The 997,798-nt window shown below is 39.5% G+C and overlaps 3 protein-coding genes and 1 non-coding gene across 4 annotated transcripts; 3 read left to right on the top strand and 1 right to left on the bottom strand.

Moving 5' to 3' along the window:
* Nucleotides 1-104,274: 104,274 nt before the first annotated feature.
* Nucleotides 104,275-177,852, bottom strand: ORC5 (origin recognition complex subunit 5). Its single transcript, XM_065883671.1, has 14 exons — nt 177,618-177,852; nt 173,393-173,485; nt 170,225-170,425; nt 164,361-164,435; nt 160,958-161,069; nt 155,455-155,585; nt 152,682-152,730; nt 152,505-152,595; nt 148,989-149,041; nt 146,600-146,712; nt 144,822-144,869; nt 138,415-138,525; nt 113,565-113,677; nt 104,275-105,085 (listed from the first exon to the last, which is right to left on the bottom strand). The coding sequence occupies exons 1-14, from the start codon at nt 177,687-177,689 to the stop codon at nt 105,040-105,042; spliced, it is 1,308 nt and encodes a 435-aa protein (XP_065739743.1). The 5' UTR covers nt 177,690-177,852; the 3' UTR covers nt 104,275-105,039.
* Nucleotides 165,697-165,803, top strand: LOC136128661 (U6 spliceosomal RNA). Its single transcript, XR_010656247.1, has one exon. It is a non-coding gene; the product is annotated as a U6 spliceosomal RNA (small nuclear RNA).
* A 98,832-nt stretch (nt 177,853-276,684) lies between the features above and the next one.
* LHFPL3 (LHFPL tetraspan subfamily member 3) lies at nt 276,685-806,534 on the top strand. The gene is made up of 3 exons (XM_065884149.1): nt 276,685-277,129; nt 641,015-641,251; nt 806,221-806,534. Exons 1-3 carry the CDS (start codon nt 276,685-276,687, stop codon nt 806,247-806,249), a joined length of 711 nt encoding a protein of 236 aa, XP_065740221.1. The 3' UTR covers nt 806,250-806,534.
* A 117,551-nt stretch (nt 806,535-924,085) lies between these two features.
* KMT2E (lysine methyltransferase 2E (inactive)) lies at nt 924,086-994,543 on the top strand. Its single transcript, XM_065883745.1, has 25 exons — nt 924,086-924,156; nt 943,504-943,618; nt 944,495-944,724; nt 947,837-947,917; nt 956,120-956,178; nt 957,078-957,250; nt 961,477-961,515; nt 965,908-966,138; nt 966,257-966,387; nt 967,721-967,838; nt 968,836-968,945; nt 971,997-972,261; nt 973,206-973,304; nt 982,651-982,815; nt 983,148-983,456; nt 986,837-987,091; nt 987,259-987,403; nt 987,949-988,199; nt 988,590-988,646; nt 988,787-989,350; nt 990,369-990,658; nt 991,538-991,626; nt 991,734-991,859; nt 992,053-992,150; nt 993,044-994,543. Exons 1-25 carry the CDS (start codon nt 924,086-924,088, stop codon nt 994,541-994,543), a joined length of 5,571 nt encoding a protein of 1,856 aa, XP_065739817.1.
* Nucleotides 994,544-997,798: the final 3,255 nt, after the last annotated feature.

Raw genomic sequence — 997,798 nt, 5'->3', positions numbered from 1 at the left:
CCTCTTCCTGTCCCGTTATGTGACTAAATCCTAAGTCAAAATGAATCACTTCTAGAAAGAATCCAAAACTATTGAACATTTTTAGCTAACACTTTAAAAATGTTTACTATATGCCAAGTACTGTCCTAAGTGCTTTACATATATTAACTCCTTTAATCCTCATAACCCTATGGGGAAATTACTGTTAATAGTACATTTTACATATGAAGAAACTGAAGCACAGAGAGGTCAAGTAACATGTCCAAGGTCACACAGCTGTAATTGTGAGAGAGCTGTGACCTTGTCTTATTTTAGAGTCCCTGCACTTAACCATGGCAAAGCGCTGTAAGGAATGAATGCCTCTTGTTGCTGTTAGAGGGATGGGATGAGAATGATTCTTTAACCAATGTTGGATTACCTCATTTAATTCTTACATTGGCCTGTGAAGTAGGTATAATTATCCTCATTTTTTAGAAGATAAAGTTGAGATGGATACAAGTTAAATAATTTGTCAAGGGCACTCCATAAGAAGAGGAGCCTGGGATCAAATCTGGCCATGCTTGATCCCAAGGTCGCTGCTTTAAATAAACCGTAAAGTAAAGTAGTAAAGCACTGATACTTGGTCCAGGTCACAATTGCACTTAATTCCCAGAAGGTCCCGAGTTCCCAGGAAGTCCCCCTCTTTTCACTCTGCAAGAAATATTCTCTTGTGAATCTCTCACCATGGCTTTCTTGACATTCAATTTATGTGACCAAGTTTATTTTCCAATCTTCCCCTTTTTTGTGCTTTCTTAACTTTTACAGCATGACTTCGCTCTGTGCATTTGGGTGACTTTTATACTCTGAACTACGCAGGCTCGAATCTGTGACTACAGCCCTGTGGTTGTTCATTAACAGGCATAGAGACTGTTTAAATAATGCCCTGAGTGGTGTTGAGCTGCTTAAGAAGAGGGTAAATGCTTGTACACTCCACTTAGCAGTCCTTTGGACTAGCATGTGTACCTGTGCCCTTACAGTAATAGAAGCCCAAGTTCACACATCTCTGATACCTTCTTTAGGGAATCCAGTTCAACTAATTATGATTAATACTTTTTAATAATCTTTTATATTTTAAAAAATTAATTAATTTATTTATTATTTATTTTTGGTTGCATTGGGTCTTTGTTGCTGTGCGTGGGCTTTCTCTAGTTGCAGCGAGCTGGGGCTGCTTTTCGTTGTGGTGCGCAGGCATCTCATTGCAGTAGCTTCTCTTGTTGCAGAGCGCGGGCTCTAGGCACACGGGCTCATTAGTTGTGGTTCGTGGGCTCTAGAGCGCAGGCTCAGTAGTTGTGGCGCATGGGCTTAGTTGCTCTGCGGCATGTGGGATTTTCCTCGACCAGGGCTCAAACCTGTGTCCCCTGCGTTGGCAGGCGGGTTCTAAACCACTGTGCCACCGGGGAAGCCCAATAATCTTTTTTAAAATGAAGGAGGGCTTCCCCGGTGGCGCAGTGGTTGAGAGTCCACCTGCCAATGCAGGGGACACAGGTTCGTGCCCCGGTCCGGGAAGATCCCACATGCCGCGGAGCGGCTGGTCTCATGAACCATGGCCGCTGAGCCTGCGCATCCGGAGCCTGTTGCTCCGCAACGGGAGAGGCCACAACAGTGAGAGGCCCAAGTATCGCAAAAAAAAATAATAATAAATTAAAATAAATAAATAAAATGAACGAAAATTACACAACATGGATATAGAATCACCTTGAACATGGGGAACAGCATCTTCCTAGTGAAAAGTTCACTTTAAGTCCCACAATAACATGGCAAACTGGGTTACAATTCAAAACTTCCAGTTCCTAGCTCGTGTGCTAACCCTTAGATCTTACTTCTGTTTAGTGAGCCATAATAAACACCTTGAGGAATGTTTGTCTGGTCCACAAAATCTACAAACCTTTGAACTAATGGAAAAATAGAGACATACTCTTTAAGAAAATTTGGTTTACATCCCAAAAAATCTGCAAAAAAATAGAAGGTGATGTCAGGGTGAAAATGAGTGAATCTGTGGGAAAGGGAGTTTAAAATGGGGTAAGATCCCTTTTTAATTAGAAGAGCTTTGGAGAAGCAATTAGTCTACAAAAAAATTACATTTAAGCATCCAGACTATAAATTCATTTCTTGCTGATAAGTAGAAATTACTGACCAGCATTTGAATAATCTTAACACAATGGAAATTAAATTATATACTATGAGATCCACAACTTTCAAATCATTGGAAGATGATGACTCTAAATGAAACACAAAAAAGCTGTTAAATTACATTTTAAAGTTGTAAGCATTCATTCACTGTCTGCCTTCACTGATTTTTTGAGTCAAAGTATCAAATGTTTTGGTGTGTATGAGAAAGTGAATCTCTACTCTTATTTACTATGTAAAAGTCAAATAAAAAGTACATAAAATCAAAAAAGTATATACATATGGAGATGGTGAGATCAGTCAACTCTATAGGCTCCAAAATGGTAATAAACGTTCAGATGAAAGAAAACACTTCTTTAGATAGCAGTTAGTAAGCTTATAAAACCTACTACCCATAAGATGTACAATCTGAAGACACTGAGGCTCTTAAGTTAAAAAACAAAAACAAAATCAAAACAAAAAACAGTTAACTAAGTTTTTAGGGAATGAAACCACTTGGAAAGGTGGGTTATTTGAGGATTGGCTCTGATATGCATGTCTTGCCAGAACAAGTTACTTAATGTACCCCAAATTAAAATACTAAATAATTAAATCATGGGTCAATAAAAAATCATTATACCATAAAATTTCTAAAAGAGAAAACAATTCAACACTAAAAATCCCTTTTTTAAAACTTCTCCACTTCCAGGGATTTGCACATGCTGTTTCCTCACTCAGGAATGTCCCTCGCATTCCTTGTGCCCTGACCACACTCTTACAGCTTTCCCCTCACCCACCTCACTCCTCACTTGGATGCTATCAATTCATCCTCCAAGTCTCAATTTACATGTTTTTGCCCTTGCCCTTTCCTGACCTGCCTCTCCCCCCAACCTAAATTAGTTCCTCTATAACTAGATCGTTATATAGGCCCTAACAACAAGTAGCTATTGAAATTGAAATTAAACTAAATTAAAAATTAAGATGGCAAGAAAAAAGAGAACAGTGGAGGCTTAACTGAAAAAGAGGTCAAAGCTAAGATCTCCGAGTAGATACTTTGGTAAAAAGTAGTGGGGAGAAGGAGGGAAAAACATTTCGGGCCAGAGCACCTACATGGAAGAAGACGCCTATGTGAAAAGGAAGGTGGCAGATTCAAGTCCTGAAAGAACGTCAGTGCAGATGGAGTAAAGATTATCCAGGGAGACTGGTCTTGCCCTAGCATGGACAGTGGCCAGACTGGGCAGGGCCTTGTCAACCATACTGAGGATTTTGGTCTTTTTCCTGAAAACAATGGTGAGGCATGGAAGGGATTTTGAGCAGGGACATTCCCTGGTCATGGTTTGTTTGTTTGTTTTTAAGGTCATCTTGGTTCCAGAGGGGTGAATGGACTGGAGAGCAGTAAAAGTAGATGCAGCGAGAGGATTAGAAACGTGGTGCAAGGAGCTCAGGTGAGAGATGGTGTTCTGGAGAGGTGATGGAGAGAAGAGGATGGAACTGGGAAGTATTTACAAGACAACTACAGGACTCGGTGATAGACTGGGTTACTGACTGGATAGGGCTGGGAGGAGAGAGAAGGGCTGAAGATGAATGATGCCCAGCTTTCAGTCTTTTGAAGCTTGGTGACTGTTGCTGAGCAATAAACTATTTTTAAAATATTTTTATTTATTAATTTATATACATTATATATTAGTATATTTATATATTTTTAAATATTTTTATTAAGTAAATTTTTAATGAAGTATAACATATGCAGGAAAAAGTGAACAAATCTTAAATGTAGAGCTCAACGCATTTTCACAAGTGGAACATGGCAAGTGAGCTGCATTCAGAGAACAAGAGCAGGAGGGCCTATGAGTCTGAGCCATCAGTCTTCCCCAAGGCATGGAAGGGATTTTAGGCAGGGACGTAATATGCCTTCAGGATGGTTAGTATTGCATGTTTTAAAACTTTACCTAAATGGGATTATACAATACATACGATTTTATATCTGGCTTCTTTGGCTCAGCATCCTGTTTGTAAGAGTCATCCACATTGTTGCATGTATCAATAGTTTGTTCGTTCTTATTACTACATAGCATATGGGGGGAGGGCTATCACAATGTATTTATCGTTAATGGAACGGTTGGCTATTTTCAGATTTTGGCAACTATGAAAAATGTGGTTGAAAATACTCTTGTGCCTGTCTACTGGTAAACATATGCATACATTTCAGTTAGGAAAGGGAGTGTTGGATCATGGGGGAACCTCTTTTGACACATTGCCAAACTAGTGAGATATATAGAGAAATCTTTAGAGGTGAAAATGAAGTGAAAGCAAGAATCCAGAGATAAGCTAATGAGTATCCAAGCCACCCAGGACTCTGTGACATCTCCCATTTCAACAAACATTGAACTTCCATTTTGATGGCCAAATGAGGTGTGGAAACAGGAGATAAAGCTTAGGGCCTGCCCAAGGTGGGAAGAATGATAAGACAGTGCTACTCAAAGTGGGGTTTGCAGATCGGTCTACAAATTATCTGTTGCCAGTCCATGTTGAGATGCGTGTACAGAAATTGAGAGTGTTTGGAAACTTTTCTAGGGATTTTATAGTGCAGTAACATCCAAGCAATATTCCATTTTTCTTGTAACTAATTTTGATTATATTTTATTAAAAAAAAAAAAAAGTACCTGCCTGTGATGGCTCACAGATAGTTTGTGAAGCACTGTGACGGGAAGTTCATGCATAAAGCTATGACCCATCCTCAAATAACTAGACCCTCAACGGTAAGGTGAACTAGAAAAAAATTTCCTCATTTGTCTCAGTCTTAGTGGAGAGTAGTGATGTCAGGGGAATTATCTCACCAAAATGTGAAAACACAATCTGGTTCTCAAGAGTTTGTGGCCCAAATTCATACATGGTTTTATTTCAAAAACCTCAAGCCAAAAATTAATTTTAAGGTGGTCCTGGGTTGAAACTGCTTCCAGGCCCTAGAAGAAATAAATTTGAATTTGCCTCTAGGAAGAAAAAACCCCATTCCTTTAAGTCAGGCTTCAAAGAATTACAACAGATAAAGATGCATAGGGGACTTCCCTGGTGGCACAGTGGTTAAAAATCTGCCTGACAGTGCAGGAGACACGGTTTTGATCCCTGGTCTGGGAAGATCCCACATGCTGCGGAGCAACTAAACCCACGTGCCGCAACTACTGAAGCGTATGCACTCTAGGGCCCATGTGCCTCAACTACTGAGCCCTCGTGCTGCAACTACTGAAGCCCACATGCCTAGAGCCAGTGCTCCACAAAGAGAGAAGCCACCGCAATGAGAAGCCCCTGCACCGCAACAAGGAATAGCCCCCACTCACCGCAACTAGAGAAAGCCCGTGCAAGGCAACTAAAGAAAGACCCAACGCAGCCAAAAATAAAAATAAATAAATAAGAATGCTCATAGCAATATTGATACTAATAGCAAAACCAAAAAATGGAAAACACCTAAATATCCATTAATAGAATAATAAATAAATGATCTGATCATACAATGGAGCAAAGGTCTTTGCTTTTCTTTAACAGCTTCACTGAGGTTTAATTTAAATACCATAAATGCTATCCATTTTAAATGTACAGTTCAATGATTTTTAGTAAATCTACAGAGTTGTACAACATCATCATGATCCAATTTTAAAACATTTCCATTATGTCAAGAAAGATCCCTCATGCCCATTTGCAGTTAATCCCATCTTCTTCACCCCCAGCTCCAAGAAACCACTAATTTACTTTGTATATATAGATTTGCCTTTTCTGTAAATTTTGTATAAATGAAATCATAAAATTTGTAGTCTTTTAGATCTGGCTTCCTTTACTTAGCACATTGATTTTGAAGGTCATCCATGTTGTAGCCTGTATCAGCACTTAGTTCTTTTTATTCTAAAGTATTACTCTAATGTATGGATAGATCCATTCACTCTTTGGCTATTATGAACAATGCTGCTCTGAACATTAATGTACAAGTCTTTGTATGGACATACATTTTCCTATCTCCTGGGTAGATGCCTAGGAGTAGAATTGCTTGGGAGCAAATGTTCTTAACCTTGTTTGTGCAAAGGACGTCTTTGGCAGTTTGATGAAACCTACGGACCTCTTCTTAGAAAAATCTTTTCAAAAATTTAATGCCTTTAAACATAATATGTAGGTTTATAAAGAAACAAATTATATTGAAATATGGTTATTATCAGCATACTAAAAAAGTTATACTAATATATGTATTTTTATTAGCCCATTAAATAATTACATATAGCAGCAAGATAAGCAACTACCAGTGTCAAAAATTAATGGCCTGGGCTTCCCTGGTGGGGCAGTGGTTGAGAGTCCTCCTGCTGATGCAGGGGAAACGGGTTCGTGCCCTGGTCTGGGAAGATCCCACATGCCGCGAAGCGGCTAGGCCTGTGAGCCATGGCCGCTGAGCCTGCGCATCTGGAGCCTGTGCTCTGCAATGGGAGAGGCCACAATAGTGAGAGGCCCGCGTACCGCAAAATAAATAAATAAATAAATAATGGCCTGAGGGTAGAGTCAAGATGGCGCACTAGGAGAATGCAGAATTCATGTCTCTGCAAACTAGGGCACCTACCAAGCACCGGTGGGGGACCACAGACACATAAGGGGATGGGAGGAACCCCCAGCAACCAGGTCTTAAGAAGAGGCCCCACCCCACAGTTGAACATCGCCCCCCACCCGCCTAGGTCCCGCCCCACCCTAGACCCCACCCCTACCTAAGTTCCACCCCCGCCTAAACTCTGCCCCCCCATAGCCAAAGCTTTTTTTTTTTCTTTTTTCCTCTTTTTTTTTTTGCGGTACGCAGGCCTCTCACTGCTGTGGCCTCTCCCGTTGCAGAGCACAGGCTCCGGGCGCACAGGCTCAGCGGCCATGGCTCACGGACCCAGCGGCTCCACGGCATGTGGGATCTTCCTGGACTGGGGCATGAACCCATGTCCCCTGCATCGGCAGGCGGACTCCCAACCACTGCGCAACGAGGGAAGCCCTCTTTTTTCCTCTTTTAGATTGGGGTTCTCTTTTACCTTGTTGATTCTTTGTTGTTGATTCATTGATATTTTTATCTTTCCTGATAAACCTTTTATTTTTCTAATTTTATTTTATTCTTTATACTTTGTTACTGTTCTGCTCCTTTTGGCTTGTTCCGCCCACATGTCTCCTTTTTTTTTTTTTTTTTTTTTCTGTTGTAGTTTTACTTTACCTTGTTGCAATTGTTTCCATTATATTCTTATTTTTCCTAATATATTTTTATATCTTTATAATTTAATTTATTTTTTATTCTTTGATAATGTACTGCTCCTTTTTTCTTTCTTTCTTTCTTTTTTACCATGCCACACAGCTTGCAGGATCTTGGTTCCCAGGCCGGAGGTAGGGCCCGAGCTCCTGTGGTGGGAGTTCTGAGTCCAAAGTGCTGGACTAACAGAGAACCTCAGACCCCATGGAATATTAATTGAAGTGAGGCCTCCAGGAAGTCCTAATCTCAGCACCAAGACCTGGCTGTATCTAACTGCCTGCAAACTCCAATGCTGGATGCCTCAGGCCAAACAACAAATAAGACAGAAATACAGCCCCAGACATCAAAAAAAAAGAAACGACAAAAAAAAAATGTTATAGACATAGGAGCAAGGTAAAAACCTACAAGACCAAATAAATGAAGATGAAATAGGCAACCTACCTGAAAAAGAATTCAGAGTAATGAGAGTAAAGATGATCCAAATCTCAGAAACAGAATGGAGAAAATACAAGAACCATTTAACAAGGATCTAGAAGAACTAAAGAGCAAACAAACAGTGATGAACAACACAATAACTGAAATTAAAAATGCTCTAGAAGGAATCAATAGCAGAATAACTGAGGCAGAAGAACAGATAGGTGAGCTGGAAGATAAAATAGTGGGAATAAATGCCAGGGAGCAGAATAAAGAAAAAACAATGAAAAGAATTGGGGACAGTCTCAGAGACCTCTGGGAAAACATTAAACACACCAACATTTGAATTATAGGGATCCCAGAAGAAGAAGAGAAAAAGAAAGGGTCTGAGAAATATTTGAAGAGATTACACTGGAAAACTTCCCAAACATGGGAAAGGAAATAGTCAGTCAAGTCCAGGAAGCACAGAGAGTCCCATACAGGATAAAACCAAGGAGAAACACGCCGAGACACATAGTAATCAAACTGGCAAAAATTAAAGACAAAGAAAAATTATTGAAAGCAGCAAGGGAAAAATGACAAAAACATAGAAGGGAACTCCCATAAGGTTAACAGCTGATTTCTCAGCAGAAACTCTACAGGCCAGAAGGGAGTGGCATAATATACTTAAAGTGATAAAGGGAAGAACCTACAACCAAGATTACTCTACCCGGCAAGAATCTCATTCAGATTCAACAGAGAAATCAAAAGCTTTACAGACAAGCAAAAGCTAAGAGAATTCAACACCACCAAACCAGCTTTACAACAAATGATGAAGGAACTTCTCTAGGCAGGAAACACAAAAGAGGGAAAAGACCTACAAAAACAAACCCAAAACAATTTAGAAAGTGGTAATAGGAAGATACATATCGATAATTACCTTGAATGTAAATGGATTAAATGCTCCAGCCAAAAGACACAGACTGGCTGAATGGATATAAAAACAAGACCCATATATATGCTGTCTACAAGAGACTCATTTCAGACCTAGGGACACATACAGACTGAAAGTGAGGGGATGGAAAAAGATATTACACACAAATGAAAATCAAAAGAAAGCTGGAGTAGCAATGCTCCTATCAGACAAAATAGACTTTAAAATAGACTATTACAAGAGACAAAGAAGGATACTACATAGTGATCAAGACATCAATCCAAGAAGAAGATATAGCAATTGTAAATATTTATGCACCCAATATACAAGCACCTCAATACATAAGGCAAATGCTAACAGCCATAAAAGGGGAAATCGACAGTAACACAATAATAGTAGGGGACCTTAATGCCCCACTTACACCAATGGTCAGATCATCCAAAAAGAAAATAAATAAGGAAGCAGAAGCTTTAAATGACACATTATATAATATGGACTTAATTGATATTTATAGGACATTCCATCCAAAAACAACAGAATACACTTTCTTCTCAAGTGCTCATGGAACATTCTCCAGGATAGATCATATCTTGGGTCACAAATCAAGCCTTAGTAAATTTAAGAAAATTGAAATCGTATCAAGTATCTTTTCTGACCACAACGCTAGGAGACTAGATGTCAATTACAGGGAAAAAAATTGTAAAAAATACAAACACATGGAGGCTAAACAATATGCTACTAAATAATCAAGAGATCACTGAAGAAATCTAAGAGGAAACCAAAAAATACCTAGAAACAAATGACAATGAAAACATGATGATCCAAAACCTATGGGATGCAGCAAAAGCAGTTCTAAGAGGGAAGTTTATAGCTATACAATCCTACCTCAAGAAAGAAGAAACATCTCAAGTAAACAACCTAACCTTACACCTAAAGCAATTAGAGAAAGAAGAACAAAAAACCCCAAAGTTAGCAGAAGAAAAGAAATCATAAAGATCAGATCAGAATTTAATGATAAAGAAATGAAGGAAACAATAGCAAAGATCAATAAAAGTAAAAGCTGGTTCTTTGAGAAGATAAACAAAATTAATAAACCATTAGCAAGACTCATTAAGAGAGAAAGGGAGAAGACTCAAAACAACAATTAGAAATGAAAAAGGAGAAGTAACAATTGACACTGCAGAAATACAGTGGATCATGAGAGATTACTACAATCCACTATATGCCAATAAAATGGACAACCTGGAAGAAATGGACAAATTCTTAGAAAAGCAAAACCTTCTGAGACTAAACCAGGAAGAAATAGAAAATATAAACAAACCAATCACAAGTACTAAAATGAAACTGTGATTAAAAATCTTTCAACAGGGCTTCCCTGGTGGCACAGTGGTTGGGAGTCCGCCTGCCGATGCAGGGGACATGGGTTTGTGCTCTGGTCCAGGAAGATCCCACATGCCATGGAGCAGCTAGGCCCGTGAGCCATGGCCACTGAGCCTGTGCATCTGGAGCCAGAGCTCCGCAACAGGAGAGGCCACAACAGTGAGAGGCCCGTGTACCACAAAACAAAACAAATCTTTCAACAAACAAAAGCCCAGGAGCAGATGGCTTTCACAGGTGAATTATTTCAAACATTTAGAGAAGAGCTAACACTTACCATTCTCCAACTCTTCCAAAACATAGTAGCAGGAGGAAAACTCCCAAACTCATTCTATGAGGTCACCATCATGCTGATGCCAAAACCAGACAAAGATGTCACAAAAAAGGAAAAAGAAAACTACAGGCCAATATCACTGATGAACATAGATGCAAAAATCCTCAACAAAATACTAGCAAACAGAATCCAGCAGCACATTAAAAGGATCATACACCATGAGCAAGTGGGGTTTATCCCAGGAATGCAAGGATTCTTCAATATACGCAAGTCAATCAACGTGATACACCATATTAACAAATTGAAGAATAAAAACCATATGATCATCTCAATAGATGCAGAAAAAGCTTTTGACAAAATTCAACACCCATTTATGATAAAAACTCTCCAGAAAGTAGGCATAGAGGGAACCTACCTCAATATAATAAAGGCCATATATGACAAACCCACAGCCAACATCATTCTCAATGGTGAAAACTGAAACCATTTCCTCTAAGAACAGGAACAAGACAAGGTTGCCCACACTCACCACTATTATTCAACACAGTTTTGGAAGGTTTAGCCACAGCAATCAGAGAAGAAAAAGAAATAAAAGGAATCCAAATCAGAAAAGAGGAAGTACAACTGTCACTGTTAGCAAATGACCTGATACTATACATAGAGAATCCTAAAGATGCTACCAGAAAACTACTAGAGCTAATCAATGAATTTGGTAAAGTAGCAGAATACAAAATTAATGCACAGAAATCTCTTGCATTCCTATACACTAATGATGAAAAATCTGAAAGAGAAACTATGGAAACACCCCCATTTACCACTGCAACAAAAAGAATAAAATACCTAGGAATAAACCTGCCTAAGGTGACAAAAAACCTATACGTGTAAAACTATAAGACACTGTTGAAAGAAATTAAAGATGATACAAACAGATGGAGAGATATACCATGTTCTTGGATTGGAAGAATCAACATTGTGAAAATGACTATACTACCCAAAGCAATCTACAGATTCAGTGCCATCCCTATCAAGCTACCAATGGCATTTTTCACAGAACTAGAACAAAAAATTTCACAATTTTTATGGAAACACAAAAGACCCCAAATAGACAAAGCAATCTTGAGAAAGAAAAACAGAGCTGGAGGAATCAGGCTCCCTGACTTCAGACTATACTACAAAGCTACAGTAATTAAGACACTACGGTACTGGCACAAAAACAGAAATATAGATCAATGGAACAGGATAGAAAGCCCATAGATAAGACCATGCACATATGGTCACTTTATCTTTGATAAAGGAGGCAAAAATGTACAATGGAGAAAAGACAGCCTCTTCAATAAGTGGTGCTGGGAAAACTGGGCAGCTACATGTAAAATGAAATTAGAATACTTCCTAACACCATACACAAAAATAAACTCAAAATGGATTAAAGACCTAAATGTAAGGCCAGACAGTAAAAGTCCTAGAGGAAAACATAGAACACTCTATGACATAAATCACAGCAAGATCCTTTTCGACCCACCTCCTAGAGAAATGGAAATAAAAACAAAAATAAACAAACTGGACCTAATGAAACTTAAAAGCTTTTGCACAGCAAAGGAAACCATAAACAAGATGAAAAGACAACCCTCAGAATGGGAGAAAATATTTGCAAATGAAGCAACTGACAAAGGATTAATCTCCAAAATTTACAAGCAGCTCATGCAGCTCAGTATCAAAAAAACAAACAACCCAATCCAAAAATGGACAAAAGACCTAAATAGACATTTCTCTAAAGAAGATATACAGATTGCCAACACATGAAAGGATGCTCAACATCAGTAATCATTAGAGAAATGCAAATCAAAACTACCATGAGGTATCACCTCACACCAGTCAGAATGGCCATCATTAAAAAATCTGCAAACAGTAAATGCTGGAGAGGGTGTGGAGAAAAGGGAATCCTCTTGCACTGTTGGTGGGAATATAAATTGATCCAGCCACTATGGAGAACAGTATGGAGGTTCCTTAAAAAACTAAAAATAGAACTACCATACAACCCAGCAATCCCACTACTGCGCATATACCCTGAGAAAACCATAATTCAAAAAGAGTCATGTACCACAATGTTCATTGCAGCACTATTTACAATAGCCAGGACATGGAACCAACCTAAGTGTCCATCAACAGATGAATGGATAAAGAAGATGTGGCACATATATACAATGGAAAAGTATTCAGCCATATAAAGAAACAAAATTGAGGTCTTTGTAGTGAGGTGGATGGACCTATAGTCTGTCATACAGTGAAGTAAGTCAGAAAGAGAAAAACAAATACCATATGCTAACACATATATATGGAATCTAAAAAAAAAAAAAAAAGGTTATGCTGAACATAGGGGCAGGACAGGAATAAAGATATGGTCGTAGGGAATGGACTTGAGGACAAAGGGAGGGGGAAGGGTAAGCTGGGACGAAGTGAGAGAGTAGCATTGGCATATACACACTACCAAATATAAAATAGCTAGTGGGAAGGAGATGCATAGCACAGGGTGAACTGCTCGGTGCTTTGTGACCACCTAAAAGGGTGGGATAGGGAGGGTGGGAGGGAGATGCAAGAGGGAGGGGATATGGGGATATATGTATGCATACAGTGATTCATTTTGCTGTGCAGTGGAATCTAGCACAACACTGTGAGGCAATTATACTCCAATGAAGATGTTGAAAAAATAAATTTTCTTTAATTTAAAAAATAAAAAATTGACACTATATATTAGACGCTAAAAACAATAAAAGCAAAAAACTCAGGTGACTACGAACTGGAAAAAAAAAAAAGATAGAATGGAAAGTAAGACCAGGTATGCCTAGCCTAAACACAATACATAGATTGTCTCACTGTGTGTATACATACGGTGTATGTCTTTGTGAATGAAATACACACTTTGGGTGTCTCGATAAATCACACAAGCACTTTAGCTCCAATACCTTCCTCTGTAAAGTGGGGAAAATACCTCCCCAGGAGATTACTGGATATGTATTAGTTATTAAAACACTTTGTAAAGAAAATATCAATGCAAATTTAAAGTGTTAAGCATTTAAAAAAAATAATTAATGGCCTTACTCTATATTTCAAGGTCTCTATATTAAGCATACATGTGATATTGAAATATCTGTGATTTCTAATGGTGATCTAGTCACATATTACTATGGTTGGTTGCCTGCTTTATAATTGAAGGAATGCTAAACTTCAGTTATAGGTTGGTGAAAATTCTATTTCATAGATTTCTTCCACCCCCTACTGGGTCCTTAACCTATTAAAAATTTGAAATACAATATTATACTGTAGTGAAAATGAATAAAGGAGAGATACTTATTTCAACATGAATGAATCTCATAAATATAGTGTCTAATTTAAAAAGTAGCTGTAGAAAATATATATTGTACCACTTAAGTAAAGCTTAGTTACCTGCTAAATAACACTATTTGTTGTTTGGGCATTCATACATATATGGTAAAGCATGAAGGAATGCATGGGAATGACAACAAATTCAGAATAGTAATTACCTCTAGGACGGAAAGAGAGGGATTTCTCCAGGGAGGGAAAAAGGGGGCTTCAACTTGCAATGATATATTTCTTAGGGTGACAGGTACATAGGTGCTGGTTATATTATTTTATATGTTTACATTTTATGTTTCCAGTGTATTTCCATATGTATGAGATATTTTGTAATCAATTTTTAAAAGAATGAATTAACTTTTAAAAACATGTAATTGAAGAAAAATTAAAGCCTTTACTTAAATATAAATTATAATATTCAAAATATTAATGCCCCACATATGACTAAAATACTTTGCTATATTCAAAATTGTGAAATTCAAAAATGGAAAGTGAAAATATAATAACTTTTTTCTCACCTATCATTCCCAGTTAAGAATTTGTTTAATTTTTGAAACTGGCTTCAAAATGCTTTTAGTTATGTTTAATATTCTTTCTCTTTATATTTTCTATTATTTGAGCTCCTAGGACTTTCCCAAGACATCTTTTCCAGATAACATTTAAATTTCATTACACTATTATTTGTTGATTAGAGCTGATAGAACCTTTTGATTGTAAGCAATGCAGACCCCAACTCAAATTAGTTTAATCCAAAAAAAGCTATTACTGGTTGAGAAAACGAAAACATCCAAAGGAAGTTCTGGCTCTGCGCACATTTTAAGTAACGCTACCAGGACTCCGTTCACTCTTTGTCTCTCGGCTCTGTTCTTTCCTGCAGAGGTATCACTCTCAGGCAGACCCTGTCAACATGGTAGCCCGTGGCAAGTTCAGACATACTTTATCATTACAGGATTACGTCTCATGGATTGGCTTAGGGTTGTGTGCCAGTCCCTGAACAGTCACTGTGATGGAAATGCCGATGGTCCCTGTCAGCAGAGTGGGTAGAGTCAGGCCCGCCAAACCACACACACTGTGAGAGAGGAAGGGGTGTGTCCCCAAAAGAAAATGTACCAAAAGAAGGGAAAGTGAAAGCTAAGCAGAACAAACAACATATGTCCGCTGCATCAACCGAAATGCCTTCCATTGCTGGGCAGCGGAGGTTCATTCTGGTGTCACATATTTCTCTAGTAACTACAGCATGTCTGACAATATATCTGAATGGATTCTTCTGCTTAATGACAAGAGCTGATCAGTCCCGGTTTTCAGGAGCAGCATTCGTGGTAAGGTAAATTTCAGCTTGATCAAGAAAAATCTGGACCATTGTAAAATAGAGACCAGGAGTCTCATGTTCCATAAAATTTAATAATAATAACAGTGTTTTCTATATATCAATATAGAAAACCTTGACACACCTAGGCTTGTAATCTATAAGGCATATTTTCTGAGCACATGACCTTGCTGGAAACTTTCACCACAAAAAAACATTATCTTAGAATTCAACAGCTATTAGCAGTGCTCATAAAGTAAGTTTTCTCTAACAGAGAGGATACAATTATAGATAATATCTACCCAATTTCTTTTCACAGTATTCAAGGAAATTTTCTAAGGAGATTCTCTACGTATAAATATTCCTCCCAAGGAGACAGGTAGCCAGAATTTTGCTTTTCAGGGGTTAAACTGAGGAAGATTAATAAATACAGATTCATTAAGTATTGTTCACGTACTGTATGCCAAGTAACATGCTAAGTCCTGGGGATATAAGAGTGAAGAGAGACAGTCTAAGCTCTCAAGGAGTTTGTTGTTTAATGGAGGAAACATACAGGCAAGTAATTATAATATAGTGTGATAAATAGTTTGATAAAATGAATAATTTTCATTGTGGTTTTTAGAATTGAGGTTCAGCAAGAAAAATAATGGAAAAGGATCACAGATGTTGGGAATGCTTCAGTGGGGAATAAATGTCTTAGGGGAGACTTGGGCTAAGTCTTAAGGACAAGTAGAAATTACCCAAGTCCAAGCAGTGGGAGTGGAAAGGGCAACACAAGCAGAGTAAACAGAAATGAGCAAATAAGTAAAGATGTAGGCACTTCCTGGTAGGCCTTGAGAAGTGTACCTACTAAAATGTATCTGTCAAGTACCCACCGAGATTTTATTCATGTAATTGCCATTAATTATGTCTTTAAAACATTTTTAATAGGTTAATATTCCTGGGAGTGGTTATGGAAAAGATATTAGTCATCTGCATCTTAGTGTCAATTAGTTTAATCAGTTTGCTGCCCTAACACTTGGTCTCTATCAGGGGTCAGCAAACTTTAGTGTAAAGGGCCAGATGGTAAATATTTTTGGCTTTTCAAGCTATACGGTTTCTTTTGCAACTACTCAGCAATATAGTCGTATTGTGAGAGCAGCCATAGGCAATACGCGACCAATGGACACGGCTTTGCTCCAACAGAACTTGATTAACCAAGACCAGCGACTTGTGGTAACAGAGCTGTGAGTTAAACCAAGGGCTTAGGATTCCAAAAACAGTGCCCTTCCTAGCCATGCTGACCCCAACAACAAACTTTGAACTCTGAATATCTGCCTGAACAGACAGCCCTTCCCCCTCTCTTAGTTTTCTCTCAAAGAGCCACCACTCAGAAGCTGTCTAAGAAATTCTATCTCGGTTTGGAAGATGGTGCTGAAGAGAGACGGGAAACGCCGTCCATCCCTCCTTGACTCATTCCCCCCCTTGGAGAGGAGGAGGTAGGAATCCTATACAACTAAGTGGCTTCTCTTGTTCCCGGGGTACACCTCCCTTTCAAGTCTATACTGTAAAGTATCAGAGGTCCTCCCCGCCGGCCTGGCCTATGCATGGCACACAGATGTGCACAGAAGTAAGTTTGGCTTTGTGCAGATTACAGTGAACATTCCATTCCAAGTCTGAATTTATCTCCCTCTCCTAGCACCCTACCCCAAATATACTAAATCATAGTTCGGGTTTAAGCCTAAAAGCCTATTTGACATATTACATCGCTGAAATATAGTACTATTCCACTGCTAAAGTTCTGTTAAGTCTCATGGTCTTGGACCGTGAAACTCACTCTGAAAAGAATAAAAATATTGAAGGACTAGGAATCCCAAGCCTTTTGGTAGGGGAAAAAAAAAGAATAAAACTAGCTACCTTTAATAATTTATTTCTCTAATGCTTTATCCTCATTTGAATTTGAGAAAATCTTAAAGGATTCAAGGGGACTTGTTCATGCCAAACAATTTATCTCTATGAATTCATTTTTTGTGCACTTCACATGTCAGAGAAACACACACAATAATGCCACCATTACTTGCCAAGTGCATGAACTTTGATCTCAAATGGGTCATGGGTCAGTTTCAAACAAAGCACTAAATGTGAAATGATAAGCAACTTCCATGCCTATGATATTACGAGATTTTATTTTTCACATAGTGGACACAATGGCATATTTTTGTCTTTATTTTTCAGTTAATGACTATAATGTGGATAGTGCTCAAAGCCAGAGAAGGTCTAACAATTTTGTTGGAGACAAACTTCTCAGCATTATACAATTCAGTCTAATATATTTTATTTCCTAATAATTCAATGGACGTTTCATTGTTCATTGATATTAGAGGATTTAATGAGAGAAAGGCCATTGACAAACTTGCCTTATAATTGAAAATCTTAACATTTTAAGAGTTATAAAACCGGTCACTATTAAAACACGGTTTGACAAAGTTGCTGTTGAAGCTGCAGACACTAACATGAAAAGTAATAATAATTTTTAAAGCCTTACCTTGGCCAAATTCTCTATCATTTATATACTTCATACAGGAAGTGTTAAATATCACACATTTTACATTAAATTTGAGGCAAGGTATTTTTAACAAGACCAATGCTGTAGCTTCAGTATTAAGATAAGTAAATGAACCTGGACCCGAAACTAAAGGTGCTCAAGTTCAGCTAATTTTGTAACTAACTGAATTGTCCAAATAGTGTGACCATAGCATTAGATTTGGGGATCATAACCAATTATCTCTAACAAAACCCCCAGTCCTTTTGCAAGAACTTCTAGCCTCTTGGTTCTGATTATTCTAGAGGACTTGTGAGGTTTTTTGTTTCTTTGTTTGTTTGTTTTTATGAGAACCCACAAACAGAAATCCAATAATATACTTCTTACCCAATTTAATAAGCCTACTAACTCTAAGTTCTACGCTCATTTAAAAGAAATGGTAGTTATGGTTACTTTTTAAATATTATTTTAGCACTTCATGAATTATATATATGACAGTTTGGCCAAACTGAAGGCTCTAAAATCATTAGCATTATTATTATTTTGCACTGGCATGGGACGCATGAGCAGCAAATGTGTGCAACCATGCCTTAATGGTGATGGGTTCTGTAACGCTTAAAGTTAGATTTCTCAGTTTTAAGACAGATTTTGTTAATGGCTTTGCTCATATTATATTCTTTAATAAGAATTTTAATGACATTGTTAATAAGAGACTCTCAATAAGATATTGTTCCTCCTTTCTGGAAGAACTCCTCGTTGGTTCACCAAACTACTGCCTGCAAGGTGGGCTTACAAGTTTTAAAATTCAGTTGTAAATATTTATTCTAGATAGTCTTTATCTGAACTGTTTTTGAAATACCGATGATGACAAAAATCTCCTTTCACTTTATAAGAGTTTAGAACTTAAGGTACACACAATAATCACAATAATGTAAACCACTAGCTGCTCGTTCTTTTCAGTAAGGGTAGCATTCAAGTCAAAGGTATTCAACAACTTATAACCTTTTTCTGTGCAGTATGATTAATTTTACATCTTTGGGGTGTCACAGGCTGAGAAAGCTGGCAAAAGACTACATTTTATGCTCTTATAATGCATAGTTCTCAGGTATTATGCTGAAATACTCCCAGAGTTATCCATGTTTTAGATCGACCATAATGTATTATATACAATATAAGGGTTGATTTCCTAACTCTCCTTTACTTTCGTGAAAATATAGTCTAGCCGCCCTGCCTTATTCTGCAGAAGCTCCTCCACTGGGTGAGAATTGGTTCTTCCAAGAGTCATTTAGAATGCCTGAGAGAGGATTTTCTCCAAGAATGAGCAGTTCAGAGGTTCCACATGAGGTGAGGTCAGAAAAGCTTCCTGGTCAGAAGGTCCAGAGAGCAGACGCCCCACAGGGAGGACACCACATGCCCCTCTGTTTAAGAGATCCATGTTCTCTGACCTGGATGGACAAGGTGATCCATGTACAGGGTGACACAGGCTGGTGAGTTATTGGGATCAAGCAGCTTTGCGTGCTGACACTAAAGCCCTAAACTTTGCGTGTCAACAAGCAGCACTTTCTGGGAACTCAGTGATGGGCTTCCCCACAGCTCTTCTTCCTGCCTCTGTTAATCATTGAACTCTCTTTTTCCGAATTTCAGAATGAGCCATGGTTTTAACTATAGGGTGGCCTGATAAAGGTCATCAATGGCCTGCCCTGGGATTTCCAGGTCAAAGGAAAAGAAAAAAAGAGGGGAAAATGACAACAACTGCCAACTTAATAGAGGTCTGTGACAAGTGTTATTGTTTGAAAAATAATGTTGACCTCAAAATGACCTTCAGTACAACTGTGTTCCCTGCTCCTAGATAAACGGAGCCTAGACTAAGCTATAACATCTAAAGGTAGGATGGAGCTTCTTTTATCCACCACATTTGAGTTTTGGTAATATTTGATGTATATGACTGGTCTCGATCGGGACAACTATTGTCCTGATCTCTATATAAAGCAACTGGTTCACTGAGATTTAAAGTGAGCATGTGAGACAGATTCTCTAAGAGAGGAAATCACATGTAAATCCTCAAAGACTTTGAAGGCTCTGGCTTAGTGACTGTACCTCCCAGTATTTACTACTGATAAAACTGGGCATGATTTTATTTTCTTGGAGGCTTTTATTTTGTTACAGTCATTTTAGGCATCTGAAGGTCAGTATTCTTTGGAGAGCTTGAAGCCAAAATGATGTATTTTTTGGGTATTTTTTTCCATAGCCAAATTAGATACAAAACAAGGAAATCTGAAGTTAGGGAAGGAGAAAATCACATTTCAAAGATTCAATAATCAGAATAATTTTCCTAATTATCCTGGCAGATGAAATTTTAAGACCTCATGTGAGAGCAGAATATGTTAAAGCAACATGTGTTTTTTATGGTCAAATATACTGTTTGACCTAATTACTCAATTTAAATATATATTTATATATAAGCTGAAGTTCAGAGATGGAGAAGGCCCTGAGGTCACAGCTTACCACGTACCAGGCAAACGCTATATGATCACCCAAATTCCAGCGAGCTGTCCATTGCTGCTGAATTGTATTTTCTAAGTTGCTTATTCTTTAATGTTAAAGTATTATTTCTAAGTTGCTTATTACTGAATGTTAAATTATTAAACAAAGGTCAGGGAAATAAAAACACAATAAGTGTTTAGTAGATGACTTAGCGATCCAACAGCATAGTTTTACTAACATTGGTACTATAGTATCAGGCCATAAATTTAATATTTTCATAACATTCTATGATTGAGAAAACATTTGCAGACAAAAGCACTCATTTTATTTAGCCCTCAAACTGAACCTATGAGGTTGGTATTACCATTCCATTCTCTAGATGCAGATGATGAGGCTCGGTGAGTTTAAGAGTACTCAACAGAGATTCACTCATTCCAACAATTATTGGTTGACTGCCTACAACGTGCCAAGCATAGCTAGTAAATTAACTTGGACTTAAATCTAATAACTAAATCTACTGATGGAAACATGGTTTCAGTATCTTCCTCAACATAGAAAAGCAGGCAGCAGCTTCTAAACTATTCGAGTTGCCATCTCAGCACCGTGCCAATCTACTACTGACAATCTGATAGCTAGAAAGCAGTGGCTTTATCTAATGCCTAAAGTACTAATTATAGACAAAAATTGTGAGACTGAGATGAGAACCACCTACCCCCTTCCCACCACAGGCCTTTCTCTGGACTTACTCTCCTCTCTGCCTGTGTGCCTGTGTCCTACTTTTTCCACTTCAATTAACTCTTCTTTGAAAAGCAATCTGAAAAAAACGTAGGTTCTTTAAGAAAAAAAAATAAATAAACCCAATTTTTAAAAAATACTGAAAAATAGAGATTTAAGCACTGATATGGAAGGATTATGGAAACTGTGGGGGAAATCTGTGTAACCCTATGGAAATAAAATTGAAAATAGAGGGGGGGATGTGGTAATTTTCCAGCAAGATATAAATAACCAAAGTTAGCCTAAAAAAAGAATGAAAAACTAAACAGAGCAGCAATCATAAAAAATAACTAAAAATATATCTTTAAGAAAAGCTACAGACCCAGGTAGTTATACAGATATATTTAGTCTTAAAAAACTAATGATTCATGTCACTTAATGTACTTTAGCTCATAGAAAAATGCATGAATCTCCATTTTATGCAGATAGCAATGTCTTATTCACAAAACCCAGTGGAGAGTACAAACCAGAAACTTATAAATCAGTTTTGCTTAGAAACATAGATGAAAAAAATCTAAGTAAAATATTATTAATCTAATCTAGCATTAAATGAAATGAGCAACAATTTGAGTTTATTCTGGGCATGCAAGGATAGCTCAATATTCTTTCAAGATTATTCAGTATAAAAATGAATATTGTTATGAATGTAACAATAGTATACTAAAATGAGAATTATCAAAATTTACCATCCATTCCTAATTTTAAAAACCTCCAAATAAAAAATAAGTAGAAGGAAATATGATAGAGACTGACACAAACCAAAAGCCAACATCAAACTAAACAGTAAAATGCTAAAGCCATTTCTAATGCTAAAGCCATTTCTATTAAAATCAGGGACAGTGCATAATATCCACATCAACATAATTAAACATAATTTTAGAGCTAATGTATTAGATAAGAAAAAAAATTCATATAAATATTGGAAAATTTAAATATTATTTTTTGAAGGATGTGGTTATAGACATAGAAACTCCAAGAAACCAATTTAGTAAGTTAATAGTATAAAAAAATGAATGGATTTGAGGTAATATACAAAAGCACTTAGTTTCTCTTTAAACTGGCAATAACCAATAGAATAACATAACATAAAATAACAGACACAGACCTCATTTATGAGATCATTAATTATGACAAAATATACATGAAGAAAAATATAAAACTGTACTAAAGAACATAAATCAAGACCTGAACAAACTGAATGATATACCCTGATCCTGAATGATGAGTTTTAACATCATAAAATCTTATATTTCCAAAATTAATATGTAAATTTAATTCAATTCAAATATAGATATTTTAGAGCTGAGTAACATTTTAAAGGTCAACTGAAAGCATCCAAGAAGAGCTAAGAAGACTCTGAAAAAGAGAACTGTGATATGGGCCTTGCCTTGTCAGATATTAAATGTAATATAATGCTTCTGTAATAAAATAATGAGTAAAAGAAAAACCACAAAGTATAGATAAATGATAAACGACAAAAGTAGCATTCCATTCATAAGAGAAAGTAGAGCTTATTTAATATATATAGTGCAAATACAGTAGGCTAGTCAGCTAGGAAAAAAATTCAAACTTATTTCCCTATCTCATTCTATATACAGAAATAAAATATTATTTATTTATTTATCACTAATTATTAAAGAAATGCAAATCAAAACTACAATGAGGTATCACTTCACACTGGTCAGAATGGCCAAGATCAAAAAGTCTACAAATAATAAATGCTGGGGAGGGTGTGGAGAAAAGGAACCCTCCTACATTGCTGATGTGAATGTATATGGTGCAGCCACTATGGAAAAGAGTATGGAGGTTCCTTAAAAAACTAAAAATACAGCTACTATACAATCCAGCAATCCCACTTTGGGGCAGATATCTGAAGAAAACCATAATTCGAAAAGATACATGCACCCCTATGTTCACTGCAGCCCTATTTCAATAGCCAAGACATGGAGGCAACCTAAATGTCCATCAACAGATAAATGGATAAAGAAAATGTGGTATATTTATATAATGGAGTATTACTCAGCCATAAAAATGTATGAAATAATGCCATTTGCAGCAACATGGATGGACCTAGAGATGATCATACTAAGTGAAGTAAGCCAGACAGAGAGAGACAAATATCATGTGATATCACTTATATGTGGAATCTAAAAAAAAAGAGATACAAATGAACTTATATACAAAACAGAAATAGAACCACAGACGTAGAAAACAAACTTATGGTTAGCAAAGGGTGGGGGGGGCGGTGAGGGATAAATTAGGAGTTTGGGATTAACATATATACACTACTATATATAAAATAGTTAACCGACAAGGACCTACTGTAGAGCACAGGAAACTATACTCAATATTTTGTAATAACCTATAAGGGAAAAGGATCTGAAAAAAAAAAAAGATATACATGTATGTATAACTGAACCACTTTGCTGTACACCTGAAACTAACACAACATTGTAAATCAACTATAAGCAATAAAAATTTTTTAAAAATAAGAATGTAAGACTACTCTATAAAAATACTTATTATAACATTATAGTTGCAATTAGTTATGGTATATCCATTCTAAGTAATTTTGTGTAGCTGTTTAAAGAAAAAAGTAAGATTTATATTTGTTATTTTTTAGGAATGTCCAAGTAATGTTATGTGAGAAGACAACTGCCAAATAATGTAAAGAGTATCTTCTTATTTTTAAAAATCAGACAAAAAAAAAAGAAAAAAAAAATCAGACATTATAAGGTATTTGCTTTTATCTGGGCATTGAGAAAGGCTGTTATTATGTTTCCCCTGGGAGTAAAATAAAAGAGGTGGGTATAAAGGAAAACAGTATTATCTTTTAAATATATGGATTGTCCCACTTGAAAAAATTTAATTAGAAACTAAATACATACGCAAAGAAAATTTCTGGAAGATACCCAAAAGTGAAATTTGAGTATGAATAAGGGAAAGAAACTTTTCTGTTTGTTCCCTTTTGTACTGTTTGAATTTGTTTTTTGAACAAGGAGCATGTATTCATTTTTAAAAATATGATAAACTAATTCCAGTGATTGAAAGTAGCTTAATGTAACCCTTAAAGGAATATTTAAATTTTAATGGATGACTCAGAACTTTTTATCTAGGAAGGATAAGTCTATTTCAAATAGATCACCAGCGCCAATAGGAGAAGAACTCATCAAAACATATCATACAGACCCATTAACTTGGTCTACCTACTCACAACTCCTTTCAAGTATTCTTGAACGTAAAAGCTTTGCTGTCAGGATTCCAAGGAGGCTGGGAGGGGAACATTTAGTATTAGAATAATAATCCATGAAATGTGGAGAAAAGAGGTTGGTAAACATATTACATACAACCATTAACACTATTCATATCACCCCACCACGTCATTTTTGTACCAGCTCGGTTAACAGATTGGAAAGAACCAGAAATCCTTATGTATCAAAATTATTTTTTGTTTACATGTCTCAAGGAAACCTAAAGTTGGTGATTGCATTTTACAAGAACACTGTGAAAAGCCATCTGTAGCTAACTTTATGTGACCAGCAGGAGGTAGATGTTGATCATACAAAGAATAGATGGCAATACTAAGAGAATAAATATTCTGCTGTTATTCCTGGGTAAGTCCAACAGGCAGAAATTACAATAACTAATAAAAGAAAAAATCAATTACTTTTATAAGTCATGCTATAATATCTGAACTGGTTGGATGTGGGGAAGCACAAAGAAACACTTAAAAGTTATTTATTACTTGTAAGTCCTCAAGTTCAATTTTCCTCTTTACATTGTCTTAATAAATTACACATCAAATAAATACCACTGAAGAAAAAAAAAATAAGTAAAATGAGAGTTGAATGTCGGGTTGAGTAGAGAATTTTAATTGGAGAATAATGGTCCTTGTGATATGGATGACATTTTTAAGTAAAGTTATCATTTCCTTTCTCTCTCTCATCTCAGTCCCCAACACAAAGTGATAATTGCTTTAAAAGCAAAATACTTCTTGATACACTGATAGGTATTTTTTTCCCAAGGACTATAAGTAGCAAATTTCAACACCTGATGAATTGCTATTTCACATCTCACTTAACAAATTTGAATAGGCAGCTAAAAATCTCTTACAGGATATTCATTTATCTCACTTTAAAATGTTTGAGGTTGAAATCTGGCCCAGAAAATGGAGCAGAAAGATCAGGAAAGGGAAATTATATAACTGTCATCACAAATAATACTCTGTTCTTCTGGAACTGAATCATAGCATTTTCACCATGAATACCTATATTTCCTTCTCAGGAGAAATAATCATCAAAAATTTAGAAATCTAAATAAAATATAGACAAACATTGCACTCCTACATGTAATCATTGTGAAAGAGTTAAAAATATGAAAAAAATACACTACATAAGTTTTTTTTTACAGAAATGGAATAAACACCTGCAACATTCACACAACAGACAGAAGATAATTGTGGTCAATTATATTATACTCCTACTCCTGAGAAAATATCTCACACTCCAGGAAATGAGTTCTGAGATCCTTCCTGTATGTGGTAATATGTCCCAGTGAGCCTTATTGTCTATTAAATGCCCTACTTTCACACAGTCTAAAAGTGAATATGCATTTTTATTGATTTTTATGTACCACACCTTCAGTTCCAAACAGACTTAAGATAGCTTTAAAAGACACATAAAGTGCAACAAGACCTCATAAATTAAAAGTCTGAGCAAAGGAGAAAGGAAAATATGGATGGGAGCATTAATGGAACCAGAAATAAGGCCAAAGAAAACATGTTATAATAACATCACTCTTGCTATTCATGGGCCACAGATTTGGTGCTAAACTCTCTAGCAGTGACTGAGAAAAGGAAGACATCAAACTCTAGCATATTCTTATGAAAGGGAAAAGTCCTATTGAACCTTCAGCATTGGCTTAAATTATTTTATTTGTAATAGTAGTAAAAATACAGTAACAGAGTAGATCTAACTCAGAGTGCTGACTATAATTTCAGGTACAATTCTGAATTCATTATATATATTAAATCATTTAATTCTCATAAAATCTAGTAAAGTAAATAATACTATTACCCCTTTTTTATAGATCAGGAAACCGAGGAACAAAGAAGTTTTTTAATCTTGCCCAAGATTAAAAATACCTAGGTATAGGTATTCTATCCCATACCTAGTAAGGGATAAAGTGAGATGTTACTAAATGTGTACTTAAACAAGTTAAAAATGCTATGGGCTTATAGTTTTTATATATTCATCCATATGAAACAAATTTGATTAAATATAAACAGAGCTACAAAAATAAGCCAGCTGACAACTTTAATTTTATATGATAAATGTTCTTTGAAACTGAATCCTGCTTGTAACAGTAATATGGAACTGAGTGCTAAGGTGAAAGTTCATTTACGTTTGGCATGCTACAAGTTGATGACTCAATTCTCCCTCCATTTTTCTCTAATTAGACTACTGAGAAACCTAGTTCATATGGTCTGTTGCGATACTGTTTGGCCTTCCTTTGGTGAGAAAACATCCTCAATGTGTCAAGCACACCAGCGTTCTTTTAACATTCCTGGCAACTATTCAAGAACTACCACTTGGGGCTTCCCCGGTGGTGCAGGGGTTAAGAATCCGCCTGCCAACGCAGGAGACACGGGTTCGAGCCCTGGTCTGGGAGGATCCCACATGCCGCAGAGCAACTAAGCCCGTGCGCCACAGCTACGGAGCCAGCTCTCTAGAGCCCACGTGCCACAACTACTGAAGCCCGCGCGCCTAGAGCCCGTGCTCTGCAACAAGAGAAGCCACCGTAACGAGAAGCCCGCGCACCACAACGAAGAGTAGCCCCCGTTCACCACAACTAGAGAAAGCCTGCGTGCAGCAACAAAGACCCAACGCAGCAAAAAATAAAAATTAATTAATTAAAAAAAAAAAAAAGAACTACCACTTGGCATCAACTCTATTGGGGGCAGTTTTCACTTATAAGATACAAATGATCCAAAATATGCTTATATTAATTTTTTTCCTAGAATGTCATTTAAATAAAAACACGATATTTAAGTATTCTTGTAAATAACTCTCAAGTTCCCTCTTTTGGGAAACACCGTTTTTGTAGAAACATATTTGACCATGTTCCTAATTTTAAAAATAAACAAATTGCTCATGTATTACTAATTTTCCTACTAGACAGTTATTTCTCGCGGGAGGGACAATATAAAGAGGGCAGTATGGAATTAAAATAATAATGCTTTTGGCACTTCTACAAAAAGAAGATAAGGATCTTGAAGTTAGAGTGATGACATCACACTAATGGGAAACTCAATAAAAATAACCATGATGTTCTGGTTTGATTTGAGGATATATTTTTAAATAGAGGGAAGCCAGGTTTGGGGAAAAAAGTTTATGGCAATGAACTCAGAGATGTCAAATACCTGAATGCGTAAATCATATGTTGCTGGTTGAATACAGACCCATAGGCTGTATTTAAGAAGCTCTTGTATAGAAAGCTAAAAAGGCCAATAGAAACTGAACCTGAAAAGGCACAATCTATCTCTATTCACAGATGGGCTGAGAGAATATTCTCTGGAAGTGTGCCATCCAAGAATGTATATTTATACAATGTCATTAAGCTTGGAGATCAACAAAACCTTAAAGATTGATTATTATTTCATTTGTTTCCATTTTCAGTACTGTTAACAGGATACTTTCAAACAGACTTAAACAATTATAAAATGTATTATCTCACATAATAAGAAGTCCAGTGTAGTAGGGCTTGAGGGTTAGCTGATTTAGAAGCTGAAAGAAGTCTGGGCCCCATATTCTTTCCATCTTACTGCTTTGCCTTCCACAGTGTGGACTTCTTACAACAGGTTTCCCCAGGGATCAGAGCATGGGCGCCAGTAGTAATAAGGGTACATGATTCCTCATTCATATCCAGCAGAGAGCAAATGAGAGTTTCTCCCTCAATTATGCAATAAGAGTACTTCCTTTCAGTCCGACTTGGCCCAACATAGGTCTCATTACCAAAAGAATGCCACGAGCTGATTGCTTAAGCCAGGTTACTTAACCAATTCAGGTAAGAGACATTAGATCACCACAATTGCTTTACACTAGTTAAAGCCCATCTAGGGGCCGGGCTGGGTCACATTCCCTTAAGTCACATGGGTTGCATTTTGTGGATGCCTGCATAAAATCAGAGTTCCACTTTGAAGGGGGAAGCGGGGATACGAAGCTAGGTAGACAACTGATCTGCTAGCAATAAAACCTTTTCCTAAGAATGTCAAGGCAAAACATTTAGCATGGTGCCCTGATATACCTTGGATAGACTATAGGGGACAGTAGTGGCTCACTTCTCAATGGATTTCTACCATGCTGTAGTGAGGGACACTTCTCCTGGAGAGGTGTTTTTAAGAGTCAAATATCACTTGCTATCAGTAAATCATAACTGGTATTTTCATCAGTGAAAATCACAGCTGCTTGGAGTTGAATGCATAGGAATAATGCCTTGTTCCTTTTATCAGTATCGCATTATACGGCCTCTCTGCACCTCTGACTTCACTCGCAGAAAACTGTTAGTAAGAACAGTTTATGCATTTGATTAACATATTTTTGCTACCAACCGTTTGCCTGCTATATGCTATAGAATGAGTGAACAGGCAAAAGATACTTCTATGTAGGTATTCTATACAAAGAAGCATGATTAACATTAAACTCAAATGTTAAAAATGTTACAAAGATAAGCTAACAAACATGTAAACTTCTGATTTAATCAGGAAGACCTCTTGGATGAGTTGAACTCTGAGCTGGAGATGAATGAAGGGCAAGATAGAGGGGGAAGGTTTTCCCGATAAGCAAGCTACAGCGGACAAAGAAAGAATGCTGAGCAGGGTAGTGACTATTTGGGAAGATAGTAGTGGATGGGAGGAAAAAAGTAAGGACCATGGGACTAGTTCAATGATAACTCACATCAGATTCTGAATTACTGGGTAATGAGAAACCTAATGGAGGACACAGAAATAAAACTAGTATTTGTTCATTGCCTAAAATGTGCCAGACACTCTGTTGGGTGCTTAATGTATTTATTTATTTAATCCTCACAAGAACCCAGCAAAGTTTTATCATTATCATCTTCTTTCTATGGGTGAGAAAACTGAGGATCAAAGATGTTAAGTAAATTAAGATCACACAGCTAGTAACTGGCAGAAGAATTTTAGTCAAATCTGTTTACTCCAAATCCCGCGCTTCCCCACTGCCTAATGCTGTCTCTGAATCTTAGCATTCAGAATTGACCACAGGCTCTTAGAGGAAGATCTGGGAGACGGTACCCCAATAATCTAAAAGAGGAGCGTGGCAGCTAGCGGACAGGGCGTGAATGAAATTCTTGATTATGTAGATTTAGATGAAATAATGTACAGGTTACTCACACAAATCTGTGAGGCACAGTAACTAAAGTAACTCCAGGTTCCATGCTTGTTTAGTTGGTCAAATGATTCTGCTTCCAACCAAAATATAGAAGACAAAATGTCAGGAGTTGATTGTCACTGCTATCAAGGATAGTGATTGGGCCAAGTAACATTTGAAGGATATTGTTATGCAGCCCCATGGGTTATATCGCACAGATCTCTCTCCCTTAGGGACACAGCTAAATTCAAAGTTTCTTAACATGTACTTAGTACCCAACCCACTTAAAATTTGTTCTAATCTGGAAAAGAATTGAGTCGAATCTCCCTTTTTCTTGTATACATTAATGGTATAAGAAAGATATTTAAAAATCTAAATTATCTTAGTCTAACGTTTAGAGTTTAAACAAACCGAGTATTGTTTAAGGTCAACTGACAAAGAAAACAAACTAGAGGGTGAATATTCACATTACAGTATAGCACTCCATGAATTAGCAAGTCTCCTTGTCAACTTTAAGTGCACATTCAACTCACAGTTTAATCTCATATCCTCTTTTGATGGCATATGTTACAGCTAAGGTTGGTTTACAGGTTTGTTTTTCTCAATAGGGAATTTCATAGCAGAGGTTCTGTTATTTGCCTTTTAAGAAAACCTCTTTAGTCATTTAAGATGTGCATGGTAAGTGCTTGTGGAATGACAGCATGTTTGTTAAATGCAAATGTAACATTTTAAATTAGTACTATTGGAAAGGAAAGAGCTCCTGGCTCCTCTGCTTTTTTGCTACATGACTCCAAACAAGTACTTTAACACTCTGAGCGTTATCAGTGATGCCTGCTGAACAGCACTGCTGTGAAGACAAACATAGTGATGAATGAAAAAACACCTTATAAATATTATTTATTTTATTAAATAAAGTTACAACTGTGCAAATAGTTTAGACACCGTGCTGTTCTACACCTTAGCCATGTCAATGAGTTAAACCTAGATAATTTACTCTGAAGATCTGAGAGCAAGTAAAAGACATGTTCTGTAGTCCAATTGTGCTATAAATTCAGACTGGCAACCCTCAGAAGATTCCTTCTTTCCACTGTACTGAAGTGTAATAATAATAAAAAGTGAAAAAAGATCCGAGAAACTAATACATGCTTTCTAGAATATCAGAGTTGTTTTTTTCCCCTTTCCCTTACCTGTTGACATTCCCTTGAGCAAAGAAGCTGACTATTTTTTTAGATTTTTGCAGTACATCCACTCTGTACAACTCAAGTCAATGATCGTGTAACTCCCAAATGAGTAAGTTTTGGACTAAAAACCAATGTCAGTGTTAAAAGTATAAGATATAAAGAAAGATCCCATTGGGGGAAGAACGGGCGGACACAAAGAAAAAGAATAATGGGGGTAGCTAAAAACTATTGCTTCAGTCTCAGCTTGGAGGTTGGGAAGGTAGGAGGAAATAGAAAAAATCAGAACGGCCATAATTCTAGAGCATCCAGCAACAGTTTCTACGATGGATTCTAAAAATGTGATCCCCTCAGATGCACATCCTGTTTCAATCCTCCATTCTTCTCAGATCCAGTGCAAGAAAGTATGTTGTCCACATTGTCTGCAAGAGCTACTTACTATGGTGCTGGGGAACCAAAAATAAATGTAAAATTAGTCAAAGGTCCACGTTGTTTGCATGCAGGTCCAGGCCATACTACAAAATCCCTATCTTGCCCTGAATCCTGACCAATGGACAACAGAAAAATATAAAGGGGGGATTGCATATCAGAAACCTTTGGCTGCCATGGTCCTGAGATTGGCAGCTTTTCTACCATTCACAAATGAACTGGGCAACAAATTCAACTAGACATTAAAACAATCAAGTTTAATTTGGGGGAAATTTTTAATAGAATCTGGGGATTTTATTAAATATTAAAATGGTTCTCAAGATTTGTTATTGGGCTTTAAAGGCTTGACTGAGGGACTCCTCCCACTCTCCACCCCCGCCCTGAGGGTGGTTATTCTGCTCTTAGTTCTTTGGGTAAGGAAACACAATAGACCAGCTGTTCAGAGCTCAAGTCTGGAGTCATACAATCATAGGAGTGAATCTGATGTACCTACTTACTAGCTGGTGGTGTTCAGGAAGTTACTTCACCTCTCCATGCCTCAGTTTCCTCATGTATCAGTAGAGATAATAATAGTTCCTGCCTCACAGAATTGTTGGGAGTGTTGCTGAGCTCTGTGAACCATTAATATTAAACACATTCCACGTCAACAGAGTAGGAAATCAAGGGGCTACAAATTTCAGAAAATATACCTTGCCCTGAAATCATACACCAGCGTGTGGAGCACAAAGGAAAGATGTTTGGTGAGTCTCTATCAGGAGTTACTGGATGGCTTCGATCTGTTACGGGAAGGAAACAGAAGTGACTGCCCCTCCATTTCCTGAGAAGGGCAGAGAGGACATAGGCTGCCCAGATCTGCACCTCCTTGAAAGGATATTTGTCTGAGCAACAGATTGTTTAAAGTTTTTGCTTTTAACTTTTAAAGCTTTTGAAGGACTGCTTCCAAGTGTGCTTTACAAACTCTGAGCCAGCCCTTGCCTTCAGGGGGTTTGAGGGAATGGAGCTTTGGACTTTGGGGCTTAGCAGAACATTAAAGGGACTGTACATCTCTTTTCTTATGCAGCCCCCAGGGAGGGAGGATCATCTCTCATTTTAAAAAAGCTTTCATTTTTCAGGGCCCCTTGGCACCTCAGATTCATTTTACATCTGAGTTTTATAGCTGTTATTTATTTTTTTTGGTAGTCTACATTTATCTTTTTTATGTTTTTGTTTTCCTCTCTCATTTCAGGTATTGGTTTTTGGGAATGCACTCTGGGTTAAGGAGCCAGCTAACACACACTAATGACAAGAATGTCCACTGTAAGCTTTTTAAATTGATGGATAATAGATCAGCAGACTACATTTAAAAGTCTTTTAAAAGACTACATTAAAAATTATTTTTCAAAGTCAAGGATACTCTACTTTAGTCATTTATTTTAACACATGTAATTTAAGAAATGTCAACATGTGGGTTGTTTTTAAATCCTTTTATCTGAGGCTCTCTAAATAAGCTTTTATTATGGTGAGCCCATGTGTCCAACTTACTATGTCAAAAACAGAGGTTCCAAGAAGCTAACAGAATTACCCAAGGTCATTTAATAAGTTGTAGCCAATCCAGACATGGAGTCCAAAACCTTTGACCAGTGCAGGGTCCTGTGTGTGCAACAGAATGACTGAAAATTTTTTCAGACGTGGAAATTTTCCCATTCCCATGCTGCAAGAGTCCATTTCAGGAATCTGGGAAAGAGCTCAAGGAATATCCATTGTCATACATATTATTTTTAATAATCCTAAGGCTGGTCGTTCACAGACCACACTTCAAAACCTGTATCTTTAAATCCAGTTCAAATCTCTAAGACAGTGAGTCTCAAACTCTGATGTCAGGAACGACTTAAACTTTTTAAAAATACTGAGACTCCCCCAAAGCTTTTGTTTTTGTAAGTCAAATCTATCAACATGTATTGTACTAGAAATCTGAATGGAGATGTTTAAAAAATATTTACATATAAATTCATTTAAAAATAATAATTCCATTACATGTTAACAAGCACATTGGTTATGAAAAATAACTATATTTTCCAAAATAAAATAAAAATTAGTGGGAAGAGTGGCAGAGTTTTACATTTTTGCAAATCTTTAAGACTGGCTTAGATAGAAAGCAGCTGGATTCTCCTATCAGCTTGTCCATTCATTCTCCTGCCATATGTTGCTTTGGGTTGAAGTATATGAAGAAAATCTGGCCTCATACAGATACTTAGATAGAAAAGGATAGACTAGTTTAGTAACCTTTATATATAATTGTGCATATTCTTCTTTGATACTATAGCAAAACTCAACAGGTGGAAGTTCCTTAAGGGTTGGTTGCAATGTGGAATCTGAAACCCCATCGGTGAACTTTTCATACTCTCTCACATTAAAATCCACTGCTCTCACTTGTATTTTGAAAATCCTTTTACGTATTCTGGATTTTATAACATTATATATTATTTGGAAAATAACATTTGGAAAAAATTGTTTCACAGAGTTATGCAGATCTTCCACATTTTGACATATTTTATTACACATATTTTAAAAAATTCATATTCACTAATATCACCACCAATATTGTCAGAAAAGTCATTAAGTATTGAGAAGCTGTCAAGCTTACAGTGGCAGATATGAATGTTCCAGAATCCTAATTATCACTTGGAAACTAGAATTTTATCATTGGCAATAAATATCTAAAGTTAGAACCTTGAACCAAGGTTTACTCGGTTCATTTTTGCAAAGTCTAAAAAGCCATATTTTACATGCCAGTTGTTCTTTCACATTAAATTTGTGTTCCATGAAAAAAAGTGGCTAGTTCAGCTCACAAATCAAACGATTGCACTATTGCTTTACCTTGAGACAATCGTTGGACTTTAGTGCTTTATGAGCTCTTTCTGTTTTGTCACACAAGTTAAAAAGACATGTTCTCAAAGATTGAAAGAGCATACAATTAATGATTTTTATTGCTTCATCAGGGATGTTCTTAACTGAGACTGTTTGTTCATTTGTTTAACTGCAAGTGCTTAATGGTGAAGGATAAGTACTTGTGCAATTTGGTACTATTGCCTTGGTTTAGGCTCAGGTACTAGCAGCTTGCTTTTGCATTATCAAAGCAAATATCAACATTGCAAAAAAAGGCAAAGAACATCTTAGTATTTTTTTAAAACTAGTTTTGACCTTGCAGATCTCTGAAAAGGTCTTGAGGACTCCAAGGTCTGTGGATCACACTTTGAGAACCACTGCTCTACAAAAACAGTTTGGGGGCTTCCCTGGTGGTGCACTGGTTAAGAATACGCCTGCCAATGCAGGGGACTCGGGTTCAAGCCTTGGTCCGAAACGATCCCACATGCCACGGAGCAACTAAGCCCGTGCACCACAACTACTGAGCCAGCGTGCTGCAACTACTGAAGCCCACATGCCTAGAGCCTGTGCTCTGCAACAAGAGAAGTCACCACAATGAGAAGCCCGCGCACCACAAGGAAGAGTAGCCCCCGCTCGATGCAACTAAAGAAAGCCTGCGCACAGCAATGAAGACCTAATGCAGCCAAAAATTAATTAATTAATTAATTAAAAACAAAAACAGTTTGTGGGACTTCCCTGGTGGCGCAGTGGTTAAGACTCTGAGCTCCCAGTGCAGGGGGCCCAGGTTTGATCCCTGGTTGGGGAACTAGATCCCACATGCATGCTGCAACTGAGTTCTTATGCCACAACTAAGGAGCCCACCTGCCGCAACTAAGGAGCCCGCCTGCCTCAGTTAAGGCCTGGCACAACCAAATAAATAAATATATTTTTAAAAAACAGTTTTCTATTATTTTATATATAATCCAGCCTGGAAAATAAAAACACAAATTTAGCAGGCTGCTCTTATTTTTATTGGCTCATCTTCCCCTGAAGAGGAGATACAATGATTACCATTCCCATGAAGCCATCTTTAAAAATCATGTGTCCTTCTAGAGCTGGCAAGCTAGGAAGTATGCAATGAGATGAAAACTCAACACCATTTACAGAGTGGATGATAACCCAAGTGTCAAATGATGGTTACAGTGTATGGAGGGTCCACATGCTATTGTTTTACTCTTGGTCCAATACAAAATGAGGGATTAAAAAGAGTTTGGGGTGAGTTTAGGTCACAGTGGCTCTTGAGGCTATGTCATCACAAAGGCAAACATATTCCTTAGCTATGCATGCACTGCATACCATAAGCAGTAAGGAGAAAACCTTCACCTATTGACATAAGTATTCTGAATATTGAGGGTTAAGGGAATTGTTATAGAAAAGATAATAATAATGTGATGCGGGAGAGAAAAATAAATTTCCATTTGTCCCTTAGGTGTTCATCTGCCAATGACTGGATGTTACCCTTGGATGCCTTTCTCATTTCAGTCCACAAGATGGAAAGGAGCTTCCAACTCAGAGTAAATTTTGAACAGGCTACGCAACTGCCTTCTAGCTAGAACTTTCTACATAGCCCGAACTGCTAAGAGCCTTCCAGTTCCTTCCATCTGACACAGTTTACCATACCCGGGAAACTTTCATATGTATTTTAGAAATTTCAGGATGCTTAATGATTTTTCAACTAGTTTTCAGCTATTATTGCCTTCAGTCTGTGGGTCACTGGTTTGGAGAGAAGGTACTAGATAACAGTGCTTTCTCATCTCCTCATTAACTAGTTGTCTGATCCCAAGCAGGTCTCAAGTCTCCCATCTCATATGTATAATGAGGGAGCCTAAACTCTAGCATGCACAAAATCCTGGAGCTGGAAGGTCTTCGGAGAATAGTGTCTACTTCAATCTCTTTGTTAGAGCAAAAACAGCCACTGCTAATTGACCACTCACTATAGCCAAGTGTTATCCTAAGTGTTTTGTACATATTCACTCACTTAATAATTAGCTTTACGAAAGAGACAGTTATTGATATTATAGTCAGTCCTGCTATAACATGATGCATGTGTTCCTAAAAATCACCAATCTATGCATTGAGATATAATACACAAAAACTTTTCAGTGGCATATTTTTAAAAAGAGAGAAAGCTAATAAAAATGGTAGCACAGTTTTATAGCTGTGCACTAGTTAAGAAATACACGATTTTACTACAATAAATATAGCACTTTACCTTGAAAAAGACCTGAAGCTTGCTTGTGGCGGTGAGCACCTGTACTCTCACCTTGCCACCCTATGTGCAGATAACTAAAGAAATACAGGAAAAGAGTGAGAGAAAAGATAAAGAGAGAAAAAGAACAGAGAGGAAAATACAAAATAGGCTGAGAAGAAAGAGGGAAAAATAACCAGAGGGGAGGGTGTCGGACTGTGGACAAGAGAGTGGAGCCAAGTTCTTGTGCCCCGTTCCAGACATAAAGTTTGCCAGCAACCTGTTTTAACAAGCCCTCAAGGAGATTTTGCACCACCCCAAAGTTTGAGGAGCAACACTGTTAGGCAAGGGATGATCATAATAGGCAGAGAAACTCTCAGTACTGGCTACAAAGAGTGAAAGACTGTGTGATCTAAGGAATGTTGGCTGTCAGATGATGAGAAAAAAATCAGTTTAAGCATAAGATCAAACACAGGTCATGTCGATAAAATGTTCTCAGAACAGAGACAGATTACTTGATAAAAATACGTTGGTTAGGGGCTTCCCTGGTGGCTCAGTGGTTGAGAGTCCGCCTGCCGATGCAGGGGACACGGGTTCGTGCCCCGGTCCGGGAAGATCCCACATGCCGCGGAGCAGCTGGGCCCGTGAGCCATGGCCGCTGAGCCTGCGCGTCCGGAGCCTGTGCTCTGCAATGGGAGAGGCCACGACAGTGAGAGGCCCGTGTAACGCAAAAAAAAAAAAAAAAAAAAATGTCGGTTATTTGACAATCTACCATTAAAAGCCAATGTTTAAATGAAAATAAGAAATCAGTGATAATAAAATAGACCGAGGGGATGATTGAAAATCATTACTTTATCATTAGTGTGTAGAGTTCTGTGACTATAAAACCCCAGTTTTATCATAAGATGGCAAGAGTAGTTACAAGCCACACCTCATGGAGCACAGTATTTTCCTACCTCATCCTCCAGCACATCCAGCTGAAATATAAAGCACAAGAAATTCTGAAAACCAATTTGCCCCACATAAACTTAGAATATGGTAGCTTTGAATGGGTTATAAGGACTGGATTATCTCTTTTGTGAATACTTCAATTAAATAATTCACTTGTAGAACCTCTTTGAAAGTTTGTTATAGAGAAATACAAAACCTCATCCGTCTTTCTCATATGTAGCTGCTGATTAGTATTATTATCAACATTTTATACCAGAAAGTGCTTTTGGCTGCAAGGGAGAGAAAACCCCCATGCAGAACAGTTTAAGCAGTAAGAAAACCTAATTAGGAGCTCAGAGGTAGGGCATCTCCAAGCTCAGCACCTTAGGGTTCCAGCTCCCTGTGCCCTCCTTTGCGCACTACCTTCATCTTCCGGCTGGCAGCAAGATGGCTCCAGCTGTCCCCATTATCACATCCAGGCTTGACAATATCCAAAGGAAGAAGAGGCACCAGCTCTTTCTTGCAGCTCTTTTTTGGTAGTCTCCCAGAAACTCCCCAGCAGACTTCCCCTCTTGTCTTACGTCTAGAATTGGGTGACATGCCAATTGTGGGTCTTATTGACACAATACACACTAGATGTCTTCAGCAGATCTCTGGAGATTTATTCTGTTAAGAAGAGTAGACTTTGCCAGATTCATGGAACCTTAGCATCCTAAGTATCCCTGGGGCATTTGTCAAGTAGAGTTGGCATTTAGGCATTTTTATAAAATTATTGAATAGTGTCCCTTTTTCTGTTAATAAAGATACAGTCAGTTACAGTAAGGGTAAGTGTATAACTATGACTAGCTCAGACTAACCCTATGGGGTGGTACAGATGTTAGAAAGTCAACCACTATTATCACTACAAATAAGAATCTCCACTAACATTTACCATGTGTACTTTCTATTGTGCTAGGGACTATGCTAAACCCTTTGCATGTATTATATCAGTTAAAAATGAATCCAGAAGGTATGTACTTTTATTAATTTCATGTTACACCTGAGGAAATTTGGGCTGAGGTTGGTGAATCACTTCAAATTACACATGCAGTAGATGCTGAGCTAGGACACAAGCCTAAAGACTACCCCAAAGCTCAACTCCAAGGACCACTCTGCAGTATGGAGAGAACACATTTAAAATTACTCTGTAAATTTAAATGTACAATTCAAACATCAACCCTCATACACTGTTGGTGGGAATATGAATTGGTGCAGCCACTGTGAAAAACAGTGTGGAGTTTTCTCAAAAAACTAAAAATATAACTACCATATGACCCAGCAATTCCATTCCTGGTATGCATCCAAAAAAACCAAAAAACTAATTCGAAAAGATACATGCACCCTAATGTTCATAGCAGCATTATTTACAATTGCCATGGTACGGAAGCAACCTACGTGTCCATCAACAGATGAATGGATAAAGAAGATGTGGTGTATATGTACAATGGAATATTAGCCATAAAAAAGAATAAAATTTTGCCATTTGCAACAACATGGATGGACTTGACAGGTATTATGCTAAGTGAAATAAGTCAGAGAGAGAAAGACAAATACTGTATGACAGAAGCCCGCAACCTTTTTGGCACCAGGGACTGGTTTCATGGAAGACAATTTTTCCACTGACTGGGGAGGTGGGCGATGGTTCAGGTGGTAATGCAAGCGATGGGGAGCGGCACATGAAGCTTTGCTCACTCGTCCGCCACTCACCTCCTGCTGTGTGGCCCGGTTCCTAACAGGCCACAGACAGGGGTTGGGTACCGCTGCTGCATGGTATCACTTATATGTGGAATCTGAAAAATGCTACAAGCTAGTGAATAAAACAAAAAAGAAGCAGACTCACAGACATAGAGAACAAACTACTGGTTACCAATGGCGAGAGGGAAGGGGAGAGCGGCAAGATGGGGGGGAGGAGATTAAGAGGTACAAACTATTGTGTATAAAATAAGCTACAAGGATGCATTGTACAACACAGGGAATATAGCCAATGTTTGCTAATAACTATAAATAGAGTATAACCCTTAAAAATTGTGGATCACTAAATTGTACACCTGTAAATTATATAATATTGTACATAACCATACTTCAATTTAAAAGAGATTACAATATAATTACCAGGCAAAAGTGAAAAAAAAAAAAGACTATTATCAAGGTAAATATGGCATAACCCTCAGCAAAAGGGAATGGAAAGATGGAAGAGGAGAAGAGACACCAAGTGAGCTTGCCCTGTTGTGTTAAATGCATCCATTCTTTCAAGCTCTAAAAGTTTAAAAGAATCTGTGTGACTTCTGTGATGTCACGGATAAGGGCAAAAGTGCCTGAAAACTGGAGAAAAGCAAATGCCTGAATTTTCAAGGAGTGAAAAAGAGTAGATTGTGAGCCAAATAATAACAGCTGACATTTATTATGAAGAAATATGCCTGGAATTGTTCCAACAATTTTACAAAGTAGAATTATTATTCTCTGCATGTTATAGATGAAATACTGAACTCATGGGGTTTCTAAAAGGATTAAATAAGTGGTTAAATAAGTAAAGTATTTAGAATAATTCCTGGCACATAGTAAAACCCTCCATAAATGTAGGCTATTATCGTTATGCAGAAATCAAAGTTCTCCTCTTTATGCCTGCAGTGTGTCATCTTTATTTAATCTATATTTATTTAATTTATAAGTGTCATCTGCTTTTCTAATCTTTTTATTAGCAATATTTTACAGCAATACCGTGTATCAAAGGAGAGTGCAGTGTTGGTAGATTCATTTTGCAGGTCAAGAAACAGAGGCAAGCAAATTAAGCAATCGATGTGACATTCTTTGATTTGGTTAGTAGTTGAAGCAAGGTTAACTCCACTAACAATAGGACACAAGGGTGCTTAAGGCTCCTCTCTATGACTCACCAGTGTCAACTACACCTGAATCCAGCCTCTTCAGCAGTCTGGGGCCTGGGAGCTGAATTCCTCAGCCGAGCTTAAACTGCTGATTTGTTATTTACTGAACTATGCTCTTTTTCTTCCCTTTGTGTTTCTGGCCATTGTCTGCAAGTAGTCATAAAAGTTTCATATAATGACAGGTAAGGGACTAGGAGAAGATGCAGGCATATGAAATCTGACACTCAAAAGATGTATTTGTCTTGCAACATGCTTCAAACAAAGCATTTTCCTGGGCATTGAAACAATAATAGTGGAAGAAACCCAGCCCCTGCCCATAATGCTAAATTATTTGGCACAAGAGTCATGTTGCCCACCTCATAAAAATAGGTGTGAGTTTGGTGATTAGACACACTTTAATAATTCGAGAATGAAAAACTTTGCAAATTCTGAGGTGTGAGGGCAGCGGTTTTATTTATTGATTTGGACCAGAATTTAGATCTCTTTCATTGCGGGTCTCATTAGCACACAATTCCCACTAGATGGCTGCAACAAATCTCTGGAGATTTATTCTATTAGGAGGAGTGGACCATGCCAGATTCAAGGACTCCTAGCTTTTGCAGGTTTCTCTGGGATGCTTATCAAGTAGAGTTGGCATTTAGTCATTTTTATAAAATTACTGAATATTTTTCTTTTTCCGATTGGTTAAGGTATTAATTATGAATTCAATTCCTTTCTCTTCCCCTAATTTTAAATCACTTCATTGTCACCTCAGATGTATTTGTTTACTAATGCAATCGAGAATCATCTGACAAGGCAACCCATACAACTGACCCCCCGATATGTGGGTACTATATGTGTGTAACCATGATCTGTACAACGCAAAATCAAAAGAGGAAAATTTAAATTTCCCCCTGATGTGAATTTATATAATTGAAACCAAGAAAGTAGGTCCTTTATCAGGGAAGAGACTGTTGGGTGGTCCTACTCGTGGCTCTCTTCACCTCCTGCCCCTCAGACTGGAGGAGTCAAAGAGCTGGCAGGTAACCTGGGAGTGATGGTAAAAGTGACCTACATACTCCTTCAACCACAGTTAAGTAATATAGTATTCCAACCCACCTAAGGCCCTTGGGTGGCAAAGGTTTATGACTGACTTTCTTCACCTATTCGTGTTGTCTCTGATTTCTACTTTTAGACACAGGGCCTTACTAGACTCTCAGGTTCTCCTGATGACCTCAGTTATCAGAAAGTGTTCCCCTGGGGCCCTCTCCCTGGGCCTTCTCTTGTCTCCCTCAAAAGTATCACCCCCAAACGACAGACCTCATCTTATGTTCTGCTTCTGCTGATGGTTGTAGTCACTCTATCTACCGTCAAGAGTCTCTAACGCCCTAGGGGAGAAAGTGAGCTTCAAATCCTTTGAGTGAATAGAAAGAAGGAAGAGATATCAAATTGAACTGGTCTAAGAGTGAAAACACCTAGCAAACATTCAAAAAAAACCCGAAAAAACTCACATCCCAAAGGATAATTCCCTTTAGGATATCTCCTGCATGCAGCATGATGCATTAGTGTCTGTCTCCTTCCCTTCAGTTACATTACAAATCGCTCCTTTCTATTCCCCCTCCAAGCACTAGAAAGAACCAGGTGCCATGATGGCATAAATAGGGGGATGGATAAAGAGAAAAGATAATTCTTCCTACAATATTATATCACTTTAGGAATCCCTACCTTAATGTGCATCATTGACTACAAAACAATTTGCTTTATTGCAACATTAAATGTATGTTATGTCCTTTTTCTACATATACAAACACATATGGGACAGAATAGAAGTTTCTGTGTGAGAGTATGTGCAGATTTCCTTCTTCCCCTAGTCTACCAAAAATATCCTGTAACTTCCAGGTTATTCCTCATCCCCTTCAGTCTTGTGAAGAGGATGAGTTATTTCTCACTGTCAGAGATGCTAACTTTATTTACACAATGAAGGGCTTAGAGAGAAGTGAGGTGGTAAGAGAAAGTAAGAACACTTTTTTTTTTTTTTTTGCAAAGTTCAAAGGAAAAGGTGACAGAGCAGATGTAAAGAGCAAGGGCAATGGATAGAGAACTATATATTTGTATTCCTTTCAGCTTTCCTTGTAAGAGGCAGGTAAGGAATGGAATTCCTTATAAAGTATTTTTGGCTATTAACTGTGCTTTTTCATTCATAGGTTTAAAAACAGCTTTATTGAAATGTAATTCAAATATCATGCATTTCACCATTTTAAAATGCACGATTCAGGGCTGTTTAGTATATTCACAGAGTTCTGCAACATCACCATTATTTAATTTCAGAATATTTTCATCACCCAAAAAGAAACCCTGTACCCACTAACAGTAACTCCCTATTATCCCCACCCCCAGCCCTTGCAACTATAATATACTTTCTGTTTCTATGGATATTCTGGACATTTTATATAATGGAATCATACAACATGTGCCTTTTGTTACTGGCTTCTTTCCTTAGCATAATAGTTTCAAGGTTCATCCATGTGGTAGCATGGATCAGTACTTCATTCTTTTTTATGACTGAATAATATTTCATTGTGTGGATATAACACATTTTGTTTATCCATCCATCCATTGATGGGCATTTGTTTCCACTTTTTGGCTGTTATGAATACTGCTGCTATGAACATTTGTGTACAAGACATATCTTTTCAATTCTCTTGGGTATATAGCCAGGAGCAGAAATGCTAGGTCATATGTTAACTTTATACTTTGAGAAACTGCCAAACTGTTGCACTATTTTACATTCTTAACAGCAATATGTGAGGATTCCAATTTTACCTTTTTACTGTCCATCGTTTAGACTACAGACATCCTAATTGGTTCATAGTACTATCTTATTGTGATTTTGATGTGCATTTCCCTTACGTCTAATGATGTTGAGCATCATTTTAAGTGTTTGTTGGCCATTTGCCTATTTTCTTAGGTGAAATGTCTATTTATATCCTTTGCCCATTTTTTAATTGGATTATTTGTCTTTATATAATCTGGATACAAGTCTCTTATCAGATATATGATTTGCAAGTATTTTCTCCCATTCTGCGGACTGTGGAAAGCTTTCAGCCTTTCACCATTAAGTATGATGTTAGCTGTGGGTTTTTCGTAGATGATTTTCATCAGGTTGAGGAAGTTCCCTTCTATTGTGTGTGGGTGTGTGTGTGTTTATCGTGAAAAGGTGGTGGAATTTGTCAAAAATTTTTTCTGCATCTGTTGAAATGATCATGTGGTTTTTGTCCTTTATTTTATAATATGGTATATTATATTAATTGATTTTTGTACGTTGAACCAGCTTGCATTCCTGGGATAGATATCACTTGGTCATGTTGTATTATCTTTTTATATGGATTTAGTTTGCTAGTGTTTTACATATATATATGCAAAATCCTCATATATATATGTATATATATACTCATAAGAGATATTGGTCTGTAGTTTTCTTGTGATATTCATGTAATTTATCTATCAGGACAATACTGACCTCACAGAATAAGTTAGGAAGTGTGCCCCCTCTTCTATTTGTAGGAAGTGTGTGAAGGATCGGTATTAATTCTTCTTCAAACATTTGGTAGAACTGACCAATGAAGCCATCTGGGCCTGGGAGTTTCCTGGTGGGAAGTTTTAAAATTACTAATTCAGTCTCTTCACTTGCCATAGATTCCCTCAGATTTTCTATTTATTCTTGAGTCAATCTCAATAATTTATCTTTCTAGGAGATTGTCCATTTCATTTAGGTTATCTAAATTGTTAGCATGTTTTTTATATGCCATGCACAGTTTCAGGCTCTAGGAATAGGGGTAAGCAAACAAGACTCTACCTTGCCCTTATGCAGCAACTATTCTCTCATAAGAGAGGGAGACAAGAAGTAAAACATAAGTTCTATAATATAAAATATGAGGTCAGGAAGACATTTGATTATAGAGTACAGTTTAATAGATGACAGCTTACCAACCCATTGGACATTATATTCCAATCATAAGTTAATAAGTTAATAAATGAATATAACATGTTGGTTGGATACCTACAAGGTTAAACAGATTCTCATAATGAATTTCCTTTCATATACCAAACCCATATAATGAATAAATTTGCATATGTATTTTATTTTTGAAATTAAAGTGGTCCACAGAGATATTAATTGGTCAATAAGATAATTCATTGAAGGGAGGGACAAATCAAGTCAAAACAGCTGTTTTCTTAAATGGCTAGTTGATTTGGTGGCACTGAATCCCATCATACAGTTTATGTGAAGTAGTTTATCAGTGGTCCCCCTTCAATTTACTCAAAATGGTGCCCTACATAGATATAGCCTTGCTGAATGGGAGGCCATCTACTTGATAGACTGTATGTACTCTACACTTGTATCATAACAACCATGATTCAGAGCTCACCTCAGGACCTTGGACAGCACGTGGGTAAGCTCTCTCATGTTAGCACGTGCAAAAACATTAATTTTAATTACTAAATTATGCTAAATTCTTTACGAACACAATATCACTATCCATAATGACACTGTAAGGTAGATAATATTATTTTCATCTTTTTACAGATGAAGAAACTGAGGCTCTGAGATGCAAAATCTTATAGCTAGTAGGTGGCTGAGATGGAATTTGAACACAGGAAATTTGATTCCAAGCCAACATGTTTTTACCACTGTATTATCCTCCCTTACAAGTAACAAATTATACATGTAAAACGTCTTGCTTTGTCAGTTATTTGTGGCTAACCTCACCTCCTTCAAGTTACACTCATTAACAAAGAATAATGGAGAGAACAAGTCAAAATGGCTATCTTCTATCTAAACCACTTCTTAAATATCTACACATCCTTATCCTTGTTTGCATCCTCAGAGGCAGCATTTGCATAGACTTCATGAGAAGACACATTATGCTAGAACTTGTGATGAACTAGGATAACCCTGAAGGTAATGGGCAAAGTCAAACATTAGCAATTCCTAGACCTGCAGAAAATCTATGTGAATTTAATGGTACCCTAACCCTCTTCAACTATCCCAGCATGAAATCATCAGCTTTTTTCCATTAAAACATTTAACAAAAAGATTCAAAATACTGTACTTAATTATCTACAACATATATAAAATGCAATAAAAGTCACTCAAGCTATGTGTTTATATATATATATATATATATATATATATATATATATATATATATAGTAGAGTGGCTCACTGCTAGTATTTTGGTCCCTTGGAGTTTCTTAGAAAACAAAGATGGGGTGACTAGAGTATTTCTAGAACAATTATGAACAGTCTTGCTGAATGAAGGCCTGCTCATTTATTGTTGCTCTTTACTTTTAACAAACTCAAAGTCTTTTATAGCAACAGAGAGGAGATTCTTTCCTAAAAATATTGAAAAACAACCCTCAGTATACATCCACCTACAGATACTACTGGTAAGCAAATGAATCCAACTTCAAACATAAGGACTAAAACAAATTGAACAATCTGATGTCAAGCCACTTCTTGGGACTCTTCTGTTGACAGTCTCACTTCTACTTTAAAGCAAATCAAACCCTGTGACTCGGTCAAGTGTATTGTGCTTCCATTGCCTGTGTAATTCACAATTACCATTATAGGGGCACTCGTTTCTCTGGCTGCATTATGACAAACACATGTGATGAATTTGTGGGGGAATGTTCACAAGCACCATCAGTCATTGTCTGGAGATTTATGGTCCACATATAAGATCAACGGCCTGGTGATCTTTTACTGCTGAGCGGCACCATCTATCTCCACCCAGGAATCTTAAAGATTTCTTGGATAATCTTGCAGGATCATCTTTTAAGAGGCATTATCCATGGCCTCCAACCCCCCTTTTCTTAAATTTTTAAAAATATTTATTTATTTATTTATTTTGGGGTGCGCTGGGTCCTCATTGCTACAGGCAGGCTTTCTTTAGTTGCATTGAGTGGGGGCTACTCCTCGCTGCGGTGCGCAGGCTTGTTGCGGAGCACGGACTCTAGGCACGCGGGCTTCAGTAGCTGTGGCACATGGTTCCAGAGCGCAGGCTCAGTAGTTGTGGTGCACGGGCTTAGCCACTCCGCAGCATGTAGGATCTTTCTGGACCAGGGCTTGAACCCGTGTCCCCTACATTATCAGGCAGATTCTTAACCACTGTGCCACCAGGGAAGCCCTCAACCCCTTTTGACTAAAGCAAAACTGATATAAGACAGCTATCCAGTGAGTCTCAGAAATTAAAGGACTTATTACAAATAAATATCCTATCCATGAAAATAAGCTTTTACTAACAGGTTTAGCAAAGGGAAATATATATATATATATATATATATATATATATATATATATATATATATATATATATGCTCCACAATATCTGAGGATTAAGTTAGACATGCCAATACCTACTCTGCTTATAGATTTAAGGATATAAAATGTAAATTCTGAATGCGGTAGGACTGCCTTGCTAAAATCAATCACCACTGATTTGAAAGATGGCCTGAGAGCTGCACTTAACTACAGCGACAGAGACCATGCTTACCAAATACCCATGTGCTCTCTCTATGGTAGTGCCTTTAAAAATTATGCTGGGTATAGAGTTCTTGGGATACTCTTTTCTAAAGATCAGCCTAGGGACTTCCCTGGTGGTCCAGTGGGTAAGACTCCACACTCCGAATGCAGGGGCCCTGGGTATGATCCCTGGTCAGAGAACTAGATGCCACATGCATGTCGCAACTAAGAAGTCTGCGTGCTGCAACTAAAAGATCCTGCATGTCACAACTAAGACCTGGCGCAGCCAAAACAAACAAACAAACAAATTAATTAATTAAAACTGGCACAAAAAGAGAAACATAGATCAATGGAACAAGATAGAAAGCCCAGAGATAAACCCATGCACCTATGGTCAACTAATCTATGACAAAGGAGGCAAAGATATACAATGGAGAAAAGACAGTCTCTTCAATAAGTGGTGCTGGGAAAACTGGACAGCTACATGTAAAAGAATGAAATTAGAACACTCCCTAACACCATACACAAAAATAAACTCAAAATGGATTAGAGACCTAAACGTAGGACGAGACACTATAAAACTCTTAGAGGAAAACATAGGAAGAACACCCTTTGACATAAATCACAGCAAGATCTTTTTTAATCCACCTTCTAGAGTAATGGAAATAAAAACAAAAATAAACAAATGGGACCTAATGAAACTTCAAAGCTTTTGCACAGCAAAGGAAACCATAAACAAGACGAAAAGACAACCCGCAGAATGGGAGAAAATATTTGCAAACGAATCAATGGACAAAGGATTAATCTCCAAAATATATAAACAGCTCATGCATTTCAATATTAAAAAACAAACAACCCGGGCTTCCCTGGTGGCGCAGTGGTTGAGAGTCCGCCTGCCGATGCAGGGGACACGGGTTCGTGCCCCGGTCTGGGAGGATCCCACATGCCGCGGAGCGGCTGGGCCCGTGAGCCATGGCCGCTGAGCCTGCGCGTCCGGAGCCTGTCCTCCGCAGCGGGAGAGGCCACAACAGTGAGAGGCCCGCGTAACACATAAAAAAAAAAAAAAAAAAAACAAACAACCCAATCCAAAAATGGGCAGAAGACCTAAATAGACATTTCTCCAAAGAAGACATACAGATGGCCAAGAAGCACATGAAAAGCTGCTCAACATCACTAATTATTAGAGAAATGCAAATCAAAACTACAATGAGGTATCACCTCACACCAGTTAGAATGGGCATAATCAGAAAATCTACAATAAATGCTGGAGAGGGTGTGGAGAAAAGGGAACCTTCTTGCACTGTTGGTGGGAATGTAAATTGATACAGCCACTATGGAGAGCAGTATGGAGTTTCCTTAAAAAACTAAAAATAGAATTACCATATGATCCAGCAATCCCACTACTGGGCATATACCCAGAGAAAACCATAATTCAAAAAGACACATGCACCTCAATGTTCATTGCAGCACTATTTACAATAGGCAGGTCATGGAAGCAACCTAAATGCCCATCGACAGACGAATGGATAAAGAAGATGTAGTACATATATACAATGGAATATTACTCAGCCATAAAAAGGAACGAAATTGGGTCATTTGTTGAGACGTGGATGGAACTAGAGATTGTCATACAGAGTGAAGTAAGTCAGAAGGAGGAAACAAATATCATATATTAATGCATACATGTGGAACCTAGGAAAATGGTACAGATGAACCGGTTTGCAAGGCAGAAATTGAGACACAGATGTAGAGAACAAACGTATGGACACCAATGGGGGAAAGCGGCGGGGGAGTGAGGGTGGTGGTGTGATGAATTGGGTGATTGGGATTGAGATGTATACACTGATGTGTACAAAACTGATGACTAATAAGGACCTGCTGTATAAAATTCAAAAATTAAAAAAAAGAAAACACCTAAAAAAATAAAGATCAGCCTACACTTTCATTAGGTATTTCCCAACCCCCTTTGCAATTAGGTTAGGGCCATATGATTAAATTGACCAGTGGGCTCTGTATGTGTCCCTTCCAGGCAGAGGCATGTAGGAGCTGGTATGCCTTCTCCATCACTCTCTTCCCCAGTGGGGGCAACCTTGAAGAACATGCACAGGTGTCACAGAAGATGGAGATCTCCCTGGCCAACACTAGGCTGTGATGAGAGTGACAAACTTTTATTGTGTTAAACCCCTGAGATTTCAAAGCTGTCTGTTGCAGTTAATTACTCTGAATAATACAGCCACAAATAGATGGCATTGAGAATTCTCACCACTGAGAACAAATCTTATTTTCACTGCCAAATTGGGCATAAATCAAGAAAGAAGTTTTTCTCTTATCAAAGGAGTTAAAGAGTTCTTGCAACTATTCTAGTTCTATGGTATTGCCTTTAAAAATTATGCTGATCACAAGGTTCTTTGGGTACTTTTTCCTAAAGATCAACCTACACCTTAATTACATTGTGAGATATGTAAAATAAAGATTCTGCCCAGTTATTCCAGTCATATTAGTAGGCTTGAAGAACAACATCTAATTCCAATACCCTGGGCTACATGTCGCAGGGGCTTCCAAACTACGGTACGCCATCTCCCCTGCAAGAGCTTTAATGTCAAATACTTCCTTGATCCATCTTTTTGGGCTGGGACCATCATATTAACCGTCTGCTTTCAAAAGCAGTATGGAGGGGGTGGCCAAACAAGAAGGGCAGAGGCACCCAAACTTTTAACAAGCTGCCATCCTGAGCTATCTGCCCATAAAGAATGACTTTTATGGAGAAATCTCATTGTTATTCCAGAAGGCATCTGTCACATTACCTTAGCCACAATGAGTGAAGCACAATGAAGCAACTTTTTGGAAGAAGACCTTGGCCATAAGCTACATTTGGCGACCCAAATGTAGCTTATGTAAGGGTTGTAAAAGACTGTCGTGTAAGTAAGAATACTGCCAGTAACTCATCAAAGGAAATCATACTCCATGAAATACGACTAAGATGTCTTGGTCAAAAATATATGTCAACTTCCTAAACCTACTCCAGATGGAGAAATCTCTATTTTAAAAAATGTCTCAAAATGTTTTCCCATTATTTGCTGAATTTTTGTGTGTCTTCTTTTCTTCCTTGATGACAGCCTTACTGCTGCGTTAGAGTAGACAAAAGGGGATTCCTGACTCTGTGTGCGTGGAGGACACAACTAGGCTGGAGGGGGAGGGAACACATGTGACTAAGTATTTCCCGCTCCATTGGTTTCCGTCTTTGTGGAGAGACATCCGTTGCAAAGCACACCTGGAATCTCTGACCCCTTCTTCATCCCCAGGAAAGGAGGGATTTTTTATCTGCTTATCTGACTTTAGGAGCCGGGACTGTGGCTCTGCAGCTTAGTCCCTCCTTCCCCTCTTTTCTCTTGGAGTTTGTCTGGTTGCAGAGAAAATGTGCCACAAGGTAAGTTAGTGGCAAAGGCTCTGCCCCTGCAAGGGGAGGTCACCGTTTTCTTGTGCTACCTGCGATGGATGGATAAGTTGGTCAAATTCTGGGGTTCAGCATTAGGAAATTCTCTCTGGTTACACACCTAAGTTACATCCTCCAACTCAACATTAATCAGCAATAAACCCAATACCTTTATCTTCATTTGCTTGACTCCTTTATCTCACAGTTCAGGACTTGGCATGGGGGGGAGTTGTATGTCAACCCAAGACAAAAATTCACCATCCGAACTAAGGGGATTTGTCTAGAAGACAGTTTCAAAGTCCCAAATTGGCCATAAAGTATTCAGATTCTCTGTATTAGTCAACTGACACCAACTCAAGCTAGAAAGAGGGGTGGGGAGGGAATGGAGTTTTTACGTGAAGATACAACAATATTTCATTGAACTCAGGACAGAAAAGCTATTGGACCTTAAAAGGGAACAGGAAACAGGAAATGTGAGTCCAGCTGGCTTCACTCCACCTCTTATCTTGACAACCCTCAACTTGCTTGCCTTTCTCTTTCTCTGCTTCTCCAGACCGCATGGGGTTTTATATGTGTGTGCATGTCAGGGAGGTGTCCACACTGATCTAATCAATTGCAGTCATGAGGAAAAGAATCATATAGACCAATATGTCTACTGTATCAATAAATCAATAATGTAGTTATCAGCTAAGAGTTAGAAACGGGAAACAGCTGTATGAGGTTTGGGGGCTAAGAATATAGTGTAAAATAGTCAGATGGGAGAGAGGGACTGGAAATTAACTATAACAGCACTGGTAGTTGGTGCTGAGGGTACCTGTGAGATTTGGGGTCCAGTACTTAGAGACCAGTCATCCCAGCTGCAGTTGTGTCCCCAGTCATGAACAGCTGCTGATGTGCAGACACAGCCTAGGCAGAGAGTGGAGTTTAACCTGCACCGTTTTGTCAGGTGAGTCAATCAGAGGAAAAGAAGATGTTGATGGTATTTTCTCTGCTATAGGTAATGCTACCACTGTTCCCTTTTGGCTACCACTTAAATACAATCTAGTAGGAGCCCCCTGACTTGCTCTTCTAATTTGGGTCAATTGCTTTCCTGGCCTGCTACAGAATTCTTCTCCTGGGATTTCTTTTTATTGTGCACCCGAATTAGTGCCACCATTTCTTGCATCCTACAACTCCTTTTGAATTACTTTTTATCTTATTTTGTCAGAAGAAAATTCTTTAGAAGGAATATTTTATATGTAAAATTTCTGAGGCTTTGTAGATCTAAAATTGTCTTTATGTTACTATCACTGTTAATTGATAATTTGACTGGGTTGTAGAATTCTAGCTTGAAAATTATTTTTCTCAGAATTTTGAAGGCATTGCTTCATGCCAGTTTGATTTTTATTCCTTTATATAATGACTTCTTTTTCTTCCATGGAAGTATTTAAGATCTTTTATCTATCCTTGAAGTTCTGAAGTTTCACAATGGTATGTTTATTTATGGGTCTTTTTTTCATTCATCCTTCTCAGAATTTCGTGAGTAAATTCACTCTTAATTTAAAATAATTTAGTTCAGATTAATACTAACTTAATTTCAATATTATATAAAACCTTTTCCCCAATATATACATATACCCCTTTTTTCCTCCCTCGGTCTATTATTATCATACAAATTACATCTTTACATGTGTGAGCCCATAAACATAGTTTTATAATTATAGTTTTATAATTATAGCTTTATAATTATAGTTCTATAGATGTCTTTTAAAACAGAAGAGAAGAATTAGGAAAAAGATAATTTCAATCCAAAGATTCATGTCCTTTTAGCTCTGAGAAATTTTCTTCTATTATTTCTTTGATAATATCTCTTTTTCTTCCTTTCATGAACCTCATACTTGTGGGATTTGCCATCTCTCTGTATATTTACTCTTTTATCCCAACTCTTCTATTATTTCATCAATAACGTCTTTACTTTCCAAGAGGGCCTTCATGTACTCTGATTGCTCCTTTTCTATAGTACTTTGTTCTAATTTATGGATCTATTATATTTTATTAATTTACATAGTAACACTTGCTCCTGCGACAAAACTCAATATGTTAAAAAACGCATGGTGGGGCTTCCCTAGTGGCGCAGTGGTTGAAGAGTCCGCCTGCCGATGCAGGGGACGCGGGTTCGCGCCCCGGTCCGGGAAAATCCCACATGCCGCGGAGCGGCTGGGCCCGTGAGCCGTGGCCGCTGAGCCTGGGGACGCGGGTTCGCGCCCCGGTCCGGGAAAATCCCACATGCCGCGGAGCGGCTGGGCCCGTGAGCCGTGGCCGCTGAGCCTGCGCGTCCGGAGCCTGTGCTCCGCAACGGGAGAGGCCGCAGCGGTGAGAGGCCCGCGTACCGCAAAAAAAAAAAAAAAAAAAAAACGCATGGTGACAAGATCTCTCTCATCCAGTTCCCAGCCCTAGAGACAACCTTGTTATTAATTTTTTATGAACCCTTGAGAGGTATTTCGTGACTTTAAAAAATACACGTACTCTTTAAAATACATTTTGAATCTCTTTGAAAATATAACTTCAGTTTTACTTTTCTTTTTCCATTCTCTTTCCTAAATTATCTCGCATTTATTGGGGATCAGATATCCTCTTTATCTTGAACTTTTGATTTCATGATTCTGGATTTCTTCATGTGATTCATTGTCCACCCACATGTAAACATGGACTAGATTCTTCTTTTTTAGGTAGCAGATACGGATTTTCTCCTGTTGCAAATGTTAGCATATTTTCTTGCTCATTTTCACCCCTGAGTAGAAAAGCTGCCTAGGAGCTCTCTTTATGTGTGTTAATGGTGGTAGAGAGGGAGTAGAAGTCATCAATACAACTAGGATAAGTGGTTGAGAGTTGGTCTGTATACTGATCAGGTGAATGAAGAGAGGCCAGGCAAGTCTGCTCTATGTATTTACATAGAATCCCAGTTAATGCCATATTTTCCAGCTCCCTTCTCACTCCCACATCTGCCCCTGCCAACTCCAAGTTTAGAGTCCCTCTGGGTTTTGCTTGGGAGCTCAGTTCTTCCCACACTATTGTCCTTCTTTGCGTTTCCACAGAACTGTTTAGGACCATAGTTCCCACCAATTTGTAGTTGTCATTAATATCTTCCACCAGATGAAATCTCTCATCTGCTAGTGGTTCCCTCTAGTACATTATCCTTGGAAAAGTTCTGGGCATTGGTAAGTAATGTAGTTCAATACACCAATCAAGCCTGTAATGGCATTTGTTTAGTAACATAAAAGTAGAGCCCATGGTGGGGATGGGTACTTCTCTACAGAAGGATATTTTTTAATGTAAGGAGATTGTCAGTCTGTTCTTGTGGGTTTAGAGACATGTTTTGGGGGAGCCCTAGAACAGAGGAGGGAGAAGAAATGCTATTTTTATTCATTTGTTCCTACATCTTCCTCCATTTGCCATCTGGAAGACTGGTGTTTTCCCGAGAGACATCCGGTAACCCTGTCTGTTCTGGGGTTTCTCCTTAAACAATAAGGAAAATGCACTGTAGTTATTATTTCTTCCTTATGAATACAGCATCTTGCAATGGCTGCAGCACTTTGGATATTATCATGGTTTCATCTCCTTGGGAATATTTCTCATTTCCTATTTTGAGGTGCATTGTTTTCTTCTTCTGATAGAAGGACCTCACTCATCTAGGCTTCTAGCAACACTATAAAATTAGAAGGAAAAAAAACTTCAGAAGTGGCAAAACAGATGATTAACAGCAATGCCGTGGCATTATTAAGTTAAGGATATCATGCTGTTTACCTATTCACACATGCTTATTGATTTAATGTTTTGCAAATTTAGACCTGTTCAGTCTCAGCTGACATGCAGGTGCATATTCCAACCAGACTGATATTTATGCCATAAGTGAGAAATAACTTGATAATTTATGAGTGGTGAAACCCAAAGTCGAACAGGTTTTCCCTCAGGAAAGGAAAAAACACATGTGGCCCATTTTAGACAACTCTTTTCTTCAGCTTTTTCACTTTAAGAAAGTCCACACTGTCTGGTGGGGTTGTCGGAGGGAGAATTATGCAATTCAGTCAGCCCACGTTTTATTTCACAAAGAGTCTCTGAGAGAAATGTGCCTGAGGGACGGATTTTTTTTTTTTTTTTTGCTTGCTTGCTTTTTCTCTGCGTCTGTGCAGAGGCTGGACCTACGCTAATGAGGACAGCCTGGGAGTTCAACGGCCACGTTTGGGATGTTCAGGGGTTGTCACTAAGTGACTGGCCCATGGAGATGATATACTGAGGGAATAATTAGTAAAATAGGTCCTGGGCAACATCTGATATGAGCATCTCCCTTTCTTATATGCCCCCTGTTTGACAAAATAGCTAGAGATATCTGTTTCTTTTTTTTTTCTTTTAAAATAGGGGTATGAATTTGGTTACAAAGGGGCAAAGGACGTTTTTCTATTAGAGAGAAGGGCACGTATCAATTTGGGGAGGAGAGGTTAGAGGAGAGTTGCTTGAAGGTCATCTTGGAAAGACACCCAAACACACTTGAACACAGGCATACATACACACTTGCACACGTACTCTTGCTCTCACATATGTGCTTAATGATGAGAAGGATGGGGAATTCTGAAGGTAAAAAAATGAGGCGCCAGCTCGTCAGTCCCCTTCTCCACAACCTGGCTCTTTGGAGAGGTCTGTGGCCGCTCAAGTGCACCTGAGCCATAAAATGGATCTAAGCTTGTGTCAAAAGTTGCTTACCCTCACAGCTGCATGGATCCTTCAGAGACCATGGGCTTCAAGGCAAGATATAAGCTGCTCTGGCTTTGTTCTGCCACCATCATGGAGACAGGACCAGAAGGCAGGAAGTTGATTCAAAGACTAAAGCTGGAAAAGTGGGGAAATAGAGGCATGCAATAGTCACTGGTCCACAGTAATTCTGGAAAGCGGGCAGGCACGTGTTAATTTCTTATGGAAGCCCAGTTCCGCTCCTTGGGAATGATTTTCTGTTGTTTTTGGTTCTTAGTTTAAGCTTATGGTGCTTCCATCAGAACAGTTCTCTTAAATATTCTGTGAGCTCTCCATGAATTCAGTCCTTTTAAGAAAGCCACAACCTCAAATCTCTTTAAGATAAGCTCTCTTCTACCTTAGAGTCCTTATGAAGCTGCTGTGTGACAATCCCTTAAGATTCTAAAAAGCCCCATTGCATAACAAGAGTCTGTAAGGCGTGCTTTAAGATCTTTAGAAAAATTTTTTTGCCTATTTGAAAGAGTCTCTGAGGTGCCATCTTACATCTTCTGAGGTTTTATAAAAGGATCCTAATGGCCCATCCTAGATTTGGTCTTTGCCTGGAAGCCGTTTCCTAATTGGAGAGTGGTATGCCATCTTAACAGATCGAGAAAAGACATCTTTTATGTTCAAATATAAAAAGGCCTGGCTTCTTTATATTTATTCCAATTTTCCTTGAAATTGAACAATTGCTGTATTAGTTTTTTTATTTCTGTGCAACAAATTATCACAAACTTAGTAGCTTAAAACAACACAGATTTATTATCTCAGAGCATATTTTAGCTGGGTCCTCCGCTCAGGGTCTCACATGGCTAAAATCAGGCAGCTGTTATCTAGAGAAAGATCTGCGGGCAAGCTCCTTGAGGTGATGGCAGAATCATTTCCTTGAACGGTGTAACTGAGGTCTCTATTTCTTCCTGCTTTCAGCTCCTAGAGGACACTGTCATGTCCTTACTCTGTGGCCCTTCCAGAGCCTTCTCACACTTCAAATCTCTTCACAGAAAGGGACCACTCCCTTTTAGGGGCTCACCTGGTTAGGTTAATCCCACTAGGATAATCTTCCGTTGATTAACTCAGAGTTAGCTGATTAGGAACTCTAATCACATCTCTGAAATTCCTTCTGCCATATAATATAACCTAATCACGGCTGCCACACCAGGAGGTGGAGATCATGGGGGTCTGTCTTAGAATTCTCCCTGCCACAGTCATTTTTGGTTCACCTCTCCTCTCCCATTTCACCATAGGAAGCTAAAAACCCAAGCAGAACCATCCATGCTCTTTGTGAAGCATGAAGAAGCTCTTCTCCAGCTTCTAGTTATGTTTACTCTTTCCTTTAGCTCTTACTGAAAGTTTCCTTGGAGGGTTTTAGACTTCCGCTAACACTTTTTTCAAGCTCCTTTAGGTTTTTACTAACATGCTCCTTGTATCCCCTCCAGCTACCATGAACCATGAGATGCCAAAGCTGATGATATGTTTTGGGGTTTTCCTATGGCAGCAGTACCAAAATCAACTACGAGTACCAAAATATGCATTATTTATCCACAGTTGTATAGCAAGCCACTCTAAAACTTAGCTTAAAGCAACAATCAATCTTTTTTTTTTTAAGCTCACAAATCTGCCGGGAGAATTCTAGACATAGGTCTGTGTTTATAAACCAATTAACACATAAGATGAGATGAGATTGCTCTGTTAGCTTAAAATTCTCTGGGCTAGGGGTTCTACTTTTTAGCCATTAAAAATTAGTTGTTTGGACCAAACTTCCCACTGAGAACTAGGAAAGCTGGAACACATACACACACATACACACCAAGGCAGTAAAAATGTGTGGGGAAACATCTTAGGGAGAGGGAGGAAGCCGAAAGAGGTGAGTCTGGCATTTGGTGCCACTATCCTTTCAAGAGACATGGCATTCTTACAAGCAGTAAATGAGAAGCTGAGCAGAACTTTAAGCAGACATAGGTCTAGGCGGCAAAAACTGAAGCTCAAGGCTTTCTATAGAGCAGGAATCTATTTATAGAGGTGAGTTGGGACCCCAAAGGGATATACACTGGAAGTACAGCCCTGCCAGATACTGACATCCAACTTCTAAACATTTCAATTTCTGGTTATAAGGTGATCTGGAGGCCCTAGCTCAAGACCAGATTCCAAAAGTAAAAGAAAATTCTCACTGAAGGAAGATAACATTATCTAGAACTTCATCTTCCTCTCCATTTTTTTTTTTTATACAGTGTCTCGCACCCAATCAAAAATATTTCGGCATTTGAGAAGATAGTACTTAACCAAAAGCCAAGATAATAAAACACATGGTAGATATTTATTATTTTGCCTGATGGAGTTATCAGACATGAACTTCAAAATAATATGTTCAAAGAACTAAAAGAACAAAACAGAGAATTTCAGCAGAGAAATAAAAAGAATGAAAGAGACACTTTAGCTGGTAAATCCTCATATTAATAGTAACTGGTATTAAGAACTTGATGATTAATACACTTGGCACAACTGTCATACATAGAAGAGTATGCCCAACAACTGCAGCACCACTTATCTAAATTGGACATATGCTAGTTCATCAGCTACTCTAACAAATTTCTGAAGATTAAAATTAGAGAGTATATTCTCTGACTACACTAGAAATAAGTTAGATATCCATAAATAACACTACCAATGAAGAAAACTAGAAAATTCCCATATGTTTGGAACTTCAACAATATACTTCTAAATAGTTCATGTTACCCAGAAGTAATCAAAATGGAAATTAGAAAATACTTGACCTGAATGATAATGAAAATTGAACATAGTAAGGTTTGTGTGATGAAATGAAAGCAGTGCTTCCAGTAAAATATATAAATGTCAACATACATATTAGACAAGCAAAGGGTCTTAAAATCAGTGATTTAAGTACTCATCTCAAGAAGTTGCAAAAATAAAATTAAATGAAACCTAAAGTAAGTAGAAGCAGGGAAATTATAAAAGCAGAAATTATTTTAAAAGAAAATAAATATAAAAGAAATTAACAAAGCCAAAACATTATTCTTTGGAAAGACTATGGACATTGACAATACCTTGGCATGACTAATCCATGAAAAAAGAGAGAAGGCAAAAATAACCAATAATAGAAATGAAAAAGGGATATTATTACTGGTCCTTCTGACAATAAAAGGATAATATGAGGATATTAGGATTATGATGAGAGATTTGCAATTTTAGGTAAAATGAAAAAATTCCAAGAACCCATTAAAACTGACACCAAAAGGTAGAAACTGTCCAACTGGTTCTAAAATCTATATGGAAATGGAGAGGGAGGAGGGGGAATTGGATGAAAGCAATCAAAATGTACAAACTCCCAGTTATAAGACAAATAAGTACTAGGGATGTGATGTACAACATAATAAATATAATTAACACTCCTGTATGTTATGTATGAAAGTTGTTCAGAGAGTAAATCCTACAAGTTCTCATCACAAGGAAAAAAAATTGTTTTCTTTTTCTTTTATATTGTATCTCTATGAGATGATGGATGTTCATTAAGTTTATTGTGGTAATCATTTCATGATGTATACTAGTCAAATCATTATGCTGTACACCTTAAACTCAAACAGTGCTGTATGTCAATTAAATCTCAAAACTGGAAGAAAGAAAAGGTAGAAATTGACCAACTGGTTCTAAAATCTATATGAAAACAGGGAGAGCTAATAATAGCTGAGATACTTTTGAAGAACTTTTTCTTCAGAGTTGGGAGGAGGCACACTATTGAATATCAAGACTTGTTCTAAAGCTGTTACAATTGAGATGGTGATACTGGCACAAGGATAGACTAGTAGAGAACTGGAAGAGAAAAAAAATCCAGCAAAAGACCCACCCACATATGACACTTGACTTATGTAAAAGGGGGCACAGCAGAGAAGAAGGGAGAAGATGGTCTTGCAGCAAATGGTGCTGGGGCAATCGGACACCCACATCAAAGAGAAAACTGAAAATAAAATGCAGAAAATAAAATTTGACTATTCCCATGATCACGACAGGAAAAACCTCTAAACAAAAACACAGGAGTATTTCTTCATGAAGTGAGATTGGTAAAGATTTCCTAAATGGAACACAAAAAGCACTAGCCATAGAAGAAAAGATAAATAAATCAGAATAAATTAAATTTAGGAACTCCTGTTCCTAAAGTAAAAGGAACCAATAGGAGAGTGAAAGGCAAACCTCTTCTACTTTGTGGGAGAGGATGTTTGAAAATCATATAACAGACAAGGGACTTGAATCCAGAATACGTAAAAATAATTTCTATAAATCTACAAGAAAAACATAGATAATCCTACAGAAAGAAAATCAGATGGCCAATAAGCATATGAAAAGGTGCTCAATTTTATTACTAAACAGAGAAATATGCAAATCAAAACCCCAATGAAATAACACTACGTACCCACCAGAATGGCTAAAATTACAAAGACAGACAATATCCAGTGTTGGTGAGACTATGGAGCAACTAGAACTCTCATGCCCTCTGGGGAGTGAAATTGGTGCAATCATTCTGGGAAAATGTACATTACATGTATACATATCTTATGACCCAACTAGTCCTCTCCTAGGCTTACACTGAAGAAAAATGCTTGCTTATATGAGCCAAAAGACACATATGAGAATATTCACAGCACCATTATCTGTAAGAGCTAAGAATGAAAGAACCATAAAAACCAAAGTCCTATGAGCCATCATATGATACATACCATGTATTTTAATCATATAATAACAAAGAACATGGAGCAATGACAATTAAGGTGCAACTGCCACACATCATGGATGAACTTCACAAACATAATGTCGGAGCAAAATGTCACCCTCCCCCCAAATATATATACATATATTCTGTGTGTGTATATACATATCTATTACACATGTATAAGTTGGTACCTAGCCAGAGATGTCAGGGAACCCTCTGCTAATCTCTGGAGATTTCTCTTTACAACTTCCTCCTCTATGATACTCTGCTCCACAAATCCCATGCCATTTTAGCCTGCCAGAACCCACAATGAAACCTTCAGGCTCTGTTAGTTAGGGTTCCCCCTGGAAACAGCTTCCAGGGAAGCTGGGGCAATTGAAGGGTTCACCTCATTTGTTTGTCTCCTTCCATGGATAAGAGTCTTGCAACGGCCTGTTATCTAATGTCTAAAAACCACAGTTTCATATATTTCCCCCAGTTTTCTAGTTATTTACAGCAGGACCACAGTAATAGAAGTGCAAATATTTGGATTCCACTCCTGGAAATTCTGATTCAAGGTGAGACCCTGGTATCTGCATTTTGAAAAAAGTATATAAAAGTGATTCTACAATGTAGTTCCCCAGCTGTCTATGATGAGAAGAAGGCCATTGTCACTAACTGACAGGCCTATGGTTCCTTATTTGAAATACTGACGGTCACATTTACACACACTAGTTGCATTTAAAAATTAGCATATATTATCATTTCAATTAGTAGGTATTTATATATGTATGTTATTTTAACTCTACTGGGCATTCTGACTCTATGAATTTGAATTCTGAAGTGAAAATATATTCACCATTTTAAAGTATAGAATCAAGCTTGGTTGGCGTGTATGTTTAATTTTTTTAAATCAGGTTGGATATCCCTTTACAAATGACATCTCTGTTCAAGGATTTTTAAAATGTATTGATCTTTTATCATACACCATGATCAAGCGGGGTTTATCTCATGAATGCAAGGATTCTTCAACATATGCAAATCAATCAATGTGATACACCATATTAATAAACTGAAGGATAAAAATCATATGATAATCTCAATACATGCAGAAAAAGCTTTCTATAAAATTCAACACTTATTTCTGATAAAAATTCTCCAGAAAGTAGGCATAGAGGGAACCTACCTCAACATAATAAAGGCCATATATGACAAACCCACAGCCAACTTCGTTCTCAATGGTGAAAAACTGAAAGCATTTCCTCTAAGATCAGGAACAAGAAAAGGTTGCCCACTCTCACCACTGTTATTCAACATAGTTTTGGAAGTTTTAGCCACAGCAATCAGAGAAGAAAAAGAAATAAAAGGAATCCAAATCAGAAAAGAAGAACTAAAGCTGTCACTGTTTGCAGATGACATGATACTATACATAGAGAATCCTAAAAATGCTACCAGAAAACTACTAGAGCTAATCAATGAATTTGGTAAAGTAGCAGGATAAAAAATTAATGCACAGAAATCTCTAGCATTCTTATACACTAATGATGAAAAATCTGAGAGAAATTAAGGAAACACTCCCATTTACCATTGCAACAGAAAGAATAAAATACCTAGCAATAAACCTACCTTAGGAGACAAAAGACCTGTATGAAAAGACAGTGATGAAAGAAATTAAAGATGATACAACCAGATGGAGAGATATACCATGTCCTTGGATTGGAAGAATCAACATTGTGAAAATGACTCTACTACCCAAAGCAATCTACAGATTCAGTGTCATCCCTATCAAGCTACCAATGGCATTTTTTTTCACAGAACTAGAACAAAAAATTTCACAATTTATATGGAAACACAAAAGACCCCAAATAGCCAGCGCAATCGTGAGAAAGAAAAGCGGAGCTGGAAGAATCAGGCTCCCTGACTTCAGACTATATTACAAAGCTCAAGTAATCAAGACGGTATGGTACTGGCACAAAAACAGAAATATAGATCAAAGGAACAGGATAGAAAGCCCAGAGATAAACCCACACACATATGGTCAGCTTATTTTTGATAAAGGAGGCAAGAATATACAGTGGAGAAAAGATAGCCTCTTCAATAAGTGGTCCTGGGAAAACTGGACAGCTACATGTAAAAGAATGAAATTAGAACACTCCTTAACACCATACACAAAAATAAACTAAAAATGGTTTAAAGACCTAAATGTATGGCCAGACACTATAAAACTCTTAGAGGAAAACATAGGCAGAACACTCTATGACATAAATCATAGCAAGATCCTTTTTGACCCACCTCCTAGAGAAATGGAAATAAAAACAAAAATGAACAAATGGAATCTAATGAAACTTAAAAGCTTTTGCACAGCAAAGGAAACCATAAGCAAGACGAAAAGACAACCCGCAGAACGGGAGAAAATATTTGCAAACGAAGCAACTGACAAAGGACTAATTTCAAAAGATATACAACCAGCTGATACAGCTCAATAGCAAAAAAAACAAGCAACACAATCTAAAAATGGGCAGAAGACCTAAACAGACATTCCTCCAAAGAAGATATACAGATCACCAACAAACACATGAAAGGATGCTCAACACCTGTAATCATTAGAGAAATGCAAATCAAAACTACAATAAGGTATCATCTCACATCGGTCAGAATGGCCATCGTCAAAAAATCTACAAACAGGGCTTCCCTGGTGGCGCAGTGGTTGAGAGTCCGCCTGCCGATGCAGGGGACGCAGGTTCGTGCCCCGGTCCGGGAAGATCCCGCATGCTGCGGAGCGGCTGGGCCCATGAGCCATGGCCGCTGAGCCTGCGCATCTGGAGCCTGTGCTCCACAACAGGAGAGGCCACAACAGTGAGAGGCCCACGTACCGCAAAAAAAAAAAAAATCTACAAACAATAAATGCTGGAAAGGGTGTGGAGAAAAGGGAATCCTCTTGCACTGTTGGTGGGAATGTAAATTGATACAGCCACCATGGAGTACAGTATGGAGGTTCCTTAAAAAACTAAAAACAGAACTATCATATATGACCCAGCAATCCCACAACTGGAAATATACCCTGAGAAAACCATAATTCAGAAAGAGTCATGTACCACAATGTTCATTGCAGCACTATTTACAATAGCCAGGACATGGAACCAACCTTAGTATCTATTGACAGATGAATGGATAAAGAAGATGTGGCACATATATACATTGGAATATTACTCAGCCATAAAAAGAAACAAAATTAAAAAAAAAAAAAAAAGAAACAAAATTGAGTTATTTGTAGTGCGGTGGATGGATCTAGACTCTGTCATACAGAGTGAAGTAAGTCAGAAAGAGAAAAACAAATACCATATGCTAACATATATATGGAATCTAAAAAAAAAAAATGGTTCTGATGAACCTAGGGGCAGGACAGGAATAAAGACCCAGACGTAGAGAATGGACTTGAGGACACAGGGAGGGGCAAGGGTAAGCTGGAGCAAAGTCAGAGAGTAGCATTGACATATATACACTACCAAATGTAAAATAGATAGCCAGTGGGAAGCAGATGCATAGCACAGGGAGATCAACTCGGTTCTTTGTGACCACCTAGAGGGGTGGGATAGAGAGGGTGGGAGGGAGACGCAAGAGGGTGGGGATATATGTATACATATAGCTGATTCACTTTGTTATACAGCAGAAACTAACACAACATTGTAAAGCAACTATACTTCAATAAAGATGTTAATAAATAAATAAATAAAATGTATTGATCTTTTTTTTTTTTTTGCGGTACGTGGGCTTCTCACTGTTGTGGCCTCTCCCGTTGCGGAGCACAGGTTCCGGACGCACAAGCTCAGCGGCCATGGCTCACAGGCCTAGGCGCTCCGCGGCATGTGGGATCCTCCCGGACCTGGGCACGAACCTGTGTACCCTACGTCGGCAGGCTGACTCTCAACCACTGCGCCACCAGGGAAGCCCTGTATTGGTCTTTTAAGAAAATCGCTGAGCTCACTTACATATGGATTCTGTAATGTGTAGCCGTTTTTAGATTATGCAAACACACACACCATAACTTGCATACACTTATGTTTTTAAATATTACAATAGCTAATATTTATTGAGCACTTATGTGCCAGGTACTGAACTAAATCCCTTATATTGATTATATCCTTTGAATTTCAAAACCACCATAAAACGTAGGTCTTGTCATGATCTCCTTTTATGAGGTTGCTATCTTGCCCAATGTTAGGCAATGAAAAGGTGCACAACCACAAGTCAGCTCAAGTGTTTGAGATTTCAAACTGTGCTTGTAAATACTGTGCTACAAAATCCATGTAGAATCAGAAAAATTCCCCCAATATTTTGAATTAAAGTGAAACGGTGAAGGAATTTTGAGCAAACTTTCTTTTCTCAGATTAATAAGATTTTTAAGTTTACCTCTTTTATGGAAAGGAGTAAAAAATTGGCAAATGGGAATTTTTCTAATGATAACCCTTTTCCTTCAAGTAAGCAATGACCTCTCAAGTCAATATTTACTATTATTGATTGAAATCTAAACATACAGTTAAGTTCAACTGAAAAAGGAAGTTTTGCCATATCAAAGAACTTTGATACAGATAAAGAAGAAAATGATTAATCCTGGGGGAATCAGAACTTTGATCCCATGTTTACCTGCAGGTGAACGGCAGCAGACACTTTATCAAAGAAGAGTCATTAAAAGGAATCAGCAATTTCAGGAATCTCTTGAATCAATGCATAGCTCTCCCCTTGTTTATAAAAGCCCATTTGTCCCGTGCAGACTGGCTGCGTTCTGTGCAGACATCCCACAGTACCACACATTCTCTGTTCGATAAAGCCATAAAGGCTGAACTCAAAATAGTTCAGCCATCAGGTAAGGTATTGTCCCATCTCCAAAACAAAGCCTCTTTTAACTTTCACTAAAAACAATAAGGCAGTCTGTGCATATGTGCATCAGAGACTGCCATAAAAGGAAAGGGCAGGGGATAATTTTCTATTATTTCTGTGTCTGTTCTTTGTGGGTTTTTTTAAGATACACCACCTTCCTCTCCTTTGCCCTTCCACACCCTAAAACATTTGCCTGTTTCATAAAACTCAGTTTAAAGAAACTTAGGTTAATTGACTCCACATGAATAGAAATGGTATGCAGGTTTCTATAATGAACGTTTAGGATTGTTCATCTTCTTCACCTCTTACAGCAACTGCAAAGTGAGAGACACACCGGCCTGGAAGTCTAAGGAGCACCTGTTTCATTTACTCGTGATATGACTTGAGCTGCTGCAAAAATTGCTTTTGCAAAAAAGATGAAAAATGATAAACAAGCTCCTCTTCCCAGAGCCATAGTAGCTTATCCATAACTATCACTTCATAAACAGTTTCAATCCAAGTCTCATCTTTTGGTGTCTCAGAGGAAAGCCTTGGAAACATAGTAGGAAAATGCATGCTTTGGCTCAAACTACTTGGACTGGAATCCCAACACAACCACCTACTAGCTGTGTAATCTTGAGCAAGTCACTTACCCATCCTGCGCCTTACTTTCTTATTGGGGAGTTGGGAACAATAACAGTACCTGTCTCATGAGTAGGCATTTTTTTGGGAAAAATTCAGCCATTGTTTGACTGTTCTCATGGTTATTGTGGTGATGAATTCTCTCAATACGTATCAATTTATTTGAAATAGGATAGACACTATCTGATAGTTAAGAAATCTCTAGATCAACCATATTTGCAATATACCCTAGCTAATTTCATCCAGCCTCAAGACTCTTTACAAATCCCTCCTATATACAGACTCTTCCATAAGCAGGTCCTTGTCCAAAAGGACCTCATGCATATTCCTCCAAATTCCAAAATTACTGTAGTTGTTGCCTGGCTCGCTGTTGTGGTTTATCACCTACTGTTTTGTATTCTCAATTATACTTTTTTATTTATGAGTTGTCTTCCTAACAAGACTGTGAGCTACTGTTTTGTATTCTCAATTATACTTCTTTTTATTTATGAGTTGTCTTCCTAACAAGACTGTGAGCTACTCAAAGGTAGAAACTTTAGTAGTTCTCTGATTCCTCTCTTATGCTTAGCAGCAGCACCTTCTCATCGTAATATCTCCTCTTATCTCTTCAGCTAAGGCAATCCCCCCGAAGGGCTGACAGCACACTCAGCAGCTGGGGTAACAAACCTTCATTTCTGATGGGGGCCTGGGTGGTACATCAGAACATTCACTATAATATTCAGGACAGTGTTAGTATAATAAACATAGAAGGTAGGGCCAGACCTTCCTGCACTTGGGCAGAGATTTTCTATCTGTCCTCTGTGAGCGTGTTGGGTGCAGATTTTCCTAGGGAGATGGATTGGGTGACCTCTGAAGGTTGACCTTATTTATTATCAGCCTACGTATGAATCAATAGCAGTTGAGAGGCTTCCTTGGGCAAATAATTATTGCCCTAATGAATCAAAATGTCAATGCTAACAAAACATAAGTATCTGTTTGAGCACCCCTGTTCAATTACAGGTCCAAGGAATCCACCAATGATTCCCTTCCCCAAATCACACTCAAGAGAAGCTGAAGAAGAGCTCAGAGCTGGCTCTAAACCTCTAAAAAACAAAACAAAACAAAATAAAAACTATAAGAAACTTTTGAGAAATAGAAGGTGGTTAGGTCTAGGGTGGGGTAGATGATGAGGCATGCTCTAAAGTCCCAAATGGGGATAGGCTGGCAGGGAATTTTCTAGTTGTGTCTTTTCTCTTCCCAACATTCCCTGAGCAGAGATCATTGCCTTCTCTGCCATAACCCCAGAGCCCTTAAGATAATATCTTAGAAGCTTTGGAAGCTGCAGAGATAAAGAATATCAGGTCTCAGGGCAGATGAGCTGGCAAGCACCTGAGCAACCTGCTCTTCCTCAAAGCACCCTCAACAGCTTTAGCAATGGCAACACTGGGTAAAAGAAGTTCCTGGGAAGAGGGACTGAACTCCCAGGGTAGAAAGGATGATGCAAGGGTGACTTAATCCTGGATTTCAGCACGAGGGTCTCTTCACCACGGGTCATTTCCCCAAAATCATTTGGGATAGAACTCACCATCTTCTAACTTGAGGAAATGCTAGCCAGGGTCTAATAAGCTTTTGCCCTTCTCTCCAGGTAGACACCACTAGCTGAATATATAAGCCAGGGTTCCAGCGGAAAATGGTGGCATATTCAACCTGATAATTTGAGAGAACTTTAATATTAAACTATTTATAGTTATGTAGGCAGCGTATAGTGCTAGCACCAGACCTGAAAGGAGTTAAGAGGTATTAGAATCACAAGGAGAAAGTTGGGATTCTGATCTTCAGTCAAGGACACAGAAACACCATAGGGAGCAAAGTGAGAGAATAAATACACTTGACCTCACATTCTCCCCTCCCACCATTCTCCTGATGGTTCTTCCCAGTGGCTGAACCCAATAGGAAGCCAGAGGGCAAGGGAACCTGTTGATGTTGTCTGTGTAGGTCAGCCTTAAGGGATACTGAGCAGGGTGGGAAAAGATGGTGAGTGGATCTGGAGGGATGAATGGAAGACCTCCAGAACACAAAATTAGCTGATGATCCCAAGGAACAAATAATGAGATATCTTACAAGGACAAACACTATACAATGAAAACAAATACTGAAAAACTTGCACCAAAAAAGCAGAATTAATGTAACAAAGATTTTAAATGAATAAAATTCAGAGATATGGGTTTCCCTGGTGGTGCAGTGGTTGAGAGTCCGCCTGCCGATGCAGGGGGACGTGGGTTTGTGCCCCGGTCTGGGAAGATCCCACATGCCGCGGAGCGGCTGTGCCTGTGAGCCATGGCCGCTGAGCCTGCGCGTCCGGAGAGCAACGGGAGAGGCCACAACAGTGAGAGGCCCACATACCGCAAAAAAAAAAAAAAAAAATTCAGAGATATAAGGAGAAATATTAGAAACATGAAGCAGAGGAAAGCAGTTATGAAAAATAGGTAATTGAACATATTGTGATGGAGAATAATACAATAAATGGGTTTAACAGCAGAATGATTATAGTCAAAGAACAAATTAGTGAGATGGAAGACCTTCCCACAATTTTGGGTGTCCAACCCTTCCTTGGGTCCCTTGAGTCAAAGTAAGTTGCCTCTCTTCCTAAGCTAATTCTGTCACTGGCTACCACACTAACATACTTTAACACTGCAAAGCTTATTGTGACTAACAAATGAACGTAGATTATGAAAAAGAAAATAGTACTAAGAGCTAACATTTATGGAGGGCTTACTCTGTAAGTACAGCACCGTTTTAAGTGCTGTAAGTGTCTTAACACAGCCCTCAACAATCTTAGGAGGTAGGCTTATTCCCTTATTCCCATTTTACATATGAAAAAACTGAGACACAGAAAGGCTAAGAAACTTATCCAAGGTCACACAGCTAGTAATTGGCAACGTCAATATTCTTAACCATTGTGACATGTTGCCTTATATAGAGTAAAACACTATAGGTATGTAGAGCATTATTATCATTTGGAAGAAATTAACATAAGAATTAGTGTCCATGTTACTGTTATTAAATAACTATTCTGAGATATGGGTTTTTTTTTTTTAAATCAGTATCTCATATAGAACCTTTCAAAAACTATTCATGACATGTGGTACTTCTAACCTATGATTTCAGTTCTCTGACTTTAAATACTTCTATTACCTGAATCCAAATTAACTTTTACAGTGGCCCCAGTTTTTAGGGATGATTGCTATCAGTATTTTGGCTTATACAGCTACAGAGCCACATACAGTGTCTGTCTCTCTGTTATGCTCCCGAAGTAAGAAATGTTCATATTCTGATGTTTTATTATCAGGAAAGTCAGTAAATGATCTACACAGAGTTCACATGATATTGATAGAATATGATCGCATCATCTGAAATACATTGAGTCTCACTATTGAAGCTGTAAATCAAAGGGACAACACTTGTGCTGCCTGGTTCTCCTTGCAAGAGTATCTCTAAATTCATGTTAAACATATAAATGACTTTCTCAAGATTAGCAAATCAGATTCTGGTGAATCCCAATGCTTATCGAATTTATTCCCAGCAGAGGTTGGAAAGTTGCAAATTAAGTTTTCCACCCCTTCCTCTTAGCCCTCCCTGCAGAAGAATGAAGGGCGAGTCAACTTTTTGTTAAAGGAAGTACTCAAGGGAGAGAGGCTTTTTCCTTCAGGCTATTCACTCCCTGGTGTCTGGTTTCCTACAGAGTGCTAAATATTGGTGGAAATCTGTTAGATGGAGTTTGTGCATTGGGCATCCTTGTACAAGGAACAGGAAATGAAATTACCACGTCATTTCACATAAACATCAAGTTGTCACCAAGAAGGCAACAACCTGTGCCAACATTAGATGTGAACTAGTGACCCCTAAGGAGCATGATGGCTTTCGATTTAAGAAAGGTTATGAGATGGGTGAGGAAACCAAGATGGCCAGAAAATACTTGTTTCTCTTGCAGTATAATATCTGAAATTTCATGGTTGGAGTTTCACTCCTTAGTTTCACATTTTGAAAGGTTATTGAATTGCAATTAATCTAAGGAGAGGAGACATTTAAAATATTTTCAATTCTTTATTATCTTATTGGGAATGAGTGGCAGATTCTATGCTGTATGTTTTAGAAATGGAAATAAAGAATAAGAATGTACCTCTGGAAGGAGCGATGAGGGACAGGAGCTTAGAACACACCCAGTGTTGTCCAACTCCTGTCTTGCACTGCCATGTCTGACTGGTCAGTGTCTCACTGGGTCACTCAGTCACTGAACCAAAGGGGAATCGGAGGGGCCTGGCCACCCCACAGGAGTAATTGGGAAGAATTCTTCCATAAAGAGGAAATCACGGTAGGCCTCAAGTCAAGTGAAGAGGGAAAGGGAGCCCCTGATGACATTGTGTTTTACTTGGTAACAACCAGTTAGATCATAAGCCAACACGTTTGAGCAGCCATAATGAAGTAACTGCTCTGGGCAAAGTTCTACTTGAAGGTGGTGAAGGAAGAAGAATGGAATTAAATAGAAATAGAAGGACTGGTTGCCCTCGTTCTTTGAAAATCCAGTAAGAAAAATCATATAGACACACAAAACAAGGAACAGCAATTCAAAGCAACATGTCTGTTACTTCAAATTGATAGAACAAAGGCAAAGAGTATGTAAGTGAAAGTTGGATCTGAGCAAGACTGATCAGAGAGCACTTCCTGCAGAAAAGCTCCGAGCCTCACCAAAAGGCAACATCAGACATGAGGCATCAGGGAAGAGGTCATTCCCAGGTGTTTTTATTTCTTAATAACTGCCCAATATGTACAAATGAGAGTAGACATTGGTTACACGGGCCTCTGGGTTTCAATTACACTGTTCGAATAGAGGCAGTTCTTCAATGAAACAAGCCCCCCACTGTCACTAAAACTACTAATGTAACTATGGATTGCAGCTATACAAGGTTTTCCTAAGTCTACCTACCTCTGTAACCTCATAATACCTCATATGTATCCCTTCCATTGTACTTGCAATATTATAATAATCTGTTTATGGCTGTTTCTCTTAAGAGTTTGAAAGTTCCTCAAGTGCTAGGATCATGTCTTCTTCATCCTAGTAACCCCAGTACCTGACATATAGAGTATGGTACATAGTTGGCACTCGATAATACTTATTTATTCAATCAGTATTAACCCAGCACTTGCCTTATGTCAGGTGGCATAGAGAGGTGAACAAGATCAATGGCATTCTAGCTCTGATGGCACATATATGCAAAGCCTGACAGTGAGAGGGTAAATGGATGAAGGAGTAAAGGTTTCCATATTCAGGTGCTGTAGATGTTGCTCTGTAAGGCCTTTCTTACTTCTTGAAAGAGATAGAACTCTTTGGTTGAAAACTTGTCTCTGTCTTACCAATAAGTGTGTCCACAGAGGTCCAGGCAACCGTCTAGAGCAGAAAGCTTTGTTGTTGGAAGGTCAGAAGAAGGCTGTCATGGGTAGATGGCCTGGCAGGGTGAGAGGGTGCAGGATAACAAGGCCCCCAGGTCCTGAGCACCAAGAGGGCTGCTTTATCAGTCTTTTTTTTTTAATAACTTTTTAAAAATTAATTAATTTATTTTTGGCTGCGTTGGGTCTTTGTTGCTGTGTGTGGGCTTTCTCTAATTGCGGACAGCGGGGGCTACTCTTCGTTGCAGTGCATGGGCTTCTCATTGCAGTGGCTTCTCTTGTTGCGGAGCACGGGCTCTAGGCACTTGGGCTTCAATAGTTGTGGTGCTTGGGGCCAGTAGTTGTGGCTTGCGTGCTCTAGAGCACAGGCTCAGTAGTTGTGGCGCACGGGCTTAGTTGCTCTGCGGCATGTGGGATCTTCCCGGACCAGGGCTCAAACCCGTGTTCCCTGGCATTGGCAGGCGGATTCTTAACCACTGCACCACCAGGGAAGTCCCTGCTTTATCAGTCTTAAGTGGGATTTGTCTATACAATATTTTGCCTACGCTGTCTCTACTTTTCCTAGTTCCAGGTTCAGTCAGCTCATCAATCCTAGTTACAAAATGTCTACTACTCATTTATGTGCTGTTTCTCTCAAGAATCTCATGCTGTGAATTTCTAGCTAAGTCTAACGTTTCTGTTTTTACTCTCTGAAGACTGTCCTAATAAAATTTTTTCCCTGCAGCTTGGAAAATAAAGTTTGCCATCAAAATAATTGTTGCTTGCTATTATCATCTAATCCTGAGCAGCCCTGAAACTTTTCTAAAAAGAATTTTAATAGGAAAGTAAAGCATGTCTTAAATTTATAAAATAAAATAATGACGGTTAACAATTGACTTATCATAAAATAATGGATTTTGCATTTGTCATAACTGAGTGGTGACAGACATTCCAATCTCTAAAGATGCAGAGTTTTAAAACAGAAATCACTAAATTCTGTATAGCATTTTATAAATTATCTCTTGCTTCTAAAAACCAACCCACAAAGTATTTACTACGTGACAAATGATACAACTTTAAGGAACTCTTTTTTCTCCTTTTCCCAACTTTATTTCACGAAAAATTTCAAGTAAAGTTGAAAAAGAGTAGAGTATATATTCAGATGCCCCCCACTTAGACTGAACCATTGTTTTGCTAACTTTGCTTTATTTATACATATATAAAAATATTTCTCTCTTGTTGAACCATATGAAAATAAGTTGCAAACATCATAAATTTTATCCTTAAATATTTCAGAATTTGTCAATTTAAAATAATGATATTCTTCTTTTATAGCCATATCATTTTCACCCTAAGAAAATTAGAAATTCTTCCCTAATATTGTCTAATATTTAGACCATGTCTAAATTTCCTCAGTTGTCCCATAAAAAGTATTTTTTGTTTTTTTATTAAGATATAATTCACATACCATAAAATTAACCATTTCAAAGTGTACTTTTTAGTGGTATTATTATATACCATTACCACTATCCAATTCTAGAATATTTTCATCCCCTCAGGGAAATCCCTTACCCATTAGCAGTCACTCTTCTTTCTCTCCTCCCTCCAGCCATGCCAGCTATTCATCTTTCTGTTTCTATGGATTTGCCTATTCTGGACATTTCATACGAGTAGAACCATACAATATGTGGCCTATATGTCTGGCTTCTTTCACTTAGCACAATGATTTTAAGGTTCATCCATGTTGTAGAATGTATCAGCACTCCATTTCTTTTCATAGCTTAATAATTCATAGCTGAAAAATAAAACTCCATTGTGAGGATGTACATCTTGTTTATTCATTCGTCAGTTGACTGGACATTTGGTTCTACTTTTCGGCTTTTATGAATAATGTTGCTATGAACATTAATGTACAAATTTTTTCTGTGGACATATGCTTTCAGTTCCTTTGAGTCTATATCTAGGAATGTAATTGTTGGGACATATGGTAACTCTAAATTTAATATTTTCAGAAACTTCCAAACAGTTTCCAAAGCAGCTGAACCATTTCACATACCCACTTGTAATACATGAGGGTTCCAGTTTCTCCACATCTTCATCAACACTTATGACTGTCCATCTTTTTTATCATAGCCATCCTAACATGTGTGAAATGGTATCTCATTGTGGTTTTGATGTACATTTACCTAATAACAATGATGCTGAGAACCTTTTCACGTAATTATTGACCACTTAAATAGATTCTAGGAACACTATCTATTCAAATTCTTTGCTCATTTTAAAATTAGGTTGTCTTTTGTTGTTGAGTTATAAATGTTTATTCTGGATATCAAACTTTTATCAGATATATGATCGGCAAATATTTTCTCCCATTCTGTGGTTGAACTTTCACTTTCTTGATGCTATCCTTTCAAGCACAAAAGTTCTCATCCTTGATGATGTTCAATCTATTTTGTCTTTTGTTACTTGTTTTTTGGTGCCATTTCTAAGAAACAATTGCCTAATCCAAGGTCACAAAGATTTACCTCTAAGTTTTCTTCTAAGAGTTTCATAGTTTTTGCTCTTACATTTAGGTCTATGATTAATTTTGAATTAAAATTTGTATATGGTGTGAAGTAGGGATATGACTTCATTTTTTTGTACATGGATATCCAGATGTCCTAGCATTATTTGTTGAAAAGACTATTCTTCCCCATTGAATTCTCTTTCACCCTTGTCAAAAATTAGGTGACCATAAATGTATGGGTTGTTTTTGGACTCTCAATTCTGTTCCATTGCTCTATATGTCTAAACATATGCTAATTTTATGCTAGTCTTGACTATTGTAGCTTTGTAGTAAGTTTTGAAATTGTTGCGTGTGTCCTCCAACTTTGCTCTTCTTTCTCAAGATTGTTTTGGCTATTCTGGGTTCCCTGCATTTCCATATGAATTTTAATATCAGCTTGTCAATTTCTGCAAAAAAGACAGCTATGGTTTTGATACAGATTGTGTTTAGTATTTTTAAAACTTACAAAGAAAGTGATAGCCAATACGCTTTTCTAAGCAAAGAGGCTTTTTAAGGACAATCACTTTTGACTATTTTAATTGTTTCAAAGAACTAAATGCAGGGTATTTATTCTCATTTTTAAATAACTTCATTCATTTTGAAAAAAAATTACATTAAATACATGCAAAACTGAATTTCAAAGGGTGTTCATGAATAAAGATGTGTGCTGCCGAGTAATCTACAGCACTCTTACCAAGAACTAGTGCTCTTTAATCAGCAACTCTTTTTAAAAAAAAGATAATTTTGCAAGGGATTTTTTTTCTTTTGAAGAAATCTGATTGCTAATTATTAAAGAGAGTACTACATAACTCCAAACAACTAAGTGAGGAACAGATTGAAAGATGAATTTTCAGAGAATGAAAATTCAAAAAGCAACCACCACATTTCAATCTGTTGGTATAAGCTCTTAAAATGCTACTTCATAGAAGACTGATTGCCTAGGAGTTCAGTTAGCAATACTGTCAAAGAAGAAGATTTAAAAATGCTTCCCCTTACGAGTTTGGTGCCAAACTCGTGCAATTGATTTTTTCACTGCTCTTTATCTTCCTCAATGCCTCCTCATCACTTACCCCACCTTCTCTTCACTGAGTGCTTCCTTTTGGGGGGAATTTCAGGTATTGATTTTTTTTTTTTTTTTATTTTTGCAGTACGCGGGCCTCTCACTGCTGTGGCCTCTCCCGTTGTGGAGCACAGGCTCCGGATGCGCAGGCTCAGCGGCCATGGCTCACGGGCCCAGCCGCTCCGCGGCATGTGGGATCTCCCCAGACCGAGGCACAAACCCGTGTCCCCTGCATCGGCAGGCGGACTGTCAACCACTGCGCCACCAGGGAAGCCCAGGTATTGATTTTTAAAAGTATGTTAAAATAAAATTAAAATACATTATTGCTTAAATAATTTATTTTCTTACATCCAGGTCACTGATGACCCATTCTACACCAAGCTCTTGAGTTACATCCTGGAAAAGTAGCAAGGACCTGGCTGGGGAGTGTATGGATCAATTCAGGTGGGTTTGCACATGAATATCAAGGTAGGATGCTATTCACCCTCCACTGACTATACAACAAGACAGACTTAGGTGTAAAATTTCCTAATAATAAAAATGTTTTGGTACTTCTAAGACAAATTCATCTTCAATAGGACTTAAGCTTGATTAGACAAATTAATTTTTTTTCTATGTCAAATACTATGTAATAGAAGAAATAATACTCAAATATATATGTCATAACTGTGAATTTTGCCAGCTGCAAAATTTCATATCAGATAGCTTCTTCATGGATTATATGAGGCAAATTTTAATGTCAAAGTGGCAATTTTCAATCACTCAGTTTGCTTCTGAGTTACCTACCTTCTGTCAGAAAGTCTGTTCAGAGAAGGAAATTCATCTTAATACAACTAAACAGGAAATGTACATAGTGAGGTAAATCTAATAAGAAAACTCAAGTAGCATATTCCAAAGCAAATACAAGTGATATTTTTCTTACCTAGTATTTCTTTTTTCCTGCGGTACGCGGGCCTCTCACTGTTGCGGCCTATCCCGTTGCGGAGCACGGGCTCCGAACGCGCAGGCTCAGCGGCCATGGCTCACGGGCCCAGCCGCTCTGCGGCATGTGGGATCTTCCCGGACCAGAGCACGAACCCGTGTCCCCTGCATCGGCAGGCGGACTCTCAACCACTATGCCACCAGGGAAGCCCCTTACCTAGTATTTTTAATTCTCTGATCCACTAGCCTCCATGTATTATCCTAAATTACCAAAAGTTGAACATATGTAGATTTAATGTGTTTGGGCTTCAAAAGGTGATGTGTTAAGTCAAATACGCACTCACACAAAGATACATTCACCCTCACTAGTTTTACTGAAAGGTTTAACCTGCCAGTTGGTTGCAGTTTCTGAGAATGTCTTTGCTTAGTGTGGTTTGAAACAACTCAAGCCTGGGCTCTCCTTGCTTCAAAATCCTTGTAGAAAATTACTGCAATAAAGTATAATTTTCCAAAGAATTGGGATTATAATGCTTCCATATTTTTAACTTGTAATTTGGTACTATTAAAGAATGTACTCTATGAAAGTAGCTTTGAAATTATTTTTTTACTCTGACACATATAAAAAAATACATTTTACATTGCAAATCAGTACACACAGGAGTATGTGTATGTGTGTACATGTGTGTGCGTGCAACAGAAGTTTTATGAAACAATACTTGCCCTTACTACATGCAATGCATTCTGATATTTTCTGTTCTATTTCTTTAATTTTGTAAAATTGCTGAGTAATCCACCCAACTGATTTCACAATTCAGTAAGGGACCCCAACCTTCAGTTTGATAAACACTGTTTAGAGAAAGACAGTCTTATCACATCAAAGTAATCCAAGAATCGAACCTCAGTTTGTTACCTGATAATCCCAGCTTTGACTCAGCTGCTACCCCACTCTGAGTAACAGAGATGGCTTCTATTCTTCCCTGTTTTCTTTCTTCTGTAATAGTCTCAGATGCCACATACTGCAGGCAAATACAAACATGCCAAGAGATAAGACTAAGCAATCATGTAGCATCAGTCGCAGACTTTAAAAAGAATCTCTCATCTTGAACATAAAAATCTATAAAATTGGTGATTATGTAATCAGCAATCAAGAGAAGGGCAAATATTGAAGGAGAAATAGTCCCACGAAAGCGAAACACATATAACATTCTACAATCTGCCTCCCTCTAGACTAATTTTTTATCCTCTGTCCTTCCTACTGTCAAATTTTTTGCTCAGTAGGTAGAATACGGTCACCTCCTTTGCCCTAATGTCTGCTTTCTTTTCCATAAAGTTGCTTTTTTCTCCGACTCATGGCAGCCTTCCATGCAGTCTCTCTCCATCCTTCTCTAGCATTCTCTGAATAATGGAAGCTCTTTTATTCAATCCAGGGCACTAGCTCTCACTTGACTCCTCACCCACTAATCAATCACTCATTGCCCAAGGATTCCCAGTAAACTCTGGCTCCCCTTCCTCCCTGCCGGAACATCTTTTCAGCTTTCATCAAACAAAGGCACATGACTACATAGCCAACCTAGATAAGAACAACACAAAACAAGAGTGGTTTAAAACTTTTTTACTTCATTACAGACAATGTTGTTGTCTATTGGGTAGATATTAGCCACTGTATCTACGCAGCATCAGATAAAGATTTGATTTGATTTACCCAGGGACTAGGTGGAATTAATTTAGCCATAGGGAATTCCCTGCCCCAGCCCTGGCTAACGAAAAATTCCCTTTAGTGATCTTGGCCTTTCTGTTTAACTGCACATATCTCCTTGCTAGTGGGGCTGTGTCACTGTTAATCTTCCATCTCATCACTTGTGGTTATTGTTAATTATTTGTACTTTTCCTTCAGTGACTCTCTTATTACTCATATGACCAAACTAAATACAAATTAAACTTGTAACCTAGAGTGCAGTAGAACTAGACCAACTTTCTGTCCAAAAATGTTGTTTCAGCATCTGCCATCTCATCTTTTTGGAAGTCATATTTTATATCATCCCATCTAAAAAAAATGGACTAGATAACATTTAATATCAGGTGACAAAGCTCAACAGAGAAATAACCTGCTTGACTCTTTTCACATTATTGTTTTTCCCTGATTTTAACTAACAGATACCTACATATATATTTTTCCCCCAATATTATATAAAGGTATAAAGATAAAAGTGAGAATCAACCATCATTCCACCACCTAGAATAACCACCGACAACACTTTGGTACATATCCATGGAGATGTTATTCTCATAAATATGTCACATACACATTAATGCAATATTTAATATTTTAGAAAATCTCAAAAGCAGTTCCTTTTGGGTGGTTGGACGAGGCATATTTTTTTTCTACTTCTTTACCTCTTTCTATGCTTTGCACATTTTAAAATAATGTCCATGCATTGGTTGCAAATCACAATAAAAGAAAGTAAAAAACTGAAAAGATCAAGCGAGGGGCTACAGTGAGGAGAGATGTCATGTGGCCAGATGGAGGTTGGGGCAGGCAGGGCACAGGCATGGGAAAGGCGTGCAGGTGGGACTGGGGACGGGTGTGCAGAGGAAGGAAGCCCCAGCTGATCACACCTAATTCTCAGTTCCTGCTGTTGTTCTCTCAGAACTTTCACACTTGGGCACCTTCACAGTCACTTGCACATGTGTTTTATTTCCCAGGACTTCACTAAGAGCTGATAAAAAGAAAATTACCTAGATCTTTTGCCAATGTCAAGAACTGAGGAATAATTTATATGTTTTCCCTTAACTTCTGCTGTTTGGATCATTATGAAAAACTTTGCTCATAGATAGGATGTAGCTGACAGGAAAGATGTGATGATTATCTGTGCTCTCTCCATCAGGCTTGGAGTGGAGGAAGTGCACACATCTCTGCAGGCCCGGACTGACTCCCTGTAGGCCACTATTGCAATGCAACTCTATTAAATTACACTCCTTCGCCAATCCCAGGAAAACTCCCCTCTTTCCCTAATGAAGCATCTATCACCCTTTCCACACTGAATCTACAGACCGTTCCCTCTCCTGCACCTTCATATCTCAGCCCCATCCATCTCTTCCCTTTGTTATACTCTAGGAGGGAGGCATGTTATATATTGCTTGTGTAATGCTTTAATCATGGATTATGGGTTGCTTTACAGCTCCCCGAATGCCTTGGCAAAGTCTCTATATAAATAAAAGTATTATTATTAAAGTCAATTAATCAGAGGCACAATTCACTTTTCAGTGTCTGAAACCTTACTGATGCAGAAAAGGCTTCTTGTTCACCTCCAGTGAAACAACATTTTTGGGAATCAGTAATATAGAACATGGGACTACAGAGGTCCTTAATTAGATTGTGCTTTGCACATACATATGGATGCATTTCTTTTTGTTGACCTGTTAAGGATCAGTGATTGATCAGCAGTGAAATAAGACACGCTACTGAGTAATTATGTTTAGGAAGTGCTAGTGAGGCTTGTCACATAATTTGCAAGCTATTTTAATTCATACTCAGCAGAAGAAAGGAGAAGCAGCTCCATATATAATTAGAAATCTCTCACCCACCTCAATTTCTTTTGATAGATTCTCTGTCTGGAGTAGCTAATTCTTTTTTCTTTTTTAATTTTAGTAAACTTTTTATCGAAGCATACATATACATACAGAAAAGTGCACAAATCATAAATGAACAGCTTATTAAGTTTCACAATGGAAACACAAAAAAAGTACTACTCAGCTTGCCATGGGAAGTGGCCTCAGTTCCGCCGGGGGCAGCAGTTCCACCATCAAATACACCCCCGACTCCTCCTCCAGCAGGAAGAGCTATAAGCACTGAAGCCCTGCCTTTGCCTTGGTTCCACAATGTCTCAGGCCCCCTCTCAGCTGCATTGCCCTCTCCTCCAGTTCCTTCTTCTCTCCTGCTTCCTACTTCTTTTACTCCTTGAGTTAGAACTGAAGTTGCTGAGAGCCCTCATCTCCTCTCTGCCAACACCTATTCCACCTGAGCTTCCATTGCTCACTATCAGAAGGTCACTGCCTGGGTCCTACGCCACAACGGGGCAACTCCCCCTTGCTTTCCACTGGCCTAGGAATTCCCCATCATACAGGCGCTGAGTCCTCCCTTGCAGTGATCATGAAAGTACAAATGGCTAGTTCTGTGATGTACAGGGTCTGCATCCCTGTGACGTTTCCTCTGCTCTTTGCCGCTATGATTGCTAAATAAAGCAGATTTATAATATTAAAAAAAAGTACTACCCAGCTCAAGTGATAGAATATCATCACTCCTAAAAGGCCCCCTCACACCACCTCCCACTACTACCCTTACTCAAAAATAATCCTGACTCCTGTCCCCAGATTAGTTTTGCCTGTTTTGGATGTTTCTATACATGCAGTCACACAGGATATAGTCTGTGTCTGCCCAATGATCTGGTTTTATGGTACTTAGGTTTTTTATTTATTAAGTCCCTGCCATGAGGCAGGAATCATATTAAGGGCAAGGACTATAAAGACCTATTTGTGGTGGTGGGATGAATTGGGAGATTGGGATTGACATATATATGCACTAGTAAGTATAAAATAGATAATAAGAAGCTGCTGTATAAAAAAATTAAATTAAATTTAAAAAAATTAAAAAGACCTATTAGAGACAGTCCTTGCCCTTGACAGCCTTTCCGTTTTGGGGAATGGGGGAAGACAGACCTGCACACAGATGGAGGCGGGTAACTGCCAGTGGGTCTCTGAAGGAAGACAGCGGGGCTCCAGGCAGGTGGGCTTCAGTCCCACCAGGGCTCAGTAGGTAGATTAGAAAGACTTCTCAGACATCTATCTTGATACCGATTTTAAATTTTAAAATTATCTAGGGACTGGAAGACAGAGTAGGACGGCACAGTAGTGGTATTTGGGCAGGTTATTCTGAGGGCCTCCCTGGTGGTTCCTGGGTAGGGTCCTGCCTTTTTAGTTCATTCCATCCCTCCTCCCTTTCCTAGTTTTTCCACTCCCTGGCCTCCTTAACTTTTACCTCCTCTCAACTCTCCTCCTTCCCTCTTTCTTGGTCTCCCTCCCATCAGAATCTGGAGGATCTTCACCCACATCTGCCCTGGATCTTTCTCTCCTGACTTTACCCTTGCTTCCAGGCTGAGTGGAGACAAAAGACTGGAGCCTCAGCACTCTTGAGGCCCACAGGTTCTGCCCCCTCACCTTCCCACATAGGCTTCCTCAGGGTTAGTGTGTTCACAGCACTGCTGGCAGCTGAGGACTGAGCAGGTGGAAGGCACAGATAGAGGGAAGGATGGATGTAGGTGGAGGGTGAACAGAGGGATGAGCAGAACCATTTCAATCAATTCTTTTTGGTTTCCCGCTTTGACTCCCGTGGTCAATCAAATTCAGTTTGGCTGATTTAATATTTATTGTGCTCCTTGTACCATCACCAAGCACTATTCAATTTCAGGTGCTGAGATTGCACAGTTAGTCTTGTTTCATTTTGGCTCCAGCAAATCCATCCTTCTCTCCGAAAACCCAAAAGGTGGTTTGTGGGGATCGCGCGTCCACTGAGGGGTTGCTGCTCTTGTGTCTCCTGCCAGAGGGATGTTGCCTGTTCTGTGTCAGTAGGAGACCATTTAAAACACCAGCAAGGGACCTGGACCTCCTGCTTCATCATTATGCCAAGAATCCCCAGCCTGTATTTCTTTTTCAACTGATTCTGACAGGTTGGTTTTTGTATTTTGCCCACTGGCAGCCTAAATTGGAAACTTGGCTAAAAATGAACTGGCTGAAGTTCAATCCAGACAAGATGAATGCCCAGGGCTGGTAAACTATAGAAATTGGAAGAGATACCCTGGTCTCTCTTTACACAGGGTTTTCCACAAGGGGATGTTGGAGGAAGGAATGTCAGAGGAAGGAATGAGACTATCATTTGGCAAGTATTATATTGTGTTGAGGCAGAGTAGTGGGATGGTGGACATTAAAAGGGCTTTGGATCAAACCATCTGAGTTAAATCCTGGCTGCATCAACTAGCTGGGTGACGTTAGGCAAGTTGCTTAAACTCAAAGCCTGTTCTCCAGTCTGTGGTTTGGGATGGTAACGCAGGCCTCAAAGGTGAAAGGCTGCAGTCAGCTGGATTATGCATGTGGAGGGCCTGGTGTGAGGTCTGGCACAGCTCCTCCAGAGAGTTGTGTCTTTACCTCTTCTGGATGGGATTCTGTTTTTAAAACCAGAGGATGCTGATGTCAGGGCCCTAGGCTAAAAGCCAGAGTTTTTGAAGGGGCTAGATTTCAGGTCCGATTGAAGTTAGATTTCAAAAGGGGCATGGCTGAAACTCCAAAAATGTAGCTCTTCGGTTTGCATTTCCGTTGAACAAATCTTACAAAATGCCAAATGTCTACCATTCCATTACCTCTACAGCAGAGAGTATGTGTGTGAGGATCTTCTGGCCTTGGTGAGCTGTCACCAGAGTCCAGATCCTGAATCACAAGAGGTACTCCTGAAGAATTATCTTCTTGTGCTTCTTTGAGCTGGGAATTCCAGTAAAACTTGGAAATAATCATTTAACCCATAGAGCAGCTTAAACCGCTTAAACTGCCATTGGGAGGTAAAATCCACCAAATAAGAATCAATGGCATATAGACACGGATATACATATTTAATAGATGATATGGTATGATAGCTTGCTGGGATTATTTGTTATTGTCTCAAGGAAAGTATGGGAGAATTACACACATGTATCTTCTGTGTAAATAAAAGTATAATATTTTTATACCATAAAACACTTATTAAGAGCCTGTATTATACCTGGAATCATGTCTCATGATAGACTCAGAGATGGGAAAAGATACAGGTCCATCCCGAAGGAGGCCACAATCCAGTGTTTGAATTCATGGCTCTTCAGTGTAGTTTTTACACACAATAAAGAGAAAAGTTTCTCTGAGGAAGCACATTTCTGAAGTTATAATGGTAGAAAAAAAGATATGAGACCAAGACAACTGATTCCTTTTTTCTCTTATATGCTACATCCCCATAGCTCAGGAAATCTTGTTAGCTCCACCATAAAAGTATATAACTAGACTCTACCGACTTCTCACCACCTCTCTTGCTACCACCCTAGACCAAGTCATTATCATCTCTCACCGGGAACAGCCTCCTAACTGATCTCCCATCACACTCCATTCTAAACACAGTGGACTGAATGGCCCTTTTAAAGCCTGCCACCCCTACACTCCTGGCCCTATGCTCTGTAGTTTCCTATTTCACTCAGAGTAAAAGCCAAAGTTGCCCCAGAGATCCAGGTTGCCATTCCCTCTCCAGCTTCCTCTCCAATCACCTCCCCTGGAGCACCCTGCTCTAGTACACTGGCCTCCTTGCTGCTCCCTCACCCATCCTCCCAGCTACCCTAGCCCAGGGTCTTTGCACTAGCACTTCCCTCAGCGTGGACCATTCTTCCCCCATAAAGCGACATGACTAACCCTTCATCATCTTCAAACTTTTACTCAAACGTCACCTTCTCAATGAGGCTTACCCTTACCACAGTATTCTAAATGGTCACACATACACACACACCCCCAACCCTGGCACTCCTAACTTGCATTTCTATCACTGATTTACTGTTTTACATTTGTGTAATTTGCTTGCTTATTATATTTATAGTTTATCCTTCTCCTTCCACCAGAATGTAAACTCTATTTTTGTTATTTTATTCACTATTCTAAGCACCTGGAACATTTAACAATACATGTTTGTTAAATGAACAATTAATCACATAACCAGGGTAGGCACATACCTTAGAAATAATCTGACCTCTCCCATCTGACACCTCAAACTTTTCAGGAATTATGCATCGAATACAAAAACTGAGAACAATCTGTATTTCTATGCTCTAAATGAAGTTCTGCTAAGAGTGCACTTCTTGGCAATGGATTAATTTACACAGTTCAATTTGATTTCAACCGCTGGATCTAAAATTATCTGCAGTGAGGGACCCTTTTAATTTTTTTAATTAAAAAAAATTTTATTGAAATATAGTTGATTTATCATGTTGTGCTAGTTTCAGGTATACAGCAAGGTGATTCAGTTTTATATATGTTCTTTTTTAGATTCTTTTCCATTACAGATTATTACAGGATATTGAGTAGAGTTCCCTGTGCTATACAGTAGGTCCTTGTTGGTTATCTATTTTATATATAGTAGTGTGCATATTTTAATCCCAAACTCCTAATTTATCCCTCCTCTGCCTTTCCCCTTTGGTAACCATAAGTTTGTTTTCTGTGTCTGTGAGTCTACTTCTGGGGACCATTTTTTTTAAGAGAAAAAAATACAATCTGCAGTAGACCAATACTTTTAAACATTACAGTAAAAAGTATTACAAGAAAAGTAAAAATAGAAATTTAAGAATTAAGTTAATAATAAAATATAATGTACTACTATTATGTTCAATGGAAATATAATTATCAAAATCCTGAGCATCTATTCTTTTTTTAAAAAATTTTTTTATTTTTGGCTGTGTTGGGTCTTCTTTGGGTCTTCATTGCTGCATGCGGGCTTTCTCTAGTTGTGGTGAGAGGGGGCTACTCTTCGCTGCGGTGGGCAGGCTTCTCCTTGCAATGGCTTCTCTTGTTGCAGAGCATGGGTTCTAGGTGCACGGGCTTCAGTAGTTGTGGCACGTGGGCTTCAACAGTTGTGGCATGTGGGCTTCAGTAGTTGTGGCACATGGGCTCTAGAGTGCAGGCTCAGTAGTTGTGGCTCATGGGCTTAGTTGCTCCGCGGCATGTGGGATCTTCCTGGATCAGGGCTCGAACCCGTGTCCCCTGCATTGGCAGGTGGATTCTTAACCACTGCACCACCAGGGAAGTCCCCTGACCACCTATTCTTAATTTCTATTCTTACACCATGGTTGGCAAGTAAGGACAGTTGGAGAAACATGCTTTGAGAAGCACCGGACTAGATAGACTCTGCTTCAGAGTTCACTCTGCTCTCCTGCCCTCCTGAGGCTCTCAGCATGCCTTTCCCCTTGCACCCTCAGGTTAACAAGGTTGGCTTATGTGTTTTGCTAACTTTGTCCACAATCTCCCTCCAAGGAAGGCCTCCAGAAGCCTCCTATAGAATCCTTGCACATTCTAGTTTAACAGAAGCCTAGTGAGCTGATCTTTGGAACGTACTGATAAAGCCTTATCTTTCCGAAGTCTTTTATTCTTCTGTTGGGGAACAGCAAGGCCACCATTTTCAGTTGATTTTATAGTTGACTATGCTCACTTTTACTAAAAACATATTCCTTAAAATGCAATATGTTTAATACAGTTTGTATATATGGTACTTGAGAACATCTAAAAATAAATCAAAAATTTTATCCATATTTATGAATGTAGTGGGGCAAGATAATCCTTATTTTACAGCAGTTAATAGTCTATTGCCTGGATACAGTAACACTAAGAATTGTATCTATTAAAGAGATGTGACCATTTTAAAACTGCTGAAAAAGTGTTTTGGGGGATGAAGTTGAAATATAATTCGGAAAATAAAAAAGGTAGTAAACTCATATTTTTCTAGACATTTAAAAAATCTGATACATGCAACAATGTGCAGCAATTTCTTCCCTTAACAATACCCTGACTGAGCTTCTGTAAACTTACCAGGCATTTGTTTTCAGTTTATGTACCAGATTTCTCCATGGAGATACATCCATAACATGAAGGCATTCAACACAGAACATGACATGCAATGCCTTTATTCTGCTAGTTTAATTAATGCCGTGGCAACTGCCTGGCAGAGACGGCAGTGCAGAGGAGGCCTCTGTAGGGAACTGCAGGTTATAAGCAGTAAGAAAACCGTCAAACTGTTCCTGAGATCCAGCATATCAAAACCCGAAGCTTTTTTTGCAGCATCACTGGAGATAAATTCCAAGGAGAACAAGCAACTTGAAAAATTGGGTTGTTTAGTCTAACAAAGAAGAAAGTTAGTAATGATACAAGTCGTCATTTTTTACACATTTCAGATTTCTAGAAAATGGTTTCCCCACCTTAAAACAAAATTCTGAAACTAATATAATATTGCAAATCAACTACACTTCAATTACAAAAAATCCTAATATCCATTCAAGCTATATAAGTTCTCAATGCCCTGAATACTTTGCTTGAGGAATTCGAGTTTCTTTCCTCCCTTCAAGGGGGATATTGAGCATCAACACGGTGCTGGGTATAGTGGTGAACACGACAAAGTCCCTGCTGCCATGAGTGAGCCGGGGGCAGACAGTGAATGAACCATCAGATACAGGATGGGTGGATGATGAATGAAGTGGAGGTGCCATTGCACACAACAGGGTCAGGGAAGGCCTCTCTGATGTTGGAGCTGAGACTTAAGTAAGGGAGGGACTGAGACCACTAAGGAAAAAGTTCCAGGCCATCGGGGCAGCAAGTGCAAAGGACTGAGGCAGGAGCCTGTTTGCTGGGCTTGAGAAAGAGCAAGAGGCCGGTGTGGTGGGAGCAGAGGGTGCCAAGTCCAAAGTGGCTGAAGGTTAGGTGAGAGTGTTAGCCAGAGGCCCATCACGTGCAGAGCCCCATGAGGGTTTGTAAGTCTACGAAACAAAGGCCTCTTTCATATAACAAATGTCTTCAAATGGCCCTTTTACTCTCTTGTAATAAAAACCTGTAGATAATATAGCCTTCACTAATAATTTTTTAAAATTAATATAATGCCCCAACTCCAGGAAGAAGTAGAAGGCCTACAATAAAATAATTCTTTCCCAGCCATACCAGAAACTATAATGAGTTAATAGGATCCTTGCACCTGGATATCAAATCACGGTGCATCTGACAATGGACTGATACCAGTGTGCGGGCGACTCAAGAGCATCGTGTTGCCGTATAGAGATTTTCTGAAATGGCAAGTACTCTTGAAGAGTTCTGAACAAAGCAAAGTACAAACATTCCCTGAGGTTGCATTCTTGGATAATTAGAAGTGTAGCAAAAGCCTGTAAAAATTAGTTTGTGTTTATGTGTAAAAGGGACTTAGGATCTAGGCTTGAGTCATAATTAATAGATTTCAGGATTTTCAAAGGTCTTCCTGGATGCAGGACACTTTTGCATTGTGGGAAACTATTCTGAGCATCGTACAATGTCTGGCATTCCTGCCCCACTCACTAAATGCCAGTAGCACCTCCACATACTTCCCATAAGCCCCCCAGTAGACAGTATCATCTCCTTGGAAACCACTGTGATAGTCCATGACAGAGGCTTTGGGTTTTGCGAGAAGGTGTTGGGGGTTTTGAGCATGGATACAGACCAGTGCTGTCCCACAGAACTTTATATAATGATGAAAATGCCCTATATGTGCCCTGTCCAATAACATGGTTGCTACCCACAGGTGGCTACTGAGAGTTTTAAATGTGGCTGTGCAACTGAATTTTTACTTTTATCAATTACTTAAATTTAAATAGGCACATGTGGTTAGTGGTTGCCACGTTGGACAGAACAGTTACAGATGATATAGATTCCTGAAAACCAGTTATTTCTTTTGTAGTCATCCCTCCCCACCTTACTTTCATGATCATTTCTTTTTTATTCTGTGGATATAACCACATTTGAAAACCTAACTCCTTGAAAGAGTTGGACTTGGACCACTGCACTGTCACTTACGTAAGGGCTAATTAAGTAAAAAATAATGGGGCCTGATACCCAACACCTCTTACCAAACATGGGCTAGCAGTGAGCTGAGCCCATCCCCCAAATGAATGTCTGACCTGTAAGCGAAATCACCTGAGGGACTAAAGTGTTCTACGAACCTGAGGTTTAGAAGACAAAGCTATAGCACAGTGAGGACTGAGAATGGGAGAATAACAGGGGAAATGAAGACAGAGTTAAAGGGGCCAAGACAGGAAGCAGAATGATGCAAGAGAACAGCTTAACCTCAGGAAGGGGGTGGGCAGCCTTTAATGTAATGATACAGTATGCTCAAATCAGGGGGCAGTTATCTCCCTACAGTTGCTGTGAACTGGGTGGTGCAACTCCAGTTAGGTGAGCTTCCTTGCCGACTGGACCCTCCTTCACTCTTCCTGAAGAAGAAAGCATTCCTTGTTTCCAGACTTTGCTCAGCTGTTTCCTCGCCTTAAAATCTTACCAGGTCTGCAGTGTCCGGGCTACATGCCACCACCTCCCCCTGTATGCTGTCACCACACAATGGACTGTCTTTAGTTCATCCAGTTGGATGAATCACCTTCCAACTCCTTCACTCTGTGTGCCTCTATCACAGCATTTACCCCAACCAGGTAGAAAAAGGCCTCCCCTCACTCCCCAAGTGGATGTGACCCTCCCCTCTCCTGAACCTTTTGACCCTTTCCTTGGTCATAACGTGGTGTGTGCATCCTGGTCCCGTCCCCCTCTGTAGGGTGCCTAGCCAAAGTGGGTGTTTGATGAACAGCTGTGAATGGGAATTTAGCTACTTTTCCCCTTAGCAAAGAGTCCTCAGGTGCTAGGTGTATTAACAGCCCCCTCAAAGGTGTCCACACCCTATTCACCAACACCTGTTAATATGCTGCCTTACATGGCAAAAGGGACTTTGCAGATATAACTGATTTAAGGATCTGGAGATGGGGAGATTATCCTGGATTATCTGGGTGGGCCCACTGTATTCAGAAGGGTTCACAGGGAAAGGAAAGGGGGAGGCAGGAGAGGCAGAGAAGGAAATGTGATGACAGAAGAGGAGGTCAGATTCAGAGAGGGATTTGAAGAAGCTATGCTGTTGGCTTTGAAGATGAAGGATGGTACCAAAGCAAGGAATGCAGAGAGCTTCTAAAGCCTGGAAAAGTCAAAGAAGCAGATTCTCCCCTAGAGCCTCCAGACGAACTCAGGTCTGCCAACAGGTGAATTTCAGCCCAGTGAAACCCACGGACTTCTTACCTCCAAAACTGTAAGACAACAGAACTGTGCTGTTTAAAGCAACTAAAGTTGTAGTTGTTAACAGCAGTGATAGGAAACTAATACATCCCATCTGCTCTTCAGCTATCAGAGGGCTCTCCCTCCAGGGCATGTGAGCTCCAGGGCAACTTCAAGGACTACTACTTTGAACTACACCATTGTCCTCTCAGCAACGAGGCATGCCCACTGCTCGCCCAACCTCCTAGGTCCTTCTGAGTGTCTCCAAAGGGGCAGAGACACCTCCCACCCTACCACCACCGAGACCAAGGCTTGCTCACAGAGGAAGGCCCTATTTAAGGAAAGCCTACACTTGAGAATGAATAGTTTTCACTTAATACATTGATAAACCCAGAAATGTTTCCAAACTGTGTGCCCTGAGTCTGGGCAGAGGTGGGACCTTCCTAGCATAGCCTTTGGGGTATCAGGGAGCAGGCAGCTTCCTGCAGAGGAGCTGGTATCCTGACAGTGCTGTGTGCAGGTTAAGGAGGCTCTCATTGACTTGACGTGCTCCCAGAATTCCCTGACCCCCATCACAATCCACTGGCATTGCCTGTCCAGTCGTCCTCCTTCCTGCTGGAGCAAACGCCTGTGCGTGCAGGGTCCGAGTCTGTCTTATTTGCTGCTGCATCTCCAGGCTAAGCATGTTACCTGGCTTGTAGTGGACACTGTACACCTATGTTGAGTGGATGAATCCACTACCAGGTGTATTGCCTAGTATCAAAGAACTATCTGGGGGCTTCCCTGGTGGTGCAGTGGTTGAGAGTCCGCCTGCCGATGCAGGGGACACGGGTTCGTGCACCGGTCTGGGAGGATCCCACGTGCCGCGGAGTGGCTGGGCCTGTGAGCCATGGCCGCTGAGCCTGCGCGTCCGGAGCCTGTGCTCCACAACGGGAGAGGCCACAGCAGTGAGAGGCCCGCATACCGCAAAAAAAAAACAAAAAAAAGAACTATCTAGAACCAGCACTCATGGGCAACTCAGAAAGGCACACTAGTGGGGTCTCTTCTCTGGGATGCACCCTTCAAGGCACTGTAATCTGCCTTTTACCCCTTTCTAGTCTTTGTGATTTGACAGCTTATATTCTTTCCAGTGGACATTCTCTTCATTGGCATCCATGACCCAAATTTCTCTGGTGTTTACTTGGGCCTTCCTTTTCTTTTCACTATTCCTCTCCGCAGGGTTTGATCCATGGTCAGGACTTCAGCTGCCACCCAGAAACTGATGACTCCCAAATCTACCTCTAGCTTGGAATTTCTCCAGAGATACTCAGCAACTTACAAGTGCCTGACAGCGGTAGAAAAGTCTTGAACAATACAAAGTAATAGATGACAAGGCCCTAAATCATTTAATAAAGTCAAATGGTTTTCTGGCCTTGTCACCTAACAAGGCTGGATATATTATCCTGATTTTTCAAACAAGTTCCTCACTCGAAACTGGTTACCTTAATTCTATATCTCATTTAGGCTTCTGTGGACATAAACAACTGTTAAGTAAGCATCCTCATTTAAAAAATCCTTCATCAAACAATAAGCCAGAAAGATAGTCACCGATTCTCCTAATGTGGGAACAGGTAGAGGAAAATTCTGAAGGAACAGGATCAGCAGGAATAATTACATGTCCTCCATACAGAGCCCCACACTCCGGCCCCAAGCATAACCTACTTGGACAGCTACTGTTCCCCTATGTGATGATAAAGTCAATTACCTGCTCTCCATTACCCAGCATATATTTTGGCATTACAGTTTCCCGGGTCTTCTTGCATTCAACACATACATATTCAGTAGACCTGGTTATAAAGATACTGTCTATAAGTGACATCTCTGAATTCATCAAGGATGTGGCTGGATGATCCTTTAAGTGACTCTGCCAGTTGGAGAAACACTCTGTGATGGATGTTCCCATCTTTGTTTTGTTTTTTTTTATTAATGTGAATTTGGTTGTTATTTGTTTGTATCAGTTATTGTCCACCTGTAATATTTCTCTTCTGTCCATTTATAATTTAATTTTACTGCTGACACTGATTTGTAACCAGAATAATTATCAAATGTCATGAATGCACCATTAACCCCAAGAGAACATTTACAAACCTAGTTCACACACGAGTCCTAACCTAAGCCCCAGCCTCCACTGAGCACTCCTCAACCTTCAGTACGCTGCTACTGAATTGCCCTTCTATGGGATTAATATTTTAATCAATATACTTTTGATGCATTAATTTATAATAACTAGTTTGGGAAAGGCTTTATTTCAGATGTTTTTTTTTTTTAAATAGACAACAATTTTTCTTATTAAGTTTGTGAATCTACAGCTACAAGGCTAGGATGTTTAAGAAATAATTTTCAAACCCTTGCTGTGTTCTTAATAAATCCATTACATCGTCTCAACATTACAAGTCATAGATTTTTTTTTTTTTTTGGCTGTGTTGGGTCTTCATTGCTGTGCAGGGCCTTTCTCTAGTTGTGGCGAGCAGAGGCTACTCTTCATTGTGGTGGCTTCTCTTGTTGTGAAACATGGGCTCTAGGCGCGCGGGCTTCAGTAGTTATGGCACGCGGGCTCTAGAGCGCAGGCTCAGTAGGTGTGGCGCACAGGCTTAGTTGCTCCACAGCATGTGGGATCTTCCCGGACCAGGGCTCGAACCCATGTCCCCTGCATTGGCCCACAGATTCTTAACCACTGCGCCACCAGGGAAGTCCTAAGTCATAGATTTTTAAAGTAGTAAATTATGCTCAACACATTTTCTTCCTTTCACTCTCAGCATTTCAAACAGTCAGATTCCCATGACAACTGAACCCCACAGGGTCCCCACTGGCTGCTCATGACTTATTGAAAACCTAGCTGAGATTGACTGTGGGGTCACAAGCTTCAGCAGAGGCCCCTCACCATGACCTAAGTATTTCCAACGGGAAAGAAGACATGCCTGACTTAAACCTGTCAGCACGCTCACCCCCTCCCCGTACATGAACTTTCTGGATTGTACTCCCCCTCTGGGAGAGTAATCAAGAGCAAAGCTTCAAATGAGAAACAGACTAGCTCCTCACCACAAACATTTTGAGGCCCCTTAGAATACAATGTAATGCAAATGTGCTGACTCTTCATTTGGCAAAGACAAACTAAGAGACCCTGAAATTGATGGCTGTGGTGTCTGCAGTCCCATTAACTAGGATTTCAAGATTTATCTCAAGGATACAACCTGTGACATATGCAGTTGCTAGAGAACACAGTATTGAAGATACACTGACCAACCTAGCCTCACTAAAATTGTAGCCATGGTATAATGGTACACTATGGCTTGGGTTTGAAATGTGGCTCTGCATCTTGATTAGCCGTGCCTTGGAAATACCTCTTAATCCCTCCAAAGCTTTGGTTTCCTCACATACCTCCCTGCAGATTTACTGAAAATATAGCAGGGTTTTTAGAAGTGGCAAATTTAAACCTAGCGTTTTCTTTTCCCTCTTTTTAATTTTTGCTTTTATATTAAATTTTTTCACTTCTACTTTATTTTATTCTGTTCTATTATTTTTACCACTGAGCCAGTGATACTCTTTGACTCAGAGATTATTTATGGTCTAGAACAAAGAATCATTGGTAGATTTGAGGGGTTTTTTTTCTTTTTGAGGTAAAAATAAAAACATAATAGTGAAGTGCATAAACTGCATAACTCTGTAGTGTACAGCTCAATTGAATTTTTCTATACACCAGTGTAACCACCACCACCTGGATCAAGATACAGAATATTGGGACTTCCCTGGTGGCACAGTGGTTGAGAGTCCGCCTGCCGATGCAGGGGACACGGGTTCGTGCCCTGGTCTGGGAGGATCCCACATGCCGCGGAGCTTCTGGGCCTGTGAGCCATGGCCGCTGAGCCTGCGCGTCCGGAGCCTGTGCTCCGCAACGGGAGAGGCCACGACAGTGAGAGGCCCGCGTACCGCAAAAAAAAAAAAAAAAAAGAAAGAAAAGATACAGAATATTTCCATCACTCCAGAAAGTTCTATCATATCCTCTTTCAGTTAACAACACAATAATCACCACATTTGGAGGTAACCACTATTCAGATGACCATGAATTAGTTTTTTCTGTTTCTGGTTTATTTCACTCAACATAATGTCTATGAGATTTATCCATGCTGTTCTGGGTTCTAAGAACATACAATTTTTAAATTCTTTCCATTGATAAATATTTGGTCATTTTCAGTTTTGACTATTATGAATAAAGCCACTATGAACATTCTTATACACATCTTTTGGTGGGCAAATACACTCAGAAGTTTTGAGCATATCGCCTAGGACTGGAATTGTAGTGTCTTAGTCTGGTTTTGGTATCAGGGTAATGGTGACCTCATAGTATGAATTTAGGAGTGTCCAATCCTTTTCAATTTTTTACCATAGTTTGAGGAGGAAAGGTATTAGTTCTCCGTTATGTTTGGTGGAATTCTCCTGTGAAGGTGGCTGATCTTGGACTTTTGTTTGCTGTGAGTTTTTGTTTTTAAATTACAAATTTGGTCTGTTCAAATTGTCTGTTTTTAATTGATTCAGTCCTGGTAGGTTGTTATGTTTCTAGAAATTTGTCCATTCCTTCTAGGTTGTCCAACTTGTTGGCATACAACTACTTGTAGTATGCTCTTATGATTCTTTTTCATCTCTGTAGTATTGGTTGTTATTGCTCCACTTTAATTTCTTATTTGGGTCCTCTCTCTTTTCTTATTGGTGAGCCTGGCTGAACGTTTATCAATTTTACCTTTTAGAAAAGCCAGACTTTGGTTTCACTGATCTTTTCCATTTTCTTTTTTTTTTCCGTCTCTATTGTATTTCTTTCCTTTCTGATCTTTATTACTTCCTTCCTTTTGCTGACTTTGGGCTTTATCTGTCCTTTTTCTAATTCCTTTAGGTTGTGGGTTAGGTTGTTCATTTCAGACTTTTCTTATTTCTTGAGGAAGGCTTGTATCACTATAAATTTCCCTCTTAGAACTGCTTTTGCTACATGCAATGGGTTTTGGAGAGTTTTAGTTCCATTTTCATTTGTCTCAAGGTATATTCTGACTTCTTTGATATCTGCATTGACCCATTTATTTCGAAGTAGCATGTTTAGTCTCCAGGTTTTTGTTCTTTTCCCTTTTTTCTTTCTGTAATTGATTTCTAGTTTCATACCACTGTAGTCATAAAAATGCTTGATATAATTTTTATCCTCTTAAATTTGTTGAGACTTGTTTTGTGGCTTAGCATGTGATCTATCCTGGAGAACATACATGTGCATTTAAAAAGATGTCTATTCTGATGTTTTTAGATGGAATGCCCTGTAGATATCTATTAAGTCTAACTGGGCTATTGTGTCATTTAAGAGCACTGTTGCCTTATTAATTTTCTGCCTATGTATGTGATCCGTCCACTGATATCAGTGGGGTGTTAAAGTCCCCCACTGTTACTGTATTATTATCAGTATCTCACTTTATGTCTGTTAGTATTTGCTTTATATATTTAGGTGCTCCTGTATTAGGAACATATATGTCAATGAGTATAATATCCTTCTCTTGTATTAATCCCTTTATCATTATATAATGCCCTTCTTTTTCTTTCATTATAACGTTTGTTTTAAAGTATACTTTAATCTGATATGACTTTGCTACCCCTGCTTTCTTGTCATTTCTGTTTACATGAAGTATCTTTTTCCATCCCCTTTCACTCTGTGTCTTTAGCTCTGACACCAGGCTCTTGTAGGTGACATATATTATAGATGGGTCTTATTTATTTTTTTAATCCAATCAGCCATCCTATGTCTTTTGGTTGGAGCATTTAGTTCATTGACATTTAAAGTAATTATCGATAGGTGTGTACTTACTGCCATTTTATTACTTGTTTTCTGGTTGCTTTTGTAGTTCTTCTCTTTTCATTTCTTCTTTTTGTTCCTTTCCTTGTGGTTTGATGATTTTCTTTAGTAGTATGCCTGTGTTCCCTTCTTTTTAGTTTTCCATTGTGGTTACCATGGGATTCATATGTTATTCTGTATTTACTTGTTTTAAACTGGTAATCAAATATTTAAGTTCAAACACATTCTAAAAGATCTACATTTTTTACTCCCTCCCTTACACCTTGTGGTTTTGATGTCATATTATACATCTTTATTTTTAGTCCTTAACTGTTTAATTGTAGTTGCTTTTGTAATTTTTTGTCTTTTAATCTCCATACTGCCTTATTGAGGTGGTTGATCCACAGTCCTTATCATATATTTGCCTAAGTGGGATTTTCCCTTTCCTGTAGATTCTTACTTCTTTTCCACTTAGAGAAGACCCTTTAACATTTCTCTTAGCGTAGGTTTTGTATTGATGAACTATTTTAGTTCTTGCTTATCTATGAAGTTCCTTATCTCTCTTTTAATTCTAAATGATGATCTTGCTGGGTAGAGCATCTTAGGTTTTTCCCTTTCAGGACTTTGAATATATCATGTCACTCCCTTCTGACCTTCAAGGTTTCTGCAGAGAAATCAGCTGATAGCTTTATGGAGACTCTTTACTTTTCTCTTGCTGCCTTTAGAATTCTCCCTTTATTTTTAACTTTCGCCATTTTAATTATATGTCTTGGTTTGAGTCTGGGTTCATTTTGTTTGGGACCCTCTGTGTTTCCTGTACCTAGATATGTTCCCTTCTTTAGGTTTGGGAAGCTTTCAGCCATAAATTCATCAAATATATATTCAACCCCTTCCTCTCTCTTTCCCTTCTGGGACCCCAATGATGCAAATGTTAGTATGCTTGATGTTGCCCAGAGATCCCTTCAACTGTTCTCATTTTTCCTGTTTTTCATTTTTTCTGTTCTGAATTCCATTATTCTATTTTCCAGATGACTCACACACTTCTGTACCATCTAATGTGCCATTAATTCCTTCTAATGTGTTTTTCATGTTAGTTATTGTATTCTTCAGCTGTTTCTTTTTTATATTTTCTAGTTCCTTGTTAAAATTCTCACTGTGTTCATCTATTCTCCCTAATTTCTTTAGCATTATTACTAATGAACTCTTTATCTGGTAAATTGTTCATTTGTTTCACTAGTTGTTTTTTCAGGGGTTTTCTCTTGCTCTGTCAATTGAAACAAATTCCTCTGCCTTCTCATTTTGTTTAACTTTCTCTGTCTCCATGAAATTAGGTGAAACAGTTACCTATTGCAGTCTTGAAGGAGTGTCCTTGTGTGGGAGTGACCCTATGCAGTCTGCGTGTGCCCAGTTACTCTGCGGGAGAAGCTGGATCTGATGTGAACACAAGTCGCATCTTTCCCCAGGATGTGCAGGCAGCTATCACCTTGGTAGGAGGCAGTACTGGAGATAGAGGGGCTAAGGCCAGAGGCAGGTGTGAGCCACAACTTCTCCTCTGCTCAGTGGCCATCACTGCCCTATCAATGAGAGTTCTCTTTAATTCCTCATTTGCATAGAGGTCTTTTTTTAAATCATAAGTGGATCTTGTCAAATGATTTTCTGCATTAAATTAATCGTGTGGTTTTCTTCTTTAGTCTATTGACATGGTGAATTATATTGGTTGATTTCAGAGTGCTAAATCACAATCCTGAGAAAACTCCACTTGGTCATAATGTATTATTATTGATACTTTTATACAGTTGCTGGCTTTGATTCAGTAATAATTTGCTGAGGATTTTTGTGTCTGTCTTAATGAAGGATACTGGTCTGCAAGTTTTCTTGTCCTATCTTTGTCTGGTTTTGGTATCAGGGTAACTCTGGCCTTGTAAAATAAGTCAAAAAGTATTCCTCTTCTATTTTCTGAGTTTGTGTAGAATAAGTATTATTTATCCTTTAAATAACTATTAGAATTCTTTAATGAAGAATATGGCTATTCAGGTTATCTATTTCTTCTTGAATAAGTTTTGGTTGGCTATGTTTTACAAGGAATTTGTCCAGTTCATTTAAATAATCAAATTCACGGGCATTCAGAATATTATCTTTCAGTGATTACATTCTATCACACGGTAATGTGTGTGTTCTCTTTTTCTTGATTAGCTTGAACAGAGGTATCAATTTTGCTGATCTTTCCCGAGCAGCAGACAGATTTCCTTCTGTTCCTTTAGCCACTTCTTCCAAGGACTATCAGGGTCTCATCTGCCACTTCACAGCTTTCTCATCGTCTACTCCTCAAATTTCTCCCCTAAGAGGCATTCTAGTGTCAGCCGTTGAGTGAATACATTTTTTCATACACACTATATAAGTATTAGAGATAACGTATATGAGTTGTCTATTACAGTGTCAAGCACATAAATGTTCACATGGTAATTATCACCATTACAATCACATAGTTTTAACAGTGAAAAGTGAAAGAGGAAAAGAAAAACAAATGTCCACCTCAAATGGCAATATGTGTCCAGTAATCCCTTGAGCTTTTATCCTCATCTTCCTTACTCAGGTAGCTCTTATTTATTGTAATGTAACGATGGACCCATATTTATAGTTTTAATCATTAGGTAGGCCTGTCAGTTTTACTCTGTTCTGCCTCCTACAACTTTCTTACTAATGAATTGTTTATGATGGGGATTAAAAGAGAGTCAGTGCAAACCAATCCAGCATCTGGAGCCACAACTCCAAACATGTCCTCTACTGAGCATGATTCAGTGGTGGACTTATCATGATTAGGGTAAAAAAACTACAACACAAGATAGATGGATATTTCCAAGAAAATAAAAGAAAAGCTACCAAATATCACACACTTAGATATACTTAGAAGGAACCTTTATTTTAATGATGAAATTCAGCATATTATTATTATTTTTTTTCTTTCTGCGGTACGCGGGCCTCTCACTGTTGTGGCCTCTCCCGTTGTGGAGCACAGGCTCCGGACGCGCAGGCTCAGCGGCCATGGCTCACGGGCCCAGCCACTGCGCAGCATGTGGGATCTTCCCAGACCAGGGCACGAACCCGCGTCCCCTGCATTGGCAGGCGGACTCTTAACCACTGTGCCACCAGGGAAGCCCAGCATATTATCTTTTAATTAATTTTTACTTCTGAAATGGAAAGAATGCAAATTCCTAGTAGTAAGAACAGCTCTAAAAGAATGGATTTTGGAAATTAATTAACATAATCTGTGAACTCAGTATTTACAGGTCATTTTGTCATGGCTGGGCATCACATAAATTGCTATATCTAAATCTATGACCCACTCACTCCATTCCTGTCATTTTTCTTTTTAATGTTGCAAAGATTTTTTGAAATTTTAGTATTAAAGTTAGTAATTTAGTATTTGCAATTTCAGTATATAAAAAAAGAAAATTTCACTTTTATCATGAATCCCTTCTTCCTATGGAAACAAGTAACTGAAGATTCCTTACAGTTTAGAAACAACTCCCCAAGGAGGGGGGTTTACCTTCTAGAGGGGCTCTGAACGCTCCTAGGCAGGAGCTCAGTGGGAAGGTAGTTTTCTGACTCAGAAGAGCTGGCCATAATTCCTTCATGTACACATTTCCTTTACACATTCCCATTTAGATACTGACAACCCCTGAATTTTTATCTCCAACCTGTGTTTCCACCCTGAACTCCAGATTTACCTAACTGCCTCCTTGACATTTCCAATTTGATACCTAACAGAAATCTCCAACTTACCATGTCCACACATGAACTCCTGATCTTATCTCCCCTACACATTTCCACATGTTCACGTTAAAAACCCTGGAATCATTCTTGACTCTTTCTTTCAAAACTGACACCCAATTAATCAGCAAATCATGCAGACATTTCTTTTAAATTATATCCTAAATCTGGCAACATGTCACCACCTCCACTGTTAACACCCTGATCTGAGCCACCATTATCTCTCACTTAGATTTTTTAATAGCCTTCTACTTTTCTTGCTTCCACTCTATTCTCAATATAGGTTCCAGTAATCCTTTTCAAAAAAATCTAAACCAGATCATGTGACTCCTCTGCTCAAAACTCTCCCCATCTCACAAAGAATAAGAACCATGGTCCTATATCCACTCTATTTTAGATTCTTTTTCCCATATAGGTCATTATAGAGTACTGATAAGAGCTGTGTATTACAGTAGATAATACTGTGCTATACAGTAGGTCCTTATTTGTTATCTATTTTATATATAGTAGTCTGTATCTGTCAATCCCAGCCTCTCAGTTTATCCCTCCTCCCACCCCCACTTTCCCCCCTGGTAACCATAAGTCTGTTTTCTACATCTGTGACTCTATTTCTATTTTGTAAATAAGTTCATTTGTACCATTTTTTTAGATTTCACATATAAGTACTCAAATATATGCCCAGGAGGATTGCAGGATCATATGGTAGGCCTATTTTTAGTTTTTTAAGGAACCTCCATACTATTCTCCATAGTGGCTGTATCAATTTACATTTCCACCAACAGTATAGGAGGGTTCCCTTTTCTCCACACCCTCTCCAGCATGTATTGTTTGGAGACTTTTTGATGATGGACACTCTGACTGGTGTGAGGTGATACCTCATTGTAATTTTGATTTGGATTTCTCTAATAATTAGTAATGTTGAGCAACTTTTCATGTGCTTTTTGGCCATCTGTATGTCTTTGGAGAAATGTTTATTTAGATCCTCTGCCCATTTTTTTTTTTTTTTTTTTGTGGTAGGCGGGCCTCTCACTGTTGTGGCCTCTCCCATTGCAGAGTACAGGCTCCATACGCGCAGGCTGAGCGGCCATGGCTCATTGGCCTAGCCGCTCCGCAGCATGTGGGATTCTCCCGGACCAGGACACGAACCCATGTCCCCTGCATCAGCAGGCGGACTCTCAACCACTGCGCCACCAGGGAAGCCCCTCTGCCCATTTTTTGACTGGGTTGTTTTTTTTCATATTGAGCTGAATGAGTTGTTTGTATATTTTGAAGATTAATCCTTTGTCAGTCGCTTGTATGTATAACTGATACACATTGTTGTACAGCAGAAACTAACACAACATTGTAGATCAACTATACTCCAATAAAATTTTTTTAGAAAGAAACAGTTAAAATATGCAAATGCAATAAAATATTTACAACCTATTAAGAAAGAACCAAAGTCCTTCAATGCCCTGCAAGGCTACACATGACCTGGCACCCATCACCTCTCTGATCCCATATCCTACCAAGGTTGTCTTTGCGTCCTGTATTCCAACCATATTGGCCCCCTTGCAGCCAGAACTCCTGTGCTTTGGAGGAATGGAGAAGAGATGTTTGATGAGGGTATGTGTACAAGAAACAGTCTGTCACACTAACTCAAATTTTTAAAGGGCATAAAATATATTCCATCTGCATTCCATATTTTTATTTTCAGCCTATTATGCTCTGTGTGGTGATTTAAAGCATGCTTGCAAATTCTGTGACACTCCTTTTATCAAGAGGTGGGTATAATAATTCCCTTTCCTTTAAATAAAAGGAGGACTTAATCACTGCCTTAATCACAATACTGCAAAAGTGATGCTATGAAACTTCTGAGGCTTGATTAGAAAAGGCCATGCAGCATCTGCTAGTTTCTCTTGGCATGATGACTTTCGGAACCTCGTCACCATTCCGTGAAGTGGAGAGAACACATGAAAGACCATGTGTAGGTATTCCAGGTAGGAGCCATTAGCCAGTGTCAGCCTCCAGACAAGGGTGAGGAAACCAGCTTTCATGTGACTCAACTCCAGTCTCAAGTTGCCCCAAGGGACACCACTTTGAGCCAAGCTCTGCTCAAACTGCAGATTCATGATCAAAATAAATGATTGCTGTTTTTGCTTTGTCATCCAGATATAGATAACGGAACGTCCTGTTTCCACACCATTTCTGATTTGTATTTCCACAAATTAGCATCTACTTCACTGCCCTCCTCCTTCCATACTTCAACTTTTGTCTCTCTCCCCTCACTTTGGTGCTTCTTTTGTTCTTTCTCCCATTTTATTATGATGACAAGCATTTTAAATAAGCAATTCTACTGAAAGAGACATATTGGCCACACATATTTGAGAATCGGTTTTTGATGTTATGGCTTTGAAATATACTGCTTTTCATTATGTTGATGTGGTTTCACATCTTTATATACTTGGATGTAAGTAATTTACAAAAAAAAACAAAACCGTTGTCACTCTAAACATTTTTGATGAAATACCAAACTTAAGTCCTACCAGTCATGTTGCACAAGGCTGCTATGAGAATCATTAATCTTCACCTGATCTGTCCTTTCTTTCTCAATATAAAAGACACAATTACCCCTTTTCTTTAAACTACCAGAACAATATAGTAACTAAAGTAAATATACCAAAACTTTTACTTACAGAGGCTATCTCTGAATGCTGTTAACTGGTGATTTTTACTTCTTCATGATTGCCCCAAATTTCCACAGTAAACATGTGTTCCTTTTATAATAATTAAAAACAGACTTTTAAATTATGTATAACAGCATTATAAAAAAAAATTCTAAATTGTTTTCTCTTTAAACAGGGGTGGGGGTCTTCTCACATTCTGGGTTTTTTTTTTACAGTTTAACCCAGAACTTTTATCATAAAGAAATCAGGCGACCTGCCCAGGCTGCAGGGAGCTGTGGGCAGTGTCCTCTTCTGTTCAACATTTCCAAAGTTTTATTCTTACCTAAGCTGGGGAGTTAGCTCTCCTAGTCTAGTAATGTAAGAAAATTTCTTTTTATTGGTAAATGTTTTATTTCTCCCACATAACCTTCAGTTACAATATCACAATTTAAAAAAATCGATTTTTTAGATCTACTTATTTTTCTCTGTAGATCACTTCAGCTTAATTATTATGGTTTTACACTCACAGGCATTTGTAGCAGCTGCCTGTTTTATCCTTCCTCAAGCCATGTGGCTCTTTCCCATGTCTTCCCATCCTCTCGATGACTAGGCTTTAGTTATCAATATTTTTCAATTAAAAAAAGAAAGATTGATGTAGAAAACAGCAGGGGTTTCTATTTCAGCATCCTTTCTCATGGATGCTTACAGGGTTAGTTCATCTCTGTTCCTCTAAGGATCTCTTCATTTCCAGCTGGATGAATCCCATGAACTAGGATGGCTGAATGTTCCTTCCCAGAGAAAGTGAACCTAAAGTGGTTTCAGAAATTCTAGGGTACACATAAGCCAGTGCAATGCCTCTATTATTATGAAAGTTGGTCCAAAGTGATAAAATCATGTGTTTGGATCTAACATTCTCCACAGAACTAAGACGCTAAGTGGGTCTGGTTTTTCCTTTTGAGACCAAATACTAAATGGGACTTGGCCCAGGTCTCTTATTGCCACTTCCTATACTGAAAGGGATGGGGTTTATATGAATAGTGGAGAACTCTTATTTGAAAAAATAAAATTAACCTGCAGGTCTGTGGTGAGTTGATTAGCAATAGTTATGACCACCTTCTCAATTCATTTCAAGATGGTTTCTCCCTCACTATGTCAAGAACAGTTTTCACCTCTATTCTGGTGACCCCTACATTAATGCTTGGCAGTAATTCTGATCTCTAACTAGATCCAGCTACACACTTGACACTCCACTTGGATAAGCACCTCAATGGCACACGTTCAAAACTGAACTCACGATCCTCTTCATCCCACAGACCTAGTCGTTCCCTCAGGATTTCCTATTTCGAGGAACGGCTCTCCCAATGCTGATAGCACCTGTCGTCCAGGACAGAAATCTGTCTCCTTTGTCCACTGCTGTATCTCCTACTCCTACACCCAACACAATGCCTGACACATAGATGGTACTTAGTATTTTTTTTTTGATGAATACCGAATAATTTTATGGGAACTCCCATTAAATGGGACTCTCAACTTCCTCAAAGACCAATGAAACTGATTATGGTTTATCCAAAACCCCAAGCGAATCTCTACTGCCTCTAAAGTCCACTCTTTTCTCATGCCAGAGCTACCACTATTTACTCAAACAGCTGAATGCCTCCTAAAATCCCATCATTATTGTGCATCAACATGCAGTTAAATGAATGAATTGATTATAATTTTCTCTGCTCTACCAAATTTCTACTTCTCAAACTGTGCTTCATGAATGTGTCACTGCTGGAAAATGAACACTAACTGTGCATTGAGGGCATTTAACAGCAAATTTGAGTGAAAAGTTGATATCTTGATAGGAAAGATTTCTTTGAGCTCTACCAAGCATTTCTGAAAGCAAATTGTGTCAGCAGACTGAAATTACATACAAAATTATCTAAACTATTTTACATATGATACAGTCACACTTTGTAGGAGATGAAGCTTTCAAAATGTAGGGGATGAAGCTGAATAATATCAACCTCTGGTTAATTACCTCCAATCTAAGTCTCTGCTCATGGAAAAAGGCATAAGATGCAACTATGGTACTCAATAGTGTGAGACTTCAGGCAAAAGCAGAGGATGCTACTACAGCCCTGGTCACATACATGGGCAGCTGTGGCATTTCATCTACTATTTTAGAGACTCTCTGAGTACTTAATGCGATAAGGGATGCATTATTCCTGGACTTGGTCCATTACTTTTCTTTTCTTTGCATAGTACAAGCAGAGTAGGGCATACCTTGGAGTAACAAAGGAGGCTTCTTCTTATGCTGAGCTTTCCTTGCTCCAGACCACCTTAATTACATTAAACAGTTGTTGGTTAACTAAATCCGTCGGAGGTATACCACTAATTGTACAGCCATCACACCTTGAGGGCAAACACTGTAACTCCTCAGTCACCTGCTCTCTGATTGATCATTCTCAGTTCATGCTTTTGACTATTCAACAAGATCCTGAAAAATAAGCAATGAAACCTACATGTGAATTAGAACCCAGGAGAAAATCCTTCAGTTCTAAAAGTAAGAATCCAAGGTATTGCATCCATTTGAATAATTCAAAAAATTTTAACAAGAAGTTTCCTAGATAGGAATAGATAAGAGTACCTCTTCTCTATTTAGTTGGAATGTTGTCACATTCTGTCACTTAACTCCTTTCGAGGTCACAAATATTTCATGATAATAATAATAGCTAACATTTATTGAGCACTTACGAAGTGTCAAGTACCTTACTTAGATCGGAGTTTCTGAAACGTGGCACTACTGATACTTTGAACCAGATAATTCTGTTGTGGGACATGCATTTAGGATGGTTAGGAGCATCCTAGGTCTCTACCCTCCCGTACCTCACAACCAGTTGTGATAACCAAAAATGTCTCCAGAAATTGCTAAACATTCTCTGGTGGGCAAAACTCCCTACAGTTGAGATCTACCACCTTAAATATATCAACTTATTTATTAATTCTCTAAACAGCTGCATGAGGGAAGTTCTACTTTCCATTGTATAGGTGAGAAAACAAGAGGCACAGAGAGTTTCAATAATTTATCTAACATCACACAGCTCCTAGAGATACAGCTGGTATTTGACAAAGGTAGTCTGACTCAAGAGCCCCAGCTCTTAACTGCTGCCCTAGAGACTTGACCCCTTTTTGACTTTTTAGGGCTTAATGAAAAGAGACTTGTTGGATCAGAATCCCTTCCAGAGTTACTGAAAAGGAACTGTTTCAGCAATGAAGACTGATTCAGGGATTGAAACTGACTTGAAAATAAGAGGGGGAATAAGGTCTCCTCCTTACTATGTATATCTGAGTCATGGTAATGGAAAGAAGACATTTTTAAAATGGAGGATCAACCATGTATAAAAAAATCTAAAATCCCACAGCCTGGTAACTTTGTTCTTCTACCACCTAAATCATTTTTAGATCTAGGTAGAATAGATGCTTAATATAATTTAGACACCTCCTCTTTTAACAGAAATATCTGGCCCACCAGCCAGCATCATTCTCATCATTAGATTCCCTCCTCTAATTGGTGACTTATATCTTCCAATTAGAAATTTCATTTGCAGATAACCCTTGTTAAAATGCTAATATCCACATTAAGCTCTGTTAGTCTTCGTTTAAATAAATTAATCAAGTTAGTTAGTGAGTCATTTAGCAAGCCATTAGTAAGTAAATTACAAAACATAAAGTTCTCATGGCCCAGTCAGAGGCAGGGAAAATCTGGTTACAAGGTGTTTTGCAGGGAAGCCATACGTAGGGCTGGTGGCACAGTGTGGGGCAGTACAAGATAAGCAAGGTGCTGGGCCGGGGACAGGTGGCCAGCAGTGAGAAGGCAGCGAGAGTCACATACAGGAAACGTTGCCTCCTTTCTGTCTTCCCCAGTTCCCTATTTGACAATCTCTGTCCCCCTTCATATTCCAGAGTTCTTCCCTCAAAAGGCAGACTGGTCCCAGGCTATCCAAGAAAGCTGCACAGCAGACCTGCCACTTTATAGCAAACTATGAGGGGCTGAAAATCCCCGAAGTGCATTGCTCTTCCTTGAATCAGCTACTCAAACTGCCTTCTACTTGAATGATACACAGATTTCTACGTGCAGTAAGCCTAAGCCTGAATTTGCAATGCACATGGCTTTCCCTGGTCCTGGCTTCTACAAACATCTGTGGTACACAAAATTTCACCATCTTCCATGGGACAAGAGACACAGGGTGAGGGTGCTCCATGCTATCTTGTGTAGGCAGACAAAAAGGAATTTCATTCCTTCTCCCCCTACTCAGTACCTCTAAATAAATGCAAGTAGACAACCACTCGTTTTCTTTGATCCAGAAAGTGTCAGTCACTACATTAAAAGGCTTCCTATTTGGGGGTGCCTATTGTGAGAATTTTTCTTCAAAAAGAGAATGAAAGAATAAAATGCAACTGAAATTTAAACTAGGCTCCATAATTAAGCACTTTAAAGCTGCTCAAAATAATTTTCAAGCATTTACATGCTAACAGAAAATGTCTTAAAAAATATGAATAGACAAGAAAATCAGACCCAAGGTTCATAACTGATATAACAGGAAAAAATTTTATTGTGGAACTATTAAAGGCCAATGATTAAAAGAAGGAAAGAAAACCATCATGCAGATTAAAAGGCTATGTTGGGTAGTTAATTGCAAAAGTGACCAGATAAACCTCACCTAAGCATACTGCAGTTCTCAAGTAGGCTTAGAGGTGGAAAGCTGCCCTATATCTGATCAAACTACCTTGCCTTTTGAGAGAATCAGGGTGAAAGATAAGCATATGCAAACTTGGATCTTAAAAAAAAACAAAAAACTTCTACTTATTCTATTTTGCAACTATGATTTTTTAAAGTGGTGGCCTTAGGAAAATCTGCTTTGGCAAGCAACTGCAGAGGCTCCTGTGGAGAGGAAGTGAAAAGACTGGGCTTATATACAAGGGCTGCTGGCACATTCAAAGTGCAGGGGATAGTTCACAGAGTAAAATGTAGTCCTAAGTAAATGGGTTTCGGGCAATTTCAGTGTTAAGATAACATCATTAAGAGTAGAACAGATTGTGCTCAAACCCTGCTGTTTATAATTAACACGTTCCTTCCAAATACTCCAGGGTCCCTGGTAAATAGTCTTCTGCTCACATTCACCCAGACCAATCAGAGTATTTTCATCAGATTCCATGCTGGGCCAGCACCTGTCTGGACAAATCCAATAGAGCCAAAGAACTCCTCTCCCTGGCCAACTGAGTAGTTGGATGAACACAGCTTGGCTTAGTCATTGTCACAGTGTCCATATGGCTTTGAAGCTTGTTTTCACAAGAAATCATACAAGTATTTTATTATGTCAAAGTTCACCGTCCTATAAACAAAAACAGACAGTATGTTAGCATCCTCACCGCCCAGACTGCTCAGCTTTGTATGTATGATTCAGAGAATCACACGCAAAACAGCTCACAACTATTGCTAACCAATCCTAAGATACTGTCAAAAGCATCATGATAGAATTGACATTATTTTTTTAAATGTCACTAGGAACAGAGTTTCTTTAAAAAGTTTTTTTTTCCCCAACGCATAAAGTTTGCTTTTCTAAAAAAAGGAAACGAAGTTAGAATTATCCAACATTCTGTATTTCAGTTATACTACAGAAAGTTTGGATTTCATCTGAAAGCTATTTGCTTTTTGTCTAATAACCAGAATAAAGTAATTAGAGATGCAGAAGTATTTACATCTTCTTTGCTTTTGAACATTGTTTATCTTCCAAAACACCTGTTTTATCATTACATAATGCATAGCTCATCTGTCCTCATTTGTAGTTTTCATTCTTTTCAGTCTTTTAACACTGGCTGACCTGTGTGTGTATTGTAACTAAATCTGTATGATACAAGAATACGATACAACAAACAGACGATGTGAATGTATATTTTTGTACTCTGATGGCAGGCAGAATAAAATAGCAGGAGACAGAGACATATAATTATTTTCCTTTCTCTAAACTCATTCTTCACTATAAATATTCAGACTTGGAGGTTTATTATTTGAATAAATGGTCAAAATAATTAGATATAATGATCTAGCAATAAGTATAAAATTAAAGCATTAAAGTATTCAGTTCTACAAAAATAATCATCCATGTGAGAACAGCCTTTAAAGATGCACTAATTGCATGCTCTTATTTATTAAACCATCATCAATTAGTGTTTTTGTCTATCATTTTGTAATACACTTTCTAAAAAAGTTTCTAAGCAAATGACTGACATATCAAATATTTTTAAAAATCTGGAATGGGGAACTATAGATACTGCTTATGAAAACACATTTTAAAATAGCTCAAATGAGATGCTATGGCTATTGTGGTACCTAATGATGGAATGAAGAGTACTTTAATTGTTTCATTACAATAGTGTCTCTTTAAAGAACACTAAAACTTTCCAAATTGTATAAAAACACTGTCAAAACAATTCTGTTATCATTAGCAGTAATAAAACAACTAAATATAGTTACTAAAATAAAAACTTATCTCAGGCATAAAGACACAAAAGGTATGGTTATTATATCATAAAGCTGTTTATTTTTATGTCCTTTTCTTTCATTCAACTCTAGAGCCCCACCAAATTTACTAGTAACAAGGTACCACTAACAAATCATTTTTTTAAAAATCATGAAAAGATTTTTCATGATTGGTTGAAAAGATCTTTTTTAGAGGATTTTAGAAGGAAACAGACATAGTAGGCTATTTTTAATCAGAGGTAAAAAGGAAGGTTGAATTTGTATCTCTCTCCAGGCACATTTCCCCACAATGATTTTGGGTCTTAAGGTTATAAACCTAAAGTGACAAGGTAAAGTGAACTTAGTGTTAAGTAAGTTTTATTGTCTTTTGGATTTTCTTTTTTTCTTTTTTTTTGCATTGAGTGGAAAAGAAAAAGTTTAGAAGAAGCTAAGATGAAAACAATTAAAATTCCAACACTATGGGACCAGAAGGCATTATGTGATAGACTATTACAAAGCCATATAAAATGATCAATATGAAGCCATAACTACAATATTAAGAGAGGTAAGGAGAAAAGAGAATTGCAACTATGTTGTGATAGCTACAGAGAAATGTTTGTATAATGGACTAGTACTAGAACATAAACAAATGAAAACACTGTGATTTGTTAGTGGTAGGACTCCTCCATCTTATCTAATAATCTATTTAACACTGCAGCATAATTTATGCAATAATTTTTTCTTTTTAGAATGAATGGACTGACTTAAAAATACTAAGCAATTTACACTAAAAACACTTAAAAACACTAAGCATTTAAAGGTTCACTACATTCCAGTTCTCTGCTTTGCCACTGGGAAGTACTCAAGTAAACTGAATCATAGTTAAGATTTTTGGACTTTTAAAAAAACTAAATTAATTGTGAAAAGAATATGTAAGATCATTCCTCTAAGAAACATTTACTGCCCAAGATGTATGACTACCTTTCTCTATCATCCTTCCATCCCCCAGTATAAACAGGTGACTTACCCAACTGATCCCCACATATATTATTTTAAGACACAGCAGAATTTGATAGAATAACCACAGGGCAACATCAAAACTTAAATCACACATTCCAAAGATAGTTTTTAAATACTACAGGAGATTCTCTCTCTCATAGAACACAAATAATTATTTTCTAAAGTAAGCATCTAAAAAGAAATAGGATAAACAAAAATAATGTTGGTGGCACTCTGCCTAGGAGTAATTCTTAAACCAGAATTTAGAATACTTTAATACAAGTTAATTACATGGCATATATCTAAGGATTTAATTTTGCCTTTATCCTTTTATTTCACTTTGTTGATGCTTTTACTACATTGAAGTACTTTTTTCTCATGGGATACTATTTTATTTCCTTTTACTTTTGTAGGCAGTTTGAGTTTTTCATTTTTAGCTTGGTCCTTCAGACAATTTGCAATCATACAACTTTAAGCTGCAATCTTAAGTTATTTTGTAGTGTCTACCCACTGACTGTGGAGGGAAAAAATTAGAAACTTTAACTACCGTCAACATTAAGAACCACCCAGGGACAATATTTAATACACTTCTTGTCATCTGTCCTCTCCCATACTCTACCTCCATATTCTGTGCTCCTTTCTGGAACCAGCCTCCTAATGCTTCTCTGTCCAAATCTTTCCACTGTTCCTTGGTCAAGAACATTCTCTATGTCCTCTACCTCTTCCATGAATGAATGGTTTTCTTCCTCTTCCAGGCTTAACTGAAAGTTGGCTCCCCCCGAAGGACCAAGCCTCTTCTTCAGATCTTTCCAGTGAGGTTAGACTCTACTGCAGCCCAGGCAGTCCTGGCAGGTGGGCTCGGTGTCCCTGTGCAAAAAGCTCTGCTCCTCTGAGTCTCAGACCATTCCACTAACCACCCTTTATCCCCGTCACCACCTCTTAGTCAGCTAATAATGCAGCACCCCGTTCAGTCTTCCTCTCTATTCCAAGATCTACCTCAGCTTTAGTGACTTCACTGCACACTATCCCTCTCTCTTACCTCCAGTGGAGACAACTAGTTTACAAACCTCTCTTCGCTTTCTCCTGATCTACAAATAATTAGAGTATTATGTGCCAGGCACTGAACTATTAGCCCTCTACTAGCTTTACTTCCTTCCTTCCCTTCCTAGCTTAGACTCCATGGTTTGTCACTTCAAGCATTCATCTGCTAGCATCCACTGAATTCACCTGGCAAAACCCCAATCCTATGTGATTTCAATTACAGTCCTTTGCTGTCCCAGTACCTGGCATATGGAATGCTGTTGGAGAAGATCACAAGTTTCACAGATTGCTGCCACTGTAAATTCAAGGTCAGGAACCTCAACCGGGCCCTCAACACTAGCATCAAGTTGCTTTCCTTGTCAGCACTTTCTCCCATTCCCCACAGCAGCTATTTCAAATATCCATATTCCTCTCAAACTGCTAGTACTTCTGTCCTTAGTCTCAATATTGCCTCCTCCTTTACAGGCAAAATAGAAAACATCAGATCAGACCTTCTTCAACTTCTTGCCACCAAATCTCCCAATTCAGCTCCATGTGAATCCACCTTTTCCTCTTGTTATAATGCAAAGGGATTCCCCTCTCTCATCTAAGCCTATTTCTTTAACCAATATTTCTAAATCCCATGTTCTACACCTTTTCAAGGACTTTGTGCTTTAAATTAATAGCTCTCTTTTGTATCAGTAACTCTCCTTCTCTACGAGTTCTTTCCTATCAGCATTTAAATATGCTCAAATCTTTAAAAAATAATTACCTGCTCACAACCCCACAATCTGGTTAGTAGGTAACAATCCTCTCTTCCTCTTTATAGCAAAAATATTCTATAATGTAGGCACATGAAGATAGGATACAAATCTGTTATACTTCTTGCTATATCCCCAAAGCCTAGCATAGGGATTATAATGGACAACACAATAAATCTTAAGTGAATAAAAAGCATCCTATTTACTGCATCAACTTTCTTATAAATACTACTTCAATGCCCTATAACCTGACTTCTACCTCACTTTATCCCTGAAAGTGTTCTTGATAAAGTTACATATGACTGCTTTACCATTAAATCAGATACACTCGGCCTGATTTCTTGGCAGCAACTGACAATTTTGACCATTACTCCCTTGCCTTAGGTTTTTCTACCTTTCTTGTATAATATACAACTTTTTATATAACTGTTTTATCCACTTAAGCTTGTATCCTGAGTGTTTTCCTGTGTTTTTATCCTTCAAAATTATGATTTTAAATAACCGCACAATGTTTTTTTTGTAAGAATATATAATAAATTACTGATCCATTCCCTTACTTTGGATATTTAGGTTGTATCCTGTGATCTAATTGTTCATTCTCTGCCACGGGTGTCTGGAACTAGGGCTACCTACTTCATCTTTGCTAACTATCCTTGGGATCTCTGATCTCCACCAAACCTCAATTTGGAATGAAACTCTGTCTCCTTAGTAGCTCCCTTCTTCTTGCCGCCCCCAGAGTCAAGTCCACAATTGTTTCCTTTCATCTGAAGTTTTACTACTAATCATGATTTTTAAAAAACATGCAATACTTTGGACATTTGGTATATATTGAGTTTAAAGTCTTGTGCTGGGTTTGAGTAAGGCAATGACTGACAGTCTCTGCTCTGAGTTTCATGGACTTATACTGTAGGGAGGAAGTTCTAATTACTGCATTAATTACTTACGTAAAATAATGATAAGTCTCAGAAGATATGGGGACCTGTATAACTGTTTATAGTGTGTGTGTGCAGGCGTGAGGGATGGGAGGTCATTGTATGTTTGAGATGGCTTCTTCAAGGAAGAGACATTTAAACTGAAATCTAAAGGTTACGCAGCAGTTAGCTAGATAAAGGAGAGGAGGAGTTGGGAAGTGCTGCATATGCAATGAATAGTGTTATATGAAGAACTGAAAACAGCCAGAGCGGTTAAAGTGCAAATACCTAGGGGAGAAGATGTGCATGGCAGGTATGGCTGGGCATAAAGGCCAGGGCCAGGTCACTGGGGCCTCGCCGGCTCTTTTAAACATTCTGTCTTTTATCCTAAGAGTTATGGGAAACTATTGATATTAAAGACTTTTAAGTAGGAAGGTGATATTAAATTTTTATAAGATCATTCTGGCAATAGTGTGGACAACAAATTATAAGGGAATAAGAGTAGACAGAAGACCAATTAGGAAGCTACCAGAGAAGAGATGATGGTGGCCTGGTCTAGAGGGCTAATAGAACAAATGACAAAAGTGAATGAATTTGAGATACAATAGGAGGGACCCAACAGGCTCAAAAGGACTAATGCTTGGATATTGCGAGTGTGGGAGTGAGAAATGTCAAAAATAACTCCCAGGTTTCAGGCCTGTGCAACATGGCAGACTGAAGTGCTAGTCACTGAACCAGGGAACACTGGAGGAAAGCTGCATCACTCCTTTTTTGTTGGCAGGCAGAAGCAGAGGTAGGAATTGCTGAGTTCAGTTTTGTAAATACATTGATATAGGTGGGAAACATCCAATAAAGGTCAAGAATATTAGAAAAAAGGTCTGGCCTTTAAAAACTGGGGAGTAAGATTAGTGCATAGATAGTTGTTGAAGCAGGGGTAAAGCTAAAATTACCTAGGAAAAAATATAATATGAAAAGAAAAAAGAGCCAAGCCTCAAGGACCAGCTACATTTAAAGGTCAGGTGGATAGGAATACACTGGCAAATGAGCTTTAGAAGAAACAGCCAAAGAATAAATATGAAAACCAGAAGACTGGAATCATGGGCTCTAGGGGAAGAGAGTTCTGAGAGACAGAGAGAGAGAGAGGTCAACCGTGTTGGGTGCCTGAAAGAACAGAACAGATAGTCTGAGGACTGCAAAAGGTTCTGGTGAAAGGGAGGAGATGGAATTCAGAGCAGAAGTGGAAGAATCCACCTTAGACAGTAAGAGGATCCTAACCTACTGATAAAGGAAAGACAGAAGATGGGCACCAATGTAGGTAGCTGAAGAAGTTCTCAACTGATAGTCTCGATTTAGCTCTGTGAGACAGTGAATACTGAACAGAGTGAATACAGACATTAGGACTTGTGGTTTGAATAGAGTCAAGAATCTAGGTTGAAAAGAAACCTATGAACTACATGCTCTACTGTTCAGTACATGAGGTGGAACGGCTGGGAGGCTGGTAGAAGATAATCAGTCATAAGGAGAAGAGGAAAATAGAGCCAGATTGCAAGAGTCTCAAAGAAACCCACATTTTCACAGGAAATTGGGGGAAAGTAACAATCTAGAAATGGCAACAAGAAAAAAGGATAGCACTTAAAGAGCATCCAACCCTGAGGGACTGGGGTTTGAGAAAGTAAGAAGCTACCAGTAGAGATAACTCTAGGGAAAGTATCTCCAGGTAAGAATCAGGTTTTCATTAAGGCAGTGACAAAGAATATTAGGGAAAGATAGAAGGATGGGGGAGGGAGGGAAAAAATGGCAGGTTAAATCATCAGAAAAGAAGTACAAAAACATCACTGGGATGAGAAGGTGGATGAGGGCAGATGTGGAAAGAGGGAGGTGACTGTTCTTTGGACACTGCCCATGGAAAGTAAGAAAGAGTAAACACATGTAACAAAGCAAGTTAGAGTTCCCAAGTTCTACGGCAAAATTCCAGGTCTACAATTCCTGCTCCCTTCTGAGGTTGTAAATGGAAGTGCACTTCTCTGGAAGTGTTTAATATCAATGATGCTGTGGATTAAGCAACACACAGTTCAGTTCGGTTCACTGCATATTCATCATATGGGGCACTCACAAACCTGTCCTGTACGTGATTATGATGGGGCAGAACTCAACACATACACAGTCATGACAAAATCCCTGAAGTAAACATTCAGCATTCAAAAGTTATGCCTTTGACAGAGGCTCTTAAGATACAGAGTTTTAAATACCATTATTTAGAAACAGAAAGTTCCTGCTTTATGGTCATGTGGAATGCATTCCAAAAAAGTTTCTGCTCAATTTCCTCAGTGTAAAAGTTTGCCCAGTTTTATCATAACAACACATTTCAAAACCCTCATTTCAAGTTTCAGAGTCTACATGTCATCAAAATGTCTCAATACCTGCTTCACAGTATCACAGAACTTTTAATTCAGAAGAGACTTCGGGGCAGAGGCTGCCAAGCTGTGGACTTCAGAAACTTTAAGAAACTGTAAAATTCATTAGAGGAGATCTGCAAATCCATACCTATGTCAAGCACTGGTTTTAGGCTGAATAATGTTCCATGCCTATATATTATTAATTTTGAAATATACAAAAATACTTCCATGATTAATTTTAAAAGGATTTTAAAATGGAATCATCATATTCAAAAAGGTTGGGAAGACACTGCATTATGGCCTGTCTTATTCCACCTACCAGGCTACCCACACACTACCTCTTCTACTACAAGTCTTGACAAACTGTTATCCAGTTGCAACCATAATGGCTGGAACATTTTGCCTAACAGCAAGTACACCTCTTCATGAGGAAACTCGTTACATTTTTAGATAGCTTTCATTTTGACAGACATACTTTCCTCCCTTGAATTTCTAATGCTCTAGAATTATCGAGAATTAGTTTCATCCATTTTGCACATGACAGCCTCTGAGGTGGTTACCATATCCTTCCTAAGCCTTTTCTCTCACACCTTGCCCCTCACTCACAGATGTGACATGGTTCCTCATTCTACTACTCTCCTCCTGCCCCCTCAGCATGTACCCATTCATTAATGCCCCCTTTTAAAACTCCAAGCACAGCACAGCATACCACATTTGATCTGCCTATGGCAACACATAGTAGACCTATTATATCCCTTGAACAAGACACCAAGACTGTTAAAACCCTGCAGTCATCTAAAATACTTAGAACTTAAGCCAGGTCTCTTCCATCTTGTTTTAGTACCTATGAGGTTTTTTTGTTTTTTTTGTTTTTTTAATTGAGGTAACAATGGTTTTTAACATTATATAAGTTTCACGTGTAATTGTATTTTGACTTCTGTATACACTACAGTACATACTAGGTTTTTGTAGTCAACTGCCCATTAAATCCTACCTACTATGTGACCATTATTCCAGTCTGTTAAGGTCTCTCAGAATCTTGATTTTTTGCCATATAACATGTTAGCTAATTCTCCCAATTTTATGTCATTTGTAAATTTAATGAGAGGGATCATTCTACAGTGAAACTTATGCATTCTTGGCACTAAAATGACCTTTTCTTGCTTAAATGACTAATGACATTACATTAGAAAGATTAATTTTTATATTTAGTATATCATTTACATAATTCAAGACATTTAAGTTAACAATTATTCTACACTTACCTAGCAATAGCTCTGATGAAGTCCAGAGATACTGTGCATTTGTATTTTGGTCCATCAAGCTGATCATCATGGCCAACCAGGGTTAATAGCTGAAGAGTCACTAAAGAGGTAATCTAAAAAAAAGAAAGCATTTTTATGAGAAAATGGTTTAATCAGATTACATGATGCCCTTGTTTCTGAAACATTTTATACTTTGATAAAGATATATAACTGAATTCACAAGGACATCTGCAAAGAATATGACTACTTTGAAATCTGTATATACAAATTTGTACATATGCTTAAAGTCTTAGTTAAACCAATGATCAACCTTTAAGGACTCCACTAGAGACAAATTTATTTCATTTAATGACACACACATGACTGCTAACCTTTAAAAACTATAAACAAAGGACATTCCTTCTCTCCATAAAAAATTTATGAAGTTTCTATCTAAATAGCTCAGAATAGCAAATCTGTACTCCCTTGAGAACTGAGCAGTTAAAATGTGAAAGTGGGCCTTTTTCAGAGTTGGGTATCTGGTTAGGTAAGAAATACATCCTTCAGACCTGGACTTAGTCTTCTTTTAAAACTGATCACCAACTAGGTAGTCAGGAAAACACCGGGTGGATTAATATTGGCAAAAGCAAAAGTGTATCTTGATAGGTCAAAATCAAAATAACTTCACATGCATAAGGCCAACAAAAGTGTTAAATGCTCTGAAATCCAAGAAAGAAAGCTGACCCAAGAGCTGAAATTCTTTAAGTAGCCCATTCTCTTCTCCCAATTTTTTATTCTCATCTCCTGCAGGCCAACCAAAAAAAGAAGCCAGCAATGGCAAGAAGATCTGGAGACTTGGTGACCTGTAACTGCCTGTGGCAATATAAGGGATAAGAGTTACAGTATCCGTAATACCTAATCATGTGTCTTAGGAATAAAAAAATGCTCACTTAACTTGAGATCAATACCTTGAGATGCAGTAAACATTCTGAGTAATAAAAACAGTAATAGTAGTAGTGATTTGCTTCGTACCAAGTACCTATACACAGCATCTCATTTATTCCTCTTGACCCTACAAGGTGGACACTATCATACTCATTTTATAAACGAGCCTTAGAGACGTTAAGTAACTTTCCTCAGATCCCAGAACTGGAGGTGGCTTAACAAGAATTCAAACCTAGAGTCCTTGCTCACCATATTATGCTGCAAAGACTCCACTATGTTTCCCATTACAATTTTTAAATTTTATTATTTTTATTATTTTGGCTGCGCCACACAGCTTGCAAGATCTGTTCCCTGACCAGGGATCGAACCCAGGCACGTTAGTGAAAGCACCAAATCCTAACCACTAGACCACCAGGGAACTCCCTCCCATTACAATTTCACAGGGAAAACTGTTATGCAGTGTTCAGTCAGCTGTCATTACTTTATAAACAATTTTTTAAATGAACACAAGGATAGATTACCACAGTATTTTATGTATATAAAATACATTTAGCAAATATAAAATATTTTTTCAATTAGAAAAACATTTTGTATCAATAGATCGAAATATGAAGCTCTGCATTCAAAAGGCTAAGACTTTAATTTCTAATATTACAAATTATAAATTACATTTTTGTCTTTTAAGACAAAAATGTCTTGAAACTTTTTTTTAAGTAAATTTATTTATTTTTTGCTGCACTGGGTCTTTGTTGCTGTGCACAGGCTTTCTCTAGTTGCTGCGAGCGGGGGCTACTCTTCATTGCGATGAGCAGGCTTCTCATTGCAGTGGCTTCTCTTGTTGCGGAGCACGGGCTCTAGGCATGCGGGCTTCCGTAGTCATGGTTCGTGTGCTCTAGAGCCAAGGCTCAGTAGTTGTGTGCGGTTGCTCCGCGGCATGTGGGATCTTCTCGGACCAGGGCTTGAACCAACGTCCCCTGCACTGGCAGGCGGATTCTTAACAACTGCGCCACCAGGGAAGTCCCGAAACACTTTTTATAGATGTTCTATGTGTTGAAAAGAACATGTATTTTGAAGCTTAACGTTACACTCTCCATTCTACATATATATATTAGATCAAGCTTGTTTGTGTTGTTGAAATCTTATAAACATTTTTTATCTACTTGAGAGAGGTACTAAAATTCTCCCCTTATAAGAAGTTTGTCTTTTTCTCTTTATAATTGTTAGTTTTTGCTTTATATTTTTGAATCTGTTATTTGATGCATAAATTTAAAATTATGTTTTGCTGACAAATTAAATCTTTTCATTATCTAATGGTCTTTTTCAAAAGTAATGGATTTGCCTTAAAGTGTGTTTTTTTCTAGTGTTAATATACCTATATCAGCATTCTTTTAGGTGCTTATCTTTTTTCCTATGTACTTTTCATCATTTTACTTTCAGGTTTTGTATTTTCTTAACTTTAGATAGTGCTCACATAAACATGTAGTGTGATTTTCTTTTTATAGTCAGTCTAACAACAGTCCTTTTGGCTGGACTATATACTCCATTTGCTTTCACTGTAAAGATATTCTAAAATTTTATTTCTACCATTATGTCAAGCTTTCTGTTTCTCCTTCTATGTGTCTTATTCCTTTCTTGACTTTTTTTTTTTTTGCGGTATGCGTGCCTCTCACTGCTGTGGCCTCTCCCGTTGCGGAGCACAGGCTCCAGACGCGCAGGCTCAGCGGCCATGGCTCACGGACCCAGCCGCTCCGCGGCATGTGGGATCTTCCCAGACCGGGGCACAAACCCGTGTCCCCTGCATCGGCAGGCGGACTCAACCACTGCGCCAACAGGGAAGCCCTCCTTTGCCTTTTATTGAACTGAATTATAATAATTTGAGGACTTCCCTGGTGGTCCAGTGGTTAAGACTCTGTACTTCCAACGCAGGGGGTGTGGGTTTGATCCCGGGTGGGGGAACTAATGTCACACATGCCGTGCGGTGCAGCCAAAAAAAAAAATTAATCCCCACTGAGATGTAGACATTCGAGAAAACACTTGAAAAAGATAGAAAAAAGGTATGAATTATAATATTTTTTCATTCTATTGTTTTACTCTATTACCTTGGAAATAGTTTTATATTCTAATTTCCATTTTAATTTTTTCTTCAGCCCCCAAGCTATTTTAGAATTCTTCTTTAATTTTCAACTCATAAAGTTCCTCTAGTATTTTTTTGATTTTTTTTTAAGGGGGGGATATCACAGAATATGGTCTGTATACTACCAATCCTTTGAAATTTGATGAGAAAGCTGGATTCTTCAGGGGGAAAGAGGGCACAGGGACACGAATGCCACTGTGGCAAAGAGTGAAACTGACCACAGTGGTCACTCTGCCTGTCCTGCCTGCCAAGCCCCTTCCCTCTTTGTCCCAAGAATGTCTTCAGCTGATGGCAAATGAGTGAAAAACATGCCCACAAAATGGGATGACCCATCATAGGCAAACAAGGTGGAGTGAGACAAGAGTTTTCTCTTACTTATACACACACTTATATCCTATCCTCCATTTTGTCTCTTGGACTGCAAAGCCTAAAATATTGACTATGTGGGCCTTTTACTGAAAAAGTTTGCCAACCTCAGCATTAAAAAAATTGCTAGATTCAGATAATTAATTTAACCAATGTAGAAACTGAGATGTTCAGTGACTTGTCCAAAGTGATAATGACTAGATAATGATAGAAACTTACTTGACTAGGATTTAGGTCTCCTAACTACAATTCCAAAACTTATGAAAAGCATGACTAAAATGCGATCATAGCTGAGAGCTAACTTCTAATAAGTTGTATTATAATCTTGCCTGAATAAAGAATGTGTTAAAAGAATGAGGATGATCTGTAAAAAAAGGAGTGTTCAAGAGAACAGACCTGTCAGTGTGCCTCCAGCCAACAGGACCAAGGGATCCTTACCCATTAACTTGGAAATCTGGTATGTGCTGTAAGTACTGTGGAGGTGTAGTTGTCCAGCTGTCATTCTGTTAATGATTTTCTTAGTAATGTTTTATATGCACATATGAGTAAAGTTGATGAAAAGGTAAAAACATGTCAAGTTACTCAGCATTTTTATAAATGTGCTCCCATTTACCTAGTTTAGGAGTTCAGTTAAATGAAACAGAAAATTAAGTTGGCTGTTAAAAATTTGTGAAATAAGGCTTCCCTGGTGGTGCAGTGGTTGAGAGTCCGCCTGCCGATGCGGGAACGCGGGCTTGTGTCTCGGTCAGGGAGGATCCCATGTGCCGCGGAGCGGCTGGGCCCGTGGGCCGTGGGCACTGGGCCTGCGCGTCCGGAGCCTGTGCTCTGCGGCAGGAGGGGCCGCAGTGGTGGCAGGCCCGCGTACCGCAAAAAAAAAAAAAAGAAAAATGTCTGAAATAGTATTGTGCTCATTAAATGAGGTCATCTGTAAAGCAACTTAACACAGTGCCTGTAACACAGTTAGTATTCAATAATATGAGCTACTATTTATATTATTACCATGTATTAGCACTATTTTTTAATTTCAAATTTAATGAATAGGTTTCTTTTCTAACAGCCCATTAATTTACTGAAAACTCACTATATTTTATCTGAGAACAGTTTCACACATATATATATCCTATAGCTTTCTGAATAATGAGCCATGCTTGTTTAGAAAATAAAAAATAAAACTATCTGCAGATTTAAAATATCTTTATGAGATTTATAAATATTGACAACAAACTATTGGTTACCTGTGGGGGGAGAGAGAAGAGGGGAGGGACAAGAGTAGGGAATTAAAAGGTAAAAACTACTATGTATAAAATAAATAAAAAATAAACTACAGGATATATTGTACAGCACAAGGAATATAGCCAATATTTTATAATAACTTTAAATGGAGTATAACACCCCAAAATATTAAATCACCATGTTCTACACCTGAAACTAACATAATATTATAAACCAACTATATTTTAATTAAAAAAATACTTCTGAACAGGTCAAGAAAAGTAATGTGCACATATATAAATTACTTTGGAGAAACACTCAATGTGTCAATTTCACCAGGAAATGATGTAGATTAAAAAAATGAGTTGACCAATAAAACCTGTATGAAAAATATAACAAATTATAAGTTATAATGGCAGATTAGACCCAGATGTAGAGAAAATTAAGGAATATGAGGATAGTTCTGAAGAAATGATACAGAATGCAAACTAAAGAGGTTAAAAGAGAAAATATGAAAGAGGTTAAAAAATAGAAAAGACAAAGTGAGATCTAACATATTCCTAATCAAAGATCAAGAAGGAAAACAGAGATGGAAAGAAAAGGGCAGAAGTAATATCTGAAAAGACAATGGATGAAAATTCATTCAAAAAGATAAAAAACACCAAATCACAGAATTAAAGGACCAAATAAATATAAACAAGGAGAAATCAAAAGAAATCCATACCTAGAAACATCATAGTGAAAGTACAGAACACCAAAGATAAAAAGTTCTTAAAAGTAGCTAGAAAAGGAAAAACAGATTATCTTCACAGGAATGGCAACTGGACTGACAGCTGTTTTAAGAACAACGATGACAGATAATTGAGAAGCTAATTTAAAAAAAAAAAATGGTGCCAGGTACCACAACAGTAACAGAATTTGCTGTTTTCTCAGGTTTTTTTTTTTTTTTTAATGAAGTGTGCTGGATGTCTCTCTAATTTTGTTCAGATGCCTGCAGAACCTGGAAAAGCTGTTGCTGCTATTGATGCATAACATACTGCTATTGGTCTTTTTATATAAATAAATAAATCTGTCTACATATATATATAATTTGAATTTCTGGAAACTTTAGCTGTGCTGTCAACTTTGGAGAAGTATCCCAGTTGTACCGTGTTGGGTTGGCATGGTACAGAAATCAACAGCCATACTGGTCTAGAAATGTTAAACATGATTTTTTTCCATTTGTACAGGGGTAATGCACTGTATTAAATATGTAAGGTCTTACCTACATCGGTTTGATTACAGAAACTAATAAAGTATTCTCTAAAAAAAACAAACAAAAAAAGGACGACGACGACAGACATAAAATAGCGGTGTATTTTCAACATACTGAAGAAAGTAACTGTTAACTCAGAACCGTATGGCCAGAAAAAACAATCGTTTAAGACTGAGAATGAAATAAAAGGCACATTTCCAAACTAAGAACAACCAAAGGTTTGCTATCAAAAGATCCCTATTCACTCAAATTCCTAAAATTACCTCCAGGTGAAAAGTAAAGGAATCCAAGTTGGAAGGTCTGAAGTGCAAGAAGGAATGAAGAACAAAGAAACTGGTAAATGTGATGGTAAATCTAGATTAATTTGCCTGTTTAGGTGATAACAATACTATATTATGGGTTTAAAAATAGGATTAAAGTGCACAATACCAGTAATACATAAATTGGGAGTGGACAAAATGAAGTTAAAATGTCCAAGGTCCTATGGTATCTGAGAGAATAAAAGTACTCACTAAATTTTGACTTTGATAAGTATGAATGTTATAATAGTATAGTAACAACTAAGAGAATAGAAACAAGTGTATGTACTTCTAAATTAGAAGGGGAAACCTGAACTAGAAAAATCCAAAAGAAAGTAAGAAGAAACAAAAATAGGTAAGACAAATATAAAGTATATAACAAGATAATAGATATAAACAAAATTACATTAGTAATTATATTAAAAGTTAACTAACTTTTGCAAATAAAAGGCAAAGATTAAGCGACTGAAAAAATAAATCCAACTATATACTGTTTAGGATAGATACATCTAAAACAGAAGAATATGGGAAGGTTAAAAGTCAAAGGACAAAATGAGATACATGAAGCAAACTAAAGAGAAAGAAAAATGATGAAGGTGTCTTCATGCAGACAAAAGAGAATTAAAAAGAGATTTAAAGAAGGGCTCACTGAGTAATGACAGAATGGAGGCCCTGAGCTCCTATCTCTCACGAGCTGAGTGGCTTGAGACCTTTACTATGAAGGGATGAGACACAGAACAGGATGAACAGCCAAGGAATAATGGAATCTTTGGGGGAAACTGAGTACTGCTGTAAGTCAGGACAAACTCATTTTCCTTCCCAGTTTAGAAACAGGTAGGGATCATGATGAGAAAGTAGGTCTGAAAGTTTAATGAATGGGAGGCTACATAGAAAAGAGGTGACATCGTCTCCTATGACAAAATATACTCATTAACTTCATTCCTTTCTATCTTTCTACCAGGAATTCATTTGCTAAAGTAGGTTAGTAATAGACATTTGAAACTCACAGACTAATCTCCCTTTATTATTAAAAATAGATTTCTTTAGTAGTTCTTTTTCTTTTAATATAGAAGACATTACTTACATTTTACTTTCCCACTGGCATTTCCTTATACTATTTCTTATAACTTCTACTTTCCTGTGATTCAAATACTCTCACATATTTAATTCAATTCTTTAATCCAAACTGTATGCTATATTTGCTCTTCTTCCATTTTCTTCATAAACACAAAACCATTAATCTAGTTAAGTTAGAATTTAAAGAATATTTTCAGATATCTGTCTTATTACTTTTACCATATTAGTTACAGCAAATTACCAAAGGCAATTAAGTTGAAACAGACAGTCCCTTGAATCACTTTCAGTTCTACCAAGATTCCATGATAAATGAATCACATAAATTACACAAAGGATATAGTACCACTTTAAGATGTAGCAGTCAAAAAGCATTACCAAAATATTAGTAAGATGACTGCTCAATTTGTTGGGGGGTGGGAGGGTAGGGTCTGATTTAGGAGAAGCTTATACACAAAAAATCTAAACCAAAGTGAAAACAAATTGTAATGTTATTTTTCACATTAAAAAACACTAATTTCAGAGATTTTTTTTTTTTTTTTGCGGTATGTGGGCCTCTCACTGTTGTGGCCTCTCCCGTTGCGCAGCACAGGCTCTGGACGCGCAGGCCCAACGGCCATGGCTCACGGGCCCAGCTGCTCCGCGGCACGCGGGATCCTCCCGGACCGGGGCACGAACCCGAGTCCCCCAAATCGGCAGGCGGACTCCCAACCACTGCGCCACCAAGGAAGCCCTCAGAGATCTTTTACTCCTTGAACTTACCATATGAACAAAACTAACATACAAATACATAATTTAGGAGAATGTTACATAAAGCAGTGTACAAATACAAACAACTTAAAAGTACTTTGCCAGTTTATGAAAATAATGTGGAGTAAAACTGAAAAAATCAAATACAAAGATTAACTTATGGGTTCAACATTTTGAATCTCAAACATATTAATTTATGCCTAGATGAAAAATTCTGGAAAAAATATATGAAACTTTTGGAAAATTATTTCTATACATGTGTAAGTACCAGAATACCCACCTTCCTCTCCATTATTGAATCCTTAAAATTATCTAATTTTTATTTCCCACTGCAGAGCCATGAAACTCTTGAGGACTTGGTCTAGGTACTGTGCATTCAAAGATGAATAGCATCATGGAAAATACTGATTTACTTCCTTGCCCAACATTAAATGTTCACGACAAAATGACGAGGTCACATCTGCAGGCTGGCATTAATGTCTAAATATTTTGATATGGTCAGTAGGATTATGGCAAAGTCTGTAGACAGTAAGGGTACTCAGGACCAGACTCAGTTTTGTATGTGAGTGTGTGCAAACATAAGATAGAGGTGGAATCAGAGTCTTTCTCATCTGCTGCAGCAGCCGAGGATTTAGTAACAAAAACGACACACAAGAGTCACTACTGTTGTTAAGACCCCAAATGAAGGAAGCGATTTAGTTCCAGCAAATAAGAATTAACTGGAATATTTTGCAGGCTATAAAATTGATGTCTTAGAAAGATTTAATCTTTGTTGGGGCAAAGCTCTCTAAATAATGGCAAAATATATTTGAAATCTTTTTTAGCACTGACCAATTTACAGAAAGCTTTTCATCCAACTGAGCTAAAATAACCCTAAAACATATTTCATAAACAAATACTAACAACAAGCCTAGCCAGAAGAAAATATATCAAAAAAAAAATACAGGAGGACTTCTGGTCCAGATAACATGGCACAGATTCATATTTACGGTTCTTCCCTGCTACGTGCAACTATAAACCCTGGAAATAACCTAAATAGCAACCAAAGGACTCTGAAAGGTGGAAAGAGGAAGGCAGACTGCTTAAGGACCCAGGAATGGAGGAATAATGTAGAGGCAGGAAGTCTGAAGAATCCCCACCCAACAGCACAAGGTGACCCAGGCTCAGCATCTCCTGACACCCAATCCAGAATAGAAAGCTACCCAGGTAGGCTTATTTCTCTCCTGGACTGAACAGGAGTCCTGCCCAAAGGCTGGCAGTTGTACGTTGTGTATCTGGCAAAACTATCCCTCGTGAATGAAGTGGAAATAAAGACATTCTCAAATAAGGGAAAACTAAAGAATCTGTCACTAGGAGACCTACCTTTGAAGCATGGCTAAATGGAGTTCTTTAAAAAAAAGGGGAATAATAAAAGAAGGCACCTTAAACATCAAGACAGAATAAAGAACGGAAAGAGCAGAAGTATGGATAAAGTAGACTATCGCCTCATGAGTTTTCTAAATCATCTTTGATTAAAAACTGACACCATCTGATAATCAAGACAATGATATTTAAAAAGTGGGAAAGTTAAAATAACCTAAACGTAAGTAAGGTTATCGTATTTCATTGGAAGTAGTAAAACACTGATAACCACTTACAGAACTAAACATTGCAATTACCGTATTACCCAGAAATTGCACCCTTTGGGCATGTTCACACAAAAACCTGTATATGGACATTCATAGTAGTTTTATTTGTGATAGCCAAAAACTGCAAAGAACCCAGATACCCTTCAATGGGTGAATGGTTAAACAAACTGTATATTCCATATCATGGAATACAACTCAGCAGTAAAAAAAGAATGAACTATTGGTACATGCAACAATTTGGATGACTCTCAAAGGAATTAATTACGGTGAGTGAAAAAAAAGCCAATCTCAAATGTTACATACTGTATGATTCCATTTATACAAACTCTTGAAATGACAAAATTTTTAGAGGTGATTAGTGGTTGCCAGGGATTAGGGGAACAGGCAAGAGAGAGGTGGGTGTCATTATAAAAGGAGGGGTCCTTGTGATGGTAGAACTGATATATCGACTGTGGAGAGAGATACACAGACCTACACACAGAATAAAATTTCAAATAACCAAACATGCAGACATACACAAAAATGAATACGTGTAGAAGTGGAAAATTTGATTAAGATCAGTAGATCGCATCAATGGCCATTTCCTGGCTGTGAAACTGGGTGAAGGGCATGCAGCAAGAAAGAGCTCTTATTATTTCTTTCAACTGCACATGCATCTACAGCAACTCAAAAAACTTTCTTAATTAAAAAATAACACTGTTAAAATACACAAAATATAGAGGGCTTTGAGAAAGACCTTATCAACTGCCAGAAGGCATTTTATCTCAAAATATTTAAGGATCTATGAAGTAGATACTTAAACCTACTCATAGAAATAAAAACATTTTTTGACCTTTATTTACAGGGATTTTAAAGAAACTATTTGATAAAATATTGCTCAAAGTGGGCAAGTTTGAGAATATTATTTCAATATTGATAGGTCACTGGGGTGAGGCTATATGGGTTTTTTAAAGTTCATAGATTACAGATTTTCCCACTGAAAGCCAGATAATTAGTTGTGACTTGTGGTTCAGCCACAAGGAGGATTTGTAGCTGCTGGTTTCATGCTGTGAGTCCATAAAAATACCACAATGTTGCTCCAAACCTGTGGCTAGTACAACTTATCACCTCCTCTAAAGCATAGAAGGATTACAGCAAAACTGCTATTATATAAATCCCAACCTCAGTGTTCTACATTTCCCCAAATTCTACCTTTTATTTCTATTTTTTTCAATGGTGAAAGTTTTGTTTTTGTTTGTTTGGAGGCTACAGCAACCAAATGCACTTCAAAACTTATTAAATACTAAAGTGTTCCACTATAAAAATTATTATGAAATAAAATTATGAGCTAGCCCATCAGGACTGGAATCCTTGGAGATCAATGCCTCATTTCACAGATGAGAAAACAGACATCATAAAAGGATGACTGGCATTATCAGCCCCTAGTCAGTCACCCCTAACAAATTAATATGTTGGACATGTTAGCAGATGTTTCAAATTATTAATCCAAAAGTCCCAATGAAAAAGAATATAACATATATACCATGCAAGAGGTTTACTAGAAAACATTTTAGAGTCGTGACACACTTTAAATTAAGTACTTAATCCTAAGAATATTTAACATATTAAAAATGCTTAGCCAAAATAATGCTTCATTTTGGGTGCTCATGAATATTAGAAGGTGGTCTGCCAAGACTATGACTACTGTAGTAAAGATCCCAGTCAGTGCTTTTATCTTTTCTTCTACTGCTCTTCAAAGTTCCTGAGAATGACGCATATGTAACTGGCATTCACTCCTGAATGGTCAGTTCTACTGAATATCAGTGACCATGGGTAATTAGTAGTATAGGGAGTGGAACCTGTTATTGAGTCCAGGTTCTACAGATTAGATATAGACATCGACAGATCTGTATCTACAGGCTATAGATACAGGTGTTGTACTAGGCACTTTATTTTATTTTATTTTTTTAACATCTTTATTGGAGTATAATTGCTTTACAATGTGTACTAGGCACTTTGATTCCTTCAGTCCTCACAACAGCACAGCCATGAGTTAGGCTCTTTTTCGAGAAAAGGAAACATCTTCAGAGAGGTTAGTAAATATTCAAGATCACTGAGCTAATAGTGGTAAGAGTTACACTGGATTTGAATACCATCTGAATTCAAAGCTTATACTCCTTACACTACCCCAAAGGGAGATGCAGAATATAGGGAAGAGATAATCTTATTGAGACAGACTAAGGAAAGCATTACAGAAGAAGGCACCAATAAGGAAAAGTGAGTAAAAAGAAACTCTGAAAGCATTTCACAATGAAAGGGGATACTGTGAGTCTGCTGGAGGTTAGAAACCCAGCAGCAAAGGCACTGCAGATAAAACAGAGGAAAAAACTTAAATGAAATTGTAGCAAAAAGGATAAAGAAGTATCTCAACAAAGGCAAATGTCCTGCCCCAGGGATACAGGTAATAGCCTTAAGAATTAACAATCAACAATCCTGTGAACAAAATTATCAGATATGAGAGGTTTGATATTACCAAAGTAATATTAATGTGGAATTTATTAACCTTATGACATTTAAACTTTTCATAAATCAACCTGCATATTATATTAGACATAAAATTACTGTTTTTAAGGTTTAATTTTTAAAAGATAAATTAAGGTGGAGGAAAAAGCACAATTTCTTAAAATCTGAAATTATTAGACAACACTGAAAATGGTATCCCAAAGCAAAACTTCCTATACATTTGTGGATTAAAGATAATTTACCAAAAAAATTCATGACTATAAATCATACAAAATATATAATAGTTGAATAAATTAAAAGTTAGCATACACATTAAAAATGTTAAAGCAAAGATATGAAAAGGTCTTTCCTGAAACACTGGAATAATTGTCAAGAAATACCATTTTAATTACCTAAGTAAATTTAAATTTCTGTGGGGAAATTATTACTCCTCTTCTTGGTTTCTATTACCTGTGAAGACATATTCCTTCACCAATAATTTTCAGACTTTAGGGAAGTATACACTGTTTTCCACAGCTGTTTTTGTTGTCTATTGTATCAAGCTCAAATTCAAATGAATGAAATTCAACTGACAAAAAATTAGCCTAGAAAATGGGTTTTTTTTTTTCAAAGTGAGGGTTTAGATTTTGTGCTAGGAAATACAGAATAAAGTTTAAAACGAAAGTTGTACAAAAAGTCAGTCTCTTTACCTCTAAGTTTTAGCCATGTTTCCATTGATGTTTCTCCTCAAAATATAAATTCTGGTTTTTACTCCTTGGTTTAAAATCAACAAACAAAACTAAAAATCTGAAGCATCTTACTATCAAAGAGAATAGTATTTCCGTAGTCTTTATACACACACACACACACACACACACACACACATACATACATAAACATATAAATGTAACATATTGACACTAATTAAAGGATTTTATTTTACTTTAGCTTAAAATAATCAGTCTACCTAATTCAAAAGCCAAAATATTTATTTTTTTCTAGCACCTATGTCATGACTGAGGCATTCACAAAGAAAAATAAAAGCTAAAAACCTCCTTAAACGTAAAATGTTTTAAAATTTACATCTTTAATGGGGTTCTACAATATTTGCTTAGTTAATCTTTGCTCTGTGTACTATTATGTTCTTTGTTCTCATCCATCTAGGGGATGAGCTGATTATTTATGTCTTAACAATAGGAGTTCATGTACCACAGGGAGGATTTTTTTTCTTAATCCGAGAGGCAGTCACTAACAAGCTTCAGCTGGAAGTGCTTGATGTTAAAACAGTGTGAACCTGTTCCTGGGCTAATAAACTATGTTCTTTCTGCCAACAAAAGGAAATCAATTTACAACTGTAATTAAATTTTAACATGCTCATTATTTTTATACTTTCATAGGTTAGTATATATGTCAACTGATTTGTGAAATATCCTATCCTGCTTGTTTTGGAAGAGCTTTACAATCTGAAACATTAAATTATTTAAATAAAAAAACATGTCAGTGTATGAGGTCCACCCAACCCAACAAGCAACACATTTGATCTGATTTCAGGCAATGTGATAATTCATGAACATATAGCATATATCAAGAAGAGTTCAACCGACATTTTTATGCATACAAAGGAGAGGTGGTGAGTGCAGCAACAGAAGGGAGGGAAATACTCTCTTTTATTTTAACTTATTTTAAAGTAATTCAACTTAAAAATCATCACAGTGGGGCTTCCCCAGTGGTGCATTGGTTAAGAAACCACCTGCCAATGCAGGGGACACAGTTCAAGCCCTGGTCTGAGAAGATCCCACATGCCGTGGAGCAACTAAGCCCGTAAGCCACAACTACTGAGCCCGCATGCCACAACTACTGAAGCCCATGCACCTAGAGCCATGCTCTGCAACGAAAAGCCACCACAATGTGAAACACGCGCACCGCAACGAAGAGCAGACCCCGCTCGCCACAACTAGAGAAAGCCTGCGTGCAGCAACGAAGACCTAATGCAGCCAAAAATAAATAAGTAAATAAATTTATTTTAAAAAAGCATCACCGTGAATTTGTATTAAAAAAAAAGGGCAGGGAACGAACGGACTGTTACTCTTCAAAACACTCAGATAAACAAAAAGTGATATGAATTTTTATACCTAGAGGAACTAAAGATAGTACCTCTAACCTCTGGAACTTTTTAGCATACAGATGACTGCAGATCTTTAGTATCCAGGAAGACCTTAACTTCATGCTTAGAAGAATGGGAAGTCATTCATTCAATGAGTGAATCCCATGTTCAAGGCACAGTGCAAGAGACACAAAAATGAAGACAAAGTCTGTGCCCTCAAAGAATTCAGGGTATCAGGTGAGACAAACATATAATACAATGGCAATAACACAATATAAGTGCTATACTAGTGATATGGATAAATCCAATTACCTGACTTTAGAAAAGGTAATGACTAATAGGAAGGGAGGCAAAATGTGAATTCACTGAGAAATGGCATTTCGGGGGTGGACCACGAAACGTAAAAGACAGTTCAACAGTGGGGAGGACGGCACATGTAACAACACAACAAGGAAAACGGGTGTGCTTTCAGCGAGGAAAGCACCTTACTGTGAATGGTGTACAAGATGAATAAAGACAGTGGCAGAAAACAGTGCTAGTCTCTGAAGGGCCTCACAAGAAATGCTATGAAATGTAGACTTGGTTCTGTAGATAACGCAACTCACTAAAAAAGCGTAAGCAGAAAAATAAAATCATATTTATTTTTTAAGATTTTTGCTGATGACTGTATGCAAAATGAATTTGAAGATGTCAGTGTCAGGGAGACCAGTTAGGACAGTGTTGCAATGGTCTAACTAAGAAGTAATGAAGCTGTGGATTTAAGGCAATGGCAGTGGAGGTGGGAAGATAGGAATAAGTTTGAGACATTTGTGTTTAGGAAGAAAAACAGACTGGGCTTGTTGAACAACTAAGTGAAGGGAAAACAAAAGAGAGTTCAGAGACAATTTTCCCATTTAACTAAACTGAAAACTAGAAACTTTATTATCTTTTTTTTCTAGTACCTAACATTGTGCACGCCACGAAGTATGTGCTTAGTAAAGGATGAACAAGTAAATGACAAATTTTGAAACTTAGGTAAGGATGCAAAAAATCACAGGAAAAGGTTTAGGGAATACTTTGGTTTTGGATATATCAGGTGTTGATAAACATGGCACATTCAGGTCTGATTGTTCTGTTGGCAGTCTGGGTCCAGAGATAGAGAAAAAGGACTAGAAATACAGAATTCAAAAGTTATCAGCAAAGGATTTCCCTGGTGGTGCAGTGGTTAAGAATTGGTCTTGCAATGCAGGGAAAGCCGGTTCGATCCCTGGTCGAGGAACTAAGATCCCACATGCCCGCGCACCGCAACTACTGAGCCCGCACGCTCTGGAGCCAGTGTGCCACAACTAGAGAGAAGCCCACACACCGCAACAAAGAGCCCGGGTACCGCAACGAAAGATTCTGTGTGCCACAACTAAGACCCAACACGACCAAAAAAATAAATCAGTAAATAAATATTAAAAAGTTATCAGCATACACATAGCATTTGAAGCCAAGGGAATACACAAGACACTCCCAGATAAACCTAGTTCCCCTTCTTATTCCTAATTATTGGAAATTCAGCTCTCCACCACTATTCAGTGGCCAAGGTGAGAGAACACCTTAGGTTCCAGAGGTGACTTGGGAACAAGGACCATAATTTCTCATCTAGGGGAAAGGACAAGGACTTGGTGTAGCACCAGCTCATGAAAAATGTCTACTATGGGCAGATGAGGCCAATATCCTCCAAAGGACTCAGATTAGTTGTGAGCTGACAAGGAATCAGGACAATTTCTCATTGGAAACCCCCTTAAGCATCAACATGTCTTTTAATCAACTTTTTACAGAGTATTTTAAAATGTAGCACACATTTCCATAATGTAGATTTTTTCCAAATCATTTAACTCCTAAATTGTTCTTATCAAAACTCCTATCCTCATTAAAACAATCCAGTCATAAAGCTCTAAGGTATGCATTTGCCTATATAGTCTCTGTACTAACAGATTTACTTGGATAGTCATGTATAAGCACATACCCATATAAACTTTTTTGTGTGTGCTTTCAGCAAAATATTTGCAAAGTCAAATAAAATTTATTGGTGTTCAGTATTTTTCCCCCAAAATTGTGAAAAGGGTATACATTTGGTATATTTATTAGAAAGGTAGTCATAAAATATTGCCTACAAAAGGTTCCAAGATATTATTTTATTCAACAGTTGAAAGCATAATTTATGCAGTATATCTACCCCTTAGGCAGTATTTTACATGTCACCCTTAAGCAATGGTTCCATTTCTCTAGAGTTCAGTAAACATGTCTACTGCTGGGCTAATACATTCACAAAGGCGAAGTGGTTACACTGAAGAAATTTAACACCAGATTTAGGGAAGACAGGAGAAAGGTAGGGGTAAACACTGTCCTTTTACAAATGAAAATGAGAAAGATTTTATCCCTGGGCAACAGAGTAAAATATAGTTGTGCTTTTTATTACCCTTGGTTATACTTAGTATTCCTTACAACAATAGTGCAGCTGGTGAAAATCTTAGTTCAACTTTACTCTTTCCAAATATGAAGCACGACAAAACGGTTTTTAAAAAGTCTCCTGAAATAGACACCTACTACAGAGTGGTCTGAGAGGCAGAATGGTAATACATCCACACCAAGGGTAGTAGGAGATTTCAGAATCTAATTTACTGCACCAGTGGAGACAGAGCATCACGATGGTAAGGTTCTTCCCTGCTAGAGAAGAGCCCGCCTCTATCAAACAGCACCCCTGCTAACCTATTCATCAGCAAAGTAGGCATTAAGTAAGGCTCTTGCACTATCTATGGAATGGAATGCCTCACAATTTCAGTTGTCATTAAGAAAAAAACATAGTAAGATTATTAGAAAATGTTAGCATTTCGGATATTTCCTGTGATTTACATAATTTACCTTAAAGGCATCAAGCATTTCAGTTGTATATTATAGAGACATTGGAATGCTGCTACAAGTCAAATGAAACACAGAAAAATTGCAAACGAAGAACTTTTCACATTTTCTAATACTCTGGTAACCAGGGAATTTGTTTTCAGGAAAACTGCCCCTTTTGTTCACCAACTTCATTATCTATAAACTAATTCTCATACTTAAATCACTTCGTATGAATATCTTATATAGCTAGATTTTAGGATATTACGTTTCATGTTTACAAGGTTCAAATTCTTATCTAAGTGATATATGCAAAGGATAGTATTTCATCAACTATGATTTCTGAAGTTCCGTGATTATCATTTGATAAATATAATTACCTTTTAAAAAATATAAATCAAACAACTATAGTTTATATAATACACAAATTTTTTAAGATAAAGATGTTTTATAAGTCTATAAAATGAGTTTATTTGGTTAAAGTGCTTTTGGTTAAAAATCTATAAAAGTAGTTTGAAATACTGCATATAAAAGAGTGACATAATAACTTTTAATCATAAGGTATCTGAAATGTAGCCATGTAACTTTAAGAAAAGCCACTTAGTTTATATAATATCCTATGCATAATATACTACTTATTGTCCATAACTTAAGTTTCAAGTTTTAACTGATTGTTTGATACCAATGTCATAATTTAATTATTAACCAAATTTAGTTATGACATAGGCATCAAACAATTGTGCTCCATAACACTAAGTTCAAGGAATGTCAGAATGAAAATTTCAACAAGTAGGTTTGTTATTTTACTTGGAAGAAGACATTTAAATATCTATATTATCAAATATCATGGACTACTGAAGTGAAAAATCCTATTTTTATATATTCACTTTACAAATTTAAGTATTAGTTTTCACTTCAAGTATTTAGGTATTAGTTCCTTTAGCACGAATTTTTTTTTTTTTTTTTAACTCTTGTATAATCTGGAAGTTGCACACAATACTAATGAAGGGCAGAGGAAGCCACAGACTGACCATAAGGTCCTTGAGGGCAAGAACTGCATTTTCTTGACTTTTGTATTCTCTTTACATAACACAGAGCATGGAACATAATAGGCCCTTAATAAACATCTGTTAAATGAAATTTTAAGCAAAGAAAACTTTAATTCCAGCTATGGGAAAAAAGATCAATACTGACTGTGAATTTGAAGCTTGAATTAAATTACATTTAAACACTTTTAATTATATAAATACAGACAAAATCCCTTCACCTTAAAAAAAAACTGAAAATTATATAAATGTTCTTTCTATACATCTACCTATAGCTGAAGAAAAATGCCAAATCTGTTTTTGGTTGAATATATAAATGTAACCTGCCCTAAAATTTATAGCAAAAACATCTTCCTACAGCTATAGTAAACTAGAGATTAAGCGTCTACTTCAAAAACTTCCACACGTAAAATAACTAAATCATTTTGCTTTCTGATTAATGATAAATTCATTTCAAAAATACCAAAGTAGGGCTTCCCTGGTGGCGCAGTGGTTAAGAATCTACCTGCCAATGAAGGGGACACAGGTTCAAGCCCTGGTCTGGGAAGATCCCACATGCTGCGGAGAAGCTAAGCCCATGTGCCACAACTACTGAGCCTGTACTCTAGAGCCTGCGAGCCACAACTACTAAAGCCCGCACACTCTAGGGCCCATGCTCCGCAACGAGAAGCCACCGCAATGAGAAGCCCGCACACCACAATGAAGAGTAGCCTCTGCTCGCTGCAACTAGAGAAAGCCTGCGTGCAGTAACAAAGACCCAACACAACCAGCCAAACAAACAAAATTATTTTAAAAACCCAAAATAATTAAATATATCCTTACCATAAACCAACACTTAAAAGAGCAAAAAGCATAAGGTTAATTAAATGCTATTACAATTAATGCAACACTTGTGGGAAAAGATCAAGTTTATTTATGACTAAAAAATTAAACTGATATAACAAACGTAAGTCCAAATATATTCTAATATATAGTATCATGCTGTGAGTTCAAAAGAAAATGGAAATGTGTATTTTTGAAAATATATATATATTACTACACTTAGCTCCATAATGCTTATTTATACTCTTGAAAATAAATTTAAAAGGATATTTTAACTTAAATTTTTTTCTTATTAAATTATGCACAACTAAATAGGAAACGATTCAGAAATTAAAAATTACTGAAAAATACAACTTGTCGATTTGGTACACAGAACTAAAGAACTATGCTCCTTTTCTCATTTTTCACTTGTTTCTTGAAATTAATTCAGAGTGCACTGTTTCTTACAATTAATAAAAAAGAACTTCTTATTTTAAACCTCCCAAACTGTAGAATTACAGTGAATTACCTTCAAAAGTAATTTCTCAAAATGCTAACTGATCAAATAAAATCAATAATATGTGATATAAGTATATGTGTAATTGAATGTCCTTAACTTTTTAAAGATAATTTTCCTTTTAAAAGTCACTTTAGAAACCTGTACCAATAATTTCAGAAATAAACTCTTCAGCAATTTTATCCTCTGGGAAAATATACAGCAATATGGCTTAATATTTCATTTTATTTTATTTTTATTTATTTATGGCTGCGTTGGGTCTTCGTTACTATGCGCGGGCTTTCTCTAGTTGCAGCGAGTGGGGGCTACTCTTCGTTGCGGTATGTGGGCTTCTCATTGCGGTGGTTTCTCATTGCGGAGCACGGTCTCTAGGTGCATGGGCTTAGTTGCTCCGCGGCATGTGGGATCCTCCCGGACCGGGGCTTGAACCCATGTCCCCTGCATTGGCAGGCGGATTCTTAACCACTGCGCTACCAGAGAAGTCCCACTATTTTAAAATAAATGATATATCTGACAATCTTAAAGAACTGTTCTCCTACTGCCTTCACCTAACTACAAGAGTATGGAGGGGGTAGGCCAGGTTGAGTAAGAGAAGATACAGAAATATCAAAACAATGAAATAAACAATTCAAAAGTTTCCAAACAATTTATCATTTTTCTTCAAGACAAAGAAAGATAAATGAAAAGCATAACCTGGTTTTAATATACTTTTGAAAAAAGGCAATTCAATATCTTTTAAAGATAATAAATGGTCCTCAGAAATGTATCTCATAACTAACTTTTGAAGGTAATACCTACACAAATTACCATTTCTTGCTTATAAATAAATGGTATTCTATTTATATTCTACCACTTATAAATAAATGGTATTCTATTTACATTCTATTCATGCTGACAGGAGAAAGAATGAAAACACCAGAATTAATGATTCATCATTCATGAAGTTTAGGTATATATAGAAAGGCTACATTTTTTTATTTGAATAAATTTTTTTAAATGACCCATGATCATGAATGTAAAATTGTATAAGGATTTGGATAAGATGAAATTATCTTAAAGGTCTAAGAAGAATTTAAAAACTATATTTCAGTTCAATAAATTTGAGCATTAACCTATTGTAAAATGTTAAATGTGCTATTATTCCTTTACTTTTTTATGAGACTAAAAAGTTAATGAGTAGAATTTTATCTAAAATTTAGTAAAGAATAAAGAAATTGAGAAGAATGCCAACTACAATACACTACTATTACTCAACTATTATGAATTTGACTATTATTCTCAATTGGACTTTTAATAATATTAGAGATTCCTTAAGCTACTATTTTTATAACTTCATGACAGAATAGATTTAAACAGATTTAAATGAATGTGATGGAAATAAACTTTTGCTTCAAAAGGATTTTTTTTTTTATAATTTTTTTTTGGAACTTCAAAAGGATTTTGAATGTATATACCACATTTAATCAATTTACTATATGTGAAAAATTATACATAATTATGTAACTGGTAAATGAAGCTATAAAATAACACATTACTGTAAAGCAAATCCTTAAAACAGTTGCAGTTAGACAAAATGAATAGAAAAATAATACTCTACCATCTTATATAGACATATTATAACCAATAAAAAGCAATTTGGTTCCAGGTGGAAGATATTCATGCAAAACAATTCCTTACCAATTTTATTTACATTTTCATGAAAGTGTAAAAGTGTGAGCGTGCGCACATAACATTAAATATCTTCAGGCAAATTTGTTTTGCAAATAAACTAATGTGTTAAATTAACAAACAGCTCTCTCTAAATATCAAAGACAATATTAACAAGTAAAGCTAGGTTTTCCTGCTCGTTTTAAAGCTAGAATGCAACAATATTGCCATCTAGTGTTCATATCAAGTACTTCCAATACAAATGTGGTCATATTCTTGTTTTGCACTTAAAAAATTAAGTGTGTACAGGTTAAATACAAATTGTCATTCCTATGGGCAAGAGTACAGTTTTGATGGATAAATAAAAGGAGAAAAATAGAAAACGTCTCTAAGAGATAATGGGAAGAAAAAATATAAGGCACGTGGGATAAATACCTTTCTTTTGGATGCAATTTCTGCCACATTTTGTTTTTAAACATGGTATATGTTATCTGATTTTCTTTGGTACTCTACTGACCAAACAAAAGTAAAGGTAAACTTCCTAGGGCTAGTTATACAGTCACCCCTCAGTAACTGCTGGAGATTGGTTCCAGGATACCACCCACCACGCCTCCATACCAAAACCTGAGGATGCTCAAGTCCCTTATATAAAACAGCATAGTATTTGCACATAACCTATGCACATCCTCCCATACACTTAAACCTTCTCTACATTACCTATACTACCTACTACAATGTAAATAGTTGTAAATTCTATGTAAATAGTTGCCAGTGAGGCAAATTCAAGTTTTGCTTTTTTGAACTTTCTGGATTTTTTTTTTTCCTGAATATTTTCAATCTGTGGTTGGTTGAATCTGTGGATGCAGAACCTACGAATATGGAGGGATGACTGTAACTATCCCTTTGTACCGCCCCCCGGCCCCACCTCTGTGTCCCAAATGAAATCACTGAGATCAAGTCCTACATGATTTCTCATCAAATAAAAGTTCATTTAAAGCAGTGTTTTAAATACACAAAATTTATTTTGATTACTGCTAGTTAGAACAGATAAAGAATAAAAAGACTGAGGTTGTTAACGCTGAAAAGAATTTAGCTTCATTAAAAATTAAGATACATTTGGGGCTAAATTGTTTAATTACATTATAGGCATTATTGAAAACAAAGACTGGTGACATTGTTCATCTATAATCAAAGCCTCAGAGTAGCTAGTAGATCTCTAAATCAGCAGCCTATCATTATTTTTGATTGTCCATCCCTATAAACCTAGACCTGCTGCTAGGAAATGCTCTACCAATGTTAGGTACCATATGTAAGGTGTGACGTGTGGTGGTGGCAGTATTAGTACTAGATCAGAACTACAATGACTGCTACTACTGCTACAGTATAACCCCGGTTACTTTCAACTAATCTGGTGTGACACTTCACAACTGTGTCTTGCTTTTTTTCCTAGTCCCACACCTTTGGTCATATTATCCTCCCTCTTAGAGCTCTATAAATTCTATCCATTGGAAACAAGATGTCAGCTAATTTTACTATTATTTTTCCTTTTTTATTTACTCATTTTTGTACAACAAACATGTCGTATATAAATTAGAAACATTTAAAGAAAAAAATCCTCCTGATTCTCTATAGCCTGGCCCCATTTTTCACCTTTCCGGTGATACCTTCAAGTTCTCTCCTCTTGTCCAATCCAAAAGTGATCTTTCTACTCTAAACTTCTCAGCAGCACTATCTAGCATTCACTTACAGCCTTACAATATTACTTCTATGTACATGTTTTTTTATCCCCCTCCCAGAATAAATTATAAGCTCTCTGGAAGAAAGAAATGCACATTTATTATCCTTCTTTGTGTCTCCCACAAACTTAATTTTTGGGCACCCAAGAAATATTAATCACATGTGATACAAACACCTTTCTGCTCTGTTTAGAAGCACTGTCTCCTTCACTTCCCTAGGCTTTAATTCTCAAAGATTTACTCATTTTGTCATAGTGGGAAAATCAATCTCTCTGAGGCTCAATTCCTTACAATAAAGATCATAATACCTGATGTCTATTTCAGTTATTGCAACAGCAAAAACAAAACAAAAACCTCACATGTTATATGTAGAAAGCTACTAGCAAAATGTAGTTTGACTAAAAATTAATTTCAGACAAAAGCATCTGAATATGTATATACACATGTATACACACACACGGCAAAAAAAATCCCTGTAATAGATTAAAACTGAATTAGATTTTTAAAACTATCAGCATTAGGGCTACCATCCACCTACTCATCTAGCTAGTTATTTACATAACCTAATAACTCACTAGACTACCCTTCTTCAAAAATGTAATAAACGTAGACACAATTTTCTATAAAGTTGACTTATATAAAAATTATCTAACTTTAATGTCGAGCACACTGAGAACATAGCTATTTTTGGTCCCCAAAGACTTCTTTAAATGAAGAATCAGAAGTTACTATCACGCATTAGATTACAAAGTCTAATATCCATTCAGGAACCAAATTTATTTGAAGTGAATTAAAATGTAAATGCTATTATTTACATGTTTTTCAACCTAAAAACATATACATAAAATAAAATGCTCACTGAAACATCTGAGGTGACTGCTTTTCAATAAATACTAGTTACATCATTTGGTTTTTCTTCTATCCATTCATACCATGTGCTAAGTGCTGTTTTTCTGGACCATTTAAGAAATCTACTGTAACTGCATTTTTTTTTTTTTTTTTTTGTGGTACGCGGGCCTCTCACTGCTGTGGCCTCTCCTGTTGCGGAGCACAGGCTCCAGACGCGCAGGCTCAGCGGCCATGGCTCACGGGCCCAGCCGCTCTGCAGCATGTGGGATCTTCCCAGACCAGGGCACGAACCCGTGTCCCCTTGCATCAGCAGGCGGACTCTCAACCACTGCGCCACCAGGGAAGCCCTGTAACTGCATTTTTAACAAATAGGTTTTTCTTAAATGTCACCTAAAAAAAGAACCTTAGCTACTTTATAAATGTCTTATTTCCTATTTTTATGCTACTGCTGCCATCTAGTGAAAATTTTAAGAACTTAATCAATTTGGAAAATACATCATGTTTTAAAAAATGCATACTGTCGGGCTTCCCTGGTGGCACAGTGGTTGAGAGTCTGCCTGCCGATGCAGGGGACACGGGTTCGTGCCCCGGTCTGGGAAGATGCCGCAGAGCGGCTGGGCCTGTGGGCCATGGCCGCTGAGCCTGCGCGTCCGGAGCCTGTGCCCCGCAACGGCAGAGGCCACAACAGTGAGAGGCCCATGTACCGCAAAAAAAAAAAAAAAAAAAATGCATACTGTCAACCTGCAAAGTATATATATGAGGAATAAGAATATTATGGATTATTTTCTTATAAATACATTTCTAAATTTTTTCATATTTCTATATTATAATTCATCAATTTAATCATGAAGCCACTTTTTTATTTAATCAGCAAGATAATTATAATCATTTAAAAATTCCTGTATTGAGAAAAGAAAAAGACCAGAAACAACAAGTTGTTTCTGTCATCAAATTATACCTTTAAATATATGCAATTCAGTAACACCCTTGAAAATTGTATATTTGCAATTTCAATTACTTACCAAGGACGTTGTTCATTATATAGTTAAATTAGTAACATATGCTGACCAAAAATCTAAATGCCTGGAACTCTACTGATCAGATTACCTGAAGAATTCCATAAAGGTAAAGATGATACATAATAACAGATCATTAACATTACCTGGGAGAAGATATTTGCTGTTGGAGCAACTCTGCTATCCACAATACTATATAATATTGCTAATAATCTGTCTAGTGGAAACGGTTTTGGTCCGAGGAGATGATTGCTTGTCTATAAGAAAAAAAGATCATGGATTTTCTTCTTACAGCAGAACACTCACTTTCTGTACTATAAATTCCAATAACAACATATTTACATTGTATATAGTTCCCCAAATAGGCTAATAAATCTAACTTGCAATCTCTAGAAGTTTACCTGATATGATCATGATTTATCTTTCAACATTTTCTTCAAGATGTTCTGATTTACATCAACAAATATTAAAGGACTCACAAGTTACCCAGTCTAGGCCCGAACATCACCCCTATTTTGCTGTTGTAACCGGATGTTAAGTGACTTAGCCAAGTCATTTGTCAAGACAGTGTACAACCAAAACAAGGGTCTAGGCCCTAACCCCTAGACTAGAACTTACTACTAACTCCTCACCATTCCTCTTTGTGCCACTGCCTGAAAAATGTATTTGTTCAACATTAATAGTTCTAAAAAGATCAGTTACAGTAAATACTAGCTTAGAAAATGAATGCAGTGTTTCATAGTATGTGAATAAGCTGTCAGTCAGAAACAATGTAAAATTTATTAAAAATTTTTAAGATTGTAAAATGTTCATACTTGTCTACAAAGTCAATGGTACAATTACTTGTCATTAGAAAACTGCAGTGCTCAAGGGTCTATAGATAATTAGATAATTCTATTAGATAATTTTAGTAGCAATGTAATAATTTAAGTACTCTATATGAGCAAGGGCAAATAAAATGAGAAGCTTTATTTACAAGCATGGGAATAACTATTTCTTTAAAAGAATGACTGTAAGTAAAAAAAAAACCTACTCAGAATTACAAAATGAAGTATTTACCTCAGCTATTTATATCTAAAACACAGTTTAGAAATCATTTTCCAAGTCTCAAAGTTTATATGCTTTTCTTATTAAATACTTCAAACATTTAGAAAAGAGATTCATAAATACCAATGCAACCACCCAATTTTATCACATCCAAACATTATGCAATTTGTACAAAAAAAGCATTAGATCACATTACAAACTGAAGCCCCCTTGCATCCTTCCCACATACCACTCTCCCCTTCCCTCCCTAGAAGGAACCACCATCCAGAATCTGGTGTTTTTATCATTTTCATGACAATTTTTGAACTACTACTGCTATATATGTGTCCATAAACAATATACAGCGTTGTCTGCATAATCTAATATCTCAAATAAATGATATCATTTTGGACATAGCACTCTACCAAACTGCTTTTTTCCTTCAACATTGTTTTTGAGATTTATTCATTTTGATACATGTAGCTCTAGTCCATTTTTAAATTACCCTACAGAATTCCATTTCATGACAAATCAGTCTACCCTAAAAAATTAATCCCCATAATTCATCACAAAGAATACTGTGATGGCCAATTGTGTACATTTCTCCTTGCACACGTGTGAACTTCTCTGTGGGAATGCGAACTTCTCTGTGGGAATGCTCGATTAAAGGAGGGGGCAGAGAATGCTATGTGTTCATCAACACTGCTTCTTCTTGGGCACATAGGAAGACTACATGTCTCAGTCTCTCCTGCAGTTAGATGGACGCCATCCGATTGAGTTCTGGCCAACGGAATATGGGTGGCAGCGATGTGAGCTACTACCAAACCTGGCCTTTCAAACCACTGGATCCTTTAGTCTTCTTTACCTTTGGTGACAACTTAAGAGGCCACCATGTTTCACTTGACATCACTATACCACCATAAAAAAGGCCCACATAACTCATATCCAACTGTGTCGTGAGCAATATATATATATACATATGAGCAATACAACTTTTATGTTAAGCCACTGAGGGTTAGGGAGTTGGTTTTTCACTACACCACTGTCCAGCCTATCCTGATCAATGTAAAGTACGTTCACATATTAACTTTATTAGGTATGACCAACCTGCAGAACACGCAGCCTCTTATTCTTCCACATTATCACCAACACTTGGAATCATCAGACATTTTTTTAGTTTTGCCAACCTTAGAGTGTAAAATAATACCTCAGTGCTGTTTAAAGTTGCATTTCTCTCATTAGTGAATGAGGGTGATAATCATGTTACATTTGTTAGACATTTCCAGATCCTTTTTGTATCGTTTATCCATTTATCTACTGAATTTTTGCCTTCTTCTTATTAGTTTGTATGAGCTTTAAAAATCCTAGATAGGGGCTTCCCTGGTGGCGCAGTGGTTGAGAGTCTGCCTGCCGGTGCGGGGGACACGGGTTCGTGCCCCGGTCCGGGAGGATCCCGTGTGCCGCGGAGCGGCTGGGTCCGTGAGCCATGGCTGTTGAGCCTGCGCGTCCGGAGTCTGTGCTCCGCAATGGGAGAGGCCACAGCAGTGAGAGGCCCGCGTACCGCAAAAAAAAAAAAAATCCTAGATACTAATCATTATCAGGTGTATGAGTTTAAGAACAGTGGTTAAACATCATGGTAGGCTTTGGATTCAGAAGTCCTGGAATTGGATGCTGGTTCTACCACATTAACTATGTATTCTTGGGCAAGTTACTAAATTTCTCTTTAATATTCAGTTTCCTCATCTAGGAAATAAGGACAATGACAGCAACTACATTTATTAGGTCATTGTGAGAATTAAGTAAGATCATATGTGGAGCTTAACAATGTTTGGCTTATACTGCTCAACAGCTTTTATTATCATCATCATGATATACTTGTTTATATGTATTTTCTTTTCTACACAAATGCCTTGAAAACAGGAGACGTTTTATTTACCTTTTTCATCCCTAGCACTTGGGATTGTTAGTTAAATAAATGAATGTATGAAAGGATAATGAAGGAAATTGTATTAGAGGGAAGAAAGAAAAAAATAAAGGTAAATGTTGAGCTATCTAAATGGAACTGGTGTCCCTGTCCTCATTAACACTTAGAAGTGAATTGAGGTTAGTAAAAATTACCAAATTCCTGAAGTGTTGGGAATAAATTGGGGGGCAATTCAGGCTGAGAATCACACTGTGAAATGCTGCTGACACTTTTCTGATTTTCACTTTTTATTTTGTGATTAGAAAACACATCTCCAATTTAAAATTAAAGTGTTCTAGTGCCATGGAGGGCATATGACATTTATCTTCTTCACAGAACTGATTCTGTATGCTATAAATGCAAACTGGCTTCCCACCTAGAGAGAAAGCCAAAGTGTGAGAAATACCTCACTAGATTCGCTATAGCTTATTAGACAGAATGAAAGTCTGTACGAATGGAAGAAATAAGCGAAAAAAGAAACCAAATAAATGAGATAAAATGGAATGAAAACTGGTATCAAGCCAAACCAAGAAAAACAGAGATGGGAAAATAAACTTAGAGTTATAGGTATTTATACCAGAAAAACTAAAACTAGGAACAATTAAAAGAAGTTTAATTGTGGGGAATGGGACTATGAGTGAGGAGAGGAAAAATGCTGCTTTTTCACATAAACTAAGTGGCAGATAATCTGGTATCACATACATGCATTAGGTGAACTGAAAAGCAAAATCTTAAAAAATGAGTGTCAACTGAGGATATACAGAGAAAAAGAATTATCAACTGAAGATACATAACAGATTTAAAACAACTGTTATGATTATTATTCTTGTGGTTTGCTTTTAATGGTTGATGCCCTAATTGAGAGCTTCATGAGAGCAGAGACAATGGTTATTTTGTTCTCCACTACGTCCATAGCATCTAGCAGAGTGCATGGCATAGAGTAAGCATTCAATAAGATTTCAAAAAGAGAGGGAACAAAAATACAAAGAAACTACCTAAGCGTACACAGATTTTAGTAACTAAGCTCAGATTTTAAAATGACATGAACCAAAAACAAAAGAGGCTAACATAAAAGTCAAATCTATAAGAATAACATCAGAAGAACTAGAGCTCACCTAGGACTAAAGACAACTTCACAGTGTCTTTGTTCATATGGTTCCCTCTGTCAAGACTGTCTTCCTAGACTTGTACAAATCCACTCATTCCACAAGGATGGTCTAACGTGCCAGCTCTTTCACAGTCCTCACTGATCAGCACTAATATATCTCCCTCTACAACATTCTTAGTTTTCTCTGTCTAAAGAATAAGGCCTAAAATTTTTAGCTTTATGTTCATTCTTTGGTTTCCTTCTTTCATTCATTCAATTTATTTATCTGTGCAATAAACACCCACCAATTACCACCAAGTGCCAAGATAACAGAGGTGAAGAGATGGGCTTTCTTACCTTAACTGGTGAGTAAGGAAATTCCCTGACAGTTTGGCCTCAATTGATTTTTCTCTGAAACTCACCATACACTCCAGCCAATTTCATTATTTCTTGTATATACCCTATACTATCTTACCTCTGTTTCTTGGCTCAAATCATTTCCTCAACTAAAATGTCTTCTCCTCCCATCTTTGCATATCTAATCCTCACCATTCCTGAGTGCCCACTCAAAATGCAAGCCCTACTATACATCCTTCCCTCCCTACCTCAGCCAGAAGTACTCTCTCCTCCTACCCATCCTTTATGACCCAAAGCAGCTACATACATACGAAAGAGGGTACAAAATCAATGATCTGCCTATAGTGGAGAGCCTAATCAGAGATGTCTCAGTGAAAGGGCATACTAGAAAAGTCTTTCCATGCCAAGCAAATGGATTTGGTGAGGAAATCTGCCTGCCAAACTCTAGCTCTGTGTGAATGGGAGAAAAAAAGGCTTCCCTGAGACTTTTAACTAGAAGCCAGAGCTAATACTGATGTGGGGGCAGAATTCACAATAGCTTTGTGGTCTGCAAGTCCCCAGGCTGAGAACTGAATTTCAAATGATCCCAGGTTACCAGTGTTCACAAGTGCTTGCAGAGAAGTACGCGTAAAACCTTTCAAAGGAACACATCTCAGGCCTCAAAAATTCAAAGATTAAGTTCAGCCAACAATTAAAAATAATAAAATGTTCAGGAAACAGGACATTATGTGCCCAAATCAGCAAAAATAGAAAACATGGAATTAGACTAACAAGGACTTCTAACACTGAAATATAAGACACAGAATATTAAATAGGTTTTTTTATGTTAAAGAAAAATATGACTAGGGAAAAATATTAAAGTGATCAGATAGACTTGAAATGAACCAGTAAAATTTCTGAAGATTACACATAACATTACTGAAATTACAAAATTGATGTAAATAGCAGATCAGACAAAGGTGAAGAGAAAATAAGAACAGAGAACTGAAGAAATTACCCAGAATACATCACACAGAGATGAAAGGGAATGGAGAATATAAAGACTTAAAAAACACAGATGGTAGAGTGAAAAGGTCTATCATAAGCCTAACCAGCGTCTCAGGAAAACATGTCAGAGAGAATGGAGGAGAGGCAATATTTGAAAAGTTAATGACTGAGAATTTACCAGAATTAAATAAAGGCATCATTATTCAAATTTAGGAAGCAAAACTAATGCCAAGTAAAAAGAAATTCAATCCCAGATACACTACAGAGAAACTGTAAGAAGACTAAAGTAAAAGGAGAAGAGAACTTGAAAGCAGCCAGAGAAAACAGAGGAATAACACAGGAATAAGACTCACAGCAGTTTTTTTTTTAGCAGTAATAAAGCCAGAAGACAGTAAAACAATGTCCTCAATTCAGAAGCATATACTGAGCAAAACTGCTTTTAACAATGAGAGTGAGAAACAAAACTCACAGCTTCTATAGTGCAAAGTTTACAGTTCTAACTTCTCTATCTTCTGCCAGGAGAAACCGCAGTGGTTAAGACGTACAAGAGAGCTGAACAGTCTAAATGCTCCTTTTGGAAATTTCAACTTGCCCCACAGCCCTACCTTCAAAGTTGCTTAGTGTTTCTAATTCCTAAGCTTTTCCAGATTCCTTGGGTCAAATCAGCTTCTTTTGGGGGTTACGTTTTCGCCTTCTCTGATGTGCTTAGTCACCGACATATCTATCTACTAGTCAATTCCAATTTTATAGATCTCTCATCTGCTTAGTCCTTATTAGTTTAACCTTTTTAATTTCTTCAATGCCATCTTTGTGGTGTTTCAAAGGGGAAAGGAGGAAATTAAGCTATATTTAATTAAAAATTCCAGGGTGACCTTTTTCATCTATTAATTCACTAGAAAAATTTTGTGAACTCCCTTTTATCTCTAGAACCAGCTCACCTGAATTGTGCCTCCCCAATCACTGTATCCAACATAACAAAACACTACTACAGCATTATGATGGTACCATATCAATACAAGTAACTTCTTACATCCAAATGACTATGTAAATGCATACAATTATGCATTTATCAACTTCCTATAATATTCTAAATTTGTAAGTTTTTCCCATTAAAGAAATTACAACATAAATACCTTTTCGTGTTTCTTTAGAAAGTTGGTTTTCTTGATTTTCCCATGATGCTGCAATCAAGCAAAATAATTTTTAAGATGAAAGATAGTATTCCACAAAACCAGAAAGCATAATTTGTTTAAAACATGACACACGTAAGAGTAACTTATGTATCTTAGGCTTTTTTATTTTATTCTATTTATCACCTAAAACATCACCTTAAAATACCAACATATTTTAGGCTTTTAAAATCAATTTTGATCGTATACAGGATTACTTGTGCATGTAAAGAAAGAGGTCTCAAAATAAAAGTGATATTTCCTAAAAGAACTTATATTGATTTATTACAGCACATTTATTTCTATAAAAACAAAACTTCCAAAGATAAACGGGTTTTCAATTCATTCTGTAAGGCAGGCTGTCAATTCACATAAAATTGAGAGCATTTAGTTAAGCACTTGGGATTCAATAGTAGGGAAAAAAATATAGATGCAGTCCTTGCCCTCTTGAAACCAAAGACTAGTGGTAGAGATAGGCAAAAAATAAACAGACAAAAATGTATTATATTTAATAATAAATCAAACAGCATATTATTTGCTTTCAAGAAGAAAATTCTAAAATGAGATTTCTCCAACTAATATACATGCAGAGAGCCTCCTGAATGTTCTGGATAATGATGTATGGAGTACATGATACTATAGTAGGAGCTTCAGAACAATAAAGGAGTTACTACCCTTAAAATCATTCCCATCTCTCATATTTTTAACAAAACCTTAGTTAAATTTTTTTAAATGTAGAATTATTACCTAAGTAAGGTATATCTGAACTCTTCTTCTGTGAAACTACCTACTTCACCCATTCAGGCTGTGATCTTAAAGTGAGAAGTCAAAAATAAATGATTAAAGGGGGAAAAAAAAAGAACAGGTGGAATTTAAGCATGTAGAGATTGGAGAGGAAGGAATTCTAGATGGAGAAACCAATGTAAACAAAAGCTTGGGGAGTTAGGAAAAACAGCTAAGTTCTGGAAACAGAAAAGTTAAGTTTGAATTTTTTTTATTAATCAGCTTGTAACTGGACTTGCTCAGGATGTGTAGCAAAATATATCTGGTTGCAAGGATAATTTTCACCCACTTGACATAATGCCTTGGTAAGAGAGTGAGTGTTATAGGGAGAACACCACACAGAGCACCCGAGTTCACTCTGGAGGAGAGTTGGTCTTTGCTTAGGTGGAAGGTGATTGAGGTAATGGCTCACGCATCCTAAAGAAACCTTTTTGGGAAGTTTAAGTGTGAGGAATGCTCCATTGATGGATGAAGTTCTGAGGGCCTCTAAATTTTCTTATCAACATTCATTTCAGGAATATTGTTTTTTGCTGTCATTTTCAGACTAATTTGTCTTTCAAAATTCAGCAAGCAATGCTACCCCCTCCATGAAGCCTTCTTTCCTCAACACTTCCCTGCAAGTTGTTTATCATATCATGCTTACTAGACACTAATACCACCCCTCTTTTTTAGCCTGTCTGCTCCAAGACTGTCCCCACCCCAAAAGTGGCACTCACTCACCCCCAATATCCTAAAGAAAGTTCTCAAATAACACTGTTGACTGGCAAAGGTAAAGTGAGAAATAAAGAATAAATGATTAAAGGAAAATAAACAAACAAAATCTTTAAAGAATGAGTCCTAAATACATATTCAGCAATCTCTTATTCTAATCTCTATCCCTTACAAATTTACAGGTGTTGAGGAATTTCAAAATATTCCCTAGATCTGCAAAAATAAAGTGAAAAAGAAATAATGATTACCTTAAGAAAAAACCTTTTGTCAGTTCTTGCTGGATTATAAGAAGCAAGGTATGCAGCAATGAGAATAAACTTAGAGTAATATGGAAGTTCCACGTGAGTATATGCCGAGAGACCTAGACAACAAAATACTTTTATGAAGGTATTTAACGGGCTACCATTAGATTTTAAGTATCTCTTACCTTTTTTCACTTATCTTTTGACTTCCATATGGTACCCTCTAGTCAAAAGATTTTAAAGTGCCCTGAGCTTAAAGTGCCATGATAATGACGGTGGTGGGGAAAACATTATCATTAATGATATGCTCTGCTCATTCTGTTATTTTTGTTTGGTTCCGCCTCTTCTAAAGTCCTGCCCTTCAAAGCCACACTCTCCATTAAACCTTCCCTGATGCTCCCCTACCACACCAAAAGAGAAAATTTGTCTCTACTGTGAATTCCTACTTCGTGTATCTTACTTACGATCCATATAAATTTATACCTTATATAAAGAATTAATTAAACATAAGTGATATTTCTTACTAAGCTACAGTGTTCACTGAAGGAGCCAAGTCTAATGTTTTTTTGTATCCCTACAGTACCTTGTACAAATAACTGAATGAATGGATAAATAAAACAACAGAGTCAGTCAAGCAGCAATGATTTTTATGGGAAGGGAAAAAGGAATCTGATATTTACTGAAATATCTAGTATGTGTAAGGTGCTTACATAATGATTACACAATGTGCTAGGTGCTTTCCTTAAGCATCTCTGAATCTCTGCAGTAACTTAAAAGTAGATATTCTTTCCATTTTAGATAAAGACACTGAGTTGGGCTCAAGGCCACACAGGCAGCAGAGCAAATTACTGCAGATTTTTTTTAAACTCTAGTATCTATTTCTTTCCATTACAACACACAACTGAAAATCACTTGTATGGTACTTCAAGCATTTAAAAACCAAAACAGGGACTTCCCTAGTGGTCCAGTGGTGAAGAATCCACCTTACAATGCAGGGGAAACAGGTTCGATCCCTGGTCAGGGAACTAAGATCCCACATACCGCAGGGCAACTAGCCTGCGCACCACAACTACTGAGCTTGCGCGCCTCAACTAGAGAGTGTGCCACAAACTACAGAGCCCATGCACTCTGGAACCCAAGCGCCACAACTAGAGAGAGAAAACCCAAGTGCCACAACTAGAGAGGAGCCCGCACGCTGAAAGATCCCACATGCCTCAATGAAGATCCCGCATTCCACAACTAATTCCTGGCACTGCCAAAAATAAATAAAATAAACAATCAATAAATCTTTAAAAATAAATAAATAAAAATAAAAACTGAAATGGAATCTCAATACCACTTCATTTCATACCACTTCCCCCACTGACCCAACTAACTGGCTAGTGACCCAACTTTTATATAAGAGTATTTTAGATAGTTGCTTTACTTTTTTTTAAAGTAAAAGTAAAGTTGACCCATACGGGGTGGGGGAATGTTAGGGGCACAGATACCCCTCTCCTCCACAGTAGAAAATCTGCATATAACTTTTGACTCCCAAAAAACGTAACTAGTAATAGCCTACTGTTGACTGGAAGCCTACTGATAACAGTCAATTAACACATATTTTGTATGTTATACGTATACCTACATATATATTATGCATTCATGGCATACCTAACTTTTTCTTAATTTTTCTGATATTTCTAGGCTATGCAGTTCGTCTGCCAGTTTTTTCAAATTGTTGTGTATCTCCAAAACATTTTCCAATACATTTATTGAAAAAAAATCCGTGTATAAGTGGACCCATGCAATTCAAATCTGTGTTGTTCAAGGGTCAACTGTAGTTCTGTTGGGATAAACCCAAATTAAGTTTCTTTAAAGAAAACAAAAGCACAAAACTTCCAAAATATAACCAAATGAAATGCATCCCCCAAACTACATTAACATAAAATTGAATTTTATTACATAACTCATGAAATACATATATACTGAGATAACATTAGGTATACAATTGATTGTTTTAACACAAGCATTTAAAGAAATATAAACTGCTTGGTTTTCACATGATATAACCCAACATGTAGAAACTGGTATTCAAACTTCATTTCTTCCTATTACATTGGTGTGTTGCTTAAAAGAAAATCATTAATTAAAATATCATGGTAGGGAATTCCCTGGTGGTCCAGTGGTTAGAACTTGATGCTTTCACTACTGGGGCCCAGGTTCAATCCCTGGTCGGGGAACTAAGATCCTGCAAGCTGCGTGGTGCAGGAAAAAAAAAAATCATGGTAGTTTGCAAATTATCTTTTATAACACTACTGACTGATGTTATCTTTAGTGTTAACTTAATATCCTGATTATTAGTAACCAATTAAAGAAGTGTCTCTGGTAATTGTCTCAACACTTCCTTTGATACCTTTCAGTTGTCCTGGATCTGTGTCATCTTTCTGTAGCTTTTCCCACTGGGAACTGAAAAAAAAATGAAAGAGGAATGATGGATTGAAAACATATAAAATCAATGTACTGTACTTAAAACAAAGCCGTAGAAAAACTAAAACTTTTTTATTTAACAAAATACATTTAATTTCTTCATAAATAAGACAAATAACATATACATGTTGGTACCTCTACAAAATCATTTAGTGTATATTAGAACAATATAAACTTATATATCAATGCCCAAATGTTGAATTTTTTTAAATCTCTTTTCCTCTGATAATTATAAAGCTATCAAAAAGCACCAAAAAATAAATAACATCACCTACCATACAATAAAACTCCCAATATTCCAGTTATCATATTAAATACAATTGTTATACACCATTTCTAAACTCCGTAACAATTTCTTAAAGTATCATTGCATCAGAAAACTGAGGCCCACAGGTTAAGTTGCCCAAGGACACCCAGCCAGTCAATAACACAAACTCTGCAGACATTCTACAAGGATTCAGCTCTTAGTTCCACTACCAGGGAACAAGGTTGGAGACTTTTTCATAATCTGTCCAAATTGCTTATAAAAGCTATAAAACCAACATATATTCCCAAAAACAGTTTACTGAGTGAGCATCTAACCTTCTATAGCTTTATTCTCCTTTTCTTCATTCTGCTTATCCCAATTTTATTTATTTATTTATTTTTTTGGTACGCAGGCCTCTCACTGTTGTGGCCCCTCCCGTTGCGGAGCACAAGCTCCAGAAGCACAGGCTCAGCGGCCATGGCTTACGGGCCCAGCCGCTCCGTGGCATGTGGGATCTTCCCGGACCGCGGCAGGAACCCGCATCCCCTGCATTGGCAGGCGGACTCTCAACCACTGCACCACCAGGGAAGCCCTGCTTACCCCAATTATTTAATCTCAATTAGAAAATATGAAATATGTGATGATTATTGTTCTTTAATTTAGTAAAAATTTTATTATACACAGGTGAATGGAGGTTAGGGGTAGCAGGGAAAACAGCTGAGTCATTTACTGTGAAGAAACTTCAAATGGACCAGGAGGTATCACCAGGCTTAGAATGCCATTTCTCTGCTACACTATTGGAGAGTCTCACTGGTCCTTTATGTCACAGTGTGACAAAAAGGTAACTAAGGGCATTATATATGCTATTATTATAAAGGAACAAAAATGCAAACTGCCCTAAATACCAAAATTTTTTTTCAAAAAGACAAAGAAAATAACCACATAGGAAATTCTGCAAATTAATACAACAGTTAATAAAACATATATATTTCCTATCAATAAATATAAATGGGTGTACCCCATTAAAGAAAAAGTTTTCAGAATGCCTCGGTAAGGCAGGAGGTCAAATTAGCAATGCTTATTTCTGTGTTCTATACCTTTTTGTGAAAGAAACATACTAAAGATTATATATTAATTGCATATATAAATATGTTATATTATATATGCATCCTTGTAAAAGAAAATGAGTACAAATCAGAAATTATATATGTGCTTAAGAAAGGAATGAAAGGAATAATGGGGTGTGAGACTTCTTTGAGTACTTTTTTTTAATAGTTTTAGGTTCTGAATTATTCTGACACCCTCTTTTACCTGTACAGCAAACAATGAGTTTATTCTACTTTGCCCTTTCTTTCTCTTCTTTTCCCATTTTTTAACTTTGTAACTGTGTTATTCCCAATCCTGTCAAAGTATGTAACATATACATAGTGTTCTTCTACCCTCATTCCCATCTTTTCGTTTTGAGCTAAAATTAATCAAATTTGGTGCTCATCATTCCTTTTGCTCAAGTCTCCCCAGTCATCTCCATTGCACCAGCACTGTCACTAGCAGACTCTTCAGGAAGTGTTTATGAGTATAGTGTTCCCTGAGTTCTCACATGTTTAAAACTGTTTTTCTATAGCCACGATACCTGCATGATAGGTTGGCTAGATATAAAATTCCTTGGCTTACACATCCTCTCTCAAGTTTCTTGAAAATGTTGCTCACTTGTTGTCTTGCTTTATTAGATTCACTTTCCTTTGTAAGTGACATATTTTTGCCTTAATTTCCACCCCTTGCTTCATTCTTCACCACCAAGCCTCCAGATGCCATGTCCTTCCAAATCACCTCTCCATCTCCCCTCAAAAACAGTACTTTCCCAAATCTGCCTTGTTAATTCTTGCCTACATACTCTTGAAACACTTCCTTTTGATTCTTCAGTAGCCAGTGCTCTAATCCTTCGGGTCTCACTTGTTCTCAGTATTATCCCACTCAGGGTTGGACTCTTTCTGGAGGTGATTCATTTGTATTTCATCACTACAAGTCGACCCCATCCCCTGTCGCCACTGTCCTCTCCTCTTTTCCTTATAGTCTTTGCTTAACTCTTCACTTCAGCATAAGCCCCAGGGTTGGCTTTGCTGGCTTCAGTTATTTATTTCACTATTTACATATAAACTGAAGTTTACAGTCAGCTCTGTAGACTCCTAGTCATATTGCAGGCAAGGGTTATGAGTGATTTTATTTGCTTTCCTTACTGACCTTGTGGAGGGTCAGTAAGGAAAGCAAATACTGACCTTGTGGAGAGAACTTGATTTAGGTGGCCAACACTATCCTATGGGAAACTGGAAGTCCTTCTATTACTATGTAAGAGTCACTTTAACAAGCATCCAAATTTTTCTACCTTTAAAAGATCAGATCACAAGCTTTTCTATTCTGTGACTTCCAAACATTGTCATTAATTATTAAAAAGAGGAATAATAATATCTTTGTAATGTTTCTACTTATTTAGAAACTATTATATTCTTATAATCAGCTAATTAAATCAAGCACAAAGTATAGAATAAGGTATTCATGAAAGAAAAATAACAAAATTGGTTAGAAAGTGAAAAAAGACAAAAGCGTTGATGTTTTTAAACTTCCTATGTTGCTTTGTAATGTAGGCTAAACCTAACACCTATAAGGCACTTTATTATTCACAAATCATCTTCACATATATTACTGAAATCTTTTAAGGACTGTTCGAAGAGGGATCCGAGGTCTAGAGGTTTTAGGTGAATTGCTAAGACCTCATAAGGCAGAAAACGGCTAAGCTGGAAATCAGAACTATGTTCTCACTACTCTATGTCTGTGCAACCATGTCTCCTAAGCAGCTTCATTACTATGAAAGTCTAATAACAGACAAATGTAGATTTATGGCTTGACTTATACGTTTCTTTAATAATCAATTTTTTATTATACCATTCAAATATCTAACATAAATATAAAAAACAAAGCTGAAACTGATTTTCCTGTAGCTTTCCAGATTTTAAAAAATTAGCAATTATTAGAAATATGCCTTGTGTAACATACTGGCTAAAAATTGTCCTTCCCAAAATAATAAGAAATGATTCAAATCACAAGAGTTTTTGCCCAATGTGAAGAAGGTAAAGGAAAACATGTACATTTTAGTGAATATCCCAAATATAGAAAAAACACATATACTAAATAGAAAATTACCTTGATATTTCCCTGAGATAAACAGTTTGCATGGCTTTTTTCAAATGAGGTTCAATATTTCTCCAGAGTTTGCGAGTATCACGTTCACTTGCTACTCCAAAGAGAGAAAATTTCAATAATTTAAAATTACAGAAACTTTTTTCAAAAGAAATATTATTATAGTAAAATTATAGTTACCTTCTCCTTTAACAACAGGTTCACAGTATTTAGGAAAATTAAGTACTGCCTATAAACAAGGAAAAAAAAGAAAAAAGCACTTATCTACCACAATTAATTATTTTTCAAGTAAAAATTTTATTAGAATTCAGGCAATTTTATTTCAATATAATTGGCTCAAGTAAAATGTTATTATAGTTTATTACTACAACAATAAAACCACAATTATCAATAACAACAGTAAAACAATATGTAAAATATTCCTTAACTGGCTAAATCCTGCCTAATGTATCAGCTTCTAAATATAAAGAAATATAACAATTCCCAAAGCAAATTTAAAAGCACATACATAGGGGCTTCCCTGGTGGCACAGTGATTAAGAATCTGCCTGCCAATGCAGGGGACACAACTTCGAGCCCTGGTCTGGGAAGATCCCACGTGCCACGGAGCAACTAAGCCTGTGTGCCACAACTACTGAGCCTGCACTCTAGACCCTGCGAGCCACTACTGAGCCCACGCGCCTAGAGCCTGCGCTCTGCAACAAGAGAAGCCACCGCAACGAGAAGCCCGTGCACCGCAATAAAGAGTAGCCCCTGCTCGCCACAACTAGAGAAAGCCTGCGTGCAGCAACGAAGACCCAACGCAGCCAAAAATAAATAAATAAATTTATTATATTAAAAAAAGCACATACATAGAAAAGATGCCTAAAAAGAATATTCTGCAGATGATTTATTAAACTCTTAAGAAATATGCCACTTACAAACTTTAAAACAAATAATAATATCCATCTGAAGGAAAAAGGACAACATATATTTATTATCCTGTGTTCTACATACTCAGAAAAATAGAACACTATAGTATTTTTTCTCCAATGCTTAAAGATCACTTCTTATATTTATTAGTATTACTAGTAGTAGTAAAGACTTAAACCATACTTCAAGCTTCAAGTTTATGAATATGATGTAACAACATAAAAAGCTGTAACCTCGTCCCTAAATAAAATCATTCCTCAGTGAAACCCAAAGGACTTTATAAAAACCATGTTTAAATTTCACATTTTCTTTTCCTACTAATAGTTTCTCTAAATAATTCCTCCTTCTTGTACTTTATAATCTACTTTGAAATGGCTGCCAGCACAGATTCCCACCAGGTTTCAAGGACATCAGTGCTAAGGAGTAGAAGCTACAAGTTATTTCCCAGGAAGGACAAAGGATGAGTATTTGCTCCTGACTCCATCTCACACTGAGACCATGCACTGATCCTCGCTCCTCTCTGTAAGCCCCCCTGTTGTCATTTCCCTTGGGCACCAGGAGTCTCAGACATACAACTTCTAGAGAGATGTTAGTGATGAGCTTGAACTAGAACAGCTTGTCTTCTGTTTTTTTCCCTACTCAGAAGATGCTTGAAACGTACAACTAAATCAGAAGAGGCCTAAAGTTTAAAAGTTCCACAACATACTAAATGTGAACACAGTTTTTTTTTTGCAGTATGCAGGCCTCTCACTGCCGTGGCCTCTCCCGCTGCGGAGCACAGGCTCCGGACGCGCAGGCTCAGTGGCCATGGCTCATGGGCCCAGCCACTCCACGGCATGTGGGATCATCCCGTACCGGGGCACAAACCCGTGTCCCCTGCATCGGCAGGCGGACTCTCAACCACTGCGTCACCAGGAAAGCCCCAGAACACAATTTTAAATGGTCATTTTCTCCTACATTCTATCTCAAATACACACTGAATCCCTCTAAGTAATACTTTTCAGAGCAAAGAAAAGAGCAAAGCAAAGAAAATGTACCAAGAGATATAGAATCTGTTCCTTTGAAAGCAACTGTTTTCTAGCCTTAGATATATTACCATTTTCTCTTACATGGAGATAAGACCTTAAGTATTAATAAAAGGTTCTAAAAGTGAAACCAGATATTCTTGCCTCCTCCTTTTCAGATCACCACAACTAAAGCAGAAAGGTAAAAATTAAATTAAATATGAAAATTAAAGTAAATACAATTATTTTCCAAACTGCCTATGAGTATAAACAGCTATTCTAATGTTTTTAACTTTTTTTTTTTTTTTTTTTGCGGTATGCGGGCCTCTCACTGCTGTAGCCTCTCCCGTTGCGGAGCACAGGCTCCGGAAGTGCAGGCTCAGCGGCCATGGCTCGTGGGCCCAGCCGCTCCGCGGCATGTGGGATCTTCCCAGACCGGGGCACGAACCCGTGTACCCTGCATCGGCAGGCGGACTCTCAGCCACTGCGCCACCAGGGAAGCCCTTAAAAACTTTTTAAAGTAATCTTTTATATAAATATTCAAAGTAATCCTTTATATAGATTCCTAACTCAAGGTCAGTGGCTAATGAAACACCTATATAAAGCTTCTGACCATATTCAAATTCATCTAGATTCCAGACCACTATCAATACATACATTAACCTGAAACAATCTGTTAACAAAAAATTAACAAAAAGATATAAAATTGCTTAAGTTTTCACACCACCTTTCTGTTAATCTTCATTTTAATTTTAATAAAGTTCAACATTTTCTGCAATTAGAGAAAAGAGAGAGGAGGAAATTTAAAAAACACTCCTAACGATGTATGAAAAGAAACAACTAAAAAGACAAAGGTCTCTGATCAGGTCAAAGTTTGTACTAACCCACTGACTTCTATATTCTTAGGGTGTATTTGCTCCCAAAGGCCATATCCAAATTTCCAGAATAAATTTTCAGCTTCTAGCCTATCTCACACCCTTTCTTCATGGAAAAATATTAAAAGATGTACATTTTTTTTTAAGCAAAATGAGCACGGACCAGATGCCGGAGCTCCTTCAAATCTCGACAGACGGTGTAGAAAACTCCAAGAAGAATGTTAATGTAGGCAGCGTAGAAATCAGCCGAATACTCTGGAGGATGATCATGGGACAGAATCTTTTGAAGGTTACCTGTTCACAGGACACAAATGAACAGAAATGACTGACCCATCACCCTAGTTATATCTTCTAGCATTTTATAACAAAGGTTTAAACACTAAATACACAGGCTCAGCAATTATCAGGAACAATGAAACAGTTACAAGATTAGAATGCAAAAGTAACACAAGTTTTGAAACTGAGGTAAAAGAATTATGAACCTAACATTCTAAGAAAAATTACTAAATTTTACTTAAGACAAATACGAAGCAATGACATCTAAAGAAAATCACAAGAACCTTATAACAGGCAACATCAATATCAAGGGCAAAAAAATAGTATGGATTCCACTTATTTTTCTAACAATTAAGTAAATCAACTAGAAAAAAATAAGCGGTACTACATAAACTACCACCAAAGTGGAAAATGCTCATTTTTTGTAAAATGGAAAGAACTCATGATTTTTTAATGAAAATCTTCATCTTTACTATGTCATTCCCTTTTTTATAAAATGTGTTTTCTTCCTACAACTTTGGTATCTTTATTTCTCTTCTACCTTAAACTCCTTATACAGTATCACATGTTTAGAGTCCTAAACTTATATTTTATCCTGCTAGAAATATATTGTAGAAGCACAGTTAAAACTAAAAAGAAACCACCTATTATTCAAAATTTCCCGGTTACAGCACATAAATCAGTCATTCACTCATTCCTTATTGCAATTCCCTTTGACTTCTTGATGCAATGGTCTCTTTTAGACTTCTCAGTTAAGAGCTCTTTGAACATGACTAGTACTTTAAGCCCAGTTCCATAGGATTCAAGACTTTCACAATACTTACAAGTGAAAATTCTCATGGGATATTCTGATCATGTCAATTTCCTTTTGTCTAAGAATCCCTTTAAGTGAGTATTTTTACCATGGACACTCTCCCATTTACCATCAGCCTTTCATTTTAACTACTGTCTTATTCCTCACAGTCAGTTAGATATAGGTACATAACAATATATATGGCCTATCAACAGATACTAATATACAGAAATTTAGAAATAGCTATATTAATGGGATCTTTTAAACAGGGCAGTTGGCCAAAACCAAAAAAACAAATAAACAAAGGCCCAAAAAACATTTCAAAGCCTATTCTCATGCCTAGAATGCTATCCTGAAGGAATTTCAGATAGAGACTGTTACTAGATCTGTATTTTAATATCACAACCACTGAAAAAAAATACACAAAGTCCAAAACTTGACTTTGGAGTCTATGTATTTTTACATGTAATAGGAGTTTTAAATTTAATGTTACTAAGCTTTTTAAAACAAATATTTGATACACTAAAAATTTCTAAAGGTGCCTTAAAACTTAGAGATAAAGATATTTATATATTGTATTGGCCAAAAAGTTTGTTTACGTTTTTCCAAAACATGTTACAGAAAAACCCAGAAAACCCCAAAAGAACTTTTTGGCCAATCCAATAAAAGCTGACAAATAACTGGATAGATGAAAGAAAGAAGGGAGGGAGGCAAGGAAGAAAGGGATCAATTGTCAGACAGACAAACATACATAGGCAAAAAGGTGGTCTCTAAATGCACGGATGAGGAAACCTGGAAACCAGTTAAGTCTCCAGCTTAGACTGCACTCCTAAGCTCCTCCTGACTCTCTTCTGGATATCCCTTCCAGGTGACACTCAGTACCTCCTAAGAGAGTTGATTATATATGACCACTGGCCCACTTCAGTTCTGACTACAGTCTTCTAAGAATTAGAACTCTCACTGGGTTGCAACAAAAGTAGAACAGCTGCTTAGTTATACAGGCTACAGACAAATTCTCAGAGTACAACTCAACATTAAGGAAGCAATACCAGCTCTAACAGTCAAATTTACTAAAAATCCCATCTCTAACAGAAAGCTGAAAGCAGTGTACTAGCAGGTCATAAATAAAGGGAAGGAGAAAGCACTTGATGGGTCCCCTGCTGTATTAAAATTTCACTATCAAAATACGGTCTAACACACCAAGAACCATTTCTAACATGGAGAGGGACTTCTGTTGCCAGACATGAGGGAGTAAGAGGGTCCAGAAATACTCTCCTATAAATAACTAAAAACTGGACAAAATATAGAAAACAATTATTTTCAGACATCAAACAACAGGCAACAAAGGACTGTGATACATGAGAAAAGTGAAATGAGGTGAGTCTTACCATCAGCCAGGCTTTCTAACTAGAGGTAATTTTAGAACTGTGGTACAGGAGAATTCCAAAAGGAGCCCATTAATCTCAGTGAGTTGATAAGACAGAGATCAGAGAAGAGAGAGCTAAGGTAGCTAGAATGTGCAGGGTAGAATACATGAGAAAAGGAAGCTATGCAGAGAAAGAGCCCCAGAAATCTGCCTAGATGTTGCCCTTGGTTCTTAGCTGAATACCAGTACTCATATGCACAGAGTAAAACCTCAAAAGGACAAGCAAGAACAACTTCCGGGGAAAAAACAATTACTGGAGAGCTGTTAAGTCAAACAATTTCCAGAGTGCAGACAGGGCTATAAACTGTTCATTTTGCCACCAGTAAGAATGGAGAAACTATACTAAATACATGGGGCATTCAGCAGAGAACCCAAAAGGACTATATCTTAGAAGTAGGGCTAAAATTAGCCCTGGAATAAAGGCTACTCTAGACCCTCTCTCCAAAAGAGCTTAAAAATAATCTCAAAAGGGTCACATGTATCTTCAAGTGATTTAAATGCTTAACTAGAAAAGAAGTCCAACATGCAATAAAAAATTTAATACCTCTCATTCAATCAAAAATTACTAAACACATGTGAAAGTATAATGGATACCCATAATAGAGAAAAATCAGTCAATAGAAACATCCCCACAATGAAAGAGGTAGTAGAATTAGTAGACAAGAACATTAGAACAACTAATATAAACATGCTCACATGCTCAAGAATATAACGGAAAACAAAAGCATCATGAGATTGGTAATGAAAATTCCACTGGGTTGGATTAACTGCAAATTAGACACTTGTAGATAAAAAGGTCACTGAACTTGAAGACACAGAAACAAAAGCTATCCCAAGTAAAACACTGAGGACAAAAAATGATGTAAAATTTAAATAAATAAATAAGAGATTCAGCAGGACAATATCACGAGGTCTAACATTCATGTAACGTGGTCCCAGAAAAAGGTGTGGGGAGCAGAGTCGGGGGGAACAACAGGACACAGATAAAATATTTTTAGAAATAATGGCTGAAACTTTTCCAAAGTTAAAACTATACACTCACATATCCAAAAAGCTCAACAAATCTCCAGCGGGATAAACAATAAAAGATATTTTCCACCTTGCCTTTTTATTTCTGTAAAGCCCAAATAGTAATATATTATAAGGTTTATAATAAATGTATATGTTAAATGTAGGACAAAAATAGCACAAAGGTTGTGAGGTGGGAAATTATAAGTCATTGAGATTTTCAGATTGTTAACTAGAGAATAACTTAACTTATTCTGATTGATTCAATAACTAAACCAAAAACCTGATCAACTGCACTATAATCCACCTGAAGAAAAAAAAACAAAAAAAAACAAAGCATTACCAAAAGATGAGCAGTCTACGTGTGGGAGAGAGAAAACAAGAAATCCAAATTAGGGCCCTAGTGATACTGCTAAGAGGAAAGAGTGTCCTGAACATCAGATACCATATTTCTACAGATGACATATGTACCAAGTTATGATTGGATGACTTAGACACTAAGATTATCCTTTTGCCCTGGTTCCATGCTTACTTATTCTGACTATAATTTGGCTTATCAATTAATGCTTCCTTTTTGAACGTTTTTTTGTATGATTATGATGCTTCTGAATTATTTTTTAAAAAACCTAATATGTTAAAGGCTCTAAAATTTAATAATCAGATGAACTTGGCTCCACATTATACACTTTTCAAAAATCTATTAGCTTAGGGCTTCCCTGGTGGCTCAGTGGTTAAGAATCTGCCTGCCAATGCAGGGGACATGGGTTCAAGCCCTGGTCGGAGAACATCCCACATGCTACGGAGCAACAAAGCCAGTGCACCACGTCTTCTGAGCCTGCGCTCTAAAGCCATGAGGCACAACTACTAAGCCTGCATGCCACAACTACTGAAGCCTGCGCACTACAACAAAGAGTAGCCCCCACTCGCCGCAACTAGAGAAAGCCCGCGCCCAGCAACAAAGAAAACACAGCCAAAAATAAATAAATAAATTTATTTTTAAAAAAATCTATTAGCTTACACTTTCTAAAATTAGCAAGGTCACTTTATTTAATTATGTCCTCAAATTCTCTCCATCTCTGCAGCTTTGTATCCTTATTTTTTATAAAATTTAATCAAATTCTACAATTCATTATAGCATACTTTAATTTCAACTTCACCTGAATACCAGCATTTTTTAATAATTTTTCACTAAAATGGGTCATGAAAAACTTTAACATCTAATGGTCACAACAGAAGTACAAAGAAATTCTTTTTATGAAATCCTTTGATTTATTCATTTTCTTCCTACCCTTTTCTCTTCTCCTTGTGATTTTTCGTATAAGAGGAGTTATTAAAAATTTAAGGGTTCCCTTCATCTATTTTGGTTTCCTTTTTGTTATCTCAATTATCAAAGGCAGGAGGTGTTACCTGATCGCTGTTCTTGTGAAAACAGGCAAAAATGTGTTGATCTTAATAATGAATGTTTGTAGCTGATCAGTTCACAGGGATAGTGTTTCAAGGCCAAGGTCAAGGAATGTTATTTTTTCATAGCCTCTAACCATCTTATGCTTCAGTTATGATCTTTGAATCTGAACTATCATATTTGCACAGTAACAGCACAGTATTAATCTACAAAGCTACTCAGCAACAAAAAAACTATTGTATTCGTCCAAAGATAAAAATTATTAGGATCTATGAAATTTAAGATTAAACACAAACCAAAAATAAGAAACACAAGGGCTAGCACAGTTGCTACTGTAAGAGTTACAGTAATGAAAAATGAGATTTATAAAATCAAAAGATACATTCCACATAGTACTTAACTCAAGTACATGGTATATAAAGATTTCAGTACAATTTTAATGTGCTTTGCCAATCTAAACATCTCACTTGTATGGATGTAATAATCCCACTTATATATACATCTTACTGTAGTGACTAAAAAAATGTGAAAATACACCTTTATTTACAAATATGTGAGAACTGCTCTTTCAAAAAAACATTAATTATACAAGAACCTCTATAAGTGCAGAAATATAAATAATATTTTATTTAAGATTGGCAGCAAACCATAATAGATTAAAACATCCAAGTATTCCCATTTGAACATGCTAGCTTAATCTTTCAAACAAAAAAAACTATTTTACTGAATATCATTTATCAAAACAATGTTTTCAAATTTACCTATGCTATAATCAGGAAAATACAAGACAAATGGCTCAAAGCATCCAGTATTTGGACGAAACTTTTCCCAAACAATCTCGCTGAGAAAGATAACAGTCACATTTCTGTCAGTCTGTAAAAGAGAGATAAATAAAAGTAACTTTGCATTAAAAAATCTTAATCAGAACAGTAATTCCATTTGAATTTTTCTTTCAAAAGAAATCCAGCAAAGTTCCAACATATAACAAATTATTTGCATACTAATAAGCCATATTTAGAAAACCCAATCAAGGAGCTCATCCTTGTATGCAAATTTTCAAACATAATTACTTAGAATTTCCATAAAACTTTTAGGTTAATCAACAATTCAGTTACCCATGAATACTAGGACAGTCACACAACGACTAATTTTATAGAAATTAAGAAACACATCTGCTTGAACGATTAAGACAAGAACTTTTTATGGGAATTTTCAAAGAAATCACATGCTTTACATCAATAAACCAAAAAAGACAAAACTTAACATCTCTCATTATTAAAATGGCTATAGTACCCAGAGAAAAGAAAATATCAGTTGCATATTTTAATGTATATTCAAGATGTTGAGTATACATTAAAAACACAAACAAGTGTGAGTATCCAAAATACCAATGTTAAGTAAACAGAAAACTTTTGAAATATATGTAGAAATTATAATTAGTATTCCAAAAATAACATTAAGAGAACAAGCTCAATGTGTATGTTATCCTTCTACAGAGTGGCCACAAATGCTAATTCTAATGCTAGAATTTATCTATAGACACCTGGCATTTTCAACACAAATTTTAATATTCCCATGTTCTTTTGGACCTCTCCAAAGTTGACAAAACAAGACATATTTGTTTTGTTCTATAACTATTCTTAGGACCCAGTCTCATATATAAATTACACTATACTTTGATGGTGATTTACTATTTATTGATTTCTAATTTATGTGTAACCTTATATTCCAACTTTCATTATTTAGAGAAATATACTTCTGGCTAACAAAGATAGCTGAGTTCAATAAATTAATAACTCCACAGAAAATGTAGCATCTTTACGAAAGAAAGGAAAAGATTTTTACTTTCAAATGCTTTTTGTCTTATTAATTTTTAAGAATCCTTCAATTCATTTCCATAGGGATAAAAAAATATGCTCTAAACACAATCTTGATTACAAAGCATTGAGTTGATTTTGCTTTAAAATATGATTACCCAAAAGAATTTTATAAAGTCTGTTAAAAAAAAAATACTGAGAGGTTAAAAAAAATAGAGGCATTTATCAGTCTAAAAGGATTTTAAGGACTTCCCTGGTGGCTGAGTGGTTAAGAATCCACCTGCAGAGGACACGGGTTCGATCCCTGGTCCATGAAGATCCCACATGCCACTGAGCAACTAAGCCTGTGTGCCACAAATACTGAGCCTGCACTCTAGAGCCTGTGAGCCATAACTACTGAGCCCACACACCACAACTAATGAGCCCGTGTGCTGCAACTACTGAAGCCCACGCAGCTAGAGCCCATGCTCCGCAACAAGAGAAGCCACCACAGTGAGAAGCACGCACACCGCAACGAAGAGTAGCCCCCGCTCGCCACAATTAGAGAAAGCCCACACGCAGCCACAAAGACCCAACACAGACAAAAAAACAAAAAAAAAGTATATTAATAATAAATTAAAATATATATATTACAAGATAAATAAATAAAACTATTTTAAGTTGGGTAATGTTCTCATCTGGAAGTACTTTCAGTGTACAGTGATACCTATCATAATTTAAACTTCATTTTAGTCTAAGTATTTAATATAAAAAAATGTGAAATGCTTTTGCTATATTTCTCTTAAATGAAATACACATTTAAAAATCAAGTATGCTTTCAGAAACATCAAAACAACAATTTTCTTTTCTGATGGAGTTGAGCTTACTATGAATCTTTTCATTTTCTTCAAATAACTTCCATAATTAAAACTAAAAAAAAGTGAAAGGCCTACGTACTGTGACAGGATGCATGATCAAAGGTCTAAGTACTGTGACAAGATAAAAACAGTGGGGTAAGTTTTACTGGAAGGGCGAGAGGACAGCAAGAATGCACTCTGGCTACCAGAGAGGGAGTCCTTGAGCAAAACAATGGGAAATAGTGGACGGATTTATGCAAACAAACACAACAAAAAATAAATTAAAAGAGAGAAAGAGACCTTTACTCAATAAGGATGGGTCCCTGATGTCAGTAGTAAAATGCCAAGAGTTAATCCATCTGGGAAAGGCTAGACTGCATGAGGAAACTTCCACGATAAGTCACCAACAGCTACACTTACTCTTCTCTTGTCCTCTCCACATCTGCCCCTCAAGACTATTACTAAAAGAGGATTTTAGGAGTCAGCCTTAGGCACACAATGATTTCAGTGGCAATCAGTTGAGAACTTCTAGCAGTTTCTCCAATTTGAGTAATATACTTAACTTTTCAAAGGTGGAAATGCTCTAGGCGCTGTCTCCCCAAATATTCACTTAATTTTTATTATAATGTTCCTTAATACTTAAATAATACAGACATAAAACTAAGTAAGTATAAACTATTTATGCTCAAGGTACTTATAAAGTCATAAAACCAAATATTTTTATTTGTAAGTTAAATATAAAACTATAAAACCAGTAAAATTTAAATTGACATTATTTGAATATGATGAACATTACTGTTTTGCCTAAACTAAATCTTTGCTCACTTCATGAATATGGTACTAACAGGAAACAGCCACAGTCCTTTTGAGTTTAGCATTCCTATAGCCACTAGTATTGGTAAAAATTGAATTCTCTCACCAATTTCCTTTATTCAAACCACTACAAACTACTGCCTGTTGTTGCCATCATATTACTATTTGGCTTTCACCTGACATATACATAGTAAGTCTCTCCCTGTTCTTTTCTCATTAGGCCATGACAATCACAGTAGAATTAGTGTTATTCAGTGCCAACACAATTTTAAGTTGAAACACAAAGCTCGTTCCAAAAACTGAGCAGCTATGAGACAGAACATCAGATGATCCAGAACAGACCTATCATTCTTTTTTTAGATTACTGAAATGAAAATTTTAAAATTCATGCAGACAGTTCAAAGTCTAGCCCATCCCCACAATTTACTCTAGCAAACACCTAAAATCTTTTAATAGAAAGCAGTGTTAGCCACTTCACAATCAAAAATAAAAGCTAAAATAGTTGAAGAATAAGTCTTATTAAATCACAAATTGTTTTAACTTTGAAAAAATCCTCAACTTCACATGTAATAGAGAAATGCATATCAACTTTATATTAAGAGATTATTTCTCACCTATCAAATTGGCAAAATGAAAAAATGTGACAACACAGTTCTACTGATTAGGCCATAGGGGAAAAGAATTCATTCATCACTTACCAATTCTTGTAACCTAAGAAATCCAGGTAAAAGATATGCTTCCATATCTCTTAGATACTCTGCTTTATCAAGAACCTTATGGAAAAAAAAAAAGCAGTGTCAAAATTGATTTTAAAAGCCCTTTAGCAAAACATTTACATAATATAATACAAAATTATCTGAACTCCCCATGTTAAAAAAAATGGAACTTATGAATTAATTTTTTAAACAGTATTTACATTTGTGGAAGACATTTCAAATAGGTCAAATAAGTTAAAAAATGAACTACTAACAACATGTTTCAACCCAGATTTTAGAGAATGGGTCACAGTTATACTAAAATAGGTTTGTTTTAAAGATATACCATCAAAAAGATAATGAATGAAGATGCTCTAAGGACCTTTTCTTATAGGTATACAAGAAATAAAACTATGTGCATTTTTAATTATATTTAGTAAAAGATAAATGTCTACCACGTACCAATAATTACAAAGCTTTCTGACCTGAGAGATAGAAGAAAATTCTGAATTTCATCATATAAAACTTTTCTTGCTTGAACTTTGTAACTCGATACTAAACCCTGTTTAACTAGAAAACCGATCATGTTAAGATTAAATTTTTTTTTTTTTTGCGGTACGCGGGCCTCTCACTGTTGTGGCCTCTCCCGTTGCAAAGTACAGGCTCCGGACGCGCAGGCTCAGCGGCCATGGCTCATGGGCCCAGCCGCTCCGTGGCACGTGGGGTCTTCCCGGACTGGGGCAGGAACCCGCATCTCCTGCATCAGCAGGTGGACTCTCAACCACTGCGCCACCAGGGAAGCCCCAAGAAAGATTAAATTTTTGTTCAGTGTTATGATAATGCTACTGGGATTATGTTGCAAATTATAATCATTTAAATTAGGAATAAAATTAAAATGCAGGGAACATATTATTTCCCTGAATAGTCCAAATTGTTTTTTATGTTTTATTGATTAATAGATAGCTTGAAACAATGTATGAGAGTAATCAACTTAAGATATTTCATTCCTAATTCATTTAGACAAAATAAAGCTAAAATTATTTACCACTAAAAAGATACAAATTAGTTTCTCCACTATGTATTCTCAATTGCAATTTTCCCATCAATTTCCATTTTAAAACTCTCTAATACATGACACAGATTAATTCAAATAAACTGGCCCATTTGTATGCAGATTAATTCAAATAAACTGGCCCATTTGTATGCCCATTTTAATGCAAAACACAAAGTTGAAGCAATAAGTTAATAGTTCATTCTTCTGACTGGATACAATTAACCAACTGTAATTAATGGTTTTATGGTATTTTAATAAATGATCCTTCTTCAAAAGCAATTATCAGTGCCCGCTTCAGCAGCACATATGCTAAAACTGGAACGATACAGAGAAGATAAGCATGGCCCCTGTGCAAGGGTGACACGCAAATTCGTGAAGCGTTCCATATTTTTGCTAATTCACTTTGTTATACAGCAGAAACTAACACACCATTGTAAAGCAATTATACCCCAATAAACATGTTAAAAAAAGAGCAATTATCAAATAACTAATATTCAAAGAAGTTAAAATTTTAATTCAGTTCAAACATTTTAAAAATAATTTACCTGAAGATATTCTAATAGACTTGATTTGTAAGCTTGTTTACTGACTAGAAAACATTCTCAGATATCTTTCTGCATTATTTCCTAAGTGCTGAAACTTACCAATTCATATATTAGCTAGCTGAACGTTCTACAATTTACTCTAAATAATGTTCTATGCTAAACACCTGCAAACTTTTCCACCCTAATGTTTAGTCATCTAACAAATAACTTACTGAATGCCTACTTTGATCCATTGGGCCTGAAAAGTGAGTTGGGTCCTACTTACTCCTCATGGCTCTTTGCAGAATATTGATTCTCCCTCTTCCCTAAAGACACAACTTTGAAACTCTACTTGTTGGAATCATCCAACACTCTGGGGTCATTCCTCCTTGGTCTTTAAATATTATAGCTTCTGACTATCACATCTCTAATATAACTCCTGTAGTTTTGGATATTTCAAAATCCACATAAATGACCTCCTTCTGATATGGTAGACTCATTTCCTTAAATCCCTCTCCACCAGTGATCTTGTTGCCTATGCTACCCAGTGAAAGATCAACTTATTTCCTACATCACTGGTTTCTGAAGTGTAGTCTGTGGCCCCCTGTGAGGTGAGGGCAGGGGGGTGTGCTGTTTCTGATACTCTTTAGGAAGTTGGTGAGGTCAAAACTATTTTCATAATAATACTAAAAATTTATATGCCTTTCTCATCATGGTGACATTTGCACTAATGGTGCAAAAGCAATGGTGGGTTAAACTAGAGTCATCTTAGCATAAATCAAGGTAACAGTGCCAAACTATACTAGTAGTTATTAATTCTTCATTATGTACTTGCTCTTAAGAAAAAAAAATTAGACTTTTGCTTCTAAGATGGAGTAGATGCACTTTTTCCTCTTCCTCCTAAGTAAAACTAAGAATCTTGAGTATTACATATAAAACAAATGGGGCTCTGAAAGGTGGAAAGAAGGAGGCAGACCAGCTAGGGACCTCAGGACCAGAAGAATGACAACTCACTTCAGAGGGGGAATTGTCTAAGTTGTCTTTTTGCCTCACATATCCCATTTGTCGAGCTGAAGAAGCCGGCAACACAGGAAGGCCAAGCAGCACAGACCACAAGAGCCCCAACCAAAACCTTACTTTCTCTAGCCAAAGGACCAGGAAAGGGGCAGCTTAGAGGAACTTCCAGGACTATGCACTCTCCAAGTTTTCTTTATAGAGGACATCAGTACATCACTGATTTCTTGTCTCCTCATTTCTTTTTTTGTTTTTGTTTTTGTTTCGCGGTACGCGGACCTCTCACTGCTGTGGCCTCTCCCGCCGCGGAGCACAGGCTCCGGACGCGCAGGCTCAGCGGCCATGGCTCACGGGCCCAGCCTCTCCGCGGCATGTTGGGATCCTCCCAGACCGGGGTACGAACCCGTGTCCCCTGTATCGGCAGGCGGACTCTCAACCACTGCGCCACCAGGGAAGCCCTTGTCTCCTCATTTCTTCATCCCCTAAACACTGGAGCACCAGAATACTCGGTCACTGGCCTCACCTCTTTTCTAACTCACTTACTCTCTCGGTGACTTAATCCTGTCTCACAGCTTTAAGTACTACTACTGTATGCTCAGAAGTCCAAAATGGTATCTCCACGTTGGACCTCACTTGATCTCAGACTCAAGCATCCAAGTGCCAACTCAACATCTCTACTTGGACTTAACATGCCCCAAACCAAATTCCTCATCACTCCTTCTCCCCCAGCAAGACCCCACCTGCTGCAGTTTTCTCCACTCAGATAATGACAACCTTATCCCCTCAAGCGCACAAAAACTTTGAGTCATGCTTGACTTCTTTCTTTCTCTCCTCCTCCACACTCACTCTATCAGAAAATTCTGTCAACCCTACCTTCAAAATATATCCAGTCCATATCTTACCATATCCATTGCTACTACCCCGGTCTAAGCCAACATGTTGTTTGCCTAGATTAATACAAATGCTTCATAACTAGTTGTATTAGTTTCCTAGGGCTACCATAACAAAGTACCACAAACAGGGTGGCTTAACCAACAGAAATTTATTATCTCACAGTTCTGGAAGCTAAAAGTCCAAGATCAAGTTATTGGCAGGGCCATGCTTCCCATGAAGGTTCCAGAGAAGGACCTGTATCAGGTCCCTCTCCTAGCTCCTGGTAATCCCCTGCCTTGTGGCAGCATAACTCCAATCTTCATGTGGCATTTTCTCTATGTGCGTGTCTGTCTCTAAATTTCTTCTTTTTATTAGGACATCAGTCATATTGGATGAGGGGCCCAATCTACTCTAGTATGACCTCAACTTAACTAATTAGAACTGCAACAACCCCATTTACAAATAAGGTCATATTCTGAGGTAGTAGGGGTTAGAATTTCAACATACGAATTTTTGGAGGAAACAAATCAACCCATAACACTAGCCTGCACTAGTGTACTCTTGTACTCTTCGTCTGATTCTCAAATGAAGAATCAAATGTACCTGTACCCTTCATTTGATTCTCAACATTACCCCTCTCCCCCTTACTTAAACTATATTCCAGCCAAAATGGCCTCCTTCATATTCTTTGAATACACAGGCATGCTCCAGTCTCCTCTGTATGCTCATGTAAATCTCTTTGCTTGGAATACTCTTTTTTCAGATATTTTCATGACTTGCCCCTCGCTTCCTTCAGGTTTCAGCTCAGTTATCATCATCTCAGTGAGATCTTCTCTGCCTTCCCCACTTAGAAATAACTAGCCTCCCCCGCCCAGGGGATTCTCCCTTACTCTAATGTACCACATCTGACATACTACATATTAACTTGCTTACTACCTATCTTCCTCAATTAGAGGAATTAGCCACAAGTGGACAGACACTATTTTGTCTCTGTTCCATCTCCAGTATCTAAAATAGTGCCTGGCACATAAGAAGTACTCAGTAAATATTTGCATAAATAAATGAACAAAATTAAAATGTGGAAGGAACTGTTTTATACATTTAAGGAGATGCAAGAATGCATAAGATGTGGTCCCTTCAGTGAGTATAAACTTAGCCATTATGAGAAGGTATTATATTAAATTTTAATTTCAATTCCAGAGATAATCATTTTTTAAAATAAGGTTAAGGTGTTATAAAATCTCACTAATGTAAAACACGTTATATATTTTCAGTTGTCTGCTAGTTATTTTCACATTGATGTAACAACTAAAACTTAAACTTAGCCAACCTAAAATCAAACAATTCATCTTTCCCAGACCTGCCCCATATATAATTGACAAGTTTGACCTTTGCTGTCTCTTCCATTTGTTCTTTTCTGCATCTTCTGCCCCAACTCTAGTCCAGGCCCAAATTTCCTCTAATGGAAACAGTTACAAGAGCCATCTAGCCTATGTCTTTCAATCCCCTCAAATTCACCTATTCAACATGCCTTCATAGCAGTCTTCCTAAAGCATGTTTGTTGCTCTAGTCTTCACTACGTCCTTGCCTCTCGCTGCCTAAGAAATGAAATAAAGCTCGTTAGTATGGTTTTCAAGACACTCCCTGATCTACCCCCACCCACCTTTCTACTCTTCTTTCTCTTCCTTCATACTTTAAACCCACTAAGACCAGACTATTTGGCATTCCCTGGCCTCCATTCCCATCTGTATGCCTTTGCCTAATTCCCTCCACAGGAAATTCCTCTTTTTCAGTTTCTTCCTAATGATACCCGAATCATTCTTTTGGATCTATCTCAAATGTTACCACCTTATGAAGCCGTACCAGATATGCCTGAATAAGTGCTTTGCATATCATGGTTATTACTAATCACATTCTATATGTAGTCATATGTGAGTACGTCATAGCTTTTCTACTAAACTGAAGCTCCCTTTAGATAAGAACTACATCTACAGACTCATAGATAAGAGAACTAGTGGTCAGCAGTGGGGAGAGGGAAGGAAGGAGGGGCAACATAAGGGTAGGGGACTAAGAGGTACAAACTACTACCTATAAAATAAATGAGCTACAAGGATACATTGTACAGCACAGAGAATATAGCCAATATTTTATAAAAGCTATAAACGGAGTATAACCTTTAAAAATTGTGAATCACTATGCTGTACACCTGAAATTTATCTAATGTTGTACATCAACTATACATACCTCAATTAAAAAACTATACCTCAATTAAAAAAAGAAATATATCTAAAACATTTTTATGTTGCATAAGCACCTTGTACAAGGCACTGTACATAAGTCTCAAAAGAAAAATATGGAAATTGATCTAATAAATCAGTTTTCAAATAAGAGATGATACTTACAATATACACAGTCTGATCCTTGAGACTTTCAGCTTTGGTTATTTGTTTAAATAAGCGAACGAAGTCATTAAATGTTTCACAGGTTATTTGAGTAGAACATTCACCCCCTGAAGAACTAAGATGATTCAGTTTGTTTAAAATTTGTTCCAAAAGCAGCCTCAAGGTAAAGCATTCAACACAATTCACAAAGACATGTGGAAGCTGAAAACAAAAACCAAAAAAGTGTAAATAGAAAACACATATCCACAACAAGGGCTCTGCTGGATATCCGCCATTTGCCCTTCTAAATCTATACCCCACCATTCTCCAAACTGCTCTGTGCCCCAGGAGGCTGACCACTACAGACTGCATCGCCCAGACTCATTTTCTAGCTCTTGCTGGATTCAGCCAAAGGGAAGAACCAGGAGACAGAAGCAAAGTGGTAAGAGAAAGAAGGTGAATATTCATTCCCTTGACTCCCACCCCCATCCCACAGCTTGACAGTGGCTGCATCTTCTACCAAAGGCAACAGCTCGAGTTGGGCAGCCTCTCATCAAAGGCTACACCTCTTGCTGGGGCCTGATTACAGCTCCTTCCTGTGCCATTCAGGTCTGAGAGAGGTAAAGACTCTCAGCACATCACCATCCCTTATTGGTTCCCTTAACATTTCTTCAACCTTTGTAAAATATTATAGTCCCTCCATTAAACACACTTTAATTATTTGAGTTTTCATGTTTCCTACAGGGATTGAAAGCAAACCTGTATTTCCCACTAAAGAATTCTTACAAAGAAACCCAAGAACATGTGAATGTTAAAATTCTTAGTGGGAATTTCTTACTTATAATTTTAAAATAATATTTTTAATCATGGACACACCTAAACCAAAAAAACATTTTTAAGAGTTAAAAACAGAGTAATCCCCCTATAAGGACTTAGAACTAGCTCTTCATTTAGAGAACAAAATGGAGGTAATTCCAGAAGTAACAAGGAAAAAAAAGATTTATAAATATAGTCTGTTCTCAAAATGAAATCACAAAAGCAGTACTCATCACTCAGAGGAAGAGAGCGTGTGGCATCTGGCACAAATAATGGAACCTATAACTATTTTTAGCGACATTCTATAAATCTCACCCAATAAAGAGGCTTTTCTTTCTCAGAGTAGCAGTGTAACTAAGGCTACATTATAGTTACTTAGGCACAATTTCACCAGCATTTTCTGACCTCCTTTCCCCCCACTCCTTTATGAACTACAGTCCACAATAGCTCTGTTAAGACTGTCTTGTTTACTGCTACCTGTGTGCTATCCATGACCTTTAATGGCAGCATACTCTAAATGTCTCTTTGTGTACCTATACCAAAAGTGGTGATAATCATCATTACAATGTTTAAGCAGCAACAAAAATCAAGATACATTAAAAAATGAAATACAGCCCTTAAATATGGAACTTCCATATTCAGTTTTCATGCTTTTATTCAATATAGATATTTTTGGACACTTCATGCAGGGAGTTCCAAACGCAAATGCCTGAGCGAGGACCTTGTACACTCAGGTTCTGAAGCCTGGTATGAACCTCAGGCATCTGTATTTTAAAATGCACAGGCAAACTTCAGGATCAAAGGCTAAAATCCCTAAGTTGATATATGCCAAGAACTGTGCTGGGAATAATCTCAAGAAACAGTTTCAAGCCAGGGAAACACAAACATTTATCACAGCTGAAAGGGATAAATATTATGACAGGATTAAGCACAGCGTGCTGAGGCTGTACAACAGAGGGACATCTAACACCGCCTAGAGAGTCAAAAAAGGCTACCCAAAGTGTAAACACAAGAAAACATAGCAAAATAAATAAGCATTTGCCAAATAATAGGGTAGAAGAGTTGGAGTGAATGAGTACAAGAAAGCCATTCCAAGCAGTATGTGCCAAGGGTTGAAGGTAAGAGACAGCAAGAACTGTAAAATAGTTCAGTATGACACACATACTCTTGAGCTAGAGTTAGGACCGGGGGTAGCAAACTACAGCCTTTGGGTTAGCAATCTGTTTTGATATATACAGCCATGCCCATTTAGACAGATACTGTCCATGGCTGCTTCCACACTAAGGAGGAGTTGAGTGGTTGTAATATAAAGTACCTGGCCCGCAAGCCTAAAATATTTACTATCTGGCCCATAAGAAAAAGTTTGCCCATCCCTGGCTTAGGATATGAAAGAGGGTGTGGCAATAATCACGAACAATAGCAGCTAAACTTTATTGAGTGCTTACTATATACTAAGTATTGTGGTAAGCACTTTTCATGTATTAACTCATTGGATTCTCACAATGTCAAATGTTGTCACTATTAGCCCTACTTTTCAGATGCAAAAGCACTACGGGGTGAACCCAGAAGAAGAACATGAGTCTGCCAGACTCTATCTCAAACTCTTAGGCATTACGTTAAGAAAGATAAACTGAACTCAGCTCATGAAGGGTCTTATATATCAGGCAAAACACCCGAACCTTTTCCTAAAGATCTGATTTAAGATTTTCATGGACTACCTGCAGGGTGGAGAACAGGCTGCACTTAGGAAACTGTTGTGGAAATAAATGAAAGAAATAATGGTAAATGAAACTCAAGTAGCAGCAATGGCTATGATTCAAGCTACATGGAGTCAAGACATTAATGATACAGAATCAACAGGATGTGTTTACTGTTCAATTTACTAAGAGTGAGGATAAAGAAAGAGTAAAGAACAAGTTTAGACAAGTGTGTGAATGGTGAAATTCACTGTTAGAGGCAATATGGGAAAAAGGGCAGGGTAAAGGTGACATATTTAGTTTTGTACTTGTGGAGATTCAGACTTACCACTATCAATATTTCAAATATGTACAATAATGGAGAAGAAACAGATTTTAGTATTTTTAAAGAATGTATTATTATGTGTGTTTTCCCCCAAATATTATCATCCAATGAAAGTCAGAGAGAGTAATTTGGCTCAACTTAAAAAGTACATTCTAACATCAAGGCTCAAGTTATTTAACAATGCCTTCTGAAGCTTAGTCTTTGAAGGTCTTCAACAAAAAGTTGGTCAGAAATGTTTTATGTAGAAGATATTCCTTCAGAGAAAGGTAAACTAAATATCTCCCAGATCCCTTCTATTTCTAGGAGTCTATGAATAAAAATCAATTAACGCTGAGTTTGGGATATTCTTACCTCTAAAGTTTTCAACAAAGTTTGTGTTACATAGGTCTTTCCACTGGCAGTATGTCCATAAATAAAAATGGATGGAAAGCTGAAATGATGTCTCTACCAGAGAAAAGACAAATATCAGTCTGCACATACAAAACAGAAAATAAACATTCATCAATTTGTGACAAACTTTTCCATGATAAAGTAAATTATTCAATCCAAATGATTTCAACAGTGAGCATTTAGTGGATTCATCATTATACCTCAAACCTACTTGAATTCAACTCTACTCTTTCTCAAAATTTCTGGAAAATCACATTTGGCCTATCTATTATATATATTACTATACATATATATATTCAACCCTTTTTATTATTATACAGGTTTATATATACAAATGTTTGTATTTTCAAATTTGAGAGATTTAACAGATTTTTCAAGAATGATTTTGACCATACTTCATTTTTTTCTTAACCCTTTTTTATAGAATCTAAGCCCACAGGCTGCAACTTCAGTCTACATTCTAAAGCTTTTAAACTAAGCATATGTAAACACAGGACTAGAAAGAATTTCAAGAGTCCTCTGTTCTAAGGAAAACTTACAGGATACTTCTGAATTATGCTTACTACATTTACCTTGGCCTAAATGTGTACATTTCATCATTGTTTTCAATGATCAAATCTACACAGCATATATTTCAAAATACATATTCCCAAGATTCTCCTGAAGTACATTATGAGTCAGCAGCCTAGAGAAAAGTAAAAATTGTCAAACACCCCTATATTGGTCTGGTCAATACTACAAATATGTTTCATTCATTCAATGAACATTAATTAGACAGCTGCTAAATGCTGAAAACCATAATGCACTAAAGAGTACAAAAATCAGTTAGAGATAAAACCTGCTTTGGAGGAATTCACATACACTTAAAAAATAATTATAAGAAAATTGGATGATGCAATTTCCGTGAAAAAGTAGAGTCTCTATGATCATCATCTACCACTACAATAGTACAGTTGACGCTTGAACAGCACAGGTTTTGAAATGCTTGAGTTCATCTATACATGGATTTTTTTCAATAAACATATTCGAAACAATTCTGGAGATCTGCAACAATTTGAAAAAACTCACAGATGAACCACTTTGCCTAAACACATAGGAAAAATTAAGTATGCCATGAAGCGTAAAATATATGTAGATAATAGTATACCCTTACAAAGGCATAAGGTGAATGATATTTAATATAAAATTAATAATGTGTTAGTTTTCTGTTTTATAACTTTGCTCCCAAAGGATTACATTACCATACATACCATATGGTATGTCTGGGCCTCCCAGCCTCTCCCCTCTTTCTCTCCCTCTCCCTTCCTCCCTTCTTCCTACCCCTTCTTCCTTCCTATAATTGGAGAAACTGTGTATTAGCCTATCATCACAGGTAAGTGATTTTTCAAAGAATGTAACCATGTGTTTACAATACTGTATTATGAATATGACTGGAATACTGCACACCATGAAACTTTATAAGGGTTCATTCATTAGTATATAGGTAGGCTACCATGAAGGAATTCTATCCATAACAGAAGGCTACCATAAAGCAATCATATCACTGCTTCTTTGTTATCAATGTATGAATCATTATACTTGTAAATAGATATGAATTTTTTTCACATTCTTTTCATTTTTAATGTCTAGTTAGTAATACGTATAACAAGCCCAGTGTTTTGTATTATTAAGACAATACTGATGTAGATATTGACAGACGATTCATCTTATAAACAATGTAAACTAACAGTATTGATAAATACAGTATAGTACTATAAATTAGTTCTCTTCCTTATGATTTTCTTAATAACATTTCGTTTCCTCTAGCTTACTTTATTATAAGAATACAGAATATAATACATATACAAAATATGTGTTAATTGACTGTTTATCGGTAAGGCTATTAGCAGTTAAGTTTGGGGTGAGTCAAAAGTTACACACTGATTTTCAACTCCACAGGGCGTCAGCACCCCCAATTCCCACATTGTTCAAAGGCCAACTGTAGTCATAAACATTTATTACATTCTAGCCACCAAGTTACAAATTTCCTTTTAGCAAGACAAATCAGGAACTCAAATTTATACAGGAAAATACTTTCTAATGGCAAATGCCTATAGCAAGAGCAGCCCAACAGATTAAAAATGGATGTTTCATACAGGGATTCTTTTCTTAAGTTTATACATAACACTCTTGTAAATTAACTAGCTCAAAAATTCTGTAACAAGAATTAAACGCATGCTTGCTGAGCATCTCTGCTAATACAATACTATATTTCACCTTGAAAGAGAAGCACAAGATACCCTTCAGGACACTTTTCCAAGCTACACTAAAACTCTCCTTTCCTGGAATCCCACCACACTTATCTGCATCCATTATTTGGTGCTTAATAATATTCCACCTTACATCATCTTTTCTACTGTTAACTAGAACTGTATTGAACTCTTGCACTGTTATTTAACCTTTCACCTTCATAAACCTAACATAAACTGTAATAAGCCAGGATCGGGCACAGTGCCTGGAACAGAGAAGGTGCTTACTAAATATTTATTTGCTGAATACATAAACGAATCTGCTAAGAAATATGAACCAGTTTTTTATAGATCTTTGTATCTCCTACATGCACAGCACCTTACAGAAAAGTGCTATTAAAATTGTTAAATATGACTTCTTCCTGTGATTTACACCAAATTGATATCACTCATCTCTATTTGCCAACATTCATTTTCAGGAGGACCACTTGTTTGTAGTGATCTGGGTTTGTCTACTCCAGGGAAGGAATGCATAAGGTACAACTAAGAAAATGTTTCAGTGATAATATTGATAACTACAATTAAAAGCATTATAACTGGGCTTCCCTGGTGGTGCAGTGGTTTAGAATCCGCCTGCCAATGCAGGGGACACGGGTTCAAGCCCTGGTCCAGGAAGATCCCACATGCTGCGGAGCAACTAAGTGGCCCGTGTGCCACAACTACTGAGCCTGCGCTCTAGAGCCCTCGTGCCACAGCTACTGAAGCCCACGCACCTAGAGCCCCTGCTCTGCAACAAGAGAAGCCACCGCAATGAGAAGCCCCTCACGGTAACGAAGAGTAGCCCCCGCTCGCCGCAACTAGAGAAAGCCCGCGCACAGCAACGAAGACCCAACGCAGCCAAAAATAAATAAAGTTAAAAAAAAAAAAGACCCAATGCCTTTAAAAAAAAAAAAATCTGATATTAAAAAAAAAGCGTTATAACTAGAATACTGACTGAGGGTGCAGTCCCTGACCTTAGTTCCCTAACTAATGTGCCCTTTTAGAAGGAGGGTGATACTTTTCCACTAATACTTCACAGGCCACCCCAGACTGCCACCCAGGTAGTTAGATGAAAGCAGTACTTATGAAAGCAAACCAGAGGTGTGAGGGAAGAACGTGAGTGTGACCCTAAACTCTCATTTACTCTCCTTACAGATGAAATCCAAGTGTGATCAATTCCAAGTCTAATTAATGAGTCTGAAGCAAAAGGCTCACTAAAGGCCACCAGAATACAATCAAAAACAGATTAAGGCAATTATACCCCAATAAAGATGTTTAAAAAAAAAAAAAAAAAAAACAGATTAAGTATGGAATTGATGAATGCTACCTCCTATGGAAAGGACTCCGCAGCAGTGTTCATCCAGAGGAAACATTTAACCTCTTAGGCATCACCTGATAGTCAAGAAGCCTAGACTAGACCTCTTCTGTGCTTTAACAACGCTGGAAAAGCCGCTGAAGTTTTAAACCTGAAGCACCGCGTTGGCCCTCACAGGTCTTGACAACTACCCACCCACACAAGACTTACACTAACTACCTCAGTGAAACGTGGGGACTCACTTTGGAGTAAGTAACACTGGGCAAACACATCTGTTGTATAAAATCCTGTTCAGCTGGGGTAAGAAGCAACTTCGAGTTGCTCTGGACTAACACCCTCTCAAAACCGTGGCGTGCGTAAAATATCACGTCCTGGGCCAACGAGCCCTAGTGCAGGCCGGTCCTTCCCGTGCAGTTTAAGAGACCGCTCACAAATTACTTTGGGTGAGGAGTGGGAGAGACCTATAACATCCCCTACTTCAACGCAAAAGACGGTCTACGGCCCCTCAATCAGAACGAAAACTTAAAAATTGGAACACGTCGCAAGACCACGGAATTGTTTGCCTCCGGGATTTGGAAGAGAAAAGAGATCTGGACTACAATACCTCTCCAAACAGGGACTGCAAGGTGGACACTTGGGACTCGCGACAAAGCACCGTGTTTTCCAGGTGAGGCATGCTGGCGGGTACCAAAGCACAGAGCAGCCAGCGGCCCGCTCCGCGTTCACAGACACAGCCTCACCCACGCTCGGGTCTCCGCGCTCCCGCCGGAAACCGGACTCTCGGGCTTGTGGGAGGAGCCAGCGTGGCCGTGCGTCCGCGTGACGTCAGTGCGCAAGAGGAGCGTCGGACCCGCCCTAGTCTTCCACAGCCTGAAGCGGTAGGGCTCTGAGCGGCGTAGAGGGCTTTCTGGAGCCCGCTTTGTGGGGGTTGGGCGTCTCGGGCTGCGGCCTTTGCCACCCAAAGGTCGAGAGGGGGATGCAGGGATGGGCGAACAGAGAAAGCGCTTGAAGGGGCTAAGGGGGCCCTGTGGGCTCCACTAAGTCGAGAACCTGTGGGTTCGGCTTTCCCGCCTAAAGGCCCCAAATTTAGAAACCGTGAGTGCTGGGGAGCTTTGTCGTGTAGCCCCACCCAGGAGGGGGAGGCGGTCGTGGAGCCGAGGCCCGCCTCTTTACAGGGACCTGAGGAAAGCGGGCTCAGATAACCAATATTCTCAAAAGCTGCGGGTTTTTTTCCTGAGGAGGATGTGGAAAATTGGCGTCCGGTGCAAAGAAAAGACTGATGGAGTCGAGCAAACAACTTGGAATTACTAGTCTTACTCCAAGCCTGAAAACAGATCTGGAAATGCCTCTCCCTCCTCATGGGAGGAAGTTCTAGTGTCAGTTTCTGAGGGCAACAAGAGTGAAAAATAATGCTACCTTTAGCATAAGGCTTTCCGTTCATTTTTTCGCGGAACGCGTGCTAGAAACCAGACGCTAGAAGATTCTGGAAATAAACAGATATAGGACTAGACAGAAATGTATGGTGAAAAGAGGGTTTGGGATCCTGAAGCTGCTGGGTTGGGGCCATTGACTCAACAGAGAGACCTTGGAAGAATCATTGAAACATTCATTTTGAACTTTAACTTCTTTATCTATAAAAGAGAGATAGTAATAGCTGGGTTATTGCTAGGGATAAAAGATTATATACTTAGTGCCTGATGTACATAGATTTAAGTCATGGATATCAGAATCTTGTATTTGTGATAGCCAAAAGGATCTTTTGGTAATCGTGGTCTCCTATAACTTATCCGCTAGTCAAAATTATATATTGAAAGCAATTCAACTGCAATTGCCTAAGTAAGAAAGAATTATAAAGGGTACAATGGCACCATCCATCAAATCTTTTAGTGTTTCTTCCTAAGGGAAGCTAGCCCTTGACCACCCTCTCAAGACGGGGTTATACATTCCCATAACACTGTATTTTTATAGCATTCAACAAAATTATAAGTAAATTATCTAAATGTTAGTCTCTGTCTCTAGCTGCTTTGTGAGGGCGGGAAACCTTGTCTTCTTCACAGCTCCATTTTCAGTGTATACTATACTGGCTGGTACATACCTAATAAGCAGTCAGTAAGTAATTATTGACCTGAGAGGAAGTGCCTTACTGCCTGGACAGGTGTAGGGAAGTTTCTCAGAGGAGGGAACTGGGATGCTGAGACTTAAGAATAAGGGTTCAGGGCTTCCCTGCTGGCGCAGTGGTTGAGAGTCCCCCTGCCTGTGCTCCGCAACGGGGGAGAACAAAAAGACAAGCTAAAGACATAAAAGGGACAAGTAGGCAATCATATGCCAGGGACTGGCAAGTAATTTTTAAGAATAAACCTAGAGTGGCAGGAGGTCAGGCTGAGGCAAGTGTATGTTATGTTAAGAGGATTGGACCTTGTATAGGCCACAGGGAGCCAATGAAGAATTTTAGGCAAGCAAATGACAAGACTTGACTTTTAGGAAGTTCCTTTTGGCTACAGCATGGAAAATAGAATCAATTTGACTCGTTAAAAAAACTATTGCAAAGTTCTAAACAATAAATGATAATGTCCTAAACTAAATCAATGGGAAACAAGGTGACAGGGAATGGCAATTAAGGTTTATTAAACATAATGTGGCAGGCACTGTGATAGATACATTATCCCATTTAAACTTTGCAGTATAATAGATTTGCAAATAGAAAAAGTAGCTGAAATTTATCTTACAAGTAGTGTATACTTGAACCTAGGTTTGCTTCACTCCAAAGTCCTAAATCTTTCTACTACATCATACTGGGAAGAAGCTGAATCTGAGAGAGATTTAGAAGTACATTTAATAGAAATCAGTGGCTGCTTAAATGAGATGGAGGGGGAAGTCTCTGAGAGTAACGTTTAGGTTTCTGATTTAGCTGATTTTCGGCTTTGCCAGTAATAAAATCAAAAATAGGAGCAGGCTTATAGATTTGGTGATATCTATACAGGATTTAGTTTTATCTTTAGGACCAAGGTGAGTTTCTCACATTAAATTTGAAGTGTCTACAGGATAACCACATAGGTCCAGTGGAAATAGAATCTTAAGCTCCCAAAGAGAGTGGCCTAGAGAAGGAGATACAGAAGTTATCACCACATAGGTAGTTGAGCCAGTCCTCTGGATAAGATTACACACAGAGAATACATGTTTGTTACACATTAAACCTGCAAATAATCCTTTAAAAAATGTAATAGTAGTAGATGAAAGTTGGTGCTCAAGTACTGTAAATTATTTTTTCCACAGAAAGAATGTGTCTTCAAAAAATATTCCAATAGTAAAAAGCTCACTGAAATCCTTTACAGCATATTTAATAGCTGTAGTTTGGGACCAGTTGTATTAGAACTCAAGTTTTAGTTGATGGAAAAAATCAGGAGAACCTACAATCACAAGTAGATTGTTTCACTAGGTTTTCCACTTATCGGAATTAGTTTTATAAAACAAAAATTTGGGTAATACATATAGCGCTAGTTTAAGGACTATGAGAAAATAATGTGGGAACGGTTTCCTACAGAAAAGAAAAAGTGAACACATCACAAGCCATGCATCACCAATAGTTATGCACGAGGGATGTTTTAAAGAGTCCTGAAAATTGCCAAGTCTATCAATATGAAACATAAGGAGCAAAAAGTATAGTTTTTGTATGTTAAAAGGGTCTTTAACCATAATTTTAATCTTTTAAAGTTAAAACATTAAGCAAATAACATGAAACAACAGGAAAATTTATTTTTTATAACAAAGCTCAAATAACTTGTTTATAAGTGTTTATGAGCCAAAAAAAGTAACCTAATGAAGCTAACTTTACTATCTTTATTTTTAATTTTTTTAACAATACCTCTGTGCTCTTTTAATCTTTGGTTACTTATTCTGTAGTTTTTAACTTAATGATTTGTTTACTAAACAAACATAGAAGCTTTAATCCTAAAATACTCGGTGATAAAATGGGCTTTCAAGTTAATTGTTTTTCAATGCCATTTTGAAAGTCTGGTTTACATTGTGATGTACTGGCATTCCAGGACTAATAAAATATAAATTGTTTAAAAAGTAATCAAACAGAAAGAAAATCTTTAATAATGGTTGTGGAACTTAGTCATGGCATCAGATAAACTAGCGGTAAACCCAAATATAGATGGAAATTTTCAAGAAAATTTTATTATAGCCAATTAATCTAATTCTATGAAAGTAATTCCGGTTCATCCCCCTGCTCAAATCCTTCTCATTTCCCCTGCCAGCCAGATCCTCACAATGTACAAGACCCCATAAAACCTGCTCCCCACCTCACCCTTTACTTTGCTCACCTCATGTTTTGCTTCTCCTCCTTAAGCTTGCTCTCTTTCAGCCACACTGGCCTCCTTGCATTCTCTGGACTGTGCTGGGCATGCTCCAGCTTCTTGTGACTCTGCTCTTGCTATTCCTCCTGAAATCCTTTTCTCAATCTTAATTCGCATGGCTCACTCCTGATCTCCTTTAATCTCTGCTCAAATGTCACCTTACTAAAGGAGCCTTCTTTGACCACTTAAGTCTGTGCTGTCCCCCATTCCCCTTTTTTTCTTTATTTTGATTCACAATACTTATTCACAGTACTTATCATCTACATATTTTACTTGTTATTGTCAGTCTCTCACACTAAAATGTAAGGCCTGTCAGGAGCTCTATCAAAAAAAGTTCCTGGTGCGTAGTAGGCGCTCAATAAATATTTATTGAATTAATTAATGACTTCATTTATCCCAAATGACTAGCACGAGCTCTGATACAGAGTACATGTTTAACCACATTTGGTTAATGAAATGAATTACTAAGGAAAAACTACTGAAAAATTAAAACACCAAAAAAACCCCCAAAAGTTCTAGTTTTAGTTGCAATGATGATTGTTTTCTGTGTCTTTAAATATGGCATCCCACCCTTATTCAGCGGTCTGATTATTGTAGTTTTAGCCACATTGAAGACTACCCTAAACCCAAAAGAAAGAATGAAATGGTTGTTGTGCAAAAAATAAATAGGCATATAAATAAATTGGGTTAAAATCCAGGCAGTTTACTCTGAAATGAAGTTAACTTTAGGTCTTTTGGACATTTACTCTTAAGGAAGTTTGAATGTGAAGGACCAGCGTGGTCTTTAGAAATTGGATAGTATATCCTCAGTACCATGTTAGACATTTGTGAAAGTCCCCCCAGGTGGATGAGGACATTGTTTAGGGTACTATCTGAAAATAAACCAAATATTGACTTTTTTCTAAAGTAAACATATTTTAATAACATATAACTACTGATTAAATAATAATTACCTATGTTCACATATTCATATTAGGAGAAAACATGAAGTAGATCTGAAAGCAATGTCATACTTGGGCAGATTGCTGTGTTATTGTATGTACCTTCTCTAACCTTAACTCTAATTCAATCTAAGCATGATGTCCACCTTTCCTGCTCCCTCCATTTACCACCTGTGATAGGCAGAATAATGGCTTCCCGAAGATAGCCATGCCCTAATTCCAGGACGTGTGAATATGTTAGATTACATGGCAAAGGGGAATTAGATTGCAGATGGGAGGAGGTTATCAGCTGACTGTGAGATGGGGAGATTAGACAGTACTTATCTAGGTGGGCCCAGTGCAATTACAGGCATCATTTCTAGTGAAAGAGAGAGGCAGAAGAAGAACCAGAGAGATGGCAGTGTGAGACTTGGTCTGACCTTGCTGGCTTAGAAGTGAGAGGAATGGGGACAGGAACCAAGGAATGCAGGCAGCCTCTAGAAGCTGGAAAAGGGAAAGAAATGGATTCTTCCCCAGAGCTTGCAGAAAGGAATGCAGCCCTGCTGAAACCTCGAAATGAGTGAGACTCATTTCAGACTTCTGACCTTCAGAACTCTAAGAAAATAAGTTTGTGTTGTTTTAAGCGACTAAGTGTGTGGTGATTTGTTACAGCAGCAAAAGAAAACTAACCCTACCTATTACATGAGCGTTCATTCTGATCTTTTTGCTAGGATAAAAATTTATATGTACTCCAGTGATTAGTAGATTTGGCCCTCTGGATCTGCAGGTTCCACATCCGTGTATTCAACCAAGCTCAGGTTGAAAATATTCAACAAAAAAAAAAATTTCAGAAATCTCCAAAAAGCAAAACTTGACTTTTCCAGTCTCTGGCAGCTATTTACACAGCGTTTACATTGTATTAGATATTATAAGTAATCTAGAGGTAATTCAAAATATATGGGACGTGCATCGGTTATATGCAAATACCATGCCATTTTATATAAGAGACTTGAGCATCTGTGGAACTAATCCCATGAATTCTGACAGACTACTGTACTCGTATTGATTAGTTTCCATAGTAATCATGTTTGGAAACAACCCAGGGATATTACGTGACTAAAATGGATACTTCTCTCTTTCATCAAGAGTGAGGGCCATAATACAATATACTCTGAAGTATAATAACTTTTTTATTGCATCAAAATTATGGAACAACGCTATTAAAATTACACCAAAATATAAAATGCAAAAAATGGTGGAAATTCAAGGAAGAGTTGACAAATCCACTACTACAGCAGGAGATTTCAACAGAGTCTCTGTAAATTACTGTCAGGTTAAGAAGACAAAAATTATAAGGATATAGGAGATTTGAAAAAAAACATAATTAACAGGCTTGATTTACCACACAGACACCTTTCTAAGCACATGCAGAACATTTACTTAAGTTGACCACCATGTACACGGGTATAAAACAAGTCTAAACAAATTTTAAAGGATTGGTATCATAAAAATCATATTTCTCATTATAATGCAATCAAAATAGATGTCAGTACTTAAAAGATAAAAAATTCATAGGTTTGAGAATTCAAAAACATGCTTTTAAATAAAGTTAAAGAAATATCATATTTTTAAAAATATTTAATACTGAGTGATAACAAAAATAGCACATGTCAAAACTTGTAGAATGCAGTGAAAGCTGTACTAAGAGGGAAATGGAGGCTTAAAAGCTGGAAATTAATGCTGAATTCAACTTAACTAGTAAGACTTAAGAATAAACAAAAAGTGTAGGAAGAAGGAGAAATAAGGATAAAAACAAAACTTATAAAATAGGCAACAAATATCAAATAGGGAGAATCAATAAAGCCAAAAGTTTGGTTTTGAAAAAAGTTAACATACCAGAGGTACAAATTAATAATAAGTGGGAAAGTTTTCATAAATAAATATACAGCTAAAATTACAAAGAGAATACTATCGACAAACTTTATGCTAATAAATTTAGTTCTATGGTCTGAATGTTTGTGTCCCCCTGCCCACACCCCATCACCAAATTCATGTGTTGAAATCCGAATGCTCAATGTGATGGTGTTAGGAGGTGGGGCCTTTGGGAGATGCTTAGGGCATGAGGGTGGAGCCCTCCTTTTGGGCTTAGTGCTCTAATAAAAGAGGCTCCACAGAGATCTGCAGCTCCTTCCTGTGCACCTGCAATTCCGAGATGGTCTCTCTACACATTCTTGCCTCTCCCCCAGAGACAGAATGCTGCTTTTTGTGACTTGGTACTTGCTTGTCTGCCTGGAGGATGGTGGAGTATCCTCTGTTGTCCGTTTCTGCTTCAGGCTTAGGTGGGCCATGAACCTCAGGAGTGGTTTTTTTCTCAATAAAACTGTCCTCCTCCCCATAGCAGCTAAACTCTGTGGTGTGTCTTTGGGGAATCTTGTGTGGGAGAGTATTTCCTGCTCCATTTCTAGGAGTAGAGGGGTTTTCCTTTCATTCTTCTCCAGCTGTAGTTTTAGCTTTTCACATGCACCGTGAAGGTGACAGCGTTTGCTGCCTTTCTTCCAAAGGCTTAAAACTTTTGTTTTATACAGAACAAGGGTCCAGGCAGTGCTTTTTTTCAGTTCCTAATGCCCAACATTTCTCAAAGTTCATTTCCCAAAGGAGAGGTGGCCACTTCCTTTCCTCTAGACTTGCACCTCCAAGGGAGGCTTTCTCTGCTCTGCCCCCCATCTTCCTGGTGGGCATCCAGTAGGGGTCTGTGGAGATGAGCCTGTGAGTGAGTGTGAACTCCCCTTGTGTCTGTGGCTCTACGTTAGTCACAGTCAGCCTTTAACAAATTATTTAAAATTTTAGCTGAATGTTTTTGCCTGCTTGTATGACACGTATCTTACCCTCACCTCCTATTTTGCCACAGGTGAGTCAGGGCTCCCATCCCATCTCTCCTTGGAGGAGCCTGTCTTTCCTGTTGCCAGGCTACTTGGTTTCCCTATGATCTTAGCTCTCCGATGGGTTACAGAAAAATTATTTTTTTGGTTTATCCTGCTTTTTTTGTTGTTAGGGTCTTTCCATATATTATGCTCTTTCCATAATTTTACAGTCTAGATAGTATAGTGGAACTCAACTAGTTATTTTTAAAATCCAAGCTCATGTATGTTCTCTCATCTCATTTTCCTTTTAACTCACTCTTTCTGCCCTTGGTTTGAACCTTCCATCTGAAAGCACTTTCATCATTGACATAGGCTGCGTTTTCTAGGAAACCAAATCTAACACATCTGCCTATCTTAAGTGCAAGCCCCAATGCTATGAAACTCCCCCAATTTTCTCAACAAAATTTTCTAATCTCTCAAGTCTCACAGGATTTATCATTTACACTTGTTATAGCCCCTAAAACTCTCAATCTTGTATTATGAATATTTGTGCCTATGGTTTTTCAGGCACCAATTGGATGAAAATACCCAGATTCATTTATTAATTCCTTCATTCATTAGTCTAGCATTTATTGAGGACCTATCATGCCAGAGTTCTGGGGGAATGAAGTGTGACCAAAAGAGACATTGTACCCATCCTTGTGAAAATTGGAATATAGCAGGGAAGACAGGCAGTGAAGATGTATTGATTTGGCCAAAAAGTTCCTTTGGGTTTTAAGTAAAAAGACACATTTTTCATTTTCACCAAGAACTTTATTGAACAACGTATTCATGGTTTTGTTCCACTACCTTCTGCCAGTTTTCAGGCAACTTCATAATTCCATCTTCCCAAAACTTTTTTCTTTAAATTAATTAATTAATTAATTTTTAGCTGCATTGGGTCTTCATTGCTGCGCATGGGCTTTCTAGTTGCAGCGAGCAGGGGCTACTCTTCATTGCGGTTCACAGGCTTCTCATTGCAGTGGCTTCTCTTTGTTGCGGAGCACGGGCTCTAGGTACACGGGCTTCAGTAGTCGTGGCATGCAGGCTCAGTAGTTGTGGCACACGGGCTTAGCTGCTCCGCAGCATGTGGGATCTTCCTGGACAAGGGCTCGAACCTGTGTCCACTGCACTGGCAGGTGGATTCCTAACCACTGTGCCACCAGGGAAGTCCCTTCCCAAAACTTTTTATCTTTTTGAGCAAAGAACTGTTCCAGGTGCCTTTTACAGTCTTCCAGGGAATTGAAAGTTTTTCAATTAAGAGAATTTTGTAAAGACCAAAATAAATGGAAATCCGAATCCATTGTCTGGTGAATATGGAGGATGAATCAGAACTTCCCAGCAAAGCTATAAGAGTTTTTGCCTGGTCATCAAAGAAACATGTGGTCTTGCGTTATACTGATGGAAGATTATGCTTTTTCTGTTGACTAACTCCGGACGCTTTTTTTCAAGTGCTGCTTTCAGTTCGTCACACTGCGAGCAGTACTTTGCTCAATTGTTTGGTTTTCCGGAAGGACCTCTTAACAGAGAACTCCCTTCCAATCTCGCCATATATACAACACCACCTTCTTCGGAAGACTGGCCTTTGGTGTGGTTGGTGGTGGTTCATTTAACTTGCCCCACATTCTCTCCCGTTCCACATTACTGTACAGTATCTACTTTTCATGGCCCATCACAATTTAAAAAAAAAAAAAAAAGAACGTTTTCATCACTTTTAAGTAGAGAATCGCATGCAGAAATACCGTCAAGAAGGTTTTTTTCTCTTAACTTATGTGGAACCCAAACATCAAAGCAATTAACATAATAACCAAGCTGGTGCAAATGATTTTCAGTACTTCATTTGGATACTTTGAGTACGTCAGTTATCTCCCACGTGGTACAACGTTGATTGTTCTCAATTAATGTCTCAGTTTGATGGCTATCAACTTCAAGTGGTCTACCAGACCATGGAGCATCGTCCAGCAAGAAATCTCCAGCAAGAAACTTCGCAAACCACTTCTGACACATTCGATCAGTCATAGCACCTTCTCCGTACACTGTACAACTCTTTTCCTTCTCCGTACACTGCACAACTCTTTTTTTTGCGTTTCAGTTGCGTTTTTACCTTTCTTAAAATAATCATAATATGCCAAAAATGTTGCTTTTTTCTTCCATCTTCAATATTAAAATGGCTACACACAAAAAAATAAATAAAAATGGCTACACGAAAATTCACCAATTTTGATAAGTTTTTTTAAAATGCACACTGTCACATGACAGCTGTCACAATACAATCTAAGAAAATTGTTTTGAATGAAGTTAAAGACAACTAAGCTCAAGTAGAGCCATCTTATGGAAAAACCGGACGATCTTTTTGGCCAACACAATAATTAGGTTACTGCGTGCTACAAATGCCATCTTATTAAATAACAATATTAATATAAATACTTACAAAATGAATAAATGAGTAGTTGAATAAATGTGTTAGTAATAACCCCTTCTCCACAATTTTTTCCCTCTTCTTTATATTACATTTAGCCTAAAATATAATGTTTCTTATGGTTCCTGTCACATTATTGAGAATTTCACTGTATATAGCCCCAGGGAATATATTTCGCAAAACTTTTTCTTTGATAAATGGTCAAAAAGTACCTCTTTTTAAGTGTTGGGTTTTCATTACAGGACCACAGTTTTCAGTGCTTCATACTCTCTGAGAGCTACTAACATATATTAGAAGTCTTTTTTAATGTTCCACTGAACAGGACCAATATTTTGAAATTCACATTTACTCAAATTCATTTCAATGACATAATTTGAAAAATTATGCCACAAAGGAGAAAGAAAGTAATAAGGATATGTAATGAAACTATATTCAAAAGTAATTGATGTCATGAAATATAAGAAAATCCAATATCAGTGTGAAATTAAATCAATATTAAATTGAAAAAGCAATTCAGTTACTTTTCCACTGCAATAGCCAGATCCGTTATTTTTACATTACTTTTTTTAAAACTTTCAATATTGCATTTCTGAGGAAAATTTATTGGATAGGTTAATTTAACACTTCTGAAAAGACATTATATTCACTTTTACTAGTGAATATTCATGATTACATTCTTATTCACAAGGCAAATAATGAAGCATAGGCTCTAGAGTTAAACAGACTTGAGTTAGCATCTTGGCTCCAACACTTGTTAACTGTGACCTTAGGCTTATTATTTTTCTAAGCCTTTTTTTCTCTCATCTGTAAAGTGGGGGGAAATAAAACCTACCTTACAAGGTTGACATCTCTGTATCTCCAGGATGAGTTGATTCCCCACTCATACTGAATTTCCCCAACAGCCTGACTGTCCTTCATTACAATGCAAGCACCACAATGTAAGGCAGAGATATTGCTGTCTTTGTTCAATACGGTGATATCTCCAGCTCCTAGAATAATGACTAGCATGTATAAGGTGCTCAGCTAGTATTTATCAATTAAATGCATGTGATGTGTTTAACACAGTGCCAAGCACATGGAAAATACCCAATAAATATCATTATGACTGTAATTATCTTGTTGATTAATTAGCCTGACCAAAACCACATTTATCTTTCCCTGCTGCTCCCACAGTTGTTCCATCTCAGTAAATCGGCATTACATTTTTTTGGTTGCTTAGGCCAACAATTTTGAAGTCATATTTATTTTTCTTTTTTCTTAATACCTCACAAATCCATCATAAATCTTGGCTATATCTTCAAAATATTGTTGGGAGTCACTCCTCCATGTGTCTCTCAAATTTCTGCATGTCTTATGAGCAAGACACTGACTGCCCTTTTTTCAGGACTATCTCCTCCAGGATGTTTAGCCAGTAAACAGATTTGGAAGATATAGTGTCTCTCTCTGGCGCAAAGGGGCAGCCAAGCTTTCTGTCCAGTATGATAAAGATAATATCTCTCTCAGGAGTAAAGTGCAGGCATGTTTACTACTCATTATAAAAGATCCAGGTTCCCCAAGCTCAGGGTTCCCTTTCATGTAACAAAACCCACTGCATGGGTCTGTGGATATTGGGGCTTGGGCCACTCACACAAAAATGCTGTGATTAGGACATAGCATCAAAAATGCACATCATGGAAGTCTTCCTAGAGAAAATGACATGATATAAATGCTGAAATATAAGTAGGAGTTAGCCAGGTGGATTAGAAGAACGTGTAAAGGTCCAGTGCTAGAAAGAGCATGAAAACATTAGAAAAGCCGCAGATGTTTCAGCAGAGCCAGAGTGTTGTGTACAAGGTAGAGAGAAGGAAATGGAGGAGGAAGGCTAGGGGAGCACATAAAAATAATTTGAAGAGGTAAGAGTGTCCTGGGTATAAAAGGTCATGTATGCCATAACATGGAGTTTAGACATAATCTTGACGATCATAGGGAACCATTGAAGGATTTTGAGCATGGATCTTTGCATCTTGGAAAGATCACAGTGGCAGCAGTATTGAGAACCTTAAACAGGCAAGATTGGAAACACAGAGACCTTTTAAATCTCTGATTTAATAAACTGGCTTAGAGTTTTTGTGAAATTTAAATAGGGAATGGCAGAAGCAGGGTCAGATAAAGATTCAAATCTTGCAAAAGTTGTGATGTTTTCAAGTTTCCCCCTGTGTACTTCAAAGAAAAGCTATATTAAACCATAAAAATATTTGCAAGGAAATTCAGTTATGTTCTGATATTGTCTTATGTTGAATATAATCTTTTTTTGATATATCAAACATTTTTTCTAATTTTTTTCCTTTTAAAAAATATTCCAGGGCTTCCCTGGTGGCACAGTGGTTGAGAGTCCGCCTGCCGATGCAGGGGACACGGGTTTGTGCCCCGGTCCGGGAAGATCCCACGTGCCGCGGAGCGGCTGGGCCCGTGAGCCATGGCCGCTGAGCCTGCGTGTCCAGAGCCTGTGCTCCGCAACGGGAGAGGCCACAACAGTGAGAGGCCCGCATACCACAAAAAAAAAAAAAAAAAAAATTCAGGTGTTTTAGAGAAATTATTGGTCAAATATCAAGGGAGACTTCCTCCTACTTGTCAGGATGTAAATTAATTACCTAGTTTGAAAGACTCAGGACATTGTGACAGAAATCAAAGAGTTCTTTATTTAAAAAAGGCTTTTTTCATTTCTCTTTAACATTTTCTTTAAATAATAACCATGTATTATCTACACACTGGTTTCTCAGTTCTCTACTCGTGAGATTTCTCTCTTGGAACTGTCTCATAGTTTTATTAATGAATGCCTCTCCTGTCACAGAAATAGCTGATAAAATGATGCCCGTTTACAGTTAAACTCTGGACCTGATCTGGTCACTGATTCCCTGGGTTGAGGCAGGTGTATTCAAATGAAGTGCCTCTCTCTTTTATGTCTGAGATGATTGACAGTGAGAATGTCTGAGTACAACTTTTCCTTTCTTAATTTGGAGCACTGAAAGGTGGGCTTCCTCTATTGTTTACTAAAAATTTACTAAAAATATTACAAAGTAACAAGTATGTAAAAATTCCCATGGCTGAGAAAGATAAGATTTTGAAGAGCATCTAATATTTTAATATCTTACCCTTGCAGTAACATATCAATTGTTTCTTGGGAACAGGACAGGGCAGATCTTTGTCTTTTGGTGTCCATTCATCAAGTTCATCTTTTTCTCAGATGAGGGTAGAATTCTTAAATGACAAATACCCAAGAGTCTTGGCTGGCAAGGTGGGAGTTTCTGAGGGCTCCCTGGGACCCCATACTCTGCTAGTGTCGTGATCCTGTGATGAAGTTAGATAATCCAACATCAGGAAAAGGATATGAAGAGAAATACAGATTAGAGAGCTATTCAGATGGTAGAATTGACAGGTTTGTTTGGTTAAAGAGAGGGAAAAGACAACAATGCCTGTCAGGATGCAGGTCGTGGCCATCACTGAGGTGAGAAATACTGGGGGAAAGGGTTTGGGGAGGAGAGAGAAGATGAGTTCTGTTCTGGGCAGGCAGAGTTTGAGGAGCCTGAAAGACAACCAAATGGTCACGCGCAGTTAGCTAAATGGTTCTGGAGTTTAGAAAACCACTTGAGCTAAACACTCAGATTTGAGAGTCATTAACATCTAAATGGCAGTTAAATTCACGTATTAAGTGAAGTCATTCAAGGAGCATGGATAAAATAAGACTAAAGAAGGGGAACATGTATGTCTAAAAAATATCTACATTCAGAAGTGAGCAAACAGAACAGATTAACAGATTGAGAAGGCAGCCAGAGAGAGCACAGGAAAATTAGGAGTGAGGAAAGAGATGTCATGAAACTAAGAAGGGTTCACAAAAGAGAATAATCAGCAGTGGCAAATGCTCCGGAGGTCAAATGAAAAACACACAGCATGTATCATATCATATATGCTGCTCTGTAGACTACGTTTTTCCTTACAAAATACTGCAAAGATTTTTTTTTTCATTTCAATAACTGAAGATCTGCACTGTAAATTTAAATAGCTACATGTAGCTGCTACACAGAATTCAATTGTATGGGTGCACCATAATTTAGCCAATCACCAAATGAACCTTAAAATTTTCCCAATTTTTGCTTTTATAAAAATTTTTATGAATACCTTTGTATATACATCTTGACATGCATTCACATATTTCCCTATGTTAAAATCCTAGAGTTGGAATTATTAGGTTGTCACCCATACCAGCCCCTGAGAGCTGATCCTTGCCTTGATTTTTCTGTGTTTGTTACAAAAGCACCTGGTATTTGACAGAGATGTTTTGCAGCTGTGCTTTAAGAGCTAGGCATGGTCAACCACCCTGAACTGGCTCTGACTTGACCACAGGAAAGTGCTTGCACGAAGGAGACCTAGGTGTGGCTAAAGGTTACCTATGCTTCATTACTATGCTAACATATCTGCTCAACGGGGGGATCTGTACTCTGCTAGGCCTTAAGAAGTGTGTGCAAAGAAGCATGTAGGACTGCAAATGCCCCAGCTGCTCCTGGAAATGTCTACCCCTTTCCTAGAGTCCTTATGACATCTTCCTCCCTTAAAATTCCCTTACTCCCTTCCGTCCCAGGAGAAGGTGTTTTTAGAGCACAAGTTCTCCCTTCACCATTACTTAATCAATGAATAAAGTTACTGCTGTGCTATACCGAACCTGGTTTCATTTGATTGGCATTTGTGACTCCAGGCAAAGAATCCATTGAGGGGTCACCGACCCCTTGGGGATCAGTAACACAGTCAAAATATCTACAGATTATTCACCAAATTGCCTTCCAGTAATTTGCTCCAATTAGCTAAACTTAGGATTTCTGAATTAAACCAGGGAGACTGGAAAGGGGTGGGTGGTCACAAGCTAGTAATGCCACCTGATTCTGGGCAAAAGGAAATGAACATCCTCTCTAGAGAAAAGCACCTACGGACAGAGTCTCCAAGGGTGAAGATCTACCAATCCTAGGGCCTGCTGCTGCAGGATAAATTGCTGCACTGACCGAATAGGAGGCAGCAGGCATGCCCTCCCCATTCTTGAACAGTATGCGGGAAGCCAAGGCACATTCTCCGAGCCTGAGGCTGCACCATCTGGAGTCAGCATGCCAATTTAGGAAAATCCCTCATTTGAGCGGCTGGATTGTCAAGGAAGGGTGTGTTTCTGGCTCTGGGCAGGTATTTGCAGGCAGCTGCAGCTGTAGGGTAGGGAAGAAAGCTAGAAGACTGATAGAAAAACAAGTTGCCCTGGGGCTGGGTAAATGGGGAAGAGAAAAAAATAGAGCAGTTTTTAGGGAAAGAAGCCCTCCTAGAAGGTCAGCAAAGAAGGAAGAAAGCCTTGAAGAAGACAATGAGGTAGAAGGCCCTGGGGATGGGAAATTTGATTCCCTCTAGGGATCAGGACCTTTGAACTTGCCATCCAAATGCACAGCCTCCCAGTCGAAGAAGGTGAGGGTGACCAACCCACGCCTCTACCCAACCACCCACCCGGCTCTAGGGCCGCCCTGCAAATCCAGGCCAGTCCAGAGCCAGAGGATCACCTTGCTGGTTCGGACTGTTAGGACTAGAGGAGGATGAGGGTGGGGCTTGGTCATCTATGCCCTCCCACCCCGACCCCTGGGGTTGCTGATGCTGAGGGTAAGGGGGCAGGTAGCACTCCACTTACCGCACTTAGTTTGTGGATTTTTTGCTAAACCATGAGAGTTCAACACATTGCCGTGCTGACGGCTTTTACAGTGGAGGGCCAAGTCTAACCAGAATGCAGTCCGAAATGGGCAAGAGTGGGTCGGACATTAAGCGAGCAGTCTCTGCCCTTGGCCACTCTGCCCTGGCAGAAACCCTGGTTACCAGGGAAAGAGGGCCACAGAGGATGGCTGGAAGGACGATTCAGATACCAATGGCTTCAGCTAGCTCTGCAGCTACTCGCCTCTGCCTCTAGATGTCGCCCTTGGAGTCAGCATAATAACTCCTGGATTCCCTGAGAATGTCGGACTCCAACAATAGGACATGGAATCTATTGTACCTTGCTCCTCAGGAGGGATGAGAAACCCTGACTGATTGAACTTAGAGACACATCCCACCCCGAAACTGAAGGGCTGTAAGGTGGGAGTGAGTGGCAAATAACTGCTCTCTCTTTCTTCCTGTGTCAGATATGTAGGAGACCAGAGGTTAGCAACTGGAATTATGCTACAGCAACTGAATCATCAGAGACTGAGACTTCTGAGACTCCAGAAGTCTCTTTGTTGCCTGGACAATAAACTAGTTTGGGTCAGGAGCTACCTCCAATCCCCAAAGAAGGTGCTGCACCTTCTTATTGACCCCAAGACCTCCAAGGTGCTGGATAGCTGAGTTTCCCAGAAAACTCTCTCTAAATAGCTGATACCTGCATCATCACTTCCTGGAAACTAAGTCATCTGTGTTTGTCCCACTGAGATTATTCTCATGCTTGCTCAATAAAAAAAGGAGAGGGGATGAAGGGGGTGTCTCTTCACCCCCACAGAGCCCACAGAGATGTAGATCTCTATGGGGTGGAAGAAGAATTGAGACACTCAGGTCCTTGCTTGGTATCCTTGGCTTGTGAGTGTCCCCCCAGTAAAGGCTATTTCTTACCACGTGATACTGCAAAATTCACCATTATCTACTTTACCACGCTGTGGAAAAGCAAAAACAAACAAAAGATCATAAAAACAGCCAGAGAGAAAAGTCTAACAAGAAATCACAAATAGACTGACAGCAGACTTCCTACTCAACAATGAATACTAGGAGAGGAAGAATATTTCTGAGAGCTGAGAGAAAATATCTATCTCAAATTGTGTGCCAAGAAAACCTTCTTTCATGAATGAGAAAATAATAAATTTCTCTTGATAAGTAGACACTTAGAGAGTTTGTCACCAATGGATCTATATTTAAATTACACATAAAAGCTGTACTTCAAAAAGAAGGAAAATTATATCAGAAGAAAGGTCTGAAAATGCAAGGAGCAATGGTGAGGAAAGAAAATGGTAAACATAGCTGAATCTAAAACGTTGTCTGCAAAAAAATAATGATGATAATAGTAATAGTAATAATGTCTAATTTAAGGGTATTAGAAAAAGACAACTAAAACATGGGACAAGAATGGCATGCAAGGTGGCATGGAGTTGACAGGAATCTAAGTGTTCCAAAGACCTTTTTCAGAGGGGAGTAAAGTTAACTTATTAACTTTAGACTTCAACATATGTTGTTCTTTAAATATATTGCTTTCTATAAATCACATCTTAACTTCTTTCCAAAAGGAAAAATAACATGTACATCTGAGGGCTTCCCTGGTGGCGCAGTGGTTGGGAGTCTGCCTGCCGATGCAGGGGACACGGGTTCGTGCCCCGGTCAGGGAAGGTCCCACATGCCGCGGAGCGGCTGGGCCAGTGAGCCGTGGCCGCTGAGCCTGCGCGTCTGGAGCCTGTGCTCCGCAACGGGAGAGGCCACAACAGTGAGAGGCCCGCGTACCAACAACAAACAAACAAACAAAATTAACTCAGCTTCTATAGCCACACCTTGATAGTTTTCAGAATGCAGGCAGAGAGAAGAACAAAAAGAAGAGTTCAAAACAGCAGAAAATCCACAAATGTGTATTATATAATAAAAAAAAAAATGTACATCTGAAAGCTTAGGAAGTGTATAAAGTGAAAATGTCTCCTTAATTCTGTCATTTATGCTCTCCACGTGGAATTTTTTGATTACACATGCACACACACATGCACACAAGCATAATCAATTTTTTATTTTATTTTTTATTGAGGTATAGTTAACTTACAATATTATATTAGTTTCAGGTGAACAGCATAGTGATTCAAAATTTTTATAGATTATACTCCATTAATAGTTATTATAAAATATTGGCTATATTCCCTGTGCTATAAAATATAACCTTGTAGCTTATATATTGTATACATAATAGTTTATACCTCTTAATCCCCTATCCCATCTTGTCTCTTCCTGCTTCCCTCTACCCACAGTAATCACTAGTTTGTTCTCTATATCTGTAAGTCTCTTTCTTTTTTGTTATATTCACTAGTTTCATTTTTTTAAGTTCCCACATATAAGTGATAACATACAGTATTTGTCTTTATCTGACTTGTTTCCCTAAGCATAATATCCTACAGGTCTATCCATATTTTTGCAAATGGCAAAATTTCATTCATTTTTATGGCTGAGTAATATTCCATTGTGTGTGTGTGTGTGTGTGTGTGTGTGTGTGTGTGTGTATACACATGTTCTTATCCATTCATCTGTTGATGGACACGGTTTGCTTCCATTTCTTGGCTGTTGTAAATAATAATGCTATGAACAATGGGGTGCATGTATCTTTTCAAATCAGTGTTTTCATTTTCTCTCCAGGAGAGGGTATATATCAAATCAGTGTATAAAGAACAGATGAGCATCATGATCAGTGACCAGTCACATCACTACTTTCAAAGTCTGTCTGTAATTTGTCACTGTGCATTTGTTACTAAGTTCATATACAGACAGCAAAGTATGTAGTTGTGCTGCCTTCTTGTCTCTCAGTGATAACCCAACCCACATGACATGACATTTTACAAAAATGAATACTCAGAAGAGGGAATTGGTCACCAAAGATGAAAGTGCAGCAAGGAAATGAAAAGTGATAGCATTGGAAGGGAAATTTGAATCACTATGAATGGAGTTATATAAGAAATAGCTGTGGGTATGTTGACAATGCCACCATTCAAGAAACTCTTGACATACAACAGAGGAACTTTGTGAAGGTGAAGGCATTGACATAAATAAGGAAAGTGGTTGTAATGAAAAAAAAAAAAAAAAGATGTCCCAGAGAAAGTGACATTGGCAAAGATCTTCACCTTAAAGAAATGCTCAGGAATATTTCACAACATCGATAGCACAAAGGATGAAAGTCAATAACATTTTTACACACTAGTAATAAACAGTATAAAATGTAATTTAAAAAATTATTTGCCAAAACAACAATAAGTTCCTAGCAATAAATCTTAAAAAATAAGCAAGGCTTTTAAGGAACTGTGAGCTTATCACTCTAAAAACATATAGTACATGTATGAAAACTTTTAACTATTTGGTCCCACCTGCAGTCGCTTGGGAGCAACACCAGGGAAATCCTCAGGGCCGCTTGCAGGACGACCTAGGGGTTGGGGAAGCAGGATGCGAAAAGGCCTGATATGAAGCTGGATGTATGTCCAATCAGGGAAGCCCTCAACCAGGTGTTGCTCCTCTTTCACAACACCTTCCAGCCAGACAACGATGGAATGATATCTGAAGCATCTACTGGTGGCTTCTTTATATGGGACATACTACGACATCTTGGGAAGCCCTTCCTAAATCCTAAACACTCTCATATGATTACTGAGGTTCATCTTTCACCTGTTTTTTTCTCAAAGACATAACACTATTGAATGGTCCCAGTCATGGAGTATAATCGCAGTTATGGAAGACTTTGTTCAAGGCACTTTGTACGTATTTATACTGCTATTTGCTGTCAGCCCAGCAGCAGAGAACATAGATCTACTAAGTGTTCAAAGCATTCCCACTCCCGCATCTAGTTCCTGCTCCAACATTCCAGCCCAAGCCAAGGGGACACAGACGGGTCAAGGGTCTCAGGTAGAAACAAATGTAATTGAATGGTTTGTTTTGAGTTATATGGAGCCACACTCAGGCTCTCACCTTTACCCCATGTCTTACCTCTCTTTTTGTCCTACTGGGTCATCCTAGAATTTTCTGAGAGGAGATTCTTCCTCATCAAGAAAAGAGGAGAATAAAATGGTTGGGAAAGGAAGAAATATGGAGAAGTGAAAAATGTAAAATATAAGGCATAAAAAATATAAATCAAACCGTAGGTATCAGGAGTGAGATAGCAATATATCTAAAACAGCAGCCAAGAAATAAAGAGAGAGAGAGAGAGAGAGAGTTATTGGAAAATTAATGATGGCAAATATGAATCTACACCCTCATATATACAAAATATTTACCTTACTTTATTTTAAAAAATCTAATTTAGTATGAGTTTGGTCCATGACCAGGTTGACAGAAAGCTCAATCTCAATCATACTGGAACCCCCCTAACCCCACCCTAATCTTATGAAGTACTCCAGGGAACTTACAAAATATTATGAGTGGCACTTCCCATCTTCAGTCCACCTTGGTTACTATTAATATTCATATTATCCTTGCTAGACCTTTGAAAAGCTCTTCTACTTCTTGGGCATGTGAATATTTTTGACCTCTGATCAAAATCAGAATGCTAGGTGGTGACCGTCTTATCTTGGGCTGCTATAACAAAATACCATAGACCGGGTAGGTAAAGAACAAAAATTTATTTCTCAGAGTTCTGGAGGATGAAAATTCCAAGATCAAGCTTGGAAGATTTGGACCCTCCTCTTGGCTTACAGATAGCTGCCTTCTTGCTGTGTCCTCACATGAAAGAGAGAGAGAGAGAGAGAGAGAGAGGGCAGGCTCTGGTCTTTCTTCTTCTAAGGACACCAGTCTCATCTTGGGGCCTCACTCTCATGACCTCATCTAAACCTGATCAGCTCCCAAAGGCTCTACCTCCAAATACCATCACACTGGGGGTTAGGGCTTGAACATGTGGGTTTGGGGGGCGGGTACAAACTTTCAGTCCACAACAGTGACCATGCAGTCAACCTCCCACCCAAGTTCTGCCACCTTTCCCATTCAGCCTTAGGTCCCCACTCCCTGTGGAGCCTGCTGACCTCCAAATACTTCCAAGTCTTTAGAAAATCCACTTTCTTTCTTTCTGTCTCTCACTCCTCAAAATCATCCACTTCTCTCCATTTCTTCCTAATGTCATCTCCTCAAGGATTTCAGCCTTTTGGGAAACAAATGTCAGTAAAGGAGGTTGCCTATCCAGAGGCAAAGAAACATAGAGGATCTGGGGGATTGGGGAAAATGCTGAGAGAAAAATACAAATTAATATCTCAACAAATTATCCTTTCACATTAAAAGTCAAAGAAACCTTGTGTAATCTCAGCCAGGCTCAGCACCTTGATTAGGCAACAGACCACATAAGAATGGGTGCCTGCACTTCCCAGACTTAAGAGAAAAGCAGTAATGAGTGGAGACCTCTGATCAAAATCCCCAATTCACAGTGTTCCCAATGCAACAACCTCAGCAGGTGACTGGCCAATCTTAGATAAATAGCCAGGTTCTGCAGTTGGTACCCAATGCATTACATATTAGCTATTGTCTACAATACATGTCTAAAATCTAGAAAGCTTGGAAAACTGAAAGTTTTTTTGGTAATCATTTGGGAACAATATCTGGTCTGATATTACTTAAAAGTCTTCATAGTCTTCATTTGCCTTATTTCATGTGAGTAGTCACATGTTTTGCTGGTAAGATAATAATGTGCTGGATAATAGGGTGTTGTCTCAGACTTGCAGGGGATATTAAGTAGTATATGACCCATGCACCATATTTTCTTTATCAAATCAGAAACATTCTGAATTCCAAAAGACTAAGCCACAAGGGTTTTAGAAAAATGATTGTGGAAATTGTATACTTTGATCTTACTGGCTCATGCACAGAACTGTTCCACAACAGACTCCTAAAGTCACTTATTTCCAACCACAGGGACAATACAACATTGAGCAGATGTGCAGGGTAATCACACTTGAGGTTGATTAACCTGAAGGCCTGGTCTGTCCTGAGGGCAGACAGGGAGCAATGAATCATGAGGAGAGGTAGCATGTGGCCAGGGCTACCTGGCTCTCTGTGTGGTGTGTTAAGTCTGCTGGGCAAGGAAGCAATAAATCCAGGATAGTAATAACTCCCTCTCTGTGGCTGGGCTTTATTTGCACACTGGGAACTAAATTGGAAGCTGAAGCTTTGTTCTATGTCCTTGAGATGGAAGTGAAGCGTAGGAAGAGACGGGAGTGGGCAATTGCTGTTAACCCAGCCTGAAGCTTGTTAGCAGAAAGGGAGCTTTGAGGGAACACAAATCTACATCTTGCGACTTATCAAGGGGTTTTACCAAGTAGAGACCACAAGCTTATTAGACCTCAGTTTTATATGACAAAGAAGATGTAGTTGGGGAAAAGAAAGCAGTAAGGAAAATGAAATAGGAAGGCACTTCAATAGGAAATGGTTTATTCCTTTACACGAGGAGACCAGGGGTAATACACAAAGAGGAAATTCTCTAAGAGGTAAAGATGCAGGCAAGAATCCAAGAAAACCAAGAAGAAAAGTACTTTCAACATTCATGGGCCTCCTTGCAGCTACTTCACAGTATGAAAAGACATCCAGGAGTTATTTTCACAGTTTGAGGAAGCATCCATAATGTGAAGTCTTTTTTGTATAATAAAGCATAAATGTGAGCTGGTTCAAATGCTTTGGTAAACAGAAGAGGTATAAATAAGTAAATAAACAAGTATAATTTAAGGTTATCTGTCACAACCTGTAAGAATCTGGATTCACATTATTTTTGTTGACTGGCCTGAGATGAATGGTGCCATGTAAATGGTAATAATGACTAATAAAGATGTGCTATCACTATTCCTAGTTAGCTTTATAGAGAAGTAACACTCACCAATGCATCAATCAAATTTTCTGGGTGCAGACACCCACAGTATGGTCTGCCATCATAACAGACTCTTCTTCCTGAAAAGTCAAGGCTCAAGGGGAGGAGTGTGGAAGTTTAAAAAAATAAATAAGTGCAAGAAAGTCAGATGATTAAATTTGATTTGTGACATTACAAACAGTTCTGGTATCCTGAAGCGTCACATTTTGGTTCTTTCCTGTGTCAGAGCACAAATGTAGATTAGAGATGTTAGACAAGTGATAATACAATGGCCTCAGTGATCTTTCTTAAGTAATTGTTTCTTGCCTAAATATTTCATTCTGTATAGAAAAGGCATATTTCTCTCATTAATAAAAAAACTACAGAGATAAGTCTCATTACCCCTGCAGATTTTTGTCTACCTTCCTCTTTTATATGCTTCAGGATAATTCATTAGTTTGTTCATTGTTTTTCACAGGAACACTAACGAGACTAGCAGACTCGAGATCATTTGTCTAGGAGACTGATGTCTTGGTAAGTTTTCATTATGCTCCGATCACTCTCACCCTTTGGTGGGAAATGCAGTGTTATGGGAGAGCTGCAAAGGTGTTGTATACAAGGTCTTCAAATGCATATATTCAATTCATTGTTCTGGGGGCTCCAGGACAGTGGCTACAGAAGGGAGAAATATGCGTAGCATCTGTTCTCAAATGATTGATGAAGACCTTCGGGGAGGGATGCATGGGTACAACCAAGTAGACAGAATAGGGGAGGCAAAATAGTAGACAGTTTTACACCCAAGAAAATAACTATTTTTGAAATGTTAGAGTAGCCTGTCAGCCTTGACATTTTTTTTTTTTTAGATTTGGAGGAAACTGGGGTGAGTAATTGCAGGCAGTGACTGTCCTTGTCAAGATATTTCTGTATTAGAGAAATACACAATATGTCTTATTTAGAGGCACCTCAAATAGAGCCATGGGGACAGCCATCAGTTGAAAAAGGTTCATAAATTCGGAACAGTCAGGCAACAGTGCTGAAGCTAAAAGCTGGCAATGTCCGTGACAAGAGAGGACATTCTGTCATCCTAAAGCATGGACCCTGCTTGAAAGCAAATCTGGACAGAACGATCTGGAAAGAGATATAGTTCTTGGAATTTGCAGTCAAATTGAAGGGAGGGCACAGAGGAAAAGCCTACTAAACTTCTGGGCATTAAATAGTCATTTTTAAATCCTATTTGCTTTAAGTTAATGGAATAAAAAGTAGTTTGGAGGGGAGGAGAAAGATTCTTTCTTTAGGCTCATAACACAGTTGGAATCCATTTTTGCTCAAGTGTAAATCTAATGAAATGGTTGAAGCGAGGCAGCTCACTGTCTAAGCAGCCAGTGCTTTTATAGGCATGAAGCTGAAATCTTAACTGCCACACAATTTGGAAAAATGAGAAAACTTCACCCATGAAAGATTGTAGGAAACAGATATGTATGAATTAAGGTGCTAGTTGGAGGGACATAATCTTCATTGTTTAATTTCATAAATAGAGAAGCAGTTGGATGCAGCTGCCCTCTGGCATCTTGTCCAGATTTATGGGTGCCCAAACAGGCATCCTGAATTCTAATGAAGACATGTGGTCAGAATAACTGATTGCACAATCTTGTTACGTGTGGTTTTTGTTTTGCTTTTTAAATTTAGAAGTATCCCTCTTATTCTTACCACACCAATGAAAGGAACTTAAGAAAAAAACATATATTTATATTTTTATGTAATCACATGCTTAAACAGATTTTCAGAATATATGAGAAATCTAAGGCAGTTTGTTTCCTCTAAAACCAGGTAACATAGTCTTCCTTCCTCCTTCTCTGCTTCCTGCTTCCTTTATTCCACTCTTCTTTCCTTTGCATTTTATATTTAGGATATGAAATCTCTGTAAGTGAAATGTGAGAACTATGTGAAAATTAGGCTAAAATGGAAAGCTTTATTTATTTTGTTTAAGATAGCTTTATTCATCAGCTTTCTTAAACAAATAGATGTGATTTTTAAATACTAGCACCATATCTTAGTCCAGATGTAAGAATACATTTTTAAATTAATTAATTTATTTATATTTTTTTGTTGCTGCACGTGGGCTTTATCTAGTTGCTGTGAGCGGGGGCTACTCTTCATTGCAGTGCACGGGCTTCTTATTGTGGTGGCTTCCCCTATTGCAGAGTACGGGCTCTAGGCACGCCGGCTTCAGTAGTTGCAGGATGCGGGCTCAGTAGTTGTGGTTCGCAGGCTCTAGAGCGCAGGCTCAGTAGTTGTGGCACATGGGCTTAGTTTCTCCGTGGCATGTGGGATCTTCCTGGACCAGGGCTCGAACCCATGTCCCCTGCATTGGCAGGCGGATTCCTAACCACTGCGCCACCAGGGAAGTCCCTGGATGTAAGAATAATTTTAAAAGTCGTGTCTATAAAGGAAAACCAAAGTATTAAGATGTCAGCTGACTACATTGGAGTGAAAGTATCTGCCCACATGTGTAAATTTTCCCCTTCTTATTTAATGTTCAGTGTAATGGAGTCCAGTTTTCATTCCAGCTTGAGCCAATCATATCATAACCAGCACTCAGTGCTTGAGCGTGGAGAATGTTACTTGATCACTTCTCGTGTACTGGGTTTGAAGAGGGACAGACTAGAGGCCAAGAGATCCATTAGCATCTCACTCAGCTCAGTTCTTGAAAGTGTTGCTCTCACTCCCATAGGCAATGAAAATGCAATTGAGAGCAACATTTCAGGACACAGGTGGCACATGTGTATTTCTGGTTTGCTGTCTAGCTCCTCTCACCTATCATGCCAAAGGACTATCTTATATCAACCAGGGAGCTCATGGACAAGTACTAATCACTGAACCCCACTTTGCATGCCAGGCAATGCTTTAAGGATGGGTGGCCTTAAAAGGCTATGTTTACTGGCCTATATTTAAGCACAGTAATTAAGGAGGTCAGGGCTCAGAATTCTGGCTCTAGACAAGAGAGGTCATATTCAGCATTATACACTGTTACACACATGCTTTTCTAAAAGGCCAGACTCCACAGGGAGCCTTCCTCAGAGACCAGTTGCTATACTGATAAACATCTTAGATGAGCTTACCAGAATAATAAATACAACTTCACCCAGGCAGATAGGAGTAGACTGTAATCTCAGTTTCCTTATCTGTAAAATAAGCATAATAACCGCTCTCCAGGCTGCCTGACAGTTTCTTGTGCTAGCTAAATGAAAACATATGAGTTCGCTTCATAAAAACTAAAGCAGTAAACCAGTGATCTCAGCCAAGTAGCCCAGAGACATGTTTGGTTTGATAGAAGAATGTGTTTCATGTTCTCTAATTTGGGTGCCTTCAGATGAATGATAGTCCCCAGCAGGTTTAACACCTGGTATAACATTAATTTATATAAACTGCCTGACCCTAAAGGCTTTTGACTTTATAATTTTGCTTATGCAAATCTAAGATATTATTATTAACAGTGAGAAACTTCTACTATTACAATGGTGCATGCATCAATGTCTAATAAATTATAAATAAATCTCTATATGAACTGTAAATGCACCCCATCTGACTATGAACTCACTGAGGAGAAATGTAATATCTTATTCATTATTATATCTCCAAAACCTAAGATAGTGTCTGGGCATTGTAAACGCTCATTAAGTATTTATTGGGCCTAATTGAGACAGATGGTGGGGAACCTGGGTCATTGTAATAGGGTAGATGTTAAAGAGCAGCAGGATATAGAAACGCAAAAAAAGAAAAAAGTTCTAGAAGTATAAAAAGTGTCAGGCTTCTCTGGTGGCGCAGTGGTTGAGAGTCCGCCTGCCGATGCTGGGGACGCGGGTTTGTGTCCCGGTCCGGGAAGATCCCACATGCTTCGGAGCGGCTGGGCCCGTGAGCCATGGCCGCTGAGCCTGCGCGTCTGGAGCCTGTGCTCCACAACGGGAGAGGCCACAACAGTGAGAGGCCCGCATACCAAAAAAAGAAAAAAAAAAAAAAAAAAGTGTGGAAATTAGTGGTCAAGTAGAAATTGGGCTTCACTCCTTTAAAGAGAAAGAAACAATACTAAAACAACAAATATTGAGCATCAAGGGGACACTGGGACACATGCAGGATAGTTTAGACTCCAGAATATGAGGTTCCGAGAAGGGGAAATGGAGTAGGTATTTTAAAGACAAAAAACAGAACAGGGTCTGTCACATAGTAGGAAAGCCCATCTGAGTGTTGCTGCTTGGTGGGCAACACCTGAGCTTGTTGGCTAGGCAGGTACTAGCCTGGCTGGAGGTGGTCTGTTGCATATGTTAGGATTAGGATTTAGGATTATGACGTCAGGTGCCTCTGCCGCCCACATAAGATACGTGTCTTTGATCTGTATGCAAGTGCCCAAGTTGGGGTTCTGTCACACAGTTCTGTCTGCGCAGGTGGCCAGGTCATGGTTTATCAGCCTCCAGTCTTTCTCCTTCCTTTAGCTTCACGTCAGCAATTCACTAAGGTCTTTGCTCTCCCTCAGTAGTGTAATAAGCCACAGCCGGGACTAGAGTAGACCTTACGTGTGCCATACCCTGGACCATTGGTCTAGATGCATTTTGGCTTCCAGACTGCAACTTCTTCCTGCCTCAACTCTTATTCCATTGGGTCTGTCTCTCCCTTAGATCCCCTGCTTGTTTTTCAAATTGAATTAAACTTTCAACTCCAAAGACTCATGCTCATCGTCCCATGGAAACCTCCTGCTTCATTCATTCATGCCTACGCATGCCCTTTCTTCCATCAGGCTGTTCCTCATACCCTTATATTCTTAGTGAGTCGAGGCCTATTCTGTTTTTCATTTGCAATGGTTTCCCCACTTTTCTTTACCGATCATTTGTAGTTTTAATTTAAATTAAATATTTTACTTTTGCAATGTGGGCTTCTGTGTGGTTTCATGGAAGTTCTGGCATAGGAATGCATTAACTCAAAAAGTCATTGCCCCAAGCATGGCCTACTTATCTGGAAAAATGGCTTTGTCATTTTGGAAAGGACACACGTCCTATGGTGAGAAAGGGAAGGGATTCCTATTTTGGCCATCCGTAAGAGGGTAGATATAGCAAAATTGCCTCACCTGAAGCAGAGGTCCGTGAACCAGGGCCTGTTGGTCACGTTCAGCCCACTACCTCTTCTTGTAAATGAGGCTTTACTGGAACACAGCAACATCCATTCTTTCACATATTGTCCGTGGCTGCTTTCATGCTACAATGGCTGAACTGAGTAGTTGTAACAGAGACCATATGGGCTGCAAAACCTAAAATTAAAATTCAGTGTCCAGTCATTTACAGATTGTTTGCTGACACCTGACCTTGAGTTTTCTTGATAATCTTAGCTTGTCTGGTTCCCTCCATTACATTGCAGCCTGCTTAAGCCCATACCTGTTTCCCTTGCTGCAACTTGTAATACATTCCACACAAGGAAAGAGTTTAATTTCTGATTGAATGACAAGCATTCATGCAAGAAACATTTTTTTTAACGTCTTTATTGGAGTATAATTGCTTTACAGTGGTGTGTTAGTTTCTGCTATATAACAAAGTGAATCAGCTATACGTACACATATATCCCCATATCTCCTCCCTCTTGGGTCTCCCTCCCACCCTCCCTATCCCACCCCTCTAGGTGGTCACAAAGCACAGAGCTGATCTCCCTGTGCTATGCAGCTGCTTCCCACTAGCTATCTATTTTATATTTGGTAGTGTATATAAGTCCATGCTACTCTCTCACTTCTTCCCACCTTACCCTTCCCCCTCCCTGTGTCCTCAAGTCCATTCTCTACGTCTGTGTCTTTATTCCTGTCCTGCGCCTAAGTTCTTCAGAACCTTTTTTTTTTTTAGATTCCATATATATGTGTTAGCATACGGTATTTGTTTTTCTCTTTCTGACTTACTTCACCCTGTATGACAGTCTCTAGGTCCATCCACCTCACTACAAATAACTCAGTTTCGTTTCTTTTTATGGCTGACGTCTAAGAAACATTTTTAAGTGCACCAAATGAGCAGGAAAATCCAGAGATGATTTCTATTTTATGTGGTGGAAAGGCTATTTCCATGCCTTTTCTTCTCAATACATTGATTCTTTTAAGTTTTACTCCACAGGGGCACCATGATAAAAGCATCCCAAACTGTTGAAAAATTTTCAGGAGACATAGCCTCTTTGAGGAAGGGGACTCTGGTTCACTGGACCAGCCGTTGTCCTACTGCAGTGTTTGGCACAGAGGAGATGCTTGACAGATATTAGTCGAATGAGTGATGAATAAATGAGCTTCCTCTTCTGCAAATAACTTTATTTAAAATATGTTGTTTGAAAACATATGTAAACTTGAATTTCACAATGTTCGTAGCTAGACAGTTAATTAACTAACACACAGGCATATGTTTGTTTGGAGAATGCCAACATATTTTACAGGGAGATCATCTAAAAAGCAAGCACTGGTAAAAGAAGCCCATCAGGCCAATTCTCTGTGTTATGAAGACCCCTCCAAATAACAGTATGATAATCAAAATGAACTTTGGCAGCCTCCATTTAAAAAACAGATTGTGTTTCAGAATTACATTTGTAAGTCAAGACTTTGACTTACATTTCCTCATAGAAACAATGTTATAAGGAATGGCTAGAATAGTCCAAAGAAACCATTGTGGCAAGCAGGCTTTGTTTGGAGGAAAACAAACCTGGGTTCAATCAATCCTGGCCATGTCACTAAACAGCTGACTTGGGCAAGTTATTCTCCGTTGCTGAGCTTCTGGGGTTTGTTTTTGCTTTTGCTTTTGTTTTTAAATCTGTAAAGTGGGAAAAAGTAACACAAGGATTTTGGGGAGAATTAAGTATCATAATAATATACATGAGTTGACTTTCACAATTCCTGGCACATATTAAATATTTTAAAAATTTAGTTTCTCTTTTGCTAGGTAGTAGTGAAATTTATATTTGAAACCCTTCCTTCCTTTCAGCACTCCTCTTTCACCTCTAGTACCCTCACCCCCCTAGAGATCAGTGATTTAAATCCTTTTCCAGGTCTATCTCAGTTCCCAAAGTACTCCAAGCCCCAGAATAATTAAGTCTCGTTTCTCTAATGCATCTGATCTTGCGCAGGTGTTAGAAAGAAAGCAATCTGAGTGAATTTCCTTACACTCCAGGGTTAATGGCTCACCATTCTTTTACTCTCCCAAGATTGTTAACGTTTTCGAAAGGGACTACTAGATCACCCAAATGAATCTCTAGCAGTCGAATTAAAATGCAGGCAGAGGAGAAGTGCCATTCCATTTCACCTATTAAAATGATCTCCCCACTTGTCACCCTAGTGGTGAGGTGGGAGGCTGCTGCCGGGGTCAGTTCTTCTAAGTCTGGGTTTCTGTGGATAAAGAGGTCTGAAAACACCCTGAAATTGTACATGAGTAAACAGAGGTACATTGCTCTGGGGAGAAGGTCTTCAGCTTTCATCCGATCCCAAAAGTGATACCTCGTGACTCCAGAATGGTTAAGGATCTCTGCTCTAAACTCCCTGATTTCACAGTTTCTCCCCTGCCTGTACTTCTGAACCCTTAGATACGCTAAACACTCAAGTTCCGATTGTCTTCACCACAGGAATCTGAGAACTCTTAGTGACTGAGCAAGGGGATGGCAGGCAGGGTATGAATAGCACTGGCTATTTTCTCCATAGGAATTTTTTTTTTTTGCGTTACGCGGGCCTCTCACTGTTGTGGCCTCTCCCGTTGCGGAGCACAGGCTCCGGACGCGCTGGCTCAGCAGCCATGGTTCATGGGCCCAGCCGCTCCGCGGCATGTGGGATCTTCCCGGACCGGGGCACAAACCCATGTCCCCTGCATCGGCAGGCGGACTCTCAACCACTGCGCCACCAGGGAAGCCCAATAGGAATTTTTTAAGACAATATTTTTCCTTATAAAAGTGAATTCTCACTAAAGACAATTTAGAAATTAAGGAAAAATGGAAAGAAAAAACAGGAGAAAAGCACTTGTTCTAAGCATATGTGCAAATTGCATTTATTTATTGAATGCAGAAGAACATCGCATTAGTAAAACATGATGTGGTAGAGATTTCATATACTATTCAGAATTAGTGTATTTTTTCCAGCTTTATTGACGTATTATTGACAAGTAAAAATTGTGTATATTTAAGGTGTACAACATAATGATTTGATATACATATACATTGTGAAATGATTACCACAAACCAGCTAATTAACACATCCCTCACCTCACATAATACCAACATCATATGGTTGTCATTTATGGATAAAATACAGTTCTGGCACATGGTTGGCACCAATAAATATTAGTTATTTTGTTATTCTCATGCCTGGGTTTCATTATAAGATCGAGATCGAGACTTCCTTCCCTGGTGGTCCAGTGGTTAAGACTCCGTGCTTCCACTGCAAGAGTCACAGGTTCGATCCCTGGTCAGGGAACTAAGATCCCACATGCTGTGTGGCACGGCCAAAATAAATAAATAAATAAAAATTTAAAAATTAAAAAAAAATCTAGTTTGTGATAACTACATTTCAGCTATTGTGGAGATTAAAGATACACCTGTATAACACTTGACACATAGCTATTATTATTTTGGTTATTAGTATCGTTATTATAACACTTTATAACTATAACTTTAATACCAGTGCAATATCCCATTGATATGAAGGCACCGTCTTTCACTTAACCATTCCTCCATAGCCGGCATGTAGGTCGGGAAACATCCTTGGTCCTTTTGCAGGGAGAGGGGGCAGCAGCTATATATAATTTTGTATTTAGGCTTATTTCTTAGTATATAGTCCTAGAAGTGAAAAGTAGTGTTCAAAGTACTTTATTTTTAAAGGTGATCTTACTTAAAGTTATTTTAAAATATATTCATATTTTAATGATTTACTATATGTTGCCAAATTAGTTTTCAAAATTGTATGATATCACTTATAAGTGAAATCTAAAAAAGAATACAAATGAATGTATATGCAAAGTAGACACAGACTCACAGATATAGAAAACAAACTAGTGGTTACCAAAGGGAAGAGGGAAGGGGGAGGGGGAAATTAGGGGTATAGATTAAGAGGGTCAAAAACCCCAAAACTGTTGCAACAATTTGCCACTGGCAGCGATGTACAAAAGATCTACTTCACATCATCTCACCAGCAACAAATACTGCTTTTAAGAATAATTTCTCTTAATCTGATAGGAAAAATGATATCTTGTAGTTATTTTAATTTGTAATTGCCACTTATTGATAACAGAATTTTTTTCCTACCCATTTGTTGACCACCTTCAGTTATTCTTTTGTAAATTGTTTAAATGCTTTGTTCACACATTTAATATGGTCTTAATGTTTTTATTATCAACCTCTACATCAATTTTCTTTTTTTTTAGAGATTTGTCAGTTTAATAGATTAACCCAAAGAAAACAATAATGTAATCACACTTCTGTAGGTGCAGAAAAAGCATTTGCTAATAACTAGTACCCAGTCGTAGTTTTTGTTTTTATTTTTAATTTTTTACCGTATTTATATAGTAAGAATTAGGCGTTTGTTTTGTTTGGCTAATATTTTACCCCTACTTCTTATTTATCTTTTAAGTCTAATGGAGTGGATTTTTAAAAGTAAATTTATTTCTTTTATTTTATTATTTTTGGCTGTGTTAGGTCTTCATTGCTGCGTGCAGGTTTTTCCCTAGTTGTGGCGAGTGGGGGCTACTCTTCAGTGCGGTGTCCATGCTTCTCGTTGCGGTGGCCTCTCTTGTTGCAGAGCATGGGCTCTAGGCACGTGGGCTTCAGTAGTTGTGTCTCACGGGCTCTAGAGCGCACGCTCAGTAGTTGTGGTGCATGGGCTTAGTTGCTCTGCAACATGTGGAATCTTCCTGGACCAGGGCTCGAACCTGTGTCCCCTGCATTGGCAGGCGGATTCTTAACCACTGTACCACCAGGGAAGCCCTAGAGTGGATTTTTTAATGGCCAAAGTAATTTTTTAAATGTAGTTAAATAATCCCATTTTTTCTATCCATGTTTTAAATTTAGTATTCCTCCTCCTTCCAGAAATATCCCATTCCCAGTTCTAGTTTTTTTTTTTTTAATGGTTTGAAATTTGTATACGTGGCTCTAAATGTACCTTAAACTTATTTTGATGTATATCTGAGAAGTAAGAGTCTAAATTGTGGTTTAAATTACTAACTCACCATCTCAGACCATTTATTAAATAGTCCTCCCTTTTCCCAATTAGATGTATCATTTATAAAATGGGTGCCTAAGAAGCAAGGACCAGTGGTAGAGTTTAAAATATGGAGGGTTCTGAAAATAAATTTTTATTTCTAGAGGTCCCAAATGCAACTACCTGCAGGGATAGGCAGGTAACATGAAACATAAAGTGACTGTGACTATGGAGTCTGGAGCAAAGCACAGACTTCCTGCCCTTCCTAAAGACATTCAAATTCAAAATGCTGGATTTGTCACTTTCCTTTTCAAGTGAAAAATGAGAAGAGAACCTTCCTATGTTACTTGCAATGTTTAGGCGTATTTTATACTGAAAAGTAAAGAAACCTATATGTTTAGAGATAATGAGTTGAAATTAAGGGTTTTCTTAGGCTCTCAGTCTTAGAGATGTTCAGGATTTTACCTTTTACAAGGTCACAAAAATGTTCTACCTGAGACCCTGAGCTGACTGAAGAGTCTTCAGGCCTCTGGGACTTGCCACCCCTCTGATACCCCCTAATCCACCAAATTTTCTGGAGTCTGTGATCAGGAAGCCAAGAAGACTGGGTACGAAGTTATCCATTTTCCATGTGGCCAACCCTGAGCCACATTTCTCCTGGGCCTGTGTCACCTGGCAAGCTGTGCTCAGTCACAAAGGGCAAATCTCCATCCTGATCAAATTGGCCTGTGTATCAGACCTGAGATAAAAGAGAGGGGCTTGCCATGGCTTTACAAAAGACAAGTCATTCTACGTTGCATAAAATGTGGAGAGTGCCAGGGAAACCTCCTGAGGAAAAACAACTTCAAACGGAAAGACCAAAAACTAGAAGGAAAACCGAATGAAAAAATAACTCTGTTGTCTTGCTAATATTGGAGGATTAGGGGAAGGAACATATTTACCTGATTGGAATGCTTAAGCAAGTTCCTTTATTCATTCATTCAACAATTATTTCTTGAGCTGCAACAACTGTCCTCGCCTGTGGTATGGGAGATAACAGGAGAGAGTATCTAATTTTTTTTCTTTAGGTGGTAAAAATGTAACTGGAAGATTGACAATTCACAATATAGTGATTGTTTTATAGGGAGTATCTCAAGGTTTGATGCGAGTCAGAAGAGAAACGTCTAAGTCTGGCTGGGAAATAATGGAGGCTTTTTCAGAGGATGATGCTTCTGCGCTAATACTTGAATAGAAAAGAGATTGTCATCACTGACTTTCCAGGGCTTTATCTATTTGAAACTAGGTGCCAGTTATTAGCATGGAAGAAGTATTTCCTCTCCCAAATCCCCAGTAATCAATACTTTAGTGAATTTCTTTTTGCTTATATATTATTTTCTTTGTATTGTTTTATTTTAAATCAGAATATGTACCACATAAGAGTCACTTCAGCTGCATATAACAGCCAAACCAAATTAGCAACATATCAAATTTTAAAAATCGTATGGGGGAGGGATGGATTGGGAGTTTGGGATTAGCAGATACAAACTATTGTATATATATTCTTTTTCATATTCTTTTCCATTATGGTTTATTATAGGATAACGAATATAGTTCCCTGTGCTGTACAGTAGGATCTTGTTATTTATCCATTCTATATAGTATATATAGAATGGATAAACATATATATATATATATATATATATATATATATATATATATATATACACACACACATCACTTGGGTGTACAGCAGAAATGAATATAACATTGTAAATTTTTAAAAATCATAAAAGTGGCTTCAACAAAATAGGAGTATATATCTTTGAACTTCTTTCTCTTGTAAGGAAGTCTGGAGGTAGGAAGGTTAGGGTTGATATGGCAGCTACATGGTTGTCAGGGGTCTTGGTTTCTTCTGTTTTGCTGCTATATAATCCTTGGTGTGCTGTTTCATGGTGCAAGATAGTGGTCAGAGTTCCAGCTCTCACACTTCAGCCAGCAGAAAGAAGGAAGGGAGATGGAAAGAGAGCTCTCTCTCCCTTTTAAGGATATTTGGTTAAATTCCATAGATAATGCAGTTTATGTCTCATTGGCCAGAACTTCATCACAAGCTTAGAACACGTGGCAAGGGAGGCTGGGAAATGTTGTCTTTTATCTAGCTAACAATGTGTCAAACTACAAATTGAACTTGTTACTAAGGAAGAAGGGGTGAGTTGATATTGGGGGGCAACCAGCAGTATCTGCCACAGATTGTCAATTCTTCTGGACTTGAACACATACTACCTGAAGACCACATCACATCCCATAGCCCCAGAGGGGCAGCCTGGTGGAGCAAGGCCAGTAGAGTAAAAGTTTTGTGAAAAGTGCATTCTGTAGAAAATAAGTTTGGGAAAAACTGTGTTACAAAGTTAAACAGGTTTCTTTATTGCAGGACTTCTCAGAATCATTTATTTGCTAATGTCCATTAGGCATCTCTAAAGGGTCCCAGGGGAGTTCTATAACAAATTTCCCAAATATATTTAACAAGTAAATAATTTATTTTAAAATATCATTTCTTCCCAGGAGTTTTTAATGGGCTTAATGTTCCACAGGACATATTTTGAGTAATGATGATCTAGTGGAAAGATTAGGGCTTTGCAGCCAGACTAAGATATAGTAAATCCCTGCTCTTTTGCTTACTAGTAGTATATCTCTTGCAGGTTGCCTTTGAATATAGAATAAAGTAACATTAGAATTAATCCAAGTTTAGTGCTGGCAAATAGCATGCATATTTTTTTAATATAAATAGACTTTAATTTTTAGAATGGTTTTATTTTTTAAATTTATTAATTTTTAAAATAAATTTATTTTATTTATTTATTTTGGCCGCGTTGGGTCTTCGTTGCTGCACACAGGCTTTCTCTAGTTGCGGTGAGTGGGGGCTACTCTTCGTTGCAGTGTACGGACTTCTCACTGCAGTGGCTTCTCTTGTTGCCAACCACGGGCTCTAGGTGAACGGGCTTCAGTAGTTGTGGCACGCAATCTCAGTAGTTGTGTCTCGCGGGCTCTAGAGCACAGACTCGGTAGTTGTGGCGCACAGGCTTAGTTGCTCCACGACACGTGAGATCTTCCCGGACCAGGGCTCAAACTAGTGTCCCCTGCATTGGCAGGTGGATTCCTAACCACTGCACCACAAGGGAAGCCCAATAGAATGGTTTTAGATTTACAGAAAAATTGAACAGCTAGTGCAGGGAGTTCCCATATATCTTCTTTATCAAGTTTCTCCCATTAGTAACTACATTAGTATGGTACATTTGTTATACTTAATGAACTAATATTGATGCATTAGTATTAACGAAAATCTATCATTTACTCAGGTTTCCTTAGTTTTTACCTAATATCCCTTTTCTGTTCCAGGATCCCATCTAGAATACCACATTACATTTAGCTGTCACACCTCCTTAGGTACCTCTGAGCTGTGGCAGTTTCTAAGATGTTCTTTGTAAAAACAGAGTTTTAAGGAGTTCTGGTCAAGTGCATTGCAGGATGCCCCACTATTGGAACTTGTCTGATGTTTTTCTCATGATTACATTGGGGTTATGAGTTTGCGGGAGGAAGATGACAAAGGTAAAGTCCATTTTCATCATACTATGTGAAGGGTACATGCAATCAATATGATTTTTTTTTTCAATATGATTTTTGACTGGTGATGTTGACTGTGATCACCTGGCTGAAGTAGTGTTGGCCAGGTTTCTCCATTGTAAAGTTACCCTCTTTCCCCCCACTTTTCATATTGTACTCTTTAGAAGGAAAATCTCTAAGTGAGCCCACACATAAGAGTGGAGTTACGCTCCCCCTCCTTTGGGGTGAAGAAGCTCCAAACTTATTTGGACTCCTCCTGCATGGGGGATTTGTCCCTTCTCACCAGTTTGTTAGTTTATTTATTCAATCACTGATTTATATCAGCATGGACTCACAAATACTCATTTATACTTTGGGTTATAATCCAACAGTATTTTGTTGCTCAAATTGGTCCCGCTTTGGCCATTAGGAGCTCATTTACTTGGATCCCCTGCCGCTTTGACATAACCCCATTGATATGGGTTGTTTTGTTTTACGAATTTCCTTACTTTCTGGCACTGCAAGATGCTTTAGGCTTATCTCCTAATATTTCCTGCCCCAGTTCTAGAAGTCTAGTCCTTGAAGCTATCTCTTCAAGGGTCTCTGTTCCTTTCATCGGAGAATGGTATTAGAAATCCACACTGAGTGCTAGATGTGCCCGTTGCTGTAGGAGTGTCATTTCCTCAAGTCTCTGTCAGCTGACAGACCAAAGAAATATATATGCGCATACTAACCCACGTATATACACATATCTGTAAATATTTCTATATGTAGCCATCTTAAGTATATGAAGTTAAACATGAGTTCTTAATGATGTTTCCAACTCTACTCCATCACCACAGGATCATTCTAGCTTTCTCCCCTTGCTAATCTGTAAATTTCTGCATCAGCAGTAAGAAATCTGGCTCCCACCACCTGCCATTCATTTACTTAATTGTCTAATTCCAGTGAACATGTATAGTAATCTTTGAATTGTTAACCCGTACTCCTGAGGGAAACAACTTCATAGACTAGAGTACATTATTTATGCATGGTTCCTTTTGCCTTTCATCTTACATTCATTTCCAAAGTTACTGAGGTCAGTACCTTTCCCTGGACTCCATTCAGTGAGGTTGTTTCATGCATTTGTAATACAATTAGATTTTCTTGTCACAGTCTTCATTTTTCCTGGGATCTTCCAACCTCCTAAATGATTTTTTTTAATTTATCTACATCAAAAGTCACTCCTTGTATTATAGAATTCTGTGGGCTGTGACAAATGCATAATGTTGTGTATCCACTATTACAGTACCACACAGAATAGCTTCGCCACCTTAAAATTCTCCTGTGCTTCATCTATTCATTCCTTCTGTTCTCCCCTGAACCTCTAGCAACCACTGATCTTTTTTTTGTCTCTATATTTTTACCTTTTCCAGAACATCATATAATTGGATTATAATTACAGAAAATCATATAATTAGAATCATAAGATCTGTTCATACTCACATCTTTCACTTAGAAATATGCTTTTAAGATTCCTCCACATCTTTCTGTGGCTTGATAGCTCATTTCTTTTTATTGCTGAGTAATATTCCATTGCTTGGATGTACCACAGTTTGTTTACTCATCACCTATTGAAGGACCTCTTAGTTGCTTCTGCGTTTTGGCAATTATGAATAAAGCTGCTATAAATATCCCTGTGTGGGTTTTTGTGTGGACATATGTTTTCAACATGACTGGGTAGGTACCTAGGAACACAGTTACTGGATCCTATGCCAAGACTATGTTTAGCTTTGTAAGAAACTGCCAAACTGTCTTCCAAAGTTTTTATGCCATTTTGCATTCCTACCAATGATGAGTGAGTGTTCCTGTTGCTTCACATCTTTGCCAGTTTAGGGTTGTTTAGTACTGTCATTTTCTTTTAAAATTTCACCCATGCTAATAGATGTGTAGTGGTATTTCATGGTTGTTTTAATCTGCAATTCTCTAATGACAAATGATGTTGAGCATCTTTTCATATGCTTATGTGCCATATGTATACATTCTCAGGTGAAGTGTCTGTTTACATCTTTTGCCCAATTTTTTATTGGGTGGTTAGTTTTCTTACTGTCGAGCTTTAAGAGTTCTCAGTATACTTTTTTTTTTAATTTTTATTTTATGTTGGAGTAGAGTTGATTAACAATGTTGTGTTAGTTTCAGGTGTACAGCAAAGTGATTCAGTTATACGTAGTCATGTATCTATTCTTTAAGAGTTCTTAGTATACTTTTGACAAAAGTTTTTTGCCAAAAGAGTATAGTCATAGTTGGGAGGTATTCTTTTTATATACAGTTAATACTGTAAAGAATTCTCACTAAGTATTGTTGACTAGTATTGTTCAAGCAGATCATACATAGCTATTGACTTTTAACATAATTATTTTATTCTGAACTTTATCTAATTATCCAGGCTTTTCTGATTAATTTCTTCTAAGTATTAACTCTTCCATTCACTAAAGTTTTTTTTTCTTCCTGTAGAACAGCTAGAAAATAATATAATCTATGTGTAAGGATAAAAACTGGCTGAAATTGTATGAGTAATAGAAGGGTAAAATCAGACCTCCACCTCCAAAATAATCTACTTCTACTGTATTCGGTCATTAAAAATAGGAAGATAGAATTAGAGTAATCCAAAAGGTTCAAAAAGGCATTTAAAAAATTGCTTTGCACAGATAGTAATAATTTCACTATACAGCCTTCATTGTAAAGTCAAAGGAATAGAGAATAAATGGTAAAAGTCCAGGAACAGTTGATAGTGGCAATTAATATTCATAACAACCGTTATATAGCTATAAAATATTACTGGTTGTTATAGCTAGTATATAAAATCCAATTGACTTCCTCAGAATTAGTGTAGCAATGTTATTATAGTCTGAAATCATGTTGTAAAACTGTAATCATGCTAGCCTAAATAAAATGAGAATTTGCACCAGAAAAATTCGTCCATTTACTTACATTTTGCATTTGACTTAACTCAAATGCCTCCTAACTAAATTGTACATCACATAGTCCTATCGGTACAAGCTTAGTAAGAAATGGAAGCATCAGCCAAGGTTCCATCTACAGGATATCATAGAAAATGCAAAGATTATCTATTGTGGGACTATCTGGTTAACAAGAAACAATCCTGTAGGCTACTTTCTGGGATGGGGGACATGTAGGATCAAGGTCTCATAAGGCAAAGCAAAATACAGAATCAAAAGAGTTAGTTAGTTATGTCTTTTGAGTTGACTGGATGGGGTAAACTGTATGGTTCAAGTAATGCATTAGCATTCTCATTTGTACATGACTTTATGGTTTTCTATGCACCAAATCAAATGGAAAAAAATGTTGAAATAAAGGCTCTCAAAACAAGGAATTAAGAGATTTGGCTCCAAATCCAAATGCCACTTACTAGTTGTGTAAACTTGGATTATAAAGTTTAAAATAGTGGGCTCTGGAGGCCAGCTCTTGGACTTGAATTTTCTACATTTCTTTCTCCCCCAGTTCTTCTCCCTTCCCTCAAGTCTACCTGCCTTTTCGTTTCTTTCCTATCAACATGTCCTTTAACTTCTTTCCTCTCCCTCCTGTTTCTCTCTCTTTCATCTCTGCCTTCCTTCTCCTTTTTTTTTTTCCCTCTTACTCACTGTTCTCCTCTGTCTTTCACCTTTCATTTCTGAAATATATTCACAGGTTGCCCTTTTCAGCCATTCTCCAAATGTTAATAAAATAGTTAAGTATACACAGTTTCAGGTCTTTCGTTAATGTTTTTGTTTTTCTTCCTTACCACTAAAAACTCATGTCACAGAAGTCAATTATGGAAGTGGCTACAGGCAACAGAATCTCAGAAAAATGGAGAAAATCTGGAATGGGCTATCTGAACTCATTGGACCTGGTGGCTCCTAAAATCCAGCTAATAACAATAGGTAGATTCTGGCATCACACAGCACACACATAGTGGCAAAAGAGCTAATTAAGTTAGGTAATAACAATTAACACCTACAGCCACATGGAATAAAATGCCCATTGAAGGCAATACTTTGAGTGACCATGTAGCTGCTACCATAGACAAAAATAGGAAGGTTGTGAGGGCCTTAAGGGCTGTAGGATAAGCTGTTTGTTTCTAATTGCACTGGGTAGCTTAAAGAAAGAGAATAAAAGCCTCAACTTATTAAATTCCCAGCTCACAGAAAACCATGGAATGTCCATAGTTAAGACATAAAAGTCTCTAATCAAAAGTAATTACAGGGCTTCCCTGGTGGCGCAGCAGTTGTGAGTCCGCCTGCCGATGCAGGATAAACGGGTTCGTGCCCCGGTCCAGGAAGATCCCACATGCCGCGGCTGGGCCCATGAGCCATGGCCGCTGAGCCTGTGTGTCTGGAGCCTGTGCTCCGCAACAGGAGAGGCCGCAAGAGTGAGAGGCCCGTGTACCACAAAAAAATAAATAAATAAATAATTACAGATTATTCAACATAATACTGGAAGTCCTAGCTACGGCAATCAGAGAAGAAAAAGAAATAAAAGGAATGCAAGTTTGCAAAGAAGTAGTAAAACTCACTGGTTGCTGATGACATGATATTATACATAGAAAACTGTAAAGATGTCACCAGAAAACTGCGAGAACTAATCAGTGAATTTGGTAAGGTTGCAGGATGCAAAATTAATGTGCAGAAATCTGTTGTATTCCTATATACAAACAATGAAAGATCAGAAAGAGAAATTAAGGAAACAATCCCATTTACCCCATTGCAACAAAAATCATAAAATAGCTAGGAATAAACCTACCTAAGGAGGCAAAAGGCCTGTACTCAGAAATCTGTAAAACACTGATGAAAGAAATCAAAGATTACATAAACAGATGGAGAGGTATACCATGCTCCTGTATTGGAAGGATCAATATTGTGAAAATGACTATACTACCCAAAGCAATCTACAGGTTCAATGCAATCCCTATCAAATTACCAATGGCATTTTTCACAGAATTAGAACAAAAAATTTCACAAATTGTATGGAAACACAAAAGACTATGAATAGCCAAAGCAATTTGAGAAAGAAAAATGGAGCTGGAGGAATCAGGCTCGCCAACTTCAGATTATACTACAAAGCTACAGTAATCAGGACAGTATGGTACTGGCACAGAAACAGAAATATAGATCAATGGTATAAGATAGAAAGCCCACAGACAAACCCACACACCTATGGTCACCTAATCTATTACAAAGGAGGCAAGAATATACAATGAAGACAAGACACCCTCTTCAGTAAATGGTGCTGGGAAAACTAGACAGCTACATGTAAAAGAATGAAATTAGAACACTACCTAACACCATACACAAAAATAAACTCAAAATAGATCAAAGGCCTAAATTTAAGATGGGACACTATAAAACCCTTAGAGGAATACATAGGAAAAACGCTCTTTGGCGTAAATCACAGCAAGATCTTTTATGACCCACCTCCTAGAGTAATGAATATAAAAACAAATTTAAGCGAATGGGACCTAATTAACTTAAAAGTTTTTGCACAGCAAAGGAAACCATAAACAAAATGAAAAGACAACCCTCAGAATGGGAGAAAATATTTGCAAATGAAACAACAGACAAAGGATTAATCTCCAAAATATACAAACAGCTCATGCAGCTCAATACCAAAAAGACAAACAACCCAATCAACAAATGGGCAGATGGTCTAAATAGACATTTCTCCAAAGAAGACATACAGATGGTCAAGAGGCACATGAAAAGATGCTCAACATCACTAATTATCAGAGAAATGCAAATCAAAGCTACAATGATATATCACGTCACACCGGTCAGAATGACCATCATCAGAAAATCTACAAACAATAAATGCTGGAGAGGGTGTGGAGAAAAGGGAAGCCTCTTGCACTGTTGATGGGAATGTAAATTGATACAGCCACTGTGGAGAGCAGTATGGAGGTTTCTTAAAAAACTAAAAACAGAACTACCATATGACCCAGCAGTCCCACTACTGAGCATATACCCAGAGAAAACACATGTATCCCAACGTTCATTGCAGCACTATTTACAATAGCCAGGACATGGAAACAACCTAAATGTCCATAGATAGATGAATGGAAAAAGAAGATGTGGTACATATATATATAATGGAATATTACTCAGCCGTAAAAAGAAATGAAATTGGGTCATTCGTAGAGATGTGAATGGACCTAGAGTCTGTCATACAGAGTGAAGTAAGTCAGAAAGAGAAAAACAAATATCGTATATTAACGCATATATGTGGAATCTAGAAAAATGGTATAGATGAACCTATTTGCAAGGCGGTAATAGAAAGGCAGATGTAGAGAATGGACGTGTGGACACAGTGGGGGAAGGGGAGGGTGGGATGAACTGGAAGATTAAGTTTGACATAAATATACTACCATGTGTGAAATAAATAGCTAGTGGGAACCTGCTATATAGCACAGGAAGCTCAGCTCGGTGCTATATGATGGCCTAGTTGGGTGGGATGGAGCAGGGAGAAAGGTCCAAGAGGGAGGAGATGTGTGTATATGTATAGCTGATTAACTTCGCTGTGTGGCAGAAACTAACACAACGTTGTAAAGCAATTATACTCCAATTAAAAAAAAAAAAAGACTATCCAAAGTAGAAAATCAATCAATAAATAAACCTTGTGACTTTCAAAAAAAAAAGTAATTACAGGATCACATACCAGAAAAATCAAACTCAAAATTTGATTCTCTGGATTGTTTTTTTTATAACAGTTGAATTCATGACCAAGCCTATTCTCTTATAAGAACGTTAAGGGAAAGAATGAGACCCCAAGAATGGGAATTTATGGGAAGATATGAGTGACTCAGAGTCCTCCAGAATCCCAGACTGCCCCGAGGCTCCTCAGGGAGAAGCACCACTGGCTCCTCTGCCTGAGGCTCCTCCTGCCTCATGGGAAGATCCTGTGATTATCTCACCTCAATTTCCTTGCAAGGGGAAGGTGATTCTCCTCCTGCTACTTGTACCATCTCCCATTGTCTCCAGGCCTTTTACCTGTTCCCAGTGAGCCCAAATATAAAGTCAAACCCAAGAGTCAGAGACTCACACATCATAAGAATTGCCAGGGTTTGCTAATTTGTGTTGATGAATGAAAAGAAGAAAGGAAGGAAGGACGGACAGAGGGGGGAAGAGAATATGTATAGTAATAGATTCTAAGAGATAGAAAAAAGGAGGGGGGATAAATAATTCTAGATTGGGCTAAATTGATCAATATGAGTGCACCTAACAGAGCTTCTGGATTAATGTTTGAGAGAATTACATGGGTATTATTTGCTTGGTTGGTTGACTAACACCTAGGCTCAGCAGCGGCTACTGCGAATACTCACCAAATCCCCCTGTGATGGCCCCTGGACCAGCAGGTAGACAAGATGACCAACCTGAGGCTGTCAGACAACTTACTTCCTCTATCAATCCAAGGCTTACTCAGTGGGCTCATGGAAAACATAACTAACTCAGCCAGGGTCAGATTCTGTTGCTTGCAAAGGAAAAATCTAATATGACATTCATCTTTAATTTAAAAAAATTAAACACCAGGTGTATTAGTGAGGGTTGTCTATAAATCAGAACCATTAGGATATCATACTATTATGGAGGATGGCAAGTCCAAAATCCGTAGGGTGGGCTGAGAAGCCGGAGACTCGGGAAAAGCCTATGATAGCTTTCAAGTTCAAAAGCTATCTGCCACAGAATTCCTTCTTGCTCAGGGAGGTCAGTCTTCTTTTATACAGGATTTCAATTGATTGGATGAATCCCATCCAATGGAGGCCACTCTGCTTTACTCGAAGTCCACTGTCATAAATAAAACGTTTTAAAAAATGTTAATCTCATCCAAAACATTCTCACAGAAATATCCAGAATAACGTTTAACCACAAACTGTGGTCCAGCCAAACTGACACAAAATTAACCATCACACCAGAAAAATAAAACTCTTTATCAGAATACTGAGAACCTGTATTTTAAATTAAGAATTATTTCTTAATTCTTAGATGTAACTCAAGAAGTAAATGACTAAGGGCAATGTAATTTGAATCCAGTTTAAAATGTTGAATTTAAATGTACCAGAATTCCCTACTATATACTTTTCTAAATTGCTTGTTCTAAATATTAGTGGTTAGAATTGGAGGGCACCAGTCTATCATGCTTACTCCCAATTCTTTTCTCTCGGTCAGTATGCTTTATTCAGAGATTGCAAGCAGGTAAACTTGGTATTCATGGCACACACCTAAATAGAAGCCTGTGAAAGATAATGGGTAAACATTAAGATTCCAAAGTTCTGATCCATAGGGTCATCAGGCTATTGATCTTGCTTGTTTATACTTGTCTTGCCAATTGAAATCCTATGATATGTCACCTCAATGTGTATTACTAGACAATAACTGCAAAATCACAGAATAGATCATCTACTTCAGTGAAAGGCAAACAGATAAAAATGATTGAGATTTAGAGAACGATTTTTTCCCCTGACAAATGGAGACTTAACAGTGAAAGCATATTCTTTTTATTTAATTCAGTCAAGATTACTTTTTCATGATATTAGGGTGATAGAGGCTCCGCAGATAATACTCTCATAAAATTTCTCTACCAAATATATACACTCAAATGAGATATAAAAAGAATCAGTGAATTATTCTGTCGAAAGAAACTTTTTTATAATAAAAATCTGCAGAAAGAGATAAATTAACTCTATGCATTATTATGTAATTATTTCACCTCCCTTGAACTGAGAATTTCAAGGACTCTGAGAGCTGGACAAAAAACTACTTAGTTTCACTGAAGGTTTTATAAGTCTCCCCTTTAAATCAAGCATGGATTTCATGTTCAAGATGGTTATTACTTAGTGACTCACAACAGGAGGTTCTGAGCCACTAAAAGAAGTGGTATACTAAACACTACTTACATACCAGGCTTCCCATGTCAGAACCTACAAATGCTCCCCAATCCTGCCTTTCCACAAGCTTGACTATTCTAGAAAGTGTCATAGAAGTGCATATATAAATTTATCTTTCCTGGTACAACACCTAAGAAAACCAATAACTTGTTTATTATTTCAAATCATCTCAACAGTTAAATGATAGAGCTGGGTAAGGCACAGCCAAACATCTGTATCTACTTTCGGTTTGTAAAATGCCTATGCAATTTGTGGCTCATGCAGTAGATGGCAGTGTTTTAAAACTTCCTGCATTTGCAAATCAGGACGATTGGATGATTACCTTTAATCAGGCTATTTATATTATATGTAGATGAGGCTCTGCAAAACAGTCATGCTTTGATTCTCACGTTTATTATTTCCTGGGCAAATGCTACAAGGCAGTGAAACTTGAATTAACAAACATTTTCTGTGTACTTTAGAGGTGCCAGGAGTTACTTGAGGAGTGCCTCAGGAACAGGAAAAGTCAGGGTTAAATTATGTTAATAACGGTCTTCAGCAGAGACTCATCCAGCCCAGATAACATTAAATGTGTTTTTCAAAGAACCTAATACTGAAAAAAGAGTTTATATCTTAAATATTGGGCATTCAATAACCCCAGGAGAGGAGAAATTATTCTCTCCATTGAAAAATATTTCTGACGCTCAGATTTGCTTTGGAAATCTTTAGAAAATGCTTTCGGCTGAGTATTGTGCCACATCAGTAATATGTCTGTTATTTATTTTCATTGACTATTATAGACTTGTATGGCCCTGGCTTAAACCTTCACCTAGAAGCAGTTACTTAAGCTTTGCTTTTTTTAAATCACTCTGTTTACCATATAGCTACAATGGAAATAAAATTTTCTCCATTTTCCCCCAAAATAGGTGGAGGTTCCTATACTTGGAGGAAAATAGATTCTCAAAGGCTAGTAATAAACCAAATTATCTCCTGATAAACGAAGCATTTTGTGGAATCCACTCTTCTCCAACTTCATATTTTATTGTCCTCCAACACTTCCTGAATGCAGAATATTCAACAGCCAGTTATGGGGAGTGATTCTGGAAACTCTGCTTCATATACACCCAGTATGTGTTTTTCCCATTTTAGATCAATCCCTGTGTCATGCTCTTGGCTCCACTTCCTCCTGCTTTCTGAGGACTTTTGTTCCATTAATTATCTATTTTATCTTCTGTATCCTCAACCTTTCCTTTTTCACTGGCTTCCTCCCCTAAGCCTAGAAACATGCTCAACCTTGTCCATCCTAACAAAAATTAAAATTAAATGTCTGTTCCTTGATTCAAAACCTCATTTTGGTTATTGCCTGTATCAGTCAGCTCAGGATGCCATAACAAAATACCATAGACTGGGTGGCTTAAGCAACAGGAATATATTTTCTCACAATTCTGGAGGCTGGAAGTCTAAGATCAGGGTGCCAGCAGGGTTAGGTTCTGGTGAGAGCCCTCTTTCTGGTGGCTTGCAATGGCTGCCTTCTCTCTGTGTCCTCACGTGGCAGAGAGAGATACCTCTTCTTATAACGCCACTAATCCCATGATGAGGGCTCTGCTCTCATGGTCTCGTCTAACCCTAATTACCTCCCAAAGACCTCATCTCCAAATACCATCGCTTTGGGGTTTGGTCTTTAACATATGAATTGGGCATGGGGGGACACAAACATTTAGTCCATACCATTGTCCCATTGTCCTTCCTTTGCGACTTTTCAGATGGCATTTTGGAAAGAACAACGTTGGCTATCTGCTGCTCTTCCTCATCTCTCATTTTCCCACAACTCTCCACAATTTGGCTTCTGTCCTCATAATGTGACTGAAATCACTTAGATCACCAGTGTCCTGCCTATTAAATCCAAAGATTCCTCTTCAGTTCTTATCTTACTTGATCTCTCTTGAGTTGTTCAATGCTGGTGATCATTTTATTTCTTCTTGGCTTCTTCCTCTGGTTTCTATAAAATGATGCTGTTTTCTGTCTCCTAACACTCGAGTTTCTTCTACTCAGTCTCCTGTGGATTGTCTTCCTCAGGGACCCCCAATGTCAGGGTTCCATCCTTGGTGTGCTCCCCTTCATAATCTATATCTCTCCTTCTACTTACTCCCGTGTCTTAAATATTGCCTCTGTGGACCTCTCTGCCATGATGCAAAGGGAGCTCCTTGCCTTGCCAGGCGACATGTATCATTGACCTAGTTAATTAAATAAGTATTTTCTCAGGAATTGAAATCTGCCTCCTTACTGATTCTGGGGGGTTTTGTTGTTGTTGTTGTTGTTGTTGCAGCAGCAATATAAAACAAATATGTCCTCTCACTTGTCCAGGAAAACTCTTAAAATATATTTCAAGAGCTTTATGATGGACTTTCTTAGTTTTCTCTTATCAACACTAAGTAGTATATTACCTTCCATTGTTCCTCAATAGGTATGGTTTCCAGGATGCTCCAGTCACCTCTGGATACTTCACTGTTTGTCAACGTCTTTCTTAAAATGTGCCACTAAAAAAAATCAAATATAATACTCCATAAGTTAAGGAACTGATTGTCTCATGATCTGGACACTATTCTTTTTAAGATAGGATAATGTTCTATGAGATGTTTTCATGAAAAACAACCTGTCTCCAAACCACACTTCCAAAGCAAACTTTTTTTAATGAAAAATACATGAATTATCACTCATTTCTATTAAATTTCACTCTACAGATTTTTAATCCAATATTCTAGCTACTAGAAATAATAAATTGTAATATGGAATCTATTGTGTAGTTTCTTTCTGTTCAATAAATCATCATTCCTAATTTCACATTCTGAAATTTGGATAATTTTGCTTTCTGGGAATTTATCCAAGTCACTGAGATTGTTGAACAGGATGAAGTCAAGGAAGAGCTTCTAACACGTTATTGAAGATGCTGCCTCACTTGTAGAGCTGAGTGCTTTACTCAGGATTTGCTCTGGAAGAGGGCTGACCCACACGCTGTCATTCATAAGCACCAGCTGTGTTTGTGCAAGCCGCCATAACTCACCAACCATGCTGTCATGTCAACAACCCATACATGAAGCTGTTGTGGAAATCTTCATCAAATGTGCATTGAAACTTGAGATATGTTAAATGTCTATGATGTTTCTGTGTTCCACCAAATCGTAAGTCTTATGCAAAAAGGAAAAGATTAGTTTAATATTACTGTCTCACTGAAATCATTTTTATAGCCAATGATCACTACACTTTCTATTAAATACTCTGTTTTCATATATCCAAAAGTTTTCCCTTGTTCTTGATTTTTATTTCAATTTTCAAACAAATTTTAATTTCCCTTTCCCTTTCCTTTCCCATTTGTATACTTGCCTTGTGTAGTCAGGACAGGTCACTGGCCAGAGAGAATTCCTCTGTTAGAAATTGCTTCATTGTTCTGGGTATTTTGCTGACACATTCCGCATCATGGTTCATTACAGTGATGGGAAACTCTCTATAGCCTAAAAAATATAGATTTCTCCTCTGAAGTAGGTCTTACCATTGTGTCACTGGAGAGTCTCTGAGGATATAAAAAACTATGCTTTTCTATCGTGCCTTGCATATGAGAGCCTCCCAAGTATGTTAGTGAGATTCAAAGTGTGATTTTCATTCAGTATTTTAATCCCAGACACATGAATATAACATATTTCAGGAAACTCTGATTAGCTATATCATGGGTTTATTTCGCACTCTGTTACAAACATTCCAAACACTTTGATAGGAGTGTAAATCCTTAGCCTCAAGATTTTTCCACATTCCAAAATATTGCCTCAAAATTGATGGTTGAGGAGTCATTCCTCTCAATTGTCACAGCTTTCCAGAAACATCTTAGCCAAGCATATGCACGTGTATAAATGCCATCACCTTTCCGTTTTGCCTCTTCTTGACTTCCCCTGATCTACTTGTCATTAGGGCCTTACCCAGCAGGGCATACTACTCTAGCCTCTCTCTCTCAGCCTTCTGAACACCTACTACCAGGCTGCATTTCCCCTGGGGTTTCTCTTTTACTGTCTCTTGCTCATCACTAACAACCTCCCATCCTCACTGTTGCTGGTCCATCTTTTATCTTCCCAAGCCTACATAATCAAACGCCATAAGCAGCATTTGCAGTTAGATTGAACGTTATCTACTCCGAAGTTTAAATCTTCCAGGTGTTTGCCCTTGATTTCTAGCTGTGAAATGAGACACTTTGATTCCTGTGAAAAGAATTTCAGGTCAGCAAGTAGAAGTAGGTTTTGCTTTGGGTGAGGGAGTTATTTTCTTCTGCTTCTGAATCAGATTATGTCTAATGTTGGCCCCGAAGTCATTTATTTAGGGTGCCTGAGATAAAGGAGAGCTTTGTCAGAATGGGCAGTAAGTCTAGGCCAATCCCTTAAAACAATGATTTCAAGAAAACTACAAAGCAAAAGTTTAGGGAAGAAAAATAAACACATTATCCCCCCTCCCCAAATCTGGTCATATGTAGCAATTAATTTGACCAGTTATGTGATTCTTAGATTGACAGTTACCTTAATCTACAGAGAGGTCCAACACAAGGAATCACAAAAGATCTCTAGGGTAGAGTGAAAACTGAAGTTACCATTCAACATCTAGAATATTCCAAAGGGAACCAAACAACACATACTTCTTTTATAATTTGGGGGACTGTGATTAAGTCCCTTAAGAACACAATAACTGCATTGAATTATACATTTGTTTCACAAATCTCAGGAATTATGAGTTATTCAATAGCATAGTGAGCAACACTTGACCACAGTTGATTCTATATGTCTGATGGAAGCACAAGTCTCACAGGAGGTCAGTGGTAATTTCTGAGAAAATGATTAAGTTATACCTCTCAGCAAGATTGGCTGAGACAGAAAAATGTTGGTCCCTCTGACAGGTAGCCATGTTGAAGATCAAAAGATGACTCTTCCAACCAAAAATTAGGGTTCTACTGTAGCAGTCTACATAATGAGAAACAATTTGGTGATTCCCCATACAAGACCAATCTTATTCAGGAAAGAGAAAGGCCAGGAACTATGAAAACAATCTTTCTTTTATAAAAAATTAGTCTACCTCTCAAATTGATTCATCATGAAAAATGCAGTATCTCATCTGGAAAAATCAAATCTGAACTTTCAGCATTTTAAAGAGGTGGTACATCAGTCAGGCTGACATTAGTAGAAGCAGAATTAGTTGGTTGCTCAGATGTAAAACTAAAGGAAAGAAGGCCATATAAAGTATTAATATAGATTTTCATAGGCACAGTGAGGATCCATGATTATTACATATAAGGTACAGGGAAGGCTAGTAACTTGAAGTACACTATACTATTATGATATAGGGATAACTAGGAACTTCATATTTGTTTTGGTTTATTCATTTTTGGAAAAGGAAATAAAACCTAGATTGCTGGAATTTCTGTAGATCTCACAAAATTTTTCTGCTTAGACATTTTGAGCAAATATCTCTAGAAATAGCCTTCCCTAGAATGGTAGTGAGGAGCTGCACCCGTAGATATATTTATCTTCATTCATTTACAATGGCATATCTTCAAGGAAATTGCAACTGGAAAAAAGTATGAAATGCATTATATAAATACACAAGTCCAGTTTCAGCGAAACTGGTATTCTGTCAGAAGGTAGGAAATTGTCTAGTGATCAAATAGAAATGAACGGATCACTTGTGGACATATCTAATTCCACTTACTTAAAGCAGATGGCCTTCTCAGCTCCCCCACGATCACTCAGTATCTTCCTCCTCCCCAACTAGGGTTAACATCCATAGATTTTAAAGGGTGATGGCCTACTTAAACTGTTTCTGTTGCTATGGTGTTAACGTTTGCACTACCTTTTTCAGAAGTGGTCCAGGAGTTGGAATGTAGAGGTTCTTTAGACCTAAACCTCATGGGAACTTCAGAATAAGTAACTTGGCATCTCCAACCTAGCATTAAGATCAGATAGTGCTGATCTTACTTAAGAATTTACATTGTCTTCAAACCAAAGCTGTGGCTTATTGGGAAGCAGCAGCAGGGACCACAAATTGAATGGCAATCAGAAGGCTGTTGAAAGTTTTTAGTAAAGGAAGACCATGAGGCAAGGAGCACATATTTTATAAGATTCAAACTGTGCAAATGGCAGTATTCCCTAGGGTGTTCCTCTGTCCTGTGGGGAAAGAACAGCTGATCACAAACGGACGTTTTGTGTCCATTTGTGATCACACAAATCAGATGGGCTCATGCACTCAGGAAGTAGCAATAGCAGAAGCAGTAGCAGCAGTAGTAACGTGAATGTACAGATTTGAATGCTGGTGTCTGTGTGGTACTTTACATAAACTTACTAAAGAAGTACATCTCAAGTTGTGCGTGAAGTTTATTCATTTAAGAAAGTGGCATCACAGGAGTATTTTATCTTTCAATAATCTGTGCTCTCCTCTGATTTAAAAACAACCTAATGTTCTCAGTAAAAATCCTGTATTTGCATAGGAAAAAGCCCTATTTGCATTGGGTAAGTGTTCAAATATGGAATATCATGGCAGATGACGAGAAGAATAGACAAGGTTGATCCATAATTCCCATAGGCATGGAATCAACATTTTCACCTCTTGAAAGGATAAAAGGAAAAGGAAAAAATATATTTAGCAATGTCCTGGCATTTGCCATTAATTGTAACTTAACCCAGTTGCATATTTAAGAGCCGTTACAGTCCTTCAAGATTTATGTAACACAGCAGTATGATTTATTTACAAAGAGTTCCTTTGATGTGCTCTTTGAAACAGTCCAGTAAAGTCATATCTCTTCCATCCAAATAACGTTTGATTTGAATTCCAAATTCAGTCCTGGAAAGGAATACAGGGAGTCAAGTGCATTTGCTTTGGACGTGAGCCATGTGCAGATCCCAGGCCTCTCAGGACTGATGGCAGCTCCTCTGTTCCCTCTGGGCCCAGCAGGTCTCCTGAGGCTGCCTTCTTTATCAGCATGGTACCCTGCATGGTGTGGACACTGTGACTTTCCACAGTCCAGCATCCAATCCCTATCCTGTCATCTGTGTTCCAGTTTTGCTCCGTAGAATTATATTCTCACCTTCACTGGATATAGACTTGATGGGTATAACAATCAAGACATACTGCCATCCCCTGGTCAAGGGGTAAGACTGTGACCCAAATTAGGTCATCAGAAGTTTTCTTCTGGGATTTTTACTCTTTTTTTTTTTTAACATCTTTATTGGAGTATAATTGCTTTACAATGGTGTGCTAGTTTCTGCTTTATAACAAAGTGAATCAGCTATACATATACATGTATCCCCATATCTCCTCCCTCTGCGTCTGTCTCCCACTCTCCCTCTCCCACCCCTCTAGGTGGTCACAAAGCACCGAGCTGATCTCCCTGTGCTATGTGGCTGCTTCCCACTAGCTATTTTACATTTGGTAGCATATATAAGTCCATGCCACTCTCTCACTTCCTCCCAGCTTACCCTTCCCCCTCCCCGTGTCCTCAAGTCCATTCTCTAGTAGGTCTGTGTCTTTATTCCTGTCCTGGCCCTAGGTTCTTCGTAACCACTTTTTTTTTTTTATTCCATATATATGTGTTAGCGTACGGTATTTGTTTTTCTCCTTCTGACTTACTTCACTCTGTATGACAGACTCTAGGTCCATCCACCTCACTACAAATAACTCAATTTCATTTCTTTTTATGGCTGAGTAATATTCCACTGTATATATGTGCCACATCTTCTATATCCATTCATCTGTCGATGGACACTTAGGTTACTTCCATGTCCTAGAGATTGTAAATAGTGCTGCAGTGAATATTGTGGTACATGTGTCTTTTTGAATTATGGTTTTCTCAGAGTATATGCCCAGTAGTGGGATTGCTGGATCATATGGTAATTCTATTTTTATTTTTTTAAGGAACCTCCATACTGTTCTCCATTGTGGCTGTATCAATTTACATTCCCACCTATAGTGCAAGAGGGTTCCCTCTTCTCCACACCCTCTCCAGCATTTATTGTTTGTAGATTTTTTTGATGATGGCCATTCTGACTGGTGTGAGGTGATATCTCACTGTAGTTTTGATCTGCATTTCTCTGATGATTACTGATGTTAAGTATCTTTTCATGTGCCCCTTGGCCATTTGTATGTCTTCTTTGGAGAAATGTCTATTTAGACCTTGTGCCTATTTTTTGATTGGGTTGTTTTTTTTTTGATATTGAGCTGTATGAGCTGCTTGTAAATTTTGGAGATTAATCCTTTGTCAGTTGCTTCATTTGCAAATTTTTTTTTTTCTTTCCAGTACGCGAGCCTCTCACTGTTGTGGCCTCTCCCGTTGCAGAGCACAGGCTCCGGACACGCAGGCTCAGCGGCCGTGGCTCACGGGCCTAGCCGCTCCGCGGCATGTGGGATCTTCCCAGACTGGGGCACGAACCCGTGTCCCCTGCATCGGTAGGCGGACTCTCAACACTGTGCCACCAGGGAAGCCCCGTTTGCAAATATTTTTTCCCATTCTGAGGGTTGTCTTTTCGTCTTGTTTATGTTTCCTTTGCTGTGCAAAAGCTTTTAGGTTTCATTAGGTCCCATTTGTTTATTTTTGTTTTTATTGCCATTTCTCTAGGAGGTGCGTCAAGAAGGATCTTGCTGTGATTTATGTCATAGAGTGTTCTGCCTATGTTTTCCTCTAAGAATTTTATATTGTCTGGCATTACATTTAGGTCTTTAATCCATTTTGAGTTTATTTTTGTGTATGGTGTTAGGGAATGTTCTGATTTCATTCTTTTACATGTAGCTGTCCAGTTTTCCCAGTACCACTTATTGAACAGGCTGTCTTTTCTCCATTGTATATTCTTGCCTCCTTTATCAAAAATAAGGTGACCATATGTGTGTGGGTTTATCTCTGGGCTTTCTATCCTGTTCCATTGATCTATATTTCTGTTTTTGTGCCAGTACCAGACTGTCTTGATTACTTTAGCTCTGTAGTATAGTCTGAAGTCCGGGAGCCTGATTCCTGCAGCTCCATTTATCTTTCTCAAGATTGCTTTGGCTATTTGGGGTCTTTTGTGTTTCCATACAAATTGTGCAATTTTTTGTTCTAGTTCTGTGAAAAATGCCAGTGGTAGTTTGATAGGGATTGCATTGAATCTGTAGATTGCTTTAAGTAGTATAGTCATTTCCACAATGTTGATTCTTCCAATCCAAGAACATGGTATATCTCTCCATTTGTTTGTATTATCTTTAATTTCTTTCATCAGTGTCTTATAGTTTTCTGCATACAGGTCTTTTGTCTCCTTAGGTAGGTTTATTGCTAGGTATTTTATTCTTTTTGTTGCAATGGTAAATGGGAGTGTTTCCTTAATTTCTCTTTCAGATTTTTCATCATTAGTGTATAGGAATGCAAGAGATTTCTGTGCATTAATTTTGTATCCTGCTACTTTACCACATTCATTGATTAGCTCTAGTAGTTTTCTGTTGGCATTTTTAGGATTCTCTATGTATAGTATAATGTCATCTGCAAACAGTGACAACTTTACTTCTTCTTTTCCGATTTGGATTCTTTTTATTTCTTTTTCTTCTCTGATTGCTGTGGCTAAAACTTCCAAAACTATGTTGAATAATAGTGGTGAGAGTGTGCAACCTTGTCTTGTTCCTGATCTTAGTGGAAATGGTTTCTGGTTTTCACCATCGAGAACGATGTTGGCTGTGGGTTTGTCATATATGGCCTTTATTATGTTGAGATAAGTTCCCTCTGTGCCTACTTTCTGGCGGGTTTTTATCACAAACGGGTGTTAAGTTTTGTCAAAAGCTTTTTCTGCATCTATTGAGATGATCATATGGTTTTTATTCTTCAATTTGTTAATATGGTGTATCACATTGATTCATTTGCGTATATTGAAGAATCCTTGCATTCCAGGGATAAACCCCACTTGATCATGGTGTATGCTCCTTTTAATGTGCTGTTGGATTCTGTTTGCTAGTATTTTGTTGAGGATTTTTGCATCTATGTTCATCAGTGATATTAGCCTGTAGTGTTCTTTCTTTGTGACATCTTTGTCTGGTTTTGGTATCAGGGTGATGGTGGCCTTTGCGATTTTGACTCTTGAACTGAGACTGATACAAGGAACTGGCCCATTCCAGTGATCAGTGGTAACACTTTGAAAATATTATTCATTGGTTCTTGTTACTGAGGTCCCCAGCCTGCTCTGGCCCCTGTCCTCACTGAGTATTTGCTGACTTGAGTTTGCAAGTCACCTCAACAACACTCTTTTCTTTTTTCTTTCTTTCTTTCTTGCTTGCTTAAATTAGCTTTTCTTTTTTTCTTTTTTCTTTTTTTTTTTTTTTTTGCCTCTAGCCTGCAAACAAAGACCCCTACTCACTGAGCTATGCCTCTCAGCCTGGAAAATCTTTCTCTTTGGAATATCTGTCCCCAAGGCCAATCTTCTCCATTTACTCTGCTCTCCTCACAATCTCTAATTGACACCTGGTGAGTGTCCCAAGGACTGCAAAGTGGAGATTCTTCAAGAGAATATAGTAGGGAGAGGAAATGAGATGAATAAGAATTTTAGTTACAAATATTTAGTATTTTAGATGTCAGATTCCTTTTTTTCTAAGATTGGAGGTACTTCCTTACACATCTGAACCACTGATATACCAAAATTGGATCGTACTTCATCAGCAATTCAAATAAAGATATTCATTATCAACCATCAGCAATTCAAATAAGCACCTGGCACCCCTCCAGAGAACTCTGCACATCCTACTGTTCTCAGGAATGGTTCCTGAGACGATTTCTCTCTAGCAAATTGTGTAAAAGGAGGCTTAGGTGGGAGACTTCCTTCAGGGATTTCCTGGAAACCACCTTGGTGAGAGCCAACTGTACCCCCTCAAAGCCTTCTTTTTTCCCACCCTTTGTCCTATACTTTCTTGTCCTTCAAAGTCTTCCAACTCCAATTCCATATTATTAACTTTTCTTAACATCAAGACTTCTGATTTAGGGTACAGAGGGCTCTTGGAGTCTCTTTTTCCAGAGACGTTGTTTTCCATTAATTTCTAAGTTCACTTCTTTTTCTTTGTCTTCTTCATCAACCTCTTTGACATTCCAATATGTTTTCCAATGATGTTGGAACATAGTAAAACTTCTCTATCATATTGAAAATAAAGAATATATAAGTCCTCATTACAAATCTTAAAGAAATGTTCTTTAAACTATTGATCAAAATTCATTTGTAGGTTATAAAATCAATTTAGTAAATTGTATCCAAGATTTTTTAAAAATAAAATTATATAGAATAAAGTAGAACTGAACAGAAAATATCACAGTACTTCACTCATAATAATACTTTTTTAAATGAAAGTTTTATTTCCACAATGCATAATTCATAGTCTGGTCTTTTTGTACTAGGTCAGGACCCAACTGGGATGTCTGACACTATCTCCTCTCCTCTTCCACTCTTTGAGAAGACTAGCATCTCTGCCACAACCTCCACCTTACCTTGAAGCCTATTGAAAGACGCAGTATATCACTTACAAGATGGTATAACATTATGAGCTTTGTCCTCCAAGCTCGGTAAAAAATTTGCCAATATAGGGGATGAGGGGATTTGGGAAATCCTCTTTCAAGACAAAAATCTGGTTAGCAAAGGTATAGTCTTGCTGCCTAATCCTATTTTGCATGTCAGAAGCTGAATCTCACAGTGTTATCATGTTCTTACTCTGCATTCTTTCTTTGAAGTTCCTAATTTCTCAAACATACTCTTTCACCCACATTTGGATACCCAGGCTCAATGGAGTGAAGGTTAAGTACCCAGGAAGGCAAAAGAGAAAAACACAGTCATTTAACAACTATTATTAGGTTATACATATAAATGCTTTATGCAGTACCAAGCTCATAATAAGTGTTACCATGCATCTCTGAATGACAGTTTTGACTTGATGGCCTCTAAGTTCCTATATAACACAAGATTCTCTCATTCTAAGAACATCTGTACCATTTCCTCTTTGAACACCCCCACCTATCACTCTCTCCACCTTCCCAAGGGCCAAGTGCCCTTCTGGTGTTTCTATTGAGCTTTCTTTCTTTGGTCAATGTCCCATCTACTGCTCTTTGAGAAAATTGTTCTAAATAACTTTCCCTCTGTGCATTGATCTCTGCTTCCAAAGGCCCCAGCAGATAATGGGATAAACTCATCTATGCTAACCTCACCTCAGTTTTCCTGCTTTAGTGATTCCCCTTAGCTATTCTTCACTCTCTTTCCCTAACCCTTACCCAATCCTCAGTCTCCCTAAGTTCATTAGGAAACCTTTCCTCCTACTTCATTGAGGTTCCTCCCTTCTAACTCAAATCATTGAAATAGCCAAGGTCCTTCTTGCTAATTCTGCCCCTCTTTCTCCTAAAGGCTGAGCCCTCTACCTAGACTCAAAGTCTCCTGCCACCACTCTCCTCTGTATGCTCATTTTCTTCCTCTCTAGTCATTTCTTTCTCTGTAGACATACTAATAATGACTTTCTAGAAAACTATCCTCTACAACTACCCTTTCTTTCCTCCACTTCCAAATTTCTTGGCATTCTGCATTTTCTGTTTTCTTCTCTATCAATTCCTTCTCAATTTGTCTATTTTTTAAAAATTTAAATAAAAATTATATATTTTAAGGTATACAACATGACGATTTGTTACACATAGACATAGCAAAATTATTACTACAGTCAAGCTAATTAACGTTTCCTCACATAGTTACTGTTCGTTTTTTTTAAAATGAGAACACTTGAAATCTACTCTAGTAAAAAAATTCCAGTATTCAGTACAGAATTATTAACTATAGTTATCATGCAATGCATTAGAGCTCTAGACTTATTAATCCTACATAACCTCAACTTTGTATCCTTTGGCCAACATCTCCCCACTTCCCCCACTGCCCATACCTGGTAACCACTGTTGTACTCTTTTCTTCTGTGTATTCCACTGTTGTAGATTCCACATATAAGTGAGATCATTCAGCTTTTTTCTGTCTGTGTTTGGCTTATTTCACTTAGCATCATATCCTTCAGGTTTATGCATGTTGTAAATGGCAGAATCTCCTTTTTAAAGGCTGAATAATATTCCATCGTGTGTAAGTATGTATATATATATATATATATATATATATATGTATGTATAACACAATTTCTTTATCCATTCTTCTGTCACTAGACACTTAGGTTGTTTTCATTTCTTAGCTATTGTGAATAATGCTGCAATGAAAATGGGAGTGTAGGTATTTCTTTGAGGTATTGATTTCATTCCTTTTGGGCATATACCCAGAAGTCGGGTTGTTAGATAATATAGTAGTTCATTTTTTGTTTTTTGAGGGAATTCCATACTATTTTCCATTTAGATTATAACCCACTGAGATATGAACACTGTATACTAAAAGGTCTCGTATGACTTTTTTTTTTTTGTGGTATGCGGGCCTCTCACAGTTGTGGCCTCTCCCGTTGCGGAGCACAGGCTCCGGACACGCAGGCTCAGTGGCCATGGCTCACGGGCCTAGCCGCTCCGTGGCATGTGGGATCTTCCCGGACCGGGGCACGAACCCGTGTCCCCTGCATTGGCAGGTGGACTCTCAACCACTGCGCCACCAGGGAAGCCCTCGTATGACTTTTCAATTGCTGATCTTTTCAGTTCTCATTCTACCTGATCTCTTTATAGCATTTGATGCTGTTGACCGCTCTTTCTTGAAACTCCTTTCTTCCCTAACATGTTAATTAACACTTATTCATTCGGTGAATTTATTGAGTACCTACTACATGCCAGGCACTGTTCCAAAGCTGGGATAGATATCAGTGAAACACAACAACAGCAAAAACCTCTGCCCTCATGGAACTTACTTCTTAGTAGTGGTGGAAATTTTGGCTTCCTGGCTTGTATAAATCTCCTCCAAGTTCTTTCACAGTTCTTCAGACTTTTTTTCAGCTTCACATTCTCTGTTCCTTCTTTACATGGTTATGCTCTCCCATGGTTCCTCCCATGGACCTCTTCTCTTAGTGCTTTGTCTGCTCTCCCAGTGTGATTTTGCCTCATTTCATAACTTCAGTTTCCACCTACATAACATGAACAATCATGTTAATATCTCTGTCTTTATCATCAGGTCAAACTTCTAACTACATTGGAAATGTCTACTGGTATGTCCTACATGATCCTCAAATTCTAGTATATAAAATACGATTAATAATCCTTCCTCCCAAAACATTTTCACTCCCCTGAACTGGTTAGTAGCAACACCATCTACATGGACCCATTAATTAAAAGTTTCAAGTCAGCTTTAATTTCTTTTCAATCAAAAATTTCCATCAATTTCAAAAAAAAAAAAATTTCCATCAATTTCATTTACTGAGGGTCATTCTCTATCTTTACTTTCACTATTTGGATTTTGGGTCTCAAATCTTGCCAGTTGTCCTATTGTAACAGCTTTCTAACTGGCCTCCTTGTCACTCTAATGTCCGATTTTCACACTGAAATCAGAGTTCTGTTGAGACAGAAATCTGATCATGACATCCTTTGGCTTAAAAATGGCTAATGGCTCCTCACTTCCTATAGGATAAAATCCAAACTCCTCACAGAATACTTAAGTCTTTCAGAATCTCTATAAACCTTGTTTCCCACCAAGATGCCCCACCCTTCTACTGGAGCCACACCAAATTTCTGGCTCTCACATCAGCCAGTTTTGGTGCATGTCACTCTCTCTGACTGAGAAAGGAGAAGATAAATGATCATCACCAAATGTCCACTATGTGCCAGGCATTGTGCTATCTACTTCCTCCTCCTGTACTCCTAGAAATTTGTTATTTTTCCAATTTTGAAAATGAGAAAAAGCATGCTTAGAAAAATTTAAAAACCTTGCTCAAGTTCATGGAATATTTAAGAGCTAGAACCAGGATTCAAACTCTAGTCCTTGATTCTAAAGCCCAACTACTTTTCACAAAATCAGGCTGTGCTCTGGAACTCACCCTCTCTCTGTCCTTCAAAATCCGGTCTAAAATGCTATCTGCTGGGATTTCCCCGGTGGTCTGGTGGTTAGGATTTGGTGCTTTCATTGCTGGCTTCTCTCCCTGGCCAGGGAACTGAGATCCCGCAAGCCGCGTGGCGAGACCAAAAAAACAAAAGCTACCTCCTCCATGAAAATTTTTCTGATTCCCAGGCAGAGTTAGTCATTCCCTCCTCTGAGTTCGGGTGCCAGAGTGTACACCTCTCTGTGGCAGTTCTCGTGACACTGTATTGTAGTTATGTAAGCATCTGCCTTCCCCTCAGCCTGTGGGGAAAAGGCCACATCCAGTTCAGCAGGGAGGCCAGCTGGGGAGGCGGAAACAGCAACTTGCCAAAGGAGTTGAATCCCATTTCTGTTATTTATTAACCATGCAACTTTGGCCAATTTAATACACCTCTCAGAATTTCTTCACCTGCCCAATGGTGATCATAATACTGTAGGCAAGGTTTCTGGAACATAGTGGGCTCTCAGTAAATGTTGGAAAAAAAAAAACTTGTAAGAATATTTGTAGTCCTTTCAAGACATAAATTCGCATTTCATGGGATCTTCCACAGAACTTTAAAACTGGGGTTTTGGGTATTTGTGGGAGACTGGAGGGAAAGGTGGTTTTGGGGGGGCAAAGCATACCGTTTTCCCCCTCACATCCCCACCACGTATTTTGGTATCCCCAGTGCTTGCTTTAGTGGGATAGGCCTGACCTCTTGTGGAAACTACTTATTCTTGGATCTGTTTAGCACCTCTTCATGAGAGCCAGAACCCCCCTGTGCTAAGCAGGTGTTGAGAACATACCCACTGATTGACTAATTTGTTAATCGAAAACTCTTAGCTTTATAAAGAAAAAATAATGTGTCTTTTATTGTACATTCATGGAAAATACTCAGTAATAGACTTTGTTTAACAAAATGTCTTTAAAAAAAATGTATCCCCCAAATCTCTTTCCTAAAGCTAATTATTGTGTTTTAATATTTATGGGAATCTTTCTAAGTAGATTGGAAAGGATTTTGCATACAGATTTATAACCTATATAGTGTGTTCAAGTCAATTAAAGTAAAATTCAATGAAGATGCAACCACCTCCGAAGTAGGGTGCAGCAGATGTTTAACAGCTCACAGTGACGCCTCACAGCAGTGTCAGTTAAGCAGCAGTTGATGAATGAAAATGAAGAATTCCATTTTCTATTTAAGCTACAGGAGCAACAGAGAGAAGCAGAATGTAATTATCCAAATTAGAAATTTTCTGTGACACTGAGGTCACCAGCTCTGCTATTCACAGAAGGGCCAAGGGATATTTATCGATCGATCACATGCAGCGAAGAACACTGCTTTACGTCTCTGCTGATGGACAGCCCCCTCAGGCACATGGTCTCCAAACACTCCAGCGATGAAAATTCATGACAAAGATGGGGAGGTGCTTCAAGACTTCAAAAAGGCAGTCCCTCACTCCTGATTCTCTTACCCTTGAGCTCAAAATAGGGCTTGACCACCAGCTTGTCTACTGAGTGACACAAGCAGAATACAATATTAGTGATGAAGCCATCGTGTATCTTTTTATCCAGTGCAGTAGGGATGTTACTGCTGTTCAACTCGATCCTGAGTCTGGGTGCAGTGGAAACATTCTGACCTCTTCATGCTGTGATTTTCACGTCCCCTGCTGCTGAAGACTAAGGGATACTGAGGTGGGTCAGGATTTCATCTAGATGTAGAGATGTGATTTGAAGAGAGTGACTACACAATATCAAAGCAACCTTACAAAGAGTAAAAAATATCAACCATGATACTGAAACATGCCTGGCCAGAGAACTGAATATGTTTTCCTTTCTTCTAGTTGTGGGTTTGTTCTGCATCCGCAAGCTGGCTTAATCGTCCTGCACGTACCAACCATATGCCAATATAACAATATTGCATTTAATTTAAACACTGGATGAAATAAGTTTCCAGATAGAAATGAAAAAGAACAGCCTCTTGACTTCAGTTTATGTGGAACTGAATGATAATTTGACTCAGTTTTGCCTTAATCTGATAGAATTCTAAAATTAGAAACAAGCAGAAACATGTTAATGGATTTGTTGCTGGGTCAAATTTCTACATCAACTAGCCATTGTAATGTTATTATTTAATTCATTCATTTTGGTAATGGCTGCTTGCAAACAACTTACTGATACATATAGAATTCACAATTACTCTGTCCCTACGTGCTGCAGAAAGGACATCTCCATGGTCTGAAGGAGAGGGAGCCAGCAGTTTCTGTTTTACCTCTAAATCACAGTCTATTTAGATGTTGTTATAACAATTTTATCTAATAAGAAATATAAAAAAGGCTGCTTAGGTATTATCCTATGACCTCACCTCTAGCCTATGGATTGCGGGGATTAAATACTGAGATATTTTCCACCTGTGTAAGAAAGATGGCGGTCCTCCAAGAGGTTTATATGCACCTGATTTTCTGAGGATTAAGCAGATACAAATCAACGTGTTTATTACATACTCACTGTGTGCACAAAACCGTGCTGAGTACTAGGCAGATATAAGAGGAACACAGTGATCTCTTGAATCTTTACAATATCTCAGGGATCTAAGGAGATAAGAAGGAAAACTAAGAAACAAGGGTCACACAGAATATGTATGGTAGAACCAGAAATCATGTTAGAATTTCTTTTAGTCTGGGGCTGCCCCTCAGAAGCAGAGTTTTGAATTAGTTCTTAAAGATCTCAAAGGGTTTTCAAGAACCGACATAAAGAATAATAGGCTAGTGGGAAGCAGCCGCATAGCACAGGGAGATCAGCTCGGTGCTTTGTCACCACCTAGAGGGGTGGGATAGGGAGGGTGGGAGGGAGGGAGACGCAAGAGGGAAGAGATACAGGGACATATGTATAGCTGATTCACTTTGTTATAAAGCAGAAACTAACACACCATTGTAAAGCAATTATACTCCAATAAAGATGTTAAAAAAAAAAAAAGAAAAGAATAATGGAACCATGAAGGTCACCTTCAAGACAACAGAGGAAGAATCATTACTGGTCACACGAAGGGGAGACTAAATTTGGAGACCAAGGGGGCGGCTGTCATTTGTCTCCAGACTGAGATTTCTTGTGTCAGCTGACAAACTTGATTCCATCAACAGCCTCCCGCTCCTGTAACTGCCAATCCTCTCCCTAACCACTGGGTCTTACTCAGCACAGAATCTGATCCACTCCCGAAGTCTAAACTGATCCTATAAACAAGGAAAATCTTACCTGAAGCCTGAGCAGCCTCTACCTATTTCTGTATCTCTCAATCTTTCTCCTACCCTTCACGGCCAGCCTCAGAGAAGGAATTGTCTGCATTGATTGCCCCTGCTGGTTTATCTCAGTCTTGCCTCAGGCACTAGCAACCTGGCATCAAGCTACTGAGATTGTCTTTTCAAGACCACTAATAACCACTTTCCTGTCGTTCAGCTCAGTGCTGCAATAATCCTGGGGACAGTGTCCTCATCTTGAATGTCTCTCTTACCACTGCCCCCATGACACTGCCCCTTCTAATCTTCTCCCCCATCTCAGACCACCTATTTGTGGTTCGCTTCACAGGCTCCTCTTCTTCACCCCAGACTCTCTTCTTGGTCCTGTCACTTTGTCAGTCTTCCAGAGCACCATGGAAAACGGAAATTATCTGGAACTCTGAGATAGTCACATGGGTTGGAACACTGATTCTTTCACTTATTAGCTACGTGGTCTTGACCTCTCTGACCCTCGGTTTCCTTGTCCTCCGTAAAATGGAGCTAATCATGCATAACTCAGCAAGTACTTGTAAGAAATAAATGTGAAACCATAAGTAATGAGAGAATCTCAGATCTGCCACATGGTATGTGCTCATTAAATGTTCATCCTCCATCTACCACCTCTGAACCAATGATGTCTTAATTTACATCTCCAGCTCAGACCCTCTCTCAGTGAGGGTATGTACCCCATTGGGGCCTACAAGTCACCTTAGATCCTATCTTCTACCTCACTCCTAGGTGGGGTCGCATTATCCTGAAAGGTCTTGAATCAATTATCCTCTCATTTCCCCACTACGACTCCAGCCTCACTCTGGAGCATCTTCATCCTCTATCTGGACTGCTGCAGTAGTCTTCCAGCTGGCCTCCCTCCCCTCATCCCCACCACTTCCCCGCAACTCCATCTCCCTCCATAGCTACCATCGGGAGCATCTTCCCTACTGGAAAGCCTTCGCTGGCTCCCCATGGCCTAGGGAACAAAGCTCACATCTTTGCATGACGTACTGCAAAGCCTCGGAGTATTCATCTTACTAAAACTTTCACCTTTATCTCCAGCTCCTTTCCACAGATATCCTGCCCTCCCTTCTTAAGGATCTACCAGTAAGTTTCCTAACTCAACTCTCCTTACATTCTCTCTGCCGTTTACACGCCAATCCCCCTGTTGGATGTACTCCATTCCCTCTTTTTCATCTTCAAACCTCAGCTTAGTTATCACCTTCTCTATGGAAGAATTATTCCCTAATATTTCCAATACTTCCACCCTTTTTTCATTGTTCAACTCAACAATGTTTATTGCTTTATTCAATGAATACTTTTTGGACACTGAAATAGTTACCTATCACTCTATAGCAAATTACTCCCAAATTTAGTGGTCTAAACAACAACATTTATTAAACAATATTTCCTGTGGGTCAGGAGTTTGCACACAGCTTAACTGGGTTCTCTGACTCAGTCAGAGTCTCTCACAAGGCTTCAGTTAAAGTGTCATCTAGTGCTGCAGTCATTTTTTTTTTTAACATATTTATTGGAGTATAACTGCTTTACATTGTTGTGTTAGTTTCTGCTGTATGACAAAGTGAATCAGCTATATGTATACATATACCCCCATATCCCCTCCCTCTTGCATCTCCTTCCCACCCTCCCTATTCCACCCATATTAGGGAAGTTTTCAACTATAATCTCCTCAAATATTTTCTCAGTCCCTTTCTTTTTCTCTTCTTCTTCTGGGACCCCTATAATTCAAATGTTGGTGCATTTAATGTTGTCCCAGAGGTCTCTGAGACTGTCCTCAATTCTTTTCTTTCTTTTTTCTTTATTCTGCTCTGTGGTAGTTATTTCCACTATTTTATCTTCCAGGTCACTTATCCGTTCTTCTGCCTCAGTTATTCTGCTATTGATTCCTTCTAGAGTATTTTTAATTTCATTTGTTGTGTTGTTCATCATTGTTTGTTTGCTCTTTAGTTTTTCTAGGTCCTTGTTAAACGTTTCTTGTATTTTCTCCATTGTATTTCCAAGATTTTGGCTCACTTTACTATCATTATTCTGAATTCTTTTTCAGGTAGACTGCCTATTTCCTCTTCATTTGTTTGGTCTGGTTTGTTTTTACCTTGCTCCTTCATCTGCTGTGTGTTTCTCTGTCTTTTCATTTTGCTTAACTTACTGTGTTTGGGGTCTCCTTTTCACAGGCTGCAGGTTTGTAGTTCCCGTTGTTTTTGGTGTCTGCCCCCAGTGGGTAAGGTTGGTTCAGTGGCTTGTGTAGGCTTCCTTGTGGAGGGAACTGGTACCTGTCTTCTGGTGGATGAGGCTGGATCTTGTCTTTCTGGTGGGCAGGACCGCGTCCGGTGGTGTGTTTGGGGTGTCTGTGAACTCTCTGCTAATGGGTGGGATTGTGTTCCTGTTTTGCTAGTTGTTTGGCATGGGGTGTCCAGCACTGGAGCTTGCTGGTCATTGAGTGGAGCTGGGTCTTAGTGTTGTGATGGAGATCTCTGGGAGAGCTCTCGCTGATTGATATTACATGGGACCGGGAGGTGTCTGGTGGTCCAATGTCCTGAACTTGGCTTTCCCACCTCAGAGGCTCAGGCCTGACACCTGGCCGGAGCACCAAGACCCTGTCAGCCACATGGCTTCCAACATGGGTCCTTCTGGCTGGTGTGGCTTGTGCCAAAAGGAGACCAAGTTTGGTTCGGAAGCAAAGGAAAGCTTTATTCTCAGATTAAAGAATGGAGACGTGTGAGCTCAAGGTCTAGAGCACACTCTCTCCCGACAGGTGGTCTGCAGTCATTTTAAGATTCAACTGGTGAAGAATTAGCTTTCAAGCTCACTCATGATAGCAGGCTTGGGTTCCTGGAGAGCTATTGGACCAAGAGCCTCAGTTTCTTGCTGGACTGTTGGTCTAAGTTTACCCTTAGTTCCTTGCCTCTCCATATGCCACACCACAGTATGGCAGCCTCCTCCATCAGAGAAAAAGCAAGTGAGAGAAAGAGAGAGAGGGAAGTTACAGTCTTCTATAGCCTGATCTCGGAAGTGACATCCTCATCACATTTACCATAAATTGTTCATTAGAAGCAGGCCACTAGCTCTAGCCCACATTCAAGGAAAGGGAATTGCACAAGGGCATGAATCCAGGAGGGGAAATCATTGGGAGCCATCTATGAAAGGCACTAATCACTGGGCTAGGTTTCTCCTGCCATTAAGGAACACCCAGTCTGATAAGGGAGGGAGATGTGGGTCCAAATAGTTGCAGCAGTTTGGAAAGTGCTGTGATAGAGTAGTACATAAGTGCATCAATTAGAAAGGTGCTTGGCTGCAATTTATAGCAAGTCCAATTACAGTGGCTTAAACATACAGGATTTTAGTTTTCTCACCTTATATGAAATCCAGAGGCAGGTTCTTACTGCCATTGGTTCAGTGACCCTCAACAGAGAGGTTGAGATCATTGTAATTTTCTCCATCGTTAATTCATGCTTTTCTTGCTTCTGCATGACTCCATAGTGGCTACTGCACCTCCAGGTATCATGTCTAGTGTTAAGGCAAGAAGAAAGGGATGGGGAATTAGGCTTTCTCCTCCTAGAGCTTTGTGTTTGTATTTGGGAAGGATGCTCTCCTCAGAAGATTGTCCCTTGGAGGCAATGACGTGTCAATTAAGAACATGGATTTTGGAGTCAGACTTACCAGGTTCAAACCCCACCTCAGCCGTTTATAAGTTGTTTGACTTTGTTCATGTTACCTAACTGATCTGTATCTGACTTTTCTCATCTGTAAAATGGCTTTACCAATTTACGTCATAGGATTATTGTGTGGATTAAAGCTTTAAACTTGTATAAAGATCTTAGCACCTGTGTACACTTCATGTATCTTGTCGTATTATTAATTTTGTACCTTTATCCACTAGCCAGAACTAGGTCACATGCCTACCCTTAGAAGGGTCACTGACTAACAGGAATGAGATTATATGACTGTTTTGGACCAGTGATTCATACGCTAGGGCTGGACAGGGACCTACCTACCTACGATCAAGGAATCCCACCTGCCAGCTGAACAAATTGGGCTCTATTACCAGGGAGCAAGGTGGCAGAAGGTAAAAAGGCTGTTGAGAAGGCACAGGTGTCTTGGAAACTGTGGTAGACAGAATAATATTTCCCCAAAAGTATCGATGTGCAAATCCCTGAAACCTGTGCACATATCACCTTATATGGTAAAAGAGACTTTGCAGATGTGATTGAATTAAGGATTTTGAAATGGGAAGATTTTCCTCGATTATTGGGGTGGGCCTCATGGAAAAACAAAGGTTCTTATAAATGAAAGAGAAGCAGGAGAGGCAGAGGCAAAGGATGAGGTGTGAAGCCGGAAGTAGATGCCACAGTGATGTGATTGCTGTCTTTGAAGATGAGAGGCCAAGGAATGTGGGCAGCCTCTAGAAGCTGGGGGAAAAAAAGGAAACAGACCCTCCCCTGGAGCCTCCAGAAGAAATACAACTCTGCCAACAATCTGATTTTAGCTTAGTGATACTCACTTTGGATTTCTGAACTTCAGAACTATAAGAAAATTAATTTGTGTTGTGTTAGTCACTGAGTTTGTAGTAATTTATTATAGCAGCAATAGAAAACTAGTAGAGAACAGGAAGGTGGAACCTCAACTCTCTCTCTTTTCTACTTGCATCCTAGGCTTATCTTCACCATAGCACTGTCCCATCGCTCTGACGAGACCAGGAAGTCTTTAAGGGCAAGAATGGTCTTGTTTCTTCCTGTATCCTCAAGGCCAAATACATTTTATGACACATAGTAGCTGACACTTAATTGAATGTTTTTAAACAAATAAATGGATGAATTATTAAAGAAGTCTCTCACCCACTAACAATTTGTTAAGAATTATAATAAAGGAGGTAAATTAAAATCAACTTCTAAACTCAATCAGCAAAGGTAACTGGATCCATAGCAATATAGAATACATAGGACAGGATTTTAGGACATCAGAAAAGAAACATGAAGCGTCCTAACACTATATGGTGTGGTGTGTGTGTGTTTGTGTGTTTAAACTGCTAACACCTTCCTTCCTATGGTGGGATAAAATTACTGGAAAATAGAGAGTGAGAGGGAGACAATACCAAAAGCCAAGAAGGAAAGGGAAAATAGACTCTTCAGATCTCAAATAACATTTTACCACAGTAATTAATAAAATAAGAAGCATTCCAATTAGGTAAGTTTTCCCAGACTGAACCCATATGTAAGTAAGAATTTAAACTATTGAATATGTTTCCAATATTGCTGCTAGGTTACAATATAGGTGGTTTTATGAATTGATAGCTTAGTATATTAATCACTCCCAATTGGAAGCGACCATTTCTTCCATGAAAATCACAAAATGGAAAGTTTGTTCACTTCAACCGCCAGGCTGCTTAAAAACTACTGATTTTCTACCAACTGATGCTCCAGCAGATCTCCAACCTCTTCAACACAGAGGGCAGCCGTGCTGCCTGGAACAACACCCTCCTCCATAAACTTCCCTCTAGCCTTGATCTGAGGCTGCACCGACTGGAGCAGATGAAATAAGACAATCTGGATTACTGCCATTTGGGACTTGCTGCCTGCGAGTATTTCTGCGGAATCCATCTCTACCTGAAGGAAAAGGAATACAGCCCCTGTGCCTGGGAGGTTGTCAGAGTGGAAATTGAAAGGTGCCTTTCCCTCATGTAAGAATCCTCGAAGAAATGTCCAGAAATAAAGAATATATTTTTTAAACATCTTTATTGGAGTATAATTGCTTTACAATGGTGTCTTAGTTTCTGCTGTATAACAAAGTGAATTAGCTATATATATACATATATCCCCATATCTCCTCCCCCTTTTGTCTCCCTCCCACCCGCCCTATCCCACCCCTCTAGGTGGTGACAAAGCACCGAGCTGATCTCCCTGTGTTATGCGGCTGCTTCCCACTAGCTATTTATTTTACATTTGCTAGTGTATATGTGTCCATGCCACTCTCTCACTTCGTCCCAGCTTACCCTTCCCCCTCCCCGTGTCCTCAAGTCCATTCTCTACGTCTGTGTCTTTATTCCTGTCCTGCCCCTAGGTTTTTAAGAACCATTTTTTTTTTTTGCGGTACGCAGGCCTCTCACTGTTGTGGCCTCTCCCGTCGCGGAGCACAGGCTCCGGACACGCAGGCCCAGCGGCCATGGCTCACGGGCCCAGCCGCTCCGCGGCATGTGGGATCCTCCCGGACGGGAGCACAAACCCGTGTCCCCTGCATTGGCAGGCGGACTCTCAACCACTGCGCCACCAGGGAAGCGCAAGAACCATTTTTTTTTTTTTAGATTCCACATATATGCGATAGCATATGGTATTTGTTTTTCTCTTTCTGACTTACTTCACTCTGTATGACAGACTCTAGGTCTGTCTACCTCACTACAAATAACTCAATTTCATTTCTTTTTATGGCTGAGTAATATTCCATTGTATATATGTGCCACATCTTCTTTATCCATTCATCTGTCGATAGACACTTAAGTTGGTTCCATGTCCTGGCTATTGTAGATAGAGCTGCAATGAACATTGTGGTACATGACTCTTTTTGAATTATGGTTTACTCAGGGTATATGCCCAGTAGTGGGATTGCTGGTTCATATGGTGGTTCTATTTTTAGTTTTTTAAGGAACCTCCATGCTGTTCTCCATAGTGGCTGTATTAAAAGAATATTTTTTATACTCATGGGAGGAAAAAAATACTAGTTTTCTTAAACTGTTACTAATAGGAATTTTAGACAAGAACTGTAACACTTTCAGCTACCAAACCTGGAATATCAAAGTTACTTCCCATCTGTTGTGCATTTAATTCATTTATTTAACTCAAGCCACTTTAAATTCAGTTGAAAATCAGGAATAGTTACACTTAGCTGAAGAAAAAACAGCACCTGTAATTATTTATAAAGGTCATGTTCATAGTCTTATATTACTTCTTACACTTTTCCTTCTCTAATTTTATTACTCAAAAAGAGGTATTTGGTTAACCAGTTTAAGTTTGGTGGTAGTGGAATTGGGGAAAAGATTTTATGAAAGCTAGAAACCTCTTTATTTATGAAAGAAAAAGTTGATTTCTGAGCCCAGACATTGAGGAAATCAGCTTGGTTTTATTCCTGCTTTCCCATCGGAGTGCATCCCAAATTTGGGTACAGATTATAGATTTGTCACTCCTAGTCACAAAGGAAGATCCCTTCTCATTTCACTTGGGAAATGCTTCCTGTAGGACTAGAGATTTCTGAATAATGGGAAGTGGAGTAGTCAGTATATTTGCATCCCAAGGTAAAGCCTGGGCCCTGAAATCTGATACAAATCTAGATTTGCCACTTACTGATGACCCTCACTGCGTCTCAGTTTCCTTCTCTGTAAAGTGGGACAATGATAATAATAATAAAACATGTATCATAGCGTTGTTGTGTGTTTCTAATTTATTGATTCATATAAAATGCTTAAATAGATCCTGATTTACAGAAGGGCTATAGTAAGTGTTAGCCCTTATTATAATCTGTGGCAATTCTGAATGACCTAATGGTTACTCACAGAAGTTCTCTATAATTTACTTAAACAAATCATAGAATGTTTGAGGTGGAAAAAATGTCTTAAAACTCCCCTGGTCCAATCCCTTCAAGCCCTCTCGACAATCCATCTTTTTCACACAGTACTCAGAGTGATCTTTCTAAAATGCCGACGTGCTCGAAGACTCACCCTCCCCGATGTAAAGACCAAATTGTTTTACCTGGTTTAATGCTCTAGCTGCTCCCCTCCCCACATCACTCATCGACAATTCCAGTCTGTTTTGCCAAGATCTCCTCTACCTTGGGCCTTCTCAGGAGCTGTTGACTTGCCTCAAACACCCTTCTAGTCCTCTCACTATTCTAACTCCTGCTGAAATCAAGGTGGGGCCCCTCCTAAGTGCTCACAGAGGACTCCTGTACTTTCGTCACCAGCAGTTACTACCCCATCCTGCTGTTGCCTCTGTCTGTATCCGGCTACGAATCCGGCTACGAACCCCATGATCCTTCTATGGGAAGGATCGTCTCCATCTTCTCCTTAACTTTATCTTCAAGACTAAGTTCGGTGCCTGGCATGTAGTAGGTGCAAAATATTTGTTTTGTGAATGAATCAATAAATCAATGACTTTTTCACCAAGTTACTCAGAGCAAAAATGGGCTGACAATTAGAGTCTTTCTTCCATAGGCATTTAATCAATCTTTTGGACAAATTGGAAAGGCTTTGTTCAGCAGTTATTGAAGTTATCAGAAGAAATATTTCTCCAAATACCAAACTTAAACATTCTTATCAAAGAAAAAAGCCCCAGGATTATATTTTAGATTCACTCAATTTTTTTCTGCCTATTCTTCACCTCAGCTTCTCATAAACATGAACATGTTTTCATTTCTGGATGATTTTATTCTTCCCACTTGACAGATAACCATCTTTTTTTCTTTCTGTGTGTATGTTTAATGGAGCTTAGATTAACACAGATATTTTTGCTTGACATCTTCAATTTCTGAAGCTTCTTATTATAACCAAACATCTTTAATTTAATGCTATATCAGCCATTAGGAAAGAAAAATTTTTATGATGGGTGAGTGTATGTCTCATAGTTACTATTGTGAGAAAGAGAATAAAAATAATTCACCTGATCTCACAAATGTGCTGAAAGTTTTACTTTAGGCAAAGACTGCCTCTCCCCTGTGCAAGGATTGAAGGGAGAGCCTCAGAGGGTCTGATGCTATGTATAAGCCATTCCATTCAGCCTTCACATCAACTCTGGTGGAGGGAAATGGGACCCTGACACTCTGCATTGCCAACAACGCCCTTACCTGTCGTCTTCATCCACAGGCACAGACTGTCCTGCCCGCTCTGCATTAATAATCCCAAGACTAATTTCATTATGTTCATCTCTGTTTACTTTAATTATTGGCAGAAGCCCAGGATGCCTCTCCTCCCACCCACTCTAATTCCCAATCTAAATCTTCCTTTTAGATTCTACTTCATGCCTTTCCTTTCCACCAGCAATCTGAAACTCATGTTCCACTATAAGAAATTCTCCTCAGTCTTCTCTGAACATTTCCTTCACCTTCTTGCCCTCATTAAAAGGTGGTAATCCCCTCAGGCCTCTGCTTCTGCTTTGGTCCTCTCAAATGGAGGCTGTTTTCTCTCCCACACTCCTGTGCAAGTGGGATTGCAGGTTGCCCTAGCTTCTCATTGTCTTTTGTAGATGGTAGACCATTCTTCCTCTTTCCTCCCTCCCACAAAATACCAGCTTAGAACTTTGAGTCATCAGAATCTACTACCCACTACCTCACTGGTTGACATCACCCACCAACTCCCCCTCATTATTTAAAGACTTTACCTCAGGCTTTATTTAAGGTTCAGGTTGCCCATGAAACAGACTCTCAGTGAGATATTTGTATGCAGGAGACCTATTGGGAACTGCACTATGAAACAACTCTTGTAAAGCAGTGAAGAAAGCAGGATTTGACTGAGGAGAAATTGATCCATGATGTAGTTGCAAGAGAAGCTTCAGCTCATTTCAGGAGAAGCAGTGGAGTTGGGATGTTCCTTCAGATTGTCCCCAGTTGATGGAAGGGGGCCAGGACTTCGTACTTCATCATCACTTTCACGCTGGAGTTTGTGTTTTCAACCAAGGCTTCCAACATACTTAGCATTTCTTGTTCAACCAGTCTGATGAACATGATCTCATTGATACATGGATACAGTGGACCTATGTGATATTCTACAGAATGTCCAGATGCTCTAGGTCCTTCACACTATGACAGAGAAAAAGAGAGTTAATATAGCCCTGGATGAAGGCATAAATTGTACTGTGGTCTATGCCACATTTATATAAACTACTCCTGATTCTTCTTCCTGATAGGGATGAAAAAGAATGCATTTACCAGATCAGTGGCTGCATACCACATACCTAAGCTGCATTAATCTGCCCCAGCAAAGATGCAACATCTAATACTGCAATTCGTACTTGGTTGAGTTTGCAGTAATCTACCTTCATCCTCCACAATATATATTTGATTTTGTAGGGACCAAACTGCTGAATGACATGAGAATAAGATGGGAACTACCACCCCTGTATCCTTTATATTTGTAAGAGTACGAGTAATCTTGGCCATTCCCTCTGGGAGGGACAGTATTTTCTATTTATTCTCTTGGCTGGGGGAGAAGGACTCCTGAAGGCTCAGTCCTGCTGTTACTGTTGAATGCTCTCACCTCCAGAAAACTCACCTCTGGTCTCTATGTGGAGGATTGACTGAAAATTTTGTCTCCAGAGGGGCAGGCAGCCCAGTGCAGGGGCAGGAATTGCAGCCCCAGCTGCATGTCAGACTATTTGTGATATCAATTCTAGAACTGGCCATGGTATGTATCCATTACTGTTAGGTCATAGCCTGGCTGGATTAGAAGATTTATGGATTTAGAGAGGGTAGGTAGATGAAAGAGCCAACTTGGGAGGACTTGAAAGCAACATAAAGGGAGTTGCAATTGATCCAACTAACAGTGAGGAAACCCTGGAAATTTGTTATGCAGAACAATGAGTTGATGAAAGCAGGGCTCAATGACATCAATATCCTGGCTGCAAAAGGAATGGAACATGGCAATCAACTGGGCCAAGTATGATGGAAAATATTACAGTAACAGAGGCATGAAGTGATAGGGTCATGAACAAAGGTGTTAGCTGTAGGAACTGGAAGAATGAAATAGGAATAAGATACATTCGAAAAAAGATTTAAAAGATCTTGATAATGTAATAGGATCAGTGGATGGAGGAAAGATAGTTATTCAAAAGCGATTCCACCTTTTCACCCTGAGTGATGGAGGAATGCTATTTTCTTGAAGGTAATTCAGAAATGAAGGAGGGGGTGGAGAAGAAAAGGGGGACATTCAAAATAGAGGAGGATGAGCTTGCTTTGGAAATGTTGAGTGTGAGTTGATGGTAGAATATCCTGTTGGAATTGTCCCTTAACAATTGTAAATCTGAAGTTATGGATTCAGATAAACATTCAACAAAACTAGAAACGTTTAAACCTATAAGAGAACTTTTACTGAGATCAATTAGAATATATTCAGGTGCTATAGTGAGGAATGACAGTGGTAGCTTTTAAGAAGTTATAGAATGTTTGTGAAGTTTACAGCTGGATAATATTTGGAAACATTATGTCATATCTCCCCAAACATTGGTACCTGCCCCAAACACACACACGCAGCATTTTCCTGTTCATTTCCTCCAGTAGACTATGTGCTTCATTGCCTAAGGGAGAGTAAGGGGCAAGTAGAAAGTACAAAAGTGGTTTATAGGACCTAGTAATCTAAAAGCATAAATCCATTAGAAGTGGTATAAGCAAGAAAAGTGGACTGAAAGAAACAGAAGGGAGAGGGTCTCCCTCAGATTAAAAGAAGACGCTCTTGGGATGATGGAGAGCTGAGAGGCCTATAGGTTTCTTTATGCTTTATTTCCTGATAGCACACAGGGACTGCTAGACCCCAGAGAGAAATAACTGGATGGATTATCCAAGGCAGTGGTGCTCAACCATGGCTGCACATCAGGTAAAATCTGGAGAGAATTTTTTGTGTTTTAGTTTTTATACCAATACCAAAGTCCACCTCCAAAGATTCTGATTTAAATGGCCTAATTTGGGCCCAGGAATAGGTATTTTTCAAAATCTCTCCAGCTAATTTTTATGGGCAAAGTTGCTGGTCTAGAGCAGAGTTTCTTAGCTTCTGCACTATTAACATTTTGGATGGATAATTCTTAGGTGGTGGGAGGGGCGGGGGACTGTCCTTGTGTTGTAGGATGTTCAGCAGCATCCCTGGCGTCTACTCACTACATTTAAGTAGCACCCACCCATTCTAGATTGTGACAGTCAAAAATGTTTCCAGATATTGCCAAATGTTCCTTGGGGACAAAATTGCCCCAGTTGAGAACCATTGGTTTAGGAAAACCATAAACTCTGAGGTTCCTGGCCTCATCCATGAGTGACATGAAACTGCAGAGAGCTGGTGGACCTGTAGGACATGGTGGCCAACTCAGGGGAGATGACTGAAGACATGAGCATTGCGAACCAATGACTGATGATCAGAGTATCCTCCTGCTTCTTCTCAAGCCTAGTGCTACTCATTGTGAAAGCTTCTGAGGTCTTGGCACAACTTAGAGGTGGGGATGGAGGATGGGGGACTGGAAGAACTCCAAAGGAATTAGCGTGGAATTTCCTCCCAACTTGGTAGTATGGAGGATAGAATTAAAGATGAAATATTAAAAGAAAGAGAGGGAAGAATAATATTCATCGTGTTCCTGAGTTTGTGAGCTGACTTTTATGTCTTATACAAGTTCATGTCATTCTGTCCTGTGAGTTATCAGAAATATATCACACAAAGCTCTACTATACATACACCTCCATGAAAATCCTGCAGTAGACTGGAAAACCAAAGCAAACTGGCTAAAATGGAAGCAGAGCTGTTGCAGTGACTGGCTAATAAGTCCATAGGAGACATCTAACCTTATCCAAAAGATATATTAATGATGTTACAAAATAATTGCTGGAAAACAAAGACCTTTGGGGGCATTTTCAGCAGCTAGAGCAATCTAGCATGTCTTGCCGGGGTCCTCCAAACTCTCTTGCTGCCTGGAAGCTCAATGATCTCAGTTGAACAGCTCAGAACTCAGGTAGACAACTGAATGAGGCATCCTCTTCCCTAAGGAAGAGAGATTATTATTCCCCCAATAATCCAAGAAATTCATCGGACCCAGACAGCCTGTGCCCTCTTTCAAAGAACAAAGTAGTTTCTGTGGTGGTTTACTGTACCCAGGGCACCATGTGATGACTCTGCAAGCTGTGTCTCCTGAGTCCCTTCAAGGACCTTCTTCTTTTGAAGTGAAATTTCTGAGGTTTGAAGGTTTGGTGCCTCTTGGTTTCCAGAGACAAATGAACTGAGATTGAAAGTTTGGAAAAGATGGGAACAGAGCTAGTTGGTGGAGCTGTGACCAGAGCAGAAGTGGAGCCAGAGTGGAGTCAACAGGTCGCCTCAGGCACTAAAGTTATGTTGGAGTCAAAGCAAGTGGGTCACGGGACAGTAGTAATACCTCCTCCTTCTTCCAATAGAAGTTGGAGCTGGTGTGGCGAGGGAGGTAAGCCACTTCCATGATCCGTCCTCCTTACTAGGACCACAGCCTTTGTCCCCTCAGTCTTACCTAGCTCAGTTCTGGAATATACTAGAAAAACAATGAACTTAAATGAATCAATCGGGTATTCAAAGAGTTTACCTCCCAAGTACGTTCGCATTTTATAGAGGACTCTTTATGGAATTAAGTATTTATTCAGACCTACCTTCCTTGGACTTTAAAACAAATGAAAATGCAGACTTGAAAAGAAGTAAAAACAAATTAAAAATTTTTAATTTATGTTTAAACATTGACAAGTTGACAAAATTGTAGGGAACTGTCAGACACATTCTGAGAGAAAGCCTGGTCCCAAAGAGGTAAGGAAAGTCACTGAGCCCCAACGCTGCTTGAGGGCATTTGCCATGTTAGAAAAGATACCAGGAAGCTTGAGCTTTGATTCAGCAGCCTCAGGGGTAGGGAGACAGAAATCAAGTTCTTTACCAGAAAATTCTGCTAAATGTTCAATAATGAAATATTTCAATGATGAAATAAAGCAGATACAAACTCTTCCAAAGAATAGAAAGAGAAAACATTTTCTGACTCCTTTTGTGAAGTTAGTATATCCTTGATTCCAAAACTCAAGAAGGATTGTAAGCAAAAGGAAAAATAGAGGCGAATCTCAACACATGAAAATAGTTGCCCAGGAACTAAAAACCCAGGAATGTGAGATTGGGTTAACATTAAAATCAATCAATGTAATTCATCACAACAAAAGATTAAAGTAGAAAAATCATGTGATCAACCCAAAAGAGGAAGAAAATACAGCCCAAATGTCCATCAACAGTAGAGTACAATGGAATACTATACACTAATGGTAGTGAGTTAACTATAGTTAATTATTACAACATAAATGAATCTTGCATATAATGTTAGCAAAAGAAGGAAAACGCCTATAATTCCATTTATATAAAGTCTTTTAAAATAGACAACATGTAATTATATTGTTTAGGAATGCATACACAGCTGATAAAACTATAAAGAAAAGAAGTCGTTACTGTAAATATCAAGAATGCTGTTACCTCTGGGAAAGAGAGAAGGGGCTGTTAATTGGATAAGATAAATAGAGGATTTGGGGGAGTGCTGTCAGAGTTTTATTTCTTGATTTCAGTGATGGTTTCTCAGGTGTTTACTTAGTAATTACTGTAATTGTTAAACTTTATTTATGACTTATGTACTTCTAAATATGTATCTTGTATTTCACCCCTCCCAAATTTTTTTTTCTAAGAAAAACTTTCATGACCCACAGAAATAAAGCTCTAATAGTGGCATTTCAAGCACCATGTCTGACAAGTATCAGAAGAGATATTTTTGGGTAAAGTAGGCAGACTCATCATCCCTTCAACCACATTAGACACACAATTTATCTATTCTGCTGCTCGGATGGGCAACCTTGCCCTCCACAATCTAGCACACTAGCCTGGAAAACCTAGTCCTGGTCATTTATGCAGGAGTTTATTGATTTAACCATAATCTTTCAGCACTAGCCAAATCTGTTGTTTTATGATTTTATATTTTATGGTTAGTTCAACCATAACACATCATAAATTTAAATTGAAAGCACAGTAATTATTTTCATGTCTTTTAAAAAATTTGAATTACACAAACCAGTGAACATGATCCCAAAGCAACTAAGATGATTATTCACGCCTTGTAGTTTTTCTGGTTATGGGTCATAAGAAATAAGAAATAAAATACATCCAAAAAGTCAATAATAGAAAATAAAAACACAAAACTTATTATTTTTTTTGAATGATAGCAACAGCTCATCAGTGAAGAGCCTGGGTGTTGTCATGGCAACAGTAATACAGGAACGTGAACCTCTAGCCTCCAAGTCTTCTTTTTCCTTTTTCTAGTACTGGCACTAAATAATAAAGAATGGTCCCAGACGATGTGTAAAACCCATAATGTTTATAAATTAGTCTCAGTAAACAGATACAACAACCTTGAGTTTCTAAACAAATAACATGCTGATGAATGTTAAGAGAGTAGAGACATCTCTGATGAATGTACAATGCATCCACGTCCCATAAAATAAAATAATAAGCATATGGTTGGGTTTACTGGTGGCCTCTCCATATCGGGCCTGATTAGCATGATGTATACTTTCCATTGCTGAATTTTGCTCTATCCTTATTACACTTTACTGTAATATCTCTCATTTCAGCCCTCCTGTATAGACTTTCATCCACGATCTCCAATCAACATACACTATCTGTTGTACGATAAATATGTAGTAGAGGATACTGGTTAAGATAGAGCTTGGGACCAAATAGACCTCAGCTCAAATTCTAACACTCTCACTCATTTATTGAGCAGTCTGGGGTGAGTTACTTAACACTTCTAAATTTCAAATTCCTCATCTGTAAAATGGAGATAACTATAATTATAATCCCTCTTATAGGGTAGTTGTGAGACTTAAATGAGATAATGTGTGTAAAAGGACTTAGCGCAGAACCTGGCTTACATTAAACACTTTAAATACTAATTTTTTATTATTATACATGAAATACTGTCTATGGCTTATAATCATAGATATTTCAAGAAGCTTTTTAAAGTCACAGAAAAAGTTTTCAGCCACATTTTTTCTACTTCTGTTTCTGTTCCTGATTTAGTATGATTTATTTCTCAGTTAATGCTTGGGAGCACTATTCAGAGACCACGCAGCCAGGTTTCCTCTGTAGCTCTCACTGCGCTCTGATGCTTCTGCTTGAGCCCAGTCTCAATCATAACTAAGAGTGACAAGTTCTGAGAGACAAGGCTTAGTTTAACTCCTGTTTTGGCTGTAGTTTGGTAAGTGAGATAAATAGAGGGTATAAGCATGTCACGTCTATGAGTATAAAAAAATAGGAGATCGGGCAACAGCTGGCAAAAAGCTCAAACCAATAACGATAATGTGAGGTGACAATCCCACAGCAAGAATTAGTCCAAAATGTGCAGAAAAAGCTTGGTAAGGTCTAATGAGTAGAAGCAGAATTACAGTAAGGCTTAGAGTGTCCACTCATTCTCCTGTAGAAGGCTAAGAAAGGTCATAACCAGCCAACTAAGGTCACAGTCATTTGGTTGCAGAGCTTTTAAAAGTATAACAGAGTGGGGTTTGGAGAACAAAGGGTGTGTCTTGATCTCAAAATAAAATCTTTACCATCAGCTAACAGCTATGGATTCGGGGTATAGACTTGAGCCAAGTTGCTTGCCGTAAAAAAAAATTAAATTAAATTAAAAAATTGAAGTATAATGTACATACAGAAGCAAAGTATTCTGTGCACAATTTAATGAATTTTCACAAAGTGAGCACACTCATACACCCAGATTTAGAAATAGAACATTATCTACCTTAGGCCACTTCCCAGTCATTACTGCTTTCAGCAGTAACCATTTTCCTATCCCTGTCAATTAGATCTGCCTATCTTTTAACACTGTAAACAGAATCACACAATATATACTTCCGTCTCTGGTTTCATTTCATCAACAATATTCTTGTGAGACTGTGATATTGTGATTTACAATAAGAAATATATATTTGGTCTTCAACCCATTCCTGACACACAGCTCCTAAAACTCTTGGAAATGCCTGGTAAGAGCCCAAAATGTGTCTTTTGTTATGTTAATGAGGTGACTTCTGGAAAGTTCTTTGGTAATCTAAGGATGGGGGCTGGTTGCCAGGGGAACCAACCATGTGATTAGAGGGTTGGAACTTTCAGTCCCACATCCCCAATCTCAAGGGAGAGGAAAGAGGCTGGAGGTTGACTCAGTCGCCAATGGCCAATGATTTAATCAATCAGGACTGCAGAATGAAGCCTCCATAAACCCCCAAAAAGACAGGGCTCATAGAGTCTCTGGGTTGGTGAACACACGGAGCGTCTGGGAGAGAGCAATGCTCCTGGAGAAGGCAGGGCAACTCTGCACCCTTTCCCCATACCTTGCCCTGTGTATCTCTTCCATCTGGTTATTCCTGAGTTATATAGCCTTTTATAATAAGCCAGTGATCTTGCAAGTAAAGTGTTTCTCTGAATTCTGTGAGCTGCTTTAGCAAACTAATCAAACTCAGAGAGGGGTTCGTTGGCCCTTCCAGTCTATAGCAGGTAGGTCAGAAGCACACATGACAGTCTGGACTGGCAACTGGTATCTGAAGTTGGATACCAGGCAGTCTTGTAGGAGTGACCCCTTGACCTGTGGGATCTGATGCTATCTCATCAGACGCTATCTGCAGATAGTGTCAGAATTGAGGTAAATTGTAGTGTTTGAGAATTTCTTCTTGTTGTGTGGAACTGCCCCTCCCCCGACACACATTGGAATTGGTGACCAGAACCTTTAGAGACTCACCCATGTTGTGTGCAGTTGTGGTTTGCTTATTCTCATTGTTATAGACTATTCCATTGTATGAATATTAAATAAAATTTTAAAAATCCATTAACTGTTGGTGGGCATTTGGGTTATTTCCATTTGGGGAGTTTTACAGAGTGGTGCAATAAACATTCTTGTATGTGTATTTTGGTATACATTTATACAGAATCCCCTGCATTTCTGTTAGGGGACATACCTACGGGTGGAAATGCTGGATCACAGATTATGCAAGTGTTTAGCTTTAGCAGATACTGGCAAACCAGTATCTTCACTTCGACAAAGTGGTTTTGCCAAATTGCACTCTTGCCAGCATAATATGAGACTTTCAGATGCTGTTCATCCTCACTAACACTTGGTATGTCTGTCTTTTTAATTTTAGCCTTACTGGGGGGTATGCGGTGGTATCTCACTATGGTTTTAATTTTTATTTTCATTTTTAAAAATTTATTTATTTAATTTATTTATTTTTGGCTGCACTGTGTCTTCGTGGCTACGTGTGGGCTTTTCCTAGTTGCGGCGAGTGGGGGCTACCCTTCGCTGCAGTGCACGGGCCTCTCATTGCGGCGGCCTCTCCCACCAGGCACGTGGGCTCAGTATTTGTGGCTCGCGGGCTCCAGAGCGCAGGCTCAGTAGCTGTGGCGCACGGGCCTAGCTGCTCTGCAGCATGTGGGATCTTCCCAGACCAGGGCTCGAACCCGCGTCCCCTGCATTGGCAGGCGGACTTTCAATGACTGCGCCACCGGGGAAGCCCTATTTTCATTTTTTTTTAACATTACCTGTTTTTATTTATTTTTATTGAAGTATAGTTGACTTACAAAATTGTGTTAGTTTCAGGTGTACAACAAAGTCATTCAGTTATATATATATACATTTTTTTCAGATTGTTTTCCATTATAGGTTATTACGAGATATTGAATATCGCTCCCTGTGGTATACAGTAAATCCTTGTTGCTTATCTATGTTACATATAATGATTTGTATCTGTTAATTCCATACTCCTAATTCATCCTTCCCCTCCTCCCTTTCCCCTTTGGTAACCATAAGTTTGTTTCCTGTGTCTGTGAGTCTGTTTCTGCTTTGTATATATTCAATAGATTCATCACACTGATCAGGGTTGTTCTTCACCTGGTGAACTTGTAATAAAACTGCAACAAACCTGAAGACAACAGAAGTGGGAAGGGGAATGTTTTTTTTTTTGTCCTACCTGGTTACATGGAGATCTTTCTTGCAGCTTTGGTTGTATAAGAGATCTTCTACTACGTTTCCACTGGTTTTCTGTGAGACTTGTTCCACATGTATGTTTGTGGGAGAGGTGAGCTCCATGTCCTTCTACTCCACCATCTTAACCCCTGACTCTGGAAGGGGAATGATTTGATATGGTGAGAAGTAGTCTTAAAAATTGTAAACTGACTCATTTCTTTCAAGATTGTTTCACACACACCATCTTTCCCTAAGGGTCATGCAGATTGGCCATCTACAATGAAACTGGAAGCAATGAGTCATGATACATACAATGCAAGCATTGGACTTACTGAGCACTTTTTATGGCCAAGCACCTGTTCAATGCTTCATGTGAATTATCTCTTTTAACCTCCCCAACAATCCTCCAGAATGGGTACCATTTTGTACCCATTGTACAGCTAAAGAAACTGAGCCTTGGAAAGAATAAGTGATTTGCCCACAGTGACATAATTAATAAATGGTAAGCTAGGATTCAAACCCAGGTAGCCAGATTCAGGATCTGGCACTCTTTATTCACAATATACTATGCTCTCTTTGCATCCTGTCAGTAGACGTTTAACGTTTGAGGGGGGACTGGAGCAGGGCTTTTCAAGGTGTACTCCAGAGAGAAATTAGTTATATGCCCCCTATCACAAACATGATAACCTTATCAGCTTAATTAGCAGCCATGTTGCAGAGAATCCACGAAGTTCCTCAACTTGCATATATCTAGTAAGACACATGCCACAAACATGCAAAAGTAAAATCAAGACCCTAAACAATTCCAGACACTTGTTCAGAAGAGATGTCGCTGCAAATTCCTTTGATCAGTTATTTCTATTATCCTTGTCATAATCTTTTAGCTGTTTCTCTACTGATCACAAAATTATCATTGGCTTAAACCCTGTATCGCAAAAATTAGAACAAGACAATTTAGTAGATTTAAATAGCATAAGATAGGAAAGACTAAAGAAGAAAAAAGGAGTGGACAGAAATAAAGTATAGAGTTGGGATCTAGACTGGGTGAAAAGGCATAAATCCTTTATATTACTATGATTTCTCTGTGACTTTTTAAAATTTATTTTTTATTGAAGTATAGTTGAATTACAACGTTGTGTTCTTTGTGATTCTTTTGTGTGCTGTTTTGATGGTTGCTTTGCTCTATTCCATTATTTAAATGGTTGATTGAAAAACACTTTATCAGTGACCAAATATTCATTCTGATTTAGCGATCTTTACAACCTAATCTGGATATCTTGTCACTTAAGTATGAATCTCTTTTGCTATATGTTCCAATTATCTCTTGATATGTAACAAACTACCCCAAAATTTCCTGTCTTAAATCAATAGCAATCGTTTATTCGGGGGCAGGGCTTTGCTGAGGTGGCTCATCACTGCTCCACATAGTACAAGCTGTGGTGGCTCAACTGGGGGCTGCAGGGTCCATTTTCAAGGTGGCTCCTACACTTGATGCAATATGGTGCTGGCTGTCAGCTGGGAGTTCAGACAGGGCTGTGGAATGGGGGGGTCTCAGTTCTTCATCTTGGACTTTCTCGTGGCTTGCTGGCTGAGTTCCAAGTCTAAAAGTCAAAAGAACCAGGCAGCAGCTGTTGCCTTTTATGGCCTCAGAAGTCACATAGCTTCATTTCTGCTGTAATCACATGCCTTCCTGGACTCAAGAGGAGGGAACACAATTACCACCTCTCAACAGGAGGAACATTAAAGCCACACATTATGAAAAGCATGTGGGATGGGGAGATATTATTGTGGCCAGTTTTGGAAAGTGCAACCCGACACACTGTATGCGTTCATTCATTCATTCAATAAATACTTATTGATCACTGGATGAGGAGTTAAGTTGTCAGTGGTGAGGAAAAATATACATTTACTATCTGGTGAGAGAAGTAGGCATTATTCAAGCATCACATAAATAGATATATAATTATAAGTCTGATAAATAGTGCAAATAAGAGATCATGAGGGAGTATAACGAGGTCTAAGAGGTCGGTAAAGGCTTCTTTCTGGAAGAACAAATAAGAGTGAAACAAATAAGGTTGAGAAAGTTAAATTTCTCCAAGAGCATTCCATGCACAGAGAACAGCATGTGGAAAGGCCCTGTGGTAAAGGGACAGGAAATAGTAAGAACAAAGACATGAAGGCCTGTGTGGCTGAAGAAGTGAGTGAGAAGGACAGAGTCAAATAAATTGAGATTGAAGAGGCTGGTAGAAGCGTCCAGACCAGGACATTTTGCCTTTAGTCTCAGAGAAGTGAGAAGCCACTGAAGTGTTCTAAACAGAGGCAATGGCCTAATCAGATTTGCATTTCAAAAAGTACGCTGTCCTCAGTGTGAAGGATAAATGGGAGAGGGTGAAAGCAAGGAGAACAATGATGTGGCTGTTGCAGTAGTTCAGGCAAGAGGCTATTCATAACTTAGCCTGGTGGTAAAGGAGAGAATTGAACAGATTCAAGAAATAGATAGGAGATCCTGCATTTATTTAGGTCTCTCCTGAACCACTGGACTCCGGTTCCTCTAGACTAATGGGGGTCAAATCTTTATAACCTTTGAATCCATACCACTTAGCCCAGCATCTGGAATTTAAGAGATAATTTAACACTGAGTATTTGTTGGATGAATGGATGATGGATGGACAGAGGGATGAATAAGAAAATGGGCACATCTCTCTTCAGTTCCAAGTTCCCTAGTTCTTTCCTGCCTTAGTGCCTTTACTGGTTTTGCTGCCTCTTCTTGTAACATCTTCCCTACTTGTTCTCACTTCTCTCTATCCCCTCATCAATCCATCCCTCATCAAGGGAGCTTTCTTGGATTTAAGGCTAGTTAGAGGCTTCCCTTCTGTGCCTTCAGAATGCACCTCTATCCGATGTTGGAACTTACCACAATGCATTGCAATACTCAATTTGTCTCTCTTTTACCTGATAGTGTGTGCCTCTTCAGTCAGGGACTGTAACTCGCTTACATCCATAACTCCAACAATTAGCACACTGTACAAACTACAGGAGGCACTAATTAGTATTTGTTTATGTCAATGAAGAAAGGGAATGAATCCGATGTGTATAAGACCCCCAAATGCAAAGGTATCAGAGCTGACATTCTGTGGGGGAAGATTAGGAGTACAACTAGTCTTCTTCCCCAAGGGGTTGCCATTGCCTCTGCCAATGGAAGAGACCAGAAGTTTGCTGGTGAGCTGTCTTATTTATTTATTTTTTTAAGAACTCATTCTTTTTTTTTTTGATCTTCACTTTTTATTTTTAACTTTTTTTGGCCATGCTGCACAGCTAGCGGGATCTTAGTTCCCTGACCAGGGATGGAACCCGCGCTCTCAGCAGTGAAAGCCTGGAGTCCTAATTACTTTACCACCAGGGAATTCCCCAGTGAGCTGTCTTTGTTCCCTGCTCTCCCTCCCCAGTGTCCAGCTACCCCTCCACCCCTGGCCAAGAATCTGCTTCAGCATTTGAAGAAATACTCAACTGAGATTTTAGAATTCTCCATAATAAAACACAGTAGGAATGAATCAAGCCTGAAAATTTGTTAAAAGCAGGGGTTTTCAATGAAAAAATGTATTAAGTAGAATACCCCTCCCAACAGAATAATTAGTTGGAGCACTATTTCATGCTTTTAGTGAGGAGACTAATGAAATATAAATGCTCATGAAACTGCAGAATACTGTCAGGTGAAATGTGTAATGATTTAGGCCAGTGTTTCTTTTTAAAATATTTTATTTATTTATTTGGCTGCGCCAGACCTTAGTTGCGGCATGCAGGATCTTTAGTTGTGGCATGTGGGACCTAGTTCCTTGACTAGGGATTGAACCTGGGCCCCCTGCATTGGGAGCATGGAGTCTTAGCCACTGGACCACGAGGGAAGTCCCTAGGCCAGTGCTTCTTAAACTGAGATCCACACAACACATTCTTCAGCATTTTTGAGTTCTGTAGGAGAATTTTTAATTTTAAATTAGATGATAATTTAAAAGTTAATACAAGCATATTTCAAATTATCTGATACACTTATTGTCTGCTGAGGAGATAGGCTGAAAGACTGCACTGATGAACAGTTTTAGATCATAGGAGGGCTCCGTATTTATGATTGCATTTATGCTGAAGGATCCACCAAAGGGTTTAGTTTTAAATGTGTTGGGAAGAATGTCCAGCCCTACTACACATCCTGATGTCAAGAAGATAACATTTATCCCACAACTACTATTACACAACTCTTATTAGTTTCAAATACAGGAAAAAAATTTCACTCTTCTTTTTTACAGTGATAATTTGCAATTGAAAATCATTTTCATAGAATAAAATGTTGATTTCTTATTTAGTGACTATGATACTGTCATTTGAAAATGGTACATAAAAGACCTGTACTCAGAAAACTATGACACTAATGAAAGAAATCACAGATGACACAAACAGATGGAGAGATATACCACGTTCTTGGATTGGAAAAATCAATATTGTGAAAATGATTATACTACCCAAAGCAATCTACAGATTCAATGCAATCCCTATCAAACTACCAATGACATTTTTCACAGAACTAGAACAAAAAATCTTAAAATTTATGTGGAGACACAAAAGACCCCAAATAGCCAAAGCAGTCTTGAGGGAAAAAAATGGAGCTGGAGGAATCAGACTCCCCAACTTCAGACTATACTACAAAGCTACAGTAATCAAGACAATATGGTACTGGCACAAAACCAGAAATATAGATCAATGGAACAGTATAGAAAGCCCAGAGATAAACCTACACACTTATTGTCAACGAATCTGTGACAAAAGAGGCAAGGATATACAATGGAGAAAAGCCAGTCTCTTCAATAAGTGGTGCTGGGAAAACTGGACAGCTACGTGTAAAAGAATGAAATTAGAACACTCCCTATCACCGTACACAAAAATAAACTCAAAATGGATTAAAGACCTAAATGTAAGACTGGACACTATAAAACCCTTAGAGGAAAACATAGGAAGAACGCTCTTTGGCATAAATCACAGCAAGATCTTTTTTGATCCACCTCCTAGAGTAATGGAAATAAAAACAAAAATAATAAAATGGGACCTAATGAAACTTAAAAGCTTTTGCACGGCAAAGGAGACTATAAACAAAGTGAAAAGGCAACCCTCAGAATGAGAGAAAATATTTGCAAATGAATCAATGGACAAAGCACTAATCTCCAAAATATATAAACAGCTTGTGCAGCTCAATATTAAAAAACAAACAACCCAATCCAGAAATGGGCAGAAGACCTAAATAGACAACTCTCCAAAGAAGACATATAGATGGCCAAGAGGCACATGAAAAGCTGCTCAACATCACTAATTATTAGAGAAAGGAAAATCAAAACTACAATGAGGTATCACCTAACACCAGTCAGAATGGCCGTCATCAAAAAATCTACAAACAACAAATGCTGGAGAGGGTGTGGAGAAAAGGGAACCTTCTTGCACTGTTGGTGGGAATGTAAATCGATACAGCCACTATGGAGAACAGTATGGAGGTTCCTTAAGACACTAAAACTAGAACTACCATATGACCCAGCAATCCCACTACTGGTCATATACTCAGAGAAAACCATAATTCAGAAAGATACATGCACCCCAATGTTCATTGCAGCACTATTTACAGTAGCCAGGACGTGGAAGCAACCTAAGTGCCCATCGAAAGACAAATGGATAAAGAAGATGTAGTACATATATACAATTGAATATTACTCAGCCACAAAAAGGAACAAAATTGGGTCATTTGTAGAAACGTGGATGGACCTAGAGACTGTCATACAGAGTGAAGTAAGTCAGAAAGAGAAAAACAAATATCGTATATTAACGCATATATGTGAAATCTAGAAAAATGGTACAGATGAACAAGTTTGCAAGGCAGAAATAGAGACACAGATGTAGAGAACAAACATATGGATACCAAGGGGGGAAAGTGGGAGGGGGTGGTGGTGGGATGAACTGGGAGATTGTGATTGACATATATACACTAATATGTATACAATAGACAACTAATAAGAACCTGCTGTATAAAAAATAAATAAATAAAATAAAATTTAAAAATTAAAAAAAGAAGTAAATGATACAGTACACCAGAGTAATATTTTGAAGTAATAATACATAATAGAGTGGTCTTTATGTGTAAAGTCACTCATTTATTCTTTTGATATCTGCAATATGCCATGTACTACCGTTCTATGCTTTGGGGACACAGCAGTGAATCAGAAAAAGTTCCCGGTCCTGTGGAGCTTACATTCTAGTGAATGATGTCTAAGCACCAAGTAAAGCCAAAGCACATTATGGTCCAACTGTGCAAGGGAGAGTTTTGCAGTAGTTTGGAGGGAGAAAATTGGTGAGATAATTGAGTTGCCACAGGGCACATTGTAGTCCAGGCATTGCAGCCTCTAAAAAACCCGTGCCAGATCAACCATGGCCAAATTTATAGTGAGAGAGGACTTCTTGAGTTGATCTTGTCTTTATGCCTATCAACTTGTATTAGTATAAGTGAATAAATAATATTTAAGAAGAAGATTTTCATTAGGTGGTATCTTTAAGTTTCTCAGTTGTGTCCTAGAAATGTTAATTTGAATTTTATCAGTTTGGTGATTTGACTATATTTAATTTGTAGATGACTTTTGGATTGATAAGTATGAGTAGGTTTCAAAAGAAGTATAAGAATAGGGACTTAATTAAACTTAATTTGGTAAACAGTTCTATTGAAGTATAATTTATATGCCATAAAATTCAAGCATTGTAAATGTGCAGTTCCAGGATTTTTTTTAGTAAATTTCTACAGTAAATTTTTTTCTAAATTTCTACAATACAAGGATCCCCTCCCAATTACCTTTTTATAGCCACACCCACTTCCCTCAGATACCCACTCCTTCCTTAACACCTAACAGCTGTTAATCTGTTGTGCAACCATCATCATAATCCAGTTTTAGAACATTTAAATTTCCCCCCAAAGTTTTCTTGTGCCCATTTGAATCAATCCCTGCTCCCACCTCCAGCTGCAGGCTATCACTAATCTACTCGCTCTAGGTATTTTCCTTTTCTGGAAATTTCCTATAAATGGAATCTTTTGCACCTGGCTTCTTTATCTTAGCGTAATGCTTTTAAGCTTCATCCATCTTGAAGCATGTATCAGTAGTTTTTTCATGTCTGTGGTTGAATAAATTATGTTGTACAGATAAAAACACATTTTGTTTATCCATTACCAGTTCACAGATGTTTAGATTGTTTTCTAGCCAGTCTGACAATCTATGTATTTTTATTGGAGAGTTTGGTCCATTCACTTTGTTTTTTAAGTTTAAAATATGTATATCTTTACATAGAATTTTTAGAATTAAACTTTTTATTTTGAGATAATTGTAGATTCACATGCAACTATAAGAAATAATACAGAGATATTCTTGTGTACCCTTCATGCAGTTTTCCTCCAGTTGGTAACATTTTGCAGAACTATAGCACTACAGCACAACTAGAATATTGACATTGATACAGTCAAGATACAAAACATTACCATCAATACAAGGATCCCCTCCCAATTACCTTTTTATAGCCACACCCACTTCCCTCAGATACCCACTCCTTCCTTAACACCTAACAGCTGTTAATCTGTTCTCCACTTCTATAATTTTTTTTATTTTAACAATGTTATATAAATAGAAGCACAAAGTATGAAATCTTCTGGGAATTCCCTGGCCATCCAGTGGTTATGACTCCACCCTCCCACTGCCAAGGGCCTGGGTTTGATTCCCTGGTCTGGGAACTAAGATCCCACAAACAGTGCTGTGTGGCCCCCCAAAAAGTATATACAGTAATCTTCTGGGATTGGCTTTTCTTCACTCAGCATAATTCATTCAAGCTACTCCATGTATCAATAGTTTGCTTCTTTTTTGAAATTGCTGAGTGATATTCAGTTTGTTGTTGTTTTTTTTCTCTTTTTGGCTGCATTGGGTCTTCCTTGCTGTATGTGGGCTTTCTTTAGTTGCGGCAAGTGGGGGCTACTCCTCATTGCAGTGCATGGGCTTCTCATTGCAGTGGATTCTCTTGTTGCAGAGCAAGGGCTCTAGGTGTGCGGGCTTCAGTAGTTGTGGCTCATGGGCTCTAGAGCGCAAGCTCAGTAGTTGTGGCGCATGGGCTTAGTTGCTCCGCAGCATTGTGGGATCTTCCTGGACCAGGGATCAAACCCGTGTCCCCTGTGTTGGCAGGCAGATTCTTAATAACCAGGGAAGTCCCAATATTCAGTTTTGAAGGACAGCTTCCCTGGATATAGACTTCTTGATTCACAGTTATTTTTTTTTTCAGCATATTGAATATGTCATCCCAATGCCACTGGCCTCCATTGTTTCTGATGAGAAATTAGCCATAGATTGTATTGTTCCAGTGTTCCTATGAAGTGTTTTTCTCTTGCTGTTTTCAGTTTTTCCTCCTTTTCAGCTTCAGCAGTTTAACTATGACATACCTAGATATGGATCTCTTTGTGTTTGTCCAAATTGGGATTTATTGACCTTCTTGGATATGTAATGTTTTTCTTCAAATGTGGACAGTTTTCTGCCATTATTTCTTCAGATAAACTTTTTGCCCCTATACGGGACTCTCATTACACATCTTTGGTACACTTGATATTGTCTCACAGATCTCCGAAGCTCTGCTTATTTTTCTTTAATCTTTTTGTTTTGCTTTCCTCTATCTTCTTCAGATTGGATACTTCCTCTTGGTTTATCTTCAAATTCGCTGTTGCTTTCTGGTATCATATCAAATCTGCTGCTGAACCTATCTAATGAATTTGTCATTTCGGTTATTGAATTTTTCAACTCTAGAATCACCATTTGGTTCTTTTTTGTAGTTTCTATTTCTCTATTGAAATTTTCTATTTGTTATGTAATAGTTATTATACTTTTAGGTAAGTCTTAAACATGGTTTCCTTTCATTTTTTAAAACATATTTTTTAAATATATTTTTTTATTGATCTGTAGTTGATTTACAATATTGTATTAGTTTCAGGTGTACAGCAAAGTGATTCATATATATATATATATATTTCAGATTATTTTCTATTATAGGTTAGTATACGATTTTGAATATGGTTCCCTGTGCTACACAATATATCTTTGTTGCTTATTTACTTTATGTATAGCAGTTCATTCTTTTGTATGGCTGAGTAATATTCCATTGCATATATATACATCTTCTTAAGCCAATCATCTGTTGATGTATGTTCAGGTTGCTTCCATGTATTGGCTATTGTAAATAGTGCTAGTTATGAACATGGGGGTGCATGTATCTTTTTCAATTACAGTTTTCATCTTTTCCGGATATATACCCAAGAGAGAGATTGCAGGGTCATATAGTAACTCTATTTTTAGTTTTTTAAGGAACCTCCATACTGTTCTCCACAGTGGCTGCACCAATTTATATTCCCATCAACAGAGCAGGATGGGTATCTTTTCTACACACCCTCTCCAGTAGACTTTTTGATGAAAGCCATTCTGACCAGTGTGATACCTCATTGTGGTTTTGACTTACATCTCTCTAACAATTAGTGATGTTAAGCATCTTTTCATGGGTTCAATCTATATGTCTTCTTCGGAGAAATATCTATTTAGGTCTTCTGCCCATTTTTTGATTAGGTTTTTTTTTTTTTGATATTGAGTTGTATGAGCTGTCTGTATATTTTGTATATTAACCTCTTGTTGGTGTATGGTTAAAACATTTTAAATAGCTGCTTCGAAGTTTTTGTGTGCTAAAACCAATATTTGGGCCCACTGGGGACTTCCCTGGTGGCGCAGTGGTTAAGAATCCGCCTGCTAATGCAGGGGACACGGGTTCAATTCCTGGTCCAGGAAGATCCCACATGCCCTGGAGCAACTAAGCCACAACTACTGAGCCCGCGTACTGCAATTACTGAAGTCTGCGTGCCTAGAACCTGTGCTATGCAACAAGAGAAGCCACTGCGATGAGAAGCCCGCTCACAGCAATGAAGAGTAGCCCCTGCTCGCTGCAACTAGAGAAAGCCTGCACACAGCAACGAAGACCCAACACAGCCAAAAATAATAAATAAATTAAAAAAAAAATATATATATATAAAATAAATAAAACACTATTGTGTCAAAAAACAAACAACATCTGGGCCCACTCAAAGTGACTTTCTACTGACCGATTTTTCTCCTTAGTGAGGGTTAGACTTTACTATTTCTTTGCATGTCTCTTTCTTGTTGCTGTTGTTGAAAACTGAGCTTTTAAATAATAAATTATAGCAACTCTCGATTCTCATTTCTCCCTCCTGAGGCATTTTTTTTCAGTAATTTGCTAGGACTTAGCTTGCAGATTCTGTTTCCCTCATGGTGTGTGGCTGCTAATATCTCTGCTCAGTTTTTATTATTATTGTATTTATTTTTTAGCCTGCCTTCCTAGAGTTTTCCCTTAAGTGTGCATAGCTTTGTGGTCAGGAAATGATTTGGGTAGAGACTGTGCTCAAATACATCAAACCTGTAAGGCTTCAATCCTCTGACAATGGATTCCTCCAGCATTTCTCAAGTCTTCCTCAGCTTTTACTTTCCATCAAATCCTTTTTTGTCTCCTCTGAATGTGCATGTCATTCCTTGGCCGGAGGTGTGTGGAGAGCTTATCTAGCTTTTCTATGGCTCTCTCATTTCCAGGGTATCCCTATTGGGCCTAGGTTCAATCCCTGGTCAGTAGATCTGTCCACGGTGGGAAGGTCATTCTTCCAGAAGTCCCTGATCGGGTAGAGTCAGGATGAAGGGCTTTCACAAGGCCCAACTGTCTTGCCTTAATCATAGTCACTCCTTGAGTGGGAGTCCTGCAAACCTCACAGCCAATAAAAAAAAAAAAAAGACTGGTGAGTGGGGTGAAGTACTTATTCAAAATGAAATAGTCTACAGCCTTAAAACAAAAATCATATATGCATATAGTCTTCCCAGGAAGTCGAACTGTTTGAAAAGTAAGTTGGTATTAAAGTTTTATCAGAGGATGGATGTGATGGATTTGATTAAAGTTCTTAATTTTTCACACATTTGTTTCCTGGTAAGACGATTATATGCCCCCAGCACTTTCACTTTTGGCTTTTTCTTATGACATGCTTTGGCCAATGGAATATGAGATGACATGCTGCATGCTATATTTGAACAGAAGTTTTTAGATACAGTTTTATAATTTGCCTTAGCCTCTTACACTTCTGTCCTTATGCCAAAAACATGCCCCAGATAGGAGCTGCTCCTTCAACTTGGACTTCAGAATGAGAATACAAGCAGACCTTCAGTCAGGTTTACTGCCTGGACCTTGGTTAGCCAACCAACAACCATTGTGTGATGTGGGTTAAAAGAAAATACTTGTGTTTATAAGCAACTGAGAGTTTGGTTTGCTTCTCTAGCAAAAGCTGACTAAAATCGGCATGAAAATGTGCCCCTTCGATAAAAGTACTGAATTATCAAGATTAATATTTTTGTGTCACTGTAGTAGTAAAAGAAAGCATCTGGGTGGGTTTTCTTCACATTTAGAGGGGTGTTTGGGACTATAAGACTTAAAATATACAGTATGTGGCTTGGGGGAGAGTCTCACCAAGGCCGAACCTGAGATTTGAGAGACTCAAGTGATTGCCTAGTAGGAGAGACAAGTTTTGTGGATAAAGATGCCTTTAGCAGGGAATTCAAGTAGCAGTTTCAAATATGAGCCCAATACTAAAAATACAAGTGTAGATGTTCCAAATGAAAATGTTGATTTTCAGTCAAGGTGCATCTTGAATGGGAAACTCCGTGAAGCAGGTTCAGAATGAATGGCAGATAGAATTCATTTTTTTTTTTGAAGATCAGGAAGACCAATCAGCACTAACTTGAAAGAGAACAGAACCTACACACTGAACTTAAAACTTTAATATAATAGCACTCCATGACGGGCTTAAAAAATCATCCCTCAAGTGATGGTCACGTTTTCATAGTATTTTATTCAACAGAGGTTACTACTTACCTTCAGACAGAATTGTTCTGAAATCCTCAAGGGCTTAAAAGGGTTAACAGAGAGATAGCTCTTCTAACATAGGCTGCTGGAGGTGTTCCGCCTTATAAGAAAATAACCTATGGTTTTAGCTGGTTCTGGAAACATGAAAAGAACTTATAAAAGGGATAACTCTTACACAGAATCCAATTCAAACTAGAGGAAAAAGGTCAGGAAAGAGAATGACTTATATTTCTATTTCCCACTTTTCTCTGTATGTGGAGTTCCACATCTCATTGCAAAGTGGTATAAACCAAGGTGCAGTGAAATCAGAGCCTTGTGATCATTTGATCTTGATTTGTATGGGGCATTGAAACACTCCATCCATCTGATTGCCAATGCTAACGTAGTGACTAAGAAATGCTTCATGATTTCTGTAAAGCTCTTAAAAAAAAAAAAAAGGATTGGGGGAGGGGCAGAGGGAAACCCTTGGTGAGTGAAGAGAGCTTGATTTTTAGAATCTTTATATTCTGGAGTGGGATCTAATATTGGCCCTAATCATTGATTAAGTAACAGATTTTAGAAATCACGTTTTTCTCCATTTTCCAAGGTCATAGCAATGACTCACCTGAATACTAAGTACCCACTGCCTGAAAAATTATAACAATCCTCAGAAAGGATTCTCAATTTTAAATAAAATGTTTGCATCATCAGAGTCTGATATCTTTTGTTAGGTCTCACGTCATTTTTTTTTTCAAGTACTGCGTTTTATCGTTTTTTTTTTTTGCAAAGTCATCCTGGAATAGTCTTTGTAGAACAGAATAGAATTTTACTGCAGAAAGGGACCTTAGAATTCCTCTGATGTCCCTCCCCTCTTCATCACCATAATTCTAGAAATGAGGAAGGGACCCCCAAGAGCCTTGGTTTCTCATGATTAGGTGAAGACGGTGCTGGGTTTGGATCCCAAGTCCCTTGCCCTCCAAAATATTTATACTCTCCCAAGCCGTCACAGATTAGTTTGGGATCAAAACATTTAGTCCTTTTACTCACCAGGAGTCTTTTGAGTAGTGTTACACAGTCCAACTATTCTTCTTCTGTTTTCTCTTTTATAGCCCTAACATTAAAACACAGTTTGGGGTAAAACTGGGTCTCACTACTGACCCTTTGTGGCAGTAAGAGAAAAACATTTTTAACAGTGAAGTTTGAGATTTGAGTGCTCAGTGTTTCTAATTTGATGCTGTCAATGCCACTGACTTCTACTAGTTATTTAGCACATATGAATCATGTTATAGTTTCAAAATACTTTTCTATCAATAGTAACTTCTTAGCATGAACCAGGCTAGATTTATTATTTCCTCTTCCCCCAAACAGCTGTCCTGGTCACATCACATTTGATGAATGTAATTAGTTGCCCAGATGCTTAGCTGTCTGAGCTCCTAAAATCTGCATGGTGCCAGACTAAAGCTTTAGATTAAGGATAGGGACAGTCTTATCTCTGGGGTTTCTGGTTGCCAAGGGCAAGGTTGGAGATGGGCAACGGGGAATTTGGGAAGAAATAGAAGGACAATCTGCATTCATCGATGGCAACTGAAGAGTTTACATGTATTCCAGTTCTTCCCTGATTCCAAGAGTCTTGGGAGATCCTGCTTCACCCTGGAAATCTTTTGTAGTGCAGGGAAGGATAAAAGTGGGCAGAAAGGCCATTGGAAGGGTTCAGTCACCCTTGACTGACCCCTCACCTCAAGGAGCAACAACTCTGATTCTCAAGGGGAAGGGGTCACTTTAGGTCAGCAATACACCAACACTGGTCTGTTCCTAGTTGCTGTTGATAAGAGGGGACACCTTGAGTGTGTCCCTTGGCATAGTGATACTGAGCATGAACCCAGAGGCAATTCCAAAACTGAAATAAGAATAAGGCTCTCCTTGGGCACGACTCAAATAGAAAAGCTCTTTGAATCACGACATTTGAATCTGAGTCACTTGCCAGTCTTTTTCTTGGTCCTGTAAAGTCAATTTAAGCGCTGAGATCTAAACCAGGCTTTTTGATTCTCAGCCTTTCCCCTCTCAGCAACCTTCCATCTCAACCACCCTAGGGGAACAGTAAAATCTCTTTTAGGCACTGATTTTAAAGAAAGACCACTTTTTTTTTTTTGCGGTACGCGGGCCTCTCACTGCTGTGGCCTCTCCAGTTGCGGAGCAACAGGCTCCGGACACGCAGGCTCAGCGTCCATGGCTCACGGGCCTAGCCGCTCCGCAGCATCTTCCCGGACTGCGGCACGAACTCGTATCCCCTGCATCGGCAGGCGGACTCTCAACCACTGCGCCACCAGGGAAGCCCAGAAAGATCACTTTATACAAGCAGGTTTGGGGAGATTTGAGGGCTTGGAAGAGTCACTAGAAATTACTGTCAGTTCTTGCTGTAAAGCTATCTCTGCCCCTGGGACACATGGCCTGCCAGATGGCCCCATAAATCCAATTACCCTCACCTTTCCTCTTCCTCCTTCCCTGTTAAAACACTTCTGATTTTCTGATTTAACAGCAATTTCAGGGGAGTTAAAACAGATGCAACCTAACAGAAGTCCTGACCCTCCACTGCCACCAGTGCACTGACGGGGCATCATCATGAATTACATTTTTAGAGACTTGCAAGTGTTATATTGGGCTGGCTCATATTTAGGTCATCTTCCCTCCCCATCCCCCTCCCCAATCCCTCTGATTTTTAAAAGACCTTCTGAGAGTCTACAACCAGATTTATAAGAAGTTCTTAGTCATCGCCTAAACTCTCAGGTCTCATGCTACTGTTTAACGCTGTCCTCTTGACTTCCAAAGCCCTGCCTAGTGGACCTTGAACTTCACGCCTGTAGGAAAAACTGAATGTAAGATTCCAACACTCACCCTTTTAAATTCTTTCCCAGTTTCAATCCCTTCCTTAGCTTCTGCATCCCACATCCCTATTTCCACTATCTCCCCCCTCTCCCCATACAATCGTAAATCTTCAGGTTATTAGATGAGGGGCATGGTTGGTCTTCACCACTTAGGGTGTGACCCCTCTTCCATATAATAGCCACTTATGTAGCCAAATGCCTTTTGGAGCTTTCCTTCCTTGGTCCCCAGTAGCCACCCCTCCAAACCGAACCATTCTGAGTGTTCTTACCTCTTCCTGCTAACTTCATGTTCTACCTGGTATCTCACGTTTCTCACTGTCCTATTAAGAAGCTGGGCAGATTGGGCATAATGGCAAGACAATGTCAAGGAGCTTACGTATGTTTCTGCGTTATAATAAGGTGTGTGATTAAGTGTAGATTTAAGGGTCAAATTCTAACAGAACTCTCTCCCTTCTGCTCAGAGAATTCAGCAGTCATATGGTTCAAAATGGCCTTGTTACCAAAATCTGATGCTGCCATTGGACATTCCGGTTTCCCTGCTTTGAGCAGGGGTTACATGTTTTATATCAGAGTCAGAAGGAACCAAAAAAAATAACAAATAGAAACAAAGAAAGGGAGTTTGAAAGGCAGGGACTGTTAAAAGAGCAACAGAAAGACTGCAAAGTGAAAACATTAAGCTAAGGAAACAGCACAAAGTGCAGGCGTGTATAACAGCAATGCCACATGAAAATGTAAGGGGTTATATACGGATAATTCAGAGGAAATTACTCTGAAAAGAACTTTCTGGTTAGTTGGACAAGGAACAAAAAAAACTATCTGCTGTTGTCGTAGTATCCTTAGCACCCAGCCCAGTGCTGCCAATGAACATTTGTATAAGAATTAGAACACTGGCCAAAATACCAGATGTTTTCAGAAAAACTATACATTTCGGTGACACAGCCACTTCTATGCCCCACAGGCCCCATCTATGGCAGGATTTGTGGGGAAAATGACCTGACTTAAAGGAAAGTATAGGGCATCAATAGGCTACAGTTCATCTGGCTGCATGGGGGGCGGGGCGGTGGGACGCGAAGAGGAAATAAGCTCTGCTGAGCTGGTATGAGACCACACTTGAGGTGTGCCTTTTACGTTATTGTCTGCCAGTTTCCTGGCCAACTTCTGTCTCCACTTCGTCGACCCGAGGCCACCGAGGAGTTAGCCGGGGACGGTGTTCTGTGGTTGTCACTGGGAGCCTCTTGGGGCAACACGCCTCTATTTCCTTGGCGTCTCTCGCCTTTACCTGCCGCGCTGCCCCTCGCGCGTCTGCAAAGATGCAGAGGTCGAAGCACGTTGCCGTGCGGTGCTTGAAACGCTCTCAGAACGAGCCTCCGGCGCCCGGCCACTAACACCAAACGGGATCCTGGGATCGCCTCTAGGATCCCTGTGGGTGCTCCCGCCCCCTCCTGAAGTCCCCCCTCCCCAACTCTAGGCTTGCGTCCCCGGCCCACGCCGGCTACTTGAGGGTCGTCCCAGGGTCGCTGAGGTCCTCAGCGCCGCTGGGCTCGCGGCGTGAAGGGAGGCGGAAGGCGGGAACCGAGCGGGGGCGCCCGAGCTCGCGCGCCACGCCGCCCAGCGCGGGATTTGCCGCCTTCAGCTGCAGCAGCTGCAGCGGCGGCGGCGGCGGCGGGAAGAGGGGCGGAGGGCAGTGAGGAGGGCTGCAGCCCGGACCAGGAGGGAGGGAGGGGGGCCGGGAGGCTGTGCCAGGCGAGCCGGAGGGGTGCTCGGCGCTCCCCCGCCCTCCTTCCGGGAGCGAGGATGCAGACTCTGGAACTGGCGCTGCTGGGCTGAGGCGGAGGCAGGGGAGTTGCAGCGCGCGCGGCTTGGTGAGTGTGTCTCCTGAGCGCGGAGAGGCGGGAGGAGGCGGAGGACGAGGAGGAGGAGGAGGAGGAGGTGGAGGAGGAGGAGGAGGTGGAGGAGGAGGAGGGGGAGAATGCCCGGAGCCGCCGCCGCTGCCGCCGCCGCCGCTGCCGCGATGCTCCCGGCTCAGGAGGCTGCCAAGCTGTACCACACCAACTATGTGCGGAACTCGCGGGCCATCGGCGTGCTGTGGGCCATCTTCACCATCTGCTTTGCCATCGTCAACGTGGTGTGCTTCATCCAGCCCTACTGGATCGGCGACGGCGTGGACACCCCGCAAGCCGGCTATTTCGGGCTCTTCCACTACTGCATCGGCAACGGCTTCTCTCGGGAGCTGACCTGCAGGGGCAGCTTCACGGACTTCTCCACGCTGCCCTCGGGAGCCTTCAAAGCCGCCTCCTTCTTTATCGGCCTCTCCATGATGCTCATCATCGCCTGCATCATTTGCTTTACCCTCTTCTTCTTCTGCAACACGGCTACGGTGTACAAGATCTGTGCCTGGATGCAGCTCACCTCCGGTGAGTGCGCGCTCACCTCCGCGGAGGCGGGGGGACCCGGGGCGCTCGAGCCGGGGAGGGGCGGGAGTGGGAGGGACTGGGGGGCTGTGCGCTCCGCTGGGGGCCGAGCAACTTGAATCCGCTCTGGCGGGAGCCCTTGGAGGCCGGAATCCCCGGGGTTCCCCAGCCTCGACACCAGCGCCTCGTCCCGGGGCTTTCGAGAACCTCCAAAGTGTGGGGCACGCCACCCAGAGGGACGCGATGGAGGCAGGGCGGTTGCTGGGCCGAGTCCCCTACGAACTAGAGATGGGGAGAAGAAGCGGGGGCTCAGGGCGCGAGCTGAGGGACTAAGCAGGAGCTGGCAGCGAGGCAAAAAGCGGATTTGGAGTGATTGTAGTGCAGGGAGGGTCAGCCTGCTCTGTGGCTCTCTGGGACGGTTTCAGTCACCGCTTCTTGAGGGTGGTTGAGAGCTGGAGTGAAGTTGCTTGTCCCGGGAAGTTATAAAATTTTTATCGTCCATGTGGAGGTGAAGAAATTCGAATTCCGTTTTGGGTTTTACCCTTTTAAGAAAAAATGTAGCTAAGAATGTTCCTTCGCAATTCCCCAACGTCACGTCTTCAGTTTGCTTCCTTGTCAGAGCAAAGGTCCTTCCATTTCATCTTTAAACAGAGAAATCTTGAGGGAATCAAGATTTCTCAAGATCTCAGTTTTGGGGAAGTGGCTTTAGGAAGATGGGCAGAGAGGAAAGCTTGTTTCATTGGTGTTTCTGAGCACTCTTTGCCTGTGGATGATAGATGGTTGCTAGCTGGAGAATATGAGAGTACTTTTTCTGAGCATCAAAGTTACTTTTAACCCAGAAAGGATGGGGGTGCATTTCCTGGTGGCTTTGGAGAATCCTGAAACAAAACTGACTCCTTTCCCTACCTCCTGTGATCCCGATTCCCTTTCTGCTAGTCACCTTGGGTGCCCTGCCTTCTAAAGGTAGACTCCATCCTCCAACACTTGACACCCTCCTGTTTTTGTTTTGATTTTATGGATGGTCTGGTTGTGAAGGGATATAGGATGTCTCAGGCAGCCACATTCTCATGTGTATTTTGTTTTATTGTGTAGTTCTCTTTCCTAAAGGTGTTACCTTCAAGATTTTGTAGTTTTTCCTATGCTTGGGAAGGTTTTCTGGGGAGTAGGGCTTTGATCCCTGAGTTTACCAGAATGTTACAGGACGATTAAGTCCTGAAGGGGGCCGGACAAGAGCATTAAGTTCATGATCTTATACTGCTAGTTTACTATAGGAGAAGCTTGTGGGGGAATGAACTTGTTTGGAAGTATTTGCTTTGTATTAGGTATGCCTCAGCTGGTTTTGATTCGCCATATACCGTGAACATGTGCACATGAGAGGCAAGAAATGTACACCAGTAGAGAACACACTCCCCAGAAAATATACCATTATTCTTCTGAAATATGAGTTTTCTGCTTTTCCTTCTGTCCTTCCACTCCCAGCTTCTTGAAGCACCCCCCCCCCATTTTTATATATAATGTTGTCTTTTATGGCCATTTCAAGAGCAGACTAACTTTGAGATTTGGAATGAATTCATATATTATTGTTGTTCTTGGCCCTTAGCTCTGGTTTGACTTTGAAGATAGCAGGACGTTGAGGATGCAGATGCTTTAGAAAAAAAGAATTGGCCCTGCACAGCTAATTTTAATTTTTCTAAGTTAAATGACCTATTTAGACTGGTGATTCAAATTAGATTCTTTTTCAAAGGTCTGAAAGTAATTTGCAGGTGATTTCTCAACATGTTATAAGATATTTTATTTTTATGAGATTTTGTGCTCTAAACCAAAGTTGTTGTTGTTTTAAAAAGGAAAGAAAACTATCTTTGGTAAAGAATTACCATTTTGAAGTTAATACAAACTGCAACTATTACAATGTTTTTTTCTTTCCTCTTCCTGGAATAGAGCACACAAAAATCATTTATTCTGCAGTAGTGAAATATGATGTCATGTTTTCAGAAGTTTGACATCAGTATACTGTCCTGTTTCCCATATACCAATGTAAAATGTAATGATAGCCTTTGTACTGATGAAGATATAAGCACATTTACTTCATTTTCGGAGAAGTCCAGATCCCTAAGTCTCTGGCGTATTTAAAAATCTTTATTTTCAATTTATTTGGTATTTTATTTCTAGGTAAACCACAGAAGGACATAATCTTATTTATTACTGAAGTATATTAATTAAAAAAGAATTGATTATGAATCAAAGTCAATTATATTAAGAGTTAAAGTCAGTTTTATTCACGGATGTTTTTAAAGGATGGGATAAAGAAGGTATATCTGAAGAAAGTCTTGTTTAACGTGCTTTTAAGGTTTTTAAAGTCTCATGACACTAACAGTAAATTTAACATAATGTATTGTAAGTTACTGTCAAAGTTTAGTTTCTAACCTTTAGGCTATTTCTTTTTAATGTTAAGAAGCCTTCTCATAATTTAAGTGTACCTAGGCCTCTCAAGTGTAATTTTCTAACTATTAAGATGAGCCTTAATGTGCCGTTTGCTTGAGACTGTTTAACCTTCATTAGAAGTCAAATGATTAAGTTGTGTATTTAGTTATCTAAGCATTTTACTAAACCTCGTATATCAGAGCCAGGTGGAATATCCCATATGAAATGATACACTAAGATGATGAAGCAGGAGACTTTCTTGTGGCAATACAACATCAAGAATTATTCTTTTTATGATTCTGAACAATGAACTAGAAAAAGTACTTTATTTATTGGACCTGAAAATGATGTTGCTTTCTACCTAGATGTGCAAAGCGCACATAATTAATGGTGCTATTATGAACACCTGCCCTCTCCGCGCTCTCCCCTCTGAATCATCATTAACCTCAGTGGAGTGAAACTACAGAATTAGGAGCTAATATGTCACACTTCTTCCAGATGTAATCCTATACTTAGGGACTATGCCAAACATAAAGACTGAAGACAGAAAAAAATGTATAAAATAAATAATAACAATTAGAGATGCAAAATTTCCCCAATTCAGAGAGAGACAACTTCTTGAGAAGAGAGATGTTTCTTCTCTCTGTATGATTTCTCTACTAATAAGAAAGAGGTAGATCTGTACTTGTCAAGCAGGGCAATAAAGTACAGATCTTTTTTTTTTTTTTAAATCAGGATGGCAAGGGGATTTTGTCTTTCTGGGAGCTTGACTCTCTGCTTTCGTGTATTTGTTTTCAAATCAGTATTTCAGTCTGTTTCCAAGTCTATTAATAGCCAAGTTTCATAAAGGTGGGGTTTTGTTTGTTTTACTATCAACCATGTCTTAAATTTTTTTCAGAGACGCAAGTTTTACCCATTATAAGCCAATGAAATCTTTTATTTTTTTAATAAGCTAAAGCATTAAGGCAGAATTTAAGGGTTTTAGACATCCACCACAGACTTCTTGGTGGAAAACTGCAGATGAGGAGGTACTTGGTTTCATCTGTGAATAAGGGGCACCGGGTCCAGTTAGATTTCCATATTTGGTAGGGATAAGATAGGAGGAGGAGGTTGCATTCACCAGATCCCTGTCTCTGGTCATTCTGAGTGTACCAACAGGAAGGGCCACCAAGATGGCGAGGCTCTGTGGCAAGGGTTAAGGGCTGAATTGCTTAGTTACCTTCCCCAGCCTCCCAGCCTTAGTTTTCCCCAGCTCTTTTTAATCAGCTTGTTTTCTTAAATTTTGTACCTTTGTCATTTAGTTGAGATGAGAGTCACCTGAGGTAATTACTGCATTTCTTAGCCTGCAGGAAGAGCCTTGGCAATGTTATACCATTCTCTCAGGGCACCTTGCTCTTTTCTTATATATCTTATCAGCATTTGAGATTACAAGTGTGTTTGTTTGTTTATTTGTTTAATGTCTGTCTTTTCCAGTATACTGAAAGTTCTTTAAATCCATGTCTGTTTTGCATATAGCATAGAAGTCAAGATCATGGACACTAGAGTAAAAAGATGTGGGTTTGAACCCTGGCTCTGCTACTCATTGACTGTATGACCTAGGGAATTAATTTCTCTGTAATTCAGTTGCTCATCTGCAGAGTGAGCATATAATTGTACTTACCTCAGGAGATTGGTGCAAGGATTAAATAAGCCAAGGTATACAGGAGAACAGTGTCTGGCACATAGTAGGCAAGCAGTATAGTTGTGTTAGGTAGGGTTACTGTTCTTATGTTATTATTACTACTGTATCTTGGCACACAGTAGCACGTATATGTCTGGCACATAATAGGTGTTCATTTTTATTGAGTTAATGAATAAAAAAATGAATGATTAATGGCATGAAGAATGAAAAGAGAAGGAAGTGATTTAAAATGTCCCACATGCCATGTTGAGAAGTGAATACCATATACTTTGAAAGCCATGATGCTCATCTTTCTCATTGGTTTGTGGCATCAGCAGTAATTGCACTTAAGGAATTCTTCCAAAATTCTTTGATGGCAGTGGTTATGACTTGACAGCCTAATTCATGATGAGCTTATTCCCAAATGGAGGGTTTTTCTGATGCATAGGTAATGATCTTTATTACAATGCTAGGGTATAATTAATTATATCTTAGGATTCAGCAAAATTTCCCTTACCTTTTAGTTTCTCATGAAAAAAAAATCATGTTATTCAAAATGGAGGTTTTATGTAAGGATCAAAAGGTCAGACTTTCTTTCATAATAGAAGGGACTCCTGTTCCAGGTTGGGTTTCCTTGCACGCCTAAAGGAGCAATCTGGACAGAAGAGGATATGTCTTCCAGGCTTTCCTTTCTTCTTTCTGGGTGTCAGAGCAGATGTGCTCTTCTTGGACGTGCATGCTGGCCCAGATGGGTGGCCCAGCATGTGCAGAGCTCTGATGGGGAACTCTGAAGAGAGGACAAGGTCTGGATTTACTCAAGTTCAGGACTATCATCACCAGTTCTTTATCTGGGTGGTGCTGAGCATGTGAGAAAGTGAGGTCTTGCCTCTTGGAGCTGCTAATCCATCCTAAGTTCAGAGTTATGGAATGGCCCTGAAGAGGGTTTTTTCCTCTGCCAGTGCATTTCAAATACTCCCCCAGATTGCAGAGAAGAATGTGTACCCTCAGGGAAGGCAGTTTTCATTTTCTTATAACACATTTCACTTATAAGAATTTTCGATTTACCAAGCCAAACTTACAAGAAAATGATTTGAAATGAGAATCTACAAACTGTTTTTTTTTTTTTTGCTTTTATGTAGTATGACAAGGACTATGACAATGAAGAGATGTTGGAAAACATATTAATGTGAATATCAAATGATTTTTATAACAGTGAGATTTTAAGTGAACATTTGTGAAAAATAACAGACCCCATATAACCCATAGGTATATTATTAGGTGGTTTCTTTTCTTGGTGTGAGGCTCCATATGTAACAGCTTTTTTCCATTGTAAAAATGTTAAAAAGGTGCTTGTATGCATTTATAAATAATATATATATACACATACATACATAACCAGAATATGGTATCAGGTGCTTAACATGAAAATGATTATTTAGTGATTGGTGCTTCTGTTTGGTGTGGTGATATCATGCAGTAAAGAGAATCCAGGTGGCCAGGCCAGTATGTTACATTTTATGTACATACCTTAGAAATCTTAAAAGTGAGTAAAATTTTAAATGAAAAAAAAAAAAACAAAAAACCCCAAACCCAGCGGAGCATACAGCTATAGTTGCAGCATGTGGCTCAGTGCCCTTCTGCGTGTGGTGTGAGGAGATAAACTATGGGGAGAGGAGTAGAGAGAACTTCGGATCGCACTGGCATGAAGCAAAGAACACTCCAGGAGAATTCTAATTTGGGGGCTTCGTAGCATGATAACTGGGAGAGTTTTAAAGTGCAATTTCCATAATATATTTGAACTTCAGGGGTCAGCACCAACTTTAATTAATGTGATTTTTCATTATAATGAGTCAAGTGGAGTTTTTATTTGATATGAGGAAAGACCAAGGTGCTGACCTTTATTCTTAATAATAACAAGAAGATATTAATAATGACAGAAAGCTAAGAGGCTAAGAGGCTGGTTCACATATCAAATAGTAGGTAAGTTATTTGATGATTTAAACATAAAGCTGTTATGAAAAGTCATTAGGGCATTTTGAGGAAGGAAAGAAACAACACCATCCTCCCCCAGCATCCTAAATGTTTACATAACTAATATCATGCAGCTCTCAAATTATGATTACGATTCTGTGACGCTTGTACTGCACAAGGTCACAGCACCATCCATAGTTAAATTGTCCTAACTGTAATCTTGAGCACATTTCTCATTGCTTCTGCTAAAATAAAACAGAAGGATGAGTAGCTTGCAAAAGGAAGATAAATAATTTTTTTGATCAATATAGACATGAACCATATCTAATTACTATTGAGCAGGGTGAAAAAAGAAAGCAAACTTTTTTGAAATGGAGTTGCTGGCATGGAATTGCAAGAATGGGTCTCTCGTGCCTGGATTCTGATATCATTCCTAATGAAACCAGGTCTGCAGTAGTGTAGGGACTGTCTGTGTGTCCTTAATAGGAGAAAAGATCCTAAATGATAGGCTGTGTGAAGTTAGTCTAATTGCATGAAATTTTGAGATTATGACTTATCAATGAAAGGGCTAGTGGAAGAGTAGTGAAAGGTAACAAAATGAATAATAAATAGTTGTAGATCAGAAAAGAGGCCTTAGCTCAAAGGTAGACATGCAGAACTTAACTAATCAGAAAAGTTTCACACTAGAAAATGATGGCAAACAGGAGCTTGAAGGGAACTCAACTTTGACTTTAGTATGGAATGCATCATAGGCCTGTTTACTTAAGTGTCTGGAAACTCCTGCGGTGGGGTGCTTTGTATGGCCGTTTTTTGGTTTCAATGAAGATCAAGAGTGAGGTTGTAAAAATCAGAGTGGGAAATGTGTATCATCATTGACAGGAGGCTCAGTATTTGAAACACAGGCAAATGGATCCAGATGTGAAGAATGACAGGGACATAGAAGAGTGACAGCAAAAATAAATGAAGTATGAATAGAGAAGACATGAAGAAATTCAAGGTTGAAAAGCCTGTGAAATTTGATAACATCAAAAGCCCGTTGAATTTGATATCATCAATGGCTTAAAAATGTATTGACACAGGATAAGCAGAGAGCTGGAATATGCATTACAGTGCAAAGCTGTGTGCAAATCCCAATTGTCAAGAAAGAAAAATTATGGATCCACCCCCCTGTAGGAAGTTGCAGTAGATTCTAAAATCAAGCTATACAAAGACAGATGATAGAGGTTCTTATATGGCAGATGCAAACATAGAGGATTAAATAAGTCAACCTAAGAAAGAAAAGGTCATTGTAAAATTTCATAAATAGCATTCCTCCAGTTTCTCTTTGAAATTCTAGTTCCAGATTGTGAAGCTAAATTGATTTCTATAATGCCTTTAGTGGGGAAAGGGAACTTACAGTGAGCATTTAGGGTAAATATATTTGCAGAGCATTTTAAGAACATATATAGTTATAAGCTAGATTAATTGAATTTATCTAAATTTCAGATGATTAATAACCAGCAATATTGTGATCTGTGTAATGCTACATATTATTTAACTGAATGTCCATGTTTTAACCAGTTGACTGGACAAGATGTAGTACTGACTAGTTGGCATTTTTAGAAAACCTTCATAGAGAAAGAATTGCTGTACTGTAGCATTTTACAAACCATGGTTGGTGACCCTTTGATAGGTCATGATATCAGTTTAGTAGATAATGATCAGTGTTAAAGCTTGGATTAAAAAAGAATAGAAAATGTGAATGCAATGCAGATAATAAGGGTTTTGTGAAAACTTTATTTCCTAAAATATTTACATATGTGTATGTGGACTAGATTGCAATGTATTGCTTACTATGGGCTGTATTCAAAATGTGTGATAGATACTATTCCAGAGAAAAGATGATGTAGTATGAATTTAGAAAAATAATTACCTCTTGTTTGGAAAACTGTGAACGTTTGCACCAATTCATAGGTAATTTTGCATTAAAGGGTAGATTAGGTTTTTACCTATACTTAATCTAAACAATTTGAGACATTTTTCTTATCTCAGTTCCATTAATGACTTAATGCTAATGTACCCCAATTAAATTGTGGGTTGAATGAAAATAAGAATTATTTTTTCTAGATGTGATTTGATTGACCATTTATGTGAAAAAAAATGACATGGTCATAAAGCAACAATCTGTCTAAGCAAACATTTAAGTAAGTATGATTAACCCAGTGCCAAGTGAATATAGACGCACAGGCTTTTAGAAGTTGGAGGGATATTAAAAATTATTTAGCAGTCTCCTCGTTTCCTCGATAAAGAAATAATAATGGTAAATACTATTAAGCAACTACCATTTGCAAAAACCTTAGTGTATTTAGTTTGTATATTTAACCTTCACAACAAACCTACAAGGTTAGAATTATTATATACATTTGCATATGAAGAAGTTGAGGCTTAAAAAATTGTTCAAGGTCACAGAGCCAGTAAATGATTTGAACCAAAATCAGACTCTCCCCCGTCTGACAGAATATTTTGCGTCTGAGGCTGAGAGAAATTGTCTTGCCAAAATTACACCTTGATAGAGTTGAAACTAACACATCTGATTCCCAGTGCAGTGCCTTTTCTATCACTTTCTTTTTCCTCCTAACTTAAATGTGCATTTGCAATATTTTGTATCAACATGAAAGGAAGGATCTGGTATTTACAGGGAAGATATCTACATGTTTATCAGACTTCCCTCTTCAAGCATACTTAGGTGTGATGAGGTACTCCTCATCCTATCCTTCTCATTTTCATAAGCTAGAGCCTGAGTGGTTCTTTACCCACCTTGTCCCCTTGGTTATATCTCAGATCTCCTTGCTGTTATTCTTAGAGTGTGAATTCCTGTAGGAACCGCATTACTGGCTCTGTGTCATCCATTTCTGCCCTGCGTCAAATGTAGAAACATTCTTAATAGGTTTGCTTATTGATGGCAATGGTGAAGGTGGTGATGGTAGACAGGATCACCAGGTCACAGACACAGTTCCAGAAAGGGTAAAAATAGACTTGGGCAGCTTTTGGAGGCATTAGGGAACCGGGTGTAGATTTACATCTTGACTTGGCTGCTTATTGGCTGAATGATTTTGGCCATGTCGTCTAACTACTCTTGACTTTCCATTTTCTTGATGTCATTTTTCTAAAGTTAACATAATTGTATTTTGGATATGTAAAAAGAGGCTGTAGGTTATGGACATTAAAAACATATCATCTGCTAACCAAGTGTTGCTGTGCCTTTATCAATAAAGTGAATATTAGGAAAACCGTCAAAGACAGGGTGAAATTAAAGGAGGAAGCAAGTAGGGAACAATTATAGACAGATATCTAGAGTTAGATTTCCTCAGTATAATGAGACTTTAAATAAAAACACCTGGGACTTCCCTGGTGGTGCACTGTGGTTAAGAATCCGCCTGCCAATGCAGGGGACACAGGTTCGATCCCTGGTCCGGGAAGATCCCACATGCTGCGGAGCAACTAAGCCCGTGTCCCACTACTACTGAGCCTGCACTCTAGAGCCCAAGAGCCACAACTACTGAGCCCACGTGCCACAACTACTGAAGCCTGCACGCCTAGAGCCTGTCCTCCGCAACAAGAGGAGCCACTGCAATGACAAGCCCACGCACTGCAACGAAGAGTCCCCCCGCTCGCCGCGACTAGAGAAAGCCAGCATGCAACAACGAAGGCCCAACACAGCCCAAAATAAATAAATTAATTAAAAATAAATAAATAAAAACACCTGTGTTCTTAGGATTATTGAATTAATGCATGTAAAACACTTAAAACTGGACCTGGCACACAATAAGCACTCAATAAACGTTAGCTATGATTGGCATTGTTGTTATTACTACTACTAAAGAGAGCAGGGCTGGAGAAGTGGTTAGTATTCAGAAAATTTAGTAGACAGAACAATTGGACTCACAATACACAACTTAAAGAAGGATAATTTCATTTCACAACCTGTATATGCCAGACCTACCTCATTCTGAGGATCAAGAAAGATAATGGCTGTGAAAGCCTTTTGGAAACTGCAGTGTTATATAAATGCCATTGTGATTCCTAGAATAAATTTTGTACATTACTAAGAAAACACCATATTCAGTTAAGAGTTTAATTTTGTGTTGACAGGGTCTAGCTCTTCCATTTTATTTGTCTACAGCAGTGACTCAAAAGTAACAAGAATATATTTTGGAGATAATGTTGAACTATTTAATAAGTTCAACTGAACTAACCTGAAAAAAGAAGCCATGTTTTACAGGCAATGTGGACCAGGCAATCTTCTGATTGTGTCAAGACCTAAGCACTTAGGCATTCTTGCTAAGTTTCCCGCCACTGACAGAGAAATATCAGGTATTACCCTCTTCACAAAAGAAAAATTGAATATTCTCTATCTCTGATAACACCATGTAACAGGAACAAATCAGAAGAAGCATTTTATTCTGTGTTATTTTACAGGTAACTGTAATATATTGAAAATTAGGTTTCTCAATATGATATCTGTGAATCTTTATTTTTCCTCCTAAAGAAAATAGTGATTTAAGATTCTCAGCTTTATGCTCAAATGAAGATTGTGTTGCTCTGTTTTTCAGTAGCATGTTAATTCCTTGTATTTCTTTAGCTTTTCTAAAGAAGGCTTTAAAAAAGCTCAACATTGTTTCTTATTAATAGTCTCCTTTCAGAGTCATGCACCAAAATGTTCATTGCAGCTCTATTTACAATAGCCAGAAGATGGAAACAACCTAAGTGTCCATCATCGGATGAATGGATAAAGAAGATGTGGCACATAAATACAATGGAATATTACTCAGCCATAAAAAGAAGCGAAATTGAGCTATTTGTAATGAGGTGGATGGACCTAGAGTCTGTCATACAGAGTGAAGTAAGTCAGAAAGAGAAAGACAAATACCGTATGCTAACACATATATATGGAATTTAATTAAAAAAAATGTCATGAAGAACCTAGGAATAAAGACACAGACCTACTAGAGAATGGACTTGAGGATATGGGGAGGGGGAAGGGTAAGCTGTGACAAAGTGAGAGAGTGGCATGGACATATATACACCACCAAACATAAAATAGATAGCTAGTGGGAAGCAGCCGCATAGCACAGGGAGATCAGCTCGGTACTTTGTGACCACCTAGAGGGGTGGGATGGGGAGGGTGGGAGGGAGGGAGATGTAAGAGGGAAGAGATATGGGAACATATGTATATGTATAACTGATTCACTTTGTTATAAAGCAGAAACTAACACACCATTGTAAAGCAATTATCCTCCAATAAAGATGTAAAAAAAAAAGTCTCATTTCAGGTTTAAAGTCATCAGCTTATTGTAAAATGAGAGTATCCATTTGTTATGACTACATCTATGACTGTGACCCAAACTGCTGGATTGAATAATGAACAAATGAACATTCTCTGTTCTACATTGTATCAAGATCCCTTTGGTGGTGAATATCCAGAGCTGAGGTTGACAAGAGAACTCATTGAATAAGCATTCTGGATCAGACCATTTGCTTCTACAGATGCTGGTGAAGAGATGCTGGTGAGCACTGCTGGGCAGCCTCCCAACTACACCCTGCAGGGGATGGTGAATAGCTCTGCTCTTGCAGACCTCTCAGTCTGTTGGAAAGGGCTCTCTAGCAAGATGAGCTGGGATGGGGAAATGGGCCAGGATCTGTCCAGCTCTGGTTCGGTTTCCTGAAGACCCCTCCATGCACTGCAAGATGGGCTCTAGAGGGAGCTCCAGCCCTGTCATCTTCTCAGAACTTTCCTTTTTATAGGGTCAGGTCCAGAGTCATTTTCCCCCTGACACTATGTGTAAGATAGCATTTTAGAGCATGGAGGGTGGAGGATAAAATATGAAGGCTGAAAAAGAATAGGCATTCATCCAAAATGCAAGCAGTAGACGGGAACACTCATTTACCTATGAGGAAAAAGCCAGCTCCTCCTGGACTTTCTTTGCAGTCCCTTGCCTTGATATAAATTCTTTGAAATTACTCTCTATAACTTATCTGACTTGTTAAGAAGCTGTTGTGACTTTCCACTGACCTACTCTTTTTAGAGGACTCATTGGGATGGTCATTCTCCCCTCTGAACATTTTGGCTATGGTTTCTCAGCTTGAAGATGGACACTTTGGAATAACTTGGACATCCCCAGAGAATTGGCAGGTCACTGGAGACCTGCTAATAGTAGGTTACTGTAGAATTCAAAAGAAGTTGAGGCATACAGAACTGCAGGATTCTAAATAGCTGTTTGATCTTGGTGGTCATGAACGATGCATTATGGTTGCAGGTTTCGTCTCTGTGTTACTGAACCAAACTTGGGTACACTCACCCACTCGAAATAAAGCCAATCTGCTGACACCAGGTTGTGGTGAAGGAAAGTGCAGTGCTAACTGTAGGGCGCCAAGCAAGGAGTTCAGGACAGCTACTGCTCAAAACACCTGAACTCCCTGATGGGTTTCAGTAAAGTATTTTTAAAGGCAAGGTGAGGGAGGGGTGTGCATGTGATCAGCTCATGCACAATTCTCTGATTGGCTGATGGTGAGGACAGGGCGGTGTCACAGGTTAACTTTATCAATCCTTAGGCGCCAGTAGGGCTGGGGGCTATGTGCTCATGATCATCAAGTAGTTAATTTCTTCCATTTGGCGGTGGTTTTAGCATCTGTAAAACAACTCAGGAAATGTGCATCAGGTATTATTATCTAGGTACTTCAGAGAGGAGCTACAGCAGAGGATATGGGGGAGGGGTCTGTCCTGGGAAGATTCCATAGGGTTCTGCTTGGTTACATCTGCAGCAGCCTATGTTTTGAAATTAAAAAAAAAAAGTAGAATTGGAAATACCATTTCTTGGGAAACTTTAGGGACTTTGCAGAATTTAAAAATAATGTTTACAATAACTTAGAACATGGACCCCAGCCATAAGCAAGTAATGCTTCACATGATCAGAATGAAAAACTGGGCACCTAATTTCGTTACTAGTGCCTACCTACATATTCCAGTCTCCATTTCCTTAAACACAACAGTAACGAAAAAGAGAATGAATGAGTGCCTGCTGTATTCACACATACCTTTCTCCACTGGAAGCCACTCAAAGAACACACAAATTTCGTTCTTTTCTTTTTTTCTTGAAAAAAAAAATGGAAGCTGACCTCAGTCTGGTTTCTATTTTGTCTCTTTGGGAACCAGAAGTACAGAAAGTTCTTTAGAGGAAAACTTTCAAAAAGCACACTTCCCTGCTCAATATCAAGCCTTTTTTTTCCATCTCGTGCTCAGAAAGCATCCTTTTTAATCCTCCTCAGATTTCCCCCTCATTAGCGCCAATGTTCCACTCTGTCTCCAGTGCCCTCTAAAGTGTCTGTGCCTGAACAGACCAAGCAGAAAATCTGGAACTGTCTGGATATTGTGGTTCAATAGAGCACACTAAGCATTGCTGTGGGGTCTCTTAGAATTTTGGGGCTGAATTTAACGTGCATAGAACAAAGGGGAAGAATTCTGCAATCAATGTGAGTTCATTTGATGAAGGCTGTTCCTTTCCTTTGTGTACTGTTAAAGAATTGATTTTTTTACAAACGGTTTCTAAAAGACCAACCTAAAGATGCGGGAGGTGGTCCCTTTACACTGAAGTTTTAATTGTGATAGATTTACTCAGGAAATAGAATGTCTCATATATAATTTTTTCTCTCTAAGTCTCACTGGGATGTGAGCAGTTCATTTGGAATTTATTCCCAAATGTGTTAAACTATGACCTAAGTTTAGTGTAGAAATATGATGTATATGAAGGCAAGCATGAACTTGTACAATGGAAGATAAGGTGATTTAAATTTCTATTGTAGTTACAATGTTATTTAGACTAGCCATCATTCTGGATTTGTTTAACATTTGCAGAATGAATCATTGTTTCAGTTCATCTGCAAACATGTTATGAATAATGTTTTATATTGTGTGTATGTGCCTGTGTGTGTTTGTGTATAGAGTTTAAAAACAATAATGACCATTTGTGTATCTGCTATCCACTTTCCTGGTTATAACCACCCAGAGGTAGCCACTTCTCTGAGTTTTGTGTTATTACCCTACATTCCTTATAGTTATATCACTGACGTACATATCCCGAGTAACATGTTGTTTAATTTTTGTCTTTTTCTGTTTTTAAAGGAAATGTTTTTAATATTTCACTATTTAGCATGACATGCTGTAGATTTTTTTTGCAAATACTATTTATTAGGTTAAGGAAGTTCTCTTGTATTCCTACATTGATAAGGAGTTTTTAGATTGTGAATATATATTGAAATTTATTGAATGAATTTTCTGTAGCTATTGAGGTAATCAAATGACTTCCAACTAGTATATATTGATGAGATGAATTACAATACTGGATTTTCTGATTTGAAATATTGCATTTTTTAAAACAAAGCCAACTTTCACATACATTGTGAGACTCAGCAGTCTCTAATATTTTATTATTTTTAAAGTATTTTCATGAGTAAGGCTTTTGTTTTTTTGCATTGTCATACTGTCATTATCTAGTTTGGGTATCAGAGTTATGTAAAATTCATAAAAGGATTTGAGAAGTCTCTTTCTTTTCTTTGAAAGAATTTGTGAACCATTGGAATTACCCGTTCCTTGAATGTTTAATAGAAATACCTTGTAAAAGTGTCTGGGCCTGGTGTTTCCTTGAGGAAGATTTTAAACTACTGATTACATTTCTTTAATTGTTATAGAATCATTCAGGTGTTTCATTTCATCTTCAGTCAGTTTTTAAAGATATATTTTTCTAAGAATTTGTCCATTTCATCTACCCTATCAAATTTACTGGCATAAAGTTGTTCATACTATACTCTTAAAATCGTTGGAGTTGTTCATTGGCATCCTGTTTTCTTTAGATAAATTTTGCCAAAAGTTTGTCAGATTTATTAGTCTTTTTTTTATTTTTAATTTTTTAAATTAGTCTTTTTAAAAGAACCAACTTTGTTGTTCCTCTCCATTACATTCCTCTGTTCTATAGCATTGTTTTGTTTTTGTTTTTTTTTGCGGTATGCAGGCCTCTCACTGCTGTGGCCTCCCCCTTTGCGGAGCACAGGCTCCGGACGCGCAGGCTCAGCGGCCATGGCTCACGGGCCCAGCTGCTCCGCGGCATGTGGGATCTTCCCGGACTGGGGCACGAACCTGTATCCCCTGCATTGGCAGGCGGACTCTCAACCACTGCATTACCAGGGAACCCCTATAGCATTAAGTTTTATTTTTATTTTTTATTTCATTTCTTCTATTTTCTTTGGGCTTATTCTTTTGTTCTTTTTCTAACTTCTTAGTTGGTTACCGAGCTCATTGATTTTTAGCTGCTACAAACTTACAGAAAAAATGGCTTATCCATAATGAGACTTTTGAAGAGATCGTCTTTAAAAGTTTTTATTAGGAATTGCATGCAACCATCTCAAGTATGACATAAAATGAAAAAATATATACATTCATGAAAGAAAGTTCAAGTTACTGTAAAAATATTTACAAATATTCTAGTGGCAGGTTTATACAAATTCACTATATTTAATATTGGATATATATTCAATATATTTAATACTTTATAATTTATTTTTCTTATATAAAGTAAATATAATGAATGTTTTTACAAAGTTACATATAAATGCTCCCAAATACTCTCCCATTTATTCTAGTAATTGATATTATAATAATTTCATTCTCGATGTGTATCGTAGTATGAAAAACATGAGAAAAAACCCTCACCCACTAAGGGTCAGTTGATGCCACCAAGGTCATTGTTAGCTTTGGTGTTCAATTTTTTCTCTGAAATTTTTCTTATCTGTATGGATTTCTCTTACTTTACTATTGCTAAGCCATGCACATTAAAAATATTTTTGAAATTTTATCCAGTATTTTTAGGTATTCTATTTGGGATATTTTGTGGCGGTGCGGAGGGACATTTGATCTGCCGTGTTGCCCAAAATGTAAATCCTATGGATAATATTTAGTTGACATTGCTTAGTTCTATGACCACGTGGAACTAAACTTCAAAGTGCCCAGTCAGCCAATTTATGCCATTGCTAAAAGGGGTACATGATTGGAGAAGTGTAGATTGATGCATGCAAACCAGTTTTAATTTCTGAACCCACTGCTCGAGACTCATGAATCTCCCGTGGCAAACTAGCATCATATTTTTCTAAGATGAGCTATATATTAGGAGCAAAGATGTGAAGGTCTCCACTTCCAGTGACATATGCATGTAATGTAGATTTCTCTTAGTTTTTTTTTTTGACCCAAATTTTACTTTTTTTATTGGAATTAAAATCTTAAGGTGTGGTATTTTAGTTTCTCTTTTTGGTTTTTTTTTTTTTTTTTTTTGGTTTGTTTGTTTTTTCTCTTAGTTTTAATATAAAAGTACCAAATTAAATAACAGAAATACTGTGATTGAGTTTTTAGTTTTTCTTTTATTCTTTCATTTATTCATTTATCCTTCCTTATTGTGTGCCTGTTATGTGTTCTAGAGATGATATGAAGACTAAAATGCTTTTTAATATTAAGGATCTCTTTGTGATTGGTTTTCTTCTCAGGATTGGAAAGAATATTGCATTACTAAGAAGAAGAACATGGAGGCAACTCTATCATACTAGATGAGTGCATAAGCTCTGAAACCAGAATACCTGGGTTTGTGTGGTGGCTGCTTCATTTACAAGGTCATTGTATGACCTTGGACAAATTCTTTAGCCTATCTATGCCTCAGTTTCCTCATCTGTAAAATGAGGATAAAAATAGTACCTTTCCGGGCTTCCCTGGTGGCGCAGTGGTTGGGAGTCTGCCTGCCGATGCAGGGGACACGGGTTCGTGCCCTGGTCGGGGAAGATCCCACATGCCGTGGAGCGGCTGGGCCCATGAGCCGTGGCTGCTGAGCCTGCGCGTCCGGAGCCTGTGCTCCGCAACGGGAGAGGCCACAACAGTGAGAGGCCCACGTACCACAAAAAAAAAAAAAAAAAAAAAAAGTACCTAAGACACTCATAAATGTTAGATATTAGTTATCACCTTTATGATGGCTGTGTCATCATCATCACTCTAGAAAGGCAGTCCCAGAAGAAACAAAAAGAAGTGTAAAGAGCACAGTGTGTTGCTTTTCTATAAAACTCCCACATGACCTCGAAATTTTATTTCTCTTTTAATCTAGAAAAGGAATCTTGTACATTTTGAAGCTGTCAATTCATTGCTACTCCATTTTTTGTTGGGTGAGGTTAGCCCTTTCCATTCTAGGCCTTTGTGAGGATTTTATGATAGTGAGAGGAGAACAAAGAAAGATGTGGAACTTCCCTCAAGTGGATGCCCTTTTAGCCCTCTTTTTGGGTTTGAAGATTGGGATCTGTAGAATGACATCATTAGGGCTTGGACAGGAAGTGTAGCAGTTAGCAATTTAGCTCCTTGCGCCCTTCTTACTGGGAGCCTCTTGAGGACAGGGATCATGGCTGTTTTATTCACCACTGCATTTAGTGCCTAGGATGCTTGTTGTTTTAAGTTTGCTTTACCTTCCAGTGCGTTAAACGTATGCCACAATACAAAGCTCTATCCTAGGAATTGATCTAAAGACAATTTCACAGCTCTTTTTAGAGAAGGGGTCAACATAGGGATTTCCGCACAGAGTCAGTACAACTAGAGATCCTACCACTTCTGTATGATTTAAGCTCTCCTTAAGAAAACAGGTCCTATTTTTATTTCACATTTCAAAACAATGAACTATGAACCAAACTTGATTATGCTTTACTATCTTGTGTGTAGGAATATGGAATGACACATTCTAAATGGCTCACCTTGACAAGAGAAATTTGGCACTGAACAAATAGATGTTTTATTAAAATCAGATATGTGGGCCCTATGCTTTGTGATTTTTGACCTTTAACACAAAGAATGAAAATGTTACAGAACTAAGTAAACATTAACATATGTGGGTATAAACCTTGTTTTTAAACAGACTGTTTTCCAAAAGAAATTCTTTTAGTTCTCAGCCTTCAAGGTAATGACCATAAAATCTGAGAGTAGAGCAAGATGGGATGATCTAGAAGACAGAAGAGAGCAATACGGTTCAAGGAGCTAGACAGATGGGTCTGTCATGTGACAGAGGCAGAAGTAATCTTCTGTGGTCTCTGCCATCCCTGCTTCAGTTACGGACATTTATATAACGGTAGCAAGAGGAGAGCTGATCGGGTAAAGTCTAATCAGGGAGCAAAATAATCTCTCTTAATCCTCCTCTGCCCCATCCTCCTGCTCTTCTTTTCAAATTTGGCTTGACATTCAAATTCTCTGGGAAGGAAGAAAAGCATGAGTATATAAAAAAGATAAAACCTGTAGAGGTAGGGAAAGAACATTTTATTTGGAGGCTCACAGAAATACACAATACTGAAAAATTAATTCAAGCCTCCTTCAAAATACAGTAACATCAGTTTGCTGCTTCCTAGGGCAATAATAAAGTGGTGTCATAAGCTATCCTTCATAATCCTGTTTTTTTATAAAATGATTTTTTTACCTTTTCATTGTTATGAGTTCTTAGAAGACATCTAAATAAACCCTCAGAAATAAGAAAGATGTGTAGAATCTTGGGAGTAAAGTAGAGATGGGAAACTGGAGAAAATTGTTGGGAAATGAACTGTTCTCAACGATAAACCCCAGACATACAAGGGAGCCCTTTCATGATATTGCTCAGTTACATTGTTCACAACGATTATTTAAGAAGAAGCTCATTGTCTTTGATTTTGAAATGACTTTGTGATGTCTGGCTGCTATGCTAACTGCTCTTTTATTAAAGAGTAACATTTACAGTCAATTAAAATTGTCAACTTGTTGGCATGCGATTCTCGATTTCCCTTACATTTACCCTATTTTCTGACTTATCACATATTTGATATAATCTTACTTTCTGGAAATGCCTAAGTTTCCCTTTGCTTATTTATATGTTAGATTAATATTGCTGTTATGTCTCAATAAGGATTCAGTGTTACTGCAAAGCCAGCTCCTTTTGCCTGCAATAGTACCACTTACCGAGAGCTCACTATGTACCAGGTACTGTTTTAGGGTACTGCATTTTGCCTGATTTAATTCTCACAAAATCCTGTGGGTGCTGCTACTGCTGTCATTGTTATTATTATTATTATTACCATTTCACTAATGAGGAAATGGAGGCACAGAGAGATTAATAAATCGTGTCTAGGATTACACAGCTAGAACTGTGCTGTCCAATACAGTAACCTCTAGTTACATGCAGCTAGTTAAATTTAAATTAAACTAAATAAAAAATTCAGTTCCTCAGTCACACCAGCCACACTCGAAGTGCTCAGTCGGTCCACGTGGCTTGTGTCTACTCTATTGGACAGTGTAGAACAGAAGATTCCTATCATGGCAGAAAGTTCTATTGCTGCCCAACAGCACTGCCTGCTGTCGTGAAGCCAGGCTTGAAGCCAGGTGGTTTGCTTCCAGGGTCCACGCTCAGAACTGCACTGAACTATCTTATTTTCCCCCTTCCAGTAACAGTCAAGGGACTGTTACCGAGAATCTATGTGTTGATGTTAACCTAAAGGATAAAGGGAAGACTCATGACTAAAGATGGAATGGGACATTTATTCATTCATTCCACAAATATTTATAGAGCCCCTGAGGAGTGATAGATATTGTTCTAGATGCTGTTGATGGTGCAGCAGTGAACCAGACAGATGGATTCTCTGACCTCACAGAGCTTACCTTCTGCTGGGGGCAGACAGACACACACAACTAAATATATAATATATCAAATGCAGTAAGTGCTGTGGAGAAAGCAAAGCGTGGTAAGAAATGATGATGGGGAGTGCTGATGAAAAGTCTTTCTGATAAGACCCTATTTAAGAAGAGACCTGGGAGAAAGAAGACATAGAGAGGTGGGAGAGGAGCAAGCCAGGCAGTGGGAGTAGCAGTGCAAGGGCCCTGAGGCAGAGATCAGTGGGTTCAGTTAACCTGTTCAGTGCCACCTAAGATGGCAGGCATCCACAGAAATTCCTTCTCTTCCCTGTTGTCATATCTCATCTCTTCAGCCTTTCTCACCCTTGGTGTGATGTCACCTTTCTTTCCCAGTTTCTGTACATTTTCCTTTGAGCCAGATATTATTGATTTTGTAGTTTGCAGACTTTGCAACACAAAGCAAATCTTGACACCCCTTTATGATTAACCTTGTCTCAACGGGATTACAGGATCATATTTGTTGGAAAAGTCTTTTGGCTTTTCTTGGCCCCCTCCCGCCAATAAATATAGACAAGCCTACCAGATCAGAAGTTACTATATGTAAAGCCAGGCTGATAAAATTCTTCTTAGAAGAAAATTAATGGGGGGGAGGGATAAATTAGGAGTTTGGGATTAACATATATACGCTACTATATATAAAATAGATAATCAACAAGGATCTACTATATAGCACGGGGGACTCTACTTAATATTCTGTAATAACATATGTAAAAAGAATCTGAAAAAGAATAGATATATGTATTTATAACTGAATCACTTTGCTATACATCTGAAGCTAACACAACATTGTAAATCAACTATACTCCAATATAAAATAAAAATTAAATTAAAAAAAGAAAATTAAGATGAAAAGAAACGAAATCATAGTCTAAAATTTTACTCCTGGAATCAACAGACTTACGATTTTAATTGTTAATAGTTTCATCAAACATAGAAAATGAATCCCAAGTCTCTGAGTAAATTTAAATTTTTTAAGACAGCCATCTTGACACCCCCTAAGGATACATTCAGCTTCTCATTTGCCAAGTATTTGGAAAGCTTTAATTCGTAAGGCAATTCCTAGGATTTCCTGTGCACCCTCCCTTCCTGACTACGGCACTGTTCCTTACATCCTATAAGTCCAAGTCCATGCTTTCCTTTTCTCTAAGATCTAGTACAAGTGGATGACTACTCCCCTTTCTTCTTATTTGTGAGGACAAAGTAAGTTAATGAATTAATATAAAGTATTACTTTTATGTTTGTATTCCAAGCAATTTACATGTAAGTTACTTTTACATGCAAAATTCTTTGAATACTACCACGTACCTGCTAATAGCTGTTATCATTATTACCCCTAATAGTCTATTCCCTTTCTCTGCTTTGTTTAAGCAGGTCTTGTCTCTAGCATACTACCCTTTCTTGCTGTAGCCCACCCATGTCTTCCATCCTGCCCCTGTACCCGACAACTCGTACATGGAACATGTCTCCTTTGGTGAGCACTGATTCTCCTCCTAATTCTCCTAATCTATCCTGCACGTTTCAGGAGTTCCTCTACCCTGAAAACCCTTTAATATCCTGTACTAGGGCACTGTTGAGATTTCACCTGTTTCTAACCTAAAGGGAAGGCCTCAAGGCAGAAGACAATGAGCCTGTTTCTCCAGAGGTGGAGCTTTCTCCAATCTTTACCCTCAGTGTGGGGGGGATCATGTGGGCCCAAAACCAGGACTCCAGCCACGAGTCTGGGTCCCGTGAGTGTGGGCAGGATCCAGGTAGAACCAGCCACATGCTCCTGGCTAATCTTCCAGTAACAGTTGGGGTTCCCCAACCCCATTTAAAAACAATCTAAAAAAGCTTGAAAGTTGGCAGCTGAAAGGAGGTGAGCCTCCAACTGCACTGGATAGGCGCCTGATTTCCGTGGGGTGCCTGTGACGGCTACACAGAAAGGCTGTGTTTCCTCTTCTGTTCTGGATGCCTCACAGAGGCTTGGAAGGGGTTGAAATGTACTGATTTCTGTTTGCAGTGGATTTGTGAGGAAGCACTAAAAGCTCTGACGAGTTCAGGAGAACGGTTTATATTACATATGTATGTAATATATATATAATTTATATATGGGTATATATGCACATCTATCACACTGTCACACTATGGGCCACTCTGTGAGGAAGGGTAAGATAGATATGCAGCAGGAGACAGTGTTGGAGAAATTCACCTTTTAAAGCTACCTGAGCTTATAGGCAGCGGCGCTGAAGAGGGGTAAATTAGCGTGCGCCGTGCTGCCAGAGATGTTCGATGAGACTAAATGAGGAACATAATATGTGGGAGGGATCACAGTTTTCTCAGAACTTCTGTCATTGAATCACATTAGTTTTTTTTTTTAAACATCTTTATTGGAGTATAATTGCTTTACAATGGTGTGTTAGTTTCTGCTTTATAACAACGTGAATCAGCTATAGTTCTTTTTATTTATGTTTCCTCAGGCCTTAGTTTGGGTCTGTGTCTCTGATAGATACAGTGATAAATTATTCATTTGTACAGTATATATGCAGAGAGAGAAGATTCTGGATGGAAGAAGTATTTGCAGAGTGAGAGTAATTCCTGTAAGATAAAGGATAATCCTTTCAAACTACCTAAAATCTGAATTATTTCACCTTATTTTCTTCCTCGATGCCTGGTTGGCCTGGAGTTAAGCTGTGAGCATCAGTGCCTAATAGAGCGGGAGCATGTGCTTCAAAGGGTGCGCAGAACCTGTATAAACTCCCAGCGATAATCGTTGTTGCCATTTAAGGAGCCCTGGGATATAACGGTGCTGTGCTGGGTGCTTTATATGTGGCACCCTGACTTTTCTTAACAGTCCTTCAGGATAGATTTTGTTATTTGCTGATGATGTCACTGAAGCTCAGAGAGGTTATGCCCCTTGTCCACAGCCACCATGGTAAGTGCAAAAGCAAGGCTTGATTCTGTCTCTCTTCTTTGATATATTTTTTCTAGTTAGTCCCTTTTTCCCTCATTTCCCCCTCCCATTGCCTTCCTCACCCACTGACAAACCATTGTAAGGAGTCTGAAGTGTATCCTTTCGATTGTATGGATTCTTGTAAAAAAAGACTTCTCTTTTGTGTTCCTCTATTTTTAATTTCGGTAAATGGTATTCTGCTATAGATTTCTCTCTCTCTTTGTTATCCACGTATCTAGTTAAAACTTTTTTCTGTGCAGCACCAGGTTTTGAAGATCCATCCATTGGCTGTAGGGACTTCTGGTCCATTGTTACCAACACCTGCTCAGTACTCCACAGTGGTATCCACCATATTTCATCTGGTGACACCCCGATTGCCTCTAGGTCTCCACCCTGCACTGAGCATCTTGTCCACATCCCTTGATGAACCTGTGTGGGATTGTTTGGGAATTGCAGGACTGTAGGGCACACACATGCTAACTTTGACTGTTTTGGGTCACTTTGCCATTTGGGCAGGCCACTCCAGTCCACATGTCCACCTGCAGGGCAGGAGTGCTCCTGGACCCTCTCATCTCCACTGGCATCTCCAGTTTTCTCATCTTTTTGTAATTTTCGAATTTTGGTCAGTCTTTATGTGTAATGTCATATCTCCTTGTTTTAATTTACATTTCTCTAGATTTTTAATGGTTTTAAAAAATCATCTCTTTATATGCTTGTTAGCTGAAATTTTTCTGCTGTTAAACTGTGTTCCAGTTCATGGGGTGAAGTTCATGGTCAGAGCTTTGCCCATCTCTCTGTATAAGCATTGCCCATTCAAAATATGATATAAGCCACATATGTAATTTCAGATTTTCTAGTAGCCACATTAAAAAAAAGGTAAAAAGAGACAGGTGAAATTAATCCCAATAATGTATCTTATTTAACTCAATAGATATGTTTTTGTTTCCATATGTAATTGATAAAACAATTGTTCGTGAGATATTTAATATTCTTTTTTCCATAATAAGTCTTCAGAATCCTATCCGTATTTAACAAAGAAAGCACATCTCAGTTCGGATGCTAAATTTTCAGTGACTGAAGTGAAATGCCACTTTGTACAAGTAAAGTTTTGTTTAACAGAAAAATACTTTACATTGTTTATAAAATTTTAGATATGTCTGATTATTAGAAAGCCCTTCTTATATTGAGCCAAAATCTGCTTCTCTCTAATTTCTACTCATTTGTCCTAATACTGCTTTCCACGACCACACATAAAATGTGTAATCTGTTTTTTTTTTTTTTATTGGAGTTCAGTTGCTTTACACTGCTGTGTCAGTTTCTGCTGTACAGCAAAGTGAATCAGCCATACGTATACACATATCCTCTCTTTTTTGGATTTCCTTCCCATTTAGGTCACCACGGAGCACCGAGTAGAGTTCCCTGTGCTATACAGTAGGTTCTCATTAGTTATCTATTTTATACATAGTACTGTATATATGTCAGTCCCAATCTCCCAATTCATCCCACCCCCCGCCTCCCCCTTGCTATCCATATGTTTGTTCTCTACATCTGTGTCTTTATTTCTGCTTTGCAAATAAGATCAACTATACCATTTTTCTAGATTCCACATATATGTGTTAATATACAATATTTGCTTTTTTCTTTATGACTTACTTCACTCTGTATGACAGTCTCTAGGTCCATCCATGTCTCTGCAAATGACCCAGTTTTTTTCGTTTTTATGGCTGAGTAATACTCCATTGTATATATGTACCACATCTTCTTTATCCATTCATCTGTTGATGGACATTTAGGTTGGTCCCATGTCCTGGCTATTGTAAATAGTGCTGCAGTGAACATTGGGGTGCATGTATTTTTCTGAATTATGGTTTTCTCTGGGTATATGCCCAGTAGTGGGATTGCTGGGTCATATGATAGTTCTATTTTTAGTTTTTTAAGGAACCTCCATACTGTTCTCCATAGTGGCTATATAATTTACATTCCCACCAACAGTGCAGGAGGGTTCCCTTTCTCCACACCCTCTCCAGCATTTACTGTTGGCAGATTTTTTGACGATGGCCATTCTGACTGGTGTGAGGTGATACCTCATTGTAGTTTTGATGTGAATTTTCTCTAATGATTAGTGATGGCGGCACAACATTGTGGATGTACTTCATGCCATTGAACTGTATGCTTTAAAAATGATAAATTTTATGTGATATCTATTTTTACCATTATTAAAAAATAATCAAATGTTACTGTCATTTAACAGTGCTCTGCATAGCCAACTGCAGAGGGCCCAAATTGGAACACACCTGTTATTGTGGGTTGGTTAGGTGTAATTTAAAGTGCCAATTTTTTGTGTTTACCTTTGTTTAAGCAAGGGATTCAGGTCCTTGACAAGGGGCCTCAGCTCCCTTACACACTTGAGATGGACATTGTTCAAGCCTATTGTTCTGAATCCCCAGCTTATAATGTGAGGGCACAGGCAGGCTTTGCTTAAACAGCTTGAAAGCATATTGAGTAGTAAAGATAATACAGAATTGGGTGGCTTTCACAGAGCCAGTGATGAAGATCTGCAGATACAGGGAGCTTCTGTTCAGAGTGCACCGACTGGGAAGACGGTCATGAATCTCTGGGCTGTCAGAAAACTGAGGTTTAGCTTGGCTGTTGTACTTGGGTTCCTGGGAATATTTTACTGCCATGGCTCTTTTCTTCACAGTAAATGCTTTTCAGGCTTGCTTTTTATTGGGAACTGTGATGTGTGGGTCCTTTCCTCTGTGTATAGCATGAGCTCTCACTTGCTGTACGGTGGATGTCAGCATAATGATCCTTTTGCAGTGGTGACAGTTCGGAGAAATGTTTTTCAAATTTGTTGCTACTGACAGACAGAGATGAATTCCCAGCTAGAGTTATGGATCACCAAGAAAATGGGTTCTGACAGTGCCCTGGGGCCAGGGAGTAAAATGGGCCTTCCCTGGAAGAGGCTGCGTGGAGCATATGTTCAGAGATGACGTGCAAAGCCACACAAAGAGGGCCAGCTCGGGATGTCCTTCTGTTCGTGTTCATGCTTCTTCCTTCTCAACTGGAAACAACACATTGCATGTCTAATGTTCTCAATACAGAGATTTCTCCTTGGAAATATTTTCAGGTTTTTTAGAAGCAACATTAAGTATTTGAAGTTGTGAAGGAAAAATTTATTTACTGGCATAAGTGGGACTTCAGACAACTCAAAGAATCTTTAGGAGGTCCTATGTTGGGCTACCTTAATGTCATTTTTACAAGTTGAAAATGAAATTTAAAAGTTACTATTAACCATCATATATGATAATTTCATAATTGCTGATTTCAGCCTTTAAAAAACAAATTTTAGACAAAATAAGTTTTTTGAGGTGTGAATGTTCCCATCCTTAACGACTCAGTAAACATATAAAAAAGCTAAGTACAATTTGATGTGGTCCTTTCCACAAAACTCAATCAGCAAACTTACACATCTCAGGCCTCCTTCTGTTTATTCAGGTCTCTGAGTGCTGCACGTGGGGACCTAGCAGCAACTTTATACTTACAGAGGGAGAGTTCTGCCCGACTGTATCAACCGTGGCCACCGTTAAGGTCCAGGCTTCAGGCTGGCCTATCTCTAGGGGACACCTATTGAAAGATGATTATTTGAGTGTGATGTAGTATGTTGGATGTCTAAGATGTGCAAGGCACTCTTTACACATGATTTTACTTTTTTTAAAAAATATAATACAAATATTTTTTCTGTCCTTTAATTTCCAAAGTGCATTCATTTACATTTGACTGACTGACAGTACATGAATATTCTTTTACAATAGGCCAGGACATCTATGTCAGAACCTTTTTTTTTTTTAGATTCCACATATATGTGATAGCATATGGTATTTGTTTTTCTCTTTCTGACTTACTTCACTCTGTATGACAGACACTAGGTCCATCCACCTCACTACAAATAACTCAGTTTCATTTCTTTTTATGGCTGAGTAATATTCCATTGAATATATGTACCACATCTCTTTTATCCATTCATCTATTGATGGACACTTAGGTTGCTTCCATGTTCTGCTATTGTAAACAGTGCTTCAATGAACATTGTGGTACATGACTCTTTGAATTACGGTTTTCTCAGGGTATATGCCCAGTAGTGGGATTGCTGGGTCATATGGTAGTTCTATTTATAGTTCTTTAAGGAAACTCCATACTGTTCTCCATAGTGGCTGTATCAATTCACATTCCCACCAACAGTGCAAGAGGGTTCCCTTTTCTCCACACCCTCTCCAGCATTTATTGTTTGTAGATTTTTTTGATGATGGCCATTCTGACTTGTGTGAGGTGATACCTCATTGTAGTTTTGATTTGCATTTCTCTAATGATTAGTGATGTTGAGCATCCTTTCATGTGTTTGTTGGCAATCTGTATATCTTCTTTGGACAAATTTCTATTTAGGTCTTCTGCCTGTTTTTGGATTGGGCTGTTTGTTTTTTTGATATTGAGCTGCATGAGCTGCTTGTATATTCAGGAGATTAATCCTTTGTCAGTTGCTTCATTTGCAAATATTTTCTCCCATTCTGAGGGTTGTCTTTTCATCTTTTTGTGGTTTCCTTTGCTGTGCAAAAGCTTTTAAGTTTCATTAGGTCGCATTTGTTTTCTGTTTTTTTTTTTTTGCGGTACATGGGCCTCTCACTGTTGTGGCCTCTCCCGTTGCGGAGCACAGGCTCTGGACGTGCAGGCTCAGCGGCCATGGCTCACGGGCCTAGCCGCTCCGCGACATGGGGGATCTTCCCGGACAGGGGCACGAACCCGTGTCCCCTGCATCGGCAGGCGGACTCCCAACCACTGCGCCACCAAGGAAGCCCCCCATTTGTTTATTTTTGATTTATTTCCATTTCTCCAGGAGGTGGGTCAAAAAGGATCTTGCTATGATTTATGTCATAGAGTGTTCTGCCTATGTTTTCCTCTAAGAGTTTTATAGTGTCTGGCCTTACATTTAGGTCTTTAATCCATTTTGAGTTTATTTTTGTGTATGGTGTTAGGACCTGTTCTAATTTCATTCTTTTACACGGAGCTGTCTAGTTTTCCCAGCACCACTTATTGAAGAGGCTGTCTTTTCTCCATTGTATATTCTTGCCTCCTTTATCAAAGAGAAGGTGACCATATATGCGTGGGTTTATCTCTGGGCTTTCTATCCTGTTCCATTGATCTATATTTCTGTTTTTGTGCCAGTACCATACTGTCTTGATTACTTTAGCTTTGTAGTATAGTCTGAAGTCAGGAAGCCTGATTCCTCCAGCTCCGTTTTTCTGTCTCAAGATTGTTTAGGCTATTCAGGGTCTTTTGTGTTTCCATACCAATGGTGCAATTTTTTGTTCTAGTTCTGTGAAGAATGCCATTGCTAGTTTGATAGGGATTGCATTGAATCTGTAGATTGCTTTGGGTAGTATAGTCATTTTCACAGTGTTGATTCTTCCAATCCAAGAACATGGTATATCTCTCCATCTGTTTGTATCACCTTTAATTTCTTTCATCAATGTCTTATAGTTTTCTGCATACAGGTCTTTTGTCTCCTTCAGTAGGTTTATTGCTAGGTATTTTATTCTTTTTGTTGCAATGTTAAATGGGAGAGTTTCCTTAATTTCTCTTTCAGATTTTTCATCATTAGTGTATAGGAATGTAAGAGATTTCTGTGCATTAATTTTGTATCCTGCTACTTTACCAAATTCATTGATTAGCTCTAGTAGTTTTCTGATAGCATCTTTAGTATTCTCTATGTATAGTATCATGTCATTTGCAAACAGTGACAGTTTTACTTCTTTTTTTTTTCATTTTAACATCTTTATTGGAGTATAATTGCTTTACAATGGTATGTTAGCTTCAGCTTCACAACAAAATGAATCAGTTATATATATACATATGTTCCCATATCTCTTCCTGCTTGCATCTCCCTCCTTCCCACCCTCCCTATCCCACCCCTCCAGGCGGTCACAAAGCACCGAGCTGATCTCTCTGTGCTACGCGGCTGCTTCCCACTAGCTATCTACCTTACGTTTGGTAGTGTATATATGTCCATGCCTCTCTCTCGCTTTGTCACAGTTTACCCTTCCCCCTCCCCATCGCCTCAAGTCCATTCTCTAGTAAGTCGTGACAGTTTTACTTCTACTTTTCTGATTTGGATTCCTTTTATTTCTTTTTCTACTCTGATTTCTGTGGCTAAAACTTCCAAAACTATGTTGAATAATAGTGGTGAGAGTGGGCAACCTTGTCTTGTTCCTGATCTTAGAGGAAATGGTTTCAGTTTTTCACCTTTGAGAACAATGTTGGCTGTAGGTTTGTTATATATGGCCTTTATTATGTTGAGGTAAGTTGCCTCTATGCCTACTTTATGGAGCCTTTTTATTATAAATGGGTGTTGGATTTTGTCAAAAGCTTTTTCTGATTTTGAGATGATCATATGGTTTTTCTCCTTCAATTTGTTAATACAGTATATCTCATTGATCGATTTGCCTATAATGAAGAATCCTTGCATTCCTGGGATAAACACCACTTGATCATGGTGTATGCTCCTTTTAATATGCTGTTGGATTCTGTTTGCTAGTATTTCATTGAGGATTTTAGCATCTGTGTTCATCAGTGATATTGGTCTGTAGTTTTCTTTCTTTGTGACATCTTTGTCTGGTTTTGGTTTCCTGGTGTTGTTGGCCTCGTGGAATGAATTTGGGAGTGTTCCTCTCTCTGGTATATTTTGGAAGAGTTTGAGAAGACTAGGTGTTAGCTCTTCTCTAAATGTTTGATAGAATTCACCTGTGAAGCAGTCTGGTCCTGGACTTTTGTTTGTTGGAAGATTTTTTTTTTTTTTTTTTTTGTGGTACGCAGGCCTCTCACTGCTGTGGCCTCTCCTGCTGCGGAGCACAGGCTCTGGACGTGCAGGCCCAGCGGCCATGGCTCACGGGCCTAGCCGCTCTGCAGCATGTGGGATCCTCCCGGACCAGGGCACGAATCTGTGTCCCCTGCATTGGCAGGTGGACTCCCAGCCACTGCACCACCAGGGAAACCCTGTTAGAAGATTTTTAATCACAGTTTCATTTTCAGTGCTTGTGATCAGTCTGTTTATATTTTCTCTTTCTTCCTGCTTTAGTCTTGGAAGGTTGTGCTTTTCTAAGAATTTATGCATTTCTTTCAGGTTGTCCATTTCATTGGCATATAGTTGCTTTTAGTAATCTCTCATGATCCTTTGTATTTCTGCAGTGTCAGTTGTTACTTCTCCTTTTTCATTTCTAATTCTGTTGATTTGAGTCTTCTCCCTTTTATTCTTGGTGAGTATGGCTAATAGTTTATCAATTTTGGTTATCTTCTCAAAAACCAGCTTTTAGTTTCATTGATCTTTGCTATTGTTTCCTTCACTTCCTTTTCAGTTATTTGTGACCTGATCTTTATGATTTTTTTCTTCTGCTAACTTTGGGTTTTTTTTTTCTTTTTCTTTCTCTAATTGATTTAGGTGTAAGGTTAGGTTATTTATTTGAGATGTTTCTTGTTTCTTGAGGTAGGCTTGTATTGCTATAAACGTCCCTCTTAGAACTGCTTTTGCTGCATCCCATAGGTTTTGGGTTGTCATGTTTTCATTGTTATTTGTGTCTAGGTAATTTTTGATTTCCTCTTTGATATCTTCAGTGATCTCTTGGTTATTTAGTAGCATATTGTTTAGCCTCCATTTATTTGTATTTTTTACAGATTTTTTCCTGGAATTGATATCTAGTCTAGAGCATTGTCAGAACAGATACTTGTTACAATTTTAATTTGCTTAAATTTACCAAGGTTTGATTTGTGACCCAAGATATCGTCTTTCCTGGAGAATGTTCCAGGAGCACTTGAGAAGAAAGTGTATTCTGTTGTTTTTGGATGGAGAGTCCTATAAATATCAATTAAGTCCATCTTGTTTAATGTATCATTTAAAGCTTGTGTTTCCTTATTTATTTTCATTTTGGATGATCTGTCCATTGATGAAAGTGGGGTGTGAAAGTCCCGTACTCTGATTGTGTTACTGTCGATTTCCCCTTTTATGGCTGTTAGCATTTGCCTTATGTATTGAGGTGCTCCTATGTTGGGTGCATATATAGTTACAATTGTTATATCTTCTTCTTGGATCGATCCCTTGACCATTATGTAGTGTTCTTCTTTGTCTCTTGTAATAGTCTTTCTTTTAAAGTCTATTTTGTCTGATATGAGAATTGCTACTCCAGATTTCTTTTGATTTCCATTTGCATAGAATATCTTTTTCCATCCCTTCACTTTCATTCTGTATGTGTCCCTAGGTCTGAAGTGGGTCTCTTGTAGACAGCATATATACGGGTCTTGTTTTTGTATCCATTCAGCCAGTCTGTGTCTTTTGGTTGGAGCATTTAATCCATTTACATTTAAGGTAATTATCAATATGTATCTTCCTATTACCATTTTCTTAATTGTTTTGGGTTTGGTTTTGTAGGTCTTTTCTTTCTCTTGTGTTTCCTGCCCCGAGAAGTTCCTTCATCATTTGTTGAAAAGCTGGTTTGGTGCTGCTGATTTCTCTTAGCTTTTGCTTATCTGTAAAGGTTTTAATTTCTCCATCAAATCTGAATGAGATCCTTGCTGGGTAGAGTAATCTTGGTTGTAGGTTTTCCCTTTCATCACTTTAAATATGGCCTGCCATTCCCTTCTGGCCTGCAGAGTTTCTGCTGAAAAATCAGCTGTTAACCTTATGGGGATTCCCTTGTATATTATTTGTTGCTTTTCCCTTGTTGCTTTTAATATTTTTTCTTTGTATTTAATTTTTCATAGTTTGAGTAATGTGTTTCGGTGTGTTTCTCTTTGGGTTTATCCTGTATGGGACTCTCTGTGCTTCCTGGACTTGATTGACTATTTCCTTTCCCATGTTAGGGGAGTTTTCAACTGTAATCTCTTCATATATTTTCTCAGACCCTTTCTATTTCTCTTCTTCTGCGATTCCTATAATTCGAATGTTGGTGCATTTAATGTTGTCCTAGAGGTCTCTGAGACTGTCCTCAAATCTTTTCATTCTTTTTTCCTTATTCTGCTGACCAGCAGTTATTTCTACCATTTTATCTTCCAGGTCACTTATCCATTTTTCTGCCTCAGTTATTCTGTTATTGATTCCTTCTAGAGCATTTTTAATTTCAGTATTTGTGTTGTTCCTCACTGTTTGTTTGCTCTTTAGTTCTTCTAGATCGTTGTTAAATGTTTCTTGTATTTTCTCCATTCTGTTTCCAAGATTTTGGATCACCTTTACTATCATTACTCTGAATTCTTTTTCACGTAGGTTGCCTATTTTGTCTTCATTTATTTGGTCTTGTAGGTTTTTACGTTGCTCCCTTGTCTTTGTCTGTAACATATTTTTTTATTGTTTCTTTTTTTTTTCATGGGTTGTTTGGCCTGAGACATCCAGCACTGGTATTATCAGGCAGTTAGATAGAGCTGGTTGTTGGTGCTGAGATGAGGACCTCTGTCAGGGCTCACTGTGATTGATATTCCCTGGGGTAAGGTTCTCTGTTAGTCCAGCAGATTGGAATCGGAGCTCCCGCCACAGGAGCTCAGGCCCAACCTCCGACCTGGGAACCAAGATCCCTCTAGCTTTGTGGTGTGGTTAAAAAAAAAAAAAAGGGAAGGAAGAAATAAAAAAAGCAGTATAGTATCAAAGAATTAAAAATAAAATAAAATTAGAAAGATAAAAAATATATTAGGAAAAATAAAACTATAATTGCAACAACTCCAACAAGGTAAAATGAAACCACAGCAGAGAAAAGAAAATAAAAGGGGGAGGGGGCAACAAGCCCAAAGGAGAGATCACTTCCAAAGTATAAAGAATAAGATAAAATTAGAAAAATAAAAGATTTGTTAGGAAAAATGAAAATATAAAAGAATCAACAGCAATGAATCAACAAAGTAAAACAGAGCCCCAATCTAAAATAGGAAAAAAGAAAAGAAGAGAAAAAAAAACCTTGGCTATGGGGGTGGAGTTTAGGTGGGGGGGGTGGAACTTAGGCAGGTGCGGGATTTAGGGTGGGTTGGGACCTAGGCGGGTGGGTGGGTGATGTTTGAACATAGGGCGGGGCTAGGCGGGGCAACATTCAATCGTGGGGCAGGGCCTATACTTAGGACCTGTGCAGAAGGGGAAAGGAGGGCCTCTGGAGCGTGGAGTTCCGGAATTTGGAGGTCGGGCCCTGAGTGAGGGTGTGTGGGTGGAGTTTAGGCCCAGCTCGTTGGAGGGGGTCTCAGAGGGGGGTCTCCGAGTGTAGAGGTAGGGCCCTGGGTGGGGGTGTAGGGGTGGGGCTTGGGGTCTGAGCAGCAGGAGGGAGGCTCCAGGGCAGAGGATTAGGCCTGGGAGCCCAAGAGGCTCCCTGATGCCTATGTGGACAGGGAAAGTGCTGGCCCCGTTCCCTTCCATTCCTTCATGCCCCTCACCCACTGTCTCCCCCAGGGTCTCCCCTGTCGCCGCTGTACCCCTAATGGTGGGTGGGTCCCGCTGGGTGTAGGAACTCCTCCCCTCCCCCAGCTTCCCCTCAGGGGTGCTGGTCCCAGAGGTCCAGCCTTTACTTTTGCTGCCCCGTCCCTTCCTCCCACTCCCTCAGGACCCACACAGCTGGAGGGGGCCTTGGTGGGCAGAGGATCAGGCCTGGGATCTCAACAGGCTCCCGGGGGGCCCAAGTGGGCAGGGGAGACCTGGCCACCCTCCCTTTTGATCTTCTGCCCTCCCATTGGTTCCCCAATTTCCCCCTTTGAGCGTGGGATCCCTTCCCCTCCCCAGCTGCCCCTGAGGGGCGCCGGTCCCATTCCCCCTCCACTTTTCCTCCCCCCTCACTCCCCCCCATGCCCCACATCCAACGTGGTCACTGGGGGTTCCTCCCATCCCCTCAGGTGTCCGTGGTACCCCACTAGTGCCTGGTAGGTGCCCTAGTTGTGAGGAGATGTGCATCTGCGTCCTCCTAGTATGCTATCTTGACTCCGCCCCTCTGCATATATTTTAAAAATCTCTTTATTTCCATTCCATCCTTTTAGAGGAACTTTATTAATACAACATCTGCCCTTCTTCTTGTATTCCCCTCTCTTGTGGAAGGCATCACTATCCAGTCACGCAAGCCAGCTCTCCTTTGTCATCTGCCTACCAACAGCCATCAGGTGCTAACAATACATCTTCCTAAATCTCTCTGGAATTGATTTCTTCCCGATTAGAGTTCCCTTTTGCAAGTCCATTTCTTCATAAGTCTGACATGTGAGCTCTTAATTGCTCTGCCGCAATTTTTTTTCTCCAGTCGGTGGTCGTAACAGCATCAGTTCCAGCTTATCACCCTCTGCCTCCATGTTGAATATTTGCCTTTCCTCTGATTTTACTTTTTCTAACAGTTTTGTGCGCTATGCATCATATCATAAAACTGACACTCAGAAAAGTGAATAACTCCCTCAAAGTCACACTGATAGTGTCAAAGTTGACTTCAAACCCAGGACAGTCTGATTCTCAAACTCTGTTACTTTGCTCTGCACCATTCATTTTTTTAAAAAATTAATTTATTTTTGGCTGAGTTGGGTCTTTGTTGTTGTGTGCGGGCTTTCTCTAGTTGCAGCAAGCTGGGACTACTCTTCGTTGCGGTGCGCGGGCTTCTCATTGCAGTGGCTTCTCTTGTTGCGGAGCACAGGCTCTAGGCACGTGGGCTTCCGTAGTTGTGGCACTCGGGCTCAGTAGATGTGGTGCACGGGCTTAGTTGCTCCGCAGAATGTGGGATCTTCCTGGACCAGGGATCAAACCCGTGTCCTCTGCATTGGCAGGCAGAGTCTTAACCACTGCACCACCAGGGGAGTCCTTGCCTTGCACCATTCTAGCAAGGTTTTTAGCCAGAGCTAATGTCTGAGTCTGTTCGAACTGCTATAACAAAATACCACAGGCTGGGTTGCTTATAAACAACCGAAATTTATTGCTCACAGTTCTGAAGACTGGAAGTCTAAGACCAGGATGCCAGTATGGTTGGGTGAGAGCACTTTTCAGGGTCACAGACTTCTCTTTGTATCCCTACATGGTGGAATGTGCAGGCAAGCTCCTGGGGCCTCTTTTGTAAGGCAGTAATCTCATTCATGAGGGTTCTACCCTCATGAATTAAGCACGTTCCAAAGGCCTTGCCTCCCAGTGCCATCACCTTTGGGGTTTAGGATTTCAACATATGAATTTTGAGAGGGACGTAAACACTCAGCCCATAGCATCTAGTCACCAGAAAACAAGGCATAGAGCACCTACAGTTTTAAAGGAGACAGGGCAATCCAGGGGATGTTTCCTGATAGAAGACCAGGGCAATGGCAAGTGATTTACTTGAAGAGTTTCTGTTCTCTTAGAAAACACACCTTAAGCATAACCTCCTCTTTGGAGCCTTGTGTTCCCAGGTATCACGTCCTACGTTTAACCACACCCTCCCCAGTGCTGGCTGTACACCCGCCCATGTGTCTATAGTCATACTTGTCATTATTTATGGTGTCTGGCACAGAGCCTGGCATAGAATTTAAGACCTGAATGAGTGTGTATTGAATTAATCAGGTGAAGGCATCCAGGTGCATCTTGGACGAAGGGAAGGCCAGAGGGAGACTGGGCAGGGGAAGTAGGAGACCAGGGACGAGCTAACTGGACTTGAAGACAAGCCACCAATTTCTATGCCTGAGGATGGATCAGCTGGCACCTGAAATATAAATGCAATGACAGACTTGAAGATAAAATCCAGCCTTTCCATTCATAGTATTTTTAGCTTTAGGGAAGTTGATTTCCACAGTGGATATATATTTTTTAAATAAGTGCTTTCTGTCTTGTGTGTGTGTGTGTGTGTGTGTGTGTGTGTGTGTGCACTTAAATATTTACATACATTCTTGCCCAAGATGAAAACAATGAAAGAGTACAGAGAAAGACTTCAGGGAGAGTGAAAATGGGGAGATCATCTGCTCTGTAGACTCAAAAATCCCCACTTTGGCCTCTAAGCTAATAACTGGGCAACTGTAGAGCCTGTGGGCCAAATCCCTCTTGCTGTCTGTTTTTGTACAGTTCTACAAAAACTGAGCTAAGAATGATCTTTACATTGTTTAGTGGTTGAAAAAATTAAAAGAAGAATATTTATGACTTGAAAATTGTATGAAATTTAAATGTCAGGGTCCATAAATAAAGTTTTATTGGAACCCAGCCACGCCCATTCATTTATGGCTGTTTTTGCTACGAGAGCAGACGTTGAGTAGTTGCAACAGTGACCTTATGGCCCACAAAGCCTAACACATTTACTGTCTGGTTGCAGAAAAAGTTTGCCAGTCTCTGCTCTAAGCCACAGTAGTGTCATCCCCTTTTAAGGCTGGTGGGAAAACAATAGCATTGTTTCAGGAGCCTTCTAGCAGAGCAGACTGATTGCATTTATAGATTTCTATTGATTTTTATGGTGCAACTTTAATGTGTGTTGGCATGAAGGGCTGGAATAATTGTACATTGTGAAGGTACATTCTAAATAGCATCTGGAAAATCTCTCATGATTGATCTGGGTAAAAGAACTTTAATTTTTCAATTGCTTTCGAACTTTTCCATCTGAGAGTGGGCACTGAAGAGAAAGGGTGGGATGGGTAATAGCAGCCCTTTGCCCCACACTACCTCACAGGCTGCCGTGAGAATTTATGAGATAATGTATAGGCAGTGTTTGTGCTTCTTGAGGAAATGCGGCGATCAGTATAAGACATTATTTTTAATGGCACACAGAGGGCCCTGAGGTAATGATCTTCATCTCTGACTCACATAATAATAGGTTTCTAGTAAAACAATTCAGATTTGATGATTAAATGTGTGTTTGTAATGCGGCCAAACTAGCATAGAAATCTTGGAGCCATGAGGGAGACTATTGTTTCTTCAAGATACATAAATCTGTCTTGATTTGTAGAAAGACAGTTTTGGGGAGGCGCTCCTAAAAAATAAAAGTGAGGAGCAGGGAGATTAGGAGAAGGAAGAGGAAAAGCCAATAGAGGGTGTTTTCCTGGGATAAAATCCAGGCTTTCTATTTTTCTATCTCTTTCTATTTTTCTATCTATCTTTCTATTTTTCTATCTCTTTCTATTTTTCTATCTCTTCAGGGATAGTTAACCTGTGGACAACCTGGTCTCCATCTTCTTGGGACCCTCTGAGGCTCTGGGTAGAGTAAGCCTCGAATTCCTAAGGAGGTTGGAATTAGTTGTGCCAGGACCTTTGCCTAAGTAATTTTGTTTAAATCTGAAAAAATCTGGAAAAAAAAGTATCTTTTTTTCCAAGAAACCAAGGAGTTAGTATAAATTACATAAAGTCGCCTAGCTGGTAAGTTTTAGGCCAAGGATACAGATCCACGTCTGCCTGACAGCCCCGCTCATGCTTTTTCCTCTATGCTGTGTAAGAATAGAATTGCCTCCTACTAAAATTTTAAGTTTTTAATTTGTAATGTTGGGAGGATGAGTGTATGTTGGGAGGTCATGTTGCAGTAACAAATAACCCTCAAAATCTCAGTGATTTTAACCACAACTTACTCCTCTCACCACATGTCCGTGTGGGTGGCAGGGTGGCTTCATGTGGATAGCGTCCTCCCTTGGGGATCCAGGCTCCTGGGGCAGCCGCTATGGTGGTGCTGGCTCTAGGGTGAGGCCAGCGAGGCACCACTGGCACTCACTCTCAGGGTCCTACAAGAGCCAACCCTGCATTTACATGACCCTGGGGATGAGTGTCTCCTACGTTTTATACTATAGGCACCTCGCCTCATTTACCATAGTTCGGTCCAAGGGGCAGAGGGAAGAGGGCTTGGTGAAGTACATGTAGCCTCTTAAAGCTTTCACCAAGGATTGACAGGCTACTTCTGTTCACATTTCATTGAAAAAGTGGGAAGGACATCAGATGTTGGTGAACGATAATAGAGTCTCCCAGAGTAGGCTTGATTTAATTTATTTTCACAGGTTTCCTCCTTTTCTTGTTAATAGGTTAACTAGTTTAAGCTATTAAGGAGGTCATTATGGCTTGGAATATATTTAATTCAGATGTTGACTTTCCTATGTGGACTCATGAAAATTCAGAGAAACCAAGTGCTGTAGCTGAAGGTTCCTATATTTCAGTCTTAGAAGCAGAGTAACAAGGAGGATGTTCTGTAAAAGTTCCTGCCCCCAAATCAGCAGCCCAAACCTAATCTTGGGATTTAGCCGTTTCCTAGATGGCCTGGAGACAGAGGAGACAGACAGGCAATTATTACTCAAAGATTTTTGTATTGAACATGTAATAAGAGCCTTTGGCAGTAAGCACAGTTTGATAATATTACAGCATGATGATGGTGGGGGGCTTGTTTCCGAGTGGTTGCCCTTTTCAGCATGTGTTCCAGCAGCTCCTTTTGTTGTGGGCTGCATTTTTCTCTGTGAGCTGGAAACACAACCAAACAGGATACATGTAAAAGGAACATTAGCCACACACACAAACACACACAGCACATGCATTTTGAAGAGGTTTTGCCAGAAGAAAAATGGCTTTGAACAAGTAATAGCAAAGCTGATAGTAGATACTAGATTTTTATGTCTGCTTAGCCCTGTTCAGAAGTCCAAAGAACCCAGATCATCTACCAAACTTCTACTCTTGTCTTGGGGGCAAGTTCTAGAAGTGGAAAATGGTGCGGCACAGTCATGATTAGAAGTTAGGTGTTGGGGAGAGAGAGCAACGTTAGGAGGAAGGGAATCACCGGCGTGAAGAGTTGTACCATCCTTGTGTTTAGGTACGCTCTCACATGCACAAATTATGTAACTTTGCTTTCTTCACTTGTAAGATGAAACTGGAGGAGAACATTGTAGCTCGAAATTTGGCAATGAAAATAAAGCAAGGGATTGTCAGTTTAGAGGGACAGCAGGACTGAGAAATTTCTTTTTAGACTAGAAGAGACTTCAGAGTATTTGTACTTAGACTGAGAGAAGGAGTTAGTTGAGAGAGTTACTGAAGGTGCAGGAGAAAGAAAATTTCTGCTGTAGCAAGGTTGTGAAGGAGGTGGGAGAGAGTGACATCAGGAGATCAATGTGGAAGATTCAGTCCAGAAAGGTGAGACAGGCTGGAGCGGGGCCACAGTGGGTGGAGATACGGGTAGTGAACAGGATGAGGTGGCGTCAGGAAGATAAAAGGCTTCATGCCAGCTTGGTCATCTGCCTAGGATATGTGGTCAGGAAGGGGAGATGGACATAGTAAGGAGTAGAGAAAAAGTTTGGAACAACTGTGTGGAGCGGAATCAAGAGAGTTACCAAGAGGGGAATAGAAACATTTTGGAGCACCTCAAGGACTCACATGAAATTGAACAACAGGAATGGTGGTGTACTCAGTTACCATATTTTTCATACTTTGACACACAAGGACAAGGGTGGAGGGAGCCCGAATGTAAGACAGGGCCACCTTGGAATGACTGCCCTTGGCAAGTTGGCTTGGGAGAAAAACAGAAGAGTCTGAAATTTTCTGTGGTCTTTATGAGGGAGTAGAGAAGGATCAGTTGGAAGGAGAGGATGTCTTGAACACGTAGAAAACACTGGAGGCAAAACAGTACTCAGCCAAGATGCTCTAAGACCCGTGAGTGATTGAAATAGAGTGGAAATTACATTCTCTTTTTGAGAAGCTTGAGGAATAGAGAGGGCAGAGGACTTGACTATGAGCCCAATAAGGCCAGGGCCAAAAGCCTCTGTTATTTTGATATCCCAGCCCTTAGTTTATCGTCGGGCGCAGAGTAGATGCTCAGTCGATCTTCTTGGAAGCAAAGTAAGCTGAATGCTGTCTATGATGATGGCAAAAGATGAAATCAGGAAAAAATTTCTGCAGTGACCAGGCTGTAGACCAGAATTGACACATGAAGTTCTCATCTCATTCAGAGGAGATGACCTAGTTTCTCCTGCCAAGTACCCCATCCATGGCTTTCCTTTCCTCTCTTTATGACTGGCTCCACCATAAGGGGTAATTTCCCTAACTATACCAGCCTTGCCTCCCACTTCTATAGGAAGTTTTTCTGCTCTCACCCTGATACAAAATTATATCCTTCTGCTTGCCTGCATGAGTACATTTTATGGTCATGGCTTTGACTATATTCTTGATAAAGAGTCATTTCAGGAGATTCAGTAAATATGTACAGAGAAATGAGAACTCAGCTAACTTATGTTAGAGATGGGTGAATCCATTTGTGGATTGTTGAATTTTGCAAAATAGCCAGGAAAGAGAAAACAAATCAAACAGCCAGCACTGCCGAATGTAGGTTTTTTTCATTTATTTTGCCAAGTGTGGATGGTTGTTAATTACATATTTATGAAAATACTTCATAGCTTTGTTGTGAATGTCCTGAAGCATGTTTTCTAAATGTAATGAAGTCTGGACTGCCTGGGGCCCTCCTGCCCCATTATTTTGCTATTAAAATTTATCTGAGAAGTGGTTTAAGTTTGCTCTGGAGTTTGTGGGTTAATTATATTGGGGTGCATTTAGCTAGGTTCTGATGATCAAACTAAAATATCAGAGAGACTTTTTTAATTTTTGAGAGGTTCTATGAAGTTTCTACCTTTACTGCATACAAATAACATGTTTGATCATCAGAGAGAACTATTTCGATGCTGAGTTCTGGGAGCCTTATGGGCTATAAATGTCAGGGTAGCCCTTTTATTTCCAGCTTGGAGATTAAATGCCCTGTATTTAAGTCGTCACCTGAGTGGACATCTTCCTTATTCTCCTGTTTCCACATTAGTGAATTGGTGTGTTGTTACACTCAAGCTTTGTCTTAAGATGGGATTCAACTTTAACCCCTACCTAGTATTAATGTTAGGTCAGGTACAATGGGCTGTTTATGGTTTGAGGATATAGATTATTAGATTTTAAGCAGGTCGAAGAGGGAGGCTGCTCTCATAATGATGACCACAGTAAAATAGAGTGGAATTGGAAACATCAGCACAATGGATATGTGTTTTCCAACTTGGAAATTCTAGAGCTATTCACATCATGTTAGAAAAAGTATGTTTTGGTTTATTTGTTGGTTTTCGTTTCTGGCTGCCCAGGCAAATAAAATTGAGTTTTTGTGACTTGCAGATGAAAGTGGCCGTTGCTGAGGGACTGATGGGACTTAAGGAGGGGAGAGTATCCCACAGGAAAAATTTTTTAGAATTTCATCTAAAGATACAAGGAAAACATTTTATGTCTGTAATGGTTCATTTACTAGAAGTAGCTATATCCCCAGTGCTTACTTTCCCCCTTGTACTTCTGAACTTTAAGCCTTTAGCCCAGAAGCACTTAGAAATTTGTCATTGTAATTCTTTGGCTATCATTTCTTGCCTGTGGACCCAGCTTTCGTCTCATTGGGCATTCAGTGCTTTGCTCGGTTGTTTATCCATACAGAGCAGTGTTGAGTGAAGCTGTCAGCTGGTTAGCAGCGGGGCATGTGATTTAGGTATACTGTGGAATTCAGGAGGGCTATATTAGGACACCTCACCAGGCAGCCTTTGCTGTGGGTCCTGCACTTTATTTTCCCCAGCAGGACAATTTGGGTTTGAATAACATTTTCCTTGTGGTTAAAACCTCCGTCCAGCTTCTTTTGAAAGAAAATGTGAGGGAGAAAGGAAGAAAGGGACCTGAATGGTTCAGTTTGGGACTTTGAAGGCTCCGATTTTAGCTTAGCAGGAAGTTGCAGGACCTTGGCCAAGGCAAGATGCTTGTAGACACTGACCTACCTGAATGGGGTGGGGGAGGTGGGGACCCACTTCTCTGGTTTGCAGTCTGTCCCTTTATGTTCACCAGCACTTCCTGACTTTCATTTATTTCTTTGTTCCTGCCGCTGCCTAAGTCTTTCCTCTCCTTTCCTGTCCCTGACTCCCAGCCCCAGTATCTTTGTCCTGTTTCGAAATATGGTTGGGGTGTGTGTGTGTGTGTGTGTGTGTGTGTGTGTGTGTGTGTGTGCGCGCGTGTGCGTGTGCTGTTTTGTTTTTCTTTGCATAGCACTCCCACACCAATGGTTCTATGGTTTCGGTATGGATGCCTCCATACCAGCCTCTTAGAAGGGCATGGCCAGTTTGTTCTGCACTGATACCTACTATGTGCCAAGAGCAATGTACATACAATGTTTAATTTGTGGTAGAACAAAGTAATATAATGTAAGAGTTAACACTTACATAGCACTTACTACGTGCCTGGTGCTATTCTACACACCTCCTACATATTAACTTGTTTTATATTCACAGCTACCCTATGAGGGTTATATCTGTCAGGTCTATCTACAAGACAGAAACCATACCATTTTAATAGCTTTGTTAGGTATAATTTATATACCATAAAATTTATCCATCACAAGTTTATGGTTTATAAGTTTACATCATAAGTGATTTTTAGTAAATTTATAGATGCGTGCAGTTGTCACCATAATCCAGTTTTAGAGCATTTCCATCACCCCCCAGAACTCCCTAGAGTCTGTTTACAGTCAATACTTGCTCCCATTCCTAGCCTCATGCAACTACTCATTTCCTCAATATCCATATAGATATACCTTTTCTGGATATTTCATAAATACGGAATCCTACAATCTGTGGTGTTTTGTGTCTGGTGTCTTTCACTAGCATAATGCTTTCTTTTTTTTTTTTTTTTAATTAATTAATTAATTAATTAATTTGCGGTACGCGGGCCTCTCACTGTTGTGGCCTCTCCCGTTGCGGAGCACAGGCTCCGGACGCACAGGCTCAGCAGCCATGGCTCACGGGCCCAGCCGCTCCGCGGCATGTGGGATCGTCCCGGACCGGAGCATGAACCCGTGTCCCCTGCATCGGCAGGCGGACTCCCAACCACTGCGCCACCAGGGAAGCCCCTAGCATAATGCTTTTGAACATCACACACGTAGTTGCATGTATCGGAAGTTCATTTCTTTTCATTGCTGAATTGAATTTTATTATATGGTTATACTGTTTTTGGTTATTAATTCCCCAGTTGATGGACATTTACATTTTTTCCAGTTTGAGTATTATGAATAATGTGTGGGCATATGTTTTCATTTCTTTTGGGTAGATACCTAGGACTGGAATCACTTGGTTATATGGTAAGTTTATGAATAACTTTTTAAGAAACAGCCAAACTATTTTCCAGTGTGTATGTACCATTTTACATTCCCATGATCAATGTATGAGAGTTCCAGTTTCTCCACGTTTTTGTCCATACTTGGTTTTATCTGTCCTTTTGACTATAGCATTACTAATAGGTGTTTAGTGGTATCTCATTGTGGGTTTGATTTGCATTCTCAAAAAGCATAATGATTTTTAGCACTTTTTATGTGCCTACTAGCCATTCACTTATCTTATTTGGTAAACTGTCTATTCAAGTCTCTTGTTTGTTATCTTCCTAGGTTTGAGTTGGAAGACTTCTTTATTTATCAGATACATAATTTGCAAATGTTTTCTCCCAGGCTCTAGCTGGTCTATTCCTACGTCAGTTATTTTAATAGAGAGAATTTAATATGAAGAATTATTAACCATGTTATTAACCTATGTGTTAACCATGTACTGAAGAACTGAAAAGGCAAAAAAGGAATGCAAAAGCTTCATGGAGGCACCCACTGCAAGAAGTAGCAAACACCTCTAAGGATGGAGGAACAAAAGGAAGAGGTTAAAATTATAAGGCTTAGAAGCTTAGGGAAGGAGCTTGGTCCTCTAAGGAGAGGATGCTGCCCAGTTGGTACCGGTGTCTATGAGGGGATACGGTGAAGCTAGTTCTTGGAGTTGGACAAACTGCAAACTGGAGTTAACTGCAGCTACTGGAACTAACTGCCACTAATGGGAAGAAGAAGAAAGATTAGGGCAACTGAAAGGAAGATCAAGAAGTCCCTTTTTCCTCCTCCACCCTTCCGTTCTCTTCCGCCCTCCTCCCCCCACATTGGCAGAGCCAAAAAGGAGGATAATGACGAAGTAGAAACGTGGCTTGCAGAATCCTAGCCCCAGCATCAAAGAATAGAGTATGAAAGGGAGAGTTTGAAGTCTCCCTTCAAGACAATAGCTTAGGGACTTCCCTGGTGGCACAGTGGTTAAGAATCCTCCTGCCAATGCAGGGAACATGGGTTTGAGCCCTGGTCCGGGAAGATCTCACATGCTGCAGAGCAACTAAGCCCGTGTGCCACAACTACTGAGCCTGCGCTCTAGAGCCCGCGAGCCACAGCTACTGAAGCCTGCGCCTAGAGCCCGTGCTCCACAGCGAGAGAAGCCACGGCAATGAGAACCCGAGCACTGCAACGAAGAGTAGTCCCCGCTCGCTGCAACTAGAGAAGGCCTGGGTGCAGCAACGGAGACCCAACACAGCCAAAGATAAATAAAGAAAGTAAAATAAAATGAAAAAAGAAAATAGCTTAGTGACCAGCATGTGTAGGTGGTACTGTTATTCCCTTTTAACAGATGAGGAAACTGAGGAACAACGGAGTAACTTTCTCAAGATATTCAAGCTGATAAGGAACAGAGCTGGGATCTGAGCTCACATATCTGGCTCCAGAGTCTGCCTCTCTCATCCAGCCACATGTTTTCATAAAACATGATTTGCAAACAATGCTCCTTCCTTTTTTGAACTCTTGGATCTTGGTGGTTCTGTGGTCTTGTCAGTTGAGAAAAAGCTACCATAGTTCTTCTGAATTCTTGAATGCATAAGAGAATTATAAAATTCTAGACCCTAATGAGAGAGACCCCAGATGGTGAGCTTTGGCTCCAGTCTTCAAAAGAAACCAATCCACCTGGATTATTGCTTTTTAAAAAATAACTCTGTCTCTCACTTTCAGCTCTCCACTTCCTGCAAGATGAGAATGGTTTACTAACAAGGGCATATGTTTTTTTCTCCCCCAGAATGACCCAGGAGGGATGGGAGAAATTGACATTAGAGGAGAATCATTTGGATATGGTTCTCTCTGAGGGAAAGAGTCTAATTCACTTGATTCTGTGTTTTCCAGTTGATTATGTCTTTCTCTCTTGTTTTTTAGTTGCTTTCTGGTTCTCTGAGTCTCAGAATATGGTTCACTGTTTTCACTTTGGACTTGAACTTGTTGCTTTCATTCCTTAACTTGCAAGTTCTAGAGTAGTGATATTACCATGACTTTCCCCAACTGAGAAATTAGGCAAAATTTCCCTTTTTCCAGATGACTCACAGTATGGATGCTACACATACATAATTGGTTCATAGGCTGTGTGATACTTTTATGCTTAGAATTTGAAAGTGACATTAAAGAATACTTATAAGAGTACAGGAACATAATTTTGCACAGACAAAATAGTGTTGCAACAAAATAAAGTGAGCTATTTCGCTTTATTTTGATATGCACATAGCATATGAATGTTCCCCGATTCTATGAATATACCTGTAAGATTTATCTAGACCAAAAGTCTGAAGACCAGAATTATCTCACTTCACATTGAAAACATCAGAAAGGATAAAAAATTTTGGTGGGTGGATTGCTAATGGCCAGTTAATTCCTTTTTTCCTTTCAGTGAAAGTTGCAGTCCATTTAAGAATAATCTAGCTCTTTCAGAACCATTTCCTCTTTGGTGATAATTTGTTCCTCTTCCAAACAGCCATTAAAAACATTATGAATTCAGCCAGAGTAGTCAGGACCTAAACATGACTTTAGTCTTTGCTGGAGGTACTCAGACGTCCACCCACAACATAAAAATCCAGCCTCTAATGGCCTGGGCAGTGTTGAGGAAACTACTTTCTCAGGTTCACTTTGACTTGTATGATTTTTTGTCCTTTTTTGGTCAGGGAGCCTGTGAAATGGAAATTCAGGGTTGTAGGTTCTGAATATATGATGTTGCTGTGGGACCAACAGGAGCAGTAAATCTAATACTTGCATCTGAGTTTTAGCATAGTTTTTTTGCGGTACGCTGGCCTCTCACTGCTGTGGCCTCTCCCATTGCGGAGCACAGGCTCCGGACGCGCAGGCTCAGCAGCCATGGCTCACGGGCCCAGCCTCTCCGTGGCATGTGGGATCTTCCCGGACCGGGGCACGAACCCGTGTCCCCTGCATTGGCAGGCGGACTCTCAACCACTGCGCAACCAGGGAAGCCCTTAGCATAGTTCTTGATGCAGCTTTGACTTCAGTGTTACGGGATGCTGTTCACATCCTATTCATCCTAGGATCAGCCAGTTGTGATTTTAGTATACATTAACCAGTGAATGGTGGATAATGAATTAACCCAAATAAAACGCTCCGTGCCTGTCACTGACTATACTTCTGAGTAAAGGAAAATGTCTGTGGCTTAAACATGCAAAAATTTTTTTCTTGAGAGATGCTTTTTAAGAAAAACACTTCCACAGGCAAGTAAGTCTGTGAACGGCTGCATGCGTTCATCCTCTACTAATGATTCATAAAGCACGCTAACCTATTAAAGGTTCTGAGAAGTCCCACAGTACATAATGCTGGTGAACTCTGTTAATCCAACATGTTCTACTTATTCGACTGTTAGACCTTTTCCTCCATGTAATATCTAACGGAATAGTGTATCCACTGGCATATTCTGCCTTAAGCAGAATTTTCAAGACAACAAGGTGCTTGAAATTTACTTGGAAATAAGATCAAAGAAAAAAAGTCTTATTTGCACAGTATCACATTTCAGGAAAAACTGTGAAATAAATGAAATGAATTTTTAGTTGGATGAACCTAGGAAACACTTGGTTCAAAAGTATTATATATGTTTTAATATTTCTGAATTATTTTTGCTTTCTATTTATTGATGGTGTGTTATAACCTGCTCCCAAGCTGGGAATAAACATGTCTTGAATATCTGTTGATTTGGAGGGTAATTCTGTTATCTCTGAATGGGATATTAAAGCTTCTTTGTAGAATAGGTATGGGGGTGGGTGGGAAAACTGGAAATTAAGACACAGCACGAGAAGTACTAGGTGGGGTTTGTCTGGGGTATTAGAAACACACAGAGCCCTGCCTTGATCTAATGGGATGGTCTTGTAACCAATTCTGATGAATGGCATCAGAGGGACTAACGCTACTGAGAATAGTTTTGGAGCCTACTAGAAGTGCAGGTTCCTCCACCAGACTGTGAGCTTCTTAGGATGGTCTTTACATGTGTGTTTTTTTCCTTTGTCTCTTAGATCCTAGCACAGTGCTAGGCACATGATAAACAGGAAATTATTTTTTTGAGTCTTTGATGAATGACTAGAATTGGAAGCAGAGTGTTTTGACCCCACCTGTCATTAGGATCATTTTTTTATCCCTTACTAATGCTATTTGCTTTGAGCAAGAAATACAAACTATTAGTTTATTTAAAGTTCAATTCATAATGAATTTTATCGGTAGAAATAAAAATTCAACGTGAAAATGAAAGTGATAAACACTGCACATGGTAACATTTGGTATGTTTGGCAAACTAGTTGTAAGACCAAATCTGTTTGGTAAAATTGAAATCTGTAAAAACTGACCTGGGAAAAATTGGACTTGATGAAAAGTAATCAAAGTAATATAAAATTAACACGACTCAAAATTACACATGGCTAAATTTCTTATTGGCTAAGAGTTCTTGACAGCATTTACATTTGTAAGACTTGACCCCAGAAAAAATAAATGGATTTGGTAGAAACAATGTGTGCAAAGGAAACCTCACAGCCACTATCATGGGTCCTCCTCTTCAGTAATGGGTTTCTGGAGGCAAGCCTGCACGGGCTAGTATTTTTCTCACTTTATTTTCCAGAGCATGCATCATTACAGCTGTCTAGCAATCCTGCATTGTCTTACTATTATCATAGCTGCTGCCTTCATCTTCTGTGTTAAACTATACACAAATAAAAAGTATATATTTTCAGGTAGTGCTAACTGTGATGAATGAAATGTAAGGAAGTTTTCATATAGAACTTTTCAGTGTATCATCAAATGCCAAGAGCCTGCAGGAAGGGAGATGTTAGATGAGATCTCTGAAGCCAGTCATCTCCCCCAGTAGGGGCAAGGGTAACATTGGAAGCTGTCTCCTTTCCATTCTTCTGATAATATCCCTGCTGCTTTTCTTGGGATGTAGGTTGTCATGGTGATAAGATAGGGCTGAACTGGCAGGGGGTTGTGAAAAGTTGCAATATGAGAAGGAATTTTTGCTCTATAAAAGCTTTTGTCAAAATGTGCTCCTTGGTTGGACATCAGGAAGAAAATAAAGTTGGTGAAGTGTCTGCCGGGCAGTCTCTCTTACTCTGGGCTGGCAGGGAAGCTGTGGCTATACTCCTCATTGCTAGAATATATTGGTGAATTATGCTATTTTAGTCATTTACCAGTAGTATTTATATATCTACAATTCCGAATATGTAGTTCTTTCCTTAGAAGTTCTAGGAGTCCTGCAAAGCAAGTTAGCATTGTTGTTAGTATGTAGTACACCTGAGTTATGACTTTAAATTTTTGATATATTATGTAGAAAGCTTACTTTTCTTGCTGGAAATTTTGCTTGGTAAGGGCAAAAAGGAAATAGCACGAATTGGCTACATTTCCCCAAATATCTGGACATTTTCCAGTTCCCAGCTAACTCCATTAGGACTGCAGGAAGGTCGGATATATCCCCGTTGTTGTGGGTGGCGGGGGACTGGATTCGCCGTGACATCTTCTAAAGTTCCATGCCTTGTTCAATCACAGGATGGAAGGGAGGAATTTGCTGACTCACCTCCCATCCTCGAAGGTGCCTGATTTAAACCATCCTTAGGAAAGGTGACCCAGAGAGGGATCACGGGGTGCCGATAATGCTGAATACCTCTTGCAAAACACACTTAATGGTTAAAGTGTCCTTTTGTTTCCCTGCTTATTTGTTACTTGGAGGGAGACATAACTCCATTCTTTACAGGAAAAGGAAAGAAATCAGGTTTTGATGTGTCACCAAGCACACATAGGTAGGAGGAAAACGAAGAGTTTAAGGAATGAAGCATTTCAAACCAAATGCTTTGGAAAAGCATCTCTTCATCACAATATCTTTACTTTTTGGAATCAATTATTAAAGAGATGACAGAAGCCTAATTGCTTGGAATACTTAAAACCATCTATTGGCTTTTCTGAAGAATCAACTCGCACCTGTGAGAACTGGGTCAATTAGCATAAGTTGACTCTTTCACCATTTTCTGTGACAGTTGGCAAAACAGTGACTGTGCCATGTTTCACCTTTATCCCCATCCCAAATCATTGCAGTGTCTTCTCAGCATTACATAACCCCTGGGAAGGACAAATCTGCATATTAAAATATAATAATGCTTTCTGAATTTTCCTGTGTCTTCTCAAGAATAAGAGCTAAGTTTTTATTTGCCTTCAACTTAGAAACCTAAACTTTACTTCTCTGTGGCTTCTTCAATTCTTGTAAAAATTCCGTCTTGTGAAAATAAAATGGATGGAGCACTGCACTAGAATTCTGAGCTTTCCTGAAAGAAATTTACTCTCAGCTTAGTTTTTTTTTTTGCAGTACGCATGCCTCTCACTGCTGTGGCCTCTCCCATTGCGGAGCACAGGCTCCGGACGCGCAGGCTCAGCGGCCATGGCTCATGGGCCCAGCCTCTTCGAGGCATGTGGGATATTCCTGGACCGGGGCGCGAACCCGTGTCCCCTGCATCAGCAGGTGGACTCTCAACCACTGCACCACCAGGGAAGCCCCTCAGCTTAGTTTTAAAAAAAATATCAACTCTTTGGGGGTATAATTTTCACATAATAAAATGACTTACTTCCAATGTACAGTTAAGTTTTGACAAACTGTGCACCTAACACACACTATCACAGTCAAGAGGTAGATGATTTCTATCACACCCAAATCTTTCCTTTTGCCCCTTTGCAGTCATTCCCCTCATCCTTGACCTAGGCAACCACTGATCTACTTTCTGTCATTGTAGATGAGTTGACATTTTCTTGAATTTCAGAGAATTGGAAACCACAGTGTGTACTAGTCTTATGCTTCTTTTGCAGAGCCTGCTTTTTAAATTCATCAAAATGATTGTTTATCAGTAGTTCATTTTCTTTCATTGCTGAATAGTATTCGGTTGTATGGATATACATTTGTTCATCTGTTGATGAGCATTTATGTTGTTTCCAGGTTTTAGCTGTTACGAATAAAGCTACTATGAGCATTCATGTACAAGTCTGTGAATGCACATACTTTCACTTTTCTTGGGTAGATACCTAGGAATGGAATTTCTTGGACATAGGGTAAGTGCATGTTTAACTTCTAAGAAATTGCTATACTGTTTTCCAAAGTGGCTGTGTTACTTTACATTCCTAGTGGCAACGTATGAGAGTTCCACTTTCTCCACATCTTCATCACACTTGTCATTGACATTGCTTTGAATATAGCCATTCAGTGGATGTATGATGGTATCTCATTGTTTTAATTTGCATTTCTCTGATGAGTAATGATGATGTTAAGCAACTTTTTATGTGCTTCTTGGCCACTAGTATATCTTCTTCAGTGAAGTGTCTTTTCAAATCTTTTGTAAGAGTTTGGTGTGAGAGCTCTTCATATATCCTTGGTACTAGTCCTTTGATATATATATATAGATCTGGAATCTTTTCTCCCAGTCTGTGAATTGCCTTTTTCATTTTTCTTAACGGAGTTTTTTGAAGAGTCCAGTTTATCAATGTTTTTCTTTTATGCTTTGGGTTCAATTTATTCTTGTCTCCCAACATATCATCCAGTATATTGCTCCTGAATTCTGAAACCAAGCACCAATTATATCAGGCAAGAGTGCTGACTTTTATTTTATAAACTTAGCATAGAAGTTTTGAAAGAAATAGTGCCAGATGGCCCGGAGATACAGACCTTGCTCCTTCTTGCCAACTCAGTGCAACCAGGTCCACTTCTAGGGCAAACTTGTAAATCCAGATTGATTGGCAGGTCCCTGAAGCTGCTGCATGACAGAGCCAGGTGTCCAAATTGATAACTCAGGGAACTTGAGGTAATTTGGGGAAACCTTCCACAGTTCCTGGGCGTTCCTTATTGAAGGCTGGCCTGAACCAGACCAAACTAACTGCCGATGTTGGAGTATTTCCCTTGTAAGTTTGTAAGTGTGCCTGTCCATTATTGATGTTTTCTCGAACATGAAAATGGAGTCCCTTCCTTATTCCAAGAGGCTAGTAAAGGGGTTTCTTAAGGATCATGATATATCCGAGAGAAGTACCATATCTGAAATAATAAAGTGCTTCTTTTTTAAAGTCTTGGACTAGTCAACTATTTTAATTGTCCAAGTAAGGAAGCAGAACATCTGAGGAGGAGGGTGGTATAATAGACACATTGGCTAATGGACTTTCCTGTAGGTTCACCAGTTAATGAATGCTTCTAGGACAAGATCTAATAGAGAAGAAAGCCACTGAACTATCAGGGAAGAAGTCACAAAAGTTCATGCATATGTGTAGATCCATTCTGAACTTTAGGGGAAACAGAAATGGTGGGTAAGGGGATGATCTGCTATGTAGAGGAAGCAATGGATGTGGTTGAAGCCACAGTCTGTGACCCTCAGTTACAGTGCTGTCCCAGGTTTTACCAAATCTCATGTTTATCATGATGGGAAATGCCATATTTGTGTAGTTATTGGACTGGTTATATGAAAATTCTCTGACTAAAGCAGAGATATTGAATTCTGCTGATGGCATAGATTTAATGGGAAGAATACTTTGTGTGTGTTATTATAAATCCTTATCTGTTTCGTTATGATACATATCATATTCTTATTAGTAAGCATAGTGGTTAAGAGCACAGCATCGAACATCCAGAATGATTGCCTTCCCGTCATAACTCCATCAGTTACCGGCTGTGCAACCTTGAACATGTAACTATATCTTCTCTCAGCCTCAAGTTTCTCAACTGCAAAATGAGGATATAACAGGACCCATCTTATAGAATTTTCTTGTGAAGATTTATTCAGATAATCCATGTGCACAGCACATGGTGAGTCCTTTAATAGACATTAACTATTATATTATTTAAAATAATATCCTTGTATATATATACATATACATATATACATATATAGAGAGAGAGAGATAGAGAGAGAGAGAGAGAGAGAGAGAGAGAGATGAAAATTAAGAGTTGTTAGAGGTGGAGATGAAAAACCATAGTCCAGCACATGGTAATTGGTATTTCTAACAAGGTTCAAGAAGAAATGGAACATAAGCAAAATTCATAGATATAAATAGAAGAAAATGTTCCAGGGCTCAAGAAGACCTGAATCTACTGAAAAATTTTATCATTTTTCAGGAAAAATTAATGAAAATAGCTGTAGTCTAAACATATCTGTGTGAATTTCAAGAGTAAAGGAAAATTCTGGCAAGCATTCAGTAAGGGAAAGAAAAGTTTCCTACAGTAGAATAAAAAGTCAAGTAAGTCTTAGACATCTCCATAAGATGAAGACCATGTATCAAAAGAATTTTAGGAGAAACATTTGTGACTGAGGAATTCTAAACTCTATATGCCTGAAAGAATCAGAAAGACATTCTCAGATTTAGAAGGGCTTAGAAAATATCTCATTTTTATATAATCCTGAAAATTTTCCTTACAGGCATTCTCTAGCTAAGAAAGAAATGAATAAAAACAAAGAAAACAAGAGAGGGGAATTCATGTCATAAAAGGAATAACTGAGAACATTGAAATCAGTTGTGCAGATTTAATCCTTAATTGTTGAAAATTTGTTTACTGAGAATGTAATTGTAATAAATAATTCTTGAGACAAAATAAATACTAGTTTATGATTTATAAGCTTGTTAGAAAATCCTGAATTATTTAAAAAAGTAGCAAGTGTGAGGAATAATAAGTAGAAAGTAGTAAATATGTTCATTTTTTAACCTCAAGAGAGGGAGTTGAAAAGTACTGTTTCACTCTCCTGCTGATAATTGGTGTCATAGGCTCAGTGTGTTTTTTAAAGCTGAAGGATACTTATAAGTAGAATTAGAAATAGAACTATACCTTCCAAAAAGCATAGAGACTGCAAATAGGCATGTATAACAGGGGAATTTTAAGGCATATAAGTTATACTGCAATAAAGTTGTTTTTCTTTGCCATGCCGAGTGGCATGCAAGATCTTAGTTCCCCAACCAGGGATTGAACTGTGCCCCTGCAGTGGAAGCACAGAGTCTTAACCACTGGACCATCAGGGAAGTCCCAAGCTGTTTTTAAAAAGTATTAAAAAATTAAATATAATCCATGTTGCAAAAATAGACTGTGAAGGAAATATTAAAGTACTATACAAAGTAAAAAAAGTATAAAGCAGGATGACAAGATTAAAATCCAGTGTTCACATATGATTATATTCACATAGGACTATAAGTTAAATTGGGTGCCATTCCTTTACATGCTGACCAAAATTTACATATCAAGTCGATTAACAAGAGAGTTCAATGAAATACTGTAAGAGCAGACTTAAATAGGGTGACTCAAAAAGGTCTACTACTGCTGAGCTTCTAGCCTTTCTGCCTTATACATTAAACATTTTTCTTTTCCATATTTCCATGTCATGCTATTCATAATACATAAAGATTGATGACCATTATCTCTTTATTGTGGACTATACCTACCTAATCTTCTTTGTCCCATTTGTTGTTTGTTGCCTTGCATCATGTTTCTTTCCTGTCTTTCTCCTCCTGCCTTCCTCCCTTCTTCCCTTCCTCTGTTCAACATGCAGCTATTGAATGTTTACTGTGTATCAGCCACTGCACTTGTTCTGGATATGAAGTTGTTAGTAAAACAGTTAACGTCTTTACTCTCATGGAATTTAGAATCTAAGGACAAATTAAGATTCCTCTTTTCACTATTTGCCAATGAATCTCTGCTCATGCATTAATATAAGACATTTTTATAAATGAATAATGGTAAGTAGGTTTTGACTTTAAAAAAATATCCGCCCCCCAAAAAATATCTAATCTCCTTCATTGAAAGCTTGGTGTTGGGTGAAATATTACTGCTTCCACTGGAACAGATGTACTGGAATGATGAGAGACACTCATTTGATTAAAAATACCAAAGATTGGCATAAAAATGTCAACTCTTATTCATCATTTGAGCAAGACTTAGGAAAGAAGTTTTGAGGCGGGCAGGAGTGTGTTTTGTTCCCCACTGTGTGTCTCTAGACTCCAGTCTGAGATACTTAGCTCCTCCTATCTCTGCATACATTCATCCTCTTACTATATTGTAGCTCCTCTTAATTGTCTAGGGCGGTGGTTCTCAAAGGGCTTTCCCCGGACCAGCAGCATCAGCATCACCGTGGAATTTTGCTATAAATGCACATTCTCAGGTCCTATCCCATCTCTACTGAATCAGAAACTCTGGGGGTTGGGGGTGGCGGCAGAAGTTTGTATTTAACAAGTTCTCTGGGTGATTCTGATCTGGCAGGCCTCAAACTTGCTGCACATTGGAATCACCTGGAGAACTTTACTAACTCCTGCTGAGTGGGTCCTACCTCCAAAGACACTGGGTTTAATTGTTCTTAGATGTGACCTGAGTACCAAGAGCTTTGAACTTGTTTGTGAAGAGAGGTTTGAGTATCACTGACCTAGACTTTTGCAGACCATTGTTCTCTTTCTGCCCCACATCTGACCATAGTTTACATATCCTGTGTCCCATTTCCACATGCCGGCTTCATTGAGATCTTATTGTGGGGAGATGATATGCAAAGCACATGCCTGGGCTTGGAGACAGATGGCCCTGATTCCTGCTCAGGGCTCTGGCACTTACCTGCTGTATGATTGTCAGCAGGCTACCTCACTTCCTTACAGTTCAGTTTTCTCATCTGAAAAATAATAATCACAATACTCGTTACATTCTTACCATGTGCCAGCCACTCTTAAAGGGAGCTTATCTGTAATAATTAATCTACTGCTCACAGCAGTGCTCTAAGTAGAAAACCGAGGCACAGTGAGGTACTAGGACATGACCGAGCCAGGCTTCAAGTCCAGTTAGTCTCCTTCTACAGCCCATGCTCCTGACCACCATACTATAATGCCTCATCATAATGATAGTAAGAGTTGGACCTGGGGAGAGTTTTGGGAACATCATATATAGTAACAGGATCATATGTAGTCACAAATGTGAGAAAACCCTAGTAGTACTTTAATAACTGTGCTTTTCCTCCCCTTTCTTTTCTCTTGTGAATTGTGCATGTTTTAGTGTCAGTTCTAATTGAGGCTCCTGTCTAACCCAGTGACAATGGCATGGAGGTTTCAAGTGCCGAGACAAACTATGGCTGGGGTCTTTGACATAGGATTGTCAATATCCCTCACAAATTAGCGGCTTCTTAATCTGTTTAGACATAGACTGGCCTTGTCAATCATCATTAAAGTTAATTTTTAAAAACAGACATGCTGATTGGCCCCTGTGAGTGTATTTCCTCTAACCAGATGTTCAGATAGTTGAACCAGCATTTGAAGATCTTCAGTCTCACAGTTTATGCCCTAAGATCTTAGCATTTCATTAGCATTTGCTGATGAAATACACAGCACCTGGCTTCTCTTTCAAAGTGTTTCTATGAAGGAAATGGTCTTTTCTCCTAAAGAGCAACATTTAAAATTCATTTGATTTCTACATGGAAAAATGTTGCTCTCAGGAAGCCTGGACTTTGTTGTGAGTTTGCTGCTCTTTTTGACAGGTGTTTAAAGTCTGAAGGTAAGATTACAGGAATTGCTATCCCGTTTTTTTAAAAAAAGCTATAAATATGCAAGAAAGCAGTGGCACTCTTTTCTCATCGGGGGAATGGAGAAAGTCTTATGGACCCTCATTAAAGGTTAGTTTTGAATCTTGAATGTCAGTAGGGCTTGTTGCTGGGTGTCTTGTGGGATTATTTTTGAGCATGTCATCAGTTGTCTGACCTCTAGCTGTAGCCTCTTTCAGCACTCAAGAGGGCATCTTGTGAATTCAGGAAGTGTGTTAGACATGAGTATTATTCACTTGACTTTTCCATCTGCAACCTATGTGGGTGGGAGAGATGGAGATGAGAGACATTTTGAATAATTAGAGCAGAGTATGTGGGGAGAATAAGTTAAATAGTGGTCAATGATGGCAAAGGAAACTAAATGAAACCAACCACTGAGGGTGCTGAGGATGGGAGAAGGAAAAGACCTAGTGAATAAGCGTGTCAGGAAATGTTATCAACTCCAGGGACTGAGGGAGATTAAAGAAAAGATATAAGAATAGGGAGAGTGAAGACTAGACAGAGGGTAAAGGGGAAAAGAGAAGGATCAGATGTCTCTTTAGACAGTTATTTGGACACCGAATGTGACGATAACCTGTTCGATGCAGATATAATAAATACAAAACTGAGTGGCAGAATCAAGATGTGATGGTAAAATGAGATGCCTCCTGGAACTTGGGTTGGAGCAGCTCTGTTAAGTCTGTATGAGGGACTTGAATGAAGCCAAAGTAAGACTAAAGAATGAACATATCAAAAGAGGGGTCGTCGGGCTTCCCTGGTGGCACAGTGGTTAAGAATCCACCTGCCAAGGCAGGGGGCACGGGTTCAAGCCCTGGTCCGGGAAGGTCCCACACGCCATGGTGCAACTAAGCCTGTGTGCCACAACTACTGAGCCTGCGCTGTAGAGCCCGCAAGCCACAAGTACTGAGCCCATGTGCCACAACTACTGAAGTCCGCATGCCTAGGGCCTGTGCTCCGCAACAAGAGAAGCCACTGGAATGAGAAGCCCGTGCACTGCAACGAAGAGCAGCCCCTGCTCACTGCAACTAGAGAAAGCCTGCACGCAGCAATGAAGACCCAAACGCAGCCAAAAATAAATAAATAAATATATTTAAAAAAAGAGGGATCGCTCAGAAATGGCACATATTAAAAGGGGAATTAGTGAAAAGGATCTTGGTGAGAACCATTCAAACTTTGCCCGGGAGAGGGAAGTCTTTTTGCATCAGAAAAGTAAGGAGCAGTTGGGAACTTAAATCTTAGTTACATTTTGCACTGAGGAATTCTACAGGTGACAGAGAAGTTCTACAGGTTCTAGAGAAGTTGGGCCTCCAGTTTTCAGGCTGTCTTCACTCTTACTGCTGGAATTGATCTCTGGTGGCCTCAGCCTGCAGCACCTTGAAGCAGGAGAGATTGAAGTAAGGCCACAGCAGTGAGAGCCCTGAATCCTAGCCACTAAACCAGTGGCCAGTGACAAGGCCCTGGCTTGTCAGCTTTGTAGAAATGAATTCCCACAAAAAGGTGGAAAGTGGTGAAACATGTAGAGTGTTTATCAGGAGGAAAAATGGTATATGTGAATAGACTCACATGGGTGGACTCAGAGAGAGAGTTGCGCCCTCATGGTAGTTTGAATCAGTTATATGGGGCAGTTCTTCTGGGTTTCCTTTGGCCAGTCATCTTGCTTTGCCTGGTTCTGAGTCCGTATTTGGTTTATCTCAGGGTTCTCCCATGTGTGTGCGCACATCTCTTAGCCAAGATGGATTCTAGTAAAGAGATCTATGGGTAGGTTGACATCACTTACTGTGGGGTGACGCCCCCTCCCTTTTGACCTCTGAGGAGCCTTTCTGCGCATGTGTAGTTGGGAAGGTCTCCTTGACCTCGAGAATGAGAAACATGTGGTCTCTTACCTGGGCAGGGCTCAGCTTCTCCTCCTCTTTGTCTTGGTGTATCTGCCCTCAGGGGACAATCTCCAGCTGCTCAGCCTGGGGCTCATCAATCTCCTGCCTCAGAATGGTCCACTTGAAAACTTGAGCAGTTAGATATTGAATGTCCAGCTTTCTGAAGTGGGGGCTGTAGGCCTCTGCCACTTGTGGAACCACTTTCCCAAACCCTGTCCCCTTCTTACTCTTCTCAAGCTCAGGGAAATCATGTTCTGCCAGGTCAGACCACTTCCTTTTCTTGTTTAAGCGTTCATCTCTCTCTCTCTGTCCCAACTGGGGCCCTGCCAGCCTAACTTTCCAAACAAAGACTGGTGGTGGCCCAAAAAAGTACGAAGAAGATGTTTATTCCCTCCCTTTCTTTAACCTCCCCACTGACTCCCTCCTCCAGGTAAAAAGGGTCTTGGGTCTTTTATGGTGAGGTTACCTTTCCATTATTTCTAGTCTCCTAAAACAACAGGAACAAGGCAGAAGCTAAGTTCTAATAGATTCTCAGGCCTCAGTAGCCCAATGTCATTAAAAATTTGTGTTTTATAACAATTCTTATTGTCCTGTTTCTGTGCTCACCTGACAAACATCTCAAAAGGATTTATCTTTCCATCTAGATCTACCTACAGGGAGAAAATTCACTAGACCTGCTGATATAATTATTGTGGTCCTCATGGTATTTATAGTTCTTATTGTAAATTAATAAGTTGGCTTTCTGATCTCTCTGAGCTGGGTTAATGAGAAGCTGTCTGAGAGGTGTGGCCCCACTTATGTGTTGACAGACTGGCTTTAAGCTGAGTCTGCAAATCCGAAGGCCAGACTTGGCACCAGGGTAAAATCACCAAGATAATGATTGCCTCTCTAGAAGGCATCTTGGTAGGCTGCCAGCCTTTCTTTCTTGGTAACACTTGAACTCCTGGGGAGGATGGACATTCATCATTTATGCATGCATTCACTCATTCATTCATTTATCCACTCATGTACCAATTCACTCATTCATTGCTTCAAGAAATAGAGGGAGTTTTACTTTAATGCTAGGATGAGCTAAGGCAACTGCACTTTCTTACCTACATTATAATACTGTGAACTATAAGTTGTTTTACATTGAAGATTAATGCATCAAATGTCATGTTCTCATTTTTGTTACTTTTAGTAGAGGAGTAAGTTTTAAAATACTTATTTTTTAAAGTTTGAAGGGAGGAAGAACTTTGGGAATGAACCTCTAAAAATTACATCTCCATAACAGCAGTGAGAACACTGACAAAGTTTATCAAAATCAACTTTTTCAGAGCTCTGGAAACTAACCAAAGGCTTACAAAAATCTGAAAAGCATTTATTAAAGAAAAACATCTGAATCTCATTAGAAACAGTGAGCTTTATGGCATTTTTACTTGTGCTCATCCCCCTTCACCCAGCTCTGTGGTAGCCTTGAATACTAGCAGCCTCACAACAATTGTAGTTGTGAAAACCAGCAACCTAGTAGCCATTGGAGAGGGCTAACAGGTTTGGAACTCTCCAAAACATCCTATCTCCAGAGTATTGTCATTACTTGACCTTTCCCACAGTTCCCTGAAAAAGCTATATTCATAGGGCACTGTCATTATTTGACCTGATTTGGACCTCACTGTCTAGGAAAATCACTATCCCTGAGGAGTGTGTAAAAAAATAATCGTGGTAATTACTTAATATTACTGCTGCCTGAAGCTACAGTGCCAACTAGGGTAAACAAGAGCCTGGTCAAAAACTTAAAAAGAAGATGTGAGAAGTAAGATGTCCATAGGAGTTTTTGGAAAGCTCTGCCATGGTCTTGGGGATATAGAAGGCTACATATATGTGCAAGGCTATGATCATGTCAGGAAAGACCAGAGAATGTCATAATTTACCATGTCTGGCTGATTTTGAGGCTCTGTAGAAGCAGGAAGTGAAGGCACTAGGCAGAGTTATAAACTTCCAGTGTGTTGCAGGTGTGTCCCAATATACACACAGAGCCCCTCAGTAAAGGCTGGGAAACTAAGTTCAAGGCAATTAAGAAAATCCCTGTCGAATCATTAGCTGACCATTAAGCTAACTGAGCAGAGAATTCTGTAGCTAGAAAGTCTGGGGTACAGACTTTATAGAATTAGTTCAGGAAAGTCACTAAACAAACAAACAAACAAACCAACAACAACAGAAAAAAAGAAGAGTAACAACAAACCCTGGATGGGGATGAGAATCTGATTTCCAAAGTTGCCACATTATATTACTTAAAATGTCCATTTTTCAACCAAAAATTACAAGACACACAAAGAGACAAATAAGTATGGTTCCCACACAAGAAAAAAAGCAGTCAATGGAAACTGTCTCTGAGGAAGCCAAGATGTTGGGATTACTAGACAAAGACTTTAAATCAGCTATATAAATATATTCAAAGAACTGAAAGAAACTATGTCTATAGAATTACAGGAAAATATGAGGATGATGTCTCACTAAATAGGGAATATAAATAGAGATTATAGAGATCTGAACAGAAATTTTGGAACTGAAAAGTACAATAACTGAAATGAAAAATTCACTAGGGGGCTCAAAAGAAGATTTGAGCTGTCAGAAAAAGAAAAGCAAAACTGAAGCAAGCACAATTAAGATTATCCAGCCTGGGCTTCCCTGGCGGCACAGTGGTTGAAAATCTGCCTGCCAATGCAGGGGACACGGGTTCGAGCCCTGGTCTGGGAAGATCCCACATGCCGCGGAGCAACTAGGCCCGTGTGCCACAACTACTGAGCCTGCGCGTCTGGAACTTGTGCTCCTCAACAAGAGAGGCCGCGACAGTGAGAGGCCCGCGCACCGCGATGAAGAGTGGCCCCCGCTCGCTGCATCTAGAGAAATCCCACGCACAGAAACGAAGCCCCAACACAGCCAAAAATAAATAAATAAATAAACAAACAAATAAATAAATAAAATTAAAAAAAAAAAGATTATCCAGCCTGAGGAACAGAAAGAAAAAGAATGAAGAAAAATTATCAGAGTCTTAGAGACCTGTGACATTATCAAGCATATCGATACATGCATAGTAGGAGTCACAGAAGGAAAGGTGTGAGAGAAGAAAGTGAAAAACGAGGGACAGAATATTTCAAGAAATAGTGGCAAACTTGCCCCCAAATTGATGAAAAATACCAATCTGAACATACAGGAAACTCAGTGAATTCCAAGTGGAATAAATTCAGATGTTTACACCTAGACACATTATAGTCAAACCATTGAAAGACAAAGACAAACAGAATCTTGAAAGTAGCAAGAGAAAAACAATTCATTTTCTACAAGGGATCTTCAATAAGATATACAACTGACTTTTCACTGAAACTGTTAACTAGAAGGCTGTGCAGTGACATATTCAAAGTGCCCAAAGAAAAGAATGTCACATCAATCCTTCACAAATTTATGTAAAATAAAAAAGAAGTGAATATTTCCCAACTCCCTCTATGAGAGCAGTATTACCCTGATATCATAAAGTCAGACAAAGACATCACAAGGAAACTACAGACCTATATCCTTTATAAATAAAGACACAAAAATCCTCAACAAAATACTAGTGATGTAATATATCTTATTGATAGAATAAAGGACAAAAACAACATGAGCATTTCAATAGACACAGGAAAAGCATTTGATAAAATATTCTTTCATGATAAAAAAAACAACAACCTAGGTATAGAAGGAATTCCTTCAACCTGATAAAGAAAAATATGAAAAGCCTTCAGCTAATATCATACTTAAGAGACTATTAAAAGCACTAAAAGACTGAATGATTTCCCTTTAGGATCAGGAACAAGACAAGAATGTCCACTCTCACAACTGCTATTCAACATCCTACTGGAGGTTCTAGTCAGGGTAACAAGGCAAGAAAAAAAATAAAAGTTATCAGGATTGGAAAGGAAGAATTAAACTTTCTCTATAAATGATCTTATATATAGAAAAACCTAAGGAATCCAGAAAAAAAATAGAGCTAATGAATGAGTTTATCAAGGTTGCAGGATAAAAAATTAATATACAACGATCAGTTGTATTTCTGTACACTAGCAATGAACACTATAAAATGTGTGAACACTTGAAAACATAATCAAGAAAACAATTCCATTTTTAATAACATCAAGAAGAAAAAGTACTTAGGGATAAATTTAACAAAAGAAATTTAAGACATACACTGAAAACTAGCATTGTTGAAAGAAATTAAAGGACTAAGTACATGGAAAGGCATCCCATATTCAAAGACATAATATTATTAATATGGCAACACTCCCCAAAGTAATCTACAGACTCAATGCAACCACTGTGAAAATCTCAGTTTGTTTCTTTGCAGGAGTTGAAACATTGATCCTAAAATTCCTGTGGAAGTGTAAAGGACTGAAAATAGCCAAAATATCTTGAAAAAGAAGAACAGAGTTAAAAGACTCACATTTCCCAATTTCAAAACTTACTGCAAAGCTACATTATTCAAGACAATGTGGTGCTAGGATAGGAATTGACATATAAATCAGGAAATAGGATTGAGAGTCCAGAAATACTCTTAAACATCTATGGTCCACTGATTTTTTTAAACAAGGATGCTAAGAGCATTTGGTAGGGAAAGAATAGTCTCTTTAACAAATGGTAGTGGAACAATTGGATATCCACCTGTAAAAGAATGAAATTGGGCCTCCTACCTCATACCATATACAAAACTCACAATAGATCATAGACCTAAATGTTAGAACTAAAGTTATAAAATTCTTAGAAGACAGTATAGTTGTAAATCTTTCTGTCATTGGGTAATGGTTTCTTTGCTATGTCACCAATAGCACAAACACAAGAGAAAAAATAGATAAATTGGATTTCATCAAAGTTAAAATTAAAACCTTTTGTGCTTCAAAGGACATGAACAAGAAAGTGAAAATACACCCCCAGAATGAGAGAAAATATCATTTATTTGTTAAGGATCTGTTTTTAAAGAACTTTTATAACTCAGCAATAAAAAAAATAAATAACCCAATTTAAAAACAGGCAAAGCGTCTGAACAGACATTTCTCTAAGAAGGATACACAAATGTCCAATGAACATATGAAAAGATACTCAGCATCACTAGTTATTAGTGAAATGCAAGTCAAAACCCTGAGATACTACTTCACACCTACTATGATGGCTAGAATCAAAAAAATCAGATAATAACAAGTGTTGTTGAGGATGTGAAGAAATCAGAACTCTCGTATACTGCTGGTGGGAATGCAAGATGGTGGAGTCACTTTGGAAAATAGTCTGGCAGGACCTCAAACAATTAAACATAGTTACCATATGAGCTAGCAATTCCATGTCTAGATATATAACAAAGAGAAATGAAAATATATGTCCACAGAAAAACTTGTAGATGAACGTTCACAATAGCCATAAAGTGAAAAAAATAGTTCATCAAGTGATGAATGGATAAACAGAATGTCACGTGTCCATATAATGGGATATTGTTCAGCAATAAAAGGAAATGAGGTACTGATATACGCTACAACATGATGAATATTGAAAACATGCTAAGTGAAAGAAGCTAGCCACAAATATTACATATTATATGATTCTATTTATATGAAATTTCCAGAATAGGCAAATCTTTATAGAGACAGAAAATAGATTGTTTACTGGGGATTTGGGGGTAGGAGTGGGGAGTAACTGCTAATGGTAATGATAATATTCTAAAATCAGGTATTAGCAATGGCTATACAACTCTGTGAATATACTAAAAACTTATTTGTATACTTTAAAAGGGTGACTTGTACAGTATGTGAATTATATCAGTAAAACTGTTTTGAAAAATTCTGGTTCAACATTTTGGCAAAGCAAACTAAAACTCTACCTAGTACAGTAGTTCTCAACTTTTAGCATACATCAAATCACCTGGAGAACCTTATTAAAATGCATATTCTGGTTCAATAGGTCTGGGGTGGGGCCTAAGATTCAACATTTCTAATGAGCTCCCAGGTAATGTTGATGCTTCTGGTCTTCAAACTAATAGACTTGCAAAAAACAAAAAGTCTGGAAGGATAACTTCAGAAATATCAATTAATGGACCTAGTGATGTAAATTTAGGTCATTTAAATTTTCTTTTTTATACGCTTCTAAGTTTTCTGATTCTTTGAAAGTTTTTTTTTTTTTAAGTAATCAGAAAGATGTAAATGGCCATTTCCAAAAAGGAAAAGAAATCCTCTGCAAGCATGTTATATTTATTTTAGGCTAGTGTTAGTTTTCCATCTATCCTACATTTCTATCAGGAGAATTCCTTTTGTAAAGAAGTTATGGGTGAAAATCAAAGTATATATATTCGTATTATTATTAATTTTATATTCCTTTTTAAACATTCTGGTTAGCATTAATAAGTCGATTGAGGTTAATTAGTTATAATTACTAGCCATCATCTTCTAAGGATCAACACTGCCATATGCTGTGACTAGTTCTTGCCCAGAGAGCTAATTTTATATTACAATTACCCAACATTTACTATATTGTCTCATTGCCATGAAAGACACCAAAGTGGAAGAGATTCTAAAGATTTGATTTTTAAGGAGCTTGTAGTTATTTTATTAAGTACTGGATAGCTTACTAAATTACAAGGCTCATTTTAGCATGATCAACAAACATGGAGATTTCAAAATTAACTCTAGTTTTTTCCTAAATACATGTGTCCACAGTCCTTTAAAAAAGCTGACTTCAGAGCTGTTTAGTTGTGGCAATAGCTGGATTCTCCTGTCTGCTCACATGCACCATGTTCTTTTAGTACATTCAGTGACTTACCTGTGTGCCCAGCCAGTCTGCCACTTAGTGTCACTTGTATCATTACAGGCAATAATTTTTTTCTGAAACTGGCAGCCAGTTTCTTTGCCACCTACTCTCAGACTTCCTCTTCCACTCCTACCCCAGAGACGCTCACCATAGTTTTTATCTACTTAGTTATCAGAAGGACCCACTGATTGACAGGAGAGGCAACAGTTAGGAGACATGGGAGTAATTGGACAACAGGTGGAAGAAATAAATTGCCTGCCACTGAGATACTTTCTTCTGCATTTTTCTGTCTCAGTTTCCGCTCGGTCTCAAATATACTTTATGAGAATAAATTTCAATACTTTATGAGAATAAATTTCCTCAGCTTGGATTTTTCTAAGGCACCAGGTAATTTCACATGTTGGATTAAGTCATAATGAGATTTACTCTTTATTTCCTAATGTTCATGGTGTTCATCTACCTTTAGATCTTATAACACCCTCAGAAATAAAACTTTGCTTTTTATAAATGTGCATTTACTAATAAAAGCTCTTTCTGGCTAAAAGGGATAGAAATAGGCAAGTAAATTTAAAACCCAAAGGGGATCCAGATTGTCTACCTGGCCTCAAGAACAAGAAGGCAGGTAGGCCTGAAGGAAGGACATATTGGGAGAACACCAAGGCCCCTCTTCTTCATTCTTCTCTCTCTGTAGGGCCCCTTTCCTGCCCTTGGGTCCACGTAGAAAACATGGCAACTCCATTACCTCTGTTAACCTGAAATAATAATAAACTGCAAGACATTTCTGCAGCAAAGATGGGTTTATTTGGGATCAGCAGAGAAGTGCAATCAGGGCCTGCAACCATGTGAGCCACATGCAAGTCCCCCAGCAGCAAGGGAAAGGGCACACTTTTATAGCAGGGAAAAGGAAGTTGGGAGGGCTCAATAAACAAAGAGACCATGGCCTTTCATTGGTTGAGTCCTTGCCAGGAAAGAAGAGGAGTCTTTCTTCTTCCTGTTGGACTCTGTTATGGTCTCAGGGCGTGAGAGCTCCCCCTTCCGGTCTCCCGACTCTATTTAATTGAGGTTTCTGTTTATTAATTTTTTGTACCTCTGAGAAAAAGTTGATAAGATTTCACCTGACTGAAAGCAGAGGGTGTAGCCAGCCAGCGTAGAGTTATAATGCTATAAATCTGAATTCCTCAGGGGAAGGAATGACAGAGCTATTATATTAAAGGTTCATCAAAGCTCAATCTAGGGAAATCAGAGGCATCCTCTTTTCTCCAACCCGTACTCTTCATTAGATCCCCTATATTTCTACAATGTAATATGGTACAAAAGCACAATGATGAATAGTTAAGAAAAAGAAAGGTGAAAAATATGTAGAGATTTTATTCTTTTTATTTTTTTAGTTGTAATGTTTGGCTTGGTTGGGTTAAAAATCATTAGATTAATATATCCAAGGAGTCCCAGTAAAAATATGGAAATCAGAGAGGACTGACAATAAAATCAAATACAAAAATAAATTTATTAGTGCATAAAGAACATTTTTATAGAGTTTGGGACATATTTACTTTAAAGTAATTAGTAACAAGTGAATTTTCCAATAAAATTATACAAATTTCATTAAAGTAAAAATTATAGACTATAATTTTATATCATGTAACATTCTCATCTTAAAAATTACTCTAGAGCTGTAACACTAAGAGTAGAGAATCTTATTATTGTGTTTTTGGTTTCATTACCCAACAAATCATTTCACCATGTTCCTCTTAACTTCCATTAGTTATTTCATTTAAAAAATTGTTTTTACAGGCTTACCTCAGAGATATTGTGGGTTTGGTTCCAGACCATGGCAATAAAGTGAATATTGCAATAAAGCAAGTCACATGAATTTTTTGGTTTCCCAGTGCATATAAAAGTTATGTTTACATTATACTGTAGTCTATTAAGTGTGCAATAACATTATGTCTAAAAAGCATACCTTAATTTAAAAATAATTTATTGCTAAAACATGCTAGCCATCATTTAAGCCTTCAATGAGTCATAATCTTTTGCAATAGTAGCCTCAAAGATCACTGATCAGAGATCACTATAACAAATATAATAATAATGAAAAAGTTTGAAATACTGCGAGAATTATGTGATACAGAGACACAAAGTGAGCAAATGCTGTTGGAAAAATGGCGCCAATAGATTTGCTCAATGTAGAGTTGCCACAGACTTTGAATTTGTAAAAAAAAAAAAAAATGCAATAAAGCAAAGCACAATAAAAGGAGGTATGCCTGTATATGAATCTCAATTAAGTTCTCACCTTCTCACCACCCACACCACCTAAGAAAACCTGAGACCCTGGGAATTCCTGGGAAGCCGTGGCCATGCTTACAGTGGCGGCATAGGAAGAAATATGTAACTGTTGATCAGAGAGTTTTCAGCCACTTCCTCACATTACTCCCTCATTTCCGCCAAGTTACAGAACTGCCCTTTCCCCCTTCTCTGAGAGCAGTCCATCCTTCTTCTCCCCCTGCACATACCTCATGGTATGTGAAAAGAAGGCACATTTAGTACCCTCCAATAACCCACTTATTCAGCAAACACAGAGCATCTACTATTTGAAAGGCAGAAGGAGGGGTGTGAGCAACCAGAAGAGAAGCAGTGTCCTAGACCAAGTTGCTTTGAACTAAACCAAGGAGTGTTTAGTTCAAAGGGAGCTGACAATGGACTTGAACCTTGAAGGGAGAGTGGGAATTCGATAGTGAATAGGGACTGGGCATTCCATGTTAAGAAAAGGGCATAAGTAAAGGCTCCTGTACGTAGAAAGTTTATCTTGAGACCCATGGAGATGGCAAAAACCAGAACCACTTCAGCAGTTTCTCATGATAGATAGACAGGGGGAGCCTGCCCAGCAGCTGCCATATCCCATTCCTCACTCTTAATCTTCTTTCCTTCGCTGGCAAACTTCTCTTTTCCCTCCTTCAGGAAACCTTCCCCGACAAAAAGAGTGTCTCCTGGGTGCTCTCATCCAAGCTACATGTCACTATATCACAGCTCCTATCACACTGTTTTACTATGATTTGTTTGCCTGTTTTTTTTCCCTTGCTAGCATTAGCATCTTGAGAGCATGGGTTAAGTTCTTATCTGTTTCGATGTCCCCAGTACCTTCCATAGAGTCTGACATATAGTGGGTGCTTAAAAATGGTTAATTTCCTTTCTATTGACTGGGCTTATAGTCGTAGTGGGGGTAAAAACACCAACCAGTTTGCCGGAGCTTCTGTGAGCTGCTGAAAGACGGCAAGGAACTGGGGGGTAAGAAGTCACTTCCTTTGGAATTTTCTGAGGGATGGAGAGTTTCCATGAGCTGGCCTAGAAGCTGCTAGCCCTGCTGTCCTCTCACTTCCCTGGACATCCTAGGTCCTCAGGTGGGCGAGGCCATGGTGCAGCTCCATGATGCTAGGGTAAGCATCTAGGTACTAAGTTGTTTGAAATCAGAGTGAATGTTGGTATTTTGTGCAGTTTTAATTTGCTGGGTAACTTAAGATTTTTATTTATTGTTTATTTTTGCTCAAATGATGTTTTCCCACATCTCTTCTGTCACTGGGTGAGATCAGAGTAAACTGTTTACAAATTCCATTGTGTTTTTCTGTTCTTAAGGCAGTTATGTTACTCTGAAGTGGCTACTCCAGGTACCCCAGCGTTTGTATGGAGGGCTATAGAAAGACTCCATGAGAGAATTAGAGCTTGACCTGCCATGTGTTTTTACAGATTGATGTCTTTGAGCAGTCATCCAGGGTCAAGTTACTTATTGAAGTTCAAAGAAGAAGACATGTATTCTCAGATGTGGTGATGGACACAAGAAGTGTCTGAACCTGCCAATTAAATATTGTTAAAAAGAACAGTCTGGCATAAATTATACTGCACCTGAAGTTTTATTTGGTGGAGTTTGTCCAACATTTAATGGGAGAATATAATTAACCCTATCTGGTAGGTCAATTTTTTCATCTGCCTAGGGGCATATTCTTTTCTTTAAAAAATTTTTATTTTATTGAAGTATAGTTGATTTACATAGGGGCATATTCTTAAGGTTATTCATAATGAAAGCCATTTGGTTACCGTTTTACTGAAGAAAATCAAATATTTTACATCGAGCATACAGAGGTTCCTTAGTTTATGAGTTATGCTTGAAAAATTCCAGATTTCAATTACATTACATCTGATTTTTACCAGAGCACATAAATGTTAAATGAAAAAAGATCTAGACATTTGACCTCAAAGGCAATATCATTTGCACTCAACCAAATTAACAAACTCAAAAACCCTTTAACACTATCTAAACTGTCCCAGCTTCTTCAAATTTTTGTGAAAACCACAGACATTTAAAAAAATTTCTCAGTATTTTCAACTCAAAGATTTTAGCCTCCTCCTTCTGAAAACCTTTCATGAGAACTATTTATGGGTTTTCCATTTTACATCATTTTTATAAATACCCCCTGTTGGTGAGGACAGCCACCATCTGTAAGGGTTTACTGGACTAACCATGTGCCTTATTACACTGCTGTAAATAATTTAGAGCTATGAATTTTATATTGACATCTGCACTGGAGTCCTATAAAAGTAACAAAATGTATAAAATTTTTTTGTTTGTTACATGGAGAGGAAGCTCTAGGGCCAGTTGTAGTCTGGGACTGGGCCCCAGTCCTGGGCTTGGCTGTCATTGGTAAGGACTCTCAGCCCCTATATAGTGATCGGAAGTAGCACAAGTAATGAATTATGTGTGGAGGAAATAGAGATTCTCAGCCAAAAACTCTAAACTCAATAGAACATGGCTATTATAGGCTCATTCCTAGTATTTATCTAAAATTTTGTTTATAGAGATTCCTGAAATTCTTAGAGGAAAAGAAAATCTTAGAGAAAATATTATTTTTGTGCATTTTCCAAAGGATGGAATATTTTTGTTGTTATTTCACTATATTAACAATATACTTGTTTCCTGTTTCTCTTCCTCTTCCACATTTTTCTTTTTTTTTTATTAGTCATCAATTTTATATACATCAGTGTATACATGTCAATCCCAATCGCCCAATTAATCACACCATCCCCCCCAACCCTGCCACTTTCCCGCCTTGGTGTCCATACGTTTGTTCTCTACATCTGTGTCTCAATTTCTGCACTGCAAACCAGTTCATCTGTACCATTTTTCTAGCTTCCACATATATGCGTTAATATATGATATTTGTTTTTCTCTTTCTGACTTACTTCACTGTGTATGACAGTCTCTAGATACATCCACGTCTCAACAAATGACCCAATTCCATTCCTTTTTATGGCTGAGTAATATTCCATTGTATATATGTGCCACATCTTTATCTATTTGTCTCTCAATGGGCATTTAGGTTGCCTCCATGACCTGGCTATTGTAAATAGTGCTGCATTGAACATTGGGGTGCATGTATCTTTTTGAATTACGGTTTTCTCTGGGTATATGCTCAGTAGTGGGATTGCTGGATCATATGGTAATTCTATTTTTAGTTTTTTAAGGAACCCCCATACTGTTCTCCATAGTAGCTGTATCCATTTACATTCCCACCAACAGTGCAAGAGGGTTCCCTTTTCTCCACACCCTCTCCAGCATTTGTTGTTTGCAGATTTTCTGATGATGGCCATTCTAACTGGTGTGAGGTGATACCTCATTGTAGTTTTGATTTGCATTTCCCTAATAATTAGTGCTGTTGAGCAGCTTTTCATGTGCTTCTTGGCCATCTGTATGTCTTCTGTGGTGAAATGTCTATTTAGGTCTTCTGCCCCTTTTTGGACTGGATTGTTTGTTTTTTTAATATTGAGCTGCATGAGCTGTTTATATATTTTGGAGATTAATCCGTTGTCTGTTGATTTGTTTGCAAATAATTTCTCCCATTCTGAAGGTTGTCTTTTCATCTTGCTTCTGGTTTCCTTTACTGTGCAAAAACTTTGAAGTTTCATTAGGTCCTATTTGTTTATTTTTGTTTTTATTTCCATTACTCTAGGAGGTGGATCAAAAAAGATCTTGCTGTGATTTTGCCAAGAGTGTTCTTCCTATGTTTTCCTCTAAGAATTTTATAGTGTCCGGTCTTACATTTAGGTCTCAAATCCATTTTGAGTTTATTTTTGTGTATGGTGTTAGGGAGTATTCTAATTTCATTCTTTTACATGTAACTGTCCAGTTTTCCCAGCACCACTTATTGCAGTCTTTTCTCCATTGTATATCCTTGCCTCCTTTGTCATAGGTTAGTTGACCATAGGTGCGTGGGTTTATCTCTGGACTTTCTATCTTGTTCCATTGATCTATGTTTCTGTTTTTGTGCCAGTACCATATTGTCTTGATTACTATAGCTTTGTAGTGTAGTCTGAAGTCAGGGAGTCTGATTCCTCCAGCTCCGTTATTTTCCCTCAAAACTGCTTGGGCTATTCGGGGTCTTTTGTGTCTCCATACAAATTTTATGATTTTTTGTTCTAGTTCTGTAAAAAATGCCATTGGTAATTTGATAGGAATTGCATTGAATCTGTCGATTGCTTTGGGTAGTACAGTCATTTTCACAATACTGATTCTTGCTATCCAAGAATATGGTATATCTCTCCATCTGTTGGTATCATCTTTAATTCTTTTGTCAGTGTCTTATAGTTTTCTCATACAGGTCTTTTGTCTCCCTAGGTAGGTTTATTCCTAGGTATTTTATTCTTTTTGTTGCAGTGGTAAATGGGAGTGTTTCCTTAATTTCTCTTTCAGATTTTTCATCATTAGTGTATAGGAATGCAAGAGATTTCTGTGCATTAATTTTGTATCCTGCAACTTTACCAAATTCACTGATTAGCTCTACTAGTTTTCTGGTGACATCTTTAGGATTCTCCATGTACAGTATCATGTCATCTTCAAACAGTGACTATTTTACTTCTTCTTTTCCAATTTGTATTCCTTTTTTTCTTTTTCTTCTCTGATTGCTGTGGCTAGGACTTCCAGAACTGTGTTGAATAGTAGTGGTGAGAGAGGACATCCTTGTCTTGTTCCTGATCTTAGAGGAAATGCTTTTAGTTTTTCACCATTGAGAATGATGTTTGCTGTGGGTTTGTTGCATGTGGCCTTTATTATGTTGAGTTGGGTTTCCTCTATGCCCAGTTTCTGGAGAGTTTTTTACCATAAATGGGTGTTGAATTTTGTCAAAAGCTCTTTCTGCATCTACTGAGATGATCATATGGTTTTTATCCTTCAATTTGTTAATATGGTGTATCACATTGATTGATTTGCATATATTGAAGAATCCTTGCATCCCTGGGATAAATCCCACTTGATCATGGTGTATGATCCTTTTAATGTGTTGTTGGATTCTGTTTGCTAGTATTTTGTTGAGGATTTTTGCATGTATATTTATGAGTGATATTGGTCTGTAATTTTCTTTTTTTGTAGTATCTTTTTCTGGTTTTGGTATCAGGGTGATGGTGGCCTCGTAGAATGAGTTTGGGAGTGTTCCTTCCTTTGCAGTTTTTTGAAAGAGTTTGAGAGGATGGGTGTTAGCTCTTCTCCAAGTGTTTGATAGAATTCACCTGTGAAACCATCTGGTCCTGAACTTTTGTTTGTTTGAAGATTTTTAATCACAGTTTCAATTTCATTACCTGCAATTGGTCTGTTCATATTTTCTATTTCTTCCTGGTTCAGTCTTGGAAGTTTATACCTTTCTAAAAAATTGTCCATTTTTTCTAGGTTGTCCATTTTATTGTCATAGAGTTGCTTGTAGTAGCCTCTTAGGATGCTTTGTATTTCTGCGATGTCTGTTGTAACTTCTCCTTTTGCATTTGTAATTTTACTGATTTGAGTCCTCTCCCTCTTTTTCTTGATGAGTCTGGCTAATGGTTTGTCAATTTTACTTATCTTCTCAAAGAAGCAGCTTTTAGTTTTATTGATCTTTGCTATTGTTTTCTTTGTTTCTATTTCATTTATTTCTGCTCTGATCTTTATGATTTCCTTCCTTCTGCTAACTTTGGGTTTTTTTTTTCTTCTTCTTTCTGTAGTTCCTTTAGGTGTAAGGTTAGATGGTTTATTTGAGATTTTTCTTGTTTCTTGAGGTAGGCTTGTAAAGCTATAAACTTCCCTCTTAGAACTGCTTTTGATGCATCCCATAGCATTTGGATTGTTGTGTTTTCATTGTCATTTGTCTCCAGGTATTTTTTGATTTCCTCTTTGATTTCTTCAGTGATCTCTGGGTTATTTAGTAACATATTCTTTAGCCTCTATGTGTTTGTGTTTTTTACGTTTTTTACGTTTTTTTCCCTGTACTTCATTTCTAATCTCATAGCGTTGTAGTCAGAAAAGATGCTTGATATGATTTCCATTTTCTTAAATTTACTGAGGCTTGATTTGTGATCCAAGATGTGATCTATCCTGGAGAATGTTCCATGCACACTTGAGAAGAAAGTGTAATCTGCTGTTTTTGGATGCAATGTCCTATAATTATCAATTAAATCTATCTGGTCTATTGTGTCATTTAAAGCTTGTGTTTCCTTATTTATTTTCAGTTTGGATGATCTGTCCATTGGTTTAAGTGAGGTGTTAAAAGTCCCCCACTATTATTGTGTTACTGTCGATTTCCTGTTTTATAGGTGTTAGCAGTTGCCTTATGTGTTTAGGTGCTCCTATGTTGGGTGCATATATATTTATAATTGTTATATCTTCTTCTTGGATTGATCCCTTGATCATTATGTAGTGTCCTTCCTTGTCTCTTGTAACATTCTTTATTTTAAAGTCTATTTTATCTGATATGAGTATTGCTACTCCAGCTTTCTTTTGATTTCCATTGGCATGGAATATCTTTTTCCATTCCCTCACTTTCAGGCTGTATCTGGCCCTAGATCTGAAGTGGGTCTCTTGTAGACAGCATATATATGGGTCTTGTTTTTGTATTGATTCAGCAAGCCTGTGTCTTTTGGTTGCAACATTTAATCCATTTACGTTTACGGTAATTATTGATATGTATGTTCCTATGGCCATTTTCTTAATTGTTTTGGATTTGTTTTTGTAGGTCCTTTTCTTTTCTTGTTTTTCCCACTTAGAGAAGTTCCTTTAGCATTTGTTGTAGAGCTGGTTTGGTGGTGAATTCTCTTAGCTTTTGCTTGTCTGTAAAGCTTTTGATTTCTCCATCGAATTTGAATGAGATCCTTGCCAGGTAGAGCGATCTTGGTTTTAGGTTCTTCCCTTTCGTCACTTTAAGTATATCATGCCACTCCCTTCTGGCTTGTAGAGTTTCTGCTGAGAAATCAGCTGTTACCTTTATGGGAATTCCCTTGTATGTTATTTGTCATTTTTCCCTTGCTGCTTTCAATAAATTTTCTTTGTGTTTAATTTTTGCCAATTTGATTACTATGTGTCTTGGTGTGTTTCTCCTTGGGTTTATCCTGTATGGGACTCTCTGTGCTTCCTGGACTTGGGTGGCTGTTTCCTTTCCCATGTTAGGGAAATTTTCGACTATAATCTCTTCAAATATTTTCTCTGGTCTTTTCTCTCTCTTTTCTCCTTTTTGGACCCCTATAATGCGAATGTTGTTGCATTTAATGTTGTCCCAGAGGTCTCTTAGGTGGTCTTCATTTCTTTCCATTCTTTTTTCTTTATTCTGTTCTGCAGCAGTGAATTCCACCATTCTGTCTTGGAGTTCACTTCTCCGTTCTTCTGCTATTGATTCCTTCTAGTGTATTTTTCATTTCACTTATTGTATTGTTCATCTCTGTCTGTTTGTTCTTTAATTCTTCTAGGTCTTTGTTAAACATTTCTTGCATCTTCTCAATCTTTGCCTCCATTGTTTTCCCGAGGTCCTGGATCATCTTCACTATCATTAGTCTGAATTCTTTTTCTGGAAGTTTGCCTATCTCCACTTTATTTAGTTGTTTTTCTGGGGTTTTATCTTGTTCCTTCACCTGGTACATAGCCCTCTGCCTTTTCATCTTGTCTATCTTTCTGTGAATGCGGTTTTTGTTCCACAGGCTGCAGGATTGTAGTTCTTCTTGCTTCTGCTGTCTGTCCTCTGGTGGATGAGGCTATCTAAGAGGCTTGTGCAAGTTTCCTGATGGGAGGGAATGGTGGTGGATAGAGCTTGCTCTTGCTCTGGTGGGCAGAGCTCAGTAAACTTTAATCTGCTTGACTGCGTATGGGTGGGTCTGGGTTCCCTCCCTGTTGGTTTGGCCTGAGGCAACCACACTGGAGACTACCTGAGCTCTTTGGTGGGGCTAATGGCAGACTGTGGGAGGGCTCACGCCAAGGAGTACTTCCCAGAACTTCTGCTGCCAGTGTCCTTGTCCCCACAGTGAGCCACAGCCACCCCCCGCCTCTGCAGGAGACCCTCCAACGCTAGCTGATAGGTTTGGTTCAGTCTCCCCTGGGGTCACTGCTCCTTCCCCTGGGTCCGATGTGCACACTACTTTATCTGTGCCCTCCAAGAGTGGAGTCTCTGTTTCCCCCATTCTTGTCAAAGTCCTGCAATCAAATCCTGCTAGCCTTCCAAGTCTGATTCTCTAGAAATTCCTCCTCCCGTTGCCAGACCCCCAGCTTGGGAAGCCTGACGTGGGACTCAGAACCTTCACTCCAGTGGGTGGACTTCCGTGGTAGAAGTGTTCTCCGGTCTGTGAGTCACCCACCCAGCAGTTATGGGACTTGATTTTACTGTGATTGTGCCCCTCCTACCATCTCATTGTGGCTTCTCCTTTGTCTTTGGTTGTGGGGTATCTTTTTTTGGTGAGTTCCAGTGTTTTCCTGTCGATGATTGTCCAGCAGCTAGTTGTGAATCTGGTGTTCTCACAAGAGGGAGTGAGAGCATGTCCTTCTACTCCGCCATCTTGGTTCAGGGCCCAAAGGATGGAATTTTTAGAAATGTATTTGGCATAACATTTAAGTTAATATTTTCATTAAATAAGAATAGCAAAATCAATTTCAGCAGTGTTCAGAAGAGCAGAAAGTAAGTTGTATTTACCACATAGAAAAGGACAATCAATGGAGAAGAAAAAAAAAAGAACATAACGTCTTGAATGATTTAGAATTTGAAAAACAAAAGCAGAAACCCTAAACTCAATTTTATTTAAGGAAGAGTGCCAGATATTTTTCAGAAATTCAATTTGGAAAGGAGAATATTTGGAAAATACAAGTCAAGACAAACTAGATTTATACTATAAACAGCCATAAATAAACTTATACATTCTTTCTTTTTGCTTTTGGTATTTGAGTGGCTCAGCTGTGGATGTTTCATTAAGAGAAAGATTCAGAAAATTGAAGACAGAACCCAGTGAAGAGAAAACAAATAGTAGAAATTATTAAGGGAACAATGGAATTAAATTACAGGGAGAGATTAAAGTAGCAAAGAATGTCTAGCTTTGCTTAGAAGTGACTCAGGGGAGTTATAATAACAGTCTACAAACATTTAAAATGTGTAAAACACCGAGAGAAAGAAGAATTATTTAGCATGATGCCGCATGGATATAATCAAAAATAATAGGATAAACTCAAAAAGGTTATCGAAAAAATATTCCAACCAGTGAATACTTTTGGATGACTGAATATTTACTCCTACTGGAAGTGCTGCAGGTTTTAAAACAGTGAGCTCTCTGAGCAAATAAACCAGATATGGTCCTCTTTGTTATTACTTACTAGTTTCTTCACTTGGGGGAGATCCCACAACCTAATTAAAGTAAAGTTATATGAAAGTTTAAAGTAGGGAATTGGCTTGCTTAGCCAAGGGCTTGTGACAATAGACTTAGCTTATTCTGTTCTAGTTCACCGTATCTGGCAAACTCTTTCTTTGAGACTCAGCTTACATATTGTACTGGAGAAGGCTTAGCCACACAGGCGAGGCGTGGGCGTTTGAGCTGGGTCCTCCTGAGGCGGAGGGAGGATGCCTGCACCCTAGCACAGAGCACAGTGTGTGGAATCTGAGTTTACTTGCCTATCTCCCCCGCTGGACCCTGGGCTCCTTCAGGACAAGGACTGTGTCTTACTCATCTCTGTACCCCTGGTACTTTGCAAGGCCCTGTGTACAGAGTAGGCACTCTGCAAAATTTTGTTACCTGGAAGAATGAATGAGAAAAAGGTGCAATTAATGATGGGGCTATTCAACTTTTCTCCTTTCGAGGGCATCACTTTGGTCTTTGGATACATTTTTAATTCTCAGATCTCTTGACACCGTTTTTACAAATGTGCTTAAAGATATCTTTGGAGGAAAAAAAAATTGAGAAAGATTATAAAGTGAACCTGCAGGATCACTCTAGAACTGATTGCAGTTTTGATGGCACAGGGGATCACAGTATGTCCTTTGTGAGCCTAGGTGCTCGGTCTCTCTTATTACGAGACAGAAAGCCTGTAACAGAGGTGTCATTCCTTTCTGATGGCTAGAAACAAGGTTGGCACACTACAGCTACCTGGCCAGATCTGGCCTGCCACCTGGTTTTGTACAGCTTATTATCTAAGAATGATTTTTACACTTTTATATGATTGAAAAAAAATCAAAAGAAGAATATTTTGTGATATATGAAAATCTCACTTCAGTGGCCATAATCAATGTTTTTACTGGAACACAGCCATGCTCATTTGTTTACATATTATCTGTGGTTGCTTTTGTACTATAACAACATAATTTGAGGAGTTGTGACAGAGATCATTTGGCCTGAAGCCTCAAAGATCTGTCTGGCCCTCTACAGAAAAACTTGGTTGATGCTTGCTCTAGAGAGATAATAGAGTTTCACCATACTCTCGAAAAAAATGGTATCTTGTATCTTGATCAATAAACTAAATCTTAAATAGTTATTTTAATGAGATCACTTTGACAATTATTTTCTGGTTTTCCTACTTTCTGTAATGTGGGTGAAATAGCCATGCTTAAATTTGAAGCTAAACATTTTAAAATTTTCAAAATAAAATTACATTGAATTAAATTTCTTTGGAGTTAGACTCTTAGCCAAATTCAACAAAGATTAAAAAAAAATGCTTATGTGATTCATTAGAGATCAATAACAATTTGATTATAGGTCCAGTTTTGCTGAAGTAAGATTGTTTGAGAAATGCACGCTATATTTTAGAGAGAGTATTTTGAGAGGTAAAGTCTGGCTTGAAAATCAAGGTTACTGACTTTTGACTCTGGGTAGTAGCAGTAAATCACCATAGTCACCTCTCCAGTCTTAAAAGGAGTCAGAATTGAGCCATAAAAGTGTAAGACAAACTGCACTGTTCAAATGTGTCCTTTGTCTCCATGGTTTTCTGACTCTCTCTGTGTCAGAGAAGAACCTTTTTAGGAGGCAGAGTAGCTGAGCTCCATGAGTCTGAACTGAAAAACTCAGGTGAGTAGGTGGCACCTTTTCTTTGCTGGAAACCAGCTACCTGTGAACCTAGCTAAATATTTATTGAAATATTTTGTATTTTTATCTTGTGTTATCCTGTTTTACCTTACAGGGACTCTAAGTTCCTTGACTGCATAGCTTAGTATCCCTGTAGTTCAAGTAAAAATAAACAAACTTCTCTAGAATTACCAATACAAAGGAGGTGGAAATTAGGTTGTTCTCAAATTTGTTTTTTCTCCCTGGTCTTTTGTTGATATTTGGCAATTAACTGATCAGAGCCATCAAACCTACTCAACAGGTTCTTACACTTACTTTAGTTACTTGAGTTTTTAAGGAGGGGTGTGTGGGTGAGTGTGTGTGTGTATGTGTGTGCATGATGTATGTGTTTCTAATAAATTCAGGTGGGTAGTTTTTCAAAATAGTATTGATCCTATTTGTGAGATCTTAGTTTTTATACTTAAGGTAAAATAGTGATGGGATTTGTCAGTCTACTTTTCTAGTGGTTAGAGTTTTGAGCCTAGCAAAACAATTTGAGTACTACAGAATTATAAAATGAAGAAAATAATGACATTTGAGATATTATTTTCTCCTGTTTAATATTTTATGGTATAAAAACTATCCTCCCTGCACTTTTACTTTTTAATAATGTAGAATTGACAGGAAATAAAATGTTTTTCATTGCTGACTTCAGTAGTACATTTAATCTTTAATTTATCAGATGAGTGCCAAAGTAAGAATGAAATCCAGGTGATCAACTATACGGTAATGGATGGAAAGTCGGGTTTTGGTGGTGAGCATGCTGTAGTGTGTACAGAAGTAGAAATAGAATGTTGCCCACATGAAACTTATAAGCCAGTGTTACCTCAATTGAAAAAAAAAAAAAAACCAGATGTTCCCAAATAATGGCAGCTAACATTTACCAGGGAATTATTATACACTTGGCATTCTCCTAAGTGCTTTACATAAAATTTCTCTCTTTATCCTGTCAATAGTCTAATGAACTAGGTACTGTGATTATCCTCATTTTATAAACTGGGCAATGAGAAGGTAAGTAACTTGTCTAACACAGTAACAGTGGATTCAGGATTCAAATTCCAACTGTTTACATCAAAAGTCCAAGATTTTAACCCCTATACTATATTGCCTCCCAATCATTATCTTCCTGGCACCTTTTTAATTATAAATTTTGTTTTTAGATCTGGGACAAAACAGAACATTTAAAGCATGGATACGTTTGAGAAGATTTCAATTCAGCACATGTTAGTTGAGTGTTTATTGTATGTTAGACCGTAGGCCAGTGGCATTCACTTCTTATAATTCCCTTTACTCCTCACAAGAGCACTGAAATGTAAGATTCATAATTCCTGTCTATAAAATAGGAAATGGAACCTTTAGGAGGTTAGCAAGATTCCCTGACTTAAACAGGTGAAGTGACAGCTAGAATTCTAGCACAGAGTGACTTGTTTCTGGATGTATCTGGCTAGGAGTTTCTTTTTCTTTTATTGTCCTCTAGATAAGGAGTCATAACTTTTTATAAGTATGCTGTCAAATCGTACTCATTCACTAATTTAACGCTTTCCATTTATAACGCAGCCACTCTCCACCCAGACCCTTGCCAATTGGGAGCTTCCTAGTGAGCTGGGACCCAGCTGAATGGAGGTGTAATTGTGCTGCAGATATATTCCTATTTGTATGGAGACTGTGAGTCCAAAGATCATAGAGTTGGATCAGCAAAGCATCCTTGCAGGCAGGGGTTAGAGGGAGCATTTTACCTTCAGAATGCAGGCCGAGTTGGACATGTTAAGAGAACAGTTTCATAGCTGACACTAGCAGCGGTTGTCCAAGGAAGGGTCAAAGAGATAACCAATATGTATTGCTGCTATAAACTGAATGTTTGTGTCCCCACAAAATTCATAGGTTGAAACCTAATCCCCAAGGTGATGGCATTAGGAGGTGGGGCTGTTGGGGGCTGATTAGGTCATAAAATAGACCCCAGAAAGCTCCCTCATCCCTTCTACCATATGAGGACATAGCAAGAAGACAACTGTCTACAAACCAGGAATTGGGTCCTTACCAGATGCCAAATCTGAGGGTGCTTTGATCTTGGACTTCCCGGCCTCCAGAACTGTGAGAAATAAGTTTCTGTCATTTATAGGTCACCCAGTTTATGGTATTCCATTATGGCAGCCCTAACAGACTAAGACAATTGCCTACCACTAGTTGCCAGGAAATTCATATATTTTCTATCATTGATTCCTCAGAATCACCTAGGATGTTGTTATAACTGTCTCCACAAATTGAGACCATGTTTCATTTAATTGACACATGTATTAAAGTCAGAGGGTGAATAACATTCGCACAGTTGTGTAGTAGAATTCAAATCCAGGTTGTCAGACTCCAGAGCCCATGATCTTTCTACTGAATTAAATTTGTTCTTCTTGAGAAAGACACGTGTAGGTGTGCAGAAAGAAAATGTGATGTCATTGCTCTCGCACAGAAGCCAACTCATATCCGGTGTCCCAGGTGACTGACCGGGAAGTGCAATAGAGACAATAGATACTCACTGATCTCTTCTTGTGGCCAAAGGCTGTGTGCTAAAACCAGTGGGATTCAAAAAGACATACAACACACACTCCCTGCTTTTAGGGAATGTATAATTTAGGGAACGTTCCAGGGTACCCGCGTTGTCTGTCTTTCTAGAAACCTGTGCTTGTTAACCTATATCTCTTTGGTCATGAGTTAGAAAGGCCTTGGACTTTGGAGTCCAAGATATGGGTTGGATTCCTGCTTGGTCACTTAATAGCTGTTGGATGATGGTTACCCTCAGGAACCCTTCTGAGCCACAGTTGCTCTGTCTGTAAAATGGGCATTCACAGGACTTACCTCATGAGGTTGATGTGAGGGCTCAATGACATCTCATGTAACCACGTCTGACCCTCTGTGGAATACAAGAATTACTCCTCCTTTCTTCAGGTTACTCTCACTTAGATGCTAATTCTAAAAGATCAGGTCACTCTGCTAGGTTCTGTGGTTGGTGGAAGATTATAAAGCATAATCCCTGCCCTTAAGTAATTTAAAGTTTTGAGGCGATAGTCAAGAACAAAAATAGTTTTAAAAGTAGATAGGATAATTTCTATAAGAAAGGCACAAATACTGCTGTGTGGATCTTATGAAGCAAAAGAAATGGAGAATGGGGAAAACCTTGGTGTCACTGGGGTGTGACTGAGGTCTTGAAGGATGTTTAAGATCTCAACATGAGAGATGGTGGGAACAAAATCAGTAGAGATCAACTAAGTTCTTTGTGCCTCATTTCCCATTCAGGGTGAAATAATTTTATTTAAATTAGCCCACTGTCTTTCATGGCAAACCATCTAGAAATTTTAAGTAAAAGTTGGATGACTAATAACTTCCCATTTCTTCCTCTCCACAGCTCCTGGCAACCACCATTCTACTTTTTGATTCTGTGAATTTGACAATTTTAGATACCTCATTTAAGTGAGATCATGCAGTGTTTATCTTTCTGTGACTGGTTTATTTTATTTACCATAATGTCCTTGAGGTTCATTCATGTTGTCACATATTGCAGAATTTTCTCCTTTTTTAAGGCTAAATAATATTCCACTGATGTATGCCAGATTTTCTCTATCCATTCATCTTCTGATGGACATTTAGGTTGTTTCGACATCTTGGCTATTTGTAACACTGCAGTAAATGTGAGAGTATTAACATCTCTTTGAGAAACTGATTTCAGTTCTTCTAATAAATAACTGGCAGTAGAATTGCTGGATTATAAGGTAGTTCTATTTTTAATATATTGAGGAAACTCCATACTGTTTTCCATAATGGCTGCACCATTTTGCATTCCTACCAATAGTGCACAAGGGTTTCAGTTTCTCCATTTACTCAACAACACTTGGCTATTGTTTTTTGATGATAGCCATACTGTTGGGTGAGAGGTCATATCTCATTATGGTTTTGATTTGCATTTCCCTGGTGATTAGTTGAGCCCCTTTTCTATACCTGTTGCCCATTTGTATGTCTTCTTTGGAGTTACTAATCCAAGGGCATAAGGTTTCAGTTAAGCAAGATTAATAAGATCCAGAGATTTGCTGTACAACATTTACCTAGAGTCAACAAGTATGTGTTGTACCCTCAAAAATTTAAGAAGGTAGAGCTCGTGTTAAGTGTCCTTACCACAATGAAATAAATTTTTAAAAAAGAGAAAATTACGTGACTTAAATGGAAGACAACAGATTAAAAGGGCAAGCAGATAAAAATACAAATGTAGAAATGTAGAAGCCTGTGGGGCCGGGGAAAGAAAAGAAGAAAGAACTAGGAGAGAGTAATGTAAGTAAAGTCAAGGGAACAAAGACTTTGCAAAAAGAAGACACAAAGTAGAAGGTGACCAATTAGTGTAGTGAGGGCATAGGGCAGATATAAGTAGTTAAAAACTAAATGTGAAATGAAGAGCCTGTAAAATTGTTATAGATGGGAAGAGAAAGGGAAGTAGCTGGGGGCAAAATAGGATTGCTACTCTGGTTTTTAGATAATATAATCATGGCTGCCTTACAGTTTTCAGCTTTTCAAATTGAGGATTATGGGCTGATCATTCAAAAAATTTAGTGTACTTTTTAAAGAAATTTAATGTATTTTTTCAGTTATATTAAAACATATGAGTATTAAATTTAATTAAAAATTTGGGACAGATTTTCACTATCCAAGTCTAAACTCATCTGAGAATAAAACTTAGTTTTGACCTAGGTAAAGCTTAAAAGAATTATGATTTTTAATTTATTTTACTTTTGCTAAGTAAAGTAAGGAAGCCCAATAGTCTAAAAAGTGGCTATAAACTAATAAAAAGGTAAATTAACCCACAGAAGCAGCTATGGTATAGTTTGATTCTCCTCAATCCTTAGCTGCATTATATATTTGAAATAAAGTAAGAGTAACTTTTCTCTTTTCCTGATTAAAAGCAGAATCTTTAATCTCTCCATTATAAGCTTTAAATTATGTCCTCTAAGTGCTGATGTATAGATTTAATTTCTAGGATTAACATAATTCTTAACAATAAAAAGTGTTCATTTCTTTCATCTTAAAAAAAAAAGGTGAACAACCAGTAAGTGGCATAGTCTAGACTTGAACCCATGTATTATTATCATTCTAAATCCAATGATTTTCACTTTAGCATACTGGCTATCATCTAACTTCACTCTCTTTGGGACAGGACTACAATTAGATAGTTTATGGCTTGTTTTTCTTTTGAGCCCTCTCCCCAGGTGGGATGGATTAGGAAACCCAGAAATTCCCTGCTTCACATGGTTGGACTATTTGCTCAGCCCAACTAACCCAGAGGCATGGGAGTGGGACTCTTCATACCCAATTTTATTATCCAACACAGTTTGCAATGATTAAGTCCATCCTTTTGATCTTTGAACCTTCTTTTCTGGCTTTAACAGTATTTCTAATCTATGCCAGAACAGTATGTTTGAAATGTATTTTTTCCATTTTTGTTATTTCAGAATCCCTTTGTTTTTCAATTTCAGCCAATAGTAGGGTCAATTTTTGAGCTACCTTGTTCTTGTGGGAGCAGTTTTTCTCCAGACTGGATTTAACTTTAACTTTAGCTTTCACATGTGAATTTGTAGTGTTTATACATACTAGCTGGTAATTTACTCACTGGATCTTCAGATATCTGGAATAAATTTGATAGTTTTCTGTATCCCCCAAATATTGATCAATATTGGACACTACGATACAACTCTGGTGTTCCACCCTGGTGTCATATGAATTGAGCAGAGTATTATTGGAAATAAGCCCTTGAAACCAATAAGGAAGCTATTTGGCCAAATTCATTTTATCATCACAACTTCATAATGTCAATCAATAGAGTCTATCTCAGAAATAGCAAATAGGTTACACTCCACATGCCAGTTCTGAACAACTGGATAGTGCCTATCTGGACACTCAAAGCAGAAAAGTCTGAGACATGTCCGTTCTCACTGGAATGAGCTCTGTGATAGACTAGCAATGCCTGCCTTTTGTGCTGGTGGGGAGAGTGGGACAGAAAAGGAGTGGCAGCACTAGTGGAGTAATCCTCCAATCTTGTTGAAAGAGAGGGAAATAGCTCTCAGACCCTGCTTCTTTGTCAGAAAACCAGAAAAGTGGCCTTCCTCCATTTGTTTTGATAAAAATCTATCAGAAAGTTTAGAACTGTGTGTGCGTGTGCGCGTGTGTCTGAAAGTTATCAAGTCGTACAAATATGAAGGAATATTGGGTGAACCCTTGGTGTTGCTCTGATTCTCAGAAGATTTGTTTTTGTTCAAGAGTAGACTTTAAAAAAAAATAAAACATTCTAGACAATGCTGAAAAGTTAAGAAAGGTTTAAAATCTCTCGTGATCTCATTACCTAGGGATAAGTACTGTGAGCACATGTTATCCTACGAGCAAATTTTAAACATTTTCTCATTTGTTCAATAGTCTTGAAAATAAAATGAATGCATACTATTTCATTGTATTTAAATGATTAAAACATTTAACTATTCCCCCTTTTTTGGATGTCCAAGTGATTTGCTATTATAAATAACGTGACAAATATCTTTGAACATAGATCTTTGCTTTTATGTTTGACGATTTCTCTAGACTCCTAAAAATGGAATTAGTGGGGTATTATAGATGAGCAGGCTCTGGTTACAGATTATCAGATTCCTTTTTAGAGCGGTTGTATCAATTTGTTTTCCTGCCAACTTTGGTGCGATCTACACCTCTCAGAAAGCAGTGCACTGCTGGTGTACCTCCTTTTCTCATGCTCTTCCTCTCCTCGCTCTAGCTTCTATAGTTTTCTGGGTGTAAGAATTACAGAATGAATGCAGAGGGAGGTATCCAAAGAGAGGGGTGGTGCCGACACTTAGTGACCATATACAGCAAATTCACGGCAGAGAGATGGTACGAAGGTTTTTGATTCGTTCCGGGGCTGGATTACTGAGGCCAGGGGCCAGGAAGAATGGGGGCAGGAGGGGAGAACATCTGTCTGTCTTCTCAAAGTTGTTAGTATTATTTCAATGGGAAGTATATGGTAGGCTCCAGTTCAGATTCTCAGTTCAACTCCACTGGCCTGTTTCCTCCAAATTTCGTGGTAGTACCCCAACTTTTGTTTTATCTTACGTTTTCATGATTTAGCTGTGTGTGTCTGTGTGTGTGTGTGTGTGTGTGTGTGTCTGTGTGTGTGTGTGTGTAGGTATCTTAGAAGAAGCCTGAAAGAGGCTGAGTCAGGGATTGACAGCCAGATGCTCTTTTTTTTTTTGTTTTCAGTATTCATTTCCTTCAGTGCATATTCATTAACTTTGATCCTCCCTAGCTTTATCGTGATAGAATTGACAAAATAACCGTGTGTAAGTTTAAGGTGTATAACAGATGATTTGATAACTGTATATACTACAAAATGATTACCACAATAAGGTTAGTTAACACATCTGTCACCTCGCATAATTACCTTGGTATGTGTGTGGTGAGAACGTTTAAGATCTACTCTCTTAGCAAACTCCAAGTATATAATAAAGTACTGTTAACTGTAGTCACTAAGCAGTGTATTGGTTCCCCAGAACTTACTCATCTTATAACTTGAAGTTTGTACCGTTTGTACAATCTCTCCCCATTCCCCTATCTTCCAGCCCCTCATGACCAGCATTCTACCTTTTTTTCTGTGAGTTCGACTTTTTTAGAGTTCACATATAAATGAGATCATGTGGTATTTGCCTTTCTTTTTCTGACTTATTTCATTTAGCATAATGCCCTCAAGTTTCATACACTTAGGTTGTTTCCATGTCTTGGCTATTGTGAATAATGCTGCAGTGAACATGGGGTGCAGATATTTCTCTGAGACAGTGATATCATTTCCTTCAGGTAAATACCCAGGAGTGGAATTGCTGGATCATATGGCAGTTCTATTTTTAAGTTTTCGAGGACCCTCCATACTGTTTTCCATAGTGGTTGCACTAATTTACATTCCTACCAACAATGTGTAAGGGTTCCCTTTTTTCCACATCCTTGCCGACGCTTGCTATTTCTTGTCTTTTTGAGAACAGCCACTAACAGGTGTGAGGTGATATTTCCTGATTATTAGGAAGAGCACTTGAACAAAAACCAGGAGACCTGATTCCTTCACTAACCAGCTGCATGACTTGAACAAATTATTTAACTTCTCTTTGTGTCTGTATTATCCATTGAAGAACCTGACTTGTCCACAGGGTTGCTATGAGAATCAACTGGATAACATAAAATAATGAATGTGTAAACAAGTTAAAAGTTAACATAAATTTAGTGAATAAAGGGAATAATAATACATAAATTAAAATGTTGCACCATTAAACTGACCAACCAAGTCATTTTATTAAAGATTCTTATTAAAGATTCAAACAAGGTCATGAAAAGGACATAAACAGTATATTATTTTGCAGCAGAGAGACAAGTATGTGTGATAATGTACTTAATATTGTGTTGATTAATATGGATGATACAAAGATAATCACCAAACAATCTTGATAATTCTTCAGGGAAGCAGCTAAAAAGGATATTAGTAGACATGTAAATTAAAACAGTTGAAGGATGGATTGGCAAAGCAAAATGTCTAATGCTGATGTATCCTGAGCGCCTCAGTGTGATTCTGAGTGATTTTCAGAAGTGATTCATTTCCTCAATCATGTAAGAGTATTATAGAACCCAACCAGAAATTATTTTAATGGAAAATATCTTCTGTGCTTTAAACACTGCAGAAAGAGAGAAGGCATACTGACTGTGTCCTCATAAAAGTAGACTCTTTCCAAATGGATTACTTTCAGTGAGGGTATTCTAATTAAGATGTAATATGAGCTTAGCTGTATGAAACATCACTCTGTTCTCATGCTTGATCAGTTGGTTTTGAATGTGTTAACCTCTCGATTTATGACTTACAAGTTCAGCTCTAGGTTCCAATAGGTTTTTTTAATTGATAATAATGTTGATCACTTATCTTTATATGTGAAAGGATTAACAAGAGAGTAGATAGCTATTGTGCCATTGGCTGTATTATGAATATCTTGAAGTCATTACTCAGAATGGCAGGTTATTTTGGCTAGATACATCCTTCACAGGAGAACAATGGAAAAGGCTTATTAGTGTAACTTTTTGACAAAGGGTGGTAGGAGGGAAAGATAATTTTTTTTTTAAGAGCATATACTCTATTTCCTCGAATTATTTTATTTTTTTAAAATTTTTGCTGTGTTGGGTCTTCGTTTCTGTGCGAGGGCTTTCTCTAGTTGTGGCAAGCAGGGGCCACTCTTCATTGCGGTGCGTGGGCCTCTCACTATTGCGGCCTCTCTTGTTGCAGAGCACAGGCTCCAGACGCGCAGGCTCAGTAGTTGTGGTTCATGGGCCCAGTTGCTCCGCGGAATGTGGGATCCTCCCAGACCAGGGCTCAAACCCGTGTCCCCTGCATTAGCAGGCAGATTCTCAACCACTGCGCCACCAGGGAAGCCCGGGAAAGATAATTTATATAGCTTTTTACGTTTTTGGAATTTAATAGCCTTAATTCTCTGAAACATACAGGTAACATGTATGTCCTTCAGGGACCCTCCCCACTCTTTCCTAAAAACACCCATCATAGACCTAATTGAGGCTTAGAAATAACAGTTTGAGAACAATGGAAATAGGCTGCCCTATTACATTCTACTAAAAGTATTCTATAGATAAGGACTCTTCTGCTAATAAATACCATTTTTTTCCTTTTTTTCTTTCTATTGAAGTATAGTTGATTTACAATGCGTTAGTTTCAGGTGTACAGCAAAGTGATTCAGTTGTACATACATATATATATATGTTTTCAAGTAGATACCATTTATTTATCAGAGGTCTGTCATTAGCATGTTTATAAGGAGATTTGAACTGGTCACCTGCCTTCTTTCTTTCCAAAGTTCTTCATCCCCTTCTGGTCCACCCCACAACCCATGCACGATAACAGAAGAGGATGGATAGCAAACCTCCTCTTGATCTACTACCTGCAAGCTACCTGCAAGCTTAGAGGAAGAAATGGTAACTACTGGTTTCTTTGCAAAATCAACTACTGGCTTAGAATATGTCAGTTAAAGGAAAGGAAAGGGATAGGCTCTGACTTATTGCCACCTGCAGATTCCCTCCTCATCAGACCAGTCAAGTTGGTGGCCAGCATCAGCCAGCAGAGTGAGGCCCCAGACGGTGCTGACCAACTTCTTCCCTCAAATGAATTTGATGTTGTTAAGCCAACATTGACATAAAGGCTGTGATGTATGTGTCACATCCCTACATTGTTTGCCTAAGAAGTGCCTGTTTCTCCAGTTGGCCCTCATAATTTGGTTCTTCTCTGAATCCTCAACATCCACAAATAATTATACTAAGGTTTAGAAAGCACTTATTTGTCAGGTACTCTTCCAAGATCTTTTTATATTAGTTCATTTAATTCTCAGAACAACCCTATGGGGGAGATCCTATTTTGTAGGTGAGGCAACTGAGGCACAGAGCAGTAAGATAACTTGCTTAAGGTCATATAGTCAGAGGTAGAGTGGGAATTGGAACCCAGGTGGTCTGGCTCCAGAGGCCATGCTATTGAGCAGTGCACTCCTGCCTTCTCCAAGAGAAGTTGGCTCTGTGTTCCTCACCTCTGGTAGAACCCTTCTGGGATGCCTCAAATGGTGGTGTGTTCTTCACTACAAACAACGTTTACTCATAGAAATACCATCTCACATTGTTTTTAGTATCTTAGGGTCATTGTTTACGACTCTTTTCCCATCATTGTCAAACACCAGGCAAGGCTTCTGATTCACAGGATCACCTTTTGCTAGGAAAATTTTTTTTTTAACTTCCCATTTGACCCACTGGCCAGATTAATTTCTTTTCTGCAGAAAAAGTGATTTAAAGTATAAAACTCTCTCGCTTATTAGAAAGACAGACTTTAAAGAAGTATAATATTACAGTAGAGATGGGCTAGTTAAATGAATCCCTTTATCTCCTTTAAATATGGCACGGCATTTCTCCATTATTACAGTGAAAGAGACCTGTATCACACAAAAGTTTATTTTTCCTTTGGAACCTGTTTGTTGGCATTTAGTGTGAATAGTAGGTGGAGAACCATAGTTATACCGAAAATGATTAACCCTCAGTCACAGCAGCTTTCATGTTTTATCCATGTGAAAAATATGCTCTTAATTAGAATTTCCATTTTGCATTTTAAGAAACGTATATAGCTTCAGGAATAAGAAGAGGAAATTGCAGCTGATGAGTTTTTCAGGATCCATAGCAGAGGAATTTCTGTGTGGTTTTCTTAAAGGATCCCGTAGAAGGAGAACATTGTTAGGCATTTCATAGAATTTCTTCGGAGCCTCTATATTCTGAGCAAAACATGATCGTATCCCAATCTGAGGACAGGTAACTCTGAAATGAAGCCCAGCTGGCCTGATATTTTTAAGAAAATTGTAAGGGAGACACTATGTGCAATCAATTAAATTGTTCTTTTTCCCCCTTTCAGAAGACAGAAACAAATTGTAAAAGCAGAGTTGCTGCTGAGAATGTAAATTGGCTGGAGTATCTCTTTATGCTGTTAGATTTATGCATAAATTGTAGATGGCACAAAGTCTTATTGACCTTAGCAGCTAAGCAGTGATCCAAAACAGGCTCGTTGCATTCAATTTCATGCTGCCAACCAGCCGCCTTAACGCTTCAGTTTTGAGGGTTGAATTCTCTTACTGATTTAAAAAGAACTTTGACAAATTCAGATAATGTTGCCATCTAAAATTTTTTATCCACCATTTCAAATGAGTGTGTTTTTCCAATATTTAATAATGGCATTGCTCAGGATGTGTTTGGATTTAATGGTTGTTAGCATTTCTTCATGAGTCAGCCTGAGAAGAAAACAAGTTGCCCCATATCGTTATACCACTAGTGAATGTTAACTCTGATGAGCATATAATTGAGATCGTGATGAAAAACAATGAGTGCAGAAATGGATTTAAGAGCATAACTTTTTATTCATCAACTGGTGTCGGTTTGAGCAGAGCCAAGAAATTGGAAATCGAAACAGAAAAGTGGGAGAATAAATTCTTAATCCTACATCAAGGACACTTGCTTACTCATATAATCATTAATAATTTAACCATTCAACAACAACTATTTGTTAAGCATTTTCTGTTTGTGATGCCTGTGCTACGTGCTAACACAAAATAGTTATAAGATTCACTTTGACTTGAGAGCTTGGTTGAGTGGCTGTCACTCTTAACTATTCTGTGAATGATGCGTGATATGTTTTTTTTCTTACTACCAGAGTGGTAGATGGATTCCCTATCCCCAAACACTATTTTGAAATTCCTACTAATAAAATAATAAATTATAGTATCAGATTGGAGGCAGACTTTGAGTCATTGTTTCTTTCCTTCTCATTTCTTCCAGAATTTTTGAAAATTAAGAAAATTATATAATAATATGGAAGACAATTATGAAAAGTTGATAAAGCAGAGCTATTCCCTCACCCCCACCCCAATATAATATTCACCTAATTTCCAGTTTCGGGCTACCTAAGAACATATTTTCACATGCTTACAATCATAAAACACATTCTATTTTCTATCCTACTTTTTTCATTTAATGTGCTACATAAATATATTTTTAATTAGTAGATTTTGGGGGAACAGTCTTAGATTTACAGTAGAATTGGGCAAAAGTATAGGGAATTCCCATATTACCTTCACCCCCTGTCCCGACACAGTTTCCTCTATTTACTTCTTGCATTTGTGTGGTACATTTGTTATAATACACTTGATGAGCCAGTACTGATACACTGTTATTAACTACAGTCCACAGTATACACTGGGGTTCACTCTTTGTGTTGTACATTTGTTCTTTAATTGATGAATGGATAAACTCTGGTACATCCGGAATATTATTCAGTTATAAAAAGAAACGTGTTATCAAGCCAAGAAAAGACATGGAGGAACCTTGAATGCATATTGCTAAGTGAAAGAAGTCAATCTGAAAAGGCTGTACACTGTGGGCTTCCAACTCTATGACATTCTGGGAAAGGCAAAACTATGGACACAGTAAAAAAGATCAGTGGCTGCCAGGGGTGAGGTGGGAGGGAGAGATGAACAGGTGGAGCACAGGGATTTTTAAGGCAGTGAAACTCTTCTATATGGGTAGATACATGTCATTAAAAAGTTATCAAAACCCATAGATACATAAATATTTTTATACTTCTAAATAGTTGTATAGCATTCTTGGTTGAAAGCAGCAGAAATGCAGCTAGTTTAAGTAGAAAAAGAATTATTAAAGGACATCAGATAGCTTCTAGACTTTCCAGGAGGTCGATAATTGGCTAGAGAGCCCACAGCAAGGTCCCAGTCAGGTCTCCAGCATGAGGAGGAAGCCACCAAGCACTAGACGTGGAAGCTTGCACTGGAGACAGACTGGCACAGGTTGGTAGATACCACCTGCCAAGGGTTGCATTATGGCTCCCCGAAAAGAGAGATTAAAGTCCTAACCCCCAGAAGGCGACCTCATTTGGAAATAATTGCAGATGTAGCTAGTTAAGATAAGGTCCTACTGGAGTAGGGTGGGCCCTTAGTCCAATATGACTGATATCCCTGTAAGAGGGGAGAGACGCACAAGGAAGAGATGGCCCCATGAAGATGAAGGCACAGAGTGGGCGCCAAGGATCACCAGCGAACATCAGAAGCTAGAAGAACCAAGGCATGATTTTCCCCTGCAGGTTTCAGAGGAGGCGTGGTCCTGCCAACACTTTGATTTTGGACGCCTGGCCTCCAGAACCATGAGACAATACATTTCTGTTATTTTAAGCCACCTAGTCTGTGGGACTTAGATGCAGCGGCTCTAGCAAACTAATATGCTCCTCACACCCGAATCACCTACTCACTGCCCTTGCTGTCTCCAGAGAGAAACCTTTCCCTGGCCCCTCTTTCTGGCTCGCCAGCTCCTCTTTAAAGCATGGCAGGGGCATCTGAGCAGTGACTTCTAGGACATATGCCCATGCCCTAGCTGCAGGGAAGGCTAGGGAAATGAGGAGCTGGCATTTCCTGCTTCTAGAGCCTCTCAGTGAAACTCATAAGGTATGGAATTCTCCCAGTGTTAGGAAGGAGCTCAAATGCCAGGCAACCAAAAGGAATGACAAGAGTCTGATATGATTGACTTTATAATTATGAACTTTAAGGGCTGCATAATATTCCGTCACGTTGATGCTATTTCTAAAAAGGTTTTTTCTATTTTTACGGGCAGTCACAGTAGCTTCCAGATTGCTCTTATTTTATACAGTAACATATGTATGCCTATATGTTTTTGCTTCTGTTGAGCCATATCTTGAATGGAATATTACAGCCTTCATGACTCCAACTACATATTCATAGATTTCAAAGACATCTTCTCACTTTATAACTTCACGGATAGTATACGTGTGTGCCTGTTTGATCATAATCCCAGGATTAAGTGATTTTTTTTAAAGTTTCTTTGTATTTAATTGGTAAATACCTTAAGGTTGCTTTGATTCACATTTACGGATCTTTAGAAAGAATAAATATTTTTCCACATGTAGTTTACATTTTGCATTTCTTCTGGTCTGATTTTATTGGGGCCTTGCCGTTTTTTGAAGGACGTATTTAAACAAGCACTTTTTAGATATTAGTATTGAGAGGCATTAAGTTGCTGCCAGTGTTTTTGCTGAGGATCAATCAAATTGTATGTGAAATAGCTAAGAAAACAATCCTTTTTTTCCAAGTTACATTAATTAAAATATACAAGGAAGTCCTATCCTTTTGGCATGCCTAATATGCCATAAAATGCTTAGCAGTGCCTGACCCAGGGGAAGTACACTGATGTGCTCAGTAAAATGTCAGTAACTACTAACTTTCATGTTATTTTTGTGTTGTGAGTATTTTCTATTCTTCTTAAGGAAAGTAAAATCAAAACTTTATTTACTCATTGCTTCAACAAATATTTCCCGGAGGCAAGAGACTGCACCAGGCACAGTAGATGATTCAACAAGGAACATGGGTCAAGTGGCTTTGAGTTGAGTTAAGAAATGAGAAAACTTGCCAAGAACTAAAATACATTGTCATAAGCCTCCTAAAAACGAACTGTGATACAATGTGATAAACCTCCTAAAAGTGATATAGATTTTCTTAGGATTTTAGAGAAGGGAGAAGTCACTTCACAGCAAGAGTCCAGAAAGCTTCAGAGAAGGGAAGGATTTCACCCTACCCTATAAGAGTGAGTGTGATTTCAATGAACAGAGGTGGAGTGGAGGCATTCCAGGAAGCGGGTATGGCCTGGGGAAGACATAGATAGGAAAGCATAAATCATGCCCCAAGAATGAGAAATAATTAGTGATATGCTAACTAAAAGATAGTGAATCCCTTCCACTGTGGCAGGCACTGTGCTAACTCTGCACTGCACGTGCATTATCTACTTAAATCTTAAAGCAAGCCTACCAGACAAATACCATTATTGTTTCCATTTTATTGATGAAAAAAACCATAGCCCAGAAAGGTTATGTAATTTACCCAGGGTTGCACAGCTACAAGTTATGGCGATCGTAGCTTGAATCCTTATTTGTCTGACTCCAGAGCCCAAGCTCTTTACGGTGTGTGAGAAAATTGTTTCACACAATAAGACTAGCAGATCCAATTCGACTGCAGTTTAGAATGCAAGTTGGATAGTGATGAAAGAAAACAGAAGAAGAGGTATACTGGTGAAAACCTATGGAGGGTGCTTAAGTGTCAGGTGAAGAGGTTTGAACTTCATTTAGCAGGGACTAGAGTGCCATGGGGGTTCTGAGCAGCACAGTGACAGCTTCAGAATGTTACTTTGGAAGGGCAATCTGGTGATATTGTATAGGACTTCTTGAAACAGAGATACTAGAGTTAAGGAGATCAGTTAAAGAGAGAAATTGCCATTGGTGAGGTAACCAGAGCTTGAAATACAGCTGAGAGATTGATACAGAACAGTTGAGAATTGGAAAGACGTATTTCTGAGATGAGTTAACAGAATTTAGTGACCCATGGAAAATGGGGAAAGGGAAAGAAAAGAAAGAAGTCAAAGATGGATTCGCGTTTCAGATCTGGATGACTGGAGGATTATGATACTACTAAAAACGCAGATATAGATGTTAAAAGGAGAATGGATTTTAGGGAGAAGATTATAAACTTGACATTAGACATACTGATTTTGAAGTGGATATCTCCAACAAAAAGTTCAGAATTAGAACTTGGAAGAAGGATGAAGCTAAAGCTACAGGTTTGGGGGTTCTCTGAGTGAAGATTTTAGTTGAGGGCAGTAGCCATATGCGTTGGCTGAAGTTGTGGAAGAAGATGAGAGGGTGACTGGAAGCTCAGGAATATCACAGTGAGGGGGAAAGAGGAAGAAAAAGGGGCAGGGAGAAACACAGAAAGTAACCGTCTTCTCTGTGTGTGTGTGTTTTTTTTTAACATCTTTATTGGAGTATAATTGTTTTACAATGGTGTGTTAGTTTGTGCTTTATAACAAAGTGAATCAGCTATACATATACATATATCCCCATGTATCCTCCCTCTTGCATATCCCTCCCACCATCCATATCCCACCCCTCTAGGTGGTCACAAAGCACCAAGCTAATCTCCCTGTGCTATGCGGCTGCTTCCCACTAGCTATCTATTTGACATTTGGTAGTACATATACGTCCATGCCACTCTCTCACTATATCCCAGCTTACCCTTCCCCCTCCCCGTGTCCTCAAGTCCATGCTCTATGTCTGCATCTTTATTCCTGTTCTGCTCCTATGTTCTTCAGAACCGTTTTTTTTTTTTCAGATTCCATATATATGTGTTAGCATATGGTATTTGTTTTCTCCTTCTGACTTACTTCACTCTGTATGACAGACTCTAGGTCCATCCACCTCACTACAAATATCTCAATTTCGTTTCTTTTTATGGCTGAGTAATATTCCATTCTGTATATGTGCCACATCTTCTTTATCCATTCTTCTGTCGATGGACGCTTAGGTTGCTTCCATATCCTTGCCATTGTAAATAGAACTGCAATGAACATTGTGGTACATGACTCTTTCAATTATGGTGTTCTCAGGGTATATGCACAGTAGTGGGATTCCTGGGTCATATGGTAGTTCTACTTTTAGTTTTTTAAGGAACCTCCATACCGTTCTCCATAGTGGCTGTATCAATTTACATTCCCACCAACAGTGCAAGATGGTTCCCTTTTCTCCACACCCTCTCCAGCATTTATTGTTTGTAGATTTTTTGATGATGGCTATTCTGACTGGTGTGAGGTGATACCTCATTGTAGTTTTGATTTACATTTCTCTAATGATTAGTGATGTTGAGCATCCTTTCATGTGTTTGTTGGCAATCTGTAGATCTTTGGAGAAATGTCTATTTAGACCTTGTGCCCGTTTTTGGATTGGGTTGTTTGTTTTTTTGATATTGAGCTTCATGAGCTGCTTGTAAATTTTGGTGATTAATCCTTTGTCAGTTGCTTCATTTGCAAATATTTTCTCCCATTCTGAGGGTTGCCTTTTCATCTTGTTTATGGTTTCCTTTGCTGTGCAAAAGCTTTTAAGTTTCATTAGGTCCCATTTGTTTTTTTTTGTTTTTATTTCCATTTCTCTAAGAGGTGGGTCAAAAAGGATCTTGCTGTGATTTATGTCATAGAGTGTTCTGCCTATGTTTTCCTCTAAGAGTTTTATAGTGTGTGGCCTTGCATTTAGGTCTTTAATCCATTTTGAGTTTATTTTGTATACAGTGTTAGGGAGTGTTCTGATTTCATTCTTTTACATGTAGCTGTCCAGTTTTCCCAGCACCACTTATTGTTGTTGTTGTTTTTGCAGTACGCGGGCCTACTCACTGCCGTGGCCTCTCCCGTTGCGGAGCAACAGACTCCGGACGCGCAGGCTCAGCGGCCACGGCTCACGGGCCCAGCCGCTCCGCGGCATGTGGGATCTTCCTGGACCAGGGCACGAACCCGTGTCCCCTGCATCGGCAGGCGGACTCTCAACCACTGCGCCACCAGGGAAGCCCCCCCAGCACCACTTATTGAAGAGGCCATATTTTCTCCACTGTATATTCTTGCCTCCTTTATCAAAGACAAGGTGACCATATGTGTATGGGTTTACCTCTGGGCTTTCTATCCTGTTCCATTGATCTATATTTCTGTTTTTGTGCCAGTACCAGCCTGTCTTAATTACTGTAGTTTTGTAGTATAGTCTGAAGTCAGGGAGCCTGATTCTTCCAGCTCCATTTTTCTTTCTCAAGATTGCTTTGGCTATTTGGGGTCTTTGTGTTTCCATACAAATTGTGAAATTTTTTGTTCTAGTTCTGTGAAAAATGCCATTGGTAGTTTGATAGGGATTGCATTGAGTCTGTAGATTGCTTTGGGTAGTATAGTCATTTTCACAAAGTTGATTCTTCCAATCCAAGAACATGGTATGTCTCTCCAACTGTCTGTATCATCTTTAATTTCTTTTATCAATGTCTTATAGTTTTCTGCATACAGGTCTTTTGTCTCCTTAGGTAGGTTTATTCCTAGGTATTTTATTCTTTTTGTTGCCATGATAAATGGGAGTGTTTCCTTAGTTTCTCTTTAAGATTTTTCGCCATTAGTGTATAGGAATGCAAGAGATTTCTGTGCATTAACTTTGTATCCTGCTACTCTACCAAATTCATTGATTAGCCTTAGTAGTTTTCTGGTAGCATCTTTAGTATTCTCTAAGTATAGTATCATGTCATCTGCAAACAGTGACAGTTTTACTTCTACTTTTCTGATTTGGATTCCTTTTATTTCTTTATCTTCTCTGATTGCTGTGGCTAAAACTTCCAAAACTATGTTGAATAATAGTGGTGAGAGTGGGCAACCTTGTCTTGTTCCTGATCTTAGAGGAAATGGTTTCAGTTTTTCACCATTGAGAACGATATTGGCTGTGGGTTTGTCATATATGGCCTTTATTAAGTAGAGGTAAGTTCCCTCTATGCCTGCTTTCTGGAGGGTTTTTATCATAAATGGGTGTTGAATTTTGTTGAAAGCTTTTTCTGCATCTATTGAGATGATCATATGGTTTTTCTCCTTCAGTTTTTTAATACAGTGTATTACATTGATTGATTTGCCTATAATGAAGAATCCTTGTATTACTGGGATAAACCCCACTTGATCATGGTGTTTGATCCTTTTAATGTGCTATTGGATCCTGTTTGCTAGTATTTTGTTGAGGATTTTTGCATCTATGTTCATCAGTGATATTGGCTTGTAGTTCTCTTTCTTTGTGACATTTTTGTCTGGTTTTGACATCAGGGTGATGTTGGCCTTGTAGAATAAGTTTGGGAGTGTTCCTCCCTCTGCTATATTTTGGAAGAGTTTGAGAAGGATGGGAGTTAGATCCTCTCTAAATGTTTGATAGAAATCACCTGTGAAGCCATCTGGTCCTGGGCTTTTGTTTGTTGGAAGCTTTTTAATCACAGTTTCAATTTCAGTGCTTGTGATTGGTCTGTTTATATTTTCTCTTCCTTCCTGGTTCAGTCTCGGAAGGTTGTGCTTTTCTAAGAATTTGTCCATTTCTTCCAAGTTGTCCATTTTATTGACATGTAGTTGCTTGTAGTAATCTCTCATAATCCTTTGTATTTCTGCAGTTCAGTTGTTACTTTTCCTTTTTCATTTCTAATTCTACTGATTTGAGTCTTCTCGTTTTTTTCTTGATGAGTCTAGCTAATGGTTTATCAATTTTGTTTATCTTCTCAAAGAACCGTCTTTTAGTTTTATTGATCTTTGCTATTGTTTCCTTCATTTCTTTTTCATTTATTTCTGATATGATCTTTATGATTTCTTTCCTTCTGCTGACTTTGGGTTTCTTTGGTTCTACTTTCTCTAATTGCTTTAGATGTAAGGTTAGGTTTTTTATTTGAGGTGTTTCTTGTTTCTTGAGGTAGGATTGTATAGCTATAAACTTCCCTCTTAGAAGTGCTTTTGCTACATCCCATAGGATTTGGGTCATCGTATTTTCATTGTTATTTGTTTCTAGGTATTTTTTTCAGTTCCTCTTTGATTTCTTCAGTTACCTCTTGGATATTTGTGTGTTGTTTAGCCTCCATGTGTTTGTATTTTTTACAGATTTTTTCCTGTAATTGTTATTTAGTCTCATAGCATTGTGGTCGGAAAAGGTACTTGATACAATTTCAATTTTCTTAAATTTACCGAGGCTTCTTTTGTGACCCAAGATATGTTCTTTCCTGGAGATTGTTCCATGAGCACTTGAGAAGGAAGAGTATTCTATTGTTTTGGGATGGAAAGTCCTATAAATATCAATTAACTCCATCTTGTTTAATATATCATTTAAAGCCTGTGTTTCCTTATTTATTTTCATTTTGGATGATCTGTCCATTGATGGAAGTGGGGTGTTAAAGTCCCCTACTATTATTGTGTTACTGTCGATTTCCCCTTTTATGGCTGTTAGCATTTGCCTTATGTATTTAGGTGCTCCTATGTCGGGTGCATAAATATTCACAATTGTTTTATCTTCTTCTTGGATTGATCCCTTGATCATTATGTAGTGTCCTTCTTTGTCTCTTGTAATAGTCTTTCTTTTAAAGTCTATTTTGTCTGATATGAGAATTGCTACTCCAGCTTTCTTTTAATTTCCATTTGCATGGAATATCTTTTTCCATCCCCTCACTTTCAGTCTGTATGTGTCTCTAGGTCTGAAATGTGTCTCTTGTAGACAGCATATATATGGGTCTTGTTTCTGTATCCATTCAGCCAGTGTATGTCTTTTGGTTGGAGCATTTAAACCATTTACATTTAAGGTAGTTATCGATATGTATATTCCTATTACCATTTTCTTAATTGTTTTGGCTTTGTTATTGTAGGCCTTTTCCTTCTCTTGTGTTTCCTGCCTACAGAAGTTCCTTCAGCAGTTGTTGTAAGGCTGGTTTTGTGGTGCTGAATTCTTTTAGCTTTTGCTTGCCTACAAAGGTTTTAATTTCTCCATCGAATCTCAATGAGATCCTTGCTGGGTAGAGTAATCTTGGTTGTAGGTTTTTCCCTTTCACCACTTTAAATATGTCCTGCCACTCCCTTCTGGCTTGCAGAGTTTCTACTGAAAGATCAGCTGTTAACCTTATGGGGATTCCCTTGTATGTTATTTGTTGCTTTTCCCTTACTTCTTTTAATTTTTTTTCTTTGTATTTAATTTTTGATAGTTTGATCAATATGTGTCTTGGCGTGTTTCTCCTTGGATTTTTCCTGTATGGAACTCTGTGTGCTTCCTGGACTTGATTGGCTATTTCCTTTCCTATATTAGGGAAGTTTTTGACTCTAATCTCTGCAAATATTTTCTCAGTCACTTTCTTTTTCTCTTCTTCTTCTGGGTCCCCTGTAATTCTTATGTTGATGCATTTAATGTTGTCCCAGAGGTTTCTGAGACTGTCCTCAATTCTTTTCATTCTTTTTTCTTTATTCTGCTCTGTGGTAGTTATTTCCACTATTTTATCTTCCAGGTCACTTATCCGTTTTTCTGCCTCAGTTATTCTGCTATTGATTCCTTCTAGAGTATTCTTAATTTGATTTATTGTGTTGTTCATCATTGTTTACTCTTTAGTTCTTCTAGGTCCTTTTTAAATGTTTCTTGTATTTTCTCCATTCTATTTCCAAGATTTTGGATCACTTTACTGTCATTACTCTGAATTCTTTTTCAGGTAGACTGCCTATTTCCTCTTCATTTGTTTGGTCTAGTGGGTTTTTACCATACTCCTTCATCTTCTGTGTGCTTCTGTGTCTTTTCATTTTGCTTAACTTACTGTGTTTGCCGTCTTCTTTACTCAGGCTGCAGGTTCATAGTTCCCGTTGTTTTTGGTGTTTGCCCCCAGTGGGTGAGGTTGGTTCAGTGGCTTGTGTAGGCTTACTGGTGGAGGGGACTGGTGCTTGTGTTCTGATGGATGAGGCTGGATATTGTCTTTCTGGTCGCCAGGTCCACGTCTGGTGGTGTGTTTTGGGGTGTCTGTGGCCTTATTATGATTTTAGGCAGCCTCTCTGCTAATGGGTGTGGTTGTGTTCCTGTCTTGCTAGTTGTTTGGCATAGGGTGTCTAGCAGTGTAGCTTGCTGGTTGTTGAGTGGAGCCGGATTTTAGCATTGAGATGGAGATCTCTGGGAGAGCTTTTGCCATTTGATATTACGTGGAGCTAGGAGTTCTCTGGTGGACCTGTCCTGAACTTGGCTCTCCCACCTCAGAGGCTCAGGCCTGACACCTGGCCGAGCACCAAGACCCTGTCAACCACACAGCTCAGAAGAAAAGGGAGAAGAAAAGAAAGAAATAAAGAATAAAATAAAATAAAGTTATTAAAATAAAACATAAAAAAGATTATTAAAGTTAAAAAAATTCAAATATAAAAAATAGTAAAGAAAAAAAAGAGAGCAACCCAACCAAAATACAAGTCCACCGATGATAACAAATACTAAAAACTGTAGTAGAAACAAACAAAATGGACAGACAGAACCCTAGGACAAATTGTAAAAGCAAAGCTATACAGACAAAATCACACAAAGAAGCATACACATACACACTCACAAAAAGAGAAAAAGGAAAAAATATATATATATCTACATATTAAAAAAAAAAGGAAGAGAGCAACCAAATCAATAAACAAATCTACCAATGATGATAAACTCTAAATACTAAACTAAGATAAACATAAAACCAGAAACAAATTAGGCACAGAAAGCCAACCCCAAGGCTATAGTTGCTCCCAAAGTCCACCTCCTCAATTTGGGATGATTCGTTGTCTATTCATGTATTCCATAGATGCAGGTACATCAAATTGATTGTGGAGATTTAATCTGCTGCTCCTGAGGCTGCTGGGAGAGATTTCTCTTTCTCTTCTTTTTTCGCACAGCTCCTGGGGTTCAGCTTTGCCTGCCTCTGCCTGTAGGTCACCTGAGGGCGTCTGTTCTTCACTCAGACAGGACGGGGATAAAGTAGCAGCAGATTATGGGGCTCTGGCACTCTCAGGCTGGGGGGGAGGGAGGGGTACGGGATGCAGGGCGAGCCTGCGGTGGAAGAGGCCGACATGACATTGCAACAGCCTGAGGCACGCTGTGTGTTCTCCCGGGGAAGTTGTCCCTGGATCACGGGACCCTGGCAGTGGTGGGCTGCACAGGCTCCTGGGAGCGGAGGTGTGGGTAGTGACCTGTGCTTGCACACAGGCTTCTTGGTGGCTGCAGCAGCAGCCTTAGTGTTTCATGCTCGTCTCTGGTGTCCACGCCGATAGCCCCAGCTCCTGCCCATCTCTAGAGCTCTTTTAGGCAGTACTCTGAATCCCCTCTCATCATGTACCCCGAAACAATGGTCTCTTGCCTCTTAGGCAGTTCCAGACTTTTTCCCGGACTCCCTCCTGGCTAGCTGTGGTGTACTAGCCCCCTTCAGACTGTGTTCACGCAGCCAACCCCAGTCCTCTCCCTGGGATCTGACCTCCAAAGTCGGAGCCTCAGCTCTCAGCCTCCACCCGCCCCGGCGGGTGAGCAGACAAGCCTCTCAGGCTGGTGAGTGCTGGTCGTCACCAACCTTCTGTGCGGGACTCTCTCCGCTTTGCCCTCCGCACCCCTGTTGCTGCGCTCTCCTCCGTGGCTCCGAAGCTTCCCCCGCTTCTGCCACCCGCAGTCTCCGCCCGCGAAGGGGCTTCTAGTGTGTGGAAACCTTTCCTCCTTCACAGCTCTCTCCCAGAGGTGCAGATCCCGTCCCTATTCTTTTGTCTCTGTTTTTTCTTTTTTCTTCTGCTCTACCCAGGTACGTGGGGAGTTTCTTGCCTTTTGGGAAGTCTGAGGTCTTCTGCCAGTGTTCAGTAGGTGTTCTGCAGGAGTTGTTCCACATGTAGATGTATTTCTGATGTATCTGTGGGGAGGAAGGTGATCTCCGTGTCTTACTCCTTTGCCATCTTGAAGGTCTTCTCCTCTTCTCTGTGTTTTGATGGCATGAAAATGTGATCAAACTGGACTAGAGCACCAGAAATACCCTGGCCATACCCTTGACAAGTTTACTCTTATCCTCAGACTCCAAGTGAAAAAAAAAAAAAGTTCAGAGAAGACAAAGAAAGGCAGAGGGACACTTACTAGTAGAGAGCTTTGGCTGTGACCCCAGGAAGAGTTCCAGGGGCCCAGACTCAGCCACAGAGAAGACCACATCTGCCTTGATGGATAAACCTTAAGAACCCAGAAGCAAAGCAAGATGGAAAGCCCTTTTCTGGGCCTTATTCCAGGAGTTACAGCCAGACCTTCTTATTGCTTTTGCTACAGAGAAAGGAGAGAACTGGACAGGGCACAGTGGTCAGCAAAGTGTCCATGGCAGCCCTCCCTCCCTTGCAGGTGGAGTGCAGGCAGCAGACATAAAACAGCTATGATAATCCTCTTCCTTTTAGTTAATAAAGAGACTAGACAGGTAGGTAACAAAGAGGCTTGTCAAAGAAGACAAGCTGAGAGAGATGTGGTGGTAAGTGTTGAATTCCGTGTAAAGATGGAGGAAGGTGAAAATTGAAGACAGGTTGCATTTAAGTTATGTAAAATTTAAATTTAGATGGTTGCTTGTAGCCTTCCAAGGGATGGATTTAGTGGTGCAGTGGATTAAGGCATATTGACAGGGGTGAAGAACAGTCAGGTGGGAAGCATGGAGGAGAGAAATCGTGGATGACACTTTGGGGTAATTTGAGTTGAAAGGAATGAGAGAGATGGGCCAAGGGTACAGCCGGACTGAGACGTGTGCTTGTTATTGCATCTTGTTTGAAAGATAAGAGAGACTGTCAGAGAGAGGAAACAGCAAATGTAGTAAGTTTGTGCAAAAGAGAAACACACTTAATGAAGTAAGGTTCTGGAGGACATGAGAAAGGATAGAATTAGAAAAGGATTTATCATTGAAATTTTTTTAAAAAGGAAGATGCTGTGGGTTTTAAATATAAGTGTAGTCTTAAGGACTGGTGAGCACGAATAGCTTTGCTCCAGTAGATTTAAGGAAGAAAGAAAATACGTAGGCAGGTTTGGGTGAGGGTAGAGAAGAGAAAGGGTCGAAGTGAGTCCTGACCAGAGGAGAGGCTTTGGGGCAGGAGAAAACTGGGTGTGTTGCAGATGGCCACCTGTTAGCAGCTGATTTTTATGGAATGATATCAGAGAGTTAGGAGTCAGAAAGGAAAGACTCAAAAGAGCACACTGGGGAGAAGGAAATGGACTGAAAATGTGAGATGAGGTAGATGAAGATCACATATGCTGGGGGAAAGTCACATAAAAATCTTCTTGGGAAGAGGCCATGAAAATAATTTCTTTCTGCAGCATCTTGAACTAGAGGAAATGAAGTCTTACTGAGAATTGGAGAGACTCAGCCAGGGAAGCCAGAGAGAAGATGCTGGCTGTCAACACTGGAGATTACATAATGCACTGGAAGAGAAAAAGCTCTACAGAAAAATAAAAAGGGGGAAGAATAAGATAAGTTGCCAAGACATAGAGGAGGAAGAAAAGAATTTGGAAATTGTTCAGACATGGAAAGCACAGATTGCCGTAGTCCTCCTGGTGATGGTCTCTCTAATTTCCTCCTCTCCCAAAATAAATTAAGTTGGGCTTCATGGCTTATAGAGATTCATTTATCTTCAACTAACTTTTGTTCCAAAATTGTTACACAAGAATTCTAGAGTGAAACTTGAATGGAATGGGCTTGAATCCCAACTCCATCATGAATTGTCTATATGACTCGAGCAAGTTACTTCATCTCTGTAAGCCTAAGTTTCTTCACCTGTACAAAGGGGATAATAATGTAATAGCTATCTCATGGTGAAGATGAAATATGGTATTGCACCAAAAAAGGGTTACAGAGCCAGCAATTTGTACACATTCATTAATATTCCCTGTCACCCTGGTGATGGTGATGGTGTTGTAAAATACATTGGGAATTCAGAGGTGAATAAGATGGAATCCCTGTACTCAAGGACTCAGAAGCTATTGGGAAATATATTAATACCTTTGAGTGAATCAACAATTATAGTAAAATTAATTGATTCATTGACACATAGTTACTGAGCTCCTTACAGTGTTCCGGGTGCTGGGGATATATTGGTGAATGAAACATGCCAACATTCCCTGCCTTCATGGAATTTGCATTTTACTGAGAGAAAGAAAAAATAAGTGTTAGAGTAAATAAGTCAAGTCCATTAGGAAGGAGGTGGCATGTGTTATGAGAGGAAAGGAGAACAAGCTAATGGTAACGGAGACCAGGCTGGGGAGAGGTGGTGGAAGTGCCAGTTAAAATAGAGGTTAAGGGTAAGGTAGGCCTCATGGAGCAAGATGTTTGGGGGTTGTGATGGGACATTTATAATGAAGTCATCAGAGGGGCTGCTGCTTATGGAAGCAGAGCGGTGGGCCATCTAACTTGGCCTGGCCATGGAGAGAGGAAAGGCTGAACTAGAAAGGGCCAGCAGTGGTCAGAAAGGCTTGCAGAACAATGGAAAACAGTTTGGAGGTTCTTCAAAAAATTACAGAGACAAGCAATTCCAATGCTGGATATGTACTCAAAAGAAATGAAGTCTCTATCTTGAAGAGGTATCTGCAACCCCATGTTCATTGAAGCATAATTCACAATAACCAGACATGGAAACCTAAGTGTCCATGATGAATGGATAAAAAGAATCAGTATATGTATGCAATGGAATATTACTCAGTCATAAAAAAGAAGGAAATCCTGCATCATTTGCAACATTATGGATGAACTGTGAGGGCATTATGCTAAGTAAAATAAATCAGACAGAGAAAGACACATACACTATGATCTCACTTATGTATGGAATCTAAAAGAAAACAAAAAACAAAGCCAAACTCATAGAAACAGAGAACAGATTGGTTGGTTGGGGGAGAGGTTGGTCAGAGGTACAAACTTCTGGTTATAAGATGAATAGGTTATGGGGATCTAATATACAGTGTGATGTATATTATATGTACATTGATGTAGTTAACAATATTCTATACTTGGAATTTGCTAAGAGAGTAGAGTTTGCAAGTTCTCACCACACACACACAAACTGTAACTTTCTGAGGTGATGGATGTGTTATCTAACCTTACTGTGACAATCATTTTGCAACATATACAAATATAAAATCACCATACTGTACACCTTAAACTTATATAATGCTATATATCAGTTATACCTCAATAAAGCTGTGGGGAGTCGGTGGGATAGTGGCGCAGGAAGAAAAGCCAGTAGCGAACAGGTCTGTGAAGAAGGAACAATGGTCTGAAATGGACTTTAGCTTTGTTTTTAAAGAGATAGTATGATGCATCCTACCTAAGGTGCTTTCCTGAAATAAAACATAGCAAAAAACACCCCAAAACAAAAACCACTCAATTAGTGCTTTCGACAAAAAAGTATCCTATAAATGCTTCTTTCCCTTAAAAAAAAGGGGGAGGTGGGGAAGGGGACTGTGGTTTATAGTGTTTTCATATTAATTTTCTTACAACTATGACGACTTTACCAAGTGTGTGATTTACTGGTATCATTCTAGAGAAACTGGTTTTCAGGTTTAGCTGTCTCTCCATAGGCACTTGCTCTGCAAGAGGTGGCAGAGCCCCATTTGGCTTGAGGTCCTTTTGCTGGGAATCAGAGAACTGTCTGTCATCATTCACAGAAGTGCTGCTGAATGAAGGGACAGAAAGAAGAAAGGCTGTCCACTGAGGCACTGAGGAGCTCTTGCAGGATCTGCACCAGGACTAGACAATCTTTCAATTCATTTCAAAAGGCTCACGGCTTTCCATTACAGAGGAGGTTATATCAGACCAAAGAAAGATAGATAAAAAATGTGTAAAAAGTATAGACGACCTGAATAAACAATAAATCCAAACATTGCTTAATGTAAAAGGTCAGTCAGCCAGGTCTGGAGACATTCTTGGGCATCACAGCTGGTTGGAGGAGAAGGTACTGACATCTGGTAGTTAGAGGCTACCCTAGGGGTAGAGGTCAGAAATGCAGCCGAACTGCCTGCAGGGCACAGGACAGCCTCCACCACAGAGAATTATCCAGCCCAAAGTGTCAGTAGTGCCCAGGCTGAGAAACCCTCTGATAGAACCTGGCTTTTAAGCTGGGGAAAGGGAGACAAAGACATGAAGTAGCGGAGGGGCTGTAAAAAGTGGTGCAATTGGTAGATTGTAGGGTCCAGTAAGGGGAAAGGCGTGTTGGAATCATGGTAGCGGAGGAGATGAGATGGAAAGCAGATGTGGGGTTGGAGACTGGGGATTCTTGGAATGGGGATTTTAGATGGGGGTTGTCCAGGTATTGATATTGACAAAGGATGTTTGTATGTCACATACACATAGACATGAGCTTGAGTGTTTATTCCAACATGTAGTAATTTGGTGATCTTTGTTAACTTCTCTGAGAATAAGGTTTTCTTATCTGCAAAAAATGGGTGTGTGCCTCATTTGCCTGTTACACATACTGAATGAAATAGTGTATGTAAGCTCTTAATATAGTGCCACCTGGCACATCTTAGGTGCCCAATAAATGTTACATCTTATTATTGCTCTTATGATGATGATTAGAAAGACAGCTGTGGTTATTTGCTATCTTGTCACCTGAGGGGAAAAGAAGGACAAGAAATGAAAGAAAAAGAAAAAGAGTTTAGCTGAAATGCTTTTCTTAAAGATTCAGCTTTCTTCTTAGCTCTAATATCACATCTGTAGGTGATTAATTATGTTACTAATTTCTTTTTTCAGCAATGAAGTTGTTTTTATACTTTCACAGTTGGGAATGCCTGAGGGATTCTCTTAACTCTGGGAGATGATTTGGTGAAATTATTTCCTAGAAGGTTTTTCTGAGGCTTTTTCATGTAGAGGACTAAATATGAAGTATTTCTTCCATCTTCTCATTTTTAACCTTTTACTCACAAAATAGATACATTCTTATCCTTTCCCAGCTCTCCCTTATACGGGGCTGAATATTCTTAAACTATTACACATAGAAGATGAAGTTCAGGGAAGCTTCTGTGTCTTTTTTTTTTTTTTTTTTTTAGTGGTACGCGGGCGTCTCACTGCTGTGGCCTCTCCCGTTGTGGAGCACAGGCTCCAGACGCGCAGGCTCTGGCCCTGGCTCACGGGCCCAGCCGCTCCGCGGCACGTGGGATCTTCCCAGACCGGGGCACGAACCCGTGTCCCCTGCATCGGCAGGCAGACTCTCAACCACTGCGCCACCAGGGAAGCCCACTTCTGTGTCATTTTAACTGTTTTTGCATCAACACTACCTATTACTTTTATTCACAATGGCAAAATTGTAACTTAACACCCATAAAGTAGTGTAAAATGTTAATCATTGCCCCATTGACTGATGTAGTGTGCCACTAGTATATTTCCCAGTTTATTGGCATGGCATTTTCTATACACTGTCTGTGTAAGCATTTTATTCTAATATATGGAGGGATTTCAATTTTAATTTTTCTTGCTTCTTAAGGATTGAAATTTCATCGGTTGACTTGTATGTGATATTTTAATATTCCTGTGTTCTACACTATGTTCCAAAACATAGTGAAGCTCTTAAGAAAATGAAGTCAGGGTTTATGAAAGGGACCAAATTAAGAGCAGATCAGAGAATTTAAAACTAGACGTGCCAGGGGTAACTTTGTTAGTTCTCTATCTTACATACATTTTGCTAAGAATTCTCTTTCCCCAAGACATCCTTTATTCTTTGGACCAGCCTCATGCTTTTATTTACATTAGTGGGTTAAAAAAAAACCTTTTTGATGAATGGCTTACCATTGAACTCCACACTGCCTTATAATTAATTTCTGTGATCTTTCTCCTTTACTAGATGCAGTTCTTTGAGGGAAGAGGAACTGTGTATTATTCACTACTCTCACTGCTGCCCCACCCAGCCCCCAGCCCAGTGTGCAACACATAATAAACATTCAAAAATCATATTGAATAAAATTAAAATGATGAATAATTAGCAAACATTTATAAGGTATCTACTGTGTTCTAGGTACTATGCTAGGGATTCAAAAGCATTGTGTCTCAAGGTGTTCAGGGTCTATCTAGTCAAATCCATCAGAGACCTCGCCATTGTCAACATTCAGTGATGTTTATGGAGAGATGGAAGGCAAGGTGGAAAAAGGGAGGACTGGTGGGAAAAAAGAATATCCTTGAATATCTCAAGGAGACCTCTGTGAACTTGAAAAGCTGTCTTCATAGATGAGCGAAATATCATTATTCCTAAACCTCTTCCAGCCTATACTAAACTATGTAAGTAAAAGGGTTTGCAAAGAACTTCGCAGGTAAGCAGCCATATAGCTTCCCTCCTACTTCCTAAAGGAAGCAAATTATTCTTTTAAATATGTTCATGGCTTATATAAAAATGAATGGTGCCATAAGTCAGAAAGAGAGAGACAGGTACCGTATGCTAACACATATATATGGAATTTAAGAAAAATGAATGGTGCTAGTGTCAGATCATTCTTTAAAGCAGACCTGGCAGGGTCTTTGCTTGAAATTATTTTGTCAACATGTAGTTTGAATTACTGTATAAATTTGAAAGAAGAAAACCACATAGCTTAAAAACATTCTATGATCAGGTTTTGTACTTACGTAGCCTGACTTGTTTCCTGGCTGATTCAGTCTACATTAGGGCTCTTCTTTGCTGTAAGTTGAAATCATTTGCACTCTCTCCATCTAGGGTTATAAGCAGACCAGTGGTTCATGTGGAATCAGGAGTTTTAAACCCGATTACAAATTCAAATCGTCTAGTTCTTCAAGTACTTGACATTTTTATATGCAGGGTCATGAACAAAGTAGCTTGGATTGTTCAGTTCAAGCAACCACAACTTGAAACACCTCATACATCAGTTTTGGCTGTGATGAGCATCAGTAATGAGGACTGTCACCCAGTAGTCCCAACTGCTTGTTGCTTGTTCAAAATATGAAAGCTGAGGTTATGTAGCATATGCCAGGATAGAATAAGGCTAATTACAATGAATGGAAAGCGTCATCCCAGTAAAGCAGCAGATGACATCTCAGTGGCATAGGGCATCAAGTAGGTAATGGTAACATTTCACCTTGCTTGTTTCATTTCTAAATGGTCATGTAGCCCTTTGGAGCTGCGGTCATATTATGCTGCCTTTGCCTAACCTTATCCTAAATGACGGCCATCTTGTACATGTCTGTCCACATTATGTTAAAATCTACATATATAACTTGGTAGTGTGATCCCATAGTGCCAGCTTTTTCCTCACTTAGGAAGAGACAATAGAGCAATGCATGTATGAAAACAGGATCCTAACATCATCATTAATTAAATTGTTCCATCATATCTAAGAATGCATGCTACTGTCTATGCAAAGTTTTTGGAGTCAATATCCTTTTTTCAAAGCTGAGAACAATTGAATCTTCTTGATGACTTAGGAAATAACAAAAGTAGGCATTTTCTTTTCGGGTTTGATAATTTAGCCAGTTCTCTCGCCAGTATCTGTGTATGTGTGGTTGACACATTAACAGTTGCTGTCCTGATTATATTGACTGATTATATTGTCTAATTAATGTTGAATCTAAAATTTTTACTTAATCACAGAGCTTCACATAGTACTAAAACGTCTTCCTCAAGCCCAAGTCACAGCTTCTGGCTTGTCACGTATGACCTATCTTTGTGGAAATATTAGAATTAACCCCTCAGTGTGCTGGGAAAACTGGACAGCTACATGTAAAAGAATGAAATTAGAACATTCTCTAACACCATACACAAAAATAAACTCAAAATGGATTAAAGAGCTAAATGTAAGGCCAGATACTATAAAACTCTTGGAGGAAAACGTAGGCAGAACACTCTTTGACATAAATCACAGCAATACCTTTTTTGATCCACCTCCTAGAGTAATGAAGATAAAAACAAACTGACACAGCAGTGTAAAGCAACTATACTCCAATAAAAAAAAACGAAAAGAAAAACAAAAATAAACAAATGGGACCAAATAAACTTAAAAGCAGGACTTCCCTGGTGGCGCAGTTGTTAGGGATCTGCCTGCCAATGCAGGGGACATGGGTTCGATCCCTGTTCTGGGAAGATCCCACATGCCGTGGAGCAACTAAGCCCATGCGCAACAACTACTGAGCCTGCGCTCTAGAGCCTGTGAGCCACAACGACTGAAGCTCGCGTGCCTAGACCCCGTGCTCCACAACAAGAGAGGCCACCGCAGTGAGAAGCCAGCACACTGCAATGAAGAATAGCCCCTGCTCACCGCAACTAGAGAAAGCCTGCGCACAGCAACGAAGATCCAACGCAGCCAGAAAAAAAAAAAAATCTTAAAAGTTTTTGCACAGCAAAGGAAACCATAAACAAAGTGAAAAGAAAACCCACAGAATGGGAGAAAATATTCGCAAACGAAGCAACTGACAAGGGATTAATCTCCAAAATATACAAACAGGTGATGCAGAAAACAAATAACCCAATCAAAAAATGGGCAGAAGATGTAAATAGACATTTCTCCAAAGAAGACATACAGATGGCCAAAAAGCACATGAAAAGATGCTCAACATCGCTAATTATTAGAGAAATGCAAATCAATACTACTGAGATATCCCCTCACACCGGTCAGAATGGCCATCATCAAGAAGTCTACAAACAATAAATGCTGGAGAGAGTGTGAGAAAAGGGAACCTTCCTACACTATTGGTGGGAATGTAAATTGATATAGCCACTATGGAAAACAGTATGGAGGTTCCTCAAAAAACTAAAAATAGAGCTACCATATGATCCAGCAATCCCACTCCTGGGCATATATCTGGAGAAAAATATACTTCGAAAAGATACATGCACCTCAGTGTTCATTGCAGCACTGTTTACAATAGCCAAGACATGGAAGCAACCTAAATGTCCATTGATAGATGAATGGATAAAGAAGATATGGCACATATGCACAATGGCATACTACTCAGCCATGAAAAGGAACGAAATTGGGTCATTTGTAGAGATGTGGATGGATCTAGAGACTGTCATACAGAGTGAAGTAAGGCAGAAAGAGAAAAACAAATATAGTATATTAACACATATATGTGGATCCTAGAAAAATGGTACAGATGAACTGGTTTGCAGGGCAGAAATTGAGACACAGTTGTAGAGAACAAATGTACGGACGCCAAGGGGGGAATGTGGCAGGGGTGGGGGTGGTGGTTTGATGAATTGGGAGATTGGGATTGACATGTATACACTAATACGTATAAAGTGAATGAAGGGCTTCCCTGGTGGCGCAGTGGTTGAGAGTCCACCTGCCGATGCAGGGGACACGGGTTCGTGCCCCGGTCTGGGAAGATCCCACATGCCGCGGGGCAGCTGGGCCTGTGAGCCATGATCGCTGAGCCGGCGTGTCCGGAGCCTGTGCTCTGCAACGGGAGAGGCCGCAACAGTGAGAGGCCCGCGTACCGCAAAAAAAAAAAAAAAAAAGATCCAGGAAAAGATCCAGAGCCATACACTCAGGGGTTTATTTGTGTTATTCCTTAATTATTTCTTACAAAAAGGTTGGAATCTCAGCACTGCCACTTGGGCTGTAATCAGTACAACTCAGGCAACTTACTCTGATTTTATTTTTCCTTATCTATAGAGGTAGGGTAATAATACATAACAAGGTTGTTTGGAAGCTTAAATGAAATTATATATGTATATGAATTTGAGACCTGACTGAGGCAAATCAACAAAGAATAATGCAGGTAGACTTAGAAGTTCAATCCAGGAAAGAAAGAAAAAAGGTGACTGAGGTGGACATGTGGTTTATGAAAAGCAACGTGCCTGTTGATGTTTGAACTGTTCTTTGAAGACAAGGCTTTTGTTCTATTTGAGATACAGAAGGACAAAATCAAGGAGAAACAGCTCAGTGCTCCTCGGACTGCTCTGGCCATTACTCCTGGCAGGGCTTCAATACCAATTGAATGTGACGGTAACAGTCATTTAGAAAACAAAAAGGAATAGAAGAGACAATGGAACCAAGATGGGAAAGAAATTAAATTTAAGGCATTCTTTTAAAAATCTGGTTTGCAGAAAACCTCCTTTCAGTCTTTGTCCTGTCTGCTTTCAAGTGGGAGTAATTGATGCCTTATCGAGGAGACGTCTATTCTTTGTGGAAGCTAATGAAGACGTTAGAGTAGAGATGGACCAAGACAAGGACTTAGCCAGCTCTTCTAGGGCCTGTTGCAGCATCCTGTGTGAATGCAGGTTGGGGTTCTAATTGAAATTCATGTTTATGTGGGTTCATTTTTAAGCAAAGTGTTCTCTTTGAATTGGCTGCTCAGCACCCCCCGCTGCCCCATCTTTGCAAGTGTGTAAGGTGTGCATGCTGTACATCTGATGACTTAATTTTCCCCCTTTCAGTTCCCCTATATCCTAATTTGCTCATTTGGTTTGTATGTATTTCAAAACCACCTTAAATCTATTTTGTGATGATACATAAATTTTTTTTTTTTTTTTTCATAAAATTTTAAATGCTCAATTCCTTCCCATCTCAGAAGCCCTCCCACAACCCAGGATTTCACCTGTCTGTGGTTTCCCCTGTCTGTTACATAAAGGTAATTTTTATAAGAGTTTTCTGTACTTGCTCTCTGTTTCTTCATCTCTTGCTCACTCCTAAATCCACTGCTGTCTGGCTTTAGTCCCCACTACCTTTCTTAAATTGATTATCCAAATAGTCAAGAATGACCTCTTTCAGCAGACACCTCTCAGGCTTTCTCATGGCCTCGCTGCTATAATTGTGCCATTGTTACTGTATTCATTGCTGTTGAATTTTAACTTAGCATTATCTACAGGTTTCTCCAATGAGGCTCTCTCATCCTTGTAGCCCTCACACCCCCTTCCCCATACCATGTTGGTATCTTCTGGTATTTAGAACTGGATTATTTTGGACTATATTTTTTTCTGTTTCTTTTCTTTGGTCCTTGTCTTTTTAGAGGGTAATACATTTTTTAAATTTATTGATCATTCTTATTTTCTGTATCTCTTGCAGGATTCCCCTGAGTTTATTTCTCATCTTTTTAAAGCACTTCCTCTAAGAATATTTCTAAAGTGGGCCTTTGGGTGGCAAACTTCCTAAGACCTTATCAGCCTGAGAGCGTATTTATTTCACCATCACATGTATATAATAATTTTTGCACATAAAATTGTAGGCTCAAAGTTTTTCCCTTCAGTACTTTAAAATATTACTTTATTATCTTTCTGCATCCAATTTTTTCTACTGGGAGATACGACTTCATTCAGATTTTTATCCTTTGGAAATGATAAGCTCTTTCTTTCTTCAAGGCTTTAGAGTTTTCTCTTGTCATACATTTCACTATCATGCCAATCTCCTTGGTTTGTCATCTTTTAGTCCTGGAGGTTTAAAGGGGAGAAGTGGAGGAACAAATGTCCCGGGGTCGATCTGCTTCACTGCTGTACTCTAGCTCCCTGCTCCACTGGGCTTTTGGGTGCCAGATGTTGTACCACAGAAACAGGCTGGTTTTTGTGATCTTGCATGGCAGTGCTGGGTGGAGACTAGAGCAGAATTTAAAAGCTTTCCCTCAACCTCTTCTCTCATTGCACCAGACTGCACTTGACCTTGCTGATTCATGACAGCCTTTGGTTTCCCTGAGACTTTCTCAGTTTTTATGTTACTGATACTTTTGTCTGTGCAACCTCTAGCTTCTGTGGTTTCTCCAGGGTTGATTTGGCGGAAGGAACTCAGCAACCAGGTCTGGTTCGTCATCTTGTCAGAATTGGAAGACTCCCTTCAGCAGTGTTTTACACAATTGACTCATGCCTTCTTCCTAAAACACTCTCGCCTTATCTTCCTGATAGTACATTTATGGGTTGCTTCTTTTTCTTCTTCTAAGAGTCCTCTTCTGCCCATTCCTGTTCTAAGTCCTGCTTCTTGTCATACTCCACATCCTCTGGAGCTGATCCCATGTCCTTTAAAACCTCAATTAGCACCTACATGCTGAAGGTACCTCATGATCTATTTTCAGCTATAGGCTCTGCTGTACTCCAGCCAGCTCACCAGTGGACATGACCAGCTAGATGCAAAACACATCTGAAAAATCAGCCTACTCCATCTGAAAAAACAGCCAGCTCCTCCTGGGTTGTCTCTAACTGTAAGGCCTCCACTTAACTTTCAAAGCTAGAATCTGATTGTCCTTCCTGACTTCTCCTTTACAGCCCACATTTAATTAATTACCAAATTCTGTTGATTCTGCCTCCTCAACATATCTTAGACTCATCTCCTTTTCTCTATTCCTACTTTAAGCCTTAATCTAGGCCACATCATCAATCACCAGTGATGTAAATGACCCTCCTAAATGTTCCTCTTCCTCCCTCCCTATTCCATCCTGTACAGTTGGAGTGAAACCTTTAATTCAGCCGTTCTCAAACTTTTTGATCTCAGGCAACCTTTGCATTCTTAAAATTTGTGGAGGGCTCCAAGGACCTTCGTTTCTGTGCTATGCATAGATATCGATATAGATATTTACTTTATTAGAAACTAAAACAATAAAATTTAAAACACAAGAATAACACAAGCACATCAGATCAGTGATGTCATCACTGATTTTGTAGCCTCTGGAAGACTCCACGGTACACGAGAGAATGAGAGTAAAAAAGGAAAACTGTCTTACTATTAGTATGAAAATAGTTTTGACCACACAGACTTCTGAAGATTTTAGGAGTGCCCTAGAGCTTTGTGGACCACACTGTGGGAACCACTGCTTAATTTACTCATCTGAACCCATCGTTTCCCATTTTCAGTCACTTCATTGCCTTGCCATGGTCTCTCAGGATGGTGTCCGAAAGCTCCAGCAAGATATACAAGACCCTTCATGATCTGACCTCTGTCTGTCTCTCCAGACTCACCTGCTGTGATGTCCCTACTCTGACCTCTGCTTCAGCCAGGCTGACAACTTGCCAGCCTCAGCACTTACTCTTTCTTCTCCAGGCCATCACTCCTGCTTTCATCTTGGCCTGGAATGCCTTGTGCCCCTACTCATTCTTCTGCTTGTCTTCAACTTTGCCTAAAACCTTCCCTGAAAACCAGGCCCCTCCTCTGGTTTCCTTGCACTTAACCCCATTTTAACATTTCCCTTCTTCTTTTGTAACTGTCATTTACTTATGTCTCCCTCAATGGACTATAAGCTCCTTGCGTCTTCATCATGGCTTTTCAGCACAGTACCAGACACAGAGTAGATGTTCAATAGCATTATTGAATCAATGGATGAAAAAACAGATGTAAAGGGCTTCCCTGGTGGCGCAGTGGTTGAGAGTCCACCTGCCGATTCAGGGGACACGGGTTCGTGCCCCAGTCCGGGAAGATCCCACATGCCGCAGAGCGGCTGGGCCCGTGAGCCATGGCCGCTGAGCCTGCGCGTCCGGAGCCTGTGCTCCGCAACGGGAGAGGCCACAACAGTGAGAGGCCCGTGTACCGCAAAAAACAAAAACAAACAAACAAAAACAACAGATGTATAGTAATATAAGGCATTTTTAACTGACTTACATATTTTTCTTTTAGATGCTTAGTAAATTGACATCTATTTATGGTTTTCTATAATGTGTATTAATTCACCTCTTTTGTTAAAAAATTCCAATTTAAAAACACTAGTAAGATATTAGTTATGGATACTACTGGGTATATGCTATGGACCAACTTAATTGATGGTTACGGAAAACTAACTGCCCCTGTTAGGGTCCACTTTCCCCCGACCAACCAGGAAATGGGTATGGTGGGGCTAGGGCATAAAGAGAAACAGTTCCGTGTGTGACTACTTTCTTGGCCACCTAGAACTGTAGAATATTTGCCTGTGGGTGATCTTTCTGCTCCAGCAATAACTTAACGTAGGGTCAGAGGAGACACATGAAAATTGCATACAAAAGCTTTTCTGCATATGTCAATTTTTCTGGGAAGGGGATGCATAGCTTTCACCTTTGAAAGGGCTCAAGGATTCAGAAAAGCCTAAGAACCACTTTACAATTAATGACTTGCTTTTCAGTGTGTAGTGGGCTATTTTATTTCCAATGAAAAAGAGTGAACTTAGGTGTGAGATCAATCAGTGTCTCAGGTCCATTTTATGATGGCATATTTATACGTACTATGACTCTGTGAGACTTCTTTATTGAATTTGTAGAGTTCTGTACTGTATGTAATGTAAAGTGAGGATGTGAGTCTAAATTAGACAGCTGCTGTGCAGATAGACTTGCAAAGTGATTAGAGGCAAATTCAGACCTAAATTTTCAGGTTAATGCTAATAAATCACGTTCAAAATAGGCTTATGTTCAGAAAGCTATTTTGTAAGATCAGATTTCAGTTGCTGATCAATCCTTTAGATAGATAATCCTTAAAAACCCATCAATATGTTTCATATAGATACTGATTAATAATATGATTCATTTTATTAGGTGTTTATTTAACTATTAATTTATTAATATATTATAAATATTAAGTATATTAAGTGTTCATTAAGTGTTTTGTTCACATCTGGGATATATCTTTTTTGCTAAAAATATAATTTTCTTATTTGGTGACACCACAACATTAAAGCAAAAGAAAAGTAAACATTTAAAAATGAAAATGCATGGAAAAAAATGGGATTGAATGCTTTCCATAATATTCTTTTCAATATTCATTTATTAAAAGGTTTTATACTTTGATTTTTTTTCCTTCCATATTAGATTTCTTTACTTATTTTACTTATTTACTTATTTTTATCACCCCTCCCCACCCAAGATATACACACTGGTAGTCTTTATGGTTAGAACATATTCTGAATTTGTTAGAGCATAAAGTGTCCTCAATCGATGGCCCCTTGCTTGGATTATTTAATATCTTTTTTCTTTTTCTCTATTTTGAAAGTTTACCTCAAGAAAGTCTGTTTCTTATTTAATTCCTATCAATTTTACATTTCCTCCTGACTGATTATTTATAGACTAACCCCATGGCCTGTGATTCAACCTCATAAAGTCAACTGTGTTACTTATAATTCTCAAACAACAAAAATAAGGCCATTGCCAAGATCCTAGAAGAGAAATGACAAAGGTAATATTTGATCTAGGAATATGCTTTGGATTTACATTTGAATATGAGGATTCTGGTGTTTTGAAAATTATAGTAGTAATAACAATAAAAGCATTTCAAATAGTAGCTGTTATGCACATTTATTATCTTCTAGACCTGCACTGGGCAATATGGTAGCCGCTAGCCACATGTAGCTACTGATCACTTGAAATGTGACCAGTGCCACATGTTGAAAGGATAATATTTTGGAGATATAAGGTTAAATAAAATATATTATTAAAATTAGTTTCACCTGTTTCTTTTCAGTCTTTTAATGAGGCTGCTAGAATATTTCAGTTATATAAGTGGCTTACATTATACTTATTATATGAAGTTATATAATATTGATTGTTATAACAATTTTATTATAACATAATAGTTAATGTAATAATATTATACAATAATATCTTTATATAAAGTTACATAAGTGACTGGCAATGGTCCAGGTACTTTATATGCATTTTAATCTCATTTAATCCTTATGAGGTATATATTTTTAATATTCTCATTTTTCATAGACGGAAACTGATAGATTAAATAGCTAACCTAGGGTTGTCTATGGTAGGACCAGTACACAAACTCAACTCGTGCTCTTAAGCAGTAGTCTCTCAACTTTTTGATAGCATCCTCTGTCAGTTCTTTTTTTGCCACCAGTGACAGCAGTGTGATTGAATAGGATTCTTTATTTATTAAAATCTTGGTTTCTTACTTTGTGATGGAGTAGTTCAATGGTCTCATTCATTTTTTTTTTTTTTTGCGGTACACGGGCCTCTCTCACTGTTGTGGCCTCTCCCGTTGCGGAGCACAGGCTCCAGACGCACAGGCTCAGCGGCCATGGCTCACGGGCCCAGCCACTTTGCGACATGTGGGATCTTCCTGGGCCGGGGCACGGACCCGTGTCCTCTGCGTCGGCAGGCGGACTCTCAACCACTGTGCCACCAGGGAAGCCCTCTCATTCATTTTTAAAATGCATGCATTTAGTGGATCTGATGGCTGAAATATAGACCTCACAACAGTATGTATATCATATGAAGGGCATCATTGACTGACTGCATTTACTAAAGCATGATGCTCAGTTTTTTTATCCACTCATTAATTATGCAAAGGCTTTTACTGAAATTCAGCTAGTAAATTTCTATTTCTCTTCATGTATTTAAGTTGTTCTGGCACACGAATTGGATGATGCTGTAGTTTTATATTATTAAGTGGCTCCTATGAAAATTCTTTGTTAGAAAGATTTTAAAACAGGTTTAGGACTTCCCTGGTGGTGCAGTGGTTAAGAATCCACCTGCCAATGCAGGGGACATGGGTTTGAGCACCGGTCCCGGAAGATCCCACATGCTGTGGAGCAACTAAGCCCATGCACCACAACTACTGAGCCTGCGTGCCACAACTACTGAAGCCCACACGCCTAGAACCTGTGCTCCGCAACAAGAGAAGCCACCACAATGAGAAGCCCACACACCGCAATGAAGAGAAACCCCCACTTGCGGCAATTAGAGAAAGCCCGCGTGCAGCAACGAAGACCCAACGCGGCCCTAAATAAATAAATAAACTTATTTAAAATAAAAACAGGTTTAAAATGACATGAAGGTTTTTAGAGGTGACACACATAATTTTTATGAAGAAAAAAATGAAAACATTTCCATATGTTATTTTTTTAAATCCATATGTTTAAACATTTCCATGTTTGTCTTTTAAATATTTCTGGTCTCATTGCTAAAAATGACACCTTTGCTTTGAAGAGACAGATTAAGTATAATTATATATTTTTTTCAAAATATCTGCTATGTCACATACTTCTTGTCATCACAGAGAAATTTGGAAGATTTATAACACTTGTCCTTTGTCAAAAAATGTGTAACATCTTTACATTTGACAAGTTTCTTCACTTCTGTATTTTGCCACAAGATACCAGAGATGAAACAGTTTTTATGGTTAGCAACAATCTTATTTAAAGTATTGTAAAGATTCTACCAGGCTCTACTTTTAAAAAAATGTTTGTACAAAATGAACTGCATTGATGACACTGTTACATTGTGCACCTTGGCTGCCCTTGTAAGTGGCATTAGCTTGAGTGCAGGGAATGAATTTTGTGTCTGGTGCTTTCTCTGTAACCTGACCTTGGAAATATTTTCTTTAAAATCCTAATTTTAAAAGTTACTCCACCACTGGTTATACTTGCATAGATTTTCCATAAAACATGGTTCTCATGAAATAATTCATATACTATGTGTATATAGATTCTCTGGTACATCAGAGGCTCATGAAAATAATTTTTCATGATTTTGTCATTGAGGTGTAATTTGTGTATAAGGGGAATTAGAAATTATTTAAAACTGAATGATAATTGAAGACACAACATATCAATTTGGGGATGCAGTTAAAGCAGTGCTTAAGAGGAATTTATAGTTTCAAATGCTTGTATTAGAAAGGAGGAAAGGCACTATAGAGCACAGGGAAGTATATCCAATACCCTGTGACAAACCATAGTGGAAAAGAATATGAAAAAGTATATGTATGTATATGTATCTATAACTGAATCACTTTGCTGTATGGCAGAAATTAACACAACATTGTAAATCAACTATAGTTCAATAAAGTTAAAAAATAGAAAGGAGGAAAGGCTTAGAAATCCGTGATTTATATTTCCATGTTAAGAAGGCAGAAAAAGATGAGCATATTAACCCAACAGTAAGTAGTAGAAAGGAAATAATAAATTAAGAGTAGAAACAAATTAAACAGAATGCAAACAACAGAGAAGATTAACAAAGCCAAAAGTTAGTTTTTAAAAACACTGACAAAATCATTAAATCTCTGGCAAGCCTTTTCAAGAAAAAAAGAGAAAATGCAAACTACCAATATCAGGAAGGAAAGGGGATATCATCAGAAATTTTACAAACTATAAAGAATACTAAATAATATGAACAAGTATATGCCACTTCTATGAAATGGATACTTTTTTGAAAAATACAATTTATCAAAATTGACACAAGATGAAGTAGAAAGTGTGAATAGGCTTATGTCTATGAACAACGTTACATTTATTAACAAAAATCCCCTCACAGAGAAAACTTCAGATCTAGGTAGTTTCACTAATGAATTTTATCAAAGAATTAAGAAAGCTATAATAATCTTATATAAACTCTGTATAAAGCAACAGCAGCAGCAGAAGAAACACTTCCTGACTAATTTATGAGGCCAGAATAACCCTGGATACCACAGTCAGGCAAAGGCATTACAGAAAACTGCAAATGAATATTCCTCATAAACATAGACATAAAATTCTTTTAAAATTAGTGAATCAAATCCAACAATACGTATAAAAATATTATATATATATATATATATATATATATATATATATATATATATATATATATATATGACCAGCTGGGCTTTATCCCAGGAATGATTCAAATATCAAACAATTTTACTTACTGTATCAACAGACTAAAAGTTGAATATCGTGATTATCTCAAATGATGCAGAAAGAGCATTTGACAAAATTCAGTGTCTGTTCATGATTTTTAAAAAATTAACTGTCAGTAAACAAAGAATAGTGTAAACTCCTCAATCTGGTAAAGTGCATTTACAAAAAGCCTACAGCTAAAATAGTGATGATGAAAGTTGAATGCTTTCTCCTTCAGGTCAGGAACAAAGCAAGGATATCTACTGTCACTATTTTTATTTGACATAGTAGTAGAAATCCTAGCCAATGAAAAAAGTAAGAAAAAGAAGTAAAACAAAAATTGGTAAGAAAGAAGTAAATCTGTCCCTAAATATAAACAACATGATTGTACAGAAAATTCTAAGGAAGCAACCACAATCTTAACCACCATGACAAAACCTGCTGAAACTAATATGTGAGTTTCACAATTCAAGGTCAGTATATAATACAAAGCCATAAACTTGTCACCCATAGAGTATGGTTTTAAATGAACCAAAGTATAAGTTTGGCCATATGAAATTTTGACCTACTTGAACAGAGATTATATGGAAAGCCTAATAATAAGGGGAAGGAAAATTTGAGTAATTTAAATTCCTATATAGATAACACATACATGTGTACATGCATACATAAGCAAATGACATTCAACCTACAGTTTATATATCCTCTCTTCAGACACTCATCAAATTGAAGAGAACAATTCATTAGCTTGTTTTCTCTCTGTCGCAGCTTCTCTCAGAGTGGCACTAATTAGCACAAAAATGGTTGGGGGAGGAGAGGCGTAAGGAAAAAGGAAGAGAAGTTGCATAAACTCTGATTGTATGTTGACTGAATTAGAATGCTAAGTAGAGAATGCAGAGAAGATCATGACCAGGGTGATCTTCTGATTGGTTCAAGGCATGTGAACTGTGGAACTCTATTTCTAAAGAATTGTGTGACTACATAGGTTAACTGTGAATCCTAAGGAAGACTGGGTATCTGCTTGTAGGATATTTACTTACACTAATATCTGATTTATGACTAAGTCATGTGAGTAGTTCCTTTCAATTCTTTCTTTTTTTCTTTTTTAGTTTTTGTTTTGTTTTGTTTTATTTTTTGTGGTACGCAGGCCTCTCACTGTTGTGGCCTCTCCCGTTGAGGAGCACAGACTCCGGACGTGCAGGCTCAGTGGCCATGGCTCACGGGCCCAGCCACTCCACGGCATGTGGGATCTTCCTGGACCAGGGCACAGACCCGTGTCCTCTGCATTGGCAGGTGGACTCTCAACCACTGTGCCACCAGGGAAGCCCTCTGTTTTAGTTTTTTAAACAGCTTTATTGAGGTATAATTGATTTACAAAAAACTGCACAAATTTAATGTATATAATTTGATGAGTTTAGATAGATGTACACAGCCATAAAACCATTACTACAATCAAGGTAATAGACATATCAATTACCTCCAAAAGTAGTTGCCTTGTGCCTCTTTCTTTTCTTTCTCCCTTTCTCCCTTTTTTCCTTTTTTCCTTTCTTTCTTTCTTTCTTTTCTTTCTTTTCTTTCTTTCTTTCTTTCTTTCTTTCTCTTTCTCTCTTTGTTTCTCTTTCTGTCTCTCTTTCTCTTCCTGTATATGGTAAGAACGTTTAACCTGAGATCTTCCCTCTTAATAAATTTTTTAAGTGTGCAATACAGTATCGTTAACTATAGGTACTATGTTGTACAACAGATCTGTACAAGTTAGCCATCTTGTGTAACTGAAACTTTATACCCATTGAACAACACCCCTCCATTTCCCCCTCCCCCTAGCCCTTGGCAACCACCATTCTACTCTTTGATTCTACGAATTTGACTATTTTAGATCCCTCATATAAGTTGAATCATGCAATATTTGTCTTTCTGTGACTGTCCTCCAGGTTCATCCATGTTGTCACATATAGCAGGATTTCCTTCTTTTTAAGACTGAATAATATGCCATTGTATGTGTATACCACATTTTCTTTATCCATTCTTCCATCGATGCACATTTAGGTTGTTTTCATATTTTGGTTATTGTGAATAATGCTGCAGTGAACATGGGAGTGCAGACATCTCTTGAAATCCTGATTTCAGTTTTTTTGGATATATACCCAGAAGTAGGATTGCTGGATCACATGGTAGTTCTATTTTTAATATTTTTGTGGAAACTCCATACTGTTTTCTATAGGGGCTACACCATTTTGCATTCCCACCAACAATGTACAAGGGTCCCAGTTTCTCCATATCCTCACTAACACTTGTTATCATGTTTTTTGATAATAGCCATTCTAACAGGTATGAGATAATATGTCACTGTGGTTTTGATTTGCATTTCCCTGATCATTAGTGACTTTGAGCACCTTTTCATAGACCTATTGGCCATTTGTCTTCTTTGGAGAAACGTCTATTCAAGTCCTTAGCCCATTTTTTAATTGAGTTATTCGTATTTTTTCCTATTGTAGGAGTTCCTTATATGTTTTAGCTATTAACCCCTTATCTATTTCAATTCTTTTTTTAAAAAATCCTAGCCTTATTGTAATTCTTCTCCATTTCAGCCTATGTATATAGACATTGACATGAAACTTTGGTACAAGGATTCTTGCTTTTCAAAAGATAGAAGGAATGACATTATATGTTGAATTGAACTGAATGATAAATTTATGGAGGCTGAGGGAAATACATATCTAAAAGAGCAGATTGCTAAGGTTTTGTGAATCATTATCTTTTCATGAAGCAGTTTATATCTAGGAACCTAGATTTGTAGCCTACTGGGTAGAATCTAGGTTTTTAGGTTTATGATTCTCTGAATATTTCTTCAGCCAGATGGTTCTGCAGGCTGGGTGCCATCTGCCCAGGCAATGTTAGATTATTTAATTGTGTGTTTATTAAAGCTTGCTCTTTCTGGTAGCATATTGTACCTTTTTAAAGAGTCTCCTTGGCAAACTGCTGAGTTTGGGGCGGTGATTGTATTTTTAAGTGTATCACTGGGGCTGCCAGAGATCACTCCTTACTCTCTAGAATGCCAAAGAATAGGGCTTCCTTATCTTTAGATCTCACTGTACTCCTACATAGATGCCTTTGATTTTTAAGCCTGATCCTGTATTTTTGTAATATTTGGAGTGATTGTCATAAGTGATCTAGTGATTGGTGATTAAACCCTGAATCCCCTCATTGACTTGGGTTATCTTGGAGACTAGGAAGAGTTTATACCTAACAGTTGGTAACCTTGTCAGGACCCCATTTTCAGAAAGTGTAGTTAGGGTGACTTAAGAAGAGGAAGATCAGTGTGGCTGGTAGAGACGGGAGATTTTGTGGTCTTTTGTAGCCACTGAAAAGGGTGGAAGACAGGCAAGACGTAGCCCTAAGCCTTTTCCCAAAGCAGAGAGCACAGCATCGCACAATACTAGCATTACCCAGCCCTGCCCATCTACCAGGATGTAATACCCACCCTGGATGGCACAGTTGGGGGTGATTTGTCAGAGGAGACAGGAGGAGTCCATGACCATTATTTCCAATGCATGGATCTTTGGCCTCCGAGGTCTGTGTTCTCCTGTGAGCTCTGATCATTTTGTGACTGCCCATCAGCACTGAAGGATACCAACACCATTAGACATCTTTGCATGACTCCCTCGACCTACCAGGTCCACCACTCATAGATGAGGCAAAGAGTCCAGAATGTCTAGAATTTAAAAAGACCCTCCATATCAGTCATGAGAAAATTCGAAAGCATTCAAGATGAAAGGAATGGAGGCTGGCCCCAAGTGCTTCTGTGTAACCCCCAAGGACGGGTAACTGTAAAATTCCTTAATCTCAAAGCAGCTGTGACTTGACCCCTGGAAAGTGGTCTAAGTGAGGAGTGTGTAACCCCACCCCCATTTCAGTCTAAGGCTGCTCTACAATATTCTGCACACCCTGATGACCTATACTTCTGTAGGTTGTTCGTGAAAATGATTACAGAGATGTTGTTCAGTGGTCAGAAAAAGCAGAATGGACATATTTCTTTTGGAAACTGGAAGAGTGTAATAGAGGAACATACAGAGAGGACAAGAAAAATTATAATGATAAAAAGATGTTATCAAAATCTAGCATCTTAATGGACTTATTGAAATGAAATGTAGATTAATGCAGTATTCATCCCCCCAAAGTTGACTGATCATCACCATATAAAATAGGTTGCTGGCAAATTAGCAAAACCTTTGGGCATTTTAGAGAGAATAGGGAAACTGTCATTCCACATGCAGTTAACTACTTACTCAGAAAATGGATGCTTTCTTCCTTTCTCAGGTGTGATTCAGAACAGGAGTAGAGAGACAGATACCAGGGGCCATTTGTACCCAGCAGAGCAGCTGTGACATGCCTGCAGCGTGACTTCACCATTCATTTAAGGAGATCCATGCATGGCGATTCTGACCAGGTGCACCTTCCTATAGAAAGCAAACAATAGCATTGGGTATTTTGTGTTGTCAGGACAATAATGTGTATGTCAGTCAAGTGAGTGCTAGGTTATGATTGCTCTGAAATCCATTGAACTAAGTGTTACTTTAATTGACCCACTTTGTGCATGTGTTAGAAGCCACTCCTCAGTATTTTGAGAGGTTTGTTGTTTATGGATTATGTTTAAAGGAATTTTAGAACTCTTCATTGAAGGTTCTGGGTACCTCCACTGTGTTGGTTACAGAATACCTTCTGTCAACGTAACATTATTCTTTTCCAATAATTCTTAACCATGATTTCTAAGTTGCAGTCGCCATGTTCACTGAATCGTAAACATTGACTGGCAGGACCTAACAACAAGGAACCTGATTTGAGTAGGTTGATGATTCTTTTTAAAAAGTATGATAGATGTGGGGACCTTTCAGATATTTGTTAATTTGAATATGTTCTATAGTTGATCTGAAGTTTTGTGTTGCCTAGGCAGTTTTTGGTTTGTTTTTGGTTTATAGTAGTTATTATTTTTATTATTTTTAACTAATTTTTATTGGAGTATAGTTGCTTTACAATGTTTTGCCAGCCTCTGCCATGCAGCAGTGTGAATCAGCCATACACATACACACATCCACTCTTTTTTAGATTTCCTTCCCATTTAGGTCACCACAGAGTACCGAGTAGAGCTCCCTGCACTATACAGCAGGTCCTCATTAGCCATCCATTTTATACACGTATACTTTTATTTTCTTACCTGAAATTCTGCTGCATCTTTTTTCTTTTTAACATCTTTATTGGAGTAAAATTGCTTTACAATGGTGTGTTAGTTTCTGCTTTATAACAAAGTGAATCAGTTATACATATGCATATATCCCCATATCTCTTCCCTCTTGTGTCTCCCTCCCTCCCATCCTCCCTATCCCACCCCTCTAGGTGGTCACAAAGCACTGAGCTGATCTCCCTGTGCTATGCGGCTGCTTCCCCCTAGCTATCCATTTTACATTTGGTGGTGTATATATGTCCATGCCACTCCCTCACTTTATCCCAGCTTACCCTTCCCCCTCCCCGTGTCCTCAAGTCCATTCTCTAGTAGGTCTGCGTCTTTGTTCCCGTCTTGCCCCTCGGTTCTTCATGACCATTTTTTTTTTTTTTAGATTCCATATATATGTGTTAGCATATGGTATTTGTTTTTCTCTTTCTGACTTACTTCACTCTGTATGACAGACTCTAGGTCCATCCACCTCACTACAAATAACTCAATTTCATTTCTTTTTATGGCTGAGTAATATTCCATTGTATATATGTGCCACATCTTCTTTATCCATTCATCTGCTGATGGACACTTAGGTTGCTTCCATGTCCTGGCTATTGTAAATAGAGCTGCAGTGAACATTGTGGTACATGACTTTTTTTGAATTATGGTTTTCTTGGGGTATATGCCTAGTAGTGGGATTTCTGGGTCATATGGTAGTTCTATTTTTAGTTTTTTAAGGAACCTCCATACTGTTCTCCATAGTGGCTGTATCAATTTACATTCCCCACCAACAGTGTGGGAAGGTTCCCTTTTCTCCACACCCTCTCCAGCATTTATTGTTTGTAGATTTTTTGATGATGGCCATTCTGACCGGTGTGAGATGATATCTCATTGTAGTTTTGATGTGCATTTCTCTAATGATTAATGATGTTGAGCATTCTTTCATGTGTTTGTTGGCGCTATATTGGTCATCTGACCAAGATGTGGTGGTCTTGTGTATTTATTTGTTCCTAGGACACTTAAGTGCCTTATTTTATTAATACACAGCTTGGTGTTTTATGGAACTGAAAAATCAATTTCACAAGCTTCAGTGTATAGAGAAATGGTATAATCTGATGGATAAGAGCGTTGGCTCTGGAATCAGCCTCCTTGAGTCCAACCGCAGCTTCCCTTCTTACTAGGTGTGTCCTTGGGCAAGCGACTTAATCTTTCTAATCTTTGGCTTCTTCATTGTTAAATGGGGATATTAAAGAGTATCTACCTTACAGGATTGTTGTGAAGATCAAATAAAGTAATACACTTAATACAGGACCTGGCACACTGTAAATGTTCAGTAAACTTTTATCATCTCATCTATTAATGTTCTCACAGGCTTGAGAAATGGTACCTGCCCCTAGAGTTAATTCTCCCTTCTCTGGTTACTGCATTTCTTTTAAGGAAGTGACACAAAACAGACTTCTAGACTAGTGCCTCCTTTTTTATATAAATACCTTTTTCATTTATAACAATCAAATATGTATCTAGGCAAAGTTGAAGATATAGGACTTGGAAACAGTTAATTTCATTCTTTTATATGTCTTTAAAAAAGGGGGTTTTGCACGTTGTCATAGTCCACCAATTTTTTGGATCCCACCTCCCTTAATATCTCTCCTGCGAGTTAATAGCAGCAAAGCAAGGAGAGAACCAAGACCGTTTTTTCTGTCCTTTGGTTTAATCTGAGCCTCTTGACCCTGATCCATAAAGCAGGATATTTCATCTTCTACAGGAGCTGCTAATGAAAGTCAAGTGTTATAAGATGTTGTTCTTATCACCAGGAAGGTTTATTAGTTAATGCCTTCTCAGAGGGACACAGGGTAATTGGACAAAGCTGGATATTTATTTGATAAAATGCCCTGTAGGTCAGTTTCTATGAATTTTCCCTCAAGAGGACTGGGAATTATCCCCAAAATGAAAAGAAATTCTTTGGACTTGAGAAGTAATTTTCAGTAGAAATTGACTTCAGGGCAATCAGTTCTGTTTGTGTTTTCTGCTCTCTAATCACTTAGAATGACATCTTATGTTGTAGGAGGAAGAGGGCAGGTGCAGAAACAAAGATAAAAACATAATCAGTGAAGATGGGGCCACCAGTAGATCATGTGGAACTATCTATGTTCTTTCTGTATCTATAAACCCTTTCTGTAGGAAGATGCTTCATCAGAGCTATTTGTAGATGACAGTTTTATTTGGCACACATATCACATTTAGGTCTCAGCATCTTTAAATTTTTTTTCAAATTTTATTACCTGTTTTTTTTAAACTATCAGTTACAAAATAACATGCTTGCTTTGATTGGTTCATACTAATAGATCAGTATTATAAATTCTTAACTGTAGGAGAATATTAGTTTTCAGGCACAAAGGTAGGAAAACTGTCTCACGTTAGGGACAGTATTGAAATCTGTAGTTGTTATTTTGCATTTGGTGCTGAGTACAACTTTATAGTACATTTTGTCCTATTTCTACACCTTTTCCTTGCGTATTATATAATTGAATACCAAATTGCATTGAGCTTGATTCTCAGATTGCAAAGTGTGGGGACTTGACCATATTGTTGGGGTAAACACTAGGGAAAAAAACTGCATTCATTCTCTAAAACCTCTGATGATAACTTACTTTAATCTGCAGTGAAAGAAAGGTTGTAAGATTCCCTCCCTAGTGGTCTTTGGGATTCACTCTGTGAATACTGAATTTAAAAAGACAATACTTTCTCTAATTGGTCAACCAGAACACTTATTTTTTGAAAATTTTTAATTGAAATATAGGTGATATACAATGTTGTGTTAGTTTCAGGTGTACAGCAAAGTGATTCAGATATATATATTTATATATATATTCTTTTTTAGATTCTGTCCACTATAGGTTACTACAGACATTGAGTATAGTTCTCTGTGCTATACAGTAGGTCCTTGTTGGTTATCTATTTTATATATATAGTAGTGTCTATATTTTAATCCCAAACTCCTAATTTATCCCTTCCCCATTCCGCTTTGGGAACCATAAATTTGTTTTCTATGCCTGTGAATCTGTTTTGTAAATAAGTTCCTTAGTATCATTTTTTAAGATTTTTTTAGATTAGTGTTTTAGTTCAAAACACTTACTGATCTAGATGAGCGATTCAAATAATTACAAATTTCTCACCTTCAAGAATTTTTTCATCTAATTGGTGATACAAGTCAAAAAGCCAGTTAGGTTCTTTAAAAATCAAGGCCACCAGTGGTCTCTAAATCTTCAAGTCCAGTGACATTTGCTTAGTACTGTTTTCTTTAGCTCTTAGCACCAATGCCTGATCCTCATTTGGGGAACCCTAGGCTGATACTCCTCTTACCTTTCTCACTTCTTTGTTTCCTAAATAGAGATTTCACCAAGATTCATATCTTGGGCATTTTTTTCTATTCTCTCTGAAACATTTGTTTTTATAAAAATGCTTTAAAAACATTACTTTATACTTTTTTCTTTTTTCTATCTGTTGATTTAAATAAATGAAAATATCCACTTATCTGAAAGTAAAAGTTTGGGACGCATGTACGATATTAAGTTGAACCATATAAAATTACTGTTTTTGTAAGTCAGAAATGGTCAAATATCGGCAGTTTTCTCTTTTTCTCATATGTTATTTGCTTTCTCTCTATTACTGTGTAGGAAATCCATCTTCTGTATAAATTGAGATGTGATTTACCTTTAGGCTTTCCAATACATTTTAATGAAAAAATTCTCATTTTCAACAAAATTGATTTATTTTAATGTTATATTTTCCTCCTCAAGTCATGTGGGTAACTTCCATTATTATTAATATGGTTCACATATTGCAAAGGAAGATGGCATCCTTCGGTTCTTTCTTAGTAAAATAATTTATTGGAGTCACAGATTTAACTGGTAGATTTTTTTTGCTCCTGAAGAGTATTAAATAGCGAAAATGACAGGGATATTCTTTTCCTTCGTTTGCTTTTCCTCAGGATACAGTTTATCCATTCCTGGCTGCAGTGCCAGAATTAGAAATAACTGTAGCCAAATTTCAAGGTCTCACCCTGTAGCAGGTTCATCTTGTTCCTTGGCAGGCACAGACAGTGCTTTATATGATGACTGTATAATTACCCAGTTTTGGTAAACACACATTATTTAGCCAATACAGCAAAATGACTCCTTCAGAGCCATTACATTGCAGTTCATCAAGTAAATAGTGATTTAGCCGTTTTCATGAAAAATGTGTGTTATTTCGTTGATAGCCTATCAATCCACAGCATTAAGCTAATTCCCTATCACCCTTTATGAGTATTTTGGAACCTCTCTTTAAATTTCATTTATTTATTTTTGCTGTGTTGGGTCTTCGTTTCTGTGCGAGGGCTTTCTCTCATTGCGGCAAGCAGGGCCACTCTTCATCGCGGTGTGTGGGCCTCTCACTATCGCAGCCTCTCTTGTTGCGGAGCACAGGCTCCAGACGCACAGGCTCAGTAGCTGTGGCTCACGGACCCAGTTGCTCCGCAGCATGTGGGATCTTCGCGGACCAGCGCTCGAACCTGTGTACCCTGCATTGGCAAGCAGACTCTCAACCACTGCGCCACCAGGGAAGCCCTGGAACCTCTTTTTGAAAACCATTCCTGTACTATATGAACACTGTACAAGGCTCTATTTCAATGTGAAAATCACTTAGTGTAATTGTTTTTATAGTTATTTCTATTATGAACAGTCTCTCAGTGTCAGAGATAGCAGGACACAGTGCCCGGACTATTAATGTGAATTGCTTTGATAGAGAAGAAAATAGCTTTGATTGCCTTTAAAGAATGGGAAGAAATGATTTTATAATGTTTAGGCCCTGGCACAATTTTTATGTGATCATTTAAACCTGGAATAACTTAATAACAGAAGTATAAAACCCATTTAAGAAGATATGCTGAAGTGTCTATCACTACTGTTTGAAAGGAGGTGTGCACTGGCTAGACTGAGTTTTAATACTAATAGAGTTAGTTTCACAAACAAAGATGCCTTTCGGATTAAAATTAAGATGATGTCTTTACTTATCTTTCAAAAGGATTCATTTCCTTCTGGATGAAGTTACGGTGTGGGGTTTTTGGTCTCTCTTCCTGGGGAAAAAGCATCAAGAAGTCAAAGATAAAATTCCATGGAGACAGTGGTGAGGAATCTGTGCTCGTTTGTTTTTGCAGTGATGTATCATGCAAGGATTTCTAACGAAGCAGTGCATTAGGTTGTAGATGGAGTGCCTGCCCACTGTAATGATTTTTTTCCCCCTGAAAGGCAAAAATAGCTGCCCTGCCACACTGGGCTGCTGGGCTTTGATGGAAAATGCCATGCTGTTTCTTGCTTCTTCTCCTGATGGCATGATAACATACACTGAGTACAGGTGTGACAATCTAAGTATATTTAGAAAGCCTCTGCAGAGCACAGAAGTGGGGAATTAGAATGGAATCATGCAAGGACTCTGAAATGGAATCCCACAAGCCACACCAGGACTTGCTGCATTCAATAACTCTATGAGGACAGGGTGAAGAATAAGGTCTTGATTGCTCCTCACATATGTGGTTCGTATCTCAGTATGTCTTCTTAGGCCTTAGCCTGAGGGTTTACCTTAATCCATTTACATTTCCAAGAAAAGTCCTTCAGTCCATCTTGCTGAAGTCCATGTGTGATTGAATCAGGGTAGAAAACTGAGTTTGAGGACACAGGGCATCTCTTCATGGTGCTTTCCCATCATCCCTTGTGGTGATAATGGCCTCAAACTCTGCCTTCTCACTCCAGCTAGTGACTCTAGGCTATCTTCCCTAAGAATGTGAAATGTCATTAACGTTTTCTATCTCAGGTGACCACTTGCTTGATAATCGGAGTTGTCTGCCTGGATTCTCTTGGTAGGTGACACATGAGGAGGATAGTTCCTTCACGTTCAACTGCTTCCCTCAGCTCACACAGCTTTCTGGTTTTGTATTTACATTTTCATCCCTCAGTTGAGTGGACATATTCAAGGAAAAGGGCCAAAAGAAAACCCCCTCCTAGTGGTTGGATAGTATATGGCAATTTGTTTTCTGTTTTTTTTTTCTTTCCTCAGAAACATCTGTGACTGATGACTCTCAGGGAAAAAAAAAAATCACCCAAACTTATCTGAGAAATCTAAAGAGTAGTGAGAGGCAGAGAACAGAAAGAAAGAAAAAAGTTGTTTTGCTTATGGATTTTGGCATCACAAGTGCCACCCCTTAGCATTAAAAGGCCCTTCCTGACTTCTGAATTTTAAACAGTGCCTTCTAAAAAACAGTAGTAGGAAATGAAGTTACCCTTCTAGTTAGAAACAAAAAGAGAAATGGCCGCTGGCTGTGTGTTTACCCTCATGGCTTCCCTGAGGATGTCCTGTCTCCATTCTGCAGAGAGCTCTCTCTCTCTCTCTCTCTCTCTCTCTGTCTCTCTGTCTCTCTCTGTCTCTCTCTGTCTCTCTTTCTGTCTAACTCTGAAAAGCCTTCACTAAAGAGACAAAGCAGAGTGGAAATGAATGTTTCAGCCTCCTGTAAACCCTCCTCTACTTCTTCCCTTCCCCTTCTGTCCAGGGGGATCCTCAGAGGTGGGAGGCTCATAATAGGTGGACCAGAGCCCTGAGCAAGGAGCCCATAACTCCTCTTAAAGACCCAGTGGGACTAGGACAAGAGAGAACTGAAAGTGGAATTGAAACTATAGATTTAGATTTTGCTTTTCTGGATATCATATGCATGTAATGGCTAATTATTTTTTTTCATGGAGGGTGTCAGGGAGAGTGTCTCATGACTCATACAGATTACTACTTTCATTGATAGAATGTCTTCCTGGTGATAAGCTGGCAAGGCTGGAAAGTGTACGTGGTTGCCATGTTCAAAGTTAAGACAACTGAAGGAATTGGAGTCAGTAAGGCAAGCCAATCAATCATAAATTGATTAAGCATATCTAATCTGTAAAGTACTAGGGTATGAGGGAAGGAGGAATGCCTTGATGCTGGTGATGAAGAGTTTTGTTTTTTTCCTGTTTGCTTTCTAGTGCAATAGCTTCTTTTGATTTTAAAAGTACTATATATGAAGGCAAACAATATAGAAAAAGTATGAAGAAAGTGAAAACTAGTAATCATTTTAGTGATAGATAACTGTCAACACTTGGTTAAAGCACCTTTTTCCTATGCATAAATATATATGATAAAATTGGTTTTAGAATATATATTCTTTTTTTAGAATATACTATGTTTAAAATATTTTTATTGTGTTGGCACAAATGATGCATGCTCATTGTTTAACATTTTCAAATAGTATAGTCAAGTACAAAAGAAAGACAGTAAAAACTTCCCAAAACTATCACCCAGAAATAGCCACTGCTAACATTTTGGTGTTATTTCCTTATAGTCATCTCTCTATGCATACGTAGGTATGGATTGATTTATGTGACTTTTCCACAAATGGGGCTGCTTATTTACTCAGAGTGTGACATGGCAACTTCTCACACAAGACATCAGTTTTAATGGCTGTGTTGTATCTTAATCTACAGATGAATTTTTTTTTACTGTGGCTTTATTGATGGACATTTAAGTTGTTTACATTTAAGTTGTTTCACACAGTGGTACAGGAGGCATCCTTGTACCTTTTTTTTTAATACTTATTCTTTCTTTTTTTTATTTTATTGAAGTATAGTTGATCTACAACGTCATCTTAGTTTCAGGTGTACAGCACAGTGATTCAGTTATATATATTATATAACTGAATATATATATATATATATATATATTCTTTTTCAGATTCTTTTCCCTTATAGGTTATTACAGAATATTGAGTATACTTCCCTGTGCTATACAGTAGGTCCTTGCTGTTTATCTATCTATTTATTTATTTATTTTGTGGTACGCGGGCCTCTCACTGTTGTGGCCTCTCCCGTTGCGGAGCACAGGCTCCGGACGCACAGGCTCAGCAGCCATGGCTCATGGGCCCAGCCGCTCCGCGGCATGTGGGATCTTCCCGGACCGGGGCACGAACCCGTGTCCCCTGCATCGGCAGACGGACTCTCAACCACTGCGCCACCAGGGAAGCCCTGTACCTTTTTTAATATGTTAAATTTCTTTATATAGTAGATATTAACCTTTTGTTTGTTATATGTATTTCAAATACTTTTATGATTGGTAATTTGTCTTAAAAGTTTAATAGAGCCTTTACAATTGTCTGGTTCTTGATCTGAGACTTGCTTGTGTAAAAGAAGAATTGCACTAGATCAGCTAAACAGGCAAGGAAGTCTTTATTCAAGACTATTGTAATAGGGCAGAGATACTGAGCCCTACTTCACTGAAAGAAACGGTGGCAAATTTAAGCGCTAGAATGAGCTAGTGGAAAAGTACTGGAGGACTTCTGGGATGGGAGGAGGTTAACTAATGTGATTTAGGACATCTGTGTTTGCTAATTGGTGCTTCTTGATGTCAAGTTCCTACCCTCCCACAAAAACTAGGAGGTTGGGGTGGTTATCTTTCTTTTTTTTTTTTTTTTGGTTATCTTTCTTAATGACTGCATTTTGAAAGGATGGCTCCCAGGCCCTTGAGAAAGATATTCCTGGATTATAGCACACCTCCATCTCAAAGAGGAAGAAAAAGAATTCACAATTGCAAGTTTTCTAGAGTAAACACCCTAAGAAAAGGGAAATTTAAAGGGCATATAATCAGGAAGAAACCTGTCTAATAGTAAAGCTTAGGGGGCTGTTAAGAGTGTCTTGCTTGGTAATATCCATCTCAGGCCTAGGGAAGGTAATCAAGGCAAGAGATGGGGGAGAGATGAATAGCTTCGACTTCTCCATTTACTGGTTGAAGTGCTTTTCAGGCAGAAGCTACGACTGAAATTCATGTCGTGTGTGTACAAATGGTTGTTGAAGTAAAAGGAACATGGTGTGGAGCAGTATCAGTCAGACCATAGGTACAGTCAGACCCATTGCTTGTCCTCTGAAACACTCCACCAAGGTCAGGCAGCCAAAATCTATGTTGTAAGATTGGTTCTCACCTCTGAGAAATGAGAATTATTACTATCATTGAGCACTCAGCACTTGGATTCTCCTGGTTCCTACTTGAGTAACCTCATCCTCACCTGCCACAAATTGTACCTGTCAAGGGTATCCATAACATAGGGAAAAGCAAGAGCCCTGAGACATGCAGGCCTGGGTTCTAATCAAAGTTCTGTTATTAGTACCCTGTAGACAAGTAATTTAACCTTTCTGAAGCTCAGTGTCCTTACCTGTAAAATGGGGATAATAACTCTACTCAAGGTTTTTGGGATAATTCAGTGGTATCATGTATTCAGAATGCCTGGTCCGGGTCCCTCACATAGAATGAGGTCAATTAATTTTTGTTCCCTTCCCTATCGTATTGTCTCCCCAACTCATTAATGCCATCCCCCTGCTTTGATTAAAAGACATGAGGGGCATAATTGCCTAACTGTTCAATTCTTTAGTTCCTATATTGCCCATCTATAAAGGTATAAATTACTTGGAAACCCTATCCTTTGGTTTCATGGTCTAGTTTGTACTGTGTGAATGATGAGTGGAAAGCAAATGAAGTGTGTAACCTGCTTATTCCATCTTGCCTTATTAGCTGTGATCAATTGGCTAGTCTTCTCCTTGGTGTCTGTCATTTGCCTCAGAGCCTCCTGTGTTTTTCCTTTATAGTTTCATTTAATCTGGATGTACCAACTAGGTGTGGATTGCAACTTTTCACTTCATCGCCAATATCAACATTGACTATAGGCAGCCCTGTTCACCAAAAATGGATCTTGTGATTTCAAAATGCACAATAATTAGCATTTTTCTTTTAATGAGTTACTGGTGATGAGACAAGTTAATTGAATCACAAAATGCTTATCTCAGGTCTATAATGTGCAAATCAGTTGATTCACAACTAATTGAAAAGTTTCTGATCTGGAAATTTGGACAATGTATGGCAAGCACTTCCAAAAACAGAATCTAAAGCTCAATTCATAAAAAAGAGGGACTTAGATTTTGAATTCTATATATTAATAGTTATTTCTCTCAAACTGCTAAGAATTAGCAGCTCAAGATACTGACCAAGTATACTCCTTATAAGATTGTACAAATATTTAGCTTATTTGTAAGAAAAAAATACTCAAAAAGTCAGGGCAACCTCTATTTTCATAAATCATTGCATGTATTACTCAGTGATAATTAGTTTATATTTTAAGGGTTCACAACAGGAATTTAGTTGATTACGAAGTTTTTTGTTTTCTGTTGACCACCAGAGCACGAAGCACCTACGTGCCAGGAGCGCTCTTGTTACCTGTGTGTCACTGCGATCATAGACTCAATTTCTAGTGAGTTGACTATTACAGTTCTGCATATATAAATGAAAAGTGTCTTTTGCAATTTTATGTACTCTTAATAAAGAAAGAAGAATATAAGTATACATTTACATTTAATTTGTAAAGTATTTATACAGTGTGATGCTTTATGTTTTTGTAAGCTCAAAAATTATGATGAAATAGTTAACTCAAGACAGAGCCGTTAAGATGCTCTCAGAAGAACTTTGTGTTTACCTGGAAGATTGAAGGGTGGAAGGGGGCGATGCATAGATAGAGGACTAATGCTATACAGCTTTTAATAAACTGATATTTAAAAATTGAAACAATGAAGAGATATATGTGTGTTCAGACTGCAGTTTCAAGAATAAAAAAATTCCAATATGTAAAAACTACATCTGGAGATGTTGCCAAAGTTTTGGAAAGAAATATACAGTGGCTTCACATTTTAGCTTTAAATACTTTACGATTGTTTTCAGCTTTTATCCCCAACTCATTTTTAAAGGGTCTCTCTTCTGCTGTATTTTAAAAACCTTGTGTGCTGTTATTGGCCTGTTTGCTCTCAGCTGTCCTGTGCGCTGCTAGGTCCCAGCGCTCAGACTGTATTTCTCACATCCCATTGTCAGTGGGCTTTCCATTAGGTTCTGCTGGCGAGAGGCACTGTTAGGGGATTGGGAGGTAAGGAGGGGCTGATTTCCAACAGTTCAGGAGAGGTAACAGCATTGTTGGCTTTGGCCACGGGGGTGGGGTGAAAGCGGGTGTCTGGGCAGCAGGGCTTTCAGCAGCAGGCTCCTGGGCTCCTGCACATGCAGCCAGGCTACAAGGACAGCCAGAAACATGCAGCATGGAACCTTGGCCCCGAGAGTGTTTCTGCTCCTCTCGCCCAGGGTAGCAGTTAATCTCTGAGTAACTTAACCTTGTCTGCCTTGGCTTCTAAGGTGCTTCCAACACCTGTGTAACCAATTCCTCTGTTAAATTTCTTCTTTTTAAAATATCTAGAGTGGTTCGTGTTTTCGGATCAGTTCCTAATGCACTGTGTTCATTCCCACACTTAAGTGTCACTTGTTACCTGTTAATGTGTCCAGATCCTAGTATGTTAATGTACTCTGGGAATTTAACCTGAAGCAGCAGATTTAAACCCGAAATACAATTATAGCCTTGGGCATAAGACCTCATTCTGAATCTTTTTCAAAGAAGCCAGTATAACAAGATGGAGTGGGCAGAAATATTGCTCTGAGGAGATCAAAATTCTTGGTGCCGACTGCCCCCATACTTCATTTAATGTTTGGCTGTGGAGAGTGTAGAAGGCAAGAATTTATAGGGATCCAAGTATTTTCATGGCTGGTTCTGCCGGGCTTGTTCCTGGCTGCATCACACCTCCCCCAAGCTATCGCCTTGAAACCTGGCAGAAGGAGAAGCGCCCCATTAGTGACTGGCACTGGAGAGGAGATAAATACCTCGGGATCTATATATTTGTCTTTTTGTGCCTGGATTAGTAATGCAATCTAACATTTGAGCAAGATATCCTTCTTTTTGCATGTTACTTTACAGGGACTGTTAACCTTAATTTTAAAAAAGAATCCATTTTTATTGCTTAAACCAATTTACCCAAAAATTGTATCAATGATACCTTTACCCAGCAACAATTTACATATTTGAAAATTTACATCTCCTTAACTCTTGCTGTTGAGAGTATGCAAAAACAGACAAACAAAAATATTTCTAATGTTGTTGGAACTTGTAGGTATGTTTCTGATGTGTCTAAAAATACATAAATGTGTTTTTAGACAATACTTACATCTTTGTCCTTCCCCAGGAGAGCAGGAAATGTCAACATTGGAAACAAGAGAAATAAGTGGACTGTGTTACCATGCTTCAGACAGCTGTGGGCATGTCTTAGTGCATTCAGGCTGCCCTAACAAAATACCACAGACAGGGTGGCTTATAAATAACAGAAACTTATTTCTCACAGTTCTGGAGGCTGGGAAGTCCAAGGTCAAGGCACTGGCAGATTCCATGTTTGGTGAGGGTCAGCTTCCTGATTCATGACAGTGTCTTCTCGCTGTGCCCTCGCAGGGCAGAAAGGGCAAGGGAGCTCTGTGGGGTCTCTTTTATAAAAGCGCTAATCCCATTCATGAGGCTTTGCCCTCATAATCAAATCACCTCTCCAAGGCCCCACCTCCTCCTAATGCCATCACCTTGGGGGTTGGGATTTCAACATAGGAATTTTATGGGGATACAAGCACTTATTCTATAGTATTATACTAATTCTACTATTAAAATTACCTAGGTAGTTTGGAAACAATATGCTCTTCCACTGCTAAAAAGTGACCGTTGCTTTTTCAAATTCTACAGAGTCCAGTTATGTTCCCATATTGCTGTCAGTTCTTGCTCAGCCGCAGCTCTGCCGGTATTTCCATCAGTTCTACTCGATGGAAGCAAACTGGCTTTTATGTGGTTGTTTTGTCATCAGTCCAAGACTTTATGGATAAGTGGAACTGGGTGTTTGACCTAGCTCTAATCCCTGCCTGTGGATTAGAAGGGATTTTAGCTGGAGTTAAAATCTTCTGATGAGAATCAAATGAAACCATGTTGTAGGACTCCACATGTTCCAACAACATAGCATTTGCCCAGAATCATCATCTAACTTTGGTTCCTGTTGCAGTTTTTTTTCTTTCTCAAGAGCCATATACCTGATGCTTTCCTTTAGTTCTACATTCCTCCCTCTAAGATGCTCACCACTGTAGGAATAAACCCATCCTAATGATTCTCCAAGGGTCACCTCCATTATTAACATCACATACATTGGTGCCCCTCTTTCCCAACATTCTCTCTAGAATAAAATGTGTGTTTTTTTTTTTTTTTTTTGTACTTGTATCTCTGAAGTCCAGTGGTGTCTAAAGTTAGTGGAAAGTCAGAAAAAGGCAGTCGTGAGTGTCTTAAGTGGTGTCAATACGACTCATTGTAAAAATGGGAGGGGAGGCGTTCCTTGCCCCACCTGTCTCACATGGTTGGTGTGACAGTCAAACAGGAGTAACTAGGATGCAGTAAGGGGTAATGGGTAGGACCTAGGATTGGGGAAGGGACAGAAAACTTTAGCTTAACTCACATCTCTGCAACTCAATAGCATGGGGTCTCCTTGAGTGTATATTTCTTCGACAGTCATACAGGAATAAAAATAATTCCTACCTGTCCATTTCACAGAAGTGTATTAGGAGCAAATGGTATATGAATATAACTTGTACACTGTAAAGTGCTAAAAAATGTATGTTATACAGGCTTATCTCTATTCAGGAAAAAAGTGGCAAATTGACTCTGCTGGGTTAATCCATTTCATTATCCCTGTATTAGATTGTGTCGCATGACAAACATGCCATCTTCTGTTATTTGGCAGATGGCATATAGACGCATATCCAATTTAATAATATTTCTTGGGTTGATTTCTCCTCACCCAATCAAGAAATTAGATACATTTGGACAGGAGCATATTTGAGAATAGATAGTTGAAAACATGGACTGGAAATAATTGAGAATTTGCATTGAGCAAATTATTAGTTTGAGTATTAAGTCATTTGGTTTCTTTCTTTCTTCCTCCCTCTCCCCCTCCCCACTTTATGTTCTTCTTCCTCCTCTCTACCTCCCCCCACCCCCACTGCCTCTGTCTTCTTTTCTCTTCTCTTCAGTAGAGTGTTTACCATGTCTTTCACTTGTAGACTGACCCATGAATTTCCTTAGTGTTCAGTGTTTTTGTGTTCCCATAACATTAGCAGTAGGGGGCAGGTCTTTGTGCAACTTTCACCCCAGAGAGATGGCTTTGCCAGTTTTCAGTGCACTTGAGATATTTTAAAGAGAATGATTTCGTATAGAGAGTTAGGTGTTTACAAAATTATTGAAAGGGCTGGAGGAGCAGAAACCACGTGGACAATTGATTTCGAGGTTAAACTATCATGGCTGCAATCCAGAGGCCAAGAAGTGCAACTGCTCTCCCTCCCTGCCCATTCCCCAGCCTCAGTTGTCTTGCATCCTTGAAGCTGTGACTAGACACTGGCATATGGAATCCAGTTACTGAGGTTCTAACGACCTATGTTGCCAGCAGAGGCATCTCATTGGCAGAATGTATATTGCATCCAGAACCCTAGCTTCTAAGAAGTCTAGAAATGTAATTTTTAACTTCCCAGCTTTTACAAGAATGGGGTAAGAATGTAAGCTATTGCCAATAACTTCAGCTTGGGAGGCTGACTGGCTTATATTGCCAGGTCATCCTGAAGTTTTCAGAAACGAAGAGGGGAAAATAATGACTTTGGGTTATAGAAAACCAATAAAGTGGATGTATCATTTGCACTCTCACAAGTTGAGAGCAAAGATGTGAAGATCTGCTCTCAGACTGAGAGTTGTATAGGCATGTTTCAACATGGAGCAGTTTTCATGGAGAGTGACAAATTACCCAAAGTAGGAAGGACTTGGGAAACATTTCCTGCCTTTAACCACTGAGGTGCTTCCCAGGCAAGAGAACTTTGATTCACTCAGCTCTCGTGTCATTCATTCCCTGGGAGACTCCAATTTAACAAGCTCACATCAAACCTTTGCCCTGTGGTTGTATGGATGGTTTGATCTAGCCTCTGGTCACTGGAGTAAATAAAATGAGTGCCGACAGCTTCAGAGCTGATGGATTTATTTCAGAAATGGCTGCCGCAGATCCTTAACAAGAGCTATGTAGAAATGGAGAAGTGTTGTCATGCACGGGGGCTCAAAGCAGACCTCCATTCTGTTCCCAGCTCATCAGTAATGTGTTTTGTGCAAGTAGAGAAAGGATAAGGTGTTTTTAAACCCCTGCTACGTTTTGTGCCCTGACCTGTGAAATCAGCATGTCTGATGAGGTAGCTTTACAGCGCTATGCAGGGGGATTCATTTTGTGAATATTTCCTGCGAGGCATTAACTGGGAGTGGTGCCGAACTGGGTTTTGTTTACTTGTGTCTTAGTGAATTAGTTTATTTTTTCTTAGTGAATTAGTTTATTTTTTCTTAGTGAAAGTCTCCTACCCAAATAAATAGCTTATTAATGATTCTTAATATTATTTACTAGGTTTAAATAACTCGTAAAGCTTGGTATAAATCTTCTTCAAAGGGTGGCCATGTGACTGAGGTAGACATTAACTGAAAATCTGCATTTTCCATCAGTTTTCCTGCTCACCCCATTTGAATTTACCTCTTGGCGATTTCAAGGACTCGTGATGTTTCCCCCTTCTAAATTACCTTTAACAGTGGTAGAACTCCGTTCCCTAATAGTAAACATTACGTTTTGTTTCTTGTTTTCTAGAAGCCCATGAAAAATGGTTATCAGAGAAACTTTAACCAACTCAAATCAATGTAGCATGTTTTTGTTGTTATTGGTTAGAGAAAGGTGACATTTCTTAACTTTCAGAGCATGAATGAGGTACAATCACTGTCCTAAATGTGAGACGAATAATGTGTTAATATCTATCCCTAATCTGACATTCCCTTTGAGCACAATTATAGCACAGTTATGGAAAAGTGTAGGGAAGTAAGTGGCTGAATTTAGAATGCCACATTCTAGAATGCCCAAACCCCAGGTGAGCGTGCTGTGTGGGGGTCAGATGTTAGGTGAGAACACGCATTGCTTTGTACTTCTTTCTGAAAGTACAGAACAGTTGACAGGAGGTTGAAGAATGGACCAGCTGGGAGATACTGAGAAAAGGAGAAAATGGATATTGTTGAGTTTTTTTTTCTCTCTCTTTTCTTAGTGTCTGGCCTCATATTTTCAAAAGCAAGAAAAGGAAAAATGGTCAATTAGAGTAGTAGTCTTAGCCAGAACTGGCCTTTGTTGATGATTCTGTGCTGCGTCTCTTGTAGGATAATTCTGAATTTGAGAAAATGAACTATTTCACAAATGATTTAATCTATATTCATCCTCTTATTTTTACTACCTACTCATTCGTTGTGAGCCTCTATTTCCCACATGGTCCCAATCATATAAAATACTGTGTGTAAGACAGGATTTTAAAGCATTTGTAATATCTCAGCTCAACTAACCTTAGCTGAGAGAGCAGCTCATCTTTGTGACCCTCTTCATGCCTGGCCCGGGAACAGTCCCAGCATGTTATGCTTACCCAGCATTCTTAGTGCTCCCTCTGTGGAACCACAAACAGCTCTGCAAATACTAATTTGCTGAACTCTGATAACGGCCCTATTATTTCCTGTTGTACAGATGAGGAGACTGAGGGACAAAGAGGGTAGAGAACTTGATCAAGGTCACATAGCATACAGACACTTGTTATGGTCTCCTCATTCATGCTTTCTCTTCATAGCAACTCCTCTGGCTTTTGCATCTCTTCCCTTTCATTCCAACCGTCATCTTCATAATCTAAATCCTGGTGGGACCTTTTCTGTCCAGTCTACATGTTGCATATAGGACTCTGCCTTCCCACCAGTTCCCAGCCCAGTTCACAGAGTGGTTATTTCTACCCTTTGTCTTGTTGAAGCTTTCTCAGTTTCCAGTGAGTCCAAGAAATCTCAGCTTTTCTGCAAAGACATCCCTCACCAGTAAAAAGACAATTTATCTTTATAAACATGGAAGTCCCATGATTTTCTCATTTGTTATATTCCTGATGCATGATCATTATGCTATATACAATAAGACATTTAAGTATTTCTTTCCAGAGGGTATGCCCAGTTATTTTGGTTTATTTTCTATGTGTTTGTGTTAATGGTCTCTTAGACTCTAGAAGTCAGGAAGAGTCCTTGTAATTCAGTTCAGAGCATCCCATGCAATGTTCTTAATAAGTATCTTTGACCGCAGTGGTAATAGTTATTGACGATGACAATACTGAGTTGCAGGATGAGAATGTGATGTTTTGTTGTCACTGTTGAAACAAAGTGATATGGCTTCCTCCTTGTTTTTGTCTTATCTTCCTCTCCCTCCTCCATTATTTTGACCGTATTGTACCAGCCACTGTTATAAGTTGTTTCATTTAAGCCTCATCACCAGTATAAGGTGGATATCATTACACTTGTGTTACACATGAGGAAACAAATGTTTAGGTAACTTGCCCTAGTTTGTATATGGCAATGCCAGGGATCAAAATCAAGACAATGGCTTCAAAATCTATGGTCTTGACAATTACTGTATAGAGCTTATAAAAACCTTGATCAACCTCAGATAGAAAGTTCTCTACTCTGTGACATTAGGCAAGTTACTTATATAAACGCTCTATGCCTCATTTTTCCTGGCTACATTTTATTTTTATTAATAAAATCTGAAAGCTGCATAATACAATTTCACATTTAATACTTCTCATTTAGGGGGATTAACTCATGGCTCCTCATGGTTATAGATCCAGAAATGCAATTCTTTTCTGATACAGAAGAAACCCATCTTTGCTGGAGAAATAACTGACAGTCTGTTCATTTTAGGACAACACTGTGTGACTGACAGGGTCTTGGTGCCCCGGCCGGGTGTCAGGCCTGTGCCTCTGATGTGGGAGAGCTGAGTTCAGGACATTGGTCCACCAGAGACCTTGCGGCTCCACATAACACCAAATGGCAAAAGCTCTCCCAGAGAGCTCCATCTCCACGCTAAGACCCGGCTCCACTCAACAGCCAGTAAGCTACAATGCTGGGCATCCTATGCCAAACAACTAACACGACAGGAACACAACCCCACCCATTAGCAGAGAGGCTGCCTAAAATCATAGTAAGGTCACAGGCACTCCAAAACGCTCCACCGGACATGGTCCTGCCCACCAGAAAGACAAGACCCAACCTCGTCAACCAGAACACAAGCACCAGTCCCCTCCACCAGGAAACCTACACAACCAACTGAACCAACCTTAGCCACTGGGGGCAGACACCAAAAACAACGGGAACTATGAACCTGCACCCTGTGAAAAGAAGGCCCCAAACACAGTAAGTTAAGCAAAATGAGAAGAAAGAGAAACACGCAGCAGATGAAGGAGCAAGCAAAAATCACACCAGACCTAACAAATGAAGAGGAAATAGACAGTGTACCTGAAAGTGAATTCAGGTAATGATAGTAAAGATGATCCAAAATCTTGGATATACAGTGGAGAAAATACAAGAAACGATTAACAAGGTCGTAGAAAAACTAAAGAGCAAACAAACAATGATGAACAACACAATAAATGAAATTTAAAATTCTCTAGAAGGAATCAATAGCAGAATAACTGAGGCAGAAGAACAGATAAGTGACCTGGAAGATAAAATAGTGGAAGTAACCACCACAGAGCAGAATAAAGAAAAAAGAATGAAAAGAATTGAGGACAGTCTCAGAGACCTCTGGGACAACATTAAACACACCAACATTCGAATTATCGGGGTCTAAGAAGAAGAAGAGAATAAGAAAGAGACTGAGAAAATATTTGAAGAGATTATAGTGGATAACTTCCCTAATATGGGAAAGGAAATAGTCAATCAAGTCCAGGAAGCACAGAGAGTCCCATACAGGATAAATCCAAGGAGAGACACGCCAAGACACATATTAATCAAACTATCAAAAATTAAATACAAAGAAAAAATATTAAAAGCAGTAAGGGAAAAGCAACAAGTAACATACAAGGGAATCCCCATAAGGTTAACAACTGATCTTTCAGCAGAAACTCTACAAGCCAGAAGGGAGTGGCAAGACATATTTAAAGTGATGAAAGGGAAAAACCTACAACCAAGATTACTCTACCCAGCAAGGATCTCATTCAGATGCGACAGAGAAATTAAAACCTTTACAGACAAGCAAAACCTAAGAGAATTCAGCACCACCAAACCAGCTTTACAACAAATGTTAAAGGAACTTCTGTAGGCAGGAAACACAAGAGAAGGAAAAGACCTACAATAACAAACCCAAAACAATTAAGAAAATGGTAATAGAAATATACATATCGATAATTACCTTAAATGTAAATGGATTAAATGCTCCAACCAAAAGACATAGACTGGCTGAATGGATACAAAAACAAGACCCATATATATGCCATCTATAAGAGACCCACTTCAGACCTAGGGACACATGCAGACTGAAAGCGAGGGGATGGAAAAAGACATTCCATGCAAATAGAAGTCAAAAGAAAGCCGGAGTAGCAATTCTCATATCAGACAAAGTAGACTTTAAAATAAAGACTATTACAAGAGACAAAAAAGGACATTGCATAATGATCAAGGGATCAATCCAAGAAGATATAACAATTGTAAATATTTATGTACCTGACATAGGGGCACCCCAATACATAAGGCAAATGCTAACAGCCATAAAAAGGGAAATTGATAGTAACACAATAATAGTACGGGACTTGAACACCCCACTTTCACCAATGGACAGATCATCCAAAATGAAAATAAATAAGGAAACACAAGCTTTGAATGATACATTTAACAAGATGGACTTAATTGATATTTATAGGACTTTCTATCCAAAAACAACAGAATACACTTTCTTCTCAAGTGCTCATGGAACATTCTCCAGGATAGATCATATCTTGGGTCACAAATTAAGCCTTGGTAAATTTAAGAAAGCCGAAATCATATCAAGTATCTTTTCCAACCACAATGCTATGAGACTAGATATCAATTACAGAAAAAAAACTGTAAAAAATACAAACACATGGAGGCTAAACAGTACGTTACTAAATAACCCAGAGATCACTGGAGAAATCAAACAGGAAATCAAAAAATACCTATAAACAAATGACAATGAAAACACAATGACCCGAAACCTATGGGTTGGAGCAAAAGAAGTTCTACAAGGGAAGTTTATAGCAATACAATCCTACCTTAAGAAACAAGAATAATCTCAAATAAACAACCTAACCTACACCTAAAGCAATTAGAGAAACAAGAACAAAAGAACCCCAAAGTTAGCAGAAGGAAAGAAATCATAAAGATCGGATCAGACATTAATAAAAAAGAAATGAAGGAAGCAATAGCAAGGATCAAGAAAACTAAAAACTGGGTCTTTGAGCAGATAAACAAAATTGATAAGCCATTAGCCAGACTCACCAAGAAAAAAAGGGAGAAGACTCAAATAAACAGAATTAGAAATGAAAAAGGAGAAGTAACAACTGACACTGCAGAAATACAAAGAATCATGAGAGATTACTACAAGCAACTATATGCCAATAAAATGGACAACCTGGAAGAAATGGACAAATTCTTAGAAAAGCACAATCTTCCGAGACTGAACCAGGAAGAAATAGAAAATATAAACAGACCAATCACAAGCACAGAAATTGAAACTGTGATTAAAAATCTTCTAGCAAACAAAAGCCCAGGACCAGATGGCTTCACAGACAAATTCTGTCAAACATTTAGAGAAGAGCTAACACCCATCCTTCTCAAACTCTTCCAAAATATAGCAGAGGGAGGATTACTCCCAAACTCATTCTACGAGGCAACCATCACCCTGATACCAAAACCAGACAAAGCTGTCACAAAAAAAGAAAATTACAGGCCAATATCACTGATGAACATAGATGCAAAAAATCCTCAACAAAATACTAGCAAACAGGATCCAACAGCACATTAAAGGTTCATACACCACGATCAAGGGGGGTTTATCCTAGGAATGCAAGGATTATTCAGTATAGGCAAATCAAACAATGTGATACACCATATTAACAAACTGAAGGAGAAAAACCATATGATCATCTCAATAGAGGCAGAAAAAGCTTTTGACAAAATTCTACACCCATGTATGATAAAAACTCTCCAGAAAGTAGGCATTGAGGGAATTTACCTCAACATAATAAAGGCCGTATATGGCAAACCCACAGCCAACATCGTTCTAAATGATGAAAAACTGAAACCATTTCCTTTAAGATCAGGGACAAGACAAGTTTGCCCACTCTCACCACTATTATTCAACAAAGTTTTAGAAATTTTAGCTACAGCAATTAGAGAAGAAAAAATAAAAGGAATTCAAATCGGAAAGGAAGAAGTAAAACTGTCAGTGTTTTCAGATGATATGATACTATACATGGAGAATCCTAAAGATGCTATCAGAAAACTACTAGAGCTAATCAATGAATTTGGTAAAGTAGCAGGATACAAAATTAATGCACAGAAATCTCTTGCATTCCTATACACTAACGTGCATTCCTATACACTAACAATAAATGAACGAGAAATTAAGGAAACAGTCCCATTTACCATTGCAATAAAAATAATAAAATACCTAGGAATAAACTTACCTAAGGAGACAAAAAACCTCTATTCAGCAAACTATAAGACACTGATGAAAGAAATTAAAGATGATACATACAGATGGAGAGATATACCATGTTCTTGGATTGGAAGAATCAACACTGTGAAAATGACTGTACTACCTAAAGCAATCTACAGATTCAATGCAATCCCTATCAAACTACCAATGGCATTTTTCACAGAACTAGAACAAAAAATTTCACAATTTGTATGGAAACACAAAAGACCCCGAATAGCCAAAGAAATCTTGAGAAAGAAATACAGAGCTGGACAGTCCCACTACTGGGCATATACCCTGAGAAAACCATAATTCAAAAAGAGTCATGTACCACTATGTTCATTGCAGCTCTGTTTACAATAGCCAGGACATGGAAGTGACCTAAGTGTCCATCAACATACGAATGGATAAAGAAGATGTGGCACATATATACAATGGAATATTACTCAGCCATAAAAAGAAACGAAATTGAGTTATTTGTAGTGAGGTAGATGGACCTAGAGACTGTCATACAGAGTGAAGTAAGTCAGAAAGAGAAAAACAAATACTGTATGCTAACACATATATATGGAATCTAAAAAAAAAAATGGTTCTGAAGAGCCTAGGGGCAGGACAGGAATAAAGATTCAGACGCAGAGAAATGCACTTGAGGACATGGGGAAGGGGATGGGTAAGCTGGGACGAAGTGAGAGAGTAGCACTGATGTATACACACTACCAAATATAAAATAGATAGATAGTGGGAAGCAGCCGCATAGCACAGGGAGATCAGCTCGGTGCTTTGTGACCACCTAGAGGGATGGGATAGGGAGGGTGGGAGGGAGACACAAGAGGGAGGAGATATGGCAATATATGTATATGTATAGCTGATTCACTTTGTTACAAAGCAGAAACTAACACACCATTGTAAAGCAATTATACTCCAATAAAGATGATAAAAAAAAAAAGCTTCTCATTTGGATTCATACCTTGAATTTGAATTATATTAGTAAATGTGTGTAGATGCTATGAGAAATCTTACACTGAAGTTGGATCATTAACGCTTTGACTGAATATTTTACTTAATGTAAAATTTTCATTACTCGGTGTTAGTAAATGTGTACTATTTTAGTCACTAAAATTGAGGAAAACAATATAGATTAGCCTGTGCCGCTCATGAAGTTTATATGCTTTCAAAAGGGAAAGATGAGAGGGGGAAAGAAGCTACATTTTTAGAAATGCAGCCTCACACTCCATGAAATGGGTGATATGAAGTACTGTCCTTAAAAGCTACTTCATTCTATTTTTAATAACCTTTAAACACTACGTGTGTTTTTTAGAATTTTAGAAAATATAAGCAAGCAAATATAAAAAATATGACATTCATACCACTCAGAAATCATCACTGTAGCATTCTCCTGCATATGTTTCCAGATCCCTTAGTATGCAGGTATGTCTATGAGTATTTGCAAATATTCATTTTTAATTAATTAGAATGTTATCCTATTATGCCCACTATTAAGTAATCCATTACTTTTTCAGCCAATGACTTCCATTTCATTTAGGTCAAATTTCATCTCATCTAGATCAAGTCCATATTCATATTTCCCTAATGGACCCAATAATTTTCTGTACACTTGGTTTGTTTAAACCAGTATTATTATAGTTGGTTGTAGTCCCTTAAGTCTCTTTTAATTTAACACAGTCCTTTTTTTTTATGTCACTGGCTTGATAACAAAATGCAATTTCATTGTAAAATGTCACAGTCCAATCCTTGATTGAGGATTTTGAACCTGATCAAAATAAAATTTGATGTGGCATTATAGAAACCTCCTTCATTAGATCCCTCAGGAGGTGGAGAACAAATATTAATGATCCTAATAAAAGAGATTTCTAATTTCAAATAGCTGTAATTTTAATGAAACTAAGATTTTCTCCTTTGTGGAACTAGAGGCAGTGAAATAGAGAACTGTTTTCTGAGAAATGGCTCAGAATTATACTGACATATTCTATGAAATATAAATCCAACCAACATGTGGTCTGGAGAACAACTACCAGAACCCTGTAGGGAATAAATACTTATTTCAAACATAAGTTTTACAACCTGTTAAAGTACTTTCCTGTGCAATTTATGGTTGGCCTTTCTAAAGTTTTAATGACAATAAAGATTTTCTTTATGTGGATTATTCCCAGGTGGACTTTTCAGTGGAACACCCATGCACCCCACATTTTTTTTTTTACCTGTATCTAGTACAGAATGAATAGCAAATGACAGGCAAGTCAACTAACATTATAAAAGCTTTAACACAATTGTGCTTGGTTCTTATAATCTTCCTGTCTCATCAGTTGATTCCACTATTTGCCAAGAAAACAGGTATTTATTCACTGCTAACTTTGTGCCTTTCTCTTCATGAATGTGGTGGGGAACTTGAGCTCTGGAGTCAGAACAGCCTGGTTTTGGGAATTCCCTGGCGGTCCAGTGGTTAGGGCTCTGCACTTCCATTGCAGGGGGCACAGGTTTGATCCCTGGTCAAGGAACTAAGATCTTGCATGCCACATGGCGTGGCCAAAAAAAATCCTGGTTTTAAATCCTTTCTCTACTGTGTGACCTTGGGCAAACTGCATAACCACTCTGTGCCTCAATTTTCCTGGTTGTAAAATTAGAATGAAACAGTCTCTATCTTATGGGGTTATTGTGGCGATTAGACTAGATACCCATGCAAAGCACTTAGAAGAGTGCCTGGCACATAGTAAGCACTAAATAAATCTTAGAGTAAATTTATTTTAGAAATTGATTTTGACAGATGGCATATAAAGACACTCCTCTGAAAAATGTTCCTTGATAGTCACCCTTCACTAAAAGAAACAAGAAAAAAAGTAAAATATTTATGTGGGGTAAAGTATTTATAAAGCTGTGTGGAGTACACACCCTCCTTCTCCCACCTAGACACACACAGACAGACAGACAGACACGCACACAAGCAGTGTGTACTTTTGCTCACAAGCTCACCATGTTTCCCTCAAACCTGCCATGTCAGGGAGCAGAAAGACATACCACGCCAGGAGGCACATGTGATCTACTCAGCAGAGAGTCATGTAAAATAAATCCTAAGACCTCTTCTTCTACCCACATTCACCATAGTACAAGAAAATCATTCCAGCCAGTTTAGCTCATCCCCTGTCTTCTGGAAGGTGCAGATATAAGTCATCGCTGAACAATTAGAATTTGATCTGCTTCTAAAGACCTTCAGAGAATGTCTATTTCGGGATTCAGTTCAATTCAGTTGGACAAATTTTTGAGTATTATGAAAAGGCACTGTGCTAGGACTAAGGTGAATAAAAAGAATAAGAAAATATCCTTGACCTCAAAGACCCTGTGGCTAGGGAATAGGGGATGTAATAGCGGAATAAAATACATGCTGAAAAGACATAAGGAAGGTGTCATGGAGAGGCTTTATTTCCTGTTGCAGAGAGTGGGTGAGTTCTTCTTAGTGGAGAACATGGGAGAAGCACATGCCCAGATAAAATCATAAAAGAGATAAAGGCACAGGGATCTAAAAATAGCATACAGTGTGTGGGGGAACAGTGGGATGTCTGAAGCTCTGGGTACTGAGAAAAAAAGACTAGAAATTTAAACTGGGACCAAATCATGGAGGGCACAGAATCCTTGCAAAGAAGCTCAAACTTCATGTTTTAGGCCATGAGAGTCACTGCGGGGTGTCAAGATGAGAAGAAACATGATACGATAAGTTTAACCATATTTTTCCATGAGAATTCTTCCTTATGTATAAAACACCCCTTGTAAGCTATAAGCTTGCTCTCAATATGACATTTTTGGTACAGATGGAAAACCATTGTTTCTAATAATATCTAAACATTATTTCCCACTTTTATTCTCTGAAAGTTATGGGAGTAGTGATAATCAATAGAAGCTTGGGAGTAATGGTGCAGATGGAGAATCAAAAAGATGTGACCCATTATCATCAAAGGAAACCACTAAATATTTTTAGTTAACCATCCCCTACATCTGTCCTGGTGGTTTTAATCTTTTAACTAATCCAGAATTTTTTGGCATATCACTTGAATACTCTTGTTTTTTGGTATATTAAAAATCATGTCTTAACAGAAAGGGCTCTGTGCTCAAGTATGTTTGTGAAATATACATGCTTATAATTCCATTTTGGTCACTTAACAGTTCACAAAGGCTCTGAGAAGTCCTGCAATGAAGGAACCCATTTAATTTTGTTCAGTGCTAAATTTCAAAACATAGTAGTACACACTAGTTTTTCTCAAAACAACTTTAGGAAATGCTTGTCTAGATGCCATGGCTAGAAAATAGTGAATGATTTGTTTTCTATTCTTTCTTGAGTGGAATACATGAAATTCATTAATTATTTTTTTGCTGGTAATTTTTTTTTTTTGCTGTACGCGGGCCTCTCACTGTTGGGGCCTCTCCCGTTGCGGAGCACAGGCTCCGGACGCGCAGGCTCAGCGGCCATGGCTCATGGGCCCAGCCGCTCTGCGGCATGTGGGATCTTCCCAGACTGGGGCACAAACCCGTGTCCCCTGCATCGGCAGGCGGACTCTCAACCACTGCGCCACCAGGGAAGCCCTGCTGTTAATTTTTTAGCCTCTTAATTTTGAGAAAAACTCTTAACACATATTGTCACTGACACTAGTCTCTCTTAGAAGTAGTTTTTCTTCTTGCTTAGACGTATAGCATGTCTTGAATCTGTGCCTACTGAGCTTAGAGAAAGTGGAGTGGTAATGTGTTTATTATTGAAAACATTTATTCAATGTTCTGCCAAGCATTTTTCATTGACAGACATCTACCTTCTTCCATGTAAAATGGGCATGCCCAAAGGAGCCTCTTTGTCAATTATTATTATAGAAAAATAAAACAAACGTAAAATCCCGTCAGAAGATTTTCTGACTTGGAGGTACCGCGCAGGAGATGTAAAATATCAAAATAATGTGACAGGACTTTCCTGGTGAAAGGATTGGGAAACTAGGTTTCAGATGATGTTGACTGTTGATATTGTTTCTGACTTTTGTCACCTCTTGCATATTATAAGATCTGAATGTCGGAGGAAATGGGTGTATATAAATGACTTTCGCTGGAACCTTGAAATGACTCTTTAGTCTCCTTCATTTTAGTGCTAAATGAAAAAAAAAGGAAAAGAAGTTTTAAGGGAATTATTTTCACTCAAGTCTTCATGTTAGATAACTTAGAAATAAATACACTCCATCGGCGCACACATTTGGAGCAAAATTAACTATAAAGCAGGAGAGGGGCCATTTGATAAATTACTGTTGAACATTTCATTGTGGTCCTGGTCTCTGTAAAACATAATTTCTTTTAGGTACTTTCATGCATTTCTTCACTCATTCAGTAAATAGTTATCAAGTGTTGGCATTGTACCAAGCATGGTGGTATCGATCGGCATAAGCTGGTGAGCAGAGCTGGTATGGTCCCTGCTCTCATGCAGCCTGCCTTGAAGAGAAGATAAACATTAATCCAATAATCACACCAAAGAGTGGATGATTATGAACACAGTGATGCATTTTAAAGAAAGGAATGCTGCCCTACAAGAGCATTTAACAAAAGAACCTAACACGTGAAAGAGGACTTCACTGAGGAAGTGACACTTAACTGAGATTTGAAGGGTGACCAGGAACTCACCAGATGAGGAGGGGGAAGGAAAAGCTTTCCAGACTTATGAACAGCTTATGAAAAGCCCTAGACTTATGAACAGGCTTATGAACAGCTTGTGAAAAACTGGTCCATGTTGAGCCCAATGCCATGGGGAATAATTACTGAACTCTCCAAAGCCCTCTCTATATTTTGCGTGGAGGAGAGATCACAATGTTAACTGTGAGTGCTTTGTATATAAATTCTTACCTTTCTGTTTTTATCCATTTTTAACAATGACGATATAATATTTTTAAAGTTAAAAGTTATAAAAATCCTCATGAATCAAAATGGGCTTTTATTAGATTGATAGTTTTATAGGAACCCTTTTATGATGGTCCATTATCTTAATGAAACTTCTGATTGGTTGAGGAATTATTTTAACTTCCATAAAATTACCTGGCGAGGGGAGATGTGCGATCTTTTGGTTTCTGGTGCTTCAGTCACTAGGGATTCCTAGAAGTCACAGCTTCTGAATGAGTAAGAGCAAAGGTCATGGACCTTGAGGCAGTTTTGGTATTTGCTTCTTCAGTCCTTTCTCTTCTCTCCACTGCTCCACTCACCTGGACACAGAGAGTCTTAATGAGGCTTGGAGTCCTCCAGAGGGAAAATGGCAGGGGTGAGGTGTTGGGAACAACCAAGGCACCTCAGCTCATCTTGATCCCTCGCTGGCCACTGGTTTACCCTTTTACATGTTCTTGTAACACCCATGTCCCTGGTGTAAGGGTCCCATGGAGCAAGAATTTGTCCTCTGAGTGCTGTTTACAGGTGTGCTCCATGCATTCTGTCCCTGTATCTTAAATCTCTCTCTTAATGAAACTCAGGTAGATACTTAACGGCTACTGAGAAAGGACCCTTCCCAAGTTTCAGGCACTCCTTGGTATGTTGCCGCACAGTTAGCTCTCAGGTATTAGTCTTAACTCCAATGCACAATAAAGTGCCCCCTGGGGGAAACAGGAATGTTCTGTGGGCATGGACTGAGGATGGGGTCGTAACTGGACAACATTACCCCAGAACCAGATCAGGGAACCATAATGTGGTTAAAAGAGATTTTTTTTTTCTTTTTAAAAAAATTTTTTTGAAGTATAGTTGATTTACAATGTGTTAATTTCTGCTGTACAACAAAGTGATTCGGTTATACATATATATTCTTTTTCATATTCTTTTCCATTATGGTTTATCCCAGAATATTGAATATAGTTCCCTGTGCTATACAGTAGGACATTGTTGTTGGCTAAAATAGTTTTTGGGTTTTTAAAAAATCTTTTTGGCAGTGCTGTGCAGCATGTGGGACCTTAGTTCCCCAACCAGGGATCAAACCCACAACCCCTGCATTGGCAGTGTGGAGTCTTAACCACTGGACCGCCAGGGAATTCCTAAAATAGTTTTTGAGAGCTATGCAAAGTGACTGGTGAAACCACACATTTGTGCTGTCCTGGGAGATTTCCCTCCACTGTTGACAGAACCACTTTCAAGGACTAAGTGGTTGACCTTGCAGTCTAGGCTGTGCCACTGTGTGCTGCTGTTGGTGCCGTGTCCACATCTGTAACGCTGCTCCCACCTGCCCCTCTCACTTCATAAGTGTGAGCTGCTATGGACTCACACTTGTATCCTTCACTGAGAATTGCCCTTATTGAAGGGTAATTGCCCTGCCTGAACGGTTACACACTTCCCTCCCCTTGGGGCGGGGGGGCTGTAACTGATGACTGATTGAAACAGGGGTACAAAAGCCCAGCTTCTTTTCTTTAAGGGGAAAGAACCCTGTAGTACCTGCTCTTCTCACTCTAGAGCTCCCCAGGTGACCATGCTGAAGTTACATTTCAGTTGACTGACCTCCTTATTTTATCTCTCCCGTCATCTCCCTCCTTCCTCACTTCCTTACAAGTTTGTCTCTTGAGAACACTCCTCATAAATCACTTGCAAATTACCTGGCTCATGCTCTGCTTCTAGGGACCCAACCTAAGCCACACTGGTGGTCCCAAAACCCTCTTGTGGAGCCAGACTTTCCCGATGAAGGGGCTCCGGAGGGTTGCTGCCAATTGTGTATTTGCACAGATGGAGCCTCTTTCAAGCCTCTCACCCTGAATAGGTGTCCCGGCAGTGGTGTAGTTAGCAAAGCTCTTCTTTAAGTTGGGTCTGTCCTTTTAGGCTCTTAGGTGTTTGCAGTCCTGTGACTCTCTCCTTGCTGCAATGTGCGTAATAGACAGAGTGAGTCAGTCATTTGTCACGAAAGAGTCTAAAAGAAGATACTGCCTTTCTGAGCTTTGCTTTTCTTTCTTTTTTTTTTTTAATTTAATTTGTTTATTTTTGTCTGCGTTCGGTCTTCGTTGCTGTGCGTGGGCTGTCTCTAGTTGTATTGAGCGGGGTCTACTCTTCGTTGTGGTGCACAGGTTTCTCATTGCAGTGGCTTCTCTTGTTGCGGAGCACGGGCTCTAGGCATGCAGGCTTCAGTAGTTGTGGCACACGGGCTCAGTAGTTGTGGCTTGTGGGCTCTAGAGCGCAGGCTCAGTAGTTGTGGCACACGGGCTTAGTTGCTCCGCGGTATGTGGGATCTTCCCACACCAAGGCTCGAACCTGTGTCCCCTGCACTTAACCACTTAAATGGTGAACCACTGTGCCACCAGGGAAGCCCCAGCTTTGCTTTTCTTGTTCCTTCTCCTTGCCACCTCTTCAAACCCTAAAACAGCAATTGCTTGCACCTCAGGAACACTGAACAGATTTAGGACCCAAAAGGCAGCTGGCAGGTTGCCCAGTGTGCCATCTGCCATCCTTCCCACCCCAGGTGTGCCTCCTCTTGAATGGCAGTTCATGGGCTGGCTGTGGTCCAGGCTGAGGAATAGAGAAGTTCTGGTAGATACGCTCGCATCATTCTTCTAAGAGCCAAGTCTCCATCAGGTTTTAGTTTGTTGGACAGTGTTTATTATCTGCCCATAGGGAAATGTACACCAGAGTACAGGAAGTATGTTGGATGCACTTTATGTCCTGATGAAATGGACACATGTGGAACCACATGGATACTCTCAACCTTGGTTTGCAAAGAGATTGGAGTGTTTGTAGAACTGAGGTATTGACTCCAAAAGAGATGGAAGTCAGTAAATTCTGTGAAAATGTGCTCACTGTGATCAAAACAAATGTTTGAGGACCTCTCCATTCACTGATCAAAGGACAGGAACCAGTCATTTCTTCTCACTCTTACTCCTGATTTGTTTTGCAAGATTGATTCTGTTCCCATAGATGCCCTTCTTGTCCTAAAGTAGGATGGAAAACATTTTCAGCAAGTGGTGATGCTTAATTAATTGTCGATAAACTGTTTGGGGGTGCTGAGATTAAACAGGAAAGGTATGGATCACGATGACTGCCACTCTAATTTATCATTTTATAACTTTTATGTTCAATTGTTCAATTTTCTTAACCAGAGAACAAGGTTTTTAAATTGATGATCCACAGACTTTTAAAATTGCACAGAAAATTTTACCATTTTTCTCCCCTAAAAATGTGTATACTGTAAAGTAGATGTAAAAGTAAACATGTGGGCGAGATACCCTTGACACATTTTGAAGTATTTGTAGTTCTTCCAAGTAACTTAGTAAAAAAATCATAAATTTGTTATTTTGGACATGTAGTCATTTTACATAAGATATTGATTCAAGTAAATGAGCAGAGTTAGCTTATGTGGCAACTTCATTGATGTGTTTCTAAACAGTATCCTTGAGATTTTCAAGTCTTATTAATCATAATAGGCTTGGAGATTAGAATTTTTAATTCCTTTCCCCTTTCCTCTCCTTCAACGATTTGGGGCTCTTTAAGTTCTTATATCCTTCTCTATAAAGAAAGCTCATCTAGCTGTGGAAGTAGACTCAGATGTGCAGTCCTGGTGTTTCACTTCTACCCTGTCTCCATAGATTTACCTTTTGCCTCAGCAGTTAACTAGAAATCCTGGCAATACTCTACTTCCCCACAGAATATACAGTTGGGGGAAATGGAATGGAAAATGATCACTTGCAGCTAAGCTTTAGGGGATCTTTAATGTGTGCATGTGTGTATGACTCCCATTGTCGATCATGGTCTATTCCAGCTGAAGTTCCACATTCGTATTCCTTTCTAGGTATTTTCATTTAGCATTGCAGGTAAAGAGATGACCCTATCACGCTTGGCAAAATAACAAGAACTTTTCCATGTACAAAAACTCATTGTACACTGAGGGGGTGGAGGGGCTAGACATAAAAACAGCAGCCCACACATTCCTCAGGGTGGGCAGGGAGATATCAGAGCTCTACCAGATACCTGCCGGGGAGTATCACATCACAGTGTGGGAGAGCCTGCCGCTCAGGGCTCTCCCACCATCCCCCTTCAGTGTAGGGGTGGGGGCATAGAGGCATAAAATAAAAGTACAGAATTATAATCCTTTTATATTTAAGTTATTTCCACTGTAGTCTGTATTTAATCCAAATTAAACTTTCTAATACTATTTCCAAAATAATAAGTTTTCTCATCCAAATTAAAATGACCAACACAGCACCCAAAACAGAAATTTTCCAACTAGAAATGTTTTATGTTTACCAATTTCATTCCATCACATGTAAACATAAATATTCTCATTCAAAAGTCATACAAAAATTACGTTTATATTCTAAGAAAATGTGTGTGTGTGTGTGTGTGTGTGTGTGTGTGTGTGTGTGTGTACCAGTGTTGGGGAAGTTTGTGTGGTAAAAGATAATTAATTGGCTTTGAATGTTTCTTTCCTTTAGTATGTGCTTATTCACTAGGAGTTAATTTATTTTAAAAATTATTTAAAAATTTTTTCCGTTCTAGCATAAATTCTCAACTAGCAGATGAGAACTATAGGATCATTTGAATAACAATGCTGTTATGAATTGGATTTTATTTTAAAATGTTGGTTTTGCATTTGTGCCTCATTAAGTGATTGTTCCTCTTTTCTTATTTACAAGTAGTTAACAGGAAACAACATCAAAATTCCTGTAATAGAAACAGGATAGTAACGTTCTTGAATCACTGGACTTTCCTGGGCAAAGAGGATACTGACTTGCCCCAAATTGTTTACTGACTCGTTTTAGGGAGAATGTTTCAGTTTCCAACTGATTAGCTCTGGAATGGATCCATTCAGAGCATGCCTGAACCTAGGATCAGACCATAGACCATACTGAATTTACTGAAGAAATGGTACCTTGCAGGGAGTATTGGGCAATAGCTCTGTCTTCAGGCTTTGCCTGGCACATGCTAACTGTTTTGTTGGCTGTGCTTTCCATTTGGAAACTTGTACGGTTACAACAGAAGAGCTTAATGAGTATTGTATAATAATACACATTCAAGCCATATGGTTCTGCACAGATGCAGAGAACAAACGTATGGACACCAACGGGGGAAAGTGGCGGGTGGGGTGGTGGTGGGATGAATTGGGAGAGTGGGATTGATATGTACACACTGATGTGTATAAAATAGATAACTAATAAGAACCTGCTGTATAAAAAAAAAAAAAAGACATATGGTTCTGGTTCTTACGTAAATTCTATGAAAATGTATTCTGGTTTCAAATTCATTTATAACTACTATGTCCACTAATTTAAAGGATCTGTGACTTGTGAGAGCCCTCAAATTTCTTCCTTTCCTATTTAAAATGTCTGTATATTAACACCCTCTCCCCCTTCCTTTCTGTCTTAGAGGACGATGTAGATGTTCACCTATTCCCTCCACTTGCATCTTTGCTCCCATTCCCTCCTGCCTCTTTGAGGACCTTCATCAATCCATCATTCCTCCTTTTCCACCAGACCCTTCTCCTGAGTCTGTAAAGAGGGACTCATCTCACTAATCCTAAAAGACAAAGCATCAAACCTTCACTTTCTCCTTCAAGCAATTCTCCTTTATTCCTTATTTATTTATTCTTCCATTTTATTAAAAGAGTAATATATGTGGCCCGTTCCACTTCATTTTTCATATGCCCTTTAACCCTTTGTAAGTGGCTACTGTTCCCCCATGCCCTGGGACCTTGAAGGTTTCCAGTGAAACCTTCCCAAGTCTTGTGCTCATCTTCTGCATTCTCTCTGTAGAATCTGACTCCCACTTTCTGGGAATGTACTCCACCTTGGACAAAGGGCTTTCTCAGGTCGCCTTGGACTTCTTTGATTGCTCCTTCCCCGTCTCCTCTTCCTCCCCCACGCCCACCTCCAAGTGTAGGTGTGATTTTTAAAAATCTTTGGCTCCCTTCTCCTCCGCCTAACGCTCTCCACCTCTGAAATGTCACCCCATAGCAGAGTTTTAGTGTCTCCTCTGTGTGATGACCTCCTGGTTTAGCTTTCAGTACCCATCCTCTCTCTCTAGAACTCTTGCCTCTGAAGAGTCCACAGGCCTTTTTCACCTAGATGTCCCCCAGACACCTGCAAAAGTGAACCCTCCAACCAATGCATCAGACCAAGTCGGCTCCTCCTGCTGTGTTCTTACACCTGCTGATGCTCCCACTCGTCTCTCCAGTCCTGGAGTCACGAGGATCAGTGCTGACTCCTCCCTTTTCCTTAACTCCATTGTCAAGTTAGTTTTCAGAGGCTGTTGGTTTTAATTCTGCAATAATTCTTGCAACTGTCTTTTTTCTTTGTTCTTACCACCACTATCCAAATTCAGCCCCCTCCATTACTTCTCTCCTGAGCTATTACAGTCACCTCCAGACTGATCCCCTCTCCTGGTCTCTTACTTTTCTCCACCGTCGTAGAGACCCATGCTCTACAATGGGGAGCTACGAGTCACAAGTGGCTCTTGAGCACTAGAAATGTGGCTAGTCCCAATTGAGATATGCAGTAAGTGTAAAATGCATACCTGATACCGAGTACTTAATACTAAAAGAATAATGTAAAATACCTTAATAATATTTTACATGAATTACATGTTGAAATTATATTATGATATATATTAAAATTAGTTTCATGTTTTTTGTGGTAAATAGAAATTTATTTATTTTAATTTTTATTGAAATATAGTTGATTTACAATGTTGTGTTAGTTTCAGGTACAGTAAAGTGATTCAGTTATACATATATTTATGAATATATGTTCTTTTTTTACATCCTCTTCCATTATAGGTTATTACAAGATATTGAGTATAGTTCCTTACACTATACAGTAGGTCCTGGTTGACTATCTGTTTTATATATAGTAGTGTGTATATTTTAATCCCAATCTCCTAATTTTATTCCTCTCCCCCTCCCCTTTGGTAACCATAAATTTGTTTCCTATGTCTGTGATCTTTTTCTGTTTTGTAAATAAGTTCATTTGTATCTTTATTTTTAGATTCCACACATAAACTATATCATATCTGTCTGGCTTATTTCAATTAGTATGATAATCTCTAGGTCCATCCAGGTTGCTGCAAATGGCATTATTTCATTCTTTTTTATGGCTGAGTAGTATTCCTTGTATATATATACCACATCTTCTTTATTGATTCATATCGATGGATACTTAGGTTGCTTCCATGTCTTGGCTATTGTAAATAGTGCTGCTGTGAACCTTGGGGTGTATGTATCTTTTCCAATTACGGTTTTCTCTGGATATATGCCCAGGAGTGGGATTGCGGGATCCTATGGTAGCTCTATTTTTAGTTTTTTAAGGAACCTCCATACTGTTCTCCATAGTGGCTGTACCAATTTACATTCCCACCAGAAGTGTAGGAGGGTTCCCTTTTCTTCACACCTTCTCTAGCATTTATTGTTTGTAAACATTTTGATGTTGGCCATTCTGACCAGTGTAAAGGGATACCTCATTGCAGTTTTGATTTGCATTTCTCTAATAATTAGCGATGTTGAATATCTTTTCATGTGCCTTTTGGCTATCTGTATGTCTTCTTTGGAGAAATGACTTTTTAGATCTTCTGCCCATTTTTTGATTGGGATGTTTGTTTTTTTGATATTGAGCTGTATGAGGTGTTTGTATATTTTGGTGATTAATCCCTTGTCAGTTGCATTGTTTGCAAATAAGAAAATTATAAATTACATATGTGGCTTTAAGTATATTTCTATTAAGTAGCACTGTTATAGCACATAGTGAGGCTTATGTTATTTTGCTCAAAAAATTTAACAGCATCTCATCACCACGAAATGATATTGACAATAGAAGCAGTAACTAACATACGTTATTTTACAAAATGCTTTCACGAAGTGCCTCCTTTAGCATCAAATCTAAATCTTTTAGTTCAACATTCCATACCCTGAACCATCTGATCCCAACCTATATTTCCTATGCATTCATTCACTCATACAACAGATATGCATTATTGCCCTCTGTTCCTTGCTTATACTCTCCATGCCTCAAAACCGTGCCTGCCACATACTCCCCGCTCATACCCTTGTGTTCCCATCCCTCTTTGTTTATAATGTTCCATGTCCATATCCACCACCCCCCCATAATAAAATCTTCCTTGCTTCTTCCATGCCAGAAAAATGCCCCTCAGCTCCTTTAATGCTCTGTGTGGTTTATGCAAATTGCTCCATGACCCTCAAAAAGATCATGCTTGCTTAATCCTTATGTCTTTCAAAATCCATAGCAAGAAGCAGAAGCTAAGATTATGGTTGGTTTCCCAATCTGTCACCCTGCTTTCTTTATACTTCTGTCTCTCCTAGGGTATTTCTCTGGTTTACGTACCTCCTCTTCACAGAAGGCTCACTCCCTTCCTCTTCTACCCCTATCAGCCAGCTAGTCACTACCTTTTTGGACTTTCATGGCACATTTATTTGAGCAGTGTCTCACTTCATTTTGTTCTCAGGATGTGCCAGACACTGTGTACATTATCTCATGTAATCCTCACTTATTACTTCACTTTGAGATGATAAACTAATTATCTGAATTCACAAAGCTCATAAATAGAGGAACCAGGATTTTAAACAATATTTGGAACCTTGCTGGTTCTAAAGTCTGTGTTTAGCCATTAACCTGTTTTACTTCAGCTTAAATGTGATTGCATACATGCCCTTGAATATGTATCTCATCTCACTCATCAGGCAGGAGTAGTGCTCACCCTCTGGGCCCAGCATAGAGCAGTCCATCTAGGGTGTGAGTACAAAGCATTCCTGGAAAGGGAGGGAGGGGAAACCTAGAAAAACTTTAGTCTCAGTTCTTATAAACACTCCAGTTCTTATGAACGTTCCCAAACTGCTTTTCAGATATCATTTCTGCCTCTTTATGACATAAAATTAAAGGCCTAAGTGAAGAACAAGGTCCCTTTTGCTCACTCTATCATTCCTGCCCTAAGCATCTTCCTGTCTCCCTAGAACCAGGAGAAATCGTCCCATGGACTATTATGTGATTAGAGACTGTGGTTGTTATAGGTGATTTGCTGGGTAGCTGAGCTGCTGAGGGTGTGAGAATGGAAGAGAAGATGATCTGATTACCATTATTATGGTCATCAAGTGTGATTGACAAAGCAAAAAACAAAAGCATTCTTCCCACAGCATGTTTTATGCAATTACAAGGTTTACTTGTGTGTCAGAACAAAGCCTTGCTAATTCATTTCATAAAGAAGGTTCTTAGGTTTCAACCCCAAAAGTAAAATTTCCTTTTGAAGATTTTTAATAAAAAATACACACATATATGTATTGTGTATATATGTATATATATATATGGTAGAACAAAAAAAAAGCCAAGTGGAACGTACATTAGAAGGCTTTGTCTTAAGGTTGCCCACTCTCACCACTATTATTCAACATAGTTCTGGAAGTTTTAGCCACAGCAATCAGAGAAGAAAAAGAAATAAAAGGAATCGAGATTGGAAAAGAAGAAGTAAAGCTGTCACTGTTTGCAGATGACATGATACTATACATAAAGAATCCTAAAAATGCTACCAGAAAACTACTAGCGCTAATCAGTGAATTTGGTAAAGTAGCAGGATACAAAATTAATGCACAGAAATCTTTTGCATTCCTATACACTAATGATGAAAAATCTGAAAGTGAAATTAAGAAAACACTCCCATTTACCACTGAAACAAAAAGAATAAAATACCTAGGAATAAACTTACCTAAGGAGACAAAAGACCTGTGTGCAGAAAATTATAAGACACTGATGAAAGAAATTAAAGATGATACAGATAGATGGAGAGATATACCATGTTCTTGGATTGGAAGAATCAACATTGTGAAAATGACTATACTACCCAAAGCAATCTACAGATTCAATGCAATCCCTATCAAAGTACCAATGGCATTTTTCACAGAACTAGAACAAAAAATGTCACAATTTGTATGGAAACAGAAAAGACCCCGAATAGCCAAAGCAATCTTGAGAAAGAAAAACGGAGCTGGAGGAATCAGGCTCCCTGACTTCAGACTATACTACAAAGCTACAGTAATCAAGACAGTATGGTACTGGCACAAAAACAGAAATATAGATCGATGGAACAGGATAGAAAGCCCAGAGATAAACCCATGCACATATGGTCACCTTACTTTTTATATAAGGGGCAAGAATATACAATGGAGAAAAGGCAGCCTCTTCAATAAGTGGTGCTGGGAAAACTGGACAGCTACATGTAAAAGAATGAAATTAGAACACTCCCTAACACCATACACGAAAATAAACTCAAAATGGATTAAAGGCCTAAATGTAAGCCCAGACACTATCAAACCCTTAGAGGAAAACATAGGCAGAACACTCTATGACATAAATCACAGCAAGATCCTTTTTGACCCACCTCCTAGAGGAATGGAATTAAAAACAAAAATAAACAAATGGGACCTAATGGAACTTAAAAGCTTTTGCACAGCAAAGGAAACCATAAACAAGACAAAAAGACAACCCTCAGAATGGGAGAAAATATTTGCAAACGAAGCAACTGACAAAAGATTAATCTCCAGAATATACAAGCAGCTCATGCAGCTCAATATCAAAAAAACAAGTAACCCAATCCAAAAATGGGCAGAAGACCTAAATAGACATTTCTCCAAAGAAGTTATACGTATTGACAACAAACACATGAAAGAATGCTCAATATCATTAATCATTAGAGAAATGCAAATCAAAACTACAATGAGATATCATCTCACACCAGTCAGAATGGCCATCATCAAAAAATCTACAAACAATAAATGCTGGAGAGCGTGTGGAGAAAAGGGTACCCTCATACACTGTGGTGGAATGTAAATTGATACAGCCACTATGGAGAACAGTATGGAGGTTCCTTAAAAAACTAAAAATAGAACTACCATATGACCCAGCAATCCCACTACTGGGCATATACCCTGAGAAAACCATAATTCAAAAAAAGTCATGTACCACATTGTTCATTGCACCTCTATTTACAATAGCCAGGACATGGAAGCAACCTAAGCGTCCATCGACAGATGAATGGATAAAGAAGATGTGGCACATATATACAATGGAATATTACTCAGCCATAAAAAGAAATGAAATTGAGTTATTTGTAGTGAGGTGGATGGACCTAGAGTCTGTCATACAGAGTGAAGTAAGTCAGAAAGAGAAAAACAAATACCGTATGCTAACACATATATATGGAATCTTAAAAAAAAAAAACAGAAAATGGTCATAAAGGACCTAGGGACAAGATGCGAATAAAGATGTAGACCTACTAGAGAATGGACTTGAGGACACAGGGAGGGGGAAATGTAAGCTGGGACAAAGTGAGAGAGTGGTAGTGTATATACGCACATATATGTACTACCAAATTTTAAATAGATAGCTAGTGGGAAGCAGCTGCATAGCACAGGGAGATCAGCTCGGTACTTTGTGACCACCTAGAGGGGTTGGATAGGGAGGGTGGGAGGAAGGCAGACACAAGAGGGACGAGATATGGGGATATATGTATATGTATGATTGATTCACTTTGTTGTAAAGCAGAAAGTAACACACCATTGTAAAGCAGTTATACTCCAATAAAAATGTTAAAAAAATAAATAAATAAAATGAGTTTCTGGAAAAAAAAAGAAGAAGGCTTTGTCTTCATCTGTGAGGGTGAGCAGATGTGCCACTTTTAGTAAACAGCCTATAATATGCAATTTTTGAGGTGAAATCTCATTTCTCTTCTTCTTCTGTTACTATGGTTACCATCCTACAGAATTCCTGCACACACCAATAAAAAAAGGAGGAAAGGAAAGCACAAACATAAATTTCAATATTAACGTCCTTCCCTAATTGTGCAAAACTGGATATAAGATATGCTAGGGTGTGGAACGTGCTGGTCATTCTTCCATCCAATGGTGCCCACTGCTAGGTACCTGCCTGGAGCCGAGTTAGAAATCTCTTGACTCTGATGTCCCAGTGTAACCCATCAATCCCATCTCCACTGCCACCAGGGAAGGCAGCAGACACCCCGGGGTGGACAGGCAGAACCAGAACCCTGCGTGGCTCATGTTGATAACAGAGTCTGAACGCCGGAGTCACAGAGTCCTAACCTGTCTTAGGTGGCACAGACACCAAGTTAGAAGCCAGGATCCAAAGGCCTGTGTTTTAAGGAAGACAGAAAAACTAGGCATGAGGGTGAGGCAGGCATCGGTGCCCAAGGCCCAAATGATTTTTTGCCAAGTTTCTTTCTTTAAGGCAGATTTATCTTTGATCCTCAGTTTCCTAATCTCTAACAGGAGGACAAAAAAATTATACTTGCCCCGTAGAGATATTGTGAGGATTAAATAAGATTTAAATAAGATAATCACCATGAATGTATGCTGTGAACTCACAGTACTATAATATGCTGTTTTTCATCCTTGTGCTTATAGTTGCTACTCTGACAACAAAATCAACCGTGACTACCATTACCGGGAAAAAATCCCCATATGTTCTATCAAACCACTGGGCCCTGAGGCTTCCTTGTTACCCACCTCTGTTCCTTATTCCAGATGCCTTATCTTTGCACAAGAAGATAATTGGTACAAGATCTTTTAATCTGCAGTGAATTTTAATCCTCATTTGTTGCGTTCACTTATGCTTCACTGTCTACACATGGAAACAATTTTTAATAAAATTTTCTTTTCCCTTGGCAATAAGAACGCTTAGACATGCCAGCTGTTAGGGTGAAAATGCATCCACTATCAATTCTGAGCTAAAAATAGAACATTTAAGTAAATTTTTAAATGGAAAGATGTATACATCTATTTCTCCTTTGAGGACCAGTTCCAAAAATGTTCAATGAATTTCCTTCCATGAGGGCAGTGGGTCTAGGATTTGGACATGGACATTCCAAGTACAGCAACTCATGGAGGGTCAAATTTAGGGAAGCATGAATGAAAGTCATTTTTTGCTCAAAAGTGATAGCATAGAACATGGTTAGAAAGCTTCTTGATTGCCTTAATCTTATTACTGAAGGGAGTAGTGTCATCTTAACCACTTTATGGGTAAAAGAAGGATACAAGGGAAGATAAGAGTCAGGAGACATGGAATCCAGTCTTTACTTTGCCATCAACTTGATGAGTGATCTTAGGAAAACCACTTAACCCTTGTTTACCTGTTTCCTCATTTACAAAACGAATCAAAATTTCCCTACTCATCTTAACAGAGTTCTTGATATAAAGTGATTGATGTTGATGTGCTTTGAAAAAAAAAATTTGTAATATATCTCAAACCTGCATTATTAACATTTTTGTTAATATTTACTCTTAATGGAAGAAGCCCATTATGTTTACTCTGAAGTATGACCCAGCTCTTATCATTTTAGTAACTCTCTTAATATCACCCTGGCAGTTCCTGTTGGAAAGTTCTTCCACCAGTTAGTCTCAGTGGCTCCCAGGCCTTTGGAGAAAGGCCTTCAAAAGAATGAGGGAATTATTTGTTTTTGTGTTAGCTTTCAGTGCACCAATATTGTGTCATTAATTACAAAACGTTTTCCCTCCCTGAAGAGGCCTAGTGAGTAGTAATAAGATGAATTAACTCAATCTGTTACGTTAATTTCTTTTTGTTGGGAGGTTTAAATCATTAAACTAATGATCTCGTCCATATTTTGAAGCAAGGTACAGTTATAATCACATTTAACCCCTAAACTGTACAGAGTTTCGTAAATTGCTTTAAAAGATTCCATTGTATTTTAATAGTGCTTTCTTAATAATAGAAGAAAAAAGAAAATACTGCTAGAAATAAAGAAAATAACAAAATGCACCACCAGATTAGAAGATGTTTTACAATTTTTATTTTTCCAAATGCAGTAAATGTATTATTCTGTTAAAGAATTCTTTAACAGAATTCAATCATAAAGATGAGCATAGTACGTGTGGATGGGTAAACATTGGCTGTGCACCATCCCTGATTGGATGGCTGTTTCCAGGACTGATTCAGTCCTAGAAGAAATGGGAATGTGGGTAAAGATTGGTGCCTCAGAGATTCCACAGGTAATCATAGCCTTATGACAAAGTTCTTCTGAGGTTTGTTCTTCTCAGAAATACTTGAGGGTACTAGACAGCTTCTTGAAATCTGTATCAACAACCTGCTGATTTTATCAATATCTTTGTGATCCCTTCTAATCAAATGGAAATCAGTACTAGATATTTTGAAATACAAAGTGGAAAGAATTTGCTACAGCCTAGTTTGAGATTTTATAAAGTATTGCTTGCTAAATTTTGCTTTATAAAGCTGAAAATATGTTAACATTTCACCTCTATGAAGGTAAGAAAAAGATAATTAGTGAATATATATAATAATATATATGTATTTAAAATTGTATGTATGACAATTTCATTACTTAGCCTTTTGTACTCTGATGGGGGATGAGGTCCTTGTAGGTTCTGCGCTATCTCTTGAATCCACCCACCTATGTTTCCTCGTTCCTTGTGGACTACCTTGGGCTTTCATCCTCTCTCACCAGACCATTGTAATTAGCCTACATTGGTCCCCCTGCCTCACGTCTTTCGCTCTTCTACACCCTTTCCTCCCCAATGAGTGAATTTTCTACAAACAAATCAGATGAACTCACCAGCCTACAATTCTTGAGCAAATCCTTGCCCGTGGAATAAACCCTCTCTTCTGTTCAGATGTGACCGTGTGCAGCTCTCTGAATGGTCTGTGCTCCTTTATGTCTCCCAGCCTCTTCTCCCAGGAATATTCTTTTTGACCTTTCAAATGCCTTGTCAGCCTTCAACTGACATGTGTCCCTGAGATACCCTCTCAAACCTGCCCCATCTAACCCTACACTTCTAGCAGCTTTACCCTCTAGCTTACCTGGCATATAGTTATCTTGTCTATACACTTGTCATTTTATATTGCAACTTTGTATTTACTTCTTGCCTCCTCATCTTTATCATTAATATATCCCCACGGTTTATCACAGTGTCAGGCAAAAGTGCTCAGTAAATATGTATTGAGTGGAGGAAGGAAAGAATAAAGAAAGGAACAAACTTCTTGATTTGCTGTATCCTTATGAACTTCAAATATTATTCCTTGGTTAATCAAAAGTATACTTGCACAGACGCTTTACAAAATTATAAGCCAATACCGTATACCACTTTAATGCTGTTTTTCTTTCAACGACATTGATTCTGCTAATTTAAAAGCTATTAAGTAAGATAAAGCCTTCAAACCCAATCAACTAAACTGCTCCAGTCACTTGGGAGCAGTTACTGCTCTATACAATTGCTAATGTGGTTTAAACTGAAGGCAGACATTTTTAGATTTGAAGTTAAGAGCAAATAAGATGTTAATAAACTTTGGAGCTCCATCTAAATGGAATTTTTTGCTTGTGGTTTTATTTGAACTGTAGAACTGAAGATACATACTCCTATCCCTTAATTGTAAGGACGAGTCTTATTGACAAGCCACTCAATCCTTCTCTTCTGGAGGTTTGTGGCTGTATTTCCCAAACCCTTCTTGTCTCTGATGTCTACTATTAAATACCGTGAGTTCAGAGGTTCTGGGACAGTTGACGTGCCACAGCCTAAGGCTCAAGCATGTTAAGAGAAGTAAAACAGAATTCTAGAAATGACAGATTCCCATTTGAAAGAGAGGGAAAATGAAAGGTTGTAACTCAAGGAAAATCTCAAAGAAAACCAAATTTATTCTGCAGCTGTACTGTGCTGGGAATAGAATTAACTGAAAAGAATTTTAAAATAATCAGATAGTGGTCTGCTTATTGTAAATGCATTTGGTCAAAGGGGTGGAAATTAGACTCCTAAAGATACCTATAAAAAAATGATTCAGTGAAAATAGACATGAATCATCAAACCGTCACATATCATTATTGAGATTTTATGAATATTGAAACAATTTGTTCAGAATTGTTCGTGTCCACCAGAACAGTGGATCTTGTATTCTAACTGTATAACACATTACTTTGTATATTATACATGAAATATAATAGTGCAAAACACAGTTTATTTGCTAACATCTGAACTAGTTAAAACCTGTCCTCTTTATCCTATGGTTTGGAATTTGGAAATACTTTTACCTAAAAAGTAGGAAAGAAGTCAGTTTTTAATGCTTTAGTTCTTAAAAGAGATAATGCTTACCACCAAATTAAGGAAAAAATGGTATTATACTCTTCTTATTTGAAGTCATTAAGTTGTGCAAGAAAAGACCACAGAAACAGTGTCCACGTGTTGGCTAAGCCATCTGCCTAGTGGGTACTTACAGATCTCTTGACTCTGATGGCATGAATGATAGATAACTGCTCTACATTAAGATGACAGAAGATTGTACCTGTTGTCCAGGGTGGGTCGAGGATGCTGTGCTCTGCCTGTCCGCATCACATACATTACCTCCTGAGGTACTTGGGTTTGCTCCTTACAAGGAAGGTGAAATGCACTAATGTAGTGTAACTAGTCTAAAAGTGACTTTCTAACCCTAACAACTCAAAGGGTTTCTAATAACATGTATTTTTCCAATGCCAGTATTGAGGGCATAAATAACATTTCTTATTGTTTATTCAACTCTATTCCATACTAACTGGTTTATAGGATGATTCTGGTAGTTCTAGTTTTCAGGGCATTATGTTTTAAAATAATAATACTCAGTTATGTCTGAGTCTTTAGAAAAGGTCACTCTTTCACACTGTCAGTGGTAGTATAAATCATTTCAAATTTTTTGGAAGATAGTTAAGAAATAGTTACTAATGACCTTAGAATTCTGCAAACCCTTGATTCAGCAATTTGCTTCTAGAAATTTATATTAGAAATGTAATTATATATGTTTGTAAATGTTTAGTTATATAAATTCTCATCACATGTTTGTAAAACGGAGAACCAGGAACAATTTAAATACCGCATATAAGGGATTGGTTAAATAAATGAAGCTTAATAGGATAGTAGAATGCTATAAAGCTGTGAAAAGATGTTCACACGTGATTTTAAGTGGAAGGATCAGGTTAAAAAATAGAAAGAACAAAGATCGCCTGTTTTGCTAAAAACAAACACATGTATGCACGTACATGCACACACAAAGAAAAGACTGTAAGGATTTAGCTCTCTCTGGCTTATGGAATTATAGGTGCTTTTTATAGTCATCTCCTTTGCTCACTATTTTTTTCTGGATTTTCTATAATGGATGTTTGTTTATTTCATAAAAAACAAAAAATATTTTTATGTGCTCAAGGCAATTATTTCCAAAATATTTTCCAAGTATTCTATCTCATAGTTTGATAATTTCCATATTTAAAAAATTTTTTTCTTAAGTCTGATATTTCTTTAGCACATTCATGTAAGCCCATTTCTTTTCATTAGGCTCTTGTTTTTGTTTTTGTTTGTTTTTTTTGTGGTACGCGGGCCTCTCACTGCTGTGGCCTCTCCTGTTGCGGAGCACAGGCTCCAGACGCGCAGGCTCAGCGGCCATGGCTCACGGGCCCAGCCGCTCTGCAGCATGTGGGATCTTCCCGGACCGGGGCCCGAACCCGTGTGCCCTGCATCAGCAGGCGGACTCTCAACCACTGCGCCACCAGGGAAGCCCTAGGCTCTTGTTTTTTATGTCTTGTTTTGTTTTCATTCGGTTGATAATGGAAATAACTCTTCAGCAGAATGATCCTGCCTGTACTTGAAGACAGTTGTTACCAGTTACTCGTTTTTCCTCTCCAGGCCTATAAAGACCCCCTTCCTTTCATCTTTCTTTGGGAATCGATTTTCTATTCCTTTCATCTTTATTTATTGTTCATCTCTGACTGTTCTCTTTCTTCATGTAGAATTTAAAATGCAGTGACAAAACTAGAGACAATCATAGAAAAGTGTAGCTAAGACAGACTATAGTGGAAGTAGTTATCCTTAACCCTTAGCTCTTCATGAACATGATATGGGTTTTTTCATAGTCATTGTTAATTGTGTATTCACTTTATAAACAATTAATATTTCCCAGAATTTTCTCTTTTCAATGTTAATGTCTGCTGTTAGATTTTTGTCCTAAATGTTTTCTCATTTATATGTTTACACTTATGGCATTAAATTGCATTCTTCTGATACTAAAATATCTCAAAAATATTAAAGTCATTTTGAATGTGGTCAGTGGAATTAAGAGCAGTAACAACCCTTCTGATTGAGAATTCTCCACAGATCTGTAAGTGCATTTCTGATTCTGGGCCATGAATGTTGAATACAAATACAGTGGCCTCATAAAAAGAAAAAAACAAATACAGTGGCTCAGGGCTGATTCCAAAACATACCATATCACCTCTTCCTCCATGTTCCTTCCTTGATTCAAGTATCTGCCCCCATTAAAAGAGGGCAATAAACACCTTACTTCCTACCTGGTTGATGAGACATGGTGTGTAATGGATTAAAACCTTTACCATATTTCAAGATAAATTGCTTGAGTCACTATTGCTTTGTTTCTGCTGTGTGGTATTGGTGTAAAAAGAAATACAGTTGACTCAACGTGCTTTGTTCTTCATTGAGTTACTGTGGCAGATTTTTGTTGGCCAATCCTCAGCTGTGACCTGATGAAATTTTCCTAGTCTTCAAGAATTGCAAAGTCACACTGCTTATATGTAGGAGGTAGTGCATCAAAGCAAAACTCTTCAACATTTACAATTGTATCAGAGTGGCCCTGGCCCTGCAAATCAATAGTCAGACGGATGAACATTAAAGAAAAAATATATATCTTTTCTGTCCTGTGGGATGTAAATCATACAACCAGTGGAATTTGTGTCTTCTAACCCCATGATTACATTCAGTCATGAACAGGAGAAAACATTTTCCCTGGGCTACATTTATTTTTAAAGCCGTCACATTAAAATGAGATATGGAAATGAAAAGCTTTCATGTTGCTGATGTTGAAGAGCAAATTAGAAGTAAATGATGATAATTACAAAGCACAACTGTGTGTTCTCCTGTATATGCCTAGAGATATGAGAAAGCAGAGGGTAAAAAGTTGAAAATGGTTAAGATGGAGAATGGTGAGCTGTCGGTGAGCTCTACATGAAAAAGGTTTAACAACATTAATAGTGTTGGATGTTGTGGGGAAAATTGTCTGAGCATGGATGACTGAGTTGTTTTGTTCAAGAGATGAAAAATTAAAACTCTTTGGGAATATAGCAATTGGCCAATTATCATATATATATAAAATATATTTGTAAATCCCTAAAAGATAAGCACACGATGATGAATGATGATCGTAGAAGAACCTAAGCAAGTATTCAAATAAGAATAAATACAATTAATGGAATTAGTCAGTGTTACAATTATCAGAGGATGTTGTTGTAATATAAAAGCTAATCTCTTTTAAGCAGATTAATGAAAAGTCTTTAAAAAGTTACTCTTCTCCATTTTCAAAGATCATAGTTGTAGACCAGAGTTATATACTGAAAAGACATCTTGTACATATCTCTTCCTCCAAAGCCAAAAATGGAGTTGATTACACATAATATGTACACATTTCTTTGAAAGTGAACTTCACATTCAATTTGCTGGAATAGCATGAAAACTGACTTTGTAAGGAAAATATTTTCTTTCTCCTCAGAGAATGCAGAGCACTTCCCATATATATCTCATCATTAAACTCCTACTCATGGCTCAGGAGTCATCTTATATAAATCTACTCTGGCAAGCCTTGCCTGAGCCCTCAAGGCTCCTAAGTGTTCCTGTGACAGTTGCTGTGCATATCATGTTCCCTGCCACTTAACCCATGACCTGTTCACTTATCTGTCTCTACCACTAGACTGTATCAAGTCCTTGAAGCCATATTATACTCACTGTTGTATATCCAGAGCCAACATGGTGCCTAACACTAATAGTTGTTCATTAAATACATATACACTATATCACGTGGGCCTCAGTTTGATCCTAAAAGGTGTAGGTTCAGATTATAATCCCTATTTTATAATGAAGAAAATGAGATTCTGAGAGCTTTATGATTTGGACAGATCATATTGACAGTGAAAAGGCTGTTATTTAAACATTTGGTCACAGATTCCTGGATTCAAGATGGTGGAGTAGAAGGACGTGCTCTCACTCTCTCTTGAAAGAGCAGCAGAATCACAACTAACTTCTGAACAATCATCGACAGAGAGACACTGGAATTCACCAAAAAGGATACCCCACATCCAAGGGCAAAGGAGAAGCCACAATGAGACGGTAGGAGGGGCACAATCACAATAAAATCAAATCCCATAACTGCTGGGTGGGTGACTCACAAACTGGAGAACACCTATACCACAGAAGTCCACGCACTGGAGTGAAGGTTCTGAGCCCCGCGTCAGGCTTCCCAACCTGGGGGTCTGGCAACAGGAGGAGGAATTCCTAGAGAATCAGACTTTGAAGGCTAGTGAGATTTGATTGCAGCACTTTGACAGGACTGGGGTAAACAGAGATTCCACTCTTGGAGGGCACACATGAAGTAGTGTGCACATCAGGACCCAGGGGAAGGAGCAGTGACCCCAGGGGAGACTGAACCAGACCTATCTACTAGTGTTGGAGGGTCTCCTGCAGAGGCAGGGGGTGGCAGTGTCTCACCGTGAGGACAAGTACACTGGTGGCAGAAGTTCTGGGAAGTACTCCTTGGCGTGAGCCCTCCCAGAGTCTGCCATTAGCCCCACCAAAGAGCCTGGGTAGGCTCCAGTGTTGGGTCATCTCAGGCCAAACAACCAACAGGGAGGGAACCCAACCTCACCCATCAGCAGACAAGCAGATTAAAGTTTTACTGAGCTCTGCCCACCAGAGCAACAGCCAGCTCTACCCACCACCAGTCCCTCCCATCAGGAAACTTGCACAAACCTCTTAGATTGCCTCATCTACCAGAGGGCAGACAGCAGAAGCAAGAAGAGCTACAGTCCTGCAGCCTGTGGAACAAAAACTGCAGTCACAGAAAGATACAGAAGATAAAAAGGCAGAGGGCTATGTACCAGATGAAGGAACAAGATAAAACCCCAGAAAAACAACTAAATGAAGTGGAGATAGGCAACCTTCCAGAAAAGGAATTCAGAATAATGATAGTGAAGATGATCCAGGTCTGTGGAAAAAGAATGAAGGCAAAGATCGAGAAGATGCAAGAAATGTTTAACAAAGACCTAGAAGAATTAAAGAACAAACAAGCAGAGGTGAAGAATTAAAGAACAAACAAACAGAGGTGAACAATACAATAACTGAAATGAAAACTACACTAGAAGGAATCAGTAGCAGAATAACTGAGGCAGAAGGACAGATAAGTGATCCGGAAGACAGAATGGTGGAATTCACCGCTGTGGAACAGAATAAAGAAAAAGAATGAAAAGAAATGAAGACAGCCAAAGAGACCTCTGGGACAACATTAAACGTAACAACATTTCCATTATAGGGGTCCCAGAAGGAGAATAGAGAGAGAAAGGACCTGAGAAAATATTTGAAGAGATTATAGTCAAAAAGTTCCCTAACATAGGAAAGGAAATAGCCACCCAAGTCCAGGAAGCACAGAGAGTCCCAGCCAGGATATACCCAAGGAGAAACACCCCAAGACACATATTAATCAAATTGGTGAAAAATTATTGAAAGCAACAAGGGAAAAACAACAAATAACATACAAGGGAATTCCCATAAGGTTAACAGCTGAGTTCTCAGCAGAAACTCTACAAGCCAGAAAGGAGTGGCATGACATACTTAAAGTGACGAAAGGGAAGAACCTACAACCAACATTACTCTACCCGGCAAGAATCTCATTCAGATTCGATGGAGAAATCAAAAGCTTTACAGACAAGCAAAAGCTAAGAGAATTCAGCACCACCAAACCAGCTCTACAACAAATGCTAAAGGAATTTCTCTAAGTGGGAAACACAAGAGAGGAAAAGGACCTACAAAATCAAACCCAAAACAATTAATAAAATGATAATAGGAACATACATATCAATAATTACCTTAAACGTGAATGGATTAAATACTCCAACCAAAAGACACAGGCTCGCTGAATGGATACAGAAATAAGACCCATATATATGCTGTCTACATGAGACCCACTTCAGACCTAGGGACACATACAGACACTTACATACATGAAAGTGAGGGGATGGAAAAAGATATTCTATGCAAATGAAAATCAAAAGAAAGCTAGAGTAGCCATACTCATATCAGATAAAATAGACTTTAAAATAAAGAATGTTACAAGAGACAAGGAAGGACTCTACATAATGATCAAGGGAGCAATCCAAGAAGATGTAACAATTATAAATTTATATGCACCCGACATAGGAGCACTTCAATACATAAGGCAACTGCTAACAGCTATAAAAGAGGAAATCAACAGTAACACAATAATAGTGGGGGACTTTAACACCTCACTTACACCAATGGACAGATCATCCAAAATGAAAATAAATAAGGAAACACAAACTTTAAATGACACAGTAAAACAGATAGATTTAATTGATATTTATAGGACATTCCATCCAAAAACAGCAGATTACACTTTCTTCCCAAGTGCACACAGAACATTCTCCAGGATATATCACATCTTGGGTCACAAATCAAGGCTCAGTAAATTTAAGAAAATTGAAATCATATCAGACATCATTTCCGACCACAATGCTATGAGATTAGAAATGAATTACAGGGAAAAAAAGGTAAAAAACACAAACACATGGAGGCTAAACAATATGTTACTAAATAACCAGGAGATCACTGAACAAATCAACGAGGAAATGAATAAAATACCTAGAGAAAAATTAAAATGAAAACACACCGATCCAAAACCTATGGGATGCAGCAAACACAGTTCTAAGAGGGAAGTTTATAACAATACAAGCCTACCTCAAGAAACAAGAAAAATCTCAAATAAATAATCTAACCGTACACCAAAAGGAACTAGAGAAAGAAGAACAAACAAAACCCAAAGTCAGTAGAAGGAAAGAAATCATAAAGATCAGAGCAGAAATAAATGAAATAGAAACAGAGAAAACAATAGCAAAGATCAATAAAACTAAAAGCTGGTTCTTTGAAAAGATAAGCAAAATTGGTAAACCATTAACCAGACTCATCAAGAAAAAGAGGGAGAGGACTCAAATCAATAAAATTAAAAATGAAACAGGAGAAGTTACAACAGACACTGCAGAAATAGAAAGCACCCTAAGAGACTACTACAAGCAACTCTATGCCAATAAAATGGACAACCTGGAAGAAATGGACGAATTCTTAGAAAGGTATGACCTTCCAAGACTGAACCAGGAAGAAATAGAAAATATGAATAGACCAATCACAAGTAATGAAATTGAAACTGTGATGAAAAATCTTCCAACAAACAAAAGTCCAGGACCAGCTGGCTTCACAGGCAAATTCTATCAAACATTTAGAGAAGAGATAACACCCATCCTCCTCAAACTCTTCCAAAATATAGCAGAGGGAGGAACACTCCCAAACTCATTCTACGAGGCCACCATCACACTGATACCAAAACTAGACAAATATGTCGCAAAAAAAGGAAACTGCTGGCCAATATCACTGATGAACATAGATGCAAAAATCCTCAACAAAATAATAGCAAACAGGATCCAGCAGCACATTAAAAGGATCATACACCATGATCAAGTGGGGTTTATCCTAGGAATGCAAGGATTATTCAGTATACGCAAATCAAGCAGTGTGATACACCATATTAACAAACTGAAGGATAAAAACCATATGATCATCTCAGTAGGCACAGAAAAAGCTTTCAACAAAATTCAATACTCGTTTATGATAAAAACTCTCCAGAAAGTAAGCATAGAGGGAACTTACCTCAACATAATAAAGGCCATATATGACAACCCCACAGCCAGCATCATTCTCAATGGTGAAAAAGTGAAACCATTTCCAGTAAGATCAGGAACAATACAAGATGGCCCACTCTTACTGCTATTATTCAACATAGTTTTGGAAATTCTAGCCACAGCAATCAGAGAAGAAAAAAATTTTAAAAATCCAATTCAGAAGAGAAGAAGTAAAACTGTCACTGTTTGCAGATGATATGATACTATACATAGAGAATCTTAAAGATGCTATCAGAAAACTACTAGAGCTAATCAATGAATTTGGTAAAGTAGCAGGATACAAAGTTAATGCACAGAAATCCCTTGCATTCCTATACACTAACGATGAAAAACCTGAACGAGAAATTAAGGAAACAGTCCCATTTACCACTGCAACAAAAAGAACAAAATACCTAGGAATAAACCTACCTAAGGAGACAAAAGACCCGTATGCAGAAAACTATAAGACACTGATGAAAGAAATTGAAGATGATACAAACAGATGGAGAGATATACCATGTTCTTGGTTTGGAAGAATCAACATTGTGAAAATGACTATACTACCCAAAGCAACTACAGATTCAATGCAATCTCTATCAAACTACCAATGGCATTTTCCACAGAACTAGAATAAAGTATTTCACAAACTGTATGGAAACACAAAAGACCCCGAATAGCCAAAGCAATCTTGAGAAAGAAAAACAGAGCTGGAGGAATCAGGCCCCTGGACTTCAGACTATATTACAAAGCTACAGTAATCAAGACCGTATGGTACTGGCACAAAAACAGAAATATAGATCAATGGAACAGGATAGAAAGCCCAGAGATAAACCCATGCACATATGGTCACCTTACTTTTTATATAAGAGGCATGAATATACAGTGGAGAAAAGGCAGCCTCTTCAATAAGTGATGCTGGGAAAACTGGACAGCTACATGTAAAAGAATGAAATTAGAACACTCCCTAACACCATACACAAAAATAAACTCAAAATGCATTAAAGACCTAAATGTAAGGCCAGACCCTATCAAACTTTTAGAGGAAAACATAGGCAGAACACTCTATGACATAAATCACAGCAAGATCCTTTTTGACCCACCTCCTAGAGAAACGGAAATAAAAACAAAAATAAACAAATGGGACCTAATGCAAGTTAAAAGCTTTTGCACAGCAAAGGAAACCATAAACAAGATGAAAAGCCAGCCCTTAGAATTGGAGAAAATATTTGCAAACAAAGCAACTGACAAAGGATTAATCTCCAGAATATATAAGCAGCTCATGCAGCTCAATATCAAAAAAACAAGTAACCCAATCCAAAAATGGGCAGAAGACCTAAACAGACATTTCTCCAAAGAAGATCTACAGATTGCCAACAAACACATGATGGATGCTCAACATCAGTAATCATTAGAGAAATACAAATCAAAACTACAGTGAGGTATCACCTCACACCTGTCAGAATCGCCATCATCAAAAAAATCTATAAACAGTAGAATGCTGGAGAGGGTGTGGAGTAAAGGAAACCCTCTTGCACTTTTGGTGGGAATGTAAATTGATACAGCCACTATGGAGAGCAGTATGGAGGTTCCTTAAAAAACTAAAAATAGAACTACCATATGACCCAGAAATCCCACTACTGGGCATATATCCTGAGAAAACCATAATTCAAAAAGAGTCATGTACCACAACATTCGTTGCAGCTCTATTTACGATAGCCAGGACATGGAAGTCACTTAAGTGTCCATTGACAGATGAATGGATAAAGAAGATGTGGCACATATATACAATGGAATATTACTCAGCCATAAAAAGAAACAAAATTGAGTTATTTGTAGTGAAGCGGATGGACCTAGAGTCTGTCATACAGAGTGAAGTAAGTCAGAAAGAGAAAAACAGATACCATGTGCTAACACATATATATGAACTCTAGAGAAAAAAATGATTGTGAAGAACCTCGGGGCAGAATAGGAATAAAGATGCAGATGTAGAGAATGGACTTGAGGATATGGGGAGGGGCAAGGATAAGCTGAGACGAAGTGAGAGAGTGGCATTGACATATATACCTACTAACTGTAAAATAGATCGCTAGTGGCAAATAGCAGCATAGCACAGGGAGATCAGCTCAGTGCTTTGTGGCCACGTAGAGGGGTGGGATTGGAGGGTGGGAGGGAGACGCAAGGAGGAGTGGATATGGCGATATATGTATACGTATAGCGATTCACTTTGTTATACAGCAGCAACTAACACAACAATGTAAAGCAATTATACCTCAGTAAAGATGTTTAAAAAATAAATAAATAAAATAAAATAAGGTTTGTCTATTTTGTACATTTGCCTAAATTTAGCCATTGACCTATGTGACTGCCAAAAACACAGCTCCTGCTACACTGGGTGTGTACATCGCTGCTGGCAGTGAAGAGGTTTTGTTCTCTTAACCATAAAATTAAAAAGTATGACTTCCTTAGGAAAACTTGTGCATTTGGCCAGAATGTAGCCAACTGCTCTCACAATCTCTCTGTTTATAGCACTGCCTTTCATTCTCCCCTTAGTTTCCTAAGGCCAGAGAACTCCTTACCAGTGTTCATGTTCTCTCAGGACTCACAGAGGGTGTCCACGCAGTAGACACACACAGGAAGCATAACGGAATCCACTTCTGGATCCCCAGTGTCCATACGTACTCCTTCCTAAAACTCATCTACCAGAGACAAGACTTGCAGTCAGTATGCTGAGCTGTTATGCAGGTTCTTCTTTCCCACCTCCTGTTTCATTATCACTCTTTTCCTGCTTTACAAAACAAAGTCTCTTTCAGCCTTCCAAAATCTCACTGTGGTAAACTCCAGAATGTCAAACAAAAGAACAACTGGAAATACTGAAGTTGGGTAACCTCCCTTTATCAAAGCACTTAGGCAGGGCATGTGTCTTCCCTGTCTTAGACGCATTGCTGTTACAGGCCAAGCATGGTGTTAGAGGCAAGTATGATTGTCCTTGTTGAGATATTCTGGATCCCATAGTGATGGCAGTTTTTCTTTAATGACCTCATTGTTTCCATCCTCCACTATTATCAAAGAATGCATTGCTCCTGAGGGAGCGTTCTTTCAGAACAAAGCCAACAAATCATAAAGTAAATAGTGACGGTGGCAGCGCCTTATTTAATTCTTACAACAGTCTCTTAGCAGGGCTCCACATCCTACTACCCTATTACCCGTCTATCTGAGAATTAAGAATCCAAAGTGAGGTGGCTGTCATGGGGATGCGTATTAACGCATTTATTAGAACGGAAACACTGGGCCAGACCGTTTCTAACAAAAAGTGTGGTTGTCAAGCCAATTGTTTGACAATAAGGGTTGCTTTGCCACTTGTGTTAGGTCAAAGACATCTAACATAAATTGAATGAGCCGGATCTGCAGCTCTGAAGTTTTGACAAAAATTTAATTGTCATGTTATTAAAAATTTTGTTGGCAAACGAGTTTTGAAATTAACAATATTTTTCCTTCTCCAACCATTTCTGAGTACACTGAGTTAGATAAGATGCCTTTAAGTGAAAGAGAAACAGGTTTAATGAATAGTTGTTTGAAGAACCTTGGTAAAATCTTTCTGGTATACTTCCCAGAACCTGATAAAGTTAATGACTCTAGTGAATAAGTATCAAAAGCTTTTACAAGATGAGTTTCTGTTTTCCAAAATGAATTAAAAGTTGCCAGAGGTGGGGAATGGTGGTGGGTGAAATGGGTGAAGTGGGTTAAGTGATACAAACTTCCAATTATAAAATAAGTAAGTCTTGGGAATGTAATATACAGCATGGCTACTATAGTTAATATTACTGAATTGCATATCTGAAAGTTGCTAAGAGAGTAGATCTTAAAAGTTCTCATGAAAAGAAAAAAAATTTGTAACTATGTATGGTAATGGATGTTAACTAGACTTATTGTAGTGATCAATTCACAAGATATACATTTACCAAATCATCCTGTTGTACACCTGAAACTAATATATGTCAATATACCTCAATTTAGAAAATGAATGAAAAGATATAAGCATTAAAATTATTTTAAATAATTATTAATATTAAATTTAATTGACTAAATTTATTTGACAAATAATTTTAATGAAATTAAATTATTAACTAATTTTAATAATAAATCACCCAATGATTTTGGGCATATAACTCAAAATTTGTTCAAATAATTGGTTGGCATTCCTATAATACAATCCCATCTACTTATTTATATGAGCAACATTTCATAGTATATGTCTATAAAAATGAAAAATAGGAATCAAACTGATAATGAGCCCTGTTCATTCCAATAATAAATATCAATATAGGAATGTATAAGCTAGATCAACAGCAAGAGTAACAAACCATTAAGAGCTTCATTTCCAGTAGCAATTTACTTTGATAATTTATCAAAAATTTATAATCTACATGTGTTGTTTTGATCACTTGTATACTACTGATAATATTTATGTATTACTACTAATAATTATAATTTCTTCATTCAGAAGAAAATTTAAAAAATTTTTGCCACCTGATGGTAACAGAATATTTTTTTTAAATTCTAATTTATATACTTTTTTGTTTATTTGTTTCAGAGAACTATGATAGAGTAATCAATAAAAGGTTTCCAAGGATGAAAATATAATATGTTTGAATAATAATTAGTGGAGTAAGTGGAAGGCAAATATAACTTAAAGGAGTAAAAGATTGGTATAAAAATTTGGCGAAGAGTTTGGGTCTAGTTCTGTTAAATAAATGATAATGGATTATCCAGTCTATGCTATTTAAATTCCATTGGGTATGTTTAAAAGGGCAATGTTAGGGTTTTGTTTTAGAATGTTAATATACTTCCTTTATACCTGTTTAATTTTATAATAAATTACCTTAGATGTTTAATTGAAAAATGGGCACAGGGGCACATAGTTTTTCAAAATTTGGAGGGGCTGGGATATATGAGCAAAAATGTTTTGAAGACCCTCGTCTTAGAGCTTTCTTTCTCTTCCAGCAAAACTCTCTTCCTCCTGTTCCCTGAGGACCCTCATTGCTCCATAGCAGGCTGATATGCTAACACTCACTTTGGTGTGGGTGACTGTTAATCAGTTACTCTTCCCAAAAGGAAGAGTTCCGTACAAGGGCTTCCTGGAAATAATGATGTAACCTAAAAGAACGATGTTATAGTGAGAATTTTCAACCAGACACAAAGGCATTTGAAGGAAGAGGAAAGGTCCCAGAACTTATATGGGTGTTTTGAGATTTGCTGGGCCTTCTCTGATTGCAGGTAATACAGGATGGTCAGGAGAGCCCAACCAGAGAGAGGGGAGCCATTGGCAACTTCGTGGACCGAATTGAATTTTGGCTGAACTCATGATTGAGAAACTTAAACTCACTAGATATGTGTTGCTTTTTATATTTTAACCATGATATTTCTGATATTGAATGCTCCAGTATATATATATATATATATATATATATATATATATATATATATATGTATATATGCCCAAAATAAGATTGAAACTAGCTTTGGAGTAAAGGCGGGAAATCAGCACCTTTTAAAAGAAGCTGATCATTTGCATTCTTGGGTTTGTTTGTTTGTTTTTACATTGCATTGACTCACCCCTCCCCCAAATGAGCTCTGTGTCAAGAAAACACCTTTGATTTTTTTTTTTTTTCTGTTTCAAAAAATGAGATAAGCAGGCCAAGGTCATGGCTTTGATGACTGTGTTGACTGTTAATTTTATGTTACCGGGAGCCGTAGACAATAACTGATACAGGAGAGACAAGCCAGCTGTGCACAGACGCCTCCAGGTGCTTCTGGGACAAGGACTGTAGATATCGTATTGAGGGATGGTTAGGAGCATCATTTTTACAAGTGAAGAATTAGAAATTATACATGGGGTTGTCCTTGACACTCATGGAATTCATCCTGCCTATTTCTCTGGACTTGCACGATTGTCAAGGTCTTGCAGCATGTCTCCCTGTAGCCTCAGGCTTAGCCTAGTGTTTGTCAGTGTTTACTGAACTGAATTAAACTGAATTGAGGACTCCTGATAGACTCTGACCCATGGTACTGCTCAAGAGTCTTATAATATCTTATCCGCAAGGAAAAGGCATGTTTTAATTTTAGAACACTGATTACTGTGCTACTTTGGATAAAGACCAAGAATAATGGGGACGTTTTAATGCTGAGTCGTATTTGGCCCATAGTTCAGATTTCTTCCAAAATGTGTAGGTACTATGCCTCCCCTAAAGTGTTCTTTCAGCCCTGTTAATCCCTTTTTTATGCTCAGCAGTTTGCTTTAAAAAAAAAAGGTTTTCATTCTTTTTTTTCTGGTTTGGCTTCTGTAGTGCTTAAACCACTGACAAATTATATATACCCAGTATCTCTGCTGTAATGTTGGCTTCCTAGAGAAGCAGACTCTGCTGTGGCCATATGCATCATCATGGAAATATGAGAAAGTGGTGCTGATTCAACAGCTCCTTTAGCTTGCACTGGAGTTAACAACCCCCCTTAAAGCAGTAGTGGGTGTTTGTTTCCCATTCGAGAGTTGAGCTCCTCAATGTGTATCACACATCTTAAATCTCAATATGCTGTTCACTGTTTTAGCTCTCAAATCATCCCAAGAAAAGCAGTTCCCCTCCTTTTCAAACTGCTCATGTCACCATTTCTATATGTACTAATCCACTCATAGTGGAACATAACGACATCAGGCATTGGAATTCTGAAGACTAAGGGCATCAGTATAAATACATATGATAAATATTCAAGGAGCTTTCTACAGCCTCCTAAATGTATGATTTTCGTGGACATTATTTACTCTAGGGTAGTGAGGATACTTTTGGAAGTGACGGAAACCCAAGTCGGTGAATTTAAGCAAAAGGAGAAAGTATCCTTTCTCCTTTTGGTTACTGAGGGATTCACAAGATTGGAAGAAGACCTTTGAGAAATCAGGTCTCAGGGACTAGTCCAGAGGAATTGCCTCCAGCTCTCTGTCTTTATCTTCCCTTGACTCTGCTTGTCTCTCCTTGGTTTTATCCTGCAAGTAGGGAGGTTCTTCCCATGTGTGGAAAAGAAGGTTGCTGGAAGACCCAGATTCATTCCTTCTCAGATAGGCAACCCTAGTAGAAAGAGAGCATCTTTTTCTCAAAGTTTATCTATCAATCCAAGAAAAGATTTGGATTGGTCCCACATGAGCCCTTTTCCTACCCCTCTAATCAAAGTTTCTCAACTTTTACTTTGCATAAGAATTACCTTGGGTACTTTTGGAAATTCAGATTCCCAGACACCACCAGCAGAAATTCCAATTTCAGTGGTTAGGAAAACCGCATGAAATGGGGAAGAGGTGATTTTCCAAAACAAAGGGACAGCAGCAAAACAGATACAAAAAAATACATCCGTTAAAGAGCTTTACTTAGGATTTGTGATTCTATGAAAATGTCAACAACCATCTTCATGGCACAGCAGTGATACCATAAAAAGACAGAGGTGGACAAAAAGTATGGAGGCTTTTGTATGAAAATGTCATAGTAGTCCTCAGCTCTCTAGTTACAAATGACAAATTCATTACCTATTTACTTAAGTAGTATAAGTAAGTAATAGCCAGTGTCAACCTGAGAACTGTGGCAGTGATTGATGTTAATCAATGATTTCTTTAAAATGGTGATTGCTATGTTCTGATTGTTTGTGTTCCCCCCTCCAAATTCATATGTTGAAATCCTAATGCCTGACTGATATTAGGAGGTGGTATATTTGGGAGGTGCTTAGGTCATGAGGGTAAAACCCTCATGGATGGGATTAGTGCCTTTGTGAAAAGAGGCTTTGTGAAAGAGGCTCCAGAGAGCTCCCTTTCCCTTCCCACCGTGTGAGGACACAGCAAAAAGGTACCAGTTGTGAAACAGGAAGATGCTCCTCACTTGACTGTGCTGGTGCCTTGATGTGGACTTCCCAGCCTCCAAAATTGTGAGACATAAATTTCTGTGGTTTATAAGCTACGCAGTCTAAGACAATTGGTGAACAATCCTATTAACCCACTTGAGAAATGTTATCCAGACTTGTGTTGACATTGCAGTTAAGACTTTTTGGTGCACTGACATCAGAGGCCAGGAAGCAGTTTTAAGATCTCAGATAGTTCTGATTCTGTGGACCCACTAGTAATACCATAGGATTCTTCTCAGCAAAGACAGACAAACCCTCATTCAGTGGTTTTATTGAGTAACTATTAAGTGAGAGGCAGTATCCTATGATGAGGAAGACTCTCAAAATCCCTACCCTAGTGGAACATACATTCTAGTAGGGAGACAGATAATAACTAAACACACACCTATGTAATAAAATGCCCAATAACGTTAAGTGCAATGAGGAAAAATAAATCTGGGTAAAAAGTAATAGAGGTTGCTACTTCAGCTGAAGGGTCAGGGAAGGCCCTTTCAAGGAGATGACAAGGACAAGGGTCCTCCAAAAAGAGTGATAAAGAAGATACATCAAATATATTGGGTATAACACCCTCTTCAGTGAAAGTAGTCATCAAGCACTTCCCATATCCTATCTGTGGGTGACATTCCTCTTTTTCTACAGAAGGCAGAAAATCATGTTGAAAGATTTGGCCCACGTTTGGAGGGCCAGACTAATTGGGGAGGTGGCAGGAAAGAAGCCAGGCAGGTTCTTCAGCTGGCCTAGAGAGTGGCCTGGTGAGTCAGAACAAGCGTGGAGAGTATCTGTGTAGGGCTATTCCAGAAAAGGCTGAGTCAGCAAAGAGGATGCGGCTACTAGGTGAGAGCCTAGTGTCAAACAAGTCAGCCTGGGGTAAACTAACCAGGGCAAATCTGAGAGTGAGACTCAGGCAGCATGAGTCAATCTCTGAAGGGCGTGTAGACATGACAAGAGAAGTGAGGATGGATGTGCAGGTACAAAACGGCTATGAGAGAGTATGGCTTTAGTTGCTTCTCATCCAAGAATGTGTCTGTGCTCTGATTTTATCCTCCCAGCCTAAATGGTCCTCAGTACAGCTTCTGTTGGAATGTTAACAGTGGTGTAACATCTGAAAGAGGCTCTGACATATTAGGAAAGAAAAGATGATGCAAATGAATAATCATTTATGGTTGCAACTCCAAACTTGAGACTTGGGCCTTTAGTTCTAGATATAAGTCATTTTGTATACTGGAGAAATGAAAACAAGTGAATTCCCATAGACTTGCAGAAGATGAAATAAAGGTTCTATTTTCCAGTGACTCAAATATAGCCCAAATCACTTTGCACTGGAGGCCGTGTGGCCCTTTATGGCCACAAACAGAAAGCATATGGCCTAGAGAGTACTTTCCTGCCCAACAGTGATATTCAGTCCACCCAAGGCCCACCCCAGATACAGCTGTAACTGGCAGACAGCCAGTGTGGCTGGTGGTGTGCTTGTCCTTGCAAAATTGAGCGTGACAAGCCAATGAGGGGTGGAGCCATGCCTGCTATAAATATATTTAGAATTCAAGAAAAGTGAAGTGTAGATTTGAGCATTTCATTTGTGATGCTCATAACTATTCATTTCTCAACCATAGTTCGTTAAATTTAACAGTTGTGTGACTCCGAATCCACAGATGACAACAGCAACATATTTTGGGCAATAAATTACTAGCTGCTTTAAGAAAGGGGACTGATTTAACAGCGTGTTGTAGAGTAGTAGCAGAAGCACCAAAATCTGTCTTTCTACCTCCAAGGGTTTTGTTTTAAAGGTTTGGATTGCAACAATAAACATGCTTTTAATTCTTCACCAGGAAAGCAGGTCCACTGTCACAGGCAATCATTTACTTGTCTTGTAATAAAAAGTAATTTATGGTATGCAGTATTGATTTACATTTCTGCTTTCTCTCCGTGGCAGGAGCATAATGCTCCTCGGTTGTGCTGGTAGAAAGTGCTTTACAATTATGTAATGTCTGAAACGAAAATATTGGCTGTATTTTTTTAAAAATCAATGAAAGTTCTGGAAGTCATAACACAGTCTGGAATGAGTCTGAGTTACAAAGTCTTAAGTCAGCCCTGAAGGATGCCCACTTAACATTTGCTTCTCGCTCTAAACCACTGATGTTCGGTTTTACAACAATTATTGCATCTCTTTTCATTTGATTTTATTTCTGTCAGTGTTGAGTATTCTTTTCTTTCCCTCTACAACCCCTTCCTCTTCCCAGAGGTCTCCAGGCTAATCAGCTCACTTTGTCAGCTAAGAACTTCAGGGAGTAGTAGCACTCCAGTGAAGATATAAGCAGCTCTCACAAGCCAACAACCACAACGTCTGTTAACCACTAGATAAAATAAGAGTTGGCAAGGGCCACTGGGTCTGAGCTGATTATTTTCCTAGTGGGAGGGTTAAGCTTCTGCTGATTAACACACTCAGGATCCCAATTAACTTTGTGGCACGATGCTAACATAATTACGTCACTGGCCTTGAAATGAGACTCTTAATTTCAGAGATGCTTCAAAGGCAATTGTTGTACTTTTTCCTGGAGGCTGAGACCTTCACAAAGACAGCCTGGCCCACCTGCTGTGTGCAAACATGTCTTTTAGGATTTCCCCAAGGATCACAGCTAGATGTATAACGAAGGGATCCATATGGGGAATGATTTATGTCGTGGGTAAGAATAGAGGGCCACCAACTCAAGAGTACGGGAGCTATCATATCTCTTTATTTTTCAGTTACAGTTTAATTCTGACTGTGATACACCGCATTTTGCTGGACTGTAACCTCAGCTATCTGCAGGGCTTTCCCCACCATGGTTTTGCTAAGGTTCTAAGGATGGTCCCCCTGGCCATCAAGCATCTGTCCCTACGTTATCCCAGCCCATGTCATCAAGTGCATTGATTGATACCTTTGGTTTGACAACGGGCACACAAGAAACTATGTCAAGGCTGGGAGTCCTGAGCTTTGATTTCTCCTAGGTTCTACCAGTTCTTCTTGGTACTGTCAGGGACTAACTTTCGGTTTCTAATTCCCAAGAGACCACACACCTCTCTCCTCCTTCCAGCCTAGATAATGTTTTTAGCCTTGGAAAATCTTTCCCTTTCTCCCTATTTCCAGAAGAAGCATGCACACAAGACTTCTCTTTCTTCTTCCTCTGGCCCTGGGGAATCTATTTTTAGCTTGGGAAAATCCTTCTTTCTTTATGTTTTCCTCACAAGTACCCCCATCTTCTTATACCCCATTACTCTCAATGGACTTTTTTTTTTTTTTTTGGTGGTACACAGGCCTCTCACTGTTGTGGCCTCTCCCGTTGTGGAGCATAGGCTCCGGACGCGCAGGCTCAGCAGCCATGGCTCACGGGCCCAGCCGCTCCGCGGCATGTGGGATCCTCGCGGACCGGGGCACGAACCCATGTCCCCCGCATCGGCAGTCGGACTCTCAACCACTGCTCCACCAGGGAAGCCCTCTCAATGGGCTTTTGCTTCTGGAAATAAAGCCAAGAAAATAAGTTTCTATAGGCAATCTTTTTTTCTTTCTCTGAAGGGGAATAGGAAATAGAAAATATAGGGTGAAACTCGTAACTTATTATCACAAAAAAATTATCCTAGCATAGACACATACATACATTCTCAAAGGCAGATGCCTGATTGATTCATTTTTGCACTGGGTAAACAGACAAACAAAAACACTAGACAAAAGGATCTGCAAATCTCATGCATTGAGTAATTTATGAATTTGTCACAGTGTCCAAGGTAAAAGAGAAACTGAGTTTAGTTTAATGTGTCAATGAGGAGAAAGTGAAAAGGGAATCTGCTTCCCAGAAATCTTCCAAGGAACCTATGATTGTCATGCCTCCACTTACAAATTAAACTGTTTTACTTATATGATTTTATATATAATGTAGTGATTTTTACAGTCATATTTTGTCTATTAGCATTAGACAAATCCTCTACATTATAATGTTTTTTTAAATAGAGATACATGTTTATAAACAGAAACACCAGAAAAAATGAACCTTCTTGTGACCTTTGACTGCATTGGACATGAGTGACCACTCTTTTTTGAAACTCTCTTCTCCCTCAGACTCCAAAGAAGCACTTTTTCATGGTTCTTCTCCTGCCTTTCTGATATTTCCTCCTTGAAATCCTTCATGAGGCTTTTTCCTTTATCCACATCTGAATACTTATCCATGTACAAATCCAGGCTTCCATTCTTGGTCCTCTTTTCCCTTCACAAGGTAATCTTACTCTCCGAGTTTTAACCACTAACCATCTGCTAATGACTCATCCCTGCTGAGCCCGCTGAACTTTGGACCCTTACATCCAGATGCACGCTGGACACCCCCATTTGAATGTTCCTTAGCACTGCAGGCTCAACAGTGCCAAAGTAGAATGCCTCAATTTCTATCCCACCAACCTGTACCCCACTTTAGGGCTCTTTTTATCTTTCACAAGGTTGTAATTTCCATTCCTTCTCCTTCATCTTGACCAGTCCACTCAAGCACACAAAACTAATACCTATTCTAAGTAGTTGCTACAGCTGCCCCAGATTTATTCCCTGTTTCCTTGTTATTGCTCTCATCCAACTGGCTCTGGGACTCCAGGTTTTATTACATTTATTATTTCTACCCCTACCAGCTTGGTAATCTTTGGTCTCCCTTTTTGCTTCTTGGACTTCAACTTCCCTTTTAATATTTGACTCTGCTCTATCTCTCTGATTATGTTGTCCCATGCAATCTTGGAAGAAACTCCCTCAACTAGTTTCTAGGCTGCCCTCTGCTGGTGAATGATGTCCTGACTTCCAGACTTGAAGTCTTGGGTCTTCACTTTTCCTTCACCTCCTCAAACCACTAAGCCATCATTGAACCTGCTCTGGACACTCCTTTACACCCCTGCTGACACTGCCTTAACTTAAACCCTCATCTCTTCTTCCCTGGATTATTCAGACCACTTCTATGTGGTTCCTAGTCTCATATTTTGTTCCCCACAATCTAAAATGCAGTGCTGATTATTCCTTTGCTTGAAACTCATCAGCAAATATTTGCAACCCTGACATCTCATCAGAAAAAAATTCTATGAAATGTTTCAAATATATTGTTTTGGCTTCAACTCTGGAGAGGGTAATTCAGTGGATTTGAGACAGGGCTTTGGCATCAATGTGCTGAAAGAGCTCCTTGGGTAACTCTGATGTGCAGCCTCCTTAGCACGGCCCCCCAAATCCACCATGGCTGGCCTCTACCCACATTTCCATCTCACCTCCTGCTCCAAAAGAGCTGGAGGTTATCTCTTACCTTTCTCTACCCTGGGGTCTATTACAGTCTTGAAGTTCAGTGGCATTGACTGGACAATTGCAGGATGACAGCAGGTATTATCAAAGAGCCACAGCTGTTTTTGAGGTCATTAAGTACCCTGGAGCTACATTTTAAGAATTCCTTTGTAAAATTCAGTGTATTCCTTTTCTTAATTTTATGTTCAGTGCTATTTTGTAGAGTACTAGACAAAATAATTCCTCACCCTACTTGGTATTTACACCTTTAAAGTATTTGTAGACTGCTTTTATATCCTCACTTAGTCATCACTGAACTAAGGAGTATGCATTTTGCTTCCACACTATTAATTTAGAAATCAGGTCCTCTGTGAGGTGGTAAGTTTTCCTGAATTATCCCATTCTTTTATGCCATTTTTAAACTATGGTTTTTCTGCTTTGAATAACTAGACTGTAAGTCCATTGAGGATGGCAATTATGACTTGCAATTATTACTTCTGCTTCATTGTTACCTCTTCCGTGCTTGACACAGACCTGGGAATAAAATATTTGTGGGGGGGAGGAAAGAGTCGATTTACCAAGACTATATATAGACCGTAAGTTCTGACTCTTCTTTCTGTCATTTTTTGTCCTGTTAACCTGTATTTAAGAAGGTCATTAATCCTACCACCAGGTGTTTTAGGCATCAGTATTTCTCTGATTGAACTGCAAATGAGTTATTCAAGATGCATTATTCTTTGGTAAGAGAGAAAACCTAGGAGAAAATGGCATACTTTGTGTTATTTTACGTCTCTGGGCAAGGATTGATCATGTCATATAACTTGATGAGAATTGCCAAAAATCCAAATGATGCTTCTGTTAAACAGTGTAAATTGTCATTCTGGATCTGTATTGCAAGAAGTTGTATTTGGCTACAACCCAGTAAAATGTACCCAAATGCAATTTCCAAGGCATTCAGCATTGTACCCTTCATTTGTTTCTGTGCATGCCCATGGAGTAGCTGGAACATATTCATTTTCTATAACTGAGTGAAGTAATTCAGGACCCACTTCAATAAATCCTTGTTAACTCATAGACACCCTCCCCACCAACAGTCCCCTCAAGGGTCCGCTTCTGTTCTAAACATGGGTTTAAGTGGAAAAGGGCCTTTACCAGCAGAGGAGTAACCCTTGAGCCCAGCAACAGTGAAAGCCACAGAACACCTAAATTTCAGACAGGGAACCCTGAGATTAGATGTTAGGCATATTACCAAAAAAAAAAAAGAAAAAAAAAAAAGCCCTGTGCCAGTGGAAGAATGTATCAAGACCAGGCTGGCCTTTGAGAGCTAAGGAACATGGGAGAAGCATGGGCATCCAACGAGACAGCAAAGAAACGATGCAGAAAGAAGAGAGCAGTGAATATTAAAAACAACAGGGATAACAAGCTATGGGGATGGGAGCCAGGGGAAGAAAGAAAAATTATGCCATTGGAAAGTAGGAAGCACAGGGCGTCAACACACACGTTAGCAACCCCCAGAATGAGCTGTGTGTGCCTTAGCACGGTTATTGAAGCTCCGCTGTCTGCAGGGAACTTCACTGTGCTCACAGGGACTCCTTAGCCAGCTACCTCGTCTTCCTGTGGCCCACACCGCCTACACCTTCGTCCATAGCCACAGCTGCAGGGAGGGCATCACAGATAATTCATAACTGTAAAGAGGGCCCCATCTCAAACCAAGATAAAATGGCACTTAGTTTTCCTGTTTAGCAAAGTGCAAATGTATATAGTACATTTCTAAAGAGTCCTAATTTTAAAAATATTCAGAATAGCGGTATGCTTGTGCTCCTCTCTCTCTCTATTTTTTGTGTATCTGTTACGGGTTTTTGAGTTGTAGTTACCATGAGGTTCACATCTGTTGACCTATGACTATATCTAATATCTATCTCTAATGAAGCTGGGAGATAGCTGTAACCCCAAACTGCAATAAATGAAGATGGAAAGCAGATGGATGTGAGAGGGCAGTGAAGTCAAATTTTGACTGATTCACATACTTTTCAGTGGTTGACCCAGCCCACGTGCCTGGGAATACTTGAGACTTCGTCTCCAGGTCGACTTGAAAAATGTTTTCCAAGTACGATTTCCCAGACCATTACCTCAAGTCTTCCCCTAAAGCAGGAATGAGTAATTGGCTCTTTCTCTTTGTCAATTAAAGTCGTTCTGTCAGAGGAAGCTATTGATCCAATCTCCTGTGATCTGATCTCGCTCAGGAAACATGAAACATAACTTTTGATCTCTGCTTCCTCGTGTGCTTCCCCTCCAGTGGCAGCCTCAAATTTTCTATTTAATTTAATCCTTTTACACTGATGATAAGATGCCCCTTTCGTTTACTTTCCCTCTAGCCAGCCTGTACTGGTTATTTCAGAATTGTAATAAATTAAGCTTGCGTTTACACAAAAACCCTTCCACTAATTCCCTTCAAGTCAATACATTTATAATAGAACACACCAAAAACTACCAAAGAATGTCATTAATGGGCAGTAGCATTAGGCTTAAATGACCATCCTTTAATCCTATCCTTTTTTGTCTATATTCCTTCCTGTAGTCCTTGATATCAATAGTTTGGACTATGTAATCTCCCAGCTCTGGTTAACCATTTTTTTTAGGTTGTGGAAGATGCTTCTGTCCCTCAGGATAGGAGGCTAGAAAGGAAATTTAACTGCTGAACCCTTGCATCTTCTTTAATGAGCCTGGCTGATCTTTAACCCGAGCAATTGGTGGTCCATCTATTCAGGGGGAGCTTGACTCCTGCAGTTGTTTGGCTAGCGTCACAGAAGGCATTTCAACACGCAGCCTCCATCTGGTCACTGATGCTTGCTCATCTAAAAAGAGACTTGGGGATGTGGGGGAGAGTGACATTTCCAGTTAACAGTAATTATTTCTAAAAGCTCTCGGCTTCTTTTCACGTTTCCTTCTCCTTCTGGCACTTCCGTTTCCCACGGAGGACTTTTAGAAAATGAAGTTATCACCAGAATCTTTAGACTATTTATAAGAAAGATATTCTTGTGCTAAATTTCCTCAGCTAGGCAACTTTGGTTTTGCTTTTTGGTTGTTTGTCTGTTACCCCCCCCTACTCAATTGTTGTGGGTTCCAGCCCCAATGGTTTGATTTTCCTGGGTACATTGCCCATATCTGAAGCACATGTAATGAAACAGGGTGATCTCACTGAGCCTGCATCTGAACCATCACCCAGCCTCTCCAGCTGTTTTATCTGTCCTGATGGCTGATAAAGGTTGTGCATGTACATCTGTGATGCATTTGTCAGTTTTAATTAACATGGATAAAATTGTTGAATTCCCTACTTCATGGATGTGAACATTTTGAAGCTCGGATAATCATATATAGATGGAGGATTACCATCAATGGCTTTTGCTAACTTAAATCAAGACAGCACTCTCAAAACGTGGTATATACTTGCAATGGAATACTACTCAGCCGAAAGTGGTAGCTTTGTGAGTGATGGATATGTTAATTGGTTTGATTGTGCTGATTACTTCACAATGAATACATATATGAAAACATCAACTTGTATACCTTAAACATATACAATTTCCATTTGTTAATTATACCTCAACACAGCTGGAGAAAAAGAGAGAGCTCTCTTTCCCTAATTGTCTCTAATGCAAATGAATGAGGGAAATTGGAGAGACTTACCTAGGATATGTTATACACAGCCCTGCCTCTAAACAGTAGAATCCTTGCCACCAAGGTCCTCCTTGGATAGGTAAAGACTATTTTGAAGCCAGGGGCAGTTGTAGTCATTGTCTGACTGTCCGAACAAGCTGTAGGTCACAGTGAATGAAAGTCAAGGCAAGGTTTCTTCTGCAAGAAATAGTCTCTACTGAGCCCTGCTAGAGAAAATAAAAGTCAATAACTCTGGATTTTAGTTCAGTGCCAATTAGTTCTGAATTCTGCCACAAAGACCTTACTTACCATGCACTATTATGTTAATTAAGCCTTGAAGTGCCCAAGCCATGAATCACCACTGTATAATCACCACTGTATAATCAATGCTAAATTTTTAAACAAAAATAACGCTTCCTACTCCACACAGGTTTTGCAAATCTGAACACTGTGACAGCTAAAGGGAAGCTCGTAAGAAACGTGTTCTTAGATCAAAGCTCAGGAAGCCTAACTGTGTAAGGCTCCAAGATGCTAAAAATACATTGACACCTAGCGATGAGTGTGGCCTGACCGCACAGAGATTAGTTACAAGAGCTGGAGCCCAATTTAGAAGAGTGTCTTTCAGATGTCTTTTATGGCCATGAACATTTGTCTTTGAACACAGAACCATACACACACAGGGTATTGGGGGAAAGCATCAGTGCAATTTCAAATGCCATTTAAAAGGTGCTCAGAATAAAGTGTTTTCACTGCCTCATCATCCACTCCACATGGTGGCCGTCCACTGCACAAGGCAGAAGTTTGCCATTGCTTTATCACAAAGGTATTAGAGGGAGCTCTGTGTCCACATAGACCTGGGTTCAAGTCCTGATTCTATGATGTTATTTTTATGAGCATGAGCAAATTTCAGATCGTGAATAAAGAGTGAGGAAGGTGGATTGATAAAGAACAGCAGAAGTGGGTATCATGGACAGAATAATAGCCTCCCAAAATGTCCACAGCCTAATCCTCGGAACCTGTGACTATATTACTTTACATGGTAAAAGTAACTTTGCAGGTGTGATTAAATGCAAGAACCTTGAGATGGAGATATTATCCTAGATTATCCAAGTGGGCTCAATCTAATCACATGAATCCTTAAAATTAGAGAACTTGTTCGGGCTCAGGTCAGAGTCAGAGAGAGATGTGACTATCGAAGAAGGGTCGGAGAGATGCAACACTGCTGGCTCTGAACGCGGAGAAAATGGGCTACGAACCAAGAAATTCAGTTGGCCTGTACAAGCTGGGGGGGGAAAACGTAAACAGAATCTCCCTTAGAGCCTCCAAAAAAGGAAAAGAGCCCTGCTACCCCCTTGATTTGAGCCCAGTGAGACCTGTGTCAGCCTTCTAACCTACATAACTATGAGGTTATAAATTTATGTTATTTTAAACCACTAAATTTGTGGTAATCTGTTATGGCAGGAATAGAAAACTAGTAGGGCAGGTATTCCCAGTGGAGGCAGTGGAATATCCAAAGCAGGAGTCACTTCAACCGCTTGATACAGCACGCATTTATTAGATGTCCACTATTTACCTGCAAGGTCCTTTTCTACAAAGGTGAGGAGATGCTGCTAGTTGCAGCCTATATAACAACACTTCCCATAGGTAGACTATGGAAGTGACCCAAGAAGTAAGGTAAGTGAGGAGAAAGACTGCCTCTGATTTGGGCATAACTTAATTTCTATAGGCTGACTTTGGAGAAGGAGTGGAGGTTTCTAGGCAGGGAGGGGTGGGAAGAGCGTATTGGGTGGATGCATACAGAAGCCCATGGGCCAAGAGGGTCAGGTCAAGGAAGAAAGTAACCTAGTCTGGTTGGCCTGGAGACGAGATCAGTGGGTCTCAAAAGCTGGTCCATGACGAAATCACCAATTTTCTCAGAAATAAGGAAAACAAGAACAATGTAGTGAGTCTTTTCATAAAACTAAATTCAATCCATTTAAATTCTTTTCTTCTATCTTGAGATTATATTCTTTTCTATTTTTTCTGAAAATTTCCTTTAACAACGGGATAGTGGGATGCTTGGTGCTGTTATTGTTGAAATGTTGTTACCTAGAAAAATAAAGTTGGCAAACTTAGCTGGTTTTCTTTGTGTGGGTGAGCTGAGATTGAAAGTGGAGGTCCCTGGTCTTTGAAATGTTGAAGCCTGGAAGGCAGTGTGTTACGGCAAAGGATGAGTTGGGGTGGGAGTAATAATAGGAGACAATGATATCCAGCTGGAGAGTTAGAGGAGCTAGACATATGCAATGTTCACTGAGTACTAGGAGTGTGGGCTCTAATCTGTTCATAATAGAGTTGATGAAAATATCATTCAGTGACATTCAATGCTGTGTTCTAGGCATTGTGTAAGGTGTGGGAAAATTATGTGGTATGAGACGAGAATGAGATTGTAATACATCTTACCTGGCTAGAGTGGTGGTCCATGGAGGAAAGTAATCAGAAACTATATTTGAGGGGATGGGAGGTAATATTGAAAGTGTGGTTGGGAAAGGGACAGAAAATTCTAGAATAATGGTTCTAAACCACAGCCAGTTTTCCCCCCAGGTTATAGGGATGTTTGGCAATGTCTGGAGACATTTTTGCTTGTCATCACTGGGTTTGGAGTACTACTGGCATCTAATGGCGTCTAATCAATGCACAGGACAGCATCCCACAAGAATAAATTATCAGGCCCCCATGTTAATTGTGCCCAGGCTGAGAAACATTGCTCTACAGGAAGTTAGTTTCAATATAATAAAATAGCAGAGAACTGCTATGCGTTCTGGAGTAAGGTATTACAAGATCAATACAATGTTTGAGGAAGGAAAGAAATGAAAATTTATTGACAACTTTCTATGTCAGGCATTCTCACATGCAGTAAGTCCTGATTCACCATCATAATGATCCTGGGCATTAGTTACTATTTCCTCCCTCTTACAAATGACGATGCTGAGGCTAGGGAACGTTGTGATTGGCCTGCATCCAGTTAATGATTAAGATCAGATTTGAACTTGGCTCTGTTCCATTTAATCATTCACCAAGGCCAGTAAGTTGTTGATCATTCCACTTCTGTCCATCCCCACTGCCACCGTCTTTGTTCAAAGCTACCGTTATCTGTTGCCTGGTTTACTGAATGCAGCAGCCTCCAACTGGCTTTCCTCTCATCCCTTCTCCTGACTATAGTCAGAGGGAGCTTTCCAAAGAGTGCTCCTGACTTTGTCACTTTCCTGCTTAAAACCCTGTAGTGAGGAGGCACTGGCAGTTTCTCTACTTCACTGTGCTGGTGCTTGTTTTCCTCATATCCACATCCTCCCTGCAGTACACACACACACACACACATACACACACACACACACACTCACTCACACCTCTGGCTAACTCTTGCTCTAGTTCCTTCAGAACTCACTTTTAGGGATAGAACTCCTCTGATCCCCAAGACTGAGGCAGGTGCCCTTTCCACGTGCTCCCATGGCACCTGTGCATATCCCATTATTGCCTTTATCACCCTTTGCTTTAGTGGTTCACTTATTTTTCTGCCTCATCCACTAAAATGTCAACAACTTGAGAGCAAGGACAGTGTGATTTCAATAACACATGTACATAGTAGGCTCAAATGATGCATGCTGAATGAATGACCCCCACCATCACTCTGTGTGAATATTGAGTTGGGTTCAGTATTCTCCATATAGGAGGGCCAGATAAAAGTCTGCTTTCTTCTCCTAGTCACAAGGTGATGAGGATCTTGAATAAGATTTTGACCAGGGGGAAGGAAAGAGGAGATATGAAATACACAAAAGAAACAAGTCTATAAGACTTGCTGACAGACTGGCCACGTGGGAGAGTAGAGAGAGATTACTGAGAAGGATTCATAAATGAACAAGTGTGTAGGACCAGGATGCTAACGTTGTCAAAATACAGAAGCATGCTCCTGCTTTGTATAATCTCAGCAAATGTTAAATGAATAAGCTTGAACATTTTTCTTTAAATTTGAGAACCATCTAAATAAAACATAGATGGCATTTAAAACCACAGGAATAAATGGAATCTCCTAGGGAGAACATCTAGCAAGGAAGAGAAAGGAGCCTGAGATGAAGCCCAGGGAACACCAACAGTTATAGGTCTTTAAAGGACGAGGCTGGGAAGGCAGTGAAAAAGCAGATGCCAAACAGTCAGAGAAAACCAGAAGTGAGTGTGTGCTGTGAAAGATAGCAGAGGAGAGCGTTTGAAGAAAGAAGTGGTCATCTCCGTGCAGTGCTGCTGAGACACTGAGTAAGATAAGGGAGAGAAGTGACTATTTCACAAAGCTTTCCTTCCTGATAAGGAGAAGTACCAGGAGTGTTAAGAGACACGGAGAGGTCAGAGATGACAGCTTAAAGGGAAGGTGACTTGGTTTTTTGAGGCCCTGGTTCTAGGACCTGGTCACAGAGACTTGGCCTTAAAAGTTTTCATTCCTTATATCATTTAGATTTTGTTTCCCTAAACAAGATAAGGCAATTCAGCTAGTGAAGATTAAAGCCCTCCGCTGGTCTGAGTGGTCTTGAGGAGCCACGAGTACTTAATCAGTAACTGTAATGGAAGGGCCAGTGTGGAGGGATCCCATCTTCTAAAGAACAGAAGCAGTTTGGGGACTGCCATAAAAAACCAGAGACCCGATCTTGGACCCGGGCTGCTCTTTGAGACTTTTCCAAATTAGTCCTGTACAGAACATGCTCTGATAGCCAATTCTATTGTTCCCCCTTTCCCCAAATGGAATCTTGGATAAGAGGCCCTGCCCAGACAAGTCATGGTGCTCAGTAAGGCACTGCCCTTGCCTCCTCCCCAGACGTACCCATTCCCAGGTGGGAGGCTGCTGGAACCACCCCAGTGCATCGGGGAGAAAGGCGACCACTGATGCTGTTTCCTTTCTCACTGACTTTTCCCAGTGCAAGAGCTCTTTTAAAAATACCTGCTAAATACCTGCTATTCAGAGTTTTCAATTTATTCAGCCCCCAAAGGTGGGTGAGGAAGTACAGAATTGTCTGATTTTTATTCTTCTAGCTAATCTAGGTGCTGTTTAGAGAAAATGGAAATAGATCAGTAAATGATACTTCAAATGCTGATGGTCATAAAACACCACTAATAACTGGGATTTCAGTCCCTTCCCAGTGAATTTTATGATCCCACTTTTAGAGAATGAAAGTAACACCAATAGTAAACTCAAACTCACATTTATAGGTTTGGGGGAAGATGTGTATGGCTCCAAAGTTATCTCAGGATATAAGCTAACCACACACACAAGTCACTGTGTAACAAGTGGTGGTTAGGCAAGCGACAAGATTATAATTTGCCTTCACAAAGACAGAAATTTGGAACATTATAGGGTCAGATGCATTTTGATGGGACATCTGTTTTCCTCTCCCTCAGAAATATAACATTTTCTTTTCCCATTAACCCTAAGCCCTGAAGTCATTTCTCTTTCAGTTCTTTCTAGGACAGCCAGGAGTTTTAGCTGAGAAATGATGGGTGAGAGCTCTTGACAAACAAAAACACCCCTGCCATGGGTCAGTTCCTTGCCACTCCATCCCTTCATACTGCAGCTATAATTATCTGAAAAGATAATTTCTGAAGAAAAGAGGTCTGTTTTTATGTGGTAATTGGAAAGTGATTTGAGGATGAGTGTGCAATTGTGAAATTCTTTAAAATGAGAGGTCCTCTTCCTGCCCCTCACCAGAAGTGGAGCTGTTGTTATAAAACAGGCTCTGGAGAAACAGAGGTTTAGCCATTTGGAAATGTATCTGGCTTAACTGAGCCTCAAATATAGGATTTCTGGGTTAGCTACATCAGATAAAACCTGACAGTTTGTCCATTGCTACTTATACCAAAATGGATACAGCCTCATCTCATCTTGAATTCAAGCCTTTGTGTTCTTATTTCCCCCTAATAAGTTCTCAAATCATTTTTACCTTTGAAAGTTGTCCAGTTCCTTCTTCGGTTTGATTAGGGACAATTGAATAATGTGAAAATTATTCCCACATACATCATTCTTGTAAAAATGCATGTTCTCCACAATCACTACCTTTTTAAAAGATTGAGGTTCAATTAACATGTAAGATTATATTAGTTTCAGGTCTATAATGTAACAATTCGTTACTGTGTACACTGCAAAATGATCACCACAGTAAGTCTAATTACCGTCTGTCACCATACAAAAAAAAAGGTTTTTTCCTTGTGATGAGAACTTTAAAGATTTACTCTCTTGGCATCTTTCAAATATGCACTACAATATTATTCATCCCTATGACTTATTTATTTTATAACTGAAAGTTTATACCTCTTGACCTCCTTCCTTCACCCATTTTGCCCCTCCCCCAAACCCCTTGCCACTATCAACTACCATTCTGTTCTCTGTATCTATAAGTTTGGTTGTATTATGTTCTGTTTGTTTTTCTGGATTCCACATATGAGATATCACACGGTATTTGTCTTTCTCTGTCTGACTTATTTCACTTAGCATAATGGCCTTAAATTCCATTCCTATTGTTGCAAATGGCAAGAATTCATTCTTTTTTAAGACTGAGTAGTATTCCATTGTATATATAAACCACACTTTTATACATTCATCTACCAATGAACATACGTTGTCTGCATATCTTGGCTATTGTAAATAATGCTGCAATGAACATAGGGGTGCATATATCTTTTCAAGTTACTGTTTTCATGTTCTCTGTAAAAATACCCAGAAGTGGAATTGCTGGATCATGTGATAGTTTTATTTTTAATTTTTTGAGAAATCTCCATACTGATTTCCACAGTGGCTGCATCAATTCACATTCTTACCAACAGTGTACAAGGAATCCCTTTTCTCCATAACCTCTCCAACACTTGTTATTTCTTGTCTTTTAGATAACAGCCATTCTAATAGGTGTGAGATGACAGCACATTGTTGGTTTGATTTGTATTTCCTTGATAATTAGTGATGTTGAACATTTTTTCATGTGCCTGTTGGCTATCTGTATGTGTTCTTTGGAAAAAATGAATATTCAGATCCTTTGCCAATTTAAAAAATTAGCTTGTTTGGGTATTTTTGCTATTGAGTTTTATGAGTTCTTTATATATTTTGGATGTTAACTCTTTACTGGATATATGATTTGCAAATATTTCCTCCCATTCGGTAGGCCTTTTCATTTTGTTGACAGTTTACTTTGCTGTACAGAGGTTTTTTAGTTTGATGTAGCCCCATGTCCTGCATGTTTATTTTTGCTTCTGTAGCCTTTGCTTTTGGAGTCAGATCCAAAAAATCTTTGCCAAGACTGATGTCAGGGAGCTTACTGCCTATGTTTCCTTCTAGGAGTTTTATCATTTCAGATCTTGCATTCAAGTCTTTAATTCATTTTGAGTTAATTTTTGTATATGATACAAGATAGTAGTCTAGTCGCATTCTTTGGCATATGGCTCTCCAGTTTTCCAAACACTATTTATTAAGAAAATGTCCTTTTCCCATTGTATATTCTTGTATCCTTTGTCATAAATTAATTGACCATATATCCATGAGTTTATTTCTGGGCTCAGTATTCTGTTTCATTGATCTATGTGCCTGTTTTTGTGCCAGTACCAAAACTGGTTTTGGTTTTGATTACTGTAGCTTTGCAGTATAGTTTGAAATCAAGGAGCACGATACCTCCATTTTTGTTCTTCTTTCTCAAGACTGTTTTGGTTACTCATGATCGTTTGTGGTTCCATACAAATTTTAGGACTCTTTGTTTCTAGTTCTGTGAAAAATGCCGCTGGGATTTTGATAGGACTTGCATCGAATCTGTAGATTGCTTTGGGTAATATGGACAATTTAACAATAGTAATTCTTCCAATCCATGAGCAAGGACTATCTTTCCATTTATTTGAGTCTTCTTCAATTTCTTTCATTAATGTATAGTTTTCAATATATGGGTCTTTTACTTCCATGGTTAAATTTGCTCTGTACTGTATTCTTTTTGATGCAATTGTATATGGGATTTTTTCTTAATTCTCTTTTTGATACTTCATTGTCAGTGTATAGAAATGTAACAGATTTTTGTATGTTTGTTTTATATACTGTGACTTGACTGAATTTCTTTACTAGTTCTGTTTTTTAGTGGAGTCTTTAGGGTTTTCTATATATAAAATCATGTCATCCACTAACAGTGACAGTTTTACTCCTTTTCCCATCTGGATGCCTTGTATTTCTTTTTCTTGATGAATCTGACTAGGACTTCCCATACTATGTTGAATAAAAGTAACAAGAGTGGGCATCCTTGTCTTATTCCTGATCTTAGAGGAAAGCTTTGAGCTTTTCACCACTAAGTATGATGTTAGCTGTAGGTTTGTCATATATGACTTTTACTATGTTTCAATATGTTCCCTCTATATCCACTTTGTTGAGAGTTTTTATCATAAATAGATGTTGAATTTTGTCAGATGCTTTTTCTGCACCTATTGAGGTTATCATATGATTTTTAGCCTTCATTTTGTTAATGTAGAGTATCACACTGATTTGTGAATATTGAACCATCCTTTCATCCTTGGAATAGATAGAGAGGAACTACAAAACAGCTACAAAACAATTAACAAAATGGCAATACGTACATACCTATTAATAATTAATTTAAATGTAAATATACTAAATTCTCCAATCAAAAGACATAAAGTAGCTGAATGAATAAAAAAAAAAACAACTGACCTATATGTTGCCTACAAAAGACTCACTTGGAGTAAGGACACACAGAGACTAAAAGTGAAAGGATGGAAAAAGATGTTCTACACATATGGAACCAGAACCAGGTGATGAAGAAGCATACTCTTCGTGGACTCTGCATGCCTGCTGGCTTTAACAAGGCAGCTGGAGAGCACAGGGCCGGACACACTTGCCAGTGCTATCAAAGTTGAGAGAGGGCATAAAAATGATGCCCACCAGTGCCTCCGTCCTTGAGGAGAGTCCCATCAGGCCCCTGCTCCTCCAGCAGACACTAAGATTAGCAAATGAATCTCTTTCACATACAATCTAGTCACTTTTCAAATTGCTGATTTTGCGTTGGTCCCCAGGGTGCGTGAGTCTGCACACAAGATCTTTAAGAGAAGTCTCAGTTCCCTACAGCCCTTTGGGTCTCCTGATCATGAGCCCCATTGGTTTTCCAAACCAGATGTTTTGGGGACTCATCTCTCCATTGCAGGTCTGAAGGATTAGGTGCTTAATGTGGGGCACAAACTCCTTCCTTCTCAGAGAGAAACTCCAGATGTGTGAGTTTCTTCCTGATTGTGGGTCACCATACCTGGGGTGGGGTTTTTGACAAGACCTCATCTCTGCCTCTCCTACCTATCTTGATGTAGCCCTTTTACTGTTTGTTGTGAAGGAGCTGTTCAGCTAGTTTTCAGGTTTTTTTTTTTTTTTTGCAGTACGCGGGCCTCTCACCGCCGTGGCCTCTCTCGCTGCGGAGCACAGGCCCCGGAGGCGCAGGCCCAGCGGCCATGGCCCACGGGCCCAGCCGCTCCGCGGCACGCGGGATCCTCCCGGACCGGGGCACGAACCCGCGTCCCCCACATCGGCAGGCGGACTCCCAACCACTGCGCCACCAGGGAAGCCCCAGGTTTTTTTAAAAAAGGATTCTTTCATGTGTATCTGTAGGTTCAGTGTATCTGTGATAGGAGGTAAGTTCAGGATCTTCCTATGCTACCATCGTGGACTGCCTTTGGTTCCTCTTTTTTCCATAGTCACTGCCTTTTTATTTTCATCTTTGTCTGGCTTTGTTATTTGTCACTGAAGAGAAAGATCAAATATCAAATAAACTTTATCAAATGGTATCAGCCCAGCTCAACTCTAAGCTTTTTAGTTCTGAATGGCCTGCTCTGGGCCCCTTTTCTAATGTTCATCCCTGCCACTTCCCATCACTCCCTAGATTCTTGTGCTCCTCTAATACTGACCTCCAGAGAATATCCAGGTCTTGTTACAGGTCAACTCATCTGTATCTTTCCTGCTTGCTCTGAGTAGGGTATGAAGAAGGGCTCTAATCTTTCAAGGGCTTTCTTCAAGGTGAGTTTGATCGGGTTGGCTCTGGTAGAATACTGTGGAAGCCACCACCTCCCCTCCGAATGTATGGACAGCCCCTAGAGATGTCAAGGGGACTAATCTTAGCCCACTGTATCTTTCCGACCAGCGGCTCCTTCCTACCACCCTCCAAAGGGTCCCATAATTGGAGCGTGCTGCGTCAGCAAATTTATTTGCAAAGCCTAAGAACGAGGACATTACATCATCGGCCTTCCTGGGTCAGCCTCCTACCTCTACCAGGCTTTCTTCCACTGGGGCATTGCAAACTGAAAAGGGTCCAACAGGCAAGCACCACTCTTCTACATGGAACAGGCAGGCATTTTTCTTTCTTCCTTAACTTGTGTGAAAATCTTCAGACACTGAAACTTAGTGGATTGTTGGCTGCCTATGAGCCCACTGTGAGCTAAAACTCTTACAAAGGATAGTATACACACACACACACACACACACACACACACACACACACACACACACACATTGCAAAGGAGGAAAATTTTGGCCTGATATTAGCAAACTAAATTTTTGTTTCAGAAGCTGTTTCTGAGCTATTGTGGTGTGTTTCATCATGACATAACTTTCTGAACCACAGTGTACTTAATGGGTCTTTAGTTGATGCACACTGTTTGCATCCTGACTTTGAAAAAAATATCCCAGGGAAAGGACCTTGGAATGTGATTTAACACCTCATTTGTAGTTTGTATTTAATTTTATATTTCTAGTGGAAATACATGAATCCACAACAAAATATTTAATCTAGCACTTTTGGATCAGTAAATTTATCTTTGAAATTCCCTTGATACGTAGCCAAGACTCATTGCCAACTATTATTAATCACACATTGCATAATGAAGGTTAATAAGGCACCAGATAACAAATGCAATTTTGTGTGTTGAGAGGTGGGGGGGAGAAAAAAGACACTCAAAAGAACATCAAGTAATGAAACTAGTAATTGACATGAAGGCTGATCTTTTAATGAATGGTTTCCTCCCTGTAATGAAAGTGACAATGTAGATTCCTTTCATTGTAGTACAAATTGTTACTATTGCTAATATCCTTAACAACACATTGAATTAAAGATCCACTGTAGCTATAGAGGATCCTATAGGGAAGTCATCACCTACAGTAAATTCTTGAGTCCTCCGTAAGCTGCATAACTGAGTTATGAATGTTTTTACTTTGGATTTGGAGGTCTGAGCTCAGATCTTGGCTCCATGGCCTGGTCTCAGAAAGCTATGTGACCTTAGTCATTATTCTGAGACTCAGTTTTCTCTTCTATAAAATGAGGGTAATAATCTGTACCTACCTCACAGGGTTGTTGAGAGGATTAAGTGAGAAAATGTAAAGTTTCTGGCACATGTATTAACAAGAACTCAACAAATGCTGTCTTTAAATAAGTATAAACTATGCCAGTTAATTCCCCTGCTTCCAGATGGAATTAATTTATTCACCTGTCTGTGTTGATGGCTGCACTGGTGACTTCACAGTACTTGAGGGATATACTGCAGTTCTTTTTCAGTAGTGTATTCCAGGGGTTAGAATCTGGACTTGGAAGCATGAGAATTATAACGGGTGTGAATGATAAATAGTGACGTGGTTCTGGGGTGATCCTTCAAGGTTGCCTCTTGAATATAAAAGCAGTTTGTATGCATGTGTATCTTGTATAAATAAATCATGATTATTGATGATGGTAAGAGTAGACAGGATTCCTCAGTCGTCCAAAGGGCCATGTTCCTGCAAACTCCTCTCAGCCTCAAAAAACTTCCAGACAGTACATTGACCTGCAAGTTCATTGGCCTTCTTATTCCACAGGACATGAGGAAAAGTAGGAGAATGAAGTGGAGATTTATACCTTTCCAAGTTCCAGGAGCCAGAAAAGCTTATGGAAGGAATATTTGGGCAATCCCTCTTCAATTTTCATTTATATCAAATGCATCTAATAATAAGTAATGTGACAACCAGCTAGAGTTCAACATTTTAGAAAAAATATTTTCATTTGCTCTCACAGCAAATATCAGCAAATACAATTTAAACCCCAGCTATTCCAAGTCTGGAAAAAAATTATATAATATAACATTATTTTTCAGAAATATAAAATACATCTAGGCAACTATGAGAACATACACACAGTTAATTATTACTTAGAGATTAAACGCTCACTACATTTTTTAGCGTGTTATTTTATTCTGAGTAGTATTTTCATCCTATGCCTAAATTAAATAAGAACCAAAATGTCTGAAACCAATATTCTTTTAACCATAAAATTCTCTTTCCAATAATTGATGCAGTTTTCCTCTCAGTCTTGATTACTTGTTTTATTGTAAACATTTGTTCTCCAGTTGCATGTTTGTGTATGAACACATAAATAGTTCTGTGTTATAAAATGAAATAACAGAGGAAAAGGAGCAAATGGAGAGCTCCAATAATTATAAATTTGTATAATCTATGTATGTCCTGAAACTTAAAAAAAAAAAACTGGTGATTTTTTGAATTAATTATTATATTTGTAACTGCTTTTTGTAGAAGATTCCCTTCTCTAAGTGTTCCAATAGGAATCCCTGCCCAGGAGAGATATAGTTTGGCCAAGCTTGCACTGGTTAGCCAGCCCAGGAGAGTGATAGGAAGAAAGAGGTGCCCATACCCCTTTTATGTGTCTTCCTGTGAGAGAGACACAAAGCAGCAGTTCTCTGACAATTAGCACCACCACAAACTGGCAACCAGCCCTGGGAAGAAATGAGGCAGCTGCTATTGTTCTTGCCTTCCTACAGGAAACAGCTAGACAATAGCTCAGTGCCTTTATCTTAAGTGTTTGATAGAGTTGTGAAGTCATTAAGGGATTCTTAGAGCAGAATTGTAGAGTCAGGAAATATTCAGGACAACTGGACTTTACTTCAACTTTGAAGAATCCAGTAGTTGGACCTGTGGGGAGAAGAGACCTCTATAGGTTGAGATGGGAGTTAATAAGATCTAAACAGGGAATAATGGGAGAACCTGGTGCATCGGTGGAAAAAAGAATACATAGCAAAGATGATTTTTTTTTTTTGCGGTACGCGGGCCTCTCACTGCTGTGGCCTCTACCCGTTGCGGAGCACAGACTCCGGATGCGCAGGCTCAGCGGCCATGGCTCACGGGCCCAGCCACTCCGCGGCATGTGGGATCTTCCCAGACCGGGGCACGAACCCGTGTCCCCTGCATCGGCAGGCGGACTCTCAACCACTGCGCCACCAGGGAAGCCCGCAAAGATGATTTTAAAAGTAGTGTGAGAGTCCACGCTTGATGTAGTAATCAAGGTGGGCTGCTAAAGGTTCTGGATCAGGAATGATACTTTCTAGAATTTACTATATTTCAGATTGTTCTATTTTATAAGTGTGTGTGTGTGTGTGTGTGTGTGTGTGTGTGTGTATATATATTTATTTATTTATTTAATCATTTTACCCACAGTACAATCAAATGAAGTGGATTTTGTTAATCCCCATTGTATAGATCAAGACATTCAAGCACAGACGGTTAAGTAAACTGCCCTAAGTCTCATAGCTAACCTGTGATGGAGTTAGGATTTGAACCCAGGCATTTGGTTCCAGACAGTATGGTGCTCTTGGAGGGAAATGCTGGAAGGAACATGAAGTGTGGTGATCTTCTGTCATTGAGCTCAGTTTAGTGTAAGGGAATGAGTAGGAAATTGGTTCAGAAAACCTGAAGACTCTTGATAAAAGTAATCTTGTGCAAGTGAGAGCTCAGTCTCCTGCCATGTAAAATGGTATAAAATGAAGGTGGAACTGTTTTTAGTATTCTTCAAGGCTAGGCACAAGGTAACTATTATTGCTTGGCACAAACCATCAAAATTGATTAAAATAGGGCTAGAGGAGTCACCAGCCTAGTATTTTTTCAGGATACACTCTTTTCAGCACCCACCCCACCCCCCCGTGCACACACACACACACACACACACATATGCTTACATATACATACACATTTGGCATGAACTTCCTCTACCCAAATATGTGTTGGGACGGTGGGAACCCACAAGGGACATTGCTTTCACGGTTTTGCTTTCGTAACAGGCAGATTATGAGAAGGAAGAGATGAGATTAGAAAAGAAAAATTATAACAGCTTTGATTAATCTGAGGATGTCTTTACACAATGCAGAACAATTTGCTTAACTTCTGTATTTCTGTATCTATCTGGAGACCTTGATTATTTATAGTTCAACTTATTATATACCAGGCACTGTGCTGGGTGGACACTGCCCTCCTGGAATTTACAGCTGAGGGGAGGACAGAGATGTTAACCAATAAATATGATAAATATTCTGGATGTTATATCATATGCCTGTAAAATGTACAACAGTGACCAAGGGGAAGACGAAATCATTTCTGCCCTGGAAAGAGGAATAGAGGGTGGGGCAGAGCTGTCAGTGGTGGTGTGATTGGGGAAATAACAGTTCAGTGGTGAGGAAGAGCCTGCAGACAATGTGGGAAAGGACATTTTGTCCAAAGGCACACAGTTATATCACAGGTAATTTGAATGACCACAGAATGAATGAGAGTAAAACAGAATAAGAGGGAGCTGGAAACCATTGGTCAGAAAACCAAAAGCCTTGATTGCATGGCAGGGTTCTGGACTTTGTTCCACAGGCCATGAGGAGTCATTGGGATTTTAAGCAGCAAAGGATCCCGGTCAGCTGTGTGTCTTTGGAAGGTCACCCTGACCTCGACTCTCACAAAAGGAACACGATTACCAGCTCTATTTAAACCTGTGAAAATGATTTAAGTTTCTTAGAGAAAAGATAGACAAGAGGAGCAGAGCATTATTTTTATAATTTTTTAACCAGTGAGAAATTATTCTAGATTTCTCTTTAAAGCGATTTGTCTAAGAAGTTTTAGTCATCCTTGATACCTCTTTTTTTCAATCACACACTTCATAAAAAAGAATAAAATTCCTTCAAAAAATGTTCTTATCTTCCAAACAGTTTGAAAGCCTCTCAAAATTTTCCAGAGCTCTCCTAACTCTCTCTCACCAGGTTATATTTAGCTCAGCTATAGACCTTGACCTTTTCAATAGACTGTACAACACGATACACTAACTGGAACATTTCTTAATAGACTTGAATGAGGTTAGTGGCCCCAGCCCCGGCCTTGTCTACACACACACACACACACACACACATGTACACACTCATTCATGTTTTGGAGTATTTTGAAAAACAGCTTTTAAGCTGGTCCAGGGGAAGACAGATGTTTTGAGATTTTGGTAACAATATAGGTTTTAAATAGTCTTTATTTCTTTGAGCTTAGGGAAAGCATAGCTTTGCATTTCTTTTTTTCATAGGAAACTTTTCTTTCTGTTTGAATAATGCTGGCATGTTTCTGATAGCTATAAATTTTGAATAGCTCACCCTTGGGTTCTATTTCTCAGGTATGGTTTGGTTTGTAGGCAGGATCTGTATGCAGAGATTGACCTGCAGGGGTGTAGTTTTCTTCTTAGGAACAGAAACATTCCCTTCCTCTCTGTCCCCTCCCCTAATTTTGCTACAATGTTCCTGTGGATAAGTTTTGCTCAGGGAGACCTCTCATGTTGTCATAGTACTTTCTATTACTTATTATTGTAGTATTCATAGTAATAGTAATTACAGTGTTGATGACAAAGTGGGAAACCAAGCGTGCCCTCCTGACCCTTGGCAACACAACTATTCAAAAATTTACCTAAACTTGGCAATCCTATTTAAAATAAAGGTATTGGTTATTCTCAGGAATAAAAATAAGGGAAAGCTGAATAATCAAGTGAAATGCTGGGTAGTTCGTTCCCAGGGAGGAGTGTGAGAAAAGGAAGAAAGACTCCTTTTGAAGCAAATCAGCCTCCAAGAGGAAATTCTTTATAGCAACTTGGCCGGTGGGCCATTTGTTCATTTCATGGTGTGCTCTGCTCATCAGCCACCTTATCCTCTCCAGAACTCTCAGTTTCACAGTGTGGCACTTCCTGTCTGCTTTTATGCAGTACTTAATTAAGCCTTGTAGACTTTTATTCAGGGAGGTGGAGGTTGAAGGCGTGGTCTCTGCTGCTGACCAGGCTGGGTTTGAATCCCAGCTTCACTACTTACTAGCCATATGCCTTGGGCAGTTTACTGCCCATTAATTAACCTCCTTGTGCCTCAGTTTCCTAATCTGTAAAGCCCTGCATAGATAGGCCACAGGGATTAAAGTCTTCCACAGCAACATTGGAAAGGTATCAGGCAGCAACCGAGTGAGCGAGACCTGAGCCAAGTAATCAAAATAAACACTAACAAGACCAGCATGAGTAGCCAGGCGCAAAAAGAGATCAGCACCATGGACAGCTCCATGCGAGACGGGCTGTGAGTTCCTTTTCCAATAAACAATGGTTCCCTTTCTGATTTAGCACTGTAGTGATTTCCTCCTCATTGATTAGGGCTCACCCTGTCCATGGTTATGCTGTTTGAGATCTTCCAACCTGACAGATGTTGCTGAGGGCACTGTGAGGAGGAGATAAGTTTCCCAGGGGTGGAGTAGGAATGGGAAGGCATCTCCTTCTCCCCTCAGAAAATTTAATTTGGGGACTTACTATCGCTTTTGCATTAAGCAATAGAGGTGTGAATCAGGGTTGGAGCTTGAAAGGAACAAATTCAGTTCTTGGCCATTTCTAAGCAAGTGCATATATTACCTGTAATTAATCTATGTTAGGAACTTTATGTATATGTATATTTTATAATTGAAATATTTTTAAGTGTAGTGGGTTTTTAAGCTTGCTGCTTGTTATCTAATGAATCCAGTGAAGAAAATTGCTATCTCCTAATTTTCTTCTTTTTTTAATCTAGATTTTTATAATCTGGAAATATGAAAAAGGGATAAAGCTCATACGTTCAGATCCCGGTTCGACCTTTTATTAGCTGCGTGACCTGGGCATGCTACTTAACTTCTCTGTTTTGGCTTTCTCTCTTTAAATGAAAATATAAGTGGTACATATTTTGCGTGTTATTTTGAAAATTGGATGAGTTAGTATCCGTAAAGCACTTAGAATTCTGCCTCATTAAACATTAATCTGTATTATAATTATGATTATTTACATGTTAGATTTACATGTTAGAGGTTACATTATTATTATTTACATGTTAGAGGTTACATGTACCTCTCCACACCTTAAGCTCAGTGCGTAGCTTTCTACCATGTTATTTTGATCCTGAATCTAAACTAAGAATTCAGGTCTTGTTGTATAGATGTTTTACAATATCCTTGCCCAAGAGAAACCGCATTTCACATTCTTAGAGTTCACACCTTTTGAACTGAAGCCAGAGTTTGGCCTTCAGATTAATAACTCAGGGCAGAAGGCAGCCCACAGAAACTGTTGTAAGACACAGAAATATGCTCTCCACTGCTGCTTTGCTGCTTTTCTGTCTATTTTGATAAGTTATAAAGGACCCAACATCCTCAACCTAGATAGAGTTAGGTCCTTTCTTAACATGGGTGGTGGGGTGGGGGAAGGAATGAGTTGAGACCACTTGCTACTTCCCTAATCTTTGAACATATTTCAGAAGATTTTAACCCTAACTCTCCTGGTTCAATATGAAACTGCCTCTAGGCCCAGTGAATTTAGGAGTATGAATCTAAAGTGTAAGTGGCTTAATGTCACCTTATTCCCATTTCTCTTTTCAGTTTAACTTTTCTTTTTCTGTGCCTTACTGATCTATATCATATTCTTCATGAGCCTTAAGGCAATTTACAAATTAAAACCACAGAATACTGAGATTTTTTCATACCCCACAAATAAGCAAGTCCCATCTGTTGCCATATTAACATCCCAGCTGTTATTGACATTTCATGCTGAGAAGTAAACACTGGAACTTAATCAGTCCAGGCTTGGAGGAATCTTCCTTTTCCAGTAACCAGTGTCTGGCCAGATTAGAGGCTCAGGTGTTGACTGTGTGAATGTGAATTATTGTGGATTCATTCTGATTTATTGTGTCTCCCAGTATTCACTTGTGATGTCTGTTCCAAAGTCCTTTCCGTATGATACCCAAGGTACTTCATGATGTGGCTATTTCTGGCTGATGACAATTCATCAGTAAAAATTCTCTGATCCTTTGCACAATGCTTTATATTATCCATCAGTCTTACAATGAATCATCCTTGTCTATTTCATTTTGATAAACAGGTCAGTATTTTTGGTTTTTGTTTGTTTTTATTTTTGAATGTTTTTACCTTTCTTAGTTGATTTGACATTCTTGTCTTCATCTAGGAAAAGGATTATAATAACATAATTATTTTCATTAATATTTATTTTTCTTATCATGCATTCTAGGTGATTTACAAATCTGACTTGTCATCAGTTCTACATCTTGCAAGGCACCTAACCAAATTGCAAGCCAACAGCCTGATTGGAAGATCCTTGGGTTATATTTTATCCCCTTCAAGTTTAGCATTTTATCTATAAAACTCAATAAATGTAAAGAAACCATCTAGCTAAGGAGAAATATTAAAACTGACATTCAGCCAAGGACTTAATGATTGTTAGGCAAATGGAGTTGCAATAATTGATCTTCCTGTCATAGAAGATTCCCAGTAGCTATAGTAATAGCAACCACTTATAAGCTCTAATTTATCATTAATAAGCAGTATGTGCTAATTATGTCAAGCATTATGCTAAACACTTCATATATAATATCTCACTTGATCCTTCCAACAATCCTATGGTGTGGCTACTATTATTCCATGTAAGAAAGAATAGAGAGATAAAGTACCTGGCCAAAGTCATACACCAGATAGAATCAGGATTTACACCTATACTCGTCTGACTTTGTGTTCATAATCCCTATGCTATGCACTTTATAGCCTCTACTTTTACTGATTGATGTTCGGATGTGTAAGTTACAGTCACAGCTTTGCTTGTCATAGTCAGGACTCAGTAATTCTTGATGTAATGATACCACTTTTAGAAAATCCTTCCTTGCATTACAAAATATACCACTAAGATAGGTAAAATAGCCAGAGTGGGAGCTGATGATATTGAATTGTACTTCATTCAACTCAACAAATATTTACTGAGGGCCTGTGGTGTGTAAGATATAAAAGCTGGTTATTGCGAAGGATAAAAAGACATTTGAATAATAGAATGAACTCACCTAGATACCACATTGCATCAGATCACCTAAATAAAAAATGTTTTTATATGAGAAAGAAACAAAACAGGCAAAATTAGACAGAGAGAAATGTGTTCTCCTGAATGTCTTTCAGACTCTCTAGTCTGGTAATGTTCTAAGACCCAGGCAATCAGATGTGACTGTGCACCCAGTCCGTTTCAGAAGGCAGTGGAGCTGCGGATGGGAAGATGGGCCTTGAAATAACAGACACTGCAGAACTCTCTGGTTCTGAAGCCAGGGAGGGCCAGCCCATGATACCCACCTTGTGTCCATGTGGGAGAAAAGTGTGCCCAGATTCCCAAAGTGGGTAGAAGAGTGGTGAAGATGGCACCATCTTCCTTTTGGTGCTGGATGCAGAGGCTTGGATGCTGGCTGTGTGGATGTGAATTATCCACGCTCACTGCTCCCATTAGCAACAACTCTCCGGTAGTGATCATGAAATATAAGCTGATAGAAGTCAGTGATGGAATCTTGTGAACGTGGAAGATTAAATGACAATGTGTGGCCTGCATTTATCTGGAAAGTCATTTTGCAAATGGCTGAATTTATCATCAGTAGAAATACTATTAATGAGTTAAAATTATAGCTAGCTAGTAAACTTTAGAAAAGTACGAGTAAGTCTTTGAAATCACCTAAGCATTCAAACATATGAGACATATTTCTTTTTTGCGGTACGTGGGCCACTGTTGTGGCCCATTGCGGAGCACAGGCTCCATAAGCCTCCATAAGCGCAGGTTTAGCGGCCATGGCTCACGCGCCCAGCCATGTGGAATCTTCCCGGACCGGGGCAGAAACCCGCGTCCTCTACATCGGCAAGCGGACTCTCAACCACTGCGCCACCAGGGAAGCCCGAGACATATTTATTGAAAAAATGTTTAGTCCTGTGGAGATAACCTTTTACAGTGTTGTGACTCATAGATATTTTGAAAGAAACTAAAGCCCTCCAGAAAATCATAAATTTAAGTCTACCTTCTGTTCAGAAAGCTCTGTGCTTTAAATCATGCATTTAAGAGACAAATGTTGAAGACGAAATGCTGCTATTTACTTGAGCACTCTTTAAAGAACTGTATTTAAGAATCAGGACTAAACTGGCCTATTAGTTAAATTGGTCTAACTTTTCCAAAACAGGTTTGTTCAGTAGATATAATGAGAGGTAGTTGTAAGAGAGGAGGAAAAATGAAAGCTGCGTGAATGTTTAAATCCTGGGAAAATACTAATTTAAAATACAAATTCCTTATTGCTTGGCACTTTAATGAAAGCCATTCAGCAAATGCATGCACTTCATCCAAATGAAGATAGATAATAGTTATGCTTTTATTTCTCAAGTTTCCCTATGTTTACATAAATGGCACCCTGCTTTATCTTCCTGTCTCAATATAATTTTCAATAATCTTGCCTTATGACCTATCACTTTAAAGATCAGTTCTGGGGCAGGGGTATGTCTCATGTGGCATCTTGATTCATTAGAAACTATGATGATAAGTGGCTTTTATACAAAAACCAGGTCTGTGCTGGTATAGAAGACTTTTTAGTCTTTTCTTTTAGTAGCCTTTATATTACCAGTCAAAAGATACTCTGGGCTCCCATTCTGGGGCAACCGCTGATGAGTGATGACCGTTTGGGACATTTGTTGACCCGTATGTGGTAGGGTCAACAAGTGTGGGGCACTATTAAGGCCCACGGGCATCCATGCATCAAAGGGAAAAGGTATTTTAACTAGAAGTGCTAAACAGAGGTAGGAATCAGGAGGTAAGCTCTAATCAGTTTGGTGACTCAGAATCTACCTTCTCCCTACACTCAACACCTACCCTCAGCTTCCACATCTGGAAATAAAAATACCCTGACTTGTCATGACAAGTCTTTTTATTCATGTTTAGAAACTGAGTTGTCAATCATACACTTTATACAAGAGCTTTCAGGGTTTCTTTTTAATATTAAGGAGGAAAAAAGATGGATTTTTGAGTAAGATCCAAAGATTACGCATATTATTAAAACTGAGAGATGTGGAGAGGGCCATGACAGGGCCCAAAGCTTCATTCTGATCTCTTTCCCACTAGTCAACTGATGGCCCCGGAAGTCGTGCCTTTCTTCCCCAGTGATGACAGCAGGGCAGTTGTGCACCTTATCTAATGAGAATTATATTTGTATTTTTTAAAAGGAAAAGTTTTGAGGAAATACTACATGAGAGGGAGTCAAGTCCCCTCTGTGCCATTTGTTTCTTCGTTTATCCAAGCACCAAGGAAAACTTTATCTCTTACATGAAATTTTCCGTTTCATAACTATGTTGTATGAGGTACTTCATAAGGAGAAAATGTTACAACTTTCAAGTGAAACTAAAAATTCGCTTTGATCTTCTGTTAGGATTTCTCTTCTCCAGGTAATGTGCTTGTAGCTCATCCCTCACACACTTTTGTGCCGGTATTCCCCAATGACTGGCGTAGTTCTCAGCAAACTTGGTTTCATTTGCATTGCTTCCTCTCAAACAGCTATGTAATTTCTATATTTTGTATACAAAACAGTAGCTTTTTTTTTTTTTTTTTTTACTAATTGAAGCAGAATTTTACTGATAGAAGTGTCACCCTCTCCTTATAATTAAAAACTAATAATAAATTCCTGACCAGATCTTACATGATTGCCCAGGAGAGGAATTTGGAACATGAAGTCTATGGAGAAGAATTAATTTCCAAAGTGATCGTTTCTTTTCGGGGTTGGGGCAAAGGTGTAGTTTCATGATGGGGTTGGGTGGGGATGCTTTATTTATTTATTATTATTATTTTTTAACATCTTTATTGGGGTATAATTGCTTTACATTGGTGTGTTAGTTTCTGCTTTATAACAAAGTGAATCAGTTATACATATACGTATGTTCCCATATCTCTTCCCTCTTGTGTCTCCCTCCCTCCCACCCTCCCTATCCCACCCCTCCAGGCGGTCACAAAGCACCGAGCTGATCTCCCTGTGCTATGCGGCTGCTTCCCACTAGCTATCTACCTTACGTTTGTTAGTGTATATATGTCCATGACTCTCTCTCGCCCTGTCACAGCTCACCCTTCCCCCTCCCCATATCCTCAAGTCCGTTCTCCAGTAGGTCTGTGTCTTTATTCCTGTCTTACCCCTAGGTTCTTCATGACATATTTTTTCCCTTAAATTCCATATATATGTGTTAGCATATGGTATTTGTCTTTTTCTTTCTGACTTGCTTCACTCTGTATGACAGACTCTAGGTCTATCCACATCATTACAAATAGCTCAATTTCGTTTCTTTTTATGGCTGAGTAATATTCCATTGTATATATGTGCCACATCTTCTTTATCCATTCATCCAGTGATGGGCACTTCGGTTGTTTCCATCTCCGGGCTATTGTAAATAGAGCTGCAATGAACATTTTGGTACATGACTCTCTTTGAATTTTGGTTGTCTCAGGGTATATGCCCAGTAGTGGGATTGCTGGGTCATATGGTAGTTCTATTTGTAGTTTTTTAAGGAACCTCCATACTGTTCTCCATAGTGGCTGAACCAATTCACATTCCCACCAGCAGTGCAAGAGTGTTCCCTTTTCTCCACACCCTCTCCAGCATTTATTGTTTCTAGATTTTTTGATGATGGCCATTCTGACTGGTGTGAGATGATATCTCATTGTAGTTTTGACTTGCATTTCTCTAATGATTAATGATGTTGAGCATTCTTTCATGTGTTTGTTGGCAGTCTGTATATCTTCTTTGGAGAAATGTCTATTTAGGTCTTCTGCCCATTTTTGGATTGGGTTGTTTGTTTTTTTGTTATTGAGCTGCAACAGTCAGCTTTATATCAAACTAAGTTTTTAGGTAGTACAGTCTTTCACTTAACTTTTGTGACAGCGGAGTTTCTAAAGTGACTTCTAGTGATTGAGAGACCATGCATATTTTAGAAGATTCTGTAATATTTCCTTTACCAATGAGTTCAATGACTTCTTCTCAGTAATTATGTCTATAGGCACGCACAGGCAATAGAGCAGTTTAATCATAGGAACGTTTTAGACCCTCTAAATAAATCAGTCACTCTCAGGAGACGCCACTGACTTGATGAGCCTTCAAGAGCTTCCAATGCAGCTTTCGTTCTCCTTGGTTATGCCCACATTGTATCAGGAGATGTGGGCATTCTTACATTCTTCTCTCTGAATGTACTAACATCCCCAAAGCTGGTGTGTCAGCCCATCTATGGCATCAGATGAGGATCTGGACAAGTTTTAGGTCAAAACCAACAGATGCTAAGACAAAAGCATTCCTCTAGTCGCAAAGCTATGTTTGTCCATTCTTCTTTGGGGGAGGCTCTAGAGTCCTTTTAGACAGTATAAGAAAGCTCTTTTGTCAGAGACAAGCCCACAGTGAAGAAAGTGACTGGGGCTAGTAGTGAGGGAAGGGGGATTCTTTCCTTTTAGGTTGTATCGTGAAGATGCCCCACGGACCTAGTGCATCATTCCACATGCTCCTGTGGATCCCTGCCTCATTCTGTAGAGGACATACCTTCAGTACAGATAGACAAGCCCGGCTGTTGAACTAATTGTCATGCCAGCTGTGTTTTCCTGTAGACCCTCCCACCCCTTCCAGACCTGAGATACTTTTCCTCCTGTCCCTCTAAGCCCCGCACCCTGATACATGTCTGCTGCTCTCTCAGTCAGGTCTCGAGGTACCAACAATGCCTTCCCAGGAGCCATGCTTTGCTCTTCTGTAGGTTCAAATATGTCAGGGTGGAAGGGGCCCGAGACTAATACTCTTGTTTAAATTACCCTCCCCTTCAGTCCCCACACCCCTCATATGGGCCCTCAAGGAGCCCTGGAGACAAATAGCTTCTAATAGGATCCCTAATAGGTGAATCCCTGGGATTCACCGGGGGAGGCTTTTTAAACTCAGGCTCCACGGAGAGCAAGTGACTCGGTAGATTCAAGATGGAACTCCCAAAGCAATTCTGGTGTGCAATCCCGGTTAAGCATCTGATATCATGTAGCACTCTTCCTCTTGTGCTAAAGGTACTTGTGTTTTGCTCATCTCCCTCACCAAACTGTGAGCTCCCTGGAGGCAGGGACCATGTCCTATTCTTCTTTGAATCTTATTATTTATCCCATGGTAAGTACTCAGTATTTGTAGAAGAGACGGGAAGTTATTCAGCTGAGAAAGCCAAGGCTGGTGAATGTTAAATGACTTAACCAAGGTCACATATGAATTTCTTGCACAGTTAACACTAGGGCTCTGATCATCTTACTCACAGTCCACTCTTCTTTCTGTTATTGCAGGACTGACATCTTACATTTACCCTCTAACCTTAGAGTATCTATAGGGCCTCTCTCTTGTAGACCTAACTAACCCCTGATTGCAGCCTGTATGACATGCTAAAAATCATACTGCCCATCTGGCAACTTCCTTTTCCTTTCTGGTTGTTTCTGTCTTCTTCCCACCCATGATATGGTGCGGATTCTTGTCTCCCAAAAACACGCTGGTGATTCCCTGCCAAAGGCCAGAGAAACTAGAATTCATTTCCTAAAACGTTATGAATCAATAACTAAACTTTTCAATCAGTTCCTCGGATTGCTGTTAAGTTTTCCGTGACTCTATTCCTTGAGATGTAAAACAACATAAAGTTATTAAAAAACTAGTGGGCTTTTTTTTAAAATCTGAATTAATGGGGAAAGAAGCTTTGTTTTGACTGAATATTGAAGCACATATTCAACATACGTGAAAGTGACAGGCTAACGTAAGTATATTTGAACAACAACAGAAAAGATCCCCCTGAGAAGGAATAGAGTTGGTGATTAGCCTTCATTAAAAGATTCAATACCTCTAATGTCATATTTTTTATTAAATTATGTTTTTAACTCATCTTTTATGTTGTGGCCCTGGATAGATGTCCAGCTATAGACAATATAGTGATTGAAGAACAGAGATTCAGAGGATGAAATCTTCCTGTGTCCTTACCTTCCTTCCTTGGGCCATGGTATCTGTTACATTTATCCCCAGTGTAGCACCCGTGACATTGTACTACAAGTATTTGTTTTTATGACTGTGTCCTCTGCTAGACTCCAAGGAGCATGAGGACAGAGAGATGTCTTATCTGTCTTAATATCACCAGCATCTTGCTGATATTCAATAAACACATTCAAATGAATGAATGACATTTGACCTGAAAATTAAAGGTAAATAGTCTTACTTTCATGGCAAAGGTAGAAAGAATTACACATGATTGTCCACAACTTCTCATTCAGTCATCTCTTAATAGCAACAATTGTAAGTGCAGTATTATAACGACATCTAACATTTACTGAGGGGTTATTATGTGCCAGGCACAACGCTTAGTCTGGGATGTTATGTCATTTAATTCTGACAACAGGCCGTATGAAGGAGATGCTTTTATTTCCCCTATATGCGTGATACAAAATAGGCTTAGGAAAGTTGAGTAACTTGCCCCAGGTCACATAGCCTATAAATAATGGAAATAAGATTCGAACAAACTCTAGTTTCTGTTTGAAACTGAAACTAGAAACTATCTTCTCAACCATTGTGCTCTACTGCCTTCCACCCCCTGCCACCACCCAGTTTTCCTGATCATCTTCAAGGATAATCTTAAGACAAACTCATGAGAATCATAAATATTTGCTATAGCAAAGACATGACTCATTGTGTTTTGGAGCATAAGAGTGTTATATGAAAATGTTGATTTCTCCAAAATGTGTTTGCTCTTACATGTTTAAAGTGCTGGCTTAAATTAAGTCAGACTGTTTCTGTGTTATGAAAGCTCTACCTTCCACAAGCCATTGGAAAATTGTGGGATGGGTAAAATTTATCATTACAGAGTAAATACCCAATCAATTTTGATTGATTGATTGAGGCCTTTCCATTTCTACCTTCTGTCTGCTCTTGTCAGTCCTGCCCCGTACTCAGCATCATCAGCATTGCTCACACCCCTCATGATGGCACCACACTTTGGTTAAAGCCTTATTACCAGAAAGCTTCACCCGAAAGAAGAATTTTCTACGGTGGAATTTCAGGAGCTCAACTGGCTATGTCCCCAGTGACACCACTGTCTACTCAGCCAGTATGTTAGGTAGACCTGGGTTCAAGTCAGAACTTGGACCTGATGGTATGATTTGCATTTTTTATGTTGTCACAAGCCAAAAAGATGGAGCAATTTTCTTGAATTTCAGTCTCCTTGATAAATGGGCAGATGCTATATCTGAAGCAAATTTATTTCCAGTACCTGTCCCTGTTTATCCTAGAATGAACGCCTAGCAGCTGTACTGTCTCTATTATCAGTTTCCACTGATGATGATAGATATCACTATCTAATAGATAATAGATATCACTGATGATAATAGAATTGCTTGGAATAAACTCTGCTGCTTTCTTATGAACTCTTATATGTAAATTTACACCCTACCCAAATAACCCTGATTTTCCTTCTAATAATCATTCTGGAATATTGGCTGTTCTTACCTTGTAAATAATCAGACATTTTCACATGACTCAGACATCCTGCCCTCAGTGTTCACCTGGTAAAAAGGGCTCTTTTGGAGAACCCAGCAAATGTGAATAAGAGTAGCATCTGAATTAAAATGTTAATTTGATTATATTTCCTACTCTGCTTAAATTCATCTTGCCTCAGTGTTAAAAACCTCTTATGAACTCCTTGAGCAAATTCATCCTAAATGGTTTATGATGTCAGTAATTCATAACTTCTCATTTTTACATGATGCCCTGTGTCTACTTTAGACTGTATGATAAAAAGGCCATGAAAAATTTAAGAATTTGTCATTTCATCCAGTCAAGAGACCATAAATGATTCTCCATTAAACTAAACTCTTTCCTCTGTTTTTTTAATCTTCAGTCAACGGAAAAAGATGAGGTATGGAAGTTATGTGTTTCAGCACAAATCAGAGAATCTTCTGTTTGGAAGGAGCCTCAAAGCTCCTCCATTCTCCGTCCTTTGCTTCCTCACAGTGCAGACGGCTCATCTCTGAAGTCCTCGGCCCATGGTTCCCAAGTCTTTCCTTAAACACATTTAGTGATTAGGAGCTCACTCCTTTGAAAGAAGCCAAATCCACTCAGGACTGGCTCAGGTTATAAGAAAAATCCTCCTTGAATAGAAACAAAAATCTGCTTCCCTGTTGTTTCCACCAATTAACCTGAATTCTGCCTTCAGAAGAAACACCACCCAACCATATTCTCCCACCCACCACCCATCTCCAGGAACCCTTAGTTATCTGCAGACAACCAAGTCTTCCCAAGGGTAAATATGCTTATACTCTCATTCCTTCCTCAGAGGAATGGTGTTTACTATATTGACCATCCTGATGATTCTCTGGATGCACTCTATTTTGGTTTTAAAAAAATCTTTAAAAAATTGTATGTGTTCTTATTTAAAAAAAAAAGAAAAACTAACGATACACCATATGTAAAGTAGAATATAAAAACCTAAAATCTTGAATACTCCTCCCACCCAGGGATAGCCACTCTGAGTCATTTGGTGGATTGGTGGATATTCGGGCTATCAGTCTGGCTTAAAGTACTGATTTTAACTGAGTAATTCTATTCCTTTCAAGAGTTGTACCACTTGAGTTTTGAAAAAAAACAAATCTGTCATATAAAAAAAATATGGTGACATTTTCAAGTATTTTCCTCACAGATTTAAATCTATATTTTGTTATTTTTAAAAGTTTGTAAAATAACACACAATTATAATTTTAGGCTCATCTATGGTCTACCTATTAGGTGGCTTTGGAAGCAAGAGAGAAATATGGAGTTTGATTCGGCAAATGATCAAGTCTGTTTTAGTTCAAAAGAATATTCTAGAGAAGAAGAATTTTACAGCCTCATAGATTCAACTGGAGGTGCTAAAATCAAGCCTTTTAGGGAGATTTCCTTTTCTTCAGACACTGAGAACATTCATAATAATGTTGTCTAACACTTTTTATATAACCCATTGTCACAAGTACATTTGCTATCTTTCTTTGGAAAAGGTGATCTAATGTTTTATATTTCTGCTGGATAATTTTGCAAAAGAGCAAAAAAGATACTTTCTGCTCTATTAATTAGTGACCTCATAATAGCACATATTTCCTAATAGTGCTTTACTTCTAAGGGTTAATCTTGTACAGGGATTAAAGTAGATCAGTGTTTTCCTAAATCTGGAACTTCACCACTGGTGTTTCAGCAGATGATTTTAGAGACTACATTGAATACATTGAATCGTAAGTGAGAAAAGTATTTCTTTAATTACTTTCAATTCTATTAATTAAGAGAAGAACAAAGTCTCATGTTGGTCTCTAACATTAACGAGTTTCCTTTTAAATAGAAAGAGCAGGTCTTGTCAAGCACAGCTTTTGGCCAACCACAAGATTTAGCCAGAATTAAATGAAATGGTTTTGTTTTCATTGTATTTACATTAATAGTTATTAATTTACATTAATAGTAATTATATTTTTGGCAATTGATAATTCATTTTCCATTAAAGTTAGTATAGGAGGTTTCCTTTAAATGAGTTCATTTAGTGAAGAAAGATGAGTTGATCTTAAAGAAAAATACTAAACAAATCATGCATTTGTTTCTGAGAGAACTGAAACGGAACACATACAACAGAAGACTTCTCTTAAAAAGAGGCTAAGAATATTTTGCTTATTACTAATTTTCTAAATTTGAGAGTTGGAAGTAGCCTTAGAGGGGATCCAGTTTCCCCAGTTCAGCAAATCAGAAAACTAAAGCCCAGAGAAATTGTGCCTAACTCAGTTAATCACCAAGCCAGAACTAAGTATTAAGACCTCTGCCTCTCAGACTATTCCTCTTTCCACTACACCATTTTCCTCTTGCTTGTAAGAATTCCCTTTAAGGGTTAGCATGAAGTCTATGAGATGTCCCTAATTACTTTGAAAAAAAATCAATCTTGAAAAGATATTTGGAGATTAGGTTATTTAAGGAATACAATAATAGAAATTGAGTATGACTAGCTACGCGATTCTGACTGTAAAATTCACTGAAAGTGTTATGTGCATTTTTAATATATTATTGACAAATAAGCCTATTTTTAACATGTGGGGAATGATAAAATAGCAGACAGTACTCCCAGACCTTGGAAAAACAGAAGCAAGCAAGCTGCCTAGGACCCCATGGCAGGCTTCTTCACGTTACCCTTGAAACACAGAGAGGGAAACTACCTCCCTCTACACACAACTGTTCTTTTTTTTTTTTTAAATAAATTTATTTATTTTATTTATTTATTTTTGGCTGAGTTGGGTCTTCATTGCTGTGCATGGGCTTTCTCTAGTTGCAGCGAGCAGGGGCTACTCTTCATTGTCATGCACGGGCTTCTCACTCTGGTGGCTTCTCTTGTTGCAGAGCATGGGCTCTAGGAGCACGGGCTTCAGTAGTTGTAGCACGCAGGCTCAGTAGTTGTGGCTCACGGGCTCTAGAGCGCAGGCTCAGTAGTCATGGCGCATGGGCTTAGTTGCTCCATGGCATATGGGATCTTCCCTGACCAGGGCTCAAACCCATGTTCCCTGCATTGACAGGTGGATTCTTAACCACTGCACCACCAGGGAAACCCCACACAACTGTTCTTGATGTGTTGTTCTTGAAAGCATTGTCTTCAAAACTTCCAAATAGGAGGAGTTTAAGGGAGGCCATCTTTTTGGAATGGGTGGTTAAGTAATTTGTCTTGCAGCCAAGATTGCAAAGACACTGTTTATATTTAGACTGTATGTTCATTTTGAGTAGTCTGAAGAAGAAAACTGATGGTGATTATAGGCAGGCTCAAGTACCACCAATATCCCTCCAATGCTAGGCATTGCTATTAATTCTTAAGCTTCCAGATTGCCTTCCTGTCTAAATGAAGCATAGATTTCCCTACCCCACCACCATTATAAGCATAGGTCTTCCTCCCAGGGCAGACCTGTGCATCCTCTGTCCTGTTGGAGAAAGTTGCTGTCCTTTTTGACATGACTTATACTGTTTCATGGACCATTTATTCCCTAATGCCCCTTAGTCAGCAATCTTATACCTTGACCTCCAGGTTCCTTGAGAAACAAGTTATGACTATATCCACATCATGGCCAAGGCTTAAAAAGGAGAATGATTAGTGCCAAATTTCCAAGAGCCATCAATCTGATCTGCCGTCACTTCCTAGGGGTCTTTATTGTATTAATCTCTCTTGACAGTCTCTTACTGGGTCCTCGTCCACAAAGAATCTGTCTCCAAAAATTCTCTGCTTAACATTCCTTGGGCCCTGGGCTTTAGCTTAATCTTCTGTTTGATCGGTTGCCTTCTGATGACTCTTACCTTTATGAACCACGTCTAAATCAATTGAATCTGCATAGCCTCGGCTTTCCTGTATTCCATGAAAAGGATCCAGCAGTTCATTGGTTTATTCATTAAATACACATTAGCTGAACATTAAACATGAATCAGGAACTGCAGTTCTAAGGATATAAACATTCAGTTCTTGCCCTCAGGAGAGGGACATATTTTATAAATGGGAGACCTAGACGTATTAAATAGATAATCAAAGACAACGAGCTCTAGGAGAAGCTATGGGAGTGTTAGAGAAGCAGGTGACAGCATGGGGGTGTCAGGGAGAGCTTCCTGGAAGAAGTCACTCGTAATCTGATTCTTAAAGGGTAAGTAGGCATGAAATAATGATTAGCGAGAGAAAGGTATCCAGGCAGAAAGAACAGCATAAGCAAAGGCCTGAATGTAAGAATCAGCACAGACAATATAGAGAATTTCAACTAGTTCAGTGCTTGGGAGCATAAAATATTAAGAGGACGTGAGTGGCTAGGCAGTCAGTGGAGAGTTTCAAGCATGGGAATAGTCTAGAAAGATCACTCTCACTAAATAATAAGATGTGCAAAGCTGGAAGTAGAGAGATAAGTGAGGAGGCTGTGGCTGTAATCTGAAGAAAAAATTATAAGAGCCTGAACTAGACCAGGGAGAAGAAAAATGTAAGAGCTATATAAGACTCAACATAAGCAAGACGTTGTGATTAACTGGTCTTGGGATATATGAGAAAGAAGCAGTCGTGAAATTAGGACTCCAGTTCTAGCATAAGGATTGGGTAGATGGTGACACCCACAACGGGGGAGACAAGAAAGGGGGAAAGCTAACTTAAAGGAGGAATGAGTTTGGGAAAGGAGAACATCACCACCAGCTTGAGATTCAACAGGAAGGTTCAGTATTTTAAGGGCTGAAAGGTGCCTGTTAGATTTTGCAAGCCAATGCAGGAGCATTTAGTAGGGTGTTAAGTGGGGCTATGTGTGATAAAAGCCAGCTTGCAGTGGGCATGCATATGAATGGGAAGAAAGAAGTAAGGGTGCATTTGAAAGTCTGGATGAAAAGGGAAGAGAAAGATGAATCTTATAACTAGAAGAAAACAACCAATGGAAAGAAAAGAAGAGTGGTAATGATTGACGATAGGAGCAAGGAGTAGGGAATGGCAGACAAAATATGGTTCTAGATTTACTGGAAGAGGTATGGTCAAGGGCACAGACAGAGTACTGGACTTGACCCATTTCATCCTCTGAAACTTACATATGCATATGAAGATGAGTTGGATGTATGTAAATTTGGGGGAAATTAAGGGGAACCTGAAACAGGAAGTTGCATGAGATCATGCCCACTGGCCCCTTGTGAGGTGAGTCTGAGATTCCAACTGAGGGGAAAGAGAGGAGTTGACTGAAGATAAGTAAAGAGATTGATGGGAGATACTTCTCTGGGCATTTGTAGGCACTTGGGAGGCAGGGATATTAATGCTGAGCCCAGTTAGCAAATAAAGGGCCAGAGTGGTTGTCCTAGTTTCAAAGCCATCCCAGTAGGTGGTGGTAGCAGAGAAGCTGTGATGGGGTGGGAGGCAGGGGCTGGGATGAAGAAGGAAAGAGAGAATCACTCTCCCTTGTTTCTGAAAATGCTAATGCCCTAGGAGAGGGCAGTTTAGTTGAAGCTGCAGTAGGCAAATTAGACCTATTTTTATGGTGATGTTTCAAAGATCTGCTCTCAGTGTGTGTGTGTGTGTGTGTGTGTGTGTGTGTGTCTGTATTAATGAAGAACCAACAGTTGAGTTTAATGTTGTAGCCTTCTGGTCCTCCTGTCTTTATTCGGACCCCTTCTTTCCCTGGCTCCTCCTGAGTCCCCCTCTCCTGAATCTAAATTTGTTCTGTGATTTTTAACTCCCAGCGATGTGAAAATAAGAGCTTAAACCGATTTTGTTCTAATGCCAGCTGTATTTTAACTGATGTCAAAGAAAAGTATTTGATGTCCAAGAAAGTGTTTGAACTCTAACAGTTAAAATTCAGGCATCAGGGGCTTCCCTGGTGGCACAGTGGTTGAGAGTCCGCCTGCCGATGCAGGAGACACGGGTTCGTGCCCGGGTCCGGGAGGATCCCACATGCCGCGGAGGGGCTGGGCCGGTGAGCCATGGCCGCTGGGCCTGCGCATCTGGAGCCTGTGCTCCGCAACGGGAGAGGCCACAACAGTGAGAGGCCCGCGTACCGCAAAAAAAAAAAAAAAAAATGCTAATGGTAAGTTGGAGATGGAGTTTATTCAGCATAATGTGAGGTATACTGAGCTGTGGTTTCTGTGAGTGGTCACTCTCAATATCACCTTGTATTTTCTAGAAAACCATTACTGTTCCCGTTCTGTCCCAAGGCCCCTAATGCATTCTGACATCTTTAATAAATACTTAAAGCTTTTCCACAGTAATACAGACTCTCTTTTCCCTCTCAACCATGGTGAAGTGAGAAAAATACATTTGGGTCTGTTTCTTTATGGAAAAACAAAAAGAAATTCTGGAAGGAAATTCTGTCGGCTTATCATCTTCTATTGTGGCATATATAGAATGTCAGGAAGAATGGTACCTCAGATAAAGAAATGCAATAAAGGACAATTATTTAAGGAATTTTTCTAAGTCACTTAATATTGGTTGTTTGTGTCTCAGGTGTCAAGAAAAGTTAAGGCAGTTAGCTTTTCGAGGAAAGAGGTTTCAGAAAGAGTCGCTGCGATTTATGTTTGAAGATTCACAGTATTATAGACTTGTTCTAAAAAGGCTTCCTCTGGGCACGGATAACTCCTAGTGAGCCCCCCTACTGAGAGGCCTCCATGGAGCTGCCTTGTGATGAGCCCGCTTCAGTTATAATCCTTGTCACTTTCCATCCCACTTCATGAGACATCTGAACACTGGAATTTCTCATCTCTCACAGACCGATTCTGCCATTGGTCACCATATCCACACTCCCGCTCTCCAGCCAGGGGTAGCCTCTGCCTTTACCTGTGGGTTCCAGGCCTCAAAGCATCCAGGCAAAAATGTTCTGAGGATCAAATAAAGCATCTGAAAATATTTTAAAGCCTTAAAAGTTGATATTGTATTATATTACATTATATCATACCAAATCATATTGTATTATAATCTCCTATTTTGCACCTCTAACCTTGCTTCAGCTCTCCTGGTGTCCAGTCCTTAGCATATATTCTTGGACCCTGCCCATCAGTACCCCCACCTCTGGCATGATGGATGCTGCTTGGCAGTACTGTCAGTAGGGACCACTCTATACCTTATCCTTCTCACTCCACATTTAGGTATGTCCCTGAAAAGATTTAGAATTGATAGATGGGCAGATCAGCAGATAAAGTCAAAGACAAACTGAGATACAACTAAGAGTGGTCACTCAAAGACCATACTTGGCTACTCCTGAGCTTAAAGCAGATTTGCATTTTGAGTCTCCTAATTTGAGTTTAGAGCCCTGCCACCAGTAGCCTCAAGCATCCTCTTTTTTTGGCCAACTATTTGAGCAGGTAATAATGCATTTTAGAAGCATTTGAGAGGTCTACTGGGCTGAACTACGTTGCCTGATCTTAGCTTATGCTTATCTTTTCCCCATATTCTAGAGGCCCAAGTAAGTCAGCCAATCAACTTTAGCCCTGTTGTCATTATTGTACGCTTACTTTTAGTATTTTATAGATATCTAAATTACTCCATTCAGTAGTTACTACTGAATTAGACCAGATTAGAATGCCAATGAAAAAGCTGAGGCCAACCCATAATATTATCCACCCATTCAATACAATAAGTGTTTACGGAACACCTACCATGATCAGGGAACTCTGCTCACAATGGGGACCCAGTAGTGAGTTAAGACAGTGTTTTCAGCCTCCTGAAGCTGATTGTGTAACTAAAGTTAGAGCTAGAGCTTGCTTACAGGGCATGTTATAGCTCTTGGGGGTTCAGAGTTAAGTCTTTTTACTATTTAGTTGCAAGATTTTCAACTCAAAACTCAGTTTTTTGTAATGAGGTACTTACTTAAATAGTTAACTGTTGATGTTAGATTCTGTGCTATAAGATCTTTCAACGTTCAGTCCTAAATTGGAAGGTGAGACACCCAGGGATATACTAACAAAGGCTCCCCGAAGATTTATAGAAATTAAAACACTCACTCATCTTTAGTCAAAATAAGTTCTGAGAATCTTTTCATGCTTAATAAACTTCTTTCAGCTGACCAGTCATGTTCCCTCTGAAGTGCTGACATATGCAAATTATCGGTGACTATTTTGTGAAGCCCAGGAGCACAGTCTGTCACAGGTGACAACTGCAGTATATCTTATTTTTTTCTTTTTCCCAAACATTTTATTATGAAAATTTTCAAACATAAGAAAAGTTGGAAGAATTGTGCAATAATCACCCATGTACTTGCCACCTATATTCTAGAATTGTTAACAAGTTTGTGCTTTATCATATATCTTTCCATCCATCCATCCATCAATCCATCTTACTTTTTAGATATTTCAAGGTGAGTTGCAAGCATCAGTGACTTTAACACCTACACAGTTCCCCATGCCTATCATTAACTAGAGTTCAATATTTCATTATCAAGTACAAATCTTAAGCATATCATTCAAATGCATGCCCCCTGTAACTCGAACACCTATAAAAATGTAGAACATTCCTATCACCCCAGAAAGTTCACCCATACTCTTCCCAGTCAGTCCTAACTTCTATCGTCCAGAGCATCCACTGTTCTGATTTTTTCCACAACAGATTAATTTTGCCTGTTCTAAATCTTCATATAAATTGAATGAACTCTTTTGTGTAAGGCTCCTTTCACTCAGCATAATATTTTTGAGATCCATTCATGTTGTTGCATGTACCCTAGTTCTTTTTATGTTGAGTAGCATTCCTGTGTATAAATGTTTGTTTACCCACTCTACTGCTCATGGACATTTCAGTTATTTCCAGTGAATGAGCATTACAAGTAAAGTTGTGATGAATGTTCTTGTACATCTTTTTGTGGATATGTTTCATTTCCCTTGTGTAAGAAACTAAGAATGGAATTGCTGGGTCACAGGGTAGGTGCATGTTTAGTTTTATAAGAAACTGCCAGAATGTTTTCCAGAGTTGTTGGACCATTGCACACTCCCATCAGCAATGTGTGAGAGCTCTACGTCTTTACTGATATTTGAAGTCATCAGTCTTTTTAGTTTTAGCCATTCTGAGAGATGTGTAGTGATACCTTACTGTGGTTTAGTTTGCAAATCCCCAAAGCCTGTTGATGTTGAGCACTTTTTCATGTGCTTATTGGCCGTTCTTATATCTTCCTTAGTGAAGTTTTCATTCAAATATTTTCCCATTTTTATTGATTTGTTTGCCATTTATTTTTGAGTAGAAGATTTTTTTATGGTCTAGGTGTAAGTTCTTTGTCTTACACATGTTTTATAAATATTTTCTCCCATTGCGTGGCTGGCATCTTCATTTTCTTAACAGTGTCTTTTGATGAACAGAAGTTTTTAATTTTGATGAAAATGAATTTATCAGTTTTTAAAATTTCATGCATATTTGCTGTGTCCTAAGAAACCTTTCCTACCTTCAGCTTATAAAGATATTCTCCTATCTCTCCTTCTAGAAGTTTTATAGTTTTAGCTTTTATGTTTGAAGTTATAGTTTTAGCTTTTATATTTGAGTCTATGATCGATCTCAAATTAATTTCTGTGTATGTTGTTTACTTTTTCCATATTGATATCCAGTTGTTCCAGCCTCATTTCTTAAAAAGACTTTCTTTTCCTTATTGAATTATCTTGGTACATTTATCAAAAAGCAAATAACCATATAGGTGTGGGTCTGTATATGGGCTCTGTATTCTGTTCCATTGATCTATTTGTCTATTCTGATGCCAAATGCTACACTGTCTTGATTAATGTAGCTTGATAGTAGGTTTTAAAGTAGAGTATTGATGTCCTTTAACTTTGTTCCTCTTTTTCAGATTGCTTTGGATGTTCTAGATACTTTTCATGTCCACGTAAAATTTTAAATTATCTTGTTCATTTTTACCAAAGAAGGCCTTGATGGGATTATTATCAGAACTACATTAAATCTATAACCAGTTTCAGGAAATTGGTATCTTAACTACACTGAGTCTTCCAATCCAAACACATAGTATGTCTCCCCATTTGTTTAGTCTTCTTTAATTTCTCTTGATAGTGCCTTGTAGTTTTTCCTAGAGAGGTTTGTACATCTTTTAAAAGTTTATTCGTCTTTTCAGATCCTTTTTTAAAATTTATTTTGTGTTTTTTGACACTAATATTAATAGAAATGTTATTTGATTTCATTTTTCATTGCTAATATATAGAAGTGTTATTGGATTTTGTATGTTGGCCTTATAACTAACTTACTAAGTTCTTATTAATTCTAATAATATTTTATTTTTTGAGGTATAGTTAATGTACAATATTATATTAGCTTAAGGTGTACAACATAATGATTCACAGTTTTTAAAGTTTCTATTTCATTTGTAGTTATTCTAAAATATTGGCTATATTCCCTGTGTTGTACAATGTCTCCTTGCAGTTTATTTATTTTATAAATAGTGGTTTGTACTTCTTAATACCCTACCCCTACTTTACCCCCTCCACTGGTAATCACTAGTTCTCTATATTTGTGAGTCAGGGTTTTTTTTGTTATATTCACTAGTTCATTTTATTTTTTAGATTCCATATATAAGTGATATCATACAGTATTTGTCTTTCTCTGTCTGACCTATTTCACTTAGTGTAATACCCTCCAAGTCCATCCATGTTGTTGCAATGGCAAAATTTCATTCTTTTTTATGGCTGAGTAGTATTTTGTTGTGCATATATACCACAACTTTTTTATCCATTCATCTGTTGATTGACACTTAGGTTGCTTCCATATCTTGGCAGTTGTAAATAATGCTGCTATAAACATTGGAGTGCATGTATCTTTTCTAATTAGTGTTTTCGTTTTCTCAGTTAAATACCCAGTAGTGGAATTGCTGGGTCATATGGTAGTTCTATTTTATGTTTTTTAAAGAAACTTCCATAATGTTTTTCCTAGTGGCTGCACCAGTTTACATTCTCACCAACAGTGTGCAAGTGTTCCCTTTCCTCCACAGTCTCAGCAACATTTGTTATTTGTGTTCTTTTTGATGATAGCCATCCTGACAGGTGTGAGGTGATATCTAGCTGTGGTTTTAATTTGCATTTCTCTGATGATTAGCGGTGTTGAGCATCTTTTCATGTGCCTGTTGGCCATCTGTATGTCTTCTTTGGAAACATGTCTATTCAGTTCCTCTGCCCATTTTTAAATCAGTTTGTTTGTTTTTTGCTGTTGAATTGTATGAGCTGTTTATATATTTTGGATATTAACCCCTTGTCGGTCATATAATTTGCAGATATTTTCTCCCATTCAGTAGGTTGTCTTTTCATTTTGTCAGTGATTTCCTTTGCTGTGCAAAAGCTTTTAAGTTTAATTAGGCCCCATTTGTTTATTTTTGCTTTTATTTCCTTTTCTTTAGAAAACAGATCCAAAAAAATATTGCTGTGATTTATGTTAAAGAGCGTTCCACCTATGTTTTCTTCTGGGCGTTTTATGGTTTACAACCTTACATTTAGGTCTTTAATCCATTTTGAGTTTATTTTTGAATGTGGTGTTAGAGAATGTTCTAATTTCACTGTTTTACATGTAGCTGTCCAGTTTTCCCAGCACCATTTATTGAAGAGACTGTCTTTTCTCCATTGTATATTCTTACCTCCTTCATCATATATTAATTGGCCATAAGTGTATGGGTTTATTTCTGGGCTTTCTATTCTGTTCCATTGATCCATGTGTCTGTTTTTGTGCCAGTACCATACTGTTTTGATTACTGTAGCTTTGTGGTATATCATGAAGTCAGGAAGTGTGATTTCTCCAGTTCCATTCTTATTTCTCAAGATTGTTTTGGCTGTTCAGAGCCCTTTGTATCTCCATATAAAATTTTAAATTATTTGTTCTAGTCCTGTGAAAAGTAACCTTGGTATTTTGATAAGGATTACATTAAGTCTGTAGATTGTCTTGGGTAGTATTATCATTTTAACAATATTAAGTCTTCCAATCCATGAACATAGTATATCTTTCATCTGTTTTTGTTGTCTTCAATTTTTTTCATCAGTGTGTTATAGTTTTCAGAGTACAGGTCTTTTGCCTCCTTAGGTAGGTTTATTTTTAGGTATTTTATTCCTTTTGAGTGATGGTAAATGGTTTCAATCAAATGTAATTTCAAACAAATGTAAATTTTTTCCTTAATTTCTCTTTCTTATAGTTCATAGAAATGCAACAGATTTCTGTGTATTAATTTTGTATCCTGCAGCTTTACCAAATTCATTGATGAGCTCTAGTAGTCATTTTGATGGGGTCTTTAGGATTTTCTATGGAAGATATATCATCTGTTAACGGTGATAGTTTTACTTCTTCCTTTCCTATTTCGATTCATTTTATTACTATTTTTTCTTCTCTGATTGCTGTGGCTAGGACTTCCAATACTGTGTTGAGTAAAAGTGATAAGATTGGGCATCCTTGTCTTGTTCCTGATCTTAGAGGAAATGATTTCAGCTTTTCACCATGAGTACGATGGTCACTGTGGGCTTGTCTTATATAGCCTTTATTATGTTGAGGTATATTTTCTCTATACCCACTTTCTGGAGAGTTTTTTTCATAAATGGATGTTGAATTTTGTCAAAAGCTTTTTCTGCATCTGTTGAGATGATCATATGATTTGTATTCTCCAATTTGTTAATATGGTGCATCACATTGATTGATTTTCATATATTGAAGAATCCTTGCATCCTTGGGATAAATCCCACTTGATCATTGTGTATGATCCTTTTGATGTATTGTTGGATTCAGTTTGCTAACATTTTGTTGAGGATTTTTGCATCTATGTTCATCAGTGATATTGGACTGTAATTTTCTTTTTTTTTAATATGATAATATTTTTGTCTGTTTTTGGTATCAGGGTGATCCTGGCCTCCTAGAATGAATTCAAAAACATTCCTTTCTCTGCAATTTTTTGGAATAGTTTTAGAAGGATAGGTGTTAACTCTTCTCTAAATGTTCAGTAGAATTCAGCTGTGAAGTCATCTGGTCCTGGACTTTTGTTTTTTGGAAGTTTTTTTCATTATTGATTCAATTTAATTACTGATAATTTGTTCATATTTTCTATTTCTTCCTTGTTCAGTTTCACAAGATTGTACTTTTCTACAAATTTGTCCATTTCTTCTAGGTTGTCCATTTTATTGGCATATAGTTGTTCTTAGTAGTCTCTTATTCTTTGTATTTCTGTGGTGTCAGTTGTAACTTCTCTTTTTTCATTTCTGTTTTATTCATTTGGGCCCTCTCTCTTTTTTTCTTGATTAGTCTGGCTAAAGGTTTATTAATTTTGTTTATCTTTTTAAGGAACCAGCTCTTAGTTTCATTGATCTTTTCTATTTTTTAGTCTTTATTTCATTTATTTCTGCTGTGATATTTATGATTTCTTTCCTTCTTTCCTCCTGACCTTAGGGGTTTTTGTTCTTTTTCTAGCTTCTTTAGGTATAAGGTAAGTTTGTTATTTTAGATTTTTCTTGTTTGCTGAGGAAAGCTTGTATCATGAAAAACTTCCACTTAGAACTGCTTTTGCTGTATACCATAAATTTGGGATTGTTGTTTTTTCATTTTCATTTATCTGCAGGTATTTTTTGATTTCCTCTTTGATTTCTTCAGTGATCCATTCGTTGTTTAATTATTTTTTAAATTAGTTAATATCTTCTACTTAAATAATTATGCCATTTGTAAATACAAACAGGCTTTTTTTAAAACTTTCTTTTCAGTCTATAAGCCTTTCATTTATTTTTCTTGCCTTATTGCACTGGCAACTCTCCAGAAAAATATAAGCAGTGACAATAGACAGCTGTGCTTTGTTCCTGATCATAGGGAATGTATTCTACATTTCTCCACTGCGTATGATGTTATCTGTAGTTCTTCCATAGATACTCTTTACTAGATTAAAAAAGTTCTCTTCTATTCTTATTTTGCTAATATTTATTATGAATGGGTGCTGAATTTTGTCAAATGCTTCTTTGTACCTATTGAGATTATCGTATATGTCTATTTTTGGCCTGTAATATGATGAATTACATTGATTATTTTGCGAAGGATTTTTGCATTTATTATATATTATTTTTTAATAAAACCAGGTAAAAAACTTAAAATCATTGAGTAGCTGGTCTGGCACTCCTGGAGCCATTTCAGAGAGTATCTGGATAGGTGAGGTTTTAAAGTACTGCCAAAATAGACTGGTCCAAACCGAAACATCACAAGCATTCATTTTCCCCCCTTTAGTCAAGCAGCTATGTAGAAAATAGAGATCATTTACTAAATCTTTATTAATAAAGTTTTGACATGATTTTACTTTGTTTCCTAGCAATTAACTAAAATACCATCTAAATGTAAACCAACTAGTAAGCCATTATACAGTAGTAGAGTTCAGTTGTTATTTATCAAATTAGAAGACTGACCAAGGTAAGAAAGTCTCATTGAGTTCTTAGTATGGAATCTTGCATATTTTCCTAAAAGGAGTATGCTTATATTATCACTTCAAAGAAATAGTAAAACTCATAAGTCATCAAAATAAGAAAGAATCACTAGATAGTAGTACTTAAGAGGAAAAACTCACTGGTCATAGTGGTCCACAGAATAAACATAAGTCAGCATATTAGCTCAGTGAATTCAACAAATCTAAATCAACTAAGAAATGTGGAGTAGGCTTACCAATGTAGGTGGCATCTTTTGGATTTTATTTTGTTTTATGTTTTATGTTTATACTAAAGCCTTATGCACATACATTAAGGGCAGCTGTTCCATCACACTGTGGTCCCTCAGTGGCTCCTGAGCCTCACAGGCATTTGCCATGATTGGCACTTTTTCCTCTCTCACATGCTCTCTCCTTCTCTCTACTACTAACAATCTTGTGTCATCTTCTACCTGTCCTTCCTTTCCTCTTTTTATTATCTGCCCTCTGTCTCCCCTGTACCATGGGCCCATCACAGATTCTTGTGGCACCTGGTGACTCCCACAGGGACTACTTTGCCTGAGGGGATATCTAAGACTAAAAGGATTCTACCCAAGAAACTGTTTTAACCAACTCTTTGTTCCTCTAAAAGAAGATGTTAACATTTACCAGGAACAGGTCTTACTTCTGTCAAGATCTTCATGGGGCTCTTCAGCATTCTCCATCACCTCCCTCATCATTTTAATCCATAGCCACTGTATTTGAATATGATGCAGCTAATGCTGGAAATGGAATAAGGCACTGGGGAGAAAACCACACACACACACACACATGCACATACACATACGCTAACCTGGCTTTGTCTCTGATATGGGATGAAGAGAGCAGAAGCCTTTGCGTGTGGAGGGTTTTGGCAAGTTACATTATTCTACAGTTTATCAGCTGATAACTTTTGCTGCCTCAAAGTCATTGTGTTCTCCCAAGTGAAGAACTTTTGGCTGAGCCCTGGAAATATACGTGCACCACAGAAATGAAAAGTTATTAAACCAAGACTGCAGGGGAATGCAGAGGAATGTTCTGTTTGTAATTCTGGGGGAAACAATTTAGAATGTACTTTTTAAGGCTTAACAAAATTACTTAAAATCTTGCAGGGAAACAACCAGCCTTTTAAAAATCTGGTCCCAAAGTATTTCATTTATCTTTCAGATCTAGTTGCTGCAAAATACTGATAACGCACAAATTCTACGAGGTATTAAATCTGCATCTACCAGTGGCTTGCTGAATTAATCAAATTATCTTAAAGTTAATGCAGCCAGTGAGAAGAGTTTAATGGTATTCAAAACCTTCACAGTAATAATTACCAATGAAGAGGGTCAGTCAGTTGAGAATTAATGTGAAAAATGAATAGCATGAGATTGCTGGGTCATATGGTAGTTCTATTTTTAGTTTTTTGTATTTGTTTTTTTATTTTTCTTTTCGGTACACGGGGCTCTCACTGTTGCGGCCTCTCCCACTGCGGAGCACAGGCTCTGGACACGCAGGCTCAGTGGCTATGGTTCACGGGCCCAGCCGCTCTGCGGCATGTGGGATCTTCCCAGACCAGGGCACGAACCCATGTCCCCTGCATCGGCAGGAGGACTCTCAACCACTGCGCCACCAGGGAAGCCCTATTTTTAGTTTTTTAAGGAACCTCCAAACTGTTCTCCATAGTGGCTGTATCAATTTACATTCCCACCAACAGTGCAAAAGGGTTCCCTTTTCTCCATACCCTCTCCAGCATTTACTGTTTCTAGATTTTTTGATTATGGCCATTCTGACTGGTGTGAGATGATACCTCATTGTAGTTTTGATTTGCATTTCTCTAATGATTAGTGATGTTGAGCATCCTTTCATGTGTTTGTTGGCAATCTGTATACGTATGGCTGATTCAATTTGTTATAAAGCAGAAACTAACACACCATTGTGAAGCAATTATACTCCAATAAAGATGTTAAAAAATGAATAGAATGAAAATCTGAATTAGGATATCAGAACATGCATAAATTGTGGGGAAGTTGAACCATGAAAATAAACTTCATTTATGTTCATTTGCAAGGAGGAAGTAAAAGAAGGTGTGTTAGAATTTGAACTTAGGGAAACTTTAAGGATTGGACAGTTCTAATGGGGAAAGAGAAAGAGGAGTTAAGGTTGGTGGGAAAGCAACTTAGAGAATATTGAACATTATTTCTTCTCACTTCTGCTTCTTCCATCTTTTAGAGTGCTGACAACAGCTTTTATAATTCACCTACTACTTCCACCCACAAGTTTCTCCTCCCTGGTTTCATCTTTACACACATCTTTTCTTTCTCCTCTGTATATTCAAGAGAAGAGATAACAGAGCATATAAATTATTGTTCCTGCTCAAAAAATAATTGATTGTACAAAGTATTACAAAGTAGAAAGTTGAGATGACTTAAATTACGTTTTCTTCATCTCGCCTTACCCAGAATCCCTTTCTTAAAAGTTGGAAAGGTATGTTTTTTAAGGGAATTTAATTTAAATATTTTATTAAAATTTCCAATGGGTGTAAACATCTTAAACATTTTAGAATTAGCATTATCTACTCATCTCACTTTTATAGAAGGCAGTCAGAACAGATGGTATAGTAACTTTTAAAAAAGTGATTGGTTCAGTAAACAGATGTGGGTCTCCTGTGTTATATGTCAGGCAATATAGGGGTGTTTTATAAAAACCTCTTCTAGCAGAGCACCCTAACCCAATCTGTAGGCCCCTGATGAGTCCACTGGAAAGCTACTGGAAGAGCTGGTAGGCCCGTCTGGGAGTATGTGAAATGTCGAACAGACCCTTCTTTCAAATGTACCCTGTTGAAAGATGACATCCATGCTCTTTTCCGGTTCAGAGACATAAAATTAGGAGGTTAGTATGTATGAGTATGAAACAAAGAGGCAGAGATTGTTCCTATTGTGATGCCAAAAATAATACAGAGAGAAATGCTCATTGAGCTATTCATTCATTCAGTCTACTTGTATTTAGCACTTACCATGGTACAGGCACTATGATATGCACTTGAGGTACATAAATGAATATGAAGGTGGCCCCAGACAGGAGGCCTCTGTCTAGAATCCAGAGATATCTATGTTAACCAAGAAAGGAAGTGACACATTATAGGTGCCATGATAGAAGGGTATACAAGGGCATCCAGAAAGATGAGATCAGAGATGTGTTCAGAGTTGAGTCTTACAAGATGAGTGGATGTTTGACTGCTTGGCAAAGGGAAGAAGGCAGAGGAGACAGGTACAAAAGCAGCCTGGGGCCCCATGGAATGGCCCACTTGTGGAAATTACAAGCAGCTAAGTTTAATCAAAGAGTCGAGTCTCTAGGGGGTTGACAAGTTGGAGAACCAGGTATGTTCCAAATTATGAAAGCTCTCTTCAACTCTGTCAAGGATGTGGACTTTATCTGATAGGCATCTGGGAAGATATTAAGCAGGAGTAATAAAATTAGAGTTGATAGTTATGAAGATTACTTTGGTGGTATGAAGGAGGACTTAAATATAAGGGAAAATGTTTAAAAATATTTATTTTTACCAGAAATTAAACATTCAGCAATTGTATTGCAAAAGTCATGTGGGTGACATGGAGGGCAGGTCACAACACTCACCACAGACCACAGAGGCTTTGCTTCCTGCTGGTTCTGTCACCTTCCCCTGGGAGCTCTGAGGCTGCCTCACTTCCTGTTGCTTCTCCACCACCACCCTGCTCAACGAATGTATTCATTTATTCAGCGAGTGCTCATGTGCCAGGCCCTACGATAGGCCCTGGAGATAGTAAGACAAAACTAGCTTATGGTCCCTGCCCTCAGGATGTTCACTGGGGCCATCCCCAAATGTCCCTCTGGAGCCAGGCATGGTCCATGAAGAGTTGTAATCTCACTCTTTCTCATGTAGCCACGCCTGACCTTTCCCTCCACCTTCCCAAAGTCAGGCTCATTTGTTGCAACATCATCTTCGTGTGCCAACTGAAAAGTGAAAAGATGCACTGGGAATAGCCACAGTGACCAGTTCCATTTTGAGAGTTGCCATTAACATGTACACACTATGATATTCAAAATAGATAACCAACAAGACCTACTGTATAGAACAGGGAATTAATACACAATATTTTGTAATAACCCATAAGGGAAAAGAATCTGAAAAAGAATAGATATAAATGTATAACTGAATCACTTTGCTGTACACCTGAAACTAACACAACATTATAAATCAACTGTACTTCAATTTTTTTAAAAAAGAGAGAGAGAGTTGCCATGAAGGGAAGGGTAGGAGGGTTGAATAAAAGGACTCCTAATGGTCTACTAGTGAGCCAGAGCCTCATACACCAGTTTAAAAGGTGACTCTGTTTTTCACAAGATTCAATTTGCAAAAAGTTCTGTGTATCACTCTGTCACTCAAGGATTCAAAACCTTCAGAAGCCCATAATGGACTTTTAGGTTAACATATTAATTATTGTTTTGGTAGGTAGAAAAACCATCCCCTCAAGCAAAGCTCAGAGCACAGGCTTGATTACATAAGCCACTGGCTCACTTAGTATTCAAGAAAGGTAAAACTCATAAAAGGTGGTGTGAGGCCCATTTATAACAAAAACCCTCCAGAAAGTACGCGTAGAGGGAACTTAGCTCAACATAATAAAGGCCGTATGTGACAAACACACAGCCAACATTATTCTCAATGGTGAAAAACTGAAACCATTTCCACTAAGATCAGGAACAAGACAAGGTTGTCCACTCTCACCACTATTATTCAACACAGTTTTGGAAGTTTTAGCCACAGCAATCAGAGAAGAAAAAGAAATAAAAGGAATCCAAATCAGAGACGAAGTGGTAAAGCTGTCACTGTTTGCAGATGACATGATACTATACATAGAGAATCCTAAAGATGCTACCAGAAAACTACTAGAGCTAATCAATGAATTTGGTAAAGTAGCAGGATACAAAATTAATGCACAGAAATCTCTTGCATTCCTATACACTAATGATGAAAAATCTGAAAGTGAAATCAAGAAAACACTCCCATTTACCATTGCAACAAAAAGAATAAAATACCTAGGAATAAACCTACCTAAGGAGACAAAAGACCTGTATGCAGAAAATTATAAGACACTGATGAAAGAAATTAAAGATGATACAGATAGATGGAGAGATATACCATGTTCTTGGATTGGAAGAATCAACATTGTGAAAATGACTATACTACCCAAAGCAATCACAATGGAGAAAAGACAGCCTCTTCAGTAAGTGGTGCTGGGAAAACTGGACAGCTCCATGTAAAAGAATGAAATTAGAACACTCCCTAACACCATACACAAAAATAAACTCAAAATGGATTAAAAACCTAAATGTAAGGCCAGACACTATCAAACTCTTAGAGGAAAACATAGGCAGAACACTATGACATAAATCACAGCAAGATCCTTTTTGACCCACCTCCTAGAGAAATGGAAATAAAAACAAAAATAAACAAATGAGACCTAATGAAACTTAAAAACTTTTACACAGCACAGGGAACCATAAACAAGATGAAAAGACAACCCTCAGAATGGGAGAAAATATTTGCAAATGAAGCAACTGACAAAGGATTAATCTCCAAAATTTACAAGCAGCTCATGCAGGTCAATATCAAAAAAACAAACAACCCAATCCAAAAATGGGCAGAAGGTCTAAATAGACATTTCTCCAAAGAAGATCTACAGATTGCCAACAAACACATGAAAGGATGCTCAACCTCAGTAATCATTAGAGAAATGCACATCAAAACTACAATGAGGTATCACCTCACACAAGTCAGAATGGCCATCATCAAAAAATCTACAAACAATAAATGCTGGAGAGGGTGTGGAGAAAAGGGAACCCTCTTGCACTGCTGGTGGGAATGTAAATTGATACAGCCACTATGGAGAACAGTTTGGAGATTCCTTAAAAAACTAAAAATAGAACTACCATATGACCCAACAATCCTACTACTGGGCATATACCCTGAGAAAACCATAATTCAAAAAGAGTCATGTACCACAATGTTCATTGCAGCTCTGTTTACAATAGCCAGGGCATGGAACCAACCTAAAGTGTCCATCAACAGATGAATGGATAAAGAAGATGTGGCACATATATACAGTGGAATATTACTCAGCCTTAAAAAGAAACGAAATTGAGTTATTTGTAGTGAGGTGGATGGACCTAGAGTCTGTCCTACAGCGTGAAGTAAGTCCAAAAGAGAAAAACAAATGCTGTATGCTAACAAACACATATATATGGAATCTAAAAAAAAAGGGGGGGTTCTGAGGAACCTAGGAGCAGGACAGGAATAAAGACACAGACATAGAGAACAGACTTGAAGACACGGGGAGGGGGAAGGGTAAGCTGGGACGAAGTGAGAGAGTGGCATGGACTTATATGTACTACCAAATATAAAGTAGATAGCTAGTGGGAAGCAGCCGCATAGCACAGGGAGATCAGCTCAGTGCTTTGTGACCACCTAGAGGGGTGGGATAGGGAGGGTGAGAGGGAGAAGCAAGAGGGAGGAGATATGGGGATATATGTATATGTATAGCTGATTCATTTTATTATAAAGCAGAAACTAACACACCATTGTAAAGCAATTATACTTCAATACAGATGTTTTAAAAAAATGTGGTGTGAGGGTAAAAAGAGTCACTAAATGAAAAGAAATATTATTTTATAATGTTTTTTCTATTTTGACCCTTGTTATCATAAGATAACAAGCTTGTGCAGAAAGCCCACTTGAGTAAGAGGAAACCTCTGATATCCTGACAAATCTTTCCTACTTGGTTTGGTAAATTAAACTGTAGAAAAAGATGTGCTGTACGTGGAGAGAAGGGAATCTTATGTTTTGGACTACCTTGAACATGGATCATTTGCCACAGTTTCAGACTGTTGTAATCTGCAGTACATATGACTAAGTTCACACTCAGTGGTATAGCTTCCCCTTGAGTGCTCTCAGTTTGTAGGGAACATCTTCAGAAATCTCTTGGCCAACTTCCTGGGGTCAAGTTGTTCTAGTGGCAAGAATTTCTTGGAAATTGATTCTTAGCAGTGTGAAACAGTTCCTAAAGGACTTCCATGTTGTGCTTTATAATAAATAGAAACTTCTCTTTGGGCTTCCCTGGTGGCGCAGTGGTTGGGGGTCTGCCTGCCGATGCAGGGGACGCGGGTTCGTGCCCCGGTCCGGGAGGATCCCACATGCCGCGGAGCGGCTGGGCCCGTGAGCCATGGTTGCTGAGACTGTGCGTCCGGAGCCTGTGCTCCGCAACGGGAGAGGCCACAGCAGTGAGAGGCCAGCGTATCGCAAAAAAAGAAAAAAAAAAAATAAATAAATAAATAGAAACTTCTCTTTGAAGCTGCTGTAGACCTCACAGCATAGCTTCCAGCAATGAAAACTCATAATCATAACCTTGAAGGTTTCATGGTAACCTTGTCCGCTTTGTCAAAGGGCTAAACAGCCCATGCTGTTCCATCGTTAATTAAACAAATGTTTATTGAGAGCCTGCTGTGTGACAGCACTGTTCCATGGGCTGTTTTCTGTGCCTGGACACCCATCCCCACCTCCATCTAGTCATTCTCCAGGTCTCTACCTAAACATCAGGGAAAACTTCTCTCAATCCTCTTGACGAAGTGAGGATTCCTGATGGATGCTCTTATAACCCTCCACAACTCTCCTTAAAAACGTTGAGCACCGTTAAAATTTTGAAATTTTTTCTGTAATTTGAAGGGAGGGGAAGCCCATCTTCCCCACCAGACTATAAGCTTGTGTTAATGGGAATCCTTTCTTATTTTTACACTTACTAGGATCTGGTTAGGACATAAGTAGGAATAATAAAGTATAAAGAGTGGATTTTGTAATTCAGTTGTATTTATAATATTGTGATTACAATATTCCAACTAGGAATATTAGAATAAGTAGCAGGGAGTCCTGAGGCGCGTCGTATGACTCTCTATTGTGTAAACAATCAGGATTGCTGAATGCTGGGTGATACGAACTGCTTTGATAGAACCTGACATTTTCTAATAGTTTTTGGATGGAATACTCCCGCCAAATGCCCCTTCCTCTTGTGGAATCTGCTTCAAACATCCTCTGCAAGCATGCATGCAGATAACATCAGACATGAGGACAGTTATTTATGTGGTGCTTCTGAGGATGGTCTGCAGCAAGCCTCTCCTAGGCTCCCCTGTTGCTGCAGGCAAGAGCTCTCTATCCAGCTTTGGTGGCAGTGCCCAAACTTCAAATTGCTTCTTTAATTTTCATCACATGGGATGCAGTCTCCCTGCCTAGGACCTTACCAGGGCTCATAAACATGTGTTTAGTCGAGAGGTGCCAATGAAGACCTCCACTGTGAACTCCAGTTGCAAGGTGAGCCCACGACACATTTAAATACTTAGAACTGATTGGTTGAGACAGATCACACAGGTTCTCCTCAGAAGCAACAGCATCTTCATGAAGTAGTAGTTTCCTCCATTTGTAATTTAAATCTCAATATGATTGGTGGGTGGCTACAAGTCTAAGTGAGCACTTTTCAGGTTTCTTTGTCCAACGTGAAACAGAAATAATGATAGTATTCCTGCATCGTTTTGAATCTTATCAAAGGTTAGGAAATAAAAATCATTCTGTTCAGATCTGTTTGTTTCAAGATAGATTAAAGACACATGAGTAACAAAACAGCTAGTGACGTAAAGCTTCTCAGTGTGCTTCATACCTGCCTTGGTAATCATAGGATCTACTCTTGTAGAGAGGAGGTTGCATTCAGATACCTAATGATACATTAAGATTTACACTTGTAGACTTGGCCAGCTTTCCTCCTAATAGCATCCCACATTCATTGCCAGAAGATGAGTGGCTAGGCCTTTGTACTCTTTATTGGAGTGACTAATGAGCTCTAAATTGTTAATTTTTTTTATGTCCATCCTCCCCAAGTGACCATAAGCTCATTGAGGGAATTAGTGACCCTATCTTGTTCATGTACTTTATCCCCAACATCAATCCCAACTTCTAACCCATATCTGAGTGCTGAATAACAATGTTGGTTGAATTATAGGAACTCACAAACACTATCTCTTCTATTCTTCCTGAAAGCAGCTATAGTCATCTGCCCACATAAATCCATGCAGAGTCTAAGTCACAAAGCTGTAGCATGATAAATGGGTGTATAAGATGTCACAGCCAGTAATACTTTGCTTAATGGGAGTAACATTCTTTTATTAATTTATATATTTAGCATGTTAAGGCATTTCTTTCCATTTAAACTTCTTTTTGAGTAATTGTTCTTTCTTTGTATCTTTTGCACACTATTTAATTCAACTCATTCTTTTTGTGAATATTCATTAAAGCTGCCTTTAGAGTTAACTGCAAAATGAAGTTTCCACTTCCACTCTTTACATTTCAAGCTTCGATACACCTGAATCGTAAAACACTTTAGTTAAGACTTGCAGATGCATCTTTAAATTGATCTCCCTTGATTAAAGGTAGTTTGCAGGCTTCCGATAATACAGTCGTACCAGAAGAAATTAAATGCTTATTTTTCTCATTAGATTATTCAAGTCTACTCTACTTTACTCCACTATATAAATAGACAAGTAGAGCCTGCCTGTATTGAGATATGTGGAAGAAAATAAAATGTGGTTACTTACTTGCATTAATTCGGAGGAAATACAATCTTAATTAATTAAAGTCTGAAATAGACTGAATTTTTAAGGAACTGGCATTATCTTTGCTAAAATTCTGACTAGAATTTGTCCTCTTTCAATCAATTTATAAAATTGCTTTGTATATTGACAATACTGGCTTCCTCTAGCATTGTGATTGCCCCTTTTGCATGTATGTGAATGCTTCTAAAGGACTTGAAGGCTGTGCTTTTCTTTAATAGATAAGTATTCTCCCAACTGTGTCCACTTATTATTTTTAAAGATAGTAGAAGAGAAAACTTTGCTCTTGCTCCCATTGGAGTAATCACAGGTTGAGAATTAGCCACCCAATAAGTGAGAGTGATTTCTGTAGATTTCTTATAGTTTATGTGATTGTTAAACCCATACATGTAGAATCACTGTTATCACCACTAGTAGTTGGTTTCTGTCACAGAAGTGTTTTATATTTACTTTATTTTCATTTTCTTTGGAATAAAACTTGGCTTTCAAGTTCTATTTTGGAAATACACTGTTTCTTGTAAGTGTAACTGAAGTTCTTGGACTGGCTGTAATGGGGGTAGAAGTAGTAGGACAGAGTAATGATGTTAGATGGTCCTTAATTGGTCAATGAATCCTCTGTCCTCTCTTTAGAGGGAGAGCAGCATTAGGCTTTGAGAGTAAAAGAACCCATCACATGTTTTATCCATTCCCTTCCTTATTCATTCAACCAGTAAAGAACCTTTTCTACGCCAGAGAGTATGTACAGCACTGGGGATATGAGGATGAACCAAGCACATATCACTGTCTAATGAGGGAGATGTCAGAAATTTAATACTTGAATACACTGAAGAAGGTCTGTGATGCAGATGTGCACCCGGTATTAAGGAAGCATCACAGAGGACCTACACCAGGCTTCTCTGCCTTGCAGCAGTAGTGTGGAAGGGCCAGGGACCTGGTCTCTTGTTTTCCCATTCAGTCAACCAAAGTGCCTCTCCCAGCCAAACATCAGCACTGGCTGACGTGAGGCCACTGGATAACCAAATTCTAGCTCTGCAGGCAGTCCTGAGCTGCGCTAGCTTCAAGTTTTGTAAAAAGCCCTAGACCTCTTAAACCCAGACACCACCCAGAGCTTCCCTGGCCCTAAAACTACAGCCCCAGGGAGCACTGTGGCACTGGCCCTTTGGCTCTGACCCTGGCCAGGCTTGTAGACTCCTTATCCTATGCCAGCAGCCTCAGGTAAGGACTTAAGCGTCTTTGCCCTTGGCCTGATGTCTGTGTAGGGTAATGAACCCATTCTTCCTCTCCACTCTTTTATTTTGTGTTTAACCCTTGTAATTGTAACTCCTGGCCCACTGACTCACAGTTACTGTTGGGGAGTGAGGGAAGAGGAAGGTATCTGAATTCACAGAAGAAGAACTGTTCAGTAGATTTTATCACCATACCATTACTTCACTATTTGAATACTTTCTGAGCTGGCTACGTTTGAGAATTAAACCCTCATTCTTTCCATTCAACAAATATTTATTGAGATATTGAGCTCTGTTCTGTGGGGAGTACAAACCCTCAAAAGCATGAGGAACTGTCTTTCATTCTGTACACTTTCCATGTCACCAAGCTGATCTATGACTGAAAGATTATTCTTTCAGCAGGTTCTAATAGGACCTTTATGGTTCAATCACGCTGTTACCAGAGCCATTGAAGACATCACTTTGATTTTGATGGTGGTGATGACAAAAGACTCATATTTCATAATGCTTTTCACTTTTACCATTTTCCAAACTATTATCTCATTTTATCCTCACAGTGAAGAAGTAGATAATACACATAAAATCCTCTTTTTACTGATAAAGATTTAGAGGCACCAAAGACTGATATAGTCACTTAGCTCATGGTGAAACCAGGAATAGAGAGCCTCCTCCCTGAACACACTATAGTTCATAAGGGGCTGTATTGTTATTTCCTTCATTCTTCACAGTTTCCCCGTGAGTTGCAGTTACTATTCTTTTACAGATAAGGAAACTGAGGTACATAAGAGGGGATGTAGCTACCCAAGTTCATGCCTATTCACCTCCAGCTAAGATGTGTCACGCAGCTAGTTTGGACCAGGCACTGTGCTGAGTGTATTCATATATAATGTCTTATCTAAATCATAACAGTCTGTGAGGTAGGGACCACTATCCATATTTGCTGGAAGAGTAAACCAATTAATTACCCAGTTCTCCATTTACCGGCTGTAGAGTCAGTTCCGAAATTCCTTTTCTAATGTTCTTTCCATTAAGCCAGAGGTTCTCATTTTTTTTCCATCTCCAGTCCATTTACAAGCAGAGCACATGCTCATTGATAATCTCTCTTCTTACACCACAGAGATTTTTCATAAAGGATTTGGTCCCCTAGGAGATATATCAGAAAATCTTGGTAAAAGCAGGTGGTGAGGAGAGGGACATTCAGGAGAAAGGGTGGTTTAAGACTCTTCGCTTCCATATTAGCAACTAAACTGTATCTCTTAACTCTTGTTATAGTCTTTTTTTTTTTTTTTTTTTTTGCGGTACGCGGGCCTCTCACTGTTGTGGCCTCTCCCGTTGCGGAGCACAGGCTCCGGACGCGCAGGCTCAGCGGCCATGGCTCACGGGCCCAACCGCTCCGCGGCATGTGGGATCTTCCCAGACCGGGGCACGAACCCGCGTGCCCTGCATTGGCAGGCAGACTCTCAACCACTGCACCACTAAGGAAGCCCTATAGTCTTTTTTTTTTTAAGATCCAACTTAATTTTGTCCTTTCAACACAAATTTATTGAGTACTTAACGTGTGCCAAGTGTGCTCTAGGTACTGAAAATACAGCAGTGAACAAAATCTATGTGGCCCCTACACTCATGAAGCATATATTCCAGACAGTGACAAGTTCTCTGAATGAAATTAAACAGTATGATGAGATAGACATCGAGGAGAGAGATTGACTGCTGGATAGGGTGGTCAAGAAGTCTTCTCTGAGTGGTATGAAGGCCAAGAATGAATGGCAAAAAGCAGCCACCCCACGCAGAGAGCTAGAGTCGGGTCTTGGGCATTTTCTTGCCTACAGCTGGCACTGGCACTGCTCTCCCTCATCCCACAAAGGCATCAAGCATGAGCTCAGACTACTCAACTCCCAGCTCGGGCCAGAATGCCAAGAGCACCCGGCAAGGCTGGTTGTCACAAGCCATTCTCAATGCCAAAGCCTGGAGCTGGCTCTGGTCCACATGACCTGGAATCATGACTGCCCTGCACTTGGTTCCATGGCTCCCCCCACCCATAGGAGAACTCATTCCATCTTCAACAGGGGTGGCAACCTACACAGAGAGAGCCCCTGACTCACATGATAGCTGACTTTCAAAATGTCAGTTTTTTAAAAACTGAAAAACATTCACATCGGAGGTTTATTCTTCTGTAAGCAGTTTGTCTTTGTTAAGGACCCAGATTCTTTTCTTTCCTTGTCCTCTGAATGGAACTTAATATATGAGCAGGAGACAAGGCAGCTAGTGGAGCCGGTGGGAACTAGAAGATTCTGGAAAGCAGCTTGGCTCATGAGTCCTTGCTTGACATGTCTATACCCAGTGTCCTGTAATTTTTACATATAATGTGACTGGCAACTATGTTTCTATTCGGTTTTTATTACAGAGGAAGGCTGAGTGGTGAAGTTGCGCATAATTAAATCTCAAGGACACAGAAGCAATGGTGCCTTCAGAATGATGTCAGTAGAAGTGTTTCATACAAACCAATCACTGAAATACATTCGTCTAGGACTTACAGTGAATGGAAACCAAGTTTATGTTTGTATAAAAGTGAAAAATAAACTTTTAACTATAACATAAAAGGTCGGGGATGGGGTAAAGGAGTTGATGACCTTTGGGGAGATTTTTCAAATTATTCCATTCTCTCCTTGTAAAAAACTGTGAAACGTGTCCTGGGGATATGACTCCTTTGACAATAGTCATTGTACTCAGCTCTGCTGCTCATGGTCTGTGTTGGAGCAGAAAGCAAGTTCTGGAACTTGCTTGAGGAGAGTTTTTCACAAAGCCAACCTTTAAATAAATTATAACTCGTAGAAGCTGTCAGGCCAAGCTCAGGATGTGCACAACGTTCACTGATGACCCCAAGTTAGAATTAACACACCCCTACCATTCCACGAGACTTGCTGTGTCTACAGCGGGACCTCCGCATTGCATTGAAATTACTTGTAGTTTGGGTTGTCTCTCCCATCTCAATGTGAAGACAGACAGATATCTTTCACCTTCAAAGCCCCACAGTGCCTTGTACATAGATGCTGAAGATTTGTTGAATAAAATTTCTTGTATTCAGACCCTTAGACATTTCCTCATTATTTGCATGGATGCATTTGGACAAAATTCTGAATTTCTAAGATAAGCTTCTCAAGTGGGACTTGGACGCTGAATCAGTTTATTCATTCCTTCAGCAAGTATTCATTAGCACGTACTCTTGATCAGCTTACCTCTCATAGATTTTTAAATGCATACTTAAATATAACAGTTACCATTTTTGAAATCTGTGTAAGTCCTGATGATTTAATTTTAAGGTTTTTATGACTTAAAATGCTTAAATGTCTAATTTGAATCTACCTAAGTTGGCGGGAGCTCTGAAATAAGCTCCACCAGGATAACAGAAAACAACTGTGTCTGTCACTGTGATATATATTTTTTTAACTTCTCAGAAAAGCAAGTAGCAGGAAGATCAAATTCCTCCAATAATGGATTTTTCCACTCAATTATTCAGCTGTCGAAGCTGCTGGGCCATGCAGAACTGGTTTCAAGACTGTTCCACTGCCAGATGAAGCTGTCAGGATTGTCAGTCTCCAGGGAGCCTGTGAATTATTTCAAAATGGTCAGAAATGACCCTAAGAATTAAATGGACTTTATTGGGGGGAAATAATTATTTTCCTACTGGGATTTACCAGCCACCTCCTTCATCCTTCAAGGTTCTGAAATGTCTCTCAGTAAACACAATTCTGTTATTTTCAGCTATCTGTACAAATTATCAATAACTAAATACTCAAATAACCTGGGTTTTGGCAATGTAAATGCAGAAACTATCCTTTTTTTTTAATCCATAAGAAAAATTCTACCCTATCAAATAAGGTTCTTAAACCTTTGACTGACAATTCTCAATCAAAATAACGGCTTTCACTTTGTTTCATAAGGACAATCATTTTACCTCCCTCGCCTTTCTAATACTCCGACTTTCCAAAGAATTACCTTCTTAGTAATGGAATAAAGAGAAATGAAAAGCTTTCTCCTATTAAGGCAAGTGAGAAAAATGGTCAGTTCCTCTGATTCCAGCGATAGTGATAAGCATGTATATTAATTTTCTTAATGGCTATCCGAGCTGTTTTTGGTTAAGTCTTTTAAAATCATGCTCATTCATATTATAACTACTGCAGTAGTACAAACTTACAACTTAAGAATGCTGGCCACAGAGTAATGAGTGAAAAATATTTTCTTGATACGTACTTACAAATTACACATGCACACACACACACTCTCATACACACAGAAATTCCAAGGTCTACTCTGATTTGATAAAACTGACTGTGAAATTATAAACTCACAAACATCAGTAAGTGATATTTCATATAAAAGAAATCTTCACTTTAAGAGCCTCAAATCACATGTTTGGTGTTTCAGTTTACAGATAACTTTCAAGAACATCCCTGACGCATAAAGCAATGTTTACCATTATTGCTACAACTATAGAAAAAAACACCAAGCTTACTTTCATATTAAAAGAGCAGAAAATTCAAGTCGTTTTTGAAGCTGGTCAAAATAAAAATGACAGTTACTAGAAAGAAACATCATACAAAATATTAAAAATCTACCACAGATTTTTACAGGCTCTTACTTTTAAACATAAAGGTGTTAGTTAGAGGGAACCAAGAACACGTTTAGATGACAGAATTTAGGGCCTCATAGGGACTGGAAACCCCACCCCCATCATAATTATCCACCTTTACTGATTGGGTTCCTTCAGCATGGTTGGCTTTTTTTTAATATATATAAATGTATTTATTTATTTTTGGCTGCATTGGGTCTTCGTTGCTGCATGCAGGCTTTCTCTAGTTGCGGCGAGCGCGGGCTACTCTTCGCTGCGGTGTGTGTGCTTCTCATTGCAGTGGCTTCTCTTGTTGTGGAGCACAGGCTCCAGGCACGCCGGCTTCAGGAGTTATGGCTCACGGGCTCTAGAGCACAGGCTCAGTAGTTGCGGTGCACGGACCTAGTTGCTCTGCAGCGTGTGGGATCTTCCTGGACCAGGTCTCGAACCCATGTGCCCTGCATTAGCAGGCGGATTCTTAACCACTGCGCCACCAGGGAAATCCCATGGTTGGCTTTTGACCAGATGGTAGTGAGTGAGATTTGGAAATAGGAAGACAAACAGAGATGTCGGAAAGCAGTATTGCTTTTATCACGGTTTGGGTTTTTTTGTTTTTTTTTTCAAATTCATCATTTGGTCATGTCTACAGACGACAACTAGCTTTGTTGTTTTAAACAGGCTAACAGGTGTCTAGGGCTGACTTGCTTGACTCTGTATTTGAAATCCTCCATCTTTGTGAGCTTGGAAAATCACGTGTCCTCTTTGAACCTCAGGTTTCTGTAAAAATGTAAAAAATGGAGTTAATGATAATACTGCTCCTGCCTGCCTAAGAGGGTCAAGTGAGATTCTATACAATAAGGGACTTTGAAAATCACAAAGCACTGCACAAATGTATGGTTTCTTTCTAATGGTCTCAGGAGAGTTGTCTGCCTGAAATGAACCAAGAAATCCCTGAATCTTAACTACATGCAAAAGTGGTATTCAGATCAGAGTCACTTGTATGTCTGTGAAAGGCTTTGCAAAGCTCCCTGTGTGACGTCCGCTCTATAAACCACCATGGCTAGGTCCAGCAAGACTGAAGATTGAAGGCTCATGGCAGAGGGTCAGCACCCACAGGGGGCCAAGCCTGAGCCCAAAAGCATGACGTCTGGCATTTAGAAGCACACCCACATTTCCTTGAAGTGAGAATGAAGAGTAAAAATACTGATGCCGTTCTAGACACTGTGTCAGTCCTGTAGGAAGAGTTAGGAACCTCTGGCAGTAATCTAACCTTTTAAGCAAATGCATTCAAGTCTAGGCATGGTGCTTAAGTCAGTCTCATGCAGAACAGAATTTAAAAAGTGAATTCTGCTTGATCCACGTAGCTATGTGAGCAAGTTACATAACCACCCTGTGCCTTGGTCTTATCATCTGTGAAATGGAGATAGTAATAATGCACATCTAATGGGGTTGTTAAAAGGATTAAATAAAAAAGCACTTAGGTAAGCAACATAGTGAGTTTTCAATAAATGTTAGCTACAATTAGTTTTTTTTATTATCTTAATTGGGATTGAAACTCCTATACTTCTGTTGGTCCATCTATAGCATAAATGTAAGCAACTACTCATCTTCTGCAAGTGGAGAACTTTTTCAGTAATTGAGATATATCTTGAGATACATAAGTAGATATTTCTTTATCTAAGTAAATAATATTCAAAATAAATATTCTCTTTGGTTTAAGAGGTTGGGCACATTAAGGGGTCTCAGCTTAAAAGAGTAGGAAGAGGCACAGAATCACCAGTAATGGAAATGGCACAGAGGGTGTAAAAACCCAGGAGAACAGTAAAGTACATTTAAAATGACAATATTGGTATTACACAGTGCCCAGAAAACAGTTACACATACAGCTCCTGCCAAGCTTGTTTGCCATCACTTCCTAAATTTGGCTGGTAAGCAGGGAAGACATCTGGAAAAATAGTTAAAACAGTGTCTAATTAGTTTTAAAATATTTTAGTTAAAAAATACAGTAATTAAATAATGCAATTCTGAGGATAAAAGGAAGAGACTATTCTGGGAAGACACGATATTGCATTCTCAGACATTGCCAGTGGAGACATTTAGGGCTTGTGAGGGAAACATAATTTTTTCTTCTTTAATTTTTCATAATGAAACTATTCAAACTAACAGAGGTATGAAAAATAATATAGGACACATTTTTCTGACCACTAAAATTAAAGACATCAACATTTTGCCTTAATTCCTTCACAGAATTATTGCTAAAACCAAAATTGTATCTAATTTCGTTAGCTGATCCCCATTCTAGTACTGATTCCAGTTGGCTGTATAACTATTTTCTGTGACTGGAGATACAATACAACAAATTAAAACTTGGGAGTAAATGTTAGATTCTGAGTTGTAAATAAGAAATCCTCCTTGTATCCTGAATCTTCTGAAAGACTCACTAAATATCTGGGCGTCTTTGATTGAATTAGTCAGTGTTTTTTTTTAATTGACTAAAGCAAGGCCAACCCTCTATGTTAGGTGGTATGATTTAAAGGACCATAGAGATCCTACTTACTCGATAACATTTTTCTCATCAACTTGCCAATTCCCCTGTTGGTCAATTGGAAACCTAATTGCAACTCACTCCTATGGGGTCTATATTAGTTTGGGTTCTCCAGAACCAATTGGAGACACACACACCCCCAAACACATTAAGAGATTTACTATAAGGAATTCACACTCCTTCAGGGATGTCCCAGAAGGGGGCTATAGTGTTATAGCTCTCCACTTTCAGATGATGCCTACATAACTTGCAGAGCCATCTCTAAACCAGGCTCCAGTCTTCTCCCTCTGTCAGCTGATCAGAGGGAGCTCCCCATAGAGTCATAGGTACAGGCTGGGAGAGAGAGGGCAGTGTAGCAGGTGTGGGGACCATGGGCGTTTGGGTCAATTCTTCGTGTAATTCACTTGTCCTTTCAGGAGCTGCTGAAGCCCAATCACATATATTCCACTTCTATTTGATGATGGAGTGTTGCGGTGCACACCCACCTTCATGACTTGGTGGGACAGATAACACCCAGTTCATGATGGACAGCTCAGGTTGCATGGGAACTTGGTGGCCCATGGTTCAGCCTCCACTCAGGTCCGGTAGCCAGCCAAGGGCTCTTCCTCAAAAGGAGAGTACAGTTAACTCTAGAACAACATGGGTTTGAACTGCTTGGGTCCTACTTTTTTCAACACATACCGATCAGTATTACAGTACTACATGATCTGTGGTTATCTGAGTCCACGATGCAGATGTTAGTTGAATCCATGCAGATCCATGGATACACAGAGCCAACTGTAAAGATACACAGGGGTCTTCAACTGTGCAGAGGATCAACACCCTTAACCCCTGCATCGTTCAAGGGTCAACTGTCGTTGCTTTGCTCCAAAATCCTAAAGGCCTGCACTGCATTTCACCCATAGGGACCTGCCAAAGGCTCCTAACAGCACCCCTACCTGCCACTGCCACTTCACACGCCATTGGATCTGCTGCATCATATGGCCAAGCAGGAGAGCGTTTTGCACAGCAGCCTGGACCTGTTGCAAAGCTTCTTTTGTTCTCAGCCCCACTTAAAACTAGCAACTTTTTGGATCACTCAGTAAATGATCCAGAGTAACACACTTAAATGAGGAATTTGTTGCCTTGATTGTAGAAGGGGGCAGAAGCAACAACTTATGCTTCACCTTAAAAAGTGAGGGGGCATCCCAACATGTGCCTCACCACTGGACCCCTAGAAATGTCAACAGGGTAGAAGGCCTCTGAATTTTTGTCAGATTTATTTCTCCCCCCGTCACCCAAATGTCTTGATAATAAGTCTAGAGTGGTTTCTACTTCTTGCTCACGACATCCAAGCAGCATATTTCCATCAGTGTAATGGACCAATGTGGTATCTTGTTGAAGGAAAAGGCAATTTACATTCCGGCCAACTAAATTAAGACAGAGGGCTGGAGAGTTGACATACACCAAAAGCAGGCAGTGAAGGTATGTTGCTGACCTTTCAGGTGAAAGCAAACTGCTTTTGGTGGTCTTTACCAGCACTTATCACGAAAAATAACATTTGGCAGATTACTAGCTACATACCAGGTCCCAGAGAACGTGTTAATTTACTCAAGCAATAAAACCACATCTTGTACAGCAGCTGCAGTCTGAGTCACCACTTGATCAGGCTTACAGTAATCCACTGTCATTCTCCAAGATCCGTCTGTTTTCTGCATAGACCAAATAGGTGAGTTGAATGGGATGTGGTGAGAATCACCATCCCTGCATCTTTCAAATGCTTGATGGTGGTGCTAATCTAGGCAATCCCTCCAGGAATGCAGTATTGCTTTTTATTTACTATTTTCCTGGGTAGAGGCAGTACTCCCGGCTTCCACTTGGCCTTTTCCACCATGATATTCCTCATTCCGTAAGTCAGGAAGTCAATGTGTGGATTCTGCCAGCTGCCGAGTATATTCGTTCCAATGACGCATTCTAAAGTGGGGGAAACAACCATGGGATGGATTTGGGGACCCACTGGGTCCACTGTGAGACAAACCTGAGCTGAGAATCCATTGATCACCTGATTGATCACTCCATAAGCCCCTCCTCCGACTGGTGGACCACAGTGACATTTTGGATCTCCTAGAATTAGTATCAGTTCAGAACCAATGTCCTGTAGCCCCCGAAAAGTTTATTTCTTTTTTCGCAATGCATAGTTACCTTGGTAAAAGGCCATAGGTTCCTCTGGGGAAGACTAAAAGGAAGATTAATAGTCCAAATTTGGGCAGTACACCAGGGTCCTTCCTCAAGGGGGCCCAGCCTCTCCTTCATTCAAGGGATTCTAGATCTGTAAACTGGCTCAAATCTGGGAATTGACTGAGGTGCCATAATTTTTTTTTTTTATGATTTAGGTTGGACTTTTGTCCACTTGACCTAGAACTTTTCTGCTTCTAAAATCCAAGTATTTAGTAGAGTCCTATCTATTTCACTTCTGTGAATACCGTGAACAACTAACCAACACTGCAGGTTTGCAGAACCCGACTGTTATGACTGCTGCCTTGACTCTGTTGTCCATGATGATAACCACACCTACCTTGCCTTTGGCGGTTAATGCTGCCGCTTGGCCCCTGCCACCCTGGAATCTAGCTACTCCCACTACATTTAGGTTACTGAATTCAGGGACTGCAGTCCCCACTGTAAAGTCTGGCCTACATTGAAGAGCAATCACAGAACTCTTCAAGGATGCTGGAGCACCCCTCACAAGTTTATTTTTCACGGTAGTGGTAAAAGATATGTCTTTTGGACCCTCCCAGGGTGGGTGAGTAGGTCTTAAACAACAAATCAACTCTAACGTTCCAATCTCCCTAAGCTTATGAATCCTTTCCTCTACATTAAACCGGTTTGCACAAGTCACCTTTTGATCCATGTTTCAGCCAACCAGAGTTCTTTCTAACGACCCAAGCTGCAACATTAAATGCAGAAACTCTACTTAGTGAGCTCCTATCAATAGATTCTGTCTGATCCAGCTTTATGTTCCTTTCACCATTATCCTACACCTCAACATTCATTCCCACACGTGTTCCCCAGATTTCTGTCTATATAAATTAGAAAACTCAAGTAATTCTTTTGGCACACTCCTCATGGAGCACACTTCATACCTCACCTTTAGGTGCCTGCTGGGACTTGAGTCTAGTTGTAGGTCTAGAAGCAAAGAGTGGTAAAGATGGGTCCTAAGGAGAATCAGCGTTGTCTTGCATGATGACTACCTCAGGGGAGGTCATTACAGTTCCCTCAGGAAACCTAAGGTTAATCCCCTCAGAAGGGGATGAAAAGGCTGGTACCACTGGGGATTAGGAGGCTGTTTGCATTGGGAGTAGAGAAGCCCCTTCCACTGGCAAAGAAGACCCATCAGTGCAATGTCCCCAGCTTCAAAAGGGTCTTCCCACATGCCCCCACTCCAATTTACAGGATCTCATTCTTCCTCAGTCAATGCCCCCACTTTAACAGTAGGCTGGGAGTTTAACTTGCATTGTAATTCAACCAATTGCAAAATGAGATTCTGCGTTTGATTTTCAGCAGTCTCAGCCCTGGGGCTGCAGGAGAAGGGTTTCCTTCAGGGCACCCATGGAAGCTTTCAGTCATTTTATGTGGCATAAATTTGAGCTGGGAATTTCAATTCGTGAGCTCATCCTTTTCTTTCACCCATTTGTCAAGACACATTAGGAGCAACTAGCCGACCTCATACTAATTAGATTTCCAAAAATATTCAGAGGTATCAAATACAGAGTCACTTAGCTTCTTACTTCTTATAAATGGTTTGATTAGGGGTACCCAGTGGAGATATTTTGCACACCTCTTTTGTCAGGTCACACCGTGGACTATCAGTAACCTTGTTACTACTGGAAACAAGTCATTAGCATCTTTAAATCTAATCAGATTAAAAAGCCAATTCCCGAAATCCCAGTAGGAATTCAGAAAACTCTTCCTTAAAATTCTTCTCCTCTGGAACCACTCTTAGTCTGTATTAGTCTGGGTTCTCTAGAGAAGCAGAACCAATTATATATATATATATATATATATATATATATATATATATATATATATATATATACAGTCCTCTCCAATGTGAGTGGGTTTCATCCAGCCCATTGAAGGCCCGTGTTAAATAAAAGGCTGCGTAAGTAAGAATTATTTTATATATATACATATATATATAATTTATTATAAGGAATCAGCTCACATAATTATGGAGGCTGAGAAGTACAGGTAAACCTTGAATCCTTGAACAACATGAGTTTGAACTGTGTGATACGCAGATTTTTTTTCCATAGTAAGTACTACAGTACTACGTGATCCAAGGTTGATTGAATCTGCAGATTCAGAACCGCGGTTTTGGAGGAAACTCTGATACAAAGGGCTGACTAAATTACACGTGGATTTTCAACTGCGTGGAGGGTCGGTGCCCCTAATCCCCACACATTGTTCAAGGGTCAACTGTACAAGATTTGCAGTTGCCAAGCTGGAGACCCAGAAGACTCAATGATATAGTTCCTGTCTGAGGCTGAGGGCCTGAGAATCAAGAGAACTGATGATGTCAGTTCCATTCTGAGTAAGAGTTCCAAGGCAGGGGAAGGCTTATGTCGCAGCTTACAGACAGACTGAGAGAGAGAATTCTTTATTACTCAGCCTTTTATTTTACACAGGCCTTCAAGGGGCTGGATGATACCCACGCACACTGGGGAGGATGATCTGCTTTATTCAGTCTACCGATTCAAATGTCAGTTTCATCTAGAAACACCCTGACAGACACACCTGGAAATAATGTTTAACCAAATATCTGGGCATTACATGACCCAGTCAAGTTGACACGTAAAATTAACCATCACATAGGTGGATGAGAAAAAGTAGAGCGTCTGTCTCAAACACACACTCAGTTTAAATGCCATTTCTGGTTGTCTGGAGCAACCTTCTAACCATCTTTTCATTTGCAGAGTGGCATGAATCAGTTGAGTCCTATGAAGCAATGAGAGGCTGGACTGGTAATTTTAAAATGCAGGGGGACAGGAAGGGTGAGAAAATAAAGCAGCTCTGAGATGTATGGACCAGGAAAGTTAGACATAGGCTGATAAAGGAGTTGGGGAAAACCTAGGATGATGATTTTAAGTGTTGGGTGAGGGTAGCAGTGGTGGTGAGGATAGCAGATAAAATTTATTAAATGATCATAATGAATTAGGAAGGTAACATAACACTAATTTTATTTAATCATCAGAGCAACCATATGAGACATGTACTATTACTGCCTCCAGTTTACAAATAAGGAAACTGAGACTTCTGGAGGTTCGATCCGAAGTCACAGGTCAGTTACAGAGCTGGAATTCCAACCCACCATGTGATACTGCTGGAAGGAGACATCAGTACCAAGCAATACAGGCTGCATGGGGAGAAATCCAGGCAGAAAATACTCCAGGGCACACATCATCCTCTGCACAGTTTTGCCTTAGCTAGTTAGAGGAAGGGTATATTTGTTAGAACACTTCAGAGTGTCTGAATTAAAAGGCAAACAAGGAAGACTAGTCTCTGATGTTTAGCTCAACTCAGAGAAGTCAGCAGTGAGGATAGTTGATTGCAGCAAAAGGAAAAAAAGGGAAAGTGTAAAAGAGAAATAGAATCATCTTTGCTCAATCACCCCATTCCCAAACTTGAAATTAATTATAGAGGAGAAGAAAGAAACATGGGGTCAAAACAAGATAGTTGATTAAAAGGCAGAATATATTAGAAAAAAAATTTAGATGGGTTTGTGGGTAGGGGTAATAATAGAATAAGAGTAGTTATAAGAATATGAATTAAATCCCAATTTAGATGATTTGAAAGAAAGAATACAAAAGTGCTGAGCTTTGTACAGTAGGTAATGCAATCCTGGGCTGCCTTGTACACTTCAGGCTGGTGTGTAGGCTCTTCGGGAGCATGTCATCTACAACTAACATCAGCTTCTGAGATAGCAATTTGCCTACAGTAAGTATCCAGTAAAATATTATCACTCTAAAACATTGAATTGGATAATTATCACAAACAACTACTGTTCCGTCATTAGGCTGATTTTGTTCTTCTTTTGGAGTTACATGGTGTCAGAAACATTAGGGAACTTAATTACTTAAGTAGGTTTGGAAATTCAAGACCAGAGATTAAGAATATAGACTTTGTAATCGAACCAGGTTTTTAATCCCAGCTCCTCTGCCTTTTAGCTCTAGGACTTTAAATATGTTATTTAATCCCTCTGAGCCTCAGTTTCCACATATGTGAACTAGTGCTGATTTTAGCCAACTCCCAGGTTGTTGAGGATTGAATAAAATGTGTCAGGTATTATCCTGATGCTTCAGTAGTGATGCTGGCTGGCTGGATGGATGTACGGATGGATGGATGGATAGCCAAGAAGCAAAACAAAACAAAACAACGAATGCCTAAAAAGAAATGAGTGCACTTACAAACACCAAAGTTTAGAATAAAGAGAAATCCCTCGCTAATAGCTGCTAGTAGTTTTAGAAGTAGTTGAATGCCCACACAATGTGTTTGGTCTTCTTAAATGTGTCTGTTAATTAAAACGCTTAAAAAGAGTTCTCAATGAAAGCCCCACAGGCACCTGTGCTGAGATCTAAACCTTCCTGCCTCTCAACTGATTAATCGTGTAGTTTTGGGCCAATACAGGGAGGTGGAGGGCTATGAAGGATGATGACACTGCTTTGCTTAGAGAGACTGACATTTCATTTTCCTGACTGCCTTGCCCAGTGACTCTCTTCCTCCTCCATAGGCTAGCTTTGAGAACCCAAATGTTGTGAATTAAACTGTGGCATTAACCATAGCTTCTTTGTTCCTGAATTTTTCATATCAGTGTTTTCCCATACCACGCTCAGCTCTCAATGTTTATGACTGAGAGGTGGAATTGGAGTAATTCATTAGGAAACAAATATGCAAAGAAATGTATTTAACAATCATAGTGCTTGTAATGAAAACTCCTCATATGTGGAATCCAAAAACGTTAAACTCATAACAGAGAATAGAATGGTGGTTACCAGGAGCTGGGGGTAGAGTAAATGGGGAAATGTTGGTCAAAGCATACAAACTTTAGTTATGAGATGAATAAGTTCTGGAGACCTAGTACACAACATGGTGCCTATAGTTGATAATAATGTATTGTATACTTAATACTTGCTGGGGATGTAGGTGTCATATCTTCTCACCACACACACACACACACACACACACACACACACACACACACACAAGGTAACTATGTGAGGTGGTGGACATGTAAATTAGCTTGATTTGTGGTAATCATTTCACAATGTATATGTATGTCAAAACATGTTGTATACCTTAAACACGTACAATTTTTGTTTGTCAATCATACCCCAATAAAGCGGGGCTGGGGTGGAGTCAGTACTAAATGATGCCAGAGCCCCAGAACTTTTTAAAAGCTCAGTGTCCAGTCGGAAACTTCAGAGATCAGCTTAGGGCAGATCTAATTTAAAAGCAACTTGAGCTATTTAAGAATTTTTGAGAATAAAAACTCTATGGCCTTGAATCCTAGAATTGTTTTCCTGTGTAACTGCAAATGAACCTCAATGCCCTTTAATTGCTGCTGTCAAAGAAAGGGATCCAGGTTTTAGAAAATGATCATGCTTTTGAAATTACCTCTTCAGAACCCATAGGAAGGCTGAAAGTGGCCAAGGTTGATAAAAGGTGGTGATAAAGAATAATTTATCCCTTGTTGCCTTGCATACCTATCCCATCCTCAACACCACCTACCCTCCACTCATCCCCCATCAGCATTTGCCTAGATAACTCCAACTTTCAGACCTGTCTTAATCATCACTTCCTTTGTGAAGTGTCCGCAGCCACTCTGCCACTCAAACTAGATTAGGTTGTCAAAGAAAAATCGCACCAGACAAGTTGAACTGGCAGGGAAAACTTTATTCAAGGCTATTGCAATAGGGGAGAGATTGAGCTCAGCTCTGTTGAGAGAAAAGGTGGGAGAGGTTTCAAGCACTGGAGAGAGCTAGAAAAAGGTTGGTGAGTGTGATTAGACCATCTGTGTTTGCTAATTGGCACTTAAGTTAGGTTTCTATACCCCCTCACCACCCAGACTGGGAGATAGGTGAGCTATCTTTCTTGATGATTACACTTCAAAGGGATGGCTCCTAGGACCTTCAGAAAGATGTTCTTAGGTTATAAAATTGGCAAGAGGTTGGGAGAAGATCTATACCTCCAAGTGGCAGAAAAAGAATTTACAGTTACAAGTTTTCTGATGTAAATCTCTAAGAAAAGGGTGATCTGGGACCTATAGTCAGGAAGCAACCTGTCTAAAGTTTAGTCAAGTTAGGGGAACATTAGAAACACCTTGGTCCTTCTGTCTGTTATATGCTTTCATGGCACTTTCATAATAGTTTCTCCAGTTACAACTACTTGTTTGGGCTTCTAAAAGTATGTGAATTTACAAGCTTAAGAAGAGTTCTTTTAAGAAGTACGCGGGCCTCTCACTGTTGTGGCCTCTCCCGTTGCGGAGCACAGGCTCCGGACGTGCAGACTCAGTGGCCATGGCTCACGGGCCCAGCCGCTCCGCGGCATGTGGGATCTTCCCGGACCAGGGCACGAACCCGTGTCCCATGCATCGGCAGGCGGACCCTCAACCACTGCGCCACCAGGGAAGCCCAACAACAGCGTTCTTAAATCATAACACAAAATACAGGCTTTCACTTCTGCCAGGACTATCTTGTGGTGGCATTGTAAAGACAACAAAAGGTAATTTACTGCTTTACATATTTAATTGGTTCCTTCCAAAGCTTCAGACTTGGAAGCGTTCTAATAATGACATCTTACATTTCTTTTGTTCTTCCTAGATATAATTCATGTTTACGTAATGCTAAAACACCTGAATGCAAAGAAAACAATCCAGTTAATAGCTTTATGATTTTTTTCTAGATAATATCTACTATCCAGATATTTCCCGATACCTGAATCACAGGGACACATAGATGTCAAGAAAGAATTCGATGAATGGCTTGCCTTTCATCCAAATGTTCTAACTTCAAGTAACCCCCCAACTTACTACTCTGTGGCTTCAGTAATGATTTCAAGCTGACATTTTAGAGTCTTAAGGTTTTCTTTAACAGATTCATGACAATAGTAATGCCATATTTTGCTGAAGACAAAATCCGAGCCAATGTCTGTGCATGTAGAGAAAATTGGCAGTCTTCACATCCTGTATCAGTTACAATACTTTTCCTGCCAAGCAACAGAAAATGAACTCAAAATAACTTAGGCCTTAAGCTTTGACAGTAAGGAGTCAAATTATCTCACTGAACAAGAACTCAGAGGTGAGGTGGATCCAGACATGTTGAGTCTGCTCTGCAGTGTAACAACATCATCGCTGTCCATTGTTCATGTTCTGCAGTCTTCCAGGTGTCCTTCTTGTCCTCAGGACCCAAAACTGCCTCAACTCCAGATACTGTGTTGAGGGAGAAGGGACATCTTTTCCTACATGTCCCTTTTTATCAGCCAAGGAACTTTTCCCAGCAATCTTTCACATTACATCATATTATCTGATAATTTGTGCAGGCCTAAACTAGTCACTGGCAAGAAGAATGAGACTATGGAAGAAAGAATAACCAGGATTTCCCCTAATTGGATGTCCAGATTCTGCCAGCAAGGAAGGAGGGAATGGCTTTGGGTATTCTGACATCCCTATTCATATGCACCTATTTTCTGAGTGCCTACTTTAGAGACAAGGGATAGAGCAGTGAGCAAAACAGATTAAGCCCTGCCCACCTTAAGCTTATGGTCTAAAGGCGGGAGATATATAAAAATTAAAACAGAAGCAAAACAAAAAACAAGTAGTCAAGGAGATAAGTGCCTCAGAGGGGGAAAAGGAAGGTAAAAGGGCTGGGGAATTTCTGGTTCTGAGGGCAGTGTGTGTATAGGTGCCTGTCTGGGTGGAAGGTGGGAGATATTGCTATACTATATAGGGCACTTGGGGAGGACCTCACTGATAAGGTATCATTTGAGCAGAGAGTTGGGATGTACTTCTGAGTGAGATGAGAAGACATTGGAGGGTTTGAACAGAGGAGTGATGTGATATGACTTAACATTTTTAGAAAATAGACAATAAGTGGGCAAGGCCGACAGAGGAACACTCTGAAGAAACCATTGCCATATTGAGGTGCGAGATGATGAAGGCCTGGCCCAGGGTATTAGTGGAGGAGGAGAGGAGTGGTGGCATTCTGGACACATTTGCTGATGGAGGATTGGACGTGGCATGTGAGAAATAAAGAGAGTCAAGGATGATTCCAGAGACTTCGGGCTGAGCAACCAGGAGGACAGGATCACCATTAACTGAGATGAGGATAGTCCAGGGACCAGCCTCAGGGGAATAGGCCCAGGTTTGGATACTGACCATTGGACTTAGCAACATGGAGATCATTGGTGACTTTGACAAGAGGAGTCTCTTTTGGTAGAATGGTGAGGATGGACACCTCATTGGAGCGCCTGCCTGCTTCTGAGGAATGGGGCTCTGCGAATGGCAACTTTATGTTATGAAAACTTAAGTAGTGAAAAGCAAGCCCCTCCATAAACACTCTGCCCAGAAATGTGTGTAGGTAAAAGTCATGCCTGTGCTGCCAAAATACTTGATATTTGCAGAAATGAATAACACATCGTGAAACTGACATTAGCAGCTTGCACCATTGTTCAGTGGTTTGGTAGTGGCGGTACTGTTGTTTTAACAGGGGTTCCATTTTCCCAACACCTTCCCTCCAACATCATGAGCAATTCCATTATTTTCTTTTGTGTTACCCATTTTATTCACCATTATATCACAGAACCTAGAACAGTGTCTGGCACAAAGTAGGCTTTCAGGGCTTCCCTGGTGGCGCAGTGGTTGGGAGTCTGCCTGCCAATGCAGGGGACACGGGTTTGAGCCCTGGTCTGGGAAGATCCCACATGCCGTGGAGCAACTGGGCCTGTGAGCCACAATTACCGAGCCTGCACTTCTGGAGCCTGTGCTCCGCAACAAGAGAGGCCGCGATAGTGAGAGGCCCGCGCACCGCGATGAAGAGTAGCACCCGCTTGCCACAACTAGAGAAAGCCCTTGCACAGAAACGAAGACCCAACATAGCCATAAATAAAGAAAAAACAAAAGTAGGCTTTCAATACACATTTGTTGACTGAATACATGTTTATTCACAACAGGACTCTCAGGTATGACTGAAATAAAGGATTATGTTCAGTCCTTGTTTGCTGGTTTTTTCCCAGAATCTCTTTCTACACTAGCTCCATAATATAGCTGTTCCTTTTTTTTTTTATAACCAGAAACTTTTTGCATCTTGGCTTCTTACTATAATATTTAATAACTGCTTCTGCACTTTGATAAAGATTATGTTTTATAAACATGAAAATAAGTGAAGAATAAAGAAATTCTGTAATGTAGAGAACAGACTTGTGGTTGGCAAGGGAGAGGGGGTCGGGGGAGGGATGGACTAGGAGTTTGGGATTAGCAGATGCAAACTATTATATATAGAATGGATAAACAACAAGGTCCTACTGTATAGCATGGGGAACTATATTCAACATCCTGTGATAAGCCATAATGGAAAAGAATATAAAAAAGAATATATATATATATACACACACACACATATATGTAACTGAATCACTTTGCTGTACAGCAGAAACTAATACAACATTGTAAATCAACTCTACGTCAATTTAAAAATTGACCCAAAAAGTTCTGCAGTAAAGACAATAATACCATCAGTGCTCCAATGAACAGATGCTTAACAGCCCCATTTTACGCAATGTTTACTCTGGGCTTTACAGCACAGGCTCATATAATGCTTATCACAACCCTATGGGGAAGGTACTATTATTATCCTCCCCATTTTACAGATGAGGAGATTGAGGTTTCAGGATGTTAAGTGTTTTGTCCCAAGTTTCATGGCTCGCAAGTGCCAGAACCAGGATTCAAACCCAGGTAGTCTGGCTCTGGACTCCACGTTTTTAAACACCATGCTTGGCTGCCTCTATCTACCTCCTTTTTAACCTACCTCTTCCAATTCATTTTATGTTGTTTGATCATCTCAGCTTTACTTGTCTTCCCACTTCTTAATGAAAAACTTACTTGGGCTATGTCACAGACCTAAATAACCTAGAGTAACATACAGTGACCGATCCCAGGTCTGGCTGCTTGCTGCTCGAAAGCCAATTCTCGAGAGATAAGTGTTGGTAGGAAAGGAAAGGTTGCTTTATTTCGGAGGCTGGCAACCGGTGGGGATGGCAGACGCCTGTCCAAAGGCTGACTCCCACCCCCGACATTCAGGGGGCAAGAGCTTTTATAGACAGAGGGAGGGGGCTACATGCAGAAACAATTCAGTCAGCTCTGACAGTCCTCTTGAAATTGGTCATCAGTGGTCCGACCAGCGTTATCTCAATTGTTTTAGGTGCAGTTAATCTTCAGTTCCAGGGTTGGTTTGTTTCCACTTCTTTGAGACCTATTCTTGGAATTGTGGCAGCTTATATCATGGCTACAGCCTGGTCATCATGTAGTTAACTTCTTCCACCTGCTAGGGATTTCAGTATCTATAAGACAGCTCACAGGATATGGCTCAGAATATTATCTATAGCCCTTAAGGAGGAACTAAAGGTCCTTGACTATGCTTAATGACTAAACTATTATTATCTGGTCTCCTTTGACTGTCTTCCTCTGTTTCTGCATTTTCTCACTTCTCTGATTAAACTTATTCTTTGGCTAAAGTTTTTCCACAGACAAAAGGCAGGCTGAGGACATGGGGGGCAAGGACCATAGGGTCCTTCTCCATTTCAATACCAGTTCTTTAAAAAATGGTTCTTGTTTTCAGGGGAGAAGCTCTATACTAGATTCTGAAAAGGAAGGGTAATGTAAAAACCACTAGATTCAGATTATTTGATCCAAATGGGAAACTTCAGAGAGGTTACATGATAGCCGAAGTCCCACAAACCTTAATGGTAGAGCTGGGACTAGTACACATATATCTTGCCAGCTACTTTGCTGAGCTTAGGGATGGTATCTTCATCAAGTTCAGAATGATGTGTAATCCCCTTTCCACTAACAGAGTAGATCACTAGAATTCAGGACAGCTGAAAGAATAGGCCCCTTGGTAGCTTCTCAATTCACCCCCACCTAGTGAGGGATGAAACCATCAGTTGTGGTTGTATCAGGAGCATTGCTCAGGCTTAATGCCCTCCCTTTGGACTGCAGGAGAAATGAGGCAGCATGCTGTGTGTACTATGGAGAGTGGGAAACTGGAGAGGCTTTTTAAGACTGTACAAAGGGATTTTTTTAAAAGATAGAAACGACTTCAGTAAAAATAGTACACAGTTTCTCATATGTAGTCACAACTTAGTCTCTTTTGTCAGTATTAATGTTTATTTCTGATACTATTTTTAGACCACAGTGTGAAAACTGTTTTATCATTAATTCCATTGCTTTTTAAAAAAATCCCTTCTCTGTACTTCTGCTACTTTTCATGTACTCCTTTTACCATGACTTTTTCTAAAATTTCTAGTGTAATGCCATTGGTATTTTAATGCTACATATCAGGTTGCAAATTGTAGGCCCTTGTTCTTGTTTCAGAATTTTTTTTGCCGGTGCTTGTCATATTTCTTTTATAATTCAATTAAAGTTTCTATTAATTTGGAATGATTTGAATGAGAGATATTCTGGTTAATAGAATAATACATATTTATACTAGTTAGTAGAATGCTACATATTTATTAAATCAATAGACTGAGGTATCAATTTTTAAATAGTTCAAATTAAATATACTTAACCACTTAATGTTCATTAATTTATTCCTTTAATCAGAAAATTCATATTAGCTGAATCAAACAGTGTTCTAGATACTGGGAAAATAACAATGTCATAACATCACTATGAAAGGAGTTTGTGGTCTACTTGGGGAGCTAGACAAGTATCATACAATATGTCAAGTGTCACAGCTCTTAGGGGACCTTCAGACAAATCTGTGACCCAGCCTTGAGAAATCAGAGAAGCAGGCAAATCTTGTTAAATATAATTTGATCTTGGAAGATTCAGAGGACACTTTCGGATCTAATACTGCTTTAGACATGTTATTAGAAACAGTTATCACTCTATCATAGATTCATAAGTGTTTAAGAGCTTTAAATGGGACAGTTATGCATAAACCCTTTTGTCTATATAGATTGTGTTACATATTTTTTGCTTCTACCTCATCTTTTGCTTTATTGTCAAATTGTGCGACTTTGGCTTCCATTTTTGGCATTTATCACTGCGTGACAGTCTCTGCTTTCTTCCTTCAAGTCTGTGATTCTTTGAATATGTTCATAAATCAACATTCATTTCATTTCTGCAGGGACTCCTTATCAGTTTTAACCCCTTGTCTAAGCCTCCAACTAGGTCTTTTGTTACACACAGCAACTCTAGCCAAATAGAAATACCTTTTATCTTTAGTGTAGCACTTTTTCTTCCCTGCAGTGATTTTCCACTTCTAGTTGCATAATGGCCCAGACTCATCACCAAGGATCTTGAAATGGCAATACTTCCTGTGTGTAGGAGCCCAGTGTAGGGGTTTATGATTAACAAGAAGGTTAAATGATGTACCTGACTACTTTTTGTAGCCAGAGTGCAGATACAGAGAAAGATATAAAGCGATCGTCACTGAGGTTGACCTTCAAATGCCCTCAGGTCCAGGAACTTGTCTCATTTCCTTCCTCAGAGAGAAAGCCCTTTCCTCAATCCTCTACAGTATACATCTCTACCCCCTTTAGGAAAAACCCATCCTCTGCTCACAGAAGTTGGCTCTGTTCGGGCATTTGTCCTATATGTCCTCTCTTACACAGGCAATCCAAGGGACAAAATGAGGACTAGGGTTTCAAGTTTCTTTTATCTTCCAAATCTGTGGACCCATCCCCAGGTCTCTCAATTTTCAGTCTGCAACCCTACCCATAATCCCATGACATCTCTCCTGCCCATCCAAAAGTCAAATGAGATCTGGCCCTGAAAATTAATTTGGGGGCTCTTGAGGTTTAGTTGAATTGGGGTTTTTCTCTCTCTTGATAGATTAATAGAAAACTGTAATATTCTACGAGAGATGTTTCACTGAAAGAGTTTGCCACTCATGTATGCTCATGTTTTTGTATGTGGCCTTTCCTAAAAGCACAATGCTAATATGTGATTTCCCAGAGTTAACACATTTGCAAACTGAATTACTGCCCAGTCCATCAGATTCATACTAAAAGAAGCAGCTGCTTCTGTAATGAATGACAAATACCACTGAAGAGTGAGCTGGGCAAGAGGGGGCACCTAGAACTTCCATACAGAGGTGATGACATTGACACCTTTCCCTCCATGAAGCTGGCAGATCACTTAATCTTACTGCCAGCTATGAAGATAATGACAGACTAGGGAATTGTTCTCTCTCTCACAAGGGGGTTGTAACTGGCTTTTTAGTTGCATCTGTAAGTAGGATAAGAGATGGCAGCATGTACACTCCAACTTCAGTTCTCTTATTTTATCATAGAATGTTAAAAGGAAGGAGGGCAGGAAGAGAGGACCACTCCACTTATGGAGGTCACAAAACTTTAGCTTTGTAGCAATTTTGAACTCTAGGTCCCCAAAGAATTTTTTTTTAAAATAGGCCTCTCATGCCTAGTCTTCTGGTCTTTTAGTAACCCATGCTGACACCAAAAACATCATCTTCTACCTACTAAAAAATACTCTTCCCACTTGAGACAATAAAGCATATGTGTTTACAATTTATTAAATTCCCTCTATTTCTACTTACTGTGGCATAAACAATGAATCCCTCTGAGTGTTGTAAATTGTGTTTTCAAAGACAGCTGAAACAATATCCCTCATCCCACTAAAAGCTTTATTGAGACATAATTTACATACCATAAAATTCACCTAGTTACAGTGTACAATTCTATGGCTTTTAATAGATTCATAAGTGAACAACTATCACCACAATTTATTTTAGAACATTTTTATTACCACCCCCCAAAAACCTCATACCCCACAGCCCTAGGCAACCACTAATCTACTTGCTGTCTTTATAGATTTCCCTATTCTGTACATTTCATATAAAATGGAATCATACAAGATGTGTTCTTTAGTGATTGACTGCTTTCACTTAAAATGAATGAATGTTCATTCATGCATCAGTACTTTATTTTTATTGCCAAATAATATTACATTGTATGGATATACCACATTTTATGTATCCATTCAGCATTTAGTGGACATTTGGGTTGTTTCCACTTTTGTTTTCTGCTGTTATGAATAATGCTGCTCTGAACATTATATACAAGTTTTTGTGGGAGCATATGTTTTCATTTCTCTTTGTTAGGTACCTAGTAATAGAATTGCTGGAGTATATGGTAACTCTTACGTTTAACCTTTGGAGGAATTAACAGACTGTTTTCCAAAGTGGCTGCAGCGTTTTATATTCCCACCAGAACTGAATGAGTGTTCCAATTTCTCCACATCCTTACCAACAGTTGTTATTATCTGTCTCTTTTACTATAGCCATCCTAATAGGTATGAGGTATTCTCTCATTGTGATTTTTATTTACATTTCTTTGATGACTAATAACGCTGAGCTTCTTTTCATGTGTTTATGGGCCATTTATATATCTTCTTTGGAGAAATGCCTACTTAAATACTTTTGCCCATTTTTAAAATTGTGTTATTTGGATTTTATTATTGAGTTGTAAGAGTTTGTTATATATTCTAGATACAAATCATATATATGATTAACAAATATTTTCTCTTCCCACATGCTCTTTTGCAATGTGACTGACATTCCTCTTTGAATCTGGGCTGACTCTTTGGCTCATTTGACTGATATGTGGCAGAAGTGACTCTGAGCAACTTCTGAGTCTGTAACTTAAAAGATCTTCAGGCTATGCCTTCAAATTTAGAAAAACTTCCCCTGGGAACCTAGCTGCCATGCTGTGAGAAAGCCCAATAGCCATGCAGAGAGGTCCACATGAAGTATAACTGAGGCCTCTGGCCAATACCTCTAACTGAGCTCCCAGCCAAAGTCAGCACAAACTGCCAACCATGTGAATGAGGCTATTTTGGACCTTCTGGGAAATCCAGCACCCCAGTCAATGCAATGTGAAGCAGAAGAACCATGCAGATGAGCCCCGTCCAAATGCCTGACTCAGAATCATGAGAAAATAAGATGATGTTATTTTAAGCCACTAAGTTTTGAGACAGTTTGTTCCACAAAATTAGATAACTGAAACACTGGGGAAGTGACTGTGTTTAGTTCAGAAATAAAAGGTTATATTTACTTAAGAAACTTACTTCAGAAAGGATGATTTTTTTGGTGTTATAATTTTGACCCTAAGTCTTGAATATTGTTGATGCCGGAGGTTTTTCAGGCCTTTATGCTACATCACTTCAAATTTAAACCGAATATCCTGAGACTTTTACACACATCTGAAAGTGGAGCATCCACTTTTAAAAACAATTCAGGATCCGGTTTGTGGAGCTGTAGCTGTACTCAACAACCCAACTACTAGCTAAGTAGCTAATATCGCGAATCAGAGGCTTCCTCTAATTAACCCCTGTTGTTTGTATATAAAGGAGGACCTGCTGAAAATCAGGACTTCCTATAGAATTTCAGCTATTCTAATAGTCAATCACGGGTAAGTCACTTCATCTCCTTGGAACTTATCTTCCTCCCGAGTACCACAGACTCCCCTAGGGTGAGTGGTGGTGCTTCAGCTACACTTCCAGGGGGAAGAAGGGGTTTGGAATAAAGAAGGGAGTCATTATTTTGAAGAAAGAGAGAGAGGGTGGGTGGATGGATGGATGGAAGGAAGGAAGGACGGATAGATGGATGGATAGAAAGATGGATAGAGGGATGGATAGAAGGAAAAATAGTTTTCTTTGAAAGACTATTTAGTGGTATCCCTTCAACTCAAGAAAAAATGAAACATCACAAAAATGGTAGGTTGAGATATATGAGTGGTGTGCTTTCCTTCTTTCTTTCCCTAGCAGAAAAGCTGGATGTGTCTTTAGTTTATCATATAGGAGAGACATTTATCTCCAGAGATTCATTAAAGAGCAAAAGGAGAATAAATCTGGGTTCGGGCATATAAACTTGAACTTTCTGATCAGGTGGCATGTTAATCATTGAGATGGTTTATAGATAGTAAGCATTGTGTTCTCACCTCCTTAAAGATTATGAAGAATTAAATATTCATTTTCCCATAATCGTTTAGGTGATAGTTATATGTAGAGGGTCCTTCCTGCTTCTAATTTATTAAAATATCTCTGAAAATCATACATAGTCAGATGAACTCTTCACTAAGATGGTCCTTGCATTGTCACCACCTAGTTTTAAGTACCATGCCATTATGTAAAAGACACTAATTACATTGAATATGCTGTCCTTCTTCACCAAACAAAATGTGTGAAAAAAAGTGACCATTCTGAATTAATTATGACAGTTATTGGAAAACAGTGACTATAATGACATTTGGCATTTTGTGGCCTATCACATAAAACAGCCAACTTAAACAACAAACTTACAATATTGCCTTTTTATTCTATAAGCAAAATGCTGCCCATCTCAGTTCCACAGTACAGGAGACCAAAATCCTCCCATTCATGACCAAAAGTCCAGCAGCAGTAATAAGCATGGCATTCCAGCAGAGAGAGAAGCAACACTTGGAATTTTCTCTCTTCAAAGCGTCTACCATACCTGCCTTAATTTTGTACCTCTATATCTTACTCATAAAGGAAGGATAAGACCATATTATCCTTCTTACCATTGGTATTTCTGTTGAGACTAATATCACCAGGGATTTACCATGTGAACAGCAGCCTCCCTTACCCATTGGCTGTCCTCCATCTCCAAGTTACAAACAACTTTCAATCACCAAGTGGTCAAAGGCCCACCTAAACTTGAAATTTTAAGGGGAAATTTTTACCAATCTGTGAACTCCTCCCTGGGGTCCTTCATGAACTGGATATGACTTTATCAACCAAATACAATCAAGTTTACCCATACAGAGATGGTGATGTTTAAAAGGTTCACATGGTACTCACATCATGAAACTTCTTCAAAGTTTCTGAAATAACACCCCAGCCAACCAGCTGTCATCTTCCCTCCCATGGCCCTGCCAGAGCCAATTTGCCTTACAGGCCTTAATAAGCTCCACTTTCACACTTGGCATATATTCAGTAAGAATAAACAACACAAACGTACTGTACTCGTTCCTTTCATATAAATAAGACACTAATATTATGGGGAAAACATCCTCCACACCCATGTAATTTTTTCACTTTAACCAAAATATGCACTAGCTCCAGGGCCTAACATTAGACCTGAGTGCCCGTGTCTTACAAGATTGCTTTCCAGAGAGGGTGGTATGTGTGACTCACTATCAACCCCAAAGACATGTAGAGCTCTGAGCATCAGACTTCCTCCCTCTAGAGTCCAGCTGTTCACAGTTACAAGTGCCACTATTAGAGGCAGAAGGTTTCAGACTTGCATTCTATTTCTTCAGTTTCCCAAATAGGAATCTACAATAAGCTGAGTTGCTCTGATTTGCATAGTATCCTTTCTTTGTCCTTTCATTTAGGCACTTTAAAATACTTAACGTCCCATCCATCCCTCTTTTTATGGTCCTCTTTGTTGTGATCTGGGGTCCCCAATCTAGTATGCACATCTATGTAATTTAGGATTTTTGACATATGGATTGCTGGACATGGATGCAAAACAATTTGAGATATTATGAGGTACTTGGATGTCTTGGTTGGGAACATCCAGAAACTAGATTATTTAGTTGATGGAGCAACCCTCCTGCTGCTTTTATAACCAAACTGTGGTTGTTATGGTAAAGGAAGGGACATCTTCAGGAAGAACTAGAAGACAATATTGTAATATTGGACAGATCTGGGGTGAGCAGGCTTCTCCACAAAATTAGGCCTCCTGTTCTTCCAATGCAGAGACCTCCTGATTTTGCTTGCCTTTCATGAAGATACCATTCCTTTCATTATTTGTACTGAATGTTCTTGTGAATAACAAACTAGGAAGAGTACAGCACCTGGGACACTTCCTTGCATACCTCAGCTGCTCTGTGTTGAGAATCTGAGATTAGAACTCTGAATTTCTAAAATGTGACCCACAATCAAACTGCCAGCCTATATTGCCTCCAAGGCAGAATCCAAAGACAGCACTTTTGCCTCATGCGGTGTTGTGGGGAGAGAGTTACTGAAAAATCTAATATTCTTGCTCTGCCGTTGACTGTTGCTCTTGCAATAATGGAGATCAGGAAATAATTGCAACCATGAATTATCCAAACCAGATGTCTAATCCATTAAAGGTAGTAAATTTATGACCCTTTTCATCCTGAATCATCAGAGTAGGCAAGGTTTCTAACATTCCTCTGGGGTCAGGGAAGCTATGCCCTTAATCTTGAATGTCACGGTAACTCCTGAATGCCTTAGATGGAAGGGCTTGTAGAGCAGAAAGAGGGAAGCACAAGTCTGAGGTGTATGACAGTGATAGCTGTTCTCCTGTCCATTGAAAATTAGATACACATGGCTCACTCCTGTCTATATCAATGCTGATAATTGCGCATAAGTATGAAACCTCACTGGAGGTAATGTTGTATTAGGTACATTACTGAGCAAGCTTTAAATAGGACAGTACTTTATTGCTGCAGCTACTACCCTAGACTAAGGCTTTCTTAAATCACTGCCATATTCAGCTAAGATAAAGCACCAGAAACCAAAAAACAGCACTGCCCTGGAATACATAATCCTCAGATACTGGCAAATCAAGCTGCAGAATTTGACAAACAACAAAAAATCCAATGCTCAGTGGTTTTTTAATCTGATGATGTATGAAGGATCCTCTTATGTTTACAAAATATCTCTTGGGGAGATATCAGTGATGATGTAAATAATATTTACTTTGAGATTGTGATGCTAGAATATTAAATTTGGTTAATAAATCTTCCCTTGTGGTTCCATCAGGTGAAAATTGCCGAGGATCTCACTGCATGTGCAGAATTGCTAAATTATTGCAACCAAAGACAGTGTTTTCTGATCACTGGAAATAAGTGGCTGTGTGTGTGTGTGTGTGTGTGTGTGTGTGTGTGTGTGTGTAGTGAGAGAGGGAAAGGGAGACTCATATTACTGAGATTCCCTAGAGCTAAATTTAGACTTTTTCAGTTGAAATTAAATGAACGATTTTTATAGGATTTTTCTATGTAATTTTAACTAAAGGTTAGTTCTTTTTAAAGAAAGTAAGAACTGACCCCAGTTCTACTCTTACTGATTAATAACGGTGTCTTTGGACATTTAGACCACAATTTTGGGAGGCTACACCTTAAGTGGGAATGTTTCTTGATATCAGATATGAAGCAGACTTCTCAGATTCATGGGATCAATGACTGTCCTCAGCACCAGTTATATTAACATTAAGATATCTTGAAAATGTTCTTTACTTAAGTGTCTGACAATATTGCTAAATAAAATACCATCTTGCCTTCTGTCAATTAAATTTTGTTTGGATTTTATTCCTTTTGTGTAATTGTAATACCGCCATTTAAGCCAGCAAAAATATCTTATATGTGTTACCTGCTGATGACTGGAAAAGTTCTTCTCTCCTTTGCAATGTCAGTGTTCTCCCTTATTTCTTCTGACATATTAGACCTGTCTCACTCACTGCACTTTGTATTCATAGAAGGATGCTGTTGACATCACTGAGGCTCATGTGCTTTCACATGGTGATAAAGACTGATGAGGGATCAGCAGCTCCTTACTTAATGCATATTCTGGAAAGTTTGTTGCTGGCTTTGTCACTGTTCACAATTCTGCTTATTTACCCTCCAGAATTTGTGGTCCCACAGTTCAAAATGATTTACTTTGCCTCTGAGGGCCACAAGCCAGGTTGATTAGCTTCTGCAGTGTTTACAGTGTAGGTAGCAGCACCTTAGGTCTTCCCCAGGAAGTCTTCACCACATTTCTTTTGCCTGCCCTTTCCATCCCCACGTGGAATCTGGCAAGCAGGCCTTATGTTATCTGTCATTTGTACATTTCCAACCCTGCAGAGCTGATGCTACTCCAAGCCTGGCTTCAGTGCTGATAGAGTGGCTATGTTCCAGCTCACCACTTGTGACTCAGACTTTCCAACTGATACATAAAAGGTGTTGAGGAAACTATTTAAGAAGCTACTTTTAGTAGCTATAGCCAGTCTGTATCCCAGCCATACTGTCCCTCAAACGTGGTTTCCCCTACTCTGTAACATTTAGCTGACTCTTCAGCTTGACACAGTGTTGATGCTACATTGGGATGGGGTTTATTTCTGACCACTACTCTTAAGTAGGAAATGTATAAACTGGACCATGTGCATTGCCTCAATGTCACATATACAACAGAAACAGGACTGGTTCTGAGGAGGAAAACAAGCATTCAAGAAGGAGGTAACCACAGAAACACTGGAAGCTGGAAGACAATAGAGAAATGCCTTCAAGATACTGAAAGAAAATGATCTTTAACAGAGAATTCTACATCCAGCCAGTCTATCATGTAAACAAAAAGGAAGAAAAAATACATTTTTAGACATGTAAGCACACACACAAAAAATTTATCTCTCTGCACCATTACTCAAGAAGTTACTGCAGTATGTATTCCACAAAAGCAAGGGGAGTGAACAAGAAGGAGGAAGACAAGTAGAGATCAATACAGGAAAGAGACGAAGGACACCTCCAGTATGAGAGTGAAAGGAAGTCCCAGCATGCCATCTCTGTTCCAGGTCAGAGCACAGCCAGCCAAGACTGGAGCAGGAAACTAGTGGACCCTAGGAGGTATGTCTTCAGGAGAGAGATGGGCCAGTAAATTAATGACAAATTTGACCACATTGAAAATCATACTGAGAGGCATTTTATAGAGCTGTTGGAGGTTGTGGGAAACAATCAGATGTTCCCCCCAAAATGAGTAAATAAAAAAGGGAATTAGAACTTCCCTGGTGGCGCAGTGGTTAAGAATCCACCTGCCAATGCAGGGGACACGGGTTCGACCCCTGGTCCAGGAAAATCCCACATGCCACAGAGCAACTAAGCCCATGCGCCACAACTACTGAGCCTGCGCTCTAGAGCCCACAAGCCACAACTACTGAGTCCTCGAGCCGCAACTACTGAAGCCCTGTTCCCTAGAGCCTGCATGCCACAACTACTGAGCCTGCACTCTAGAGCCCACGAGCCACAACTACTGAGCCTGTGTGCTGCAACTACTGAAGCCTGCGCGCCTAGAGCCCGTGCTCCACAACAAGAGAAGCCACTGCAATGAGAAGCCCGCGCACCGCAATGAAGAGTAGCCTCACTAACGGCAACTACAGAAAGCCCGCACGCAGCAATGAAGACCCAACACAGCCAAATATAAATAAAATTGTTTTTTAAGTTTAAAAAGAGAAAGGGCATTATTAGCTATATCAACAATAAAATGTAATTCTAGAAAGGAAATGGAATCATATTAACTTTCTGGTTCGGCAGTGAACAATGCTTACATAATCATAATGAAAACACTGAATACATGTGGACCTAACCATAATTATGTTGGGAGAGGGGGAAGAATATTTACCTATCACAGAGGAAATTAAGCCTTTTTCAATAGTCAGTGTCTAAAGCAGATGTGTTAAGAGGTAGCAGGATATGTATATACTTAGAAACATGGAAGTTAATGCAAGAAGAAAGAGTTGAAAGGGGTTACCTCTGAGGGATGGGGAAAATATTTATGTTTGGCCTTGGACCATATTACATGATTTTAGAAGCGTATTTGCCCCTTATATGGTGTTTCCTTAGGTTGACTCATATTAAAGACAGGTCTTCTTTTCCTAAGTGAACATATCCTGTGGGTGGAGGAGCAAAGATAAGGCACACTGGGCTGAAAGTAGGACAGGGAATAAGTAAGTGTGTTCGCTGTGTTTTGGTGCCACATTTTTTCCTAGCCCGTCTATCTTATTTCCAAGTGGGATGCCAAATAACTTGAGAAATAGCAAAAGTAATAAAAGTGTGAATGTCAAAATAAGCCAGACATTATTTTTGATCACCAGCAATGCACAAGATAGAGAAAGCTGGCAATACCAGACTTTAGATCATCAGCCAATGAGTTAAATTAGAAACACGAGTAGCTTCACTTGAATGGGACCATGTGACTCCCTCCCTTAATGCACCATGGAGAACATAACATGGTCAGTGAATTATGTAGAGAGGACACATGAATGAGCTAATTTTGTTATGAAAGAGGATCCACCTAATTGCTTGTGCAGTAATTACCTCTCAGTAATATCCTTCATTTGGTCCATTTTCATTTGAGGTAAACTTGAAAAGCAGAACTGATTTCTTCTGGGGAAAGGGTAGTATTCAAGTGGATACTTCTCTTTCTTGGCTGTTTCTTTTAAGTAAAAGATGAGAGGGTTTTCTCTGGTGACTAGTCACTCTATTTTGCTGATGTGCTCTGACCTGTGGTTTCAGTGACAAATTCCTTCTTAAATTGAGTGGGAAGGGCTTCCCTGGTGGCGCAGTGGTTGAGAGTCGGCCTGCCGATGCAGGGACACAAGTTCGTGCCCCGGTCTGCCGCGGAGCGGCTGGGCCCGTGAGCCATGGCCGCTGAGCCTGCGCATCCGGAGCCTGTGCTCCGCAACGGGAGAGGCCACAACAGTGAGAGGCCCACGTACCGCAAAAAAAAAAAAAAAAAAAAAAAATTGACTGGGAAAATCTTTATATGAAGGGAGAAATAGGAGAGATTATAAAATGTTTGCAAGACTACTCATTCACATCCTCAGAAGATTAGGTTCTATCTGAACTTTCTTTTTTTAATGTTGTACTTCTTTTTTATTGAGATAGAATTGCCATAACATTGTGTATCTAAGAACTTTTAAATTATTAGTATTTACAGGCATAGAAAAAAAAGATCTCCTTATGAAAGTGATGGTTTTCTGTTCTCTGCACCTCATTAGGCAATGTTTTTGAAGTAATACATAAATGATGAAAAACAACCCAAGTTTTGTAACCAGACATAACAAAATAGACAGTAAGAATAATAACTCTTTTGGTGTTGCTCTTAAAGATTCCTTGGGAGCCATATTTAAATTGCTTCACACTGAGATTTTCTACTGGCCCATAACTTAAAAGTTTCACAGATTGGTTTATTTTCTATTCCTCCCCTAGAGGAATCTGGTTGTTCAGGAATAAATATGGTAGAGAACAAACATAAATAAAAATGTTTCCAACTGTAAAATTTTGTTTTACTGCTCGCTTCAATTTTCAGAGCACAGTACATCTCATGTTGACAAAATGAAGCCTCTCGCTTGTGAAGTTTCTCTCTTTCTCCTCCTTCTTGTTAGTCATAGGTAGAGGGGTTTTTTGCCCTCCGTGTGGACATAAAAACCACTTTTTACCCCCTCCCACATTCTTCCCCATAACCTGGTCCCCCAGTCTCCCACGCAGGGCGTGATAAGAGAGGTCTGGGGAGCGTCCTGCTTCCACCCGCTGCCGCACCTGATTATAAGACACCCGGTGGAAGTCTCAGCTCTGGAGGTTTCCTCTTCACCAGCTGGCATTCTGAATGCTAAAAGATTATCTAACTATAGCCCAGCAACTCTCTCTCAAGCGGTTGTTTTAAAAATCTTGTAATATGCAGTGACTTTTCTTTCGTTTCATGAAGTTAAAAGCTTACCCCCTTTTCAGTCCAACTTCAGCGATATTTAACCAAGGTTTTTTTTTTTTTTTTGAGTTTATTTGCTTATAAGCTCTTTTTATTTAGATGGGTTTTTTTCACATAAACTCAGGTTGGTCTTTACTCTGCAGAGGGGGGCATGAATGCCCGCAAGAATCTGACGTCTAAACTTCCTATAAGACTGGCTCATCAGGGAGGCATTTGCCCACCAGATCTCTTCTGTTGGTGGGATCTCTTCTTGATTTCTTCACCTGGCTCTGTCTGCTATAGAGCAGCTCCCCTGGCCTCATCTCCTTCTGACCCCTTCTCTACCAAGTTCCCACACAGGAAATAAAAAAGGGACATGGTAAATAAAATCTTCTCTGAGCCTTCCATAGCCTCCGTTTTCTTTTCTTTTAAAATGAAGGTAACAATAGTACCTACCTCACATAGTTTTTCTTATGATTGAGATAATCCATAATATTAGTTATTATTGTTGTTTTCTTAACTCCTGCTGCTGCTACTACTACAGGGTTTGTTATATATGGAATCATATACATTCTGTATACCTTATATACATCCTGATTATCATATACATTATGATTCTTCTGGGTAGAGTTTCTTGAAAAGTTCCTAGAAATTTTTACATGTATCTTGCCATCTCCAGGGTAAAGCAGGAACAGTGGGAGACACTGAGTGCCCCATGGAGAGCACTAGGTCAGTAGTGCTTGACCCTGGTCACACAATGGACTCACCCAGAGTGCTTTACAAACTACTGACGCCTGGACCCCACACCTGGAAGTATTCAGCTGTTTGTCCTGGGACACAGCCTGGGCCTTTTGAAAGCTCCCCAGATGATTCTAATGGACAACCAAGTCTGAAAACTCTATTTTTGTTTAAACTTAGATTCAAAATCCACCTGAACAAAATCCAGCAAGGGGCTCTCTCTTCAGTGTACAGCTTGTAAAAATGCCAACGCAGAGCCCATTCACAAAGGAATGCTCCACTACTTGTAAAATTGCAGAATTTTCCTGGGTAGCTATTGAACTGTGATCTTATCCCAGAGAAACCCTGAGAAATCTGTTAATGAGCTCTTATAAGCGAATGTAGTTCAAATCCAAGCACCATTAATGGATGTCAGCTACTAGTTCTTTGCTGAGTGTTACCTGTATTAGGAGACTGTAGCCACTGATAAAATATTTCCCATTTTTTAATTGATAGGAGTCAAAATAACTTGTCATTGATTTCACAGATTAGTCAAAATACTATCAAGTTTCTCCTTCATCACCAAATATTTCACTGATGCAGTCCTAAGTTACAATTGCCATTTCTGAGTCTTTCTAATAGGCTCGGGCACTGGGTCTGTAGAATGGTCAATCCCACAGTTGTAGGTGCAAACTTCACTTGTCTTCCATATACTCACCTAGAGCTCCCGCTCAACACCAACCCAGGTTCAAACTGCCAGCAATGTGAGAGTCCTTTACTAACTTTCTTTAACCCAGCTGTTCCCAGGAAATCTCTTTTCGCAGTGCGCATAACACAGGTATATAAATAGTATTGGGTGATAAGAAAGCGGACACACACACAGAAACGCTCACACATACACACACAAAGCATGGGTGAACTGGCGGCATCCATGCCCACTCTTGGGAAAGCAACATCTAGAATAGTAAGAATAGAACCGGGTAGTGGCATTTTCTTCATCTGCCAAGCTGAGCGCTTTCTTATGGTCAAGACTCAATCTTCTCGGTAGAAAGGCTCCTTGATATCTGCAGTGCGTGACATCCAGCAGGAGGAATGACTTTGTCCTTAGTCCTTGGAGCCCTGCTCAGGGCTGTGCTCAGACTCTCCTCCCCGGTCAATGCCTGCTGCTGCTTCTATGGACACTCCTCCACCCTTCCGGCCTACCAAGTGTCCATCAACTCGCCCAGTGGTTTCCCACCCCCTGCTGAACAGAAGAATCACCTGGAAGAGTTTTAAATTACAGGAGGGCCCAAGTCACACCAGATTAATCAAAAAGCAAAAAACAAACAAACAAAACCCTCCAGTTACTGGTATTTTTTAAAACGCTCCCACGTGGTTTTGATGTATATCGAATGTTTCAGACCACTGAGTTACTCATCCGTTACCCCATGGCCTCTCCCCTCCCCACCACCCCTCTACAGTTCCCAGACCTTGCGTCTGCTCTGCTCTCACTATAAAAACATTCCTACCATAACAAAGAGGCAAGCACCCAGGTTTTTCTGTTGCATCAGGATAATCTGGATTCTCTCTACTGCACTGCGCATGCGGACGCAGGCTCTGCTTTGCCGCTTCTACCCCGACAGAGCAGCCCCAGTACTCCTCTTTTCAAAAAGCAAGGCACAAAAATGAATTACGAGCAAAATTGCGCCAAGGGTGGCTGGTGTGCATATAATCCAGACTTCAGTGATAGAATTAGCATTTGAAGCAAGAGCGGTGGCACAGAAACATCCCTCAACCTATGGTACTCAGCAGAGGGAACGTGCCAGAGCACCCCATCGCTGAGTCCCAAAGGTACAGCAAAGGCTTCTTTTCCAAAATGCTTGTTTTTACAAAATGTATTTTTAGCCTATGTTTTCCTAATTAGCTCCATTTTATTTCCAGGTAAATGTGTACACACCTGAAAAAAAATTGAATGAGATATTGATTTGAAGGGAGAACAGACCCCCAAAAGCTCTCCTACTAGTATTAACTTCTATATTTAGTTAAAGTTCAGTAGTTTGAAATAGTTTTCTTTTTCATATGGCCCCATTTCTCAATACTTAAGCCAATTCCCAATAAGCAGTTCTCCGGTGGAACATGGTACCTGGTGTCCAGGTTTAGAGCACATTTCCAATCTGGGTCCTTCTCATCCAGCCAGGGAAACGAGTAGGCACTCTTCCAGAACCACATGTTCTTCTACTCAGGCCAAGTCTTCCACCCTGAACGCTTCTGTCAGAGAACTGCCGGGTAAGCGTTGCAGCCTCAGTTGAGGAAAGCCAGGGCCAGCTTCGAGAGTGAGTTGGCTTAAACTTTCCCATTGCTTTTTGTGAGGAAAAGTCAGTGTTTGAAGCAGCATAACTCACAGGTGAGACCTCTGATTCTGGCTTTAAATCTTGACTTTCTCAAATCTGTGAGCAGGCATTTTACTTGACATACCTGGGTAGTATCCACCTCTGTAAAACAGGATTGGCTTGTTGTAGGGATCAAATGAGAGAGTATGTAAAGCGCTTAAGCTCAATACTTGGTAAGCATGTAATTCATGTTCATTATTGCTATTGTTAGGTATTTAAGAGCTTTTTTTTTTTTTTTTTTTTGCGGTACGCGGGCCTCTCACTGTTGTGGCCTCTCCCCTCTCCCGTTGCGGAGCACAGGCTCCGGACGCGCAGGCTCAGCGGCCATGGCTCACGGGCCCAGCCGTTCCGTGGCATGTGGGATTTTCCCGGACCGGGGCACGAACTCGTGTCTCCCACATCGGCAGGCGGACTCTCAACCACTGTGCCACCAGGGAAGCCCTAAGAGCATTTTTAAATTTGGAAGATATTTTCAATTTATTTTTTTTAAATGAAGTATAGTTGATTTACAAAGTTGTGTTAATTCCTGCTGTCCAGCAAAGTGATTCAGTTATACATATATATATATATATATACATTCTTTCTTTAATATTCTTTTTCATTGTGGTTTATCACAGGATACTGAATACAGTTCCCTGTGCTATACAGTAGGATCTTGTCGTTTATCCATTTTATATATAAAAGCTTACATCTGCTAACCTCAACCTCCCACTCCATCCTCCCCCAACCCTTCCCCCTTGGCAACCACAAGTCTGTTCTCTATGAAATTTGGAATATTTGGGTTTTTTTTCATATTATTGTGGAATTAATATGGATCATTTCATACAGAAGCACTGACTGTATTAGTTTACTTTTGATTGCAAGAAACAAAAACCACCTTCAGCTTGCTTAAGCAAACTGGATGATTATAAGGATACAGTGATGTTTTATAAAATTCAAGGATGGGAATGCAACCTGGAAAGGCCTAGAGCCAGGGACCGCTCTGTGATTCTCATCTCGTTCTCTGTGCATCTGCTTCCTCCTTTTCTTGCTAAACCAGCTTCATTTCCTCCTTAGTCACATAGCAGAACTTATCTACCAACAGGTAACAGGCCAGCCACCAAAAGAAATGAAATTGGTCTCTCTCAATCCCAACCTTAAATTTCTAGATACAGGTCTCATATTTTCTCAAGGCCAGTCACTGAGGCCAGGGCAAAGGAATGTTTATAAAATGGTCACTGAGCATCTACAGCTGTAGTATATGGGCCTAGGGGAAGTGGAAGGTCACAAGAAAGAGTTGAAGAGGGTCATTAAGCAACTTGAAAGACACAGCTAATCTGCAGTTTAAATGATCATGGTTCATATTGTGAACCAATTATATTGTGAGCAGAAAATAGTTTCCATCTTAAACACAGCCCCTTAGAACTTGAACTTCTACAACGAAGGTTTGCATACTTCCAGGGACGATCCAGAATGTGACTGGTAGGAATCTCCCTGGAAGTATAATTTTGCTAAGCAATTGGAGATGGGGAAGAATTTTATGTAATATTAAAATAGACACAGTTATTTGTACAAATGACCAAGTTGTAGGTGGGAACAAACATCACAAAGGTGCCAACTCTCCCTAAGTCATTTTGTAAATTTAGCCCAATGATAATAAAGGTATTAAGAGCCCCCCTTTTTGAACTAGATAAGGTAATTAGGTTGAAATGAAAAAAGAGACAAGCAAGAATAGTCAGGCAAGTTTTGAGAATGATCAATGATGGGGAACTAGCCTCCACTAGATTTTATAACATTATAAAGCCTTAACAAGTAGAATGGTGTGGCACTGGTGCATGAATAAGCAATCTGACCAGTGTAATCGAGAGAAAAGTCTAGAAATAGACCTTGATATAGATGGAATTTTTGTATATGATCAAGATATATTGCAAATCAGTGGGGGTGGACTAGTCAATCAGTGGTGTTAGAACAACTGAGTGCAATTGGAAAACAAAAACAAAATTTGACTCACATGTCACACCATACAGGACAATAAATTAGAAATTAAAGAATGAGGCCATGCATGGACATATATACACTACCAAATGCAAAATAGATAGCTAGTGGGAAGCAGCCACATAGCACAGGGAGATCAGCTCAGTGCTTTGTGACCACGTAGAGCGCTGGGATAGGGAGGGTGGGAGGGAGACACAAGAAGGAGGGGCTATGGGGATATATGTATACATATAGCTGATTCACTTTGTTATACAGCAGAAACTAACACAACATGGTAAAGCAATTATACTCCAATAAAGATGTTTAAAAAAATGAATGAGGCCATGAAAATAGAAGAAAATGCCAAAAGAATTTTTATATAATGTCAGAGTAAAAAAGGTCTTCTCATTTGTGACTTAAAATCAAAGTGCAATAAAATAAAAAATTAGTATCTTCAAATGTATAAAATTCAAAAAACTTCTAAGCTGCAAAAAAACATTTAAAGCAAAATCAAAAACAAACCGGGGAAATATTTGTAACTCACATCACGGACAAAGGGCTAAACTTATCAATTATATAAAGAGCTCCTAGAAATCAATAAAGAAAAATAAATCAGAAGGAAAACAGGCAAAAGATATGAAAAAATACCTCACAAAAAGAAATTACAGCTGGCTTAAATGAAAAGACTTTGAACCTCATTCATAAAAAGAGAAATGAAAATTCAAATTGCACTGAGATGCCATTTTCACCTATCAGATTAGAAAAACTTCAAAAACCTAATAACGCATTGTGTTGGTGAGGCCATGGAGAAATAGACTTTAATATGTAGCTTATGAAGAACAGATTTGCTTAAATTTCAATGAATGAGATATAGCAATATCTAAAAGATTGCAAATGCACACATCTTTTAACCCAGTAATTGAAGTTCTAGGAATTGAACTTACAGATGTGCTTGGAAGTGTATAAAATGTATGTACAAGGTTATTCATTGCAGCAAAAAATTAGAAACTAAATGTCCATCAAATTTGGGGCCAGTTAAACGACAGTACATATATGCAATAGAGTACAAAGCAGCTGAGGGGCGGGGGGAAGCAAGGTGAAGAATAAAGTGTATTGTATGCTATAATATATTTTAAAGGGGGTTAAGGAATATGTGTGTGTGTGTATATGCACTTGTATTTACTTGGTTATGCTCTGACATCTCAGAAAGGATAGACGAGTGACTAAAACTTGCTGTGATCTCCTCAGTAGGAGCACAGTGATTTCATGTTAACTTGTCCAGACTTTTTATTTCTGAGCCATGTGCATGTAATCTAGTAAAAACTTTCCATAAAGACATCTTATTTTTAAAAAGAAATAAGTTTTTGCTTAAGTTTTAAAAATAAAACAGGATAAGGAGTCTTTTGGCCTTATCACGTGAACTATAATTGCCCAGTGAAAAGAATTTTTATAAAATTCTGATGAGTGCTATGTTCCCCCTGAATATCTCACATTAATTGTGTTCCTGACAAAAAGAGAATATGAAGTAACTCTGCGGAAGAAATAATTTATGAATACAGCAAAATGTTTCTAAAGGAACCCTGTCTAGCTCCTCTTGTGATATAAGGGCACTCTCCTGACGTTTCTGCTCCACAGGGGTAGATTGTCCATACCACTGCTCTTCGGAATCAGGATTTCTCATCCTCAAAATGCAGAGCAGTGCCTGATGGAGAGGCTTCCTCATAACACTCCAGGCACCATGGCTCAGGGGAACATGAGGGCTGGGTTTGCCTCCAGGCACCACCTCTTACAGGTCAGGGAACCAAAAATAAGGTACGTCATCTTTCTGAGCCTCATATTCCTTGGTTATCTAAGAGAGGGGTAATAATATTCCTTGGTTATCTAAGAGAGGGGTAATAATGCTGTTGGGGAGTAAAACCTTTCCCTCTACCCTCTTAGGTTCTTTCCTAGGGGCCTGTAAATTCAACTGACAAAAGACTGATTGACAGGAGAAAAGAAATATAAATGTCTTAATATTTTTCATGCATGGGAGTTCACAGAAAAAAAGTGAAACTCGAAGTGGTTAAGACTCAGGAGCTTATATACCCTTTTTAACACAGGAAAGAGGGTTTGGGCTTCAAGAAATGAAAAACTGCAGAGAAGTAACTAGGAAACATCTAGGGGAATTAATGGAAGATAAGGGTTATTTTAGTAAGATTTGTTTGTGGAGACTCATCTCAGTGCCAGCTCTCATCTTAGTGCAGGAAAAGGGGAAATTTATGCCCTGTTTTTAGGCAGATAAGAAAAGGGCAAAGAACTCTTCTTATATCTGTTGTTTCTTAATTGCCTTCAGTTCAAAGTGATCCTTATGTCAAAGGGCATATTTGGGGATGGCATTTCCTGATCCCCTTCAATGTCTATATGAGGCTTAAGTAAATCTTGTACAGCAACAACCCCAATGCCAGTTGTATTGTAGGTGCTTGATAAATCAGTTGTTCAATTTATAAACATGTATTTTAAAGAATCTGTTCACTTCCACTTGGGTCACCAAGGGCTCTAAGTTTTATTTTCTGTAGCACACTCTGGAACATTCTTTAAATGATCACCAGTATCATTGTAAGTGAAGAAAAATAGTGCTATATGTGTATACAATGAGGAGTTATGATTCAGAGTTTTATTTCTGTGAAATAGAATATAAAAATTGTCAAACAGAGAGAAAAGAGACCTGAAACCTTTTGGGCTGCATTATCCGGTTTCCACTAGAAAAACAGATTCTAAAACTCAATAAGAAAATTGTTTTAACTGGGATGACATTCCAAGTTTACTTGTAATATGTATTCTACTAAAACAAATTAAATGGGCAGGCACAAATTGAAGCTGTCCTAATCAAAGATAAACATAATTATAGGGGACTGTGCTATTAAATGTTTATATAACCTAAGTCATTAGTCACTAGGATGATTTTCTGCAAGTATAATACAGTTGGAATACAGCAATGAGATTTGAATTACCAACTCACTGTTAATAGAAATGACACCATTTATTCAGTATTTAGCAAACTTCTATGGAGTACCAGATTCTGGGCTAAGTGCTACAACACAAATATGAATAAGCACAGTGCCTTCCCTCCCCACCAGCCTCAGGACCCCCCATGGAGTTGTGAACATGAGTATCTTGATTCAATCAACTGAGTACAATGGCGGCTGTTAGAAACAGGCATTGATTAACCCGGAGTCACAGATCCCATCCTCTGCCCAGTGAAAGGGATCAGAAATCCCGTTGGGATACCCAGGACAGAGTAGGAGTCTTAGGGGAAGTCTTGATTATTTACTTCTTTTCATTCAGGCTAATGAAAGCACAAGTCTCCCTGTTTTTTACTATTCATAATATAGTTGCTAAACTGTACAAGTTGTGAACCTGGGTTTTTTCAGGAAGAGGGAATTCATTTGTTTGGACCAACTCTAGAAAGCTTCCTCCTTAGTTCATAAAGGCTCATGTCACCCGGAACACCAAGTAAAATGGTCTAAACTAAGTAAGACTGACATATGGCAACTTAGGATTGGACCTTGGGTAGCTGAGTTTGGCTTGAGCTAGTGGTTCCTGCCCAAGGAATGTATACATTCAGCCTGCAAGGAAATAGAATGAAGTGGGGCTGGAATTAGGAATATGAGTTCTACAGGCATCTAGGAAGAGTCTGGAGTAACTTGTTAATTTGGCTTTTCTGTTGTTGCATATTGGTTCTTAGCACATATTTGTAGGGTTTACTATGTCAAATATTCATTTTTCAACTGTAGTTGATTTACAATGTTGTCTTAATTACTGCTGTACAGTAAAGTGATTCAGTTACACATACATATATATATATATATACCTACATTCTTTTTTTATATTCTTTTCCACTATGGTTTATTGTAGGATATTGAATATAGTTCTCTGTGCTATACAGTAGGACCTTGTTGTTTATCCATTTTATATATAAAAGCTTACATCTGCTAACTGCAACCTCCCACTCCATCGCTCCCCCTAGGCAAACACCAGTCTGTTCTCTGTGTCCATGATCCTGTTTCATGGATAGGTTCATTTGTGTCATATTTTAGATTCCACATATACATGATATCATATGGTATTTGTCTTTCTCTTTCTGACTTACCTCACTTAGTATGATAATCTCTAGTTGCCTCCATGTTGCATTAATTAGAAATTTTGTTAGCTTCAAGTAGCAGCACCCTCTACTAGAGTGACTTAAACAAAGAGTTTTCTTTTTTCTCATGTAACATTACTGGAATTTGTTTCAACAAATCTACAAGGCCAGTGCAGAAATCTCCTTGATTCTCTGGTCCTTTCCTCATAATCACTGGATGGCTGCTGTAGTTCCTGCCATCTTTTTCATGTTCCTTTAGAAAGAAGGATGAAGAGGAAGGGGCAGCATCTATATCAAGAAAGCAAGTTTCCCAGGAAGCCTACACAGGCCTCTTCTGGCAATTCTTTGAGCCAGAAAGGGAAAGGGAGTTGGGACGGGAATGAGTCAGCCAATCACCAGAGTCTGCTATATACCCCTCTCATGGATGCAATGGATGATATTGAAATAAGTGTGTAAGTGGACTCACATATCTACTAAATAAATCGACTCATATCAGCAGTGATATCTGACTTCTGAGGAAGGCTTCTACTGAACTGATGGAAGAGTGAAGTATCTTCTATTTCTATTGTATATTTATATGTGTGTTCTCTACTTTCTTTACTGAGTAGCTGGGCCATTTCCATCTGACAGATCAAAGCATCAATATAATTACCCCTGAAGGACCTCTCCTAGGTAGGAAGCCAGTGGCAGAAACACAAGTCCTGGAGTGTGTGCTGTTCCATTTCCTGGGCTGCTTCTACTTGTAACAGTGACAATAACATCTCTGTGTACTGAGTGCTTCCCCACTGCCAAGCACTGTGCTCAGGAGTGAGCTTGCCAGGGATGCCTCTCGAGCCTTTCAATCAGCCATATTTCCTTAATTTCAAGGCGAGGCCCTCGGATGATGTCTACATTAATAGTTTCTATCTTCAGACCCCTACCAAAGGGAAAGCTGCTATTAAATTAATGAAGTATCTCGCCACTGGTGGTATCACAGAATCAAGGAACAGTGGTATTATTCCCACATGAGCACACAAAGCTGGTAAAGTAAGGTTTGGTAACTCAGCCTGTGTCACCCAGCTGGAGACCTGACTTGTCTGTTCCTAGCCCTGCACCACTTTATTCTACTCTTCCCTAGATTACCATGGTTCTATGTAATAGAGTAACAACCGTGTATAAAGCACTTACTTTGTGCCAGGCACTGAGTAAGTGCTGGTCATAGAGAAGCCCATTTCATCCTCAGAATAGCTACCCAATGACTACTAGTACTAGCGCTTACTAGTCCTAGCAGGAAAACAGACTCTAAAAGTAAAGCTGATTGCTTAGATTAAACACAGGTTGTCTGATCCCAGACACCATATTCTGCATGATAATGCAGTAGTGGCTCTCAGAGAAGCAGGTGGGGATGTTTAATTCTGCTGTATGAGACATGTCTTGTCAACTCTCCAACCCAAACCATTGGGAACTCTGTGGACATACCCTGGCCTTCTGTCCTTTGAAGGGCTCCTCCCATTTTTCTTCACTCCTTCTGCTCCAGTCAAGTTGAACAGAGGACAGAATCACTTAGGCACTGCTTACCTAACCTATGATCTAGGAGTTGAGAGAGGATTTGACTGTTTTGAAGAGCAAATAGGTTAGCTAGCAGAATTCACTTTATTGCATTAATTTGGAGAGTAGGGAAAGGCTAGGATCAATGCTAGGAATGACAAGACACTTTGCAGGCCCCTTCAACTCACAGTGTGGAGGGTATATTTGGGGAATAGAGACAGGCAAATGAACAAAATAAAACAGATCTTTCCTGGAAGCTTTTGGAGCACAGAGAAGGGTACAAGCAACCCTGCCTGGAAGAATCCAGGAGCACTTTCCAGGGGAGGTGGCATGGACCTGTTGCCACTCAACAGCAGAGGATGGGAGAGGGGGCTCCTAGTAAAGGGGTAGTGTTTTCAAGAGCCCTGAGGAATGAAAGAGCATGGAGAGCTGCAGGGTCCAAGGGGCAGGGCCTGGCCCGTAGCAACCTCTCAGCCAGTATCGGCCACTTGGAAGGTGATTAGGGTGAGGGAGGGAGACGGGAGACCAGCCCAGAAAGATAAATTGTGATGTTGCTGCATTTAGGATTTTGATGAACTGAATACAATCTCTTGTTGAGAGGGCACGCATCTGCCGAAGGCGCTTAATCCAGGGAGGAGGATGCGTTTGCGTGTGACTAGCACAGAGATGTGAGTTATGGGGAGCAGCAAGAAAAAGGTGCCTGTGCATCCCAGTGGAGCCGTGGGCTTCTGGGAGGGATCCCCCTGAGGTGCTGTCCCAGTATCAATGAATCTAGTATCTTGTACTCAGAAGTGTGGCCGGTGGTTCACATTGGCAATACCTGGAAGCTTGTTAGAGATGCAGAATCTCAAGCCCCACCTAAGATCTGCTGACTCATTCTGCACTTTTAGTAAAATCCTCAGGTGACCCACTTGCCCCTCAAAATTTGAGAAGCACTGATCTAGTAGACAGGGGCAAGAGAGAATTTTACCAAGAGGTCTGTTTTAAATTCTACACAAGAATAAGTCCTAATAGAAGGCTTTTACTTGAGCGGAGACAGCAACTAAGAGTCAACATCTGCCCATGTAAGAGCGACAGGGGAGTCCGAAAACACCAGGATCGGATGCCATGTGCTCAGGCACAGTGATCTGGAGAAGGTGTGTGTAGTAAGAGGCTGCCATTAAGCCACCGAAATGGGAAGACACAGTTTCTCCAGGGACCAACGGAGCCATCCTCTGGGGTGGACACACACGTCCCCAGCAGCCTCAGAAGACGCTGGACAGCACACAAGGTGGGGCAACAGAGGCACTTCTGCAGACAGCTCCCAGATAACAAGGGTGACGGTAGAAATCGTCCTCACTGCTGCTTTCTTCTTCCTGAGCGAACAGTCCTTTCTAATGGGAGTTAGCCAGTTAAATGCTTTCAAGACTTAATGAATCTGGAATAGTAGAGAAACATTTCATGCAAGGCTAATAATGGCAAGGCAGAACTATAACAAGCAAAATTCAATTATTCCATTCAGTTTGCTGAATCCCTTACTGAAAGCATTGTTTTTGTTACACCTGAGTGCCCCTAGAGTCTGTAACCTTCAGAAAGAGTTAACAGCCCGAAGAGAGTGAGGTCTTCAGTGCTACAAGCTTCTGATTACCCTTTCTCTTGTCAACACACACACACACACACACACACACACACACACGTTTGGTTGGGGGGGAGAAAATCCACAGTGTGGAAAGAGAGCTGCCCTTGACACTGGAGGAATGCAAAAGAGGTCAATGGCAGGAAAAAGGGACAAGATTGTGAAAGCTAAGTAGACAATCACTTAAGGTGATTCAAAATTTCTATGGGGCATCACAGTGAAACTTCTAAAAGGAATGATTCATACTGTCAAAAAGAGACTGGTAAAAAAAAAAATCAGCCTCTACAGTGACTTACTTCGATAGATGTCTGCATCTCAAAGGACTTGTAAGGATCTGAGTGCATTCGTGTGATAGGGTCACCTCTGAGTGTAGTACTGGAGTGAGGCAACAGCTGCCGTGAGAATAACCAGACTACATAACACCCCATGGGGAGCAGGACAAGGGTGAGTTGAAACCAAGCCACTGAGGGAAGATCTTTGAATAAGTGGGAAACAGGCTGCCCTTTAATGGGCCACATGGAAAAGCATGGTCCCTGGTGATCTTTTTCCCTTCCATGAGCTAGAAATCCAAGCCTCCTCAAGCTCTAAGACTGGTAGAAATTAGAACAAAGCCTTGACTGTCTGGGTTCCATATTGCCATTATTCTGAAATAAAGATTTTAAACCATAGGTTATCTGGCTGGAATGCACTGTGAGCTATGGGAACCCAAGGATTAAGAATCTCCAGGAAGGGCTTCCCTGGTGGCGCAGTGGTTGAGAATCTGCCTGCTACTGCAGGGGACATGGGTTCGAGCCCTGACCTGGGAAGATCCCACATGCCGGGGAGCAACTAAGCCCGTGCACCACAACTACTGAGCCTGCGCGTCTGGAGCCTATGCTCCTCAGCAAGAGAGCCTGCGACAGTGAGAGGCCCGCGCACCGCGATGAAGAGTGGTCCCCGCTCGCTGCAACTAGAGAAAGCCCTCACACAGAAGCAAAGACCCAACACAGCCAAAAATAAATAAATAAATATTTAAAAAAAAAAAAAAAAAAGAATCTCCAGGAAAACATGTCTGTGTGCAGCCGTGAGCCCTGGGGCCTTGCCACCCGCTCCAAGGTGCCTCCTCACCTGGCAGTGGATCAGATGCTCACCCTGGCACATGCCCTCAGCAGTGCAGTTTGTGAAGGGAGGGAAGGCAGGGCGCCTGCCTTTGTTTTTCATGCAGGCAGGGCTGAGTTGGATACGAGAGATCCAGCATCGTCATTTTTTCATAGAAGTGTATGAAAGTGACTTCAGCCAGGTCTTCTTCAGTCTGCACCATGATGCGTTTTGGGTTCTACTCTGTATGCCTCCAGCATATACCACCACTTTGATCTTGCCCATGAAGCACATCAGAGCATGTGCTCTGGAATCACTGTCGCCCACTAGCAGTGAGACCTTGGGGAAGGTAGTAACCTCTCTGAGCCTTAGTTTCCTGATACGTGAATGGTGACCATAGTCTGACTCACAGATAGTTGTGAGGATTAAATGCCATCACCTATGTGGACTGCCTAGCATGGTTTCTCTGACCCATAATAGATGCTCAGTAAATGTCAGCTACCTTGTCTATGTCCCCCAGATGATGGAGAAGTTTTGTGATAAGATGGGGGAAAGGAGCAGCAGAGAGGTATCTGAGTTTCTAAGCTCGGCAACTAGGTAAATGGAATTGCTTTTAACTGAGAAAGGAAATGTAAGAGGAGTAGGAAGTGTGGGGTGAGATGTTTGGTTTGACACATGCTGAGTTTGAGAGGAAAAGATGTCCAGAGACACTTGAAAAGATGAATCGATATCCAGGGACAGTAATGGTATTGGTTGTGAAGCCATTAAAAAGGGTGTACAGCATGTGGAGAAAGGGTTAAGGAAAAGCCCTGGGGATTGCCATCATTGAAGGGTAGATTGGAGAATAGAGAGCAAAATAGGAACAGAACCAGATGATGGCAGTGCCCTGAATTCTTGGGAAAGTTTCAGAAAGAAGGTCTTTTATGGGGTCAGATGCTGCAAAAGCCTGGGAAGAAAAGGATGAAAGGAGACCGCTAGGAGGTCAGTGGGAACTTTTTGGAGATAGCACCCTGATTGCTGGGGACCGAGGTGTGGGTGGGAGGTAAGACTTTGGAGGTGATAAGTGAGGGCCACTTGGATGAGGGGTAGAAGTGCTGGGAGATGTCAAAGAGAGAGGAAGCCAGACATTAGTAAAAAGCAATAAAGACGGGCTTCCCTGGTGGCGCAGTGGTTGAGAGTCCGCCTGCCGATGTAGGGGACACGGGTTCGTGCCCTGGTCCAGAAAGATACCACATGCCGCGGAGCGGCTGGGCCCGTGAGCCATGGCAGCTGAGCCTGCGCGTCCGGAGTCTGTACTCCGCAACGGGAGAGGCCACACAGTGAGAGGCCGGCATACCGCAAAAAAAAAAAAAAAAAAAAAGCAATAAAGACTGATTTTACTCAGTATAACTACTATAGTATAAGGAAGAGAGTCCAATGTAAGCCAAGTTCAATTTTGTTCTGTGCAGAGGTGATTGGTGGTTTAAAGGTAGAAGGAGGGAATAGGCAGGGGGAATGATTGGGGCTCAAGTTGGAAAAGTGGAAAATTACAAAATGCAGGTAAAGGCGTTGGTCAGTGTAATTAGGCCATCTGGGTTTGCTGTCCGACGCTTATCGGAGACAAGGGTTCTATCTTCTGGTGTTGGCTGGAACAGACAGTAAATTCTTTTGGGGGTCTTGAGCTTTCTCAGGCATGAACTTAAGAGTGGATGGGGGACATGGCCTTGAGCTGTAAGAAACTGTGCTTAAGTTGGTTCAGGTCTCTTAGTGGAGCCCAGGGTGGTTGAAGTCATTTATGCAGAGTCTGAAGTCCTTATAGGCCAAGGTTGAGGCCACGTCTAGAAGAAGGCTCAGAATAGCCTGAGTTTGGTCAAGGACAGAGTCTTCCAGAGGAGCCAGGGTCATGGAAACAAAGATATTTCTAAGCCGAGTGGAGGGCTCCAAGAGAGAAGAAAGATTGAACCAGAAATTGAGGATTGGGTAAAAAGCACAAATGACGGAATCCCCAGAGTGGAACTGAGGCACGGAGGGACCCTAAAGTCCTTTAGTGGCAACATTCAAACCAGGGATCCGCAAATTTTCTCTGTAAAAGGCTAGATAGTAAATAGTTCAGGCTTTGCAGGCCCCATATGGTCTCTGTCAAATATTCTTCTTTTTTCAAACATTTAACAATGCAAAAGTCATTCTGATCACAGCAAAACGGGTTGCAAGCTGGATTTAACCAGCTGTCACTTGCTGACCCTTTACTAAGCTCTGCTTTGACCCCATACGTGTGTGGAGGTTGCTCTCTTTACCCCTCAAATTAACGTAGAACGCTTTGACATTCCCCCTGCCTATGGGGACTTTCTCCTGCAAAACATTCACCTGCAAAATTTCATCCCCTCCTCCCGGCCAAGGAAAAGAAATTACAGCCTCATCTACTGGATGCAGAGCTAATTTGTGGCTTGGCATCCCCCCAGACCCTCAGGCCCGATGCATTCTACCAAGCTGCATGCCTGCAGCCTCCATGCAGAGCCAGGCGATGTGCCTCCCTGGAGACTGCACTTTTTTGCCCACTACTTAAGCTTAATTGGGAGCAACTTCCTGCATGACAATGCTCACATTAAAAATATCTTCGGATGGTACCTCAGGTCTGCCCGTTCCCTCCGTGCCAAGAGATTCCCTCCTTGCTTCCAGAGAGAAACCACAAGTAAGCAGTTCCTCTCCTATTGCAACTCCACCTGCAATTTAATTAGTAGGTTTCTTAGTCAGTTGCATTGTCTAAGAACAGGAACAGGAAAGCAGATGTGATAGCTGTCCACGGCATCATGCTGGTGCTTCTGCCTTGTGTCCTTGGCAGAAAACCCAAGGGCTGACCAAAAGGACTTGCTCCTTTCAGCTAATGAGAATGTCTGAGAATGTCTGTTTGTTTGTTTTAAACATTCGAACATGTTTCCAAGATCAGAGGATTTAGGTGGGCCACCCTGAGTAAATGATTTCCTGAATCTTGTACCCTCTGAAGTGCACCTCTGAGAAAAGCAGCATGTGATAGTGGGAATGTTCCCATTTGAGAATCAGACTTGTATTCCAGATTCAAATATCTGTGTGACCTTGAGCAAGTGACCTAACTTTCCTGAACCCCAGGCCTCTCGTCTGTGAAATGAGGATAATCGTGCATACCTTGTAGGATTATCATGAGGATTAGACATAATACTTGTAACCTTCCAAGTGAGGCATCTGGCACCCAGAAAGCACTCAGGAAATGGTTGTCATAATATTTGTAAGGTCCCAGAGTCCCATTTCAGAACATATCCAAAGAAGCTAAGTGCGTAGTTTCTTCCAAGTGCATCCTATGCTTCTTTCCATCTCTGCTTCCTTTTCTGCCTCCCCCAGCTGGTCCAGGAAGCCATCCGTGAGTGATGACAGCCCTTGTCCCACTCCAGCTCTCCCACACGTACATGCAGTGCTGTGTAGCTAGCTTTGGCAAAGTGCGCTTCCTGTGTTTCTCTCGCTGATTTTCCAATTGGATGTCTTTTGTTTTCTCACTCCATGTTTGTTCTGTCCCTTAGGTTTTCTTGGTCCAGGGTTCTACATCTTGTTTCTTCTCTCTCTCCTCTCAGTGCATGGCTGGCATCCTGTGAATGCATTTGACTGATGATTAAAAATGGAGAAACATGATTGTGTAGCAGATATCTGGGTGTGCGTGGTGAATAGGTACAATTGACGATGTTATATTCCAGGAATGATAACTTGTCAATCACAACAGCAAATAAATATTTTGACAGGAAATAGTGTTTGGTATGTACTTTGCGGTGACAGCCCTTGAGGGCAAAATTGGGGATACTCACAGGGCCAAAACGAAATATTGAATGGGTTTTATTATAAAACACAACTGTTCTGTGGACTAAGACCAAAGACAGGTATTCCTTGTGTTGAATTGTTTGTGACAGGAGGTTTTGTTGCAAGAAATCAGCAAAATGCAAATAGAGGTGGTACTAATAGGATACCTGGGCGCAGTGCATCTTTTCTTCCCGTGGGATTTAACCTATGTTGTATTATCTTTCTCCTGCCCCTTCTTATCTTCCTTTGAAAGACAGCCAACCATTCACTGTTAGTTTCCTTGGTTACCAATGACATTTAGTTCTTCATCTGTGGGTTTCTGGTGTTAAACAAAGTATCTCTGCTTTTGTGCTGCATTGACAAAGGTTAGAACTAGTGATGTGCTTTTGTCTCCAGAAAAGCATTGCATTTTGTTTTTTCAATAAAATGAGTATAGTAACAAAAAAGCAGAAAATGACTAGCAGGGGTTTTCTTTACTGGGGAGGTTTTATTTCTCTCATTACAGATTTCAGAATTGAGACATTTTATATAAAATTCTACATAATCAATCTGGTTGTACAAAAAAAACAATTTGAACTTCTCCGCCTAAATAAAATAAACAAGATGACTGCTGCTAATTTTTTTTTTTGACTTGATTCCCTCCAACATCCCTGAAATGGCTAAATGTGGGTTTTTTTTGTTGTTTTTTTGCTAAATGTGTTTTATCTGATTCCAGGGGAAAGAAAGTGAGATGGGAGTTAGGGCGTGCAGGGGAAGAGCCTGTTCCATAGAGGCTTTTTTTTTTATGATTACCAAGCGCTGTTCTACACAACAACGAGTTCAAACGAGTTTAACCCAAGTGCATCCATTAGTCTGGTGAGGCCTTGTGTAGGCCATAAAGGAAGGTAACGTGAGCTGGTGTGAGTCTTGCTGGGAAATAAGTGCATGTGGACAAATCTCGGGGCTACTTTCAGGGATGTGACACTGATGACCCGCTGCTCCCAGCCCCACTTCTTCATTTCCTTTGATGCTGCCTGGAACCTAGTGACCAGATCTCCTGGCAGAGGCAGATATAAATCCTGCATGAGGAGTTGACCTACAAGGGCATCCTCCCCCTTCATGCTTCCTGAAGAGGGTGGCCCTTTGGACATTGCTCAGCCTGAGAAGGCCCTGCCCACAGGAAACCCACTGGCCATGCACCACAAGATACCTCTGCCCACCGTCCGCACAGCATTCTCCTCCTACCTCCTAGACTTCTTCAGGACTCCCTGAGCTGAGGAGGACCTGTCTGACCAAATACCTGCTGATTGTAAGACCATTTACAATCACACTTTATTTTCCTGCTAAGACATCACGTGGATATTCTAATTCCCCATCTGGGCATCTTTGCATTCTACTGCCCTTTTTTGAAAAGGTCATGGGTGTCTACCACGTCCCTTTGGAGCCCACGTTAACTTACATTTTCCGAACTTGCCATTGTCCACAAGTCCAAACCTCAGAAAAATATGCCTGGCCAGAACCAAAGCCCTGGCCTCCCATTTGCCTTGTTTTAAGGGTAAGGGTAGGAGTTTGGCTGGTTGTGATGACTCACTTTCTCCACATTCCCCTTTTTACTTTTTTTCAATTATGCATAATCTAACAGAATATAATCTAACATAATCTAATACATGCTGAGCAATCTTATGTGTATGCTAATTAATTTTATGAATCCCTCTTCAAGTGGTTCTTAAGAATCAAAATATCCCATCATCAACATGTTTTCCAACTCTGCATAATTTAAAAGCAGTAGCTGTTGGCAGAAGCTCGCCTTTGAAGAATTCAGACGAAATGAAATGCTGCCAAAGGGAACCCTGCTTCCCGAAGGCATGCTCGGCTAAGCCTGCCTATCAATACTTTCAACTGTTCTAATTCATGTGTAACTAATGACATTGGAAAGGCAACGTTTAAGTTTGATCCTTCAGGCGGCAAATCATTGGTTGAAATTCCTTCTGAGGATTAAAAATTAAATCTAGGGTTTTTGTTTTTACATTTCTGTTGGAAATACTAGTGTTTAATTTTAATAGTTATTAGTTACTAAACATCTAGTATTGGCAGAGATTGAATCCTCATAGCAGCCCAGCAAGATAGACAATAATTTCTTCACTTTACTGAAGAAATTGAGAATGATATTACTAATTACTTTACCAAATGCATGAAGGTGCCCGAATGTGAATACAGATCTGGTTCCAAATCCCACACTCTTTCCGGTATAATTGGCGCTCTCTCTGTGCATTTCATTCCCACCCACCCTTCTGTCCGTCATCTTCCTTCTCTGGAGCTTCCTTCCTGGCCTCTTACAGACTTCCCCTTCCCCAACTCACAGGTCACGGCTTTAAACATTTTCTTCTCCACTGTACTGAAAACTTCTGCAATCACAGTCAAGATGAACTGCTTTAATGATAGTAAATTCTAAGTCTTGACAGTTGAATGATATCCCATTTTATCTGGCTACTAACTTGCCAGTAGAAAGCAATTACAGTGATATGTGGGCCCATTTAATCAAGTGTTTTTCCATAGATACTAGTACAATTATTTTCAATGCTATGCCTTTGGCAGAAAAAAAAAAAAGGCCATAATATTAAATCATAAAGTGTTCATTGGAAGAAAATAATACATGATTTCAAGTAATATTATGGAGAGCTCTCAAATTTCTTGCTGCCTTGCAGTTAGAATTGCTTGGTATTTAATGCTGACTTGATAAAAAAATATGCATATAGCACTTTATGCACCATTAAATATATTTGTGTATATATATATTATTGCGAGTTCTCAATTCTGACTTCTTTTGAATATCAACTGCATTTCTAGATAGGATGAAAAGAAAGACTTTAAGGAAATACATTTTGCCATATATGTACACACACATCTTTCTGATCTTTTTTTTTCACTCCCAACTTTGAAAACATGCTGACTTAGTCCTTTATCTACTCAGTGAGTCTGTGAAATCAGGTTAGTTCATCTCTGAATTGCTCAGAGTCACTATAGATGACATCAGTGGTTCTCCATCCTCAGTACTTGGAGTACTTATTAAAAAGTCACCACCTTGGGCTGCACCCCAGATTCAAACTCAGGGTGTCTGGGTTAGAGCCCAGGGATTTGGATTTTTGACAAGTACCCCAGATCATTCTGATACAGTTGATTCCCCAAACTCTACTTTGAGATAAACTGGAAGAGATATAAAACTAGTGTAATAAACATTACCTTACTGGATTCTCAAGGCAGGCCTATGAGATAGAAATTTACCAGTGGAAAATCTGAGATTCAGTGAGGTCCTACTACCTGCACCATCTGGTCCCCTGAGCACACCACATGCTTTTGTTTTTGTTTTTTTGCGGTACGCAGGCCTCTCACTGTTGTGGCCTCTCCTGCTGCAGAGCACAGGCTCCGGACGCACAGGCTCAGCGGCCATGGCTCACGGGCCCAGCCGCTCCGGGATCTTCCCGGACTGGGGCACGAACCCGTATCCCCTTGCATTGGCAGGCGGACTCTCAACCACTGTTCCACCAGGGAAGCCCACACCACATGCTTTTGCACATGACATCCCTGTGTCTTGAACCCCGTTCATCCTTCATGGCCCAGCTCTGGGCGGGCAGAGTGCATCATCCGCTCCTTGCCTTTGGCTTGCTCTGATGGTTTGGTATGTAAGTACCACATTTCAGGTGTCTGGTTCTACACCTGTCTGTGCTCCCACAGACTGTCAGCTCCTCCGTGGTGGGCCTCATCTCAGATACCCAGTGCCTCCCTCCATGCCTGGAACAGAGGAGGTACTTCTAAATAAGGCACCCAGGTTGTAGAGCCAGGATCTGGACCACCATCTTCTGTCGGCCCTTCAGTGCTCTTTCCTTCTCACCAGGAAATTCCAGGATGCACCAGCAGGTCAGGAACTTTCAGATGCCAGCCAGCAGTGCTTCATAACACACAGTATAGCCACATGTTTTTTCTGGATGCTTCTGATGACCTGAATCCACGGTGGTAGGGGAATTCTTAGTAGGATTAGGGGGATGGCTTGAGGCCCTGAGAGAGACCAAAGTGACTACTTTTCAACACAAAAATTGAAACCGTTAACATGGGTACCTTAGTGCAGTGTTCTAAATAAGCAACTGAATGCAATGGTGCTGCTTCTTAAAATTTCAGACAGTAAAATCAGGAAGAATTTGGGCGGCTACCATAGAAAGCTATCTTGCTTTGGTCTGGATTAGCCACAGTCCCTATTTCTGAGCCAACTAGCTCTAATATTATAGAGAAAGAGTTAGTTAGAAGTGGTCCCCTGCTGTGCCCTGCTGGCCCACTGCCCCCAGAGAAGGCCCTCATTGTCACTTTCTTCTTAATAATTATGAGATGTTTCAAATTGATTCCTTTCCTTGGCCTTCAAGTTTCGCATAGCAACCCTTTTTGTTTAATTGAACCCAATGTACAACAAGTGACCCGTTTGCCATCTGCTTTGTCAGCACAACCAGCCCAGCTCTGCCCACCACCAGTCCCAGGCTAAGATCTCTTTCCAATCGATTGTAGCTTGGGCCAAAAAAAAAAAGGATTTTTTTTCTTCAGTCAGTATGGGGGAGAGTGTTAGTCATACCAGGCTGCCTGTTTGTACTATGCCATGTTGTCTATTTCTATCAACTAGATGCAAATTTAGCAGAAGGTACATGATTTTCATGTTAGAGTGGGTTAGAAAGTTGCTATATAAACAACCCAATGTGAACTTCCTAGTCACCTTCTGTTGTATGTGGAGGCTTAAGGAACTAGATTACTCTCTAGTCAGTGTCAATTAAATCATCCTTGAAGACTTTCATCTTTGCCTTGAAGGTTATATTAATATCCACATTTGCATAGCTCTTTCCTTTTTCAAAATCTTCCACGTTTGGCCTCACCACAGCCCTTTGGGTTGTTCATCTCTTCTTGCATAACACATTTATCTCATCTTGCATAAGACATAGAAGTCAAATGGTTTTCCCAAGGTCATACACTCCAGTGTACACCATTTCTCTGGTCTGCTTTTCATTATGCTAGAGCACGTCCCCTAAAACTAGATGCCACGCGTCTCCCTATTATACCTACGAATGTAAACTCAGATGGACTTAAATCTTAAAACTGCTGCTGCTGCTGGCTGGCATTGTGGTCATGGAGACACCACATTTCTATTAGTACAACTAACTTTCTTAATAAGATGGATGCCTCTGTATTGAGATCACGTAAGCACTGATATCAGCCAGGCTTAAGGATGGTGCAGTAATGGTCCATGAAGTTGCTGGACCCAGAGCACAGTGAACCTAATTAAGATGGTGTCAAAGGAAATTCAGGTTCCTATGAGGTGGTGATGGCAGCTGGATATATAGATGTAAACTACACACAGAAATCTCCTTGGCCTCCAGAAGCATCGTTCTACTGGTTGAGTGGGAAGGTGGTCCTAACCATTCCACCCAAGTGCCCTCTTCCCCGGAGTCTGTAAATAGTTACAACATCCATGGCTATATTTCTAATTGAGCTAACTCACGTTAGAGCACCATTTGAGAGAGCAGGCCATCCGCACTGCCCTTCTCTGAATGATAGGCAATTAATTCAGGAATCCAAAATGCCTATGTTCTGACTTTTTTGTCTCGTTTTCTTGGTTGAGAGGAGAAAAAGATATTTGTATGTTATTTTGGGATGGAGACAGGGAGAAGTACTTGATAAATCCAAAACGTGTTTCCCTCATAATATATAGATACCAATAACTGTGGTAGCAGGACATGGCTTGTGTTTATGGTTCAGTTCTGGTGATATATTTGAACTGAATCATCTTACAGATAATTATTATAGCAGAAGTATATTAGCACTCACTATTTACCTTCACTGCTCCAGGCTCTTAAAATAGTCTATCTCATTGAATACTCCCAAAGACCCAATGATGTAAATACTATTATTAATTTCTGTTTTGTAGATGAAGACACTAAGCACAACAGCCTGAATAACTTGCCCAAGGTCACACAGCTAATAAATGGAGATGTCTAGAGTCAAAGTTAGGGAGCTTGGCTCTGGAATCAACTCTCTTTAACTATGTGCCCCGTGGGGTGTGGTAGGCGACACTCAACTCCCAGGGCAATGAGGATGCTTTATAGGCACTTAATGAATGTTTATTGGAGGAATGATACAAATTAGTGAACAAACAAATGAATGAATATTCAACCATCTTGCAAAGAAGAAAAAGGAATTTCTTCTTTGGGGGTTGTAAATGTTGATGGAACCTCTTGGTGGAGTCTATCTTCCCAAATATCGGATCAGATTAATTTAATAACAGCAAAAGCTCTGTATGATTACCATTAGATCATCAGTCTTTAAAGTTTTAAATCAAAATGTCTGATTTTCCAGAAAGAGTCTTTAGACATTCTGAACTGATTCTCTCAGTTACCTCTAATAATAAGTCATGCTCCTTTGTGTTTGAAAATATTTTCCTTTTCACCACAATTTATTTAAGTCCCAGTTCCTCATGTAGCCTTTCTTCACAAATCCAGCCATGATTGGCACATTTTTTTTAAAATGGTTATCTGAATGCCTATTTTCCAAATGTTAACTTCAGAATATAAAATAAAATAATAACCTTGATCACAAACCCAAGAACTGGAAGGTTCAACCTCTTGAGTTATAGTCAAACTTGTTTACAATGCATGTGAATTTGAATCTGAAATTTTTAGGGATTTTTTAAAACAAACTATTTTAACTATCTGCTAGAAGACAAACTCATACACCGAGAGAGAAGACACATCAGAAGTAATAGATATCCAACACATAGAGAGGATCTTTGTGAATTTTTCTTTTTTCCTCAACATCTTTGGGCAGCCAGTGTTAGCATTCCAATCCAGAAAGAGTGGAACTTTTATCTGAAGGGATTCAGCTAAAGAAAACCATGTATCAGTTCTGGCTGGAGCTCCCTGTCTGAAGTAGGAGCCAAGGCTCACCCATCCTTCGCTGAGCATAGATCCAGGCTGTGAATTTCAAATGAAACGTGGCTACACCATCTGGTTGCAGAATTCATATACAACATGCAGAATTGTAAAGAGTCATATGCCCTGCTAGTAGCCTTACTGTCATAGGAAAACCAAGGAGAGTTAGAGTATATGCCAAAATTTTCCAGGTTACCGTGTAGGAGATCAAGTTTAGGAAACTACATATTTTATGTTAAAAGAGAACAACCAGAAAACTAAAAGAGCTGGGATTTCATGGTGTATTACCTAGATAAATTTGTATTTACTATCACAGAATGCCATGATCCTAGAATTGGATCCATGTAAACAAGAGGTGTTTGCTGGATGTTCAACTGTTCGGTCACCCAGACCATATTTATTCACCTTGTCTATAAGACCAACAAAAATTTGAAATAGCCAAAAGTTATTACTGCATGTGTTTTCAGTGTTAGGTGACATACTAGCTAGCAGAAGTGCCTGGGGAGTATCTGATTTTGTAGGCGTGTGCTCCTTTGTTTAATTTGCTATTTACTGTTGATTAGCAGATAGATAATAACTCTTAGAAAACTAATAGTGATGGAAATGACTCTTGTCTGACAGCAATCCAATGAATTTTGTCCAGCAGAGATAGAAATTAATTTCTGTCCCATAGAAAAGATAAAGTTTACATTTTTATTGCCCAAAGACATTAGCCAGTTTTGCACCGAATTTTATTTAAGCATTCTTTCTTTCAACCATATAAAAACTTTGGCCTTCCACTTCTCCTTGAGCATATGGTAAAACAATACAAAAAAATTTTTTTTTGATTAAAAACTTTAGGATGCCTCAAATACAGAAGTTTATTTCTTTCTCACTCCTTCAGACCCCAAATGGGTATGTCTAATCAGGTACTTTTCCTCATGATGATTCAAGAACACAGGCTCCTTTCATAGTCTGTCTCCAATATTCCCCATGGCAAGAGTTGGCAACTTTTTTCTTTAAAGGGCCAGAGAGTAAATATTTTAGGTTTTGTAGGCCATATTGTCCCTTGCCATTTCTCAGCTCTGTAGTTGTAGCACAGAAAGTAGCCATAACATGACTAAACATGTTCCAATAAAACTTTATTTACAAAAACAAGTGGCAGGCTAGATTTGGCCCCCAGACTGTATTTTGCTTACCCCTGTCCTTAGGTCTCAGAATCTTCTCAGAAAATGTATAGAACACAGACACTCTTGGCTGAGTCATCTTGCCCTGAAAGTGTCACACATCACTTCCACTAGTGAGAATTAATCCAGGGCTTCACCTAGATGCAGGGGTGCCTGGGAAATGTAGTCCCTGGCTGGGAAGTCACTTCCTGGCAGCACTTCTATCTCTATCATGGAAGAGAAATATGAGTCCTTGATAGACGTTTAGCCATTGTAGCCACAGATGTATCATACTCATAGCTACTATTCTGTTGGTCCTGTTAAAGTAGTGAATGTTGAGTTTCAGATTTCTTAAAAGCCATACTATTCATGGAATGAACTTTAGCACTTAATCACTAATTTACTAGTTATGAATTTCTTGCCCCAGACTGCTGTTATAAAACTAGTTTTCAAAAGAGGTAATTCATTCTATGTTGGAAACAATAGGTCGTGTTCTTTTTTGTTTGTTTTGTTTTTTTGCGGTACGCCAGCCTCTCACTGTTGTGGCCTCTCGCGTTGCGGAGCACAGGCTCCGGACACGCAGGCTCAGCAGCCATGGCTCACGGGCCCAGCCGCTCCGCGGTATGTGGGATCTTCCCGGACCAGGGCACGAACCCGTATCCCCTGCATTGGCAGGCGGACTCTCAACCACTGCGCCACCAGGGAAGCCCAATAGGTCATGTTTTTATTGAAACATTTTTTGTTGTCTACAAATGTAGCATCTAATGGAAAGTGACGGTTTGTGTATCTGTAATTAACTGGTGGCTTTTCTGTATAGTTTTCATCAGAACACTCAGCAGGTGGGTCCATCCATGAAGACTGGACATTGAATTGTTTCCGAAGTTAAAGTATTTTCTTCAGAAGATGAGGAAAATATGGTTCAGAGCTTTAAAAATCAGGTTCTAATTATAATAATCCATTCATTTAAAAAATACAACCATATTGAGATTTGTTTTAATTGTAAAAAAAAAATTCCAGGAGTTTCTAAACTGTAGTATCCATGGTAACTTAGACTTGTCCATGTACAGAAAGTCTGTTTTGCATAAATACAAAGCAATTATATCAAGACAGAGTTGTGTCCAAGGCAGTAAGAGCTATGAGTATAGACACCCTAATTCACATGTATCTGTTGTTCATAACTTGAATGAAAGAAAATGTGATTTTTTTTTTTTTTAGTGAAGCTTTACATATGTTTTATCTCTGCTCAAAGGTGAGTTATTTCAGATGCATGAGGAAAGAATGACCTATCTCTAATGGACTCGTGGTTGAGGAAAGAATTGATTTTCTGCCGCTTTGACTTTTTCCAGTATCTAGATCGACAGGTGTCTTCCTAATCTCTTAACTATCAGAGAAGACTGGGTGGCTCAGTTTGAGGTGAGAAGGACTCCTGCTGCTGAGCTCTGTTTCCCATGTGGAGTTCCTCTGGGCATAAAACCACAGATTCCAAATGCATTGCAGATGTACCTTGCTTTATCTTTACAAATCCTGTTTGAAATATTCCACTATAGCTTCTAAAGGATTTTAGGTAAAACCTTTTTAAAGGTGCAAATTTCCAGTGCAAATAACTCCTCCTACAATTATCCTCTCTTGTGGGGAAAAATCCTTAATTGGCTTACATGGTACCCAGTATATATGAGCACATAAAGATGCTTTATGGTGGCTATGCCACATTCTCATAATCACAAATCACTGTCATGGTCTCTGCCTGAATTAAACATCACATGCCATGGGCCTTTGCTGTCACTTTATAGATTTGACTTTTCAAGGCTCACAACCCAGCGGCTGCTTCCATCCTCCTGGGTGCTTATGCCTTTAATTTAAATTAGCTGCCCCAGCAGGATCAATGTCATCTGGGTGATGAACTTGCGGTCAGATTAGCCAGTCTTCCTCCAAAGCCTTGTAATTGGACCAGATATCAGCATAACAAATATTAGTTATCCACTTAGTGTACAACCTTGAACTTGTCGAAAGAGCCAAAGGTAAATAGTAACGAAGGTTAACACGTCATTATGTTTGCAACTTACAACTTAGTAATTAAAGAAATACAAGGAAAAGCTATGGACTTTTCCACTGTATGGTTATATAATGACATCAAATGCTGGCTTCAACACTAGTTATGTAAACGTGAACGAATTAATTAACCTCTTCGAGTCTGTTTCATCTGTAAAAAAGACATTAAGAGTCTCCATTTATTCAGGGCCCTCTAGGTGCTAAGTACTGAAATAGCTGGTCTACATCCCATCCGTTATTTAATTTAATCCTAATAACAACCCAGAAAATGTTATTATACACGTTTTCTAATTTAGTTGGAGAACTGGTGTCTGATTTTTTTCTCTACTAATATCAATGTTACTATTTCTTTTTTTTTTTTTTTTTTTTTTGCGGTACATGGGCCTCTCACTGTTGTGGCCCCTCCCACCGCGGAGCACAGGCTCCGGACGCGCAGGCCCAGCGGCCATGGCCCACGAGTCCAGCCGCTCCAAGGCATGTGGGATCCTCCCGGACCGGGGCACGTACCCGTGTCCCCTGCATCGGCAGGTGGACTCAACCACTGCACCACCAGGGAAGCCCTTCTTTTGAAAGAATTATTCTTTCCTTCCATTACTTTTATTGATTATGATGGTAGTACTAAAGAGCAATTTATAAAAGCAAGTGGGAGAGTGTTGAATTTTTTTGTAATATATTCTCCCTTCTTAGAATATTCACTTTAATTCCCAAGTGCATCTTTTGTTGTTGTTGTCGCTGCTGCTGCAATAGTTACTCATGCAAACTTCCTACTTGATGGGATGTCTGCAGGGCTGACATCCAACCAATAGGCACAGGAAGGGCCAAACTGATGGGTCAGTGGGTTGTTTTTTTTCTGGCCGCCTCCCTTGTGACTCAGCAATACCATGTTAACAAGATGTTAAATGTTTTGAATATCATCCCGGGATAAATGATCTGGGCTCAAAGAGTTCCTCTCTCCTAGTTGCACTAACCATCTTGTTTTATAATCTACCTGCTGTGGTATTTCGCCTTTTTGGCTCAGGATTTCTTGGGGCCAAAGTCCATATCCTAATTCATCTTTGTGTTGTTGATTCCAAGCACAGTAGTTGGCACAGTGAATATGATCAATAAATGTTGGATGATTGAATAAGTGATTAAGAGTGAGTGGCATGAAAACAAGGCTCAGAGAAATGAATAATCTCTTCAAGGTCAACTGCTAGAAAGTGGCAGCACCAGCTCTGACTCTTCTCCCCACATTTTATACAGTCGATGAAAGAATCAGCATCATAAGATCATGATGTAGCTAGGGTGTGCCTAGCACTTAATGGGAACTCACAGGTTGCTTTGCTCCCCTTCTCTACCAAATTATTGTGAAGTATCTCAGTCCCAAACCTGTGTTTTCGAATCTAGTCTTGGTGTTTGTGAACTCAAGAGAAGCACGCCTTTGCAGTTCATCATGAACCCTCGTGGAGTTTGTGCTGTTTTCCTTCACCTTTCTTCTTCTCCCATTATTTTGGTCAATCCCAGGAATGGCTCCCTGTTGCTGCCCTCTTCTTTAGAGCACCTGAGCCCTCAGGGTTCCTGTGTGTTTTTCTTTACCCAATCAGTAAAGGAGAAAATGTGGTCATTTCTCTGCATGACTCTCCCAAGGCTGTTTTGATTTCGAATCTGAATGAAATAACGTTTCCCCCTCTTTCACTTGACCATAGATGTTAATCCCTTGCAGTGATAACTCACTTACTGATGAGTTTACCTTTATGTACAAATCCATTATGACATCTGGGACACCCCCTGCAAATTCACAGCCTGAATTATAGATCCTCTACGTAGGATCTATATCTTAAAAAGGCTGGGAATGACTTGAATTCTGAACTAAATCAGACTTTATTTTTTTTAAACACTTGAGCAAAACATAAAAAGGGTTTATACACGGGTCCCAAGTGACTTAGCCACACATAGTATGAAGTTCTTGGGAAACACTAAGTTAGCATTATCTTGTTGGTTTGCCTTGAGAAGTTCCGAAATAGAATATTAAGTATAAAATTATTTGCCTTTATTTGTTATGTGTTCTCGCCTAACACTTTTTGGAGAGTTTATTATTGTAGAAAGCAGATATGGTGGCTGCCTTTCATAGCCTCCCTGGCTCTTGGAGGAATGTATACAGTGTTACTCCATGAGTAATGTACTGGGAAACAACTGTCCTGGGAGCAGAGACCACATTGAAAAGAGAGCAGAGTCAAAACCTTGTCTCTGCTATGCAAAGAGAGCCATGTTGGTCTCTGAATGGCCTGTTGGGAGAAGTTGCAGATTTTGCATGGCAGTGTAATGCCATGTTTCACTGGATGACAAGACATGCTTGTTAAGTTTGTGACCTTCCAGCACTTCATATTTTCAGCTTTTAAAACGTGCTCACAAGGAAAAGCTTACCAAAAATATAGGTGACTTTTAACCTTTCCAAGAACCATAATCTTGCCCATAGATTTACCTAATTTTTATGTCTGTTTAGCTGTGGGTAAGCTTTGTAAGATAAATAATGTCTATACATGTTTCAACTATTTAATGAGTAATCAGCAAAATCTGCAATACATCCCTCTGGAACCATGTAAAGACTCTAGCTCTGAGTAAACCGGAAGTATTTGCCCACATGGCAAATGATCCATGTTAAATGTAAATCCTTTTTAGTGTTTAATGTCAGTTCTCATAAGCAGGTGTATTATGATGAAATATGTACCAGTTCTGTCATCACTGTGATCTTTAAAAATCTGCATTTAACAATCTAATTGAGGAACTAAGGTGATTTTTTATTTGCCAGAAACCAAGCAAAATTAAATGCAATAATTTCAAGAGATTTATGGTAAATGAATTTGAGGTATGGATAAATCTTTCAGGTCTTTTTTTATTGCTTTCAAGCAAAGAAAGGCACAAGAAAGAAAAAACTCTTCTGTTATCTCAGTGCTGCTACTGCAGAAAAGTGACAATGCTTGCTTGTGTAAATTTATGGCTTACTGTCAAAGCTTCATTCTTGGCTGTATGTTGAAAATGTGATTAAAGTTAATAGAGGAGATGAAATTTTTTTAAAAAATGAATACTCTACAAAAAAGTATGTGTGAATATTAAATTTGAAAGGGGAAAAGGACTTTGTAAGGCATAAAAGCAATGAAATAAACTATAAGGAAGAAAGACTGACACACATGACAGCATAAAATTTTAATATTTCTATGCTTCAGGGGATATCATAAACAAAATTTTAATGCAAATCAAAATTAGTAGAAAATGTTTCCAAGGAAGGGTAAATGTATCCCAAATATAAATCATTCATATAAACCAATAACAGAAACACTAAAAACTTGAAAGAAAAAGGAATCCATGATCTGAGCAATTCAGAGAAGAACAAATAGAAATGTATTCATTAAACAAAACAAACAAAATAAAGCAGAGTAGAAGCAATAAGGAATCCCAGGGATTAGGAGGCTGTGTGCCTCAGAAGATGACATTTGAGCAGAGAGAAGAGAAGGCACTCACCATTTGGACATCTAAGAGAAGAACTTTCTAGGAAAGTCAATAGGAGCTGCAAATGCCCTGAGGCAGAGAAAACTTAGTGTCTTCAAAATAAGAGCCACCAGAGTAGCTGAGCAGAGTGGGCAGAAAGGACAGCAATGGGCAATGAAGTCAAGAGTGCAGCAGTTAGGAAAAGGTCCTGCAGGGTCTTCCTGCTACTCCCTGCCTTTGCTCTGAGTGAGATACAAAGCCTTTGGGAGTTTTGAGCAGAAGAGTGACATAGTGTGGCTTAAGGTTTAAAAGGATCATCGTTCTGGTTGCTATGTAGAAAAAAGCTGGGGAGGACGAAGCCTAAAGCAGAGAAAGCAGCTGAGAAGCAATTGCAACAATCTAAGTAGTATATGAAGCTAGCTTGGACTACAGTGATAACAATGGAGTTTTGAGAAATAATCAAATTTTGGATATATTTTGAAGGCAGAGTCAACAGGTATTGCTGAAGGATCCAATGTGGGGTGTGAGAGAGAGGAGTCTCAAATGACACATGGTGTTTTTGACCTGAGCAGCTAGATAAGTAATTTGAAGCATGAGGGAGTTTGTGGGGATAGCTGGTTTGGGAGGAAAACCTGGAAGTTCCCTTTTAGACGTGTTATATTTGAGATGTCCCTCCAAAGTGTTTGGATGTATGAGTCTCAAGTTCAGAGGAAAGGATGGGACTAGAGATGGACACTGGGAGTCCTCAGAATGTGGGTGTTTTTTAATAACCTGAAACCAGATGAGGTGATCTTTGGCTAGGGGCTGAAGAGGGAGAGGGAAGGAAAGTTGTCTGAGGCTGAGCCTAGCGCACTCCAATATTACGAGCCAGCTAATGAGGAGGAACTAGCAAAGAAGACTGAGATGTTTGGAAGAGTACAGTTTTTTGTTTGTTTGTTTGTTTGTTTTTGTTTTTGTTTTCTGCGGTATGCGGGCCTCTCACTGTTGTGGCCTCTCCCGTTGCGGAGCACAGGCTCCGGACGCGCAGGCTCAGCGGCCATGGCTCACGGGCCCAGCCGCTCCGTGGCATGTGGGATCTTCCTGGACCGGGACACGAACCCATGTCCCCTGCATCGGCAGGCGGACTCTCAACCACTGTGCCACCAGGGAAGCCCGAAGAGTACAGTTTTTATGTGGTCAGATATGTCAAATGTTTGCTTCATGAGCTCTATTGCTTTTATGCTCACTTAGTCATTTTATGTTTATTAACTGTTCTCTATTCTAAGGACATTGCAAATTAAGTCTGAAGGCAAAAACCAAGATCAGGGGAAATTTTCAAACAAAAGGTTAGTATGCCTGATACACTTAAAAACTCAAAAATATCTGAGAGGAACACTAACACTTCAGCGCAGAAAAGGATTATACATATGAACAGGTTTGTGAAGTCAGGAAGTCATAGCCTTATGTTTATCACCTTTTTACTTTAAAATATTCATCATTGGCTTCCAAAGGAGTGAAAAAAAAAATTTAAGTATATCTAATGTAAAAGCAAAGATGTAGTAAGAAGCCGTCAAGAAACTTCTCAGACCATGCACATATTGTTTTCTGGTAGCAGATATTTTACCAAACATATCTGGTATTTTAAAAAATTATCTGACAACCACATTGGATGAAGCAAACCATCTTAGGAATACCATTGGTAAAGACTTGTAGATGTTTAGCCTCACTAATATATACATACATATGAATGAAATTTAATTTTTCCCTTACCAAAATGGCAAAGAACACAAAATAGAAAAAAAAATCCATAGTTGACTAGGAGATAGAGACATGGTCTTTCTGAAACAATGTTGCAAGGTTTGACAACTGGTATATATTTTCTGGAAGACAGTGTGTCAATTTGTATCAAATATACACTACCAAATGTAAAGCCGATAGCTAGTGGGAAGCAGCCGCATAGCACAGGGAGATCAGCTCAGAGCTTTGTGACCACCTACAGGGGTAGGATAGGGAGGGTGGGAGGGAGGGAGATGCAAGAGAGAAGAGATATGGGGATATATGTATATGTATAGCTGATTCACTTTGTTATAAAGCAGAAACTAACACACCATTGTAAAGCAATTATACTCCAATAAAGATGTTTAAAAAAAAAAAGGCTGAAAACTTGACATACCTTGTTTTTATTTTAATTTATTATGTTTATTTATTTTTGGCTGTGTTGGGTCTTCGTTGCTGTGCACGGGCTTTCTCTAGTTGCGGCGACCTGGGGCTACTCTTAGCTGCGTTGGGCGCGCGTCTCATTGCAGTGGTTTCTCTTGTTGTGGAGCACAGGCTCTAGGCACGCGGGCTTCAGGAGTTGTGGCGCACGGGGTTAGTTGCTCTGCGGCATGTGGGATCTTCCCGGACCAGGGCTTGAACCCATGTCTCCTGCATTGACAGGCAGATTCTTAACCACTGCGCCACCAGGGAAGCCCCTTGGCATACCTTTGACTCAGCAGTCCCCGCCTTAGAAATTCTAATCCTAGAAATGTACCCAAAGGCAGCAATAAATGTGTTTTTTGGTATAGAGTGGAGATATATACATATACTTATTTTTTAAACATCTTTATTGGAGTAAAATTGCTTTACAATGTTGTGTTAGTTTCTGCTGTATAACGAAGTGAATCAGCTATACATATACATATATCCGCATATCCCCTCCCTCTTGCATCTCCCTTCCACCCTCCCTATCCCACCCCTCTAGGGGGTCACAAAGCACCGAGCTGTTCTCCTTGTGCTTATGCGGCTGCTTCCCACTAGCTATCCATTTTACATTTGGTAGTGTATATATGTCAATGCCACTCTCTTACTTCGTCCCAGCTTACCTTTCCCCCTCCCCGTGTCCTCAAGTCCATTCTCTATGTCTGCATCTTTATTCCTGTCCTGCCCCTAGGTTCTTCAGAACCATTTTAATTTAGATTCCATATATATGTGTTAGCATATGGTATTTGCTTTTCTCTTTCTGACTTACTTCACTCTGTATGACAGACTCTAGGTCCATCTACCTCATTACAAATAAATTTCATTTCTTTTTATGGCTGAGTATATATTGTATATACTGTATATCCATTGTATATATGTGCCACATTGATGAGGGCAAAGATTTAACTATGAGAGTGTTCACAGTATCCATAATTGGGGTGGTGAAAAGTTGGGAACATGATGAACAATACAGAAATATCCATATGATAAAATACTATGCAGCAATTAAAATGATGTCATGGAAGTAATGACATAGAAAAATGCTTCTAATATAGTGAAACTCTATAGCCTATTTCTGTTTACATATGCCTAGAAAAGAAGTCAAACAATATGTTCATCGCTGGGTGGTGTGAGATAAATCATCTTAATTTTATTAGATTTGCCTGTTTCAATTTTTCTGTTTTATATCTATTAGTTACATTGGCACATGGAGCAATTACAGAAGAAAAGGCTACGAATTTTTCATGGAAATAGCACAGAAGCAACATGCTAGGGCAGCACATCCTTTAGAACTTTCTACAGCAATGGAAATGCTCTATACCTGTGCTAATGCAGTAGCCTCATGTGGCTATTAAGGACTTGAAATGGAGCTAGTTCAACTGAGAAACAGATTCTTCAATTTAATTAAGTTAAATATACAGAACCAGAATACAGATAATGGCTACTGTATTGGACAGTGCAGTTCTATGGCATGGGGCATGGAGGAAAGGATCATCAGACCCTGTTCAGTAGGAGAAGAGACAAGATCCAGAGTAGACGAGATTCAAGTCTATCAGCCCCTTTGGAGTTAGGATCCCATCAGTTTCCTAGGAGAAACTGGAGGTTTAATTCCATCTCCACTGTATGAAATTCATAGATGCACGTAATTTAGGTATAAATTAACTGTTAAGTAAACCATATAGAGTTCTCATTCCATGATGTAGGTTTTTTCTTAATTCCTATAGTTGGTTGGTGTCATAAAATTTATAATTAAATAACTCTTCTGCATCCTGGTAAAGATAGAATTCTGGACAGGGTAAATACTGTCCTAATGTTACAGGCAAGATTCTGATGCTCAGACAAGGTAGACAACACTACTTCTTAAATATTGTGTTTTAAATAGGCTTATTTCTTGCAAATCAAAACTATAATGAAGTATCACCTCACACCAGTCAGAATGGACACATCAAAATTCTATAAATAATAAATGCCTGAGAGGATGTGGAGAAAAGGGAACCTTCCTACACTGTTGGTGGGAATGTAAATTTGGTACAGCCACTATGGAGAATAGTATGGAGGTTCCTTAAAAAACTAAGAATAGAATGAAAACTGTAGTTCAAAAAGATACATGCACCCCAATGTTCACAGCGGCACTATTCACAATAGTCAAGACATGGAAGCAACCTAAGTGTCCATTGACAGATGAATGGATAAAGATGTGGTATATATATATATGTGTGTGTATATATATATCACATATAATATTCATATATATGAATAATACTCAGCCATAAAAAGAGTGAAATATTGCCATTTGCAGCAATATGGATGGACCTAGAGATTATCATACTAAGTGCAGTAGATCAGGCAGAGAAAGACAAATATTATATCACTTATATGTGGAATCTGAAAAAATACAAATCAACTTATTTACAAAACAGAAGCAGACTCACAGATATAGAAGACAAACTTACGGCTACCAAAGAGGAAAGGGGAGGAGAAAAGATAAATTAGGAGTATGGGATTAATAAACACACCACTATATATGAAATAGATAAACAAGGATTTACTGTGTAGCACATGGAACTGTATTCAGTATCTTGTAATAACCTCTAATGGGAAAGAATCTGAAGCTGTACACCTGAAACGAACACAATATTGTAAATCAGCTGTAGTTAAATAAAAATAAGTAAATAGCTTATTTCTGTCTGCATGTGCTGTACACCAGAGGTACAAATGAAGAACTACCCTATAATGACCTCTTAAAAGGAGGAGGGAGGGGCTTCCCTGGTGGCGCTGTGGTTGAGAGTCCGCCTGCTGATGCAGGGGACACGGGTTCGTGCCCCGGTTTGGGAAGATCCCACATGCTGCAGAGCAGCTAGGCCCGTGAGCCATGGCCGCTGAGCCTGCGCATCTGGAGCCTGTGCTCCACAACGGGAGAGGCCACAGCAGTGAGAGGCCCGCATACTGGAAAAAAAAAAAAAAAAAAAAAAGGAGGAGGGAAAAACCCTGCTCTTTTCCGGTATTTTGTTTTATGGCTGAGATTTTAAGAGGTATTTTCTTCTGGTTAATGTGTTTTAAGAGCTTCCCCCAAATCTACTACTGTCTCTGTTTTTAACTAGAAGAAAAAGGTACAATTCTTAATTCTTCTTAATCAGAATTATTAAATCTTATAGCACTTAAGGTAATGTAACTATTATACTCTGATGGGAGAATAATGTTTTAAAAATAATGAAATTATGGCAGAAGCATTTAGGTATAATTATATAGTCATAACAACTTTCAGTTAGACTTTCTTTACATTGCAATTAACTCTGCATTTGAACATTGACATCAGTGTGGCCATAGGTTTCACTTGTTTCTTGCTTTTTAAAAATAACATATGAAATATTTTTTCTTTTTGTTTTCACATTAGTGTGAGTATACTTGTGGAAACTTTAATTAAAATTTAAATAAATTTTCTACAAAGTAAACAAAAATTAAAAGAAAATATACTTCAAATTATAATTCATAACTGTACATTGTATTCATTATCTATTGCTGTGTGAAAAATTAACCCAAAGCTTTGCAGCCTAAAACATGTATTAGTCACATAGTTTCTGAAGGTGAGGAATCCTAGAGCAACTTGGCTGGGTGGTTCTAGCTCAGGGTGTTGCATGAGATGTCAGTCAAGCTGTCTGCCAGGCTGTAGTCATCTGAAGCCTTAACGTGAGCCTCCAAGTGGAGGATCCTCTTCCATTATAGCTGTTGTCAAGAAGTCTCAGTTCCTTACTGGGTTTTGGCAGAAACAGAGGCCTCAACACATGGATCTCTCCACAGGGTTGCTTGAGTGTCCTCACTACATGGTGGTTGACTGATGCAAGAGTTAGTAATCCAAAAGAGAAAGTCTAAAGCCTCGTTGTCTTTTGTGTACCATCCTTGAAGTCATGTAGCCACGTCTGCCATATTCTGTTCATTAGAAGAGAGTCACTAAGTCCAGCCCATATTGAGGAAGTAGGGAATGAGATTCTGCCTCTTGAAGGCTCTAAGGCAGTATCAAGGAATGTGTGTACTTTAAACCAAAACATACGTGGAATGCTTTAGCCTGTTAACTAGCTTGATTGGTCTATGTTTATTATACTATTGTCAAATAAGAGAGGACAAAGCCATACTTAGAATCTGAATAGAACTTACATGCCAAGGTTCATAGTCAAATGTCAGATTTGCAGTATACTTTTTCTCTCCATGTTTCTTGGGGTTCTGTTACACAGTAATTGTAATTTTGTGCCTGACACATTTTTCCCACTAAGAATGTACGTTTGTGAAGTCAAAAGTCCAAAAATGCATGCTACCCTCTGTTTCCTAAGATTTCTACTAGGCTAGTTGTGAAAGAAGAGTGCAAAGAAAACTCAGGTGGTCTCTCAACTCTGAAGGAAAGGGGCAGAAAAGTCTAATAGTGGGTGCTTTGCAGCTTTGCCCTGGCAAATGGAAGACATTCTATTTGAAATAACCCCTTGCCCTCTGTTTTTCCCTGTCTGCATTTTTTTCTGGGTGATCTCATGCAATTCAATGAGGTTCAAATTTTTTATCTCCAGCCCAGACCCCTCCCTGATCTTCAGACTTGTATATCCAGCTGCCTTCTCAACGTCTCTGCTGAGATGATTAATTGGCTTCTCAAAACTGCCATGTCCAAAGCACAACATTTCCTTCGGTGTCACAGGGAAGAAGAAAAGCAGTGAGATAAGCATGCAGACCACTGAGCCCTTGTTGCTTTCCCTGAGAATGGGCTGTTTCTGCCCACATGGTAATGTGGCTACTCAGCCTGCCTGCCCCCACTGTGCTGCTCCTTATACAGAGGGGACGGGATGAGGTGTATCCCACTCCTTTGGCAGCAAGAGTAGTGTCCTGACTGGGCTCCAAGCTGGAAACAGATTTCCCCTGTCTGGATGTCATGGCATTGCCTATGTGACAGCATTCATCACCCCTCATGGCTGCAGGAATATTTGCCTGCACAGGGGATTACTCATCAATCACTTATGGTTAGGATTGTGTGGGCGACACGAACAAGAAATTCTGACGGTGTGACTTGAGGATACTTAAAGCTCTCTTTACTCCAAAAATACCTCCCTGTGAAGTCCTACCATTTTCTGCTTCTTACCACATCATTTATGCCTCCTTAAAAGGAACTCCCCTTGCAAGACCTAACAATTCTCAAGTCTTTCCAGGGAAGTTGGTCCCAAAGGCCTTTTGTAGGTTTTGTTCCATGGGTATAGGAAAGAGAATTCACACTATAAATGTACACATTAGCCAGGACAATTTAATAGGCAATGCTTACTGTAATCACTGAGAGATCCTTGCTTGGAAGAATCAGGACCAAAAAAGAGGTACACTTGATGGAGGTGAAAGAAGAAAAATAGGGAAGCTTGGGGGTTTCCCACACAGGGTAAATTTTACCTGAGGGCCAAAACATAGGAAGGGAAGCATCTAAAGGAAGAAAAATTAGCCTGGTTCTAAATGTTTATTGAATAAATTAGTTACTGGCTGAATTCATAGAACTCTAGTATCTATCCATCCAACCTAAATTAAGCTTGAACTTTTAAAGTATTGCTATTTCATATAGAAAAGTAAACATGTACTTGAACAGATTGTCTTCTATGAGATATAGCCTCCTTCCCCAGTATCCTAATAATATTTTAATTTGTTAAGCATTTATGAAGTGAAAGACATTGTTACATGTGCTTAACATATTTTATTGGTTTTGAGGGTTTTGTTTGCTTGTTTGTCTTTTTTTTCAGTGGGGTTGGGGGGTGGTATGCCCTATTGTCTGTTTCCCCCAATAGAATCTTAGGCCCATGAGGATAAGAACAGGGATTTTTGTCTGTTTTATTTACTGCCTTAGGCAACGTGTAGAATAGTTCTTGGCACAAAGTGTGTGTTCAAAAATTATTTATTGAAAGAAGGAAAGGATCAAAGGGTACAAACATCCAGTGAGAGAAGGAATAAGTTCTGGGGTCTAATGTGCAGTGTGGGGACACTGTCTTGTATACTTGAAAGTTGCTAAGGCAGTAGATTTTAAAAGTTCTCACCTCCACAACAACAAAAATGGTAATTATGTGAGGTGAAGGGTATGTTAAATAACCCTACTGTGATAATCATTTCTCAATATGTATGTGTATAAAATTATCACATTGTACACCTTAAACTTACACAATGTTATATATCAATTATATCTTAATAACGTTGGGGGGAAAAAGATGAGGGAAAGAAAAGGAGGGAGGAAAAAAGGGAGGAAGCAAGAGAAAGGAAGGAAGGAAGGGAGAAAGGAAGGGATTAAGAGAGGAAGGAAATATCATCACATTTAATCCCCACAAGGTCTTTTTATCCCTATTCTATTGCGTTGACCCAAAATTTTCGTTTGGGTTTTCCGTAACATCGTACCACAAAACCCGAACGAACCTTTTGGCCAACCCATACAGATAAGGCTTTGAGGCTTAGGGAGGTTAAGTAACTTGCCTAAACCACACAGCTAACAAAGGGCTTGATTCTAACATGTATTCACTCAACAAATATCATTCTTCTAACCTTTAAAAGACAACATTAAGGCACGTGTAGGCCGCGTCCCACACATATTATCCTGGTCTAGATTCTCATACATGTCTGTGTGTACTACTTATATAGCTCAAGTTAAATCCCGATTCCGCCATCAGCCTACTGTAAAGGATTGAAGATAAGTGTGTACAGTTAACTGGGCCATAGAGCACAGATGATAATAGTTACCTCTCTTCAAGATAAATTGGTGGATTAGCAAACTAATAGTTACAGAAAAGCTTTGAAAATATAACGGACTACATAATTGCCAAGCACTGTTATTAGCAGCCTAACTAGTTATGGAAAATAATTCATGTAGGCATCCTACGTTCAAACTCATTTCACTTTTATCTTAAGAACAGCCAAAAAAGTAGAAAGCTACACCCATACCCATTTTTTTTTTACTAGCTGTTTGACTTTGGACCAGAGACCTCCCTCTGGAAATCCTAGCTCCTCAAAGTGTTACTCTAGGGGGACTAGCAGTACAGGCTTTGCCAGGGAGCTTGTTAGAAATGCAGAACCTCTGACCCTACTCCAGACCCACTGAATCAGAAACTGCCTTTGACGATCCCCAGGTGACTCACAGACACATTGAATTTTTTTTTTTTTTTTTTTTTTTTTTTTTTTGTGGTACGCGGGCCTCTCACTATCGTGGCCTCTCCCGTTGCGGAGCACAGGCTCCGGACGCGCAGGCTCAGCGGCCATGGCTCACGGGCCCAGCCGCTCCGCGGCATGTGGGATCCTCCCGGACCGGGGCACGAACCTGCATCCCCTGCATGGGCAGGCGGACTCTCAGCCACTGCGCCACCAGGGAAGCCCAGACACATTGAATTTTGAGAAGCACAGCTCTAAGCCTCAGTGACCTCATCTGGGAAGATGTGAGAATTAAAGTGCCCAGCATAGTGTCTGACAGTGCTCACTAGAATTCTGTTCCTTATACCCACCATTCCGTTCCCTACAATAATGGGAACCTTGAAACCTCTGGGAAGATCAAAATGTTTTGGTCTGGCTTTAGAGGGTCCTGGAATGGGACTGTGCCAACGGGAAGACAAGTTTTTGGATAATTGTGCCCCCTTCCTCTGTTCGAATGTATATTTGCAAGTTTATTTTTATCCTCTCAACTGCTGAGCCGTTGGTAGGATTTGATTGTGTCATGTGCTTTGACATTAATTTTAATAGGCAACATTTGGAATTCAAGCTCATATTTAGTTGATGGGATTTTTTTCTTCTTATGGTGCTTATTTATATCTGACTTTAAAAGCAATACATGCTTATTGTAGATAAGTTAGAAAATACGAACCACTGCTGCTAAGGGGTGTGTTTCTTATCAATCTTAATTTAAGCAAAAGTGGTATTATATGGGTGGATTTGTGACCTGATTTTTTTACTTGTCCTGAACACTTTCCCAGCTCATATAATTTGAAGAAAATTAAATGGATCTCTATTATTCTATTTTGTGATTATTTCAAAATTTAACCACCCCTAATTGAAAAGATATATGGTTTATAATTTTGTTTACTATTTAAATCATTTTATGATGAATGTTCTTCTTTATAAATCTTTGTCCGTGACTGGTGATTTCTTGGTATTGGTTCCCCCCACCTGAAAATTTCCTGAGTCAAAGGGTGTTTGAGGGCTTCCCTGGTGGCGCAGTGGTTGGGAGTCCGCCTGCCGATGCAGGGGACACGGGTTCGTGCCCCGGACCGGGAAAATCCCACATGCCGTGGAGCGGCTGGTCCCGTGAGCCATGGCCGCTGAGCCTGCGTGTCCGGAGCTTGTGCTCCGCAACGGGAGAGGCCACAACAGTGAGAGGCCCACGTACCGAAAAAAAAAAAAAAAAAAAAAGGGTGTTTGATACCTTTACTTTGAAAGATAATGTCAGCTTCCAGAAAGACTATGCCAGTCCCTCTCCCAGAAGCAGTCTAAGTACTAATCTAAATACAAAGCCAACTAACTCCGGACTTAGTATATGTTTCTGAGTTTCTACTAATTGAGGGGTAATATAATGATGGTTCCTTATTTTAATTCGCATTCTTCGTTTCTTAGTAAACTTCAATATCATCACCAAGCTACAAACCAGAAACAACAATCAGAAGTCCATATCCCTTTAATTCGATTGGGGAAGAATTGACATTTATACAACATTTAGCCTTATTAGCCAGGAACTTGACATTTCTCTCCATTTATTCAAATTAAAGACTTCATCAAAAAATTTTTGTTGGCTTTTGTGTATGCTGCTATTATTGATAAAGAACCAGTTCTCTCTGTAATGTTTGTAAAAAGGCACATCTATATTTAGGGACAGAATTTAACCCTCTTTTTCCATAAAGAAAATGCCAGATTACTTTTAAAACTTTAGTTTCTGGAACATACATTAGTGCCAAACTTGTTAATCCACAATTCTGAATTTAAGTTTTGCTTTCTAGCTATTCCCTTTTATTTCCCATACCGTTGTTGTACTAAAGTTAATTCACGATAAAGAATTCTTTCCTACTTAACTGAGATTTAGGACAAATCATCCAATACTCATACAAATAATGAGGTTATATTCATTCAGAGTTTTTCAAGAGCGGGTCCTGAAACCCCTTCTCCTAAGGGACCTTCTTAGGTGAAGATGTGGAGGAGGTAGGATTCTGGATCCCCTGACCCTGACCCTGCCTCCAGGCTCCCCACCAGGCAGCCCAGCCTAGCTCAGCTTCTTGTCTGTTTTTAATACCATGCTTCTGTGCTTCAGATTACCTTTGAACAAAAGACTGTGTCACTAAAATAAATAAGTAGAATGAGATGGGATGGGTGGAATGGAATAGAGTAGAGCAGAATAGAATCGAATAGAATGCCACTTGTCCTTTCCCAGTAGAAGAATCTGATCCTTGGTCTTTGAAACACCTTTAAGATTCCTCTGAGGGATAACTTTGATAGAGACATATTTTCAATAAAACTTTTTAAAATCATTTTTATTGACTGTATAGCCAAATACTAAAAAGTCTTCCACCTTAAACTAGTCGGTATAATAGGGATGGATCATATTTGTTTTCAGAACTTGCAGCTTACTAATTGGTTGAGATTATATAATGCTCTGCCCTACCCAGAGATGACATTTGAATGGAAAAGTGCCTAATAAAGAGGGCACTTTAAGCCGGGTTCCCAGTTCAATAAAACTTCTTATGTAATCTTTTCTGCAAACGACAATAATAGGTGCAAGTCTTAATCTATAACACTCATATAATAAGCATCATATTTATTTTATATCTCTCTACATCTAATTTAGTCTGCCATGAACCCCAACTGGTGGGAAATTTCACCTCAGTCATTATGGGACTCCTCTCACCAGAAATAAATGAAAGTCTCCAAGGGCTCTCTTAGTCAAGGGGTCAACATGTTCTGTAAGTGGGCAGATAGTAAATATCTCAGGCTTTGCAGGCTGTACTGGTCACTCTTACAACTGCTTGATTCTGGTATTGTAGAAACCAGCCACAGACAATACATATGTCAACAAGTGAATGTAGCTGTATTTCAGCAAAACTTCATCTATGGACATTGAAACTGTGAACTTCGTGTAATTTTCATATGTCATGTAGGAGAAAGCTTAGTCCTCCCTCCTCCTGTGTTTCTCCTTTACTCTCACATTATTACCACAGTCACAATATACTTCTGACACCAGATGTGTGGGGTTTTTCCCCATTCCAAGTAATTCTGTGACACCAGCTTGGCGTCCTACAGTTTAACTCAATTCTGACACTATCTATCTGGAGATATTATCAGATCAACAGATTAAAGGCTCAGTCCACAAGACTCCCCCACCCCTTCAGATGCCAATCGCAAATCCAGGTGGCACCTGTGCTTCTGACTGACTGGCCATAAAGCAGCGGTTCCCATGACCCCCTCCTCGGCTTGGATTAATTTGCTAGAGTGGCTCACAGAACTCAGAAAAACAGCTTATTTACCGTTTACCAGTTCATTAGAAAAGGAAATGATGAAGGACACAGATGAACTTCCAGATGGGAGAGATGTATAAGGCAAGGTATGTGGGAAGGAACGCAAAGCTTCCATGCTCTCTCCTGAGTGCCCTACTCTCCCAGCCCCTCCACATGGTCAGCCACCCAGAAGTTCTCGAAACCCCATACTATTGGTCATGGAGGCTCCCTCATGGAGGCATGATCAATTACTAACTCCATTTCCTCTCTGGAGAATGTGGGGTAGAGCTGAAAATTCCAAGCTTCTAATCATGGCTTGGTCTTTCTGGTGACCAGCCCCATCCAGGAGCCCGTGAAGAGTCACCTCATTAGAACAAATGACACTCTGATCACCCAGGAAATTCCAAGGGATTTAGGAACTCTGTCAGGAATGAGGGTCGAAGACCAAATATGAGAACAGAAGATGTTCCTAGTGCTCTTATCACTTAGGAAATTACAAGAATTTCGGGAGCTCTTTTCCAGGAACCAGGGGCCGAGACCAATATATATATTTTTTCTAATATCTCACAGTCATAAAATATTATTCTTTTTAAAATTTGTTTTCAATCATTTAAAAATGTAAAATCCATTCTTTACTCCCAGGCTGTAGAAAAATAGGCAGCAGGGCATATGATTTTCCACCTCCTGCTCGGAACTTCTTCCACACTCAATGCCACTGATATGTTCAGGGTAAAAACCCACCTGGTGCCCCAAAGAAAGGAAGTTGTAGAGGTCGGAATCCAGGTCCCCACTGCCAGGCAGCCCTAGATGCTCCACCCTGCCACGCGCTGCCTGCACCAGCGAGGGGAAGTGCGCCCAGCTCAAACCTTGCTGGCTCCTACTTCTTAGACAATTTTCATCCTTCTGAGACCTCGGGAGTTAAGGATATTCCTGATACCCACCACTCAGGGTCCCATTTGTCCTCTTTTGGGTGAGAGGGAAAATCGTGCTCATTCTGTTTCTTTGACAGCAGTAAAAACAAAGTATGAATTGATATCTCAAAGTATCCTGCCTATATGGGTACTTTGAGAAGAGAAATAGGTTGTCCTTCTCAAAGAGAAACTCATTCACTTATTCTTGTGACCACGGAGTAAAGTATTAGATACAGGTTTTTAGGACTATGCAGCTCTAGTTCATCTGTTCTGTTTTTCAGATGAAGCCTAGCCCGGAAAGATTCAGTAACTCATAAAAGAAAAAAAAAAAAAAAAAAAACCCTCAGAGGCAGTAGCATGACCCAAATCCAGGTACTCTTTGCCCTCCTCCACACTGTCTCCTTCATAATGCGTTTTCCTTGCCTTACTCAACTCACTAGATTTTTAAAAGAGTGTAAGAGCGCCCAGGAGGTATCCTTACAGGTGCCCATCACAGGAAGCCTCCAGAAGGTGTAACCAGGTACTTGTAGCCACAGCAGATCAACTGAGTATCAGAATTGCAGGACCCTTGGCCTCTGAGATTTTGTTCATTTGACAAAAGACAGAACATAGTGTTGAGAGCACAGATTCCATGATAAACACACTATGCATGGACACATCTGAGAACTGCCCGGGGAAGTTTTAGGTATTCTCCAGATTAAGATTGGTTGCTCTTCGTGGCTTGTTGTTTAGATATCCCTGAAGGATTAGATGAGGAGGAATTGAGAAAATGGTTAGCAAGTCCAGGCAAGACCTGAGGAGACATTGCAGCCAGATGATTCCATGTTAGCGTGATAAATAGAAATGCCACTGAAGCAATGACGGTATTGCAGAGGAAAATGGAGGCCTGAAGTGTGCTGTTTAGCCAGAGGGGAAAAGAAGAGTAGATTAGGGTTGACCCTGTCTGTGTTTAAAATTAGAGGGGCACTTTCTGAAATGACTTTCTTTTTTTTTTTTTTTTTTTTACTTAGGCTTCTTTATTCACAAAATTGAATGTGAAATGCTGCTTCCAAAATTGATAGTTTCCAGTATTATTACATATTATTCATGTCGATTACATAGGGTTAACTCAAAATCCCTACACATCGAATATTCTATTAGATGGTATGTTCTGAAATTTTTGGTTAAGGGAACAAATTTCTACTTGAACTCCTTGCACTGTATACTTCTTAGTGCCTTGTCCCGCTTTTGGAGAAGAGCTGTAAAAGCAAAGTTCCAAACACTCAGCAGATGGTACAAGAAGTTCTGCTTAATCTTCGAGGCCAGGTTCAGAATAACTTTCTCTGTGTAACTGGTATGGCCAGAGTTAACCAGGCTTTAAATGTGAATGGCCATCATTAAGCTCTTAACCTCAATCTTGCTAAACCCACAAAAAGTCTGTCTCTTCCAAGATTGCCCTCTCTAAATATTTCTAAGAATGATCAGGTCCAAATGGGACCGAGTCTATCCTTTGCCACCATCTTAGGCTCCACTCTGAGGTTAGGCCTCTGTTTCCAAGGCCTAGATTCCAAGGATAAGTTTAAAGTCGAAAACACACAGCAGATTCTCAAAAAGCAGGAAGGAAGGAAGGATTCTCAGGTGGCTTAGGCACTTCAGGTATAAATGGGCACAACTTACTAGATTCACCCAGGATGAGTTACCGTTGATTCTCAAATGGGCAGGGCATGCCTTGCCCTATTGAAATAGAGTTTTACCAGTGGGAATGTATTAAGTAGAGAAACGGTTATAGATTAAAAAAAATAAGAACTAGTCCTTCAGAGTGAGAAATAAGCGCCCAAGGATTGTTGAGATCCTGTTTCAGAATGGTAACTTACATTTGCACCTCTAATATTTTATATTACCCTTGCTTTTTCCATATTCAGGACAGCTGGGCAGAACTCTGCCTTCACTCCCTCACATAAAGGACAATTCAGCCGGACACAAATAACAAGAGTCAAATTCTTGGCTTTTGAGTTTCAAAAGCCTAAGCCCTGGCAAAAGACAAAAGGTTTAGAAACACTGTGAGTAATGAGAGCAAAGTGCCCTCAGGGTGTGAGGAGGGTGGAGGGGAGTAGAGGTGGTCCCTGAAGAGAAGTCCTTTTCCTTACCCCACCCCAGGACCACATCTCCAGGGCTGTGCCCAGACTCTCAAAGTGGGCAGAGGTAATAAGAACCCAGCCCCTCAACCAGCATAAGTAACAGCAGACAGGCTCCAGACAGCCTGCAGGGTCCCCTGCACCACCCGTGGGACATGCAGGTGAGCCCTGGTGCCAGATAGGAGTAGAGAAGTGGAACTCACTGCAGCACAGCAGTTTGTGGGAGCCACCATGTGCTTCCCACGCACCAAGAATGGGACAACTGAGGACAGAGATCTTTGCAGGTGGCTACAAAGAGAATATAACAGTGCCCCGGGACTTCCCTGGTGGCGCTGTGGTTAAGAATCTGCCTGCCAATTTAGGGCACGTGGGTTCGATCCCTGATCCGGGAAGAAGATCCCACACGCCACGGAGCAACTAAGTCCATTGCCACAACTACTGAGCCCACGCGCCACAACTACTGAAGCCCACGTGCCCTACAGCCCACGCTGCAACTACTGAGCCCATGCGCTGCAACTACTGAAGCCTGCATGCTCTAGGGTCTGCGTGCCTAGAGCCGAGCTCCACAACAAGAGAAGCCACAGCAATGAGAAGCCTGCGCACCGCAATGAAGAGTAGCCCCCACTCGCCACTACTAGAGGAAGCCCACACACAGCAACGAAGACCCAACGCAGCCAAAAATTTTTTTTTTAACTTAAAAAACAAAACAAAAAAACCAGTGCCCTACCCGGACCAGCAGCTGGAAGCCAGGGCATCTCAACAGACACCAGTCCTGATAGGATACTCAGGACCAGAGCTCTGCCAGGAGTTTAAACAAAATCCCCGAGAAAAGAGGAGTGAGAATCTTGAGTTACCTGATACTGAATGTCTACCACGCAGCAGAATGGGAGAAAGAAATGGAAATGGTTTCATTATTGAAAAATACAGAAAGTTGGGTTTCTTGCACACCTGATTTTGTCATCTGAGATGCTTAATAACCACACACATAATTAGTAATTAGTCTATGTTCTACATTCACTAGGAAGTAGTTAGGTCTAGTGATAGTGTCTTGAAATGGAAGGAGAAATAGTGTTTGCTTGTACTTCCCTATTCAGAAACAGCAAGGATCATAAAAAGTGTTCTGGAATTTTTTAACACCTAACCACAGTGTTGTAGAATTTACCTCGGTGGTCTCTGCATGCATTCTCAGTGGGAGCGATATCAGTTTACACTGGTTTGTGATCCCCTCCCAAAGGGCTATAGTTTGTAAACAGATACACAATGCATTTTAGTATTAAAATTTCTTGGGAAGGGGGGCAATTACAAAAAAAGTCTAAAAATGCTCCTTAGACAGGAATAATGAAAAAACAAAAGTTGAGAAACACTGGTCTATTGCAATATGGAAGACTTGGGAACCAGGTTTAATAGTCTTAACCTAAGTGCACCCCAAAAAACAACAATTATTAAAGGCACTATGGCAATTACATTGAATTAACAAAGTTAATTCACTTATCCAATTAAAAACCTAAACCCCCTTTTTTTTTTCTTTTTCTGGAAGTGGAAGCAGTGGTGATAGAAATGTATATAAATGTTTGCTGACATGATGTCAAAATAGGGCTTCCCTGGTGGCGCAGTGGTTGAGGGTCTGCCTGCCAATGCAGGGGACACGGGTTCGAGCCCTGGTCTGGGGGGATCCCACATGCCGCGGAGCAACTAGGCCCGTGAGCCACAACTACTGAGCCTGCGTGTCTGGAGCTTGTGCTCCACAACAGGAGAGGCGGCGATAGTGAGAGGCCCGCGCACCGTGATGAGATGTGGCCCCTGCTCGCCGCAACTAGAGAAAGCCTGCGCACAGAAACAAAGACCCAACACAGTCAAAAATTAATTAATTAATTAATTAAAAAAAAAAATAGGGTGAAAAATTCAGAGTTGTATGGATGTCTACCACAGATCCTGTGCTCTGCAACGGGAGAGGCCACAACTGTGAGAGGCCCGCGTACCGCAAAAAAAAAAAAAGGGTATAACCTTATCGGTTGGGCCTCCTAGATTTTTGAATCCTCAATATTCTGGTAAGGACAGTTTAGCTGGAGAGAAATGCCAGATGAAAAGCAGCAAATAGGGCTTCCCTGGTGGCGCAGTGGTTGAGAGTCTGCCTGCCGATGCTGGGGACACGGGTTCGTGCCCCGGTCCGGGAAGATCCCACATGCCACAGGAGGGCTGGGCCCGTGAGCCATGGCCGCTGACCCTGCGCGTCCCGAGCCTGTGCTCCGCGATGGGAGAGGCCACAACATTGAGCGGCCCGCGTACCGCAAAAAAAAAAAAAAAAAAACTACTAGTTTTTTTAAAAAAAAAAAGAAGAAGAAGAAAAGGAGCAAATATCCTAATTGTAAACATGGCCAAAGAAGCTGTGACTAAGAAAACAAGGGCTTTGCATCTGGGTATTCCAGATCTGGAAGATTTACACATTGTTTCTGATGGGTGTGGTCCCTGTAGATGAAGTAAGTTGACAGGAATGCAAAACATCCAGAAGAAACTTACCACTTCCCCAAGGGACCCATGAGCACTAGCAATAAATGTACTAAATCTAGCACATGTCTGCCTTAGATAGACAAGGGCAATAAGCAATGAGCACAAGGCCTGGAAATTGTGCAGAACACCAGGTACAAAAGCAGCAGGCTAGAGTAGAAAGAGAAGCAGACTTGGGCTCACCTCCTTGCTCACCCACTTCCGAAATGTGCATGCTCTTTGACAAATGATTTGAATTCTGAGCTTCAAATCTCTCATTTGTAAACCAGGATTAATCCCTACTTGCAAGATTATTTTGAGGATTAAATGAGAATACGTGAACAGCAATGCACCAGGGTGTAAAAAACGTGCTCAGCAAATGGGAGTTGAAAGAAAGAGATGGGTGAAAGCTTAAAAGGATGAAACAGAAAAAAATCGTGTCACTGAGCATGTGTGTGTATACGTGTTTGTGTATGTGTGTGTACATACCTTGTAAAATTTACCAAATTTACCTTATGAAGGGTTTTGAGAGTATGGACTAAATTAGCTAAGGGGATGGGGAGGAAATCTTAGAAGGGAAGATACAAACAAGTGTAAGTCCCTGCTTCACCATCACTAAAGGAGAGAACTAAATGCAGCAAGAACTGAAAATTTCAAGGTAGTTCCACAAAAGATGAAAGAAATTGATGGCTCTGAGGATTTTTCAGCACCTTGTAAACTGGGTGTCCCTGCAGAGTTCCAACCCAGGAATTTGTTTTGTGAATCGGTGTTGGAGCTGCTTGATAAAAAATAAATGCATAGCATTGGGGTAGTCCAAGGGCAGCAGACAGGCTCATTGGAGAGGGGTTTCAGAGCACGGGAGTGAAGGTGCAAAAATGCCACTCTTTGGGAACAGGTGAAGAGGAGGCATAAGGAAAGATAATTGTCTTTTGTTAAAGCCAAATTAGCTGGTGAAGTTAAAATGAAATAACCCATCATTTTATCCCTTTGTTAGAAACTGTTTCCATCAACAAGCTCTGGGGCAGAAGGGAATCAAGTCACTCCCAGTAGGATTTCTCTGTTCCATGTCAAGGGGACATTTCCTACAACAAGGAAATAGTTGTCTGGTCAGGAGAAAGGGGGCAATGATGCAACAAGAAAATACTGTCTCCCAAAATAAAGACAAGCATTAATGACTAATAAGAGATAAGCTCTGAGCAAAGACTCAGTATGAGTTCTTTGAGAATCTATGTGAGGACCTGCAGTTTATTTCAAATTGGCAGATATATGAGGAGGTTCACATAATTTATATGCTGCAAGAATCCATAAACAAGGATAGAGCAGATATATTGCCTGAGAATATTAATAGCACATGATCAAAAAATAAATAAAATATACAGTGATGTTTCCTGCCAAAAGGAGATTTATAGCCTTCTTAGAAGCACCAACAGAACAGAAATCAGATTTGCTGTATATTAGGCCAAAGAATATAAATGTAATAATTCATTTGCCTTTTCAAAAATAATAAGGATGTAGTAGGAGATCAGAACAATTTCTCCATACACGATTTCAGAAGTACAACAAAACCAAAAGAGCAAAGCTTTTATTTTGAGCTTTTCATCTAACTTTTCTTTATAATTGAGTTTTACCCTAGTGCCAATGCAATATTTATGTTCTCAAATATGAAGGGGAAAGAAAGCCAGTTGGTCAAGTTCTTTAACCTGGCGCTGATGAAACCAGAGCAGCAGAGAGAACAGCCAGTTAATGAACACCCAGTTGCATCCCAGGGACCTGGTAGGCAGGTAACGATGCGACAGCATATTGATTCCTTCTGAAATTCTGTTTTGCCTTTTATGACTTTCAATTTAAATTCCCATCTTTAGCATGGTTGTATTACAGGTTTCTTATTCCCACGGTGATGGTTTTCATGTTCTTGAGAAGGAAAGACAAACTAACCTAAATAAGTTCCAAACCCTCATCCAATATCACAGGGCCTATGTGTATAGCTCTCCAAATGTTGAGCAGTGTGCCTGCCAGCCAGGCCTCCTTCTTGGTGTGGAATGATATTCTATCAAAGTTTCCATGGGGCTTTTGTCACATTTTGCTACTGAATTTTCTGCCATCTTTTTGAGTAAGGGCCAAAAATGTACACACTAAAATTCAGATGTACAAGAACAAAAAAAAAAGCAACTTTTATTTATTTTTTTAATAACCCATCATACTTTACAGTAGAGCTCTCATTCTCACCCAGTAGCAAAAAATAAAAACCAAAAAGTCATGAATGGGGTTTCCCTGGTGGCGCAGTGGTTGAGAGTCCGCCTGCCGATGCAGGGGACACGTGTTCGTGTCTCAGTCTGGGATCCCACATGCTGCGGAGCCTGGGCGTCCGGAGCCTGTGCTCCGCAATGGGAGAGGCCACAACAGTGAGAGGCCCGCGTACCGCAAAAAAAAAAAAAAAAAAAAAAAAGTCATGAATGTACCAGTGAAAGTCAGCCATGTCTCCTTCTGCTCATTAAGCTTTGGAGGTGTGTTGACTTAGACTCTTTGGGTTCTCAGTCAATTCAAAGTTTAAAACTCTATAAGGACCAAAAGCACAACCAAGAACAAACAAAGACAGACTAGGTAAATGGAACTTCATCAAAATTTGAAACTTTTATGCATCAGAGCACACTATCAACAGAGTGAAAAGGCAATCCATGAAGTGGAGAAAATATTTGTAAATCATGTATCTGATAAGGAATTGATATCCAGAATATACAAAGAACGCCTACAACACAACAACAAAAAACCAAATGACCCAATTTTAAAATGGGCAAAGGACTTGAATAGACATTTCTCCAAAGAAGGTATATAAATGGCCAATAAGCACATGAAAATATGCTTAACATATTCCCTAACTAGTCATTAGGGAAATGCAAGTCAAAACCATAATACCAGCTCACACCCATTAGGATGGCTGCTATCAAAAAAAGAAAGGAAGGAAGAAAGGGAAAGAGGAAGGAAGGGAGGGAGGAAGAAAAAGGAAATATCAAATGTTGGTGAGGCTGTGGAGAAATTGGAACCCTTGCATGTAGCTGGTAGGAAGGTAAATGGTGCGACTGCCGATATAGTATCGTTTTTCACAAAGTAAACAGAAAATCCATATGATCCAAGTTCCACCTCTGGATATATAATCAAAAAAATGAAAGCAGGGATTTGAACAATATCTGATGAACATGTACACCGGTGTTCATAGCATTATTCACAATAGACAAAAGGTGGAAGCAACCCTAGTGTCCACTGACAGATGAATGGATAAAACAAAATGTGCTGCATGTACAATGCAATGTTACTCAGCCTTGAAAAGGAAGGAAATTCTGACATATGCTACAACATGGATGAATCTTGAAGACCTAATGGTGGAATAAACCAGTCACAGAAGACCAAATATTGTATGATTCCTCTTCTGTGAAATTCCGAGAGCAGTCAAATTCATAGAAACAGAAAGTTGAGTGGTCATTGCCAGAAGCTGGGGGTGGAAAGGGGCATGGGGAGAGTGTTTAATGGGTGCAGAGTTTCATTTTGGGAAGATGAAAAAAGTCTGGAGGTGGTGCTGGCTGCACAGCAATGTGAATGCGTTTAAAATGCCACAGAACTGTACACTTAAGAGTGGTTAAAATGGTAAATTTTATGTTATGTATATTTTACTCTAAGGGCCGTTTTCCCTACTTTCCAGGCTTCTCCTGGCTCCTTACTCCTTCCCAGAATTTAGGTATCCTCGTAGCTCTGGTGCCAGGCCCTTGGTTTGCATTCTGACATCAGTTGGGATGTCTTGACCCAAAGAAGTTCCGGCCATACTGCCTCCAGCATAATAGCATCTTTGGTCTGTTCTCCCAGGGAGTTTGCTCTCTTGCTCTGATGAGTAGACCCCAACCTCAGCCATCAGGCCTCACAGATCCCCTGGGGTCAGATGCAATCTCTCTTCATTCCCCAGTCTGGGAATCTACCCTTCAGTCCTTAGCTGTAAGGTCACTTCACCCCGTCCTGCGTTGACCTCCCCCACCCCACCCCTGCCATAAGACCAGCAGTCTGCATCTTTAGGCATCTTACACATCCTGCACAACTGAGGACCACGCGGGATCTCTATGCTATGCGGAATCAATAAGAACTGCCTCGAGTCCTCTTTTGACATCACTGTGTCATACCACCATTTCATTTTTTCCTGTCCCTTCTCAGTATTGGCTCAAAGATAACCAGGAAAGAGATTACTGATCTCTGTTTTTTTGGGCTTCCTCTTAGCCTACCTGAAGTGTCCATAATCTCTACCCACTCACCCCATTGGCCAAGGCCCAGATTGGTGAGCTACTGGATTCCTGAGGGACCCAGTCAGGGTCCTCACTCTTCTTTACTCACTGCCCATGAAACTGTCTCTCTCCTGATTCCACCGGGAGGAAGGGCTCTCCACTCTTTCTCTTGGGGGGTGGGGAGTATATGGAGCTTCCTATGTGACACATGCTGCAGGCACTGTTAATCATCTCTACTTTGTCCGTTGGTTGACTCTAAGGGTTGAAAATGTCTGAACTGCCTTTACTTTAATATAACTTGCAAATGTGCTTTTGTCTCGGGTCACATGGTGTGTTTGATTATATTTCCTTCCTCTGTCGGTGACCCAAAGGAGAGTATTTTTAGCGTTGAGGTTAATGGATTTGCTCTTCTTAAATTCCATCAGTGGTTTAAATTCATGCCATATTTTAGTTTATAGTTTTGACTTTTCTAGTTTTAATTGCCCTTTTGTCTTGCATTATTTGACTTTATTATGTCCTTTTTTGCCCCCTAAACATCCATCATATTTTCTATTCTGTCAACTTCCTTTTTTTCTAGAGCCCTCCATCCCCCCTGTCCAATCTGTACCAGTCTGTCTCCAGGTCTGCTGCACATTCAGTAACTGGGAGGCTCCCTTTATTGCCCTCCTGGTTTGGATCTACTGTTTCAGGACGCCATGCCTTCCTCTTTGTTTACACCCTCATTTTGCTGGAGTAGGTCGTCAAATAACTCTTAAGAATAGATAGGTGGGTCGTAAACTTTGGATCTTTGTAGGCCTGTGTCTTTACTCTGTTCTCCCACTTAATGAATAATTTGTCTGGGTATAGAATTCTGGGATGAAAATCCTTTGTCCTCAGAATGTTTAAGGAATTGCTAGACAGTTTTGAAGCATCCAGTGTTGCTGATAAGCCTGATGTCAGTGTGATTCTTGTCTGTTATACTGAACTTTTTTCTCTCTAGAAGCTGTTAACGTTACTTTCTTATATTTGGCATTCTACAATTTTACAGTGACATGAGTTATCTGATTTCACTCACCCCACTCAGCATTTAGTGAGTTTTTTCAATCCAAAAATTCTTATCTTTCAGCTTTTATTAACTTCTGGCATCTATTTAATTTCCAAGTAGTTTTCCTGTTCATCTTTTTATCATTGATTTCTGATCTTTCCAAATCAAGATGTAGCTTCTAAATCCCAATGTTATTAATTTATTTAGGTTCTTCATCACCAAATTGATATTTATAAGTGTTCTAAAGGCTCAGATTACCTATTGTATTTGTAGAGTAAAAATTCTATACATGTCAATTAACTCGACCTTGTTGATCATGTTACTCAAATCCTTTAGTTTATTTTCAGACTGTCAAATTCCAAAAGAAGTTTATTAAAACCTCTCACTGTGATTTTATCATTTTCTCCTCAAATTTTTAGAAAATTTTTTCTAAGGTGTTGGTCTGTTATGCTTGTACATAACCTGGTGTATAAAGATTCATGGCTTATTTTTCTCATGGATATCATCTTCGGTCAGTACATAAACTTCTTTGTCCCATTAAATGCTTTTTTCCCCTTTATTATAGACTGTTCCTCTTCTTCCATTTTACCCCATATCCTTGATTTAGTAAAAGTTTAAATATTCTAAAACAAATTCCAAAAATCATTAGATGGCAAAAAACTTCAGCATGTGTGTCTGAAAATCGGAATTTTCCTCCTTGGCCCCTTCCCTGGTTACCTAACAAAACTAACAATAATTCCCCAACATAATCTAATATCAGTTTATGTTAAAGTATACCTAATGTTTCTCAAAATGTCTTCTGCAGTTGATTTGTGCAAACCAGAACCCAGTGGACTTGTTGCAAACTAAGACGTTTCTGTGTGACCTAATCCTAAATTCTAAGTGAGCTCCAGATATCGGGTCCCCAATCTGAGGCATATGAAAGAAAAAAAATATTCTCAGCCCTCAAAGCCCTATCACCGCAAAAGCCTCTAGTGCCACTTTGGCTTCCGGAGCCTGCAGCCCACCCACCCTCCGTCAATCGACCAATCAGCCTGAAGCACGGCAGCCCACGTGATGCACTCGCGCGTGTGCCTCGCCTAAAGTGGAGCCGCTGACTGGAAAGGGGTTTCCGAGCCGGCCTTTTCAGCAGCAGGAGAGGTCCTACGCATTTTAAAACTCCTGTGGTACCAGAGGCCCTTTTCCTCTGACTGGAATACAGGAAGTTGGTGCCGCTGGCGTCGTGGCTCCTCTCTTCGCGGTTCTCCGTCAGCTGAGGTCTGGGGAGCGCGGCGTCTTCTGCAATCCTCGCCTTCATCTTGCGGCCTGAACAAGCGTCTCTTCGGCTCGTGTAGGCGCCTTTCTTCCCGGCGCCGCTCATTTCTCTTCAGTTCCTCAGATCTGCGTTTTGGAAGCTATGCTCATCTCCGGGGAAAGCACTCAGGAAAACGTGAAAATGGCTCTGGAGCCCAGGAGAATTGGAAGAAAGGTGGGGATTTCTTCTCATCAAAAGAGGCTGAATCTTAATGGTGCGCAAAAAAAAATTTTTTTCAGTGGAAGTGGTCACCTCTCTTTATGTTTGGGCTTTCACACTTAATCTGTGCTTCAGTCTAGACTTAGTATTGAAATACAAAAAACATGGGCCCCGGGAGCAGGGGGTTGTCTGTGGAGACAAAGGTGTCTGTGTTCTCCGCGGGTGTAGGCTTGGGGTGCGGACTGGGGGGTAGTCTCCCCTAACAGGCCTTGAATTGTGCGTGGAGCCGTGTTGCAGGCCCTTGGATTTCGTGTGTGCCCTGGCTGCAGCTCCGCGTGTCACACTGAATGGGAGGGAGGCGGGATTGTGCTGGGGTGTCAGGTGGACAGCGTTCACCTGGCGGGGGAAGGCTGGAGGCGCAGCTGCTCAGTAAGCCCGGGTACTGGGGGGTGGAGAGAGCGTGTGTGCGGACAGGGCGTGGAGAAGAGGAAGAGCTAGACCAGGAGAGTGAGGGTGGCGTATGGAAGAGGCAATGCACTAAAGAGTGTGTGAAGTGTGTGTGTGTGTGTGTGTGTGTATGCGTGAAGAGAAATACACAAAAAAGAGAGAATTCCTGTGATCACCAGACATCACTAGCTTATGGTTGCGAAGCAGCTTCCTGTGGTCGTTATCTTCCCCAGAAAGGTTCCATGACATTATTCTGAGGTGGACACAGGCATATTAAAATGTGCTAAGGTCAGGCCATCGCAGGAACGCGGCTGGCCGCAGCAAACCGGGCAGGTAAAAGAGGCAGGGCACCATGCTGCCCTGTTCATCTTCTTTCCTGGGGGCTCTTCCTGAACTTTGGTGAAGGGGGCTCAGAAGGCCCCGTGGAGAGGGGTGGCAAATGGATGAGCCTGGACACGGCCAAAGGGGCGGTAGAGACCCTCACGAAGATACCGACTGACAGAGCCAGGTGGCGACCTGGGCCTGGCGGCCCGCAGATGGCAGGGGTCCCATTAAATGCTTTTGACTTTGAATTCTGCTACTACTGCTTCCTTTGTTTGCATTAATTAGATGTGTCTTTGTCCATACCCTTATTTTCAATCTTTCTGTGTTATTTTTTCCTACCTATTCTTTCTATCTATAAATCTGTTTCTGTTTTGTTATGTTTGTTCATTTGTTCTTTAGATTCCACAGGTAAGTGAAATCATACAGTATTTGGCTTTCTCTGTCTGACTTATTTCTCTTAGCACAATACCCTCCAGGTCCATCCATGCTGTTGTAAATCCATTTATCTACTGATGGGTACTTGGGTGGCTACCACGTCTTGGCTATTATAAGTAATGCTGCAATGAACATAGCAGGTGCATGTATCTCTTCTAATTAGTGTTTTCATTTTCTTCGGATAAAAACCCAGGAGTAGAATTACTGCATTGTGTGATAGTTCTATTTTTAATTGTTTGAAGAATCTCCGTACTGTTCTCCATAGTGGCTGCACCAATTTACATCCCCACCGACAGTGCACAAGTGTTCCCTTTTCTCCACATCCTCACCAACACTCGTTATCTGTTGTCTTTTGAAAATAGCCATTCTGACAGGTGTGAGGTGATATTTCATGGTGCTTTTGATGTGCATTTCCTTGATGATTAGTTATGTTGAGCATCTTTCCATGTGCCTGTTGGCCACCAGTATATCTTCTTTGAAAAAAATGTCTATTCAGATCCTGTGACCAGTTTTTTTTATTAATGTATTTTTTTGGAGTATAGTTGCTTAAAATGTTGTGTTAGTTTCTGCTGTACAGCAAAGTGAATCAGTTATATATGTATACATACATCCCCTCTTTTTTAGATTTCCTTCCCATTTAGGTCACTGCAGAGTAATGAGTAGAGTTCCCTGTGCAATACAGTAGGTTCTCATTAGTTATCTATTTTATACATAGTAGTGTATACATGTCAGTCCCAATCTCCCAATTCATCCCACCCCACCCCCCTTCCCCCTTGGTATCCATAAGTTTGTTCTGTACATCTTTGCTCTGACCAGTTTTTAATCATGTCGTTTGTGGTTTTTGTGATGTGGACTTGCATGAGTTTTTTTGTGTATTTTGGCTATTAACCCCTTATCAGATAATTGTTTGAAAATATTATCTTCCATTCAGTAGGTGACTTTCCTTTTTTGTATAGTTTCCTTTGCTGTGCAAAAGCTGATTAGTTTCATGTAGTCCCATTTGTTTGTTTGTTTTTGCTTTTGTTTTCCTTGCCTGAGGAGACATAGTCACACATATGTTTGCCATATCTTTGTCACTTTATTTTTTTTTTCTTTTTTCCTTTAACATCTTTATTGGAGTATAATTGCTTTACAATGTTGTGTTACTTTTTGCTGTATAACAAAGTGAATCAGGTATATGTTCCACACCTGGAACACAGCCACATCCATTCGTTCACATATTGTCCGTGGCTGCTTTCATGCTACAATGGCTAAGTTGAGTAGTTGTAACAGAGACCATATGGGCTGCAAAACCTAAAATTAAAATTCAGTATCCAGTCATTTACAGATTGTTTGCTGACACCTGGCCTCAAGTTTTCTTGATAATCTTAGCTTGTCTGGTCCCCTCCATTACATTGCAACCTGCTTAAGCCCATACCCGTTTCCCTTGCTGAAACTTGTAACACATTCCACACAAGGAAAGAGTTGAATTTCTGATTGAATGACAAGCATTCATGCAAGAAACATTTTTTTAAACATCTTTATTGGAGTATAATTGCTTTACAATGATGTGTTAGTTTCTGCTATATAACAAAGTGAATCAGCTATACATATACACACGTTCCCATATCTCTTCCCTCTTGCGTCTCCCTCCCTCCCACCCTCCCTATCCCACCCCTCTAGGTGGTCACAGAGCACCAAGCTGATCTCCCTGTGCTATGCAGCTGATTCCCACTAGCTATCTATTTTACATTTGGTACTGTGTATATGTCAGTGTTACTCTCTCACTTTGTCCCAGCTTACCCTTCCCCCTCCCCGTGTTCTCAAGTCCATTCTCCACATCTGTGTCTTTATTCCTGTCCTGCCCCTGGGTTCTTCAGAACCATTTTTCGTTGTTCTTGTTCCATATATATGTGTTACCTTACGGTATTTGTTTTTCTCTTTCTGACTTACTTCACTCTGTATGACAGACTCTGGGTCCATCCACCTCACTACAAATAACCCAATTTTGTTTCTTTTTATGGCTGAGTAATATTCCATTTTACATATGTGCCACATCTTCTTTATCCATTCATCTGTCGATGGACACTGGCTATTGTAAATAGTGCTACAGTGAACATTGTGGTACATGACTCTTTTTGAATTATGGTCTTCTCAGGGTATATGCCCAGTAGTGGGATTGCTGGGTCATATGGTAGTTCTATTTTTAGTTTTTTAAGGAACCTCCATACTGTTCTCCACATTGGCTGTATTAATTTACATTCCCACCAACAGTGAAAGAGGGTTCCCTTTACTCCATACCCTCTCCAGCATTTACTGTTTGTAGATTTTTTGATGATGGCCATTCTGACCGGTGTGAGGTGACCTCATTGTAGTTTTGATTTGCATTTCTCTAATGATTAGTGATGTTGAACATCTTTCCATATGCCTCTTGGCCATCTGTATGTCTTCTTTGGAGAAATGTCTATTTAGACCTTCTGTCCATTTTTTTGACTGGGTTGTTTGTTTTTTTGATATTGAGCTGCATGAGCTGCTTGTATATTTTGGAGATTAATCCTTTGTCAGTTGCTTCATTTGCAAATATTTTCTCCCATTCTAGGGTTGTCTTTTCATCTTGTTTATGGTTTCCTTTGCTGTGCAAAAGGTTTTAAGTTTCATTAGGTCCCATTTGTTTATTTTTGTTTTTCCATTTCTCTAGGAGGTGAGTCAGAAAGGATCTTGCTGTGATTTATGTCATAGAGTGTTCTGCCTATATTTACCTCTAAGAGTTTATGGTGTCCAGTCTTACATTTAGGTCTTTAATCCATTTTAAGTTTATTTTTGTGTATGGTGTTAGGAATTATTGTAATTTCATTCTTTTACATGTAGCTGTCAGTTTTCCCAGCACCACTTATTGAAGAGGCTGTCTTTTCTCCATTCTTGCCTCCTTTATCAAAGATAAGGTGACCATATGTGCGTGGCTTTACCTCTGGGCTTTCTGTCCTGTTCCATTGATCTGTATTTCTGTTTTTGTGCCCGTACCATACTGTCTTGATTGCTGTAGCTTTGCAGTATAGTCTGAAGTCAGGGAGCCTGGTTCCTCCGTTTTTCATTCTCAAGATTGCTTTGGCTATTTGGGGTCTTTTGTGTTTCCATACAAATTGTGCAATTTTTTGTTCTAGTTCTGTGAAAAATGCCAGTGGTAGTTTGATAGGGATTGCATTTAATCTGTAGATTGCTTTGGGTAGTAGAGTCATTTTCACAATGATGATTCTTCCAATCCAAGAACATGGTATATCTCTCCATCTATTTGTATCATCTTTAATTTCTTTCATCAGTGTCTTATAATTTTCTGCATACATGTCTTTTGTCTCCTTAGGTAGGTTTATTCCTAGATATTTTATTCTTTTTGTTGCAGTGGTAAATGGGAGTGTTTTCTTTTTTTTTTTTTTTTTTTGGGAGTGTTTTCTTGATTTCACTTTCAGATTTTTCATCATTAGTGTATAGGAATGTAAGAAATTTCTGTGCATTAGTTTTGTATCCTGCTACTCTACCGAATTCATTAATTAGCTCTAGTATTTTTCTGGTAGCATTTTTAGGATTCTCTATGTATAGTATCATGTCATCTGAAAACAAATCCAAATCTGATTTGGATTCCTTTTATTTCTTTTTCTTCTCTGATTGCTGAGGCTAAAAATTCCAAATCTATGATGAATAATAGTGGTGAGAGTGGACAACCTTGTCTTATTCCTGATCTTAGAGGAAATGGTTTCAGTTTTTCACCACCAAGAACGATGTTGGTTGTGGGTTTGTCATATATGGCCTTTATTGTGTTGAGGTAGGTTGCCTCTGTGCCTACTTTCTGGAGAGTTTTTATCATAAATGGGTGTTGAATTTTGTTGAAAGCTTTTTCTGCATCAATTGAGATTATCATATAGTTTTTAGCCTTTATTTTGTTAATATGGTGTATCACATTGATTGATTTGTGTATATTGAAGAATCCTTGCATCCCTGGGATAAACCCCACTTGATCATGGTGTATGATCCTTTTAATGTGCTGTTGGATTCTTTTTCCTAGTATTTTGTTGAGGATTTTTGCATGTATGTTTATCAGAGATATTGGCCTGTAGTTTTCTTTTTTTGTGACATCTTTGTCTGGTTTTGGTATCAGGGTTATGGTGGCCTCATAAAATGTGTTTGGGAGTGTTCCTCCCTCTGCTATATTTTGGAAGAGTTTGAGAAGGATACATGTTAGCTCTTCTCTAAATGTTTGATAGAATTTGCCTGTGAAGCCATCTGGTCCTGGGCTTTTGTCTGTTGGAAGATTTTAATCACAGTCTCAATTTCAGTGCTTGTGATTGGTCTGTTTATATTTTCTATTTCTTCCTGGTTCAGTCCGGAAAGGTTGTGCTTTTCTAAGAATTTGTCCATTTCTTCTAGGTTGTCCATTTTACTGGCATATAGTTGCTTATAGTAACCTCTCATGATTCTTTGTATTTCTGCAGTTTCACTTGTTACTTCCCCTTTTTCATTTCTAATTCTTTTCATTTGAATCTTGTCCCCTTTTTTCTTGATGAGTTTGGCTAATTGTTTATCAATTTTGTTTATCTTCTCAAAGAACCAGCTTTTAGTTTTATTGATCTTTGCTATTGTTTCCTTCATTCCTTTTTCATTTATTTCTGATTGATTTTTATGATTTCTTTCCTTCTGCTAACTATGGGAGTTTTTTTGTTCTTCTTTCTCTAATTGCTTTAGGTATAAGGTTAGGTTGTTTATTTGAGATGTTTCTTGAGGTAGGTTTGTATTGCTGTAATCTTCCCTCTCAGAACTGCTTTTGCTGCATCCCATATGTTTTGGGCTGTTGTGTTTTCATTGTCATTTTTTTCTAGGTAATTTTTAATTTCTTCTTTGATTTCTTCAGTGATCTCTTGGTTATTTAGTAGTATATTGTTTAGCCTCCATGTGTTTGTATTTTTTACAGATTTTTTCCTGTAATTGATATCTAGTCTCATAGTGTTGTGGTTGTAAAAGATACTTGATACGATTTCAATTTTCTTAACTTTACCAAGGCTTGATTTGTGACCCAAGATATGATCTATCCTGGAGAATGTTCCATGAGCACTTGAGAAGAAAGTGAATTCTGTTGTTTGTTGGATAGAATGTCCTATAAATATCAATTAAGTCCATCTTGTTTAATGTATCATTTAAAGCTTGTGTTTCCTTAGTTATTTTCATTTTGTATGATCTGTCCATTGGTGAAAGTGGGGTGTTAAAGTCCCCTACTATGATTGTGTCACTGTGAATTTCCCCTTTTATGGCTGTTAGCATTTACCTTATATATTGAGGTGCTCCTATGTGGGTGCCAAAATATTTACAATTGTTATATCTTCTTCTTGGATTGATCCCTTGATCATTCTGTAGTGTCCTTCTTTGTCTCTTGTAATAGTCTTTATTTTAAAGTCTATTTTGTCTGATATAAGAATTGCTGCTCCAGCTTTCTTTTGATTTCCATTTGCATGGAATATCTTTTTCCATCCTCTCATTTTCAGTCTGTATGTGTCCCTAGGTCTGAAGTGGGTGTCTTGTAGACAGCATATATATGGGTCTTGTTTTTGTATACATTCAGCTAGTCTGTGTCTTTTGGTTGGAGCATTTAATCTATTTACCTTTAAGGTAATTATCAATAAGTATCTTCCTATTACCATTTTCTCAATTAGTTTTGAGTTTGTTATTGTAGGTCTTTTCCTTCTCTGGTGTTTCCTGCCTAGAGAAGTTCCTTTAGCATTTGTTGTAAAGCTGGTTTGGTGGTGCTGAATTCTCTTAGCTTTTCCTTGTCTGTAAAGATTTTAATTTCTCCATCAAATCTGAATGAGATCCTTGCTGGGTAGAGTAATCTTGGTTGTAGGTGTTTCCCTTTCATCACTATAAATATGTCCTGCCACTCCCTTCTGGCTTTCAGAGTTTGTGCTGAAAGATCAGCTGTTAACCTTATGGGGATTCCCTTGTGTGTTATTTGTTGTTTTTCCTTTGCTGCTTTTAATATTTTTTCTTTGTATTTAATTTTTGAGAGTTTGATTAATATGTGTCTTGGTGTGTCTCTCCTTGGATTTATCCTGTATGGGACTCTCTGTGCTTCCTGGACTTGATTATTTCCTTTCCCATATTAGGGAAGTTTTCAACTATAATCTCTTCAAATGTTTTCTCAGTCCCTTTCTTTTTCTCTTCTTCTGGGACCCCTATAATTCGAATGTTTGTGCATTTAATGTTGTCCCAGAAGTCTCTGAGTCTGTCCTCAATTCTTTTCATTCTTTTTTCTTTATTCTGCTCTGTGGTAGTTATTTCCACTATTTATTTTCCAGGTCACTTATCTGTTCTTCTGCTTCAGTTATTCTGGTATTGATTTCTTCTAGAGTATTTTTTAGTTTCAGTAATTGTGTTGTTCATCATTGTTTGTTTGCTCTTTAGTTCTTCTAGGTTCATCTTAATGTTTATTCTATTTTCTCTGTTCTATTTCCAAGATCTGGATCATCTTTACTCTCATTACTCTGAATTCTTTTTCAGGTAGGTTGCCTATTTCATCTTCATTTATTTGGTCTTGTAGGTTTTTACGTTGCTTCTTTGTCTGTAACATTTTTTTTTTGTTGTTTCAGTTTTTTTTCTCTTTTTGATGGGTGGTGCTGTATTTCTGTCTTACTGGTTGTTTGGCCTGAGATGTCCAGCACTGGAGTTTGCAGGCAGTTGGATAGAGCCGGGTCTTTGTGCTCAGATGAGGACCTCTGGGAGGCCTCACTCCGATTAATATTCCCTGGGGTCTGAGGTTCTCTGTTAGTCCTGATGTTTGGACTCGGAGCTCCCACCACAGGAGCTTGGGCCCAACCTTCGTCCTGGGAACCACAATCTCACAACCTGGTCACTGGGGGTTCCTCCCATCCCCTTAGGTGTCCGTGGCCCCCCACCAGTGCCTGATAGTTGCTGTAGTTATGAGGAGATGTGAATTCCACGTCCTCCTAGTACGCCATCTTTACTCCACCCCCTGTCACTTTATTTTAATGGTGATTTTTGTTAACATATAACTGGATTTTCTCTAACTGAATATAATGTATATTGATAGGGAAATTCAGACTTTCCATATTTGTTGCATAACTGATATTCTTTGTGTTGTTCCTTCCATTAATTTTAGGTTTAGTATGAACACACTTTATTTTTTTCTTTTTCCTCTTCTTACTTTTCTTTACAAGTGCTTCTCTAGTTTTTCCCTAGCTTTAAATGGGACAGGATGGCTAGAAGGGGCTGGAGTTGGGTATTTCCTCCCTCCCCCCATGTTGATTAACCTCTGATAAAATCCCAATAGGTTAGACTCTGGTAAAATAGTTTTCCTTGAGGACAGGCCTTGTTAAGATGAACAGACACTCTGGCATATTTCAGAATGGTTCCTTTGCCCCTCTCTCTGCCAGCAGCATGAGGGGATTTTTCTCCAGTCTTCACTGTGGGGATCTGGCAGAGCTCCAGAAGGTAAAACTCACAAATGTGTGGAGGCCACCTTGTGACTGGGTCCCTAGGAGTTTTTACCTCTCAAACTTGTCCACACTGAGCCCCCAGCAATTTGTCAGTTGCAGTTCAGGTTTTCCTACCCCTGCAGTTGTTCCTCAGGTTTCTGCTCATGGGTTTCTGCTCTCTCATAAGTTGTGAGTCTCTGTATCCACCTGTCTATCTCTCCAAACTTGGGGGTAGCAGTTTGCCCTGTGACCTCACTTTCCTGATAGATCTGAGAAAGGTTATTGATTTTTTAGTACAAATTTTTTACTTACAATTAGGATGAAGTGGTGACTTCCAGGCTCCTTGCATGATGGACTGGAAACCAGAAGTCCCTCTTACTTTTCTGACTTGGTCAGTTCTTTCATTGTATCTTGCCCTATTAATTTGGAAGTGCTAATTAATTGTTTTCACTTCTTCCAAGGCTTACCTTCTCACCCCAGCAGCGATAATCACACCTGCATTTCTCTATTAACATATTAAAGGTGTCCTTCCACTAAGGCATTTTCTTTGCATACTCATCAAGTATTCCACAGAGGTGATATTTTTAAGCTGTTATATCTGCACTACCGCTCTCTGCATTGGTGTCCTGGAGCTGGTTTAAACTGACTCATTTCTTCCCAACTCTGTGTTCAATGATATCACTTTGAGAGCTTGAAATTAACCTTGGAGGGAGTATTTACACTGTGAAAATTGGCAAGAACTACAAAGCAAGGCTTTGTTTTTTTGTTTATCATTTTTCCGTAGAATCAGTTGTTAATCATTTCCAACACACCACAGCATTTCTACTTCCACTAAAATTTGTAGGGTTTGCTGGACTGCTTCAAAATTTTAGTTGGGGGATATTATTTTCCCTTTCAGTATGTCTTTTGTTTCAGAACTCTGTAACTCATAGTAACCATTTCTTTAGTTAATTTTTGTTGTTGTCATAATGTTCTTTGTAGAAATTTATAAGATTTTTTTAATCCAAGGAATTTATAAGCTTCACCAAGGTATAACTAGGTATGTAAATTTTTTTCCATTAATCACATCTGAGTGTTGGTAACTATTATTAATCTAAAAACTTGTCTTTATCCAAAGAAATTTTCTTCTTTTTTAAAAAATTATATCTCCGTGTATTTCTTTCTTCTCAGAGCTCTTACTATTTACATTTTAAGTTTCTAACTTCCAGATCTCTTGTCCTTTCCCTTATACCTTGGGATTTTGTTCTTTTGTGCCATTTGTTCTTCAGGGTGTTCCAAACCACTATTTCAGTTCTCAACAACACCCATCTTCTTCAGGTCGGTTTTTTTTTTTTCTTTTTTAAATTGAGGTTGATATTTAGCTCCAGGAAGTCTAATGTATTCTAATTGCATCTCGTTGAGGAGCATCAGTACTTTGTTCACGTTCTCTCCTACTTCTTTCAGTTCTATGGCAATACAGCCACCAGCTCCAGTTCAGCTTTTCCTTTCTCCCTTGGGTGTCTGATTCTCCTTAAAGGAATTATCATTCCTTTGACTCTTCATGATTTATTTACCTTCAGCTTCAGTCAGGACTTAGAGGTTCCCTAGGCCATTGATGTTTGCCATGAAAACTTCTGTTATGTCAGTTGATAAGCATTGAGCTGGTAGTCGCTGCCCTGAGGTGGGAAGGAGGCCATTCTGAGAACAAGCAGCAGTCCTCTCCGCCTAAGGGACTGGAAGCAATTCAGCTACAAAAATATCTCTCCTCCAGGCCATGAGGTCTGACAGTCCTCCCAGGAGCATAAGCAGAATATGCATACAGGCCTTTGCTGGTCTGGCCCCTCCAGGAGCAGGAAATCTGGAGTCCCCACTCCACAGCCCTCTCCACTCTTCCTCAACACCACAGGGAGCAGAAACTTTGGCTCTCAGGTTGGCACACACTCTCTTAACTTGCCAACAGCCTCAACTTGTTCATTTTTTTTTGGAGGAATGAGTCAGGGATGTGTTCTCAGGCCTTCATCTTCCAATACATTATTTTAGTGGCAAAGCAGTAGACTACATTATAGCCTTACAGCCTGACCCAATGTCATGATGACCAAAGCAACAGGAGGCATGATATTTCTCATTACCTTAAAAATTCCAGGATATCACCTGCTGCCAGCGAGTGATACCACTGGCAGGTAAACCAGACAGGGATATCACTTACAGACAGGCCTTGACAAGGACACTGCTGCATAGCATCTAGCTCTGGCCATGACTCAGCATTCCAAGAGACCACTGGGGACATTGTTACAGCTGGACAAGTTAGGCCAGGTGGGCAGCATTCTCACTTTCTTGACCATTAAGGTCTCATATGCAAGAAAGTTGGCATCCATGATGTAGCTCTTACTCTAGGTTGAAGCAGAGCCAAAATTCAAGTTCAGTAAAGATTGCATCCCAGAACCATTGTTTGCGGATGTATGAACTTACTGCACTAAGGTGGTGAAAATTGTACGTAGTAACTCTCTACTAGAAGTCAATTTTCAGGTTGGTAGGGCATATCTTATAAAGTACCCCATGAATGCCTCCTCTTTTATTAGCCTTCAGATGGGAGAAAGATCATCATGAGTGATGTTTTTGCTATGTGATGAAATTTCAGTGGCCAGTGCTGATGTCAATATCATTCCAGATTAAGTGGCCCAGCCACAATTCTCATGCTTGGCAACATCTTTAAAAAAATAAATAAATAAAAAACCAAAACGGGGAAGCATGAGTAGCTGCAATTGTGAGATTCTAGCAGGAGCAGGGTCGGCAGTGGCGCGAGGGTGCGAAGGGTGAGTGATATCTACAGGATCCAGTGCCCAGCTAGACTAGTGTCTGATGCTAACCAATATCCTGGTCCCTCCGGGCATTATGATAAAACAACAAAAAGAAGCCTTAGGTCTTCATTCTAAATCTGACACCAAACATTCAACATCCGAGGTGTGCCAGAGGAGCAGTTGCGTCATCACTCAACCACATCTAAAGCACCATTTCATGTCCAACCCAATAAATGAATGTGCCTGACTGCAGATGGATGTAGACCTAAGTTCATGCTCCATTAGGCTTAATTCACTCCAGAGCTCACCACTTCCCAGGGTACATAGTGTTCAGTCAGGGAAGAGCCAGAAGCTTAGGGTTTCTAACCAGCCAGTTCACTGAAAAATATCTTCTGTCAAATTTAGCATTGTATCAGCCTGAAATGAATAAAATAAGCACACACACCCCCTACTGAGGCATGGAAACTTCCTGGTCAAGTGGATCTGCAAAATTGGGACCCTCTAGAAACCACGAAAATGTACTGGCCACCAACCATGCAAGAATAATCTGTAATATTGAAGCAACTGATATCCTGGGAAGACCAGTCTACAAATAGCTCCATGACAACTGGAACTTCAAGGAACTCTTAAGCATTTAACCATCCCTGATAGAGGTCCTGCTGGGACCACAAGAAGAATGTTCCTTCTCTCCCTCTGACCCGTGAGTAGTTTTAGTTACAGAGCTGTGTGCCTTTTCCATTTTCTCTAGTACTTTTTTAAAATCTTTTTGTATACTGGCTCCATTCTGGCTTATAAAGGCTGTGTTGAGTTCTCTATTGATTGCATCTGCATGACTGAAAACACTTCCTGTAGAATTTAAGGAACCATTGTGATCCCCCTCCCCAGTGCAGGAAGAAGAATGCTTAAAGAGAAGAATTAAAGTTTGGAGGGATGTATTTAGCCCTGATACTACCAGGGCAAGCAGGAGTAATTTAAAACCATGAAATGGTGCTTAATTCCAAAAAATGCTAAGAGAGGAGTCTACAGGGACCTTAGAGAGGCCAAAGACCTAGAATGTGCTAGAAATAAAGAAATGTTGAGGGGAGAGCAGGAGTATGAGTGCCTAGAACTCTTTTCCCCTTGCTTCGAAGGGCCAGTTTGGAGGGCTGGTGGAAACAACCAAACACCCATCACCATGAAGAAAGACCCAAGAGCAAGGTTCTTGTCAGCCTTTATAGATCATGTAAACCATACATCACTTCAGGTTTCCAGGCAGTGTTCTAGGATCTGGCACTGAGGAAAGATATGAAGTATCCTCATCTAAAATATGCGAATGGTAAATCATTTTCCCTCTTTGGATTCTTTCAAGGAAATATAACTTTCACTGTGGAAACATCCAGTCCTAATATTTACTGTACTTCCAGTAGAAGAGATGAATAACATACCACACTATTGATGATACAGGGAGCTTGAGTTTGAATCGTATTGTCATATAGCAGAGACATCCCCCGACCTCCTCAGCTTGAGACTATACCCCAGTTCCTATTTCTTTTGCTAGAATTATTATTTTTTTAATCCCTTTTGTCCTCCCTAGTAATTGTAAGTTTTACTGCATATTCCTATTTTGATACTAGTTATCTTCCAAGTCTTAACAGTTATATCTGTACCTTTATTTTATATAGTATTATAATTAAATAACCATGCTCACACACACACACTCACACACACATACGGTTTTACTTACATTCTCCAGCTTCCAGTCCTCTTTGTCCCAGTCCTCTTCCAACTTTTGGATCTGGTTGAAAGAATAATGGTCTGAGACTAAAAATCTTAAATTTTCCCTTTCAGCAGATTTTGAGATTTCAAAGCATAGGTTGGAGGTTTAAGATTATATGTTCAGTTACACTCAGTAGCCTGTTTCTCCCTTTTTCCCGTATTACAGCAGTTAAACTGGGTACCCTTTTAGATTAGAAGTCCCTTGAGAGAAGGAATTAGATGTGTCTTAATCACCTGTTGTCCCCAGAACTGGGATGTAAATAATAGTTACCTGACTGAAGAAACTGTTTGCCAAGGATATGTAAAATCACTTTATGTCTGGCCATACAAGAAATGGCACCTCTTAAGGCTCTCATCAGCTGTTGACAAGAACTCCCTTAACTGGGAATATATTGCTCTAAAGTTCAACAACAGCAATAACAAAAATCGATGAAGTTCCTGCATTTCAGTTTACTGAGATTTTGCTGCCAGTTATTTCTAGGGATGTCATTTTGACAACTCAGGATGCCAACACTTTAAAATAAGTTGGTCCATTTCTTAAAGTTCATGGGAACTCTAGTATTGTTCCACCACAAGACCGTTTCTCAGTAATGGGCTTCTAGCCATGTACTGCAATACAAATATCTGTTGATGTGTCCAATTTTTGCATTTTTAACAACCTGCTTTGACCTTAATTGTTGACTGTATTTAATTAAGTCAAAGACCAGTCTTTTGTCAGATTATCTATATCAGTCTCACCAGTTCTTGGGTGAATCTTTTGTGGTATTCTGATTTTGTTGTTAGAGGAAAGCTCTGTATTTTTCTGAAATAGTAAAAATTAAACTCTATAATTATAAAATGGTTAAGAGATGGAACAACAGTCAGACTGCCCAAGGTGTCAATCCTGGCAGCTGTGACATTTTCAAAGTTACTTAAGCTCTCTGTTCTTGTTTCAACTTCTATAAAATGGGGGTAATAATAGTACATACTTCATTGGGTTGTAATGAGGTTTAAATGAGTTGATTCATATAAGAGTGTGTGTGACACAAGTGCTTCATAATGTTAGCTGTTATTTTTACAGTATTAAAAATATTTTAGGAAAATGAAGGCACTACAGGTTTTTGCTCCAGTTTCCCTGACAAATTTATTTTCTTCAACATTGGTTCTAACTACTCATCTCACTGGAGATTCTGGACTCTCAGAAACCTAAATGATGGCTTTGGCTTTATATAACAATAATAATACTATTATTAATGTCCAGAGATCAGTACCTGGGAATAATGGGTAAGAATTGAGGTACTGAGCTCATGCTACACACTAGACCCATAACTAACTCCATGCAGCTACATCTGAACCTCCCAATATACTGCCTGTCTTTGTGAAGGTGGGTTAGAGGTGTGAAGGTTGAGCCCACAGGTCGAATACATCAGTACCTAGAGGTTAGGGGACAGGATCCATATGCACTCTTATTCAAACTTCCAAATGTGCCAAATGGCAAAAGTTTCGGGAAATTATTATTCATCTCTCACTCTGCAGACATCAGAGGTACTCATCTTGATCACCCACAGTTTTAGGCAGGAGGGAGAAAAGATAGTCTTTGGTGTCATCTCTACAGGTCTGGAGCTGTTGAGATGGCCTTGTTGGCTGTAGTTTAGGTGAGTTCTGCCAAGTAGTATGCTGTGACCCCAAGAGGGAGCCAGTGCTGAAAGGGAGAAAGTAGGGACTAGCAAGTCTGTGCTTGCACAGAGTCACTGAGAGGAATAGCAAATAGCCCAAAGGATTCCAAAGTTAGGTGTGATTCAAGCTTCCAGCTTGAATATCCAAGGCAGAGAGATGGCCAAGCAGTGGATTTGGTCCTAGCAAGAAGGCCCCCACGTCATGGCCTTTCTGAGCATTGTTTGCTTTGGTCAAGATAATCCACACTCTTGAAACATGACTCAAGCTTGCCTTTAAGGGCTTAAGCTAAAGAATGTATACCGTCGGAGACAGGAAAAATATCAGGACTTCAGAAAAGCAGGCTCAAAAAAGGTCAAACGTTGGTCCCAACAGGAAAGCATAAAGGTAATCAGGAAATCAAGATAGAACCATGTCATGCCCAGAAAACCCAGCAGAGATCCATGGAAGGCCAGCCTTATGTGGCACAGATGCTCAGGGTTCATCCCTTACAATAGATCTACAACTGTATGCCTCTCAGCGTGGACCACAGTAACTACAAATCAGAAGACAGGAACTAGATTATAACAACATGCCCACTCTCACCACTTTCAACATAGTTTTGGAAGTTCTAGCCACAGCAATCAGAGAAGAAAAACAAATAAAAGGAATCTAAATTAGAAAGGAAGAAGTAAAACTGTCACTGTTTTGCGGGTGATATGGTACTATACATAGAAAATCCTAAAGATGCCACCAGAAAACTGCTAGAGCTCATCAATGAATTTGATAAGGTTGCAGGATACAAAATTAATATACAGAAATGCATTTCTCTACACCAACAATGAAATATCAGAATGATAAATTAAGGAAACAATCCCATTTACCATAGCATCAAAGAGAATAAAATACCTAGGAATAAACCTACCTAAGGAGGCAAAAGACCTGTACTCCGAAAACTGTAAGATGCTGATGAAAGAAACTGAAGATGACACAAACAGATTGAAAGATATACCATGTTCTTGGATTGGAAGAATCAATATTGTTAAAATGACTATACTACCCAAGGCAATCTACAGATTCAGTGCAATCCCTATCAAATTACAATGGCATTTTTCATAGAAATAAAACAATTTTAAAATTCGTATGGAAACACAAAAGACCCTGAATAGCCAAAACAATCTTGAGAAAGAAGAACGGAGCTGGAGGAATCACACGCCCTGACTTCAGACTATACTACAAAGTTACAATAGTCAAAACAGTATGATACTGGCACAAAAACAGACACATGGACCAATGGAACAGGGTAGAAAGCCCAGAAATAAACCCATGCACCTATCATCAATTAATCTATGACAAAGGAGGCAAGAATATACAATGAGAAAAGACAGTCTCTTCAATAAGTGGTGCTGGGAAAACTGGACAGCTACATGTAAAAAAATAAAATTAGAACATTCTCAAACACCATATACAAAAATAAACTCAAAATGGATTAAAGAGCTAAATGTAAGGCCATATACTATAAAACTCCTAGAGGAAAATATAGGCGGAACACTCTTTGAAGTGTGTTGCACACTTGAATAAATTGCAGCAGTATGTTTTGGCTCTATCTCCTAGAGTAATGTAAGCAAAAGCAAAAATAAACAAATGGGACCTAATGAAACTTTAAAAGCTTTTGCACAGCAAAGGAAACCATAAACATAACAGAAAGACAACCTACAGAATGGGGGAAAATATTTGCAAACAATGCTATCAACAAGGGATTAATTTCCAAAATATACAAACAGCTTATATAGCTCAATGTCAAAAAAAATAACCCAATCAAAAAATGGGCAGAAGACCTAACAGACATTTCTCCAGAGAAGACATACAGATGGCCAAGAGACACACAAAAAGATGCTCAAAATTGCTAATTATTAGAGAAATGCAAATCAAAACTACAATGAGGTATAACCTCACACTGGTCAGAATGGCCATCATCAAAAAGTCTACAAGCAATAAATGCTGAAGAGGGTGTGGAGAAAAGGAAAGCCTCCTACACTGTTGGTGGGAATGTAAATTAGTACAGCCACTATGGAGAAGAGTATGGAGGTTCCTTAAAAAACCAAAAATAGAGCTACCATATAATCCAGCAATCCTCCTCCTGGGCATACATTTGGAGAAAACCATAATTTGAAAAGATATGTACACCCCAGTTTCATTGTAGCATTATTTACAATAGCCAAGACATGGAAGCAACCCAAATGTCTATTGACAGATGAATGAATAAAGAAGATGTGGTACATATATACAATGGAATATTATTCAGTTGCAAAAAAGAATGAAATAATGCAATTTGCAACAACATGGATGGACCTAGAAATTATCATACTAAGTGAAATAAGTCAGAGAAAGACAAATATCATATGATATCACTTGTATATGAAATCTACAAAAGTGATACAAATGAACTTATTTACAAAACAGAAACAGACTCACGTACTTAGAATTCTAACACACTTATGGTTACCAAAGGGGTAATGTAGGGGAGAGGGATAAATTAGAAGTTTGGGATTAACAGATACACACTACTATATATAAAATAGATAAACAACAAGGACCTACTGTATAGCACAGGGAACTTTATTCAGTATCTTGTAATAACCTGTAATGGAAAAGAATCTGAGAAGGAATATATATATATATATATATATATATATATATATATATATATACACACACGTGTGTGTGTGTGTATTTGAATCACTTTGTTGTACACCTGAAACATTGTAGACCAACTAGACTTCAATTTTTAAAAAAAGATTATAACGACACACTACCGTGTGTAACATCATGTGGTAGGCAGAATAATGCCCCCCAAAGATGTCCACACTCTAGTGCCTGGAACCTTGTGAATATGTTAGGTCACATGGAGATGGGGAATTAAGTTTGCAGATGCAATTAAGTTTGCTAATCAGCTGACCTTGTGATGGGGAGATTATCCTGGATTATCTGGGTGGGCCCAGTCTAATCACATGAATTATTAAAAGTGGAAGGAGAAGAGGCAGAAGAGGGTCAGAGAGATAGATGTGAAAAGACCCCACTCACCATTGAAGACCTTGAAAGAGGGAAAGGGTCCAGGAACCAAGGAATGCCAGCAGTCTCTAGAAGCAGGAAAAGGCAGGGAAATGGATTCTTGTCTGTAGCCTCCAGAAAGGAATGTAGCCCTACAAACAATGAGATTTTAGCCTCGTGAGACCTGTATCAGAATTCTGAGTTACAGAATTATATATATATATATATGTATATTTAATATCTTTATTGGAGTGTAATTGCTTTACAATTCTGCTTTATACAAAGTGAATCAGCTATACATATACATATATCCCCATAACTCCTCCCTCTTGCCTCTCCCTCCCACCCTCCCTATCCCACCCCTTTAGGTGGTCACAAAGCACCGAGCCGATCTCCCTGTGCTATGCGGCTGCTTCTCACTAGCTATCAGTTTTACATTTGGTAGTGTATATATGTCCATGCCACTCTCTCACTTCCCCCTCCCCGTGTCCTCAATTCTCTATGTCTGCGTCTTTATTCCTGTCCTGCCCCTAGGTTCTTCAGAACCTTGGACCTAGAGTCTGTCATACAGAGTGAAGTAAGTCAGAAAGAGAAAAACAAATACTGTATGCTAACAAAAATATATGGAATGTAAAAAAAAAAAAAAAGTTTTGTGTTATTTTAAGTCACTAAGTTTGTGGCGATTTGTTGCAGTAGCTATAGAAAACTAATACACATTACAGATAAGGAAATGCTTAATCTAGATTGTGTTTGATTGTAGAATCAACAAGCCCTCAGTTTGTCCCAAGTGATATTTCTTTTATGTATGAAAGTCGACTACTCTTTGAAGAATACAAACGGTACCTTGAAGAGGGAGAGCAGGCAGGGTTGTAGGGTGGAGAATGTGTGTTCATCTTTTTATTCCCTGGAGCCTGACTCAAGATAGGGACCAGGACCCAAGCCCAGATCATGGCTGCTCTAGACTGTTCTCAATTTCCATTCAGAAATTTTAAGCTCTGCTCCTGGTCATATATTGGTCTCTAACAAGAATTAATATCCCTCTCTCTGTCTGGGCAAGCAGGAAACTGGTATTCTGGATTCAGATAGTGGTAAAAAAAAAAAATTTTTTTTTCTTTTTTAATTTTTGGCTGCATTGGGCCTTCGTTGCTATGCACGGGCTTTTCTGTAGTTGCCGCGAGCGGGGGCTACTCTTCATTGCGGTACATGGGCTTCTCACTGTTGTGGCTTCTCTTGTTGCGGAGCATGGGTTCTAGGCGCACGGGCTTCAGTAGCTGAGGCTCGTGGGCTCTAGATCGCAGGCTCAGTAGTTGTGGCACAAGGGCTTAGTTGCTCCGCAGTATGTGGAATCTTCCCCAACCAGGGCTCGAACCCGTGTCCCCTGCATTGGCAGGTGGATTCTTAACCACTGAGCCACCAGGGAAGCCCAAGAAAAACAGATTCTTTACTGAAACATGTTGGAACAAGTGTACCATCCTATCACTTTATTAAATGTTTCTAACTAGCAGAGTTTATCAGTAATTCACATGGCCATCATCTCAAATTTTAAAATACTTTAGATCATCACAGTGCTATAATTCCCATCAGCATACCCCAGCCTTGGTTATGAGAGTGGCACATGAATCACAGTAGATTTTTTTAACCCCAAGCAGGAACCTGGGGCCTTGGTTAAAGGGTGAAAGTACAGAACCCTGAGGGCAGGAATGATCCCCAAGGGCAGAGAGCAAAAGCCCAAGCTCCCTGCTGAGGTTTCAGATTTAGCCACAGCCCTGCCTGCGGCTGTTCTAGCATCTGAGTTCAAAGCAAAACCACCTTCTGGGCATTTCACTGGCAGGTTAAGACTAGGTTGCATTTCCTTTTAGTCAAGGGAAGGCATTGTTCTGATTCAGGCATTGTTCTTCAAATGTCACACCGGACAAGGTTGTATCTATAAACTTTTGGTTACCACTTTAAGAATTTGAAGTTGAAAGATGCGTGAAAATCTTTTGACAGAACATTTAACCCACTGACTTCTTTCACCCTCTCTTGACCTGATTTTTCTCCTATTCATTTTTGATACCTACTGCCAATTCCAATTCGGTTTCTCTGGGGACAGTTTTTTGTTCTAAACCATTAGCGTTCTCCATAAACATAAATCACTGAAGATTTTACCATAGATTAGTTAAAGCCTAACATATCTCAAGATTATTTTCCCTAATCTGAATAAATTGTTTCAAAGGCATAGCAAAGAGAATGGAAGGCTTTAAAAAAAATTGTTTTTTCAAGGAGCAAGAAATAAAGAAAAAAAAAAAGGAACTCAAACAATTTGCCACAGTTGTGTTTTTCTTTAGCAGTTTTTTGTTTTAGCTGTAATAAAGCAGACCCTGAGAGTCTGCATAACCTTGATCTTAAGCATCCAAGTGGTGAGGGGATGGAAATGAGGACGTGACACTAAAGAGGAACAGAATAGACATTAGGAACAGTCAGCTCGGAAAATTTTGTTATCCAGAGCCCCAACGTGCCGTTCCGCCTTTTTCAAAGTGATGAAAAAATAATTCAGTGCCTAGACTAGACCGTATTTGTCCTGAATGATATTACAAGCCCTCTCTGCAAAGAATGACACTGCTCCATAGGTTATGTGGCTGTTCTTAAGCTGTATAGGGACCAGGAGTGAAGCAGAGGGAGAGCTGTATGTATCATATCGATATTGATATCAATATTGATATATTGATTAGATATAGATGGAAGGAAGGAAGGGAGGAAAGAGAAGGGGGGAGAAAGAAGGGGAAAGAGAGAGGGAAAAAAAGAGAGAAAGAAATATCAGCTAAACTGTGAAAAAACATAACCTGGGAGTCTGTAAATAATGTGTACATGTGTGCATCTAATGCCCCCTTGAAAGTAAGAGCCTTCCTTACAAAGGATGGTTGGGGAAGCATCCATCTTGCTTGAGCTTGGTTCCACTTCTGACATTTTTAGTATGTAGTATTTAGTTTTTCCACATGTTGTTTTTGAACAATAATTTTTGCCATTTGAAGTTTCTAAAGAATTGAAATGTTACATCAAGAAAATAAAATAAAACGTGGGCAAGCTGTGTAAAAGAAAAGCTTGCCACCATAAAGCTACATTGGTGACAAATTCTGTTTCAGGGAAGTGTGTACAAATGGGCACTCTGTTTCGGGGGAGTCTGGCAGGTTTGGGAGACCTCATCCTCACTGAGAAGGAGTTCAGTTGCTCCTAAGTTTACCCCTTTTACAGAGAAATGAGATGCTGCTGGCTGGATTGGCATGAGATTCCTGACCTTGTCAAACTCCAGCCAATGTCTCCTTTCCCTGAGTTAGGGCAGAGAGCGAGGATACCACCCTCTGTCTGTCTGCTGAGCAGGAAGACATTGAGTCTGCTCAGGAATTACTTTACAGATGCAGTTATTTCTCATCATGTGTGTATCTATGGAGCATCAAGTGAATACAAATATACTCCTAAATATGAATGATATAAAGTAAATAGTAAATAACCACTCAAACATCTAGACCATGACTCCCTGTTTTACAAATAAAGTAGCTTGGCACAAGGGACCACACGGAAAAATGCTGGCAAGATAATAATTGGTCTTTGCTCCGGGTGTTACCATGGCTAAAGCAGATTTGCTGGGAGAACGATGATAGGTGTACTGTTCATATGGCTGTGGAGAAAGACGATATTTTCTTCTATTAAGGTCCTGTGTCTGAAATGCAATATAGATTTTAGCACTTGAAAATGTTGCCTGAGTCAAGAGCTCTCCTGCACTTTTCAAAGTTTGTGACCTGCCAGCATGTTTGGTTTTGCGTTTATTGAAATGTTCATTAAAACAATGTGTCTGTAGAAACTCAAAGAAGTTACTTAAAAGAAGTAAATCTTCACAAAAACTTTATTAGGACTGAATTGACTCATGTCTTTATTTTTACCTGAAGTAGAACTTATTCTATATGTAAGTAACCATATGTAAATTAATAAGGTAAATATATTCATAGTCATATATACACATGTATACTCTTAAAAGGAATATGTACCTTTTAAGAGCATATAAAATGTTTGGCTAACACATAGCCAAGTTAAAATATCAAGCCAAAAACCAACTTAAAATATCAAGCCAAAAAAAAAGGTTGGATTTTTTTGGGAAATGTGTATAAAACCAAATATACATATATTTATTTATAATTAATCTCATTAATTCCCATTTCACACATTTATAATTTATAATTACTCTTATGTTCTTGGCACTGCATATCAGGTGAAATTCTGATTAGGTAAAGTACTGATGTAAACAAAAGAAATATATATAAAAGCTAGCAGTTTCTAAGCATCAGTTTAGTAGTAGCTCACGTACTCAATAAATGTCTAATTATAAACAACAAGCACTTTCAAGATTCTGTAAGTGTTCTTAGTAAAAATAAAAATATTTTAAAGTAATTTCGAGACTTCCGTGTCAGGCCAGTGGTTAAGACTCTGTGCTTCCACTGCAGGGGGCACAGGTTCAATCCCTGGTCAGGAAACTAAGATCCCACATGCCGCGCTGCATGGCCAAAAAAAAATAGAAAAGAGTGAAATCTTAAACTCTAATAATAAAGTAATTTCATGTGCATCCTTATTGTTGATAAGTAAAGGGTAATAGTGTATGTGGTGTTAAAAGCATAGATTCCAAAGCTAGACTACCTGAATTCAAATCCTGTTTCACCACTTGTGGGCTTTGCATGACCTTGAGCAAGCTATTTGAAGTTTCTGTGCTTCAGCTTCCTTTTTTCCTATACATAAAAAAGAAAATAATGTTGGGGTTGGTGGAGAAACAATGAATGACAACCCTCTGTTCCCCCTCCGCAGTGGACTGAATGTTTGTCTCCCCAAGATTCACAGGTTAAAACCCTAATCCCAGTATGATAGTATTAGCAGCTGGGGCCTTTGGGAGGTGATTAGGTTCTGAGGGCGGAGCCCCCGTGAATGGGATTCATGACCTTATAAGAAGAGGCCGCAGGGCTAGCTAGCTGTCTTTCCGCCATGTGAGGGAGGATACAACGAGAAGTCAGCCATCTGCAGCTCAGAAGAGGGTGCTCACCAAACCCACCATACTGGTGCTCTGATCTCAGACTTCTAGCCTCCAGAACTGTGGGACCCTCCCAAGCTCTGAACCAACTAAGAGAGAGAAGAGCTGGCAGATGGAGACCAAATATACCCTTTAGGATGAGAAAGCTTAGGTTGAAGAAATGACTCTGGGTCTCTCAGCCAAAAGGACTTCCTAATCTGCACCCCCAGAATCAAACATACTTGTCTTCCTACTTCTGGGCATCACTGGAAAGTCAAGCCCACCCTGTGTAAAATGTACAGCACAGAAGAGTGGAGTATATTCTTCATGTGGGCAAACTGCTCCTAAGGTAAGGAGAGGAAGGGGCTGGGCTGGTATGCAGAATACCTCTCCTCCAGGTATTCCTCAGGTGACTCACTCCATCTCAGTGGGAAGGAAGAAAGAATGGGATGAGGAGTGAAGGGTATTTCAGGAAAAAATCCCTGTTTCTAGAAACTAGAGAAGCTGGGAAGTAGTGCTCTCATGTTTGTCTTAGCTTTATTTGAGAATTAAATGAGATGATGTATGCGCAGTGTGCCCCACTCATGGTGAACGTATAATAAATGTTAGCTATTTATTATGGTGTGTACTGTTATTAACTATGTCATATCAAGATTTCATGGAGTCTGACTGGATCCAAGATAGATATCAAAAGCCATCTACTAGCATTCTAGAGATCAGAACTGTATTGTATTTTTAAGTTCTACATTCTGATCTGTAATTATATTTGGCTAGTAACCCTCAAAATTTGGGCACATTAGCAAGGTACATTGTACTTAGTTAAATGTTTTTCCTCATATCCCGGAAAACCTTTTTCTCCACTACCGTAGCTCCTAAGTACAGGTGTGGGTGGGCTCCTGATTCTCCCCTTTCTATTAAACCCAATGGTGTGGGTTTCACATCTGATTGAGCACAAGGCACAAGTGGATGCATGGTGCCCTTTACTCCGGCAATTAGGGCTGAGCGTCTGTGCAGAGAAGCTTCTCTCATCCCACACAACTTTCTAATTCTCCTCTTTTGAGAGCCCGTTGTTTATTTACATTTTCTCTTTCTCCTCTTTCTAAGGGATGCTGTATCTTTTGTGTTATGACCCCAAGTTAAATGCTCATAAAATTATACTGGGTTTAAAACCAAAACTGATCAGGAGACAATTTGTTTTCTCCACTGGACTCTAAACCACAGTACTTTGTCCTGGATTGTCTAGCAACTCAGTTCTCCAGAGGTAAACTGAGGTATAAATTCAGTACCTTTTCCAGACGTATGAATACTATGGTTCAGTTTTGTTGGCCGTGTGCTAATGAGGAAACTGTAGGAATGCTTCGTGTCTCTCCTTAACCAGGTGTTTAGAGTAAAAATCCTCCTGTGAAAGTTCCCCCTCCATAGCCTGGCAGCTCTGCTGGCATCAGTTTCTTCAATTACTATATGCCTGGATAATTGATAAAGTGAACTCAGGTTCATTTTTTTCACCACGTTCCCTCTGAGTGCTTCAGCAACGTGAGGCAGTTTATAATGCTTTTTGTGCAACAGTGCATAGACTTTTAAAAGAATGAATTTAGACCTTCCCTTCCTGTCCAAAAAATAAGCCGTTCTCAGGTTTGCAATGTTGAAAGTCCTGATTAGGACAGTTGGTTCAGCAATGTCAGCAGGCCCAAGTGACCCAAATCATAGACCCCCCCCCCCCCCCCGCCCCCGCCATTGCTTTTTTCCTCTTGCTTCATTTCCCTTTGGAGAAAGACCCAATTAAAAACAGTTGTGGATTTTTCTGAGGCTGTTTCTTTCACAGAGGTTATATTCAGCTCTTTGGCAAAGAAAAATACCAGAGCAATTAGTGGCTCTAGGGAACCACTAGCTGTTTGTGTGCTATTTCAGAAGAACCCATTGTGGGCAGCCTCTACATAGAGGTTCCTTTTAGAATGTGAATGCTTCTTAGCCATTTGGAATATGCTTAAAATTGAAGTCAACAGTCATGCCCTCACAAAGGTGCCTTGATTGTATATTCTAGATTAGAAGATGTCATGGCAGCATTCCGTAAGGACATAGGTTTCTTTTCATCATTATTCTCTGCTCACCTCCAGCTTGTGAGCTCTTGTTTCTCTTTAATATTCAAGAATGTTCTCTGATATACTTCTGGAAAACCTGCTGCTGAAATGAAGGAATATAGAACTGCAAGTAACTTAGTCATTTTCTAGGTGACATTCTAATAAGAAACCGTTTTTGGATAATAGCCCAGTTGGAACTAATTCTCCACTATCCCTCCCAGTCAGGAAATAGCATGTCCAAGTTAATCAAATGTTCTGGTGCCTTGTATACGCTAATGTTTAGTATAGTGGTGGTGCTGCGTCTTACAGGATGATCAATTTGTAAAGAATTAGAAATATTTATAAAGCCAACAGGAATATTATTTCATCCTTTGTTGACTGAGGCATTAGCCTAGCATCTTGCAGGTACTTCTTAGTCAGGATTACAAACAGCTGTTAGTTTCTAGCGGCTCTACAAATCGTGCAGGTTAGTGAGGTTCTGGTTAATAGGATGCCAGGAAGCAGAATTTATAATAGCATTCAAGCATTAATGCAGAATGTAATAACCATACCTTTCCTGAGAAACCAACAGAGCCTAAACTATCTTAATGGTTTAAATTAATCTTTAATACACTATAACTTTGGGGAGGGGGCTTTGCCTTTCAAAAATAAAACAGCCAAGTTGGGGAAGTTCGGATAGGGTGAGAAGAAAATGTATATTTGATAATACATTGTCAGAAAATAAAATTTGTTATGCAGTGGCCATCTAGAAGCACAACTTTCAAAAAGATAGGATTTATTTATTTAAAAATTGGATTTTAATCACAGACTTCACTTACAAAGTTTTGAAATCTTTTAAGTGCAGTTGAGTTTCATTTTTTATTATCCTACTACAGAACCATTCAGATTTTCAAAACAGACGAATTTTTTTAAAAGATCAGATCTTTCACTTTAAGAGACAGCCAACAAGAAGGGGGTGGAGAATGCACAAATTCCAGTGCCTTCTGGCCTGAAGGACACCTGGAGTACACCTGTGAGTGGGGGACCTAAACCTTTTTCCCTGGGAGGCCAAAACCCGACCTTGTTATCAGCCCAGGTTTTATCTTAAGATTCCTCTGGGGCTTCCCTGGTGGCTCAGTGGTTGAGAGTCTGCCTGCCGATGCAGGGGACTCGGGTTCGTGCCCCGGTCGGGGAAGATCCCACATGCCGCGGAGTGGCTGGGCCCGTGAGCCATGGCGGCTGAGCCTGCGGGTCCGGAACCTGTGCTCGGCAACGGGAGAGGCCACAACAGTGAAAGGCCCACGTACTGCAAAAGAAAAAAAAAAAAGGATTCCTCTGAACAGCCAACTCCCTTAGACCATATTGAAAATAAAAATTGCACTTCAAAAATTCTATTTTTGTTACTTTCAGCAAAAATACCCATTGCGTAGAATGAAGCACAATGGGGTATATTATATCCTCTATCTTCCCAGATTCTTCACTTAAAAGTTGATTAAGGAAATCATATACTTTGAAGATAGGGAATAATGAATTGCCATTCATAGTCTCCTGTAGTTTCAGCTTCAGAGTGTGAATTCTGCCTCTGCTTTTTTTATTCCAGTATGTAATTCAGAGTTTCCAGAAATGAAAATTTTTAAGATAGTCTACCCTCAGTGCATAAAGACTTTGAGAAAAGATGTCTTTGTTGATGTCAGCATTCCACAAACATCCTATTCCAGTGGAATTGTCCTATAATGTCCAATAACCTGCCTGAACTTGAGTCACTTGGTGATATCTATTAAGTTTAGGTAAAACTATGTTACCATGCTCCAAATGATTCCCATTCATTAAAAAAAAATTGATTTTCCTTTTTAAGTAATTTTTGTCATAAATAAAAATTATGTTAAAAAGCATTGAGAATATTTTAGAAGATATTCCATGTAACATAGCTTCCTTAGAGGTGATTTTTCTGAAATATGGTTTAGATTTAAAAATCTGGGTCTTCCCAAATAAAATGAATTTTCACTCATGGAAACCACATGTTTTTTAAAATACAAAGATGATTACTACTAGAAATGCCTTGGAGAGCATGTTGGTACTGAATGCTAGAAACTACAGAAGGAATGGGAATTTGAAGTATTTTCAAATCATCAGCTTCACTTTTTTCTAATCTCCCAAGTACTTGTAATCTGTCGTCAAGTTATAAAAAAATTGCCTCTGTTAAATGTTATCGAAGTATGAATCCATATTTAACTAGATTGGTGACCTTTGCTAGTTGTGATGTTGACTTCTGTAAACTATATTTTAGAGTATACTGTCTAGGTGCTATAATTTGTTGATTGTTTCATTCAGTTTCTGATTCAAAAGTGTTTTATTGCCAACTATCTACAAGGCACTCTTTTAGGTGCTATAAATATGATGACTTAATATGACTTAACTTAGCTTAATATGATGATTCTTTCCTCAGAAAGCTTATAGTCTATAATTGAGATAATGCTTATAAATAAATAACTGTAACACATGTAAAACAACAACAGTAAGAACTTTAAGATCAGTGCAGTCAACAGCTATGTGAGTTCAGAGAAGGGCAATAATGTAGTTCAAGGAGAATTTGAGATGGCTCACTCTGTGGAGAATGTTGCTTTTGACTGAACGTTAAAGGATATTTAAGAGTAGAGTATTGGGCTTCCCTGGTGGCGCAGTGGTTGAGAGTCCGCCTGCCGATGCAGGGGACATGGGTTCGTGCCCCGGTCCGGGAAGATCCCACATGCCGCGGGGCGGCTGGTCCCGTGAGCCATGGCCGCTGAGCCTGCGCGTCTGGAGCCTGTGCTCCGCAACGGGAGAGGCCACAACAGTGAGAGGCCCGCGTACCGCCAAAAAAAAAAAAGAGTAGAGTATTTAGGGACAGTAGTGGCAAATTCTCCAGGCAAAAGAGAAAACAGAGATCCAAAAACTTGGTGCATGGACAGGGGATCATGTGTATTTCAACCCACATGAAGTGGAGAGTATAAAGGGGAAGAGGACTGGAAACTAAGTAGGGGTTGGACCGTGGATCCTTGAATATCTAGCTGAGTGTCTGAGTGTTCTTCAATACCAGTGGGAACCAGCAAGACATCTTGAGCGTGAGCAGTAATGTGTGATGTGAAATACAGTGAGGATGAACAGAAGGCAGAGGGAAGTTAGGGTTCCTTTTGAGAGATAATGACGGCTTAAAGTAGGAGTGCCTATGCGGAGATACTGCACAGGTAGGTAAGAGAAGCATGGCAACATTTGTGATGTGGGGCAAAGAAAAGAGAGGACTTAAGTGTGACCCAAAGTTTTGAACTATCATCCTGTAAAATAACGAGGAATCCTAAATCAGAGTTCTCCCAGGCAGTCTTCCTTCCTGTCACCCCTCTTGGTATCTGTCTCCTCCAGACCTGTCTTGTAGAGCTGTCCTCCTGTTAAAAAGTAAGATAGGGCTTCCCTGGTGGCGCAGTGGTTGAGAGTCCGCCTGCCGATGCAGGGGACACGGGTTCGTGCCCCGGTCGGGGGAGATCCCACGTGCCGCGGAGCGGCTGGGCCCGTGAGCCATGGCCGCTGAGCCTGCGCGTCCGGAGCCTGTGCTTCGCGACGGCAGAGGCCACAGCGGTGAGAGGCCCGCGTACCGCAAAAAAAAAAAAAAAAAAAAAAAAAAAGTAAGATAATAGTTGTCTACTTCTGGCTTGTTCAGTAAGTTGCAGTGAGGTAAGAATTATGTGGGACTTGCTCCTGCCAGCTTCAGGGATTGTTTGCCTCCGATAGTCACAGAACTCTAACTGGGTTGTGCCATCAAAGTCATCTTTAGTTACATGCCCTGGAAACAATGACCTGCTGGGATGCATAGCCCCTGCCTGCCTCACAGCATCAACACCATCACTTTCTCCACCCCCATCACTAATCTCCTGGTAGCTTCTGAAATACACCAAGCCTCTTTCCCACATTGGGGCCTTTGCACATGCTCTTGCCTGAAACATCTTTCCCATCTGTTTCACATGTCTAGTGCTTTGCCTGTTTTTGGCCTTAGCTTAAATGTCATCCCCTCAAGAGGCCTTACCTGATCACTTTCTCTAAAGAAGGTCCCACCCGCTATTCTCTGAGCCCTTTGTTTCTTTCTTGCCTATTACTTATTACAACTTAGAATTATTTTATTTGCATGCTTACTAATTTTTTGCCTCCTTTCCTGACAGAACATAAAGTCTATGATAACATAAACCATGTCTCTTTTCTTGATGACTGTATCCCTTGATGGCACCAAGAACTGTGTCTGGTACTCCTTAGGAGACACTCGATAAGCAGCTGTTGAATTAATGAGTGAACTACCTATTCAGAATGCTCTATGTAACCTAACACTGTCATCATTTACCCTCAAATAATTGGATTAAATGTAAAGAGAGTAGCAACAAAAGTCTTCAAATTAACATATTCTTATTTAAAAGTATTCATATGATTCACATGGTGATATTTGGGAAGTAGAACATAAGTATTCTCCTTAAATTCCTGAATTTCCATAAGAGCTCTGTGGTGCCACACCGCAGTACCATGATTTTCGGCCTTTTAAAAACTGAAATAGAACGGAGAATAGACTAGAAAATATCAGAGTGCATTGCATGTGGTAAGTGTAGTTTCAAGAAACTTTTTAGTGTGTATGTTGGAAGTCACAATATGAAACTATTTTTTACTGTGACTCCAAGTCAATATATGCTCTGGTATTTTCCACGTTATCCTAATCCCCAATCTGGCTGCTGTTATAGCTCTTCAGAGCCAGCATTGAATTGTCATTTTGCAGTGTTAGGATTGCCTGTGGCCTATTTGCAGTGGAAGCCTTCTCACAAATGCACTCAAATTCAATTTTTTTAAAAGTATTTTCTTATTGATCAGCATACCTTAACCTCTCTTATAATGCTCAGTCTCAAAAGAGAGTTCCCAGAGCCCCTTTCACTGCAGAGTGCTGGGCTGCTATTAAGTTAACCAGGAAAAAACCACTCAAGGTTGGACAGCAGTAAGATTTGCTGGTTTTGACATCAAGAATTTGGACAATGATTTGACACATAGTAGCTACATTTGCTAAAATGGAATTTATGTAACTCCTTTTCTCTTTTTTTCCTCTCTTTCTAAGCTGCCTGCCTTGTGCTTGGCTGTATGATTTTCCCTGATGGCTGGGATTCAGATGAAGTAAAACGGATGTGTGGAGAAAAGACAGACAAGTACACTCTTGGGGCTTGTTCAGTCCGCTGGGCTTACATCCTGGCTATCATTGGGATTTTGGATGCCCTCATCCTCTCGTTTCTGGCATTCGTGCTTGGTAACCGACAAGACAGCTTGATGGCAGAGGAACTGAAGGCAGAAAACAAAGGTAAGATTGCTTTGGGGAGCTCTTACCTGGACACCTCAAACACAAAAAATGACACTCTGCATTCTTTCCCGTCTGGTAGCAGTGCATCCCCTCTGGGTCTAATTTGCTGCATTTTAAAAAGTTGAAGTATAGTTGATTTACAGTGTTGTGTTAATTTCTGCTGTACAGCAAAGTGATTCAGTTATACATATATCTGCATTCTTTTTCATATTCTTTTCCGTTATGGTTTATTGCGGGATGTTGAATATAGTTCCCTGTGCTATACAGTAGGACCTTGTTTGCCAAGGGGGAGGAGGGTTGGGGGAAGATGGATTGGGAGTTTGGTACTAGCAGATACTGCATCTTTTAATGGTGTCTAGTTCACAGACTTTTCCCAGACTCAAGACATTTACACAATTAAAATAGTGTATTTTTATGTTTACCTTTCTGAGGCTCTCTGAGTCCATGGCTATGAAACAACAACTTTTTTGGGGGGTGGGTGTGGGGAGGCCCTACTTGGCCAAACAGCAAGTGCTTTCTCGCCACGTATTCAGCTATTTTCCAGCTTGAAATAAATGCCTGGGGAGGCTTTGAGAATCATCTATAAGCGTCTTTGTTAAACTGCTCACCATCAATATAGTTGAATTCAGACTCAACCTCTCAGAAAGAGGTAGAGATACTGACCACAAATAGTTACAGTTAGATATTTCAGTGTTTACCTAATTAGCTGAATTTTAAAATGTGTTATCTGGGTAATCAAAAGTCCTCAAATTTCTCTTCAAAAAGAAAATGCCTTCTGTAACACACACACAAACTAGGATAGAAAATAGGACATTGACTAGTGAATGACACATGAATATTCTAGTGTGCCAGTAAGAGCTAGCAAGTCATTATTCAAGATAAATCTTTTAATTTTCTTTCCACATTTCTAAACCAATTTCTTGGGATAGAATTTTACTGTCTCTGTTTTGTTAAAGCCTTAGGTTCATTAAATTGTTTTGTCTTTATGTTATCTTTAATACTTTGGACTTGTATCAGCACCTTCAACTGAGTGGCTCCTTCTTCTAGCTTTTATTCCTAATTAAGAACTAAATCCATCTTTGAATTATGAAATTTAGTTTATTTCAAGTAGTATTTACTTGAAAAACTCTTCACTGCCTCAATATGCCTCAAATATAAGCATACATTAGTATCTACGTGAATGTCACATGTAATGATAGTGTAGCAAGCTTTATACTTAGAACATCACAATTTATGCTCATAAGCCGTGAACTATAAAGAGATGAATAGAGAAGTCCGGGAGAGGAGCAGTCACCCGCAAGCCCTTTATTCCTCTGATTTATAGACAGAATACATATTAGTTTACTTGGGTCTATCAAAAATATTTTAAACACAAAAATAATCCTTTCATAGGGGAATAGTGCTGAACTTCCTAAAAACATGACTACCTCCCTCTGAGTTGCCTTTTCTAGATGCTGATAACACTTATAAAGCATGTTGCAGGTTTAAAGTGCTTTCACATGCACTCATTAATTTGGTGCCCTTGGCTATTGTCTTTGTGTCTTGTTGGATGTACACAGACCGGTCTCTGTCCTGTTAACTTCACTTCAAATTTAATAGTAGAGATAGCTCAATATTAGAATAAATTACCTTTCCCTAGAGAATGAATTAAAGAAAACTACTTTGTTCTGCAAATGCTTGATTCTCACCACCACCCAGAATTCTATTTATTCACTGTACAATTCAAAGTTATATTGAGAACCTTTAACTTTCCAGATATCCTTTGACCACATAAAAGAAGAAGAAAATTCAGAAGAAAAAAATAACAAAGCCAGGAATGTTTTCACTTGGCTACTGAGAATTCTAACTCACAATCACACATATAACTGAGAATTCTCCTGAATTCATACTTCAGGATGGAACAGGCAGGATTATAGAAAAATAATCAACAGTTTCCAAGATGGGTCTTTTCTACCAGTTGATTCAGTTAAATGTGGATGTCTGATCCCTTCTGTCTAGGTCTTTATTAAAGAAAGCATCATTTTCTACTCAATGATATATTGGAAACACCTTGTAAAAGCATTAATGGGAAAGAAGATTAAAATAGGCCAATATAAGGTTTAGGGACTATCTGTGAATAATTTTTTCTGTGTTCATCATCTTCTCCATTTGAACGTATCATATTTGGATGTATTCTAGAGTTTCTTCCATCTGGTTCTAAAGGACTAAAATCAGTAGCAGTTCTTCTGTATCAAATCAGATAGATATAATAAAGCAGCAGAGAACACCAGGCCATATTGATGAAACATTTCAATTCTACCACATTTTTATTTCACAATTGAAATTCCTTTTCCTGGAACTCTGAGAATGTATCAACAGTTCTATTACCCGGGCAGTTCTGATCCGTAAACAATAGGGTCTTGTAAAAATCAGAGCAAGGTTTTCTAAGCCTTGTATAAAATGTAATTAAACCTGCATGTTTCTGAGAAACGGTAGATTTACAGTTGTTGTAGAGAGTAGCCGTTATTGTTTGTTATTATTTAAACACTTGTTCATTGTTAAAACTTGCAAAAACTTAGGTTGTTTGAGGGAAAACCAATCAGTGGTTTGTTTTTATGTTTGTGTATGAACATAGTTTCACTAACCAGTAGTTTAATGGCTTTGAAGTGCATGCAGTAACCAAAACTAAATACATCATTGTTACCTTCTCTCAGATTTCACTTCCCTGAGGATCTGTAAGAATAAGTTGTAATTATGAAGTTGGTTTTATATAGGTACTTTGCATGGCTACGTTAATATAAATTTTCCCTTATTGAAACATTGTTTTTCACTATCAATTTTTTTTTTTTTACTGATAAAACTAACGTGATGTCCTTTGATAGTTAAGGCCTCCTTTGGGTTCCAGGGCAATGCAGTGAAACAAGAGGCAAATCTAGCTCATGGAATTTTGGAAGATTTTATAAACTACGTGATGCCTTCTGGTATCATGGAAGCAGATAATACCATAACTCAAGCTTTGACACAGAAGAGGAAATAGGTTATGATATAGGTTATATCACCACACACACTGTAGTATCTTTTACAGTCTTCCAGTTTTATGGCCTGGCAATCATCCTAACAACCTATATCTTATAACAAGTAGCAGGACCATTATAGAAAGAATAAACCTGCAAATGTGGCATATGCCCCCAGTTCGAAGAAGTTTGTCCTGAAAGGTCTCATTATCATTTCTCCTTAATGTGGCTTTTGTAATCTAATAATACAATTGCCCTGTATATCTAGAAAAGCCACCAAATGAGTTCAGTACAATAAGATATTGCTTAGATCCATAAGTCTTTCCCAGCAACCACCCCAATGGTCAAAACAAGAATCACTGTTACAGCCTATATCAGAGAAGGGAAGGGAATGCAGCTCTAATTGTTGCCTTTACTCCACTTACAGAGTCTTAGGGTGAAAGGTGCTCCATAGGATGCTCCAGAACCATAAATTAACTGTCACAAAGGTGCTATTCAAAGGGAAAACGGGGAGATCCACAGATGAACATCTCCACCTCTGTCTCTTAAGATAAATGTCCAATGAATTCACCTCGATCCCATTTTCATGTTCCCATACCACACCTCCCACAGCATTTCATAAGGTCCTCCTTTTCCAAGAGTGTAAATATAATTTGAAAGAGATCTAAGCTGAAATTTATCATAAATTGTGAAATGGCAAAATCTGAATAAAGGAGTTTTAACATTGTTTCACCAAACTGAAAGCAACAACTTTGATGATGCAAGTGTTGTCTTAGGGCAGACTTCTATAAGAGAGAAAGTTAATCATCTATGGCGCTCTGACAAACAAAAAAACAAACAAAAAACAGCTCCACTGAAAAACAAAGAGGAATGAAAACTCTAAATATCCAACTAACTTTATACGGGAGTCGGCATATGCGAGAAAGCTCAACTGTATCCCCTGCATTTGGGGAGCCAGCCCTGCAGGCTGTGTGCTGTCCCTGGATCTGGGGCTAGTAGCAGACAGACAGGTGTTCACTCTTGTTTTGGGCGTTGGGCAGCATGATTTCTAAATGAGCCGACAACAGTCGGCATTTAACCTTGATATGCTGCTTAAGTGCATATTTTAACACACTGAACTGTGAAGTCAATTTCATTATGTAAAATTAAAGTTTCATCCAGATAAAAAGGATTTGAAATGAAAGCTTCATTTTCAGTTTCTTTCATTAATTGTGAAAGGATAAATAATTACATTTCCAAGAGCTCCTATGCCACAAATACCTCTTTCCTTGTCAGACACCATTCATAAAGAGGTCTGTTTCTGCGTTTATGTGTATGGTCTTTGGAATTGCTTATCAGATAATTGGGGCCTCTCCTGAGCAGTTTTAAAGTCACTTTGTCTTCTAGCACTTTAACTTCAAATGAGAAAGCATGATTATCCATCAAGAGGTGACTCCAGCTGCCACTTATTTATTAAGTGGTTTAAGCTCTTAAATGCTGTAATAGTGGGGAGTTAGAATAAATTCATTTTACTTAAATAACTAATTGAGAAATGCTTCAAGATTTTGAGTTAAGGTACCATGCCGTGCCACAGCCTCATTGAGGGCGGCAGTGTGGTCTGTGGAAAGAGTGTGCACTGCCCAGAGCTGGTGTGATGTGACCCGAGGAGCCTTGCATTCATATCTTAATAGTCCCGGAATTCAGCTTCCTTCTCTGTAAAATGCAGACTCACCTAAATGGCATCTGAGGTTTCTTCCAGCTGTAAAATATTCCAATTCAAGGGACACCTTCAGAGGCGTCCTTTAAGGATGTTCTGAGAGTCGTAATAGCTTCTACCCTCAGAGCAATGAATACACTAAAGGCTCTTTTAGGGACTTGTTAGCACTGCAGGGGTGACTAGGAGAAGGGAAGGATAAACGTCAAGGGGAGGGAGGTCCAGGATGCCTAGGTGTTTCTCCCTCAGCCGTGTACCTCCCCACTGAACCTGATGTCACAGCCCCACTCGTGCACACCACCAAGAGGAGAATGAGTCAGATTTAGAAACTCTGTCCCATGCAGAGGAGGCTCCTTGCCCCACTAGATTCCCATACTATGTGATGTCCATGTGGACACCTGGACAGTGAACAAGGCCCCAGATCACAGACACAAACTTTTCTTCTGGCCTCAACTCTGGCACTGATTAGTCATGTGACTTTGAACAAGTCTCTTAACATCTCAGAGCCTCAGCTTCACTTTCTTTAAAATGGGAACGATAATACCCAGCTCTGCCTCCTCTGTAGGGTTGGGAGAATCCACCAAAAGCATAGATGTAGAAGCAATTTATAATCAGTGATATTGATACAGGCTTATTGCTAATCATTTCCCCCATATGACATTTAATTGGTCTTTGGAATAATCCTGTGAAGTAGTTACCATCATCCCCATCATCCTAGTTTTACACGTCAAAACCCGAGGCCCATGAAAGTTAAATATTTTGTGTAAATTTTCACAGCTAGGAAGGAATGGATCCAGGACTCAAACACAAATCATTTTACTTGAAATTTCAAGTTCTTTTTGTTGTGTAATAACACAACATGATGTAATCAATTCTTTATGGATGCTGATTCTAATGCTTTCCACTTGAGTAGTCAGCCCTGTGCAAGTAAGAGTATAGTCTTATTTTCATTTGGTAGCTTTTAGATAATATTATTCAATCAAAAGTTTAATACACTTGAGAATGGGGGAAAGCCTTGATTTAAAACTCATCCTCTTACTTGACTCTAACTTTATAAAAACCTAGTGAGGTAAGATCAGGAAGCGTAGGAAAGAAAGTATCTTCAAGTGCTTTGAATTAAAGCTTTAATAAGGCCATAGTGAATTGTCTGTTTCCCACTGGGATTTGAACAAAGCCCCCTTGGTCATCAAAGCATCTCAGAGTGTACCTCTAAAAAATGGCATACATCTTGACACTTTTTCAGAAGGGCTCACGTCAGTCTCAGTTGGAGCAGACCTTAGTGCTCATAGAGTTGTTTTATATACTTGGAGCTTCTAATTCCTCTTCTCTCACTCTTTTATAAGCTCACTCCATTCAAGTTCTCACCCCCAGCACTTCACAGACACTGTCTTATGAAGGTCACCCCCAGTCTCCTAATTGTTAAATTTCATGGTCGATTATCAATCCTTGTATTGACTTATCAGCAACCTTTCACAACTGACTGCTGGCCCCATCTGAAGGTCTGTCTTTAGCTGGCTTCCAGTAGCTGACCTTGCCTAGATTTCCTCTTGCCTCTGTGGGGCTCTTTGAGCTCAAGTCTCCTTTGCTGATTCCTCACTATCTCTCCACTCTATCTATGTTCATATCCCAGGTTATCTCAACTCTGCTATGACTTTATTTATTTATTTTTAACATCTTCATTGGAGTATAATTGCTTTACAATGGTGTGCTAGTTTCCGCTTTACAACAAAGTGAATCAGTCACACATACGTTCCCATATCTCCTCCCTCTTGCGTCTCCCTCCCTCCCACCCTCCTATCCCACCCCTCTAGGTGGTCACAAAGCACCGAGCTGATCTCCCTGTGCTATGCGGCTGCTTCCCACTAGCTGTCTATTTTACGTTTGGTAGTGTATATATGTCATGCCACTCTCTCACTTTGTCACAGCTTACCCTTCGCCCTCCCCACGTCCTCAAGTCCACTCTCTAGTAGGTCTGTGTCCTTATTCCCGTGACTTTAAATGACTGCTGTACCCTAATGACTCCCAAATTTAATCCACCTCCCACCTCTCCAATGAACTCTGGTCTCATATACCCAACTGCCTACTTGACACCCTTTTTTAATATCTAAATTAGCTTCTCAAACTTAACAAACTTTCCCAAACTGAGCTCCTTATCTTTCCCACAAAGCCTCCTTCCCCCACGGTCTTCCCCATCTCAGTTCATGACATCTCTTATCTCTAGTATTCTTATCTACATATTTACACTTCTAGGCCACAAATATACCTCTGAAAATTTTTTCTCCCCCATAAATATTCTCCAGTAGTTTAGTTGCTTCCTGTTTATCTAGTTAGTTTCCTAACAAGGAACCCCTCTAGCTTTCCTCTTATTCATGCTGGAGTCTCTGGTGTTTTTCCACATCCTCTATCTGGAGAAGCACAGGTACCAAATGAAACATTAGTGTTCTTGACTTTCATTCTAGTTAAATCTCCTTGGGGCTCAGTGTCCCTACTCAGACTTGTTTTTTTAGTGTACATGAAATTTTTTGGCAAGTGATGTTTACATTCTTGCTGCATGCTCACTGATTCCATTGTGAGGTCGAAGAACACACTGAAAATGTAACTTGTCACTTCACTTGCCCCTGGCAAAGGAGAAACAGCTGGGTTTTTTTGGGGGGGTTCTGATTTTTTTATTGAAATATAGTTGCTGTACAATATTATATAAAGATATACAATACAGTGATTCACAAGTTTTAAAGGTTATACTCCATTTATAGTTATTATAAAATATTGGCTATGTTCTCCGTGTTGTACAGTATATCCTTGTAGCCTATTTTATACTTAACAGTTTGTACCTTCCAGTCCCCCAGTCTTACATTTCCCCTCCCCCCTCCCTCTCTCTGATGGTAACCACTAGTTCTCTACATATGTCTGCTTTTTTGTTATTTTCACTAGTTTGTTGTATTTTTCAGATTCTACATATAAGTGATATCATACAGTATTTGTCTTTCTCTGTCTGACATTTCTCTGACTTATTATTATTAGCATAATGCCCTTCAAGTCCATCCATGTTGCTGCAAATGGCAAAATTTCGTTCTTTTTTATCATTGAATAGTATTCCGTTGTGTGTGAGTGTGTGTGTATCACATCTTCTGTTTTTAACGTCTGGTAGGGGAGGTAAGGACACAGTGCCAAGTGGATACTGCTGAGATAAATAAATGTTGAGATTACTTGCAGAAATAGGTGTTCTATTAGTGCTTTACAAAATATGACCACCCCCCCGCCAAAAAAACCCCGCAAATTACATTTTTTACTCTAAGTTTCTTGAGAGCAAGGACTATGTCTTTTTTATCTGTTATATCCAGTATTATAGTTCTCAGCACATAGTAAATGCTTAATAAATTTAAGCACTTGTTATTGTTACTTTTATTGAATCAATTCCATGAAAGAATGGTGTAAGTAAATGTCCCATTTAACATGTTCCCTGCACACGAAGCAGTTTGTCTCTTACTTCATGGATTGCAAAGGAAATAAATTTGCCTGCATGTTACACATAGATACATATTTTTAAAGAATCAGAGAACGGCATGTTGGAACAATATACTGTAACTCTGCCACTCAGCAAATCAGTGTACCTCTTTAGGCCTTATTTCAACAGGCACAAAAATGTACTCTGTGCTTGCTGTGTGCCAAGCAATGGGCAAAACCACAGCAGTCAGCTCATCAAACATTTCCTCCACACCTCGTGTGTGCCAAGCCTCGTGATAAACACTGAGAGTTCCAGAATGATTGGAGCAAGGTTTGCCCTCAGTCTCTTTGGGGAGAACATGTAGTGTTATAGGCACTAGGTTATATTTCTGAGTTCCAGTCCCGTCCTCGTAGACATGGCTTCACCAGGTCACTTTGTTGGTACCACCTCTGTGAGTGCATGCCGTCGCTGACAGCTGCCTCACTCCAGCACCAGTGAACGATGATGCTATAATAAGCAGAGACTGCTTCCCAAGGACAATTTGACACGCAAGGTTTCATCTGCTGAGAGGCTTTAAAAAAATCAGCTTGTAGAAAAACATCAGTGAGTCTGTTAGTATTAAATAAACAAAGGAGAACACAACTGTGAAGAAATGAAAAAATGCAATAGATATGTTGTGGACAGGGACAAGTCAGAATAGAGAGGTGGGGAGTTCTCACTTATTGCTAAAGCATTCGTTTTAGAGCAGCCTATTGAAAATCTAAACTCCAGAAACCGTTTTGGGGAAAAGTCCATTGTACCGCCACTGTTATCACCCTTGAACAATGTCTTTCCAGTCAGCCAGCCAGCTGATCCTCAGCAAGTGCTGTATTTATGCATTTCATTGACTTTTGCTTCCTGCTTTGCTGTACACGTAATCTCAGCCTCAGACTGGGTGGGGAAAAATCGGTTTGGCCTGAGTAGATATCATCTCCCTAACTTAACTTCACCACGTCACCTTTGATGATGTGTCTGGAATAACCAGGAGACGAAATGTGAATTCTGACAACTGCCACGCGATGCTGTCTGCAAGTCAGTGCGCTGTCAAGCCCACAAGAGCGAGAGTGACGATGTTGTCAAGAGATCTGAAGGGCAGAATTCAACCAGGGAGAAACGCAGTTGTGGTGTTAGTGTCAGCCACCCCAACACATGTTCTGACAGAACCACTAGGCAGGCCGGTTGCTGGAGAGAAGCCGGACACAGCCCCTCGCGGCAGTGGGTGAAGCTGCAGTGCTCACTGAAAGGAGGGCTCCGATCCGGAGCCCTTACAAGGGGCAGCTTCTCCAAAGAAAATCTAAAACACTGTCCCTTGTCCCAGAGAAGGTGACAAGCCCAGAAGAAGTCACATGAGCAAATTCCATCTGCTCACCTGATAGCTTCTCACCAGGGGCTGGCCTTTTGGTGCCAATGCCAACAAACAAAATGAACCAGACGTTCTCTGTCCAGACAGGAGAAGTGCAATTGTCTGGGCTCTGGGAGCTTTGTTTCCAGTTCACCCATTTAAAAAAGAAAAAATAAGAAAACCCTTTCCTGACCTTGGTAAAGGGGGTTCAAAGATGCTATGTAGATCAGTACATGGTAGCAGATTACCAGATGACACTGTCTTGAAGTTTCTTTTTCAGGAAAATCCTCTAAAAGCATGGGTGACTGTTTGGTTTTTTGTTTTTTCTTTCTTTTTTTTTTTAATCCAACTGAAAAGAAGTCTTAGTGGTGGGCTTAATAACTCTTCAGATGTTGGGTGAATGGCCAACTGTCTCCTCTCATCTGTACTGGGGTGTGGTGGGGGACAGGGTCAAGCTAAAGAAATGTTGAAATATAATCACAGAGTGAGGACTTGTAGAGCCAGAAATCACTTGGCTCTTTACAGTCAGCCGGAGAGCTTAAAAATAGATTCCAGTGCTTGGGCGCCACTGCAGAGATTCTAATTCAGTTGGCATGAGGTGGATCCAGGTGTGAGAACTCCTCAGGCGATTCTCATGTACAGCCAGGGCTGAGGACCAATGTCTTCACCCAGTGCCCTCGTTTTACAGATGAGAAAGCTAAGCCACAGAGAGGGGAAATAAAGATCATCCTCATCAGTTTGAATTTTTATAATTAGAAATCAGTAGGTAACCCATGAAAATAGTCAAGTTTCATTCTGTAATAGGCTAAATAATCATCTCTGATACAGTTCAGTTGCTGTTATTTTTGGAAGCAGAGCTTTCTGCCAGCCCTGGGAAATCGATTTGTGGCAGCTGCTGTCTCTGTGAACTCGGGCAAACCTCTCTAAGCCTCAGTGTGCTCATCTGTAAGGACGTTAATAGAACCTGCCTCATTTTGTGAAAATGAGATAGTGTATGTAAACTGTCACAATGTCTGACACCTATGAAAACTGTTTTTATTTTGAGAGCTTTGATTTTACTTGACAAACACATATATAGAGCTTGTTTGTATGCCATGGTTCATGCGGTACAGAGCCCACACCCTAACCACTGCACCATGGTCTCCCTTTGTTCTTAGCAACTCTGCATCATAATGGGGACCTCATTAAGATCTAGAAATTGTTCCCTCCACATGTTTAAATATGACGTTTTTCATCTGGTAATTTTACAAATATTTTCAATACGACTGGTGAGGGTTGGTTGGTTGGAGGTTTTGTGGGAAATTTTGCTTTGTTTTTTGTAATCTTCCTGCATGTACTCGTGTCTGAGGATGATCAGGGGTGGGATGGGGGAGGAGGTATTCCATTATATTTACTACTCAAAGAGCTCAAACCATATAGCCAGGTCTGTAAATTCAGTGACAGTCACCAAGGAGACCCCATGATCCCCTGATAGAAATAAGACTCACTCATTACAATGTTACCCAATTTCAACCTGGCGGAAAATTCCTTCAGTGCACTGCTGGACAGATGAGAGCCAAACTCAAGGCCTTAAAAATGTCTGTGAGAAGTGTCCTTCAGAAGTGATAGAGGGAAGGGAGTCCACGCAGGCAGAAAAAGCAGTAAAGACAAGAATCCCCTGAATGTAGGGGAATACAATCACTTCAGTTCTTACATAGGGTGATAAAAGTTTAGTGCTACTAGGCTAGTATGTGCCTGTGTTTTGGTCAGAACACATCTTTATTTTCCTTACCATATACATGGCAAATAAAATCCATATGTCAAACAAACATAAGTAATAAAATCTTTATTAGAAGCTAAAATAAACTGGGAGGACTCCTCCCTCATTATTCAAAACCCATTTATCTCTGGCTCTCTCTCCTGGTACACTCTAAACTGATCCCTTCCCTCACCAGCTAATTCACACCCACCAGGTAACAAACCTTTTTATTATTATTATTAAAAGATACATTTCAGGTAGTAGCTATCAAACTTCTATGAGAATAATATTTACCTGGGATGCTAATGAAAAATGAAATTATGGCTTTAGTAGTTCTAAGGAACAGCTCTAAGGAGTCTTCTTTTTTAATTAATAATTTTTTTTTTAAAAGCAGTTTAAGGATTATAGCAAAATCAAGCAAAAATCTGAGTTCCCACACACCGCTTTCCCCATATACATAGCCTCCCCACCATCAACATCCCACATCAATGTGGCTCTTTTATTACAATTAATGAACCAACATTGACACATTATTATCAACCAAACTCCATAGTTTATGTTAGGGCTCACTCTTTGTGTTGTACATTCTATGGGTTTTGACACTGAAATCTGTATTTTTAATAAGTACATTTAAGTAAATGTGATGCAGTTGATTTGAGGGCAGTGCTTTAAGCAGCACTGCTCAGGGTCATTTATAATCAGATTAACACTACAATTATAATGTTATGGTACTGAAGCCAACAACCATGGCCAGAGCAGTATTGTTACCTTAGAGTTGCTTTTCATAAATATCCTGGCACCCCTCAGTGCATAAATAGGATCTATTCCAAAAGTTTACTTCCAGCTTGGTGTTTTGGAACTCAGATCACATACTTTTCATAGAAGCAATGGATGTGAGCAACAGTCAATTTCTTGGATTTGCCCTCCAAAGCTTGTTTCACTCATAATGTTAGAAGAATAAGGTTATTTAAGCAATTGGATTTTTTTACAAAAGGCAATAGAAATGTAAGCCCATAAAGTCAATAGACAAAAATACAAAATAAAAATCTTTGAGAACCAGAGATGGGATGGGATTTTTTTCAACAAAACTTCAAAGGCACAGACCATAAGGCAAAAAAAAAATTAATTGAATTACATCAAAATACGACTTCTGTTCATGAAGGACAGCAAGGACAAAGACCAGGTGACAGATTTAGAGAAGTTATTTGGAATGTTACAAAATAGCAAGTAACTAGAATAAGCAAGGAATTCCTCGAAATTAATAAGAAAAAAACTCAAAATCAATTGCAAAATGAGCAAAGATTATGAACAGGCAATTTGTAGGAAAGGAAACAGAAAGAGCTAGTATATGAAGAAATGTCCCAAATCGTTAATAGAGAAATATAAATTAGAACAGCAATGAGTTGTAAATTTACACCTTTTAGGTTGGCAGAATTTAGACAGGATAACAAGCAGGGATCTCCCTCTGCACTGCTAGTAGGAGTGTGAACTAGAGCAGCCATTCTGGAGAGCAGTCTATTCCAGTTGCTAAACATACCCTATGATCTACCAGTTCTGCTCCTGGATTTATGTCCAGGAATTTCTTGCTAGCACCGTGAGGGATAGCATTTGAGGATGCTCACTGAAGTATCATTTGTGGTGAAGAGTTGGAAAAAATCTGGATCTTCATTATGGAGGAGTGGATAAATCATTTGGGGTGAGTGGAAACCATAGACTATTCTGTAGCAGGTCAGAGACAAAAAATTAAATCAACACAGGGCAACATGGATGGATGGATCTTTTTTTATTGAAGTATAGTTCATTTACAATATTGTGTTAGTTTCAGGTGTACAGCATAGTGACTCAGTAGTTTTGCAGATTATATTGTAGGTTATTACAAGATATTGGGTATAATTCCCTGTGCTATACAGTAAATCCTTGGGTCTTTTAAATCTATTTCATGTATAATAGTTTTATCTGTTAATCCTGTTCTCCGAATTTGTCCTTCCCCGCACCTCTCCTCTTTGGTAACCATAAGCTTGTTTTCTATGGCTGTGAGTCTGTTTTTATTTTGTATATACATTCATTTGTATTATTTTTTAGATTACACATGTAAGTGATATATAGTATTTGTCTTTCTCTGTCTAACTTAATTCACTAAGCATAATATTCTCTAGGTCCATCCATGTTGCTGCAAATGGCAACATTTCATTGTTTTAATGGCTGAGTGATATTCCATTGTATATGTATACCACATCTTCTTAAGCCACTCATCTGTTGATGGGCACTTGGGTTGTTTCTTTATCTTGGTTATTGAAAATAGTGCAGCTGTGAACATTGTATGTATCTTTTCAAATTAGAGTTTTCATTTTTTCCAGATACATACCCAGGAGTGGGATTGCTGGATCATAGGGTAGCTCTATTTTTAGTTTTTTAAGGAGCCTTCATACTGTTTTCCATAGTGTTTGTGCCAATTTACATTCCCACCAACAGTGCAAGTGGGTTCCCTTTTCTCCACACCCTCCCCAGCATTTATTACTTGTAGACTTTTTTGATGATGATCATTCTGACTGGTGTGAGGTGATACCTCATTGTAGTTTTGATTTGCATTTCTCTAATAACTAGCAACGTTGAGCATCTTTTCATGTGCCTGTTGCCCATCTGTATGTGTTCTTTGGGAAAATGTCTATTTAGTTCTTGTGCCCATTTTTTGATTGGGTTGTTTGGGTTTTTTTGATATTGAGTTGTATAAATTGTTTGTATACTTTGGATATTAACCCCTTGTTTGTTGCATCATTTGCAAATATTTTCTCCCATTTCATAGGTTGTCTTTTCATTTTGTTGATGATTTCCTTTTCTGTGCAAAAGCATTTAAGTTTGATAAGGTCCCATTTTTAAGTTTTTGCTTTTATTTATTTTGCCTTGGGAGATTTATCTAAGAAAATATTGCTATGATTTATGTCAAAGAGTGTTTCACTTATGTTCTCTTCTAGGAGTTTCATGGTGTCATGTCTTAAATTTGGGTTTTTAAACCATTTTGAGTTTACTTTTATATATGGCATGAGGGAATTTCATTGTTTTACATGTCACTGTTCAGCTTTCCCGGCACCACTTGTTGAAGAGACGGGTTTTTTCTCCATTGTATAGTCTTGCCTCCTTTGTCGTAGATTAATTGATCATAGGTGTGTGGGTTTATTTCTGGGCTCTGTATTCTGTTCCATTGACCTATATATCTGTTGTTGTGTCAGTACCACACTATTTTGATTACTGTAGCTTTGTAGTATAATCTGAAGTCTGGAAGGGTTATACCTCCAGCTTTGTTCTTTTTTCTCAGGATTGCTTTGGCAGTCAACACATGGCAACATGGATGTATAAAAAACAAGATGCTTAGTGAGAAAAAGGAAACAATAATATAGGTAATAAAATACCATTTACATAAATTAAAAATAATTCATATCAAACAATGATCCACAGTGTGTAATATAAAATATATTAAAATAAAAATATATCCATTAATGGTTGCCCATAGAGAGGGGAGAAGAACGACAGTGGGAAATGGGGATAAGGGGATTCAACAAGAGGAGGCCGTGTGGTGTGGGGGTAAAGAGCCTGGGCTCTGGCATCAGACTGATTGGATTAGACCCTCAGCTCCACCCCTTACTAGCTGTGGGTCTCAGTGTCTCTTAAGCTTCTTCAGGAGTAAAATGTAGATCACATTATCTATCTTACAGCATCACAATGAGGTTTAAAAGATACAGTCCAAGTAAAGCACTTAACTCAGTGCTTAATATATACAGTTGGTATTCAATAAATATTAGCAGTATTGTAATATAACTTCAGCCTTATCGTGAAGATTGATTGTGGGAACATTGTTTATTAAGGGTAGGAAATTAGGGCTGGGGGAGAGAAAGGAGATGGGAGAATGGAGGCAGGAGCAGGCTGAGTGTGGTGACAATTAAGTTTTCCATCTTTCCGATAAAAATCTTGCAGTTGGTATCAGTCTTCTCTCCTTTGCCCTATTTCCTCCCCTTATTTTCTCTTCCACTTCCCCAGTTCCACAGAGGGTCCCACTTTTTGCCACCGGGTGCTGGGACACGGTGATGTTAGGTGGAAAAGAAGCCTATAAAATAGAGAAGAGGAGAGCTGTCATCTGTGATGATGACAGAGTAGGGAGGATGGAAGTTTTCCTGTGTACAAACCATCCTAACACTCAGTGGCTTAAGCAGACAATCATTTACTATTCTTTAGAAGTCTGTGGGTTACCTGGGGTTTGGAGCACCTGGATTAGACTTGTCTGGGGGTGTCTCTCATCCTCTTCCTGGAACTAACAGGCCAACATGTTCTTCCCATGGTGATGACAGAGACACAGGAAAATCAAGCTCAATAGCACAGGACACTTGGGCCTCTGCTGTGTCACATCTGCTAAAGTAAGTGGTCAAAGTAAGTTGTATGGCCATGCCTACAGGTGGGGAATTGCACCCTGCCCCTAGGAGGAAGGCACAGCAAAATAATTGGACAGAGGACAGGGAAGGGTGAAGAACTGGCCCATTCATGCAATCAACACAGGAAGCCACATCCTTCTTATGAGTGACAGGCAAGAGGGAACACAGCCTAGCTGGAAAAGCAGGAAAACTGAATGCCAGATGATACAAAAAGTGGGCCTGAGCAAGTCTGTCTCACACACACAGAGAAATACCCACACACATGAGGGCGGAAGCCCCAGTGACTAGTGTGATATTAACTTTAATACAGTAACTAAAGATAGATGAGTCTTACTCTGGGGTCTGGGGGTGGGATGTGCAGAGGGGTGGAGATCTATCCTTAAAGAAGTAGACAACTGAATAGATAGTGCTATTTGGGAATATTTTTTAAAAAATAAAGGAAAAAAACCCTTTCTTGAATCCGGAACAAATGCAGAGATGTTAACCAAGGACTGAGATGAAATTACAAGTTTTTATAAAGTTTGTTCCTAACCTTTAAATCATGGTACCTTGCCCTGAACCTTTGATAGACTATCATAGCCTGCTGTTAATGTTCATACTAGTATCAATAGCTACAGTCTGACATATATAAAATTTAAACACAAAATTGTCAGTTTCTAATGAAATGGTTGAGTATCCACAAGTCTCTTTGAAGAAAAAAAATGAATCTTTTGTCCCAGGGTAGGGGAAAACCTGCTTAAACAGCCTGAAATGTGCATTCATATTACATTATAAATGCAACAGTTTTACCTTCAAAGAAGCATTCATTCATTCAAAAAGGTATTTTTGGTTTGAATACTAAATACAGATTCTAATGACTTTTTTTTTCCCATAAATTTATTTATTATTTTTGGCTGTGTTGGGTCTTTGTTGCTGCACGTGAGCTTTCTCTAGTTGTGGCGAGTGGGGGCTACTCTTCATTGCAGTGTGCAGGCTTCTCATTGCAGTGGCTTCTTTTGTTGCGGAGCATAGGTACTAGGCGTGCGGGCTTCAGTAGTTGTGACTCCTGAGCTCTAGAGCACAGGCTCAGTAGTTGTGGCGCACGGGCTTAGTTGCTCCGCGGCATGTGGGATCTTCCCGGACCAGGGCTTGAACCCGTGTCCCCAGCATTGGCAGGTGGATTCATAACCACTGAGCCACCAGAGAAGCCCATATTCTAATGACTTTTCACTACTGTGTGCAAAATATCCCTTTCTCTGCTGCGAAAATTAAATTTAAATATGCCTTTCATACTTTAAAAATGTATCAAGGGCCCAATACCTAGAATGGTGCCTTGCAAACAAGGAAAAAAGAAAACAATGAGCTCTATACATGAAAATCAATAAAATAATAATCATGGGTATGTAAAAGGGATTGTCATTTATTTCTGTTTTAGTCCAAGCTGGACCTGGGACTGTGTCTCTTTCCGTTCTGCACCCTCAGTGCCCTGGCAGAGTGCCTGGCATCAGCAGGTGCTCAATATTTATTTCAGCTTAGCTAACTGGGAACTTTCTGCACCCCCCAAACCAAAAACCTGAAATGAAAGAGTGATCAGATATCATACATATTACACCTGCATAGAGTCATCTCTCTTTACCACCTGGCCTATTCCTCACATCAAGGGGCTTCATTCTGTTATTGGAACCCTCCCTGAATCTCCTGTAAGAGTTGGGCTCTTCAAGTAAGACTAAATACTTGAAACATAGAGTGCCAAGTTTCCTTAATCCTAAAATCTTTTTAAAGATTAGAGCAGCCTTGTGTTGTCTTGAATACTTGAAGAGGTGCAAGTACAAAATTGTCATTTGAAACATCTCAAGTCAGGTAATTCCATGACTGTGTCTCTCTGTAATGTACTTGATTGACAAATGATTTCCTGAGCTGATTTTTACGTCGAACCGAGGACAAATAGACATCGGAGGGAACTGCCTTTCACTGGCTTTTGTTAAGCAAGAGAAGATAAAGTGAGCTGATGCTGAAAGAACCCTCATTTCCTGAAAACTGAGTCTAAAATATCTGAAGGGTTAATCAAGTCTCTAGATTCTGCCCGTTAGAAAGCATGGTGAAGTAGGGGAGAAGTGATGCCGCATGGGATGGGGGGACCACACAGTGAGCTTTCCTTGGCAGGGAGAACATGACTAACATGCACAGGTTACTCCAGGTTAGCCCCACATTTGTATTCGTTCCCAACCCCAGACTCTTGCTTTGTAGTTCTTGCCATTCCTTTGCTATCCCGTTTCACCACTGTGTGAGGGTATGTGTCTGTGGAGGCCTCCACTGGCCTTTAAATGGTGAAGATCACTTTAACAAGTCTCATAATTTAGCAGTGACCTGCCTCACAGACTATGTCCTGAGCAATAACGGATGAAAAGATTGTGGAATCCTTTGCAGCTACAAAATGCTGCAAAGACTATAATGAGGAACAATTCCACAGAGGTTATAAATTTTGAAGCCAAGAAGATAATAAGCAATTTTTATCAGCAATTTTTATTCCCTGGTCTCCTGGGTCTGGCGTGAGAGCAGTGCCATGCTAGACCCTGGGGATGCCTAGACCAACACTGTTCAACAGAAATGTCATGTGAGGCAGAAAAGTACTTTGACATTTCCTTGTAGCCACACTTTTAAAAGTTAAAAAAAATAAAGATGAAATTAATTTTAAGAATATATTTAACCCAGTATATCCAAACTTTAAATTCAACATGTAATCAATTTTGAAAAGTTATAAATTAAATATTTTTACATTTTTTTTCATACTAAGTCTTACAAATCCAGTGTGTATTTTATTCTTGTAGCTCATCTCAGTTCAATGAGCCACATTTCAAGGGCTCAATGGCCCACATGGCCAGTGGGGCCTGAATAGGACAGCACAGGCCGAGGCAGCAAATAGCCCACCGAATACAAGTTTTCTGACTTTAATTATAATGTCCATGAGTATGTGAAAATGCTCTTAGCTTTCCACAAATAATTGATGAATCTGACCGGCTGTGTTTCCCAGCAGGAACCCAGCTTCAGGGAAAGGAAGAGGAAAAGCATCAGTGTTTTCTGAGCTACTGTATGAACAAGGACTTAGGTCATCTCATTTGCCCCAAAACAGATCTGTGAGGAGGGGAAATGGTCCTTATTTTGCAGAAGAGAAAATCAATATCAACGAGTCCAAGGGCTCACCAGGGTCACACACCTAGTGCTGGCAAAGCTGGGAGGGAAAGAACTCGGGCTTGACTCCAGAGCCCTGGCACTTTCTGCTCTATCACAGTCCCTCCTCAGACCTCGCTAGATAGCAGTGGCTCTCAAACTGGTGAGGTCTCCTAGAGGTCTTGTTCAAACACTGGTTGCTGGCCTCTGCCCCCGCAGTTTTTGATTCAGCAGGTCAGGGTGGGGCCTTGGAATTGATGTTTTTAACAAGTTCCCCGGAGATGCTGATGCTGCTGGTCCAGGGACCACAATTTGAGAACCTCTGAGGTACTGGCTGGATATGATATCTTATATAGATGCCTATCTGTCTTAAGCTAATAATGATGCTTTCCTACGTTGGCAGAAACTGAACTTTGATCTATAAATTTGTCCATTATTGTTCTCTTAGCTAAAATTGGCCACCCTGTAGTATGGACTGGGAAAGATCCACTCATCATGACCCTTTTAATTCATTTTAATTAACCATTGAACGTAAGTACTTTATTGCAAGTAAGGAAGCATTCACCTCTTCACCCAGTTCCTGCAGAGAAGAGGAAATGATACATGTGGATGTCTCGCATCATGTAAACACTGGGTAGTCTTTTCTCAAGCACACACATTTGTAAGTCACCACTACTACCTTTTGAAAAATTCATGCAGTATCTTTTATTTAAGATGGAGCCACATCATCAGATATTTTCCTAGTGGCATTTTTTAAAAGCAAGTGATAGTCACTGTGCGTTTACCGCAGCTGAGAAAAATCCTATCCCAGTCTGAAATTTAACTTATTGTATTTTAACCACCACTGCTGTGCTCAAGAGACAAGAAATTATTTACCTTTCTACTAACAAGTTCCACCATCTCTTGATTTATTAAGTGGCTTGGGGACATTTTCAATCTTTCTAGCCAGTGACCTCTAGCCCTTTTCATTCTTGACAGGGAGAGCCCTTTTCATTCCTTTTATTTATTTTTAATGACTTTTAAGCCCTCTCTTCTAACCCAACTCTCAAACCCTGGCAATATCTAAAGAAAAACAACAGATTACCTTATGCTGCCTATCATGGAGCCCATCATTTTCACAAGATGACAGCAGACCCGGGTGTGCTGATTTGATAGGATTGGGCAAACTGATATTGGCACTGAAAATGGAAGACTTATCTTCCTTAGATGCCTCATCAGAAATACGAGTAGCATGTGTGTGTTCAAAACCAAACGGAGGGACAGGCTGCTTTTTACTCAGTCACCTAATGACTGTATAGATGGAAGTGAAGTGGATGTGGGACAATTAGGCTGGAAAGACCACTAAGTCTCTCAAGTTACCCACGGCCTACACCTTTCATAACAGATGCTTTAAGCCTGTTTTCTTATCTGAATGTGGATTGATTGATTTGGGTTTTTTCTTTTTTGTTTATGTTTAGAATAGTTCATCCTTGTAGCACTTAGAGCTTTTAAGAAGGGAAAGGGTGGGATTTTGGTCTATCTGAATAATTGAAAAAAAACCTGTAATTACCCCAATATCACAAAGACATGTTTTGAACAAAAACATTAGGAGGAAAGGCCACCGGTTCAGTCAAGTCACCAAAAATGACTGACATTTTTCAAAGCTTTTCCCTGCCATGTCTCTTATGACTCCTGGGCTCTGCTCTGTTCTTGGGTGCTGGTTCTGAAGGAAGGTTTGGGAAGCCTGGAGTAGAACGAGGGGAAAATCGTAAGATAAAAAATGGACTTGAAGAGTTCTTCCTCTTCGTAGTGTATTTCACAAATGCAGAATTCCTTCATTTGATTTGATCCGGAAACAAGTAGAACTGCCGTAGAGTCAATATCCCCAAATATGTAGCCTACCAGAATTTTCACTTAATGGCATCTTGACACAAGCCTGGACTTCATTCTTCAAGTACAAAGCCCATGCCTTAGATGTAAAGACACGGAATACCATAGTGCAGTCCCTTTGATGGAAGTGCCAGCAAGCCATATTAGGAAACAGCAGTTTGTCTCTAGAACATCACAAGGAGGAAGACTGATCGATTTTACCAGACACTACCAAAAGATTTTCTAAGCTACCGACATTTCCTTGCTATGGTGCAGTGCTTCTCACGCTGTCGTGCGCCTGTGAATCCCCTAGGGGTCTGGTTAGAATGCAGATTCTGATTCAGAATGAGCTTCAGGTGATGCCAGTGCACACAGTTTGAGCAGCAAGGACCTAGAGGACTTCGTACCTGGCATGCCAGTACCTGGCATGAGAGGGTTAATATCCACGACCTGAGAGCAGATATGTTCACTGAAGCCAGAGAGAAAGAGAGGGAGATGCAGATAGCAAGGAGGAAAAATAAGGACCCGACTAAACATGACAAGAGAAAAGCCAGGTGGAACTTGGTATCCGGAGAGCAACATGACAAGTAGCATGTGGTGCCTCAGGCCAGCAGTAGCAGTTGAGGATGTCATGACCATTGGAAGGGTGATGGATGCAGTGGGGAATCTCAGAAGTATCAGAAATCTGTGTGGGCAAGCAGCTGAGTTGCAGATTCCTAGAACTGAGACACAGACTCAGACCAAGGACAACAAGACAAGGTTCCATTGACCAAAAGTGCAGCTTCAGAAACATGGCTGAGGGCTTCCCTGGTGGCGCAGTGGTTAAGAGTCCGCCTGCCGATGCAGGGGACGCAGGTTCGTGCCCCGGTCCGGGAAGATCCCACATGCTGCGGAGCGGCTGGGCCCGTGAGCCACGGCCGCTGAGCCTGCGCGTCTGGAGCCTGTGCTCCGCAACGGGAGAGGCCACAACAGTGAGAGGCCCGCATACCGCAAAAAGAAAAAAAAGAAAAAAAAGAAACATGGCTGAGCCCACAGATATGAAAACTCAGCCCTGAAAAAGCTAGTATTTAATACACGTGGTCTGGGTGTTGAGCACAGTTGCAAAGGGCTTTGTAATTACTATCTCACATAGTTCTCATAGATATCTGTGGCAGGTGTTGTTACTCCATCTTGGACAAGTATCTGAAGTTCAGAGGAATTAATTTCTAGTCTAAGGTCCCTCACTGTTCAGTGGCAAAGCAAACAACTCACATTCTATGCTCTTTCCGTGACCCCGTACAGGCCTAGCAGCACACTAATGGGATAACATAACTAGCCCAGGGCTCCTGCAGTCTGACCCCAGATTCAAGGAAGGAGGTGGGCCTTCAGTTCAGCAAGTGGCCTGAAGATGGGAGAGGGAGGGAAGGGTAAGGTGCCAGGCATTGCGGGACATAGTATGAAGACCTGCTAAGACTTCAGTTCAGGGTTGTGATGATGCCAGAGATGATTCAGTCTCTGTTAATTCTTCAGTTATTTCATGTGGGAAGTACCCATAGCTTAAGCTCTGGGCTTGTCAATAGTAATTGAGCACAAAAATTGTTGGGGGAGGACAGGAGAGACATTGTAAAGGTCACAGTGTCCCAACTGTACCCAGACTTTGTCCTTATTTCTCTATGTGAGTGTCTGAGGTGGCTGTCCCCAAACATTTCATTGAAAGAAACCCAATGGCTCCGTTGCAGTGCATTCAGCAGCCTGGCAGTAGTCATGGGTGTGTTGATGAATGCTCTTCAGTTTAAATGAACAGAAACTGACTGGACTAAGTTTGAAGAGAAAGAGGCAAAGCAGATGTGGTGGGGATATGCACATTAGCCCACTGAACCCTGTTGTATCCCACGTGTGGTTTGCCGCATGCCACAGGCTGGAGCAGTGGAGAGCACATTGCTCAGATCCTTAGAATGCGGCTCTGTACACCACTTAGCTTCCACTAAGCAGAGGTTACCTCAAGAGCTGGAGGCCACGCCCCCCAGTTGATAAGGGAGTGCGGTGGCTGGAGGGTGAGCGTGGTAGCAGATATCTCCATGGCCAGTTCTTGGCTTTACAAGTATCAAGATGCTTCCTGGTGTGGCTCCTGACAAAACCAGTGCGGTCCTAAAGCCAGTGGCTTTGGGAGCAGCTTCTTGCTTCCCCAGCTTTCTGGAAGGGCAGTAACTCCCCCCGTGGGCCACTTCTGTGGGATTGTTTGGGGAGTTGTCCTGAAAGCTTGGCTTAGAGCCTGTTCCTGTCCCTACCAACAACTTGGTCAGTACCCAATTCCTACATTAAACCCCTTTCCACTTAAACTAGCTAGAATGGGTTCTCTTATCTGCAGCTGAACCTTGACTAATCCGGGAGGAATTTACAATAAGGATATTCAGGGATGTCACCTAGAAACGGAGCAGTAAAGAAATCAAGGAGTAATCATTGACTCTTACTCTCTGCGTGTGTATCCCCGTCTCTCTCACCCACTTCCTTCTCCCTTCTCAGTAAATCTGCTTTCTTTACTAATCAGCCCTTTATACAAGGTGCTTTGAGTTCTCCTCTCTCTGATATCCTTGCTCAGAAATGATGGACAGTCCTTTAAGCCTAATCCCAAGTTCCCAAGGCAGAGAAACTGATTGGCCTAGGTTAGGCTGAATGTCTGCCCCTGGTTCACCCGGCTATTATTTCAATTACAAAGCCCTGTGAAGTTTTTTGGTAGTTTAATGATCCACATTTACAATTTAGGAAAGTGGGTCTTAGTTTACATGACTTGCCCCAAATCACAGCTGTTAAGCAGAAGATTTCGGATTTATACCCGTTATCTCCTGACCTCAAATTTGATGCTCATTCCACTGTACTATCACTGCTTCTTTAGTATTTATAATTATATCTGTGGAGTACTTTACAAAGTGTTTTTATATCCTCTGTCTCATTTGATCCTTCAACCGTCCCCTTATTATTGTCCTCATTTTAGAGACAGGAAAATTGCTCACAGAAGCTAGGTGACTTGTTCAAGGTTCATGCCTCCATCTTCTGTTTCTCGGGGGAAATAATGTTGGGGTTTGGGTGAGGGAAGCCAAAATGTAAATGGAGCCCAATCTCATAGGATATCAGATCTGAAACTTCAAAACCACTTCTTATAATGGGTTCCTTAGAAGCAACCAGAAAATGACACTTAGTTTTTCATTTTGTTTTTGATGAAGTGGGTGGGGAAAATTCTATTGAATGCTAAAATTTTGATAAGTCTAAATAAATGGCCATTTTAAGGGAAAGGACTCCAGCCTAGCTACAAGGAAGAGGAAAGGTTATGACACTAGCAGGTTACTAGGGAGCTGATAAAACACATCTGAAATAGAATTAGATGTTTTTCTTTTGAGTTTAAAGATAAGCATGGGCTGCAGAATGCTGCTGAACTCAGTATTTGGCCAAAGACCTTGCTATAGTTTCTTGCTGTACTTCAAAGAGATGCCCAGATGACCTTCCAATTTTAATACACCTTAGGAATTATTTCTGTGGGGGAGGGACAGCATTAGCATGAAGAACTCGTTCCTGCTTTCTTGTCATCACTTTTAGAAGTAGTTATGCTTTCCTTTCAACCTAACTTTTGCAAAGAAAGGCATTTACCAAGAGAAGTTACAAAGGCATTTTCTGCACCATCTTTAACTAATAGTTACTGAGCTGCTGTCACATACGAAGTGCAATACAGGGCATGCAAAGGACCAAATACTTTTTGTTCTTGCCAGCTGCTCCATTACTCCTCCCATGATGACCTTGTGGCAGCAGGGCAGAGTCCTGTGATAGAAGACTCAGTTATTGTAATTCTCAGCAGAGCTTACATCAGGCATTTCCACTCCCCACCGCTTATGTGCAGTGCAGATGTCTGATGACTGTGGCGCAGTGATGGAAGTCCAAGCTCCAATCTCTTGGAAAGAAATCCTGCCCTTCTCCCAGAAAAGTTCTGGCAGCTCTTTCATGATTGACATCAGGCTCTATTCACCCCCCTGCACTTCGCACCACTACTTGGGAGCTATTTTAAAACTCCAGCATATTCTTCTCTATTTTATAGTCAGCTCTCATAATTCTCTAAACCCTGCTCTATGGCTTCTTTTCTGCTGGATCATCATTGTATGACACAATTGTTTGTTCCTGAGTTGGCACAGAAATCCATAACGACTATCTGGAATGACCGTAAAATAATTTCTGTGCGTGGTGAAGCTGAGCTTTGTTGTTAGCTTGGCTCTCTAGAGAACAGAAGACACTTAGGAGATATGGGAGACAATCTGAAGAATGAGGAGTGGGGTGATCTACAACTAAACTGTATTTTCTTGGGAGTCTGAATGTCACAGGAACGAGGCTTTGGCAGAGGCCAATGTGAGGAGCACCTGCTTTGTCAGGCCCCTGAGCTTGGAAAATCCAGCCATGAAGGACGTGAACCAATAACAACTACAGGATGCTTCACTTGGATCATTTCTGATCTCTGCTGATTTTCTCCACCTTGTTCATTTTGTGATGATCCTCATTTTAAAACTAAAATACTAAATGGGTTAAATTTCACCTGGAAAACTATAATTGGCTCTCCCTTTAGGATTCTGTTTTGCTGTCCAGTCCATGGGTCTGGGGAAAAGGGGATGGAGCCTTTCTCTCCCTCCCCATCTATGAGGCAGCCCCTGAAAAGAACCACTGGGGTTCCTTGGCCCACAGTTTGAAAACCACTGCCATACTTCTAGCCTTGTGTGTGATCCTCTGATTCTGAGCCCCTCAGATGAGTGACAGAATTTGACATCAGAGGATGAGAAAGAGAACAAAACATTCCTTTCTTCTTTCATTCTGCTTCCCAACTTCCTGCTCCCATTTTTTTCTCTTCTAATTTCCTTCTCCCCTCAATTTTTCTCCTCTATCACTCTGTCAGTCTGTGGCAAAGTTCAAACTGTGGGTTTGGGCAACCATACCAGATGTCTCAGAAAAGTCATATTCAAAACACATAAAATGATGTTGGGGGAAGGAAAACTCATTTCAAGGGTTTTCAGTCAATATCTCTGACTGGCACCAAATCCAAAGTAGCTTAGTCTTGGTTTGGATACCAAGTTCATACATTTTATTTCCATTATTATTTGCATTTAGCAGAGCTTATAATTATGGGAAGCATTGTAATTGCTTGCCTTTATCTTAAGAAACTTGGATTTTCTTTTTAAAAAGCTAAAAGCAAAAATCACTGAATGTTTTACAGTGGTGTGTTAGTTTCTGCTGTATAACAAAGTGAATCAGCTATACATATACATGCATCCCCATATCTCCTCCCTCTTGCGTCTCCCTCCCACCCTCCCTATCCCACCCCTCTAGGTGTTCACAGAGCACCGAGCTGATCTCCCTGTGCTATGCAGCTGCTTCCCACTAGCTAGCTATTTTACATTTGGTAGTGTATATATGTCCATGCCACTCTCTCACTTCGTCCCAGCTTACCCCTCCCCTTCCCCGTGTCCTCGAGTCCATTCTCTACGTCTCTGTCTTTATTCCTGTAAAAATGTTTCAGCAACAACAACAACAAAAAAATCACTGAATGTCTGCAAATTTTGAAAGATGAAGTTATAATGCAAACCAGTTTAAAAAAAAGGTCAAAGTTATGATCAAATGGGATAAGCTGGGACTTTCTGAAAATGATATTTGTCAAGGTAACCATCATGTTCATTCTCTTCAGTCTTGTAGTTTAGTGCCCTCAGTAGTGATCAGATAGAAACTGTTTAGGACGAGAGCAGTTGGGGATTAAATGGAGCCGAGAGAGGTCATTTGGTGCTGCGATCAGGGAATGAGCTCTAGAAGGAGAAGTGGGAATGCTGGAGGATTTGTAACCCAGGGGTGCCCCTGCAGGTTTCTTCCATCCTGGAGAGGACGTAGAGAGAAGGGCTGAAAATTCACGTAATACCCAGAGGGACAGGATTAACAGAATCACCCTGCCTCTGATATCTTGAGGCCCGGGGAAGCTGATCTTACTCTCTCCAGTTGGTATTTATGTAGTCTCTGGGTAAAGTTTGCGTTTAGGCTTCTCCGAAATGAGTTTTAGGTACCCTGTGCATATTTTTAATCTTTTTCTGAGGTGGGTTCGGCTTACTTTGTTACACTGCCTTGAATTTCTAAGCATCTTTCATCAAGCCTCTCAAAGTACAAACCCTAATTAAAGCAACCTTGCAACTTGCACAGGAGGCAAAGAGATTTTGTTGAAAAAACCATGGAAATGAAATGGATTGACCAAAATATATCACCAGATCCACAGGTTGGCTTTAGAATAAAAACCCAGAGTTCAGTGGCTTCTGACTTCCCCTCCTAACAATCACACCTCCAGATTTGGGGTTTTTTCCCCACTTGTAAAATAATTTTTATTTATACTGTTGTCCTATAACATGACTTTTAAGGAAGTTGTAGAACAAAGCAGAAAAAGAAGACATGTGATTTTCATCTTTACCTAAAAGTAAATACTCCCAGATTGTTTTCTACCCTCTCATCCCCATCACATGGCATTCTCAGTTCTCTAATCCCTAAAGCTCTGAGATAATGACTCTTGGAGCAAAGAAAAACAAGCTACTGACATCTTCCACATCAGCCTCCAAGGAGAATACTTATGAAAGACTGAAGCAGACATTCCAACACCCTTGTGATCCTTCTGCTAGAAAACAAAACCAGGAACAATGCTTCTTCCTTCCTCTTACTGGAAATATCTCAGCTCTCTAGTTTTGATCTTCATGTTCGATATTGTTTTTAAGTTCATACAGTGACCTGGTCAATTGTCTGAGGGTGTCTGAGAATTTGCTGAGAACACTGTTCTTGGCCCAGTGAGGAAAAATTGACACCAAAGGACACACTCCTATCTCTGTGGAGTAAAAACCACTCTGAGTGTTGCCTTTTTTATTAGTGAAGTCAGCAGAGCTGGGCTTCAGCCTGCTTCTTTGCCCAACGTAGCTAGAGGTACTGTGTGAAATGGTATGAGATGACAGTGCAGGGAACCAAGGTCTCTTAGTGTCCCTTTGTCATCTGTAGATGCTACCCTTCCCAGCAGCAGAATCCCTGCTAATTAGCCAACTGGCTGCATTATTTCTACGACCATCAGTTTTCAAACAACGAGAAGGAGGTCCAGCAAGCAAAGCCTCTGGCACAAAGAGATTAGTTTGACTTCTGTTTCCAGGAACAGAACACTACTCTTAGCATCGCCCTTTTAGAAGATGGGTTTGTTTCCACCTTCTAGCAAACTGAGTCAGCCCTCTCTCCAACTTGCCTGTTCTGTTGCACTCTTCAGTTGCCCTGCAGTCCTTCATACAAATGTTAATCAAAGCATTCAGGTACTTCCATACCTGCATGCACAAACAGCCACTGGATGACATGAGTGAAATAAAAAGAGATGCTCAGACAGAACGTCTCTGAACACCAGCCTCACCTTCCTTCAAGGTTCTGTCAGCTATTAAACACAGATGCTATTCAGTAGTGAATCCAGAAACCAAACTGCCCTCAGGCATTTGGGAAACAGAAGTGTGGATGTCATTTCAAACATCCCAGAGTTTCTCATTAAATCTTTGATTTTTTCCATCCAACCAGTGAATTCTAAAGGGGACAAACTGCCTTCTGGCTTTACATCATTTATAAAAGCCAAGTTGAAGGGCATCCAACCCTTCAAGTTTGGGAAGAAAGGCTTTTGAGCAACTTTCTTACTGTCATAAAGGAGGGAACAAGAAGAATGGGCATTAAAGGCAGGAAGACATGTTTTAACAAAATACTAATGTTCATCTCTCTTTTGCCTTTCTAAGAACAAGACAGTCTCCCTAATATAGTCTAAATCAGACCCTCAAGATTAGCACTGTTAAAGAAAGTATACAAATATTAGTTTGAGCTGTAGAAAATTTCAGGCAACCTTTTTGACCTAAAATATGGCAATTTCCTATAGTTCAATCTAATAGAAAAAATTAACACTCTTGATATACAAAATAAATTTTGCACTAACATGGTAGCCTAAAAGCAATACAATCTCAGTAAAGGACTTGCTAAATTTATTTATTTGACACATAAAAGGCTAAGTAATAGGGTTTCCTCCCATCTGCCTTTGAGGCCCAGCCAGAAAGTTGGAGTCATTCTAGTATAAGATATTCTGAAACCCCAATAAACTGTAAGAGATATGAGGCAAAGAGGATGAGTCAACAAGGAGGGATGCATAGTTTCTTTAGGAGACTTAAAGGAAAGAAATAGATCATTCTCCTTCCAGAATGCTGTGAGGGGGATAAATTAGATGACTCCAAACAGAAGACAGGAATAAAAATTAAGCAAGTAAAAATTCTGAGAATCTGAGGCTGAAGCTCACTTTGAGCTGGGGTCCAGGGAGCCAAAGAAGTGGAACCACAAAGAGAAACAGGTTCTGTGAAACATTGCCGCGTAACACACCTACTTGTGGTCTCACTGTAGAGGAGATAAAAGTTAGAGAAGTAGACCAGTAACACTTCCATTTATGTAGGAAAGCCTTGCTCTGAGAATGTCCAAATAATTTTTCATGTACACATAAGTGATGAACTTAATAATACTTGCTTACTGAGCTCCATAACATTCTCTGGAGACTGGAAGAGCACAGACCATAATGGCACAGGTATAATCCAACCACATAGGAATGGCAAACATCCAACACACATCCTCCACTTCCCCCTTTCCACACCCATTGCAGACATCATTAATCTATCCTGTCACTCTTCCGCCTGAGCCATAAGGAAGTCTCAGAATCCTCCTCAACATCGATTCCAGACAGCCACTACCAAATAATCTAAAATAAAACCAGAAATGAAGCTTATTTTCTATAGCCCCTGTGAGTTCCCTCTCTGTATCTTTGTTAACGCTGCTGTCTCCCCCCTGGATGATCTCTCCTCACCCTTATGACTTGCATCTTCTTTCTCACCCAGTCCCGACCTTCCTCCACTAGAATGTAAGTTCCTTAAAGTGCAAGGATCTTCTGTTCATTGATGAACTCCCAAGGCCCTAGAACAGTGCTTGGCGCAAGGGTGGATCAATCAGTCATACTTCTCAGGGACATCTCATACATCACCTCTGTAACAAACCCTTCTCAGCCCTGCCAGCCAGAAGCCACCTCTTTCTCTTCTTGCTTCATGCAGCCACATGCATGAGTAACCTCTTTACCAAACTTACCACACTTGGCCTGTAGACCCTCCAATCAGTCTTTGCTGAATTGAATTAGCATAAGAACAGAGAACAGATCAAACGATTAAAATAATGATACCTCATAGGTGTACAGCACTTTCACTTTTTCAGATATGTATTTCATTTCCTTCAATCCTATGAGGTGAAGGGGACAGGAATTATCATCTCCATTTTATAGGCGTGGGAACATTGGCACAGAGGTGGTTTTTCTTGTGATTTGCTCATGTCAGAGGTAGCATCTATCTGCTCAGTGCTCTTTCCACTAGATAATGCTGCCATTTGATATCTCATTTGCTTCAGTAGAGGCTATATCCATATTCTCCAATTCCACAGTTTTGGAAATATATACTAGTTACATAGTTGTCATTATGTTATATTTTGAGTATTTCACTAAATTCTTTTTAAAGAAAGTTAGTTTTTTAGCCCAATGAATATTGATATTTTGGCTCTCCTTTGTAGTTCCTAATTAATATTTCTCCTGCTGTTCATCACGCTCATCCATGAGTGATTTGCTAACTCTACCGCTTACTCTCTGAAGAAAATAAGAGATTCTGGATTTTTTCCTCTGAGCCCAGAATTTACCCTTAGATTTATTTATTTTTATTTTTTTATTGAGGTACAATTGACATATTAGTTTCAGGTTTAAAATGTAGTGATTCAGTTACTGTGAAATGATCACCATAATACATCTAGTTAACATTTGTCATCATACACAGTTACACATTTTTTTTCTTGTGATGCAGACTTTTAACATGTACTCTTTTAGCAAATTTCAAATATGCAATACAGTATTATTAACTATAGTCACCATACTATACATCATATCCCATGATGTATTTATTTTATAACTGGTAATTTGTACATTTGACCCCCTTCATCTATTTGCCCCATACCCTATCCCCTGCCTCTCATAAATACCAGTCTGTTCTCTAAGTATCTCTGAGTTTGTTTGGTTTTTCTGTTTTGTTTTATTTTTTTTAGATCCCACATAAAATTGCAAACACGTGGTATTCATCTTTCTCTGTCTGGCTTATTTCACTTGGCATAATGCCCTCAAGGTTCATCCATGTTGTCAGAAATGGCAGGATTTCTTTCTTTTGTGGCTGAATGATATTCCATTCTATATGTATGCACAATATCTTCTTTATCCATTCATCTGTTTCTGTATACTTAGGTTGTTTCCATGTTTTTGGCTATTGAGTAATGCTGCAACAAGTAAGAGAGTGCAAATATCTTTTCATATTAGTGTTTTCTTTCTCTTTGGATAAATTCTGAGAAGTGGAATTGTTGGATCATATGGTAGGTCTATTTTTAATTCTTTGAGGAACCTCCATAATGTTTTCCATAGTGGTTGCAACAATTTACATTCCCACCAACAGTGAACAGAAGTTCCCTTTTCTCCACATCTTTGCCAACACTTGTTATTTCTGGTCTTTATGATAATAGCCATTCTGACAGGTGTGAGGTGATAGCTCATTGTGGTTTTGATTTGCATTTCCCTGATGACTACTGATGATTACTGATTAAGTCTTTCCATGTGTTTGTTGACCCTCTGTATGTCTTCTTTGGAAAAATGTCTATTCAGGTCCTCTGACTATTTTAAAATGAGGGTGTTTGGGGTTTTGCTATTGAGGTGTATGAGTTCTTTATATATATATATATATATATATATATATATATATATATATATATATATATATATATATATATATATATATATATATTATTGGCCCCATATTAGGTATATAATTTTCAGATATTTTCTCCCACTCATTAGCCTGCCTTTTTTTTTTTAGCACCTTTATCAGAGTATAATTGCTTTACAATGGTGTGTTAGTTTCTGCTATATAACAAAGTGAATCAGCTATACATATACATATGTTCCCATATCCCCTCCCTCTTGCATCTCCCTCCCAACCTCCCAATCACCCCTCTAGCTGGTCACAAAGCACCGACCTGGTCTCCCTGTGCTATGTGGCTGCTTCCCACTAGCTATCTATTTTACATTTGGAAGTATATATAAGTCCATGCCACTCTCTCAGTTCGTCCCAGCTTACTGTTCCCCCCACCCCTGTGTCCTCGAGTCCATTCTCTACGTTTGCATCTTTATTCCTGTCCTACCCCTATGTTCTTCAGAACCTGTTTTTTTTTTTCGTTTTTTACATTCCATATATATGTGTTAGCATACGGTATTTATTTCTCTTTCTGACTTACTTCACTCTGTATGACACTCTCTAGGTCCATCAACCTCACTACAAATAACTCAATTTCGTTTCTTTTTATGGCTGAATAATATTGCATTCTATATATGTGCCACATCTTCATCCATTCATCTGTTGATGGACACCTAAGTTGCTTCCATGTCCTGACTATTGTAAATAGAGCTGCAGTGAACATTGTGGTACATGACTCTTTTTGAATTATGGTTTTCTCAGGGTATATGCCCAGTAATGGGACGGCTGGGTCGTATGGTAGTTCTCTTTTTAGTTTTTTAAGGGGCCGCCATACTGCTCTCCATAGTGGCTGTATTAATTTACATTCCCACCTACAGTGCAAGAGGGTTCCCTTTTCTCCACACCCTCTCCAGCATTTATTGTTTGTAGATTTTTTTATTATGGCCATTCTGACTGATGTGAGGTGATACCTAATTGTAGTTTTGATTTGCATTTCTCTAATGATTAGTGATGTTGAGCATCCTTTCATGTGTTTGTTGGCAATCTGTGTATCTTCTTTGGAGAAATGTCTATTTAGGTCATCTGCCAATTTTTGGATTGGGTTGTTTGTTTTTTTGCTATTGAGCTGCATGAGCTGCTTGTAAATTTTGGAGATTAATCTGTTGTCAATTGCTTCATTTGTAAATATTTTATCCCATTGCGAGGGGAGTCTTTTCATCTTGCTTATGGTTTCCTTAGCTGTGCAAAAGCATTTAAGTTTCATTAGGTCCCATTTGTTTATTTTTGTTTTTATTTCCATTTCTCTAGGAGGTGGGTCAAAAAGGATCTTGCTGTGATTTATGTCATAGAGTGTTCTGCCTATGTTTTCCTCTAAGAGTTTTATAGTGTCTGGTTTACATTTAGGTCTTTAATCCATTTTGAGTTTATTTTTGTGTATGGTGTTAGGGAGTGTTCTAATTTCATTCTTTGACATGTAGCTGTCCAGTTTTCCCAGCACCACTTATTGAACAGGCTGTCTTTTCTCCATTGTATATTCTTGCCTCCTTTATCAAAGATAAGGTGACCATATGTGCATGGGTTTATCTCTGGGCTTTCTATCCTGTTCCATTGATCTATATTTCTGGTTTTGTGCCCGTACCATACTGTCTTGATTGCTGTAGTTTTGTAGTATAGTCTGAAGTCAGGGAGCCTGATTCCTCCAGCTCCGTTTTTCTTTCTCAAGATTGCTTTGGCTATTCGGGGTCTTTTGTGTTTCCATGCAAATTGTGAAATTTTTTGTTCTAGTTCTGTGAAAAATGCCATTGGTAGTTTGATAAGGATTGCATTGAATCTGTAGATTGCTTTGGGTAGTATAGTCATTTTCACAATGTTGATTCTTCCAATCCAAGAACATGGTATATCTCTCCATCTGTATGTATCAACTTTAATTTCTTTCATCAGTGTCTTATAGTTTTCTGCATACAGGTCTTTTGTCTCCTTAGGTAGATTTATTCCTAGGTATTTTATTCTTTTTGTTGCAATGTTAAATGGGAGTGTTTCCTTAATTTCTCTTTCAGATTTTTCATCATTAGTGTATAGGAATGCAAGAGATTTCTGTGCATTAATTTTGTATCCTGCTACTTTACCAAATTCATTGATCAGCTCTAGTAGTTTTCTGGTAGCATCTTTAGGATTCTTCATGTATAGTATCCTGTCATCTGCAAACAGTGACAGCTTTAATTCTTCTTTTCCAACTTGGATTCCTTTTATTTCTTTTTCTTCTCTGATTGCTGTGGTTAAAACTTCCAAAACTATGTTGAATAATAGTGGTGAGGGTGGACAACCTTGTCTTGTTCTTGATCTTAGAGGAAATGGTTTCAGTTTTTCACCATTGAGAACAGTGTTGGCTGTGGGTTTGTCATACATGGCCTTTATTATCTTGAGGTAAGTTCCCTCTGTGCCTACTTTCTGGGGGGTTTTAATCATAAATGAGTGTTGAATTTTGTTGAAAGCTTTTTCTGCATCTATTGAGATGATCATATGGTTTTTATTCTTCAGGTTGTTAATATGGTTTATCACATTGACTGATTTGCATATTTTGAAGAATCCTTGCATTCCTGGGATAAACCCCACTTGATCATGGTGTATGATCTTTTAATGTGCTGTTGGATTTTGTTTGCTAGTATTTTGTTGAGGATTTTTGCATCTATGTTCATCAGTGATATTGGCCTGTAGTTCTCTCTTTTTGTGACATCTTTGTCTGGTTTTGGTATCAGGGTGATAGTGGCCTCGTAGAATGAGTTTGAGAGTGTTCCTCCTTCTTCTGTATTTTGGAAGAGTTTGAGAAGGGTAGGTGTTAGGTCTTCTCTAGATGTTTGATAGAATTCGTCTGTGAAGCCATCTGGTCCTGGCCTTTTGTTTGTTGGAAGACTTATAATCACAGTCTTAATTTCAGTGCTTGTGATTGGTCTGTTTATATTTTCTATTTCTTCCTGGTTCAGTCTGGGAAAGTTGTGCTTTTCTAAGAATGTGTCCATTTCTTCCAGGTTGTCCATTTTATTGGCATATAGTTGCTTGTAGTAATCTCTCAAGATCCTTTGTATTTCTGCAGTGTCAGTTGTTACTTCTCCTTTTTCATTTCTAATTCTACTGATTTGAGTCTTCTCCCTTTTTTTTCTTGATGAGTCTGCCTAATGATTTATCAATTTTGTTTATCTTCTCAAAGAACCAGCTTTTATTTTATTGATCTTTGCTGTCGTTTCCTTCATTTCTCTTTCATTTATTTCTGATCTGATCTTTATGATTTCTTTCCTTCTGCTAACTTTGGGTTTTTCTTCTTCTTTCTCTAATTGCTTTAGGTGTAAGGTTAGGTTTTTTATTTGAGATGTTTCTTGTTTCTTGAGGTAGGATTGTATTGCTATAAACTTCCCTCTTAGAACTGCTTTTGCTGCATCCCATGGGTTTTGGGCCATTGTGTTTCCATTGTCATTTGTTTCTAGGTATTTTTTGATTTGTTCGGTGATCTCTTGGTTATTATGTAGTGTATTGGTTAGCTTCCATGTGTTTGTATTTTTTACAGATATTTTCCTGTAATTGATATCTAGTCTCATAGTGTTGTGGTTATAAAAGATACTTGATATGATTTCAATTTTCTTAAATTTACCAAGGCTTCATTTGTGACCCAAGATGTGATCTTTCCTGGAGAGTGTCCCATGAGCACTTGAGAAGAAAGTGTATTCTGTTGTTTTTGGATGGAATGTCCTATAATATCAATTAAGTCCATCTTGTTTAATGTATCACTTAAAGCTTGTGTTTCCTTATTTATTTTCATTTTGGATGATCTGTCCATTGGTGAAAGTGGGGTGTTAAAGCCCCCTACTATGATTGTGTTACTGTCAACTTCCCCTTTTATGGCTGTTAGCATTTGCCTTATGTATTGAGGTGCTCCTATATTGGGTGCCTAGATATTTACAATTGTTATATCTTCTTCTTGGATTGATCCCTTGATCATTCTATAGTGTCCTTTTTTGTCTCTTGTAATAGTCTTTATTTTAAAGTCTATTTTGTCTGATACGAAAATTGCTGCTCCACCTTTCTTTTGATTTCCATTTGCATGGAATATCTTTTTCCATCCCCTCACTTTCAGTCTATATGTATCCCTAGGTCTGAAATGGGTGTCTTGTAGACAGCATATATACGGGTCTTGTTTTTTAACCATTCAGCCAGTCTTTGTCTTTTGGTGGGAGCATTTAATCCATTTACCTATAAGGTAATTATCATTATGTATGTTCCTATTACCATTTTCTTAATTGTTTTTGGTTTGTTATTGTAGGTCTTTTCCTTCTCTCGTGTTTTCTGCCTAGAGAAGTTCCCTTAGCATTTGTTGTAAAGCTGGTTTGGTGGTGCTGAATTCTCTTAGCTTTTGCTTGTCTGTAAAGGTTTTAATTTCTCCATCAAATCTGAATGAGATCCTTGCTGGGTAGAGTAATCTTGGTTGTAGGTTTTTCCCTTTAATCCCTTTAAATATGTCTTGCCACTCCCTTCTGGCTTGCAGAGTTTCTGCTGAAAGATCAGCTGTTAACCTTATGGGGATTCCTTTGTATGTTATTTGTTGCTTTTCTCTTGCTGCTTTTAATATTTTTTCTTTGTATTTAATTTTTGATAGTTTGATTAATCTGTGTCTTGGTGTGTTTCTCCTTGGATTTATCCTGTATGGGACTCTCTGCGCTTCCTGGACTTGACTATTTCCTTTCCCATGTTAGGGAAGTTTTCCACTATAATCTCTTCAAATATTTTCTCAGTCCCTTTTTTTTTTCTCTTCTTCTTCTGGGACCCCTGTTATTCAAATGTTGGTGCATTTAATGTTGTCCCAGAGGTCTCTGAGACTGTCCTCAATTCTTTTCATTCTGTTTTCTTTGCTCTGCTCTGCAGTAGTTATTTCCACTATTTAATCTTCCAGGTCACTTGTCCGTTCTTCTGCCTCAATTATTCTGCTATTGATTTCTTCAAGAGAATTTTAAATTTCATTTATTGTGTTGTTCATCATTGTTTGTTTGCTCTTTAGTTCTTCTAGGTCCTTACTAAACATTTCTTGTATTTTCTCCATTCTATTTCCAAGATTTTGGATCATCTTTACTAACATTACTCTGAATTATTTTTCAGGTAGACTGCCTATTTCCTCTTCATTTGTTTGGTCTGGTGGGTTTTTACCTTGCTCCTTCATCTGCTGTGTGTTTCTCTGTCTTCTCAATTTTCTTAATTTGCTGTGTTTGGGGTCTCCCTTTTGCAGGCTGCAGGTTTGTAGTTTCCGTTGTTTTTGGTGTCTGCCCGCAGTGGCTAAGGTTGGTTCAGTGGGTTGTGTAGGCTTCCTGATGGAGGGGACTAGTGCCTGTTTTCTGGTGGATGAGGCTGGATCTTGTCTTTCTAGTGGGCAGGACTGTGTCCAATGGTGTGTTTTGGGGTGTCTGTGCCCTTTTTATGATTTTAGGCAGCCTCTCTGCTAAGGGGTGAGGTTTTGTTCCTGTCTGGCTCGTTGTTTGGAATAGGGTGCCCAGCACTGTAGCTTGCTGGTTGTTGAGTGGAGCTGGGTCTTATCATTGAGATGGAGATCTCTGGGAGAGCTTTCACCGTTTGATATTGTGTGGAGTTGGGAGGTCTCTGGTGGGCCAATGTCCTGAACTTGGCTCTCCCACCTCAAAGGCACAGGTCTGACACCCGGGCAGAGCACCAAGATCCTGTCAACCACACGGTATTCTTAAGGAATTCTGGGGTATTTTGTTCTTTGTTTTCTTTCTTTCGGGTATTTTTTTTCCTTACTTAGTTGCAGTGAAATTTCCAGGAATGAAGCAAAAGACAGTTGAATCGTCTCCAGTTCAAAGCCAGGCATTTGTCAAGCTCTTGCTAGTTCTTGTTTTCTGGGTTTCCCTGGAGGGAGAACCAGGAGGTGGTGCCGGGCTCTATCCCTACTGCTTCCCTGTGAGGAGTGGTGCACACACCTCCTCTTGCTGCCTCTGCTCTTGGAGGGTCAGCCTACAACACAAAAGGGGTGTGTGGGTGTGGGGGAGGTTGTCCAGGGCCACCAGCTGGTTCCAGCTGGCTGGCTCCACCCTACACACACCCCTTCAGGCACTGAGCCCCCCTCTCAGTTAGGCACTGAGCCCCCCTCTCAGTTGAGCACCACCCTGTGGGGGCTTGCCCAGGGCTCAGTCCCAAGTTGCCACTGCCAAGCGCTGCTCTTGCCGCTGCAGGAGGAGGAAATGGAAAGACCCTGCCTTTTCATTTTGTTGATGGTTTCTTTTATTGTGCAGAAGCTTTTTAGTTGGATGTAGTCCCACTTGCTTATTTTTACTTTTGTTGCGTTTGCTTTTGATGTGAAATCCAAAAAAAAAAAAAAAAAAAAATCACCAAGACCAATGTCAAGGAGCTTACTGCCTATGTTTTCTTCTAGCAGTTTTATAGTTTCAGTTCTTAAATTCAAGTATGTAATCCATTTTAAGTTAATTTTTGTGTATGGTGTAAGATAGTGATCCAGTTTCATTCTTTTGCATGTAGCTATCCAGTTTTCCCAACACCATTTATTGAAGAGAGTGACCTTTCCCCATTGTATATTCTTGACTCCTTTGTCATAAATTAATTGACCATATATGAGTAGGTTTTTTCTGGACTCTCTATTCTGTTCCATTAATCTATGCATATGTTTTTATTTTAAAAATATTGGGGGCTTCCCTGGTGGCGCAGTGGTTGAGAGTCTGCCTGCCGATGCAGGGGACGTGGGTTCGTGCCCCAGTCCAGGAAGATCCCACATGCCACGGAGCGGCTAGGCCCGTGAGCCATGGCTGCTGAGCCTGTGTGTCCGGAGCCTGTGCTCCACAATGGGAGAGGCCACAACAGTGAGAGGCCCGCGTACTGGAAAAAAAAAAAATTATATATATGTATATGTATATGTATATCTCATACTGTTTTGATTACTCTAGCTTTGTAACATAGTTTGTAATCAGGGAGCATGATGCCTCCGACTTGGTTCTTCTTTCTCAAAATTGCCTTAGCTCTCTGTGTTCTTCTGTGGTTTCCTACAAATTTTAAGATTGTTCTGTTTCTGTGAAAAATTCCATTAGAATTTTGATAGGGATTGCATCAAATCTATAGATTACTTTGTGTAGTATGGACATTTCAACAATATTAATTCTTTTAATCCATGAGCACATATCTTTCCATTTATTTGTGTTGTGTTTCTCTTGTTAATGTCTTTTAGTTTTCAGTGTATAGGTCTTTCACTTCTGTGGTTAAAGTTATTTCTAGGTATTTTATTCTTTTTGATGCAATTGTAAATGGGATTGTTTTCTTAATTTCTCTTTCTGATAGTTCATTATTAGTGTACAGAAATGCAGCATATTTTTGCATATTGTTTTTATATCTAGCAGCTTTAATGAATTTATTTTTTTCTAACAGGTTTTTTTTTGGTGGAGTATTTAGAGTTTTCTATATAGCATACCATGTCACATGCAAATAGTGACAGTTTCACTTCTTCCTTTCCAATCTGGATGCCTTGTATTTCTTTTTCTTGTATAATTGCTCTGCCTAGGACTTCAAATACTTTGTTGAATAAAAGTGGCAAGAGTGGGCATCTTTGTCTTATTCCTGATCTTAGAGGAAAAGCTTTCACCTTTTCCCCATTGAGTATGATGTAAGCTATGTGCTTGTCATATATGACTTTTATTATGTTGAGCTATGTTCCCTCTATACCCACTTTGTTGAGAGTTTTTAATCATAAATACATGTTGAATTTTGTCAAATGCTTTTCTGCATCTATTGGGATGGTCATATGATTTTTATCCTTCATTTTGTTAATGTATCACATTGATTGATTTGTGGATGTTGAGCCATCCTTGGGTCTCTGGAATAAATCCCACCTGATCATGGTGTTTGATCCTCTTAATGTAATGTTGAATTTGGTTTGCTAATATTTTGTTGAGAATTTTTACATCTGCGTTTATCATGGATATTCACCTATAATTTTCTTGTGGCATCCTTGTCAGGTTGTGGTATCAGGGTAACACTGACCTCATAAAATAAGTTTGGAAGTGCTTCCTCCCTTTCTATTTTTTGGAATTGTTTGATCAGAATTGGTATTCTTCTTTGAATCTTTGGTAGAATTCACTAGTGAAGCCATCTGGCATGGACTTATATTTGTTAGGAAGTTCCTTAGTTTTATTTTTATTAGTGTCTGTTTTGTCTTGTTTTTTTTAATATCCTAAAATGACAACTTCCCTGCTGGCCAATCAGTTAACGCTAATAAAAACTACTTATATTCATGGTACTTACATGCCTATTATTCTTTTTATTATCTCACCCCAGAGGGATAGAGTGAATTTTTTACTTCCGTTTGACAGATGAGAATAATGAGGCATAAAAAAGGGAACTGACTTGCCAAAAATCAGTCAGTTAGTTAATGATACAGTGACTCTTAGAACCCAGTTCTTTTGACCCCAGGTCCTGCACTCTTTCTGCTCAAACCTCATGGCCTTTGTGTGAGCTGTCTCACAGCTTTTCAGCTCCGGGGCATGCAGACAGGAGGGGTCAGAGAGCGGCTCCGACTGTTTCCTTGCACCAGTCCTACAAGGACACTGGAACCGATACAACAGTGCCGTTTCCCATTCTGATGCCACCTCAGCTCACTCTTCAAGGAAAAGGGCAGGCTGTGCTAAACTACACTGTGCCCTGCGAAGTGAACAGAAACATCACGCAGAGATAAAGGAGAAAGCAGAAATCTCATTCTCTTGCTGCCTTGAGGTAGAGAAGAAAGCATCTTCGAGGCTCCTCCTTCCAAGAGTGGGTTCACATCCGGAATGTAAATGGCAGCCTTTTTCCCATGTCGGTTCCTACTCTCGAGGCAGGCAAACCACACGTTCAGTGGGTGAGACACATGACTCAGGCTTCAGTCCTGCAATCAGATATATTTTTAATTCAAGTACTATGCAGTTTGGCTAACATTAACTCTGTTGGGTAATTACCTTATTCGGAGTGCTGTTAACAGCACTGTCGACAAGAATGTCAGCTTGCTATGAAAGATGTGCTCGCTGACAGCAACGCAGTGCGAAGCTGAGGGAGGTTTTTCTTTTAACCTATTTATTAAAATTTTATGAGTAAGTCATTTTCTCCCTTGTGGGCTTTCCCTTCTAGTTTGTGTGGGATCACAGCTGCTTGAATGTAAATGCAGCCGCCCAGTCTCTGTGTTATCCACACCAGCTGTCTCGGAGCCAGAAAGGCCCTCTGGGGGGTCTCTCACCCACCCAGAGACTGACGGGGCAGTGAGGGGCTGCTGTCTTGCTTTCACCCATCATCCTGGCGAGCTAGCCACAGACAGGCAGGGTGCAGCTGAAGGAGATGGTGGGAGGTGGTCTCTGCCCGGAGATGGAGGAGGACTTTCTGAGCCAGGTTATGGTCAGCCCTGATTGTCATATTCATGGTAGGGCAGTCACGGCCCTGTCAGCATTGTCTAAAAGGCTGTCATGATTAGCATGAGGTTGTCAGGATTCTCCACAGCAGAACAAAAGTGCTCTCTAGTTAGATAAGTTGGAGAAATACCATACATGCCTTATGCCCCTCTCAGAGAATCACAGAGCACAGCAACATCCAGAAGACTCTGAGAAGTGTCCCCTTGTGTTAGCGGTGAATTGTGTGGCCCCCCCCATCACAAATTCATATGGTGAAGTCCTAACCTCCAGTACCTCAGCATGTGAACTGATCCGGAAATAGAGTCCTTGCAGGTATAATTAGTTAAGATGAGGTGACACTCGAGTAGAGTGGGCCCCTAATCCATTCCTTATAAAAATAGGACATTTGGGGCTTCCCTGGTGGTGCAGTGGTTGAGAATCTGCCTGCTAATGCAGGGGACACGGGTTCGAGGCCTGGTCTGGGAAGATCCCACATGCCGCGGAGCAACTAGGCCCGTGAGCCACAACTACTGAGCCTGCGCGTCTGGAGCCTGTGCTCTGCAACAAGAGAGGCCGCGATAGTGAGAGGCCCGCGCACCGTGATGAAGAGTGGCCCCCGCCTGCCACAACTAGAGAAAGCCCTCGCACAGAAATGAAAACCCAACACAGCCAAAAATAAATAAATAAACAAATGTGGGGTTTAAAGAAAAAAGAATATTTAAAAAAAAGGACATTTGGACACAGACACCCACACAGGGAGAACACCTTGTAACCAGGGAGACAGCAGAATGATGCTTCTACAAGCCAAGGGGGGCCGAAGACGGCCAGCAAGCCCCCAGAAGCAGGTGAGAGGCCTAGAGCAGAATCCCCCCTCACAGCGTCAGAAGGAACCAACCCCGCCGACACCTTGCTCTGGACCTCTAGTCTCTTGCCTCTAGAACTGTGAGGCAAGATATTTCTGCTGTCTTAAGCCACCCAGGTTGTGATACTTTGTTAAGGGAACCCTAGCAAACTAATAACAGAAGGCAAGAAAACTTCCCCACAGTCCCACAGCTAGTTAATGGTAAAGCCAGGAAGGGAAGTCAGCGCCCCCCTCTCTAGACCAGGGCTGTGTCCACACACAACACTAAACATGCTCAGCGTAACTCCTCAGCTTCAAGAACCCCTTTGGAATGTGGCCAAGAAATAGAAATGGAAAGAGAGAAAGGTGACAGAAGGAAAGGAGAAAAGAAAGGAAGAAAGCAGTGCATCTTCTTCTCTTCTTTTTACAGGGCCCTCACTCATTAAAAACTAAAATAACATTGGTAGTAGAAGCTGAACTCGTTGAGAGCTTGCTGTGTGCCGACCATGGTTCTAAGCACTTTACGTCATTACCCAACCCCAACCTTAAGTTAGATACTGCTGTTAGCCCTGCTGTACAGATAAAGAAACTAACACAAAAGATTTTTAGATAACTTGTCCAGTGTCACTCAGCTAATAAGTGGTGGAGCCAGGATTTGGTCCCAGGCAGTAAGTCTCTAGAACCCAATTCCTACCACTTCATTGTTCACTTCTGTACCTTTACTCAGATAGTGTAGAAAGAAAGGGTCTTTGCAATCTGAGGTCAAACGAAGCCTTAGCTTTTCCAGTGCTTAAACCCCAGTAGAGCCTCTAAGCAAATGCCCATCACTGGGTCCCAGTGTTTTTCCAGAACTTGGGCTTTATTGACAAAGAGTGCTTTGATTACTTATATTCTGGGCATTGAGATATGGTTCATTTTATTCGAGAACTTTTGTATATTCAGTTCTTCCTCATCGTGTTCTTTTATGGAGTTTTGCTCTGAGGATCTCTTTGCAGTACAAGGAGCATGCTGCCTTAAAGGCTTCATTCAGGAGGCAAAATATATGAGTCTTAGCATCATCATGCATTAGAGCAGAACTTACTGTAAAATTTCCACTTGCCCTGCCTCTTTGATGCAAGGCAAATGCCGAGGCGTCAGCACTGGTGTTACAGCAAATCTCTGGGCTTTTCTGAGGCAGGTTTGATTTCAAGGGTCCTGTCCCATAGTCAATGCACATGTCAAAGGTTGCATCACACCAAGGCTCAAAAATAGGATAACCAAAATATGATGCATTTTAGGCAATTAAATACAGCTACCGATTTTTTTATAAGTTATTAACCTAGGATATCTCCAAGGAAGCCTCAGCTCTCTTAATATTACCCGTTTGTATCCAAATACCAACATTTTTTGTACAAAAAATTTTTTTTCATTTGCCTGCTAGGTGTGTGAGAATTAGAGGCCAGGTAGAGAAAAATAAGAGATTAAAGAAACCGTTTTGCAAGAATTTAAAATACCCTCTCCTGCCAGACTGAAGAACGTGATATAAAGCCTCAAAGGTTTTTTGCTTGCCCTGAAGCAAGCAGCCACTGTAATAATTTAACTGGAAAGTTGTATTACTTTAGTCATTAACTTTAAAAATGCAAATCTTCTGAGTATAACCAGCAACTAACGATCTTTCTTCTTGGCTAAAAGGCTTATCCTTCAGGGTTTCTTCTTCTAAATTCTCGGAACTTTCTCTCCCATCTTTATTTCTCAGCTTATCAGAATATTTAGAAATGCATGTTTACATTGTTCTTAAATCTTGATTTTCCATGTGTACCCTAAAATGCATCTGATTTGTATCAGAATCTTGGAATGCACTTTTGAGAAGAAAAGAAGGAAAATGTAATTCCGAAAATACCCTCTGTCCATATTTTCAAGCGGGGGTTTAAGGTGTAGACTGGTTACCACCAGACCAAAGCCAAAGAGGTTTGTAAGCCCACTGGACATAACTCTAAAGGTATTCCTAAGGACATCAAAGTTTCATCGTGGTGGATATGACAGATACAAAGGACTAGAAGGGAAGTCATCTCTGTGAGTCCAGAGTCACTCAGGCTACAATTGAAATTATATGCCCACGCTGATAAGAAAAATGTATTGGGAAGTATGACATTTAACCTATTGCCATGATTATAATGCCAAATAGAGCAAATTTTAAAAATTCATACCCCACATCCATGCCACCAAGCTACCTAGCTACCTATGGGTCTCTACACCGTTACTGCCAATTCAGCCCTTTCCCCCTTCCTCCCACGCTATAAGACAGCCTGTATCTGTCCTAGTCCAGGCACAAGAGCCCTCTGCCTGCTCCGTCTTTTACTCAGGTCAGTGTAAACCAGTGGTTCTCACCTAACAGTGTGCATCAGAATTACCTTCCAAGCCTCCCCGCTCCACTGGGCCTCAGCCCCAGGGTTTCTGATCTGAAGGTCTGGGGTAGGGGCCAAGAATGCACATGTCTACAAGCTCATAGGTGATATGAACCTGCCAGTCCTGGGTCCACATTTGGAGAATCTCTTGGTCTTAATCTAACAAGAAATGGCTGTTTTAACATCCCAAATATTTGTAGTGACATTTAGATGCTGCATTTTCATTGAGTATCTCCCCTGTGTTTGGTTTCTCATTTACAGCATGTGGAACTGTGAGGGTCGGGTTGGGTGGCTGGGCTGCCAGACTGAAGGGCAGCGAATCCCACACTGTAAGAAAACAAGCTGTGACAGGCTTTTACGACAAGGGGAACAAAAATACCTACTTATGGCTGAACACCCCTCACTCCTGATTCAACTGCAAAAAGCCCCATTTGAGAAATAAAATGATGCTCGATTTAGCGAACTCTGTCCTGAGACCACCTCACTGGAAAAGGACATTATGTTCCAGGATCATCCACAGGGCCCAGTGCTGTCTGATTCTGAGCGCCATGACCTCTAGGAGTCTCAAGTTGTCTGGGCCACAAGAAGGAGATGCAGGGGACAAAATATAGCCCCATAGACTTCTGGTGTGGCCTTACGAGAAAGAAGCCACCTCCCTTGTCATGCTTTTCTGCATTGAAGGACAGTGTTTCACGTATGGTTTTTAATGGGTCTCTGCACATTCTTTGATATGTTTGGAGATGAGTTCAGGCTTGAGCACTTGATATTTCCCTTCCAGGGGCTCCTAGAAAACAGGGTTTGAGAGGTTAGCAGGGAGTGGCACTCTAATAAGCCCTGAAGTCCGTTAGCGGACGCCCCTTGTGTAGCCCATCGCTCCTGATTCTGTCACTGCTGTGGTATCGAGTCAGGGAGTGCTGTGGGCTCGGGGTCTGACGGGAGTAAGGGGCCACAAGGCTTTTCCTGAGGATACCTTCTGGTTGCTGTCTGCGGTTTCTCATTGCCCCTTGCTATTTATTCCCTTTTCCTGATCCAAACCCCCAAAGGCAGTGTTCCCAGAAATCCCCAGTGCCTGATCGCCAGCACATCAGAGAAAATAGCTTGTCTTATTTAGTTTCTCCGCAGAAACCTGGGGAGTCCATGGCACAGTCCTCTCTGGCTCGCTGATACATGGCTCAGTGGCCGTAGATTAACCACTTGTTCTCTCTCCTTCTCTGTCTGAGTGACTGACCAGGAGGCAGAGTTGGAACAGAAACAGCAGAAATCACATTCTCTTGAGAAATTCCTCCCAGTGAAAAGAAAGGGGAGGACGGGGATCCCTTGCAATTTAAGTAAATCATTTCAGCAGGCTTTCTTCCCCAGCTGCTTGCTGGCCCGTGCAGGATTTGATGTCTAGAAAGAATCCGGCATGTATTTAATCCATGATCCTTTCCCAAACAGTGCTTACCCAAACTCCTTCCACAACAACCTGGGCTCAGCTTCCTGGGACTAGAGCCCTGTCTTGGGGAAGGAGGACTGAGAAGCAGACCAGTCCTATAAGGGCAGTGGAGCCAGAGGTTCTATGGCTGGAGAGAGCATGAGCCCACATACTTCTCACAAGATCCTTCACACATGCTTTTGACTCCTTGAGTCATCTACAGCCTGACCCTCCTGTGAGTGACTCATTCTCCCACGGCCTTGTGCAGAGGTGGCAACCGTACCAACTCGAGCTCGAGTGCCTTGATCAGCTGCTGCCTCCCTAAGCCAGCATCAGTTGACTGTTAGGATGGCTGAGCCACACGAGCTTGGGATGTGTTCCTGGTGCAGGGAGAGGGGAGGCAGAAGCACCCCAGCCACAGACTTCACCACTCCACAAATGTACCCAAGAGGCGCCCTGAGCTCCAAGTGCTTAGATGGAAGGAACAGTTATCCTCATGCCCAGTGGAATCAAAATCCTTCACTCTGTGTTTCTCCAGTCTGCCAGCTATGTGCACCGTACAGGGACTCCCCGAGCCTGCTAGCATCCAAGGCATTTCCCGCACACACCTCCTCCTACTTTGACCGACACACTCCCTCTGCCTCAGGTCCCCTGTCTCCCCCCGCACCATCACCTGGAGCTCCTGGGCTGAGGTGTGGTGGTTGGGTGGCCCAGCTCTGTCTCCATACTGCCTCAGTTAAAATCCAGTCTCCAACACACGCTCTGTCACGTGCAGCCAGTGCTAAAGCATCCTGTGTTTCAGTGTCATCTTCTCTAAAATGGGAGTGATGATAATTGAGCCTCCGCTCAGAGGGATGTTGGGAGGGATGTCAGGAGGGTTGAATTCAGTGGGATTATTTTAGGTAGAATACTTGCCATAAGGCCTGGCTCGATAAATGTGAGCTCTTCTTCTTCAAGGGCCAATTCAAATGTCACATGTGTCCTCTAGGAACCCGTCCTACCCTCTTTTGCTCCGTATGCATGAGCCTTTTATAGCTACTATCGCATATACTGTAATTACAGGCGGCTTCCTGTGGTAGAACACAAACTCTGCAGCCTGACTCCCTAGATTCACGGCCTCGCTCTGCCACTTAATAACTGTGTGATCTCTGTGCCACAGTTTCTTCTGTAGAACGGGGATAATAATAGGTCTCACTTCGGAGGGCGGTTGTGATGATGAAGTAAGTCACACACGGAAAGCGACACCAGGGCCTAGTAAGCACCACATAAGCAGAGCCTCATATCCGTGTGGGCCCACTTGTCTGCCTCTCTCACTAAACTTGGAGCTCCTTGAGGACAGCGGGATGGCGTGTTGATTTTCTGTATCTTCTGTACCTAAAATATAGTTTAACAGGTTATAGTCTAGAACTCTTGATCTCTAGTTTTCATTTCCTTCCTTTCTTCACTTCTCCCTGAACATGGATTCTGAACAAACTCAATAGCTACATGCAGCAAATCTGACTTGACAACAGTCCGTAGGCTTCTTACTGTAACTGTGTTTGGTCTCCAAGAAGCCATCCCTGCAGCACAGCTTCATGACTGAAACCCCTAAGTGGAACTCTTCGAAGTAGTATAAATTTGGTTTTTTAAAGTAATCTTTAATCTATTTCATAGCTTATAACCTTGCCTATAAGCAAAGGAATTCTAAGGTTTTCTAGGGCCCAGGGGCCCCTCCTCTTGTGCACATCTCTATAGGTGTGGCCCCATCCTTGGGCAGAGAGATCCCACATGTACAAGGACAGGACAGGACCCCACGCCACACACTGATGGCCACTTCCTCCTCCTGAGCGAGTGCTGGTGCAGAAGCCCACTTTCCTCCATGGGAACCAAAACTCCCTGGAAGGGAGAGAGCCATAGCAGGGGCCCAGGCGATGGTTCCACTCCCACTGTCAGCAAGTGCCCGGCACCCCTGTTCTGTGGCAAAAGCAGCAGCAACAACAACTGCCTCAACCTCCTCCCCATCTCCTTGCCTCAACCGAAGCCCAGCCCAGCCCTGCCTGAGAGCCCCACCTCTGCAGCCCTGGCCAGAGGATGTGCTCATTGACCCACAGCTTTTTAAGGTGGTGGTGACAGTATCCTCCCTGATTTCCAGTGCTGCTTCCAGGGCATATTCTGGCACCCTCAGGTTACAAACAAAGAAACAGGAAAAAAAGTGTCCTTGAGATTCATGTCACCAGGTCTCCTCTCTCCCAGCCCCTCCTCATCGCAGTAGTTTACAACCTCCCAGACCTGCGTACTTTCTGAGCACTTCAGCAGCTGGTGCCCCCAGGCTTCCTCTACCTTCAAGCCCGGCCCCCTTCAAAGAGACCTCATCACGTGGACTCTCAGTGCTTTGATTTCCTCTACTTAACGCTCTTCAGTTCCCTCCACTCCAGCCAGCTATTCTAGATCCTGGACTCTGCCATTACCTACAGCCTCCAAAAAGCAAAACCGGATATCCATTCTCTGTCCTTTAAGCTGATCAAGACCTTGATCCCTCAAACTTGACTTTCTTTCTCTGTCATCGCATGCTTTCTGATCGGTGTGCCCTCACTTCAGTCCTTTCTTTGCCAACATCCTCAAATCCTTTGCCTCAAATCCATGCCTTTAAATAAGTCCACCAAGGCTCCAACCCTAGATTAATCCAACTGTCTGCCTTCTTTGACTTTACACCTGGACTGCTAAGTAGTGCCAAAGGGAAAAGAAAATCACACATCCACAGAAATATGTACCATTACCCAGGATGCAATCCTTCTCTGTTTCTCTGCTTGGCTCCCTGCTGTCCCCCGCAGTGGTTATTTCAGGTCTTCTCCATTCTCCTAAAAGTCTTGTCTCACCTGTTCCCCCACCAGTCTCAGCACACAGCCTGTCTCCTCCCTCACAGAAGAAATAGGTACCATCAGATAAAGTATCCCCTCGCCTTACAGCCGACATACATCTATACCTTTCTCTTCCTCTGTACCATCATTTTCCCATTCCCTCCTGGCACAGTACAAGAGGAGTTCCTCTTCCATCCCAAACAAATCCGTCTGCTTGTACAGTGGAACATGTCCCCTCTGGCTTCTGCAGAATCTTACAGGATCCGCCTGTTCCCAGCGCTTCGCCTTACTCTCTCCCTGTGTTTTGTATTCATGCCATCAGCACTGGAATATATTCAAGTCCGATGACTTAAAAGTAAAAACCTTCCTCAACCCTACATACCCACGGATCTTCCCTCTTTCCACCTTCTGCTTCCACTTCCTCACTGCAGACCATCTTCTGGACTTACCAAATGTTCACCAGTGTCACCAGAGACCTCTGTGCTGTTAAATCTCAAGGACAGTTTGGTCCTTATCTTTTTTTTTCTTCTCAACAGCATTTGATGCTGATAACCACCCCTTCCTATTTGATCTACTCTCTTCTTATGGCTTGCATGACTCCACACTCTCCTTGTTTTCTTCCTTCCCTACAATTTATCCTGCTGGGAGGACCTTTCTTCCCCTGCCTGCCCCTTAAATATTGATGTTCTTTGTGATTCAGTTATTGAAACTGGGGGCTTCCCTGGTGGCACAGAGGTTAAGAATCCGCCTGCCAATGCAGGGGACACGGGTTCGAGCCCCGGTCCCGAAAGATCCCACATGCCATGGAGCAACTAAGCCCATGCACCACAACTACTGAGCCTGTGCCCTAGGGCCCGCAAGCCACAACTACTGAGCCCATATGCCACAACTATTGAAGCCTGCACACCAAGAGCCCGTGCTCCACAACAAGAGAAGCCACCGCAATGAGAAGCCCACGAACCACAGCAAAGAGTAGCCCCCACTTGCCACAACTAGAGAAAGCCCGCACACAGCAACGAAGACCCAATGCGGCCAATTAATTAATTAATTTTTTTAAAAATTACCGCAACTGTTCCAATTATCTATCGCTGCTAAGCAAACTATGCCAAAACTTAGTGGCTCAAAGCAACAACCATTCCATTATGTTCATAACATTGTGGGTCAGAAATTCAGGCAGGGCTCTGCAGGGCAGTTCTTCTGTTCTGCATGGCATTGACTGGGGTCACTTGATAATATTCAGCTAGTGGCTGGGCTGGGCTGGAATCCCAAGATGTCTTCACTCACATGAGTGGCACTTTGACAGACATAACCGGAAAGCTGGGACCCTCTCCTGCTGCATGTAGTCTCAGGACTTTTCCTCATGGCCTCTCCAGCCAAGCTGTCTAGTCATCTCACAAGGCAGGTCAGGGGTCCAAGAACAAGTGCTCCAAGAGGTAGGAAAAGAAGGTGCCAGTCTCTGAGAGCCTGCGCCTGGAACCTGGCACAGCATTCCCTCTGCCTTATTTTATTGGTCACCTAGTCATAAGCCCACGCAGATTCAAGGGAAGAAAACACAGACCCCCCTCTCTCAGTGGGAAGAGGGATCCAAGTATTTGCGGTCATCTTCAATCCACCACAACCTTCTCCACAGCAAAACAAAAAACAAAAAACAAAAAATAACAACCCACAGTCTCTGCACAGCCACCATCATCTTTCTCCTGGATTACTAATGCCTTCCTAACTGGTCTCCCTGCTCCCATGTTGCCCCTTCCATCCCATTACCCACAATGAAGCCAGAGCAGCATTCTATAATGCTTATCATTCTCTAATGCATATCACATCACAGCACTCTGCTGGCTAAACCACTTCAGCAGCTTCCTATTTCCTTGAGGGGGAAGCCCAAACTCCGTAGCATGGCCAACTAGGTCCTTTGCAACGTGTCACTGCTGACACCTCCACCTCTCACCACTTCTTATATTCTACACTCTACAGCATTGATGTCCCCAAGCATGTCATGCCTTCTTTAATCTCCAAGCCTCTGTAATACTTCTACCCAGCGCTCCCCGTGCCCCACCCCCCATGGGTGAGCACAAGCACACACACATACACACATACATTTTCAATCTTCACCCTCCTTCAGATCTTGGCTTAAAGAAGTGGTTCTCAAAATGTGGTCCCAGAGCAGGCAGTATCCGCATCAACTGGGAACTTGTTAGAAATGGGAATTCTCAGGCCCCACCCCAGACCTACTGAATCAGAAATTCTAAAGGTGGGACTAAGAAATCTCTCTTTAACAATCCTATCAGGTGGTCTGGTGCACACTAATCTGTTAGACAGCCCTTCCTCCAGGCAGCTTTTCCCTGACCTAACCCTCCACCTGACTCCTGGGACAGAGATCTTTTCTGTGTGTTTCCACAGTCCCTTATCTTTCTCCTGATCATATCCCCACCACAGGGTAGTGTAATTGTCTACTTACTTGCTTAGCCCCAGTGGGCTCTCTCCGAGCTCCCACAGACAGGGATTGTATCTTGTTTACTTGGTGTATCCCCAGCGTCTACATAATGCCTGTCACATTAGTACAATAAAAAGTGGTGAAGCCAGGATTCAAACTCAAGTGTGCATCTCGATCTTCCAGAAGGATAGACTACAAACACCATAAACAAGAGAGTTAATGCCCTGAGGATACTGGTAATTAGCAGCCAGGATGTGGCTTCAAGTAAATGCTTTGATCCTTGCATAATAGAAAGGAGACACTGAGTCGGTACAGTGCCTACCAAAGACTTTAATAAAACCCCAAAGGGGAAAGATACACACTGTTGAATCAACCTAAAATCCTGAAAATAGACCACCTGACTCTAGCCCTGAAATCAGATAAACCAAGCTCATCATCTTCCTGTCTCTGCGTGGCCAGTTCCTCCATCGCTTGCATTTTAATGCACTAACTGTGTTTACTGGAGTTTCTAAAATGCCAGTGAATCTTTGGAAATTTGGCAGAAAAGAAGAATCTGGGTCATGCAACTGTGAAATCTAAATAAGGTGTAATTAACACGTCCATCAACTTTCACGGAAGTGATGCTAGTTTGCAAACTGTTCATTAGTTCTGCACAATAACCGCAACCGTTATACAATGCAGACAACCAAGCTAGAAATGAGAGGCTCAGCGTAGTGCTAACCTGGAGTGCTGTTGGTGATACCTAGAATGAACTGCGTCTATTTTCTGCATAGAAGAATATGACTATTGAAGAATCTGGGGCCCAAATTATCAAAGAGTGGCAGGATAATTACTGACTCTCGATCCTTTTCAGTGTAACCTTGTGATTCACAAAATACTCTCCAAATTATGAAAAACAGTTCATGAATCACTAGGGAGCTTGAGAAAATGAGCCCTTCTCTTTAGAAATAAAATGGCAAAATGGCTACATCTGAAAATCAGGAATGACCCAAAGTCAAGTCCCAAGTCTTAACCAGCTCTATGGACTACTTATTGCTCCTGTATCTCCTGCAAAATACGGTAATAATACGTCTTCACAACATTGTTTTGAGGATTACATAAGATAATGCACATATGCTCCTCAACACACAGCTAATATGCAAAATAGCTCTCTTTTCTATTCTTCCCAATGAGAATTAAGGATATCAAAAACCAGGTAGACTATAGAAAACAGTATGGTGGCTCCTCAAAAAATTAAAAAGAACTACCGTATGATCCAGCAACCCTACTCTGGGTATATATCCAAAAGAATTGAAAGCAGGGTCTCCAAGAGGTATTTGCACATCTGTGTCATAGCAGCGTTATTCACAATAGCCAAGTGGTGGAAGCAACCCAAACGTCCATCGACAGATAAATGGATAAATAGGATATGGTGTATATACATACGATGGAATATTATTCAGCCTTGAAAAGGAAGGAAGTCCTGTCACATGCTATGACATAGATGTGCCTGGAGGACATTATGCTAAGAAAATAGCCAGCCACAAAAAGGTAAATACTGTCAATCCCATTTACATCAGGAGTCTAAAGTAGTCAAATTCATAGAAGCAGAGAGCAGAACGTTGGTTACCAGTGGCTGGGGGAGAGGGAAATGGGTAATTGTTTAATGGGCATAGAGTTTCGGTTTTACAAGGTGGAAAAGTCCTGGAAATCCTTTGTATAACAATGTGAATATACTTAACACATGGAGCTATACACTTAAAAGTGAGTAAGATGATAAATTTTAGGTTATGTGTTTTTTTAACCACATTAAACATTTTTTAACTTAAAAAACAAAGCAGACCTGATTCCCTCCCTTTGTTCCAGCTAATACTGTGTGCTCCTGCCCTTGTCACCACTCCCTCTCAGCCCCCTTTGCTGCCCCCTCCTCCTCTCCCACCTGCCCTCCGATTGTCGAGGTTCCTCAGGATTCTGTCTTTGGCCGTCCTCTCTCCTTGTCTCACACTCCCAGGATTTCAGCCACCCCTCTGGCCTCACCAGACACTGACATGATGACGACTGTTCACTGCTCTCCCAAGTCTCTAAAAGAGGGCCTGGAGCTGAAGCAGGCACTCAGTCAGTGAGCATCTCGAGCTCTAGCCTCTACCCAAGTCCAGGCTCCATGTACTCAATGGACACCTCCAGCTGACTGTCTCATAGGTCTTGCAAATTCAACATATCCAGATTTTCATTTTTTTAACTTCTCCCAAGGAAATAAAGAAGCTCCTCCTTGTGATCTTGGTTAATATTGTCTGGATTTTTCCACCCTGCTTTCACTGATTATCCAAGCCCTGTTGATCTTAAACTAGAGATGTCTTGAGAATCTGGCCACTTCTCTCATTCTGCAGGGCCTCATCATCTCACAGCTGGACTATGGCAGTAGCTTCCTCCTTGTCTCCATTTGCTCTTCCAAGAAGTTTATTTCCCATACCAGTGCCAGATTTTTCTTTCTAAAGGGCATATCTCATTATGTAGCGATGTTGCTTAAGCTTTAACCCCATGAGCACTTCCATGGTCTCCTATCTCCCACAGAGTTAGTTCACAAGCATTGGTTGGACCAATTGTGCACCTGTGTTCTGGCCCCCACCTGCTCTGTCATTTTTTCCTCCCTGACCCCAAATCCCTTACATTGCAGACACACTTCCCCTCGCCCACCAGACCCATCTCTTAACTCCATGTCTGCATCTCTCTGTGTGGACATACTCTCCTCTACCCCCAATTTCTCTTTCTGGAAAAAACTCATGCTTCCTGGGTATTAAGTGAACACTTACCAACAAGCAATATGGCTGTGATGTAAACAATTTCGTCTTAAAAAATCCCCCCTGCCCCGAGCCCAGTGGTCCAACCAGCTTAGGTACTGGTTACAGACTGAAATGTTTATACAAAGTTCAGCTGTCCACAAGGAAAGATGTAGGAGCAGGGAATGGAGACTTTGAGTAGCAATATTTAGAATTAAAAGAATCAATATTATCATGTCAAAGTAGCATAATGGGACTTCCCTGGTGGCGCAGTGGTTGAGAGTCCGCCTGCCAGTGCAGGGGACGCGGGTTCATGCCCCGGTCCGGGAAGATCCCACATGCCGCGGAGCGGCTAGGCCCGTGAGCCATGGCTGCTGAGCCTGCGCGTCCGGAGCCTGTGCTCCGCAACGGGAGAGGCCACAACAGTGAGAGGCCCGTGTACTGCAAAAAAAAAAAAAAAAAGTAGCATAATGGTTAGGAGCCAAGCTTTGAAATTTTCTGTAGCTGGTTGCTGTTTGCTCAAAGTCCTCATCTGCCAAATAAGGTTAAGAATGCCTTCCCCATAGAGTTGTCAAATTTTGGATGAGATGATACGTAAAGTGGTTAACCCAATCCATGACATAATGGCAGCTATTATTATTATCATAGAATCAACTTCCTCATTCTGCTACTTAAGCACGTGTTCTCACTAACAGACCTCATTAACATCTGAGTACCACTATACAATTGCTTTTAGGCAGGGGAGTAAGAGGCATTGAAATAATAGTGCCATCCTGAATGACATGATAAGATGAATGTTCGTGATCCTGGGTAAAGGTACCATGTGTGTTTGTGTGTTACGTATAAAACTTGAACGAAAGATTTGTATACCTAATAATGTTGTTACATGTGGTTAGTGCAATCTATTTCTGCTCATTTGTTCTAATTACACAATTAAGTTTAATTACCCAGATCATATGAATGCATTTGTATTACTAGAAAAATAACTTTTAAAGAAACAATGCGACTTACTCTAAAAGCCCAGCGTTGTTCAGAACCAATAAGATAAAGATAGTTCTGGAAAATTCTCTTACCCCGTGTATGACTTGGCCTCACTGCAATCTGTGATTATTAAGGTAGATCTTTGCTATTTCAAGCCACTTACCTTTATGCTTTGTTCTGTTGTCTTGTAAATGTGTTCATTGCTGGGCATTGTGACAGATACTCTTCCACTTCTAAAATGGGCTTGTTCTCACAGTTGCATCCGGAAGCACTCAGAAACACTCTTAGCATCATCACTGAAGCCTCGTGTTAATTCAGTTTATGCTCTCTGCCCTTCGAGTACAGGAGAGTCTTGCAATTCCTTTCAGTATAATTTGGGTGACTTGTTGGGACACAGCAGCTGTGAAGCCAAAAATTAATGTTAGCTCATTCCCAGGATAATCACGTGTCCTAAAACAATAGAAAGCATGAGAACAATTGATCTGGGATGGTTATCTTCCTTGCATTCTTTTCATTGAATTTTTAAACCCTGGGCAGCGCAACCTATCCCTAGTGAGGCTTTTTATAAATTGTGTATAGCCCCGCAGGAAGAGTAGAAACCATTTCTGTTTACACGTAGGAGAAAATGTAATTCCTTGATGAAGAGTCTTCCCAGCAGATTTGCTGGTTCTGTTTTTATAATCTCTGATACATGATGTAGGTCAACTAATTTACAGTCTAAGAAGCAGAATAGAATCACCTACAGCCTAACTATTAGGGAGCTTGGCGTATGTGTATCAAGAGATATGAATGAAGTATTCAAGACTGTGTTCTCTAGAAGACATCAGCGATGCTCCGTCCCGAATCCTGTCAGCTGCAGCCTCTCAGACTGACTCCTCCGTTAACTTAGCTTATTGTCTTCAGGCACCATTTCACACTTTATCTCTTCAATATGCTGTGGGGCTTCATCCAGTGGGACTATAAAAACCTTGTTTTGTTGCTTCACTCTTGCACTTTTGAGAAAGCACATAGTGCTCTATTTTGTGCTGGCATTATATGTGTGAGGAGATAAACTGGGTCTGGAGTTCTAAGTCTACTTCTTTCTCACAGACTAAGGCCAGCCAGTACCGTGACTTTCTTGCTTTTCTAATGAGGCGAAGACTGTCTTCTCTTCGCCTTCCTCACGTGAAAGCTGTGAGAATTGCTGAAGCCTGAGGAAAAGATGCTGCATCAACAGTGTATGGAGATGTGAACATTCGTGGTCAAGGAGGAATTTTCCTGAGGTGTTGGTGAAAGAGGCGTCCAAATCATACTGCCCACTTCCTCCATCTTTCTCTTCACCTTCATCCATTCTCTCTCTCTCATTCTTGAGCAAGACTGCATGTACACGGGAGTGGTGGTGAAAGTGAGCGGCAGGGCAAAAATTATAGCCAGAATTACCCCGTAAAACCCTTTTAGGGAAGCACTGCGTGTCTCTAAGTCCAACATATCCAACTTTGCTTTCTGCTGGTGTGGAAAGCAGTTGCTGCTTGTTGAACACCATTCTTGTATTTATAGACTACGCTTTAAAATATATATATCTTTAAACTCCAAAACACAGGACAGGACAAGTTGCTCACAGTATGCAAAGCACAGGGGACTGAGAAGGACTGAGTGAAGAATGGAATTCACAGCCCATCACCTGCTTATGACAGCTTCCTTTCCAGAACTACCGTGGAAGGCCAGTAACCATCCTGCACCATTTAATCCTCCCCCACCACCCCTTACTCATACACACACACACACACACACACACACACACACCACGTTCTCACACTATAGCCAATAAGAACATAGTGTTCTTGGTGAATACACGGAGAGAACCCAACTCAGTCCTGGGGACACGGCTCAGGGAATAAATGACTTTTAAGGACTGTAAACTCCAAGACTCCCAGAGTTGAGAAGAATGCTAAGGGGCCATCTTTAAATGGGTTGGGTTTCTGGGGTTTCCCATGTTCCAACCAACCTTCAACTATCTGCATTGGAAGCCACCATGAAGGAAACAAAATTAATATAAACACATAAATTCTGGCTTCCTGTCCCACTGCCCACCCTACTAGGAATGAGAAACTTTGGCTCCTATTTTCAGGCGTCAATCACTCCTTTCCCACCATTTTCTACTAAATCCATATGCACCTTAAAATGGGTTTGGACAACTTCATGAGATGAGTAGTAGAAAAACAGAGAAAAATTACCTAATATAGCCATTTATTCATAAACTATGATTTTCCTTCCAGTCTCAGTCATCAACACTGACTCTTACCAGCCCCAGGTTCAGGTGGCTGTGGCTGTGGCTGACTTAGATGCTTTTTGAGAGAATTCCTCTCCATACACATCTCAGTGGAGGCGTGAAGCCTTGGACAGGACTCTCTGTCAACATTCAGACTGACTGTAGGCCGTAACTGTTTCTAGGAGCTCTTTTCTTCTCTGCTCTATAATGACGGCACTGAACTTACATTATATATTGTAGACTTGCCAGCCAAGCAAGTGTGTCTCTGGGTTTCTGAATTTCCTGATTTATCCTGCTAGTTTTTTTTATTCAAAACTGCCTCGCAAGACAAGAAGAAAGCTGGTGACGGCACTTTGCTGAGTCGTGTAAACCAGGTGGACCTTTTGTGTTAACCAGGGCTCTGTGCTCCAGCCTGGCTCCCTCGTTGCTTCCAAATGCAATTCCAAGTGTTGAAATTTATCCTGAAGCTTTAAATGATTTGAATCCTCATAGCCTTACCTATTCACCCCTCCAAGGCAATTCTCTCCACAAATTTCAAAATCTTCTTGTACATAACTAAAATCAAGATGTTCCTCAAGTTGCCTTTTTACTCCCTGGGTCAGATTCACACATCCCACTGGTCTCCCCATAGGCAGAGCCTACTTTTCTACAGCTTCCTATCTGAAAATCTTCTAGCATTGCCTGGCCATATTTATGTCTCCTTTCTGGAATTCTCTTGCTTTTTTTGGTACCGTCCAGTTTTGCAGTGTCTTGTTTATCCCTTATTTCAGGGCCACTCTCCCCAGCCAGGTTGTAAATCACCTGTGGGCAGCATCACATTCGATTTTCCTTTTGAAGCCCATGGTGCCTAAAACAGGCTATAGTAATCTTAGTAATTATTTGATTTATGTTAGGATGCCAAGCCCATATTCTAGAATTCACCCTCCTGAAATACGTTGAACAGGACATTCTAGTGCATTGAAATTTGTATCCGACCAACTGCTAGGTGATCAGATTCAAAGTCATTCGTGACTTGGGACAAGTCACATAACCTTTTTGAGCCTCATCGTCCTTGTATACAAAACTACTATATTACATACCTTTCTATCTCCTAGGTTCAGATAAGGATCAAAAAAGACAGGATAAGCAAAAGCAATTCATATCAATAAAACACTAAAGCATGTACGTTTAATTATCAAGTCATTGGTCTTTCTATACATTGTTGACATAAAAGTGCAGATAGAGCATCTTGAACTTTATAGATCTTCCACAAATTTAAGGCTTTACCATTGTTTTTCTGATTGATATTCTGTTATTATTGCCATAACCTGCTCTCTTTTTGTTCATGCTTCCTGTTGGTGTAATTGGAACTGTTTCTCTGAGCTGTTTCCTCTCCAGTAACCAAGTTATCACTATTGTGATCTGATCTGAAAATGGGGGGAGGGTGTCATTAGACTTCCTTGGCGTCAGGGAAACTTTCTCATTGCTCACAAAACAAACATGAAAGTACAAAGGAAATTTCAAAAGGCTGGGCAATGAGCCTGTGGGCAACATTTCTATGGACAGGGCTAATTCTGGCATAATTAAAAAGGGTTTAATTAATCATGGAGTTAAGTAGAGAGAAAGGGTTTCTGGCAGCCTTACATCACAGGTTCCTTGATATTTTTAGCTTCCAACCATGTGATCCCTACAGTTTGAAGGTCTTCACACCTGCCTGCATCTTTGGAGGCATGGCCGGAACTGCTGGTTGCCTTGCCATCCTTGGGAAGCTCAACTTCTTTGGGCTGCTGCTACTTCTGACAATCAAAGAAGATGGAGATAGATTCTGACTTTCAGGGATCTTAAGGGATGTATTTCCTGCCTGATTATAAATAATATTCCCCCAGGAGTGCAGGGACTTGATATTCTTGGATTCCAAGGCAACTATATCTGACTCACCTGGCCTATCAAACTAGGACAACCTTATCTGACAGTCAACTTTTAAGAGTCTTTAGTAGTAGCTACAGGATATTTTCAGGCTTTTCTTTCTCAAGATACTGTGCTCTCAGGAACCTGAGAGCTTGTCTGGGAGAGCTTGCCTACTCCCAGTCTCCCAATGGATTGTAGAAAGTTACTGGATCTTTAAGAAGTTCAAAATAACAAAGTTTCCATACTGCTGTTGGAAGGAAAACATCACATTCCCATTCAAAGTCAGAGATAGAGCATTTCCCCATCAGTATCATTCCTGCCCTGTTTCCTACTTCCATTCTCCCCTTTCCCTCATCCCACAAATGCAGGATGCCCTACAACCATCCCATGGATAGGGAGACACTGGGTAGACATCTTGGGAAGGAGAATAGATAGAAGTGTATGCCTCCAGCCCCCTTATCAACTAAAGGCTGGAAGCCTGTAAATTTTTTTTAATCTGAGAGAAGATCTCTCTATGGCTAGCTTCTTTCCTGGAAACCATAACATGTCTCTCTCCCATTTGAAATCAAAAACTACTAGAATTCTCTGTGAGTCCAAACTCTATGACATATGAGTTAATCACCTCCGTCACAGCTACTTATTTCAGTTCACTTTGACATGGTTCTATCCATGACTAAATAGCTTTTTCACTATTATCTCTTAGAGTTCTTCAAGACTCAAATGTCAAAAGAATCCTGCTGCCTCTGGGGAAGTAGGCACAGACTGTATAAAATGCCCTCTGGAGAGCAAACCCAAACACTTAGTTCCTGTACCTTGTTTCTACTACTGTAACTTTATCTCCTTCATTTACCAGACAAGGAGGATCTATTCTGTTTTTCCCATATTCAGTAACTTGTAGAGCGGAAAAATAAGATGATTCACAGGTATGCTGAAAGAGTTTGGGCAGCTGGTAGACCCAATCCTGTAGCCACTTATATCTGAGTACATAAAAAACCGCTTTGGAAAAAGTATCTGTGCAAAGAGGGATGTGTGACCAAAAGATGCAACAACTGTCATGGATATTCTGTGAGCTGACCGTTAGTCTGTATCCGATCCTGCTGTTTGCTCACATTTATAAGATGCAGTCAGCTGTACAACTGGATGGTAAATGAAGCGTGTAGATCTGCATTACCTCCTGGAGAAAGGGAAGAAGACAGAGGAATGATGGGAAACGTCTGTCATAGAAACTAAGTGTTTAATTCAAAATGAAAACAAACAAACAGAAAGACTAACATTGCATTCGAGGAAATGAGACGTAGAAAGTTGGCTGTTCATTATGAAGAAACTGAAAACATACTCCAGTGATATTTCTGTCTCTGAATCTACTAAGACGTCAGGGATGAAAAAGCAGTATTGTCAAAGAGGGTAATATGTCAGGGTGAAAATCAATAGCCACCACAGAAAGGTAATAAATTTTTCTAAAGAATGATTAGAACTCACACTTGTAGAATTATAACTGTCATCAGAGTGGCCAGTAAGCAACTAGGTGGCCCTGCACTCAGAACTGATCGGACAGGAGCTGGTTTTGGCTTGTCTTGGTTTTTTAGCAACTTGGCTCCAATAAAGTGGCCTTGTCCCTCACTGTGAAAGATGATAGAGCTACCAACTTGAATATGATGGTAATCTGACTTCAAAATAAACTTGGACTCTCCTTCCAACATTGTTTTTGAAAGTGCTCAACTTTTATGTCATCCCCTGTAGAAGATCTCTCTCTCCCAACTAAACTATGGTGGTGGTAGAAGGAGCAGTGAGTTAAAGACTTTGGGATCCATTAGTATAAAGTCTGGATGCAGGCAAAACCAGTCTAGGGTATTAGAAGTCAAGATGAGGTCACCCTTAGGGGGTCACAATACAGTTGGGAAGGGAGCATAAAGGTACTGATTCTGTTTCTTGAGCCGGTTGCTGTCTGGCTAGGTGTTCCCACTTTGTGAATTCACTGAGCTCACACATATGATATGCATACTTTTCTATACATAATACAGAAGTACAATACACATTAGACTTCAGTGAGACATTTACATTAAAAAAGCCTTTGCATTCTCTTGCCAATTTTTCTCTAAATAGACAGCAGATTTGGAGGAGGACACCTGAGCCCCAGTTTCTTCTACAAAATGAGAAGGCAGATCAAATGATCCCAGTTCTGAAGCTTCTCGGTGCCGTCATCATTGGCACATGATGAATGCAGAGCATTGATATTCCTGCTATTAGTGACTCGAATAATAATCAGAACACGGGCAAAGCTGCCACAGGCCTTCCCAGAAGAGGCAATGAACTGAAGGCTGTGTAAATTTGCCAAGTGGGGAATGATGTAGAATAATAATTGGAACTACAGGGCTGTGTTGATAGCAAAGATGTAGAATTCAGGTGGCTGTCAGTGTGGGCCCCTACTTTAGTAGCAGATGTTCATCCCACTGCTCGTGATGTTGCAATCACATTACATCCAAGAACCAATGTTTCTCTAATAGTTTCTTCTCAAAAGTAGCTGCTGGAAAATGTGATTCTGTTAAAATATACTCTAGGAACTTCCAACCAATCCTGCAGTTTGGTGTTTTAAGCACTTCCTTTCCTTTCTTATTTAATATGAAGTGAACTTGAAGGTGACCTGTACGGTGACTGACAGCTAGGGAGAATTGGCAATCTCTATCATCAGTGAGAAGTTGCCAGTCACACCTCACAATGGATGGGGAAAGTCCAGGGCCTGGGCTGGAGGGCGTTTGCTGGATTGATAGAAATGACTGCAACCTCCCTTCGATAAGAAAATGAGCTAAGCCTACCTAATTCCCTGTGAGCTTTTCCTATAACTTGAGTCTCTTGGAAGGCAAAACGTGTTTAGTAGAACACAGAAAGGAAAAATAAATGATTTTGATAATCCAATGCACAATCAAACTACTTAGTCAGCACCTGGATCCACAGGGAAATTCTTAACATCTCATGATCCTTTGCTAAAGTCTCTAATGTCCCCTAGAGATAGGTCACCTGATTCTACTAAGCCACCTGCCTTCTCTCCCTGAAAAACATTCTGGAAAACCAGGCCAGACGTGCTCTCTGATGGCCGTCCCTCTTCTGAGTCCCAAGAGTAATCCTTTGGTGCAAACTCAGAAGTGTGTTATTTGTCCTGTAGCAAACAATGAAATGAAGGAAATGCACATCCTGAGCTGCCACACCAGATCCTAATTACCATAATTTGACCCATCCTCCTTCCCACTGCCGGAAAGTCAGCCTTCTGCATGAGAGGAAGCCAAGCTGGCTAGATAACAGCCTTCTGTTCTCTCTCCTCATCCCTTGTCTCCTTTCTTTCTTCCTCTCTTCCTTAAATGATGTTCATTAAGACAGCGATTCTTCTAACAGTTTGTAAGCCTCAACTGTATTAGTGAAAGCCCTGCATGACTCAATAAAATGAGCTAAAGAAAAGGAATAGGAGGGGGAAAATAAGCAGACACATGCTGCCTCTTTATTCCCGAAAGCAACTGTCAGTCTCAGAATATTTTCCCAGAATCTGCCAGAAATCTCTCTGGAATCACCCCTGTTAGATACAAAGACAGTAAATGTAACAGGTCCAGGTCTTCCATGGTATGGTTTTAGAAAGTATTAATAACTCAGAAAAGGGTCAATTCAGACTGCACGTGTCCAGTCACCAGTCACACCAGGCCCTGTACCCCCACACAGCTCCTAGAATATTTCTATTTCTTGGATTACTCACAGCTTTGCCTCGTCCCTGACTTCTCCAAAATTACTTGAAGTGAGTTATCTTGGCACAGCTTCTTATATTTATGGTGGTATATGAGCTAGGCTGGGAGACACATACAAACTGTGTTAACTTCATGCCTATTAGAATTCACGTAAAATATGCCCATTAAAGTCTGGATTTAAAAAGCACATCCTTGCTCACTGAGCGCTGGGGCTTCTGCCTTTTGCTGTGGCAAGTGCCATAGAAATGTGCTCTGCTGTCACCCTTCAGCCCACGTATGGGATGTGATGGGATGTTTCAATGGCAGCTTTAAATCAGATTGCTGAGGCTTCAGGAGTGCAGCCCCAATTTAGGACTTAGGCAAGTCATTAAATCACAAAGCTGACAGCTCTTTGGTAGTATGCACAGCTGACTGAGTTGGAGTACTGCTCCACTGACCTTTTGTATCGGATAGCATTTGACCAGATGGGCTGCTTTCGTTTCAAGCAGTGTGTAGGTAAAATACAATTTAACAACACAAAGGACATGTTTTCAAGAAGCAAAAATGTCCTTGAGAAGCTGGTGTCCTTATTAGCACTGGTATGGGGAGCTGCTAATCAGGGGAGGCCAGAAATGGTCCAAGTAGTTGGAGGCAGAGAGTAAAAGAACAGCAGGCCATGTATGAAGGTCATGAAGTCAGTAAGCAAGGGGAGGAATCCATACGCTACTGGGAGTTTGAGGCAAAACTATATTCCATTGATATATCTGAGTGAACTGCGACAAGAGGGAAGGGTGGCCAGTAGGGTATGAATAAGGAGGCCAAGTTGGAGTCAAGGGCTACAAATCAAGCAGGAAGGACATGACAGGAAACCTAGTTAAGCAGATATATCAGTTTGGATGCTTTTGGCTGCAAATAACAGAAAATCCAACTCAAAAGTGACTTAAACAATAAGGACATTGTTTGGCTAAGATAACTGGCAGTCCAAAGGTAGGATAAGCTTTAGGTTTGACTGATCCAGAAGCCAGTTATTTCTTCAGAGCCCCACGTGTCTTCTATCTCTCTGCTCTACCATCCCCAGTGTAAGCTCCATCCTGAGACTCGTTCTCCTCTTGGTCACAGAATGGCTGCAAGTCTCATTGGGCTCCTGTGCTTTCTGTCTCACATCCAGGGAGAACAAGAGAGTTACCCCTAGAAGCTGTCCTAGAAAAATGAGAAGAAACTTTCCCCAAAGGCCCTACAACCTCTCATAGCATCTCATTGGCTTAAGTTATGTCTCATGTTCCTTCCTGAACTAATTGCAACCAGGTTGAGATCATTTTGATTGGCTTAAATACATCAAGGTCTCTTCTGGAACGGAAATAGATCAGATTTGCCTAACTTAATGGGCAGCCTGGGAGAGAGATATAGATAACTAATCAAAGTCAGCCTTCTCCTAGGAAGGAGACAGAGGAGATGTATATTGTGTGGGTGACTATAATCTTCATTAATACCGTCCACCAAGTGTTTCTGGCTTCCCACCTTCCTGGCATGTGATGGGATTGTACTTCCTGGTTCAGATTGAGTGGGACCATGAAACTTGTTATAGTCAATGAGTAGTGAGCAGAAGTGACACATGTCATTGCCAGGCCAGAAACTTTTAATGGCCAGTGTGAGGCCTCCAGACCTATCTTTAGTTCTGCTTGTGAGATGAGTGCTCTAGATGGTGGCTGCTGATTCATTCTACATCCCTGAATGAGGAGACATAGAGCAGAGCCCCCAGCCAACCCATGGTGGGGATGAACAAGAAATAAACTTTGTTGTTAAAACCTACCAAGATCTTTTCTCTAATACTCCAACATATTTGTCTGTCCTTGGTACCGCTATGAACAGCATCCATGGCAGCAGCTGATATTAGCTCTTGGGGTCTTGTCCTAGGTAAGGAGGCCAGGTGAGGTGGACATCACATATCAAGTAGTATGGGCAGACCAGGGTGAGCACATCTATACTAGAGCCAGAGAAAAAAAGCAACATTTTCCGAAGAATCCCCTTCTATAGACAGAGCTGCCAGCTATGGTTCTTGTCCTCAAGGGAAACAAAAGAAAAAAATTATTCCTAATTCATCTCTTTTAAATAAGCTAATGATCTTAAGGACATAAACTCATACCTGGCATATAAGAAATAAAAAGGAATCTACTTTCTGTTGGATTTTTTTTTAATTAAAGAAGTTACTCAAAAAATTTGGAAAAAAGAATTATCCAGATCAAGGAAATCTGAATTCATGTAAACAGTTACTTAAGATCAGAAATGTATTCATGGAAAAAACTAACCTACAATGTAGAAAACAAAAAGTTTAAGTCTTATGTTTATTAAAATAAGTTTTAGTTTTTGAAATGCATTTAAAGTATGTAGGTATCACTAATTGGTATGTATATATTACTACACATAGGCAATGCTTATTGCTCTAATGTATAGTCTACCAAAAAGTATAACTTGGTACCATTTCACCTTATAATTGGCTTTTTATTGAAATGTAACTGACAATACGATTGTGTGAGTTTAAGGTGTACAGCATGTTGATATGATATATTTATATATCACAATGTGATCACCACCATAGCTTTAGCTAACACCTCTATCACATCACTTAATGATCATTTCTTTTTTGTGGTGAGAACAATTACGATCTAATCTCTTAGCAACTTTGAAGTTTATAATATAGTATGGTCTGTAATCACCATGCTGTGCATTAGATCTCTAGGACTTATCTACTGGTTGCAAGTTCGTACCCTTAAAATCTGCCCAATTCCCCCAGCCCCTGGTAACCATCATTCTACTCTTAATTGCCTTTTTTGTAAAATGACAGCAATTTTCAAAGTATGAACAAATAGGTATATAGATTATCCTAGTACCAAAAAGATAGGTGCTATAAAGTCTCTGGATATTTTCTGATTTTTGAAAGCTTAGTTGTTAAATGAAAATAAGACAAAAAGTCTCAAAATTTTTTAGTGATTAATAACTAAAATACCTCTTCCATATATTCAAGTATATTTTCATTCTTAAAAAAACTTTTAAAACCAACTCCTGTCTCTGTTGCTGCTTTTTTTGGACTGACTCTGACCTGTATATATTGCAGAATTTTTCTAACCAGCTCAACAAAAATGAATTGTGTGGAATTCCATGGTGTATAATCTGAGAATGATTTGGAGGAGGTTTTTTTTTTTTCCCCCCACTGAGAGTAATGTTTAAGATTTGGTGGTTTACCCTCCTATAAATAATTTATATTGCTGCATTCAAAAACACTCTTTCTGGTTGTTGAGAGCTTCCAGAATAGCATACCTGGGTAGTATTGATTAGGTCATAATCTTCAAAAAGCGGCATGATTTCATAGTGACAAGATGCTCACTTTTTAGATTTTTTCTGTGCTCTATTCTAAAATGCAGTTATAATTCCATACTTGAGAGCTATTTTTACTAGCATAATTTCAGAGATGAAAATAGGAAGGCACAGAAATTGTTACTGGGCTCTGTGCTAGCTTGTAAAAGGGCAGTGACCTGGGAGCAAGAAGGTCTGGGCTCTGGGTTCTGGTCCTGGCTGGCTGATGCTCAAGCCAGCAGAGTCTGGATGGGAGTGGAGTCTCTGACGTTCGCTGGCGGGAAACGTGTGCCTCGCAGTCACATCCAGGCAGCTGCACCAGCCTCACCTGGAGAAGAGATTCCCTTTCCTTTGACAAACAGTCCTCACAGGTCTGTCTGGTCAACGTGAGATGGTGAAACACCAGCATGGCCCATGCCCCTCCCAGTCCTTCCCTAATAGTCCAGGGAGAAAAACAACCCAAAGCCCCCAGACCCTGGCCTCCCTCTTTTTCATGACACAGTAAGGGAGGAGCAGGCTCCTCCAGGACCATCCCTGGGCATTGACAATGCTGACATACAGACTCTCTGTCCCCACCTTAGGAGCTGGAATCAGACGCTGCTGACAAAGGGCCTGCTGGGCAAGGGAGTCTCAGCGTCTCTCCTAATGATTTCCATCACGCTCTTGCTTCCCACACACTGTGCCCTGAAGCACCTCATTTTCCTTTTGCTTTTACCTTGATTGATGCCGTTCATAAGTTTGCCTTCCCACGACTCACCCTGCAGCCACTGCCCGGGCATAAACTCAGCTGTCGTGATCTCCGAGAGTGGTCTTCCGTCTTCTTTCCTGGCAATTGTGTTGGCAGCCTTCTATCTCCTGACCCATGGCCAGTTGGTGCTGGAGTCTCTTGTTCTGCTCTTCCAGGTGACCTTCCTCTTTGTGACTGCAGGATACCAGGTCTAGGCTTTGTCCTTTGTTGCTATTATGGAAGCGAGCTGAAATTTTAAATAGTTACAAAAGCAGATCATGCAGGGGCTGCTGTCCCTAAACCAGAGATGTCCTTAAGCCTAAGCCTGACAGTGCCTCACCTTTGAGAATCTTCCTCAGTGATAATTGAGTTTCCATCTCAGTTTACCAAATATACTTCTCTCTTATTTGAAAGACAAAATGAACTTGATGTGTCACTGCTGAAGTGAGTTTTGTGAGCTTTCCAAGAGGTGTCAAGCTTTCTGGGGTCTGGATGGATGGATGGATAGATGGATGGATCTATATGGGTATGTATGTATGTATGGGATCTTAGGCTTCATTTCCAAGCAGGACCGAGAACTTGCCTCCTACCTTTCCAACTACTCCGTCCCAGGGTCCTCCCAGCTTCTCTTCCTCACACCTCTTCTCCCCTCTCTCCTCTTCCTTAAGCTCATCCACTCCCATTGTTTTGACCACCCATAACCAGCCACTCTGACTACAACCACTCTTGAGCTCCAAATCCTGTTTCCAACGGCTAATGCAGGGTGTCTTCAATACCTTAAGACACCTCAAATTCAACCTGCCTAAGCTGAACTAATTGACCCTTTATCTCCCCACCCAAACCTTTGCCTCCTCCCATCACCATCAACCCACCTACCCAAATACCTCTTTGAGTACTCCTGGGGGATCTAGTTCCTTTCCTTACTGGCCAGAGACACAAGAGACAGTACATAAAGGAGGAATTGGAGAAGGGGGTAGCAGTTGAGATGCTAGAGTTTCTATACACACACCCAACTCTGGGACCAGAACCAGGGAGTGGACAGGAGTCAGAGTACAATAGAAGCTCCAAATAAGTTCTGGAGGCCCCAGAGCAGATGGGACCTTGGCCTGGCTTCCCGTTATAAGACCACCAGCCTCGTGCAGAAATTCATACTGTCTGGCCTCTGAGCCACAGACTAGACAGAGCTGAGGGAGGTGACCAGGCAGATGGGCCTAAGGGTATGCTTCCAGTTTGCTAAGGGCTGCTCGAGGCATGTAGGAGTGTCAGAAGTTCCTGCTTGTCCCAGGGGAAACCAGAGAGATTCTGAGAAACAGCAGTGGTCTAGCAGAGCCTTGGGATCTAGACAAAGAGACCACAGGGTGTGAAGACTTTGAACTGGGAGGATGTGGCTGAATTGGTGAATGTCAGCAGCAGGTGACCCTTTGGGCCATAAATATGCTCTAGAAGAATCTATAAATTTCTATGTAGGATATACATATCTGGGACCCTTCTGTTTTGGGGGGCTGCTAAAAATACAAGAAAGTCAAAGATGCAAGGAAGGTGATAATCATGGAAGCCACCCCCTTTCTCTCAAAGCTTCATGTGTACTTCGTGTTAGGGCAATTCATTATAGGCTAAATATTTTAGGTAAAATACTTATCACTGTAGGTAAAATAATTTGTCAACTCTAAATAAAACCAAAGGATTCAAAAGTTGCCTTCAGATGGGATATGGGGTGTTCATGACCCCCAAATGTGTCAAATAAATGTTAGTTTCTTCCCTTGTGTCAATTAGGACCCTTTCAGTTGCAGATCGCAGAAAACTTGATCCAAAATGGATTGAATATGTTAGGAATAATTCACTTAAAGCACAGCTGGATTCAAGGCTGGTTCAACAATAGCGTTAGGACTCTTCTTGGTGCTCCTTCTGTTATGTTACCTTCAGTCTTGGGCTTTACATCATAGCAAGTAGAGGCAGCAGCTTTAAGCTCTAGGTTCTCTCTAGTTTTAAGTCAGTCTGAAAAGTGGGGCATATTCTTCCCGGATTCCCAAGAAAGTTTCATTGTTTTTCGCTGGCTCTTGTTGGGTCATATGTCCAACCCTAAGCCAATCATTATCACCAGACATGATATTCTAGTTAACCAGGCTTGAGTCACATGTCACCTCTGCAGCTGGGACTGCCAGAATCACTTTGGGGATGATGGAGAGGGAAAATCTAAGTACCAGAAGAAAGATGAATGGATAGAAAGCAGAAAAGAAAAAAAAAAAAAAAAAAAACAATAGATGTCTGCCATCCCTCTTGATTCCCTATGTTGGGCAGCCTCTAAGTGGCCCCCAGTGACCCCCAACTCCTGACATTCTACCCTTTTGTAATGCCCTCTTCTTGAGTGTGGGTGGGGCCTGTGACTTTTTCTAATCAATAGAATATGGCAATGGTGATGGAATGTTGGTTTCATGATTAAGATGTAAGATTGTGACTTCCACCTTGGAAGCAGGCTCACTCTATTGCCTTGGTTGCATGATTTAGAGAGGTCTGCATAACTGAAAGTGACTCTGGACAGGAAGTGAGGCCCTCAGTCCAAAAGCCCTCAAAGTACTAAATTTTGCTGACAACCATGTGACCTTGGAAGTATATCCTTCCCCAGTCAAGATTTCAGGTGAGACTTCAGCTCTGGTCAACACCTTGATTGCAGTTTTGTGACAGGTTCTAAGACAGAGGACACAGAAAAGCTAGATAACAAATGCGTGCTGGTTTTTTGTTTGTTTATTTTTGGTTTTTTTTTGCGGTACGCGGGCCTCTCACCGCTGTGGCCTCTCCCGTTGCAGAGCACAGGCTCCGGACGCGCAGGCTCAGCTGCCATGGCTCATGGGCCTAGCCGCTCCGCGGCATGTGGGATCTTCCCGGAGCGGGGCACAAACCCGCGTCCCCTGCATCGGCAGGCGGACTCTCAACCACTGCGCCACCAGGGAAGCCCAAATGTGTGCTGTTTTAAGCCACTAGGTTTGCGGTAATATTGTTATGCAGCAATAAATAACCAGTGCACTTCCTTGTCCCTCCCACGTGCCTTTCAGAATCTCTTGCAGGTCTGCTTTGGTTCCCCTACCACCTCCTACCCAGCACCCAGTGCCAATCTTGAGCAGCCAGAGGGTTTATGTACCCTGGGGAAGGCCCAGCATTCTCGCTCCCCATACATTCCCCTCACTCATCTGTGCACTAACCTCAGATTAGGAACTAACAGTTTCACTGTTCAGAGAAAGCATCTAACTGGGCCAGTTATCACAGATCCCTCAGGTCTTAACCCAAAGGAAAAGACCTTCAGTGACATTTTTCATTGATATCTGGGGCCCTTCTCGCATCCCTTAAGTTCAGCTACAGAAGTGAGCTCCACACAGAATGTGACGGTGCTGAGTGAAGGGTTAGGAAGCATTTTTGGAGCCCAAAATAAGTGCTCTTCAAGACAGTAATGACTTAAATGAAAATGCAGTCCATGTGAATGTCAGGTCATGACTGTCTGTGATGATGGGGACAGTTCTCACCTGTTACTGTTTTTGACGTCCTTTCCTATCTGGAGTCATCATGCATGGTCAGAGTATATAGTCCCACACCAGCCACCTTTCTGTCTTCAGTCCCTTCCTCTTCCCCTCTGTCACTCTTTCCAGGGACGCTTAGCTGCAGCCCCGCAGAGCCCAGGCTGCAGTTATCACTGAAGGAGGATTCACAGCACTGCACAAAACTTCCAGCCACCAAAGCACAAAGCCTTTCCTTCAGTCAGGCTCCAGGGTGTCCCAGCTCTTTGGAGAACCATCATCCTACATGGAGAGTCATATTTCCTCTTTCCTCTGGGCTTTTTAGGCTGACTCTGAACCCCCTTTCTGCTCACACCCATCTCCTCTCCGCCCCATCCACAGTTTTTAGACTGGATGCCTCACCCCTCAGGGAATAGGATTCACCAGGTTTACCCCTGCCATGCGGCTTCATCCCAAACCTGGGCTTTATTCTTCAGTGGATTCTGTGATTCTGCAACTCAATATAGTATATCAATCTCATCACACAGTAAACCATGTTATGTTTCATGATTAAGCAATAAAAGGTGACAGGTGGTGCATTTATGGGTAATTAAAGCCTGCTGCGGGCCGTGTTATAATGCCTGAGACTCACAGCACAGGAATTACAGCAATCCTGGGTGAAGATGCAGCTCTGCCTGGCGCATGGCGTTGAGAGGTGCAAGCTTTCAGACAAAGAGCGGGATTCAGGGGGAAAGCTTGCTAATTTTTTTCTAACTGATGTTTAGGTCATTTGGGTCATAACTACTTGAAGGTTCTGGTTTTAGTTTCACTTTGGTTGGGTTGGGTTTTTTTTGTTTGTTTGTTTCCAGAGTTCTCATGCTATATGCTACAAAACATAATGATTCTCTCACACTTCAGTTTTAGTTTTTTTCAGGACTGAATTATTCATAGACTGTTTAGAGATGCAGTACATGTCTTGAATGATTAACTCAGGATAAAACTCATTCTGCTAGGGGAAATTTTCTATGACAGTTTCTCCCGAGGATCCTCAAATGGGTCTGGATCTCAGTAGATTCATAAACCAGTAAAGGGATTGCATTGACCCCAAAGTTGTCTTTGATACAAATACAAGTTCTGGATTCTGGGAACCAAAGCATCAAACTTCTCTTTTTCAGTAGTCACACATGCTCTCGTGATGACCATGAATGTTTTCTCTGGAGTGTCTACTAAAATGAAGAGTACCTAGGATCTTTTTAGGTTGTTTGTCCATTATGTTCTTTGATCTGAACATCATCTGAATGTTTGCAACGTGAAAAAAAAATCAAAATGATTAAATTCTGTTGACATTTCTAGAAGGATGATTAATGATTTATTAGTACAAAGAGGTCCTTTTTTTTTCATTCAGTTTGAACAAAATATCTGTAAGGCTGGCCCCTGGAATGAGGAAAGGGCACCCAGCAAAGTCCTACCGTGGGCTGTATCTGGCATCAGGTATCTGCCCTCACCCTCCTAACTGCCAGAGCCACGGGCCTCATTGTCCTCAATGCCTCGCAGGCAGGCGTTAAACACTGCTTTTGGAAATTCTCTTCTCCTTTTCGCAGTCCTCTGTTCCTTCTACATGTTCTTCCTAATAATTTCACTTATCCCTATGACCCTGTTGTGGGGTGTATTGTATCTCCTCAAAAAAAGAGTTGTTGGAACCCCAGTTACCTTAGAATGTGACCTTGTTGGGAAACAGGGTCTCTAAAGAGGTAGTAAGGTTCAAATGCGGTCATAGAGTGGGCAGTAATCCAGTGTGACTGTGTCCTTATAAAAGGAGAAATTTGGACACACACATACACACACACACTCACAGAACACGAAGTGAAGAAGAAAGCAGAGATCGAAATAGATGATGCTTCTACAAGTCAAGGAAGGCCAAAGATGGCCAGCAAACTGCCAGAGAGGAGGGACCTGGAACAGATCCTCCCTCAGTCCCCAGAAGGAATCAACCCTGCCAACACCTTGATCCTAGACTTGTTGCCTCCAGGACCCTGAAACAATATGTTTCTGTTACATAAGCCGCTCAGTCTATGGTACATATTATGGCAGCCCTAGAAAACTAATACAGATCCCAAAACCAAACTATTATTTCCAGCTCAAAACCCTCTTCTAAACTGCCTGGTTGACAAGAGGTACACAGACATCCCAAAGTCATGTAAAGGGCTTACACAGCCTAATGCCTGGACCATACGGTTTTTCAATAAAAGTTAATGGTGCTGCTACTGCTTGCTGCTGATAATGATGACTGTGATGATGCTGGTGAAGCGGCAGAAGAAGAAGGGGTAGAAGCAGCAGCAGTGGAAGGAGAAGCAAAAGAAGCAGCAGGAGGAAGAAGAGAATGAATTCACTGAGCCTGGCTCCCCTCTGTGAAATACAAAAGATGTAAACAGCCTCCGCAAGGCATATATTTCTTTTCTATCTTTGTACTTTACCCACCCATCCAAAGAGTGTAAAGCAGACTCATTATTGAATCTTTGGAATATTTATTCTTACTGAATATATTGGTAGACGCTGGTGTTTAATTGCAAATGGATAATTCTTGAGAGGAAATCATAGTTCCTGGCCCCTTCATCCATTCAACAAAATGGCCAGGAGGTCTGGAACTCTGCCTCAGCCAGCACTGTACTCCATCCTAGAGGAAGATGTGGTCTGTGTTCACTTGAGGGCAGTGCCTGTGGTGTAAGTGACGGTGCTCTGACTCTCAACCTCCTCTTCTCCCCCTTCCACAATCTTCCTCCAGTAGACACGAGGAGGCATAAGACAGCAAACTCTGCCAACATCCTGCAGAGACCAGAGTGCCCAGGTTATTTTAAATGGTACCATTTACCAAGCACCTGCTAGATACTTAAAACACTATGAGACACTTACTACCAGTTGATCCCACCAGCCCCCACTTTCAGTATGGAAGAATTATTATTCCCGTTTCAAAAATTACCACCCATTTCACAGGTGGCTGGATTGCCCAAGATCGTCCAGCAGGGAATTGGCAGAGCTAGGATCTGAACTTATGCCTCAGGACTTCCCTGCTTAGGAGCCAGATCCTGGAATGGTGCCTGGTACGTCGTGGTGGTCAGCAAATATTTTGTGGCCTGAATGACTCCAAAGCCCACGCTTTTTCCACGGCATGGTAGAAATCCTCTAGAATTGGAGGTGAAGAGGTGAAGAAGACAGAAACTCAAGGCCAGAGCTCTGGGTGACACGGGTCTGGATATTGAGAGAGAAATATTCATTCTTTTTTTTTGCGGCACGCGGGCCTCTCACTGTTATGGCCTCTCCCGTTGCGGAGCACAGGCTCCAGACGCACAGGCTCAGCGGCCACAGCTCACGGGCCCAGCCGCTCCGCGGCATGTGGGATCTTCCCAGACCGGGGCACGAACCTGTGTCCCGTGCATCGGCAGGCGGACTGTCAACCACTGCGCCACAAGGGAAAGCCCAGAAATATTCATTCTTTTTGCTCTACCAGTGTCTGGTTCCACCAACTTGCAATAATTACCCGCACTGCAAGGCAATATTTATTAGATACCTTAAGGCTAGTGAATCATAAAAACAGGCAAATGACAACAACAACAAAAAAGGTTATTAGTATTAATTATTAGGAGTATCTCTTGATTTTAGGGTAATCCCTCACAAAATATTTATTAATCACTACTTGGTCATTTGCTGCCCTCTCACACACATCCAATGGATCTTGGATCATCTTACTAAAAGATTAAGAATGAATCTAAAGTGCCGGTCTTACAGAAAGGCAAATACTGCAAATATCATTTATATTTGGAATCTAAAAAAACCGAACTCGTAGAAACAGAGTAGAGTGGTGGTTACCAGGAGCTGGGGGGTGGCGGAAATGGGGAGATGTTGGTCAAAGAGTACACACTTCTAGTTATAAGACACGTAAGTTCTGGGGTTGAATATACAGCATGGTGATTATAGTTAACAATATTGTATTATATACTTGAAAGTTGCCAAGAGAATAAATCTTAAACATTCTCACCATAAAAAAGAAATGATAATTATGGACAGGATGGAGGTATGAGCTAATGCTGTGATGGCAATCATTTTGCAATATATAAATGTATCAAATCAACACATTGTACACCTTAAACAATAAGTCAGTTATATCTGAATAAAGCTGGGGGGAGGGAAATATTAAAAAATAAAGTTCAGGTCTTTCAGCATGGAGCTCTCCAGAAGTTTATAAATCATTGAACATCTTTTTCCTAAATGTCAGTTTCCTGAGCCCTACAGAAGACGTACATATGCCTTCAGATTCTTTTCTTAGTACACGTGCTGAAGAGAGTGAATGACATGCGAAGAGCCCTTTCCAATTTCTACTTCGAAGAGCATATTAGTGGACGCTGCAGTGGTGCTGGAGGGACCATCCACATCTGCCTTTAAGGGGCTGAGCCTGGACACAGGACAGGTTTCCTGAAGCCCTTGATCTAGTGTCAACTGTGTTTACTAGTTCTTGATACATTTTCTTTTTTAAAATATAAACCCTCATACTCACAATAACATTTTAAATTTAGAATTATTGATAAGTAGTATTTCCTATCAATAATCTTGTATAGGAGTCTTATGTATAGTACCAAATGAATAGTTTCTTATTTATTGAAGTATAGGTGATTTACAATGTTGTGTTAATTTCTGCCATACAGCAAAGTGACTCAGTTATACATATATAGTCTTTTTTATATTCTTTTCCATTATGGTTTATCACAGGATATTGAATATAGTTCCCTGTGCTATACAGTAGGACCTTGTTGCTTATCCATTCTATGTAAATAGTTTGCATCTGCTAATCCCAAACTCCCAGTCCTTCACTTACTCACCACTCTCCCCGTTGGCAACCACAAGTCTGTTCTCTATGTCTGTGAGTCTGTTTCTGTGTCATAGATAGGTTCATTTGTGTCATATTTTAGATTCCACATATAAGTGATATCATATGGTATTTGTCTTTCTCTTTCTAACTTTGCTTAGTATGATAATCTCTAGGTCCATCCATGTTGCTGCAAATGGCATTATTTCGTTCTTTTTTATGGCTGAATAATATTCCATTGTGTGTGTGTATATAGATAGAGAGAGAGGTATAGATATATACGCACTACATCTTCTTTATCCATTCATCTGTTGATGGACATTTAGGTTGTTTCCATGTCTTGGCTCTTGTGAATAGTGCTGCTATGAACATAGGGGTGCATGTATCTTTTCAAATTATAGTTTTATCTGGGTATATGCTCAGGAGTGGGATTGCTGGATCATATGGCAACTCTCTTTTTAGTTTTTTGAGGAACCTCCATACTGTTCTCCATAGTGGCTGCACCAATTTACATTCCCACCAACAGTGTAGGAGGGTTCCCTTTTCTCCACACCCTCTCCAGCATTTACTGTTTGTAGACTTTTTGATGGTGGCCATCCTCTGGTGTGAGGTGATACCTCATTGTAGTTTTTATTTGCTTCTCTGATAATTAGCGATGATGAGCATCTTTTCATGTGCCTATTGGCCATCTGTATATCTTCTTTGGAAAATTGTCTGTTTAGGTCTTCTGCCCATTTTTTGATTGGGTTGTTTGTTTGTTTTGTTATTGAATTGTATGAGCTGTTTGTATATTTTGGAAATTAAGCCCTTGTCAGTTGCATCATTTGCAAATATTTTCTGCCAGTCCATAGGTTGTCTTTTCATTTTGTTTATGGTTTCCTTTGCTGTGCAAAAGCATATAACTTTGATTAGATCCCATTTGTTTATTTTTGCTAAGGAAATTATTATTGAGGGTAAAAAGAGTCTGTCCCAAACAGGACAGAGGAAGTTCATTCTTCTGTGGTTTAGATACCCTGGATTTGAACGTTAGTCATTTCATTGGTGAATCTTTTCTGAGCACCAGTGATGCTCACAAGCCAGGTGCCGGGGATTCAGTGATAAGCAAGATGAACACAGTTCTAGCTACTTGGAGCACATAGTCTATAAGTAAGCAACTAGAATAAATTATGATCAGTGCTCCAGTAGGAAAGAAGCAGGCTATACCTGAGAGGAACACTGCTTCTAGTCTGCAGGGGCCAGAGAAAGCTTCTTGGAGGAAGCAACAAGTAAGCTGAAATCTGAAGGAGTGAGCCAGGTGAAGGGGAAGAACATGCCAGATGAGAGGTGTATCTGCAGCGCCTCAGAGAGCGCAGGCACAGTGCTCCTAACACCTGAGGTCCTGCATGCCTGGAAGGTAGAGAGTAACATGAGGAGTGCTAAAAGGAGCAGCCAGAGGACCAGCCGTGATGGGCCCCATGAACCATGGACTTCATCCAAGGGCAATGAGAAGCCATGGCAGGGATTAAGCAGGGGTGACATGATCAGACTTGTGGTTCAAAGGGGGTGGAAATCAAATTGTGAAGGATCAAGACAAGAGGCAGAGGGACCAGAGGGGAGGCTTCACAGAAGAGCCCAGGCAAGAGATGATGGTATATGAAGAAGTGCAGTGGCAGGCAGGCGGAGAAGTGCTTGGTTGGAAAAAGGTTTCAAAGTAGAATCTACAAGGCTTGATGAGACAAGGTCATTCTTCTCCTCCACTTTGAGCCACAGGAAGGATGATGGTGCCTGTAGCTGAGAAAGGGAACATCAGTGGAGTCGTAAGTTGGAGACATGGAGGGAAATTGGAGGAGGGAAGACATGAGTTCCTTTGGGGTAGGGTGACCATGTCGTTTATTTTCCAGACCAGCACACATCTGAAAAGGAAAGGAGGTACTATTGGTACTATTGGGACAACAATATAAACTGAGCCTGTTCCTGGAAAACCAGACATATGGTCATTCTCGTGTGGGGACATATTGAGGTGGGAGGTACCGATAAGATATTCAAATGAAGATATCCATTAGACAGCAGATATATATGTGTCTGAGTTTATGCGAAATTCTTTATTTATTTATTTATGGCTGTTGCTGCGCGCAGGCTTTCTCTAGTTCGTTGTGGCGCACGGGCTTCTCATTGCAGTGGCTTCTCTTGTTGCGGAGCACGGGCTGTAGGCACGCGGGCTTCAGTAGTTGTGGCTTGCGGGCTTAGTTGCTCCAGGGCATGTGGGATCTTCCTGGACCAGGGCTCGAACCCATGTCCCCTGCATTGGCAGGTGGATTCTTAACCACTGCGCCACCAGGGAAGCCCTATGTGAAATTCTTGACCAAAGGGTTTTCCACCAAGAGAACAATTAAGGGAGTTGTTTCTTTCCAATTGCTCTATGATGTTTAATTGACACATTTTATGACTGTTGTCATTATAGCTGCCAGAATAAACTGGCAGCAAAGGATTATTGCTCTGTCCTTGCCCTTATAGCATTTCTTATATCAGGGGGTCCAGGAATACCCTGAGTGTGCCCAGGAGAACTGTCTCCATCTTGAAGTTAGAGTCAGGATGAAATGTGATCAAAGGCAACTTGCCTGAAGTCAGACTTTTAATGGGGGTCAGTTAAGAGAACAGGGATGGATGAGCACACATATATCCCAATCCTGGAGGGAAAAAAACTAAACAGTATATTCTACTGACTCTGAGTTAGTGGCATCATTTTATATCTGGATGACAGCATGTTGTTGCCGTGGTTGTTATAATCATTAGCAATTATCATTATGACAGATGCCACATTGATTCTCGGCATCAGTCTTTGTCAAAGCTAGCATAAATGAATGCATATATTAAAGCTCTTTCCACTTTTAGTTCATTCTCATTTTGAAGGCTAAACCTGAAATAACATGAAGACATTTATTACTGTCACCTACTAGCTGATTGTATCATCATGAAAGAAAGCTATTTTAGAGAATACACACAACAATGATGGATTTGGACAGTAAGTCTGCAGAATTAATACAGCTCACAAACAGTAAAGATTTAAATTATTATTTGATAACTTGTAAGCTGAATGTACTTAGAGAATTATTTCTCTAATGTTGACAAAATTAGAGCAGGTGAAAATTTAAGAGTTGCCAGTATGGAGAATCACGCTTCTCTCAGTGTCCGAGCATCCGTGAGCTCTGTCGTGTGTTGTATATGCTGTCTTACCTGGAAAGTGATCAATAACATTTTCTCAGTGATTGATCTTCATTAAAATCTAGAAAGTCTCCTTCTGAGCTTATTTTTTTGGCATGACCACTACTGATGGAGAGCCAGCAGCTGCTGAGAAAGCAATGATCTCCGAAAGGAAAGGGAAATGACCCAAGTGGCCATCCCTAGTAGGACGGATGAATAAAATGGTGTGTTCATGCAATGGAATACTGTACAGCAATGGAAATAAAAGAGGCACAGCTACCCACATCAACATGGATGAACCTTACAATGCACAAAGCTGAGTGAAAGAAAGAGAACACATAGTACCTCTAGGATCAGAAGTTGGACTTAGAATATTGTTGGAATGTGTTCATAGCTGATAACCCCATAATGAAAAGGAAGGAAGTGATTGTCATGAAAGATAGAATGGTGTCACTCCCAGAGGGAAGAGAAGGTCATGTGACTGGGGAGGGGCATGTGGGGTTTCCAGGATGCTGGCAATGTCCTGTTTTTTGACCTGACTAGTGTTCACTTTATAATAAATTGTTAGTCTGTGCATTTGTATCTTATGCACTTTTCTGAGTGTGTACTTCACACACAAAAAAATTCTTTGAAGATAAAGAGACCACTTGAGTAGTGATTTGAGGGAACCTAAATTGCAAATTTTTAAAATTCTAATTACAATGATTTACTCCCCAAAGGAATAATTTGGGGAATATTCCCAAATATTCTATTCCCTAAAAGAATTCTTCCAGCTCTACCTTTTCCTCCTTCTGTTCAGAAGTCTCCCCCAATACCATCTCCCCCTCAGAGGGCCCTTTCTTTTAATTCCACTCGATTCTCCCCTGCCCCCTACCCCACCCATAGTAGGCTCCCATGACCTCAACCGTCTCTTGGTTTCTGACACAAGGAGAGGTCGTCTCTTGGCAGGCAGCAGGCACGACTGTTGGGAGACACTGGGTAACCACACTGCCTCATAGCAGCACTGGGGGAAAGAGACTCAGTGGTGAGAACAGCCTCCCGCCCAACTTACAGTATTGGCAACGTACCCTCCTCTTTGAAGAATGAGGGATTTATGCAGGGAACTACTTTGCTCATTCAGAGCGCAGAGGCCTCGTAGCTGTCCACAACATTCCAGACAGGCTGGCACCCCTTTCACAATGAGGAGAATTAGCCCCGTGGTGTACTTCCTGTCACCTGTTCTAGAACATTCCACAACAGTCTCCACCCTCCTTATAAATACGAGATTGAGATCCCTGCCTGAAAGAACAACTTGAAAAACTGAGCCCTATTAGAAAACCTTTATTCCGAAGTCTCCTGGGAAAATTTTTTTACAGCCATCACCTCTGCTAATAGATGCCAGGCTTTTCCCCAGCTAGGCCCACCAGGAGTAACAGGAATCAGCAGTGTAGGTAAGAATCATGTCTAAAAACCTCATACCTGTTACAGACCTCATTTCCTTTCAGCCAAGCAGGATTCCATCCTGCCACCCAGGGCTGGTGGGGATCTGCACTAAGCTTCAGGGCTGCGTGAGCCACTACACTGTCTCCTGAGGTTGCTTCGTAGAAAGATGCATTTGCAGAGGATTATCAGATAGTCTATACAAAGCATAAATGTGAGCTCTAGCTTGAACCTGTTCTATTTCCTTGGATTTGAAATCATCACCTTTGATCTTAATTTTAGTCCTCTATGGTAACCATGGTTTCAGAATTCTTCTTCCAATTATTATGAGCAGTTACATAAAGGAGATACTGGGTTTAATCTCTTAAGCCTCCTCTGAAATTTCTACTTTGGTCTGCGTGGGAATTCACTTATAAAATGAACTTTGGACCCTGCTTTTCCAAGCAGACAGTGGCTGTCAGAGCTGAGCAGTTTCATTTTCAGGCCACTCAGCTTGGCAGAGGGCTCGGGCCTAAGCAACCTTTGCCCGAGTGTAGAAATAGCTCATCTTGCTCCGGTCATGGCCTCCCTGGGGCCTCCCAGCCTCGGGCTGTTTTAACACCACTGCATTTGTCAAGAAAATGCCCTTACGGAGCCTGCCTCATTAGCTCTCTGTCTTGCGGCTTTCCAGAGTCCTCTGGGTCAAGCCCATACTTCTGACCGTTACCACCTTAACTTCCAGACAACTGTCTCCTCCAGTCGTTCTGTATCTCCTCTCCGGCTTTTGTCCCTTCTCCCTCCTCCGCTTCCCGCCCTGTTAAACTCTTCAAGCCCAAGACCCCCGGCACCCTGGCCACCCCAACACGCAGGGGCCTCTCTCTGCTCTGAAGCTGGGAGTGTCCTGCTCTGCCTCCCCAGGCACTTCACTGGAGTGTTGTTTTGTGGTGTTGTTTATCTCAGCTTAGGTAGAGCTGGTTTGCCATCTTCATTAAAATCTCCTGAGGGTGGAGCCCTGTCCAATGCTTTGTGCGCAGACAGTGCCTATCCCCTGTGGGGCATTCAATATTGATATGTCAAGTAAAGGCTCAGATTTTTTTAACCTCACCCCATAATCTTCAATCAGCCCTCACAGGCATTCCCCCCACCACTTTCCTTCTCACCTGATTAATCTTCTCTAATGGCTGTCTTGATGCAGCCCAACCCCAAATCAAAGAACAGCACGGCTTTCTTGTTCCAGGGAAGTTTTCTCACGTAGATGCCACCTTTTTTAATAACCTTACTTTCCAACTCTATCTCTGGATTCCATCCCTTTCCCAATCTCTTGCAAAACGTATTTGCTTGTTTTTCAGTCAATAGTGTAATCTTTACTCTTTTTCATCTCTCTCCATTAGACTGGGAGAATCCCAAGGACGAAAACCATGCCTGTGCTTTATTATATAGCCCCAAGGGTTTCACATCCCTAAGAAACTCGGAGGCCTTCCCTGATTCACTGATTGACAGTTTTAGGTAGAGATTCACAGAAGCCTTCTCCATTGGACAGTACCATTTGTGTCATTTTAATCCCATATGAACCCCCTTAACCGCACCCTTACACCCTTCTGCTCTGAACAGTCCCTCCCTCACACCACATCATCAGCTGTCCTTTGAAATCCTCCCATTCCTGACTCATCATAAAGTCTTCACTTGAAATATTAAGGACTTAGACCCATGCTGGCTATTTAAATTTAAACTAATTAAAATTAAATACAGTTTATTTCCTAAAGTTTCCAATTTAGTCACACTAGCTGCATTTCAAATGATCAGTAGCCACATGTGGCCAGTGCCTACCATATTGGACAGCACGGATACAGAACATTTCCAACATAACACAGTTGTATTGGACAGTGCTGACTTAGAGCAAGCAAGAAGAGTGATGAGAAAACAGGGGAAGGAAGGATTTATTGAGCCAGCAGGGGTCATCTAGTTCATTTCAAAACTCTTAGGGATGAATGTGCCTAAACTCTTCTGAGGAATATGGTAGTTCATTTTCCCGTTCTGTTTCATTTTCTATCAATTTCAAGGAGAGTCTTTTCACCACCTTCTGGGTAATCTATCGAACCTATCACAATCCATACAGGCAGGAAGTTCTAACATTATTTGTGGAATTCCTTGCTTGCCTGAGACAGCTGACCTGGGTAGCCCAATATATGTGATCTTTAAACATCTACTTGATTTTTTTAATCGCAGTTTCAGTTTTATGCTTTACTGAGATTCTTTTGTTCTTGACCCTGAGAGGGCATATCATTGTGAGCTCAGGTTTACAAGTGAAATAATTAATAATCTAAATTTCAGGTATTCAGAAGTACTCAGAGAGGAAACTAGAGCAAAGCCAGAAAAACAAAGATGTTTCACTTTTCCTATAATGTGGTTATTTACATGGGTTGGATTTGGGAATTTGTTAGCTTGTTGTAAAAGGAATTCCTATACAAATTCAAGATCCTTGAGATTTCATGGGTTTTTTTTGTTTTTATTTGTTTGTTTTCGCCACCCCATGTGGCTTGTGGGATGTTAATTCCCCAACTGGGGATTGAACCCGGGCCCTGGCAGTGAAAGCACAGAGTCCCAACCCCTGGACCACCAGAGAATTCCCTGAGATTTTGTCTTTAAGTGCTAGTTTTTAGGTTTCTTCCTCTTTTTTATCTCTGGTAATGCCATCACCAACACTGAGATTCTCTTTTCTCATTATAGAAGAGACTGCCTGTACAATTCATAGCTATGTAGAAACTTAAGAGAAAATATATTATGGCCCCTGTTGATATTCATAATGTTTATTTTACATGCATTAGGCAAAGGCCCAAACCAGGGCTTCCCTGGTGGCTCAGTGGTTGAGAGTCTGCCTGCTGATGCAGGGGACACGGGTTCGTGCCCTGGTCTGGGAAGATCCCACATGCCGCGGAGCGGTTGGGCCCGTGAGCCATGGCCGCTGAGCCTGTGCGTCTGGAGCCTGTGCTCCGCGACGGGAGAGGCCACAACAGTGAGAGGCCCGCGTACCGCAAAAAAAAAAAAAAAAAAAAAAGACCCAAATCATTCCCAGCATTACTAAATGGATTTAATATCAGCTTAATTTGATCCCTGTAAAGGCAACTAAAAATTTTTCATCTTGATCGTGCTAAGAAAATAGTAAATCACATGAATGATGGGGAATGTGCTTGCATTTCTAATGATGGTTCCAAAACAGATGGTCCCTATTTACAACCATCACAATTAACATATCACCACTGGCAATCCACCACAGCTCACCAGAGTTCAGTTTTTTTGTTTCTTTCAGTTTTATGCAAACCTCTTCTGCCCTTTATCTGTCTCTAAAAGGATACATTCCTCTAGTACATTTGGATCTGGAAAAAAATAAGAAAACAACCCTGCTATCTGCTCTCTCAACTACTTACATTCAGCTTTGCACAGGAGCCTCGTACATGATTACACACAGAAAACTCTGACCCTGGCTTCTGAATGATTTCTCAATATCCCAGGAGAAAATAATTTGCAGTAGGAAGCTTGTGCCTTTTTTCCCTCTTCTCATAAAAACAGCAGTTGTATTACTCCTGTAATATAAAGTATATGTCCTTCGGCACTAATACCCCATGTTACAGCAGTTAATCGCTTTAAATGCAGTTCACGGGGAAGCCCTTTGCTCAAAAGTAATCATGACCATTCAGGATTCCAGTCGTTTTATATCAGAGCTCATTAATATTTGCATATTTTAATAGGGATTCCACACCATCTTTATGAATCCACTACTGCAGCCTATATTTTTGAAGGCACCCAGTTTGTCAAGAAGCAATCAGTTTCAAATTTTACAAAGAAACAAACATGGCTATAGAGAAGCTTCAGCTGCCACAATAGTCCCCACTGTCACCAGGTCCCTGATGAAAGGGAAACTCTAGGATCAAAGCAATGCACAAGATGAGCTGATTGTGACTTTTTTTTTTTAATGAGAGAGAAACTCTTTCTCTGTTCTCTTTCCTTGTGTGTTTTAACAATTTGGGCTCCATATTCATATTATTGCAAAATTCTCTCCAGGAAAATTAAGCTCATCAGGACGTTTGCATCTTCTCACTCATACACATCTGGACATGTTATATCTGAAAATTGGAAAATGCAAGTGCATTCACAGACATGCAAAAAATGAGAGCGGGAAACGTCAAGCCCATTTATCATTCTCAGTGAAAAAAATCATCCAGGAAGCTTCTTCTGGGAGAGAAGCAAATGAATGAAAGGGTGAGCAGAGTGCTAATAATGTACCACAGTCCAGATTAAAGTGTCAGTGCTTCTGCTTGGCATCTGACCAAGTGAAATGCTTCTCTGGGTTTGATTAGCAAAAGGAATATACTCAAAGAGATGTGAGCTGAATGCCCAGAAGACATTTTCATAAGCCAGCCATGCCTTGTCAAGCTGATAGCAGAGATGATGCTGGCAGAATTGTGAGGCAGATGAATCGGTGTTTCCAGGGATCTTTACTGAGGCTCCCTAGCAGCTTATCTCACGCCCAGCTTGCCTCAGTTTAAGAGTAGGGTGCAGAGGGCCACCACGTGTGGAACCGGCAACACCAGTGTCCTCCCAGTATCACATAGAAGCCATTTCTCCCTCTATTCAGGCAACGCACGTCACTCACGCAGTCTGACCATCACCACCTCAGCGAGCACCAACTTGTGGGAGACCCCTTACCTCCCCTCTAGGCAAAGAAAACAGAGACCCCTGTGCCAGAGGTCCTGACCGCACCCTCTCCAGAAGAGGAGGAAATGCCTCCCAACCCTTTGCAATGAGCCCACTGCCAAGGAAGGCAAACAGTTAACTTTTCAACCAGTTTGTCCTGACGTCGGATTTAAGCATTTTCAGGATCTGATCCCAGACAGGAACCTAGAGTGACACCCCCAGCGTTTCCCCGCTTAAATTGGCCTGCATTTCCCCTTCCCTGGGAACTTCAAACACCTTCCAAGAGGCTTCTTCCCAACATTAGCTCTTATACTGCTAATTTATAAAATAGAACCTTTTTAAAACCTTTATGAAACATCGCCACAATTAGATTAACCTTTTTTTCCTCCCCCCAGCTTTATTGAGACATAATCGACATATAGCTTTAAGTTTAAGGGGTAGCGTGATGACTTGATTCAGGTATCTGTTGTGAAATGATTGCCAGGATGGGCTTGGTTAACAACTGCATCGCCTCACATATTTATCTTTTCTTTTTTTAGTGAGAACATTTAAGGTTTAAGATGTACACTCTCAGCAACTTTCAAGTACATAATACAGTATTACCTATGCTGTACATTGAATCCCCAGAGCTTATTCATCTTATAATTGGAAGTTTATACCATTTGACCAACATCTTCGCATTTCCCCCACTGCCCCGCCCCAGGCAACCACCAATCTATCAGTCTACTTCTGTTTCTATGATTTAAGCTTTTTTAGATTCTACATATAAGTAAGATCATGCACTATTTGTCTTTCTCTGTTTGATTTGTTTCACTTAGCATCATGCCGTCAAGGTCCATCCATGTTATAGCAAATGACAGGATTTCCTCCTTTTTCATGGGTGAATTTTATATATATATATATATATATACACACACACACATATATATATACATATATATGTATATGTAATTTTTATGTATATATTTTTTCACATCTTTATCCATTTATCCATCAATGGACACCTAGGTTGTTTCCGTATCTTGGCTATTGTGAATAATGCTGCAATGAACGAACTTGGGAGTGCATGTTATCTCTTCAGTGTCCTATTTTCATTTCCCTTGGGTGTCTACCCAGAAGTGAAATTGCTGGATCATATGTCAGCTCTATTTTTAATTTTCTGAGGAGCCTCCATACTGTTTTCCATAGTGGCTGCACCAAGTTACATTCCCATTAACAGTGCACAGAGATTCCCTTTTCTCCACATCCTCTCTAACACTTGTTACCTCATCTTTTGATAATAGCCATTCTAACAGGTGTGAGGTGATATCTCCTTGTGGGTTTGATTTGCATTTTCCTAATGATTAGTGATGTTGAGCATCTTTTCATGTACCTGTTGGCAATTTGTATGTCTTCTTTAGAAAACATGTCAAGTCCTCTGCCCATTTTTAAAATAAATTTATTTATTTTTGGCTACGCTGAGTCTTCATTGCTGCGTGCAGGCTTCCTCTAGTTGCGGCGAGCAGGGGCTACTCTTCATTGCGACACGCAGGCTTCTCATTGCCATGTCCTCTCTTGTTGTGGAGCACAGGCTCTAGGCGCACGGACTTCAGTAGTTGTGGTGCGCTGGCTCTAGAGCACAGGCTCAGTAGTTGTGGCGCATGGGCTTAGTTGCTCTGCGGCATGTGGGATCCTCCCGGACCAGGGCTCGAACCCATGTCTCCTGCATTGGCAGGCAGACTCTCAACCACTGCGCCAGTAGGGAAGCCCTCGCTGCCCATTTTTAAGTCAGATTGTTTGGTTTTTTGCTGTTGAATTTTATGAGTTCCCTATATATTTTGGATATTAATGCTTCATCAGATAGATGTTTGCAAATATTTTCTCCCATTAGTAGGTTGCATTTTCATTTTGTTGATAGTCTCCTTTGCTGTGCAGAAGCCTTTTAGTTCGATGTAGTCCCACTTGTTTATTTTTGCTTTTGTTGCTTGTACTTTTGATGTTATATACAAAACATTCTTGCCAGGACCAATGTCAAGGAGATTTTTCCCTGTGTTTTCTTCTAGGAGATTTATGGCTTCATGTCTTGTGTTTAAGTCTAATCCATTTTGAGTTAATTTCTGTGAGTGTTGTAAAACAGGGGTCCAGTTTTATCCTTTTACATGTGATTATCCAGTTTTCTCACTTATTGAAGAAACTACTCTTTCCCCATTGAGTGTTCTTCTGGTTTTTTTTTTAATTGAGGTAAACTTGACATACAACATTATATTAGTTTCAGGTATACAACATAATGGTTCGATATTTGTATATATTGCAAAATAATCACCACAGTATGTCTGGTTAACATCATTGCTATACATAGTTACAGAATTTTTTTTCTTATGACGAGAACTTTTAAGATCTACTCTCTTACCAACTTTCAAAAATGCAGTACAGTATTATTAACTCTAGTCACCCTGCTGTATATTACATCCCCATGACTTATAAAATAACTGGAAGTTTGTACCTTTTGACTCCCTTCACCCATTTTGCCTACCTCTACCCACCTCACCTCTGGCAACCACTAGTCTGTTTTCTGTATCTATGAGCTCATTTTTGCTTTGTGTTATTTTGTTTTTGTTTTATTGTTTAGATTCCACAGATAAGTGAAATCATGCAGTATGTGTCTTTCTCTGTCTGACTTATTTCACTTAGAATAATACCCTCAAGATCCATCCATGTTGTCACAAATGGCAAGATTTCATTCTTTTTATGGCTTAATAATATTCCATTTTGCATATATATATATTTTTTTATGTGTGTGTATATATATATATCTCACATCTTCTTTATCCATTCATCCACTGGTGGACATCTAGGTTGTTTCCATATCTCAGCTATTGTAAATAATGCTGCAGTGAACTTTGGGGTGCATGTGTCTTTTCAAATTAGTGTTTTTGTTTCCTTTAGTTAAATACTGAGAAGTGAGATTGCTGGATTGTATTTTTATTTTTTGAGGAAGCTCCATACTGTTTTCCATAGTGGCTGCACCAATTGACATTCCCACCTACAGTGCACAAGGGTTCTCTTTTCTTCACATCCTCACCAACCCTTGTTATTTGTTGTCTTTTTGATAACAGCCATTCTAACAAGTGTGAGATGATATCTTGTGGTTTTGATTTGCATTTCCCTGATGATGAGTAATGAGGATTAGTAATGAGGCGCATCTTTTCATGTGCCTGTTGGCCATTTGTATGTTTTCTTTGGAAAACTGTCTATATGGGTCCAATGCTTAAATTGGGTTGTTTGGTTTTTTTATATTGATTTGTATGAGTTTTTTTTTTTATTTTGTATAGTAACCCTTATTGGATGTAACATTTGCAAATATCTTCTCCCATTCAGTAGGTTGCCTTTTCATTTTGTTGGTAGTTTCCTTTACTGTGCAAAAGCTTTTTTAGTTTAATGTAGTCCCATTTGTTTATGTGTGCTTTTGTTACCCTTACCTGAGGAGTCAGATCCCAAAAAATATTGCTAAGACCAATGTCAAAGGGTTTATTGACTATGTTTTCTTCTAAGAGTTTTATGGTTTCAGATCTTACATTTAAGTGTTCAATCCATTTTGAGTTTATTTTGTGTCTGGTGTAAGGAAGTGGTCCAGTTTCAGTCTTTTGCGTATAGTTGTCCAGTTTTCCCAACACCATTTATTGAAGAGGCTGTCTTCTCTCCATTGTATATTTTTGCCTCCTTTGTTGTAGATTAATTGATCATATAAGCATGGATTTATTTCTGGGCTCTCAATTCTGTCCCAGTGGTCTGTGTGTCTTTTATTTTTATGTCAGGACTATGCTGTTTTGATTACTGTAGCTTTGTAATATAGTTTAAAAGGAGGATGTGTGATGCCTCCACCTTTGTTCTTCTTTCTGAAGATTGCTTTGGCTATTTGGGGTCTTTTGTGGTGCCATACAAATTTTAGGATTGTTTTTTCTATTTCTGTGAAAAATGCCACTGGAATTTTGATAGGGATTGTATTACATCTATAGATCGTTTGGAGTAGTATGGACATTTTAACGATATTAATTCTTCCAATCCATGAATACAGATATCTTTGCATTTATTTGTGTTATCTTCAATTTCTTTCTTAAAGTCTTATAATTTTCAGTGTACAGATCTTTCACCTCCTTGGTTAAATTTATTCGTAAGTATTTTATTATTTTTTATTGTTTTGTAAATGGGGTTGTTTTCTTTTTTTCTTTTTCAGGTAATTTGTTGTTAGTGTATAGAAATGCAACTGATTTCTGTATGTTGGTTTTGTATCCTGCAACTTTACTGAATTGGTTGATTAGTTCTAACAGTTTTTTGATGGAGTCTTTAGGATTGTTTGTATATATCTATATAATATGTTCAAACAAAGGCAGTTTTACATCTTCCTTTTCAGCTTGGCTGCCTTTTATCTCTTTTCTTTGCCTGATTGCTCTGTCTAGAACTTTTAGTACTATGTGATAGGGGTAGTGAAAGTGGATATCCTTGTTTTGTTCCTGATCTTAGAGGAAGAGATCTCAGCTGTTCACCATTGAGTATGATGTTTGCTGTGAGTTTGTCATATGTGGCTTTTACTCTGTTGAGGAACGTTCCTTCTGTACCCAATTTGTTGAGAGTTTTTATCATGAAAGGGAGTTGCACTTTGTCAGACACTTCCCCTCATCTTTTGAGATAATCATATGATTTTTGTCTCTCATTGTGGTTCCTGTGGTTTAGCACATTTTTTGATTTGCATATGTTGAGCCATCCTTGCATCCCAGGGATAAATCCTACTTGGTCACAGTGTTTGAGTCTGTTAATGTGCTGTTGAATTCAGTTTGCTAATACTTTGAGAAATTTTCCATTTGTATTCCTCAGAGATATTGACCTGTTTATTTTTTCCATGTAGTGTCCTTATCTGGCTTTGGTATCAGGGTAATGCTGGCCCCATAAAATGAGTTTGGGAGCATTCCCTCTTCAATTTTTTGGAAGAGATTGAGAAGGATTGGCATTTATTCCTACTTAAATGTTTGGTAGAATTCACCAGGGAAGCCATCTGGTCCTGGGCTTTTCATTGTTGGAAGGTTTTTTATTACTGATTCAACCTCCTTACTCATTATTGGTCTGTTCAGATTTTCTCTTTCTTTATGATTCAGTCTTGATAGGTTGCATGTTTCTAGGAATTTATCCATTTCTTCTAGGTTATCCAATTTGTCGGTGTATATTTTTTCAAAGTATTCTCTTATGATCCTCTGTATTTCTGTGGTATATCTCCTCGTGTAATATCTTGTCTTTTATTTCTGATTTTATTTATTTGAGTCTTCTCTCTTTTTTTCTTTGTTAGTCTAGCTAAAATTTCGTCAATTTGTTTATCTTTTCAAAACGTTAGCTCTTAGTTTCATTGTTCTTTATATTGTCTTTCTAGTTTCTGTTTCATTTATTTCCACTCTGATCTTTGTTATTTCTTTCTTTCTCCTAACTTTAGGATTAGTTTGTTCTTCTTTTTCTAGTTCTGTGAGGTGTAAAGTTGGGTTATTTGAGATCTTTCTTTTTTCTTAATATAAGTATTTTTATGGAAAGGTCTTTATCCCTCCTTCATTTCTGAAGAACAGCTTTGCTGTATAGAAAATTCTGGTTGGCAGGTTTTTAAATTTTAGCCCTTTGAATATATTGTCCCAAGCTCTCCTGGCATATAATGTTTCTGCTGATAAACTTACTCAGCCTTACGCGATTCTCTTGTAAGTTACAAACTTCTTTTCTCTTGCTCTTTTAAGGTCCTCTCTTAGTCTTTGATATCTGACAGTTTTATTGTAATGTGTCTTGAAGAGATCTCTTTTTTTTTTTTTTGAAGAGATCTGTTTAATTTGAGTTTGTTTGGGGACTCATAAGCTTCATGAACTTAGATGTCTAAATCTCTCCCCAGATTTGGGAAGTTCTCAGCCATTATTTCTTTAAATAAGCTCTGCCTTCTTCTCCCTTTCTTCTCCTTCCAGGACTCCAATAATTCCAAGATTGTTTCTTTTGATGGTAGCGCATAAATCACACAGGCTTTCTTCACTCTCTCTCATTCTTTTTTCTTTGTTCTCTGATGTAATAATTTCAAAGTTCCTATCTTCTAATTCACAGATTCTTTTTTCTGCTTGATCTATTGTGATGTTGATACTCTTTTTACATTTTGCATTTCATTCATTGTGTTCTTCAGCTCCAGAATTTCTGTTTGGGGTTTTTTTTGTTTTTGTTTTTTTTATAATGATGTCTATCTATTTATTAAACTTCTCATTTTTCTTATATTTGTTTTTTACTTTGTTGGTTTATCTTTCTGTGTTTTCTAGTAGCTCATTGAACTTCCTTAGAACAGCTATTTTGAATTCTTTGTCAAGTGAATCACATATCCTTATTTCTTTGGGATTGGTTACTGGAAAATTTTTGTGTTCCTTTGGTAATATCATGTGTCCTTGATTCTTTATGTTCCTTGAAGTCTTACATTGCTGTCTTAGCATTTGAAGTTGCCTCCTCCATCTTTACTAACTGACTTTAGGAGAGAAATACCTTCTGTCAGCCCTGCTATGAATCTGAGGCTTTATCAGATCTCCTGTAGAAACACCTGTTCCACACTTCTTGCCTCCTCTTGTGGCAGAATTCTTAAACTAGAATGCCTTCTCTCAATCCTGCAGAGCCATGCCATATGCTGACAACCTCCCTTTTGCTTTCCCAAGGGCAGTGCTAAATGTTCGAGTTTGTGGTCTCTCCCAGGCCCACAGATTCAGGCTCACTATCCATCCGCGAAAGCTTGTTCTTGCCATCATTGGGAATACGTACAGGGAGTCAGGCATGAGGTAATGGGCCATGTGGGTGAGGTGCACAGAGCACTGGGGGCCTGGTGAGGAGATCTGGAGGCGAGACATCTGCAGTGGCTCATGGGTAGGCATCCCCCGTGGAGTCCTTGATACGGTTATTAGGATCTGCATCCCCTTGACACATGCCGGCCCCCCATTCTTGCAGCTCATGACACAAGAGAGAAGTGAGCCTCTTTGGCAGCGTCCTGCACAGATGGGAAGGCTGAGCACTCACAGGAGTAACCACAGGCCAAGAAGGGCCCTTGGAACTGAGCTGTGCCGCCTTGGGGAGGGTTGATACAGGTCAAGTCAAACTGTTCCTCTTTTCCTCTCCAGTGCGTCCAATTTTGAATTGTTTTGCTCCATTGAAGTGCTGGAATTTCTCCTCTGGAAAACCAGACTTCCACAAATGTGCTCTCCTCCATGGGTGGTTGTCTAAATCAGTGTTCACCAGGGGCTCCTGGACCACGGCCAAGAGTAGCTGGAGCCAGTTTATAGGGCACTACAGGGACCACAGCCAGGGCCAAGCACACACGTGACTCAGCACACAGGTGGGCGAGACTTGTCCCAGGTCCCTGGGTGTATGATCCATAAGACAGAACCAAAGCCAAAAGGGCCTGTAGCCTAGTCCTCAGGGCGACAGCGTTGTTTCTGCGTCTATAGGCAGGACTGTGGTCAGCAAGTTAGATGCCTGGGTGAGGGACTTTCTGCCAAAATAGCTCTCCTCATTCTTAGACTGCATTGGGGTTTGACAGTCTCCTACCTGGATCCCAGAGCTCCCACAAAGGTACTTTTGTCCATAGATGGATTCCAACTTGTTGTTGTTAAGGAGGGGATATGAGCAACGAGCATCTTCTTCAGCCATTTTGCTGATGTCACTCAGTCTGGATACCTAGATTAATCTTTTGTGCACATTTTCTGTTTCTAAAAAAAATACTATTATGTTGTATTGAATTTTTATTAAACGTGCCAGGGAGTGCCTGCCAGAGCAAATCTATTCCATGGGTTTTAGCAAATGTCTATAGTGGTAAGGACTTGGGGAAATGAGGCTGGACGGGCTGCCCCACATCCTCCTCTTCCAAAGCTCTGTGGACCACTCCAGAGTAGCACAGGCCCCCTGCTAAGAGCGTCCACCCCAGGGTGTGGCAGGGCTGCCTCTGTAGGAGCAGAAGAGGCAAGGAAGTGAAGATTTCCAATTTAGAAGCACTTGTAGCTGTGGGCAAGAGGTGGTTTAATGAAGATACACTCTGAAGTGAGGGCCGAGGTGGTGAGTATATTCTTGGTTCTGGAAAGAAATCCTAAATTATTCCTTAAGTAAATTTACCTGTCACTGCTTCTCAGAGACAGCCAAATCTTCGAGTTCCAGGAGTTATAAACTTGTGGGCCCGAAGGTTCTGGAAGACAAAGACTAGACCCATTAACGGCATTTCATGTGATATGAATGAGATGGGGTGCTGGACTCAGGAGATCTGATTTAACCTGCAGCGTGACCATCTCACTACATTGCTTTATAACCTTGTTTTTGCTCTCTTTAAAGTCCTAAAGTAGCAGAGCTTCTGGAGTTGCAAAAGCAGAGTTCACAGAGAAGTGAATTAAATAACCAGTTCTCCCAGCTCCAAGTGAAACCTCATCTCGATGCAATAAACTGCATGAATAAGAATATAGGTGAAGCACTTTGCAAACACAGATTAAGTACTATAATCAAAGGTTGGTAAATTTACCAAGAGTTTTAGAGAGCTACTTACCTCCCCCGAATTGTAGGGTGGAGATGATAACAGCCTGCATATATTAAGAAGGCATCAACACCAGGGACAGAAAGGGCCTATTGAGTGAAGCATGAGGGGCTGAACTTAGAGTCTGGTGACAATACCACCTGGAGGAGGAAGTGGGGAGGAACTTTCAGTAATTCACAACCATCAATCATAATGTGGGCTTTGTCCATTTAAGGAGGTTTCTGTGATACTAAATGATTGGATGAGACTTCAGTAGCCCAGGGCTCATTCTGTTCCAGAAGTGACCTTAGTCTGAAGGGTCTTTCTCAAAGGTGGTAACATAGAGCTTAAATAAACTCTAGTGTAGTCCTGATGTTTCTAAATACAAATGTCTAGAAGTATTCAGTCTTGGTCCAAATAGATATTTGATGTAGAAAATGCTAGATTCTTTTTATAACACATTTATCAAGTAAAAACAAGGTCCCTGATATTTCATCCTAGTCTAGTTCTGAATGTTTTCCTCTTGCTACAAGGTTTCTCAGCATCACCACTGTCGACATTCTGGACCAGCTAATTCTTTGGGGCTGGTGGGCTTTCCTGTGCATTTCAGGATGTTTAGCATTCCTGGCCTCTCTCCATTCAAAACCGGTAGCAATCTTCAGTTATAATAAACCAGAATGTCTCCAGTTACTGCCAGATATCCTTTAGGATCCAAAGTTTCCCCTGTTTGAGAACCCTTGTCAAAGAAGGAACAACTTTTTCTACTTCACACAAAGACACCCTGTGGGCCAGCAATGGTCTGTCAACAAATCCCTCTTTGTTCGCCCCTAAGGCCAAGTAAGCCATGACAGCTTGGGGGAATCCTAGATCGAAGAGAGGTGCAAAATAGCTGTGATCTTCAGCAAAGGGCTAACACAAAAAGGACACAGGCGAGAGAGTAAAAGTGAAGATAGAATTTTAAAGGACAGTGGGCTTGTACGCAAAGATTGCTTTGTTCTCACTGTTCATTCTATCATGAAGTAGCTGTTGAGTGTCTGCTATGTCACCGTCTTGGTGCTATAGCTGCAAGGAGTGCAAAACCAAAGTAACATGGAGTCCCAAGCCTCTAGAACTTTATAGTCTGCATGAGGAGATGAGCATCGACATGTCCAACAGTAGGATTATGGTCCAAGCTGTATGTGATGAACAGAAACAGTGATACATGATAGTCAGCACAGTATGTGGCAAATGTTATTAACTGCTCCCCAAATTAATAACTAATTTCAAAAAAAGAAGATGAGTTCATTCCAAAAAATCTTCTATTACCAAACATTTTTTTTGAATTTTATTTATTTTTGGCTGCGTTTGGTCTTCGTTGCTGCATGTGGGCTTTCTCTAGTTGTGGTGAGCGGGAGCTACTCTTCGTTGCAGTGTGCGGGCTTCTCCTTGCAGTGGCTTCTCTTGTTGCAAAGCATGGTCTCTAGGCCACAAGGGCTTCGGTAGTTGTGGCACACGGGCTCAATAGTGTGGCTCGCAGGGTCTAGAGCGCGGACTCAATAGTTGTGGTGTACGGGCTTAGTTGCTCCGCGGCATGTAGAATCTTCCCAGAACAGGGATCGAACCCATGTCCCCTGCACTGGCAGGTGGATTTTTATCTGCTGCGCCACCAGGGAAGTCCCTCTGTTACCAAAATTTTTAATTTTATAAGTATTTTTCATCTGAATGAAGAGTTTAGTAGGCCCAGGTTCAAGGACTAGTCCTGTCCTAACCAGCTATGTGACCTATGACAGCCACATAACTGCTCTAGGCCTCAGTTTTCCCATCTCTAAAATGAGAGGGCTGAACCGGACGATTTCTCAGGCCCTTCCAGCTACAACATTCTGTGATGCTGAGCCGTTTTGGTTTTCTCCATTCTGAGCTTAATTTCTCATTCTTTGAAGTATTGCATCCCAGAATTTTTTATATTAAAAAATTGTATTTCCAAATCTGCAATAGCTTTAGCTTGAAATATATTTTATGCCATAAAGCTCACCATAGATATGTAAAGCAGAACTCAGAAACATTAAATAGCTCATAAGTACTTTAAAATTAATTTGATCTTGAATGTGTCTGAATGAATGGGCTTGACATAAGCCTTTCCATTTTTCACCCCACTTCAGAGAGTGCACAAAGTACAAACTGTAAATCAGCCTTCACATTTGCTGGTATGGCCACTAAGCTGAACAAAAAAAAAAAAGAAGAAGAAGAAGAAAAAGAGATATGGCTAATAAACTATTCAAACAAGATTTAGGAGCTTGGAAAGCATAGGGCCCAGCTTGTGACTTGCCTTCTTTGAAGTACTCATGTTTGTGTAACTCAGCTGGTGTCTAGACACACAGAGAGTGGACATTTGAAGCAGTAGATCCAGTAACTCAAAACAGAACAGCCTTTAGCCTTGAGTATACATTTCAAGCAGGCTTGTATGGCTGAGAGAGAGGGAGGGAGGGAGAATATGTTAAGGTAGGACAGTGATATAAGGAACTGGCACAGGGATCAGCAGGATAGAAATGATCAATTCCCTTCCCCACTCAGGCTGGCATGGGCCAAGCATAGCCACAGTGAGCCTCATGAACTGAAGCATATTTAGACAGCAAGAGCAGTCCATGGTGTGAACTGTACAGAATTTGCCGTCACACGTTATCTGCTCTGTGAAAAAAAAAAAAAAAAAAGGAGAAGCCACATGGAAATACGATGAACTTGGGGTCAGATTGATCCAAGTCAAATCTTAACATCTACCACTTTCTAGTTATGTGTCCTTGGACAAATTATTTAATGTCTTGGAGATTGCATTTTCCTATCTATAAAATGGATACAATAAGACCTATAATCCAGAATTGTTATGAGGATTAAATGAAATAATGTGTGTTTCAGGACTGAGTCAGCTGCATATAACAGAAAATCCAAATAATAGTGCCTTTAACACAGAGAGGTTGATTTTCCTTCGTATAATATGAATTCTGATGGTAGCAGTTCATGACTGGCAAGGGGGCTCCATAACATCAAGAATGTCCCAGTTTCCTTCTTTGTTTTGCTGTATTATCTTTAGCTTGTGGCTTGTATCCTCGCGATTACCTTGTGATCATAAGATGGTTCCTGCAGCTCCAATCATCACGTTTCCATTTCAGTTAGGAAGAAGCAGAAGAGGGAGGAACAAGAAGAAGCCTGCCTTCCAGCTAACTGTTTAAAGAGTTTTCCTAGGTGCCTCACCCAGCAACTTTTGTTTATAACTCATTGGTCACACCTATCTTCAAGGGAGACTGGAAGAGTTAGGAATTGAGATGGACACATTGCTACCCTCAACAATATAGGGGATTAAGGCAAAAGGAGAGAGTGGATACTAGGTAACTAATTAGTAGTCTCTCATGATATGTAAAGCACCTAGCTAATGGAAGGTATTCAGTGAATAAAAGCTATTATTTAATGTATTCTTTAAGCTATTTTGGAAATACTTGGTCCATCTTACTATTCCGACTCCCTCAGAAGGCCTATCCAATCTTTGGGTCAAGGCCCATCTCTCAGAGGCCTCCACCACCCTTTGGGGACCTCACAAAAGAGGTTAGACCCTTTTCCAGATCACAGCCTTTGGCATTTTGAAAGCAGCTGTCCTGTGCTCATTAGACCATCTCAGCCCCAGACCAACTACCCCCAGGTCCTTCAAGTCAGACGGTACTGTCAGAAGTCCTAAACATTCTTCTGTGAACCAGATCTCTCTGTAGCTGGGGCTCACACAACAGAACAAAATGATCCAGGTGTGGGCAGTGCAAGAGGAAACAGAGAAGGTCTGTCAGTTTCCTAGTTTGACTCTCTCTTTGCAGCCCACTCCTGCCATGCCTGACTCATAAGTCAGCCCTGGGGGACTTTTTCATCAGAGGCTCTGAGACAGCCCAGGCCTCTTCCTGTGGGACAGTCTAAGAAACAGAGTTTACCTTCCTGGGCTCTGATGCCCTCAGAGCAGAGAGGCAGGGCCTCTAGGTCTCTGTCCCCACTGCCCTCAAACTCCTCAGACCCGCAGAGGGTGCTGTCTGTTCACAGAATTAGCAGGCAAAGGGTTAAGGACACAGCCTCACAGGATGGGGAGGAGAGAACCCTGCCCCAGCAAGCAGAGAACTCAGTAACTCAAATCTAGCCCCCTCCCCTACACTCCCGTCTGAAACCAAGAGACGTAGATGCCCGGATACTCTTCCAGCAAAGGAGCAGTGTTCCAGGAGTTCAGGACTTATTCCCAGAGGGTACTGGCCTGATGGCCCTTCCCAGGGGATGAGGCAGCCAGGGTTCAGTAAGGCACAGCTAGCAGCCCTCCTGTTCTCAACCACAGGAAAGATGGGTGAAGGCTCCCCAGGCCAGAGCAGCTGAAGAGGTTAGCCAGACAGATGGCCTAAGTAGAAAAGTAAGAAGGAAAATTTGTCTCCAAAACATACTGACTCCCAGAGCTCATCCTTATGAGGCCCAGGCTACAGTTTGGCCCCAAGCTCCTGGCCTCAGGTCTTGCTTCCTGGGGAGATAGAGCACCCCCATCTTGCTGACCAAGGGTCCACAGTCTGGCTTGCCCACCGTCAAAGGCAAGTAGAAATGTGAAATTATAAAGGAAAAGAGTAGAAAAAAAATAAAAGGACCCACTTTGCTGTGAGGAGCGATAGAAGTCACAGGTGCCTTTTAAGTCATGGATTGCTGGGTTTTCATGGAATATATAGAAGAAAAAGTGGTTTCCCTTTGGCTAGGATGGGTATCCATCCTGACTTCCCTGGGAGAGTCCCAGTTTATAACTGCTGACCTGACATAATTATGAATAGCATCCACTTTCACTCTTGAAATGGACCTGATTGGACCACAAGTGATATGGTGGCTCTACCTTGGAGAGGGACTAGAAAGAATAATGTTATTCTTTTCATCACTTTTCTCCTATACTCATAGTATATTTATAGCTAGACATTGACCATTTTACCATGTAACTATGTTCATCTTTACAAATTAAAAATTATACTCTTATCCAAGCTAATTTATCTTAATCTAAGTTGTATGTCATCAAGCTGCACTTTTATTCCTAATAAAAAAATATTATCCATACATAATGGTAATACTAAAAGTAACCAGAGAGAGTTCTTTTTTAAATGGTTTGAGTCTACAAATAATTATAATAGGTTTAATAATTTTTGTTGAAACCAGTGCAGTATCATCATAGTTTTTGGATGGTTTTTCACTTTGTTGTTGTTTATTCAAAGGCTGCATTCATATTTTCCCGGACTTGTTTATTGATCTTTAAGCGGGGCAGCTCAACATAGAGAAGGAGCAGAGGCCTTAGACTCGATAGAACTGGGTGTAAAGTCTGGTTTTTCATCTCTCTTTGTGGCGTTAATCAGTATCATCCTCTGTTTCTATATTGATAAAATGGGAATGGTAGGAAGAATGGTTAGTATTTATCAACCATGTTCTACTGACCAAGCACTGTTCTCAGTGGCTCACGTATGTTAACTTATTTAATCCTCACAACAACCCTGTGTGGAAGGTGCTAATATATAATCCTTATTTTTACACAGAGCAAACCAAGAGGTTAAGGCACTTGCTCAAGATTGCACAGCTCTTACTTAACACCTGAATTCTTTTTTTTTTTTTTTTTTTTTGCGGTACGTGGACCTCTCACTGTTGTGGCCTCTCCCGTTGCGGAGCACAGGCTCCGGACACGCAGGCTCAGCGGCTATGGCTCACGGGCCCAGCCGCACCGCGGCATGTGGGATCTTCCCAGACCGGGGCACGAACCCGTGTCCCCTGCCTCGGCAGGCGGACTGTCAACCACTCTGCCACCAGGGAAGCCCAACACCTGAGTTCTTAAACACTGTGTTCTGTTGCCCATCTGATGGGGGTCTGAGGAAGATTACATGAGAAATTATATAATGCTCATCATTGTGCCTGGCAGAGTAGAAGTTTGACTAAGCAAAGCATGTACCTTTCACAGCAGCATCCTCCAGCACGATAGCATTCCAGTGTCTGCCTAAGCAGAGAGAGTTTTGGTGAAAGTGCAGTCTACACAGGTTTGTTTCCCAGATTGCTTGGAAATTCAGATCAGGCAGTTCCAACGATGTAAAGAGATCTTTGGCAAGAATGTAATCGTGCTCTCAAAACATGTCCTTGAGAGCATTTTTCCTTGAGAAAAACTGAGTTTGTTTCTTTTGAAGGAAAACCCAAAACTTTCAAACTGAGCAAGGAAGAACATTTAGAGCCTGAAGGTGTATGTCAAGCTATGCGTAACCACGTCCTGTATCAGAGAGAAAATCAAGTGTAAAGTACTGCCACTCGGGAGAGTGGCCTGCAGCCCCCTCTCCTCCAGGGTGCCCTCACCCGCCCCTCGCTCAGTCACAATTCTCACGTGTGCCTGCGTACAGCAAACCACCCCAGTCAGATTGTCGGATTCTCTGAGAGCCTCCCTGCAGCATAGTTTCCTCATTGAAAAAAAAAAAGTAGAGGCAGTGGGGATTTTCCTGCATCACAAAATGATTGTGAAGATTAATGATGTAAAGTTGCATAGAGCACCTTAATACATCAGAAGAAAGTGTTTCGGAATTCTGTATGACGCACGTGGGGCACGCGATAGAGCATGGTCTTCAGAGCAGCTAGCCCTGAATTTGAATCCCCACTGAACCTGCACTACTGGTTTCTAGTTAGGTGACTTTGGGTAAGAGACTAAAGCATTTTGGACTTAACTGTCCTCATCTGTAAAAGGAGAATTAATAATATCTGCCTTCAAAGGTGTCATGGAAATGGACTAAAGATGGCACAAGGAAATGCTCGTCATACAGTAGACAGTCTCAGTCCCTCTGCCTGATCAGCCCTTCAGTTATTTAGGGACTAATGATGTGTACACTATGTAAATTTTTCCAGTCCCTTCACTTCTCCTATTTTCCTGTCTTTTGCCATTTCCGTATATATTGGTGAAAGCCAGGCTGGAACAGGGAGAAAACTTTGAAATGGAATGAAACTTACAGAAATCAGCATTGTCCTTTGTTATTTTCTTCTCCAGTTAAAGAGCTTGGTACAGAAGATAGACTCGAATGTTTAGGAGTTTAGCTGCACCAGATAACTTGTCATTGGCCTTTCATGGTGGAGAATCTATAATTGGTTGCATTGTCCATCTTCCTATCAGGCGATATTAGTACCCATAGTATTACATTCTCCAGGAACATTTTAAAAAAAAAACAAAACAGGTAGCTATAAAGGACCAAATTTTGCTCCCAGCTACACATTCAGTGATTCTAATTCATAAGGCTTGAGTGCATACATCTGAGGAGAGAATTTTCTTCATAACCAATGTTCATTCTGTCCAAATGTGCCAGAGAGTAATACTACTGTAAAGCATATTGAACCCAGCAAATTGAGTCCTAAAGCATTTCTTTTACTCTGTTATTTCTCACTTAGAATGCTTTTCATCCACCTCAAAAAGCTCTTTTCCTGGGCTTCCCTGGTGGCGCAGTGGTTGAGAGTCCGCCTGCCGATGCAGGGGACACGGGTTCGTGCCCTGGTCCGGGAGGATCCCACATGCCGCAGAGCGACTGGGCCCGTAAGCCATGGCCGCTGAGCCTGCGCGTCCCGAGCCTGTGCTCCACAGCGGGAGACGCCCCAACAGTGAGAGGCCCGCGTGCTGCAAAAAAAAAAAAAAAAAATTATTTTCCTGTCATGGCTCACCACCTTGTCTTAGGATCTTTCGTTCAGTATTTCTACCTGATGCAAAGGTCAGACCAGACGGGACTTTCCTGTCTCTGGATTCCATCACGGATGAACTGCAAGCTCCTTCTGAATCCTCACCTCTCTTTCTCTCCTGTATCTCCTGGATGCCCTTGGACATCACCAGTGCTTTTGTCATTTGACTTAAATATTCTATAGCATCAGTTGCTTCCTAAAATTACCTGTTTGGACCTAGTAGACATCATTGGGGTCTGGCTGGGCAAGAGGGATCAAGATGGCGAGTCCAGATGCCCGATAAGGTGTGGCAGCTGTCATTGTCCAGTAGAGACAAACACTTGAACAACTGAGAGGTGGGCAGAAGGAAGGCTTAGGGCCAAAAGCTAGCTGACAGGCTCCCAACGTTCCATTGACTAGTTAATCAACACACATGTGCACAATCCATTCAGCATGACCTGCTCAGGTCTGGAGACAGAGAAGGCAGCTTCAGTTACACGATGGTTTGGATGGAATGTGCCCAGGCAATTCCTTTACTAGGTCTCCATACTGGTGAGATGTTTGTTCATCTCAATGGACGTTCTCAAATCACTGAAGACCATTGTAGCCTTGGAGTGGTAGGGATACCGTTTATTTTGATGCAGGTAGAAGACAGTTGTCAGCCAGATTTATATTCATTAAACAAATATAAATTTATATTCTCTGGCACTTTCTTTTTGCCATTCATTCCTTCCTTGCATTCTCTTCACTTGTGTGGGTTCTATTGTGAACTTTCTGTAGCAGGTGGCAGTGTGGCCTCTGGAGTCAGATGCCCTGGGTTCAAGTCTTGACCCTTCCATTTACTATATCTGTGGCCATGGGTGATACATTTAACTGTAAGGACCTCAGTCTACTGATGCTCACTAATGGAAATGAGAATAGTGCCTAACTGATTGATTTATTGAGATTAAATGAGTGAGTGCTCATAAAGACCCTAGTATCAGACACAGAGTAAGCACTCATTAAGTATTGTTCAGTCAGCCAACATTTGCTATGTGTTTTGCTGGTAAGAGTGATTTTTAGATTTGCTCTTCAGGGCACTCCACACTTTGCATGTAGGCAGCCAATGTCCAGAGCCTAGGACATTCACTGTAGGCGTGAACAGCAACAGCAGGAAAGTAAGCTGAGATGAGCTCTGATCCTCAAATGGTCATCACTTGTTCATCCATTAATTTCAGTCAGTAAACATTGAGCACCTACTATGTGCTAAGCACCATTCTGGAAGATGGAGATAAAGTAACACACCAGGTAGACAAAAATCCCACTTCTCCTGGAGTTTGTTTTCTGCTGGGGAGAGACAGGCAATAAATAAACTTAAGAGGCAAGAAAATATCAGAGAGTAAAAAATGCTATGCAGAGAATTTAAACCAGGTAATATGATAGATAGAGACCAAGTAGCTCCCCCAGGTTGGATGTTCAGAGAGGGCCTCTGAGGATGTGACATTTAAGCCAAAATCTGGAGAGACTGATCCAACAACAGTCCTGAGAAAGACTTCCAGGCAGTGGGAGGAGCAAGGTCAAAGTTCCAAAGATGGGAATGAGAAGCAGAAAGAAGGGCAGTTTGGATAGTTCTAGGTAAGAGGGAGAGTGGTGTGAAATGAAGCTGGAAGGTAGGCAAGGGCCAGATCCAAAGGCTTTATAAGCCAGGGAAAGGAGTTTGGATTTTATTCCAGCTGTGATGGGAGCTGTTGGATGGCTGTGAACTGGGAGTAATATAATCTGACTTAAACTTTTAAAGGTGCATCTTGGCTGTCTTATGCCTCTCTTTACTGTCACTGTGTGTGGCTGGCCCTCTATGATGAGGTATTTATTGTCTTTGCAAGAAGCTATCCCATACATCCACAGGAAGAAGTGCTCAGCAGACCAAGAGGCCATCACATTCAGAAAAGCCCACTGTTCTTTCATCATTTGTGCTTTAGGAGGTGACAAAGGGAAAGCAGTGATTGAAGTAGGAAGGTGACCATCTGCCCTGAGAATTAAAGACCGGGAAAGATAGTGTCAGGGCTGTGGTGAACATGAAGATTGGCTCCTACCTTCCTGCACCCTGTTTTTCATTAGTTCACTGTGTGGTCCCAGTCATTCCAATATTCCAGAAAGAATTGAAGGTTTACCCCTGCTGAGCATTGATGAGCCAGACTGACCTTTGGGATGTACCCCAAACTAGATCCTGAGAACACTTGGCTGTAATAGATTGTGAGTCTGCATGGAGTCCCTTCTAGGAGCTATGTCTCATAGGATGTCAGTTTTCTTCTGAGGACAAATGAAAATTGTACCCAGTGTGGTGTCTGGGTTCTGAAGCTAATGCAGTGGGTTTGGAAATAACTCCACAGCCCAGTGATAGTAAGGTAAGCATCTTTCCTCATATTTCATGGTGATGAAGATTTCTCTTGCATTAGGAAACTATCAGTGCATATACACTGAACACTGAGCGGAGAATCAGGATCTCTAAGTTCTGACCTCAGCTCTGTCACCAAGGGGTTATGTTTAAAGTTTGTCCAAGTACTTTTACTTTGAACCTTAGTCTGCTTATCTCTGAAGGAAGAAACTTGGACCAACTCCATCTTGGATCATTCTCAGCTCTCACTTTTGATTGTCCATATACCATCATCCTCATTTCCTAGAGGTCCACATTTGTGAGATGATAGGGCTAAAGGTAGGGGCATCTGGTATACTGTACAGCTTATTGGACCACACAGGGATTAAATCTATACCTCTGACTTCTTTAGCACCATTTCATTATCAGTTGAACCAGCCATCTCTGCACTGAAGAGTACAGATCAAATGAGTTTATCTTCCTTACTAAACTATATGCTCTTTTTTTCCCCACATCTTTATTGGAGTATAAATGCTTTACAATGTTGTGTTAGTTTCTGCTGTGCAACAAAGTGAATCAACTATATGTATACATATATCCCCATAGCCCCTGCCTCTTGAGCATCCATCCCATCCTCCCTATCCCATCCCTCTAGATTGTCACAAAGCCTTGAGTTGATCTCCTTGTACTTGCAGCAGCTTCCCACTAGCCATCCATTTTACATTGGGTAGCATATATATGTCAATGCTACTCTATCATTTCATCCCAGCTTCCTCTCCCCGCCGTGCCCTCAAGTCTATTCTCTACATCTGTATCTTCATTCCTGCCCTGCCAGTAGGTTCATCAGTACTGCTTTTTAAAATTTCATATATATATGCATTAGCATATGAATTAGCATACAGTATTTGTTTTTCTCTTTCTGACATACTTCACTGTGTATGAAGTATGATTCTAGGTCCATCCACCACAATACAAATAACTAAATTTAGTTCCTTTTTATGGCTCAGTAATATTCCATTGTATGTATGTGCCACATCTTCTTTATCCATTCATCTGTTGATGGACGTTTAGGTTACTTCCATCTCCTGGCTATTGTAAATAGTGCTGCAGTGAACATTGTGGTATACGTATCTTTTTGAATTACAGTTTTCTCAGGGTATATGCCCAGTAGTGGGGTTGCTGTGTCATATGGTAGTTCTATTTTTAGTTTTTTAAGGAACCTCCATACTGTTCTGCATAGTGGCTATATCAATTTACATTCCCACCAACAATGCAGGAGGGTTCCCTTTTCTCCACACCCTCTCCAGCATTTATTGTTTCTAGATTTTTTGATCATGGCCATTCTTACCGGTGTGAGGTGATACCTCATTGTAGTTTTGATTTGCATTTCTCTAATGATTAGTGACGATGAGCATCTTTTCAGGTATTTGTTGGCCATCTGTATGTCTTTGGAGAAATGTCTGTTTAGGTCTTCTGCCCATTTTTGGATTGGGTTGTTTGTTTTTTTGATATTGAGCTGCATGAGCTGCTTGTATATCTTGGAGATTAATCCTTTGTCAGTTGCTTCGTTTGCAAATATTTTCTCCCATTCTGAGGGTTGTCTTTTCGTTTGGTTTATGGTTTCCTTTGCTGTGCAAAAACTTTTAAGTTTCCTTAGGTCCCATTTATTTATTTTTGCTTTTTTATTTCCATTTCTCTAGGAGGTGAGTCAAAAAGGATCTTGTTGTGATTTATGTCATAGAGTGTTTTTCCTATGTTTTCCTCTAAGAGTTTTATAGTGTCTGGCCTTACATTTAGGTCTCTAATCCATTTTGAGTTTATTTTTGTGTATGTTGTTAGGGAGTGTTCTGATTTCATTCTTTTACATGTAGCTGTCCAGTTTTCCCAGCACCACTTATTGAAGAGGTTGTCTTTTCTCTGTTGTATATTCTTCCCTCCTTTGTCAAAGATAATGTGACCATATGTGCGTGGGTTTATCTCTGGGCTTTCTATCCTGTCCCATTGATCTATATTTCTGTTTTTGTGCCAGTACCATACTGTCCTGATTACTGTAGCTTTGTAGTATAGTCTGAAGTCTGGGAGCCTGATTCCTTCAGCTCCATTTTTCTTTCTTAAGATTGCTTTGGCTAGTTGGAGTCTTTTGTGTTTCCATACAAATCATAAACTTTTTTGTTCTAGTTCTGTGAAAAATGCCATTGGTAATTTCTTTTTTTAATTATAAATGCTTTATTTATTTTTTCACAGAGGAAGCTTGGTGGTGGATATGTAGCCATTGATGCTTTTATGACTAAGAGTTAAAGTTCAGGCTCTCTTTCTTAGAGTTAAAGTTCAGGCTCTCTTTCTTGGTAAATGTGCACCAACACGTATATATGTAATTGTTATCAAACTTAAGCTTAGTCACTAAAAGAAGATTCGCTGTCTGAACTTTCTTCTGGATTTTTTTCACCTTCTACATCAGGCACTGGGACATCTGGCCTCTCAGGAAGATCTGGGTCTAGTCCTTCCGATATCATTTTTTTCTTATTGCCATCACTGGAACACCCAGTTGAACCATTTTGAGATATCTGGAATATCTTATGTCCTTGGAAATTTGATAGGGATTGCATTGAAACTGTAGATGACAGTCATTTTCAGAACATTGATTCTTCTAATCCAGGAACATGGTATATCTCTCCGTCTGTTTGTGTCATCTTTGATTTCTTTCATCAGTGTTTTTTTTTTTTTTTTTGCGGTACGTGGGCCTCTCACCGCTGTGGCCTCTCCCGTTGCAGAGCACAGGCTCCGGACATGTAGGCTCAGCGGCCGTAGCTCACAGGCCCAGCCGCTCCGCGGCACGTGGGACCCTCCCGGACCAGGGCACGAACCCGTGTTCCCTGCATTGGCAGGCGGACTCTCAACCACTAAGCCACCAGGGAAGCCCTCATCAGTGTTTTATAGTTTTCTGAGTATAGGTCTTTTGCCTCCTTAGGAAGGTTTATTCCTAGGTATTTTATTCTTTTTGTTGCGATAGTAAATGGAATTGTTTCCTTAATTCCTCTTTCTGATCTTTCATTTTTAGTGTATAGGAATGCAAGAGATTTCTGTGCATTAATTTTGTATCCTGCAACCTTACCGAATTCATTGATTAGTTCTAGTATTTTTCTGGTGACAGCTTTAGGATTTTCTATGTATAGTATCATGTCATCTGTAAACAGTGACAGTTTTACTTCTTCTTTTCCAATTTGCATTCCTTTTATCTCTTTTTTTCTCTGATTGTTGTGGCTAGCTAGGACTTCCAATACTATGTCAAATAATAGTGACAAGAGTGGACATCCTTGTCTTGTTCTTGATCTTAGAGGAAATGCTTTCAGTTTTTCACCATTGAGAATGATGTTTGCTGTGGGTTTGTCGTATGTGGTTTTTATTATGTTGAGGTAGGTTCCCTCTGTACCCACTTTCTGGAGAGTTTTTATCAAAAATTGGTGTTGAATTTTGTCAAAAGCTTTTTCTGCATTGAAATGATCATATGGTTTTTATTCTTTAATTTGTTAATATGGTGTGTCACATTGATTGTTTTGCATATATTGAAGAATCCTTGCATCCCTGGGATAAATCCCATTTGATCATGGTGTATGATCTTTTTATTGTGTTGTTGGATTCTGTTTGCTAGTATTTTGTTGTGGATTTTTTTTGTCTATGTTCATCAGTGATATTGCTCTATAATTCTCTTTTCTGTGATATTTTTGTCTGGTTTTGGTATCAGGGTGATGGTGGCCTTGTAGAAGAAGTTTGGGAGTGTTCCTCCCTTTGCAATTTTTTGGAAGAGTTTGAGAAGGATACATATTAATTCTTCTCTGAATGTTTGATAGAATTTGCCTGTGAAGCCATCTGGTCCTGGACCTTTGTCTGTTGGAAGATTTTTAATTACAGTTTCAATTTCATTACCTGTGAGTGGTCTGTTTATATTTTCTAATTCTTCCTGGTTCAATCTTGGAAAGTTTTACCTTTCCAGGAATTTGTCCATTTCTTCCACGTTGTCCATTTTATTGGCATAAAGTTGTTTGTAGTAGTCTCTTATGATCTTTTGTATTTCTGCAGTGTCAGTTGTAATCTCTCCCTTTTTATTTCTAATTTTATTGATTTGGGTCCTCTCCCTTGTTTTTCTTGATGAGCCTGGCTAAAGGGTTATCAATTATGCTTATCTTCTCAAAGAACCAACTTTTAGTTTTATTGATCTTTGCTATTGTTTCCTTCATTTCTATTTCATTTATCTCTCCTCTGATCTTTATGATTTCTTTCCTTCTACTAACTTTGGGGGTTTTTTGTTCTTCTTTTTCTAGTTGCTTTAGGTGTACGGTTAGATTGTTTACTTGAGATTTTTCTTGTTTCTTGAGGTGAGCTTTAATTGCTGTGAACTTCCCTCTTAGAACTGCTTTTGCTGCATCCCATATGTTTTGGATCATCGTGTTTTCATTGTCATTTGTTTCTAGGTTTTTTTTTTATTTCTTCTTGATTTCTTCAGTGATCTCTTGGTTCTTTAGCAGTGCACTGTTTCGCCTCCATGTATTTGTGTTTTTAACAGGTTTTTTCCTATAATTGATTTCTTATCTCATAACATTGTGGTCGGAAAAGATGCTTGATATGACTTCAGTTTTCTTAAATTTTCCAAGGCTTGATTTGTGACCCAAGATGTGATCCATTCTGGAGAATGTTCCATGTGCACTTGAGAAGAAAGTGTATTCTTCCACTTTCAGGTGGAATGTCCTAAAAGTATCAATTAAGTCTATCTGGTCTATTGTGTCATTTGAAGCTTGTGTTTCCTTATTTATTTTCTGTCTGCATGATCTGTCTATTGGTGTAAGTGGGATGTTAAAGTCCCCCACTAATGTGTTACTGTCGATTTCTCCTTTTATGGCTCTTAGCATTTGCCTTATGTATTGAGGTGCTCCTATGTTGGGTGCATAAATATTTACGATTGTTATGTTTTCTTCTTGGATCGATCCCTTGATCATTATGTAGTATCCTTCTTTGTCTCTTGTAATAGTCTTTATTTTAAAGTCTGTTTTATCTGATACGTGTATTGCTACTCCAGCTTTCTTGTGATTTCCATTTGCATGGAATATCTTTTTCCATCCCCTCACTTTCAGTCTGTATGTGTCCCTAGGTCTGAAGTGGGTTTCTTGTAGACAGCATATATAAGGGTCTTGTTTTTATATCCATTCAGCCAGTCTGTGTCTTTTGGTTGGAGCATTTAATCCATTTACATTCAAGGTGATTATCGATATATATGTTCCTATTACCATTTTCTGAATTGATTTGGATTTTTTTGGGGGGGTCTTTTTCTTTTCTTGTGTTTCCTGCTTAGAGAAGTTCCTTTAGCATTTGTTGTAGAGCTGGTTTGGTGGTGCTGAATTCTCTTAGCTTTTGTTTGTCTGTAAAGCTTTTGATTTCGCCATCGAATCTGAATGAGATACTTGCCCGGTAGAGTAATCTTGGTTGTAGTTTCTTTCCTTTCATCACTTTAAATATATTGTGCTGCTCCCTTGTGGCTTGTAGAGTTTCTGCTGAGAAATCAGCTGTTAACCTTATGGGAGTTCCCTTGTATGTTATTTGTCATTTTTCCCTTGTTGCTTTTAATAATTTTTCTTTGTCTTTAATTTTTATCAATTTGATTACTAAGTGTCTCAGCTTGTTTCTCCTGGGGTTTATGCTGCCTGGGACTCTCTGCGCTTCCTGGACTTGGGTGGCTATTTCCTTTCCCATGTTAGGGAAGTTTTCAACTATAATCTCTTCCAGTATTTTCTCAGGTCCTTTCTCTCTCTCTCTCTCCTCTTTCTGGAACCCCTATAATTCGAATGTTGTTGCATTTAATGTTGTCCCAGAGGTCTCTGAGACTGTCCTCAATTCTTTTCATTCTTTTTTCTTTATTCTGCTCCCTGCAGTTATTTCCACCATTTTGTCTTCCAGCTTACTTTTCTGTTCCTCTCCCTCAGTTATTCTGCCATTGATTCCTTCCAGGGTATTTTTAATTTCAGTTATTGTGTTGTTCATCACTGTCTGTTTGCTCTTTAGTTCTTATAGGTCCTTGTTAAACGTTTCTTGTATTTTCTCCATTCTATTTCTGAGATTTTGGATCATCTTTACTATAATTACTCTGAATTCTTTTTCAGGTAGTTTGCCTATTTCATCTTCATTTATTTGGTCTTGTAGGGTTTTACCTTGCTCCTTCGTTGTAACATATTTTTTTTGTCATTTCTATTTTTTTTTTTTTTTGATGGGTGGGGCTGTATTCCTGTCTTACTGGTTGTTTGGCCTGAGGTGTCCAGCACTGGAGTTTGCAGGCAGTTGGGTAGAGCCAGGTCTTGGTGCTGAGATGAGAACCTCTGGGAGGCCTCACTCTGATTAATAGTTCCTGGGGTCTGAGGTTCTCTGTTAGTATAGCAGTTTAGATTCAGCACTGGCTTCATTGCCTTCTGTTCCTCCGCACCCCCACCCCCGCAGGGTCTCCCTCATTGTGGGTGGGTCCTGCTGTGTGTAGGAACTCCTCCCCTCCCCCAGCTGCCCCTCAGGGGTGCAGTTCCCCGGAGGTCTGGCCTTTACTTTTGCTCCCCCTTCCCTCCCTCCCACTCCCTCAGGACCTTCGCTGCTGGAGGGGGCCCTGGTGAGCAGAGGATCAGGCCCAGGATCTCAGCAGGCTCCTGGGGGGCCCAGGTGGGCAGGGGAAATGCTGGCCATGCTGCCTTTTGATCCTTTGCCCTCCCATCGTCCCCCCATCCCCCTTCTGGTGTGGGATCCCTCCTCCTCCCCCAGCTGCCCCTCAGGGGCGTGGGTCCTGTCCCGCCTCCACTTCTCCTCCCCCCTCGCTCCACCCCACGTCCTACCCAGTCACTGGGGATTCCTCCCATTCCCTCAGGTGTCTGTGGTCCCCCACCGGTGCCTGGTAGGTGCCCCAGTTGTGCGGAGACGCAAATCCTGTGTCATCCTAGTCTGCCATGTTGACTCCGCCCTCTATATGCTCTTTAATAATCTGTAGTCACTAAATTTTACTGAATGTTTACTATGCATCTTATATTATTCAATTTTGATAATAACTCCATGGCATGAGTGCTAGCATTATCTCCAGTTTAATAACAAACTGAACCTTGGAAAAGTTCAGTAATTTGCCTGAGAGCACAGCTAGAATGTACCAGATATAAACCCAGGCTGACTCTAAAGCCCATGCAGAAATTCAGCTACCACACTCCAGAATCATCCCTTACTTATTTTATTGTATTCACAGTACATATCAAAGTGTTTGACAGATATTATTAGATGCTCAATAAGTGATTTTTTTTTTTTTTTTTTTTTTTGCGGTACACGGGCCTCTCACTGTTGTGGCCTCTCCCGTTGCGGAGCACAGCTCCGGACGCGCAGGCTCAGTGGCCATGGCTCACGGGCCCAGCCGCTCTGCGGCGTGTGGGATCTTCCTGGACCGGGGCACGAACCCGTGTCCCCTGCATCGGCAGGCGGACTCTCAACCACTGCGCCACCAGGGAAGCCCAATAAGTGATTCTTGAATGAATAAATGTTTAATGCTCTGCTAACTTGCTTTCAGACTTTACTCATACTGCTTTGGAGAAGCAATGTAACCTTGCTAACCAGAAGGCTTTACTCTATTTAGACTTTTATGCAGAATTGCCCATTAGACTATCCCCTGTAGCCAGAACTTAAACTATGTGATCATTAATTTTATTATCAACTTCTCTGGGCTAAGAGATGCCCAGATAGCTGGTAAGACATCATTTCTGGGTGTGTCTGTGAGGGTATTTCCAGAACAGAGTAGACTGAGTAAAAAAGATTACGCTCACCAGTGTGAGTGGGCATCATTCAATCTGTTGAGGGTCTGAATAGAACACAAAGTTGGAGGAAGGGTGAATTTGCTCTCTTGCTTGAGGTGGAACATCCGTCTCCTCCTGCCCCTCAGAAGTGCCATCAGCACTCCTGATTCTCAGCCTTCAGACTTAGACTGGGACTTACACCATCGGCTCCCCCTGGTTCTCAGGCATTTGGACTTGGACTGAATTACACCACTGGGTTTCCTGGTTCTCCAGCCTGCAGATAGCTGACTGCAGGACTTCTCAGCCTCCATAATTACATGAACCAATTCTTACCATCAGTTTCCCCATCTGTGTATCTATCTCCCATTGGTTCTGCTTCTCTAGAGAACTCTGACTAATATAACCCATATAAAGACTTATGTACTTGACTTACATAAATTGTCCTTGATATTCTGTAATTAGGCAAGTCTCCTCAACCAATTTAGCCATTCTTGGGAGCAGTGGTTCCCATCTAGAGGGGTGGAGTAAGAAGACACATGAGAACCACCCGATGAGCTTTTTCACACTACAGAAGTTCCACATGCAGCACATCCCCTCCCTCAACAAATCCTCATCCTATCTGGGTAGAGAAGGAATTGTCTAAGTTGATGCAAGTGTCCAGGTGTTTCTGATACATTTCCCCATACACTTCCACAGTCCACAACTCCAGACACCTACCTCCATTTAGAGAAAGTCAGTTCTGTCTTTTCATTTAAATAAAGGCTGATCTTCTTAGAATCTCAATTAAATGATGAGGCTTTATGTGGCTGACTTTCTACCTGTATTGCTTATTTTTCTTCTATAAACTTATTTATTTATGTATTTATTTTTGGCTGCGTTGGGTCTTCATTGCTGCGCTCGGGCTTTCTCTAGTTGCGACATACGGGGGCTACTCTTCATTGTGGTGTGGTGGCTTCTCATTGCGGTGGTTTCTCTCATTGCAGAGCACGGGCTCTAGGCTCATGGCCTTCAGTGTTGTGGCTCACAGGCTCTAAGCTCAGGCTCAGTAGTTGTGGCACACGGGCTTGGTTGCTCCGCGGCATGTGGGATCTTCCTGGACCAGGGCTTGAACCCATGTCCCCTGCATTGGCAGGTGGACTCTTAACCACTGAGCCACCAGGAAAGTCCCTGTATTGCTTATTAAATATATTAAATAATTATCCTCAGCACTTTACAGGTGGATTTTGACTGAAGATGACTTACATACTTACATATTTATGTTTCATTGTATCTTTTTCAGAATTAGACTTCTATAGCATAGTACATGGCTTACATTAAAGTTTTATTAGAGCATAATAAATGTAGAGCAGCACTGTCTCACAGAACAATGATGGAAATGCTCTCTGTCTGCTCTATCCAATACAGTGTCCTAGATACATGTGGCTTCTGAGCATTTGAAATGTAGCTAGTGAGACTGAGGAGCTAAATTTTTTTTTTTTTTTTTTTTTGCGGTACGCAGGCCTCTCTCACTGTTGTGGCCTCTCCCGTTGTGGAGCACAGGCTCCGGACGCGCAGGCTCAGCAGCCATGGCTCACGGGCCCAGCCGCTCCGCGGCATGTGGGATCCTCCCGGACCGGGGCACAAACCCGTGTCCCCTGCATCGGCAGGCGGACTCTCAACCACTGCGCCACCAGGGAAGCCCAGGAACTAAATTTTTAATTGTATTTTATTTTAATTAACTTAAATTTAAATAGCCACGTGTGTCTAGAGGCTGCCGTATTGGAATGTACAAGTACAGTACAGTATAGAGAAACATGCTTCCATTTTTTTTTTTAGCCAAAATAATATAGAACTAGGACCTGTCTCATTTTTTTAATCGCTTTCCATAAAATTCAAAGCAGAAAACAACAACAACGCTGTAAGAGACTGGAAGAAACTCTGCCATGCTTACATTTCCACTGGGGAATGAATTCTTAACAAAAAAGAAAATTCTGACCCAGGATAGATGAATGGACAGAGGCAGGAAAGAGGCATTCCCAAGGGGAGCTCCATGGCAAATTCCTAGTTGTCTGTGAGACACAGAGCAGAGAGAGACTGTCAGAGGAAAATCTAAATGTGTTTTTAGCCACCTGTCACCCCAGAGGGAGGACAGGATGGCAATGTTAAATTGGTAAGATTGTAAAGCAAGGAAGTTAACTACCGTACAAGTCCAACTGAGGTGTTTAAAGTGCATTTTAACCGATGGAACTTCATTGCTGAAATCCAGATGGGGACTGATGCTACCTAGATGTCAGATTCGAAACCTGAATCGCCTTCACCTTAGAAAACTAGCATTTTCATTACAAACACCGTTCCACAAAAGCAGGATTGTGCTGAATTTTCATCTAAAGCAAATATTAGGTAAATCACAAAGTGACCCCAGATTCAGAAAGAGAGAGGGTGACGAGGCAACAGGAATACAGGACACACAGGCCCCATTGCAAAAATGTGAACTAAAAAATCCGTTCGGTACAAAAGAGGTAGCTACCAAAGGAGCGAAGATGGGAGGCATGTAAACTGAAGAAGGTCATTCATGGGCCAGACAAGAGAGCAGTAATGAATTCTGAGCTAGGACAGTATTTCTCAAATCAGATTTCAGGCACATATGCTTGCGGGGAGATGGGGTTCTTTGGGCTTAGTAAGGACATTTAGGTTTTGTGCTTTCATTTTTACCGATTATAAACAGAAAACTTGTCTTTTCTTCAGTGAGACTTCTCAATTGAAAATCATGTTCAAAGAATGAGACTTCAGCTGTCTTAAGTAAATGGTTCTCAAATGCTGGTTAAGAAAATTTACCATAGGTCTTAGAGGATTATTTTCCTTTAAAGGGGTCCATAGTTTCTTCAGATTTGGAGATCAGTGACCTAGAGGCAGACCACACACACCCCTTGATTTGTATCTTGTTGGAAGAGTTGAAGCAGTTTTCCAACTTTGCCTTTAGCTTGCTCATGAAAAGATTAAACCTTTCCAAACTCAGAGGGCAGGTTGGGCATACTGTTCCTATTATATTCCCTAATGGAGGTCCTTGCTTAGAAAACTGTGCCCTTCTATTGCAAATGGGAAGTGGTGTGATAGGTGGGGAGGTCCTGGACTACAAGTCAGGTGGTCTCCCTCTAACCCTGACTCTCCAACTGGCTTTCACTTGTCCTCTCTGAGCTTTTGTTTCCTCATCTGTAAAATGAAGCAAGGGACTGGATAATGAATTACCAAGGTCACATCCAGCCTAGATTTCTTTGACTATAACAGTAAATTGCAGTGCCCATCTCCTATGTCTTCTCTGAAAGGCCTCTCAATTGAAAGTAGTTTTCACTAGGACTCTTTCGTTTCTGTTCTTTTCTTTGTTACCCTCCACCACGGAGCACCGAAGGGTCAGGAAGTGATGCATTGGAAGGAAAATAAAAATCAGTCAACACTCAACTTTACTCACTGAGTAAAGCTCAGCGTTCCATCTATTATCTGCTACCACCTAGGAAGTGGGAAATTAAACTATAGAACCCAGACTCCCAGGATTCAGTGCAAATCACCCAGATACAAAAGAAATCTCAGAGGGACATTTGGGCTGGTTTCTATAAAGTTTCCAGTGAATGAGACAGCTGTTCACTCGAGTGTGAGTAAATCAAATGGAAACATAAAAGCTATGTCTGTTTTTATGTTTTGAGTAACATAAATAAAATTACTTAATGAGTGGACTCTCAGCCTATTGGTTGATATTCCACTCTGAGAGTGACACATATGTCGTGAGCTCTCTGCACATTCAAAGGTGTCCCATAGGAGCAGTGATGGTACAAGGCCTGTCTGTGTCTGTAGCAAAGAAAAGTGTGCTGGCCATGCATGTGCATGGAACCACCAAGCCACTGCTGCCTTTTGGTAGAAGTAATGCTATTCCTTTTCTCTAAGGAGTCCTCTCCCACATTTATGGAAGGGTGCACGTAGAGTATGCCACATTGCCTCAGCAGTGGTTGGAATATCATACCTGTAGTCTGTGAGATAATTCTTAGGGCTCAGAGGGACCCAGAAGAGGTTTGCCTCGAGACCTCTGTAGCCAAGACACAGCATAGAGCATCAAAATACTCTAAGATTACTCAGGCATCAGCCCCTCATCTAGCAATAGAACCCATTCTTTTGGCCTTTTTCCTGCATGAGCTGCCCACTGAAACTTAGCCTGACAGCTTACACCTAGAAATGTCTGTCCTGCCTTGGGAGAGCATTGGGTCCTGGGACCTAGAGGAGAACTTAGAAGCTACTGCCATTGAACTCTTCACTAAAATTCACCCCATGCAGGATGATGATACCACAGCTGTCTTCACTGCAGCAAGGACCCCAGCTCTCCAGATGCGGTCCTGTGGCCTGATAGGATCACTGATCCCCCAGGATACGTGGCATTGCTTGTCCCATCAGCAAGGAAAATGTGACTGCCTCTGTCTCTTCTGTTAAAATAATGACCTTCTGGTCAGCATGGGATGAAAGCCCTCCAAGGCAAGAGAATGACTTAACTTGAAATGATTTCCTCTGAAACCATCTTGTAGTTCCCATTCTAGTTAAAATTTGGCTAATTGCTTAATAATTCTGTTTAAATGTCTCCACTGCTGCAAATATTAAATCATTAGACCTACTTTTTCTGGTTGGAAACTCCTTTGCTTTTCTAAGTATCCTCTGCCTCTTTCTCCCGTTTGTAATTTTGCCAGAGCAACATTCTGTTGACGTAAATAACATCCATTCAAAGAGGTGTTGGACAGATCAAGGTGTCTCTCTGTGTTCCAGAGCCCAGGCACTGTAGTCTCCGTCCTTGAGGCAGTACCTGCGATTGGGAAAGATCTGAGAGTGTGTCTTTAAAACACCAGCATCCCTGCCAGACAAATGAAGCTGCAGTCACCAGCAGCCTTAACCTGCTCCTGCCGTAGACAGCCTACTGCTACTGTGCTTGACGGGGTGAGAGCCTGCCCGAGAAAGAAGAACCCAGGCCCAGCCTTTAGGAGCCCACAGCCCAACTGGCAGCTGGAGTTACATCTACACAAAAGAATATCAGCCAGGTTAAAACTCTGCTCAAAGCAGAGGCCTTGTCAGAGCACAGCAGTCTGTGGTCGGGGACACACACACACACACAAACACACACACACACACACACACACACTGCTTGGTGGGAAAATGCACTTCTGTGGAAGCCAAGAACCATCATGTGGTCTGTGCTCCAGGGGTGAGCGTGCTTCCTGCCCAGGCAGCCTATGACTCACCCTTTCTGGCAAAAGTTGGCTAAGCCAGGCTTCCTAACAGACCCTGGCATCTTCCTTGTCACTCTTCCCTTCTGTGTTTGACCAGCTGAAGACTTCCAGTGCTGCTTTTCATTTTTCATTCGAAATGATGCTTTTAGCACCCAACATTCCAACTTTAAAGGATCCCATTGCTTCATCCGAATGCTCACATCCCAGTGAGGGCCAACACAGTCCTCTGAGGAAGTGAAAAAGGGTGTGAGGGAACTCAGAGTGACAGAGAGTCCAACAGCTTCCACCCTGGAAACTTTCTCAGACCAGTGATGAATAAGAAGTGACGTAGTCAGGTAACAACCAGACTAGAGAAGTCAGGAGAGGGCGAAATGGGAAGCAGGAGATGCAAGGTGTCAGACAGGAAGGAATCAGGTATCCCTGGGTCAGAAGAACAGGACAGCCCATTAATCTGAGTTTCATGGAATGCCCCATGTTTTTATTTATTTTAATTTTTATTTCATATTGCAGTATAGTTGATTAAGAATGTTGTGTTATACTGTTGGTGGGAATGTAAATTGATACAGCCACAATGGAGAACAGTATGGAGGTTCCTTAAAAAACTAAAAATAGCACTACCACATGACCCAGCAATCCCACTACTGGGCATATACCCTGAGAAAACCATAATTCAAAAAGAGTCATGTACTCCAATGTTCATTGCAGCTCTATTTACAATAGCCAGAATACGGAAGCAACATAAGTGTCCATCGACAGATGAATGGATAAAGAAGATGTGGCACATATATACAATGGAATATTAAAGAAATGAAATTGAGTTATTTGTAGTGAGGTGGGTGGACCTAGAGTCTGTCATACAGAGTGAAGTAAGTCAGAAAGAGAAAAACAAATACCATATGCTAACACATATATATGGAATCTAAAAAAAAAAAGAGGTTCTGAAGAGCCTAGGGGCAGGACAGGAATAAAGACACAGACGTAGAGCATGGACTTGAGGACACGGGGAGGGGGAAGGGTAAGCTGGGACGAAGTGAGAGAGTGGCATGGACATATACACATTACCAAATGTAAAATAGCTAGCTAGTGGGGAGCAGCCACATAGCACAGGGAGATCAGCTCGGTGCTTTGTGACCACCTAGAGGGGTGGGATAGGGAGGGTGGGAGGGAGATGCAAGAGGGAGGAGATATGGGGATATATGTATATGTATAGCTGATTCACTTTGTTATAAAGCAGAAAACACACCATTGTAAAGCAATTATACTCCAATAAAGATGTTTAAAAAAAAAGAATAAAAAAAAAAAAAAAAAAAAAAAAAAAAAAAGAATATTGTGTTAGTTTCAGGTACACAACAAAGTGATTCAGTTATACATATACATGTATCTATTCTTTTTCAAGTTATTTTCCCATTTAGGTTATTACAGAATATTGAGTAGAGTTCCCTGTGCTGTACAGTAAGTCCTTGTGGGTTAGCTCTTTTAAATATAGCAATGTGTGGGCTTCCCTGGTAGCGCAGTAGTTGAGAGTCTGCCTGCCGATGCAGGGGATGCGGGTTCGTGCCCCGGTCGGGGAAGATCCCACATGCCGTGGAGTGGCTGGGCCCGTGAGCCATGGCCGCTGAGCCTGCGCGTCCGGAGCCTGTGCTCCGCGACGGGAGAGGCCACAACAGTGAGAGGCCCGCGTACCGCAAAAATAAATTAATTTAATTAAATAAATAAATCAAGCAAGCAATGTGTACATGTCAATCCCAAACTCCCAGTCTCTCCCTCCCTGCCACCCTTCCCCACTGGTAACCGTGAGTTCTTTCTCTAAATCTGTGAGTCTATTTCTGTTTTGTAAATAAGTTCATTTGTATCATTTTTTTTAGATTCTGCATACAAGCGATATCATAAGATATTTGAGCGATATCATAAGATATTTTCTCTGTCTGACTTACTTCACTTAGTATGATAATCTCCAGGTCCCTCCATGTTACTGCAAATGGCATTATTTCATTCTTTATAACTGCTGAGTAATATTCCATTGTATATATTTACTACATCTTCTTTATCCATTCATCTATCAGTGAACATTTAGGTTGCTTCCATGTCTTGGCTATTGTGAACAGCGCTGCTATGAACATTGTGGTACATGACTCTTTTTGAATTATGGTTTTCTCAGGGTATATGCCCAGTAGTGGGATTGCTGGGTCGTATGGTAGCTCTATTTTTAGTTTTTTAAGGCACCTCCATACTGTTCTCCATAGTGGTTGTATCAGTTTACACTCCCACCAACAGTGCAGGAGGGTTCCCTGTTCTCCACACCCTCTCCAGCGTTTATTGTTTGTAGACTTTTTAATGATGGCCATTCTGACCGGTGTGAGGTGATACCTCATTGTACTTTTGATGGGCATTTCTCCAATAATTAGCGATGTTGAGCATCTTTTCATGTGCCTCTTGGCCATCTGCCACATGTTTTTAAATAAGACCTGTCTCCGTGTGCAGATGCACCAGTAGGAGATGGAAGTGGGGGAGGGGATTCCCTCTGGGGGCAAGTAAAGCACTAGCAGGGCACTGGTCCTGGCCACCCAGGGACTCAGAGTGTAAGCAGCAAAGGCAGACTCAGCCCAGGTTATCCTCAGAGCACTTTACTTGCAGGTTCCTTTCAGGCTAAGGTCCCATATTTTCCTTGACCACCGTATCCTGCCAAGTGAAGCCAAAGCTGACAGAATGGTTCTAGGAAAGAATAGAGGAGTCTGTTCTTCTGTATGACTTGGTACTCATGACCCAGAATCCTTGTGCTGGCACCTTTTAGCAATTCGCTTACTGTGTGAGGCACTGGGCAGAAGCAAGTTAGAACACGTTAGATGCCATGAGTCCAAAGGTGAACACCTGATGATGTGTACACAGCCTGGAATTGTCCAGTGTGAACCAGGCCTCAGGGTTCTAATCGATCTGTGTGTGTGCCGTTGATTTTTATTTATCTTTCTTAAAAAGCTACTCTGAATTGCTTTGGAATTTGAAATGACACCCTCAGAGAATTAGAACAACACAGAAACTATTGCTCAACCCGTGCATTTCTAACTTTGTCTGTTTTTCTCCTGAATGTTTGATTTCTTCAGTTGTTTTTCTTATTGAGCATCTAAATTCCTCACCAAGTCCTTAGCTTTCTGTAAACTTTTGATCATATACTCCGGGTGGTATTGCCTGAGGAAGCTAAAGATCAAAATAACAACAGTGATAACCAATACTTAGATGATGCTTAGTCTTGAATAGGACTGTTCAAGTATTTTACATGTATTAATTTATTCCACCCTCACCACAGTCTTATGAGGTAAGCGGTACTCTTAGGCCCATTTTACAGATGAGGAAACTGAGGCATAGAAAGGTAAGACACTTACACAGAGTCACACAGCTACAAGTGGCAGAACCAAGATATGAAACCAGGGTCTGGCTCTCAGAATTATGCTTCTCAGCACTATGAATTGTCACACGTATTGCTCTTCACACTAGGAATCGGATGGCCAGGAATGACACCGTTATTATTAACCTTTAAAAATAAAGTGCAAGCTCTTAAGTTATTGTACCTTTAACTATTCTGTTTTTCCCTCCTAAACTCTCAGATGATGGAAATGCTTAAAGCACACTAAGGTAGTGTGAGACCACGCCATGTAAGTGTGAGCATGGCTCCTCTGGGCCCGACTGTGTTTTGTGCGCTTCCGCCTACCATCCCCGCATGTTTCCTCTGCTGTTCTGATTCCCGCTTTCGCCGCTTGCCCCTGGGGCCGCATGAACCGTCGCTCTTAAGCCGTAGAGCTTATGTCTTTGTTCCTGATTTTGTATTTGTATTTCTCTCTCCCACAATCCCTAGAGAACTTGCCGCTGTGTGCCTGACACCTCCCCGGGAAGGAGCTGGGGACACCCAGGGAATGCGTTTTGTTATTGTTCTCTGACAGTGAGCCCTCATGTTGTCAGATTTTAGGATTCCGGGCTAGTGTCCACATTCTCACAGCAACGTTCTACTCCACAGAGCAGAAACGTGTGTCGACCCCTCATGCAGGCTGTGGCACCCATTGCATCTTTGCTGTGCAGTGTTCTTCTGGGACCACCAGCCTAAACGGATTATTGCTCTGTGAGCCTTTGCAGAGTGAATGCTCTGTGAGAATAAATACCATGCAACAGGGCTAAAATGAGCCATGGAGAAAAGTGGTCATCTTCTCATTTGTTTATTGTTTTCTCTGTACCTGTGTATATGATGGACACATATACATATATTGAACAAACCTGTGATTATCAATGAGAAAGGATAATGGTTCCTAAGCCAAATATGGGTTATATTGACCCTTCATTGTACACACCCATACATACACACACACACAAATTCAATATGTGATAAACTAGATTTACAGAGTAACAAATTGGGGAGGAGGAATTTGTGCCTGACAAAAAGTATCCTGTCTTACTGTACAGCTTTCCCCACCTGACCGTGATTTCAGGGTTGGAACTTCCTCTTGTCCTCAGTCTCCCAGAAGTTTCCAGTGCATGTCGAAAGGGAGTGAGGAGGAAACTTTCCAAGTTAGTTGTCAGAGATGACAAGAATTTAAAAGTGCAGGGGCTCTCTCATGAGATGTGACGGAGCACTTAGTCCCCTGCAGTGTTGGGACTCGAGCCCGTCGTTTAGACATACACAGGATGCTGGAGCTTACGGGTCCTTAGAGATGGATTCTTCACTCCAAACCCCTTAATTCACAGATGACTGAGGCCTCCAGGGGGAAAGTAACTTGCCCAAATGGGGCAGAGCCTGGATTATAACTCAGTTCTCTTTCCATCAAAGCATCTTACCGTTGTGCTGCCCCAGCTCATTTTTGTCTGGGGGAGAACCATGTACACAACCAGGAAGTGAATGAAAGTGAAGGAGTCTCCCTCCCAAGAAGGGACCCCGGTTCCCATTCCTGGCTCTGCCACTACATATCTGCATGAACTTGGGAAAGTTACTCTGCCCTTCTGGACCTTGGGCTCCTCATCTGTAAAACGACTTTGACAACAGCTAATTTCAAAAAGTACATGACGCTCAGTTTGCTCCTAACCTCGGGCTGTTTTCATGCAGCTTCCTCCCAGCAGTATTCATTTCTAACCATAGGATTAGGGAAAAAGTTAGTCAGGCTGTGTAAATGGGGACAGCCTACAGGAGCAAGAGCTCTGTGAGTCTCTGTTATTAACTGAGGAAGGACAAGGGCAGGAGGGAAAGGTGCAGGTGAGAGACAAGTAGCCTGCCCCCCTTACGCGGACCTGCCACACGGAGGTGGACATGGCCGACTCCAGGTGTGATCATCTCAGATAAGCTGATTTCTGCAGTCTGAGGTTATCTGGCTGATATCCACTTCTCTCCTTTCCAAGACACCACTGATTAGAGCTCTGGAGCTTAGGGAGACTCAGTAGGTGAGCTAAGTCACATTTTCTCCTTTCGATGCATTGCTCACTGCGCTAACAGGGCCAGGGAAGTCAGTGAGGCAGTCCAAGAATAATTTGAAAGCCAATTAAGGCAAGAGTAGAGACCCACACGTGCTAGTTTGCAGCAGAGTTTTGAGATGCACTCCTTGTTTACGTAAAATTATAGAAATACAGAGATTAACCAAAGGTACAATGTCATTTTAACAGAGCTTTCTTTTTCCATGGTAAATCCATGGCATGTTCATAATCAATCTTTTTTATAAAGCAAAGAATCATCACTAATTTAACATTTGGCCCCTTTTGTTGTCCACAGATCAAGTTTGGCTTAACATGCAACTTTTTCCAAGATAGCCCCTCAGGTCTGCAGCCGTCTCCCCTGGATCTGGTGGGAAGAGCAGGACAGGGAGGGGGAATGAATACAGAGGTGGATAAGCTCCCTGTGTGTGTCTTAGGTTCTAACGCTGCTGGACAAAATGGAGAGCTGCAAAGAGCTGCGACCTTGGAAAATATTACTGGGACAGAATCTCAGCTTCAGGATTTTGGTGGAATAAGGGCTTTGCAGGCAGCAGCAAATCTGGCTGGAGGGGTTGTGCTAGAGGACTCTTAAAGCTGCATTTGCGTGGCACTTAACATAAAATTGAACAATGCCAATCGACCATGTCATTGGGAGGGAGCAGCTGTTGGAAATTAAGGCCCCTTCTTGGCAACCATCATTGCCCTGGTGTTACCATTCCTTCTCCCATGGTGACTGTTGTGCCGTATGAAGAGGAAAATGACATCCTTGGGCAGCCACACAAGACCAGTTGTCATGCTGAGGATGCTGGACAGGCAGGCAGAGGTCATGAGCCCCTCACCTTACATTTCCCTTTGCCAGAGATCCCTGGGGTCGTGGGAAGACGCGCTTTTCTGGCTTCTCCCAGGTCCTTCCTGGCCCCTTCCTAGGGTAATAATTGTCCTGCTGAGACCTCTAGTGGCCATACTGGTCACTACAGGCGTCTGAGGCAGGAGGGGAGGAAGTCAGACACTGTGGGCTGCCCCAAAACACAGCCAAGCATGTCCTAGGTGGTCTGAGGAGGCCTCAGCCTGAAATACTTTCTAGATGGAGGAAAGGGTGTATCAGAGGCCTGAGGCCCCTGAAATATCAGCCTGGAGGCCTAGTGGTCTGTCGCCATGGGAACATGCCCAGCTGGCCAGTTAGTCATGGTGAGGAAGACTCTACCTGCTGTTATACCAGCTTAGTTCTGGGATCTGCTGTTCCTGACTTGCCCTAAGATATACCTGTAACCCCATTGTTACCCGAAACCAAACTGAGCTCCCTCAAGTCTGAAGAGCCAGCCACCAGAAGCCTGGTTATCTGACAGACACGCGTGTACCAACCCACATTTGCCCCCAGGAGTCCTGTATAGACTGGCCTGGCTTGAAGGCCAGGTGGCTCTGCACTGCTTCCCCAGACGTTCACCTCCCGGAGGGACAGAACACCAGCCCACCACTGCCACCACCACCCACACTCTGATCGTTGGGGCTTCCCGAGAACGGTTAAGTAGGGTACACCTGACTGACACAAGGCTGGATTGTTTTCATTGTTCTAACCCAGTGGTTTTCAAGGTGTGGTCCCCAGACCAGCAGCCTCAGCATCACTCAGGAACTTGTTAGAAACGCAGATGCTCAGGCCCCGCCCCAGACCTACTGAATCAGAAATTCTGCAAGTGGGACCCAGCCACCTGTGTTTCTCAGGCTTCCAGACAACGGTGAGGCTCGCCCTAGTTTGAGGCCCCCTGCTCCAAGCATTAATTCAGAGATGTCAGTATATACGTGATGACAAACTCTTAGCTTATTTAAATGTGGGTGCTGACCCACAGAGATTTAGTAGTTCTGCAGTGAGGATGCAGAAATCTGATTCTTAAATCATCAGTCCATGTAATTCTGATGCAAGAGATCCACAGACCACTGTTTTGAAAAAGTCTCTTTTTAAAAGAACAGGGCTGGGCTTCCCTGGTGGTGCAGTGGTTGAGAATCTGCCTGCCTATGCAGGGGACACAGGTTCTTGCCCCGGTTCCAGGAAGATCCCACATGCCGCGGAGCGGCTGGGCCTGTGAGCCATGGCCACTGAGTCTGCACATCCGGAGCCTGTGCTCCGCAACGGGAGAGGCCGCAACAGCGAGAGTCCCGCGTACTGCAAAAAAAAAAAAGAACAGGGCCATCTTCACCACAACAGTTTTGCTTCCTCTCTTGAATTAGCAATAAATATTGTTCTTATATCTCACTGATCACGAGAGAGACGTCAGTAAACATATCAGATACTCCAGGTCTTTGAAGCAGGTCATATTTTCCCTCGGCAAATGAGGTTTTGCTGCTGCTGTGAGGAAAACCTCAGTAGAGCCCATATCACAATCCAAAAGTGAAATCTTCCTCTGGAAAGAGATAATAATTCCTGAGAGAACAGAACGAACAGGAGACCTGTAGCTTCTTTGAGTCTGGATCTCTGGGTGGTATGTCAGGCTCGACTGAGAAGCTGTGTGTCATCTTTGGGCTGTGTGTCCATCAGATAGAAAGTTGCCCTTTATTCTCCCTTCTCGAACAATTCGAGATTTAGTGGTACTTTCTCAACAAGACCCAAGACATTGGTTTATTATAATACTGCTAGGAGGAAGGGGTTTTCAAGACTTGAGGTTACGAGTACACTTGGCTTATACAGCCTCTGCATTGATCACCCTGGAAAAACAGAGTTCACTTTTTGTGAAGATTCTTGTGAATGAAAAGTCCCAGCTCTTCTCAACACAGCTCTGGGCCCTACTGGGAGCTCCAGGGGGGATTTGCCCTCTTTCTTCTTCTGTCCCATGTAACATTCCCATCTGAACACCTCTCTCAGTTCTCTCCCGAGCACTACACCTTCATGGGGTACTAATTCGTTGGGCTGTGCTCTGGGAAGACACGTAAGCAGAGTCACGTTTTTCAAGGATCTGATGGGAGCAGAGCAGACATGGTGCTGGCACTCCTTGTCGTGACCTAGGATTCTCAGTCCTAATCCAGGCGCCTGTGTGCACGGGTACTGTCTGCTTGGGGCCAGCAGCTTTACCAGGTCAAGACTCCAGTCTTTAAAATCATGTGGGTAGAGCAGGCAAAATGCTGGCTCCCTTCTTTCCTCCCTTCCTCCCTTTGTTCGTTGCCGCCTTCCTTCCATCTTCTGCCCCTCACCCATTTTCCCACGTTCCCTTTCCCATGTTTTCCTCTGCTTCTGTGAATTTCTCCAGCTTTTCCTCCCCTCTCCTCTCATCTCGCCGGGCCTCCCACAGTCCTGAAAAGCAGCCCCCACCCCACCCCGTGAACTCCAAGAGCCTCACCAGCGCTAACTGCGGAGGCTACGAGCATCCTGCCGGGCAGGGAATGTCACCTTCATTTACTGGAAAGCATAATTAAAAGACAGATCTCACATCTCCCCTCGCTCAGACAGCGGGAGACGCAAGGAAGGGAAGAGCAGCAAAGGAAAATCCGAAAAGAAGCCACAGTGTCGAATTTTAAACTCTGTGTCCAGAGGAAGTGCAGCCCACACTGTCCACAGCACTGGGGGTCGGGTCAAAGCATCAGGCTTAAGTTCCTGAGTCAGCAGGAAAGAGAAGAGGAGGAAGAAAATAGGGCAATGTTGAAAATAGGGCAGTAGTAAAGGGAGGAGACGGCTTTTGTCCAGAGCATAAATCCCCTCTTCCCAGGGATGTTCCTGGGTCAGGAAGGACTCCCTTTGGGAGTTGGGAATGGGTGGGGCCGGCCTTGCTGGTGGGCAGCACTGATTTTCCTCTTGCTTCCTTGTTCTTTGTTCCTGCACCCAGGGCACCATGAGTGCACGACCAGGGTAGTCCACAGGGTCCCAAGCTCAGAAGGGCCTTGTGCTTGGGGGTTAATGCTCTGCAGCCCCGGTCTTGAAACTGTGTTTTGTCAGTGACGTCTGACGGGGCGATGGCACATTGGAGCATGTAGGGGGTGGGGAGGCTTGGAGACTGGTCACGGTGCCCTGCATCCTGCTGCCTCCCCCTCCCCCTTTCCCCTCCCTACCCCGCCCTGTCCCCAGCTCCCTGGGGATGGGTTCTCAGCCCAGTTGTCTGCGCCCTGGAACCTGGGCCCTGCTCAGCCTCCCCTCCTTGTGCCCCAGGAAGGGCCCGGGTGCAGGTGGGGAAGGTCATGTCTGGGTGCACCTGTCCTGCAGCATCTTGGGGCCGGGCACAGCAGTGGCCTTCCCACCCAGGACTAGCAGGTCTGCAACGTGTCTGGTGGGCAGCAGGTAGGAGGTCGCAACTCAAGGAGGGAAGAACCTCTTGCCCACCCCTGATCCATTTACCTAGTACAGAGGTTGCAGTACCTGGGGTCACCCATCTGCCATGGGCTGGAGATACCACCCATATATCTCCTCATGGGAAGGGGAGATCCCCCAAGGCCTGCCCCAAGCCAGGGAACAATGTGTCGGTCCATCAGCCGGTGGAAGGGGGAATACCAACAGCCATCAGACCTGAGAGGGCACACAGGGCAGGGCTCCTGGGCGCCTGTGAGGCTCTGAAGTATCCCTGAGCCAGAGGCGCACCCCCAGCCACTCTCTTGAGCCCACTCTGTGCCTGGGGGACACTCTCTTCTTCCCAGTCTTCCTGAATCTGTCTGTGTTTGTTTTTTCTGGCCAGCTCAAGGCATCCTCCGGGGGCAAAATACATTTGTGTGATTTCAATGATTGCACAAATGAGTTAAATGCTCTTAACATTTGCACTTAAAACTGGCATTGCATGATGTAAAAGTGCATGGTAAATTCATGCTAACCATTTAAATTTTTATTTACTTAGAATGACATTAAATAGGAAATGAGAAACACCATAACTGGTGGTAGTTGCACAACAATGGGAGTGTATTTAATACCACTGAACTGTGCGCTTAAGGTGTACATGTAATGTGTAAATGTAAAAAAAGTCTAAGTGGCGAGTTTTATGTGTATGTTACTACAGTAAGAAAAAAGAAAAAAGAATGAAAACAAACAAGCATCATGACAAGGCTAGAGAGAGAGACCACATGAAAGAAGGGAAAAGCCTGCTTTATGAACGATTTTCATTTAACACTGAGCCTGCAAATGGTGCAGCTCATAATCCTTGCCGACTTGGAGATGATCAAGTTCAAACTTACACAGTGTTACAGAGGAAATTCTAATCCTGTGGGGGGAAAAGGTCCCAATTTATGACTAAAGGTAATTTCAACCTTAGTATCCATTCATCTACAGGAGAAAAAAAGGAGGAAACCTAAGAATGAAAAAGAAAATAAAAGAGAGAGTCTTGAATGAAAAAAAGATAAAAGATTCTTGCATTTAGATGAGCACCCATCACATTTCTCGGTGACCTCAGATACGCACAGGGCAGTGTGAGAGTTCCTGGGTGAGGTCAGTTCATTAATTTATGAGAAAACGTCTTCAAGAACATAGCTTCTCACACTCAACACAGATTGTCTGTATTTCCAGTATATTGCAAATGATTTAGGTCATTTATCAGCCTCCTGTCTGAAGTCTGGTGCCTCCAAAGATAATTAAGAAGGTTGTAAGTTCTCATCACTTTAGTATGAAAAAAGGAAATAAAGCAGATTTCAGTGCAGAAAATATTTCTGGAGCACCATTTGTCAAAGTAAAATTTGTGGGGCTGCCTTTTAAATGAGATTTTTAAAAGAGAGTATAGCATTGTGACCCTTCCTGGTTAAGAAAAGTTTGTCTAAACTGAGGCCTTCTATGGTTTGCAAATCCCTCGTAATTACTCTCCATGGACCAGTAATGTATCCACCCAAACACACCTTTCTCTGCCCTCCTGCGAATCCCAGTAAGCTCTTTAGGCCGGCGTGGGAAGCTTAATGTTTATCCTGTGAAATCATACCATTCTCCTTGATCAGCTAATCCCAGCTTTGCAAATTGAAAAAATTTCATTCCTGGCATCAACAGTCTGTTAAATTAGTTCTGATTAATAATTGAATCTTAAGACCCTTTCAAGGCAACATTTACAACAACAGATTAGTGGAGAAGGGAGAGTGAAGCCACATAGCACCATGTCGTGGTAGAACAGACTGGTGACCTCAACTGGAGGTGTTAAAGGTAGAGTCCAGACTCTGGGGAAGTTTAATTCCTCAGAAAAATCACAGAAATACACAGTCACTTCTCCCCTGCAGACTGATGGGCCTAGCATTTGTTTCCTAGTAATATACATTTATTGGTGTTCTAGACACATTCTTCTTGGACTTGGAGTGTGATTGTAGGTCATAGTCCTGTGGTTCACATTAAGCTCTCTTGGATTTTGAATTATTTATAAGGCATTGCAGAGTATTTCTTCCTTTAATCCTGAAAGAGAAAATACAGCCCTCCTGAAATGTCACACTGAGAAACAGATAGGCTCCTAGCTTAACAATCGAAAGAATAGCCCTTCTGGATGTTTTCCAGGCATAGAGGATGTCCAAATAACTCTAGAGCATTGTGGCAAATCCTTTAAGCACGCTCGTGCTTGTACAATCCCAGAACTTGCTTGGGCCGAGATTTTCCCAGCCCAGTCTATGACTGAAGGTGATTTCAGTCCTATTACTGTTTCATCCATTGAACAAAGAAGGAAACCTAAGAGTAAAAGAACATCAGCACGCATCACATTTTTAAGTAACCCCTAGGGTTTCTCAATGGAGGCCTTGAGGCTGCCCTAAAATGTTGCATCAGAAGCACCTGGGGGATTGGTTTAAAATGCTGTAGCCTGCATTCTGCCCAGATCTACCGATTGTGGTTCTTTGGGAATTTTTTAATTACTAGGACACTCTTAGGTAGTAAAATTTGAGAACTACTGACCTCCAGACAATTCATTAATTTCAGTGAGTTATTGTATTTTCAAAGCCTAATGATGTATGCATGAGAATCTTTAAATCCCTTGCTTAGTAAGGCTAATATGTATGTTTTGTAATTCCCAGAGGTTGAGAGCAGATTTCTTTCAGCACTCACCCTCCTAGTAAGCACGTATTGAGGAGGTACAATGACCTGGGCGCTGTGCTGGCTTCTGTGAGCTAACTGATCCTCATGGCTTCTCTCTGAGCAGGGATACCCTGCGTGTTTGGTGTACTTAGGAAAACCTCAGGGTGGAAGCAAGCACTGAGAAGTTAATCCTCAGGAGGATTAGAGAAAAAGGTAATCGTGGTAATGGCTAAGAGACTCCCAACCCCCTTGCATCCCTGTGATTTTGCCGTATGCCAGGGGCTTTGCCTGTATTATGTCATTTCTTCCTCACAATCACCTATGAAATAGGGTTGAGTATATTGTTCCATTTTACAGACGAGGACACTATAGCTCAGCAGGGCTGTTCGACTAGTCAGCAGTGGAGCAGGGATTCCCTCTCACCAGTCTGTTTCCAGAATGCAGGCTCTTATTTGACACTATTCCAACCATCATGGTAGTTTTCCTTTCCCTTATAAGGCAGAAACTAGGAGGTGATGCGATGAAATGTGAATATTTTGTGCCACCATGTGTCCACCCAATTTCTGTTACAATGGTGATTCGTTGTGTATTAAATCCATGAAGCACACATGCATTCCAGACTCTGGGGGTACAAAAAGAATCAATGTGTGTCAAGAAGCTCGCAGTTACTAAAATGTTGAGTCACGTGGAAAGTCCAGAATTAAAACTCAGCACCCCCCACTTCCTTGAGCAATTTTGAGCCCGTTTAGCTGCGTGGCCTGCCATCCTAAAATTCTGCCAGGGGAAGGAGTTTCCAACTCCCTTGAATTAGTGTGATGTCAGAGTAACTGCCAGGTGGGCTGTTCTTACTCAAGCAAAACCACTCCTGGGGGCAGTAAATTTGGAACTGAAGCCTCTTTGTCATACAGTGTGGGGAACTGTAATTTTTAACGTCTTTCAGTGTGTTAAAGTCCATCTTTTTCCTCCTTTCTGAATGCTGATAAAATTTACTGGGCTCCCAAAACCGGCCCCCTCGATGTCATCCCTGATAATAAAGAGCGAAGCTATGCCCGAGAACAGCAGGGAGGTTTCTAGCTGAAGGTTCTGCAGGAGAAGTGGGGCATGTGGTTTGAAATCATTACTGCGTAGCAGCTTCTGTGACAATTAAAGTCTAGTTAAAATAAGTTGGTAAATTCTAGCTGTGTCCAAGCCTGCTATGAAGGCTGAATACAAACCAGAATATCTCACTGTCAATAGGACACTGTAAAAATATCTTGAAGACCCTCTAGACTTGCCCTGAAAACTAGCATTGCAGATGTCTTTGACCCCAAACCAGTCAATATGTAAGGCTTTTCCTCACCCCTCTTATATTACAGGTGTTCCTATGGGGGCTTCCTAGGACAAAACAGCCCTAGGGGCTCAGTTACAGGCTGTGGGACCTGGGGCAGGCTCAGATCTTACAGCAAACTACAATTCACAGACCTCCTTGCCCCCTCACAATTTGGTCCCCAAAAGCAAAGCTACATTCAGAGACCCTCCTCCCAAACATAACTATAGACAGAGAGGGTGTCTTTCTCTGCCCTGCTCAGACTTTGTAAGCACCCCAAGCTGCTTCCCCCACCTTGGGAACCCTGCGTCCAGGATCACCACCAACACCGTGTGCTTTCCCGACCTCTGTTCCTAGGTAGCCGAGCATAGCTGGAGAAAGACCCCACAACTAACCTCTGTTGAGCACTCATTGCCACTGGGTACCTCCTTCATCCGTTCTCATTGGTCCTTCATGCCTCCCTTCCAGAAGTGGCTCCAAACTTCCTCCTCTTTGCTCAAGTTCGAAATACACCTCCACCCTCGGTGGACCCAGGCCAGCCCCTCTGCCGGAGTCATGCTCATCCAATAACAGCTTCATATCCCTTCCTGTCCGTCTCAAATCTTTATTTTCACACTTTTGTTGTTCCCTCACCACTGAATCTGTCCTGTTTCTGTCCCAGAGACTACTCTTCCTCCTGAGTTCTTTTTCTTTTAGTAACTGCCCATTCCCCCTCCCAGCCCCTGGGAACCACCATTCTATTCTTTGTCTCTATGATTTTGACTAAGTATCAGGACACAAAGCTGTGTGAGGTACCATATAGCTGGATCACAGAATATGGATCCAAAAGATTTTGACAGATTGGACCTAATAGTATGAAATTCAACAATTTTCAAACAATAAGGATCTGACCTTTGTTCTCAACACCCAACCACACAAACAGAGAGGCCACAAGTCAGGAGCTGTATGGCAAGGGATTTAGTTAAATGGCAAGGTCATTGGGCACCAATACTGTGAAAAAGCTAATGGAATCTCAGGCCATAAAAGATAAAATGTCTAGAGCAATGAAGGGTGTGTCCTCCATTTAGCAGTATCTGATTCAGGCCTGCAGTGCTGATTTTAGCTCTGGACACCACATTTAAAGCAAGGGTATAGAACACTTGGTGGGTGTTCAGAAAGGAACAAATGGGATGACAAAAATACCTAAAACAGGTCCTCTGCCTGTGTGCTAAGGGCTATCCAGAGGAAGAGAGATTAGACAGGTTCTTTGTAGGTATGTTATACGACACCAGGAGGAGGCCCTACAGAATACTGGTTCATCCCAGGCCAATGAGGAACTCTGCAACTCTCTGAGCTGCAGAACATGGAAAGAACTTTTGGGAGGTAATTAGGGGAAGTTTCCAAGTTCAGTGGATATTGAGATGGAAATTTCAGCTTCCTCTCTTCATGTATCTTCCACCACCAAGATCCTTGATTATTTCTATCTGCCTAGAACTAAGCACATCGTATATCACGTTAAAGTTGAAAAGCCAACATTCATTCTTTTTTTTTCTAACATCTTTATTAGAGTATAATTGCTTTACAATGTTGTGTTAGTTTCTGCTGTATAACAAAGTGAATCAGCTATATGCATACATATATCCCAATATCCCCTCCTTCTTTCATCTCCCTCCTACCCTCCCTATCCCACCTCTCTAGATGGTCACAAAGCACAGAGCTGCTCTCCCTGTGCTATGCAGCTGCTTCCCACTAGCTATCTATTTTACATTTGGTAGTGTATATATGTCCATTCCACTCTCTCACTTCGTCCCAGCTTACCCTTCCCCCTCCCCGTGTCCTCAAGTCCATTTTCTATGTCTGCGTCTTTATTCCTGTCCTGCCCCTAGGTTATCAGAACCATTTTTTTTAGATTCCATATGTATGTGTTAGCATATGGTATTTGTTTTTATCTTTTTGACTTACTTCACTCTGTATGACAGTCTCTAGGTCCATCCACCTCACTACAAATAGTTCAATTTCATTCTTTTTATGGCTGAGTAGTATTCCATTGTATATATGTGCCACATCTTCTTTATCCATTCATCTGTCAGTGGACACTTAGGTTGCTTCCATGTCCTGGCTATTGTAAATAGTGCTGTAATGAACATCCAACATTCATTCTTATAGCCACAGGAAAAAGTATTCAGTGATTTAAGAAAAATTTAAAATTCAGAAAATTTGTAATACAGGACAACTTCCTTGACTCATTATAGGGTATCCACTAAAAAAAAATGGTAAGCATCATTCTTTTTTATTATTTTTTTAATAGTCATATATGGGGGTTTTTTTTGCGGTACGTGGGCCTCTCACTGTTGTGGCATCTCCCGTTGCGGAGCACAGGCTCCGGACGCGCAGGCTCAGCGGCCGTGGTTCACGGGCCTAGCCGCTCCGCGGCATATGGGATCATCCTGGACCAGGGCACGAACCCATGTCCCCTACATCAGCAGGCGGACTCTCAACCACTGCGCCACCAGGGAAGCCCGTCATACACATTTTGACTCCCAACAATTGCTGGTTTCTTTTCAACTTTTTTTTTTTAATTTATTTATTATTTTTGGCTGCGTTGGTTCTTCGTTGCTGTGCGCAGGCTTTCTCTAGTTGTGGCGAGCTGGAGCTACTCTTCGTTGCAGTGCGTGGGCTTCTCATTGCAGTGGCTTCTCGTTGCAGAGCATGGGCTCTAGGTGCATGGGCTTCAGTAGTTTTGGCTTGCAGGCTCTAGAGCACAGGCTCAGTAGTTGTGGTGCACGGGCTTCGTTGCTCTGCAGCATGTGGGATCTTCCCTGACCAGGGCTTGAACCCGTGTCCCCCGCATTGGCAGGATTCTTAACCCCTGCACCACCAGCGAAGCCCAGCAAGCATCATTCTTAATTGTGAAACATTGGAAGTCCTCCTTTTAAGGTCAAGAACAAGATGCCTTGATCACCACTACCATTAAGCATTATGCTGGAGATTCTAATATAGCATCAAAAACACTTTACCCACCTATGAGAACAAAAGATGGATAGAAAGGGCATAAGACAGAGATATGGGTTTGATACTGAGCTCTACAACTTATAATTTACATGACCTTGGGAAATTTATTTAACCATATCTTTTTCTCATTTATAAAATGAGCAATCCTATCTACCTCAAGGAGATTTTGTGCGGATTGTGCCTCTGAGGGGACACAAACAGATCCCGAACTGAAACAGATGGCACCCTTAATCAGGGTAATTAGGAGGGTTTATTGAAGCAACTATTTACAAAGATGTGGGCAGGACTAAAGAGAACGGAGAGGGATGGTGGGGCATTCCCAGGTTACCAGCAAAGGTAGCCATTACATAGGGAGTGGTTACAAACAGCTGGAGAGAAATGTAGCCACAGCTCTCTCAGTAGCTGGCTGTAGGAGAGGCCCCCTCCCAGGAACTGTGGCCTTCAGTAGAAGGATGCTGCCACCCAACCTGTGATCCTTAGGAGAGAAAAACACCCAACCTCTCTTCCGTCCTCCAACCTTCTGCCAGTGTTTCCTATTAGCTGCAGCCAAGAGGGCAAAAGAGGCCAATTGATGCAGTCTAAAGGGGTCAGCCTCCTAGGATGTAGGGCTGGGTGGAAGAGAAGGGAGCTGGAAGAGCAACCAGAAAATACCAAGCAAAGTGCTTAATATACTTTCTTCTTCTTCTTCACTCCCCCGCAGTTGCATTTTCCTCATCAAGCAACACTGATCTGTACATTGAGAATTGTTGAGCCACTCTTTTACCTTTTCAAAAAAGCCTCAGTTCAAAGGGATTCGTGATTTTATTTGATCGCTGTAGCACTTTATTCAGTAAATGGGCAGTGGTTTTATACTGAGACGTGAGGTCAAATAACTTTTCAAAGGATCACAGAGGGTCTAAGGCTATAACCCAAATTTATTAGATTTGTGAGATGTCCCAGAGAGACAGATGCTAAAAAAGGTTATTTGAAGGTGAACTCTTTGAGTAAACTAATGAGTCTTAAACATTATCATCATCCGGCCAGTTCTACTGGGCAGAAAATTGCATCTCCAAAAAAAAATCTGACTCCGTCTAGATTAAAGTATGTGTGCAGAGTATACATGCATATATTTCTATATATTATTTATAATAAAGGATATATATATATATATATATATATATATACAACAAAAGATACATATATTACTAAAAGAGAAAGAAAAATCCGAACCAAGGATGGAACACAATTCAGATACGCTAATCGTAAAAGTTACTCTGGTTGCTGCGGCTGAGCATCAGATTTGATTCTGAGCTTCTTGGCATCAGTAAGCACATTTCTCAGCAGAAAAGAAGCAACATACTGTTTTCTCAGGGCGGAAAAGGAAATGTTCCTTTAAAAAAATTCTATAGTTTCTTATGGAAGGAACTTCTTTTTATGTGAGACAATGAGTGGCATAATGGACAGTGTCTTGACAACAGCTTTGTAACTGTATGATAAAAAGGAGTGTTTTCCATGGCTTAGTTCTTGAAATCAGGGCATAAAAGCACATCTGAGCAAAGGTGATTCTGGGAGAAGCTAAGGTGATGGTCCAGGCGTGGAGCCTCCTGGTGTTCTAACATGGTCAGTGATAGACATTAGAGAACATCAGGGAAGAGGGGAGATAGTCCTTCCCTCGAGATGATCTTCCTAAGTAGTGTTTCTGTCAGGCAGGCTTCTGATCAGCACGGGTATCTGGAGGTTATTCTCTCCATCAAGGCCTACAGGGAGCGCTAGGGTCCAACAATGCAGACCGATAGAATTCATGGACTTTGGTGGACATATCAGCAGGTGATCAGGCTGGGCCGACAATCTGCTATGATAGCACTGTGGCTTCTCGTTCATGGAGACACGGGGTCCCGACAGGCAGCAGGTCAGAACTCGCTCTGGGAAGTGACTCAGCGGTGCCTCCCTTCCGCCATCATCCAGCCCTTTGTTTTCTACTATCAGGGCGTAAGAGGAGACAAATCAACTCAGGGTTAGAAAATACTCTCCAAATTTCACCTCCTTCAAGTTTAAGCCTCCAGTACAACTTCCCCAAAATGCCATACAGGCTGCCAGCTGGAAGAATCAGCCCCTCACCTTTTGCTGGGAGTTACAGACCAGGGCTAGTTAGAATCCCCATCCCCTAAATTTTAATGCAGGTGAAATGAGATGAAAATGAACTTCAGGGGTGGACTTGAAAGGAACGGATATAGGAGCTGCCACATACTGCCACCTCCAGGTGCCAGGCACTTTAAAACATTACCTCTGTTCACTATTTACCTTTCAGTTAGCTGGTATTATCTTCAATTCCGTTTTCAGAGGAGGAAATGAGGTTCTGAGATGATGAGCAATTGCCCAGGGTCACACACTGATAGGGCTGCATTGGAGCCCAGCTTTCTCTGACCGGAAACACAGGATCACACCGCCACTCCCCTCCAGGCAGCAGAAGGCCTGATGCTTCGGCCTCTGTGATTTGAAGGAGGGGCAGGTCTACCTGCCTATGTATGAGCTGCTGGTCTTACCCGGGATCCCAGGTCCCCGACTGGTTACCGGGTCCAACTGCCCCCATCCCTGCAAAGTCCCAGAACAGCACATGAGGAAAGACGTTGTACAGTTGAAAAACTGAGTGTCTGTAAACAGCCTTCGCTATCTCAGAGGTAGACAGTGAAGCCCAGTTACGCAGAGCTGCACGATGCTCTGTTAATTGCCCTTCATATCTGGCTTAGTGGGTTTTTCTAATTAGAGCCCCTGACCTCCCCCAAAAGAAACTAAGAATAGAAGTGGCTTTGTGTTATTGATTCCAGATCATAGTTTTCCTTGTTTTCCTTGACCTCCATTTAACTTCTCTCTCTTCATCTCAAAAATCCTATAAAGTGAGCAATGCAAAAATGATGGGTAGAAGGTGATTTTCCAGTTGGAAACATTTCGATTTATTCTTATGAGTGTATTGAATTCCATTTTGGCCAAACAGAATTGACTCCCCTGCCTCTGTTTTCAAGGCACATCTGCCAACAGATGTGGTCACTAACCAATTACAAATCAGCACAGTTACGACCTCTGCATTTGCTTCAGTGACATCAAAGGCTATCCAAAATGCAAGCACTGTGTCTTTAGGGTCTTCTCACTCATACCAGTTCCTCTTCAGTTGGGATCTATGTGGAAAAAGCCCTGAGCTGCCTCAGGGCAGCTTGTAGTCAGGATGGCAGGGTACAGCTGAAAAGGTAGATGACATTTTTACAGAATAACTACCGCATGCTAGGCACTTTCGTTCAATTATCATCATTTAGTTCTAACATAACCCTATGGGATAGGTAGGGTTTATTGTCCTCATTGGAGAGGTGACCGCACAGACCCAGAGACATTGGGTTACTTGCTCAAGCTCACACAGTGAGTCACTCGCTGGGTCAGGATTTGAACCCAGTTCTCTCTGGTTACAAAGCGCATTGTCTCTTCCTTCTGCCATGCTCCTCACACCGCTTCACCTCTGGGGGAACCAGGCACTGAACTGCATGAAACTGGGGTCAGTCATTCATGATAAGCAGGCAGCCCTGCAGAAGTTTCTCATATTTTGCTGAGCAAGTCTCCTCCTGATTCAGGCACATGTATTTCTCTGGGGGGAAAAAAAATCTCCATTTTTTAACTTAGTGTTATTGTTTGTTTAGGTCCTGCTATTCTTTTTCTCACAGTCCCACCTTTATCTTTCTTCCCAGCTTTTATCATTCTCCTCATTTCCAAAATCATTTCTCAACTTCCCTTTTTTCCTCTTAGCTAACTTCTTGCCCAGTCAAGAAATGTGTGGACAAGGTTGCGTTTAGCTGATAATTCACTTAAAATGTACCAAATCACCTACTATATACCAAGGAGAGACAGACAAGAAAACCATTAAGCACCGGATGCTCCCAGAACACAGAGGGGAAAGTAGCTGAACAGGCCTACAGGGGCCAGGAAAGCTTCCAAGAGTAGTTTCCTCATCCAGGATAACCCACCCTCACACCAACAGAATAAACGTCTCACAGCCACTTTTTGGATGTACTTATGCTCATTCAGAAGAGGGAATATGTGTAATGTTCAGGATCACAGACTCTGGAGCAGCCAAACTGCCTACGATAACATCCCAGCTCTACCACCTGCTAGCTATAGGAACTTGGGCAAGTTATAGTACCTCTCCACACCTCCCCTTCTCGATCTATAAAACGGGGATATCAGTAGTACCTGCCTCCTGGAATTGTTGGGATGTATATGTTCATAAAGTGCCCAGATCATTGCCTGGTACAAAGTTAGCAGTATATAACTGTTAACTCTTCTTCACTCAGTCGACAAACATTTAGGGGCCCCCTCTATGCAGATGTTCTGTGCAGGAAACAGCCCTGAGACCAAGAAGCAACAAGCACTAATAGCTACGGGCATGGCATTTGGTATCACACAGATCAAGTGCAAATCCCAGCTTGGCCGCTTACCAACCCTGTGGCCGCTAGCAAGCTGCTTCCCTCGCGTAAGCCTGCTTGCGCATCTGTGAAATGGGAATAGTGATACCTGTCTCACAGGGCAAGGGCTACAGGTGAACATGTATGAAGGCTCTTGGCACAGAGCCTGCCTCACTCATGGCAAAAGCAAAATAAATGGCAACTGCTAACGTCATCATAGGCACTGTCCCACGTCCAAGAACCTGACTTCATGAAACTCAGCTAGGTGGAAAAGCCTGAGTGGAAAATTCTACCAGCCCTAAAGCAGGGGGGCCTGGGACAGCAGGAACTTCACCAGAGACTGACGGCCCGGTTTGTGTATCGAGGAAAGAAGCTCGGAGCGGTTTCCTTAAGGAGTCTGGCTTCCTCCAGGATGGCCACTGTAAGATATATCCAAACTGGAACGTAGAACCTGGGTGTCTGGAGGACTCGGCCATCCCCACCTTCCTGTGTGAAAAATGCGACCTCGAAAACCCTCCAAAGAGGAGAAAGGGATCTCAACTGTGATGTCTTTTTCTCACCAAAATGTGAGGCCAGGGGGTACTACATGGGCAGTGTAGATGTACCAGTTCTGAGAGGTCCTCGTTCTCTAGTTCAAGGTGGGGCGGAAACAAGTAACAGCACTGGACTGAGGGTCAGCCTTGCTGGCCAAGGTCGCCCTAGCTGCCCAAATACTTGACAGGGGGGTTCTAATCCTGTTAATAGCCAGTGCAGGTTGAAGCACTGGGCCGCTTAAACTTTTCAAAAGAAGACAGAGTAGGGGTGTGTGTGAGTGTGTGTGTGTGTGTGTGTACATGAATATTTCTCTCATGTTTATTTGGTCTTCAACTCATCTTCCCAAAAGGATTATGTGTCAAGTAATATGTTGTTACTAAGATTATTTTCAAAGAAAAACAGTGACAGACGATCCTGTTAAGGAAAAAAAAAAAAAAAAACCTGAAACCAGTTTGTTAATTTTTTTTAATTCTGATTTTTAACAATATATGTAATGTGCTCATACACTCCCATGCACACATTTTACTTCCAAGGGGATTCTGGGTACTGCCAGCAAACTGCCTTTGCCCACCGTTTGCCTTCATAGGGTGGGAGATCTCAGCACGGGAGGCATGTCCCCTGGCGAGACTTTTTGTACGCCGACCTCTCACTGTTGTGGCCTCTCCCGTTGCGGGGCACAGGCTCCGGAAGCACAGACTCAGCGGCCATGGCTCACGGGCCCAGCTACTCCGCGGCGCGTGGGATCTTCCCGGACCGGGGCATGAACCCGCGTCCCCTGCATCGGCAGGCGGACTCTCAACCACTGTGCCACCAGGGAAGCTCCTGGCGAGACTTTTAATTGCACCCATTTTATGAAGCTAGTCTTGGTCATTCTCAGAATGTCACGGGAAAGTCTGACAGTGCTTTTGTGGGGGAGATAGCAGAGATGCGGGAAGGATGGGTAGTTTCCCAAGCTCCTGGAGATCCCTAGTGAAAATTGGCCTATGGGGTCTTCCCTCACTGATGTTGGGGTAAGTAGAAGGAAGCCCTAGAAATGTGATAGGACTCCCAAGAAATGTCATCCATCTATAGCTGGCAGCTGCTCTAATCTCATTTCTCTAATTCTTCTTATTATTAGAATGTTCAAAACATTAACCTCACTCTGGACATTAAATTAATTTGAATAAATCACAATTGATGCCAATTAACTGAACTTAAGAGCATTTCCTCTTAATACTACAATTCACAGTTGCAAATAATTGCAATCTAATTTATTTGCTTTAATTAATATTTGACTTATATAATAAGACATGGGAGAGATTTTTCAAGAGTGTATTTCTACTGACAGTGTTTTAGTGCTTAAAAGAAAGCCTTTTTACCTTAAGGTATTCTTTCTTATATTCGAAAGAGTTGAGTTTCAAGAGGCTGTCAGAGTCATAATACATACATGTTAATTCACGCTAATTCATCACCCTTAATCCGACAACATTAAAACTCTGCGGTTTGATGCTTCTTGCAGAAAATAATATTACATGAATTATCCTTTCAGTTTATAAGGTGAAATGCTCATTCCCCATAAATAGGGCAGGTCCCAAGCACAATTGCGCAGTCAAAATTCATCTTTGGGGCTTCCCTGGTGACGCAGTGGTTGAGAGTCCGCCTGCCGATGCAGGGGACGCAGTTTCGTGCCCCGGTCCGGGAAGATCCCACATGCCGTGGAGCGGCTGGGCCCGTGCACCATGGCCTCTGAGCCTGCGCGTCCGGAGCTTGTGCTCCGCAACGGGAGAGGCCACAACAGTGAGAGGCCCGCGTATCGCAAAAAAAAAAAAAAAATCATCTTTGATGCTCTTCCATGTTCCTTTCTTTGTCCACCCGAACCTTGTCAATGCCTCCTTTGCCTACCCTCAGATCCTCACACCTCCTGCCACCCTCCCTCCAGCTCACCAGAGCTACACCAGCTCTGTGCTTCCTGGCCTGAGTCCTTCAAAATTTACCAGTCCTGACTTCTGCGGGTCATTAGATCTGTTACCTGACTAATAATAGCTCCCAGATAATCCCAGATAACATAGCTTCATTTTAACCAAGACCTTCAAAGCCTTAGGGGTGTTTAATGGTGATGGAAATGTTACTTGTTCGTAGCAGATAGAGATTTTTCAGACCTCATCAAGCCTTTTAGAATTCTTTAAACTATGTGACAAACATAATAAAAAACATCACAACTCAGCACCCACAAAAAAGAGAGGCAGGAGGGTCCCCAGTTTATTTAGCTACTGATTTAATCTTTATTTTAAATATTTTTCGGTCACTTCTGTGTGTTCCACATTGCACCAGATAATAGAGATAGATGAAGATACTCTATATTTACAAAACTTTTCCTCTCCCCACTCTCCCCATAGTCATTTGCTTTTATGCTTTTCCCCCCACACCCAAGGCTGTGAACTCCTCCTGACAGCTCCTCTTCATCCTGGGACCCTCAAGGCCTGGCACACAGTGTAAACTCAATATTTAATAGGTGGTTGGAATAAAGAATTTCAATGTTCCATTTGGGGAACAGTGGGTTAAAAAGAGATTTCTTAGACAAACTTCCGACGGGGGAAAATATTTGCAAATTATATACCTGATAAGGGACTTGTATCCAAATATATAAGAACTCTTTTTTTTTTTTACTATTTTTTTATTCAAGTATAGTTGATTTACAATGTTATGTTGATTTCTGTACAGCAGAGTGACTCAGTTATACATATATATTCATCCTTTTTTATATTCTTTTCCATTATGGTTTATCCCAGGACATTGGATATAGTTCCCTGTGCTATACAGTAGGACCTTGTTGTCCATCCATTCTATATGTAATAGTTTTCATTACTAACCCCAAACTCCCGGTCCATCCCTTCCCCACCCCCCTCCCTTTTGGCAACCAGAAGTCTGTTCTCTGTGTCTATGAGTCTGTTTCTGCTTCGTAGATAGGTTCATTTGTGTCATATTTTAGATTCCACATATAAGTGATATCGTATAATATTTGTCTTTCTCTGACTTCCTTCACTTAATATGATAATCTCTAGTTACATCCATGTTGCTGCAAGTGACATTATTTCGTTCTTTTTTTATGACTGAGTACTATCCCATTGTATATATGTACCACATCTTTATCCATTCATCTGTTGATGGACATTTAGGTTGTTTCCATGTCTTGGCTATTGTGACTAGTGCTGCTATGAACATAGGGGTACATGTATCTTTTTCAATTATAGTTTTGTCTGGCTATATGCCCACGAGTGGGATTGCTGCATCTTATGGTAATTCTATTTTTAGTTTTCTGAGGAACCTCCATACTGTTTTCCACAGTGGCTGCACCAACTTTCATTCCCACCAACAGTGCAAGGGGGTTCCCTTTTCTCCATACCCCCTCCAGCATTTATTGTTTGTGGACTTTTTAATGATGGCCATTCTGACCGGTGTGAGGTGGTACCTCATTGTAGTTTTGATTTGCATTTCTCTAATGATTAGTGATGCTGAGCATCTTTTCACGTGGCCATCTCTATGAGTTCTTCGGAGAAATGTCTATTTAGGTCTTCTGCCCAGTTTTTGATTAGATTGTTTGTTTTGTTGTTGTTGAGTTGTATGAGCTGTTTATATATTTTAGAAATTAGGCCCTTGTCAGCTGCATCATTTGCAAATATTTTCTCCCATTCCATAGGTTGTCTTTTCATTTTGTTTATGGTTTCCTTTGCTGTTCAAAAGCTTGTAAGTTTGATTAGGTCCTATTTGTTTATTTCTATTGCCTTGGGAGACTGACCTAAGAAGACATTGGTATGTTTTCTTTTATGTCAGAGAATGTTTTGCCTGTGTTTTCTTCTAGGAGTTTTATGGTGTTTTATCTTACATTTAAGTCTTTAAGCCATTTTGAGTTTATTTTTGTGCATGGTGTGAGAGTGTGTTCTAACTTCACTGATTTACATGCGGCTGTCCAACTTTCCCAGCACCACTTGCTGAAGAGACTTTTTCCCATTATATATTCTTGCCTCCTTTGTTGAAGATTAATTGACCATAGGTGTGTGGGTTTATTTCTGGGCTCTCTATTCTGTTCCATTGATCCATATGTCTGTTTTTGTGCCAATACCATACTGTTTTGATTACTGTAGCTTTGTAGTATTGTCTGAAGTCTGGGAAGGTTTTGCCTCCTGCTTTGTTCTTTTTCCTCAGGATTGCTTTGGCAATTCTGGGTCTCTTATGGTTCAATATAAATTTTAGGATTATTTGTTCTAGTTCTGTGAAAAATGCCATGGGTGATTTGATAGGGATTGCATAAAATCTGTAGATTGCTTTGGGTAGTATGGCCATTTTAACAATATTAACTCTTCCAATCCAGGAGCATAGGATATCTTTCCATTTCTTTGAATCATCTTTGATTTCCTTCATTAATGTTTCAAAATATACAAGAACTCTTAAAACTCCAGAAAAAGTAGGAACAAATAACTATCAGCTGAAGAATGAATAAACAAAGTGTGGTATATGCATACAATGGAATACTATTTGGCAATAAAAAGGAATGACGTACTGAGTCATACTATAACATGGATGAACCTTGAAAACATTAAGTTAGGTGAAAGAAGCCAGTCACAAAGGAAATGCCCTGAATAGGTAAATCCATAGAGACAAAAGGTAGATGAGTGTTTCCAAAGGCCAGAGGGACGAGACAATGGAGAAGTGTTGGGGTTTTGTGGTGATGAAAATGCTCCACAATTAGTTAGTAGTGCTGGTTGCACAACTCGATGAATATACTAAAGATCAATGAATTGTACACTTTACAAGGTGTTTTATGGTATGTGGATTTTATCTCAGAGCTGTTACAAAAAGGAAAGAGTTTCTCTTCCACAGGACTTTTCAGTGGGTGGTAAATCCTCAAGAGGAGTGTATAGCTTATGTTGTATTTAGGATACCTAACTGTCCTCATTTGCCTGGGACTGAGGGTGTTCCCAAACACAGAAGTTTCAGGGCTGTTTGGGACATACTTACACTAAAAAACTGTTCAGTGTTTATCTGAAGTTTAACTAGGCATCCTATATTATTTGTTAAACCTGGCAACTCTAGTTTTACAAGGTGATCCAGTTCACCTAGATCAAGTTGAAGCAGAGATCTAGAATTAAGGTTAAAAAATCAAAGAGATACAAATAGAGTTTGAAGTTAAGGAAAAGAACTCCTGAAGTATTTTATAAACTTGGCCAAGACTGTGACCAAATAGTTCTGCAGAAACCTCTTTTCACAAACTTCTGCCTCAAGTTCTCTCATTTCCAAGGTCTATAGCAAAGGGTTCATATCGGAGAACTCTTTAAAAATGATATTAATAAATAGTTATATGAAGTAATGTGTTTCTTAGAGGTGTTTTATCTTGGATGAAGCTTAAAACTAAGCTTCCTCCTGGCAGCTGCATACATGATGAATTGTATTGTAAGTAAGTATTTTCAGCACACTAGTGCTTTGGCAGACAGCTGTTAAAAAATACAAGCAGGCCTTGTAGAGTAGGGGAACCGGGGTGCTTTTCCTTACTGATGAATGAAAATGAAGCCGGTTCTCTGAGCCCAAATGGTTGGAGGAAAGGTGTGTGCCGCTGTGTGATCAGGTTAAAAGGCTGTGGCTTGTAATTTGGAAATTAGTGTGTCATGTGTCACTGAGGCAGAATATGAGGGACGTAGCTCTAACGCGAGTTCCCTGGCAATGCTCAGGTACAGGGAGTCAAGGGCCTGCGTGTTTTATCAGGTGAGAGGAGCGGTATTTGAATAATCGAATTTGCGTCCTGGGAATGCAGGACTCAGTTCAGCGATGGCTCTCCCCGCCACTTCTCAGCACTACAGGTTAGTGGCCACAAGGGGGCACCAAAGCAAGCCCATCCCGGTGGAACGTTGTGCTCGTCCCTGAGTCATTGACACTCCTGGGTGATTATCACAGACTACCCTTTGAGCTTCCAAGCGTGGAGCTCGCCTTTCAGCAGTGCGACCCAGTGGGTGAGCTCATGCATTTGCAGTCAGCCAGACAAGGGTTTCAGATCTGTCCCGCTTAAAACCCTTGCAGCTTCTTTAGTCCGCAAACAGGGATTATAAAGTACCTCCCTCAGAGGCAGGTGATAAGAATTAAATGAGACAGTGTCTGGAAAGTGCTTAATACCTAATCCCGTGCGTATTGCGTCATAAATGTTTAGGCCCGTAGTACACCCTGGGAGCCAAAGGTGGGTTCAGGTGCTAACAGCATCACAGAGAAGGCATTAGCTTCCTTCTGTTCCTTTCCATTTTGCAATCTTTTCCCCCCTCCTCTCTCCTTCCTCAGGGACCCCCTGAGACCTACTTCATTCTTGGTCTGTTCAGAAGTCTTCATTCTGACAGTTTGCCAAGCATGTTCTCCACAGGAATACTCTATGATCCCCAAAGTTCTGTTCAGTCCTCTCTACCCTAGTATTTCCCCATGTGGGTCAAAAGCCACCTGCATCAGAATCATCTGGACCCAGGAAGTGGGAGTTTCTGGGGATGGAATCTAGGACTCTGCATATTAATGAACTTCCAAAGTCAATCTAATGCGTGATAAAGCTTGAGAATCTCTGCCGTATTCCTAGTGAGATTTTTTTTTTTTTTCAAATAGAGAATGTAGTACAGATTGATCTCAACCAGCTGCTAGGAGAGAAATTAGCTGATTATCGGATTAAAGTAATTCATGCTGAACTGTGAAGAACAAATAAACTCTCCTTTCAGGAGAATTTGCATTCTGACATTTTGCAGACCTTAATGAATTTCAAATTAGTGAACCGTCTGAGATGGATGTTTAAAGAAAAACGACATTGCCCATGACCCACACCTCAGGGAAGACTGCATATGCCCTAGAACCACCTGAAATTCAGTCCCAAGTTTACTGACTGGTGGAGAGGAGGAAGAGAAGTAGAAGGCAAAGGAGGAAGAATGGGAGGTGGAGGAAGGGTTAACAGAGGAGTTGGGGATGGGTGGACAGGAAGAAAAATCCTCCCAGATACCCTCACAGCATTCAGTGCTTCAGGCTCATCCAAGTGCAGAATGTACTGCTGGAAGACGAACCCAGATGCTATCCTTTTCACTCTATCCCAGAGAAAATCACAACTGAGGCTTCTATTTTATTTGCTACTCAGTTTGATTTTTTAATACGAAGCTGCCCAGTTGCCCAGTCTAATATAAAGCTGCACGAGGGTAATAGCCCCTTGCTTCTCTTTGTTCTTCCCAGACCACTTCTCCTTCTAGAGGGGGATATGGCACAGGCCCCAATTCTTGGGCTTCTCCCGTTCTCTCTTACAGCCTCTAAGTGAATTCTTCCTAGCTCATGGTTTTAAATACCATCTGTACAGGTGATGTTTCCTAAATATGTATCTCCAGTCACAGCCTCTCCCTTGCTGATGATATCCGTGTGTCTGTCTTCTCCATGCCTCCACCTAGATGTCTAATAGGTGGCTCAAACTAACACATACAAACTAAACTTCTGGTTTTTCTCAAATAATCTGTTTTCCCCCCAGTGTTCCCCATCCCAGTAAATAGCATCTCACTCACCCAAATGGATTGGATCAAAAACTTCAGAGTCATCCATGAGTCAGTCTCTCTCTCTCCCTCTCTCTTTCTTTCTCTCTCTCTCTCTCTCTCTCTCTCTCTCACACACACACACACACACACACACACACACATACACACTTTGTCCAACCTATCACCAAATCCCGCTGGCTCTGCCTCTTACTACCTCCACCTCTACCAGCCTAGTCCGAGCCAGCATCCATTCTCACCCAGGCTGCTTCGTTGCCTCCTAACTGTCCTCCCTGCTTCCACTCTTACCCCTACAGTCTGGTTGCCACAAAGAGCCCCAGTTGAACTTTTTATAACATAATTCTCATTGCCTCCCTATCCTCCGATGACTTCCCAGCACTTTAAAAATAAAATCAGGGCTGGCTTCCCTGGTGGCGCAGTGGTTGAGAGTCTGCCTGCCGATGCAGGGGACACGGGTTCATGCCCCGGTCTGGGAAGATCCCACATGCCGCGGAGTGGCTGGGCCCGTGAGCCATGGCCGCTGAGCCTGCACGTCTGGAGCCTGTGCTCCGCAACGGGAGAGGCCACAACGGTGAGAGGCCCGCGTACTGCAAAAATAAATAAAAATAAATAAATAAAATAAAATAAAATCAGATGCCTTACCATGGTCCGTGCATCCCACAGGACTTCGCTGACCCACCTCCTGTCTCCAGCTACCCTGGCTTCCCTGCTCTTCCTCCTGCCTTTCTCTTTGCCAATGCCTCCACCCAGAAGGTGGAGACCCCCAGGTGTCTGTTCCCTCACTTCATGCAGAGAAGCCCTCCCTGACCTCCTGCCCCCAAATAGCAACTCTTTTCTTACCCTGATTTCTTTTTCTTCATAGCACTTAAAATGACCTGATATATTATAGTGTCTGATTATTTGTTTATTGTCTCCCTCCCCATTTGAGTATAAGGTCTGTGAGTGCTGGGACTTATTCTCTTCTGTCCACCAGTATGTCCCTAGTGCCTAGAACTGTGCCTGATGCACCATATATGCTCAATTAATATTTGTTGAGTGAGTGATACGAAACTAAGCAAAAGATCAAACGTAAGTAAGGACGGCTACTGACGAGTGGTTTCAAGGTTACATTGAAGGTCTTATTTATTAGGAGAGCTGGAGAAAGATTGGAGTAACGAGTTCCTCTCTTTTTTTCCTCCCTTGTGTTATTTTATGGTGGCTACTTGGACACGACGTGCCCCCTATTTCAATAGTGGTCATTTCTGGAGTTCTGTACCTCTTCTCTGTACACATAAATAATCTCTTCTTTAGTCCACATTCTAAGCACTCAAAAAATATGTACTCACAATTACCAAGTCACAAACTCAGCTTTTACCCACTTACTGTCCATAAACAGCTAATAAGATTAGGCAATAGGAAGCTTTTCTATTGCAAAATTATACTAATGGAATTCTCCCAGGGGCTAAACTATTCCCTCTCTGAAAGTTAAGCACATTCCAGAAATCACATTAAAACTCTTACAGGCCTCCCTGGGTGTCAGGGGTGAATGGAAGGGAAGCCTGATGTAACTTCACGAAAGAGCTTACTACTCTCGACATCTAACTATGGATGGAGAATCTGCTTTGTGACTTTCTTGCTGTGTCTTAAAGGAATCCATGGCATTTTCTCTTTTCATGCCAAAGCTTGTTATGCTAGCAGCTATTTCCCGATAAACTCTCCCATAAAGATGGGTATCAACTTCCGCTAGGGGCACGTCAGCATCAGCTCCACAGAGCAGAGGAAAAAGCAAAACTGATTCCTTTGTAGGAAACAGCTGCAGTGAAGGGAAGGTGACTAACATATTCTGTAAGGATACGATCTTAGTTCGAGTTCCCCCATAGGCAGTCCGTGAAACCAGGAATCAAGTGTAAGTGGTTTGTTGGGGAAGCAATCCCAGGAAACACTGGCAGAACATGAGAAGGGGAGACATGAAAGGGAGGGAAGCCTCAAGTCACTTTTTGGGTAACTGGAGCTCAATCCCACCAGAGAAGCCTGGGAGTCCAGGGGCAAAGGAGGTACTATGTATACAACAATTCTCACCAGTCATCGACTGAGGACTGCTGAGGGGAGGGGACTTAATTCCCTGGCACTTCTGGTCTGCCCCATGCATAAGCAGAGGGCTCTTGTGTCCAGAGAAAGTCCTCAGGCAGAAGGATGCTGAGGTGGGCAGTTGGACACTGTTCCAGTGGATAGTGAAATGGTAAAGCCCAAGGGGAAAGCAGCAGAGAATCGACAGCCTTTGCTACGAATATTGACTTTTGCAAAAAAATATTTCCTAAAAAATGGATGTTCTCCCATGAAGTCATCTTGTGTGTGAACAAAGCTGAACAGGAGAACTCTGGACAGTTTTCAGTAGAACTGAAATCTTGGAGATATGTTCAGAAGCAGGTTATTGTGGTTCAGGTTGAGTGGACTGGGACTTTCTGGATTGGGGTTGGGTTTTGCTTGTGACAGCTCTTAACAGCTTGAGAGTCAGAATAAGTTACAAAGAAAAGCAGATCTGGTGTGCCTTACTGCGGAACCAGCCCTGCCTTTCATTCTGGAAGGTGCCGGCACTTCCCCTGGGATTGCTGTCGGAAAGGCAGCCACCTGCTCAGGGCTACCCCTTTACAGAGCCACTCTGACCACCCTTTCCAAGACCAAGAACCTCAGATACATGTACACATACACATATGCTCACTTGGGAGACCATGATAGTAGAGACACAGCATTGATGAATTTTTCCATATTCGAACATATTTTTAAGTTACCTCACCCCTTCAACCATTCAATAGTGTAGTTATATAAAAATAGAGACAAGTACATATATTCCACTGCAAACAGACATTGAGGGCCTACCATGCACCAGGCATGCTACTAGGTCATGAGGATACAGAGGTCAAAGGCTCAATTCTTATCATCCAGGCTCACATAATGCCGGTGAGGAAGATACCCCTGCAGATAGATCCATGACAATACAATGCAGCCATCGCTATATGTGTGAACAAAGCACAAACAATCATGTAGACATGTAAAAAGACGAGGCCTTAAACTACCCTTGATAAGGCAGAGGGGAGGTTCTTCTCTAAGTTGTTTTCATTGATTAATGTACTGAAAATCCCCAGTTGACTTTCGAAAAGTCAAGCTTATGTCAGAGAGTCAGAGGTAAAAAGGTAGAAGGAAAAGGAACAGTGATAGCTTCATCTCAAATAGAGATGAGTCTGACTACAGTCAGAAAAGGAACAAGATCTGTAAATAATGCTGGAGAGGGTGTGGAGGAAAGGGAACCCTCCTGCTTTGTTGGTGGGAATGTAAATTGATATAGCCACTGTGGAGAACAGTATGGAGGTTCCTTAAAAAACTAAAAATAGAACTACCATATGACCCAGGAATCCCACTACTGGGCATATATCCAGAGAAAACCATAATTCAGAAAGACACATGCACCCAAATGTTCATTGCAGCACTATTTACAATAGCCAGGTCATGGAAGCAACCTAAATGCCCATCGACAGACGAATGGATAAAGAAGATGTAGTACATATATACAATGGAATATTACTCGGCCATAAAAAAGAATGCAGTAATGCCATTTGCAACAACATGGATGGACCTAGAGATGATCATAGTAAGTAAGGCAAGTCAGATAGAGAAAGACAAATATCATATGATATCACTTATATATGGAATCTAAAAAAAAATGATGCAAATAAACTTATTTACAAAACAGAAAATAGATTCATAGACATAGAAAACAAACTTATGGTTACCAAAGAGGAAAGGGGTGGGGGAGGGATAAATTAGGAGTTTTGGATTAACAGGTATACACTACTATATAAAAAATAAACAACAAAGACCTACTGGGAAGTATATTCAATATCTTGTAATGACTTATAATGGAAAAGAATCTGGAAAAGAATATTTATATATATAAATATACAACTGAATCACTTCACTATACACTTGAAACTAACACAACATTATAAATCAGCTGTACTTCAATTAAAAGAAAAAAAGAGAACAAGAAAAAGAGGTAAAGGTATACATAGTATTTAAGGCAGCCAACTCAAAATTGGGAGAGAAAGAAGGTGAGGAGTAGTGGAGGCAAATCCTCACTTTTCTAAAGGCGATTCAACAGATATTATCCAAAATTGATATATTAATAAATAGGGGAATATTAGCATATGATTTTGACGACCAAAGTAACTAGTATAACTGCAAACTATTAAAGGAGATTATCTTGGGGGAGTAAGACTGGGTATGAGAAGGGATGAAGCAGGTGACTCTTTCATCACAAGATCACTTCTGTGGTTTGATTTTTTTAGCAATATGCACATATTGCCTTGATAAAATAGAAATTTAAAACTTCAAGCTGCTACACTCTACCTGGTATATTGTACCCATCTCAAAATTAAGTAAGTTCAATCGGTTTTTCTTATTAAGGAGCAATTCTAATTCTGTTTCCTAGAGGTGTTCTTTCCTTCTGTCTTCTCTCCTCATTCAGTCCTTGGAAGCAGGAAACATCTAAGAAGAATGTTTTACAGCTCAGCAGAATAATGCTGGGGGCCTCCTTATGCCCCTTCCCTGCAGAGCAGAAGAGACTCTGAGGAAGGCTCTAAGTAATCACCGGGCCGTCAGAGCTGTTCATCTTAATCTGGGCTCCATCCTATCCCTTCCCCACATTACAACTCCCTGTAGAACTCAGGAAAAACTGTCCAGTCACTGCATGGAGCAGTAACCCTGCCCCAGAGCTCCTGGCTTGATGTCTATATGGAGGGGCTGCAACTAAGTGGCTAAATTGGGTGTATGTTTGTCCCTTTGTAACTGACAGCCCCTCCCCCTCACTGGGCTCTGAACACGTGCTGGTGCAAACCTCAGTGCCCAGTGCTGAGATAAACTGCTAGCAGGAAGGAAACGATTTCAGGCCGGAGACCTGGAAGGACCAGGAGGGAAGCCAGGCTCTGCCAAAACCACCTTTAGCAGCTGAGCAGGTTTAGGTGGGCAGTGAGGACCACCTCTGCACTCTGTTCCTTTGTCGGAGATAGAGATTGAATATGGCCCCCAGGAAAGCCTGTGGGGGTACTGCTTGTGCTTCCCTGCCTCAAAGGCTGATGAGAACAGGCAGGACAAGGGGTGAGGAAGCTTACCAGCCATGCCCCTGTTCACCTCTCATCATGCCTGCCACAGACCAGAGTGGGTGGCCACTGAATGTTTAGTCTTTTTATGTGACACAGTAGATAATTTATTTCTACTTCGGCTACTGTAGCACCTGTTGCAGCTGTCAGGGTTAATCTCTTGAGCCTTTCTGCTGATCTGGTGCCCTGCCTACTTACACCTCAACTTTCATCTCACATCAGAGACACCTGCTCGCCAAATTGAGTCTGTTTCGAATGGTCACTGAATTGGTATTCTTTTGTATTGACCAAGACCCATTCCCCTGCATCACAAATAAAATCATCAAAGTCTGTTTGGAGGTTGAGAAGCCTTTCTAAGAACCAGAAATCTGTTCCCTATCTGTGAAAGAAGAATGTTCTATTATAGTGAACATGCACTGGACAAATGGCATGGCAGCTCTCCTATCTGTGGCAGCCCCCAAAGGCAGCAATAACGAGGAAGAGAGATGTAGTATAGACAGGTTGATGGGAAACGTCTGTTGGGAGCAGCTCTTACAGTGACTTAAACAATTACCACCCTGGTCTGCCTTGATTCTAGGATGTAGAATCATTCATGGAATTACTTTGAACACAAGTTAATCTTGCTACCAGGAATCCAAGAAAAAGAAATGGAAAGTTATTCTTTTCCATTGTTATAGCTTCTTCCAGTCCTTATGAAATTGTGCTTCTTTGGCAATACTTTGCATATCGATCACAGATTTTCTTTCTAGTGCTCATTCATTCAGCAAGAATGTATTGAGTGGCATATTGAAAAATATATTGAGTATATGTGGAGGTAGCAAAAGGGGTGCTTAGAAATACAAACATAGCTATCCCTATGGTGTGCTCAGAGTTTCAGACCATCTCCTAATCTCCCTCTTGGAGAAACAAACACAAATTCATGAAGACTATGAAGATGGTAGAATGTTCAATTTCCTTTTCTTTTCAAGGCATTTAATTTCCAAAATGATAATAGCACATTTTTTTCTAATTATAAAAGGAATGCATGCTCAGCTCACTGTAAGAAAACAAAACAAAACAGACAATAGAGAAAGTGAAAAAAAACATAAATCTGTCGTTCAGAGCTTAATTAGCACATTATGGGGTAGATCCTTCCACGTTTTTTTTCCTATGCACATATAAATGTGTTTTATTTTCACAAATGGAATCACACTATACATGCTATTTAATAACCTGCTTTTTTCATTTAATATGTCATGGATATCACTCATTTAATATAGATCTAGGGCTTCCCTGGTGGCGTGGTGGAGAGTCAGCCTGCTGATGCAGGGGACACGGGTTTGTGCCCCGGTCCGGGAGGATCCCACATGCCGCACAGCGGCTGGGCCCGTGAGCCATGGCCGCTGAGCCTGCGCGTCCGGAGCCTGTGCTCCGCAACGGGAGAGGCCACGGCAGTGAGAGGCCACGGCAGTGAGAGGCCTGCGTACCACAAAACAAACAAATAAATAAATTAAAAAAATATAGATTTACATTCATTTTACTTTTTAAATTTTTTAATTGAGGCATAGTTGATTTGTAATATTAATTTCAGGTGTACAACATAATGATTCAAAATTTTTACAGATTATACTCCATTTAAAGTTATTATAAAATATTGGCTGCATTCCCTGTGTTGTACAGTATATCCTTGTAGCTTACTTAATTTATTCACAGTAGTTTGTACCTCTTACTCCCCTATCCCTATCTTGCTCCTCCTCCCTTCCCTCTCTCCACAGGCAACCACTAGTTTGTTCTGTATTTCTGTGAGTCTGCTTCTTTTTTGTTATATTCACTAGTTTGTTTTATTTTTTAGATTCCACCTATAAGTGATAACGTAGAGTATTAGTCTTTCTCTGTCTGACTCATTTCACTTAACATAATACCCTCCAGGTCCATCCATGGTGTTGCAAATGGCAAAATTTCATTCTTCTTATGGGGGAGTAGTATTCCATTGTATGTATATGCCACTTCTTTATCCATTCATCTATTGATGGACACATAGGGTGCTTCCGTATCTTAGCTATTGTAAATAATGCTGCTATGAACATTGAAGTGTATGTATCTTTTTGAATTAGTGTTTTCATTTTCTTCAGATACATACCTAGGAGTGGAATTGCTAGATCATATGGTAGTTCTACTTTTAGTTTTTTGAGGAACTTCCATACTGTTTTTCATAGTGACTACACCAATTTACATTCCTACCAACAATATACAAGAGTTCCCTTTTCTCCACATCCTTGCCAACATTAGTTATCTGTGGTCTTTTTGATGATAGCCATTTCTGGCAGGTGTGAGGTGGTATCTCATTGTGGTTTTGATTTACATTTCTCTGATGCTTCGTGATTTGGGGCATCTTTTCATGTGCCTGCTTGTCATGTCTTCTTTGGAAAACTGTCTATTCAAGACTTCTGCCCATTTTTTAATCGAGTGGTTTGTTTTTTGGGTATTGAGTTGTATGAGCTCTTTATATATGTTGGATATTAACTCCTTATTGGTCACAATCATTTGCAGTTATTTTCTCCCATTCAATAAGTTGTCTTTCATTTTGTCAGTGGTTTCCTTTGCTGTGCAAAAGCTTTTAAGTTTAATTTGTTTCCATTTGTTTATATTTACTTTTGTTTCCTTTGCCTTAGATGACAGATCCAAAAAAATATTGCTACAATTTATGTCGAAGAGTGTTCTGCCTATGTTTTCTTCTAGGAGTTTTATGGTTTCCAGTCTTCTATTTAGGCCCTTAACCCATTCTGAGTTTATTTTTGTATATGGTGTGAGGAAATGTTCTAATTTTATTCCTTTACATGAAGCTGTCCAGTTTTTCTAGCACCACTTATTGAAGAAATTGTCTTTTCCCCATTGTATATTATTGCCTCCTTGGTTGTAGATTAATTGACCATAAGTGCATGGGTTTATATCTGGGCTTTCATCCTGTACCATTGATCTATATTTCTGTTTTTGTACCAGTACCATGCTGTTTGGTTACTGTAGCTTTATAGTGTAGTCTGAAATAAGGGAGCATGATACTTCCAGCTCTGTTCTTTCTCAAGATTGCTTTGTCAGTCTACATTCACTTTAAATGGTTGTAGGAAAGTACCACAATTTATTTATCCAATCTCCTATTGTGGCATTACACTTACTTTCAATTTTTTGCCATAATAAACAATCTTATGTGTACAACTTTGTTCTGTTGTTATAATAGTATATTCAGAGCATTTTTTACAAACATTTATTAAACGCCATTCATTGGACTTTACACTCACAACCTGGTATTAACTGAGACCCCAGTCTCATCTGTGCAAATCAGAGGAAGGAGTAGAGTGACAGGCAAGACTGTCTCAAGATTCATACATGTCTGGGGAAGTAATATCAAAGTAGAATGGTTGAGAAAACCGAGCTGGATCTTGTTTGCCTTTGTTCTTTGTTATCTTTATTGGTATATACTATTCAAAGTCATAACCATTGAATTCATTTTCTTACTAGTAAAATGGAATTAAAGATATTACCTGCCACAGGGGTATTTGTGGGGATTGAACAGCATAATGGATGTAAAGCACTTAGTACATGCCTGGCATACAGTTGGTGTTCAATAACGGTAGCTTTTATCATCATAGAGAAACCTTAAAATCCCAGCCAATAGTCTTACAGAGAACAAGGACCACAGCTGATTTCTAAGCTTTTCGGGGAGATGTTCTGACTGGGGTATGACTCAGGTTATGACCATGTCCATAAAATAGCAAACAGACCTCTCCGGGGGTTAAGTCTGTTGCCTCTTTCCCTCCTCCTTCCAGCCAAATGCTTACCCCAATGAAGTTGTTTTTCCAGCACTTGGATGTTATCCTTAGTGCCTATAAAACCCTCAAGGGTTATTTTAAAGTGCTTAATTCCAAATAATCACTAAGAAACTATGTGGATTTCTTATTTTATTATTTGTCAAAATAGGAGAAACTTCACAGGGAAGTCTTAGAAACTGCTTTTCTCAATTTGACTCTATTTCCTCTCTTCTCTCTCTCTCCACCGGGGAGGATGAGGGTTTAATGCTGACCTTGATTTCTCAAAACAAACTTGTAAGATAGGTATTACGTCCACTTTACAGATAAGAAAGCCAAAGCTCTAGCAAGTAAAATGACTTGGCCACATCTAGGAAGTGGACAACCCGGTATTCAAACTTTCCTCTGATTCCAAAGCCAAAGTGCTAACCATCTTAAATTTGAATGTACACATTGGGGGCTTGATACTGCCTCAGTAGGTCTACCTGGGATTCTGGAATCTGCATATTCACAAATACCCAGGTGACTGAGATCCAAGAAGGTCCAGAGGAGGCACTGCCCTTGGCCATATAGCATTCACAAAGCCCGGTTTCTGTGGCAGGGATCCCCAAGGCCATGGGATTTTCTCCCACGGTCATCAGTAAAATGCCTTTACTGTAACATCAGTACACCTTGGGATGAAGCGAAGCCATGTGTATGTTTTGGATATTTGCTTGCTTAGAAAATGAGTCCCAGACCAGGGTAGGGGCACACCTGGTTTCTGAATGATTCTACTGTACTTGTTGAGGTCTTTACCATCTCCCCAGGACAGAGCCAGATCAACTGCAGTGACCTTTCCATCTCAGAAATCCTAGTCGTCCATCCTCTGGCTGCCTCGTCTTATCTTCTACTGACCCAGTTGGCTTTCCTACTTCAGAACAGGTTTCTAATGCCTTATATCAGTGAGAGAGAACATGGCAAACTGAGAGATGTGTGGTATCATGTGGAGGAGGTGGCGTGGGGTACAGCAGTACTTGTCACACTAGATTCCATGAATCCTTGGAGATCTGCAGAGGTGTGATGTAGAGGAGGGACGGGGAAGAGGGGAAGACTGGGCAGAGTGGGGTTCTGGGCCCTTGATCGGGGCAGCTGCATTGAGTTCTGTTTCACGTGTAGAACTGGAATTCCTAAAAGATTCACTTGAAAAAAGTGTTTCACTGGAGGAAAAAAATGAAAAGCTAGTGGAGAAGGAACATCACTCTAGGTCAAAAGAAGGCTAATTCAAGTCTTCAGCTAACTAGCTGGATGACTTTGGGCAATTTCATTTCTCTAGGTCTCAGAGTGCTTACCTGCAAAAAAAAAAAAAAGGGGGGGGTGGGGAGGGGTGGAGGTTAGCCTTGTTGACACCTGTCTTAGTCTGTTAGGACTGCCATAACAAAATACCACAGACTAGGTGGCTTAAACAAAAGTATATTTTCTCACAGTTCTGGAGGCTGGAAGTCCAAGATCAAGATGTGGGCAGGTTTGATTTCTGCTGAAGCCTCTCCCCTTGGCTTGCAGATGGCCGTCTTCTTTCTGTGTCCTCACATGGCATTTTTTACATGCACGCGCACCCCTGGTGTCACTTTCTCTTCTTTCTCCCAGCATTTTCTGACCCGTCCCTTCTCTCTTTTGGTCCCCATCTTGCGCCAGTCATGCATTAACCAGCCTGCCTAGTCCTGCTAGACAGTGAGCTCTGTGAGTGCAAGGGCTGCTTCTGATAGTACTCTGTTTCCCAAGCACTCAGTGCACAGCAGATGCTCAACAAACCTCAGATGTTTCTCGAAAGGAGCCCTAGGCATTGTTATGGACTGACTTGTATCCCCCCAAATTCATACGTGGAAGCCTTAACCCCCAGTATGACTGTATTTGGAGATATGGCCTTTCAGGAGGTAATTAAGGTTAAATGAGGTCATCAGGGTGGAGCCCTAATCCTATAGGACTAGTGTCTTGAGATGAGATGTGAGACATGAGAGGGATTCGGCACTTAGAGAACGGGAGGAAGGGCATTTTGGCAGAAGGGGCAAAGGCCTGGAGGGTTCCTGCCGAGACCCGCAGGTCACATTCAGGAGGCCAGAGCACAGTCTGAAGTGGGGAACCCATGAAGAGAGGCTGTGGTGGTGAGGCCACGGGAGGCCTCCTGGGCAGTGCTGAGCACATGGATTTATCTGACAGCAAAGGGTCACCTCTAAAAAGTTCTATGCTGAAGAATAGTCCACTCCTTTCTGCATTTTAAAAAGCTCTAATGTTCTGCAGTTCAGCTGTTCTCTGTCCCTCCTGTACCGCTATGTCATTTGTGGCTAACTGATGTCAGCCAATCAGTAATGGAATACACATTTGCTAAACGCATTAGGTCTCTTTTTATATATATACATACAATTTCTAAAGATTACTTTCCACTTACAGTTATTACAAAATATTGGCTATATTCCCTGTGTTGTACAACACATCCTTGAGCCTGTCTTACACCCAGTTGATTGTACCTCCCACTCCTCCACCCCTGTATGGCACCACCAGCCCCCCCACCCCGCCACTGGCAACCACTAGCTTGTTCTCTGTGTCTGTGAGTCTGCTTCTTTTTTGTTATATTCACTAGTTTGTTGTATTTTTTAGATTCCACATATGAGTGATATCGTACAATATTTGTCTTTCTCTGTCTGACTTATTTCACTTAACATAATGCCCTCCACATCCATCCTTGTTGCAAATGCATTAGTTCTTGATTTCTCCTCTGACAGGGGCTACTGTGTGTGTGTGTGTGTGTGTGTGTGTGTGTGTGTGTGTGTGTGAATTACATCTTGATTATAAATTGCCTTATGGACTCTGTGGTCTACTTCCCTTTGGTCTAGAGAGCAAGCATACATCATACTTGAATGTCTTATTTCATTACAGCCAACACCCATATGGATAATTAGGATCAAGACTGTTAAATTTGTGGTAATAAGCACATGTGAAGCCTCATGACCTTGAACTCTGTCTGCTAAAAACTACTCAAGACCGTAGGTCCACATCCTAAGAAACAAAAGGCTCACCACTTCCTGAAGGAGAGGATGAGTTGATGATTTTAAAGAGCTGTGCCTTACCATCATTTCATAGAAGCTGGTAGAGTAGTTAGAAAGAAGAAAGGGGAGCATCATTTGGGCTTTAATAGGTAATTCTTAGTAAAGCCCTTTTTAATAAAACTGATTCTAGCACTCTCGGAGAAATTTTCAAAAGACATTTCCTTCCTTATTGTAAATTCTGTCCTAAAAGAGGACAGGTGTTAAAGAAAGCATTTAGGTGGGCAAATAGAGATATATCAGTGTACATTGTCTGGGTAATATGATTATAAACAAAATCGTCCCCCAACCCAGAAAATCTCTCCATAAAAGTAGTAGAAAAGGAAAAGAGTTTTATTGTTGAATAAGCATTAAACCAGAATGTGGTGCACATCACAGTCAATCTGCAAAGACAGAATGAAGTTACACATTTTTGTAGGGCCGAGCAGATATAACCCATTACACACATATTTTCAGGATATTCATGAAATGCAAAGGCAACACAGCTATGAAAAATTTGTAACGTCTATGCACGGAAGAGTGCTTAGAAGTCACTAAGGCAGGGATGATGTAGTAAGATTGACACCCAATCTATGAGTTCTCGTGAAATACACTAAGAATGAGGGTACTACACTCTCCCCCTCCGACGGGCGTGTCTTTGGACTTCATTATTAAAAGCCTTTCAACCTGTGTAAAGTACGGAATGGCTTCCTGTTAAAACTGGACAGTGAATATTGTTAGGATTGATAAGTCAGCACTCACATTCTATTCTCAACATGCTGGGGGAGGCCTACCAAGTAATTGTGCCTGTTTTTTTGTTTTTAATAGATTTTACAGTATTCCTTAATGGGGACAAGGGGAGGAAGAAGAGAAAAGAGATGTTCATGAATTAACAATAGAAATTCCTCCTCATGAATTATTTATTTTCTAGGAAAAGTCATATGAGATAGTGTTGTGCCTGATGTCAAGGGTGAATTGTCCCTTGCACACAGGAATAGTGCAAGGTCACTAGGACCTGAACCTCAGACTATTTTCTGCCCCATCTCAGCAGAGAAGATTTGCATGAGGAGTCAGAAAAACAGTTTGAGCAGTTATTCTCCAACTCTCCTGTATTCAAAATAGTGTGTCAGATGGAAATGAAGTTGGAAGAGACAGACAGAAAGAAAAAGAGAAAGAAAGGCAGAGAATATAAAGGCTAAAAAATAGGAGAAGCTAGGTGGAGAAAGGAAAAAGAAAATGTACTAGGTCTGTCTCAGGCTGTACATTTTTCATTTCTTAGCTACCTCTCTATGTATTTATATTTTTTAAAAAATTATTGGGGGCTTTCCTGGTGGCACAGTGGTTGAGAGTCCGCCTGCCGATGCGGGGGACGTGGGTTCGTGCCCCGGTCCGGGAGGATCCCACATGCCACAGAGCAGCTGGGCCCGTGAGCCATGGCTGCTGAGCCTGTGCGTCCGGAGCCTGTGTTCCGCAACAGGAGAGGCCACAGCAGTGAGAGGCCCGCGTACTGGGAAAAAAAAAAAAAAAATTATTGTGACAACCAAGTGCTAAAATCTCTATTTGTAGGTTCAGGATAGAAGAACCCCTCCCCCTCCTCGACTCCCTCTGCCCAGCCCTTTAATGGAGGTGGAAGGAATTGAAAGCCCCCAAAAGTCCACATTGAGGTTTCAGGACACTGAGTACCTCCACCAGTCTCTCAAGATTTGCTTTGCTGGGTTTTTCATAGATTCCTGTGACTGGTTGGTTTCAGCCATTCATTCAACAAACAACCTCTGAGCACTTATTATATAAAGCACATCATTGAGCTGAGAGTACAAAGATGAATAGGACACAGTCTCTCCTCAGGGAGTTCATTCCAGGGCCTTGCATCCTAGAGTGTGGGACCAGCAGCAGCATCACCTGGGTGATTGTTAGAAATGCAGGTTCCCAGGCTTCACCCCGGCTTGCTGAATCAAAATCTGCATATTTAACAAGCTACCTGGGCAATTCTTAAACATATTGACGTTTGAGAAGCACTGACCTAGTAGATTATTGGCAGGGGAGAGGGAGATGCTCTTCTGTTTCTCAATTCTTCCGTTCGTTCAGCAAGACAAAGGAGGTGCTGACGGCCTGGAGCTCACATTCTCATGGGGGAGAAAGGCGAAAAGAAGAAAATACATGAGATGGTTACAGGTCGTGCATAGTGCTATGAAGCAAATAAACTGAAATATGATAGAAAGAAACCAAAATGAACTATGACAGGTAGGGTGGTGGAAGCCTTCAGGAGTAAGTTATTTCTATTTTGTATCTAGCTTTCTGTTCTAAAAATGGAAACGTAGTCACTGGTCCTATGTGAAAAGAGCCAAAGATTATAATACTTCGTCCTCCTTTCCTTTTCTCCCCACTCCCCATCCCTCTGCCTCTGGCACCAGCCCTGAAACTATAGATGCCACCTAGCAGGTACAGTCACAGCCAGGCCCATTGAGAAGTCCAGGCTGCAAGCAACTAAGAATTTGGATGCAAACTGAATTATAAAGCCCAGGAAGAAGTACTGGTGTTACCTTTCTGGTTGGGGTAAAGAGGCATTAGAGAATATCGAAGGGCTGGAAACTGGTGTGTAGCTTCCTATCTCACTGTTTTCTTGCATCACTGCAGTCACGGGCCAGAGAGTGTGCTGATGGGGATTGTTGAGTGGGAAGGTGGCCTGCAAGTAAAGATGAGCAATGGGCATGTGTCGATACGTGCAATCACAACAAATTCAGACCTTCTCATCACCTGTAGTGCTGGTGTTAACCTGCAGCAAAATCAGTGTTAGGCCTTAGTTCAGCCCAAAAGTATGTTGTGAGCATGCATTTATTTTCGGCACAGATCCTAATGCCCTACAGTTAGACCACCTGAGGCACAACCCAATGATCGCCCAAAGAGAGGCTATGGGTAGACCAGTAGGTGGAGGACAGGGTTTCAGGTATTGCTCCTCTAGAAATTATGTGTCAGGAAGGAACGCACAAGTCAAAGATGGCGCACTCTTCCTGACCTGTGAGCATTGTGCCGGCTGTCCAGCTGTTCGTGTCATTTACAGTATATTAAATGCGGCAAATCCAAACCACAGGCAGAGAAAGGGCATCTGCCCGCTGTTCCAGTTATCTCTTGCTGCATGACAAACTATCCCCAAATTTAGTGGCTTAAAACTTTGTCAAAGTTTTGTTGAAAAAACTCACACCCATTAGGATGGCTACTAACACCCAGTTTTATTACATCTCACAATTGTGTGGATCAGGAATTCGGAAAGGGTTTAGCTGAGCAGTTCTTCTGCTCCATGTAGCATCAGCTAGGGTCACTTGGTGGCATTTGGCAGGTAGATCAGTAGTATGGAGGGTCCAAGAAGGCTTCATGCATAGGTGGGGCCCTTGCAGGAATGGCTGGGAAGGTGGGCTCAGCCAGGCCGTTCTCCCTCTCCACATACTACCAAGGCCTCTCTATGTGGTCACTCCAGCAGGGGAATCAGAAACTGCCAGTTCTCTAAAGGTTCCCAACATCACTAATCACCAGAGAAATGCAAGTCAAAACCTCAGTGAGATATCACCTCACACCCATTAGGATGGCCAGTCTCAAAAAAGCAGAAAATAACAAGTGTCAGAGAGATGTGAAGAAATTGGAACCTTTGTGCACCATAGGTGGGACTGTAAAATGGTGCAATAGAAAACAGTATGGAGGTTCCTCAAAAAATTAAAAACAGAGCTTCCATATGATCCAGCAATCCCACTTCTGGGTATATATCCAGAAGAATTGAAAGCAGGGTCCTGAGGAGGTATTTGCACACCCATGTCATAGCAGCACTATGCACAATACCCAAGAGGTGGAAGGGACCCAAATGTCCATCAACAGATGAATGGATGAACTCAATGTGGTACATACATATAATGGAATATTATTCCACCTTAAAAAGGAAGGAAATCCTGTCACAGGCTGCAACATGGGTGAACCTTGAGGACATTATGCTAAGTAAAATATACCAGTTGCAAAAAGACACATACTGCATGATTCCACTTAAAGGAGCTATCTAAAGGCATCAAATTCATAGAAACAGAAAGCAGAATGGTGGTTACTAAGGGATGGGGGTATGTTACTAAGAGAAAGGGGGATGTTGTGTAATGGGTATGGGATTTCAGATTTGCAAGATGGGAAGTCCCGGAGATCTGTTTCACAACAGTGCGAATATAACGAACACTACTGGACTGTACACTTCAACATGGTTGAGAGGGTAAATGTATTTTATGTGTTTTTCTTTTACCATGTTAAAAAATAAACCACCAGTACTCTTAAAGCCCAGATTGAAGGGGAGGGGAACATAGAGCCCATCTCTCAAGGAGAGGAAAGGCAGAGAACCTGCAGCCAGCTCTACCCTGCCACACCCACTGTGGGGCAGATCCTGTCTGCAGCACCTGAGGGTGTAGATGGTGAGATGTTATTTCCAGGGGACTGTATTCAACCTCCCAGAGATGAAGGGTGTCAGAAGGCACTATCAGAGGTGGGCACAGTTTGAAACAACAGAGTGAGAGAAAATGACTAAGCTTGTATAGCCAATGAGAAAAAATGGCCTGGAATTCCGCCCTTACTCATTTTCACAACAAAGATTCAGCAAGCTATTCTGCTAAAAGCCTGACCACCCCCACGAAGCATTTTTCTCACTTAGACAGTGCCTGCCCCTCAGCTGTCCTGACAGTGGGAGCTCCAAGCCCTAACTGAATAGGTCGGATAGGAACAATACGCAGAAGCAGATCACAGGAGACCTTTCAAAGCCGGCAAACACATAGAAAATTCAACGACACCACAGCATTTAGACAGCCTGGACAATGTGGCCGTTATAAATGCTGCTCTCATGAACAGCGATTCAAATGACAGCTTCGTAAAGGGTTTGCAAAGAGCCCTTTGGAAATGGAACATAGGCGACTCGGAGCCCGTGACGTGTTACAAGGACAAACCCGGCTGAACAAAGATCCACAGCAGCATTGAATGACTTATTTATTCAGCCCTGCTCTGTACAAACCTGAGAGAAGATGACAGCTTTTAAATCGCCTCCCCTGAGCTTTGCAACATCCATGGTGCGTGGGAAATGTTAGCAAAAGTTTTGAAAAAAGCAGAATGTTTTACAAAGCGAAGATCACAGTGTAACCATGCTAATGCTACCACCAAATTCTGCAGACGGCCCTGGCGTCTCAGAATTATTAGGCAGAAGGAGTGACAGTAACATCTGGAGAGGGAAACTCTGCCCTTTATCCTATTCCACCTGCTGGCTTCACACGTCTGTTTGAAAGGCTAGCCCCTGCCAAGCTTTCAGGTGGAAAATTCTTTGTGCGGGCCATTTAAGTGATTGCTGTAGAATTCTAATTGCACTCCTTTGGCAAAGTGTTCTCCTGGTATTGTATAAGGAGTGTTGGTGTTCTGATCAACCCTGGAACACAGGTGCTGGTTCTTTTAGCCTAGCACAGGCTGCAGAATTCTCGCATGCCCCAGGGTTCCTGTTGCATGGTGGCGTCACGCACTAGGGAGCTGTGTCTGAGTAACCCCAGTCCAGCCAGCTTTCCCAGGAGGCCTCCTGACAGTGCAGCCTGTGCTCACAGCAGGACTGGGACTAGGGTGAGGCAAATGAGGAGCCTGGCATGCAAAATTTAAGGAGGCCCTCGCCCTGCATTTGCACGACCCTGAGAGTGAGCGCCTCCTTAAATCTCGTACCCGAGGAGCCCCACTTGCCTTCCCTAGTCCAGGCCTGGCTTGCAGGCTTCACTCTCTCTTTTCCCATTCACTCCTCACCTCCCCACCCAAGGTTAGTACTGGGGGTGGGGAGTATAGTCCCAATGTGGACAGTGGTCAACAAAGAAGAGAACTTTAAGAAGGAAGGGCTGAGTAATCGACGGTGAGATTACAGCGAGGGATCCAGTGAGGCATTTGGCTACACGGAGGCTACCCGTGACCCAAGACCAAAGCAGATCCAGGAAGGGTTGGTGATGAATGACTTGTCCTTGTCTGCCCCTCCGCCATGGGCCCAGATGGTGGACCGTAAACCGGAAACCCTGTGAGACTGGCCACAGAGGTTCCCTTCCTACAAGAAGGCTCAGGATCTTCCCAGGGAGGTACCTACCCTGTAGGAAGCTCCCTTCTCCCCAGGCTTGTGTGTCAGAACTAAAGCCCTGATCTAAAGCCCTTCCACCCCTGTTTGCTCTCTTCCCAGCCCAGTGGGATGTTATAAAGCCAAATCAGGCAGCTTAGAGCTGCGGAAAGAGAAAGCGGGAGTCTCCGTTTCCGAGATGCTAACAAATGGTTCACACCACGTCAGGCTTTTCTATCGTGAAGTCAGGGGTATATTCATTTGCAAACCTAAGACAATGGGGACTCCCTCTCGCCTCCCTCTTGCCCTACATCACACACGTATAGTCCTGAGAAGTACACTTCCCGGGACTACCTTCTCTTCCACACACACGGCCACTTTTCATCACCCATTTCCCTGTTCTCCTTCCTACACTTACAACCCCACTCCTCCTCCCCTCCCCCACTAGCACCTTTCACAAATCTTACTCGAAAACCCAGGCATGCAGCTTTGTGGATTTTAAATAGAAAATTATGCAGAGTGAGTGAATTATGCTGGAGTAGTGGAATCATGGACCCACAAGCCCAACTTTGGGTACCATCAAGCAAGAGCCCCTCCATGACACAGCAACAGAGACCACACCAAGTTCAGAAGTGCCTGTAGCGCTATGTAAAATCCATGAATGGCTTGCTTGTGTTGCTTATCTGAAGAAATCACCCTGCCTGCATGATTCAAGCTCAAAGAATCATTACAGACTAGTCATCATTATGACATGATCATATTTCAATTATCCCCTGTGTAGTCTGGGTACGTTAAAGCAACTTCTCTCACTGAGAGAAGTTCGTTAAAAATCATAAAGTGCATTAAAATTTTTTAAAGCATGTTGGAAAACAACAAGGGGCTAAATTCTAGAAACAACGACAGAATCTTTCAGAGGTTTCCCTAGCACTTATTCAAAAAGCATAATCTTATCTTGAGATGTGAAACGAGGACTAAAACTGAGTAATGGGCCAATTGTTTCATTATAATATGTGTTTCTAAGTGCTCTGTGATGTAAAACCCAACAGGCTTTTTTTCTTTCAGCCCCAATCTGGCCAACTAGGTGCACTGATCCATCTTCACAATATATAACATGCCCTTAAGCCCTGGTCAACAGTGCCAAAGTCTATAAAAATCATACAAAGAATGGAGTCGATCATACTGTTTGTGGTCTCTATCAATATAGGCACAGTCCCTAATATGTTGGAGAAAAGAAAAAGCAGCCATCCCCTGAGCATTTGTCCTAAAGAAAGAATTTAAGAGAACAAATAGTTTTATATGCAAAGATATTCATTATTGATAATAATAACAAAAGAAACAGAAACCAACCTACATATCTGACATTTGTGAAATCATTGAGAATGTAATATTGAGCGTGGACTGGAGAGGAATGAGACGGAATGGAATATTACGCAGTCATGAGAAACCGATGCTGATGATGCAGAGTGGAAACGCAGGAAATACGTTTTTAATATAATGTTAAAAATGTCATCTGTACTGTGATTCCTACTGTACCAAATAAGTGCACATTTTAGATAAGAAATAGAAAGAGACATGGGAAGAAAACCGTTCGTGTCTCAAGGTGATTGGATCATGGATGATTCATCTTTATAATCATTCCTTTTGTAGCTGTTAATAATGTTGATTGGATAAGAAAGTAAAACTTGGAAGGAAAAGGAAAATCCTCAAGGAGACATTTTCTATGCCAGGCAGAAAAATCAGTGATGCTTGGGATCATTTTGCATTCTTCCTTGCTCTTTCAAAGCAGCCTGTAATCTTCACCCACACATAGGGAATATGCATGTCTGGGTTATTAAGGGATCCCCTCACCAGGAAGACTGTGCTGTTTGTTTAATGGACCAGAAACCGCAAACTTTTCAAGTCTTTTTTGATAACAAATCTAAAGTGCATTTGAACCATTTGTTGGTGTGGTTTTTCCGTGACAAATATGCACAAAAATCTTGAGGACAGAAAATGATGCATTTCTTCTTTCTCTCTTTTGTCTTTCTCTTCCCCACCCCGTACCCCCTTCTGCAGTTCTGCTAAGCCAATATTCTCTAGAATGAGCACAAAACAAATCAAATAACAGCTAAACAAATTGAATAACAGCTTTTGTACATCAACATCGAGAAGGAAGACGCTTGGGAGAGATCAGAGTACCAAGATGGATATGGGCGAGAGTGAAGCGTCCACTGTCAAAGCACCTTCTAAATCTAGATCGGCAGAGATGGGAGTGATTTTCTGGAAGGAGATGTGATCACGGATTAAACACCAGCTCATTGGAAACTATCATTGAATAAGAGCAGATAATATTCATGAGAAATCACATTCAGGAAATATTTTAAGGAAAAGGAATATAAATGTGCTAGAATTAACATGTAAAATATATATGTACCGAAGTTTGTAAACTGTCCTTTTTTAATCAAACAGAAAACAGAAAGCTTTAATCTTTAAAGATTATTTTAAAAAAGGCAGTCCATCCTAAATTATTCCTATTTCAATAGCCAAGAAGCTGATCAAGCATCAGTTATGGAGGAAGCATCTTGGAAAATGCCTGTGAATGTTTTCATAGGAGCCATGACCTTTGGTTCCCATGTCTGCCGTTCATTTATGTCACTGTGTAATTAGTTAAAACCACTCGGTTAAGAGATGTAACGCTTCAAACTTTTTACCAATTCTGTGTTCAGTTTAATCTGTCTGTACGTGTTATTACTGAGAAAGTGTTTCTGACATATACTATTACTCCATCAAGCTGTATATTACAGGAAGTACATCTTTACATCATAGTTTCCCGAGCAACATAGATTTCCCTCTCTTTCAGGAAACAGCATCAAGGAACTCTGAAAAATATAGAAAGCTCATTTTCACCTTGGATGCTCACGTATAATGTATAGGCTGCTATCAAATAAACACTTTTTCTATTTCTCCCTAATATATGCATAGGAATTTAATATACTTTATAAATAGCATCTAAAATACCTTCTTTTTTTTCTATTTCTTTGCCATACATAACATCAGAAATCCATATCCGTTCTTTCCCTTACTGACAGGCACTCATTTTTATCTTAAAAAAACACCATTCCATTAAACCCATTTCTAAATGATAGTGAGTGGTACTAACAAAATAAATAATAATTTAATAGCCTTAGAAATAAATGAATATAAACTTATACAGAAGAAACTTGATAGGAAACTTGATAGGAGTAAGTTGCTTTTTGTTTACTAATGTTGGTTTCAAGAAAACTCAATTTTTTTTTAGTTGGTTGGCATTTAGAAGTAGTGAGAAATGATCAGTTGTCTTCAGCAATGTTTTGCTCCCAGGCTTCCCCCACCACCACCCTCACCGCATATCCTGCCAATATGCAACAACAGAAAAATATTTAATATTGAAGTAGCCAATTGCTTGAGAATGAAAACAAGCTAAAATGTATGTGTGGGGTAATCAGTGTAAGCCAAACCATGTGCTATACCTGAGCAGAAAACATGAACATGTAGAATGCCTTCATTTTTAGACTCGAAATTAAGATCCAATTAGCATATATCACTGGAAGAGCAGACAGAGCATAATACAAGAAGAATCAAGCAAGATACAGATCATGGTTGTTTTCTCTTACCCTGTCTCTATTAGGACCACACTCCTAGTTTTGCCAAATGTTTCTGGTACTACATCTTTTCACCATAAATGAGATTATGTTTCAAACGGCTAAAAAGTATATTACAGATACAGTCAAATATGTGAAACTCAACTCACAAAGATATGGATTTTCTAAAGAACCAAATTAGGGGAATACTTATTACCTCTAAAGTATTAGCCGTTCTGGGAGTTATTTGTTGCTTTAAATATTAACTCTCCCACTGCATTCAAAACACCCCGCTTACTAAATTCAATTACACACAACTTTTCAAGAATTCATTTTTGATTTAAAGGGAGGTACCTCTCTATTTTATCTATAATGAAAATAGAAGGTATTGGCTTTCTCTAATCAATGTAAATTACAGATTCCACTGGGAGTCCTACAACACTAATAGTGGTGTTTATGAAAATGAAAAAGTGCTTCCTACCCACATGCAAATGTTTTTAAGAAATTTTTTCCATACAACCTAAGTGTAATTTAGCATACCATAGTGCTCTGAAGTTGAGTCATTGACAATGTACCATTTGTACATAGGTAATACACATGTAAATCACTAAATGTTAAGTATACGAAGTATGTTTTTATCTTTTTTAAAAAAAGTGACTCCCTTTCTCATTCTGTTCTGTTGTATTGCGTCCAAAAGTTGTGTGTAATTTTTTTAAGGTCCAGGATATAAAGAAATTTGTTGGAATATCTGAATTTCTGTAAAAAATAAAAATAAGATTTTGTTATTTAAAAGATTGTTTGGTGGTGTGGCACACATTTGGTACATTCGGCATCTGTCTTTGTCCAGTGATCCAGTGACAGGTGATAATTTGACTGAAATAACTGTCTTCGGAAAAATCTCCTTCCTGTCAGATTGCATAATATCTGTCAACAGCAGACACATATTGGATGTGCAGGACCCTCACCATGTGGAAAGCACGATTAACATCTTCAAAGCCTCTTCTCGCCAAGTATAGATACACCTCAAGCTAAATCTTTATAGACTCAGTGGAATGAAAGTGATAAATGAATAGCCAGACTGTTAAGTAAAACCTGACATGAAATATTCTGAAACATCCAATTAATTGCTCCATCTCGACTTTTGCATATTGAAAACAGCCACCTGTTCCTCAGACATGAGCAGCCCTTTCACAGTAGTTCATATTGAGTATGTGTTGTCTGGGTAGGTCCCAATGCCAGATCCTTCATTTACTGTGTGACCCTAAACAGCTCTAACCTCACCTATTAAATGAATACAAACAGTAATGCCTGGGCCCCATAGTGTTGTTGTGAGGCTATAAATGAAGGTATAGTGCTGTGCTGGTACTTGACTTGTAGGAGATATTCAAAGAATTTTAATTCCTTCCCTCCTACTATAGGCAAGACATTGAAGAAGAAAAGAAACTTGAAACACAGCCTCTGCTCTCAAAATGTCGAAGATAATTAGAGTAACATTTATGGGTAAGGACTGAAAACTCAATACCTTCCGGAGCCAGGGAGATAAGTAAATTACCAGAGCAAAGCAAGCTGGGGTGGGGAGATAATAGGAAGTAGTGGGCACTGTGGAGCACTGGAGAGCCTACGTCTTGTCTAAAGAGATGATGTTGCCAATACTCAGCTCTAGTCATTCACCAAATATGCACTGAGTCGCTGCTGTGTGTCAGGAACTGTTCTGAACCCTGGGAGGATAGTGGTAAACCAGACAAACAAGGTCCCTGCTCTTGTAGGTCTCATGTTCTAGTAGGAAAAGATAATAATCGGGAAAATGTCAGTTAATGATAATAGGTACCCTAGAGGGAATTAAAACATGGTGACGAGATGCAGAAGTTGGGAGGTGAATCAAGGAAGACTGCTCTGAAAAGGTGGCATTTAAAGTGAGACCTGAATGATAAGAACAAGCCAGCCAGGGGGAGCCACTAGTGTAATGGCTCTAAGGCAGGAATAAGGTCACTACTCATGAGGAACAGCAAGGTGGCAGGGAAGGGGATGTGAGCTGTGCCAGGAACCAGCTTCCGGTTTGGTAGGCCAGAATGGATGGTACATTTTTTAAGTGTTAGAGAAAGCCATAGAGGGTCTTAATAGGAGAGAGATGGAGACCATCTTACATTTTTAAAAGATTACTCTTGGCTTCTGCTTCTAGCAGTATGACCTAGGTACTCTAAAAAGCCTTCCTCACACTATTCTACCAGGTCTTGGATAAATTACAATGAGCTTATTTTAATTTTTAAAAATTTTTTATTTTGTATTGGAGTATAGTTGATTTACAATGTTGTGTTTCGGGTGTACAGCAAAGTGATTTAGTTACACATATTCACATATCTATTCTTTTTCAGATTCTTTTCCCGTATAGCTTATTGCAGAGTATTGAGTAGAGTTCCCTGTGCTATATAGTAGGTGCTTGTTGATTATTTTATATATAGTAGGGTATGTATGTTAATCCCAACCTCCTAGTTTATCCCTCCCCCCACTTTCCCCTTTGGTAACCATAAGTTTGTTTTCTAAGTCTGTGAGTCTGTTTCTGTTTTGTAAACAAGTTCATTTGTATCATTTTTTTTTAGATTCCACATATAAGTGATATCATATGACATTTGCCTTTCTCTGTGTGATTTACTTCACTTAGTACAGTAATCTCTAGGTCTAACCATGTTGCCACAAATGGCATTATTTCATTTTTTTATGGCTGAGTAATATTCCATTGTATATATGTACCACATCTTCTTTATCCATTCATCTGTCAGTGGACATTTAGGTTGCTTCCATGTCTTGGCTATTGTAAATAGTGCTGCAATGAACATTGGGGTGTATGTATCTTTTTGAATTATTGTCTTCTCCAGATATATGCCCAGCAGTGCAATTGCTGGATCAAGTGGTAGCTCTATTTTTAGTTTTCTTTTTTTTTTTTTTTTTTTGCGGTATGTGGGCCTCCCACTGTTGTGGCCTCTCCCATTGTGGAGCACAGGCTCCAGACGTGCAGGCTCAGCGGCCATGGCTCACAGTAGCAGCCGCTCCACGGCATGTGGGATCTTCCCGCACCGGGGCATGAACCTGTGTCCCCTGCATCAGCAGGCGGACTCTCAACCACTGCACCACAAGGGAAGCCCCTATTTTTAGTTTTTTAACGAACCTCCATACTCTTCTCCATAGTGGCTGTACCAGTTTACATTCCCACCAACAGTGCAAGAGGGTTCCCTTTTCTCCACACCCTCTCCAGCATTTATTGCTTGTAGACTTCTTGATGATGGCCATTCTGACCGGTGTGAGGTGATACCTCATTGTAGTTTTGATTTGTATTTCGCTAATAATTAGCAATGTTGAGCATCTTTTCATGTGCCTGTTGGCCACCTGTATGTCTTCTTTGGAGAAATGTCTATTTAGTCCTTCCACCCATTTTTTGATCGGGTTGTTTGCTGTTTTGATATTGAGCTGCATGAGCTATTTGTATGTTTGGGAGATTAATCCCTGTGGGTTGCTTCATTTGCAAGTATTTTCTCCCATTCCATAGGTTGTCTTTCTGTTTTGTTTATGGTTTCCTTTGTTGTGCAAAAACTTTTAATTTTAATTACGTCCCATTTGTTTATTTTTGTTACAATGAGCTTATTTTTAATAGACAGCTTGGCTTGCAAGGAAGTAAGAGAAATCCCAAAGTCATAAAAAAGAAAAAGAGTAAAAAGTAGCATGCACTGTAAGCAAATGCAAAATCCATATATCAGAGTAGGGAATGGGAGGAGGCTAAGCCTTGGGCCACTGCAAGTAGATGGGCTAAATTTGAGAATCTCACCCTAGACACCAGGACACTTGAAGATGGCCATAACCTTAGACAGGGGTGGCCTAGGAAGAATATTCATGCTAGCAAACCAAAGAAGCTTATCAAGAAGTCTGTCTCCACACTGATTCTAGATAGGGTGAAAAAGAAAAAGAGGAATAGTCACCCTCTGAAATTTTTAACCCATGAAACTGGCCCCCTCTAGTCTGGAATTCAATCTTACACTCTCCTTATGATCAAAGAAACTCCAAACCAAGAAATCAAAGAACTTGCTAGAGCACTGGTAGCTGGCAGATCTCAGGCACACAGATCTCACCAATTATGTTCAACAAAGTAAGTGCTCACAATATTAAAATTACTAAACACACAAACCATGAGACAGAATCATCAGAAATAATTAACAGATTTATTGCCCCAGAGATTTTAGATATTGGAATTACTATATAGAGAATATATATAATCATGTTTTATATGTAAAAGAAATAAAGGTGATTTCTAAAAAATAAAAAAATGTAAAGAATCCATTAGATACAACCAGATAGATTTGAAGCAAAATGCTTAGAATTGAAAAATATGATCCCTGAAATTTAAAATAGGATTTGTAAATTAAATATAAATTAGGTGTAATTGAAGAGGAAAGTTGTGAACTAGAAGACAAATCTAAAGAAGTTTCCCAGAATGAAATACAGAAAGCCAAGGGGTTGGAAAATAAAAAGAGGCTAAGCATCAGGGAAGATATATGTGTCTAATCAGAGTTCCACTAGGAGAAATAAAATAATGGAAAGACAATATGTGAATAGAAATTGTTTGAAAATTTGCCATAAATGATGAAAGATATGAATCCACACATATAGGAAGTATGATAGATATCAAGCAAGATAAATGAAAAGTAAATTCAAGCATGACAGTAAAAGTGTAGTCCAAAGTTAGAGGAACTACCATAAAAGTAACCAAAGAGAAATGTATACCACCTACAAAAGAACAATTTCTAGACTGAAAATAAATACCAGAGACATTAGCATAATATATTCGAAGTGCTGAAGTAAAATAATTGTCAGTCTGAAACTGTGTTTCAGCAAAACTCATTTTTCTAATTAACAGTTTTTTAAAAAATTATAGTTGATGTACAATATTATATGGCAAAACTCTTTTTAAGACCAAAGATGGAATACAATCATTTTCAGATAAATGAAACCTAAGGGGATTTACTAGCAATAGACCAAAACAGATAAAATTTCTGAAAATGAGTCAAGAAGTATGGTTTGAGAGACTTCCCTGGTGGTGCAGTGGTTAAGAATCTGCCTGCCAATACAGGGGACATGGGTTTGAGCCCTGGTATGGGAAGATCCCATATTCCGCGGAGCAACTAAGCCTGTGCTCTACAACTGTTGAGCCTGCGCTCTAGAGCCTGCGAGCCACAACAACTGAGCCCGTGAGCCACAACTACTGAAGCCCGCATTCCTAGAGCCTGTGCTCCACAACAAGAGAAGCCACTGCAGTGAGCAGCCTGCGCACTGCAATGAAGAGTAGCCCCCGCTCGCCGCAACTAGAGAAAGCCTGTGTGCAGCAACAAAGACCCAATGTAGCCAAAAATAAATAAATAAAAGTAATTAATTAATTAATTTTTAAAAGAAGAAGTAAGGTTTGAGATTCAAGAAGGAATAGAGGGCTTCCCTGGTGGCGCAGTGGTTGAGAGTCTGCCTGCTGATGCAGGGGACATGGGTTCGTGCCCTGGTCCAGGAGGATCCCACGTGCCACGGAGCGGCTGGGCCCATGAGCCATGGCCGCTGAGCCTGTGCGTCCGGAGCCTGTGCTCCACAACGGGAGAGGCCACAACAGTGAGAGGCCCCACGTACCAAAAAAAAAAAAAAAAAAAAAAAGGAATAGAGGGCAAAGACTTTGGGACGTGTGAATAAATCTAAACAAACATTGTACAAATTAATAATAAAACATTAATTTGTGGAATTAAAAAAAGAACTAAAATACTGGGTAACAATAACATGTAAATTAGGATGAGATAATCAGAGTTTAAGAAATGTGTATGAATTGGGAAGAGAGTTGAGATATAGATGAATAATAGCTCACAACTGATTGTTTATAGTGTACTAGACATATGTAATAACTCACTTAACCCTCGTAACAACCTTCTGAGTTACATACTATAGTTATCCTCAGTTTACAGATAAAAGTGGCACAGAGTTTAAATAATTTACCCAAGGTCACACAGCTAGAAAGCAAAGAGCTGGGTTCAATCTCAGGTAATATAACTCTAAAATGGATACACTATATAGTATTCTCTGTGCTGTTTTTAGAAAGTTAAAAAAATAAGTGATAAAAATTTAAGTAAACGGTATAAGATATAGTTTCAAAACAATGAGGGGAAGTGGAATAAGAAAGAAAAAAACACTAAATAAGTACAAAAGAAGGCCCTCCCCAAAAAACAAAAAAGTAGAAAAAGCAGAACAAATAAAATGCACAATGTAAGATAGAAAAAAATAAAACCAAATTAGATAACATAATAAACAGAAGTAGATTAAAATTAGTTAAAAGAGAGATTTTGAGATTCGATTTTTAAAAACCCATAAATATGCTGTTTACAAGAGACATATAAAACATAAGGACAGGGCTTCCCTGGTGGCGCAGTGGTTGAGAGTCCGCCTGCCGATGCAGGCGACATGGGTTCGTGCCCCGGTCCGGGAAGATCCCGCCTGTGAGCCATGGCCGCTGAGCCTGCGTGTCCGGAGCCTGTGCTCCTCAACGGGAGTGGCCACAACAGTGAGAGGCCCGCGTACCGCAAAAAAAAAAAAAAAAAAAACATAAGGACACAGAAAAATTAAAAATAAAACGTTCCTTATGTGCTACACCTCAATTTTTTTAAATGTTAATATTCCACGAAGAAAATAACTATCAAACTTTCAATTAACAGATTATTTAAATCTAGTACACAATTATCCAGAGAACAGAAAGAAGCAATGGTCCTACAGCTCATTCTGAGGACAGTTTGAAAAAGGAAAACTACAGGCCCCTCTGTATCCTAACAGGAACAGCATTCTAAAATGTATCTATTTAGGGCTTCCCTGGTGGCGCAGTGGTTGAGAGTCTGCCTGCCGATGCAGGGTGCATGGGTTCGTGCCCCGGTCCGGGAGGATCCCACATTCCGTGCAGCAGCTGGGCCTGTGAGCCATGGCCGCTGAGCCTGCACGTCCGGAGCCTGTGCTCCACGACGGGAGAGGCCACAGCAGTAAGAGGCCCGCGTACTGCAAAAAATAAATAAACAAAATATATCTATTTAAATCACCACATTAAGAGGCTAAAAGATAAAAACCATATGATTGCCTGATAAATGCAAAAAAAAATCATTTGATAAAACTTAAAACCTGATGGTAATAAGAATTTTTACAAAAGTAGGAATGAGGACAATTTTCCTTTACCTAAGAAACAATTTCTATCAAACAATATACTTTTACTTGGAATTATGACAGGTAAAAAGTAGTCCCTTAAAATAAAGAACAAGACAGATAAGCCCACCATCAGTACCTTTGTTGATACTACATAATCTTCGCCAGCAGAGTAAAACAAGAAATAGAAGTAAAAGGGATAAGAATATGAAAGGAAAACTGAAACTATCATCATTTTATGATTATAATTACTCTCATAAAAGATACAGGTAAAAATTATTAGAATCTATAAGAAATTAATTAAATGACTAGATTTAAGATCAAAATATAAACATCACATTTCTAAAAAAGAAAACTGGGGAAGTAAAAGGGAAAAACTCAAGCATTTTTTTCTGCCTTTTCTGTATAAACTGTTCCATGGATAACGAACTAGTAGGCAAAGGGAAGCATCTCATACAATTATTCAAAGTAATACATGAAAGCAAAATGGTAGAAATAGAATATCATCTTTTTGCAACCGACAATGAATTAATGAGTCTAAATATTGAGTATCAATGGCTGCTAATATTTTTTTAAAAGAGTGAAAACCAGACTTCCTGAAAAAAACATAAATGGATAAAACCCGAGCCTGATGAAGCATCTGGATCAAGCTGCCAATTTCTAAGAAATCCAGAGGACACAGGAACATAATGGACTATAACATGAGTGTGCAACCAGCAAAATCCACACTGTAGAACTCTGTGTCAAACAGACTGAGTTTGCAACAGATGAAGTGTAGGGAAAAGCAAAGGATGGAGGGAGAATCCATAGATTAAAAGAGACTTAAAAGACATAACAAGGTGTTTTTTTTAAAAAAAAAAAAAACAGGCAAGACTAAATTATAGCGTAAAATAATGCAAGGGAGAGATTGCTATGAAAGACAGGATAGTGGTTATCTAGGGGGAAGAGAGGGGACTGTGAACTGTATGGGGTATATAGAGGGACTTCTGAGATGACAGGAAAAGTTGTTTCTTGACCTGGATAGTGGCTACAGTGTATCCATCTTATAGTTATCCACTAAGCTCTACATTTGTTTCATTTAGTGTTCTGTTTCTATGCTTTACTTTACAATTTAGAAGTTTTAAAAAGTTTTTTAAGAAGTTATATTTCTCTGTCACACAGCAAGCAATTAGAAAACATAACTTCAAAAAAATATATTATTAACTCATGATACCCAGGAATACATCTAGCAAAATATGTATAGAACCTTTATGGAAAAAATAATAAAACTTCAGTGAAAGACTTGAAAGAAATTATTTTTAAATATAGAGATATACTATATTCACTGATAGGAAAACTCATTAGCATTAAGATCTGATTCTCCCCAAATTGGTTGTTGTTGGGAGACAATTCTACATGAGCCTCTTGTATTTCTGAAGGTCTTGTGTGCAGAGACACTAACTGCTTTTATTCCAAGCTATCTTTTCAAGACTCTTTGTATACTAACAGCCTGAGAGGATAGAGACAGGGTTTCCCTCCAGAGCAAGAGAGTAGATTTTTTTATTGTTCTCTAAAAAGATAATGTCTCCCTCTGGGGCAAAGATCAGGCTGACTCATTGCCCATTATAGAAGATGCAGGTTCCCTAAGCTCAGTGTCCTCTCCTGTAATATAACCCACTGGACTGCAGCTACCACCCAGCCCTCTTCTCATAGCCCTCTGTCTGGAAACACGGCAAGGGGAACCAACACGCTGCTTGCTGTGCTATGAGTAATAGATCCCGTCCTTCGTCTGTGACCCAGGAGTCTCGTGTGTTCTGCCAGCATAAATGAGACTGTGGCAGGCTAGCTTATTCATTTGTAAGTAGGATAAATCTCAGACCCTTCACAGTTCCTCATAGTTAACCACTTGGGGAAAAAAAGAGAAATTAGATACCTACTTACATTGTACACAAAAATCTACTCCGTATGAATTAAGGACTTAACTGTGAAAAGCAAAAATTTAACTTTTAGAAGAAAATATAACCTAAGAAAAGGGAAAGATTTATTGAACAAAACACAGAAATCATAAAGGAAATAAAGTCAACTAGGTTAAAAGACTTCTGTTCATGAAAATATTCCATAAAGAAAGCTAAAAGCCACAAACTGGGAGAAAATATTTGTTAACTTTATTAGTGGTAAAGGATAACAATACAGAATATATAAGAACTCTTGAAAATCAATTTCCTAAAAGCCAAAAAAAAAAAAGGAAAAATCAAACAAAAGACATGTATAGGAATTTAATAGAAAAGGAAACAAATGGCAGACATATGAAAAGATACTCAACTTCATTAGTAATTTTAAAATGTTAATTGCACAATGATAATGTCCATTTTATTGGCATAAATTTAAAGCACTAGTATGATTTATAGCAATAGGGTTTCGTATACTGTTAGTAAAAGTAAAATTTGGTATAATCACTTCAAAATATAATTTGGCATTATCTTGTAAAATTGAGCATTTGCATACACTAAAGAAATTCATCAATTCTATTTCTAGGTATAACGCTTGAGAAATTCTTGCCCATAAGCACCAAAAAGCATGTACAAGAATGGAAAATACCAATATTTATCAACAGAGAATAGATAAATAAATTGTGGATTTATTTATGTGGATAATTAACTTATTAAGTTGATGAATTAATACTACTATAAGTGTGGAAATGAATAAACACAAGTTACAAATATCAACATAAATGATTATATTATATTAGATATATACTTTTGAGTGGGAAAAAAACAGCAGATACGCTATGGCTTCATTTTTATAAATCTCAAAAACAAAGGAAAACTAAACTGTTTAGTGATAAATATCTATATGGTAAAACTATAAAGTTGTAAGTACAGAAATGATAAAAACAAATCTCATGATTGTGATTACTTCTGGAGAGTTGGGAGGGATTATAATCAAGGAAAGGTATACAGGCAATTTCAATAGTTCCAGATCTTAATTGAGTGGAATGCATGCATATATATAGATATATTTCAATGAAGATGTCAGCATTTTAAGAAAAAACAAGTTTTTAGATGAAAGCACTAACTGAGTCTTTAAAATATACTTGATCATGCACCAACAGTAAATATTATTTTCTCTTAAACTGGAAGTAAATCTTTATCTGTTAGAAATAATGCGGCCAAACAATGTGAATCTGAAGAATTTTGTTGCCAACACTTTATAGCAAGTATATGAGCCAAAGTGATTTAAGTTTGTAAAAATGCAAAATAGTATAAACAAAACTTGTGCTATACCAGATTTGAACCTCTAGTGAGAATAACATTCATACTGTTTTCTGCATTGTGTTCTTTTTGCATTCATTTTTCACTTTTGTTAAAGATTCAAAACATACATATATATCACGTTTTTGTATCAAATATTATCTAATGAAATAAGATAAAACAAATTGAATATTTTAAAAGATAACTTGACAGTTGTGCGGAAAACAGACAGTAGAAGCAGGGACATTGGGGGAAGGCTACTGCAGTAGTCAAGGTAAGAGAAGGTGGTGGCCTCAACTAGAAGAGGCAGTGAAGATGGAAAGAGGTGGATAAATTGGGGATGATGTTGCAGATTGGGTTTCCTGGGAAGCTGACTCTGAGAAAGATCAGGGTGAAATAAGTGTATAATTCGGGGCTCTTAGCATCAACACTCTTGACAGGGAAATAAAAGGGAAAGGAAGGGAGCAGGTTGGGCAGAAGGAGAAGTTGGGCTGTGATGCAGTCTCAGTGAAGGCCTTAGCAGAGTCATCCTGTGTTAGGAGTCGGGCCTCAAGCATCAGTCACTGTACATGGTTTGCTTACCCCCAGGAAATGGGTGTGACCTTGAATGTGGTGGCTCTCTTCAAGTGAGGGCAATTTCCAGAGAGGGCAGAGTGGCTGTGAGTTGGCAACACATCCAGCAGCTGTGGGCATAAGTCCCCTAGTCCCCTCTGAGGGGCACGTCACAGCATCTAGTACAGATATGTGTTGGGGGAATAGGAGACTTGCTGATGGATTGAATGTGGAAGATGAGGAAAGACAGCTACTGATTTTTTGCTCTGAGAGCAGATGGTGGTGCCATTCATTGACATAGGAAGAAGGGGAGGAGGAAGAGGTTTAGGAGATGGAAATCCAAAAACTCTTTTCTGTGATGTTTAAGTTCAAGATGCTTATAAAAATTCAAGAGGAGATGGCAAGTTAGATAGGCAGTTAGATGTAGACATGTGGACTCCTAAGGAGAAGTCCAGGGTAGAAAACAAAACAGAACAAAACAAATTTAGTAGACATGGCAAATAGATGACTTTTAAAGCTCTGAGACTGGATATGATCATTTAGGAAGATTGTACAAATAGAGAAGAGGACCCTGACCAAGCCCAAACCACGCTGACTTTAGAAGTGGGGCAGAGGGACTTCCCTGGTGGTGCAGTGGTTAAGAATCCACCTTCAAATGCAGGGGACGTGGGTTTGATCCCTGGGTGGGGAACTAAGATCCCACATGCTGCAGGGCAACCAAGCCGGCGTGCCGCAACTACTGAGCCTGCACACCACAACTGGAGAGCCCACATGCCACAACTAGAGAGCCCACACGCTCTGGAGCCCATGTGCCACAGCTAGAGAGAAGCCTGCATGCTGCAACGAAGAGCCTGTGTGCCACAGTGAAAGATCCTGCATGCCACAACTAAGACCTGATGCAGCCAAAAATAAATAAACAATTTTTTTTTTTAATTGAACTCATCTTTTTTTTTAAAGACTAGTTTTTGTAAGTCAATTTTTTTTTTTAAGTATCATTTTAACGATTTATTTTTGGCTGCATTGGGTCTTCGTTGGTGCACACAGGCTTTCTCTAGTTGCGGCAAGCGGGGGCTACTCTTCGTTGTGGTGCATTGACTTCTCATTGCAGTGGCTTCTTCTGTTGCGGAGTACGGGCTCTAGGCGCGTGGGTTTCAGTAGTTGTGGCTCGCGGGCTGTAGAGCACAGGCTCAGTAGTTGTGGCGCACGGGCTTAGTTGCTCCACGGCGTGTGGGATCTTCCCGGACCATGGCTCGAACCCATGTCCCCTGCATTGGCAGGCGGATTCTTAACTACTGCGCCATCAGGAAAGCCCCAAAACTGAACTCATCTTTAAAAAAAAAAAAAGAAGTGGGGCAGAGGATAGGAGCCAACAAAGAAGACTAAGAGGAACCCATGACATGGGGTATAATGGAAGCCAAGTCCTGGGGAAAAAGTATTTCAAGAAGCAAAGAGTAATTAAGTGTCAAATGCTGCTGAAAGGTCAGGTAAGACAAAGCAGAGAGGAGACCACTGGATTTGGAAATTACAGGGGTAACGTGTCACTGACAAGAACAATCTTTGTGAAATAATAAAATATGAGCTGTGAATTAGGGAAGAGAGTTGAGGAGGTGGAGACAGCAATATAGACAACTTTTACAAGAAGTCAGTCATAGCCATTTGAATCTGAGAGACTAGGATTGGTTGCTAGCTTTTTGAGTTTCTCAAGATAAGATGGAATTTTTTATAATATCAGTTGTCCAATAAGTTGGTACATTGTTCAACACAGTGCAGACCAACATTGTGAGGATCAAAAATACATCTAGGGGTCAGGTTCAGCCAGTGGGTTATGAGTTTCTGACTTCCATCAAGAAAGCGAACTCTCAAAAAATAAACTATTATAAATATCGTGGTAGAGCATGCTCCAGGACAGGTGAGTGAGTACAGGAAACTTGCGGAGGCTAGAATGCATAGAAAGTTGGGGAAGGTTCACTTAAAATGACCCCGGAGAGGAAGGCAAGCCTCAGATGGACTTTCTCAAGGTCAAGATTGAAGGAGGAGGAAGAAAAAATTGCTGGCAAACGCTTGTGGCCAAATCACATGTCCTCCGACGTAGCATTTATCAGCACTAACACTTACATTCTGATTTCCGTGTGGCCCTCTCATTGATGTTATTTAGGTCCGAGAGCCAGATTGTCAATGGCTTTTCATTTCAGCTACTTTGAAGTTTGGGCTTTATTCTGCAGACAATAGGAAACCATTGAAAGTTTTTGAATAGGGGAAAGATATATAATCAAAGTGAGTTTTTAACAGGATTATTTCTTCAGCAGTGAGCAGGATGGAGTCAAGCAAGGCTAGGTTAGATGCAGAAAGTCCATGTAGGAGATTTTTCTGGTTGTGGAAATGGAGAGTAAGAGGTGAAGATTGATGGGTGTGGGGCATTAGAAAACAAAGACAATGCTCAGTCTACATTAGTGTGTGTGTGTGTGTGTGTGTGTGTGTGTGTGTGTGTGTGTTGGGGGAAGGGAGGAAGGGTGACAGTGGGGTTGTGTGGGCTGACATGTCAAAAGCAATAATAGCCAATATATGGATGGCACCATATAGCCTACAAGTGCTTGCACATCCATTATCTCATTCGCCCTCACCACACCTGTGTGAGCTATTATTATGCCCATTTAACAAATGTGGAATCTGAGGCTCAGAGAGGTTAAATGATTTGCCCATAAGGTCACAAGATGTTCTTGACCATGGGTGTCCTCACTCCGTGTTTTGACAATGGCTTTCAGATACACTTAGGCTCTTGATGGTGTGTGGGCAGGAGTCAGCCTGTGTTTGCCTTTCGAAAGGCATGTCCTGAAATTTCAGTTTCTTGGAGGGATTGGCTGAATTCCACTTCTTTGATGCTGGTTCCCTGTGAACTTCCTAAAAGAGACTATAATTTACATATGACAGCTGGAGAGAAAAAAAGAAAGAATCCATTTCTAAGTTAGTTTTCCATTTTGACTCCAGGCATTCTCTGAAATGAAACATTAATTCTCTCTCCTAGGCAGGGTAACAGTTAGATCATTAAAATTCTCATCCTGAAAAAAAAAAAAAAATTCTCATCCTGTGAGAGCCAAACCTTGGTGAACTGAGATGAGAAAATGCATTTATTTACCTGTCTTCTCACTGCCTGCCATGCACTCTCTCAAGTAAAAAGCTAGGAATTCCCTTCTAATGGGTGAGATCTGTTTCATTATCTCAATCACAAGTCCATAGGCCCAGGGGCTCAGATGTCAAACCAACCTAGCGGGTCAATTCTAGCTTCCTGAATTACTTAAATACTGGCTTTTTCTCTGGCATTAACTGAAAGGAACTTCCCCAAGGACTAAATTGACAGCTGTATTTTCAATTATGGACTAAAGGCTGCTTCTTATCCAAACCAAGATGGCCGACTGAAAGAATCCCAGAAGTATGTGGATGTGATGTTACCTTGCTGATGGACTTTCTCAAGTCAAAACATTTACTTAAAACTTTGTCTTCTTCCAAAGCAGGAATTTCTAAAACTTTAGAAGCAGCTTTCCTTATAAAACCCTTTACACTTTTCAGGTCTTTTAACTTTAAAAAGCTTGTGACTTCTCTTCTAGGTGATTAAAAGCCATTTTGAATTAAATACAGTTGCCCTGATCTTGTCAAAAATGATGGTGCTTTCCTAGAGCTTAATTTACTATACAGAGTTAGAAAGCAGTTGAATTTTTAAAAATTGATTTATACTGCCATCTAGTGATACATTTCATTGCAAATTTCAACACCCTAGAGTACATTTTGGTAGGTCTGCTAGGTTACCCTTAAAAACTTCGTAGAATCGAGGATTTATGCTTCCAAATAGAAAGCAAACTAGCTCCTCTACACAGCGTACAAGGCCCCTCTCATATACAAAGGCCAAGAAAAAATTTTAACGCAGATATAGAAGGGAGCTCCCAACAGAGGTCCTGTTAAACCACAGAGGCTTCTTACATTAGCTTTTTCACTTATATCTTTGATTTTTATTGTAATTATCCCACATAAGCTGTTTATTTCTTCTAGGCAAATAAATTCAATCCTGGCTGACTAATTTAATGGTCACTCTATCTGAAAAAGTAGAATTGCATACAGGTTAAACATATGGGAGCTACCATGATGTTGTCCAGGTTCAAATCCTAGCTCAGAATCTGCAATCTGTGTGCCCTTGGAGAGTTATAAAACACCCCCATGGGCTTCCCTGGTGGCACAGTGGTTAGAAATCCGCCTGCCAATGCAGGGGACACGGGTTCAATCCCTGATCCGGGAAGATCCCACATGCCGCGGAGCAACTAAGCCCGTGCACCACAACTACTGAGCCTGCGCTCTAGAGCCCGTGAGCCACAGCTACTGAGCCTGTGTGCCACAACTACTGAAGCCTGCACTCCTGGAGCCTGTGCTCGGCAACAAGAGAAACCACCACAGTGAGAAGCCCTGTGCACCACAACAAAGAGTAGCCCCCGCTCGCCTCAGCTAGAGAAAAGCCCGTGCACAGCAACGAGACCCAACACAGCCAAAAATATAAATAACTTAATTAATTAACACACCCCCATGCCTCAGTTTCCTAATCTATAAAAGAGGGATAATAATCAAATCTACCTCACAGAGTCATGCAAAAGACACTATACTCAGCACAGAAACTAGCACGAAGTAAGTGCTCAGTGGAAACACAAGGTACCATTATATTGGTGGATCACAGGCAGCCTAATTTGCATAGCCACTGAGGATGCAGAGATAGAAGAACAGCTCCCTGTCCCATACCCTTAGCAAATAGATCTTGGGACACAATGAAGACCCAAGGTCAGGTCTCTGGATACTAGAATTATTATATGATCCAGCAATTCTAGGTAAATACCTAAAAGAATTGAAAACAGAGACTCAAAGAAATTTTGTATTATTCACAATAGCCAAAAGGTGGAAACAACCCAACTATTCATCAGCAAATGCATGGATAAACAAAATGAGTTATATACATTAACAGAACACTATTCATCCTTAAAAAGGAATGAAATTCTGATACATGCTGCCATGTGGATGACCTTGGAAACATTATGCTAAGTGGAATAAGTCAGACACGAAAGGATGAATGTTGTCAGATTCTGCAATATATGAGTTACCTAGAATAGTCAAATTCACAGAGACAGAAAGTGGAATGGTGGTTACGGGGGGCTGCAGGAAGGGGGCAAAGGGGAGTTATTGTTTAATGGTTACAGAGTATCAGTTGGGAATGATGAAAAAGCTCTGGATATGAAATAGTGATGATGGTTGCACAACAATGAGAATGTACCTAATGCCACTGAATAGTACACTTAAAATGGTTAAAATGGACTGTGGGAAACAGTATGGAGTTTTCTCAAAAAACTAAAAATAGAACTACCATATGACCCATCAATTCCACTCCTGAGTATATATCCAAAAAAGCGAAAACACTAATTCAAAAAGATACAGGCACCCCAATGTTCATAACAGCATTATTTACAGTTGCCAAGACATGGAAACAACCTAAGTGTCTGTCAACAGATGAATGGACAAAGAAGATGTGGTATATTTATACAATGAAATACTACTCGGCCATAAAAAAGGATGCATTTTTGCCATTTGCAACAACATGGATGGACTTGGAGGGCATTATGCTAAATGAAATAAGTCAGAGAAAGACATACTGTATGATATCACTTATACGTGGAATCTAAAAAAATACAACAAACTAGTGAATATACAAAAAAGGAAGCCGACTCAGAGATATATATAGTGTTTACCAGTGGGGAGAGAGAGAGGAGGGAGGGGCAGTATAGGAGTAAGAGGTAAAAACAATTATGTATAAAATAAGCTACAAATATATTTTGTGCAACAGAGGGAATATAGCAAATAGTTTATAATAACTATAAGTGGAGTATAATCTTTAAAAATTGTGAATCACTCTATTGTACACCTGTAACGTATATATTTTACATCAACTACACTTCAATTTTAAAAATTAAAAAAAAAAAAAGAAGAGATAAACCAGGCTGGAATAGGCAATGTGCTGGAAGATATTGAGAAGGTGTTTCTTGAACTGGCCTTAAGACTATGCCAGCTTTAAATGATCTGGGAGGAGAAAGGAGGGGTCACGTGGGAGGACCCAGCCTGTTCTGAGCATGTGGGGGAATTGGAAGGACAACCTTCACATCATCTTGCCACAAAGACTCTGCCACCAATAATGATTCCACTTGGTTAAATAAGAAATAATAGAACAAATAATAATCATGGCTAACCTTAGGTAGTGCTAAAGACTTTGTGTTTATTACCTAACATCATGAGGTAGAACTGTAGTTATCAACGCATTCTGAAGCTCAGAATGTTTAAATTCCTTGCCCAAGACCATGTGCTAGAGAAAAACAAAGCTCCAGACCCTGGGCTCTTCACTGCTGGTTTAAACTACCACTGGTTAATGAATGACACATTTTTCACTCTACTTAACATTTTCCCACCACCTAGATAACCAGACAGAAAGGTAAACTAATTTTAAATTAGCTCCGGTTAATATTAAATCAACAAAGTATTATCTGAATTAGTCTCAAAGTAATGATTCTTAATCTTTGGGGGTCAGGGTCCCCTTTGAAAATCTGACAACAATTAAAGCCCCTCATCCATATACACACAAAGTTTGCATAGAATTTCAGGGACTCCCTGAAGCCCAGGACGAGCCCTAAGTTAACATTTCTTGACTTCATTCTTCCCGAGCCAAATAAAACCCCTCCAAGTGCAAGTGGTGTGGGCGTCACACCGGGTCCCAACTCCGCCCATTAGCACAGATCATCAAGGGTGCTGGGGCAGCTGCTCTGCCTACACACATAATCAGATCATAAACTGTCTTCAACCATATTTGTTCTGTTGAATAAGCATTTGAGTTCTTGGCAAGCGTCATGGTCTGGGAATGCTGATGCTTTCATTCTGCCTGTGTGAAGGGGAGCAGGGTGTGGGTAGGCCGTCTGGAGGAAGACTGTGTGACCAGATATTGTTGCTGCCGCCCCACATACTGTCAGGTGCCACTAGCTGCTGGGGTGGTCAGAAGCCACTTCCAGCCTAGGGGCCAAGAAAAAAAAGCAAACAGAATTAACCTAACTGCCATCCTGGAACAGTCCTGCCCCATGTGTATTGGAGAAGATCAAAAGCATAATAAATAGTTCCCTTTCCCCTCACTCTTGAGTCTAGCCGCTGTGTTTTTCTTCTCTCTAATTCTCTTCTATGCAAGGAACAAAACACAGACAATATGGTATAATGTTAAAAAATATTTATAATGTTTATAAATATATAATGTTTAGGAGACAGATGTAGGTTTAAAGCCTAGCTTCACCACTTACTCGGGCAAGTTACTCAGCATCTCTGAACCTCTGATTTCCTTTTTTTTTTTTTTTTTAATATTTTTTTGGCTGCACTGGGTCTTAGTCTTGGCATGTGGGATCTTCGTTGTGGCATGGGGGATCTTTAGTTGTGGCCATGCGGGATCTTTAGTTGCAGCATGCGGGATCTAGTTCCCTGGCCAGGGATAGAACCCAGGCCCCCTGCACTGGGAGAGCAGAGTCTCAGCCACTGGACCACCAGGGAAGTCCCCGAACCTCTGATTTCTGTTTTAGAAAATGTTGACACGAATGTTTACATTACAGAATTGTTGTGAGGATTAAGTAAGGCAATACACTTATATTCCTGGCACATAATAAGTACTGAATAAGCAGCTACTAAACCACACCTCATGGTATTTATATTTCTGGCTATCAAGTTTCCACTGAGATTAATAACCCTGTTAATCTGTGTGTTTAAGTCCTTGAATATCAAGAGCTATTGTGATCTCAAGGAAATATAAAAGAGCCATACATCCTAAACCCAATCGTTCAGAAGCTATAACTGCTTTCTCAGCTTTCTCTTCATTCCTGGCACAGAGCTTGGTGAACAACTGAATGGTGGCAGGTACATGTGGGCCAGAAGTTACTCTGGGAGAGCCAGGATCACCTTAAGAAATTAGCAAGTGGAGCGGACATCCTGTTCACTGTCAGAAGACAAGGTCACTGTTAAATCGTAACTTCCTTGACGAGCACACTGTGTGCGGGAGAGGCTCGGTCTTCAGAAGTTTTCTGCAATCCTCTGGTTCCCTGAAAGGAGTTGTCTCCAAAGCACCTCTGGGCAAGCTCTTCCTCTCTTAGCTTGGACGTAAGGAAAGACCTTGGGGAAATCAGCTGGACTTATTTACATCCTAAATCTTTAAAGCAAACAAACAAAAAAGAATTTGAATTTACAACGAAAGACACACAATAGCCTTAAAGACTTAACAAAATAGAACCCGGGATTGAGGGAATAAAGGAGAAGCAGATGCGATAACCCTAAAGTATACCTCAGTTGTAAATTTCACTCTGCACTTCCCGAACAAAATGAGAGACAGTAGGTTTCATAGCTCTAATCAGAAGAAAATAAAATGCCATTTGTAGGGGGAGATACAGCTCTTTCCTGGTACTAAAACCTGGCGAGAATTTCTCATACAGTGGAACATACATCAAGAGCTGGAGTCATGCCAGGTACTGTCCTCACAACTGTTTTACAGTAAATAAACAGTTTTCATGTAGCTATTTATTATAGTGACCTGAGATAAAACACTATCTCAAGGGAGATGATCAGACAACACCAGGATGTGGGACATTCCAATGTGGCTTAGTGTCTTCAAAACGTCAATATCATGAAAAGAAAAGGTGGTGGTGGGGAAATGTTTAAGATGAAAAGAGGCAAGATACTGAAGAGACAGAACCATTTTCAATGTATGACTTTTGGTTGGTGAAGAAAATCATTGTAAGACATTTTGGTGGTAGTCTAAGAGTCATGAATATGGACTGATTATATATTAGATGACATAGGAAATTATTGTTAGATATGGTAATGGCATGGTGGCTGTGTAAAAGAATGTCTTTTTATTTATCATTTATTTTTAGAAGTGCATCCTGAAATATTTAAAGGTAACTTTGAAATGGTTCCTACACACACACATGCACAAAATGATATTTGACAAAATGTTAACCAGTATTGAATTTAGTGAGGGATACATGGATCAGCATATATTCTATTATGTGTTTGAATATTTTCACAGTAAGAAGTGAGAAAAAGAAAAAGACCCCGAATAGCCAAAGCAATCTTGAGAAAGAAAAATGGAGCTGGAGGAATCAGGCTCCATGACTTCAGACTCTACTACAAAGCTAAAGTAATCAAGACAGTATGGTACTGACACAAAAACAGAAATATAGATCAATGGAACAGGAGAGAAAGCCCAGAGATAAACCCACGCACATATGGTATCTTATCTTGGATAAAGGAGGCAAGAATAGACAATGGAGAAAAGACAGCCTCTTCAATAAGTGGTGCTGGGAAAACTGGACAGCTACATGTAAAAGAATGAAATTAGAACACTCCCTAACACTGTATACAAAAATAAACTCCAAATGGATTAAAGACCTAAATGTAAGGCCAGACACTATAATACTCTTAGAGGAAAACATAGACAGAACACTCTATGACATAAATCACAGCAAGGTCCTTTTTGACCCACCTCCTAGAGAAATGGAAATAAAAACAAAAATTAATGGGACCTAATGAAACTTAAAAGCTTTTGCACAGCAAAGGAAACCATAAACAAGATGAAAATACAACCCTCGGAATGGGAGAAAATATTTGCAAATGAAGCAACAGACAAAGAACTAATCTCCAGAATATACAAGCAGCTCATGCAGCTCAATATCAAAGAAACAAACAACCCAATCCCAAAATGGGCAGAAGACCTAAACAGACATTTCTCCAAAGAAGATATACAGACTGCCAACAAACACATGAAAGGATGCTCAACATCAGTAATCATTAGAGAAACGCAAATCAAAACTACAATGCGATATCATCTCACACCAGTCAGAATGGCCATGATCAAAAAATCTACAAACAGTAAATGCTGGAGAGGATGCGGAGAAAAGGGAACCCTCGTACCCTGTTGGTGGAATGTAAATTCATACAGCCACTATGGAGAACAGTATGGAGGTTCCTTAAAAAACTAAAAATAGAACTACCATATGACCCAGCAATCCCACTACTGGGCATATACCCTGAGAAAACCATAATTCAAAAAGAGTCATGTACCACAATGTTCATTGCAGCACTATTTACAATAGCCAGGACATGGAAGCAACCTAAGTGTCCATTTACAGACGAATGGATAAAGAAGATGTGGCACATATATACAATGGAATATTACTCAGCCATAAAAAATGAAATTGAGTTATTTGTTGTGAGGTGGATGGACCTAGAGTCCGTCATACAGAGTGAAGTAAGTTAGAAAGAGAAAAACAAATACCGTATGCTAACACATATATATATATGGAATCGAAAAACAAAAATGCTTCTGAAGAACTTAGGCGCAGGACAGGAATAAAGATGCAGACGTAGAGAATGGAGTTGAGGAAACGGGGAGGGGGAAGGGTAAGCTGGGACAAAGTGAGAGAGTGGCATGGACATATATACACTACCAAATGTAAAATAGATAGCTAGTGGGAAGCAGCCGCATAGCACGGGGAGATCAGCTCGGTGCTCTGTGACCACCCAGAGGGGTGGGATAGAGAGGGCGCGAGGAAGACGCATGAGGGAGGAGATATGGGGATATATGTATACGTATAGCTGATTCACTTTGTTATACAGCAGAAACTAACACACCATTGTAAAGTAATTATACTCCAATAAAGTTGTTAAAAAAAAAAAAGTGAGAAAAAGAACACATGGGGAGAAATCTCAGAGGAGCACGTACCCTACGTTTGCCAGAGAAAAATGCCTGCAGACTGCCCTGGGTATACCAGGGTAGGAGGCATGAACTTGTTACGGACTGAATTATGTCTCCCCCCAAATTCATTACGTTGAAGTTTAACCCCCAAAACATCAGAATGTAAACATATTTGGAGATATGCTCTAAAATGAGGTCATTAAGAAGGGCCCTAATCCAATATGACTGGAATCCTTATAAGAGAAGATTTGGACATAGACACATACAGGCAAGGTGATGTGAAGACGCAGGGATAAGACAGCTGTCTAGGAGCCAACGAGAGAGGCCTGGAACAGATCCCTCAGAAGGAACCAACCCTGTTGGCACCTTGGCCTGGAACTTCTAGCCTCCACAACTGTGATAAAATAAATTCCTGTTGTTTAAGCCACAAAGTCTTTGGTACTGGGTTAAGTCAGCCCTAGCAAACTACTAGAGAACACCTTGATTTGCCACCAAAGCCCAGGAAGCTTTTCCTGTATCCCCACCCAGCCCTCTCCCCCTGACACTGTAATCTGGACACTGTATAGTCTATACTGGGCAGAGCAGGACTGCAAGGCTCATCAGAAGGTAGTTGCCCTGAGCAGACTTGGATTGCAACTGCTCAGAGGCACATACTCCCCAGCCCAGAGACTGCATCTGAGTGCTGCAGTCCAAGTCTGACACGTATTGGTCCTTTACCTTTGTGGGTTTTCTGTCTTAAAAGTTAAGAAATCGGGCTTCCCTGGTGGCACAGTGGTTGAGAATCCGCCTGCCGATGCAGGGGACACGGGTTCGTGCCCCGGTCCGGGAAGATCCCACATGCCGCGGAGCGGCTGGGCCCGTGAGCCATGGCCGCTGAGCCTGCACGTCCAGAGCCTGTGCTCCGCAATGGGAGAGGCCACAACAGCGAGAGTCCCGCGTAACAAAAGAAAAAAAAAGTTAAGAAGCTGCGTGTGTTTGTGTGTGTGTGTGTGTGTGTGTGTGTGTGTGTGTGTGTGTGTGTACGTGTACGCATGCACACATGTATTGGGGAAGAGGGAATCTAGCTTTAAAAGCCCTGTAGCTAATATTTATTTATTCTAATGAATAATTAATATTTAATATTTAGAATTACAATTGATATTCAGGTGGTGTGCTGCCATACTCGACTGTTAAAGTATTTAAGTAACTTCACGCTTGTGGATAAATAGCATTACCTTCCTCATTACCCCAGCTCCTCTCTGGAGACTCCCCACAGTCCAGCAGCTAATGAGTTAATGCCTGGCACCAGAAGGTGCTCCAGAACCTGCTCCAGCAGTCTTGCCCTCCACTCTGGTAGGAACATCTGTCTCTGCCCATACTAGCTGTTACATGTTTTTCCAGTCCATCTCTCTTAGTGCGCCCTCAGCTCCCAGCACTGTCCTCTAAGTTCTTTATGATGCATTATTTCACGACAGCTCCAAAGCATATTAGTCTTTCTCTTTACATATGAAGAAACTGAGGGTCAGAGAAATTAAAGTAGTGCAGGGACACAGGCAGAGTTCATAACCACTGCTCCCCATTTTCTGACTTTACCCCCTGGAACTGGTATGTCAGAATTCTTTTCTCCTTAGAAGAAAAAGCAGAGCAGTCAAGAAGAGTTCAGAGGCTGCAGCCCAAGGTCCTGGGGAGTCTGGGTTTTCTCGGGGCTCCCCTTTTCTCCAGGTCAGATCTCCCCAGATAAAAACACTGATACAGGTGCTGGGTCATAGTAAAAACACATGTAGAAGAAGCTGTCCTGTAACCACACAGCTTCTAAAGCTGCACAGCGATTCCAGGCTCTCCTCACTGCAGGCACTACAGAAACAGAAGAGGCCCTCTCACCTGCAGCTGTGGTGCCCCTTGGAGGGCAAGGCAGGGCTGAACAGGTGGGTATGACCCACTTTAACCTTTCAAAGCCGTGGCAAAAGTCTGCACAGCTGTTCGAGGAACACCTGGACATTCTTTTGGCCCTGAGAGTTTTGCTGTAGGAACCTTGCACTCAAGTCCCTGACCGTGACCTGCCCACTTATGGGACACTCACTCGGGCCCTCTGGCCGTGCGGTACAGGAAGGCCCACCTCCTCTCACCCTGGCCCTGGCCCCCTGATTTCCTTGTGACCTTCTAACTTTGTTTCTGCCTTTCCCATGGCACTTAACCCCAGTGTGACCTGAAGACTCAATAACCCTAAAAACCAGTCCTGCTAACCAGCTGGCCTGGGTACAATAGCACTTGGAAAGCAAAGTCATGGGACTGAAACCAAAAGAAAACCTATTCATGAGAGAAGCAGCTGGCAGCTGGAAAACAGAAGGAGAGAGAAAGAAAGGCCAGTCCCTACCTCCTACAGGACCCGATTAACTGGGGATTTCAGAGTAAGAGCCACTCAACCTGCCTGAGACCCCTCCCCTCTCCTAATGAAGGCAGTGATGCTTATCGGAGCCCCCCACCCCCACCCCCGCCATCCCCACCTCCTTCCCAGCAGGGCTCAGGAGAGCAATCCTGCTGACAGGAGCTTTGAGATGGAAAGCAGTGAGGAGAGGGTGTGGGGAGGATCACGGCTGCCCTGGGCAGTCAAGAGATGCTCTCCATCTAAGGCTCCTTTCCTATTAAGCACCCATGAAATATTTCTGAGGCCATATGTTAAATCATTTTAAATAACTGCTGATTGTATTCATTTAAAAATTTCACAAGTAGTGTATTTTCATTGAAGAAAACAGAGGGAAGAAAAGGAGAGAAAAGTCACCCATAATACAACTAGGACATAACCACTTTCAAAATTTAACGCATATATGTTTTCACTCAGAGAACTAGATATCACAGTATATATCCTCAACAATAGATCATAAACGTCTTTCCATGTCCGTGTAACCACTTCTAGCACTCCCTTTTAGTGGCCGCAGCGTGTTTTATTGTGTGGATAAAAGGTAGTGGTTTAAGCCAATCCCCTATTGCAGTTCATTTGGATTGTTTCTGATGGAAGTTAAATTCCTTTATGGAGTGGCAGACGCCGAGACCAGAGGGGATGATATCGCAGCCTTTTAAAGTTCTCAACCCCATCATCCCCACCACCCAGACTGCTTGGCATTTTGAACACTGTTCCCTTATAGTCAACCTCAGGATGTTTCCAGATGTTTTGCTGCATGATCCCCATCCAGAAACAGGTGTGGTAGGAGCCCCAGCCTCATCTCTTACATGGGCTTCCCCCTCTTAGCCCTCAGAGATAACAGATCACAGCTGAGGCAAAAAAAAAAAAAAAAGAAAGTTGTATCAACTAGATCTCATTTCCAGCATCTTTATTTTGTTAGCAGACAGTGATTTCCCAACTACACTGTTGGCGTCTCCCTGCCCACAGTAGGATTTCTGCCTGATTAGGCTCTGGAACTTGCTAGCAGGAATTATAATACTCCTGCAGTGGGAGAGGGGTGAGATGGGGTAGGGACGAAGAGATACCAAGCAGGGAACACACACACACACACACACACACACACACACACACACACACACACACACACACCACAGGCATGCTCCGTGGTCTATACACAAAGGAGATGAGAAGCTTTCATAAGGAGACAAAAGTTGTATCTTATGCATTTCAGAGGGAGAAAAGCCAGGACCTAGGAACTGAATACAAGTGTCTATTTTGCCCCAAAGGGGGGTTGCCAGTGTCAGAGGCGTTCTGTGGGTGCTGAGCCAGCTTTGGGCTGATGCTGTCCGATATCTGTTTTACACCCTGCAATCTCTTGAAGTCTCCTTCATATTGCTTGAACGTCTTTCCCTTTTCTCATTTCCTCACTGTGACGTCAAGAACACCCTTGAGACCACAGAGTCTAAACGACTAAGATACAGCTTCTGAGGAAAAAAGGAATGGGGAGGGGTCAGGGGAGGCCACTCCTGCTTTTGGCAATTGAAGGGAGGTGGGAGGATGGGGGAGCCTCCCCCTTCCGGCAGGACATGTCTGGACACAGCAGGACAGCCACACCCTGACTTCCCCATTTCCTGCTCTTGATGGTACCCACCCTCTCCAAGCTGCCCAGACTTGAAAAGCTGAAGCCATCTCTGTCTTCTCTTTTCCTCCCACACCTAAGTGTCAAGTTCTGTGGGCTCTTTCTTCCCACTTCCCCACTCCCATCCCTTCCTTTGCATTTCCACAGCAACTGCCCTAACTCAGGCCTCTCCCCAGCTTCCTACAAGTCCTCACCTTCTCTACTCCACCATCTTAACCCCTCCTAGCCCATTCTTACCGACTGGATTCATGTTCCTAATCAGTGATTTGCATTATGTTGTGCTCCTGCTGCAAAACTCCCCATGGACCCCATGGCCTGGCAGGAAAAGACCACCACAACTAGGCTTTGTTCTGCTCTCCCACCCTGTTCTCACCCTAGCTGCTTCCATCGTCCACTTCCATGCAATCCAGTCTTCCCTGGAAGGCCCACCTTTCCCTGGAATTCCACCCCCCGAATGCCCAACCTTTCTCATCTTTGCCTTTGGAATCAGAATGACCCTTGGAAGCGAATCTCCATGAACCTTTCACTTACCTCTGAACCACAAGAAAGTACTCCTCTTCTATGGCTTTATTCTCTGTACCTTTCTCTGTCCTGTATTTTACTATCTTGTTAATGTCTTATCTCTCCTACTGAATTACATTTCCTAAAGGGCAGGGGCCTGAGTTTTGTTGGTCACTGTATTGCCGGCAGCCCCAGGGAATTCTGAGTTTGTGTGAGCTGGTTTCGTAATTACGGGCAATTATCCTGGCAGCTCTGTTGGATACACTACAGGCTTGAAGACATGGTCCCTGGCCCTGGAAGGCTCAGAGGCTCACCCACCTTCTAGATTCCTAGGTATGAGGACAGATGCCCACACTTGCCAAAAGAGCTTAGGCTGGTGTTATAGACTGAATTGTGTCCCCCCCCAAACTTCACATGTTTAAATCCTAACCCCTAGTACTCCAGAAGGTGACTTTATTTGGAGATGGGGTCTTTAGCAAGGTAGACAGGTTAGATGAGGTCATTAGGGTGGATCCAAATTCAATTTGATTGGGGTCTTTATAAAAAGGGGACATGTGAACCTCGAGACAGACAAGCAGAGAGCAAAAAATGATGTAAAGACACAGAAAAGACATCATCTGTAAGGCAAGGAACTCCGGAGGCCACCAGAAGCTAGGACAGAGACCTGGAACAGGTCCTTCTCTCACAGCTCTTCGAAGGAACCAATCCTGCCCACACCTTGATTTCTGACTTCTAGCTTCCATACTGTGAGACAATAGTTTTCTTTTATGATAAAACACCCAGTCTGTGGTGCTTTGTTGGGACAGCCCCAGCAAACTTATACATCTGGATGCCTGAGAAACATGAGGAGAGCAAAGCCAAGTCATGGAGATGCTCTGGGCAGGAAGGCAGTGGGCCCTCAGCACCAATAGCCCATGCCATCAGCTGAGCCGAGGGCAAGGGCCAGCAGCTGGCCTGCCTGACACAGCTCTTTGAAGAGTGTTCTGCTTCTGTATTTGTGCAGAGGAGGGTGGCATTAGGGATGGGGGCAGGAAACCACACTGAAGGGCAGACTGTCCTTCCAGGCTCCAGATGCTTCCAGCCCAACTCTTTTAAAATGAAAGAAATGGAAAGGCATCATAAGCTCTGCAGAGACTCAGAGCTCTGCCCTGGAAACCCCTCCCTAATTACCACCTTCCACTGTGGCTCCTGGTGCCTCCCTCCTCCTCAGCAGGGGGCCAGGGATGTGGACATGCCTCTTCTCCTGACTCAAAGGGTCATTTCCTGAGCGCTCCTTACCAAAATATGCCTTCCCACCCTGGGGAGCCTCACCAGACACACTAATTGTATTAGGATTGATTGGATATAATTAAGTTCGCTGAGTGGAACTGCTCCCCATTAGCCGACAGGAAAACTAAGGTATGGTGGGCCTCACCTTCAGGCTGGCTGCTGGCAGGAAACAGATGCCAGAGCTTCTGCCCCACCTGGAGTCAGTCCCATAACCTCCCATAGTGAAGGTAGTAAGCAGGGGAAAGCAAGAGCAAAAGCAGTGAGCTCAGAAGGAAGTATGTGCCTGGGCCCCAGGACCGTGGAACAGCTATACCACCATATATATATATAGCAAACATGCCACTATAAGAGCGAACACTTAGGCACCAGGGCCTTGCTCTGAGCACGCTAAGCCTGTGCTGCCCAGTATAGGAGCCACTGGCCACATGTGGTTACTAGACACTTGACATGTGGCTAGTCCTCCAAACTGAGATATGTTGTTACAGTGAAATACACACTGGACTTGGAAGACTTAGTATGAAAAAACGAATATAAATATTAATATTTTAAAAATACTGTTTACATGTTAAATGGATACTGTGTTTATATGCTGTGTTAAATAGATTATATTACTAAAACTAATTTCACTTATTTCTTTTTGCCTTTTTAAATATGGTGACTGGCTGGGACAACGTTAAATCTATGAACATTTACATTATAGGGGTCCCAGAGGAGAAGAGAGAGAGAAAGGACCCAAGAAAATATTTCCCATGTTAGGGAAGTCGAAAACTTCCCTAACATGGGAAAGGAAATAGCCACCCAAGTCCAGGAAGCACAGAGAGTCCTGGGCAGGATAAACCTGAGACACATAGTAATCAAAATTAATAAAAATTAAAGACAAAGAAAAATTATTAAAAGCAACAACGGAAAAACGACACATAACATACAAGGGAACTCCCATAAGGTTAACAGCTGATTTCTCAGCAGAAACTCTACAAGCCAGAAGGGAGTGGCATGATATATTTAAAGTGATGAAACAGAAGAACCTACAACCAAGATTACTCTACCCGGCAAGGATCTCATTCAGATTCAATGGAGAAATCAAAAGCTTTACAGAAAAGCATAAGCTAAGAGAATTCAGCACCACCAAACCAGCTCTACAACAAATGCTAAAGGAACTTCTGTAAGTGGGAAATACAAGAGAAGAAAAGGACCTACAAAAGTGTACCCAAAACAATTAAGAAAATGGTCATAGGAACATACATATTGATAATCACCTTAAATGTGAATGGATTAAATGCTGTAACCAAAAGACACAGGCTTGCTGAATGGATACAAAAACAAGACCCATATATATGCTGTCTACATGAGACCCACTTCAGACCTAGGGACACATACAGACTGAAAGTGAGGGGATGGAAAAAATATTCCATACAAATGGAAATCAAAAGAAAGCTGGAGGGCTTCCCTTGTGGCACAGTGGTTGAGAGTCCACCTGCCAATGTAGGGGACACGGGTTCGTACCCTGGTCCGGGAAGATCCCACATGCCGCGGAGCAGCTGGGCCCATGAGCCATGGCTGCTGAGCCTGCATGTCCGGAGCCTGTGCTCTGCAACAGGAGAGGCCACGACAGTGAGAGGCCCGCGTACCACAAAAAAAAAAGAAAAAGAAAAAGAAAGCTGGAGTAGCAATACTCATATCAGATAAAATAGACTCTAAAATACAGAATGTTACAAGAGACAAGGAAGAACACTACATAATGATCAAGGGATCAATCCAAGAAGAAGATATAACAATTATAAATATTTATGCACCCAACATAGAAGCACCTTAATACATAAGGCAAATGCTAACAGCTATAAGAGAGGAAGACGACAGTAACACAATAACATTTGGGGACGTTATCACCTCATTTACACCAATGGACAGATCATCCAAATAGAAAATTAATAAGGAAACACAAGCTTTAAATGACACAATAGACCATATAGATTTAATTGATATTTATAGGACATTCCATCCAAAAACAGCAGATTACATGTTCTTCTCAAGTGTGCAAGGAACATTCTCCAGGATAGATCACATCTTGGGTCACAAATGAAGCCTCAGTAAATTTAAGAAAATTGAAATCATACCAAGCATCTTTTCTGACCACAATACTATGAGATTAGAAATAAATTACAGGGGAAAAAAATGTAAAAAACACAAACACATGGAGGCTAAACAATATGTTACTAAATAACCAAGCGATCACTGAAGAAATCAAAGAGGAAATCAAAAAATACCTAGAGACAAATTACAACAAAAACACAATGATCCAAAACCTATGGGATGCAACAAAAGCAGTTCTAAGAGGGAAGTTTATAGCAATACAATCCTACCTCAAGAAACAAGAAAAGTCTCAAATAAACAATCTAACCTTACACCTAAAGGAACTAGAGAAAGAAGAACCCAAAAAAAGGGCCAAGTTAGAAGGAAAGAAATCATAAAGATCAGAGCAGAAATAAATGGAACAGAAACAAAGAAAACAGGAGCAAAGATCAATAAAACTAAAAGCTGGTTCTTTGAGAAGATAAACAAAATTGATAAACCTTTAGCCACACTCATCAAGAAAAAGAGGGAGAGGACTCAAATCAATAAAATTAGAAATGAAAAAGGAGAAGTTACAACAGACACCACAGAAATACAAAGCATCATAAGAGACTACTACAAGCAACTCTATGCCAATAAAATGGACAACTTGGAAGAAATGGACAAATTCTTAGAAAGGTATAACCTTCCGAGACTGAACCAGGAAGAAATAGAAAATATGAACAGACCAATCACAAGTAATGAAATTGAAACTGTGATTAAAAATCTTCCAACAGGGCTTCCCTGGTGGCGCAGTGGTTGCGAGTCCACCTGTTGATGCAGGGGACGCGGGTTTGTGCCCTGGTCCAGGAAGATCCCACATGCTGCGGAGTGGCTGGGCCCGTGAGCCATGGCCGCTGAGCCTGCGCGTCCGGAGCCTGTGCTCCGCGACGGGAGAGGCCACAACAGTGAGAGGCCCGCGTACCACAAAAAAAAAAATCTTCCAACAAACAAAAGCCCAGGACCAGATGGCTTCACAGGTGAATTCCATCAAACATTTAGAGAAGAGCTAATACCCATACTTCTCAGACTCTTCCAGAAATTTGCAGAGGAAGGAACACTCCCAAACTCATTCTACAAGGCCACCATCACCCTGATACCAAAACCAGATAGAGATACTACAAAACAAAGAAAATTACAGACCAATATCACTGATGAATATAGACGCAAAAATCTTCAACAAAATACTAGCAAACAGAATCCAGCAACACATTAAAAGGATCATACACCATGATCAAGTGGGATTTATCCCAGGGATGCAAGGATTCTTCAGTATATGCAAATCAATCAATGTGATACACCATATTAACAAATTGAAGAATAAAAACTATATGATCATCTCAATAGATGCAGAAAAAGCTTTTGACAAAATTCAACACCCATTTTTGATAAAAACTCTCCAGAAAGTGGGCATAGAGGGAACCTACCTCAACATAAAAAAGGCCATATACAACAAACCCAAATCAAACATCATTCTCAATGGTGAAAAACTGAAAGCATTTCCTCTAAGATCAGGAACAAGACAAGGATGTCCACTCTCACTACCAGTATTCAACATAGTTTTGGAAGTTGTAGCCACAGCAATTAGAGAAGAAAAAGAAAGAAAAGGGATCCAAATTGGAAAAGAAGAAGTAAAACTGTCACTGTTTTCAGATGACATGATACTATACATAGAGAATCCTAAAGATGCCACCAGAAAACTACTAAGAGGTAAGCAATGAATTTGCTAAAGTTGCAGGATACAAAATTAATGCACAGAAATCTCTTGCATTCCTATATGCTAACAATGAAAGATCGGACAGAGAAATTAAGGAAACAATACCATTCACTATTGCAAAAAAAAAGAATAAAATACCTAGGAATAAACCTACTTAAGGAGGTAAATGACCTGTACTCAGAAAACTGTAAGACTGATGAAAGAAATCAAAGATGACACAAACAGATATTCTTGGATTGGAATAATCAATATTGTGAAAATGACTATACTACCCAAAGTAATCTACAGATTCAGTGCAATCCCTCTCAAATTACCAATGGCATTTTTTACAGAACTAGAACGAAAAATCTTAAAATTTGTATGGAGACACAAAAGACCCCAAATAGCCAAAGCAACCTTGAGGGGAAAAATTGGAGCTGGAAGAATCAGACTCCCAGACTTCAGACTATACTACAAAGCTACAATAATCAAGACAATATGGTACTGGCACAAAAACAGAAATATAGATCAATGGAACAGGATAGAAATCCCAGAGATAAGCTCACGCACCTATGGTCAACTAATCTATGACAAAGGAGGCAAGAATATACAATGGAGAGAAGACAGTCTCTTCAACAAGTGGTGCTGGGAAAACTGGACAGCTACATGTAAAAGAATGAAATTAGAACACTCCCTAACACCATACACAAAAATAAACTCAAAATGGATTAAAGACCTAAATGTAAGACAGGCCGTTATAAAACTCTTAGAGGAAAACACAGGAAGAACACTCTTTGACATAAATCACAGCAAGATCCTTTTTGATCCACCTCCTAGAGAAATGGAAATAAAAACAAAAACAAATAAATGGGACCAAATGAAACTTAAAAGCTTTGCACAGCAAAGGAAACCATAAACAAGATGAAAAGACAGCCCTCAGAATGGGAGAAAATATTTGCAAACAAATCAACAGACAAAGGATTAGTCTCTAAAATATATAAACAGCTCATGCAGCTCAATATTAAAAAAGCAAACAACCCAATCAAAAAATGGGCAGAGGGCTTCCCGGGTGGCGCAGTGGTTGAGAGTCTGCCTGCCGATGCAGGGGACACGGATTCGTGCCCCGGTCCGGGAGGATCCCACATGCCGCGGAGCAGCTGGGCCCGTGAGCCATGGCCGCTGAGCCTGCGCGTCCGGAGCCTGTGCTCCGCAACGGGAGAGGCCACAACAGTGAGAGGCCCGCGTACTGCAAAAAAAAAAAAAAAAAAAAAAATGGGCAGAAGGGGGCTTCCCTGATGGCACAGTGGTTGAGAGTCTGCCTGCCGCTGCAGGGGACATGGGTACGTGCCCTGGTCCGGGAGGATCCCACATGCCACGGAGCAGCTGGGCCCGTGAGCCATGGCCCCTGAGCCTGCACGTCTGGAGACTGTGCTCCGCAATGGGAGGGTCCACGGCAGTGAGAGGCCCACGTACCGCAAAAAAAACAAAACAAAAAAAAGGACAGAAGACGTAAATAGACATCTCTCCAAAGAAGACATACAGATGGCCAAGAAGCACATGAAAAGCTGCTCAACATCACTAATTATTAGAGAAATGCAAATCAAAACTACAATGAAGTATCACCTCATACCAGTTAGAATGGGCATCATAAGAAAATCTACAAATAACAAATGCTGGAAAGGGAAATGTGGAGAAAAGGGAGCCCTCTTGCCCTGTAGGTGGGAATGTAAAATGATACAGCCACTATGGAGAACAGTATGGAGGTTCCCTAAAAAACTAAAAACAGAATTACCATATGACCCAGCAATCCCACTACTGGACATATACCCTGAGAAAACCATAATTCAAAAAGACCCATGCACCCTAGTGTTCACTGCAGCACTATTTACAATAGTCAGGTCATGGAAGCAACCTAAATGCCCATCAACAGACGAATAGATAATGAAGAAGTGGTACATATATACAATGGAATATTACTCAACCATAAAAAGGAAGAACATTTGTTCTTTTGTAGAGTCATTTGTAGGGTCATTTGTAGAGACGTGGATGGACCTAGAGACTGTCGTACAGAGTGAAGTAAGTCAGAAAGAGAAAAACAAATATCGTGTATTAACGCGTATACGTGGAATCTAGAAAAATGGTATAGATGAACCTGTTTGCAAGGCAGAGGTAAAGACACAGATGTAGAGAACAAACGTATGGACACCAAGGGGGGAACGTGGGGGCGGGTGGTGGTGGTGTGATGAATTGGGAGATTGGGATTGACATGTATACACTAATATGTGTAAAATCGATAACTAATAAGAACCTGCTGTATAAAAAATAAATAAATACAATAAAATTTAAAAATAATATATGGTGGCTGGAAAAGTTTATAAATTACACATGAGTCTTGCATTTATATTTCTCTGGGAAGGAGCTGCTCTAAACACAGCATCGCGCCTAATCTTTAGCACAAGCCAGTGCAGTGGTGCTAGTCTCAGTTCCCTTTTACAGAGATAACGCTCAAGCCCTGAGATGTTAAGAAACTTGCCCAAAGACACACAGCCAGTAAGAAGAGGAAAAAAACCTAGGGGTTCAAGAGTAGCAGCAGAACCATGAGTATGGCTTGAACTAGGACAGTGGCAGGGAGATAGGGAAAATGAGCAGATGGAAATCCATTCTTAGGTAGAAATACTTGCTGCCAAGGACTGTGTGTGAGGATTAGTGACGAGGAGGAAAGGATGACTCCGGTGTCTGGCCTGAAGCATAGAAGCATTTGGGTCACAGGGCCTGAGTGACACAGGGAAAGAGACGCAGATGTATAATGTTCAATCCCAACTTTTCTGTTTACTGACTGTCTTATCTGGAAGTTATGTCACCTTTCAGGACTCAATTTCCACAGTTGGAAAATGGGAATAATAGAACCTATCATAACAGAGTTGTCATGAAAAAGAAACAGGAAGATGTATATAGAAGTGCTGCATATGTGTTTGTTGGGTAGTTGTTTAAAAAGAGAGACGGGTTTCAGGAACCTGAAACACTCCTGTCCTCCACTCTCCTGTCATTTCCCAGGCTGCTCAATCAATGATTAGCTCCCGGGCCACCTCCCCTGAGAAGCACATCAAAGAAAGCACCAGTGGAATGGCCTCTGTCTCCCAGGGAGGCCGCCTAACTAGGGTCACAGCCCCTTTCTCACCCGAGGAGCTGGGTGAGGGCCATAAAGCCGGACAAACTCTCACAATGTCAGGTCAGCCCTAGGCAGAGATCCAAGATGCGGAGCCCATCTGGGTTCTTCTTCCCACCCCACAAAGGTCAGGATTCCTGGTGCAGAGGCCCACAGATGCTCAGCCATATACCTTCAGGGGCAAACTCAGCCTCCTCTCAGAGAGTGTCTTCACTGTGCCAGGACAGAACCCTCCCAATCCTGTCCAACGCCACTATATTCTATGAGAATGGTGCCCCCTGGAGTTGTGTAGCAAGACCTCTGTGAATCAAAGCCAGTTGCTGGCTGCCTCCTGTTCGTCCTACAAAGCCCAGGCAGATCTGAGAAACAGGTGAAGGGTGTTTTGAGAGCTGTCTCCATCCCTTCTGTAATCCCAGGCAGGAGCCTGCACTGAATCCTGCTTTTCCTTACATACTGCAGTCGCAGACGGAAGGAGATCTGAACTGAATGAAGGGCCCTTCCACCATCCTGCCCTGGCCTCGATCCTGACCTTGCTACAGTAAGTTGACTTTCCTATCTGTCACTCCCGTTAGATTGGGCAGGGTAGATCTTGCTCTAGTCTGGTCCACGGTGCTTAGTGAATGTTTGTTGAATGAATAAGTCCATCTCTGCTAAGATATCTACCAGTAATTGTTTCCCACAGAGATGGTTGTATTATAACAGCTCATTCTTTAAAACCAAGACAACTTCAAGAGAGCCAAAGGACTGACCACGGTACTGATGGTATATACCTGCCATGACTTTAGGGAAAAGGAGGCTTTTCAGTGCTTCTCAGCTGATACCAAGTAGGCGACATTCTACTGCTAATGCTTGCCCCACCCTCCCTGTAAAAGGTTTCAGGTTGGCTGGATAGAGCCCTTGGAGGGGGCTTTCCAGCCGGATTCCCTGACAGAATTCTCTGTTACAAGGCTGACTTTTCTAACATCTCCATCCAACTTCAATATCCAGGCCTGGGATATCAGGGCCACACTTTCCACACCTTCTGAAGGACCCTCACCTCCTGATTAATTGTCATGGGGCTTTTCCACGTCTCCGATTTCTGAATGTTTGCGAACAATATCATTTCTCAGCTGGGTGGAGTTTAGGGTGAGGTGATTAAGGCACTCGCCTCAGGTGTAAAATTTAAGGGGCACCAAAAAACTCAGTAGTTAAGATAAACAATATTTGGATACAATCATTAAAAAAATCAAAACGAATGCAAAATAATCCATGATGAACAAACTATCAAAAGAAAACATTTTAAAGATTACATTAAGTATTACTTATCTCGATTACTGAGTTTTTTGGTGCCCCCTGAAATTGTGTGCTGAGGTGAGTACCTCACTGAGCTCAGTCAGGCTAGTTTCAGTCTCCCCACAGTGGAGTGTCCTAACCTCAGCTCCCGTCTCTAACTGCTGCTGGCTTTAGTACAGACTGTAACTTGTGAGAACTGGCTTGAAGGAGATTAGTAGGGTGGTGATTGGTCTGGGGCCCATTTACAGCCTTCAGAGAGCTATGCAAACAGATAAGCAGGGGGCCAAGTCTATTGTTCCGGAGTTCCCACCGGCCTTGAATGGCCCTTGGGCTCTGTGGTCTGGTGATCAGAGGTGTAAAGGTTTCTGAACAATTCTAGGCCTTTGATATGGTTGCCAACACCCGCATTTTTCATTCTGGGAACAGTGCCACCCAGGGCCACAACCCCCCTCCTCCCCCTAAGGGAAGAAGTGCCTGCTGGTGGTGGGTGGGACAGGTCCTGCGAGGGCAAGGGTCAGGAGGACAGAGCAAAGGGTCAGGAGGACGGAGCAGTGTCTCTTATCCTGGCTGCCCGTTCTTTTCCCTCTGGTACACGCTGACCTCCCCACCCTTTTGCACTTTCAAAACCCGTGCTTATCTTATTCCTCTGTCCGCCTTGGCCAATGCAAACACACATCTCTGCTCCTCCCTGTGGAGGAGCTGTCCCAGCACTTCCCAGTATGTAAAGATTTCCCTTGAGCTAGTTCAGAACTTGGCCCTGGCTCTGTGCTGACGTCCTGACCCCACTGAGGTTTCTTTTTTCAAAAATGCAAGAGAGTGAGCTCTCTTGTTCTGGAAGCAGGGAGATACAGCCTCAAGTTCCTCTAATGATGCCTTTAGAACTCTCTTCTGAAGAACTGGGGCAACAAATTCGTCAACAAAGTACTTCTGGGGGAGGCACCCTGTGGGGATGCCCCCCAGAAGAGGCGGTATCTGTGCCAATTTGACTGCTGTTTTGGAGGAGCACAGGTGAAGGAGAGGTAGTTTCCACTAGGCAAAATATTTTTTCCACTTCCTGTTCTTTGCTATTTTGCTTTCTTCCGGTGTTAAACCACCGGAGTTTCAGAATCAGATGCAACTTACGGTGAAGGCCTGCCACATGGCCTCTATTCCCCAGAATCTGGTGACCCAACCAGATTCCACGAGGCCAATCAAAGGGCAAGCTTTTGCAATAGCAGAACTCACTGTCCTGAAAGCAGGCTCTTAAGAGAAAGCCTGGATCTCGTGAGGTCTTTCTTCCTAACGCTGACCTGAGGGAGATGGGCATTTTTATCTGGGAAGGGGTCTGCGTATTTCCACATCAGCCCCGCCATCTCCCTAGGAATGACTAGGGGGTTTCTTTCGCCATCATCTGGCCCCTCTGAGAAAGCAAGGAAATGCAGCAGAGGGCCTGGGGGAACCCCTTCAACGAGAGCCTGACAGCAGATCAGGCTCTCCGAACCGGAGGTGTGGGCGTGTGTTATGTTGCTGCGCAACCAGAGGCAAGCAAGCAGCAAACCGCAGAAGGCAGAGCCCGTTACCGAGGGGGAGTTTGAGGCACCTCGGGTCCCCCCAGGGACTGGACCCAGCTAGATCAAGGGAAAAGGCGGCCTCCAAAAGTCCTCAGTGACGCAAAGGAAGTCGGGGGAAACAGTCAGAGGCTAGTCACCACTGACTCACAGTGTGAACGGTAGAGCAGGAACGAGCTGCCAGCGGCGGGCGCTCGGACCCCTGGCTTTACAGATAAAGGAGCCGGAAGCCGGAAAGGAACCGATTGGGATCCCACTGCCTGGGTCCGAGCCAGAACCACCGCCCTATGGCCTTCTGTTTGTTTAGCTTTAACAATTTGCAAACTCTCTCATGTGCTTTAGTTTCATCCATGTGCTTAGTTCATCTGAACTAAGAGCAAATATTTATCCTTCAAGGGAGAGGCCAAATGAGAACTGCTTTATTTCCTCATACGAGAGGGAAGAGTACGTTTCTAATGGAAGTCTTCCCAGGATTAAATGAGTTAATAATTTTGGGGATTCAAGAGGATATAATAAAGGACACCCCCTCATCCCATACAAAGCTCTAATTTAGGGATGGGCATAAAGAAATCAAACAGATGGGATCAAAATATCAACTTTATCCTGATAGGTTTTATATGGGAGTCAGTGGTTTATACGTGTGGGTAGGTGAACCCCAGAATTAGGCAGGGTACCCACACAGGCTGGAGCAGCCCTCCCAGGTGGGAACTGTCCCTGTAAACCACGCCTCATGGGAGAAGAGCGCCAGTAGAGGCTCTAAAGGAGGCTGGCTGCCAAGAGAAGGAAGACAGAGAGAGGCTGAGCTATGCATTTGGGGTCTGTACTCCCCACACTCACCACTGAGAAGCTGCTTCTCCTCCCCTTCCCGTCCTCCTGTCCCTCCTCACTGTTGGGGAGGATTGAGTCAAGGAAAAGGGCGAGGTCAGAAATCTGCCAGAAGAGCTTCCCCCTGCGGAAGGAAACATCAGAGGTGAGCAATAAGTTTTTCCAACCTAACGTGTAAACACTTAGTACTTGATACAACAGTAAGTGCTCAATAAAAGTTAGCTGTTACTATTATTATTCTGACTATAGCCTGTCAGTCATACCAGAGACTGCCTTACCTTCATCGGTGTGACTTCTCTGATTGTATCTGCCCTTATTAGATATGTGAGCTTGGGTATGTTATTTAACATCCCTAAACTTCAGTGTCTGCCTCTATAATAAAAATAGTACCTACCCCATAACTGGGGGGAACTACATGATTTAAGTGGAAAAGACTTAGCACGATGCCTGGAGCATAGTAAATATTCAATGTATGGTGACTAGTGCTGTTATAAAAAGAACTTGGGAGTCCAGAGCAAAATAAATGCAAAATTAAGACTGAGGCATTATTGATTTAGAGGAGGCGTGTAAAGGAAAGTCTGGCTACTATCTGTTAGAATTAGAGCAGTTGCTCCCATTGGATCTACAATCTGGACACCTAAGAGTGAATCCCTGGAAGTATTGCCAAACCTTTTGGGCCTTTTCCCATCACTTTCCGTGCAAGGAGGAGAAAGTCTCAGTCTGATGTTGACCTTGGGAAGATGATATTCTTTTTGCGGAGCACAGGCTCCGGACGTGCAGGCTCAGCGGCCATGGCTCACAGGCCCAGCCGCTCCGCGGCATGTAGGATCTTCTCGGACCGGGGCACGAACCTGTGTCCCCTGCATCAGCAGGCGGACTCTCAACCACTGCGCCACCAGGGAAGCCCAAGATGATGATATTCTTGAAGCTGTGAGCTCCTTGAGAAGGATGAGTAAGTGCTGTTTTATGTGTGGACTAAAATGGCTTCAGCCAGTCACAAAATCTAAGGGCCACTGTCTGAGCTCCAGGAGGATAGAAACTGAGGTTGTCTTATTCACTGCTTTGTCTTTAGCACCTAGCATGGTGTCTGACACATAGCAAACATTTATTAAATATTTGGTAAATAAGTAAGTGAACTGGAAGGTTGCTCTCCACACGAGTGATGGGGAGATGGTACCTAAGATGTGGTCTGACTCCTCGTCCAGATCTAAGGAATGCTGAACCAGAAACATTCCTACAATCCCTGACTTTGTTTGGTCTTACTTAGGGGAGGAAGGAGGAAGGGGGAGGAGACTTAAGTTGCAGAACTAGAGATTGCTGCTTTTTTTCTTCAAAACCGCAATTGGTGTTATTTTGAATATAGGAGCTTGAGTTATTCATGCTAAGGAGTTCCTATACCAAATGAGATAAGAAAGAGTGGAAGATGGAACATCTTAGCAATCAGGGTAAACTATACCAACAGCTCACTTTGAGACAGGGATGGATGTAGGATACTGGCAGATTTAATGAGATTTCATCCTAAAGTCTCAGACACTCAAAGAAGCTATCAGCACACTTTATATAATAGCACAAGACTGGAAACAACACAAATGTCCATCTATAAGGGACATCTACACAATCGAGTATTGTGCAGTTGTAAAAAAAGAAGTGGCTCTGTGTATCAACATGATCTCTGGGATATCTTGTTAAGTGAAAAAAAGCACGAACAGTGTGTAGAGTATATTACTATTATCTGAAAAAGGGAAATGCAACTACTTATATGTATTTGCCTTTTTTAAAGGAAATATAAACCAAACACTGGTAAAATTGGTTATCTGTAAGGAGAGGGGGAGATGGAGTGAAGGGGAGAGAAGTAAGACACTAGACTTCTGTCAGTGTACTTTATCTTGTAGGTTTGACTTTGGAACCATGTCTATGCTTTAAATAATTATAAAGCAAAATTTAATAAAGATGGGTTAAAAAAAAGAAATTCCTAAAGCTTGAGAGTAAATAAAACAAATGAATCTAATTGTGTATCGAATTAGTGGCAACCATACAGAAAGGAATTATTTCTAATAACTTTATATATTAAATTGACTCTATCCCTACTATGATACATCCTAAAGATAAAAAGGAACTGTGTCTTAGTTTGCTAGGGCTGCTATAACAAAGTACCACAGGCTGGGTGGCTTACACAACAAAAATTTATTTCCTCACAGTTCTGGAAGCTGGAAGTCTTAAGATCAAGGACTCAGCAGGGTCAGTTTCTTCCAAGGCTCCTCTCCTGGGTGTGTCAATGGCTATCTTCACCCTGTAATCTTCACACAGTCTTTTGTGCATGTCTCTGTCCTAATCTCCTCTTCTTATAACAAGACCTTTCATAGGATAAGGACCCACCCTAATGAACTCACTTAACCTTAATTACCCCTTGGAAGACCCTATCTCCAAATACAGTCACATTCTGAGGTACTTCAGCATGTTAATTTGGAGGCATACAGTTCAACCCATAACAAACTGTAAAGAAATTTAAAACTATATTCCATATAGCAGTAGTAATATTGGTATTGTGGTGTGTGTACAGTTTTTTAGCCCCAGCTAAGGCCCCAGACACCTTGACGCAAAGATAAACCATACCTGTTTTCCTTCCCAAATTCCTGACCCGTAAAATCACGAGCAAAATTAAAAAGTTATTTAAGCTGCTGAGTTAAGGGATAATTTGTTATGCAACAATAGTAACCATGAGAGGGCAGACAGCAGAAGCTAGAACTACAATCCTGCAGCCTGTGGAACAAAAACCACATTCACAGAAAGATAGACAAGATGAAAAGGCAGAGGGCTATTTACCAGATGAAGGAACAAGATAAAATCCCAGAAAAACAACTAAATGAAGTGGAGATAGGCAACCTTCCAGAAAAAGAATTCAGAATAATGGTAGTGAAGATGATCCAGGACCTCGGAAAAAGAATGGAGGCAAAGATCGAGAAGATGCAAGAAATGTTTAACAAAGACCTAGAATTAAAGAAAAAACAGAGATGAACAATACAATAACTGAAATGAAAACTACACTAGAAGGAATCAGTAGCAGAATAATTGAGGCAGAAGAACGGATAAGTGACCTGGAAGACAGAATGGTGGAATTCATTGCCACGGAACGGAATAAAGAAAAAAGAATGAAAAGAAATGAAGATAGCCTAAGAGACCTCTGGGACAACATTAAGCGCAACAACGTTCGCATTATATGCATCCCAGAAGGAGAAGAGAGAGAGAAATACCCGAGAAAATATTTCCCATGTTAGGGAAGTCGAAAACTTCCCTAACAGGGAAAGGAAATAGCCACCCAAGTCCAGGAAGTGCAGAGAGTCCCAGGCAGGATAAACCCAAGGAGAAACACGCTGAGACACACAGTAATAAAATTGACAAAAATTACAGACAAAGAAAAATTATTGAAAGCAACAAGGGAAAAACGACACATAACATACAAGGGAACTCCCATAAGGTTAACAGCTGATTTCTCAGCAGAAACTCTACAAGCCAGAAGGGAGTGGCATGATATACTTAAAGTGATGAAACAGAAGAACCTACAACCAAGATTACTCTACCTGGCAAGGATCTCATTCACATTCGACGGAGAAATCAAAAGCTTTACAGACAAGCAAAAGCTAAGAGAATTCAGCACCACCAAACCAGCTCTACAACAAATGCTAAAGGAACTTCTTTAAGCAGGAAACACAAAAGAAAAGGACCTACAATAACAAACCCATAACAATTAAGAAAATGGTCATAGGAACATACATATCAATAATTACCTTAAACGTGAATGGATTAAATGCTCCAACCAAAGGACACAGGCTCGCTGAATAGATACAAAAACAAAACCCATACATATGCTGTCTACAAGAGACCTACGTCAGACCTAGGTACAGATACAGACTGAAAGTGAGGGGATAGAAGAAGATATTCCATGCAAATGGAAATGAAAAGAAAGCTGGAGTAGCAATACTCATATCAGATAAAATAGACTCTAACATAAAGAATGTTACAAGAGACAAGGAAGGACACTACATAATGATCAAGGGATCAATCCAAGAAGATAGGACAATTATATATGTACCTAACATAGGAGCACCTCAATATATAAGGCAACTGCTAACAGCTGTAAAAGAGGAAAGCAGCAGTAACACAATAATAGTGGGGGACTTTAACACCTCATTTACACCAATGGACAGATCATCCAAACAGAAAATTAATAAGGAAACACAAGCTTTAAATGACACAGTAGACCAGATAGATTTAATTGATATATATAGGACATTCCATCCAAAAACAGCAGATTACACTTTCTTCTCAAATGCACATGGAACATTCTCCAGGATAGATCGCATCTTGGGTCACAAATCAAGCCTCAGTAAATTTAAGAAAACTGAAATCATATCAAGCATCTTTTCTGACCACAATGCTATGAGATTAGAAATAAATTACAGGGAAAAATACACTAATGATGAAAATTCTGAAAGAGAAATTAAGGAAACACTCCCATTTACCATTGCAACAAAAAGAATAAAATACCTAGGAATAACTCTACCTAGGGAGACAAAAGACCTGTATGCAGAAACTATAAGACACTGATGAAAAAAATTAAAGATAATACAGATGGAGAGATATACCATGTTCTTGGATTGGAAGAATCAACATTGTGAACATGACTATACTACCCAGAGCAATCTACAGATTCAATGCAATCCCTATCAAATTACCAATGGCATTTTTTATAGAAATAGAACAAAAAATCTTAAAATTTGTATGGAGACACAAAAGACCCCGAATAGCCAAAGCAATCTTGAGAAACAAAAACGGAGCTGGAGGAATCAGACTCCCTGACTTCACACTATACTACAAAGCTACAGTAATTAAGACAATATGGTACTGGCACAAAAACAAATATAGATCAATGGAACAGGATAGAAAGCCCAGAGATAAACTCATGCACCTATGGTAACTAATCTATGACAAAGGAGGCAAGGATATACAATGGAGAAAAGACAGTCTCTTCTGGGAAAACTGGACAGCTACATGTAAAAGAATGAAATTAGAACACTCCCTAACACCATACACAAAAATAAACTCAAAATGGCTTCGAGACCTAAATGTAAGACTGGACACTATAAAACTCTTAGAGGAAAACATAGGAAGAACACTCTTTGACATAAATCACAGCAAGATCTTTTTTGATCCACCTCCTAGAGTAATCGAAATAAAAACAAAAATAAACAAATGGGACCTAATGAAACTTAAAAGCTTTTGCAAAGCAAAGGAAACTACAAACAAGGCAAAAAGGCAGCCCTCAGAATGGGAGAAAATATTTGCAAACGAATCAACAGGCAAAGGATTAATCTCCTAAATATAAAAACAGCTCATGCATTTCAATATTGAAAAAACAACCCAATCAAAAAATGGGCATGGGCTTCCCTGGTGGCGCAGTGGTTGAGAGTCCGCCTGCCAATGCAGAGGACACAGGTTCATGCCCCGGTCCAGGAAGATCCCACATGCTGCGGAGCAGCTGGGCCCGTGAGCCATGGCCGCTGAGCCTGTGCTACCGGAGCCTGTGCTCCGCAATGGGAGAGGCCACAACAGTGAGAGGCCTGTGTACCGCAAAAAAAAAAAAAAAAAAAAAAATGGGCAGAAGACCTAAACAGACATTTCTCCAAAGAAGACATACAGATGACCAAGAAGCACATGAAAAGCTGCTCAACATCACTAATTATTAGAGAAATGCAAATCAAAACTACGAGGTATCACCTCACTCCAGTTAGAATGGGCATCATCAGAAAACCTACAAACAACAAATGCTGGAGAGGGAAATGTGGAGAAAAGGGAACCCTCTTGCACTGTAGGTGGGAATGTAAATTGATACAGCCACTACGGAGAACAGTATGGAGTTTCCTTAAAAAACTAAAAACAGAAGCACCATATGACCCAGCAAGCCCACTACTGGGCATATACCCTGAGAAAACCATAATTCAAAAAGAGACATGCACCACAATATTCACTGCAGCACTATTTACAATAGTCAGGATGTGGAAGCAACCTAAATGCCCATCGACAGATGAATGGATAAAGAAGATATGGTACATATATACAATGGAATATTACTCAGCCATAAAGAAGGAACGAAATTGCATCATTTGTTGAGACATGGATGGATCTAGAGACTGTCATACAGAGTGAAGTAAGTCAGAAAGAGAAAAACAAACATCATGTATTAACGCATATATGTGGAACCTAGAAAAATGGTACAGGTGAACCAGTTTGCAGGGCAGAAATAGAGACACTGATGTAGAGAACAAACGTATGGACACCAAGCGTGGAAAGTGGCAGGGGAGTGGTGGAGGTGTGATGAATCGGGAGATTGGGATTGACATATATACACTAATATGTATAAAATGGATAACTAATAAGAACCTGCTGTATAAAAAAATAAATAAAATAAAATTCAAAAGTTAAAAAAAAACCAACAACAATAGTAACCATAACAGAAGCATTTTTGTCCCCACCCCCTACCAAAAATAAGCCATTGTGGGGCAGAGGGTGGGAGGTGGGGGGCAGGGATTGTATTTTGTCAAGCCTCTACATATGACTCTATCTACCAGTTTGCAGGAGTATGGAACATGTTAGGGGAATACGATGCCACAGAAGTACAATCAGAAAAGTCCAGAATGTGGAAATCTCTGCAAGACAAATAATCTGGCTTTTTCAAAAACAACAACAACAAAAAGTTGCAAAAAAAAAAAAAAGTTGAAGGAAAAGGAAAAAAGAAGGGGAATTTGTTGGTTAAAAATCTTGAGAGACAGATCAACCAAATTTGACGTGTGGGCTTTGGATCCTGATTCAGACAGACCTAAACAAAAATATTATTTATGATACAATTGGGAACATATGAATACTTACGGGATATTTGATAGTATTAAAATTATGGTTAATCTTTTCAAGCTTGATGATGTGATTGTGGTTATATTTGTCCTGTTTTCTTTTGTTTTAAGGGTCTTTATCAAAGAGATAGATGCTGAGGAATATGGATGAAATGAGGTAATGTGTGGGTTTTTTGTCAAAATGATCATGTGTGTTGTGGAAATTGGAGATATAGGGAGTGGAAGGATATAAGTGAAACATGATTGGTCATGGATTGATAATTTTTTAAGCAGGGTGACGAGTGCATAGGAGCTTATTTTACTGTTTTTTCTAATGTTGTATATTTGAAAGTGTCCATAATCAAAAGGGTTGTTGTTGTTGCTTTTTTTTTTGAGCAGAAAACTTTATCCTTCAAAAGATTTGAAGGTATAATTTACGTAACAAGCATTTCATTCAACATTACTTGAACACTTCCTGTGTGCCAGGCACTAAGGTAAACTCTGGGGCTGCAGAAATGGATCAATCATGGTACCGCCTCCTTGAAGCTAGCCCATGGTCTAGTGGCCAAGCAAGCATGTACACAGATGAAATATAAGAAGAAAAAACTTGCTAAGTACTGCAAAAAAGGAATGGGCTGTCTGTCTAGGACAGAGTTTCAACAAAGAGTTCATCTTCAACGAATCCATTCCCACCAACCCTGACTTAGATGCTTGACTCAGCATTTATAGCCGGGTCCCCCAAGGCCTAGCATAATATAGGTTTGAACTTGTGTAGAAAGTACGAGCTCAAACTATTTGAAAAACTCCATATGTTATGATATGATTGCAGCTTTCGCAACATTACAGAGGGGCTCAACTTCATGTATCTACTTCATGCTTGTCTTAGTCAGCTCGGGCTGCCACGACAAAATACCAAAGATGGGGTGGCTGAAACAAAAGACGTTTATTTCTCACTGTTGTGGAGGCTGAGTCCAAGATCAGGTTGTCAGCAGAATCAGTTCCTGATGACAGCCCTCTTCCTTGCTCAAAGGTAGCAGCCTGTTGGTTGTGTCCTCACATGGGGAGAAGGAGTGAGTACCTGGGTGTCTCTTCTCCAATCCCATCATGAGGGCCCCAGTCTCATGCTCTTGCCTAAAAGCAGTTTTCTTCTAAAGATTTCATCTCCAAATATCATTGCCTGGGGGTTAGGGCTTCATCATGGGCATTTGGGAGGGATACAGTCAGTCCATAGCAGTGGTCTACTTGAGCTTTTTTTTTTTTTTTTTTTTAACCTATTGAGCTTTTTAAAAATATTCAGGGGCTTCCCTGGTGGCGCAGTGGTTGAGAGTCCTCCTGCCGATGCAGGGGACACGGGTTCGTGCCCTGGTCCGGGAAGATCCCACATGCCGCAGAGCGGCTGGGCCCGTGAGCCATGGCTGCTGAGCCTGCGCATCAGGATCCTGTGCTCCGCAGCGGGAGAGGCCATAACAGTGAGAGGCCCGCATACCACAAAAAAAAAAAAAAAAAAAAATTCAATATCAGAAACCTTTCTCCAGATTTGGTAGATCTAAGCTGGGCCCTGGCATCTGACTTTTTAATAACCTCCTGGTCAATGTCTCAAGCATGCTAGGTGAGAACCACTGACTTAGAAATGGCCAGTCCATTAGGGGTGGCCACATTTGGGGGGAGGGGCAACTTAAACATTAAATTTCATAAGGTCAGTATTTCCACCCCCCAATTTTTACTTTCTAATTTTTTTAATTTAATTTTTATTGGAATATAGTTGATTTACAATGTTGTGTTAGTTTCTGGTGTACAGCAAAGTGAATCCATTATACATATACCTATATCGACCCATTTTTAGATTCTGTTCCCATATAGGTCATTACAGAGTATTGAGTAGAGTTCCCTGTGCTATACAGCAGGTTCTTATTACTTATATATTTTACATACAGTAGTGTGTATATGTCAATCCCAATCTCCCAATTTTTCCCTCCTCCCCCACCTCCTTTCCCCCTTGGTAACCACAAGTGTGTTTTCTACATCTGTGACTCTATTTCTGTTTTGTAGATAGGTTCATTTGTACCATTTTTTTTTAGATTTCACATATAAGTGATATCATATGATATTTGTCTTTGTCTGATTTACTTCACTCAATATGACAATCTCTAGGTCCATCCATGTTGCTGCAAATGGCATTAATTTGTTCATTTTTATGGCTTAGAAATATTCCATTGTATATATATATCCCACATCTTCTTTATCCATTCCTCCATCAATGGACATTTAGGTTGCTTCCATGTCCTGGATATTGTAAATAGTGCTGCAATGAACATTGGGGTGCGTGTATCTTTTCAAATTATGGTTTTCTCCAAATATATTCCCAGGAGTAGGATTGCTGGATCATATGGTAGCTCTATTTTAATTTTTTAAGGAAGCTCTATATTGTTCTCCATAGTGTACTGTTCTCCATAGTGGCTGTATCAATTTACATTCCCACCAACAGTGCAGGAGGGTTCCCTTTTCTCCACGCCCTCTCCAGCATTTATTGTTTGTAAAGTTTTTGATGATGACCATTCTAACTGGTGTAAAGTGATACCTCATTTTAGTTCTGATTTGCATTTCTCTAATAATTAGTGATATAGAGCAGCTTTTCATGTGCCTCTTGGCAATCTGCATGTCTTCTTTGGAGAGATGTCCATTTAGGTCTTCCACCCATTTTTTGATTGGGTTGTTAGTTTTGTTTTGTTTTTTGATATTGAGCTGCATGAGCTGTTTGTATATTTTGGAGATTAATCCCCTGTTGGTCGCTTTGTTTGCAAATACTTTCTCCCATTCTGAGGGTTGTCTTTTCGTCTTGTTTATGGTTTCCTTTGCTATGCAAAAGATTTTTAGTTTCTTTAGGTCCCATTTGTTTCTTTTTGTTTTTATTTCCATTTCTCTAGGAGGTGGGTCAAAAAGGATCTTGCTGTGATTTATGTCATAGAGTGTTCTGCCTGTGTTTTCCTCTAAGAGATTTATAGTGTCTGGTTTACATTTAGGTCTTTAATCCATTTTGAGTTTATTTTTGTATACAGTGTTAGGGAATGTTCCAATTTCATTCTTTTACATGTGGCTGTCCAGTTTTCCCAGCACCACTTATTGAAGAGGCTCTCTTTTCTCCATTGTATATTCTTGCCTCCTTTATCAAACATAAGGTGACCATATGTGTGGGGGGTTATCTCTGGGCTTTCTCTCCTGTTCCATGGATCTATATTTCTGTTTTTGTGCTGGTACCATACTGTTTTGATTGCTGTAGCTTTGTAGTATAGTCCGAAGTCAGGGAGCCTGATTCCTCCAGCTCCGTATTTCTTTCTCACAATTGCTTTGGCTATTCAGGGTCTTTTGTGTTTCCATACAAATTATTAAATATTTTGTTCTAATTCTGTGAAAAATGCTATTGGTAATTTGATAGGGATTGTACTGAATCTGTAGATTACTTTGGGTAGTATAGTCACTTTCTCAATATTGATTCTTCCAATCCAAGAACATGGTATATTTCTCCTTCTGTTTGTGTCATCTTTGATTTCTTTCATCAGTGTTTTATAGTTTTCTGAGTATAATCCTTTTGCCTCCTTAGGTAGGTTTATTCCTAGGTATTTTATTCTTTTTGATGTGATGGTAAATGGAATCGTTTCCTTAATTTCTCTTTCTGCTCTTTCATTATTAGTGTATAGGAATGCAAGAGATTTCTGTGCATTAATTTTGTATCCTGCAAGTTTACCATATTAATTGATGAGCTCTAGTAGTTTTCTGGCAGCATCTTTAGGATTTCCTATGTATAGTAGCACGTCATCTGCAAACAGTGGCAGTTTTACTTCTTCTTTTCCAATTTGGATTCCTTTTCTTTCTTTTTCTTCTCTGATTGCCGTGGTTAGGACTTCCAAAACTATGTTGAATAAAAGTGGGGAGATGGACATCCTTGTCTTATTCCTGATCTTAGAGGAAATGCTTTCAGTTTTTCACCGTTGAGAATGATGTTTGCTGTGGGTTTGTCATATATGGCTTTTTGGTTTGTCATATATGGCTTTTTTTATGTTGAGGTATGTTCCCTCTGTGCCTACTTTCTGGAGTGTTTTTATCATAAATGGGTGTTGAATTACTTTCTAATTTTGATTTTGGATTTAGCGTGCATTTTTTTTGCTTTTGTAGTTCGCTGATTACTGACAAACTTCCTCACTCTGGGTCCTAGGACCAAAACTTCTCTCCTGGGCAGGTACTAGTTCTTCCACTTATCATAATATCCCACTTATGAACATATTCACTATTTTGTACTCATCTTAGTTAATTCAACTTATACCTACATTATTTTCTTTGGCTGTAGCACTTCAGAAAGCAGCATGAAGTTTTGGGGATTTTTTTTTTCCTTCCCAGAATTAGAAAGCGCTTCTTCAACACAGGACCTTAGTGTTTTCTTTCCTGGTCTTTCAACTTCATTTAACACCTTTGCACCCACCCAAGAAAAAGAAAATTTTCTAGGCTCTTTCAATGGATTACACACATGACTTATTAAAATATATGTTCCTTATAAAACTGTGACTTTGCTTTAGTTCACAAAATGTGAACTAAATGTCAACACATTTCATGAGATTAATTTCTAAAACACTTTTGGGTCTTGGGATGGGTTTCAAGAAGCTACAATTAACTATTGATTAGTTGCAAGTTGATTTTTTAATTTGTTGAAAATTTCGCTTCTTTTGCCTGTTTCACCCTTGCCTGCCTGTATTTGGCTTCCCAGCTTCAAACCGCCAGCCTAAAATGATAGAGTCCTCTGTCCCCTGTGTGCCAGACACAGTGAATAACAGTATAGAAGGAAAATACATATCCCCCACCTTCAAGATTAGAACGCAGATGGGGAGAGAAGAAATCACGAGGGATTATAAGAACAGTATAAGGCAGTTTATACAGTAATGACCATGCTCCAAGTTTTTCTTTTTTTAGAATCTATATTAGTCTGCCAGCTTAACTGACTAGATAAACTGAGTGATTTGTTTTCTTCATTCCTCTGACCAAGCATGGGCTATCAGGGAAGGCAAGCCGGCATTTTCTCAGGGGCCTATGAAGTAACTTGAGATTTGTATAAATTTTCAGGAAAGAGAGGGAGTAGTCATGGTCTTGTGTTGCTGAAACTTTTGAGCAAAAGCTTAGGCATCATCGGAGTTCTTTACGGAGAGAGGATTTGACTTCCAGGCAGTGCTTGGAACACGCCACCGTCAGGGACATTCTCCACCCTTCTCCCCGTTCTCTCTCACTTCAGTCATTGCTGTTATGTAAACTCAGTCATTTTTTCCCTTCCAGCTCAGGTTTGCTCATCTGGGCAGTACCTTTTTCCAATGGGCTGGCCTTCTGTAACCTCTACAGGGAGCTTTGTCACAAACACAGGTCCTGATTCACCTCGTGTACCAGCCAAAGAATTCTTAAACTCTATGTTTAATAACTCATTTCTTTTTAAGCAATGTTTTATAATTATCAGACTCTGAGAAAGGAAAATTATACCCAGGACCCAGAGAGAGGCGATCTGAGAGCAGGCTAGTGAGTGTTTCCTTTGTTTTAAATAGCTAGCTGGTCTCACCATTTCAAAGCGCTGACTTCAGTTGTCAGCACTTCCTTCTTGGAATCTGCCAAATGCACAACGTTGTAGGACAGCACGAGCTGGATCTTTGGTCCTCAGGTCAGGCTCTGATACTGTGCACATTTGATTTTACACCCTCTGCCCCCTCTTCTTTTTTTTTTTTTTTGAAGGGCACTCATTTTTATTTTATTTTATTTTATTTTTAATGCCCCCTCTTCTTATTCAGTCAGGACATAGACATAAAATGCCTGTTTCATGTTTACCGAATTCCTCTTGGGAAGAGCATTGCAAGTGGTAAGAGAGTTAATTTCCCAAGAAATACATCTTAAAGGGTGCAGCTGGACTCCAGGAGATTTGCCACCTGGCCTGCCCGACAGAGCTGTTCAGTGGGCTCTTCATGTGATCGCAAGTGCCTTGTCCACTAAACACGCCTTGAGATTTCTTTTGACCGTAAATCAAATTTACACGGAATCCAGGATTTCCATCTGTTTTGTACTGCTAGAAATTCAGAATTTCTGACTTTCTTACTGCTTAGATGCTTGTTTGCCTGTTGCACTGAGATGAGCCATGTGACCAGTATCTCTGGGAAGTGAATGTTTGGGTCCGGTTATCTTGTCGTCATGACAAGATGAAAACTAATTTTATGTTTGTAAAAATTGGTCAGAGCCACATTCTATTTATATGAAATCTCCAGAATAGGTACATGCATAGGTACAGAAAGTAGATTAGTGGCTGCCTAGGTCTGGGAAGTTTGCGGAGAGGGGAGGAGTCAGAGTGGCTGTATATGGGTTTGGGGTTTGTTTGGGGGGTGATGAAATGTTCCAAAATTCTTTGTGGTGATGGTTGCACAACTCTGTGAATATACTAAAAACCACTGAGTCACACATTTTAAACGGGTGAATGGTATGAAACATGAATTATATGTCAGTAAAACAGGAAATACACAGGCAGCATCGGGGAGGGTACACACGAACTTGTTCCAGTGAAGGAGACAGACTACCGGGCATCACTGAAGGAGTAGTCTGGTCTCCTATCCTATTTACCCCGACAGTGTAAACAGTTGCTATTTGGGGCCTTTTTTATAGTCTTATTACAGTTAGTGAGCAACAGTTAAAAACCACAGTGAGGACTTGGTTACAGCTTTCCTTGTTTTCCATCAACAGTAAACATGACTAATGTCACCAAGGCTCAACTCAACCACATGCGTGGATTCAGGAAGTTTTGCACTCACACTGGGGGCTACTGGGCCTGACCAGCTGGAGATTTGGCTCCTTGGAGAGGCAGTGGTTGGCTAAACTTGGGCTCTGGAGCCAAGATGTTGGTGACGGCTGGGAAATTGTCTTCCTCTGACCTGGGGGTGAAAGGTTGCTGTGGAAGGAAACCTGAGGGCAGAGAATTCTCTGGCTTGTTGTGGGCATACAGGCTGGGAAATCATGAGAAGAGCAGATTTTTTTTTTTTTTTTAAGATGTATTTATTTATTTATTTACTTTGGCTGCGTTGGATCTTCGTTGCTGCGTGCGGGCTTTCTCCAGTTGCGGCGAGCGGGGGCCCCTGCCCGCCGTGGTGTGTGGGCCTCTCACTGCAGTGGCCTCTCCTGCTGCGGAGCACGGGCTCTAGGTGCACGGGCCTCAGCAGCTGCGGCACACGGGCTCAGTAGTTGTGGCTCGGGGGCTCTAGAGCACAGGCTCAGCAGTTGTGGCGCATGGGCTCAGCCGCTCCGTGGCATGTGGGATCCTCCCGGACCAGGGCTCGAACCTGCGTCCCTTGCATTGACAGGCGGACTCCCAACCACTGTGCCACTAGGGAAGCCCAGAAGAGCAGATTTTGAGCCCAACGTTCCTCTAATTAACTTCCAGCCCAGCACCCCTCTTCCATCTCCACCCCCCTTCACTGACCTCCAAGGGAAACCATACCCGATCAGGGGCACAGGCCAGGGAAACCTATGATGAAGTGACTGCACCAGAGAAAGGATGCAGCAAGAGCAAAGAATATGAGATAATTCTCCCCTGTCACTTAGTAACAAGGGTCTATGATGGTTAATTTTATGTGTCAACTTTGCTGGGCCACAGTGCCCAGATATTTGGTCCAACATTATTCTGGCTGTTCCTGTGTTTTTGGATGAGATTTACATTAAATCAGTGGACTCTGAATAAAGCAGATTGCCCTCCATGATGTGGGTGGGCCTCATCCAACCAACTGAAGGCCTAAATAGAACAAAAGGCTGACCTTCCTGCAGCAAGAGGGAATTCTGCCAGCAGACTGCCTTACCACTTTGTCAGCAGCATCAGCTGTTCCTGGCTTGCTAGCAGAACCCGCAGTTTCAAACCACAACTGTTTCCTGAGTCTCCAGTCCGCTACTGGCCTCCATTGTCAGATTTTGGACTTGCCAAGCCTCCACAGTAGATGAGCCAATTCTTTAAAATAAAACTCCTTTGCTGTATATACACATCGTGTTAGTTTCTCTGGAAAACCCTAACTCATACAGGCCCATAATTCTCTCTCTTCAGGAGTGACACTTGGAGCAGAACAGACATACAGCTTTGATCTCACCAAAAGGAGACTTATTAAGACAGCAAACCAGGGACAGGAGCTTCCTAAGTAGGAGCTGAGGTCTCAGTGCAGTGACATAGTGAGCACAGGTGGTGGGAGAGCCACAAGAGAAATGCTCATGGTGCCTCCAACTAGAGAAGAGGTGTTGGGAGAGCATACTTCTAAGCAGTACCCACGGCTGGTGTAGCCTGGAGAAATGTGGTTTCACTGAAATACTAAAGCACGTCCTGCTGCCAAGCTGGAGTCTTCATGTAGAAAGCTTCTTATAGGGAGGGTCAGTTGAGGTTGGCTCTCCAGGCTTGGAAGGGGTCATTTCAAATTTCTGTTCTTTGTGGACAGAGCTCATCAAATACTCATTAGGCATGGGTAGCAGCAGAAATCTCCATGGTCAGCTTCTTGAGCTACCTTCAAACAGTGGAAGCTCCCCTAACAAACAACAAATAGAAACTCTGGAGAGTTCTTATACACCTGGGACAATGTTTGGCCATCAGCAGGGGCTCACATCCTGAAATAAATGACATCCATTTGGTCACGCTTGCTGCAAACTGTGAACTTCCTTGAAACATACAGACACATGCCTATTCTGAAACAAGTCACGCTGGTAAAAACATGGAAGGAGAAATGGGGCTTGATATTTAGGAGAAAAGGAGAGCAGCGCCACGTGGGCAGTTATACAAGAGAAGGTATGGAGGAGGAAATGAGGAAGCAGGAGCAAGGCAAAGGTCAAGGTCAGCTGAAATAGGAAAATCAGCCAGAAAGCACATTGTGAGGTCTTTGAAGACATTTCCTTCGAGTCCCACCCTACTGCAAAGCCTAACAATGCTGGTATGGTGAGTGTTCTTGCTTCGGAGCCTCTGAGACATGCGCTGTCCATGCTGCTCCTTTGGTACATGGCATGGTTTTCTGGACCCATAAGCATTTCTGTACAAATGTCCTGATTCTTCAGTTAAATTTAAAGGCAGCCACCTCCGCCCCCATTTTTGGAATAGTATATCCTTAGCGCAAGAAATATGAACCAGACTAGGATTTAAGCACAAAAGAAATTAATACAGGGAAGGTGGTGCTTATAAAATAGTTCGAAGTACTGAAGGAACAGGCATCTGGGCTGGTGCCTTTTGGAATGACTCCCTGAAAACCCAGAGAACAGGCTCCCCCCAGCCCCACCCCCGCTGCAGGAGCTGTAACCTCTCTCCCACTTAGGAGGATGGGGCATCAGGGGGCTGTCCCTGGACTACACACTGCAGTTGCTGTACTGGAGAAATGTGCAAGCTAGGATTGGGAACGCCCCCTTGCCACTATGGACATGAAGCTTGACTGAGCAAGTTTGACCAGAGAAGGCTGATGGCTTCTGATTGACTTCCGCCTTCTGAAACTCACACAATCAGTGAGTTGCACGGGCTCAGCTACGAGGGAGTCTGCGAGATGTAGCTGTGAGCTTTCCAGACTCTGAAACACAGAGAGGCACCCCAGGAAGAGGTAGCAACGGACAATCCAATTCAATGACAATACCTTTCCCTCGCAAGTAGGGATTATAACTGGGGTGTTATCTTTGCCCTGGCTCATGGGTAATCTTGCACTGGTTCTGTTCAGTGCCAGCCAAGATCAACCGCAAGGCCTTTCTTCCTCCCCCACCCCCATGCCACTAGAGGTCCAGGGTCCTGACTTCCTTCAGGCTGATGAGCATTCCAGGCTGTTGCAAGGATGGATTGTCCATGTGGAATAAGGAGGACAGAGACCCAACAATTTCTCCTGCCTGTCAGGCAATGGAGGAAGCCTGGTTGCTGTCAAGTGTAAGTCCTCACCAGACACCTGCGAGATGGCAACCACTGTAGCCCCTTGGCACAAAGCACAGAGCTCACTCAGAGGCAGGCTGGCACTCACTTCTGGCGCTACCTCTCTCATCACTTCCTTTCTATCTCCCCTCATTCCTCAGCCTGGGGAATACTTCCCTAATCTGGGTGAGGAGCTTTGCTTTCACTCCTCATGTTTTCTGAATCTGCTGCCTATATTAGTCCTCTCCAGTCCATAAGGGCCTAGGCCAATGGTTTTCAAATGTTGCTGCATCCAAATCACTTGGAGGGCTTATTAAGACAGACTGCGGGCTTCCCTGGTGGCGCAGTGGTTGGGGGTCCGCCTGCCGATACGGGGGACACGGGTTCGTGCCCCGGTCCGGGAAGATCCCACATGCCGCGGAGCTGCTGGGCCCGTGAGCCATGGCCACTGTGCTCCGCAACGGGAGAGGCCACAACAGTGAGAGGCCCGCGTACCGCAAAAAAAAAAAAAAAAAAAAAAAAAAAAGGCAGACTGCTGGGCCTCATCCTCAGAACTTCTGATTCAGGTCTGGGTGGGGCCCAAGAATTTACCTAACAAGCACTCAGGTGATACCCAGGTGATGCTGATGCTGCTGGGCTGGGGACTGCACTTTGAAAACCACTGGCCCAGGCTTTTGAAACTCCAAAATTCTGTGCTTTCTGCTCTCAGGTCCCGTCCGGTAGGTATGAGCAAAGAATGATTTGTCTGTTCAGATGGAGAGGTGGCACAAGGGGAATAAAAAATCTTGGAGAAAAAAAAAAAACAGTGTTTCAGAAACATAAAAAAATCCTACCACTCAGTAACAATAATGGGGACCCCTTTGTTATGCTTTCAACGTTTGGAAGAGTGGTACTTAATTAGTTGAAAAATCTGGCTCTTGGATGGTGCAAAATAATTTTTTCTTTGCCCCTGAAATCTTCTATCTGTCCCCACCAAGTATACCTTGGAGGACAGAAAGGAGCGAGTCCTTCTCTCTTCTCTTCCTCTTGCTCCTGGGCCGTTCAGTCTCTCCGCCACCCCTCTGCCCCCTCAGGGTCTTGCTCCCCGCTCTCTCTGTTCCTGGCTGGCAGTGATGTAGCTCTATCCAGTCTTCTCCCAAGTGGAAGGGCTTAAGCTACTACTTCTTGACACTGTGCTGAGCCATGTACGTACGATACCTCATTTCACCCTCACAGCAGTCGTGCAGGATGGTACTTTATTCTCGTCTCACAGATGAGGATAGGAGTTGGTGGATCCAGGATTTGAGCCCAGCTTTGTTGGGCTCCTGGTCCTGGGCCCTTCCCACATCTTCATGATCTTGCATCATTTTGCATCCCCCGCCCATAGGACAGAGACCTTCCAAAGGAGACCTGCAGTCACTGCAGGTGCACTGAAGGAACCCCATGGAAGATGCCATTCTCCAAGCCAAAGCTTTTTGGGACACATCATTCACAGTAGGGGCTGTAGGACCATTGTTTCTACCCAGGAGACTCCTTCCCTGGATGTACGTTCATTTCTGGGACATTCTTTTTGAAACTGAACTTGGTGGGAACTTACGGTTTCACTCCAAAAAAAATCCCACAAAATTCCCAGCAAACCCCAAATCATGTAGGTTGTAGGGAGTTAAGTATGTTATTTTTGGCAGAAATAGTTGTAGTCTGGCAGTAAGCTACTAAAAACATAATAAAAGTGCTTTTTAACATCCTGTTTTTTCCTCCTGTTGTTGATTTTTGAGCATTTCTTCCCAAGCAAGGAGTTATGCAACAAGATTTCAAAGTTGCCAAACTTTTGTTTTATTGGTAGTTTTATTTGGTTCCTTTTCTATGTTCCTCTGCACCTTATCTGCTTTAAACTTTAACCTAGGAATTGAGGTGGCCATAAGGCATGCTGAGAGTGGCCTAGAAACCACATGGGGCTGGATAACAGTTTCCTGGAGCAAAGTGAAAAGCTCTGAAAAGCTAACTGCAGGCTATGAAGGTTATCCATGGTCCCCTGTCAGTGGGGATCCCTGTGTCTTTTGGGGTTTCAAAAATGTCCATTCCCATTTCCCATGAAAGCCAGTCTGGTGCACGGGTTAGGAGTATCGATGTTAGAAGTAGACAGCTTCATCCACATCCTGGTTCTGCCTCTTCCTAGCTGTGTGATCTTGTGCAAGTTACCTGACTGCTCTATGGCTCAATTTCGTTATAGTTAAATGAGGATGATAAAGCATCTGCTTCACAGGGTTGTTGTGTGGGTTGAACAAGTTAATGCATATAAAGTGCTTACTTAGAGCTGTCTCTGGTGTGTAGTAAATGCTCAGCCTAAAGTTGCTCTCCTTATCATGAAATTGCTTTTGCCCTGGGATGTAAATCAGATCACAATATGTGACTACATCTGTGAACATCTTTCTGGCTTCCAGACTGGTAATAGACTCACAAAGTCCTGGTCCTTGCCAAAGATGGGTGGTAGCAGCAACTCTTCCCGAACAATTTGCTTCTTATAAGCAATATTGCCATCCTTTTAGTTAGTCCTCTCTTGCTGCTCCATGTCAGAGATTAAAACCACGGGGGCAAGAGTCATAGATTCAAGCAATCTAGCTTGCCATCAAAAACCCTGCTGCAAAATGTGGCCTCCCTTATTTCTAGCCTACTCAGGGTGGCCTGGGCACCATGAAACTTCAGTCCTGGCCCTGCCATTAACTAGTTGTGTGACACGGGACAACTTACTTCAGTTCTTTGAGTTTTAGCTCTAAGTAGTAAAATTAAAGACCTGGGCCAGAACGCTAAGATTTGGAGCTTCCTAGATCCCAGGGAAACCTTCGTGGGCCTGGGAGCAGATGGATGGCTGCACTCAGGTGTAAAGTTTGATCGTTGCCAACAAGCCAAGTCTACTGGTAGCCAAGCCAGCTGAAGTAGTGGAAGCATAAATAAGAGAGGCAGAGACATCAGTTTTCTAACAGATGGTGTCCAAGGCCCACTGGGAGGCTGCAGAGATGAGATTCTGCACTGCCCCAGAGGTGTGCTTCCCCCAACAAACATAAAGCGCATGGGAACCATGTAGCGGCGAAGTGAATGTTGCGAACCCTTGGCCTGCGGTTAAGAGTATTTACCCGGTGTGATATTGTGATTTATAATAAGAAATAGATATCTGGTCTTTGTCCCTGTTCCTGGCATAGTGCTCCAGAAACCCTTGGAATTTCCTAAGTGATGAGAGTGATAAAGGTGCCTTTTGTTAAGTCTAAGAGATGACTTTTAGATCCCACCTAAGGATGGGGACTGGCTGCCAGGAGAACCAACAACGTGATTAGAGGGTTGGAACTTTCAGTCCCACCCCCGACCTAAGGGGAGGGGAGAAGCGCTGGAGGTTGGGCTCAGTCACCAATGGCCAATGATTGAATCAATCATGCTTAAGTAATGAAGCCTCCAGAAAAAGCTGAGAGGATGGGCTTAGGAGAGCTTCCGGGTTGGTGAACAGGTGGAGGAGTCTTGAGGACAGCGGCACGCTCACAGAAGGTATGGAAGCTCTTCGTCCTTTCCGCCACCTTGCCCTCTGCAGCTCTTTCATCTGGCGGTTCCTGAGTTACATAATAAACTACTAATCTGGTAAGTAAAATGTTTCTCTGAATTCTGTGAGCCGCTGTGGTTAATTAATGGATCCCAAGGAAGGGATTGGTGGAAACTGCAATCTATAGCCAGTCGGTCAGAAGCACAGGTGACTACTGTTCTTGTGATTGGCGTCTGAAGTGGGGTGGGGTGCGAATTTTTGTAGCACTGAGCCCTTAACCTGTGGGATTTGATGCTATCTCCAGATGGATGGTGTCAGAATTGAGTTGAATTGTAGGACACCCAGTTGGTGCCTTAAAATTGCTTGGTGTGGGGAAAAAACCCACATGTTGGAATTGAGAGCAGAAATGTACCTGGCATCAGAAAGATCTAGATTCAAATTCCAGCTGTGCTCTTTATTCTTTGGGTGACCTTGAGCAAGTCATTTAACCTCTCCTAGTGTTGGTTTCTCCAAGTGTTATAGTCATTATTAAATAAGTAAGTATATTAAACACCTAAGACAGTTTCTGAGAGACTAATCTTTTTTAACTATCATTAATTACTGTTATTGTCATCAACATTTTAGCAGCATCAGCTGGTGGGAAGAGGCAGGCAGGGGAGCAAACTTGGCTGGCTAGGCTGGCTCTGGAAAAGGTAGTCAGGTGGGCTCAGTAGATAATGCAAGCTAGTATTTGGTCCAGGCAACCATCAGTACCTTCAGGGAGCAAAATAAGCAGGGGGAAATGACTGGATGGTGAACCAAAGTCTTGAAGGAGTCATGGCTTTTGAGCAATTGACTTATTCCCAGCAGAGTCCCAGCCCATGGGGGCAGTGGCAGGGTGGATAGGGAGGCATATAGCTGGCAAAGAGCCAGACAGAGTAACCTCAGCTAAGGGGCAGGTCTTCGGTCCCAGTGAGGGGAATTGAGGCACCAGGGCAGCGTAACGAGCTAGGTCACGTCACTGCAGGGTGGACCTCCAGTAGAGGAAGGAAGGGTGGAAAAGCTGTGATGTGGGAGACCTCATGGGCTCTCAGAGCTCTGCCTGACTAGTCACGGCCACCAGTGACTCGGGCTCTCAACATACCTCCCAGCAGTGTGATCACCTGGTGGCCAGGGAGGCGAGTGGTTGGTATATGGCAGTCTGAAGGAGATGGGAGTAAGGAGGACAGTCCTCAACAGTGACAAGGGCCTGAGCTTGGAAGAAAAAGACTTTTCTTATCTGCCTAGGATGCACATGTAGTTTTTTTCTTGGAGAAGAGAGCTCCTGGGTCTATCCCAGCTATCTACTCGGTTTTTTAACAACTGCTGAAGCAAAATGAAATGGAAAGGTTGGAGGGTAAGAATAAATAAAATTACTTGGCCTGTAGATTTGATGGAATTTCCCCAAATAGTTTACCAAATATGAAATGTTTTAGGCTCAAACTGGGATTTTTTTTGTTTTGTTTCTCTTTAATTTAGAAGCAAGCCTGAATACTTGAGCCCTGTTATAAACCATGTTACCAGAAGTCTGGAAGTTTATACTTCAAGTTTCCTGTCATTTTGTTTCCTACTCATTTGTTTGTAGTCATGCACTACTCATATGAGAGGGAAAAAAAAAAAACCTGGGCTAGATGGCAGTTCTTCTAAATCTCTTAGTTTTTTTTAACCTGCTCATAAGATTTTCATTTACTTTAGCATCCGTTTATGGTATTTACCTCTTGTTCCTCTACAAATCACTATGTGATTTTGGCCTCAGCTTTGTTTGAGCTTACTGAACTTTCTTGTTTATGCTGCCTGTGAGCCAAGTGTCTATATAAGGCCCACTCAACTCCAGTTGTGTGTCGTTGGATTTCATCTACACCTCAACTTTGAAACAAGTTCCCTAAAGCAATTAATTCTGTCTCCTTGCTAATGAAATGACTAACAGCAGCAACACCATTTCTTTTTATTTTTTTCTAAGAGGAAATGCTTCAAAGTCTCTGGTTTGAAAAATGGGAAAAGCTGGCTCATATCTGTATAGATTAAAATCTTCTCAGTGCAGATTCTAGACTTGTTATTTTTTTGGTTTTTTTTAGCTGAGTTCATGGTCATCATCGAATGATTTGAAAATACTAATTTATCATACTTCTTGTAACTATATCTGAAATATCTTCCAACTCTGTCTGGAACAAAAATTTCAACTTAGGTGTAGGATCTGAGGAGATAGTTTGGGGACAGATGGGTAAAGATTATTTTTTTGTAGATTTCATTAAAGGCTGTTTTAAAAATATTGTGCTATTAAGCTGTTTTTTGGAGCGATAATTATGTGGGCCTAATGTTTTACATAAATAATCAGGTTTTATATTTTCATTTAGCAGTGCATAGATTTTTATTACTTATTAATGGAATACAAAGTGTTCTTGGTAGTTATTTTGGTTTCAAGTTAGTTTCCTATCTTTATAATCTTTATTAGATTTAACTGGTCTAAAACCAATTAGAAAAAAATTCCATTATAGCTCTAATTTTTTGGTTTCACATTTGCAGAATCAGAAGCTTTTGTAGAGATCTATTTTATTGGTAAATAATGTCTTGGTCTCACCATTTTCATAGTCCTGCCTTTAGACTTTGTCACTGTAAAGAGATCCGTTTTGGTACTGGCAGAAATAACTTTGGTTAGGAAGTAAATATTGGTAGATTTATTCTTAGTTATTGAGTTTTATTTGCAGATGATTAAAGAGTGAATGAGAAATTTTTTTAAAGAAATGGAATAGAGTAAATGTAAATGGGTTTCCTCAAGTCATCATAAAAACATGTTTAAAATAGCATTTCCAGACCAACAATGAGAGTTGTGTCACAAACTGGGGATGATCACTGTTTTTACTCTGTGCTCCTGAGGTCTATTTAAAAAATAGCATGTACACATTGTGAAAGAGAGAATCCTAAATTTTGCCTTACAGTGTGCGTACTTGCATGTGTATATAGCGGTCAGGAAGTAGTATTTTAGGCACACAAAAACTGAGAAACTCTTAAGGTGTGGAATTATAGTAAACATGCCAGAGAGGGAAAGGGAGGAAAAAGGTGAACTAAAAAAAAAACCTGATAGTATTATTTCATCCTGTTCAGTATTGGTAGAATGGTAAAAAGAGGTTTCTATTACATACAACTAAAAAGGACCAATTAAAGTGCGGAGAAGTGGTCTTTGCATAGTCAAATGCTAGGCAGGGAAAAGTAATGTCACCAGAAATTATTCTCGCAAATTTCAGTAGAGGACTGCAGGACAATAAGGCTTTGTTAATCCCATACTGGGTTATTCAAATAGTGTGTAATTCAAAGCAATTGCTGCTCCCCAGGCAGGAATTTATTACAATCGCTATATTGGAAGGGAGGATAATGTGTCATTCCAAGGGGAAATCAGGTCTGGAAAAGGCCTCTTGGTTGAAGAACCTCATATGTCCCAAAACAGCTCCAAAGCAGGCCAAGTAAAACAAACTGCGAACCACCCTGTGAAGTCAGTCAGCCTCGAACTAAGCTGTATTTCCCTTGCTTCTCTCCTGCCTTTTTGGTGGATGGCAAAATGTCCCCAGAGCAAGGAGCAACAGGGGAGGGGAGGCAGAGAAATTCCAGTCCTGGATAAGCTATTACATAGAAAGCGACTGCTTGCCCCCTAGCAGGGGCATACAAAGTTCATTCAAGAAAACTCTATCATCCATGTATGGGCTGTATGTATATTTAATTATTGATAATAGTGAGTACAGAGCATCCTCCCTTGGCATAAAAACACTGGACAAGAGTCAGACATGAGTCAACTGCAAGAGGAGGCCTGAATCATATTTTGAACAATTTTGGTCAACAGTCCTTCAGAGAACAAGCCTCCAGTTTTATGGTGTCATTTTTGTGCAATTAAATGTGAACAGCTTAAAATTCCGTAACTTATGAAAAGTCAGCTTTGATTCCAATGATCAATCGATCCATGCTTCCAGGGACACCAAGCTATGTTAGTCCCCCAACATCCTATGGTGAGGCCATTCTGAGCGACCAGTTCTTGTGAACTAGCTAATGAGGCACATAAATAGGTGGTGCCAGTAAAACCCTTATGAAGAACCCTCCTTAAAAGGGGTGGGCCGTTTTTGACCTGAGAGCTGCCTGTCAGGCACTCAGGAAACCAATAGGGAAGACCCATAGATGATACATCTCAGAGGATTTGGATTCAAACGATTTTTCCATGGTCTGGGATTCTGAGCTGCCGTTACATGTTGCAGCATGCACTTGGCATTCAAGTGCTGCTAGGGCAGAGGCACTGGTTGCTTGCCAGATACCTGCATGCCTCCCCATCAGTCGCAGCTGCTCTGTAGTGTGTTCTGTCCAACCACTGGGACAGAAGTGAACTGTGTCACTTCCAGGCTATGCACAGGAGAGCACGTGTGTGTTCTCCACTCGTTCTGTTCCTCTACTGCCAGCCAGGATGATGGAGGCCCAAAACTCCAAATGTCAGAGCCTCTGCCAACCAGGGCTGTTGAGCAGGATTCCCTTGTGTCTACCTTCCACTCTACCACCAACCTGTATTGGTCACATAATGAAAGCAAGAATAAATTTTCATTGCGTTGAGCCAGGATTCTGGGCTTAACTGGTCATTGCAGCATAGTCTAAGCGAATACAGCTGCTTTTCTAGATCTTTTTGTAAAAAAACAAAAATCCATCTGGGGAAGGGATGAATAATCTGAGTGGTGCCATCCTTGAACCAGCCACGGAGGCTCTGCCAGTTTGCCTTTGCATCACGTGCCCCCAAACTTATTCCACTCGGTGGGTTGTCACTGTTCCTGCAGGGCGTGTTGAAGGAGGAAGTGAGGAAGAGCCCTGGCTGGTGGTGGGGGTGGGGTGGTGGGGGGGTGGGACAGTTCCCTTCTGATGGTTTCTCTTCTGATTCACCAACCTCCTCTTGGGATTTTAGGCTTGCTAAACATACGGTACAAATCAGTGAAATTATTCATTGTGGTTTTCATTTGAGTGAGCTAGTTTCCGCTCCTAAGAAGGGTCTTAACACAACAGGAAGTTTTTCTTGGATCTAGAAATGGAACTCTGCCTTCTGACATGAGTTTTTTACCAACTTCTGCAAATCTCAATTTTCCTACTTCCCTGTCAAGAGGGTGGGGCAAATGGAAGAGACGAGATGAAACCAGAAAATGCTGATCTGTATAGTAGTAGCGTTAGGGCTGGTAGGGTTTGGAGGGGAGAGGGGGAGAGAAAAATGGCAGCCTGACCAAGCCAGACCACCTCCTTCCAACTGACCACTTTATCTCCTACCTCTTCCGCCACTTTGGTCTTGGCAAAGAGGTATGAAGAGAGAAGTGAAGGGTCAAGGAACATTATGATAGTTGGTAGGCACCCCTTGATAGTAACCTTTGACATGTGTGTCCCAGCTGATGTTCCCCGAAACATTGTGCTATGCCTCACCCATTGGATTCCGCTCCATGGGGGCAAGGGAACATGTCTCAATACCCACCATGTAGAGGGCACCCAAGAGTGCCTGGAGGAATACAGGAAGGAATACTTGATTCTCATGACTATCTTTATAACAGGGAGTGAGAAAATCAAATACAATTTCTATTTTATGTATGGAAAAATGGAAACATTAAGAATTTGTTACTTGCTCAGAGTCGCACAGGGGTCAGTTAAGAGGTGGAACTAAAATCCAAGTCTCCCAGTTTCTATTTTCTTTCAACTGTTTAACCAGTTAAAAGTCCTTTCCCCACCCCAGATAGTGATATAGACCATTTATCATCACTGCCATCGTGTAATGTAAATTATCGCCCCAAGATTCTATGTTATCTATGTCATTTGTATTAGGCAAGTCTATCAGGAAAGACATCAAAATCCTAACATCATTATCACTAGGGGATGGAGTCTTACTATGCTAATTCTTAAGTTCTTACTGATTTGTATTTTCTACTCTTTGCCCAAGAATAATAATAATATTATTACGTAAGAATAATAGCATTTCTTACCTATGCTATCCAAAAATAATAGAGGAGGTAAAACTGTTTTCTCTATGTAGGGAATTCAGTGGGCTTCTAGCTCAGCACTTTGAATTATTAATCAAGTAGGTTTGGAGTGGAAAACCACAGGAAGGGAATCATGGCAGAAACTGCTAGTTGCCCTCCAGTCTGGACTTTTCTTATAATAGAGTTTCTAGCTGGACACAGTCACCAGTTTCCCATCCTCCCTTGCAACTAGATGTGGCCAAAGTTGGGAGTAGCAGTGATGTACACAGCATTCAGATTGTTGCCCTTCACCTTCTCCCTTTCTGCTGGAGTGTTGATGTGAGGGCTGGAGCTGGAGTAGCTATCTTGGACCATGAAATGGAAGCCATGTATTGAGGGTGGCAGCACAACGAGAGAAATGGGGCCCCTGACACTGCTGAACCGCTACTGTTTGGGCATCTCTGTTAGTTGTTGAACCCGTGTCCTGAGTAATACAGATCTAAACATTTAGTAGAACACTGCTCCGACTTCCTGATCCTGAAAACAAATGTGCTCTTTGGAAAGAACATACGATTGAGTTTGTCAAGCTTTCTTTTGTTTATGGGCACAAGGACCCGATTCTATCCTGGGGATCAAGAGAGAGTCCTTAATCCAGAACATGTTAGTTACATAATATGGATGATGAAGCAGCTGCAGAAACTCATCTGGTATTTTCAACAGATCATACATACTTGGGTTCCCACTTTCCAGTTCTTTCTGCCTGATATTAACCAATCCATCCCCCCTTTATTCCATACTCACCCCCCACCCTGCTCCAATTCAGAACTTGTACACATGGTGCTGGGATTTTGTGTAGGACGGCTGCTCACATGAGCCTGTTTGCCGTCTAACCTCTCAGGCAACATCGTGAATTCAAGGCCACATCTGCCACTTAGTATACATTTAAATGAATTATTGAAAATTAATCATGTATTAACAAACAGGATAAGTTGAGTAAGGACAAACCATGGAGCAGCAACTTCTTAAAAGAAATTGAGCTTTTTTCGATGGCTCTTAGGAACACAAAACATGCTTACCTTCCAAACTGAGTTGCTCACTGACCAGATTCCAGCCAGAGACTCTAGTTTGTGACTTTCCTGGGTCATCCTGAGCCCCTTTATTTATAATCTATAGCCAGAATGTCATAATTTAGAGAGGTTAGCAAGGCCTCCCAACCCAAGATAATTAGCAGCTCTGGTCTATTCATGGACATGTGTGACACATCCAGACTCCTCCAGATTAAAATACCTGAGTGAATGCTGGAAACATTTCACGGTTGTGTTTGAGAATTCCCTCGCAACTTCCAAGGTTGTTCTCTGATACCATGAAGGTAGGTGATATTATTTCATTTCCCCCATCTTCCAAGAAAGGGATCTGAAAAGCCACACAGCAGCATCAGGGATTAAACTTTTCTTTGTCTAAGGCCAAATCCCATTTTGTTTCCAGCCCTCACTGAGCAGAGTTGGTCCAAAGGGTGGAAAAGATATTCGACAGCATTCCAGCCCCATCAGCATCCTCACTGAGTACCTTTGTTATTTGCTGTAAACAGTTGTAAATTTCCAGAACCGCAGACACACCCCTTTAAAAATGTTAATGACTAAAATGCCTCCTAAAACCTATGTAAATGAACAGTGTATTTAAGTCCCATTGGAATTCTGTCTCTGGAGTCCCCCCACCAGCAAATAATTGAGAGCTGACAGTATGAAATCTGACCCTGTCATTTTGTGAAACTTCTTAATTACGGAGATGATGGTGCATGATATGCTTCAAGCTATTGATACTTTTCAAAACTGTTTGCTAAGGGAGAAACAGGCTTGTTTAAAAAACAATTTTTCCAGGCCCCCAAGTTCTGTTGAAAGTCTTGCAGAGGATACGTATATGGGCAGCTCTGTTGTTGGTGCTTATGCTGTCTAAAAGTTGCAGACACCATAGCTTCTGGTGAAGTGCCCTGCTGGAACAGCAGGCTTTAGAAAACAACAACAAAAATCCTATTGGGATGAAAGAGGCTCATGTGTTTTCAGGTTGTGGCCCTTCTACACTCCAGGCAGCCCACCCCCCAGGCCTGTGTCCGCAGCTGATTTAGAATCTTCCACCCACACAAGCCTTGGCATTCACGGCACCCTACAAGGAGGCTAAGGTGTAAACCTGGAGGAAGCTTTTAAGGACAAGAGAGAGTTGGGAATGGGGGGGGTGGGGGGAGAAGGGAGGGAGTTAAAGAGAGGTAAAGCAATTAGATGACCACATGCTTGGCCCAAGTGGATGAGCACATGTGTTGGGGAGGCCCGGCTGACTGCTGAATGTAGTTTTGATGGCCAAGACGGTGCCTTTGGTTCTGTGGCACAGCTTCCAGTTGGGAGAGTTCATTGCCCAACATGCTGTGACCAGGATGGCCTGCGAGTGAACACCCCTCCCCTTCGTCAAGATTATTTTATATGCTTGCACAGGTAGATGTCAGTGTTCCCAGCTGTAAGGCGTGGGATGCGCAGTGTATCCCCTGGAGGGTAAATAATAACAGCTGCAATCTTCTGCCAGGAAAGAAGTTGCTGCCCCAGCTTGGAGATTCAGCGGATGATGAGGGCAAAAGGCTTTCTCGAATAGAAAATGAGATACCCCATGGGCCAACCTTCGAAAACCGCAAGGTGCCAAGCAAATGTGAACCATCATGGTTTTGAAAATGATCAATACGGCAGGGCTGGACAGGTGGGCTTTCTTGAAGGGAATAAGCCTCAGAACTGATGGCTGAGTGCCTGAAGGGAGTTGCAAGATTCTCCCTGCACTTCTAAACGCTAAATAACTCAAAATTCTCCCTTTGGGAAGTGTTTCTGTTGCAGTATTGAGGCCATGGGCTCGCGAGGCTGGCTTGAGTTGGAAATGTGGCTCTGACATTTATCTGGGTGACCTAGAGCGATTTTCTCTTCTGGAAAATGGGGATAATACCCTCTGCCTAACTGGACGGTGGTTGTGAGAGTTTAGGAGTGATGTACGTAAAATGCTTTACATTTTAGCATATAATAGGGCTTCAACAAATGGTCAGCTGGTAGATGTTCAAGAAAAAATCTGATTTAGCACTAAGGCAGGGAGAAGTGGAGGAGAAACAATACTGACATGCCTAATATAAGACACATAGGAAAAATAAGCATGGGGACATTTATTACATACAAGACCAAAGACTCCAGAGGCATTCACGGGGTCAGAAGCACCCAGTGCTTTCTTCAGGTAACTGGGCTCTTGGGGAATCTAGGAGGTAGTGATGTTAAGCACCGAAGTCCAAGTCTGTCAATGCAGGAAAACTAGATAAGGTCTCCTAGAGATGTGTCAGAGAAAATAAATGTCAGCTGTAGAGCCTTAAGCAAAACTGGAGTTAGGTGAGAGTGGATGAAAATTCCGGAACCTACTACCTCTTATCGACTTGTAAATGCTGATTCACATGGGTTCCACAGTCAGTCATCCCTTCACACTGTACACTGATAACAGAAAAACTGTCCACAGCCCACTGAGAAACCACACTAAATCCAAAAAGAGGCATTTGAAACCTCTGGCTTACAAAACAAGTTTGAATCCAAATCTTTAAACCTTTAAACTAACTATTTTCTATCATTCAGCATTTTCTGTGTTTTCTAGGTTCAACCAGAACACCATTTACCTTGAACATTAAAACAAGACAAATATTTCTTAAGGGTATGTAATTACAGGTACTGTGAAGGATGCAGAGAAAATTACCATGCTTCCAGACTTGAGAATTGGAATGAATTGACTCAGTAACATGGGACCAGAGATGAGAATCACACCTAGACTTCTGTTCTTTATCTTTTAAGCTACTCGTTAACATTCGTCACATTCCCCAACCACCAGATTATGATACCTGAGTCAAGATTGATTACTGTCTTCAAGCATGTTTAGTATCGACTGGATCTATTAAATGTAAAAAAAAGATAGCTAGCAGTGAGTGCGCCCCCCGTGTGTGCAGGGCGTCCACATTACAGTTCTGACGATTATCATCCTCGTTTTACAGATGAGGAAATTGAAGCCCAGAGATTAAGGAACTAGTCAGTGCAAGGTCACAGCCTAGCAACTGTCATGATATGAAATAATGTGTATGTGCAGAGAGGAATCAGTGTCTTTGGATGTCAGGAAAAGAAACAAGATCAATCACACTGGGAAGGTGGATTGAAATGTACATTTTATCCTCTTCAGTTAACAGCTTGGGGTGGATAAACTATGCTTTTGTCATTTGAAAATAGTGCACTAGAGGGCACCAAATACGCAAGCTGTGACTTTAAAACTGTTCTGATAATGCAGTTCCCACAGTGCTACAAGATACATAATCAGTAACGGATTCAAGCCAAAAGGCCATCCCAGAAAGAGTAGGATGCAGTTTATGACAATTAAGCAGCTGTATTTTTAGCCCCTCAATTAAAAACAAAAACAAAACCCTCATGCTTTATACTGAGCAATTTGTAATTTGTCTCTACTGATTTCTATTCAAAGTGCCTTTCAGCCAGGTTTTCACATTTCTCTTTGCCCTGCCTGTTGAAGGGCAGAGTGTGAAGGGAAAGGGAAGAGTAACCTGGAAAGGGTAGGGTAACCTGGATGAAAATAAATTAAAAAAAAATTACACACTGAGATATATTTTACCTTTTAAAATTTATTTAGCAAAGTAAAATGTACATATATTTTTTAAAAAGAAAAGAAAAACCCCACACGTATATCCAAGAGCTTAAAATGAAAAGGAACATGACCCCATCCTCAGCCTCAAGAGGCAGTATCTTTTAGAGGGAACTCCAGATTCCGAAATAATGTTTCTATTTCTTGATTTATCAAATTGACATTATTTGTTTACCTCTATGGAAACTGAGGAGTTAGCTAACAGAATATTCATCTCTTATAAGTCACAGACAGTTTACAAAATAACTTTTATTTTCCACTATTATAATTGCAGAACATTTAAAAAATAAAGAGGAAAATCACCATTTTGATGCATATTCTTATAATTTTTTTTTACAAAAATGAGATTACCTTGTACATGTGATTTCATCAAACTATACAAGATGCTCACCTTTCCATGCCATTCAACATTAAAAATGTCATTTCATTTTTGGTTTTTTATTGTAGTATAACTTAAGTTAAAAAAAGTTCTTAAGTATAAGGAACCTCCACCTCTTTAACCGGTGTAAGGATCAGATAATTTCACTCCACAGTGGGAACTGTGGTGTTTGAAGGTATCATCCAGTCTCAAGTTATGTGGCAGTGAGAATAGTTAGGGTCTGAAGGGGCAAGGACTTAAAAGAGTCCTGCTGGGAATGCAGAAATCAATCGAGAAACAAGTTAACAACTCAGCCCGGAAGAGTAAAGTTCTAATTATTCTTCAACATGTCAAGACTCAGTGAGACTCAGTGGATCATGAATGAGTTGGTCACAAGTTTGGAGTTTCTCCATTTTTTGGTGAAAAATAAATCTTTTGTACGTTTAATTCTCTATCATTCCCTTACAAGTTATCACAAGAAGCACAACTAGAGTCATTAGCGCAACTAAAAAAAAAAAAAACTAGCATCTTTCTCTTGATCTTTTTTTCAAAACTCAACCCCCGCCCCCCGCCCCCCACCCCGCGGCCTCCAATCTGCACCTGGTTGCAAATGGTAGGGAGCCAGGGTTCGGAAGCATTATGGCCTGCTGTCAGGCAGCAGCCTAAAATGTACCTGGGAAGAGGCCTGTCTAGCTCTTCATTCATCTCCATTTTCCCTGTGAAATAAAAAAAAGGTTAATGCTACAGTCATACCAAACCTAGGCTTGTCCACCATCCCTACAGAATACTCATCCAGTACAAAGCTCTGCAATAGGGGCAAGTCACGTTGAACACGAGCAGAAACTTCCTTAGGAACCAGGAGCTTTAAAGGATGCCTGGGAGCTGGTAAACATACTGAGAAACCATTAGACAAACACCAGCTCTTTCAGGTGGGAGGCCATTCCTATGGGGACGGAGAGAATCCTTGCCTAACACAACCAACATAATATTGAGCAAATAGGTGCTCGAAAAATCCTTTAAACTTTTCCTTGTTTTTACTTAACCTTTATGCTAGATACCGCTCTATGCCAGGTATTGTTCTAAGGGCTCTGTATGCTTTACCTCGTTTGATCCATCTATAAGAGACTCGGCGAAATTAAGTAACCTTTTAAATTTGGACACAGCTGCTAATAGGTGATAGGGGGCTCAGAATTCAAAAGCAGGTCCTTCCCATAGCAGGGACATTATTGCTCTGGGCTCCCCTAGTAGAGCATCGAGAATACCGAGCAGTCATTTCCTTTCTGCACACAGAACGAGGGACATACCGACAGCTACCAGCATTTCCGAAGATGGCGGTTGCGCCGGGTTCAGTTTGAGCAGTGTGCGCCACGAAGTGGAAGCGGCATTATACGGGTTTTGGAAAGAACGAGGAGAGGATGGCTTTACAGGGTGTTAAGCAGTATAATGAATTCCGGAGAAGCTAAAGCTCAGGCCTGGCGGCCCCAGGAAGCAGCAGGCGGAAGTGGGCTCGGCCGCGGTGGAAGTGCGTTTCTGGGGCTCCTCCGCGACGAGGCGGGCGGGGCGGCTGCTCCAGCGGCGCGGCGGCTGCGCGGAACGGCCCTCCCTGCCTCCGACCCTGCCGTACTGCTGGCCGCCGGCCGCCGGCCGCCAGGAAGACTCTGGGGAGGGAGAGCGGCTTTCTGGCGCCGACCCCTCCCCCGGCCGCGAGGGCGGTGCCCCTGCGACGCAGGAAGCGGGCCGGTTACGCTCTTGACGGCGCTGGCTAGCCCGCCACCCTGACGAAAACTCCAGGTCCCGACTCGTTTGGGCCGACGGCCAGGCCTCGAGCCTAAATCTGCTACGCAGACACCCACAGCTCGCTCTTCCAGACGGGGAAGACAATGTTTGGACGGCTTGGTAGAGGTCATGAGGGCAAATGCCGCCCCACCAAAAGCGAGCGAGATCTCGATTAAGAGAAAGGGGGTCTTGGGTGTGTCCATAGTTATGATTAAGCCCATTTATCATGTATACAGTGAAAGGGGCTATTTCCACAAAAGGCCAAAACTGGGTGACAGAACCTCTCCCTCCTCTGGACTGGTCAGACTGAAGAGGGCTAACTTCTTTCTCTTTCCGTTTACAACTAAAGAAAAATTCCCCACTGTGGCTTCTCACCTCCGCCACTTTGAAGCGAGCTAGTTTCTCCGAAGTCAGTTGAGAGAAGGGGTTCCAGAACAGGGTGCTGGGGTAACAGCAGTTACAGACCTCATTACGTAGCCTTCTCTCAGAATTGTGACCCCTGTCAAAGGATTTCTAACCACGAGTCCGCAGATAGAATTCAGAGTTGTGTGTGCACTACGTAAAGCACATTTACAGCATGCTGAGAAGGGATCATAGGCTTTATGGGGCTGTCAAAAGGTCACGGCACAAAATTAATCTCTATGTCTTTGGGACCGAGGGAAGTATTTCTGGAGAAAACTCAGGTTAAGGCCATTTAAGCTTACTTTCTGGGAGCTTGAAACAAAAGAATCTTAACCATAAATAATTTGGTTCCATGAAACCATCAGAAAAGGAAGGATTCTGAGGATTTTTTTTTTTTTTTTGAGGAAAAAAACAATAGCTTTATCTTTGCCAAGGAAACGGGAAAACAGCATGACAGCACCTCAAGAACTGTGACCCTCTTCCCTGGGGAATCAGGGGAAGTCTTATAGGTGGGGCTCTTAGTCCGGGGTAGGTGATAAGGTGAATTGCTATTTTAATCCATACTTTGGAGGTGTTTTGAAGCTGTGTTCCTTAAGTACAAAGAACCTGCTTTTTGCAGCTGGATTCCCCTCGACTATTTTCCAGTTAATGGTTGGGTTCACAGATTACTAATGTAACTGTTAAAAAAATTTTTTAAAGCCTACCAAAGAGGGTCACTTGGGTAGCAGTATCAGATTGTTTATGTTGAACCCATCATGCAAATAACTTTCTTTTCGATACAAATTTTCTTGAACATTGTTAATCCCATTGTTATTTTAACTCCTCTGGCCAGGTGAACCCGCCCCGGACACACACACACACCACCCACCCCCCCACACCCATACACCCAATCTTGGAAAGTGTTATCATGATTCCCTGACTTGTACAGTTAAGTATCTTTTTTTACATCAAGTTACCTTTAATCATGTGGTTTTCCTGTGCAACAAGAATAGTGAGGAGAGGGGACTATCAAATCTCCGATGTGATGCAGTTCATCAGCTCAAAATAGCAGTTTTCTCTCCCTTCTTTCCCTGTAGGATTGCACTGTAAATTCACAGCTCCCTTAAAAAACCATGGTTGCTCGAATACACTCCTATTTACATCTGTTCATGCTAGATAGCCTATTAATATTTGCATTCCTCAAGTCTTGTTAAAATATTGATCTGGGTTTCATAAAAAACATCCCATAAATGTGGAGCCTGATACTATGGCATTTCTCATAACTATTTTGAGAGACAAGCTCTTCATTGCAGTTTCAGTATCTCAAAAAAGGAGAACATTTCTTTTGATTATAGTTACCTTTTCAGAATAGAGGACTGATTTGATTTTAGCTTGGTAGGTTTGTCAAAAACAGGCACTCTCAACAGGCCCCACAGGTAATTCTGCTACAGGCTGACCCAGAATCCCCATTTTTAAGAACCACTGGCCATTTAAAGGCAAATACATCATGGTTGCTTGGAATCATTTCTCTGGTTAGTCCCGAGTTATCCTGATTTTATATAATCAGACAGAAAACCTATGGAGGCGTGACAGCCAACAAACTGAGTAATTTATGCAAAAGTGCAAATCTGCTTTGGAATTTCTTGAAGTTCTATCCTATTATAGGGAAGGAACACAGCCAAATAAAATATGCTGGATAGAAATGAGGACTTTTTATAGAACAACCTGTTTTTACAAATGCTTTATGTTATTTATTCAAGATGTTCAGGCTCAGAGATAATGTCTTCCAAGTTTATTAAACCAGATTAAGTTCTCCTCCACCTATATATGATTAAAATTTACAATTCTTTATTACTCTAATAATACTGACTAAGGGCCTGGGTTGAGGGAAAGCACTGGAGCAAATCAAGCCTTTGCAGGCCCAGGACCTAAATCAAGATGTGGGAAAAAAAAGACCCTGTACTGCAGTCACACCTTGCCAAATACCTGGTAAAATTAGTGGGCTAAATCCAGTGAGACACTCCTCAAAGATGTTAGATGCTCTGTTTCTTTTATAGCTGTGTCCCTCTGTGACAAGCAGCTACAAGGTTCTTGGTACTATCAGTCCTCTACCCAGTGGGACCTTGTCACAAGGTAGAAGAACATACAATCTGATTATATTTGCTACTTCCTAAGCAAGTATAAGAATATACCTGCTAACTTTGTATATTGCCCACAACTGCTAAATTGTTCTGCATAAGAAAGACGACTTAGAGGAGGACATTTTTAGAAAGACTGGGTAACTGGAAAGTGAGAAGCAAAAGCTTAGGAGAAACAATACTGTACACTTTAAAATTTAAGAGGACAGACCTCATGTATTTCTTTTACCACAATTAAAAAAAATCTTAGGAAATAACTGCATGGGATTTTTGTGAGCAAAATAGGATAATTTTTGCAATTTAAACTCCCTACTCAGTCTCCCCTGTGAAGTTGTCAGTAAAATATATTACTTTTAATCCCTCATCTCTTTTTGGTGAATGTGATTAAGTACACAGCCCTGTTTTAAATTTTAGGATGAGTCAAAGGCTGCCCAAGGAGGGCAACCTCACATGGTATGTACATGAACTGGTGACCAATTTTTAAGTCCAATATAGCTTTATAAAATGCCGACACCTCACTGAAGAGTCCATCATTTTAAAAGAATAGCTTGACAATGCTTATTATGTCCGATTAACTTTATTAGTCTACCAAGTAATAAAAAATAATCAGAGTAATTTCTGATTCCAGTGCATTAAAACTTTTACTTAGTAGTACCATATTTGAAGGTTAAATTTTCCTAGTGAGGAGGCAAGTAATCCTTTTCCGCTTATTAATGTCACATCCATTATTCTGTTTGAATAATGAGCATGATTCAGGCCTTGACTCACCATTTCCTTAACCTATCAGTTTCTGTTTAAAGGTAGTGCCAACATGATACTTCAGAGAATGCTGCTGCATAACCAATTACCTAGCAGTCAGCGGGTAAGAGATTAAGCAAAACCCTCACCGCCACAACAGAAACATGCACTGAATCAAACATGACATATATTTGCGCTAGTTGCTGTGATACATCTTTACTTACATTTTTTTCCTATAAGTCACTAAGACATGGGGTATAAAGCCTTATACTAAATAAATATATCAGAAACATTTTTACATAAGTTCATTTTAATGATAGCATACTATTCCATCTACTGGCTCTGACCCAGGATATATAATTATTTGCCTATTCATTAGCTAGTTCTTGATATTTGTATTTTGACCTCCTGCCTAAACTGGCTTCCATCTTTCCTATGTCCCAATTGATCCCTTGATGACGAGCAGGCTCTCTGGCTTAGCAGTTACCAGTTGATCATTACTTGTTTTTAGAAGTCTTAAGTTCACAATATTTCCTTTAATTGCTCTAGTTCAGGAATCCACACATTTTTTTCTGTATAGGGGGCCACACAGGAAACATTTTAGGCTTTTCAAACCACAAACAGTCTCAGTCACATAGGGTCACCTCCCCCCCTCCACAATAACCCTTTAAAAATGTGAACAACCTTCTGAACTGCCCAGCTATAAAAACACAGGCAGTGCTTGCTATAGCTTGCCCATTCCTGCTCTAGTCCTTAATGGGAAGAAGGGTAAAGCTCAACTTAATGCATACGTGTATGATCACAGTAACTTAAAAGTGCTGGCTGGATATTTAATTCAACATGGTCTTCACCATAATGCTTTTTGGCATCTGAAAATATCACTGAGTGCTTGTTTGGTCAATTAATACAGCAAGTATAAAAATATACTCACACTTTACCTTGGGTGAAAAGAAACTCAATGATTATACAGTAAGAAATAACTCAAACTGAGATTTAAGTTTATTACAACATGCGTACAATTACATACTTATGTGTGTAATTTTAGCTTTACATGCAACATCTTTTATCTCGGATAGCTCCTAAAACTTGCTGTAATTCTACTAAGTAACATGATGGAAGTTGTTATTTTATGAAAATATTCCCAAAGATTTAAAAATAACATTTGAAAAAAAACATTATGGTTAAATTTCTCAAATAGCTTCCTGTTTACTTGGTTAGTCTACTTATGGAGTGAGCTACATGTCCAAATAACTTACGCTCTTTGCCACTTACCTCCCCAGTTCCTCATTTTACTGTTTTGTGGGACAAAACCAATTTGGAATAATGCATCCAGTTCTAGGGATCCAGAGGAAAACAGAGCTGACCAAAGATGCAATAAACTGCCCCAATATCACTGTGGCTATTTAAACAGAGGTCAGTTACTTGTTGGGCAAACTAATGCATGAAGAGGGAGGGAGAGATAATTAACACTGGATACCTGAGAGGTTTTTAGGCTAATCCTAAATTCTGTCAATCTCTGCAAATATTTTTTAAGCTTATGCTTAATGGAGCAAGATTGACCACTGTGAAAGCCCACAGATATACCTACTCTCGTAAGATATACAATGTTTGAGAGGAATTTTAATGGAGTGTTCTTGTTCATGTATTTGGCACCTGTGTAAACTAAGCCAGGTTCTTCTCAAGACCCATAACTCCATCCTTATCTCTGCCCTTGGGTGCTCATATGGCACTTTATTTTTAACTGCAGCGACTCACAAATTATTCCTCACTGCCTCTTTTAACAGAAAGAATGATTAACTCAGTGGAATGTTGGAAGGACTAAATTCCACACATTTGTCCCTTCGGACGTGAATGTATTAGGCAGGAGGTGTTAAAATACAGCCATCTTAAAAAGATTTCTTCCAGTCTCACCCCACAATTCTTTATCTTATCCATACATTCTTAAATGCAATCATGTTGTCTTTTGCCTTTCAGGTTAAAGAATCCCACAGCTAATGACATGACTACTTTAGTTTCCAATCTGAGGCAAATCTATGCTTTAATTTGAAGGAAAAAAAAAGTAAAGAAATTCAGTTAAGTGAGATGTACACACTACTATATATAAAATAAATAAGGACCTACTGTATAGCACAGGGAACTCTACTCAGTACTCTGTAATGGCCTATATGGGAAAAGAATCTAATAAAGAGTGGATGTATATGTACAACTGATTCACTTTGCTGTACAGCAGAAACTAAGACAACACTGTAAATCAACTATACTCCAATAAAAATTAATTAAAAAACAAAAACAAATCAATGAAGTGAGGGTAAGATAAGGAGTAACTATGACTCTTTAAGGTAGCCAAATGCCTCATCATCTAAATAGTGATGCCTATGAATACAACCCCCACTGCCCCTACCTAGTATCCATGGAAACACTGCCAAGGCAATTACCTTGGCAGAATCAGCAGGCAAAGACCTGGATGAGCTTAATTTTGATCTAGGGTAAGTTAAATTTTACATCTTCTATTCCTGGTTAACCTTCTGGATAATATGGTGACATAGTGGGAGTTCCTTAAGACTAAAACATATGTCAGTCTTCTCAGAAACAACCTCCCTCTCCCCTCACACACACACACAATGTGTACTACCAGCTTGATTAAAGAATGAATTCTTGGTATACTATTTATATTTTCATATGTATCTCCATATGCTGTATTATGGATTTGCTGAAGTAATTTCTAGTTCTTTATATTTGGCATTTATAAATAATTTCAAAGTCAAAAGAATGTTTATCAATCTAACATATAACATCAAAAAACCTGACTTTGGGGCTTCCCTGGTGGCGCAGTGGTTGAGTCCGCCTGCCGATGCAGAGGACGCAGGTTCGTGCCCCGGTCCGGGAAGATCCCACATGCCATGGAGCGGCTAGGCCTGTGGGCCATGGCCGCTGAGCCTGCGCTCCACAACAGGAGAGGCCACAACAGTGAGAGGCCCGCATGCCGCAAAAAAAAAAAAAACAACACACCTGACTTTGTTAACAACACACCTGACTTTGTTAATAAGCACATCGGTATCTCAGTAACCAAGGGACAGGTGTGTTAAAACTGATAAATCAGATGATTTTTTTTTTTTTATGAAGACACATGATTAACTCTTTGGCCAGTAGTTTCCTCCAAGAAGGTTAATTATATAGGAAGTCTAATTACATACATAAAGTTGCCTGGTGAACATGATACCAAAATGTGAATTACATGAGACTATTTACTGGCATTGGGACTGGATTTTTTATGTTGAAGTGGGTCCTTGAAGTCCTAGCTCCTGACATCTAAATTCCTTAAGATCTACTACTCTTAAGTTACTAATATTAAATGAAAGGATGCTTCCTTCTACTCTGAGTTGCACTTCTGGAATTTAAAGTTACTGGTTTCACCTTGAAGGGAAAACAGTAACCTTGGTTAAAAGATCACACTCTCTAAACATCTTAGAATAATTAGTTGTAAAAGCAGGATGAAATGTCACTATGTTTAAAGTAACAGTTGATAGCTCCTCCCCGTTTAAAATGCTCCTATATATTAAGAGGGGAGGAGTATAGAAATAAGGCTTCTTTTTCACAAAAAAACCCTAAACACTCTTTAAAAAGACAGACTGATTCCCAGGGTAACAAGACTTGACCCTTATCTGCTACAGAAAAAAAAGGGTCAGTCCATCAGGATATTCTAAATTTCTTAGAAAACAATTTACGTTGCTGTTCTGATGAAATCTCCGAGAAGAAATGAAGGAAATGGTTCATGCCAATAGTACATCCAAGCTTCACAGGTTGGAGATGTCTACTAGTACAGCAACACTCAAAAAAAGAAATGGGTAAAACAAAACTGTCTTGGCACTGTAACTTTAAATAAACATTTTAGTGAAATGCTTCATTCCATGTATCTAAATGTTTATCAAAGTAGTAATTTGCATGAAAAGTACCTGAGGATGAGGTCTGTGAAAAATGCAGATTCCTGGGCCACACTAAGGAGTTCAGCATATGGTTCTTAATGAATTGGTACATTCTTAAGAAAATTATGAATGATACATAACATCTTGTTTGGGGGAACTCTGGGTGGAGCCCTGGAATGTATAGTTAACAACCTTCCCAGATAATTATGGTAGTCAAACTGGCTTGGAAACTACCGACCTGCAGCAGTTCAACATGCCTGTAGTAGGGAAACTTATTTTTTAAAGTGGATTTTTTTTTTAAAAGGCTTCATAGCCACGACTATAACCCTGGGCGTTAAGAATTTGCCTTCAATGAAAAATCAATTAAGTTGTTAGAAATGCAAGACCAACTAAGTTCTGCCTTGAGAATTAAATGTGTGATGATATTTCTACCAGTTCTTTTATGTAGTACTTTCAACTAACACTTTGGAAAAGAAATTTGTTGGTTTTTGTGTAACAGAACATATCAACTTATTTTATGTTACAAATCTTAGGAGTGATTTTCAACTTAGTGCCAAAACTGCCTGAAGAATATAAAATTGCTTGTGTTGTGGAAGGGATTGGTTAGTACATTAATGGATTCAGCTTTATAAAAATGGGTATTAACATCATCTGTTGATTGTAAACTGTTAAGAATTTAGACTAAGTATCTTTCTGTGCAGAGATAAACATGTGTTTTTACCATGCCATTTTGGGATGTTAGTCCCTAGGCTTGTTGCTGCATATTGGTAAGCATCTATAATCTCCAACCATATTTGTGGGACCATAGCTCTTCCTTTGAATGAGCTACCAGACTCTAGCCCTGAACTTCCATCCTGTTAATAGGGTTGCTGAACTGTTTAGAAAAGTTAGCAGTGGGAAGGTTCTCTTCTCTAATGTAATTAAGTTAAAGTACCTGTACAGTTATTTTTGTATTATTATTATCATGCTTTGGAAAGGCAGATTAAACCTGAAAATTAAGAATTTATAACCAAACACCAGAGGATGGATAGGAATTTTCAATTTTCTCAACACAATTTAACAGTTTTTTTTTGAGAGGAGGCTTTTATCTGCAATGGACAGAGAAAAGTACTAGGATATGCTTCACTTGGGATTGTTAGTCTTTCAAAGACTAATTGATGTTCAATTATTTTTTTCCCCCCTCTAGAATAGAGTGGCTTTGCTCTTGGTCACAAATCATTACCGATTTTAGGTTTCCTAACTTTTAACTACACGAATACATCTCTAACCCTCTTTCCTTCTCTTCACAATCAAAGTTCAAGAGCTTTTACTATTTTGCAGACTCATACTCACCCCAAAATGAGAAGAGACCTAATTAATTAAAACATTTATTTGAGCACTTACTGTATGTCCTGGGAATTAATGCAAGCTGTATGCATTTATCTGAGAGATAATGCGAGGTAATCACTGCCCTTCAGGGGCTCACATTCTAAAAGGGTGAGGAGATTCTAAATAATTTGGGTTGGCCCAAAAGTTCATTCAGGTTTTTCGTAAGACGTTACGGAAAAACCCAGACAAACTTTTTGGCCAACCCAATACAACAAACTGCTATAAAAGAACTAAGTAAAAGGTACATGGAATTATAAACAACAGTAGAATTCTTGGAAGAGCAACTGAGAAAGCTTCAAAGAGGAAAAACATTTGAACTGAAGGATGCATTCACAAAGGGGAGAGTAGGGGGATTCCATGAAAAGGTAATAACAAAAAGAAAGGAGGTCTGAGAGAGCAAGGTAAGTTTAGGGAACTGAAAGCAGTAATGCGGGTCGAAGCAAAAGGAGTAGCAACTGGATCTCTGATTGGAAAAAAAGGCAGGAGACAACAAATCAGAGGGCCTTCCTTTATGCCACTCTAAGGAGCATGGACTCCATTAAAAGCATTTCAAGTAAGATCAGACTCACATTTTAGTAAAATAACTTTGAAGGATGACAGATGGATTAGAAAGGGCAAGATTAAAGCAGAGTAAGCTACATCACCACATAGTTATATATAAAGACTCATTTATTTGGCAAATATTCAGGGCGACTGACTACTCTATGCCAGGCCTGAACTAAAGCAGTGGCAATGGTCATGAAGACAAGGGGGGTCAGACCAAGAAATAAAAACTCAGAATGGACATTACTTAGGGACATAACAGACACAAAGTATTAAAGAATTGAGGATGGTTCCTGGGTTCTGACTAGTTGTAGACCATACTGTTTGCATCCCATTATAAAAAATAATATCCAAGCATTTTGCCTTATCATTACAAACTAGAACAACTTTGAAAAAAATGCTTTCTGGTAATACTTGTCTGTTGTAGAAAATCCATCTGTATGCCTACAACCCAGAGAGAACCAGTGAAACCACTGTAGTTTACCTCCTTTACCCCCATTTCTATCAAAGCAAACACAATATACAAAAGCCCTACAAATTGTAATCTGTTTTTCATATTTTTGTTACCATTTCTTTGTAGTATGTGATGCCCTGAAGTGATTCTTTAAAAATAATTTTAATGGCTGTATTCATGGACATATCCTCATTTAAACAGATTCTGTTGAAAATTTATAAGCCTTTTACATTCGTCTAAGACTGACTTGTCACAATTAAAATGAGAGTTGAGATACATGAATGATTCACAAATAACAATCTAAAATGAATTTTGGATAATTTTTCATTATTCCACACGAAAATGAGAATAAGAACAATGTAGCAGGTTTTTCAAAATAATTTAATTTTTTAAATTAAGAGACTATGTCCTTATTTGCTGTTAACACCTGTTTTTTTAAAACCAAGGATATGGTGTTGCTGTTTAGAGAACTAAAAATAGTAACTATATTGGTTTCCATATTTATCATTTGATTCATTCAAGAAATCCCAAAGTCTAGGAACCAAGGTATTTGATTAGGTCTAAAATCCTGCCAACTATTTCTTTTTAGTTTGCCTCTCCTACATACTGGATTGCTACATTCTACCAAAAAAATCCTACAGAATAATTATTTAGCTTTGTTGACTCATATCTCAGGTATCTATGGACACACACTGTTCGATTTGTCCTAAATCCTTGAAGTCAAAACAATGGCTCTGTATTCCAGGGATATATAAAGTGTGAGCCTTTCCCACCTTAACCATTCTATATTATAAAGGCTCGTATGAGACACAAGACCTAGATTATGAAGCAGAAGTCCTTGATTTAGAAGGAACAAATCTAACGCGCTTGTTGGGAAGCTATCTAGTTGCTGACTGCTACTAATACATCAGGGAGTTACCCATGCACCTCGACAGACTGTTTATTATGATTAACAAGTACCCGGTTCTTATAAGTACCTTTCTTGCAAGTAGCTTAAAGACTTCTGGTACACAATGCCTCTGATGCATAGTAACAGAATGAGCAAGCAAGGAAATAAGTTCTGCCAGTGAGAGGGAGAGGCTGCAAGGGAATGAATAATCAACCTCTAAAAAATGAAACCACTTTCAAGTTCATGCTTTAAGTCAAAATAGCCTGTGATGTCAAAACTCTTCCTACACCCTCAATCTAAACAGGACTAGTACCGTACACATGTACCTTCACCTGAATGTTCTGGGGCCCCAAGTTTTAAGAACTTTGCTAGTCTGGCTGTAATTATTGAGTTCTAAAATACCAAATTTTATGACTGCTATGAAGATATTCTTTACAATGAGAATTCCTTTCCAAAGAGATTAAAAATGTATACATGAATGCTTAACTGTCCTCTTCCCATCTTCTTAAGCCTTACCTCATGACTTGATTTTGTAATCTGGTTCCTTAATTTTACTTTGCTAATTTATATTTCACAATGATTATATTTTAATTTTCACACAAATCATAGTTATTTCACAAAAATGCATTACAAGGAAAAACGATTTCAGTTTATTTACAAATCGAAAATTTATTCCAAGGGGAACATATGACTTGTTTCACAGTTTTAAAAATGGAAGACATAACCTAATATTGTTCATTACTATTATTTTTGGAATACATGATGGCAAGGGCTGGGGGAGTTTATGCATAGAAAACCAAGCATCTGCTTCTCTTCCACAAATAAATGATTTTACTAAGCACCTGGTACAGAAAACTTAACCATGTGTTTAAAGAGTTTACCTTAAAAAAATTACACTTTGAACTTGGCCTCCGATTAAACTCCTCTCAGAATTTAGTCCTTATCCTTGAACATAATTTGATAATGACCATTTGGCTGATAGAAAAAAGGCAGGTATACAGAGAAATAACTATGCCACAGCTATTAAAGTCTCATAATCATGAAATTTTGATTTTCATGACATAAACCTCTACTACTTCCCATGTTTTCTGTTTTGTTTTTAATTTCAGAGACAGCTATTTGGACCTAAGGCTATGAATTAGGAAGTAACCTACTACCTAACTGCAATTTAAGGTCAGTTTACTTTGTAGCTTAATATGAGTAACGTTTAAGAAAGTCTTAATCTCCCCCTCAATTTAACTATGCTAACCTCTGGTCATCTTTACAGAGGCTGAGGGCTTCAATAATACCAAAGTTTGATTTGTTAGTTAAATAGAACTAATTACTGCCTACAGAGGTAAGGATAACAAAAACACTTTGATACACATATATTTGAAGAGTATACATTGTTTATGTATATATATATATATATATATAATTGTATAGTTATTAATCAAGAGGGAAGTCTGTAGAGTATAGGGGTGGAAAAAAGGGGGAGCCAGTAAGAACGGGAACCAAAAATTAGGTGCCTACTCTATGTTAATGATCACCTAGGAGAGAAAGACACAGGATACATAAAGTACTGAAAACAAACACGAATGACTTATTTAACATAAGCATTGATTAGGTGACTGGATTCATATAAAAATGAAGGAAAAAAGAAAATATCATCAAATTTGATCATACCTAGGAAAATAAAGTCCGTAAAACCAAGTGATCTTGATGGATATTAATCTCATTTGTTAAAAGCCTAAATCGAGTCTATCACTAAAAACTAACCATAAGGCAAAGGTAACGCAAGCTCAGCTGACATACATTAAGTGCAATTGTCCCTCCATATCCTTGCCCCATGGATACCAAGGGATGACTGTATAAATGGTATTCATTCTTAGCGTCTTCTGACATTTAGCTATCTATGAACATTTACAGTTATGACTTTGGTATCTAAAATGTTAGTCTCTAACAAAACAGTTTTAAGCACAAACTACAAATCAGACCCTTGATATACAAGCAGTATAAGTCAAGCTTTGTTTTTCAAAATGTGTAACTGTTGGAGCCTTGGAGGGCTCATTCTTAAAGGTAGCAGAACAACCTTCAGAAACAGCTGTAAGACCAATACAGTACCATATTTAATAATACGTTACGTGCTGAAACGAGGGCTTACACGTCACCTAAAAAAAACCTTAAATTCTATCATTTCTTCTGACTGCCAAATGTTCACACATGTTCTAAAAGCCATTAAAAATGAATTTTGCATGGGCATAATGAATTTAAGATGTACAAACATGAACAAAATTGCTAACCTGAAATTTGAAGCATTTTAATAAGTTTTTGGGAGCCTAGCATTTTAATAAGGAAGTAAGGAATCAAGATATGTCTCCTGGAAATTCCCTGGCAGTCCAGTGGTTAGGAGTCTGCGCTCTCACTGCCACGGGCCCAGGTTCAACCCCTGGTTGGGGAACCAAGATCCCACAAGCTACACGGCGCGGCCAAAAAGAAAAAAAAGACGTATTTCCTGATGTAGCAAGAAAATGATAAGTTCTGGCTTTTGCTATATAGGTATAAACACAGGTTGCCTGTGCTACATGGATTCTCAGCATAAAAGTTAAAACATCAAGACCTGAGTTGACGTTTTAGCAATATCTGGGTGCCAAACCTACTGTGAGACTTAAGCCAGTTATTTCCCTCTTTGAGACTACTTCCTCAAAATAAAAGAGGAGGAAAAAAAAAGGGAATAAATGGCTTGAGCTTCATTGGCAAAAGGACTCTAGATTTTAAAAAAATAATGAAATCATCTGGTTTTAATCCAGCTTCTTTTCCTGTCTCATCTCTCAATGTACTTCATGCAAGACTAGTCAAACGGGTTTCTTATACTTAGAACATGTTTTTTCTATTCCTGTTCTATGCCTTTGCACATAAAGCCATGCTGACGGCAAATACAGTTTCACTGTCCCCACCCCATCCATTACTGAAATCCACAAACATTTTGCCTCCTAGTTCAAAAATTCGATTTCTTCTACGAAGCACATTACCTGTTAACTTGGGTTCCTGGCTGAATGCTTAAATACCTACGTGGCTTAATCCCAAACTAGGTTATAAATTAATAGAGTAGAATTAGTAACAGGTACAAATATTTAAGTGAAGAGAACCAGGTGGCAGAAACCAGATTAGAGGGCTAACACCACTGGCAAAATAGGTGTTAAATGGGGCGGGGGAAACAAACCCAAAGTTCTGTAACATAATGGTATGGAATCAACCAGAGCATTTTGCAACCATTTGTATATCCAACTGAGTTGCTATTAACAAAAACACATGCTATCACGAAATTTTCAGGCATTTAGCATCAAAGCATATTACGTCATGTGTACAACAAAACTGAGTGCCTATTACATGCCAGGAACTTTGCACTTGAGCTACAAAGATGAGACACTGTCTACCAGTATCTCATAAACTAACAGAAAAGAGGAACATGAACATGACAGTGTGATAGATACAGAATTAACAAAGAAAAGGGAATGTCTCATTTTCTGGAGATAAAAAGAGCAGCTATGTAGACTTGGGTCATTTTAACTTTAGTGGTTACCCATGAGGCTCATAAGCAGGAGACAAATGAACAAACCTGCATATCATAGGGTGTGTTCCAGCTTGATCCTCAAATGTGATGAACTGAGTGTTTTAAGCAAAAAAAATTGTTTGGAAAGATGTTTGACTATATAAGTTAACCTAGAAGGGGAGAACAAAAAAATAATAAAATAAAAAAGAGAAACAAAAGGAGGAGTTTAAAAGCAAAAATAGCTCAGTTTTGAATTTGTTTAGTTTGAAGTACCTAAGGGACAGGTAAGATATTTAGCAGTTCCAACTGAGTTCAGAGATGATAAATTCTGGAGTCATCAATAGGTAAAGGTGTGGGAATTAATATAATTGGTGAAAAAGTGGATGGGGTCACAACACTGGGAAATAGCAACAATTAAGAAGCAGAGGAAAGCAACTAATGAAAACAGGAAGGACAGGAGTAGCAACTAGCAAAGGGTATTAGCATATAAACCATGGTTTTTTGTTTTTTGTTTTTGCAGTACGCGGGCCTCTCACTGTTGTGGCCTCTCCCGTTGCAGAGCACAGGCTCTGGACGCGCAGGCTCAGCGGCCATGGCTCATGGGCCCAGCCACTCAGCGGCATGTGGGATCTTCCCGGACCGGGGCATGAACCGGCGTCCCCTGCATTGGCAGGCAGACTCTCAACCACTGCGCCACCAGGGAACCATGGTATTTTAAAAAGTTATATTCTAAGGAATCAACTGCTATAGGTTATATAAGACCACCCACGCCTGGAGCATATAAGAATACAAGACTTTCACAAAATGTTATAAATGCAAATAACTGCATATAGTCTTTTCTTATTCCATAAGATAAGACTTACTTAAAAGGCTGTGGAGAAAGGGAACTAGTTAACTTTTAGACATTTAAAGTCTATAGCTGGCACAAGTGAACCCCTGACCTCTGATGTTATGGGCAGAATACCTCCTCTCAGCCATCTAATTTTTCAAAGGATTTTTGTAAACTACTGAGTAGTTTATCTTGTCAAACTAACTGAAAAATGTTAACAGCTAAGAATTATGTTCCAGGTATCTTAAATATGGTAGGAATGCAAATTATTTGACTGAAATTAGAGCTAGAGTTCCAATCTGTCCCAAGAACAAAGAAACTGGAGAGGGAAAACCAGAATATAGTTTTAAGTCTAAGACATAAATACTATTATACTTTGGGAGGGGTACCTTTAAAAGTAAATACCTTTGAGGATAAAAAATATTAAAGTGACACCAAAAAAAAAATTAAAGTGATATAATCTCTAGGAATAAATTGCTACATAATTTAACTTGCTTTCAGTTGTATGAAATACCATTTACCCTGGGTCCATAACCAATTTATTAGGACCAGCACTATATAAAAGATAGTTGTTTACTGAAGGTATATTCTGTACCTCAAAAAGACAATGTTGACCATGGCCTTTTCTGTTTTGTGGCGTGCATACAATAAAAGAGAAACAAAAACTCCCCAAACCCACTTTTCTTTTGTAAGAAATACAAGTGCAAGATAAGCATTTAAGTATGCAGAGTTTATGGCAAACATAAGCACTGAAGGACAAGATGGCATAAAATACTTTTCTTGGACCACTCCAGAGAATAGTGAAATCTGTAAGTTTTTGCTACTTCCTATCTGCTTCATTTAGGCGGAAGCAGAATACTATTAGTTTTTCTAGTTTCCAGGTGAAATCCCGTACTTACAGATGTTTCAAACTTGAACTAAACGTCAACAGGGAAGAGACTATGGGACCTGATTCTTTTTGGATGGCAGAGGGCAGGTAATTTCCAAAATGGTTTTTAGATACTTAGGAACAAACTCATTACCTCTCCTTAAAAATAATCAAGTTGACTCAAGGTATCCACACCCTGGAAAATTTTTTTGACCACCATTTGCAAATATGCATTTTAGGTTTAGTGTTAACACCTGTGTTAACACCTCGCCCAGCAAGAACGAGAGATGGCATTTTTTTTCAGGAAGTTAAACTAAGCAGGCTGTAATGCTGTTTAACCATAACATTTTAAGGTATATTTAATGGTTTCAACTCAAACAGTTCTCAGATATAAATCTTTTCATTCTACATTTAAAGGCCATTAAAGTCAGGGGTGGGGTGGGCAAAGGAAAGTTTTATATAAAAACAAAATCCAGTGAAAGTCACATGTAATTCTGAATATTTTTTTTTACTTTGCATTGTTTCAGCAAGTATGTCAAAAGATAGACAATGACTATTCAAAAATCCACCCCCAAAACTTTAAGAGCAGACAAAAGGGTTATCAATGTTTATGCCAAAAGCCCAAATTTGATTTACTGCAGAGCTTCATTTTACATGCAATTTTAATAAGCCCTATTACTGGAATGCCAACCTTATAATACATAAAACACATGTAGCTACTAGTGGCTGGCACGGTGACACGTAAATGACAAGAGAAAAAGTGACAAAAATACAAGGGCACAACTTATTGGATCCTCTAGTATCAGAGCAAGCAGTACTACATAACTTGATAAACTCCAAATACATCAAGGAACTGTAAACCCAGATAACAATTGGTGTTTGTATACTGTTGAAGTTTGTAGATTAAAATGTCTGCTAGATGTGAGAAATATGGATGTTGAAAAATACTTAGGCCAGTTGTCTTCCCACCCTTTCGCGGGGCAGCACTATGGCTGTCCCATCAGCTGCCTCCCCACGCCATCTCACATGTGAAAGGGGAGGAAACCCCGCCACTGAGCCTCATCAACCCTCTACCTCTTCTCAAAACTGTGGTGATCAAAAGACGGGTTTTTTGTTGTTGTTGTTGATTTTACAGTTTGGAATAAAGTACCAAGCATAATATTTTTATGAGTTCAGGAAGCCTGTGGCCCCTGGTAAACCTAAGCACTGCATCTGCAGCTCTGAGATGAAAATTTGGGTGTTTCATTAGAGAACAGGCACAAAGGAAATTGTCTAGGGAGAACATATTAATATAATGCAAGAAGATAGACAACGACAAGAAGTAACTGCAAGTAGTATTTTAAATGCCACAGGAAAGTAAAGAAAAATTAGAGCTCAAGAGGTTCATGGGTTTGGCAATTAGGAACAATGAGGACCTAAGCTACTTAAAAGTACAAAACAAAACAAGGATTCGTTTCCATTAGCTTGCAATATGGCCTCTCTTCCTTATTAAGGCAGTGAAGTTAGAACCTTCTGAAAATTGCCTTTAAATCTACTGACTTCATATTTAGTTCCTCTTTTCTAAGCCGTAAGAAAATTGCTATAAGGGTAAGAGAGTCGTTACTTACACATAATAGACCCCTGAAATTATTGAAGAATTCTTATAGGTAAAATGCCCAATTTATATTCATAGAACACACACAAAAGTTTTGAACTTTAAAATCTTTGTAGTACTTAAAATAAATATTAAAAATTCAATGTTGTTTTCAAACTACCAAGTCTACAACTAAGACTAAAGGAAATAGTGCAACCTTGACTCCAGGTTAACTCATCTTTTCAGGTCCAACAAGCATTTCCTCCAAGCACCAAATATAGGTGTTCAGTCAAAAAGCAAGTCAGGAGTTAGGTGGAAAAGTCTTTGTTGAGTAACTCCCAGCTCTCACTCAACACCACCCAAGGAGAGAAGCCCTTTTAAATCTTCTCTAGTTCAGTTAATGGCTATTAGTTTGGCCAAGAGGGAAAAGACAAAAACAAAATTAGTCTTTCTTACTCAATCTGCCAATATTGACCATAAGAACTTCTGAGCTGCTGGAAATCTTCACCTACCAAGGTTCCAAATACTAAAATTAAAATTCATACTTGTACAAAAGTGATTTATAGAGGTACGCTTTAATATTTCATACTGGTGCAGGAATCTTAATAGTATTTACCAAAAGTGATTATAATTTCATCTTTTATTTTTAAAAACCACAGTAAGAGGGCGACAGAAAAACAGAAGACTAAGAGTATTGAAAACAGCCTTACGACTTCACGTACAACACTGGCAACTTTTATTCTGTATTACTAATCACGTCTAAATTAAAAAAACAAAACCACTGATAAGATTTCACATTCTTGTAGAATATACAGATAGGGAGGAAACGGGAAGAAAGTAAATACAGACGGAAAAGACAAGTTTGAAGAGGGCCCCTCAAATTTCAGATGATACACTCCTTGGTTTCTTGTTTTAGGTGACTAAAAGTGTTCCTGGGTATTATGGCCTTTTACACTTGTTTCCAAACTTAGGGAATATTTTGCCATTCGGATCTGAGAAACTTTACGTTTTCTCAGAAAATAATCGATACTCCTCGGCGCCGTGGCCCAGGAACTAGACTCTCCTTTTTACTCAGTCCAGTGGCCCTTCGGGACTCACGGTTGATTCCGATTCCCACATTAGGGACCAGCCACCTTAAGTAAATACACCTCGCAAGGAGAAAGGCAGGTAAGAAAATAGGGCGCCAAACCTTCCCCTCCACCAACAGCCGTCACAGGCCCTAAGGAGTGTCCCTCCGGGGGCTTTTCCCAGAGAGCCGCAGCTCTTATAAACAGTATGGGGGAGGCGAAGCGCCCTCAACAGTCAACTCTTCCTCTTCAGGCGGCCGACGCCGACCGCACCACAGTCTCCTCCGCCCCAGCCCTTTCCCCTCCCCCGCCCCAACCTGGGTCTGAGCCAAACCCCACAGGAATGCAGCCCGGTCACATGCGCTGCGGCGGCGGTGGACGTGCCTCTCCCCCCGCGCCCCAAGGAGACCCAGCGCCATCTTGCCCTGACGCAGTTACTAAAGTCATGGGAAAATTGGTGTCTCCTCGTCCACGCCAGCACCCCGAAGTTTCGCAGAGGCCGAGCCGGGGCCCTCACCTCGCGCAGGGACAGGAGAAAACAGTCAAGGAAAAGCCTTGAGATTCCCTTCGCCACCGCTTGGGTTCCATACCGGCCGCGGCAGCAATGAACACCATCGTCACTGCTCGCTCTCTGCAACAGCCTCCCCCGACGGCTCTGGCCCCGCCCGCTGCTGCAGCATGAGGTCACCGCTAGCCAATCACGACACGCCCAACAGAACACCTCGGGCACTGATTGGCTGCACGGACCGCCTCTGCCTCTCCCGACTCCGCTTACCAAGCGCTCCGGGAGGCTGTGGAGCTAGAAGACGGAAACCGCCATTACGGGGAAAGACCCCGAAAACAGGAGCCGCAATCACCGTGTTATTTTACTGGGGAAACCCTTTATTCTTTGGCTTGCCCCTCTGTTCTTCGAGATAACCGTCTCTCTGACCCTCCCTCGTTTAATCACCGACGCATAAAGGAATTCCCGCTCCCCTCCCCGCACATTGTCCCGCCGGCGGGGAAATCCTTCCCCGGGGCCAAAGTAGGAGGCACAGACGGCAACTGCACCGACGGCAACGGCAGCTTTTTACCCCGATACACGGTGGCAGGGAGGCGGCGCTGACGGTGGCTGTATTTTTCCTGCTGCTTCTCCCCCCGACCTCTTCCGTTTCTCGCTCCTCCATCGAGACGGCGCTGGACTCGCCAGCTCCGCTTTTATCCGGTGCTCGGAGCCTGCGCACTGGAACCGCCTCAGCCCCTAGTGGGCGTCGAGTGACACCCCAACCGAGTTCATCCCGCGCTGGAGGCTAGACTGAGGAGGGGGAGGGAGAAGGGCAGGCCAGGGCTGAGGTGGTTTTGGGAGTGGGAGAAAGTGCATGGGGTGGGGTGTCTTTCCAGGGCCTCCAATCATTATCCTTCCACCCAGCAGTGGCGCGCCCAAGCTCACCGATACCCAGACTTGAGGGCTACTCAGGGAGAGGGGATAAAGAACCAATCCCATCAAATACCGAAACTTTCCCAAACCTTCGGTGCATTGTTGACTGCATCTGTTGTGAAATAGACGGAGATTCTGTCCACCGCTCTGCCTCCAGTTGGCTGTCTTCTAGCCGCGGTGGAGAGGGAACGGCGGGCGGCAGCCCACAAGCAAAATGGCGGCGGACAGCTTCGTCCCCTCCCCCTCTGCCCCTGCGGAGCGGGGCGGGCGGGCCCCGTGCACTTGCCGCCGCCGCCGCCGCCGCCGCCGCCGCCGCCGCCGCCGCGGCCGCCGCCGCCGTCAGCCGCCATTTTCCCAGAGCGAGAGGCAGTGACACTGAGCGGGCGCAGGGGGCCGAGTCCGAGACGGTACCTGAGTTCGGGAGCGGCAACAGAGGGGGCATAGACACTCTTGAGCAGCCTCGCCGTCGCCTCTGCGTTCCTGTTGACTTTCTCGGTGCCCCCTCCCCTACTCCTCGGTTGCTGGTGAAGAGGCTGCGAGCTGCTGTTTGGGGAGGGGGTGTGTGGAGCCGGGTCCTGAGTCCGCAGTGGCTGCTGTCGGGGGGTCGTCCGACCGCGGAGGTGTGGACAGACTCCTTGGGGGTCGAGCAAATAACGGGGTTCGGGTGTCTGGTGTGTGAACATCACAGGTCAGTGCCTGTCGTCTCCTTGGGAGTTCATGGGGTTTGCGGGGTGGAGGGACGTGTGTTTCCAGGGGTAGGGGGCTTTCGCATCTTTATCTTTCCGGCGGGGGGGGTCGACGTTGGCTCTCAGGTGTCTTGGCGGGGGCAAGACGTTGGTTGTTTGAATCGAATTTATCCTTTATCTTCTCTGTCCCTAGAAAGGGAACATTATGGCGGGTTTTAGGGTTGGGGAAGGGGAAATTGGCAGTTAAACCCCCTTGAGAGTGGGAGTTAGGGAGGGGGCGCGCTCCTCGCTGGCTGCGGGTTAGGGCCGCTTGTGTGAGGAGGGAGGCTTGTGACTGTTAGTAGGGTTTGTGTTGAAGTGGTCCCAGGAGCTGCCAGCTCTCCCTGTCCTCTACCGCATCTCGTTCAGGTGCTGGGAACCCGTCTAGGCCCCATTTTCTTCTGCTGCTTCCATTTCTTGCCTGGCAGTCTCAGGTTTAATTTTCTCATAAATACGAAGGGGGTGGAAAGAACGCCCTGGGTATCTCCCTTTGTGGGAGAACGAGACAGCTCTTCATCCTCTCCAGGAGAGGGTAAAACCGCCCCTGAGGTGGTCACCCCAGTACCCCAGCCTTCTCAGTCTCCTTCCCCCCTCCTCTTGCATTATCGCCGTCCTTTACTGTAGCGGAGGCTTAGAAGCCACAATATGGCACATTTCAGGGAAGCTGATTTTGACCAAGGGATTGGCACAAACACTGTGGCAGCAGACACAGAAGAGAAACAAACGGTTCACTGTGCTAAACGGGGGAGGGGGAGAGAGAAAACAATCCGGAGGGCTCTCTTCCACCGGCCTTAGCTCCGTTGAGATCCGTTCTTGCTAGACTCTGTCTTAAGAACGATGCAGTTTCAAGGCAAAGGGAAATCGCTAGAGTGGCTATAGAGTAAACCCCGTTTTGCCTGTTTCCCCCCTTTTTAGAGATGTGAATAACGTAAGGTATTTGGAGTTCTGGAGACCTTGAAGAGAATTAAGTGAGGTGCATTCAACTCTGGGGTGGAGACATCAATACCTAATTGGAAAACAGTCCATTTTTTCCTTTAATCTCTGAGACGGGCAGTAAAAAGTGAAATTTCCCTCTTTTGTCCTTTACAGATTCTAAAAATGGCGGCCCCAGGCTGATGTTGTGGTAATCTAATCAGCTCGGGTCCTCCACACCCCTTGCAGTGCGTTTGTCTGCAGCATATTACAGGCTTATTATGTTTACATGAAAAGGCTGGGCTTTTTTTCTTCCCCAAACCGTTTACAGAGATGTGTTGATTTTACTGCAAATTACAATGCTGTGTCTTAGTTGATTAATTTTATGGCTTTTTCCTGAGAGGCAAATAAAATGACACCACTTTTGAAAAAATAAAAACACTCAGGTGTTTTTAATAGAAATTTCAGTAGTGAGGCCAGGTGCTCTTACATAGTAAAAAAATTATTTAGGGGCAAATAATAGTTTTTGTTTGGTTTAATCCAAAGCGTCTTTTATTCAATAAGCCAAAGTAAATTAAAATGTTTAGTAAGTGTGTAAGTGCAACCTATTTTGTGTGATTAGGCATTTTAGACTAGAGTGGAACGTTTCCCATCCAACTTCTGACCAATTTTGTGAATTTTGGTTTTTGTAATCTTTCAGATTTTTAGGGAGCTGTACAAACAAGCCTAAACCTGTTACTTCACTGGGTGTGGAGATGCTTGTTCTTCTCACTATTATATTTGGCATCCATTTTTCCCATATATATAAGCATTCCTGAGGAATTTTGTAAGTTGTGTATTTGATAAAGTGGAGCTGCATGCTTTGCTCCCTTACAGTTGTCTTACAGCATTCTGTTATAATTATGTAAGTAAAAAAGTAAGGCTCTAGCTCTTGATATTTTTCCTTCCCAAACATGCCCGTTTATGTACCCGTTATGGGATGTGGAATTTAGTCTGTTTTAATAGACTTTAAATAAAAGCCATATCATAACAGGGTTTTGAATCCATTTTATGCTATTTTCAAAATCTTACAGATTGGGGCAGAAAATTAAATGATGTCATTTAACTTTATTTTTTAAAGTGTGAATGATTAGAATTCATCTCTGTAGTGGGAAGTTGATCTTTTTTGGCCTGAAGTAAGCAGTGAGCTAGGAGTGGGCTATTAATGGCATTTAATGACCATTGTGATTGTGGAGCAACTGGAAGATGAGTGCCTTTCAATCCAGTAGTACTTAAAAAGGTTGGAGAGGATACACCCTTTCATGATTCTCTTATTTCATTGTAAATTCTGCTCTAAAATACTTACAGTGGAATAAGAGATTTATGAAGTTCATATATGAGTTAGACTGATGAAAAATTTCTAACTTACAAAATAATAGTAGAAGTTACCGGCTTAGGGAGTTTTATCATGGAAGACTGAGCATACAACTTTACTTAGAATCTTTGAAATATTTTGTAAGATGAAGTGTTGGTGGGTGGTGGAAAAGTTTGTGTAGGGACTTGGGGTCAGTACTCATTTGTCATATGCTCTGACTGATCATATAATTCAGATCCTTAACTGCTGTGTAAAGATTGTACATTTATTTTATAGACTAAGTGGTTAAGATCTGTGATTCAGAAGGTTGGTACTTTAAACTTACTATCTAATGTAGGTAATTAGTATACTCTTGGGAAAACTTGGTTTATATAGCCAGAGGAGGGAACACTGTTTATATGCATGTTTTTGTTGATCTTGACCTTGCTCATGTCTAGACTTATAAGGCATTTGGATTTACTTGGCTTCAAACAAACAATATCAAGTTAGAAATTATAAGAAAAGCTGCCTTCACTTGTACGAGCTTTCTTCATACTGGCCTGCTTCATTGCTTTGTCGTTTGTTTCTTTTTGTTTGTATTGGTATGTTTTTGGTTCCTATAAAGTGAGTCTGGCTTTTTATTTATTTTTTGTATATTGCACTTTATAAATAACATGGTTGTAAATGTTTGCTTTTTATTCATGTATACCCCAATTGACTATCTATGTTTTGGATTGTCAAGGCAAATTTATTAAAAGGTGAGGCATAATTTTTGTTCCCAGAGAGTTTTGAAACATTTGGTGCCTTGGGGCAAAACTAGTCAAATGGTCTTTGTTCTTAGAATAGCTGAATTTGAGGGATTAGTTGTTTATCTGTTTAAGTGGATTTGTAGAAGATCATAATGTAATTGGAGAGCAAATTTTAGAGACCACATTTTGATCATGCTTCCCTTTTGTTGTCAGTATAAGTTACAGGACCCCATCGATCTCAGTTTAAGTTTAGAACCTTTACAGGACTTCTCATTTCTCTTCAAGTCTTTAGGTCTCTGATAACTCTTCTACAATTTTGCCTCATCTGTTTTCCTCACTACTTCCAGCCGGAGAATTTTTACCATATATACCACAGTAAGCTCTAGGATTTCTTGAATCTAAAAATGAGGAAGTGAGGCAAAAAGCCAATTAATAAGTTAGGAGAAACTCTTCCTCTCAATATATACTGTAGTGGTCTTAGTGAAATTAGAACTTATTAAATTGGTTTCTTATTTCTAAGAATAATATGGCCCATTTTTATGCATCAAACTCTTAAAGAAGGTTATGGTTTTATTTTTTTAAATGTATTTTATAAATCCTAACAGCTCTTCTTTTCTGGAAGTTACTACTGGGACTTAAAATGTATACTACCATTGTGTATTTAAAGTATTGTATAAAATCAACAGGACTTTGAAGAGCTATCAAAAAACTGCTTAAGGAATATTAGTATGGAATCTTCTTAAGAGACATTATGTTTATTTTTTAAAAAATATTTTAATAATATATAAAATAGCTTCTATCTCCAAAGGATTCATTCTCAGCAGATAGTAGGTGCCCAATTTTTTGTTCAATTTAAAGCTTTTGTTAAGTGAACACATTTACATCTCAGATATTCAGGGTGATCAGGGACTGTTCCTTGTCATGTGTGAGAATAAATGTTAAATACATGTATTCTGTGAGATTTACTTTTTAATGTTGAATATAGAATTATTCTTACTTTGTGATAAAATTATTTTTTGTGTTGACTGGCAAAATAACAAGACAGATACTATTTGAGATATTGCTGTGTAAATGTTATTCAGTTTGTAGGCTGGGTTTAAAATTGGAGTGGCTTACTATCTCTTTTTTTACTGCCTCTTTCATAATAATGTTGGGAGTAGCCTCATTTTTTTCCTTAATATATATTCTTTAACATCTTTATTGGGGTATAATTGCCTTACAATGGTGTGTTAGTTTCTGCTTTATAACAAAGTGAATCAGTTATACATTTACATATGTTCCCATATCTCTTCCCTCTTGCGTCTCCCTCCCTCCCACCCTCCCTATCCCACCCTTTTTCCTTAATATTGAACGAAAAAGATATTTTTGTATTACCTAAAAATTTATTTAATATGGAAGAGCAATATTTGTGGTTGAAAATTGTTTTTAGTGCACTAAAGTTTTGAAGTAGACAGTATTTAATGGTAACAGTCTTGCCATTGCAATTTAAGGATGAGTATTTTGTAAAGAGGTAGGAGTTGACCAAAAGAAATTGTTTTCTGTTATTGTGAGCACTTATGATGAGTGCCACAGTAAAATTCAAATGGTAGTGACTCAGACTAGGTTAATTAGATCTTAACTTGTATCTTTAAGAATATGAGAGGTTTTTATTAACCATTGGTAACCAGGACGCTTTTTACTTAAATCAGAATCAAGAAGATAGTTTTATATTTTACTTGGTATGTATTTTTGCTTGATATCAGTTCAGTTCTTGTGGATAGCTCATAAATCAAATTTTATTTTAAATTGTGTAGGAAAGCCATGTTTTATACCTTTGTTGAAAATCTCATTTGGTTATTTATCAAACCTATTTAAGCTTTTAGGGACGTTGGACATTTTCCATGCAACAGGTCAGTCACAGATGTCTTCTTTGGTGTGTTGCATTAAGATGCCATCAAAACAGACATTATGCTTTAAAATAATGAGTAAATAATTTATAATTTAATGAGTAAATAATTACTTGTCAATCATTTTAAATTAAAATACCTATTTTTGCATTTTAAAACTATCTCAAATGTGAAATCTGGGTTTAAGGAAGGACCTATATACAGGTCAACATGAGATACAAAATGATAAGTACAGCTTTCTTTATACAACTGGAGAAGAGATAATTTTCTACTAACTCTTAGATGATCGCGCAGTTTAGTTAATCCAAACGTGTAAACATTCTTGGTCCTGAGGTTTATTATTGAGAAAGATAATATTGAGTAATCACACCTGTGTTATAACCAACACGGGTGCACCATTTAAGGTCTGAGCCTGTGGCAGAAGCTAAGTAATATAACAGTGGGATTGAGTTAGTTTTGGTTTGTGATATTTATAAGATAATTTCAAGTTCACATAATTATGTTATCTAACATTTTATCTGAGACCAGAAAATTAAAAACTTTTAAAAATCTTTTTTGAGTTTTATTTTCAAAAAGTACTTAAAACATTTTTATTTAAAGACTTTAACAAAATTTTCCATGATAAATTAATTTAAATAAGTTTAAACTTTAGAGCTATATGTTTTCAATTTTTCTCACCGTTTGGTGTAAGAATTAGGTAAAGCCTAGTGTCAATGGTTTTTGGCAAAAAGTGAGGAATGTGGTAGAAATTAACCATTATCACTTAAGATACTGTCCGGAAAACACAGGTTTGTTTTTTCAAAAGTTCACATATCAGGAGACTATCTGTGAGAAAGATAAGCCCTTCTAATACTTTTTCTTATATCACAGACTAATAATGAGGTCATAGTTTCTATTTTTGATTTTACAGAGAGACCTCTTGCATTCCTCTTATTTTGTATGTCATTTAAAGAAAGACAAGTTTCAGGAATTTGAAAACCCATTTCATCTTTAATCATGTGGCAAAAGATGATTAAAATTTTTTTAAAATTAATTCATTTACTTGTTTTTGGTGCGTTGGGTCTTCTTTGTTATGTGTGGGCTTTCTCTATTCTCCATTGCTGTGTGTGCACTTCTCATTGTGGTGGCTTCTCTTGTTGTGGAGCACGGGCTCTAGGCGTACGTGGGCTCAGTAGTTGTGGCTCGTGGGTTCTAGAGCACAGGTTCAGTAGTTGGGGCGAATGGGCTTAGTTACTATGCAGCATGTGGGATCTTCCTGGACCAGGGATCGAACCTGTGTACCCTGCTTTGGCAGGTGGATTCTTAACCCCGCCCCACCAGGGGAGTCTCAAGATGGGAAGATACTTTGGTAGCCATAAATTGATGGGCGGGCAGTAGGGTCTGCGGTTGGTCTGATACATTGTAATTCTTCTTGAGAAAGTAAGATTGTTCCTTTTGGAATTATTTGCTTTTCTCTTTAAATGAAGCTGCATAATTGGTTGAATTTGACACAGCCTTATTACATTTTAGCATTAAACCCCTACCTAAACACTATTTTTGAGGCACAGACAAAACACTAATTTGAGTAGCTCCTGTTTCCCTTGCACCATTTGTTTCTATTTCTCAAAAGCCTACTGTTTTCGGATTTGTTTGGATGCAAGGAACAGAAATCAGCTCCAAGTAGCTAAAGTAAAAGATTTGTTATAAGGCTGTAGGGAAATCTCACAGAACTTATTTGAAAAAGTACAGTTGGGCCTCACAGGAATTGGCAAGGTGTCAGAGAACCAGTATTCTCCATCTTGATCCCTCTAATTAGCTGTGACTGGTTAAGGAGATGGTAGTGGGGTGAGTATTTAAGATATGAGTGTGTGTGTGTGTGGGGGGGGGGGGAGTAGTTTCCTTGTATGGAGAGCAAAAGAAAAGCAACTCTAATTCATCTGAAAATAATTGCCTTTTTCCCCGCAGATACTCAGATATACCTTGGAGGGCCTCTAAAACTAAATAATTAGTATCGAATGATGATTCTATTTTTTAGCTTAAAAATGCAAATATGGTATATATATATATATAAATATATACGAATGTTGACCAGTGTTTCCAAAAAAACAGGGGTTTTTTTTAGGTGTTAATTTTTTATTTTGTAATAATTTCAAACTTCCAGAAAAGTTTCATGAATGGTATAAACTTGCCTTATATTCTTCACCCAGATCCCCTGATTTTTAATATTTTGTCACTACATACTGTTCTCTCTGTACGTATAAAAAAAAAATTCTGAACCATTTGAGAGTATATTGCATACATCATGCCCTCTTAGAGCCCTTAATACTTAAGTATGCATTTCCTAAGAACAAGCATCTTTTCTTAGGTAACCAGAGTGGTTAAATTCAGGAAATATAGCATGCGTGTAATACTTTTATCTAGATTATTGTCCATATTCCATTTTCATCAGTTGTCCCAATTATGCCCTTTATTAGTATTTTTTTCTGGTACAGTAGCTAATCCAGGATCGTAGATTGCATTTAGTTCTTAGGTCTCTTTAGTTTCCTGTAGTCTGAAAGAGAGTTCCTCTGTCTGTTGTCATAGCATTGGTAGGCTAGAAATTTATTCAGTTCCTCTCAATTTGGGTTTGTCTAAGTTTTCTTCATAATTAAATTCAGATTTTACATTTTGGGCTGGAACACTAGATAAGTAATATGTGTTTTTCTCTCATCTGGAGGCACTTGATGTTTGCCCACTACCAGTATGTTCGTTTTGATTGCTTGGTAAAGGTATTGAGGAGTTTCTCCATTGTATAGTTACTGTTTCTCATTTTGCCATTATTAAGTAATTTGTGGGGAGATATTTTGAAATTGTGTAAATATCCTGTTCCTCATGAGACTTTCCTCTCTTAGATTTAGTGTCTATTGATGATTCTTACCTGAGTAAGTTTTTACTATGGTAACTGCACATTTACCAAGGTTTTTAGCAGCGGTTTGTTTTTGGGTAATTGGTATTGTGGGAGTTTCTTTTTCCATTTTGGTTTTTCTGTAACACATATAGGTTGCTTTTGTAATCACAACAAATAAATGAATTTTAAGGAAGAAAAGTGTAGATAATTTAGATAGTATCAATAGTATTCCTGCACGGTTTTCCCCACAAATGGGATTTAAAATAGTTTCTTGAATCTAGCCTAATTTGAAATTCAGAACACAGAAATTAAGTACTTAGATTTTTAAAAAAATTTTTAAATGATGTAGTTCCAATTCCTCATTCAGTTTTTAGAATTATTGCTAAATGAGCCTTTAACAGTTGTTTAGGTTTATGATTTGTTACTAATGCTAGCAGTTTGATTTCTAACACAAGGCTAAAAATACATATTTTAATTGTGGTGCTATTTCCCTTCTTCCATTAAAAAAATTCTTCAAGTAATTTTTTTAAAGTTAAAATATTTTTTCCTGAAATCATTGAGACAGGTTCTTTTTTCCCATATACACAAGTCAATGCTTTTTAAAAAGGGGTTGGTAAGCTGGTAATACAGCAGAGCATCAAACATCTATAACCCTTAGGTCAAAGCGGTGTATGATTTTTGGAACCTTGTAATGAAAGAAATACATACCATTGTAAAGAAGTTCAGAAGAACAAGAAAGGGATAAGAAGCAAAACACATATTCAGACTTTAATTACATTGTGATGACACTTTTATCAATTTGGCATATTTCCTTTCATTGATAGCAAAATATTGGTAGTGAATTTGGATGATAATTTGAATGTTATACTGATTCAGGTCCTGGGTAACATATTGAATGAAAATTATTAATTTAATTTCTTGGGAAATTTTCAGAGGGACTGGTAGAAGAAAAGTGTTGTGAATACTTAGAGAGTGGAGATTTTATTCTGTAAAACTTAAATTCCCTTTTGAGAAAATTAAGATGATCATATTTGAGAATAGTGAGGATTAACAAGATGATACAGTGGATTTGTAGCATTCTACAGGTGCTTTGTTGACTTAAAACTCATTTGAATCAACTGTATCCAACTGTATCTTAAGAGAAGGAAAGTTCAATTTGTAGCATTACCAAATCTTAGCCCGTTGTTTTAAAAAAGTATAGAGGGAAAGGTGCAAAAACAAGTCCCATGATGAATTAGAGGATTTTCTTTTAGGCCCAAACCCCCAATCTGGACATGTAAAGTAGCACCCTATTGACTAAAGTTAAGAAACTAGAGTTTTAATTGGTTTGTGAGATCTTTTGTTTAAATATTCTTATTGTGGCCCAGGGACCACATGTATCATTTACATGGAGTGCTTATTAAAATGTACATTCTTGGGCCCCATTCCAGACCTACATAATCACATCTGGAGGGGCCTTGAATTTGCATTTGAGTACTAGTCTCAGCTGATTTTTACACTATTTTAGCTCTTTTATATTACAGGTAGACTCAGCCCCAGGGAGGTTAAATAATTTTCCCAAGATCATATTAGATTATGGTTGATCAAGAATTAAAATTTAGATCCTGATGCTTGGTGCTTTATACTTTTCCATGCTGAAACCATGCTGACTCTTCTCTTGAGAAGCCAGGCTTCTGGATTCTCTAAATGAGGAAATGCTGGTCTTTGTGCAATGTCATGTGACAGACTCTATATTTTGTGCTTTTCTGTATCCCAATTCAAGATGATCTCTTGGTTTCTAGAAGAGTCTTGGATTGGAATTATAGCAGTACCAATTGGGATCAAGTTGTGGTGAGTCTTGAATGCCAGGATAAAAGAGTGGCTTTTATGGAAGAGCCACTGAAAAATTACCCTTGGGGAGTGATATATTAGGACATGCTTATTTACTCCTTAAAATTGTTAAGATTATGAAGGTAATTAATATATGCTTATTAAAAGAACTCAGTACTTCTTTAGAGGCAGTATTACAGAGGGGTGAAGAGTAGAAACTCTAGAACCACCACGCTGCTTTAATTTGACTGCATTCAAACTAAGTTGTACTCCTGTGTGACCTTGGGCAAGTTACTTACCTTTTTGTGCCTTAGGTTCTTGATCTGCAAAATGAACATAATAATAGAGCCTATCTTATAGAGTCTTTTTTATTAATTGGAATATAGTTGATATAGAGTTGTTTTGAAATTCTGTGAGTTAATACGTATAAAATCTTGGTAAGCTCTATAAGTTGTTGCTGCTATAGTTGTTTCAGGAAAAAAAGTGTCTCTGACTCCCATCCTTAGCTTCTCTCTTATGCTGAGGTGATGACTGTTTCTAATTTCTGTATTTTTCTTTTGGTGTTTTATGTAGATGCTGTAGAAGTTTCTTTAACCTTCATTTAACCAACCTTCAGGATTAATATTCCTTCTGTAAAAACTACGGATGCCCATTACATGTTGAATGATGTAAATAAACTACTCTGTGCTGCTGCCACTAGTTGAGTTGAATGTTCACAATAGTCATGTTTGTTCCCAAATTGGCTAATCCCATTGTGCTTGTCTTGTGTTTATATTAGTTAGGTATTACATAAAACAGAGATAATGAATGTGAAGAGAGAGTTGTTTAAATGAAAACTAAGTTAAATGCTTTGGAAAACTTGATAAAGGCAAATTAATTGCTGAAGAAAATTGTCAAGTTAGGTATTGGTAAGACAACTAAAAGATTATGGGGGGGCTTCCCTGGTGGCGCAGTGCTCGAGAGTCCGCCTGCCGATGCAGGGGACACCGGTTTGTGCCCAGTCCGGGAAGATCCCACATGTCGCGAAGCAGCTGGGCCCGTGAGCCATGGCCTCTGAGCCTGCGTGTCCGGAGCCTGTGCTCCGCAATGGGAGAGGCCACAACAGTGAGAGGCCCGCGTACCACAAAAAAAAAAAAGATTATGGGGAAAAATAAGAAAAAATCTAGAAGGAAGTCTACATTCACACTGCTGCACAAGTGTCTAGGTGATTTCTTACCTTGGAATAATCTAAAACCAAAAACCATAGGTAATACATTATAGATATGGTTTCTACAAGAATGAGAACCCAGAATATGAATTAGGGGAGCCATATTCAAAAAATATTTTAGCTTGACACCAAAATATTGATGAATGATATTATAAATTAAAAATACGGTCTTTATAATAATATATATTTATATATAATTTTTTCGTGATTCTCCATGTTAAATGACTGACTTTGATGAACTCAAACTTCTAGTCCCTATTTTTTGTATATAAATCCAGATTTCAATGTTTAATCCAAAACAGGATGGATCTTAACTGTATTCTGTAACTTTCTTTTTTCATTTAGTATCTTGTAGATCTAAAAATGTTCTTTCAAAATTAGACTCAGGTTTGTCCAATGGGGTTTATATGACCCTACCTAGATGAAATGACAGATTTCATTTGTCTCTAGAATTTAACAGATACATTGATATGTTAAGATCCAATAGCCTTTGTTACCTTGTGAGATTTAAATTGTACTCTTCTTTAGGACCTTTCTAACTCTGATAGTATTATATATTAGATTCATTTAGTGGCAGATAGTTGAATGCCCTCTATGTGGAAGCATCATGGTAGCTACTAATTTTGGCTTGCTGATCTTGCACATATTTCCTAAGGGAAGTAGCTGATGATTGTGTTGGCTAATATACCTGGGATCAGTTTGTTTCATTTTCAAATTTCAGCCTGTAATTGTTTGGTATGTTGTAACCTAGTTGCTCTATGTTAGTAGTAACTTTTTAGTTATACATTAATGTAGTAACTGCATGATTTTTTAATTTCGTGTTAAAACTGGCGGATTTTATGGATGTGGTGTGGTTGTGCCAAAACACGAAAGTTCTTTTGTTGTGTATTTACTTTGAGAGTATCTGAGAAGCTGTGATATTTATCATTTAAATTTAATCTGGAGTCATGGTGGAGATTTCAGAAGACATTCTGCTGGTATAGCCTAAACTATCACTTAGAAGAAGTTCCAGTTTTATGCTTCTTATAGATTGAAGTAAGTTGTTCATTATGGATTTAGGCAAAAGTATTTCTAATTCGGTCCCTGATTTCACACAGCAACTTCTTTCTTCATGTTCAAATGACTTTTATAAGAGTGGCTGGTCAGCTCAGTACATGTGGATTATTTTTCATTTAATCTCTTCACATAAAGGTCTTTACAATGAAGTTTGAAAGTGAAAGTGGGTGCAGCCTGTCTTATAGCAAATATACTGGTCACTATAGAACTCGTTGTATCTACCAACTTCATTCTTGACATTTTATTTTTTTCTTTATTGTAAAATTTCTCAGTGATTATATGCCTCTAAAAGCTTTTCTAATAGAGACTTAGATCTGTTAATGCCATAATTCATTTTTGAGTAAGATGCATAGACTTTTTCTCTAAGTTTCAACTCTAGTAGTAATACACCAGTCCTCCATTTCTAGGTTTTGGTTTTTGTTTTTATATTAACATATGAAGAGGGGGAAGCTGATCTTTGAATACTGTAAGCCCTGGGATCAAAGGACTGGGAAAAATTCCATAAAAGTAAACGGTTTAAACATGGAAAGTATTTTTCCTTTTTTTATTCATTTTGGTCTCTTGCTGACTTTGTAGGTTGTTAGATACTTAGAAATTAAAGTACTCTTATTTTAGACTTAAGATTTGATAGTAAATTTTTAAATGTATTTATTTATTAATTTTTGGCTGTGTTGTGTCTTTGTTGCTGCGCATGGACTTTCTCCAGTTGCGCCGAGTGGGGGCTACTCTTTGTTGTGGTGCGTGGGCTTCCCATTGCAGTGGCTTCGCTTGTTGTGGAGCACGGACTCTAGGTGTACGGGCTTCAGTAGTTGTGGCTCGCGGGCTCTAGAACGCAGGCTCAGTAGTTGTGGCACATTGGCTTAGTTGCTCCGCGGCACGTGGGATCTTCCCGGACCAGGGCTTGAACCCGTGTCCCCTTCATTGGCAGGTGGATTCTTAACCACAGCGCTACCAGGGAAGCCCAAAAGTAAATATTTTAAACAGATATATTCTTTAACCATTTGTTCTTTCACGTGTTCTTTCACCATTTGTATGTCCTTGGTAGCCAACAATATTTTGACTGGAATTGATTAAAGTATCTTTGGATTGGAAAATATAAACTTCATAGCTTTAATTCTAAGAGGCGCAACACTGACATCCATAAATGAGTATCTACAGTGTATTTACATATCTTATTTTCTCTGCACAGCAACTCTGCAGGTAGATCTTTTACCCATTTTTCATGAGAAGCCTAGAGAGACTGAGGGTCACATAGCTAAAGAGTGACTGATCAAGAATTTTAATTCAAGTCATTTGAAAATCATCATAGCTTTCCACTGATCCTTAAAAAGGACTAGTTCTTGGCAAGGTAATGAGAATACACAAATTACTAATCCAAGGCAGTTACTTAAGAAAACTATTCTAAGATACCCTTGATTATATTAGATTGTCATAGCTCATTTGAGGTGTCTTAAGGGCAACTTAATTTTCTCCCATCCTGAGGGTTGTCTTTTTGCCTTGTTTATGGTTTCCTTTGCTGTGCAAAAGCTTTTAAGTTTCATTAGGTCCCGTTTGTTTATTTTTGTTTTCATTATTCTAGAAGGAAGGGCAGCTTAATTTTGTTCACTGCTCATTCCCCAGCACTTAGAACAGTATCTAGGGAATAGTATATGCGCAATAAGTATGTTAAATGAATGAATTTGAATTCATTATATTTTGAAAGAATAGTTGCCATAGTCTGGGGGGAGAAATGCTTAACACTCAAGATTTCTTCCATTGTTTGGAGACAAAGTACTCAGAACTTGATAGTGATAAGCTGGAAGAGATGTTGATTGTTGGAAATTATTCAGATGATGAAGATCGTGGTGGAGGCCACAGAAATTGAGAAAGAGTGAATCTGAAACACTGGGGAGGCACAGAAGACTGGGTGACCAAATGTAATAGATTAGAGAAAAGAACGATTAAAAAGAGAACTGGGAGAAAAGGGTACTAATAAAAAATGGAATGGAAGAAGATGTGTGAAAAAGATTCAGTTTGATTTTTGTAGTGATGGCAGGTATTTGAATAGATACATATCTTGTAGATGGCTAGGAATAGGAAATCAGGAATTAATGGTTATATCCAAGATTGGTGGAGACTAATAATGGGGAGGATTGAGCCTTAAAGGACAACCAGATTTTAGAGTAATAAGGGAGAAGGAAGCAATTAAAAAAAGGTTCCAAAAGGAAATCAGTCACTAACATTCTTTAATGGCAGATTTTTTGTTTTTTTTCAAGGTATGTTCACGTTCATCTAAAAGGAGAGGAGAGGATTAAATGTGTTAAAGAAAGTGTGGTTTAAGCAAGAATAACTTAGGTGGTATCTTAGCCACTATGTTCCAAGCTTTGAGAGCTAATATATAAATATTTCAGTTCTTGCTATAGAGTGAAGTAGATGATCTATTTGTGGAAGCTGTATATCTAACATTTGTTTCCAAAAAGTGTGTCAAAATATAAACCAGTGGTTAAAAAAATGTAACTAATATATTCTTTGGGAAGTTAAGAAGGGAAGAGATTAGTATATAAGAGGCCTTACAGCTTTAACAGTTTTTTGAGTTAATGTAGTCAAATTTCTGTTTGCAGATAAGGAAACAGTGCTCAGGAGGTTGATCTGCTGGAGATCTGAAAGCTAGTTTTGTGGCAGAGATGTCAAAGTTGGGAAGTTGAGGCTTCAAGGAAGTGCTGGTACTTGAACAATCCTCGAAGGTTTAATAAGATTTTTATTTATAGAGTGGGATGGATATAAATAGAGGAAAATGACTTTTGAAAACTTGAAGGAGAATGAACAAGGATATGCCAACAATCACAAAAAGACTGACATAATCAGTGGATTTATATATTGGGATATTAGTATGGAACAGGGTAACCTGATAATGCCAAGATTAGGAACCTGTTATTACTGTGAGCTATTATGCTTTTTTTTTTTTTTTTTTTTTTTGCAGTACGCAGGCCTCTCACTGTTGTGGCCTCTCCCATTGCGGAGCACAGGCTCCGGACGCGCAGGCTCAGCGGCCATGGCTCATGGGCCCAGCTGCTTCGCGGCATGTGGGATCTTCCCGGACCGGGCCATGAACCCGTGTCCCCTGCATTGTCAGGCGGACTCTCAACCACTGTGCCACCAGGGAAGCCTGCTATTAAGCTTTTTTTTTTTTTTAAGCTTTTTTGAAGAGGGCAAAATTAGGAAACTAGTGGGCTTTGAAGTATATTCAGTGTTTCAGCAAGTGTTCTAAAATAGAGCACTGGAGCAAATGTCTTTCTTCTTTTTTTTTTTTTTAAGACATCCAGGCCACATCCCAGACGTACTTAATCAGAATCTCTAGGGTGAGGCCTACGAATCTGTTATTTTCAGCCCCTAACCCCAGGTATATTAAAAGTGGCATTTTGTGGATCTATGTTTGAGAACCACTGGTTTAAAGGTCAAGTCAGAATAGGGCGAGAGACTACTTAGAAACTTATTCTGGTAGCCTAGGTCTGAGATAAGAAAATGTAGACAGTAGGATCAGAAAGATTTGTTTAAATCCTATTAATTAATTAGATTTGATGCACATTGTTTTTCTATAGGGAAATGAGAGGATTCAAGGTTCAGACTAAAAGAAATGATTAAAATAGTGATAGAAGGAATACTTAGTTCATCCTGAAGAGTGAGGACATTATTTTGCTTGAGATTAGAATCAAGAATGAGAGAATAAAATTATTGCCAAGTTTGTTTCAGTCAAAAAGTATGCCCTTTCCTGGTGACATACTTATTTGAAGGCTAAAAAGGCAAGAATGAACCAGCTTGATTGTATAGGTTGAGTGACTAAAAGATAAATGCAGGATTTTTATTGTTGATTTTGTTTGATTTTTAATTACAATGTTTTAACACTACTTTTTGGAAGACTGTGTTTTTGTTTGTTTGTTTTTGTTTTTTGCCTTTGGACAAGAGAATTCACCAGTGCGATAAGGTTTTTATGTCACATGTTGAGTCAGTAAGTATTTTCTTTTAGCCAATGATTTTCAAACTATTCTCAAGGAATTCTTAGGTTTTTAATGGGACTTAACTGGTAGGTGGGAGGATGTTCAGGCAGGGACATTCCCTTGCCACCTTCTTTAACTGCAGACATAGCAAATAATGAAGTAAAAAAGCAAATAATGGGCCTACTGTGCCCATTAGCAAATATCATTAATCACTGGGGCCATCTCCCGTTTGTATCTGGCTGTAGCCTCCTTAACACAACATTTAAAGTTGACACTAGCAATTACTGGGAAAAGCATAGGAGATTAAAACGTTTTTTTAATCCTAGAATAAAAATAGATGATTAGATTTTTGTGTAAGATTTTATTTGTAGGAAAATTTCTATCAATAGTCAGAGTTTGAAGGCCACAATTTTAATGTCACTTTTAAAAGTTTTAATTTTGAGGCAATTGTAAGAAATAATAGAAATTCTGTATCCTTTCCCTGGTTTCCCTCAGTGGTAACATCTTGCAAAACTGTAGCACAATATGACCACAATATTGACATTGATTCAGTTCACCCATTATGTTCAGATTTCCCTAGTTTTACTTGTGTGTGTGTGTTGTGTGTATATAGTTCTTTTCATTTTTATCATATGTAGGTTCGTATCTCCGCCACCACAGTTACGATACAGAACAGTTCCATCACCACAAGGATCCCTGGTGTTGCACTCTTACTACCACACTATTCTCTGTTTCTATAATTTGTCATTCAGGAATGTTAGATAAATGAAATTATACAGTATGTGTGACATTTTTGAGATTGGCTTTGTTTCACTCAGTACAGTTTCCTTGAGATTCATCCAAGGTGTTGCATGTATCTGTAATTCATTCCTTTATAATGCTAAGTAGTGTTCCACTTAATGTTATTTTCTCACTTGTAGCTACCCCATAGAACATGCAGCTTCAGACTTTTCCTTTTAAATCTACAGAGCATATTGTCTCTCATTTTCTTTTGTTAACTTCCCTGACTCTGTTTTCTTTTATTATCTCAGTTCCCAACTCTGTTAGGACTGTTGGGAGCACAGTTTAAAAATTGCTCATGTAGACAACAATTTTTTTTTTTTTTTTAACTAAAGGAAGGTTTAGGACCCACTGAAGTTATGTGGTGTTATGCTTTACAGTACTCATTACTTTTGTACATAAAAGTAAGATTTTAAGGAATTGGGAAGGTGAAATTCTTAAATTTGAAGATTCTTTTTCTTCTGTGTTTGTATATCAAGCCGTACATTCTACGACATATAGTCGTGGGCCACATGGCAAGTAGAAAGTGGGAATAGGTAACTGTTTAGAATGAAATCACTTTTGTTACTTACGTAGTCGGGTATGAACAAAGACTGAACTCATTCTAAAAATAGTTTGTGTGTGTAAGAAACAGAAATTGTACATTTGCACCCAGAGACTAACCAGTTACCAAGCACTGAATTGCTTCAAAGGCTGCATTTTATTAGATTTTACACCAGAGGTTAGTGACCTCCAACACTTTAGGGAATGATGAATACTGTTTTAAAATAATGACGTGGTGCATTAAAAAACTGGATAGTATTGAAATTAATTATTTTAATTCAAGGTTGTTTTGGGGTGGTAATGGAGGAGTGTACCAGTACTTTGACAGGTTGAAGAATTGGTGTTCAGCATAGCTTCCCCAAACCCTGTTAGAGTGGTACCCCATTATATGATGCCAAACAGTTCAGAATATCATATTCACCATCAGTATTTCTCATCATTATGGTACATCTGTTAAATTCTATGAATCAACATTGGCACATCATTATCAACCAAATTTTACACTAAGCCTCACTCTTTGTATTCATTTTTTTTAAGGTTGTACTTCTTGATACTTTATTTTGATTACAATATCAAATCTCTAGTGAGCTGAAGATAAGGTAAACTGGGTTGCAAGGTAGGCCAGTGTGAAGTAATGCCAAATACTGGCTGATCTGGGAAAATGACTCATTCTTAACTGTATAGGGGTGGTTTAGTGCTTGTTGGGTTGGCATTGGCTTATTCTTTAAAGAATTTACTCTTACTAGAGCCAATCTTGTTTTGACAAAAATTCTGTAAAAAGGATTTCAAGGGCCTGATGCCCTAGTTATTTTAACCATTACTCTGTTTTTATTTTAATAAAATAATCGAAACAGTATGTTTAGAGTTTATAATAAAGAGGTTTGGCTGTTGGCCTTTTTTTTTTTTTTCCCTTCTTTTTTTGGCCATACCACACAGCATGCGGAATCTTAGTTCCCCAACCTGGGATCAAAGCCGGGCCCCTTGCAGTGGAAGCGTGGAGTCTTAGTGGATGGACTGCCAGGGAAGTCCCTGGCTGTTGCCTTTTTAAGTGAAGCTACTTCTGTCACATTCTCTGATTTGCAGTCCAACACAGAAGCATCCTTTCTCCTTTACTGACAAGAATGGATTCTAGAATAGATCAGAAATTCTTAATAGTTTACTTGACTTTTACAAGTATAATAGCTGAGAATTGTTCTCCAATACTTTTTTTTCCTTTTCTGTTACAGTTTATTACAGAATATTCAATATAGTTCCCTGTGCTGTACAGTAGGATCTTGTTGTTTATCTATTTTATATATAGTAGTTGGTGTCTGCTAATCCCAAACTCCTAATTTATTCCTCCCCAGCCCCCTTTCCCTTTGGTAACCATAAATTTGTTTTTTATGTCTGTGAGTCTGTTTCTGTTTTGTAAATAAGTTCATTTGTATCATGTTTTAGATTCCAGTGATGTCATAAGTGATACCATATGGTCCAATACTCATCTTTTTAAGGACTTTTCCTAAATATTTAATTCCCAGAATTGTTATCTGGTTATCATAGCTAATACTTAACTGAGTGGCACACAGATTCCTTGAAACAATTCAGAAATATGTTTTATGATTATTCCTATTTACAGATGAGGAACTAAGGCTTCAAGAGAATAAGTAACCATTATTAATAGGTGGCAGAGTGTTAAAACTGAAGCATTGCTATTTTGATATTGAATTTAGTACTAGTGGTTGGAATTGTACTAAAATATGGTGAAACTGTGGAACTCTCGTATAGAACCAGAAACTGTGTGTTTTGAACATTGAATTTCATATATAGGTTTCCATTTTTCATGTAGGTCCATCAACATTAATCCTGACTACCAGAAGAAAGATTTTTTTCAATAGAGAGTTTATTTGCTATAAAAGATTATAGTGTAAGTTGAATTCGTGAAATTCTTTATCTCTAGGAATGAAATGGTTATCAAAGGGATACTCAAGTTAAAATTCAACTGGTTAGGGCTTCCCTGGTGGCGCAGTGGTTGAGAGTCCGCCTGCCGATGCAGGGGACACGGGTTCTTGCCCCGGTCCGGGAAGATCCGGAGCTGCTGGGCCTGTGAGCCATGGCCGCTGAGCCTGCGCGTCTGGAGCCTCTGCTCCCCAGCGGGAGAGGCCACAACAGTGAGAGGCCCGCGTACCACAAAAAAAAAAAAAAAAAAAAAATTCAACTGGTTAGATAGGTGGTCTTTGCTTAACAAATAGTTCTATGTAAGGAATTGAGTATACTTACGTATATATTAGTAATCTCAAATTTGAAGCCTGGTTCCCTTAACTTTTGGGTTGCTTTCAATTCACTAGCAAGGCATCTGTTTGTTCCTGAAAAATGATAGGGAATTTAAATATTTTTATCCTTTGAGTATGTGCTTTGCACTGTCCCTGAAATATTTTAAATGCAAATTTTAGACTTTGAGCCCATGCATCTTTACTTACTTTGTAGTGTTTTAATGCATTGCTGTGGAATGCATGTAGGTTTATTAAGTAGATTAGGTTTCAGGGAGGAGCAAAGTAGGTTTTGTTACTGTTGTTTCATTTAGTGTGCCAGAATGAATGCAGTCCATACGTTCTGCAGTGAAACAGTTATGTAGTTATTTAATTTCTCCTCTTTTTGAGAGAGGCAGTTGTCAGTTTTTCCCCCTTAACTGTAAATTCTGGATTTTATTTTATTTATTTTACCAACCATCTGGCAAATTTTAATTTCAGGGAAACTACTGTGTAGGTTCTGGAATCAGACTGTTAGGGTTCAAAACCTGATTCTTCTATTTATTAGCTATGGAACTTTGGAAAAGTTTAACTTCTCTGCCTTATCTGTAAGATGGGGTAATAAATGTACCTATGCCATAGGCTCATTGTGAGGATTAAGCATTGTAAGCAGTATTTATCATCATTATTATTATAACCTCTATTTGGGGACGTTTGAGTATCAGGTAAGTGCTTATAAAGCACTGGCTAATACTAACATTAACCCAGTTAGAGAAATACATAATTCATTCTATTATTCTTCTTAGAATCTGATATTTATCTGTCATTTTGATTATCAGGACTAATCTGTTAATGTACTTGTGATTGTAAAATTTAAACTGTAAGATCATCAGCCTAACCTGCCTCCATTTATAGTTGAAGCCCAGAATAGTGAAATGAGTTGACCAAAGTTTCGTAGGTAGTAACTTGGTAATAGATTTTGATTAACTAGTATCCTTTTTTGTTATACCTTAGTCAACAGCTATAAGTAAAATTAAAATTATAAATGATTAATGAGGGCAGTTTAATTTCTGATTTATAAGAAAATCTCAGTTATGTGGTACCTCACAACTTCTTTCAAGTTTCTTTGTTTCATTTCTATTAGTAATTCAGCCCCAGATTCACCTGCTTATCTCTTGTTATATGTCCAAAATGTAAACATGGATTTAATATTAAATATTTATTGAGCTCTTTGTAAGGTGTTTATTAAGGATTGAAAGGTAATAATAAATGACCCTTTCCTCAAAGAGATTATGTTAAATTGGGTTGGGCCCTTTATTTGCAATTTTAGAAAAAAAATTTTCCTCATATTTTCATCTTTTTTGCCTTTTGGGTATCATATTTATCTTTTCAGTGGTATTTTTTTGTTTTTTGAACTTCTTAATGTGGTCTTAAAAGCAGCCTCAGTTTTCCAGTTCTTCTGATAAACTGTTTTCTAATTTAATTGCTTTTCCTTCTTGCCTTTTATCTCGTTTTTCCTACTTTAGGGTTTTGTTTGGTTTTGTTTTGGTATCATTGCCTCTGCTAAATCTATGGGGTTGTTTTGTTTGTTTGTTTTCTTTTTTGTTTGTTTTGTATTTTTTGTTTTTTTTGTGTGTTTTTTTGGCGGTGCCACGAGGCTTGTGGGATCTTAGTTCCCTGACTAGGGATTGAACCCACACCTCAGCAGTGAAAGTGCGGAGTCCTAATCACTGAACCACCAGGGAATTCCCCTAAATTTGTTTTTAATATCGTGTTTTCCCAGTTTCTTTCCAGTTTGATTTGGTATTTAGCATTGTTTCCTTTACTTGTGTTTACATTCATTTGTATAAAAGAGTGAAGAATAAATTTATTTTTTTAAGAATCAGCTGCTATCTTTATTTGAGTCCCTTTGATTTTAGGTTCCATGTTAGACAGAAGTATCAATACCTATAATTTTATGCCATTTATAAACAGCTCAATACTCCTGTGTTCACTTGGTTTCTAGGTCTGTTCTGGATAGCAGGTTTTGTGAAGACATTTATTCTTTCTTGGACCTCAGATTTACCAGACATCTCATGGTATTTCCTTTTATATTATTTCTTTAATGGCTGCCATTTATTCTCAATGTATTTTGTATATATTTTGCTTGCCAGTTGTATAACCAGTTTTTTGTTCACATGTAAGATATGAAAGCTTTGTGGTAGTTGTTTGTATGGTGTTGAATTGTTTTTCTCTAGTTATGCCTATGTTATAAGCTCACATCTTTTCTGTTTACTACATTGTCTTTCCCTTTCTTTTTTTCTTATTTTTAAAGACCCTAATGAATTTATACTTTAAGTATCAGCTGGATTTTTAAACAGTGTGAGTTTTCTGGCTATGGAGTTTTTGATATTAATGAATATAGTGAAATATTTGCCACTTTATGGTCTCAATAGATATGACCTCTTGCCTTCTCACCTCTTGTGAGTAAATTTGTGAGATCATCTTGTTTGCTGAATCAAACTCAGAGTCTGTGGTTCGGTTACAGATGTGATGATGAGTTGTTATCCTGGGGATGAGCTTCTGTGATTCTAGATGAGAGATGCATTTCTGGAAAAGGTGTCACGTGGTTGTTTTTATAGCGCGTAATTGTATAGGTTGACAACTCATTTGGTTAATGAGGCCAGAACTGCAGTTTCATTCCGGGTGCTCTAATTCATTCACCAGTTCTTTATAGAGTGCCTTTTATGTTCTACGCACTGTGCAGGATTTGAGAGACAGGCAGTAATCACAAAAATATAAGCCATTGTCTGAAATAAGCTTATGGCAAGCTCTTCACTGCTATTTAAAAACAGCTGAAATATAGTGTTTATTGAGGACTGTATATTTATATAAAGATGGGGGACACTATTAAATACGTATTCAAATAAATTGTTTTAGGTTGGAAACATTACTCAGTTACCTAAAAGAATACATAATCATTTGACTTCTGCTTTCTAGTTTCTGCCTCTGGTTTTAAGAAAAAACATACAACTAAATATTTAACAACATATACCTAAAATATAAGATTTCCTATGAGTCTAATGTTAAGATAAGCTGAGCTAAAGAAAACTTCTACCAACTAGATGGTACCAACAGGAGGAGAATTTTTTTTTTTAATTTTAATTATCTGTTCTTAGGTCCAAGTTTTCAGTATTTTAAAGAAATACAGAATAACATTTGATTTATATGTTGCTTGCATGTTGTCACTTAGAATCTAATTTCATAATTTTATAGCTTTGTGCAGGTTAATAAATATAGCTTTTTTTAGTAAAAAAAAAGTATAGTAAAAATATACTTTTTTTAGTAATTCTAAAACAGTCGCAGGTGCAGAAAAGGAGGTAGGGCAGTTTTTCCTTTTTCTCACCCTGCTTTAATTGTTTTTAGAGAATGTTTTTTTTTTTAAGAGGATGATTTTAATTTGGTGAAAACTGTAAAATCGTAGCAAATAGAGAACCATAATTACATACTTTATTTTCAAAAACTATTAGAAGATTCTCTTTAAATGAGAGCTAAAGAGTTTTTTTATCCACACAGTTTTTTGGTTATGAAATAAGAGCAACTCTTCTTATGTGACTACCACTTATTGATTGCTAAATATGCATAATGCAGTGTATGAAATGCTTTACAGTCATTATTTCATTTTCTTCACAGAAATCGTAGGCGGATATATATCCATTTTATAAACAAGGAAACTGAGGCTTAGAGTGGTTAAATTACTTGCCTAGCTCACACATCTGCTGTTAGAGAGAGATAGGCTCCAATGCTCATGTTTTTCACTTTTAAGTGCAATTGCCTGTTATTGTATATTTTTGTACTACTTTGTACTTTTGTACTACTTTTGTACTATTTTGTATTCAAGCTACTACTTGAAATCTAGTAGCTCTCCCCCAGTTATTCATGGTTTAAAAGTAAAGGCTCGTTTTCTTGGAGAATTCAAACCACTGTTACCTCGTTATTTCCATATTTTGGTATTTTTTTCCCATAAGATATGAGCTCACAGTCTGCATCATCTGTGAAATAGGAATTAACCTGAGTAGATATTCTCAAGCTTACTTGTAAAAATTAAAAGTAAATATAAGAATTGCTATTTGAAGAAACACTTCTCTTCAGTATTTCAGGTATAACCTGAGCGGGACAACATTGACTGTTTCTCTTGTTTATATGGTTATCTCTGTCTGCTTTGTTCCGAGTTGTACTGTATCATTGCTGAAAATATTTCGAGTAGATATTTCACATATAGTACATATAGCAGGTGTTAAACAGTGAATTTAGATTAGAAGAATTGATATGGAAGCTGAATATGTTTTTGTTACTATGGTAAGTTTGTTTAAAAATAAGTATTCAAGTATATGACAAGAATATTTAAAAATATTCAAGTATATTTCTCTTCTGATTGTCTGTGCTAGGGATCATTAACTCATGGGAGAAAACTGGAGAAATAAACTCCCTCCATATACATGTATTTATGTAGTACGGAAAATGACAACCACTATAAAACAATTGACTTTATTACAAATAAAATAGATTTTTTAAAAAATATATAAACAATAGAGTAGAATTGGTTCAAATTCTGGTTTTCTTTCTTAAACTGAGCAACTTTGGTTATGTTATTTAACCTTAGTTGCTTTTGAATTTCTCGGTGGTACAATGGAGATCCCTATCTCAGAGTTGTGAGGATTAAATAGACCATCCATGTAAAAGCTTAGTCCACAGTAAGTCTCAATAGTTGTTAGTTTATTGTTAAAGCATTTACTGAACCAAGAAGACTTAATTTTGGAGAGTGCTGTAAGACATTGTTTTATCTTTCAAAATGAATAATATTTGTTGGTTCTTCACTAAGCAGTATGCCTTAGTAATCATTCTTTTGGCATCCTAAATTCATTCCCTAAGGAAGATTATGATTCAGAAACTTTTCTTTTGATCATAATCTCATAACTTAATTCCAGAAAAATAAAATAGAGACCCCTTGAGCAAATTCCAATTGGTATTGATATTTCAATAAAGAATGCTTTCTTCATGTATTTTACTTACCTTTGTTATAGGTTGACTGTTGCTGGGGATATGAAGATGATTCTTAACTTTTGGTTCCCTTTTCTTTTAAATAGGGTTTGTGGATGCACTTAGATGTTTGCAATGAGCACTGTGGCTGGCATGCCCCAGTGTTTTGGATACCAATGCATAGGACTCCATAGTAATCGAATTTACCAGAGGCGAACGTCATGAGCATAGTGATCCCATTGGGGGTTGATACAGCAGAAACGTCATACTTGGAAATGGCTGCAGGCTCAGAGTAAGTATTTAAATTAAAGGTATTTTGGATAGGGAAGGGCAAAATATTTCATGTAATTATTTTAGCACAACCAAGCAGTGCTTGATTTGCATTTATATTTTTTCTCATTTTAGACTCTTGGCTAAAATAAAATGTCAGAAGTTTAAAGGCAAAAATTCCTTTAACTAAAATTACTTTGTAAATAACTTTTGAGCCAAAATGCTCTATCTTTTTCGGATTTTTTTTGTCTTTTCCATTTGCTAATTGTTGACATCAAGAGTCAAGGTAGCAGGTTATTGTTTTTTTAAATTGTAAGACCTTTCATGTTTATATTGGAAAATTAATTTGGTTTTAAATTTGAATCTTTAAAAAATTGTAATATCCATTTAAACACAATAATTGCTTCATTTTTTAAAAAGTTGAGTTGAAAAAATTCAGGCCATTTTTAAATAAGAAAAAGGGAGTATTTCCTTCTAGATGTGTACTTTGCCACTTTTTGCTTTTATGGGAGCCATTTCTGAGGGATTCAGTGAAAGGTTCTTCCTCGCCTCTAACTCTTTGGTCTTGGCAGTTGTGTGGATAGATTTCATTTTATTTTGATCTTGAAAGACCACTACATTAATACTAAGTTATTGCTGTGAAAATTGATTGTTTTTGGAAATTGCAAGGGGTTCATGTGACAGTGATGGAATCTAAAGGATGGAAAGATGCATACGTTTGCTCTCAGATTCAATATGTAGTTGTATTGTGCTAAATGGGACGCTCATTGACCAGAAAGCTGAATTCAAGTTAAAAAAAAAAACAAATTTATTTATTTTTGAGCTCCTAAAACTGGTATGTAGAAAGGACAAAAACTGCAGTTAATATTCTCCTTTTGCTGGCATTTCAAATGGTCTAGAAGTGTTTTCACCACTCCCGCTTCTGCCATTGAGAAAGACTCAGGGATGCTCTCTAGTATTCCTATAATATGCTACACAGTCCATTTAACTATATGATTATTAAAATACAGTTTTTAAAAGCCATTTTTTTACACTATGCGTTAAGTTATTTTTGTTGTAAAGTAATAGATTCCCAAACATGGCACTCTTATGACAGTTGATTGACATTCATTCTGCCCAGGTAGTGACACTACTCAGGAAGGAAAGAACCTGGAAGCAGGGCTTGACAGGCAAGAGGTTCCCAGGCTAAAGTACTAGTTTTTCTTAATGTATAGCATCTGATAGATGCAAATCTATATCTGATGATAGTTATAGGCATTTATTGGTAATAATCAAAGATTCTTTGCTTCCTAAAAATATTCACCTTGACAGTCTTTTTTTAAATTGGCCTCTTAAGCACTGAATATAAGATATAGTTTATGAAATATTATTTATATACCAGATAGGAATTAGTCTAGTATACAATGTGAGATACACCTTTGCCTTGTTTGCATGTTTAGTATGTGTACTGTAAGGCAATTCACAAACAGAATGAAAGCTGCATATTAATTATACAGTTAAAAGAGAATGAATAATATATTGAAAGAGGGCAGTGTAGGGGATTGCTTTCTGCCTGTGTTCTTTATTAAATGCATTTATAGAGCATGTATGGAAAAAGTATGATTTATATTGTGGGGCCAAATCTTTCCTAATACAAATGTGGCCATTTTTATTGTGAGAAAATGATCAATTTGTAGGTAATTACAGAATGACTTTTTTTTTTTTTTTTTTTTTTGCGGTACACGGGCCTCTCACTTTTGTGGCCTCTTCCGTTGCGGAGCACAGGCTCCGGACGCGCGGGCTCAGCGGCCCTGGCTCATGGGCCCAGCTGCTCAGCGGCATGTGGGATCTTCCCGGACCGGGGCACGAACCCGTGTCCCCTGCATCGGCAGGCGGACTCTCAACCACTGCGCCACCAGGGAAGCCCCAGAATGACTATTTTTTAAAGAACGTTTCCGTTTTAGGAAATTAGTTTTTTTCTATTCCACATACAAGTATATGTTCTTTGGGCATAGTATCCTCTATTCAGTGGACACAGAAAGGATAACTGGTACCAGTTTCTATTATGCGACAACTATCAGAATTTTTGTGTTTTAATTTTCAAACTTAAAAATTTTTCTCTCTGTGTATATATAAATATATAAAACCTGGAAGCTTAAAAAGATCCTTAAATCATATCACCCCATCACCCATTCCCACAGATACATAAAGCTTTTGGAACTGTTTTCATAAGAAATGTTGATATAATTAACAAGTTGCCTCCTTTTTATTTCAAATACATAATCAGAAGATACTATAGTTGTGTTGATGCAGGATCCTGTGAAGCTACATAATTATTTCAAAATGTTTTTTAAAAAGAGAATTACATTTTATTACACTCATGTGGCTATATAATGTTATTATATGTTATATTTTTTTAAATATTGTACTGCTAAATTATAATATATCATTAATAAACTAATATAAAGTTTAGGAGGTACTTGATGATTGCTTATTGAGTGAATTAGTGTACTAGACCAAATTTATACTCACTTCTGAGGCTGTAAAGGGGAATTTATTTGATCACTTAATGTTCATCTAGTCTGAGTTCATCTAGATAGAGTTCATGCTATCTGTAGCATTTTATAGATAGGAAATTGAAGGTCTGGTTCAGGATCTATGAAGAATGGGTTTGCTAAGCTCTAGTCTGGTATTTTCATACTCAGTAACGTTTGCTCTTGGGTTATTGTGTCTCTAAAGTAAGACTTCAAGTCCAGCTTCCTTGTTACATATTTCTTTTCCTCTCATTACTAAGTTTTAAAAAATCTTGGGTTTGTTTTACCTTTCCTGCGGAGTTAGGGATCTTGTAGTTTGCTTTTTTCTGTTCCTGCCAAGAGTTGGTTTTACACATCCAGTGCCTCTCAGTTCAAACTAGCCGCATTTCAGGTGTTCAGTAGCACATGTCTAGAGGCTGCTGTATTGGATAGAGAAGTTCTAGACCAAATAACAAAGTACAGGCTCTCAGAAGAGAAAAGAACAATGAAGCCTAGGCTAGTTATAAAAATTCTAACTGAGATCATAATGATCTGTTTCTTTCTGAATAAGAAAGATAAAGATGTAAGTATGAGGTGTAGGTATTATTTTTAAATTATAGGTGAGGAAACTGAAGTCACAGAGCAGTTAAGTGGCAGAGGCAGAACTTATTGATGTGTTGATTTTAGGCTTATTTCTATTATAGCTCCTTTTTTAATACTGTTACAAAAAGTGATTTATATAACAACTGATTTATTTTGATATATGGTTCATGTAAGTAGTAGCTTTAGTTTTAGGAGTAGTAAATTCAGTATAATATATGACTGCATGTAACAAAGGTATTCTCATCAGGTCTCTGCTCAAAGATAAGAAATATGAAAGAAAACCTAGACTCCATTACCACTAGATAGATAAGAAAGTGAGCCAGAGTTCGGCCATTTATTAGAATTGTGTGTTTTTTATCCTAATTGGTAGAAATTGACCTATTCTGTTGCTGCTTACCTATTTTACATCTGACATTCCATCTGAATTACTAAATTGGTTAAAGAAGCAAAGATGAGAAACCCTTCTGGAGCTGGGAAGTGGGAAGAGGTATAAATGGGGAGTGTTAAATGTACTCTTGCCTAGCCTTTTTAAAAAAGAAGAGCCAAATTACTTTTTCCTCTCAGAGACTGGGAACATGATTGCTAACATTGTATTCCTTTTAACATTATTATTACTACCAAATGTTCCGTTAGAAGTCTTTATAATGAGCTTTTATATAATTATGTGTATTTTTGGATGAGGTAGACAAATTAGTAAATGTGACATATCTAAGTTATAGGTGAATTATTTTGAAGGAGGACTTTTAGTACTATGCCTGGCAATACAGTAAATGCCTCTTTGTTGACTTGAGAGTACTAAAGAGAGAGATCTGGGTTTTCAGTTTTGTTTTGCCACTAACATACTTAATTACGGTAGACTTACTTATGGTAGACTTAAACCACTTAATTATGGTAGGCTTTTGTGTCTTCATTTGAAAAACAGGGTTTGGATTGAAGTATTAATGTGACTCTTTTTGACTCCAAATTTCTGAGATTCAGTACATTTTTACTATCTATATTTTGTTTATAGTATTTGATACTAAGTTATTTCAGTGTCACTAGAGCCACCTGCTGACAGAATTGATTAATTTGTTGAAGTGTTTGGTTGCCTTTAGTCTGAATTTCTGTAATTGAAGATACTAAAATGTTTTGTGTATAATGAAATGTTTTCAATAGCTTTTTACTTGTTCATGTTCCACTAGTACTTAACATTTCTGCTTATGATTTCTTTACACTTAATCTACTATCAAAAAGCTAATACTTCCTGCTGCTCTTAAAGTGTTGATTTGCTTATCCTAATTTGGAAGTGCTTTCATTTAAATGTGATTTTGTTTTAATATTCAAAAGCCTATTTTAAATTACTGTCTTAGCATTGTTTAGAACGGTTCTTAGAATGACATTGAATTTCTCATTTGCTTTATACTTAATAATAAACACATTTTTTCTCTAATTTTTTTCCCACTTGTGATACTGATTACAGAGCTCACTGCGTTCATAGAGTTGTCTGTAACGTAGTGTGTAATACCTCTTCATAACCCCAGCAAAAAGTTGGGCAGGTATTATTCCCATTTTGCAAAAGAAATGCAGCTCAAGGAGATAACAGACTTAATTAACTAAGGCCATAGTTAATAAAAAAAGCCATAGTTAATAAAAAATAAGAGAGTTAAACCCAAGGCTGCTTGGCTCCAGATCCATTTTGCCACATAGATCCAAAGAGCTACGTTTTGTTAACAGATGAGTTAAATGAAGTAAAATGCCACATGTGATAAACTGAGGGCAATTGTCACACCAAACCTCTCCATTTAAAAACATTTCTTGTATACTATTGTAGTTTGTGTAATTTTAATGTATCTTTAAAAAATAATAGGTTATAACAAGGACGATAGACATGTTTTGATCACAGATCTGAAGGAGCATACTTGAGAACTCATGGAGATCTTTCACATTCATTACTATAACAATTAGGGAGCTAGTCTATCCATGTGCAGTTACTGATACCCAAGTGTCCGTTATTGAATGTTTTAAACATTAAAAGGAAAATTAGAGGTTTCACCTAAAACAGTGGTATAAGCTTCTCATTAAAATCCAACTATATTTTGTAGGTTTATACAGGGAAGAAATTAAATTTTTGATGAGGAAGAAGGAAGTCATAAAAGTCCAATTTCAGGAGGAATCAGAGCTAATTTTGATCAATCATGAGTAAAGTGTAAAGATCTTGAAAAGGTGAGAAGGGATGAGAACCAGAGGGCAAGTGGAAGAATAGGACTGTAATAAAAAGAGTGACATTTTTCCATTTTACAAGAGAAAAACAGAATTTGAATATAAATACAAGATTTTAGATAATGGAGTTGTGTTCCCAGTACCTAAAACAGTAGCTGGTATATAATAAACCCTCAATAAATATTTACTGATAAATTAATAAGAAATTCCTGTTGAGTTCTTGTTACATTTTCAAAGAAAGTTATACCACTGAACTAGTAGTACTTGCTTAAGCCATTGAAACTAGAGAAAAAGGGTACTCTTTATTACAGTCAGTTCTTTCCCAGAATTTGCTCTCTCTAAACAAGCAGTTGGCAAACAAGGATCCCTGAGCCAAATCCAGCCTGCTGCCTGACTTTTGAGTATAAAGTTTTATTAAAACTCAGTCATGGGGCTTCTCTGATGGCGCAGTGCTTAAGAATCCACCGGCCAGTGCAGGGGACACGGGTTCGATCCGTCGTCCAGGAAGATCCCACATGCCGCAGAGCAGCTAAGCCCGTGTGCCACAACTACTGAGCCTGCACTCTAGAGCCCGCGAACCACAACAACTGAAGCCAGCGAGCCACAACTACTGAAGCCTGTGTGCCTGGAGGCTCTGCTCCGCCACAAGAGAAGCCACCACAATGAGAAGCCTGTGCACAGCAACAAAGACCCAGTGCAGTCATACAAACAAACAAAACTCAGTCATGGACTTCCCTGGTGGCGCAGTGCTTAAGAATCTGCATAAATTAATTAATTAATTAAAAAAAAAAAACTCAGTCACGGACTTCCCTGGTGGTGCAGTGGTTAAGAATCTGCCTGCCAATGCAGGGGACACGAGTTTGAGCCCTGGTCTTGGAAGATCCCACATGCTGTGGAGCAACTAAGCCCACGTGCCACAACTACTTAGCCTGTGCTCTAGAGCCCACAGGCCACATCTACTGAGCCCACGCACCACAACTACTGAAGTCCGCATGCCTAGAGCCTGTGCTGTGCAACAAGAGAAGCCACTGCTATGAGAGGCCCGCACAATGCAACGAAGAGTAGCCCCCACTCACTGCAACTAGAGAAAGCCTGCACGCAACAAAGACCCATTGCAGCCAAAAATAAAAAATAAATAAGTTTATTTTTAAAAGTCATGCCCAATTATTTAAATATGTTTTCTGGCTTTCCAGGTACAATAGAGCTGAGTAGTTGCAACAGAAACCGTGTTGTTCCAAGCCTTAAATATATTTAATCTCTGGTCCTTTACAGAAGAGGTTTGCTGGCCCCAGCTCTAAATTTAATTTTAAATTCCAAAATCTGGGACGTGAGAAAGGATTTTCTACAACAAACATGTACTTTATAGTCATGACACATCTAAATTAAGAGGTCTAGTAATGTGGAGAGCTATTTGGGTGGAGCTAATGAGATAGAATTAGGTTAAGGCTGATTTGGAAGTCATGAACACTTAGGAAATGGTGAAAGCTACAGTACTAGTGGCTGGAAACCTCCAGTACAGTTTACAAAGTGTAGACACCTAGAAAACAAAAATATTTAAGAAACAGGAGAAGAAACATTTAAAAAGGAGATTAAGGCATGAAAAGAAAACCAGATGGAAAACAGTTCGGTGGTTTCTCAAAACGTTAAACATAGAATTACCTTATGACCCAGGAATTCTACTCCTAAGTATATACCCAAAAGAACTGAAATCAAGGGCTCAAAACAGGTACTTGAATACCAATATTCACAACAGCATTACTCATAATAGCCAAAAGGTGGAAACATCACAAATGTCTATCAACAGATGAACGGATAAACAAAATGTGGTACATCTATACAGTGGAATATTATTCAGCCATAAAAAGGAATAGAATTCTGAAACATGCTACAAATGGATGAACCCTGAAAACATTAAGTAAACCAGACACAAAAGGATAAATATTTTATAATTCCATTTATATAAAGTGTCTAGAATGGGCAAATAGAGACAGGCGGTAAAATAGAGGTTACCAGGTGCTTGGGCCTGGAGGAGGTAAGAGGTTTAATGAGTACAAAGTGTCTGGGAGGATGAAAAAGTTTGGAAGCAGACAGTAGTAAGTCATGAATCATATGGCTTGAAGGTCTCTTGGTTAACCCCAAAGCTTATTATACACAAATGATTGTGCTCATATCTTAGCTAATTCTATTTCATTTGTTTAGGAGAGGTAGAACTAAAGGTACAAATTTTTTACAGCCTCTTTGTGGTAGATAGATACACGGGACTATAGAACTGAACAAAATGTCCCTTATATGTAAAAAAAAAAAAAAAAAGTCTTTAAACAGCTAGTCTGATTTCAATGAGTTGGATGCTGTAGTTCTTTAAAGTAACAGTTCTGGTTAGTGCCTATTTCAGGAAGGTGGCAAATACTAAAAAGGCATTAGGAAACTAGCAGAATTAAAATAGTGACAAGAGGGAAACTGAAATTTACTACATTATTTGAGTGACTGAGTACTCACCATGATAGAATATATTAGGACAGAATGTATCAATAGAAGTAGGAAGGATATAAAGTTCTCCAGTATAAGATTTTTAACCAGTTATGGTATTTTAACTAGGAAATTTTAAATCATATTGTCTTTAACCGAGGAAGGCTTAAATTCCCAGATCATACGGTTAAGAGTAGGAGTTTAAAATGTAATTATATTTTCTCAACTTTAGAGTGTATGTAAAGGTCTCTTTTTGGAAGCTTTTTAGTAATGTGCTGTAGATCAAAAACAGGCCCTTGAAGCTGACTCGAGCTTTGTGTGGCTAAACAGCCAAGTAGAAAGTTTCTTTCAGAATTCAGAACTGTCTTAAATGGAAAAGTCGACTCAAAGAAGTTTGGCATGACATGTAACAACTAGAAATTAAGTGGATGAAAAGATAATTTGATGCGTATTTGGCAAATGACACCAAGTTTAGTAAGGTTTTAAAAACACATTATAAGAAGGAAGCCTGCTAGAGTATTAATGGAAACTTCTTGTTGGTGGTGTAATTGATAGATCCAGGGATTATCAAGAATTAAGTCTTCTTTCAGTAATAAAATATTTTAAAGTCATTTATTTCCACATTGTCATTGAAAGTAGCTAAGTTTCAAATGAATCTAACAGTGGTTAATGTGCCCTGTGTTCTGTACCTAATAAAAAGTTAATGTAGGTAAATCATCAAGGTGGGTTGGTCCTGTACTTAGTATTGAAGGAATTCAAGAATAAAATTGCAGAATTCTTAGTTATAATAGCAAGTTGCATAGTTTCATATCCCTTTCTTCAATAAAAAGGTTACCAGTTTGGACCCTGGGCACACTACACTCATGAGGATCACTTGGAAACTAGACGGGGTACATGTGTTTTTCAGTGAAGCAAAGACCTGAGCAAAGGTAACTTACCAGTAAGGAGGAGTTTTGGAGAGGTAGCACTTTTTACATGTTCTCATCAGGTTCAGAACTTCTAAACCTACTGAATCTGGGAGAATTATTCACAGATTGCTCCACCTCACATTTGAAGCCCTTAGCTTTATTTTGCCATGCTGCTGCTCTGATCTTTCCTGTGGGAGAAACAAACCATTAGTGGCTCTGTATAGTTTTTCAGGATAAAGATCATATTCCTTAGCTGGATACCCAAGGTACTTCTTGAACTGTTCCTTGCCTGACTTATCTGCCCTCATCTCTGGCCCCTTCTCTATACCTTTAACTCTTTGTGCTCTGAATTTTAGCAGTTCTTTTTAATCTGTGCTTCCTAAACTACAGTGAATGTAGATTGAGGTGCTTATTACAATATAGATTTGTGAGCCTGATCTTAAAAATGTTTGATTCATTTGGTTAAGTAGAGTTGTAAGAAATTGTAACATGCACTACTGATGATTGTGGTGCTGGTGGTCTGTTGAGCATGCTTAGAGAAACATGCTTAAACACTTCTTGCTGTTGATATCTCTGATTCCCTGTGTGCCTTCTGTCTGGAATATCTTCTCCATCTCTTCCACCTCTATTTCTTGGGCTTGTTAACTTATTCTTTAGAACTTACTTAAACTATTATGAATTATTATGAATGGCCCCTGTGTGTGCCTCTTATAGCACTATTGTAATCATTGATGTACTTGTTTGTCTTCCCCATACATCAGTTTCTTGAGAAGGGCCGCTGTTACTTCTTTATTTTTTGATTTCCAGCATCTCAGTCTCTTCTACTTAGTGTGTGCTCAGATGTTTATTGAATGAGTGAAAACTGTATTATCATAAGTTCCTTGAAGGCAGAGACAGTGTCTTATCTTTATAACTCTCATAGTCCCTGGCAAACATTAGGCCCTCAGTATTTGTTTAATCAGTGCTATTCAAACTGAGGTCTGTGGTTATAATCCCTAGGGAGCTCTGTGAGCTCGCTGAAATTTTAAAATTTTACTATATTAATTTTGAGATAGGTAAAAAGAGTATGTTTAGAATTATTCCGGTTGACTACCACTTAATACCAAATATTGCCATGAGATTTCAAATGCAAGGGCTTGAATTTGAGTTCGATGGTGTTGGTACACAGATCACTTAAAGATCTAATTTAATGTAATCTTTTTCTAAATCCAAATCTACAAAGAAAAATCCCCCTCCTTCTATTATGGGGATTTGTATATTTGATTTTGAGAAACAGCTAAATAAATAAACACTGTCTTGAAGTCTGACTGACCTCTCCATACTCCTTAAAGATTCTACAGGCCATTTTTCCTACCTTTTGCATATGCATGAGATATTGTCTTTCTCCATCATTACTGCTTTTTTTTTTTTTTTTTTTTGTGGTACGCCGGCCTCTCACTGCTGTGGCCCCTCGCGCTGCGGATCACAGGCTCCGGATGCGCAGGCTCAGTGTCCATGGCTCACGGGCCCAGCCGCTCTACGGCACGCGGGATCCTCCCAGACCAGGGCACGAACCCGTGTCCCCTGCATCGGCAGGCGGACTCTCAACCACTGCGCCACCAGAGAAGCGCCATCATTACTGCTTTTTTTTAAATTAAATTTTTTCAGTAGAAGATTTACCTCGTTTAACATTCAAATGTTGAAATTCCTGCATATCTTTCAGAAGCATTCTCACATCTAATGAAGCCTCATGATGTCACTCCTTATCTTTCCTGTTACTCAGGTAGATATGTCTTTCTCTTGAACCCTGCAGAATCTAGAGCCTAGAGCGTTGACCTTTTGCAGCTCCTACAAGGAGGTCTTTTTAAGTTCAACTAAACATTCAGACTTACAAGACTGTCGTAGGCCATACTTGGCATTAGTCTACATGGTAAATAGGATAGGAGCCATAGCTTATCAGAGGTTAGCATCACGTGTTCCTCTCTGTGTGTCTATGAAGGAGTACAGTCAGCCATCCAGGAGTTATTGTCTTGGGTTGTCAGGTGACTGGTCAGGGACAAGGACTTAAGATCCACATTGGGCAGATGTGAGGGTGTTCCCTAATTTAGAAGCCCCATGCACCTCAGAAGCCAATATTTCTTGTAACAACCATAGGCAGAACTTCCAGTTTCCCTTCCCGGAGTCACTGCATCTTGGGGAAGTTCACATCTGTGGCATCCTCATCAAGTTATTTATAATTTTCCCAGTCCAGATACAATTAATTTACCAACCAAGGATCATTTTTATTAATGTACCTAGCGGTATAGCAAATTAGCTATCAGGTTTGCAGGGGATCAGAGGCAGAAAGTTGACCAAAGATCAAGGTCTCATGCATAAGAGGAAAGTTTTTTTTTAAGCATTTACTCATATCTTTCTTAGGGCATTACCCTATTTTTGCCTTGTATGGGGGTTTTTGTATACCTGTCTCTTTTTGCTAACCCTGCCATTCCTTCCACGATCAGAAACTCTGAGGAGAGGGGTGTGAGTAGGTTTTATATATCTTTCTATCCTGTCTAGAATCTAACAAGTTACTTTACATATTGAACATCATCATAGAGCTATTTGTTGATTTACGGTTTGTGTGCTCCTTTGATTGTAAGGTAAATACACACAAGAAAAACCCAGAAAAATACTGTAAGTGGGATTTATCATAGATTTATAGATCAATAGATTTATCATCTATTTATCATAGATGGAAACAAAGTATAGGAATAAACTTTCTGGATGGAGTGGTCTAAACTGTGGTGTCCTCCTCCAGCATTATTAGGGTTGCTCTGTTTTAATGTCTATATGACTTCTTTGGAATAGGGACTGTATAATGATATCTCCAGATTCATTCTTTCATGTACTGAAAGCTTATGTTAAGGATGATAAGATATAGATTTGAGAGGACTGTGAGTCAGCAGAAAATGGCAAATGCTTCACTATAAGCAGGGACAGAAATATCAATACTAAGATAAGATCATTTCTTGACTTTGTATAGTAAAGTATGTCAGGAGAGTCCAGCAAAGTGATGATCATCATGAGATTATCATCTCTTTGTACAGGATATATTATACTCATGGCTGTCGTACCCTGCCTTTCTGTCTGCCACATATTATTGAAGAAATAAATCGTCACCAGGGCTTAAGGGGCATGTTATGAAGATTGTTCATAAGTTTGAGACCCGTGTGTTGGGAAATATGATAGTTCAGTGGAGGTAGGAGTGAACCTACCTGTATGGATAGGTTCTTAGTCACTTAACATTAAAACATAAAAACTAGGGGGTGCCTTTAAGAGTTTAAAGAGAGGAATCAAATAAAATATTCCCATACAAAATTTTTGAATAAAATAGTCACTTCTCTTTAAGGAGCTCACATACTGCTCCTTGGTTTAACATGTTGGATATTCTTTTCTTTTCTTTTCTTTTTTTTTTTGGCTGCGCCCCATGGCATATGGTATCTTAGTTCCTTGACCAGGAATCGAACCTGCATTCCCTGCATTGGAAGCACGGAGTCTTAACCACTGGATTGCCAGGGAAGTCCCAACATGTTGGATATTAGATTGTGTGAAAAATGTATCTAATACATTGTATCAGATTGTGTTAATCTACATAAACCTTACATATGTATACTGTATTAAGTGTTCCACCAAAATTAGCTTCATTTTTCATTGACATGCTTAAGCCTTAACATACCTCTATATAGCTCTTCTAAAAACCTTTTAAACCAAAAACTTTAGAAATATTCATTTTAAAACAGTCTAAACATTTAAAAAATCTCTGCTGCCAGTGATAGTGATTCCTTGCTTATTAGCTTTTGTGTTGAAATTAGGAATGTTTTAAGCAATGATTGGAATTAAAACTAGAACATTAATCTCATTCTGTAGTTATACCATTTTCTATTTCCTATTTTGTTTGTGGTAAATAACCTTTACTATAGTAATTGGTCCTTGCCTCCTGGAGTGTATAATGTCATTAAAAGAGATAAGGAAAGTAAATATGGAAAACTGATGTATGTATATTGCTTTGTGTGTTCACGTTGGATTAGTAATACATATGTGTATATATATATATATATATATATATATATATATGCACACACACACACACACACACAGTGTAGCAATAAAACATTTTCCTGGTTAATGTTCTGAATCACCGACCTAGAATTTTAAAACTTTATTATATCAATATTACATGTTCATGATTACTGATTACATTTCTTGGTATAAAGTTTAGTCTTTTGCTATGTAAAAAACTCAGTGGTATATATGGACTCAACTCTAAGAAAATATGTATTAAAAATCTGCTTTACAAAAGGATAGCAAAGGCACTTATTTCAACCTAATTTAGGGAGTTATGGGACTGTACTTTAAAAATAAACTTTATGGGGCTTCCCTGGTGGCGCAGTGGTTAAGAATCTGCCTGCCAATGAAGGGACCTGTGTTCGATCCCTGGTCCGGGAAGATCCCACATTCTGCGGAGCAGGTAAGCCTGTGCGCCACAACTACTGAGCCTGCACTCTAGAGCCCATGAGCCACAACTACAGAGCCTGCATGCTGCAACTACTGAAGCTCGCATGCCTAGAGCCCGTGCTCTGCAACAAGAGAAGCCACCGCAATGAGAAGCCCGCGCACCGCGACAAAGAGTAGCCCCCACTCGCGGCAAGTAGAGAAAGCCCGGGAGCAGCAGCCAAGACCCAACACAGCCAAAAATAAAAATAAAATAAATAAATTTATAAAATAAATAAATAAAAATAAACTTTATAAGGAGTTTAGCACATATTTAGAGCTCAATAAATATTTACTAAGTGATTTAAATATCAATAAGGTTTTGGTACCTTGCAACTTTAGTGATTTATTTAAAATAGGTCTAGTTAAACTTACACTTAGAACTTTACTGGAATTGAATTATTGTGGAGTTAAGGTTAAAAGCAACTTCAGTCTGAATATTCATAGTTAGAGAGGCATTTCTGAATACATGAGTATGTTACACATTTATAATACATTACAGTTGAGAAAAATACATTTTCACATCCTCTGTGTCATTTGAGTTTCATCCATATTTCTGGAGAGGGTGAAGCAGGTATATTTATCCCCACTTTACAAATAAAAAGCTCAGGTTCAGAAAGGTGCATACTGTACCTGTACCCCTTTAATGGCCAGCATTAGACATGTAAGTCCCAATTTCATGTTCTTCCTACTGGATAAAACTTGTTAATTTTGATGGAGTTTGGGAGAGAAAATAATAAATGCATATGGGAAGATGGTTGACAGCATACGAAAATATTACATGAAAAGTAATAAATTAACAGTACAGCAAATAAGTGCTGTAGGAATCTAGGATTTATAAAATTACGAGTTGAAGCAGTCACAAAAGTGCTCCTTAAGGAGTACCTGAAGTGAGCCTTGAGGACTGTGTTGAAATTAAGAAGTAAGGGTTAAGAGAGATTCCCCAGATAGAGGCTTAGAAATAGATGGCGAGGACGTCTTCCTGAGTTGGGAGGAAGTATACCATTCTTATAGTTACCTATTTTATATAGGACAGTATATGTAAGATAAAAGGCTTGGGGAACTTAAAAAAAAAAAACTTTTTAGTAGGGAAATACAAAAATATGTACAGTAGTAGGGAGAATAGTATAATAATCTCAGGTGGCCATTACTCAGCTTCAGCAGTATTCAGAGTTTTGCCAGTCTTGTTTCACGTATCCCATAGTTTTAAAGATTTTTTTTTTTTTGGCGGTACACGGGCCTCTCACTGTAGTGGTCTCTCCTCTTGCGGAGCACAGGCTCCGGATGCGCAGGCTCAGTGGCCATGGCTCACGGGCCCAGCCGCTCCGCGGCATGTGGGATCTTCCCAGACCGGGGCACGAACCCGTGTCCCCTGCATCGGCAGGCAGACTCTCAACCACTGCGCCACCAGCGAAGCCCTAAAGAATTTTGAAGCATATCCTCACATCAGTTTAACTATGTATACTTCAGTATGCACCACTAACAGAGAAGGATTTTTTTTTAAACCACAATACTATTATCTCATATAGCAAAATTAATACTTTCTTAATATAAAATACCCAGTTCATCTTCAGATTTCTTTCACTTGTCTCAAAACTGTCTTTTTGTAATTGGTGTGTTCAAATTGGCTCCAGACAAGATCCACCCATTGTATTTGATTGAAATGTCTCTTGAATCATTTTTTTATCTGGAACAACACTTTAAATTGTGTTTTTCCTCATACTGTATAAGAAACTGGATCATTTGGCCTACAGAAGTTTCAGTATTCTGTATTTGGCTCTTTTCTTCCTTTTGGCATCATGTAATATTCCACTTTCCCCATATTTCTGATAAACTGATATTTAGATAAAGAGATATGATTAGCTTCAGATTTGTTTTTTCTTCCCTCTTTCATATTTCTTTTTTCAACATGAGACTTTTTATGTGGGACTTTATATTTTCTGTTGCATAATATTAAAAGAAGCACAGAAAAGCTTAGTTGTCTAACTTCCAGTGATGTTAAGAATGATCAAGAAGTTCAGGTGTTGTCAGCCTTATCTGTCCATCATCTTTAAATTTTCAAGGTTTTAGCATCCATGGTTATCTGTTGCCGAAATCCATTATCTCTCGAAGGTAGCAGATTGGTAACTTTTCTAATCTGATCATTCCTTCTGCATTTATTAGCTTTTAGAGAATTTCTAAAAGAAGCAATCAGTATTGACTTAGTTAATAAGAGAGCATACTTCTTATTTCAGTTTTAGAGCCAGTTGCTTATTAGAATCTCTTTTTCTGCATTTGAGTTTCTCTACCTATGGGAAACAGAATTCAAAGTTTTGAAAACTATAATTCAGGCCATATTGATCATTTGACCATATCTTATTGCTTATACATTAGGATTACTTTAATTACCTGTTTTTTTTTTTTTTTAACATTTTGAATTACCAAACTAGAGAATGATTATCCTTTAGGAAGTTTCACATGGATAAAGATCATCTTTTTGACAATGATCAACGTTTCAGTGATTTAAGAACACATACAAAACAATATATGAATACAAATAATCACACTCTCTTTGAAAAGTGACATCACAGTTATGTAAATGAAATCTTATTTGCAGGATGAACACAGCACCATGGTTTATGTTTCGATACATAATTATTTATAGACATAGTATACTAATGTAGTTTCTGTATGGTAAATGTTATACCTGTGTATTAACTCGGCATTTATGTGACAATATAAATTGGCTAAACAGAGCCCTGAAGCAACTATTTACACAGAAACTTACTATTACATATTATCTCTTTAGCCCTGCAGTTAAAAATTTACTAAAGCTTTATGGTAACATTATAGGAGATTTTGAGGAAAACTCCTGTAACCATAATACAGTGATTTTTGTTACCATGAGTTTTTGCTGTGCTGTTGTCCATGTGTAAATATGGTAGGTTGCTCAGATTTAATCATTTTCTATTCATTGGACATTTAAATGATTTCTACTCATATCTAGCTTTATGAATAGTGTTAAAAAGAACATCTCAATTCTTCAGGTCGTTATTTAGTGGGAATTACTTTCTTAGGATAAATTTCCAAAAATGGGGTTACCGGATCTAAAGGATGTTTGACTTGGTATTTGTCACAAAGTTGTTTTCAGATTCACTGTGTGTTTTGAGGATGTTTAGCACCATGGGACTTCTTAGGGAACATTTCTAAGGATGTCTGGTGTCCTTTTTTCTGGTTTTTTTTGGCTTTTTTTGTTTTTCTTTTTAATACTATCTTACAGTTTGGAAAAATCCTTAAAATATGTCAACCCTTTTTTTTAACAATTGTTACCTTCTTTTTAAAATTACTTTTATTAAGTAGCAGCATTAGAAATGAGGATCTTGATGAAGTATTTCTGCCTTCTTGCATTGCCAACTTGTTAGTATTTACAACTTTAATTTTTTATTTTTTAATATTAAAGTATAGTTGATTTACAGTGTTGTGCTAATTTCTGCTGTACAGCAAAGTGACTCAGTTATATACATTCTTTTTTATTTTCTTTTCCATTATGGTTTATCCTAGGAGATTGGATATAGTCTGTGTCCTATGCATTAAGACCATGTTGTTTATCCATTCTAAATGTAATAGTTTTCATCTACTAACCCCAAACTTTCAGTCCATCCCTCTCCCTCCCCCCTCCCCCTTGGCAACCACAAGTCTGTTCTCTATGTCTATGAGTCTGTTTCTGTTTTGTAGATAGGTTCATTTGTGCAATATTTTAGATTCCACATATAAGTGATATCATATGGTATTTGTCTTTCTCTTTCTGACTTACTTCACTTAGTATGATAATCTCTAGTTGTATCCAAGTTGCTGCAAATGGCATTATTTCATTCTTTTTTTTTTACGGCTGAGTAGTATTCCATTGTATATATGTACCACATCTTATTTGTTCATCTGTTGATGGACATTTAGGTTGTTTCTGTGTCTTGGCTATTGTGAATAGTGCTGTATAGCTTTAATTTGAATCATGAGGTTATGCAAAGGATTTGTGGCTTGTTTACATGCTTGAATTTATCTGTATTCACTGAAAGTCTTATTTTTTTAATTCCCAACCATTATCTACTCCAAAATACAAATTTCTTGCCACACTCTAAATCCCTAAGAGTGAATCTTTCTATAATGGCCACAATTCCTACAATCTTGCTTTAATAATAGGTCAGGGATTGCTAAAACCCCATTTCTTCCCTCTATGTATTTTTAAATTTTATTTATTTATTTATTTATTTTGCGGTACGCGGGCCTCTCACTGCTGTGGCCTCTCCCGTTGCGGAGCACAGGCTCCGGACGCGCAGGCTTAGTGGCCATGGCTCACGGGCCCACCCGCTCTGCGGCATGCGGGATCTTCCCGGACCGGGGCACGAACCCAGGTCCCCTGCATCGGCAGGTGGAATCTCAACCACTGAGCCACCAGGGAAGCCCCCCTCTATGTATTTTTAAAAGAATTCTAAAGGAATCAATATTGTAGTCAAAGGTAGTTTGGCAGTATGTATTGATTTTATGTGCATTTACCCTTTTGTTCAGCATTTCTGCCTCCAGGAATCCATGTTGTAGAAATACTGCCAAGTAAGCAGAAAACAGTGTATAGAAGGGTGTACAATTTCAGTGATACCTTTAACACTGAAAAACAGAAACAATTTAAACATCTACCAAAAGGGAATTTGTTAAATAAACTATGGTACATTCATATAATGAAATAATCTGTTATTACCAAAAATAAGGTAGGTATGTGTTGACAGTGAAAGATTGGAAAAGCAAATTGTGAGTACATATTGTACCTTCTCATTTTTTTTTTAAAAAAACAACTGTTAGATGTATTTATGGATAGACAAATTTAGAGGGGGATACATGGCATCTTAACATGGGTGTATCAGGTATGGATGAAGACATGATCTTTTCACTTTCTTACATACTTCTGTTTTAAAGTTTGTACAATGAGCATGTGTTAAGTTTGGAATTAAGAAACACATTTTTTAAAAAAGATTAAGCAAGTAAAATTTTAACATAACAGCATAGATAATAGGTGAGTACTGGTTTTCTAAATATTCAGAACATTTTGGAGAGTCTTCTTTTGTAATCTTCAGAACCACTTGACCTCAGTTTGTGCCTCTTCTCTCTACTGATTTTAGCACACTGGATCCCAAGCAGCAGTCACTTAGAGCAAAACTGAGACTTTGTGCAGGGGATGAGTGGAGGGGGGCAGTATATCAGGAAGTAATTGACAGTAGAAATTTGACCAATTAGATTGTAACTGCATTAAGAAGCCTTAAACCATGAAGAGTGCAAGTAGTTTTGAATAAGAAGTAGCATAAGGTTTATGAAAAAATCATCTCAAAGGATGACGTTGGTAAGAATAAAGGCACAGAAATGAGTCATGTTGTGTGTGTGCAAGGGAGAAATTAATTTCAGTGTGAATTGCCCTCAGAAGTAGGTTCACTACCACATTGATCAATAGGAATTATCAGGCTAGGGCTCAGGAGGATTGATATAAGTGAAGAATTTGGGAAAGTGATGAATGTAAAATGCTAAGCCAGGGAATTTATGAGTCCACCAGAGCGGGTGAGTTGTTACTCTCAGTTGTATCAGTGGTTGGTCAGGTCATCATCATTTGGCCATTATCAGGCCAGACTGCTGATCTTACACTACCATAGGCTGCTAGTTACATTTTTTTCATAAGCAAACTTTGGTTCATTGTGAGGTTTCCTGTTCCTTAGGTTTTCTGATATTTCCAAGGCTTTGTTATATCTTGACACACTAACACATACATGAAGCTTTGACATTGAAATGTATACTTCACATTCAAATTGGGGTCCATATGGATTCAGTATGTCCTTAGTCTTGTTTAAATTATTTCTACCACTTTTCTCCATCCTGTGCATAGTGTCCCCAGTGCCACTGAGTATATTAAGTAATGTTTAATCTCTACTAATTTTTTTTAATGATAGGAAAACTATATCTGAACTTGAAGGGGGGACATTTATTGTACTTAATTAAAAGTTTGTTTTAATGACACAGATTCTAAATAGGATATATCATGTCCACAGGGTGTCTTTGTTTTAGACATTTTAAAGACATTTTATTTGATAGCCAATAAAATAAGTGCTTATAATTTTAAATAGATTGAAAGGAAAAAAATCAATGCAATTCTCTTTGATGCAACTTTTTTCCCTCCAGACCAGAATCTGTAGAAGCTAGCCCTGTGGTAGTTGAGAAATCCAACAGTTATCCCCACCAGTTATATACCAGCAGCTCGCATCATTCACACAGTTACATTGGTCTGCCCTATGCGGTAAGTGTCACACATTTCTCTGGAAGGGTATGTTTTATATCTGTATATAAATCTCTATATATTTTATATATCTAGAGGTTGAAAGTTGATGTGTGTGGTGTTGTGCCTAAAACTGAATATTTTAAAAGCAGACTTGTTTTATACTATCTAAACAATTAGGTATGTAATTTGTAGTTTAGTTTTTTCATTGATCTAATTATATTTATTCAAGGGATTAAAATTCTATAAGAGGAATTCTCTAGAAGTTTTTATATTATTATTATTTTGCTTTTTATGCTATTAATAGTTTAGTATTATAATTCTTTACCTTCTTTATAAAAAGACTGTAGATAGAATTGTACTATCTACTGTTGATTCTAAATTATATAGTAATTATATAGTTACCATTTATTTAGCACTTATATGTCAGGCTCTGTGCTAAGCATTTTTGCGTACATTATCTAATTTCATCTTCAAAAACAACCTAATAAGATAGGTACAACCTAATAAGATAGGTATAATTTTCATCCCCATTTTGTAGCTGAGAAAATGAAAGCTTGTCTAAGCTAACTTATTCAATGTTGCCAAAACTTTAAAAATCCCTATTTTATACTTTATAGTGATAATACGTCTTTTGTAATTGTTTTTGTTATTCTTTAGCCTCCAGTTTCCTGAGTTTTTTTTTTTTTTAACCACTATTCTCACATCTTGCATTGTGAAGGTGACCAAGTTTCTATATCTGGTTTCACCAAGTCATTATTTTAAAGGTATTAAGGAAGAAGTAGGCCAATTTCATCTCTCTCAAATATTTAAATTAAGGATTGAATTTTATTTAAGTTGCTTAGTTTATATTTTTATTGAAATTACATTGTGATGTATTTGTGATTAATTACCCAGGACCATAATTATGGTGCTCGTCCTCCTCCAACACCTCCGGCTTCCCCTCCTCCATCAGTTCTTATTAGCAAAAATGAAGTAGGCATATTTACCACTCCTAATTTTGATGAAACTTCCAGTGCTACTACAATCAGCACATCTGAGGATGGAAGTTATGGTACTGATGTAACCAGGTGCATATGTGGTTTTACACATGATGATGGATACATGATCTGTTGTGACAAATGCAGGTAAAATGTTTCATGCCATTTGCTTATTTTTCTAGAATGCTGCTAACCTTTGTGATTGCTAATGTTGGAAAAAATAAAGTGACTTTTGAAGGAATTGATAAATGCATTTTTTAAGTGATACTTTTGCAACTGTCAGTGCACTCTCTTTTGCTCCTAGGAAATGCCCCTATGGGAAAAAAGCTATCCTAGAGTTTTTCTTAGAAATCCTCGTTGTTAATTGAGTAATAGGCAATCAGTTCTGAACTTTATTCATACAGAATCACATCTCTCTTTTTACTCATTTGGTAGTAATACAACTACATAAAGTAGACAAGACAGAAATGAGAGGAGAATTGAGTCCTGTGTATTTCCTTTGGAATTATTTGTGCTGTATAGTCAACTATGATTTTCCAGTTTGGGGGAATTATACATTTTGATTGATGTTTGTTTGACCTGACTCTCTCACCTCCTTTTGACTTGAACCTTGCAGCACTCTGGAGTCTCCTTGAACCAGAACCACAGTCTCCCCTCCCCCAACCCTGGTTCAACCAACAAGAAAGGCCTCCTCCCCTAGAGAAGGTGTGATTGGGAGAGAAAGTGGGGTTTTGTTTTCTTTCTTTTTTTTTTTTTTTTCCCCTGGTGGGAGGGAGTTGGGGAGGATGGAGAGGGAACAGTAGGATTTCAACCTGAAAGTTACTGAGTCCATCCCCTGCATAGGCTGGGAAGCAGAGAGTATTTAAGCAATGTACTGTAGAGGATAAGAAAGTTTGATAGTTTACAGAATGTCCTGGATCTGGTCTTAAGGCATAACTTCATCATTTTATTTGAAATAGTACCCATATTTGAATGTGAATGTAAAAATGCATTGTTGAGCCACATAGAAATTACTTTGCATTATTTGTAATCTTGTTCCCATCTATTAAGTTAGGTGATTAGGAGTGGGATGTTATTGATATAAACAGGCAGTTAGGTTATATATGAAAAAGTTGATTTACCTTTGCCACAAAGGGGGAAGATTATTCTTAAGTGGAATGTGAAATTTGATGAGGTTTTTTGTTTGTTTGTTTTTGCGGTACGCGGGCCTCTCACTGTTGTGGCCTCTCCCGTTGCGGAGCACAGGCTCCGGACACGTAGCCTCAGCGGCCGTGGCTCACGGGCCCAGCCGCTTCGCGGCATGTGGGATCTTCCCGGACCAGGGCACGAACCCACGTCCCCTGCATCGGCAGGCGGACTCTCAACCACTGCGCCACCAGGGAAGCCCATTGATGTTATTTTTATGGGAAGTTGTAATATTAATGCTTTGAGTTAATTTTCATAATAAAAATACATTGTGATGATTTTTAAAATTTAAAAATAAACTTATGGTACATACTAATTACCATAAGCAATCACCTCAGTGAGCTTATTCAGGAGGTGAATTTAAAAACTAAGAAAATAACTTCTCTGATAACTTGTTTTCCTCATTATTTTTTAATTAGCTACTTATTAGCAAATCTGAATTCATATTTTAACCAATCATATAAAATAGCTTTCTCATTGCTGATTTTGTCTTATGTGATAAATTACATACCATTGGACAATATTTTTATTTTAATGCATAATCTAAAGTGTTTTTGTTTTGATTAATTACAATGATCTATATATAATATAGAATTATATCTATTAGAAAAGAGTGAAATAGTCCTTAGGACTTATACCTATCTACAAATTCTTGAGGGGCCAGTTCACGTATTTTGGATTATTCAAGGTATTTGCTTTTTAGCAACTGCTCTATTTGTTGAATTTATTTTTTGTTATTCTACTTTTCTACTGCTTAACCTGTAGTATACTACAAGGCTTAATCTTTTTTCCTCTATTCTTGTTTTCATTGCCTCTATATATTTTCATGTACCTACTGCCCATACTCATCTCTTTCAAGTTTGACATCTAGAGCTCTGATTATTTATTCATTTTCTAGTTTTATTTCTTCTGTGGTCTGCATGACATTATTACTTAGCCCCCAGATTTAACCTAATTTGTTATTCTGACTCTCCATGTCAGGTGTTCTGCTTTTCTTTTGAACTTTTTCCCCTACATCTTTGATACATAGTCCATTACCTTTCACATTTACCAGTTCTCGTCCCAACATACTCAGTTAAGAAGTAAAGAGCAAGATCATAGCAGTTAACTCAGTAGCTATATATTAAAAGTAGCTCATTATTATATAAGGAATAATTAAGACTATCTTTAGAAACAGGCATATATATCAACTTTAGACCAATTAAAGTCTTGGCAATAAAATGCAAAATAATAGCATTGAGAAATTTGCCTCAGGTTGGTCCATGTATCACGTTAAAAATAGAGTTCATAATAGGTTTAGTCTCTATCTTCATGAAATGACTCTTGGATTCTTTAACTTCATCTTCTCTGCCATCATTCTAGTTCTTTCCATTGTTCTTTAACTTAGATCTGGAATGTTGGAAAAGCCTCTTAGTTGATTTTTATGCCTCCAGTTTCTTAACTTCTTTGAATTAACACTGTATACCATCAAAGCAACCTCTAGTTGTTACCTGTTGCCAATTAGAGGAATGCTCTGCAAATCCTGACATTCCAGGTTGTATGTAATCTGACTGCATTTTACTAATTCAGTTTTATCCCCCTCTGTTTCTCAAAATGAACATTCTTCTTCAGATATATTAACTGCCTTCTGGCTGTTGCTCCCAGTATCTGTCTACTTGAGAAAATGTTGCTATAATGAGGTCTTTTCTTCCTAATTTCCCAAGTGAGGTTCTCTTCAAGTCTCCGTTATTCTTCAGGATTCTTTTTCCATTAATTCCAAGCATTGTGGACATCTCCAGTTTGTGACTTCTAATTATATTTGTAACGTATACCTTTTACATTGTAAAATTATATTTGCTTTAGAAATTTATATCATATATATAATATCCTATATTTGTCCTCTTATTTTTGCATCTCGAAGTTTTATCTTCCCGAGGACATATTTCTATGAATTCTTCGTATTACCTTTTACACTGCTAAACTCAAAGTAGACACTTATTAACTGATAGTTAAATGGAATATCAAATCTTAATTTAAGGATGATTTTAATAATATTTTATATGTTCTGCTTTTCTTTTTTTTTTCCTTTTTAAAGTGTTTGGCAACATATTGACTGCATGGGGATTGACAGGCAGCATATTCCTGATACATATCTTTGTGAACGTTGTCAGCCTAGGTAAGTTGTACATACAATAAAATTGCCAGTCATTTTACTGAGGTAATCTTTAGTTATTAGAAATTTATGTATGAATTCTAGATTAAACAATTAATGGATACTGTATTTCATCGAATCTAAGATGGAAGAAGTTTCCTTTTTATGGTTTGTTTGGTATTTTTCTTTTTCCACTCTGACATCTCTAAAATCAAGAAGAATCTTTCCATTGATAGCGTGTCATGGTTTATTTTCTAGGGTTTTTAATGATGCATGAAATAATAGTGCCTTTTTTAAGTGATGACATCTTTTTTTCAGTGGACTGCACATTATGTTATAAAGTTACTAGAAGGACATTTCGTTAGTTACAGAATTTTGCAGGGCTTTTACTGTCATTCTGCTTGTTGGCAGTAATGTGTTTTCTTCCCATTTCTTTTTTGTGCTTTTTAAAAAAAATCTTTTTTAATGGACATTTCAAACCTATATAAAAGTAATAGTGTAATGAACCTGCATGTTTCCACCACCCAGCTTCAACAATTGTCAATAATCTTTTTTCATTTACATTGCTGTGTCTTTTTCTCCTTCACATATTGTTTTAATGCAAATCCCAAATATATTATTTCATTCATATGTATCCTTATGTATTTCAGTATGTATGTATTTGTGTATTTCAGTATGTATCTATAAAAGAATTTTTTAACAAAAATCTATAACCACAAAACGATTATTATATTGATACATGCAACAAAATCTGTTACATCCAGCCATTCTTAAAGTATTGATTGGTTGCTATACATCTCTTAAGTCTCTAGTAATCTAAAGCTACACCCCTTACCCAACCAACCCCAGTCTCCTTTGCAGTGTGTTTCTTTAAGGGACTGAATTGTTTATTTATCCTGGTGAGTTTGCCAATTGCATTATCATGGTTTAACAGATTTCTCTCTATAGATATTTCTGTAAATAGGTGTGTGATTAGATTTAGGTCTAATCTAGATGTGATTAGATTAGATTTTTTTTTTTTTTTAGGGGAGGGTTAGACTTTCATACACTGTGTTCTATCAGGTGACACATCTTATAATATATGAATGGGACCCATTGATGGTTATTTTTAAGATCCATTAATTTATTAGGGGTTGCAAATTAGTGACATGTTAATTCTATTGCTTATCACTTATTAGCTGGACTATTTCTGTAGAAAACTTCCCCATATTAACTGTTCCGTTCTCTTAAGGTATATTTCACTGAGGAAAGGCAGGATAAATGCTTGTTGATTTGTAGCCTTTATCAGTTTTTAGAATAGTGAAAAGAATTCTAAGTGTCATTATGAAGTCAGGGATTTAAACATATTGGATATCAGTCTGTTGCAGTTATTCCTTTCTTTTTAAATATTTATTTATTTGGTTGCATAGGGTCTTAGTTATGGCAGGCGGGCTCCTTAGTTGCGGCATGTGGGCTCCTTAGTTGTGGCATGTGGGCTGCTTAGTTGTGGCTCATGGGCTTGTTAGTTGCAGCTCGCCAGCTCCTTAGTTGTGGCTTGTCAGCTCCTTAGTTGTGGCATGCAAACTCTTAGTTGCAGCATGCATGTGGGACCTAGTTTCTTGACCAGGGATCGAACTTGGGCCCCCTGCATTGGGAGCGTGGAGTCTTATCCACTGTACCACCAGGGGAGTCCCTTTTGTCTTCGTTGCTGTGTGTGGGCTTTCTCTAGTTGCGGCGAGTGGGGCCTACTCTTCGTTGTAGTGTGCGGGCTTCTCATTGCAGTGGCTTCTCTTGTTGCAGTGCACAGGCTCTAGGCACACGGGCTCAGTAGTTGCAACATGCGGGCCCTAGAGCACATGGACTTCAGTAGTTGCTGTGCGTGGACTCAGTAGTTGCTGTGCGTGGACTCAGTAGTTGCAGCACACGGGCTCAGTAGTTGTAGCGTGCAGGCTCAGTAGTTGTGGCTCGCGGGCTCTAGATTTCAGGCTCAGTAGTTGTGGCGCATGGGCTTAGTTGCTCTATGGCATGTGGGATCTTCCCAGACCAGGGATCGAACCCGTGTCCCCTGCATTGGCAGGCAGATTCTTAACCACTGTGCCTCCAGGGAAGTCCCCCTATTATCCTTATTTATGTTGAAATTTTGTCCCATTTTTGGTCAATGGGAACCACTTTGAGTTGGCTTTGCGGTCCTTTTGACAATACCCTAGTAGTACTTGCTGGCTTTGTGCAATCTAATACGACAAGATGTCTCGGGCTTATCTCATACTTCTGTGCCCCGCGCTCAGAATTGGTTTTCAAGACCAGAATCTGAGACCTAGTAATGCTCCTTCCTCCGGAACTACTCAACGTTGCTAGGTCTTTTTAGTAGACGAACCTAGTCTACTAGAAGTTTTGTCTGTTTGTTTATTTTTAAGATAAAATACATGAGTTTATACAGATAATTGCAGTTTAAATTTAGGAATACAGTTGACCTTTGAACAACATAGGTTTGAACTGTGCATGTCCACTTATGCATGGAATTTTTTCAATAGTAAATACTACAGAACTACACACACTGCATTTCGGCACCCCAGCCCTTACGTTGTTCAGAGGTCAGCTGTACAAGGTTTTCATTTAACTGTTTCTGTATTCCATCTGTGTGTCTCTTTATCCTAGTTCTCAACAACACATACAGTAGTGTAATTAGAGTATCATGTAATTTGCTCAACTGCTTAATCCCATAGAAGAATGTAACAGTCTCAGAGTAACAGTACCAACAATAGCACCTGTAACAATATGATTATGTAAAACACTTCAGACCTTTTTTTTCCTGTAAGATATTTTCTACAGGGATGTATAGTTAATTTTTTGTGTTTAAAGTCTCTTGAAAGAATTTTATTGTGTGGTTATAACACCAACAGGGTACACACTTCTGGGTTAAGTTATTAGTTTTATTTTTTTATTTTATTTTTTTAATAAATTTATTTTATTTACTTATTTTTGGCTGCGTTGGGTCTTCGTTGCTGTGTGCGGGCTTTCTCAAGTTGTGGCGAGCAGGGGCTACTCTTCGTTGCGTTGCGTGGCCTTCTCATTGTGGTGGCTTCTCTTGTTGAGGAGCATGGGCTCTAGGGCGCACGGGCTTCAGTAGTTGCAGCACGCGGGCTCAGTAGTTGTGGCTCAGAGACTCTAGAACGCAGGCTCAGTAGTTGTGGCATACAAGCTTAGTTGCTCCACAGCATGTCGGATCTTTTGGACCAGGACTTGAACCCATGTCCCCCTGCATTAGCAGGGGGATTCTTAATGCCTGCACCACCAGGGAAGCCCTAGTTTTATTTTTGATTTTTTAAAAATTAAACTTTTGAAGTAATGTGGGTTTGCATGCATTTGTGAAATAATACAGAGATCCTGCGTATCCTTTATTCAGTTTCTCCCAGTGGTAACATCTTGCAAAACTGTTAATACAATATCACAGCCAGAATATTGACATTGGTATAGTCAAGCTACAAAACATTTCAATCACAAAGATTCCTATGTTGCCTTTCCTAGCCGTACCTACCTCCCACCTCTTACCCCTCCCATCCCTGACCTTTGGCAACCACTAAATCTGTACTCCATTTCAGTAATTCTGTCATTTTAAGAATGTTACATAAATGGAATCACACAGTATGTGACCTTTTGGAATTGGCTTTTTTTTTTTTTTTTTTTTTTTTTTGCGGTACGCGGGCCTCTCACTGTTGTGGCCTCTCCCGTTGCGGAGCACAAGCTCCGGACGCACAGGCTTAGCAGCCATGGCTCACGGGCCCAGCCGCTCCGCGGCATGTGGGATCTTCCGAGACCGGAGCATGAACCCGTGTCCCTTGCATCGGCAGGCGGACTCTAAGCCACTGTGCCACCAGGGAAGCCCTTGGGATTGGCTTTTTTTTTTTACTGAGCATAATTCCCTGGAAAGCCAGCTAATTTGTGGCATATATCAGTATCTCACTTTTTTCTATTTTTAAGTAGTGTTATGTGGTATATATGTACCAGAGTTTGTTTAACCACTCACCTACTGAAGGACATTTGGGTCATTTCCACTTTTTGGCTATTACAAATAAAGTTGCTCTGAACATTTGTGTACAGGTTTTGGTGTAAACCTAAGTTTTGTTTTCTCTGGGATAAATGCCTAAGAGTGCAATTGCTTGGTCATATGGTAGTTAGTTGCATGTTCAGTTTTATAAGAAATTGTCAAATTATTTTGCAGAGTAGTTGTATCATTTTTCATTCCTACCAGAAATGGATGAGTAATACAGCAATTTTATTTTTAAGGATTGCTTTTTGTACTTTATTTTTATAATTATATGCTTGTTTAATTATGTAAGAAGTAGTCACATCATTCTAAAGTCAAATATTTAAGACAAGGTACATTCAAATAAGTCTAACATTTACGACCCCTGTTCCTTTCACTTTGGAAGTAGCAGTTTTTGAAAAATTGATTATTCCTTCCATTGTTTGTTATATTAGAAACAGATATGCACATATATATATATTTGTATTCCCCTCCTTACTTAGATAAGCAGTAGTATAGTAGAGTTTTTGCCACATTAATTTTTTTGTCTTAAAAATATATCCTGAAGATCACTTCATAATAGTAATATAGAGATTGACTCATTTCTTTCTGTAGCTTCAAGGTGCTCCATCTTTTTCATGTACTGTAGTTTAGTCAGCCCTTTGAGTGGACATTTGAGTTGTTTCCAGTCTTGTGTGATTGCAAGTGGAAGTGGGATTGTTCAGTAAAAGGGTAAATGTATGTATCAAATTTTGTCAGATATTGCCAAATTCCCCTCCAGTAGCAACTGTCCAGTTTTGAATTCCCCCCAGTCATGGATAAGCATGCCTATTTTCCCCAGCCTCACAGTAGAGTTTTTGATAGACTTGGAGTTTTGCTGGTTTAACTAGGTGAGAAATGGTAATCTCAGTGTTTTATTGACACTTTTCATTTGTTTATTATGAGTGAGGTTTTTCCTTTTTTTCTTTTTTATTGGAGTATAATTGCCTTACGGTGTGTTAGTTTCCGCTCTACAGTAAAGTGAATCAGCTATATGTATACATATATCCCCTCCCTCTTGGACCTCCCTCCCACCGCACCCCCCCATCCCACCCATCTAGGTCACCACAGAGCACCGAGCTGAGCTTCCTGTGCTTTATGGCAGGTTCCCACTGGCTATCTGTTTTACGCATGGTAATGTATATATGTCAATCCTAATCTCCCAGTTCATCCCACCCTCCCCTTCCCCGCCCCCGCCCCCCCCCCCCCCCCCCCCCCGTGTCCACGTGTCCATTCTCTACGTTTGCATCTCTATTCCTGCCCTGGAAGTAGGTTCATCTCTACCATTTTTCTAGATTCCATGTATATGCATTAATGTACGATATTTGTTTTTCTGACTTACTTTTCTCTGTTTGACAGACTCTAGGTCCATCCACATCTCTACAAATGACCCAATTTCGTTCCTTTCTATGGCTAAGTAATATTCCATTGTATATATGTACCATATCTTCCTTATCTATTCATCTATTGTTAGACATTTAGGTTGTTTCCATATCCTAGCTATTGTAAATAGTGCTGCAGTGAACACTGGGGTACATGTGTTCTTTTGAATTACGATTTTCTCAGGGTATGTGACCAATAGTGGGATTGCTGGGTCATATGATAGTTGTATTTTTAGTTTTTCAAGGAACCTCCATACTGTTCTCCATAGTGGCTGTATCAGTTTACATTCCCACCAACAGTGCAAGAGGGTTCGCTTTTTTCCACATCCTCTCCAGCATTTATTGTTTGTAGATTTTTTTTTTTTTTGCAGTACGCGGGCCTCTCACTGTTGTGGCCTCTCCCATTGCGGAGCACAGGCTCTGGACGTGCAGGCTCAGCAGCCATGGCTCACAGGCCTAGCCACTCCGTGGCATGTGGGATCTCCCCGGACCGGGGCACGAACCCGTGTCCCCTGCATCGGCAGGCAGACTCTCAACCACTGCACCACCAGGGAAGCCCTGTTTGTAGATTTTTTGATGATGGCCATTCTGAGTGGTGAGAGGTGATACCTCATTGTAGTTTTGATTTGCATTTCTCTAATAATTAGTGATGTTGAGCATCTTTTCATGTGCGTCTTGGCCATCTGTATGTCTTCTTTGCAGAGATGTCTATTTAGGTCGTCCACCCATTTGTTGATTGGGTTGTTAGTTTTTTTTAAATTTTTTTTAATATTAAGCTCCATGAGCTGTTTGTATATTTTGGAGATTAATCCCCTGTTGGTTGCTTTGTTTGCAAATATTTTCTCCCATTCTGAGGGTTGTCTTTTTGGTTTGTTTATGGTTTCCTTTGCTGTGCAAAAGCTTTTAAGTTTCATTAGGTCCCATTTGTTTACTTCTGTTTTTATCTTCATTACTGTAGGAGGTGGGTCAAAAAAGATCTTGCTGTGGTTTATGTCAAAGAGTGTTTTTCCTATGTTTTCCTCTGAAAGTTTTACAGTGTCCGGTCTTACATTTAGGTCTTTAATCCATTTTGAGTTTATTTTTGTGTATGGTGTTAGGGAGTGTTCTAATTTCATTCTTTTACATGTAGCTGTCCGGTTTTCCCAGCACCACTTATTGAAGAGGCTGTCTTATCTCCATTGTATATTCTTGCTTCCTTTGTCATAGATTAGGTGACCGTAGGTGCATGGGTTTATCTCTGGGCTTTCTCTCCTGTTCCATTGATCTATATGTCTGTTTTTGTGCTAGTACCATGCTGTCTTGATTACTGTAGCTTTGTTGTATAGTTTGAAGTTGAGTCTAATTCCTCCAGCTCCATTTTTCTTTCTCAAGATTGCTTTGGGTATTCAGGGTCTTTTGTGTTTCCATACAAATTGTAAAATTTTTTGTTCTAATTTTGTGAAGAATGCCATTGGTAATTTGAGAGGGATTGCACTGAATCTGTAGATTGCTTTGGGTAGTATAGTCATTTTCACAATATTGATTCTTCCAATCCAAGAACATGGTATATTTCTCCCATCTGTGTCATCTTTGATTTCTTCAGTGAGTTCTTTATAGTTTTCTGAGTACAGGTCTTTTGCCTCCTTAGGTAGGTTTATTCCTAGGTATTTTATTCTTTTCATTGCAGTAAATGGGAGTGTTTCCTTAATTTCTCTTTCTGATCTTGCGTTGTTAGTGTATAGGAATGCAAGAGATTTCTGTGCATTAATTTTGTATCCTGCAACTTTACCAGATGAGCTCTAGTAGTTTTCTGATGGCATCTTTAGGATTTTCTATGTATAGTATCATGTCATCTGCAAACAGTGACAGTTTTACTTCTTCTTTTCCAGTTTGGATTTCTTTTCATTTTCTTCTCTGATTGCCGTGGCTAGGACTTCCAAAACTATGTTGAATAAGAGTGGTGAGAGTGGACATATCCTTGTATGAGTGAGGTTTTTCTTTGATTTTGTTTCACTTTATAATAGTTACTAGCCTTTTTCCAGATAGTTAGGTTTTTTTTAACATGTTAAAATCTTTTTTTTAATCATGGGGTAAATATCTGCTGATTTTCAGTAAAGCTTGCTTAAAAACTGACCATTAGGGAGGACAGTCACTTGAGTGATATCTGCTTATTGTTCTGTGATAACTAGAATTATCAGTGATGCTAGGATAGTTTTATGTCCTACTAGATATTAAGGCAAGTCTTATTACTGAGTAGTAGGTATTTCAGTCTAAAGATCTTATTCTCCCATCTCAGCTCCCATGTAAGAACTATATCTAGTTATTTGACATTTAGACTAATAAGTTTAGACAGTGAAAACGCTTTGGGGGCGGAAGGCGGGGCAAGTAAACAGTTACTATGGCTGATGTACTTCATGAGCGGAGGCTGGGGGAGGTTAATGAAATATTTTGCTTAATTTTTAAATGTTTAGTGTTTATTATTTCAAAATTGGAAATAATTTAGGCAAATAGTAATAATGCAATAATGACGCTAACATTTCCCCCCAGACTTTTTGCTTTTTTCAGTTTGGAAAAAAAAAGTACTAGTTTCCAAAGTAAAAAATTATTTTCTTAACACAACAGAGTCACTTAACTGGCATCTACTGCTAATTATGCTAGATCAAATCTAAACTGTAAGGCAAGTTGATGTACATATATTTTATACTGTGCATTTTTCAATAAGTACATTAGAGAAATTATCAAGTTTATCACATTTAAAACAGATCTGCTTTACATCTAAATTTATGAAAGTTTATAAATAATCATGTTAATATTTTAATATAGGAGTTTGGATAAAGAGAGGGCAGTGCTACTACAACGCCGGAAAAGGGAAAATATGTCAGGTGGGTGAAAAGGATCTATACTAAATCAACTTTAGTATGATTGAGAGAATAAGTGGCCTGCATATTTTTTAGTCAGACGTAAACTGCTTGCTAATGAATGTTGATTGTATATATAATTTACAATCTCAAGTGTAGGTTTTAAATACTCTTTTTTACAGATTTTATAGAACAGTAATGTATTTATTTTAGGAAATATGGAAAATAAATAAAAATCATATTTTCTTGCACATAGGTAACCTGTTGGTTTAAAGATGTAAAATATGTTTGCTGTTTTGAAAGATGGTGATCCGTTAGTTGATCATGTGCAATAGTGTTTATTTCATTTTTAGGAACAGGATTCGAAGTTTTAACATATGCTAAACTTTCACTTTGGCTTATAAAACATGTTGCCACCAATACAACTATTTTTGAAAAACCATAGTTTATTGAACTGTGTGATGGACATTTGGGGTGTTTCCAGTGTTTTTGTTATTATAGATAGTAACGTCATGAAACCCTCTTGGAGAAGGGTTTTTTTGTACTTTTCCCATTTTATCTGTGGATAGATCCCTAGAAATGGGGCTGCTGGGTGAAGAGGGTAAGTGTATATAGAATCCTGCTAGATATAGCTAAATTCCCCTTCATAGAGAATTCTGAATTTCCACTGGCTATGTTTGTAAGTGTCTGTTTCCCACAGTCACACCACCTGAGTGTGTTGTCAGATTTTGTATCCTTTCTAGTTTAACATACGAAAAATATAGTTGCAGTTTGCATTTAAATGTGTCTTACTGAGTGAGGAAGTGAAAAAAAATGTTTATTCTTCAGAAAGGTGGGGGAAAGTAGTTTGTCATGTGGAATGCTGTTTTATTGTTTGAAGTAGAAGTATTACTTGTGCAGTAATTTTTATTTTGCCTTTGAAGATGGTGATACCAGTGCAACTGAGAGTGGTGATGAGGTTCCTGTGGAATTATATACTGCATTTCAGCATACCCCGACATCGATTACTTTAACTGCTTCAAGAGTTTCCAAGGTTAATGATAAAAGAAGGAAAAAAAGTGGGGAGAAAGAACAAAACATTTCAAAATGTAAAAAAGTAAGTTTTTCCTATTTTGAAGATGAATAGATAGGAAGTGGTAGAAGTAATGGATAGTAGCTAGAGAAGGTAACAGCATCTAAGCTTACTCAAACTCATTTAAAATTTTTAATGTGTTTTAAAGATTGAAATGGAGTAGAGCAAAATGTTTGCAAACTGCTTTAAATCATCACTCTGATGAGACTAGTCATAGAAATGCAAAAGCTAAAATAAGATTTAGTGAAGGTTGTTGGTTTAGAAAACAAATAACAGTTCTAAATTTTTAATAGCTTATAAAGAGGTAGAGGAGCATATAATGATTGTGAATGGTTGTTTATAGCTGTTTGTCTCTGAATCATATTTAATCATTTTAATAAGACTCCACATTTGAATTTCTTACGATCTAGATTTTTCTCACTTAAATTTTTGTATTAAAATATCACCAGGGGGCTTCCCGGGTGGCGCAGTGATTGAGAGTCCGCCTGCCGATGCAGGGGACGCGGGTTCGTGCCCCGGTCCGGGAGGATCCCACATGCCGCGGAGCGGCTGGGCCCGTGAGCCATGGCCGCTGGGCCTGCGCGTCCGGAGCCTGTGCTCCGCAGCGGGAGAGGCCACGGCAGTGAGAGGCCCGCGTACTGCAAAAAAAAAAAAAAAAATATCACCAGGAGGGGCTTCCCTGGTGGCGCAGTGGTTAGGAGTCTGCCTGCCGATGCAGGGGACGCGGGTTCATGCCCCGGTCCGGGAAGGTCCCACATGCCACGGAGCAGCTGGGCCCATGAGCCGTGGCCGCTGAGCCTGCGCGTCCGGAGCTTGTGCTCCGCAACGGGAGAGGCCACAACAGTGAGAGGCCCACGTACTGCAAAAAATATATATATATATCACCAGGATATGATGGCAGAAAACTATTTATAAGCCACTTTTTAATAAATTTGTTATAATTGCTAATGAAGTTTTTTGTCATGTAAGGTAAAAGATACTTTCCATAATGACTATATATTTATTAAAGAGTGAAATTATATGTAGGTATAAAATCATTTTTTTTTTGAGTAATTCTTCATGATATTATTTGGTTATTTAATAGGCAGCATGTATTTTTTTTTTTTTTTTTTACATTTAATTAATTTTGGGGGCTGCGTTGGGTCTTGGTTGCTGTGCACAGGCTTTCTCTAGTTGAGGTGAGCGGGGCTACTCTTCATTGCGGTGCACAGGCTTCTCACTGTGGTGGCTTCTCTTGTTGTGGAGCACGGGCTCTAGGTGCGCAGGCTCAGTAGTCGTGGCACGCGGGTTTAGTTGCTCCGCGGCGTGTGGGATCTTCCCAGGCCAGGGCTCAAACCGGTGTCCCTGTGCATTGGCAGTCGGATTCTTTTTTTTGTTTTGTTTTTGTTTTTGTTTTTTTTGCGGTACGAGGGCCTCTCACTGTTGTGGCCTCTCCCGTTGCGGAGCACAGGCTCCGGACGCGCAGGCTCAGCGGCCATGGCTCACGGGCCCAGCCGCTCTGCGGCATGTGGGATCTTCCCAGACCGGGGCACGAACCTGTGTCCCCTGCATCGGCAGGCGGACTCTAAACCACTGCGCCACCAGGGAAGCCCAGCAGTCGGATTCTTAACCACTGCGCCACCAGGGAAGTCCGGCAGCATGTACTTTTAAATATCTTTTTCATTTTCTAATTTCACCTCCCTGTTTAAAATAAGTCTTGATTCTAGCAGTCTTCACATATGTGTCTCTCTCTAATTTTGCTATTCTTCTCCTGTATTTTATTCAGTCTGGACAACTATTACCAAATTCTCCCTCTGATTTCTGATATGTTATCTTTACTTAAGCTGTTCCTTCATTGTTCAGAATATTCTCTTCTCCATCTTTATCTTTTAAACTCCTACTCTACTTTGAGGCCCATCTAAAGCAGTACTTTTTTCGATGAAATTTGCTATGATGATCTTTCTTTGCATTTCATCATGGCACTTGAACCTATTATTACAGCACTTAAGCACATTTTGCTTTATTTCATTGTTATTTTCCTCATCTCAGATTGTAACTTATGCAGAGAAAGTGATTGTCTATTAAGTGCTTTTTACAATTTAGGAACTCATGTTTAGGTATTGACCTAATTTTTTCATCTACTGCTTTCAAATTATGCCTTCTCTGTTTACTGTATAAAAGTTACTTGGAAACGTTATCCTTGTGTAGTTCTATTTTTAGGTCATCTAGATTAACAAATCTACTTTTTTAATAAAACAGATTTTGCATTTTCTCTGGCTGAAATGACTTTTGGCTATTTAAAATGAATCAATTCTGTCTTGGAGCACATTTTATTTGTTTCAGAATATTGTTGTATATTTAAAAAGAGAATTTTTTCTCTCTTGTTAAGTTAGTAATACTTGATAAGTGTTAGAAAAAAAAATCCAGGAACTGGGCGTAAAAGATTTAGTTTGCTTTACTGTTAAGTTTTTATTATTATTTGGGGGCAATATATAGTTAAAAATATATAGCAGAAGGATATATCTAATTTTGCTTTTTATTCAGCCTGTTGTTATGGCTAACTGTTAAAAATGTGAATGGAGTTAACAATAGACATTCTGGACAGATGACATTTAAAAAATACTCATAAAACCCTATTAAGGTATTGTTGGTTGGTGTTTTAGCAGTTTAGGGCTTTGGCATGAAGCGTTAACACTGTTAAAGACATGGATTGTGTATTGTGACCCATATATTAGGATTTTAATTTTTTTTAATTTTAAAAATTTTCTAATTTTACTTGAAAAGAATTTTTCAAACTTGATATTAATTTTTTCATAAAACTATGGTCAGCACATATTACTTACTTATGAATGTTCTATTTTTCTTTCAGTGTTTCCTCTGTAAATCAAACTTGCATCTTCTTTCATCATACTTCAAATTCTTCTTTTGTTTCAGCAGCACAGCCATTATCCAGGTTTAAAAATCTTTAAGTCATCTTTAGTCTTTGACATTCAGAGTTATTGTCAAAAGCACTATTGATTTTTCCTTGGGAATGTCTCTTCAGTATATTGTTATTTTTCTTCCTTTTTGCTTCTATAAACCCAGTCTACGCCCTTATTACCTCTAGTACAGTAATATCTTCTTTAATTTCTCCAACTTTATCCTCTTTTTACTTTAGTCCGTTCTGCATTTGGTTCTGACATGTTCTGTGAATATCGTTTTTATATCCCTTCTCTGCTCAGAGGTATTTCATGGATTCCTCCATCATAGTGAAGAACATACGGTATTTAAGTCAGAATCTTAAAATGTGAGTTTTTAAATAAGGCTTTCATGACCTACTTTTACATTTTTTTTAGCCAGTCTTACGTCATAACTATTTTCAGTAGGTAACAAGTGCGGTATATTAGTTTTTCTTTGAGTGCGACATATTTCTTCCTATTGCGTGCCATCTTTCATATTTCTTTAGTACCAGAATTGTATTTCTTTCAGTTGTCCACCTGTCTGAACATATTTATTCTCCATAGTCCTAGCTCTTTTTCTGTGTTTTACGTGAAGGTTCTTTGCTGCTGCTGCTGCTTCTCCTTCTCCTCCTCCTCCTCCTCCTCCTCCTCTTTTTAATAAAACTTGCTGTCTTCCAACGTATAGTCTGCACACAAATTTGGAACCTAAATAAATTAGGAACTATATTGCTTACTCTAGGTTTAGTGTTCGTAAGTCTCTCGAAATAAGAGTGTACACTTTGGGGAGTGGAGTGGTGAAGTAAGTCTTAGCTAACACTTTAGGACTTGGCAGATTAGAGAGCTCCCATTCAATATTTACTGAGTAAGTACAGTTCTTTTCACCATAGTGCTTATAATTTGAGTCCCTACTAGTAAGTGCTCAAGTATTACTCGCTAGTTAACTTAGAAATTATTTTAACCCACCCCAAAACTTGGCTCATGACTTTAAAACTACTGCAATATTTTTAATACCTTCCAACTTTTATCAAATATTTTTCCATGATTGTAATATTGAGCACACAGAAAATTCAGAAATTTTCTTAGCATTGTATCTTATACATATTTTCATGTTATTACATAGTCTGTATTTATTTTTAATAGTAGTACAGTGTTCTAGTAGAAGACTTTACTTCAACATTCCCCTAGTTCTGACTGTATTGGTTATTACCATATTTTGTGTTATTTATGCGACTTCAATAAAAAGCTTCAATAAAAAGCTTGAGTGAACTCATTTTTAAATATTAATTATATCCAGTTTTTAAAAAACTAACTCAGAATTCCATGTTATTTCAGGCCTTTCGTGAAGGATCTAGGAAATCATCAAGAGTTAAGGTAAACACATTAAATTTAAGCCCTTATTATCAGTTGTCAGATATCTAGTGGTTAAGTGGTTGCTTGTTCATAATAAAGTAAATTATGCTTACTTTACTTACATAAAGTAAATTATGTGTCATTTTATTGCTTATTATCTTTACCAGAAGTGGGACAATAGAGAATTATAATAGGGTTAATATACCACTCTTGGAGTTTATTAACACTGTTAAAACATTAAACAGAAGGAGATATATAAGTAATTTCTAATAGTAAAATTTCTAATACTAAAATTAAAAAATTTCATTTATCATTATATTCCGTGTCTCCAGTACCACTAGTATTCAGACATAGAAATGCAAAATAATATTTGGAATTTGAAATTTTGCTCTTTTGCACAGTTGGAATTCTAGTGATTTAGTTGTCAGTAGTTATAAAATATTATAAAATCACCATATATTCACCGTGTAAGTACAAACTAGTCACTTATGCCTTGAATTAATTAGAATACATCCTCAATGTTGTAGATGCCAAGATTGCTGAGAGAAGCAAGCCCCCCCCAGCTCTGCCTCCCCTTAAAAGATAGGTTTCTGTTGGATCACAGAGGTCAACTATACAGTGTTACTCTAACTTTCTAGGTTAGGTAGTAAAGGAGAATGAATATCTCAAGTTGCCAGATATTAAAATAGGATGTGGGAAGCATGTTAGAATACATGTGTTGTCCCCATAGTATAAAGTGTAATAATTATTAATTATTCCACATTCCTGGAAAACAGATCATTAAGCAGCTGTCCAATGATTATTCTTGCATAGTTTTGGAACTTTTTCTTAAGAATGTTAATACATGGTGTCACTCAGCATACTGCAAGTCCAAAGTCTTATAAAATGTTCTGTATATGTTAAAGTTGGGGGTTTTATATTTACTATATTAAACTTGTATTTATGGGATTTTCTCTGACACCAGAATGAAGAGGTCTGAAAAAGGGTTTTTTATTAAGCTGTTGGAACTATTGATACTCCAGTGGTTTTCCTTTTTTCCCATTTTATCTAATCTGAATAGCAGGCTTAATGAGGAAGGAGCATCTTTTACTTAACTGAGATATTTTCATTTATTACGTAAAGAAGTGACAAATTAAAATTTGAAAAATGCTTTGTTCATCTTTGAAAATTTTTTCGTTAACTTGAATATGTCTTTAAGATCATTACATTTCTAATAAGTAATTCTGTCATATTAAAAAGGCTCAAGAGATATAGAAGAGCTGTATTGAAGAGAAACCAAGTTAGTAGAGGATTTATTTGGCGGGGGAGGGAGAGCAAAAAAGAAAACAAATTAAAAACTGAGACGATTTCTTTAATAAAGCTGATGAAAACCTTAATATGTAGTGTCATATAGGAGAAAGACAAATACTGTATATTATCACTTATATGTGGAATCTAAACAATAAAACAAATGAATAAGTAGAATAGAAACAGACTCACAGATACAGAGAACAAACTAGTAGTTACCAGTGGGGGAAGAGGTGTGACAAGGGCAAGATGGGGTTAGGGGCTTAAGAGGTACAAACTACTATGTATAGAATAAATAAGCTACAAGGATAATAATAATAAGCAAAGGGAATATAGCCGATATTTTATAATCACTTTAAATGAAGTATGATCAATAAAAAATTTTGAATCACTACATTGTCCACCTGAAACTAATGTAATATTGTAAATCAGTTATACCTCAATATATAAACAAATAAATAGGGGTAGTAAAAAAGTGATTGTAAACTTCTGTGTCTGTATATAGTATTTGAAAAACATTTTTGTATTATATAAGCCATATTCACTATGGAAAATTCTGAAAAATAAAAAAAAATAAATAAAGGCCCCAAAATATGTGATGTTTCATATTTCTGTAAAAATCTGTTCTTTATCAAGTGGTCATTATAATGTAGAATATATAATTCCGTAAAAGATCAGTTGGTAAAAGAAACCTACCCCTATCAAATAGTTGAGCAACTTACTATCGTTTGTTTCATTATAGAAAAGAATACTTTTTGTAATAAAGATTAGTTACCTATATGGAAGGTAGACTGATGGTAAATTTTAGTAAGTGTTACCATACACATGTACATGTCTAGCAGCATATATAAGAATTTTCATGAAATCTATATGTGATTTTTAAATTTCACAGTTATGGTAGGTTGTACACAGTATAGAAATAATCTATCTTCTCATAAAGGTGTTCCGTTCTGTAGAAGAATTGATGAACAGCATTTGCAAACAACTAAATTGAAACTTCTTGTGTTAATAAATCCATTATAAATTTGAATTATGCTATGGATAAGATATATGTTTTTGTTATCTGCATTAATTGATTTTCGTCCTAAGACTGCAAATAATTAATTGAGGGAGTCCAGGCTTTAATAAACTTTTTAAATGTGTGGTAATTATGCCTTTCTCTAAGTTGCATTCCAATGAGAAAAGGATTCCCTTTTTGTTTCCTAAAACCTATTGAGAGGTTGTAACTTTTCACTGCTTGGCATTTAGCATTCTTTTTCTTTTTTAAAAAAATTTTTATTAGAGTATTGTTGATTTACAATGTTGTGTTAGTTTCTGCTGTACAGCAAAGTGAATCAGTTATACATATACGTATATCCACTCTTTTTTAGATTCTTTTCCCATATAAGTCATTACAGAGTACTGAGTAGAGTTGCCTGTGCTATACAGTAGGTCCTTATTAGTTATCTATTTTATATATAGTAGTGTGTATACGTCAATCCTAATGTCCCAATTTATCCCTCCCCCCTTTCCCCCTTGGTAACCAAACCATAAGTTTGTTTTCTGCATCTGTGACTCTATTTCTGTTTTGTAAATTAGTTCATTTGTACCATTGTTTTAGATTCCACATACAAGCGGTATCGTATGACATTTGTCTTTCTCTTTGACTTACTTCACTCAGTCTGACAATCTCTAGATCCATCCATGTTGCTGCAAATGGCATTATTTTGTTCCTTCTATGGCTGAGTAATATTCCATTGTATGTATGTACCACCTCTTCTTTATCCATTCATCCATCGATGGACATTTAGGTTGTCCATGTCCTGGCTATTGTATATAGTGCTGCAGTGAACAATGGGGTGCATGTATCTTTTCGAACTATGGTTTTCTGCAGACGTATGCCCAGGAGTAGGATTGCTGGATCGTGTGGTAGCTCTATTTTCAGTTTTTTAAGGAACCTCCATACTGTTCTCCATAGTGGCTGTACCAATTTACATTCCCACCAACAGTGCAAGAGGGTTCCCTTTTCTCCACACCCTCTCCAGCATTTATTGTTTGTAGAATTTTTGATGATGGCCATTCTGATTGGTGAGAGGTGATACCTCATTGTAGTTTTGATTTGCATTTCTCTAATAATTAGCGATGTTGAGCATCTTTTCATGTGCCTCTTGTCCATCTATTTAGGTCGTCCGCCCATTTTTTGATTGGGTTGTTAGTTTTTTTGATATTGAGCCGCATGAGCTGTTTGTATACTCTGGAGGTTAATCCCTTGTTGGTCACCTTGTTTGCAAAGACTTTCTCCCATTCTGTAGGTTGTCTTTTCGTTTTGTTCTTGGTTTCCTTTGGTGTGCAAAAGTTTTTAAGTTTAATTAGGTCCCATTTGTTTATTTTTGTTTTTATTTTCATTACTCTAAAAGATGGATCAAAAAACATCTTGCTGCATTTTGGCACTTAGCAATCTTATCTTACAGATTTTTAATAGGGGGTATGAGGAGGAGCAAGCACTTAAGCTTAAAGGTCTTTATTTTGTGAGACATTTTATTCTCATGTTGAATTTATCATGTGGACAGTTGATTATAGATCTTGGAATTATACAAAATTAAGATATCAAAGTATATTTTTATTATAAAACATGTTAAAAGTTGAAGTATTATATCAGAAAATAAGTTTATACTTAATATGTAGTATGTATAGTTTACATAATAATTGCAAATTTATTCTGGTTAAATAGAACTGTGAGTACAGAGTAGATATTGGCAGTCTCAAAAAAATTACACGCTATCTTTTTTTAACCGTTAGCTGACAGTGACTCCAAAGTTTTGGGTATTTTCAGTTTTATTGAAAGCCTCCATTTGGCTACAGTAGTGAAGCTTCAACTTCTGCTATTCAACTTAACTCTGCTTCCTTCAGTTTTCCAACTCGTGTGTCTGGCATCAGTATAAAAATGTATTAAGCTGCTCACTTATGGTCTTTTTTTTTTTCTTTTTCCTACTAGGACCAACTTAGAAAGCCTATCATTATTTCTGGTTTATATTGTATTCTTTTATATAGATTGTCATATTGTGTGTGTGTGTGTGTGTGTGTGTGTGTGTGTGTGTGTAAATACTTAAAATCCAGATATTAATGCTTAGTTTGCTATGATTTTAGGGCTCAGCTCCAGAGATTGATCCTTCGTCTGATGGTTCAAATTTTGGATGGGAGACAAAAATTAAAGCATGGATGGATCGATACGAAGAGGCAAATAATAACCAATATAGTGAGGGTGTTCAGAGGGAGGCACAAAGAATAGCTCTGAGACTGGGCAACGGAAATGACAAAAAAGAGATAAATAAATCAGATTTGAATACCAATAATTTGATCTTCAAACCTCCTGTAGAGGTAAATATATCATTTGCCAAGAGATGATAAAACAAAAACCTTTTTCTACTGTATATCTTAAGTACTTAGACTGAAAGCAGTCTGGTTTTAGTTAATCTCAACTTTTCTCTGATTGTAGAGCCATATACAAAAAAATAAGAAAATTCTGAAATCTGCAAAAGATTTGCCTCCTGATGCACTTATCATTGAATACAGAGGGAAGTTTATGTTAAGAGAACAGTTTGAAGCAAATGGATATTTCTTTAAGAGGTATATTCATTTATTTCTCCATGTTAGTTTTCTGTAATTAAGTATTGAATTTTTGGCTATTTTAAGCACAAAGCTATTGTTTATGTGTATTTTGTTTTCTAAGGGATTATTTTAATATTTAAAACTGTAGATGCAGATATATTCCTTAGTCTCTTTTAAAATTAATTAATTTATTTTTGCTTGCGTTGGGTCTTCATTGCTATGTGTGGGTTTTCTCTAGTTGTGGCGAGCGGGGACTACTCTTTGTTGCTGTGTGCGGGCGCCTCATTGCGGTGGCTTCTCTTGTTGCAGAGCACGGGCTCTAGGCACGCGGGCTTCAGTAGTTGTGGCTCATGGGCTCAGTAGTTGTGGCTCACGGGCTCTAGAGCACAGGCTCAGTTGTGGCACATGGGCTTAGTTGCTCCGCGGCATGTGGGATCTTCCTGGACTAGGGATCAAACCCGTGTCCCCTGCATTGGCAGGTGGCTTCTTAACCACTGCGCCACCAGGGAAGTCCCTATTCCTTAGTCTCTTACCCATCTCTATCGTGCTGACACTCCTAAAACAATCTACTTCAAAGATAAACTGTAGCAATATAGGTGGACATTAATGAAAAAGTTTGATTACCTGAGATTATAAGGAACCCTTTCCATCTAGGACCTTTCCTAATTCCTTATAATTGCTAGAACCTGCAAAGACCACTGGTGACCACGTCCTTCTTTTATCAGAGGATGTTAGATTTGGTCTTACATTATTGTCATCACTTTGAACTCCGACTTTCTTGGTACTGGAAGGACTTTGGAGCCCTCTTCTATCATTTGTGATTTTGGGGGTGGGAATTGATGTGATCTTGTGATAGCCATCGCTTCCCTGAGGTCTAGAAATATGTTTGCATCTCTAGGGAAATAACATTCTCAGCCTATATGCTATAATTATTTAAAATATTTCGTATTGTTTATAACTGAGTTACTTAAGTTATGAAAGATATACAAGAATCTTTCCCTTTCATATAGCAGATTTGATCTGAAACAGTGCTGTAAATCAAACACGTAAATGCACTGATAGGAACTTTAATGGCATCTCATTATGAATCCTTATGTAAAGGCAGTAGTCACTCCCTTTTTATCATTCTTTGTAAATTTGAATTCCCACCTGAATTAATTGTCTTTGGTTTAGGTAAGGTTATATGAGCAGGTAAAAATCTTATTAGCATGAATTAGCCTAGTGGTTAAGAATGGGTTCTGGTATCAGACTGCGTATATTCAAATCTTGGCCTCCCTACTTACTATGAGTCTTTTAGAAATTTCTTAAATTCAAAATGTTAATAGTTTCTAATGCATTTCTTTTTTTGTAGACCATACCCTTTTGTTTTATTCTATTCTAAATTTCATGGTCTAGAAATGTGTGTTGATGCAAGGACTTTTGGGAATGAAGCTCGGTTCATTAGGCGTTCCTGTACACCGAATGCAGAGGTAAGCTTATAGAAATCCTTTGGGGAGGCAGGGGTAGGGAGTGTGTGGAATCTGAGTATTAAGCACAAAAAAGTCTGGTGGCCTAAAACAGACCAACAGTTTTTAGTTGTTGATGCATTTTATACTGCCCAACATCTTTCCATTACGAAAATTTAGGTGATAACTGGCTGTGAGGTCTCAGATTACTTTGAGCATTGAAGAAATTGTGATGTTACTTGTAAGAGAAAATACTGGACTTCTCTGTTTATTCTGGAAGCTCTATTTATGAGTCAAATATATGCTCTGATTTGATCAAGGTAGATGACGAAGCTGAAAACTAAAGTAGATTTTATATGTGCTATAGTAAATTATGTTTTAGAAGTAGTGTATAAAATAATATTTCTGGTTTTGTTTTTCACATACCAAAATAAATGTTTTCTAGTTATATAATGTTACAGTTAAGTGTAGGTTTTGAAGCAAGACTTACAGATTCATGTCTTCTTTTTGACTTACTAGCTTTGTAACCTTGTCTGTGCTTCAGTTTTATCTGTAAAAAGATGTTATGTGGACTAAAGGAGTTAATACATGTAGAGTACCTAGAACAGTGTATATCACAGAAAAGTATAGTGTTAAACTGTACTTTAACTATATATTTATAAACTGTACCATTAATGCGTTTCATTAAATCAAAGATGCCATCACTTGTAAAACTCCCAATTTTACAGATTTTAAAAGGGGAAAAAATATGCACCATAGAATTGATGAAATAGAGTTATTTTCTTTTCGATGCTCCTAGAGCCTGCATCAAACTTGCATAGATGTGTACCTCCTTCCCAGTTGATAACCACTGATTTAGGTACAAGTCTTGTAATTAATGGCATATTTTCCATGTTGTATTTGTGAATTACTTTGAAAAGAATAGTTTTCAAAATTGCAAGATGAGATGCTTCTAAAGGTAGAAAATAATTTATAGAGACATATATTTATGGAAATACAAAATTATTCTTTTAACTAACAGGTGAGGCATGAAATTGAGGATGGAACCATACATCTTTACATTTATTCTGTACAAAGTATTCCAAAGGGAACTGAAATTACTATTGCCTTTGATTTTGACTATGGGAATTGGTAAGTTCAAGTCTGTAAATATGATACCTGTTGTTTTGAAATAATTCCTTAATGTCCTTATAAAAATGTAGGTATTGTCATTACTTCTTTAGCTTTCTATTTTTATTTACCATTAGGCAATTAAAAATACTTGGAAACAAGCATTCTGATATCAGCTTCCATTACAGCATGGTTGCTTTGCTCTTCCAAACTTTTCTTATTATTGTAATGTAATGCTCATAGTATAATAATTAGTAATCCTAATTGAGCAATACTGACCTTGTTTATGTGAGAATATTTTCCTTCTTTTCTTTCTTGTATTTTAGGTAGAGTGTAGAGTTTTACTCATTCAATTAATTTGGTTAATCAGTAGAAATGGATAATTTCACTTATTGCCCCTCAGAAGAAAGGAAATTGTGCCAAAGTTTCTTTGCAGTATAAATTGAAAGGGTTTGTTGGCGATCGTACGAGGAAACTCTGAGACCTGTTGTTCTGAAACACTAAAGAAGAGTTGATTAACACTAAGAAAAGTTAATTCTGAGTAGAGAAACTGCAATTTAAATTTTAAAAATTTTACTGTAAAAAATAGTAATACAAAAGTCCATGTAGGGAGTTCCCTGATGGTTAGGACTCCGTGCTTTCACTTAAGTGGCCTGAGTTCAATCCGTGGTCAGTGAACTGAGATCCTACGAACCGCGTGGCCAAAAAAAAAAAAAAAGTCCATGTGCCTCATTTCCAAATTAAGAAGCAAAACATTATCCATTAAAGGCCCATATGTTTAGCAGCCCGATTGCGTCTATCCTCTGTCTTTTACCAGAGATAACTGCCATCTTTAATTTGGTGAGTTTAACATTTTTATGAGTTTAACATTTTTACTATGTCTGTAGATGTCCCTAACTAGTATGGAGTAGTTTTGTATATTTTAAGAATTTATGGAAATTATAATCTGTATTATTTTGCATTCATCTTTTCTCATTCATTACTTTTGTGAGATTCAGTTCTTTTGTTATGTGTAGCTCTAATTCATTTATTTTCACTGCTGATGGCATTTATCCATTCCACTATTGGTGGACCTTTAGATTTACAAAAAATGCTGCATGTGTACATGTTCTCTCCATGATAGGGACGTAGAGGTGGAATTGCTGGGTTGTAGAATGTGTACAGCCTCAGTTTTTACCAGACGTGGGTGAATGACCAGTTTATACTCCCATAGCTTCACTTCCTTGCAACGCTTCTTTACTGTACTTTAAAAATCGATGTTAATCTGTGTGAGATAGTATCTTTTTATATTTGTAATTACCATCTTCCATGATTATTTTAAGAGCCCAAAGATCCTTTTATATATTCATTTGTCATTTGGATTCCTCTCTTATGACTTGTCTCATCATCTGTTCATTTTTCTGCTGGGTAGTCTTTTTTTTTAAACCGATGTGGGTGGAGGCACTTCTTTATATATTCTATAATCTTTTGGGTTATAAGGATTTCAGTTCATATCCTCCTGTATTTTATTTTTAAAAGTTTGTGTGGTATCCATTTTACATGCAGACGTTTTTAATGTCCATTATGTTTTCTGTCAATGAAATCCCTCTTCCTTCAGTATATGCATCTCTGCTTGATTGTTGGAGTCAGATTTATCCTGATAACTAAAGTGTTTCCTTTTTAGCTCTTTCTCCGCCCCACCACCAAGGTGGAAAATTGAGCATAATAGCTCTTTGCTCATTGCTTTGGGGGACTGTTTCCCACAGTGGTTAAAAATATAAGCATTTTATAATCTGACTCTCTGCTTTCAAATCCTAGCTCGGTCACTTATATTAGTTATGTAACCTTGGACCAATTTTGTCATCTCTCTCTGCCTCATTACCTCATTATAATATGAGAAAAATAATACCTAACAGGAATATTTCGAAGATTGAGTTAACACATGTAAAGGGTTTAAAACCATTCTTGATACAAAATAAGTGCTGAATAAATATTAGCAGTTGTCATCATTATTATTTGCAGTTCTGTTGTCCTAAAATCAAAGAAAATATCTAGAAAAAGTTTCCAGCTAGTTTCTGTTACTGCCTGATTTGGAGAGGTGAGGGGTAGACCATGATGTTTGAGTTCTACCCGATTCACAGAATTAGACAGTTTGACTTGTAGCTTTCTACCAGTGTTGAAAGTGAATGAGTTAGGCGTATTAGAAACTTGGAAAAGTAAATTATTTTTTATTATGAACAAACTACTCAAAACATGCAAAGTGGGAGTCTTCTGTTATTATTTAACTCTGGTTTGGGCATTCAGCCTATATCCTAGAGATGAACTGACTCTTGGTGGTAGACAGGAGGGTAGAGAGTTAAGAAATACTGAAGAGCTGAAAAGTGTGGGCTTTGGACTCAGACCTGTATTTGAATGTCATCCCTAGCACTTAATGTGTGACTTTGGACAAGATACTGACCTTCTGAGCTTTAATCTCATCTGTAAAATAGGAGTAATAATTATCACTACTGTGAAGATGAGAGGTAGTGCAATTATTTTTCAAGCTTCCGTTTATTTGAAAGAGGGAATACCTAAGGGCAAAGGCAAACATGACATTCAGTTTTCTCAAGGTAGCTTTTTAAAGAACCCTGGTTATTGAAATCATTCCTTAAAGTATAAGACAAACTAGTTAAGGTTTGGTATTTATTGTACCTAGCATTTTTTATTTAGGTCAGATTTAGAGTATTTTATCATATTCTGCATATACACTTTATAGCACTCTGAGGTAACCTGGGGTTTTTGCCTTAAAATATGCCATGGTATCATTTGACTTAAAAAGACTCAGTTTTAATTTATTGGAGTTTTTTCCTTCTGAAACCCATCACTGGTTATCCTTATGATTATGACCAATCTCTGGTCAGAAATCAACTTCTAATTATTATATTGTTTTTATGAGAAAATTTATTTTGTCATAGTTACAAGGAATGAAAATTAGCAAAACCGATTGCTTATAATTAGTAATAGCATACAGTTTTGTGGAGGTGTAGCTTAAAATGGATTAGAAAATATTACAGTCTATATCTTGAACAAATATTTAACTGGTTTTCTTTCCAGTAAGTACAAGGTGGATTGTGCATGCCTCAAAGAAAATCCAGAGTGCCCTGTTCTGAAACGTAGTTCTGAATCCACGGAAAACATCAATAGTGGTTATGAGACCAGAAGGAAGAAAGGAAAAAAAGAAAAGGATATTTCAAAAGAAAAAGATACACAAAATCAGAATATTACTTTGGATTGTGAAGGGACAGCGAACAAAATGAAGAGCCCGGAAACTAAACAGAGAAAGCTTTCTCCTCTGAGACTATCGGTGTCAAATAATCAGGTACTGAACTATGCTCTACTGATTCTTGATGGAAGAAGTTAAGAGAAGAAAATTAATTTGTCATATTTTATCCTATTTTTTATATAAAATGGCTTAAACTTTTTAAGTCATTCTCTTATTTAATGAAGTACTTATAAATGTAAACTACAGGTTCTGCTAGAATTTGTACAATATTTGTTAAACTTTTAAGAAACAGCTCACCCAGCAAATCCTTGTAGAATTGAATACAAGATTTTCCTTAAGACTGGGTAATTAAAAAAATTCTTCCAGATGGCACTGTCCTTATGTTTGTAATAAATGTTCTTATTTAAAGTCTTAAGCCATAATGATTCCTTTCCTTTAATATTTGGGACATAATGAAATCAATTCTATAGGGGTGGACATATGATTTTTGAGAGGAAGTTATTTTAAAAACACATAAGATAAATTTGAGGAAAGAGTTTGGCCTGTACTTCCGCTTCACCAGGAAGTATTTTGTTATATGCCCTTTAAACAAATGGAAGTTAGTTAGGCGGGACCTTTTAAATGTGAAGATTAAGTAAGCTTTTATTCGTCTCCAGTGTCTTATCTTCTAAGGGTAGTTTCCCTTAAGTGTTAAATTGAACAAACCTTTATTAAGCACTTGGTATTTGTAGGCGCTGGGTTATGTGAAATAATTTATATGTTTATGTGTTGGTAAGAATATAAACTTAAGGCTTTGCGGACTCTACTGATAAAGAACATTATTGACTAGAACTTTGAAAAACAAAATTATTTGATTGCATGATTTTGAAAAGTTTCCTGAATTTAGAACCAGTTTTAAGTTTCTGAAATGGATTTAAGTACTCTCGTAATTTTTATGTTTAATTAGTTCTGGTTGAAAGACATTTAAAATACATGGTTCTTTGCCTCTGGTTTGTAGATGGAGTAGTAGTTTCTATAAAGCAGTCATTTCCATCTTTCAGGAACCAGATTTTATTGATGATATAGAAGAAAAAACTCCCATTAGCAATGAAGTAGAAATGGAGTCAGAGGAACAGATTGCAGAAAGGAGAAGGAAGATGGTAAGTTGGAAGGCCGGTAGCAGCTTCCTTCTGTCACTTGGGTTTAGTGACACTGCTCGTCCCAAAATACTTGCTGCTGCCTTTAGGAGGGCCTTTACCTTGTTCTTTGAAGTTAGCAAACATGATGTGTCCCTGAGCATTTCATTTGGCTTTGTCATTACCATTCAAGTAACTTCCACTAATCTTTTGTATTTTCACTGTGTGTTCATTAGACAATTTAGAATTTCTGACATTTAAGAAATTTTTAACATTTTTGAAGCAGAGTACTATTAATTTTAATGCCAGAATTACTGTTCAAAATGTTTTTCATTAACTAAATGTATCCTTTCTCTTCATAATTTAATGTAAAACAAAAATGGAATTTTAAAGCTTATAATAGCACTAAATAAATGGCTTATGCGAAAAAGAAGAAAACCCACTGTTTGGCAGCTGCTATTTTTACATCTCATACTGCTATCATAAAATAACGTTTTCATTAAAATAAGTTTAGTATTTACACTCCCTGTACTATTTATTTGAAATATCTTAACCTGTATAAAAACTAGGACAAGATATTTTCTTAAAAATCCATGGTAATTTAGCAATTGATACAATGTCTAGGCCAGTTAAGAAGACATTAAGATATAGTTTGCCTTAAGATTTGAAAATGACTTTATATACCAACTGATGATCTTAGTATGGGCTTTCCCCACTCCCCTTTATTTTATATGCTCCCTTGTTTCCTGTTTTAGTGATTTTCATGTATTTCATGGAACCTCAGGTGTCATATACTTAGCGGTAGGATCTTTGGATTTTGGTCATTGTAGGCCTGCTTAAATGTAACTCTCTCTTATTGCCTTGATGGTCATTCCTCTAACACTGATATATTGTTGATGTTCAAAATTGCAAAAGCAATGCAGAACTGTTTCACAGCCTCAGGATTTCAGAAGCACTGCTCTGATGGGACAGGGTAGTGTTAGGAACAGGAGAGAAGAAAAACAAATATAGGAGAAAATATTGGAGGAGGTTGCTTATAAAGAAAAAGGAGTTCTTCCTCTAAAAGGAATTATCTTGAACCTTTTTCAAGATTGGGTTACATCTAATAAATTACCTGTACCTACCCAAATTACCTATGGCCCTTTCTTGACTAGATGTTCAATATCGGCCAGTTCATTCCACAGTTGCCACAGCCTTGTCTTTGCAATAATCCTGCAGAAACTTTTAGAAGATCACTTTAAGGTATGAGTGGTTTCTGTATGAGGCATGCGTCTGATACAAATACGGCTTTAAGGGCTATAACAGTGCTTTTGAGGGGAGAGAAATGAGAGGAAAAAAGAAAACTCAAACCTGGAGGTTTGTTATATGACTCTGGGGCTACTTTTTAAATACTTCCTTCTTTCAGTGCTGAGAAAGTTAGTGGAACTTAGAACATCCTCATTTTGAGATGGCAGAAGGAAAGAGAAATGCCTTTTTGTTGAACATGATGGAACTTTGGATAGATAGACAAAAAGGCATACTTGGGAATCCAGTTTTGTCCAGATTTTGTCTACTAGTACGCTGTCTTAATATAAATGAATACTTCATGTTTTTATGTCTGTTTTAGCGTGTTCATTTTAATATATGCCACTACGGTGGTTGTGCAGCTGAGTATTTTTCATAGGAATAAACAAACGTAAATATTTAGAATTTGGTATTTTGAAGGGATATGAAATATTTTTTATTGAAGTATTGAGGTACAATATTGTATAAGTTACAGGCGTACAATAGTGATTGTTTTTAAAGGTTATACTCCATTTATAGTTATTATAAAATATTGGCTATATTCCCTGTGCTGTACAATATATCCTTGTAGCTTATTTTATACCTAGTAGTTTGTACCTCTTAATCTGCTACCCCTATACTTCCCCTCCCCCCTTCCCTCTCCCCACTGGTAACCACTAGTTTATCTATATCTGTGAGTCTGCTTCTTTTTTCTTATATTCACTAGTTGTATTTTTTAGATTCCACATATAAGAGATATCATACAGTATTTGTCTTTCTCTGACTTATTTCATTTAGCATAATGCCTTCCACATCCATGTTGCTGCAAATGGCAAAATTTCATCCTTTTTTATGGCTGAGTAGTAGTCCATTGTGTGTGTTTGTGTGTGTAATACACACACACACACATATATGTGTGTATATTGGTCACATCTTTATCCATTCATCTGTTGATGGACACTTAGGTTGCTGCCATATCTTGGCAATTATAAATAATGCTGCTGTGAACATTGGGGTACACGTATGTTTTCAAATTAGTGGTTTTCTTTACACACTGAGAAGTGGAATTGCTGGATCCTATTTTTAATTTTTTGAGGAACCACCATACTGTTTTCCTTAGTGACTGCACCAATTTACATTCCCGCAAACAGTGTATGAGGGTTCCCTTTTGAAGTAAGTATTTAAAAATCCTTGGCTCCTTAACCTGTAGCCTTCAAGGTCACTGTAATGTTGTTAGTTGTAATTGCTATGTTTGCCTGGATGTTTTAATTATAGAATTTTTGCTATACTCAAATGACTACAATGCAAAAAAGCATGCACCCTAGAATTCTTAAGCGGCTGGTATGGCCCCCTCCCACTCCCCAAAGTATTAGTGTTTGTGGGTTGAAATATTTTGTTTCGAAAAGTTTAAGTACTCATCAGCCTTTATTACTCCAGTGTTTGCCTTTTATATTGGCTATGTTAACATCAGTAATTGGAAAGATAGGTCAACTCCTGAGAAACTTAGGTCAAACTGATTTAAATTTTCTCCTGTGATGGGACAGACTTTAAAGTATTATAATAGGAGAGACCAGTTCTCACGTGTATCTATGAGATTGAAATATAAAAAGTCAGACTTTCCTCCCAGATACGTACCATGTAATGTCCAAATTCAAATATACTTCAGCCCATCCTTTTGTAGTATAGCTTGAACCATATGAAATTGTTGATTTGATAGTTTTTATCTACACAAATGGCAGTTCCATATACAACCTAATATTAGCATGTTGCTCAGTCTCCAAAAATAGCACAGGTGATTTATGTAATTTGGTTGCTACTTTGTTCCTTTTGTTGAGAGTGGAAGATAATATCTCTGCCTTCAAGGGCATTTAGAAAACAGTTACAATGCAGCAGGAAGTGTGGTAAAGGAGATATATGACAGGTAACTTAGAGCTGGAGGGATCAGAGGTCATTTCATGAACTAGGTAGAATTTACCATTACCTTATGACGTTTAAAATCACATTTGGCTGGAATTATAGGCTGTTTTTTTTGGGGGGTGGTGGTGAGGAGGGATATAGGAAAATAAGATTGGTTGATTGTAGATCACATGAAATGCTGATTTCATGAAAGAATACTCAAATCATTAGGGGGCCAGGGTAGAAAGCCATTCTTAACATTTTCCTTTTTCCTCCGTTATATTTTGTCCTCTCCTTACAAAAGCTCACATGTGGCTAAATGGTATGGAACTGAATAGATGGTTATTGGACATTTTCTCTTTAGCTAGTAAGAGATACTTCTTTGGCAGTGGGTTGGAATTGACTTGGGAGAATCTTAAGCTGAAATACAGTGGGTTGAAATACAATAGTACAGTAAGTTGAAATACAGCAGGCTGTTTATACTCACCTGGTTTCAAAACCGGGGTACTACTGAGTAGACTCTCCCAGGTCCATGGTAGTTGAGTTGAAGTTAGGTGGCCATAACCTTGTCAGAGGTTAAGTGTACAGAAGGGGCTTAGATATTGAGAAGCTCACCTTATTTTGATGAACAGGTGATTGATTAAAAATATAAAACCTTAGAAAGATTTAAATTCAAAAGGAGGCTTGCTTCCCCTCCTTCACCCCATTTATAATGAAATGAAAAGAACCTCCTTTGTAGTATCTGTTAATATATTTTCAAAATAATTTTCCACAACCTTATGGAAAGACTACTTTGGGAATATAGTCTTGGTAATATTTGATGGCCTGTTATAGTCAGATTGCTTAAACTGGAGTCCATGCAAGGTGGTTCAGGTGGTCTTCACATGTAGGAGGATAGAAATTTGAGACCAACAAAAGGATATGAAGGGATAGTCACCTAGCTATGAGTTTCTTAAACCTGTCAAGCATCTAGGACAATTTAGAATTAACTGTATATCACTAGAATATAAACTACGTAAGGGCAAGGATTTGTAGGGCTCATTGCCTTAGCCCTAGCTTCTAGGGGAAAAAAAAGGTCTGGCTTTTATAAAAGTAGGTGGTCTATAATTGAGCTTATTAGATGTTCCTGGCAGCCATTTGAGGAAAGCTATAGATACGCCCATGAGTATGAACTAAATGAAGCTTATAGTCCAGGCAGGATAGGATGCAGGATTCCCCACAATTTTCTCAGCCTTGATCCTTCACATCAAAAGGTATTCCATGGAACTCTAATTTAAGATGTTTTGTGAAAGAGAGAGCTTTGTAGCCAGCTGACTTTAGTAAACAGTATACCTTGTCCCCAACTTCGAGATTTCCAGTATACATGGTGTTTGAAACCTCTTGAGAAATTCTGTTTATGTCAGCATTCCCTCAGCCTGTACGTCCTTGCAACTTGTTTTTCTGTAGTGACACCTTTGACATCCTGCAGATTTTTATTCCATAGAAAAAAACACTCTGAGAAAACACTACTATACAGAATCCATGCTCTTACTAATGTCTCTGGGAAGTGACTTGATTTAGAAGATCAGTTTAGAAGATGCAAAAGGATTTTTAATAATAGTAAACTATAGGGGAGGGTAAATTTGCCAGAAAAGTCATCTGACATGTATTGTCCATCTTACTTTTCTCTCCTCAGAGCATGACTAAGTTAACGTTGATTACTAGTTTTAATTTTCTGAAGTCCCATTTTCTTCATCACAGTGTTTAGGAATTGTTTTTCCAAAATTGTAGTATCGACTAGCAAAAAGGAACCTGTTTATTTTTATAGGTTGTCTGTTCAAACGAAATGAGGATATTCAGCTTCAGCTGCCTTGTAGTAAATTCAAGATTTCCAAAATCTTGTTTAAAGACTTCATTACATACCTTCAAATTACAGTGATATACATGGTTTATATAATGTATACCCAATTCTTATTCACTTAAAAATTTGGGTGTTTGTTATATGCTGAGCACCATTTAAAGTACTGGGTGAACAAAAGAAGGCAAGGTCCCTGTTCTGGAGCAGCTTTCACAGAGGACGGGGTGGAAGGAAAAACAAACATCAAACAGGAAAGAGTACTATGAAGTTAAACTAAGTCATCATTGTGGTAGAGAAGAAATGGAGATACTTACTCTTGTGGAACAATTTTATTGGTAAGCAGTAATCTTAGCATTTTAAAAAAAATTAATAAATTCCTATTCAAAAGGTTAAGGGAAGTTAGTTGAGTAAGAAGTCTTTTAATTTCTCTATTTCAACGCTGTAAGTAATTTGGTAGGTTGGCCCTGCCATTTCCCTTTTCCTTTAAAAGGCAACTTTGTTTTAAAGAGCCACTTCCTACTTGGTAGTAAGGTTAAAAAAAAAAAAAAAAAAAATCACAAAATACCTAAATGTCTTCATTTTGTTTCCTTCTCAATTCTTACATCCTACTACTAGCAAATTTCCTTCTAAAGCCACTGTAAGGCATCCAGAGTACATAAGCTTATTTTCACTCAGCTTCATATTACCAAATATCTCTAATTGGGATGAATTCTAACAATTTAGTCAGTGTAGTTTAGTTTTTCAGTCGTGATATTGTATAAAACTTTAATTCGTGTTCTTTATTATGTAGTCCTTGAACTATATGGACCTTAGGTTTTCACCATTTTTAAAAAAATATAAATTTATTTACTTTTGGCTGTGTTGGGTCTTTGTTGCTGTGCACAAGCTTTCTCTAGTTGCTGCGAGTGGGTGCTACTCTTCCTTGCGGTGCAGGGGCTTCAGTAGTTGTGGCTCACGGGCTCAGTTCCTCCACGGCACGTGGGATCTTCCCGGACCAGGGCTCGAACCCATGTCCCCTGCATTGGCAGGCAGATTCTTAACAACTGTGCCACCAGGGAAGTCCCTCACCATTTGTTGAATAGAGGCTCATACAAGAAGATCTCCATTGTCTCTTCCAAGTACAACGTGACATGATTTCAAGTTAAATTTGTGTTCCAGTGTGTTTATACATTGAAGCACAAAATTGTAATAAAAATTCTCACTGTACCCACTCCTCAAGTGATAAAATCCTATAAAGGGATATTAAGCAGACTTTCTGCTTACAGAAAATTACTGTACTCTTGTGTGTTATAATGTAAAGCCATAAACTGAAAAATGTCATAAAAGCAATCTGTAGATCTCATCAGAGATTTCTCAGTTTTTTTAGTTCAGCACCCAACACTCCAGCGTTAACAACAGTGTTGTTGTTAACAACAAAAGTGAAAAGTCAACCCTGTCTGATTCTAATTCTAATTCTATATCAGGGTCTATCAGTTGCCAAGCTCATAGAGTGTAAAAATGACTTTTGAGGTCTGAACAGTCAGTGGCTTGGAATGAGTCATGATAATGAAACATGCAGGTCCTGGTGGTAGCCTTAGGTGACAAGTATCATCTAAACTACATCCAGCTCAGATGTCAGTATCTATGGACAGTCCGCTGGGGCTAACTAAGACTCCTAATTTCTCTAGTCCCCTGAACAATCAGCTATAATTATCTCAAGCTATATATAAAACTTATTTATCAGTTAGATCTATAAAGTGGGTGGTAATTTTTCAGTCATTACATACTGTATATCTGGTTGTGTGTGTCAGAGAATACACTGGTGAATATAAAAGCTGAATGACATATGAACCTTAAGGAATTTAAAATAAAAGTAGATTAGTAACTAACTTTTTTTTTTCTTCACATAATCAAAAGCATGTTTACATTTTCTACAGTGTGTGTTTTAAGATGAAGCTGGGTTAAAGCTATTAGGATACCTGTTTAGTGCTTTCAGTTAATAGTTGTAGTAAATGTAGGAATGATTATGCTTTATTTTGCATTATGTAGTGTGTCAGTAGTTGGTAATTGGAAAGAAGAACAAACCAGGAGCCTGGAAACTTGGATAATAATTATGGCTCTGCCTTTGAGTGATTCAGTTAATACACGTGGGCTCTGGTTTCTTCAGCAGTTTAGGACTAGATTATTTTTAAGATCCTGACCAGCTCAAAAAGATCGAGTCATCTAGAAATAAAGGATTTTGCTTTGACTATCCATTAGCTGCATTGTTTACCAAGGGAGTTCAATTTTTAAATGAATTAATTTTGTCTTTACATCAATTAATTTTATCTCTGACTCTTACTGTATCTAAAACAAGTGAATAATGGACCATGTCAAGGAAACTTCTTTTGGCATAAATTCGTATTTATCTTAGGAAACTTTCCTTGGATAATCATGACATAGAAAATGTCTCCTTTGGGTGCCTGGCCCGTGGGTAAATTTATTTTATACATAAAATGATTCTTGCTAACACAAGTTTGTTTCTTTTGGAAAAATGTACTTTTCCCAGATTTATTTTTAAATTTATAAGCACAATAATGAACCCCTTCTCTTTCTACCCACCCCCATTCCACAGGTGAAGCAATTATGAAAATCGTATTTTTTAGTTACTCCAGACTTCTAAATTTAGGGTGTTAGAAAAGCCCTAATATATTGAGACAGCCCTAATATATTGAGAGAGCCATAAATGAAAGGGGGTCGAGTAAAGTGATTTATTAAGACCAGAGACATGTATTATCTAAGGAAAGAATTCAGCTTTAAAACTTCCAGGGGGCTTCCCTGGTGGCGCAGTGGTTGAGAGTCCACCTGCCAATGCAGGGGACACGGGTTCGTGCCCCGGTCCGGGAAGATTCCACATGCCATGGAGCGGCTGGGCCCGTGAGCCATGGCCGCTGAGCCTGCGCGTACGGAGCCTGTGCTCCGCAATGGGAGAGGCCACAACAGTGAGAGGCCCACATACCACAAAAAAAAAAAAAAAAAACTTCCAGTTCCAGTAAAGAGATCATCTTTTGCCTATGTTCTCTATTTTAGTGTCTTATTATCCATCCCAGACCAAGAAAGCTAAGATGCAGATATGTGTCCATGAACAAGTAATCTTACCTCTTTGGGTCTCAGTTTCCTTACCTGTAAAATAAAGAGGGTGAGGATAACACATTTTATAAGACTGACACATTTGCAGTATGGTAGTCTGTTTTCACCAATTATAAAGTTCTCAGAAGAGTTTTGTTTACATATTTCCCTTACCTAGTGGAACAATGAAAGAAAAAATATAGGAAAGAGTAAGTAATAGTTTTCATAGTGTAGGTGTCTTAATGCTTGAATCTCTTCTGATAATTACTCGAACTCTAAAGCTCTGATATTGAGAAGACCATGCAGCCAGACCTTGAGTTATTGATCTTCCTTTCCCACATGGATGACAATAAAGGAAGAAAGATGAATGGTTCTAAGCCTCAGGACCTGGTTCTTTACATTTGGAGAACTGGACAGTTGATGGACATGCTTCCTGTTTCTGGTTGAAACCTGAAGCATTTGCCAGGCCCCCTGGCCAAGGCTCTGGGTCTTGCTTTTAATGTTCTCTCTCCAAAGAGAACTGACGCTCAAAGGAACTCTTGCTGTTTTCCAGTCTCTGCCTTGAACTGTCAGTGTAGACGGGAAGAGGAATGCCTTATAACAATTATAATGCAGGGCAAGAGAGCCAAAGGAGAAATAGTAACACCTAAGAAATGCCTACCATTTTCCAAGTAAGGTTGGAAAACTTCACAGATATTTTATATTTGAACTCATTAACAATTCTGTGAAGTGTAAATATTGTTAGCCACATTTTATAAGATGCTCAAAAAGGTTAATAACCAGAGTTGTTACATTGCCTAGGGTCACAGAGATAGTAAATGACTGGTAGCATCATGATTTAAACCCAGGACTTCACCCCACAATATCCTGCTGTGACATGTCAATATATTCACTCCTTACGTTCATATGGATTTAACCTTTTCAACATATTATTACCTTAGGAACTTTGATCTTATTTTTAAAAGGCTGCCTAATGTATTATTGAGAAAAAAAGATTTTTGGTGTGATAAAGCAGGGTCGTTCTTGAGTCTTTTTTTGGTTTTGCCTTATCATTAACATACAATCATCCAAACATTCCTTTCATTGTAATATATTTGTAATGACAGGGTTTACCAAGATGTTTGGGATTCTCAGAGATCTAAAATGAATATAAATGTTTTTAATCCCATATCTACCATCAATGATGCTAACACCATCATAGAAATTTTTTTTTAATTTGCCATGAACATTTGGACTTTTGAATTTTACTTCACAGCAGTATTTATTATGTTACTTTAAATTTTGTAGACAAGAGAAGAAAGGAAAATGGAAGCAATTCTGCAAGCTTTTGCCAGACTTGAAAAAAGAGAGAAAAGAAGAGAACAAGCTTTGGAAAGGATCAGCACTGCCAAAACTGAAGTTAAAACTGAATGTAAAGATGCACAGATTGTCACTGATGCTGAAGTTATTCAGGTATTATTATTCAGGTCTAGTTTTATTTTCACACTTCACCACTTTCCAATAAAATCTCCACAATTTATCTATAAAGAATTTTTGATGTGATACTAGCTTTTCATTTTCAATAGCATTTTTCAAATCCTATGAGAATTTAAGACTTCAGCTGTGAGACTCCACTTGCTTTGTTTTGGAGAGTAAGAAAATTTTTAATTATGTCAATTTAATATATATCAGAATTCATAAAGACATTTGGGGCAGTTAGCTTCTGAAGCAGATTGATGCCATCAGATTTCAACTACTGAGTTACATAAACATCGTATTAAAAGTTCCATTCTCTTTTGAATTAGGAACAAGCAAAAGAAGAAACTGCTAGCAAGCCAACTCCTGCCAAAGTAAATAGAACTAAACAGAGAAAAAGTTTTTCTCGGAGTAGGACCCACATCGGACAGCAGCGTCGGAGACACAGAACTGTCAGCATGTGTTCAGATATCCAACCGTCTTCTCCTGATGTAGAAGTTACTTCACAACAAAATGATACTGAAAATACTGTACTTGCAATAGAACCAGAAAGTGAAACTGCACTAGCAGAAATAATTACTGAAACTGAAGTTCCAGCACTTAATAAATGTCCAACAAAGTATCCCAAAACAAAAAAGGTATGATTCTTAATGAATGTCAGAACTGTTTTTTAACAAATGTCTTATGATGTTAAATATATTCATGTTTTAGGAATTCAGTCTATAACATCTCATAAGGAAGAGTGATAGAGTCGTGGTTTTTATACTAGCAAAGTTTTAAACTAAGAGTGAGAATTGCAAAACTGTAAAATCAGTTAATAGAAATGTTTGCATCATTAAAATATCCAGTATATCAAGGCTTCCTTGTAGTATTGCAATTCTGATTTCTAATGATTTAATTTTGCCTACTTTATGTACTAAACTACACTTCTCAGAAACAACTAGTTTGAGATGTGTTATCCTTTCTTTATTCTTTGTAGTTTTTATAAATTTCATGGTAAAGGTAGATTACAAGAATTAAATGTGAAGAAACTGTTGATTTCCATAGAATGTAGTAGGATGTGAAAATTTATAAGGGTAGTTTCATTTTAATTTTATTTACAACGTTGTGTTAGTTTCATGTGTACAGCAAAGTGATTCAGTTATACACATGCATACATGCATTCTTTTTTAGATTGTTTTCTCATAGCTTATCACAGAATATTGAGTTCCCTGTGCTATACAGTAGTAGGTCCTTGTTGGTTATCTTATTATATATAGTAGTGTGTATGTGTTCATCCCAAGCTTCTGATTTATCCCCCCCACCCCGTTTCCCCTTAAGTCTGATTCTGTTTTGTAAATAAGTTCATTTGTTTCTTTTTTAAAAAAATTAGATTCCACGAGTGCTATCATGATATTTGTCTTTCTCTGACTTACTTCACTTAGTATGATCATCTCTAGGTCCTGCTGCAGTGAACTCTGGGGTGCATGTATCCTTTCAGATTACGGTTTTCTCTGGATATATGCCCAGGAGTGGGATTACCAGATTATATGGTAGCTCTATTTTTAGTTTTTTAAGGAACCTCCATACTGTCTGTACCAGTTTACATTCCCACCAACAGTGTAGGAGGATTTCAGGAAGGGTAGTTTTAGGTCAATTTATTAATAAAAATCTGTCACAAACTACTGTCAGATTTAATGAAGCAATTGTGGTAAACAATCACTGAGATAAACCAACCTGAGCTTTACAGGAAGGCCAGAAATACAGAACACCCTTATGAAGCTTTGTTTTTCTCCCATTTTGAGTACAGCAGATTGGAGCAGATACCAAAGTGCAACCCTTAGGCTCTCTGGGCAGTGGGGTAGATCATAAATGGATCCTTCTCACACCCTTCTACAACAAAATACTTTGAAACCCACTTTATCTGGTCTTTGTTCTTACCAAATTCAGTATAGTTTGTAGGTACTGTGAAACCATGAGAAGTATACTTCGTAAATATCTAGGAGGAACCTGGGAGTATGCTTCAGTGGCGAGTCAGAGGATTAGACAGAGACGATCTAAACACTGCTCTGATTTGAAGTCTGTGCTCACCTTTGCACCTTGGATCCTGAACAAGCAAGCCAGCACTTGATTTTTTGACAATGAGTAGTTACTTTTGCCCACTTTGGGAGGACAAAAAGTAGCTGCAGATTTTCTCCATAATTTGGATTAGTGAGAAAGAAAAAAGATTCATGTTTAAAAGAAAAGCTACTTTTGGGAATTCCCTGGTGGTCAGTGGTTAAGACTCTGCACTCTCACTGCTGAGGGCCCAGTGGGTTCAATCCCTGGTCTGGGACCCAACATTCCACAAGCTGCACAGTGCAGGAAAACAAAAAAAAAGGCTGCTTTCTTGATTGCAAATATGACACAGTCCCTGCCCTTTAATTATTAAATGACTAAACTACTGTGGCACTATAGATTTAATTCCCCGGTCTTGAGATATAGGTTCCCATATCCTGATTCTCTCTAAAAAAAAAAAAAACCTTTTTCCCACAGGTTTTGCGTGTGATATATACTGTTATTTTAAACAACATTACTGTTTGACAGAGTACCAAATTATCGTGATTTCCTATAATGTAAAGGCCTTCTTCAGTTTCATACATGGCACTTATTCTGTGCCAGATACTCTATGAAGAGCTTTGGTTATTTAACTCTTGTAATCCTTACAATAACCCTATTTGTAGAGCTAGTTTCTCTCATGACCCTTCTTTTATAGATCTGGATTGAGATGTAGAAAAGTTATGTAACTTGCTTGAGGTAACGGTAAGTGGCAAAGCCAGGATTCACACCAGGGCAGTCTGTTGCAGACTCCCAAGTGCTTTAGCCCCACTGTTGCTTGTCCTAGAAAGGAAGTTTACATACATTGAAAAAAGGAAGGAAAGAAAAGATGCCAAAATGCTTATAGTGATTATCTCTAGAAGACAGGATGTGGGTAGACTGTTTTTTTAATGTATGTATTTCTGTATGTGTATTGTGAGAATGTATGTGTAAATACATATACACTAGTTTTTCTACATATTCTACAAATTACGTTTATAATAAAAATTAAAGGAGTATAATTTGATAGCTAGATAGAAAAGATATAAGTGCCCACACAGCAAGGAAAATGTGCTTGAGCTGAGAAATGTAATCCTTATTTCCATGCCCATTACATCTGAACTTTACTAAATAACTCGTTCTTAAAAAAAGAAAAAGTTGAGTAATCATTATACTTTAGGATCAGGTATATTCATACAGCCAGTAAAGACTAAACTATGTACATTGTAGATGCAAAAAAATAAACAGAACTAAGAAAGGGATTATGTGAATTTTCAAAGCATGGGAACTTAGAGATTTCAACCCCCTTAAATCATTAGTGATTGTCAATGCCGACAGCTTTAAAAAAATATATATGTGTATATGCACTGGCCTCATCTGGAGATTCTGATGAGCAGCCAGAGTAGAAAACCACTGCCTAGGGCTTCCCTGGTGGCGCAGTGGTTGCGAGTCCGCCTGCCGATGCACAGGACACGGGTTTGTGCCCCGGTCCGGGAAGATCCCACATGCCGCAGGGCGGCTGGGCCTGTGAGCCATGGCCGCTGAGCCTGCGCGTCCCGCAACAGGAAAGGCCGCAGCAGTGAGAGGCCCGCGTACCGCAAAAAAACAAACAGCAACAACAAAAAAAACACTGCCTAAAGTGTGACAAACTAAACATTTTACCCATAATATAGAAGCAGTTTAGTGTGTTTTTAAGATAGTACTGAGGTCTCCTAGATTTTTACTATTTTATAAAAATATCATGTGTTCCTACAAAGTATAATTGTGTAAAAAAATTTAGTAATAAGTGTAGATAACCAAGGAAATGCAGAATGACTTATACTGACTTTTTAGACATCATATATGAAGGATTTAAATTAATCTCTCATTTTAGATATGTCAGTTACAAATTTGGTATTAGAATATTCTATAGGAGAATCTGTATAATTACATATATAGTGATCCAGATTTTCCTTCTCTCTAGCACTTGGTCAATGAATGGTTAAGTGAGAAGAATGAGAAGACGGGAAAACCTTCAGACACCCTTTCAGAAAAGCCTCTGCGCATAACTACAGATCCTGAAGTGTTAGCTACACAGCTCAATTCTTTACCGGGTCTCACTTATAGTCCGCATGTATACTCTACCCCTAAGCACTACATTAGATTCACTTCACCATTCCTTTCAGAAAAAAGGAGAAGAAAAGAACCTCCTGAAAACATTTCTGGCTCATGCAAGAAGGTAAACTTTTCTTTGGATATGAAACTCTAGTACGAGCCAAAAGCCATTCTCATTCCTTACTCTGCCAGTCCTGGTAGTGAAATGCTTTTGGAATTGGCTGTATATTTATAGGATAGGTAAACAGCTACAAACTGATTTCTCTTCATTTATTGTTCTGTGTATTTCAGCGGTGGTTGAAACAAGCTCTGGAAGAAGAAAACTCAGCAATTTTACACAGATTTAATTCACCCTGTCAAGAAAGATCCAGAAGTCCTACAGTCAATGGTGAAAATAGAAGTCCACTACTATTAAATGATAGCTGTTCTCTTCCAGGTAGAATTTCTTTTCAGTGTTGTTCTAGCACTGAGACTGTGGCAGGATATATATAGCATATATATATTCTAATTATTATGTACCTTTCAAAAGAAGCACATTGTTACATATATTTTCTCTTTTCTGTCCTCCAAAGTTTTAGACGAAGGTAGACATGAAAACCTTAATTTGCAAGTACCATGTACAATATGTTGGGGCTTATGGTTGAATTTTGGGCCTAGCTGGCCAGCTGTTTTTCAACAAGATTCAAAAGGACTCTTAGAAATCAGTTAAATGAACAGCTGTACTTGCAAGATTTCTTAGAGCCCCCCAGGCCTGTAAGCCTTCTGGCAAGATAATATGCTTGCTAACAGTGAAAATGACTAAGTTGGGGGGTGGGGGTGGGGGAGAGATTGCTTCCTGTTATCTTTAAAAACTGTGAAATTTAGTTTAGGGGTGACAATCATCATAATTACGATTGCTGATGTTTTTTGATCTTTCCCAGAATATATTACAGATTATAGCAAATAGCAGCAGTATAATTTCTTAACTTATTTCACCAACAGATTTAACTACACCACTAAAAAAACGAAGACTCTATCAGTTACTAGATTCTGCTTACTCAGAAACCTCCACACCTACTCCTTCACCATATGCTACCCCAACTCACACAGATATTACTCCTACGGATCCATCATTTGCCACTCCTCCACGGGCAAAGTCAGACGACGAAGCTTGTAGAAATGGTTATAAGCCCATTTATTCACCAGTTACCCCAGTAACTCCGGGCACACCGGGAAATACCATGCACTTTGAGGTGAGAAAAAACAGAAACAAAAACCCATGGGGATGGGGCTTCTTTAATAGCTGTTTTTTTCTCCCTTTAATAATTAGTGTGCTGAGAGCAGGAAAAAAAAGTTCTTAAGAATCTAAGAGCGAAAATTTGGAACATGCATTTGTGAATTTAAACTTTATTTTTTTATTAAAATGCACATAACTTTCATTTCATCTGATTGATATACAAAAAGTCAGACTAAATGACTGTGTATCAAAGTGACCTTGAAGCAAAATATAAGGGGAATGGAAATAAAAAAGTCTAAAACCAAAGTCTGTGTAGTAGTTGCTCATTTTAAGTTCTCATTTCTATAAATATCATGGGTTTGTTAACATATTTTAATTTTCAATTATGATTATTTCTTTTATGTAGAATATTTCTTCCCCAGAAAGTTCTCCAGAAATTAAGAGACGCACTTACAGTCAAGAGGTAAGGAGATACTAAAAAAGGTTTTTTAAATCGGTGACTTTTCCCTAGTATCATTATAAATTGTTGGTAGATTTAATGTAACTAGCTTCCAAATGTGGTTATTGGTGTAATTTTTTTTTTTTTTTTAATTCTGTAAACAGGGCTTTGACAGATCTTCAACCATGTTAACATTGGGGCCTTTTAGAAATTCTAATTTAACTGAACTCGGTCTGCAAGAAATAAAGACTATTGGTTATACCAGCCCTAGGAGTAGGACTGAAGTCAGTAGGCAGTGCCCTGGAGAAAAGGAATCTGTGTCAGACCTTCAACTGGGACTCGATACAGTTGAGCAAGCTGCCTTACATAAAACCATGGAAACACCTGCACATGACAGGACTGAGTCTAACAGCCAACTGGAATCTGCTCACTCTGGACGGGGCCCAATATATTCTTCCTGGGTAAAGAGTCCTGACAGAACAGGAGTTAACTTCTCAGTAAACTCCAACTTGAGGGACCTGACACCCTCACATCAGTTGGAGGTTGGAGGAGGCTTCCGAATAAGTGAGTCAAAGTGCCTGATGCAGGATGATACTAGAGGCATGTTTATGGAAACACCTGTGTTTTGTACTTCAGAAGATGGGCTTGTATCTGGTTTTGGACGGACTATTAATGACAATTTGATCGACGGAAGTTGCACACCCCAGAATCCACCACAAAAGAAAAAGGTTACAAATTTAACGATTTATAGTCCTTTTAATAGTGTTTTTTTCATACTACTTCTGAGGGTAATTAGTAGTTATAATATGTACTGTGTAAGGCATTCATACTTTATTCATATTGAATTATTGATACGTACATTTTTAAACCTTTTGTAAATGCTCAGTGAATTAGATTATGTTTGCAGAGAGCTAGTGGTAACGGAAAATTCCTATAAGGAGCATGATTTCAGAGATCGAAACCTCAAGGTGATTTATTTCACTGAAGGAGTAACTTTTAAAGATAACCACTTCCCAACCAAATAAACAGAATTGAATAATATTTGTGTTCTTATTACCCTTATTTTACATAGAACAGGCAGCCAATATAGAAGAAATGCCTCTTTCCTCATCCTTAATACCTACAGTATTTAGGCCATGGATATAAAAGTATTTATTATATAAATAATAAGTTCCCTGATTTACCACCATTATTTGGTTGGCAGACATACTGAGACAATTAGAATGCCTTATTTCAGATCAGTGGGAGAAACTACAACACGTATTTTATTTGTTAATAGGCTTATTGCTTTGCAAGTCGAAAGAATTTTAGTGATGTGTGCTTTTAATTTTTATAACAGAGTCCAGTTGGCAACTTTGTGGGAAGCAATATAGTATAGTGGAAAGAGCACGGGCTTTCAAGTAAGACCTAGGTTCGAATCCCGGCTCCAACACTCACCAGCTGTGTGACCTTGAGTGAGTGAGTTACTCAATTTCCTCATCTGTAAAATGGGGATGATAATATACCTATTTCATAGGGTTGTTGTGAGGATTAAATGAGATAATGTATGTAAATCATCTAAATACAATGCCTGGCATATAGTAGGCATTTGATAATTGTTAATTATTATTGTTTGTTCAGAATCAAATTCATATAATTTTCTTAATGTAAATATAGTAATTCTCTTTAGAAAAAAAAAGAATAGATTGACACTGACATATAAAAACAAGGATAAAGATTTGATTTTCCTTATCTTTCTTGCTTAAGGTTTCTCTATTAGAATACCGGAAAAGACAACGTGAAGCTAGGAAAAGTGGCTCTAAGGCAGAACACTTTCCACTGGTTAACGTATCACCTCACACAAGTGGAAACTTGAGCAGCAACAATGCTGATGGGTGTGCCAACGGGAATGAAAATGGGGAGCAGATAGAAAGCACTGCTAGCCTACCTTTACCAACACCAGCTACAGTTTATAATGCTACTTTGGAAGAAACCAGCAATAACTGTCCTGTTAAGGAAGCTTCTGCCAGTGAAAAGAATGAACCAGAAGTCCAATGGTAAGCTGCCTGTTGGGGAAAAAAAAAAAAACCTAACTTAACTGGTAACTTTAGAACTACAAGTAATACACCTTATAATGACAGTAGTCTTTGTTATTTTATCATCCAGTCACATAGCTGATTCTGAACGGAGCTTATCTATTTGTAAAGAGTGGTAGTGTGCTGTTCTGAAAAACAAAGTTTTTGTTAATCTGCCTTCCTGCTTGTTGTTCTCCTAAAGCAGAGGAGGTTTGTGATCATAATTTTGACAGATCCTTTTTGCTGATAAGCCAGTTAAGTATTTCCCTGCATCATTAAAGGTCCATTATATCTACTCCTTGATAATTTTCACACAAATATTCCTCTCCAAAGAACCTTTATCCTAGTCAACATCTGGCAGTTTCTTTGTCACCCTTACCAGTTGCCTTGAGAGTACAGCCATGTTTAGTGTTTCTTCGATAGGAATAGAAGAAGCTGGATACAGAAGGGTCCTGCAAAGGGCAGGAGGCCACATTCACTTTGCTCCATGGTCCTCTTACCTCTGAGCTTCCTGCTAGCCTTATAATCCAGACCCAAGGTAATTTGTCAGGGGTATATGTGGTCCTGGAAACCGGAAGTGACGTTCTGAATGTTGTTTTGCTACCCCCTTCAACCACCCCCTCCTTTTCACCAAGAAATTGCTTAAGACAAAGGAATGGCGTCTGCTTGAGTTCTTCAAATAAATGAGGATAAAAGTCTCAGTTTTGGGGGGTGTTGTGGGCTGGGGTGGGGAGCTGTTTTCAAAGCTTTTTCCCCAACGAGCAAGAGCCTTTATCTGAGAGGCTGTGTTGGCCATCAGGGGACACGCACTGATCTAGCCGGCAGCAGCTTCTGAACTGATGTTATGACTTGATTTTAAAGGACCGCCTCAACTTCAGTGGAGCAAGTGCGAGAGAGGAGTTATCAGAGAGCTTTACTACTCAGTGATCACCGAAAAGATAAAGATAGTGGTAAGTGAGCTTGTTGCTTTGCCGAAAAGTGGAGTCAGCTAATCACTCTGCACCCCCGTTCTGTGCTTCTAATGTTCTCTTTGGGTCTGCTTCTGCTTCATCTCTAGGGGGAGAGTCACCATGTGTCCCATGTTCACCGATTCATGTTCCGTCTTCACCTTCATCTCATTCAAATCACATTCCCCAGTTGCAACCCAAGGGCCCAGTCCCTTCTTTCAGTGAACTTATAGAAGGTCAGTAAGCAGATGACCTATCATGGTGGTTGTTTTAAATACCTTTTCAGAAAGGAGAGAGAGAGAGCCTTTATTTATAAGACGTTGGTTTGAATAGTAGAATGTACGTCCGAGTGTTTGTTAGTAAAAAAAAAAAAAAAAGCAGTATTTATCGTGCAGTTTTACATTTTCTATGGTTCCTTACGCTTTACAGATCCTGATCCTGAAAATCCAGAACCCACGACTACAAGTGAATGTGCGTCCCCAGATCCTTCCCAAAATACTTGTAAAAGCCCTTCAAAAATGAGCAAGGTAATAACATTGACCTTTGAACGTGGCCCTTCAGAAAAGTGGGTGGTAATGTGCACATGGAGGTTTTCCTGCTGTACCAAGCATCAGTTTCTGATTTCTGGACACTTCTCCTGTTCAAGTTCCCATGTGCTGAACGTACTTCAGCAGCTTACACCTGCTCCAAGAGTTCCTTCCACCCCTTCCTTATCCTAGTGTCTAGGAAATTCATAGTCTTTTCATAAAATATTTGACCGGCCAGCCTGTTAATTCTCTAAAAACAAACGGTCAGGTGACATTCTTAATTTAAAAGAAATGCTGCCTCTATCCTGGATCATCAAGACATGATCCAGTGGGGCAGTATCTTTGGAAACGTAACGATGAGGAAATCTGAGATTGATTTTTTCTTTCTGCTTAAAGAAAGAACATCATTATATATTCAAGTAGTCTTATCCTTGGATTACCTGAACTTGAACAATGGAAAAGGTATTACAAGTGAAAACAGTTGGGGGGGAGGAGCAGGTTTATCTACCCAAGCAAATTTATCCTTAGGTGGAGTATAGAAATTTCAATTATGGAATTGAAACTTGCCTGCAGTGTTTAAGTGTGGTTCTTTCAGAATAGGAGTCAAAGACAGGTTTCACTGCTCAGGGGAAAAAAGGCAGATTAATTTCCTTAACTTGTCTTCAATAAAATTTCAGGGAATTCAGTTGAAGCTTATTATCAGAACTTGCTCAACTACTTAAAAAAACTGGCGTTTTAACATCCCAAGCCTCTGTAGTTGTCCTCCTCTCAGACCTCTTATTCCCTGCCCCCGTTCCAATTAATATTTAGCTAACATTAAATACCAGTAATAACAAACCTCAGTGTACATAAAATGTTTCTAAAGTTTATATAAATTTGTTTTCTTCTCACAGCCTGGTTCACCGGGACCTGTAATTCCTGCCCAGCCACATGGGAAAATACTCACAAAACCAGATTCCCATTGGGAGGGAGCAGTTACTGTGTCAGAAGCGGAGAACGGTGTCCACCTGAAAACAGAACTCCATCAAAAACAGCTGTCAAGTAACACCCAAGCACTTTCGAAGAATCCTCCTCCACAGCCACTTGTTCGCGGCGCACCTGAGCAACTTGCACAGAAGCTGCCGTCCGCGCCCGTGAAGTTGCACTGTCCTCCATCACCTCACGGAGAAAATCCTCCAAAGTCGTCGACGCCTCACACGCCTGTACAACACGGTTATCTTTCACCAAAGCCTCCTTCACAGCAGTTAGGCTCTCCCTACAGGCCTCACCACTCACAGTCACCTCAAGTTGGAACACCTCAGCGAGAGCCTCAAAGGAATTTTTACCCAGCAGCACAGAACCTTCAAGCCAGTACGCAGCAGGCCCCTTCTGGAGCGCTGTTCACGCAGACGCCCTCAGGACAGCCCCCGGCAGCGCTCAGTCAGCAGTTTACCCAGTCGAGCCTGGGCGGCGCGGCCCCACCACCCCCGCCCCCCCCGCCCCCCCCCTCGTCCTCTTACTATCAAAACCAGCAGCCCTCCGCAAACTTTCAGAGCTATAATCAGCTGAAAGGCAGTCTTTCCCAACAAACTGTGTTTACATCAGGACCAAATCAAGCTCTTCCCGGCACCACGGGCCAGCAAGCCGTTCCGGGACATCACGTGACTCCAGGGCACTTTCTGCCTTCGCAGACCCCTCCCGTTCACCACCAGACCTCCGCCGCCGTAGTCCCACCCCCTCCTCCCCCACCTCCCGCTCCAGGACCACACCTCGCCCAGCCACAGCCACACTCCGTAGCACACGGCGTGGGGCCTGTCCACGCTGTCGCCCCTGGGTCCCACGTTCACTCTCAAACGGCTGGACACCGTCTGCCACCCCCACCTCCCCCTCCCGCCCCGCATCACCATCCACCGCCCCACCCCTCCACGGGACTCCCAGGTCTGCAAGCACAACACCAGCACGTGGTGAGCTCCGCCCCTCCACCACCCCCTCCTCCGCCGCCTTCCGGTGTTCTGGCTTCCGGACATCATACCCCATCGGCTCCGGCCTTACACCACCCACCTCATCAAGGACCTCCACTTTTTCCTTCAAGTGCTCATCCAGCTGTACCACCGTACCCCTCACAAGCTACTACACATCACACCACTCTGGGACCGGGACCCCAACACCAGCCTTCTGGAACAGGGCCACATTGTCCTTTACCAGTCGCAGGTCCTCATCTCCAGCCCCAAGGACCAAACAGTATTCCCACACCTACCGCTTCAGGGTTCTGTCCTCATCCTGGCTCTGTGGCCCTGCCACATGGGGTTCAAGGACCTCAGCAGGCATCTCCAGTGCCTGGACAGATTCCAATTCACAGAGCACAGGTGCCACCAACATTTCAGAACAATTACCATGGTTCAGGGTGGCATTAAAATGGACTCCAAAAACTTTTTAAAATGTTCTGTAAGATAAACTGTACATTTCATATGTACCTGTTAAGGTACTTTTTAAAGCTTGTACATGAAACTTTGTATAAAAAACAAAACAAAAAAACACCAGTGCTCTCTCATTGTATTTCTCCCATTTTTGCTTTTTAAAAAAATCCCTTAAAAAATGTGCTGTTTAGCCAGTGTAGGTATCTTTTATTTTGTAAGTGAACATTCCAGCTGTTTTTCTGGCAGTAGAGTTGATGCTACATGATCTTTAAATTTTATTGTTGGAATTAAATTCATTTAGTGAATGTTTTCTATATTATTATGTTATACATATGCATTAAATACACGGCTAAGTAATGGCAGTACGAGGATTTTCTTTCTATCAATCAGCAGTTCTGTGAGTGCATCTTATGTATAAAAAAATGCAATACAGATTTTTAGTTTGGTGTGAAGATGGCTCATTTTGTTTTATCGGTTATTTGCAAGCAAAATGTAATTTAATGTACAGATGATTTTTAATGTCTCCTGAAAAACTGTAAATACTGCATTTCTTTTGCGTATATAATCGCTTACAGCTTTTCTCATTTGACATATAGCACTGTACATACGACATGTCTTTGCAAAACTGTGTGATCTTTGTGAAAGTAGTACAGTATATGGCCTTTAATTCCTCTATTTTAAATATACTGTCACATTGAAGCACTGGTTGGGCATTTTAATTCATGTTAATAAACCACAATTATGTCAGTTTTACCAAATTGTCCTGTACCACTTCTGAGATTGGGGTCTGTTTATGCAAGTGTTTTTACAGAAGTTACCTTTTCCAGATAGAGTTTGTAAGGAGCCTTCCATTTTCTTTCGCAACTACTACCTCAGCTGGACGGGACTGCAGCAAGATCAGGAGGCGGTAAAGGCTTGTTCCTGGAAGGTTCCTACGTGTTATTGTTTTGCAGGAGCAGGAGCCATGAGAAACTACCGTGCTACGTAAATGCTGCACACGTTTGCTTATATCTGACATCGTACAAGATGAGTCCATTCCATTGAAGCGTCCCATGATTCAACTACAGACTAATTTACAGCTGTTTGAAAGTACGGAATATTTTACCTAAAAACACAGGAATATCTAATTTGTACATGTTAGAACATGACTGAGATGTCCTACTGATGAACCAAAATTAGTTGAAAACCTTAACATTTACTGTCTAGCTATAGTATTTTAAAGAGTAGCAGGAAATTTTAAAGATTTGTTTTGGGTGTACAAAACTACAGGAAAAAGGCATTCTTAGCTCTCTCAAGTGAAATGAAAGTGGCCTCTCAAGTGAACATTTTATTGCTGAAATACAAAATACTAGTTATTATTTTGGAATAATAAATTCTTAGTCTTCTACCTCTCAGGAGGATTAAGTATAAACCAATAGCAGTGACAGTATTTGTCAACACATAGTTCACCATCCAATTACTTGACATAATTTGACACAGTATACAGATTCTGTGTATTGGAGAAAAAAGTAAACAGACTAAAAATGACTAAGATTGGCAGTAGTATGTCATGTTTTTACACTTTTAATTTCCATTTCCTTTTGAAAACAGCTACATTAACACAGCTGTGTTTAGGGCTCAATCCTAATCAAGTTTTAGAACTTAGGTCAACTTTGCCATCCTTGATTATCAAACAAGATTCTACTTATGGTATTTGCTAAAGAAATACCTGTCCACGAAGAAGTGGCTTTACATCATCCAGTCATCCACCCCCCCCACCGATAGTTTCAAACAGAAGACAAAGTTAACTAGCATAGTGACACCTCTTTTAAAGGACTGTCCTAAAGATTTTAATTCCTCATAGTTCTAGATTTGCCTACTATACAAATAATGTATACGGAAGCTTTTCTGTAAACTGCATTAATTTCTTTAAAAAAAATTAATGGGAGAAAACTGGAATTTAAGAAGTAATTTCACCGGCAGATACAAACTGAAGTTCTCTACCCCAGCTGTTAACTAGCTACGGACGATCCAAGTACAGGAAGAAGCAAGTTAGTAAATCAGTTTTCACCTAGAAAGCTAATGCTTTTTTGAAGCTCCTATTATATCCACTTTTCCTCTGCCTTGGGGCAGTTCTAATTTCCAGACAGCCAGCTTCTGAATCTGCTATCATCACATATGTGATCCACTGCTTGTCATTTTCCATGATGACTTCACATGGACTAGAGAAAGGAAAAGATAGGACATTCAACTGAAATCACGGAGCTGGCTATAGTGTTCTGCATAAACCAGTGGTTCTCGGTTAGCTTATATGCATTCATCATCATCAAGCCACCAAGAATCTGCTAAAAACCATACCATACCTAACACAAATGTATATTCCTTCTAGAACAATTGCTTGTATATTTATAAACTAGTTAGGCTATTTTATCCTAAATTAGAGATCCTTACAAAGTTCGTAATTATCTGGATTATTCTCTAACATGAGCCCAAAGACAAATTTCATTCAAGTGTGCCATAACCCTGATAAAAATTCTTATGGACTTAGGGAAGACATACGTGAACTCCGTGGTTCTCGTGAGAATGTTCCTGTGCAAACTGTGGATGGCATCACTGGTCTACTCTACAGCCATTATCGTTCACGGAACCTACAAGGTCACCTACAGCCTCAGAAGAAAAACTTAGCATGCACATTTCATAAATGAATGGTATCTTCCACCGCACAGCGATATGATCTAATGCTAACTCCTAAGAGGATTACGTGTCTTGTTCCCTCACAGTGAATACTGTTAAAAAAGAAGAAAACTGACAATGCGCAAACAAAATGTAACTAGTATGTTTCTGATGAAACGCGAATGAAAAAGGTTCACAGAAATTCTAGGTAATGGATCTATATACTACAGCATCTTTTCTAGATCCATATCCTACCCTTACAAAACAATGAATGTTTTCCTCGTATTAAGCCTTAATGCATGTTCTACAACTACCTTTCCTGCTACAGGAATGCTGATACTTCCTTTCGTTCTGGTTACACTACATTAAAAGGATAGCAAATGTTTACTGATTCTATCGCTTCAAATATAGGCCAATGACCAACCAAGGCAATGTCTGGAAAAGAAACCCAAAACACTTTAATTTTTAAGACAACTGCAAGCACCTCAAACAACGGATTATTGTTACAACACTTGTTAACTTTTCACAATCTAGTTATTGCAAAGGCATATGGATAAATGTTAATGGACAAAGTCAAGAAAAACGAGGCACCTTGAGGAA

Source organism: Phocoena phocoena, chromosome 9 (genome assembly GCF_963924675.1).
Source record: "Phocoena phocoena chromosome 9, mPhoPho1.1, whole genome shotgun sequence".
Classification (NCBI taxonomy): Eukaryota; Metazoa; Chordata; class Mammalia; order Artiodactyla; family Phocoenidae; genus Phocoena; species Phocoena phocoena.
Note: the sequence above shows the minus strand (reverse complement) of the source record. Positions and strands in the feature narration are given on the sequence as shown.

What these genes read in the sequence shown, in the direction of transcription:
- ORC5 (XM_065883671.1), bottom strand. Translation starts at nt 177,689, where the DNA reads ATGCCTCACCTGGAAAACACGGTGCTTTGTCGCGAGTCCCAAGTGTCC. An exon ending in AGGATCAGACTGTGTATATT is followed by an intron (nt 164,436 to 170,224) that starts GTAAGTATCATC and finishes TTTTTCCATAAG; the next exon opens with GTTCTTGATAAAGCAGAGTA. An exon ending in TTCTAAAGAAACACGAAAAG is followed by an intron (nt 138,526 to 144,821) that starts GTATTTATGTTG and finishes TTTTTCTTATAG; the next exon opens with ACAAGCAATCATCTCCTCGG.
- LHFPL3 (XM_065884149.1), top strand. Translation starts at nt 276,685, where the DNA reads ATGCCCGGAGCCGCCGCCGCTGCCGCCGCCGCCGCTGCCGCGATGCTC. An exon ending in CTGGATGCAGCTCACCTCCG is followed by an intron (nt 277,130 to 641,014) that starts GTGAGTGCGCGC and finishes TCTCTTTCTAAG; the next exon opens with CTGCCTGCCTTGTGCTTGGC. An exon ending in ACTGAAGGCAGAAAACAAAG is followed by an intron (nt 641,252 to 806,220) that starts GTAAGATTGCTT and finishes CCCCTTCTGCAG; the next exon opens with TTCTGCTAAGCCAATATTCT.
- KMT2E (XM_065883745.1), top strand. Translation starts at nt 924,086, where the DNA reads ATGAGCATAGTGATCCCATTGGGGGTTGATACAGCAGAAACGTCATAC. An exon ending in GATTTTGACTATGGGAATTG is followed by an intron (nt 968,946 to 971,996) that starts GTAAGTTCAAGT and finishes TTTTCTTTCCAG; the next exon opens with TAAGTACAAGGTGGATTGTG. An exon ending in ATCCACCACAAAAGAAAAAG is followed by an intron (nt 989,351 to 990,368) that starts GTTACAAATTTA and finishes TTCTTGCTTAAG; the next exon opens with GTTTCTCTATTAGAATACCG.